This window comes from Bos indicus, chromosome 6, assembly GCF_029378745.1.
Source record: "Bos indicus isolate NIAB-ARS_2022 breed Sahiwal x Tharparkar chromosome 6, NIAB-ARS_B.indTharparkar_mat_pri_1.0, whole genome shotgun sequence".
In the NCBI taxonomy this organism is placed as follows: Eukaryota; Metazoa; Chordata; class Mammalia; order Artiodactyla; family Bovidae; genus Bos; species Bos indicus.
In genome coordinates, this window is record NC_091765.1 from 36,126,131 (window position 1) to 37,279,563 (window position 1,153,433).

The following is a 1,153,433-nucleotide window of genomic DNA, read 5'->3' on the forward strand; positions in this document are numbered from 1 at the left end:
GGTAGGTCTGAGAAGGAAATTAACTGCACAATACTGAATTGAAGTATACAGTTCTGGCAATGTTCATGATACGAACTCCTTTCTGTATTTTTGGCTTCATGCTTACTCTAATCCTATAATCAATATAAAAACATAATATGGGAAAAAACCTTAAATCAATGTTTATGTATCATTCCAGTTGAAAAGAGTTTCTACTCCTAAGCATAGAGAGCCTACAAGTTGGGGGGAGGCCAAATTTCAGGTATAATTGAATGGCTAATGGAGAATTTGATTGTAGGCCAGAATTTAAAATGAAAAATGCTTCCTGCACTTTGTAAAGGTCTACCAATCCAAAATGCACTGATAGCCTTACGTCTCCCTACTGGATTGTTAAAAATTTCAATCAAGTATTATACAGTTTAAATCTCATCTACCCAGGTATCTTATCTCCAGATATCTTATTTTCCCATATTGATAGGAAAAGGATCACACTATATCTTCAGATATTTTGTTTCAACATTACACAGCAAAGAAATGAAGAAATGCTCAACTATTTCCTTTCTTTAGTATTCCTATTCAACAACTCTCCTTGACTACTTTTCTATCCCATCAAAGCCGACAGCCCACAGACTCAATAGCTTTTTCACTATCACCTTCAACCTGTACTCACTTTCCTCTCTAGCTAGAGCTTAGTTTCCATGGTCCATCACTTAAATAATTTATTGTCACATGCTGTTTCACTCATTTCTCTCTGCATCATACTCTCTTGGCTAAATCCCAGTTGTAACTAAACTCAACTAACACATTGAGTCTCAACCTGCAACCAAACAAATTCTCCTGGAGAAAAACACATATCTACTGAGTCCATCCTAAAGGAAATCAGTCCTGAATATTCATTGGAAGGACTGATGCTGAAGCTGAAACTCAAATACTTTGGCCACCTGATGTGAAGAACTGACTCATTGGAAAAGACCCTGATGCTGCGAACGATTGAAGGCAGGAGGAGAAAGGGATGACAGAGGATCAGATGGTTGGATGGCATTACCGACTCAATGGACGTGAGTTTGAGTAAACTGGGAGTTGATGATGGACAGGGAAGCCTGGAGTGTTGCAGTCCATGGCATCTCAAAGAGTCAGACACAACTGAGCAACTGAACTGAACTGAACTGTTTGAATATATTTTATGGCCAAAAAACTCAAAGGGGCATACAACAATGCTTAGAAATTTTGTTTATCTTATGACCTTTCAAATTGACTATTTCATCATTATGGAATGGCTACAAACTCCAGTATTCTTGCCTGGAGAATCCCAGGACAGAGGAGCCTGGTGGGCTACAATTGATGGAAATGCAAAGAGTCATACATGACTGAATACTGAAGTGGTTTGCCATTCCCTTCTCCAGTGGACCACATTGTGTCAGACCTCTCCACCATGCCCGTCCATCTTGGGTTGCCCCACAGGGCATGGCTTAGCTTCATGGAGTTAGACAAGGCTGTGGTCCTAGTGTGATTAGATTGACTAGTTTTCGGTGATTATGGTTTCAGTGTGTCTGCCCTCTGATGCCCTCTTGCAACACCTACCGTCTTACTTGGGTTTCTCTTACCTTGGACATGGGGTATCCCTTCACGGCTGCTCCAGCAAAGTGCAGCCTCTGCTCCTTACCTTGTACTAGGGGTATCTCCTCACCACCACCCCTCCACCTTGAATGTGGAATAGCTCCTCTAGGCCCTCTTGCACCTGCGCAGCCACTGCTTCTTGGACGTGGGGTCGCTCCTCCCAGCCGCCGCCCCTGGCCTCAGGCATGGGGCACCTCCTCCCCTTCAGTATTCTTGCCTTGAGAACCCCATGAACAGTATGAAAGGCAAAATGATAGGATACTGAAAGGGGAACTCCCCAGGTCAGTAGGTGCCCAATATGCTACTGGAAATCAGTGGAGAAATAACTCCAGAAAGAATGAAGGGATGGAGCCAAAGCAAAAACAATACCCCGTTGTGGATGTGACTGGTGATAGAAGCAAGGTCCGATGCTGTAAAGAGCAATATTATAGGAACCTGGAATGTCAGGTCCATGAATCAAGGCAAATTGGAAGTGGTCAAACAGGAGATGGCAAGAGTGAACATCAACATTCTAGGAATCAGTGAACTAAAATGGACTGGAATGGGTGAATTTAACTCAGACGACCATTATATCTACTACTACAGGCAGGAATCCCTTAGAAGAAATGGAGTAGCCCTCATGGTCAACAAAAGAGTCCAAAATGCGGTACTTGGATGCAATCGCAAAAACGACAGAATGATCTCTGTTTGTTTCCAAGGCAAACCATTCAAAATCACAGTAATCCAAGTCTATGCCCCAACTAGTAACGCTGAAGCAGCTGAACTTCAATGGTTCTATGAAGACCTACAAGACCTTTTAGAACTAACACCCAAAAAAGATGTCCTTTTCATTATAGGGGACTGGAATGTAAAAGTAGGAAGTCAAGAAACACCTGGAGAAACAGGCAAATTTGGCCTTGGAATATGGAATGAAGCAGGGCAAAGACTAATAGAGTTTTGCCAGGAAAATGCACTGGTCATAGCAAACACCCTTTTCCAACAACACAGGAGAAGACTCTACATATGGACATCACCAGATGGTCAACACTGAAATCAGATTGATTATATTCTTTGCAGCCAACAATGGAGAAGCTCTATACAGTCAGCAAAAACAAGACCAGGAGCTGACTGTGGCTCAGATCATGAACTCCTTATTGCCAAATTCAGACTCAAATTGAAGAAAGTAGGGAAAACCACTAGACAGGGATCAAGACCATCCCCATGGAAAAGAAATACAAAAAAGTAAAATGGCTGTCTGAGGAGGCTTACAAATAGCTGTGAAAAGAAGAGAAGCAAAAAGCAAAGGAGAAAAGGCAAGATATAAGCATCTGAATGCAGAGTTCCAAAGAATAGCAAGAAGAGATAAGAAAGACTTCCTCAGTGATCAATGCAAAGAAATAGAGGAAAACAACAGAATGGGAAAGACTAGAGATCTCTTCAAGAAAATTAGAGATACCAAGGGAACATTTCATGCAAAGATGGGCTCGATAAAGGACAAAAATGGTATGGACCTAACAGAAGCAGAAGATATTAAAAAGAGGTGGCAAGAATACACAGAAGAACTGTACAAAAAAGATCATCATGACCAAGATAATCACGATTGTGTGATCACTTACCTAGAGCCAGACATTCTGGAATGTGAAGTCAAGTGGGCCTTAGAAAGCATCACTATGAACAAAGCTAGTGGAGGTGATGGAATTCCAGTGGAGCTATTCCAAATCCTGAAAGATGATGCTGTGAAAGTGCTGCACTCAATATGCCAGCAAATTTGGACAACTCAGCAGTGGCCACAGGACTGGAAAAGGTCAGTTTTCATTCCAATCCCAAAGAAAGGCAATGCCAAAGAATGCTCAAACTACCGCACAATTGCACTCATCTCACACGTTAGTAAAGTAATGCTCAAAATTCTCCAAGCCAGGCTTCAGCAATACATGAACCGTGAACTTCCTGATGCTCAAGCTGGTTTTAGAAAAGGCAGAGGAACCAGAGATCAAATTGCCAACATCCACTGGATCATCGAAAAAGCAAGAAGAATTCCAGAAAAACATCTATTTCTGCTTTATTGACTATGCCAAAGCCTTTGACTGTGTGGATCACAATAAACTGTGGAAAATTCTGAAAGAGATGGGAATACCAGACCACCTGACCTGCCTCTTGAAAAATCTGTATGCAGGTCAGGAAGCAACAGTTAGAACTGGACATGGAACAACAGACTGGTTCCAAATACGAAAAGGAGTACGTCAAGGCTGTATATTGTCACCCTGCTTATTTAACTTATATGCAGAGTACATCATGAGAAACACTGGGCTGGAAGAAGCACAGGCTGGAATCAAGATTGCCAGGAGAAATAACAATAACCTCAGATATGCAGATGACACCACCCTTATGGCAGAAAGTGAAGAGGAACTCAAAAGCCTCTTGATGAAAGTGAAAGAGGAGAGTGAAAAGGTTGGCTTAAAGCTCAACATTCAGAAAACTAAGACCATGGCATCTGGTCCCATCACTTCATGAGAAATAGATGCAGAAACAGTGGAAACAGGGTCAGACTTTATTTTGGGGGGCTCCAAAATCACTGCAGATGGTGACTGCAGCCATGAAATTAAAAGACGCTTACTCCTTGGAAGGAAAGTTATGACCAGCCTAGAAAGTATTTTCAAAAGCAGAGACATTACTTTGCCAACAAAGGTCTGTCTAGTCAAGGCTATGGTTTTTCCAGTGGTCATGTATGGATGTGGGAGTTGAACTGTGAAGAAAGCTGAGCATGGAAGAATTGATGCTTTTGAACTGTGGTGTTGGAGAAGACTCTTGAGAGTCCCTTGGACTGCAAGGAGATCCAACCAGTCCATTCTGAAGGAGATCAGCCCTGGGATTTCTTTGGAAGGAATGATGCTGAAGCTGAAACTCCAGTACTTTGGCCACCTCTTGCGAAGAGTTGACTCATTGGAAAAGACTCTGATGCTGGGAGGGATTGGGGGCAGGAGGAGAAGGGGACGACAGAGGATGAGATGGCTGGATGGCATCACTGACTCGATGGACGTGAGTCTGAGTGAACTCCAGGAGTTGGTGATGGACAGGGAGGCCTGGCGTGCAACGATTCATGGGGTCGCAAAGAGTCGGACACGAGTGAGCGAGTGAACTGAACTGAACTGAAACATGACTGAGCTATTAGCACTTTTACTTTCATGTTCAATTCTACATCCCTTATCATCTAAATCTTTCTCATTTGACAACTTTGCTTTATAGTCAGCCCTAAAATAGAAATATTAGACAGTATCTCATGCATCTTTACACCTTGAAATAACCAGCTTACCAATATCTGTACCCCATTTTTCTGTCCTTCCCAGAGCCTGCCAGTGTTGTAGAGGGAACTAGTGTCTGTATGATGGTGGCCTTTGTTTCTAAACTGTTGCTCAAAAAGCCTAGAGGATGCCTCTTTTTCTTTCCTGCTTTTACCTGGCCCCAAGAAGAGCGCTGCCTTGTCTTTTGTCTCAGAGACTTGAAGGAAATAACTGTCTTATTCAATTTTGTCCATTGAGCTTAATTGCCAGGACTCAGGTAGTACAAATTCCTATGTCTGTATTAGGAAATCAAGAGATATATGTGCCATACAGGATAAGAACACAGTACCATATGAAGTGCACATACTTATTACCTGACTCTTTCCACACAAGTCCATGGTCATAAACCTTTCTTATGAATTTCAAATTTTTCATGGTTCATAAGTTCCTTTTTTAGTGGTTTATTCATATTCAGAGACAACTTCTGGATCAGACACTGCCTATACATGCCTAATGTCTAAAATGAACCCGTCTCAGCAGGAAACCAAAATATGCTGCTTTTAAAATAAATAAAATGTGCTGCTTTTTAAACATTAATCACAAATAATTCTCCTACAGCTATTATATTTTTGACTAGTTCAAAGAATCATGGAAACCACAGACAGGAAACAAAAGTGTCTATTTGAGATACTTTCTTTTCCAACTGAGGTGAGAAAGATTAAATGCTGACATTATCTTGTGGCTTTTTCTATAATAAATTGGTATAACTAAAAAGTTGAGATAACTATAGCATTATCTAAATGAAGACTTAATTAAGGTTCACCAAAGCCAGCTACACTTTCCCAGGGGCCTTTCAATGTTTTCATGGCCACTTATGACAGAACATTTAGAAGTGCAGCTTTTTTTTTCAAATGAAACCTTTGATAAGTTCCGGGAGTCATTTTATCATGAAATCTGCAATAGTTCTGATTCTCAGCTGTTGGTACTTCTTATTGTTCAAGATTCTGCTCTGACCCCTTGTCTGTTTGTTCTTACATACTGTCTCCTTGAGTGAAGTCATCCACTTTCACCATTGTCTGAAGTTGTCTTCAGATGATGGTCAAATCTACCTTTCTGTCTCCTCCACTGTAGCCTCATTTTGTTCTATGAGGTATCATTTTTCTGCCAGTCCTAATATCACTCAACCTGAACCAAATCAAGGTTATCTTCCCACCTTAATAAGCAAACTTCAGAATTTCCCTTTGTCAGTTATTCCTTCAGTATCTCAGGGAGGAGGTGGTGGCGGAGGTGGGGGGGACACAAGGGGGGAGGGTGAGGTTAAGGTTCTAGGAGGTAGGGCCTTTGAGAGGTGATTAAGTTATGAGGGTGGAGTCCTTGTGAATGGGATTAGTGTCCTTTACAATCCACAGAGCGGCAAAAGAGTCAGACATGACTTAGTGACTAAACAAAAACAACAAAACAAGCTTCCGGACAGACCTCTAACCCTTCCACCATGTAAAGACATGGTAAGAAGAGCCTGGCTATTAGCCAGGAAGAAGGTCATCACCTGACCATGCTAGCACCTGAGTCCTAGATGTCCCAGCCTCAGAACTGGGAGAAATGTATTCCTGTTATTTATAAGCTACCCCTGTGTGTGCTATTTTATTATAGCTGCACAAACTGATTAAGACATCTTCCAAGGCCTATTAAAATATCACATTTTTTTGATGAGCCTTTCCTAGTCACCCCAAAGCCCCAGTGCCTTTCTTTAACCCCCTAAAAAGCAATTGCATTTTACTCTGCATCACTAAAAGTTTCACTGATGTATAATAATCTACTCCTAAACTCAATATCTTACAATAGCAAGTTTCTGTCTGCCATGATTTTGCAGGTTGACTTGGGAGTTTCTCAGCTGTGCTCACTCATGTGGAGCATCACCTTGAGTGTCAGCTGCACAGGAGGATCTAAGACAACTTCACCTGCTGCCTGACAAATGGTACTAGTGTTGATTATCACACCTTCATCTTCCTCCATGGGCCTTTTATCTTCCAGTATGTTAGACCAACTTTTTTTGCCCTAGTCCTAGGGCAGAGTTCCAAGAGTGTCAGGGCAGAAGTTGCAATGTCCCTGGAGAGGTAAACTCCAGGACTCAGTATAACATCACCTCCACTTTATTCTGTTGGTCCAAATAAGGCACACAGTGAGTCCAGACTCAGAGGTTAGGGAAAAGAGTCTCTGTCTCTTGATGGAACAAGTCACAAAGGCACACTGCAGAGAAGAATGGGAGAGAATAGGAGAAAGGTTGTGCTTATCCTTGAAAATAATATACAATACTTGGGATCTAATGACATACTCTATTGTATTGCCGTCTATCACATGTATTTTAGTTTAATTGATTCTCAAATTATGATATAATTCCCCTGCAATAAAACTTCAAAACACATAGTTTTCTTGAATTTTTTAAAATATTTAATACAGACTGAACACTGCTCTGCTGCTGCTCAGTCGCTAAGTCATGTCTGAATCTTTGCAAGCTGATGGACTACAGCCCACCAGGCTCCTCTGTCCATGGGATTTCCCAAGCAAGAATACTAGAGTGGGTTGCCATTTCCTTCCCCAGGGAATCTTCCTGACCCTGGGATGGAACTCACATCCCTGCATTGACAGGCATATTCTTCACCGCAGAGCTGCCTGGGAAGTCCAGACTGCACACAGATAATATTAATTATATACCACTTCCCTTGTGGCTCAGCAGGTAAAGAAATTGCCTGCAATGAGGGAGACCTGGGTTTGATCCCTGGGTTGGGAAGATTCCATGGAGAAGGGAACAGCTACCCACTCCAGTATTCTGGCCAGGAGAATTCCATGGACTCTAAAGTCCATGGGGTCACAAAGAATGGACAAGACTGAGTGGCTGTCCCTTCACTTTTCTTCTTTGCTAGACACTAAGTATTAAAGTCGTTTAATTCTCAGTATATTAAATAATTTAGCTATCACAGTGGATGTATGAGATAGGCCTATTTTTAGACTCATTTTACAAAGAGGGGAATAAAGTCAAAGTGTAGTTAAGTGCCTTTCTCAGTGATCACAACCTCCAAGGATTTTTTTTTTTTTTTTTAACGTGACTTTTTATTCACAAAGCGCAAATGCCAGGGGACAGCCTCAGTGACTTGGAATTCGTGTTAGGGAAGTGTCTTGAACACTTGAGTAAAACAAGTGGCTATGACAGCAGTCAATTAAAAGGCACTTTCATGAGGAAAAAAAATACTTCCTCAGGAGGTATTTCTCAGTGAGTAACCCACTGGACAACTACTTTGCCTGTGACACCTGTTGCTGCTTTGCTGACTAGTTTAGTACAAGGTTAGTAGTCAAACCCACACATTCTGGTTTCAGATTTCATGCTCTTAATCAGCAAGCTATATGTATTGATATTAAGATGATACAAAGATTGTCATCATTTTATATATATACAAATGTATTTTCTCAAAATTACCTAGAAAATACTTTAGCAGCCAAATGATGCTTTTTCAGACAGAATGTGTTTCTATCTAAAATACTGAGCTATTTTTGAAGAAAAGATATACAAAAAAATGTAATAGTCACTGAAATCATATCTGATGTGAAGATTCCTTTTTCTTTCTTTCACTCTAAAAGCTCTTATCTTGATGTGAACACCTGGCCTTTTCTGGTGTCTTTACGGGAAACACTTCCAGTTAGCCATCTTATCAATGAACAATACTTTATCTGAGCTTGGGTAATATCCTCTGGTGTTCACATTAGCAGGATTTAGTATTCATCACAAGTGAGACTCATACCCATGTGGGTCAGTTAACATGCCACCATTTCATCTTCTTAACCAGCTTGTCCTTAGTCACAAGCAAAATATGGGCTGGGAGACTGGAATAAACCTAGTCTATATATCATTGCTTCTGGGAAAAGTCCTCAAAGTGCATACATTTATAGTAGAACAGTTGTTAATATCCTCAGATACTAGATATTTTGTGTATTAACCATGTGAGGGATGTTATGGATGCTAGAGTTCAAGTGAACAGAAAAAGTAACACTTCTGAGTTTTCTTGCTTATTTTGTGGATTCTCAAGAAAAATCTAGTCTCAGCTTGCTGGATATTTTTCATATATTGAAATAGATATCCTATTTTTTCAGTTGTTTCCAAATAACTGTGAAATCTCTGAGGCAGTTTTCCTTATGATTCCCCACCAATGAGCAAGGGTACATGTAACAATAAAATCTAGGGGATTTAGGGTGGTTGATGCACAACAATGGGGTTACTGGGAATATAGAAATGATCTATTTGATGGTACTTTACATGGTAGAATAATCAGTCTGACAAAATCCCTTGACAAAATAGCAGCAGGAATTGGGAGGAGCCTTTAGAATTCATAATAAAAGTGGGTAAATGTCTAAGTCAGGCATGGACAAGGATGTTGTCTAACTCTCTAGACAAGGTTTAGGTGATGTTCTCAATAAAATCCAAGATCTCACAATATAGTCTTTTGAGACTGAATTATGTCCCCTCAAAAGATGTCAAGTACTAACCCCCTACCTGTGAGTATAATCTTATTTACATGTGATCAAGTAAAGATGAGGTTGTAACGGTGGACCCTAACCTAACAGACTATGTCCTTTTATAAATGGGGAAATTTGAAAACAAAGACAGACATGCAGAGAATAAAGATGATATGAAGATGCAGGAAGACAAGGATCATCTATGAGGCAAGGAACACCAAAAGCTGCCAGCAAACTCTCAAAACTATGAGGGAGGAATGGCATAAATATGAGAAAATAAATCTGTGCAGTTTAAGCCATCTAGTTCGTGGTAATTTATTACGGCAGCCTGGGAAAACCAGCAACAGACTTCACACACTCTTGGTTACTTAGGCCCCAGGTAGCTATGGCTACTGGAGGGTAAGTTCCGGCACCAATAAGGAGGTCCAGGATATTTAGAAAACAAAAAAAACTACATCACAGATAGAGGTATGACTTTCTTAACCTTACATTCTTATAAGTCATGACTCTACCCCTTATTTTCAGGAAGGAAAACAATTTTCCATGGTAATAATCTCATGAGCTCATAACTTTAATACTTATTTTATATCCTACACTCATTTAAGAAATATATAAAGAGTAAAATTCTATCATTAAAGAGTTTATAATTAGTTGGAGGTAGGTAAAAACATTAACCAAATTAAAAATCAATAAAAGCAACACTAATGGATTTCTAAATTGAATCATGTAAGTGTACTCTAAAACTCAACATTAGTATGACAATCTCATAGGGAAACTATCTTTTTAAAGTATGCATTCAATACACACGAGTGTAATAATTAATACTCAAAAAATAAATACACTTTTAAATTCAACTTTATTTTAAAGGTTTTACTCGCTTGAGCTCTCCACCCTTAACTACAAGCCTCTTGACTGCAATTGTGATTTGATGTCCACATTGTCTAAGTATCTACATACAATACCTAAAGATAACCCAGTTAGCAAGCAGGGTTATCTGAAAACAACTAAAGCTGTGACGTGAAATGTGAATTATATGTTTTTTTCCTTTCCATTCAATTTGTTATATTACATATGATTATATATTAATTGTCATATCATATATATCAAACCATAAACAGCAGGTTCACTATGAAGTTCTTTAAAGGCACAGGGTGTGTCTTGTTCCCACATATGATCTGAATCTTTCAAAAATATTGGTTGAATAAACAAATAAAAGAATAAATGGACTTCTGATATTAAGTCCTCGCTAAGAAACACATTTACAGTCTTAACCACTTATTCTGGTGCAATACATGCTTCCTTCTTGTGTTGATTAATTTCTATCGATCTTACAGTGTGTGGCCCACAAGGCTCTTGTCTCACACCACTCAGTGCTGGGTTATTGATTCCCTGCCTGCATCAGGACACTTATAATATTTGCAGGAAATTCTATCTTTGTTGATGTGCTTGCTCAAAGTTCACTTCAAGTACAGAACCATTACATTGCGGGGTTGACTCTGGTACTCTCCAGAATGTTCTACAACAAAGCTTGTTTGTTTGTTGATTGATTGCTTGCTAGTTTTTTCTTTTGTTCATGTGTTTTTGTTTCTTTGTTCTGGTAACTGCAAGTCAATACCCATCAGAGTGTCAAGAAATTAGCCCAGTGGATTGAAATGAGCTATTTTGGAAAGAAGGCGTGGGGATGGAGAAAAGAAAGAAAAGGAAAGGAAGGAAAGGAAAGTTAAAAGTACATCCACACTATGGGTAAATATTCCTTATAAAAATTGCTGCATTTGTTACTGAGGACCACAGTCAAAATTTTTAGAAAGCCACTATCTAGTATTACTGTCCATCAGTAACTTTTGGCCACAGGATGATTTCTTTACATTTTTTGCATGACCTCATTACTTTGGCTTCTTTGAGTTTATTGAGCTTGTATCCAGCTTTCTCTGAAGTCTGCTCTCTTTGTATCACTGACGCTTACATTTGCATCTTCTTGACAAGGATGACTTCCAGACTATGCCCACTTTGAGAACAATCCCCAGGTTGTACAGCACATCTAAATCAAGAAGCTCAGGTGATTTGCTGTATAATTCTTAAAATATGAGTGACATTTGTCCTAGACAGGTAACATACTAAATATATTGTTAGACTCTGTCTCTGTTCCTGGGCACAATCCTAGCCAGCATCTACTTTTTGTCCATTACACTCAGCATTTAAAGTGTCCTATGAACTAAATCCCTGCTAATCAGATGATAAATTCAGCATTATGTGAAAAACTGTGTAAACTAAATGCTATTACATTTAGGATGACCCTGCTAAATCTAAACAAAAGGTTCTCCTGAGTTCCCAACAGGAAAATGTTCCCCAAATCAGTTGGATTTGGCCAGCTTGTGTACAGAAATGGCCTAAAGATATGACTCCAAACTCAACTATGGAGAGACCAGGCAAAGGCCTGGTAATTACTGAGATATTAAGGACTTTGGCTCACTGAGAATGTGATTCTGAAGAGAACAAAGACACTTACTTCTATCTGATATGTGTGTTGGGAGAGGGGTGGCAACTTAGATCCTGGCATTGGAAATAATCCTCCCCACTAGCCCAGCTTTGTGGAACAATGTTGCTCCTTAAAGATTTTGAAAAGAAAAGTAATACCCTCATCGCCTTTTACTGACAAAAAAATTTTATTAAATGAAACAAAAGGATTCAAATAAAAGATCAATGTGACCTCTCTGTATGGTTGACACAGAAACAAAGCATTTTCTAGCTTCATGCCTATTCAGAATTCACTGTCCTTATTGATATTCATTCTATTTATCAGCTCAAACTAAATATTCAAAGCACCTATGAGTACACAGTGCTAGAGGCTTTATATCTGCTTTCAAGGGTCTTACTCTCTCAGTTCAATTCAGTTACTTAATTGTGTCTGACTCTTTTTGACCCCATGGACTGCAGCACGCCAGGCCTCCCTGTCCATTGTCAACTCCTGGAGTTTACCCAAACTCATGTCCATTGATTCAGTGAAGCCATCCAATCATCTCATCCTCTGTTGTCCCCTTCTCCTCCTGCCTTCAATCTTTTCCAGCATTAGGGTCTTTTCAAATGAGTCAGTTCTTCCCATCAGGTGGCCAAAGTATTGGAGTTTCAACTTCAGCATCAGTCCTTCTAATGAATATTCAGGGCTGGTTTCCTTTAGGATGGACTTGTTGGATCTCCTTGCAGTCCAAGGGACTCTCAAGAGTCTTCTCCAACACCACAATTCAAAAGCATCAATTCTTTGGCACTCAGCTTTCTTTATAGTCCAACTCTCACACCCATATGTGACTACCAGAAAAACCATAGCTTTGACTAGATGGACCTTTGTTGGCAAAGTAATGTCTCTGTTTTTTAATATACTGTCTAGGTTTGTCATAACTTTTCTTCCAAGGAGCAAGCGTCTTTTGATTTCATGGCTGCAGTCACCATCTGCAGTGATTTTGGAGCCCAAGAAAATAAAGTCTGTCACTGTTTCCACTGTTTCCCCATCTATTTGCCATGAACTGATGGGACCAGATGCCATGATCTTAGTTTTCTGAATGTTGAGTTTGAAGCCAACTTTTTCACTCTCCTCTTTCTCTCTAGTATGGGATATAAATATTAAATGAGTAAACTGCAAAATATATATGCTATATATATATCATGGAAACCACTGTGCTATTAAAAAATAACAACAAGGGACGGGGGTTACTGTGAATTAAGCCATGATGGATTATGTTTAACATTGAGACATGAATGGTAAGGAGAAGCAATCTATTTGAAGGTGGAAGAAGAGCCTTGCTGTAGGTGGAAGGCAAGGCAGAGCTTAGCTAACTAAAGAATCAGAAGGAGACAGGAGACACTACTTGAATGACCTGGACAAAGAGAGCCATGGAGGGAGCAGGAGGAAAGGCACCTGGGAGAATAGGTGGGAGGTAGGAATACAGGTAATCACAAGGTAAGGAAGGAGGAGTTTATTCTAAAAGCAGTGTAAAGACATAAAAGGGCTTTTAGCAAAAGAGGAAGCTGATAAGACTGAAATTTTTAAAGACCATGTTCTTGTGGTATGATGAATGTGTTGGAGATAGGAACAAAGGACCAAGAAGGACTGCAGGGAGAACTGTTAGGGGACAATTTTGATATCCAGATGAGAGATGATGGTTACTGGGATGAGGAAACGGTTGAGGAAACTGTTGAGGAAGTGGGCAGATGACTTTGAAAGTAGACTGACCAAACTTTGTGATAAATCATATTTAGAAAAAGAAGGTAGGAGGCTCAAGAATGACTTCAAAGATTCTGATTTTAAGATTTATGTGGATGATTATGGGTGAGAGATAGGAAAAGTTAGAGGAGTCACAGACTTTGGGGGGAAATGAAGTGTTTAGTAGGGGACAAGCTAGCAGAGCAACTTCGAGTGGAAGAGAAAAGTAGACAGTTGGAGAGCAGGGACAGAGACTCTGAGAGGACCTCTGCTGTGATCATCTGATTTCTCTGCTGCCCCACGTGGTTGCCTAGAACTCTAGCTGCCCCTAAATGAGGAGATGTGGTCAGCAAGAGGAACCTTGATATTTCATCTAATCAAATCACACATTCTCTATTGCATTTGACTTGGCAACTCCCAGGCGACCTACTGCCAAGTCAAATCTTTAGCCAGATAGTGAGCTGTATGTATCTCTTGCAACTTCATTTGCTTCCTGCTTTGTTGGAAGCAGAAAAGTTACCACCAGGTAGAACAATAGGCAATATCAGGAATGGGAAACAGCTGGTATCGGTTGATCCAACAGTGAGAAGACCTCAGACATGGAAAAAGTATATTCAAAACCAAAATAAGTCAAAGAGGATTAAGACATAAGGTAAGAAGTCACCTTCACATTTTTCGGAGGGAAATCAGTGAGTCAGTATTGAGAAGACAGCACGAGTGCTGAGTGTGATTGATGAGAGGTCAAGGCCATTAAGAACAGTGGTGTCCAGTGCACTTCAGCACTGCCCAGTCAGCCAGACTCCCTGTCTTATGTTGTTATCTAGGGACATCTGTACTGGTCTCCCCACAGTACAATATACCTCTTTTTCAGCAGGACATGAAAGCATTTAGACAACTTGTCAAAAAAGTAGATCATATGGTGTTTCAAGCTTGCATTGTACAATAGCTGAGTAGAGACATTGAATATATTCCACCTAACTCTTGCCGTGTGCCTGTATTTGCCATCCCCATTTTACACACAAATAGAGGGGCAGAGAGGTTGAGAAATGTGTCCAAGGTTATACATCTGGTAGCAGAGGTAAAATTTAACCCAAGTTGGTATATCTTCATGCCACAATGTTACTAATGAGAATGTGTCAAATAAATTTGACTAGGAAATTAAAAGAATAAGTAGATCCTTAATCAACAAACTTCCCGTGATTTTTCACTTTAGTAGTCACTTGTAAAGCTTAGTGTTAATATTAATAATTTCTACGGTCCTCTTAATGAAACTATACCATGAGCATTATTAAAAATTTCACAAAGACCAAACACATGGGAAAAAAAGATTCCCAAAATGCAAAAAAAAAAAAAAAAAAAAAGGCCAAGGAAATAGGTAGAAAATGTACTTTAACTTAGGTGATAGCATGTTTCTTTGACACCTCCATTGAGAATAAAGTGTATACATTGCTTATTTTTTAGGACTTTAGGAAATTTAACATTTCTTTTCCAATAAATAAAGAAGTCATGAAGAAGGAAATGAAGAAATTTCAACCTGATGCCCCCAGGCAGTTTATGTTTCAGTCCAATTGGTCTATTTGCAATTTTATGAACTTACAATATACTCTGATACCTCTGCTTTTGCTCAAACTATTTCTTTATCCTCTAATACCCATGGGTCTGCTTTTACTTTTTAACTCTTTGTACCAAAATCCCACCTATCCACAATGATGGCTCAAATGTGACTTCTCCCATGAACACTTCTACTAATAAAAGAAATAAAAGAACATCACCATTATCTTTTGTACCTTTTCATAACACTTCACATATTTGTCTATATGTTATACATGTAAGGTCCCCTCCAGTCTAAAAGCCTCTTGAGACAAGAAGCTGTATTTTATGCACTTTTTTCAAATGCTAGGAATGATTCACCACAGAGGGAATTCAAAGAGTTCAGCAAAAAAATAAAGAAGAGTTCAGCATATGAAATACTCTCATAAAAGCTTGAAACATTCTCAAAACTAGCACAGAAAGCAGGTTTATTTCAGGCATACTATTAGATTCTCAATAGAACTGATATCATTGCTCTCCTGCAGAAGAAACATAGCCCTCAGTCTCCTAAATTATCCTGATAGAAATTTAGCTTGCTCTATCAGTCTTTCCAAGATAAATTTTGGAGCAAGGCTCTGTAGAGGACTCAGAGCATCTTCTTTAGGTTTATAGGAAGACTATGCAGAGATAACCTGAGAATAGATGGCATCCAGTTTCCATTGTCTACCCTCAGAACTACTCCCCTTTCTCTGCTATCACTATTCCCTTTAAAGATAAAGATCAAAAATTTTAATTTTATTAAAATTAAAACGTGAAACTAAAAATAATGTCTATAGCAACAACTCGATAAACAAAATTATCACTAAGAATCTGACAAAAGCCCTTACATGAACTAGAAATCCATGAATAAAATAGACTACATCATGACTAGAAAGTGAGATTTAATTCAGGATCTATTCATGAGAGAGCATCATAGATGAAGATCCTTAAAACTAATGTTCTTGGTCAGAAAAACAAAAAACAAAAAAAAACAGGATCAGAGTCCTGACCCTAGAGACTTGCAAATCTATTGGTAACAACATTACCAGAATTGATGAGCACCTCAGACTTCATACCATGGCCAGTGGAGAGGAGAACTAAGTGAAAAATGGTAATGGGGCAAAGTTCAGTTCAGTTCAGTCACTCAGTTGTGTCTGACTCTTTATGACCCCATGGGCTGCAGCACACCAGGCTTCCTTGTCCATCACCAACTCCTGGAGCTTACTCAAACTCATGTCCATTGAGTCAGTAATGCCATCCAACCGTCTCTTCCTCTGTCATTCCCCCTCCTCCTGCCTGCAATCTTTCCCAGCATCGGGGTCTTTTCTAATGAGTCAGTTCTTCCCATCAGGTGGCCAAAGTATTGGTGCTTCAGCTTCAGCATCAGTCTTTCCAATGAATATTGAGGACTGATTTCCTTTAGGATGGACTGGTTGGATTTCCTTGCAGTCCATGGGACTATCAAGAGTCTTCTCTGACACCACAGTTCAAAAGCATCAATTCTTCGGCTCTCAGCTTTCTTTATAGTTCAACTCTCACATCCATACATGACTACTGGAAACACCATAGCTTTGACTAGATGGACATTTGTTGGCAAAGTAATCTCTTTGCTTTTTAATATGCTGTCTAGGTTTGTCATAACTTTTCTTCCAAGGAGCAAGTAATTTCATGGCTGCAATCACCATGTACAGTGATTTTGGAGCCCCAAAATAAAGTCTGACACTGTTTCCACTGTTTCCCCATCTATTTCCCATGAAGTGATGGGAACAGATGCCATGATCTTCGTTTTCTGAATGTTGAGCTTTAAGCCAACTTTTTCACTCTCCTCTTTCACTTTCATCAAGAGGCTTTTTAGTTCCTCTTCACTTTCTGCCATAAGGGTGGTGTCATCTGCATATCTGAGGTTATTGATATTTCTCCCAGCAATCTTGATTCCAGCTTGTGTTTCTTCCAGTCCAGCATTTCTCATGATGTACTCTGCATATAAGTTAAATAAGCAGGATGACAATATACAGCCTTGACGTACTCATTTCCTGATTTGAAATCAGTCTGTTGTTCCATGTCCAGTTCTAACTGTTGCTTCTTGACCTGCATACAGATTTCTCAGGAGGCATGTGAGGTGGTCTGGTATTCCCATCTCTTGAAGAATTTTCAACAGTTTGTTGTGATCCACATAGTCAAAGGCTTTGACATAGTCAATAAAGCAGAAGTAGATATTTTTCTGAAACTCTCTTACTTTTTCCATGATCCAATGGATGTTTGCAATTTGATCTCTGGTTCCTCTGCCTTTTCTAAAACCAGCTTGAACATCAGGAAGTTCATGATTCATGTACTGTTGAAGCCTGGCTTGGAGAATTTTGACCATTACTTTGCTAGAGTGTGAGATGAGTGCAATTGTGTGGTAGTTTGAACATTCTTTGGCATTGTCTTTTTTGGGGATTGGAATGAAAACTGACCTTTTCCAGTCCTGTGGCCACTGCTGAGTTTTCCAAATTTGCTGGCATATTTAGTGCAGCACTTTAATAGCACCATCTTTTAGGATTTGAAATAGCTCAACTGGAATTCCATCACCTCCACTAGCTTTGTTCATAGTGATGCTTCCTAAGGCCCACTTGACTTCACATTTCAGGATGTCTGGCTTTAGGTGACTGATCACACCATCATGGTTATCTGGGTCATGAAGATGTTTTTTGTATAGTTCTTCTGTGTGTATTCTTGCCACCTTTTCTTAATATCTTCTGCTTCTGTTAGGTCCATATCATTTATGTCTTTTATTGTGCCCATCTTTGCATGAAATGTTCCCTTGGTATCTCTAATTTTCTTGAAGAGATCTCTAGTCTTTCCCATTCTATTGTTTTCCTCTTTTTCTTTGCAATGATCACTAAGGAAAAAGCAGAAGCATTTGGGATAACAGTAACCACTAACATACATTGAGTCTAACTATGTACCAGGTGCTGGGCTAAGAGTTTTATTGCTTCACTTCATTTAATTCCACAACAGCTTTATAAGGGAAGTCCTATTTTCATTTCTTTCTTAATTAAAGAGAATGATGTTAACAGAGATTCTGTGGCTCTTACAAGGTCAGCATCTAACAAATACTGGCACTGGAACTAACTCAGCAATAGGTCTGGTGCCCAAGGAAGCTGCTGCTAAGTCACTCCAGTCATGTCCGACTCTGTGTGACCCCATTGATGGCAGCCCACCAGGCTCCCCCGTCCCTGGGATTCTCCAGGCAAGAACACTGGAGTGGGTTGCCATTTCCTTCTCCAATGCATGAAAGTGAAAAGTGAAAGTGAAGTTGCTCAGTCGTGTCCGACTCTTAGAGACCCCATGGACTGCAGCCTACCAGGCTCCTCCATCCATGGGATTTGCCAGGCAAGAGTACTGGAGTGGGTTACCATTGCCTTCCCCGCCCAAGGAAGCTAGCCTGTAGTTAAAATCATCATGCCCAGCCAGGATCCATTATGGCAGCAAATACCTAAGAGAGTCTCTTGGAAGGAGCAGTACTCACACTGCAGCAGGATGAGGAGAGTACCAGGGTCTCAGGTAGTCTATCTGGTACAGAACCCAGTTTCCTGGGAGTGAAAGTGCTAAACACGTTTCCAAGGTGATATATGCCAAAGTTCATAGGTAGGTTAAACTGTCAGCAAGGAATTGGAGGGTGGAATAGAGGTTTTTGTGTCCCTTGTCCCCTCCACTTGACCCACCGACCACTGTAGCCATACTGAGATGATCTGACCCCAAGCTCATGTGCTCACTGTGCCTCCCCACTTTGCTGCCTCGGGCTTTCCCTGAAGCCAAAGGAGCACACCCAGTCTGCTCGGGATAGCCCAGAAGTGCAGACAGTTAATGTCCCCAAGGACAGTCTTCAATCAGTGGGGATGGAAGTTGCCCCAGTCTCCTACGGTAAGCAGCTGCAACCCCCAAGCTAATTCTGAGGGCTTCTTAGAAGTCCCCAGAAGGCTTGAGCCCCAGCTGCTTGGAGCAGTAATCAACCCAACGACACCTATGCTGATTGTACTTTCTACCTTGTCCCACTCTCCTTGTGCCTTGCTTCTGCCTCCTGGGATCACTTCCAGGAAAGAAAGTTCTTAACAGATGATCAGCTCTGAGAGGAACCAAAACTAAAACATGGACAACTAGGCAATCAAGAGAAAGAAGCATGCCTAGCATTCTGGGCAAATATGACAGGAAATGAGGGAAACAGCTGAAGTGTAGTAAGAGCCAGTTTGGGCTCCAAGCCGTCACCACCTCTCACCTGAACTACAGCGGTAGCCACCTGACTTGCCCCTCTTTCTTCCCTGACAACTTATTCTCCTCACAGAAGCCTGAGTGGCCCTTTAAAACACAATAGAAACTGATCATACCTTCAGAAATCTTCCAATCCTTCAAATTACCAATGGAATAAAATCCCAAGTCCTTATCATAGCCTAAGGTCCTGTAGGATCTGGCTTTCGGAAGCTTTCACATTCATCTTCTGCTACTGTTCTCAAATTCTACAATCTTGGAGAGATTTTCTGCTCAGTCTTTTCCAAATTAGTAATTCTTCCAGCCCTATCACATATATCCCTCTCAATCCTCATACTCCACACAGCATATATCACTGCCTGAAAGTGAAAAGTGAAAGTATTACTTGCTCAGTCATGACTGACTGTTTGTGACCCCATGGACCTACCCACCAGTCTCCTCTGTCCATGAAATTCTCCAGGCAAGAATATTGGACTGGATAGCCATTCCCTTCTCCAGGGTATCTTCCCCACCCAGGGATCGAATCTGAGTTGCCTGCATTGCAGATGGATTCTTTGCCATCTGAGCCACCAGGGAAGCCAATCACTGCCTGACATTGACTGCATTATATTACAACCAATTATTGCTATATATGGCAATTATGCTTTCTAAAATCACTGTAGATACTGAATTAGCAAATACTTAACCAATACTCCTGAGGGAAATATAAGGTTACGTTCCTGTGAGCTTCTGAACACAAAATGTTCACCTCCTATCAATATACAATTTGTTTTATGAATGTTTCTGTTCAAAGACACTGTATTTAATACACACTGCTGATTTGTTAACACTGAACTCACATCCAATGGCTGTGTCTAAACAAAGCTTATCTAATTCGCATATTTTCTCCATAAGGCACATCATAACTTTCTTAAGCTTAGGAAGACTAGACAGTACTTTAGCACTACCCTAGGGGGGTCATTGGAAACAGCAAAATCAGCCCCCTAAAAAACAAACAAGAAATGTAAAAATCACAGCACTAAATTGTCCATAAACAGGATACTTGTTTTTAGAATGAGAGCAGAAACAGGAAGACCATTGCCTTGATTGGCTTCAGCTGAGAACATGCTTGCACAGTGACTCAAATTTTTTACCACTCAGCACATACCTGTGAATGATTGTAAAAATACTACAAATACTGATTTCGGGGGTTACACACATTTTTAGCAACCAGGTAAAGTCACAGAAAACCATGAATAATTAGGATCAACAGTATTTATTTGTTCACTTTATATTATCTATTTCTTCTTCCTGATATCTGTGGCACTAGCAATAAAGAACCTGCCTACCAACGCAGGAGACATAAGAGACTCAGGTTTGATCCCTGGGTTGGAAAGATCCCCTGGAGAAGGGAATGGCAACCCACTCCAGTACTCTTGCCTGGAGAATCCCATAGACAGAGGAACTTGCAGGCTACAGGCCATAGGGTTGCAAAGAGTCGAACATGACTGAAGCAACTTAGCACGCACACTCCCTTCCTGATATCTAAACTCTGTAAGAGCCTTTTTCTGTTTATTGGCTTGTTTTTCTTGTTTTCACTTTTTCCTCAGCATCTAGACCAGCACTGTCCACTTGAAGTGTAATGTGAGCCACATATGTAACTATATATGTCTCAGTAGCTATATTTTAAAAAATAAACGTATAAAATTAATTTTCATAATGTATTAATTTGTCATATTATATCAATATCTAATCAATATAAAAATGTTAACCGACAGTTTCCATTCTTTTGTTTATTTGTTCCAAAGCTTTGAAAACCAGCATGTATGTTTACTTATACACACTTCCATTTAACCCAACCACCTTCAAGTGCTCAATAACCACATGAAGCCAGAGACTACCATGTTAGACAGTTTGGGTCTAGAACAATTATTGGTACTGTGGATCACAATAAACTGTGGAAAATTCTGAAAGAGATGGGAATACCAGACCACCTGACCTGCCTCTTGAGAAATTGTGAGCAGGTCAGGAAGCAACAGTTAGAACTGGACATGGAACAACAGACTGCTTCCAAATAGGAAAAGGAGTACGTCAAGGCTGTATATTGTCACCCTGCTTATTTAACCTATATGCAGAGTACATCATGAGAAACACTGGGCTGGAAGAAGCACAGGCTGGAATCAAGATTGCCGGGAGAAATATCAATAACCTCAGATATGCAGATGACACCACCCTTATGGCAGAAAGTGAAGAGGAACTAAAAAGCCTCTTGATGAAGGTGAAAGAGGAGAGTGAAAAAGTTGGCTTAAAACTCAACATTCAGAAAACGAAGATCATGGCATCTGGTCCCATCACTTCATGGGAAATAGATGGGGAAACAGTAGAAATAGTGTCAGACTTTATTTTTTGGGGCTCCAAAATCACTGCAGATGGTGACTGCAGCCATGAAATTAAAAGACGCTTACTCCTTGGAAGGAAAGTTATGACCAGCCTAGAAAGTATATTCAAAAGCAGAGACATTACTTTGCCAACAAAGGTCCGTCTAGTCAAGGCTATGGTTTTTCCAGTGGTCATGTATGGATGTGGGAGTTGAACTGTGAAGAAAGCTGAGCATGGAAGAATTGATGCTTTTGAACTGTGGTGTTGGAGAAGACTCTTGAGAGTCCCTTGGATTGCAAGGAGATCCAACCAGTCCATTCTGAAGGAGATCAGCCCTGGGATTTCTTTGGAAGGAATGATGCTGAAGCTGAAACTCCAGTACTTTGGCCACCTCATGCGAAGAATTGACTCATTGGAAAAGACTCTGATGCTGGGAGGGATTGGGGGCAGGAGGAGAAGGGGACGACAGAGGATGAGATAGCTGGATGGCATCACTGACTCGATGGACGTGAGTCTGAGTGAACTCCGGGACTTGGTGATGGACAGGGAGGCCTGGCGTGCTGTGATTCATGGGGTCGCAAAGAGTCAGATACAACTGAGTGACTGAACTGAACTGAACTGAACTGAATAAGTCCCCAGTAAATATTGTTGAGTAAATTCATTTATTCACTATTTCTACATTCCAAACACTGAACCAAGAAGTTTATATCCTTTAGATTACCTAGTTCACACAACCACCCTGTTGTTGGCTATTGTTACCTTCCTTGTACAGTTCAGTGCCTGAGATGCACTAACTTGCCCACAAAGAATTCCAAAACATGACTTGAGTACCCAACCATCTGACGGAAGCTAATGTCTCCAAATATATCCTCATTAAAAGATACTAATACGATTTTATTTAAAATATCCATTAAGATATTAGTCAAAAGATGTTGGCTGTGGAAAAAAAACCTGCGTGGTTCTGAAAGCATCTCAGGTTTGGCTTCCATGTTTTACCTTTTTAAGAACCAGGAAATGCTAATTAATGCAATTATTCTATGCTTGAGTGAGTAAACACAGTTCAGTTCAGTTCAGTCGCTCAGTCACGTCCAACTCTTTGCGACCCCATGAATTGCAGCACGCCAGGCCTCCCTGTCCATCACCAACTCCCGGAGTTCATGCAAACTCACGTCCATCGAGTCACTGTCATGCAAAGCCTATCAGGAATCCTTGTAACTTGCCAGTGGCTCAAGGGGAAAACTTGAGCACCACTGGCTAGGCTTTGAAGCACAAAACATCAGACATCTTGTTATTTTACATCATTGAAAAACACGTTTCTATCCTTCTAAACCACAGGACTCCCCTCATTTTCCTATTATATGGAAGAACTTCTATTTTTTCTTATCTGTGAAGCAAACTCTACTGCATTTTTATACAAGCATTTGCAGTAAGAAATACTTCATGACAGCTGTAGAATGGCAACATAATAATCAATTCAAAATATTAACCTTCTTTAGATTCCAAAAAGGAATGGCTTTAGGGTGCTTTAATCAATTAATATGAACAATTCACAACTGATTAACACAAACTATTTTTTCTGCTCAAATTCTGCTCATGTAAAAAACCACAAGATTAATCAGAGGTAATTTGTTGCAGAACAAAAAAAGAGACAAGAAATGTTTTTCAGTGAGAGCAGTTGTAGAATAATAAAGCTCATTTTGATTCTATAAAAATTGAAGAGCCCTCAGTTTCAGAGTAAAAATTGCAAATCATGTTTTCAATATTCCTGTAATTCCAGACTCTAATTACAATGTTGTATCATCCTAGCTGCTCAGCTTGCAGTATGTTACCCACACACTCACACAGAAAGCAATCTGGACACACCAGCCCATGGAGGGGCACCAGAAGCCAGGCTTCTGTGATGTGGGCTGCAAGAGTGCTCCTTACATCATTTTTTCCTACAGTGACAAAGCTTTTAAATAGGCAAATAATCAGCACTTGTTTCATAAACTGAAGCTTACGTTGAGGGTCTTGAACATAATCTTGCTAGCATATGAAATGAGCTCAATTGTATGATTGTTTGAACATTCTTTGGCATTGCCATTCTTTGGAATTGGAGTGAAACTGACCTTTTCCAGTCCTGTGGCCACTGCTGAGTTTTCCAAATTTGCTGACATATTGAGTGCAGCACTTTAATAAGATTATCTTTTAGGATTTGAAATAGCTCAGCTGGTATTCCATCACCTCCACTAGCTTTGTTCATAGTGATGCTTCCTAAGGTCCTCTTGACTTCACACTCCAGGATGTCCAGCTCTAGGTGCGTGACCACACTATCTTGGTTATCTGGGTCATTAAGACCTTTTTTGTATAATTTTTCTGTGTATTCTTGCCACCTCTTTTTAATCTCTCCTGCTTCTGTTAGGCTCTTATCGTTTCTGTCCTTTATTGTACCCATCCTTGTATGAAACATCTCCAGTTTTCTTGAAATGAGCTCTAGTCTTTCCCATTCTATTGTTTTCTGCTCTTTCTTTGCGTTGTTCATAAGAAGGCCTTCTTATCTTTCCTTGCTATTCTCTGGAACTCTGCATTCAGTCTCCAGGTCTTGTTTTTGCTGACCGTATAGAACTTCTCCACCTTTGGCTATACAGCACATAATCAATCTGAATTAGTACTGACCATCTAGTGATAAAAATGTGTAGAGTCATCTCTTGGATTGTTAGAAAAGAGTGTTTGCTATGACCAGCATGTTCTTGTGACAAAATGCTGTTAGCTTTTGCCCTGCTTTTCTTTTTGTACTCTAAGACCAAACTTGCCTATTATTCCAGGTATCTCTTGACTTCCCACTTTTGCATTCCAGTTCCCTGTGATGAAAAGGACATCTTTTGTGTGTGTTAGGTCTAGAAGATATTATAAGTCTTCATAGAACCAGTCAACTTTAGTTTCTTTGGCATCAGTGATTGGGGCACAGCCTTGAATTACTGTGATGTTCAACAGTTTACCTTGGAAATGAGACAAGATTATTGTGTTATTTTTGAGGTTGCATTTAAGTTTCTGACTCTTTCTGACTCTTTCATTGACTGACGGCCACTCCATTTCTTCTAAGGTATTCTTGCCCACAGTAGTAGATATAATGGTCATCCAAATTAAAGACACCTATTTCCATTCATTTTAGTTCACTGATTCCTAAGGTGCTAATGTTCAATATTGCCATCTCCTACTTGACTACATCCAATTTATCTTGATTCACAGACCTAACATACCAGATTTCTCTGCAATATTATTCTTTACAGCATCAGACTTTACTTTTAACACCAAACACATCCACAACTGACAGTCCCAGTCACTTCATTCTTTTTGGAGTTATTAGTAATTGCCCTCTCTTCTTCCCCAGTAGCATACTGGACACCTTTTATCCTGTGGAGCACATCTTCCGGTGTCGTCTCTTTTTACCTTTTCGTACTATCAATGGGGTTCTCTAGGCAAGAACATTGGAATAGGTTGCCATTGTCTTCTCCAGTGGACCACATTTTGTCAGAACACTTCACTATGATCTGTCCATCTTGGGTGGCCCTGCACGGCGTGGCTCATAGCTTCATTGATTTATACAAGCCCCTTCACAATGACAAGGCTGTGATCCAAGAGGGGGTAATCACTCTTACTAGTAATTAAACAAACATATCAAGCAGAAATTATATTTCTTTATGTCATTTTTAATGATAGAAAGGAATATATTATATATTCTCAAAACTGTTCTTGAATATGAATTTTGTGGCAAAATTTTAAAAATTAATTTGGTTTCAGTCATCAACAACATTCCAATTATTTTACTTCTAGCTATCACATTTAATGCAATAATGTGAAATACATGTCAATATTTAGGTATAAAGACATTCATTATCAAGTTACTTGCTATAATAAAAAAATGAGAATGACATAAGCATCTAAGATGAAGAAAGCTTCAAGTAAATGACCATCCATAATTACAGTGGAGTAGACTTTTAAAATGACATTCCTGAAAAATTTAAATAACAAGAAAATGCTTTAATATTATAATCTGATGCTAAAAGAGACAGGAGATAAAGCTGCTTGGCTATGTATGTATATATAGGCATGTGTATATGCATATATGTGTGTTTTATTAGTGATCATTAGTCTTAACTATAGAAAAAATACACCAGAATATTATCTAATGTGGAAACACATCAGACTATCTTATCTCTAAATTTTTATGCTCTCCTGTATTTTCAAATTATTTTAAAGGAAGAATGTGCTCGTTCCATAATCAAAAATTTAAAATTTCCATCTATTTATTTCAGAAGGTTCTTGGATTTTTCTAGAAGGATAATATTAGGAAAGAACTTGGAAATGAGAGGTTGCAGACTGGTTCTCTATGGGTTAGGCTGAAACTGCAGATCTGTTTTTGTTTGGCCCATGGTGTGTTTTTGTAAATGATTTGTTGCCAGCATTGACATGTAGGAAAATTTCATATAAATTTTATATAAAAATCCAAATATCTGGTCTTCTAGAAAAGTCCAAAGATCTCATGATGCTGGGCCCATCTTCCCATGGGGCAGTGGTGACTGCAGCTGAGGATCAGCTAGTCCTTCTCGTGGGGCACAAGCTTTCCTCCTACTTCTCCTATGACCTGCCCTGATCCTCACAAGAATTTGACTTTGCTATGAATATTGGTAATGTAAAGTTTTACCAAAACCACAGCACCCTACAGAGTCAATGTCACCTTCCAGTCCAAAACCACTGAACTCAGCTGTTCGTCAGCCTGGAGTGGAACACATCCATTCTTGTAAGGGTTTTGTGGTAGAAAGGTGTGCTCTCTGCATCTCAAGACATCCAAGATGCTTGGCCAGCTGTCTCTTCTCTCCATCATCAGTGTTTATTACACATCTTCAACATAGCCAGTACTTTTTTTAACTTTTTTTTAAAATTATAGTTGATTTACAATATCATGTTAGTTTCAGGTGTATAGCACAGTGATCCAGTTATATGTATACATATTTCTTTATTCCTTTTCAGATTCTCTCCCCTTTTAGGTTATTATAAAATATTGTGTATAGTTGCCTGAGCCATACAGTAGGTCTTTGTTGGTTATCTATTTTATCTATAGTAGTGTGTATATGTTAATCCCAATCTCTTAATTTATCCCTCTTCCCACTCCTTTTTCCCCTTTGGTAACCATAAATTTGTTTTCTATGTCTGCCAATCTCTTTCTATTTTGTAAATAAGTTCATGTGTATCTTTTTTTGGATTCTTCATGTAAGTAGTTATCATATGATATTTATCTTTCTCTGTCTGGCTTACCTCGCTTTGTGTGATAATTTCTAAGACCACCTATGTTGATGTCCACAGACAGATGAATGGAAAAAGAAGATGAGGTACACACACACACACACACACACAATGGAATATTGTTTGTACTAAGTCACTTCAGTCATGTCCAACTCTTTTCGACCCCATGGACCATAGCCAGCTGGTCTCCTCTGTCCATGGGATTCTCCAGGCAAGAATACCAGAGTGGGTTGCCTTCTCCAGGGGATCTTTCCAACGTAGGAATCAAACCCACGTCTCTATGTCTTCTGCGTTGGCAGGCAGGTTCTTTACCACTAGCACCACCTGGGGCGCCCTGCAGTGGAATATTAGGCCATTTGCAGCATAGCCAGCTCTAATCTGTCACCACCACTATGGCTGGTGCTCTTCATTCTTTGCTTCTTCCACCTCTTTACATGTTCTATTCTGTTTCTTAAGCTTCCAGTTCTTTCTGAAATACTTCTCAATTTGAGACTTTTATAAGTTATATTTTTCATAGACTTTTATATAGCTATATTTTTTATATTTTTATATAAACAAGCTTTTGTTCGTTTAGATCTACCTAGTTCATTAAAGCACTTTTTCCTCATACTAGACTATCCAATTACAAGTTATTTATTCATTCATTCAACAATAGTTAGTAACATTACAGTGACAGGAAGTAGCAATGAACAGACAGAGAAGCCCCTCTAGCCCCTAACTCTGGTGCGGTTATATTTTAGTAAGAGAAACACAGTCAACTAGGAAATGAAAAAGAAGATCATTTCAGAGTAATCCATGCTATAAAAACAAAATAAAACAATGTGATATGATAACCACCAAAGGATGACTTTAGAGTGACTAGATAAGGAAGGTCTCTCTGAGATAATAACCTTTGAGTTAAATGATGAGAGGCATTAAGTCAGAACTAGGAGGAGGGTATTGTAGGATGAGACAAGAGTCAGTTAAAGGTGATAAATCACGAAGATGACTGGCATAGCAGAGTTGAAGAAAGGCAAGGTGGGCAAGACCAGTTCTGTTCAAGTAGGTGGAGATTGCATGCACTACTAAAGAATTTTGATTTTCTTCTAAATACAATGGGAAGCCACTAAAGAGTTTGCAGGGAGGCTGTTTAGGAAACTATTGGAATAATTACAATTGTAGATGATGGTGGTTTGGACCAGGATAGTAGTAATGGGACTCAAAGAGAGATCTTTTGACTTTTCCAAACTATAGACATTTTTCATTACTTTTTAAAATTTTTTTATTTTATATTGGACCTGCCTCTTGAGAAACTGCAGGTCAGGAAGCAACAGTTAGAACTGGACATGGAACAATAGACTGCTTCCAAATAGGAAAAGGAGTACGTCAAGGCTGTATATTGTCACCCTGCTTATTTAACTTCTATGCAGAGTACATCATGAGAAACGCTGGGCTGGAAGAAGCACAAGCTGGAATCAAGATTGCTGGGAGAAATACCAATAACCTCAGACATGCAGATGACACCACCCTTATGGCAGAAAGTGAAGAGGAACTAAAAAGCCTCTTGATGAAAGTGAAAGAGGAGAGTTAAAAAGTTGGCTTAAAGCTCAACATTCAGAAAACGAAGATCATGGCATCTGGTCTCATCACTTCATGGGAAATAGATGGGGAAACAGTGGAAACAGTGTCAGACTTTATTTTGGGGGGCTCCAAAATCACTGTACATGGTGATTGCAGCCATGAAATTACTTACTCCTTGGAAGGAAAGTTATGACCAACCTAGATAGCATATTCAAAAGCAGAGACACCGCTTTGCCAACAAAGGTCCATCTAGTCAAGGCTATGGTTTTTCCAGTGGTCATGTATGGATGTGAGAGTTGGACTGTGAAGAAAGCTGAGCATGGAAGAATTGATGCTTTTGAACTGTGGTGTTGGAGAAGACTCTTGAGAGTCCCTTGGACTGCAAGGAGATCCAAACAGTCCATTCTAAAGGAGATCAGTCCTGGGTGTTTTTCGGAAGGAATGATGCTAAAGCTGAAACTCCAGTACTTTGACCACCTGATGCAAAGAGTTGACTCATTGGAAAAGACTCTGATGCTGGGAGGGATTGAGGGCAGGAGGAGAAGGGGATGACGGAGGATGAGATGGCTGGATGGCATCACCAACTCGATGGATGTGAGTTTGAGTGAACTCCGGGAGTCGGTGATGGACAGGGCAGCCTGGCGTGCTGCAATTCATGGGATCACAAAGAGTCGGTCACGACTGAGCGACTGAACTGACTGACTGACTGATAGTTGATTTACAATATTATGTTAGTTTGAGGTATACAGCAAGGTGATTTAGTTATACATATAGTTAGAGAAACCAAGGGAATAGTTCATGCAAAGATGGGCACAATAAAGAACATAAATGGTATGGACCTAATGGAATCAAAAGATATTAAGAAGAGGTGGCAAAAATACAAAGAAAAATTAAACAAAAAAGATCTTAATGACCCAGATAACCACTAAGGTGTGGTCACTCACCTAGAGCCAGACATCCAGGAGTGCAAAGTCAAGTGGGCTTTAGGAAGCATCACTAAGAACAAAGCTAGTGGAGGTGATGGAATTTCAATAGAGCTATTTCACAACCTAAAAGATGATCCTATTAAAGTGCTGCACTCAATATGCCAGCAAATTTGGAAAACTCAGTAGTGGCCACAGGCCTAGAAAATGTCGGTTTTCATTCCAATCCCAAAGAAAGGCAATGCCGAAGAATGTTCAAACTACTGCACAATTGCACTCATCTAAAATCCCATGGACGGAGAAGCCTGGTAGGCTGCAGTCCATGGGGTCGCTAAGAGTCAGGCACAACAGAGAGACTTCACTTTCCCTTTTCACTTTCATGCATTGGAGAAGGAAATGGCAACCCACTCCAGTGTTCTTGCCTGGAGAATCCCAGGGACGGGGGAGCCTGGTGGGCTGCTGTCTATGGGGTCGCACAGAGTCGGACACGACTGAAGTGACTTAGCAACAGCAGCAGCATACGCTAGCTAAGTAATGCTCAAAATTCTCCAAGCTAGGCTTCAACAGTATACAAACTGAGAAATTTCAGATGTTCAAGCTAGATTTAGTAAAGGCAGAGGGACCAGAGATCAAATTGCCAACATCCGTTGGATCATAGAAAAAGCAAGAGAATTCCAGAAAAACATCTACTTCTGCTTCACTGACTACACCAAAGACTTTGACTGTGTGGATCACAATAAACTGTGGAAAATTCTTAAAGAGATGGGAATACTAGACCACCTTACCTGCCTCTTAAGAAATCTTTATCCAGGGGAAGAAGCAAGAGTTAGAACTGCACATGGAACAACAGACTTTTCTAAATTGGGAAAGGAGTACGTCAAGGGTGTATATTGTCACCCTGCTTATTTAACTTATATGCAGAGTACATCATGTGAAATGTCGAGCTGAATGAAGCACAAGCTAGAATCAAGATTGCCAGGAAAAATACCAATAACCTCAGAAACGCAGATGACACCATGCTTATGGCAGAAAGTGAAGAGGAACTAAAGAACCTCTGGATGAAAATGAAAGAGGAGAGAGAAAAAGCCGGTTTATAACTCAACATTCAAAAAAACAAAGATCATGGCTCCAGTCCCATCACTTCATGGCAAATAGATGGGAAAACAATGGAAACAATTACAGACTTTATTTTCTTGGGCTCCAAAATCACTGCAGATGGTGACTACAGCCATGAAATTAAAAGACGCTTGCTCCTTGGAAGAAGCTATGAGAAACCTAGACAGGATATTAAAAAGCAGAGACATTACTTTGTTGAGAAAGTTTTGTCTAGTCAAAGCTATGATTTTTTAGCAGTCATGTATGGATGTGAGAGTTGGACTTCAAAGAAAGCTGAGAGCCGAAGAATTGATGCTTTTGAACTGTGATGTTGGAGAAGACTCTTGAGAGTCCCTTAGACTGCAAGGAGATCCAACTAGTCCATCCTAAAGGAAGTAGTCCTGAATATTCATTGGAAGGACTGATGCTGAAGCTGAAGCTCCAATACTTTGGCCACCTGATGTGAAGGACTGACTCATTAGAAAAGACCCTGATGTTGGGAAAGATCCAGCATCAGATCTGGGATCAGATCTGGGAAAGAAGGCAGGAGGAGAAGGAGACAACAGAGGATGAGATAGTTGGAAGGCATCGTGGATTCAATGGACATGAGTTTGAGCAAGCTCCAGGAGTTGGTGATAGACAGGGAAGCCTGGCATGCTGCAATCCATGGGGTTACAAAGAATCAGACAGGACTGAGCAACTGAGCTGAAACTGAATACATATACCCATTCTTTTTCAGATTCTTTTCCTGTATAGGTTATACAGAGTGTTGAGTTGAGTTTCCTGTGCTATGGAGTTGGTCCTTCTTGATATCTATTTTCTATATGTTCTTGTTGTTCAGTCTCTAAGTCATGTCTGACTCTTTGTGACTCCATGAAATGCAGCACACCATGTTTCTCTGTCCTTCATTGTCTCCCAGAGTTTGCTCAAACTCATGTCCATTGAGTCAGTTTTGCCATCCAACCATCTCATTCTATTTTGTCCCCTTCTCCTGCCCTCAGTCTTTCCCAGCATCAAGGTCTTTTCCAGTGAGTTGACTCTTCACATTAGGTGGCCAAAGTATTGGAGCTTCAGCATCAGCATCAGTTCTTCCAGTGAATATTCAAGGTTTTTTCCTTTAGGATTATTTAGTTTGATCTCCTTGCTGTCCAAGGGATTCTCAAGAGTCTTCTCCAGCACCACAATTTGAAAGCATCAGTTGGTGTGCATATGTTAATCCCAAATTCCTAATTTATCCTCAGGTCCTGTATTTATTTGCTACCAAAAAGATACTTCCCATAGTTATACAGACATAAGTGTATAGTTAGTCTTGAAGTAAAAAAGTTATGGAAGACCGGGTTTTGCATAGTTCATGTTTCACTACACCTTAGGGAATAAATTACTGCATTTCTCTGACTCTGTAAAAGATGGTACTGAAGATGTACCATGCTTTTATGTACAGTTGCTATTGTTCAGTTTCTCAGTCATGTCCAATTGTTTGCGACCGCATGGACTGCAGCATGCCAGCCTTTGGTGTCATCCACCATCTTCCAGAGCTTGCTCAAACCCATATCCATTGAGTCAGTGATCCCATCAAACCATCTATCCTCTGTCATCCATATTGTAACATATTACAAAATAAAGCATTCTAAAAATGTGAGGATAGAATAAAAGTCAATTTTTCTTCTTCCCCACTTCAGTGAGTTCAACAGCTCACTGAAGCCCTAGCTCAGTGTTCCACTCTACCATTTATCTTTGTTGTCCTTCTTAAAGCCCTTCTGGCTGACCCAGAAGAGGTGGGAAGCCAGGATGGACAGCCACCCTAGAGGGACAAAACTACAACCATCATGGGCAGTGGAGTTGCAAAGTGACAGGGGACAGCTCTAAACACATGGTTAAAGACTTGCTACTTCTCATCCTTAATGACTGAACTCTAATGGCATCTGCCAGAACGGAACTGAGTGGACAACCTAATTTACATTCCTCCCTTTACCACATTACAATCTGTTTTGGCACTTTTTACTTCAGTTCAGTTCAGTTCAGTCGCTCAGTCATGTCCGAGCCTTTGTGACCCCATGAATCGCAGCACACCAGGCTTCCCTGTCCATCACCATCTCCTGGAGTTCACTCAAACTCATGTCCACCGAGTCGGTGATGCCATCCAGCTATCTCATCCTCTGTCGTTCCCTTTTCCTCCTGTTCCCAATCCCTCCCAGCATCAGAGTCTTTTCCAATGAGTCTTTTTACTTCAGTTCAGTTCAGATCAGTTGCTCAGTCGTGTCCGACTCTGTGCGACCCCATAGAAGGCAGCCCACCAGGCTCCCCTGTCCCTGGGATTCTCTAGGCAAGAACACTGGAGTGGGTTGCTATTTCCTTCTCCAATGCATGAAACTGAAAAGTGAAAGTGAAGTCGCTCAGTCGTGTCCGACTCTTAGCGACCCCATGGACTGCAGCCTGCCAGGCTCCTCTGTCCATGGGATTTTCCAGGCAAGAGTACTGGAGTGGGGTGCCATTGCCTTCTTAGCAAGTCTCAAATTGTAATGTTTTCTACCTCTCTCTTCTTTTGAACTATAAATTCCATAAAGGCAAATTTCAACTCTATCTAGGTCATTATTGATCTCCAACACATAAGAAAATGTCAGAAAATACTATATGCTCAAAAAGTATTTCTTGAATAAATGAGTAAGTGAATGAAAAAGAAAAGATGACAATTTTGTCCTATACTTGGCACATGGAGCCCGATTAGTTCACAATACAATGAGGCCAAGAGCATATTGGCTAATTCAGCTCACATCAGACTACTATGAGCATCCCTGGAGTCCAAGTTCGTCTGACTGCAGACTTTTGAAAGAATACATGCCAAATGGATTATGGGCAGCAGTGAGGACTAGAGGAAGAGAGAACAATGCCATGGGATGCCATGAAGAAAAGGAAAGTCTTTTGAGAAATAAGACATTTGGGACTATGCTAATTCTCTTCAAATATTTGAAGGGCTATTAAATATGGAAGATACAGTTGTTTTGTTTTGGTTTGATTCATTTCCTTTTTTTTTTTCCTGTTTCCTCAGAAAGAAAAACAGATATCACCAAGTAAAATGTATAAGGAAGCAGACTTTGGGAGAATTTTCAAGCAGGTAAATGTAGTTATTGAAGTGTATGTCATTAGAGATATTTCAGTTGATACTAAATAATCTCTTGTCAAAGTAATATGGAAATGATTTAAGCATTCAAGAACCCAAGGAGAATGAGATGGAGAATGTAATTGGATTAAATAGTTTCAGAAGTCCCTTCCAATTTTATGAATACATGCACCTATAAAAAATGGATATAAAATCTCCAAGTATACCCAGATTACTAACAAGTACAAATAGAACCTTGGATTGTTTTGTTTTGTTTTGTTTTAACTTTCATCACATTTGTTTGGGAAGATCTGGAGAAGGAAAAGGCTACCCACTCCAGTATTCTGTATAGTCCATGGGGTCACAAAGAGTCAGAGATGACTGAGAGACTTTCACTTTCACACTTGTATCAAATCTTCAGAGTTTAGCATCAGTTAATACCATTTTTTGGTAGTTTTCTACTCTTACAATTATAAAATTTTGATTATTTGCCTCTAGTAATACAATTTTAATAGAGTTCTTTTGCACTGTGCTGTTTTATTGCCAAACATGTTACTTGCAGGGAGAAGGCAATGGCAACCCACTCCAGTATTCCTGCCTGGAAAATCCCATGGATGGAGGAGCCTGGTGGGCTGCAGTCCATGGGGTCCCTAAGAGTCAGACATGACTGAAGCAACTTAGCAGCAGCAGCAACATGTTACTTGCAAAGCACAAGTACCTCAGGTTTACTTTAGAGAGAACACATGGAGGTCAGAAAGCAATCCATTTAATAAATAAGGCTACACTGTAGTTTAATGACTTAGCAAGTATTAAGTGGGGCTGGCATTAGAATTTGGATCTGCAGGTCTTCTATAAAGTGCAAGCATTCTTTGCTTGGAGAGGAGGGAGCTTGGTTTACTGACTTGTCAATTTCAAGGGTTGGTGAAAATGATAGTCACAGGGAAGACTGGCAAGACATTTTAATTTACCAGTTTTGAGAGAGCACATCTGGAGGATCCTGAAAGTAAATCAGCCAGTTGGCAAGAAAATAAAATCAAGATGTTCTGAGAAATTATGAAATTTCATCTAACTCAAACCAGAATAACAGAATAAAAATGATGAATGTCCTAAGCATCTTAAAATGGAGAAAATAACGCATTGTAGGAATATAATAGATTTAAGATATATTTATAGTCTAGATCCACATTTTATTACTTAGATGAAGTACATCTTATAGGATCATACATTGCTTGCTGGTGAGAAAATTACAGAAATAGGTGTCATGTTACTAGGAAATTTAGACAATTAAGACTGGCTATAAACACAGATCTGGAGAAGGAAATGGCAACCCACTCCAGTGTTCTTGCCTGGAGAATCCCAGGGACAGTGGAGCCTGGTGGGCTGCCATCTATGGGGTCGCACAGAGTCGGACACGACTGAAGCGACTTAGCAGCAGCAGCATAAACACAGATCATGGTTGGACTTTCTCCATACGTTTCCGTTCCCAATTACTTGGGAAGGGACTCAAATCCTCTTCACCATGATGTGCTTGCAATTAAATATAAATAATTGTGTGGTGCACAAAGGTGTGGGATGCCTTATTAGTGGGGAGGGGGACATAGGTGGCAAAGGAAGGTGATAGAAATAAAACATGTAAAAGCCATCCACAAAGTGTATACTTACTAAACTGATTGATTCATGAAGCATCATACCCTGGAGATCTTTTCACAGCGAACAAAAGACCCCCTGACTATTTACTACTTCTTATTTTTTAAGTGATATCAATAGAGAACCATTTCCCTTGTAGAAACACCTCTCAATGCTGCTTTTTATAGCCACTATGAAACAATTGTGATGTCACACTAACCTCAGCCAAGACACGGCATCTGTTATTTGATTAGTACATTTCAAACAAAATTAAACTTTAGTAATTCAGTCAAAATGATTTATCATATGCAAACAATGCTGAGCAGAAGTGAAGCTCTCTCATTACCCAACCTCACTGGGGGCCTGCAGCACTTATTATAGCTTTCTAGTAATAACCACAGCAAGGCCCATGTCACCAGGACACAGAAGCTTATTTTGTGGTTGTCACTTCCTGAGTGAGTTCCTTAGCTACTTGGGACCCTCACTGGGCCACGCGGTAAATCTTTGGGATTGAAACAGTAACTGATAAGAGTGCTGAGTCATGTTTATTTCTAAAGCAATTATCATGATTCATACTTAGGAAGAAAACACAATAAAGGGGCTCTTTCAGTTCTCCATCTCTCACAACCAGGAATTTTAATTGCTTTTTATTATTTTGATTCAAAATGCAATGAAACAACCTACATATTTTCTCAAAACTTGGGGTACATATCAAAATCTAAAATATTTAGAATATGTCAACATATTCTCTGAGGCAGATCTTTGGCCTGAAAACACAATTCAATAATGTGATTTGGTCAATTAGCTAACCATCAGCTCAGAAGCAAGACCTGTAGTTGTCAGTAATAGAACTTCTTCCTATAATGAATGCTAAGCTATTAGATAAGTTTAAATTTTGTTTGGATTCAAAACAATTTTCTAAAAAGACTTCCCCTTTGAGTTATTTGTATCTTATATAACAGAGAAATATGCTTTTAAAAATATGATTCATTCATTTAGAAGTAACTATTATTTCTCAGAAATTATTCTATTTACATTATTAAGGATGAAAAAAAGCACTCTTGAGGTACTCACATGTCTAAATACAAGAGAAATAGATTTTAGAATAAAGGCAGGTATTTTGTTCTTTGGGAGCACAAAACTACAAGTGAAATAAAAGATAAGGGCTGAATACAGGTTGATGCAACCAATTACTTCCAACTCTCCATTTGAAGCCTTATTATTGAGACGCCACTATGGACATCTTATTGCAGGAAATTCCAGTCTTTATGATGTCTTAGTCTGCAAGATGCTGCCATATAAAATACCATTGATTGATTGTCTTAAACAATAGAAATGCATTTTTTATAGTTCTGGATGCTGGGAAGTGCAAGATTAACATGCTGGCAAGACTGGTTTCATTCTGAGGGCTTTCCTCTTGGATGGTAGACAGCTGTCTTCTTGCTTCATCCTCACACAGTGGAGAAAGGAAGTGCTGGTGTCTTTTTCTCTTCTTATAAAGACACTAATACCATTATGGGGCCTCTACACACTGACCTCCTCTAAAGCTAATTATCCCCCAAAGCCTCTGCCTCCTAATATCACCACATTGGTATATTAGGGCTTCATCACATGAATTTGGACGGAAACAAACATTCAGTCTGTAACAACTGGCCTAACACATGCACGTTAGAAGTTGGAAAGTAAAGGAAGGCAAAATACTGCACTGAAATTCAAAAGCTCAAAATATTTTCTGAGCTTAGTTTGGGGAATAAAGAGATGATATCTGGAGCATTTCAGGCAAAATAAAGTAGTACTTCAAAAGAATAAGAGGAAAATTTTGCAACATTTACCTGAATATGTTATAGGAATAAATCTTGTTGAAATTTTGAATGATTTTGAGAAAAAGTGGTTGTAATCATTCAACAACAAAAATACCTGCTGTTCTAAGTACCATGGAAAATACAGTTAAATATGTGACATGGTTTTCTGTGCAGTGAACTTATTACTTCATTTGTTTCTAATCAGAGCACACAACACAATGTAAATGATGCATCACTCAGTTCTGAATTGCTGACTCAACATCTGGTTCAAGATGTCTAGCTTTATCTTTCTTACTTCACAAAAAATCGCATTGAAATGACATAAACAAATCCTCAGCAATCCTGTCAAGACAGAAAGTGTATCATCAGCACAGCAGAACAGAAAGGATTTTCTGATGAGAATCAAGTGCTGGGAAGAATGCAACAGAGCTGAGTCATGGAGTAATACTTAGTTCAGAGGTAGTAGAGTCTAGGGAAAGAGTGAGCTATGACTCTCCTTGTTGGCTGTACCAGTCCCCAGCTTCCAGAAGCTTACTCTGAGCCACTGCCTTTCACAAGTAGAGTCCTTTAAAAATGGAAGCCTGGGGACAAAGAAGCAGGGGCTCCAGGTGACCCAGTGCAGTCAGGAAGGACACAAAGCGCCTCCTTGCACATGGAAGACTCATAATAAGTATTTTCTAAAAGAAAGCCAGCCTGCCCATGTTCTTGCTACATGCACACATTCACATATATGCACACACAGAACGAGTGAGGTCATCATCCAAATCTATATTCACTACCAAGACTTCATAAACTTTTATCTGAACCCGGAAATATTCTCCTGCTGCCAAGAGCAATCTCAAGTATCAACCAGAGGTATAATAGACAACAAATATTCAGTAACCATTTGAGGAACAGTGACATGAAGGAAAACTAATAAAATCTGCAAACAAAAGAATAAATGTGCTGAGCAATGAAGGAGCATTTGAAAACAAGCACAGCTAGGAACCTCTGAAAGATTCAAAGGATAACTCACTCATTAATAATGAGGCTGCTAAGAGAAAGAAATTAGTAAAACAATCGATAAGTGAAATGAACAGAAAATGAAATGCAACTGAAAAATCAATCATAGAGACTGCCGCAGAATGCCATTCAAAAGAGAAATAAAAGCTAAATGATCAAAAGTATGGGGGAACATTTAGGAGATGAGACACGGAGTATAGATCTATCAGTTCCAACATCTGTCAACCAGGTCTTTCTGTGCAGAAGTACAGAAAGCCCAGAAAAGGAGAGGCGAAAGGAAATTAGGTAGAAACAAAATTATACACTAAAATGACTTATTCTTTCAAAAAATGCTCAATAGGTTGAATGACCACCACTCTGGTCAATAATGTAATTAAGCTGATGTCAGAATTTGTATGAAAGACTAAAGGATTGAGACAGTTTGGTAGACAAAATAGGAGGGCTTGCCTTCACAGATAAGCAAGACACAGTAAACCAGAGTAATTAAGACAGTATGGTCCAAGACAAGGAAAGACAAACAGTGCTACAGAGCCTAACAGAGAGTCCAGAAACAGGGTGATGCCTTTGGGAAAACTGCACATAACTCAAGTGCTAACAATCAGTGAAGGAGGAACGGACAACTCAAGAAACCATGCTGGGACTGTTCATTAGCCCGATGACTAGGCTCCCTAGCTCACTTCTACAAAGAAAAGCATTCCCATGGGGATTAAAGACTTAATGTGAAAATCAAAACTTTAAACTTGTGAAATTAAATTTAGAAAATATTTGTTAATGAGGGTACAAACAATGAGGGAATCCATACACTCATGGTTTGAGTGGAATTGGTTCCACCACTCTGGGAAATAAATCTGGTCATATCTGTTAATATTTACTAATAACAATGTAAGTTGAAGGTGTGCATATGCTAAGAGCCAGATATTCTATATCTAAAATTATAGAGAAAATACTTATGGATATGGGGCTAGGGGTAGGAAGGACAAGGTGGGAAAAATCAAGAGAGTAGCATGGAAATATAGACACTAACATGTGTGTGTGTGTGTGTGTGTGTAAAATAGGTAGACGGGGGAAATTCACTGTTTGACCCAGGGAACTCAAACCAGGGCTCTGTGACAGCCTAGAGGGGTGGGATGGGGTGGGAGGTGGGAGTGAGTCTTAAGAGGGAGGCAACATATGTATACCTATAGCTGATCCACGTTGATATATGGTAGAAACCAACAGAATATTGTGTTTATCCTTCAATTAAAAATAAAGAAAAAATAATAAACATTTATTTTAGAAAAGCCAAAACATATTCTCAAAAACACATCACAGAGTTATTTACATAGCAAAGACTTTTTGTTATATGAATATGTATATTCAAAATGTTTAAAATTCATGGGAATAATGCATATCATTTCACAGTAGCAGTGAAGGAGGTATTGAGTTTGAGGTGGGGTACACAGATGGCTTCAACTATGTCAGCAATACTTTTTCACATGTCTAGAAAATATGACAAAATGTTAAGATTTGATAAAACTGGTATTAAAACAATTAATCAAGTTTTTTCTCCATAATTTTTCTGTTAGAAAAATTTCATAAGAGTCAAACATTTTACAATTAATTCAACAAATACTGATTATTTTTAAAACAGTGAACAAATGAATCAGTAAAACTTGCAATTAAGTCTAGATAAGGGTTAATACAAGATATTATGAAATTATTAATAATCTGAAGAACTTTAGCACCTTTCCCATTGTCAAAAGGCTAATAAATAGAGCCAAAATTTAAAATTGAAGTTTTCATGAGTGCCTAATTCCTCTGTTTAAAATACTAGAATAAAATATAGGAGCTAATTTCAAATACTGGGCTGAGTAGGCCTCCTTAAATAAGATATAATACCCAAAATTCATAAAATCAAACAATACCCCAAGCACACATAAAATGTAAATATGTGCTGGGAGAAAATGTTTGCAATGAGTATCTTTCAAAGGGATTAACTTTCAGAATAAAAAGAGCTTCAACTCTGAAAGAAAAAGATGACATAATATGAAAAAATGTAGAGCATATTAAGAAGCAACTCATGAAAAAAGTGAAGAGGAACTAAAGAGCCTCTTGATGAAAGTGAAAGAGGAGAGTGAAAAAGCTGACTTAAAACTCAACATTCAAAAAACTGAGATCATGGCATTCAGTCCCATCACTTCATGGCAAATAGATAGGAAAAAAAATGGAAACGGTGGCAGACTTTATTTTCTTGGGCTCCAAAATCACTGCAGATGGTGACTACAGCCATGAAATTAAAAGACGCTTGCTCCTTGGAAGTAAAGCTATGAGTAATCTAGACAGCATATTAAAAAGTAGAGACATTACTTTGCTGACAAAAGTCCATTATAGTCAAGCTATTATTTTTTCCAGTAGTTGGATGTGAGAGCTGGACCATAAAGAAAGTTGAGCACAGAAGAACTGATGTTTTCAAACTGTGGTGTTGGAGAAGGCTGTTGAGAGTCCCTTTGGGGCCACCTGATGTGAAGAGCCGACTTATTGGAAAAGACCCTAATGCTGGAAAGGACTGAGGGCAAGGAGAGAAGGGGATAAAAGAGGATAAAATTGTTGCGTGGTATCATTGACTCAATGGACATGAGTTTCAGCAAACTCTGGGAGATAATGAAGGACAGAGAACCCTAGACTGCTGCAGTGCATGGGATCTCAAAGAGTCAGACACAACTTAGCAACTGAACAACAATAACAAAATTTATATAGGTTAATTATAATGTATGATAATAATAAAAAATGAGCTATGTATATGTGTACCAAAATGCAAATATCATCAAGAAAAAAGGAAGTAAAATTTTAAAAGCACATAACAGAATAATTTATTTAGGCTAATTCTATAACTTAATAAAAAAGAACAACAGAATTTAATTATATTATATATGCAATATAATTATATAGTACAATCATGACAAGGACACACATATATTTTACAATACATTACACACATGCATTTATCTATAAAACTTCTCTAGGGAAACATACCAAATTATTGCCACCAGAGATGCCCAGATTGAGAAGGATGAAAGGTCAAATAGTAAAAAGAACTTAACATTTTATTGTATGTGTGTTGTTCTATTTTTTACAATGTGAATGTATGACTGTGAATTACTTTATCATTAAAATTTATAAAATATTCAAAGTACAAGTTTCATGCCTTGACTATTTGTAATAAGCAAATACTTGCTATTATGGACTGAATCATGTCCCTTGAAATTCATATTTTGAAGTCCCAACCCTCAGCACTTCAGAATGTAACTATATTGGAGATAAGATCTTTAAAGAGGTGATTAAGTTAAAATGAGGCTATAAGGGTAGGACCCTCAGCCAGTAACACTGCTGTCCTTATGAATGAGGAAGAGGTCCCAGGGATGCTATGCACAGAGGAAAGATCATGTGACATCCAAGTGAGAAGGTAGCAATCCACAAGCCAAGGAGAGAGGCCTTAGAAGAAATCAACATTGCCAACACCTTGATCTTGGGCAGAGGGGAGTCCAACTCAGGCAGTCTGACTCTAGAACTTGATTTTATAACCACCGCCCTCTCTAGCTCCCAGACTCCAAATCACATTACTTCTTTTCATTTCTTCTGTATTGTGTTTGATGCCTTTGGAGCAGTGGGGTATATACAAGATTAAATCAGTGTATCATCAAATCACTTAAATCCTCAAGCTTAATACATTCTAACAAAATTCAGAATGAACTGGCCATGTACAATATTACTAATTTATTCACTGTACCAGTAATAATTATTCCTTTGAATTGACTACATGTTATTGAGTCAAGACATCTCGTCAACTGTTATTTTGGTGTTCTTTTCTTTTATTGACTACTCTACTTCATTCAGAGTGACAGTAAGTACTACCTTACTTATCTCTTTTGTTACAGAGCATCAATATTGATCCTTTTTCTAGCTCAACACTCCTAATATGATTGAATGCTAGTCTTAACTGAAAGTATGATAAATGATGATTAGATATCAAATTCTAGAAAACCATTACTTTTGGAAAAGTTAAAAAAGTTTAAAAATTATTTGTTATTTAAATTTAAAAGGTCTTATTTTGAGGGTATTTTCTTTCCCTCCATTGAACTGTGATCTGAGTATCAGTCTCTCTCTTCCACCGTTACTGTCTTATACTTTAATTGGAAAAAGAAGAGATTTGTCTAATATTAGTTCCTCAATCATCTTTCTGCCACCTAGCTGCTCATCACCCAACAAACTCTGGTCACAAGTACCACTTTCAGCAATTCAGGACCACAGATCATGCTCTGATGTGTCTACCCTGGGTCCTGAGCTATCCCAGGATTTTCCACCTCCACATCAGAGGAAAGGTAAATATGAGATGTGCCTCATTGTTTGTTACTGACTCAATCCCTTTATCCTCCTCCTCATCATCAGAATGTAATGGTGTTACCAGAATTTACCAAAGGATTAAGAAATATACATTGATTTTGAATACTGAAAAGAAAAACAATTTTAACTATATGAGTTTAACTGTTTTATTAGTCAAAGAAATAGGCATCAAAAAAAGTTGCCCTTTTACATTTGATCTTTGGACTCCCTAGTCATGCTTCCCCATAGTCAAATGCAGTGCATTAGAGAGAACTTCAGATAAGAAGTACATCTCCAAACCACTGCGGGGAAGCTCATTCCCTGCCCCAAGGTTGGTTTTGCTTTAAAGATGCCCATATCGTTAAGCATCTCTTAGAATAGAGATATCTCTTAATGACGCATGTCACAGCACTATGATGATTTAGTGCAGACTAATTAACCTCTGGGCTGGAAAGAGGAGATTCTAGACAGTCCAAGGTCTTTAGTGCACTAGAGTGAAAACAGGGGAATCCAGGTTTTCCTAGTCTTCTGAGGAGCATCAGTTAAATCATACATAAAACTCTTCCACAGAGATGCATTCATTCTGAGAGTAGTTTCTGGCCAAATTTAGGAAGAAAGAAATTTCCTAAATGTACCACAATCTGCACAGGCCCCACACACAACAGAAATCATGCTTATGGTAACCCACTCCAGTATTCCTTGCCTGGAGAATTCCAGGGACAGAGAAGCTTGGCAGGCTGTAGTCCATGGGGTTACAAGAGTTGGACACAACTGAGTGATTAACACTCTTTTTCACTTTACACTTTCTTTCACTTTATACTGTTCAAAAGAATCATGTCAGTCCTGTCCCTGCCTCTCTCCCCAGCTTTTGGATGCTTTATAAAAAGGGCACAACTGCAAACCATCCAGTCATCTCTGCCTAGAAAAAGAAGCGTTGATATTTCCTATTTTTGTACACCTTAGACCTATTCACATTTGTGTGCTACTCTTTGTATCAGAATAAAGACTGAATGTTTATGATTTTCCTGAGAACATCCAGGATGGCAAGAAGGAAAGTGACCCTCTCTGCTACATAGAGAAATAAAGATGACTTTATCATGTATTTAAATATAAAGGACATCTGCCTTCGTTTACTTTAAGTGAGTTGGTTTTATCTGTACTTAGATATATTGGTAAAATCCTTTAATAAAGTTTTAATCTTGAATGATTGCAAGGTGTTTTTTTTTTTTTTTTTTTTTGCTAATTCCTCAGATTTACAAAGTTACAAAATTAAGATAAATTTTAAAGGGATTATTTCATATACACAAATATCTGTCTATGAAATGTGAGTTAAATTATGGGTTTTGCTCTAGTAATATTTTTTCTCACATTAACGTGGAGCAGGATGATATTTTCAAAGGAAGTAGAATAATGATCTAGTCAATGAATGGTGTCTCTTTCTAGAGAAAGTGATGTTTGTAGTTTTCTACAATAATTCCTATTATTGATTCTTCCTTTTGAATATATCTACTTTCTTAGCTTTATTATTATATGGAAGATTTCCTGTTGGAAATAGCATTGATATACATTCAATTTATAATGTATGATATTTTGGAAATGTTTAAAAATAAGTGTTTCAGAACAACTTATTTGCATATTTCAGAAGAGCTGAGGTTTGTAAACACATCACTATTACACTATTTTACAAATAAAGAAGATGATTCAGGATGAAGGACCAGCTCTCCACAACTTGAAGATTCTCCTGATTGGACCAAATGCCTTGTTGGCAAGTAGGATGATGAGTAAGCTGTATAAGGGCAGAACCATTGTTTTGCTTACTAATGATATACCCCATGTGCCTAAGATAGGCCTGAGTTGGTTAGCAATAAATGCTTGCTGGATGATTTAATCAACCATTTACAGGTCAATATTTTTACGTTTTTACTCTCATATTAGAGTAAGATTCCATTTTCAGAAAAATCACAAAAAATTTTACTCTCATATTAGAGTAAGATTCCATTTTCAGAAAAATCACAAAGTGTATTATACAGATCTCTGTTCTTCCTCTGCCCTAACACATAATTAGGGACAGGTATGGTCAAACAAAGCTAGTGGAGGTAATGGAATTCCAGTGGAGCTATTTCAAATCCTGAAAGATGATGCTGTGAAAGGGCTGCACTCAGTATGCCAGCAAATTTGGAAAACTCAGCAGTGGCCACAGGACTGGAAAAGGTCAGTTTTCATTCCAATCCCAAAGAAAAGCAATGCCAAAGAATGCTCAAACTACCGCACAATTGCACTCATCTCACACGCTAGTAAAGTAATGCTCAAAATTCTCCAAGCCAGGCTTCAGCAATATGTGAACCGTGAACTTCCTGATGTTCAAGCTGGTTTTAGAAAAGGCAGAGGAACCAGAAATCAAATTCCCAACATCCACTGGATCATGGAAAAAGCAAGAGAGTTCCAGAAAAACATCTATTTCTGTTTTATTGACTATGCCAAAGCCTTTGACTGTGTGGATCACAATAAACTGTGGAAAATTCTGAAAGAGATGGGAATACCAGACCACCTGACCTGCCTCTTGAAAAATCTGTATGCAGGTCAGGAAGCAACAGTTAGAACTGGACATGGAACAACAGACTGGTTCCAAATAGGAAAAGGAGTATGTCAAGTCTGTATATTGTCACTCTGCTTATATAACTTATATGCAGAGTACATCATGATAGATGCCAGGATGGATGAAGCACAAGCTGGAATCAAGATTGCCGGGAGAAATATCAATAACCTCAGATATGCAGATGACACCACCCTTATGGCAGAAAGTGAAGAAGAACTAAAGAGCCTCTTGATGAAAGCGAAACAGGAGAGTGAAAAATTTGGCTTAAAGCTCAAAATTCAGAAAACGAAGATCATGGCATCTGGTCCCATCACTTCATGACAGATGGATGGGGAAACAGTGAAAACAGTGGCTGACTTTATTTCTTTGGGCTCCAAAATCACGGCAGATGGTGATTGCAGCCATGAAATTAAAAGATGCTTACTCCTTGGAAGCAAAGTTATGACCAACCTAGACAGCATATTAAAAAGCAGAGGCATTACTTTGCCAACAAAGGTCCATCTAGTCAAGGCTATGGTTTTTCCAGTGGTCATGTATGGATGTGAGAGTTGGACTATAAAGAAAGCTGAGCATCAAAGAATTGATGCTTTTGAACTGTGGTGTTGGAGAAGACTCTTAAGAGTCCCTTTGACAGCAAGGAGATCCAACAAGTCCATCCTAAAGGAAATCAGTCCTGGGTGTTCATTGGAAGCACTGATGCTGAAGCTGAAACTCCAATACTTTGGCCACCTGATGCGAAGAGCTGACTCATTCAAAAAAGACCCTGATGCTGGGAAAGATTGAAGGTGGGAGGTGAAGGGGACGTCAGAGGATGAGATGGTTAGATGGCATCACCGACTCAATGGACATGAGTCTGGGTAAACTCTGGGAGTTGGTGATGGACAGGGAGGCCTGGTGTGCTGCAGTCCATGGGGTTGCAAAGAGTCGGACATGACTGAGCGACTGAACTGAACTGAACTGAATCATCAAGCTTAAGGTAATTCCTCAGGTAAGAAAAAAAAAGCTATCATAAAATTAAAGAATTGGAATCGTGTATTTGAAGAGCTTTAAAATTCCTTATATCTTGCACTTTTGGTGTTTTTAACTCAACATCTACGAAATAATTATTGAATATTCATCTTGTGCCAACCACAGTTTTAGGCATTGAAAATATAGCCATGATAACACAGATGATGATTCTTCTTCAAATGCAGAGACTGATAAGTAAAAACAAAGAATAGGAAGAGTAATTGATTGAATGATTTCAGATGGTGATAAATGCCAGTAAGTACGTTCTAAGTGAAATAGGTTGATGAGCTAGAGATAACAGGAGGAGCATGTGTATATTACAAAGGGAAACCAAGGAGAACTTCTTGAGAGCAGCTAAAGTAAAGCAGGAGCTGAGATCTGAATGATGAGATGGAGTCAGAGGAGGGAAAGTATGAGAAATGTTTGCCTTGCTGGGATTGGGAATCCAGAGGCTCCCAGATGGAAATAATTATGGCAGTTGTAAGGATCAGATCTTACACTTTATATACATCTTATAACCAGAGGCTAGCAAGCCTGGAATGAGGTAAGAGAGACTGAGATCAGAAAGGAAGGGCAGACAGCAGTGGAAATACTCTGTTCCCAGCTCATTGGGAAGCTACTGAACATTTTAAAGCAGGAAAATAATGCAGCCTGACATTTTTAAGAAGATCATATTTACTGTTTTGCTCTTCCTGTTGGTGCCTTTTAGCTCTAGAGATATAAAGAGATGAGCCCAAGGCATCTTCAGGAGAAAAGAGCTGAAGAAAGACATTTAGCAGCATTCCTTACTAGTTTAAAATTCTTAAAGATCACTAAGAGTACTTGTTTCTCCCGCATTGTAGGCAGACGCTTTACCATCTGAGCCACAAGGGAAGCCCTTGTTTAAAATACAGATTCCTAGAATCTCCTCCTCCTGCTGCTGCTTCTAAGTCGCTTCCATTGTGTCCAATTCTGTGCAACCCCATAGACGGAAGTCCACCAGGCTCCCCTGTCCCTGGGATTCTCCAGGCAAGAATACTGAAGTGGGTTGCCATTTCCTTCTCCAATGCATGAAACTGAAAATTGAAAGTGAAGTCGCTCAGTTGTGTCCAACCCTTAGCAACCTCATGGACTGCAGCCTTCCAGGCTCCTCCATCCATGGGATTTTCCAGGCAAGAGTACTGGAGTGGGGTGCCATTGCCTTTACTGATTTGGGAGGAACTAAAATTTGCATTTTAACAATGACCCCAAATGATTCAGATATAAGTGATGGCCTACAGATCACTTTGGTTTAGAAATTATCCCAATTTGAAAAGAAAAGAGTTGAGAATTTTTTAGGTTTACCAATCCAGCTCACCATTAGAGGAAAATAGCAGGAATTTGATGAAAATCTAGTGAAGCTGGACCCTTCACTAGAATTGGATCTCTGATGGATGTTTTCAGATCTCCCTTTAAAACAGGGATCAAAACAGAGACAGACAGTGTGTAAAGAGTATGGATATAGGTTTGGTAGTGGATGGGTTCACCTTGACCTGAAGGTTTATGTACACCACACTAAAGCAACATCCAGCATGTTTATCCCATGACTCAGTTTCCTAACCTACCCATCCATCCCATTCCTTATTTCAATCCTTGCCCTACTTCTCTACACAGTTGTTACTGTTGTCACTGCTTCTAAGCTCCTACTTGTCCTTGAAACACTGCAAGCCTCATCTCTCATGGTTACAGATCTTTGAGTCTGGCTTTTGCATCTCTCTTTCAGCAACACACAAAATAACCTGAGCAAAATGGGCTTCTGGATTCTCCCCTCTTCTCTCTTCTCAGCAATGCTCAAGATGACTTTTCTGGTCTTTTTAATAATTGAAGAGAGACTCACAAAAACACCATTTTGCACATGCAATCAAGGGTTGCTTTCCTTTAAAATTGTACCCCTTTCATTATGCAGCTAATGACGGCAGAAATTCAAACCTGGCTTTCAGCCCCAAGAAAATAGAGAGCTCCGCACAGAGTTCACTGCGGAATTCCACACACTTTCATGAGATGTGGCCGGAAAGGATGAGCATATGGCTTCGAGAAGGGTTGGCAAGTTTCCTGTGTGACAACAAGCTCTTGATCCCACAGGCAGACAGCCAGGCCACACCGGGCCATATTGTTTATTACCTGTAGGGCAGGCTGGGCAACAGCCAGCCAGGTCAAGGGTCCAAGCTGCCCACATCAAATGTAAAATGGAGCGAATGCTAACAGAGAAAGGCTGTTGCCCACAGCCAAGAATGCAAGGGCCTAAGAAGTGGAATGTGATGGTGCCCAGAGAAGGTACCATCCCACTGTATTGATGGGGGACCTGAGCAGAGGCCAGGAGACAGTCCCGCCCACCTGGAAAGAAGGCACTGTCCACTTCCTCCCTTCCCTCCTGGAGCTCTGAACTTGACCGCTCCACTGGAGAGAAGGGAGCTCAAATAGTAAGTGCTGCGAGTCTGGAATTCCTATACTTGGGGAATAAATTCAGGCCACTGATCCAATGGTGATGCTCAGACAGATTCTTAGACCCATTCCTACACATTCTTTCTAATCTAGATGTTCCACCCTTCTAGGTATAAATACAGTCCTTTATGGTCAAGAACCATCCAAGCTCTTTGTCCTGACTAAAAAGATAAAGGAAAAATGGGATAGAGCTGGATTATCCATAACTATTGAAATGACTTAGATTTGTACTATTATTATTACAAAAGTCATACACAATTTTAATAGGGTTATATGCACAGTTATCTGGGTGACACCATCTAAGAGCTGCTTTCTCTTTTTAAAAATATGAACCTAGTTGATTTCTCTTTTAAAAAATATGAACTGAAGCCTGTTACAGCATTTTATTGGCCAAAATTGTGGAAATGTTGGCCTGCAACACCTGCAGACAGGCCTGAGGGTGGCCTGCCTCTAAAGGTGTTCTGGACAATGCCTCACGCAGATTTTGTTGTTCAGTGTATCTGTCTAACACAGATAAGGTACTCAAATAGCTACTATGTGATTTTATAGGAAGAAATTTTTCTTCATAATTCTGAGAAACATTTTTCCTTCCAAACAGGTATTTAGTGACAATATTGAGAATGCACAGTTTGAGATGTCCATTCTCAACCTTGTCCCAGCACCATGACTAGTGTCTCGCCTCCTAACTGCTCATGCTGACTCGGATTTCTTCCCTCCCATCCATCCTGCAGACTATGGACAGGATGTTATTTCTGAAATGTAAATTTAATCTTATAGTTATCTTGCTTAAAATAGTTTCATCCTCATCAAGAATAAAATCAAATCTATTTGTCTATGCACAGGTTCTCAAGGATCCTTCCCTCACATTACTTTTTTTTTTTTAATTAAACTGTGGTTGATGTACAATGTTGTATTAAGTTTCAGGTGTACAGCAAAGCGATTCATATACAAATGACAGGTTATTTTCCATTACAGGTTGTTATAATCTATTGAATATATGTTCCCTCTGCTATATAATAGGTCCTTTTTATTTTATATACAGTAGTGTTTATCTGTTAATCCCAAACTCCTAATTTATCCCTTTCTCGACCCTCAACTATCCCCTATGGTAGTCATAAGTTTGTCTTCTATGTCTGCACTCACACTATTTTTGAGCCACACCAAACTACTGGCAGTTCAACATCTCTCAGTCTTGCACATGTTATTTGTCTGCCTGGGATACCTTCTTTCATGTCTGGATAATACCTATCCTTCCTTTAAGGCTGCTCAAGCACCAGCTGTCCCCTGAAATTGTCTATGAACCAGAAAGTTTTAATCACCGAAAGCACAGCTGTTGGTTCCTCTTCTGATGTATTAAACAGTCTGTGCACAGTTCTCAGGAAGGGCACTGGGAAGCCAAGCTGCCTGCAATGGAATGCTAGTTACCACTTGATCTGTCAGCTGTGTGACACTGGGCAAATTAGCAGAAGGCACAGTGTCTCGGCTTCCTCATTTATAAACCAAAGATAATATAATACCTACTTCAGGAGACAGTTGGGAGGGTTAATGAGTTAATATACGCAGAGTGTCTGGTAACTAATACGTTCAATAAATATTATTATTGTTACTAAATAAAATTTATATTAAGGCAGAACCTACTTAAAGTGTGCAGCTCTGAAATATACAACTCCATTAGTTTTCTCATAGTGAAACACACCTGCATATCCGCCCAGATCAAAAGTGAGAAACAGACCCTCATCAGCACTCTAAAAACCTCCTTCCTGGCCCCTCCCATACCCATCACTCCTACCTCCTGCAAGGTAACAACAGTTCTGACTTCTATCACCATAGATTGGTTTTCCTTGATTTTAGTTCTATATAAATAGTATGATACAATAATTTTGTATCTGGTTTCATTCACTGAACATGGTGATTGTTTGATCCACCCATCTTGATAGCATTAGTATAGTATACCATGTAGCAATAATTCATTCATTTTGATTACTATAATGTGTAATATTCTGTTATCTAAATGCATCCTCAATTTAATTATTCATTCTACTGGGTTTTTTATTGTGGTTAGAAAAAAACATGCAACATGAAATACACCCTCTAAAAATTTTAAGTAAACAGTACATTACTGTTAACTCTAACTCAACCTTGTATAGCAAATCTCTAGAACTTTTTCATTACATGTAACTGAAATTTCATACACATTGAACAACAATTCTGCACTTCCTCCAAACCCCAGTCCCTGGAAACCACCATTTACTTTCTGTTTCTAGACGTATGATTACTTTAGGTATCTCATCTAAGTTCAGTCATGTAGTATTTGTCCTTTTGTGACAGACTTATTTCAGTTTGCTTATCTTGTATCTTCAAGTTTCTTCCATGCTGTCTCATGTAACAGGAGTTCCTTCTTCAGGCTGAATATGTAATATTTCACTCTGTGTATTTACGTTTCCTTTATCCATTCATTCTTTAGTCACATCTAGTTTGCTTCCCTGTCTTGGCTATTGTGAAAAATCTACAAGAAACATGGGAGTGCAAATGTCTCTTCAAGATTCTGATTTCATTCTTTGGATAAACACCAAGAAGGTGAATTGCTGGACTATATAATGGTTCCATTTTTAATTTTGAAGAAATTACTTACTGTTTTCAATAGTGGCCGCACCATTTCACATTCTCACAAATACTGCACAAGGGTTCCAATTTCTCCACATTATCATCAAGACTTGTAAATTTATGTTTGTTTTTGACGATGACCATCCTAACAGGTGTGAGCTGATATCTCACTGTGGTTTTGACTTACATTTCCTGCTGACTAGTGACACTGAGCACCTTCTTCATTGACCTGTTGGCCAGTTGTATGTCTTCTGTGGAAGCACGTCTATTAGGATCCTTTCCCCATTTTTTAATTGGGTTATTTGCTTTTTGTTATTGAGTTGTAGGGGTTTCTTATATGCTATGGATATTAACCACTTAGCAGATATGTAGTTTGCAAATATTTTCTCCCGTTCAGTAGGTTGCTTTTTCATTTTGTTTGTTGTTTTCTTTGTTTTGCAGAAGCTTCTTAGTTTGATGTAATCTCACTCATCTACTTTTGCTTTTATGGCCTATGCTTTTGGTGTCATAGCCAAGAAATTATTGCCAAGACCAATGTCATGAAGATTTTTCTCTATGTTTCCTTCTAGTTGTTTTATATTTCAGGTCTTACATTTAAAAATGTAGTCCATTTTGAGCTGATTTTTATGAATGGTGTGGGGGTAGGAATCCAATTTCATTCTCTTGCCTGTGTATATTCAGTTTTCCCAGCACCATTTGAAGAGGCTATCCTTTCCCTGTTGTGTAGTTTTCATTCCACTATTGATGGACAAATGACTAATTTCGAATTATTGTTTTTGTTTTGTTGTTGTTGTTGACTCTTAACAAAAAATGCTTCTATTAACGTTATTGTTCAGAGGCTTTGAATAATGTATGATCCTTTAGTAACTAACTGCCAGTTTTCCAAACTGGCGGTATCATATCTTCACCAATACATGCTATTGTCCATTTTTTTGTTTGTTTGTTTGTTTAACTTTAGTTTTCTTGTAAAGGTGTTTCACTGGTATTTTAATTTATTAATACATTTCCATGATGACCAACCATGTCCACCACCTTTGCAAATGTGTACTGGGCAACAGTACAGCCTTTGTGAGGTGCTTATTCAAGTGTGTTCCCCATTTCTAATTGTGTTTTCTGGAATATTTTTTATTGATATAAAAATAGTCTGAATATAGTTATTTGTCAAATATGTCTATTACAAATATTATCTCCTATTCTTCAGTGTCTCTATTACTAGTGTCCTTGGTGAACAAAAGTTTTTAACTTTAGTGAAATTCTATTTATCAATCCTATCTTAATGTTTTGATGTCTGGCTTATGAAATTTTTCTCCCCAAGGGGATGAGATATTTTCCTATGTTATTTTCTAAAAGTTACTGCTTTTATTTTTGTATTTGTCTATGATCCATCTAGAACTAATTTTTGAGTATGCTGTAAGGTGGAGGTCAGTAGACAGCTGATTAACCGTTTTTTGAATTTAAAAAATCCTTCTCCCTGTTATACTTCTATCATTATTATACCATAGTCATTATCATTATCATCATCATGACCATCATCAGCATTTATTTATAAGCCTGTCTTCTCCATTAAACAATTAGCATCTTTGGACAAAACTGTGCTTTGTTCACCATTTTCCTCCATACTTAATATAGCTGCCAGTTAAGAGTTTGTTCAATCAACATTTACTTAATAATTATGCATGCCAATTTATAACATGGGTATAGATATTGTAAGAAAGCGCATGATTATTTTCAGAGTTCTGGCATCCTGCCTTAGTATATTATATGCAAAGTTATTGACAGATTGACAGAATGTGGGAGGGCAGTGAATCACTATTGTGGATCTGCAGAGACCAGAGTATTGCCAGAAGACTGGCTATGGGCTAATATTTAACTTTTCACTATATTCTGGTGAGTTTGATGTGGATTCTTAAGAATACTCTCAAATGGACACTAAATATGGAATAAAGGATTCTGGGAGCCAGTATCAGTTAACTGTAACCAAGTCATGCCAGACTAAACTTTTGTAACAGGTTTATCCTAGTAAAGTAGGAAAATGTAGTCTATGTAGTTTAGAAATATATTTGGTGTGCTCTCATGATTTCCTAGCAAATAAGAGGTATGACTCCTCTCTGTGACTCACAGAAACTATGACTTTTTAACTTTGTAACTCTGCTTGACACCTCATACACTGTAACAGATCACAGTTAATGAATGATTTATAATAGAGTTAGATGAGTTCTTATATAGTAGAGCGTCTTGGAGCATGAACTTGTACTCAGAATCTGGCTATTGAAGACCTGGTAGTCTATTTGTGTGTTTTGATGATGCACAGGTCTTTTTCTTCTGGGGCTGAAATAGAATGGAGGAGTTTTAAAGCCTATGAAGAAAGATAAGGTGAATACGGCTGAGGAAGACAGGGATTGCTTGAATCTATCTGTTTCTGGCTTCAGGTACTAGATTTTAGTGATAAGAGGGATTAAGGGCAGACAGTTTAGGAAACCAATAAAAAACAAACAAACAAAACAAAAAAAAACACTGGAGGCTATGAGCACAAATATTACTGCTGGTCCTAGTGAACATTACTCCCCAACTTTGCCAGGCATCACTGAGAGGGTTTGGCAGCCAGCCCATGGGCTCAGAGGAGCCACATTAGGGAGGACACTTAAAGAAGAACATTAGTCAATTTGTTCCCGGATACTAGTGACACAACTTGACATCCCAGAAATAACTAGGGGTAACTTTGACAGAGAAGGGAGATGTCCTTCAGTATCAAAATCAGAGGCTAAGTACTATAATTTTGAAATTAATGTTAATGTGACTTCAACAGGCTGGTAAGAACTGGGGGAATTCTAGAACACCTAAGTACTAAATACCCATACACAAACTGCAACTTAGGCTTCCTTGGTGGTCCAGTGGTTAAGAATCCGCCTGCCAATCCAGGTGACATGCGTTCTATCCTTGGTGCAAGAAGATCCCACATGCTTTGTGTACCACAGCCACTGAGCCCGAACCCTAGAGCCCTGGAGCTGCAACTACTAGAACCTCCCACGACAAGAGAAGCCCCAGCAATGAAAAACCTGCATACCACTAGAGCGTAGCCCCTGATCACCACAACTAGAGAAAGCTTTCACAGCTAGAAGACCCAGAGCAGCCAAAAATAAAAATAATATTTTTTAAATTGCAACTTATTGAAATTCTAATTAATCTCAAAAATTTTGTATACAATATTTTATTTCAACTTTTTTTATAACCCTACTATTTCCCAGGTGGCTCAATGGTAAAGAATTTGCCTGCCAATGCAGAGATGCTGGAGACAGGTTTCAATCCCTGGGTCAGGATGATTACCCGGAGGAGGAAATGGCAACCCACTCCAGTATTCTTTCCAGGAAAATCCCATGGACAGAAGAGCCTGGTGGGCCACAGTCCATGGGGTCACAAAGAGCTGGACACAACTGAGTGACTGAGAACGTATGCATGCACTAACTTTCATTAGCAATAAATTCAGTTCTTTTTATCTAATTTTTTCAGACAAACCTTGGAAACATTTATAAATCTTTTAAAATTTTTAATCCCATTTGAATTTTAATTATTTAGTTTACATACATATTTGTTTGAAAGAAAATAGCATTGTGATACTCTGTCTTCACATAATGAGAGTACAATATTTTTCTCCAAATATTCCAAAGGCATGTTGTCTACATGTTTATAAAAAAACAGTTTACTTGAAATAATAACTATAATTCTTGATAAGGTTATTTCTAACTTAATTTGTGTATTTTGTTAATATTGTGAATGAGCTCTTATTATATTTTCTAAATTAGAATTGCTGGAATAACACACAGCTATTGTTAAATGTTTTTCATGTATGCCATTTTGCTAAACTTTTTTATTATGGTATTTTTTTATTTGAATCATATATATTTTCTAGGTATATCTTCACATTTGCAAATAACAATATTGCCCTCAGTTTCCAAAAGTATGTACAACTTGCTTCTATTTCAATCTTATTACATTAATTAGAACATACAGAACATTGTTAAATGATAATGTGATTATGAGCAGAATAACCTATTTTTAAACCCTCCCATGTGGCAAAATGGAAACAATTTAAACACTTCCTGATTCAGTTAAATTGAAGACCAGAGGAGAAATAATCCTATGTGAAGGATGGAAGGTGAGAGGAAGACAAGCATAGTCACAAATCTACATAGGGGAAACTGAAAATGAAGACACAAGAGGGAAAAAATGAGGTCTGATGACATTAGCCTGAATTAGTATACCAGATCCTTCCCTGAAGGAAGAATTTGAGCTCACCTCCTCCCATAGATACAGCAAAATCAGAGGCAAATATAGAACAACTCTCTCAGAGAATGACCTAAGCTAACAGGGCAGATTTTCTAAAGAATATAAAGGAAAAAACTATGTTGATATATAGGTAGGTGGGGCAGAGATGCAATGAGCCAGGACCGACAACTCTAGTAGGCAACCTAAGATAGGAAGAGGATATTACAAACTCAGAAAGGGAAGTCGCTCAGTCGTGTCCGACTCTTTGCAAACCCATGGATTATAGCTCCTCCATCCATGGGATTTTCCAGGCAAGAGCACTGGAGTGGGTTGCCATTTCCTTCTCCAGCAAACTCAGAGGTGCTCCCTAAAGAGCAAGCAGTTTGAGATCCACGTTGGGTATCCAGGCCCTGGGGACTGACATCAGGAAGACAAACCCTTCTAATGGATTTTAAACCAATAGGGCTTACAACTGAGAGAGTCAAAGGACTGCAGGATACTGAGACTCCACTCTTAGAGTGTGCACCCACAAACTTACTCCCTCTGAGTCTCAGTGCAGAGGAAGCTGATTGAAAACCACCAGGCACTCTTTCTGGCCTGCCAAGACCACCCCAACAAGCCCTCCAAGTTCAAACTAGTTTCTGGCTCCAGCACCGCACTTCCAACTCTGATGAAGCAGTGGCCCTTGGTGTGCCCCAGGAAAATGCCAACCCACACCAGGCGGTGGCTCCAACACACCCCATCCTCTGCCACATTTGCCTTATAGGGATCCTAGAAAGTAAGAGAGAGAATAGCAGAACACTTATTAGATAAAATAATGGCTGAAAACTTCACCAACCTAGGGAAGAAAACAGATATCCTGGTCTGGGAATCAAAGAGACTTCCAAAACAAAATGAACACAAAGAGAACCACATCTAGACATACCATAATTAAAATGGCAAAAGATAAAGAGAGAATTTTAAAGGCAGTAAGAGAAAAACAAAGAGTTATTACAAGGAAAACTTCACAAGGCTATCAGCTGATTTTGCATGAGAAACTTTGCAGGTTAGAAGGGAGTAGCATTATATATTTGAAGTGCTAAAAGTTTTCCCTGAAAGGGAAAACTCTATAAACAAGCATACTCTACCCAGAAAGGTTATCATTCAGAACTGAAGAAGAGATAAAGAGCTTTCTAGACATGCAAAAACTAAGAGTTCATCACCACTAAAGTGGTCTTTCAAGAAATGTTAAAGGGCCAGCTTTAAGCAAAAAAGTAAAGGCTACAACAAGAAATGAGATAAAAAAAGCTCACTTGTAAAGACATATACAGTTGACCCTGAATATAATGAGCTTAAGTTGCATGTATCCACTTATATGTGGATTTTTTCAATAGCAAACACTGCAGTGCTACACAATCCACAATCCATGGTTGGTTTAATCTGTGGCTGCAGAAGAGAAGATATGGAAGAATCACCTGTTCAGATTTTTTACTGTCTGGGGGGTCAGAACTCTTGGCACCTGCATTGTCAAGAATCAACTGCATATAATAAAGACAGTGGATTAACCACTTAAAAAGTTAGTATCAATATTATAAGACAGAAGTCATAAAAATCAACTATTATTAAAATAAGTAATTAAGGGATACACAAAGGTATGAAATATGATGTTAAACACCAAAAGTGTTAAGGAGTGAAAATTTTGAGGTTTTAGAATGTGTTCAAACTTAAGTGACTAATAGTTTAAAACAGTTATATACATAGGTCAATATATATGAACCTCATGCTAACCACAAACCAAAAACCTGCAATAGGTACACACCCAACAAAGAGAAAGGAATCCAAACGTAACACTAGATAATATCATCAAACCACAAGGGAAGAGAATAAAAAAGTAAAGAACAAAAAAGAGCTACAGAAACAGACAGAAAGTAAGTAACAAGATGGCAATAAAGCATACCTGTCAATAATCACTTTAAATGTAAATGAACTAAATGCCTCAATCAAAAGACATAGGGTGGCTGAATGGATGAAAAACCAAGACTCATCAATATGCTGCCTACAAAAGCAAATTGTAGGTAGAGTTAAGGATACATATGGACTGAAAGTGAGGGGATGGAAAAAATATTAAATGCTAATGGAAATCAAAAGAACACTGGGATAGCAATACTTATTTCAGATGAAACAGACTTTAAATCAAAGACTATAACAGAAGACAAAGAAAAGCATTACATAAAAAGAAATCAATTCTAGAAGAGGATATAACAGTTGTGTGTGTATGTGTATGTGTGTATTCAACACAGGAGCACTGTAATACATAAAGCAATTATTAACAGATACAAAGGAAAAAATGTACAGTAAGATAATAATCATAGGGGACTTTTAACACCCCACTAACATCAATGGATAGAACATCCAGACAGATAGGGAGTAAAGAAACACTAGCTTTAAATGACACAATAGACCAAAGAGGCGTTTATATATATATATATATATAGTTGTTGTTGTTTACTCTCTAAGTCATGTCCAACTCTTTGCAACCCCATGGACTGTAGCTTGCCAGGCACCTCTGTCCATGGGATTTCCCAGGCAAGAACAAGAATCCTGGAGTGGGTTGACATTTCCTTCTCCAGGGGATGTTCCCAACCCAGGGGTCAAACCTGTGTTTTCCACATTAGCAGGTGAATTCTTTACTACTGAACCACCATGTGGCTTATATATATAAACATTCCATAGAAAAGCAGCAAAATACACATTCAAGTGCACATGGAACATTTTCCAGGATAGATCACTGCTAGGTCACAAAATAAATCTCAGTAAATTCAAGAAATTATACCACAATTCTATGAAGAGAAATAAACTACAAGAAAAAACTGCAAAAAACCAAACACATATGCTTTTTGCTTAGTGGAGGCTAAACTATATGCTACTAAAAAATCAATGGGTCAATAAAAGAGTCAAAGAGGAATCCAAAAAAATACCTTGAGACAAATGAAAATAGAAACACAACTTTATAAAATCTATAGGATTGCAGCAAAAGCAGTTCTAAGAGAGAAATTCATAATATTACAGGCCTACCTCTAGAAACAGGAAAAGTCTCAAGTAAACAAACTAAATTTATACCTAAGGAAATTAGGAAAAGAACAAACAAAGCCCATAATTAGTAGAAGAATGACATAATAAAAATGAGAGTGAAAATAAAAGAGATTGCAAAAAAGAAAGAAAAAAGAAAAAGAAAAGATCAATGAAACTAAGAGCTGGTTCTTTGAAAAGATAAGCAAAATTAATAAACTTTTACACAATCATTAAGAAAGAAAAGGAAAGAGCCAAATAAAATTAGAAATAAAAGATAAGTTACAACCTATATGACAGAAATACAAACAATCATAAGAGAATACTGCAAACAATTACATGACAACAAACTGGACAATCTAGAAGAAATGAATACTTTTCCAGAAATATTCAATGTTCTAAGGCTAAATCAAAGAAAAATAGAAAATATAAATAGACTAATTATTAGTAAGGAAATTTAATCATGAATATGAAAAACTCCAATAAACAAAAGTCCAGGATCAGATGGAATCACAAGTGAAATTCATCAAACTTTTAAAGAAGATGTAATATCTATCCAGGTCAAACTACTCCAAAAAGTTGAAGATAAAGGAATATATCCAATTCATTCTATAAGGTGAACATCACCCTGATACCAAAACCAGATATAGATACCACAAAAAAAAGAAAATTATATATTATACAGAGTGAAGTAAGCCAGAAGGAAAATCACCAATACAGTATACTAATGCGTATATATGGAATTTAGAAAGATGGTAACAATAACCTGGTGTACGAGACAGCAAAAGAGACACTGATGTATAGAACAGTCTTATGGACTCTGTGGGAGAGGGAGAGGGTGGGGAGATTTGGGAGAGTGACATTGAAACATGTAGAATATCATGTAAGAAACGAGTTGCCAGTCCAGGTTCGATGCGCGATACTGGATGCTTGGGGCTGGTGCACTGGGACGACCCAGAGGGATGGTGTGGGGAGGGAGGAGGGAGGAGGGTTCAGGATGGGGAACACATGTATGCCTGTGGCAGATTCATTTTGATATTTGGCAAAACTAATACAATTATGTAAAGTTTAAAAATAAAATAAAATTAAAAAAAAAAAAGAAAGAAAATTATAGGCCAACATCCAGGATAAACATAGACACAAACATTATCAATAATATATTAACAAACCTAATTCAACAATACATTAAAAAGACTATCCATCATGATCAAGTGGGATTTATTCCAAGGATGCAAAATGATTCAGTATCTGCCAATCAATGTGATACACCAAATTAATAAAGCAAAGGATAAAAATCACATGATCATCTTAATATATTGATATAGAAAAAGTATTTGAAAAATTCCACATCCATTCATGATAAAAATTCTGAACAAACTGGGTATAGCAGGAACATACCTAAACATAATAAAGCCATTTATGACAGACCCACAGCTAACATCATACTGAATGATGAAAAACTTAAAGCTCTTCCTCTGAGGTCAGGAACAAGACAGGGATGTCCACTCTTGTCACTTTTACTCATCATAGTGTTAGTAGTCCCAGCTGCAGCAGATAATCATAAATAAATAAAAGAATCCAAATTGGAAAGGGAGAGGTGAAGCTGTCATTATTACAGATGACATGATATTTTATGTAGAAAATATTCACCAAAAAAAGATTACACCAAAAAAAAATATTAGAACGAATAAATGAATCATTAAATTCACAAGATAAAATCTGTTGTATTTCTATGTATTAATAATGCACTATCAGAGGGAAATTTTTTAAAATCCCATTTATAGTCACACCAAAAAGAATTAAATACCTAAAAATAAACTTAACCAAGGTGAAAGAACTATACTTTGAAAATTTCTTTTAAATTTGATGGAAGAATTGAAGACAACACAAATAAATGAAAATATATACCATGCTCATGAACTGGAAGAATTAATATTATTAAAATTTACATACTACCCAAAGAAATCTACATATTCAATATAATCTCTATCAAAACACTGATGGCATTTTTCACAGAATTAGAACAAATAATTCTAAAATTTTTACAGAACCACAAAGACAAAGCAATCTTAAGAAGGAAAAACAAAGTAGATGGTATCATGCTCCCTACAAACTATACTACAAAGTTATAGTAATCAGAAGAGTACAGTACAGCCATAAACCCAAAATATTGGTCAATGGAAAAATAGAGAATTTAGAAATAAATTTATACAAATATAGTTACTTAATCAAGGGAAAAGAAAGCAAGAATAAAAAGGGAAATAAAGCTTCTGTAACAAGCAGTATTGGGAAAACTGAACAACTACATATAGCAAGAATGAAACTAGGCTATTTTCTTACACCATGTACAAAAATAAACTCAAAATATTAAAGACTAAATGTAAGACTTAAAACCATAAAACTCCTAGAAGAAAATATTGGCAGTAAACTCTTTGACATCATCTTAGCAATATTTTCTGGATCTGTCTCCTCAGGCAAGGGCAAAAAAAGCAAAAATAAACAGGAATATATCAAACTAAAAAGATTTTGCACAATAAAGGAAATCATCAACAAAAAGGCAAATAACTGAATGAGCAAAGATACTTGCAAATTATATGTCTGATAATGGATTAATATCCAAAATATGCAAAGAACTCATATAACTCAATATCAAAAACCAAACTGATTAAAAACTAGGCAGAGGACATGAATAGATGTTTTTCCAAAGAAGAAATGCAGGAGGCCAACAGGCACATGAAAAGATGCTCAGCATCACTATGATTTAGAGAAATGCAAATCAAAACCGCAAGATAGCGCCTCACTGAGATATCACCTGTTAGAATGGCTACTATCAAAAAAACAATACATAACAAGTGTTGGTGAGGATACAGAGAAAAAGTAACTGTTGCATATGGTTGAGGGAAACATTAATTGACAACTATGAAAAACAGTATGGAGGGTCTTCAAATAATTAAAAACAGAGCTATCATGTGATCCAGCCATTGCACTCCTGGGTATATATCCAAAGAAAGTGAAAAACACCAATTCAGAAAGTTACAGGCACCCCTGCATTCCTGGAAACATTATTTACAATATACATAACCTATAATGGAGAAGGAAATGGCAACCCACTCCAATATTCTTGCCTGGAGAATCCCATGAACAGAGGAGCCTGGTGGGCTACTGTTCATGGGGTCACAAAGAGTTGGACGCAACTAAGTGACTAAGCACATAACCCATAAAAATAGCAAATCATTGTTGCACACCTGAAACTAATGTAATATTTTAAGTCAAAGTGCTTATTTAACTTCTATGCAGAGTACATCATGAGAAACGCTGGACTGGAAGAAACACAAGCTGGAATCAAGATTGCCGGGAGAAATATCAATAACCTCAGATATGCAGATGACACCACCCTTATGGCAGAAAGTGAAGAGGAACTAAAAAGCCTCTTGATGAAGGTGAAAGAGGAGAGTGAAAAAGTTGGCTTAAAACTCAACATTCAGAAAACGAAGATCATGGCATCTGGTCCCATCACTTCATGGGAAATAGATGGGGAAACAGTGGAAACAGTGTCAGACTTTATTTTTGGGGGCTCCAAAATCACTGCAGATGGTGATTGCAGCCATGAAATTAAAAGACACTTACTCATTGGAAGGAAAGTTATGACCAACCTAGATAGCATATTGAAAAGCAGAGACATTACTTTGCCAACAAAGGTCCGTCCGGTCAAGGCTATGGTTTTTCCTGTGAGAGTTGGACTGTGAAGAAGGCTGAGCGCCGAAGAATTGATGCTTTTGAACTGTGGTGTTGGAGAAGACTCTTGAGAGTCCCTTGGACTGCAGGGAGATCCAACCAGTCCATTCTGAAGGAGATCAGCCCTGGGATTTCTTTGGAAGGAATGATGCTAAAGCTGAAACTCCAGTCCTTTGGCCACCTCATGCAAAGAGTTGACTCATTGGAAAAGACTCTGATGCTGGAGGGATTGGGGGCAGGAGGAGAAGGGGACGACAGAGGATGAGATGGCTGGATGGCATACTGACTCGATGGACATGAGTCTGAGTGAACTCCAAGAGTTGGTGATGGACAGGGAGGCCTGGCGTGCTGTGATTCATGGGGTTGCAAAGAATCGGACTTGACTGAGCGACTGAACTGAACTGAAGTCAACTATACTTCAATTAAAAACATGAAAGTAAGAAATAAAATCCAGAAGATAGCTTTCTGATATTAAAAAAAAGAATAAATAAGATTGTTAGATATAGTGTTATGAGGTGGATGTAAATGCAAGGTGGCAATTGGTAAGAAAGGAGAGGACCATATAAAGGAAATTTTATCATTCTCATAATTTTACTTAGGATCAAGCTTGAAAACACATACAACACCTTATATGGTGCTAACTTTCAATGTTAGCTAGAGCAATGAGTTCATGTATTTATTCTGTATTCTTATTTTGAATTCAGAACAAAATTTCATTGTCACTGCCTTAAGCATGATCTATTTAATTCATTATGGGAATGGGAGGAACAGTTTTTCTAAAGAATTTGTGATGAGAATAAAGATGAGGTTTAGAGTCAAAGCAACAAATAATTGACAAAGATGCAATGAGGTTTTTCCACAAGGACAGTTTCAATTTTTTAAATAGAATCAATGTATTGGCGGAATTTACTGGAAGAGAAGTGTTGGTTAGAATTGACTAGATAATCACACGGAGATATACTTTCATAATAGATGTCACAGTGCACATGGAACCTGTATCCTAGATTATTTTGTAGATAGATTCAGGAGCATGCCCCCAACAATTGACAAGCCTTCAGCTGATGATGGAAACCTCTTCTTTACAGAAAAATGCTCTTTCCCAGTCAGATGCTTTTCTTTCAGAGAATTAAATTTCAGGGAATAAGGGGTGAACTGTCAAAAGCAATAAATGGGAAAAGAATGTCTTTTGGAAGCAAAATGTCAGCTTGAATCATGGCCTACCTCTTATTGCACTAAACAGTTTGGGCAAGTAACTTGAAATTCTGCAAACCTCCGTTTACCTACCAGTAAAATGGAAATAAAACTATCTATATGAGGCTACAGGAAAGATTAAACAATGTAAATTTCATGGCCTGAAATTGGCACCCTTAAAGGAAATTAAAAGTGTTGGTTCTTCTTTATTGTTATTTATGTAGCATTTTGAAATATGTTATTGCTTTAATATTTGTACTTTTTAAAATCTTTTTTTATAAGTGTATCTTTTTAAGCCACAAGTTTCATTGCCTCAGAGAAATTTAGTATCTTTACAGCTGGGATGGAAACATAACCAAAATATTTTTATTCATTTCTAGACTGCCAAAATAAGCACTAGAAACCCGTCTTTGAAACAACAGTCCTAAAATCCAGGCTTTTGATTATAACTTTTGGGCCTTTGTGATTTAAGGAAAAAAAAGTGTTTTACGTCCCAAAGTCTTATCATTAAATATCAGGGAACAAACCTGACCCTCATCGCGTAATGTCCTGTAAGCCACAGACCAGAAAGATGTGGCACAAGTGCGTACACTATAGCAAAAGGAGATTTTAATAGCTGAACCACATGCATTTTGTATTCCAAGTACTTCAGACACATTAATTCACTCATCCTCATGACAACCTCCTGTACAGATAAGGAAATTGATGCTCAGAGAGGTTAAGTAACTTATCCAAGCTGACACAGCTTGCAACGGATGGCTCTAGTATTTGATCCTGTGCAATCTGGCTATACTCTTTACTATGGCGCCATGGTGCTATAAAAGCAGATCCTGGGCTTGGGAGACGGTGCTTGGAGATTACTGGTAAAACAAATCTGAAATCCAAACACTTGGAGGAAGCAGATTTTAAAAATCTCCAGTTATGTTTCAAAATTCAGAAACAAAGCAGGCTGTGTAAAGATAACCTCACAGAGGGTCCCGTGCCCCATCTCCACCCCCCACCCCTGCCACACACACCGATCCTGGAGCAGTAGGTACACTGGCATGGAGCATTTGTTCAGAAACAGGACTTGCAGTAGTATGTCTTCTGCTTCACAAGTCCTACATGTCCCTGCATGCCAGCGGGGTACCCCAAATGCCAGTGGGGTACCCCAAATGTCACTGGGGCATTAAGTGCTCCTAGAACTCAGAAATGGGGTGAGGTGGGCTGAAATGAGCATGCTCAGGAAACACAGGCCTGGAAGACAGCTGCGATCTGGACAACGAGAACACAGAGTCACTGCATAGGGGCCGGAATCCAAGACCCCTCACACAGCAATGTTTACTGCTCAAAGGACACAAGGAAAGCTGAATAGGGTTCATGGTGCATGAAGTTTGCCTATAAGCTTTGGGGATCACTGTGAGGAAAAAAGAATATAACGTGATAAATATAATGTTAAGAATGAAGGTAAATGTTTCTTTAAATATTTGAGAAAAGAAAAAAACAAATATATAAAAGCTAACAGATATATCATAAAATCTAGATAATAAAAATGGTTTTATAAATTTATAATTATAATTTAATTATAATTAAATTATAAATTCTCTATAAAACATTTTTCATACATTTGTGGCTGCATACTTTTTGATCACTTATTCATATGATAACTATTTTGTAATAGTTTCTACAGAGAGAATAATAAAAAGGTAGATAATTGAGGCTTTCTCAAGGATCACTGACATTTTTTATAACTGGTAGTTGGAAGGCATAAATCCTGTGGCCTCACACGTGGATGCACCTGCTGTCTGTGCCAGTACCTCACAAACACAGGAATTCTAAGTTCTACTTTGCATAATTTCTGTCGGAAAAAAAATAGATGTAACATTTATAATTGCATATGCTGCATTATTGAATGTATTCCTGGCCTAAAAAGAAAAATCTCTATGTCAAGCTGTCAATGAGAACTAAATTTTCTGCTTACGATGTTACCCCTCTGGTAACTGCAAGAATCTTCCATAGGCTTTTTCCCAAGTTTTTTCTCCTCCATTCGCCCACATACTTCTAATGCCAGGCATCGTAGGCGCTATATCCCCATATGACCCCAGCCTTCCATGCTTTTGAATTGGCACAGCAGATGACGGGAGTATTTCTATTAGACAAGCCATTTCTAACCAAGATTGACCAGTCCATAACTTAACTATTCACGGAAGTGACTGTAAACCACATGAATCTATCACACTAAATACAAACTGAATGTACCCCATCTCAACTTCCCCATAATCAGATCCCCAAAATTCTTACAGCTATCCCAAAGCTATTTTATAAAAGGTGAAGTTTTGGTGGAGTGAAAGTCAAGTGGCAAACAACAGTGTTCTTAATCAGTTGCTATTAAACTATTTAATTTCTGTAAAAGTTATAAAATCTATGACTATATGAACCCATCCCTGGGCCCCTTCCAAGGATTCAGAAAAAGCCCTGAAGTTTAAGCTTCATTAACAGTACAGTACCTTCAACTCCAGGTATGAGATACTTCAGGCAAGACCAAGGAGGACAGGATGATACAGCAAGGACCAATGGCCTCTCCCGGAGACCTAGGGCTTACCCTGGGGGCTTGACTTACTCTGGAAAATAAGAGTTTTAAACTGAAAGTGACTAAGAAAACTTGAATGAGCCATTTATAGTTCTTCCCCATTCCTGACCAGATTTGGGGGTCTCATGGGCCAGTTGAGTTCAGTTATAGAAAATAAATTACATCTCTGCACATCTAAAGGGTGACTTGAAATATAAACCCCACTACATATGAAAACAAAATGACTGAAACACAAAAGTCAAGGAATTTAACCCTCTGTCCTCAAAAGATTGTGAGTTAATGTGAAAGGCTAAAAAAAGGTACAGATAACAGTTTGGATAGCTTTAAATAGCTTTCTGTGGTAACCTCTAAATCCCCACGGTTCTGGATGATTTTGACAGAGAACTGGACCCAGAATAGGTTTCTCTTGCTTTGGTCTGAACGTTATTCAAACCAAATTCAACACTGGTTATTCAGCCACGTTTGGAAATACCAGGGGGTGACTGGCAATAAAGTTTACTGCTCTTTTAACCCTTCTCTCACCAAAAAGAGTAATAGATACAGCTGGAATAAACTACTCCATCAAAAGACAATGTAAAAAATAAATTTAGTTAGCCTTGTTATAAACTGAATTGTATCCCCCAAGTTCACAAGTTGAAGACCCACTGCCAGAACCTTATAATGTGACTGCATTTGAAGACAGAGCCTTTAAAGAGGTTGAAATGATATGGGTGGGCCCTAATGTAATATAACTGGTGTCCTTAGGCGAGAAGGACATAGACAATATAGACAGAGGGAGGAACATGTGAAGACACAGGAAACCAAGGAAAAAGGCCTCAGGAGAAACCAACACTGCCAATACTTTGATTTGGGACTTCCAGCCTCCAGAAATGTGAGGGAATAAAGTTCTGTTGATTCAGTCACCTTGTCTGTGTTACATTGTTATGGCAGCCTTTGCAAACTAATACAACTCAAATTGGAGTCTTGATGGGGTGGAAGGTTCCTTTTATGCTCATAAATGAACATGACAGTCATGAAAACATTTTTTTAATAGCTTCACACCTATATCTACCACCTCTATGAATTTTCTCCTATATATGCCAATTCCTTCTGGGCACTGAAGAGGCTTTTTTAAGGGGAAATATATTAAAATTAATGTTTCACCCCTTAAGACCTCTGTTGAGTATCTTAAGCATACATTGTGGATCCTGGGGACTCATGGCAATTTCTGTGTAAAAATTATTCTTTCCCTGTGATTTCTCTTCCTTTATCTGGCAATTGAATATTTCTCTGGGAATTTAATATTTTTATCTTTGAACTAAATTGCTAAGTCTACATTTGATATGGGTTTTTCCTCTATTATTTTGTAAAAAATATCTCTCTGTGTGTGTATCTGTTTGCTATATAAACTATCAACACTTCATTTTAGTGCCAAAAAAGAGTTGTCAGGTTTTGAGGATATGCACATGTTTCATGCTGCCCTGGTGGCTCAAATAGTAAAGAATCTGCCTGCAGTGCAGGAGACCCAAGTTTGACCCCTGGTTCAGGAAGATCCCCTGGAGAAGGGAATGGCAACCCACTCCAGTATTCTTGCCTGGAGAATCCCATAGATAGAGGAGCCTGGCGGGCTACACTCCATGGGTTCGCATAGAGTCAGACATGACTGAGCAACTAACACACACACACACACACACACACACGTGTTTTACACACCAAATACTGGGGAAAGAGTTTACTCATTTTTTTAATATTTTGCAAGTTTTTGTGTAAATGAAGTCTCCTTTTCCAGTAGCAAGTCATCATCTAAACACAGAGAGAGATTCGGAAAGGCTACACTGCTGACTGTGAAGGTGGAAGAAAGGGCCAGTAGCCAAAGAACACAGCTGGAAAAGGCATGGAAGTGGATTTTCCCTAGAGCCTCCAGAAGGAACGCAGTCCTGCTGACCATTTTAGATTTCTGACCTCCTGAACTTTCAGATGACAAATCTGTGATGTTTGAAGCCACTAAACTTGTGGCAATCTGTTATAGCAGTTATGGGAAGCTAAGCTGCCGTCTATGGGGTCGCACAGAGTTGGACACGACTGAAGTGACTTAGCAGCAGCAGCAGCAATACTCACTGTATACCGCAGTGTACCCTATAAGTCCAGGCCTTTCCTGGTCCTGAAAACCTCATGAGAAGGCCAGGAAAGGTATCAAAACTCTAAGTTCCACTCTCCATTGGAGCATGAAATAAATCTTGCCCTCAATTTGACCCAACAAACAACTGACTCGGGAGCTAGGTGGTGGTTTCATAGCCCTTGAATCCACATTACTTCCTGTCCACTCCTTCTTCCCCATTCTGTGTGGACTTCTTTTGGATACTGAGCTCCTATCTGGACCCTCACTGGTCCTATGTTGACTAAGGCCTCAGAGTTTCAGAACCACGGCTATTCATAATTGGTGTAAATCCAGCTGCACTGGGAATAAGGGACCCACACTGACACAGACCAGGGTCTCGGCAAAGCAGAACAGAGAAGCAAAACCTTTTTATAAAAGAAATCAACATCCTAAGCCACAAGTCTGAGAGCAACTTCTTAAGATTTAGACTACCAGAAGGACATAAATAATAGCTAACATTTCCCCGGTTTGTGCCGTGGACTTCACACGCATTATCTTATTTAATCCTGATGGCAGTGCCTATGAGGAGGTATTTTATTACCCTCATTTTACAAATGAGAAAACCAAGAATTCGCAAACATCATTACTTTGACAAATGTTACGCAGCTGGGGCTTGAACCCAGGCAATCTGACTCAGAACACCTACAAAGACTTCTGGCCAGCAATGCAGTGAGGTCTTGGGCAATGTGTTTTCAAGCTACAAGTAAAGCCTGTCAGCAGCACCACTTTCTAAGGGAAGGAGGCTTTAAAAAGCCAAGTGGGGAGGGGGTGAGAATTTTAGGGACCCAGGTAAAGAGAGTGGAGTTCAGGACAGGGCTCCAATCTCAGAGATGCAAAAAAAAAAACAAAAAGGCAGAAGGAGAAACACCACAAAGGCCACCCCCATCCCCAATAGGACCTGGAGCAGAGTGAAGCCATGGCCCTACCTGGGAATCAGGTAACTAAGTTTCTCCAGTGAGACTTGGGTGGGGAAGGAGGTTAGGGGAGCAGCAAACTTTTTCAGACTTCATTGACAAGAGAGAACAAGGTTCCCATTTATCTTCAGTGCTGGTTTTCCTTCATCTGGGGCACAAGAGGAGCTGTGACTTTGGATGTTTATCCTTTCTAGCTGACTATAGGAAAGGGCTGGACTAGGGCAAGGTGGATAGTGAAGTAGGTCATATAGTGGTGATGAGGTAGGCAGCGGAGGCCTTCTGTCGGGGCTCACATCCACCCTGCTGTTCGCTAGCTATAGACCTCCAGCAAGTTACTAGACCACATGCAAATGAATGCACACATACTCTGCATCTTGATTTCTCGTAAACAAGTATCAACCAAGAAATTCTTAGTGGGCATCTAGTTGTAGACTCAGTACAGGGTTATTGGACAGATAAAACAGTGAATAAGAAACATCCCTTGCCATCATGGAGCTTGCAGAGAATCCTACTTATCAGTAGTAGTTAGCCCTCTATAAGAAAAAGGGGATTGAGAAGAGAGATATATAGGTTCAAAAGCATATCCATTTGGGCTAATTAAATGAAACTTGATTTAAGGATGAATAGCAAGGAAAGAACATCTTGGAAGGATGCAAATTTCATGTTGGCAGTGTTGCTAGTCTGACCGCACTTTGCCTTTGGTTTATGTTAAAGTTAACTTCAAACAGCATTGATATATTTTAAACTATTGGAGTTTTCCTTAGAGCTGAATCGATAAAGAGGCCTAATGGCTTTAGAACAAATTGATCAAAATTTCATTTCAAGCCTGACATTTAAAGTAGAACATTACAAGCAGCTTATTTGCCCTCAAGGAAAACTTAGATATAGAAGTGCTATAATTTAAACTGTTCTTCAAACAGTGAGAAAGCTCGAATTTATTGAAATAACGATAAGGATGATGATGACAATATCTCTCATCCATTAAGCATCACCCACCTACCAGACATGGTGGTAGGTCCTCCACATGTATTATATCTGCGTGTATGCTAAGTCGCTTCAGTCGTGTCCGACTCTTTGCAACCTATGGACTGTAGCCCTCCAAGTTCCTCTGTCCAAGGAATTCTACAGGCAAGAACACTGAAGTGGGTTACCTTGCACTTCTCCAGGGAATCTTCCTGACCCAGGGACTGAACCGGCATCTCTTGCATCTTCTGCATTAGCAGGCAGGTTCTTTACCACTAGCACAACCTGGGAATTCTGGTATTCTCTCTAGTTCCTGCAACAACTTGGAAAAGTAAGGACTATTACTTTTGTATATGAGAAAATTGAGATTAAGTAATGTGCTTAAAATCACACAGACAATATATGTAGAATGCACATAAATGTACAACATGTACATGAAAGATAAAAGTCATTTTGATTTACTCACATATTTTGTATTGTACATTATAGAAAGGCCACCTATTTCTGTTTTCTCTTACTCTTGCACCTTATATTTTTACTTAAATCTCTAGGTAGTATTTTCCTAAAATTCTGAGAAATAATGGTAGACATATGTTGCTTTTACTTAGTATTCACACCCCTTCAAATAATAGTACCTCTATCCACTTTCAATCCATGTGATTTCATGGGCCTGACCCCATCACCTGGCTCCAGAGCTAGGCATGTGAGTCATCTCTAGACAATCAAAGCACCAAATTACCCTAACTACAGGGTGTTTGCTTTTAAGGTGAATATGACAAAACAGGATAAATGAGAATTGTCTGCCAAACATTTGTTGGAGTTCTTGAAAAATAAAACCTTTCCTTTGGTGTTGCTAGAACAATAAGGCAAAAATCTAGATACAAAGAAGCAACCTGCCTGAATTTGAAATGAGCACAGAGAAGTGGAGTGGCATGTGAGGAAGAAAGGCAAATTCCTGGATCAATCTGTGCCTGAAACTGCCTGAACTTCTCCATTTAATATTGTAATGAATAACTCCCACCCCCCCCCCATATTGATTTCTTACTTCAATCAAAGTCATCTAATGCAGAGCATGATTTCAGTTTGTGACTTTCCATTAAATGCTAGTCATGTATTTTGGAAATACTAATACACCAAGAATTAATGAGCAGTTTCTTTGGTATGCAAAATAATGATATTCACCCCCCACAAGGATATGCACACCCTAATCCCCAGGATATTATCTTACAAGGAAAAATTTCTTTACAGATGTGATTAAGGATAAGGACCTTGAGATTAGATGGCCCAATCTAATCATGTAAGTTTAAAAGCAGATCTGGGAAGCAGAAGAAAAGGTCAAGAAATGAGGTGGAAGAAGAATAAGGAAAGAATCTAAAAAAAAGAGGGGCTCCTCCTGCCATTCTTAGCTTGGAAGTTGGAGGAAGCAGGCCACGAGCAAAAGAATGGGGTGTCCTCTAGAAGCTGGAAATGACCCTCTGGAGGCAGCAAGAAAACAAGAACCTCAGTCCTACAATTATAAGGAACTGAATTTTGCCAACAACCTAAATAAGTAGGAAACGTAATCTCCCCACAGCGTGCAGGCACCTTAATTTTAGTTTGATGGACACACACCAGGCTTCTGACCTACAAACTATAATATAAGAAATCCGTATTGCTTTAAGTCACCACATTTGTGGTCACTTGCTCCAGCAGGAGTAGAAAACTAATACAGATTCTGTTCACTGTATTTGCCTTGGAGAGTCTGGGAAATCAGACCATAACACTAAGAGTTCTATGAGCAGAATTTCCTGGGTTTGAGGGGAAGAAACTTTGGGCCTAATCTTAGCACAGCCACACAAAGAAGAGGAGTAGGAGGAGAGGCCTCAGAAACAACACAAGAGAAGGCAGAAATCTTAGGCTGATAAAATGTGTGCCTCAGTTTGTGTTACTCAGCAATCACTGAGGAGAAATAAATTTGCTGTGCTAACCTAGGGCTTTGGTAATCATATCCAAAATTCCTAACAGGGTATTAGTAAGTAAAAAGCAGCCAGGTGGAGCCTTGGAAGACTAGAAAGCACCTACCAGTGATAAAGAAACTTTTCTCCATCATTGTTAGGACCGATGTCAGAAGTTTTGACAAGGGAAAGTAAAATTAGGAAGAGAAAGCAACAAGAGTATTGAATGGGAGTAGCAACAGCAGCAACACTGACAGGGTTGGCATGATCCAGGCCGTGGCAGCAGCAAAGCTGCAGCAGCCACTGAGAAGGAATATGAAGTCCCCAGAACCCTGGAGGTGAGAGAGGAAAGGCAAGCAAGGGTGGGGGTTCCCATGAGAATTCTGGGGATGGGGGAGGGAAATCAAGGAAACACAACTGCAATTATTGTACAAAACCTCGGTGACCCCAGGGCCCCACAGTCTGGCATCACATGGGTTACCGTGCTCACAAGTGTATATTTCAAAACTTTCTCAGAATATTCTAAATGAGCTTATGACTGCTTTTTCAAGAATGGTGCTGCCTTTGGGATGATGCCCTGGAGCCTCTCTCAAGGTCGCCATCCAAGGTTCACTAGTCTGTTTTTGTAGTGACTTTACACCACTGTGGCAAAGCACAGAGTTTCCAGACTTATGAGTCTCTTGAGCTGATGTGACACAATGAAGAGAAGGCCTAGGCGCTTAAAGCAGGATGATTTTTCCACTTTCCAGTTTACCTGCCTCCTGATGTCTTCTGAAGGGAATTAATCAGAGAGCTCCTTAGTCATAAATCTCTGGAGATAGTACTCAAGAGGAAAAAAATAAAGAAAGCAAGCTTAGAAAGTGAAGATCTTAAGTAACATATTCTTTTCTCCAGTCAAGGAAAGTAGTATTTATAACTAAAGCATCAAAGCCAGCTTTTTCTCTTTCATAAATCACTATTTTCTCTCTTTTTTGTGGCACTAGAATTATACTCTTAAAAATACAATGTTATGTCATATTAAAAAATTTGCCTATATTAAAAAAAAACTAAATATTTTAATTATTTAATTTTTCAAAAATGCCCAAGCATTATTTAAACACACCTTTAGCTCTTTGGATATTTGACAGTACATTGGTCAAGAAATAAAGAACCAAGGAAAGAATAGTAATAGCAAGAATTCATTAGGGTCTATGCTTACTTTGTATTGAGGAATCAAGGACTAAAAACTATATTTTTTAAAGTTGCAGCTAGAAGTTTCATTTATGTATTCTACTTCCTCACTCATCCATAGCTACAAAGCCTTATTCATTAATGACAATTGTTTTTGTTAGGTAGTTAGAATAGGGAACAGAATGACAGTGGCTAAAAGACAAGGAAGGGAAAAGCCCTCGAATAAAATAGAGCTGTAACACTGATTTGTCTAAGAGCTATGACACGGTCTGTTTGAGACCTGAGAGCTATAACACAGTCTGTCCAAGACCCGAGAGCTGTGACGCGCTGAGGGCTTTAATGTCCGTCACTTCAAATCTTTGTTGTGACGAGACAGAACCGAGGAGCATACACTCGCCTGACATTTTGATCCTAGCTGATCTGTAAAATGGGGGTCACAGACTTCTCAACATACACAATCTGGAAGAAAAGGTTCTAGTTCATATTTCTTATAGTCATCTGAGCTTGGGAATTTTTAAAGAAGACAACCAGAAAGAGTTTTTCCTGCAGCACTATATTTAGTCTTATTTGTTTATCTTTCTTGTTGCTTAATTGAAACGTAAACATAAAATAATCTGATTTCTGGTTTACCAATCTACAACTGCTGAGCAGTAAATAATGGCATGTCCTTTCTAACCTCAAGAAATCTCAGAGTTGGGAAGGGCAGTTAATTGCCATCTTAGAAGTTCACCAGTGGTGAAGAGCAATGCACTGCCTTTCTTTGATCATTAAGATTAATTGTTCTTTGTAATTCTCAGAAATGGCAATCTGTAAGGTTAATAATATAGAATGGCACAATGTAGATTTTTCTGCCCCTTGTTTTTCTTAACAAATAAGGACAAGAGTTTAATATTAATTAATTATCACTCATTAACTCATGCTCTTAACACAAACAAAAAACAGTTTTGTGAACTTCTGTTTTTCTAAAAATTTTTTTGTCCCTGGGTTTATGAGAAGTCCTTCTATGTATCAGGAGACTGAATTTTAAAATTATTTTTAAGAATTGCTTTCTTCTCCTTACTCGTCAGTCTTTCTACCTGCCAAAAAAAAAGAAAACTAACATAACAAAACCCAGGAATTTAGATTTCATGAATCCTCTAATTTCAGCTTTGCTTGAGTAATGGTGGATAAAGTGTCTAAGATGAATCTAAGAGGTGGAAAGACCCTTGACCTCACCTGCTCCATGTTCTCTTTCCCACACCCACAACTCTGGTCTCTGGGCAAGAAACATGCCTGGTTTGTTCTTCACTGAACCCCATTACAGAAGACGAAGTTGAGGTCCAGAGAGTGGAGACTGTTCTCACTCCACCAGTCATTAAGGGAGCAGGGCTCCTAATTTCCTGTCCAACTTTTATTTCCTGCATCCAGGGTCCCTGGAGGATGTGAAAATTCAGAACAGTAATCAAAATAATGATGTTGATATGATATTAGAGCTAAAGGAATGTAGTCATCTAGTCCAATTCCCATATTTTCTAGATAAAAAGTACAAGACCCAGATAGATTATAATTTGTCTGAGGTCATATGCTTTGTCAGAGGAAAAGCAGAACCCAATGATGTTGCTGCATGGCCCCCATTACCATCAGAAATCAACAAGTTCCTTGTAGTGGGACCTGGAAAAGAGAGGCCAATTCCTGGAATTTGATAGCTCTTTCATGTCTTTGTTTCTCATAGATAAGTCCTGTACAGGTGACTTTCTCCAAATTGAGCACATAAAACTACTTTGGAGGCCAAAATGATGAAGATCTTCAAGACATTCTTAAATTTCTTGGGTTAATGATGTCATACAACTGGCCTTCGAAAGGAAGCAGGTTAACTCGCCTCCTCTCATCTTGTTATACATCAAGAACAGAGCCATCTTCTGCCCTAATTTGGAGCTGAACATCACAGTTACATTCTAAACACTCCAATAGAAAATGGAAGTTCCCAGGTGCCATTGGAGCATATATCCAATATGTCACTTTTTAGCTTAAAGAGAAAACATGTCTTAGGGGAGGGGTGGTGGTTAACGGATTGGAGGAAAACTATTGCTTTTAACTGTACTTTTCACTTAACCTATCTCAATGCTCTGAATATTTGTTTCCCCTCATGATGCATATGCTGAAATCCTAACCCACAACGTCATGGTATTAAGAAATGGTGCCTTTAGAAACTATTTGGTTGAAACATACACATTACTATATGTAAAACAGAAAGCCAATGCAAATTTGCTGTATGACTCAGGGAGCTCAACCTAGTGCTCTGTGACAATCTAGAGGGGTGGGATGGAGTTGGCGGGGGGTGGGGGGGAGTTCAAGATGGAGGGGCCATTAAGTATACCTATGGCTAATTCATGCTGATGGTAGAAACTAACACATCATTGTAAAGCAATTATCCTCCAATTAAAAATAAAAAACAATGGGAAAAAAAGAGAAAATATTTGGGTCTTGGGGGTAGATCCTCACGAATGGGATATACAAGGGACCCCAGAGAACTCTCTTGCCCCCTTTCCATCATGTGAAGATACAATAAAGATGACTGTCTGTGAACCAGGAAGCAGGGTCTCACTAGACATCAAATCTGCTGTAGTCCTTAATCTTGGACTTCCCAGCCTCAGAGCAATGAGAAAGAAATGCTTGTTGTCTATGGGAGTCTTAGATATGGTACAAACCTTCTTCTACTTATGATGGAGTTGAAAATATCACAATTCAAAAATGAATTTAATACACTTAGTGTACAGAACACCATAGCTTAGCTGAGCCTACCTAAAATGGGCTCAGAACACTTACATGAATGAGCCTACTTTGGAGCGAAATAATCTAATACAAAGCCTATTTTATAATAAGCTGTTGAACATCTCATGCAATTTCTTGCATTCTATGCTGAAAAACGAAGAACAGAATGGTTGTAAGTGTATTGGTTGTTCACCCTCATAACCTCGTGACTGGCTGAGAGCTGTGGCTCGCTGCCACTGCCAAGCATCGTGCGAGTATCATGCTGCATAATGCTAGCCCGGGAAAGATCAACACTCATCATTCAGAGAATAGTTTCTGATGAATTCATATTGCTTTCACACCATCATAAAGTCAAAAAATTCTAATTTGAACTATTTTAAGTCAGGGACAGGCTGTATTTTTGTTACAACAGCCCAAATTAAGATACCTATAGCCTACATTTTCAATAGGAAGAACAGTGAAATCTACCTTACTAGACCCTCAGACTTGGCAAGTCACTGGGGACCCTGGTGAGGGAAGCGCTGACTGGGTTTATGAGTGATGGCTTCTAAATGAGTGAAGACAAATCTTGTAACAGTCAAGTCCTTTTGATTCCCTCTCATGTTTATCTGATATTCCAGGATAAGGATATGTTTGCCACCATGGCTCTGAAAATCTCGACTCATTCTTAATTTATTTACAAGTCCTACTCTCCCTGAAGGAAAGACCAGTAACAAAAGCTGCCATTAAATGAGTTCCTCTTATGTGTAGGTACTGTGCTTTAGATACATGATGCTCATTCTCATGATAAACTGCTAGACCTTATGAAGCTCCTTTTATAGATGATACGTCTGAGAAGTCCAGAATTTGCCCCACAGGTAAGTTAAGGATAGAGATTATTCCCACTTGTGTCTCAACTGATTCAGGTGTTCTTTACAGATTTGTCTTCTCCTCTAATATAATTCTGGTTTACAGTCCTCATGCTTCTAGCTAAACTGAAGGGTTAAAAATGATGCCCAGCCTTGGAGAAACTGCCCTTGCTCTGGCTGGCTTGCCTTCCATTGTTAGGGTCTCAATAACAAAGAAGAACTGAGGAAGCTCAAAATAAGACTGCTGGTTTTAGTTTTGATTTTTATTTAACCTATAGTCTACATTTTCAACAGGAAGAACAGTGAAATCCACATTACTAGACTCTAACTCAGCGGGGCACTCGGGGACCCTGGTGAGGTAAGATTTGAGTGGGTTTAAGGAGATGTTTGAGCAAAGGAAAATTTGGAGATTGAAGCTTGACACTTCTTAATCAGAATAATATTCAAATCCAAGAAGTGGAGCAAAAATAAGTACTAACTATGGTATAGAGTGGGAGAAGGAAACAATAAGATTAAAAACGTCTTAGAAATACTAAGTACGATAGAGGGAATGTAGGAGGTGATGAGGGTGATAGTGTGGTTGGCAGGGGTGGGGTTTTGGCATAATTTTCAGTGTATACCTAATAAGATTTAAACGTGAGCTGTCAGAGGAGTAGTTTCTAGGTTAGAACAAGGTATATACAAAGACATGAAGGATCAGAGGTTTATTACTGTCTTGAAACTTTTGTAAAATATTACATAATTATGTTGACTTCACCAGCAATAAAAATTGACCTACCCTTCACATAGAAGTTAAATCTTGTCCAGGGTTATTCAATAATCTTGTAACATCTAGATATGGCCCAAGAGGACTTAGGCTTTATGTTTTCAGTAAGACTAATGATTGAGTTGGTTTGTATATTAAATTTGTGCAAAACTAATTTTCCTGAATCCAGAAGCTTTCTCCTATCCTAGTGATAAATGAGTCACTCATCTGTACCTTAGTGGTGGCTTAGTCACTAAGTCATGTCCAACTCTTGCGATCCCATGGACTGGAGCCCACCAGGCTCCTCTGTCCATGGGATTCTCCAGGCAAGAATACTGGAGTGGGTTGCCATCTACTTCTTCCTGTACCCTAGTAGGAGTGGCATTTTTATTCTCAAAGGCAGTAGCGGACCACAAACGAGTAAAGGTAGATAGTACATGACTGTAATCCATAAGTAAAAAATGTATTATCTCTGTTTCCTAGGACTCAGCTATTAAGCAACATATAAAAGAGGAAATCTTATTACTATTCACCCTAATTTATACAGGTCTTATTGCTACTGTAGTTAGTTATATTGCCAACAAATTGTCTGAGCAATAGATGTTGCTATGAAGCAATAGATAGAGGTAGGTAGGTAGGCAAAAAGATCGATAGAGACATAGAAATGCATATGTCTGTGTCTCCATGTGATGTGTGTATACTTAATTATTTTGATCAAATTTGGTTAATTGAAATATTTCTAGAATTCAGAATTTTTAAATGCACATTCAGTTCAGTTCAGTCACTCAGTCGTGTCTGATTCTTTGCAACCCCATGAATCGCCGCACGCCAGGCCTCCCTGTCCATCACCAACTCCCGGAGTTCACTCAAACTCACGTCCATCGAGTCGGTGATGCCATCCAGCCATCTCATCCTCTTACTAAACTCAAATATGCCTTTGTGGACTTTGAGTTTCTTGTCATTAGAATATGTTATAAATTACAGAATTAGCCTGTGGTGCCACAACCAGAGAAAAAGATACAAAAAGAAAGAAAACAAATACCCTTGCCCCACAGCCTTCCTTTCCCAGAGACCATCCCTACCCTAGGGTAAACTTCATTGTCTTTTCACCTCTTTATGAGGTAGGGAGCTCAGGTTTGGGGTGAATCCATTTATCTCAATGTACCTGAGAGTTTTTTTTATGCTATTTTTCAGCCACTAAGTGACAGAAAGGTGTGCCACATGTCCCCAGGTATATGTTTCTGTGTATGTGTGCTTTGTCATTCAGTCGTGTCTGACTCTTTGCGACCCCATGGACTGTAGCCTGCCAAGTTCCCCTGTCCATGGGATTCTCTAGGCGAGAATACTGGAGTGGGTTGCCACGCCCTCCTCCAGGGGATATTCCTATCCCAGGGATCGAACCCAGGTCTCCCACATTGCAGGTGGATTCTTTACCATCTGAGCCACAAGGAAAGCTCAAGAATACTAGAGTGGGTAGCCTATCCCTTCTCCAGAGGATCTTCCCGACCCAGGAATTGAACCCAGGTCTCCTACATTGCAGGCAGATTCTTTACCAGCTGAGCTACCAGGGAAGCCCATGTGTATGCATAAAGTTCTGAAATTTAACATCAAAGAATTCCCTTTACACTACAGGAAGGCCTATGAAAGCTCAGATTTCTCTGTCATGAGATGAGTGGAGTATCTGAGGAAATAGGTTAATCAATTTTAAGTATTCCTCCAACGACATTCTAGAGGTTGGGTATCCGATCCTTCCCATGGCTAGAATCTGAGGAGACTCCTAAAAAGAAACATTCTTAAATATTTGTTCTCATCCATCTCACATCTCAAACTCTATAAGTCAGTAATGTCACTCAGCCAATCCAGAGTAAGACATGTATTTCTCACCATTACTAAGTAAAGTTGTTTTGTACCCACTTCTGTATTAGTGGTTTATATATTTTTAATATTTTAGATAAAAGATGGAACATAAAGTGCCACTTCATGCTATGTAGATCTTCCTTTTCTTATTATTGATTATTTTCTGGATAGACAATATACTCTAAAATCATTAAAAGTGCTGTAGAAAATCAGTGGGTATTTTATTCTTAATCTCTTTGCATACTTCTCTGTGTTTCCCATGATGCCATTTCTGGGCTTTTGCCCACTCTGAAGATTCTCCTTTAATTAGCTCTGAAGCATCTACTTGCGCAGAAGCTGCAGTTAAGATACAGGTAAATATCTTTCAAAAAAAACCTTATGCTCTACATAATATACCTACAACAAAGTCTAGAGATGATCATAAACAGTAAGATATTTGCTCAGATATTTGGAGAAGAACACACTCACATAAGCAATAGTTACTGAGTTCAATTAAGGATGCAGGAAAAATGTGGTGCAATTCCTGCCCTCCAGAGGTCACATCGATTATTCTCAATTTACAAAGAGTTCAACAAGGTAGACCTCAGTGTAAGTGGAGATTAAGAATGAGCTGTGGGAAAATCAGGGAGAAAAGTCCATATGTAAGAAAGCAATGTGAACAGAAATCTTTTCCATCCCAAGAGAGAACTTGGCTGGGGCATCTTCACCTAAGTCAGCAGTTGGCAAACACTGCAAAGGCCAAGATGGCAAATATATCAAACTTCATGGTCCACACAGTCTTTCACAGCTACTTAACTCTGCCATGTTCCTGTTAAACTTTCAATTTACAAAAACAGGCGGCAGCCAGACTTTGCCTTAGGGCCATAGTTTGCTGACCCCTGACATAAATAATCACAGTTTCAAGTTGGTATCATTAATAGACAAGGAAATAGAAGGGAAAGTAGATTACATGAGGAAAAAAATATGAGATTGGCATTAATAAACATTTGATTGAATATGACAAATATTTCCTGAGCACTTACTATATTCTAGATATGGTATTAGGTATTAGAGTAGTAATGGCTACCCACTCCAGTATTCTTGCCTGGAAAATCCCATGGACAGAGTATGCTGGGGGGCTACAGTCTACAGAGTTGCAGAGAGTTGGACACAACTGAGCATACGTTAAGGTATTGGGTATAAGGGGTAAAAGAAATGAACAAAAATAATCATACAATGTGATAAGATCATATCATGGAGCCACAGCTTTCTGTGTCCTGAAATAAGCAAGCCATGCACATGGGCTCAATAAAGGCCCTCCATTCAAATTACTTTAGTCTCCAAAACACGCTCGTGGCTCAGTAAACTGGGATAAAATGGGCAAGTTGAAGAAGCTGCCAGTGAGTGCTAGTAAAGACAGGACATTTGATGACTTTTGAATCAAGTGGATGGAAATGAAATTTAAAACTTCAGACAGACAAAGGCTAAATTGTTACTGGCAGCTGAAGTCATGCTTGTTCCTTTAAGAAGAATAGTGGAAGTTGAAATAGAAGTGATAAAATATTGATATCATAAAGATACTGACTTGTGATAGGTAAGCATATCAACTACTTTAAACTGGATGTGCTCTATGTACCAGAAACTACCATTATAAAAAGATAAAATATGCATCTCTGATGTTACCACACACTGTGAGTATTCACTCAGAAGATTTGCCTATAGGTCAAGTTTGTGGTTATGATGGGGGAAAAGAATGAACCAATCCCACTCCTGGAGAAATTGAAAGAAAAAAGGGGAATACCATTTTGATTATCCAGTACAATGATTTTTAGTATTTGACAAGTTTATAGACCCTTAGAAAATGTAATGAAAAATAGATATAAGATTTCCCACACACACAAAAAGTGTATTTATACATAGAAACAAAATCTTGTAAATCCAGAGGATCAAAGATCTACTGAATCCTATCTGTGGAGCCTCTGCAAGCCTGTGAACCAGAATTTGAGAAACACTGCCTACAGTAAGCCAGATACTTTTCATGTTTATCTCAGGTGATCCACAGACAAAGAGAACAACAGTTGACAAAGGTCCTGTTAATATTATCACCATTTTACAGAGATAAAGGAATAAGGATCACAGCAGCTAAGGAATTTGCCCAACATCACAAGCTAGAAAGTGGCAGAACTGTCTGTGAACACCCGGCTTACTAGTGAAATGGAACTCACATGTGCCTTGTTGCAGCCTTCTACTTGCAAACTAGGAGAAAGTAAACGAAATCATTCTTTTATAAAAACAACTTCTACGAAAACCCAATGGAAGCATTCCCCAAAGAGAAATAAATTCTTTGTTCTTAAATATTGAAAAAGTGTTTTAGGTGAAAACTTGCTCCCCACTTGACCCCCTCCCACCCCTGAAGATATTCACACCCTAGTCCCCAGAACCTGTGAATATGGTACCTTACATGGCAAAAGGAACTTTGCAGATATGATTACATAAATGATCTGGTGATGGTGAGATTATGATGGATAATGCTTGTAGGCCCAATAAAATCGTAAGTGTTCTAATAAAGAACATGGGCAGGTCAGACAAAGGAAAAGACTGTGATGATCGAAGCAGAGGGTGGAGTGATTTGACCACAAGCCAAGGAATGCCAGCAACCCCTAAAAGCTGGAAGAGACAAGAAGACAGATTCTCCCCTAGAGCTTCCAGAGAGAACCAAGCCTGCCAAATCTTGCTTTTAGCCCTGTGCAGTCTTTTTGCAGACCTCTGCTTTTGAACTGTGGTGTTGGAGAAGACTCTTGAGAGTCCCTTGGACTGCAAGGAGATCCAACCAGTCCATGCTAAGAGAGATCAGTCCTGGGATTTCTTTGGAAGGAATGATGCTAAAGCTGAAACTCCAGTAATTTGGCCACCTCATATGAAGAGTTGACTCATTGGAAAAGACTCTGATGCTGGGAGGGATTGGGGGCAGGAGGAGAAGGGGACAACAGAGCATGAGATGGCTGGATGGCATCACTGACTCGATGGACGTGAGTCTGAGTGAACTCCGGGAGTTGGTGATGGACAGGGAGGCCTGGCGTGCTGTGATTCATGGGGTCTCAAAGAGTCGGACACGACTGAGCGACTGAACTGAACTGAACTGACCTGCAGAACTTGAAGAGGATGAATTTCTATAGATTCAAGCCACTAAATTTGTGGAACTTTCTTACCATGGAAATTAGAAACCAATACCAAAAGTAAAACCAAGTTATTTATAATCAAATTTCATTTTTTTTTTCCTGAGCTCCATGAGAGCAGGGAGTTTTATATCCTAGCACCTAAAACAGTGCAAAAAACAGAGTATATGCCCAATAAAATACACAATGAAGCAATGAATGTTCATTGTGGTACCATGAGATTTTACAAATATAGGAGAATTAAAAGTGAACCTAGAGGCACATTCCTACAGGGAGAAAAAAAAAGTTTTAAAATGCTATATATATTAATAGATATAGAGTATAAAGACAACTTTATCTTTGTCATGTGTTTACACCCCAAAGATGCAAATACAAGAGAATTATTAAATAAATGTTAAGGTGAATTGATTGATTATTCAGCCAAATTCTCTAATACACTAGTCTTTTCTTCATATAATCTTTTGTTATTTATGAATGAGGTGGTCCAAACTCAATCTGCTTAGCAAATGACTATATTTTTCTTTTTCCTCACTTCTGATCACTCCTGCTATTCTTCTTGGAACTCGGCAGGGAATGAATTAAGGAATAATGAATCATTTAGAGGTTGCTGTGGGGAGGAGGCTGAAGCTTATGACTCCTACAAACAATGAAGTTCATGTCCATACCTCACAGCATGACTAAAACAAAAGATGACTATCCCCATTCTCTTTAAAACAAAAGGCTTCAAATTGATCTTCTATGGCCACTTTGCTTATATTAGGTTTTCCCTCCCAAGGGAAGCTGATGCGGTGATGTTTCGGGTAAAGGATTAAGAAAAAAAAAAAGAACTGAAGTACCAAACTCGATAGATGCCTCTTTTCAAGTCCCACCTACTAAAAGCTTTCATAGTTAGGGTCAGTGATTGCTGATGATACCTGGAATTATAGCCATCAGAGGCAGCATCATTAAATAGATATTATAAGTGTGAAAGATGTCCAAGGACAAGAGAGAAGAGGATGGGAGAGAAGAATTCTAAATCCTGTGGCTTAACATAGTTGATTGTATTTTGTTAAAGCAAATATTCCTAGTCAGTAAACAGGAATGTGCTTAGTTAGAGACCAGGACTGCCCAAGGTCTGAATCCTCCATGAGATGGGAAATCAAGGAAATGAAAGAATTACACAGAACATTTACATGAGTAAGACTGTGAGTAATATACAGCACTTATACCACATTCCAGGGGTCAGATCCCATCACTTCATGGCAAAGAGATGGGGAAACAATGGAAACAGTGAGACACTTTATTTTTGGGGGCTCCAAGATCACTGCAGATGGTGACTGCAGCCATGAAATTAAAAGACGCTTGCTCCTTGGAAGAAAAGCTATGACCAACCTAGACAGCATATTAAAAAGCAGAGACATTACTTTGCCAACAAAGGTCCGTCTAGTCAAGGCTATGGTTTTTCCAGTGGTCATGTATGGGTGTGAAGGTTGGACCATAAAGAAAGCTGAGTGCCAAAGAATTGATATTTTTGAACTGTGGTGTTGGAGAAGACTCTTGAGAGTCCCTTGGACTGCAAGGAGATCCAACCAGTCCATCCTAAAGGAAATCAGTCCTGAATATTCATTTAAAGGACTGATGCTGAAGCTGAAACTCCAATACTTTGGCCACCTGACATGAAGAACTGACTCACTGGAAAAAACCCTGATGCTGGGAAAGATTGAAGATTGAAGGCAGGAGGAGGAGGGGACGATGAAGGATGAGATGGTTGGATGGCATCACTGACTTGATGGACATGAGTTTGAGCAAGCTCCAGGAGTTGGTGATGGACAGGGAAGCCTGGCATGCTGCAGTCCATGGGGTTGCAAATAGTCAGACACGACTGAGTGAACTGAACTGAGGGGTCAGAACTCTTTTATATGGCTACACACTCCCATCTGCAAAGAATTCTAGGCAATACAGTATGGCTTCAAAACTAAGAAGCAGAGAAAACAACTTGGGTAAAGATAAGTATTCGACTCATTTCCTATTGTTCTTCCCCTCATTTACTGTGTTCCAGCCATTTTGGCCTCTTTGTTTATTTTTAAACCTATTAAACCAAAGTCCTATCTCAGAATCTTTGTACAGACTGTTCCTAACAACCTAAATGCTGTTCCCGTTAGATATTCACATGACTTTCCCTCTAATTTCATTCTGCTTAAAACCACTTCTTCAAAGAGGAATTCCCTGACCCCCACCTCCATCTAAAAACAGTACCCTGTCGCTCTCTATTCCCTCACTCTGATTTTTTGTTTTCCTTTATGTAATTCATCACTATTTGATATTATGCATGCATGTGTGCTCAGCTGTGTGTGTGACCCCATGGACCGTAGCTCCCCAGGCTCCTTGGTCCATGGAATTTTCCATGAAAGAATACTGGAGTGGGTTGCCATTTCCTATTCCAAGGGATCTTCCCAATCCAGGGATCAAACCCATGTCTCTTGCATCTCTCACATTGCCAAGCAGATTCTTTACCACTGCACCATCTGGGAAGACCATCTGACATTATCAGTTCAGTTCAGTCACTCAGTCGTGTCCAACTCTTTGCGACTCCATGAATCACAGCACGCCAAGCCTCCCTGTCCATCACCAACTCCCGGAGTTCACCCAGACTCACATCCATCAAGTCAGTGATGCCATCCAGCCATCTCATCCTCTGTTGTCCCCTTCTCCTCCTGCCCCCAATCCCTCCCAGCATCAGAGTCTTTTCCAATGAGTCAACTCTTTGCATGAGGCGGCCAAAGTACTGGAGTTTCAGCTTTAGCATCATTCCCTCCAAAGAAATCCCAGGACTGATCTCCCTTAGCATGGACTGGTTGGATCTCCTTGCAGTCCAAGGGACTCTCAAGAGTCTTCTCCAACACCACAGTTCAAAAGCATCAATTCTTCGGCGCTCAGCCTTCTTCACAATCCAACTCTCACATCCATACATGACCACAGGAAAAACCATAGCCTTGACTAGACGGACTTTTGTTGGCAAAGTAATGTCTCTGCTTTTGAATATGCTATCTAGGTTGGTCATAACTTTCCTTCCAAGGAGTAAGCGTCTTTTAATTTCATGGCTGCAGTCACCATCTGCAGTGATTTGGGAGCCCAAAAAAATAAAGTCTGACACTGTTCCCACTGTTTCCCATCTATTTCCCATGAAGTGATGGGACCGGATGCCATGATCTGACATTATAACATCTATTTATTTGTTCATTCCATTTTTATGTTTTTCTCACTAGAATGTAGACTCCTAAATGTCAGAAACTTAGTATGGTCTCATAATTGCTGTATTTGCAGCACCTAGAACATTGCCCCATATATGATAAAACACTCAGGAAGAATTTTATTGAATGAAAGATGTTTCTTAATAAAGACTTCACATATATAAATACTGCAATGACTCTATTTTCTAATGACCCATTTTGAGCACAGCCCAGGTTACCCTCTTTCACAAATATCTCTTATTCATTCCACTTCATCCCACTAACTCCTATCCATCTTGAATTTAACTCATCTCAAGGATCCTCTCTTTTCCCAAAACTCCAGCTGCTCTGTGCTCCATAGTGCTTCACACATAACTCCTTCCTGTATGGAAGTCAACTGATGATGTGTCTGTCTCCCCCACAGTACAATTAATTCCTCCTGGGCAGGGCTGTGTATTCCTTAACTTTGTGTCCTTATTGCCTAGTATAATATCTGACATATGGTAGAATCTTAACAAATATCTGTTCATCAGAACTGTTCAATAAGTTTGAAGACTTCTTGCTGCAGAAAAACTTATCAAGAGAAAAAAAAAAAAACCAACCACTTAGACTTCCCTAAGCAGATTTAATAAGAATTTGGCAAAACATGATTCCTCCCAGCTCCTTCCAAATTGTAAGAATACAAAAATTGTTCCTTGAATCATATATAATTAATGCAATGGTTATTAGAGCTGGATTATTTGTTTTAAATATGTCATTATGATGCAGTAAAGTGGTAACAGTTTAGTGTTATAGATGTAATTTGTACATTGAGATCCATGAATAATTGATGCACCCATCCTCTTTATGTCATTTTATAAAATTTAGAACATAATCTTATTTTAAATGATTGTAGAGATTTTAGTATTTGTTAGTTTTTAACTTTGGATCATTTTGCTGTTGAATTCATGATCAGAGAAGCCAGGCCTAATGGTAACATTATCGCTAAATGAAAAAAAGATCCATTTCACATTGATATCCTTAATGGTGTAACTTGCAGCAATGTCTTATAAAGAAATGTGGAGATTCCTTATAGGAAATGGATAATTGGAGAGACAAGTTAATCCTGGAACTAACAAGTAGAGAGCTTCCTTCCCAGGTGGCTAAGTGGGAAAGAACCCACTTGCCAATGCAGGAGATGCAGGAGACATGGGTTTGATCCCTGGGTCTGGAACCTCCCCTGGAGAAGGAAATTGCAAACCACTTCAGTATTCTTGCCACGAAAATCCTATGGACAGAGGAGGTTGGTGGGCCCCATTCCATGGGATTGCAAAGAGTCAGACATGACTGAGCACACACACACAAGTAGTTATAATAACCCATGAGGTGATTAGTAAAATCAAGTATTTTTTCTTAACTAGAGAAGTCCTTATTGCATTCATTTTCCATGTGTATAAAAGGTTTCTAGAAAATATGGTAACAATTGGACAAATGTAACTCCTGTCAGAGACAGACACCTTCAATCTGTAAAAAATAAAACATATTATCTGTGTATCTAGACTTTGTGTATCCCCTTGTACATGTATATATTCTGCGATACAGACATATATTTATGTGTCTATATGCATAAGACATCTTCTTTCTCTCTCTCTCTCTATATATATATACACATATATGTGTACATGTATGTATACATATATATATATATATATGTATATATATTTAGTATGGTTAATAACCATGCCTCCCAGGGTAGGCAATCATGACTTTTAGAAATCCTATTCCACTATGTTACTTACATTTCATGAACTGATTAGATGTTTGGTTCTGTCTTCACCCATGCCAAAAGAACAGGCTTAAGACACAGTAGCCAAACCAGATGTGAGTTTACAAAATGCATTTGTTCAATTTCTATTTGGATCTTTATCTAAAAATCAATAATGTCTCAGCCACCACCTCATGGTGAAGTCCACCAGAGAAAACTGAGCCAACTGGATATCAATATTAACACAGATATCAATGCATATGAGTCTATAAGATCACTAAAACCAAATATAGCTTAAATTTCTCTGGGATCTTGGGTAGGCATCAATCCCATTGACTCATCAATAATGAGTGCTGTAGTGACTTCAGGTTTCAGAAAGTAAAGTGAGATACCTGGTACAATTCTACGTTTGGGTGAAGGAAGAGGAAAGATAGGATATAAAGAAACAATTTTTCTTTGAGGTGCCAGGTTTTCCCACCATTCTATCAAATAAGTCAGGTTCTATTTTGTTCAAATTTGGAAAACACCATGTATATAGAATACAAGTTGAGTTGTGCAATTTCATGATAATTAGATAAATAATCCATCTGGGGCAAATGAGATACATTCATCAGTCTACAAACAATATGCTTAGGATATAAGTTTATTCATTCATTAGTTCAGTTCTTACTGATTACTGATGTAGTAGTGATGCTGAAGGCCAAATCACTGTTCATTCTTGCCATGGTTTCACATCTACTACAGAAGACAAGATCAGTAACTATATATTATTTTCATTTATATTTGGTTTATTTTTCTTCTGTGATGTGATACTCCACATTTCCAACAGGAGTCTTTATAGTTTTGCATCAAAAAATAACATTCCATCTAATTTAATGTAGCTTAGACCTGTCAAGAAGAAAGGGCAAGAAGCCAACCTGCTGACTGACTAATAATTTTAGGCAGGGTCTCTTGGGGATTCAGTATCTGTATGTGGTTAATATAGGCCAGACATTTAGCTTTGCAGTTTGCTAAAATCAATTCCATCAGCTCATCTCAAGTGTGATCAAACTCTGGGGGAATTATTTGGGCTGGAAAAACCACAAGAGATGGGCATGCAAACCAGAGTATCAATTTATTTGCATGGTTGATGTACTTGGCAGAGTAAGCATCATTGATCAGGGTAATGCACTAAGGAAACTGAATTAGAGATGAAAAACAGTTGCTCGCATGCTCAGCCTTAGAATTATGCAAGTTAAGGATTCTCAAAAAGTGGTCCATCCAGCTAAATTAATTGTTAAGATAATATTTTTAAACAGCTTTACTGAGATACAGGCTTCCCTAATAGTTCAGTTGGTAAAGAATCCACCTTTAATGTAGGAGACCCTGGTTCGATTCCTGAGTTGGGAAGAAGCCCTGGAGAAGGGATGGGCTACCCACTCCAGTATTCTGGCCTGGAGAGTCCAGAATGTATAGTCCATGGGGTTGCAAAGAGTCGGACAAGACTGAGTGACTTTTACTATCACTTACTGAGATATAATTCATGTGTCATACAATTCATCCTTTTAAAGTGTACAACTGAATATTTTTATTGTATTCACCTCTAATTTTAGAACATTTCCAGCACCTCAGAAAGAAATCCTATACCCGTTACCAGTCATTACCCATTCCCTCTTGCCCTCAGCCCTACACCTCGAGGCAACAACTAATCTACTTTCTTTTCTATTGATTTGTGTATCCTGGACATTTTATATCAGTGGCATCCTGCAATATGTGTTTCTTTGTGACTGGCTTATTCACTTAGCATGTTTTCTTGGTTTTCCTATGGTGTATCATATATCAATACTTTGTTACTTTTTATTTCTGAATAAAATCATATTTTATGAATATACTAAATTTTATTTATCTCTTCATGGCTGATGTATATTTGGGTTAATACTAATTTGGGGCCACCATGAACAATGCTGCTATGAACACTCACATACAAGTTTTTGGGTGAACATATGTTTTAATTTCTCTTGGGTATTTCATAGGATAACTCTGGGCTTTCCTGGTAGATCAGATGGTAAAGAATCTGGCTGAAATGCAGGAAATCCCAGTTTGATTCTTGGGTAGGGAAGTTCCTCTGGAGAAGCCACGGCAAACCAATCCAGTATTCTTACCTAGAGAATCCCCATGGACAGAGGAGCCTGGCAGGCTATAGTCCATGTGGTCACAAAGAGTCAGACATGACTGAGCGACTAAGCACAGCACAGCACAGGTTAACTTTGTGCTTAAATTTGGGGGAGGCCTACCAAACTCTTCTTCAAAGGAGTTGTACCATACTTAATTCCCATCAGCAATTATAAGCATTCCAATTTTCTCCACATCCTCACCAGCACTTGTTATTTTCTATTGTTTGTTAGTAGACATCCTAATGGGTATGGGGTAGTATCTCATTGTGGTTTTGATTTGCATTTCTCTAACTAAGATCATGACATCCGGTCCCATCACTTCATGGCAAACAGATGGGGAAACAGTGGAAACAGTGGCTGACTTTATTTTTCTGGGTTCCAAAATCACTGCAGATGGTGATTGCAGCCATGATATTAAAAGACACTTATTCCTTGGAAGGAAAGTTATGACCAACGTAGATACCATATTGAAAGGCAGAGACATTACTTTGCCAACAAAGGTCCATCTAGTCAAGGCTATGGTTTTCCCAGTAGTCATGTATGGATGTGAGAGTTGGACTGTGAAGAAAGCTGAGCACCAAAGAATTGATGCTTTTGAACTGTGGTGTTGGAGAAGACTCTTGAGAGTCCCTTGGACTGCAAGGAGATCCAACCAGTCCATCCTAAAGGAGATCAGTCCTGGGTGTTCATTGGAAGGACTGATGTTGAAGCTGAAACTCTAATACTATGGCCACCTGATGTGAAGAGCTGACTCATTTGAAAAGACCCTGATGCTGGGAAAGATTGAGGGCAGAAGAAGGGGACGACAGAGGATGAGATGGTTGGATGGCATCACCTACTCGATGGACATGGGTTTGGGTGGACTCCAGAAGTTGGTGGTGGACAGGGAAGCCTGGCATGCTGTGGTTCTTGGGGTCATAAAGAGTGGAACACGACTGAGCAACTGAACTGAACTGAACTTTGGAGAAATAGCTATTCAGATCTTTCATCCACTTTTTAATTGGAGCATGTATTAACATTTCATTTGTTTTATTGACAAGCAATGTCATATTGTACAGATATACCACATTTTATGTATCCATTTATCAGTTGACAGATATTGTGGAATAATGTTTGTATTTCTATGGAGAATGTTGGTGATGTCAGCAGGATGGAGACCCAGGGAAGTGTGTACTATAGAAATTAATTTGGTTTATGGGCCTAACTGCTGAAAGAAGTAATAGTGCCTGAAAGAATCCAGAAAATTTTATAATATACAGCTAACATATTTAAAGTAGGGGGAAGGTGAAGCAGTCTTAGTCTCTGCTCCCCTAAGAAGGTGAAGCCATCTTAGGCAAGGCAGCCAGCCTCTAGATAGCAGTTATACTTGAAGCCATGTATTAGTGCACTCTCTTTCTAGCTGTGTGCATGCTTAGTTGCTTCAGTCGTGTCCAGCTCATTGAGAACCCATGGCCTATAGCCTGCCAGACTCATCGGTCCATGGGGTTTTTCCAACAAGAATACTGGAGTAGGTTGCCATGCCTTCCTCCAGGGGATCTTCCAGAAGGTCCATCTAATTTAAAGCTGAAACTTTAATTACTGGAGAATTAAGTTACTGGAGAAACAGCACCAAGGTACAATTAGCCCATTGCCCTTGGAGAAAAAGGATTGGCAGGAAAAAGAAGGGTCAGGGTCTTCAGCAAGCAAGCTGAAATGCCAGCAAATGGAGCATTACTGAGAAATCAGGCAGAAGTGGGACCACATGAACCAGGAAAAAATGGTAGAGAACAGAGATGAAGGGGGATCATCATTGTAGGGACAGTAGCCCAGAGCCCACCTCAGTCATTTTATGTTCAGTGCAGAAATTTAGTGATATTATTTCTATATTTTACCAGCTAGAGGGTGAAAGTCCACTACCTGTCTTGGTCAGACTTGGCTTTGGATCTGAAGTCTTGAGCATACACGGTAAAAAGCCTATATTAATAGCAACGTAGAACGAGAGAAAAGCAGTGACTTCCAAGCCTCTGTAATCAAAAGATACAATCAACACTAGTTCATCTATCTATCAATCTATCAATCATCCATCAATTCTTTTCATTAGAAGAAAGTGGTAACTCCTCTTTTGAACCCTTTCTTTCAGCACTGGAACAGATTTCGGACCCTTTGGTCTAATACCAAAGCAAGTGGTAGATAGTGTTTATGCCACGTTTTAAGATGGGGTGGGGGGGTGGGGGCGAATGGACCTTTAAACATCAAAATCATCCCCAGCCTGTTAAGAAGAAGCTACTATGAGAGCCTTACTGAGGGAATAGCAGGTTTTTGTCTCTTATCGCATGCTAATCCCTGGTCAGATGCTAAATGGTAGAATGTCCTGCCCAAATCCCATGTAAATTATTATTGCTATATTTCTTTTACCATCCCTTCCCAATACTATATATTTATATTTACATAAGTTAAATGTGCATATAAACTTTCAACTCACTCTACAGTTTTCTTTATATAAGCTGTATTTCAGTCCTTTTCCAGATGTTACACCTTGAATATATTGAGTGAACTAACTCTGGAGACCCCTTGCTGTTTTGGTCAATGGTATTTCTGATAGAGACTTGGGATACACCCTAATCTCACTGTTAATTATTTTATTCAATAGTTAACCAAAATTATTTTTTATCTGTATTGTGCTTGATATAAGTCAAGAAAAAAATCCTGTCCTCAAAGAAATCATAGTCCAGGAGTGGTAGTGAAGAGGTGAACAAATAGACAATGAAATGCCAAGTAATGAACAGGTAGATGCTTTAGAAACACAAAGAAATACTTAACCCAATTCCAGAGTCTCAGATAGCTTTTGTAGAGGAAATGGCTTTCCCTGAGACTTGAAAGATGCATAGGCATCAGCCAAAAAGAGGTGGGGGGGACCCTGGCGCAAGAAAACATGCCAAAGGGAACAACCTGTAAAAAAGCACTTCATATATTTAAGGGACTGTATCAAATAGCCAATCAGATTCTCTTTCTTGGGAAGTTTGAATGCAGGTTGTGCAGAGAAAAAGAAGAATTCAAAGAATAGTGGTGTAAGCAGAGAAACACAGTTACAAGGTCATTTGCAGGCTTCAGAAAAAGAAGCAATAGCAGATGGCTGCTTCTAAAAGAATAGCTTGACCAAGTCACCAGAGACCTTCTTACTGGACCACAAGCGTCATCGCCAAACACCAGGTGTGCTGCTCTATTCTGAGGGACAGACAAAGTCTCTGTGCATCTGTTGTAAGAGCCTACAAGAACTCTTTCCTTGCAGGAAACAAACCCATCTCGGAAATGACTGAGCAATGAAAATTTCAATAGTAGAACTTGAATCTGGGGATGGCTGAATGTAGTGGTTTAAATGATATCACCAGAAACAACTCATCTCTTCCTCTTCATCTGCCAGCCCTGCTTTGCTTTCCGTTGTCTTTATGTTTCCCTCATGCAAGTGGAGAAGGCAATGGCACCCCATTCCAGTACTCTTGCCTGGAAAATCCCATGGATGGAGGAGCCTGGTAGGCTGCAGTCCATGGAGTCGCTAAGAGTCGGACACGACTGAGCGACTTCACTTTCACTTTTCACTTTCATGCATTGGAGAAGGAAATGGCAACCCACTCCAGTGTTCTTGCCTGGAGAATCCCAGGGACGGGGGAGCCTGGTGGGCTGCCGTCTATGGGGTCACACAGAGTCGGACACGACTGACGTGACTTAGCAGCAGCAGCAGCATGCAAACGTTCTCCAAGTGGCCCCCACTAGTAGCCTCAGTTTTACATTTTACTAGCCAGGAGACCCCATTCTCCCAAGAGTTCCAGCAATAGCTTGGGTCTTGCACCTATCTGTGAACTGACCACTGTGGCCAGGGACAGGTGAACCTTCTATTGCTCTATCCTAGGTCTTATGTTCACCTTAGATCAAGGTCAGACCCACCTACTCACGTGGACTGAAGTGTGGTTCCTCAGTGGAAAATTGATCAGCAAGGGGTAAATGGAAGCTCAGAAGACAGAAACAGCAGTTCCCTTCCATAAATTGTCCTTGTGTGTCCTTCCCTCCTTGTATCTTTCAAACAAGTTTGCAGTAGCTGATGTCAACTCAGCACATTTTTGTGGGGTTATTTGTGTTTTTTTTTTAATTTTTTATTGTTTGCTCCTCATAGCCTGAAAATTCCTGGAAGAAAAATAATCATTTGAAAAATGGTCCTGTATAAAATAGATTTTTACATGTATGACATGCAATTTGTAAATAGAAGTGATGATTATTACCCTTCAGCACATATGGCTAAATTAGCCAAGTGTAAACCAAACACTGCCACACTGCATACCTATGAAGACAGCGTAGGCACAACGGCGCAACCAGTGTTCAGAGCCTAAAGTAATTTAGGACTCCTCGCTCATCTTAAAGTTAACTGCATGCCTCTTGTTATAAAAGGATCATTCATCATCTCTGACTTTAAATAGACTAATAAACTTTAAATTGTCTAGCACAACAACTAAAGCATAGTAAGACCCTTTAAAAATTGAGTTGGCCTGGAATTCAAAAGTTGTTAACAATCAATAGGCAATGTGTCAAGTTTGACAACAGAAATAATATGCCAAGATTTAATCCTTCTGGAATTCAGAGTCTATTAGCGGAGAAAAACAAATAAAAATATAAAATTATAGTACAATTTTTAACTACAACAAAAACTGGTACTAGGTGTGTTTACAGAGGAAGAAGTAATTAAATATGGGAATGGGTGGTCTGGGCAAGGATTCCAGGAGGAGGTGATCGCTAAACTAGATTTTGCCAGATAGATTTGGTAAGTGGCTCTGAGCAAAGGGCACTCTGGAGGTGGGTTAAGGGGGGCACAGATCAAAACAAAGTCATGGTGCTGTGGAACAGTATGCTTGTGTTTGCAAACTACTAGGGCAGGAATGGAAAATATGAGTTTAGGGAGCAGTAAAACATGACACTGGTACGACTAGCAGTTACTTGAGTGTCTCTTAGCCAATCAGTTGAACAAGCCTATTGTGAGAATATTTCTGATGGTGAGAATCTAAACATTTGATAGCAGGGCACTGATTAAATGTACAGTAGAATACTGCTGCTGCTGCTGCTGCTGCTAAGTCGCTTCAGTCGTGTCCGACTCTGTGTGACCCAAGAGATGGCAGCCCACCAGGCTCCCCCCCTCCCTGGGATTCTCCAGGCAAGAGCACTGGAGTGGGTTGCCATTGCTTTCTCCAACAGTAGAATACTAAGTACGACCAAAAACGATGCTGTGGAAAGCCATTTAGTATTAGAGGAGGGGAGAAGGAAGGAGAAAGGGAGAAGGAAGGAAGGATTGAAGGAAGGAGGAACTGAAGGAAGGAAGGAGGGAGGGAAGGAGTGAAGGAGAAAGGAAGGAAAAGTAAAGAAGAATGACAAAGGGGAGAGGAAGGAAGCGGGCGAGAGAGAGAGAGAGAGAAGGAGAAAGGGAGGAAACTAGGTAGGAGCCTGACTTAACATGACTTGCCAGAACTCGAAAGGCAGTCAGGAAACATCAAAATGGACCTTGTAGTGAGTCTTCAGCATTTCCATCCTGATTTCTCTGTGAAAGAACTGCTAAGGCCTGATTCTACAGCCTACCTTCCTTCTCTCTCAATAAGAGAACCTCGGTTTCAATTGGGGCACCAGGACATCTAGCCTAGGAAAACCAAAGCAAGCCTGTTCTTCCTGGCTACATGCTCACTCTCACAAACTCCTTGGGTGATCTGGTGACTGTATTCTGGTCAATGACTTGGAAATAGGAGAGTGGGTTCTGGAAAATATTTTTTCCTCCATAAAAAGAATATGTTCCCTTTTCCAATGGAATCCTTTTCTTTCTATTATAGAGGAGAGAAAAGGCTTTTTTCCCTCTATCCTCCTAGGGTCTCTAACTGGGGCCTTGCATATTAGACAGTGAAAATACATATTAATAAGAGAAAAAGAATTAGAGTTTATTAATACGTATCAGGCATAGATGCAGAAGAAACTCAGTGATAAGTAACTCAAAGGGGCAGTTAGAAATTGGGCTTAGAGAACATTTTCACAAGAACAATAAGCTTGTATAGAAATGACAAGACAAAGGAAAAGGGGGTTTAGGCTTTTAGAGGCAGCAAACTGTGGGAAGGCAAATATTAGGGGAAACCTAAGGAAAGGGAAGAATTCCTTTAATATGATTTGTTTGCAGACTTACCATGGTGCAGGGTTCCTATCCTCTTCATGGCCTTACAGTATCCCAGGACAGGGGATGTACGGTAATCCTCACTTCTCAGAAGTTTCTGCTTTTAGTCATATAAGGGAAACTCTAAGAAGGCTTCTTTCTGCAACTGTTGGTTCTCATTTTCCTCTGGTTCAAAATAATCCTCATGCCTAAGCAGCATATTTTGCCATGGCATATTTGAATCCCCTACACTGTCTTGAATGTGGTTTGTAAGGATATGGTTTTTAAGGCAATGGCAGCCATTTTGTAACCACACAGTGATAAAATCTATTTAGAGTCCAGTACTGGGCAGAATGGGCTTCCCTAGTGGGTCAGTGGTAAAGAATCCACCTGCCAACACAGGAGACATGGGTTTGATCCTTGGATCAGGAAGATCTCCTGGAGGAGGAAATGGCAACCCACTCCAGTATTCTTGCCCAGGAAATCTCATGGACAGAGGAGTCTGTTGAGCTACAATCCATGGGGTTGCAAAAGAACTGGACACAATTTAGCAACTAAAGAATAACAACTGGGCAGAATGCATGGATATATATAAAAAAAAGTTATATAGTCCCTGAGCCAAAAAGTGTAATACAAAGTGTCAAGATACACACATATGAATTAACCAGAAAACAATTACAAAATAACTTACAGTATGACTCAGCATGCAGCACTGATGGGAGTCCTCAAGAATTGATGGTTGCTAACTTCCTCCTGTCGATCAGATCAGATCAGATCAGTCGCTCAGTCATGTCCAACTCTTTGAGACCCCATGAATTGCAGCACGCCAGGCCTCCCTGTCCATCACCAACTCCCGGAGTTCACCCAGACTCACATCCATCGAGTCAGTGATGCCATCCAGCCATCTCATCCTCTGTCGTCCCCTTCTCCTCCTGCCCCCAATCCCTCCCAGCATCAGGGTCTTTTCCAATGAGTCAACTCTTCGCATGAGGTGGCCAAAGTCCTAGAGTTTCAGCTTGAGCATCATTCCTTCCAAAGAAATCCCAGGGCTGATCTCCTTCAGGATGGACTGGTTGGATCTCCTTGCAGTCCAAGGGACTCTCAAGAGTCTTCTCCAACACCACAGTTCAAAAGCATCAATTCTTCCACGCTCATCCTTTTTCACAGTCCAACTCTCACATCCATACATGACCACAGGAAAAACCATAGCCTTAACTAGACGAACCTTTGTTGGCAAATTAATGTCTCTGCTTTTTAATATGCTATCTAGGTTGGTCATAACTTTCCTTCCAAGGAGTAAGCGTCTTTTAATTTCATGGCTGCAGTCACCATCTGCAGTGATTTTGGAGCCCAGAAAAATAAAGTCTGACACTGTTTCCACTGTTTCCCCATCTATTTCCCATGAATTGGTGGGTCCGGATGCCATGATCTTCGTTTTCTGAATGTTGAGCTTTAAGCCAACTTTTTCACTCTCCACTTTCACTTTCATGAAGAGGCTTTTGAGTTCCTCTTCACTTTCTGCCATAAGGGTGGTGTCATCTGCATATCTGAGGTTATTGATATTTCTCCCCACAATCTTGATTGCCTTCTATCGATACTTCTTGCCAATCCAGCTAAAATGATGAAGTTTTTAGGCAAGATGTAACATTTAGAGAAGATTCTCATCTCAAATTCTTATCCTTTTAAAATACAGTACTGCCCCTGTTTAAATGCCCCTAAGACCTTTCAGTTAGAACTGGACATGGAACAACAGACTGCTTCCAAATAGGAAAAGGAGTACGTCAAGGCTATATATTGTCACCCTGCTTATTTAACTTATATGCAGAGTATATCATGAGAAACGCTGGGCTGGAAGAAGCACAAGTTGGAATCAAGATTGCCAGGAGAAATATCAATAACCTCAGATATGCAGATGACACCACCCTTATGGCAGAAAGTGAAGAGGAACTCAAAAGCCTCTTGATGAAAGTGAAAGTGGAGAGTGAAAAGGTTGGCTTAAAGCTCAACATTCAGAAAACTAAGACCATGGCATCTGGTCCCATCACTTCATGAGAAATAGATGCAGAAACAGTGGAAACAGGGTCAGACTTTATTTTGGGGGGCTCCAAAATCACTGCAGATGGTGATTGTAGCCATGAAATTAAAAGACGCTTACCCCTTGGAAGGAAAGTTATGACCAACCTAGATAGCATATTCAAAAGCAGAGACATTAATTTGCCAACAAAGGTCCGTCTAGTCAAGACTTTGTTTTTTCCAGTGGTCATTTATGGATGTGAGAGTTGGACTGTGAAGAAAACTGAGCACTGAAGAACTGATGCTTTTGAACTGTGGAGTTGGAGAAGACTCTTGAGAGTCCCTTGGAGTGCAAGGAGATCCAACCAGTCCATGCTAAAGGAGATCAGCCTTGGGTGTTCATTGAAAGGACTGATGCTGAAGCTGAAACTCCAATACTTTGGCCACCTCATGCGAAGAGTTGACTCACTGGAAAAGACCCTGATGCTGGGAGGGATTGGGGGCAGGAGGAGAAGGGGACGACAGAGGATGAGATGGCTGAATGGCATCACCAACTGGATGCAGATGAGTTTGGGTAAACGCCAGGATTTGGTGATGGACAGGGAGTCCTGGCGTGCTGCAATTCATGGGGTCGCAAAAAGTCAGACACGACTGAGCTCTGAGCGACTGAACTGAACTGAAATGAACTGAACTGAAGACCTTTCACTAAGAAAGGAAACAGACTATCAAAAAAGCATTGGGCTGGACCCTGGGCTTTAGTCTTGGTAAAGGCTCTGAACAGCTGTGGGACATCACAAAGTTTATTTAAATATCTGGCATTTTGATTCCTGATTTATAAATTAGAGTAATGATTCATTTAATTTGCTGAGCCCTTAATAGTGTAGCTTTAGGTGACAGAGATTTAGCAGCAAAAAAAGAGACATAGCCCCTGCCCTCAAAAACAGTAGAGAGACAATAAACAAATATATACTCTATCAGAATGCAGTAGGAAGTCTGCTAGAAACACATAAAGCAGGCTAGGGAGGACAGGAAGAATGACAGGTAAAGGGGGAGGGAGCTGCTATTGCATATAGAATGGATGAGAACACATCTTTGATAGGAAGGCTGTATTTCCTTTTCCTTGTGGCGTGAAGTGTATCTGTGTTCATGTGTCTGTGAACACATTGCCCTGCTTCTCCAGGGTCAGAGAAGAAGTCAAATAACTGAAAATATGTAAAAAGTGCTTGGTAAATTACTGGGCATTATGTGGACATAACGTATTGTTATTGTCATTATAATTTCAGGTTAAGTCTAAACTCCATAACTTGACAATTAAGATGCTTTACAAAACAATTTTCTAATCTACCTTTTCAGCTTTATCTCCACTCCCCTGCATAAACCTAACTTGCAAATAAAATTTTCACTTTAATTCACTTGGCAATTAATCATGTACCGACTCACATTGCTTCTCCTATTGTTTCTTCTGTTCAAATCCTTTATTATTTTCATTTCCCACAAACCCTGTGTTCCTAATGATATTTTAAACTTGTGTATGTCAGTCTTTCTATAAATTCCTTAAGGTATTCAATAATATGATTTGGCTTTGCTTCATGTACTGATATACTATTTATCATCACTCTGATAGTTATTATGTTTTGGAATTTGGTGTTATACTCAATTTTGTATGGGTTTTGAATTGCTTTATTCATCATGGAACAACGTACCCTTGAGAAGCAGAATTTTTTTAAAAAATTCTGTATTGCTAAAATGAGCCTATAACTGTGGTTAGGACTTGCCTTAAGGATTACGTCAGTTCACTCAGACCAATAAGCACCTCCTAATCCTCTGCGTCCACTTCATGACCACAGTCCTAGCCATCCTCTTGGCTTTTTCATGGCCTTGGGATTTCTCTTGCTGGTATACATTTGTTATTGTCTCTTGAATGACTTTCAAGTGATTTTTTGCATTGAAAGAACTTCCCAGCAGTCTGAGAAATCAAGCAGAAGAGATGGATGAGTAAAATATAGTAGAAACTATAGGATAAGTACTAAGTGAAGCTTTGGAAGACATAATGATCCTACCAAAACAGCTAATCCCTGGAACCTCTATCTTACCTTGAATCACAAAAGGGCCTTTGCAGATATGATAAATTAAGGATTTTGAGATGGGGATATCATTCTGGGTTATCTGGATTAACCCAAAATAATCACAAGAGACTTTATAAAAGAGGGATGCAGGAGAGTCAGAGTCAGGGTAGAGGATAAAAGAGGTCTGAGTGATGTGGTCACAAGCCAAGAAAGGCAGGTGCCTCTAGAAACTGAGCAAAGAACAGTCAGGAACAGATTCTCCCCGTAGAGCTTTCAGAAGGAATACATAGCCCTGATGAACCTTTGATTTTAGCCCCATAAAACCAATTTTCAGGCTTTGTACCTCAAAAACTATAAAATAATAAATTTGTGTTGTATTAAGCCACTAAATTTGTGGCAATCTGTTATAGCAACAGGAGAAAACTACTGCAGGAGACCTGGGTTTGATCCCTGGATTGGGAAAACCCCTTGGAGAAGGGAACAGGAACCCACTCCAGTATTCTTGCCTGGAGAATCTATGGACAGAGGACCCTGGCAGGCTACAGTCCATGGGGTCACAAAGAGTCAGACATGACTAAGTGACTAACAGGAAACTAATAGAGTAGTTTAATAATTTTTTTTAAAAAAAAGCCTGAGCTAGGGATCTGTCACAATCTAGCCCCTATCACGTTTTTAGTTGTGTAATATCAGGAAAATTGCTCTACCTCAGTTTCCTTTCCTGTAAAGTAAAATTATACCTGCCTTACAGAGTCATTATGAAGACAGATGAAATCATTCATACGAGCATTTTGTAAAGTATTTTGTGTTATGTAAACGTGAAGTGTAAAACTTTAAGTTAAGGCTTTCTTTTTTTTTTTTCTTAACAAGGGTTGGGTATGGAATGAAGACACCCATCCTTATATGTTGCATTATAATAATTCTCAATAATCAACATGTTATTTTAAAAGTGGTAGAAATAGCCTACTGCCGGGATGGCCACCCAGCACACTTGTCACAAACTTCCCTCTATTAACCAAACTGGACATGGCGAATGGGCTTCCCTGGTGGCTCAGATGGTAAAGAATCTGCCTGCAATGCAGGGGACCTGGGTTTGATCCCTGGGTTAGGAAGATCCCCTGGAGAAAGGAATGGCTACCCACTCCACTATTCTTGCCTGGAGAACTCCATGGAGGAGCCCAACAGGCTACAGTCCGTGGGGTCACAAAGAGTCAGATACAACTGAGCAACTAACACACACACACAATGGAGTGCAACATTCTTTGTGCAAGAGCCAAGACACAGCCTTAGAATCCTTCTTAACCTACCTTTAGGAAGTTGCAATCAATCATCTAGAGCTGGCATAAAAGAAGAAATTTATTAAAATCCCTGACTTAGTGGTTTAGAAAGTTTGGTCCCTTGGCCAGCAACACAAACACCCGCTGTGAACTTGTTAGTAACCACAGATCCACAGGTCCACCCAAGGCCTACTGAGTCAGAACCTACATTTTAACAAGATCTCCAGGTGATCCCCATGAATGAGAGGATCTCTTTTGCAGTGTTTTGAATTCCAGTTATGCAGTTACTACTGTGTGATCTGAAGCAAAGTGTCTAAATCATTGAAGCTTTAGTTTTCTCATCAGTAAAGTGGAGAATATCACTCACTTCATTGGGTCCTTAAGAGAATTATAGAGACTGCATATAAGGCATTTTGCACAGTGCCTGCCAACAAATAGTCGGTGAGCATTACCTCTTTTCAGTTTCATTTGCACCATCTGCAGCTGCTAACCATACTACACATCCATCCAGTGTTGCTGGAGCCACTTTCAGTGGACGCTTTCCAAAACCATCCATGCCCAGGAGAGGGGAGTTGGGGCGGTAGGGGGCAGGGGGCAGGAACACTGTCAGCAATGCATTCTCCAAATACGCGGGGCATCATACTTTTTGCAACACTGAGGAAACCTCGGATGGTCTCCTTGGTTTCAGATCTCTGCACTTGGCTCTACTGGAACCCGTGTGCTGGAGTCAAGACACAGCCATGGAGTCTGGCGACCTGCGGGTGGAGCGAGGGCCAGAATTCCTGCGGAGCTGCTCTGGGCCCCGGCCCTCTATCTTAATCTCCTTCTGAACTTTCCACCTGCTGCTGGTCTCCTTGCAGCAACACCGCAACCCGCCAGCGGGGGCCCGGATGCCCCCTGGCCCGCAGCAGCCGCCGCCGCAACCCCTTCCCGCGGGACGGAAGGCTGGGCGGGGGCGCGGCGGAGGCGGAGCTCGGCGTCCTGCTGCTGCTGCTGCTGCTGCCGCCGCCGCCGCCGGTGCTGCCGGTGCTTCGGCCGCCGCTCTCTGCGCTCCTGCCGCCCCTTCCTCGGATACTCAGGCAGGGCAACACTGTCCGGCGAGGACAGATGGGCGCAGCCCGGGCCTGACGGACGAGCAGTCGGGGACGTGAACTCCCACCTCCAGTTTGGCTCAGTGCCGGGCGGCGGCGGCTGCAGTCCCGGAGTGTGGGGTGGCCCCCGCGGTCTCCGCCCGGCTCCTGCGCGCCGCCTCTGCTCTTTGCATAGTAATTTCAGTTCCTGCTAGCACCCGGCTCCCTACCGGAACAGGTCTGAAAAGGACCGCCGCTCCCGAGCCCGCTGAGGCATCGGTGTGGCGCCGGGAGCCCCTGCGTGTGATATGCGACGGGAAGCCCTTGCCAAAGCGCAGGCAGCGGCCCCGCCACGCCGGAGACAGCCGGGCAACAGCAGGTAGGTGACCGGCGGCCGCGGGAGGAGACGCCCCCCGCGCCACCTCTGCCCATCTTGCAACCCTGGGAGACCACAGCTTTGCGGTGTGCTCGGTACTGATGGGAGATGGATTCGGTCCCACATTTTGCCAGGTGATCTTTTTGCCTGTTGCTCTCGTTCCCATCCCGTCCTGAGCTCCAGGAGGGGCAGCCTTTCGCGCAGGTGATAAATTTCTCGGCAAGGTCATTGCTCCTTTAGGCTCTGGCTTTGAAGGTAAACCGGCGAAGACGCCTGTTGTTCTTGAGAGAGGGGGATTTGCAATCAGGTCTGCATACTGTGAATATCCAAATAGGGGTGCGTGTGTGTATGTGTGTGTGTGTGTGTGTGGCAATACTACACATTTTTCTCATTTTTCTACACTTACTCCGTTTAAGGTCCGCATACTATTGTTCTATATAATATACATGCTTTTGTATGCGTGTGTATACACACATTACATACATAGTTTTTCTTGAGATAGGCAGAGAGAGAAGGGCAGGCAGAGGTTGATAAAGGGAAATCATTGTAGAGACCTGTTCAATATCTAGAGGTGAACTTTGGAACCACATTAAATCAGGGTAGACTAGAGGCTATAAACAGTTCTTTGGAGATGGATTTTAGAAAAGAAATCACTGAAAAACAGTCAACCAATACACACAAAAGATCCCTACGCCATCCAGGCAGATCCAAAAGATACAGGCAAAATTTCAGACGCAACAATGGGCAGTGAAAGAGTGGGGGGGGGAAGAAGGGGGAAGAATTTAGACACTCGAAAGTGATTTTGGCTGGTAGGAAGGCAGCAAAGTCTGGTCAGGTTTAAAGTGCTTTTTAGAGGGGCCTTGGCTTGGGGTGTAGGTAGTTCAAGGTTAAGATGATGTAAATGTCCTGAGAGTAGCATAGGCAGTGGGGAAAAGGCAATGGTTTGGAGGGAAGGGGAGAAAGGAAGCTCTGAAAGTCATCAAGAAGCAACCACCTTTATTAAGGTATACTCTTCTTCCTGTAAGGCAATACCTTGGATATGCTCTATCTGTTAATAAATATTTTTCACACCACATTTGTTAAAGATCCATTGGATCGTGTTTTCATTTTGTTTTTGCAAAGAATCTGGGTCATGGTGGGACTGGAGGAAACTGAAGTGTTTACAACACCAGCAAGATTTGGAGAGAGTTGATTAAGGCTTTAGCTTCATGAAATATTTACACATCTCTTGCGTGGGCTTTTGTTTGCTCTTGTTGGTAATGCTGCACATTTTACTTTGATAATGCTTTGAGTGTACTTCTTCTGAATGTGCTTATTTTCCAGTTATAAACTCTTCTTTCTTTTCCATTGTGTTCACCACTGGCCTGCCCTGAGTAGCAGCTGTGGGAATAAAGACACAATGAGTCACAGCATAAAGAAGAAAATCTTCTCTGTTGCTATCTGGGAATGGCAGGAGTTTGTATTAGGGAATATTCTTTTCAAATAGGATCGCAAAGAACATCTTTCAAGAGTTTTGCTGCTTTTAGTTTATTGGCAGGGTGGGGGGTTGGTTGTTGATTCATAAACATAAAAAAAGTAGTAATTGCCATGGCAAGCCTAGATGTTATATGACTGGAATTTATTCTGGAAATAGTGCAAAGGAACTTATGAAAATCCATGCAGAATGTGTGTGTGAGACTTCACCTAATCACTAACTAGACTAATGAAAATGATGAGGACAAAATCGCAAGTGCATAGCTTCATGTGGGAAATGGAGATCTGAGGCATGGTCAGAACCCCTAACTGGAGGTCAGGGTGGGTTCCAACCAGCAATTTTGTGTTGTTTTTTTTTTTTTAATTAATTATTTTTTGGAGGCTAATTACTTTACAATATTGTATTGGTTTTGCCATACATTGACATGAATCCACCACGGGTGTACATGAGTTGCCCATCCTGAACCCTCCTCCCACCTCCCTCCCCCTCCCATCCCTCTGGGTCATCCCAGGGCACCAGCCCCGAGCGCCCTGTATCATGCATCAAACCTGGACTGGCAACCCATTTCACATATGATATTATACATGTTTCAATGCCAGTCTCCCAAACCATCCCACCCTCACCCTCTCCCACAGAGTCCAAAAGACTGTTCTAAACTTCTGTGTCTCTTTTGCTGTCTCTCATACAGGGTTATCGTTACCATCTTTCTAAATTCCATATATATGCATTAGTATACTGTATTGGTGTTTTTCTTTCTGGCTTGCTTCACTCTGTATAATAGGCTCCAGCAGTTTTAAAATCTGAGTAATTTTTTAAAATTGCCTCAGTACACTTGCCCAATATACTACTTTATTTGTCCCTTCAAAACACCCTTGTTTGTGCCCTAAATAAAATTGAAAGAATGTATTAGACACAGCTGTCCTTCACTATATGAATTTCCAGTCACAAAATCTGCACCCTTGAGGGAAACACTAAAATCATGGTCATAGAATCATAAAGTCATGAATGACTGGCCTTGGAGGGTCAAGACACACAATTCCAATCCCAGATCACATTCAAGCTTTTTCAGTGGCCATTCTTTATGAGGTCACTTGTTGATTCATTTATGCCTTCTCCATATTTTTATCCTGAATTCAACATGGCCCTAGATTGTAGAATAGAAGTCTCAGCCTATAAATCTCAGGAGGGAGGGAGGAAGAGCACAGGGTGCTATGAAAGTCACATTGTGGGAGAGGAGAGGAGTAAGGACAGTTCCCAGGGATGTGAAGGATGAGGAACTAGCCTGGTAAAGAGGACAAAGAAGGGCATTCCTTGTATAGAGACCAAAATATACAGAGGCCGAAGAAGAACAAGTACTTCTAGGTGGCTGAAAAATTGAGGCGATGAAGATGCAAAGATGGGGATAGAGAAGTGGATCCATCTTCAAACTGAAGTTCAGAAGAGCTGTTAACTCATTTGATCCAAACGAGTTAGGTAAATACATTCATACTGAGGCTCTGTGTTGTTCACATTACCCAAGTTTATCTCTTTTAAATGTCTAGTAACCATATTTACCTGAATTTATAATAGCCTGATTAAAAGGGAGATATGTCATTGAGAAAGTCAGAATTCTCTGTGCCTAAATTTCTTCATCCATGAAATGTCTACCACCTACCGTGCATATTGTGAAAATAAAAGAGAATGAGGGAATGGAGATTTCAGTTTTACAGAAATTCAGGGAATCTTATCTTTTGACCAGCAGTACTCAGGGCAAAAGAATGGAAAATACTGCATACGCCAAGCATTTAATTGTCCCAGATGACTCCACACATTGGACTACGGTAAAATGGATATCATATCATGCATCGTTTTAAAAAGTCTGAAATCTACTGCTTTAAGTGATACAAAGAAGAGATACTTCCAGTTTGCAAGTCACCTAGAGATCTACTACACAAGCATTTACACCATATTCTGAATAGCAATCAGAATATAGGGCTTCCCTTGTAGCTCAGTCAGTAAAGAATCTGCCTGCAATGCAGGAGCCCTGGGTTTGATCCCTGGGTTGGGTAGATCCTCTAGAGAAGGAAATGGCAACCTACTCTGGTATTGTTGCCTGGAGAATCCCATGGACAGAGGAGCCTGGTGGACAACAGTCTGTGGGATTTCAAGAGTCAGACCCAGCTTAGTGACTAAACCACTGAATAGCAAACTTGTCTTGAGAAAGGTAAAAAAACAAAAAATGAGTATCAAGGTGGGGGGAGAAAATAACAGCAGAATTTCTGTTTAGACTAAAATACGACTCGAAAATTGTTATTTATTTTCTTTTTTTTTTTTTTTTCATGATGTGGCTTTGGTCACCTCGCCTTGAGGGCTCCCACGCTGCGGCGCTCCGGGACTGGCAAATAACCCACCTCAGAACTCTGTTATTTATTTTCTATCTAAGGTTTCTTTTCTCAGTCCTACTACTTTAAGAATGCTAGACAGAAAGGCCATAACGTCAGTCACTTAGCTGTTATTTTCTGCCATATTTTTTATTTCTTTTGCAATAATTTACTGGCTAAGCCTTGCTTCAAATGAATTTAATAGTTGAACTACTGAAATTATATGACATACCACAATATAGCATGATTATTTCATTTCTCGGAACACAAATATAGTCTTTGGCACAGAGCAGCAAGGGTGATCAAGTGATTGTCTTACATGGAGCAAACCTTGCTTCTGTTCTCAACAGGCTTCTTTCCTGAGTGCCTTATAGGTGTAGGCTCCCATGCTCGATACTGGCAGCTCTGTGAGGATGAATCAGACCACCTGATACTCAGAATCCCAAAAGGAAGGGATTCTGCCAGAATTTCTTTTACAGTTGCTCTGTGACTTGTCCATCATTTTAATTAAATCTGTAAATATATCTGTATGCATTTTGAGAAATTAACATCTACTGTAGCTAAACAGTTATTTTAAGAAGATAAAATCAGAGAAGAAAGTGCGTTATGTGTATTTCTGAAAACTTTTGGTGGGCTTCTGTTAGCTCTTGCTGTCTTTCCTAAGCAATAAAACAATCTTAGGAATTTGATATCCTCTTGAATAAACCTTTAACCAAAAGAACCATTGCCAGTTAAAAATAGAGCCTCATGTGCTTCAATTAGTTGATTTGGAAGGCAATCAATATGGAAATTCACTTTTTATAAATATGTCTCGGACTTCTCTTTCATCTTTCTCCACTTCAGAATGTTTACATTCGTGATAATCTAACTTTTTTGCATGAGTCAAGTCTGGGTAATAAAAACATGTAGGGGCTGCATTTGAGTTGAAAAGGCATTTGTTAAATTTCATGGAGGAAGACATAAATACATACATATATATACATACTGTTACAATTCAAAGTACTGTCTTGAATGCCAGTGAGAAAAATTTTCACAGCTTTTGATCTGGGCATGTTACAGTTGGCAATACAATAGCAGCTTTCTAATTTTACATGCCTGTAATTAGACTGACAGCTTTATTTTGAAGCTAGCAGCATAACTGAGGGCCTGAATTATTAATTCCAGTCAGTAATAACTCACCCTTAGCTGCTGTGACCTATGGAATCTGAATCTGTAGGTAGGGCTTAGAAATCTATATTCTATAATAGTTAACAAAGGATTTTAATCGCCAGTTGTGGACACTCCTGTTTAGTGTCCAGCCTTTACTTATAAGGAAGAGGAAAGATTACAGATGAGTCCCAGAGAAGTTAATAAATTGTCCGAAACCACTGAGGCCAAACAACCTAGACCTCCGCTTTCTAGTTCACTGATTCTCTGCAAAGGAGAGGAGGAGCAGGACCTGAAGTGAGGGTCTGAGGGGCTCCTGAGTGGTAGGGGGAGGGAAATCCAATTACTCCTGCCTCTTTCTTCCTGGATTGTGAGTCAGTACAGTGATCTCTGTCTCAAGGGTCTAATGAGGCAGAAAAATTTTGAGGATCTACTGTGTGATCTGAGACCAGGCCACTTTCTTGGCCTCACAAATCAGATTCCATTTTAAAATGTTAATTCTTGGGTCCTAAACCTCGTAGATCCCCAAGCTATCCCTAGGAAGATTGCTTTAATCAGTAGTCACAGCCTGTGACACTAGCAGAACCAAGCAAATCCTGAAAAAAACTTAAGACTAGAGAGTGAAAATCTATAAAGTCACAAGCACCTTGAAGGACCTCAGGACTGCTGCTAATTCAGTAATGGAAAGCTGGACAGAGACCTCAGAGCTCCTTAAAAAATCACATTTGCATCTACTAATTTTCTGGAGGGAAAGGAGTTAGAATACCTTTTTTTTTTTAAGCCTGAATTGCATACGGTCTAACAAAGTAAGAGACCTAGTTTAGGGGGTATTCATCAAGATGGTTTATGGGGATAGCTTCTTGATTTTGTTTTTTCAGAATATTGACTTCTAAATAGACTCAAATTAAGCTAACCATATTGTGTCTATGGGAGACTCTTTCTTTATAACATAAAGCTTGGAGTAAATGAAATGCTTGAGGGAGTGAACTGTTCAGCGTATTTTCTGAGTAATAAGAGCATCTTTTTGTTTGAATTCTTGTTGAAATTTTTTCTGAAATCTAATACCCTATGCTTGTATGTCTGCCTTAATAAGGACAATATGGCAAATATTATCAGGATTCAGAATTTTGTATCGCCTCTGGGTTTTTATTCTGAATTATATCTGTGTAGGACAGGGCTGCTGAATATAACATAGGATTTTTGAACTGTTTTTTATTCATTCTGATGTGTGTTTTCTCATGATGTACTTTAAAAACTTTTGTTGTTGTTCAAAAATGCAAAAGATATTTGATTCATTGTGGGTGTTACTTTGTTGGACTTTGATCTTTGCTTTTGCCGTTACATCATTTTGGAACGCTTACTTCATCTGAAATTAGTTTCTCAATCCCCTCAAAACATGGTTTAAAGCTCATTTAATTCAGCAAACTCTCCATGCTTCTTTAGACCTGTTTCTAAGTACTATTTTATACATGAATTTGTAATTTATCCTTACTTGTGTTATTCTCTAAGCATGCCTTACTTTGAATCCTATAAATGATTTCTCCTTGAAATAGGCAAGCAAAAAATGAAGTGACTAGAATTTTTATGCTAATGAGATTTTTAAATCAGAGCTAAGGTTAATAAATCGATGTACATTTCCCCCTGCATCCTTGAATGAGTAAAAATTGCTTATGACAGATGGGTGTAGAGGACTGGCCTTGTTTTCGTGTTGAACAAGTTCTGAAATCAGTCTGAGAACAGAAAGAAATCTGTCAGTGTCAGGGTCAGGGGCTAAGCTCCGACTGAGTGAAAATGCCTCTGCCTTTCCTTTCACTTGGGGGGTGATTTCTTGTCTGCATATGTAGATTCACAGAGCAGGAGAGTCCTTTGTCATTAGCATCTGAGGGGCCTGGTGTGCTTCACTTAAACCTCTCAGACAGGTTTGAGGATGTATGTGTGTGCTAAGTTACTTCAGTCGGATTCTTTAGCGCTGAGCCACCCAGGAAGCCTGAGAATGTAAGTACTAGATCAGAAATTGAAAACTGGCCAACAGGAAGATCATGTTCTATCTGATCTGCAGGTATTTCTTTTTAATTAAGCCAATATTTAAAAATAAGAAGATCTATTATAAAAATGAAACACCAACCCACACTCTCTAAGCCAGAGTTGACTACAGTATGTGCCTTTATTACACCTCAGACTATATTACACTTCAGTCTTTATTACACTTCAGACCCCACTGCTCCCTATTGTCTCCCTGACACTGAAACTGCGTATAATCCCTTGTACTCAACAGCTTCGCTTAATTGTGCGAGCTATAGGTACTGGGTTCTCAAAGCCTGAACTAGATGTTTTCTGAGTACCACTGAGCTCTCCAGTGCTCTGAGTGTGTTCATGAAATTGATGGGCCTCTACAGAGTAGAGAGATTATTGTGCAGTGTGTAGTTAATTCCTATACACTCTCATGAGAATCTAAACAGTTCTCATCATCAAAATATGTAAATTCTGTGAAAGGGTAATGAATGCAAACTGAGTTGACCTGGTCTGTTAAGAACAGACTAGTGGAAATTTTTGTTTGCTTGCATGCTTTTTATGGTACCACATTGGAAAATATAAAACAAAGAAGCAAAAAGTTTGATCAGTTATCAGTTTTACATTGGGTTGCTTTATGTATTGAAGTACAGTTGAATTATAATATTGTGTTAGTTTAAGGTATACAGTAAAGTGATTTAGTTATGTGTGTGTGTGTGTATTCCTTTTCAGATTCTTTTTCCTTCTGGGTTATTACAAAATATTCAGTATAATTCCCTGTACTCTATGGTAGGTCCTTGTTGGTTAGCTTCATATATTTTTAATGCACCATATCTTTGTTTTATTCACAACTCTTTCTGTAGACTCTACACATGTGTAGCCTCCTGAAAGCGCAAAGCATATCTCAAGCTTTCAGTGGATGGTGTTTGGTAGACTGGGCAGTTGAGAGTAAACTGTCAGGGGTGGTATTGACTTGTGTCCCAGTTTGTGACTGTGTCTGTGCAACTGAGGAAGGGTCATCTAATGACGGTCGCTGGTAACGATTCCAACCCGTGGCCACAGCGGCCCGAATCCCTGTGCAGTCTGACCACTACACTGTGTGGAACTGCTCTGTTAATATGGCTGAAAATGAAGTGACCCTGTCAGTGTTGATTTATTCATGCTGCAAATAAAAGCAAATGCCCTTTGGAGACAACAGGCAGAAAACGCAGGCAGAGCCCTGAAGTAGACAAAGCTCTTCCCAGCTCTCTGAAATCTCTGCTACTTTCTCAACTTCAGCTGCCACTCTCCTTCCTCGTGCATACTTCATGCCTGCCACCCCCACATCGTGCCTCCCACTTTACTTCTAAAAACATCCTCGCACCTAATTATTAATCCCAAAGTGTCGGTGCTTCGGCAGCTTCACTCCAAGAAGACAATGCTGAGAATAGTATCAATGGAGGCCAACAGAGGACACGGTGCCACATCAACTGTATGCTTCCTTGGGACAAGAGTGCATTTCCTTCTAGAATATTGTCTGTCTTTAAGTAATAGGCATCATATCCCCTGAAGTATATTGATAATATATATAAAACCAGAGGTGTCCAGTGACTTAAATTGGCTTACACTAAAACTTTTATGTTCTCTTATGAAACTATCCTCCTTTTCCCCTGGTGGTTATTTTGACGTTTAAAATTGCAGCGATGGGCTTTTAAAGATCATCCCTCTGGGGTTTGTGGCTTTTGAGTGCTGGGTCCAGGTCTCAGGAGGGATGATAAAAGTTAGTAATCTGAATTGGACTGGGTTGAGGGTACATCAGCACTTCCGTTTGGTAAATCAAATAAAAACATTCCTCAAACTGGAAATAGGAATTGAGTTAGGAGCTGAAGTACAGAATGTGAGAAGGGATTGGCAGAAGGCCCTGATTTAAGGAAGACGGATGTTTGGTTCATTTGGTAAGTTGGATATTGAGTACTTCATAAGTAAGACCCTATGCTATGTGCTAGGGATTCATAATTGGATAAAACGTAGTCTGAATTCTCAAATAATTCCCAGACTACTTGATTAGATAAATTTATTGATCAATGTGGCTCAGCAAAGTGACAGTGAGCTCTTTTCCTGTCAGGATCTCCAGGAATTCCCCTAGTCGCCTAACAACCAGGCTCCTTTCTCAGTCCCAACCACACACACCCCCGTGCCTCCCTCTTCCTTACTTAGGCCCTAGTGATTCAGATCACTTTCCATCCATCTTCACAGCTTCACTACCTGTTCATCACACCTGGGTTCCTTTTTTCCCCAGCCAGGCCAGCATGGAAACTGGAAGTCTTTCCCCCCCACTATACTTCCTTCATGAATTTGAAAATAAAAATGTAGACACATGTATTTTCAACTTTATCCTGCTAAAAACAACTAAGAAACAGAAGATCACAAGAGTGACCAAGATGGGGTAGAGAGAAGATCAAGAAATCTTCTGAGTTTCTGCTGGTGGCTAGTCTGAATACTGTAGGGAGTTTCTTCCCCATGAGTATATAAGAAACTCTGTGTAACTCCATCCCCTTCTCTTTTCTCTATTCAGGAAAATATCTACAAATGCAAGTGAGGTGAATAAGAGTAACATTATTATAGAAGTGACTTTATTATCGAGATCAGCATGGTTGACATTAGAAAGAACCGCTTTAATTATTCTTTTAAGAAATCATTTACTGTCATTGATACTTTATCTTTGCTCATAAACTGTTTGTGATACACTAGTGAATTATTAGATGGTTTAAAGGTCATGGTTTTAGAGTATTGCTTAGATTCTCAGGGTTCACATCCACCCTGGGGGGATGACTTTGAGTTAGATCATTACTGGGTCGTGTACCCACTTCAGGGCACTGAAAATACCTGGCTATTTTCATAGTTGCCTGGCAAAATGCCTCATACCCTCATGCTGTCTTTTGTTTCTAAGGTGGTGCTCATCACTTTCCCCTGTTTTTCCTCCTCGGAGTTAGGACCCTGGAAGTTCCAATGGTAATCCACGTCTCTGCAAAGCCCTGGTGAATGAGCCCATCTCTGTGTGCTTGCCCCTACTTACAGAACTTCCTAGCCTTGTTGCCTAGAAGGCAGTAGTGCAGGGAGAAGGGGGACGGTACCTGGATTACAGAACTAATGATGATGAGTGGAGAGAACAAAAGGCCAGCCGGACACAAGAGAGAAGAGGAATTTAAGTGGGATAAATAAGAGCAAGAGACCAAAGGACCCACTCTGGCCACTTTGTCATCTTGGTTCCGGCGCATGAGAGAATGGACTACATTTCTTTTTATCTATTTGCTTTCCACTGTAAGGAAACTAAACATGAGCAGATTATACTGTGCTTAGTCTCTCAGTTGTGTCCTACTCTTCACATCCCCATGGACTGTAGCCTGCCAGACTCATCTGTCTATGGGGATTCTCCAGGCAAGAATACTGGAGTGAGTTACCATGCCCTCCTCCAGGGAATTGTCCCAACCCAGGGATCGAACCCAAAACTCCCACGTGGCAGGTGGATTCTTTACTGTCTGAGCCACCAGGGAAGTTTATAGGTTGGTATAATTAATGACCTCCAGCTCTTTCAAAACTTCATTCTTTAGGCTCGTCTGCCAATAACATCTGCTAAACTCATTTCTCATTTAAACAAATCTATGAGGTTTGGACTTTCCTGGTGGGTCAGTGGTAAAGAATCCACCTGCCCTTGCAGGAGATATGAGTTCAATCCTCGGGTCAGGAATCCTCTGTAGAAGGAAATGCCAACCATTCCAGTATTCTTGCCTGGGAAATCCCACAGACAAAGAGCCTGGCAGGTTACAGTTCATGGGTTCGGAAAGAGCTGGACATGACTGGGCGACTACACAACAACATAGGTTTGTATAATACTATTATCTCCCCCATTTTGGAGAGGAGGAAACAGATTAAAAAACATCCCCAAAGTCCCTCAGATACTAAGTGATGGAGCTGAGAATCCAGAGTTGTCTAACTTTAAAGGCTACACCCTTTACCACTATGCTATATACCTTGCAATATTTTACTATGAACGTTATTAATACTGTGGGTCAAAATATTAGGAATGGACAGGATCTTACAGTCTGCTTTTTCCTATCTCAGATTTCATTCTGTGTTATTTAAAAAGAAAATGTGAAAGCTTCTAGATCAGTGATAAGTCATTCTTTTAGCAAACAGGGTGAGCTCAAGGACAAACATTTTAAGTTAAAACTTCATAAGTCATAGTATAGGCAGAAAAATTGCAGAACAAAATGTCTTATCAGAATATCCAGGTGACACATATGTCGTACAAACAACGTCTTTGTTTCTTGAAAGAAAAACCAAATATATTCTACGCAGTCACAGGTTTACACATGTGCGCATACACACATATAACAAGAAAGAAAACCGGGCAAGTCTGTGTTTAGCTTCACCTCTGGACTTTGGACCTAGAAACTATTTATAGAACTAGTGTTTCCGTGATTGAGGTTTTAATCACAGACAGTCATTTACTTATGAAAGTGAGCAATTCCTTATTATAGCTTGCCGCTAAGTGTTCTAGTTGCAGACTGAAAGATGAACAAAAGGTAATCTATGCACAGGAGGCCCATTTGAGACAAATTTCTTCTTAAAACTCTATTTCTAATAAACTAATGGTACGTGACAGGAGGATGAGTATACATAGATTTGTCTGTTTTGAACATGAAAATTCACTCATTGGTTTAAAGTCATGATTGCTGCTTTAATTTTTTTAATATTAATAATAAGCAATTGATTTTTTTTCTAGTTAAAAATAAAAACAAAACAGAAGTCCCCTGCAGGCATTAGGCTTATTGCTGGACACTTAGCTTCAATCTGGAATGTCTTTACCACTTGGTGTTGTTTCAAAACCCAAAGTCTTTGTTCCAGAGTGTGGCACAGTAGAATGCACTGCTTTCCAAAGTGCGAGAGGTTTCTACCAGCGACCTGTGAGATGAGCTTAGGTAGTATACATATTTACTTTGTATTGAATAGTTACAAATTTATCTTGAAAGAAAAAAGAGTAAATTGTAAAGTATATAATTTTAAATATGCTATATGAAAAATATATCACTGATACAACAAATCTGTGACTTTACAGGTACCATTTCCTAAGGCTGGGCTAGTATTTTTAACTAGTGCACCAGTTACATTCAATTGAATGAAAAATATTAAGTAAAAAATCATTTAGATAAGAGGGCTTCCCTGGTAGCTCAGTTGGTAAAGAATCCACCTGCAATGCAGAAGACCCTGGTTTGATTCCTGGGTTGGGAAGATGTGCTGTAGAAGGGATAGGCTACCTATTCCAGTTTTCTTGGGCTTCCCTTGTGGCTCAGCTGGTAAAGAATCTGCCTGCGGTGTGGGAGACCCGGGTTCGATCCCTGAGTTGGGAAGATCCCCTGGAGAACAGAAAGGCTACCCACTCCAGTATTCTGGCCTGAAGAATTCCATGGGGTCACAAAGAAAACTATTAAGTAAAATATTTTGTAAATGAAAATATTAAGTGAAAAATCATTTAGATAAGAAGTACATAAACCAGAAATCATGAGAGAGGTACACAAATGTTGCAATCTGTGCAGGTGGTATATGAAACCATTGCCCTACGCAGTGCCCTAGGGCAAATGTCATTGCCCTAGGCATCTCAGATTCTCTCTAGGAATGAGAAGGCTGGTCCAGAAATCCCTAAGATCAACTCTAGCTCTAAAGCCCAATTATTTTTAACAGGCTTGCATTTTTTTCTTTATCCTTGGGCCCATTTACTGAATTTTAAGTCTTTCAGCCTTTTCCAGATCTTAAAGACACCCTTCTTAACTGCCCCCCTCCTCTGTCAGCACCAAGCACTCATGCATTCATTCATTTATGCCGGGTACTCCTAAAACAAATATTCTATGGAGAACGTACATCCTAGGTAATGTGGGCAAACAAGAAAGCTGCGCAATTCTATACCCTTGACTTCATTCTTAAATGAGTATACATGTCTGTGGTTCCCACTAAAGTTAAAACCCTCAGAAACGCTGGACTTACGTCATAATCTTTTCTTTGTACTTCCTGAATGACTAAGAGATCCTCAATGGAAAGTCCCTTCATTGATAAAAGCACATTATCAAGGCTCATATTACAAATTTAAAACATGTGCTGTATAAATCCTGAGTAGGATTATATATGAGAATAGACAAAAAGGACTTTCTATATTTCATAGCTAGAACGGTCTAATGCTTGGGCCATTTTGAACACGAAGGGAAAAATACAGTACTCTGTCTGTAAAGGGTAATACAGTTGGTTGTCTAGACATTTTTACAGGTCTGAGTGAAATGAGGAATTTTAACACATCAGGTGTTTTTTAATTCAGTGACACTGAGGGAGGAATTGAGTTTCAGCAGTGTTTACTGTTTTTCTGTATAATTTACCTGCAAACACATGATACTTAGTCGCTTATCGTGTCTGACTCTGCGACCCCATGGACTGTAACCCTCCATGCTGCTCTGTCCATGGAATTTTCCAGGCAAGAATACTGGAGTGGGTTGCCACTTCTACTCTAGGGGCTCTTTTCAACCCAGGGATTGAACCTGCGTCTCCTGCATTGGTGGGCGGATTCTTCACCACTGAGCCACCTGGGAAGCCCAAACACATAGTTATGGTGTAACTATTATTATCACTAGTTTTCTTTGGGAATTTGTCCTTGAGAAACGTTTGAGAAAGTATTGTAAAGCACCTGAGTGTGGTGAGTAGAAATTGTCACAAACATCTGTGTGATGTCAGTAGAGTTCTTTTATGCTTGCCAGCAATTCATAAGATTTTCCTGTACTGGTAAAAAGGATATAGCTGTGGTTTCCTGCTGGGGTTTCTATATAATAGTGAGAAAAGCATCAGAGGATCAGTTCGTTGTGGTCGTTCATGCACTGCTGTTCTTTTCTTTTTTGCAAAAAAACAGGAAGTTGAAGTTTACTCAGTTCAATTATGTTTAATAAGGACTTATCCATGTCCTCCTGTAAAAGAGGATATAAAGATGAAAAATGCCTTTAAAGACCATAAACTCTTAATATTAAGAAAAAGTAAAGAGGTTGATGTACATACATTGTGATTAAAAACTGTGAAATTGTTCTCAAAAGTTTAACGTTTATGTTTTATCTTAGCATATATAAGATTCCAAGTGTCACACTGAAACATATTTTGAAGAAACAGCTAGTTAAACAGGTGATTTTTAATGCTAGTAATTACACCAAAGTTCAAATTATAATAGTTTCTTAGTTCTGTATTCTCTAGTGATAGCCCAAAATCTTGATTTCCTAGCCCAGTAATTTTGAGGGGAATTGGGCAGAAGAGCATAGTCCAAGTCCTTTTCTCAAAGACAAAGTAAAATGATGTACTTAGATTTAATAAATCAGTATGATTACACTTAACACTATTATACATTTAAAAAGAAAGAAAGCCATGCACAAAAAGAACATTTGTAACCAAGTATATATTCTGAATGGGGCTTTCCAGGTGGCTCAGTGGTAAAGAATCCGCCTTCCAATGCAGGAGAGGCAGGAAATGTGGGTTTGATCCCTGGGTTGGGAAGATCGCCTGGAGGAGGGCATGGCAACCCACTGCAGTATTCTTGCCTGGAGAATCCCATGGACAGAGAAGCCTGGTGGGCTACAGTCCATGGGGTCACAAACAGTCAGACACGACTGAGCGACTGAGTGTGCATACACATATATTCTGAATAAAAATGATTTAATGGAAACTGTATCAGTTAGGAAAGCAGTACTGTATGGTACTGAGCACACCGAAGAATTGATGCTTTTGAACTGTTGTGTTGGAAAAGACTCGAGAGTCCCTTGGACTGCAAGGAGATCCAGCCAATCTATCCGAAAGGAAATCAGTCCTGGGTGTTCATTGGAAGCACTGATGCTGAAGCTGAAACTCCAATACTTTGGCTCCCTGATGCAAAAAACTGACTCATTCGAAAAAGACCCTGATGCTGGACAAGATTGAAGGCAGGAGGAGAAGGGGATGACAGAGGATGAGATGGTTGGATGGCATCACCGACTCAATGGACATGAGTTTGAGTAAACTCCAGGAGTTGGTGATGGACAGGGAGGCCTGGCGTGCTGCAGTCCCTGGGATCGCAGAGAGTCGGACCTGAGTGAGCAACTGAACTGACTCACCACTATGGTGATATGGAATAATGGGTTTATTATAAATTTTAGACCTTGCACAATTGTGGGAGCTTATAGAAAAGTTTATGAAAAGTAGTTGCTTTTACATCTGGTATTGGGTCTGAAGTCATCATAGGTTAACAGAGCTGGTGTGTGTTGTGTGTGTGTTAGTCAGTCATGTCTGACTGTTTGTGACCCTGTGGATTGTAGCCCGCCAGGCTCCTCTGTCCACAGAATTCTCCAGGCAAGAATACTGGAGTGGGTAGCCATTTCCTTCTCCAGGGGATATTCCTGATCCAGGGATGGAATCCGTGTCTCCTGAATTGCAGGCAGATGCTTTGCCATCTGAGCTACTAGGGAAGCCCTAACAGAGCTGGTAGTGGGAAGAAAAGCTGGATGTTAAGTGAGGATGGGCAAAGGCACACTGGAAGCTATGTCGGACAACTGTCCCATCCAGTCCCAGTGATCTGGGAGAACTGTAGAAGGAGCTGGCACTCTGCATTGCAAAGCTGTTTGTGCGCCTGGCCCAGAAGGTGAAGATGGGGATCTGTGTGCTCAGTCATGTCCAATTCTTTGTGACCCCATGGACTGTAGTCTGCCAGGCTCCTCTACCCATGGGATTTTCCAGGCAAGAATACTGGAGCGGGTTGCCGTTCTTCTTCATGGGATGTGGATTTGGTGGGAGGCAAAGAACCACAACCTGGCTGCTACTTGACTTCACCAAGGTGAGCTGGAAGATCTGTGCCAGCACCTGTTGCACCACATGGCCCTTCTGAGAGTTGTAACACTACTGCTTCACTTCTGCCTTCCAGAGCTCACCTAGATTTTCCTTGTAGCCAAGTGTAATGAAGAAACATTTAGAGAAGACAATTCTGGAAATGGGTTTCCATCTAAACTAAATTGGCAACTGGTACAAAACCATCACGGAAACTAGTCAATAAATAGAAAGAGAAATGTCTACGGTCAGACAGCCCCTTGTTTTTGAGTTCTGTGAGAATCCTTTAAACTGAAGGACTCAGGTTCCAGTCTGCTCATGGATTATGTTTAAGATGTTTTCTTCTATTTATACAAATTTTCTTCTGTGTGCAACTATGAGTTGTTGGTTTACTTACACTCAAAGACTAAAGCTTCAAAAGTAGTATCTATTAAAAAAAAAAAGTTCCTGGGTTCATGTCATTTAAGCCACTGAGCTCATCACTTCAAAATATATATCATCTTGCAATACAGGAGTTAATGAGATTAACTCAGCACATGGCTGAATGATGTAATGATGAACATATTTTCTGCCACAATAGATTCCAAACTCCATTTTTAGATTTCCGTAGGTGCTGCAGAAGGTTCATATAATATAATGTTACAGAAAAGAAAAGGTTCATTTAGAGATAAGCTGCCTTCTCCACCTCTTTGCAACCCCATGGACTGTAGCCCACCTGGCTCTTCTGTCATGGGATTCTCCAGGCAAGAATACTGGAGTGGGTTGCCATTCCCTTCTCCAGGGGATCTTCCCGACCCAGGGATCAAACCTGGGTCTCCTGCATTGCAGGCAGATTACCATCTGAATCACCAGGGAAGCCCAATGCAGCATGTGTAATTTGCCTATTGCTGCAAATCTCTGCACTTGGGTTAGGGTGACAGTGCGCTGGCACCCCACTCCAGCACTCTTGCCTGGAAAATCCCATGGACGGAGGAGCCTGGTGGGCTGCAGTCCATGGAGTCGCTAAGAGTCGGACACGACTGAGCGACTTCACTTTCACTTTTCACTTTCATGCATTGGAGAAGGAAATGGCAACCCACTCCAGTGTTCTTGCCTGGAGAATCCCAGGGATGGGGGAGCCTGGTGGGCTGCCGTCTATGGGGTCGCACAGGGTCGGACACGACTGAAGCGACTTAGCAGCAGCAGCGCTATACATACAAAGGTGGCTAAGATTTACTCCGTGTGCGTGCTCAGTCACTTCAGTCACATCTGACTCTTTGAGACCCTGTGAACTGTAGCATGCCAGGCTCCTCTGTCCATGAGAGTCTCCAGGCAAGAATACTAGAGTGAGTTGCCATGCCCTCCTCCAGAGGATCTTCACAACCTGGGGGTCAAACCTACGTCTCCTGCATCTTCTGCATTGCAGGCAGATTCTTTACTGCTGAGCCACTGGGGAAGCCCAAGATTTACTTCTTACCAAGAATAAATCTGTAATCTAGTGGGAGAGATAATACAGAGATTCAAGTGAGGGAGAGGAGCAAGTGTTTAATGTGGGCCTAATATGGAAATAGAAATATTCTGGTTCTAAAAAGATGAAGTGTTAAAATACTGTCCCACACTATGCATCTAGAATGACAAGGACAAAACAAAAACTTGACAATACCAAGTGTTGGCAAAGATGTGGTATAACTGGAACTCTCACATGTCACCAATAGGAATACAAAATGGTACAGGGACTATGGAACGTATTTTGGCGGTTGCTTATAGAGTTAAACATTCGGTTACCCCATGATCTGGCACCTCCACTCCTATTAACTTAAGTGAAATTAAAACCTACAGTAACCCAAAGATCTATTTCTAGTGGCTTTATTCATAATTGCCATAACAAGACATACTGAAAATATAGCTCAACTAGAGAATGTATAACCAATCAGTGGCACACTTGTGCAATGGAATACTATCCAGCAGTGAAAAGGAAGAAATTATCGATACAACCAACAGCACAGATGAATTTCAAATATATTATGCCAAATAAAGAAGGCAGTCTGAAATAGCTCTGTACTTTTACTGTTACATGACAATCTGGAAAAAGCAAAGTCAGAAGTGGAAAACAAATGAGTGGTTAAGAGTGGGGGAGAATTTGACTCCAAATGAATGGTCAACAGTCAAGGACTTTCTTTGGGGAATGACAGGATAGTTTTGTATCTTGACTGTGGTGGTGGTTATACAGCATTTATCAAAACACATAGAATTGTACCCCCCAAAAGTAAATATTACTGTACATATTTTTTTTAATTCTTAAAAAAAATAAATTCAGCTTTGAATCATGGTCCATAGTTTAGCATCCTCTTTGTTCTGAGATCAGAAAATCAGGCCATATGGAGAAGATGCTAATCCTATTCTCTGTTTATTGACATATAAAAATGTGCAGACTGAACAGATTTGTGCTCTGATGTCCAGAAATCTTGGGTTAGTTTAGATCTCAAAACTCTCTTTAAATGGATGGAGGCAGGGATCATGGGGCCCTGAATATCAGCTAAGAATTCTGTTGCCAAAAATGCTGTTACATTAACCGTATGGTGGACGTAGGTGAGGGTATTGTGCGCTTGCTGTGTCTTCTACTGGCTGTGTGTGAATGGGCTATGACCCCTTCTCTCACCATATCTCACGTTCACAGACCCTGAAGGTGACTGTTCACTCGAATCTAATTTATTAAGGTCTTATAAAGGAAGTGCTAAACTACATGCTGTGAGCACTAATACTGAGCTACTTAGAGTCTATATCAAAAATGGAGCTTACAACCTAGGGTGAGAGATAAGACATGATAAATCCTGTAATAAAGGTCTTCTCACTGGACTGTGGCTGTTGAGAGACGGAAGTCACCACTTCCTGCCAGGAGTATCAGAAAGGTTTACTTTGAGGAGACGATGGTGTTTGTCCTGAACTTTGAGATTCTTAGTTCCTAAGGTCTTTGAGAAATGGGTCTTTTCTATCTTATTTACTAGTTTCTTCCATATTTCATCCAGTCCCTGATACACTATGTTTTATTGATACATCAATGTTTTAAAATTAATAAATGAAATAAAAGACAGAGGTGGAGAGCACACACCAGGGGGACATGGGCTGAGCACAGAAATTCAGGCAAATGCTTGAGAGATGCATGTTTGAGAAACTGAGAGTTGTTCTGTCTGGCTGGAGTATTAGGGGGCTTGTGGAAACCAATGTGGTGAAATCAAAATGGTGTTGAAATCAAACTGGAGGTATTCTTCAGTGAATGTTAAATAATATGAACATGTTTCAGTATAGGAAGCCTCTGAAGGATTCTAAGCTGAAAGTGAAGTGATCAGTCTTTTAAGATAATGTCATTTGACAGTGATTATAAGACAGTGACTATTACTGATTATATAAGCTGTATTGAAGCAAAGCAAAAAAACCATACCTTAGGCACCTATACCAGCTCAAGCATGACTTGGAGAGCTCAAGGGTTGGAAGATCAAAACTGGAAAACAAGAGTCAGAAGCCCTGGGATCAAGTCCTAACTCTGCTTCTGAGCTATGGTAGAAATCACAGAAGTTCCTGAAGCCTTACTCTTTTTAATCTGTAAGGTTAATGTGGAAATTATAAGAAAGAATATCTGTGGGAGCTTTGTATATTCAAAAGAGCTATATAAATGTGAGAAGTATTGTTATTTGAGTCTTGGTTATAGGCAGGAAAGTTGCAAATATTTCTGGCAGAGCTGTGACAGGAGTTGGGGACTGCATGATTATAGGGGATGAGGGATCTGAAGCTGTCAAAACCATTCCAGGATTTTAAGCCAGACCTGGCTGGGTGACCACTGGTGCTATTAATAGGAACAGAGATGTCAAGAGGGAAAGTTCATTTTGGCAGAATGATGTCGAATATGGGATAGCCAAATTCACCATCCAGTCGCTGTACCATGTTGAGTTTGGGATACTGGCATAACATGCAGGTCCACAGTTGTAAAATGTAGGAAGATGGGAAAGTGGGGAAAAGTGGTGCCTGTAAAGAAGTTACAGCTATTAGATCAGCACCATTAGATACTCTAAGTGTGAAAGAGATTTCCAAGGACAGGAAAGAAGAGGACTAAAGAGAAAAATTCCTGATAAAACCCATGTTTAAGGGTCAGAAAAGGAAACAGTTTCATCTAAGGCTACAAAGGGACTGTCCAAAAGTGGAAATGAAAGTCAGCTAGGAAGAATGTCAGAAGGGTTCAGTGGTGAAAACCATGCCTGGAGTTCTCAGCAGATGAGGAATAAAATTCAGTTTCCTTATTTTAAAATTAATAAAGTAATACTTTCCTTGCTGGCTTATTGTGGAAAATAAATAAGACTTAGAGCAATATCTTATACATAATAGTCTTAAAATAGGAGCTGTTATTATAGCATTTCTATTGCTATTAGAAATGAAGTCTCATTTTCAATATCTTTTAGGAATTAAAAAAAATGTAATTACCCAGGCCTTGTGAGTTTTGTGTGTGTCGTGTTCCTTTATAAAACATAAATCATAGGCTAAATTTGCAGCATAATTAACATCTACCAACCTTTAAAGCATAAAACCGAGCTCCACCATCATTTAAGAAGAGCTCCATACTGTCCTGACAAGAGCATACTATTTTTCAGTGATTCATGAAGGTGTCCTGCTTGAAAAAAATGTCTTCTATCCCTGCCAAAGTTAAAGCAAAGATACACAGGTTAAGAACTTGCCTGTCTGTTTCCTGCTGCTTCCCTAATGTGAAATGTATGATTTATATGGAATTAATGCTATATTTCAATCCTGAAGGTGGAAATGTAAACTTAGTTAACTCAGAAAATCACTAGCGGAGGGGAGAAAAATTAAAAGAATATCAGTTTTATATGTACACTTTTACACTGTCTTATGAATAAGTGACCAGACAGCATAGAATAATCATAAAATCTATTTGTACCATGCTGATTATTTCTTAGATTTTTATCTAAAAAACTGAGCATCTCTGCTTTGATTCAGGTAAAAACCAGTTTCCTTTAAAACAGTGGAAAAAAATCTTCCAGGATCACATCTTGTGTCTCATCTCAAACCAGCCACCTTGAAAATGTACGCTATTAAAGAAACAGTGAAAAAGCACAAAAGGCTTGGGGACGTTGGCAGTTACTCTGGGGAACACTATCCAAGGCAAGGAGCAGGATACTGTATCTTTTAAGATCCTCAGGGCTCTGAAATTCACTGGCACATTGAATATAAGTCCCTTGGTTTTCAAAGCCAGATGTTCTGGGCTTGTTTTCCTGGTGTAGGACCCCAAGCTCAGCCCTTTGTAGGCTTGGACCCTTTGCTCCTTGGGGAGGACCTGTGACTGGGACATTCCTTCCATTCATGGCTCACAGTCCAGGGGGATGAGTCCTGACTACACTGTGTATCTGCTCCTCCTCCTCATATTGCTGTGATTTCTCCTTTGTGTCTTTAGTTGTGGAAATCTTTTCTGCACGTCTCCAGGTTGTTCTCATGGATAGTTGCTCTGTAAATAGCTGTAAGTTTGGTGTGTCTGTGGGAGGAGGTGAGCTCAGAGTCTTCCTACTCTGCCATCTTGGCCACTTTCCCTCTACAAGTTTTGATTAATCATTTAAACACATGAAGTAATGTGCCATTGAATTTCAGAGCCATGAGGATCTTGAAAGATCAGAGCATAATAGCCCCTTATCAGCTTCTCTCTGAGTCCTGGCACAGGCAGCAGTTTGAAAGAAGCCAGGGTCAAACCTACTTGATGATCTTGGAGAGCCTCCTGGAAAAACAGGAGGCAACTGGGACTCCCCCTGGGAGCCTTCTTTGGGAACTCATTCTACCACAATAACATCAGCGTTGGCAATCACTATTTTGGAATTGTCTCTATAACCTATTAGTGTTAGGGACACAGCCTTGCCCACCAGTAGGCCATGCCAACCCCCAAAAGACTGTGTAGCACTTTATTTATAATGAAAAAAATCTGCATATAGGTGGACCTGAGCAGCTCAAAACCACACTGTTCAAGAGTCAACTGAATACACAATGGAATATTAGTCAGCCATAAAAACGAAAGCTTGTTATTTTTTACCACGTTGATGGATCTAGAGATTACTGTGAAAAAAGTCAATAAAAAAGCAAATACTGTATGATCTTGCTTATATGTGGGAATCTAAAAAATGAAACAAACAAAATGAAATGAAACTAGACAAATAGAAAACAAATGAGTGATTGCTAGAGGGAAGGGATGCAGGGGGCAAAATAGATTAAGGAGATGAAAAGGTACAAATCTCCAGTTATAAATAAGCCACTGGGATGTTATACAGCATAACAAAGATGGTCAATAATATTGTAATGACTTTGTATAGTGACAGATGGTTACTAACTTGTGGTGATCGTTGTATGGTATATGCAAATGTTGAATCACTGTGTAGTATAATTCTAAAACTAACATAATATTGTAGGTCAACTATATGTCAATTAAAAAAAACTATGGGACCTCCCAAAGAAATTGATAACACATTTTGTCATCATTTGATATGAGTTGCTGCCCCAACACTGAAATCAGGCACATTTTCTTCTATATAGCAATCAGTAAAAATGAATCTTATCATGGAACCAGCTCATCAATATTTCTCTTTTCTCTTTTTTATTTTGTAAATTATGAAAGTATGATAACACATAACACATTTACAAGAGACTTGGAAAATACAGAACGAAGTTACATATAGTCCCACTATATATTACAATTATTTTTAAGTAGATAAATTAAGATCATCAATCTTTCTTTAGGATTTATTGTGATTTGCTGAATTTTCAGAAACATTTCTAAATGTACACATTTCTTTCTGTACTTTCATTCTACATTTTAGTTAGTGATTTATTCTTTACTTATTTCAACGTATAGGCCTTTGAAATAATTTCTAGAATAAAATTCAATTTCTTAACTTGGCACTGAAGTCTATTCATAATAGACTTGGGCCGAGAGCCATATTTCCCAATGAATATCCCAAACCATACCCCATTTTCACACAACTCCCAGCTCTCCTCCTTTATATACTCTTAAGTTCCAGGCACAATGGACCACAGTAAGTCTATAATTTCCCATGTTTGAATCTTTCCTTAGGCTGTCTCCTCACTCCCAAAGCTCAACTTTAAAACCTCAACTAACACCCTCGCCATGTGCTATGAAATAGCACACCGTCCAGTTTAGTCAGTTCAAATGTGTAAGCCACAGTAGACTAATTTCTAATAACATATAACCCCAAAATGTCAAGGCTTAAGGAAATAACCTTATATGTGTTTCTTAAAATCTTTACCAGCACTTGCAGAAAGCCTTTGAATTTTACTCTAGTGTCAATTGAGCCTTTGCCCTCCTGTCCTCTCCTAGCGCTTTCCTTAGTAAGCCTAGTACTGTAGTTGTTCTTAGAGGTATATCTTCCTTAAAATGTTCAGTTCTGGAGCCTATCAGCCAGCTTTTCTGGCATAGCCCACCCCCCAAACTTAACATAATGCCTTAAGCATAGCACTCCTCACTAAATGTTTACTTAGTTCAGTTTTCCATTGAGTTCAGTGTTGAAATTCTTCAGGAATTTGAGACTAGCATAGTAGAGTAAAAAATAATAATAATTTGCTTTATAAGTATTTTTGTGGTACTTCTAAATCCTTATAAAATTAACAGTTGTTTTTTTTTTTAAGTGGCTGTATTGTATCTAAGATATTTATCATATTTAAAGCATCTTTAATGTAATGAAATAAAGCATATATTTCCCAGTCAGTACTTGGTGACTTTTCTTCCTTGAGGTTTTTGTTTTCTACTCATTCTGAAAGTCAAAAAACTCCTGGAACCAATGATAAGAGATAAAATAGATAGGAATGTATTTATAATGTATAAGAGGAGATGTATAAAGAAAATGCAAATACATTGAAGCTGGAGTCACATTTTTTAAATGAAAAAAGGACAAAGGATCTATAGTATTTTTTTAAAGTAAGCTTTCCAATTATGAGGTAGATTCTCAGATGAAAAGAACCTTTATCTGATGTCTTTATCTGATGTGATAAAGACAGAATACAGGAAAGCACCAATGAAAGGTGAATTTTGCTGGAAGAGAAATATCAAAGCTGGTCTGAAGTCAGTCCCAGCCAGAGTATGAAGAATCAAAAAGCTGAGGACAAGATTTCTAGGTCATCATGATAGAATGGTTATAATGAGCATCACCCACCTGATACTGTTATCTATATAACTTTAACAAGATGATCAGCAAAAAAACCACAATTTTGTTGAAGCAGTTCAGCTTTTGAAATGAACATTTTTGTGTTTTGCAAATCAGTATCCTTGACTTTTATTAACAATTCCTTTTACCACTTTTGTTAAAACATTCAGAGAACATGACAACTACTTAAGTATTGTGTCCTCTTAATCTTTATGTGTAATTACATGAGGAAAATATATTCCTTCTATTAGAAAAAAGGGGTGAGTGTGATTGAGCAACCTCTATGAAAAGGAAAATGTCTATCAGTTAAAGAAAAAGATACATAGATATTTTGCAAAAGAAAAAGGGAAAAAGTTGAAAAGATAAGCAACTGATGAAGTCAAGCTAGGAAATGATGTATCTAAGTGGAAAACTAGTGTATTACTTCTTGTCCACTGAGGATAGATTAAGCAGCTGGAGTAGCAGAGTTAGAGATTTAGGCAAAGAGTGGATGTTCTAATGAGCTCCTTGCTCATAGTGATTCCTTCCCAAACACCCAGTTTCTCTGCCAGTTCTTGGACGCTGAATTACTTTATGTGCCTTTTCCCCAATCTGTGTCAATTCCATTTTGTATAAAAGGTGAATCTTGATCATTTCTTTTGGAAATAATTATGCAGAAAGGACACAGTAAGATTTGAGAAAAGCAAAAAGAAGTGCATTGGAGGACAGAGTTGAGAACTGAGATCTTTTCAGTGCAGCCTAAGGTTCCAAAATATTTTCAGAATTAAAATGTCAAGTTATGGACCATGACCTTTGGTGGTTCTGTGATTATGGAGTGGATGGAGTAAGGGAAGGCAGGTGGGGAAGGGGCAGTGGACTTGGAAGGTTACCTGGCAGTAAGTTGATTAGTAAGAACCTGCAAGTGGTTGTACTGCGACTAACACCACATATGCTGCTGCTGCTGCTGCTGCTAGCCAACACTGTGCAAAGCCTTCTTCCAAGAGCTCACAACAACCCCATGAGGTAGATGCGACTTCCATCCCTCTGTTATAAGCTCTAGGCGCCGAGGAGTTAAGTCATTTACCCAAGGCCACACAGTTCCTAAGTGGCAAGCTGGGTGTGAATCCAAATCATCAGATTCTAGAAAATTCTTAACAGTCTTGCTAATGGAGCCTCTCCCACAGAGAAATGTTTCTCAAAGATAAGGTCCACAGTAACTCTAAACTGCTAGTAGTTCTCTAATGCCTTGTGTTCAGTCTCCTGCCCCTGCTCATGCTGTTTTCTTTGCCTTGAGTGACCTCCTCCCTTCCACCCTTTCCTTCACGTGGCTAACTCTTCACCCTTCAGGTCTCAGTTCAGGGGTCATCCTGCTCAGCAAAGCTTTCCAGAACCCTCCTGAAGGTGGTGGGGTCCCTTCCCTCACAGACTTATATGGTGTCTTATGAGCGCCTTCATCACAGCACTTACCTGTTACTGTACTGCCTCATCTTGACATCTTGGATAGCCCAGCTAACTCATCCCTCGCATCCAGTCAGTCATGGTGCACAGGAGGTTTCATAGCTTCAGTATTTCTAGATCCATCCCTTCCTCTCTGTTCCTGTGACCATACCTTGGTTCTCTCAGTACCTCCTGCAGTCACCTTCTGAAAGGTCCTTTTCCCTCCAGTCTCCACACACCTGCCCCGTCAGGCCCGCAGTGACTTGCCTATTGGCAAGGGGAAAGCCCAGCGCAGTCTCAGTTTGTTGCTCCCTTTAGTCTCATCTCTTGATAGATGGCTGCTTTGCACTATCAGCCCTCATCTGGATGGAGCTCCAGCAATGCTCAACAATACATCGTTCCAACCCCACCCCACCCTCGACCACTCCTGCCAACAAGCTGTCTGTCTCTTCTAACATCTGTCCATGAGTTGTTCTCAATGTGCACATGAAATGCCCTCTCCCCTTCGCTGACAACTCCTGCTCAACTTTCTTTTTTTTTAATTGAGATATAGTTGATTTACAGTATTATGGTAGTCTCAGATATACAGCATAGTGATTCAGTATTTTTACAGATTATCTCCATTAGAGTTATTATAAATTATTATAAGACAGTGGTGACAATTCCCTAAAATATAATCTATTTTATACTTAGTAGTTTGTATCTGTTCATCTCATGCCCATGATTTGTACTCCCTCCCCTCTCCCCATTGGTAACCACTAGTTTGCTTTCTGTATCCATGAGTCTTTTCTGTTTTGGTATTTACATTTATTTTTTAGATTCTATATCTAAGTAATATCATGTAGTATTTGTATTTCTCTGACTTATTTCATGAGTCATAATATTCTCTAGGTCCATCATATTGCTCCAAATGACATTATTTCATTCTTTTTTATGACTGAATAATATTCCATTATCTATTTTTACCACATCTTCTTTATTCATCTGTTGATGGACATTTGAGTTGCTTCCATATCTTACCTATTGTAAATAGTGTGCTCTGAACATTGAGGTGGATGTATCTTTTCTAATTAGTGTTTTTTTCTTTTTCTGGATATACCCAAAGTGGAATTGCAGGATCGTATGATAGTTCTATTTTTAGTTTTTTGAGGAAACTGCATACCAGTTTCCATAGTGGCTGCACCAATTTATATTCCCACCCAAGGTGTACACAAGTTCCCTTTTCTCTACATCCTCACTGGTATTTATTATTTGTAGTCTTTTTAATGACAGCCATTCTGACTGGTGTGGTCATGTTGACATATGTTCCCTCTATATTCACTTTGATGAGAGTCTTTATCCTGAATTTTGTCAGATGCCTTTTCTGTGTCTACTGAGATGCTTGTGTGATTTTTATCCTTCCCTTTATTAATATGGTGTATCACAGATTTGCACATACTGAACCATCCTTGTGTCTCTGGCAAAAGTCCACCTTAATCACCATGTATGATCTCTTTTGGAGAAGGCAATAGCACCCCACTCCAGTACTCTTGCCTGGAAAATCCCATGGACGGAGGAGCCTGGTAGGCTGCAGTCCATGGGGTCACTAAGAGTCAGACACGACTGAGTGACTTCACTTTGACTTTTCAGTTTCATGCATTGGAGAAGGAAATGGCAACCCACTCCAGTGTTCTTGCCTGGAGAATCCCATGGACAGAGGAGCCTGGTGGGCTGCTGTCTATGGGGTCACACAGAGTCGGACACGACTGAAGCAACTTAGCATGATCTCTTTTATATATTGTTGGATTAGATTTGTTAATATGCTGTTGAGGATTCCTGCTTGACTTTCAAGGCAGCCTTGCTGTCACTTACTCTCAGATTCCCTAGGTAGGCCCTCTCTCAGTTTCACCAACAGTGTGATCTCCTAATGCCCTGTATCTCATTCCTTCATGAAGCTCATTATATTATATTCCAATCAACCCTTTTTGTTTCTTCCTTCCCTCCTAGGGAGGAACTTCCTGAAGGTGAGAACTGGTATATTTATCATGATACTGTCAGTGCCTGGGATGTAGCAAAAGCTAGATAATGTTTGATGAATGAATTAATGAGTTAATATACATGTTTAAATGTCACATATATAAATACATATAAATAACATTATTTCCACCTTTTGTACCTGCTGCCTTACCATTTCTCCTTCCCCCTTACTCCTCATTAAACTTGGAGCTGTTCCCGAAGTCCACTTTGCATGTACCATGATCTTTGTGGTTACTTCCACTGACTGCACAGATTGGAATGAGTCCTTTTCCTCTTGTGTTCCTGTTGAAATCTCTGGCACTTAAATTGCCTCTGTCCCCAGCAGATGCCAACCCCTATAGGCCGGAATGAAGTTTTGCTCATTTCTGTGTCTCTCTAGTACCTACCCCAGGCCCAGCACTAGTGTATGTTAAAAAATTTTGAATAGCTAAAAAAAAGTAGTAGTATGTTTCATATTTAGTACTTCAGGCCCTTTATTTAGCTGTATAAGAGTTGAGTGGATACAAAAATAATTACTGTGAAGGCCCTACCTTCATCTCATCTTATAGGCTTCAGTTAAGCAAGAGGTTTTACAAAGCTACATGCTGAGGCCCTTGGCAAGCTTGGTTAATCTTAATAACATGTGGTCTTCTTAGGCCTGAGCAGATGTGGGTGATGTTCTTATCACTTTTAGAAAAAAATAGCCTCCATTACCATCTGAGAGTAATATAATTGCATGTATGACAAATTATTATATTAATGAATTCTTAAAAGCAAACAAATCCAGCTCATTATAACTATTTTAGGTGAATTTCCACAGATTTGTGAGATTTCTGACATAAATTCATAATCCCCATGATAATCAAGTGGGAATAGCCCACTAAGCCACTTCAGGCTATGAAGAGGTCATTTTTAATGAAAAGCACCAACACATCTGCAAAGTAAGTTCTCAGGGTAGCGCCTACACATTTTGGATTGATCCTTTCTTAATTAATTCTTCTAAACCTGTGGGTTTATCCCAATAAAGAATGTGCACTGCTGAAGCAAGAGAGAGAACACAGCTGCTCGTGGTCAGGCTGACAAGGCATGATGTAAACTTGCCTGGATTCCATTTATTTTATTGTTTAAAAAGGATATAGAATATTTATTTTTGTTAAAAACTGCTAGACAAAGCAGTGAATAAAAATGCAGAGCAAACAATTCATGAGTTGCGATGGCATGGACATGATTCTCATCATAGCTAGTGAATAAAAACTTCAATAATAGAAACAGCTCTTCCTTTATGTTAAAGTGATTTTGTTGGCAATACATTGCACATTATTGGTCTAATGTGAGATCTTATTTTCCCATTAACTTATGTCCACTCTACTTGATGATTTATAACTTTCTATTTGAAGGAAATAAGAGCACACTTCTTTTGAGGCATGTTAAACTTTTACCAGGGTTAACTGCACGCGTTTTTTTTTTTTTTTTTCTTGCCAGTGCCAGGGAGGATACCAAGCCTGCCAGATAGGCACTCTCTTTACACTCTTAGACCTTACTGCTTAACAAATAAAAACAAAGGAACAAAACTCAATGTTTGACAGCAAAGCAATACCTTATAAAGGGTCCATGCCCCTGCACCGATGCAATGAGAACAGAGGGGAGGTATCTAAATCAGGGGTTGGGAAACTCCTAGGGTGGGAGAGGTCTAAAGAAGTTACCCAGAGGAGGAGATGCTGAGCTGAACTGAGGTTCACAAGGGAATAAAGAGTTAGGAGGAGTGTATTAGTTTCCTAGATCTGTCACAGAAAAATGCCACAAACTGGGTGGCTTGAAACAACAGGGATTTGTTCTCTCGCTGTTCTGCGGGCTAGAACCCGAGACCAAGGTGTGGGCAGAGTTGGTTCCTTCTGGTGGCTCTAAGAATCTGTTCCATGTCCCTCTCCTAGCTTCTGGTGGTTGCCCACAGTGCTCAGATTGTAAACACATCACTCCAGGCTCTGCTCCTGTCTCTTCACAGGAGCTTCTCCCCAGTATTTGTGTCTAGGTCCATTTTCCCCTCTTCTTAATGAACTAGTCATATTGGATTTAGGACTTAACCTAACCCAATGTGACCTCGTGCTGCTGCTGCTGCTGCTAAGTCACGTCAGTCGTGTCCGACTCTGTGCGACCCCAGAGACGGCAGCCCACCAGGCTCCACCATCCCGGGGATTCTCCAGGCAAGAACACTGGAGTGGGTTGCCATTTCCTTCTCCAGTGCAGGAAAGTGAAATGTGAAAGTGAAGTCGCTCAGTCCTGTCTGACTCTTCGAGACCCCATGGACTGCAGCCTACCAGGCTCCTCCATCCATGGGATTTTCCAGGCAAGAGTACTGGAGTGGGGTGCCATTGCCTTCTACAAAGACACTAGTTGTGGGTTAAGCTTACATTCACAGGTTATGGGTGGATCTGAATTTTGGCGACAGTATTGAGAGTATAGAGGGCATTCAAGAAACAGGAAGCATCATGGATGCTTGTTTACAGTTGGATTAAAAGGTTCTGGAGATCCTAACAAGTTATGAGGCTTAGAGGCAACAGGAGCTTCATCACAAAGAGTTTTGTGTGCCAAGCTTAGGAATTTGAATTTCCTCATGGAATGTGTGGGTGTCACAGAAGGATTTTAATTCTGGAAGTTACATGATTATATTTGCATTTTAGAAAAATCTTTCTGGCAGCAGTGTGGAGAATAGAAGAAGGTACAGATTGGAGATAGAGAGATTATATAGGAAGTCCTTGAAATAATTCTGGCAAGAAGTGATAAGTGCCTACATCACATCAGCAGTAGGGAGACTCAAGAGAAAGTGGTCGATAAAGGAGATATTTAAAAAGAAGAATCTCTAAGACATGGTGGCTAGTTGAGTGTGAGGGAGAAGAACAGAGAGACAAGAGTGGCTTTGAAGTTTCTGGCTCTATGTGAGGAGATGGAGGTGACATTCGCTTAGCTAATTGAGAAGAAGGAACATGATTAGAGATCAAGGTGTGTTAGCATTTGAACCTACTTGAGGTAATAACACTTCTAAGTGGAGGGCTGCTGTTTTGGAGACTGACTGACAATTCTGGCTTGAGATTTGAGATTCATGAACATATAAGCAATGGTGCCCCTCAAGTTGAAAGTAAAAAGTGAGACGAGCAGAAGTTCTGGGAAATGCCAACATTTAGGAAATTAACTGAGAAAAAAAAAAAAAAAAGTCAAAGACTGCATTATGAAGGAGACTTCTATAGAAAAGAGGAAAAAACTCTCATATCTGTGAGATAAGAGAGCTTCCAGAAGGACAAGGTGTTCAGAATGTCAGTGCTGCTGAGAAGTCTACAAAGATAAGGAGAGAAAAGTGTTTGTTTTGGCAAAATACAATCATTGGTGGTTTTAGCAAGGGCAGTGTTGGTGGAATGACAGGAATGACAGAGGAAGAAAAAAGACCATGGTGATCTGGAAGTGACTCTACAGGAAGGGAGGTATGTCGGGATCGTGGACTGTCATTTCAAGATGGTGGATTGTGAGGAATCAGAGCTCTGGTGGAATCAGTAGCTCCATGGGGTTAGGGAAGAGTTTTCCCCTGCTGGAGATTTAAACAAGCTGTGATTCAATTCAAATGGGAGAATATGAGGTCTACGGAGTGGCCTTGGGGCAGAGGTGGAAGGTGGGAAATGAGTAGGGACATCTCTCCCAAATAAAGAAGTCTATGAGGGCATGTTCTTAAGGCAGTTCTGGGCTCTCTCGGAGAGCTGCTATGTGGTCATTGTGCTATATGAATAAAAATCTTTCATTCTCCATGAAATGGGCATGTTTTGCTGGCTACCTTTCCCAAACCTTAGAACTATCACATGAGGGGACCTATCCTCCTCCAGGCAAGGTCAGTTATGCCTCTCTCCTTGGGCTTTGCATCTGGAGCATTTAATTGATGCAGGCAGGGGTTTGGGAGATGGCAGTGGGGGTGATTAGAAATAACTTATCCCAGTGACAGTTTTTTACCATACCCTGGTTTCTTCCTCTTCTACCCTGCTTCTGTAGCTTTCTCTTCCATTCTACGACTACCCTGTGTCTTTTGATAGGCTATAGTGCCAAACTCTGGGAACCACATGGCCTGGGTTCAAATCCAGACTAGCCACACTCTAACTGTGTGATTTGGAGCATGTTACCATTTAACTTCTCTGTGCCTTGGTTTCCACATCTGTGAGACTAGTGATGATGCCTATATATAGGGTTCTCTAGGAATTGATGATTTTAATGCTTAGAATGGTCTCTACTCAAAGCAGATGCTCTAGGTGTTTGTTATTACTTTTCTGATAAATTCCCCTTCTCTGTAAGCTAGTCCGGATCATCTGTTTCTGTGTGCCACCAAGGAATCTTTATGGATACCTCCTTTATTCCAAGTGAGTAACATTATATGATAGTATACTAAACTTGAATATCTCATGTAATTAATACTTTCATAGGGATTGACCACTACCATGGTTTAGAGAGAGGTGAAAGTTCTCATTTAAGTATCAGATACAGGAGGTTAGCAAGAGACACTAATGGCATATTTGTACAGAATTTTAGAGAACAAATATGGGTGAATTTTTAAAAATTATTCTGAAATGTGATAACTCCACATTGTCTATTGATAGAAATGAGATGGATATGATAGTTCCTTTCTAAGTTCATAATACATAGAAAATGCAGTGGCCGGAGCATCAGATTTGGAGGCTTATGTCACTCATGTCCCCTATAAGAAGATAGTATTTCTGAGTCTCAGTTTCCTCAGGCAGAAAATGCTCATGGCTATCTGACACTGAATTCTAGGGTAGTTTGTTAAACAGCAATATTGCAGCAAAGATAAGGAGGCTGATAAAGCGATGGGATTAAGATCTCCTTTAAAGGAAAATAGGGGATAGTGAAAAAAGCCAAGGAATAAATCTAACAAACTCTGGCAGTTAGAACTAAGGAAAAAAAGCTACCCAAGGCAGTCTGGACCAAAACACAGAAGAAAACCAAATAAACTGTGGGTCATAGAGGCTAAAAGAGACACACATCTCAAAGAAGAAACCTTCATGTGTTGAACCTGGCTAAGAGGTAAACTAAGATGAAGCCAGAAAGTGTTTTGGATTCGCATATGTCAGGGTCACCAGTGATGACAGCATGAGGCTGGGTGGAATGCAGGGATGAAGGCTTATGAGTCAATCATGAGCAACTAGTGACAAGAAAATATTATATATCCAGGAGCCTCAGAACCCAAGGACAGAGGATGGAAAAAGGGAGTTTGAAATGACTAAGGCCCAGCAGATGGCCCAGCAAACAAACATGACAATTTTTTCTTGTCTGATTACCGCAGACAAGTAACCAGAAGGTCACCATTGTGGACTGACTCTCCAAGGTCCCATGACAAAAGGGGAAAAGCCAAGTCGAAGATCTGACAGGTGGAGCAGTGAAGGGCAGGCAGCCGCACAGAACAGTATCTGCACGAGGAAGCACAGTGGTTCCGAAGCAGAAGAGTTCAGCCTGTGCTCCCTGGGGCTCCTCGCCTCTCTCCTGGAATGCACAGTGTGTAGACTGCACACTGTCCCTTGGGGACAGGTGTTCTGCTTTTGCAGGTCTCTCCTGCCTTTCCCTGAGATCATCTTGCCTCCCACCTAGACACAGAAGGGCAGAATCTGCCACTTCTCCTGAGAGGTTAGCCCACAAAAAGAGGGAACAGTGGCCACTTTCTTCACCATTTAGGCTGGAATCTAAAATTCCTAAAACATTTTGAGAATTCAGCTGTGATCTCAAAAGCCACTGTGATGGAGAATGGACACTTCTGAGGTCAAAACACTCTCCAACTTTAAAGGTTCTGGGAGAAAAATTCTTTGTTTGGCTGAAGGCCCTTCCCAAAATGTGTGAGAAGCTTATGAATCAGAATGAACTGTTGAAAAGGAAAAAAGATATTTAAAAAGTGTTATGTTTAGGTCTGCCCAAACAAGCATGTGTGTGTGCTTAGTCACTCAGTCATGTCCAGCTCTCTGTGACCCCATGGACAACAGCCCGCCAGGCTTCTCAGTTCATGGAGTGGGATGTCATGCCCTTCTCCAGGAGATCTTCCCAACCCAGGGATCCAACTCAGGTCTCCAGCATTGCAGGTGGATTCTTTACCGTCTGAGCCACCAAGGAAGCACTAGAATACTGGAGTGAGTAGCCTATCCCTTCTCCAGGGGATCTTCCTGACCCAGGAGTTGAACCAGGGCCTCCTGCATTGCTGGAGAAGGAAATGGCAACCCACTCCAGTACGCCTGCCTGGAAAATCCCAGTCTCGAAGAGTCAGACACGACTGAGTGACTTCACTTTCACTTTCATGTACTGGATAAGGAAATGGCAACCCACTCCAGTATTCTTGCCTGGAGAATCCCAGGGACAGAGGAGCCTGGTGGGCTGCCGTCTATGGGATCGCACAGAGTCGGATGTGACTGAAGTGACTTAGCAGCAGCAGCAGCTCCTGCATTGCAAGTGGATTCTTTACCAGCTGAGCTACCAGGGAAGCCTCTAAACAAGCATATTTGACACATACTTTTTTTTCTTTTTAAAAAAATGATTCAGTTATACATATACACATATATGTATTCTTTTTTAGATTTCTTTCCATTATAGATTACATGATATTGAATATATTTCCCTGTGCGATACAGTATCCTTCTTGTTTATCTACTTTATGTATAACAGTCTGTATCTGTCAATCCCAAACTCCTAATTTATCCCTCCCTGCCCCCCTTTTTTCTTTAGTAACTATAAGTTTGTTTTCTGTGTCTGTGAGTCTATTTCTATTCTGTAAATAAGTTGTTTGTATCATCTTTTTAAATTTCACATGTAAGTGAGATCATATATTTGTCTTTCTCTGTCTGATTTACTGCACTTAGTATGATAACCTCTGAGTCCATCCATATTGTTGCAAGTGGCATATATTGCACTTTGGCACATATTGCAAGTTGGCCAGGAGGTTTGTTTGGGTTTTTCTCAGGAAAAAAAAAAAAAACAGTGTGATATATATGTATATCACATCTCTATATATGTATATACACCATGTATCTTCTTTGTCCATTTATCTGTTGATGAACACAGGTTGCTTCTATGTGTTGACTATTGTAAATAGTGCTGCTATGAACACTTGAGTACATGTATCTTTTTGAATTAGTTCTTTTTTTTTTTGATATATGCCCAGGAGTGGGATTCCTGGATTATATGGCAACTCTATTTTTAGCTTCTTAAGGAAGCTCCAGACTGTCCTCCATAGTAGTAGCACCAGTTTGCATTCCCACCAACAGTGTAGGATGGTTCCCCTTTCTCCACACCCTCTCCAGCATTTATTATTTGTCGATTTTTTGATAATGACCGTTCTGAGTGGTGTGAAGTGATATCTCATGTAGTTTTGATTTGTGTTGCTCTAATAATCAGCAATGTTGAGAACCTTTTCATGTGACTATTTGACATCTATGTCTTCTTTGGAGAAATGTCTGTTGAAATCTTCCCATTTTTTTGATTGGGTTGTTTGTTTTCTTGATATGGGGCTATATGAGTTGTTTGTATATTTTGGAAATGAATCCCTTGTCAATCACACCAATACAGATATTTTTCCCATTCTGTAGGTTGCCCTGTTTTGTTTATGGTTTCCTTTGCTGTTCAAAAGCTTTTACATTTGATTAGGTCATATTTGTTTATTTTTGCTTTTATTTCTATTACTCTAGGAGATGAATCCAAAAATGTTGCTGCAGTTTATATCAAAAAATGTTCTGCCTATGTTTTGTCTAGGAGATTTATAGTATCTGGTCTTACATTATCATATCCAGCCTTACTTTTGACATGTATTCTTATATGCTATCATTTTAAGAGTATATCTTCCCTCTACCCATTATGGGAATATTAAGTATATGTTCAAACTGAAGTTGCAGGAGCACAACTCCTGCTGCTGGATTCTTGGCAGGCAGAGCATCTCCCAGCTAACATATCCACTCGACAAATGAAGGTGGGAGAAATGATCCATCAAAGATCCCTTTGACTTCCTATCATAGGGATCGCAGAGAAGAGGCTAGGAAACAATGACAATTCGCCTGACAACAATAATAATAATAATCTGTGACTGGTCTTTCCCCATTTCTTTGCATATTATGAAGAATTCACATTATTTTCTAGTACATTTATGTTTCTTCTCTTTTACTTTCAGAGGCTTTGGGGTGAGTGAGGGGAGGATGTACTTCTCATGTGTACCAGATTACTTGTTATTTCTATAGAGAAACATAACAGCAATGTCTAGTTTATCAAAGGAAACTAACCACCATTTATATTAGCCTCCCCCAAATGAAATACTTGAGTATAAATTTAACAAAATAGGTAGAAACTTTATGAGGAAAGCTATAAGACTCTGGTGAATGAAATCAAATGAAGAGATATTTCCATGTTCTAGGATAGGAAGATTCAAAAATGGCAAAATGCGAGTTCTTCCCAACTTGATTTATAAATTTAATGCAACACCAATTGAAATCTCAGCAAGTTATTTTGTGATCTTGCCAAACTGATTCTAAAGTTTATGTGGAGAGGCAAAATACCTAGAATAGCCAACACAATATTAAAGAAGAACAAAATTGAAGGACTGATGCTACCAAACTTCATGGCTTCCTATAAAGGTACAATAATCAAGGCAGTCTGATCTTGGTTAAAGAACAGACAAATAAATCAATAGAGTAATAAAATGTCATCAGAGTTCAGATTTTGGCCCATATAAATATAGTCAACTGATCATCAAGAAAAGAGCAAAGGTAATCCAAAATCACTGCAGATGGTGACTGCAGCCATGAAATTAAAAGACGCTTACTCCTTGGAAGGAAAGTTATGACCAACCTAGATAGCATATTCAAAAGCAGAGACAGTACTTTGCCAACAAAGGTCTGTCTAGTCAAGGCTATGGTTTTTCCAGTGGTCATATATGGATGTGAGAGTTGGACTGTGAAGAAGGCTGAGTGCCGAAGAATTGATGCTTTTGAACTGTGGTGTTGGAGAAGACTCTTGAGAGTCCCTTGGACTGCAAGGAGATCCAACCAGTCCATTCTGAAGGAGATCAGCCCTGGGATTTCTTTGGAAGGAATGATGCTAAAGCTGAAACTCCATTACTTTGGCCACCTCATTCGAAGAGTTGACTCATTGGAAAAGACTCTGATGCCGGGAGGGATTGGGACAGGAGAAGATGGGGACGACAGAAGATGAGATGGCTGGATGGCATCACTGACTCGATGGACATGAGTCTGGGTGAACTCCGGGAATTGGTGATGGACAGGGAGGCCTGGCGTGCTGCGATTCATGGGTCACAAAGAGTCAGACATGACTGAGCGACTGAACTGAACTGAACTGAAGCAAAAAATTAGTCCAGAAACAGACCTTGCACCCTTCACAAAAACTAATTCAAAATGGTGGATCCTAAACCTAAATGCAAAATGTGAAACTATTAAACTAGAAAATCACAGAGGAGAAAACTCAGATGACCTTGGGTATGGTGATGACCTTTTAGATACGACACTACAGGCACAATCCATGAAAGAAAGAATTGATAAACTGAACTTCATTTAAATTAAAAACTTATGCTCTATGAAAGATGATGCCAAGAGAATGAGAAGACCAACTATAGACTGGGAGAAAATATTTTTAAAAGACATATCTGGAAAATGACTGTTAACTCAAAATATACAAAGAACTCTTAAAATTCAATGAGGAAACAAACAATCTGATTTTAAAATGGGCCAAAAATCTTTAAGAGACACTTCACCAAAGAAAATATACAAAGAGCAGATAAGCGTATGAGAAGCTGCTCCACATCATACTTCATTAGAGAAAAGCAAATTAAAACAACAACCAGATGCCATTACACATCATTTAGAATGACTAAAATCCAAAAAATCAAAATAACACACAAGGCTGGTGAGGATGTAGAATAAGAACTCTCATTCATTGCTGCTGCCACTGCTGCTGCTAAGTCACTTCAATCATGTCCAACTCTGTATGACTCCATAGACGGCAGCCCACCACTCTCCCCTGCCCCTGGGATTCTCCAGGCAAGAACACTGGAGTGGGTTGCCATTTCCTTCTCCAATGCATGAAAGTGAAAAGTGAAAGGGAAGTCACTCAGTTGTTGGTGGAATGCAAAAAGGTACAACCACTTTGGAAGATAGTTTGGGCAATTTCTTAACAAAATTAAACATACTCCTAACATACAATCCAGCAGTTGCACTCTTTGGTATTTACTCAAATAAGTTGAAAACACACCTCCACATGGATGCTTATAGCAGCTTTATTCATAATTACCCAAACTTGGAAGCAACCAGCACATCTTTCAGTAGGTGAATGTAATGGTTTATCTGGACAATGGAATATTATTCAGTGCTAAGAAGAAATGAAAATACTTGGAAGAACCTTAAATACATATTGCTAAATGAAAGAAGCCAATCTGAAAAGTCTACATACTTTAAAATTCCAACTATATGACATTCTGGAAAAGGCAAAACTGTGGAGACAATAAAAAGATGAGTGTTTTCCAGGGGTTAGAAGGACAGGGAGGGTGCTTGCTTCTGCAGCACATATACTAAAAAAGAAGGGCTGGGAAGGGAGGAATGAATAGATGGAGCACAGAGTGAAACAGAACACTGAAACAACTCTGTGTGGTTCCCCTTATGATAGAAACATGTCATTATACATTTGTACAAACCCACAGAATATACAACACCAAGAATGAGCCCTAATGTAAACTAGAGACATTGGATGATATGCACATGAAGGTTCACTGATTATAACAAACATGCCACTCCACTCTGTCGGGGAATGTTGATGGTGGGGGACTTTACGAATGCATGGGGACAGAGGTATATAAAACAAATCTCTATATCTTCTTCTCAGTCTGCTATAAACCTTAAACTACTCTAAAAAAATAAAATCTGAATTTTAAAAATTTTAATAGTATTTCTGAAGATTAGAAAAATTTATCCTTTAAATATTATATATTCTAAAATTTAGTTACAGTTATTAGTGATAGTTGAATTAATCTTAGCTCTCAACTCATTTTAATTTATGAGCATTGGTCTTTAAAGGACTCTGTCTTGTTAGTTAATCAAATAATTAATTTCTCTTTTTCCTTTTACCCCACTTCTATCCTTTTCCTCATCATTCACCCATAGCCCATCATGCCATTTTTACATGTTTTTATAAGAAGGATATTATATCAATATATCTCTTTCTATTGCATAAAGTTTTTTAAAAAGAAACTACCTACTAAGGGTATCGTTTTCAGCTAGTCTTTCTTCATGTATAAATAATTAGGAAAAGGAAAATCCAAATTCTAAGCAATAACAGAAATGTAAGTGCAACAGTAATTAATGAAATGAATCTCTAATTAAGACAGGGCAGGACAGGTTGCATTAAAATGTGAATTAGAATATCATTGCTGCTGCTGCTGCTAAGTCGCTTCAGTCGTGTCCGACTCTGTGCGACCCCATAGACGACAGCCCACCAGGCTCCCCCGTCCCTGGGATTCTCCAGGCAAGAACACTGGAGTGGGTTGCCATTTCCTTCTCCAATGCATGAAAGTGAAAAGTGAAAGTGAAGTTGCTCAGTTGTGTCCGACTTAGCGACCCCAGGGACTGCAGCCCACCAGGCCCCTCCATCCATGGGATTTTCCAGGCAAGAGTACTGGAGTGGGTTGCCATTGCCTTCTCCAGAATATCATTAGCAAACCTATAATAATTTAATTAAAATAAATATTCTGAAAGGAACCTAAAGATCACTGTATATTTTAATTTATATGTGGAATCTAAAAGATTAAACAAATGTAAGAAAACGGAAACAGACAAATAGAACAAACTGATGGGTTGCTCTCTGAGGCTAAGGGGTTCAGAGGATGGGCAAAATAGGCGAAGGGAATTAAGAGGTACAAACTACCAGTTCTAAAATAAAAAAGTCATGGGGATGTAATGTACTGCACGGGAGATATAGTCAGTAATCTCACAATAACATTGTATGGTGTATAAGCTATAAAAATAATTGAATCACTATATCATATACTTGAATCTAATAAAATGTTGTAAGTCAATCACACTTGAATAAAATGTTTTAAATCAATTTTTAAAAAATCAGTACATAGACGGTAGAATAAATACAAGGCGTAAGAATTGTTTAAAGTATAATTATACATGATTATACCTAATATATAGTAGGTGATCAATAAATATGAGAGAATGGTTACTAAATTCATTGTTAGTATCAAAAATACTCTATTATTTGCTATATGGCAGAGGGATAAAATAGCTCTGAGCTCTGAGACAGGTAATTCTTTTTTTAAGCAAGAATTTCCTGGATTCAAGCCCCTTGAGACAGGTAAGGCTCAGAGAACCTTCCCTTAAAATTAAGTCTGCCTGGCCTAGGTTAATTGTAGACATTATGGAACTGAGAGCTCCACATGAAACTGACCCACTGTTAAGATCAGTTAAGCAGGTTGGGGTTTTGATTTTCCCTTTTTTTTTTAATGAAATGTGTTGGCAAATATTAACTAGTCTGATTAGGACCCAGATTGCATTACGGTGACAACATTACAGTTTGTTATTCCTGTTGACGTGGACAGGGAGACAGACAAAGGTCTATTTCACTAAGGAAGAAATAAACAGCCGAGTAAGGGATTGCACAATTACTTTTCCTAGAGCTCTTTGCAGGGCTGGCAGGAAATGAGTGAGGAGGAAGGAGGGCTACTTTCTGCTCCTCCTCCAAGGATGGACACAGTTCTCAAATGTCAGCAGGAGCACAGGACTGCCAGAGCAGATCTAGTACAACTGTCCGGGAATCCAAATCTGTTCTCAAGAAGGAATAAGAAAGCTCTCCTATTGTCTTTTATCTCTGATTTGATTCCTTTTTTCCTGATACCAAAATTACTCAAATACAATCAGGATCAAGAATGTGCTGACTCAGCCTGGCATTGAGTGGCTGCTGGCTCTAGGCAGGATGCTACTATTTTATTATTGATTAGAATATCTTGAATAATAAAATGTAGACATCCTTGGTAAAGCTTTAAAATTAGAGATCCAGCATTTGTTCTATTATTCAAGTCACAGGGCCAAACCTGTCTTCTATTTGAGTTCTCTTCTCAGACAAAGGCACTGCTTTACTCTAAAGTTGCTTCCATCCCCCCCATACCCATGTGTGATTGTACACACTGAGCGTGCACACACACACACACACACATACACATACATACATACACAGAGGTTGCCTGTCCCCATCCTGGAAAATGTAGAAGTCACCATGACACAGTGCTTGCCATAGCAACTGAAGCTCCTCTGGCTACATCTATAGCTCCTATTGCCTGTCCATGAAGTTCAGATGATTTTAAACTCCTATTTGTTGTGGCTGTTGGATTTAATGCTACAGTTGGGATTGTCTGGGACTTGGGGACAAATTTACTAAGTTTACAGATGGCATAAACCGAGATAGTCATGCAATGAATTTACCAAATCTTTTTTAAGAAAAATGGAGGATCTACCCAAAAGATGTGATTCCTTCCCTCTTTCCTATTTGCAACATTTCTAAAGCTTTACATGTTAGATTCTGTGTGGGCACCAGAGGCCCAAGATGACCACCTGGTTACCTGTTATTTGAAGCTCTCAGTTAAGCTGTCTGTTTTTCAATCTTTGGGTCACTATAGATATAAATTTGATGGATTTTAGTCAACACTTTTTAAAAATGTATTTTATTGACACATAGTTGCTTTACAACATTGTGTTTTTGGTGTATGATTTAGTTTTATGTATATAATACTTCATATATATATATAATAATATATATGCTATGCTATGCTATCCTAAGTCGTTTCAGTCGTGTCCGACTCTGTGCGACCCCAGAGACGGCAGCCCACCAGGCTCCCCCGTCCCTGGGACTCTCCGGGCAGGAACACTGGAGTGGGTTGCCATTTCCTTCTCCAATGCATGAAAGTGAAAAGTGAAAGCAAAGTCACTCAGTTGTGTCCGATTCTTAGCAACCCCATGGACTGCAGCCCACCAGGCTCCTCCATCCATGGGATTTTCCAGGCAAAAGTACCAGAGTGGAGTGCCATTGCCTTCTCCGAATAATATATATATATTGGCTTAAAATTAAATATTCAAAAAACTAAGATCATGGCATCCAGTCCTATCACTTCATGGAAAATAGATGGGGAAAATGTGGAAACAGTGTCAGATTTCATTTTCCTGAGCTCCAAAATCAATGCAAATGGTGACTACAGCCACAAAAGTAAAAGATGCTTGCCCCTTGGAAGAATAGCTATGTCAAACCTAGACGGTGTTTTAAAAAGCAGAGACATCACTTTACCAACAAAGATCCATATAGTAAAAGCTATATTTTTTTCAGTAGTCATGTATGGATGTGAGAGTTGCACCATAAAGAAGGCTGAGCACCAAAGAACTGACACTTTCACACTGTGATGTTGGAGAAGACTCTTGAGAGTCCCTTGGACAGCAAGATCAAACCAGTCAACCCTAAAGGAAATCAACCCTGAATATTCATTGGAAGGATTGATGTGAAGCTGAAGCTCCAATACTTTGGCCACCTGATGAGAAGAGTTGACTCATTGGAAAAGACCCTGATGCTGGAAAAAATTGAGGGCAAGAAGAGAAGAGGGCAACAGAGGATGAGATAGTTGGATGACATCACCCATTCAATGGACATGGGTTTGAGGAAACTCCAGGAGATAGTGATGGACAGAGAAGCCTGCCTGGTGTGCTGCAGTTCACGGAGTCGCAGAGTTGGACACAACTTAGCAACTGAACAACAACAATATAAGAATACACACACACACACACACACACATATTCTTTTTCATATCCTTTTCCATTATGGTTTATTATAGGATATTGAAATAGTTCCTGTGCTATACAGTATGTTCTTCTTGTTTATCCAATCTATATGTAAGTCTGCATCTAGTCAGCATTTTTAAATGGGATGGAATTGAAATATCAGAAGTATTGTTTTTAGTACCATTTTATTTTAGTGGGCTAAACAATTGTATAAAAATGTGTGTACTGGATTGTGAGGTAATTTTTTAAAGATACATTGTGTCAAAAAAAAAAAAAGCTCGAAATCCACTAGTATAGCTAATATATTGACAGAAAAATTTGTGATAGCCTAAGTATTCCATTGAAGCAAAAATCCCATTAATTGCAGTTGTTTTCAAACAGTTGGAAACATGCCATCAGGAAATCAGTGGGAATGAAAGTTTGAATTGAATGGCCAAAGAGTGATTAAAAACATGAAAAGAAAAGAAAATATTTTTATAAATCATAAAATAGTAAGTGCTAAGATATCACTGCCATAGTGATATGACCCACCATAAAGCTCTGAAAGGAGATTCCTTATGGAATTAGCAGAGTCAAGAAAATGCATTGATCATAATAAACACCCTCTTCCAACAACATAAGAGAAGACTCTACACATGGACATCACCAGATGGTCAACACCGAAATCAGATTGATTATATTCTTTGCAACCAAAGATGGAGAAGCTCTATACAGTCAGCAAAAACAAGACCAGGAGCTGACTGTGGCTCAGATCATGAACTCCTTATTGCCAAATTCAGACTGAAATTGAAGAAAGTAGGGAAAACCACTAGACCATACAGGTATGACCTAAATCAAATCCCTTATGATTATACAGTGGAAGTGAGAAATAGATTTAAGGGCCTAGATCTGATAGAGTGCCTGATGAACTATGGAATGAGGTTTGTGACACTGTACAGGAGACAGGGATCAAGACCATTCCCGTGGAAAAGAAATGCAAAAAAGCAAAATGGCTATCTGGGGAGGCCTTACAAATAGCTATGAAAAGAAGAGAAGCGAAAAGCAAAGGAGAAAAGGAAAGATATAAGCATCTGAATGCAGAGTTCCAAAGAATAGCAAGAAGAGATAAGAAAGCCTTCTTCAATGATCAATGCAAAGAAAAGGAGGGAAACAACAGAATGGGAAAGACTAGAGATCTCTTCAAGAAAATCAGAGATACCAAGGGAACATTTCATGCAAAGATGGGCACGATAAAGGACAGAAATGGTATGGACCTAACAGAAGCAGACGATATTAAGAAGAGATGGCAAGAATACACAGAAGAACTGTACAAAAAAGATCTTCACGACCCAGATAATCAGGATGGTGTGTGTGATCACTGACCTAGAGCCAGACATCCTGGAATGTGAAGTCAAGTGGGCCTTAGAAAGCATCACTACAAACAAAGCTAGTGGAGATGATGGAATTCCAGTGGAGCTATTTCAAATCCTGAAAGATGATGCTGTGAAAGTGCTGCACTCAATATGCCAGCAAATTTGGAAAACTCAGCAGTGGCCACAGGACTGGAAAAGGTCAGTTTTCATTCCAATCCCAAAGAAAGGCAATGCCAAAGAATGTTCAAACTACCGCACAATTGCACTCATCTCACACACTAGTAAAGTAATGCTCAAAATTCTCCAAGCTAAGCTTCAGCAATATGTGAACCGTGAACTTCCCGATGTTCAAGCTGGTTTTAGAAAAGGCAGAGGAACCAGAGATCAAATTGCCAACATCCACTGGATCATGGAAAAAGCAAGAGAGTTCCAGAAAAACATCTATTTCTGCTTTATTGACTATGCCAAAGCCTTTGACTGTGTGGATCACAATAAACTGGAAAATTCTGAAAGAGATGGGAATACCAGACCACCTGATCTGCCTCTTGAGACATCTGTATGCAGGTCAGGAAGCAACAGTTAGAACTGGACATAGAACAACAGACTGGTTCCAAATAGGAAAAGGAGTTCATCAAGGCTGTATATTGTCACCCTGCTTATTATTATTTTTTTAAACTTTACATAATTGTATTAGTTTTGCCAAATATCAAAATGAACCCACCACAGGTATACATGTGTTTAACTTATATGCAGAGTACATCATGAGAAACGCTGGACTGGAAGAAACACAAGCTGGAATCAAGATTGCCGGGAGAAATATCAATAACCTCAGATATGCAGATGACACCACCCTTATGGCAGAAAGTGAAAAGGAACTAAAAAGCCTCTTGATGAAAGTGAAAGAGGAGAGTGAAAAAGTTGGCTTAAAGCTCAACATTCAGAAAACGAAGATCATGGCATCTGGTCCCATCACTTCATGGGAAATAGATGGGGAAACAGTGGAAACAGTGTCAGACTTTATTTTTTGGGGGCTCCAAAATCACTGCAGATGGTGACTGCAGCCATGAAATTAAAAGACGCTTACTCCTTGGAAGGAAAGTTATGACCAACCTAGATAGCATATTCAAAAGCAGAGACATTACTTTGGCAACAAAGGTCCGTCTAGTCAAGGCTATGGTTTTTCCTGTGGTCATGTATGGATATGAGAGTTGGACCGTGAAGAAGGCTGAGCACCGAAGAATTGATGCCTTTGAACTGTGGTGTTGGAGAAGACTCTTGAGAGTCCCTTGGACTGCAAGGAGATCCAACCAGTCCATTCTGAAGGAGATCAGCCCTGGGATTTCTTTGGAAGGAATGATGCTAAAGCTGAAACTCCATTACTTTGGCCACCTCATGCAAAGAGTTGACTCATTAGAAAAGACTCTGATGCTGGAAGGGATTGGGGGCAGGAGGAGAAGGGGATGACAGAGGATGAGATGGCTGGATGGCATCACTGACTCAATGGATGTGAATCTGGGTGAACTTCAGGAATTGGTGATGGACAGGGAGGCCTGGCGTGTTTTGATTCATGGGGTCGCAAAGAGTTGGACACGACTGAGCGACTGAACAGAACTGAACTGTGTGGTGTGGTACAGTGTGACCTGTCTCAGTACTCAACATCAGCAGTCCCATTTTGTGACTCTATTGCCTTCCCCTCTCTATCCACTCCCTGCAGTCTTATATTAAAAACCTAATTTTTACAGCCTTCTCACCAACATGTAGGCCCAGTTTCCAGTTTTTCCATTATTCTCTCTAACCAGTTAGAATTCAAGTCCTGGTCATTCCTCCTTGAAAAGGTGTATCACATCCATGTCCTTCGTCTTTCCACTCCCCTTCTCACGATTAGTCCAGACTGCTGTTTTAACCACCTGTCCATTGCCTTGCTTCCCAGGTGGTGCAGTGGTAAATAATCCGTCTGCCAATGCAGGAGACTCAAGAGTCGGGGGTTTAATAATCTCTGGATAGGGAAGATCCTCTCGAGTAGGAAATGGCAAACCACTCCAGTATTCTCGCCTGAAGAATCCCATGGACAGAGGAGCCTGACAGGCTACAGTCCATGGGGTCACAAACAGTCGGACATAACTTAGCCACTAAATAACAACAAAAAGGGTTACTGTGGGTTTTAAATGAGATAAAGCTTATGAAGTCTTTAGGACACGAGAACACCTGGAGCATAGTACGTGCTCAATAAATACGTTTCCATATCGTAACACATCGCTAACCTATATGATGGAGTGTACATGCTTCCAAACAATACTCATCTTCCCTTAGTGTGACATGCTGAATTTGTATTATCAAATCCTCCTGATTCACAGACTTGCCACTGTAGCTGTCCTTGAACATGGCAGCCTGAGATGTTTGCCTTCTCCCTCAATTGCTGCCTTTCCCATGCACTCTAATCCTTCTCTGCTGTGCCACATTCCAACTTCTGCATCATTTTACACCTTGTTTTCTGCCATCGTTTGGCTTTTAGCAATATGTGTGATGAGGTATTGTTTCTTCTATGTGTATCTCTAAGCATGAGATTTATAGGAGAGGTGCCATAGCAAATGAAAAGGTTAAAATGCCAGATATGATGAATTACATATAAGAAAAAATATGTTTGAAAGAGTAACAAATAGATGAACCATTTGTATTTCCAAACACAGTGGGGTCTACATTTGTCTGGCAACTTTGATAAGCTAATTTGATTCTAGTTAACTGAACTTTGTTTTCTCAGTATCAAAGCAGATTGCAGGGAGAATGACTTAGTCACCAGATTTGATATAGGCCCCAGAGGGTATCAATGTGAAGCCACTGTCTTCACCCCTGAGAAACTATACTAAGACCAGCAGATAAAGTGAAGCCTTTTATCTCTCTTTTTTCCCCACTCCTGTTGTCCTTTTGTACATCAATTTACCACATCCCTTTCCTCACTTCCTTTATACTTTTTCATGTCACTATGTATTCTGCTTTGGTAATTTTAAAATAGTAATTAATCAATAGGTCTCATAATATTTTCCCCCCAGAGAAGTAAAAATACTCAAGCTAAGAATAAATACTCAAGCTTTACATGGTATTAGTTGGTTAAATTAGGCTGACAGTTATAAAATAGAATTTTAAATGAAAGGGACATGTATTGCCTAAGTTCCTCAAATATTTGATTTAAAACTTAGTGCAATGAGAACTCTACTGCTACAGAAAAATACTCCTGTCACTCCACAAATATTTTTGAGCACCAATTATGTATTAAACCACAGAACAAGAGATTGGATTCTTTGATAATGCCTAATCATTTCCTTAGGGCTTCCCAGGTAGCTCAGCTGGTAAAGAATCCGCCTGCAATGCAGGAGCCCCCGTTTCAATTCCTAGGTCGGGAAGATCCCCTGGAGAAGGGACAGGCTACCCACTCCAGTATTCTTGGATTTCCCTGGTGGCTCAGATGGTAAAGAATCCACCTGTAATACAGGAGTCCTAGGTTCGATTCCTGGTTTGGGAAGATCCCCTGGGGGAGGGCATGGCAACCCACTCTAGTATTCTTGCCTGGAGAATCCCATGGACAGAAGCCCTGGTGGGCTACAGTCCATAGGGTCGCAAAGAATCAAACATGGCTGAGTGCCTAAGCACAGCACAGCACAGCCATCATTGTCTTGAAAATTACATGGGAATCTCTGTCACTCAATCTATAGTTTTTTCTAATACTTATGGAGGCTTGAAGAACTGTATTTTGTCCTGTATGGGAAAATATGGTTCTAAATAATGGGGATCTTAACCATGGACCACGACTGAGTAACCTCACTTTCACTTTTCACTTTCATGCATTGGAGAAGGAAATGGCAACCCACTCCAGTGTTCTTGCCTGGACAATCCCAGGGACAGGGAAGCCTGGTGGGCTGCCATCTATGGGGTCACACAGAGTCGGACACGACTGAAGCGACTTAGCAGCAACAGCAGCAGCCATGGACCATAGATCTTAACCTTAATCCAAACAAAATGTCATTTAGGCATAATAACCTATTGTATCCTGTCTGCTCTGGTTAATAATTTCTGTAATAAATTTCACAGTTGAGGGATTAAGCCTTAGAAATAATTATGAAATGAGTGAATACAAACTACATTAGCTTTTTGTAGGAGGGAGGAGAAAGACCAAGCAGATGGGGTTGTAGAGGGATGGGGTAGATGTTTTAACACAGACCTAGTTCCAGAAAGGTGCTCTAAAAGAGTTTAGTAATATACCTTTGAGATGAATTACTATCTTTTTAAATAACTGTTTTACATATTGGGCTTCCCTGGTGGCTCAGACAGTAAAGAATCTGCCTGTAATGCAGGAAACTCAGGTTCAATCCCTGGGTCAGGAAGATCCCCTGGAGAAGGAAATGGCTACCAATTCTTGCCTGGAGAATTCTATGGACAGAGGCGCCCAGCAGGCTATATTCCATGGGGTCACAAAGAATCAGACATGACTGAGTGACTAACACTCACATATTAAGCATGCTAGCCTGCTGAAGAAAAGTCATTATTGCACAGTTGAATAATTCACCAGACTTGTAGAGGAAATCCAGCAGGATAACTGCTACAGGAAGGATAAGAAGCAGGAATTGCCTACAGTGGTCATCTTTGAAAAATATATTTATGCCAGAGTATTAAATATTGTCTTAAAAATCAAAAGTTTTTCCTTCAAGGAAACAATAGCTAACTTAGAAATATTTAGAAATTCCTTCTAAGTGGGAATAAATTCTGCCATCCCACCTTGCCTGAACCTTGATAGCAGGTATATCAAGCATACCTCAACACTATATGCTTCTCCCTTTTCTCCAACTGATATTCTTAAATGTTGCCTTAAAATCATTCAAGAGCATATATAAAATTTCACTATTTTTCTTGCTTTCATAGCCAATTTCTCAAGACAGGTATACATATTTAATAACTGGCTCTCTAGGAGAAAAACAGCCCTTCGTTTATAGTTTGGCAGTTTCTGTGTTGCCAGTATTACAGTATTCTGTAAATACTCCCACCATGGCCAGTTTCAAGCTACATGATGTTACTGATAGAGCTGCTGATTATGGAGATCCAGCCCAGCACTGCTTGTAGGCCTGCTATTCCCATCATTCATCACTTAGGTATCTTAGTAGTGGCTCCATAATTTCTATATAAAAAGGAATACACAGGACCAATGTCATTGGAAAGAGAAGCTGCATATTAAGTGCACTGTTTTTATTGGGTTATATGTTTATTTGGAGTTAAGAGGCACAGACAGAGAGAGCAGTGGAAGAGCAGCGAAGAGGAGTAACCCCATTCATGCCATTTGCCAGCTTTCACACAGACACCCATTAAAAGTCTTCCAGTCCAGCTTTGGTCCTTGTTCAGTTTCTTTTTTTTTCTTAAGGTTAGAGCTTCTTTATTTTTTAAAAAGTTTTTATTTTATACTGGAATGTAGTTGATTAACAGTGCTGTCATGGTTTCAGATGTACAGCAAAGTGACTCAGTTATACATTTACATGTATCTATTCTTTTTCCAATTCTTTTCGCATTTAGGTTGTTACATAATACTGAGCGGAGTTCCCTGTGTTATACAGTAGGTTCTTGTTGGTTATCCATTTTAAATATAGCTATGTGTACATGTGCTTCCCTGTTCTTTAATCATCTTGTCAACCTTCCCAACATCCTCCCAGTCACTCTGATTTGAAATCTTGGAATCATCTTTGATTCCTCCCTAGCCTTGCTTCCCTCCCACATGGCACCTCTGCCCTAGTTTTCTTATCTCTTTTCTTTTTATATTCTTTATATTAACAACATTGATGGACTCTCCCTATCTTTTTAGGTGGCAGTAGCCTTGTAACTGATCTCCCTCACTGGATTCTTTTCTACTAGTCAGTGTAATTTGAAATCCGCTTCATTTGTAAACTTTCTAATTGTCTCACTGGCCTGTTGGAAAAGCTCTAGTAGCTTTCTACTGCCCACTGAAGAAACCCAAATTTGTTAACAAAGCCAATAAAGGCTTTCCAGTCTCACCTGATATATGGTATCAGCTTTTGGCTCCCCATAGCCATTTTTATGTAACTACATACCAGTATTGGTTGTTTTATACATAGCCTTGCATCCGATAAGTCAGGCACACGTAGGCATGTATTAACTGGTAAACATGTTTAGTGATACTCCTGTTTATGAGTACACTATATTTGAATTTTCAGGACAACCTACTCTTCCTTGAACAACTAGTATATTTTCCCCATGTCTATGTCTTCTTTTTGTGGATTCTTCTGAATTCCTCCCCACTACAGTTGAAATCTTCTCTTATCATTCAAGGGCAGAGTCAAATTCATGTAGAACTTAAAGATATTAACAAACAAAAAGAGGATATGTAATATGTCTTAAAACAAGCAGTAAGAGAGAGAAATGGCTGTGCCTTTTCAATGGCTTAAACCAGAAGCTACAGACTGACTGCAGGCCAGAATGGAAAGAATGCCAAGGGCTGATGAGGAGCAGTGATAACTCCTAGAAAAGGCATGTTAATGCTGTTGAACCAGAAACATCAGGGTGATTGTAAACCTTTAAGGCAGCAACTACCTCAATGAGGCAGGTTTAACCCCAGATTTCTTCTCAGGTATCCAGTGGAGTCTCATTGTATACTTAGGACTACAGGGCAGAACTGATTTAGTTAGACAAAGTAAAGAGCTGGTGTAACATCTGAAAATCCAAAGTGAATCGAGAGAAAATAAGATCTGAAAGTGCAATGTTAGAAAAAACATCCTTCTTACTGATACTTTTAGCAATGGGGAACCCAGAGTTTTCACCTGGGTTATAAAATAGGAAACCTCAGGGTTCTGGAGTTTGATTTGGCAGTAATAATATTTTTCCATTCTTTACATTTTTTACGAAGTTTTACACAGTGGAAATAAGACTACAAGGTTTTAAAAGTACAAAAGAATAAAATTTTTTAAGTCATCCATAAAACTACCATATATCACACACTAATATTTTCTATATTTCCTTCTATATTTTTTCTGTATGTGTTTTCTCTACATATTACATTAGATATAAATTTCTTATAGCCTATAGCATCACAGCTTACTGATATAATTGATCAAAACTAGAGAACATAAGAAATTATGAAATGATATGTATATTCTTATTATTTTCCTTCCAACATAAAACATTTCAATTTTCATCATTCACTAGCCGTTTGACACAGGGCAGATGGAACCACTAGTTGGAGTTTTGTATCCTTTTTCTTATATAAACTCATAATGGACTCTGATACTTTTCTACTTCAGTTTTATTAGAGTAAAGCAAAGAATTTCTAATTAAGAATAAGAATACTAATACTAAATGTTGTTATTTTCCCCTTTTATAGCCATCTTACCCATTCCTAATTTGATCGCTCCTTTTTTTTTTTTTTTTTTAGTGACCTACCTTTGTCAAGTCTTACCAAAGCATTCACCTTGGTTTCCAAGAAGCAAAAACACTTTTGTCATCAAGTTTTATCCTTTTTTATGCAATACAGTAGTCAAATGATGTGGTGGTGAAAACACAAGCAATTGACATGAGCAAGTTTAGGAAGAGCCCCTGACTCTTGGTTTTGATACAATGTAAGTGATAGAAACAGGATTGGGCAGGACCACCAGAGAAGGGGCTACCTTCTGTGAAGGTTCCGTGAGTCACGATTCTCACCAGTAAAGCCTACATAGAGAATGGAAAGCTCTTTAGCTGGATGGAGGTTATTTAGAGGGCTCCTGCTGTGTAACCCTCCAATGAATGTCATTGTTCACCAACACTTGCACGTTGTTTTGTTTGCTTCTTTAGGCTCACTTCTCAGTAGAAGAATTATACATAAGCTTAGTAGGACTTCAGAAGTAACAGAGAGTGGAAACCAGAGATTGGCGATTTAATAATGGGCTGGTCTGGAGGACCTCATTGGGAAGCCAATACCTGAGCAAAGGCATTCAGAAGCCCTGTGCTGTCCCTTCACCTGCTTTCACTCCCTTGCCCTCCTGTTCAGCTCCAGCTGCCACGCTGAGCTCTTCACCCTTACCGCAAGTTCCCACCTTTGTACTAGTTGTGCCCTCTGCCTGGAGCAAAAGGGTGAGGTAAGAAGTGCCATTGGTACAACAGTTAGCTACAGGAGATGAGAGACAGGACAATCAGAAAAGGTCCCAGGGAGACATTATAATTCCAAAAAGCTATGCATATTTACCCTTCTTGCTGTCTTTAATATGCATACATCATGAATTCATTTTTACCTCATTTTGTGCTTTTGGAAGCCCTAGAGTGTGGGTTCAGACTCACCAGGATTAGAATTCCAACTATGCCACTTACTGAATTTGCAACTTTGGTGAGCTGGATTTCTCTGAGCCAGTTTTCTCATCTGTAAAATAAAGATAATAACCCTCTCTGAAGCTTGTTGAAAGAAGAGTAAGCAACATACAAGGTCTGACAGATGATGAGAGAGGATGTCACTATTAAAAGACAACCGGATCAGATAGTGAAGGACATTTTTTAAACTGTGTTAAGGAGCATGTATCTTATTTTATAGGCAATGGAGAACCATTAAAATTGTTTTGAACAGAGAAGTGACATAGTGTATGTTTGTTTTAGGAAGATAACACGGGCAGCAAGTGGAGAGTACGTTTTCAGAATTGGCTAAATGAGACCAAGTAGTATGGTACTGCACTGTTGTGAGACATGATAAATTCAGTTAAGCCTGGTAGAGACACAAGAGGTGGATTTGATAACTGGCAATTAAAATATGTTTTCTAAACTGTATATCTTAATATTTAGTCAATTCTCAAAATATAAACAAAATAATTTTTTTTAATCATTCTCATTGATGTTTTGACCCAGTTTCCCAGAGTCTGGCTTTAGGCCATTCTTGGATTTATTGTTTGAAGTATATATGACTTGAGGACCAACTGCTCAAGCTACCAGGAATAGGAAAGGAGGGAGGGAAAAAAAGGAAATCAACTGATAAACAGGAGTCAGAGAGTCTGGGAAAAGAATCTTAAGTAAACTTTATTTTGTGGCCCAACAGACATCGCTTTAAAAAGCATTTCTCAGCTGTTGACTTTGAAAAATAATTATATCGCCTAGCTTGGAGCTTGTAGATAACCAAGATGGATACGGAAATTATGGCTTCTTTTTAACTGGTTGCATTCCAGACTGATCTCCTTACAGAACAAAGAGTAGATGGAAAGAGTGTGAAAGGATAGATCAGCACAAATCCATCAACACTGATAGAAAAGATTCAGGGTGCAGATTTTTCTCAGTTTTGCCTAGGAGGGGAGCACGAGCTTTTAAATTTTTAATTATTTTTTAATATGTGTACATTCATATAACTTAAAATTTTAAAAGTACCAAAGAATATGAATGAAGTCTTCCACCCATCCTATTCCCCTAGACACCCAGTTCCCCTCCTCTGAAAACAATTTCTTATTTATCCTTGCAGAAATATTTTATGTATACACAAGCAAAAGCTACTCATTTTTCCCTTTCTAATATAGTTAGTAGCATTGGAAACATACTGCTCTGTATCTTAGGGATTTTTTTTTTTAACTATCATTATGTTTTTGTCTTACTTGTTGTTTTTCCTAACAATATGTTTTGGACTATTCCATATCATTGGAGAAGGCAATGGCACCCTACTCCAGTACTCTTGCCTGGAAAATCCCATGGACGGTGGAGCCTGGTAGGCTGCAGTCCATGGGGTCGATAAGAGTCGGACACTACTGAGCGACTTCACTTTCACTTTTCACTTTCATGCATTGGAGAAGGAAGTGGCAACCCACTCCAGTGTTCTTGCCTGGAGAATCCCAGAGACGGGGGAGCCTGGTGGGCTGCCATCTATGGGATCGCACAGAGTCAGACACAACTGAAGCGACTTAGCAGCAGCAGCATTCCATATCAATATATAAAAGTTTCCTCATTATTAAATCTGACTGCTTATATAGCAAAGAATCTGCCTGCAATGCAGGAGACCCCAATTCGATTCCTACGTTGGAAGATCCTCTGGAGAAGGGATAGGCTACCCACTCCAGTATTCTTGGGTTTCCCTTGTGGCTCAGCTAGTAAAGAATCCTTCCGCAGTGCGGGAGACCTCAGTTCGATCCCTGGGTTGGGAAGATTCTCTGGAGAAGGGAAAGGCTACCCACTCCAGTATTCTGGCCTGGAGAAATCCATGGACTATATAGTCCATGGGGTCACAAAGAGTCAGACACAACTGAGCAACTTTCACCTAGTTGAACTTAGATGGACGTGCCATAAATTTTGTAACTAACCTGCTCCCTATTAATGGATATTTAGATTGCTTCTAATCTTTTGTTATTTCATGCAGTGAATAACCTTGTACATGTATCAATTAGTACATGTATTTTACTCATAAGTACCTAAGGTGAAATTGTTGAGTCAAAGTGTATTTGACCTTGTATCTTTGATAAATAGTGCCAAAAATGTTGTATTAATTTGCATTCTCAAAAAAATTTGCATTCTCACAGGTAGAATATGAAGAACACTATGTTTGACCTGAAAGCAGAAAACTCTATCATTAATTCATATGTACCTGGAGTAAATTCAAAGGCTGTCACATCTACTCATGGTATTCATTCTGAAGATGCTGCTTTCTATCCAAGTGGATACATTTGTCTCCTAGATCAGAGGTTCTCAACTGGGGACAGTTTTGCCTCCCAGGAGACATTTGGCAATGTCTGGAGACATTTTTTATTATCACTAAAAGGAGGTGGAGGTGCCATTAGGGTACAGGCACAGGACCGTCATTCCTCTGTCCCTCCCCACAAAGGGTTATCTGGTCCAAAACATCAGTAGTGCAAAGTAAGAACACCTACCATAGATCAATGTCTACATCCTCCTGATTGTATTAAATATATCTTACAAAACTGCAGCTCCTCGACTCTGTAACCAAATGAAATAATGAGACCTCTGTGCTTTCACAGTACATTTGCTTTTGTTTTTTCCCCAACATTTATGTTGTATTGAAATTAACGATTTACAGGAACTGTGAGCTCCTCAAAAAAGATCAATGTATCTTATTTATATCTGAATATCCAGCATCAAGAAGGTACTCAGCTTATTAAATGAGTGAATGGATATAAAAATACTTTCTAGTTGTCTCATTGTGACTTAAAGTGTGACTTATTTTATATATTTATTTTTTTACTCTTACTTGCTCACTTTCTCTTACTTTGTTTTCTTCAGACTTACACAAGTAATTTTTTCTAGCAGACAGAGGAATTGTACCAGGAAGTGTCAGCTGAAGAAGTATGGGCCCCTCCCCTGACTTAAACTTCTATAAACTCTGGTTTATTACTATATCATTAATCACTTAATTATAGACTAGCTTGCTCATTTATAGCTCTGGATTGAATTTGTCTTGTCTCCTCAAATGGACTGAAATCTTCTGAAGGGCAAAATCAAAAATTTTAAGGACCTCAGTGAGGCCTGACTTAGGACTTTACAGACTATAACGCAGGAGAGTGACAGGTTGGTTCATCTTTTTCGCTAATCACAACTCAGACTTCACCCAAAGCAGATTCTGAACTCAACAAGGAAACTGCTGCTGCTGCTACTGCTAAGTCGCTTCAGTCATGTCTGACTCTGTTCGACCCCAGAGATGGCATCCCACCAGGCTTCCCCGTCCCTGGGATTCTCCAGGCAAGAACACTGGAGTAGGTTGCCATTTCCTTCTCCAATGCATGAAAGTGAAAGTGAAGTTGCTCAGTCGTGTCCGACTCCTAGAGACTCCATAGACTGCAGCCTACCAGGCTCCTCTGTCCATGGGATTTGCCAGGCAAGAGTACTGGAGTGGGTTGCCATTGCCTTCTCCCAACAAGGAAACTACTCCTTCTCAAAAGCAGAACACCCATGGGAATTCTCTTGAAGTCCTGTGGTTAGGGCTCCATGCTTCCACTGAAGGGGGCACAGGTTCCGTCCTTGGTTAGGGAACTAAGACCTTGCAGTGCAGTGCAGCCAAAAATAAATAAAGACTAACCATTTGAAGAAAAAAAAAAAGAGCAGAGTATCCCAGACTGTCCCAGACATGCAGGTCAACAGCAGAAGGTCTGTGCTGCGAGGGATCCATCAGCTTCCTCACTTGGCTTTCTCCCTCCTCCCCACCTTGTTCTCTAGGAGAGGATGAAACAAGAGGAAAGGGAGCAGGGCATGACCTTTGAAAGAATGACATGGCCATAGAGACATGACAAAGACAGGTTAGAACCAACTAGGTCCAAGATTCAACTTGCAGTAAACCTTGAGTTTCATGACAGGCTCACTGTAATATATTAGCATGTAAATGCCATACCCACCAGCGCCATGACAGTTCTGAGGCGGAAGAGAAAAGGCCAAGAAGTGGGCGGTGGCCCAGTTCCTAGAAATCCCTGCCCCTTCCCCAAAATAATTAGTACAGTCCTCCCACTTCTTAGCCTAGGAAATTACTCAGCCCATAAAAACTAACCACGCTATATTTTTAATTTCTCTCTTTCTCTGTCTCTCTCTCTCTGTCCTTCTCTTGCACTCTCGCACACTCTCGCATTCTCTCTCCTTCTGAAGTGGGCCTTCTGAGGCCCACACTCCGCATGTGTGTGGGCGGATAAATAAATCCACTTCGTACCTATAAGTTCCTCTCAGAATTCTTTCCCAGATAAGCAGGAACCTCAAATCCACTGGCCTTAAGAAGAGCCCTGACTGACAGTTGGGGAAGAGCTCTCTTTTCACATGTGTGTCTGGTCACCACAAATCCTGCCATCAGACACTTCATTGTCCGATTCAAGGCACCAGTGTGACTTGAACTAAATGGCCAAAATCACTAGTAAGCTTTCCTACCGCTGGCTGCTAGCTGCGGTCTCCGCCCAGCAGCCCCCTCCAGGGCTGCCACACGTGGGGAGGCACGTGGCCAGAAGGGAAGTGGGTGGAGCCAGAGGCCAGGTTTTAATGAGACGCACCAGTGTGGGTGGGGGAAGGGTGGCAACAGGCCTGCAAGGTCAAACGAAGCAAAGACGAGAATCCTGGTTTGTAACTCTCCCTGGCGCTAATGGATCTTGGAGAAAACTGGGCTGAGGGCAGCTTTGATCCTGTCTATCACAGCAGTTTAAAATGCAAATGCAAAAAAAATATGCAAATATTGACTGCTGGGTTTATTTCAACCGCTTGTTGTTTATCTACCTTTAGCCCTGAGATCCTGTTGCCTTCTTTCCAATTAAGACAAGCTTGCAGCTGAAGATCTTCAAAGCTGAGTTGCGGGAGAAAACATTCAGATTCAAATATCTAGAAAGCAAAAGCCGAGTAAATGATACGAGACAGCTTGATTAGGAAAAGGTTAAAAAAAAAAAAGCAAAACAAATGTTTAGTCACTCTTCCCTGGAATAGTTCAAGTTTAAATATTTTTAAGACGGTTTTGAAACAGCAACTTTGATATTTGATACCTTAGATACTTAAGTATCTTGGATATTTATAGAAATGATCTTAGGTAACTTTAGATAGTTATCTTCACAGGTAGGACAGTTGAGCTACTGAGGGGTTAATTTTTGAAGGTTACTAAAGCTTGAGTCTTGACTTTGCTGAGAAAAAACCCGAAAAGGTCACATTTCCTACATGATCTAAAAAGAATAGAGCTCACTGTTGTGTTTATTTTTAAGTTAGCTAAAACTTTCCTCTTCAAATGATGGTGTTTGGTCAGGGGTTTGGGAGAACATATTGTAAACTTATTTAAGTATTGGGACGTTTAAGTTGGCTTTCTAGAAATAGATTGCATGGTTTCTACCTTCTTAGGTAAATGACTCCAAAATAATATTTTTAAATGATAATAATTTCTGATTGTGTCTGTTATTTTCCAAGAACCAGCAGAGTGTTTAACTTATTTAAGCTCTATAACAACCCTGGGGCAGGTAAATTCCATTTTGTAACATTCTTCCAAGGCTTCAGACAAAAGAATATTCATGTGCAGTCTTAGAAAGTTTTCCAGACATGAATTTCCTAAAATTATGTACATACATGTATGTATGTGTACACATATGTTTTTCTAGAAAGAGTACATAGTTTTCATCAGCTTCTGAGAAAACTCTGTGACCCTTAATGCATTCAAATTGGATAAATCATCATGAAGAGCAGGAATTTCTGTGTTGCCTCGTCTACCTCTATTAGCCTGAGCTAGTAAATGGTTTCAAGGCTATGTTTTCTGAGTTTTCTCTTGTTTCTTTCATTGTCGGGCTACGCTTCTTTCTTGCCCAGGTCATTGAGCTTGCCTCTAGAAGAAATGCCCATCTCTCTCCTGTGTAAAATTCGTTAACAACTTGGACTCTGGAGCCATATGGTCTGGATTTAAATCTGTTCTCTCTTACTGCTCGCTTGCATGACCTTGCCTCAGCTTTCAGTTCTGCAACATGGAACTCAGAGTAGGACCATCCACCTGGAGTTGTTCTGAGTCAAATAAATTCACATAAAGAACAATGTTTGGAATATAGAGAACAGTAAGGGAGTGCTTGCTGTACTGTGTGCTTCTAATCAGTTGTGAACTTAGAAGTCATCTTTTCAAATCATATTTGACAAAAAGGAAGGATATATTTGTGGTCTTCATGCTTTTCAAAGCTCATTTTTACATCTTTGTTTTTGTCCAGCCCTGCTTACCATGGAATTCAATGAGCTCACAAGCCATGCATTTGTTTTTCTGAAAAACTGTGGAACAAAAGAAAAGCTGAATGGGGAAGGGATGCAGCCTGTGTCTCATGTGCCTTTATTAAAATGACCATTATAACCAAAAGTCTGGGACACAAAAGTCTTGGCGCACAGCAGAGACTGCCTGTCTCTTGAGCCTTCTGATTGACTTTAGATGCAGTTCGAAGGGAAGAACCAGTTTTTCAGCTGATATCTTTGAAGAGTGCATTTGAGGCAGCTATTAGTGTGAGGGTATGATTTTTTAAAGAAAGAAGCAGCAACTGCTTTTCCTAGCCTGTGGGTGTTTTCCTGGGACTGAATCACCTCCCCCTAAAGCTGTGCATTGGCAGGATCTGCTGGGTTCAGAATGCAAATGATCTAGGCAAAGGTTCCAAGTAAAGGGAGCAAATCAAATCGGATTGAATAGGAAACCAGATGATATTTTTTCTTTATCCTTATTTTGAGGATTAACAGTCTCTTATCTCTCACCCCACTGTTCTCCAAGGGTCTTTGTGAACATCCAAATGATGGCTGCAGTCAGATGAGTGTAAGCAGGGACACCAGGGTCCCTGTAACGCTTTCCTAATGTCACTAAAGAGATCTGATGACATCCTGGAGCCCTTGTTCTAGCAGCGCAGACGTCGTTAAGTAGGCAAAGGTCATTGCTACCACAGGATTGTCACCATGATCTGCAGCATATTGGTATCTTGCTGGCCCAGGACTGCCAAGCCTCTCCCCATTCTTTGTTTGCATCTGCAGCAGCAGCAGCAATGCTCTTCCCGCCAGAGCAGCTTTGGAGCAAGTCACAAAGGGCTGCAATTCCCTGCTGCCCGTCTTATTAAGCGTGGGTGTCTGTTATGAAAATAGGCAGCGCGGCTGAGTAGTGGAACCCACTATTTTCAGAATGAGCAGTGGCGGTGTCAGCTTTCAACAAGTCGAGCTTTTCATAATGTGACCAGTGATGAATGCCATTGTAGTCGGTGTTAGTACCGTCCAAGCTGCTGCTAAGTTGCAAACCACTTACAGAAAGAAACTTCCCTCTCCTCTGAAGATACTTTTCTTTCCCCTCTTTTTTTACATTTTCTTTCCAGAGTTAGAGATAATAAGGAAGCAGCATAGAAGGGGCCCAGGCATTACCATTCATAAGAATTCAGTTATAACAGGAATTAGATTGGCCTCGAGTCAGTCTCTGGGCCTCAGTTACCTTCCCTGTAAAAAGTCAGTAGTGTTTACCCTGCAGGCTTGCTGCATTGCTGGAACAAGGCTTAAGCCTTTGTTCACAATTTTAAAGGCAAAAGCGCCAAAGGGACCTGCTGTCAAAAGTTCAGTTCTCCAACAGACTTAAAAACAAACTGACTTAATGATACCATCAGCTTCTGTGGAATTCATGCCCAATTCAGAAAGAAGTCATAATGCCCCAGAGAGTCTTGTAAGAAAATTCTTATTTGCTGCTGCTAATGAGATGAGATGATAAGGACTCCTTCCTTTACTCACCTCAAGTTGGGCTCCTGTGAGCCCATTTCTTAATTAGATCTCAGTCTTGGTTGTTCTCAATTTGTTGTTGTTCAGTTGCTAAGTCGTGTCTGACTCTTTGTGGACCCTATGAACTGCAGCACGCCAGGCTTCCCTGTCCTTCACTATCTCCCGGAAGTTCACTCAGACTCATGTGCATTGAGTCGGTGATGCCATCCAACCATCTCATCCTCTGTCACCCCCTTCTCCTCCTACACTCAGTCTTTCCCAGCATCAGGGTCTTTTCCAGTGAGTCATCTCTGTGCATCAGGTGGGCTAAGTATTGGAGCTTAGCTCCAGCATCAGTCCTTCCAATGAATATTCAGAGTTGATTTCCTTTAGGATTGACTGGTTTGATTTCCTTGCTATCCAAGGGACACTCAAGAGTCTGCCAGCACTACAGTTCAAAAGTATCAATTCTTCGGCACTCAGCTTTCTTTCAGTTCAGTTCAGTCGCTCAGTCGTGTCTGACTCTTTGCGACCTCATGGACTGCAGCACACCAGGCCTCCCTGTCCATCACCAACTCCTGGAGCTTACTCAAACTCATGTCCATTGAGTCATTGATGCCATCCAACCGTCTCATCCTCTGTCGTCCCCTTCTCCTCCTGCCTTCAATCTTCCCCAGCATTGGGGTCTTTTCAAATGAGTCAGCTCTTCGCATCAGGTGGCCAAAGTATTGGAGTTTCAGCTTCAACATCGGCCCTTCCAATGAACACTCAGGACTGATCAGCTTTCTTTATGGTCTATCTTTCACATCCATACATGACTACTGGAAAAACCACAGCTTTGACTATATGGACCTTTGTCAGCAAAGTGATGTCTCTGCTTTTTTATATGCTGTCTAAGTCTGTCATAGCTTTTCTTCCAAGGAGCAAGTGTCTTTTAATTTCATGACTGCAGTTACTGTCCACATTGATTTTGGAGCCCAAGAAAATAAAGTCTGTCACTGTTTCCGTTGTTTCCCCACCTATTTTCCATGAAGTAATGGGACCAGATGCCATGATCTTAGTTTTTTGAATGCTGAATTTTAAGATTGTTGCCTTCAGCAACAGTCCCCCTACCCTTGATGTCTCTTCTTAATCATTTTCCATACACTGACCTGCCCCCACCCCACCCCCATTCACATACAAACCTACTCCTTGGTCATAAATCCCTACACATTTTTGTGTATTTGGAGTTGAACACAGTCTTTCTTTCCTCCTGCCATGGGCTTTACCCCTAATGCAATAGCCTAAATGAAGTCTTTCTTATCATTTTAACAAGTGTCAGAATAAATTTCTCTTTAACACAGACCAAAGTTTGCACTCGTACTTCATCGTGTCCATTGTGTCCAACTCTATGTGACCCAATGGACTGTAGCCCACCAGGCTCCTCTTTCTATGGGATTCTCCGGGCAAGAATATTGGAGTGGGTTGCCATGCCCTACTCCAGGGCATCTTCCCGAACCCGTGTCTCTTATGTCTCCTGCATTGGCAGACGGGTTCCTAACCACTAGTGCCACCTGGGAAGCCCCAGATCAAAGTATAAATATGAGGTTTTTTAAAGAGGCTAACACTTCTTTGGTGCTTAACATGAGCCAAGACATAACTTGTTTTAAGAGCTAAGTCTATTCCTCACAACAGCTCAGTGAGGCTGTATTATTATTATTAGCCTCAATTTATGGATTACACTGGGGCCCTGAGATGTTAAATTACTTGCCCAAGCACACAAAGCTAGAGCTATGTGGTGGAACTGATATGTGGTGGAACCCGGGGGCCTGGCCCCAGGGTTCATGTTCTTAAACACAATGCCCGCCTGTCCTCAGAAGACTGAAAATTAGGTTGGGAAGTCTACTGTGTCAGTGCTCTCAAAACAAAGCTCTCAAACTTACCCGTCCATAGGAGCCAGGGTAAATTATGCAAAGGAGTGAAGCAGGCTAGGTGAGGAAGGGTTGTGTGGAGTCTGGAATGCCCCTGCCCTCTAGAAAGACTGACCTTCACATCGCCACCTTGTGTTGTCTTCTGAGGTGGGCGGGAGGGCGGGGGAAGGCAGAGAAAGAGAAGAGAGAAATATGGATTTTTATGAATGATATCTTCAATAGACAAAGAGAAGAGAAAAAGGGAAAGGAGAGAGAGGGGAAGAGAAAGGAAATGGAAGGGAAAGTTGCGCAAGAAACACACAGACAGACCTGCGGAAGGAATTTATTCAGTCTGTGGGCCACCTCATTTAATAACCTCAATTTTAAAGGTTATTAAATCTTATCACAGTGTAATCCTACTGATTTTAAAGACTTACTCCTCACTCTAAACCACCAAGTCATTACATTTTTTAAATAACCTATCTGTGTAACCTATTAGAGACTGTGCTGCTGCTACTGCTAAGTCGCTTCAGTCGTGTCCGACTCTGTACGACCCCATTGACAGCAGCCCACCAGGCTCCCCCATCCCTGGGATTCTCCAGGCAAGAACACTGCAGTGGGTTGCCATTTCCTTCTCCAATGCATGAAAGTGAAAAGTGAAAATGAAGTCACTCAGTCGTGTCCGACTGTTAGCGACCCCATGGACTGCAGCCCACCAGGCTCCTCCGTACACGGGATTTTCCAGGCAAGAGTACTGGAGTGGGGTGCCATTGCCTTCTCCGATTAGAGACTGTAGATTTCTGCTACTTAGTTGGAGAGGAAAGGAGCAAAAGGAGGAGAATTGTTTCTTGAGGTTAAGCAGTCTGTCCAGGGCTCGTGGAGATGCAGTGACAATTACAATAGCAAATATGTTTCAAGTAGTGTTGATTTCCTATCTACTCATGAATCAAGAGATTTCAAATTACGTGTGTTAACCAAGCAATCTGGGCTTTTCTTCTTGAAATGATGGATAATTTAACTGCTACTAACAAAGCAAACAAAAAGAAAATGTTCTTTTAAATGAAAACTAGTATAATCAGCTCTCTGTGGGAAATGGGGATCAACTCGGTGACTTATGAGATTTCAGTGAAGTCCCTCATCTTTTCTAAGTCTTCCAGCCTTCAGTTGCTGGACTCTGAGGTGTTCATAGTTTACAGTCCTCTCTGGCAAGCCAGGCTTCTTGGCTCTAGCCATATAACAAGGAGATGTCCCCCAACCAGATGTTCTGACCTTCCAGCTTTTTATAGGAGGTGGCCAATGGACTTGTTTTTAATTATTTAAAGTCTCATAAATAAGATACAACTATTTTATTTCCAAAAAACAGCACTCTTTTAAATAGTGTTTTCATTACTATTTCATGTCATGGCTTAAATTTGCTTATTATTTTGAAATTTGGCAGGGCTTAATAATGGCCATTTTGGAGGGAAATGGGATCAATTAACACCTTTTTGTGCACAAGGTTCTGCACTGTGTCCTGAGGAGTGAACAGAAAAGAATCAATAAGATTGTCCCCTTCCCTCCTGGGACTTGAAGGACTTCTGGAGAAATGAGACATTTATACAAGCAACAACAGTACAAAAACAGTACATGAAAAGCACAATACAAAGAACACAGATGGCCATAGCTGTAGAATTTTGAAAAGAGAGAGAGATTTTATGACTTAAAAGGCCTTAGGAGCCTTCAGAAAGGATGGGGTTTAAGTGGGGTTTTGAAGAACGAGTCTGCTTTTTGAAGATGAGGTCAGATAGTAGTACTAAAGGTATAATAAAGACAGATGCCAAAGAGGCAGAGGGAAAATAAGCTTGGGGCACAACAAGTGACTGCAACAGAAAATTCTAGAAAGGAAGAAATGGAACATAAACCTGGGGAAGTGATTTGAATGAGCAGAAAGCAGTCAAGACCAAGGAAGGGAAAATCTTTAACCCATCAATATGAATAATGAAGTTAGAAGAAGAGCTGTTTGGGAAAGAAGATAAATTGGATTTATTGTTAAATGCCATATGATTGAGCAATCAAATACCATTAAACCAAAACACAAAAGTATTTATTTTCAAAATCTGGGCCCAACCAGATTGACCTTTGCCTTACTTTGACGCTAAAGCTGGAGTTATGATTGTGATGTTTGATTTATTATCTATCACATGCAAAAAGTAGGATCTTTGAAATTTGGAGCTGGAAGAGCCCTTAGAAATCATATAATTCATTTTGCCAATGAGTTAATTTGGGGTGCAGAAAGATTAAGTGATTGCCATGAGGTCATAGAACCTGTGAGTGATAGAAGTAATATCAAAACAGTTATCTGCTAATTTCTGAACCATTGCTGTGTCTTCATCACATAGTCTGGTTATTCTTTCTAAAAAAATGTTTATGCATAAACACACATGAATAAATTTTCATATATACTTTTAAAGACTCAGATATACTTGTTAACATCCAAAATTTTCCCACTTTTGGATACCTACATCTCTTTTTCCCTATTTCTAAGTCAGAAAACTCCTTTTGGGACTTATATAACTACACATAAACACACACATAACACATATGTATGTAGAGTTTTTGGTCATTGTTTTACAGAAATGAAAACATATATTCTTTTATGTACCTTGCTTTTCTCATTCAACCATACCTTGGTGAAATTTCTCCCAAGTGAAAAGTTATAACCTCATTAGCTATTTATTTTAATGGTTGTAAAATGCTCTACTGTAGAGCTATATCATGATTTATTCTGCCTCTCCGCCTTTTAAGGAAACCAGTTTGAGTTTTTTGCCTCTACAAATAGTTCTCCAATAGACATGTGTGCACGTGTTAGTCACTCAGTGGTGTCTAACTCTGTGATCTCATGGGTTGTAGCCCACCAGTCTCCTCTCTCCACAGAATTTTACAGGGAAGAATACTAGAGTGGGTTGCCATTTCCTTGTCCAGGGGATCTTCCCAACCCAGAGATTGAACCCAGGTCTCCTCCACTGCAGGTGGATTCTTTACCATCTGAGCTACCAGGGAAAGCATTTTTAATAAACATACTTGTATATTTATCTACATATGCTGGTATTTTATTTCTATTGATAGGATCACTGAGTGAAGGACATGTGTATTTTTAGTTTTAAAAGCTAAACTACTTCCCTAAGAAAGCTGCAACAATACACATTTGCACGTACAATTAATAGAAATACTTCCTTTCACAAGGTCTTCCCAGGCCATGGTGTTACAACATTTTTTAAAAGTTTTTGCAAGTGCAGTTGGTATAGAGTAAAATCTCATTGTTTCTTTATTTGCATTTCTTTGATCACAAATGAATTTGATCATCTTTTCATCAAGTTGTTGGCTATTGGATTTCCTACCTTATAAACTGTGCTTCCATATCCATTTTTCCAATGGATTATTTTGTCTCCTTATAAGTTTTTAAGAACTTCTACTATATTTCAGATATTTTTGCCTGTCCTCTAGGGTTGAAAACACTTTTTTAAACCTGTTGTACCTGTTTGTGTCATCTTTTGCCATGCAAAAGTTTTGTCATTTTTTTTAGTCATCTGTGCTGATGTTTTCTCTCATAATTCTGGGTATATTTTCTGCCTTGCCAAAGAAACCTATCTACCATGCTCCTAGATATATTTATGAGCTTATATTTTCTTAACAGAGTTTTTTATTTAAATATTTATATTTTAACCTTTAATCTCTCTAAGTCTATCTAAGATTTATTTTTGGTATAAGAGAGAGTTTTCTTTTATTTAAGATGACTAATGAGTTTGCCAGCCCCTTATATTAAATAATCCATCCTTTTGTCACTAGATTGAAATGCCTCTTTTGTCATATATTAAATCCTCATTTTATATCTGGATCTATTTCAAGATAATCTAGTCTACATATCTGTTTGGGCTTATTTCTTATTTTAATACTTATTCATTTGATTACAGTTGCTTTATAGGATTTTCTGATATCTGGTAAATCAGATTACACAAATGACTTGAAGTTGTTAGTAAGTGCATATGTAAGTATTAATATGTTAAAAGCCTATTTTCTAGACAGCAATGGGATGAAGCAGAAACTAACATATCAAGATAATACTTGTATAATTAAAATAATTTTCCCATAATCTTTCTTCCCAAGATCTGCATTTATATCAACAGTTGTGGAAAGAAAAGATTTCATGTGCTTGTGAGATCCTATACAAGTGACAAATTGGTATAGTTTCAACCCTCAGATACTGTACTATATTAATGGTACTGTTTCCTTGATTCACAGATTGGTCCTTCAGAGGAATCACCCCTGATTGCATCTTCACTTTGAGCTTCGGCTGCTTCCCTAAAGGAGTGCTGTCCAGGTGCAAGCTCCAAGCTTTTTCCCGGAGAGAGATTCCATGGGGACTGTACCTGACCCTCTGAGATCAGCCAAAACATCCCTGATTGCAGCTTCTGGAGAAGAAGAGGGCCTGGGAGAGGTGCAGGTTGCCTCGCCCCAGCCTCGACCAGAAGTCCTGAGTGAGAACACCAATGGCCTTTCCAGCACTCCTGCAGAGCCAGACCTCAGCCCCAGAACAGCTGCCAAGGCCCTGATGCAGGCCAGTGAGCATGTGCCCACGCAGGCAGCCATGTCCTCTCCTGACATTGTCAGTGAGGTGGGGAAGGCATCTCCCACACTCAACTCTCCTGGCAATACTCAGCTGTCAGGGGGCAGAGAGCCCACAGCACCAGCCCTGTGTTCTGCAGCAGGCAAGGATCTAATACCTGCAACATTTACAATGCCAGCCAATCAGCACATCCACCCAGTTGTCCCAGGCAACCAGCCCCATGCCAGCCCCCAGTCAGGGCCTGAAGATACCCTGGTGAAATCACAGAGAACTGCAGATGGAGGGCAACCTGAGAAGTCAAGTTGTCCGGTGGTGGTCATCTGTGGCAAAGATCAAATGCCCTGTGATTTTCCTTCTCAAGAAACAATGCAGGGAATAGTGCAAACTGAAGATACAGCAGCCAGGTCGTTCAGTCCTACTTCCGCTACTGTAGGTGGACCCGAAGCAGAAAGGCAGCAAGCTGTTTGCACTTCCCAGACAAGGTCCTGTGGCTCTCCAACAGGAGAAGATGGATGTTCGGGGAACAAACCACCCTCTGCCGCCACCTCAGACACCCAGGCCATGACTTCGGTGATTCCTCAACCATCCCACCTCCCTAGCAACGGATCCATGTTTCCTCCAGATCCAGAGAAGGTGCCGCTGGCAGCACAGCCTCAAGTGTCAAGGTTTAAAGAAGCAAGTACGATGACCAGCCAAGCTGAAAATGAGATCAAGAAAACCCCGCCCAGGGCTCAGCAAGATGCCGAGGTGCAGGCAGTGGCGAGTGTCCAGAGCAGATCGGCGTCCACCAGCCCCAGCATCCTCGCTGCATTCTTAAAGGAAACCCCTGCTCCAGAGCGGTTCGAACAAGAACAGCTGCGTGTCATTTGCCACGGCAGCGCGAACCACACGTTGGAGCTGTCTGAGAACACCCTAGACCCCAGGGAGGCGGGTCAGTGCCGTGACCTTATGCCAGCGGTGCACATCCAGACAGCTACAGCTGTTTCTGCAGCTTTCCAAGGAGAAAATAAGTCAGGGAGCCTACCGGGGGAGGTTCTTAAAACCTCAGCCATCAACGTGTCATCCAGTGATGCTCAGGAGACGTGTAAACAAGACGGGAAATCAGCGGGAATGACCCTAGCGGGGCAAGAGCTTACCTTTAGACAGCTTTCGGGTACTACTTCTACCTCCCTGAAAGCTAGCCCCAGTGACCAGACTTCTCTTAGCGCAGGACGTCAAGTTGAAACAGGTCACGGATTAGGGAAATGTGAAACGAAGCCATCTGAGTTTGCAGTGGCAACCACCAGTGGCCACAAACCAGACCCCGACTGCAAACTCTCCGACTACTGTGGCCCTGCCAGCAGAGCCGACCAGTCCAGGAGCTTGGATCTCACGAATCAAGGGGATGCAAGAGAGAAGAAGCTTGCGTCTCCTCAGATAATGAAAGAACAAGAATCTCCTGGCATCGATATCCTGGAGGTGAGGGCAAGGGCAGAGGCCAAAAGCCTACTGCTCAATCCTAAATCTCAAGAAAGTGGAGGCGTGGCATCAGGTGCCAGCCCTACACCCTCCCCAGTTAGAAGGAGCCAGGAGGGCACCGGGGAAGAAAACAGACAGACCAAGACAGCTGCCAGCCTAAGCCTGCCGTCGGATGCCATTGGGGACTCTAGTCCTGGCTCTGGCAAAAGGACCCCTTCTCGCTCCGTCAAAGCCAGCCCCCGCCGGGCCAGCCGAGTCAGCGAGTTCCTCAAGGAGCAGAAGTTAAACGTGACAGCTGCTGCCGCCCAGGTGGGACTCACTCCAGGAGAGAAGAAGAAGCAGCTGAGTGCCGACTCCAAGCTCCAGTTGAAACAGTCCAAGCGTGTCCGGGACGTGGTGTGGGACGAGCAGGGCATGACCTGGGAGGTGTATGGCGCTTCCCTGGACCCGGAGTCCCTGGGCATCGCCATACAGAACCATTTACAAAGACAAATCAGAGAACACGAGAAGTTAATCAAAGCTCAAAGCGGCCAGAGCCGGAGGTCCATCTCCTCAGATACTTCTTCTAATAAAAAGCTCAAAGGCAGGCAGCACAGCGTTTTCCAGTCCATGCTGCAGAACTTTCGACGCCCCACCTGCTGCATTCGTCCTGCTCCTTCTTCTGTGTTAGATTGAAAAGGAACATGTCCAGAAGCCCTTGGATACTGCTACAAGCTTCAGAGGTGTCCATCTGTCTATGTCAGAGCTTACTTAATTTTTTTTCTGAGGGACCAGGAAGAGAAAGCATTAACTCACAGAAATTGCTACTAAGAATTGCTGGGTCCTTTGCTTGGGGCTCCATAAATAAAAAATATTGTTTCAATTTGAAAGGAAGTGAAGAAGTAAGCTTCACTGAAGGCTTACAACCTTAATTAAGAGGAAATAACACTTTTTTTAAATATGTTTTTAGAATAACATGCTCATTACACATGTGTCATTTTATATTACTGCCTCAATTTATCACACTATGGTATTTCCATTAAAACCCCTGCTTTATATTAAAAGTAGCAAAGACACTGTTAGCAAATACAGTTATACTTTGTAGTCCAATGCAATAAGAATGCTGATACCACACAAAATTTAAGTAGGTGATGAGAAATATCATGGAAAAAAAATGGAAACAAATTTGACTCATTCCTCGGCTAGAGGATATAAATAAAGTACTTACATGCATAAAATGCCAAATATGAAATAATATTTGTAAACATCTGCATATAATCCTTTTTATAAACCTTGTTATACCTGTTAATAAACATAAGAAAGTTATATTAGGAAAAAAGTTAGCAAACCATTTGAATACTGCCCACATAAAACATGAATTTATGTATATACATTTTCCTACACTAAGGGCAAGGGTCATCTCTGTGATTGTGCTTAGATTAAATTCATATTTCCTTGCCCAAGAGGAAATACATGTGACTGAATTCTTGAAGAGAATTATCATATTATTGATAATACTGAGTTTTATGTTGTTCAGCTGTCTCCAATAACATTCTGCTGAGAATGTTAAGGTTCTGGTAAGGAATTATAAATAGCCAATTACCCAACACTCCTTTTCTTATGTTGAAAAAAGGAAAGTCTCCTGAGTAACAAAAACAACAGGTTTAATTGTGGCTCCTGTGAACAGGATGCAGTTTGTATTTTTGTTTTGGTTTGGTTCGGTAGCTTCTAATAGAAAATGTAGTCAAAAAAATGAGCTCCCTCGCTGCTTTTGTATGCAGACTAATATCATCTTAATAATTGCTTAAGACTAATCTGTGGTAAAAAGGTAATCTCTTCAAGCCTATTAATTTTAAGAGAAATACCATCATATCTCATCCTTCCAACCCATTAAAAGAAGCTGCCTTTACTAAAACATCATTTACTAAAACAGCTTTAGTAAAGCTGCCTTTACTAAAACTAAGCTTTGGGTGAGCTTAGTCCTTGAGAATATAGGCACCTGTTTGAGCTGAGCCCTCACCTGTCTCCATAATGGAAGCGTGTCCTTGGGGCCCATGAGTGTTGTGCAGGGCACTGGCTGGGTGACCAACAGGGCTTGAGTGGGGCTCGTGGGGAAGAGAGGAGTGAGCCCTGGAGGTTGTTGGTTTCCACCTTGCATTTAGAGAATCACTGTTAGTGATGAAGGGGCGTTGGCTGCTTTCTCTAAACTCACTGCCCTGATGAGCCAGGAAAGAATTGTCCAGCTGTATACTATCTCTCCAGAGATTCATAAATGCCATTTGTGTAGTCAATGCAAAGTTTCTATTTTTTTTTTTTTAATTTGGATTCTCTTTTGCAGATTCTGAACATATTGCAGGAGGATATCATACCTCAACTTTAACACCACAAGCTACATCAGACATAAATTAGTCAATAGTCATCAATTTCTTTCAAAGTAATTGGACTGTCTATGAAGCGTACATAAGCAGACCACAGAGCCATTCTCAGAGTCAGAGCCAGAGAATGGCAATTACAGGTGTTAGAATTGAAACTTACAATGAATTTTTAAATAAAGCACATGTTTGTTTCTTACCAGTTGGCCTCTACTAAGAAGGCTATCTAAGTAGAAATTACCATCAAATTAGCAGCCAAAATTATTAATAATGAATTGCGTCTAAAACTCTCTCTTTGGGCCTTAAATACCCATTGGCTGCAGTGTTCATGTCACTTCTGTAGGAGATGCCTTTGCCAGAGTTTAACCTCCCTCCTGTCTCGCTCACTGGCTGTCTCCCTCCCACGTGCTGTGTACACATAGAGAACACCCTCTGTACACAGTGGCAGCTGTCAACAGTACCCACTCCAGATGGGTGGGCCCAGGTCACCCTCTGCTCTGAACTGGCTAGAACAGGCTGTCCCTGCATTAAAATGGGAAAAAAGGAAGAATTTAGCATCTGGTAATAATATTAGTTTTCATGAGGTTGGAGTAACCATGTGATTTATAAATAGTGAAAGGAAACAGAGGCCAAAGAGAGTTGTAGACATTGTTGTTGTCACACATTAGAAGCAAATTAATAAAATTCAATCAATTAAAACTTAAAGTGTGCTAGAGTCACTTTGGTTTTTCTGGGGACTGAAACTAACCTTTACTTCTTAATCTTCAATTTTTTACTTTCAATCTTTACCACACTCTAAAGATTGTCACAAAATGTTACAAAAGCTTTCTTCTCACTTACTGAATCTTATAGAAGGAAAAGTCCTGAAAAAAATTGTCACAGACATAGCTCATCAAATAGATAAATAAGACAGGAGCCTGTTCAAAACAGTGGTGTTTCTGCATTATGATCCCCCAAAGATTCTCAGGATAAAACCTTGTTTTGAAAACGCTCTTTCACTTGGATCTATGACACATACACATTCAGGACATCATTTGTGATTCCTTAGGTTCACCCAGCAAATGAAGTTGCAAAACAATTTTCATGGCAGACTCTTTGAACTTGCTCTGCTTATTCGTTACCTGCATGACACACACAGTGTTGAAAGCTGTTTTTGTCCTTATTTCTTTTAGTTATCTTTTGGTCCTTTTAAATGTATTTTAGTTGTTGAAATAAATGGAGGGAATACTTTATTAAGTAGATCAGTATAAGATATTTTTTAAACCAGCAGGAAAAAAGGGATGACTTAGGCCATCCATATGTTTAACATGGGAAGATGTATACCCAGTGAAAATTTTTCGTTTAAATACCGATTTTTCTATTTTATGACTACAAGAAAAATGTGACCATTTCAACTGTCATGTATCTACTTATCTTCAGTGATTTTCTAATTATGTCTTTTTGGAGTATTACCCTTGATGCCACAGACCAACTACTTTACATACACTGAAATCCTAATTAAGCTTTGTGTTTTGGATCCATGGCACGTGTTAAACGTTTTGTTAGGCCAAAGTGGACCAGAAACCTTTTTTGTTTGCATCCAAAATGAAATATTTATAAAAAAATATTACTGTGTTTTCCTACCTTGACAAGTCAGCTCTATTGAATATAATTTGATTTCTGATGATCTTTAATCTTTAGAATGGTCGAATATTTATTACTTTGGATATCAGTGTTCTCCATGTTATAGGTTAAATATCATAACTGGAATAAATGGGACTGAATATGCATGTGTACCATATACCCTAGAGGTTGAATTTTGGAACCAAGTTCTTAACAAGAGCTTGTCATCTTAAGAAAGCAGAAAAGGAAAACTGCTTTGGGTTGTATCTAAGAGTATTAAGGTTTTTATTGTTCTAGCTTATTCTGATAGTCTTCCTCTCATCTCTGGGATTTCCTATCATTTGGGAAATATCTGTATATACCACATGAAGACTAGGATATGATGTGACTTTAAGATTTGTTTACAGAGGACCTATATGAATAGGCTGTTAATGTGAATTGTTTGGCCTCTGTTGTATCCTCTTTGTTACTGTTTTGCTTCCAAAATGTGAGAAACTGTCTTTTCTTCCTCCTACATATTGTGCAAGTGTTTAACAATTTGTCCATTTCTAGTACCGCATAATTTACCACAGCCCTTGTCTACTTTTTAAGAATCAGTATAAAGGAAAACAATACATTAGGATAAGGTTTGCATATATATATGTGTGTGTGTGTTTACTGAATATCACAAATGTCACTTGTAGCCTTGTGTAGGCCTCTACGTGTCTGATTTACTAATCATCTCCAATGCTGCCATGGAGATGACGCTGTTTACTCTCTCCAGCTTTGTTCTAAGCGGTATTTGAGAAACAGAGCCTATGAACTTCCCCTTTGTGATAATAATGCAGTGAACTCAGCAGTATCTTGGATAAATAAACTGACCATCTTGTCTCTATCCCTGTTCTGTCTACACAGTGAACCAGAAGTCTTGCCCTCCTCTGCCTCAGTGCTTGCTGTTTTATATTCCCATCTGAGCATTTTCTTTTCTGTTAGCAATGTTCTTGGTTCCATGTGTGGCCCTTTGGGTTGAATCTCCAAAGGTGGGTCAGCTGCTGCCACCTGGCAAATAACAGGTAACGTGCCAGATCTCCTGTCCAACTTTGTAACTTTATCCTTCTTAATGAAATTCTGCAGCCAGCTGAGTAATTTATAAATGTCATTGTGTAGACACATGGGCTGAAGGATATCTACAAAGTTTTAGACATTTTTTTGCAAAAGGGGAAAAATTAATCTTGGAAAGACTGAAACATATTTCCATGACCTTTACCCTACTGTTGGAAAAAAATGAATTCTCCTTGGCTACAGAAATAAAATAAACTTGATTTGCAATGACCAAGGACATAAATGAAGATGGATTGAAGTGGAAAAATTCTGTCTCACAAATCAGTGACATCTACCAGAGTTCATTACAGCTACTTTTAACTGTGAACATTCACCAGCTAAACTACTCACTTGCCACAACCAAATAACCTCTCTCAAAGCAAATCCAGTACATTGGCATATATGTGTAGATAGAAACAAACAAAACAAAAAAACCCTGAAAAATTACTGTTGGCTGTTAGGTAAATCAAGGTGATAATCAAAAGGACATTTGAATAACGGCAAGCCTTGGTGAAATGACTGTGAGGGCCAGAATGGTGCAACAAGGTGTTATTCCCAAGTTTGGTGTGTTTTTCTAAGACCCAGATATCTCAGCTACTCATCCTGAGAATAAAGACTGTTGATAATGAAATTAAAGTCAAGCAATAATGTGCCAAAAAGAGGCAGTTATATCACCAAGTGCATCTATTATGGGCACACCATTATATATTTATGGTTTGCTCCATGAAGACTGACCATAACCCATGGGATAAAAGTAGCAAAGGCATAATTTCTGCTTTCTTGCTGGAAAAACTTACGTAAGAGCTCCATAGAGAGGCACAACACTAGTGACCATTAGACCTGATGGTTAACAGCTCTGTTTTAACATTAGTCAAGACCAAAGGAATCACCAAGAGTCTTGCTAGCTTAAAATTCAAGACAGCTTCATCCAGAAACACCGTTGAAATGGAAGGTTAAATGTATAGTAATTACTCTCCCTGGATACTAGCCTATAAGAAAGCAATTCAGTTAACTCTGCCTGGAGATTACCAGATTTAGCTATGAAATAAATGGGTTCTCAAATGAGGACTAGCTAAAACGTGAATATGATGTTGTAGATGGGCGTTTCTAAATACTAATTCTTCACCAAGTATTCTTTTGGGTTCAAGCTCGAAATCAACTGGCTGGAGTAAAGATCACGTGTTTCCGACTCAAGCGACTTAGCAGCAGCAGCATTTTACACTTTAGAAAAAGGTACTCATGATCAACCAGCATGATGATAGTTGTGATGACAAATACCCTAATGATTTAAGTGTGTTAAAGAGAATTGAGTGGGGAAGAAACACTAACTTCTTTCTCGATCTTTTAAGATATGGGAGGCCATCCGTTTATTTTGGAGTGAAAAGGATAGCTTGCTTTTTGACCTTGCTGCTAGCATTACTCTTTGTTCCTTTAAAAATTAAATTATTTTTAAGCAAAACTTTTGAGAAGTTAAACATTTTTTTATGGTTCATATTGTTTTTGTGTTATGTATAGAGCAAACTATGAAATGAGCAGAAGGGGCTTACCCATTTAGACTTCGTAGCATTTATTTAACCACATCTTTGAGTAAATTATTTTGTAAAATGTTTTCCATCATTTCTGATGTTGGTAACTTGGAAGATTACAGTATTATTCTCACAGTCCCCATTCCCTAAAGGGTTGGAGAGACTAAGTCTTGTTTTTAAGGGCATCTGGAAATACCTTTCCCAGGTATTTGAGAAAGGTCTTCAGGGCCTGTAAACCCAAGAAGGAAATATACTAAGAATTACTAAACTTCTAAATGTATTTATCTCTGCTGTACTAACATGTAAACACTATATTGTGCATTACCCTGTAGCTGGTTGTGGTACATCAGTACATTTTGTAAGTATGTACAGACTGTGAGCAGTTGGTTTTCTATTTTTATGTGTAGGAAAAAACAAAAAACAAAAAAAACGCTGCATCCCATTTTAAGGCCAAGTTCTGTCATCAGGTAGGCACATGGCCGAAAGTGAATAAAACCAACAGAAGTGTGCATGTGTGTTAAGTGACAGAATTTGTCCTTTCGTTTTTGAAGGTCAGAAAGGGCTGTTGTTTTCTTCTCTTAATCATCTCCCAGAGTAGATAACATAATTATCACAAAGGCTGAATGCAGTCATCAGTAGATTGGCCTGTTACCAAATATGCCAGGGCTAATTCCCCATGCCATTAGTCACAGGTAAGGTCAGTTCTTTGACCACTGGGTTGATTTACATTCCTCACACATCTTCTCTGTGTTGTGTGATTAGGATGTACATACTATGGGTGTGATTGTGTACATACCTTGTATGAATTATCTAAATTCTCAAAGCAGTGGAAAACAGGAAGAAGAAACAGTTGTTCAAAAGCCTCAAAAAGGCTAATCAATGTGAATTTTCGTTTTCTACACATAAAAATGTATACATAACATAACTGTAAATAGATTACCCACATATGTATGCACACGTAAATGCATTTTATTCATACTGGTACATTTAAATCGATCACAAATTAAAACAACTAATTGAAAATTGCATCTTTTCATGACTGTTTGGTTTCACGCAGATTGATATCAGATTATATGCTCCTCATTTAACGGTGTTACTCCCTCGTAGCACATTTCCTAAGCGCCAAGAAAGCCCAGCCCCACCGAGTCACGAAAATCTAGGTGATATTACTTGAGACACAGACAGGTACTTGAGCAGCTGCAAAGGTTTAGTGCTGTTCTTTAAGTACCTAATGTTTTATCTGGAAATGACAAACACCGGGGGAAACCAGTTGTGCTTCATAGACTCCTTTTGTGCGTTCGGTGGCGTGTTTATGTGCACAGGCTCAGAAAAGCTCTGTATTGTAGAGCTGTATCTCTAGATTTCAAAAGGGTATATAATCACTCAAGGTGAAACATGATTGCAGGCATTCTTCTCTTGAGATTGGCAAAACAATGTTTAGCAACACCAAAGACAAGTCAAAGAGTAAAGATTTTATTTTTAGAAGTTACAAATGACACTGGTAGAATAACAGGATGTTAGCAATTGGGATTTCCTTAAAATGGACTCAAATAAATGATTGTTACTGACAGTTGGTGACACTGTGTGGACTAGATAACAAGATTAGAGTCATTAGCCAGCACATGTCAGTACTGGACAGTAGTCAATTTATCACAGTTCCAGTCAGTGAATCGATGTTGTTTTAGTTTCTCTCATTTCTTCAAAAGGAAGTACTCTGTTAGACATCGAAAAGTCTAATCTGGTCCTTAAAACCTAATATGAGTTGATCCTGATATTTTGACACTAATAATTATATTGGCTAGATATTAGGTTGAAGTTATGAAAAGAAATACCAGAATTGCCATCAACAGAAACTTCTGTATGGCAAAGTACAAATATAACCACTTCTCAATAGAAAGTCAATTATACCATTTCATAGGTACTCATATTTTAAAGACTGAATGTGCCATCTTTATATCTTAGATTAAAAAAGGTTAAACACCATAAAAATACTACAATTACAACTACACCTAGCTGTGTTTTTTAACTACCAAAAATGGATGTTAGAAAAGCATACATGAAATCTTCATGTCAATATTTACTGTTGCTTAAAAGATAAATTTAAATTTATGTAATTATTTTGGAAGTCATGTATTAATTTAAGTGCCAACCAGAAAAATTATAGACATCAATATAAGAATCATTTATGTGTGTACTCAGTGGATAAAGACCAAAAGTGTAGTATGATGTTAAATCACTGAAGAAACAGTAATAAAGTGAAATTCCATTTATGAATCTAAAGTTATGTCTTTTCATGATCCCTATAGACAAAGGTCATTAAATTGCTTACTTAAGAAAGTTCCCATCCTCTGTAAATTGACCTATCAATAAAATTTCATTACCTAGGAGAAAAGATGGAATATTATGATTTACATGAGGATAGATCAAGATTTTGAAATTACCTACACATCCACCCTCATTTTGGATTTGAGTTTTGAATGGATGAATGAATGAAATTCAACTGATGACTTAATTTTATCCTTAAAAAATGTCAAATATGATTTTGTTGCTTTTTTCCACTTTCCATAATAAACGTAATATAGATTAAGAGATACAGTCTTTGTTTTTTGTTATTATTGTTTCTGCCATTGCTGGCAAAGTTGTTCCTTAGCCCTAGGATGTTTAGAATCAACTGATTTTCAGTGTGACACAATTCTGCAGTGAAGCTGAAAGTATTTACACTGAAAGTATCAATTCCATTCATTAAAATAGAATTCCCATGCCTGCAGCTCATCTGAAACAGTGGTTTTTCCTACTCAGCACGGCACAGTGGTATGTGTATACGTGTCCATGTGGCTGTCCATGTATGAACTTTTGCTCAGTGAGAGGTGATGAGAGGTTGATGTTCATGGAAATATAGGAGGAGGTAGGGTGCCGGGTACATCTACTCTTATGGAAGCATAGAAACCTATATTCAAGCTTATATTGTCTCATGCCTCTGCCCATGGCCACTAGGTGTGTTGCTGTGGGGTTTCAGCTTTTCTGCCTGCTCCTTGGTAAATAAATCAGCATCCTGCAGTTTATGTTTCCAGAAGGAGACAGAAAACCCAGCTATGGCCTTAAATCCAGTTTAACCATGAATAAAACTAACACTATAGTTAGATCCCTTTTTGCCTCCTTGAATCTGTGAGAACTGGTGAGTTGGATAGATAAAACATTTATGAACTCTAAGGCTCAGATGGGAAAGAACCTGCCTGCAATGTGGGAGACCCAGGTTTGATCCCTGGGTTAGGAAGATCCCCTGGAGAAGGGAATAGCAACCACTCCAGTATCCTTGCCTGGAGAATCCCATGGACAGAGGAGCCTGGCAGACCATAGTCCGTGGAGTCACAAAGTGTCAGACACAACTAGCACTTTCACTTTCTTTCAATCTTAAAAAATGATTTAGTGAACTTTCCATGAACCTTAAACAGTGATTGTTTCAAAACTTCCAAGGGCCTTGCTCTCCATCCAATGATTGTATGTATAAATACACAGTATTCCAGCCTTAATTGATGTCCTGGGCTGCCATTACCTAACTCTTGAACACTGAGACATTCATTTTGGCAAATGAAACTTCATACATTTCCAAAGATATAAATGCTATTTGTGGAGAAGTTAGATGGTGCAAGGATCCTCAGGAGGGCTGAGATGTTTTATCTTGTGCCTGTAGCTGTTTATGTGCCACCAGCAGGCATTCCTATCATTAGGTGCCATTTACAGCCAACTGTTCTCACACACCCACATCTTTAATGTTAAGTAGTAAACACAAAACAGCCTTAGCATAATCTGGCTTCACTGGACTGACTGTGAATTCAAAATACTTATTTCTTGTAAAGAGTACACCTTTTGTAGACCATACAGGAACTCTTTAAGTCTAACATATATTCTTAATGAACTCATGAATACCAATATTGTTTAATTTCCCTTAACACCATTCTAGACTATCAGTAAGCTAAGTTACAGAGTTCTAAATTCTTTAGACTCTTTGAATCATCTTAATGTCCTATAGCCAGTTTTTCTAAAAATATCATACAGGACTAACATAGTAGAAATTCATATTATCAGGATAGAAGCTGCAAGTGCTCAAAGAAATTTCTGGTGGGAGTACTGGCTTCCCAGGGATGATATTTTCCTACGCCTTTTTTTTTTTATTCCCACTTGACACCTCTCAATCAAACTACACAAGGACCTTGGCCTGTCATTCAAAACAAGAAAAAAAAGACCTAAACAGAATGTCACTGTCAAAGATATTCTAAGTGTTTAGAAGCAAGGTAAGACTTCTTAAAAGGCTGAAAGTATTTGATTATTTTCTGTGTTCTTTTTTCCTAAAGTCAATACAAAGAGTAATGATCAAGGGCTAAATATTCTTCTGGGCACTTCTACATATATCTCCACCTTGGGAAGTATTGTATAAAATTGCACATTTTTTCAGGGTTGGATACTTGAAATGGATGTTCAAAAAATGGATGTTCAAAAAGATATCATGGTAATTACCCAGGTTTAGAACCAAAGAATCCTGGGTTCAAATTTCAGCTTTAAAACTAAATTTCTTGGCCCAGTCACTTAATCATTTTGAGCTTCAGTGAGCTCACCTGTGAAATGGAGATAACAATACTTACTCTGCAATATTATGAGGATTAAATGACACAGGGAGAACAAATGTTAGTTCCTCTGGCTACTCCTTTGAGTTTTGTATTCTTTGCTTGAACTTTACCATTAGATTATAAAAAGGCTGGCATTTTGCCACTTTCTTCTATTTAGTAAACTTTTTAATAAATCTAGAAAAGCACTAAGACTGGTTTAAATATGACTATGACATACCTAAATTGTCACTTTAAGTATATTTCCCTTTTTGTTCAAAACATAAGGGTAACACTATTCCAATGTTTAGAGTTATCAGATCCTTAAGAATTAGTAAAAGATTTTGATTAGTTTAACTTTGTCACATCAAATATGATTTTTAAAATATAAAGTTAAATGCTAATTAAAATATTACCAATTCAAAAAAGGAGCAAAAGGGAAAAACAATTGGTAACTTTACATGAATATTTGAAACTTAGATATGATAAAAAAGATTCCATATGCAAATTAAGAGAGGTGATATAACTGACAAAATATTGGAATCTAGAAAAATAGGAAGAACACCTACAAACCAGTTACAAAAAGATGAATACAACACAGAGATTCATCAAACTGCACAAGCAAGCATCATGAACTTGTGAAAATATGCTCAACTCCACTAACAAATCTCTACCCCCCACAGCTGAATGCTTTTGGAGGAGACCATCCAGATTTACAAAGGCTGAGTTAGGAGCTTTACATGCAAGAGTAGGAAGAGAGTGCTTCACCTGTATTAAAAAAAAAAAAAAAACCTGCAAGTTGGAGAACCCTGGAGATGTGTGCATGAGAGGGAGGGAGAGAGAATCAGTGTGTGCGTGCATGCACCCAGAAACAGCACATGTTTGCATGTAAGGGAGGCAGGGGCACGGGGAGAACTCTTAAAAGAATCCGCAGAATGCCCACCAGCGTAGGTTCAAATAAGCCCTTGCCAGAGAGTGCAACACTCAGCAAAGTATGAACTTTCCAGATCCCCTTTGTTCCTACCTCTCCCTGGTCTTCATCCAGATTATCTGGCAGAAATAGAATCTTTAAGGGGTGTAGAAACAAAAAGCCAAATCACAACCCCCTTCTTTGTGTGGGTCTGTGAGGCTGATAAGGAAGGAACTTCCAGTTGTAAACAGAAAAATGATTATTCCATGAGACTGGGCATTTAAAATTTGCGTTGAGACTGCATTTGCAATTTGAATGAACTGTGCCTGCTGAATCGGGGAGGGTCCCCAAAGCTGAAACAGATGATGTCACTAATGATGATCTTGCCACCTGATGGAAAGCTTTGTGTGGATAGAAAATACTGGAAGTTCATGTGACTGAGCCCTGCTACCTGCTTGGCCCCTGAAAACAATTGCATTTGCAACTGCCACTAGTCCAGAGGCTCCAAATCTACCCCTGATTTTAGAAATTGGCAACATCAAACTTTGCATGGGTTGTGGAGGCAGGTGATTCCCAGGTGATTCCTCTTCCACTTATCCAGACCCACTGCTGCTGCTGCTGCTGCTGCTGCTAAGTCGCTTCAGTCTTGTCCGACTCTGTGCGACCCCATAGACGGCAGCCCACCAGGCTCCCCCATCCCTGGGATTCTCCAGGCAAGAACACTGGAGTGGGTTGCCATTTCCTTCTCCAATGCATGAAAGTGAAAAGTGAAAGTGAAGTCGCTCAGTCGTGTCCAACTCTTTGAGACCCCATTGACTGCAGCCCACCAGGCTCCTCCGTCCATGGGATTTTCCAGGCAAGAGTACTGGAGTGGGTTGCCATTGCCTTCTCCACCAGATGCACTGAGGTAGGCAGAATTCTAAGAGGGCCCTGGAGATTCCCTGCCTCTGATAAGCACATATCTTCCCTCAGTTATTCAGTCAAGCACAGCTGTGGGGGTGATTTTGTAATTAAAGTCCCAGGTCAGCTGACCTTAAAATAGAAAGATTATCTGAGTGGGCCAGACCTAATCACATGAGTCCTTTAAAAGATAGTATTTTTTCCAGCTAGTACCAGAAGTCAAGGAGACACATTCTGTCTGGCCTGGGGGAAAACAAGCATCCCATTTGGCTGGTAGAGAGGAGGCCAAGTGGCAAGGAATTGGGACACCTTCGAGGGGCTGGGGGTCTCCTCGCCATCTGACTAGGAGAAGTAAAAACAGCAACTCAGCCCTACAGCCACAAGGAAATGAATTCTGCCAACAGCCAATGAGCTTGGCAGAGGACTCCTAAACTCAGGTGTGAATTGCAGCCCAGACCAACACCTTGATTTCAGGCAGGCAGGACCTGGAAGAGACTCCAGACATGCCGGACCTGTACTTCTGACAGTGGCGCAGTGGTAAAGAATCCACCTGCCAATGTAAGGGAGGCAAGATATGCTGGTTCGATCCCTGGGTCAAGAAGATCCCCTGGAGGAGGAAATGGCACCCCACTCCAGAATTCTTGCCTGAAAAATTCCAAGGGTGGAAGAGCTTGGCGGGCTACCGTCCTGTAGGGTTGCAAAGAATCAGACGGGAATGAGTGACCGAGCACCAGCACAACAACAGAAATTGTTAAGATAACAAGTGTATACTGTTTTAAGTTTCTGAATCTCTGGTAACTTGTTACATAGCAATGGAAAACTGATACAACTCTCAATTAAGGATTTGAAATTGCCAAAGACCAGTTGCTAAGTCAAGAACTTGTTTCTATCTTTGCCACCCAAATCAAGACACAGGAAGCCTTCCATTCTGGGGTATCCATTTTCCTGAAACATCTGATGGGAGCTCTTTAATGTAAGTACCTGAGTCACTTTACCAATGAAGCGATCCTGGATGTTTTTAGTTGTGCTGGTTATCTCTCCTGTGCTCTTCACCCTGACTCATCCTGCTCTGTGCACTTGGAGGCTGACCTGGACAGATGGGTACCTCAGCCCCTGTGCCATGCTGCTCCCCACAACACCCATGTGCTGGCTGCAGACGGGTGGCAGGGAGAAGAGAGAGGAAGGCTGGGACATTTATTTCCCGGATTGGCCCCATGCGTTGTGTTATGCTTGACCAAGCCAGAACCCCTGCCGACAGACCTCTCCATTAGGTGACTCCTGGTTACTTCTCCTGCCTTTGACTTCTCAAGCCTAGGACTCATGTGCTGGGGACCCCCACCCAGTCACTAGCCCCCTGGTCCTCCACTACTATTTAGTGATTGCCCTAAAACCTACCTATATTTGGATAAATCTCTTTGTAGAATTCTCTTCAGTTATGCTATTTTAAAATGCCAACAGTTTCTTAACAGAATTTGACTGTTAGAGTACTCAAAGTGTCCATTTTTAAATGATAAAATGTGGGACTTAAGATACCTTTCTGTATCTTTTGGCTGGCTATGTCCAGCTGTGCCCCTTCACCTTAAAGTATTATTATCTTCTTATTCCCACCTCCCTGTTAGAATACTGCATAAAATTGGAAAACCATTTGTTGGTATAAATAATGTAGATCCTATGAATATAAGATTTTCTTTACTGTATGATGTGTATGCTTTGTCACTCAGTTTGTGTCTGACTCTTTGTGACCCCGGCCTATAGCCCCCCAGGGTCCTCTGTCCATGGGGATTCCCCAGGCAAGAATACTGGAGTGGGTTGCCATGCCCTCCTCCAGGGGATCTTCCCAACCCTGGTCTTCCATATTGCAGGTGGATTCTTTACAGTCTGAGCCACCAGGAAATGTCATTTTCAGTAAAGGAGAAGCCTCCTGGTGTGAAACAGGTACCAGAGTGTTACAAGATGCCTCAGATACCAGTGCGTGGCAGGGCTTTTAAGACAAAAGCTTATAAAATTAAAAAAAAAAAAAAAGCTTAATGAAATGATCTGCCTCATCTTCCCCATTTGCAAAACAGGACAATTAGTATTATTTGTCCCCTACTCACAAATTAAATTAAATTTCATATATAAAAGATTATACTTTAGTAATTTTTTTCGTATTATTGCTATTAATAATAATAACTAAGGTGTATTGACGGTTGACTACATACTAGTCTTCTAAGTTTCTTAGATACATTTCCTATTCAGTCAGTTCAGTCGCTCAGTCGTGTCTGACTCTGTGACCCTATGGACTGCAGCATGCCAGGCCTCCCTGTCTATCACCAACTCCCGGAGTTTACTCAAACTCATGTCCATTGAGTCGTTGACGCCATCCAACCATCTCATCCTCTGTCATCCCCTTCTCCTCCTGCCTTCAATCTTTCCCAGCATCAGGGTCTTTTCAAATGAGTCAGCTCTTCGCATCAGGTGGCCAAAGTATTGGCGTTTCACCTTCAGCATCAGTCCTTCCAATGAATATTCAGGACTGATTTCCTTTAGGATGGACAGGTTGGATCTCCTTGCAGTCCAAGGGACTCTCAAGAGTCTTCTGCAACACCAGAGTTCAAAAGCATCAATTCTTCAGTGCTCAGCTTTCTTTATAGTCCAACTCCCACATCCATACTCGACTACTGGAAAAACCATAGCTTTGACTAGACCAACCTTTCTTGGCAATGTCTCTGCTTTTGAATATGTTGTCTAGGTTGGTCATAACTTTCCTTCCAAGGAGCAAGCATCTTTTAATGTCATGGTTGCAGTTACCATCTCCAGTGATTTTGGAGCCCCCAAAAATAAAGTCTTTCACTGTTTCCATTGTTTTCCCATCTATTTGCCATGAAGTGATGGGACCAGATTCCATGATCTTAGTTTTCTGAATGTTGAGTTTTAAGCCAACTTTTTCACTCTCCTGTTTCCCTTTCATCAAAAGGCTCTTTAGTTCTTCTTCACTTTCTGCCATAAGGGTGATGTCATCTGCATATCTGAGGTTATTGATATTTCTCCCGGCAATCTTGATTCCAGTTTGTGCTTTATCCAGCCCAGCATTTCTCATGATGTACTCTGCATATAAGTTAAATAAGCAGGGTGACAATATACAGCCTTGACGTACTCCTTTCCTTATTTGGAATCAGTCTGTTGTTCCATGTCCAGTTCTAACTGTTGCTTCCTGACCTCCATACAGATTTCTCAAGAGGCAGGTCAGGTGGTCTGGTATTCCCATCTCTTGAAGAATTTCCCAGAGTTTATTGTGATCCACACAGTCAAAGGCTTTGGCATAGTCAATAAAGCAGAAGTAGACATTTCCTACTACTGTTCACAATAACTCTGTGATGGAAATATTATAGTCCTGCCCATTGTACATATGAATGATAAAATGAAATTTGTAGATGAAATGAAATGCAAAGAGATTCAGTGCATATAGCTAGTGGATGGTGACACCAAGATTCAAACCTACTCAAGCAGTGTTATTGACTTACATCTCACGAGTTCACTAAGGCTGCCTTACTGTACACAAAATGCTGATGACCAAAAAAAAGGGGGGAGGGCAATATCAGGATGTTAGATACTACTTCAACAAAATCTAGGGGTTTTCTCAAGATCTATCTATTGGCCCTTACAAAGTTGTATTAACTCAGGCTTCCAAAGTGTTATGTAATGCCTCTCTCAAAGGAACAAACCTTCTCTAACCAGGGGAGGAGTATTAAGAAAACAGAACAATTACTTCTAGGAGAAAATGAAGTTTTCTCAAATGTATTTCCTCTAATTAGTGTGGAAATGGGAGGGAATTAAAAAAAAAACATGTTTAGGTGTCAAAATATCCATTCATACTCTATGTGAACCTCATAGTCACAATCACAACACGTAACTATGCTAAGACTGCAAAAAACAGGAGAATGCTTACTGAAATTGTATAAAATTACATGCCCTTATCTGGAAAAAGAAAAAAAAAAGGATCCAGGTGTATGAAGTCATTATTTTATGTGCAATCTGAAGTACAGTTAACACAAATTGATTGAAAGTTATTTCTTGTTTCATAGCAAATGAGATTGCTTTCTACCCTCACAAGTGTTTTAATAATTAATTATTAAGTTAAATTTTTATGAACTTTAGAAATGTAACTCAAAATATATGAACAAGCCTTGAGCATATTTTAAAATAATTGATACAGTTATTAGAAGGTATAAATTTTTAATTATAGTTGCCTTTGTGAAAAAAACAAGGCCCAGTACAACCTCATTTTTCCCTTGAAGGTGAAATCCTCATTTAAAGATACTAATTCTAATAACATTGGCCAAATGTACGGACTGAGACATTTAAAGTAATTATGAATTTGTAAGTGATGTAATAATTTCATTTTGAGAAGATTTTTTTACTTAATCTTCTAAGGCTTTTGAACTTCCCTGGTGGCTCAGATGGTAAAGCGTCTGCCTACAATACAGGAGACCCAGGTCCAATCCCTGGGTCGGGAAGATCCTCTGGAGAAGGAAATGGCAACCCACTCCAGTACTCTTGCCTGGAAAATCCCATAGGTGGAGGAACCTGGTAGGCTACAGTCCATGGGGTCACAGTCGGACATGACTGAGTGACTTTACTTTCTTTTTTTCCCAAGGCGTTGGATGACTTGGAAGAAATATTCTCAATCTTTAAAAAGTGAAAACAAATCATTTCTCCTTCTGAGAACTTTCCAGGTCATTATAACCAGTTTTGCCTTTAACTGGGGGAATTTTTCTACAGTAGGTCAAATGTCAACCAGAATCTTAATCCAAGAACCTATTATAGACTTAAACAAAATGACATCAAAAGAGCCATTGTTTCATTCAGTAAACATAAATTAGATACCTCCACCAAGCACATGTGTGACATTGACAAACAGGTGTGTTGAAAATGTGAATTACCCACACTCTAATAGCTTCCCAGATATGTAAACCACGAAGCACAGCAGTATCAGAAAGGCCGCAGTGGAACTCTTATCAGTTACCACAGGAGCCCAGAAGGTGAAGCTCTGACTCCCTCTCTGGAGTTCAAGCCAGAAGTTAGAGGATGGGAACAGGAGAACACAGTGCGTAGCGTGTCACACTGTGCATTTGCACGCCTGTGTAGTTGTAGTAACTTGTACTGAAAATGAAAGTGAAGTCGCTCAGTTGTGTCCCACTCTTTGTGATACCATGTCCATGGGATTCTCCAGGCCAGAATACTGGAGTGGGTTGCCATTTCCTTCTCTAGAGGATCTTCCCAACACAGGGATGGAACCCAGGTCTCCCACACTTCAGGCAGACTCTTTACTGTCTCAGCCACCATGGGCTTCCCTTGTGGTTCAGCTGGTGAAGAATCCACCTGCAATGCAGGAGACTTGGATTCGATCCCTGGGTTGGGAAGATCCCCTTGAGAAGGGAAAGGCTATTCATTCCAGTATTCTGGCCTGGAGAATTCCATGGACTGTATAGTCCATGGGGTTGCAAACAGTCGGACATGACTGAACTTGTAATGTCACAAATTATTTGTCAGTGGATATATTATATCATAATACTGGTAAAGTTTAATGTATATTCTCACACATTCACACATTTATCAGTGAGCTGTGATCATTTTAAGTGGGTAGTACCATGAAATGAGCCCCGAAGAATTGATGCTTTTGAACTGTGGTCTTGGAGAAGACTCTTGAGAGTCCCTTGGACTGCAAGGAGATCCAACCAGTCCATTCTGAAGGAGATCAGTCCTGGGTGTTCTTTGGAAGGACTGATGCTAAAGCTGAAACTCCAGTACTTTGGCCACCTCATGCAAAGAGTTGACTCATTGGAAAAGACTCTGATGCTGGGAAGGGTTGGGGACAGGAGGAGAACAATGGAGGATGAGACGGCTGGATGGCATCACCGACTCGATGCACATGAGTTTGGGTGAATTCCGGGAGTTGGTGATGGACAGGGAGGCCTGGCGTGCTGCAATTCATGAGGTTGCAAAGAGTAGGACACGACTGAGACTGAACTGAACTGAACCATGAAAAATAATTGAGTGAGTGAACACTTACAGATAGTATATTTACTATATAAAACATGTATTAGTAAGATATGAGGTAACATGTGGTGAGGTATGATGTGTAGAAATGAGCCCTCTTTATCCAAAACCCCTAAATCATGTTTGGAACCAGCAGTTGAGGGCAGTACATCATGACCTAATATAATGTTTTAGAGTGTACTTTGTTATAGAAAAAAAAGTGAGGCCATTGTTTCCTTTCACCTTGACACTATTGAGTTCATGATCTCTGAAACATGAGCATGACAAAGAATACCATATGTCAGAGTAGGATTAAAAAGGCGTCCAGGGTTTGTTAACACAAAACAGTAAGTCACATGGCATTCTTGAGTGGAGATGACATGTGGGTCAAAACAGGTGAGAACTAGAATGTCAGTTGCTCATTGTATTCTCCTTGGGCCTCTGATAAAGTCCACCCTGAGGTGCTCAGACTGCCCCCCAGGACTTACAGCATGAGGGGGGGTGCCTCACACAGCCATCAGGGTCCGGTATGTAAGGGTTTGAGGTGGACGCAGGGTAATGGCGCCCACCTGTGGTAAGACCGCACTGGTGCCTCTAAGAAGTCGGTTCGGACCACCAGGCCCCTCACTGTCCACATCTTGCCTGTTGTGATGAACCTCAAAATGAAATGCCAAGAAGCAACAGAAGTCAATCAGAAATTATGCCATTAATCAAAAACTCTCTATCATGTCCTTCCATGTTAAAAGAAACGGTTATTTTCCAGCCTGGAACTCAAGGGTTAGAGGTTGCCCAGTTCTACCTCATGATGCTTATCTCATGTGTGAAGCCTGTCTTCATCACAGAGAAAGGCAGGTTAGCGTGGCCTGGGTTTTCTTTCTGTCTCTACTTCCACTCTTGGGATATTGGAGAGTCTTCAAAATGAAAATTCTCTCAGTTTAATGTAAAAGGGTCAGAGAGAAGCAAACCTCCTCTTTTCACTACTGGCTATTCCGTCTGCAGATTTCAGTTTCTCCTCCCATAGTATGAATAGGATTCAAATCTGAGTCCTCTGAGCCCACATCATTGCCTATAGTAGAAACTGGTATCTCAAAAATGTTAAGAATTTGTAGCTATCAGCCCCACTCCTCCTTCAATGCCCCTCCATCTGGGCACACAATCCTATATTCCTTTACGATGAGAGGGAGAGGCAGAAACTCAGTCCTTTTTAGGATTTAGCATTGGATATCTCATACCATTGCTACTGAGATATCCATTAGTCAAGGACCAGACTCTAGGGAGAGAGGGAGCAAGAGAACATAAATCCCACTGAGAGGAGTGTCAATCACCTTGTAAGAAAAGTATGTGAAATTGAATAAACAGACTGATGCAACCATCTTTAGAGCATATAATCTTCAGTCTGTCACACCCTCTATCTGAGTAAGAAGGGCCCAGTCCTTAGAGATATAATGGCTGTTCTCTTCTTCTTCTCAGGGTAGGGAAAATAATTTTATTTATTCTCTTACAAGGATGGACAAAATGTTTCCTCTTAAATGAAAATTGCATTAAATATATTCATATCCAATTGGAAGTATATAAACTTGCTTCTGCCAAATGAATCCATCAGTGGGAATAATTAAACCAAGGTTCGTGTAGGAATTGGCAGAATTAGGAGGGAGATTGTGGACTCAAATTTCTGATTAGGTTGCTGTAGTCTGTAAGAAGTAAATATTTTATCTTCATCCTGTTTCCGGCACAGAGCTAACCCTGTTGGAATTTCCTAAATGATGAGAGCTTTAAAGGTGTCTTTTGTTCTGTAACTTAGATGGGTTTTGGACCAAAACCTAAGGATGGGGGCTAGTTGCGGGGGAAACTAATCATGTGATTAGAGGTTCACTCAGAGAAGGATTCTTGCCTGGACAATCCCATGGACAGAGAAGACTGCCAGGCTACAGTCCATGAGGTAGCTAAGAGTCAGACACAACTGAAGTGACAACTTAGCATGCACACACAGAGAAGGAAAGGCTTCCCATGAGAGTCCCATGGACAGCAAGGAATTCAAACCAGTCAATCCTAAAGGAAATCAACCCTGAATATTCATTGGAAGGACTTGTGCTGAAGCTGAAGCTCCAATACTTTGACCACCTGATGCAAAGAGCCAACTCATTAGAAAAGACCCTGATGCTGGGAAAGATTGAGGGCAGGAGAAGAAGTGGGTGACAGAGGACAAAGATGGTTGGATAGCAAAACCAACTCAATGGATATGAGTTTGAGCAAAGAGATAATGAAGGACAGGGAAGCCTCGCATGCTGCAGTCCATGGGGTTGCAAAGAGTCAGACACGACTTAGCAAATGAACAACAGAGAAGAGGGGCTGGAAGCTAGTTCAATCACCAACGGCCAGTGATTTAATCATGTCTATGTAATGCTGCTACTGCTAAGTCACTTCAGTCGTGTCCAACTCTGTGCGACCCCATAGACGGCAGCCCACCAGGCTTCCCTGTCCCTGGGATTCTCCAGGCAAGAACACTGGAGTGGGTTGCCATTTCCTTCTCCAATGCAGGAAAGTGAAAAGTGAAAGTGAAGTCGCTCAGTCGTTGCCGACTCTTAGCGACCCCATGGACTGCAGCCTACCAGGCTCCTCCATCCATGGGATCTTCCAGGCAAGAGTACTGGAGTGGGGTGCCATTGCCTTCTCTGGTCTATGTAATGAAGCCTCCAGAAAATCCAGAAAGGATGGGAATCAAAGAGCTTCCAGGTTGGTAACATATGAAGTTTCAAGGAGATTGGTGAAATGGAATGCACACGGGAGCTTTGTGCCCTTCCGCATTGCCTTGCCTTACGTATCTCTTCCATTTGGCTATTCCTGAGTTGTATCTTTTTATGATAAACCAGTAATCTAGTAAGTAAAATGTTTCTCTGAGTTCTGTGAGCTGCTCTAGCAAATTAATCAAGCTCAAGGAGGTGGACATTGGAACCTCTGACCTATAGCTTGTTGGTCAGAAAGACAGGTGGCAGCCTGGACTTGGACTGTCTCCAGGTAGAGAGTGTCAGAATTGAGTTGAATTGTAGGTCACCAGAATTGTTTGGTAATTTGAGGAAACATCCCCCACCCCTGATACACATACACACTAAAATTGGATGATGAATCTTTGAGAACAATTTAGAACCAAAGAGTACTTTACTTGTTATAATATCAGTAACTAGTAGCTTTATATCCATCATGAAAATATGTCCAAAAAGTACATAATAAAGAATGCTTTATAAAGCATTTTAAAAATAATTTTTATATTTTTTATAATAAAGGTAACACAATATTGTAAATCAACTATACTTCAATTTACAAAAAGAATGCAGTAGGTAAAAGTTTATTAGAAAAAATACTCAGCAGTTTATTGGAAAGTTAAGTCTCTTGCAACAACTTCCCTGTAGGGACAGAAAAACAGCGTGGATAATTTGGCTAAAACACCCTTTGAATCCCAAACTCAAAAAAAGAGCAATTAATTTAAAACATTTGTACCACATAATGATCTAAGACTTGGTTATTAGTAAGAATGGAATAGCATTTCATTTTCCTGTTAATAAATACAGAGTACAGAGTAAATTAACAAAAGAGTTGTAGACTATGGACTTGAGTAAACCATTCTAAGGGAGGAAAAAGAATTTTTCCACTATCTGTCTGAGTTCTTACCTGAGACCTCTTTAGTAAAACATAGATTAATAAGAAAAAAGCAAGCAGGTTATTAGCGTGTATACTTCATGAATACATGGGAGAAACCCAGGGGAAAAAAAAAGTGCATCTCTCTGAGGTAGGTTAGAATTCGGGCTTACATATCATCATAGGGAAAAGGGAAAGGGAAATAGACCTTTTGGGGCAGGGTAAATGATTTTTAGGAAAAGTGAATGGTCCCTTAGAAGAATAGATTGAAGTTATGATAGTTAGTGACAAAGTTTGTCTGGGTGTCTGCTGTAATGAAACTCCTCAGAAGAGGATTTATGACAATTTAGTTTCTTTTGGAGGATCTGTCTTTTGGAGGAGGGTAGTTCAGAGAGAGTGTGTCTGTACAGTTGCCATTTCTCAAGTATCTACAGTTCAAAATAACCAGTATACTAAAGGGCACATTCTGAGGTGGTGTGCTACTCTTTATTATCAAGAATTTCTAGTAAAATAATTGATACAAGTACCTGCCTTCTAGGTGTTTGAAGTCCCTGAAGTAGGTGTTTGGTTTTTTTTTCTTATACATTTCTGAAATCTGTTAAATACTTTAGGTTTTCTACATTTAATCACCTATATTTCCTCTCTTGCAAGAAATTTTCGGTTAAGCAACGATAATTTCAGTCAAACCTTTGTCTAACATACTGCATTTTGAACAGACATGGTCTAAAGAGAGAACTGGTCAAACTTGAGAGCAGGGAAGCAAAAAGAAAATCTTGGTGGATGGATCCTCAGTTCTGTGCCCTGAAAGAGAAAATGTAGCTAAGTTTCCAAGGTCCTGTCTGGATTTTGAGACCTTGATAAAAAGCCTTTTCCCTCTCTATGGACTGGGGGAGACTCCTCCTGCAGAAAAGAGAGAGCCGCCCTACCCCGTGCTTGAGACTCCAGAGTTAGCTCAGACCAAGGTGTGAAAGCTTGGAGTGCCTGAGAAAAACCAAGCTGTGACTGCCCTCTGCTGGACAGGCCTAGATGACCAACCTCTCTGAGACTGCATAGGACTAGATGCCAGCTCCCCTTCACTCTCCCTCCTGCCTACTAAGCTCATCACTACTCTCGCTAGGCTACTTGCTACAGCCTCTATGCCACCATGTTGGCCCTTTCTTCTCCTGAGATGTGTACTGTGGCTTCTTAGGTAGTGCTAAGTATGCACTGCATTTTTACTTTCCCCAATTTTTAAGCAAGGTGACATTCTGCCACAAGTCTGAGATACCATTCTCTCCTCAGTTCCACCCAAAACTCCAACGTACTTTATCTCTAGGATGTAATGGAATACCAGCAAATGTGACTACTTTGCAATTCACTAATTTCTCTTTACATTTGCCGAGTTCCCTTCTATGTAACAGATGGCTATGGGCTAGTGATCTTAAAATTGACTGAGAGGAACAGAGAATAAGAATAGAGAACCACTGAGTTAGAAAAAGAGAGCTGAGTTCCAATACTAACTTTATCACTCCAGGCCTCATTTATCTCTGTCTGTATGGAAAAAGATAAACTATATCACTATTCCCAATTTAAGGTCCTTAAGAGTTTAAAATGTAATCACAAATATCTGGGAAATACAAACAGCCTATGCATATGTTAGCCAAAACATCACATTTCTAAAGACATAATTATATAATTATTAGTTAAAATATATAATTTAATAATTATTACTTTCAGTTCAGTCGCTCAGTCATGTCTGACTCTGCGATCCCGTGGACTACAGCACACCAGTCTTCCCTGTCCATCACCAACTCGCGGAGCTCGCTCAAATTCATGTCCATCAAGTCGGTGATGTCATTCAACCATCTCATCCTCTGTCGTCCGCTTCTCCTCCTGCCTTCAATCATTCTCAGCATCAGGGTCTTTTCAAATGAGTCAGTTCTTCCCATCAGGTGGCCAAAGTATTGGTTTCAGCTTCACCATCAGTCCTTCCAATGAATATTCAGGACTGATTTCCTTAGGATTGACTGGTTTGATCTCCTTGCAGTCCGAGGCACCCTCAAGAGTCTTCTCCAACACCACAGTTCAAAAGCATCAATTCTTTGGCACTCAGCTTTCTCTATAGTCCAACTCTCACATCCATACATGGCTACTGGAAAAACCATAGCTTTGACTTGATGGACCTTTGTCAGCAAAGTAATGTCTCTGCTTTTTAATATGCTGTCTATGTTTGTCATAGCTTTTCTTCCAAGGAGTAAGCATCTTTTAATTTCATGGCTGCAGTCACCATCTACAGTGATCTTGGAGCCCCCAAAAATAAAGTCTGTCGCTGTTTCCATTGTTTCCCCATCTATTTGCCATGAAGTGATGGGACCGGATGCCATGATCTTAGTTTTCTGAATGTTGAATTTTAAGCCAACTTTTTCAGTCTCCTGTTTCCCTTTCATCAAGAGTCTCTTTAGTTCTTCTTCGCTTTCTGCCATAAGGGTGGTGTCATTTGCATATCTGAGGTTATTGATATTTCTCCCAGCAATCTTGATTCCAGCTTGTGCTTCATCCATCCCGGAATTTCACATAATGTACTCTGCATATAAGTTAAATAAGCAGGGTGACAGTATACAGCCTTGACATACTCCTTTCCCAATTGGAACCAGTCTGTTTTTCCATGTCCAGTTCTAACTGTTGCTTATTGACCTGAGAAATTGCAGATTTCTCAGGAGGCAGGTAAGGTGGTCTGGGTTTTGTTGTTGTTGTTATTATTACTTTGGCACTAGACTGATTATTACTTTGGCTCTAGACTAATGCATTTGGTTATTTTTGCTTTAATTTGTAAATTATCTACATAATACAAAAATCTTGGGACCACATCCTTCTGTGGATTTAAATGACTTTATCATTTAATCCAGAATTTATCTGATACATCACCCTCGTCCGTATAACTTATCAGGTACCTCCTTAATCATTTTTCCCATAGTTACTTCTGAGAATACCTGGCTGCTAAGTCGCTTCAGTCATGTCCAACTCTGTACGACCCCATAGACGGCAGCCCACCAGGCTCCCCCATCCCTGGGATTCTCCAGGCAAGAATACTGAAGTGGGTTGCCATTTCCTTCTCCAATGCATGAAAGTAAAAAGTGAAAATGAAGTCGCTCAGTCATGTCCAACTCTTAGCGACCCCATGGACTGCAGCCTACCAGGCTCCTCCGTCCATGGGATTTTCCAGGCAAGAGTACTGGAGTGGGGTGCCATTGCCTTCTCTGGAGAATACCTGGAGAGTTATACAAATACCCACAAACCAGTGAACTCCTGTTTGCCCTCCTACCAACTCGATGATAACTCCACTCTGCAAATCCGAGATCGTAAGCACCACCACCTGGGTTGCAGACACTGTCTAGGGAGGTCCGCCAGGCCCATGAGGTTGTCTGCTTGACTTTCAGTGCTACAGGACTCTTGAGTTGCTGATAAGCTTGTACACCCTGTAGTTTTTGTTACACTGAGGTTAAGCCAGATTCAGCACAGAATGAAGCGGAATGGCTTCTCCCCATAAAGCCCAGATAAAGCCATGGGCCCTAACCAAGTTGAAAGCTAGAGAACACATGCTGTCAACCACTGTCTTACAATCTCTGAAGCCCCACCCAACCTTTCTTCATTCTCCTGGACAGGAGAAAGAGGGGAAAGCATTCTCCTGTCCAGACTCTGTTCCCCTACGCTTGAGTTAATCCACTGGAACATCAGAGCTCTTGGTGAAACAGATTAATTCAAGGGAGTCAGTGGAGGAAAAAGTAATAAAAAAGATCTTAGTGGTGATAAAATTTGAGAACTCTGAGCTGGGTGACGCTTAAGCCCCCATTCAGTACTCTTGATGGTATAGCCCTCCTGGCATCACCTTGTCTCACCAGGAATGTGGGAGTTTTCTTGATTGGCTTTCTTGGAATACTTCGTCTCTGTTATTGTTGTTGTTCAGTCACTAGGTCGTGTCCAACTCTTTGTGACCCCATGGACTGCAGCATGCCAGGCTTCCCTGTCCTTCACTGTCTCTTGGCGTTTGTTCACACTTACGTCCATTGAGTCAGTGATGCCATTTCTACTGCTCTGACCTGCCACCAATTCCACACTTGTTCTTCATTCTCTTTTTTCCTAACATGCATTACACATCTTGTCTAAGCAGTACAATTTCTATTGTTTGTAGTGAATTTATTTTTCCTACTTAGATGTCACCAGAGAATAATTTGATATTAATGAGCTTCTTTATATATTATAAAGGAGACAATATCCTCAAATTTGAGTACTTAGAGATAGATGCTTTAGAGATATCACCTATTTTGTAATATCATGTAATATATGTGACAGATCATTCTAATACCATTTAGAGAACAAAGAATATGGACTATTTTATTTGTTGCCAATAAAATGGCAAAACAAAGATTTAAAACCAGTTCAGTCTTCAAATCCATTCTCTTAAATCTCTTCTCAGAAAAGCTAAGAAAAAAGGAAGCAAAAAAAACTTTTGCAATCAAAATAAATTTCACATAATCCATGCACTAAAGCTTATTAACTCTTCTCTAAGGGAATCTCTCAGACTCTGAATCAGAGCCTAGAATATTCACTCTAATCCCAATCCCGTTTCTAAATTATCTGTTTTCTAAATTTATGTCAGATAGAAAACAGCCTGTTGACAGCTGTGAGAGGAATAAATGATGTAATTATCAGATTCAGAGAAAAGAGGAGACAGGAAAGTTATAAAACTTAGTCTCACAAACTGAAAAATTCCCAGAAGGGTAGGACTGCTTAGAGGCACACAGCGGTACATTCTAATATCAGATGAGTGCAATCATTGGTGTCAATCAATTCTGAGGCCATTTTGTCACCCTTATACCCTACTTACAATAACTCCATTAAATTTTCCAAAAGACATGAATCAGCAGCTTCAAGTTCTCATTTATACACCTTTTTTCAAAACTTAAAGATAACTTTATGCATTGAGTATTCTAGAACCACTGTTGGAAAACAATTGATTTTATCCAACATGAAAGTTGAATTTTTAAGAGTATATAAATCTGTTTTTGTAAAGCTCAAGAAGAAGCAAAGTAAAACACTGTTTTGTTTAAAGTGAAAAGAGAAAGTGAAGTCACTCAGTCATGTCCGATTCTTTGTGACCCCATGGACTGGGGTCTACCAGGCTCCTCCATGCATGGGATTCTCCAGGCAAGAATACGGGAGTGGGTTGCCATTTCCTTCTCCAGGGGATCTTCCTGACCCAGGGATTGAACCCAGGTCTCCCTCATTGAAAGCAGACGCTTTTAATCTCTGAGCCACCAGTTTTGTTTAAAAATATGTGATAAAATAATTTTTTAAGCCATACATTATAAAAACAAAACTTTTATACACAAAGGAATAATGGTCCTAAAATTTGAGACAGTGATTTCCTCCAAGAGGAGACAGGGAGATGAAATGAGCAAGTAACCCAATTCAAAAATGGACAAAGGCAAAACCAATACAATATTGTAAAGTTAAAAAATAAAATTAAAAAAATGGATAATGCCGAAAAAATAAATAAATAAATGAAAAAAAATGGACAAAGGATTTGAATACACATTTATCCAAAGAAACTATCAATAAACCAATAAGGACATGAAAAGATTCTCAACGTCATTATTTACTCATTAGGAAAATGTGTATGAAAACCACAGACACCATTTCTCACCCACTAAGGTGGGTATACAAAAAAGACAAGCAGTAACAAAGGTTGCCAAAGATGTGCAGAAACTGGCACTCACGCATGGCTGGTGAGAATGTAAAATGATAATTATATTGGAAAACAGATTATCATTTCCTAAAAAACATTAAACAAACTTACCATGCGACCTTGCAATTCCAGTTTTTCACATCTACCTAAGAGAAATGGGTAAATTCTAGGATACATAAAATATCTCAATAAAACTTTTTTTTAAGAGCATAACAGATTTCAACTTTTTCCTCTAACATTTTAGTAGGCTACCCACATATTCAAAGCCCCTGTGAAATTGTTCTTAATTGAAGCAACACATGACTGTGCTGTTAGGCTCCTTCTAGTTTGCATAACTGACAGGTGGAAAGGAGAGGCTTAATTACCCGCAAATTACTCTCATTATCATTCCTTCCAATTTAAACAGCCAAAGTGCGGTTGTGAGTAATGTCACTAAAAATGTGCCAGTTTGCACTCCTGAAAACAACAGGAAAAATACTGATGACTGGCGACCTTTGAGTCACTGGCCCTGGTAACATGGGCACAGTCAGCTTTGCCTCTGCCTTGGATCAGCCAGAATATGTCACATGTTTTACCTTAAAGTCAAAGAAAAGGAGTTGATAGTAACTCTTATTTAAAAGAAAATGATCAACTTTTGATTCACCTTTAAAATTATATATGTAGATGATTATCTACAGGGCAAAATAGAAAAGCAGATGAACATGAACATAGCTGAAATGCATCAAATCCAAAAAGGAAAAAGAAGATTCACTTGGAGACATACGTGCTGTTCCTCTGAGAAACTATTCCTTTGGTTCTTCACATAGGACTTGACAAGGTTCAACATGGCCTCTCATCCATATTTCTCTGGAGACTCAGGTGACTGTTTCTGTGATGGTTGTTTTGAATGGAGACATATTCTAAATTTATGTCTAGTGTATTATTGCTCTATGGAGTTTATGGTGGTTGTTTTTTTAATGTAACTGTTCTGAAAGCCTTTTAGAAGACCTAGGATGAACTTAATGGCTTTGTTTATGCTGTTTTGGAGAGCAGGTTCTTTCTGCCCTGCAAAATGAAAAAGTTATTTGGGGAAACACAACCAGACTGGCATATTTTTTCTCAGATCTGTGGTAATGTTACCATGAGGCTAGAACTGTCAGACCAAGACTGCAAAGCCATCGAGAGTGCCATTAGCACTGAAATGCACACAGCCTAATTTTCTATTACTGGTGATGCAAAAGGAAAACACCGCAGAGCAACAAGAGAATAACATGAATTATTTCCCTTTTTATTTATCACTTTATATTCAACCAGACAGAAAGGTAAAGAGCAATGGACAGTTCTCCATTTGCTAACAAAGCAATTTAGATTCATTAAACATCATTGGCCACCTTAGAGGAAGTATCCTGGACTTAGACATTGTTCAAGGACTTCCCTTTTTTATGGAATATCTTCCTCTTCAATCTTCTCCTGATAAAATTCATTACTTGAGTTTGGAATGGAGAAAGGACATTACTGGGAAAAATGAGGAAAATCTGAATAAAATCCATCATTTAGTGAATAGTATTGGATCAGTGTTAATTTACTACTTTTGCTTATTGTGCCAAGAGTATGTAAGATGTTCACCGGAGGAACAACTGGGTGAGGAGTACACAGGAATACTCCTTTGCAACTGTTCTGTAAACCCAAATATATTTCACAACAAAACCACTCGAGAAAACAAAGAGAGTTACTAAACGTAGAACAACAAAATTCTACTCTTCCTGTGAGAAATGGGTCAGACAGCTTCCCCATGATGTCTGTTTTTATCCGCTACCAGTGAGAAGTGAAACTGTTACATACTCTGATGGCCTTTTGTTTGTTTACAGCACATACCACATTCTAACATTTATAATTGATGTCCATGTTTAATCTCCCCTGTTAAGAAAGCAGAAAGGGTTAGGACCCCAAAAAATGTGAGTTTAAATTCTAGTTTATCAACCTTGGGTGAATGACTTAGCCTCCCTAAGTCTCAGTTTCTTCATCTAAAGAAGTGAGATTAACCAGTTAACTATAGATTTGATGATCTTACATGCATAAAGATCTTTGGGAAAAGCCGAGCACCTCACAGAAGCTCAAACTATGTATTTATGTGTTGATCCCATTACCCTTATTATTAGACTATGTTTCTTGGTATCAGGGACATTTTCATCACAGTTCACAGTGACTTGAAATATGGATGCTCAGAAATGGGTTAGTGAATTGAAGTGGTTCCAGAATATGTTTTTTTTCAGATTGATGTGTATGTCAAACATTCCCATTTAACTCTCTATTCCAGTAATTTATTTCTCTAAATTATTATTTCACTTTTTACAATATTCTCAATTCTCAAAAGTATACATGTATACTCAATTATATCTAGCCCAAACCATTAAAATTTCACATGAAACTATTATAGGAGAAAAGGGTTGGTTTTTTTTTCCCCCCATATTCAGTTATTGAGTAAACCTTAAATGTTCCCCTTTTCTATTTCTCTCTCTGGAGCAAGAATTTACCTCTCACTACAACTCAGTAACCCGTGTCACATTCTTGGGCTTGTCAGTGCCTGTTTCAGGGGACCCTGCTCAAAATCTGCAGTGCTTGCTCTGGTTTGTTAATATCTTCATTTCCAGTCACAAAGCAGACTCTATATATTCTAACCCTACTCATACCTATGTGTTTTGGGACTTATCAAAACTGAAGAGAGCTGGAGTAAAATAACATGACATTTTCACTTACTTTTTATATGAATATTCTGAAAACATTTATTAGCATAAATCTAATTGTTTTCTCATTCACTCATCCATTCTCTTTGACAAAGGGTGATTGATTATTTAGTACCTACCAGCCACTAAACAAAATACTGAAAATATTAAAAAAAAGACCCAGTTCCTACCCTAAATAAGTTCGTGTCCTCTAGACAGACAAACTTGTAAACAGCTCATTAAAATGCAATGTGGACTGTGCAATAAAAGGACGTTATGGAACATTATGGGATCATAAAAGAACATTTCAGTCTGGGGAGAAGAGGCGCATCATGACTCCAAAGCATAGTTCTCAGCCAGAGCTGCCATGGAAATTATCTGGGCAGCTTTAAAAAATACTGATTCCTGGGAGCCACTTACATACATTCAATTATGATCGGCCTGGGGTGTTTTCTTAGGGAATAGGATCTTTTCACCCTCTACTGTTCTAAAGAATGAGAAGAATCTAGCCAGGCTGAGGACTGGGTAAGTGAAGAAGGGCATGGAGAAAGGGTATGTCAAACAGACAGCAGCATGAGCAAAGCCACTGAGGCAAGGGAGAGGAAACTGACAAGCATTCCAGTTTTGTGAATGGGCAGTGTTGTAAGTAGGCTTTCGATGTTCTGAGAGCAGAGGTAGGAAGTGAACTGAGAGGTGAGCAAGGAAGCCACGTGCTGCATCAGGATAACAGATTTGGAGCAAAGAAATCCCATGGTCAGATTTACATTGTAGATCGCTTCCTCTGCTAGCTGAGTAGAGGGGGGGTGAGATTTTATTGGGTTGGCCAAAATAATCGCTCAGGTTTTTTTGTATGATGTTATGGAAAAACTGGAACAAACTTGTTGGCCAGCCCAATAGATAGCCATGACTGGAGGCAGGGAGAATGAATCAGGATGTCCAAATGAGACACGAAGGCCAGAGTCTTGCAACGGCATTAGGAAGAGATTCCTAAGAACTGTTTGGAAAGTCATATTAGCTGGCCTTAGATATTGCTGGGGTGTGGTGAAAGGGGTGAAAGGAGAAATCTGGTGAACGGGTGAATAGAGATTACTTCCTACTGAGACAAGTTAGTGATGGCAGTAGGTTTAAGAGGAAATGTGATCTGCTCAGCTTGGAACACAGTGCATTTGAGACATCTGTGGAGCTTTGAGATGGAGATATTGTACTAGGCCACCTGGTCCAGGTTTCAGGATGGATGAGAACATGGATTTGGACTCATTCAAGATTGCTTTTGCTTTGCCTGGATCCTGAAGCAGCAAATAAGCAATGTAAAGATAGGGATGTGACAGGCTGACATAGTTCCTCATTGTCTCTCTTTTATCTTAAGGAGACACATTGCAAATGCAGTGTCTTGGCAGTGTATGTGAACAATTTTTCCACCGAGACAAAAGAATTACAGATCTATGGGCTTTCCTGACTTTTATATCCTCAGCCATGTCCGCACCCAGCAACTTATGGTAACATTTGAAACTCCAGTTCTGCTGCTCCACAGACCATATTACACAAGCCTACTATCTGGGTTCTGAGGCTTGAAATTCTTGCTTTATTAATACCAGATAAGATGCCTTATCTACCCAAGTCAGTCTGGTCACATATATCTTGTAGGTTCTTTTAGTTATATCTCAATAGGCAATGATATTTGGAGGAGTGTGAATAAGGGCTAAGCCTCCCTGTGACTGCAATACCAGGTTATAAAGAAAGCAAGTTGCAGACCAAATTCTGCCATAAACACAGATATTTATTAGTGTTCCACTCTCTACTCTAGTAACAAACCACCCTAAAACTTAATAGAGTATGTTAATAAAAAAAATTGATCAGTCCATCTAAGAAAGAAATGGAAAATTTTCTTCAGGCCAAATTTGAGGATTATAACTCAGGACGAGCACCTCAGAAAGCTCTGAGAACTCTTCCACCCTTTAGAAGTCAAGGCACAGTTATATAACTTTTTTGAGACAGAGAGCTGTACATTAGATGATGTATGATTGACAGTTTACATAATCCAGATCTAGGCTCCATGTGACCCCTTATGAGATGAAGAAGGAATGGCATCTTTAAGGAATTGCCTTGTTGATGCTAGGGGAATGTTGCTTCTTATGGTTGAGCAGGTATTTCTGCTGTTGGGAAAAGATACACAGTGCAGAATGTAGGGAGAGGGAAGGCCAAAGGGCAGAGAAAATTTTTGTTTTAATTTTTTTTGTCTTCCCATAAAATAAAAATTTTGTTTCAAAGCTGAAATAACAATCTTACTATTAATATCTCACAGTTCGGATGTATAACTGATCTCAGCTGGGTGATTTTTTTCCCTGGGATCTCTCAGTTGTCATGTCTGCTGGAGCACAGACAGATTGAATATCCATGATGGCTACTCACACGGCTGGTTTGAAAGCTGGCTTTGGTTGGGAGCTCAGTTGGAGCCACAACACCTGTGTGTGTCCTCTTTTTTGTGGCCTGGCTTCTTCCCACCACACGGCATCTGGAAGCAGGGCAGTTAAGGGCCATACCCAGAACTGGCAGAGTCATTCCTGCTGTGCTCTATCACCAACCATTCCAGCAGCCACAGGAATAGTCCATATTCAGTGGGATAGAGAAACAGGTGCCTATAGCTTGACGGGAGAGTGACAAGGTCACATTGTAGAAGATCAGTCTGTGAGAATACAATCTGCCACAGTTAGCAAACTGGCACAATGCAGCCATGCAACCCGTTCTTTAAGAAAGATGAAGCCTCAGCTTTTCATCCTTTTTGTTGCTCCAAAAATATTTTTCATAAAAAGCTTCACCTGAGGCAAGTGTAATACCATTCCAGAAATAGGGTTTGGCTGACTGCGTTTTTTGTGGTTGGCGGTGGTGGCATATACATGGCATCAAGGAATATGGACTCCTTGAGGCCCATGGAACACCTCAGGGATTAAGCTCAGGACACCATTCCAAAGTTAACTGGGCTTATTAAAGTCATGCACTCTGTGTATTCAAGGTTGGTGAATGCCTAAAATATTCAGCACACGTATTCCCAGGTGGGTCAGTGGTAAAGAATCCACCTGCCAATGCAGGAGATGCAGGAGACATGGGTTTGATCCTTGAGTCAGGAAGATCCCCTAGAGCAGGAACTGCCAACCCATTCCCATATTCTTGCCTGGAAGATTCCATGGACAGAAGAGCCTGGCAGGCTACAGTCCATGGGGTTGCACAGAGTCGGACACAATTGAGTGAGCTTGCACACATACACTTCCCCACTATCAGTGATATTGTGAGATCAATGAGTATTTTTAGGCAATATGTGAAATGATCATCAGGCACTGGGGAACTGCTGCATTTGTCTACACAGGAGTTTCTGGGAATAGGTTTGTTCCTCACCCAGCACAGATTGCTAGAGACCATTGGATATGAAAGTCTGAGCCTTTGCAGAGACCTCAGGGTTGGAGATTTTAATTTAGAAAGTATTGGATATAAAGTTTTAAGCCATTTTTAAACTATTAAAAAAAATATGAGGTTGGATGAAATCCCCCAGGAAGGGTGAGTACAATGAGAAAAGCAGTGATTCTTGGTCAGTCTCTGTGTCTTCTTAAATTTCTTTCATCAATGTCTCATAGTTTTCAGTGTAGAGACTTTCATCTCCCTGGTTAAATTTATTACTGTTTTATTCTTTTCGTTGCAGTTGTAAAAGGGACTGTTTCCTCAATTTTCTTCCTGATGCTCTGTTATTAGTGTATCAAATCACAGCAGCTTTTTGTGTATTGATTCTGAAATTTTACTGAATTTGTTTATTAGTTCTAACATTTTGAGTGGGACTTTTTTAGATTTTCAATATATACTTTCATGTCCTCTCTAAATAGTATAACACTTCTTCCTTTCAAATTTGGATGCCTTTTTTTTTTCCCCCTAATTGCTCTGACTGGGACTTCCATACTATGTTGAATAAAAGTGCAAGAGTAGGCATCCTTGTCTTGTCCCTAATCTTAAAGGGAATGGCTTCAGCTTTTCACCATTGAGTACGAAGTTAGCTGTGAACTTGTCTTCTATGGGGGCTTCCCTTGGAGCTCAGTTGTTAAAGAATCTGCCTGCAGTGCAGGAGACCGGGGTTTGATCCCTGGGTTGGGAAAATCCCCTGCAGAAGGAAATGGCAACCCACTCCAGTATCCTTGCCTGGAAAATCTCATGGACAGAGGAGCCTGGTGGACTGCAGTCCAAGGCATCCTTGTTTTGTCCCTAATTTTGAAGGGAATGGTTTCAACTTTTCACCATTGAGTACGAAGTTAGCTGTAAACTTGTCTTCTATGGTCTTTATTATGTTAAGATATGTTCCCTATTTACCACTTTGTTGAGAGTTTCATCATAATTGAATGTTGAATCTTGTAAAATGATTCTTCTGCATATATTAATATGATTAAATGATTTCTGTCCTTCATTTTGTTAATGTGATGTATCATCATTATTGATTTGCATATGCTAAACCATCTTTGCATCCCTGAAATAAATTCCATTTGAACATGGTATGTAATCATTTTAACGTATTGTTGAATTTGGTTTGCTAATATTTTGTTGAGGATTTTTGCATTTATGTTCATCAGGGATATTGGCCTGTAGTTTTCTGTTGTTGTGGTGTCCTTGTCTGTTCTTGGTGTCAGGGTAATATTGGCCTCATAAGTGAGTTTGGAGGTGTTTCTTCCTCTTCTTTTTTTGGAAGCATTTGAGAAGGATTGCTATTAAATCTTTTTAAAATGTTTAGTAAAATTCGCCAATGAAGTCATCTGGTCCTATAGTTCAGTTTGTTGGGAGGTTTTTTGATTACTGATTCAAGCTCCTTATTAGTAATCAATCTATTCAGATTTTCTGTTTCCTCATGATTCAATCTTGGTTGATAGTATGTTGTTAAGAATTTTTGTACTTCTTATGGATTGTTTTGAGGGCAGACAAACCTCAAGTTTTTATTTTTAAAAGCTGAAAGTCACTGAAGGAATTGTGCTTGGTCATCCCTTTGGGGAGTGGGATGAGACTTGAATAACTTTAAGAGAAGAAATCAAAGTAGTTATAGAAGAAAGGACGTGGAAATCTTCAAGTAGGAAGGCATAGCCCTGGAGGAGGACATGGCAACCCACTCCAGTATTATTGCCTGGTGAATCCCCATGGACAGAGGGGCCTGGTGGGCTACAGTCCATGGGTTCACAAAGAGTCGGACACGACTGAGCAACTGAGCACAGCACAGCACAGGAAGGCATAGAAATTTCAACGTGTCCTGGGAGAAACAGAGAGTAGTGTCTCCTATCTCTGAAATCATCTTAAGGCATAGCCACACTCACAAAGGAATTAGATATGGGCCACATAGGAATGCTGAATACCAGGCAGAGTGGCACCCCACCTCAGAGAGAACTAGCAGAAAATAGGCACAAAATAGTAGAGCTGCCAGTCTTTGGGTGGGCCCACAGGTTTGGACACTGAAATATCAACATTATATAAGACTGGATAGTTTCACGGTCAAGGCTTTGGGGGAGTGGCATTATAATACTGGTATACATTTGGAAAACAGATGATATTTGTTCCAAACAATGGAGCCTAATGAAAGTAACCATGCTTTAGCCAGTCATCTTCTGAGATAAGGCCTATACATGTTTAAAAATTACATGTTATTATTATTGCACTCTTTTTATCTCATTGCCTTGACTAGAGTTTGGTTCTCCACAGATGATGCTACTCTTTCTGTGGGAACTTGGTCTCCCAGTTCTCATGTATTGAAGGGTCACATGTAGGGCTGTCATGGCATTCTCTGGCAGTTCATTGCTTCCAGACCTTGGGAATCCTACCTTTGTAAAGCTTAGGGATCTAGCTGGGGCCTTCAAAGTGCCTTTTCTGTCAATGACATGATCTTACGTCTTCCCCTTATTTATTCAATGTCTTGGGCTCTTGCTGACCCATCTACCCCACACTCATACCACTGGAAGTTTCAAGGAATATGTAGACTGTTGAGTAACCAGCTTGTGGACATGTGCCCTATGCTTTCACACAGAGCTCCCCACTGAAAAGGGCTCAACACTTGGTTACATGTTCTACTTCTGCCATCTTAAAGTTCTCAGCATTTTTTTTTTTTTTTTGGTCCATGCCAAACCACTCTTGTACAAAAGACCCATTGTTAATTTTTTGTAATAAAAAGGGACTTCATCTTAATTACAAGGTTGTATTTAAGATGGCAGGTTTTCCAGTGTAGGGGAGATTTTGAAGCTAAGTGTTCTATCAGCTCCTGCTGATATACTTGCCCTGTATCTTTTGTTGTTTACTCCTTAAGAAATGTACAGTATATTGAAACTGCAGCTTCCAAGGACTGCTGTTCAGCTAATCATGAAAACTGTTTAATACTAGAGTGTTGTCTCTCTGTGTGTCTTTCATTTAAATTACAAAGTTGGTACTTTCTTGAATACCTTTGTGTGGCCTGGACCACCAGTGTCTTTGTGAGGAAGATTAGGTGAGCAGTAAGCATGATTTTCCATCATTTTGGAGATGAAACAAGGTGAACAGCAACTAAATGACTTGTCCAAGGACAATAATGACAAAAAGTGTTGTGGTGTTCAGAATCTCAAATTTATAATTCTTTAAACCACTGTTCACAGTGTCTGCTTGGCAAGCTTTTCCATTCCTTCTCCGCCAGAGGGGAAGGCAAACAATTGACCTTATTTTTTCCAAAAGTAAAGATCTATTTGCTAAACATGCTATCTAAAATTCCTGCAGTTTTTTCATTTGATGATATGGACAACATTTGTAAAATTTGTACACAGCAGCATATGAGTGCCTATAGACTGAGCCCTTGCTAAGCCTGGGGTTAATTTAATTTTTACATTTGAGACAAACTGACATATGCGCCCTTCAGAGGATGCTCTAAGGTTGCAATGCCAGTTAGGTAATGTTTCTGCAAAAATGACTGCAATGGACTGAAGGTGACCCCAAAAATTCATATGTTGAAATCCTAACCTCAGTGTGATGGTATTTGGAGGTGGGGCCTTTGAGTGGTGATTAGCTCATGAGCAGGGCTCCCCAGCCTCTGGGATCTAATGCCTGATGACCTGAGGTGGAGCTGATGTATTAATAATAGAAATAATAATAGAGGTAAAGTGCAAAATAAATGTAATGTGCTTGAATCATCTCGAAACCATGCCCCCACCGCAGTCTGTGGAAAAACTGTCATCCACGACAACTGTCTCTTGTGCAAAAAGGTTGGGGACCGCTGGTGAGGAGGACCAGGCCTCACAAATGTAACCAGGCCCTGAGAGGTCCCTTGTCCCTGTCCGTTCTGCCTTGTGGGGACACGGCAAGAGAACAGTTACGAAGGAACCAGGAAGTAGGTCCTCATCAGAGTCAAATCTGCTGGCATCTTGTTCTTGGGCTTCCAGCCTCCAGAACTATGAGAAATAAATTGCTGTCACTTAGAAGCCACCCAGTCTGTGGCATTTTGTTATAGCTGCCCTTACCCAATGGCATTATGCAGCCCTAAAAACAAAAGAAATTCTGTCACATGTAACAACATGGATACCCCTCAAAGACTTTATGCGCAAAGGACAAATACTGTATAATTCCACTCATATGAAGTGTTTAAGAAGTCAAAATCATGGAATGAAAGTAGAAAGGGGCTGAGGATAGAGTTTGTTTTGTAAGAAGATAAAGTTCTAGACAGCTTTTCTGCTTTTTTCGGTGTCTGTTGTTACAGCAATGAGAATGTACTTTACACTGCTGAATTGTGCATTTCCTTCTCCAGGGGATCTTCCTGACCCAGGGATCGAACCCAGGTCTCCTGCATTGCAGGCAGACACTTTAACCTCTGAGCCACCAGGGAAGCCCCTAAAAATGGTTACAATGGTAACCAAAAACCATGAGAGAGACAAAAAAAAAGAATATCAGAGGGTAATAAGTGTTACAGAGGAAAATAATACAAGTAGGAAGAGCCAGAAAGCACCTGTTGGGAGGTGGAGAGAAGTCTGTGGTCCAGAGGATGGGGTGCTGAGGAAAAGACTTGCTAGATTCAAGGCGTCAGGGAAGTCCTTGCTGACATTTGAGGACATGTCACCCGTGTGGATAAATGAGGGAAGGTGCAAACAGAGGGAACTGCAAATGGAGGGCCCTGAGGCATATGATGTCTGATATATTCTAGAAACATCAAGAAAGTCACTGTGGCTGGAACCAAACAAAGACTAGGGTGAGGAGTCAGTGATGAGGTAGAAGAGGGTTGAAGTGAGAGAAAGCCACAGATAATGTAAGACCTGGAAGCCATTTTGAGGAGTTGACTTTATCCGAGTGACACGGGAAACCATGAGTAAAGGCAGACACAGGCCGAACAGTCCAGAGCTATTAAAATTATCCAGGAGGGAAAATGGATTTAAGATTAAGATGTGTTTTGAAAGAAGGACCACAGAATCATCCCGACAGATTAAATAGAAAGGGAAAGGGGGGAATGAAGGATGATGCCATGATCTCCCCTCACATGGTTACTCCTGCCTGGTCTCAAGTGGCCTGTGCTCCATTCACTATCTCATTTTGGGGGTGATTTGCTCAGATCTGTTCTCAAAAATTTACGGAGAAGGCAATGGCATCCCACTCCAGTACTCTTGCCTTGAAAATCCCATGGAGGGAGGAGCCTGGCAGGCTGCAGTCCAGGGGGTCACGAAGAGTCGGACACGACTGAGCAACTTCACTTTCACTTTTCACTTTCATGCATTGGAGAAGGAAATGGCAACCCACTCCAGTGTTCTTGCCTGGAGAATCCCAGGGACGGGGGAGCCTGGTGGGCTGCCGTCTCTGGGGTCTCACAGAGTCAGACACGACTGAAGCGACTTAGCAGTAGCAGAAGCAGTTCTCAAAAATTTACTACATCTCATCTTATTTATTACCCTGCTTGAAAAATAAAACCCCTTCCACATAAGTCATAACTACAACCCCAAGCCTTAGTCACAAGTATAATCCAAAAGCAACAGTGATAAAATCTAAGGAGTCATATCAGTCCCCTCACCAGATAAGTGTCTTTGGCTGAGTTGCCACTGCCAGAAGGAGTAGGCCCAGACCCCTGGAAATGACTCATTCACATAAAACACATGAAAGGAAATAGGAAGTTTATTCTGAGATCAAACTCCGAGATGTATACAGTAGAATTCAAAATCTTCTTTCTTCTCCAACTTTTATATCATTTCTTCAGAAAGCATGTCATATTCCTGGGAGGAAAATAGATTGAGTTGCTCCAAAGCCATTTATTTGAAATGTCTAACTAATAAATTTCAGATGATGATGGCACATTTGAAGGACTTCCTGGATCATTTAAAAGAATATGTCTTAGTCTGAGCAATTACTGGGTAAGTCAAAATAGACTAATTTCTAAGACTAAAGTAGCTCCAAAATCTCAATGGCGTAACACAAGGAGATGTATTTCTTACATGCACACAGGGTCCTGAGGTAGATGCTCCTGGTTATCTTGCTTTCCCAGGAGGATCCACTCCACATGGTGACTCAGAGTGTCAGAGCCACACAGGCACTGCGGGAATCACCTTCAATACTCTTTTTTTTTTGTTTTTCTTCCACCGTCTCACAGGCCTTCATTTCCAGACAAATAGGCAGGGAAAGACAGAGTGGAAGATGACACAAGCATTTGATATCAGGTGTACAAGTGGCAACTTCCATTTACTTTGCTGTAGTCAGAACTCAGTCACATGCTCACAAGTTGTAGCAGGAAGGGTGTAACTGGAGCCTTCCTGCGTGCACAAAAAGCAGACAAAATGATGGATGGTGAACAAGTAGTGTCGTCTCTGCAATAATTTCCTATTTGTATCTTTATTTTTTTTTAATTAAAAAAAAAATTACTTGTTTTTTAATTGAAGGATAATTGTTTTACATAATTTTGTTATTTTCTGTCAAACATTTTTATTTAACTTCTCGCCTAACCCCAAAGCACATGACTTAACAATTCTGGCCTATTTTTAAGTATCATGAAGACAAGCAGCCCAACATAAAATCTCTAACTTTCTGTTCTTGGAATTTGACAGGAAATCAGAAAGACATGTATACATGTATCATGTATCATGTATTTGATCCCTTCAAATCAATATTCTGTTTTTTTTAAATCCACTTATGTTGAAATGTGTCACAAACAAACCAAAAATCATAGAGAATAATGTAATGTCTGCTGTGTGTCCTAAGATGATTGGGCTTTTAACATTTTGATGATGTGATGACTGTGGAACAATATCTCTATGGTTTTAGTTGGCATTTCTCTGATAACTAGTGAAGTGGAGCATCTTTTCATGTTTGTGTGCTATTTGGGTTCCCTGTGATCTGCCAGTTCACTATCCTTTCTCCATAATTCTGTTGTATTGTATATGGCAATGGTGATTTCATCCCTAAGGTGTGCTCAACTCTTGCAACCCCATCTATCCATGGGATTCTGCAGGTAAGAATACTGGAGTGGGTTGCCACTTCCTTCTCCAGTGGATCTTCCCAACTCAGGGATCAAACTCACATCTCCTGCATTGCAGACAGATTCTTTATGCTGAGCCACAAGGGAAGCCCTGTATTGAATATATTTTTTCATATTGATATGATATGAATTGATTGATTCATATCAATATGATATGATTGATATGATATTATAGTCATAGTGAAGTGGTAGTAAATGCTACATAAGAGCAGATGGTGCTGCACTACTGCTGCAGTCTGACCCTTCTCTTATGACCTGTAGCTATTCCATTTGGCCCCAAACTAACATACCCCACTCAGCACAAAATAAAATCCTGCATGCCACCAGTACCACCCTTCTGAAAGACAGCCTGGTAACTACAACTATGCATTACTCCTGAAGAGTTGCAATAGTAGAGTCCCAGGAAGAATTCTGGTCAATATCATTTTCTCAATTTCATTGTATTTCTGAGGAGATTCTATTGCATCAGTGGTATTTCAGTGTCCATTATAAGCAGGCATCTAATCAGAATTTTAATCCCAATTTGAATTAAATAGTCAAAATTTGTATGAGGAAGCACAAAAAAGGTGCAAGAAACAAGAAAATGAGTGAACAAAGAAAGGATGCCATCGGCTGCAATTTTCTGGTGATCTTGCTGAGCTACATGGAAAGTTTGTTGCATGTGAGGATCTACTGTTTGCAAAAGTGTCAGCAAAACCTAAATGGAAATATCTCCTTGCTCCAAATGTGCTTAAAGCAAATATGCATAAGTACCTATATTTCATTATAAGCAAACATGCGTCAGGAACTTATATTTTACTAACACCATTGGAAGCTATAATAACCTAGATTTCTGCATTTGAAAATGCAAAACAGGGAGGAGGCACAGAATGCTTGATAAAGCAGTTGCCTTGTCAGAGGCTCCATTTATTCTCTTTTCTTATGCACAGACACCCATTTTATATTTGCTTTTCAGCATGAGCAGATAATACCATAACATATTTGCCTTCCGGCCAAATAACTTGTTTAATGAGACCAACATCTACTGGCAGATCACTGAAGGTCACACCAGTTTAACTATATTGCAAGACTCCTGTTTTTACAAAGACAAGCTTCACTCTTAATAGAAAAAGATTTAAACAGATGCATAGCAGGGTCAGAAGAAAATACCTTTTTCCTACAGGTACTGCTCTGACTTAGTTACCTAAAAACTAAAACACACCCTCTCTTCCTAAGTCCATCTGCTTTTGATGGTGTCTTTGGAAAGAAGGGAGGAACTCTTACTGGTCATTACTATGCAGCAGTGTTTCTTGATAAGGATAGGAGTTGAGGAAGCTGCCTTGCTGTCTCTCTTGGAGGCATTTCAAGTCCAAAAAGCTCTACCAAGGTGTAAGGAAGGAAAGTTTTCCTTGACCCTCCTTAGGGTCTCTGGCTGCATCTGAAAATTAAAGGGACAAAAACAGATTAACAGGAGAAAAGTATACACATTTATTTATTAAAATTTATGTGATTTGTGAGCCTTTGTGAGGAAATGAAGACTCAAAGAAATAGTTCGACCTGAGTATTTGATGCTAGCTTTGATGAAGGGTGAATAGTCATGGAGCAGTATGATAGGTTAAGGATTATGGGTAACTATAGCAAACTGGGAACACTTACAAGTCCTTTCCATTCAGATTCTTCTTGGCATACTTTGTATTCAAAGGTAAAGATGCTCCTTTCCTCCAGAAATAGAGAAGATACCTCTCACATGAGGAATTTTTTTTTTTTCTAATTTTATTTTATTTTTAAACTTTACATAATTGTATTAGTTTTGCCAAATATCAAAATGAATCCGCCACAGGTATACATGTGTTCCCCATCCCGAACCCTCCTCCCTCCTCCCTCCCCATACCATCCCTCTGGGCCGTCCCAGTGCACCAGCCCCAAGCATCCAGCATCATGCATCGAATCTGGACTGGCAACTCATTTCCTACATGATATTTTACATCACATGAGGAATTTATGATCTGTTTTAGGAAAGAGGGTGGGGACAAAATTAGAGTGATCTTCTTGCTTCTGCTGTTTTCTCCAACTTCCTCAGCTTAAAATATTGCATACATCAAGGTATCGTGTTTTGGAGTAGCCTGTCCTGAATCCCACCGAAGGGAACCCTGCAATGTAAACTGACATGGGCAAGACACCAAGCTGCTGATCTTCCTCTAGTCTCACACAGATCTTCCTAAGATTGAGTTTCCTTCTACAAAGTACTGCATCCTCAGCATCCTCATTCTGCTGAGAGAAGACTGCCTCAGCGCACTGAGGTGGAGCTCTGGAAACCCTGACCTGGAGCCACAGTCATGGCCTCATCAGGGCTCATGTTGACTCTTTCTTGGTGATGTAATTGGCCGTTCCCGCTGCATGACACCATTTGGTGCTAAACCAACTCCAGATTTACAACAGCAGTCAACAAGAAAATGAAATTTCATTGGGAGGAAAGGAATATGGAGTCAAGTGTGGTTTCATATCACTTCTTATTTAGAGTGTTATGTTTTCTTAAAGCTCAACATTCAGAAAACAAAGATCATGGCATCTGGTCCCATCACTTCATGGGAAATAGATGGAGAAACAGTGTCAGACTTTATTTTTTTGGGCTCCAAAATCACTGCAGATGGTGGTGACTGCAGCCATGAAATTAAAAGACACTTACTCCTTGAAAGGAAAGTTATGACCAACCTAGATAGCATACTGAAAAGCAGAGACATTACTTTGCCAACAAAGGTCTGTCTAGTCAAGGCTATGGTTTTTCCAGTGGTCATGTATGGATATGAGAGTTGGACTGTGAAGAAAGCTGAGCACCGAAGAATTGATGCTTTTGAACTGTGGTGTTGGAGAAGACTCTTGAGAGTCCCTTGGACTGCAAGGAGATCCAACCAGTCCATTCTGAAGGAGATCAGCCCTGGGATTTCTTTGGAAGGAATGATGCTAAAGCTGAAACTCCAGTACTTTGGCCACCTCATGCAAAGAGTTGACTCATTGGAAAAGACTCTGATGCTGGGAGGGATTGGGGGCAGGAGGAGAAGGGGACGACAGAGGATAAGATGGCTGGATGGCATCACTGACTCGATGGACATGAGTCTGGGTGAACTCCGGGAGTTGGTGATGGACAGGGAGGCCTGGTGTGCTGTGATTCATGGGGTCACAGAGTCGGACATGACTGAGCAACTGAACTGAACTGAACTGATGTTTTCTCACTTTTATCTCAGATGGGTATACACTTTACTTCTTTAGTTGGCTTAGGTGATCGTAAGAAAGCACTTCATACTGGGTGGCTTAAACAGCAGAAATTTATTTTCTCACAGTCCAGAAGTCTGGAAGTTCAAAGCCAATGTGTTGACTAGGTTGGTTTCTTCTGAGGTCTCTCTGAACTTGGCTTGTTGTTGGCCATCTTCTGTCTGTATCTTCACATGACCTTCCCTCTATGTGTTTTTGTGTTCATGTCCCCTCTTCTTAGAAGGACACCAGTCATATTGGATTAGGGCCTAATTGAATGGCTTCATTTTATCTTAATTACCTCTTTAAAAGCCCTGTCTCTTTCTGATACCAGATACAAATGGTATACATTTCTGATACCAGATACACATCCAGATACCACTCTGAGGTCCTGGGCCTTCAACATGAATTTATGAGGACTAGTTTCAGCCCATAACAATTTTCAACACATACTTTCTAAAATATTTTATTAAATTTTAAAGGAATGAGTTTAGAGGTTCTCTTTGTTATTATACTCCCCCTCTCCTATTTGCTTTCCTCTTCAAAAATTTTTTTCTCATTCCATCAACTAAAGTTGTACTGATGCTATCACACCAGGAGATCATAATACCACCATCCCGTCATGCTAAGGGGCTTCCCAGGTGGCTCGGTGGTAAAGAATCCGATTGCCAATGCAGGAGATACAAGAGACTTAAGTTCAATCCCTGAGTTGGAAAGATACCCTGGAGGAGGAAATGGCAACCCACTCCTGTATACTTGCCTGGAAAATTCCATGAACAGAAGAGCCCGGCAGGCTACAGTCCTTGAGGTCGCAAAGAGCTGGACATGACTGAGCATAGTACAGCACGGCACATCATTCTAAGAGGAAACCACATATACCTCCTTATGTTTCTAACTGAAATAAATCCTGTTTAAATGATGACTATGAGTATTTCAGCAGCAACTTTAGTAAATGCATATCCATCAATCACAATACCATAAAAGGTCTGTTCTTTGGCATGAGGACACTGGCTTATCAAAGTTCTCAGTAAATTAACTGAAGTTGACTCTTCCAGATTATTTTTTTAACTTATTTTTCTCTCAGAGTCTATGAGTAAATAAAAGGACAGCTATTAATCAAAAATCCAGAAATGTATCCATGTGTCTGGAAATTTTCAATTTTTTGAGAAGTTGAGCTCTAAGTATTCCTTAACTTAATCTGCTTCTTCACCCTCTCATTCCTTCTTCCCCCAAGGGAAAGTAAACAACAGTCATCTGGCCATTTCCTGTAACTGAATTCAGTGGCCTGAATGTTTATGTTCCCCCAGATTTGCCTGTTGAAATGTGAACCCCTAAAGTGATTGTATTAGAAAGTGAAGCTTTTGGAGATGGCTAGGAGATTGGGATTAGTGTCCTTATAAAAGAGGTCCCATGGATCCCCCCAGCCGCTTCCACCGAGTTACACCACAAAGGACGGATGGCTACCTGTGAGCCAGGGGGAGAGCTCTCACCAGAAGCAAAACCTGGCCATGTAGACACCCTCATCTTGAACTTCCAACCTCCAGAACTGTGATAAATAAATTTCTGTTGTTTATAGGCCACCCAAGCTGTGGTATTTTGCTATGATAGCCTGAATGTATTAAAATATTGAATAATTTGACAGCTGTAATGCAACTAGTCTAACTCAGATTACTAAACTAGGCTTAGAATTGGAATGGACCATCAGAAAAATGGGAAAATGTGGAACACTCTTAAATGTGAAATGCTCTGAGAAACGTGTATGCAGGTCAAGAAGCAACAGTTAGAACCCTAAACAGAACAACTGATTGGTTCAAGATTGAGAAAGGAATATGACACGGCTGTCCGCTGTCACCCAGTTTGTTTAATCTATAGGCTGAGCAAAGCATGAATAAATGCCGGGCTGGATGAGTTACCAGCTGGAATCAAGATAGGTGTGAGAAAGATCAGCAACCTCAGATACACAGATAATACTACTTTAAAGGCAAAAAGCCAAGAGGAGCTAAAGAGCCTCTTGATGAGGGTGAAGGAGGAGTATGTAAGAGTCAGCTTAAAACTAAATATTAAAAAAAACTAGGATCATGGCATCTAGCCCCATTACTTCATGGCAAATAGAATGGGGAAATGTGGAAGTAGTGATGGATTTCCTCTTCTTGGGCTCTAAAATCACTGTGGTTGGTAACTGCAGCCATGAAACCAAAAGATGAAGGCTATGACAAACCTAGACAGTACATTGAAAAGCAGAGACATTACTCTGCTGACAATGTCCGTATAGTCAAAGCTGTAGTCTTCCCAGTGGTCACGGATGGTTGTGAGAGCTGGACGGTAAGGAAGATCACGCATCAAAGAATTGATGCCTTCGAACTGTGGTGCTGGAGAAGATTCCTGAAAGTCCCTTGGACAGCAAGATCAAACCAGTCAATTTTAAGGGAAATCAACCCTGAATACTCGTTGGAAGGACAGATGCTGAAGCTCCAGTATTTTGGTCATTTGATGCAAACAGCTGACTCACTGGGAAAGTCCCTGATGCTGGGAAAGATTGAGGGCAGAAGAAGAAGAGAGCATCAGAGGATGCGATGACTGGATGGCATCACCGAAGCAATGGACATGAACTTGGGCAAACTCCAGGAGATGGTGAGGGACAGGGTGACCTGCCGTGTTGCAATCCATGGGGTTGCAAAGAATCAGACGTGACTGGATGACTGAACAACAACAACAAAATCAGAAAAATACAACAACAGGAGGTGGCTTGGAAAGTGCTGGCTAGCTTAGCCTTTATTATGCCAAGGTAACTTACCTGATTGAATGACCAATTTCAACATAAAGCAACAATTAAGGGGGTTAGAAGATGTCCATGAAATTTTTATGTCTCCAAGCCAATACTACACTTTGTTTCCATTTTCCTGGTAAAACATGGTTCTTTTTGGAATAAAGCAGTTTTCACTGTGCTTGTTGTTCTGTAAGTTAAAGATTTAGTAAACTCAACTATTTAAAATTTCTGGGTATTTGGTTTTAAAGGCTCATCCATGTGCTTACCTCAGGAAACTGGCTCCCAAATAGTTATATTCATAACTAGTCAGTACACAGAAAATGTATGTAGCTCAAATTTTGTAAACCAGATTTCCCTTTTCACTTATAACTTTAGAATTTCTTTCTTTCCTTTTACTTCTAATTGATCAAAATTGACTCAAAATATACAGTCAGTCATTTAAATCACTTTACCTAAAGCCATTTGGTTAAGAGGTTTATGATTTGTTACATGTTAAAATGACCTACAGGAAATTTCTTACTTTAAAATAAAATTCTTATCACATGGTATATTAAAAGAACAATATATCATATCAATGTTGGGTTCATTCTAGTAAAGTGGTGATAATTCAAGACTATAAAATATGTTATTATTACTTACTAAACCTTTCAAAATACATAAGGATTCAGCAGATGAACAACTGTGGTAAAAAGCTGAAAAGTGATTTTTTACACTGCCTCCAGACTGCTAGAGTCTCTAGGATGGGAGTGGGGTTGGAAGGGAATGAGATATTGTTTGAAAAAATATATATGCAGTCTATTGTTTTCATAATTTTTTTAAAAAAACACCAGTGATAAAGGAAGGGAGGAAGGAAAAAAAGAAAGGAAGGAAATTACAAAAGCAAATAGTATTTTTATAACCTAAAAGAGTAGTTAAATATGTATCAAAAGACTGAGAGATATTGACTTAAAAAATTGTTAAATAACAAAAAAAATATTTTTAACCTTCAAAATATATAAACAATGTAAAAGATAAACAAAAAACTGAAGGAAGTGTTCGAAACAAGTATATATCAAAGGTTTAACATTCTAAGAACTTTACATAATTTCTGAGGATATAACAATGGGCAAAGGACACCAATAAGAAGCTTAGAACACAAGTAACAATCAAAACTGCACAGCACAGTGGTTAAGTGCACAGCTCTGCAGACAGAACTTTGCCTCCTCTAAACCAGATAACTTTAAGCAAGTTATTTACCTCTCTGTGCATCTATTTTCCTACCTGTTTATTCAGTTGCGATGTTTTCATGCTGGGTTTTTTTAAGTCAAGGACCAGTTCCATGGAAGAAAGAGATTTTTACTTTAGCTTTTTCATGTTCATTGACGCTTTTGAACATGAAAAGCTTCATGTTGATGAAGCTATTTCAGTGTTCATTTCAAAACAGTTGCTAATTTTGAAACATTTGGTAAAATGACATTTCTTGGTATACTTTAATCAAGTCCAATAGAGATTAAAAGGTATTCAAAAAGAGTAACTTGAGCAGTAATGAAGATAGAGGTCTTAATATTATTCTTTTTGAGAATTTGGATGTTTGAACTATTGGTGATTCTCTGTTAGCATGGCTTTCTCTTCTGTGATTCTCTGTTGCTTAAATTTCTGGGTGAGGGTGATAGAGGAGTGCTGACAGTACAGTTCTCAGGAACTGTCAAGACGTGAGGTGATGGGAATCCAGTTGAGCTATTTCAAATCCTGGAAGATGATGCTGTGAAAGTGCTGCACTTAATATGCCAGCAAATTTGGAAAACTCAGCAGTGGACACAGGACTGGAAAAGGTCAGTTTTCATTCCAATCCCAATGAAAGACAATGCCAAAGAATGTTCAAACTACCGCACAATTGCACTCATCTCACACGCTGGTAAAGTAATGCTCAAAATTCTCCAAGCCAGGCTTCAGCAGTATGTGAACCGTGAACTTCCAGATGTTCAAGCTGGTTTTAGAAAAGGCAGAAGAACCAGAGATCAAATTGCCAACATCTGCTGGATCATTGAAAAAGCAAGAAACCAAAGCCTTTGACTGTGTGGATTATAATAAACTGTGGAAAATTCTGAAAGAGATAGGAATACCAGACCACCTGACCTGCCTCTTGAGAAACCTGTATGCAGGTCAGGAAGCGATAGTTAGAACTGGACATGGAACAACAGACTGCTTCCAAATAGGAAAAGGAGTATGTCAAGGCTGTATATTGTCACCCTGTTTATTTAACTTATATGCAGAGTATATCATGAGAAACTCTGGGCTGGAAGAAGCACAAGCTGGAATCAAGATTGCTGGGAGAAATATCAATAACTTCAGATATACAAATGACACCACCCTTATGGCAGAAAGCAAAGAAGAACTAAAGAGCCTCTTGATGAAAGTGAAAGAGGAGAGTGAAAAAGTTGGCTTAAAGCTCAACATTCAGAAAACGAAGATCATGGCATCTGGTCCCATCACTTCATGGGAAATAGATGGGGAAACAATGGAAACAGTGTCAGACTTTATTTTTCTGGGCTCCAACATCATGGCAGATGGTGATTGCTGTCATGAAATTAAAAGATGCTTACTCCTTGGAAACAAAGTTATGACCAACCTAGATAGCATATCAAAAAGCAGAGAATTACTTTGTCAACAAAGGTCCGTCTAATCAAGGCTATAGTTTTTCCAGTAGTCATGTATGGATGTGAGAGTTGGACTATAAAGAAAGTTGAGCACAGAAGAATTGATGCTTTTGAACTGTGGTGTTGGAGAAGACTCTTGAGAGTCCCTTGGACTGCAAGGAGATCCAACTAAAGGAGATCAGTCCATCCTAAAGGAGATCAGTCCTGGGTGTTCATTGGAAGGACTGATGTTGAAGTTGAAACACCAATATTTTGGCCACCTGATGAGAAGAGCTGACTCTTTAGAAAAGACCCTGATGCTGGGAAAGATTGAGGGCGAGAGGAGAAGGGGACAACAGAGGATGAGATGGTTGGATGGCATCACTAACTCAATGGACATGAGTTTGGGTAAACTCCGGGAGTTGGTGATGGACAGGGAGGCCTGGTGTGTTGCAGTCCATGAGAGTCACAAGGAGTCAGACACGACTGAGCAACTGAACTGAATGTTAACCAAAGTCAGGTCTGGCTGCTTAAAATTCCCTACAAGAGACAAGTGTTGGTAGAAATGGAAAACGTTATTTTAATCAGAAGATTAGCAATCTTGAGAGAGGGTGGACTTGTGTCACAAATGTGTAGGCTTGTTGACCCTTGTCATCTTTCTTTGGATGCTATCTTTTTCACAGTTAGTTCATAAGAGTACTACAGAGGAAGCTGAGGAAAAGATGTGCTCATCTTTTAATTACTTATTTTTCATTTCTGTTTCTTTGATCTAAGGAAAGAACCAACAGGTTAGGCAAAGTGCTGTGTGATCAAAAGATTTGAAAGGCGTGCTTAGTCTGGCGGTTAGTTAAAATATAGCTTTGCCAAAGTGACAAGACAAAAGAGGTCTCCTGCAGAGAGCTCCTTCCTGCAAAGAGCTCTTTTCCTGCAAAAAGCTACTTACACTAATACAAAGATCTGCAAGTTAAGTGAGGTTTCCTGCAGCTAGGTTAGACTTGGACTTGGTTAAAACCTCTGTGGGTTTATTCCATTCCCTCCATATAATGACTTCTGTTCCAGCATTGAGCCTCCAAGTTCAACTGTATGGCCAGAGAGACTGAAGAAACACATTTCATAACTGCTTTGCCCTGAAATTTTCAGATGGACTCTGTCTCACTCATATCAGCACATGGACAGAAATCTTAGCTGACAATGAGGTGATGGCTCCAGATATTTGACAATTCCCAATCCATATCTTAATATACATTTCTGCTGTGCTGCAGTCTGGATATTACATCCATTCTACAATACATCAAAACACATGAACTACTCAGATAGTGGTGGCTAATGTAGCACACAAAACCTAGCAGTCTTTCCAAACAGCTAGTATTTTAGAAGGACTAAAGAAACAAGAATGTTTCTTTAAGTCGCTGCTAAGTTGCTTCAGTTGTGTCAGACTCTGTGCGACCCCATAGACGGAAGCCCACCAGGCTCCCCCGTCCCTGGGATTCTCCAGGCAAGAACACTGGAGTGGGTTGCCATTTCCTTCTCCAATGCATAAAAGTGAAAAGGCAAAGTGAAGTCGCTCAGTCGTGTCCGACTCTTAGCGACCCCATGGACTGCAGCCCACCAGGCTCCTCCGTCCATGGGATTTTCCAGGCAAGAGTACTGGAGTGGGGTGCCATCGCCTTCTCCAAATGTTTTCTATAGTAGTTAAAAAAATGCCATAATAGTAGGTATCACTAATTACATGCTTACTATTTGCCAGACACAATGTTGAATCTGATATAAAAAAGTTGTATATCTTTACAGTCTTTAAATCAAATTATATATGAGACCCAATCCTGCCAAACTCATTAGAAAATCTCAGTTTTATTCTTTGCTGGGATTACCCAAAAGCATGTGAGTTCTGTGTGCTTTCCAGAAAATGGGGAACAGCCTCTGTGTTGTTTGGTCCCCTTTTATGCAGCTATTATAAACTTCATAAAAATGGCCAAGCAGGCAGTCTTAGCATTTCTGTGCCAAGCCTGGTTGTGGGGATGTTTCGAGGCTGGGAGTCTGGGTGCCTGGGTCCCATCTCTGAGGAGTACCACAGAAGTGCCTATCAAGGCTATGCTGCCACCCGCCAGGACAGTAGATGTGGGCTCAGGCTCCCACTCCTCTTGGGATCCACAGATCTCTGGACTCATCCCAGCCTGGGAAAAGTCTATCTCCTCCTCCTTGCTACCTCTGCTTTCCTTTTCTCTGGTTTATTTCCAGCAATAAGCTTAAGTTTACACATATGCAAAAAAACAAAAATGTTTTTTTCCCAACCCTTTTAGGGTCCCTCTTGCTTCCCTGATAGCTCAGTTGGTAAAGAATCCACCTGCAATACAAGAGACCCCAGTTTGATTCCTGAGTCGGGAAGACCCACTGGCAAAGGGATAAGCTACTCACTCCAATATTCTTGGGCTTCCCTTGTGGTTCAGCTGGTAAAGAATCTGCCTGCAATGCGGGAGACCTCGGTCCGATCGCTGGGTTTGGAAGATCCCCTGGAGGAGAACAGGGCAACCCACTCCAGTATTCTGGCCTGGAGAATTCTATGGACTGTATAGGGTCTCAAAGAGGCAGACATGACTGAGCAACTTTCACTTTCAGGGGCCATCTTATGCTGGGTCTGAAAATTAAACTGATGAAGACAGATTAATAAGAGAAAAGCTTACAGTTTTATTTAATATTAAAAGTTTTACCTGACACAGGAGACTTCATAAGGAAATGAAGATCCAAGGGAGGAGTTAGACCTGAGCATTGCATGCCAGGTTTGAGGAAGAGTGGATAGTCCTGGAGGAGTGGGCTAAGTTGAGGAGGTCAGTGTAGTAACTGAGGGAAACTCAGCAGGGCCTATTGTTGGGAGTCTTCCTTGGCATCCCTCTGTCTTCAGAGACAAGGATGTGCCTTTCCTCCTGGTACAGGAAAGGCACCTCTCACATGAGGGTTTTCTGAACTGTCAGAGAGGGGTTCGGGAAAGTTCAGACTGACCTGCCATTTTCTCCAACACCTTCCACTTAAAATATTCACTCTTCCAAAATGTGAATGGAGCATGGAGGAGAGCATGGCAGCCCACTCCAGTGTTCTTGCCAGAAAAATTCCATGGACAGAGGAGCCTGATGAGCTGCGGTCCATGGAGTCACAAAGAGTCAGACACAGCTGAAGTGACTGAGCACACGGGCACACACATCAAGATGTGAATGGGGTAGTTTGTCCTGAGCCCTATCACCGTCAAAGGAAACTGTCCTTATGCTGCAACCACCCTTGCCACAGAAATAGAGGGATTCAGACTACCTCAGAGAGGAAGAGGAAAGGAGAGGGGGAGGGTGATGGAGGGGCAAAAAGGAAGAAAGGAAGGAAATAAAACAGTAACAGTTCCTTCCTGCTGATTTCTATACCATAAGTATAATAGCTATAAATTAGTGTCTTTATGCCATGTATCTCATTTAAGATTCACAATAACCCTACGAGACAAGTGCAGTTGTAATGTTCACTCTACAAATGAGCCAGCTGAGGTTTAAACAGTCTGTGTCCTGCTCTAGGTTGTACAATTAGTAAATGATGAAGCCTGAATTAAAAACCAGATCCACCTGATTCTAGATGATTGCGGGGAGCTGCCCGTGAGAATGGGGTCCTTTGTCCGAAGGACACAGCTCTGGGAGCTGCCTCAGTCCTTGAGGGTTTGCTTGCAAACATAGCTCTCTGTCCCACCACCCCAGAGATTAGGCGCTTATTTACTGCAGGCATCTGGAGTTCTGTGCAAACTTCTCACACACAGAGAAATGTTATCTGGTGTAAGAAATAATAACAGGGTGCCATTCCCATGCTCTCAAGATTTCTTGTGACTGTTTGTAAGATGTATAGGCCAACAAGAAAAAATGTCAACTGTCTTGTCTTTCTCACACTTTTCTGTATAAATATAAGATGCTGAATAAAGTTGGTGTCAGACTGCGTCCCTTCGTGGAGACGTGTCTGAACCTCTCGACCCCATCTTTGTTTTAGTCTCTTGCTTTAGTTTCTTTCTTAGCCCCGCCGTGCACGTTCTTGGGACCTGATCGACTTTGCCAGCTGGCACCGGCAGATGATAGCTTATTAACCACAAGAAATTCACCTCTTTAGCACAAACATCATATCATTCTGTGAATACAGCAGTGTATCTAACAACACGTCCATCTCCTAGAAGGGACTCAGTAAGCATTTACCAACCAAGTAACATGTAGGCTGTGGTTTCTTAACACAATTTCATTTTCCTAAAATGTATTTGCCCTCAATATGATTTCCAAAAAGAGCTTACCCAAAGTGATATTTTGTCAGAGAACACACGTTTTCCTAAAATTTGAGCACTTTTATAACCATCAACTAAGGGTCAAAAGATTGTCTTGTATATTCTTTTTGTCTGCTAAAAGGGGCACCAAAAAAGTAGTCATTTGCCAGAGGTCACTGTGAAGTTGGCCAGAATGAAAGCAGAATTGGGTTCAAAGCTATATTTACCTGTGCCCTATGCAATTAAGTGAGGATTTTGTTTATTCAGAGAGAGAATGGTTCCTCTCTTAGCTATGATATGGTTCCATAGCTATGCATATGGAATGGTTCCAGGCTTATGGTAGCAAATTTCTTTATTCCTTGTTTAATAGGGCTAAAAAGAAACTTGATAATTTTATGTATTAAAAAAGGTAAGGACTGAAAGGAAAAGTAGACCCTTGCTGTTTGAACTTTCTGTTAATTTGTACTGTCTTGGGAGAAAGTAAGTAACATAAATTTATGCTGTTCATTGGTTGTTACTCCTTTCTATGAATTGAGTGCCTGTCCAAGCCGGAAGATTCCTTCTCCCTTGGCTCTACTGAGACCACTAAAGTCCAGGTGGCACTGGGGACAGTTGGTCATCATTTCAGTGGCCACTCCTGATGTGTGAGCAAAGTCTGAAATTGTTAAATGTGGGTAATTTACAAGGCATCACCTACAAATTTCTCAGAAATTCTCAGTACATATTCCAAGAGTTGCTGTGTCAAACACTTTCAGAGGATAACATTTGGTCCTGCCAGTACTGTGCAGCACTTAAACCAAAGTGCTTAGCACCTTCTGTAGCACTTTTAAAATTTCAGTCTTGCTTTTAGCAAAAGATGGAAACCAAATACAAAATGTTAATAAGAGCTCACTAGCGTTCAAGACAACTCTGGGGCTTAAGCCTAAATTTATGCAAGAAAGGAATTAGCAATAATCAACCCTTTGAGAAAGGAGTTTAGGGGTTTTGTTGTGTTGGATATCTAAATTGAGAGAATTCACTCCAATTTTTTAAAATTAATACTTATCAAATAGTTAACACACCAAAAGTAACACAGATTATAGTGCTGCCATATTCAGTTAGGTCCAGCCAGAGCCAAAATTTATCCATAATTAATCTGATATTCTTTAACTTAAGTTACTATAAAAAAATTATAATGACCATTAGTTAAGAATTACTGAATTGACCATGACCTTTATGCAATTTATTATTATATTAATTTTGAATATGTTTTAGGCTATATACTATAAAGCACTAAGAAAGCAGTGTAGTTCTGGTATTAATTTCCAGTCTTGTGTCATAAGGATGTTGGAGAAATCCTTTGAGACCAAGTTTAGATTTATGTCTATATCTGATTCTTGTATTCACCCATGTAGTCATGGCTGCTGATATAGATCCAGATCCAGATATAGAGACATAGTTGTTGGTGACGTTTTTTGTTTTACTGATCTTCTCGTGACTCTTGTTCATAGAACCTGATGCCTATTTTGGGATTATTATTTCTTTGCATCTCTCTGATAGCAGTTTCTCAAAGTTCACTTTATCAACCTTACCTCCAAAAGTGCTTGATTTCCTTTTTTTTTTTTTTATATAGTCTGGTTATTACTGTTACCCAGGAATTCTCACTCTATTTCAGCTGTGATGAAGTTATAAATGGCCTATGTGGGGAAACAGAGTAATTGTCCAAACACCCAAGAATTCTGCCTACTACTCAAAATCACTGGAGTCTAACTTAAACCATTAAAAAGGTAGATTGGTTGAAGATCCTGGGTTTTTAATTGCTTAACTGTTTCATATGACTTTTGTAGGTTGCATGTGTTAACACATATTTAAATTGTTGTTATTTAAGATAAAAAAACAAAATTAAGAATTACTCTATTTCCTTCTATGCATACTAGAACTCCACTATTGACAATTTTCTCCTAGTTCTGAGAAAATTGTAAAATTGGGGATTCATGGAATATGGTTTATATACAGTTTTAAAGAAACAAGAAGAAATATGGCAGGGGTTTGTTTTCATTCCAGTGATGAAAATCCCATTGCCAGAATTCTCAAAGCTCTTTATAAACATATCTTACTAAGCAATTCAATTTCCATTCTCCAAATATTGTACCAAGCACAGTACCAGGGGCTTGGAAAAGAAAAATGAATAAGACTAAGGTCTTCTCTTCAAGGAGATAAGAATCTAACAAAAGAGAAAACACATAAATAATAAAAGATCATTTATCTCAGAAAAATTAATGTGTAAGGGAGTATTTATAGAAAGAGTTGTATTTTATTATGTATGATCATATTTATAAAACAAAAATGACTTATTTTCAATTTCTTCAAAGTTTGCTCACATGAGGCCTACATTGGCCCCTGTATTTAAGAATAGCATCTACCTCATGCTTTATGCTGCCCTAATTTTTCTGCTATCCAATAGCACTTGTTACCTTCTGCTGTACAATGTAATGTGGTCCTTTATTTTGCTTGTTTATCATCTCCTTCTACTAAAATACAAGCTCCATTAGACAAGGTTTTTTATTTGTTCATTAATGCGTCCTGAGAACCTAGACACTACCTGTGTTTTGTAATGTTCAATAAGTGATTACTGAATGATTGAATAAGCTTGTGATTTGGATTATACAACGTATTTATATTGGAGAAGGCAATAGCAACCCACTCCAGTATTCTTGCCTGGAGAATCCCCTGGACAGAGGAGCCTAGAAGGCTACAGTTCATGGAGTTGCAAAGAGTCGGACACAACTGAAGTGATTTAGCATGAATACATGCATGTATTTATATAAATGACTAGCATATATATGAGTATATATGACTAGTTTATGATTTGGATTAGATAATTCATCTGTTAAATATTAATTGCCTAGCAGTCATCATAAATTCTTATATGATTCTATATTATAAAATTATTTTGTTTCCTGGTTCAGATTTTCTCAGGAATTGAAAAACTGAGGAAAGTTCTATCAGAAGGATAAAAATGAAATAAACGTATTTTCAGGCAACTAAAGACCCAATTTTTCATGTATTAAATGGAATCAGGATATTATGTTCAAATTATTGCTAATTTGAATTAGGTAACAAAATTAATTTTAATGTGAATAGAGCTAGGTATCCATTGCTGCTGATAGTAATAATAATCTTATGAAGTAATTAATCATTTAGTAGTTGTGACTCTTCAGGAAGAGTTTAAGATTTCCACTAAAATATTGTACCTTTAAGTTTCTTTTTTTTAATAAGAAATTTGGGTTATTGAATTTTAAAGTTACTACATAACCTGGATTTTTGTAACTTGGCTAAATTTTTAGAAGTCAAATGTCTAAATTTTATATCACATTACTCTTTATGTATATCACCAATCTGAAGAAGCTGTATGTTTTCCTGAATCATCCTGTTTTTGTTTTATTTTGTTTTTATTAGAATGAGACAAAGAAATGTATTTTTAGGAACTTTTGGAACATGTTAGTAGATACAGCCTATATAAATAAATAGTTTAACAAACTTGTCAATTGAAAGAAATACAAAAAGCATATTGGTCTATGCGAGATATCATATATGGTGTAAGAAAAAAATGAGAAAACAATGAAAATCTTCCACCTTTAAAGCTAATGTAATAAGCAAAGACTTTAAAAATAGCTATTCATACTGAGAAAATAATTTTTGAGATAATATAAAAGTGTTCAAAGTGCATGAAGATAGAATGTTAAATTGAAAATTTAACATTTGAACTGTGTCTTTCTATGTAGTATTTTGATATGTCTATACATTGCAAATTGATCACCATCATAAGTCTGGTTACCATCTGTCACCATACAAAGATTTTGCAATGTAATTGGCTGTACACTTCATCCTCATGACTCATTTATTTTGTAACTAGAGGTTTGTAGCTCTTAATCTCCCTTGCCCATTTCACGCATCTCCTCTCCCCACCCCTCCCCCACACTCCCTGCCAGCAACCACCTATTTGTTCTCTGTAGTTATGTTTGTCCATTTGTTTTATTTTTTTAGATTACACATATAAGTGAAATTCTATGGTATTTATCTTTGGCTTTGCATCTTTGAATTAAGATTCTATGTAGAAGATAGTAGGTTGTTTGGTTTTGGTCAAGGTAGGGTGTTGTGGGTTTATTTTTTAACTTTGGTCAACTTGTTTTCCTTTTTTAAAAAGAAAATTATTTTAAAATAACTCTTAATAAGAGAGTTAGTGTGATCAAATACAGAATTACTATGTGGATTGTCAAATGTTAATGTGCCTAAGAATCTGCTATGGACCTTTTTTCAAATGCAGATCCCTAGGCAGGCATTCGGAGAAGGCAATGGCACCCCACTCCAGTACTCTTGCCTGGAAAATCCTATGGACAGAGGAGCCTGGCGGGCTGCAGTCCATGGGTTCGTGAAGAGCTGGACACGACTGAGCGACTTCCCTTTCACGTTTCACTTTCATGCATTGGAGAAGGAAATGGCAACCCACTCCAGTGTTCTTACCTGGAGAATCCCAGGGACAGGAGAGCCTGGTGGGCAGCCATCTATGGGGTCACACAGAGTTGGACACGACTGAAGTGACTTAGCTGCAGCAGCAGCAGCAGGCAGGCATTGCTAAGCATGTATGAAATGAGGCCTAACTTCCTAACAGGCTCCCCAAATGAGTCAGAGGATATGCTGAGAAATATGGGTTCAGTTAAAAAATAATCATAAGCCTGAGACCAATGACATGAACTTATATTGATTTTGTCTAGTTTAAGTGATATAATCCAAATTCTCAATATTTAGTATACATACTAAATATAATATATATAATTTATAAATAAATATGCCTATATGTTGATTGGCATATTTCATTTATTAAATGGTTATTTAACTATTTTTATATCTGAAGTAGTAGATAGAGCATAGGAGTCTGAGAGAGCTTGGTTCAAATCTTGGTTTCATTGCTTAATTAAGTAAATAATTTTGGGAAAATTATTTAATCTCTCTGATCCTTTTCTGTTTTGTATGATAATAGTGCCTAAATCCTTGCTGAGAATAAAAGAATTAGTGGATGGAAAGTGATTAACTTAGTATCTGAAGCAGTAAAATACTGGAAAACATTCAACTGGGCTATGATAATTCTGTTTTATGAAGTGTTTCATTGAATACCCCTATTCTGGCTTAGTAATTAAGCCTTTTTTTGCATTTTTGAGAACTATTTTGTATTTTTTAGCTTTATTGAGACATAATTGACAAATATATAGTAAGATTTTTAAAGTACACACTATGAGCAATTTGATATACTCATATATTTTGAAAAGATCCCGAAGTCTAGTTAATTAAGACATCCTTCACCTCACATATTTATCTATTTTTGTGTGTGTGAGAACATTTAAGTTCTACACTCTTTGAAAATTTCAATTTTATAATGTTATCAGTTATTGTCACCATGTTTTACATTAGGTTCTCAGATCTTATTTATCTTACAGCCAGCAGTTCGTACTATTTACCAACCTCTCCCTGGTGGCTCAGATGGTAAAGAATCCGCCTGCAATGCAGGAGACTGGGGTTCAATCCATGGGTTGGGAAGATCCCTTGGAGAAGGGAATGGGTACCCACTTCAGTATTCTTGCCTGGAAAATCCCATGGACAGAGGAGCCTGGCAGGCTACAGTTCATGGGGTCACAAAGAGTCGTACATGACTGAGGTACTCACTGTCACTTTCCCTATTTCCCCACCATACCATAGGATCCAGCGAACCCACTTCTGGGCGTTTATCACCAAAGGGAATGGAAACAGTATATCAAAGAGATATCTATATTCCCACATTCATTGCAAAGTTATTCACAGTAGCCAAGATATAGAAAGAAATAAGTGTTCTGATAATGGATAAATGGATAAAGAAGATATGGTGTATTTTTCAGCCATGGAAAAGAAGGAAATCTTACCATTTGCAACAAAATGAATGGGCCTTGAAGGCATTATGTTAAGTGAAATAAGCCAGATAGATAAAGACAAAAAAACTGTAAGGTATCACTTGTGTATGGAATCTGGAAGAAAGAAAAAGTCAGACTCATAGAAACAGACTATATTATGTGTTAAGGCTGAGAAACTGCTTTGCGCCATGACTTTGCCAGTCATACCTATTTGCTCTCAGATCTCTCTGCCTTCCCTCCCAAGCTCTGTTCTGCGCAAAGGGAGTTAACCCCTGCAACTGTTTCCTAGAACCCCTTGCTACCTAGCTTCTTCAGACTGTGAGAGACACTAAAGGCAGATTGAAAGATGAGAGAGGGGAGACAGGGAGGTGACAGTTCTTGCAGGATCTCCTCTGGGCACCAGCTACTGAGACTGCTGGTCTGGGTTCTGGTGGAACACCTCTTCCCAGTCCCCTAACCCCTATAGGCTGCCTCACATTTCCCTATCTACTTTTTCCACTTTAATAGACTAGAGTGTTTCTAGTATAAATTATTCTGATTTGGGGACTCAGAAGTCCTTTTTAAAGTAACTTTTTAATAGTAATTAAGTTTTCAACATATAATGTTTTGCCCTATTACGATTTCAAAAACAAATCATTATTTAAGACAGAGAAAGTCTATATAGAGACTAAGAATTGAGGAAATTTTAGTTTCTTATTTTCCTCCAAAAGAAAAAAAAAAAATTGGCACAGTCACTCCTATCCCTACAATCAAACTGGTTTTCCATTGCATGAGATTGTATATTCTTTGTTTTAATGTAGAAATAAAAAACTAGATAAAGAGTTTTCTAACTTCATATACTATAATCTTTTAAGCATATGTATGGGGAACTTTGGGAGAATGCAATGGCACCCCACTCCAGTATTCTTGCCTAGAGAATCCTGTGGACAGAAGAGCCTGGTGGGTTGCCATCTATGGGGTCGCACAGTCAGACACGACTGAAGCGACTTAAGCAGCAGCAGCAGGGGGAGGTTTAAAAAGATGCAAAATTGAATAGATATATCTTGCATGCTAGTCACTCAGTTATGTCTGACTCTTTGCATTCCCATGAACTGTGGCCCACCAGGCTTCTCCATCCATGGGATTTTTCAGGCAAGAATACTAGAGTGGATTGCCATTTCCTACTTCAGGGGATCTTCCTGACTCAGGGATCAAATCCACGTCTTTTATGTCTCCTACAATGGCAGGTGGATTCTTTACCACCAAGCTACCTGGGAAGCCCAGATAGATATATCATCATAATGTTAATTAGATTATGCTGATTTTTCAAACTTGTACACTCTGTACAAACTCGGAAGTTTTATATCACTTTCTGGCTGCCAGACTTAGCTTATGAATTGGGTATGGAACTGCAGCCAAGACTGTTATCTACTGAACTGTCTTCCATTGTGGCATCCAAACACTCACAGTTTGGTCCTTGCATCGTTGTTGTTGTCGTTTAGTCACTAAGTCATGTCCGACTCTTTGCAACCCCATGAACTGCAACATACCAGCCTTCCGTGTCTTTCACTATCTTCTGGAGTTTGCTCAAACTCATGTCAGTTGAGTCAGTGATGCCATCCAACCATCTTATCCTCTGCTGTCCCCTTCTCCTGTCCTCAATCTTTCCCAGCATCAGGGTCTTTTCCAGTGAGTTAGCTTTTTGTATCAGGTGGCCAAAGTATTTGAGCTTTAGCTTCAGCATCAGTCCTTCCAATGAATATTCAGGACTGATTTCCTTTAGGATGGACTGGTTGGATCTCCTTGCAGTCCAAGGGCCTCTCAAGAATCTTCTCCAACACCACAGTTCAAGAGCATCAATTCTTCAGCACTCAGCCTTCTTTATGGTCCAACTTGCATTAGCCCAGTTTTAACTGAAATTGCTACTATCCAGATTTGAGATGAAATTTCCAATATTTTAGAACATTTGAAAAGTAACCCAACACATTCGAGAAGGAAAGTAAACATACTTTCCATAAACTTGTCCTGCAAAAAGCAATATAGGTTCCAAACCAAGACTCCTGATGAATTTTTCATAAATTTTCATAATTTCATAGTTAACTAATATTAAGAAAAAAAATAAAATAAGCATTTATACTACCTCAAGAGTTTGAAAATCTATGAACTTATATGATTTCATAAAGTAGGTATTCTTATTCATATTTTTAAATGAAGAAATAGTTTAGAGAATTTAATTAACTTGGTTGTCATACTATTTGTAAAAGGAGTAAAGATATAAACTCAGATCTCTGAAGGAATTCATGCTTTTTTATCACTATATGGTTTCTGGCTAGAGTAAATTCCCTTAAGAAAATACTTTAGCATTGCCTAAGTCAAGGTCATCCACCCTGGTCCTGGTGTCACCAGGATTTTCGCTGAAGCCTCTAATAGGTTAGGTTTTCTCTGAGTTCAGACCTCTTGTCACTGCTTCCACTTTTTCCCCTTCTATTTGCTATGAAGTGATAGGACCAGATACCATGATATTAGTTTTTTTAATATTGAGTTTCAAGCCAGCTTTTTCACTCTCCTGTTTCACCCTTATCAAGAGGCTCTTTAGTTCCTCTTAACTTTCTGCCATCTGCATATCTGAGAATGTTGATATTTCTCCCAGTAATCTTGATTCCTTCTTGTGATTTATCCAGCCTGGCATTACACATGAGGTACTTTGCATATAAATTAAATAAGCAAAGTGACAATATACAGCCTTGTCATACTCCTTTCTCAGTTTTGAACCAGTCTGTGTTTCATGTCAGCTTCTAACTGTTGCTTCTTGACCCACACACAGGTTTCTCAGCATATAGGTAAGGGAGTCTGGTACTCTTATCTCTTCAAGACTTTTCCATAGTTTGTTGTGATCCAGAGTCAAACATGTTAGTGTAGTCAGTAAAGCAGAAGTAGATGTTTTTCTGAAATTCTCTTGCTTTTTTTATGATCGAAATGATGCTGGCAATTTAGTCTCTGGTTCCTCTGCCTCTTTGAAACCCAGATTATACATCTGAAAGTTCTTGGTTCACATACAGCTGAGGCCTAGCCTGAAGGATTTCCAGCATAACCATGGCAACATGTGAAATGAGTGCAAATGTATAGTAGTTTGAATGTTCTTTGGCATTGCCCTTTTCTGAGATTTGAATGAAAACTGACCTTTCCCAGTCCTGGGGCCACTGCTGAGTTTTCCAAATTTCCTGACATAGTGAGTGCAGCACTGTCACAGCATCATCTTTTAGGATTTGAAACAGCTCAGCTGGAATTCTATCACTTCCACTAGCTTTGTTCATAGTAATGTTTCCTAAGGCCCACTTGACTTCACACTCCAGGATGTCTGGCTTCAGGTGAGTGAACACACCATCATGGTTACCTGGGTCATTAAGACCTTTTTTGTACAGTTCTTCCGTGTATTCTTGCCACCTCTTCTTAATCTCTTGTGCTTCTGTTATGTCTTTGCTGTTTCTGTCCTTTATCATGCCCATCCTTTCATGAAATGTTCCCTTGCTATCTCTGGTTTTCCTGAAGAGATGTCTAGTCTTTCCCATTCTATTGTTTTCTTGTATTTCTCTGCAGTGTTCATTTAATGAAGTGTTCTTATCTCTCCTTGCTATTCTCTGAAACTCTGCATTCAGTTGAGTATATCTTTCCCTTTCTCCTTTGCCTTTTGCTTCTCTTCTTTCCTCAGCTATTTGTAAAGCCTCTTCAGACAACCACTTTGCCTTCTTGCATTTCTTTTTCTTTGGGATGGTTTTGGTCACTGCCTCCTATACAATGTTGTGAACATCCATAGTTCTTCAGGCACCCGGTCTACTAGATCTAATTCCATGAATCTATTCATCACCTTCACTGTATAATGGTGAGGGATTTGATTTAAGTCATACCTTAATGGCCTAGTGGTTTTCCCTACTTCCTTCAATTTAAGCCTGAAATTTGCAATAAGGAGCTCATGATCTGAACCACAATCAGCTCCAGGTCTTGTTTCTACTGACTATATAGAACTTGTCCATCTTTAGCTGCAAAGAACATAATCAATTGGATTTTGATATTGACCATCTGGGGATGTCCATGTGTAGAGCCGTCTCTTGGGTTGTTGGAAAAGGGTGTTTGCTATGACCCATGTGTTCTCTTTATAAAACTCTGTTATCCTTTGCCCTGCTTCATTTTGTACTCTAAGGCTAAACTTGCCTGTTATTCCAGGTATCTCTTGATCTCCTACGTTTGCATTCCAGTCCTCTATGATGAAAAGGACATCTTTTTCCAGTGTTAGTTCTAGAAGGTGTTATAGAACAACCCCTCTGAGAACAACAGTAATCCAAAACTAACATCATCAAATGCCAGCAAGACCGTAGAGCAACAGGAACTCTCTGTTCATTGCCAGAAGAAATGTAAAATGGTACAGCCACTTTGGAAGACAATACGTCAGATTCTTACAAAACTAATATTTAACCGTACAAAACTAACATATAATCCAAGAATCATTCTCCTTGGTATTTACCCAATGAATTTAAAATTTTTATCTCCACAAAAACTTGTACATGGATGTTTATAGCAGTTTTGTTCATAATTGTTAAAACTTGGAAGCAACAAGATACCCTTAAATGCATATTAATAAGTGAAAAGGCAAATCTGAAAAGACTACATACTATATGATTGCAGCTATATGGCATTCTGATGGCAAAACTATGGAGACAATGAAAAGGTCATTGGTTGCTAGGGGAAGTGGGGGAAAGTATAAATAGGTGAAGCACAGAGGATTTGTAGGGCAGAACTACTGTGTATGATATTATAATTGTGACTACATGTGAAAACCTAGAAAATGGACAACTCCAAAAGTAAACCTTGGTGTAAAATATAGATTCTGGGTGATAATGATATGTCAATTTAGGTTCATTGATTAAAACAAATGCACCACTCTGGTGGGATATCGATGGTAGGAGAGACTGTGCCTGTATGGTGACAGTGGGTATATGGAGACTCTATACTTTCTTCTCAGTTTTGCTGTGAACATAAAACTACTCTAAAAACTAAATTCTGTTGATTTTTATATATAACAATGCAGTGCTAAGTTGCTTCAGTCATATCCGACTATTTGTGACCCCATGGACTATAGCCCACCAGTCTCCTCTGTCCATGGGATTCTCCAGGCAAGAATACTGGAGTAGGTTGCCATTTCCTTCTCCAGGGGATCTTCTCAACCCAGAGATAGAACCCGTATCTCCTATATCTGCTGCACTGGCAGGCAGGTTCTTTACCATTAGTGCCACCTGGAAAGATATATATATGTGTGTGTGTGTGTGTGTGTGTGTATATATACACGTACACTCATGCTGAGAAGCCAAATCAGATGAAAGGAAATATTCAAAGCTCTTATTTTGAAATAGGAAAACAGACCAAATTTATGTTGCATAGGAAGAGAAGGAAATTAACCCTTATGAAAATCTGCTTACATAATAACTCTCTTTACAATTTTTACAACCTTTCTGTAAGTATTATATTCAGTTCAGTTGCTCAGTCATGTCCAACTCTTTGCAACCCCACGGGCTGCAGCATGCCAGGTTTCCCTGCTGCTGCTGATGCTAAGTCGCTTCAGTCGTGTCCGACTCTGTGTGACCCCATAGATGGCAGCCCACCAGGCTCCTCCGTCCCTGGGATTCTCCAGGCAAGAACACTGGAGTGGGTTGCCATTTCCTTCTCCAATGCATGAAAGTGAAAAGTCAAAGTGAAGTCGCTCAGTCGTGTCTGACTCTCAGCAACCCCATGGACTGCAGCCCACCAGGCTCCTCTGTCCATGGGATTTTCCAGGCAAGAGTAGTGGAATGGGGTGCCATTGTCTTCTCCTGTCCATCACCAACTCCCAGAACTTGCTAAGACTCATGTGTATTGATTCGGTGATGCCATCCAACTATTTCATCCTCTGTCGTCCCCTTCTCCTCTTGCCTTAAATCTTTCCTTGCATCAGGGTCTTTTCAAATGAGTCAGTTCTTCACATCAGGTGGCCAAAGTATTGGAGTTTCAGCTTCAGCATCAGTCCTTCCAATGAACACTCAGGACTGATTTCCTTTAGGGTTGACTGGTTTGATCTCCTTGAAGTCCAAAGGACTCTCAAGAGTCTTCTCCAATACCTCAGTTCAAAAGCATCAATTCAGCACTCAGCTTTCTTTATAGTCCAACTCTCACATCCATACGTGAATAATGGAAAAACCATAGCTTTGACTAGATGGACCTTTGCTGGCAAAGTAATGTCTTTACTTTTTAATATGCTGTCTAGACTGGTCATAGCTTTTTTTCCAAGGAGCAAGCGTCTTTTAATTTCATGGCTGCAATCACCATCTGCAGTGATTTTGGAGCCCAAGAAATAAAGTCTGTCACTGTTTCCATTTTTTCCCCATCTATTTGCCATGAAGTGATGGGACCAGATGCCATGATGTTTGTTTTTTGAATGTTGAGTTTTAAGCCAGCTTTTTCACTCTCCTCTTTCACTTTCATCAAGAGGCTCTTTAGTTCCTCTTTGCTTTCTGCTGTAAGGATGGTGTCATTTGCATTTCTGAGGTTATTGATATTTCTCCCAGCAGTCTTGATGCCAGTCAAGTTTACATATATATCTTTGGGCTCAATGTTTCTGAAAAGATACATAAATCTGTTTTATCTTTAGAAAGTGAAAGTGTTAGTTGCTCAGTCATGTCTGATGCTTTGTGACAGCATGGACTGTAGCCTGCCAGGCTCCCCTGTCCATGGAATTCTCCAGGCAAGAATACTGGATTGTGTTGCCATTCCCTTTTCCAGGGGATCTTCCTGCCCCGGGGATTGAACCCAAGACTCCTGCATTGCAGGTGGTTTCTTTACCGATTGAGCCACCAGGGAAGTTTTATCTTTAGAGAACCACTTGATTGCCACACACATAAAATGCCCATGATATGCAGCTTTCTGGGATTCAAGGTACTGGGCCCATATATTCATGATGTCTGCTCAAGACAGCATGAAATTCTTGAACACTTTGAGGACGTTTTCTTTTTCTGTTGATCGATCAGCTATCTGAATGAGAAAAAAAGAGAGATAAACATGAAAATAGAAACTCCATTACCTCTTTCCCAGGCTCCCACAGTTTTCAGTGCGGTGTCTATGAAGCTGCTCTAAGAACACGGTGTAGTCTAGGGGAGAGAACAGTGGCTTCAGCAGCAGACATCATAGCTGCAGTTCTGGCCCAGCCATTTACCAGCAGGCCTCAGGTGTGTTAAGCAACCAGCTGGGCCTCCATGACTCTCTTTGTAAATGGGAATAATGTTTAGACCATATACTTATTACATGCATTACCTAGCATGCAGATTCGGAGAAGGCAATGGCACCCCACTCCAGTACTCTTGTCTGGAAAATCCCATGGACGGAGGAGCCTGGTAGGCTGCAGTCCATGGGGTCGCTGAGGGTCGGACACTACTGAGCAACTTCACTTTCACTTTTCACTTTCATGCGTTGGAGAAGGAAATGGCAACCCACTCCAGTGTTCTTGCCTGGAGAATCCCAGGGACGGGGGAGCCTGGTGGGCTGCCATCTATGGGGTCACACAGAGTTGGACACGACTGAAGCGACTTAGCAGCAGCAGCAGCAGCATGCAGATTTTTGAAAGCTTTTTATTTTGAACTAAAATGGGCCAAGCATGGTATGTTTCATACTTCTTAAAATAACCACCAAGCCACTTCATGTATCTAACACTTTGAATGATACCAAGCCCTCTCCAAATTTTTAGATGGTTGACAATAAAGTAGATACAAGAAAAGGAGTCAACAGAAGAGGCTCTTCAAAGATTTGTGAATGTTAAAAGGATTGGCAGTTGAGTATTTCAAGAAATCTTCATTTCAGTAGAAAATCCATAATAGAATTAAGATGTATCTTTGAAGGCACAATGAGTTACTCAAAGAATGCTCCAGTGATTGAAAAGTATGCTTGCTTGTGTGGGGGAAGGTCCCTGGGGAAATTCTGGAGCCTGTTTCAATATCTGATATAAAAGCCAACAGTGCCTTCCATGATGTGGGTGTTCAGTAATCAGAGTCAGAATCTTACAGATAAAAAGGACCTTTGAGATCAAAGTAACTAATTATGATTGACATTCCCTCCTGAAAACACACTGAGAGCACATATAAGCAACGTGAGTTTTCACACATTTTTACTATCAGAGTAAAATCTGCTTTGGGACACAGAGCAGTGGTTTTCAGGATATTCCTGTAATTCAAAAAAATAAAGCCTCATCATTTCATGGTCCATTAACTGGAATCTATTTTGCACAAGTCTAACATCACTTTCTACAACTTTAGCTAATGCATACAGATAAGTTATATCACAGAAGATACTTGACTTTTTAATCTGTACTATGAATCTCCATCTCCCTGAAATCACTGTTAAAATCTTTTATTTCACTAATCAGAGATACTCGAATTTAATGTTCTTCACCGAAAGACTTATATTGCACGGAAAAAGACCTAACATATTGTTCTAACTCAACCATAAAACAAGATCAGATAATGAGGTATAGATCTCTGCTGGCTTGTGTGAGTCACATATTTTCCAGTAAATGGAAAATCAAGAGCATTTTGAAGAGATGCAGACGGGAAAGGGCAGAACTTCATTATAAAAGCCCTGAGCTCAAAGACTATACGTGAAATGTCACAAAATTCATTTGCTATAATATTTCAGTTATTATTTTAGTAGCACAAAGGCAGCTAATTTCATCTCATAGTTTCATGTCATGCTGGAAAGAATGCATACTAATCAGAGATAAAATTCACCAGCCAGGAGTTCAGAGCCAGTTACCACTGACTCCTTAGAGGATGTAGTGTCTAAGGAGATACCATTGCCCCCACCCACAAATTGATGACATTTGAGTGCCTGTAAAAGACAAATACTTGTGTGAATGAGTTTAAACAGAAGGTGCTTAAAGTAATTACACTTTAGGCTGCTAATTTTACAAAAATTTTTTGTTTGCTTAAATATGTTCTGGGCTCCAGCTTCCAATTAGTAGTTGATCTATGTATTTTATTTAGCATCTCCCTCAAACTGGATATTGTTTTAAGTGTCTTTAATGTTAACTCATTTACACCACCCAAGGATTCCCCTAAGAATGGCTAAGAAATGACACAGAAGAATTTGAACCCAAGAAGTCTTGCTCTGGAGTCCATGCACTTACCTGCTATGTTATGCCAACTCTTTCAAACACTTTGCCTGTTATAGATCCAACTGTAGAATGCCTTGGAGAAGGAAATGGTAACCCACTCCAGTATTCTTGCCTGAAGGATCCCATGTACAGAGGAGCCTGGCAGGATACAGTCTGTGGGGTCACAAGAGACAGATACGACTTGGTGACTAACCCACCACCACCTTAAGTGGGCTTCCCTGGTGGCTCAGACTGCAAAGAATCTGCCTGCAATGTGGGAGACCTAGGTTCGATCCCTGGGTCAGGAAGATCCCCTGGAGAAGGGAATGGCTACCCACTCCAGTATTCTTGCCTGGAGAATTCCATGAACAGAGGAGCCTTGAGGGCTATAGTCCATGGGGTTGCAAAGAATCAGACACGACTGAGTAACTAACACACATAAAATGCCTACTAATCAGAGATACAATTCACCAGCCAAGAGTTTAGAGCCGGTTACCACTGCCTTAAGGAGCTCCCCTGACTCATTAGAGAATGAAGTGTCTAAATGACATTCCAGTGCCTGTAGAAGACAAATGTTTGTGTAAAAGAGTTGATATAGTTTATAAAGTTTGTAATAATTTATATGGTTTATAATATATCACTTCTGTACTCACTGAGTGTCAGGTGCTGTGCTGAGCTCTTTATGTGATTAATAGCTTTTTATTCCCCTATCAACCCTGTGGGATAAGACTACATTTAACTGATGAGAAAGTGAGCCCAGAGAGGCATGGTCCTTTGTTGATCATCACACTGCCAGGGAGTGACAGAAATGAGACCAATCCCAGGTCTGGCTGTGGCCAAAGTCCACAGTGTAACTAACAAGTTCTGCTTGTCATTTTTAAGAAAGGGGCCAAGGAATCCCTTGAGGAAATATGGACAGGAAAATGCCAAAATTTTAGGCTAATTGTGCTTTTACAATACTTTCTGTATAAATCTTGAAAATGAAGTAATTCTAGAGCAGGAAGGACTTTGATAACATCTAAGCCCCAGCCCCCTCCTTTTATTGATGAGGGCCCGAGACTCAAGAACTCTCGCAAAGTCACAGAGATACAAAGCCAGAACCACTGCCAACTGAAGTTTTGTTCCAGAACTCCATGGCACTTTTTGGTAGCAGTGCAACCCAAGTCATATAGCAATTTGGATTATAAGTGAAAACATCTATATCTAATTCCAAACTATAAATTTTGTTATCTGTGTGGAGCTCAATAAACCTTCCTTTGCTGAAATTATCCTTTTGGACTGTATTACAATAGCTTAAAGGTCATTTATTCATGCTTGCTGAAACATTTTCAATGACTGGATGAAAATATTTATGTTTACACTGTTTCCTGATTTTTAATGTATCCTTTGGGTTTTAAAAAATTCACTTGTCATCCTATTTGTCTTTAAAGATACTGTTTTATTGAAGGGAAAAAAAGAGATGTACTTCTTAAAAGCCTATAAATCCTCCATGCTTTTAGTTGTGATTATTACTGTAACAAAAGAAAGACAAGAGCTTTTAACCTGAGACAATCACCTTTTTTTCCCCGCTATTCATTGTGTGACCCAAGTTCATTTCTGTGCCAATTCCCTGCATACCTCGGAAGTCTCTACCTCCTGCTTATATCCTTTGTGAGTCTGAGGTTGTCGCCTCCTTGTTCCCAGTCATTTCTGGGCCCTCTGCCATGTTCTTCCTTACCTTGACCTGGTGTTCTTGCCTAAGTGGAGAGAGTGGATGTGGGGAGCAGCATGCTCCTTTTCTCAGCATGGAGATTTCTCAAGTCCTTCAGCAGTAAAGATAGAGACAGCATTGATGGAAATGCTATGGCTGCTGTAAAAAGAGACAGAATCCTCCCAGGTCAACTGCCTGACCACTTAGCTGATTTTCTTAAGATTTAAGAATATAGACCGGTGCTCCCTTCATGGAAATTTGGTTTATTATGAGTGACACAATGGAGTTTATGTTTCATTGAAGAAGTTATAGTCTGAGCCCAGGTGGTATATCACCATTTAAACCCCCCAGATGTCAAAATGACACATAACTGGAGGTGGGTGGGAAGGTGAGGTTGGGAAAAGGGGTCAGTGGATAAACAGGAACAGCTTCCTCAGGGCAAATGACTCAGTTATTAAGACCCCCAGAAGTTTTCTGGACAGAAAAGAGAGAAATTGAAGGAGAGGTTGTTCAAGAGGAAAGAGGTGGGGTGAGGGTAGAGGGCACCGCATCACTTGCTCAGTCACTTAGTCCTATCCTACTCTTTGGGACCCCATGGACTGTAACCCACCAGGCTCCTCTGTCCATGGAATTTTCCAGGCTAGAATACTGGCGTGGGTTGCCATCTCCTCCTCCAGGGAATTCTTTTGTCCCAGGGTTCAAACCCTCATCTCTTGCATCTCCTGCATGGGCAGGTGGGTTCTTTACCACTGCACCACCTAGGAAGGCATCATATCACTACTCAAGGCTAATGTGATCCTATCTGCTTCTGTGCCTGGGATGTACCTGGGGAGCTCACTGGTCCCCTCAGTGTCTCCCATCACTGGCCAATCTCAGTGAGAGGATGTGTCTTTTCTGGGCCCCTTACAGCCCCGGTGGAAAAGGAGCTGGAGGGCATGGGAGGTTCTGTTCCCTTTGTTATTTCATAAGTGAACTTGGATTTGGATGACACTGTCTTCAGTACATCTCTGACGGCCTAAAGTGGGATAGGCGGGGCCATCAGTCAGATGGCATTTGTCATTGTCACCAGTTACCAGCACAGTACCTCACAAGAGGAGCCTCCTGTTCCCTCTGGAGAGGTGTCCCCATTTAGGAAATGTGAACTAAAGTAACCTTGCATGATAAAGTTCTCACATAAAACAGATATTTGATCCTTTTTTCCTTTTGAAAACTTCAGGGCATTTTTTTTTTTATCCTTCTTCACATATTCTTATCTATTACTAAGTAAGTGAGACTTTTGAAATGTCATTGTCAGCATTTTCAGGCTATGATTTTCCTGTCTGATTAACAAAGGCCTCTTGTACTTTCTCTCCCTGCTTTCAGAAAGGTGAGTGCACTTGATTTATTCGTGATATTCACAGGGAGCTTGCAGTCTCAGCCTCCTACTGCTGACTTTCTGAACTTGACCTTGGGATGGTCCAGAAATTACGTGTATCTATTTAGATAAGGTAGTGACAAGTGCCTTTATGTTGAGTTGGTCTGATTGAGCACATTGATGTATAAGCCGGATAATTTCTCCTACATTCTTTATTTTATTTTATTTTAAAAGCAACTCTCCTTCACCCTTCAGAATTGACATGTATTGACATTCATCAAATGGTTTTCTTGCTTTAGTTTGGAGCTAAGATACTAGCAAGGAATAGCCAGCAACTGAAAATTTCAACTAAAGCTGATGTATGGAATGCTTATGGAAAAGGAAATGGCAACCCACTCCAGTATTCTTGCCTGGAGAATCCCATGGAAGAGGAGCCTGGCAGGCTACAGTCCATGTGGTCACATAGAGTCAGACACGACTGAGTGACTAACACACACACGGAATACTTTACCATAATAACAGCTCACTTCTTTGAGTACTTACTATTCAAAGTCAATGAAATAACGTTTTACATATATTATCCCAGTTAATCCTCACAACACCATGAGGTGGGTAGCCCATTTTACAGGTGAAAAACTGAAGCTCATGGACTATTTTTGGTTCATCATAGTCCCACAAGTAATATGTGAGGGAACAAGATTCATATTTAAAACTGATTCCAAAGCTTTTTACTGCCAAACACTTGATTCTACCTCAAGTAGAATGTAGTTAAATAATATTTTAGGATTATAAAAATGCAATTCAGTAGTTAAATGTGTCCTTTCTTCACACTGCAATACTTCCTTTCAGAGGAGAAAAATTAAAATACAAATTGGCAAGATTTCCCGATTTGTTGAACATGAGTCTCCGATTAGAGAACTATGTAAAATCATGTTGAAAGTTCAGTCTCTTCTTGGTATTATGTAGCTATTCCAGAGCAGCATCAAGAGCCATGGGAACTAAAGACTTTTCCATTAACAAAATACTTCCTCTTTCTGTCCAGCTTGATTTAGCCCGTGTAGAAAATGCCAAAGCTGAAGGAAAGGCACTTGCCCCTGTTAGACACACTTTTTTCTTTGCGTTTTTCCCCCTTGACTTCTAAGAAACACCTATGAGTGTGTCTCATGAGAGTGAGTGTGTACCGCTGGAATGGGATGAGAGAGGGCAAGCAGGGTTCATCAGCATCTACCTTGCACTGAGCACTGCGTTTCTCATGTGTGCATGCTGAGTTGCTTCAGTTGTGTTTAACTCTTTGTGACCTAATGGACTGTAGCCCACGAGGCTCCTCTGTCACTGGGATTCTCCAGGCAAGAATACTGGGTGGGTTACCATGCCCTCCTCCAGGCGATCTTCCCAGCCCAGGGAGCAAACCTCCATCTCTCATGTGTCCTGCATTGGCAGGCAGGTTCTTTACCACTAGTGCCGCCTGGAAAGCCCTACATTTGCTCAGTTAAATTCTGCATCAACCCCATGAGTTAAGTGATGATGTTCCTATTTTATAGCTGAAGAAACCCAGGCTCAGAGAAGTCTAATAGCTTCTAAGTGTCAGCACTGGAAATCAAACCTAGGGTTAATCTGCTGCTGATCAAATAAATAAGTAAATACAAAATGTGGTATATGACATATAATTTTAGATCAGTAATTACACAAGATTTTCAGAATGTAGGATCTGTAATATCCTGCAAGATATCCTGGCAAGATGTCATAGACTTTTATTATCTAACGTATGGAGGCCATAATTATTTTTTTTTACAATTCATTACCTGGTTTTCTAATATAGTGCTTTACTATTAAGGCTCTGGAGACCCTTGTTTAAGCTTTAATTAAGCAGTTTACTTGAAATATGAGTATAAGACTTTAAGCTTGGCACAGAATATTACAAATTGAAATACCACTCAATATGTCATTATAAACCAGGCTGTTTGTTTTGGAGTGATGTTGATATTTACAAACCACTTGCCGATAAAAAGAAAGACTGTTTTATGCGAAAACATTAAAACATGTGCAATCGAGATTTCTATTCTTATTGTCTATTTCCAGTAAATGAAAGGCTCTGTTCATTCATGCAGGGCTTGATAGTTGTGGAAAAAATCATTCCCATCCAAGTCTCAAGCACACAGCAACAGAATAATTGCTAGTTTCAAGAACAAAAGAGCAGTTTGAAACCATCTGTTTGAGAGTGGACTTGCTATATCAAAGATTTCCTACTGGACAAATTTCTAGACAAGACAAAGCCTCCAGAAGGAGATAGAAAGTATGTTTTTTGTGTTAATACATCATTCCAAAATTTGTCATTAGGCCTTTAAAAGTAACAAAAGCTGATTTTTCTATCGCTGTTTTTTTGGTTATATCTGTCTGTTATAATAGGAAGCAATTTTGCTATTTCTGGGGTTATTTCTTTTGAGTTCTCCTCAGCTACATTATACACAAATATGAAAATAAATGTGGCAAGACAGAAAGGCTCAGGCCTGAAGGTATTAAGACAGTTATAATGCTAGATCTTGGTGAAATTTCAAATGTAAGACATTCTGTTTCCTTAGGTATCAACTCAGATTTCTTCCTTCCCCAGTTTCAAGTAAAGAAGAAACCAAAAAAAGTATTTTCATAGGTAGGAAGAAAAGTTAAGTATTATTTACTCTTTTTTTCCAAACATATTAAATGATCTGTCTAAGGTCCTAGAATTATGAAAGAGTTAAAGAAAAAATTTACCTGATTTCAGTATCCTTACATTTTCCCCATTAAATTATCCTCCCTCTCTTAAGATTTTAGTATGTGAGAGGTTTAAATTGTACCTCTTTTTAGCCATGGACTAGATTTGTTGTAAATCATAGAAATTTTAGAGCTGGAATAATTTGTGTTGTAAATTTGAGATGGAAAGAAATCCGTGAAGCTGTGTTAGATCTTGGATACTCATTTCTGCGTCAAGGACAGAACTGAAAAAACATTAACACTGAAACTTTGCTTCTTCAATAATTGGGCAAAGTTACTTGTGGTATATCCACATTTGTTTTTCCAACCTAATTTGAGTTTCTTCCATTCTATAACTAGAGAGTTTGGCTGGTTAGTCTGACTGCTCACTGCAATGCAAAGAAATGGACTTTGGGAATTACACAAGACTAGGAGTGTGTTGAAGCTGAAACTCCAATACTTTGGCCACCTTCCGATATGAAGAGCTGACTCATTTGAAAAAACCCTGATGCTGGGAAAGATTGAGGGCAGGAGGAGAAAGGGATGACAGAGGATGAGATGGTTGGATGGCATCACCGACTCAATGGACATGGGTTTGGGTAAACTCTGGGAGTTGGTGATGGACAGGGAGGCCTGGTGTGTTGCGCTTCACGGGGTCGCAAAGAGTCGGACATGACTGAGCAAATGAACTGAACTGAACCAAACCGAGGCCCAAGACTAGGTGTGATAGGAGCAACCAGCCTAATCTGTTTGAGAGATGTTAATACCTACTTCGTAGTTGTTGAGAGAGATTAATACCTACTTCATAGTTACATTTAGTGATGTAATACTTGTCAAAAATTTAGCATAGGGTTCTGGCACATTCTAGGCACATCTGTTACTAACTCCCTTCCTTATTTCTCCTGAGTATGAAACAAATCTAGCATTTAATCTGTTTGCATGTGTTTACCTCTGTGTTTATTCTTGAGGCTTCTCCTACATGTGAGCGTTTTATATCTCAGCTCACTGGGAGCTCCCACTCTTTAAGGGCAAGAACCACGAGTCTCTCATTGAACCATAAGGTCTCTGGATATGAGTGTTGTTTTTTTTTGAAAGAAAGGGTCGGGCTTGTAGTAGTATCAGGAGGTAACTTTCTGAATGTTCCTGTCTTGTCCTCCGAAAAACTCTTTTTTTGATAGTATCTGCTATAAGGGCTGAAAGTGAAAGTGAAATGGCAACCCACTCCAGTGTTCTTGCCTGGGGAATCCCAGGGACGGTGGAGCCTGGTGGGCTGCCGTCTATGGGGTCGCACAGAGTCGGACACGACTGACGCGACTTAGCAGCAGCAGCAGCAGCAGCAGCTATAAGGGCTGTATTAAAAGGATTCTGAAGTCATTGGAAAGACTCTCTGGTCGACTGTTGCCATTGGCACAAAGGGTAAAGGCAAAGATGGCACTCTTGTCATGAATGAGTCATCCTTGTTATGAATTCATGGGGGAAGGCAGCTGGACTAAGTTAATCTTTGAAGTCCTGTCCCTGCACCAATAGCTAATGGAGGCCTCCGTATGCAGTAGATCCTCAATCTGTATTTCTTCACTTCATGTATAAATAAAGTACATAGCAAGCAGTATGTGCCTGAAAGTGATGAATCAATAAGAAAAATCTAGACAAAAGTGAATATAGATGCTTTAAAGCCATTATCTGTCAAGTGGATCAGCAAAATTCAAGGATTTAAAGAGAAAGGAATACCTGTGAGATTTTCTTTAAAATGTGTTGGACTGGGAATTCCCTCTTCTAGTAACACAGGAACACAATTTTAAATCATGCATTGCATAAAATGCCATTTATGTGTGGCATTAATTCCTCCCACTATGATGCAGATCACTTCCATTTGTTATGTCCAAGTTGAAATATTAACTCTGAGAATATATTCTCTATAGTAATCCTTCCAGGATACTCCCAACTACATCTCCTGGCACTGCTTTAGTGATGGGATAATGTGTGGGGATGTAATAGGACCACATAAAATTTAAAAACTCTCCAGAAGTGTTCTCCTAAATGAGCTATTCAGATCAGCCAATTAAGGAAAATCAGGTGGATATTTGTTATTGAAAAGACTCTGTACATAAATAGGGAGAAAGGAAATGGGGGAAGGTATCAAAAATTCCTTTGTTTTGTTCTTGAATAGAACTTTGGTGTGTCACAATATGAATTTTCTGCAACCTGAGGTTATGCAGTGTAAAGGGTCTTTTCTTTTTAAGTTGTCTCAGTGGGTGGCATATATGAGTCGATTAGAATCCATGTGGAAAATCTTCACCTGATGTTCTCTGTCTGCCCTTTCACTTTGGCATAGCCAAAAACAATGGTATGCTGTTTGTGTGCCTGGGAACTTAACTCTGTGATATAACTGTTTTTGACCAGAGTTTCAAAACTGAGCTTCTATACACATGTTGATTAACACAAAAGTGCCCCCTATAGATTGATGATAAATTACATGAATACCTGTGATTCTTATTCTTTCAGGATCATACTTTTAAGGAATCTATAGTCCAATTAACATCAACAAGGAAAACTTGGTGATTGCAGTCACTTATCACAGGTAGTACTCCTGCCTGGAAAACCCCAAGGACGGAGGAGCCTGGTGGGCTGCAGTCCATGGGGTCGCTAAGAGTCAGACACGACTGAGCGACTTCACTTTCACTTTTCACTTTCATGCATTGGAGAAGGAAATGGCAACCCCCTCCAGTGTTCTTGCCTGGAGAATCCCAGGGATGGGGGAGCCTGGTGGGCTTCCGTTTCTGGGGTCGCACAGAGTCAGACACGACTGAAGCGACTTAGCAGCAGCAGCAGCAGCATCACAGGTAGTTAGTGGAAAAGAAGGACTGGATTCCACATATCCTCAGTTCAGTTCAGTCGCTCAGTCATGTCCAACTCTTTGCAACCCCATGAACCGCAGCACGCCAGGCTTCCTTGTCCATCACCAAATCCCTGAGTCCACCCAAACTCATGTCTATTGAGTCAGTGATGCCATCCAACCATCTCGTCCTCTGTCGTCCCCTTCTCCTCCTGCCCTCAATCTTTCCCAGCATCAGGGTCTTTGCCAATGAGTCAGTTCTTCACATCAGGTGGCCAAAGTATTGGAGTTTCAGCTTCAACATCAGTCCTTCCAATGAACACCCAGGGCTGATCTCCTTTAGGATGGACCGGTTGGATCTCCTTGCAGTCCAAGGGACTCTCAAGAGTCTTCTCCAACACCACAGTTCAAAAGCATCAATTTGGCGCTCAGCTTTCTTTATAGTCCAACTCTCACATTCATACATGACTACTGGAAAAAACATAGCCTTGACTAGACAGACCTTTGTTGACAAAGTAATGTCTCTGGTTTTTAATATGCTGTCTAGGTTGGTCATAACTTTCCTTCCAAGGAATAAACATCTTTTAATTTCATGGCTGCAATCACCATCTGAAGTGATTTTGGAGCCCCCCAAAAATAAAGTCAGCCACTGTTTCCACTGTTTCCCCATCTGTTTGCCATGAAATGATGGGACCAGATGCCATGATCTTAGTTTTCTGAATGTTGAGCTTTAAGCCAACTTTTTCACTCCCCTCTTTCACTTTCATCAAGAGGCTCTTTAGTTCTTCTTCACTTTCTGCCATAAGGGTGGTGTCATCTGCATATCTGAGGTTATTGATGTTTCTCCTGGCAGTCTTGATCCCAGCCTTTGCTTCTTCCAGCCCAGCATTTCTCATGATGTACTCTGCATATAAGTTAAATAAGCAGGGTGACAGTATACAGCCTTGACATACTCCTTTTCTTATTTGGAACCAGTCTGTTGTTCCATGTCCAGTTCTAACTGTTGCTTCCTGACCTGCATACAGATTTCTCAATAGGCAGGTCAGGTGGTCTGGTATTCCCATCTCTTTTAGAATTTTCCACAGTTTATTGTGATCCACATAGTCAAAGGCTTTGGATAGTCAATAAAGCAGAAATAGATGTTTTTCTGGAACTCTCTTGCTTTTTCCATGATCCAGAGGATGTTGGCAATTTAATCTCTAGTTCCTCTGCCCACATATCCTAACACCTGACAGACTCAGTTTAGATCATCTCTATCTCTCTGCCTATTACTCTGTGTGAATTTACTCAAAGCTTTTCTGAATCTGTTTCTTTATATGTGTCATTATGAATGATAAAATCATTGATCTCATATTTCAAGATGCTATATAATTTAGAAATGTTATGTTAAGTACTTATTTTTGTGCCCAGCACAAATTAGGCACTCAATAAATAATAGTAGCTATTGTGATTTTATCATTATTATTATTCTTTCTCAGTCTAGTAGGAACAAAATGTTAATAGTTGCATAGGATTTGTCTTTCAGGATTGTATTTTGAAGCAATAATTCATACTTTTCAAAGTTAGGTAAGAGTCATTTAAAAATGTTATGTTAGCCAGCCTCCAGAATGGTCCCCAGTGATCCCAACCTGCTGATATTCACATGCATAAGTAATCTCATCCTGCATTGTACCAGTTAATCTGTGTGGCCACTATAATATAGCAAAAGGGACGGTATGTATGGTAGGTGGACTGCTGGCTCCTGAAATACATCTACACCCTAACTCCCTCATCCCAAACCTATGACCATATTGAATAAATTACCTTACATGGAAAAAAGAACTTTGCAGAGGTGATTAATTCAAAGAAATTTGAGATGCGATTATCCTGGATTATCTGGGCCGGTCCAATGTAATGAAAAAGATTCTTACAAGATAAAAGAGGCAGTCAGAGATTTGAGGATGCTATGCTGAGGACTTTGAAGACAGAGAAAGGGCTATGAGCTAAGGAATGCGGATGGCCTCTAGAAGCTGAAACAAGGCAACGCCTAGAAGTGGACTCTCCTCTGAAAGGAACACAGCCCTTGTCCACACCTTGATTTTCGCTCAAAGAAACTCATTTTGGGCTTCTGGTCTCCAGAACTGTAATATCATAAATTTTTGTGTTGTTTAAGCGACTGAGTTTGCGGTAATTTGTCACAGCCACAATGGGAAACTCATACAGTACGTAACTTCCAAGATTAGGTCATACAAGACTGTGGCTTCCATCTTGGGTTCCATCTGTCTATCTTTTGCACAGCTCACTCTGGCGGAAACCAGTACAGTGTTGTAAGGACACCTAGGTAGCCTCAGGAGAGGCCCACATGCAAGGAACTGAAACCTACCCACAAACAAGGGAGCTCAGAAGCAGATTCTTTAGTCGAACCTCAGATAACTGCACCCCCAGGAGACAGCTTCATGAGAGACTGAGTCAGAACCACCCAGTTCAACCACTCCTATATTCCTGATCTATAGAAACTGTGAATAATGAATGCTTACTGCTTTAAATTGCCAATTTTCAGGGTAATTTTTAGTACTTCAACAGATAACTAATACAATATCCTATGTAGTTGCCTCCCACACACAATCAGGTTGCCTTGTGTGACCAGTAGACTACTGCAGAAGTGATGGTGTGAGACTTCTGAAGAAAAGCTTCTAAAAACTAGTGCAACCTCTTTAAACCTATGGAGAGTCAACTCTCGGGAAAGACAGATGCTATGTCATGAGGATACTCATGCAGCCGAAGGAGGAACCAGCTCTCCCATACTACCTTGTCACCATGTGAGAGCCAACTAGGAAGTATATCCTCCAGCTTTCAAAGATTCTAGGCCTTCTGCCTTTAAGTCTTTGATCCGAGGCCTCAGACATTGCTGAGCAGAGACCAGACATACCAGCTGTGTCCTCGATGAGTTCTGGACCCACAGAAACTATGAGATAGGGAATGTCATTTTAACCCAATTAGTTTTTTTTTTCTTTTTTTTTAATATAAATTTATTTATTTTAATTGGAGGTTAATTACTTTACAATATTATATTGGTTTTGTCATACATCAACATGAATCTACCATGGGTGTACATGTGTTCCCCATCCTGAACCCCCCTCCCTCCTCCCTCCCCGTACCATCCCTCTGGGTCGTCCCAGTGCACCAGCCCCAAGCATCCTGTATCCTGCATCGGACCTGGACTGGCGACTCGTTTCATACATGATATTATACATGTTTCAATGCCATTCTCCCAAATCATCCCACCCTCTCCCTCTTCCACAGAGTCCAAAAGACTGTTCTAGACATCAGTGTCTCTTTTGCTGTCTCACTTACAGTAACCCAATTAGTTTTGAGTGCTTTGTTATGTAGCAATGGATACCTAGTACAGTTGTATTAAATATTTAATATTTCCCACTGCATTTTGGGCTTCCCTTATGGCTCAGCTGGTAAAGAATCTGCCTGCAATGTGGGAGACCTGGGTTCAATCCCTGGGTTGGGAAGATCCTCTGGAGAAGGGAAAGACTACCCACTCCAGTGTTCTGGCCTGAAGAATTTTATGGACTGTATAGTACATGGGGGTCACAAAGAGTCGGACATGACTGAGCAACTTTCACGTCACCTCACTGCATTTTGGGATTCCTTCGTGGCTCAGACAGTAAAGAATCCACCTGCAATGCTGAAGACCTGAATTCAATTCCTGGGTCGGAAAGATCCCTTGGGGAAAGAAATGGCCACCCATTCCAGTACTGTTGCCTGGAGCCTGGCCAGAGGAGCTACATGGACAGAGAAGCCTGGTAGGCTATAGTCCATGGGGTTACAAAGAATCGGATACGACTGAGTGACTAACACTTTCACTTTTTCACTACATTTTAGAAAAATACTTTTTGATGTTTATAATGTAAGTGTATAAGTACCTTTTCAAAATGGCAAATTAGATGTGCAGACAACAATTCTCACATTCCTTTTCCTATAATCAGAATCTCTATTGATATTGTGTAAGGTGGAAGTGAAAGAGGAGAGTGAAAAAGTTGGCTTAAAGCTCAACATTCAGAAAACTAAGATCATGGCATCTGGTCCCATCACTTCATGGCAAACAGATGGGGAAACAGTGGAAACAGTGTCAGACTTTATTTTGGGGGCTCCAAAATCACTGCAGATGGTGACTGCAGCCATGAAATTAAAAGACGCTCACTCTTTGGAAGGAAAGTTATGACCAACCTAGATAGCATATTGAAAAACAGAGACATTACTTTGCCAACAAAGTTTCGTCTAGTCAAGGCTATGGTTTTTCCAGTGGTCATGTATGGATGTGAGAGTTGGACTGTGAAGAAAGCTGAGCGCCGAAGAATTGATGCTTTTGAACTGTGGTGTTGGAGAAGACTCTTGAGAGTCCCTTGGACTGCAAGGAGATCCAACCAAGCCATCATAAAGGAGATCAGTCCTGGGTGTTCTTTGGAAGGACTGATGCTAAAGCTGAAACTCCAATACTTTGGGCACCTCATGTGAAGAGTTGACTTATTGGAAAAGACTCTGATGCTGGGAGGGATTGAGGGCTTTAGGAGAAGGGGACGAGAGAGGATGAGATGGCTGGATGGCATCACCGACTCGATGGACGTGAGTTTGGGTGAACTCCAGGAGTTGGTGATGGACAAGGAGGCCTGGCGTGCTACAATTCATGGGGTCGCAAAGGGTTGGACACGACTGAGCCACTGAACTGAACTGAACTGAAGGTGGATATCAGAACTGATAACGTGTAGCAGACTCGATTCTTGCTATGTGTTTTGGACATATAACAGCTTTATTTTTATAGCCACAACTCACAAAGGCATAAATCTCCATAGCTGAGTTCACTTTGCTCACATATTCCTTATTTCACGTGGTTTCGATGTGTTGAAGGTATGCAAGAAATGAGGCTTATTGACAGAAGCTAATTAAAAGCAATGTTCAAGCATAAGTCCTGCTCTCTTGGGAATTCAGTTGGTCTATTTAAACTCCAAATTTCATTTCTGGACAGCAGCCCTCTTACGTGTTTTCCCTTTCCCTCATTCTCCCAAGTAAGAGGAAGAAGCTTACTTAATGTCGTGAAATGGGGCTGAGGAGACCCATCTAATCTGTGCATTATTCATCTTCTCTAAGCTGCAGTTCATCCAGCCTCACCTTGGGATGTTCTGTGTTCTCATTTCGCCGGCTGCTGAAGCTTCCAAGGCTAATGTAACTAGGAGCATCTGTTCTCTTCCACAGGCAGTTCCTGGTCTTCCCACTTTGCACACTGTCCCCACCTTGCTCTTGCCCTTGACTTATATTAGTGCTGCTAATCCACTGAAACTTTGCCATATTATCAAGTCACCCTTCAATCTCACAAACAGCATCTATTCTCTCCCCAGAATAGAGACCCTCAAGCAGGCACAGTGGCTTTCAATGCTCAGAACCTCCTCACGCATCACAGTGAGTATGGGAATTGACTTGTTTCCCTTCTATATGCTCTGGGACTGAGGGTCACTAGGGGGATGGGGACTAATTTTCTCAGTGAGCCTAGCTTCTCCAGCTTGTCTGTCAGAGTGCTACAGAATTTTAGAATACCTTCTTACTTACATGAATACAGGAACAATTCTTTATCTGTCTGGCTAAGAGGAAGCCTGGGAAATTGTTGTTGTTGCTGTTTTTACATGCTCTATGTAACCAATTAAACATGGGAGACCTAATCATCAGCAATTTAATCTTCTAACTTTTAGGTAGAATTAACATGAGTGATTTGTAAATTCAATCTATATGTATTCAACATGGAGCAATGCTAGATAAATGCATTTAAAGACCTTCTTAATCATGCCTACATGTGTGCATAGAATTTTGTTTTATTACAGTAAACCTGCCTATTCATACCTTCCACAAAACAGCGTGCTGTATGTGGCACTGTGTCATGTACCAGACCACACAGCATTTATCATCAAGTCTAGCAAGACTGACATGATCCTGTTTCAACCCAAGGGCAGCTTTTGGGGGTAAGGGCCAAGGAGTCCTAAAAAAATTTAGCAATTTAGTCTATGAAAACAATGGAAGAAGAGAATGGAGAACATAATTAAAAGTCCTGTGTGCATCTCCATAAACAAGGTCTCACTCCGAGCTGGGCCTCCATGGACACCCAGCCTTGAGCTGTATCTCTCAGGGGTAAACTCTCAGTCAGGAAAAGCCTGGGAGACAAGAGTTTCCGACCTCTATCACTGAGCTTATCCTATAAACCACTTTCTCTGGCCTCTTTCTTTCCCTGCCTTCACTTGCCACTGCTTATGCCTTCCTAGCAGTATAAAGAATGATAACGGCTAAGAGCACAGCTTCTAGAGACAGACACCTTGATTCCAGTTCCAGCTTGACCACTTATTAGCTGTGAGAACTGGTCATGTTACTTAGTTTTTCTTTGTGTTACTTTTCTGGTCTGTGAATAAAATGAGGATACTAGTATCCACCCCATTGGGCTGCTGTGGGAGACTAAGTAAAATCTATATGTTAAGTCCTAATGCTGGGAAACAATAATTATTCAGAGAAGGCAATGGCACCCCATTCCAGTACTCTTGCCTGGAAAATCCCATGGATGGAGGAGCCTGGTGGGCTGCAGTCCATGGGGTCGCTAAGAGTCAGACATGATTGAGCGGCTTCACTTTCACTTTTCACTTTCATGCATTGGAGAAGGAAATGGCAACCCACTCCAGTGTTCTTGCTTATCATTATTTTCCCTCTATTTTGCCTTCCCACTCTCCATTAGTTAGCTCAGCTACCAGAACAAAATACTGCAGACTTGGTGGCTTAAACAATAGACATTTACTTCTCACAGTTCTGCAGGCTGGAAGTCTAAGATCATGGTGTCAGCAGGGTAGGTTTCATTCTGAAGCGTTTTCTCTTGTCTTGTCAGCAGCTGGTCTTGTGTGTTTTCCCATGACCTCTTCTTTGCGTGCACACTGGGTCAAGAGAGAAAGTGATTGATCCCTGATATTTCTCCTTATACAGTCCTATGAGAGCACCACCCTTATGACCTCATTTAACCTTAATTGGTTCCTGAGAGGCCTTATCTCCAAGACAGACACACTGGGGTTAGAGTGTCAACATATGGATTCGAGGGGCACACAAACACTCATATATAACTATTCCTCCCTATGTCCACACTCAATTTCTTCGTTTACCCCCACTTCCTATACCTAAAGTCAAAACTAATTTGCTAAATGGCTAGAAACTCTTGGTAAAAGTCACACAAGTCAAAATGTCTGATGCAATAGAATGCTAGGTATTTCACAGTTTCTACCTTTTGTTAAGAGATGTCCTCTGGGTTGGTCATGAGCTTGTGTCTAGTTAGTAATGAAGAATAGTTTGCAACACTTACCTATTTTGCAAACAATGCTGCCTAAAACACTATCCCAAAACTCAGTGGCTACAAATAATAAGTGTGTCTTGTTCATACAGCTGCAATCAGGCACAGCTCACAGACTTAGCCCGTGTGATTCTCCTGGCCTCAACTGGCCTCTCTTGTCTGCCTGGGAGTAGATTACCTATTGGCTGGCGTGTCTTTCTGGGCTGCATCTGGCTGGAACAACTCATCTTTCCAGGTCTCATTTTCCATGTCTCTCACATCCTCCCAGCAGGTTTCCCCAGACATGTTCTTCCCTGAGGTGCGGCAGTAAGCCCATCTCCAGTCCTGGGGACAGACAACAGAAAAACACTTGAGGTATCATGGGAAGAATGAGGCATTATAGCCATTTTGCCACCTACTCCAGCAAAGAGCATTTCACTATCTCTACCTCTCTGCTCCTTTTTTTCACTTTAAAAATTCATAAGTTTACATTAGAGAGGGTATGTGATTACACATCATGTGTGTTAGTGGAAAAAGTTTTACGTAATTCACCAATTACCTTTTGAGCACATAGATCATATTTTTGTAAATGAGACCATGGTGCCTATAAGAAAAAAGTCTTTCTTCATAAGGGTAGTGTGTATTTTGGTTCTTTGAGTTTGGGTTGGTTTTTTTGTTAGGAAACATATTTAGAGAAAGTTCTGAGAATAATTTAACTTCATTTCTTACTGTTTCTCAAACTGAGAAACTTTTTTCTGTGTGCTATATATCTCACAGAAAAGAGTACACGAATATACATTATATGGCTGAAAAGTATCAAAAGCTCTTCTTAATGTATTATTAATACATTCTAATTATCTTCTAGTTGAACTTAGTCTCCAGTTGTGGCCGAGCGTGAGGGAATTTGATTTGAGGAAACTGAACTGTGCTGTGCTGCCCCCGTGTGTACTGTGCCTGTAAGCACCATTACTTCCCATTCTCATCTCTAGAATACTAACCAAAAAAAAAAAAAAAATACTGCAATGGAGACATATTGTCCTTTTAAAAGGAGGGGCTTCTTAATCCTTTTTGTGCTCATGGGACTCTTCAGGAACCTATGGATCTCTTTTTAGAATAATGTTTTTAAATTATGAAATAAAATAATAGAGTTAGAAACTCTAAATACAGTTACCAAAAGATTAAAATGAAAATGTGTAATAAACTAGCATGTATACTTCTTCATTAATAGGGCTTCCCTGGTGGCTCAGACGGTAAAGAACCTGCCAGCAATACCGAAGACCCAGGTTTGATCCCTGCGTCAGGAAGATCATAGTAACAAGGAAATTTTAAATGACAAATGTACCATAAACCAGCATGTATACTTCTTCATTAATATATTAAGTAAATCTAGTGGCCAGTCTAATAACTTCTTTGATCTCAAATAAGTAAATAGTGTAAATATATTTGAGATACTGACAACATGTAATGTGATTTGAAAATGTGTGTCACATGCTAATGCTATTATGGTTTGTTGCTTGTATTCATACTTGAAGGAAATGCTAAACTATAGTTAAAAATTATTACAAAAATATTGTTATTTTTTCCTAAGTTGACAGACCACTTAGGTTCAAGCTATGAGCCATTTTGGATACAGAGACCCCAAATTAATCATTCCTGACTCTTAATATAGTTAATATTTGATCACTAAATAAGGAAATATTAGACATCAAAACTTCCAAAAACAAATTTCATTAAGAACCTACAAGTCTATAGAAGTCTTCTTTGAATAAGGTATATTTAAAGAACAAAGCATTATTTTTTTGCTCATAAATATTATTTTTCTACATCATGCTCTAATCAACATTTATATGATGTAGGATATTTCTAATACTTTTATGCATGCATGTGTGTGTACTCAGTTGTGTCTGATTCTTTGTGACCCTTTGGACTGTAGCCAGCCAGGTTCCTCTGTCCATAGGATTTTTCAGGCAGGAATACTAGACTTGGATGCCATTTCCTCATTCTGGGGATCTTCCCGACCCAGGAATCGAACCTGCGTCTCCCGCTTCTCCTGCATTACAGGTGGATTCTTTACCTATAGGTCTACAAAATAGATGCTAGGTTTTATTTGATTTCTTAAGAAACTGACTACCTGGATTCTGATCCAAGACTTGTCTTTAATTGATTCAATGACCTTGTACATTTCTCTCCTTTGCCTCCCTCTTTCCTTCCTCCATTCCTCCCTTTCTCGTTCTCTGCTACCTTCCTTCCTTCCTTTTTTCTTCCCTCCTTACTTTTCTCTGTTTCTTTGCTCCTCTCTCCCTCCTCCCTCTTCATTTTTCTTTCTCTCTCCTCTTGATTTTGCCTTCAACACACTTTTAATAAGAGACAAACAAGTGCTAAGAAGTGTGTGATGATCTAAGGGACTTCACAGTTAATTATAATAGACCATGATCCAGAGGCAGATTGACCAGACACCTAAAGCAGCTTAAGCTTCTGTGTACAGTCACTCTCCTCTATATCTGCAAGGTCTGCGTCTGTAGACTGAACTCAGAGCAGACTGAAAATATTCAGGAGAAAAATCTTTTCAAAAAGTTCCAAAAAGCGCAACTTGAATTTGCCATGCTCTGCCAACTAATTATATAGTATTTGCATTCTATTCACAAGTATTTACATGTTACTTATATTTCATTAGGTATTATAAGTAATCTGGAGATGATTTAAAGTATACAGGAGGATGTGTGCAGGCTATATGCAAATGCTACACCATTTTATATAAGGAACTTGAGCGTCTGTGGATTTTGGCATCTGGCAGGGGTCCTATCATTTGTCCCCCTCAGACACAGAAGGATGGCTGTCTTACTTTCATGGTTCCAAGGAGACTTGGCAGTGATTTTACATGTTTCTATAGTTTTATAAAATTTATAAAGTGAGAAATTTAAACCACAATCAGTTAAGATCACTATCTCTTTGAATCTCTACTTCTGCTCATGTTCACTGCTTTTAGAGTGCCTAGGCATTTTGAGATCCTGTTAAGCAGAAGCTGAGCAAGGGATACATTTAGATTGGGTTTAGTGAGATACATTTATGTGGTTCATACTCATATTCATGTACAGGGAAGATTCCCAAGGGTACTGTCAGTCAATACCTAAGAATTTTATCTAGTCAGTTTCTTCTGTTTAATTACTTTTTGCATACTTATGAAGAAGTCTACATATAATTTGTCATTTTAACCCTCAAGAAGGAGGTAGCCAAGTCTGTGTGGCTATGAAGGTTAACATTACAAAGGCCTTTCCTCACCAAGATGAAGTGATATTTGATCTTTTCCCACTTGAAACACTAGACTCAAGTAGAATAGTTAGAATCTATTCCATTTAGTGTATCTCTATAAATACTGTCTCTAAGACAGTTTTTGGTTGTTTTAACACACAGTTCCATGAAGTTAATCAAAGATGTTGCCTATGACCAAAACGCCATTTCCTAAGGAGACTGCTGCTTTTGCAATATGCCAACCTGGCTGGGATAAACTCTGTTTCCTAGAACTCTCTTTCCTCTGTGTCTCTGATTCAGCCTTCAGGAGATTCTTGTGTGAGATTTGAAGGATGGAGGTGAAGCCGCAGACATTTTTATAACTCACACACATTGTCATTTATCAGCTTTTTTACCTTGTTGGTGGAAAGCAGCTGCTCCATTTTTTCCAGGACCCTCTTCATTGCTTCTGGAGAAGGCAATGGCACCCCACTCCAGTACTCTTGCCTGGAAAATCCCATGGACGGAGGAGCCTGGTAGGCTGCAGTCCATGGGGTCACTAGGAGTCAGACACGACTAAGTGACTTCACTTTCACTTTTCACTTTCATGCATTGGAGAAGGCAATGGCAACCCACTCCAGTGTTCTTGCCTGGAGAATCCCAGGGACGGCGGGGCCTGGTAGGCTGCCGTCTATGGGGTCGCACAGAGTCGGACACAACTGAAGTGACTTAGAAGCAGCAGCAGCTTCATTACTTCCAGCTCCTAGGCCTGGAGTGTTTTTATAATAGCTGCACGATGAAGGCTCCTGGCTTCTGCAAGACTCCCATATCCTCAACCTCAGACATGAAACACAGGTTTCAGTCTCTCCTGAACTCCAGCTCTTGCTCATGGGTCAAGCTTGTTCTCTCTCTCCCCCACTTACCATCCATCTTCTCCTCCTGATGACCCGCCCCCTGGACTTGAAACTCCAGCAACAAGAATGATAGATTTACAGAGACTGTTTTACCAACTCCCACCATTGCATAAAATCCAATCCCTATCACAAATGACTGATTGTCACAGATGTATTTCCTAATGGTTCTGCTTCTCTGACTGAACCTTGACTGATACAAAGACATACACATATTTACATAAATATACGGTGGTGGCTCATTAACTCCCAATCTTTCTCACTGAAGGAGCTGATGACTATGCTTAACCAGCATAGCTCAAGGATAATCTGTGTTCTGATTCTGTCTGGACCCCTCAATCCACCCCAGGATTCCCATGTCCCCATGTTCCAGTCCTGCGGTGTCCCTGCTGGAAGGTCATCAGAGACAGGGATGCTCAGTGCTCTCAGCCTTAGCCCACTACTCTTTTATTCTCCCCTGGTTCACATTCTCTGGGGTGTTATCCACATTCTCTCAAGCAGTAGTGTTGGGAGGGCCACTTAAAAGCCTAGAAGAATCACACTGAGAATGGAGCCACCCACTCTGCAGCCGTGGACCTTCTCTGTATGTGTTATACCATTCATCATGGCCTGGCAGCAGGAGCTTGGAAATGTGTAGGCTTTACTATTTAATCACTTCATGTCCATCATCCTGTGAGTGATAGTAGTGCTAGTTGTTAGCTTAGCATTTCCTCCAAAAAACTATACACTAGGCCAAGCTGGGCTTCCTTGGCAGTGCAGTGGTAAAGAATCCACCTGCAATGTAGCAGATGCGGGTTAGATTCCTGCATTGCAAAGATCCACTGGAGAAGGCAATGGCACCCCACTCCAGTACTCTTGCCTGGGAAATCCCACGGACAGAGGAGCCTGGTAGGCTGCAGTCCATGAGGTCGTGAAGAGTCAGACACAACTGAGCGACTTCACTTTCACTTTTCAGTTTCGTGCACTGGAGAAGGCAATGGCAACCCACTCCAGTGTTCTTGCCTGGAGAATCCCAGGGACAGGGGAGCCTGGTGGGCTGCCGTCTATGCGGTCGCACAGAGTCTGACATGACTTAGCAGCAGCAGCCAGTATTTTCGCCTGGGAAATACTATGGATACTGGAGCATGGCGGGCTACAGTCCATGGCGTGGCAAACAGCTGGACATAACTTAGCAACTAAACAACAACAACACAAGCCAAGTTACATCCCTAAAATCCAGTTTATGGCTCTAGAATAGTATTCCGTGAACATAGATTCCCAAGGGGGTGGCTATAGAGTGTTGGGTTGCCTCAGAGTCATTCCCAAATTTACTTATACAAACATCAGAAGAGATTAAGCCTTTTATTTCATATTTTGCACATTTTGCACATCCTTTAAAAATAGCTTTTAAATGTAATAGCTCAACTATCAACTTTTATTTGAGGTCTTCCTCAATTCCTCCAGACAGAGCTAATATCTTCTTTTTATGATTATAGCAAAACTCACATTGTATAGTGATCAGATACTTGTCCAACTTATCCACAAGACTACAATCATTTAAGGTTAAAAAAAAAATCACACTTTTTTCACCTTTGCCTAACTAGGGCCTAGCATATTAATGAATTTTATTAAAATTTTGATAAATGAATACTTCAGTTTTTGTCATCTCTAAATTTAGTCTTCTCTATATTAGGAAAAATAACTCTTAATTACTTTTTAATGTTACCAAATATCTGGATGTATCAATATATTAATAAGCTATCTAAAAATTAAAATGTTACTACTATTTATGACCCTCTGCAGCAGTGTTATCCAGTAGAACTTTCTGCAGTGGTGGCAGAAATTTCCTTCTGCAATTATGAACTTGAAATGTGGCCAGCACAGCTCTGGATATTTGAAAATATGTAAGCATTTCTACAAAGATAATCTATAGTATAACTTTGAGTCTTTTAAAAATGCTACAGACAAAGTTCTATTGATTTCCTCCCTCTGAGAGTCAGTTTTTTAAACTTGAACTCACTGTAGATATAAAGGGGAAATATATCATGTGAGAATAAATATTGATAAGATAATCTTCTCCCAAAATGGTCTTTCCAGTTGAGTAACATCTTTGATTTTTAGCTGTTATTAATACCTTTCAAAATGTTTCCCATTCACTCATGATATTTTCTGTTCAATTTTTTAAAGATTTTTTTTTTTAATTCTTAAAGAATCTAACAGGATAAAAGATAACCCTGTCAGACCAATGTCATCTATGTCATGAGCTCATAGTAGTTTTTCAAGGAAATTTATGACTATGAGTAGATAGCCATCTGGGGCTTCCCTCGTGCCTTAGTGGTAAGGAATCTGCCAGTCAATGCAGGAGACATGGATTGGGTCGAGACAGTCCCTTGGAGAAGGAAATGACAACCTACTCCAATATTCTTGCCTGGAAAATCCCATAGACAGAGGAGCCTGGTGGGCTACAGTCTGTGGAGTGACAAAGAGTGGGACACGACTTAACGACTGAACAACTGAGACCCATTTTATGCAGTATATATTTTTACTGTAAAATGAATATACTATTGTTGGCCAATAATCTTCATTTTAATCTCTGATTAAAAAAACTTTTTCCTGAAATTATAGAACCATTCTTTCAAAATAACTATGCATAGTTTACTAAACATTTTTATATAGAGCTGTCTATTAAACACAAGTATTGAGTTCAGAAGTTTTGGTTTGGGGTTGGGAAGGGGCATTTTTGCTCTTTACTTCAAAAAGAGGCAACAGAAAAAAAAAACAAATCTATAAAAATTATTAATTAATTCAGTATTCTTGGGTTAAATACATACAAAAAACATTCAACAGCAGTAAGAAGGTTTCAACTGGTAAAGTTTATGAGAGGACTGTAAAATTGATGATATATCTGAAGTTCTATCATATCTGTGTAATGTATTTATATTTATCAAGGAATCCAAAAGATAAAGGCATGTGAACATTTTTTAAAAATGGCGTATATTCAGAGATTGTATTAATTTAAGCCAAGGATCTCAAAAGAATTAGCTAATCAACTAGACTCACAATGGCTCAATTTAAAAAAATTCACATTTACAAAGCATTTCATCTATTATTTAACTGTAAAATTTTTTAAAGTAAAATGAGATCCACTTTTCAAAAGCATCAAGTGATGCTGCAAGCGTGAAAGCCATTTAAGATTAAAAGGAATTGCAGGATAAGAAATACAGAAAATGAAATCTGTTCTTTACATAATATTCAAGATTTGTATTTATATACTACATTTTTGAGAATCTATGCATTTGTTTATACAGACCTGGGTTTAGGTATAGGCTCATCACTTATGTATTCTTGAACAGATTCTATGCTTCAATTTCTCCATCAGAAAACTATAGATAATCATCATCATGACTTTTATATAAGAAGCATTTAGAACATTAAGTACTCAATAAATATTAGTCTCAAAAAAGGCAAAGTTGGCTAAAAGAAGTGCTTTTTCTGAAATTCCACATATTCAGGTCTCTCATCTTTAGTTTATTTCTTAAAATGTAAATTTTCATAATATAATCTTCAATAATGCTTTTATCTTTCAAGTATAAGCTATAGCAAGATAAATCAGGGCAGTTGTAAGCCTGCAGAAAGAGCAAAGGTTAAGAAATTGCAATTGAGTCAAACTAAAATTCTATGTACTGCCTTTTTAGTGCCTAAGACCATATGTGAAAATAATTATGAAAAGTAAATTTAACAGCAGTAGCAAAAGTAACCTTTTGCAAGTGCATCACAGAAACAGTTGTTAATATCATTACATTACAACTTGAAGTTGCTAGTGGGATTCTAATGAAAAATTTGAATCTTTTTGAAAAAATCAGAAGTAACAGAAAGGAAAAAAAAAAAGCAATCTTTATTCTATTCCAGAATTCTAGTATGAGATGAATCACAAGAGGGTGAATCAGTAGTGACAGCTGGGGAGAAAAGAAAAGTAAGCAGATCAAATCCCTAGGGCCTGAAAGAAGAAAGGATTATACTGCAAACTGACCTCAGATGAAGAGATGACCCAGTGCTTAACCAGCAGGAAGGCCCATATGCTACCTAACAGCAGGGAGACGGGAAAGATGCCCAGTCAGGGATTCTATCAAGCCTCTGATTAGATAATGAATAGAAATATCATTGGAGTTAGATCTAAGTCTAAATCTTGGCTCACTTGTTTGTTAGTGATGCAGCGTTAGGCAAGTTGTTTAAACTCTCTAAGCTTCATTTTCATTCCTGTAAGATGAGGATAATATTTGTAGTTTCTTACAGTTTTATTGCATTAAAAAACACAACATCTGTGAAGCAATTAGCATGATTTCTGGCAGAAAGTAACTTTGATAATATTATTTGAAGATGAAGCAAGATCCCTAAGTAACTGTAGATTACTGGATATTAAACTATTAACCACCAGGTTGAGTCTTTGAGCTATGAATTGACTGATAGCTCTACACTAAGTTTTTTTTATTAAAGATGTTGTGTCTTTTTTCGATTTGGGGAGTTTTTCTTAGGTTCTCTTATGTTTTGGTTTGTTGATCTTTCTCATGACCTCCTAACCCAGTGCTTCCAAACTCAGCTATAATGGGATATGAGGTCAGACCCAAAATGGCTCTATGCTTCTGAAAGTCAGGACCAGTCTTGTTATCTCATTTAGAAATGTTCCTACTGAATTAACCACCCTAAGGAAGGCTTCTGCACTTAGAAAACAGTGTAGACCTCATGTGCACGGGCTTCAAGGTGTTACACCTATCACAAAGACAGGGAAGGCATATATAAGCAGGTTTCATACAACTATTAATAGGATGTTGAGTTGGTTATTTTGAAATATAAAAAATATCATTGAGGTAAAACAATTCTATTAGCTGGAATTTAACTTTTATTTTCGATGTAAGTTTATTCAGATGTTTATTTCAGATGTAACAGCAATGTTAAAATTAACAAGTTTAATCTTAACTGCACCAAATAAACAGCTATTTAAGTATTTTTAAAATTATTCCCTCCAAAAAGCTTTTCTTTCTACCCAACATACCACAGTTTTCCAAGTTCTTTTTTTGAAGGACTTTGAATTGATGAGTAAACTGCTTTGGGGATATTTTAAAACTTCTTTCCTCAAATGAAAAGCAATCTGGACAAATTATATATTACATAGATTTCCCTGCAGATTCTTTTCTTTAGAACCTAAATGTAATTACCATACAATATAATTTTTACCTATTTACCCTACAGAAAAAAAACTGAATGTCCTAAAATATACAATGGATATATCCTGTGACCTTCCAGCTAATAGAATTGTGGACAATGAAGTCACAAAGTTTTCTGGACATCAAGGTAAGAATTTTTCTCAAAATATATCTGGATTCAGAATCACACTAATTTAATAGTGCTATTTCCTAGACTGAAACTTAAAGGAGTTATTAGAACTACTTTTAAAGTGTCCAATTTCATATCAACTTTATAATGCCTTAGATTTATCCATACTAATGAAAACCATTTTGCACACTGGCAATCTACTCTAAAACTACTTATCTAAAAATGTGAGGGCCTCCCTGAGAGTCCAGTGGTTAAGACTTCACCTTCCAGTACAGGGGTTGCAGGTTCAATCCCTGGTCAGGTAGCTAAGAATCCATGTGTCTTGAGGCCAAAAACCCAAAGCTTAAAACAGAAGTAATATTGTAACAAGTTCAATAAACACTTGAAAAATGGTACATATTAAAAAAAAATCTTTAAAAATGCTAAATCTGCCCATGATGATCATAGTATTACTAATTTTCTCACCTAATAATAGCCTTTCTCCCTTCTTCCATATCTGGTCCAACATTACTTTAAGATTTAAGTTTATGTTTTCAGACTATATTTGCTATCAGATATAGAAAAATGAAAGACCCCAAACCTCAAGTGATATTCAGACCAGCTATCATGTATAATGAACACATTTTTATAAGCTGGACTTTATATATTTCTAGCTGACATAAAACTGTTTTATGAACAAAAATATTAATAATTTAAAAATAGTTTAATCTACATGAAGGCTTGTATAATAATCCTATAATGTGATTACTTCATACTGTTAACGTTAATGAAACAGGATGATTTTTCCTGAAATAAAATAGCACTTGTTTGGGAATCAAGTAATAAAGGTATTTCACTCAGGAAATCACTAACTGGCTTAACTGGGTATGTATTAATATACAATGATCAGTTTCATTAAGTAATACTTTTTGACGCATCTACATGTTTTAATAAGTCAGAAATGTAATAATAAAATAATGATAATGAGCTATTGAAAAAAATTAGAGTGTACTGTGAGGTGTATCCTTTAGAGTATAATTCAGAAAGCACTTGTGGACTTAAAATATTGCTTCTCTAAAAGTATTTCTCAGCATGCATATTCAGTTAGAAAAAAATATTGTGAATTGTTTGGCGATTTTGACACTTTACAGTTCCTAAAAGTGGTATCTGGCAGTAATGTCCTGGTGCCTTCAAGGACAGGGGCCATCGAAGATTTCTCTCTTCACCTACAGCATTGCTGTTGCATGTAAAATTTAACTATCATCCACTTGCGGATATTACTTTTTACACATGGATTGTCATTGCTTATAAAACACATATGGAAAAAATTCCATTAAAGTAAAAAGTTATATACTACTTACCATAGAATAAACAATGAAATTAAAAGATTACCACAATTAAATTTAATCTAAGTAGGTCTTAAAATACAGCAGTTTGCAAAGCAATATGGTAATTCATTGCCTTTGGAACTCTCAGTTCTAGACACAGATAATACCTTTAAACATATGGGCTAAAAATTGACCCTAACATCATAAGTGCTAAGGCTTTTTATATCTTAACATGTTTTTGTTCAGTTTTAAAATAAGGGCCCAATTGTGAACAAACAAGCTCAACAGAGTTGTGGCCAAAATTTTAAGACTTGATAACTGTTTAAATAATTGACATTAAAATGACACATCCATTTTTTTAAAGGCCACTTCAAAGGAATTGGAGAAGGCAATGGCACCCCACTCCAGTACTCATGCCTGGAAAATCCCATGGACAGAGGATCCTGGCAGGCTGCAGTCCAGGGGGTCGCTAAGAGTCGGACACGACTGAGCGACTTCACTTTCACTTTTCACTTTCCTGCATTGGAGAAGGAAGTGGCAACCCACTCCAGTGTTCTTGCCTGGAGAATCCCAGGGACGGGGGAGCCTGGTGGGCTGCCATCTATGGGATCACACAGAGTCGGACATGACTGAAGTGACTTAGCAGTAAAAGGAATATTTAAATCAACAAATAGTGATGTTTATCTGTAGTTGTACCTATATGCTAAAAGTATATAAATATTTTAAAATAATTAAAAACTTTTTATTGAGGGGATATTGGTCTATAACATTATATATATTTCATGTGTACAACACTGTATATTTTAACTTTGGTATACACCACAGCATATACCACATTCACCACCAAAAGTTTAGTTTTCATCTGTTACCATACAGTTACCTATTTGGTCTTCCCTTCCTTCCCCTCTGGTAACCACTACTCTTTTCTCTGCAACTATGTTGTTTGGTTTGGTTTATTCACATCTTATTTACTTATTTTTTCATATATGAGTGAAATCAGATGGTATTTGTCTTTCTCCACATTGTCTTTATTCATTCATCTGTAGATGGACATTTAGCAAGAAAAATATCCAGGACATCCATATCCTGGCTATTGTAAATAATACTGAGATGAACATAAGGGTACATATAGTTATTTAAAATTTATTGTTTTTAAATAACTACCCGGAAGTGGAATAGCTGGATCACATGGTAGTTCTATTCTTAACTTTTTGAGGCATCTGTATACTGTTCTCGTCACGTATGGATGTGAGAGTTGAACTATAAAGAAAGCTGAGCACTGAAGAATTGATGCTTTTGAACTGTGGTGTTAGAGAAGATTCTTGAGAGTCCCTTGGACTTCAAGGAGATCAAACCAGTTGATCCTAAAGGAAATCAGCCTTGAATATTCATTGGAAGGACCCATGCTGAAGTTGAAACTCCAATACCACCTGATTCGAAGAACTGACTCATTAGAAAAGACCCTGATGCTGGGAAAGATTGAAGGCAGGAGGAGAAGGGGACAACAGAGGATGAGATGGTTGGATGGCATCACCGACTCAAGGGACATGAGTTTGAGTGGGCTCTGGGAGTTGGTAATGGAGAGGGAAGCCGGAAGGGCTGCAGTCCATGGAGTCGCAAAGAGTCAGACACGACTTAGTGACGGAACTGAACTGAGTGACTTAGTAGCTTCACAGCAAGGTACTTGGGCCTAAATTTTTCTTCATTTTATACTGGTATACTTTCCAATGGATATCTTTGTTAATAAGTGTTTTTTAAAAATTACCACTGCTATCTAATAAATTGATTTACTTTTATATTCTGGAGACACATGTAGCTATTAAGTAAACTGTCTTTAGCTCCTCAAGTGCCCATCACAGTCAGAATCACAATGTGGTTGATTTAGCAGGGAATTAGATTAGGTAGTTGAACTGCTTTCTCTCTCAGAGGTGGAAACTGATGTCAAGTATGGTTAAGTAACTCAGACTTCTGATGCATAGTCTAAAGGTTATATTAAAACCTTTCTTCTTTTTCACATCACTACTCAATTTAAATCACATTTAAAAGGTCAGATTTTTCTGGACCAGTTTTATATCCTCTTCATAACCTATAGCATTCATAGCCTACTAAGGAGGAAGTTGTTGTTGTTCAGTCATTAAGTCATGTCCAACTCTTTGAGATCCCATGGAATGTACCATGCCAGGCTTCCCTGTCCTTCACTATCTTCTGGAGTTTGCTCAAATTCATCTTCATTGAGTTGGTGATGGTATTTAACCATATCATCCTCTGCCACCCTCTTTTCCTTTTTGCCTTCAATCTTTCCCAGCATCAGAGTCTTTTCCAGTGAGTCAGCTGTTCACATCAGGTGGCCTAAGTATTGGCGCTTCAGCTTCAGCATCAGCCCTTCCAATGAATATTCATGGTTGATTTCCTTTAGGATTGACTGGTTTGTTCTGCTTGCCATCCAAGGGACTCTCAAGAGTCTTCTCCAACACCACAATTCGAAAGCATCAACTCTTCGGCACTCAGAGTTCTTTATGGTTCCTCTCTCACATCCATACAAGTGCTCATACTCATTTATTAGGGCAAATGCTTATTTGCCAATTATCTTGAATCTGTAAACAAACTTGCTATTTTTTTTTAACCAGAACATCACATGTAACAGCAGGGTTTTTTTCTCCCCTAAATCTGTAAAGTCTAGTCCTATAATGCCTTTGAACATAAATTTTGTCCTAAAAACCTTGCAAAATTTTGTAGTCCCTCTAGGACTCAACTCTTGTCTTTTAACTCTGCAGTGCAGCTAGACTTTAGCACAGCCTTTATAAATCACATGAAGGGACAGGAAATAGGAAATGGCATTTAGGATGACTTCTGTGTTGACAAGAATTGGACTCAGCTACTTTGAGCTACAAAGTGGGAGCAAAGTATTTCAGCTTCAACACAAAATACAACACCCATAAGATCAAGGAATAAAATGAAATTGAATTGAAGCCTGTCAGAAATAGGCTAGTTTTTAATCTGTTTACCCCAGAAGAATTCTTTAAATAATTTTCAAGTCTCAAGGAATTCCCACATATATACTGTTATACCTACAAATCACAGAATGTTAATGTGATCACAAAATTATAGATTTTATTGTTTAGTTGCTAATTCACGTCTGACTCTTTTGTGACCCCATGGACTGTAGCCCACCAGGCCCTTCTCTTCATGGGGTTTCCCAGGCAAGAATACTGGTGTCAGTTGCCATTTCCTTCTCCAGGGTATCTTCCCAACACAGGGATCGAACCTGCATCTCCTGAATTGACAGGCAGATTCTTTACCACTGAGCCACACCAGGGAAGTCCTAATTTATAGATATAGTAATCCAAAAAAGATTGTCAATCATTTGACTACTGGGGATATTTATTAGCCAAAGTGTATTTCTCTCTCCCCACAAAAGACACCAACTCTAATGTACGTTGGTAGTGTAGGCAGAGAAAATTTAGCTTCCTTTTTATTTTTATTTCATACCTGATTTTTAAACCATATCCAGTGCATTAGTGCAAGTTCTCCAAGACACCAAGATAGGATTAAACATGCAAGGATTTTATGAGAGAAATACCTTTGAGAGAAAGAGCCTGAGAAGACTAGGAGAGCCATCGGACCATGAAGGCACACATGAGCTTGCATGAAGGCGAGAGGAAGAAAGGTTAGGTGGAAATGGTCTCCATGGCTGTGAAGTCCAAGGAAGGGTCTTCAGTGCTCTCAGCGAGTCTCTGAAGCAGAGTCAGCCATCAGAAGGGTCTGATGCTATCAAGGTATAGGCTTGCTTCCGTGCTCCTGTCTGGGGTGTGACCTTAGCACCAACACATCCATGGAGTTCAGAGCCCAGCAGCTGGGGTCTTGGTCAGTTAGGTTCCCTGTAGCTAAAACTCTGCAAAGCACACTCTCATTGCCATCACACCTCAGATGGCCAAAACCTTTATCATAAATGTCCACTCTACAAGTAGCTAATGAGATTTAGACTATGTGATTCCCCCCACTCTACTTAAAACTAAAATGACTATTTACCCAAACTTTCTTGAAAAAGAAGTTACGGTTAGCTTACTTTTCCTGAAATTAACACCTTTCTTTCCTTTTCATAATTTTTTATAGTAGGTCCTTCTTGGTTACCTACTTTAAATATAGCAGTATATGCATGTCAAGAGCCATTTAAAACAAGCATAAGAAATTTCTGTTAAATAGTTGGTTTATACCAAAAAATGTGATTTATTTTTCTTAAGATAGACTTAGTTAATTTAAATTTATAAATTGATTTAGCCAATGTTATTTGCAACTTGAAAATTATTGACAGTACAATCAGTATAGCTACTAAACCATAAGACAAGAGAATATGAATAAAAGTATCTCTTAAGATAGTTTTTTATACAAAACTTTGAAACAATTATTTTTTTCCTGAGTAACACTTAGCAGGCGCCTAGGCCTAGCAGTTATGAAATTACTACATATATATGTTAGCTTTTAAAAATCTCTTTTATATACCCGTTGCTGCTAAGTCACTTTAGTCGTGTCTGACTCTGTGTGACCCCATAGACAGCAGCCCACCAGGCTCCGCCGTCCCTGGGATTCACCAGGCAAGAACACTGGAGTGCGTTGCCATTTCCTTCTCCAATGCAGGAAAGTGAAAAGTGAAAGTGAAGTCGCTCAGTCGTTGCCGACTCTTAGCGACCCCATGGACTGCAGCCTACCAGGCTCATCTGTCCATGGGATTTTCCAGGCAAGAGTACTGGAGTGGGGTGCCATTTACTTATACATAAAATTGTCATTTTTGAAACTAGGAGTATACAATAAAATGAATGAAACTTCTACTTGTTTTTCTAATGCACAGTTACTCACTTCTGGAGTTAATGAGGAAAACACAGGTGCATTTAATTTTCAACTAAAATGAGATGATTTTAATCCCTGCTGATAATGACTGTTACACAATTCAAAGCTTGCTCACGTATGTAATGAGTAGGAAACTGCAACAAAATGTTCTCTGCCTTCCTATGAATGACAGAATACTCTTCTTTCCCAGAAATCCAGAACTTGTCTAGGGGAAGATCAGTAAGCCTCATCTTGACTGCACGATCAGACCACAGCTTACCAAGCTCTTACTCTTCTCTCAGAGTCAAGTTCTCAAGGCTGAGCAAATGATTCAAAGAAAGGGTCTCTCTCCTCTGTTGGAAGAAAGAGATAATACTGTTCCATTTTGTTCTGTGGTTCTTCCATGCTAAGTCGATTCAGTCATGTCCACCTCTGTGTGACCCAAAGGACTTAGCCCACCAGGCTCCTCTGTCCATGGGATTCTCCAGGTAGGAATACGGTAGTGGGTAGCCATTTCCTTCTCCAGGGGATCTTCCTTACCCAGGGATCTAACCCACGTCTCTTATGTTTCCTTCATTGGCAAGCAGATTCTTTACAACTAGCATCACTTGGAAAGCCCCATGGTTCTTCTGGGTGATTTCAGTGGCTCAGACGGTAAAGAGTCTGCCTACAGCGTGGGATACCCAGGTTCAATCCCTGGGTTGGGAAGATCCCCTGGAGAAGGAAATGGCAACCCACTCCAGTATCCTTGCCTGGAAAACCCCATGAGGAGGGATTTTCACGGAGGGAAAATCATAGAGGAGCCTAGCAGGCTACAGTCCTTGGGGTCGCAGAGTCAGACACGACTGAGTGACTTCACTTTCACTTAAAGTCTGGCTAATAATCTCTACTCTCAAACCCCAGCAGCAGTGAGAGAATTTCAAAATTTCCGATTGCACTGTAATTTTTCCAGAGATTCAGATTGTTTTAAATCAAAGAATCTTGTTACTTAAACAGAACTTTCTTTAGGGTCTTGTGGATACTTGTTCAGCAGGTTCATGTGATGAAAAATGCCTCTTAAGTAGCTAGTTGCTGTAACCTCCCTTCATCAAAACACCCCACAAAATCTGGCCTACTGTTTCTTGAAAATCCTCCTATAATTCACATTTTAGCTAAAACACGCATTGCAAACTCTTCCTCTGCTTAGTCACATATTTTTATATATAATAGGTCTATGTGATCTTCTTAGATATAATAACACAATTTTAAGACATTTTGGAATGAGCTGATCTTTAATAAAATTAATCATTTTGTACCAACATTTAGAAACTTTTTCATTTCATCTATAAGAGTTTTTTGACATTAGTATCTCTCTGAAGAAAGCCCTGTGTTGTAATAACTTCAGATCCAAGAAACTCAACAAACCCAAGCACAAGAACTAAGAAGAAAATTATGTCAAGGTACATCAGACTTCTCCAAACCGGTGGTAAAGAAAAGATCCTAGCAACTAGAGAAAAGGCTTGTTAGATACAGAGAAACAAAGGTAAATATGACATTAGATTTCTCATCAGAAACTATACAAGTGAGAAGTGAGTAGAGTAAAATCTTTAAAGCAGTGAAAGAAAAAGCCATCAGAATACTATAACTCCCAAAATACCTTTTAAAAATGAAGACAAAACACTTTTCAGATGTACAAAAACCAACCAATTTCATCAGCAACAGGACCACATTACAAGAAATGGTAAAGGAAGTTCTTTGGTCAGAAGGAAAATGATACCAGACAGACATATGAATCTATACAAAGGAATAGAGTATTAGAAAAGGTAACTCCATGGTTAAACATATAAGAATTTTTTTCTTTTAATTTAATGTTCTTATTGTTAAAATCTGTAATTAAAACTAATTACAAAGTAACATGTGGTTTATAACATTTGTGAAAGTAAAGTATATTACAACAATAAGTGCAAAGATAGAGAAGGGAGAAATGGAAGTAAACTATTGAAATGTTCTTATACTATATATGAGGTGGTATAATATCATTTGAAGATATACTGTGATAAATGAAAAATACATATGTACACCCTAAAGCAACAATTAAACTAACAGAAGAGTTATAGCTTAAAAGCAACCAATGAGATAAAATAGAATCAGAAAAGATCTAATCTAAGAAAAGTCAGGAAAAGCAGAAAAGGTAAAAAAAAAAAAAAAAAGATTCTTGTTGGAAAACAAATAGCAAAATTATATATTTAAACTTAACCACATTAATAAACACATTAAATGAAAATGCTCTCAATACCCCAATTAAAAAACAGAGATATATTGATTTTGAAAATACTATCCAATTATATGCTACTTACAAGAAGTCTACTTCAAATATAAAGACACAAGCAGGTTAAAAGTAAAAGTAAAGAAAAAGATATACTGTGCTAACACTAACCAAAAGAAAGTATCAAAGAAAACAAATTTAGGAGCAGAGAATAATACCAGAGATAAAAAGGTCATTTCCTATGGATAATGAGGTCAATTCATCAAGATCACATAGCAATCCTAACTGTTTATGTATATAACAACACAACTTTAATTACATGGAGCAAAACTTGACAGAATTGAACAGATAAATCAACAAATCCAGAGTTATGAGAGATTTCAGTATGTCTTTTTGAATTATTGATAGACCAAGTAGATAGAAAATCAGTAAAGATATAGAAAATGTGAACAGTACTATCAAACAACTTGACATTTATAAAGCACTCTACCCAACAGCAAAATAGATATTATTTTCAAGTGGACACAGAACATCTACCATAGATGTTCTGTGTCCACTTGAAGACAGACCATATTCTGGGCTAGAAAACAAGTCTCAATAAGGTTTGTTATTTAGTCATAAAGTCGTGTCCGACTCTTTTGTGATCCCATGAACTGTAGGCCGCCAAGCTCCTCTGTCCATGGGCAAAAATACTGGAGTAGGTTGCCATTTCCTTCTCTAGGGTATCTCCCTGACCCAGAGATTGAACCCACATCTCCTGCATTGGCAGGCGAGTTCTTTACCACTGAGCCATAAGATGAATCAACTCATACAAAGAAAGTTTTTTGAACAAAATAGAGTTAAATTAGAAATCAATAGCAGAAAAATCTCTGCAAAATCACCAAGTATTTGGAAATTAAATAATATACTCCAAGATAACTCATGGATCTGGAGAAGGAAATAGCAACCCACTCCAGTACTCTTGCCTGGAAAATCCCATGGACAGATGAGCCTTGTAGGCTGCAGTCCATGGGGTCGTGAAGAGTTGGACACGACTGAGTGACTTCACTTTCACTTTTCACTTTCACGCATTGGAGAAGGAAATGGCAACCCACTCCAGTGTTCTTGCCGGAGAATCCCAGGGACAGGGGAGCCTGGTGGGCTGCCGTCTTTGGGGTTGCACAGAGTCGGACACAACTAAAGCAACTTAGCAGCTGCACCAGCAGCAAGTATAAGAAAGGGAATAATAAAGATCAAGGTGGAAGTCAATGAAGTTGAAAAACAATAGGAAAAAAAATGCATAAGACTAAAAGCTAGTTTTTTGAGATCAAGAAAATTGATAAACCTCTAATCAGACTGATAAGAACAAAAAGTAAGCACAAACTGGCAGTTACAGGAATGGGAGGAGTGACATTATTAGGGATTTTACAGATATTTAAAGTAAAATGGGAGAATATTATTGACAACTTTATGCCAGTAAATTTAACACATTAGAAAAAACACCTTGCAAGACATAAATTACAAGGCTCAGTCAAAAAGGAATAGATTAGGTGAAAGGCCATATATCTACTTTTTAAATTAAATTTCTAGTTAAAAAACCTTCCCACAAAGAAAATCCCAGGCCCAGATGGCTTCTGGAGTGAATTCTACCAAATGTTTGAGGAAGAAATACTATCAAGTCTACATATATTCTTCCAGAAATTGAAAAATAGGGACTATTTCCCAACTCATTCTATGAAGCCAGCATTGATCTGAGATAAAAACTAGACAAAGACATTAGAAGAAAGCAAAACTATGGCCTAATGGTCCTCTTGAACACAGGTGCAGAAATTCTAAACAAACTTTTAGCAAACCGAATACAAAATATATAAAGGATAATACATAATGACCAAATGGATTTTATCTCATTCTCTAGGATGCTTTTTCCACCTGAGACTTTGTTCTCAACATACCATGCAGGCGATCCAGCTGACAGACCATCTGAGCACCTAGCCAAAGGGCAACATTAACTGTCAGCCAAGGGAGTGAACTGTTTTAGACTCCAGCCCAAATGAGCCACATTATAACCATAATTCCAACTGATATCTAACTGCAAATGCATGCAATACCCCATTTGAAAACTGCCCAACTGAGCTTATCCTGAATTCTTAACCACAAAAGTGCCCAAGAATTAAAAATAAAATAAAATTATCGTTTTAATCCACAAAAACAGGAACAGAAATAGGGAGCTTTCAGTGAAACAGCTTTTTGCCCGAAGAATTCTATGGACAGAGGACCCTGGTGGGCTACAGTCCATGGAATCACAAAGAGTTGGATATGACTGAGTGACTAACTTTCACTTTCTACCCTAAACAAGTGAAGTTCTCCTAGGGATAAACCTACTCACTTAGATAATGCTTCCTCACAGATTTTTAGGATTTAACTCTTAAATATAAATGGCTAGCCAAAGAAAATAAAACAATAAAATCAGGGAAACAAACCAGAAAAGAGAATCCCCTAAAATCAGAGACAATGTGCAGAATAATAGGTAAGTTAATTTATATTTAAAAAAATCTTCAGAGAGATGAGAGGATCAGATCAGATCAGATAAGATCAGTCGCTCAGTCCTGTCCGACTCTTTGCGACCCCATGAATCGCAGCACGCCAGGCCTCCCTGTCCATCACCAACTCCCGGAGTTCACCCAGAGTCACATCCATCAAGTCAGTGATGCCATCCAGCCATCTCATCGTCTGTCGTCCCCTTCTCCTCCTTCCCCCTATCCCTCCCAGCATCAGAGTCTTTTCCAATGAGTCAACTCTTCGCATGAGGTGGCCAAAGTACTGGAGTTTCAGCTTTAGCATCATTCCTTCCAAAGAACACCCAGGACTGATCTCCTTCAGAATGGACTGGTTGGATCTCCTTGCAGTCCAAGGGACTCTCAAGAGTCTTCTCCAACATCACAGTTCAAAAACATCAATTCTTTGGCGCTCAGCCTTCTTCACAGTCCAACTCTCACATCCATACATGACCACAGGAAAAACCATAGCCTTGACTAGACAGACCTTTGTTAGCAAAGTAATGTCTCTGCTTTTGAATATGCTATCTAGGTTGGTCATAACTTTCCTTTCAAGGAGTAAGCATCTTTTAATTTCATGGCTGCAGTCACCATCTGTAGTGATTTTGGAGCCCAGAAAAATAAAGTCTGACACTGTTTCCACTGTTTCCCCATCTATTTGCCATGAAGTGATAGGACCAGATGCCATGATCTTAGTTTTCTGAATGTTGAGCTTTAAGCCAACTTTTTCACTCTCCTCTTTCACTTTCATCAAGAGGCTTTTGAGTTCCTCTTCACTTTCTGCCATAAGGTTGGTGTCATCTGCATATCTGAGGTTATTGATATTTCTCCCAGCAATCTTGATTCTAGCTTGTGCTTCTTCCTGCCCAGCATTTCTCATGATGTACTCTGCATATAATTTAAATAAGCAGGGTGACAATATATAGCCTTGACATACTCCTTTTCCTATTTGGAACCAGTCTGTTGTTCCATGTCCAGTTCTAACTGTTGCTTCGTGACCTGCATACAGGTTTCTCAAGAGGCAGGTCAGGTGGTCTGGTATTCCCACCTCTTTCAGAATTTTCCACTGTTTATGGTGATCCATATAGTCAAAGGCAAAGTGGTTTAAAACAACACAAATATATGAGCTCATAATTCTGGAGGTCAGAAGTCAAAATCAGTCTCATTGGGCTGAAGTCAAGGTGTCAGAAGGGCTGCGTTTTTCGGGAGGCTCTGTGAAGAGAATCTATTTCCTTGCCTTTTTCACCATGTAAAAAACACTACATTCTTTGGCTCATGACCCCTTCCTTGAATCACTCCAATCTCTTGCTTCTGTTACTGCATTTCCTACTACTGACTCTGATCCCCCTACCTACCTTTTATATGGCCCCTTGTGATTTTATCACTAGACCCGTTCAGGTAGCCCAGGACAATCTTCCCATCTGAGGAACCTAACCTTAGGATCTGCAAGTCCCTTTTACCGTGTAAGGTCACATGTTCACAAGTTCCAGGAATTAGGTTGTGGATATCTTTGAATGTGGAGACAATATTTGAAACCACATAAAAAGTATTGAAAATAATTGTCAGGTCTGGGGATAGAGACTTAGGGATAGGAAAGGGATTTGCTGTTACTAATCTTATAGTATTCTTTGACTTTAAAACTATGCCCATTTTTCCTTTGCATCAGTATATATTAATTTAATTTATTTCACAAATAAAATTTTATAAGTATTTATATATATATATATCAAAATGTTAACTATGGTTTTCTTTACATACTTTTCTTAATTTTACCTTCATTATTATCCAAAGTTTTATAATAAGCACACAATCATTTTATAATGGGAAAAATCAATCATTTAAATTTTATATAATTTTTAACTTTTCAAAGTAAATTAAGTTCACGATATAAATGAATAGCCACATGTTCATATCTGCCATATAAAAGGTACTTTAAAAGCTGAGGTAGCTATGACTACTAGACTATGTTTTTCTTTTTTAATTTTTTCTTTTTTGGGGCCTTGCTACAAAGCATGTGGGATCTGAGTTTCCCTGAAGTGGAAGCATGGTATGTTTTTTATATTTCTTGAGAGAAGATTAAAAAAAAATTTAGTCTTTCCAGTGACAGATATGACTGATAGTATCAATTGTTAGAAATAACTATTGATCAAGACATAAACAATTATTAGAAGTTAGAGTTTCAAAAGATTTGTGAAGAGACACTTTCTTCCAATAAAAAGTAATTTATTTTCCTACAAAGTAAGCAAAACAAATGAAAAACCCTTTCATGAAGTCTTTTCTCTCTCTTATGGAAAATGCATGCTTAATAGTACCATGGAGTAAAAAGATCACTAGATGATGAAGAAATGACTTTAGTTATTTTGATTAATTTGCCACAAACACTTTGTTGTTGTAGTAGGTCCAATCAGGAACTCAAAAATTTAGAGAATTTTTTTAAAAATTTATTTTGGATCAGAATTGGCCAACTGTCCTTCAGGAATGGCTTTTTTTGCAACACGGGAGACCTACGTTAGATCCCTGGGTTAGGAAGATCCCCTGGAGGAGGGCATGGCAACCCATTCCAGTATTCTTGCTGGAGAATCCCATGGACAGAGGAACCTGGTGGGCTACAGTCCACGTGGTCTCAAAGAGTCAGACACAATTGAGCGACCAAGCACTGCATGGCACAGCAATGGCTTTTATAGGGTTTATTCTGGGTCACAAAATGAAACTGCAAAGCCAGGACAGATTAGTGAATATGTTAGAATGGATTGAGTGTCTGTGTGCAGAGCACTTAAGGCACCTCTCAACTAAAAGTGGGAAAAATATTTTCTCAAGGAACTGGTCTCAGAAGAGCTTACCAAGCCCATTTTCACACAGAAGCTTGCATAATATCGACAACCAATTTCCTTTAAGAGGAAAAATATTAAATGGAAACCTTTTCATCCTTTGTTATTGTTCAGTTGCTCAGTCATGACTGACTCTTTGCGACCCCATGGACTGCAGTATGTCAGGCTTCCCTGTCCTTTACCATCTCCTGGAGCTTGCTCAAACTCCTGGCCACTGAGTCACTGATGCCATCCAACCATCTCGTCCTCTGTCATCACCTTCTCCTGCCTTCAATCTTTCCCAGCATCAGGGTCTTTTCTAATGAGTCAGCTCTTTGCATCAGGTGGCCAAAGTATTGGAGTTTCAGCTTCAGCATCAGTCCTACCAGTGAATATTCAGGACTGATTTCCTTTCAGATTGACTCGTTTGATCTTCTTGCAGTCCAAGAGACTTCAACACCACAGTTCAAAAGCATCAATTCTTCGATGCTCAGCTTTCTATATAGTCCAACTCTCACATCCATACATGATTACTGGAAAAACCATAGCTTTGACTAGATGAACCTTTGTCAGCATAGAAATGTCTCTGCTTTTTAATATTCTGTTTAGGTTGGTCATGGCTTTTCTTCCAAGGAGCAAGCATCTTTTAATTTCGTGGCTGCATTCAATATCTGCAGTGATTTGGAGCCCAAGAAAAAAAAGTCTATCATTGTTTCCATTGTTTCCCTGTCTGTTTGCCATGAAGTGGTGGGACTGGATGCCATGATCTTAGTTTTTTGAACGTTGAGTTTTAAGCCAGCTTTTTCATTCTCCTATTTCACCTTCATCAAGAGGCTCTTTAGTTCCTCTTTGCTTTCTGCCATAAGGGTGGTGTCATCTGCATATCTGAGGTTATTGATATTTCTCCCAGCAATCTTGATTCCAGCTTGGACTTCATCCAGACAAGCATTTTGCATGATATACTCTGCATGTAAGTTCAATAAGCAGGGTAACAATATACAGCCTTGATGTACTCCTTTCCCAGTTTGGAACCAGTCTGTTGTTCCATGTGTGGTTCTAACTGTTGCTTCTTGACCTGCATACAGGTTTCTTAGGAGGCAGATAAGGTGATCTAGTATTCCCATTTCTTGAAGAATTTTCTACAGTTTGTTGTGATCTGCACTGTCAAAGGTTTTAGCATAACCAGTGAAGCAGAAATGAATGTTTTTTTGGAACTATCTTGCTTTTTCTATGATCCAACAGATGTTGGCAATTTGATCTCTGGTTCCTCTGCCTTTTCTAAATCCAGATTGAACATCTGGAAGTTCTTGGATCATATACTGTTGAAGCCTGGCTTGGAGAGTTTTGAGCATTACTTTGCCAGTGTGTGAGATAAGTGCAATTATGCAGTAATTTGAACGTTGTTTGGCATTGCCCTTCTTTGGGACTGGAATGAAAACTGACTTTTTCCGTCCTGTGGCCACTGCTGAGTACTTCATATTTGCTGGCATACTGAGTGTAGCACTTTCATAGCATCATCTTTTAGGATTTGAAATATCCCAGCTGGAATTCCAGCACATCCACTAGCTTTGTTCGTAGTGATGCTTCCTAAGGAGCACTTGACTTTGCACTCCAAGAAGTATGGCTCTAGGTGAGTGATCAAACCATCACTGGGTTAACTGGGTGATTAAGATTTTTTTGCATGGTTCTTCCATGTATTCTTGCCTCCTCTTCTTAATGTCTTCTTCTTCTGTTAGGTCAATACCATTTTGTCCTTTATTGTGCCCATGTTTGCATGAAATGTTCCCTTGGTATCTCTAATTTTCTTGAAGAGATCTCTAGTCTTTCCTATTCTATTGTTTTCCTCTATTTCTTTGGATTGTTCACTTAGGAAGGCCTTTTTATCTCTCCTTGCTATTCTTTGGAACTCTGCATTCAGATGGGGATATCTTTCCTTTTCTCCTTTGCTTTTCACTTCTCTTTTCTCAGCTATTTGTAAGGCCACCTCAGACAGCCTTTTTGCCTTTCTTCTTCTTGAGGATGGTATTGATCACTGCTTCTTGTACAATGTTATGAACCTCTGTCCATCGTTCTTCAGGCACTCTATCGAATCTCATCCCTTCAGTCTATTTGTCACTTCCACTGTATAATCATAAGAGATTTGATTTAGGTCATACCTGAATGGTCCAGTGGTTTTTCCTACTTTCTTCCAATCTGATTTCGGTATTAATCATCTGGTAATGTCCACGTGTAGAGTCATCTTTTGTGTTGTTGGAAGAGGGTGTTTGCTATGACCAGTGCATTCTCTTGGCAAAACTCTGTTAGCCTTTGCCCTGCTTCATTGTATATTCTAAGGCCAAACTTGCCTGTTAATTCCAAGTATCTTTTGACTTCCTACTTTTGCATGTCTGTCCCCTATGATGAAAAGGACATCTTTTTTGGTGTCCTTTCATCCTTGGGCTTTAGCAAAGCAAAAGCAGAGTATATTGCATTAGATTTCTTTCTTACTACCTAACATCAATTTTTAACGAATGTTCACTTTATATAGAATTAGAATTAACCTAGTTACACAATAAAAATATGTAGTTATATAATAAGAACTTTGAGTGGTCACAATGTAAATGTATTTAAAGGATATGCTATGCATCAGGTAACCCTTTATTAGAAGTTTCAGATTTAACATAATAACTTTGGGTGAGTTATAGTTATTATCATGTTGAAGATACAAAATTAAAATTGATCAACTCTAAATATGTTCAGAATTCGGTGAATAATTTTTTTTATAAAGGAGACTATTAACTTTGCTTGTTAAATAGGCCTTTTCTTATGTGCATTATTTAATATTTATTTATGAAAAGGAGGAATATAATATTAATTAAAATGATTTTTGGAAGCAGCTTTCTATTTTGATCTTGCATAGGAACAGACTGAAATATAATACAAGATCTGTCAAATTAGAGAATAGTTATATTTTCACATTAAATATTTAATTCAAATTTGTTAAACTTTTTGCTCCAATGAAAACTAACTATTACTGTTAAAGACTTCTTGGAATATTTAAAGGGCAATATTTGCACACAGTGTGGCTTCAAATGAGTTTACATCATGTCACTCTGTTACTGGGAGAGGATATTATTAAAATGTAAAGTTATTGCTAAACATGAAGACAAAGTAACCATCTTTAGACTTTTAAAGAAACAGCGGTGACTTTCATTATTATACTTACAAGAGGATGAAATTCAGAGTGATTCCAGGACTTTCACAAGGTCATGTACCTCGTTATGGGTTAAAGCAGGTCTATGATGTATGTCTCCTATTTACAGGCCAGAGTTGTTTCTCTTACAGCTTTCTTTGTGAGCATGAATGCAGGAAGATCAGGTACTACCAGCACTTTGAGCATTTCAATTTGTAATCTGCAGGACTCTCTCACTCTTTGCAATCCATCTAGCATTCCAATGCCAAGCCCATTAAATGCTAGTAGCACCTCCACATTCCCCTCAGCTTTAGAGAGATGTAATTGATAGATAACACTATGTCAAGTTTATAGTACCTGTGCTAAGTCACTTCAGTCATATCTGACTCTTTGAGACCCCATGGACAGTAGCCTGCCAGGCTCCTCTGTCCTCTGTCCATGGGATTCTCCAGGCAAGAATACTGGAGTGGGTTGCCATTTCCTACTCCATTATTTCCAACTCCATTATAGTATCTGCACATTCTTAAGTGCTTCTCCTAAAACAGTCCTGCCCTGGTTAAGAAATACTGCATATATCAAAAGCTCATGTATTAGGAGGAAATGATGAATAATAAGACTCCCAGATGTCTCATCAAATCCTTTTACTTTCACTTGTAATTCCCTAAGTATGCAATGGCTTTTCTTGAAGCCTAGTGGAAGAGCTTCTGATCTTTATACTTCCATCGCCAATGTGTGTTCAGAAGTGAACAATGAACGCCACTAGGAGCTGTAACTAGAAGTGAGACCTTTTTACACCTCTTTGGTTTTTACCTTGCGGATTTTTATACCTACTGTGGATTTGTTGAGAAACGCACACAAAGATGACAGTATTTATCACCTATTTAATACAGACATGAATTTGACCAAACTCTGGGAGATAGTGGAGGACAGAGGAGCCTGGTGTGCTGCAGTCCATAAGGTTGCAAAAAGTGGGACACAACTTAGTGACTGAACAACAATGACCATTAAATATAAGAACATTTAATGGTTCTGATAAGAGATCTTTAGTGGAAGAGTTGGAAAATTCATTTGTATGTTAGATATCCAGACTTATCCTTTGACAGTCCTCGGTGAATAAGCTAAGTCAAGTAAGAAAATGTTTCTTTATTATAGTTATATAAGGGTATTGTAAAGTCATAATCCCAGACTGATTACACAAAATGTGAGAAATTACTGTATATGTGAGTGTGTTTATTTAACCAAACACATACCACCTTCTGTGTGCCAGGAATTGTTATAAGCACTTTACACATGTTTATTCAGCTAATCCTCACAGCATCCTAAGGTAGATCTAGTCCCTACATAAGATCTGTTTCCTCATCTATAAAATGAGGAAACAGAAATGGAGAGTACAATCACACAGCCAGCATACGGCAGAGTAAGAATTCCCACCCAGGCAGGCAGGACCCGTAGTCATTTTCTTCACCACCTTACTATTATTCTGCTTCTCTACAACACAGGGATAACAAGGCAACAGAACATTGTGAAAACCAAGTTTAGGATTTTGGCCAACCGGAAGAAAACCCAAAGTTGCCACTTGCAAATCAGATGTTGTTTTGCTGCATCTGAAACAACAAGGCTTCTCAACATCTTTTTGTAGGAATTTCATGAAAATCTCGTTTTCCCAGGCCCTGGTTTTATAACCTAAATATCCAAGAGAAAAAATATATTAGTCAAAAGAGCTATATATTTGTCTTCTCTTTTTTATTAATATAAGATGGCCTCACATATGTGAATTTTAATTTTTAACTTGTTAAGCTTACACAATAAGTAATAGCAAAGTTAGCTATTACTAATAATAGCTAGTAATAATAATTACTATTATTGCTAGTAATAGCAAATTTTTTTTCTTTAAACAAACCTGTCCCACATTTCAGGAAAAACCCTGTTTAGATGTTCCATATCCTCTTTATCAACTAGTGGTTTGAGCAGCTCCGCTAGGAATAGACAACGGTGATGGAGAAAACTTTGAACACCATTCTAGTCCCAAACAGAAAAATTTTCCTTTCAGATTGAGATTTTATGTGTCTAAATAAAATTAGTTCCTTCTCCTGGAAGCCAGAATATTACCCTTGCTATACTGGAAATGATAACAATTTTATGTTCATTTTCATATATATGACTCCTCTTTCCTTATCATCCATCAAAACAAAATGACTTTTATTGTGGATATATGACTGGGATTCCACTGTGAGTGATATAACAAAGCATTTAATCTTGTATTCCCAATTCCTAAAAGAGTACCTGGAATTTAGGAAGTACTTGATTTATGTGCTGAATAAATAAATTATAGGAAAATGGCAAAAAAAAAGAGGAAAATATGTCTTGATCAAAATATACAAGTAAAATATGCTTGGATAGTTATTATATTTATCATTTAAACTGGTTTATATAAAAAATAAAATTCTTGTTGGTGACATTAGATTTCACATTTCTATTTTCTATTTTGGTGGATAGGAATGAGTATAAAAAGATCATCCAAATTTATAACTGATAAATAATTAAAGCTCTTTTGTTCTCTAACACTTTATATTGAGTAACATTTTACTTAAGTCAGCATTATTCTATATAGACTTTACATTTAAGAAATACTTTCTTCTTCTAAAATTTCAGGGTCAATACAAACTGATATGTCAAAGTGAGAACCCAGTCCTTGGTGTTTATTTTATACTGACTGACAATATATTTGCCATTGTAGGTTGACACCAAATATATATGAACAATGAGCCTTACTTCAGAAAGCAAGGATCTTGCTATGCAAGAGTAAAGTAATAACTGAACATGGAGGGGAAGGGTGTGAATGTGGAAAATCTCAAAATGAGAGAAAATATCAAAGTTTACTTTTTCAATATTTTTTTCAGAGCAAACTTTAGCATCCATTCCTCCTCCTAAAATATCAAGTTAATTGTCATCCCAGTTTTATTTGAAAATCTTCTCTCTTCCACACTTTGCAATGCTGTTTAGAAGGGACAGTCCCTGCCCTAAGCTTGAGAGAGTGGGCACTGATTGGGTTAAGCCAGGCAGTGGGACCCTTGTGCTGGCCACAGTTCAGGCTTAGGCACACACATAAGCTATCAGAGACAATTAGGGATGTGGAGACATTTGCTGGAGGTGGATTTGATGCTATGAGAGCATGGGTCTTGGAGCTCAACAACATGTTTCTGTGATGAGAGAAGCTATCACATAAATGGGGGTGAAGCTGACTTACAAGATGCTGATCACAAAGATGGACACTATGAACATGGGTAGAGTCCTTAATCAAGCCACATCTAAAGCCAAGCTCCCCCCTGGACTTTCAAATCTAGTGCCTAATAACCTATTGCATTCCTCCTTTTAAACCAGTATGGGTCGAATTATGACACTTGCATTATGAAGAGTCATAATGAATTTAACAATGCAAGTCAGGCTACTTTTCAGGCAGAAGCACAATATGGAGAAAATGTGAAGGTCATTCTAATGTACTTTATAAAATAAAGTGGAAGAATGATCATCCAAATTGAGAAATATTGCTTCTAATTATAGTTATATTGTTATCTTTTTATTTGAAAATTTCTTTGACTTGCTGTTTTATAAAGAACTGAAATGGACATATCTGTTTGATTTGTCTAAAAATTGTTGTGCTTTTCAATATTGTTGTTTAGTTGTTAAGTCATGTCCAACTCTGTGCAACACCATGAATTGTAGCCTGCCAGGCTCCTCTGTCCACGGGATTTTCCAAGCAAGAATGCTGGAGTGGGTTGCCATTTCTTTCTCCAGGGGGTCTTCCCGACCCAGGGATCAAACTTGTGTCTTCTGCATATTCTTTACCACTGAGCCACCTGGGAAGCCCTGTTTCAATATTACCTGACTTTAAATCACATTCAAAGTAGTTGGATAGAATAAATGTTTAATCCTTTGACCTACAAAATCAAGAATATGAATTGTTTCTATAGATCTATGAACTCTAACAGTGGGCTTCCTCTCTTTCCCCTCACCCTAGGCCTGCCTCTGAAGGCAGAAGCTGTGGTGTTTTAAAACCAAAAAAAAAAAAAGGAAAAGTAATTTATGTTGACAACTGAATGTCCTACTTTACCCTTTTTATTTTTAAGAGGTAGGGATGTTTCAAGGTTTGCAGAGTGGAGGTTGTTGCTTTCAGTTAGGTTCAAATCCAGCATAGTGAGCTGAAAAGGAAATTTAGATTAGCATTAACATTTGTAAGTGAAATTTATAATTTACAGTGGAAAAAACTGTCTTAATTTTCAAAGCAGTTGCTTTAGAATGTGTTTCACATGTTCCTCATTTGTCTTCCACAACTTTGGAGACATTGTCACGAAGTCCAGCACAGGGCCAAGGGGCTCACTCAGTGTGGCCACATGGGTCTTGCCTTCCTGCTTATAGCCCTCAATTCGCCTTTATTTTCATTCCTATTCTTTCCCTCCTTTCCCTCATCTTTTCGCTCTTCCTCCCTTTTGACCAACTCCCATTTTCCTTTAGTTAAGGAAATAGACTTGGTATCTGGGAGTACTGAGATATGCTGATGGAGGAAGAGATTCCCCTCCTCATCACCATCAGTGTTCTGCCACCACTGAAAGATACTAGAATTAGTTTGTACTTAACCACTCTAATTTTTCTTCTCTCATTATCATCTATTTAATATTTTTAAATTGTAAAATATCACACACACACAGAAAATCACATGTGTGTATGTTTGCTCAGTCATTTCCAACTGTTTGCCACCCCATGGATGGTAGCTCACCAGGCTCCTCTGTCCATGGGATTCTCCAGGCAATAATACTGCAGTGGGTTGCCATTTTATTCACTAGTGTATCTTCCTGACCCAGGGATTGAACTCTCTTCTCCTCCATCTCCTGCAGTGGTTGGCAAGTGGATTCTTTACCACTGAGCCACCTGGAAGCCCCACATAACACATTTACTGTCGTTACCTCTTCAATTGACTGTTACTGGATTCTGCCTCCATCCCTCAATGATCCTGCTCTGCTAAGGGTCATCATGACTTACCTGTAAATATTATATTGATAACTATGTTTTAGTTTTCAAAGTTCTCTGTAGTTCCTTTCCAAATCTGCTTGATCTTTAAGTCTCCTATTTCTTGCTCATAGTTTAAAGAGATACATACCTCTCTTTGTATAAGCTAAAGTTTGCTATGTTTGCATTCTATAGTGATTCCTATAAGTAGAGTCTCAGTGAGTCTGCTGCTGCCCTTGGTTGTTTTTGCTGGCTCTTAATTAAAGTGCCTTGTGAGATCTTGTTCTTTGGAACTTTATCCGTGGAAATTTTTTGAGGATCGTGTTAAAGTTGTATCCCTTCAGAGGGGATTTATGATCATTCCTACCAACGTTCTGCAACCCACACTACCTAAATTAAATTGTCAGCTGGATGGTCTGGATAGACAGAGTAAATTCATATTGGAAACCTACACAAAGTCAGGCTCATGTTTACAGATTCTCAGGAAAGATATTTCTGTTCCTCTCACCCAGTAACAGGGTCAATACAGGAGAGTTTTCTTGTTGCTCCTCCTGTGCCACAAAGTGAAAAGTGAAAGTCGCTCAGTTGTATCCGACTCTTTGTCTATACAGTCCATTAAATTCTCTAGGCCAGAATACTGGGTTGCCTTTCCCTTCTCCAGGGGATCTTCCCAACCCAGGGACTGAACCTGTTTCCCGCATTGCAGGTGGATTCTTTACCAGTTGAGCCACAATGGAAGCCCCCTGTGCCACAAGTTTATTTCTAATTTCTTTTCACTGAAGATGTAAGTCTTTTGTGGTCCCAACTTTATGGGACCTTTTCTCCTCTCTCTCTGGCTTTTATTAAACAATTCTTTACTGTAGTTATTTGAGTGGATGATGCTGCCCCATGTCTTTATTGTGAAATGCTCGAGAACAGAACTTTTATCTTAGTCATAAATATAGTGCTCTGAATGGTATTGATTCATTCTTTCAGCCAGTCTTTATTGAACACTTTCGTGCCAGGACTATTTTGTATTCTGGATATACAAAGATTGTCAAGGCTTTCAAAGTCCTTGCTGTCCTGGAGCTTAAGGTTGTTAGGTTTCACTGGAGGTGTTACAAAAAAAAGCACTAGTGAAACAAATTATCCAGTGATGAGTAGTAAGAGGAAAGAAGATATAACTGTCAGCCACAAAAGAGGGTAAGGTTACATTTACAGAAACAGCAGCAAAAAGGACTGAGAGAGTTAAAATCAGATACCTAAGGAGGCAGTCTAGAACCAAATCTAGATTCAGAGTTGTCGGGTAGGGCTCAAAAGGAGAACAAACTGGCTTAACTGGAATAGAAAAGTCTAGAAGTAGAAACCTAAGCAATAGCCCAGCAACACTTGCAGTGTTCTTGAATGTCTTGCTTTTTACCACAGCTCTGCCATGTATACACACATCATTTAAGAGCACTTGCAAATAAGATGATGACAATGGCTCTGAGGGGTACCTCCTCCTTCTCCAAGCTTCTCCCTCAAAAGATGGGGACCTGCTCATCTCTGCCTGCATTTCAGTCCCCTATTTTTAGTCTTACTACTTCAAACATTTATATGTGCTTCTCTACTTTTGTGTGTCTTTTCATTCTCTATTTTTCCTCTATTCTTTTAAATTTCCTGAGTAACAAGGGTGATAATTATTTTAAAGAGATGACTCTTCAGGGGCCCCTAGATAGCTTCAGGGTGGGGGTTGCTTTTATTAGAAGCTTGGGCCTTTCAGACCCACCTCCCAACCTTGGGGTAAAGGAAGGCACTGGAGATTAAGTTAATCATCAATGGCCATTGATTTAACCAACCATGCCTGTTTATAGGATTAAAGCTCCATTAAAAACCCCTAAGCAACAGGGTTCAGTAAGCTTTCAACCTGGGAAACACATCCATGTACCAGGAGGGTGGCCCACCTACCTCCACAGGGACAGAGGCTCCTATTCTTAGGACCCTTCTGGACCTTACCCTACATGTCACTACATCTGACTGTTCATTTGTATCCTTTATAATAACGTGTAATAGTACTTGGGGGGTTGTGGGAACCCCCAGTTTTGTAGTCAAGTCAGACAGAAGTGAGAGTAACCTGGGGTCCTGATACTTGCCGCTAACACCATAAGTGAGGGCAGTCTTGTGGAGCTGAGCCCTTAAACCTGTGCGGTCTGGCTGCATTAGTTAGGGTCAGAACTGCAGGACATCTAGTCAGTGTCAGCTGGAGAAAACACTGTGTATTTTGGTGTCAGGAGGGGAAAATACCCTCCAGGCTCCTACCAAATTTGATACCAATACTATAATCACACCTTTAATAAAGATCATGCTGGAATCATATTCATTTGTTACGAGAAGGTAATCTGCATTCCTCATATTTATTCCCCCGATCCCACTGAAGACTCAACTAACTGCTTCAATGGCAAGAAGCCTTCCCAGTCCTCATCAAAATTTATCTTTCTCTCATATTTTATTTCTCTATAATGTATCTTTAATCAGACACCTTCACAATCTGCTTTGTGTTAGAATAGGCAAGGAATGCACAAAGAACAACAAATCATGGAATAGGTACAGGGTATAGGGACAGCGTACAACATACCTGATCACTACTCCTCAAAACTGTCAGTGTCATCAAAACAAGTACATTCTGAGAAATTGTTACAGCCAAGAGGAGCCTAGAGAGATATGAAAACTAAATGTAATGTGGTGAGATCCAGGAACAGAAAACAATATTAGGTTAAAACTAAGGAAATATGAATTAGTTACAGAAAAACAAACAAAAACCTATTATGTTCTGATGATAATGTAGGAAATGAAGAAAAGAAAAGGAAGATTCAGGAAGACCTTTCACTAGGTAAGATGTGAAGACAGCATTCAGATTCTTATCAAAAAGGAATTGCGACATCAGTGTTTCCTTTTACTACTCTAGATTCATGAGAATTCTATATTCAAAGATTGAAAGATTATGACACCTGAGTTTAAAATTCAATTACTTGCTAATTAAGCTGATATTAGCTGTTAAAAGAGTTGTGAAAATATATTATTCTTAGAAATCCTGTAAATTATATTCTTCATGGAAGTGATAGTAACAACAGTAATTTACTGAATACTCTTGTCTCATAAATATGGCTGTGGATGAAATATGTTAATTTAGTAAATCACAACTGTGTCATCATAAGAATTTTCTACATTTGTGATCCCTACAAATGTCTGTTTTAATTTCATTAAAAAATGATATAAGCAAAAAAAAAAAAAAAAACTATTACGTTAAGTTATATGGATAGAACATATAAACAAACAAAATGTGTTATTCTTAAATAATGTATAAATTTAACATAATTAATTCACATATAATTTTTAAATGATTTATTTTTATATAATTTATTTTTTAAATATATAATAAATTTTATATAATTTAATGATTAATTCACATATAAATCATTAGAAGTTTGACCAGTAAAAATTGCTATTTGGCTACATTTTGATAGCTCTACAATTTACTTGAATGAAATAAATGAAATAAAGTAGTATGCATTTAAAAAACATGCAGTAGTTAAAAGGTTACCTTATCTTTACTCCTAACTTAGTAAAACACAAGTCTATGCAAGAGCAATCAACAGCATTATGAAAAAACAATTCTGAAGTTAGATTACCTTTTAAATATCTAACTTTTGTATGTTCATATAATTGTGCTTTTATAAAAACATATCTGTTAAAGGCAGTTTTTATGTACCCCATTACCTCTAGTTCTATTTTCAAAAAAAAGGCAAGATTTACAAAAAAATTTATATTTCAAAGAACCTAAAAGATATAATTATTTTACATACCACTAAGAAAGACAAATGCTGTCAACTAACTGTAAGACAAGATTGATTCTAAGAAGTATCCCAGTTTTGCAGGTATTAAAATGTTTATCTTTAGAATCAGTGAAATACAGTAGTTTTTCTCATGGTGGAAACATTTTTATTATACATTGTGCCAATTTAATTGGTGAGTATGGTACAGAATATTTGTGTAGTGCAGGAGAAAACCCTTCATTCTCTAGTTTTTATAGAAAAGTAATTTAGGTATTTCATATAGTAAGATAAAATATCTTATTAATGCAATGAGGGGAGATACAAACTCCCCTAAACACTAAAATGTTAGCAAATGGCCCCCAAAATCTGATTTTGGGGGAAACAAAAACCAAAAAATGGAAATACTGTTCCCTAAAAATTGTCCATCAATAACAATAATTAAAAAAAAACAACCAAACTTTGTGAGTCAGCTTTGTGTTATGATTATTACGTTGAAACAGCTTACAATATGTTAGTTTGGATTAGATCACATAGATTATCAAGACTCCTATTGAATTCATCTTTTAAGTTACATTTTTAAAGCCAAAAAAGTAATCTAAAAATCTGGGTTCTTTGTCAAAATAAATTAACACAGCAAGTTTATATGCATTTCTCATTTAGAAAAAAAATAGTATCTTTAAGATTTTATTCTGTTATATGACTTTTTTAAAAAGATCAATTGCTTCAATGGATTGAAAAAAATAACTGTTTTCCTTAGGCTTTCTTTTCTTAGGTTCAAAGGTAATTGTGTTTTATTGGTAAGTTCCAGATGATCAACATATTCTGAAATGTAGGAAAGAATTGGGTATCTGTTGGTCTTAGAAGAAATTACACATGATTTGGTTTTAAGTTTAGCTATTAAGGTTTCTCTTGAGAATAAAAGCACTCTTGATAGTTACTTCACACATAAATGAAGCTGAGTGTTACAGGCAATTTTTTCTCTTCTAATTTAAGAAAAAAGTTAAATGTTCCAAAATCTCACTGATTTCTTTAATATCTGTATAGTAAGTCTAATATATCATATCCCCCAGTGATTTAATTGGCTACAGTGATATTAGCCATTCATTACAGAGTCACTATGGACATATAAAAACCCAAAGGTCTATGTTTGAAGTTCTAGGGATATTCATAAATTACACCTAGAATTCCATAAAGGAACTATACTAAGTATGTTCATATCCATCTTTAGGTTAACCAAAAAATGTGGAAGACAGTATGCCTTACACATTTCATTCAGCATTTATAGCACCTTTTGTTTCTGGCTTTCTAAATATACTAAACAGGTACTCTCTTGACATGGATACACAAGCCAGACAAGTTTGGGGTAACCTAGACCAGGAGGAAAAGTAGAGTTAGGAACAAGGATGGGCTCCAGTGCCCCCTATCCCCAGTAATTTCCATGTAGAAAGGATGTTGGCCACCCTGGTAACCAGAGGAGGGAGGCATGGTTGGATCTACTTCTTCCCCCAGATCTGATCTTTTGATCAGAAGAAAATGTAAAAGATGCCTTCATAATGACTATACCTGTCAGTTGTGTGGAGCTACATTGAAGATTTTTCTGAGCCTGATAGATTTACAGTGATATGCAGCTGCCTGGGGAATGATGCTGGTGGATGCATTCTCTGGAATGACACACACTCAGCTAAAGGTGGTTTTAAGGAAGACCTTGGTGGAGACCCTCATAGATTCCTGCAATCTCAATGTCCGAGGGGGTGAGGGGGTGTAAAGAGGACCTCTGCTTTCTGCAAGTGCTGTGATCCCTGTCGTTGTCTCAGATAGCGGTGTTTGGTTGGGTCTCTGCCAGCTTCCTTTGGGAACTCCCTCTGAAAGGGGTATTATACATCCCCAAATTGGTATTAAGGATCTGGTACATAGCAGACATTCAGGACATGAACTGGGAACATTTCTTGTCCTTCAGGAGACAGAATCTCAGTAAGGGTCCTCCCACCTGTATCAAGCAAGCAGGTGCTGGGCTGGACTCCAGCATGGAGTGGGATTGGGATTGCAATCCAGCCCTCGGAGGTGCAGTCTAGAGGAAGCCCCTACCCGTGGCCACTAGGCCACGCTGTCGGAGCTGAGAGAAGCAGCTTCTACTTCCTTCTTGGCTGCCTAGTGACTGTGTGACCTGGGGCAGATGGAAACCTCTTCTCAGGGTCTTGGTAGGGAAATCATCTAATTTCTCCTCTAAGCTGGGACATTTGAGAGTAAAAAGGGTGTTGTAACACACCAGATAATCACATAAACCAGGGATGCTGCTGAGCAAACCGGGCCCGGTGACCCTGGACTCATCGTTACACGGGGTCTGTGCTGATAGTGCTGCTTCCTGACCGGGTGCCAGTCTGCTCCTCCAGTTTCCCTCATTTACAGAAGCAGTTTGCATTTCTGCCTTTAGCATACAAGCTCATTGTCTCACAAAGATGCCTTCAGCTGCTTGGAAGAACCCATTTCTCTGTGAGCTCCATTATCCCACATCACTGCTAAGGCAGGGACTCCCCCACCACCCCCATGTTTTGACCGCTGGATGAGACCTTATGGTGACTGATGGCACACACTGTATTTTTAAGGGTCTGTGGAATTCAGCACTGCCCTCTCACTTGTGCAGGCACCCCAGTGAACATTCCCCGTGATAAGGCAGTGCCCTAGACCTCAACAAGGATGCTCAGGCCTCCTGGAGGTCTGCACAGAGCCACCATTCTCCAGGCCAAGCCTAGCAACCAGGGTTGTCAATGAGCAGCCCTAGGTGCCTAATAGTTGTGTTTATGAATGCTTGGAGTGTGCCCATTTAGCGCACAACCCTTTTACATATGAAGAAACTTGGGGTTCAGAGAGGTCTGAAAAGCTGTCAAGGTTATCTAAGGAAAAGACAGAGAAGCTGGTATTTGGACAGAGGACCTTTGTGACCATGAGGTCACAAAGAGTCGGACACAACTTAGCTACTACTGTAAAACAACAATCACCCTCATTCTGCTTGGCCAGAGTTTCACAGTGTTGTTGCTCAGTCGCTAAGTCATATCTAATTCTTTGCGACCCCATGGACTGTAGCCCGCCAGGCTCCTCTGTCCATGGGATTTCCCAGGCAAGAATACTGGAGTGGGTTGCCATTTCCTTCTCCAGGGGATCTTCCTGGACCAGGGATGGAACCCATCGCCTCCTTCAGTGACAGAAGATTCTTTACCACTGAGCTACCAAGGAAGCTCTTCACAAAGTGTGCCAATGATATATATAAGATAATTTTGGGTTACAGATGGTTATTTTTTTTAAAGTTTATGTTTATCTGAACTAGAAAGAAACTGCAACTGGCACATAAGACCTGTGATTTTGCTTAGGATGGAGCTAAAGCATATGTTTAAATGAGAAAAGGTCAACTTTATGAAAGTATTAGTAAGTGGACCTAGTACCCCTGAAGGCAGGCTAAATTTGGAATGCAGGTCCTAGCTTTGATTTGTAGTATGTTGTGTGGCTCTGGCCACAGCACTGGAGGCAGAGGGTCTCTGAGATCGTGGCCTAAATAGCTGTGCCCTGCTTCATGTCTGCTGTGCCACTTAGTCCATGATCTTAGCTAAGTTGGGAAAAATAATGAAGTGACCAGAGAGTTCAGTCTGAAGCTAGATTGAGAACAAAAAAGAATCCCAGAACAAGAGTACCATTATAATCCTATAATTCTGCTTGAATTGACTGTGGCACTGATCTGGGCCTTGCCAACTCTATTATATTTACTGAGCACTCAAAGGTTTCCAGTCAACTCCTATATTATTCTCTGAAATTGAATTATGAAATAGTAAATATTCCTACTACACAATTTTTTTAAAAGTATACTCACAGTTGCCAAACACTTTCCATTTGGTCTGAGTTCTGTTAGTCTTACAAATCCTCTAAAAAAATATCAACTTCCATTTATACATTTATTTAAAAATAAACTTTTGGATATTTTTCTTTACAGTGCACAAGGTCAAATGAGAGCACATTATTTCTGGGCTTCTTAAACTAGGATACATATTAGGAGCGTGGGGTTAACCAAGATAACACAATGTGTTGTCCTAGAGAATATAATTAATATAACAATACCTGCTAAAGGAAAAACTTTTTTGAATTACAATTAATTATGGGATTAGAATGCACCATTTATATCATTGTTATGATAAAACAGAATTAAACCATTTCAATGTCATGACTGGAGGAAGTTTGAGAAGTTTTTGTTAGCAAAAAAGCTCTGTGTGTGAAAAATGCAAAGCAGTATTCAAACACGTCATTTCCAGGTTTCAGAATCCCTTTGCACCCACGAAGCCAAACAGCTTCAGGGCTTATGTGCATAAAGTTTCATTTCCTCAAGCCTTTTTAGAAGATGAAATATGTATTAATAATAATGTATGAATTCTCTCAAAGAAAATATCTTCTTAGAGGTTGTCTGAAAAGGCCTCTCTCGAACTTAAAATTTCTGCTTTGTCAAAAGGCAGAATTCTGAGCTCTAACAGTCCTCATGAAGGACTGTCAGAGCTTCTGAAATCTCAAATTAATCACAACAAAGCTCCCTATATGGCTGAACCTAATTACTGTAAACAGTCTCCTGTGACATTTCTTTTGCCTTGATGTTCTACTGATCTGTTAGTTTAGTTTGATATTTTAAGTCTTCTGCTAACTGCTATTTTATCTGCTTTAGAGATATTTTATTACTTCAGTGAATGAGGCCAATATTAGTAACAGATTCTATGAACAAAGCCACTATGTATGTTATTAGCAGGCCTGGAGCAAAGAAACTACAATTCCATTCCCATTTCCTTTTCTAATTCAAACTAAGATGTCTTAAATATGCCTGCATACCCCATTGTGCCTAGCAGTAGATGGTCAGGAAATGACTTCTAAATTGGATTAACCTTCCAGTTTTCACTAAAATACATTATGACTGTATTTCAGCTGAATCTAGTCACCTGCATCTCTTTTAACTCACCTCCCTAAAATGTAGCTACATGAAGGATCTGCTGAGCACATGTCTGAAACTCATTATTCCTGCAACTCAGTAACAGTAGCTAGTAACAGTAGCTAACACTCAGAGAACTTATTCTGAGCCAGGTCCTTTTCTAAGTCTTTATGACTTTAAAACCCATTTATTAACTCATGTACTCCTCACAAAAACTCCTGCAGGCAGGTATTATTCCTATTTTACAGACGGGTTAAGTAACTTGCCCATGGTTCCCTCAGCAGTGTAGGCTGTTTCTCAGGTTTGATTTAATGTCAATCCATTGTTCATGTGATGGTCCCACAAATGTGATGTTTGCTTATATTCCCAGTATTGAATTCTTACAGAAAAATTTGCTATATGAAAGCAAATGATGTACTGGGAAGCTTTAAAGTGTTATATCAAATAGCTTATTAAAAACTACTGACATATCTCTACTAATAAAGGGTCAAAATGACAGATAATACAATTTAACCCTCACTCTCTTCTAACAGGCAATGATTTGGAAAATGAAATCTATTTTTCTGGAAGAGTGATGGCATTCTTTCCACAACTACGAAGGAACTCGCCCTACTGTCACATGAAATGAAAGTGAAGTGCAAGCCCTTTCCCTGAGGACGTTTTAACCTGATTTTCTTCTTCCCTCATTACACTCAGAGACCTAATCTGAACTGCTGGCTGTCCAAATACTGTCGGTACAGAATGCCGTATTTCAGGCTTTAAACTATTTTCCTTAAGTTCTGTGCTTTCACAGTGAAATACATGTACTTCCAGTATAATCTTTGCTGCATTCTACAATTTTCAGCAGGTAGAAAAAATCATAGACATGGAAACTTACCACCCCTCCCCCAACGTATTTCAGTTTGGAAACTGAAGTTCAGAGAAAGTCATAAAACTTCAATTTAAGAAAGATTTATTGATTGCCTATAGTGTGCGTGGTCCTCTATTAGACAATGACATTCAGGTACAAAACAGACATAGGCGCCCTGGCCTCAGGTACCTTATGATCTAAATTAGTACAATACAGATTAGGAACAGTAGACAAACAAGGTACATGTCAACTTCCTAGAATCAACATTCAAGTGCAGTAATTTACGTAATCCAAAATGGCATCTAATTCTAAAGTCATTTATAAAATGCATTTGGCTTTGAAATCCACAGCAATTCAAATAAGAAATTAAGTTCCACTGCAGATAAAGTCACACAGATGCAAATACACTGAAACTCTTAAGAGCCTTATTAATGACTTTTGTTATTCTGGATCTTCTGTTTTCTTCTTATTATGGTTCGAAGCCTTCGCAATACCAGTTTATCAGACAGAAGCATGTCATCTTGTTGTTCTAGATAATCTAGTAAATTTTCGGTCCATTCAAGTGCAGCTTTATGGCTGATATGCTTCTCTGGATTCAGTTCTGTTTTTCTAGTCTTACTGGAAGGCTTGGTCTCGGCAGGCCTGGCCTGGTCCTCCACACCTTCACTGTCAGTTAGGACCTGACAGCTTGAATCATTACTCCGAGAGTCAAACCACTGATCAATATTCTCAAGGTCAACATGTTCACAGTCTTCTGTGTTCTGTAAAACTGTTGCTAAGTTAGCTGCTAAAATGGCTCCTTCATCAATGTTCATGCCTGAATTCTCTTCAGTGCCAGGGAAAAGTTTTTTCCATGCTTTGGTTATGGTACTTGACTTTATCATGTTCCAAGCTCTTGACACTTCATAAATTGCATCTAACACTGTCAAGTTCTTCCAGAACATTCTGGGGTCAGCTCCTTCATCCATGTATTTCTGGAGAAGTCCTGCTCGGTAGTATCTTTTTACTGTGGCTAGAACTCCTTGGCTCATAGGTTGAATGAGACTTGTGACATTTGGTGGTAAATATTTCACAATTATTCTGCCATCATCTGAACTCAACAATTCTTCATTTGGATGTGCTGGAGGAAAGTCCAAAAGGAGCACTGCTTTTTCTAGAAGCCCCTTGGATTTCAAATGCTTCTGTACCTGTGGCACAAAGTATTTTTCAAACCACTGTCTGAAAACAGAATGTTCTATCCATGCACTTTTTTGACTGAAATAAGTGACAGGAAGGTTTGAAAGATCAGCTCCTTTGAATGCACGAGGTTTTTTTGCTTTTCCCACAACACAAAGATTAAGTTTGTGTAAACCAGTGGCATTTGCACAACACATAATAATGATTCTCTCTCTGCTTGATCTATAACCAGAAGAACTTTGCTCAGTTTCAAGAGCTAATGTCCTTGATGGTAGACATTTCCAGAACAATCCAGTTTGATCAGCACCATAAATTTGTTCTGGTTGTAGATTCTCTCTCTCAACGAATTCCTGAAAGTTACCACAAAACTCACTGGCAGCAGTTTCGTCTCCTTTTAATTTTGTTCCTTTACCAGCAGCCTTTGGAATACCATGGCGCTGCTTGAATCGAGTCAGCCAGCCAGAGGATGCATTAAAATCACCTTCCATCCCCAGAGCATCAAAAAAGAACTTGGCTTGTTTTGCACAAATCGTTCCCGACACTGGAATTCCATCTGTTTTCTGTTGGTTAAACCACTCTATCATAACTCTGTCAAGTTCTTCATATGTGGACGACTTCATAGATTTACGTTTGGATACCCCACTTGTAGGATCTGAACTGTTGGCATAGTTTATTATCCTTTCTTTGTTCTTTTTAATATCACGAACTGTGGATTCACCAATTCCATATACCACGGAAAGCTTTTTGAAAGAGATGCCCTCCTCCAATTTCTTAATAATGTCAAGCTTGTCCTTAATTGTCAACACCACACGCTTTCGTTTCCCCAACATTGTACCTAATATTTTAGAGGATTACTACAACAAGACCTTTAATAAGTTAGATTTGGACACAATGAGATTTAAAAAATGGTGTTTTAAGATCCCTTTCCTGCCCCACTAGGACCTAGATGGACAGTGTGTTGGCCAATTTCCAGGCCAAGCCTATGTGACTCTCTTCACTTTGCTCTTTTAAAATTTACAAACTCAAAACAACAAAGACTAGCTCCAATTAATCCTATCTTCTATCTTGCTTCTCCTAAGTTTAAGATCTTTTCATGAACTGTAATCTCAATGGTGATGATAACCCATACTGTATTAGCAAGGTCTCTAAAACAGTCCTATTGTGTACTTAATTGTTTTTGCCATCCTATGGGTGAGGCTCTATGTTAAAGGAACTAAGTCACTGGTGGACGAATTTAGAGAAATGTGCTAGGGAACAAAGTTTTTAAGACAGGACTTGCAAACTTAATAAGAAATTATAATGGGAAAACTCACCCCCTGACTGCTGTCCTTGTCAGGCAGTGCACTGTATGGAATGCTGCCTCCCCGGGCAAGGACTGCTACAGGTTACGAAAGAGAGTGATAATGGAAATCATAGGCAAGCAGGAGAAGGCAAGCTGAACAGAAGTGAGCAGTGCAAACAAGGCTGAGAGTGGACAAGCAAGAAACTCCGTACTTTAACACGACACAAACTTCCACCTAATGTGTTTGGCAACTGAAAAGGGAAAAGGCTGACCAGAAGTGGTGTCACATGATTAAAGAAAGCGTAAAAAAAAAAACAAAAAACAAAACTTCATTGGCAGAAATCAGGACTCATGGTAGAGACTATGGGGTGGAAGGCTCAGTGAAGATGTTACGATAATCCTGGTGAAAGATGATCCTCGATGGGCCAACAGAAGCAGTTCCTGTCGGGGGCTGTATAGGCACTCCAAGCCTCCGAAAACCTAAAGGAAAATACCAAAAACATTCTTCGTTCAATATCAGGGTCTGTGGCATTACCCACACCTATCCTGCAACTGTGTTGAGAAAATTAACGCCTCCTATGAATGTGATGGCTAAATACAACAAACACTGCTTTGGGGCATTACACACACAGTGTCAAGGAGCGGGACCTGAATTGCCTACCTCCTGAAATTAAGAGGTCAGAGAGCAGCCGTGTTAGCGAGGGCCTTTCCCCGCAGAAACGCGGGACGTCTTTGCTCATGGAGAGGGAGCCCGGATTCCTCCGTGGTCGCCAGCAACCAGGATGTCACCACCGAAGCCAGCCAGCGAGGGAGAGGGCGCTTGGCCTGGGGGACACCAGTCCACGGGCCGGGGACATCGCTCTCTGCCTGACTTCGCGGCGACCAGACCAATCTGAGAGCAAATGGAGTCTCCCGAGGGAGGCTGACACCGGCAGCGCGGCGGCGGCAAGAAGCGAGCGTCGCCGCCGGAGCCGGAAGGCGGGGGATTAGGGGGCACGCGCGCGCCCCCGCAGGAACGTTGTGTCGGCGAGGGGGCGGGGCCTGCGCGAGCGAGCGCGCGCGGCCCGGGGGCGGGGTCTCGGGCGAGCGGGTGAGAGGAGGCGGGCCCAACCTCCTTGGAGTCTCAGGGCGTCGCGTGGCTGCTGCTAAGGGCCGGGCTGCTCCAACCTGCAGACTGCTTCGCCCGCCAGCAGGGAGCGGTGCAAGCTCACCTTGTCTTAGCCCTTTTCCCAGTGTCCCGGCTCTGTGGGCGAGGCTTCCCCCCACTCTTACGGGGAATAAAAATCGCACCCTCGGAGGGCTCGCGGGAAAGCTGCGCCGCCTCGGGTGCCTTGAGCGCGATGCGAATGGGGCAGGGCGAGCGCACGTGGAGCTTGTTTACAAATAGCGGCCCGGGCGTCCGCGCCTCGCAGCGCAGACTCCCGGGAGTCCCCAGCCCGCCCGCCAGGACAGGACGAGCCGGAGCAAGAATCCCGAATCAAGGTATAAGCGGGGGGACGCGGCTGCTGGCCGAAGGCAGGGAGGCTGGCTCCCCGTGGGGAAAGGGGTCAGGCGAGGACGTAGGGCTGAGCTCTGCAACATCCATCCGAGCGAGCCCCGGAGAGGTGGGCGCGCCGCCGAGGGCGGTCAAACTGCGTATCCGGTCGCCTTCCTGCTGGGTTGCTCGCGGGTGAAGTCTCAGTCTCTGTAGAAGCTACTCTGTGCGAAGCTGACGGAGCCCGGGAGACGGGAGAGCCTGTGGGAAGCTCCCTCGTGAATTTCATGCCGCTCCCTTCACTCTCTCTGCCTCTAGGTAGTAGTAAGGGAATTTTAACAAAGACTCCCTTGGTTGGTTTGAATCCGAGATACACTACGTTTCTATTCGGGCGTTTTAAATGAATCAGTTGCGGGCACCTGTGCCGTTATAACCGCTGCGAGGGACCGTGCCTTGCCGGCGTGGCGGGACTCGCTTCCCCGCAGGGCCGGGAGCCTTCCCTAGAGAAGCGAGCGGCTACACAGTCCTGCAGCACCTGTTTACCGAGGGCACGCCTGTAGCCTGTCCTTTATTACTCTTTTTTTTGGTACAATTTGAAAAAAATGCAAGTCTTTTAGTTAAGCCTCTCGAATTTCTGAAGATAAATGTCTAACCTTTTTCGTTCACATAAAGTAGCATAGTAATTAGTCATTTATTTGCAAAGGCCACTTTGTTGCCAGAATGTTTCAAAAGGGAACTGACCTGAGCAGTCTTACTGCGGAGATGATTTTAAGGCTTCTAATTCTCTGACTTCCTCACCCAAACTGCTCATTTTCCTTCCTCAAAATCACAGCTTTTCCCCATCTGACGTGTTGGAAAATCTTTGATCTCCTAGTTATACTGAAGTTGTAAGTGGTTTTTGACAAATGTCTGCTTTTCCTCTCCCTCCCCTCATGTCTTGGTCCACTATATTGGATAAAATGAAACTTCGTGCTAGTTTAGTATCATTTTTTAAAGTTAGCCTCTTTTCTGTGATAGCTGTGGTGGAGGTGTTTTAGTCGCTAAGTTGTGTCCGACTCTTGCATCCCCACGGACTAGACTGTAGCCTGCCAGGTTTCTCTGTTCATGGGATTCTCCAGGGAAGAATGCTGGCGTGGGTTGCCATTTCCTTCTCCAGTGATATTTAATAAGAAGCGTGACAACAGGTGTATCTGAGGTATGAAACATTATTCATTCCTCAGAAGGAAAGGGAGCTGACATTACATGTACCCAGAAGTTAGCCTGGTTTTCCCCTCTCACAGCCTACTGGTCCCATAATATTTAAATAAAATGAACTCTGACTCTTACCTCTATCCCCCTCTATCTCTGGGGTTTCATTTCCTTCCAGACACCTCTCGGATCCTCTCTGTTTCTGCTGAATTCTCCAGCTTGTTGGTGTCTTATCTCTTATAGCTGTTCCCTTTTCATCACCTTGTGTAAGTTCAAATTTGGAACATAGCCCACATTTCTTGTTTTCCTCAAACACTACTTCGTAGGAGACCCTTGTCTGCCCAAGACAGCTTTAGACAAGATTTTTTTCATCTAACAGACTTGTTCCTTTTTTGGAGGGGAGGGGTCACTAATTGCAGTAGATACATCAATACATTAGCTATAAGAGTAGGGAGACCTTAAAATAGAATGCATGTTAGCCTTGTTTTATTAAGAGACTGGCTGGCCATAGGGAACTGCTTACTGCCAGTTCTTTCCATTGGGTGTCACAGCCTTGCTCTGTCTTGCTGTGTCGTCCTTCCCTTTTCTCTCCAGTGTTTTTCTGTCTCAGGGTCCCTTCTGTCCTTCTCTCTCAGCCACCTGTGAAATCTTACAATTCTTCTTCCTTTATTACACAGAGCAACTTTATATTCTGTATCTGTTTTCCAGTTGTCCCTTACCCTAATCAAAAGACACGTCACTCCTTGTGGAATTTTGCCACCAGTATTTCTTTCCTTCTGCATATATGCAGTCTCTCCTAAATCCTTCTAATAGTAAAGTTTGTGTTACCTCTGTTTTATGTACAAGGATGCAAAGCTTAAAGAAATGTATGAATGTATCAAATATAGGTTGTTGAATGGAGATTAATCTGACTTTGAAGCGTGTTCTGCCCACACTATCACAATTGAAGTATTAACTCAAACACATGAAAACAGGAAAGTAAACTTGTGGGGTTTTTTTGTTTTTTGAAAAATTAAAGTCTCAGTCTATTAAAATGAAACTTTTGACAATAACCTACCAAAAAGGCATTCTTGCTTGAGAGTACTTCTAAGTCTGCAAATGAGTTGATCAGACACAGCATTTGGTTTATGGAATGTGGGTTTTCTTAAAACTACTCCAAATCACCTGAAAGTGGCTTATGTTTCTGACCATTTACAAGCCCTAAATTTATTCTTAATGCATAATAGTATTGCAGTGGAATAGGAGACCTCTAGAATAAATTCTTGATTTTATAGGCACTGCATTTTAGGTTTCCATTTAGTTCATCACTAACCTCATGCACTTGGAAGTTTTTGTTTGATACCTGAAATTACTCCAGTAAGCTTAGGATGAGGACATGTTAACATCATTCCATGTGTATTAAACTGATTTAATATCAAGTAGTATTTCTCTGTTAATTGAAATTTTTACTGCCAATGGGAAATCTGTCACTTTCAAAAAAAATGTACTGTTACCTATTTTAAGAGACATAAAATATTAAGGGGAATTTTAAACTAAAAAATAATTTGGGGTTGTGTTTTAGTGCTAACAAGCTGTGAAACAAGCTCAAGCTGGGAGTCAGGTAGAGCTTATTATAGGATTTGGGTAAGCTGGAATCAAGATTGCCGGGAAAAATATCAATTACCTCAGATATGCAGATAACACCACCCTTATGGCAGAAAGTGAAGAGGAACTCAAAAGCCTCTTGATGAAAGTGAAAGAGGAGAGTGAAAAAGTTGGCTTAAAGCTCAACATTCAGAAAACGAAGATCATGGCATCTGGTCCCATCACTTCATGGGAAATAGATGGGGAAACAGGGGAAACAGTTTCAGACTTTATTTTTCTAGGCTCCAAAATCACTGCAGATGGTGATTGCAGCCATGAAATTAAAAGATGCTTACTCCTTGGAAGGAAAGTTATGACCAACCTAGATAGCATATTCAAAAGCAGGGACATTACTTTGCCAACAAAGGTCTGTCTAGTCAAGGCTATGGTTTTTCCAGTGGTCATGTATGGATGTGAGAGTTGGACTGTGAAGAAAGCTGAGTGCCGAAGAATTGATGCTTTTGAACTGTGGTGTTGGAGAAGACTCTTGAGAGTCCCTTGGACTGTAAGGAGATTCAACCAGTCCATCCTAAAGGAGACCAGTCCTGGGTGTTCTTTGGAAGGAATGATGCTAAAGCTGAAACTCCAGTACTTTGGCCACCTCATGTGAAGAGTTGACTCATTGGAAAAGACTCTGATGCTGTGAGGGATTGGGGGCAGGAGGAGAAGGGGACGACAGAGGATGAGATGGCTGGATGGCATCACCGACTCAATGCACGTGAGTTTGAGTGAACTCCGGGAGTTGGTGATGGGCAGGGAGGCCTGGAGTGCTGCAATTCATGGGGTCGCAAAGAGTTGGACATGACTGAGTGACTGAACTGAACTGAACTGAAGGTGATTTTTAGAGACATTTAAAGAAAGTGAAGGGTCTGTTCTTGGTTGGGTGCTTTTAGAAAGCAGAGGCAATTTTACTATTAGGCATCTTCATTTTTACCCCAGAAGCCAAAGGAACAGGCTTCTCCTCATTGGAGAAGAAGCAGTCATCAATAAAATGAAAGTTTGTACTTTGAAGTCTCTTTTAGCTGTAAAGTTATTTTACTGTATATTGTAGACAAAAGCTTGTTCATTTTTATTATAAACATTTTCTTTTAAATTAGTTAAAGGGGGGAACACTTTCCCACTTAAATTTCTTGCCCCAAGTGTGAGGTCAGATTGCTCATCAGAAAGTCCTTTTCCTTAAAAAAAAGAAAAGGTTATGATACTGAAAGGTGACTTATAGTCTTGTGTTGTATAGATGCTCAGTAGGCTTTTATGGCTTCCCTTGTGACTCAGCTGGTAAAGAATCCACCTGCAATGCGGGAGACCTGGGTTTGATCCCTGGGTTGGCAAGATCCTCTGGAGAAGGGAAAGGCTACCCACTCCAGTATTCTGGCCTGGAGAATTCCATAGACTGTATAGGCATGGGGTCACAAAGAGTCGGACGTGACTGAGCGACTTCCACTTTCAAGGGGCTTTTAAACTTAATTTAGTTTTCCATATTTCTTTGTTGGCTGGCGGTAGATTTTCAGCTGATAGGCAGTATAGGCACAGATAAGAGAATGAGTTCCTGGGAGGGTAGAAAAGATTTAATAGGGTCAGAAGAGGGAAAATTGCTGGTGGAAATGTTAAAAGTTAGGAAAGCAGGTGGATATAAATTGAAGAACCAGTGAATTGCTGATTGATGTCAACAATGTGGGTGGGGAATTTGAGTGAGATTACACACTGCCCGCCTTATGTTTCCAAACTTGCCCAGTGTCCAGCTGTTTGCTAAAGGAGCCCACAGTTTTGTCAGGTGGATCAAATCAGGTTTATTGAGAGCCTCCGGTGCCTCCCTCTCCCTCTCCATGGCAAATGCAGAGTCATGGTTTCAGGCTCCTCATTCTTCTTCTTTAGCCTACAAAGTCTTTTGCAGGCTACAAAGTTTCTAGTTTGTCCCCAAAGCTGAGTTTTTCAAGATTCCTTAGACCCTATGGATGAGAATCGCCTGGTGTGTGACTTATAGATTCTGGCGCCCACTTCCAGGATGAAGCTCAGGAATCCTTATTTTCGGTGAGCATCACAAGTGTTTGTAATAGGCTAAAGATTGAAAGCCTTATACATTGACAACCACTGTGAATGAGATTCCTCTCTTAAAACATTCTTTTGGGAGAGTTTTTCTTTTCTCTTCCCCTCCTACCTTCTTAAATTATATGCAATATTTGAAGGAAGATATAAAATACAGAAAAAAAAGGAAACAAGCATACCAATATTCAGAAATAACTACACTTAATATTTTGGTGTGTATCCATCCTCTTTCATCAGTGTAATTATTATATATGTAATGTGTGTATGTATATGCATATTTCAGTAAGAATTTGAAGTTATATACATAAATTATATACATGTGTTTATTAACACATTATAAATATTTTAGATATTGTTGATTCTAATCAACCAAATACCGTCAGAAACACATCTTTGCCCAGTTGGGCTTACTACTAAACAGAGAGTCTCAGAAAAGAGGGAGTCAGGTAGAGCTTATTATAGGATTTGGGTAAGGTGATTTTTATAGAGATTTAAAGGAATTGAAGGGTTTGTTTTTGGATGGGTGCTGTTAGAAAGCAGAGGCCATTTGGCTATTAGGCATCTTAATTTTTACTCCAGAAGCCAGAGAAACTGGCTAGAGTCCTTGGAGAAGAAGCAGTAGTCACTCTTACTAACCTGGAGAGGAGGGTGTTTGATCATTTTTGTGGTAGCATAGCTTTCCCCTTCTTTCCTGGTGAGATTTTCTGTTCAGGCAGGATTAAAGAGTGATCTTGTTTTTGTCTTGTTTGATTGCAGTCATGGAGAATCCTTCTCTAATGTCTATGAAATTAATTACATTCCTCAGGGTAACACCATACTTACCTTGTTCAAAGCTTTCAACACATACTCGAAGGCTCCAAGATTCAAAAAAGTTTAAATAATAATTATTAATTCTTTCAACCTTGAAGCTATCCCTAATGCAACTGGCTAGTCATTGTAGTTCCACCTTATGAGACTCCCTTATGCTTGAAGATGATAGTTATTAACACCTCGTGATGGTGTTCATGAAACTCAGTTTTGATCAATTCTATAAGTTTCTATCACCCAAAAGAATACCCCCTTTCCCTCCATCCCTCCGTCCTTTTCCTCAGCCCTTGGCAACCACTCGTCTTTATGGATTTGCCTATTCTAGGTATTTCATATAAGTGGAATCATACAGTGTGTGCCCTTTGTGACTGGCTTCTTTTCCTTTAATCAAATGTTTGCAAGTTTAATCCTGTTGTAGCATGCATCACTGCATCAATTTATTACTGAATAATTGTTATATGGGTACCCTGTGTTTCATCTATCAGATGATGGGCATTTTGCTTGTTTCTACTGTTTGACTATTATGAATAATGCTGTTGTGAACATCCAAGTACAAGTTTTTGAGTGCACATATGTATTCATTTCTCTGAGGTGTACCACAGATTGGAGTTGCTAGTTCATGTGGTAACTTTATGTATAACCCTTTGAGGAGCTATTTTCTAAAGCAATTCACCATCTTATAGTATGTGAGGACTCAATCTTATTCAGACTGCTATAACAAAATACCACAGATCAGGTAGCTTATATACAACAGAAAGTTATTTCTCACAGTTCTGGAGGGTGAGAGGTCTCGAACCATGGTGCCAGCAGATTTGGCCTGATGGCTGGTTAGGACTGACTTCCTGGTTGACAGATGCCTTCTTGTCATGTCACCACTTGGTGGAAGGGGTGGGGAATCTCTGTGGGTCTCTTCTATTAGAACCTATTAGTGAAAGCTCCACCCTCAAGACCTAAGCACACTCCAAAGGTCTTGCCACCTCAGGCTGTCATATTGGGCATTAGGATTTCAGCATAGGAATTTGGAAGGGACATGGACTGTCAGACCACAGCAGGCTCTAGTGTCTTCACCAACACTTGTTACTGTCTTTTCTGTTCACAGCATCCCAGCAGATGTAAACTGGTATCCGGTTGTGGTTTTGCCTTGTATTTCCCTTATGGCTCATTGGAGCATGACTTGATTAGCTTATTTACCAATTTCATATATCTTTTTTTTGCAGTGCCATCTATTCAGATCCTTAGTTCAGTTTTTAATTAAATCACAAGAGAGTTACAATAATAAGTTTAAAGTATTACAATTTACTGTTCTTCCACTGGCTTTCCTGGTTGTTCTTAGTCGCTCAGTCGTGTCTGACTCTTTGTGAGTCCATGGACTGTAGCCCGCCAGGCTCCTCTGTCCATGGGATTCCTCAGGCAAGAATACTGGAGTGGGTTGCCATGCCCTTCTCCAGGGGATCTTCCCAACCCAGGAATCAAACCCAGCTCTCCAGAATTGCAGGTGGATTCTTTACCATCTGAGCCCCCAGGGAAGCCCATGAATGCTGGAGGGGGGAACCTATCCCTTCTCCAGGGGATGTTCCTGACCCAAGAATCGAACCTAGATCTCCTGCATTGCAGGTTACCAAGGAAGCCTGGCTTTGCTAGAGAAGAGACATAAAGAACTTGCTGACGAACATCTCTATATCTAGCACAACTGATGTGGACAATATTTTTCATGATATGCAGTCACTTAAGGATTCTTGTGATAAATTCTGGCCATCTAGTCAGAAGAAAAAATTATGACTTGTGGATGAAATTAGGCGTCCTTTTATCTGACAAATCTATGAGCTTTGGTTTGTGCTAAATTGCTATAGCTAACTCCTTTTGAATTTCTTGTATTTTTCTTTCTCTTAGTCATTCATTGTGTTCTTTTTAGTTTTGTTTTAGTGGTAACTCTTTCTATATTTGGAGAAGGCAATGGCACCCCACTCTAGTACTCTTGCCTGGAAAATCCCATGGACTGACGAGCCTGGTAGGCTGCAGTCCATGGGATCACTAAGAGTCAGACACGACTGAGCAACTTCACTTTCACTTTTCACTTGCATGCATTGGATAAGGAAATGGCAACCCACTCCAGTGTTCTTGCCTGGAAAATCCCAGGGATGGGGGAGCCTGGTGGGATGCTGTCTATGGGGTCGCACAGAGTTGGACATGACTGAAACGACTTAGCAGCAGCAGCAGCAGCATGGTGCAATTGACAGTCTTCAAAGAGTCATCCTTTTGGAGATATGTTTGAAATATACTTTATTATTATCTTTTTCTCCTTTGTAAAATAGTGGCAGAGTCTAACTCTGCCCTTCCTATTTATATTTATTTTCTTTCTCAACTTAAACCCTGACACTAAAAATCTGAAAGGTGGTGGTAGGTGATAATTATCTCTTTTCCTTGGCTTTTCATATTTTTCCTTTTTTGCTTTGTTTCATATGGGTGTGTATTCACATATATCAATTTATATGTGTGTGTGTGATACTTTTTCCCCTCAGTTGAGTTTAGTTCAGTTGCTCAGTCGTGTCCGACTCTTTGCGACCCTATGAATGGCAGCACGCCAGGCCTCCCTGTCCATCACCAATTCCCGGAGTTCACCCAAACTCATGTCCATCGAGTCGGTGATGCCATGCACCCATCTCATCCTCTGTCGTCCCCTTCTCCTCCTGCCCCCAATCCCTCCCAGCATCAGAGTCTTTTCCAATAAGTCAACTCTTCGCATGAGGTGGCCAAAGTATTGGAGTTTCAGCTTTAGCATCATTCCTTCCAAAGAACACCCAGGACTGATCTCCTTTAGGATGGACTGGTTGGATCTCCTTGCAGTCCAAGGGACTCTCAAGAGTCTTCTCCAACACCACAGTTCAAAAGCATCAATTCTTTGGTGCTCCGCTTTCTTCACAGTCCAACTCTCACATCCATACATGACCACTGGAAAAACCATAGCCTTGACTAGATGGACCTTTGTTGGCAAAGTAATGTCTCTGCTTTTCAATATGCTATCTAGGTTGGTCATAACTTTCCTTCCAAGAAGTAAGTGTCTTTTAATTTCATGGCTGCAGTCACCATCGGCAGTGATTTTGGAGCCTAAAAATAAAGTCACCCACTGTTTCCACTATTTGCCCATCTATTTCCCATGAAGTGATGGGACTGGACGCCATGATCTTAGTTTTCTGAATGTTAAGCTTTACATCAACTTTTTCACTCTCCTCTTTCACTTTCATCAAGAGGCTCTTTAGTTCTTCTTCACTTTCTGCCATAAGGGTGGTGTCATCTGCATATCTGAAGTTATTGTTGTTTCTCCCAGCAATCTTGATTCTAGCTTGTGCTTCTTCCAGCCCAACATTTCTCATGATGTACTCTGCATATAAGTTAAATAAGCAGGGTGACAATATACAGCCATGATGTACTACTTTTCCTATTTGGAACCAGTCTGTTGTTCCATGTCCATGAACATGTTCCATGTTCCATGTCTAACTGTTGCTTCCTGACCTGCATATAAGTTTCTCAAGAGGCAGATCAGGTGGTCTGGTATTCCCATCTGTTTCAGAATTTTCCACAGTTTATTGTGATCCACACAGTCAAAGGTTTTGGCATAGTCAGTAAAGCAGAAATAGATGTTTTTCTGGAACTCTCTTGCTTTTTCATTGATCCAGTGGATGTTGGCAATTTGATCTCTGGTTCCTCTGCCTTTTCAAAAACTGGCTTGAACATCTGGAAGTTCACATTTCACGTATTGCTGAAACCTGGCTTGGAGAATTTTGAGCATTACTTTACTAGCGTGTGAGATGAGTGCAATTGTGCAGTAGTTTGAGCATTCTTGGCATTGCCTTTCTTTGGGGTTGGAATGAAAGCTGACCTTTTCCAGTCCTGTGTCCACTGCTGAGTTTTCCAAATTTGCTGGCATATTGAGTGCAGCACTTTCACAGCATCATCTTTCAGGATTTGAAGTAGCTCAACTGGAATTCCATCACCTCCACTAGCTTTGTTCATAGTGATGCTTCCTAAGGCCCACTTGACTTCACATTCCAGGATGTCTGGCTCTAGGTGAGTGATCACACCATTGTGATTATCTTGGTCATGAAGATCTTTTTTATACAGTTCTTCTGTATATTCTTGCCACTACTATTCTTAGTATCTTCTGCTTCTGTTAGGTCCATGCCATTTCTGTCCTTTATTGAGCCCATCTTTGCATGAAATGTTCCCTTGGTATCTCTAGTCTTCTTAAACAGATTTCTAGTCTTTCCCATTCTGTTGTTTTCCTCTATTTCTTTGCACTGATCACTGAGGAAGGCTTTCTTATCTCTCCTTCCTATTCTTTGGAACTCTGCATTCAGATGCTTATATCTTGCCTTTTCTCCTTTGTTTTTGCTTCTCTTCTTTTCACAGCTATCTGTAAGGCCTTCCCAGACAGCCATTTTGCTTTTTTGCATTTCTTTTCCATGGGGATGGTCTTGATCCCTGTCTCCTGTACAGTGTCACGAACCTCTGTCCATAGTTCATCAGGCACTCTATCTAACAGATCTAGTCCCTTAAATCTATTTCTCACTTCCACTGTATAGTCATAAGGGATTTGATTTAGGTCATACCTGAATGGTCTAGTGGTTTTCCCTACTTTCTTCAATTTAAGTCTGAATTTGGCAATAAGGAATTCACGGTCTGAGCCATGGTCAGCTCCCTATCTTGTTTTTGCTGACTGTATAGAGCTTTTCCATCTTTGGCTGCAAAGAATATAATCAATCTGATTTCGGTGTTGACCATCTGGTGATGTCCATGTGTAAAGTCTTGTCTTGCGTTGTTGGAAGAGGGTGTTTGCTATGACCAGTGCGTTCTCTTGGCAAAACTCTATTAGCCTTTGCCCTACTTCATTCCGTATTCCAAGGCCAAATCTGCCTGTTACTCCAGGTGTTTCTTGACTTCCTACTTTTGCATTCCAGTCCCCTGTAATGAAAAGGACATCTTTTTTTGGGTGTTAGTTCTAAAAGGTCTTGTAGGTCTTCATAGAACTGTTCAACTTCAGCTTTTTCAGCATTACTGGTTGGGGTATAGACTTGGATTACTGTGATATTGAAAGGTTTGCCTTGGAAACAAACAGAGATCATTCTGTCGTTTTTTGAGATTGTGTCCAAGTACCGCATTTTGGACTCTTTTGTTGACCATGATGGCTACTCCATTTCTTCTAAGGGATTCCTGCCCACAGTAGTAGATATAATGGTCATCTGAGTTAAATTCACCCATTCCAGTCCATTTTAGTTCACTGATTCCTAGAATGTCGACGTTCACTCTTGCCATCTCCTGTTTGACCACTTCCAATTTGCCTTGATTCATGGACCTAACATTCCAGGTTCCTATGCAATATTGCTCTTTACAGCATCGGACCTTGCTTCTATCACCAGTCACATCCACAACTGGGTATTGTTTTTGCCTGGTCCCTCCCTTCATTCTTTCTGGAGTTATTTCTCCACTGATCTCCAGTAGCATATTGGGCATCTACCGACCTGGAGAGTTCCTCTTTCAGTATCCTATCATTTTGCCTTTTCATACTGTTCATGGGGTTCTCAAGGCAAGAATACTGAAGTGGTTTGCCATTCCCTTCTCCAGTAGACCGCATTCTGTCAAACCTCTTCACCATGACCCGCCCGTCTTGGGTGGCCCCACATGGCATGGCTTAGTTTCATTGAGTTAGACAAGGCTGTGGTCTGTGTGATTTGATTGACTAGTTTTCTGTGAGTATGGTTTGTGTGTCTGCCCTCTGATGCCTCTCGCAACACCTACCGTCTTACTTGGGTTTCCCTTATTTGGACATGGGGTATCTCTTCACGGCTGCTCCAGCAAAGTGCAGCCACTGCTCCTTATCTTGGACGAGGGGTATCTCCTCACCGCTGCCCCTCCTGACCTTGAACGTGAAGAAGCTCCTCTTGGCCCTCCTGCGTTCACGAAGCCACTGCTCCTTGGACATGGGGTTGCTCCTCTCGGCTGCTGCCCCTGACCTTGGGTGTGGGGTAGCTCCTGACCCCTACCCTTTTCTTTTTATAATGATGCTTGTAGATCTCACAAATTTCTATTTCCCCCTTTTTCTTTATCTTCTACATTGTGTTCTTTTCCTTTGGGGATGTAATAGTGAAACTAGCTAACAATTTGGAAAACCCCTGTCAACAGTGTGCTGAATTGATGTGCAATTACATGATTGCTTCTTTTAGAAAAAATTTATGGATTTATTAAATCTATCATCATAATGCTGACTGGACTTTTAAAATTTCTCACTTCAGTTGGTAGTTTGTTTCCAGTCATGTTAAAAAGAAACAGGCTGATAAATTTAACAATAATCTCTGTTACCATAACACAGGAATTATTTTGCACTGACCTTGTTCTGAAGTTGTTGGAATTTTTTTTTGTAACCAGTAGATGACTTTAATTTATTATTGCTACAGTCCCTGAAGAGCAGGTTTTTAGGTAGTTTTTCTGACGTACCTTTCAAATGCAGTATTGACTTTAACTAACCAACTTCCCTCCCTCCCTCCCTCCCTTACACTTTTTATCTTTTTACTTTTGATTGAAGGATTCCCTTTTGCATATTTTGAGAGTCTTTGCACATGACTATGAAATTTATTTTTCTCAGTTCAGTTTCTCAGTAGTGTCCAACTCTTTGCAACCCCATGGACTGCAGCACACCAGGCTCCCCTGTCCATCACCAACTCCCAGAGCTTACTCAAACTCATGTCCATCGAGGTGGTGATGCCATCCAACCATCTCATCCTCTGTCATTCCCTTCTCCTCCCACCTTAAATCTTTCCCAGCATCAGGGTCTTTTCCAATGAATCAGTTCTTCATATCAGGTGCCAAAGTATTGGAGTTTCAGCTTCAGTGTCAGTCCTTCCAATGAACACCCAGGACTGATCTCCTTTAGGATGGACTGGTTGGATCCCCTTGCAGTCCAAGGGACTCTCAAGTCTTCTCCAATACCACAGTTCAAAAGCATCAGTTCTTCAGCACACAGCTTTCTTTATAGTCCAGCTCTCACATCCATACGTGACTACTGGAAAAACCATAACTTTGACTAGATGGACCTTTGTTGGCAAAGTAATGTCTCTGCTTTTTAATATGCTGTCTAGGTTGGTCATAGCTTTTCTTCCAAGGAACAAGCATCTTTTAATTTCAAGGCTGCAGTCACCATCTGCAGTGATTTATCCCAGGCTACAGCAGTTAATTGCTTGACCACTAGGCATTTTGTGCTCAGTCACTAAACTGTGTCCAACTCTTTGTGACCCCATGGACTATAGCCTGCCAGGCTCTTTTGTCCATGGGGTTCTCCAGGCAAGAATACTGGAGTGAGTTGCCATTTCTTCTTCCAGGGGATCTTCCCAACCCAGGGACTGAACCCACATATCTTAAGTCTTATGCATTAGTAGGTGGATTTTTTTTTTGTTTGTTTTTATCACTCATGCCACCTGGGAAGTCCACTAGGCATTTTACCATATTCCAGTGAAGGGGAACACACATTGTTATATATAAAGTGGGGATTTAGTAGCAATTCATATCTGTAAATAGTGATTAAATTATTTGTTGTGGTTATTTTAGTCACTAAGTCATGTCTCACTCTTCTGCGTCCCCATGGACTGTAACCTGCCAGGCTCCTCTGTCCATGGGATTTCCCAGGCAAAAATATTGGAGTGGGTTGCCATTTCCGTCTCCAGAGGATCTTCTCAACCCAGGAATCGAACCAGCATTTCCTGCATTGGCAGACAGATTCTTTACCTCTAAGCCACCCAGGAAGCCAAAACAAACAAATAGAGCTATAGTAACGTGAAATATTCCTACTGAACAGTTAGCTGCCACATGAATGTACAATAATCTTATAGTAATGCTCTTTCCGTCTTTCCTAACAGTCCATAATAGTCTAGCATATTCATGCATTTTAATGCTTTATAATTATAAATTATATCCATAAAAAGTCCACTGTTTGCAATGATGTTTTCTTAATAATTATTTTATTGTTAAATAAATAAGTGACATTTTGAGTTTTGATTCTGTTTGTACATCTTTCCAGCAGTGGTTGGGCAAGTAATTTGATTTCTGAGTTTCAAATATCTTTTCATTATAAAATGGGAATGATGGCATTTGCATCCTATGTTTTTTTATGTTGATCAAATGAGATAATACAGGTAAATGTGCTGAGTAATTTTTTTAAATCTCTTTTGCTTTAGTATTTCTCAGTTGGAATATTGGTTTACTGTTTATTCCTTGTAATTAGCGGTGATGTTCATAATACGCCTTTACTCTTAGTCTTGTCACAACTGGAAATCAGATGTGTTCTAAAAAGGGATTTGCTGATTGTATTGTATTGCATTTGTGAGAACACTAATCTCAGAGAAGCCTGGGTTTGAAACATAGCTTTGTCCATTGTTGGCTGTGTAAGTCTGAACCTTTGTTGATCTTCAGTCTCTCATTTGATAAACATGAATATTACCTATATTGTGGAATTGTTACCGTAACTAAATGAGAACATATGTGAAAGACTTTGGCAATAAACAAACATTAGTGATTGTTTCGGAGAAGGCAATGGCTACCCACTCCAGTACTCTTGCCTGGAAAATCCCGTGGACGGAGGAGCCTATGTGGGCTGCAGTCTATGGGGTTGCTGAGTCAGACATGACCGAGCGACTTAGCAGCAGCAGCAGCAGTGATTTTTTCCTATACCCCCTCACAAGTTAAAACAACCTTTAATTCTAGTTCTGGGAGTAATTATTCAGTTACTATTTTCTTATTAGCTCATGACTTATTTTTTTACTTTTCTGGGTTTTTAAAAAATATTTGTTTAAACCATCTTATTTATTATAGTCTCACAATGAGTTAGGTACTGTGCTGACCACAGGTCATATATTTTAAAACATTTTAATAAAAAATGTTTAGGTAACTAAATTCTTATTTTTAAACAATCAGAAGTAACTGCTTTAAGGATTTTAACTTAAGGGTTAAGATTTGAAAAATTCAGTGGAATCTTCCTGATTGAGGTTGAAAATAAGGAACTCAGATATTAAAGGCCACAAACATATTTTCCGTAAGCACTGCACTCCTTGTTTCTTCTGTTAGAGATTTTATGTGCTTGCAGATATAATTATAGAATGTAATTTTATGTTCTAATTTTTTATAAAAATATAAGTATTATTTTTCCAGTGGTCTTGAGATGTAAACGATGTAAACATTGTGTAAGTTTAAAGTACACAGCTTGATGACTTGATATAGGGGTATATTGTCGAATGATCACCACAGTAAGTTGAGTTATATCATCACCTCACATAGTTGCATTTTTTTTTCTTGTGATGAGAACTTTTAAGATCTACTCTCCAGAAGCTTTCAAATATACAACAATATTATTAACTAAAGTTGCCATGCTATATATTACATCCCCAGGACTTACTTTTCTCACAACTGGAAGTTTGCACCTTTTAACTACCTTTTTACTTCATCACATATTTATTATTCTTGACTCTTTTTCCTCCTTCAGATCTCCAAACTTTTTCTCTGAAATCCCTTAGAAGCTGTATTCATGTTCACACTTTTCAGTTCTTTGTCTGATGACTCTCACGTAATCCCTATTTCTTTTAACTTTTAAATGATCCCAGAGTGCTTGCAGGGGCAATCCAAGATTTTGCTACACATTTAATACATTAATTGTGCAAATATTTATGTTATGAAACTTACCAAGAACTTGAATAAGATAATGCTCTATCCCTCAAGGAGTTCTCAATCTAGAAAAATAGGTTTGCAGACAAGAGCAGTGCCATGTGTAAATGTTGCACTAGTGGTTGAAATCCGACATGGGTCCACCAAAGGGATAACTTTCATCAGGAATGCTCATGACACTGGTGCCAGGCATTGAAGTGAGTGTGTTACTTTCCCAAGTGGAAAGAGGAGACAAGGACGTTCTGGTGAACAAAGGTTCTAAAGTAGGAAAATATAAGCCTTACTTAATTCCTGGGCAACAGTGTATTCGTTTCCTATTGCTGCTGTGACAAATTACCACCAATTTAGTGACTTAACATAATTTTATTTATTGTTCAAAAGGTCTGAGGTCTGCAGTCAGTTTCACTGGGTTAAAATCAAGGTCATTCCTGTCCCTCTAGAGGCCACCTTCCTTCCTTGGCTGTGGCCTCTTCCTCTCTCTGCAAGCCAGTACCTTCAAATCTGAGTACAGTTCCTCCAGCTCTGACCCTCCTGTCGTCTTATAATGACTCATGTTATTAGAGGTGTCCCAGTGGTAAAGAATCTGCCCACAGTGTGGGAGACCCAGGTTCAATCCCTGGGTGGGGATCCTCTGGAGAAGGGCATGGCAACTCACTCCACTATTCTGCCCCGGAGAATTCCACAGACAGAAGAGCCTGGTGGGCCGCAGTCCATGGGATTGCAAAGAGTTGGACATGACTGAGTGACTAACATTACTACTGCCACCTTGCGATTAGGTGATGCAGGATAATCTTCCCCATCTCAAGATCCTTAATTTAACTACATCTGCAAAATCCTTTTGCCATGCAAGGTTACATATTCACAGTGGGTATTAGGATGTGAACATGTTTGGGTGGTTATTATCCAGCCTACCATGATCAAAAGACTGGAGTTTAAGGTATATAATAGCAATAGCAATTTAAAAAAGAAAAAATGGCAATTGGAAAAAATTCTTGCCTGGAGAATTCCATGGACAGGAGACTGGCAGGCTACAGTCCATGGGGTCACAAAGAGTTGGAAACGACTGAGAATTTAATTTTAAAAAACCTTGAAGTTGTGTTAAGGAGTTTGGAATTTCATCTGTATGCCTGTATTTTTTATTCTTATAAAAGTTAAAAGTATTGGATGCTCACTTCACTGTGCACACACTCAGAATCCAAATACAATTAGGTGGATGAACACAGAACCCTTGAACCCCATCTGTGGAGCCCTTAGACCTAAAAAGAAGCTGCAGGAGAGGAACACAGTAAAAACCTGTTTCAGAAATATAGGGTTGTAATTGTACCAGAGAGATACTGATGAGATCCGCATTTAAAATATTTAAATATTTTAAATGGCCGTGGGAACAGAGAGGAAATTGCTTTGAAAAACTTTTAAGAGGTAGAATAAATAGGCTGTGGAGATTTTCTACTACTACTACTACTAAATCGCTTCAGTTGTGTCCGACTCTGTGCAAGCCCATAGACGGCAGCCCACCAGGCTCCCCCGTCCCTGGGATTCTCCAGGCAAGAACACCGGAGTGGGTTGCCATCTCCTTCTCCAATGCATGAAAGTGAAAAGTGAAAGTGAAGTCGCTCAGTCGTGTCCGACTCTTCGCTACCCCATGGACTGCAGCCCACCAGGCTCCTCCGTCCATGGGACTAGATTTTCTAGGGAGGGATTAAAAGAAGCCAGAGGAGGCTGAAGCAACCTTTGAGATGTTTATGAAAATGATCCTACTGTACATTTCCTACTGAAATTTTTTCCTACTTTGTGCTGACTTCTGGAGTCTACCTGAAATCAAATGCAACTTTCTGTTCAAACATGTTGTTTGCCAGCTAATTAATATCTCCTTTTAGTAGGGTCACTGTATAACAAATAGTCCCAATTAGGACAATGATTTTTAGAGCCATTTTTAAAATATTAAGTCAAACTTACTTTAAAGCACCAAGCTAAAATTTGTATTTCTTTATAGCTTCCGAGGCCAAAGGTATAATCGCTTCACTAATACAGTTACTTAAACCAAAGGTGAGAAAGAATTCAAAATTACTTTTGAAGAGAGACAAAAAGCCTCAAGTTTCTTGTGGTTCTGGATTTATACAGCAAATTTGAAGACTGAATCAACACTGGCAGTGACTCACATTATTTTCAGTGCATGGGGATGATGAAAGAAAATTCAGCACATGAGAGGAAGATAAGGAAACCCCCTTCATGGACAGTTTTTTCTTACTGCTACTTAAGGCTGTAGTCCAGAAAGTCCCCCGGTACATAGAGTATGCTGGGGTGGTCAACAAAGCCCTCCTTAATTCCCATTTCATGAACTGGCCCACGGGACTTTGCCCTGGTGTTAGTGCAGAGGGGAGTGAAAAGATCTTTTCCAGCGCAAGACAGACTTCGGTGAGTCTGGGTTCTTAGGACCCTCGGGGAGAGGATCCTTCTGATACCCTGGCAATAGCCTTTGCTGGCGTCTGCCTACAACACAGAAGACCCGGGTCCAATCCCTGGGTTTGGAAGATCCTCTGGAGAAGGAAATGGCAACCCACTCTTGTACTCTTGCCTGGAAAATCCCATGGACAGAGGAGCCCGGTAGGCTAAAGTCCATGGGGTCGCAAAGAGTCAAACACGACTGAGCAACGTCACTCACTCACTCACTCTTAACCTCAGCTTTCCCATAGCACTTTTAAGAGTAAAAGGGGACCCGATTAATAATTACATTAAGTCAGCAAACATAAATTGAAACTCTCCCAGGCAAACTGGAGTACCCACATTATTAGGCACTGCTCCAGTGTCCTGGAAAACAAAACTTTAAAATCATTTTCCATACCTCTCTTGATTAGGTTGATATCTTTTTTGCCTCTAAGGTTAATTATTCATCTTAAGAGTTCTTTCTACAAAATTCATGTGACTTATCCTTCACTACATGAATTCAAGACCTGTTCATCTCAGCTGGATTATTACTAACAGAGTCCATTTATCTGTAAGGAGTCTCCTTCCTATCCTAGCACCTTCTCATCAGATGTTCAGGTGAATATGACACTAGTTGGGCTTCCCTGGTGGCTCCGATAGTAAAGAATCCACCTGCAGGAGACCTGGGTTCGATCCCTGGGTTGGGAAGATCCCCTGAAGGAGGGCATGGCAACCCACTCCGGTATTCTTGCCTGGAGAATCCCCATGGACAGAGGAGCCTGGTGGGCTACAGTCCATGGGGTCACAAAGAGTCTGACATGACTGAGCAACTAAGCACAGCACAGCAGCGTGGCACCAGTTTACTCAAGCTGTTCATTCTACTTAAGAACTTAGAGTAGTTTCTCATTGTTTATGAGGTCAAGCCAGTGTTTCTTTGCTTTTCCAGTTAGTGTCAGTTCCCCTGTTCATCACACAGACCCACGTTAGATGCCCTCTTTTTCCCCTTCCGTCCTAGTCAGTGACCTCTGTATAAGTCAGCTCAACACCTGCCTTCTTGGTGGTCTAGCTCCAATCACTTTCGTCCATCCCATCTTGTTCTGTCTTCCAATTTTAGACTTTTCTCAAAGACTAAGTTCACATTTCAAATTTGATTATACAATTTAGTGTTTTATATTTGGTAATTGAAGGATTAAGACTCAAGTGCCTTCAGGAGCCATAAGATAGTTGTAAACTGAAGCTGGCAGAATGACAGACAGTAGGTATTGAGTGCCTGGATAATCCTATGGGTAGAGAAGCCTGGCAAACTACAGTCTGTGGGGTTGCAAAGAGTTGGACACAACTGAGCAACTGAGCATGCACACACATGTTGATTGCTAGCAATAGTGATGTTCACCCATGTAGAGGTCCATGGCCTTTCAAATCACTATGGAAGTGATACAAAATGGTCAAACAGAATACCTTCACAAATTGTGCAATTGATGTCCTAAATATTTTTACATACACTTCATAGTTCAAGTAATACACCGTTTCCTGTACATCTCTTTAGCCATAATTCCTAGAATATTAATAAGGTATACATTGTGCTTTGTATATAAGTGCTTGTGAAATTGAAAAGTTAAATTGTGGCTTTAACAAATTTATTGGGAAAGTAAAACTTTTCCAAAAAATTGAGTATTAAATAAATAAGCTATGAGGATATATTGTATAACACAGGGAATATAGCCAATATTTCATAGTAACTATAAATGGAGTATAACCTTTAAAGTTGTGAATCATTTTGTTGTACAATCAAAACATATAATGTTGTAAATCATGTATCAGATCAGATCAGTTGCTCAGTCGTGTCCGACTCTCTGCGACCCCATGAATCGCAGCCCGCCAGGCCTCCCTGTCCATCACCAACTCCCGGACTTCTATACCTCAATTTAAAAAAAAAGAAATAAAATGTGACTATTCTCTTGTTTCCCAGGCCTGAGGCTAGGAGGATTACCATAGATATTTAGTGCTTCCTGTTCCCAAATCAGCCCTCTTGTCAACTTCGTAGTGGGCTGGGCCCTGATTTTCTCCTGCTATGGAGATTGGTGTGGTGGATCTGCTTTGGCTTCCAAGCAAGAAGGAAATTATGTCAAGCAGTCTACCTCAGCCAAGAGGCATGCTGAGAGTTGAAGCAGAGTTATAAATAGGACTAGAAGAAGGGGCAGTAGGAAGCTAGCAAGGAAGTAATAGAAATGCAGATCAAACAATGCAGCTTAAAGAATGACCCACAGATTCGGGGTTTCTAAACTTTGGGTCGTGTCCAAGAGTAATGAGATCAATACTCAAAACCTGAAAAGACAGCTGAATTTTTTACTATTGTAGTAAGGGAAAGCTATGCTGGTCAGGCAGTCTTGTGAGCAGAGCAGATGGCTATCTTAAGAAGTGTGGAATTAGAATTGGTGCAGTTTTGGGGGGTGTTGGCATCATCTGAAGGAGAGTGGTTACTCCAATAAGGTGTTTATTGATTGGTTGGCACTCAGAGGCATGTTTATTAGAACTTTCTTTGTTGGCCAGAAGTGATGGGTTGGCTTAAAAAAAAATGATCGGTTTACTGAAGCAGGTTACCAGTTGAACAGATTTAAATTAGTTATTTTGGTTATTGGTTTCCCTGGCTACAAAGTAATCAGTCTTTTCCTAGGACCATGGTAATTGTTTTTCTCCTGAAGTGGAATGGAAATGCATCTAAATTCAGAACAGAGAGGAGATCATCAGCTTTAAACTGGTCCTTTTTCAGGGAAGCCTTTCAGAAAATACATAGGAGAAGGTTCAAATGTAGCTGTTGTCACAAAGCAGATTAACACACCCAATAAAGACTTCATTCCTACTGTTTTCTAAGGAACCAGAGTCCATAGACTAGTCTTTCAGTAGGTATATGAGGACTCTAATGCCCAGTAATGAGCAAGGGTCAGTGAACTTTATAAAGGGTCAGATGTAAATATTTTAGACTTTTGGGTCATATGTTCTGTCTGTGTTGCAGCTGCTCAGTTCTGCCATGGTACTGCTACTGCCAGAGTATCCGTATGCATGTGTAAACAGATGCGTGTGACCAGATTTGGTCTGGAGCAGCTGCATTTGGCAGGGCTTTCCTGGTGGCTCAGTGGTAAAGAATCCACCTGCCAGTGCAGGAGACTCAGGAGACACAGGTTCAATCACCTGAAGAAGGAAATGGCAACCCACTCCAGTATTCTTGCCTGGGAAATCCCGTGGATAGGAGCTGGGCAGGCTATAGTCCTTGGGGTCACAAGAGAGTTGGACACAATTTAGCAACTCAACAATGACAACAACAAAGCTGTATTTGGCACTCAGGCTAGTTTGCTGACCCTGATATAGAACAAGTGCATCCACTGTGAGGGATCCAAACACCAAAATATCTGAACCCTTCTGTCTGACAGAGAGTATGTAAATACTAAATAGTTGCTGACTGGCTGACTTCTGATATACTGTCTAGCCGAATGTCATTGATTCTGGGCCAGGTTGGGAGTCTCATTGAGAAATAGCTGGGATAGGGCAGGAGCTGGAGTAATGAATCCAGCTTGGAGTCTTTTTTGGACCCCAAAAAAGTCTCCACTGTCCCATTTCTAATGGGTCACCAGTGCTTCATGCTACAGTTGCCACCTACCACACAAGCCACCCTGATATTTGCTGGTCCTTGCTACATGGCTGATGGTACTGTGTCTACAAGCTGCTGCTCTTCTTCTGGCATCTGTTATAGCTACTCCCAGTAAAGAGATTGTGCCCTTTGATATCCATTAGCTCTGCCATCTGACATTAGAGGGACTGGCTTCAAAGCATTTTTTTAGGTGTTTTGGAGGCTGGAGGATGACCTGGTGGTCCTTTTCCTCCATGAATCTTCCCAGGTCAAAGGGTGATTTAAATGACAGTGTCCAAGGGGCCTGACCATCCATTGTGAAATAACCTTGACATCTTTCTCCAGGGTACCCAGGAATCTTCTTGAAAATAGGACATCTTTTGTCCTGGCCGTGCTTTTTCAGCATTTTTGGAAGTAGTCATAGAGTTAGCCCACCAGAGCAGATTCTTCGGTAAAGCACTTTAAAAAAATCCCTCTATCCTTTCTAGGAAGAATCAGTAGTTCATATAAGCAAATCTCTTGACTGTGGCTTGTGTATCTTAAGTTCTTTATAAATCAATAATCAGGAATATACGTGTATGACTGCTCAGAGAGCTTTCTGGAATTAATTGAACTCTACTATTGCTTTCATTCATTTGAGGGTCAGGAAAATAGTAATATTTCAGGCTATGATAACAGATATATTCTACGAAGAAACAAACTTTGTAGTCAAGAGAGCCTTCTGGTGCTTTTTGTTAAATGGCCTATTCAGGGTTTCTTTTAACAAATGATATCTAGTCACCGCAGAAAAATAAGGATAAAAATTTGTTATCACAGTACTAATTTTACTTTATAATGGTATTTAAGAAGTTACTGAAATTAGGACTAAATTTTTTCCCTCCTTCCATCGTCCTTCTATAGTATTATCCAAAAATAGAAAAAAGATAAATATATACCTATTAGAAACAATAACAGAAAGTATAATTTTTGATTCTCGAATTTGATCTGATATTACTGAATGCTTTTCAAATTCATCATTAAAAATTGGAAGAAGAGCAATAATTTTGAAAGAGATGGAGAACAAAAAAAGACTATTTTTGTTTGATATTTAAATCAATTATAAAGTTAAATACCGGTGGCAGATTCATTTGATATATGGCAAAACCAATACAATATTGTAAAGTTAAATAAAATTAAAAAAAAGAAATTATTCAAATATTATAAAAATGATTTAGAACTAGGATAAAAAACTAGATAGAATATACTAGCCTGAAAAATATACCCCAGTATGTACATGTACATGTGTGTGTATTTATGAATTTAATATATAGTATACATAGTATCACAAGTGGGAAATGAAAAATTTGCCGAATACATGGTACGGAGTCCTTTTATTGAGTATATGAATTAGGCTAAAGACAAACTTGTTCTATATACATGCATGTATATTCACATATAGGACCTTCAAATATAGTATCTTACCGGGAGTCTTGTTTCATTCTCACATAAATTTTATTTGGTCTAGTCTTATAAGAATGCTGTACTCCTCAAGGTCATTCAGAGGTCTAGGGTTTGTTCTATCAAGTTACTCTGTCATCTTCTGGGACATTGTCCATCTTCTCCATGGTCAAAGCTAGGTTTCTGGTGCATCCTCATTCCAGCTTGTGATGAAGGGGAGGGGATTGTGATGAAAGGGAGGGAGAGTAAACGTGAAGCAAGGAATTTCCTATTAAGCATAGGACACAGAAGGTGCACATATTCTATTCGTACACATTCTGTTCATGCAGATCTGATCACTTGGCCCTGTCTACCTGTGTGAATGGTTAGGAAATGTCGTCTCCAGCTGGGTAACTGTGGGCTCAGCCACAACTCGGGGGAAGAAAGAGCTCCAATATTATCAGAAAGAGAGATGATATATACTGGAGAGAGTTAACAATCTGGACCATAGTAGTTATATGAAAATAAAACATCAATTTAGATCCTATCTTTTACCATACTTTGAAACAATTCCAAGTAGAAATATATAGTCAAACCATGTGATAAGCATCCAAAATTGTTAGCATAGCATAACACCGGGCAAATGGTAATAAAAATCAGTGCTTTATTACAATGACCTTATAAAAGAGACTGCAATGGAAAAGACTCCATTGGGTAAACAAAATAGATTAAAGAGAGTTCACAGAATAAGAAGTACAAATGACTAATAAGGATTTTTCATATCTTTAATGTTATGATAAAAAAGAAACAAGTTTGAAAATGAGAAATCATTTTCACTAAATTAGGAAATACTTTACAAAATATTCAGACCTTGGATAGGGTAAGTTGAAGAATAAAAATTGCCAGAGCCAGTGTGTGTCAGGAGCCTTGATACATGTTCATATTCTCTGTGATCCAGAAATTTCATTTTCAGGAGTCTTTACTAGAAAGAAAAAGATCAGATTGAGAACAAAGCATTATTTAAAATCATACACAGATAAAATTGGAAACCATATAAATGTCTAAAAACATTTTAGGGAAAGTGACTAAATGGTTATATATACAGAATGTAGTATTATGCATGATTAAAATAGTTTATAGCACTAACAATATGGGATCTGATGAGATGTTAAGTAAAAATATTAGGATTTAAAATGATCAGAAATTGGATTTAAATTACATTTTAAAAAAAGCATAGAAAAGATCCTGGAAGTAAATATGTTAAATGTTTCTGGGTGTCCTCTGTTATTCTTTTGCTACATCTTGACTTCTTTATTAGCATCTCTAATTTATTAATCAAAAGGTTTCTTTACTGACTCCTCCCTCCCACCATTGGATGATCTAGGAGAAAAGGTACATACGTTGTCGGTAAGGTATATAGCGCCTGGCCCAGTGTAGGTAATGCATATTGATTGGGTAACGTTGGGTGATGGGCCTTGAGATGACCTAATTTTTTTATTTTTCACCATGGACCAGCAATATATATAATCAGAAAAAGAAGACAAATTTTGTGTTAGAAAAAGTTTATGTTACGATTTTCTTTAGTAATCAGCCTAGTTTTCTAATGGTTGAACGGGAAGCAGAGTGATTAAAGTCTAGATTAATGAAGAAGTGAAAAAAAAATGTATCTTTGTAATAGAGAGGATTCTGTCCATTGTCCCACCACCATTCCCTTGTATGGCCTTGGGATTGTGTTGCTGTGCCTTGTGAAAGTAGAATCTGTGCAGTGTTACATGTGCACCTATGGAAATAAAACATAGTTGGTCAAGTCTTATGGATCGCTTAATACAATTTGCTGTCTTGGCTCCTTTGCAGGTACTCTTGGTTGGCTGCAGTTAAACAAAGAATACTATATTTGGAGAAAAGTATTGTAATTGGATCTGATTTCATTTTTCCCTTTTCCTCCTACCTCCTCCCCTTAAGAGTAAATATTAATATGTTTTGTAGTTGGGGGCAATTAAAGTCTTTTAAAGTTGGGTCAGGTGAAACTTCCCATGTAATACTTGTTACCATTCTCTTAAATGTGCCAGTTAAAAAGATTTGACAGAAAAGCGGTAATTAAAAAAAAAGTACCATTTCCTTCTGGCTTGTATGAAATGGATATTTTTACCTATCCGCTCAAATATTTGGAAATTGTCAAATGAGATTTTCTAATGATGCAGCATATGGGGTAGAAAATTCTGGAAAAGTCAGCTGGAGGCTAACTTTCCAGACCATAAATCGCATATGTTGAATTGTGGATGTCTAGAAACATGTTGTCTGTGTTTATCACCAATGTATGTAAGATAATCTGAAGCTAATTAGAAGCAGTATGTAACAGTTAAATAAAGTAGAGCATTCTCATTTGGAGCAATGCTGACAGAATAAAGGTGGAAGGAAGAAAATTTTGATAAAATTTAACTGATTCTTCCTTAGAAAAGTGAGGAATATGCTTTCAGATTTAAACCTGAGTGTAAATAGATGAATTTTTCTTAGAGATGAGTATCGATGGAAGCAAATGTGCCTTTGCTTTCTGCACTTAGTTAAATGTGTTAATAAATGAACACCACCTGTTAAGGTAATTGGTGCTTTCTGAACCGAAGAAGCCTGTGTGTGGCATCTAACAAGTCAGGTTTAAGAAAAAGATGTCAGCGACTTAAGACCCAGGTCACGTGACTCCGTCAGTTCACCAGTCCTAGAAGCTGTGGATCAAATTTCAACTCCAGGCAGTCCTCCCAGCCATGTGGGTTTAGCCAAATCAGAAGCAAACCCACACTTCCGAAAATGTTAGGAGCTGCCCTGGACTTTCCGTGGGGCCTCTGGATCTGGAGCTGTGTTTTATATCAGAGCATATCGACCAAATGGAATTCTAGTGTTTTGCTGCTGTTTTGATCATTTCATCCAGCCTCCGTCAGATCTGCCAGGCGAGATGGGGGCTGGAGCTCTCGCCATCTGTGTGAGTACAGGCCGCCTCTGTCTCGGTGGACGCTGCCAGGGCCCAGGAGAGGCCTCTGCCCTCCTGGTTTGGAGGAGATGTCTGTGTGACTTTGTTTTTCCTTCTTAGGAGGTGTGGGGAGATTTGTTAAGTTAAATTCCTAACTATTCACATGGACATTCAGCAGTATTTGGGGTGGTATTCCATGTTATCGTCCAGTTTCCTTTTCCACATGAAGGAAGATGTGTGCTGAGTTTACTCAGTTAAGTAAACTTACATACTGTATGTAGATCACTCTCCAGTGTTTTATTTATTTTTTTCCCAGTGTTTTAGACTTTCTTGTTCTGAGTTAAGTATGAGTTAAATTGTAGTTATTGGACATATCTTGTGCCTAGATTTAGAGCAAACTAAAAGAATTAAAATAACCGTCAATGTCTTTGCTTCCAAGAATGTATGTAACATTTTTCTATTTCACATTTTTGTTTTAATTTAGTAATTCTAGAATTTTTGTTTTAGCATGGTTGCTAAAAGTGATGGTGAAAGAGCTAAGTTGATAAACGTGTGTAAATCCTTAACCACCCGTACAAACTTCTGGTTATAATACAGTAGCAGTAATAAAAAACACGGATATAAAATCCATGGAGAAAGGTGTGTATTTCTAGGGCTGAAATTCATGAATTTTCAAAAAAAGCAATTCTCTTGGTGCTTACGAGTACCCTTTTGCAATAACCCAGTATATCTACAATTACATAAATTACAGAATGCTGTAATTACATCTTTTTAAATAATACACAGAAAATACATCTATCTCAAATTGGTACTGTTTTCCAAGGGGCATTTTATTTGTCCTGGAGGTTTACTAAATGAGAAATAGCTTACTCTGTATTATCATCTTTAACTGCTCTCTAGTGTTTCATCACATTTTGATCAGATCCTGTGAAGTGTCAGAATGAACTGTATTTTTGTTGTAGTTCTGGTGGCATCCTAAAATATCTAGAAACATCTGGGAAATTTTTGACACGTAGGCCCAGAATGGCCACCAGATGGTGCGCTAACCCCATGGATTGAATTTTTTTAGTAAAACTGTAGGAAAACTCCCTGGTTTTCAGCTCAGAACTTCTCAGCATCCTGTGTCTTCCTAACTCTTCCTTTCAGCCCCGATGCTTGGATGCCTGTGCAGCTGGGAATCTTTTTATCACTCCAAAGACTTTCCTTCAAGATCTTATTTTTCTTTGTGGAAAATAACGAGCTTATATTTGACAGCACAGGTCTGCATTTTTCCAGCTTTATGAAAGAGAGACTTTAGAGCTGGAAATGTGTAGAGTAAAGCAGCAGATTGACCTATTAGCCCTGACATTTGCAGACATCTTATTGTTTGATTGGATCTTTGCTACTTGCTCTTATTCTACATATATTGGTCTCTGCTGCTGCTGCTAAGTCGCTTCAGTCGTGTCCGACTCTGTGCGACCCCATAGATGGCAGCCCACCAGGCGCCCCCGTCCCTGGGATTCTCCAGGCAAGAACACTGGAGTGGGTTGCCATTTCCTTCTCCAATGCATGAAAATGAAAAGTGAAAGTGAAGTCACTCAGTCGTGTCCAACTCTAGCAACCCCATGGACTGCAGCCCACCAGGCTCCTCCATCCATGGGATTTTCCAGGCAAGAGTACTGGAGTGGGGTGCCATTGCCTTCTCCATATTGGTCTCTACCTTGACTAAAATGCAGACTAACCCATATACAAAATTCCATATTTTTCCTTAATTTATATCCAAAACATATACAAAATTTCATTTAAGGTTGATATAGAAATCTTACAATTTAAGGGATTATTTGCTCCCAGGAGAAATAATTCTTAATCATTCCTACTCTTTAACTTTAGCTTGGTCTTTGATTGTGCTGTGTCCCAATTTTACTTTAGGGGGAAGCACAGTTTTAGGAATCGAAGCATGGTATTTCTGGAAAAAAGGCTATTGAAGATGAAAACACTTTATGTTTCTGACAGAAAAGTGAGAACTTTAAACATAAATGAATTCATGTGGGCTCATAAACTTAATAGTTTGGAACTTTGCTGCCTAGACATATGTGTAGTAACTGCTCAGTATCCTGTTACTGAAGATAGCTGTTCTTCAGACAAAATAATTGAGTACCAAATGTTTGTAAAGTGTGTGTATGGGTGTCTGTGAATGAATTCTTGAAATGGGAAGACAGGTTTAAAGATTTTCAATTCCTAGTTCTATTGACTTTCTCATCCTCATTTCCTTTTGATATTTTCTGTTTCTCAAATTGCTAGTGCTGTTAGTAAAACTGTAATGAACTCAGAAACTTACTTAAATTACATAGAAGAGGTTGATTCTTTACTGGGACATACTTACTTTTCCTCAGTAATCACCCCCAGGCAGAACAGGAAACTTACACTTGCCAACTGGCATTATCTTAGTTTCTTCTAGTTTTTAATACATTTTTGGATGACTCAAGCCTTCTCAGATGAATCCTGAGTCTTTCAGATTCCCTGCCCTTCCAGGTGTTCTGTCCAAGGTGCCATGTGGTCAGTTTGAGGATAGGTGGGCTGAGACTGGGGAGTGGATGTTCTAATGGATGAATAAAGGGGGCACCTTGAATGCCTATGTATAGGTTCTTATACTCTTGACTGTTCTGCTGTGTGAGTGAATTTAGGGACCAAGTCAGTGACTGGTGAATTTGGGGCTCAGTTCTCTTGGTATTGTCAGGCCCCGGCTATCATTCTGTCCTGACTTAGCCCCAACTCTTGGTAGTGCTGGCTACAATTTGAGGGGTATCCCAGGTTTTATAGCCTTTGTCCCTAATGTGGGCACATCCACTCCTGTAGCTTCACCACCTGGTGCTATCAGCTACCTTATTATACACATAGCGCAGACAGGCCACAGTACAAAAAGGCTTGCGGACCAAATCAGGATACTCTTGTAGATTTATTGCACCAACCTAAGACACCGCACATGGAGAAGGCTATGGCACCCCACTCCAGTACTCTTGCCTGGAAAATCCCATGGATGGAGGAGCCTGGTGGGCTGCAGTCCATGGGGTCGCTAAGAGTCGGAAACAACTGAGCGACTTCACTTTCACTTTTCACTTTCATGCATTGGAGAAGGAAATGGCAACCCACTCCAGTGTTCTTGCCTGGAGAATCCCAGGGACGGGGGAGCCTGGTGGGTTGCCTTCTATGGGATCACACAGAGTCGGACACGACTGAAGTGACTTAGCAGCAGCAGCAGCAAGACACCACATAAAGCAAGGGGGAAAAGATGAGGTAGGTTTACCTACTTGGAAAGGGTTTAAATGGGACCAAAAGACGGCACTCCCCAAGTCCTGTGTTACATAATGTTCATCTTTCCGGTCTTTCTTGCCTTCTTGGCCATATCAACCTTCTTTGATCATGTTACATTTTTGAAGACCAGTATTGAGTGTGAGCTGGCTCAGCAGATGGAGGGGGCAAGTGTGCCTAGGTATAATTGTAACTTGCTAAGACATCACTGCACAGCTATGAATTTTTATGTGCATATCTCAGGCAGAAAGCGCATGGGGCCAGGATGGGTAAAATCAATGGGCAACTTAGTAAAGACATAAATAATTGGTGTCTCATAAATATCAGGTGCTTAACTTGGTTCTTTCATCTCTTTTTAATCATCTTCAACTTTTTCTGTGTAGAATATGTCTACCAAGCTATCCTATGTCCTATGTACTGTCAACACTTAGTTCTGTCTGTTCTGCTTACAGTTTCTCTTGTTCTCAATTTAGCTGAACCAAATCTTCCTAAATAATACAGCAAACAAATATTATGTAAGAGCAGAGTTTCAAGACTATCAGAGATATCGTCTTGGTAGTTTCTAGTTTGATTATTTGGTACCAATTTCCTCCCATGCAGACTACATTTAGGTTTTTTAAATGCCATACTGAATTTCATTTTTTTAAAGCTTTATTTGAGATTTTTGAAAAGCATGGGCTTTGTTTGGAGCCTGGCATACCTGAGTTTAAATATTGGTTATGTTGCTATACTCTGATCTCAGACATTATTGAGCAGTATGCTACCTTGATAGTAGATTTTGGGGACTATTTGACCATCTGTTTAACTTCTTAGCATAATTTATGTCATCTAGTAGGCAACCCTGGTGGCTCAGATGGTTAAGAATCTGCCTGCAATGTGGGAAACCTGGGTTTGATCTCGGGTTTGGGAAAGTCCCCTGGAGGAGGGCATAGGAACCCATTCCAGTATTCTTGCCTGGAGAATCCTCACAATCAGAGGAACCTGGTGGGCTACAGTCCATGGAGTATCAAAGAGCTGGACACAACTGAGCAACTAAGCACAGCACAACAGCACAGTAGGCAGCAGTTTGGACAGAAAGGATCATGTCTTATTTGCATTACTTGCTTTTTGCTCAGGACTGGGCAGTAGTAGTTGTTCAATAAACATTTGCATAGGACAGATCAGTCATGGCCTAGGTTTTGCAGTTCCCTGGGTATATTTTATTTTTGAAGACCTTCAAGAATCTGAGAATGTATCTGCAAAGGCATCTATCTTCTTGGTGGTGTTTTTTGTGTGTAAATGCAGTTTTCTATTAACAAGAATTAGCAGGACAATTATAAATGTTTTGTACTTTTAACTGTTTGAGTCTCCAATTGAATATCTCAAGAATTCTTACTGTGAAGTCACATGTAGTCAAAAGATCCCACACATCCATTCCATCTCAGATGATGTTCAGTCTGGCCAGTGTGTAGCTTTCTCTCAGGTGGGCATGTAATCTGCTTTGATCGAAGTAACTAGCACTGCATGTTCCAATAGATAAAGCTTGAAATCTCAGTAGCTTGAGGCATGAAAATTAACTTGTAGATAACTCAGAGTCTCATGCAAGTTGTCAGAGTCTCTCTCCCATCTGGTGGCTCTGGTATGTAGGCTTACTCCATTCTGTGATCTCTTTATTATCTTAGCATATTAGCATGTATCCCCTAAGTTATCTGAGGAAAAGAAATGGAGGAGGCACACACGCTTTTTATCTGTCTCACTCTGGAAGTGACTCATTACTCTTTTCATGATTCATTGCTTTGAACTAGTCACATGTTCCCACCTAAATGCAAAGATAGTTGGTTCATGTGTAAACAAACAGTCTCCCTGGCGGTAACCTAAATTGCTCAAACCAAACAAAGAGAAGGACATATGTTCCATGATTAGGGTAGCAGTCTGTCCCCAACTCCCTACTGAATGTAAACAATGAATTAAGTACACCAAGTGCTGCTGGCAGATACGAAGAGAGAAGGCAGCCTAAAGACCTGCTTTTAGATAATTGATTAATAAATGGCAAGTAGTGGTGACATTCACAAGCCATTGCACCTACCAAGTTAGGCTTCCATTCCTCTCAACTCCTTAGTAGTAGTTTAATGTGTTAGTAAATGTCATTATTATTTTAGCTAGTTCAAGCTGGAATTTCAGTTGCTTGCATCAGAAACAACTAATACACCTCATCATTTGGTGGCTTACTGTTTTGTGGTTTGGGGAAGCTCATCATGCATTGGAATGAGGCAGGATTTGAAAGGCTGGAGACAGGGCTTTGAGTCTTGGCTCAGCCACTTCCTGGCTTGCCCAACATGACCCTGAGCAAGACGTTTAACCTCTCACTTCCCATCTGTCACAAGGGGGTATTGAACTGGATTGTTGTGAGAAACCAAACAAACACTAATGTGAAAATACATTGTGAACAGTACAGCATCATAAAGTATTATCTTTGTTGCATGGCTATCTGCTTGCCTTAAGGTGGTGTCCTTAATACTATCATTATCTGTCTTAAATAATACAAAAGGAACTCTATAATCTGAAGGGACTATTTATATTATTGGATTTAGATCAAATTTCAAACAGGATTAAACATTTAATTTTGTTTTTTTTTTAAGCAATAAACCAAGTACTGAAGACGACTAGATTAATGGTCAAACAAAGATGTGTATGTCTTCACATTTAAATTGTGTTGCAAGGAGAATTTTCATCTTTGCCCTTCAGAATCAGAAGTCAAAATAGGTCAATAACAGAGTGATAGAGAAATGTATCTACTCAGTGTGGATAAAGTCAGTAGTATCTAGGTTATTTCAGGTTTTTTTTTTTGGAAGAATGGTTGCCTCTGTGGATGGGTTTAATTGGTTAATACCTGTGCAGAAGATTTGGGGGAAATTCTAGTTACAGTGGTGGAAAGTGCAAACTAGCATGAAAGAATTAGGCCAGTTAAGTAGGGAAGACTATACTATAATAACTTTGATTAATTGTTTCATATCTTAAAGCTGACTTAGGGAAATTAAATTTCAGAGAAGAAGCTTGTGTCCAGTAATTTCTGAAATAGAGATCATAAGAGAGCATATTTGAGTTGTTCTCTGTAACGATGAATTGACAACAGTTGATGAAGGGGTGGTGCAGCAAGTCATAGCATAATTGTTTATGTGTCATATAATTAAATATAAGTTCATATAGCTAACAGGCAGTTTGGAGATTTCTGTTTAAATTTATCATTCAAAATGAATGTTTTATGGAAGGATTCTATATGATTTTATTTTATGACAATTCTGAATTATTACAGTTACTCCTTTAAGACTAAGTTGGGAGAGTTTAGCATATCAGATATTAAAATAACAGGAATTAAAAGAGTTTAATAATGACTAGCTACTTGAAGAAAGATAATTGCTGTATTTCTTCCTCTTTCAACTAGAGATGGGTCAAAGATATAAATATCCAAGTGAAGTCATAAAAATACTAGAATAACACATGTGTGAATTCAAAGATTAATTTTGGATCAAGGAATGTATTTCAAAGGAAACCCAGCCCTGAAGAAAAAGATGGGTAAAGTTTTCTGCCAAATAACCAAAATGTCTGTACAACACAAATATCATAAGTTAAATGCCAGAAGGAAACTAGAGCATATATTTAAAACACACATGACTAAAACAAGATTAATTATTTTAATATTAAAAAAATCCTACAGATCAGTAGGAAAAAGGAAACCACCCAATTAAAATTAGGCAGAGCTTATGACTAGAAGGCTCACAAACAAGAAACGTAAATGCAAATTCACAAAGAAAATTGCTCAATCTCATCCATAGTTAATTCATGAAATTTTGTAATACTCGTTGATAAAATGGGAAACAGGCACTCTCATATGCTATGAATCAAGCTGTAAACCATGAAAGCATTTTTGTAGGGCAATGTGGCAGTACTTATTAAAATTTATAATTTATACAGTAAGTTCGGAGAAGGCAATGGCAACCCACTCCAGTACTCTTGCCTGGAAAATCCCATGGACGGAGGGGCATGGTGGGCTGTAGTCCATTGGGTCGCTAGGAGTCGGACACGACTGAGCGACTTCACTTTATTTTTTCACTTTCGTGCATTGGAGAAGGAAATGGCAACCCACTCCAGTGTTCTTGCCTGGAGAATCCCAGGGACGGGGGAGCCTGGTGGGCTGCCGTCTACAGGGTCGCACAGAGTCGGACACGACTGAAGTGACTTAGCAGCAGCAGCAGCAGTAGCAGCATACAGTAAGTTAAAGGGAAATTTATTTTGCTTTCATATAATCTAGTAGCAAGAAGCTCCTCTTTTAACTCTTGGAGGTAATATTAAAAAAATTACAGCTTTATAAGCCTGTCCATCTAGCAATTGTGCCTCTAAGAATTTATCTTATAGGTATCTGTACAATTATGTAGAAATGTTTGCATGATTGCTTATTGCTGAAATACTTGTAATATCAAGAACTGTAAATAACCTAAACATCAGTAAATAAGATTGGTTAAGTCAGTTATAGTGTCTTTATAGTGTAATATTAGCAAATATATGTGCTAATATGGGAAGGCCTCCAAAATAAGCAAAAGCAAGGTAAATATACAAATAGTATAGTTACATTTGCCTTTATATATGTGTGTGTGTGTGTGTATATACACACACCCCACATTTTGTTTATTCATCTTTTGATAAGCTTTTGAATGGTAATCTCTACTTTTTGACTGTTGTGAATAATGCTACTATGAACATTGGTCTACAGGTACCTGTTTTAGTTCCTGATTTTAGGGTATATACTCGAAGTGTAATTGATGGATCATAGAGTAATTCTATATTTAACTTTTTGAGGAACTTCTATTTGCCATAGTGCTATATCATTTTACATCATCACCAGCAGTGCATTAAGGGTTCCAATTTTTCTACATCCTATGCCAAAGCCTTTGACTGTGTGGATTACAATAAACTGTGGAAAATTCTGAAACAGATGGGAATACCAGACCACCTGACCTGCCTCTTGAGAAACCTGTATGCAGGTCAGGAAGCAACAGTTAGAACTGGACATGGAACAACAGACTGGTTCCAAATAGGAAAAGGAGTATGTCAAGGCTGTATATTGTCACCCTGCTTATTTAACCTATATGCAGAGTACATCATGAGAAACGCTGGGCTGGAGGAAGCACAAGCTGGAATCAAGATTGCCTGGAGAAATATCAATAACCTCAGATATGCAGATGACACCAACCTTATGGCAGAAAATGAAGAAGAGCTAAAGAGCCTCTTGATGACAGTGAAAAAGGAGAGTGAAAAATTTGGCTTAAAGCTCAACATTCAGAAAACTAAGATCATGGCATCCAGTCCCATCACTTCATGGCAAATAGATGGGGAAACTGTGGAAACAGTGGCTGACTTTATTTTTCTGGGCTCCAGAATCACTGCAGATGGTGACTGCAGCCATGAAATTAAAAGACGCTTACTCCTTGGAAGGAAAGTTATGACCACCTAGATAGCGTATTGAAAAGCAGAGACATTAGTTTGCCAACAAAGGTCCGTCTAGTCAAGTCTATGGTTTTTCCAGTGGTCATGTATGGATGTGAGAGTTGGACTATAAAGAAAGCTGAGCAGCGAAGAATTGATGCTTTTGAACTGTGGTGTTGGAAAAGACTCTGGAGAGTCCCTTGGACTGCAGGGAGATCCAACCAGTCCATCCTAAAGGAGGCCAGTCCTGGGTGTTCATTGGAAGGACTGATGTTGAAGCTGAAACTCCAATAATTTGACCACCTGATGTGAAGAGCTGGCTCATTTGAAAAGACCCTGATGCTGGGAAAGATTGAGGGCAGGAGGAGAAGGGGACGACAGAGGATGAGATGGTTGGATAGCACCACTAACTCAGTGGACATGGGTTTGGGTGGACTCTGGGAGTTGGCGATCGACAGGGAGAACTGGCGTGCTGCGGTTCATGGGGTCGCACAGAGTCAGACACGACTGAGTGACTGAACTGAACTGAACCCAGCTTTTTATTTTCTGATTTTTTTTTGATAGTAACTATCTTAATGGGGGGACTGTGTGGTGGTTCAGGCAGTAAAGGATCTGTCCACAATGCAGGAGACCCAGATTTAATCCCTGGGTCACGTGGGTCCCCTGGAGAAGAGAATGAATGGAGTTGCAAAGACCCGCCTGAGTGACTAACATTTTCACTTTTCAACTTGATGGGTGTGAAGTATATCTAATTGTGGTTCTGATTTGCATATGGTTAGTGAGTAGTGAAATCGAGCATTTTTTGTGCTTATTAGCCACTTGTCTATCATTTTTGGAGAAGTGTTTATTCATTTTTGAAATGGGTTTTGTTGTGTTGAGCTGTATATGTTCTTAAACATATTTTGGATATTAAACTTGTATCAGATATATGATTTGTTAACACTTTTTCCTGTTCTGTGGATTGTCTTTTCACTGTGCTGATAGTATCTTTAATGTACAAAAGTTTTTCATTTTAATGAAATACAGTTTCTTTGTCTTTATTGCATGTGCTTTTTGGTATCCTTATTAACTTTGGTTATTTTGTTAGGTTACAGCTATTATTTGTTTCTTGGCAACATTTTTTTAATGAGTTATTTCAAGGAAATTGTGATGTTCCTTTATTCTTTTAAAAATACTGTCAGTTTAGTTGCTATGTTCCTTTTTCCTTACTCACATTTCAGTGAGATGGATTTTTGTACTTCAGTATGAAGACGGTCCTGTGGGGTGTAGCAATGAGAGGCCAAGGTAGCTTTTCAAGTTTTCAACGCTGAGACTCCCTCCTGTATTGCTACCAAAGGACTGTTTTCTTGAATGTGGCCCTTCTGTTTGCCCATTGCTCCGCCTTCTCTCAGAAGCTCACCTGGTCAGGAGAGCTCTACTGACTTTTCTTCATAAACTTGCTCTCCGAGATCATGAACTATTAGGTGGTGAATTTTCCTGGTGCTCCTGATAACTGCCTCTTGGGGTCCCTGTAGATATTTTCTATACCTTTTTCCTCTACGCAGTTGAGCCCTGTTCAGCTCCCAGAGTGTGCTCTATCTTTAAAGTAATATATATTTGTAGGAGATTTTTAAGAACATCCACTCCTGGGCTTCTGATCCTCCCCAGACTCCTCCTAGAGCTGGTGTGATGTCTGCGATAAGTTTCCTGTCCCATCTTTGCCTTTAGCAGCAATAATACACATATTGGACTTTATAGCTTCTCTGTCTTCTGTTGATTTACTTTTCTGCTTAATCTGCTTTGTATGTCTCTGAAAATATAGCTGTTTTGTTTCATAGTGTTTTCTTTAAAACAGTATTTATCTTTTTAAAAGTATTAACCTAAAATAAATTATCAATTAAAAATGATGAATCAAGTATTCCTTTACTGCTTTGATTATATATAAACTTGCTGTGTAGTAGGGGTCTATATTGAGTAAACAGTTAGCTTAATTTGTAATCAGCTCAAAATGTGTGAGGTTAATTACATGTCTCATCCTTGAAAATATTGAGCTGTAATGCCGATTGCCTATTTACACTATCTGTTAATAGACGCAACATACTGACTGTACTGAGTAAAAGATAGAATAAAGAACAGGACTGTTAGCAGAAAGAATGTTAATTTAGGTTTTAAACATATAGACAGGATTTCTAAGAAAACTTTGAATTTCTAATAAAAATTTTATAAATTTTGATACTAATGTGCAAAATGATTTTATCTTTATCTTTCAAAAGTCATACCTGTATATTTTAAGAAATGAGATCGTAGGAGAATAATTAGATCATTAGACTATCTACCAACCACAAGCCTTGACCACAGTGCCTTTTTCAACCTCAGTCTTTAGTTCACACAAACATTTGAGTACAGAAGTGGTTAAGGATCTCTGAATTGTTTTGAGAAGAAATCAGAGTAGTTTCCTGGAAGAAGGATGATAATGATCATGATTGTAACAATTGGTACTTACTAAGTGTGCCAGACACTCTTATTCTTACATATATTTGAGCTGCTTGCAACCTCATTTATGGCTATATGCCAGGAACTCCTGGTATCCCCATTTCATAGATGGGGACCCTGAGAGTAAGTGACTTGTCCAGGTTTGCATGGCTAATGATATTGGAATGGGATTCAAAACAGAGTCTGGTTCCACGGTCCATGCTCTAAGCCAGTATGCTATGTTGTGTCTGTAAGAAAATGATAAAATTTGTATGATCTGATCTCTTTGTCAGCTGTTTCTGATGCTACATTTAAGACTGCTTTCAAAGTTTCATTATTACAGGTTACTTTTTGGCTGCTTACTCACCAGATAGACCTGGTTGACTGAAATTTTCCATGTATTCTTTTGAAAGATACAGGTTTTTAAACTCACACCAAAGTAGTAGTGGTTACAGATTTGACTTAATAACTTCCTTGGTAACAGAAGTGACAGTTCTTGCCCATACTACTCTGTAGTAGCTAACACTATGCCTTATTTAGAATATTAATAGATACTAAATCTGTGTTACAACTGTATTGTTGTTGTTCAGTCGCTCAGTTGTGTTTGACTTTTTGCGACCCCATGAACGGCAGCATGCCAGGCTTCCCAGTCCTTCACTATCTCCTGGAGTTTGCTCAAACTCGTTTATAACTTTATACATTTGCTGAATTTTACTAGGGAAATCTGGCTTTCAAGTATGACCTATTAAAAGATGTCCATGAAAGTTGATGTGATTTTATAGACTATAAGATTCAAAATCAAATTGTAACCACAGAAATCCTACTAAAAATCACAATTGTAGGATTTTCTTTGTGTAGCTGTCATGTGTCACATGTAGTAGTTATCATAGTTTGTTACTATAATTATATACAAACTACTTTAATGTTAATATAAATTTAAATTAAGGAGAGGAACATGGGAGTATGATGAAACTCTTACCAGCTCCATGACGTTTACCAAATTACTTCTTAACTCTTTGATCTTTGTTTCCTCATCTCTATGATGGAGATAGTGTTTCTCTTTTTAGATTGTAAAATCTACATGAACCTGCACTTACAATATTGACACTTTAGTTAGTTTCATTCATTCTCAAAAGGATATATTTCCCCTAATCTGCTTCCCTTGTCCTCAAATAAAATTTTTTGCTTTTTGCCATCTTTTTAGGGTTTAGAGTTACAGATGCATACATTTACATAGGACACATGCTTTATTAAAAACAACCCTCACTTAATTATGTTAAACCATATTAAAATTTATCTTTTAAATTACTTCCTTGGGGACAATTTTTCTATTAAAAGGAAGAAACAAACCTATATGAGGTTTTCACTGTGATAACATGAATGAACTGTAAATTGCATTTTTAGTTATAATATGTACAGTCTTGTTGAAATTGCTTAAGTTGTGATTACCTGAAACTTTGCTATTTCAGAGATTATAGCATTTTGAATGTCAAAGAGAACTGAGTTGATTTTATGTGCCAATATATCAGCGAGATATTCAGATATAATCAAATCAGAGACATAAGTGTTCCTTCTACATATTTATATTTTCTAGTCCCTCAAATTAAAGCTGCCTTAAGATGACATCTAGATAAATCTTCGTTTTCAGTAGTGTCTTACTATTACAGGATCTGCATGGGATTTCAGTGTTCTGACAAACGTTTTCTTTTCTTGTTAGCAGGTACTTGTGAGTCACACCCCCGGTTACTGTAGTAATCTGTCTTAGATACTGCAGTGTATCGCTCCCTCTCTTAGATACGGTTAAGTTGTGGCTTTAGGTTTCTCATTATCTTTCACTTCTTTTAATCAGTATATCCGTGTATGCCATTCCTAACACTGAGCAGCATTAGAGAGTTGTTAGGGATTTAGGTTTGAGTTGACATAAAAATAAGTGAAGACCACTCCTCTACAGCCTCCAATACTTACCCTTCAGCTCAGGTGACTGTGTGGTAAGCATGCAGCCTCCTGTGGTAAATGTAACTGACTGCTCTTTTTTCTCCCGCTATTTTAAGCAAAGTAAAACAGCGGTTCGGCTGAAAGAAGACATGAAAAAGATAGTGGCGGTGCCACTACACGAGCAGAGGAATCCCACCTATACCAAGTTGTTTGGAGTCAGTCTCCAGGACCTTCACCAGCAGGGGCTGACCGAGAACGGTGTTCCAGCTATCGTGGGGAGCATAGTGGAGTACTTGACCATGCACGGTGAGTCCAGTCGTGTTGTGTGACTCTGCTATTTTTACAAAAGAATGTTTCAGTGTGAATTCATCATGCATTATTAGAATATTCCCTAAAACACCTTAATCAGAATATTGAATTATGGTATAATATACCCTGCCTTTATAAGAGGATGTTAAGAGCATTATGACTGTTTAACATTATTTGGAAAATACTTAATTCAGCTTACCATGGAGAAATCACTTTAGTAATTGAGGTTTCTAGTTTGGAATGATTCCTAGTGTAAAGTACTAAAAGACACTGTTTTAATATTAATGCTGAGTTCTCTTGACTTGTTCCCTCTGAGAGTCAATACTTTTTAATGTAACAGAATACTTTGAGTATCTCTTTTGGTTTGAGGTCAGTCATGAACTTATTGAATATGTTGATTGCTTTCAAAACTCAGCAGAAATAGCAAAAGAAAGTATTATGTATAACCTACTGTGGTGTTGGGAGGGGGCATTAACTTTTGGAATGGTAAAATTGTGTAAAATAATTGAAGACTGCCATAGAACATTGAATGATAAAAAGAAAATCATATCCTCTCTTTGTTAGTGAGAGCAAGTATGTTTTACAGCTTTTTAAATTATTTTATTTAAAATAAGACTTAAAAACCTTGATGACTTGAGAGAATGTTGTTGTTCAGTCTCTCAGTCCTGTCCGAATTTTTGTGACCCCATGGACTGTAGCACACCGGGGTTCCCTTCCTGCCTGTTTCCCACAGTTTACTCAAACTCATGTCCATCAAGTTGGTGATGCCATCCAACCATCTCATCTCTGATGCCCCCTTCTCCTCCTGCCTTCAATCTTTCCCAGCATCAGGTTCTGTTTCAGTGAGTCAGTTCTTCACATCAGGTGGCCAGAGTATTGGAGCTTCAGTTTCAGCATCAGTCCTTCAGTGAATATTCAGGATTGGTTTCCTTTAAGATTGACTGGTTTGACCTCCTTGCTCTCCAAGGGACCCTCAAGAGTTTGAGAGAATGATGCTTATCAAATGAGGGCAGGGTGATGGGAGAGCTCCAAACTATAATAAATATCAATAAACTTTAAGAGATTTGGAAAGAAACTGTTCTGAGGGAAGAGCTTGTAATCTTCATTTTCTATGCTGAAACAAACATTTATATACTAAAACAAGACTCTCTGCAGAGTAGAATATGAAACTTGTGAGTATTTTTAAAGGTAAAACTTGAGATTTGGAAGATATTCTGTACTTTGGGCAGTTTGCTTCGCCTGACTCTTGGCATGATTCCAAGTCAGTTGCCCCTGCTGAGGAGGAGGCTGCAGGGAAATGTTCCACCTTTCCTATGTAGGAACATGTATGTGCTGTAACAGGGACTGAATGGCAGACAGTTCAGGCCTCAGAAGGTGTTTTATGTTAATTGAAAAACAGCCATTTGCTCAGGTTATTTGGTATGTAGATGAGAAAATATGATAGTATTTTGCTTTGAAAACTGAAGAGCCAGGGACTCATTGCATTCTTACCTCCTAGGAGTTAGTGTTTTGGGAGGAAGATAGCTGCAGGAGAGTGAGATTCTTAGAGAAGAGTTCTGGGTTTGTTCAAGCACATTAAGCAGGTTAAACACAAAGGTGTTATATGCAGTATGGCAGGAAGATGGGCCCTTGGCCTACAAAATCTTGAAGCCAGGTGTTACAGAGTTAGAGGTTTGACAGGACTTAGTTACACACTCACTATTAAGTAAAACTGTAACCTCTGACTTAGATACAAGACGATCACTAGATAATTCATTTAATATCTTAAATAGGGTTGTTTGGTATTACTCATTTGGATGCCAGATGTGACAACCTAAGATAATATTTTCATTATGGCATCACCAATATTCTGACCTTTTACCCAACAATGATTAAGTAATAGCCTTTTGAGGTTACTCTTATGTAAAATTGGCCTTCCCTGGTGGCTCAGACCGTAAATAATCTGCCTGCAATGGGGGAGACCTGGGTTTGATCTCTGGGTCGGGAAGATCCCCTGGAGAACGGAATGTCATCCCATAACAGTATTCTTGCCTGGAGAATTCTATGAACAGAGAAGCCTGACTGGCTGCAGTCCATGGGATCATGAAGAGTTGGACACAACTGAGCGATTAACACTTTATGTGAAATCATTTTTATTTTTAATCTTTTAAAACAATATTGAATAACTACTAAATGTATGTGGTTTGAAATTCAGAAAGGTATACAGTGAAAAGTCTCATCTCGCCCTCCCCAAAACAATATACTAAACTATTTTTTGCTACGTTCTTGCAAAGATATTTGAATATATAAGCAAATTTGTGTATTTTCTGTTTCCCTTTTAACATTAGCACATCATGCACACTGTTTATGAATCTTCTTTAAAAAAATCACTCAGTGGTATATTTTTGAAGACTGTTCCATTTTGCATAAAGAGCTTTCCTCGTTTAGTTCTTTATTCCTCTGCATCCTGTTACACTCTATGTATATATGTGTCACTGTGTTAACTAGTCACATCCTGATCAACATTGAATTGTTCCAGTCTTTTGATGTTTGCAGACAATGATTCAGTGACTGACCTTTAACATGTATCGAGCACTGTGATGTACCTATAGACTAACCTTCTGAAAATGGGCTTATGGATCAAAAGATATGTGCACTAATAATCTTAGGAATTGAGCTAGTTTACATTCACGCCATCAGTGTATGAACATCTGGGCAAATTTTGAATTAGAGATTGCGTTTCTTCTATTTCTCCTTAGTGTACCCTTCATTGTACTTTAATAGGGTGGATTCAGGTAATACAAAACTAAATGTTTTAGTGGGCTCAGGCAGCTATCAAACACATGGCCCCTGCACTGGAAACACGAGTCTTAACTACTGGACCACCAGGGAAGTCCTTCAGTCCATCGTTCTTAGCCAGGGTTAAGAATACCCTGGTTAAGAATATGTGTTCAAAATATACATTCATCGACAGTACCTCAGATCTACTGAATCAGAGTCTTGACAGGCACCTGCCCTGTATTTTGAAAAGCTATGTAGTTAATCACACTGTAGACAACCTGAAGCTGCTTTCTGTATTTGAAACTATTACTTTAATAAACCATAGGGCCCGTGTAAGTTTGAAGTGTGGTATGGAGTTTGAGGAGCTTCCCTGGTGGCTCAGTGGTTAAGAATTTCATCTGCCCGAATGGATAAGAAAGCTGTGGTACATATACACAATAGAGTGTTATTCAGCCATTAAAAAGAATACATTTGAATCAGTTCTAATGAGGTGGATGAAACTGGAGCCTATTATACAGAGTGAAGTAAGCCAGAAAGAAAAACACCAATACAGTATACTAACACATATATATGGAATTTAGAAAGATGGTAATGATAACCCTGTATGCGAGACAGCAAAAGAGACACAGTTGTATAGAACAGTCTTTTGGACTCTGTGGGAGAGGGCAAGGGTGGGATGATTTGGGAGAATGGCATTGAAACATGTATAATATCATATGTGAAACAAATCTCCAGTCCAGGTTTGATGCATGATACAGGATGCTCAGGGCTGATGCACTGGGATGACCCAGAGGTATGGCATGGGGAAGGAAGTGGGAGCGGGGTTCAGGATGGGGAATACATGTACACCCATGGCAGATTCATGTTGATGTATGGCAAAACCAATACAATATTGTAAAGTAATTAGCCTCCAATTAAATAAATTTATATTAAAAAAATAAATAAAATTTAAAAAAAAGAATTCCGTCTGCCAATTCAAGAGGCTTGGGTTCAATCCCTTGGTCAAGAAGATCTTCTGGAGAAGGAAATGACAACCCACTCCAGTATTCTTGCCTGGGAAATCCCACGGATAGAGGAGCCTGGTGGGCTACAGTCCATGGGGTCCCAAAAGCATCGGACATGACTTAGTGACTAAACAACGAAAACAAAATGGAGTTTGAGGGCAAGATACTTCAGTTGGTTTTGTTTCACTGTTTTATAGCTTAAGTCAACAAGTATTTATTATGCACCTGTGAGACAGTAGGCACTCTGTCAGATATGGGATTAGGGATGATTGGTTGTATAATTAACCGTATTTAGATATTATAGTCATACTTTGTTGTTTAATGTAAATGTAGATATCTAACAACTTGCTGTGAGGGAAACCTTTTACTATTATAAAGGAATTTTGAAACAGAAAGTGCTTATCAAGCTCTCTATTAAGATCTTTTAAATAGACTTTTCTTTGGCCACCTAATGCAAAGAGGCGACTCATTGGAAAAGACCCTGATGCTGGGAAAGATTGAGGGCAAGAGAAGGGGGCAACAGAGGATGAAATGGTTGGATGGCATCAGCAACTCAGTGGATATGAGTTTGAGCAAACATCTGGAGATAGTGAAGGACAGGGAAGCCTGGTGTGCTGCACTCTATGGGGTCACAAAGAGTCAGACACAACTGAGCAACTGAACAACAAAAATAGACTTTGGGTTTTTATAAAAACCAAAAAAACCCACAAAATTTACATGTATTTTTCCATTCAAAGGAAAATCTTGTAAGTTATGAGTCATATCATGTTTATACTGATTGCTGCTGCTAAGTCGCTTCAGTCGTGTCCTACTCTGTGCGACCCCATAGACGGAAGCCCACTAGGCTCCCCCGTCCCTGGGATTCCCCAGGCTAGAACACTGGAGTGGGTTGCCATTTCCTTCTCCAATGCATGAAAGCGAAAAGTGAAAATGAAGTCGCTCAGTCCTGCCCGACTCTTAGCGACCCCATGGACTGCAGCCTACCAGGCTCCTCCGTCCATGGGGTTTTCCAGGCAAGAGTAGTGGAGTGGGGTGCCATTGCCTTCTCCGTTATACTGATTAGTTATTTTAAAATAACTAATGTTGTTTATTGTGTTACTGGATTGCTTCTACTTTAACATGAAGATGCTGTGGGATATTTAAATAGTGTAGGATTCTCTACTTACCACCAGATGTCAGAATATGCATACATATTGTCATATGACTGTCTGGGCCAGTGTGCTAATATGAAAAATTCTGACTTCTGGCATGTTCAGTTTCTGTTGATGGATTCATACGATCATATATGTATTCATTAGATTTTTAAATACTTCAATTGTAGCTGTCAGTGCTGTATACATTATTTTTTGGCATTGCTAATCCATTAAATTGATGTTTCATTATGATTAATCTACATCTCCTGAAATCAAATGTGACAGAATCTCAAATGTACGAAAGTAACTCCATAAAGCTTTCTAAACATCTCCTCCCTCTGAACGTTTCTGTTGTAATCATTTCCTAAAAATTTATAATAGGAAACATTAGAGACTGTATAGTCTGGTAAGTTTCACATGGGTATTGTATATAAGTTCATAAGGGACTTCAAAAAACTATATGGATTCTTTTTGCCAGAGTAAAATAACCATGTCCTGATTGAAAAGTCACTAAATATCCTTCGAGTTGTTTGGGTGAGAAAAGTTCCTGAGGGAAGAGAGTTTTGCAAATAAGTGAAATCAGGGCAGAAAAAATGGTTTAGAAGCATTGACTTTGATGACTTCTATTTGTAGCTTCTCTGTCCTTTATTAAGGTCCACAGGGATCAGGAATGTTTAAGACTAAAGCCAGTTCTTGGAGCTGGCTAGTTATTTTTTAATAACTGAAAGTACATTTATTTGAGGGAAGGGTCAAAAATCCTTGTTGGAAGAGGGAACCTCAGGTCAAAGCTAGAAAATTACTGTGAAATCAGATCCAGGGGCATTTGCTGGGCCAAAAGCAGGCTCTCGAGCTGGGTATATAGAGGACTATATTGTCAAATTATGTATCTTCAGAATTAAAATTGTTTATTATCCCACAGTTCCTATGGGTTAGAAATTCAGGCACAGCTTAGTTATGTCTTCTGTTTTAGTGTCTCTTTTAAGGCTGCAGTCATGGTGTTGGCTGAGGCTACCATTCATATCAGGACTCGACTGGGTAAAGGTTCACTTCCAAGCTCCTGCATGTGGTTGTTGGCAGGATCCAGTTCCTTGTGGCCTGTTGACCTGAGGGTCTGGGTTACTCACTGACTGTTGTCCAGAAACTGCCCTCACTTCCTTACCACGTGGACCTTTTTGTAAGGGAGCTCACAAAATAACAGCTGATTCATCATAGTGAGCAAACAAGAACAGTCAGAGGGAGAACGCAAGCAAGCAATGTAGACATCACAGTCTTATAACCTAATCTCAGAAGTGAGGTTGCAACCTCATCACGTTCTCTTGTTTAGAAGCTAGTCACTAGGTCCAGACCACACTCAAGGAGGGGAGGGGATTCCACATGGCATGGATACCAAGAGGTGAGGGTCAGGCACTAGGGCCGGTCGAGAAGCTGCCTAGCTCACAAACTGCCTGCTGTCTCCTCTATTACGTGGTGGCCTAGCCATACCAATTGTGAAATATTTTTAATATCATCTCTGGTTTCACCAATTTTTGCCAAAATTGAGCTAAAATTCATATCCATTTTTGATACTTGTGTTCTTCATAACCCAATAATATGTGTATATGTAGAAGTACAAAAACATCTTATCAGATGACAAATTCCATAAGGATCCTGGTGGTATTTGAAGTTTTTTTCTTATAGTTGGTTTTTTGTTTTGGTACCTAACATACTGCAGGGTATTTTGCTGAATTAAAGGATTCATGAATGTCTTATCAAATTACAAAGTAAATGAAATTAGCTTTCTTTTTCTTTAGAAAGAGAAATACAGTTAGAGGAAAGAGAGAGAAACCAGGGCTGATAGGAACAAACACCTGCCATCTAAATAATTCAGATAGGCTTCAGTGCTTAGGTGGTTCGCTGAAATTCACGATTGGACTCTCAAAAAGAGAGTGGCGAGTTGAGTCTGTGGGTTACTCTTTTCTTAGATTGTTTCTCACACTTTCAACATTCCTCCACCATCTGACTCACTTGCTTTCATGGTACTTTGTCTCCTTGAACCCAGCACACTGAGCTGGAAATCATTGTCCTCGACCTCAAACCGGCTGCCACCCTTCTACCACACCCCGCCTCCACCTCATTCTTTATAGTACTTTTTCCTGAATCCCTAGTTTTCAAATATTAAAGTTACTTTTCAGTCTTCCCCACTTCTCTGTTTTCTTTGTATGCACCAAGTTCCCAAATCATCTTTATTCTTTCCTTTGCATTCCCTTCCCACCATAGTCTCTGTCTTACTGCCTTATATAGACTGTAGTCACCCTAAGGCAAGCTCTCTGCCCTCTGCATTCTCTACTTAGCTAGCTAGATCTTCTTTCAACCTGGTTTATGTTGTCTGCCACAGTCAAACACACATTTAATGCTCCATTGATAAATTATGATAAAGTCTTTGCCCTTTGTCTTGACATGCATTATCTTATACTTAACCATTTCTTCCATTTTATTAACTCATGACTGATAAACACTCCATATTTCCACCTGCCTACCTACTCTCTGTTCTCCTCTCTCAGCTTCTCTATTCATATATTGGTTTCTCTTTGTCAGGGATCAATTAAGTTTTTTGGGTTGTGATGCTTAATCCTTTTGTGGCCCTCTTTAAGAGAAAGAATACAGAATTAAGAGTACAGAAACAGGGATAGAGCACTGGAGAGGGCCCCAATAAATGAGAGGCTTCTCCATGAAGCCTTCTCTGCTTAGCCCAACTAACACAAATAATCACAGATCAATAGGCCAAAGGCCAAGATCTTTTCTTAACTACTTTGCAGTCTCTAAGTCTTACAGTTTGTATTTATTGATTACTAAAGAAGTAATGGTTCTTTATCAAATAATTGCAAAGGTAATCACATACAGTTAAGTTTCTTGCATACATGTTATTCTTTTTTAAATAGTTGTTCTCAAAATGATAAGTTGTTTATGGAGCCCAGAGTAAATTTCTGTTGTATACCGTAGAAGATTATATGAATGACATTTCTTTGTAGAGTAGTGTGTGTTCTGTGTCTGTTGTGTCCTGACCTTATTTTTAGAGGTCAGCTTTCACAACAATCATGTATGATGTTTTGGGTTGATATGTAGTAAATGGGAAAACGTATTATTCTAAGAAAACATTTTTATAAATTGTGAAAATCTTCCAGTGCTTGATAATTATTCAGGAAAGTTTATACTGTGGTTTATTTGTTACTGTTCTTTCGAGTTTGTATTTGTGAGAGACCTCTGTTTATTTTCTGTGTCATCTTGGCTGTTTCAGGACTCACCCAGGAAGGCCTTTTCCGGGTGAATGGCAACGTCAAGGTGGTAGAACAGCTTCGATGGAAGTTTGAGAGCGGGGTGCCCGTGGAGCTAGGGCGAGATGGGGACGTGTGTGCGGCGGCCAGCCTGTTAAAGCTCTTCCTGAGGGAGCTGCCCGAGAGTGTGATCACCTCCACGCTACAGCCTCGCTTCCTTCAGCTCTTTCAGGGTCAGTACACCAAATCCTTCTAGGAATTAAAGCAATTTTATTTTTCACCTAACAGATTTTAAATATTTACAATTCCTCCATTACTGTCACCTTGCTATCTTATTCTAGATCCTTACCTTCTACCCTAAAATAATACTAAATTATGAAATGCTATTATTAAATATAATTTCTAAGACTGTTGGCTTATGAATATATAAATAACATAATAGTTAAAACCCCTGGTGCTTTTGGGCCAAAGAAATTCTTTTCTGACTAGTTAGTGACTGCCATCGAAGTACTAAGACTGAGGCATTAAATTTTGTGTAGGGAATATTAATTAAATTGTGTTTGCTTAGTGTCCTTTGAGACTGAAAAGTCACTAGTGTGCTTTCTCATAAGCAGTATTGAGTCCTAAAATAGTATTTGTTTTATATAGTCGAAGTTAAAATTGATTGTTTAGAGGTTCTTAAGCATCTGTTTTTCTTTGAGGTAGCGTTCATTTGCAATATAATATTAGTTTCAGGTGTACAACATAGTGATTCAAAATGTTTATATGTTATACTTCATTTAAAGTTATTATAAAATATTGACTATATTCCCTGTGCTGTCCAATATATCCGTGTACCTTATTTATTTTATATGTAATAATTTGTGCCTCTTAATCCCCTACCCCTACCTGTCTTGCCCCTTATCTCTTCTTTCTTCTCATTGGTAGCTACTGGGATGTCCTCTATTTCTCCAAGTCTGTTTCTGTTCTGTTATGTGTATTCATTTGTTTTATGTTTTTCAATTTCACGTATAAGTGACAAGACAATATTTGTCTTTCTCTATCTGACTTATTTCACTAAGCATAATATTGTCCAGGTTCATCCACGTTGTTGCAGATGTCAAAATTTCATTTTATTTTATGGCTGAGATATGTGTGTATACACACACACACACACACACACACATATATATATGCTATGCTAAGTCACTTTAGTCGTGTCCGACTCTGTGCGACCCCACAGACGGCAGCCCACCAGGCTCCCCTGTCCCTGGGATTCTCCAGGCAAGAACACTGGAGTTGGTTGCCATTCCTTCTCCAATGCACAAAAGTGAAAAAATAAAGTGAAGTCGCTCAGTCGTGTCCGACTCCTAGGGACCCAATGGACTACAGCCCACCATGCCCCTCCGTCCATGGGATTTTCCAAGCAAGGGTACTGGAGTGGGGTGCCATTGCCTTCTCCGATATCTATCTATCTATCTATCTATCTATATCTATATCTATGAAGGGACACTTAGTTGGCTTACATATTTTGGTTATAGTAAATAGTGCCACCGTGAACATTGGGCTACATGTATCTTTTCAAATTAGTGTTTACATTTTTTTGGATATACGTATATCTAGAAGTGAAATTGCTGGATCATAATGGTAATTCTATTTTTAGTTTTTTGAGAAAACTCGATACTCGTTTTCATAGTGGTTGCACCAGTTCTCATCAATATTGTACAAGGCTTCCCTTTTCTCCACATCCTCAGCAACATTTGTTGTTTGTGGTCTTTTTCATGATGGCCATTCTAACAAGTACGAGGTGGTAGCATATTGTGGTTTTGATTTACACTTCTCTAATGATGAGTGATGTTGGACATCTTTTCATATTCCTGTTAGCCAAATGTATGTCTTCTTTGGAAAAATGTCTGTCTATTCAGGTCTTTTTTCCCATTTTTTAATTGATTTGGTTTTTATTGATAATGAATTGTATGAGCTATTTATATATTCTGGATGTTAACCCCTTACTAGTCATATCTTTTACAGATATTTTATCCCATTTAATAGGTTGTCTTTTCATTTTTTTCAATGGTTTCCTTCGCTATGCTGAAGCTTTTACATTTAATTAGACCCCATTTGTTTATTTTTGCTTTTGTTTCCTTTGCTTTAGGAGATAGATCCAAAACAATACTGCTGCAGTTTGTGTCTTGCCTGTTTTCTCCCAGGAGTTTTATGGTTTGGGTCTTAGATTTAGGTCTTTAATCAATTTGAGTTTATTTTTTATATGGTGTGAGAAAATGATCTGATTTTATTCTTCTAGATATAACTGTATGGATTTCCAGCACCAGTTATTGAAACAACTGTCCTTTCCCATTACATAGTCTTGCATCTTTTGTCACAGATTAGTTGATAAGTGTGTGAGTTTATTTCTGGGCTCTCTGTTCTGTTACATTGATGTATGTGTCTGTTTTTGTGCTGATACCATACTGTTTTAATGACTGTAGCTTTGTTATAAAGTCTGAGGTCAGGGAGCCTGATTTCTCCAGCTCCATTTTTCTTTTTCAAGATTGCTGTGGCTATTTGGGGCCTTTTGTTTAGCCATACAGATTTTAAGACTTTTTTGTTCTAGTTCTGTGAAAAATGTCATAGTAATTTGATAAGATTGCATTGAATCTGAAGAGGGTCTTGGAGCCTCACCTTTATGACCTCGTGTAACCTTAATTACCCCTGTAAGGGTCCTGCTTCCAAATATTGGAGTTTAGGTCACAGTAGTCACATTTAACCTGTGACTTTGTAGGGACATAATTCAGTCCATAGTACTGCTTTTTTTTTTTTTTTAATTATCAGAATTTTCTGTATGTATTATTAAAAATTAATTAGTAAAATGCCTGCAGAGGATGCTAATTAGATACTGTCTAGAATAGAAATCATTAATTACTACAGAACTGATGTTTTTTTCTTAGAAATCTTTAATGACTAGCAGAGATAGGAATAAGGAATGAGTTTAAAATAAATGATAAGCTGTCTAAAAAATACTACTGGGTACTGTTTTTGTTTTTTGTATAATTTTCTGTAAATTGTTTATATTTTAATATTGATTCTCTGTAAGAATTTATTCCTTCTTGTGATAATAGGTGCTAGTTAGTGACTACTCACTGCATAATACCTAGAAGTTACTTTATTTATATAATCTCTTTTGATTCCAGCATCAACTCTAATTAGATACAGAGAAAATAAGATTCATTTTGGGGGAGGATATTACAGCCTGAGGTTTAGAGCATGGGCTCTGGGTCCATTCTGACTAGTGTGCCTGCTGCCAGCTGCATTAGTATGGACGGTTACTTAACCTTTCTGTGTCTTAGTATATTAGGTATCTATTGCTACCTAACAGTTGTCTGAAAACTACATTAAACATGTATTTTCTGTCAGGAAGTTGCTCTCAAGAGTTGTCAAAGGGCTGCAGTTATCTGAAGGCTTGACTGGAGCTGGGAGATCTGCTTCCAGGGTGGTTTGTTCACATGGCTGACAGTGTAGTGCTGGCTCTTGGTGAGACGCCTCAGTTCCTTTCTCTGTGAGCATTTCCTGATGGCTACTTGAGTGTTCTCATAACATGTAGCTGGCTTCCCCCAGAGTGTGAGCACATCAGGAGTGATGGAAGCCATCCTTTCTGTGACTTAGCCCCAGAAATCAAATAGCATCACTTGTACTACATTATATTCATTCGGAGCATATTCAAGAAGAGAGGAATTGGGCACCATCTTTTGAAGGAAGAAGTGTCAGACTTTGTGGACACTGTAAAAACCACCACACATAGTTTTACTACTATGGAGTGCACTTCCTGAGCTTGTTGTGGATACTGATTTATCCACTGAAGCAATTAGAACAGTGTTGGTACCATATATTTAATAAATGTTAAGTTGTGCTTCTCAATTGTGGCAACCCATAAGAATTGTCTGGGAAGCTTTGAAAAATCCCAGAGATCACTACATCCTAGACAAACTAAATCATCATCTCTAGAGATGAGACACAGGCATCCATAGTTTTAATGCAACCTTCCATCCCCATGCTTATGTGTCAGTTTATCCTCAGCTCTTGCTCCCACCCCTTGGTTTCTTGATTATATAAAGATGAACCATTTAGTGTGATTTCCTTCAAGTTTTTAACTTTTAACCTTAAAATTAGTCCCTTTATTCTAATGTCCCTGTTTCCTAAATAAAAAAATTACCAAAGTCACAGAAGAGTGAATGCACCTACCTGCCTAATGATTAAGGAGGAGGAAGGAAAGGGGGGAAAGTGAGTTCCAGTTTGGAGTTAAATGAAGATTTCAAAATTCTTGCCCAGATTAATTGAAACTGCTTGAACTTTTGGTGGTTGTTCCGCCTGGTAAATCACACAAAATGGACCAAATCTTCCAGAAATTCATCAGGAATATTTTTGGAATAGCTATCAATTATCAATTTTTATTTTTTGAAATGTTTTATATAATTTTAATGAAAGTGTGAGCCTGCAAATATTGCATGTTACAAATAGTACCGGACTCCTTTATATGAAATCAGTGATTAAAATTTTTTTAATTATAAATTGAGGTAAAGGCATTGTTGCTTCCCAGTTGGCTCAGTGGTAAAGAATCCACCTGCTAATGCAGGAGATGCAGGAGACATGGGTTCGATCCCTGGATCAGGAAGATTCCCTGGAGGAGGAAAAGGCAACCCACTCCAGAATTCTTGCCTGGAATATCCCATGAACAAGAGGAGCCTGGCAGGCTACAGTCCACGGGGTCTCAAAGAGTCGGGCATGACTGAGCGACTGAGCATTCACACACGCAAAGGCATTGTTTGGTATTTTATTGCTCACATAGAAAAGTAGGATACTGTCCTGTGAACAGTGAGCTTACAGGTTTATTAGGGGAATAGAACAGGTACACAGAAAGCCAGGATATACAAAACAGAGTGAGTTTGAGGGGAGGAATCCTTACTAAATCAGATGATAAGAAAGGTTTATGAAAGAAGGCAGTGATCCTTGAACTGGGACTTTTGGAGGGCTGGTAGAATTACCACAAATGGTGAGTGCTTTAGGAAGAAAGGATTACAAAAACAAAGGTGTTTGGAAAACAGAGGTACATGATTGCAACAGTGAACATAGCGTGTGTTAGGGAAGAGGCGGGGATGAATGGTTAATACAATCGGTTTGGTGGTTTGTCAGTAACATTTTTAATCAAATACTGAAGTGACACATTCTTAAGTAATTTTATTACTTGATAAAATTCATCATCTTATTGCTTTTAACATTTTCCTTTATTTAAAGAAATCTTTTTGTCAGACTAATATATGCATATGGTTTTATTAAAAAATTAAATAAAGTGGAAAGATTTACATAGTAAACCCCTAAACATGCTTTGGCTGCCCTTAATTTTCTTTCCCAGAGGAAATCAGTTTTCATTTGTCTAGCTGTTCTTTTGATATTTCTTTCCATTTGATAATATAATGTTTTATTTTGATTACTTACTTCCGGATATTATCTCATTGTTTCTGCTAAAGAAATGTGCAGAATTAGCTTTGTTACATTGTTACTTACTCCAGTATCATTCTACCACAATTTTAGCTGATAATTTTTGTACGTATTTAATTAAGGTATGCCTTTATAGCACTATGTAAGGGTGTGTACTTGTGTGAAGTGTATTGCCTGATGTTAATATCTCAGATTTATAGGGAATTGTGTGAATGAAAATAATCTGCATTTTTTAGATTGCTCCAATGCATCCACCATTGCCTGTTTTTTTCAGAATGTCAAATAATTTGTCAGTTGTTTATTTCTGGGGAGATTGCTCTTGGACCCTTTTTCTTCTCTCATCTAAACCCCAGTAGTAGGTGTCACCCTGAGCCTCCTTCCCCAGTCTTCCCAGACCTGCCTTTCCTGGCAGTCTTTTCTCTCTATTGTGTTGGACACTCAGCAGATCCCTTCAGCCTGGAAAATATTGTCTTTTGGTCTTGGAAATGTACCTGTATTATCTTTTATTGTTCCTGTAGAGGTTTGATTATCGTCTTTAAATTCTGTTTTCTGTGAAATTTAATAAATTTTATTTTCTGACCTTATTTTAAAATTTTAGCCTTTGATTTTAATATTGAACATATTCATGCTCTATTTTTTTTCGAAGTACTTTGTTTTATTGCACTGTGTTCTTCTTCTTTCTGAGATACAAATAAGGCTTTTGGGGATGTTTGTTTATGTGGCTTTGGTTTGGTTTTCTTCCCCCCTATATTTCTGTTTGCGGGATTTCTTTCTCTCTCTTTACTCAAACATACGAGGATCTTTGGCTGTCGAGATTTAGGAGTAGCATTTTGTACGTGGACCAGTGGGCTTGTCTACTGGCGTGCTTCACTTCAGGAGGATTAGATGGTGGGGATAGAGGAAACTCTAGCTGTTTCATTGGGGAACCACAAATGTCAGTATGTGGGCATATCTTTCTCTTCAGCTATTGAGTTCCTTGAGCAGGAGTGGGAGGGAGATGGGAAGTATGCTAATGGGCCTGTTATTTATTGGCACATTTTCACTCGTCTTCCCGTTTTCTGCTGTTTCCTCACTGTAGACCTTAGCTGTTTCAGATGTCCAAGAATCACTGATGCCATGCAGAGCCTAAGCCTCAGCACTCTTGCCTGCTGGCTCGCTTGCCTGGGTGCTGGGGTGGTGGAGGCTGCCTGAAGCTTGACAGGCTTGCATGCAGTCTGTCTGTTTTCAGTCACTTGCATTCACTTCCAAATGGCTTTGAAATCTCCTCTCCTTCTGTCTTCTCTGCTGTTCTTTTTTTGCCCATGGGTGCTTACACTTTTTAAGCATCATTTTACTGTCATTTAAATAGGGTTTTGGGAAGAATATGTGATCAGTTTGTCTCTTTAAATGGACATTCTCCTTTACCTTTCACCCATCCCATGCTTGATTTTAAATGGGGAGAATTTTATAATAGCAGCTGTGTAAACAATGTGTGAGAGTTAAGTGCCTCTGAATTTTAGCTTATGAGCTTTGATAATTTAGATTGCATCTGTTTTTCGTAAGAAAACCACCCTAGTAACACTATCTTAATCAGCATAATGCCTGATTGTAAAGAAAGGTTATTTCATTTGCTGACTTGGGGCTTGAGCCTTGCACTATTTTTTTTTCCTTACGTGAGGAATTCACTAGGTAAGTTTGAGTTAAGGCTGTCTTTTGTCTATTCTATATCATAGTGTCACTGGCATTGTTTGATGTGAGCTGAATGGTTTTGCCTTGCAAATTATAATGTACTAGTTATTAAGTCATTACCTCTTGGGTAGTAAGAGCACCATAGGAAAAATGAAATATTTCCTTCCCTAGGTTCATTCCTTCTTACTGAGAAGTTCCTTTCCTTTCAAAATTCTTAAACTCACACATTTTTCATAGAAACGTTTCTATGAAAAACAATCATTATATTAAACTCCAAGTCTAAGCCCTTTGCATTTTCAGAGTGTGCCTTTTAGGTTTTCTATAAGCAGTGCTAAATATATAAATTATGCATTTTGTCCTGGGTAAAGACCTAAATACAGAGCAGGATTAAAGCATTGCCATCTGCCCAAGCTGCCAGTCACTCAGATGTGTGAAACCTCTACTGGAATAAATCGAAAACGTGGTGCCAGGAAACGCAGGTTTCCACACATGACTTTATACATTTTTATGATATTCCAGTTAGTCCTGCTTCCATCCAGATCCACATGACAGGAAAAAAAGCCTTTCTTATTTATAATTCCCTATGATCTCTAAGGTTGTAGATCCTAATAGCTAGATGATCTTTGGTTTACTGAGTACATATAAATATTTTCCTCTTAATGGCCTTTGACACTGTGAGATAATGTTAAGTAATGCGTGGGATTATGCAAATTTGGAAAGGTCAAGACTGAGCAAAATTATTCTGCATTAGAACAACTGGTCTTGAGGTATGTATGTGTTGTGAATGTGTGTGTATGTAAATTTGCTGAAATCCTTGGTTTACTCTTGTCTTTTCAGCTGTGTTCTTTTTATCCTTGATGGCTTACACCTTAAAAAATTCCTGTCATCTTAGTGAGATATGAAGAGGAAAAGTAGATAAACTCATCTTTAATGGAAAGTTCTCTTCTGACTTTTTCCTACACTGGATTTTAAAGTCAACAGAATTGCCTTATTTTTTCTTGAGATACAATGTACATACCATAAAACTGACCTTTTTAACGTGTACAATTTAAAGTGGTATTTAATGTATTCAGAGAGGGCAGTCATCACTACTATCTGGTTTTAAAATATTTTTATCATTCCAAAAGAAACTCCAAGCCTATTAGCATATACTCCCCATTCCTTCCCAACTTCCCCCCTCTTCTCCTACTAGTCGTAGGCAAACACTAATCTACTTTCCATCTATACAGGTTTGTCTCTTATGGCCATTTCTTATAAATGGAATCACACAATATATTGTCTTTTGTGACTGTCCTCTTTCACTTAGCATAAGTTTCAAAATTCATCCATCTTGGAACATAAATCAGTGTGTTGTTCCTTTATGGCAATGGCACCCAACTCTAGCACCCTTGCCTGGAGAATCCCATGGATGGAGGAGCCTGGTGGGCCACAGTCCATGGGGTCGCTAAGAGTCGGACAAGACTCAGCGACTTCACTTTCACTTTTCACTTTCATGCATTGGAGAAGGAAATGGCAGCCCACTCCAGTGTTCTTGCCTGGAGAAACCCAGGGACAGGGGAGCCTCGTGGGCTGCCATCAATGGGGTCGAATAGAGTCGGACATGACTGAAGCGACTTAGCAGCAGCAGCAGCAGCAGTATTCTATTGAACGACTATGCTGCTGCTGCTGCTAAGTCACTTCAGTTGTGTCCGACTCTGTGTGACCCCATAGATGGCAGCCCACCAGGCTCCCCTGTCCCTGGGATTCTCCAGGCAAGAACAATGGAATGGGCTGCCATTTCCTTCTCCAATGCATGAAAGTGAAAAGTGAAAGTGAAGTCACTCAGTTGTGTCCGACTCTTAGCGACCCCATGGACTGCAGCCCACCAGGCTCCTCTGTCCACGGGATTTTCCAGGCAAGAGTACTAGAGTGGGGTGCCGTTGCCTTCTCCATTGAACGACTGTACTACACTGTATTTATTCATTCATTAATTGATGGGCATTTGGGTTGTTTCACCTGTTGGCTCATAGGAATAATGCTGCTATGAACATTTATGTACAAGTTCTTATATGGACATATGTGTTCATTTCTCTTGAGTATCTATCTAGGAGTGAAACTACTGAGCCAAATGGTGACTTTAACATTTTAAGAAACAATTTTCCAAAGTAGCTGTACTATTTTGCATTCTCATCAGCAATTAATGAAAGTTTCAATTTCTTTACACCATCAACAATACCTGTTATTGTCTGTGTTTTTCATTTTCATTATTCTCATAGTACAGGCATTGGAGTTTTATAATAACATGAAAATTATAGGCTTGAAGGGGAAAAAGAGAGATCCAGAAGCTCCAGGGCCATGAAAATAATGCCTGTTGGGGGGGGGGTTGGAATAAATTATCACAAACTGAGTGAAATCTTCAGTAAATTCTGCACTCTTCATGAATGCTTTCATGAAGAAGTCTTATTTAGATTGAGCTGGAAGAGGGAAAGAGAGAATAGCCAACAAAGGACTTACTAAAAAAAAAAACGGTAAAACAACCTGTATCAATAGTATCAATTCATAAAATACTGAAAATTTGTTTATTGTTTAAATTGTATTGGTTTGAAGCAATGCCAAGTGACCAGCTTGCTAGCCACCTGCAGCTCTACCTGAACCGTGTTAAGCTCTGTCCTGAACCCTTGCTTTGCTGAGCCCATGAGCATAGTCAGCTTTTACACTGAGTCTATAAACAATTTGAAGACTTCAGGGGAAGAAGGGGACATCCAAAACAACCTTAAATAACTCTGGGTAATGGTTTAAGTCACAGGACATCAAATAAGTCCAGTCCACTTACAGCTGAGCAATAGTGTCAGCTGGCTCAGTAGTGGGGATTAGGTAGAATAGTAGTAACACGATTTGCACTGAAACTACATACTTACTGTACTTTGCCCACTTACGATAGCACTAGCTTTATGGAGAAAGCCAAGTTTTATTGGCAGCAATATTGCCAGTAGTTTTGAAGATTAGTGTCATTGTGGGAGGCTGCCCCTCCTATATTAGAATGATAGCTTTTCCCATTCTCTGGTGTATAGACGTTCCTACATTATAAACAAAATCTTCAGCTGTTACACCCTTGTGTCTCACATTTAGCCTAGATGTGAGCTCCCAGTTTTGCTATATGGATAGATTATTTAAATGCTTGCTATGTTTTTAATTGATGTCTTCATCTCCACTGACAGGCATTCAGTGAATGTCTGCAGCATAGATTTGCTGATGTACTACTTGGTGTCACTGAGCATTAGTTCTTGGCTATAGGACTGAAATGTAAAGCATCATCTAGTTCTTGTTTTTCCTGCACCCTTTGCCTTTGCTTTCACATGCAGGTCCATTCTGGGAGTGGCAGTGTCAATCTAGATACAGGCTAATTTGGCAATAAACATAACTCTACATCTTGCAGGAGCTAATCAGAAAGATAAGATTTGTAGTTTTATTAATAACGTCTAAGAACAGGTTGTCATTTATTAATTTTTATTAGTTACTTTATCATTCCGCCCTTTGAGAAATTTGTGTGAGGATTTGAGAACTTTGTCATGGGCAAGGGTTGCAAGAGAGCTGTAAAAATATAACTTCTCCTTTCACATGGAAAAATACCAATTCCATTAATCATAAGATAGAATTATGTATATAAACTTCTCATCACTCTAAAAATACATGGTTCCACTCACGAGAAATAAAATGCAGAGGTAAAACCGAGTCTAATCCAGGATAGCTGGCATTTTATGATGATTTTCCCCATTCTTCTGCATGTTTAGAAAGAAACAGAATTCGTATTTTGTTTATTCTTAGTTGTTTTATGAAGCATTTTGTGCCCAGAAATTCTTAAGAGTCTTTTATTAAAATGCTGTTCCCCACATATACCCCAGGACCTAAGATGTTATATTTGATTGTAAATGAATGGAGATTCCTACTCCCAGTAGTAGTTTCCTACTACTCCTCACCAGTTCTGCTTATTTATTTGTTGATTCAAGAAACATTTAAATATTGACATATTTGAGACAGTGTGCTAGGTTCTGTGTGATAGTGATACTCGTAAGTGAGCTTTGTAGGCATGCACTGATCAGAGCCTATGCTCTGAGGTCAGACTGCCAGGATTTGAGTTGCAGCTTGGCTGCTTGGTAGTTGTATGAACATGGAAAAGTTAATGAATGTCTCTGTTTCAGTCTAGTCATCTCTAGCTGGGGATGTGTGAGATTGCTACTGCTGCTGTGACACATTACCAGAAATATAGTGGCTAATACATCACATACTTGCTATCTCATTGTTCTATGAGAACTGTGTAGGCTCAGCTGGTTTCTCCTCTTCAGGTCTCACAAGGTCAAAACCAAGGTGTCGGCCTGAGTTCTTGCTTCCAGGCTCATTGAGTTTTGGGGAGCTTTCAGTTCTAAGTGGCTGTGAGGCCGCAGTCCTTGATTTTTGCTGGCTTCTCTTTCTGGAGGCGGTCCACATTCCTGAGCTAGTGGCCTTTCTCTAGCTTCAGAGTCAGCATCAACTCACTGTTCTAATAGATTAGCAAATTTTCATAAATCCTTGTGTGAGCATTAATGAGGAAATAAAAAGCTACTTCAATAATCTGGCGCCATGAAGCTAAATATTTTGGTTCTTTTAATAGCTGACCTTCCCATGGCCCTGAGATATATTGTAGTAGAGATTAGCATTTTGTCAATTGTGTTTTTTTTTTTTCTTCTACTTGAGGCTAAGATTGTATGTACAGTATAACTTCCTGGTCATCAAAAAGTCAAAGCACATGACAAGCACTAAGAGGAATGTCCAGATAAGAGTAGGGTGCCATCCCGTGATTAGGTCCATTATTGCTGATTATGATTGTAATCTCTTTTTAATGAGAGCAAATACTTGTCACATGCTTCAGTGTTTGCTACCTAATCTGGAACAGAAGTTCTGGTGGTACAGTTTTCTTCAACTGCTGAGTTGGAACAGAAGTTCTGGTGGTACAGTTTTCTTCAACTGCTGAGTCATTTACCTGTATACCACACATACTGGGTGCTAGTTTTTTGTTCATGGTTTAGCTTAAAAAAAAAAAACACACAAAAAAACGGGTCACATTCAGCCAATAATGAAAATCTTGTAAGAAACATGAATAATTTGAAATGGCACTTTTCACTAATAGAAAAAGTTAGTTCTTCTCCTAGGAAAAGATTGATACTAAGGAAAATGATGACTGTTTCAATTATTAACCATTATTCCATGTACAAAGTTTTTTTAAGCTCTTTGGGTTCATAAATTATACACATCCTAATTTTTATTCCAATTTAGTTCTAGAAGTAACCACACTTTTCTGAAACAGTTAAAATATTTTAATATATCTGCATTGTGCAGTGCATAGTTGCTCAGTTGTGTCCCTCTTTCCCCAAATAGAATATGCTTAATAAAAGCATGATGTTTATTTTGTTTAGTGCTGTATCCCTGGTGTTAGAGACAGTCAGACACACAGAAAGCATGTGATCAACACCACACATAGTGTGGATAAGTATACATTAGGAATAAGTGTGCCCAAGATAGAAGCACTGCTCATTCTTATTTATGATGTGAGACCTTGAGACATTGTCACAACCAGTATAAATGTAAGGATGTGAATGAATACGGTACTCTTTATTATATTTAGGTATCAGTGAATCAAAAAGTAATGCAAACAATAATAGTTATTATGAACTTTGTTTCTAGAAAACATCAAAAAGCATCTTCTTAGGCACATTTGCACCCATACTTGCCTACTCAGTGCTAGGCTGGACATTATAAATGTGTGGAGCAGTTATTAATCTTATATGGAGGAAGACTTATCTGTGGGATAGCTGCAGGTGGGCAGTAAAGGTGATATTTACCCCAGATTTCTGGAAAAGCAGTATAAATTGCAGATCCTCAGTATTATTGTGGGTGCTAAGTTGCTTGAGTCGTGTCTGACTATAACCTGCCAGGCTCCTCTGTCCATGGCATTCTCTAGGCAAGAATGTTAGAGTGGGTTACCATGCCCTCCTCCAGGGGATCTTCCCAACTCAGGGATCTTAACTCACGTCTCATGTAATTATTTGGTATGAAAAGAAATGTTATGCTAATAAAGTCTTTACTTCACTGCCGATATGTTTGAACAAAGACTCAGGAGGTAAATTATGAATATTAAGGTCCAAGTGTGGTGCACTGCTGTCAGAGCCGCTGAAGTAGGGTGAACCAGTGAATCTGTCCTCCATCAGAGGAAGCGCGAATGCTTGTGGGTAGGAGGAGATACATATGTTTTCCCCATCATACTTATTTTTGCTTTGGAGACCATATTTAGTGATTTTTTCATTCATGCCATGAAGGATTTCATGGTATTTTGCTAAGTTGGAGATTCTCTGAATAGATGTCTCCCTTCCCATTTTTTGGTCAGTTTTATTTCCTGGGAAATTACTCATTATATTTCAAAATAGTGGAAGTAAATCATCAAAGTACTGCAGCTTTTCAAAGATGTCATAAAATCCTAACTATTTTAAATTTTTTTTTTTTTTTTGATCTAGTGTCTTCACACATTGCCTGCCATAGGGTTTGAAGTTTCATTTCAGAGCCAGAAGGGCGGCCAGATGTCCATTGTCAACACTGTTGGAAAGCTGTTGCTTATACCCTGAAATGCTGGGAATTAATCCACATTTTAGAAAGAGAGCACACACCCATGAAAACATCCAGACTCACTTTGCCTTAGTCACCATAAGGAAAAAAAGGCAAATAGGAGTACATTTTCTGTTAGTTTCTTTTTTGTTCTATTTTATGTATTTATTTTGACTGTGCTGCATCTTCCTTGCTATGCGGGCTTTTCTTTAGCTGCAGCTAGCAGGGTCTGCTCTCTAGTTGTAGTGCACAGGCTTCTTAATGCGGTGGCCTCTTTGTGGATCACAGGCGTTAGGGCATGTGGGCTTCAACAGTTGTGGCTCTCGAGCTCTAGAGCCTAGGCTCAGTAGTTGTGGTGCATGGGCGTAGGTGCTCAGTAGCATGTGGAATCTTTCCAGATCAGGGATCAAACCTGTGTCTCCTGCATTAGCAGATAGATTCTTTACCCTAAACCACCAGGGGAGCCCCTCTTAGTTCACATTTGTCTTTTTAATATAAAGGTATGAAAAACGGATAGTTATCAATTCATTTTTAATCACTCCCAACAATTATTTCCATTTTGTATGTATTTCTACTAGGCAAGATCATAGTACAGTGGAAAATGATGTGATAATATGCAACATACCACATCTTTATGGATTATCAAAATATTTGGATATGATTTTTTTAAAAAAACGGGTTTTCCCAGTGGTTCAGTATAAAGAATCTGCCTGCCATTGCAGGAGACACAGGTTCAATGCCTGGTCCGGGAAGATCCCACATGTCATTGAGCAACTAAGCCCCATGTGCCAGAGCTTTTGGGCCTATGCTCTGGAGCCCGGGAGCCACAACTGATGAGCCCACGTGAAACAGCTATTGAAGCCCTCATGCCCTAGAGCCTGTTCTCTGCAACAAGAGAAGCCACTGCAATGAGAAGCCTGCACACCCCAACTACAGAGTAGTCCCTGCTCACTGCAACTGGAGATAAGAACAGCCAGCACAGCCAAAAAAATTACTATGAATAGTTTCTAGTATCAAGAGATCTATTTGCCCTGAAATTATAGTTTACTGGATCACATTGTTTGTGATCAATAAGAAATGGAGTTATTCCAGTCATAAATAGAATGTTCTCCAATATGATTCTACCAAAGAGGGGACATCTATACATTTTCAGCATTGCTATTTTTGACAGCATCACTTATTCTAACATTCATAAGGGTGAAATGGGTTCGTATTAAAAGACATTTCACTGAAACCTCACTGCATTCATAAAACCAAGGTAATGAAGGTAAAGCAAAACATTACTTTGCTTATTTAACAAACACTTAACATAGCACTTAGTATGTGTCACCTACTTTGTTTTAAATACTCTGCAAGTGTCAACTCATTTAATCCTCATCACAACCCTGTTTCATAGTTGATTTGCATTTTTTACTAAGTCGCTTCAGTCGTGTCTGACTCTGCGTGACCCCATAGATGGCAGCCCACCAGGCTACCCCATCCCTGGGACTCTCCAGGCAAGAACACTGGAGTGGGTTGCCATTTCCTTCTCCAATGCATGAAAGTGAAAAGTGAAAGGGAAGTCGCTCAGTCGTGTCCGACTCTTGGCGACCCTATGGACTGCAGCCTACCAGGCTCATCTGTCCATGGGATTTTCCAGGCAAGAGTACTGGAGTTGAGTGCCATTGCCTTCTCCAGTTGATATTACCCTTAAAAATAAGGAAACAGTGCAGTGAAGAGTCTGAGGTCACAAAAGTAGTAGGTAGTTAAACCTGCTTCCTAGCCTGCATTCTTATCCTGTGGTCTACAGCCACTGTCAGTGGCAGTCTGTGACTTTCTGTGTTTTCACTTCCTGCTATTGGACATTACCTGTGTATCTGTAATGCCGGCACTCTTCTTCCTTTGCATCTTACTTGCCTCACTTTTCTGTTTCTTACACTATTGAATGGCTGGAGCAGGTGGCCTATCTAAATTAAAGAATCCAATATGTGTTAAATGTTCAGTTCAGTTCAGTTGCTCGGTCGTGTCCGACTCTTTGCAACCCCATGAACTGTAGTATGCTAGGTCTCCCTGTCCATCACCAATTCCCGGAGTCCCCCCAAACCCATGTCCATTGAGTCAGTGATGCCATCCAACCATCTCGTCCTCTGTTGTCCCCTTCTCTTCCTGCCCTCAATCTTTGCCAGCATCAGAGTCAGCTCTTCACATCAGGTGGCCAAAGTATTGAAGTTTCAGCTTCAACATCAGTCCTTCCAATGAACACCCAGGACTGGTCTCCTTTAGGATGGACTGGTTGGATCTCCTTGCAGTCCAAGGGACTCTCAAAAGTCTTCTCCAGCACCACAGTTCAAAAGCATCAATTCTTCGCTGCTCAGCTTTCTTCACAGTCCAACTCTCACATCCATACATGACCACTGGAAAAACCATAGCCTTGACTAGACAGACCTTTGTTGGCAAAGTAATGTCTCTGCTTTTTAATATGCTGTCTAGGTTGGTCATAATTTTCCTTCCAAGGAGTAAGCATCCTTTAATTTCATGGCCGCAGTCACCATCTGCAGTGATTTTGGAGCCCCCCAAAATAAAGTCTGACACTGTTTCTACTGTTTCCCCATCTATTTCCCATGAAGTGATGGGACCAGATGCCATGATCTTAATTTTTTAAATGTTGAGCTTTAAGCCAACTTTTTCACTCTCCACTTTCACTTTCATCAAGAGGCTCTTTAGTTCTTTTCACTTTCTGCCATAAGGGTGGTGTCATCTGTATATCTGAGGTGATTGATATTTCTCCCGGCAATCTTGATTCCAGCTTGTGCTTCTTCCAGCCTAGTGTTTCTCATGATGTACTCTGCATATAAGTTAAATAAGCAGGGTGACAATATACAGCCTTGATGTACTCCTTTTCCTATTTGGAACCAGTCTGTTGTTCCATGTCCAGTTCTAACTGTTGCTTCCTGTCCTGCATACACATTTCTCAAGAGGCAGGTCAGGTGGTCTGATATTCCTATCTCTTGAAGAATTTTCCACAGGTTATTGTGATCCACACAGTCAAAGGCTTTGGCATAGTCAGTAAAGCAGAAATAGACTTTTTTCCTGGAACTCTCTTGCTTTTTCGATGATCCAACAGATGTTGACAATTTGATCTCTGATAGGTTGTCATTATTCCCTGAAAGTATCTTCTGTAAAGGATTTGTTTGTCCCTATGATAGAAAGTAGTATACAGAATTACTTAAGATAGCAACTTTACTATTTAAATATCGACAAAACAAATCTCTGAGAATTGAGGGAAACTTTTCACATGTCTGCCTGTGAATTTTGGTACATTGCTGGATGTTTTTGGCTTCATACAAGGTTACTGGGGCTTCCCCAGTGGCTCAGTGGGTAAAGAATCTACCTGCAATGCAGGAGACACAGAAGACTAGGGTTTAATCACTGGGTCGGGAAGATCTCCTGGAGGAGGCAATGGCAACCCACTCCAGTATTCTTGCCTAGGAAATCCTTGGATCCTGGCAGGCTACAGTCCAAAGGGTCGAAAAGAGTCAGATAAGCTCAATCCAGCTGAGCAACTAGGCACACACAAAGTTATTAGACTTTTGTATGAAGCATATATCAAATTCTAAACTCTGTGACATGTGGGTGATTAAAAATCTCCTTAAAAATTTAAAGATTCTGTCCATTTTCTCTATGCACAGACCCCTGATTATTGAGTTTGGTGTCACTCATGGTGATCCATGTAGGTCTCTTACATCAAGTTTTTTCAACCAAGAGATTCTTGTTTTTAACAGACTTGAAGGCAAAAATGAAATGGATGATGTGCTATGGATAAAAGTCCAGCCATTATCTTAATTTATGGCAAGAAAACACAGAATTGAAATACCACCCTATTTTGTTCACTGAATAAAAAGCTTGTGGTTTTCAGGATGTCTTGAATAAGTCAGTTATTCTTGAAAATTAAATGCTTGAGGATCAAAGAAAAAGCGAAAATGCCTCTTTATAATGTCACATCTCAGTCCCTGGAAATGATTTCTGAATTAAATGTTGGGATATATTGTACTTGTGTATCTTTTTTACTACTGTAAAATATACCTGAGAACAATTTTTCTTCTTTTTTTTTTTCCCAGATGACAGAAATGATGCTCAAGAGAGTAACTTAAGAGCCTTAATAGAAGAGCTGCCAGATACCCACTACTGCCTCCTCAAGTACCTTTGCCAGTTCTTGACGAAAGTAGCCAAGCACCATGTGCAGAACCGCATGAATGTTCACAATCTTGCCACTGTATTTGGGCCAAATTGCTTTCAGTAAGTTGGTGAACTTTTGCTGTTAGTTTCATCACGTATCCCCTTTTCCTTTATAACTGCCTAAAATTGCTGCGATGTAGAAGCATATTTCGGACTAAGAAGTCAACCAGTTTATATTGGAGAAATTCCGTCTTGGTATTGGGCATTTTAGCCTTTTTTTAATCCCAATTTTTGAGAAGGAAGCTGTGCCTTTTTATGAAACCATAATTTTTAATGTTTCAAACAACTTTATTTAAAATTCTGGGAATTAGTATTACTTTTATTAAAAACAACATTTAAAAATCAATTTAAAAAATTGATTAGAAAAAGAGGGAATGAGTTTGATATAGTATGTAATTTTTTTGTAAATCATTGCTAATGGGTGGAAAGTAACAAGTGGAATATGTCAGTGACAGAAAAATGTAACTTCAGCTACATTTGTTTTCTAGGAATAGATTAGAAATAAACTAATCTCCTTGGTAGATGCTATATCACTAGGCACAAGAACTTTTCATAAAGCTTTATATTTTCCCTGTTATTCCTCAAAGGTGTTTAATCATTAATACACGAAATATGATCTTGAAAACCAGAGACTTTGCTTTTAGCTTTCCTATCAATATTTCTGATATCAAATACATTCCTTCCACTTATAAGGAAAGATGAAGAAAGAACATTCACAGTTTAAAGCTCTAAGAAATTCTCAACAAGTTTTTTTTTTTTTTTTTTTAATAGTATATCTGCTTATCCACTCCATTAATTTACAGACTCATTCAGCTGCATGGAACTAGTAATAGTACAATCTTCAGATGACTCTAAATATAAACTCTAGCTTAGATCATAGTGACTACAGGGTTGCAAGATATTTACAGTCTTCTGTGGAGAAAAGTTCTACCTAGAACAACTATCTCCTTTGTAATGTGAGAGAGCACCGTGTTTATTGAGTACAGTACTAAGTGCTGTACTCATTTATCTGATTGAGTCCAAAGAGGCAGAATTGGTTTATTTTGAAGTTCCCATATTTAGGATAAGAAAAAAATAGTTCAGTTCCTGTGACCACAGTTAGGTCAGTGACTATAGTCCATAAATGTTAATAAAGATCATTGGTAGAAAGTCTGCCATTTAAGGACAATTCTCACATCATGAAGCACTGAACAACAAATGAAATACTTTTCTTAATAACTTAGGCGAAAACAATGTATACATTGTATGGTCAATAGAATGAGATGGTCAGTAGATGAGGAGGATTTTTTTCCAAAGGGGAAATCCTCATTAAAGGCTATAAATTTTAGATACAAGGTGATATTTTTAAGAAATCTACAATCATAAAGCTGGAAGAAAATACACCAGTAATATATGATTGGTGTTCTGGATACTAGACTTCTAGGTGACTCTTAATTACTATGTTTTCACATGTATTTCCAGTTACAGGTTATTAAATTTAGTTGACTAGGTAATATTATCATTGTAAAATATTCAAACAGTGTAGAGGTATATTGAATAAAAATATCCTCCAGTAGTTCCTCCCATTCCAACCTCCTCTCTAGAGAGAAAATTAGTAGCCAGGTGTGTATCCTTTTTGAACACAGCCATAAATCTATTTTAAAATATGAATGGGATCAAGGTGTGTGTGTACTGTGAAGCTTGATTGTTTTTATGGTAGCACTAGAACTTTTAATGTCAAAAGATCTATAAACCTCATTCTTTTAACTATTAGATAATGGGAATTTATTCTAACTTAGCTCTACCTCAGTTGATGAGGGCTGATGTTGTCAATTTTTTGATACTAAAACAGAATTATAGTGTACATCCTGAGTGTGATTCTTTATGTACAGCTCTCTTACTGCTTTGTGGGAGTTCCTTAGATCTTCTGGAAAATAATCTTTGGTCTGTTATAAACATTGCAAACATTTTATCCTATTCTGTTGTTTGTCATTTAGTTTTATTTATGGTGCTTTATAAATTTTTTAAATTTTAATTTAATGTATCAACTCTTCCTCTTTTTGCTTATCAGGATTTAGGTCTTAATAATATTTCTAAATAATATTAATTATGTTCTCTTGCTTAATAGTGATATATCATAAAAATATTATAACATATTTTTCTTTTGTCACATTTATAGACTTTTTATGCTTAGGTTTTTACTTTCTCTAGAATTTTTTTTGTATGTATCACATGTGGATCCAGTTTGATTTTTCTTCCAGTAGATAGCTAATTATTACTAGACCATTCATTGAGTAGTACATCTCTTTGCTAATTTACAATACCAACTCAATCACATATTACTTTCCTGCATAAATGAATTTGTTTCTGGTGTTTGTATGTTTCCTTCCTGTTCTCCGTATCTTTACCCTTTAAGAGGAATTTTGGAGTCTGCATGGTAAGTGGTATCTAATTGTGGTTTTGATTTGCATTTCTCTGATGACTAATGACATTGAATATTTTCTTATATGCTTATTGACCATTTGTATATCTTTGGAAAAATGTCTATTCAGATCCTCAGACCGTTTTTACTTGGATTTTGTCTTTATGATTGAATTGTAAAAGTCCTTTGTATATTTTAGATATTAGTCCCCTATCAGATGTGGGATATGCATATATTTTCTCCTATGAGTTGTCTTCTCATTTTAATTGTATCCTTTCAAACAGAAAATGTTTAATTTTGATAAAGGCAAATATATTTAATTTTTCTATTGTTACGTATGCTTTTGGTATTGTATCTAAGGTTTTGCCTAACTTGTTAAGATTTTTTAAAAGAGCTTTATTGTTTTAACTCTTACACTTAAGTCTATGGAGTTAATTTGGAATTAATTTTTGTGTGGTATAAGAAAGGAGTCCAGTTCCACTCTTTTGCCTGTGGGTGTGCAATTGTCCTAGTACCATTTGTTGAAAATTGAATTGTCTTGGCACTCTTGTCAGAAATTGGTTAACTATATTGTTGCTACTGCTGCTGCTGCTAAGTCGCTTCAGTAGTATCTGACTCTGTGCGACTCCAGAGATGGCAGCCCACCAGGCTTCCCTGTCCCTGGGATTCTCCAAGCAAGAACACTGGAGTGGGTTGCCATTTCCTTCTCCAATGCATGAAAGTGAAAAGTGAAAAGTTAAAGTGAAGTCGCTCAGTCATGTCCGACTCTTCGCGACCCCATGGACTGCAGCCCACCAGGCTCCTCTGTCCATGGGATTTTCCAGGCAAGAGTACTGGAGTGGGGTGCCATCGCCTTCTCCGAACTATAGTGTTAGGGCTTATTTATGCACTTTCAGTTTTATTCCATTGATATATGTCTATCCTTATGTGGTTACCACACTGTCTTGATTCCTGTCACTTTTTAGTAAGTTTTGAATTCAAATAGTGTTCATCTTCCAACTTTGTTCTTTTTCAAGATTGCCCCTTTTGTTTGCATAATAATTGTAGAGTCATATTGTAAATTTCTGCAAAAAAAAAAAAAAAAAATAGCCAGCTGGGATTTTGATAGGAATTCTGTTGAATCTGTAGGTCAGTTTGGGGAGTATTATTGCTATATTCAGTTCAGTTCAGTTCAGTTCAGTTCAGTCGCTCAGTCGTGTCCGACTCTTTGCAACCCCATGAATCGCAGCATGCCAGGCCTCCCTGTCCATCACCAACTCCCAGAATTCACTCAGACTCACGTCCGTCGAGTCAGTGATGCCATCCAGCCATCTCATCCTCTATCATCCCCTTCGCCTCCTGCCCCCAATCACCCCCAGCATCAGAGTCTTTTCCAGTGATCAACTCTACACATGAGGTGGCCAAAGTACTGGAGTTTCAGCTTTAGCATCAGTCCTTCCAAAGAAATCCCAGGGCTGATCTCCTTCAGAATGGACTGGTTCGATCTCCTTGCAGTCCAAGGGACTCTCAAGAGTCTTCTCCAGCACCACAGTTCAAAAGCATCAATTCTTCGGTGCTCAGCTTTCTTCACAGTCCAACTCTCACATCCATACATGACCACTGGAAAAACCATAGCCTTGACTAGATGGACCTTTGTTGGCAAAGTAATGTCTCTGCTTTTGAATATGCTATCTAGGTTGATCATAACTTTCCTTCCAAGGAGTAAGCGTCTTTTAATTTCATGGCTGCAGTGTATGATGGTGATCTGCAGTGATTTTGGAGCCCCCAAAAATAAAGTCTGACACTGTTTCCACTGTTTCCCCATCTATTTCCCATGAAGTGATGGGACCAGATGCCATGATCTTCGTTTTCTGAATGTTGTTTTAAGCCAACCTTTTCACTCTCCTCTTTCACCTTCATCAAGAGGCTCTTTAGTTCTTTTTCACTTTCTGCCATAAGGGTGGTGTCATCTGCATATCTGAGGTGATTGATATTTCTCCCGGCAATCTTGATTCCAGCTTGTGCTTCTTCCAGCCCAGCGTTTCTCATGATGTACTCTGCATATAAGTTAAATAAGCAGGGTGACAATATACAGCCTGTATGTACTCCTTTTCCTATTTGGAACCAGTCTGTTGTTCCATGTCCAGTTCTAACTGTTGCTTCCTGACCTGCATACAGATTTCTCAAGAGGCAGGTCAGGTGGTCTGGTATTCCCATCTCTTTCAGAAGTTTCCACAGTTTATTGTGATCCACACAGTCACATATTGGCATAGTCAATAAAGCAGAAATAGATTTTTTTCCTGGAACTCGCTTGCTTTTCCGATGATTGTCCAATCCATGAATATGGGATGTCTTTCTTTTTTATTTTTTATTTATTTTAATTGGAGCCTAATTACTTTACAATATTGTAGTGGTTTTTGCCATACATTAACATGAATCAGCCAGGGGTTTACATGTGTTCCCCATCCTGAACCCCCCTCCCACCTCCCTCCCCATTCCATCCCTCTGGGATATCCCAGTGCACCAGCCCTGACCACCCTGTCTCAGGCATTGAACCTGGCCTGGCTATCTGTTTCATAATATACATATTTCAATGCTATTCTCTCAGATTATCCCACCCTCGCTTTCTCCCACAGAGTCCAAAAGACTGTACTATACATCTGTGTCTTTTTTGCTGTCTCGTATATAGGATAATCATTAACCATCTTTCTAAATTGCATATATATGCATTAGTATACTGTATTGGTGTTTTTCTTTCTGGCTTACTTTGCTCTGTATAATAGGCTCCAGTTTTATCCACCTCATTAGAACTGATTCAAATGCATTCTTTTTAATAGCTGAGTAATATTCCATTGTGTAACTGTACCACAGCTTTCTTATCAACTCTTCTGCCAGTGGACATCTAGGTTGCTTTCATGTCCTGGCTATTGTAAACAGTGCTGCGATGAACATTGGGGTACACGTGTCTCTTTCAATTCTGGTTTCCTTGGTGTGTATGCCCAGCAGTGGGATTGTTGGGTCATACGGCAGTTCTATTTCCAGTTTTTTAAGGAATCTCCACACTGTTCTCCATAGTGGCTGTACTAGTTTGCATTCCCACCAACAGTGTAAGAGGGTTCCCTTTTCTCCACACCCTCTCCAGCATTTATTGTTTGTAGATTTTTGGATGGCAGCTATTCTGACTGGGATGAGATGGTACCTCATCGTAGATTTGACTTGCATTTCTCTGATCATGAGTGATGTTGAGCACCTTTTCATGTGTTTGTTAGCCATCTGTATGTCTTCTTTCGAGAAATGTCTGTTTAGTTCTTTGGGCCATTTTTTGATTGGGTCGTTTATTTTTTTGCAGTTGAGCTGCAGGAGTTGTTTGTATATTTTTGAGATTAATTCTTTGTCAGTTGCTTCATTTCCTATTATTTTCTCCCATTCTGAAGGCTGTCTTTCACCTTGCTTATAGTTTCCTTCCTTGTGCAAAAGATTTTAAGTTTAATTAGGTCCCACTGTTTATTTTTGCTTTTATTTCCATTACTCTGGGAAGTGGGTGATAGAGGATCCTGCTATGATTTACATCAGAGAGTGTTTTGCCTATGTTTTCCTCTAGGAGTTTTATAGTTTCTGGTCATATGTTTAGATCTTTAATCCATTTTGAGTTTATTTTTGTGTATGGTGTTAGAAAGTGTTCTAGTTTCATTGTTTTACAAGTGGTTGACCAGTTTTCCCAGCACCACTTGTTAAAGAGATTGTCTTTTCTCCATTGCACATTCTTGCCTTCTTTGTCAAAGATAAGATGTTCATAGGTGCATAGATTTATATCTGGGCTTTCTATTTTGTTCCATTGATCTATATTTCTGTCTTTGTGTGCACCATACTGTCTTGATGACTGAAGCTTTGTAGTATAGCCTGAAGTCAGTCAGGTTGATTTCTCCAGTTCCATTCTTCTTCTCAAGATTGCTTAGGCTATTCAAGGTTTTTTGTATTTCCATACAAATTGTGAAATTATTTGTTCTAATTCTCTAAAAAATACCATTGGTGGCTTGATAGGGATTGCATTGAATCTATAGATTGCTTTGATAGTATACTCATTTTCACTGTATTGATTCTTCCAATCCATGAGCATGGTATATTTCTCCATCTATTTGTGTCCTCTTTGATTCCTTTCATCAGTGTTTTATAGTTTTCTATATATAGGTGTTTTGTTTCTTTAGGTAGAATTATTCCTAAGTATTTTATTATTTTCGTTGCAATGGTGAATGGAATTGTTTCCTTAATTTCTCTTTCTGTTTTTCTCATTGTTAGTGTATAGGAATGCAAGGGATTTCTGTTTGTTAATATTATATCCTGCAACTTTACTATATTCATTGATTAGCTCAAGTAATCTTCTGGTAGAGTCTTTAGGGTTTTCTATGTAGAGGATCATGTCGTCTGCAAACAGTGAGAGTTTTACTTCTTCTTTTCCAATCTGGATTCCTTGTATTTCTTTGTCTTCTCTGATTGCTGTGGCTAAAACTTCCAAAACTATGTTGAATAGTAGTGGTGAGAGCGCACACCCTTGTCTTGTTCCTGACTTTAGGGGAAATGCTTTCAATTTTTCACCATTAAGGATAATTTTTGCTGTGGGTTTATCATATATGGCTTTTATTATGAGGTATTATTGAGGTATGTTCCTTCTATTCCTGCTTTCTGAGGTTTTTATCTTAAATCGATCTTGAATTTTGTCAAAGGCTTTCTCTGCATGTATTGAGATGATCGTGTGAGTTTTACCTTTCAATTTGTTAATGTGATGTATCATATTGATTTGCAAATCTTGAAGTATTCTTGCATCCCTGGGATAAAGCCCACTTGGTCATGATGTATGATCTTTTTAATATGTTGTTGGATTCTGTTTTCTAGAATTTTGTTAAGGATTTTTGCATCTATGTTCATCAGTGATATTGGCCTGTAGTTTTCTTTTTTTGGCATCTTTGTCTGGTTTTGGTATTAGGGTGATGGTGGCCTCATAGAATGAGTTTGGAAGTTTACCTTCCTCTGAAATTTTCTGGAAGAGTTTGAGTAGGATAAGTGTTAGCTCTTCTCTAAATTTTTGGTAGAATTCATCTGTGAAGCCATCTGGTCCTGGGCTTTTGTTTGCTGGAAGATTTCTGATTACAGTTTCAATTTCTGTGTTTGTGATGGGTCTGTTAAGATTTTCTATTTCTTCCTGGTCCAGTTTTGGAAAGTTATACTTTTCTAAGTATTTGTCCATTTCTTCCAAGTTGTCCATTTTTTTGGCATATAGTTGCTGATAGTAGTCTCTTATGATCCTTTGTATTTCTGTGTTGTCTATTGTGATCTCTCCATTTTCGTTTCTAATTTTGTTGATTTGATTCTTCTCCCTTTGTTTCTTGATGAGGCTGACTAATGGTTTGTCTATTTTATCTTCTCAAAGAACCAGCTTTAGGCTTTGTTGATTTGGGCTATGGTCTCCTTTGTTTCTTTTGCATTTATTTCTGCCCTAATTTTTATAATTTCTTTCCTTCTACTAACCTGGGGTGCTTCATTTCTTCCTTTTCTGGTTGCTTTAGGTGTAGAGTTAGGTTATTTATTTGATTTCTCTCCTGTTTCTTGAGGTAGGCTTGTATTGCTATGAACCTTCCCCTTAGCACTGCTTTTACTGAATCCATAGGTTTCGGATTGTTGTGTTTTCATTTTCATTCGTTTCTATACATATTTTGATTTCTTTTTTGATTTCTTCTGTGATGTGTTGGTTATTCAGAAATGTGTTGTTTAGCCTCCATATGTTGGAATTTTTAATAGTTTTTTTCCTGTAGTTGATATCTAATCTTACTGCATTGTGATAAGAAAAGATGCTTGATATAATTTCAATTTTTTTGAATTTACCAAGGCTAGATTTATAGCTCAGGATGTGATCTATCTTGGAGAAGGTTCTGTGTGCACTTGAGAAAAAGGTGAAATTCATTGTTTTGGGGTGAAATGTCCTATAGATATCAATTAGGTCTAACTGGTCCATTGCATCTTTTAAAGTTTGTGTTTCCTTGCTAATTTTCTGTTTAGTTGATCTATCCATAGGTGTGAGTGGGGTATTAAAGTCTCCCACTTTTATTGTGTTATTGTTAATTTCTCCTTTCATTCTTGGCAGCATTTGCCTTACATATTGCAGTGTTCCTATGTTGGGTGCATATATATTTATAATTGTTATATCTTCTTCTAGGAGTGATCCTTTGGTCATTATGTAGTGTCCTTCTTTTTCTCTCTTCACAGCCTATATTTCAATGTTTATTTTATCTGATATGAGTATTACTACTCCTGCTTTCTTTTGGTCTCCATTTGCGTGGAATATCTTTTTCCAGCCCTTCATTTCAGTCTGTATGTGTCTCTAGGTTTGAGGTGGGTCTCTTGTAGACAATATATATAGGGGTCTTGTTTTTGTATCCATTCAGCCAGTCTTTGTCTTTTGGTTGGGGCATTCAACCCATTTACATTTAAGGTAATTATTGATAAGTGTGATCCCATTGCCATTTACTTTGGTTTTTTTGGGTTCAAGTTTATATACCTTTCCTGTGTTTCCTGTCTAGAGAAGATCCTTTAAGATTTGTTGAAGAGCTGATTTGGTGGTGCTGAATTCTCTCAGCCTTTTTTGTCTGTAAAGCTTTTGATTTCTCCTTTATATTTGAATGAGATCCTTGCTGGGTACAGTAATCTGGGCTGTAGGTTATTTTCTTTCATCACATACTTAAAGTATGTCCTGCCATTCCCTCCAGGCCTGAAGAGTTTCTATTGAAAGATCAGCTGTTATTCTTATGGGAATCCCTTGTGTGTTATTTGTTGTTTTTCCCTTGCTGCTTTTAATATTTGCTCTTTGTGTTTGATCTTTGTTAATTTGATTAATATGTGTCTTGGGGTGTTTCACCTTGGGTTTATCCTGTTTGGGGCTCTCTGGGTTTCTTGGACTTAGGTGGCTATTTCCTTCCCCATTTTAGGGAAGTTTTCAACTATTATCTCCTCATGTATTTTCTCATGGCCTTTCTTTTTGTCTTCTTCTTCTGGGACTCCTATGATTCGAATGTTGGGGCATTTAACATTGTCCCAGAGGTCTCTGAGGTTGTCCTCATTTCTTTTAATTCTTTTTTCTTTTTTCCTCTCTGTTTTATTTATTTCTACCATTCTATCTTCTACCTCACTTATCTTATCTTCTGCCTCAGTATTCTACTGTTGTTGCCCTCCAGAGTGTTTTTGATCTCATTTATTGCATTATTCATTATTGATTGACTCTCTTTTATTTCTTCTCGGTCCTTGTTAAACTTTTCTTGCATCTTCTCAGTCCTTGTTTCCAGGCTATTTATCTGTAACTCCATTTTGTTTTCAAGATTTTGGATCATTTTTACTGTCATTATTCTGAATTCTTTTTCAGGTAGACTCCCTATTGCCTCCTCTTTTGTCTGGTTTGGTGGGCATTTATCATGTTCCTTTACCTGCTGAGTATTTCTCTGCCTTTTTATCTTGTTTAGATTTCTGTGTTTGGGGTGGCCTTTCTATATTCTGGCAGTTTGTGGTTCTTCTTTATTGTGGAGATTCCTCCCTGTGGGTGGTGTTGGACGAGTGGCTTGTCAAGGTTTCCTGGTTAGGGAAGCTTGCGTAGGTGTTCTGCTGGGTGGAGCTGGATTTCTTCTCTCTGGAATGCAATGAAGTGTCCAGTAGTGAGTTTTGAGATGTTTAGGGGTTTGGTGTGACTTTCGGCAGCCTGTATATTAAAGTTCAAGGCTATGTTCCTGCGTTGCTGGAGAATTTGCATGGTATGTCTTTCTCTGGAACTTGTTGGCTCTTGGGTGGAGCTTGGTTTCAGTGTATGTATGGATGCTTTTGGATGAGCTCTTATCAATTAATGTAACACCAGGGGTTCTCTGGTATTCTCAGATTTTGGACTTAAGCCTCCTATCTCTGGTTTTCAGACTTATTCTTACAGTAGCCTCAAGACTTCTCCATCCATACAGCACTGATGATAAAACATCTAGGTTAATGGATAAAAGATTCTCCACAAAGAGGTACATCCAGAAAGGTTTGCTGAGTTACATGGAGAAGAGAAGGAGGGAGATAGAGGTGACCAGGAGGAGAAGAGGGGGAATCAAAAGGGGAGAGAGCAATCTAGCCAGTAAACAAATCCCTGTGTGCCCTCCACAGCCTGGAACACCCAGAGAGGTTCACGGAGTTACACAGAGAAAAGAAGAGGGAGGAAGGAGATAGAGGTGACCAGGAGGAGAAGAGGGGGGTCAAAAGGAACAGATTTAGCTAGTAATCAGTTCCGTAAGTGTTCTCCACAGCCCAGAATACCCAAAGAGATTCACAGAGTTAAGTAGAGAAGAGAAGGGGGAGGGAGGAGATAGAGGTGACCTAGGGGAGAAAAAGAAGAGTCAAAAGGGGGAGAGGGCAATCAAGCCAGTAATCACACTCCTAAGTAAAAATGGGTACTGAAGATTGGATTCTTAAAGGTACAAAATTAATAACAAATACCAAAAAGCAAAGATTAAAAATCTAGAGTAGAGGTTAGACTCTCAAAAATACATTAAAAAAACAAAATCACAAAAATTATAAAAAATATATATGAAGTTTGCTTTAAAAATAAGGTCTTTTTTTGTGAGGTAATAGTAGATTATAAAAATGAATATTAAAGAAATAATAGAATACTTAAAAATTAAAAAAATTAAACATTTAAAAAATGATAATAGTAAAAATATATCTATGAATTTCTCTGGAGCTGTTGCAGGCAGTGTGGGATCAGTTCAGTTTCAGATAGTTCCTTGTTCTAGCTTATACTTCTCAAGATCTACAGACCCCTTCCAATGTACTCCGTGCTAACTACAGGGTTTTAACTGTTGCACGTCACTTCCAAAGCGGTTCCCTCTGTTTATTTTGGCTTCTTCTGTTTGCAAGTCTAAGTCTCTTCAGTGTCTAATTTCTGCCCTGACACAAGGGGGCAAAGGTGGTCACTTATTTAGGCTCACTTTTTCAGTCGTGCTGTGGAGAGGGAGGAACACTGCAAACAAATATCACTGGCGTGTGTGGGAGTGCTCGCAGTGTCTCAGCTACACTGGGTTTGCCCCCAGCATGTGTGCTTTCCCAGTCTACACTGCTCAGGCTCCAGGTTGCTCTGCAGGGGAACTGTCTAAAGCGGGCCCTGGGTTGCATGCACTCCCCAGGTCTAAGCCACTCAGGTTCAGGTTCTTGGTTACTCCACAAAGGCGCAGCCTCTGTCAGGCCTTAGTTTTGTGCCCGTCCCAGGTCCGAGCAGCTCAGGTGACCAGGTGCTTGGTGAACGCACTCTCCCCAAGTGTGGTGCGTCTTATCGCCTCCCCTGTCCCAGCCTTTCGGTTTCCTAGGACCCCTGTCTCAGGTGTGCCGTGTGTCTCTTCTGGAGAGCTGATCTCACTGCAGCCCTCCTGGTGGATGTCAACCGTCCAGGATCCCAGGAAGACTTGGTTAGCAACTGGGAGCCTGCTTGCAGTTTGGTAGAGGATGCTGTCTCTGAGGCCGAGATGCCACCTGCCTGCCTCTCTGTCTCCAGTGGGGCACGGGCCAGTCCACAGCCAGCTTGCTCTCCTCTGGTATTCACTCAGTCCTTTGTTCTGTGAGTGGGCCTGGCAGTGCCTTAGGTTAGGGCTTTTTGCAGGAAAGTTCTCTGTCTCTCTCTCTCTTTCTCTCTCTTTGGCTATCCCACAGTTTGGGTTGCTATCTCAGTTAGCTCCCTCAGATTACCCTCAGGGCATTCAGGCCCCATCCTTACCCTAAGCAATGCAGCCTGCGCCTCCCTGTTCAGCCCCGCCTTGGTGGTGGCAGATGCCTATTCTGGTTTCTAAGACAAGTACAAGTCCTCCTAAAGAATGTTATTGTTAGAGATTGGAAGAAATTTCTTTTTCCAAGTGTTGGTAATTATTAAAATGGGTACTAGATTTTCAGTGGTTTGGATAACATGGCATAATAAAAAAATTATGCTAGTCTTTGTTCTGTGATTTGGTAGGTTTGACTTTCTGCTTTGTTTTTCTGTTAAGTTTTCTGTAAAATGGGACCTACAGAATTTGCTTTGAAACTTAAGTGAGACCATAAGAGAAAGTCCTGGTGCCTATTAGATAATTGATAAAGTGGTATTGAAGTATATGTACAGTTAGTTGCTTTAAGGGGAAGATCAGGTTTTGCCATCATACCAAGCTTAATGAATTGGGCTCCTTAGAAACAATACAAGAGGCATGACTTTCTTTTTACTTCATTTGTCTTAGTTTTTACTTTCTTCTGAAATATATTATTTCTTAGAGTATTGAATATGTCTTTTAATATTTAAGGAAAATATTTTTTCTTATCTAGTAAAACGTCTAAATGCAAACCAACTTCTTCAAATTATTAGACATATATCTTGTGACCTCCCCTAGATTGCCTTGGTATTTACCAACCTCCAGGACCAATCTACCACCAGGGATTTTTTTTTTTTTTTAAGTTTGGGGTTTTTAAATTTTATTTTTGTTGTGTTATTTATTTTTGGCTTCACTTGGTCTTTGTTGCTGCACACAGGGACTACTCTCAGGTTGGGGTGTGCTCGCTTCTCTTGTTTTGGAGCATGAGCTCTAGGCAGGTGGGCTCAGTAGTTGTAGCTCGTGGACTTAGTTGCCCTGTGGCATATGGAATCTTTCCAGGGTAGGGATCAAACTCACATCCTGTGCATTGGCAGGTGAATTCTTAACCCTGTACCACCAGAGAAGTCCAGAGATTGATTTTTCACCTGCTTTGGGAATGCTGGGTCCTTTCCTTGGGTTTCTGCCTTGCAGTTGAGCCAAACAGCCACCTGCCCATAGCTTCCCCCATCACTTCTGGGCCCTGGACTAGGATTTGAATTCCTGATGGACTGGATAAAGTAACTTGGAAGTCTAGAACAGTTAAATGTCTCTGAGTGAACCATAGCATTGGGGAACAGGAGTGAGGAGGAAACCAGGTAGATGCCTGCTTTCTCCCTTCTGTGGAATCTTCCATCCCATAGCCTCTCTCCCCTTGTATCCCATCTAGTGAATTCCAGGCTCTCAAACACAGCATCTTTTAAATGAACTGTTGTGTGTCTTGGTATTCTTGATAGCTATGCATATTGTTTCTTGTTTGACATCCCCACTTGCTGCTTTTCCTCACCCTTGCTAACCTATCCCCTACTTCAAAGTAATCTACTAACATTCCCATCCTTGCCTCAGTCTCAGATGTTTTTTGTTTTGTTTGTTTTTGTTGAGAATCTGCTCTAAGGCACTGTGTACCTGAAGACCCAGCAGGCTGTAACAATACAGGAAGAAAACTATTTTCTTTAGACATGGTGAGGCTATTGTACTTTAAGAATTTTAAAGAATAACATTGGCTATGCATGATTTTTTTTCCACATTCCAGCTTTGGAACCTGATTTCCTCATAAACAGCAACTCCACTATAAATGGAGAAGGCAATGGCAATCCACTCCAGTACTCTTGCCTGGAAAATCCCCTGGATGGAGGAGCCTGGTGGGCTGCAGTCCATGAGGTCGCGAAGAGTCAGACACGACTGAGCGACTTCCCTTTCACTTTTCACTTTCATGCATTGGAGAAGGAAATGGCAACCCACTCCAGTGTTCTTGCCTAGAGAATCCCAGGGACGGGGGAGCCTGATGGGCTGCCGTCTATGGGGTCGCACAGAGTCGGACATGACTGAAGCGACTTAGCAGCAGCAGCCACTATAAAATTTTTACTTCTTCACTATTATTACATGAATCCTTTGAGTTTGGGGGCTTTCCCAGTGACTCAGACTGTAAAGAATCCTCCTGCAATGCAGGAGACCTGGTCTCCATCCCTGGATTGGGAAGATCCCTGGGGAAGGGAGTGGCTAACTACTCCATTCTTCTTGTTTGGAGAATTCCATGGACAGAGGAGCTTGGCAAGCTACAGTCCTTGGGATCACAAAGAGTCAGACAAAACTGAGTGAATAACACTTATCACTTTCACTTTTGAGTTTCAAGTTTCCTTTGAGAAAAAGTATTCAAAACTGAGAATATTAGGAAAATCTAAATATTTGTATTTACTCTTAATTTTAAAATCTGTCTGTTAAATAGACATTGATGAAGAGACCAAATACCCTCTAATGATGCTTTTGCTGAGAGTTTGAGGGGGTTAATATTCTTCACATTTTGCATTAAAATCATTATGTAGACCCTTGGCATTAAATCAGCTGTATACAGTTTCCATCATTTAATAAAATCAATGACATCAAAATATCTAGTAATTAAAGCAGATCTGCTGATTTCTACAGATAAGTAAGCCGTTTTGATCAAATTCTACCTCATCCCTTTGCTTTCCTTGTTTTTTGTTTAGAGATCTATAAATTAATCCCATCCTTTGAAACAAATATTTAAATGTTAATAAGTTAATCAGTAATATTAAAGGTCTTTCTGATGCTCAGAGATTAATCAGTCTTAGATTTTTAATAATAAGGCCTTCGAAATGTGCTTCTGAGATACTATGTTTTTGCTTAGAGGCAGCATCACAATAGTCTTAAAACTGCTATTCCATTCAGTTAAGTCGCTCTGTCATGTCTGACTCTTTGTGAACCCATGGACTGCAGCACTCCAGGCCTCCCTGTCCATCACCAACTCCCGGGGTTTACTCAAACTCGTGTCCAGTGAGTCGGTGATGCCATCCAACCATCTCATCCTCTGTCGTCCCCTTATACTCCTGCCTTCAATCTTTCCCAGCATCAGTGTCTTTACCAATGAGTCAGTTCTTCATATCAGGTGGCCAAAGTATTGGAGTTTCAGCTTCAGCATCAGTCTTTCCAATGAATATTCAAGACTGATTGCCTTTGGGATGGACTGATTGGATCTGCTTGCAGTCCAAGGGACTCTCAAGAGTCTTCTCCAACACCACAGTTCAAAAGCATCAATTCTTTGGCACTCATTTCTTTATAGTCCACTCTCACATCCACACGTGACTACTGGAAAAACTGTAGCTTTGACTAGACGGAACTGTGTTGGCAAAGTAATGTCTCTGTTTTTAATATGCTGTTTAGGTTGGTCATAACTTTTATTCCAAGGAGTAAGCATCTTTTAATTTCATGGCTGCAATCACCATCTGCAGTGATTTTGGAGCCCCCAAAATAAAGTCTCTCACTGTTTCCCCATCTATTTGCCATGAAGTGATGGGACTGGATGCCATGATCTTAGTTTTCTGAATGTTGAGTTTTAATTCAACTTTTTCACTCTCCACTTTCTCTTTCATCAAGAGGCTCTTTAGTTCTTCTTTGCTTTCTGCCATGAGGTTGGTGTCATCCGGATATCTGAGGTTATTGATATTTCTCCAGGCAATCTTGATTCTAGCTTGTGCTTCATCCAGCCCAGCGTTTCTCATGATGTACTCTGCATATAAGTTAAATAAGCAGGGTGACAATATACAGCCTTGACGTACTCCTTTTCCTATTTGGAACCAGTCTGTTGTTCCATGTCCAGTTCTAACTGTTGCTTCCTGACCTGCATACAGGTTTCTCAAGAGGCAGGTCAGGTGGTCTGTATTCCCATCTCTTTCAAAATTTTCCACAGTTTGTTGTGATCCACACAGTCAAAGGCTTTGGATAGTCAATAAAGTAGAAATAGATGTTTTTCTGGAACCCTCTTGCTTTTCGATGATCCAGCGGATGTTGGCAATTTTATCTCTGGTTCCTCTGCCTTTTCTAAAACCAGCTTGAGCATCTGGAAGCTCATGGTTAACATATTGTTGAAACCTCTGAGTATTTTGAGCATACTTTACCAGTGTGTGAGATGAGTGCAATTGTGCAGTAGTTTGAACATTCTTTGCCACTGCCCTTCTTTGGGATTGGAATGAAAACTGACCTTTTCCAGTCCTGTGGCCACTGCTGAGTTTTCCAAATTTACTGGCATGTTGAGTGCAGCACTTTCACAGCATCATCTTTTAGGATTTGAAATAGCTCAACTGGAATTCCATCACCTCCACTAGCTTTGTTTGTAGTGATGCTTCCTAAGGCCCAATTGACTTCGCATCCCAGGATGTCTGGCTCTAGGTGAGTGAGCACACCATCATGGTTATCTAGGTCATGAGAATCTTTTTTGTACAATTCTTCTGTGTATTCTTGCCACCTCTTCTTAATATCTTCTGCTTCTGTTAGGTCCATACTATTTCTGTCGTTTATTATGCCCATTTTTGCATGAAATGTTCCCTTGGTATCTCTAATCTTCTTAAAGAGATCTCTAGTCTTTCCCATTCTATTGTTTTCCTCTATTTCTTTGCACTGATCACTAAGGAAGGCTTTCTTATCTCTCCTTGCTATTCTTTGGAACTCTGCATTCAAATGTGTATATCTTTCTTTTTCTCCTTTGCTTTTCACTTCTCTTCTTTTCACAGCTATTTGTGAGGCCTCCTCAGACAGCCATTTTGCTTTTTTGCATTTCTTTTTCTTGAGGATGGTCTTGATTCCTGTCTCCTGTACAATATGATGAACTTCCGTCCATAGTTCATCAGGCACTCTGTCTATCAGATCTAATCCCCTGAATCTATTTGTCACTTCCACTGTATAATCGTAAGGGATTTGATACCTGAATGGTCTAATGGTTTTCCCTACTTTCTTCAACTTAAGTCTGAATTTGGCAATAAGGAGTTCATCATCTAAGCCACAGTCAGCTCCTAGTCTTATTAATGCTGACTGTATAGAACTTCTCCATCTTTCTGCAAAGAATATAATCAGTCTGATTTCAGTATTGACTATCTGCTGATGTCCATGTGTAGAGTCTTCTCTTGTGTTTTTGGAAGAGGGTGTTTGCTATGACCAGTGCATTCTCTTGGCAAAACTCTGTTAACCTTTGCCCTGCTTCTTTCTGTACTCCAAGGCCAAATTTACCTGTTACTCCAGGTGTCTCTTGACTTCCCACTTTTGCATTCCAGTTCCCTATAATGAAAAGCACATCTCTTTGGGGTGTTAGTTCTAGAAAGTCTTCATAGAACTGTTCAACTTGAGCTTCAGCATTACTCGTTGAGGCATAGACTTGGATTACTGTAATATTGAATGATTTGCCTTGGAAATAAACAGAGATCATTCTGTCGTTTTTGAGATTGCATCCAAGTACTCCATTTTGGACTCTTGTTGACTATGACAGCTACCCCATTTCTTCTAAGGGGTTCTTGCCCACAGTAGTAGATATAATGATCATCTGAGTTAGATTCACCCATTCCAGTCCATTTTAATTTGCTGATTCCTAAAATGTCGGCATTCGCTCTTGCCATCTCCTATTTGACCACTTCCAATTTGTCTTGATTCATGGACCTAACATTCCAGGTTCCTATGCAATATTGCTCTTTACAGCATTGGACTTTGCTTCTATTACCATTCACATCCACAACTGGGTAGTGTTTTTGCTTTGGCTCCATCTCTTCATTCTTTCTGGAGTTATTTTTCCACTGATCTCCGATAGCATACTGGGTACCTACCAACCTGGGGAAGTCATCTTTCAGTCTCCTATCTTTTTGCCTTTTCATACTGTTCATGGGGTTCTCAAGGCAAGAACACTGAAGTGATTTGCCATTCCCTTCTCCAGTGGACCACATTTTGTCAGAACTCTCCACCATGACCTGTCCATCTTGAGTGGTCCTACACGGCATGGCTCATAGTTTCATTGAGTTACACAAGGCTGTAGTCCATGTAATCAGATTGGTTAGTTTTCTATGATTGTGATTTTCATTCTGTCTGCCCACTGATGGAGAAGGATAAGAGGCTTATGGCAGCTTCCCTGAGACACTGACTGAGGGGGAAACTGGGTCTTGTTCTGATGGTCAGGGCCATGCTCCATAAATCTTTAATCCAGTTTTCTGTTGATAGATGGAGCTGTGTTCCCTCCCTGCTATTTACCTGGGGCCAAACTATGGTGGAGGTAATGAAGATAATGGCAACCTCTTCAAAAGTTCCCATGCATGTACTACTACACTCAGTACCCCCAACCCTGCAGCAGGCCGCCATCAACTCACGCCTCTGCCGAAGACTCCTGGACACTTTTGGGCAAATCTGGGTCAGTCTCTTGTGGGGTCACTGCTCCTTTCTCCTGGGTCCTGGTGCACACAAGGTTCTGTTTGTGTCCTCCAAGAGTCTATTTCCCAGTCCTGTGTAAGTTCTGGCAGCTCTATGGTGGGGTTAATGGTGACCTCTTCCAAAAGGGCTTATGCCATACCCTAGTCTGCTGCACCCAGAGCCCCTGCCTCTGTGGCAGCCCACTGCTGACCTGTACCTTGGCAGGAGACACTCAAACACAGGTCTGTCCCACTCTCTGTGGGCCCTCTGGACCCTGGTGCACACAAGGTTTGTTTGAGCCCTCTGAGTGTCTCTGGCGGGAATGGGGTTTGTTCTAAATGCAAATTTGCCCCTCCTACTGTCTTGCTGGGGCTTCTCCTTGACCTCTTTCAAATCTTTCAGAAAAATAACACAGTTAGTGGTACCAAGTCAATAACTCGTAACCTATGGTTACATGATGTGTGTGTGCGTATGTGTGTAATTAGGTATTTGGACTGCATCAATTAATATTAGATGAGTTCAGCTAAATTTGTAGACATAAACAGATAAGCCTAATAATATTACCATCATCCTGTCATCTACTGCTGCTAAGCAACTTTGTTTGGTTGGTGGCCTAAATGTTACTTTTGGGAAATTGGTAATTCAGATTGAAAAATGTAGATGGTTGATCTTTTAAAAAATTAAGCCCAAGCCCTAGTCTCATATATTCATAGCCTGTTAACATATCTGTTTGTAAAATCCAAGCCATTCATATAATTTTTAGCACAACTGTATATATCATCATCTATAAACATGTTTTTTAGCAATTAAAGAGTGGATAATTGGAGAATTTGGTCTTCCTCTGATGAAACCTGGACCTATCCCTTCCCTGGTTATTTCATTGCCTGAACTGCATTATCAATCCCTCGTCACTTCTAATTGTGATAATTAACTTTCCAGTTGCCTTTTTTTCCAAAATGGGTATGTTCATTTTATATTATGAAGGTAACATATATTAATTAAAAAAAAAACTTTTTTCATACCCTAAAGCCACAAATATAGGGATGAAAATGAAAATCATCCATAATTCTATACCCAGATTCAGTCACTGTTCATACTTTGGTTTACATGCTTCCATATTCTTTTCTCTGCATGCTCACATATATATTTGCGTTTGTTTGGTTAAAGATGGGGTAGTATATTAATACTTTATCACCTTTATTTAAAAACTTAATGTCATCTATGGTGGCATTTTTCCATACTTGTAATTTCACCTCATCATTTCTAAGGACTGCATAGTGTTCTGATCTTTTGATCAATATGCTTTACTTAAGCCATCCCTATAAATAGCATTTCAGAATTTTTTTCTCAGCAATAATAATAATAATAGGTAACATTTATTGAGTGCTTACTAAGTTCCTGGCAATGTTCTGGGTGTGTTTTTTTTGCTTGCCTATTTTATTCTTAAAATGCTATTAGGCAATTACTATTATTGTTTCTGCTCATGAAGAAACTGAAGCACAGAAAGTTTAACTTGCTGAAGATCACATGGGTAGGAAGAGGATTGCGTCAGAAGTCTAAATCCAGACAGTCTGGCTCCTCGATTCCAAGCTCTTAATCACCGCTCAGTAACTCCTTCCCCTATAAACAGCATTGCAGAGACTATTCTTGAACATACATTTTTCACACTTCACTATTTTCTTTGAATGTACTTTTGGAAGTGGACTTGCCTAGTCAAAGAATATTTGTATCATCAAAATTTTTTTTCATTGAGAGGTTGTACCAGTTCACGCTGGAGCAGCCACCTCCAAATGTGTTCCCATTCCCACACCTTCTCCAGTACTGATGTTATTATTCTTTTTCATATTTTTCAATATAGTAAGTGAATATTATTTCTCATAAAGAATTTTACATATTTATTGTGAGGTTTAACCTATTTAAGCTTGAGTCCCCATACAATTTTTCTTCTGTGAATTGTCTTTTTTTCAGTTTTTCTAAGCTAGTGGGAGTTTTCTTTCAGGTAACTGATTTGTAAGAGTTCCTTTAGTAGTACAGCTATTACTCTATTGTTACGTATTGAAAATACTCACACCTTGTAAATCACAGTTGAACCTCATAATTCTCTTTGCCATAAAGCAGTTTAAAACTTTTATTAATCCTGTATATCAATTTGTGTTGTTTGGGTTTGGTGTTATCCAGAAAAGACCTACATCAAAGTTATAGGATATTTGCTTATATTGTCTCAATATTTTTGTAGTATTGTATTTTCATAATTAAATCTTGAATATATTTGGATATTAGAAATGGTATGGTATGGGAATCTAAAATTATTAAATATTCTCCTATATTTTATCTCAACATATTTATAATTTTTAAAATATTTAGGTACTGAATTCACTTTTAGTAGTTAAAAGAATGAGCAATATAAACATTTTTACTTTAAAAATGGTATTCTTCCACTTCAGTTTTCTTTTTCAGGATTTTCCTGGGTAATTATAAGCATATATTCTCCCATAATGTCAGAATATTTTTCTAGATTAAGAAATTTCCATTGATTTTTAAGTTTAATTAGGTATAGTTGAGATATTTAATGTTGAGCCATTCATTCAGTAAAATGACGTATCTCCCCATTTAGTCCAATTTTTACTTACGTATTTTTTCCTAAAATTGTAGATGCATGGAAAAAATATGTAAAGTTGTCAAATATACAGTGAAAAATCCAGTAATCCCAGGTAATACCAGAAATGCTAACTTTGAATGTTTTACATATTTTTCATACCTCTAAAAGAAAATTCAATTTATTAATGTCATGGCTGCTGTCTGTAAGATTTCAAGTAAAAACTAGTGCCATATGTCTTGCTTGAGCATAATCTTAAAAATAACCATTGACCTTTTAAACTTTTGTCATCATCTTTCAGTAATGACAAGCGACAGATTTAGGCACACATGCAAATATATATAAATATCTGCATTGAGACATATTTCCTAGCTGTTGACAAAATCCAGTGACAAATTTATATTCTCAGCATTACATGTGGGCGTGTGTATGTACACTTATATAATAATCTCCAGAATTATACCCCCATATCTACCTTCTGTATGTGTAGGTTCTTTTTTTTCCCTCTAGTCATAGAGGAGCAGAATGCTATGAGTCCCTCTGTTATTAAATTAGTTTTGTGACTTGAAACAGTCATTTAACTTTTCTTACCTTTTATTTGCTATTAGGTGATACATGAATTTCTTTTCAGCATTATGATTTTGTTGTGACTTTAGGTTTCTAGAATTTTTATATATTTGGCAAATTTATTAACTTACCAAATATTTTTGAGTACATACTATGTACTAGCAGACCATGTGCCAGCTCTTGGCAAAACAACATGGTTCAGACCCTCAGGGAGCTTGTACTCTCTGGGGGAACAGAGAGACTCCTTAAATAATTATTGAATTACAGCTGTGATAAGTGTTGCAGTGGGGTTTGTAATAGAGATCCCAATCATGTGAATATATGAGTGTGTATGCCAGGGCAGTGGCTTGTGACTCATTCAAATTTAGCTGACTTAGAGTTCTTTCTCCCTTTTAGTGTTCTCAGCATCCTCCACGTTCTCTTCATTTCCTCTTTGATTTTGATAACTTCTTAACTGGTTTTCCTTTTCCCTCTCATTCATACAGTCCAAATCCACACTGTTACTAAAATACCTATTTGAAATATAAATCAGATCCCCTCCCTCTCTTATTTCCAAGACTTTAATTCAAGGATATTTCTTTCTTCCACCATAACATTCAAAGTCTTTAAGTGATTTGGTCCACAATTTCTTGTGTAGCCTCTCTTCTTCTCCTACTACTTCCCAAGAATTATCCATTAGGGATCAAGAGCTAAGCAGCTGTAATTAGTTAAGAGTAAAATCTGGCTAAGCTAGAGTTTGGAAGTCATTCATTGTCTTCTTGAAGACAAACTGGACAGACTCTTCAAAAACAATGGCATGCTGGGAAATTTCTATACTAAGTGATAAGAAAAAACATTTGGAGAGATAAGAGGAATATAAGCTAGTGAAGCATCACCAAAGCCAAAGAAAATGGAATTTCAGGAAATAATGAACTATAGAAAGGGATCAAGGAGAAAGAGAACTGAGAAAAGAATCCTGGATAAGCAGATATAGTGATCATTTGCATCATTCATTGTTTACACATAATGACACTTCTTATTGTTTACAAAAGAACAATCTTCAGAATAACCCTATTAAGAAAATATTATGAGAAGCATAAAAATAAGTCTACCTCTGGAATGAAGGAAAAAAACGCTCTGTTTGTAGAATGAGTAGTCATTTTAAGGTGCATTAATATAAATTATTACTGGCTGAATTTTTCAACTTGGATTTTTCAACTTTAAATTTTTAAGCTTCTCAGCTTTTTACCATAACTTACAGTCTTTGTTAAATTTGTCTTGCCTCCTCTAAAGTTTATATTAGATAACAAAAGTGGGGGGATGCAGATAGGTTTGTTGTCAAAGTAGAATGTAAATGATGGAGGACTTAGCTTGTTGTCAAAGTAGAATGTAAATGATGGAGGACTTAGCTTTTGATGAGTTCTCTAGAATCTGTGATTGAATAACATGTTGATTGGAATATATTTGTTTCAGATTGAGCTCAGGTAGAATGTCACATCACTTTGATTTTTAAAGATTTAACAGTTACAGTTGGAAAAAACAGAGACCCTGTTCATCGTTAAAGAGAAACTGGTGATATGATATCTCATTCTTCTTAATGTAGCTAGTAAGCAAAAATTTGTCCCTTGGTAAGCCTAAAGAATTATCTTGATGGGTCATGGGAACTATTCTGTGGTAAATCAAGATGTAATAAGACGTGGTTCAAGTTTTATGTAATTTGGCATAGAAAGACAGTGTAAGGTGGGAGGAAGGTTCTAGAGAGAGGCATATGTATACCTATGGCCAGTTCATGTTGAATGAAGAAACCATCACAGGCAAAAACCATCACAATATTATAAAGTAAGTAACCTCTAATTAGAAATAAAAATTAAAATGGTTGACATAGCCAGACTGTCTTGGTTTAAACTTTACTTCATTACTTTCTAAAAGTAGGATCTTGAACAAGTTATTTAACCTCTCATTTCTTTTGTTACAAACTAGAAATAATAGTATTAGCTATCTTATTTAGTGGTTGTTAGCATATGCAAATATATATGTATGTAAATGTATATATAGCTATATATGTATAATGCATATAAAGCTTAGAACAGTTCCTGGAACCTATTCATATTATATGATTACAGTTTAGTGATTTTCTAGAAAACCAGATTCTCTTTAGTTTGTAAATTTCCCCATGATAGGGCTTCAAGTCAATTGACAGTATTGTAGCAGGAAATTTGCCCTAAAGATAGGAAAAAAGTATATTTTGGAAGAAAGAAAAATGTCCAGGGACATATAAAAGGTTAGGCACTATTATTTCCTAAATATAATTATGATATTCATTTCTAATATAAACCAATATAATTTCTTTGTGCATGGATTAATCTAGGGGATTAATCTTGCTTGTAGATGTACTTTTAAACATTTTTTAAAATATTGCTTACATTTATTTAAATATATTGCTTTTCTAGACCTTTTTTGTTTTCACAGAATTTCCTAGGTCTTTTAAACTCCTTTTTAACAGCCCCACACCCCATCACATCAAACATGTTAAAATGCACTGACAACCCATACCATTATACTTTATTTTAAAAATGGATTTCTGTTGAACTCTAATTGAATAATTCATATAATACTATAATCTGTTGAGTTTTCTTTTTGGATTTTGGAATCCTGAGATCTCACACATTTTCATTGTTTCATGAAAACTCATCATCCAGCTGTAGGCTATAGTGGAAATAATGTCCCTATTTCAAATTTTGTAAAGCTCACAGTGACTCAGTTAAATAGTAGCTCATCTTCAGCTCTGCTCTGAGTTCCCTCTTCTTTATATTGTGTAATTAGTTGGATACCTGTTCTAGTTCTGTCTATATAAAAACAGCTTTCCCTGAAGAAATTAAAGCCAGCAGTAGTGCTTTTCTTATTAGAGTTCATGCGTACCCTGAGACAGGACAGGGTCAGATTTAGTTATAAGAATATACTGATAGTATTGACCATGTGAAGCCTAGTCTGCAGCATTTAGCTTGAGTTTTGCTTAACTGCACCAACAGGAACATTGGGCGCACTGGGAGTTTCAGTTCAGTTCAGTCACTCAGTTGTGTCCAATTCTTTGTGACCCCATGGACTGCAGTACACCAGGCTTCCCTGTCCATCACCAACTCCTGGAGCTTACTCAAACTCATGTCCATTGAGTCGGTGATACCATCCAACCATCTCATCCTCTGTCGTCCCCTTCTCCTTCTGCCTTCAATCTTTCCCAGCATCAGGGTCTTTTCTAATGAGTCAGTTCTTCACATCAGGTGGCCAAAGTATTGGAGCTTCAGCTTCAGCATCAGTCCTTCCAATGAACATTCAGGACTGATTTCCTTTAGGATTGACTGATTTGATCTGCTTGTAGTCCAAGGGACTCTCAAGAGTCTTCTCCAACACCACAGCTCAAAAGCATCAATTCTTTGGCTTTGGGGAGTTTAAACTGAAAGTTTAAAGACTGGGTGGGAATGTAAATTGGTATGGGCACTATGGTGGTTTTGTTTTTTTTTTTTTTTTTTTTTGAGATAGATTGACTTCTTATTTAGTAAAGAGCTGAAATTCTCACCTAAAGTATATGGCCATTTACTCACCATTTATATGGCCAGAATTTTTAGAAATGATAAGATTATGAATTAGAGGATATACTTTTTATTATTTTAAAGAATTCTTTGAACAAATATTCACCATTAATTTTCTTTTTAAAATATTTATTGGAGTATAATTAACTGCTGTATTAGTTTCTGCTATATTGCAAAGTGAATAAGTTATACATATGTCTACTCCTTTTCATTTCTATTCCCATATAGGGCATTACAGAGTATTGAATAGAGTTACCTGTGCTATACAGTAGATTCTTATTAGTTACCTTTTTATATATAGTGATGTATATATGTCTATCCCAGTCTCTCAATTTATCCCTCCCCACCCTTTTCCCCCCTTGATAACTGTAAGTCTGTTTTCCACATCTGTGACTATTTCTCTTTTGTAAACAGATTCTTTGTATGCTTTTTTTTTAGGTTCCACATATAAGCAGTATCATCTGATATTTATCTTTCTGTGTCTGACTTACTTCACTCAGTATGACAGTCTCTAGGTTCCTCCATGTTGCCTCAAATAGCACTATGTCATTCCTTTTTATGGCTGAGTAATATTTCATTGTATATATATGTACCATATCTTTCTTATCCATTCCTCTGTCGATGGACATTTAGGCTGCTTCCATGTCCTGGCTATTGTAAATAGTGCTGCAATGAACATTAAAGTGTGTGTATCTTTTCAAATTATGATTTTCTCTGGGTGTATATCCAGGAGTAGGAATTCTGGATTATATGGTGCTTCTGTTTTAAGTTTTTAAGGAAACTCCATACGGTTGTCCATAGTGCCCATACCAATTTACATTCCCACCAACAATATAGAAGTGTTCCCATTACTTCATACCCTTGCCAACATTTATTGTTGTATATTTTTTGATGATGGTGATATTGACTAGTGGGAGGTGATATCTCATGGTAATTTTGATTTGCATTTCCCTAATACTGTGGAAAATTCTGAAAAAGTTGGGAATACCAGACCACCTAACCTGCCTCTTAAGAAACCTATATGCAGGTCAGGAAACAACAGTTAGAACTGGACATGGAACAACAAACTGGTTCCAAATAGGAAAAGGAGTACGTCAAAGCTGTATATTGTCACCCTGCTTATTTAACTTATATGCAGAGTACATCATGAGAAACACTGGACTGGAAGAAACACAAGCTAGAATCAAGATTGCCTGGAGAAATATCAATAACCTCAGATATGCAGATGACACCACCCTTATGGCAGAAAGTGAGGAGGAACTCAAAAGCCTCTTGATGAAAATGAAAGAGGAGAGTGAAAAAGTTGGCTTAAAACTCAACATTGAGAAAACTAAGACCATGGCATCTGGTCCCATCACTTCATGAGAAATAGATGGGGAAACAGTGGAAACAGTGTCAGACTTTATTTTGGGGGGCTCCAAAATCACTGCAGATAGTGACTGCAGCCATGAAATTAAAAGACGCTTACTCCTTGGAAGGAAAGTTATGACCAACCTAGATAGCATATTGAAAAGCAGAGACATTACTTTGCCAACAAAGATTCGTCTAGTCAAGGCTATGGTTTTTCCAGTGATCATGTATGGATGTGAGAGTTGGACTGTGAATAAAGCTGAGTGCCGAAGAATTGATGCTTTTGAACTGTGGTGTTGGAGAAGAGTCTTGGGAGTCCCTTGGACTGCAAGGAGATCCAACCAGTCTATCCTAAAGGAGATCAGTCCTGAGTGTTCATTTGAAGGACTGATGCTGAAGCTGAAACTCCAATATTTTGGCCACCTCATGCGAAAAGTTGACTCATTGGAAAAGACTCTGATGCTGTGAGTGATTGGGGGCAGGAGGAGAAGGGGACGACAGAGGATGAGATGGCTGGATGGCATCACCAACTCGATGGACAGGAGTTTGGGTGAACTCCGGGAGTTGGTGATGGACAGGGAGGCCTGGCGCGCTGCGATTCATGGGGTCGCAAAGGGTCAGACACGACTGAGTGACTTCGCTTTCACTTTCATGTGCATTTTGGCCATCTGTATAAGAATGGCATTGTGTCTTTAACAGCTCTTCTCAGATATAAAAAAGGATGTTGAAATTATTATTTCAAAGGTGCTTTGCAACTCCAAAATTCTCATAACGGTAACAAACTTTTCTTAATCCTCATTCATTCAGCAAATATTTATTGATTGCCACACTGAGTGAATTCAGGTCCAAACTCTGCCGTTTACAATTCAAACCATAGGCCCTAGGACTGTTTCCTTAACTCTTCTGAGTCTCTGTTTCCCCATCTGTAAAATAGTTCTTTTTGGTGACTTATATACACATACACACACACACACACACTTATACCTGCACACATATATATATACATTTTACTTTTATTGAAGTATAGTTGATTACAATGTTGTGTAAATTTCTGCTGTACAGCACAGTGATTCCATTTTACATATATATATTATTTTTTTTAATTTTATTTTATTTTTAAAATTTATATAATTGTATTAGTTTTGCCAAATATCAAAATGAATCCATCACAGGTATACATGTGCTCCCCATCCTGAACCCTCCTCCCTCCTCCCTCCTCCCTCCCCATACCATCCCTCTGGGTCGTCCCAGTGCACTAGCCCCAAGCATCCAGTATCGTGCATTGAACCTGGACTGGCATCTCGTTTCATACATGATATTTTACATGTTTCAATGCCATTCTCCCAAATCTTCCCACCCTCTCCCTCTCCCACAGAGTCCATAAGACTGTTCCATACATCAGCGTCACATTAATATCCTTTTCCATTATGGTTTATCACAGGGTATTGAATGTGTATCCTTGTGCTATATAGTAGGATCTTGTGCTTTATCCATCCTATGTATAATAGTTTGCTGCTAACCCCAAACTTTAGTCCTTGCCTCCCCCACCCCTTCACACTTGGCATCCATAAATCTTTTCTCGGTGTCTGTGAGTCTTTCTTTTTCGTAGGTTTGTTCATTTGTTTCATGTTTTAGATTCTGCATATAAGTGATTGCATGTATTTGTCTTTCCCCCTCTGACCCACTTCACTGAGTATGATAGTCTCTAGGTCCATCCATGTTGCTGCAAATAGTATTATTTTGTTCTTTTTTATGGCTGAGTAGTTGAGTAGTATTCCGTTATGTAAATTTACCACATCTTCTTTATCCATTTATCTGTCAGTGGACATTTAGGTTGTTTCCATATCTTGGCTATTGTGACTAGTGCTGCTGTGAATACTGAGGTGTGTTTATCTTTTCAAATTATGGTTTTTTCAGAATATATGCCCAGATGTGGGGTTTCTGGATCATATGTCAACTCTGTAAAATAGATCTAATATTAATATTTACCTTACATAGAGATAGGAGGATTAAGTGAGTTAAGATACATACAATGCACGTACATAGCAAGGACTCAGGAAATATTATCTATTTTTTCCCCTAAAGGAAATATGTAGTGCAAAGGCTCAAAAATGAGGATAAGGTTGGCATGGTCCAGAAATGGAGAGTAGATCCCTGTTTCTGGAACATGGTAGAAGATGATGACGTGAAGGGAATCTGGGCCAAATTATGTAGAGCTTCCTCTACTAGAGTGAAGAACTTAGACTGAGTTCTCTGCACAATGGAAGGTAGTTGGGAGGTTCTAAGCAGGGTAGTGGGGGGCATGTGTGTAGGACTGTAGACAAGCCATCAGAGGGGTTCCAGTGAGGGGGGGGAATGGTGGTATGGCCTCAGGCGATGGTGGTGGAGCCAGAGTGCCTAGCAGGTTTGAAAATGCTTTGAGCACTCAGAATCATCTGGAGGAGACCCCTTAGGGAGCGGGTGAACCAGGATCAAGAAAAGAAGGTCCAGGCCTAAATCTCCATCCCTGGCCCTGCCCCCTCCCTTTCCTGTTCCATTACTGTGTGCCTGGTGGTCATTTTCACTTGTCCAGAAATCTAATTTGCCCCCTCACCCTGCTTCCCAGCCTTCCATCAGTTCCTGTTTCTGCCATTCTCTGTTCAGGCACTATATACCTCCTCCTTCCTTAGCAATCCTCATGATAAAAATCAGTTATAATACTGTTCCAGTCCTGAACACTACCATACTTAAGTTTTTCCTGCCATCACCCTACCTCAGACTCTCATCATCTTTTCTAAACACTACCATCCTTAGCAGTTGAGGTCTCTGCCTTAAGACTGTTCCGCTCTCATTCTGCTTGTGTAGCACGTTCTGATGTTAAAAGTGCTTTCATGTCTGCTATTCAATTCGAATCTATAAAAAAAAAAAAAACTTCACATCCCCTCTTCTGATGCAGAAGCTGCGGCAGTGAGGGATTCTGACTTTCAAATCAAACAACTAGTAAGTGGTTAAACAGAGATCTGGCCCAGCCTTTGATTCTCTATGCTCCTTCTTCTATATTGCAGTCATTTGTTTTCTCCAACATGGATAGTAATACACTTAGAATGCAGTCTTTGTCTTGTCATTTATTTGCTCAGAGCCTGATATTGCCAAGGAGAATATTCACCTCTTGTGGGCAAGACTTTCCCCAGTTGGGCTCGGCCTCTACTACTGTGTGTCCCGCTGTTCTTGCCTTGAACCCTCAGCTCAATGTAAACTGTCCCACTGTGTTCCTACTTACATACGTTGTTCACACCTTTCTTCCAGTCTTCTTTTCCCATCCCTTCCTTCCACTTGAACCATCCTGTGAGTTTACTGGGGAGCCAGCTTGTTCCCCAGAATCCTCCAGGAACCCTTTCCTGGCCACTCCTATCCACAAGCTCTGCATCCTTTGCTAGCAGTTTGGAGCCTGGAGTTAAGCCTGGGATGGAGACCTATCTCTGCCACTTAAAAACTATGCCTTCTAGATGAGCCATGTAACCTTTTTTTTTTTTTTCTTTTTTTCTTTGAGCCACCAGGAAACAGTGTTTACCATCACAGTTCGAAGTAGTTAACACCTTGAATTATTTGTTATCGCTTATATCCCCTAATGGTATTTAATATAATCATCAGTGAGTGAGTGAAGTCACTCAGTTGTGTTCGACTCTTTGCAACCCCATGGACAATAGCCTGCCAGGCTCCTCCAGCTGTGGGATTTTCCTGGCAAGAGTACTGGAGTGGGTTGCCATTTCCTTCTCCAGCATGTAACCTTTCTAATCCACAATTCCCTATATTTAACATAGAAGTTATGAAAATCATTGCAGAGACTTGCCATAAGGATAAAACGTAATGAACTCATGTGGAAATGGTATGTCTTTAAATGTTACTGCTATCACTAATAACTTGTAGCATTCAATTATATGACCTTCTTGAAACATCGTTTATATTAATAACATTATTATTTAATTTCCTCACAAATATTTCTTGTCTCCTTTAAAATGTATGCCGTGTTGATGGAGGAGGTTGGTTATACTTCTTTGTGTGTGTTAGTCACTCAGTCATGTTCAACTCTTTGCGACTCATGGACTGTGGCCCACCAGGCTCCTCTGCTCATGGAATTCTCCAGGCAAGAATACTGGAGTGGGTAGCCATTCCCTTCTCCAGGGGACCTTCCTGACCCAGGGGTTGAACCTGGGTCTCCTGCATTGCAAGCAGATTCTTTACCGTCTGAGCCATATGTAACCCCAAAGCCCTTAATAGTGTTATTTATAGATTTCTGTTGAATAAATATAGTCTTGTGAAGATGCAGAGGTGAAGTAAATGCCACTGATTCTTCGAAAAACAAAACATTAAGGCAATTACTTCACTGGAATTTAAATACTCATTATGCCAGATAAGGTGAAAAGGGCAAGAACAGGAAAAGAAATATGAGAAGAAAATGGGAAAAGATGGGGACAAAATAAAAGCCTCTAAATACCTTTGGAAATTAAGTCAGTGATTAATCTGCTATTAAGAAAAGTACAGCGTTTATCCTCTCCTGCATTTAGGGCAGAAAAAGATTGAGAACAAATGTCAAGTGTTCTAAAGTCAAAATGTTTCATTGTGGAATAAGTAATTATTGTATCCTACTTCATCAGAGCTTGATTCCAGGTCAGGGCCAAGAAACTCCAAAAGTTTTTTTTTTTTTTTCAAGAATAAAATTTACCTTGCTTCTGACCTAGTATTTATATACTCGGTATGTTGGGAACGGTGATTGTCCCCACTTCCCCATTACTTAGAACAGGTGGTGTGAAGTTGAAGCTTTAGAAAGGTGTGTCCTGCATGTGTGTTGTTATCAGGTAATGCAGATAATTCTTGTTATCCACCCTTCTTGGCCATTGGACCCAGACAGCCTCCCACCTTGAGTCAACAAACCTTCAGTCAGTAAGCACAAGCATAATGGCAGGTCCTCTGTGGAAAGGAATAAATAGGGAAAGTAAGTATGCACTGGACTTAATTGTGGAGAACAGAGACCTGGCTCTATCACTCAGCCAGTCCCGTCCATGTGGCAGCCTAAAACTCCTGGTAGCAATGGAGTATCAACTAAATTACCATCTCCAAAAGAATTTTCCTTCCTTCTGCCCCATTACACACCCCCTGCCCACAGTAGAACTGACTGTTGATTGAAGTTTGGTTTGCTTTTCCTAAAGTTATGTTGGCACAATGCTTGTCCCCCTGATTTTTCTTTCCATTGTTCTCTCCCACATCACAAGTCAGATGGAATGTTTCTCATTTCTATAGTGAGGAAAGAAAAGGCACTCCTTAGGCATCATCTCACACAGGGTGTGTACTATAAATTAAGGTAAATATAAAGATGACAGTTTTTGTAGCTGAACTTCTAGAATAGTTAAAATGTTAACATCAGTTCAGTTCAGTTCAGTTGCTCAGTTGTGTCCGACTCTTTGCAACCCCATGCATCGCAGCACACCAGGCCTCCCTGTCCATCACCAACTCCCGGAGTCTACTCAAACTCATGTCCATCGAGTCAGTGATGCCATCCAGCCATCTCATCCTCTGTCGTCCCCTTCTCCTCCTGCCCCCAGGCCCTCCCAGCATCAGAGTCTTTTCCAGTGAGTCAACTCTTCGCATGAGGTGGCCAAAGTAGATTGTACTAATAAAAGCTCTAATAAAGTAATTTGGTACATTCCATCTAAACAGGAGATAATCGCATATGAAATACTGGTAGTATTGGAGAAAGTATCATTAAACAACCACTTGATTATGGAAGGGAGTGAGATTATTTGTTCTCTTATGTTTATTGAACAAATTCTCTGTCGTGGGCACCATACTATGTATCAGATACACAGTGAGTGAACTGGAGAGACATGCCTGCTACCCTTAGTGATCTTATGTTCTTGTGGAAAGAGACGGACAAAACTACTTTACAAATAGATAATAATTACAAATAAATAGTAATTACAATATAAAATAATAATTACAGTAATACTAGTGTTAATTAGGTGTCAGGCACTGTTCTGTCCAATTTGCGTATATTAACTCATTTAATCCTAACCACAACCCCATAAATTAGGTAATACTCTCCCAAATTTACAAATGAGGAAAGAGACATATGTAGGTTAAGTAACTTTTATACAGTGTCATCGAGCTAGTAATATAAAGAGCCAGGATTTAAACTTGGATACAAGGCTCAGAGTCTGAATTCTTGACTTCCACACTGTAACTACAGAACACAAGGGCCCTAGAGTCAAAAGCAAGATACTGACTTAGAGAATACTGAAGAGAAAGCATGATGATTTTCTAGTAGGTTAAAAGTTTAGATCCTACTTTAGTAATTGCAGTGGTTAGTTTTGCGTGTATTAAGAGATACATCAGTGGTGTTTAATTCAATATAAAATTTCTGATTAACCTTATGAGCATTTTTTCTTTGTAATTCATTGGAAGAAGTACTAATGTGGTTCCTTTTAACATAAAATACAAGGAATCAGGATGGACTGAAAGTAATGAATATTGTAACTGAATGTCAGAGAGTCAACTTTAGTTGAATCCTATAATTAATAATAAAGTAGACAATAAATTAGATGGAAAAATAAAATAGTTTTTGTTGGGCATATTAAGATATAGCCCACGTTCTAGGCAGATGGGTTATTCATGGTCCCCCTAATGCTGTAATTCTTTAACAATTACAGGAAAAAGGCCAGATGTGAGAGGGCACAGTGAAATTTTCACTTTTTTTTTTTTCTAGCACACAATGCCCAGTGCCCAACATGTAGTGCCCTCAGTATAAATTTTGTTTCTAATTCTATAGGTAAAGGAGGGGAGGAATGGAGCCCACCTGAGTTTAATTATTTTGGGAAAAGTAAGCACCCAGAATTAATCTGAATTGTACTAATAATCTGTTTAATTCAAGTTTAATAAGTAGGAGTCCAGTTGGCAAACCACTTGAATTATCCAAAAGTATACACAGTTTTCAAACTGTTCTTCAAAAGATTAAAAATAGAGTTATCATATGATCCAGTAATGCCACTTCTAGGTATTTATCTAAACATTGAAGGCAAGGTCTCAAAGAGATATTTGCAAATCCATGTTTATAGCATTATTCACAATAGCCAAGAAATAGAAACAACCCACATGTCTATTCATGGTATGTGATACATACATAAAAGGAATATTATCAGCCTTAAAAAGGAAGGAAATACTGTTACAAGCTTCATTGTGGATGAACCTGTAGAACATCATACTAAGTGAAGTAAGTCACAAAAAGACAAATACTATATGATTCACCTTATATGAGATATCTATTCAAATTCATAGTAGCAAAAGGTAGAAAGGTAGTTGCCAGGGGCTGGGTGATGAGGGAAACGGAGTGCTGTTGTTTAATGGCTATAGAATTTGTTTTGCAAGATGAAAATGGTTTGGACATCTGCTCCACAGCAATGTGAATATACTTAACCCTACTGAACACTACACTTAAAGATGGTTAAGATAGTCAATTTTATACGAGACAGCAAAAGAGACATTGATGTATAGAACAGTCTTTTGGACTCTGTGGGAGAGGGAGAGGGTGGGATAATTTGGGAGAATGGCGTTGAAACATGTATAATATCGTATATGAAACGAGTTGCCAGTCCAGGTTCGATGCACGATACTGGATGCTTGTGGCTGGTGCATTGGGACGACCCAGAGGGATGGTATGGGGAGGGAGGAGGGAGGAGGGTTCAGGATGGGGAGCACGTGTATACCTGTGGCGGATTCATGTTGATACATGGCAAAACCAATACAATATTGTAAAGTTAAATAATAAAATAAATTTTTTTAAAAAAGATAGTCAATTTTATGTGACATAGGTTTTTTTTAGCCACAATTTTTTTATGACAGTCTTTACATAAGACAGTTTGTAGAAACTAACAACATTGTAAAGCAAATATATTCCAATTTAAAAATAAGTAATATGGAATATTTTTAAAAGATAGCTTTCCATATATTCATCTTCTTTTTTGGTGTTTTAGATAGCTACAACATTTGCACATTTTTCCTTCATTCTTTTTTTTTTTTAATTTTATTTTATTTTTAAACTTTACATTATTGTATTAGTTTTGCCAAATATCAACATGAATCCGCCACAGGTATACATGTGTTCCCCATCCCGAACCCTCCTCCCTCCTCCCTCCTCCCTCCCCATACCATCACTCTGGGTCGTCCCAGTGCACCAGCCCCAAGCATCCAGTATCGTGCATTGAACCTGGACTGGCAACTCGTTTCATACATGATATTATACATGTTTCAATGCCATTCTCCCAAATCTTCCCACCCTCTCCCTCTCCCACAGAGTCCATAAAACTGTTCTGTACATCAGTGTCTCTTTTGCTATCTCGTACACAGGGTTTTGTTATCATCTTTCTAAATTCCATATATATGCGTTAGTATACTGTATTGGTGTTTTTCTTTCTGGCTTACTTCACTCTGTATAATAGGTTCCAGTTTCATCCATCTCATTAGAACTGATTCAAATGTATTCTTTTTAATGGCTGAGTAATACTCCATTGTGTATATGTACCACTGCTTTCTTATCCATTCATCTGCTGATGGGCATCTAGGTTGCTTCCATGTCCTGGCTATTGTAAACAGTGCTGCAGTGAACGTTGGGGTACACGTGTCTCTTTCCCTTCTGGTTTCCTCAGTGTGTATGCCCAGCAGTGGGATTGCTGGATCATAAGGCAGTTCTATTTCCAGTTTTTTAAGGAATCTCCACACTGTTCTCCATAGTGGCTGTACTAGTTTGCATTCCCACCAACAGTGTAAAAGGATTCCCTTTTCTCCACACCCTCTCCAGCATTTATTGCTTGTATTCTTTTGGATCGCAGCCATTCTGACTGGCATGAAATGGTACCTCATAGTGGTTTTGATTTGCATTTCTCTGATAATGAGTGGTGTTGAGCATCGTTTCATGTGTTTGTTAGCCATGTGTTTGTTAGTCTTCTTTAGAGCAATGTCTATTTAGTTCTTTGGCCCATTTTTTGATTGGGTCATTTATTTTTCTGGAGTTGAGCTGTAGGAGTTGCTTGTATATTTTTGAGATTAGTTGTTTGTCCGTTGCTTCATTTGCTATTATTTTCTCCCATTTTGAAGGCTGCCTTTTCACCTTGCTAATAGTTTCCTTTGTTGTGCAGAAGCTTTTAAGTTTAATTAGGTCCCATTTGTTTATTTTTGCTTTTATTTCCAATATTCTGGGAGGTGGGTCATAGAGGATCGTGCTGTGATGTATGTCAGAGAGTGTTTTGCCTATGTTCTCCTCTAGGAGTTTTATATAGTTTCTGGTCTTACGTTTAGATCTTTAATCCATTTTGAGTTTATTTTTGTGTATGGTGTTAGAAAGTGTTCTAGTTTCATTCTTTTACAAGTGGTTGACCAGTTTTCCCAGCACCACTTGTTAAAGAGATTGTCTTTAATCCATTGTATATTCTTGCCTCCTTTGTGAAAGATAAGGTGTCCATATGTGCGTGGATTTATCTCTGGGCTTTCTATTTTGTTCCATTGATCAATATTTCTGTCTTTGTGCCAGTACCATACTGTCTTGATAACTGTGGCCTTGTAGTAGAGCCTGAAGTCAGGTAGGTTGTTCCTCCAGTTCCATTCTTCTTTCTCAAGATTGCTTTGGCTATTCGAGGTTTTTTGTATTTCCATACAAATTGTGAAATTATTTGTTCTAGCTCTGTGAAGAATACCGTTGGTAGCTTGATAGGGATTGCATTGTATCTATAATGTTCTAAGAGGATCGCTGTTTACTTTCCGTTCTGCCCCAATATCTGATCTTTGTAATGTACAGAAAGACGTTTTGTTTGAGAGAGAAATCCACTGTCTGTCTTTGATAGAGGAATGTTCTGAAGATAGAAGCACTGTGTGTGCTCACAGGGGGCCAATTCAGAGTCCACTCTGGATCACCTTGTGGTTCATGAATAATGCGAGGCATCTTTCCTTTTTAGGTTTCTCCCTCAGTGAAAGACATTGTTTTTCTCACTGAAGGTGAGGACTGACCTAGTGCTCACCTCCTAGAGGAACAGAAATGTTATAGCTGTTCCAGTGGTAGCATGAGTTATATAAGGCCAGGTCTAAAGCAAAGAGTCAGACACGACTTAACAACTGAGCACACACACCCAAAGCACCCTTAGTGTTACTGGTTCGATTGTAACAGCAAGGCAGGTATCGAAGATGCCAAGTTACACTGTGTTATTGTTTTCCCATTACGTTAGAGAAGGCAGTAAGAAAACTGATAGCACTATGAGAAACATCTGTGGATATTCTGTAAAATATTTTGTTGAAAGCAGAGTGCATGTTGGTTTTGTGGGTCACTGTGCTTACTTGTTGGTGCTTTCTCATTAAAGAGATTCTGGAAGAATGTAGTTGTGTTCACTGTGTTACCCAGACTTTTAGGTCTTGTGTCAAATGCTCCCTCCCCTAGAAGACCTTTCTGAATAATACTTTTTAGCCCCTAGACAAACCAGTCCCCCCAATACAGAATTGTTAACTCCTGTTTGTACCATATGCCAGCTAGTAGCAGTTTGTGCATTTCTTATGGAAACATTCTATTAATTATGATAATTACATAATTTTCTTCTCCTTCATCCCATTATATAAGCTCCTTTAGGGCAAGGGCTGTCTTGCCTTTTATCTTGGTCTTGTCTGAAGCACTTCCCACCAACAAAGAAAGCACTAAATGCTTAGTAAATATTTGTTGGATCGAACTGAGCTGACTGTTTACATATTCATTCCATTAACTGTTGTGGTTGTTGTTAGTCGGCTGAAAGATATGCAAGTCCAGTCCATCACTGGCTTCTGTTGCCTAACCTAGGCAGATTGCAGCTACTTTTATTTCTTGTTGACTATTGGAGGTTTTTGTTTGTGTTGAATGGAAGTCAAACCTATTGAGTTTTCTGGGGAACGGAAAGTTGTGTATAGCATCTCTTCTTCATTGATGCTGTTGTTCAGTGGGACCTGCCCAGGAGTGTACTGTACACCAAACAGTTTACACCCAGCACTCACTTATTAATTAGCTTGTCATCAGATTACTCATCTACTGCTTGTCCCTATTAAGTAAATATGGATATCTCCATGCGTGAAATATCATTCATGTCGGTACGGTCTGTTTCAAATAAGTAGCCTACCATATTATTTATGGGCTTCCCCAGTGGCGCTAGTGGTAAAGAACCTGCCCACCAGTGCAGGAGATATAACAGACGTGGGTTCAATCCCTGGGTCGGGAAGATCCCCTGGAGGAAGGCATGGCAACCCACTCCAATATTCTTGCCTGGAAAATCCCGTGGAAAGAGGAGTCTGGCGGGTCCATAGGATCGCAAAAGTCAGACACAACTGGAGTGACTTAACACGCATATTATTCACACATTTTTAACATCAACTAACAAGACTGTCTGGTCCCTCAAACATGTAACAAGGAGCTATGAAATATAATTATTATTTTTAAAAAAAAAGCTTTGAAAAAATAGCCCTGTTCATTGCCTTCTTAGTCTAGGGAAATTTATTATCACCTTATTGAGGTAGAAAGATTACAGTCACCCATCAACATTACTTACTCAATAGAGATATATTTTTTAAGGTTAAACATACTGTGTTATGAAACTCTGGTATAAAATTAATTTTCAGTACTATCAGGGAAGTGATTTTAAATCAATTGACCTAAGATTATGCCAGTTAAATATGTTCCAAAAGAGTCACCTTTGGAATGCCATTTGTTACTCATAGGTAGAAGAGGCTTTCTTACCTTTCATTAGTATGTTTTTGTTTACTTTTTTATAAAAATTATTTCTGTAAAGTATATAGTTTGATGTTTGATAATGCCTTTTTACTAATGAAAATTGTTTTTGTAAATGTAATACTGAAGTGCCGTTATCTCATCTTTAAGGAAAAGGTTTCAGATGAAACTGTCTGGTATTAGTACTGTCTTTCCTGGTGGCTGAACTATTGCTGTAGAATAAGGGAACATCTTATTAAATGTTGTTTGTTTGGTCTGGGTGAGGTAATGATACTTTTATCAGATTGCTAAGCGTCACTGAAGCATATACTCGCATCACTTCTAAATGTTTTTAATGAACATTATTCCATTATAATGATACTTGCTCCTTGTTAGGTAACTAAAATAATACCCAAAAGGGCAAAAGGAAAAAGTAAAAATTACCAAGTGACCTACTGCTCTCCACATTTTTCTGAACATCCTTTTAGAAAATCTCTACATAGAAATTTAAAGGCATTTTCCATAAAAGAGCTATTCATGTTTGCTATTCTGTTACTAACTTTATCATTTGGGTAACATGCCATGAATATCTGTATGTCAGCAAATACTAATCTATATACTAGTTGTAATAGCTATTATAGTATTTCCTTATGCTGAATAATTTGCTGTATTCTCTGTTATGAATATTGAGGTAGTTTGCAAATTTAGAATAATATCCACCCATGCTTCAGTTTCCAGAAAAGCCCAGAAAGTTTGTTTACTCTGAGTGACTAGTGCACATCCCATAAATATTGTACTCACTTCTAGCTGTGTCATAAAGTTAAAATCTAGTTTTTAGATAACTCTTTCATGACTTGATACACACAGACATATATATGTATGTACTGCTGCTAAGTCGCTTCAGTCGTGTCTGACTCTGTGCGACCCCATAGACGGCAGCTCGCCAGGCTCTCCCGTCCCTGGGATTCTCCAGGCAAGAACACTGGGGTGGGTTTTCATTTCCTTCTCCAATATATGTATGTACACACACGTTCAAATAAACAACTCTTTGATGATAGCAACCCAGTAACCCCTTGTTCCCTCCACTCTGGAGCCTCCCCCAGCAGCCCACCCGCTACACAGATTGCATTTAAACTCCCTAACTTGGAAATTCTGATTCCCAGTGTTTTTACCACCTCCTTTCTTCCCCTCTGAAAAGCTGTACAAATGCTGAGTTATTCCTCTTATTCTTTCATTTTCACAGGAAAAATATTGGTTTTTTGTCCTTTAGAAAATCCTTTGTCTATTTATAAATGCCTGTTCGAATCTTAATCTCTCTCATCCTTTCCTCCTCTCTTCTCCCAGTCACCTCCTTTCCATGCTTCTCCTTTTCCATTTCTCTCTCCTATCTCTGTTCCTCTTTCCCTAACCTGTTCTTTTCCCCTTCCACTTTCCATGGTGTAATAAAATATCTGCTATGTGTAAAAGAATAAGATTCCATAAATTCTGAGGTGGAATTAAGCATCATTGAAGTAAAAAGCTGTATTTTCAGCCCTTCAAATGGACCAAATCCAGAAGTTTCCATTTAAATTAGTCCTTCAAGTACCCCCATTTGAGACACATTCAATACATCATGCATCATACATTCATCTATTCCTGTGTTCCCCACTGCCTCCTCCCCATACCACTGAAGTTTCACTAAGGCAATAATTTGTTTTTATATTTCTCTTTTCTTGGCAGATATAGGTGCAGCTTCTTAAATGAAGGAGTGAGTTTTCTGTAAAACATAACTTAAACTCTTTCATTTTTAAAGTGAGTGTTTCGTTTTCAAGCTTTCATTCCAACTATATTGTTTTCTGTTTTTTTGGTTTTTCTATTTCAAGTGTATAGTATTATATTTCAAAACCTTTTTGGAGTATATTGGTTGCTCTAGGCTAACTTGGAAAATCACTGCTTGATCACTGTGTTTGTCAGAATTATCAGATAATTCTGATTATCAGAAAGTGTCTCCTGAATTCTAAAACTGGCTTAAGGTGAACTTTGGAATACAACTTAAGAGGGAGCCTCCTTAAAGAAGTATTAATAATTAGTACAGATGTACTGTTGTGCTACCTAATGAAGTAGTTCATCAGTTTGCATAAGAAGTACAATTTTGTTCTAGTTTCTTCATGAGTTTTCTTCTCATTAAATTTGTGTTTTTAAATTAGAAACTGTTCTTTGTGTTACAACTTGCACAAGCCTTCTGCTTTACAATGTAAATTGTTACATATGTGTTCCACAATAATCCTGTAAATTTTTTCAAGAAGCAGTTTTACAAGAGACAATGCCTCCACTTAGAAAGAGACCCTACACTTGATTGTAAGCTGAAAAGGGAATTCGGAAAACCATGTTGGGGAAAAAAAAATCCAGAAAATCAACAGTGACAGGATCGGAGATAGGTTTGTTGCAGGAAAGGGGACCCCCTCCAGGGCCCAAAACTGGGCTCTTGTCTAACACTCGGAAATGAATTGTCCAAGGATACACATGTGCTGACAAAGCAAGAGATTTTATTGGAAAAGGGCACCTGGGTGGAGAGCAGTAGGGTAAGGGAACCCAGGAGAACTGCTCGCAGTCTTGGATTTTTATGGTGATGGGATTGGTTTCTGGGTGGTCTTTGGCCAATCATTCTAATTCAGAGTCTTTCCTGGTGGCGCGCGCATCGCTCAGCCAAGATGGATGCTAGCGAGAGGGATTCTGGGAAGTGGATGGACACTCAGTGTCTCCTTTGAACCTTTCCCAACTCTTCCATATTCCTTGTTAGTTCCGTATTCCTTGTTAGTTCCATATTCCTTGTCAGGATTTCCTGTCATAAAACAACTCATGCAAATAGTTACTATGGTGCCTGGCCAGGGTGGGCGGTTTCAGTCAGTGTGCTTCCCCTGACAACTGCCCCCTGAGAGACTTCATTTTTCTTCTGTAACTTCTTCCTGCTGTGCATGGGCGTAGGCCTGCCTAGCAGAGCAGAAGTCTCTCTCTACCTGATCTAAGTTGGGGTGTTCCACATCTGAAACCAGCTTCCACCCTTGTAGTAACAGCAATTTAGTTTGAAACTGTTGGCTCCTCTCAGAGATGAAATAGAAAGGGGTCAAACAGGAGACCTAACAGGATGGTCATCACTGGTCCCCAGAAACAGGAGGCAGCCTTTGGGGTGAGGTCTGCAGGGTTTGTGACTTTTTTTTGGGGGCCAGGCAACTGATTAAAGAATGTGATAAAATTCAAGATATATCGAGATGAGTATTCTGCTTTTAAGATGTTCTAGTAATCATGATAAAGAAAATGAATGGAGAACCTTTTTTGTGCTTTTTCCTACCTGCTCTTTCCTTGAGAGTGCTCAGTTAGTCATCTTAGTACCTTTGTTATTGTAGAAAAGAGGTTGTTTATTGTTTTACTCTTTTGTATATTTTATCTTGATGTACAAGGAGTAGAACCAAAGGATTGTTTCTGATCAGCTGGGCAAACTGGCTTTTATCTGTCTGTTTTTCTCGACTGTTTTATTTTTGAACTTACCATCTTTTTTTTTTTTTTTTTTCAGTTTTGCTTCCACTCAGAACTAGTATAAAATTTTTTAAACTGCCTTTCTCACTTAAAAATAAGCCTTGGGATGTTGAAAATTATGTTGTTTATTTTTTAAACAAGGCAAAAAAGAGAGAAAGACGGTAGCTGACAGTTTATTTTCCTAAAGGATTTCCTGCAGCATTTTCACTTATGTCCTGCAGAGAAGTGGGAGATAGCACTTGTCTTGTGTAGATACTTCCATGCATGTGACTCGCAACCATTTTGAATTTGAGATGACCACCCCTAGAACTTTTGGCAGTGAGATATGTTTTTAAGATCCTGGAATCATTTCTTTCTGAGTGTCCAGGGTATTTTGAGGAGACATTTCAGAGCCGTGCCTGGGCCTTCCTGCCTTTACTGTACTCAGCCGGGGTAGGAATATGGTGCTCAAGCAAGAGTGGACTTGGATGCCTGAGTAGATTTGCTTTTAAATCTGCCAGAGAAGTGAGTTCAGTGGACAGAAGACCTGGCCCCCCAAAATGTCCAAATGCTAATCCTGGGGCCCGTGTCTGTGTCGCTTTATATGGGGAAAGGAGAGGCCAGTGTATGCAGGAAGAGGCCACCAGCTGAGGGACGCAAGTGGCCTCTAGAAGCTCAAGGGTGAGGAAGCTGATTCTGCCCTGGAAGGAACACAGCCCTGCAGACGCCTTGATTTTAGTTCAGTGAGACCCATCTTGGACTTCTGGCCTCCAGAACTGTAAGATAATAAATTTGTGCTGTTTTAAACCACTAAGTCTGTGGTACTTTGTTACAGCAATAGGAAACTAATATAGTGACCTTGGGAAAATTCCTTAAACTTTAAGCCTCTGTTTTTCCATCATTTTTTTTTTTTCTCTATAAGAAAGCTTCTTTGAGGTATATTTTACATATCATAAAATTCCCCCATTTCACATATACAATTTAATGATTCTTGGTCATTTTTCTGAGTGGTATGCTGCTGCTGCTACTAAGTCACTTCAGTTGTGTCCAATTCTGTGTGACCCCATAGACGGCAGCCCACCAGGCTCCCCCATCCCTGGGATTCTCCAGGCAAGAACACTGGAGTGGGTTGCCATTTCCTTCTCCAATGCATGAAAGTGAAAAGTGAAAGTGAAGTCGCTCAGTCGTGTCCGATTCTTCGTGACCCCATGGACTGCAGCCTACCAGGCTCCTCCATCCATGGGATTTTAAGAGTACTGGAGTGGGGTGCCATCGCCTGAGTGGTATAACCATCATCAAATCAGATTTAGAGCATGTATTTACTCTTCCCATGAGACCTTCCATGCCCACTTTACAGTTAACCCAACCTCCTGGCAACCATTAATCTACTCTCTCTTTAAAAGTCTTCCTTTTCTTTACATTCCATATAAATAGAATCATACCGTATGTGCTGTCCTGTGTTTCTTTCACTGTGAATAATATTCCTTGATGTCTGACAGAGATTAGAGAAGTACCCTTCTTCCAGAATTGTTGTGAGGGCTAAATCAGATCATGAATTCAAAGCATTTTGCATAGTGTCCAGCATATAGTAAATGTTCAATAAATGTTCTTTTTCTGCTACTTATTATTCTTTTTGTTACTTTTTTCAGATTTCTGAAAAAATTCACAAAAGCATATTTTGACACACACTGCTACTGTTGCTCTTCCAGTCTTATTTATGTTGTGAGTAATGTGAATTTAATTTGTATTAAATTGATTTTGGGGAGTGGCCTAAGAACTTAAATACCACGCTTACCTTTTCTTTCCTTTTGAGATTATGTTCTGTATACTGGGTGACTGATTTACAGTGTGAATTTTTAGAGCAAAATTATTTACTACTTAGGAACTGCCTGTATTCAGATGGATTATATGAATATACTGAACCTACCTTGAAATTGAGAGGTCTTTTAGATGATGCTCTGCTGCCACAAAACTGAAAGGAAAGAGAAAGAGTAAGCAGCATCTGATCTTAAGAAAATCTTTGTGAAAGTCACAAATCTTTGAGGGATATTAAAGAAGCACTTTGGAGTTTCTTGAATTTTGACTGGCAGACTGAGATCCTGATGGGATTTGAATCAAGAAAATAAGAGTCAGAAAAGAAGAAAATGTTGGAGATGGGAAAAGCAAGTAACAGCCTCTGTTCCAGAGTTGTTATAGCCTGAGAAAGTTGTAAAGCCTGAGAAAACTAAAGCAGTAGAGAATTACCTTATACAGATAGTACAATATGGACAACTAAGGGGGAAGGTATCAGAACAAGGTTTAATAGAAACCCTCGAAAAAGTAAGCCAACAAACAGAAAAGAAAACAACAGGTGAATTCAACAGAAGAAATGTAATGGACTCTGATGAAGATGGCCATCATTGAATTTGTCTAGAGACTGGAACTTAACAAAATAACTCTAGGACAGATAATACTTGGCAGAAATTAAGATCTGGTGGTGTGTTTACTTTGTTTATTGTCTATATACCTTTTTTTTTTAATTTAAATGTATTTATTTTTTTAATTTTATTTTATTTTTAAACTTTACATAATTGTATTAGTTTTGCCAAATATCAAAATGAATCCATCACAGGTATACATGTGTTCCCCATCCTGAACCCTCCTCCCTCCTCCCTCCCCATACCATCCCTCTGGGTCGTCCCAGTGCACTAGCCCCAAGCCTCCAGTATCGTGCATTGAACCTGGACTGGCATCTCGTTTCATACATGATATTTTACATGTTTCAATGCCATTCTCCCAAATCTTCCCACCCTCTCCCTCTCCCACAGAGTCCATAAAACTGTTCTGTACATCAGTGTCTCTTTTGCTGTCTCGTACACAGGGTTTTGTTATCATCTTTCTAAATTCCATATATATGTGTTAGTGTACTGTATTGGTGTTTTTCCTTCTGGCTTACTTCACTCTGTATAATAGGCTCCAGTTTCATCCACCTCATTAGAACTGATTCAAATGTGTTCTTTTTAATGGCTGAGTAATACTCCATTGTGTATATGTACCACAGCTTTCTTATCCATTCATCTGCTGATGGACATCTAGGTTGCTTCCATGTCCTGGCTATTATAAACAGTGCTGCGATGAACATTGGGGTACACGTGTCTCTTTCCCTTCTGGTTTCCTCAGTGTGTATATACCTTTTAAAAATAAACTTGTTATGCAAAATAGAAAAAAAAAAAACACACAACTGATTTTGAAAGCAGTTAGAAACTGCTTCTCTTTTGCATCTGGTTTTGTTAGTTGTTTAAGCCTACTGCCCTTTCCTTCTTCCTGACTCTTCACCCCGAGCCCACCTATAAATGGCTTTAGGGCAGGAACCTGATTTGACAATCTTAGAAGTGTCAGTGTCTTGCCTAGCTTCCAATACTTTGATTGGTAATTGGATGAATGGTTGGCTTTATGGATAGATGGTTAGCTGACATTGTAGTGTTTAGAAAAAGTAGCATAGCTCTTCTTGGACAATAGCATTCTCCTGTGTTCCTCTGGACTGCCCCTCCCCACAAAAAAACAGATGAAGGGAATAAGTTCATGGTAGTGAAATCAGTTTTCTTTGTTGCCACTGATAAAGTATCTACCTTTTCTGAAAATTGACAAAATGCTTTGGTTGAAGAATATAAAAATACATAGTACCTCAAAAGGTTTTATGTATTATACAAACTAAGTTGTCTTATTTTGGATTCTTTTAAGACGCACTTTGACTTAGTTGTAGGTAGATCAGTTAAATTCAAGAAGTCTAACATTTTGTTCTTTTTTAATTTTTTCAAAGAAATAAATAGCCTCCCTAAATGTTCACGTCATTTGTGAACATGTTGGCTCATTTTAGTTAGGTAAGGCTGAATTTTCAGAATTTTCAGAATTTTTGCATCATTCTTATTTTGTTCTTTCTTTCTTACTGTTTAAACCCTTGGTTGCTGTTTAACACTTCTGTATAGAAAGAAGCAAGGCACAATAGCCAAGAGGTGGAAGCAACCCAGGTGTCCACTGATGGACGAATGGATAAATAAAATGTGGTATATACATGCATACAAGGGAATAGTCAGCCTTAAAAAGGAAGGGTGTTCTGTCACTTGTGACAACATGGATCAACTTAAAGGATATTACACCCATGTGAAATAAGCCCACCAAAGCACAAACACACATATCGTTACAGTTATATGAGGTATTTAAAATAGTCAAATTCATAGAAAGTAGAACGTTGGTTACTAGGGGCTGGGGGCATGCACAGGAAGAGAGGAGTTGTTTAATGGCTGTAGAGTTTAGTTTTGCAAGATGAAAGAGTTTGGGAGATCTGTTTCACAATAATGTGAATATACTTATACTCAACCTCTACGCTTAAAAATGATTAACATGGTAAATTTTACGTTATCTGTTTTTACCACAATTTAAAAAAAGGAAGCAAGGAGCTGAAATTTCAGTTAGTCAGGTTTGCTTCTTGAAGAAAGTTTTCTGGAGTAGTCAGTGGGCTAAGGTTTAGAAGATAGCACACATATCTACACATGCATACATGCATGCTAAGTTGCTTCAGTCATGTCCGACTCTGTGCGACCCCATGGACAGCAGCTCACCAGGCTCCTCTGTCCACGGGATTCTCTAGGCAAGAATACTGGAGTGGGTTGCCATTTCCTTCTCCAATATCTGCACATGCTGCAGGATAAAACAAGATGAAGGTGGTTATCATCTCCTTTACTTTTTACCATGTTTTAGCTAAAATTCATGAGACTTTTTGGGGCTTCCCTGGTGACTCATGGGGAAGGAAATGGCAACCCACTCCAGCACTCTTGCCTGGAAAATCCCATGTATGGAGAAGCCTGGTAGACTATAGTCCATGGGGTCGCAAAGAGTCAGACACAACTGAGTGACTTCACTTTCACTTTCTTTCTGGTGCTTCAGGTGGTAAAGACTCTGCGTGCAGTGCAGGAGACCTGGGTTTGATCCCTGGCTGGGGAAGATCCTCTGGAGAAGGAAATGGCTACCCACTTCAGTATTCTTGCCTGAAAAACTCCATGGACAGGAGGAGCCTGGCACACTGAGACAGTCCATGGGGTTTCAAAGAGTTGGACACAACTGAGTGACTAACACTTTCTTTCGCTTTCACTTTCATGAGACTTCTGCCAGTTTATAACTAGACAGATACCATGAAGCTCAGCATAAGATGGAAACAATTTATTTCAAACTATTTTAAAGGTGATTTTGAGACTCTGAGTTTTCTTACTCTTTTGATAATCAATATTGTGCATCCCTACTGGGTTCAGAAAATGCCCTGATACTATAGCAACGAAGGATGCAAGTTTGACTTTTCAGTAACATTACAGAATGAACTCTTGGTAAAGACCATGTGTTTCTTGGTATTTATTTCTCTGTAATCCTTGCCAGTGTTTCTTTAGCTCTTTTGGAAGCATTCCAGTTCCAGTCCAGGTGTTATCTAAGTCAAAGATGGCTACTTTTGCCTATGAGTTGCTGATTTGAGGAGTAACTCTTCTCATAGGAAATGAAATGTGTTCTAAATGCTATTTATTCTGATGCTAACAGGAACATTGGGTGTATTCTTTACACTATGTACTACACACTACAAGCATATGGTATATATATACACAAAGAAGAAAATTTTGTGATGCCATTAACACTTTATTTTTCTCAGTTATATTGAGATGTACTGGCATATAACATTTGTAAATTTAACATATACAATGTGTTGATTTGATACATTTAAATATTGCAAAATCGTTACCACCATATCATTCTTTAACACCTCTACCGTGTCACAAAATTCCATTTTTTGTGATGAAAACATTTAAGATCTACTGTCAGCAATATACTGTAAATAGTATAGTATTTTATAACAATAATCACCATGATATACCTTAGATGGAATTCCATTTGAGCTATTTCAAATCCTAAAAGACAATGCCATGAAAATGCTGCATTCAGTATGCCAGCAAATTTGGAAAGCTCAGCAGTCCTGGCCACAGGACTGGAAAAGGTCAGTTTTCATTCCAATCCCAAAGAAAGGCAATGCCAAGAATGCTCAAACTACTGCACAATTGCACTCATCTCACACACTAGCAAAATAATGCTCAAAATTCTCCAAGTCAGGCTTCAACAGTATGTGAACCATGAACTTCCTGATGTTCAAGCTGGATTTAGAAAAGACAGAGGAACCAGAGATCAGTTGCCAACATCTGCTGGATCATCAAAAAAGCAAGAGAGTTCCATAAAAATATCTACTTTTGCTTTATTGACTACGCCAAAGCCGTTGACTGTGTGGATCACCACAAATTGTGGAAAATTCTGAAAGAGATGGGAATGCCAGACCACCTGACCTGCCTCTTGAGAAATCTGTATGCAGGTCAAGAAGCAACAGTTAGAACTGGACTGGAACAACAGACTGATTCCAAATTGGGAAAGGAGTACATCAAAGCTGCATATTGTCACTCTGCTTATTTAACTTATATGCAGAGTAGATTATGCGAAATGCAGGCTGGATGAAGCCCAATCAAGATTGCCGGGAGAAATATCAATAATCTCAGATACGCAGATGACACCACCCTTATGGCAGGAAGCAAAGAAGAACTAAAGAGCCTCTTGATGAAAGTGAAGGAGGAGAATGAAAAAGTTGGCTTAAAAGTCAACATTCAGAAAACTAAGATCATGGCATCTGATCCCATCACTTTGTGGCAAATAGATGGGAAAACAGTGTAAACAGTGAAAGACTTTATTTTGAGGAGCTCCAAAATCACTACTAATTTAAAAGACTCTTGCTCCTTGAAAGCAAAAGCTATGATCAACCTAAACAGCATGTTAAAAAGCAGAGACGTTACTTTGCCAACAAAGGTCTGTCTAGTCAAAGCTATGGTTTTTCCAGTAGTCATGTATGGATTTGAGAATAGGACTATGAAGAAAGCTGAGCACCAAAGAATTGATGCTTTTGAACTGTGATGTTAGAGAAGACACTTGAGAGTCCCTTGGACTCCAAGGAGATCCAACCAGTCCATCCTAAAGGAAATCAGTCCTGAATATTCATTGAAAGGACTGATGCTGAAGCTGAAACTCCAGTATGTAGGTCACGTGATGCAAAGAGATGACTCACTAGAAAGGACCCTGATGCTTGAAGGAAAGATTGAAGGTGGGAGGAGAAGGGAACAACAGATGATGAGATGGTTGGATCACATCACCAACTCGATGGGCATGAGTTTGAATAGGCCCTGGGAGTTGGTGATAGACTGGGAAATCTGGCATGCTACAGTCTATGGGGTCGTAAAGAGTCAGAGATGACTGAGTGACTGACCTTAACTGATGCATTCGATTCCTGGACCTTACTCACCTTATAACTGAAAGTGGAAAGTAACTTTTAATTAAATTGAAAGTGCGCTATAAAGATCAGTTCTGCTTCTTGAAGTACGTAAGAAGCCATGTATAGTAGTAGCCTCTGTTGGAAATTTAAGATGATTTAGGTAACTGCCCACCCTTAAGATATTAATACTTACAGTCTAATGTAGAGAAATACATTCATAGCAAATTGAGATACAAAACAGACACTTTTAAGTGCTATAATAGAAGATTAAACGACTTCCTTGAAAATAAGGCAGAAGCAGCTAATTTTGATGGGGGTAGAGGTACAGCTTAGTTAAAACTTGGAAGATAAGTAGATTTTACTAGGTGAAGATGGAGAGGAAAGACTCTCCAGGAAAAAAATGTATATATATGTGTATATATATATATATGTGTATATATCATGAGTAGAAGCTCTGAGATGGAAAATGTGTTATTATGTCAGAGGACCCTAAGGAGCAGGGGAGAAAATGATGAAAAACGACTAAAAGTGACATGAGGTATTCAAACTACTAACATTCTGATCCTGATCACTTTTGGTCAGTATAAAATTTAATAGCAAGCCAAGAACCAAAAGTGATATTCTCTGCTAACAATGAGAAGTTTCCTAGGTAAGGCACTAAAGTTAATCCTTTAAATGAAAAATGAGGTTTCCCCCCTTCTGATCTAAAATGAGAACTTGTTGTAAAGTTGAGTTTCTACAAAGTCCCCATGTTTTGTTCATGTTGGTAGAAGTCCTACGCATGCCTGCTCTTCTGTTCCATCACTGGCATTCTAAAGCCATTAGGAATTGACACTCACCTCACCTCACATCACCAGGGTACTTCTTCAGAAAAGTAGAATTACAGAAATGGAAGGTATCCAAATACCATTAGGACAAAATTCAGTTTGAGAGTGAGGAGGTTTCCAGAGTGGTTCAGTGCCCAGGTGACAAGTGTGAAATGTCAGTGGCAGCCCAGGACCACAGTAGCTCTGACTCTGAGCCGAGGGCTCTTCCCAGCCTCCAGCACAGCAGAGGGGCTGGCAGAGGGATACCACCACTGTGCCTGGGCCCCACTTACCTCCCTGTTCCTTGACGTGTTTTAGCTCTTCTGTCTAAAGCTGATCATCTGAAATGTAGTAGATACCCTGACTGCTTCTGCTAGCAATTTAATAAGAGCTGAATGGAGTTACTAACCCATCATTCTTAATCTACTGCTTTAACATCAGCCACATCCTTGTATAAAAATGAGAGTCATGGAAAATTTCCCTCAGATTTTAGATTGGAGCCCCCCTAAAATCTAAACCCCTCTCTTTACCCGAAATCCATTAGATCTTTTCTGATTGTGAGCCTTTCAGACAGAGTCTTTGAGACAGCAGCTCTTAGTCTCTCTTAATTCTGGTAGAGGTTTGGAAAACCGCATCTACCCCTTTATCTTTACCTCAGTTTTCTCCTTGTGTCCCCACTATAAACAGATTTTCTATAAAATATTTAAGGAGATATTTTGTTTTAGTATAACATGGCAAATTTTTGAGAACTCTTAAAAGTGGTAATAACAATACCCCAATCTTCATGTTTAAGTATATAAATTCCTATCTGATTTTTTTCATTGTAGATTTAATAATAACTATCTTTAACATTACTTTTTCACTATTTTAGTTGAAAGCATGTATATAAAATAGATTGAAATGTACCTAGTTATCTAGTACAAATTTTTTTTTAAAATTACTTATTCACTTTAATGATTGGTAACTGGATGTTGAACATCTGGATATTTTAAAATATCTAAATAGTTCATGTAAAATTTTATAATTGCTAAAACATTGATTGAATATTATGTAGACTTGATTGTGTACTTGTCGATACAGTAGTCTAGAATTTTCATTTAGGAAGTTTTATATTCAACTAGTGCTTTTAAGTAGGAAAGATTAACTTATCAACTGGATGAACATCTTAGTTCTTAAGAAGGGAAGCATTGTGGGGTGTGGGTGGAGAAGTTCAGGTACAAGAACAGTTCTTGAAATTTTTGTTTTCATTGCCTCACTTCAATTCCAAGAAGCATTAGTGAAGTGAAAGCGAAAGTTGCTCGGTCGTGTCTGACTCTGTGTGACCCCATGGACTATACAGTCCATGGAATTATCCAGGCCAGAATACTGGAGTGGGTAGCCAATCCCTTCTCCAGGGATCTTCCCAAGAAGCATTCAGATCAGATCAGATCAGTCGCTCAGTCGTGTCCGACTCTTTGCGACCCCGTGAAAAAGAGATGGGAATACCAGAACACCAAGAAGCATTAGGAGCTTTATTATTGAATGTGATCTTTTAAAACAATCTTTCAGCTCTTCATTTATACTAATATTTTATTTGAAGCATGTGAACATAGTACAATCACAGTAGTCATTAATAGGACAGTATACATGGTTATCAGGCCTGACCTCCAGTGATTGCTTTCAATAAAAAATGTTTCTTATACAAAACTAAATAAGGGGGAATGTCCCAGCATATCAGCATGTTTTATTGCAAAACAATTAGTTGAGGACGTAATATTTGCATGTAATGTATGTGGACAAGATTGGGTGATATGATCTGATGATAATACAATTAGGTACATTCAGCCCTCAGTGAACAATCATATTCTAAGGTTTTTCATGAATCAAACGATAACAGTCCACAGAGAGTTTACAAATGAAGCATCTCATTACTCACTGCCTCCTTAAGCTTAACTTTTGTTAATGACTTAAATTAAGATGTAGAAGACTTTATGCATATGAAAGTTGTCAATGAAACAAAGCCGAGAAGGATAATTAATTTGTCGACTAGCAAGTCTAGAAATAAGATTGAAGACCACTACCAAAATGTTAGATGTTTCTTTCTATCTTATAAGTGGAAAAAATGGATGGAGACTTAGCAGATTGATATTTAAATTTTTAGTCTTGAACTCTGACTCTCAAATCAGATCTAGAAAAACCTAGTTTAATAGCAATTCCTACGAAAAAGACTAAAGAATTTTAGGCAATTGCAAGTTCAGTGTAGACCAACAGTGTTACTTTGAAAACTAGAGTCTTACTCTGCATAATAAAAAGCACTGGTATGGTTATTTATAGTTTGCAAGGCACCTAAAATTTTTTTGGATTATTGACATACAATGTATATAGTGTAAAATATCCATTTTGGTATAGTGTTCTGAGTTTCAACAAAGTCATACAGTCATATCACCACCCCCACAATGAAGATATGGACCATTTCCTTCATTGCAGACAGTTCCCTCATGTCCCTTTTAGCCCACCCTTCCCTTTACTCAAGCCCCTAGTAACCACTGATTATTTTCTGACCCCCATAGGTTTGCAAAGCATTTTTCACATCTCTTTTTAAAGTTCTCATAATGTCCCTACAGCATTTAATATTACCAACATGTCTATTGTAAAAATGAAGTAACTAGGGTTCAGTCAAGTGATTTTCTGAAAGCTGCACTACATAAATAGTGGACCCAGGACCTGAACCTTCATTTTCTAACTCAGAATCCCAAACACTTCTTTGATTCTTCCATCTAGCCCTTTGCTCCAAGAGTCCCACCCTTCTTTACATTGTTCAGTTACGTCTGTGTTGTACTGTGCTTAGTCACTCAGTCGTGTCCAACTCTTTGTGATCCCATGGGCTGTATCCCGCCAGTCTCCTCTGTCCGTGGGAATTCTCCAGGCAAGAATACTGAAGTGGGTTTCCATGCCCTCCTCCAGGGGATCTTCCCAATCCAGGTATCAAACCCAGGTCTTGCCCACTGCAGGCAGATACTTTACCATCTGAGCCACCAGGGAAGTCCTCAGACATTCACAGTAATGAGCAATGTTTCTCAATATTTTTTTCATTATCATTCCCATAAGGAGTCTTTTTAGAATCTTTTTCCTAATCACATGCCCTCCACAATTAATTTTTAACATCTTAGATATACTGTGTATCTATGGGTATACTGAAAATGTCTCTGCTTTTTGTGTGTTAGCTGCTCAGTCATGTCCGACTCTCTGTGACTCCATGACTGTAACCCAGGCTCTTCTATCCATGGCATTCTCCAGGCAGGAATACTGGAGTGGGTAGTCATTCTCTTCTCTAGAAAATCTTCCTGACCCAGGGGTCAAACCTGGGTTTCCTGCATTGCATTTACTGTCTGAGCCACAAAATGTTTTTTTAACCCATCCCCCAAGAACCAGTGTGCCTCACTGGGGACAATATAGCCCCCACTGAGAACGCTCAGACTAAAACTAGACCAGAATGATCTTCAACCATTGTCCCATGTCCCATTGTCCCATGCATGGCACATGACCCTTGAGTGAGTATGAGACACATTCACAGTCACATCCAAATTTTCATAACACTGAAGATTTAGAAAATAGCAGAGCAGACTTTTGGCAGGATGTTCATCAAAGTGCCTTAAGAACATGTAGGTAAGTAAAATCAGCCATTACACATAATCTTTAAATATTATTTAATAGGAAAAGTTAAAATATGACTAACCTAATTTTAAAAAATAACTTTTTAAAAGTTAGCTTTTAACTTCGATCCAGACTTCAGCTATAATGTGACAAAGTAGTTCTACTGAAGAGTAAATATTAATCTTATTTTTATTAAGTGCCCCAGTGGATATAATACGTAGCTTTAACATGTTGTTAATGTGAATATAATTATTGCAAAATGTATCTTGTGTCATCATTTTATCTGCCTTCCATCATGCATAGCTGAAGAGGAATCTTAGAGGAAACTGAGTATGATGTTTGCTGTGGGTTTTTCATATGTGGCTTTTATTGTGTTGAGGTAACTACCTTCCATTCCTAGTTTTTGAGTGGGTCATGAAAGAGTGTTGAATTTTGTCAAATTCTTTTTCTGCGTCACTTAAGATAATCATGTGGCTTTCTTCCCCCTTCCTTCTGTTGATGTGGCATACTACATTGATCAATTTTTCTATGTTGAAACATCCGTACAAGAATGAATCCTACTTGATCATGTACATAATCCGTTTAATAGGCTGATGATTTCTGTACCTAATAATCTGATGAGAATTTTTGCATTAGTGTTCATAAGGGATTTAGGTCTATAGTTTCAGGGGATGTTTGTTTGCTTTGAGGTCTGAAGTTTTATTGTAGTCTCTGTCTGGCTTCGGTATTGTTGTAATGCTCCCCTCATACAATGAGTTACAAACTGTTCTCTGTTCAATTTTTTAAAAATGCTTGAAAAAACAATATTACTAATTTTTCTCTAAATGTTTGATAGAATTCATCAGTGAAGCCATCAGGTTCAGGGCTTTTCTTTGTTAGATTATTTTGATTATTGATTTGTCTTCTTACTAGTTTTAAGTTTATTAAGATTGTCTATTTCTTCATGATTTAGTATTTATAGGTTTTCTGTTCTTAAGAATTTGTCCATTTCATCTAGGTTATTCAGTCTGTTGCTATTTAAATATTCATAATATACCCAACCTTTTTATTTCTGTAGAATTGATATTAATATCCCCATTCTCGTTTCTGACTTTAACCATTTGAGCCTCCTTTTATTTTTCTTAATCCATCTAGCTGAATATTTGTTAATTTCATTGATTATTTCAAATAACCATCTTTTGGTTTCATTGATTTTCATTTTTGTTTTTTATTCTCTAGTTCATTTCTTTGCTGTAAGCGTTATTATTTCTTTCCTTCTGCTAGCTTTGGATTTTTTTTTTTTTTTAATCTTGAACTGAAAGAAGATTCAAGCATTCCATCCTAAAGGAAATCAGTCCTGTGTGTTCACTGGAAGGACTGATGTTGAAGCTCAAACTCCAGTACTTTGGCCACCTGATGCAAAGAGCTAACTCATTTGAAAAGACCCTGATGCTGGGAAAGATTGAGGGCAGGAGGAGAAGGGGACAACAAATGATGAGATGGTTGGATGGCATCACCGACTGAATGAACATGAGTTTGGGTAGGCTCTGGGAGTTGATGATGGACAGGGACACGTGGCGTGCTGCGGTTCATGGGGTCGCAGAGTTGGACACGACTGAGCAACTGAAATGAACTGAGTTCCTTAAATTGTAAAGTTAGGTTTTGGATTTGAGATCTTTTTTGTTTTTTAATGTGTTTATAGTTGTTTATAGTTATAAGCTCCCTCCTTAGCTCTATCTACTTTGCTGCATCCCGTAAGTTTCAGTTTATTGTGGTTTGTTTTCATTCATCGCTAAGTATTTTCTAATTTTCTCTGACAGTTTTTCTTTGATCCATTAAGTATGTGTTGTGTAATCCCACAATTTTGTGAATTTTCCAATTTTCATTACGTTACTGATTTCTAACTTTAACCCCTTATGGTCAGAGAAGGAACATTGTATGATTTCTTTTAAAATGTGTGTGAACTTAATTTGTGGCCTAACACGTGGTCTATCCTAAAAAATGTCACATGTACACTTGAGAAAAGTGGGCATTCTGTTGTTGGATAGAATATTCTATATATGTCAATAGATCTATATTATTTGTTGTTTTTTGAGTCCTCTAGTTCCTCACTTCTCTGTGGTTATTCTCTCTGTGGTTCTACATGGGGCATCGAACTCTTTCTGGCTTCTATTGAATGATCTATTTCTCCCTTCAGTTTTGTCCATTTGTCTGTCATTAGAAACATAAATATTTGTAATTATATCTTCTTGCTGAACCGAAGTGTTCATTACTCTATGATGACCTTCTTTGTATTTTGAAACCTCTTTTGATTTAAAGTCCATTATGTCAGATAGTTTGCTTATTACTGTATGAATGGGATATCTTTTTCCATCCTTTTTATTTCTAACCTGTTTGTGTCTTTAGATCTCAAGTCTCTAATTGACAACATATGGTTGGATCATGTGTTTTTATCCATTCTCCAATCTCTATCTTTTGATTGGAGAATTCAATCCATTTATATTTAATTACTGATATGGAGGGACTTTCTGTCATTGTGGTGTTTGTTTGCTATTCTCCTTATAGCTTTTTCCTTCCAGTGTTATGGAGATGTAGTTGACATATGCTGCTGCTGCTTCTAAGTCGCTTCAGTTGTGTCTGACTCTGTGTGACCCCATAGACAGCAGCTCACCAGGCTCCCCTGCCCCTGCGATTCTCCAGGCAAGAACACTGGAGTGGGTTGCCATTTCCTTCTCCAATGCAGGAAAGTGAAAAGTGAAAGTGAAGTCACTCAGTCGTGTCTGACTCTTAGCGAACCCATGGACTGCACCCTACCAGGCTCCTCTGTCCCTTGGATTTTCCAGGCAAGAGTACTGGAGTGGGTTGCCATTGCCTTCTCTGGTAATTGACATGTCAGTTCAGTTCAGTTCAGTTCAGTCGCTCAGTTGCGTCCGACTCTTTGCAACCCCATGAACTGCAGCATGCCAGCCCTCCCTGTCCATCACCAATCCCCGGAGTTCACTCAAACTCATGTCCATCTAGTCGGTGATGCCATCCAGCCATGTCATCCTCTGTCGTCCCCTTCTCCTCCTGCCCCCAATCCCTCCCAGCATCAGAGTCTTTTCCAATGAGTCAACTCTTCGCATGAGGTGGCCAAAGTACTGGAGTTTCAGCTTTAGTGCCAGGACTGATCTCCTTTAGGATGGACTGGTTGGATCTCCTTGCAGTCCAAGGGACTCTCAAGAGTCTTCTCCAACACCACAATTCAAAAGCATCAATTCTTTAGCGCTCAGCTTTCTTCACAGTCCAACTCTCACATCCATACATGACCACTGGAAAAACCATAGCCTTGACTAGACGGACCTTTGTTGGCAAAGTAATGTCTCTGCTTCTTAATATGCTATCTAGATTGGTCATAACTTTATTTCCAAGGAGTAAGCGTCTTTTAATTTCACGGCTGCAGTCACCATCTTCAGTGATTTTGGAGCCCAAGAAAAGAAAGTCTGACACTGTTTCCACTGTTTCCCCATCTATTTCCCATGAAGTGATGGGACCAGATGTCATGATCTTAGTTTTCTGAATGTTGAGCTTTGGTTCCTCTTCACTTTCTGCCATAAGGATGGTGTCATCTACATATCTGAGGTTATTGATACTTCTCCCGGCAATCTTGATTCCAGCTTGTGCTTCATCCAGCCCAGCGTTTCTCATGTTGTACCCTGCATGTAAGTTAAATAAGCAGGGTGATAATATACAGCCTTGACGTACTCCTTTTCCTATTTGGAACCAGTCTGTTGTTCCATGTCCAGTTCTAACTTTTGCTTCCTGACCTGCATATAGGTTTCTCAAGAGGCACATCAGGTGATCTGGTATTCCCGTCTCTTTCAGAATTTTCCAAGTTTATTGTGATCCACACAAAGGGTTTGGCATAGTCAATAAAGCAGAAATAGATGTTTTTTGGAACTCTCTTGCTTTTTCGATAGTGCTGCATAAATTTAAAGTATATAGCATAATGGTTTGACTTATATTGCTAAGTTGCTAAGTCACTTCAGTTGTGTCCGACTCTGTGCGACCCCATAGACGGCAGCCCACCATATACTATATACATTATGATTACCATAGTAAGTTTAATAACATTCATTATGTCATATAGATACAAAACAAAAATAATTTTTCCTTGAGATAAGAGCTCTTAGGATTTATTCTGTTAAAATATTTTCATATAACACACAGCAGTATTAATTATATTTAACATGTTGTACATTGGGCTTCCCTTGTGGCTCAAACAGTGAAAAATCTGCCTGCAATGCCAAAGACCTGAGTTCAATCCCTGCATCAGGAAGATCCCCTGGAGAAGGAGATGGCAACCCACTCCAGTTTTCTTGCCTGGAGAATCTCATGGACTGAGGAGCCTGGAGGGCTACACTCCATAGGATCGCAGAGAATCAGACATGGCAGAGTGACTAACACTTGCCCTTTTTGTTGTATGTTATATCCCAAGTACTTACATATCTTAGAAATGGAAGCTTTTTTTTAGTTCATTTCCTGCATTAGTATTCCCTTTTGTGTTAAGTTATTGTCTTTTTTTTCTTTCTACTGAAATGTTTCAGTTCCTTTCTTGTTTCCTTTTTTTGAACATCCTATGGCTCTTTTCCTTGTGGTTACCATAGGAATTACATTTACTGTCCTAAAGTTTTAATATTCTAATTTGAATAAATACCAGCTTTACTTCAGTAACATACAAAACTTTGCTCCTTTACAGCCCCAGTTTTGGTGGAGTCTTTAGGATTTTCTCCATATGATATCATGTCATCTGCAAAGAGTGACAGCTTTACTTCTCCTCAGTTTCAGTGTCTTTTCTTTCTTTTTCTTGACTAATTGCTCTGGTTAAGACTTCCAATACGGTGTTGAATAAAAGTGGTGAGAGTGGGCATCCTTGTCTTGTTCCTGATCTTAGAGGAAAAATCTTTCAACTTTTGCCCATTGAGTATGTTGTTAACTGCATGCTTGTCATATATGGCCTTTCTTATTTTGTGGTACCTTTGCTCTGTGCCCATTTTATTGTGAATTTTTATCATAAATGAATGTTGAATTTTGTCAAATGCTTTTTCTGCATCTGTTGAAATGATTGTTATTTTTGTCTTTCATTCTGTTAGCCCAGTGTTTCTCATTGATTTGCAGGTGTTGCACGATCTTTCAGTGTCTGGAATAAATCTCATAGTGTGATCCTTTTAATGTACTGTTGAATTTCAGCTTACAAATACTTTGTTAAAGATTTTTGCATTTATGTTAATCAAGGATATTGGCCTATAGTTTTCTTTTCTTGTGTCCTTGTTTTGGTATTGAGGTTACTGATAATTCTTTTGAATCACTAGTCTCTTAGGTTCGCAATTACAAACCAAAGTTACAGTACTAGCTTTTAAACTATTTTTTTGTACTCTGAGTGTGTTAGTCTCTTAAATTAGAAAACAGAAAGTGTAGTTCCAGATCATTGTTACACTAACACAAGCTCTTAAAAGTGCCCATGTATTTAGCTTTATTGAAATATTCATTTCTCCATATAGCTCTATTTACTGCCTTGTGTCCTTTCATTTCACTGTTCGGGATTTCCTTGAGCATTTTTTGCAGGGCAGGTTTGTTGGTCACTAACGCTCTTAGCTTTTGTTTATCTGGGAATGTCTTCAATTCTCTGTCACTTTTGAAGGATATTTTTGCTACATATAGGTTTACTAGTTGACAGTTTCTTTCTTTAGCATTTTGAATATATCAGTCTCTGGCCCCCAAAGTTTCTGATGAGAAATCTATTGATAATCTATTGAGGATCTCTTGTATGTGATAACTCACTTCTCTCTCATTGCTTTCTAGATTCTGTCTTTTCCTTTTCAAAGCTTGAGTATAATGTGTCTCTGTAGGTCTTTGAGTCCTTAGAGCTTCTTAGACATTCATATTCGTTTCTTTCATCTTGGAATTTTCAGTCATTATTTTTCAAATACTTTCTCTCTTTTCTTCTCCTGGGACTCTTATGTTGTGTATACTGACTCACTTACTGGTGTCCCATAGGTTCATTAGGTTCTGTTTGCTTTGCTTAGGTCTTTTCTTTTCCTTCGTGTTCCTCAGACTCAGTAGTCTTCACCGTCCTATCCTCATGTTCACTGATTCTTCCTCCTGCCTACTGAAATCTGCCTTTGAATCCTTTTAGTGAATTTCTCATTGCAGTTATTGTACTTTTCATCCCTAGAATTTCTTTTGGTCTCCTTTTTGGGTTTTCTTTCTGTTTATCAATACTTCCATTTTGTTCACACATTATCTTCTTGACATTTTCGACATCTTCCTTTGATTTTTTGATCCTCTTTAAGACAGTTGATTTACAATCTTTATCTAATATGAGGTGAAGTCGCTCAGTCGTGTCTGACTCTTTGTGACCCCATAGACTATAGCCTACCAGGTTCCTCCGTCCATGGAATTTTCCAGGCAAGAGTACTGAAGTGGGTTGCTATTTCCTTCTCCAGTTTATCTAGTATATCTTCCATCAATTCTTTTCCTAGCACATTATCTGTTGATTTATTTTTTCCTTGAATGAGCCATATTTTCCTGTCTCTGTATGCCTTGTGATATTTTTGTTGAACAGAGGTCCTTTAAATCAAATAATGTAGTAACTTTGGAATTCAGATTCTCTTCCTTCCCCAGGGTTTGCTGTTTCTAAAATTCTTGTTGACTGGTTTTTGTTTTTATTGTTATAGACTGTCTTTTTACCAAGATCAACCTTACGTATAACTTTAAGGTCTTTTCAGGTCTGTTTTGAGCCTTTACCTGGGCATGCACCATCATTTTCTGATTTTCCCCATGTATACGGATGTTTTTGAACATCCTGATTTTTAATGTCTGATTCCCAAAAGTGGAAAAAGGAAAAAAAAAATTTAAGTGTCAGAAAAAAGGGGTGCCAGCCCTTTAAATCTCCTAGAGGTCACTTCAGCTAAGAGGGAGGGCTTTTCAACAAGGGAGAAAGATGCAGCAGCAATGGCTGCCCACGTTTTTGCACCTCAGATACAACAGTCAACATTCAGAGCACAGATCCCCAGTATTTGGAAGACAAGATCCTTTTTGCTTATCCTGGCCCCCACAATCTGTATACAGGCTGCTTAAGGAATATGAGACTATCTTCCTGCCACATGAATGGGGTGGGGAAGAGTGGCTACTCTGCTAAGAGCTAAAATTGACCAGAATTAACTGTAGTTTACTGTCTGCACCTTCCCCAGATGTTGTAAACCTTCAGTTCCAGAATATCTTGGGTTTCAAAATATTTCATCAGACAAATTCTGCTAGTGTAATTGTTGGTTAGGTAGTGAGACAGATTTCTGGTGCTTTCTACTCCACTATCTTTCCAGAATCCTCCCCTTAACATTTTTTTCTCATTTGCTTTTGCCTGGGATATTTAAAGAGTGGTAAGTGTAAAATTGATAAGCTTTTATCAATGGAAATAACCATATGGCAGAAAGTTATAATTGCCAAAACTCTTTCCAACAGACTGCTGCATCATTGCTGCAGAAGGTCTTAAGGAAGGCATGTATCCTGTTACTTAATGAAGCTTTAGCCTTACATCTGACTAAAGAAAGATATTGCAATACAATGATTGAGAGTAAGTGTATCATATCGAATACCTTGAACCTAATTTCAGAATGAGACAAAATGTGCAAAAGTTTCTATTTTGTTACAACTGATGATTGTCTACTAGCACATCTCAAGACTGGCTGTGACTTTCTGGTTGAGAAAGCATCCTGAGAGGATGAAGTTGAAGAGAGGTTATTTGCCCCAACATGCTTAACATATAATGATGGAACAAACACGAGAGAATAACAATAGATGTTCTGGTTCAAACAGGATAAAATTCAAGATTAAAAATTTTAAAAGTCACTGGCTAATGACATTTCTGATATCCAGCCCAGCCAATATTGGGAATCTAATGACTAAGTTTCAAAGCCTGGGAATACTTCTCCATGGTTTTCAACTTCACGCTCTTGGTTCTGTCTTTTGAGACATCATTCATTTTTGATGAAAGGCAGCACATGTTTGTAGCTGAGTAACTTATCAGCCTGCTTCCTGCCAATTGAATTTTGGAAATCTAATGGCCTCTTTTCATTTTACACCCGTTTTGTCCTTTTCATTCCAAGTTGGCAGTGTTTTTGCAGAAATAGGTTTCTCAAAAACTTACAGGTCTTCTGTGAATTTCATTGGTATTCACTCCATTAGAAAAAAGACGTATCCTCAGATCTTTCCAAGATAACCCTTTCTCTATTTAAGGCTCATGCTAAAATGGCTTGACAGGCAATGCCTTTAAATTCCTGGAGGCTCTCTGGTTTAATTGAAAGGATGGGTAAGACGCACCCTTACTCATCTTTGTCTAATGGAATAATCTGAACTTTTCATGTTTCTGAGGTTTTAGCAAAGGTTCTCATCATCACACACTCAGCCTTTTTCATCAAGCTTACTTTCCGAACAGTGAATCTCTTAATTTCAGTGTCTTTTGCCATCTGTGTGGCTTCTTTGGTGGCTCAGATGGTAAAGAGTCTACCTGCAATGCAGGAGACCCGGGTTTGATCCCTGGATTGGGAAGATAACCTGGAGAAGGGAATGGCAACCCACCTCAATATTCTTGCCTGAAGAATTAATTCCACGGACAGAGGAGCCTGGTAGGCTACTGTCCATGGAGTCACAAAGAGTTGGACATGACTGAGTGACTAACACTTTAACTTTCTTTGCCATCTGTAGAGTTGATTTTTAAATCAAGCTTTATTTTCTTTTTGGGTTTCCCTTGTGGCTCAGCTGCTGAAGAATCCACCTGCAATGCGGGAGACCTGGGTTCAATCCCTGAGTTGGGAAGATCCCCTGGAGAAGGGAAAGGCTACCCACTCTAGTAGTCTGGCCTGGAGAATTCATGGACTGTATAGTCAGTGGGGTCGCAAACAGTCGGACACGACTGAGCAACTTTCACTTCACTTCACTTCACTTATTTTCTTTTTACTTGGCAGTTTTCACCTCAGTTTCCCTCCTTTCCCCTGACCTCCTCTTCCCCCCGCCTCTGATTTACCATAAGTGGCAAAGAGAAATCAGGTGGCACTTTTACAGCATTGCTTGGAAATTTCTTGCACTATCTATACAAACTTGTTGCTTAAAAATGTGCTTCCCACATAACTGCAGAATACAATTAATTGCACTTTTCTTTCTGTCAGCAAGTGAGGGTCTACCTTTCTCCAATTTCCAGTAGCATGTTTCTTATTGTCTTCTGTTACTGGACATAGTGGGTCAGTCCATCATCCCTTGAAGTGCTTAGGCAATGAATACACCAAGTACTTTTGATCAAAACAGAAGTATTTATTATTTGTGACAAATTAAGAGACAGGGAGATGGCTCGCAAAACACTGTCTCCCCAAACAGGAAGATGAGTGATGTTTACAGCTGTGAGTGCATACACTTTCATGACAGAGTGAGTGTAACCTTCGGTTTATAGGTGGAGTTCTAGATGGGCTTGCACAATGCAACAACATGCTCAAACATAGTCTCATGTTCAAAAATGGTAGCAATCCCAGACCTTGGCGTGGGGATTTTAACATTAAAATGAAGCAAAAATCACTCTAGGTTGACAAACTTCAGGTACCTAGTTGAATGAGGTCATGAGGGTCAGCAGAGGTCACCAACATCATTCCTTAGGCTCCAGTTAATCTGGTGGCTCAGTGCTCGAGGGGATTTGGATCCTACAAAACGACTCAAGAATGTGCTTCAAACTCTGATCTGTACCTTTGAAATAGAAATGGTAGTCTTTATGACTAATTTATTATCTTTCCTGTGGTTACTTCTCCTCCTTAATAACAGTCATTTGTTCCTGCCTTCTTTGTTCTACTTAAAAATCATTATTTACCAAGACCTAGCCTTTGTTTCCATATGAAGCCCCAGGAGGCCATAGTTCATCTTTTCCCCAGTCATCAGTAAACAGAACACAAATGGGTTCTAAAATCCATGCTCCAGTTCTCAACCTAAATTTGTCTAGCGTGTGTTGCAGCTTCTTTCATTGCCTATTATTTGACCTCACCCCTTCCTTATTACTGTCTGGCTAGCACTTCTGAACTCTCCCCAGCAGTGTCTGTAAAGTCCAGATTTCATTGAAAACTCTGTTGAAGGCATTTAGGCTTTCTCTGTCATGCCAGTCAAATTCTTACAGTCTCCTCTCACTATCCAGTTCCAAAGACATTCCACATTTTAGATATTTGTTATAGCAGCAACCCACTTCCAGGTATCAAACTCTGTATTAGTTTTCAATTGTTGTACAACGAATCACCACAAATGTGGTGTCTTAGAACAACAAAAATTTGCTATTTCATGCTTTCCATGGCTCAGGTGTCCAGGCACAACCTAGCTCGGTCCTCTGCTTTTGGTCTCACAAGGCTGAAATCAAGGTAATAGCTGGGCTGCATTTTTATAAGCAGACTTGAGTTTAGGTGGCTTCCCTGGTGGCTCAGACGGTAAAGCATCTGCCTACAATGTGGGAGACCCAGGTTCGATCCCTTGGTCAGGAGGATCCTCTGGAGAATGAAATGGCAAGCCACTCTAGTACTCTTGCCTGGAAAATCCCATGGATGGAGGATCCTGGTAGGCTACAGTCCATGGGGTCACAAAGAGTCTGACACAATTGAGCAACTTCACTTTTCACTGAGTTTAGGAAATTACTTGCTTTCAAGCTCATGAGAGTTGTTCACAGACTCATTTTCTTGCAAGCTGTACCCTAGCTTCTTACTAGCTGTAAGCTAGAGGCCTCAGGTCCACATTAGTCCCATGGTGTGTGGCACTCTCACAGGCCCTCTCTGAACGTGCAGCTTATTTCTTCAAGAGCAGAGAAGAATCCTCACTCCAGTCTGCTAAGATTGAGTCTTAAATAATGTAACATAATCATGGGAGTGACGTGATACGACTTTTGCCATATTCTCTTGATCAGAGGCAAATCACAGGTACTGCCTACACCTGAGGGGAGTACAAGAATGTGATTCATTGGGAGTCACCTTAGGGTATGTACCCCAAAGGTGGTATAGGAGGCTGAACAATGTCCCAAAGGAGCAAGTTTAGAAGCCTTGGAAACTGTGTATGTTACTTTATTGGGGGTAAAAAAGGGAATTTGCAGTTATAATTAAGATAGAGACCTTCGTAGTGTGTGCTTAGTTAGTCATGTCTGATTCTTGCAACTCCATGGACTGTAGCCCACCAGGATCCTCTGTTCATGGAATTTCCCAGGCAAGAATACTGGAGTTGGTTGCCATGCCCTCCTCCAGGGAATCTTCCCGACTCAGGGATCAAACCAGAATCTCTTGCATTTTCTGCATTGGCAGACAGATTCTTTACTACCTGTCACCTCAGAGATCTTCAGATAGAGATTATCCTGGATTATTTATGTGGGCAGTGAGAGTCAGTGTCTTAGCCCCAGTCCAAATGCAATCTCATGTATTCTTATAAGGGCCAGTAGGAGATTGGGCATGTACACAGAGGAGAAGGTCATGTGAAGGTGGAGTAAAGAGAAATTTGAAGATGTTGGCCTTGATTGAAGATTAAAATGATGTGGCCACAGCCAAGTAATGCTGCCAGCCATATTCTCTCTCTTGAGCTTCTGTGGAGTGTATGATTTCTTTCCAGTAATACTGATGTTACTCTTCTGGCCTCCAGAGATATGACAGAATAAATTTCTTTTTCAAGCCACCCAGTTGGTCATAGCTTTGTTGCAGCAGCTGTAGGAAATTAATACAGATGGATATTAATTGATACATCTTTGTTGCTTTTTGATGTATTTCACTGGTTACTCAGTGAGGTTGAGTATCTTAAGATTCTTGACTGTCCATGTGTTTTCTTCTATATGAGTTTGTCAGTTTGTCTTTTCTCTATCTTTTAAAAAAATAATTATTCATTTTCTTATTGATTAGTAAGAATTCTTTAGGTGTAATTACTAAATCCTATACCCATTACCCATGTTACTAAAGAGATATTTCTTTCAATCTATAGCTTGTCTTTCCTTTCTCTCTCTCTCTATATATATGTATATGTATGTATATAGTGTCTTCTGCATTCAGATTTGTATACTTTTTTTTAATTATGGAAAAATTTAACATACCCCAAAGAAGAGCAAATAGTAATAATACATCTTCCATGTGCATAATCAACAACTACCAGTATTTTTCCCAGAAGTATCTTATCCTTTCAAGTTTTGTGCCTTTTGTGAATTATCTAAGAAATCCTTAAATAAAGATCATATTGCTATTATTTGTGTAACTGAGTGTTTCTAACATGATAAAACACTCATTCTTTTTGTCGTAACACTTATTCTTTCTAGCTTTTGCTTTTTTAAAAAAATAAATGTTAATACTTTATGAGTAACAATTTCTAACATAGGCAAAGCATTATTGATTGCACCCATGTTAACCTATACCTTCTTCCTGAACAGCATGTACTTTTATTATTCAGCACAAGCTATTAATTCAGATCTTGGGAACTTGCCAGTTGTCCAAACAATACCTATGTGTCACCACAGAGCTTATTGAAAATCCCATGTGTCCTTTTGAGAAGGCTGATCAATCATTCAGGAAATGTAAAAGTATAAGCATGAGTCAGCTGTGCTGGCATTGTGCTATTACAAAGTCATTGCTCTCAATTTTTTCCCTTTATTTCTAGTGTGCCACCTGGGCTTGAAGGTGTGAAAGAACAAGATCTCTGCAACAAGATAATGGCTAAAATACTAGAAAATTATAATACCCTGTTTGAAGTAGAGTATATGGAAAATGATAACCAGAGGTGTGAAAACCTGGCAAGGCTTATCATAGTAAAAGTAAGTCAACTTTGATATTTAATTTTTAGTATAGCTAATTTTGAATGGTAATCATTCTGTCATAAAAAATTCCTTATGAATATACCTTCAGATGATTATTCCTATGTTTGTTGAGTCCTTTTTATGAAATCTGTTCTTTGTGTTGTTTGTTAAACTGATATATATTCTTCCAAGACTGAAGAATAATTGTGGTTTGATGTTTCCCAGTAAAATCATCTCAAAAGCACTTCCGTGAGCCCAGTGCTGTGGTCAGTTGTGTGCACCACATTTGTATGGAAGTCTGGTGTTTCAGCAGGGAGACGTGCTTAAGTCTGTGTCCACCAGTGCTAGCTTACTGAGTAAGCAGCAGATTCCTGAAGAGAGTATTATTCTGTCTTTTTGTCTCTCTTGTGCCTGGCACACTTCCAAGTTCAACTTCAGATTGAAAGTCCCATATATATGGTCCTTGGTAACTATCACCAGTACCAAGAGTAGTTTTGAAACTGATAAAGGAATCTTGACAATAATCTCTAAATCTTTCTATATGTTGGCAGATAATTTATAACATATCTTTTTCACATTAGGTAAATGCGTGTAAGTCTCTACAGATTTACTGTTGAGAGTCAGAGGATAATCATCCAAGCCAAGTGCTTTAGGTAGGGACTAGAGGGAGGGCATATTATTTCTTTCTCATTCATATTGAGGTAAATCCTTATGGAACTGATAGGGGAGGTTCCCCAGGAGGTATCCTGAGACTTAGCACATTACAGACCACACTATACTCTTGTTGATTCATATGGCCTTCAGTAGTAAAACTGGAGGCACTTGGTTTGGGCACTGAAGGGGTATTTTCATCTCTTCTTCCAGTTGAGGCATGACTTTGAAGAAGAAATGAAAAAAACAAGGGGTATCATGTGGCACTGAACCAAAACAGCTAAAAGAAGGCCAAAGTGAGCTTTTCCTAATGAGGGCTTATGTGTGAATACAACAGACTCCCTGTAAGAAATGGAGTATATATGAGAGGAATGCATTTGATGGGAATCTTGCCAACCTGATAAAGAGAACTTTTTTTTTTTTGCCTTTTATTTTTTATTTATTTTTTTACTTTACAATATTGTATTGGTTTTGCCATACGTCAACATAAATCCACCATGGGTGTACACGTGTTCCCAATCTTGAACCCCCCTCGCACCTCCCTCCCCATACCATCCCTCTGGGTCATCCCAGTGCACCAGCCCCAAGCTTTAAACTGAATTTTGTGGGAAGGGAAGAACAGTGCCCAGATACAAGGAGCTGCTTTGGAGAATATCAAGTGTAGCCTAACATAAAAGTAACATGGTAGCTGAGAAAATATAAGGATTCACAAGAGAATATTTAAAAAAAATAAAAACTTGTATCACTTTTGCTATGAAAAATAATTTTAAATAGAAAAAATATACCTTAAATATATTTCTCTAATTCCAATCATGCTTTCTAGAGAGTCTCTTTTTAAATTATTAAAAAATGATTGACTTTGTTTCGGCTGTATCTCTGATAAACACTTTTTAATACAACCTATGTTTTAACTATGGCTGATAAGATAATATAGTAAACCTAAAATAGAATGAAAATAAATTAGTATGATTCCATTGGCAAGACAAACTTGCTGGGATACCAATAATCACTAGAATATGCCAACGGGAGCTTAAATGTTGTGTAAATAAAATAACTCCTGTTGAGATCTTTGGAAGAGTGCCCTGTTTGGAAATATTTGAGCTGCTCGGTTTAAATATGAGCATACAAGAAAGATAAACTAGTAATACTGAATGAACCAAATACGGGTATCTCAGGTGGATGAATATGACTGCTACTCTCCTAATGCAGGTTTCACATCTGGCCTAGAAGCAGATAAGTGTCATCACTGGAAACTCCATGTCTATATGTTGAACCATCATTCTGTTAAAACAGAATATTTAATGTGTTTTTTTTTTTTTTTTTTTTTGCTGATCTTGCTAATAGTCTTATCTCTCATATGGTAAATAAAGCAACAAGGGAGTGTGGTTTTCTGGACTTAATTATAACCAATAAAGATGTAGTGGAAGTTATGGAAACTAGTTTAATGGGATGGACCAGGGCCATTTTAAGATCCATAACAATAAAGAATACATTAGCTATGGTTAGATATGTATACCTGGACATTGTTTAGAAAGCAGATTTTTTCTAAAATTCCTAAGATCATAGAAACATTTGAAATAAGCCAAAAAGAAGCTGGATTGAAAAGGGATTGGGAGGTTCAGAGTGGTATCATTAACATACTGGAAAATGGAAGAGCAACAAAGAAAAACAAGGTTTCATTCTCATGAGCTCAGCTTTTAGAAGGATGTAGCCAAAAAGAGAAATGGGCACAGAACAAGTGATAAATACACTGAAGTGAATGAGACGTGGAACATCTGAGCTGAGAATAAACTGAGGCTCATGAAAAGTACTGAGACAGAGAAAAGGGTATTTAAGGAGGAAAAGTCCTAAACATACCCACTGACACACCTCTGTGTGCCCCAGGGTAGGACACAAAGTGTTAGATGATGTTCTCATGTCCCTTGTGGGCTAAATGAGAATGGGGGCCCAGAGAAATATAAATTTGGATTCATTTGGACCTAGGTGAAGAACTTTTTCTGAATGTTGGAATGTAGATTGCTATTTTGTTCAGGGGTGGTCTCTATAATTGTTTGTGTAATTCTCAGTATTTTAATAATTGGATTGAACAAGCTCATACTTAGCCCTTTTGAGAGTGAAATAAAGCTGGAAGAATAGGTCAGACACTGGATGGCTGGATATGTAGACCAAGTGTGTGTGTGTGTACAGCCCTTCCCCTATCCTTCCTTGCTTAACAAGAAGAAAAATCACCTGCTTTATTTGAGCCTGCGGCAATGGGCTGAGGTCACACAGGCCCCTCCCTCAGCCCCAAATGTTGGTTAAATCATAAATGGTTCATAATACTATCCTCTTTAGTCAGTGATTGACTAAATTGTGTCGACTGTGACACAATTCAGGGCAAAGAGATGAAAGGGAAAGTGTGCTGGGGGCAGATGGCTTCTAGGAAGTATTTTCATCCCTGATTACAGAAAAGAGAGTGATTTGAGAGATCTGAGTTGTGGTTGCCTCTGGGTGGAGTTATCCTGCTTTCAGATCTTCTCATGGGAAGGCAGAATGCAGGTGCCGCTGCCACCTCCTTTTGCCCCTGATGAATGTGCTGCTGATTCACTGAGGTTGGCAGCTAAAAGAGAAAAAAGCCTCAGTTCCTCATCATTGCTCATCTGCCAAGCCAACCCTCAGTACACATACCTCTGAACTTTCAGTTACACGAGGGAAGTAAATGCCCATATAAGATGAACTACTTTTAGTTTAGCTGTCTGTCTCTTGCAAGAAAAACATCATTTCTCATGGAATCAGTACAGTTGGACAGTCCTATGCTTAGTTTCATAGCCAAAAGGAGACCAACATTTGTTATTAATAGTTCAATTAAAAACCATACATGGATTTTACCTAACGTCTAACACAGTATGAAATGTCAGTATGACATGATTGCCAAAAGTTAAAAAACAAAAACCCACAGACTGATTTACTGTGGTACCAATAGTACTTAGAATAAAGAATGTAGGTCTCCTTGAGCTTGGTATAGATCAGGCAGTATCTGTAGTATTAATTTTATTTTGAATACTACATTCACACTGTCCTGACAATCACCACTGGCCATCATTTATCCTCACTAAATATGTATTTGCCATGGTGACTATCGTTTGCTTTACTTATCCGTCCTCATGACTTCGAAATCATAAATAGCCCCAACCTATCAGAAGAACAATAGAGCCATATTTCTCACTACCCATAAAACACCATATGGTGCCTGAAATTTCTCACACCCACAACATCACCTCTAGAACTTTGTCTACATTCTGCCCTCTCCAGCCTTAGTTTCTCAGCCTGTAGCCTGCCGAGCTAGAAACCTCAGTTTGCCCTTACTTTCCTTTCCTTTACCATTCCCACAGGGACTAACATTCTGCCTTAGATGTTTCCTTTGAAATGGGTGACTTGTGTCCACCCCCTACCACTGTTTTAGATTAGGCCTTTTTCTTTCTTTTTTTTGTTTTTTGTTAGTCGCTCAGTTCTGTCCAATTCTTTGCGATCCATGGACTGTAGCCTGCCAGACTCCTCTGTTCGTGGGATTTTCCAGGCAAGAATACTGGAGTGGGTTGACATTTCCTCCTCCAGGAGATCCTCCTGGCCCAAGGATCGAACCCAGGTCTCCTGCATTGCAGGCAGGCTCTTTACTGTCTGAGCCACCAAGGAAGCCCCTTTTTACTGCCACAGAATTTCAGACTGTTCTGCCACTTCTAGACTCAGCCTCTCCCCATCTCCTTTCTACCAGTGATAGAATGATGTTCCCTCAAAATAAATCTTACTATATCATAGTCTTAACTTAAGTAAATAAACCCTTTGCCATTATTGTTTTGCCCTCCCCCGCTTTTGCTGACAATAGACCATCAAGATTTCTTTACATGGAATTTAGACCCTTTATACTTTGTCCCCAAGCCAAACTTTCCCTATTGAATGCTTGAGTGAATTTTGAATTTTACTTGTTGTCTTCCTGTTTCTCTGATCTCTCTTCCATCTCCTTTGAGAATTCTTCCTTCTCTTAGTCTGAATTAAACATTATTTCCTAAGTTCATTCTTAGGTCTTCAATCTAGAGCTCTCCCTGGCACACCATACATCTATGTCTACCTACCTAGTGCTCACCTGTGCCTGCATGCCCCATGGATTTTCTCATGATTTTCCTTGCCTTTGAAGGTCTGAATGCTCCATTTGATGGGCGTAATGAATGGCCTATCCATCCACATAATCACTCCAGGTTGATGTCCATCAGTCACTAAAAGTGTTTATTCTATTGCTTAAGTATCTCATGAGTCTCTCCCACCCTCACTGGCACTTCCTTATTGCCTCTCACGGAGCCAGGACAATTCTACACCTGGCCCATGAGCACATTCACCTGGTGACCCAGACTGAGTCACAAAACTCGTGGCAGGCCTCCAAAATCTGTATTTTAAAAGGCTTCCTTGACAATTTTCATACTCAGCCAGATTTGGGAACTGATTGATTCTCAGGAGTCTGCTGCAGTAGCCTTCTTGCTGGTTTTCCTGACTCTACTCTGCCCCTTGACACGGTCTTCACTCTTCTGCTGCCTAAGGCACTTCCTGTCATGAAATATGACCATACTGCTTCCCATATCAAAATTCCCAAATCAGGGTCTTTTCAAATGAGTCAACTCTCCGCATCAGGTGGCCAAAGTATTGGAGTTTCAGCTTCAATATCAGTCCTTCCAATGAACACCCAGGACTGATCTCCTTTAGGATGGACTGGTTGGGTCTCCTAGCAGTCCAAAGGACTCTTCAGAGTCTTCTCCAACAGCACAGTTCAAAAGCATCAATTCTTCGGCACTCAGCTTTCTTCACAGCCCAACTCTCACATCCATACACGACTACTGGAAAAACCATAGCCTTGACTAGACGGACCTTTGTTGACAAAGTAATGTCTCTGCTTTTTGATATGCTGTCTAGGTTGGTCATAACACATTCCAGGATATCTGGCTCTAGGTGAATGATTTTAGTGTTTAAGGTATATTTCCAGATATGCTTTTTAAAAATGAATTATTTCATAAACTGTAAAACTATTTTAAGTGGAAGTTTTGGGATGATTGGGTTATTAAGTGGCTCTGTGGAAAATGACAAGGAATTTCAAGAAGTTAGTGGGGAGAGGAAGCAAGGTGGGGAACAAAAGACCTTCTAGGTAGAAGCGTATGCTTTATGTTGAAGTTTCATGTAGTGGTGACTGGACATTTCAGGCTGGACCATAGGAAGTAGCAGGAGAAAGCTAGAGACTAGTGTTAAATTAGGATAGAGTTCAGCTAAGTAGTTAAAACTTGTAGGAGTCAGAGAATGATGAAAGATTTTAAGAACAGGGTGAATTTGATCTTAGCTATATTTAGATTTTTAGTTTATCCCTTTGACATGAGTAGGAAGTTGACGTGACTCAGTAAAGCATTTTTGTAACGGGCTGTCAGTGCAGTCGTCTAATACCTATTTTTGCTCAGCTGACTCTGGTCAAAGCTGATCATGGCTTCTGCAACACTTTCATCAGCCTCACTTCCAGACAGGCTTCCTCTACCAGGAAGTCAAAGCAAAGATAAGGACAAAGGTTTACCTGCATGCTTCCTCCTTCAACTCCCTTTTCCCTGTCATTCTCTGGAAGTGAACCTCGGGCCCTTCAGGGTTTTTCTAGATTTGTTTTTCTTTTAATGGTTTGGCCATGTCCACCAGATCTAGTTACTTCAGTCAAAGGAATTTTGAATAGACCTCTTAGGACTGTGATATTTGGGAAAATGTGTAGTCCACTGGAGGTCTGAGAGTTTGTATGTTGGCTATTGGCCTTGTGGTCCACATTTTGTTGAATTTGATAAGTAATATTCATGATTGGATACCTATAGTTACGGCCATTTCTTACTCACGGTGCAGCTTTCTTTTCTTCTTCATTATTTTTATTGTAGTTTCTAAAGAAGAACCTGGATGGAAGTACCTTTTTTTTGGTATGCTTTATGAGTTGATAAATGCCAAAACCTTTGACTGTGTGGACCACAACAAACTGGAAAATTCTTAAAGAGGTGGGAATACCAGACCACCTAACCTGCCTCTTGAGAAATCTATATGCAGATCAGTAAGCAACAGTTAGAACTGGACATGGAACAACAGACTGGCTCCAAATAGGAAAAAGAGTATGTCAAGTCTGTATATTGTCACCCTGCTTATTTAATGCAGAGTACATCATGAGAAACGCTGAGCTGGATGAAGCACAAGCTGGAGTCTAGATTGCTGGGAGAAATATCAATAACTTCAGATATTCAGATGACACCACCCTTATGGCAGAAAGTGAAGAAGAACAAAAGAGCCTCTTGATGAAAATGAAAGAGGAGAGTAAAAAAGTTCGCTTAAAACTCAACATTCAGAAAACTAAGACCATGTCATCTGCTCCCATCACTTCAGTCAAATAGATGGAGAAACAGTGGAAACAGTGACAGACTATCATTTTGGGTTACAAAAATCACTACAGATGGTGACTACAACCATGAAATTTAAAAAATGCTTGCTCCTTGGAAGAAAAGTTATGACCAACCTAGTTCAGTTCAGTTCAGTCGCTCAGTCGTGTCCTACTCTTTGCGACCCCATGAACCACAGCACGCCAGGCCTCCATGTCCATCACCAACTCCCAGAGTTTGCCCAAACTCATATCCATCAAGTCGGTGATGCCATCCTCATCCTCTGTCGTCCCCTTCTCCTCCTGCCCCCAATCCCTTCCAGCCTCAGGGTCTTTTCCAATGAGTCAGCTCTTTGCATGAGGTGGCCAAAGTACTGGAGTTTCAGCTTCAGCATCAGTTCTTCCAATGAACACCCAGGACTGATCTCCTTTAGGATGGACTGGTTGGATCTCCTTGCAGTCCAAGGGACTCTCAAGAGTCTTCTCCAACACCACAGTTCAAAAACATCAATTCTTCGGCGCTCAGCTTTTTTTTTATATATATATATATATATTTTTTAATTTTATTTTATTTTTAAACTTTACAATATTGTATTAGTTTTGCCAAATATCAAAATGAATCCGCCACAGGTATACCTGTGTTCCCCATCCTGAACCCTCCTCCCTCCTCCCTACCCATACCCTCCCTCTGGGTCATCCAGTGCACCAGCCCCAAGCATCCAGCTTTCTTTATAGTCCAACTGTCCCATCCATACGTGACCTCTGGAAAAACCATAGCCTTGACTAGATTGACCTTTGTTGCCAAAGTAATGTCTCTGCTTCTTAATATGCTATCTAGGTTGGTTGGTCATAACTTTCCATCCAAGGAGTAAGTGTCTTTTGATTTCATGGCTGCAATCACCATCTGCAGTGAATTTGGAGCCCCAAAAAATAAAATCTGACACTGTTTCTACTGTTTTTCAATCTATTTGCCATGAAGTGATGGGACCAGATGCCATGATCTTCATTTTCTGAATGTTGAGCTTTAAGCCAACTTTTTCACTCTCCACTTTCACTTTCATCAAGAGGCTGTTCAGTTCCTCTTCACTTTCTGCCATAAGAGTGGTTATCATCTGCATATCTGAGGTTATTGATATTTCTCCTGGCAATCTTGATTCCAGCCTGTGCTTCATCCAGCCCAGTGTTTCTCATGATGCACTCTGCGTATAAGTTAAATAAGCAGGGTGACAATATTCAGCCTTGACGTACTCCTTTTCCTATTTGGAACCAGTCTGTTGTTCCATGTCCAGTTCTAACTGTTGCTTCCTGACCTGCATATAGATTCCTCAAGAGGCAGGTCAGGTGGTCTGGTATTCCCATCTCTTTCAGAATTTTCCAGTTTATTGTGAACCACACAGTCAAAGGCTTTGGATAGTAAATAAAGCAGAAATAGATGTTTTTCTGGAACTCTCTTGCTTTCTCATTGATCCAGCGGATGTTGGCAATTTCATCTCTGGGTCCTGTGCCTTTTCTAAAACCAGCTTGAACATCTGGAAGTTCACGGTTCACGTATTACTGAGGCCTGGCTTGGAGAATTTTGAGCATTACTTTACTAGCGTGTGAGATGAGTGCAATTGTGCAGTAGTTTGAGCATTCTTGGCATTGCCTTTCTTTGGGATTGGAATGAAAACTGACCTTTTCCAGTCCTGTGGCCACTGCTGAGTTTTCCAAATTTGCTGGCATATTGAGTGCAGCACTTTCACAGCATCATCTTTCAGGATTTGGAATAGGTCAACTGGAATTCCATCACCTCCACTAGCTGTGTTCATAGTGATGCTTCCTAAGCCCCACTTGACTTCGCATTCCAGGATGTCTGGCTCTAGGTGAGTGATCACACCATCGTGTTTATCTGGGTCTTGAAGATCTTTTTTGTAGAGTTCTTCTGTGTATTCATGCCACCTCTTCTTAATATCTTCTACTTCTGTTAGGTCCATACCATTTCTGTCCTTTATCGAGCCCATGTTTGCATGAAATGTTCCCTTGGTATCTCTAATTTTCTTGAAGAAATCTGTAGTCTTTCCCATCCTGTTGTTTTCCTCTATTTCTTTGCATTGATTGCTGAGGAAGGCTTTCTTATCTCTCCTTCCTATTCTTTGGAACTCTGCATTCAAATGCTTATATCTTTCCTTTTCTCCTTTGCTTTTTGCTTCTCTTCTTTTCACAGCTTTTTGTAAGGCCTCCTCAGACAGCCATTTTGCTTTTTTGCATTTCTTTTCCATGGGGATGGTCTTGATCCGTGCCTCCTGTACAATGTCACTAAGCTCTGTCCATAGTTCATCAGGCACTCTGTCTATCAGATCTAGTCCCTTAAATCTATTTCTCACTTCCACTGTATAATCATAAGGGATTTGATTTAGGTCATTTATGAATCATCTAGTGGTTTTCTCTACTTTCTTCAGTTTAAGTCTGAATTTGGGAGTAGGGAGTTTATGATCTGAGCCACAGTCAGCTCCTGGTCTTGTTTTTGCTAACTGTATAGAGCTTCTCCATCTTTGGCTGCAAAGAATATAATCAGTCTGATTTTGGTGTTGACAATCTGGTGATGTCCATGTGTAGAGTCTTCTCTTCTCTTGTGTTGTTGGAAGAGGATGTTTGCTATGACCAGTGCATTCTCTTGGTAAAACTGTATTAGCCTTTGCCGTACTTCATTCCCTACTCCAAGGCCAAATTTGCCTGTTACTCCAGGTGTTTCTTGACTTCCTACTTTTGCATTCCAGTCCCCTATAACGAAAAGGACATCTTTTTAGGGTGTTAGTTCTAAAAGGTCCTGTAGGTCTTCATAGAACCATTCAACTTCAGCTTCTTCAGTGTTACTGGTTGGGGCATAGGCTTGGATTACCGTGATATTGAATGGTTTGCCTTGGAAAGCCATGCCTGTGGGGCCACCCAAGACAGGCGGGTCATGGGGGAGAGGTCTGACAGAATGTGGTCCATTGAAGAAGGGAATGGAAAACCACTTCAGTATCTTGCTTTGAGAACCCCATGAACAGTATGAAAAGGCAAAATGATAGGATACAGAAAGAGGAACTCCCCAGGTCGGTAAGTGCCCAATATGCTACTGGAGATCAGTGGAGAAATAACTCCAGAAAGAATGAAGGGATGGAGCCAAAGCAAAAACAATACCCAGTTGTGGATATGACTGGTGATAGGAGCAAATTCTGATGCTGTAAAGAGCAATATGGCATAGGAACCTGGAATGTTAGGTCCATGAATCAAGGCAAATTGGAAGTGGTCAAACAGGAGATGGCAAGAGTGATCATCGACATTCTAGGAATCAGCGAACTAAAATGGACTGGAATGGGTGAATTTAACTCAGATGACCATTATATCAACTACTGTGGGAAGGAATCCCTTAGAAGAAATGGAATAGCCATCATGGTCAACAAAAGAGTCCGAAATGCAGTACTTGGATGCAGTCTGAAAAATGACAGAATCATCTGTTTGTTTCCAAGGCAAACCATGACCAACCTAAACAGCATATTAAAGAGCAGAGACATTACTTTGCCAACAAAGGTCCACCTAGTCAAAGGTATGGTTTTTCCAGTAGTCATGTATGGATGTGAGAGTTGGAGTGTCAAGAAAGCTGAGCACCGAAGAATTGATGCTTTTGAACTGTGGTGTTGGAGAAGACTCTTGAGAGTCCCTTTGACTGCAAGGAGATCCAACTAGTGCATCCTAAAGGAAATTAGTCCTGGGTGTTCACTGGAAGGACTGATGTTGAAGTTGAAACTCTAGTACTTTGGCCACCTGATGCAAAGAACTGCCTCATTGGAAAATACCCTGATGCTGGGAAAAATTGATGGCGGGAGGAGAAGGGGACCACAGAGGATGAGATGGTTGAATAGCATCACTAAGTCAATGGACATGAGTTTGAATAGGCTCCAGGAGTTGGTGATGGACAGGGAAGCCTGGCGTGCTGCAGTCTATGGCATCGCAAAGAGTTGGAGACAACAGAGCATTTGAGCTGAACTTGAACTGAAAGATCAAAGCTGTATTTCTGAAAAACTGGGTTAAGAGAATCCCATCTTTCAAGTAGGCATCTAATAGCCATAGTTTATAAGGGCTTTCCTGGTTGGCTCTGTGGTAAAGAACCCACCAGCCAGTACAGAAGGCATGGGTTCAATCCCTGGTTTAATTTCTCTAGCTTCAGAAGAATTTTGGAGTTCTCTCATAAGATGATTTAAATCCCAACTTGAATGAAACTTTTCCTTTATCGTCTTCAAGAATTAACTTAATCATCTAGAAATTTATATACACAAATTTAGTGGCAAAAAATATGGTTGAAATAATAGACCATAAAATCTAAGCAGCATTCATTAAATAATCATCAGGCGCATACCATGTCCAAAGCATTGTTCTAGGAATAGGGACTACATCAGTGAGTGAGAGACAAAAGTCTCTGCCCTATGAATCTTATATTTTAATGAGAATTGCGTAAACAATGGGCAATACAAAAAATTAAGGGAATGTAGTTTGTCAGATGGTAATATGTCTGTAGGAAAAAAGCAGGGAAAGGTGGTAGTGCTGGTGAGGTAGGGGAGTGTCATTTGCTCCTTGAAACAGGATGGTCAAAATGTTTCATTGACAAGGGATGTTTGGGCAGAAACTTAAAGGAGGTGAAGGAGTAAACCATGAAGACCCTTGAGAGAACAGTACTGCCTGCAGGAAGAAGAGCAGTACAGTGTGTCTGTACTGTGTTCCGAGTAGAGTTGAGAAGGCTGTGGTTGGATTACAGTTAGCAAGGGGAAAGTGAAAAGAATTGAAATCACATAAGCAACAAGGGACCAGATCATGTATGCTTACAGGTCATTATTGGGACTTTGATCTTTATTCTAACAGTACTTTATTAGATAGTACAGAGCAGAAGAGTTCCCCGACAGGACTTATCTGTTCCAAGGATTACTCTAACTGCTTGCCCAAGAATAGACTCAATAGACTGTTGAGGACAGGCAGAAGCAGGGAGATCCATTGGGAGTTTATCACAATAGACACATTAACTATGGTAGCTTAGACCTGGGTTGTAGCAGTGAAGCTGGGGAGAGGAGCTGAAAGGTAAGTTAGGATATAAAAGAGCAATACCATAGGGGCCCTGGAGACTCCAATTAGGCTGAAGAATGTTTAAGATGGGAGTAGATAAGCAAGCAAGCTGGAAGAGTAGGGGATTGTGAACAGAGTGGGATGTTTGCATTAGTCATTTTGGAGGTGGAGTGATCTGGAGCGATGATAAGATTTAAGTTGTGTTTATGAGAATGAGTAACTGACATGGAGGAAAGAGACCATTGGGAAGAGACGGTAGGGATGATTAAGCTGATAGTTTTTCATTGTATTTACCTCAGAGGGTGGCCGATACTGAAGTGGACAGGAAAGCTGTGACTTTGGTCTAGGTAGGATAGCCATATTATTTGTATATTTTGTGCATATATAAGTATATATATTTAACAGGGTTAATGTAGAGCCTCTTATATATATATTCATAAAATAATGTGATTAAAGTGTTACTAAATATCTCTCTAGAAGTAGTCAGATGAATCTCACTATATTCCAAATAAATATCTTGTGAAACTGTCTTTACTAGACACTGTTGCTATTACTCAGTATATCTTTGGGAATTTATTTTAAAATTGTCTTCAAATATATGTCATTCATGTGTCATGTTTTTCTATGTATTATTAGACTGAGAAATCTTTGTACTTTAATGTTCATCTGCTTATAGATAATAGTCAGTAGTCCTTTCGAGCCACAGCAGATCACTAAGTTTGGGAGTGGTAATTAAATAACTACTTTTGGTTTTAAAACTGAAATCTGGCTATAAAATATGCTCATTTTCCCTTGTGATTCATATGCAAACTCTCATAGCAGTTATTTAAAATGTCATGAGCAAAAGGAAAATCTTAGAACAGACTTCAAGATGATTAGTTCAAGGGACTTGCTCACTTATCAATATATGTTTTGGCAGTTTGATTACCAAGTTTATTCCTAAAGAGTCATTTCTCATATAAACTCTTATATTTCTCAAATAAACATCACATAAACTTCCTAGAATATTTCCCATGTCTTTTCCATGCTCAAAAACATTGCATGTCTCCATTTTTCATTTAGAGCTATAATCTAAAATTAGCTTCAATACATGTTTGTTCACTTTTTAAAAAAATTTAATGCCTACCCTGTGTAAAGATCAGGACTATGTGCTGGGCCTCTTCAGAAAATAATAAGATATATCTCTGTCCCTAAGGGAATTTACAGTCTACAAAACACAAATAAAATCAGTGCAGGAACAGAGGGATGAAAAGAAGAAGGGGGACTTCATGGCAGACCACTGTGCTAAGTTCTTCTGTACATATGATCTCATTTACTTCTTAAAGTAATCCTGAAAAGTAAGTGATCTTAATCTGGTTTTGCAGATGAGGAAATCTAAAGAGTAAATTATTCAAGCTGAGTAGCAGTAAATGACAACTGGATTATGAATTCAAAGTACTGATCATAAGCAAAGTATAGAAATAATCAAAATTACAGTTCTTAATTGGAATATCAATACCATGAACATTTATACATTATTCATTCTATACCTATTACAGCAATTTTTTGTCAGGGGAGGACTTGAATTCTGTTCTTCTGACTCCAGTTCTACATGTTTTTACTACTCCTAGCCTTCTCTATAGCCCTTCAAGAATACTCCAAATGGGTAACAGTCAAGTCATAATAGGAAAAAGAAAAAGTTTTGGTTTTTATATTGTTATTGGATATTTTGTGTTTAGCTGTGTTGTCTCTTTGTGTAAGTGGATTTACATAGTGAAGATGACCTACCAAAATCTGTAGGTTATCACTGTGAGCAGCAGGAAACTCAGAGGGAGCACTAAATTCATTTGCTCATTTCATCAAATCAAACCTTTCTTTGGATCATGAGCTATGCCTTCCAAGGCATAGATTGTTTCCAAGTTTGAAGGTTAAAAAATATTCAATGATGGTTAATAAAAGCAGAGATAATAGAGCATGACAGAATGTTGTTTGCTTGCATGACTCAAATGGGCACTTTCCAGAAGTGGAAACTGATTAGATTATCAATACGCATAAAGCATTAAGTAATAAAAGCAGTTTTGAAAGTTATTATTTAGCTTGGCATACTATTATGGCTACAGTTTTTAGACCACAGTCACATATTTACAATTCAGATTACTATGAATTTCTTCTCCCCAGACGTTTTGTTTTATGGAACTCTTACAGAGAAACATTAGAAGGTCATGTCTACTCAGGAATCATTGGAATAGATTAGATATATATGTGCCAGGTATTAAATTCCTTCTTTCCTATTCTGAGGAATGTTTAACAGAAGATAGACTAAGTTGCTTTTGGTTATGAAAACATTATTATACTGGGTAATCTTTAAGCTACTTACAGTGAGACAGCAATACTTTGGCACTGACACCTTAGAAGTTGCCTACTTTAAATCACTATATTGTGTGTATTTGGCAAATAGAGGCACTCAATAAATAGCAAGAGAGTATTTGAAGATTTTCAGAGATTACTTGTATTTGCTTTAGAACTGAATTTCTCATTTTCTTCAGTTGGCCTCCTAGGGATAGAAGCTATTCTTCTGTGGACCAGAAGTGCTTAGAAAGTAATATCCCTCTAGGAGCAACCCTTAACCAATGACAGAATTATGGGGGTATAAATTCCCAACTATTTACTCCTTGGTTGGAATAATTCTGGGATATGTGTTTTATAGAGTGTTCTAGAGCTTCTCCGCAGGTTGCAGCTACAGAACCACTAAAAAAGCTCTAGTAGCTTAATAATTGTACCCCTTGTTGACTCTATTTTCCCTCAATTATTGTCCCATTCTCCTGCTGGACTACTCACATCAACCACCTGCTCTCAATACTTCTTGCAAAGTCTACTTTTGCTTGGGGGAGTGGAGGTCCAACTAAGACATCTCAAATTCTCCTTCTCCTAGGAAACCCTCTTTCATGCTCCAGGTACATTTAATCCCCATCTCCTCTGTTGTCTTAGGGCACTCTCTCTCCCTCTGTGAGAACACATCTTACATTCTGCCTTGAACCGTTAGTTTTTTCTCTTATATTGCATTGTAGCTTAAGAAAATAGCTCATATTTTTCTGTACCTTGGGTTTTCTCTAAAAGTTGTGGAGTAACTCATATATTCCTGTGTCTTCCAGAGCACTTATTCTAATCCCTTATATTTAATCAGCAATGTCCATTGAACTGTACCATCTATGTATAAATAAAAGCTGACTCAAATTTATTTCAGGAAAGTCACAGATAGACAACATAATCTGGAAAACAGTACATGGAAAAAATGAGAAATTCATCAGAGATAGAAGTTATAAAATAAAAGAACCACATTGAAATTCTGGAGCTGAAGGATACAAGAAATGAAATTTTTAACAAATGCAATAGAGAGAAACTGCAGACTCAGTCAAGTGGAAGAAAGAATCATCTAACTCATACATAAGTTATTTGAAATGATCCAATCAAAAGAGAGAAAATAAAGAAAACCTATAGAATTTTATGACATCAGCTGAACCATATTTGCATTATGGGAGTCCTAGGAGAAGAGAGAGAAAGGGGCAGAAAGCATATTTTTTTAAAAAAAAAAAATAATGACTGAAAACTCCCCGAATCTAATGAGGGAAATGGACATCCAGATTTATGAATGGTCTTAAATACGAGCAAACCAAAGAACACTACACCAAGACACATAATCAAATTGTCAACAGTCAAAGACAAAGACAAAATTTTGAAAGTAGGAAGAGGAAAATAACTTACCATATATAAGCCCCACACTCCCACCTCTCAGTAAGACTGAGTGTATTTCTCAACAGAAACCTTGTAGGCCAGGAGAGAGTGGAATGGCATATTTCAAAATGCCAAAGGAAAAAAAAAAGTAAAAGAAAAAGAAATCTATGAATTAACATTTTACCTGAGAAAATTATTTTTTTAAGAATAAAAGAGAAAAATAAACTGAAAGACAAACAAAACACAAAGTAGGCAAGAAAACAAAAATGAAGGGAGTTTGTCACCACTACCCCTGCTTTGCAAAAAAAAAAAATGCTTAAGGGAGTTCTTCAAATCAAAATAAAAAATATGGTAAACTGCAAGGCAGAACTGTATGAATGCATAGATCTTACTAGTAAAGGAAAAATAGACACAAACACAGAATAATGTTACACTTGTAATGGTAATATGTAAATTACTTTTCAGCCTACTATATAAGATAAATTGTTAATGAATACACAATTTTTAAAAAAGCAAATTCTGACTACAGAAACACACAGTGTTTGAGTTGGTAAAAAAAAAAAAAGTGTGATGGAAGTTGTTATCAACTTCAGTGATTATAGCTACAAAATATTTTATGTTCAAGGTAACCACAAAGAAAAAAACTTATAATCAATATACAAAAGATAAAGAGAAGAGATCCAAAGCAATTCACTTCCAAAAATTATCAAATAAAAAGAGCAAGAGAGGAAGATGGGAACAAAAAATGCAAAACAAACAAAACAATGAAAAATCATTGTTAAGTCTTCACCTATCAATACTTTAAATGTAAATGCATTGCACTCTCCAATTAAAAAGGCATAGTATGGCAAATAGGTTAAAAAACAAAATCCAGCTATATGCTGTCTACAAAGGATTCACATTAGATATAAGGACACACAGAGGCAGAAAGTTGAAGGGGTAGGAAAATATAGTCCATGAAAATGGTGACAAGAAAATGATCCAAGAAAGCAAGTCTGGCTGTGCTTATATGAGGAAAAAAAAAGTAAACTTTAACTCAAAGACTATCTCTAAGACAAAGAACATTATATTATAATGATAAAATGGTCAATCCAATGGGAAGGTTTAACAGTTATATATGTACCCAACATCAGAGAACTTAAATATATCAAGCAAATATTTACACATCTGAAGGGGAGAAGTGACAACGGCACAATAGTTTTCAGTAGTGGATAGAGCATCCAGACAGAAAATTAATAAACAGCTACCTGGAAGAACGCTATATACCAAGTGAGCCTAAAAGGCATATTCAGGACTTTCAACCCAACAACAAAAGAGTACACATTCTTAACTGCACATACAACATTCCCCAGAATAGACCACATCTTAGGTCACAAAGCAGTCTTACCAATTCAAGATTGAAACCATCTCAAGTATCTTTTTTTTTTTTTACCTCAGTTGAATGAAACTAGAAATCAGTAGCAGTAAGAAAATGGGAAAATTCACAAATTCATGGAAACATGGAAACTAAACAACTTATTCTTGAAGATCCATTGAGTCAAAAAGAAAATAGAAAAGGAGTTTAGAAGGCATCTCAAGAGAAACAAACATAAGCATACCAAGACTTATGGAATACTACAAAACCAATATTAAGAGAAAAGTTTATAGTGATAAATTCCTGCATTACAAAAGAAATAAGATTCTCAAGCAACCTAATTTTACAACTCAAGGAACAAGAAAAAGAAGACCACGTTAAGCCCAAAGTTAACAGAAGGAAAAGAAGTAATAAAGATTAGAACAGAAATAAATCAAGCACAAAACAGAAAAAAAAATTTTTTTTAATCACTGAAAGTTTTTTGAGATTTTTTTTCTTTTTTAAAAAATTTATTTACTTTTAATTGAAGGATAATTGCTTTATAGTATTGTGTTGGTTTCTACCAAACATCAGCATAAATCAGCTGAGAAGTTTTTAAAATCAACAGGACCTTAACCAGATTTACTAAGAAAAAAGAAAACTGAATATTAGAAGTAAACATGAGACATTACAGTGGATACCTTAAAAATAAATTGATCATAAGGGATTATTTTGACCACCTGTGTGTCAAAAAATTGGATAAGCTGGAAGAAATTAATAAATTCCTAGAAACATACAGCCTGCCAGAACTAAATCAAGAAGCAATAGAAAACCAGAATAGACTCATAAATAAGTAGATTGAATCAGTAATCAAATACCTTCCAGCAACAAAAAAACAGGTACATGAGAAGGTGCTCAGCATCACTAATCATCAGAGAAATGCAAATCAAAACTAAGATAAGTGGGACATAGACAAATATTGTATAATCTCACTTATATATGGAATCTAAAAAAGATGAACACATGAATGCAGAGAGTAGATCAGTGGTTGGCAGAAACTGGCAAAAGAGGGAATGGAGAGATGTTATTCAAGGGGTACAGAGTTTCAATTTTGTAAAATAAGTTCTGGAAAGCTAATGTATAGCAGTATAACTTTAGTTTAAAATATGTATTGTATCCTTGAAATTTGCTAAGAGTATACATCTGAAGTGTTCTTATCACACACATAAAAAAGGAAAAAGTAATTATGTGAGGAATGGATATGTTAATTAGCTTGATTTAATGCTCATTTCACAATGAATATGTATTTCAGAACATTAAATTGCCTACCTTTAAATACATGCAATTTTCATTTGTCAATTATACCTCATTAAAGCTGGAAAATAAAGTAAACAGATGACAACTAGACTTCCCATAGAACATTAATCTAGGCACCCTGCAGTGTAAGAGCAGAACAGTCTGTTCACAGAGCTGCCATCGGGATAAATTAGCTTCAGCTGTTCTCAGTTCTTGAGTCTTTGCATTCCTGGTATGACTAGAAATGAATATCTAATTGATAGTTGGAAATATCTTGGAAGACATGCCCATTTAACTGGAACATGGAGGCCAATAGGAAAAGGATAGCTTCCTGAAACTCTTTCCCTAAAGAAAAGAGAATGGATACTAGGCATGCCAAAACATCAGTTGTCTACTCTGGTACTATTGAGACAAGAAAGATTGAAACACTCATTATATTTTTAGAGTCTGGATGGGAAATGAGACACATAGGTAACTGTCACAGGCAACAAGTCATCCAGGTTATATTGTTCATGGGAAGTAAATATGACAGGAAGATGGGTTGAAGGGCTTTGGATAGCAGGATAAGTGCAAATGTAATCTGTCATTGGAGGCAATTAAGACTTTTTAGGAAAGGAGTGACTCAGAGTCATAAATTAGAAAAATTAATGTGACATTAGTGTGAAGGTAAATTGAAGAAGAAGTGATTTTGAAAGTTTATTTTTTAACATCAGTCTGTTTGATCATTGAACTATCATTGATTTATTTTTTTAATTTTATTGAAGTATAGTTGATACACACTGCTGTTTTAATTTCTGCTATTCAGCAAAATGATTTACATTATTTTCCATTATGCTTTATCACAAATTATTGAATATGGTTCCCTGTGCTATGTAATACGACATTGTTGTTTATCCATCTGATATGGATAAACACCCTACACTCCTTCCCCCTTGGCAACCACAAGTCTGTTCTCTTTATCTGTGAGTCTGTTTCTACTTCATAGATAAGTTCATTTGCGCCATGTTTTAGATTTTACATGTAAGTGATATCATGTGGTATTTTTCTCTTTCTGACTTACTTTGCTTAGTATGGTAATCTCTAGGTCCATCCACACTGCTGCTAATGAGACTATTTCATATTTTTATAGCTGAGTAATATTCCACTGGGCTTCCCTGGTGGCTCAGTGGGAAAAAATCTGCCTGCCAATGCAGGAGACGTGGATTCATTCTGTGGATCAGGAGGATCCCCTGGAGAAGGAAATAGCAACCTATTTCAGTATTCTTGCCTGGGAAATCCCATGGACAGAGGAGCCTTATGGGCTATAATTCATGGGATTGCAAAGAGTTGGTCTTGACTTAGTAACTAAACACCAACAAATATTCCATTGTACATATAAATATACACTACATCTTCTTTATCCATTCATATGTCAGTGGACATTTAGGTTATTTCCATGTTTTGGCTATTATAAGTAGTGGTGCTATGGACATAGAGTTGTATGTATTTTTTTGAATTACAGTTTTATTTGGATATATGCCCAGGAGTGGGATTGCTGGAATCTATGGCAAGTCTATTTTATTTTTTTGAGGAACCTCCAAACTGTTTTCCATAATAGTTGCACCAACACACATTCCCACATTCCTCTTACAGTGTAGTAGGATTCCCTTGTCTCCACACCCCATCCAGCATTTGTTATTTGTAGACTTTTTAATGATGGACATTCTGACCAGTGTGAGATTCTACCTCATTGTAGTTTTCATTTGCATTTCTCTAATAATTAGCAATATTGAGCATCTTTTCATGTGCCTCTTGGTCTTCGGTATTTCTTCTTTGGAGACATGTGTATTTAGGTCTTCTGCCAATTTTTTGATTGAGTTGTTTGGTTGTTTGTTTTTTGTTCTGTTGGTCTTCCCCAGTGACTCAGCAGTAAAGAATCTGCCTGCAATGCAAGAGAAGCAGGAGACACAGGTTCAATCTCTAGGTTGGGAAGATCCCCTGGAGGAGGGCATGGCAACCCACACCAGTATACTTGCCAGGAGAATTCCATGGACAGAGGAGGCTGACGGGCTATAGTCCATAGGGTGGCAAAGAGTTGGGCATGACTGAAATGACTGAGCAGGAGCACAACACAGAATTGTATGAGCTGTTTGCATATTTTGAAAATTAACCACTTGTCAGTCGTATTAGTCACAAATATCTACTCCCAGTCCATAGGTTGTCTTTGTTGTTTATGATTTTTTTTTTTGCTATGCAAAAGATTAAAAATTTGATTAGGTCCCACTTATTTTTGCTTTTATTTCTGTTGTCTTGGAATACTGACCATAGAAAATACTGATGCAGTTTATGTCCAATAATGTTTTGCCTGTGTTCTCTTTTGGGAGCTTTATGGTGTCTTGCCTTATATTTAAGTCTTTAAGCCATTTTGAATTGATTCTTATGTATTCTGTAAGGATGTGTTCTAACTTCATTAATTTTCATGTGACTAACTTTCCCAATACTACTTGTTGAAGAGACTGTTTTTTCCCATTGTATATTATTGTCTCCTTTGTCAAACTTCAGTTGACCATAGATGTGTGGGTTTACTTCTGGGCTCTCTGTTCTGTTCTATTGATCCATTGTCTATATTTTTGCCAATACCATGCTGTTTTGATTACTGTAGTTTTATAATATCATCTGAAGTCTGGGAGCATTATGCCTCTTACTTTGTCATTTTTCCTCAGGATTGATTTGGCAATTCTGAGTCTTTCATGGTGCCATATAAATTTTAAGATTATTTGTTCTAGTTCTGTGAAAAATATCATGGGTAGTTTAATAGGGATCACATTAAATCTGTAGATTGCTTTGGGTAGCATGGCCATTTAAACAGTATTAATTCTTTCAGTTCAAGACCATGGGACATCTTTCCATTTGTTTAAATTATCTTCAATTTCCTTTATGGCTGTTTTGTAGTTCTCAGCATATAAGTCTTTTACCTTTTTGATGAGATTAATTTTGATGAAATTAAAATTGATGTTTATTTATATTCCTTTTCTTATATTTCATTGTTAGTGTAAAGAAATGCAGCAAATTTCTTTGTTAACCTTGTACCTGCTACCTTGCTGAATTCTTTATCAGTTCTAGTTGGTTTTGTATGGAGTCTTTATGTTATATATATGTAGTATTATATCATCTGCATACCATGACAATTTTATCTCTTCCTTACCAATTTGAATACCTTTTATTTCTTCTTGTTTGATTGCTGTGGCTAGGACTTCCAGTACTATGTTGAATAGAACTTAAGAGAGTGAGCATCCTTGTCTTGTTCCAAATTTTAGTGGGAAGGCTTTCAGCTTTTCACCATTGAGTTTTATACTGACCATGAATTTTTCATAAATAGCTTTTATTTTGTTGAGGTATATTCCCTGTATACCAACTTTCCTAAGGGTTTTTATCATGAATGAATATTAAATTTTATCAGATATTCTTTCTGCATCTATTGAGATGATCATATGGTTTTTGTTTTTTGTTGTTATTGATGGAGTGTATCACATTGATGGATTTGTGTATGTTGAATGATCCTTGTGACTCTGGGATGAATCCAATTAAGAGTGCTGTATATGATCTTTTTGTGTGTTGTTAGATTCCATTTGCTAATTTTTTTGAGAATTTTTGCTTATATATTCATCAAAGAAATTGGCCTTTAATTGTCTTTTTTGGTAGTATCTTTGTCTGGTTTTGGCATCAGGGTGATGATGTCTTCATAGAATATCTGAGGGAGTGTTCCTTCCCCTTAAATATTTTGGAAGAGTTTGAGAAGGATCAGGTTTTTCTTTGTATGTTTGGTCAAATTTGCCTGCAAAGCTATGTGATCCTGGACTTTTTTTTGTAAGGAGTTTTTAAGTTACAGATTCTATTTCACTACCAATGATTGTTCTGTTCAGGTTATCTATTTCTTCTTGATTCAGTTTTGATATATTTCTAGAAACTTGTCCATTTTTTCTAGGTTATGTAATTTTTTGGCATATAATTGTTGATCGTATCTGTTATGTTTGGGTGGGGATTGGTTGGTTGGTTGTATTTCTACGGTAGCAGTTGTGATTTCTCCTCTTTTCATTTCTCATTTTATTCATTTGGGTCTTTGCTCTTTTCTTCTTGGTGAGCCTGGCCAGAGGTTTGTCAATTTTGTTTGCTGTTTCAAGGAACCAACTCTTGATTTTGTTGATTTTTTATATTTCTGTTTTTTTAATCTCTATTCTATTAACATTTCCTTCCTTCTGCTGACTTTAAGTTTTCTTTGTTTTTCTTTTTCTAACTGTTTTAGGTGGTGGATTATATTGGATTAGTTGTTTATTTGAGATTTTTCTTGTTTCTTGAAGGCCTGTATTTCTATGAACTTCCATCTAAGAACTTCTTTTGCTGCATCCCATAGATTTTTTTATGGCTATGTTTTCATTGTCATTTGCTTCAAGATATTTTTAAATTTCTTCTTTCATGTCATCATTGATCCATTGGGTATTTTCTTTTTTTTTTTTTTTTTTTTTTTGTAGTTTGCTGTTTAGTGTCTATGTAATCATTTTTCCTCATTTCTTTTTCTGTGGTTAATTTCTAGTTTTATGCCATTGTGATCAGAAAAGGTGCTTGAAATAATTTCTGTACTCTTAAATTTGTTAAGACTTGTTTTGTGCCCTAATATGTGATCAATCCTAGATAATATACCATGTGCACTTGAAAAAAAGTCTGTCCTCTGCTTTTTTTTTAGTGTAATGTCCTGAAAATATCAATTAAGTCTAATTTGAACTACCATTTATTAAACACCTACTATGTTACGGCAGTATTCTGTGAACTAGAGCTGTAGGTTTAATTAAAAAAAAAGCAAAACTCTGCCCTCATAGAGTTTGCCTCTTTAGTAAGGGGACACAAACAGTAAACAATTAAGGAAATTAACATGATATTTAATGATATAGTCTGTGAAGAAAATTAAACCATGATAAGGACTTGAGATTAATGGTGTATGAGAGGAGAAAAGGAAAGTGAAGTCACTATTTTCTATAGAGAATTGAGGGAGACCTCTCTGAGGTGAGTGGAGATCACAGTGATTTGGTGGAGTAAGTCATGTATATAGATATGAGGAAGAAGAGCATCCCAGGCAGAGAGACCAGCAAATAAAAAAGGCTTGAGTCTGGCCTTTGCTTGGTCACTTACGACAACAGATTCAAACCCCTGTGCAAATCAGTAAAAAAGTTAGAGCTTCTTCAAGTCAAGACTGTGAAACAAGAAAACGTGGTGGACTAACTTAACAAAGAAATGCACAGATATTGAGAATAGATCTGAAATCTCCAGCATGATATATGGACACACAAACCAATCTTAAACCATAAGGCACCGTAACAGAAATAAAGCAAGTTGTGAGTAACTGGGGAGAGCTGTTTTTGATGAGATTATTACAAAAAGCTTCTCTATAAGAGGTGACAGAGCGAAAGGAAGAGAAAACTATAATGGATTGTAATTATACAATCACAAGTCTAGATTCTAATGTTTAGAAGAAAGAAAGCATTAGTCACTCAGTAGTGTCTGATTCTTTGTGAACCCATGGACTGTATCCCGCCAGGCTCCTCTGTCCATGAGATTTTTCCAGGCAAGAATACTGAAGTTGGTTGCCATTTCATTCTCCAGGGGATCATCCCCATCCAGGGATTGAACTCGGGTCTCCTGCATTGCAGCCAGATTCTTTACTGTGTGAGCCACCAGTGAAGTCCAAATTCTAATGTTTAGTGATGTTTCGATCTTTAATTTCACCATCCCTTGCTATATTCATTCTCATTCCTTTTTCTTTAATTAGAAATGACTGGCTGCCATTCTCTGTAAAGCAATTTTCAAGAGACTTAAAAGACAGTTAAGGTTGTACCTGTGCATATTATAGTTGCAGTTTATAAAGTAATGAGTTCAAAGTATTTCTGACACTTTATTACTTCTCATCTCCTCCATTTATATTTCCCTGGTCCAAGCCCAAGAACTACAGATTTCTTCCCAAACATTTATATAATGAAAATCTGTTAAATGCTAGTTTAATTCAATTTGTTCCATTTATTTATGTAAAGATAACATCATAGTGCTTTTAAGTTTTAATAAAACATCTTGTTCATTTATTATAGTCAGTCAAATTAACATTCATTTTGCAGATACAGATGAATTAAAGAGGAGACATTTATGGTATTGTAAGAAGTGGTCTGCAATCTGCCAGTGACATTTATTGTATTCTGGTTGTGTGCAAAGTAGCAGTGTTCTTTGTATCTCTTTCCTGTAGGAGGCCTTAGGCTTTGGCTATTACACTCACTTGTAATCATATCAGCATTGCTGTCTGTCCTCTGATCTCCAAGTCACTAAGTTCAACCAAATCACTTGTTGTGGTTTGACCCCAGCCTACCATCTGCAGCCCTCTGACAACTGCCTGTTATAATAGTAGCTTATTTGCCACCTGCCCTCACTCATCATCATATTATCCAAGTAATAAAAAAATGTATTATTATCTGATTCTCAATATCAAGGAGATTCATCACATTTCTTTAGTGGCTGGAAATTAATACTAAAAGGAAGGGAAATGTAGGAGTCGGCATTGTTCTCTTTATTCATTCAAAAAAAAATTTATAAAATACTAATGAATACTCAAGACCCCATGCCCTTCTCTAGGGGATCTTCCAACCCAGGGATCAAACCCAGGTCTCCCGCATTGCAGGCAGATTCTTTATGAGCCACCAGGGAAGCTCTACTGAATACTGGGGATACACTAAACAAATCTCTATCCACATGAAACTTTAAAGTCTACTGAAGTTAATATTAACATGACTTCCCTAGGGGCGTTGGTGGTAAAGAACCCACCTACCAATGCAGGAGACATAAGAGACACGGGTTCAATCCCTGGGTCAGGAAAATCCCCTGGAGAAGGACATGGCAACCCACTTTAGTATTCTTGCCTGAAAAATCTCGTGGACAGAGAACCCTGGCCGGCTATAGTCCATGGGGTCGCAAAGAGTCGGACACAACTGAAGTGACTTAGCATGCAAGAAATTAATGTATGATAAATAAATCAAATGTAAAATAAAATTGTGAATTACAAATTAGAATAAGCACCGTGATTGAATTAAAGCAGATTAATGAGAGTGTTGGGGCTTCCCTCATATTTCAGTTGGTAAAAGAATCCACCCACCTATATTGCAGGAGACCCCAGTTTGATTCCTGGGTTGGGAAGATCCACTGGAGAAGGCACAGGCTACCCACTCCAATATTCTTGGGCTTCCCTTGTGGCTCAGCTGGTAAAGAATCTGCCTGCAGTGAGGGAGATCTGGGTTCAATCTCTGGGTTGGGAAGATCCCCTGAAGAAGGGAAAGGCTACCCACTCCAGTATTCTGGCCTGGAGAGTTTCATGGACTGTATAGTCCATGGGGTTGCAAAGAGTCAGACATGACTGGGCAACTTTCACTTTCAGTAAGAGTGTAACCAGGGAAGCCACTTTAAATGAGGTTGTTAAAGCAGGCATCTCTGAGGGGATGACATAGGAGCTAAAGAATGAGAATACACCAGCCATGCTAAATAAATGGTGGAGAGGCATTCCAGGGAGAGGGAACATGAGGGGCAAATGCTTGAAGGCATGAAGGGTCTTGGAGTATTTGAAGGTTGAAAAAGAAGGCCACTATGGCTGAGTCATAGTAAGGAAGGGGCAAGTGGTGTGAGTGAGGTTAGAGAAGTATGGATGGGCTAGAACTTGCAGGGCTATGTAGATAATGATAAAAAGTTTAGATTTTATTCCAGGAGTAATAAGACATTGCTTGTGGAGTGACCTCATTTGATTTATGTATGTAAAGTTTGTAGAAGGCAGGACGATTGAAGTAATTTAGGTGAACAATGATGGCTGTGACTGAGCTGGCCATGTACATAGAAGTGAATTAATCCCAGTTTACTTTGGAGAGTGCTGACTAGACTTGATGGTAGGGTTGATGGTGGGCATCAAGGTCAATACCTAAGACCTTGGCTTAAGTCACAGGGTACCATTTGATAATCTGGCAAAGACACTCAGGACTGACATAATATGTTTTTGCTGATAAATCAAAAGCTCAGGTTTGGGCATACTAAATTTAGGTGCTTATTAGACGGCAAGGTGGAGTTGCCAAGTAGACAGAAATAAGTAGCTTAGTAGAAATGTCAAAGATAGTGATACAAATTTAGGAGTCACTAGATATTGTTTGTATTTAAAAGCAGTTAAAATGCTCTGAGATCATTGTATCATTTGGGAAAAGACTTCTCTGCATCAACCCTTGAGTCACTCCAATTTCATTCAACACATATTTATTGAGCTCCTGCTATATGAGGCACTTTCAGTGGCATGTAGTTTTAGTAATAAGTAAGAAAGACCCTAATAGGTGGCTCAGACAGTAAAGAATGTGCCTGCAATATGGGAGACCCAGGTTTGATCCCTGGGTGGGGTAGATCCCCTGGAGAAGGGAATGGCAACCCACTCCAGTATTCTTGTCTGGAGATTCCATGGACAGAGGAGCTTGGCAGGCTACAGTCCATGGGGTCACAAAGAGTCAGACATGACTGAGCGACTGAAACACACACATGAGAAAGACAAGTTATTGCTTTCATAGAACTTCTATTTAGTAGAGGAATGGCTCAGATGGTAAAGAATCTGCCTGGAGTGCGGGAGACCTGGGTTTGATCTGGGTTCGATCCCTGGATCGGGAAGATCTCCTGAAGAAAGGAATGACAACCCACTCCAGTATTCTTGCCTGGAGAATTCCACGGACAGGGGAGCCTGGCAGTCTGTAGTCCATGGGTCGCAAAGAGTCGGACACAACTGACTGACTAATACACACACAGAAAACAAACCAATAACTAGTAGATATGTAACTTTATTGTATAGAGGAGAAGCAGAATCCAAAGAGATCACGTGAAGTTAGTCAGTGAGTTAGGCAACTTTTTTCCCTCCCAGTGATGATTTGGCAGCTACTAGAAGTAGGCACCCGGGTCACATGTGGCTAAGAACCTGAGTAAGATGGAGACCAAGCTGTGAGTGTTTTCAGTACTTCCTGTGGCGTAGTGACCACTTTAAAAATAAACACTAGAACAACAACAAAACAGATTTGGGGGCATCAAAGCTAAAGAAGTAGAGATCATGAAAACAGCTATTTTGGAGGAATGGATTATAAAGGAAAGAAAAAAACTTGGAACCACCACTAATGGAAGAAGTAAGATTAAGGAAGTGAGTTTTGTTTGATTATTTAGGATCATTACAGCACCTGCCTGTGATTATGGGAATTGTCTAATAGAGAGGGAGTGGGAGGGTAGAATTGGAAGAGTGATGTCCTTGAGAAGATGAAAGGAGACAGGATTGAGGGTGGCATTAAAGGAATGGTTGATTAGGACCAGAATCTCTATTGTAACTGGAGGAATGGAGAGTGGCTTGTAAATTTGATGGGGGGATATGGAGGAAGGGTGATGAGAACTTTCTCTGATGTGACTCTTTTTCCAGTGAAGCAAAAATGGAAGGAAAGGGGTTTGAGAAAAGAGAAGGAGACATGAAATAGCATCTTGGAGAATAGAAACCTTACTAAAGAAATATAGCAGGATTGTTGTGAAGATTTATGTTAATACTTTTAACATTGGCAGTCAACCACTTCTATAATTTTTTTCCCAGCCACTTTCAGTTGCTCCATTCTCAACACAGAGAAGGCATATCACTGGATTCTTCCTTTTATGAGATAAATGCAGTGATTAAAGACCAGAGGAAGGAAATGAAGGGCATTAGAAAAGGAATGAAAGGTCCTGAAGTGTAAGCTGATTAAGAAGGGAATTAAAAACAAGAGGAATGCATAAAGGATTGCAAAAAATTAGAAAGGGATATTGTTCATTGATTTGGTTTACTCATTCACTACAACAATTGAGGTTCTGCTATGTGCCAAACTGTACTGGGTCCTGTGAATATATTCACAAGTGATAGGATATAGGTCTTCTCATGTTGTGAGTGATATAGGTCTTCTCATGGAGTAGTGTGAGATGGATAGTGAAGAATTGAAACCACTCAGTATTAAAGTCATGTATTGCTGAGCGCAGTGAAGAAATAGAGAGCATCCGCAGGTGGGGAGAGCAGTGACACGGATGAGGTGTTCAGGGAGGGCGTCCTCTCTGGTAAAAACTGAACAGAGACCTGGATGAAGTGCAGGCACACTCTGTGAATATCTGGGATCAGTGGGCTCGGCTGAGGGAGCAGCAACTGTGTTTATATTGTTGAATGTCATTAGTGGGTGAATGGCAAGGCCAACAAAGCTGTGACAAACAAGGTATTTTTTTCTTTCCCTATTGTGTTTTAAAGTGGTGTTTTCATGATACCAAAGTGACACGGCAGGTTTAAACAATTGATTGTTGCTCAGAGTCATTAGAATGGGCAGTCAGTTCAGTCAGAAGTCTCATTCAAGCAGTTGAAATGTTTAAAATAAATATAAATATACCCTGTGTAATATATTCGTGTCTAATTTATCATTCCATCCTTCAGTGACCAGCATTGGACTGCCACATGTAATGGGGTTCAGTTAATATTTGAGAGAATTTCCGTGCACACATGTAGTTTAATACCTACAAACAAAAACATCCCCACTTCAAACCTTTGCCAAGAAGTTCTTCTAAGGGGAGAGTTTAAACACAAACCTGAGGTTCCTTGCCTTTGCCCTGAGAACTGGGGATTAGCTTTAAAAGCCTTGCTTTTTAAATGTAGATACAGTTTATGTACCATACAGTTCACTTGTTTACAGTATGCAGTTTACTGAGTTTTAGCAGGTTTACAAAGTTGTACAACCATTACCATTATCTACTTCCAGAACATTTTTGTCATGCCCAAGACCCTGACAGCTGCTAATCTCCTTCCTGCTGCTATTTGCCTGTTCTGGACATTTCATATATGTGGAATCACACAATATGTCTGTCATTTTGTGTTTGGCTTCTTTCACTTGGCATATTGTTTTCATGATGTTATTAGCAGATATTAGTACTTTATTCCTTTTTATAGCTGGACAATATTCCATTGTGTGAATACACCATTTTTTAAAATCTGATCATCAGTTGATAGACATTTGGGTTATTTACATTTGTGGACTATTATGAATAATGCCACTGTGAGCACTCATGTAAAAAGTTTTGTGTGGACATATGTTTTTAATTCTCAGATATATGCCTACAAGTATAAGTGGCTTTTGAAAAGCACAACTTTAAAAAGGCTTAATCTTTAAACTGTTTCTCATAATATATTACCGAGTTTCCACACTATATCTGTTTTAAAACAATAAATTCAGTTATTACCAGTTACTGACTTAAGCTACTAGTTGAATTACTTAATTTTTCTCTAGAAATCTGAGTACCACTACCCTGCAGGGAACGGTGCCGGTGTTCTGTAGCTCACTGCCGCTGCTGGGGTGCCCACACCTCTGCAGCATTCTGATGGCACTCTGGGACTGCAGCTCTGAAGAAGACATGGCTTACCTTTGAGTCAATAAATACTGTTTCCTGGAAGAATCATGAAATCTTGAAATTTAAGACTAGATAGGATTCTTGAGCGCATATAATCAATCCCTTTGTTTTATAGATCTTTGGACTGAGGGAGAGATCCAAGAGGTTAAAATGCTTGCCTGGCTTCCTAGAGATGATTAGTTCAAGAACTAGGATGAGAAAGCAGATCTCTTGACTCTGCATTTTGTGCTGTGACTACTAAACTTCACAATGATTCTGTTGTCTGAATTTGAAGTCATAAAACAAAAAATAAAAGAATTTACGTAGGTGGCACTTTCAGTTAAAAGTTTACAGAAAGCATTTGCAGAGTCTTTTAGGGAAAAGCTGACTCTCAGCTTTATATTTATTAATTCACAGGGACAGGGAGGCAAAATAAGGGTGGTACCATCACTTTTAAAGGGAATACCATCACTTCTAGTTTATGCATGAGGAAGAAAGAATTATAGGCATTTATAAACCCAGACAGACATAAACAAGGGTCAGTTGTTCCTATTAACTTCCCTTACCAGTCAGCCTTCTTTCTTCTCGTCACCTTCTAACATTTACTTACTAGCAGTTTAAAAAGAGGTATAAGGATTATACCTAATTATATTATCCAAGTGTAGCCAAATTACACAACAGATTATGCAGTTAATAACTTGGGCCTTTTAAATGTCATTCTGGTTACAGTTTATTCCTCTCACAGTGAGTCAGAAATGGGAATGGGTTCATTCACTATTTCCAGTAAACAGCTTCCCACCAGCAGGTGTTGTGACTGGTGGGAATGGGTGGGACTGGAAGGCACACTTACTTGGACATCTCAGAAATGTACCCTTGATCCGTACATAGGGCTGTGCGCGAGGCCACAGGCAGCTGAGTGTGTTGGCAGCACTGCAGTGACCCCCCCACACCCCCCACTCCAGCTCACAAGACGCTCTGATCTCCTCTGAGTCTGGGGATACTGCTCCCTGCAAAGCAGAGAACAGGTGCCAGGTGCAGACCTGTGGCCCAGGCCCCATGCTCTGTGTGATTTTGGTCACATCGCCTCAGGATCCACATCTCTCACTTGTAAAATCGGGGGAGGGTAGCTGAACACTGTTTATTTAAAAATTCTCTTGGCTTAAAATGCTGTAGTTCTACAACCTACTCTTTTAAGATGCTGAGTATATTGGATGATAAGTAGTATCTATAGATCATAAGAGCTCAGGCTTTAAAGTAATTCAAAACCATCTTTGAATCCTGTGTGACATTAGGCAATTTACTTAACTTCTGTACACTTTTATTGTGTAATGTTAATAGTTCAAAGGGGAATAATGATAATACAATTATAGTACTTAACTCATAGACTGTTGAGGTGGAAATGGTATTATAAATGCAAAGTCTTTAGCACCATGCCTGACATATCCTATAATTTAGTAGTTATTTATTAGTAGTGAGTAGTATTATTATTTCTGAGTAGTAGTATTATTTCCTTTAGGGATGTTTTATACTAATAATATACTGTTTTCTTTAGAAACAAAATAATCCCAGCAAATTTTAGTAACATTACAAAGTATGTAGACTGTAGTTTTGTTTAAAAGATGATGATCTTAAAAAAGAATGATGATTAATTAACTGTGAGATGAACCTGAAAAAAACTCATTATTTAGGTGATTGAATGGTAGGCATGATGGGAAAAGAAATGAGATGCAGAGGTAAAGGTTATGGAGCAAGTAAAAGAAATCTGACTTATTCTTAGCATTATTGTCAACTATCATCTTCCTGTTACATATTTTTGTTCTATCTTAATCTAGAGATAGAATCATCTAATGGAAAATTTACTAAACTTAATGGCTATTCAGAAGTGAATTCCTGTATTATTTTTTAAAACAACAAGATTATTCTTTTCATGTATTCTGTTCAGTTCAGTTGCTCAGTCATGTCCGACTCTTTGCAACCCCATGAACTGCAGCACACCAGGCCTCCCTGTCCATCACCAACTCCCTGAATCCACCCAAACCCATGTCCATCAAGTCGGTGATGCCATCCAACCATCTCATCCTATTGTCCCCTTCTTTTCCTCCCCTCAATCTTTCCCAGCATCAGGGTCTTTTAAAATGAGTCAGCCCTTTGCATCAGGTGGCCAAAGTATTGGAGTTTCAGCTTCAACATCAGTCCTTCCAATGAACACCCAGGACTGATCTCCTTTAGCATGGACTGGTTGGATCTCCTTGCAGTCCAAGGGACTCTCAAGAGTCTTCTCCAACACCATAGTTCAAAAGCATCAATTCTTCGGCGCTCAGCTTTCTTGATAGTCCAACTCTCACATCCATACATGACCACTGGAAAAACCATAGCCTTGACTAGACGGACCTTTGTTGGCAAAGTAATGTCTCTGCTTTTTAATATGCTGTCTAGGTTGGTCATAACTTTCCTTCCAAGGAGTAAGCATCTTTTAATTTCATGGCTGCAGTCACCATCTGCAGTGATTTTGGAGCCCAGAAAAATTAAGTCTGACACTGTTTCTACTGTTTCCCCATCTATTTGCCATGAAGTGATGTGACCAGATGCCATGATCTTCGTTTTCTGAATGTTGAGCTTTAAGCCAACTTTTTCACTCTCCTTTTTCATCAAGAGGCTCTTGAGTTCCTCTTCACTTTCTGCCATAAGGGTGGTGTCATCTGCACATCTGAGATTATTGATATTTTTCCCGGCAATCTTGATTCCAGCTTGTGCTTCCTCCAGCCCATTATTTCTCATGATGTACTCTGCATACAAGTTAAATAAGCAGGGTGACAATATACAGCTTTGACTTACTCCTTTTCCCATTTGGAACCAGTCTGTTGTTCTGTGTCCAGTTCTAACTGTTGCTTCCTGACCTGCATACAGGTATTATGTAGAAATAAATAGTAAATCTATCCAACCCCAAGTAAGCTGCCACCCGTAATCTATGCTCTTATTTTTGCATGTACTATATTGACGTGAACCAGGGACTTAGAAGCTTAATTATTTTGTAAACAGATACTCCGATATTTTTTCTCAGGATATTGATATTGTCACTATTCAGTAGCAGTTTGCTAAACAATATGAAGGAATTTGTTTTATGATAAAATATTTATAGACTCAAAACCCATTTGTTAAATACTTGGAGAAAGTTGGAAACTCAAAGTTTGGTGTTGATGTCTTGGAAAATTACTCTTTAGCTCTCCAAATGAGAGGTGACATGATATATCATCTTAGAATATGTATGTCCTATAGGTGCCATCGGAGAAGGCAATGGCACCCCACTCCAGTACTCTTGCCTGGAAAATCCCTTGGACACAGGAACCTGGTGGGCTGCAGTCCGTGGGGTCCCTAAGAGTCGGACACGACTGAGTGACTTCACTTTCACTTTTCAGTTTCATGCATTGGAGAAGGAAATGGCAACCCACTCCACTGTTCTTGCCTGGAGAATCCCAGGGACCGGGGAGCCTGGTGGGCTGCAGTCTATGGGGTTGCACAGAGTCGGACACGACTGAAGCAACTTAGCAGCAGCAGCAGCAGCATAGGTGCCATACTGATTCTGTCACTGTCTTATGTTACTTCACTGTTGTATGTGATGAATAAAAGAAATGTTTTGGCTTCTCACTACAATCTCAGTAGCTTCTGGTGTGAACAACTCAATCCAGAAATGATTTTCACTATATTGTAATTTCTGTTTAGGGTAGTATTCTTCAGTCTCTAATGTTTCTTTCATACTTCTTTTATAGGAGGCCAATTGTAAGAACATCCTTCTAACAAAAGATTTTGAAAGAGACACACAAAAGCCATCTCCAAAAACCAAGGTAGGCTATCTCTGCTTTTTAGGCAGAAACATTTAGGAAGACTCTTTCTTTTCTTGTGTTCCCATGTTCTGTTCCTTGCATTTCCCTCAGCACCACCACCCCACCTTCTTTGCACCTAGTGGTCTTAAATATAACATATACTTTATATGTTATATTTACTGTGTAATCCAGGATTATCATCATCCAAAAATGCTCAACACACTTATTATTTAACAGTGATATTTTTATTTTTGTATTGCCCACTATTTTTTTGTATTTTACATTGATGTATAGTTGATTTACAATGTTGTGTTAGTTTCAAATGTGCAGCAGAGTGATTCCGTTGTACCTATACTTACATCTATTACTTTTCAGATTCTTTTCCCATGTAGATTATTACACAGTACTGAGTAGAGTTCCCTGTGCTGTACAGTAGGTCCTTGTTGATTATCTATTGTATATATAGTACAGTGTATATGTTAACCCCAGCCTCCTTATCCTCACCCCTACCTTTCCCCTTTGGTAGCCATAATTTGTTTTCTAAGTCTGTGAGTCTGTTTGTGTTTTTTAAATAAATTCATTTGTGTCATTTTTTAGATACCACACATGAGTGATATATATTATTTGCCTTTCTCTTATATGACTTACTTGACTTAGTATGATAAGCTCCAAATCCACCCATGTGCTGCAAATGGCAATATTTCATTCTTTTTTATGACTCATATTCCGCTGTGTGTGTGTGTGTATACGTATACACACCACATCTTCTTTATTCATTCCCCTGTCAATGGACATTTAGGCTGCTTCTGTGTCTTGGCTGTTGTAAATTGGGGTGCATGTATGTTTTTGATTATGATTTTCTCCAGACATATGCCCAGGAATGGGATTGCTGATCATGTAATAGCTCTATTTTTATTTTTTGAGGAACCTCCATACTGATTTCTATAATGTCTGTACCAGTTTACATTCCTACCAACAGTGTAGGAGGGTTCCCTTTCCTCCACACCCTCTCCAGCATGTATTGTTTTAAGACTTTTTGATATGAACTATCATACATATGACTGAATAAAGGGTATAATGTGTAAAATTTTGTTTTCCTTATTAAGACAATTTCCAAAATGCACATATTTGTATTGCTACTGAGAAGAAAAACTCATTTAACTGAAAATATTTATTTGATACACCCAGAAGAGTGATTGCGTTAACTTTAGAGCCCCTTTCCAAATCTTAAATCTTTTAAGTAGAACTTCTCCTATACACTGGGCTTCCCTGGTGGCTCAGAGGGTAAAGCATCTGCCTGCAATGTGGGAGACCCAGGTTTGATCCCTGGGTTGGGAAGATCCCCTGGAGAAGGAAATGGCAACCCACTCCAGTATTCTTGCCTGGAGAATCCCATGGACAGAGCAGCCTGGTAGGCTACAGTCTACGGGCTCACAAAGAGTCAGACACGACTGAGCGACTTCACTCACTCACTCTCCTGTATACTAGGTGTATATGATATTCCTAACTGGCCACTGTATATTTAAAATTTTATTTATTTTTGACTATTTTGGATCTTCTTAGCCGTGCACAGGCTTTCTCTAGTCGTGGTGAGCGGAGGCTGCTCTCTGGTTGTGGTCCACGGGCTTCTCACTGCAGTGGCTTGTTTCAGAGCCCGGGCTCTAGAGCACACGGGCCTCAGTAGTCGTGCAAGGTTCAGCAGCTGTGGTGCACAGGCTTAGTTACCCTGAGGCACATGGAATCTTCCCAGACTAAGGATCAAACCTGTGTCCCCGCATCGGCAGGAGAATTCTTAACCACCAAGGAAGTCCTGTGATATTTATAGAGATACTTTTTGTTTTTCTCCAATTCTAAGACAAAATTTTCTCCAAATTTTCTTGAGTACATTGTGGGCAAAATTTTAAAGGATTCTTGTCTTTAGTTTTAATTGCACATTATTATAAAAATGATTTTGGCTTTATTTTTAAAGGCAAATCAAGTTAAGTGTGAGTCATTACTTAGTATCTTACAGTTAGAGGCTACAGTTATTTTTTTTTTTTAATTTTTTTAAAATTTTTTTTATGAAACTTTTTCCACCTTTTTTTTCTGGAAAAATTGTTTTAACTACTATGCTTTTCTTTCCAGATCAGACTATTTTTTTAATCTTTTTCATGTATTTTCTATACAAATTTACATAACTTCAGTTCTCTAGAAGAAATCTTGTTTACTGTTAAAAATTCAGTGTCAAAAATATGCTCACCAAAACAAATGCATTGAAAAATACAGGATTTGAGAAACATTTTTAGGTAACATTTGCTCCTTATTTTCATTTTTATTGATATTCCTACTTTTAGGTGAAGAGACTTTAGATGAATCACTTTCTAAATATAAGATAATCTTGAAACCTGTCATAAAAATTGTTTGAAGGGATACTTTTATTCTTATGAAATTAATCCAATTTGGAATATTTCAGGCATATAGAGAATCAATAATTAATGTGCATTGATTACGCTCTGTGAGTCTCAGTGTATTGTTTTTGACCAAGCTAATTAAATAGAGAAATTGCTTCATTATTTAATCTGCAGTTTGTGACTTTAGCTTTTTTGTGGTCTTACATGAGCAAGTTTAAATTTACATGAGCACGCTAATCTTTGCTTAGCTTTGCTTACTTTAGAAGTGATTAAAATCCTTGTAGTTTCAAATCCCCAGAAATGAGGCAGAGCATGTGAGCTACACAAGATTATAAGGCACTAACTCCTTCACCCAGATTGTATTAAAGATCTTTTTTCCAGAAGTTGATCTTTGAAAGCTGAAGCTGAAAACACCTTCAAAATATAGTTGATATAAAAAACAAAATGTGGATGGTGTGTCCTTTCTAGAATGACTTAGGGAACTGTGAGAATGATGTGTGTCCTTGGTACTAATGTTACTTCATTTGGCCTCCATAGCAGTCTTTCTCAGACATCTCTAGTTACAGCTGTATGTGCCTTGGACAGCTAAATATTTCTGATCCCTATATGGCTAGAGATGTAAAATGGTAATCCAGAAATGGCATGTGTCCCATTGGCTCTGGAGATGTCTCTCTAGTCTAAGCCATCTGTCCCCATCTGTGTTCCCTCTGCTAGCTGTTGTCTCTGCTCTTAGGCAATGGGGAGGATTGTATTTCTCTCCCTTACATAGGAAAACCTCTTCCTGACCTGACTCTGCTGGAAAAAATAAATGATACCTTCATTACAGAGTGCCGTGATACTTCCTGGATGAGCAATGATCACCAGCCCTGTTAGTTCAAGGACATGCTCATATAACCATTTCATGCCCCATACTGGATAGACTGCATATGCAAACAAGTAACTGGTATAGATGATATAGATGGGAGCATTAAACAGATTTTTAAAGAGGTGTAAAACATAGACATAGCTTCTTGTAACCTAGTATGATCATGATTTGAGGAGAAGAGACAAAATCTTCTTCTGCCTAATACAAATGCCAGTGGCTCTAAATAAGCCTCATAGCTCATATTCATTGGTCAAGTATAAACCCTGAAGAGGATCCAGGAATTGAGGGGAAAAAAACTCTCTTTCTTCTCTCTCCCCTTGGTGTATGACCTAGACTTCCCACTGAACTTGCTATGTTCTTGTTGACCTTGGTTAAAAAAAAGTTCAGGCCATTGTATAAGAAGGACTGTCCAATTAATTCAGTGCTGGGTGAAGGTATAAAATACAAGATAATCTATTTCCTTTCTGATTCCCTGATAGCTCAGTTGGTAAAATTAAAATTACAAGCACATAATTGTTTTAGTCACTAAATTCTCCTAGTACTTTTATAGATGTTTCTTTTAGTAAACCAAGTCATATTAACTATAGAATGTGTGATAAAAATAGTGCAATTATCAAGTTATGTAGTAGAAGCAACTGTTAAATTATTTCTATTTTCAGAGGTTAATGATTTCAGGGATTATGCATCATTTATGAAGGAGATTTTATTCAAAATGAAACCAGTTGTCACATTCGTAGTTTCTTAAATGATTTTTAAAATGCCTATGCCTATTAGCAAAGTAAACTAGAAACTTAGAATAATGTAGAATTTTGAGAAATTTTTGTGACAGTATAATTAAATTTACAAATTAAGTCATTTAATAAACATTTAATTTGACCAAGATTAAAGTTATTTTAAAGTCATTGTTAATGGATGTGAATGTATTTTGTGGTTGCTTTAATTTATAAAACATTCTAATTAGTATTCTGCTTTTCCACTGAACGTTGTTTCAGTTTGTGTTTCCATGTATCAGCTTAGCTTGTGTGCTTATCTAATAAAAGTAATAGCAGTAGTAGCAGTAATAGTGATGATTGCTAATACTGATCAAGTGCCAGACACTATACTTAATATATATATATTATCTGATCATAACATTTCATATGTTGTCATACCATATTCAGCTATTTTGAAATTTTGAAACTGCTTCTAATTATCATTAATATAAAAAGCCTTACTTGATAAGTGTTAACCAAAGAGTAATTTTTAAACACTTTTATTTTCTTAGGTTTTATGACGTATAATAAATTAAAAGATACAAATTGTTTTATGATTAATATACTCTAACATACCATCTCTCCGCCCTGTTTTGAAATTGTTTACAATTTAAATACATGTTGTTATAGATTAACTGAATGCCTGTATGTGTATGTGTATATATATATATATATATGTATGTATGTATGTATAATAGATATCATAATTTTGTAGGTTTTATAATTGTATATTAAAATGTACAGTCTATCACCTTCTGCAGTTTTCTTTTTCCTGTTCAATAAACTGTGTCCTATCAATATTCACTTTCAGTAAGAATATATAATGCAGTTTACTTAGATGTTCTAGATTTTTCTGTTTAGTTTATCTCCAATATTTAGATGACTTTCAGTATTTTGTTATTACAGATCCATTTTAAGTGAGTAATTTTAACATGATACCTTTTGCACTATAGAAATAGGATCATATGTACATACATCTTTGTCCAGGTATTACAAATACTCTTAAAATGGGCCAGTTTCCATGTTCAGCGGCTGTGTGTGACTGTTTCCATTTTTTAGTTCAGTTCAGTCGCTCAGGCATGTCCGATTCTTTGCGACCCCATGAATCGCAGCATGCCAGGCCTCCCTGTCCATCACCATCTCCCGAAGTTCACTCAAACTCACGTCCATTGAGTCCGTGATGCCATCCAGCCATCTCATCCTCTGTCGTCCCCTTCTCCTCTTGCCCCCAATCCCTCACAGCGTCAGAGTCTTCTCCAACGAGTCAACTCTTGAGGTGGCCAAAGTACTGGAGTTTCAGCTTTAGCATCATTCCTTCCAAAAAAATCCCAGGGCTGATCTCCTTTAGGATGGACTGGTTGGATCTCCTTGCAGTCCAAGGGACTCTCAAGAGTCTTCTCCAACACCACAGTTCAAAAGCATCAATTCTTCGGCACTCAGCTTTCTTCACAGTCCAACTCTCACATCCATACATGACCAATGACAAAACCATAGCCTTGACTAGACGGACCTTTGTTAACAAAGTAATGTCTCTGCTTTTCAATATGCTATCTAGGTTGGTCATAACTTTCCTTCCAAGGAGTAAGCATCTTTTAATTTCATGGCTGCAGTCACCATCTGCAGTGATTTTGGAGCCCAAAAAAATAAAGTCTGAGACTGTTTCCACTGTTTCCCCATCTATTTCCCATGAAGTGATGGGACCAGATGCCATGATCTTCGTTTTCTGAATGTTGAGCTTTAAACCAACTTTTTCACTCTCCTCTTTTACTCTTATCAAGAGGCTTTTTAGTTCCTCTTCACTTTCTGCCATAAGGGTGGTGTCATCTGCACATCTGAGGTTATTGATATTTCTCCCTGCAATCTTGATTCCAGCTTGTGCTTCTTTCGGCCCAGCATTTCTCATGATGTACTCTGCATCATGAATATTAAATTTTAGCAAATGTTCCTTCACATCTGTTATGATGATTGCCTGGTTTTTCTCCCATATTCGTTTATTGTAGAGAGTTATATTCATAGATTTTCTAATCTTAAAGCAACAGTGCCTCACTGGAATAAACCAATTCTGAACCTTACCTTGATACATGTTTTTAAATACCTTGAAGGTTTTGGATAACTGATATTTTACTTAGTATTTTTGCATCTAAGTTAATAAAATGTTTTGTTAATCAATTTTTGGTATGAAGGTTGTGCTAGCCTAATAAAATGGACTGAGGAGAATCTTTTCTACTCTGTGAAACAATTTAAGATGAGGGTTATCAGTGCCTTCATTATTTGATAGAATATCTATAAACGTGTCTGGGTCTAATGAGGTTTACTGATTTATGTGTTTTTAATTTTGTTTTGCTTTTTAAATTTGTTTGGCAAGTTGTTTTTTAGCTGCTTATTCAATTTATTTTGGGCTTGTAGTCCTGTTCATGTTTTTATTCTTAATTATTAGTTTTTTATTAAAATATAGTTGATTTCTAATAATATATTACTCCAGGTATATAGTATAGTAATTCAAAAGTTGTGTAGATTGTATTCCATCCATAAAGTTATTATAAAATGTTGGCTATATTCCTTGTGCTGAAGAATATGTCCTTGTAGTATATTTATTTTATATGTAGTAGTTTGTCCCTCTTAGGTTGTTTCCATGTCTTGGCTATTGTGAATAATGCTGCTATGAACATTAATGTGCATGTATCTTTTCAAATTAGTGTTTTTATTTTCTTAGGATATATACCCAGAAGTAGAATTGCTGGATCATATAGTAGTTCTATTTTTAGTTTTTTGATGTTATATTTTCTAGAAAATAGTCTATTTTAATTAATTGGCATACAAATTTTAATCTTTCCTCTTGTTTTTAAAATCTTTTTTGTAGTCTTTGTTTTATTGTAGTTATTGTATTTGTTTCCCTGACTTATCAATCTCTGTTATAATTTACGCTATATCTATTATTCTTAAGGTAAATCTTTTTTCTTAATGTTTATCACTTTTTCCTCCACAGACGTATATTTTAAATACGTTTTCTGTGATGTGATACTGAAGCTTAATGACCAGTTCTTTTAAATATATTTGCTTTACTTATTAACAGCCTCTTCTGATGTGTTGAGTGTCTTTATTACATTAGAGAATTCTTTTGGAATCATGTCATTTTCTCCCTTCCTTTTATTTTGGTAATACTTTCACAATGCCAGGACATAGTGAACCCTTAATAAATAATTAAGAACAAATCAATCAATCAATTTTTAAATTTTATATCATATAAAAGCAGTGTCGTTTGTGTGTGTGTGATTATAGAAAATTTGTGCTTGTAAAAATCTAGTAAAATTTAGCACATTTTCCTGTGGAAAGAGTTCAGTAACCACTAAACACAAATATTTCTGGAATTTAAGATTCTGGGCTTTATTTCTTTTCCTGATTTGTTCCTTTAGAGCTTTTCATCTTATAATTTCCCATCAGATTTGTGTGCCCCCATATGCTTGTACATACAGATATATGTTTATTTCACCAGATAGAAAATGTTCTATATTTTTCCATCTTCTCTATATAAGTTCTGGATGATAAAATTCTCTTTGCTTCTTTCATTATCTCGGGAAATCACTTTGCAAACCTATCTCTTCAGTGCTAAGTAGTGTAAAATTTTGAAAAGTGAATACCTTTGTTCATTTATTACTAGTTATATCTATAACTAAATCTTTTATTTTTTGCAAGCATATTCTTTATTTAGTTTCATAAATCACCACTAATCTATTGGAAGAATTCCTGGAATCTCTTTATGATTAATGACATATAGATTCAGTTATTTAGATAATATTCTCCTATGTTTTATGATATTTTTAAACATATATATGCATACATGCTAAGTTGCATACATGTTATCAAGTAAAAAATAATACAGAGTTAAATAGTCATTTTAAAAGATAATATAAATATGGTATATCTGTGTGTACCTGCATAATCTCTTAATCTAATAACTTGGCTAATGTAACCTCTATACTTAGCCTCTTTCCAGATGCTATAACCTGCTGTGACCCCAGGCCAAGGAATGGAGGGACCTCTGTGAAATGTCTCTTGACTAGCACTGCTGTGGCATGCACAGCATAGCTGGCCTGGTCTCACTGGTCCTGAGAACCCAGCTTCCTAAGTCTGGGTCTAGAAACTTGCTCGCTAACTTTCTACAACCAAAATGATCTCCTCTTGCATATCTGCTCTGCTTTGAGAAACAGCCTGAAGCCCATGCTCAGTTTGGACATTTCATCTTATCTCTTCTGCACTGTGTGCCTGGGATGCAAAGTTGAAAAGACTCTGTTTCTTACCTGAAGGAACTGGAGCCCAGACATATATACTAGCAACTAAATTAAGACATCACTATGCCGGACCGATTTTCTGATCTCAGATCTACATTTGAGTTCACTGTTGTATTTGGCAAACAACCAAATCGTAACCTGATTGCCATGATTGCTCATTAGCCCTAAAGATCTCACTGACCTTTTTGTTCCAGTTTCCCCTGGTTTGTCCTGTTCAATAAGTATGACCAGTCCGATCACAATCATTAGTGACAACTTTTGTAACAGCCCCATAATATTAATGACTTCATTTATAAAGTTTATTTCTCCCTCCTGTCACAGTCCAATGCAGCCAGAGGAGGATTTATAGGTAGAAAATGCCCAAACAGTGATTCAGGTCTCAGGCTGCTTCCATCTTTCAACTATGTCATCTAAAAAGTGACTTCTAATCTCAGGAGTGGAGAAGGCAATGGCACCCCACTCTAGTACTCTTGCCTGGAAAATCCCATGGACAGAGGAGCCTGGTAGGCTGCAGTCCATGGGGTCACTAAGAGTCGGACACGACTGAGTGACTTCACTTTCACTTTTCATTTTCATGCATTGGAGAAGGAAATGGCAACCCACTCCAGTGTTCTTGCCTGGAGAATCCCAGGGATGGGGGAGCCTGGTGGGCTGTCATCTCTGGGGTCGCACAGAGTCAGACATGACTGAAGCGACTTAGCAGCAATCTCAGAAGTGAAAAAGAAAAAAAAAGTGTGTGCAGAGTTCATAGATACTTAACTGCCTTAGCAACAGAAGCTACTCTTGTCCCTTTTGCTCACATTCCAGAATTCAGTAACATTTGTGGGAGTCTGTCAATGTAGTTTTCCAGTGTGCCCAGGAAAAGGAAGATGAACTAGGAATTGATGAGTACATAACATTGTTCTTGGTACAGCCTGCCCTTCTGTTTGCCAAATACATTTTTTTCCATTTCTCTTACCCTGTAGAAAACACACTCAGTCCTTCTGTATGGATGAAAACCCAAAGAACCAGCCAGTCATTACAACCAACTCAATCTCCAAAATATCTAGGAGACACATCAATGCTCCATCAGGTCTAGACATGGTTCTCCTTATTCTGAGACTCTGTGAAATTAAAAGACAAATTGTCCATCCTCCACACACATCCATCCCATGTACAAACAGTACTGTTTGTACTACACAGTCCCACTCTCACTCCAGGACACACACATACACGTGCACAGAAGTCATGGAGGCACTTTCTGTGAGGAATTGCATTTCCTTTTTCTCTCTGAAAGCTGCCTTCACCTTTTAGAATTTCCTCCTTGGCATTACTCCCTTGTCAGTGAGTGCAGTGATTATATCTTCCTTAAACTACAGCTTGCCTGCTGTTCGTGGAAGTTTGGTGTCTCAGGAATTGTTTTACGTCTTGCACAGCGAAGACTTCTTTAGTTTGGCCTGATATTGTTTTGTGGTAATGGTAGTGGTTTGTTGATTCTTTTGTGGTGGTGTGAGGCAAGGTTTATAGTAAACTCCTTCCAAATGTGAAAACATGATTAACATCCAATCTGTTTGCTTTCAGTCATTTCCATGAGGCAGTTAAAATCCTCAAAGTATGTTGTTTTCTCCTCTGCCTTCAAAGCTCATTGGAATTCCTCCTTAGAAGAAATTAACCAGAATCCTACTGGCAAGGGATTCTGGGAAATGCAGTTTCCTTTCTTTACACCCCATGCCATACACAGCTGTCTTATAAAATCACATGAAATTATGTTTCAAATAAGTACCATGGACTATCTGCAATTAAATTGATTCCAGTTGACTTTGTGGAAGAAATAGAGGTTAAGTCAAATTTTTGTGTAACAGAAAGAGGGTTTTAGAATGGTAACAAAAAAGGCACATGTATGAACAAAAAGATAATAATTATTAGAGGGTTGGGGATTTGTTTTAGCCATGTTTGATGACAAGAGGAGAGTGAGATGACTTTAAAAATAAACAGATCTTTGGCTGTGGACGTTACAGAAGCAACTCTGTCACTCAACAGCAGTGTGGCCTGAGGCACATTACAGAAGATTTTACAACCTCAGTATCCTAACTGATAAAAGATAATAACGTATAATAATCATCTTATAGATGTCACTTTTTGAGTATTTACTGTTTGCTGTTGCTAAGTCACTTTAGTAGTGTCCGACTCCTTGTGACCCCATGGACTGTAGCCTGCCAAGCTTCTCTGTCCATGGTGTTTTCCAGGCAAGAATACTGGAGTGGGTTGCAATTTCCTCCTCTGGGGCATCTTCCCAACCCAGGGATCGAACCAGCGTCTCTTAGTTCTCCTGAATTGGCATGCAGATTCTTTACCACTAGAGCCACCTGGGAACTGTTTGCTAGACACTGTGAAAAATACTTCTGATACTACTTTATTAAACCTTCATGACACTATAAGATAGAAATTACCTTTATCAATCTATATTGCCTAGGTTACACTTCAGTAATAAAGCAATCGCATAATCCTAGTGGCTTACACCTACATTTGTTTCTTGCTCATGCCACCTGTCCAATTTAGATTGACAAGTGGGCTCTGTTTATTCTGGTTGCTTGAGGATCTTTTCTGACAAGAGTTCAGTTCAGTCACTCAGTCTTGTCCTACTCTTTGCGACCCCATGAATCACAGCACGCCAGGCCTCCCTGTCCATCACCAACTCCCAGAGTTCACTCAAACTCATGTCCATTGAGTCGGTGATGCCATCCAGCCATTTCATCCTCTGTTGAACCTTTCTCCTCCTGCCCCCAATCCCTCCCAGCATCAGAGTCTTTTCCAATGAATCAACTCTTCGCATGAGGTGGCCAAAGTACTGGATTTTCAGCTTCAGCATCAGTCCTTCCAAAGAAATCCCAGGGCTGATCTCCTTCAGAATGGACTGGTTGGATCTCCTTGCAGTCCAAGGGACTCTCAAGAGTCTTCTCCAACACCACAGTTCAAAAGCATCAATTCTTCGGTGCTCAGCTTTCTTCACAGTCCAACTCTCACATCCATACATGACCACTGGAAAAACCATAGCCTTGACTAGATGGACTTTTGTTGGCAAAGCAATGTCTCTGCTTTTCAATATGCTATCTAGGTTGATCATAACTTTCTTTCCAAGGAGTAAGCATCTTTTAATTTCATGGCTGCAGTCACCATCTGCAGTGATTTTGGAGCCCCGAAAAATAAAGTCTGCCACTGTTTCTACTGTTTCCCCATCTATCTGCCATGAAGTGATGGGACCAGATGCCATGATCTTCGTTTTCTGAATCTTGAGCTTTAAGCCAACTTTTTCACTCTCCTCTTTCACTTTCATTAAGAGGCTTTTTAGTTCCTCTTCACTTTCTTCCATAAGGGTGGTATCATCTGCATATCTGAGGTTATTGATATTTCTCCCTGCAATCTTGATTCCAGCTTGTGCTTCTTCCAGTCCAGTGTTTCTCATGATGTACTCTGCATAGAAGTTAAATAAGCAGGGTGACAATATACAGCCTTGACATACTCCTTTCCCAATTTGGAACCAGTCTGTTGTTCCATGTCCAGTTCTAAGAGTGAAGTTAAGTCACTCAGTCATGTCCAACTCTTTGCGACCCCATGGACTGTAGCCTACCAGACTCCTCCATCCATGGGATTTTCCAGGCAAGAATACTGGAGTGGGTTGCCATTTCCTTCTCCACCCATCTCAAATGTGGCCATTGTGTTGCCAGAGGAAAAAGAGTTCTGTGGGATCTTGCATTGACAGTTAAATGCCTTGCATGCATGCAGGCTAAGTCACTTTAGTTGTGTCCGACTCTTTGCAACCCCATGGACTGTAGCCTGCCAGTCTCCTCTGTCCTTGACTCAAAAATAATTTCTTCACTTCTGGTCATAACTCATTTAGCCGGAACTAATCATATTGCATCACCCACCCACAATGAAAACAGGAAATACAACTCTATTATGTGCTTGGAAGAAACTTTAACAGTACTTACCAATATCTTCATTTTTCTTCTTTCTTTATAGATGAAGGACTTCCCTATAGCTCAGACAGCCAAAAAATCTGCCTGCAATGCAGGATACCTGGGTTCAGTCCCTGGATCAGAAAAAACTTCTGGAGAAGGAAATGGCAGTCCACTCCAGTATTCTTGCCTGGAGAATCCCATGGACAGAGGAGATTGGCAGGCAGTTGGTGGGATGGAAAAGAGTTGGATACGAGTAAGTGACCAACGCTTCTACTGCTAGTTTAATAGTACTTACCAATACCTTCATTTTTCTTCTTCCCTTATACATGAGAAAATGGAAGCTTAAGAGAAGCTAGTTAATTTTCCTAAGGTTATATGGATAATAAGGGCCAGATATATTTGAACCTAGAGATCAAACTCTTTACCCTCATAGCACCTCTCCCATTTCTGTAGTCCTACATGGTGTATTGCATTATTCTGCCTCCATGACAGAGAAGTTGTGAGAATTAAAGTTCACTAAGTAATTGATGTACTGCCTAGGACATGGAGTGAGCATGCAGGGCCTTTTTTCTTCATTTTTAAAAAATTTATTTAACCATAACTTAGAGTCCTTCTTAGGTGTAAAAGCTCTGAACTGTTTTGTAGTGACTTTATTTTCTCCATGATGACAACAGCCCTTCTTAGTTATCCACATTGGACATGTCTGTGTAAAGGTGTCCTGTTGCACATGACTTCATATTCTCATCAGGCATCCTGAAAACCACTCTATATGTCAACTAAACTTTTAGGATACAGGACTTTCTCAGGCTGTCCTACCAAACTCTCAATGTAATAAGATAATTCTCAATGTAAAGATAGGCTTTAGAGGGGTATCCTAGGAATCCAACAACCTTACCAGTACTGTGGATATTGCTATGGAAAATTACAGGGTAAGTTTCATATTAGGCCACAAAGTTTGGACTTTTTCCTCAATGTGATAAATATTTATTTACTGTTGCACACTATCAGATGTAGCTGTAAAATGTACTTGTTTGTTAAGGCCTCTCATACCCAGAATTTATAGGCATTGAATAACTATAAATGCTAAAGAAGTTTCTTAAAACCATCACTAGATACTACCTCAGTTCTTATAATCCTGTCATTAGCTTTACCTACTTATTATATTGAAAAATCAATATTGAATGTTTGTTTGCTTTGCCTCTTAAAATTTTTATGGAATGAATATTAAATAAGAGAACAAAATTCTATCTGTGGAATATAACTCAACTCCTTTAAACTGATTAATTGAAGCAACTTTACTTCCTATTTTGATATATATGGTACATTGGCAATAAAATGAATTACTCTTCTGCCCACAAAATAAAAAAAATTACTGGTGTAGTGATAGTGATACTAGTATAGAGCTTTCTGTTTCCAAATTAAATAGGTTACTGGTTTCATAAACAATCTTTTTATGGGAATAGAACTTTTCTTAAAAGTTCCACATTGAATCACCTTAAATATATCTCCATCCCACAGTGTGTCAGGAAGTGTTCAAAAAGAAAAAAAAAAAAAATCTACTCAACTAAGTAAACTTAAAATGAGCACCACTATTGAACTCACTGGGAGGGAACATGTTCAGGGAGGGATGCAATTAGGGAGTAAGATTCAAGTGAAAGTAGAGGTGAACTGAAGACCCTGAATAGGAGAAGGTACTCATAAATTTAACCTTATTAAGCCAATAGTGGGGAGCCACTGAAGATTTCTTTTGTTAATTTCATCGTAAAAGGAAAATTACATTGAAAAAGACAGTAAAGGAAAATAGCAAAAATCTAGCTCCTCCCTTTCTACTTCTATTAATATAATCACTATTAGAATTTTAGTAAATAATTTTTGTGTCTTTTCCTACATATATGTGAATGGATTTGAAAAATATATAAGCAATTTTATTTTCTACTATTTTCCCTTAATATATTTTATAAGCATTTTTCTTTGTTAGTACAGACTTCATAATAACAGTGATAATCATTCTCACATTATTTTATTTCAGGTTTTCGGTGATTATAAATACTGTGAGTTAAACACTTTCCAGCATAAAGTTTATTTCTTAGCAAGAATTATGTCTTCAGGATAGATTGCTAAAAGTGGATTTACCAGTTCAAAAGATAAAAATATTTTTATGGCCCTTAAAACCTATTGCTAAGTTAAATTTTTACTAAAGAGTTATAAAAATTTACACAGCTACTGGAAAATATGAGAGTGCCAATTGCATACATCCTCATCAGCATTAGGTATTATGACTTAATTTTTGTTTATGAGCCAAAAGAACTAAAACTAAGACTTTGTTCTAAATTGCTTACTTCATATATTGCTAATGAAATTCCATGTATTTCCGCTTGTGTGCATGCAAAGTGGCTTCAGTCACGTATGACTGTTTGCAATGGTGTGGACCGTAGCTTGACAGGTTCCTCTGTCCATGGGATTCTTCAGGCAAGAATACTGGAGTGGATTTCCATGGCCTCCTCCAGTGGATCTTCTTGACCCAGGGATCAAACTTGTGTCTCTTATGTCTGCTGCATTGGCAGACGGGTTCTTTACCACTAGTGCCACCTGGGAAGCCCATATTTCTGTATACAGGCTTACTGTTGTTTACATTTCCTCTTTTGATATCTTTCATTTCAACGTACTTATCCATTTAGCTCTCAGTTGCAATCTTGGTGTCTTTCTTAAGAAGCTATGAGAATTAATTGTATATTAAAAATATTAGCAGTGAAGTTTCCTGATAAAAGAAGTGAGGGGACCAGACATAAGTGTATATTAAGATTAATCTGCATATGGTCTACTGAATAGATTTTAGAACAGAATCACCAGTGAGAAAAATTCTGTATTACAATATTTTTTAAAATGATGCTGGTCTGACACTAGGCAGAGTTGTTTTTTATTCTCCCATTTCATTCATATTACAGTATGATAATGCTATACTTTTCAAACTATTTTCCCCTTTAAATTTTCATCATTACAGTAAATTTTCATGACATAAATGTTACCTGTTCTTAGGGAAGAAAGAAGCATAGTTTCTTTAGATAGTTTCTTTAGATCACAAGCTCAGGATGGAAGCATAAATTTATACTGCCAAAGTCTCAGTTTAATCTTGAGTTCTGAAAATTGGCATAATCAGAGAGAATGTAAATACATGAATTATGCATATTATTGCAAGTAGTTCTATTTTATCTTGGCCCATAGTGATTTTGCTTACGTATTCTGAATTTTGCTCACCTTCTGAGGTTAGTCCCTTTGGTCATTTCATGCTGAGTCATGTCTATTTTGATTATTGCTTCTCTTTGTCTTATCAGACATTTAGCCTCTATTGTTGTGGTTTGCATCATTTACTTTATTTCTTCAAAATAATAATTGTCTACATTATGACAGACACTGAACTAGAAGATAAGCACTTAGATTTTAACTTGGTAGTGGAGTTTTCAATCCAGTGAGGAACAGAGACTAACTCTCAAATATTTAGTTGCAAATTAAATGAATTGCTAGGAAGGACAGTAGCATGCACTGACAGCCTGTAACAGTGGTGCCTGTTTTAAAGGGATGCATCCAGGGAAGAACTCTTAAGGGAGGTTACATTTCATCTGAGACCAAATAGGAGTGAAAGTAGGTGAGGAAAGAAGGGAGGTTGGGGGTAGAGAATTTTTAAACATTGTAGCAACATGTGGCAAGGGAGGACCTAAGGAGAGACAGTTGAAGCAAGGCTGCTTGCTGGGAGGCTGAAGTCCACTGAGAGCAGCAGAGAGCACCTTCACCTGAGGCTGAAGAAGGGTTTTGTAGGCTGTTGAGAATTGGGGCATTTTGCCAAGACAAAATGAGAAACCATTGGAGTGTGACAGTCACTCAGTCGTGTCTGACCCCATGAACTGTATATGTAGCCTGCCAGGCTCCTCTGTCCACGGAGTTCTCCAAGCAAGAATGCTAGAGTGGATTGCCGTTTCCTATTTCAGGGGATTATCCTGACCCAGGGATTGGACCTGGGGTCTCCCACATTGCAGGCAGATTCTTTACTGTCTGAGTCACAAGAGAAGCTTTAGATAAAGAAAACTGCAACAACATTTATGTTTAGAAAATATAAATCTAGTTCCTATGTGGTGAATAAAGGCAGGAGAGAGCAAAAATGAAAGTAGGAAAATCAGTCGGGCAGCAGTTGCAGTTATTGGAGCAATAATGTATGGAAGCCTGGAATGGATAGAGATGAGGAAGGCAGACTTAGTTGGGATCTTTATTAATGACCTCACTAGAACTGGGTGATGGATTTGGTGTGAGAGGTGAAGGAAAGGCAATTGGCAAAGATGGCTCTCAGGTCTGGGGAACCAGCTGGCTGGAGACCATGTACCTGATGGTTTGAACCCCAGATCTGCTGCATGCTCTGCAAGCTTTCTGCTTTAGCATCTCCAGCTTCCAAATAGATTGTGGTTGGATATAGGTTTGGAGCTCAGGAGAGGTCTGAACAAAGGTACAAGATTAAGATTCATTAGCATGTTTTTGGAATATGGTGCATACATGAGGTGTCAAAATCTTCCCTCTATAATAATATGAAAACTAAGGAAAGCCTAGTGTAGTAAATTTTAAAATGTATTCTTTGCTTAAAATGTCAACACTGCTCTGCCTGTATTGAAGTCATCGAGAAATTGTGTAGGTACCGAGTAACCAAGATAGAACTTGTATTGTAAGAGGGTGTGTTGCAGAGGGAACAGCACGTACAAAGGGAAGGAGATAGCATGAATGTTTACAGTCTTGCAGTTTAGAGGATATAGTGTGTCTAGGGAAGTGGCAGGAGATGGATGTGCAGAAATAGTCTGCTGCAATTTATATGATGTCAGAGAGTTTGGATTATAGACTATAGGAAGCAGAAAGCCATAGAACAGTTTTTGTCGGGGAATAAGATCAGGTCAACAGAAAGAATTAAAAAGGAGGAGACTCATGAGGAAGCTACAAGTCCAAATGAGAACTGGGAAGGGCCTGACTAATGTGATAGGTAGGGAAGGAAAGTAAATAGATAAAAAGCCTCAGGACTTGGTACAAGGCAAGGAAACAGAGGAATGCCTTCCAGATGGACATTTTCTTCCAGATGGACATTTCAAATGGACATTTTATGCCTTAATCAAGGTGAGAACTAGAAGAAAAGGAACTTACTTGAGGGCTGGGAAGCTGATGAGTTTAGTTTGGGTCTTGTAGAGTTGTGGCTATTTGGGGAAAATGTAGAGGGGTTCTCTCATAAAATGCTAAGACTAACAAAAACATATTTTGACTGAACATTCATACAGACTTTGACAGGGCAGATACGAGCATAACATCATGTTTATTGATTAGGCCTTAGCAAAAAATTAAAAGACTGCCTGTGAATCATTTTTTCAAGATCAGGAAATGGAGATAAGACAACCAATTTGGTGTTGACAATTTTAATATACCTGGCAAAATCTATCTTACCTTCTATGTTTGGAAATTTTGAAGTGATTCTTGGTACAATAAAATGTAATTATATTCCTTAAAGTTTCAAAAAGTTGGTTTTCAAGAAAATCTCCATTTTGTGTTGTCCATTGAGAATCAGTTTTCTTTTCGGTTAACTGTTATGGTTTGCTTTTCACCTATAGACCCATAATATTGATGGGTAAAGATTAGTAGATAGCTTATTTTGTTTTTAACATTTTGTCACATCTACTTTCTCTCTCCTTTTTGAAAATAATTTTCAGACATCATGTTTTCAACATATATCTCATAAAAACCAAGGACATCTTAATTCCATTATTGCACTGAAGAAACATAACATTGATAAAATAAATATAGGATAATTTTTAGTCCTTATTCAAATTTCTTCAGTGGTACCCCAAATGACTTTAAAGTCCACCACCTGATCAAGGATCCAGCATTGAGTTTATTGTCATATATAGCATTGAAGGTGAAGGTGAAGTCACTCAGTCGTGTCCGACTCTCTGTGACCCCGTGGACTGTAGCCTACGAGGCTTCTCCATCCATGGGATTCTCCAGGCAAAAATACTGGAGTGGTTTACCATTTCCTTCTCCAGGGGATCTTCCCAACCCATGGGTCGAACCTGAGTCTCCCACATTGGAGGCAGACGCTTTAACCTCTGAGCCACCAGGGAAGCCTAGAACAGTCATCCTGCCTTTTTTTTTCTTTCATGATATTGGCATTTTTGAAATTTTTGAAAGACTCTTGAACAGTTGTCATGGGACAGAACAAAGGTGGGCAAACCAGTTCTTTGGTCAAGACCCACCACTTGTCTTTGTAAATAAAGTTGTATTGAACACAGGCATACCAGTTCACACAACAGCAAGTTGCATAGCTGCAACAGAGACTTTATAGCCTGCAAAGCCTAACATGTTTACTATCTGGGCCTGTACAGAAGAAGTTTGCCAACAGTTATTGCAGAATGTCCCGTAGTTTAGTTTTATCTCACTGTTTCTTCTTCTAGATCGAGGGTGACCTTTTTGTTGTGTGCTCTCCATTGTGTACCAGAAGCATAGAATGTCTGTTTCGTTATTTGGTGCTGAGTTTGATCACTTGGTTTAGGTGGTGTCTTGCCAGATCTCAAGTTAATCTGCCAGTTTCATGGTTGCTACTAGGAGACATGAGACTCCTAAGTTTGAGATGAAGGACACCTTCTTATTCCCTGCAGTAGCAATGTTGTTATTGTTCAGTCACTAAGTCTTGTCCAACTCTTTGTGACCCCATATGCTGCAGCACGCTAGGCTTCCTTGTTTTTCACTGTCTGACAGAGTTTGCTCAAACTCATGTCCATTGAGTCCAATGATGCCAGCATTTTTTTATGCTAGTTGCTCAAACTCCAATTCCCACACAGTGATATGAAGTGGTTCAGAGGGATGATACCTTAGCAGTTGACTGTGTTACCAGAGAAGTGTTCTGAATTTAGGGAACCTAACTCTTTTATAACAGGCAGTAAGCATGACTGCCCTTTACTCCAGAGGGAGAAGCTATCTCTGACTTCCAAGGCTTTAAGGAAACCAGCTTTTGCTCCAGATGCAAATCTTTCTAATCTTCTAAGACTGTTCATTATACAGACACCTTGAAAAGACAATTTAGAACAAAGGCAGTTAAGTGCTTTTGTTTAAGACGTGCAGGAACATGAGAGACCTATAGAGAATTCTCTCCTTGCATTACTATGTTCATTGAAATGAGAGAGAACCTTTTGTTGTAGCATTCCCAGGAAAATTCCTGAGGTTCACCGTCATAAATTACTGTGGCTGGAAAATAGGAATATACTAATTGACTCAGTCTAGGCCACATGATTCACCCCAAGCCAGGAGAGGAGTCACCTTCTTGGGAACCCCATTGCACACCAATAGAAATTGGGGACATTGGCAGAGGAGAAGCAGGGATATGAGCATTGTGGAGGCAACCCAAAGTTACTCATTCCTCATACTCTACTGAATATCACAGTTAAAATGTGAAAAAGATATGAATGTAATCTGGGGCATTTTATTATCAGCAAAGGTTAGTGTCTGAGGACGTTTTGGCCCAAAACTGTTTATTGCCCAAGTCTTTCTTCCACCACTGTAGCTGGAATAAGTATTATAAAATGCTTTGTTCAACACTGTGTACTGAATAATAGTCAGACCTTTAGCACAGTACACATGCCTTTAGCAGTGTGACTTCAGCACAGCCCTTCAGCCTCAGCTCTTGCCCCCACTTCTTTGTACTTGCTCCATGCCCAGGCACTTCAGGTTCCTTATTTTGTACCTTTGTTCCTGTTCCTATTACCCTGTGAAAGGCCTTCTCTCCTCACCACTGTCTGCCTCAGGCAGAGTTGATTGTGTGCCCTGTATATATTCTCAAATAATATTGCATATATTATACATCCTTTATAGCTCAGTTGGTAAAAAATCCACCTGCAGTGCAGGAGACCCTAGTTTGATTCATGGGTCAGAAAGATCCAATGGAAAAGGGATAGGCTACCGACTCCAGTATTCTTGGGCTTCCCTTGTGGCTCAGCTGGTAAAAAAATCTGCCTGCAATGCAGGAGACCTGTATTCAATCCCTAGGTTGGGAAGATCCCCTGGAGAAGGGAAAAGCTACCCACTCCAGTATTCTGGCCTGGAGAATTCCATGGACTATATAGTTCATGGGGTTGCAAAGAGTCGGACACGACTGAGAGACCTTCGCTTCACTTCACTTAACACAATTTTTTCTAACATTTATCATCGTTCATATGTATATATTCATGCAGTTATGTGATTAGCATTTGTCTTTCCTACTATACCACAAACTCCAGGGTGCAGAAATAGGTCTGATTTATTCCCCCTTATTTATTCCACCTCAGCTTACAGACGGTAAGTTGCTCAGTAAATATCTGTTACTGCTCAGTAAATATCTTATAGTAATATAAGAGGCAGGGTGGCATAATAGTTAAGATTGCTGGCTCCTTCGTGAGATTGCCAGAAATTCAAATCCTAGATTTGTCGCTTTATTAGCAAGTTTAAGTTCTCTGTATCTCAGTTCTCACCTTGATAACTTGAGAATAACAGTACCTAATTCATAGGGTTGTTTTTTAATTTAAAAAGGGGAACTATACATACTATATTATGCCTCCTATTCAGTAAACATAGCAGTTAGCTCTTACTGCAGTTATGCTCATTACTGGAGGTAGGAGTCTGTGTGTCTGTCTCCCTGCTCGATACTCTACTTCTTTAAGACAGCAGCCAGCATCACTAATGATGCCAGGACTTAGCCCGAGGCCCAGCATGCTATAATTGTTCAATAAACACTCACTGAATTGCATTGTTGTCAAATTTGAGGAATGCTGTCTGAGATTAAATCACTAGGTTAATTTGGTAATAGTGACATGTTGTCCCAAGTTCTGCAGTCCTTTATTGTATCTGTTAATTGTTAAAATTAATAGCTCTCACATTTCTCATTTATTATGTGCTTATTCTGTTCTCAGCGCTAATGCAATGCGAATTATCTCATTTAATTTCCATCATGTCTTAGGAGGTGTAGGTTTTCAATTATACAGATGAGGCAGTGCAGCTTTGGAAAGTAGACTTGCCCCAAATCATGCAACCAGCAACAGGAAGAAATATGTAGAATTCAAAGCCAGTTTCTTCCCCAGAAATGAATATGATGTAAAATAAAATACTTATATTTATGACAGTGAAAATGGTTTATAATGTATTGAGAATAGGTATTTTACTAAAACCAAATAACCCAGTGACGTCTTCCAGTTTGTTGCACTGAGCTGGGCCGTAATGGAGACTTCTGCCAAAAGGAAAGAAACTCCACTGACTAGATCTTGTTATTCCCAGGTGGCTTTGCGGATTAGGGTTCATTAGTTTCAGAGTTTGGCAAAAGGAGTACAAAACATTCCATCAGCTTTCCTTGTTTATAGTAAGACCTCTGTTTAAAGAAAGCTTGGACTACAAAGAGCATTTTTTTTTTTTATCCCTTTAATCATTTTTTGGCAGTCATGCTCACAACACACATTGACAAATACGTGCAGATAGAAGTTGCTGCCCTGATCACCGAAACAGCACCTTCAGAAAGAGCCTTAAATGCAATATTCTGTTCCTTTACTGTTTTTGATGTGGGAGGTGCTTTCCCTCCCCTGAAAAATGTACCTTTAATTATGAATTTATCATAAAAACACAACCAGATCGCTTGATAGTTACTGTTCACAGACATGGGAGAAAGAATTATACTAGAAGTTTCCAGAGGAGGAAGCTCATCTGTTGCTGAACAGTATGAGAAGTCTTACAACCAGGTATCCTGCAAATACGTATCTTTCCCTGGGGAGTTAGCTCTCATTTTTTTTGGAGACACCTAGGCTGGGTTGGGTTACATGCCCTCATATTTATGCATAGAAGAATAAGCTAATATTTTTTATTTATTTATTTTTCTTTTATTTATTTATTTTTTTTTTAATTTTATTTTATTTTTAAACTTTACAATATTGTATTGGTTTTGCCAAATATCGAAATGACCCGAACCCTCCTCTCTCCTCCCTCCCCATACCATCCTTCTGGGTTGTCCCAGTGCACCAGCCCCAAGCATCCAGCATCGTGCATCGAACCTGGACTGGCGATTCATTTCATATATGATATTATACGTATTTCGATGCCATTCTCCCAAATCATCCCACCCTCTCCCTCTCCCACAGAGTCCATAAGACTGTTCTATACATCAGTGTCTCTTTTGCTGTCTCGTATACAGGGTTATTGTTACCATCTTTCTAAATCCCATATATATGCGTTAGTATCCTGTATTGGTGTTTTTCTTTCTGGATTACTTCACTCTGTATAATAGGCTCCAGTTTCATCCACCTCAACTCACCCATGACATTATCAGAAGACATTTTATGTTTGATTAGTATTTTGGTGAACTCATCTGATCAGTTTTCAGAAAACGGACTACTTTTGAAAAGTAACTACTTTCTAGTACAGCCACTATGGAGAACAGTGTGGAGACTCCTTAAGAAACTGGAAATAGAACTGCCTTATGACCCAGCAATCCCACTGCTGGGCATACACACTGAGGAAACCAGAAGGGAAAGAGACACATGTACCCCAATATTCATCGCAGCACTGTTTATAATAGCCAGGACATGAAAGCAACCTAGATGCCCATCAGCAGATGAATGGATAAGAAAGCTGTGGTACATATACACAATGGAGTATTACTCAGCCATTAAAAAGAATACATTTGAATCAGTTCTAATGAGATGGATGAAACTGGAACCTATTATACAGAGTGAAGTAAGCCAGAAAGAAAAACACCAATACAGTATACTAACACATATATATGGAATTTAGAAAGATGGAAACAATAACCCTGTGTACGAGACAGCAAAAGAGACACTGATGTATAGATCAGTCTTATGGACTCTGTGGGAGAGGGAGAGGGTGGGGAGTTGGGAGAATGGCATTGAAACATGTATAATATCATGTATGAAACGAGTCACCAGTCCAGGTTCGATGCACGATACTGGATGCTTGGGGCTGGTGCACTGGGATGACCCAGAGGGAGGGTATGGGGAGGGAGGAGGGAGGAGGGTTCAGGATGGGAAACACAGGTATATCTGTGGCAGATTCATTTTGATATTTGGCAAAACTAATACAATATTGTAAAGTTTAAAAATAAAATTAAAAAAAAAAGAAAACTAAAAAAAAAAAGCTAAAAAAAAAAAAGAAAAGTAACTACTTTCTGAAAATATTACTTTTTTCCATTTAAATATAAAGAACCTGTAGGGGAAAACTGTAGTCTTAAATAGTTTATAAGTAAATCCGTCTAACTAATTCATTGGCTGTGTTTTAGGGAGGGAGAATAATCAACGAAATAGTTTATAAAATGTTTTCAGAAAGAAAATACGATATTAAACATTTATTATTTATTATAATATATTAGTATATATGTATACAATATAATATTATAAACATTAATATTATATTAAACATTTATTAATCACCTATTATATGTCAAAGTTATAGGCAGAGGAGGCAACAGTGTGAAAGACATACACTCAGGGGTCACTAAAGTAATGAGACTGACAGCAGGTAAACAATCACTTGCAACATGAGAATAAAGAAGCTAATATCTGCTTCCTTAAAATTTCAACCCTCTCTGAAATCAGCAGGCTGCTCACTTCTTGCCTACCCAGCAGCTGAACAGAGCTAGAGAAACCCACAAAACTAAGCTGATAGCTCACTTAATTTTTTTGCTGAGATTTGTTGACACATACCACTGTACTAGTTTTAGGTCTACAGCATTATGATTTGAGATACATGCTGTTTGACCCTGAACAGCACAGGGTTGAACTGCTCAGGTTCACCTGTCCATGGGTTTTTTTTTTCCCCCAGTATTTACTGCATGACCCATGGTGTGTCGAATAACTCATGCAGTACTGCAGATATAGAGGGCATATGGTAAAGTAAAACTTGAATTTTCATCAGCATCTCTAATCCTCTGTGTTTGTTGTTCAAGAGTCAGCTGTATGTGTTATGAAATGATTACCACAATAAGTTTAATTAATATCCATCATCACATATAGGTACAACTTTTTTTGTTTATTGTGATAAAAACTTTTAAAATCTACTTTTTTAGCAACATTCAAACATGCAGCACAGTATTATTAACTATTGTCAGTACGTTGTACATAAAATCCTCAGGACTTATCGTATGCCTGGAAGTTTGTATCTTTGACCACATTAATTAATTTTACCTGTTTCACCCACCTGCTTCCCCATTCCTCTGGCAACCGACAGTCTATTCTTTGTTTCTTTGGGCTTCTTTTTTTTTGTTTAGATTCCACATGTAAATGAGATCACGTAGTATTTGTCTTTCTCTGTCTAACTTATTTCACATAGTATAATGCTCTCAAGGGTTCATCCAGTTTGGTGAAAATGGCAAGATTTCCCCTTTTTCATTGTGTGTGTCTGTATCACATTTTATTTATGTGTTTATTTGTCTATGGACACTTTCACTGTTAATATTATAAGTAATGTTACAATGAACATGGATTTGAAGGTATCTTTTTGAGATAGCGACTTCATTTTCTTTGGATACAGGCTCAGCAGTGGAATTGTTAGGTCATATAGTAGTTCTGTTTTTTAGTTTCTTGAGAAACCTTCATACTGTTCTCCATAGTGGCTGTACCAATTTACATTCCCACCAACAATACACAGGGTTCCCTTTTTTCCATATCCTTGAAACTTCTTTTTTTTTTTTTTGATAATAGTCATTCTAACAGATGTGAGATGATATGTTACTTTTGATTTTGATTTGTAGTTCTCTGATGATGATTGATATTGAGCACCTTTTCATGTACCTGTTGTTGACCATCTGTCTTCTTTGGAAAAATGCAGATCCTCATTTTCTAATTGGATTTTTTTTTCTATTGAGTTGAATGAGTTCTTTATATAATTTGGATATCAACCTCTTGTCAGATACATGACCTGCAAATATTTTTCCTGTTCAGTAGGTTACTTTTTTATTTTGTTGGTATCCTATGCTATGCAGAAGCTTTTTAGACTGATGTACTCCTACTTGTCTAGTTTTTCTTGCTGTTGCCTTTGCTTTTGATGTCAAATCCAAAAAACATTTTCAAGACTAATGTTAATGTGCTTACCTCCTATTTTCTTCTAGGAGTTTTATGGTTTCAGATCTTACATTCAAGTCTTTTGATGTGTTTTGAATTTATTCTTGTGTATGGGGTAAGATAGTGGTCCAGTTTCTTTTCCATGTGTCTGCTCAGTTTTCCCAACACCACTTACTGAAGATACTATTCTTTCCCCATTGTATATTCTTCTCTCTCCTTTGTCATGAGTTAATTTTCTATTTTGTTCTGTTGATCTGAGTCTGTTTTTTATGCCAATACCATATTATTTTATTTACTGTAGCTTTGTAATGTGGCTTGAGTTCAGGAAGTACAATGCCTCCAGCTTTGTTCTTCCTTCTCAAGATGCTTTGGCTATTTTGGAGTCTTGTATGTCTTCATACATAGTTTAGGACCATTTATTCTATTCCTGTGAAAAATGAAAGTGGAATTTTTATAAGAATTGCATTGAATCTGTTTATTGTTTTGAGTATTATGTAGAACATTTTAACAATATTAATTCTTCCAACCCATGAGCATGGAGTATCTTTCTATTTATTTGTTTCTTCTTCAGTTTCTTTCATCACTGTCTTCCAGTGTTCATTGTACATGTCTTTCACTTCCTTGGTTAAATTTATACCTAGATATTTTATTCTTTTTTTTTTAATTTTATTTTATTTTTAAACTTTACATAATTGTATTAGTTTTGGAAAAACCATAGCCTTGACTAGACGGACCTTTGTTGACAAACTAATGTGTCTGCTTTTTAATATGCTGTCTAGGTTGGCCATAACTTTCCTTCAATTAGGCAAAATAAAAGTTGACATATTGTTAATAAAAGTTAACAAATCAAAAAGGAAGAACTTTTGCTTGCAAATGACATGGTCTTGTGTACAGGAAACCCTAAAGATGCCACCAAAAATAACTATTAGAACAAATGGGTTCAGTTAAAATCAGTATTCAAAAATCTGTTGTGTTTCTATAACTAATAATAAACTATCAGAAAGTGAAATTAAGAAAATAATTCCATGTATAATTGCATCTAAAGAATAAAATATCTAACTGAACCCATTTGTTCTAATAGTTATTTTTGGTGGCATCTTTAGGGTTTCCTGTACACAAGACCATGTCATTTGCAAGCAAAAGTTCTTCCTTTTTGATTTGTTAACTTTTATTAACAATATGTCAACTTTTATTTTGCCTAATTGAAGGAAAGTTATGGCCAACCTAGACAGCATATTAAAAAGCAGACACATTAGTTTGTCAACAAAGGTCCATCTAGTCAAGGCTATGGTTTTTCCATTGGTCATGTATGGATGTGAGAGTTGGACTATAAAGAAAGCTGAGCACCAAAGAATTGATGCTTTTCAACTGTGGTGTTGGAGAAGACTCTTGAGAGTCCCTTGGACTGCAAGGAGATCCAACCAGTCCATCCTAAAGGAGATCAGTCCTGGGTGTTCATTTGAAGGACTGATGTTGAAGCTGAAACCTCAATACTTTGGCCACCTGATGCAAAGAGCTGACTCATTAGAAAAGACCCTGATGCTGGGGAAAATTGAGGGCAGGAGGAGAAGGGGACAACAGAGGATAAGATGATTGGATGGCATCACCGACTCAATGGACATGGGTTTGGGTGGACTCCGGGAGTTGGTGATGGACAGGGAGGCCTGGCGTGCTGCAGTTCACGGGGTCGCAAAGAGTCAGACATGACTGAGCGACTGAACTGAACTGAATTGCTCTGGTAACACTGTGTTGAATAAAAGTCACATGCGTGGCCACATTGTCTTTTTCCTGGTCTCAGAGGAAAAGCTTTAAGCTTTTCACTGTTGAGTATCATGTTAACTGTGGCCTGATCATATATGACTTTTATTATGTTGAATTGCATTCTTTCTATACCCATTTTGTTGAGAGGGTCTTTTTTTTTTTTTCGTCTTAGGTTGAATTTTTGACAAATGCTTTTTCTTTATTGAGAATATTATGGGTTTTATCCTTCATTTTGTTAATACAGTGTTTCACATTTATTGATTTTCTGATATTGAACCATCACTGCATCCCTGGATTCAATCCCATGTGATTATAGTATGTGATCCTTTTAATGTATTTTTTAATTTAATGTATCATTGCTGATATTTTGTTGAGAGTTTTTACATGTGTGTTCATTAAGCTTCCCAGGTGGCTCAGTGGTAAAGAATCTGCATGCAATGCAGGTGACTCTAGTTTGATCCCTGGGTCAAGATGCCTCAGAGAAGGAAATGGCAAGCCTCTCCACTGTTCCTGCCTGGGAAATCCAATGGACAGAGGAGCCTGATGGGCTGCAGTCCATGGGATCACAAAACAGTTGGACACAACTTAGCAACTAAACAACAACAACAGTGTTCATTAAGGACTTATTGTTGTTCAGTTGCTCAGTCGTGTCCAACTCTGCAATCCCATGGACTGCAGCACACCAGGCTTCCTTGTCCTTCACTATTTCCTGGATTTTGCTCAAACTCATGTTACTGAATCAATGATGCCATCCAACCATCTCATGCTCTGTTTTCCCCTTCTCCTCTCGCCTTCAATCTTTCCTAGCATCAGGGTCTTTTCCAATGAATTGGCTCTTGGCATTAGATAGCCAAATTATTGGAACTTCAGCTTCAGCATCAGTCCTTCCAATGAATATTCAGGATGGATTTCCTTTGATAGACTGGTTGGATCTCCCTGAAGTTCAAGGGACTCAAGAATCTTTTCCAACACCACAGTTCAAAAGCATCAATTCTTTGGCACTCAGCCTTCTTTATGGTCCAACTCTCACATCTGTACATGACTACTGGAAAAACCATAGCTTTGACTATACTGACCTTTGTCATTAAAGTGATATATCTATCTAGGTTTGTCATAGCTTTTCTTCCAAGGAGAAGGCATCTTTTAATTTCATGGCTGCAGTAACCAGCCACAGTGATTTTGGACCCCAAGAAAATAAAGTCTGTCACTGTTTCCATTGTTTCCCCATCTATTTGCCATGAAGTGACGGGGCCAAATGCCGTGAACTTCATTTTTTGAATGTTGAGTTTTAAACCAACTTTTTCACTCTCCTCTTTCACCTTCAACAAGAGGCTCTTCAGTTCCTCTTTGTTTCCTACCATTAGGGTTGTGTTTTCTGCATATCTGAGGTTATTGATATTTCTCCCAGCAATCTTGTTTCCAGCTTGAGCTTCATCCAGCCTGGCATTTTGCATGATGTACTCTGCATATATGTTAAATTATAAATTGTAATTATCATTAAGAATATTAGCCTGTAATTTTCTTTTCTTCTAGTATCCATATCTGGTTGGTATCAGGGTTTACTGACCTATAAAATGAATCTGAAAGTGTTGGCTTCTCTCTTATTTTTTGTTAGAGTTTGAAATTTAGTATTAATTCTTTGAATGTTTAGTAGACTCCATCAGTGAAACCATCTGGTTCTGGACTTTTGTTTGTTCAGAAGATTCTGATTACTGATTCAGTCCCTTTACTAGTAACTGGTCTATTCAGAATTTGTTTCTTCAGTCTTGATTCAGTCTTGAATCAAGTCTTGGTAGATTATATGCTTCTAGGAATTTATCTGTTTCTCCTAGATTATCCAATTTGTTAGCATATAACTGTTCTTAGTAATCTATGGTCATTTGTATTTCTGTAGTATCATTTGTAACACTTCCTCCTTCACTTGTTTATTTGAATCCTCTCTCTTTTTTTCATTGTGAATCTAGCTAAAAGTTTATCTGTTTTGCTTATCTTTTCTAAAATCTAGTTCTTAGTTTCATTTTTAGTTGTCTTTTTAGCCTCTGGTTTATTTAATTCTACCCTGATCTTTGTTATTACCTTTTAACTACTAATTCTGGGCCTGATGTCTCACTTTAAATGTGTGACTACCATCCTCAAATGGGCCTTCATTTTGCTGGCAGTCCGACTGCTCTCTCCAGTCCTTTCTCTCTACTCTCTTTTAAACACTGTTGTATACCTTCTCCTTTGTCCTTAACCTACAACATCCCCCTTCTCATTGTTCACTCTCAGATGATGACCTTACTTCCATTTGAGAACATCAAGAGATAATGTCCATCAGTTCTCACCTTCATCCACTCTGCACCTGTGCCGTGCTCTCGCCTTCCTTCCACTCACAAGAGATGTGCTGTGTTTGCTTCTCTCCTAGAGCAGCCCTCCCCTGTGGATAAGATCCCATACCCTCTACCCTCTCCTCATTTCTGGGGTCATCAGGTTTTTTGTCTCTCTACCAAGTCAATCCCATTAGTGCAGAAGTATGCTGTATTTCCAAACTTAGTTGGGGGTGGGGGGCAGGGGAGGACCTTTCCTTTTGAGAGCTTCTCTGTTGGCTTAGATGGTAAAGAATCTGCCTGCAGTGCAGGAGACTGGGGTTCAATCCCTGGATCAGGAAGATCCCCTGGAGAAGGTAATGCTGGCTACCCACTGCAGTATTCTTGCTTGAAGGATCCCATGGACAGAGGAGCCCAGTGGGCTACAGTCCATGGAGTTGCAAAGAGTCAGACATGACTGAGCAACTAACACGTTCAACCTCTTTCTTGACTCCAACATGCCCCTCATCATTTAACCTTCACCCATTTGCTCTGCTATTTCTTACAATAGAAGTCCTCAATGAATTATATAAGCTTGCTGTTTCACTTCTTCTCTGTTCTCTCTGTAACCCACACTAATCAGTCCTGCTACAGAATGAAATGGTTTTGTCAAATGATGCCACTTTGCGAAAATCAGTGGCCAGTTCTTAATTTTCATCTTATTCACCGTCAGCAGCATTTGATACACTTGGTCATGCATTCTTTTTTAAAGATGTAATTTTTTGATGTATAATACAACTTTTTGAGATATAATTTGTGTACCATAATACGTGAAAGTGAAAGTCACTCAGTCGTGTCTGACTCTTTGCAACCCCATGGACTATACAGTCCATGGAATTCTCCAGGCCAGAATCCTGGAGTGGGAGTGGGTAGCCTTTCCCTTCTCCAGGGGATCTTCCCAACCCAGGGATCAAATCCAGGTCTTCTGCATTGCAGGCGGATTCTTTACCAACTGAGCTACAAGGGAAGCCCAAGAATACTGTAGTGGGTAGCCTATCCCTTCTCCAGTGGATCTTCCTGACCCAGGAATCAAACCAGGGTCTCCTGCATTGCAGGCAGATTCTTTACCAACTGAGCTAATTATAAATCTGCAATTCAATGATTTTTAATATATTCACATATCCAAGACATTTCATCACTTCATAGAGTAACCCCATAGTCATTTGCAGTCACTTCCCATCACTCAGTCCCTCGTAGCCAGTGATTTACATTTTGTCTCTCCAGATGTGTGTGTTCTGGACATTTTATATAAATGGAATAATCCAGTATATTTCCTTTGCATCTGCCTTCTTTCACTGAATGTGATGTTTTCAAGATTCATCTCTGTTACAGCATATATCATTGCTTCATCCCTTTTTACTGCTGAATAATATACTATTATATGGATATACACATTTAGCTGTCCATTCATCTGGCAATGGATATTTGAGTTGTTTCCATTCTTTGACTTTAGTGAGTAATGGTGCAATGAGCATTCACATACAAGTCTTTACGTGGACCAATGTTTTCAAATTGCTGGATTATATGGTAACTGAATTTATTCCTTCCTTGTTGAGACCCCTTTCCCTTGCCTTTCAGGACACTGATAGGTTTCCCTCTACTTTACTGTCCACTCCTTAGTCTGTCTAACCTTGGAGTGCTCTGGAGGTCAATTCTTAGTCTTCTTCCCTTCTCTATCTAGATTCAGTCTCTAGGTGATCTCTTCCAATTACTTGGTTTTTGAATACCATCTATATACAGATAATTTCCAAACATGTATTTGCAGTTCAAGCCTCTCAACTCTTAACTCCTGTATCTAACTGCCTCCATGACATCTCCACTTGTCTATCTTATGTGCATCTCAATTCTAGCATGTCTAGAGCTATAAACTCCTGATTTACCCACCAGAATCTCTACCTCCTGCTGTCTTTTCCAACTCCATGATGGCAGTTCCTTTTTTTCAATGCTAGGGCCAAAACCTTTGGAGTCATCCTTGAATCCTTCCTCCTGTCCATGGCATCAGCAAATCCTGTTGACTCCATGTCCAAAGTATGTCCAGAATCCGGTCTTCTCTCAATGTCTCCCTGATCCAATTCACAAACTTCTCAGTTACTTCCTAGCTGGTCTCCTTTAATAACTCTAACCAGCCTTTTCTTGATGTAGCAGTAAGGATCCTTTTAAAATGAAAGACCTGTTTCTTCTTTGTTCAACACTTTATCAAAGTTTTTTCCCCCTCAAGGTGAAAACCAAAGTGTCAGAAGTGCCCACAGGTCTCCATGATCTGAGCCCTCTGCTGCTTCAGTGACGGCACCTCCTGCCACTTCTCTTCTCACTCATTTGTCTTCAGCTACAGTGGCCTCCTTGCTGCTCCTCAGACTTGCAAATCATGCTTCCTCCTCAGGATCTTTGCACTGCTCTGCCTCTGAAATGCTCCACCCCAGACATTCTTCTGAGACTTTCCTTTATTTCTTTAGGTCTGTGGTCAAGACTGCCAGTGGCCTCCCAAGATCTAATCTCCTTCTCTTTCTTGGCTGGGTACACGGATGCACAGCTATAAGACCACTTTCCCTAATTTCCCTGGCAGCTGTGTGTCACCATGACTAAATTTTGGCCAATAAAAGTAAGCAGTGGGATTTCTCTCTAAGGTGGGGTGGGAGGGGGCTTACCTTTCTTTCACTCTCCCTTCATTCTCCCTTCACTCTCTCTCTATCCCACAGTGTTTGCAACACAAACCAAAGTTTCTGCCCTCATGGAACTTACATCTGCTTGGGGGAAAAGACAAAAATTAACGAAAGTAGATACACAATGTGTTTGATGGTACTGGATGCAGTGGAAATAAGTAAAGTTCATTTCAAGTCACTTAGTCGTGTCTGACTCTTTATGACTCCATGGACTGTAGCACACCAGGCTTCCCTCTCCATCACCAACTCCTGGAGCTTACTCAAACTCATGTCCATCGAGTTGGTAATGCCATCCAACCATCTCATCCTCTGTCAGCCCCTTCTCTTCCCGCCTTCAATCTTTCCCAGCATCAGTGTCTTTTCAGATGAGTCAGTTCTTCACATCAGGTGGCCAAATTGGAGTTTCAGCTTCAGCATCAGTCCTTCCAATGAATATTCAGGACTGATTTAGTAGGGTCATGTTAATAGGGAGTGGGGCATTTTGCTGTTTATTCTGTACTGTCAGAGATAGCTCCACTGATAAGGCAGAATTTGAGGAAAATCTTACATCAGTTTGGATTAGGTGGTCTTTTTTGTTGTTGTTTGTTTTTTTTTTTTACATAAAAGACCCTGATGCTGGGAAAGGTTGAAAGCAGGAAGAGAAGGGGACTGAATGACTGAACTGACTGACTGACTGAAAGAATCTGCCTGCAGTGTGGGAGACCTGGGTTCGATCCCTGGGTTGGGAAGATCCCCTGGAGGAGGGCCTGGCAACCCACTCCAGTATTCTTGTTTGGAGAATCCCCATGAACAGAGGACCCTGGAGGCTTACAGTCCATGGGGTCTCAAAGAGCTGGACATGACTGAGTGACTAAGCACACAAACCCCAAACAACCCTGACTTTAACAAGATAGAAATGTATTTCAGGACTTCCCTGGCATTCCAGTAGTTAAGACTCTGCATTCCCAATACAGGGAGCACGGTGAGTTCAGTCCCTGGTCAGGGAACTAAGATCCTGCATGCCACACAGCACAGCCAAAAGAAACAGAGCTATAAAAATATATTTCCTCCAAATGAGCAAAATCCGTAAGCCAGGCTAGGAGGGGTAATGAGGCTGTTAGAGGTCACTACAGAGCCAAGACCCTTTAGCTTACAGCTCCTCAGAGCTGCAGTGCAGAGCTCCCTGCCTGGGTGTTGCCATCTGCTTTCCCACCAGGCCACAGAAGGCGTGTTGCCGTCCTGCACTTCCATTAATCATTTAGTTTGCCCTGAATTTGACAGTTCATTACTTCATTTCTCACCTTCACTTTGGTCAGGAGAAGGGGGTTTTAATAGTCAAGTTTCCAATTCTCTGTACAATTCTGGACAAATCATTTCAGTTCTGTGACCCCTGTACATTATTTCTGGGATGATGGGATTAGAACAGACCTCTCATCAGCTTTAAAACTAAGTGATTAAAAGCCAATACAATATTGTAAAGTAATTAGCCTCCAATTAAAATAAATAAATTTATAATAAAAAAAACTAAGTGCTTCTAAAATAGTCATTTAATTTCTGACTCTTCCACCTATTTTTCTTGCGTGAACATGAAACTTGTGTGACCAGCCATAATCAAGCAATTCAGTTATTTAATTTTAAGTTTATTTTTTCCATTTTAACACTTACCTTCAAAACCTTGAAGAGAAATTATTTACTTCTCGATAATTTTTTTTAATTCTGAATCAGCATACATTATTCTAAGGATTTTTTAAAAATTCACCTGCCCAGGATCTATTGGAGATGGAAATGGGAAATGAGGTAGTAGGATGAATTTTGGCAAGTGTACCACTTTTTAAAAATCTCCAAAGGATATTCTGATGTGCACCCCTGGGGAAGAAGCACTGCTTCCTGGCATTCCATCTAGCGTCAGTAGCATCCCTCTGGATCCCTGAGCATCCAGAGAACATTTTGTTGTAAGGCCCCATCACCCTCTAAGTTCACAAGAACTTGAGGCCAAAGGATTGCATTTAGGGTTGGATGTTAAACATTCCCATTGATTGATCATTGATTTTTATTAGAGATAAATGATCAAAATTTTCAAAGCAGATTTTTATATTACTAATAGAATGAGAATTTGTAGAAATCTTACATTTAAATTCCTAAACTACTCAGTTTACACACCTGAATTTTTTTCCTGATGAAAGACCTAAAGTCAGAAACTTGAACTTAGTAATGGCAGATGGAACTGTATTGATGCTAGTGAGAGGCCTCACCTTACTGCCATGTACAGATTTCTCTATGAGCAGCCCCTGAAAGATGAGACTTACTTGAGCCTAAGTCCCAGGCCACATGGCTCTACTACGGGGCTGCTTAGTTCAAGTAAATGCAGTTTCCTGGTGTTGCATTAATAATCCTCATGCTCTGTAAATTTAGATTCTACCCATTTCTTTACATAGCTCTTTTTCAACTAACTTAATTTTGAAACTGAATATAGATGGCACTTTTAAAATAAGAATAATTATGCTTACACAGTGGAATTAATCTGCTTTATGGTATCAATATTTGTGAAAGAAAGGTAGATACTATCAGTTCGTTCTGTTATTCATTTATTCATTATAGGAATATTTAACAGTCTTCTACTATTTACCAAATGCAACTCTAGGATGCAAGGCAACAGCAATTAACAAAACAGACAAAAAATTCTACTGTGATAGCCTGTAGCTTTTACAGAGGAGAGAGGAGGTGTGAGAAGAGTTAACCAAGTCCTAAGAGGTTTGTTACTTACTTGAGCCACACTGTGAAACCGTAATTAATCTGATCTATTACATTTCCCTGGGTTGGGATCAAACCTGTGTCTCCCACATTGTAGGCAGATGCTTCACCGTTATCTAAGCCACCAGGGAAGTCTAAATACATTTCAAGATGAACTTTTTATATTGTGAATTTTTTGTTTTTTCACATGTGAGTAATTTTTCTAATCAACTTAGTTAAGATGATTTTATACCAAGTATGGATTCACTCTAAAATTTAGATTAAGATGAGATTTTAATTAGTTATAATTTTACCATTGACCCATTTATACCAAAAAAAAAGAGAAAAAAAAGATATGCGCAAGAAGCTACCTTGCAAATTTTCTTAAAGCATGTTAATAACTTACTTTAAAAAAAAAAAAAAAAACCTGGAACATTAATTAACTTGCACTGTCAGTTCAGTTCAATCGTTCAGCCGTGTCCTACTCTTTGCAACCCCACAGACTGCAGCACGCCAGGCTTCCCTATCCATTACCAACTCCCAGAGCTTGTTCAAACTCATATTCATTGAGTCGGTGATGCCATCCAACCATCTCATCCTCTGTCGTCCCCTTCTCCTCCTGCCTTCAGTCTTTCCCGGCATCAGGGTCTTTTCCAGTGAGTCAGTTCTTTGCATCAGGTGGCCAAAGTATTGGAGCTTCAGCTTTAGCATCAGTCCTTCCAATGATTATTCAAGACTTATTTCCCTTAGGATTGACTGGTTTAATCTTGCAGTCCAAGGGACTCTCAACAATCTTCTCCAGCATCACAGTTCAATAGCATCAATTCTTAGGTGCTCAGCTTTCTTTATGGTCCAACTCTCACATCCGTACATGACTACTGGAAAAACCATAGCTTTGACTAGATAGACCTTTCTCAGCAAAGTAATGACGTGGTCTGACAAAACATGGTCCACTGGAAAAGGGAATGGCAAACCACTTCAGTATTCTTGTCTTAAGAACCCCATGAACAGTATGAAAAGGCTTGCACTGTAGCTGGCTCATAAAAGATTGATCAGATTATTTATCAGGAGAATTGATAGCTGCTGTTTAATAAATAAGTCTCACTTCTGAAAAGCAAAATTTAAATCATTTTTGAGCAAAATCAAAGGCTTTAAAAATTTTTTCTAATTTAGAAGGTTTTAAAAAATGTTTAAGCTAAAAATGCCTTTTATAAAAAAATTAGAGCAAAACATGTGTTTCCTGGTACTTATTTCACCATTTCTTCCTCTGAAGGTGCTAAGTTTAATGAACGTGAAGGAAAAGCAAGAGGCTTTGTCCTCTTTGAACAAATGACAAGTGCAGGACAGAAAAGGTCAAGGATATTGAGAAGGTCCAGTGAACTTTATTTAGAAAGTCTAAATGTTAAATATTAACTTTTCTGCTTTCATCCTGCTATCAGTTTCCCTTCATCATTGAGCCTTGAGTGTAATTTTCTGCCCTGTTCTAATCTCCTCTTGAAGTACCTGATGGTGGAAAGAATAGACTTTTACCATTTCAGAATTCAAGCACAGCACTCCTAAGACCAAAACATTAAAGTTTGTTAGACTTAAACTTTTAAAAATTATGTATTAATAATATAGTTTCATAATAGTGTGCCAAATTGTTATAAATTTTTCTACAGTTGATTCACATGCCCATCCCTTTTCTAGGAAGAAGCATAATAGGAAATACTCACCTATAAAAGTAAAGGGGGCTACAGGTTTCAGAGAGATTGGTCCCTGTCCACTAAACTGAGTCCCTCCTGTTTCTGAACTCACCTGCCATTGCTCGGTTTCAGAGCAGATAGCTCCTACCCCACACCTGCACATGGCACAGAGTTGTGCCCTCACAGTTACAGATTTTACATGGATAAATATCAAAACAGGTGTTATTTTTTCATGTCTTTTCTTTTTAGTCACATCAGTGTTTCAGGGTAAATCAGATTGTGGCATCACAGACATGTTTTTCTGTGGTGCTGGATTCTTTGTTCAGTTTTTAAAGATTAGACCATGTTAAAAACCTTTGTAGTACTGATTAAGGCAGAATTTGGTTTTGGACCTTTGAAATTTATTCATGTATGTTTTATTTTTTGTTTGTTTTTAATTTTGTTAGTACAGTTAATTTATAGTGTTGTGTTAGTTTCGGGTATACAGCACAATGATTCAGATATATAGATATGTAGATACTCATTTTCAGTTTCTTTTGCCTTATAGGTTATTACAAAATATTGAGTAGATTTCCCTGTGCTATACAATAGGTCTTTGTTGTCTATGTTATATGTAGCAGTGTGTATATCAGAGAAGGCAATGGCAACCCACTCCAGTACTCTTGCCTGGAAACTCGAGCCTGGTAGGCTGCAGTCTGTGGGGTCTGGAAAGTCAGACACGACTGAACGACTTCACTTTCACTTTTCACTTTCCTGCATTGGAGAAGGAAATGGCAACCCACTCCAGTGTTCTTGCCTGGAGAATCCCAGGGATGGGGGAGCCTGGTGGGCTGCCATCTATGGGTTCACACAGAGTCAGACACAACTGAAGTGACTTAGCAGCAGCAGTGTGTATATGTTAATCCCAAATTCCTAATTTATCCATCCTTCCAGCATCCCCTTTGGTAACCATGAGTTTGTTTTATGTATATTTTAGATATAGTATACCTAAATAACACAAGTATTATTAGATATATATATATATATATGCTTGTGTTAAGTCGCTTCGGTCATGTCCGACTCTGCGACCCTATGGACTGTAGCTCACCAGACTTCTCTGTTCATGGGAATTCTCCAGGCAAGAATACTGGAGTGGGTTGCCATGCACTCCTCCAGGGGATCTTCCTGACACAGGGATCAAACTCGTGTCCTCGTGTCTCCTGTGGTTCATGCAATGCAAGTGGATTCTTTACCACTGAGCCACCAGAGAAACCTATATGTATATGTGTATATACACACACACACATTTACACACATTTTTATTTGCTAACTCACACTTATATATCACAGCACACTGTATTATCTATCATAACAAAACTTTTTCACAGCCCCATTAAACCTTTGTAGATATTTTAATGACTAAATATACTTTCATCATATACATAGGCCATAATTACCTATTATAGTAATTTGTTTATTTAGAATGATTTTATTTGGAACATATTATAAATAAAAATATGATGAGCACATTTTCCAAATAGTTTCCTCGTATCTGATTTCTTTCCCCTAAGATCATATTGCTAGAATAGTTCAGTGGGTGCCACAGAGATAAATTTAAAGAAAGTGTTAATTATTAATGCCCTTAAGAAAAGAAGAAAATGGGTTGCATTATGAGATATAATGTGATTTTTATTTAAAAAAAAACCTTTTTTTCTTATAATTTAGCATTTAACTTATGACCAAATATACAGGGTAGTGGTAAGCACAGGCCCTGAGGCCTGGCTCTCTGGGTTATAACTGTGTCTCTGCCACTTCCTCACTGGACAGACAACTCAAAGTATGCCTCAGTTTCCTCAGCTGTGAAATGGTAATAATTATAGTCCCTGCCTCTTTGAGTTGTTGTAAGAATTAAATGGGTTAATTTATGTAAATCTCTTAGAACCATGCTAGCAGAGTGTCACTAAATATTTATAACACTAACAGCAATAGCATCTAAGAATATTTCTTAATTTTACATTTTCAAAGGTTTTTCTTCTGTTTCTATTTCCCTGGCATCTCAAATACTAACATATTTCAAATTACTTCTTAATTAGATTCTTTCATACCTGCAAGTACATGCACAGAATGCGCCTTCCTAAAGATTCCTAGAATTGTTAGTGTTTGAGTTGTACACATAAATCACGCGACATATGCCTAGATCCTTATCTCAAACAGCCAAAGGCAGAATGCTTAGCAAAATGTTTTTCATAGATGTTTGGAGGGCTTTAATAGTTTTCACCTTCAAGTACAAAAGTTATCACAAAGATCACTAAAATAAAGGAGCAAAAGTAGTGTGAATTCGTGGATATCTTCAATGGAAAAAGAAAGCTGTCTACCCTAGTCAGTATCCCAAACCCTTGGCCATTTTTCTGCTGTAGTCACGTGCTCTGAAACTGCAGGTGGGTCTCTTCAAAGGCATTCACTCTGTTTATTACAATAAGATATTTATTTTTATTGCAGTAAATCTGTGCCCCACAGGGCTTGCCTGAATCTCATGGAAAGTGAAAGTGATGATCACTCAGTCATGTCTGACTCTTTGCAACCCCATGGACAATACAGTCCATGGAATTCTCCAGGCCAGAATACTGGAGTAGATAGCCTTTCCCTTCTCCAGGGCATCTTCCCAGCTCAGGGATCAAAGCCAGGTCTCCCACATTGCAGGCAGATTCTTTACCAGCTGAGCCACAAGGGAAGTCCAGAACCTCACTGAGTCACTAGCAATTCTTGGGTAGATAAGGCAGGGCTGTGTGACCTCCTGACCCATTCTTGCTAAGTTCAGAGCTGATCTTGGCCCGTTATATGTTAACATGCCAATGACAAAAAGGGAGGACACAACCAGAAGAAAAGCATAGAGAAATGGCCTCCATATAGATTTTCTTCTTCCTGTTCGCTCTGAAGCAGGGTTCCTCAAAGTCAGCTGTACTGATGGTTTGGAGCAGATAACTTTTTCATGGCAGGCTGTCCTGTGCACTGTAGAATGTTTAGTCACATCTCTGGCTTCTACTCACTAGTTTGCAATGTCACACACCCTTGCCCCTGTCATGTAGTTGCTGGTATCTGAATCCTAGTATGGCCTTCAGTTCTGTTCAGTTCAGTCGCTCAGTTATATCTGACTCTTTGCTACCCCATGAACCGCAGCACGCCAGGCCTCCCTGTCCATCACCAACCCCCGGAGTCCACTCAAACCCATGTCCATCGAGTTGGTGATGCCATCCAACCATCTCATCCTCTGTCGTCCCCTTCTCCTCTTGCCCTCAACCTTTCCCAGCATCAGGGTCTTTTCAAAAGAGTCAGCTCTTTGCATCACGTGGGTAAAGTATTGAAGTTTCAGCTTCAACATAAGTCCTTCCAATGAACACCCAGGACTGATCTCCTTTAGCATGGACTGGTTGGATCTCCTTGCAGTTCAAGGGACTCTCAAGAGTCTTCTCCAACACCACAGTTCAAAAGCATCAATTCTTCGGCGCTCAGTTTTCTTCACAATCCAACTCTCACATCCATACATGACCACTGGAAAAACCATAGCCTTGACTAGATGGACCTTTGTTGACAGACTAACGTCTCTGCTTTTTAATATGCTGTCTAGGTTGGTCATAACTTTCCTTCCAAGGAGTAAGCATCTTATAATTTCATGGCTGCAATCACCATCTGCAGTGATTTTGGAGCCCCAAAAAATAAAGTCTGCCACTGTTTCTACTGTTTCCCCATCTATTTGCCATGAAGTGATGGGACCAGATGCCATGATCTTCATTTTCTGAATGTTGAGCTTTAAGCCAACTTTTCACTCTCCTCCTTCACTTTCATCAAGGCTCTTTACTTCTTCTTCACTTTCTGCCATAAGGATGGTGTCATCTGCATATCTGAGGTGACTGATATTTCTCCCGACAATCTTGATTCCAGCTTTTCCTTCCTCCAGCCCGGTGTCTCTCATGATGTACTCTGCATTTAAGTTGAATAAGCAGGGTGACAATAAAGAGCCTTGCTGCTGCTGCTAATTCACTCAGTCATGTCCGACTCTGTGCGACTCCATAGATGGCAGCACACCAGGCTTCCCAGTCCCTGGGATTCTTCAGACAAGAACACTGGAATGGGTTGCCATTTCCTTCTCCAGCGCATGAAAGTGAAAAGTGAACGTGAAGTCGCTCAGTCGTGTCCAACTCCTAGCAACCCCATGGACTGCAGCCTACCAGGCTTCTCCGTCCATGGGATTTTCCAGGCAAGAGTACTGGAGTGGGTTGCCATTGCCTTCTCCATATACAGCCTTGATGTACGCCTTTTCCTATTTGGAACCAGTCTGTTGTTCCATGTCCAGTTCTAACTTTTCCTTCCTGACATGCATACAGGTTTCTCAAGAGGCAGGTCAGGTAATCTGGTATTCCCATCTCTTTCAGAATTTTCCACAGTATATTGTGATCCACACAGTCAAAGGCTTTGACATAGTCAATAAAGCAGAAATAGATGTTTTTCTGGAACTCTCTTGCTTTTTTGATGATCCAGCAGATGTTGGCAATTTGATCTCTTGTTCCTCTGCCTTTTCTAAAACCACCTTGAACATCTGGAAGTTCATGGTTCACGTATTGCTGAAGCCTGCCTTGGAGAATTTTAAGCATTATTTTACTAGCGTGTGAGATGAGTGCAATTGTGCGGTAGTTTGAGCATTCTTTGACATTGCCTTTCTTTGAGATTGGAATGAAAACTGACCTTTTCCAGTCCTGTGGCCGCTGCTGAGTTTTCCAAATGTGCTGGCATATTGAGTGCAGCACTTTCACAGCGTCATCTTTCAGGATTTGAAATAGCTCAACTGGAATTCCATCACCTCCACTAGCTTTGTTCGTAGTGATGCTTCCTAAGGCCCACTTGGCTTCACATTCTAGGATGTCTGGCTCTAGGTGAGTGATCACACCATCGTGATTATCTGGGTTGTGAAAATCTTTTTTGTACAGTTCTTCTGTGTATTCTTGCCACCTCTTCTTAATATCTTCTGCTTCTGTTAGGTCCCTACCATTTCTTTCCTTTACTGAGCCCATCTTTGCATGAAATGTTCCCTTGGTATCTCTAATTTTCTTGAAGAGGTCTCTCGTCTTTCCCATTCTATTGTTTTCTTCTATTTCTTTGCATTGATCGCTGAGCAAGGCTTTCTTATCTCTCCTTGCTATTCTTTGGAACTCTGCATTCAAATGGGTATATCTTTCCTTTTCTCATTTGCTTGTTGCTTCCCTTCTTTTCACAGCTATTTGCAAAGCCTCCTCAGACAGCCATTTTGCTTTTTTGCATTTCTTTTTCTTGGGGATGTTCTTGATTCCTATCTCTTGTACAATGTCAGAAACCTCCATCCATAGTTCATCAGGCACTCTGTCTATCAGATCTAGTCCCTTAATTCTATTTCTCATTTCCACTGTATAGTCATTAGGGATTTGACTTAGGTCATACCTGAATGGTCTAGTGGTTTTCTCCACTTTCTTCAATTTCAGTCTGAATTTGGCAATAAGGAGTTCATGATCCAAGCCACAGTCAGCTCCTGGTCTGGTTTTTGCTGACTGTATAGAGCTTCTCCATCTTTGGCTGCAAAGAATATAATCAGTCTGATTTCAGTGTTGACCATCTGGTGATGTACATGTGTAGAGTCTTCTCTTGTGTTGTTGGAAGAGGATGTTTGCTATGACCAGTGTGTTCTCTTGGCAGAACTCTGTTAGCCTTTGCCCTGCTTCATTCTGTACTCCCAGGCCAAATTTGCCTGTTACTCCAGGTGTTTCTTGACTTCCTACTTTGCATTCCAGTCCCCTGTAATGAAAAGGACATCTTTTTTGGGTGTTAGTTCTAGAAGGTCTGTAGGTCTTCATAGAACTGTTCAACTTCAGCTTCTTCGGCTTTTATGGTCAGGGCGTAGACTTGGATTACCGTGATATTGAAAGGTTTGCTTTGGAAACAGAGATCATTCTGTCATTTTTGAGACTGCATCCAAGTACTGCATTTTGGACTCTTTTGTTGACCATGATGGCTATTCCATTTCTTCTAAGGGATTCCTGCCCACAGTAGTAGATATAATGGTCATCTGAGTTAAATTCACCCATTCCAGTCCATTTTAGTTCACTGATTCCTAGAATATCAATGTTCACTCTTGCCATCTCCTGTTTGACCACTTCCAATTTGCCTTGATTCATGGACCTGACATTCCAGGTTCCTATGCAGTATTGCTCTTTAAAGCATCGAACCCTACTTCTGTCACCAGTCACATCCACAACTGGGTATTGTTTTTGCTTTGGCACCATCCCTTCATTCTTTCTGGAGTTATTTCTCCACTGATCTCCAGTAGCATATTGGGCACCTCCCGATCTGGGGAGTTCATCTTTCAGTGTCCTATCTTTTTGCCTTTTCATGCTGTTCATTATGGAGGCTATTTTAATGTGAACTGGCAAAATTGAATAAGCTGCATGTTACCTTTTTGTACCTTAGAATATTTTTTTTGCATAAATTGTTGAATCAAATTTAGAACCCAAATTTTCACCAAACCTACATTCATTTCAATATTGAGAGAAAATATACTACTTTTTCAGTGTTTTTTCATTGATATTTCATGTTTATTCTTATGAAAAGTCACATGAAAAATGAGCCCCTGTATGAAAAATATAATCACATGTATTTACATTTTTCATATTCTTTTGCTGTTTACCTGAGTATTTCTCTTGGAAGTACATATTGTTGGCTAATACAGCTATGAGCTATAGTTAGTTCATAACTTCTTAGAATTTTTCTTTGATTTTCATGAACTTATGTATATTCTGTAGAGAAATGCAACTGAAGAGTTGATTGATAATCATCAGATTTGGGCAGATTTTACATAACAACTATACTAGTAAAGCCTAGCTTTTACTTAGTGTTTATTTTGTGTTAAATGTAACTCTTTGCTAAATTAGTTTCATGTAATCCTCATAGTAGTATGAATGTACTAAATATTTATGTTCATAATTTTCCCCGTGTAATTTTTTAAACATTAAGCCTAATATTTAATTTTTTATTGGAGTATAATTGTTTTGCAATGTTGTGCTAGTTTCTGTTGTACAACAACATGAATCAGCTATATGGACACATATATTCCCTCCCTCCCTCCCTCCCACCCCTATCTCACCGCTCTAGGTCATCAAATCTCTGAGCTGAACTCCCTGTGCTATACAGCAGGTTCCCACTAGGTATCTATTTTGCACATGGTAGTGTATATATCGGAGAAGGCAATGGCACCCCACTCCAGTACTGTTGCCCGGAAAATCCCATGGATGGAGGAGCCTGGTAGGCTGCAGTCCATGGGGTCGCTAAGAGTCAGACACGATTGAGCAACTTCACTTTCACTTTTCACTTTCATGCATTGGAGAAGGAAATGGCAACCCACTCTAGTGTTCTTGCCTGGAGAATCCCATGGATGGAGAAGCCTGGTAGGCTGCAGTCCATGGGGTCGAACGGAGTTGGACACGACTGAAGCGACTTAGTAGTAGCAGCAGCAGCAGCAGCAGTAGTAGTAGTAGTAGTCAGATCAGATCAGTTGCTCAGTCGTGTCCGACTCTTTACGACCCCATGAATCGCAGCACGCGAGGCCTCCCTGTCCATCACCAACTCCCGGAGTTCACTGAGACTCACGTCCATCAAGTCAGCAATGCCATCCAGCCATCTCATCCTCTGTCGTCCCCTTCTCCTCCTGCCCCCAATCCCTCCCGGCATCAGAGTCTTTTCCAATGAATCAACTCTTCGCGTGAGGTGGCCAAAGTACTGGAGTTTCAGCTTTAGCATCATTCCTTCCAAAGAAATCCCAGGGCTGATTACCTTCAGAATGGACTAGTGGTGTATATATATGTCAGTGGTACTCTCTTGTTACTCTTTTTAATTGTCTGTTATCCTATCCTCTTGTTCACTCAGTGTCTTGGGAATATCTTGTAGTTGAGTGTCTGACAGTAAGTGTTTATTAATGGGTTTAAAACTTTGCTAGAGTTTTTGCTAAAAATGTTGTTTTTAGTCACTAAGTCATGTCCCACTCTTTTGTGACCCCATGAACTGCCTGCCAGGCTCCTTTTTCCATGGGATTTCCCAGGCAAGAATACTAGAGTGGGTTGCCATTTCCTTCTCCATGGCATCTTCCCAACTCAGGGACCAAACTTGTGTCTCCTGCATTGGCAGGAGGAGTCTTTACCATTGAGCCATCAAGGAAGCCCAATAAAAATGTTACAAATAATATAAAGAAGAAGGGGAAATCTGGTTAAGACCACGTGACCTAGAAACTCGAGATGACTAAGATTATGCTATTAGATGACATGCAATGAAGTATAGAGTGTGTGGTGATGAGTTAACAGAAATTCAGAATTGGGAAAGGTTATTTAGACCTGACAGTAGTAGTTAGTGAAGCTCTGTGGTCAGTGTATTCTTATCTCAACTTCATAGGAAGTTAAGATTTGATTTGGTTGGTGATTGGTCAGTGATCAGCAGATGACATTCTAGGTGAAAGGACAAGGAAGAGACAGTCCTCAAGGTGAGAAAAAGCTTCCAGAGTAACAAATACAATTGATCCAAGTTTTTGAAAATTTCCTGCGATTCTGACATGATTTTTACACATTTTTAGGAAAAGAATATTGATCATATTCTCATATTTTCTGACTTAAAATAAGACAATGTGAGAGTATTTCTGGGGTTGGAGAGACCTCAGGTATAAACGGTCTGTACTCTGAGTATTCATTTGGCATTTGTGTTGTCCGTGATTCCAGAGATAGAAGAAAAGTAAAAATATGTTATTTTTTGCATTTATTTCCTTAATTCAAAATGTATTACACCATGCTTTGCCCTACAAAAGATTACAATGGAAACTTGCAATCTGGTGTGTATTTTGCTTCTTGGTAGTGAATATTTCTGCATAACTATCCCACACTGGAATTCTTTATTTCACTGGTTCTCATACTCATTTTCTTCTGCTTCTTTCTAGCTATTTATTCTATTCTTCTAGGTTGCTGTCTTATATACTCTCATAATCTCTCATTACATAGAATAGTTATTTCTAAGGAGGCATTAGGCCTGGGGAAAATTGGTTTGAGAGTCCAGGAGAGGTGTGTGGATCATATATGGTTTGAAAGTTCCCCTCAGAAATATTGGTATCACCCCTTTACTGTACCCTTTGCTATAAAAGAATTTTTATACACATTTTTATTTCTATATCTCAGTTGATATTTTTCTGGAGTATGATTAATAGATTATTAATGAATTCAAATAAACTGTCTTCAGTGTCTTAACTGGAAGGTTTTTTAAAACTCCTTTCTCTCTCTTTTTCTAATTTTGTGTTTTAGATCCGCAAATCCAGTAGTGAGGGATCTATTTGGACCCACAGGGTACCACACCCAGAGCTGTCTGAGGGCGTTCCTCAGGTCAGCCTGCAGCTAAGTCGGAGAAAATCCTGCTGGGATGACACGAGTTCAGCAGAGGATGCTAATGCTACCAAGTTGCTGTCCAGGTTAGCATGTTTCTTTTGTTTACATGTCGTGTATCGCCATCTGTGCTAAGGTACAAGGCCCTCATCTGTAGGTGTGTTTACACATATCTACCACCAGGGTCATCAGGATACAGATCAGTGAAACTGTTTAAAATTTACCATAACTTTTGAAAATGTTCTGATCTTATCACAGAAGCATTCCTGGTTTGTTATATTTTGTTTTCTGGATTAAAACAGATTATTTAGTCAGTCAGTCTATGCTAGCCTCACATTAAATGTTGGAAGAGTTCTTTTTTGGATGCCTTTCATAATATGTTCAGTGGCCAATATTATCTGCAGTGGGGATTTTACAGTTGTTACTAGAACCAACTCTCACTAACACATTGTTAATATTGCCTTTTAAGCATTAGATTGCATGTTAAACCTAAAAGCAAACTTCATTGATATACTTGAGGAAAAAGGCATATAATTTTCTTAAAATAGGTAAAATGGGGTCTGAATCTTTTTTACTCCTAACATATAGAATTTTTCCTTTTAAAAGTTTTTCATCTTTTTTTTGTAACTTACAACCTATTTCTATAATTTAAAAAAATCATTACAATAAATTTCATTAAAAATAAAATTTAAATCCTTTCTATGTCTTTGTAGTAACAGAATAGATAGTGTGCCACTTTTTATTTCAAAAATGAACTTATGGAACTGTTTTCATTTGCAGTTGCTTTCTAGAACAAGTTTTTATTTAGTTCATAAATTTGAACCAGGAAGAAATAGTGTGTGTGTGTGTTTTGTACACATACACAGCTTTCTCTAAATATTTTCTTAGGGAAGTTTCCATTTTTCTCCTTAACAATTTATTGGTTGATTCGGTCTTAACCACAAGGTGTGGCATTGTGTATTAAATATATTGCATGCCCTTATTCTCTAAGTACAGTATTCATTTTGATTTTCCAACTTTTTTCCAAAGATTTGTCAAGAAGCATTTCATCAGGGCTTTTCATAGTATTGATTTATTTTTTAGTTGCTCCTACTAAAGAAAAAAAAAAAAGGCAATTCAGCAAAATCTATTTTTGTCAGTCCTATCTGATAAGCTTGATTGACTTTACAAAGCAGTGAATAAAGTCATTCTGTTTGCACTTACTAAAATCATTGCAACATATTTATACATAACAGTTTGATTTTCAACAAAATTACAGTATCAATTTTAACAACAAAGATAACACTAAGAAAGAACCTTTGGCACTGAAATGCCACTTCCTCCAGAATGAGGAAGTGTCCTGTGATTTTTCAACAATAAGTTTGATTTCTAGAGCTTTAAGAGTTGGTTTTTGGCTAACAGTGTGTTCTTGATAACTTGAAATTTTTAGAGTTTAGACCTTGTTCAGTAGTTTTTCCCAGGTTGGCTGACTTTGATCATTTTTCTTCTTAGTTTCAAATCTTAAACATTTGCTTCTTGAGATATAACAGAAGTATGAATTTTTATCAGCAAGAGTTCATTATTTTTCTACTCTTCAGATAGTGGCAGTAAAAATAAAAGCATAAGGAAGTAACACACTTTAAAATGTGATGTTTTGAGAGTTCAGAGAGGAGTTCACTATCATTTATTGCAATTGACTGACTTCTATCTTGAAAAATTATTTATGTATATGAATAACATTTTTCTGTATTTCTGTAATAGTCTAAAACTGGCTTTGAGGATGTTCAGTTCAGATGCTCAGTTGTGTCTGACTCTTTGCAACCCCATGGACTGCAGCATGCCAGGCCTCCCTATCCATCACCAGTTCCCGGAGTTTACTCAAACTCGTATCTGTTGAGTTGGTGATGCCATCCAACCATCTCATCCTCTGTTGACCCCTCTCCTCCTGCCTTCAATCTTTCCCAGCATCCGGGTCTTTTCAGATGAGTCAGTTCTTCGCACCAAGTGGCCAAAGTATTGGATCTTCAGCATCAGTCCTTCCAGTGAATATTCACGACTGATTTCCTTTAGGATGGACTGGTTGGATCTTCTTGCAGTCCAGGGGACTCGCAAGAGTCTTCTCGAACACAACAGTTCAAATCCTACAAAAAAACAATGACTTTTCTAGTGTTCATAGAATCTTTCTCTCAGAATGGCATGAGAAAAGCTTAGGAATAAACTATCTTTTGATTTTGTTAGAGCTCAGTGGAGCTGTTTTATACTGACTTCCCAGCCAAAGACAGAGGTGCTTAGTGATAGGTTCACTTCATTCAGTAAAGACATTTAGCTAGTCCATTTATATCTTCTAAAACTGACAGCAGCAATTCCTAAAATATTGTCAAAAATTCTTTTTTTTTTTTTTGTAATCCAGATGCTTGCATTACCAAAATTCACAGTAGTCTGAAAGGCATAACCTCTATTCTGACATGCCAACTCTGAAAGAATAAATGTCATCATTCTCCATGTTGTAAGTACAGTGCTTAAATTTGGCAGGTCAGAGACACACACAGAAATGAGGATGTTGTTGGACAGGTGCATCCCTTAAGCAAGTCTGGAACATTCCAGTTCTTCTCCCTACATGGTAGTAATCTTATTTTGCTCCTTTTAAAAATATCAAGAACAGTACTTGTTTTGTCATTTACACAAGAACTAAACTCTAAGTATTAACTTGTATGTTAGTAAGCAGGCTGTTTAAAAATTCTTTTGGAAGAGAAAGTCACACATCCATCCTAAAAAGAGAAAGGAAAAATACACAGTATATGTAAAGTTTAAGATGTTAAAATGATTTAACATTTCAGGGATAGCAATATTATCTATTTCAACATGTGACATAGATAAATGATCATTTTTCATGTTTCTAACACTGTACTATATTATTTTCAGAATTTAATTTTAGAACTTAAGAGGATTAATATTTTTAGTCTTTTATATGTTTAACAATATTTATTATAATGTTTTATTTGAAAGGTTATGCATTTCCTTGAATGTGTGATGTTTCTTAAAGGCCAAAAAAAATTTCTAGTTTTGTTCTGTAAAGTCAAAGTGTAGAGTCAAAAAACTGTATGTATGTTGTACGATTCCCTTTATATGAGATGGCCAGAAAAGGCAAATTTATAGAAACAGAGGTAGATTTGTGATTGTCTGGAAGCCAGGAGGGGACTGTGAATGTATAGGAGAGTAGTTATACATGCCTGCTGCTGCTGCTGCTAAGTCGCGTCAGTCATGTCCGACTCTGTGTGACTCCATAGACGGCAGCCCACCAGACTTCTCTGTCCCTGGGATTCTCCAGGCAAGAACAATGGAGTGGGTTGCCATTTCCTTCTCCAGTGCATGAAAGTGAAAAGTGAAAGTGAAGTCGCTCAGTCGTGTTTGACTCTTCGCGATCCCATGGACTGTAGCCTACTAGGCTCCTCCGTCCATGGGATTCTCCAGGCAAGAGCACTGGAGTGGGGTGCCATTAGAGGAGCCTTATTTAAGGCAGAGAAAACGTTCTGAAACTCTTTTAGGGTGATAGCTACACCACTTGGTAAAATTACTAAAAATCATTAAACTGTGTACTTGAAAAGGTAGATTTTATGATATGTAAATACACCTCGGTAACATTGTTTTGAAAAATACAAATACAAAAAAATATTGGAGTGAGGAGAAGTGGATATGTTTTAACAAGAAATGAAACACATGAAAAGATGCTGAATGTTGCTCATTTTTAGAGAAATACAAATCAAAACTACCATGAGGTATCATTGCACCCTGGTCAGAAGGGCCATCATGAAAAAGTCCACGAACAATCAATGCTGAAGAGGCTGTGGAGAAAAGGGAACCCTCTAACACTGTTGGTCGGAATGCAAATTGATACAGCCACTATGGAGAACAGTGTGGAGATTCCTTAAAAAACTAGGAGTAAAACTGCCATATGATCCAGCAATCCCACTACTGGGCATATACCCGAGGAAACCATAATTGAAATGGCCTGGCTTTAATTCTGCTTCACTGAAATCCCAGAGGCAATTCTTTCAGCCCAGGAACCCAACAGAAGAATGTGTTTACCTGCCAAAACCAATCTATAAAGACCAGAAGATGTGTTTGCTCCTTCAAATGCACAGATACCAATACATGGCTACACAAATCATGGAGAATCAGACAAACATGATATCACAAAAGGAAACTAGTAAAGCCCCAATAACCAAACCAAGTAAATGGAAATAGACAAGTTTTCTAAAAAGAATTTTTTAAAATTATGTTTTAAAAGCTTATTGAGATGCAAGAGAACATTGATAGACAACTAAAGAAAATTTAAAAAACAGTACTTAATAGATCAAGGAGTATAATAGAGAAATAGAAACCATGAAAGGAGTCAAACAGAAATCCTAGAGCTGAAGACTACAATGACAGAACCAAAAATTTGATAGAGTTTCAACAGTGCAGACTTAATTGTGAAGAATAAAGAATCAGCCAACTTGAAAATAGGTTATTTAGCTTTAGTTGTAGGAACAAAAAAAAAAGAATGCAAAAGAGTGACAAAATCATTCAAGACCTAGAGAACACCATTAAAGAAATGAATATACACGACTTAGAAGTCCAAACAGGAGAAAGAGAAAGAAAGAAGAAATCTTATTTTAAAAATAATGGCTGAAAAATTTCTGAATCTTAAAAAGGATATGGATATCCAGATGAAGCTAAAAGAACCCAGAACAAGGTTACTTTGGAACATGTTATACAAATTGTCAGAAGTCAAGGGCCAAAAGAGACTCTTGAAAGGAGTATGACAGAAAACAACTCACCACATACAAAGCAACCCCAGAAGGCTGTAAGTGGATTTTTTGGCATGACCCTTGTAGGCCAGGAGCAAATAGGATGATATATTTTTCTTGTGAAAGAAAAATTTGCCAACCAGGACAGTCTGACAAAACTGTCCTTCAGAAAAAGGGTTAAAATATTCAGTTAGAAGATAAGTAAGCTCTGGGCATCTAATGCTCTGCTTGATGATAGTTAACAGTACTGTGTTGTATACTTGAAATTTGCTAAGAGAGTCAATCTTAATTGGTCTCACCAGAAAAACTAAACTGTAGCCGTGAGATGATGGATATGTTAATTTGCCTGTTTGTGGTAATCAGCTTACAATGTATACCATCAGGGCCAGATCACACTTATATACCTTAAAGATATACAATTTGTATTTGTCAATTATACCTCGGTAATGTTAGAAAAAATTACATAGCATACATGTAATATTTTGGTCTGCGTTACAGTTTTGTCAGGTGACCCTGTAAAAATATTTCAGGTCTGAAAAGTAACCTTGGATGAAGAAGCCATGATTCTTAAAAGGTTGTTCATTTAACAGGTATTTATTGAGTGAGGTGAATTATTGAAGATCACATAGTTAGTTGACAGGCTGAGATTAATATATGTCTTCTGATTGTTTTCTAGTCATTTCCCACCTACCTTCTACCCTGATTTACTTCACCTTTCATGTCTTTATACTTCTCTCTTCAACCTGATTGTGACTTTCTGAATTAGAGGGACTGAGTCTTACTAGGTTTTGTTTTGTTTTTTGTTTTGTTTTTTTTTTTTTTTTGCATTCATGATAGTACCTACTAGTCATACACTTAGCCGATCCTGCCATAGTCATTATTCTTGTAATATTATTATAGGTGCTCAATTTGAATTTAAATTCTACTATCTTTATCTTGACTGACTTAAACGTCTCTGAGATTGAGGTCTGATTCTAAAATGGTAGAATTTTATGTGTCAGTTCTCTTTCCTATGGTCCTTGGAAAGTGTTCTTCGGGAAACGTTCCCAAGGGAACCCTGTACTGCCCACGCTTGAAGATGCCACAGAATTCCAGACAGCTGTACTCTCTCATCATCCTCACTAACTTTCTGTGCTGTCTTCCCATGGGATGGGTCTCTGGCCCTGATGGTGCATTTCTATCAGTGATGTGCTGCTTATTTGTGTAGGAGAAGTTCATTGTTTTATGAGGCTCATTACCTCTGTGTGCAGCTCTCCACCCTTGTGGCAGAAATTGTGTCTTGTAATGTTTGCTAGATGATTCTTCATATTTTAGTCACATTACAATAGTAGATCTCATAAGATTCAGATGTCTAATGATTAATAATTAATCAGTATTCAATAATATTCGCTGTACCCATTGTCCTTCAAGATAGCTTATCTATTAATCCTGGCAGTTAGCTATGACTTTCTTCATTTCTGAAGTCCAGCCAGCCCCAGAAAGCAGCCATAATTATCCTGTGTTTGTACTTCATAAAGGGCACTCCAGTTACTTCCTGAACGTCTTATCTGTTCCCTGGAATGCTTCACTCTCTGCTACTTGGAAAAAATGTTTGCAAATTTTTAACTGACAAGTAAGGCTGAAATAAAATTAGGATTCTTAGCTACAAGATTCATAAGCATATCATGTACAGTGTAATTTGAAAAACTACCAAATATAAATGTGCTGCTGACTCTGCAAGGTTTCCTGCGATAAGTCCCGTATGAGGAAAGGAAAGTCTAAAAACCACTTTGTGAAAAGCATAGTGGTAAGCCTAACCACACAGTTGACTTACAGAGTTACTATTTTTTGAAGTGTTCAGACTCCTTGGCCTTCATAACAAAGATTTATAGGAAAGTAGGTTTGAAATGTCCCCAAGGCCCCAGGCTGTATTAGATAAAAATATCTAACTCTATTTCTAAAGATAGTTCCCTAATCTATTCTTTACCACCACTAGCTCCCATAATAAATATTCCAGGGTCATCTTAGATAAACTCTCTCATATACATTGAATAACTATTAAACATATTTCTAGTATTTTTAATCACCTTTTTCCCTATAATTTAAAATCAAAGTCTCTAATACTTCTCTAGTTATTTTGATGATTAAAAACAGCAATTTATCTATTCACCAAGTCTGCCACTCAATACAGTTGCTCTATTCAAGTTTTTGCATTTCACTAGAATGCAAATTTCAATTTGAATTTTTTTTTTTTTACTAAACTCTATTTATAGTATGAGTGGTTGGTGAAAGGGAAGGTAAATAATGCTAAAGAAATTTATTATGATGTTTGCAGATCATTCCCAGTAGCATGTAAATTACCAGAGTATATCAGGACTGCTGTGGTGTTCGTTGAAATTATTTTAGTAATTCTAAGTCTACAAGCTTTTATTGGGCACATTCTTTGTACTGCACATTTTGTGCTGGGCCCTGAGAAGTCAAAGAGAACTAGGGAACAGTCTCTAACGTTCAGGGGTCTCCTAGTCCATTAAGTGAGGCAACTTATATGTGGTTAACAATGGTATGAAATGCAGAAGGTTTAAAAGTGACATAATAGATATGTTATAAAAGCAAAGAGGACTTCTCACTGAATAAATGTCAAGTCATTCAAGGCCTTTAGAAACCCGGCTCATCCAATCTTTTTGACTTACTCTTTAACAGTTCTTTATTCTACTAAACCCAGGTTACATTCCAACCACATTAACCATATATCCCAGTGGTTCCACACATCTGTATCTTTCTTGATGTGTTCTCTTTATCTGGAGTGTCCTTATTCCACTTTGTCAGTGGTCAATTTTCATCTCCTCTAGGAAGCTCCCATTAACTCTTGCCATTTCGTATAAGTAGAATCACAGAATACATGCCCTTCTGGATCTACCTTCTTTCACTTATCATATGCTTTAGAGGTTCATTCATATGAATGAAATATCAGTATGTCATTCCTTATGACTTAAATAATATCCCATTGTATTAATGTGTACACCACATTTTTAATTCATCAGTTGATGGACATTGGGATTGCTTTTACTTTGGGGCTATTACAGATAATGCTAGTATGAATATTTGTGTGCAAGTCTTTCTCTGGACATATTTTCTGTTCTCTTGAGTATATGCCTAGGGATGGAATTTCTGGATCATATGGTAAGTCTGTTTGATTTCTTGAAGAACTGATAAGCTGTTTCTCAAAGTGACTGCTTCATTTTGCATTCCCATTGGCAATGTATGATGTTTCCAGTTTCTTCACATCCTTACCAACGCCTGTAATTGTCTTTTTATTGTAATCATTCTGATGGGTGTGGAACGGTCTCTCATTGTGGTTTTGATTTGTGTTTCCCTAATGACTAATGATGTTGAGCACTTTTTCATGTGTTTATTAGCCATTTGTATATCTTCTTTGGAGAAATGTCCATTCAAATTCCTTGTCCATTTTTTAAAAATTGGGTTATTTGTCATTTTATTGTTGAGTTGGAAAAATTCTTTATATGTTCTGAATACTAACCTTTATCAGATACATGATTTTCAAATATTTTCTCATTCTGTGGGTTGTGTTTTCACTTTTTTGATAGTATCATTTGAAGAACAAAAGTCTTTATGTCTTTATTGTCCAGTTAATCTGTTTCTTTCTTTTGTTATGATTTTGATGTCCTATCCAAGAAACCGTTGCCTAATGCAAAAACAAAGATTTACATCTATGATTTATTCCAAGAGTTTTATAGTTTTGCTTTTATATTTATATATTTCGTTCCTTTTGAGTTAATTTTTAGATACGGTGTGAAGCACAGGTCCGGTTTCATTATTTCACATGTGGATATTCATTTGCCCCCACCACCATTTGTTGAAAAGATTATTCCCTTCCCATTAAATTGTCTTTTTGGTTTCTTGGTCAAGCATCTAAGTCTGATGTTAGAATAACAAAAACAAAGCTAAACATAGTAGCTCTTTTCTCACCACATTTGTTTTCTGAAAACATGAATTTCGCTTTAGTAGAGAAATAAGCATGGCTTAGATTTATAAAATGTTATAGCACAATCCAAAGATTTTGTCCTATTTCACACAGCAATTAAGAAAGACTTATCTCCTGCCTCCCCAATCTACCAGTGTATTCATAGCTGTACCCTTACACTCTGCCTTCTCTTCTTTCTCAGTGGGTGAACTGAACTTGCACCTCTCTGGGGTCAACCCTGTGCTGGTACTCTGAACCCCATTCTCTCTCACTCACTCAAGGACTAAGTTAGAATAATCACTTCCTTTCTCTATGACATCAATTTCGCCTTTCCAGAGTTTTCCCATCAGCATAGAAGCATTTTATAATAGCTCTCAGTATTTTTTAATCCTCCCTAGGAACAATATCCCTCTTCATTTTTAGAGCTCTGGTAAAGGATTATATGTACTTGCTGTCTCCATAGCCTTTGCTCCCATTTCTTTCTTCAACCCACACACCACTGAAATTGTGCTTGTCAGGAACACCAACAATCTCCATCTTGCCAAATCCAAAGGTCAGTCTACTGTTTTCATTTTACTCTTCTCTTAGCAGGATTTGACCGAACTAATGACTGTTTTGAAGCACTTTCTTCACTTTGCTTCTGCAATACTACACTGTCCTGATTTTCCTCTGATCTTATTAGACACCCTTTATTAGTCCTGTTTGCAAAATCTGTCTTTTCCAGACCTCTCAAAGTTGGAACATGGAAAGGCTCAGTCCTATGACCTCTTCTCAAGCTATGCTTATCATGGGTATGTTCATCCAGGTCCACAGTTTTGAATACCACGTTCAGGCCTATGACCTCCAAAATTATACTTCCAGCTCCAACCTCTCAGTATAATTATATTCCAAAGTATTATATCCATTTGATAGGAAAAGCTACTTAACCTTGGGGTACCCCCCAATGCAAAGCAAAAATGTGGAACCCTCTGTTAAAAAAATGAGAATTTTAAGATGGCAGCAGCAGAGCATAAAACAGATATGGGGCTTTGTGTGCATTGTCCATGGGAAACTGCATATTTCATATTCCCATGATGTCAGCCCTGCCTATTGGCTACCTGATAAATGTTCTTGGATATTGAATGAGCGTATTACACTCAATCTATATAAAGCAAAACTCCTCATTTACACTTCTGCCTAAAAAAAGACAATCTCATTTCTACCCAGGTTTTCCCCCATCTTAATAGTTTGTACCATTCACCGAGCTGTGATCAGTCACTTCAGTTGTGTCCATGTCTTTACGATCCCATGAACTATAGCCCACCAGGCTCCTCTGACCATGGGATTTTCCAAGCAAGAATACTGGATTGGGTTGCTGTTTCTTTTTCTGGGCGATCTTCCCAAGCCAGGGATCAAACCTGTGTCTCTTTTGTCTCCTGCATTGTCAGGCAGGCTCTTTACCCCTAGCACCACCTGGGAAGCCCCACTAAATGCATGGTAGACTTTAAAATTATTGTTTAACCGGTAAGTTGTATCCAAATCTTTGTGAACCTATGGACTATAGCCTGCTGGGTTCCTCTGTCCATGGGATTATCCAGGCAAGAACAGTGAAGTAGGTTGCCATTTCCTTCTCCAATTCACCCAGTTACTGAGGCCAAAAATTTGTTATTCCTCTATTTTTCTCAACTGATTCATCAGCAAGTTCTGTTGGCTCTCCCTTTGAGGTATATGCTCAAATATCTGGCATCTAAATTTTCAGTCTCAAATCATCATCTCACAGATAATTTTTCATTACAAAGAGAAAACATTCTTTTATAGTGGAAAAATCTATGAAATCACTACTTGAATCAAATGATTAAACTTGTCATTGTGGATAGGAATATAAGAAGCATAAAAATATTTTTGAGGAGTAGAAATGTTATAGAAATATTTTACTGGTTATTAAATGTAATGTAATAAAATAGTACATACTGCATAATCCTTATCTTTTATTGTAAAATATACATAAAATTTACCATTTCATCCATTTTTATGTACATAGTTTGCTGGCATTAAATACTTTGCATTGTCCCATCTTTATGTAATTATATAAATTATATCTAAATAGAGAAAAATGAAAGGACATAGAATCATATTAAATAATGCTTATGTAAGTAATGGGATTGTGTTTGACTTTTATATTCTTTTTTCTCTGTATTTTCTAAATTTTCTCTGTGAGTATAGATTATATAATTTGCAACAAGAAATAATGTCTGTTATATTTTAAATAAAGGATGACAAATGTTTCAAGAGAGATATAGATTGTTAGATATAAACTGTTAGATTTTAGAGAAATCATATAGAGCTACAACTGAACTGACTTTGGACTTAACAATTATGGCTTCACTCATTTAAGAGGATAAAATCCCTTGGGTGGTGGAATTCGAAAGAGCAGTGATGAGAAGCCCAAACAGGCTGAGTTTTATCTGGATGAGTGGATATGGGTTCAGAAGGGGGATTCCAGGCTAAGAGAAATGCCTGAACAGGAACAAATGGACAGCAGAGCACATCTGTGACCATGTGCAGTTCAGCCAACCTGGACCTGCCATTCATGTGAAGGAGAGGGTAATAATATATGTGGATATGGAGAAGCAGAAGGGCCCTGCTGTATGTGTGAATCAGTTCAGTTCATTCACGCAGTCGTGTCCAACTCTTTGCAACCCTGTGGACTGCAGAACGCCAGGCTTCCCTGTCCATCACCAACTCCCAGAGCTTGCTCAAACTCATGTCCATTGAGGCAGTGATGCCATCCAACTATCTCATCCTTGTCATACCCTTTTCCTCCTGCCTTCAATCTTTTCAAGCATCGGGATCTTTTCCAATGAGTCAGTTCTTTGCATCAGGTGGCCAAAGTATTGGAGTTTCAGCTTCAGCATCAGTCCTTCCAATGAATATTCAGGGTTGATTTCCTTTAGGATTGATTGGTTTGATTTCCTTGGAGTCCAAGGGACTCTCAAGAGTCTTCTCCAACACCACAGTTCAAAAGCATCAATTCTTCGGCACTCAGCCTTCTTTATGGTCCAACTCTCACATCCATACATGACTACTGGAAAAACCATACCTTTGACTAGACGGACCTTTGTCAGCAGAGTAATGTCTCTGCTTTGGAATATGCAGTCTAGGTTGGTCATAGCTTTTCTTCCAAGGAGCAACCATCTTTTAATTTCATGGCTGCAGTCACCATCTGCAGTGATGTTGGAGCCCCAAGAAATTAAGTCTCTCACTTTTTCCACTGTTTCCCTCTCTATTTGCTGTGAAGTGATGGGACCAGATGCCATGATCTTTGTTTTTTGAATGTTGAGTTTTAAGCCAGCTTTTTCACTCTCCTCTTTCACTTTCAGGGCTTCCCTGGTAGCTCAGATGGTAAAGCGTATGTCTGCAGTGTGGAGACCCAGGTTCGATCGCTGGGTTGGGAAGATCCCCTGGAGAAGGAAATGGCAACCCACTCCAGTACTCTTGCTTGGAAAATTCCATGGATAGAAGAGCCTGGTAGGCTACAGTCCATGGGGTTGCAAAGAGTCGGACACGACTGAGCGACTTCACTTTGACTTTTATCAAGAGTCTCTTAAGTTCCTCTTTACTTTCTGTCATAAGAATGGTGTCATCTGCCTATCTGAGGTTATTAATATTTCTCCTGGCAATTTAGATTCCAGTTTGTGCTTTACCCAGTCCAGCATTTCTCATGATGTGATCTGCATATAAGTTAAATAAACAGGGTGACAATATATAGCCTTGACGTACTCCTTTCCCAATTTGGAACCAGTCCATTGTTCCATGTCTGGTTCTAGCTGTTGCTTGTTGACCTGCATACAGATTTCTCAGGAGGCAGGTAAAGTGGTCTGGTAGTCCCATCTCCTGAAGAATTTTCCACAGTTTGTGTGTGTGAATAGAATTTCAGTTTTACTTTGTTAAGCTATGAAAAGCAATTAAAGCTTTTTGATATTACAGTAGTGTTTTGGGAAGATCAGTTCTGTATAATCTGTATTTATTGTGGGAAAGACCAAAATCCATAACCTACTATGAAAGCTGTCATCCAGAGGCTGTGTGTGTGTGTGTGTGTGTTCAGGCAGTCAGTTGTGTCTGACTCTTTGCAGCCCCCTAGACTATAGCCTGCCAGGCTCCTCTGTCCATGGGATTTTACAGGCGAGAATTCTGGAGCAGGTTGCCATTTCCTACTCCAGTGGGTTTTCCCAACCCAAGGAACTGAACAGGATTGAACCTGTGTCTCTGGCATCTCCTGCACTGGCAGGCAGATGCTTTGCTGCTAGCACCAACCTGGGAAGCTCCCATTCAGAAATTAACTAATAAAAATTTTAACTATGGGGAGGGGTGAGGAACATGGAAAAGAACAGGTATAGTGAACTTACCAAAAATGAGAGAGGCAATATTATCTCATTTAAGCTTCTCTTTGTGACAGAGTATCCATTCAGTTATCATTTGGTTTGGCCACACTCTCCCATTTATCTGTTTCATATAGAGTGACTTGAAGTCTAGGCTAATATTTCTAGAGGTACTCATATTTGTCCAAACATATTTTACTAGGTTGTTTCCAGACTTTTCAAATTGGATTATTTTACAATTTAGAGTTGTCTTCCTGAAGCAACATTTTGGAAACCTATTATGAAATTAGAACTCACTTTTCAATGCATTTTTTTCTTTTTAAATAATGAATTAACTGCATTGCCTATTTGGAGGAGACCGTTGCTTTTATTAACTTTATGTATTTATTTATAGGTCCTAATTTATTTGAAATTTTGTTATCTAACTCTATATCTCCGTACTAAAATTCAATGAGGAAAAAGTTTTTGGATTCATTTATGAATTCTAATAATGCTCTACACATGAATAGCACTAGAAAAAGAAGATATTTATGCAGTTATTTAATGCAATGGGTCAGTTCTCTGAAGTGTTGAATTTCAAATAAAATTTTAAAGTCAGATCCTTTAAAATGCTGTAGGGATGTTGACACTTTAGGGCACCACTACTGTGATTTTTAATTTTTTTTTTTTATTGAGGTACAGTTGATTTACAGTGTTATACAATTAAAGTGTACAATATAGCAATTCACATCTTTATAGATTATTCTCCATTTAAAGTTATTGTAAAATAGTGGCTATATTCCCTGTGCTATATAATATTTCCTCCTAACTTATTTTATACCTAACAGTTTGTACCTTTTGATCCCCTAACTCCTATTTTGCCCTTCCTCTCTTTCCTCTCCCCACAGGTAACCACTAATTTGTTCTCTGTATCTGTGAGTTTGTTTTTATTTTGTTATGTTAATTTGCTTTATTTATGTGATTTTTTTTTAAATGTGACCTATTATTGGTAATACAAATGATCACTATTTCCTCTTATTTTCTTTCTTAATATATTTTCATTTATTCATTTATTGTATGCTTGAAAGCAAAGCATTCCACTTTATGATAAAATAATTTTACCAGCTAGTGTATTGCCATTGAGATATTTTTTGCTCATGGTCAGTATTTTATGTCTCAGAAAGATGAAGAGTTTATGTCTGAGGGATACAGAATCAACAGTGATTACCAAACAGTTACCATATCACAGTAAATAATTTTGGCATTTCTCAAAGGGAGCCCTGCTGAAGTCAGCTTCGCCTCTGCAGGAAATATCATTTAACAGGGTGAAAGGTCACTGGGACAGTCTCAGGCAGCTGATCTCAGGTGTGGTAGCAGCTGTTGTGTAGGGCATGACTTATTTTGTGGGAACAGAAACGCTATTATCTGGGCTCCCGAGGGAGATTTGGAGAAAGTCATGCCCAGGGAGTCCCATTCCAGGAAAATGTGCTCAAGCACTTATTTATTGGCAGTGGTCACTAACTGAGATTCCATCTGGCAAAAATGTGGATTTTTCCCTGTCCCAGAAAGTTGGAGAACAATTATGTAAGTTGTTTCAAAGAATTTATTTTTAACCACTTTTTATGAAGAGATTGCAGTCCCTCTGTTGTTAGAAGAAATTCTTTTTTAAAGAAGAAATAGAGCTTCTGTATGAATTTCTATATAATTGTGTATTTATGTACCATAGATTGCAATTGTCTTTTTTCTTTTTATTTATTTTTATACAATTTTAATGGTTGTACTCCATTTTCAGTTTTTATGTAATATTTTGGCTATATTCCCCATGAGTAGGTACTATATTTATTATAATATACTATATTCAGTTTTTGGCTATATTCCCCATGAGTAGGTACTATAACTACTTGTCTTTTGATTTGTCAGTCTTTCTGGTGAAAGTTTTGATGCCTGTATTGGAAATGCTGGAACCAGTTAGTGAAGTCAAGGTGTCAATGGGGTGGAAAGGGGAACCCTGAGTGGTGCCTCTCCATCTGTGGAGCCTTTCAGCCTTGCCCTCTACCCGCTATGGCAGCTCTACAGGAGCCTAAAACCCAAATAAGTGAACTGTGGGTGCCACTGTGGGCTCCACCAAGGCCTCAGGTGTGTTTTAATGAAACAACTCCATACACCATTTTAAAAGCAAGATCTATCATTAGAATTAAAGAGGTGTGTCTTTCGAAAAAGGGGCTTCTCCTGTGGTTCTGTGGTAAAGAATCCACCTGCAATGCAGGAAACGCGGGTTCGATTCTTGGGTCAGAAAGATCCCCTGGAAGAGAAAATGGTGACCCACTCCAGTATTCTTGCCTGGAGAATTCCATGGACAGAGGAGCCTGGCCAGCAATAGCCCATAGGGCTGCAAAGAGTCAGACACAACTGAAGTGACTTAGCATGCAGCTTGTCTTTGAAAAAACAATTACATAATTTCTATCCCCATGGGATTTTTTCCAGCAATCTTTAATTATATACTAAACAATTCAAATAAGTAATGAAATATTTTAATTATGTTGATTTTATTAATTATTTTTTATTTGGGCCTTAAGTAAAGCAAGCATCTTTGTTTCCGCTGTAACTAAAGAAAATTAGTTTACCTAACTAGAAATTTCTTATTCCTATTAGCATGAACCTGCTTTAAATGTCACTGTTTTGCTTTCTAAAATAAATCTTTTATGAGGCTTTATAATCATTCTTTGAGTTAAGAAATGCTACAGTTTTTTTTTTTTTAACATAAAAACAGTTGATAGTCTACCTGTCATTTCCATGTATTTATTTCTTAGAGGAATACAATTTAAAATACAAAGTTTAATTTTCCATCTTTTCTGTTTGTTCCTCTTCCCCTCAATATCCCATGCCAACCACTTCCTTCACCTACTGCAACAAAGCTGTCTTCTACCATTACACAACACACACACACACATGCACTCACTCACTCACTCTCATACTCTGTTGACTCAGAGTAGCAAAAGAGGTTTGTTCTGGTCCACTGTCTGTCTTTGGTTCTGACATCCATTATTACACTGTATGTTGTTATTGCTTAGTCGCTAAGTCATGTCCGACTCTCTTGTGACCCCAGGGACTGTAGCCCTCCAGGCTCCTCTGTCCATGGGATTTCCCAGGCAAAAATACTGGAGTAGGTTGCTATTTCCTTCTGCAAGGGATCTTCCCGACTCAGGGATTGAACCTGCGTCTCCTACATTGCAGGAGGATTCTTTACCACTGAGCCACTTGGGAAGCCCTTATTTAATATATTTGCACTCACCTAAATATACAACTCAGACCAAAAGAAAGGATTATTTCTTTCCTGTAGCCAGTTGATAATGTGTGCTATTGATGAGTAAACATAATGCTTTATCATCTTTAAAAGCTTTCATATCGTGGAAATGCTGTGGCATTCAGATGCCAGCTTCATATCAGCCACTTGCTATCTGCATGCTGAAGATAACTTCTTCATTTGCACAACTATTAAAATGAACACAGCATAACTTCTCAGTACATGCTGATAACCTTCATGCACCACCCCTTCAGTTTCTTCTCCCTTCTCGCCTTTATTTTTGACACTGGCTGTGGTCGATAATGATCCTATCTGCTGATGAGCCCTGGACTTCACTAGTGTTCTCACCCTGATTGCTGGAGAGCAAGTTTAGTCAGAATCCTGTGCAGTGGTACCAGGTATCTAAATTATATGTACCCTAAAAATCCTGGCTTCATAATTACAAAAACTCCTGTCAGATTTAGTCATTACCATTTATGAATACTGTGTGAGCATCTTGTGGAAGGTTTTGCTCTTTAGTGCAATTTATAAAGATTGATAAAAATATGAGGAAGAAACTTTGCCTGAGAAGTACTTTCTTACCAAACCTGTAAGAAAGAAATTATTTCAACATATTTTTTCTTAGGAAACAAATCAATCTGATGTTAAAACAACATATGAAAACAAAATAATGTGGCCAAGAAATGTTCTCAGTTCTTCAGTTGCTTCAAATTGATGTTGAAATTAAAACAAATGAAGCCACATCATTTTTGGAGCAGTTGTTGCTCTTGATATCACAAGTGCAAACAAACCTATTGCCAAACACTTGGAATCTGCTGAAGAAGTTATGTAAGAAAATTAGAAGTCTGCAAGCCAGCTGAAATGTAGAAAAGGAAATAGACAGCCTGGGAGAGATTGGGTAATGTAAAGTGCTTAAAAGATTTTGAAAGTTTTGGATAGAATCTTACTTTATGCATCTCTATGATAGCACACCAGTGTATAACCCCAATAGTTTATTTCTTTAACTAGTTATTGGTTATCATTATCCTTCATTTGAATCTAAAAGAGGTGTCGACTTTATCTCTGATGCAAACCTGGAGAAGGGAAAGGCTACCCACTCCAGTATTCTTGCCCAGAGAATTCCATGGACAGAGAAGCCTGGCAGGCTACAGTCCATGGGGTTGCAAAGAGTCGGCCATGACTGAGTGACTTACAAAAAACAAACCAAAAGCCTAAAATAGGAAATGTTTAAAAAGTAGGTAGAAACATTGCTTGATAAGTGAAAATCTAATCAAAGAAGCTATGCTCAGACTCTGAAGAGAGATTGATATTCATTCATTCATTCAGCACTGTTGGATGTCTGCTCTGTGTAATGGCTGCAGGAAAAATACAATTGTTACCTGGAGAACTTTCTTTCCAATAGGGAGAAAATATTTAAATTCAAATATTAAAGAGACATTGTGCTGGGCAAAGGGCTGTCTGAGTTAAAATGGGTAAGAGTTTTGTTTCATCTTGCCTAATTCTGAGAGTGCACAGAATTTTTCCAGGAGAAAATGGCATGGGAAAATAGTCTAAACAAAGGGTAGATGTTTGGCATAGGTAAGTTCAGAACAGATTTGAAAATGGTGTCCAGGTAAATCTGGATTGGGTTCCTTAGGTGATATAAGCAGCTGATCTGGAGGAGAATATTGAGGTTAATCAGCAGTCTTAATCATCATATTAAAAGAATTGGAGTTCATTTAAGAGGTAGCTGGGAGCTCCTAAAGCTTTTCAGAAGAGCAGTGAGTATCCAGTTCGCAACCACAGTAGGAAATTCACTCTAATAATGAAATGTATTCACTGGAGATTGAATGGAAGCAAAAAGATCATCCTGAAGGTTATCATGATACTGTAGATGACCAAGACCCACTGAGTAAAGAGACATGACAGAACAATCAACAGATTTGGTTGATTTGGAAAGGGAGGAGTAAAGATGACTCATGCTTTGAGTCTGATGCACAGAAAGAATCATAACATCATTAACAAGAGGGGCCAGGAGGAGGAGAATTGGGGAATCAGATAATATGAAGCTTTGAACGTGTTGATTAGGGTGATAATACTAATAATTATTGAGCACTTATTTGCCAGGAACTATTTTACGTGTTTTATATGCATGATCTCATTTATTCCTCAGAGCAACTTCAGAGCTTTTAAACAGCTTGCCCAAGTTTACGCTGCCTGTCTGTGGTAGAGCTGGAATCCAGTCCCTAGGAGCGTAATTCCAGAGTGCACTTTATTAAACTCTAATGGAGTGCCTGTATTGAAAGATGTGGGGCTAGAAGATGAGGCGGAAAGGGTATAAGAGAGGAGGGAAGACAGATGAAATAAAAGGAGGATGGAATAATCAGGACGCTTGGAGAATGCCCAGGGAAGATCACAGAGAACCAAAGACTTTCAGAAAACTGAAGATGGGTGTTTCTGTAAAAGTTAAGAGGAGAACGAGATCTAAGCCAAGGCATTTAGATTAAGTGACCAAAAGAGCATTGGTGGCTTCAAAAGCAGTTTCAGACATGTGTTGAAGTCTGCAGTACATCGGTGTGAGGCAGAGGAGTAATTTCGGGGAAAGTGGGAGGAGCAGAAGTAGGCTTTGGGCAGCCTGTCAGTGGGAAGGGGAGGCAAATGGCACTGCGTCACCAGAGGGTAGGAGTGCTGAGGGAAAGCTTTCAAGGCTGGGGGCACTCGCTAGGGTGCCTGTCGGACTGGGGACAGACTTAAGATGGGGGAGAAGAGAAAATGATGAGATTCAATACATGGATAAGCAGTTTGAGTCCTGTGGGTGGGGATGTGTTCCCCTAGACTAGGAAGAAGTCAAAAAGAATCAAGCAAGGTGTACGTGTGTGTGCATGTGTGTGTGTGTGTGCGTGCGTGTGTGTGTGTGTGTGTGTGTGTGTGGATGTGTTCCCCTAGACTAGGAAGACATCAAAAAGAATCAAGCAAGGGACGTGTGTGTGTGTATATGTGTGTGTGTTAGGTGTTAGTGGTGGTACTTCAACACTTAATGCAAAAGAGACCAAAGGAATAGACTCATATTTGATGATCTTGACTTTCTTCGTAAGTTTAGGAAGCAAAGTAATTAGTGACATAAGAGAGGTTCAGATTTGTAGTATTGGAAATCAGCAGTTTCTTTGGGAATGCAGTCAGAGATCAAAGACAGCTACAAGCTAGACACATAGTACTGAGGTTCAGGCCAAGATTAAATAGGACTTTTTAATCTACCCAGTTGCCAGCATTCTGTGACTTTCTTTTGCAATGTTTAGCAGCCTGGCAGTAGGTCACCCAGCTGGCAGGATGTATACAGGGTGAAGAAGCAGAGGATGCTAGTGAACCTGTTTTGGAAAAACTGAATGCTAAGGACAGCCAGCAACACATCTTTTTTTAAAGCTGTGTGCTCGTCGGTTTGGGTGCAGGTTGTCCTCCGCAGACGTGGACAAACAGGTGGAGCTGAAGAGAGAGCTCAGGAGGAGGAGGGGGAGTGGGGGAGGCCGCGGTATGCTGGTTATGAGAGGCGCACCTTGCAGGGCATGTGGAGGAAATGTGGTCCGGGAGTCCAAGTTTGAGAAACTGGCACTGCAGGGGTTCAGAGAGTGGAGCTTCTGCTACCTGATAATGAGGGATTGACATGAGGATGTGGGCCGTGGAGTAATAAAGCTATCCCAGTGATCCAGACTCTGTTGTGGTTTGAGAGGAGGAGCCGCGGGCCAAGTATAAATTCAAAAATGATCATCTAGTCATGCCCTGAAAATCAACCAAAAGTGAAAGGAGGAATTATTATAAATAAAAAATGGAGACTTGAAAGGGCAGGTAATTACTGAGTTATAGTGTTAGGTGATTTTCAGAAATAACCACTGACATCTCACTCGTAATATGGCATGTTAGCGAGATGTTGATAGGAAGATTTATCAGGAAATGTATGTGGAATCAGATAAATTTTAAATGTTAAAATTTGACATTAAAATTTGAATGTTCCTATTTAGTATTTTACATCTAGTATGTATTGAATGTAAATTATTATATGAGTTAACATATTTTTTGTAATGCTGGGTCCTTTATTATTGGTCTTATGTCTCTTTTAGCCATACAGTATTGATATATTCATAAAATTAAAAGAGAAGATATGGTTTCTATCACTTGAATTTTAACTATTTCTAAAAATATGTTATCCTATGAAATATTTTAAAAACTCATGTAGAACAGATTAAGCACTATGCTGTACAGAAGAGATCTGAAGCAGACCTGAGCAATCCTGAAACCAGTTTCTGTTCTGCCACTAACTTTCCATGTGAAGTTTCCAAATTGCTTCATTTTCTAGTACCAAGTTTACTCATCAGTGAAATGATGTCATGATATGTAACAGTGATTTCCTATCTCCAGAAATGAAGTGTTAAGCAAGATACAGAGATGCATTTTTGAAAGGTAAAAAATGTAAGAAATATGTAAAACAAGATTATTGTTGCTGGAGAACGATTAGAGTTTCTAAGTCTAGAATCAAAACACTGTACTGATACCTTCAATAAAAGTAAGTTCTGAATTTACTTTAAAACACTTAAAACTTCCATTGTTTTAAATGGCTGATTTTAGTTATTGATTCTATCATAATTTCTAAATATAACTTTTAGGATGACTAATCCATCATCATAAATATGATAGAGTATTTAGTCAGACAGTGAATATTTTTATTAGTAGGTATAGCAAAGGAGAGTGGATGCTTACAGTAGGGCTTTGTATTCTAAATTCAGAATTATGAGTGATCTGTAAGAAATCTGGGGAAAACTACAGGGGAAAAGGATACCTTTTTGGTCATACAAGCCCCCTCTGTTTCTGAATGTTGTGGACTCTGGCCCTCTGCCCTTGTACTAAAAGTGATGCTCTGGGCTTTGTTGTAACTCTCAGCAAGTCCTATGCTGTGAAGGAAAGCTTAATAAAATATATTTCTAGGTTTGTTCTGCAGTATTTGAAACCTATGGATTAACAGTTATGTTCCTAAAACAACACATTAGTATTCCCCACTGAAGAGGAAAATAAGGGAAAGTTAGGTAACTAACAGGCATTTAGCAGCCCTTATGAGAAGCTGATTTGGTGTTACCTGTAAAAAAAAAAAAAAAAATCAATAAATAACCAACCTACCAAAAATATGCTGGTGATATTCTTAGAGGAAAATGGGTATTTAAATAAACACATTCAATTTTATAAGGATAAAATGCAGAAATAATAAGTTGAAATATTTCCATGGGAAATAGTCACATTGATCCCTTGAGACCCTGAGCAGTCAGTCTTAGGACGTGTGTTCTCCCCAGAAATGAGAGCTACGTGCCTTGGGAGATGTCACCAGTGACTAGTAGCCACCGCAGTGTAAACATCAGCAGGAAATAAATATGGGTAGGGCAGGGGTCTAGAAGAGTGCCTGCGTGCCTTCTGGAAGAGTATCACGCCTTTCAGTGTTAGTGGTTTGATTTTTTTTCTTTGTTCTTTTTTAAGAAGAAAAGAGATAGGACGCAGCTTATTCCTTCTGTCACAGAAACCTTCAGTTTCAGAGGCAGTGTCTTTCCTTGACAAATGGATTTCCTTGTTGGCAGTCTCAGTACTGAGGAGTCAAGGGACTCTGCTCTTGCCGCAGTTATTGGTTGTTTCCCCAGACTGACAAGCCCGTCTGTGGAAGGGCTCCGAGGAAAGTTTCGTGTTACCAGAATTAGGCAAGCCCGCTGAGGAGCCAGGGGAGGAGCAGCAGCCGCCGCAAAAGAAGCAGCGCCTTTAAGCCCTCCAGCAGCTGCTCCTCTGATTGGCTGGGTGGTTCAGCTGCTTCCCTGGAACAGAGGTCAAAGTGGACTGCAGTGGAAATGTAAGAGAGGCAGCGATCGAATAGCACTGCTTGAAGAAGTTTGGAGGCAGAGAGCAGCGGGACGCTGGCAGACTGCAGAGCAAGCTGCTTCTCCGGCGGTGAGGCGCAACCTCCCGCCCCCAGCCTGGCCCAGCCGCTGTGAACACCCGGTCCCTGCACAGACGCCCCCACTAGGCGCGGAAGAGACAGTTGTGAGGGTCCCTTGCTAATTTACAGACAAGGATGGCTTGTGAAATCATGCCTCTGCAAAGGTAGTATTCTTTCCTGTTTGGGTTTTTTCTTCCGTATTTTCTGAGTGGTGTAAAACTATATAACTTTGCCGATACTTGGCATCTTTCAGTAATCTGCTGCAAACTCAAGACCAGAAAAATGTAAACATATTGCTTCTTATGCTGGCACTTATGCCCAACTTCTTATCTTCTTCACTGTTCGGTGAAGAAGAATAAAAATAAATATAAGAAAATAGCTTTGACATCTGAAGAAAAACAGAAACTGAAGAATATATTGAGCATGCTTAAAATAAAACTGAATTAGAAACTGAATGAGTTTCTAAGTGATGTTATGAAGCTGTGGTGAGCTCTAATCTCATTTTGAAGGATGACGACAGGGGAAAGACCTTTTAAAAATGCATTTTAGGAGCCCTCTGCATTGAATTTTATATCTAGACAAGGATTTTCTATCAATAAGTAATTTATAATACATGGACCTAGATGTAAAGATATTATTTCCCCATGAATAATTCTAGATAGGTTTATTACACAGATGACACCTTTAAACAAACAAACCAAACTGCTCTGTAAGAATGATTGAGCACAAGGCTCTGTTTTGTTCATTAATGGTTGTAATATGGATTGGGGGGTGGGGTGGAGGAGTTATACTAAAGAAGAGAAAAGTAAGTTTAAACAAAAGGCATGTCAAAAAAGATCACTGTTGGTAAATTAAGTGAATAAGATGTCCCGGAATGTTGAAGCTGAAAGTCACCTCTGAGGTGACGGAGTCTAGCCCTCCAGTTTCACGACTAGAAGATGAGGCTTGGGGTAAATCCTCAGTTGCCCAAGGTCATGTTTTAGGATTTTTAGAATTTCTTTTGCCAATCATGTTATACTATTTCAGCTACAACTGCTGTACATGCTGTGGCATTTGATTCTATGTAAATGCTTCCTCTAAGAAAACTATAGAGAGTTTTATTAATGGAAGTGATTTTAAAAGTCACGTAGTAAATACGGTTTATCCATAAGAGGGAAACCTAGACAAAAAATGAATTTCTTTTTTAAAAACCATTTTACCAGACGGTTATATTTTAATATGAAAATAAGGCAAACCAAAGTTGAGTGTTCATTTGCAAGATGGTTCCTGCAGATGTACCCTGTGAGATAAAATGGTATAATTGTTTTTCTTTCGCTGTAATGACAACTGCACTGTAATGGAACTTGATGCGGATGTCCCTGGAATTCCTTTTCCAAAATTGATAACCCAAGGGAGCAGAAAGTGATTGATGGATAGATCTGAAATTTGTTTATATTAATTCAGTGGGAAGTGCCATGCATTTGAAACTTGCAAGAAGACTAAAAACTAATGTACACTTTTTGGACTCTTGATGTAGTTTCCAGCTTTAAAGCTGGGGGCTTATTTTTTCTTATAACGGTGTCAGTTCTTAAGTGTCTTAAGCACATCCTTTCTAGAACTGAACTCTGTAATAAGCTGCACAATGATATAATAACTGTTAAGAAAATAGATCTGTATTCTGCTAAAATATTGTTTAGGGAGTTAAGTTGATGAAAGCTAGAATAGAATCAGCGTAATTTCTTCCAAAATTATTAGTCCTTAGTCCTTATTAATTATTAGTCCGTATAAATAAACCTATGTAAGAGGAATAATGTGAATTTGCATTCAAGATTGCTGATCACTGTATTCACTGTCTCCCTATGTCTGCGGATTTAATTTGGTTACCTTGCAATCCTCACTTCAGCCTGTGCCTGCCTGTGATCAAACACCTCTTGAAGGCAAGGAACAGGTAGGCTTGTGTGGTTCTCTTTGTTAAGGGAAGTTAAGCGCTTGTGTAGAAAGCTTTCTGGTTCCTACACATAATTGCTTCTTCCAAGCCCAATACAGTGTCTTTGGCTACAGTGTCTTTCTGTGATCTCTAGCAGAGGTGACTGTTGCCAGCCACCCCCACTGTTATCCTGCCTGGAGCAGGAAAGTTGCAGAGTCTTGCATTGTGGGCCGAATGCATTGCTCCATTCTGTTTAAGAACAGAGGGGCTAGAAACTGAATTAACAGTGGATGAGGGAAAGAATAACTTTAAATACCAGTTAAGAGAAATTCATGCTCACTCATGTTTGTACTGAGCAGAGAGCCCAGTGCTTCTCATACTTTAGCTGCATGAGAATTACCTGGGGAACTTATTTTAAAATCAGTGTCTTCCTGCTCCTCTCTTTCCCTAGACTTACTGAATCTGAATCTGGGTGTGACAGGGAAGTATTGACATTTTAACAAGCTTCCTGAAAGTAAGTGTGGTACAAATGGTCCACGCACTCAGAGAAACACTGATCTAAACTCTAGTTAATGATTATAACTTATATAAAGCCATTGACAGCAGGTATATGTAAGATGCTAACACTATACTACTCAACATCCCCGAATAACATATTGAATATCAGGACCTTATGTGAAGTGTCTTTGTCTTAATTGATGTTTTCATTTACTAGATGGTCAGTGTTACATATTAAAACAAAAGATACTTACAGTGTCTTTTAATGTTTTCTTTATGACTGAATACCACTCTGTATTGCCAGTGATACTAAGGGAATGAAGACACAGTTCTGCTTCAGAGAGCTCACATGCTAGTGAGGACACAGACACATTACCAGACAATTACATGTGGTGAATTCAGTAATGGACATTATAATTAACATGATAATAGAGATGTGCCTGCATGGATAATATTACCTTATGTTTTATTTAACCTCATATAAGTGTATGATCTTTTTAGAGGGCATATTTGTACCCCAATGTCTACTTAGCTTGTAATTCCCATGAGTGACTTTTTAGCCTTTCTTAGCATGTTGTGAAAGTGTATAGAAGATAAATTTGTTACTGCTAATCAGTAACTAAGATGAGAATAACAGACTGAAGGCTAAGAAGGAAGTAAAATACTTTGGTTCCCTTTAATGTATTTTACTATCTGTTTATAACTTAACATAATTTGCAGACTTTCTCCAGGATGGAAGTGACTATGTTGAAACTTACCATTTTTAGGAAAACTGCAAAGGCTGAATGTTTAAAATTTGATCCTCTGTAAAGAACTCAGTTCTTAAAATTCACTTCAAAATGACTTAAACTAATGATAGATATTATAATACATCTATTGAGATGGTTAAATTATTCTAGTTATTTTTAGAAACACTAAAATATTTGTGCTCTGTAGCATTGTATTGATATTCTTGACAGCTAAACAAGTGCTTCCAAGGAAATAGAATAATATCGGAATTAAGTAGAGAAACTATGTAAAGATTTGAAACAAGTTTTTCTCAGGTACTAAATTTACCTTCCGGGTTTACCTGGTGGCTCAGTGCTAAAGACGCTTGCCTGGTGGGCTCAGTGGTAAAGAATTTGCCTACCAGTGCAGGAGACGCGAGTTCGGTTCCTTGTCTGGGAGGATCCCCTGGAGAAAGAAGTGGCAATCCACTTCAGTATTCTTGCCTGGAAAATCTTCTGGACAGAGGAGCCTGGAAGGCTATAGTCCATGGAGTCGCAAAAGAATCAGACAAGACTTAGCGACTAAACAACAACAAATTTACTTTCTATCACTAAAGAGATAGTTTATTAGACTCTAGACTTATACCTCAAGCGCCTTTCGTGATTCGTATTCCATTGTATTTTTTTTTCCCTTGGATATTGTGGATCTGTAGGTGAGGATCTCCATTTTATATGTAGAAGGTTTCAATAGGCCAAGAAATAGTCTTTACTCACTCTTATGTCCATGACAAAGCTCTCAACTTCACAGTAGTATTTTGATTTGCTAGATTAACTTTCAGATAGTCACTAACTCATCTTATGGCCACAAAAACTAATGATGAAAGATGAAGTTAAGTGCACTAATGACTAATCTAGATTCCTTTGATTTTAATGCATTGTCATCTGCTTTCACATCCCTTTTTCCATTTGATTTATTTATAAAAGTGGGAAACTGAAATCAGTAATGTCAGTATAACTTTCTTTTCATTACTTCATCAAACAAATTATGATATTCAATATACATAATTGAATATTTATTTCATGATGGTGAAATATACCAAATTGCAAATTGCAATGGCTCTTTAAGAAGATTTATAGCAACAGTATTAATTAACATATATTAGTGATCCAGCATGGGAAAATTTCACTGAACCCCTTATCAACAGAATCCATCTGGCCTTTCTAAGTATTGGTTTTTGGAATATTCTTTTGCAAACAAGTAAACTTTGGTAACATGGGGATGATGGGGGACTTAACCAAGGAACAACCCCGGCAATAATGGGCCAGCTTTTGAATCTCCTGTGTGATGTTAGAGAGCCCTCTACTGTTTGTGGTGGTGACGCCTTAGGTTAATTTATCTGAAAACGCATGCTATTCCAAACTTGTTTGCACTTTGATAGCACTCAACCTCCCCAACCTTCCCTTCTATGACCCACCTCAGTCTCAGAGGGAGTTAAAAGCTGCCTTACCTCAAGTCTGGGTTAACCCTTCCGGGGTTGAGTATCTGAATTTTGATTTCATCACCAGTGTGGTCTGTATTTGATAGTAATGAGAATGAGTGAGGACAAGGAAGACTTCCATGGGCTCTGCTGTCATGTGATGGTTGCAGTGGCTCTGAAGTCTAAATATTTGCTGTTTACCCCAAACAAAGAAGGTAGTGTGAATTAAAGTGACGGTTATTCTTAAACTTTACAGAGATCACCCTATCTAAACTACTGGGGGAAAAGGAGAGGTATTAGAGAGTCAGCAAAAAACAGTGGGGGAAAGCAATGAAAAAATAGTAAACTTGCTGTCAAGAAACATATCCAGATATCCAGATGCTGGCAGTGAGTTAGCCATGTGAATTTGGGCAAGTCATTTTCTTTACCTAAGAAGTGGGGGTGATAATGCCTAACATACTTACTTAGAGGGGAAATTTTGTAGTTAAAGAATATTATCAGATCAGATCAGTCGCTTAGTCATGTCCAACTCTTTGCGACCCCATGAATCGCAGCACGCCAGGCCTCCTTGTCCATCACCAACTCCCAGAGTTCACTGAGACTCACATCCATCGAGTCAGTGATGCCATCCAGCCATCTCATCCTCTTTCGTCCCCTTCTTCTCTTGCCCCCAATCCCTCCCAGCATCAGAGTCTTTTCCAATGAGTCAACTCTTCGCATGAGGTGGCCAAAGTACTGGAGTTTCAGCTTTAGCATCATTCCTTCCAAAGAAATCCCAGAGCTGATCTCCTTCAGAATGGACTGGTTGGATCTCCTAAGAATATTATAGTTCTTCGTAAATGATAAAACTATTCAAATTTATATACTGGAGCTTTAGTCCCTAGTGTGATGGTATGTTAAAGTGGGACCTTTGGGAATAATTAGGTTTGCATGAGCTCATGGAGGTGGGGCTCCCATGATAGGATTGTGCCCTTACAAGGAGATAAAGGTACCAGAGCACAATCTCCCCATCCAGGTGGAGGTATAGCAAGAAGATGGCAGTCTGCAAGCCAGACAATCTCTGGAAATGTGAGAAGTCAGTGTTTCTGTTGTTGAAGCCACCCAATCTGTGGCACCTTGTTATAGCAAACCATTAAGAATGGTTGTAAAGTGAAAGTGTTAGTTGCTAAGTTGTATGTGACTCTTTGCAACCCCATGGGCTGTAGCCTGCCGGGTTCCTCTGTCCTTGGGATTCTCCAGGCAATAATACTAGAGTGGGTAGCCATTCCCTTCTCCAAGGGATCTTCCCAACCCAGGGATTGAACCCAGGTCTCCTGCACTGCAGGCAGATTCTTTACCGTCTGAGCTACCAGGGTAATAATTGAAAGAACTTAGTAAAAAAAAAAAAAAAAAGTTTACTATTCCCTTTTGCAGGTACCACCTATTCCTTTACTTTTGTTTCAGAGCCAAAGATTAGGAAATATTTCAATGTATTTGTTAATGTTTTAAAAATATTCTCTTATCCATTAATATCAACCCACTCAAAAAAGAAACTTACTGTATATTACATTCTAAATTGCTGCCTCCCAAAGGCGATCTTGCTATATCTATAATAATGATAAACAGCACTTTGCTGAACAAGAATCTCAGAGACAAATGAAAGCTTCCAGCTGCCTTGAAAACAGTTTTGTGACTAAACCAAAAATTTCTTTAAGCTCCACACAAAGCTTTGGCTTTGCAATGAAGTGAAAAAATTTTCTTTTCCTGCTCTCAAGCCAGAACAAACAGATAGAGTATGTGGCAAGCCCGTATTCAAACATTGCCTTGCCCGAACATATCCTTTTCTGGGTTCACAGTACCCTACAGAAAGTACAGTGTTTACATTACTGGCACAATGGCAGCACTCCCACCTCTAACTGTGCAGTGGGAGAAAATAAATTCTCTAAATAAGGGTGGGAGAAAGCCCGTGGCACAGTTGCAGTTCCATTAATTTTGGAATAACAGGGAACAAGATAACTTAAAATAATCAACATACAGCTATCTGAGAATGCATCCAGTTGGGAAACTTACTTTTACAAATTATAAACGGTGTGTGTTTTCAAAATGCATAATCACATGGTCGTGTCAGCACTCAGCATGGTCTGAGTGATGCTGATTTTATTCCTCAGCCACTGACGGGACACTCAGAATGTTCTGGGTACCTTGCTAGGTGCTGCAGGGGACAAAGATAAAGACCAGTCCAGGAGGTGAGGCCAGCTTCCAAACTCTGGGATTCTGGCATCATGTGCTGGGCACTGGTTTATGGCTGTGGACAGAGTGTCTGGGAACCTGCATGGAGAAGTCGCTCCCCTCTCCAGGGTGATGGAGATGGCCTCCCAGATTAGATGACATTTGAGCTGAGAGATGAAGTATTTACCAGACAGAGAGAGAAGTGCCGGAAGCATTCAAGACAGAGGGAACAGCACGTACAGACAGGGTTACGAAAGTGCAGTGCGAGGTTGATGGAAGCTCGCTGCCCTTGTGTGCCAGGTTCGGACATCTGGACTTCACCCCAAAGACAAAGAGGAAACAGGAGAGGCTTTCAGGTTAGGAAGATAAATCTGATGGGAGTATTAAGGATAAACTGGTCTGGGTGGCAGGGGAAAATGAGTATTGCCACTGTGATGGACTAAAGCAGTGGAAATGGAAAGGAAAGGTCAGATTCAAGAGATGTGTCTCTTTTTGAGATAGAATCAGTGCAGTTTGGTGACCGACCATGAGTGGGGGTGAGGGATTTTTTTTTTTTTTAAGGAGAGCAGTTGGCTGTTAATGTAACTGAAATTATTATAACAGGAATGAGGACTCTAGTGACTTCTAAACACATCTCCAGCCAGGATCCCCTGTAAAGTGCGATGTGAGACTCTCGGCTGTGTCAGCCAGTCCACAGGTAGTAATAGTTTCCTTTTGACATTCTCACTGTAGGAAAAGATGCAAAAGAGACAGAAGGTAAAGCAGTCCCACCCCTCCCTGCTTAAAAGCTTTACATCCTGTTGCTGACAGGCACACACCCTCACCAGTCCCCTCCAGTTCCCTAGAGATTGAACAATGTTCATTAGAAGGGCATCCAGGGACAGAACTAGCTGGGTAGAGGGACAGAAATGGAGTAAGATGCTCCCTAGTTCCTTCCAAGTATACTAGTTCTTTGAATTGAAGAGACAGAATATAGGTGATAAAGAATGCCACGGTCATTAGTAATCTCTAGAAGCTCTCAGTTGTATCTGACTCTTTTCGACCCCATGGACTGTAGACCGCCAGGCTCCTCTGCCCATGGAATTTTCTAGGCAAGAATACTGGAGTCGGTAGCCATTTCCTACCCCAGGGGATCTTTCCAACCAAGGAATTGAACTCACATCTCTTGCATCTTCTGCACTGGCAGGTAGATGCTTTACCACTTGTGCAACCTGGGAAGCCCAGGTCAGTAAGGAAGGTGAAATCAAAAAAGACCATGGGTCCCTGAGTCTCCTTCTTGACACCATCCTGTGGTATAAGCAGCAAAAGAATATTGAAGAGACCTGGAAATCCTCTATCAGCTCCCCCATGCTCACCTAGAATGACTTTCTCACGTCTATGTTGCTAGGTGTATCTGGACCTGCTTTCTCTCTGATTTTCTCTGTGATCCAGGCTCAACAAAATCTGTACTTTTTTGGCCCAGAGCTGATTCTGACAGTGGGGCAGAGAAGAAAAGAGTGTTTGCTGTCTGTCCTATGAGAATGTAGATCTTATTTCAGCAACATTCATTGTGTATTAATTATACCTCAAGCCAGGGAGGTGGGTTTTTAGCATAGCATTTTTCAACTGTGGGTCATGACCTTTTGGTGGTCATAAAACCAATTTAGCGGATTGTGACTAGCGTGTTTTATATTATTTTATATAAGTGAAATATGACAAAATAGAAAATATGCAAAGTAAGAATAATGCTTTGAAATGTGTGTCTCTTTTACATGTCTGTGCACTGTCACAATGTAAAATGTGTTTCTAACTGGATCGTGGCCAAAGTTTTTCAAAACACTGACTCCAGAGTGCTTATTGAGGATACTTTATTTGAATGAGAGGTTAGTACAGGAAGTCAAATCCCCATGTCAGTGTGGGAAATCGATTCTAGTCTTAGCATTCTTACAGATGAAATTCCAGAGTACAACTTATGTGTAAGATGGAGACACTTTTGTTAGGCAGGTTCTTTTCTCTGGATTTGGAGGGGAACATGTTTTTAGTAGAATTGTTAGTTTCCTAGCACGGCTGTGAGAAAACACCACAAACAGGGTAGCTGAGAATAACAGAAATTTATTGTCTCACTGTTCTAGAGGCCAGAAATCCCAAATTAACATGTTGGCAGGGCCGGGCTCCCTCAAATGACACTGGGAAATGAGTTGTCCCTGGCCTCTCTCCTTACTTCCAGGAGTTTTTGGTTGGTGGCAACACAATTCCAGTGTTCACGTGGTGTGCTACCTGTGTGTGTATCCACCTCTGTCTGCTCCAGAAGGGTGCTGGTTATATGAGTTAGAGCCCATTACGGTAGCTTTAACTTGATCATCTCTGTAAAGACTATTTTCAAACATGATCATGTCCTGAGTTTCTTGGGGTTAGGGGAAACTTTTTGAGGAGATACTATTCAGCCCCAAACAATATATTTCAAATTTGTACTAAGCAATCAAGAAAAGAATTGACTTATTTCCCTATCTTATTGGAGGGAAGGTTGCAAATTTTGGGAAGCCTTTTGTTTTGCTTCCAAAGCACAATACCTCTTCGTGTTAGCTAAAATTTCTAGTCTTGTGAACATTAACAGTTTCAGCTCTTTGCATTTACCCATTGGTCAGGAAAAACCTATTTGCTCTTGAAGTTAAGTGGTTTGTTTTTATTTCTCCTGGCGGCTAGGTGTTGCTTTCTTAGTTAACAGCATACAAATAATAAAACTGTAAGCGAAGTTGCTTGGGTTTATAATAAAGAACTATACATATATCTACAAAAATCTCCCCCTGTACTTACAGGGGCAAACAGTTGGCCAAAAGTTGATCTGAAAACTCTTGACGTTTGTTTTCCAAAAGTAACAAGGAGAATGTTTCCTACTGTGTTCCTGAATGGAACAGAACCAAAAATCTGAGCGGCAGAACACCAGCTGCTCCATCACACCCCAAATGGAGGGTTATAAATGCTATAAATGGGGGGTTATAAATGCTATAAATGGGGGGTTATAAATGTTAATGCCTGACACTGTGGATAAATCAAAAAGGCTCAAGTATGGCACTTTATTTTTTGCAGAAGAAGGAAGGAAAGAAAATGTGCTAATTTTCACTCACCTCATTATCCTTGAAATTTCACCTAAGAAAATTCTTCCATTTAGCACATTTGTTGCAACATGAGGAGAAAACCTGAATTCCAGAGAAAATGTTTACCTAATACTTTTAATTTTGTCTTTTTACTTGTCCCTCCCTTTTTCTCCTCCTTTGGCTATTTGCGTTTTTTAAGCCCCAGTAGAAATTTTTTTTTCTGGTTTTTCAATGAATGGAACTAATCCTTACCTATTTTGCTGTACTTTTCAATACCCAAGGAACACTTACAAACTGTTTCGTCTAGCTCAAATCATTTGAAAATGTAGTTAAAGTGTGTAGCTAAATATGCAGATTATGTTAATTTTGGGGGTAGCCAGCCACATTAACCAATTAGTAAGTTGGACTAATTGGAACATTTATCGTGACAGTTCAAAAGGGAATTGAATGGAATGGTGGTTTGATCCACTAATTGAGGGTCCATTCTGAATACCTCAGTCTGGGAATTCTCCCAACAGTACTTGGTTTTTCTTAGGCATAGAAAGCACCACGCTTTTCGCAGTTTCAGTTAGCTTGCTGTGTAATTAAATCGATAGGCATTACACTCTGTGGCTTCAGTTTAGAAATGAGTGCAGCTCAGGAAGAGATCGTAAGTCTACGTGTCATCCATTTATGTGCATTTACCAATCTTGAGTCACATCCAAAGGTAAGTTAGTATAGCACAGGAAACTCTACTCAATATTTTGTAATGATCTTTATGGGAAAGAATCTGAAAAAGAAAGGATATATGTATATGTGTAAATGAATCACTTTACTGTACACCTGAAACTTACACAACATTGTAAGTCAATTATACTCCAAGATAAACTAAAAATTAAATGTAAAAAAGGTACGTTAGATAGGCCCCCACTAAAACACTTCTATCTTTGTTATTGCCCTTCTCAGCTGTAGCTTCTTACATTTGGACTATTACTTGGGTCTATTTGATAAATGTTCTTCCCACAGGCAGCTGTTGTGAGAGAATATAACACCACATGTCTAAGGACATTAAGCACTCAATGGCCTGATGAACATGAGATGATTGCTCAAATCTCTCAATGTATTTGAATTTTTTAAAAAAGCAAAGCAATTGGCTGCTTAAATTTGGCTATTATTCAGAGTCAGCAAACAAGAAATAATTAAAACATGGCGTTTTTACTAGTAACCAAGGAAGAAATTGAATGAATTCCAAGTTGCTACAGTTTGTCATTGGCTTCATTTCATGACACACACTCCCCTTTTCATTCACAGTACATGTGCTTATTTTTAAAAATTGAAAGTACATCTGAATTAATTCTCAACTTAAAATTTAGGCAAAAAATTACAACTCAATGTCACTGGACATGCCTGAGATTGATGTAAAGCTAGCAACAGGCATAAATAACTATAAATAGGTGGTTGAGGGCATATAATAATAGTCCAGATATTCCTTTTGCACAAAAGTAGAAATGGTGATCTTTTCAAATGTTTTACATTTCAGTGTGTAAATTTTGTGGAAAAATTTATTTTCTCTGTTCAATTGGAAGAATTGTCCTTGGCCATTTTTCCTTGAACTTGCTTTTAAAATCTGTGCATAAAATTGATTTTTAGAATTAATAGACTTTATCTGAAATCAATGCTTTAGTTGTTTCAGAATTTATACTGTAGTCAAGATTACATTACTTTTATGAAAGGGAAAATAGAAATAGGCTAATATCAAAATTAATTATTTTCCTCATTTTCTTTTCAAATTTTGTTTTTATTCTTGGATACTGTGCATAGATTGCTGTTCCATTGACTTCTACTGACTAAGCAAATCTAATACTGAGTTAATACTGAGTCTGGTTCATTTCATTTAAATAACAGTGCTTAAACATTGCTCAAAATTTAAGGACATATCCAAATTAAGAATTTCTGATTTTGTCTTTCATTGACAAATTTACCTTGTGCAAATGCAGCCTGAAAAAATAAGTAGAGACGTGAATGTAGGGAGCGGACATATGGATGGGATAGGGGAGGGAAAGGGGGGATGAATTAGGAGATTGGTATTGATATATGTACACTGCTATGTATAAAATAGATAACTAACGAGAACCTAGTGTATAGAACAGGAAACTGCACTCAGTGCTCTGTGGTGACCTTGGTAGGTTTAGTCGCTCAGTCTTGCGAACCCATGGACCGTAGCCTGCCAGGCTCCTTTGTCCATTGAATTTTCCAAGCAAGAACTCTGGAGTAGACTGCCATTTCTTTCTCCAGATCTTCCCGGCCCAGGGATCAAACATAGATCTCCTGCATTGCAGGCCGACACTTTTTACCAACTGAGCCACCAGGGAAGCACTGTGGTGACCTAAATGGGAAGGAAATACAAACAGGGGTACAACACTGTAAAGCAATTATACTCCAAAAAAATAATTTAAAATATATTTGCTCATGATTTAAAAACTCATGTTTCTGTCAAGAGGCATTCTTGACATAGTGCCAATACATTTTAATAAATTAATCACCTTGTACATGCTATCAGGCATAAAGCATTATGAGTGGACTTTGACTAAGGTTGGTGTAGAGTTGCTATAATCAGAAGCATGGCACTGAGCTTATAAAGTCCACAAGATATTGTGCCAGAATGAGGACGTTCATCCCATCATGTTTTGATAGACTAAAATTGAAGGCAAGGCAGTGAACAACAAAAAGTATGCTTATTGTTTGCACTTCACTAGCCGTGTGACCTGGGAGAAGGCAGTGGCACCGCACTCCAGTACTCTTGCCTGGACAATCCCATGGATGGAGGAGCCTGGTAGGCTGCAGTCCATGGGGTCTCGAAGAGTCAGACATGACTGAGTGACTTCACTTTCACTTTTTACTTTCCTGCATTGGAGAAGGAAATGGCAACCCACTCCAGTGTTCTTGCCTGGAGAATCCCAGGGACTAGGGAGCCTGGTGGGCTGCCGTCTATGGGGTTGCACAGAGTCGGACACGACTGAAGCAACCGCAGCAGCAGCCGTGTGACCTGGATAATTATGTGCCTGCTCTGAGTCTGCTGTTCTCAAGAGAGGCAAGTACCAGGGAAGTTTTTGTGAGGATTTACATGAGATAATTACTGTTAAGCACAAGATAGTGCCTCACTGATGAATAGATGTGTGAAGGAGAGAAGATGTAAAGGAAGAAATTTGATTTTGATTGCCTCTGTTGACTACAAGGACATTTTCATGCATGCACACAAAATATTGGCCAAAGCACATGAACAGCTATGTTCAGAACTCTGCATCATTAAATTATCTCCCAAGGCACTTCTGAATTTTAAGAAAACCATCCATATTGTTAACTGAATGTTTACTAAAGAAACTTTGTTAATTTTCTTTAATATTTGTTACATGTTAGAGTTAAGGATCTGTTCTGGGCAAAAATGTGTTTAGTACACTGCTCACATATTCCTATCTTTTGCATAGTGTCAGTTATACTTACTGTTTTTGACACCAAACCCTTGGTTAGGAAACAAACCCAATTCTAACATATTTATAATTTGTTAAGTGTTTTCAAGGACTATTTTGATGTCACATATGTAAGCCCCTTGTGCTCGTCTGGCTTAAAGTTATCACTCCTGTAAAGCACGGCTCCAGGGGTTTCTTCCCAAGACACCTGGAGGATTCCCAGGTGTAGTGTCTGTAACTCATCAAGCCTTGCCCTCAGCCCATCCGTACTAGAGTCAAGAACAAAGCTGATCTGTCCATTTACCTTTCACTTGAGAAGAACTGGCACGATCAATTACAAACAGCAAAATCTTTGACAATATAAACACTAAGATTCCTAAGTGATATTGACATTGGAAATCAAAATCATGAGAGAGTGAAAAAATAATGTCATTTTTTATATGTCGTCTTGTAGCCAGACCGTTTCTACTTCCAGGGCAGGGTTGATGGGTATGTGTGTGTGTGTGTGTTACACTATAACTTGTAATAAGATTTGTGTGTGTGTGTCTGTTATACTACAACTTGTAATAAGATTTTTGGTGATTGCCAAGGTAACATTACGAAGAAAACTTTTCTCTTTTCATCAGTGATATTTGTCATGTACCACAAGGGTACAAGAAGATTAATTGTATTAGATTAACTTTATCTAATACATTTATACTTTTTTCTGTTTAATGTTGAACACATTTAACATAGATACCTAGTCATATATCCAGGGGAATGGCTACTTAAAAGCAAATTTTGCATAAGTGCATAATCAAAAAAGTTCAAAATCCACTCTAGTAGACCTGAAGGGGAGAGACTCATTATTTGTTTTGAGGTCATTTATCAAAAGAGAAAAGCAGGTAAAAGAAAGGAAAAATATTTCACTGTAGTATACATTTTATATTTTTAATTAAATACTTTTAATTAAGCTTCATGTTGTTTCTGTGTTATTTGAGGAACTTAAACTGTTTTTATAGTAGTTTCATTTGTGTCCTTTGTTGTTACTTACCTTCATTAATACCTTGGGTGTAGCTGCAGAAGGCAAAGAGCAGGAGTGTTGTGTACTGGTGCCTGGGCATTGCTAGAGCATCATACACTTAGGAATATTTTGTTGACTCTTTCTTATTTTCATATCATGTTAATGAGCTGTAATTAACTTTATTGAGATAATTGAGTATGTAATAATTTTAAGAGTTTGTGTAATATATGGGCTTGGGCTTTTAGAATAAGGTAGTTAAACAGTTCCTCTTGAAAGTATGATGTGAATTACTTTAGCCTTAGGCTAATATTGAAAGAAAACTCTCTTGATCTCCCTTGAAGAAGTAATTGGTCTTGGCTGGGTCCAAGGTAGAGTGTACTCTACTAACTTTACTCCATGGTGAGATTAAATGTGTCAAAACAAAATTTTTGATAGGGGGAATAGAGTTTTAGTAAAATTGAGATGTTATGATGTTAACAGAAATTAATTCAAATTTCATTTTCCTTTTAGTTCGCAGGAAGATGAAAGACCTATGTCACCTTTCTATTTGAGGTATTTATTTGATTTTTATTGGTCTGTTACAGGGAATTGGGGGAGGGTTAAGAATTCTTTGGTTTTGTCTACATTAATTCTTTTCAATAGAATATTCTGTCCTGTAGCCAGACTAAGCTTATTAGAATCCCTTACCATAATGTTCATGCTATATTTTTCTCTCTTTTGTTTAAGAAATCTTAAAAAAGTTTTAATATAGTTGAAAAGACTAAAATAAGATATTTGGTTTTAAATTCAAAGATGTCAAAGTAGCCATTTTAATTTTAAAGTCTGCCTAATGATCAGGCTGTAACCTAAATTTTAAAAACTCCGTTCCACACATATATGCAAGTAGGGAGATCTCTGAGCCGAAGGCTCACTTGCTGAAGTACTCTTGGGTTATGTCGGATCATTTTATATGGTAGTAAAGTATGAAACTAATATTCAGCAAGTTCATGGAGTTCGGGATTATTTTCTAAAGTTTACGAAGTCAGAATGATAACTCTTGAAACAGGTAAGTTTACATCAAAGTAGATGTTAGATGAGATCACTTCCCTACAGACTAAAAAGTTTTTGTATTGATGTGATTATCAATGAACCACCTCATTTAGGTAATGACCTAGAGCGAGGTTTTTCTTACTTTTGCATTTCTTTCCTCACTACCTACCTACTTCAAAGGCTTAGAAAATATATTTGAAAAAAATATGACTGTATAAATTCAAGTTTAAATTGCTGAAGTTTTCTTTAACTTTTCCTCAATTTTGAATTCTACTTTTTAAAAAGTGTAAGGATATGACATCCATATTTTGTTTGTTTTTTAAATCTGATTTGTTGCAATAGTCTTAGAGTTAATGACAAACCCACAGCAAACATTATCCTCAATGGTGAAAAATTGAAAGCATTTCCTCTAAAGTCAGGAACAAGACAAGGGTGCCCACTTTCACCATTACTATTCAACATAGTTTGGAAGTTTTGGCCACAGCAATCAGAGCAGAAAAAGTAATAAAAGGAATCCAAATTGGAAAAGAAGAAGTAAAACTCTCACTGTTTGCAGATGACATGATCCTCTACATAGAAAACCCTAAAGACTCCACCAGAAAATTACTAGAACTAATCAATGATTATAGTAAAGTTGCAGGATATAAAATCAACACACAGAAATCCCTTGCATTCCTATACACTAATAATGAGAAAACAGAAAGAGAAATTAAGGAAACAATTCCATTCACCATTGCAACGGAAAGAATAAAATACTTAGGAATATATCTACATAAAGAAACTAAAGACCTATATATAGAAAACTATAAAACACTGGTGAAAGAAATCAAAGAGGACACTAATAGATGGAGAAATATACCATGTTCATGGATTGGAAGAATCAATATAGTGAAAATGAGTATACTACCCAAAGCAATTTATAGATTCAATGCAATCCCTATCAAGCTACCAATGGTATTCTTCACAGAGCTAGAACAAATAATTTCACAATTTGTATGGAAATACAAAAAACCTCAAAAAGCCAAAGCTATCTTGAGAAAGAAGAATGGAACTGGAGGAATCAACCTACCTGACTTCAGGCTCTATTACAAAGCCACAGTCATCAAGACAGTATGGTACTGGCACAAAGACAGAAATATTGATCAATGGAACAAAATAGAAAGCCCAGAGATAAATCCACGCACATATGGACACCTTATCTTCGACAAAGGAGGCAAGAATATACACTGGATTAAAGACAGTCTCTTTAACAAGTGGTGCTGGGAAAACTGGTCAACCACTTGTAAAAGAATGAAACTAGAACACTTTCCAACACCATACACAAAAATAAACTCAAAATGGATTAAAGATCTCAATGTAAGACCAGAAACTATAAAACTCCTAGAGGAGAACATAGGCAAAACACTCTCCGACATACATCACAGCAGGATCCTCTATGACCCACCTCCCAGAATATTGGAAATAAAAGCAAAAATAAATAAATGGGACCTAATTAAACTTAAAAGCTTCTGCACAACAAAGAAAACTATTAGCAAGGTGAAAAGGCAGCCTTCAGAATGGGAGAAAATAATAGCAAATGAAGCAACTGACAAACAACTAATCTCAAAAATATACAAGCAACTCCTACAGCTCAACTCCAGAAAAATAAATGACCCAATCAAAAAATGGGCCAAAAAACTAAATAGACATTTCTCCAAAGAAGACATACAGATGGCTAACAAACACATGAAAAGATGCTCAACATCACTCATTATCAGAGAAATGCAAATCAAAACCACTATGAGGTACCATTTCACGCCAGTCAGAATGGCTGTGATCCAAAAGTCTACAAGCAATAAATGCTGGAGAGGGTGTGGAGAAAAGGGAACCCTCTTACACTGTTGGTGGGAATGCAAACTAGTACAGCCACTATGGAGAACAGTGTGGAGATTCCTTAAAAAACTGGAAATAGAACTGCCTTATGATCCAGCAATCCCACTTCTGGGCATACACACTGAGGAAACCAGAAGGGAAAGAGACACGTGTACCCCAATGTTCATCGCAGCACTGTTTATAATAGCCAGAACATGGAAGCAACCTAGATGCCCATCAGCAGATGAATGGATAAGAAAGCAGTGGTACATATACACAATGGAGTATTACTCAGCCATTAAAAAGAATACATTTGAATCAGTTCTAATGAGATGGATGAAACTGGAACCTATTATACAGAGTGAAGTAAGCCAGAAAGAAAAGCACCAATACAGTATACTAAAGCATATATATGGAATTTAGAAAGATGGTAACAATAACCCTGTGTACGAGACAGCAAAAGGGACACTGATATATAGATCAGTCTTGTGGACTCTGTGGGAGAGGGAGAGGGTGGGGAGATTTGGGAGAATGGCATTGAAACATGTGTAATATCATGTATGAGATGAGTCGCCAGTCTAGGTTCGATGCACGATGCTGGATGCTTGGGGCTGGTGCACTGGGACGGCCCAGAGGGAGGGTATGGGGAGGGAGGAGGGAGGAGGGTTCAGGATGGGGGAGCACGGGTATACCTGTGGCAGATTCATTTCAATGTTGGGCAAAACTAATACAATATTGTAAAGTTTAAAAATAAAATAAAATTTAAAAAAAATAGTCTTAGAGTTGGATTTTAATTCAACCATCATAGTTCTGAAGTGTGTCGTAGGACATCAGGCTTGACCAAGTAACTGGTTTATAGTAGTGTTCTGCCCTTTAGAGACTTGAAGCATGTTGTGTAGTCACTTTGTGGCAAGAGAGGGAACATTTGGGATATCAGTTTGAGACAGCATGGTGGTCCATTTGATTCATTCTGGTTTCCTGCCAGCCAAACTAGCACATTCTGATTTATAAGCTATCTTGACTGTGCAATTGCTATAAACCCATGAGGATGTTGCTGGGTACACAGGGATGCTAGTATTCATTATGTAAATACACACAGTAATATCAAGAAAATGATTATCATATATTAATGGAAATTAAGTTCTACACAGTACAGAAGACTGTAGCACCAGATCCTGATGACTAATGAGAACTATTCTCTGATTTGTCTTATTTTTATTACTCTGGGTAGCATCAATCTGTGTTTTGCATAGTACTGAATTTTATTTTTTACCACTCTTTTAAAAAGCAGGTGGGGAAAATGGGGTTATAAAAATCATAAGTCCTCAGATACATATTATTGTGTTTTATAGTGTAAGTTTTGTAATTACCTAGAGTAATACTGTAGTCTTAAAAAAGAAATTCTGTACTGCCAAAATGAAAGCAAAAGAATGTAAAGAAAGTTAACATATTTATTGAACTCATGATAGACCCTATTTGGCCTTTGGATATGAAGAGTAATAAAAACTAGAATATGATGGAAGTGGTGGGGGGACATGCATACTGCCCACATTTACAGTACAGGTAAAGTTGTAGAAAAAGGAAACATTCCAACAGGCATTCTTGTCACATGAGGGGAATTTAAACTCAGTGGAGATACTTCATAAATGCAAAACTAGCAATTATTTGGCCCAAAATTAAAATTTTCAAATGTAGCTTCCTTTGCTGAAAAACATTACATGGTAATCTTTGAAATTATATAAGAATTAGATTGGTCCAAGCTAATTTAGATTGTTTTTTGCCTACTTGACATGAAGCAGGAAGAATCTGTTGATAAAACATGAATCTTTTTTTCCAAATTATTTTCATGGCTGGTTTGAGCTTGACTTTTCCTGGGTTATTCTAGCATGCAGAATTCAAGTAGAAAAAATGTTATGTGATTATTCATTATGATTAGATTCTTCTAGATTTTTGGACTAGAACCATTAACATGTCCACTGATAATTTAACTGATAAATCAGTGCACTTTTTTTGTACTACCTCAAACAAGAGGAAATGAATGCTTAAATGTTTTAAATATATTTAAATAAATTTTTCTAGCGTCCTGTCTTCCATTCCCTTCTCTCCACTTTATTATAATTCCTTTGCTGCAGTGTTAGGAAAGGGGCATTATTTATGACTAATGAATTTCATAAAGATTTGTTAACATGTTGAAAAACAAAATTGGCTCTTTTAAATCCAAAATAATTTTTTCTGTGCCTTTAAAAAGTAAAACATGACTGGTAGTTGCAAAATGGTGTCTTCCCTGGCTAGGGGTATTGAATACTAAATATTGTATATCAACAGTATTGATTGGTTAGCTTTTTCAGAGGAGGAAAAGGCCAAATCAAGAGATGAGATACATCTAAGATGTGTATTCACCAAAAGTTCGTTCAACCACAAGCAGCCCGGTAGTGGGGATGGGTATTTAATGGTAGGCTATTCCATTTGGTGGTTTGTTCTGAAAGGTCTAACATGAAGTAGAACAGCACATCTCAGTGGCTGCAAGTTTGGGAGTGGGCAGTCTTCAGGTAGACCAGGTCAGAACAGAGGGAAGATAAAGGCAAAGCAGGCCTCCCATTTCAGAGGAAGGAGAATAGATGATCCATAAAGGAACTCAGATACAAGAGATTAGATTGGCATCCAGCCATTGCAGTGGACACAAGATGCATTATCTACAACAAGAGAGAATCTAGAGTAGAAATGAAGAGCAGATTGAGAGGCTATAGTGCACTAGTGGAGGTTCCAGGACTTCCCTGTGGCTGGGGGAAGGTGGTGGAATACAAGGACAGAGAATGAGAGGGGCCATTTCATTTGTTACCTTGCTCTACCTTTCACCTTGTAGAACTGCAGTTTCTGCAATTGCTCTTCTAACAATCATGGCTAAACCACTTGTTAATCTACTGGACATTTCCATTGTCTTCAAGCCTTTCTGTAGTAAGGTGGGGCTTTTATAAATAGACATACACTCAGATATTCTCATTCTGGGTTAATAATTTTCTCTGATAAGAATTGTCTTGTCTAACTCCAGTACTTCTCCAGCCTAACCTAACTCACCATAGAACCATTTGTCCTTTTTTGCAAAAGAAAGAAATAGTAGCTACAAATCTACACCTGTCACTGTCCCCATGTGGCAAGTTGATTGCAGCTTGTTATTCACTTGCTAAGTCCTGTCTGACTCTTTGTGACCCCATGGACTATAGCACGCGAGGCTCCTCTGTCCTTCAGTGTCCCCTCGAGTTTGCTCAAATTCATGTCCATTGAATTGATGCTATATAACCATCTCATCCTCTGCTGCCCCCTTCTCCTCCTGCCTTCAATCTTTCCCAGCATCAGTGTCTTTTCCAATGAGTCAGCACTTTGCCTCACGTGGCCAAAGTATTGGAGCTTCAGCATCAGTCCTTCCAATGAGTATTCAGGATTTATTTCCTTTAGGATTGACTGGTTTGATCTCCTTGCAGTCCAAGGAAGGGACTCTCACGACTCTTCTCTAGCATCACAGTTTGAAAGCATCAATTCTTCAACACTGAGCCTTCTTTATGGTCCAACTCTTAAATCCATATGTGACTATCAGAAAAACCATAGTTTTTACTATATGGACCTTTGTTGGCAAAATGATGTCTCTGCTTTTCAATATACTGTCTAAGTTTGTCATAGCTTTCCTTTCAAGGAGCCAGAGTGTTTTAATTTCATGGTTGCAGTCACCATCTGCAGTGATTTTTTTTTTTTAATTGCAGCTACAGTAGCTCAAACAGTAGGTGTCATTGTTCCCCAGGTGCTTATTAGAGATTACCTGCCCTGTTGAAGTGATTAAGGAAATGAAAGAAAGGGACAGTCTATGCCAAACCCTTAGTGAAGGGTTTGCTGCAAAATAAACACAGACCTGTACACTAAAGGTACAGAACATACTTGGCAAAGACGCCCATACCCTGACTTATTTCCTAGTCTAGGCTGGAATCCCAGAAAAGGAACCCTTACCTCAACTGCTCAGATGAGTGTGAAAGCAACTTGGAGTAGGTGTTCTCTGGGCCACATACAGCCTGTTGTTTGAATTCTTTTGGTAATGTCCAGTCAGATCTGATTGGGATCTGTTGGTAGTTCTATTTATCGAAGTCTTCAGCATCCACAAGCCCAGGTTTTGGTTTCTTTGGTCATTTCCACTAGGAGTAGAGTGCTTGATCTCCGCTTTCTGTTCCTCCTCATCTGTACCTGCTTACATCTCCCTTCACTGCCTTCACCTTCCTTAGGGACTATGGTCAGGTCCTGTCTTCATCCCATCCCACCCAACTTTGACCCATGAATTCCTTCTTTTTTACAAATTCCTGGATTATGCACATACCTAGAACCCATCTTTGCCTGTGCCTTAGCAAAATCCTGACTATATGCTTCAAAGACTGCATACCTATAATCAGTCTTATGTGGTGGGATCTAAACAGCTCACCTGGCCTCTAAATGTTGGCTCCTCACTTACCTAACACTTGTTTTTTAGCATCTTGATCCTCCTCTGCTCTCCCCTTCTCATATTGTGCTTCACTGAAACCCTTAAATTAACAGTTGTTATCTATTTCAGCCCTAGTTTTAATACTCATGGTGCAGATTGAAGCTAAATTACTATTTTAGCAGGTTTGGAATTGCTTAGGGTCAGTTTCAGAATTTCAGATGTTTTCTTGTTTTCCTGAATCAGGAACGTCAGTTAGATTTATTTCTAAACTAGTTGTTTGGTACACAAACTCAATATTTAGGATTTTGTTTTTATTCCTAGATTCCAGGAAGCATCAATTTTATGAAAGTCTTCTAACTGCAGAATTTATGTTGAAGAAAAAAATTTAGCTTTGGATAAATTCAGATTTAAATAGACACTGGATGAGATCTGGAAATTATACCACTCTTATCTTGATATGCAGAGATTTGGAAATTATACCACTCTTATCTTGATATGCAGAAAAATTCTTTCTAACTCACCTTTAATAGCTTCTGGGGGCTTTTCCACACAACTTGTGCTGTGCTAGAATTTCAATGTTTGTGATTTGGGGGAGTAACATTTATTAAATTTTTAATCATTTACTTTTCTCCTTAAGCATAATACATGTTTTCTAAATTATCATTTTAAGGTAAAAATTTCTTATTATTGGGCTTCCTGGGTTGATCATGATAAAGAATCTGCCTGCCAATGCAGAATACATGGGTTTGATCCCCAGGTCAAGATGAGCCCCTGGAGAAGGAAATGGCAACCCACATAGGAGCCTGGTAGGCTACAGTCCATGGGGCTGCAAAAAAAAACACAAAACAAAAGGGTCAAACACAACTTAGTGACTAAACAACAACAGACAGCTTCAGGGGGGTTACTTTTCCAGCACCTTGTGCTAGAATTTCTGTGTTTGTGATTTTGTGGGGGGGACGGTGTATGTGGTAATATTTATTAAATTGTTAATAGTTTATTTTTCTAAGCATAATATAATGCTTAAAATTATCATTATTATCCAATGTGATAACTTGGAGAAGTGTATTACCAGACATTGTATTTGTTCATAAGACTATTTCAGGTTACTAACTAGAAGGTAGAACAAATAAGCAGGTTGTTTATTTAATTATCTGCTTGATGTTTCACCCAAGATGATAAAGTCAGCTAGGTATTTTGGGTGTCTTTAGACCCAGATAACTGTTTACTTAAAATTGTTTTTTCCTGTCCATTTTGACTAGAACAGTATCTCTAAATTGAGGTACATCACCTCTGCTTATGGAGCTGTTTCCTTTTTTTCTTGGTGGTAAAATAGAAATAAAATTTGCCATTTTAACAGTTTAAAAGTTTTTAATTGTGATAAAATACACATAATATAAATTTTACCACCTTAAGCATTTTTAAGTACATTTCCACTAGTAATACACAAGAGTACTGTTTTTTCACATTCTTGTCAGCATTTGTTATTTTTCTGTTCTTTGTTAATACTATCTTTATAGTATGAAGTATGTGGAACTCATTAGAGATGCCAGGATCTCACTGGCCAAGACCCTGAGTCTCAAGAGAGCTGTTTTTTCATATTTTCAAAAAGTGCCATACAGCAGTCTTTTCAAAAAAAATAGTCCTGAGAAAACTGAATATCCACACACAAAAGCATCAAGTTGAACCCTTACCTAACACCATATACAAAAATTAACTCAAAGTAGATCAAAGATCTACATGTGAGAGTTAAAACTATACAATTCTTAGACGAAAACATCAGCCAAAAGCTATGTGACATTGAATTTGGCAATGATTTCTTAGATGTAACACCAAAGGCACAGGAAAAAGGAAAAAAATTGACAAATTGGACTTCTTTAAATTTTTTTAATTTTGTGATTTAAAAAACCACACTGTCAACAGAATAAAAAGCCAGCTCACAAAATGGGAGGAAATATTTGCAAATCATGTATCTGATAAGGAATTAATATCTAGAACAGATAGAGAACTCTTAAAACTCAGCAACAAAAATAACCAAATTAGAAAATGGGTTAAAGACTTGAATAGGCATTTCTCCGAAGAACATATACAAATGGCCAATCATCACATGAAAAGCTGCTCCACAACATTAATCATCAGCAAAGTAAAAGTGAAAGTCGCTCAGTCGTGTCCGACTCTTTGCAACCCCATGGACTATCAAGTCCATGGAATTCTCCAGGCCAGAATATTGGAGTGAGTAGTCTTTCCCTTCTCCAGGGAATCTTCCCAACCCAAGGACTGAACCCAGGTTTCCCTCATTGCAGGCAGATTCTTTACCAGCTGAGCCACAAGGGAAGCCCAAGAATACTGAAGTGGGTAGCCTTTCCCTTTTCCAGTGGATCTTCCCAACCCAGGAATTGAACTGGGGTCTCCTGCATTGCAAGCAGATTCTTTACCAACTGAGCTATCAGGGAAGCCCCCAATCATCAGCAAAATACAGATCAAATCTACAGTGAGATACCACTTCATACCCATTAGGATGGCTGCTATAAAAAAAATAGTAATAGCCAGTATTGGTGAAGATGACAAGACACTGAAACACTTGTGCATTCCTGGTTGAAATGTAAAATAGTACAGCCACTATTGAAATTAGTTATGGTGAGTCCTCAAAAAATTGAACTTAGAATTACCATATGACCCAGTAGTTCCATTTCTGGGTATATACTCAAAAGAACTGGAAGTAAGGTCCAAAAGTGATGTTTGTGCACTCATAGTCATAGTAGTAGTATTCACAATAGCCAAAAGGTAGAAGATAATGTCCATCAATGAGTTAAATGTTCAACAGTGAGTTAATGGATAAACAAAGTGCAGAATATCCTTACCGTGGAGTATTATTCAGCCTTTAAAAAGGAATGAACTTTTGACACATGCACAATATGGATTAACCTTGAGGACATTTAGATTAGGATGGTGCAAATGTAATTGCAGTTTAGGACTGTGAATTTTAAATCATTATAACTAGGCTCAAGGATATCTTTATTAATCAAAATAGGAACCATTACAATCAACACGTTTTTGCCAATGGGAAATAAGTTTGTTTATTCCTGTAGCATAAAAATCCATGATTTTGTGAACTCTTGGAAATCATTTTCTGCATCCTGTTGGTTGTGGAAGCATTTTCCCTGCAGAAAGTTGTCAAGATGCTTGAAGAAGTGGTAGTTGGTTGGTGAAAGGTCAGGTGAATATGGCGGACAAGGTAAAACTTCATAGACCAATTTGTTCAACTTCTGAAGTGTTACTTGTGCAACTTGCAGTGGGGAGTTGTTGTGCAGAAGAACTGGGCCCTTTCTGTTGACCAGTGTCAGCTGCGGGCATTGCAGTTTTTAGTGTATCTCATCGATTTGCTGAGCATACTTCTCAGATGTAGTGGTTTCACTGGGATTCAGAAAGCTGTAGTGGATCAGAACAGCAGCAAACCACCAAACAGTGACCATGATCTTTTTTGGTACAAATTCGGCCTTGGGAAGTGCTTTGGAGCTTCTTCTTGATCCAACCACTGAGCTGATCGTTGCCAGTTGTCATATAAAATCCACTTTTCATTGCATGTCACAATCCAATCGAGAAATGGTTCATTGTTGTTGTGTAGAATAAGAAAAGAGAACACTTCAAAATGACAATTCTTTTGATTTTCAGTCAGCTCATAAGGCACCAGCTTATCGAGCTTTTCCATCTTTCCAGTTTGCTTCAAATGCCAAATGACCATAGAATGGTCAACATTGAGTCCTTCAGCAACTTCTCATGTAATTGTAAGAGGCTCAGCTTCAGTGATGCTCTCAGTTGTTATTGTTCAGTCATTCAGTCATGTCTGAATCTTTGAGACCACATGGACTGCAGCATGCCAGGCTTTTCTGTCTCTCCCTATCCCCTGGAGTTTGCTCAAATTCATGTCCATTGAGTTGGTGATGCCGTCCAACCATCTCATCCTCTGATGTCCCCTTATCCCCCTGCCTTCAATCTTTCCCAGCATCAGGGTCTTTTCTAGTGAGTTGGCTCTTCACTAGGTGGCCAAAGTATTGGAGCTTCAACATCAGTCCTTCCAATGAACATTCCGGGTTGATTTTCTTTAGGATTGATTAGTTAGATCTCCTTGCAATCCAAGGGACTCTCAAGAGTCTTCTCCAACACCACAGTTCAAAAGCACCAATTCTTCAGTGCTCAGCCTTCTTTATGGTCCAGCTCTCATATCCATACATGACTACTGGAAAAACCATACCTTTGACTAGATAGACCTTTATTGGCAAAGTGATGTCTCTGCTTTTGAATATGTTGTCTAGGTTTGTAATAGCTTTCTTCCAAGGAGCCACCATCTTTTAATTTCATGGCTGCAGTCACCATCTGCAGTGATGTTGGAACCCAAGGAAATAACGTGTGTCACTGTTTCCATTATTTTCCTATTTGCCATGAAGTGAAAGAACCAGATGCCATGATCTTAATTTTTTGAATGCTGAGTTTTAAGCCAGCTTTTTCACTCTCCTCTTTCATCTTTATCGAGAGGCTCTTTAGTTCATCTTCACTTTCTGCCGTTAGAATGGTGTCATCTGCATATCTGAGGTTATTGATATTTCTCCTGGCAATCTTGATTCCTGCTTGTGATTGATCCAACCTGGCATTTCCCATGATGTGCTCTGCATATAAGTTAAATAAGCAGGACGATAATATAAAGCTTTGACGTATTCCTTTGCCAATTTCCAACCAGTCCGTTGTTCCATGTCTGGTTCTGACTGTTGCTTCTTGACATGCATACAGGCTTCTCAGGTCAGGTATTCCCATCTCCTCAAGAATTTTCAACAGTTTGTTGTAATCCACCCAGTCATAGGCTTTTAGCGTAGTCAATGAAACAGAAGTAGATGTTTTTCTGGAATTCTCTCGCTTTTTCTATGATGCAGTGGGTGTTGGCAGTTTGATCTCTGGTTCCTCTGCCTTTTCGAAATCTAGCTTGTGCATCTGAAAGTTCTCAATTCATATACTATTGAAGCCTAGCTTGAAGGATTTTTAGCATTACCTTGCTAGCATGTGAAAAGAGTTCAATTGTGTGGTAGTTTGAACATTGTTTGGCATTGCCCTTCTTTGGGATTGGAATGAAAACTGATTTTTCCAGTCCTGTGGCCACTGCTGAGTTTTCCAAATTTGCTGGCATATTGAGTGCAGCACTTTCACAGCATCGTCTTTTAAGATCTGAAATAGCTCAGCTGGAATTCCATCGCTTCCACTAGCTCTGTTCATAGTGATGCTTCCTAAGACCCGTTTGATTTCACACTCCAGGATGTCTGGCTCTAGGCGAGTGATCACCATTGTGGTTATCCAGGTCATTAAGACCTTTTTTGTATAGTTCTTCTGTGTATGCTCTCAGTTGGTTGTGGTCAACTTCTGATGACCAACCACTGCACTCCTCATCTTCAAATGTCTTGTCTCCTTTGCAAAACTTCTTGAACCACCACTGCATTACACATTCAGTAGCAGTGCCTGGGCTAAATGTTGATGTTGTGGGTTGTCTCCACTGCTCTATGACCCATTTTGTACTCAAACAAGAAAATTGCTTGAATTCGCTTTTTGTCTAGCATAATTTCCTGGTCTAAAATAAATATAAAATAAACACCAAGTAATAAGTCATTACAAATAATATAAAGCAATAAATGCACATTAAAATAATGTATAACATAACCACATTTAAGAATGCATTCCAATATCAAACAAAAAGTTTGATATTAAAGTTCAACAGTGCAAAACCGCAGTTACTTTTGCTATAAAGACCAAAACTAGAGACAGTGTTATCACAGTGATAAAGAAGAAAAACATTTGTCAAAGATCACACCATCAATGAGGATGGACTGAGAAATGTTCTCTGGCCTTGCAAGCTTCATATTGCACCATCTGAACAACACAGTAACCACAAAGAGAGAAGGAAGGCAAAAACACTGACTTGGATTCCTTCCAGTGTTTACTGCTGACCAGAAAAGCAAGTGACATTTCCCCCAGCTGAACACAAACTTATTTTCTGAACCATCCAGATCTGAGTTGTGTATTCTTTTTCATCTCCTATTTAGAGACTAGAACATTAAGTCCACAAAACAATAGAGAGGAGGGGGCATCCCCCTGAGGTGCTCAGTTACCTAACAAAGGCATTTGAGAAAGGGAGATTATTGGATTTAATGCATTCTTTCAAGTGTACACTGCTCAAAGACAAAGTACAAATTTGTTTCTGATTCTCCAGCTTAATCATAAATTGGACCACAAGTCCAAACAGCAAGTCCACTCAAATATGCATTGTAGATTGTCCAAGGGTAGACTCATATCCTGGCTTTTAAAGTGTACATCCAAGAGAAGGCATCTGCCCATAGCCAAGGGACAGTGAAGTAAACTCAGAACAATATGCCCAGCCAGGTTTTTGATAAGGGCTCTGCCTGAGTTGATTGTTTCCCCTTATGAACCACTAAGCAGAAAGAACTATTTGGGACCTATTAAGAGAAATTACAAACTAAGAGAAAGGATGATTTGCTCTGAGGACTCAGAGTAGAAACAGATTTCAGAGGATTGCTTTTTATATGATTCAGAGGAAAACTTGGGAAGTACTATTTGCTACTGCTGTTCTCAAAAATGCTCAAGGATATAACCAACCTCTTCAAACATGAGTAGGAACCTGTAAGGGGAGAATAAGTTTAGAATTAAAAGGCTAGAGATACAGAACAGCTGAAATGAGGGAAAGGGTAGCCTAGAAATGTATTTGCAGATATTGTTAAAACTTTGCAAGGCAGTAAAGAGCAGAGAGTATTTGAAATAAATCAAGTTCATGATGAGAGAGAAACTTGAGAAGTTCTTCCAAAATGAAGAAAAGGATAAAGGAAAAAAAAAAAAAAACTATGAGAGAAATTATGTTAGATATGAAAATCAGAAATTGGAAAGCCAACCTGAAAATTATGATTCTAAGAAGGAAACCATACTAATAGAAATAGAAGTTAATATATACTTCTCTTATTAGAAGTATATCTGTTCAGGCTCAGCAATATCCGACTGTTTGCAACCCCACAGACTGTAGCCCTCCAGGCTCCTCTGCCCATGAAATTTTCCAGGCAAGAATACTGGAGTCGGTTGCCATTTACTTCTCCATGGGATCTTCCTGACCCAGGGATCGAACCCTTAGAAGAATGCATACTTCTATTAATAGAAATGGAAATCAGTGTCCATATTTACCTAGTTACCGGCTTCCCTGGTGGCTCAGCTGATAAAGAATCTGCCTGGAATGCAGGAGACCTAGGTTCAATTCCTGGTTTGGGAAGATCCCCTGGAGAAGGGAATGACAATCCACTCCAGTATTCTTGCCTGGGAAATCCCATGAACAGAGGAGCCTGGCAGTCTATACGGTCCATGGGATTGTAAAGAGTTGGGCATGACTAAACAAGAGACATTTTATTATTTATTATATACCCAGCTAAATGTGAGGTGAATCTAAAAAAATATTTTTTAACTAAGAAGTAGAAACCTGATTATAATCATTAGTGGAGGATCAAAGACAGTGATGAAATTCTCAATTTCTTGCAAGGAAGGTCAGAGAGTAGAAGCAGGAGTCAGGAGTTGTAGGGGGCTTTTCTGGTTGATTGTTTTTTGTTTTTGTTTTCACTGTTTATTTATTTAAATTAAGTAATTTATTTTAATTGGGGAATAATTACCTTACAATATTGTGATGGATTTGCCATACATCAACATGAATCAGCCACAGGTATTCATGTTTCCCCCTGTCCCATCCTGAAAGCCCCTCCCAAATCCCTCTCCACCCTATCTCTCTGGTTGTCCCAGAGCACAGGCTTTGTTTTTTTGTTTTTTGTTTTTTTAATTTAATTTAATTTTATTTTTTAACTTTACAATATTGTATCGATTTTGCCATATATCAAAATGAATCCGCCACAGGTATACACGTGTTCCCCATCCTGTTGTTTGGGTTTTTGTTTCAGTTTTGATAGTTATAGATGTTTGGGTATGAGAGACAACAACTAGAATTGTGCATAGGACTCCTATATCCCCAATCACCTCAGAAGAGCAGAGACAGAAGTCAAAGGAAAAGAGAGCTCCAAACTTATAAAACATAAATCAAAATGCAAAGCTGGAACAAATATTTCAGTTACAACTGTGTAAGTATATTAAATGCTTTGATAATAGCTAAAAATGCTTTTTTTAAATGACTACTTGAACTATGTTTTGTTCAAAAGAGTTATACCTAAAACAAAATAGCACAGGAAGATTAATAATATAGGATTTATTTGATAAGTATGGATAGAGAGAAAACAGATAGCAATAGCAATATCAAAACAACTAAAGTTTAAAGCCAGATCCATTAAATAGGACAAACCTAGACTTACTTTATTGGGTAAAATTCATACTAAAACTATAAAGGTTATAAATAATAAGTATGTATAAAATAACTTTGCATCATCATATAATTTTTTTATTTTTTTAATTAATTTATTTTAGTTGGAGTCTAATTACTTTGCAATATTGTGGTAAGTCATATAAATTTAAACTCTTAACTGAGATAAACATGCAAACACATTTGAAGTATCAAACTTATTCATACCACTATATGTCTATAACAAACAAAATTTATAAAATAGCACTGAGAATTCAATAAAATTAGTAAGATTTAAAATAAGGAAGCATCACATTCACTAAAGTTTGCAACCTACAAATAGGGCTTAGGCATTTCTGCTGCTTCCTAAGAAATTACTCAGCTATCTCTAAAGATTCTTGAAAAGTAGAGATACTAGCAGTCATATCTTCTAACCACAGTATAATTAATAACAAAAAGTTTCCAATCAACCCATGGAAACTCTCCTAAAGGGAGGAAGAATTTCCAATAGGAAATAAAAATTTCAAGTACAAACTGGAAGAAAAAGGGGAAATGTACATATCAAAATCTGTGGAATGAGATCTAAGCTCTTTTTAAGAGGTACCTTCTTAAAAAGATTGAAAATAAATGGGCAGCTACACCTTCAGAATAAGAAGTTATAAAAAGGAAGAAAAGCAACCTCTTGGAAACCCGAAAGGATTTAATAGTAATAAAACAAAAAAAGCAGAACTGAAACTTGAATCCAGGAACTTGTTCTTTGAGAGTAAAGATAAAAATGAAAAGAATAAAATAGAAAACCTCTGGTAAACGTGGAAAAAAAAAAACTGAACAATACTAGTAATCAGAAATGAAGTTTGCTGTGAGGGATATGGTAGTTTTTGAAAGACTGTAGAATGCTTCATGCCATTTTATGGCATGAAAATAGATGAAATTAAAAGTTTTCTGGAATGCATAAATTTTGAGAAGAAAATTTCCACACGAATCCAAAAAGTACTTTTAGTAGTCTGTTTTAACTCTAAGAAAATAAATAGATGTGTAGTCAAAGATTTATGTGAATAGTAGCATTATTTGAGACCAAGATTAGGTCTATTATTAAGGACATGTCTAAAGCCCATTACATGAGATGGAATCAGAGCTGTGTAAAGTTGCGTGAGGTACTGAACCTCTTGGAATGTCAATTTCCTCATCTATAAATGGGTATAGAATATATAGTGGCCTCTCTTTTCATTTCTTAATTTTGCTTTATAAAGACCTTAGTCTATAAACTAAAAAAGAGAAAAGACTCTTAATTTCTTTTTATGCAAAACATGTTCGATGCAGGATACAGGAAGCTTGGGGCTGGTGCACTGGGATGACCCAGAGGGATGGTATGGGGAGGGAAGAGGGAGGGGGGTTCAGGATGGGGAACACGTGTACACCCATGGCGGATGCATGTTGATGTATGGCAAAACCAATACAATATTGTAAAAAAAAAAAATAATAATATAAAAATTTTAAAAATAAATAAAAAATAAAAGCTGGAGGAAAAAAAATAAATATATAAAATGGAAAACCCAATAATTAGGGCCTGGAAGAAGCTGTACAAAAGGTATTTTGACGTTTTGATTGGCTCTGTTTAATATTAGAAAATATTTAATATAGAGTCAAAATTTAAATTGAAGAATAATTTTTTCCTTCAAATCAGCCCTAAATTTAAAGGACTAGGTTGTGTGTGTTTCAGTAAAAAAATGTGAGGATAAATATTTTCCTTTTCCTGAGTCACATCTGGTGACTCAGTAGTATGTTTTCAGCTTATGTTCTGTATTGTATGCACAGTATATAATTTTTTAAAAATGAGGCTTTTTAAAAATCCTATAACACAAAATAGTGATGTGATTTTTGTCAAATCTAAATATCTATAAATGCTCCTTTAAATTTCTGCATATGCTAATCATAACTAAAAGTTAAAGCAAAGGGAATAAATATTGAGGAATTAGTGTATTTGTTTTAATATAAGACACTGTAGAAAATTGAATTAAAATCATGGAAATAATTTAGAAATCCATTATACAGTTACAAGGAAATAATGCTGTAATTATGATGTTGATACTGTGTATCAACTTTTAGTATTTTCAGATGATACTAAAAATACTGTATTCTGTTAAATAAGCAAATTAAAAGTTTCATTTTATTTTGATGACTAGTTACAGGATCTTCATCCTTAAGTTGAAACAGACATCACGTAATTGTCTTTTAAATTCTTACTCATTAAAAAAAATTGAGAGAATATAAGTATTATTTCTAGAGGAAAAGGATAATTCTGTTAGACCTAATGGTTCCCATTAAAACAATATCTTATGGGTAGGATTTTACACCCCCTAGAAAAGAGAACATAGTGAAGTTAAAGGACAGACAGAAAAAGAGAACACATGCTTGTTCAAGATATCTGGTTTCAGAGATTTGGAAGTTTTCTTTATTTCAAGTCAAAAGATCCAATTAATGAATCACTTGTCAACAAGCATTCTGTGCATCTTATCACATGTAAATTTTATAGACTAATATTTCTGAGTATAATCATTTCTCAAGAATGTTTTGCTAATAGAAATAAAGAATAAATATATTTAACTATGTCATAGAATATATTTCAGAGTAGACTTACTATCTGTTTTGAATGACCATACCAGGAGAACATTGACTCGCACTATCACTTAAGTAGACTTGGGTAATGAAATTGACCATAATGCTGGATTTGCACATGTGCTTATTTATTTAGTTTTGAATAATCCCTTCATCAACATTAGGAAATGAACTCTTCCATATTCAAGTATTTATATTGCATAAATAAAAGATTTTCTTAGCAAATCAGTCAAGGGCTCTGAATGAACCCTTGACTGATAATGAACAATAAATAATAACAATAAACAATGACAATAAACAATAAAATGAACAATAAATAATAACAATAAACAATAATGAAAATAAACAATAACAATAAACAATAGCAATAAACAATAACAATAAAGTTCATTATTCTTAGCTCTCTGCAGGAGATAAAAAACATGTAGATGGAAGTCTTTCACTTTAGCTTATTTGCTTATTGCCTTTTTGTTAGTGTCTTAAAATTACCTCTGTGAGCCAATTATAACAATGGAAGCAGTCCCTATTTCTGACATTAATATTCTTAGAAATCTTGCTCTTCGTAACTTGTTAAGCATATCCCACAGAAACTGTAGACATGATTGGATACCTGACCAAAGCCATTTTGGAATCTGATAAACCTTAACTGTGACTGACACCGTCATAAAACTAAATATGCAGTTATAACCTTTTGTAATGTTTTAGACTTTGGGGCAATAAACTTGAAACTGAGATCGTCTTATTAACTTTTATAGCTCGAAGAAAATCACAGAGATCACTAGCCAAGGCTTTCATTTTCTGTATGAAGAAACCATCCCAAAGCAGCCAAGCTAACCAATAATCTGACTATGATTGCCGCTAATTAACTACAGATTCAGGACCGGAACCTCTCTTTTCTGATTCCCAGTGGAAAACATTCTCTTTTCAGAATATTTTCTTTAGAAAAATTCTGTTTTAAAAAAGCCTGGAAGTATGGACATGTTAAGTAATATCAAAAATTCCAAAGGCCTATTACAGAAACACAAAAATATAAATTTTTATAAATTTGACCTAAGAGAAGTGTATTAACAAAAATCAATATGATTTAATTACTAAGTCTTATTATTGATTTATTCATTTATTTTGCATCCTGAGAAAGGCTCTTTAAGACTGATTTAGATGGCTCGGGTCATTTTTCTTTAAGCTCTGAGGAAAATTTTGATGTATGGACTTTTATTAACAGAGTAAGTTTTCCAAATCGTATCTAAAGCACTTAGAATGTTTAAAAATACATTACCATGTGTAAAATAGATAACCAACAGGAATTTGCTGTATGGCTCAGGAAACTCAAACAGGGGCGCTCTATCAACCTAGAGGGGTGGAATGGGGAGGGAGTTGGGAGGGAGTTTCAGAAGCCAATATGTATACCTATGGCTGATTCATGTTGAGGTTTGACAGAAAACAGCAAAATTCTGTAAAGCAATTATCCTTCAATTAAAAAAATTAATTAAAAAATTTTTAATTAAAAAATATAGTGGTTGTGATATCTAGATCATTGAAGTTTTAATGAATTTTAGTTGCAAGAATTTGGAACCTTGCTAATCAATGTCTTCCACGAATCAACAGCATCATGATCACTGGGGAATTTGTTAAAAATGCAAAATCCCAGCTTCCCCTTCCCTCCACCTGGACTTACTAAATCAGAACCTGTGTGTGAACAGGATCCCAGGTGATTCTGATACACGTTAGAGTTTGAAAAGCACCTACTCAGAGAGTTACGAATCTCAGGACCTGGTCCCGTTTGTTGTCATTCCCTTCTCTGTTTCTTCCCCACAATTTTTCATCTTCTCCTTCCTGCTCACCAAAAAGGAATATCAAAATATCATTATGTGCTTAAAAGCAAAAAGAAGATCAGATCAAAAGTGTATAGAAGGAAGGAGAGGAAATGTATCTTCCTTCTGAGATGGCATGGCTGGCTGATTGGCTGACTGTACTTACATGTCTTTGTCGTGTTTTTAGTATCTTAGCAGATCTATATTCTTTTCCCTCCTCTGGGTTCTCCCAGAGCATTATTCACATTGGCCACTGCTCCCAAAAGCAAGGTTGCGTAACTGCATGAGAAGTGGAGTACAGGAGTAAATTATACAGTGTTTAATTTACAGAGGGTGAGCCACAAAGCATCAGAAGTCAGGGCTGCCCGTTCCAGCTGAGGGCAGAGAGCAGCAAAGGATTTATTATTGGTTATGTAACCTGGAAACCTCTGTGAATAGCAGACATTGTGAGACCGAAATCGTTGTAATTAAAAGCAAAGTTAAATACCTAAGTCCATGCTTCCATGTACGAAGATGACTGTAGTGAGCGTTTCTTCTAGTGAGTGATGGTCTGAAAGTCTAGTGTAGTGATTAGGAGCTTAGACTCTTAAGCTAAAACTCTTCTGGTTCAAATTCCAGCTCATCTACTTCTTGACTCTGTGACTGTGAGTGAGTTACTTAACCTCTCTAACCTCTTCATTTGAAAATAGGGAAAAGAAAACAACTGTCCCTACCTACTTCATGGGGTTACTATAAACAGTAAATGAGAAAAGCTGTGTAAACAATACTTAGCACAATGTCTGAAACATAGTGAGCACTCAGCAATCATTAGGGTATGTTTGTTTGTTCATTCATTTATTAACGAAGATTCTTCTCATAAGTTTCTCATAACTACACAATAGCATTTTTTGTACAGGTTTTCTGGGATTTGTGGTGGTGTGTGGCCATGACAAAGAGCTTTAGCTAAAGGGATTCTCTGAGGCGGAAGAGTGAGTGTCTGTTGATCACCTCTAGGATAATGACTACTGTATTGGGTATGGTGCTGGTGGTATGTAGTGTCATGAAAGAAAATGAGAAATGTTATAGAGTCCCTTGAGGCACTTAGAGTCTAAATGGAAAGAGATGAGACGCATATGGAAGAAGCAACACATTCATATGCTGAAAATTCTGTAGTATAAATGAGAATGCCCAGAATGATTGAAAGGCAGCCATGAATATTGATCTTGCTACTAGCAGTTTGTATTCTCTTCAGGTGTCTTTTACAAAGAGGGACTTGAAAGTGGGAGAACTATTAGATTTGTTAGGCAAAACGGTAGTTTGGCATGCACAAAAGATTTTTTTTAATTTGATACTTTTGAACCTTGATTTGCAAGGCAAGTAAGCACCACAGGGCAGAATGTGAGCAAGTACTGCCATTGGTGCAGTTAGAGCAGCCACCAGCCTGAACCTCCCTGTGCCAAGGTGCAAATCAGATAGTATTCTATCGTTTCACTGTTCCGCTTTATATTGACTATTTTTTTTTCTTTTACTACTTTTCAATACTTTCAAAGAATTCAGGATTTGGAGAAAATGAGAAAAATGAGGAAGTTTATAAATGCTCGATAGAAGGGCATTAGGTGTTAATTAATTAAGTGTTAAGATGAAACGTTGGAGAAGGAAATGGCAACCCACTCCAGTACTCTTGCCTGGAAAGTCCCATGGACGGAGGAGCCTGGTAGGCTGCAGTCCATGGGGTCACTAGGAGTCGGACGCCACTGAGTGACTTCGCTTTCACTTTTCACTTTCATGCATTGGAGAAGGAAATGGCAACCCACTCCAATGTTCTTGCCTGGAGAATCCCAGGGATGGGGGAGCCTGGTGGGCTGCCGTCTCTGGGGTCGCACAGAGTGGTACACAACTGAAGCGACTTAGCAGCAAGATGAAACGTTATGGAACTCAAGGTGTTTTTCCATCGTGAGGAACTTAGGCAGAAGAGGTGGCTCAGGGAGAGTCCTGGAGAAAACAGTGTTTGTTCCCCGTTCTCTGGCCCCCACCACCCCTGCCCAATGTTTAGAGCAGTTTTAAGAAGATGCTCCTGTCTGTAGGTCTGAAGGGAATGGGCAGGAGAGATGGACTTGGGCTGGGGGAGCTAGAAACAGAAAAGCAGTCAGCTGCAATTAACATTTCGGAAAAGAAGACGACCCTGGACTTAGGACCATGGCAGTAGTCTGAGAGGTAGAGATGGTTTTTCCAAGATCACTTTTGAAATTATCTGTCATGGACATCTTAAAATGGAGGAAAAAATGCTGTTTGGAAGTAACCACCCAGGGCCATCTCTAATCTAGATAAGAGAAACCAGCATCTGTCAGTGGGTGATAAACTGTCATATGAGGGTTGCTCAGGGCCTGGCTAATACTTCGAGCCCAGGATCCCCTCATAGGTTTTGTTCACAGGCTCCGGTGCTCTGCTTAATCTGACGTCCTTTCTTTTGCTTCTTTTTCAGCAGTGCCCACGTATCCCAAGTCAGCAGTGTGTCATCAACTGGAGAGTAAGTGGTCCAGATTGGGCTTTTTTCCCCTCCTTTCACTTACTAAGCATTAAAAAAAAAAAAAAAAACTATTCTAATGGTGTGCTGCATTGGAAGATTAATACAGTACATAACCAATGATGATTTTTTGACTACCCAGAGGAAAAGACTAAATAAGAAATGTTCCTATTTGAGTTTCTGTGTGGGCGTGGGACTGGAGAGAGCTTGGCCATGTGAACATCTGAGATTTTCTATTTATTTCAGTCAAAATAATGTTAGTCAGTTAATATGTGCAAAGCAGTCTGTGATTTAAGAAGTGTCTTGCCACTAAAGGTGAAGGTATGAACATACATTTTACTTCTTCCTTCATTTGTTTTAATCAGCCTCCATTTATTGGCCACCTGTAATACACTAAGCATAGTGTTAGGTGTCTGAGGTTAAATAAGCCTTGGGCACTGTGTTTGGGGACTTCCCAGGCTGATAGAACACAGAAAAGGAAGGAAGTTAGTGATGGCAACAAGTCCTTTTTCCTCTGGGCAGTGGCAGTGGAATTAATTCTAATTAATCTACTAGTCACACTTAATTCTACTTTAATTCCACTAGTCACAAAAGTCTGAATTCCAGTTTTCTACCCCCACCTACTCTCTGACCACATTGTTCATTGTGCTTCAGCTACGTGACACAGCTGGGGCCTGGGTGAGCCATTTGGAGCATTTTCATCAACAAAGATCAGGGGGATGAGGAGTGGTGTTGATATCAGGTGGTATAATAAGGAGGAAGAGAAAAGAATTAGAAGAAGCACTAATTAGTATAAATTTGGATCTAATAGAGCTTCTTTGGTGGCTCAGATGGTAAAGAATCTGCCTGCAGTGCAGAAGACCAGGGTTTGATCCCAAGGATGGGAAGATCCCCTGGAGAAGGGAGTAGTTATCCACTCCAGTGTTCTTACCTGGTTGATTTGGGAATTTTTTTCTCCTCCTTATTAGACAAGGAAGCAATCAGAGGGCAGATTTGATCTCTCTTATCTTTATGAATTTTAAAGAGATTCTAGAGTTATGCCAAGACAGACATATACTTGCCTGTTTATTTCCTAACAACTTCTTAGGTGACTTGTATAGTGTTTGGAAAAGGTGTGGGTTTGGTATGTGTGTATATATTAATTTATTTAGATTCCTAGGTACCACTATTAGGTCATCTCAAATCATTGGGATGTGGAGTTCAAGATATTAAAGTTCTTATGCCCAAGTCAGACTGCACTTGTTTTAATGAAATAGTTTTAATGAAACTAGTTTTAATGAAATTACTATAAGTCTATTATAAAACTACCTTTGGAAAATCTAAAAGTTCTTAAATTGTTAAATTTTCAAAGCTCATTTTATTTAACTAAATTTATTCCTCAGTCTGACCATTTAAAACTATATTTTTTTATTTTAACAGCTTTATTGAGGTGTATATACAAAAACTATACACGTATTTAATGGACACAGAAAAGGTAGCAAATTAGTGATGGCAACAAGTCCAACTCAATAATTTGAGTCTGGATGTGATTCTTTTCTCAAGTGAAGGAAAACATGCTTTGAGGACTGTCTGTTTAGAATTCTTCATGCCTGCTTATTCAGAATTAAATAATGAAGTGATAAGAGTTTAGGTACATTTTAAGACTATATAGCTTTAAAAATGATACCTTATCTTATTATCACTTTTGTCAGCCCCTGTGCTTACCTGTTTTCTTCAGGTTGAATAAAATAAATCTGTCCTTCTCTCTTCAGTAGTATATATTGGGATGTTTGCATGAATACATTTTCAATCATATTAGGATGTTTGTATGAATACAGTTTCAATCATTTATATCACAATTTAACTGAATAGAGATTCAGAAAGTTTTACCCTTCTGTTATTAAGAGTAATTGCTCTGGTAAGTTGTTCTTTTTTAAGAGTGTTATTTTCTATGTAATTTTATCTTCAAGAAATTCAAATAGTAGGGATCATAAAATTATTTGTGCCAATTTGCTTTGTAAGTCATACTGTCTTCCCCTGCAGAACTGGTATGAAATCTGGATGATACTTGCCTTTGTAAGAATAGGTTCATTATTATTCCTTGAGGGAAAAAAATCTTTCCTCATTCTGCCTTGTATTAGATGATCCTTATTTCCTGAATGCCTCCTGTAATTGTTGCTGGATCTGCTGTGAGCATTTCAGTAATTCTGGACCCACAAAGATGGAAAACGCAATTATCTGATTGGTGGAATATGTTGCATTTAGTTTTGTTTCTCATTCACGGTGCAAATATTGGAGGATTAATTTCTCATACTGTCTTTGCTCATGAAGTGGTAGTAGATATTCCATTGGAAATGCTGATATTTCCAATATTATGGGGACTTTTTAATTGAAGAATAGTTGATTTACAATGTTGTGTTAATTTATGATTGTATAGGAAAGTGATTCATTCTTTTTTAAATATTCTTTTCCACTATGGTTTATCACAGGATACTGAATATAGTCCTCTGTGCTATACAGTCGGGCCTTGTTGTGTATCCATTCTGTATTTTAAAGCTTGTGTCTGTTAACCCCAACCTCCCAGTCCATCCCTCCCCCAACCTCCTCCCCGCTTGGCAGCTACCAGTCTGTTCTCTATGTATGGAGCCATATTTTTAAACACAGTTATTGATTTTTTTTTTTTAACCAGGCTCTTAGAAAGAACCATCCGGTCAGCTGTAGAACAACATCTTTTTGATGTTAATAGCTCTGGAGGCCAAAGTTCAGAGGACTCAGAATCTGGGGCATCTTCATCTTCCTCCACATCCACCAAACAGCGACGACGCCAGGCTAAGGAGCAGGATGAAAGTCGACACAGCAGAGATGTGTGAGTTGGCATTGATACTCTTGTTTACATTTGCTCTCTTCTTTTAAAAATATACGATACATGTCCAAATTCATGACTGTTATAGCACTCTCATTTCAGTATTCAGGTTAAAACTTTAAAAGTTTTCATTTTGACACTTCTAAGCTTGGTTAACATTTGGAAATTCACACGTGATTGAATAAATATTTCATTTTCATCTGGATGTTTCGTATGTGGTGGGAAGCTACCTCTGATTTAATACATTTCATGGCTTTCTCGTCAATATCTTATTTAGAGGGATCCTGCACCATTGGAGGAGAAAATTGCCAGATGCCTGTCTACAGGTGGTTTTTTCCCTTGTTAGACAACATTCAGCTTGCTGTTAGATTTTCTTATGAGCCAGCAGATTCCCCTACTTATATTGACCTGATTAAATACCAGAACGTCACTGGAATGCTCTGACAGTTGATAATGTTTTAGTATAAGAAAGGCTGAGCTCAAGTCTAACAAAAGAGGAAATGCTTGAGTTCTTTATTATTACAATGTCTCATTTTAAAGCATTCTCTTAGCATGAACTTCAAGAAGAGTATTACAATAAACTCTTCTCCATTAAAAGCTTTGATAAAAATAGAAATGAATAATTACCATTCATGTTATTGAATAATCATGATTTAAATTGTTAAGGAAAATAAATTTATATATAATAGACTATATTCTCATATTTTTCCTGAAAGTTTTGCCTACTGTAGCATTTAGTCTCTATAAAGTTATTTTGTACTTCTTATTAAATGTCAAAGACTAAACCAAACCCTAGTTCCCCACATTCTTTTTCATCTGGACTTGTCATCTATGTCAAAATGTTTATGGGGAAAAAGAAACTTATCTTTGCTTAAGGAAAGATATAAGACAAATAGTACAAGTAAATTCCATGCTGCACATGCACATTATTGAGATATTTAAGAGCTATTTTAGCAAACATAATTTTAAAAATTAAAAAGTATCAGTTATATAACCCACTGACTTTTCATGTGATAATACGCAACACTTTTTTGAAAACATTTGTTTTGGAGCTGGTGGGTAGGAGGGGGTGCTATAACATTTCCTTTTAGCAAATAGGAAAATTATAATATAGGACATATTTACATTTAAAATTAGTTACTGAGTAAGCTTTATAGAAAATGTTTAGGAATATAATTAGTTTGTATACAGCCTATATTGTGTTATCCATCAAGCACCAGTTATTCATTTAACACTGTTCTTAGTCTCTGCTTTATTTTTTGCCACACTGTATGCAACAGCACTGCATTTTTAAAATCCTTAGTGTGTCACGACATCATGCTTTCTGCCCTTGTTGTTGGGACAGAGAGGAGCATGTGAGCACAAAGCTGGGCAATAGTCCTAGTGGTGGTAGGTGCATTGGGTGGACCAGGGAGGACCATGGCAGGGGTAAAGTCAAGAGTGAGCAGGGTGCTAGCCAGGGAGAGAAATATGAAACAGAGCATAAACACTCCTGCAGAATTTAAATACAGTTTCCCACATCTGAGGATGTTTCTGTAGAAGTTACCTTGATTGTTCTCCACTATCAACATCAAGGGAACAAAAGGAGATGGAGAATGGAAGAGACTAACTAACCATCTTGTTGCAGGGAGGGGCCCCCCTTCCAGAGCCCGAAACTAGCCTTTTGTCTAACACTCGGAAGTGAATTGTCCAAGGAGACACATGTGCTGACAAAGCAAGAGACTTTATTGGAAAAGGGCACCTGGGTAGAGAGCAGTAGGGTAAGGGAACCCAGGAGAACAGCTCTGCCATGTGGCTCGGCTCACAGTCTCGGGTTTTATGGTGATGGGATTAGTTTCCGGGTTGTCTTTAGCCAATCATTCTGACTCAGAGTGCTTCCTGGTGGTGCAAGCCTTGTTAAGCCAAGATGGATGCCAGAGAGAAGGATTCTGGGAGGTGGTCAGACATGTGGTGTCTCCTTTTGACCTTTCCTGAACTTTCCTGGTTGGTGGTGGCTTATTAGTTCCATGTTCCTTACCAGGACCTCCTGTCATAAAACAACTCATGCAAATAGTTACTCTGGTGCCTGGCCAGGGTGGGTGGTTTCAGTCAGTGTGCTTCCCCTGACAATCTGAAGAGGTGCCCATGAAGCTCTAGCCTTTTCCTCCTCTGGAGTTCCTTTATCGCTCATCCTTCTCACTCATCATGGTCAACTGTGTGTTGAGTGAGAGAATCTTGGTGTGCAAACTGTTTATGGCAGAAGAAACTTACAGTCTCACCTGATTCATTTCCTTAGTATGTGGTCTGGGTAATCAGAAGTCCCTTTCCATGCTCCTTGTTAGCCTCACCCTCCTGGTCATAAGGCCTCTCCTAACCTGTCACCCTGGTCACTGTCATGTCTTGAGAGTCCTTCTCCTTTAGCTTTCAGCCAGTACTGAATGGCTGCTCCGAGCTCTCCACAGCTTTGGAGGAACAAGGCCCTCTCTCTCAGAGCTCTAGCTCTGCTACTTCTGCCCCCCACCCAAGGGCCTCTTCAGTACGTCCCAAGAGATGCACTTACATGGTGTCAGATTTGAAAATGTTAAGAATCATTACTATAGCCTATAGCAAGTATGTTTTTCTCAGTGTTCGCTTATACATAATTGATTTGTTCTCTAAGATTTCTGTCAAGTTTTGCTTAAAAAATTAGGAAGAATTAAAGCTACACTTCACTATCTTCTATTCAAAACTATTAGCCCTATGGAATGGTTTTAAAATGTTTTTGAAAAATCCATGATATGTTATTTTGCCTGCAACCATTTAGAAAAATATCTCCATGTTTCAGGGTGAGGTTGGAGAGTCAATAAAGTCTGTACTAATACCATTATGACATTTTTTTAAAAAAGCAATGCAGAAGACAGACTAGAAATACTTTAATGTACATGATTTCTTATTTGTCTCAGTTCATAAGGAAACATGATCAGGCTTATATTATTATTTATTACACTAAAAATGTAAAAGTTTAAGGAATATATTCATTATGTGAGAGAGCTCAATTTAATTCTCATTTAAAAATTGACCATCTGCCAGAAGCAAGAAAATATTGTTGAATCTTGGTGGTGGATATAAGGAAGTTCATGGTGATAGTCCCTGTATTTTTCTATGTTTGAAAGTTTTGTAATAAATATTTTTTAAAAAGTAAAGCATGGCTATTGAAAATGATTTCAATTTTCTAAAACACAATGAACTAAAAAATTATACCTATTTTTATTATATAACTATGATGTTAAATTCCTACTGCAAACTAAAAGAAAATCGTGCTATCTTAGAATATTAAAAAGTTCAGTATTGCCAGAACATTACGTGTGCATGCATGTAGGGGAAGGAGGAAACTCTGAAAAAAGAAAACCTGAGATGTGGAGAGTGAGCGTGAGAGGCCCCCAGGATCTAAGTTCAGGTTAAATCGCGGTGACGGCAGGTGTGCGAGTCTGGATATTACTCGAAGGACCGTGCTCCTGTGCTCCTCAGGGTCGCCCAGGCACCGACTCACACAAGAGCAAAGAGCATCCTTTGAGGACAGCAGGATTTCCACCTAAGCACAACTGCACAACTAGATTTGGGAATATTTATTTGAACAGGATTTATTCCAGTCATTCATTCACTATTCAAAAAGATTAGAAAATAAACTTGGTCCTTTAGTTTCTAAAAATAATGTTTAGCTTTTGTATTAATCTGCTCAAGCTGCCATAACAAAGTACCACAGACTTAAACAACAGGAGTGCATTTTCTCACAGTTCAGAGAGGTCGAAGTCCGAGATCAAGGTGCTGAGGGTGGGTGCTTGCTGAGGCCTCGCTGCCTTGCTGGCAGTGCCTGCTCGGTGAGGGTGTCCTCACACGGCCTTTTCTCCGTGCTCTCCGGTGCCTGCCTCTTCTTATAAGGATGCCCGTCCTCTTGGATTAAGTCCCCACCGTCATGACCTCACGCAACCTTAGTTACCTCCTCAGAGGCCCTGTCGCCCTGGCAGGTAGGGCTTCCTCATATGAACTGGGGAGGTGGGGGACACCGTTTAGTCCTTCAGTTCAGTTCAGGACCTCAGTTGTGTTCGGCTCTGTGACCCCATGGGCTGCAGCACACCAGGCTTCCCTGTCCATCACCAGTTCCAACAGCTTCAAACCTAAAAATTCCTCCATTAAAAAATTATAATTGGATCTATATCCCAGGAATTAAGAAAATACAAAGGCAAAGAAAGAGACATAGTTAAATATTAAACTCATTGTGAATTTGAGAGAGATTTAAGAGTGTTTGTATACGTGCCTGCATGTTAGTCCCTAGCACCTTTTCCTCATGTGTTCATTTATTTTATACTTGGAATATTTCTTATAAATGTAATATACATCTTTTATATAATTTTACTAAATGTACATATGTGTACATTAAAGGTATAAAATAAGGCTAGATTAAATATGGAGTATTAAAAATCACCAAGATAGTGTAATGGTGAAAATATTATGATAATATTTAATTCATACTTTTGCCTCCATGATAGCCTAAGACAGGATATGAATTTAAATTACAGAATAAATATTTAATTTACTCTGTTTCATTTGGGGATATGATTGATAGTAAAATATGTTCATTTATTTTTACACTTTGGAGCTCACTAATTTCAAATACAGTTTTGGGTGGTTAGGAGTTATCTTTATATATTTTTAAAATTGAATTATAGTGGATTTACAGTGTATTAATTTCTGCTGTACAGCAAAGTGATTCAGTTACACACATATATATACATTCGCTTTTATATTATTTTCCATTATGCTTTATCCCAGGATATAGAATGTAGTTGCCAGTGCTATACAGTGGGACCTTGCTGTTTATCCATTCTATATGCGACAGTTTACATCTGCCAACCCCTAACTCCCACTCCATCCCTCCCTCCCATCCCCTTGGCAACCACCAATCTGTCTTCTATGTCCGTGATTCTCTTTCTGTTTTGTAGTTAGGTTCATTTGTGCTATATTGTAGATTCCACACGTAAGTGATATCGTGTGGTATCTGTCTGTCTCTTCTGACTTAACTTCATTTAGTATGGTAATCTCTAGTTGCAGGGAAGTACCTTTAAGGTCACACCATGACACAGAGTAAGTCTCATTCATTTGTACCTGACCAAATGGTGCTGCTGCTGCTGCTAAGTTGCTTCAGTCATGTCCAACTCTGTGTGACCCCATAGACGGCAGCCCACTAGGCTTCGCCGTCCCTGGGATTCTCCAGGCCATTTCCTTCTCTGATGCATGAAAGTGAAAAGTGAAAGTGAAGTCGCTCAGTTGTGTCCGACTCTTTGAGACCCCATGGACTGCAGCCCACCAGGCTCCTCCGTCTATGGGATTTTCCAGGCAAGAGTACTGGAGTGGGGTGCCATTGCCTTCTCCGAAATGGTGTTGCACTGATGGTTTAATTTGTTCTGTGATGTAGTAAAAGACAAACACTTTGACAAGTACTCTAATTTTCGTGAAAAACCTCTTAAAAGAGAATGTTAAAATGCTTAAGGGAAGCATTTCAAGAGCGTTAAATGAATTAAATTCTGTAATTAAAACTTCTAAAACTAAGTCACGAAGGAACTTTAGTTATAAGCTTTCATTCAGAAACTGGTACTGGGAAGTAATGAATCCATATTTCAGTTGAAATGCTTTCTTTGTATTCTGTAATTCTTGTTATATCATTTTTACCCAGATCATATAATATAGGCAGATTTAGGTATTAATGCATTTATACTGTGATAAAATGTCTTTCTCAATTGGAGAAAATCAGTGTCCCATTCTGGAGAAAAAGATGTATTTCCTTTTCGGATTTTTCTTAATATATTATATTGATTTATAAGATCCATGTACGTGTATGTATGTATGTATATAAAACCTATGAATAATGGAAAAATGTCTTTGCAAGTTTGCACAATTCCCCTGGTTTTGAATACAGATTACTTTCGGTACAAATACAAAAGCTTTTCATTGGTAGAAACACAGCCCTCGCCAGTTTGCCTTTAGGAATAATTTCTCTTTTAATCTGATACATTTGGCACCAAGTGGTCTCAGGAGTAGCACTCTGCTCAGATTTTTATAAAAGATGAAACATGGAATTTCTAAGCACTCTTCTTTCTGCATGATGCAGTGTCTTTAAAACATCCTTTTTACCTTTTAAAGTAAAATGAAGCTAATTTTTTTTCAATTCAAGGGGACGTCTCAACAAAGAAAATATTCCTTCTGGCTTCAGCAATCTTGATGAATGTATGTTGAATGCTTGTGAAGTGGAAAAATTATATGAAAATACTTCTGGTTATATTGGAGAAAGGGGTAAACCTAAACGTCAGAAATCCAGTTCCAAACTTTCTGAGCTCAATGAAAATCAAGATGGTCTTGTGGTAAGTGCATGATTCTATAAAATTTTTACTTGTAGCCAGTTAGGAAATACCACATCTCTTTTCCTTGCTTTGTAAAAAGTAAAAATTAATGTCAAGCTTGAGTTTCACAGAATTATAGGACATGAGTTCTGAAAGAGACCTTAGAGGTACTAAGTATACACACTTTTATTTCTTTTTAATAACTATAAAAATCAAGTTCACGAAACACTGTATTTTGCCAAAGGAAGCAGAAACAGCACAAACTTTGATTTCTATGTTATTGAAATTGGTCTGACTTTTATCTCATTCTTTTGAGCATTTTTAAACTTTATTTTTAGAATAAAATTATCAAAGCATTTTTCCTTATTTTCCTCCATTTTATCTGTTCTTATTTATATGAATATAACAAATTAATGAGTTTAAAGTGAGGTAAAAGAAAAATACATATGGAAATAGGATCAACTGTCTTTGTGTTCAGAAATCCCTTTGTGTTCAGAAATTTAATTTCAAAGCTGTACTCTATAGTTTTTTTTCCCCTATCTCCTAAACAGTTACCTCAGACCTAAATGCTGGTTCGTGAATTTGATATATAAGTTATGCAAGTGAGTTTAGTCAATAACTCAATACTTATCCAGTTTAACTATAAGTATACATCATCCTTTATTGTGTATGTTCAGTTTCTTTGAAAAGTGAGAACCAAAGTCTGTCTTCTGATTTCCTTTAGCTTTCAGAAATTTAATCCCCCCAAAAAAACTGAAGTTGACTTTTATAACATGAACTGGAGTCCCTAATAAAAATAGGTAATATCCATTCTCTCACAGTGTTTAAAGCCTCTCTTCTGGTTTATCTCAGCAGTTTTTACCTCCATGCTGGGTTTTCTATAAATTTAACAAAACTCATGGACCACCTCTTTTCCCATTGTCAGTTTCTGCCTGCACTCAGAGAAAATTCCCAGTTTTATTCCTTAAAGAAAATATGCATAAATGCATATCTGGGGAAAGCATGTTTGCTCCATTCCCCCCAGATGTCCTGATGCCCTGTTTCTGGAAGCAAACTGATCAGCTAGAGTAAACACAGTCACCCACCTCAGCCTGGTGTCTGACACCGTTCTACAAATACAGCTTCCCAGGCGGTACCAGTGGTGAAGAGCCCATCTGCCAGTGCAGGAGACATGAGAGACACAGGGTCTCTTGATCCCTGGGTCTGGAAGACCCCCAAGAGGAGGCTGTGGTAGCCCACTCTGGTATCCTCACCTGGAGAATCCCGTGGACAGAGGATCCTGGTGGGCTATAGTCGATGATATCGCAAAGAGTTGGACATGACTGAAGCGACTTAGCATGCATGCAAGCTTTGGAACCATTATACATTAAATAGTTTTTAACACTAACTTAATTCTTATTTGAAGGAAAAGTAAAATTTTTAATAAACTAAATGATACTAACTCCGTTAACTCTTTATTCAGCCCATGATTTGTTTTCATCAATGTTTTTTTCCACCAGGAATAGTATCTTAAATTAGCTAAGTGGTAGTAGCTAATGAAACTGGAAAAGTATATTTATTCCTTAGAATACATGTGTGATTACTAAAACTGTGGACATAGTTGATGTTTAAAAACATTTGGATGAGAGAGCTTAATTCCATTCTGTGTTTTTTTTTTTTTTCTGTGAAAGGATTTGTCCCCATCTTAGCTGCCAGTCTCCACATTCCAGGATTGTGCAGGTCACATGTTAACATAAGTGAGCTAAGTGGAACGTGTCTTTGTTGCAATGAATAATTTAAAGCCCTGCCAACACAACTCAGACAGAAGCACTTTCTCATCTGTGAAGTGAGGGTATTCTCAAAGATATTTCCTGATTCTCATATTCCATTAATTTTAAATCTCATCTTCACAGGTAACCAACTACAAAGCAAGTAGCCAGGGAACATGACAGTGACTACTGCTTAGACTACATCCTGAAAGTGAAGTTGTGCTTCTTAACTTCCTACTTACTTTTAAACTTCTATTTTTACTTTCCCCCACTCTCCTCCAAAACCTTCTCTTATTCCTTTACAAGCTTTTTATACACTGACTAAACTTTTGTTTCTGGAAAACATATGTAATAGTATACCTTCTCTGTGCCAGGAAGTATTTCAGAATCTGGGGATACATCTGTGAGACAAACAGGCAAAAATCACTGCCTTCATGGAGCTTACATTCTAGTGGGAAAAACAGACAAAATCAAGGTAAAAAAGTAAACCATGAAATATATTACATAGTGATAACTATTAGTAAGAAAAATAAAGCAAAAAATGAGGCTAGAAATTATAAATGGGCAGAGGTTGCAATTTTAAATAGAGTTTTTAGAGATGGCCTTCCAAGAATTTGATATTTGAATGTAAAGATCTAGAGGGAGTAAGGAAACAAACCATACTATCACAGCAGGTTCAGAGACGCCAAGAAAATCACTTATATGAAATGTTCAAGAAACTGCAAAGATACCATTATGGTTAGAAGCGAATGCGGACAGTGAACAAGATAATGGAAGGTGAGGAGAGAACAAATTAAGCAGGGCCTCATAGAACATTGTAAAAACTCTGCCCTTAATCTGGGTGAGATGAGAATCCGTGTGAGGGTTCTAGGTAGAGCGGTGATGTGACTTACTGAAATTTGGTTTGACCACTGTGTTGAGAATGGAAAGGACGCAGCCAAGGGCAGAAGCAGAGAAACCAGTTAGGAAACTGTTGCAATAATCTAGGTGTGAGCTGATGATGGCGTGAACTAAGGTGATCCTCAAGCCAGCACATATTGCCTTGCAGGCTGCGCAGGGCACTGCGGTAGGGGACATTGTTCACATTGACTAAAATGTCCTCCTAGAGTACTGTATTGCAGTCGTCATGAGGTAATAGATATATTTTGATATATTTTGAACATAGAATTGACAAGATTTCTGATATTACCTGTGTAGTATGAAAGATAACGCCAAGGGTTTGGGCCTGAGCAGCTAGAAGGTTTGTGAAACCGATTTACTGAGATGGAGAAGAGAGAAGTTTGGGAGTAGTATCATGGTTCAATGTTGGACATGTTTTTTTGCGTTTGTTTGTTTGGCTATTCTCTGTCTTAGTTGCGGCATGCGAGATCTTTGATCTTCATTGCATCGTTTGAACTCTTAGATGTGGCATGTGGGATCTAGTTACCTGACCAAGGAACGAACCCAGAGTATTTAAAGTCAGTATACTAGATGAAGTAATCAAGGGTGTGAGTTTGAACAGACAAGGGAAGTGACCTCAGGGACCGTGAGCCCTGAGGCCTATGAACATGCAGAGGATGGGGAGATAACAGGGAACCAGTAGATGAGACTTAAGAAGGAAACAACAGCAAAAAAGGAGAAAATGAGGTGTGTTTGATGTTTTGGAAGCCAGGTGAACCGGGTATCTCTAGCTGGAAAGAAGGTCAAATAGTTAACCGAGTAGAACAGTGAGAGTTTATTGGAATTAGCAAGCTGGAGATCACTCAGTAAGAGCAGTTTTGATGGAGATATGGGAGCAAAGCATTTTCCAGAGAAAACAAGAGGAGAGGAACTGAAGAGTTTGAGTGATAATTTTACAGTGATCTCGCCAGCCCATAACACAGCCAAAAAGATCTAAAAAGGGCAACTTGCAGATTAAGAATCTCTAGAGTGGGAACTGTCTGTAGTAATTTGCCTTGTTCTTTTCCCTTTTGAACTATCATGAGCAGCAGAGACCGAGAGACTGCAGATAGTTCTGAACTCAGAAATTAGTGGTAGTGAGTGGCATTGAGTACCTCTAACGATTGCTGTGGTCAGAACCTTCTGCTCTCTTCTTGCACCATCAGCTCACATCTGTGCTCTTGAGCCTTTCTCAGAGGGAAAGCTTTTTTGCTGTTTTTGTCTTTGAACAGCTAAAACAGCAAGTTTGTGTTTCAGTGACTTCCCTCTTTCCTGCTTCAGAATTTCTCTAGATCTCCACCCGTTTTCTTACCTGCTCAAATAATAAACGTTTTTCTAAAATCTAAGATTAAATATCCTTGAAATTTATGTTTTCTGCATCTATCTCTCTACGTCTTGTACATGTGCAAACATATACACACTCACTCACTCACTCATGCACTTTTCATTGCTTCCTCACCACTAGCTCATTTCTGTTGGCCTAGAAAATGCCTCTATCTCAAAAATATTCTTTCTAGGGCACCGTTTAACAGTTTGAATCAAAAGCCATAATTCAGGCATTTTATCTAATAATCCTACCTCTGCTATCCTGCTCTGGAGACAGCATCGTACATATGAAAAGGACCAGAAGTACTGATTTGCTCACCACATGGTTGTCTATAATCATGGAGAATTAGAAGCAATTTAAATGTTCAAAAGTAAGAGACCAGATAAGTAACATTTGTATGTCAATTCAATAAGATATGCATCAAATAAAAATTACGGTTCTGAAGACTATGTAATAAAGTGAAAAATGTTTGGCAAAGTATATTTTAAGTGCTTTGCATATATTATCAATTTTAATCCTCCCAATAACCCATAAAGTAGTAATTATTATTATTAATACTCTCATTTGAACATGAGGAAAATGAAGCACAGAAGATAAACAGCTGTCCAAGGTCACAAATAAGTGGTGGGGCTCGGGTTCCATGATACTCTCCTTCAAAAGTAGGTATATAAGGAAGCAGTATATATAGTGCGTGCATTTATGTGTGAATGCAAGTATATAAATATGTTCCTAGAAAAACACACAAAGGAAATATACCTAAAATGACTGAACAGTAGTATTGTGCTGGTGATGGTGATGGTGGAAGTATTAGGGGCAATTTTTACTCCATCCAAATATTCTTTATGTGATTCTACTAATGCTTTAATAAGATTTACATTTATATATTTAAAAAAACATAGTCTAGTAGCCCTTTTATTCATAAACAGCATCTGTTTAATCTCATGTACACCCTCTGAAATCATAGGCAGGGATCAAGGAAGCAGCTTAGGTCTTACACTCAGGCCTGAATTTCAGTTCCAGCTTTATCATTTAATAGCTATGGCAAGTGAGCAGTTACTCTGTAACATGGGAGTATTTATCTCTCTTTGTGGTTTTTTGTGAGATATAAGTGCAATGAAATGTGCTAAATAATAGGAAAAACTGAAAACAGTACCTATATAAGTTCTTTCTGCTCCCTCTGTTCTGATGGTCAATCTTTGCCCTTCGTTTTGCCATCAAAAATTTTAAACAGTCTGCAGACATTTCCAGTTCTTTCCATACTTGCTAGTGAACTCCTGTAATTCAGATTCTACCCCCACTTCTCTGAAGAAACTCCTTTCTCTGTGTCGCTGGGTGACCGTGTGGTTGTTTCTGGTATGTTAAGACCTCTGTGCTGTTGTTGGCTTGGTCCTTGGCCTCCTGAAGTCCTTGTGGTTCTTGACCCTCTGTCCCTTTTTCTCAGAAATCTTTCTCCCTTGACCTCCAGGATGTTGATCTCTCTTTGTCCTCTTAACACAGTGACCCTATTCCTCGTCACTGCGTCCCTCGCTGACTGGTTTTCCACAAGACGTGCTTAGATGTAAATGTTACACAGAGTATCGCCTCATCCCTTGCCCATCAGTACTGCACCTGAGAGCTTCTCTACTTCTGCGGTGTCAGATGTCACCTCTTTGGAAGTGACTTCCAAAGCAACACTTCCATGATGCTCTGTGAAGCTCACCTTAGACAGTACTTTCAGGTCAACATGTGAAAATCAGGTCAACATGTGAAAATCAAATGAATCATCTTTTCCTCCTTAGTCTCTCTTTCACTCATCTGATTTCACAGGTCCTCATCTTCTTAGTCATTTTCTAAGGCCTTTCCTTTTCCTTGTTCCCAGTCCTTCTTCCAGTGTTTGTCACACGTCAAATCTAGTTGACTCTACTTTAAAAATATGCCCCCCTTTCCCCTTTGTACTGCCATAGCTGAGGCACTTTTTATAACTAGTCTGGAATATCAGGACAGCCACCTAGCACATCTTCATGCGTCCACTGTCTCCTCCATCCCCTCCAAACCATTTTGCCTGTTTATAAGAACAATCATTTACCTAATGTTGAAAATCTCAACTCTTGGTTTTAATGCAATATAGCCCAGCAAGAATTCCTGTCAAAAACCATCTGACAGTGATTCTCTTGAGTGGTGTCAATATAAGGTAAAAAAAAAACAAACCCACCGTTTGAACCGCAGATGGAAACATATTCATTCCTTCAAACATACAACAATGGACTGTATGACAGGCGCTGTTTTAAGCACAAAAGACAAAATGGTGACCCAAACAGACACACTGTCGGCCATCTGGAAGTCTACATTCTCAAAGGATGAGACGGATAAGAAACAAACCAACATGTAGTCAGATGGCAGCACGTGCTGTGGAGAGAAGTGAAGCGGGGTGAATCAGATTGGGTTGGGTGGGAAGCTGAGGATGGACACTGAGCAGATTGAGTCTTCAGGTCCGGCGTCTCTGAGAATGGCGCTTATGCAGGGACCTGTGAGGGAGGAGGGATATCTGAGGAGAGACTATCCAGGCAGAGGGAGAAGAGCCTTAGCCTTTGGAAGATGAGCAAAAGGCTCTCCTGGTCAGAGCAGAGTTGAAGGGGGAGTGCTGTAGGAGATGAGGTCAGAGGCATAGCAGGGAGCCTGATCCCTTAAGGCTTTGTAGCCATTTTTAGATCTTTAGCATTTACCTTGAGTGAAATGAGAAGCCATTAGAGGATTGAAGAGAAGAAAGCAATTTTCTGAAGTACCTTTTGAAAGGATCACTCTGGCAACTGTATAGCCCAGGAATGGTGAGGGCTGTTCAGATAGAACCTGTTTTTAAAATTAAGATAGTATTAACAGTGTAGCAGACTACAGTTGGAGCAGTAACCAAATACAGAAGTGATGATGGCAAGGACCAGTGCTGTCAGTTCGCCATCCACCATTGTTCCCCAGTGGCCAGCGTAGCTCACCACTCACAAAAAATGTGTTTTAAGAAAAGTGAGCGAATGAACGGCTGCCATATCATTTAGTGTGGTAGCTCAGGTGATAAAGAATCTGCCTGCAGTGCAGGAGACCTGGCTTCCATCCCTGGGTTGGGAAGATCCCCGCTATCCACTCTAGGATTCTTGCCTAAAGAATCCCATAGACAGAGGAGCCTGCTGGGCTACAGTCCATGGGGTCACAAAGAGTTGGGCACAGCCGAGCAACTAACACTGGCACTTATACTTGCTTTTTTAGGGTAACGAGTAACAAAATGACCCAAAATTCAGTGCCTTGCACACCGTCAAAGTTCTTTCTTCTGTGACAATCTAAAGCAGTTTAGGGCTCGGGAGAGGGGTTAGAAGACTTTCTCCACACAGTGTTTCAGGGACTCAGGCCAACTGCCTCTAGCTTCAGCAACTAGCTTCCCGAGCAGTCGTGTTTTTCATCTGCATTCCAGCTCACAAGAGGAGAGAATGAGTGAGTGTCAAGGCATGAACCTTGTGAGGCAGCTAATTAGGCAGGCCTGGAAAGCACACATACAGCTCCTCACATCCTATTGAAGACCTACCTACCTGCCTGAGAGGCTTCATTCAGATGTGCTCTCACTGGGCACGTGGCTCCATCATCACTGTGCAAGAAAGGTGGAATGGATTTGGGTGGACAGCTAGCAAGCTCTTCCATAGGTGTCCTCTTACAGTACCAGGAATTCCTTTTGAATATGGATTAATTTATACAGTTTTAAGCTGTAAAACATGAAGTGTACAAAAGAATACAAAATACTCAAATTTGTCATGAATCCTTTGTTAATGAGAACATATCAGATACCTTCTCTTACAGCTCAAGGCTAGAATAATGAGCTTGTTTTGCCTAGCAGTGTTCCATGTAGCCTTCAAACTGAATTGTTTGTATATTGAAAGAAGTCATCTGTAAAGGCTTGTTGGGCTTCTCTGGTGGCTCAGCGGTAAAGAATCTTCTTCCAATGCATGAGACACGGGTTCAAGCCCTGGGTCAGGAAGAGCCCCTGGAGGAAGACATGGTAACCCACTCCAGTATTCTTGCCAGAAAAATCCCATTGGCAGAGGAATAACTCAGACACAACTGAAGCGACTAAGCACAGCACACACACAATATAAAGGCTTTGTCAGCATTTTATAGTTTTAGAAGCCAAATTTGTTTGTGCTCCAAGTGTTTTCAAGTATTTCAATGATCAAACAGGTTTGAGCCTAGCTGTCAATGCCAAAACAGAGAAGGGGCCAGGGGGAAGAACTGAAAATAAGCTCCACAGTCTTAATTTTTTAAAGCTTTTGCTCTTTATAGATTTTAGGTCATTTTTATAATTGAGGAGAATCGTTCTTAAAATTCAATTTCTCCTGACACCCCCAAATTGTCCAAGTAAATTATAGAGAATTTGTATGTTTTCAAAAGTCTCTGGTAGGCCTTCTATGAGGCAGAACTAGATTTGTCTGTCTTTTTTAGTGCAATTCTAAAAGCAGTTTTTATCAAATTATACTTAAAGACATAATCTGCCCTTTGCTCTTTCTTAAAATTATCTATTACCTTTAAAAGATACTAATTTTAGGAGACTAAAATTAAATTAATCCAATAAGACATGTTTTATAAGAGTTCTTTTACTTCCAACTTTAATAAATGAAAACATTAATGAGCTCCTCTTTTACCACACCTGGCACATAAAACAGTTAAAAGCCTTCAGAGGTCATTGAGCCTCTGTTTTCTCATAAGACCAGCACTGTTAACTACAGGGCATTTGAAAGTCCAGTAGCATCCTTGTCTTACAATGGAAGCTTTCTAAATTTCAGCCATTACTTTGACCTGTCCATTTCATTTTCTCCTTTCCCCATCTCAGTGAAGTGGGGGACTGGCTGATCTATTTCTTAATCTTCCCTCTCCAAACCCTTAGGCAAAGAATGGAAGTCAGAATCTATAAAGTGTTTAGCACCCAGGGAAAATAGGTACTTTTGTTATGTACTTCTAGATCTTTCCTACCCTTGTTAGTCTCATTCTTTAAAAAATTGCTGCAGGTTGCCAGTTGTAACACGTTCTTCACATATTCCGGTTTCCAAAAGGTATAGGGGCAACCTAATTACTTTAGCAAAGGAACACTGTGTTCTCGCATGCTGCTTTGGCGAAAGCAGACTATGACTACAGTAGTCTCAGATGTGTGGAAGACAACATGAAAACTGGGATGATTACAAAGCTTTAGAGAGAAATACTGAACAGTTTTGAAAGTCACCCTTTGTCAGTTACATCTGTAGAAATTCAGGTCCTTAGAGAGTTGTTAAACATATAGATCAAACATTTTGTTAAAAGTGGAGGAGGTGAGAGAGTTGAAGTTACAACTTGTCTTAACCATGAAAATCAGCTAAACTTTCTCACATTTCACACCTGCTTTTTGCAAAGCTTTCTATTGTAAAACACAACTATATATTTTCTGTAATTCTCAAAGCCTATGTTGATTGTATCTTGGTTCTTTCTGTTTTGGAAAGAAAATCAATCATCTAACATTCTGCTAACTGAAATATCTTTAAATTTATATTATGGTTTATTTTATGTTCTTTCTGAATGTATCTTAGCCTCCCACCTGAAGATTTTTATTTCTTCTGGAATAGTTATTTGCATATAATTTAAAGGTATTTCATGGACAGTGGTTTAATGTGATTTGAAGGTTGAGGGTGGTACTTTCCCTAGGAATTCATCTTTCAGAGCTTCAGGGAAATTTAATACTATTGCACTAGATCTTACACTAAAGATTTTGATACTCTGTTGAAGATTACCAGTGTGAACAAAGATTCTTTGTCAAAGATGGATTGCTCTTTATCAGGAAAATCACATTCCAGTAATAAGAGCAACTATGCTCTGGCTTAACGAGAGCCGTTTTAGAGAAGCCTCTTCTAACTCAAACTTTAGAGGTAAAAAATGTACATATTATTGTATGTTTATATATATATACATATATATATTTAAATTTCTCGGATTCCTTAAAATTATCTGTGTAAATTATCTAAACATGTCAGTGGATATGTAGTAATGGCAAGCACAAACACTGTCTTACCAGTTCCTGGGACATCATCTTAACTGTGGGCAAATAGCAGTAATATATTTCCTTGGAAATTACACAGTTTTAGAAATCATAATGACACCACCAACAGCTAGTATTCACTAAATGTATAAGACATTAGCGTAATACTTTACATGTATTACCTCATTTCATCCTTACGACTGCCCTATTGTTGCCAACCCCACTTTACAGCTGAGAAAACTGAGAGTCAGTAGGATCTTACAGTTAATAAATGATGGAGCTAAGAGTCAAACCCAAACATTCTGCCTCCAGAGCCACTATTAATAACTCTTATGGTATGTTGTCTCCCTTGTTTTTATACTGGATGGAACCTGGGGCTTTAAACTTTTAAGAGTCACAGACAAGTTGACCATACCACCATAAATGGAAAATAATTTATCTATCTACCAAGCCCAAGATTAGTTATCTACTCTATACGCTTGTTTTGTGGAGATTTTTGTATATCTCAATTTCATAGGATCACTGTGAGCCTTAATCAGATGTATTTTGCAATGGGCTTTTCACAGTGGAAGATTATAAATGTGTAGATGAATGCATGTTGCTTCAATGTGTTCTTTATTTTGACAACACAGAATACATGGATTGTACTTAATAGTCTTTTAATGCAGAAATGAATCTTTGAGTTCAATGAAATTCAGGTCCAAATCTCCAAGGCAGCTGTGCGTTTGAGTCCACCAAATGCAAACATGCTCTTGTTAGCATATTTGTAATCTTCCTGCATGGGGACGGCTTACTTTGTGCTCAGTCACCTGAGTTGTATTTAGAAACTGTTGGCTGTTTTCACAGAGGCAGTCAAAAAATCTTACTAATATGCCTCCCAATAAGTGTTAAGCCCTCTCCGTCAGTCTGAAATACATGCTACTTGAAGTACGTTTCCTGTTTACTTTTGTCCAGCTTGGCTAATATAAAGATTAACATTAAATATCACAGAAGAAAAAGCTCTTAAGTTAACTCCATGTCTTTGTGATGGCTATTTTGCAGTTTAGATACAAGCTGCATATCCCCTCAGATCATTTTGACAAGAAACACTGAAAAGATGTTAAACAGGCAATGAATGTGACATTGGCTTCTGATTACATTAGAAGTCAGATTCCTCAGGTCTAGTTCTAATGCTGCCCTAATATTCTGAGAGTCTGGGTTTTGCTCTACTTACCTATAAAATGTGGACAGTACCTAAGAGGAGCACTGTAGGCCATGATGACCATCTCTGTGCTGCTGTCAGATGTTTTTGTTAATGGAATGATGAAGTTCAATATACAATTTTATACCAACAGTGTATAATAAAGTGTTATGCTGCTACTGCTAAGTCACTTCAGTCGTGTCTGACTCTGTGCAACCCCATAGACAGCAGCCCACCAGGCTCTGCCATCCCTGGGATTCTCCAGGCAAGAACACTGGAGTGGGTTGCCATTTCCTTCTCCAGTGCATGAAAGTGAAAAGTGAAAGTGAAGCCGCTCAGTTGTGTCCGACTCTTAGCGACCCCATGGACTGCAGCCCACCAGGCTCCTCCATCCATGGGATTTTCCAGGCAGGAGTACTGGAGTGGGGTGCCATTGCCTTCTCCAAATAAAGTGTCATAATTTTACCAATTTTAACAAAGTTGGGAATCTGAGGACTAGAATTAATATCTACTTATTATCTGATGTTTCTATCTTAAAGAAAGAAGGGTCTGTTGTTATGTACTTCTTACCATTACTGCTGGACAACGAGTAGTTTGTTTTGTTACAGAACATGGAAAATCTCAATCCCACACCATCTCATGAGAGGACTGGATCTGATCATGTTGAACTGATATCCGATGGAAGGTAATTTTAAGAGTTTTCTCCTAACGCCATTTATAAGAATGTGAATAAACTTTTTTTTCACTTAGTGCAGTGTGCTTTAAAAGAACTAAAAAGCATAAAATTAACAAACTCTATATTTACCAACAGCATTTTATAGCAAGGAAAATGCTTGAGGATGGGAAAATCTATGGTGCTACTAAAGACAGATAACCATATTTGTGTTTTGTGTTGTTTCTAGGTTTTAATTTTTTGTTTTGTTTTTTTAATTTCATAAGAATTTTATTTAGAGCTACTGAACTTCTAAAACAAGTAAAATTATAATTTCAATGAATGAGAAGCATTATTATAAAACAGAATGACAGTTTATATTTTGTTTGTAGCAAAGAAAATGAAAAGGATGGCAGACAGAGCCAGCATCTTGAGGTGAGTAGCCACCAAGTAAAAGTAAGATTGTGACTGTGACAGGACTGTCCCTGGGAAGATTTATTGGCTTATCAATAAGGGGTGATGAGATTACGTGACAGGACTACGGTTGTTGAGAAAGGCAAACATTGAGACATAAAAATTACTTGAGAAATCGTAAGAACTCTATTCTTTGGGTTTTTTTTTTTAATTCTTTTATTTGACTTGTTAAGATAAACTTTAATACCAGGGAGATTTCTCCTTAGATTTTTTTCCATAAAATAAGACAAAAGCCAAAGCTACTGGTTTGATTTTCCATGAATTCAAGCATTTTTTTAAGTGATTGAGACAGATAATAGTGAATCATAGTGGATTTGTCACAGAGATAATTTCATTAATTTTCAAATTAACGTAAAATCATTTCAAGGTATTAAATTCATTTCCTGAGTTTTGTATCTTGTTTTAAGTAAATGACAGAGAAAATAACGTCTAACTCCCTTCTATCGTCTGTATCTTAAAGTTTCGGTGACTTTCCTAGCTTCCTTGTTGTCCTCTGGTGACATTGCCTTCCTGATCCAAGTATTTGATTTCCTTTGTCCCAATGCTGGCTTCCATTCAGTGTGCTGAGCTTCATTTTTCATTCATACTTGTGTATATAACTCACTACTTCCAAATGCTTCCAACTGCACCTTCAGTCTTATGATCAGCTTTCTTTTTGGCAAGAATTAAAGCTTTCTTCAACCTGTTCTTGGATTCTGACTCTTGATATGTTAATTATGCATAGAACCGCCCCCTCTAACCACTGATTCCTAATCATTTTTGGGCAGTAACCTCACTCACTGATGGGTTGTTCAGTAATATATATATTGAGTCCTACTGTGTGCAGGTAATGTGCCGGGAGCTGGGATTTAATAACAGCTGCAGTTCCTACCTCCATAAAGTTTTCCAATCTAGAAAGTTAAGAATTCAAAAGCTATGGACCCCCTTCTTAGAAAAACGCACACTTATGTTGAATTTGGTATAAAATTGCTGGAAATGAATGGCCACCTGACACGACCACCCCCCAATCCTCTAGATTCCTCATATTTCCTCTTTGTCATCTGTCATGGGCACTTCTTCATTAACCCAGCCAGACAACAGGAGGGAAGGCTTCTCCTTGACTTCATAGCTTGTGAGCCACTGCTTTCATCTTTTCTTTCCAACTCCTTTATGCTTCCTTCCTTGGGACCCAAGCGAAAAGCAGACCTTCTTTCTCATCTCTAGTCACAGTTTTTCAGAGCACAGTGTCCCCATGATACTGTTTTAGTTTCCTTCTGTTTCATCCTTTTTCTGCTCCCTTCCTCTTCTCACAATGAGCACCTACTCATCATGCCATTGAACATTATTTTTAAAGAAAATGGCTTTGCCAGCCTCCTGGAGAGGTATTCTCAGTTCTCCCCTTTTCTGCCTCTTATCTTTAGGAGATAAAAGGGTAGAGAACAGCCTTTGGGATGAACTATGTAACATTAACTCATAAATTCCAAGTGGCACCCAAACAAATGGGTGCTGAACTCCGTTTGTCTTGGTGTTTTTGTGGACAGCTCTCACGGCAGATGCATCACAGGGAAAGAATCTCAAACCTTTCTTCCACGGGCCAGGAACTATTCTTATATGTGTTGCCCATGTGCATTTACCAATCAGCACCTAGCCCACCATTGGCACTTCTGAAGCACTAACTATTAATAATCATTGTCATCATGGTCGTTTCAGTGAGGAGATAAAATTAGGCAGTGAGTTAAAATCCAGACTACGCTCTCCGTGTCATCCTTCTTTCACAACCGCACCAACGGAGGGAAAAAAGGCATCACTCCACAAGATGAGGATTCTGTTTCTACTCATGACCGCATGTGTTTCCTTCACTGAAAGAAAGATACTTTATGATTGATGAAGGACTGTGAAAGATCTGACTTCCATTTTTAAACCTCTTTCCCTTGCTTACAGTCTATTATAATTTCCTACATTTTAATATATGTAGCACTTTCTAAAACTTATGCAGCTCAAATTGTCTGATTTTCTGATAATACTGCACTAATTCCTAGATTGCAGAAATGAAAAGTGAGTCTAGAGGTTGGTTACCCCTCCTAGAATTCTGTTTAGCTGGTATTTTTTTTTTCAATTTCCTATAACATCAGATTTACATGCCCACTATGAATGGATATGGTAATGTTCCCAGTTTCATTTCCTTTGTTCATTTCAATCCTTTGTTGCATGTCTCGTTAATTTCTTTTACCTATACACCTGCTGCTGCTGCTGCTAAGTTGCTTCAGTTGTGTCCAACTCTGTGCGACCCCATAGATGGCAGCCCACCAGGCTCCGCCATCCCTGGGATTCTCCAGGCAAGAACACTGGAGTGGGTTGCCATTTCCTTCTCCAGTGCATGAAAGTGAAAAGTTAAAGTGAAGTCACTCAGTCGTAACCCCATGGACTGCAGCCTGCCAGGCTCCTCTGTCCATGGGATTTTCTAGGCAAGAGTACTGAAGTGGGATGCCATTGCCTTCTCCGACCTATACACCTAATCTTACCCAAAAGGAGAGTCTGCTGAGGTCTCAGATGGTCAGTGATGAGAATTATCCTTTTCTATTTCATCTGCATTTCTTAAAGTAGTTTGTATTAAAATTCATTTAGTGACACATTGGCAATGGGGGAAAAAATGTTAGAGTCACTTCAGAGTGCCAACAATTTAATTATGATTTCTTCAGCCAGGTTTTGGAAAGGTTGATGTTTTTATAAAATAGGATGATACGTGCTGGATGAAATAGGGTGACACGTGCAAGAGCTGAAGCCCCCTGTTCCCTGAGCATGTGGAGTTCAAAGACTTTGTTCTGTTGTTTGTTTTTAAACTCATTTGACAAGTGGAAGTATCCAGGAGAGAGGTTGTCCTTAAAAATAGCAATTTCTAGATTCTGAAAGATAACCCTGAAAGAACAGGTTTTCAGAGTTCTGTGGAGTGTTTGCTTTATGTTTCAGCTTGATTCCTTCTGACAAGCTGTTTTCTATTGTTGAAGTATTTCATGTTCCGTATAAAATCCAGAACGGTAAAATGATAACCTTATATTTAATCCTTTTGTCAGAAAAGCAAAACATGTAAAAGTTTTTAATTATGTGGTAGAATATGCCATTATCTGGGAGAGGTCATTATAGTCAGAAGTTGAAGGTTAATAAAGTGTTAAATTCCTTCAAGATATTTTTACATTCTTTATGCTTTCTAAGCCTACTGCTTAGAAGGGCTTAGAAGCATACCTTTGATAACAAACAGGACATTCATAATAAACAAAAGACTATTTCCCTTTTTCTTATCCTGCTTCAAAAAAAAAAAAAAAAGGAAGAGAGAAGGAGAAAAGATAAGACTTTCTAATCAAGCATGAGAATTAATATTAGTTATCACAGGAGCTTAAGTGAAGGCTTGTATTTGCATTGAGAAGGTTTGAGATAAATTCTGAAATATCCTCATCAACAAGTATTTATGAAATGGATGACTGTTATTTCAGCCTCACTGTATTTCATGGAAGCTTTAGGATTTTGGAGAAGGGAATGGCAACCCACTCCAGTATTCTTGCCTGGAAAATTCCATGGACAGAGGAGCCTGACGGGCTATAGTCCATGGGGTTGCAGAGTCAGACACGACTTAGTGACTGAGCACAAGTACTGGTTTTGAAACTAGAACCAGAAAGATTTGAAAAGCTCTGTTTGTTTAGATTCACTTCCAATTCCATCCAGTCTTGAAAGGCTACTGAAGCTTGGTAATTCACATGAATTTGGGGAATTTGTTATGTTTATTTTCCTTTCTTGTCAGGCCAAACAGTAAATGTTTACACTTCATGTGGCTCCTTCCTGTGCACACTGCCTTGTGGAGGGCGCTGATACTGTCCTGCCCGTCTCTGGTGAGCTGTCCTGCCACTTCCTATCCAAATCCCAGGCAGGTAGGGAGAAGGGGTGGAACAAACATTCACCATTTGAGGCCAGGAAAGGAGCGGAGGGCGGCAGAAGATGAGATGGTTAGATGGCATCACCGACTCAACGGACATGAATCTGAGCAAACTCCGGGAGATAGTGAAGGCCAGGGAAGCCTGGCATGCTGCAAGCCATGGGGTTTCAAAGAGTCAAACGTGGTTGAGAGACTGAAGAACAACAAGAAGGAGCAGAATGAGTGAAGTCCGGCCAGGCCCAGCCAGCCAGGGACAAGTCTTAAGAGGAGTCAGGTGGATAGACTGGTAGTTAATGGCTCCCTGACCTGACCATGGAATGTAAACTGTGGCCCCAGGCTAGGTGAGCTCTCTTGTTTGCTCCCTAGCATCCTGTGCTTTTCTTCTATAACATGCATGTGACTTGGCACTTATATGATCAGTGAATCCCTTCCACTCTGAATCCCCTGTCTCATTAATCCTTGTAATTCCAGTGCCTAGCACGTAGTATGTGTTCAATAAACACTTCCAAATGAATGAATGGGAAAGGGAGGTAGTGTATAAGTGGAATTAGCATTTCTTCTACAGTTATGACAAGCTAGCTCTTTTTACACTACATATTTTTCACTTTATCTTCCCAACTGTTTGAAGTTATGGTCCTGTATTAGACAAAAAGAATCTTAAAGTTTACTCATTGAAGATCTTGCTGCTGGTCACCTGTGTTTGAACTCAGATCTCTAACTCTAAAACCCATATCTGCATGCCATGTTGTCCCTCCTAAGAGCCAGTCACTCAGTTTATTTCATCACATAAATATTTAGCATGTTTTCATACGGTGCCACATTTTTTACAGGGTTTTGTGTGTGACAGCACAAGGATCTCTGAGTTGAAAATTATGAAATGAATGCATTTACCTGGATTTAACTGAAGATACAATTTGTGTAAACAACGCAAGTTGAAACCAAAAGATATTTTTGGTATTTAAGACTGTCCTTGACATTTGCACATTAATGATCTAATAGGAGAAACAGACAGTCACGTAGGCAGGCCCGATGCTCCATGATAAGACTACTAGAGGGTGGGAAGCCTGGCAACGTGCCTCATCAGACTAGGCTGACAGATATTTGAAGTAAGAGGGGTTTTTGGCTCATGTGTTGCTACAAAGTGGTATCCTTACTCCATGTACATGTATACCTGGGTTCACGCTATCAGCCCCCTCTGCAAACACCAGCAAGGTGACCATGTCCGCAGAAATTGGGAATCAGGTCTTCAGATACAGCAGCAGACGAGAAAAAGAGCACCCTGGGGGACTGGTCAGAGCCCAGCAGCACAGGGCCGTGAATGTGCTGGTGAGCGAGCCCTGCCAAGTGCATCCACGGCTGTGTGAGTTCGTGTGGGTTTATGAAGGACACATCTCTCCCTTGCTGTGCAGAAGATCAGCCAGGGAGTCTGGAAATTCGTGTAGATCAAGCTCGTGTGTGTATAGGTCTTCAGTGTGAGTGACGCCCTGTTATTTATGGCACAGCGCACGTTCTTGACTCCAAGTACAGGGACCTCTTTGCTGTTCCTAAACATACACAACATGACCATGCCTCAGGGCGTTTGCACTTGCTTTCCTTCTTCCGGGAATACTCTTGCCTCAAAGAGTGTCTCCTTTGTGCCTCTGCTCACATGCCACCTTAATGGAAGGGCCTTCCCTGGCTACCCAATATGAGATAGCAGGCCATGGCCCCTCCCTTCAGCATCCTCCTTACGCTGCTCTATTTTTCTCTGTAGTCTATGTCATTGCTTGACTTCTTTTTCTTTATTAACTGTCCCCTTCTGTAAGATTCATTAGGACAGAGATTCATTTGGGCCACTGAAGTTTCTCCAATGTCTAAAAAACCATCTAGCATGTCATAAGCCCTCAAAAGTATTTCTTAGATAATGACTAAATAAATTTTTCTTTGTATCTCTAGCACCAGATATATAATAGACAGCCCTATTACATGTATATAACATGTAATATACACTATTATAATTGAATGGTGGGAGTTTAGTCGCTAAGTCGTGTCCAGCTCTTACAACCGCAGGGACTGTAGCCCACCAGGCTCCTCTGTCCATGAGATTGTAATTGAATAAACTAGTAAGGTTTAGACCTGATTCTCTTTGTTAGAATAATAGAGTCCTGTCAAGGCCGTCCATTCCAGTGTCCTACCTAGGGTGGTGCTCCCTCTCCCACATCCCTAGCTCCCGCACTTGGTGTGAACACCGTGAAGGGCAGCTCACCAATGCATGAGGTAGTCCGCTGTTGCCTTGCACCAAAATCAAGTTTCCAGAGCTCCACAGAGCACAGTTGAGTCTATTCCTCTAAATGTCAGCTCCTAAGTGCAGGGAGCTTGCACGTCACACAGATCCCGGGACAGAATGGGTGCACCAAACTGTGTTGTTGAAGGAGTGAATAAACCCAGACATTTTAGAGAAAACAAAAACTTAGGAAAAATTTTCTAACTAATTAATTTCTAGTTAATTTTTTTTACTTTGAAATTGGTGCAAATTCACATGTGGCAGTCATAAAAAGTACACGTTTTAAGTCAGCTTGTGTGTCTGCGGAATTTGGGGATTTCCCACGTGTCATGTCAAGCACCGCAGACTCTCAAGCACTCTGAGGGGACACGGGGAGCAAAGCCAGCAGCTGGTGTGAGCAGAGGACACAGGTTGCCTGTGAGCCCAGCTCTAGGCCTGCAGGTGTTCCCAGCAGCGTGCATTCCCATGCCTAAGACATCAGCCTGGAAAACACACATTTCTCCGTTACTAGTCTTTTTGTTTTGTTAAGTATTTGTTTCACTGTGTGGCTTGTGGGATCTAGTTCCCTGACCAGAGATCAAACCCAGGCCCCCTACAATGCAAGTGTGGCATCTTAGCCACTGGGCCACCAAGGAAGTCCCCTAGTCTGTTTTTTAAAATCCTTCAATGACTTTCCATTATCTACCACAGGATAAAATCCAAACTTAGCCCAGCGTGCAAGGCCTCTGTCAGCCCAGCCTCTGCTCATCCAGCATGCGTGTCATCTGTGCTGAAGGCTGGCACCCGAGCCTCATCTCTCCTGTACTCGGCATCCCCTGCTCCTGCTCAGCTCTGTGCCCACAGCCTCTCCTCCTCCTCCCCTCTGTATGGGGTGCCCTCCTCCCCGACCCCTCTGACCCCCACAGCCCAAACCACCTTTACTGTTGTTGATCAATGACAGGAACACGAGTTCCCCTTTTCTCTAATATTTTTTCTGAATGCATCCAAGACTCTGCCCTGCCCTCTGCTGTAGCACGTTTCTCCTTGAATTGCAGTTGTATAAGCCTCCTCTAACTCCTCTCTTGAGCGTTTTGAGAGGTAGCAATTTTTTACTCATCTTCCTATGGTGCCTAATAATAGTAAGAGGGATCACTTCTATTTGTGTGTCTCTGCCCCAGGCACCATGCTTAGAGGCCTCTCAGATCTTCAAAGGAACCATGCAAGACAGGTGTTGTTAATGCTGTTTTATAGTTTAGGAAGTGGAGGCTCAGAGAGATGAAACAGCTCAGCCAGGGCACCGAGCTGCTCAGTTGCTTTTCAATCCCAAGTCTGCCTGGGAGGAAAACCCCGATCCGCTCCACCGCCTCACAGGGTCAGCGCTTCACAGATGTTCCTGGTGAAGAAAGTGCCATACTTACACCATGGAATCACATTTTTTTATATTCTTCCCTTTTATCTGTCTCTAAGTATAACAGGTATTAGAGCTCTTTGTTGAAGAAATGTTTATTTGCTATATGAGGTTCTGACACACACACAAATGGTTGGTGACTGACTCTGTAACTTTTAAAAAGCTGAGTGCCAGATTGGGTCCTTCAACGCTGGTCTCATTAGGATTCAGCTCAGGGAACAAATGATTTTTGTGGCATAAATACTTAATCTGTGTATGTTTTCCTCCCCCCTGCCCCCCCCCCCATATAATAGACAAGCAGAATTTTTAAAGTGTCTTAAAGCCCCAGATTTACTTGGCATTTCCATCTGACTTTCACGAACTGATTGGTGATATTTCATTTTATCCCAAATGTGAAGAAAATGCTTCATTTCATGGAAATACAGTAGTAAAAGCCCTGACTATTCCCCTGGTGATATCAAAGTAGGTTGAATAGCTATTAAAAGGAGCTGGAAGTCTTAGTAGTGCTTTATTTTAAGCATAAGAACATTTCTCATACATTAACAGAATCATTTATGATTTCCAGATGTTTGGGGTTTTTTTTTAATTTAATGATGATATATTTGCTCAAATAAATTTCCAGTTATTCTCAAAGAAAATCTTTTGTACAAATCTGTGCTACTGGAGAAATGTCTTTGTGAGGCAGCACTTTTGTTTATAATTTTGTGACGGGGGAGTATGACAATGGTTGGGTTTACTGGATGCCAAAAGAACAAGGTAAAAAAAGACTAAATTGCAGTGCATTTTAAAAAATATAAAATCGCTTAGTTAAGATAGCCTTGTGTTGAGGGGGAGTTTTCCCATTCCTCCGATGTCCCCGCCTGGTGCAGGTGCCACCAGTAAATAAAACCAAGGGTAGCTGAGTATTTAATATTCAGAGTAGATGAATAGTAGGAAAAGAAGTGACAGTTGCATATTTGTAAGATATAAATTACGCTTTGCCGACTTGCCAGCTCTTGGCTTTTACTTTAAAAAATAAAACAAGTCATGCTCCCTGTATGATTTTGGCTCATTTCCAGAGTCCGTATTCCTTACTGCTAGCTGGTAGCTAGCAAACCACCCCCTCCACCACCACCACCCGTGCTGTTTGAATTTGCGCAACAATGCTTGAATACCCAGAGCTCCTCCATAAATAGTCTGTTCTCCCCACAGTGTGGCGAAAACAGTCACAGGAAATCTGGGAATGTGCAGCTAGCCCCGCTTAATTGCTCTAAGCCTCCAGGGCCAGCAGGAGAGCACGCGTGTGCACAGCTTCTGCTCCTGGCCCTGCAGGACTGTTTACCTAAGGGGCAGAGAAGGCTGCATGAGAGAGACACCATGTTGCTGCTACAGCCTTAGCAACAGCGGTAGCTGAGTTTTGGGTTGTTGTTTACAGTCTGGAGAGCCATACTCCTTTAAGGAAACACAAACTCCTTTTCCCTCCTTCCTGGCCCCAGTCAGTTATCATCCAGTCTGTCAGCTGCCAGCAGTTATCAGGAAGAACAGCCCTCGGAAATGATCTTGTCTTTCTCCCAGAAGAAAAGTTAAAGGCACGCAGATGGCAGTTGCTTTTTGCATGCAAGTGACCAGCTAACATCCAGGGGGCATCAGGCTGTGATTTTGGTTTTCGTGCCGGGGACACCAGCAGCTGTGGCTTGGGAGGTTTTGTTCAGCAGGAGTGGAATTGCTGCAGACGTTTTTGGGTCTTGGTGAGCAGTAGAGATTTGAGGACCTTGTGCTGTTGTTGCAGAACCCCACAATGAAGATCCAGGAGCATCCCAGCCTGCCTGACAGCAAGCTGCAGAGGACTCCGGATGCTGATGACCAGCAGGAGAGCTTTGTGTCCGAAGTGCCTGAGCTGGACCTGACTGCACTGTGTGACCAGAAGAGCTGGGAAGGTAAGGTCATCAGAAATTTGGATGATTTAATACTGGAGAATCACATGTAAATTAGCAGAAAGGAGAAGCATGTTGGGTGCGTGGGTGAGAGCGAGAGCTGTGCATGCAGAAGTAGCCACATTTCTAAATGACCGAAAATCCTTCCCCTGACATAGGAATGTGTCACGTTTGGTGTTGCCTAGAGTGATTGCGATCTAAGAAGGAAAAATGTGCTCGCCCTTTATTCTGGTGTCACCTTGCAGCCCCTTTTTTTTCTTTCTGACTTACCAGGAGCACTGAGATGTGAGTGCATTTTCCCTCTAGGAGTACCAAGCTGAGTAACACAGAACTGGTGTGCATTTTGGATTCGCTGTCAGTGTTACTAACCTTCCCCCTGCTACGTGCCAACCCTCTACCTTCCTCATTAAATCTCCTCCCCATTTTTCAAGAAGAATACTTTGATTTGCTTTGCTTCTACGTCTGTTTTTATGGATAAATTTTTAAAATCCAGGTTAGCAAACATAAAGAATCTGCTTATCAAAGAGAACACTGAATAAAAGTGCTTCGTATTGAAAGCCTGTAATATAGTTCTTGAGACTGGTTTTCCTAGAGATCTTTGACAGAAATGTTAGACATTTATCTCTGCAGAAGAAGAGGATATCCTTATCTTGTCAAACCTGTATTTCAGGGAGGATCTGCAGTAGTTCTCTCAAGCTGCTGTTCTTCCATGATCCATATGTCTGCATCCAGACACGTATCAGAGTGTCTCCATAATAAGTGCCCATCTGCCTCTAGACGGTCTGTGTGTCTGAAGGTAGAGAGAGGGGGAAATTGTGCTCCTGAGTTCAGAGCCGTGGCCTGAGTTAACACAACGACTTAAAGAATCACAACTATTAAAATAAAAAGTCAGTCTTTTTCAGAAGCACCTAAGTTTGCTTGTCTTCTGCCCCCACCTCTTTTTTTCTTAACCAAAAAGTATTCATTATGTTAATGATTTTAAGATGATCTAAGAAGACCACAAGGTGAAAAATAGTAGCACCATGATACTTCTCGAATCCAGGGCTTCAGTGAAATGAAATCAAAATGTTTTTTACTCTGATTTTCCCTCTTTGCAATATAAGAAACACATTCCAATTTTTTTTTTTTCGTGTAATTAGGTGGTGAATCTGAGATCTTTGTCAGATCTTCCCAGCTATCCACTGGGGGGAAAATTCAAGGTTTTTTGTTTTAAGTGATACATTCCAGGGTAGTATTTATTGTTCTTTTCTGTACTTTGAAATAATCAGGTGTGCTTTTAATTCATACATTAAAAACAGCCTACCCCACCAAGGTCCCATGGTAGCCACTGTTGCACAAATAAAAAAAAAAAAAGCAGTAGCCAAAACAAATGCTGTTTGGGCTTCAAGAATATGGTCTCCTTATATTATTAACATACAGCTCTAGATTAAAAGCTCTAGGATTTTTTGGTCAGAATTCAAATTGGCTACATTATCTTGATGATTTATTCAGGAAAGGGGCTAGTAGAGTCTCCTCCTATTGAAGTGGACTCAGCTGTTGGATTTTTTTTAATCATAAATTTCTAGTCCCTTCCAACATACTTAAAGAAGCTAAATATAAAGCAGAAAAAATCTCTCCAGACTGGTTGAAAGCTAACTTATAATTAGAACTATTTCATTTCTTTATATTAAGAACTTTCTGCCAGATAATAATATGAGGGAAATAACATTTTGTATTGGGAAACTGGGTGAAATTTTTAAAGCTTATGCCAAGAAAAAAAATACATTTTATTAGGATTGTGTTATCCATATAATTTATAAAATGACTTGTTTTAACTTTTTCTTTTTGCCAGTTACTACATTTGTCATTGAACTTGCATACCTCAAAAATCTACATGGTTTCATTTCAAGGTTGTTTTGATTGTTTGGTTAGTGCTTTCAGTATATTTATTTTTATTCATTTATTTTAAGTATCCAAGTTACATTTTAGCATTAATACAGCTGTAAGTATAGTCCAAATAAAGGAATATTTTGCATGAAGGATAGTTAAGCTGAAAGTAATCATTTAAGCCACTGAAATATCACCTTTTTCTATAAGTTTAGTGAAAAACAAAATGGTCACTCCCCTGTAAGGAATAAACTTTGTACTAATTTAAACTGTGCAACCAGTGCAACAAAATATATAGTTACTGAAACCATATGAACCAGTATCCATCTATAAGTCTCCATCAGTAGTCTCCAGACTCCCATGTAGTGTAACCAACACTTTCTGATTTGTTTGCTTGTTCTCCTTCCCCACGCCATGGCTCATACTCTCTCATACATGTAGAATAATAGAATATCAGGTGAGAAAGTACTTAATGAGCAACCTCCAAGTACTGGCCACTACAGTGTAAGCTTTCATGTGAAAATGATGTTCTGTGGCTTCTGAAGCATATGGTATTGGGAAAATAAAAAGAAAAATGAAGCTGTTAATGAGTTCCATAGACTGCTCAGAGTGGAACCCTCTCAAAGTGAATGGAGGATCAGAGTCCAGTCCCACTTATTGACAGATAAATAATACACGCTTGATCTTTTTTCCTTTATGAGTGGAACCCTCTCAAAGTGAATGGAGGATCAGAGTCCAGTCCCACTCATTGACAGATAAATAATACACGCTTGATCTTTTTTCCTTTATGTGTAGCTGTGTATTAGGGCATATTATTTGATCTGTCCACGTGAAAGCATCATTATCATCACTATTACTAGAGTTCGCCCTCTCCAAAATTAAATGAACACCCAAATCAAATGAACTGTCTTAGTTATTTAAAACCCTTGAAAGTTACATAATTAAAATGTCCATAATCAGCCAACTCATGTTGATTTAGGACACCCTTGTGGAAGTACTAAGATGTAAAAACTCAGCTACTCTATTAGATTTGTCCTGGTGAAATCAAGTTTTATAGAACATTTTTTAAAGGGTATAAAGCACTTCAGATATCTTATTCATCACTTACTGCTTATCTTATCAAAAATAACTGTGGGCAGGAAATTCTGTTTAAAAAATATTAGAGAAGCAAGGAATCTTAAAGATCTTACAGCTGAACCCTCACATTATACAGCTAAGAAAGTTGAGGCTAAAAGAGGCAAAGTGATGACTTAAGATCACAAAGTCTCCTGACTTCCACCTAAATGCCTCTTTTAAGCAATGCTAGGTCAGTGTCATAGCAGGCAGTGGACTATGATAGTTAAGAGGCAGACACATGGAGAGCTCAAATTCTGGCTCTACCACTTAACTAGCTTTGTGGTCAAGTTAGTCAGCAGGTCTCAATAGGAGACATAGTACATAATAACAAACAGTAGGGGCTTCCTGGGTGGCTCCATGGTAAAGAATCCGCCTGCCAATCCAGGAGTTGCAAGAGATGTGGATTCAGTCCCTGAATCGGGAAGATCCCCTGGAGGAGGAAATGGCAACCCACTCCAGTATTCTTACTAGAATAATCCCACGGACAGAGGAGCCCGGTGGGCTACAGTCCATAGGGTTGCAGAGAGTCAGGCAGGACTGAGACAGCTGAGCACAGCGCAGCACAGCTGTAGTAGTATCTACTTAGTACATTTGTTGCAGGGATTATATGAGCTAACATACACAGAGTGCTCAGCACAACCATGTGTTAGTTTGGACTGATGAAGCGGGCTAATAAGGTTCTGATAGTTTGTGGTGAGACTGTTGGAAAAATTTAACAGAACAGTCATTGTTCTCAGGTTACATTTTGGAATTCTAAGGAAAATTTTATGAAAGGATTTTCCCAGTAAAGACCCCCCACCAATGGGGTTTCCATGTCCCTGTATCTGGGATGTAAATATACCTCCAGCACTACTGGGTAGCCTCCTCGGAAGACTGTATGACGTCACACCAAGTAGGAATGACTCTGAGTAACACATACGCAGTTAAAAATGAGACATGGAAAACATCAACTCCCTTAATTCTGTGCAGATTTCTTAGAGAAAAATCATCTCAGTAGCTCATTTTCTTTTGTGTAGTAAATGGATCCAGCCAGCTAATGCAGAGAGGAGCTGCGACCCGGTGATCGCATTAGCATCAGTCAGAGCTGCGTTCTCTCCTCCCACAGTGAATCTCCTTTATTTCCATGTGTGCTGTACTGTCTGAACTGGAGCTCCCCAGGGACCTATTCTTATTTGTTACTTAGGTAGCAAGCATACAGCTCTTTTCTCTGTTATTTCTGACCTGCTGGGATGTCAGCTAACCTGGGCAGATTAATTTTTAATAGACGTGCCGTACTTATGACCAGAGTTCTTTTCGACCAGACACATGGCTAAAATCAAAACCACCATATCCAGGGAATTCTGGTCCAGAGAGGGAAACACTTTTGTTTTACGGAGTCCTATAAGATGAAAATCTAATTTGAAGCCTCAAATCTTTTCTCTTGTCCCTTTGAATAATTATCTTGCAATATCCTCGTCTGTTTCATTGCTCTAGAATTACTGGTTAAAATGTAAATTATTCCTCAAGCCCACAATTGGGAATTGTCAGTGAACACATCCTCAAATTGGCTTTCTATGCAGGTGGGTAATGCATAGGACATACTATCATGGACTGTGTTGTTCTTCTCAGTTCAGTCTTGTTATTCTATTTGAGCACCAACTATCAAAACATGAGATAAAAAAAAAAAAAAACCCATGAGATAGCCTTGTATTCTTAGAATATTTCAAAACAGAGGAACAGTTGGTCTTACTGAATCTTTCATTATATTGAACTATGTATAATTATGTAACTCTTTTGAATAGGAGCCCTAAGTTGTAAGACTGTATAGAATTAAAGGAAAGGGAAAAGAGAGAGAGAAATCATATAAGCATTTCCAGATGCATAGGTGAAAAACTTCCCTTCTGTTCTACCTGCGCTTAATGATGAAATATTTATTTTTACTTTGTTACTGCTGAAATTCTTAATGCTATCATATTTCTCTGTTTTAAAGTAACGAATCTCTTAGAGATTATCATACTAAGAGAAACATCAGAGAAAGACAAACCATTTATATGTGGAATCTGAAAAAATGATGCAAAAGAACTTGTTTATAAAATAGAAATAGACTCACAAACAGAAAACAAACTTATGTTATCAACAGGAAAAGGGGGTAGGGAGGAATAAATTAGTAGGAGTTTGGGATTAACAGATACAAACTACTATATATAAAATAGACAAACAACCAGGATCTACTGTATAGCACAGGAAATTGTATTCAATATCTTGTAATAACCTATCATGGAAAAAGAAAAAATATTACATATATATGTATAAAACTAAGTTACCTTGCTATATACCTGAAATTAACACAACATTCTAAATCAGCTATGCTTCCATTAAAAAAGAAACAGAATCATACAGTAAAAATTAAAAAATGAATTCAAGAGACAGAGCTAGAATTTCTTCAGCTGTGTACTTCATATATACCACTGGTGACACCAGGAACATGGCACATCTGGTCTTCTTATCAGTGAAGTGATGGATCAAGAATGGAGGCCCAGAAGACTAACAAAAAGGCAATCTGACGGATGGCCCCATGTTAGTCACAAAGCATCAAACAAGCACAGTTCAGTTCCGTGATTAGTATTTTGTAGTTAACTCAGGATCACAGTTTACTTTTTACCGGAGACACACTTGGTTAATGGTCACAGACACGTACTGTGTTTTGTAGAAATGGTACATAGAGACCACATAGTTCAAAACTCAAAGATTAGTTGTACTATATTTTAAAAGCTATTCTGCTAGATTCAGACAGATTAACGTACTTCAGGACCTAAAATAACACCTTTCAAACTAAGGTATGATGCACAGAAATGTCAAACTAGCCAGCACAGCAGCATGCCAGCATCAACAGCAGACTTTGTTTTCCCTGTCAACCATCAAAGCCTTCCCCTGGGTGTTCTGCTCCTTTACCACTGCCTTCTGCTTGACTGTTCAAGCCATCTTAACCCTGTCCCTGTCCTGGCTCCATTGATTTTAGTCCTTATAGAAAATTACTGCTGTCCTATGAAATACATGTCATCTGGTCGGTTTAATAATTCCATTTTCTGCAACTGCACATTACATTCTTATTATTTTTCTAGGGATTACTCTCCACTCACCGTCTGCTTCCCTCATCTCCCCTCACTTCTCAGTTACTTTCACTTTTTCTTGTCGACAGTACCAAGCTGCTCATATCTAAGCCCTGCCACTTAGGAGGAGCCAGCCAACCGCATCAGTACAGATGATGAAACAACTCCTGTTTGTCTCCTGCTGTAGCCAAGTCTATTCTCTGCCACTCTTTGAGACTCAGTAGGCAGGACTCTGTCTTTAACATGCTTTGATTGTTTAAAGTATTTATATTGTCATCTGTGTTATAAGATGACTTGGTTGTCTTTAAATTTTGAGAACCTGTGGACCTCATTACACATGAGGTTAATTTTTTTTTTTATTAATGTGCTTAAGTCTTACTACACTGTGGGATCTTAACATTTTTAAGATAGTCATCCCTGTTCCTGAAGCGCCTGGCATATTCTAAATTGAAGCAGTGTCCAGGAGGGCAGGAGTCTTGAGTTTCTAGATCCAACTCTTATCACTAATTAGGTATTTGCTCTTGAATTCCTTGGGTTTCAGTTTCCCTATCTGTAACTGTTGAATCAAAGCAGTAGTTCTCAAACCTGACTGAATTATGATCACTTGAGAAGCTTTTTAAAGACTCTGTGTTTGTGTCTCACATATCTGGATCCTCACCTACACATTCTATTTGGGTGGTGTGAGACCTGTATGTTAGAAAAGAAAAAAGTGAAAGTCATTCAGTCATGTCCAACCCTTTGTGACCCCATGGACTATACAGTCCATGGAGTTCTCCAGGCCAGAATACTGGCGTGGGTAGCTTTTCCCTTCTCCAGGGGAATCTTCCAATCCAGGGATCGAGCCCAGGTCTCCCGCATTGCAGGAGGATTCTTTACCAGCTGAGGCACAAGGGAAGCCCAGGAATACTGGAGTGGGTAGCCTGTCCCTTCTCCAGGGAATCTTCCTGACCTAGGAATCAAACTAGGGTCTCCTGCATTGCAGGTGGATTCTTTACCACCTGAGCTATCAGGGAAGCTTGAGCCATCAGGAAAGTATGTTAGGAGTTATTTATATTTTCCTCTGTGACCCTGATGTGCAGCCACAGTTGAAAAGTCACTGGATTCTTTGTTGTATGAAGTTTCAACCAGCTTTAATGTTCTATGATTACAGTATGATTTTTTTTAAGTAAAATACTAAGTAAGCCCTTGTTTAAGATGATTTTGTGGATTTTAGAACTACTTCGATAGCAGAAGGGACAATTGTTCCATGATTCAAACTGAGGGAATCCCAGAATTTAAGATCATGGCCAAATTCCAGCTTTGTGTAAATGACAATATCCACAAGGGTATTTAAGACATAACCTTGTTTTATAAATGAAGAAAGTATTACAAACGAAATACCATACATCATCTGAGATCTATCCTTAAAGAATCTTAGATAGGATTTGTTTAATGAGGAAAAGAACACAAGGTAGGTCTTGCAGTAAAAATAAATGCCACCCTATTCCCTCACAAAGTGAAAAATCAGGATTTTGTGCCCCTTTTTTTCTTCAAGATTGTCTAAAATAACTCATACTGATTTATTCTTTTTTATTTTTGTGCATATTTCTTACTTTAACTGCAGTCTGATGTTGTTGTTCAGTCAGTCATGTCTGTCTCTTTACGACCTCGTGAACTGCAGCACGCCCGGCTTCCCTGTCCTTCACTGTCTCTCGGAGTTGGCTTAAACTCATGTCCACTGAATTGATGATGCCATCCAACTTAAGTAGCCTCTAAAAGTTCCAAATACAGACCATGCATTGTAGACATGCTAAATCCCAACATGCTAAAGCAAAAGCACACAAAACAGCTTATTGAGTGACCTCAGCAGAGGCACAGCCTGAATCAATGGTCTCTCCCAAGGCGAATGCGATTCCTTAACCCAATTCCCATGGATGTCCAGCCATGATGCCAAACCCTTTGCTCACAGACACATAGGCGTTTCTGTTCCATAACGCCCTCAGGCGGAGAAGTGCTCCTCAGTGATCTGCCAGGAAAGTTGGAAGCTCACTTTAATGGCTTTTCCTCAGGGCAGCCCTAGCACATTGACTTTTGAAGGCAAGTGAAGGTGGAGATAAGAGAGTAGATGATGGCTCAGATTCGCTGATTCAGGTCAGGGCATAGCGTCTTGAGTCAGAACCTTCGATCTAAAATGTGAAACTGAGAATTCCCTGGTGGTCCAGTGGTTAGGACTCCCTACTTCCACTGCGGGGAACACAGGTTCAATCCCTTCAGGGAACTAAGAACCTGATTGCCATGTGGTGTGGCCAAACAAATGAGCTAATAAATAAGTAAAATGTGAGACCGTCCAGTGCCTCCTCAATTCAGTGCCTCCTAATGCATTCAGAAAACTTGGGAAACAGGTGTGCTTTAAAGAACAATTTTGCCCTCTTGCCCCTGTTCTTTTCCAGAGCCTATCCCTGCCTTCTCCTCGTGGCAACAGGAGAGTGTGGACACTGACGAAGCGCGCCTCTCCCCGCAGGCCGGGCGCCTGATTCGGCAGCTCCTGGAAGAGGACAGCGACCCCATGCTGTCCCCCCGCTTCTACGCTTACGGGCAGAGCCGGCAGTACCTGGACGACACGGAAGTGCCTCCTTCTCCCCCCAATTCCCACCCTTTCATGAGGTGTGTTTCTTTGTGTTGCTGAGGCACAGACGTTCCATCCATGTAACTTTAAAAGGGAGAGGAATGTTACCCATGGCTAGTCATGTTTTTAGCTAGGTTGTAAGTATATCTCCATCCAAGTGCACAGGCTCTGTTGTAACTTTACATGTGACCTGTGACCCGACTACAGCATCACCGACCGAATCTCCGTTAGTGCCCCCTTTCCAAAGCTCTCTCCAAGTTAGCTGTGAAGTCCACATTTCAGTCCTAGCTCTGTCCGGTGCAACGGTGAGCTGGAGAAGATTGGATGTGTTTAAAAGGCAGGACATACGGAGCTCAAGGTCACAAAATGTAATCGCAGTCAGCTGTCTTTTATTTGAGAGGATAAGCACCCCTCCATGCCACACCCCTTCCCCCCCAGCCCCTCCCAGCAGGCAGTGACCCCTCCTGGGAAGCTGACCCCCACACTGTGCCCCTCACAGGCGCCGCAGCTCCTCTCTGGGCTCCTACGAAGATGAGCAAGAGGACCTGACTCCTGCCCAGCTCACTCGAAGGATTCAGAGCCTTAAGAAGAAGATCCGGAAGTTTGAAGACAGATTTGAAGAAGAGCGGAAGTACAGAGTGAGTGCTCACTGGCTTCTTTCTGGACCCTACCCGGAAGCGATATGTCAGTGCGCGGACTACTCAGAGAAGTGGGGACAGTGCAGGGAGCTTTGTGGGGAATCACCAAAGGCAGTAAACGCTGGGCAGTAAACCCCGATAAACTCCAGTATGGTGTGTCAGCATTTTCCTTGCACAGTGTATCCTTACAAATGAATTGAAGGCTTTCGCATTTGTCTTGTAAATTGATCAGTGATCGGAAATGGGGAAAATCATTAAGTGAAGTATTTTGTTTGGCTAAAACTTAATTCAGAATTATCTTATAAAATTTAACTGGTACTGACCTTATTCTTCTCTCAGCTCTATCCTTAGTATTTCCTATAAGAATAACAAAAAGACATTTTTCACAGGGGTTGTTGTGTAAAATATCATATACTCCACTGCTTTCTATCTTGTTAGGCTGACAGGGTGAACCCTGCAGATAATGGAAAAGAGGTCATAGACTCATGGAAGTCCGTGACCCTAACGAGCCAGCGTTTTGTCTCTGAGGAATTCTTTGAAAGCATCAAAAATAACCAGATATAAAGAAGGATAATGGAATTCCACCTGTGAAGTTGCTCTGATTAATCACAGTTCATTTATTATTCCAGTGGAACTCAGCTTTTCCTTGCTGTTTAAAACAAACTGATCATCAAACTCTTCTGTCTCCTGCCCCAATTCCAAAACATTTACTCTACGTTTCCTTTTCGCAGCCTTCCCACAGCGACAAAGCAGCCAATCCAGAGGTTCTGAAATGGACAAACGACCTTGCCAAATTCCGGAAACAACTTAAAGGTAGGGAAAGCTCTAGACCTATGGCAAGGTCTTCAGAGAACAAGCCAAGCACAGAAGCTGTGATCTTACTGCGCACTGAGAGCCACTTACCACTCAAACGTTCCAGGAAAGACAGGTTCCTTGAAGCTGACTCCCAGGACCCTTAGCATTCATGGCACACTTTCTCTGTATCTTCCCATGACCTCCGTCACAGGGAAACCCAGATCAAAGATGCTGAGAATTCTGCAGGGTTTTTTTTTCCCCCCTAAATAACTAAGAATGATGGTTTCAATTCAACACTTTTTAAGAACCTATTTAATCCAAGGTGTGGATTATGAAATAGCTTATGAAAAGAATTTGGTCCCTGTCCCTCCCAGAGCTTGCTGTCTTGTAGGACACAGAATCATATAAACAAAGGAATAGAATACAAAGTGAAAATAATTCCAAAGTGAGATATATACATCATATGGAAAAGGTTGGCCAACATTTGGGTTCTAGACCTGCAAATACCTGTAAACGCTATGGGATTCGGTATGGGAAGACATCGGCCTCGTTCTGAGAACAGCCCACAGGCTGGTGCAGCTAAAGCATGGATGTTAAAGAACTAAAACTTTCTCAGGAATTAGGGTTAGGAAACCATGCCAGATAATACAGGAAAACATTATCATTTTCTTAAGTTTAAGAAATAATAACCCAGGGATTTCAGCTAATAATATAATTAGATGCTTTCTGGGGGGAAAAGAAGACAGGACTAAGCACTTGTTAACAGCAAGAAAAACAATCTGGGTTCAGCAGACGTCAATTCCCATACATCTCCACGCCCAAATCTTTTCTCTTAGAGTCCAAACTGAAGATATCAGAGGAGGACCTACCCCCCAGAATGCGGCAGCGAAGCAACACACTCCCCAAGAGTTTCGGCTCCCAACTTGAAAAAGAAGATGAGAAAAAGCAAGAGCTGGTGGATAAAGCCATAAAGCCTAGCGTGGAGGCCACTCTGGAATCCATCCAGAGGAAGCTCCAGGAGAAGCGGGCAGAGACCAGCCGTCCGGAAGACATTAAGGTGTGATTCTGTGATGAGCCCGAGAAACTGCTAATCCCAAACCATTCCAGTCACTGTGGTAGGGTGGCAGGGCATGCCCCGGGGTCCCAGTAGGGAGGGTGATGAGTACCACCTCTTTATATCTCCCTCACCCTCCCCTTCCACACATTGAGACTCCAAAGAAGCAGATGAAACCAGCTCAGAGTGCTTTTTAACTATAGGTCCTTTGGTTTGGACTGCAAATAGAGAGCAGGAAATCCTGTTGTACAGGTTGCAGGATGGAGTTGTTTCAGTTAAGAGATAGTTTGGTGACTCTCTGAGGTAGGAGGATTAGAGACAAGCCTTTGGGAATGTGTATCCTGTAACTGTATTCATCGCCGGAGCCATTAGGCTAAGCCCCGTGCACCTCGCAGCCTTGCTGACCTGAGTCCAGCATGCCTTTGCCACCACGTGGGAGAAAGGAGTACTCATAGGTGATGATTCTGCTGTGCTGTGTTCCTAGCTGCACATCAGGAACAGCTAATTCCTAGCTTTGGATGAAGCTAGGGAGAGCTGTTGGGTAAACATTCTTTTTAACCTTACTTTGGGAAACTTGTTTAACTAAATAAAGCAGTTGCGATGTTCACAAATGTTTTCCCTGCTCTCATTTCTCTGTCCATGTGTTTATACAGGATATGACCAAAGACCAGATTGCTAATGAGAAAGTGGCCCTACAGAAAGCTCTGTTATATTATGAAAGCATTCATGGACGGCCGGTATGTGAATGCACTGAATTTTCTTTTTTTTTTAAGTTATTTTTTTATTGGAGTATAATTGCTTCACAATGTTGTGTTAGCGTACAACATGAATCAGCTATCTGTACATATGTATCCCCTGTCTCTTGAGCCTTCCTTCCACCTCCCCGCTCTTCACCCCCGTCTAGGTCGTCACAGAACATCAGGCCGAGCTCCCTGTGTTATAGAGCAGCTCCCCACTAGCCATACGTGTCAGTGCTGTTCTCTCCGTTCATCTCACCTTCTCCTTCCCCAGTTGGGTCCACAAGTTCATTCTCTACGTCTGCATCTCTGTTCCTGCCCTGCAAATAGATTCATCAGTACTGAATTTTCTGACTGGGGTAAATTACCAGGCTTTGAAGTGGATCTTCTGTGTTCAGTATTTTGCAGTTGAGGTGTCCAGATACTTAGCTTACTATACATTTTCACCAGAACTAAGTTTTTTGAAGCCTAAACCCTTGATAAGAGTTCCACTATCTAGTAAGTGCTAAATTTAATTAAGTTCCAAAGAAATATCAGTTTGCAAGTAAAATGTAGCCTCTAGTGTCCTGCTTCCAGTAGAAGATAGTGGAGGGGGGTATGAATTGCTACACAGAAGCCTAGAGTGAAGAAACATGTCTGCCCCTGTAAGCTGTCATCACCAGCTCTAAGCATTCTTAGCCATAAAAGGAAGGTGCTAAGCTCAAGTGATCTGCCCTAAAATTCAGTTTCTCTTCAGTGCAGTTTGCAACCCGTGTCTGCTGAGAAGTTTCAGCCGCCATGCAGAACTAAAACCGAGAGGAATCTAAAATGTGGCTTTAGAAGCATTTGAGGCAATTTGTTATTCAGCAAGCACATTTATCCCCTGGATGCTGTTAGTCCTTGGGGAGACAGTAGTTCAACAGGCCTCCACTCTATTCCTAAGGGAGCTTGTAATCTGATCTCCTTGTCAGTGACTCTTAGTAACCTTCTGTTAAGAATGTTGTCAAGAACCCAACAACACAAGTTCTTAAAAGCAGGTGTAAAGAAGCAGGAAGTTTATATTCACAGATGGACTTTTATATCACCAAAATGCGTGGACCTCTTTTCCAGTCTCAGTCACAGCTATGCAATGGAGAGAGTCTTTGCATCACAAATATGCTCTTTTAGGTGAAGAAATTTAGAGAATAGAGCACTAGACTACAAGACCTGTGAGAGCAGGGGTTCTGAGTTTTTTGTTTTTTGTTTTTTTTTTACCTAACGGTAAACCTGGACCTCAGCATCTACCTGATGCAGAACATGTGGCCAGTTATCTGTCTAATGAGCCTGCCTGGTATTTTGATTCTGAATTTATTAGGTTTAAATTAAAAAAAAAAAAAAAAAGCTGGAGTTGATGATTGATTTTGCTGGCCTGTCCCTACAATGGAAAAATACTGGCACTCTGGGATAATGGTCATGTTTCAAGCCAACTGTTGTTCTGGACTCTTTTTAAAGGCACTGAACCAAACAGTAAATGCTCTGGAGCTCAGATGTGTTGTGAAACTTCGTCCTTCTCTTCCGGGATATTCAGAACTTGCGGAGATAGAACTAATCCCCTTCTCCACTAAAGACTCAGTGCCTCTCGGTGTCCATCTCCTCACAGCCCCCAGGCAGGCCTCCGTGAAGGAGGTGGGGCTTGTGTGTCTTCCTTCTTTTCATTATATGGATTCAGGGTATGACAGTGATAGACTCCTTTAAAGTCTGTCAGCTGTGTTCTAGTCTTCACCCTGCTGCCGCAGCAGGGGGCTGTGTGCTGTGGTACTTGTTGCTCCAAGTTGAGCACAGTCTCTCCTCCTGCCTGGACCGTGGCAGTCAGCAGGCACTAGGCTCACAGCGTGTGTTGAGCCGCTCAGACGTGTCGGAATCTTTGCAACCTCATGGACTATAGCCCGCCAGGCTCCTCTGTCCATGGAATTTTCCAGGCAAGAATACTGTAGTGGGTTGCCATGCCTTCCTCCAGGGGATCTTCCTGACCCAGGGATTGAACCCGACTCTCTTGCATGTCCTGCACTGGAAGGCTGATTCTTTACCATGTGCCGCCTGGGAAGCCCTAGATTCAAACCCAGCTCTGCTGAGACGGGCTCTGTGTCTCTAGGCCGCTTAGGTAACTCCCTGAGCCTCAGTGATTGGTCTGCATAATAGATGTCTGTTACAGTAGGTTGTCATGGAGACTAAGTGACATTACACACACACATATACCTGCAGGCTGTCTGGCACTGACTGAAGAAGCAGGGCAGAGTGGCTTTGTGGGGAGTTAGGTGGGACTCCTCCATAAATGACAGGTGTCTCTTCTGGTACAGTTATAGGTTCTGCCCTCTGCTGTCTACTTCTTATTAAATAATTTAATCAGGAAATATACATGCTTTAGCTCTTACCAATATGAATTTGAACAATTAATCCTTGGCCCTTTCTTTCATCATTCTTGCAGAGGAAGGAAGAACATTTCTGGACCTGGATTCTAGCATCTCACAGGTCAAGGGACACATGCTCCAGGAAGTTTGAGTGTCATTTATTCCTGGTCCCAGGTCAGGCTCTCTGCCTCCCTCTGGAACCTGATACTCCAGCCTCCTCAGGAGAATAGAATTCACTTGATATCTTGCCAATCCAAAAACCAGAGAGTGAACTTTTCATTCTTAACATCTGTTGTGTTACCCTGGACCCTGAACTCACAAATAACATTTGGGCAACACTCTTCTTAAAAGAAAAATACAAGTACTCCCAGAGCTATACTGTCATTCCAAACCTTCGCTTTTTAGGTTTTAGCAGGTGCTTAGAGCCTGGTGGTTTTTTGCTGAGTCTGCAGATTCTGATATGAAAGAGCACCAACAGTCAAAATCACCGGCCAAAATAGTTATCTGCTGCCTCTGTACATTGTTTAACAAGGTGGTTTGCTTTAACGGGACACCCACAGCGTATGAAAAGCAAGAACATAGTCGTCTACACACCAGCACGTAATTCCCTGTGAATTATTATTAAAATGTGTCCCTTTCAACATGTAGGGCTCTCATCAGAAGACCACGTCCCAGAAGTACAGTACATGGCTGCAGCCCCCCATGACCCCTTGTGCAGACCCAGATGATGGTGTAGAGGGGAGAGCGTGGGTGGGTCCACAGAGCTTCTGGGTTCTCATTGGTGTATTTCAGTCTTGTCTTTTAGAAACTGGGGAACTAAGCAGACACTAAGCATATCATGTTCAAATTTAAGCACAGATTCTAAAGCCACATATAAAAGGTATCATTTGTTTATCTGTTGGCTGGGCAGGTCTGATCTTTTCCCAGTCAGCCCACTGTTGTTGCCTGATAATAAAGGAGGGACAGTCACCGTTTTCTGACTCAATGGGACAAAAATGCAGCAGGTATAAAAATCCATCTCCTTTACCTTCTCCCACTGGTAGTCTTATGACTCATAGGTACCACCTCCACACACATTCAGAATATTTTTTGTTTTACTGAGGAGATTCTGGGGCAGTGTAGTTTCCTGACTACTGTAATTTCTTGCTGCTGCTCAGAACAAGAAATCTCTGTGAACTCAATATGGGCAGAACTCTCAGCTTGGAGGCAGAATTTTTATCTCAAGATGAAAACAAGATTCTTTGTCTTAAGATGTCATCTGTATCTTAAGATGGCAATTCTTTATCTTAAGATAATCTTGGCCAAACTCTGTTAGGGGAAAATGCTATCCTATGACATCTTTGTTATGTCTTGTGGTTACTATGTTAAGGTCCTCCTTCGTGTCTTGCTTATTTGTTAATGTATAGAAAACTGGACTGGGAGTCAGTCCACCTGGGTTCTTGAACCAGCTCCGTTGCCTTGGGCAGATCATTCCTGAGAGCCCTCCAGTGTTTCGCTTTATCATATTAGAAAGTAAGACTCTTCTAATATTCCGTGGTCCTAATGTTATTTCTTTCTTCAAGTTAGAAACTTCATTCTTTTTATCTTTCACCTTTGTTATACCCTTCAGCTAACAGCAACCAAATCAGTATTTCTGTAGAGAAGCTTTATATGAGGCTGAGTGGAACACCATCACAAAACATAAATATGTTCACCTAATCAGGTGGTGGCTCAGATGGTAAAGCGTCTGTCTACAATGCGGGAGGCCTGGGTTCGATCCCTGGGTGGGGAAGATCCCCTGGAGAAGGAAATGGCAATCTACTCCAGTACTATTGCCTGGAAAATCCCCTGGACAGAGAAGCCTGGTAGGCTACAGTCCATGGGATCGAAAAGAGTCAGACACGACTGAGCAACTTCACTTTAATCAGGCTTTTGTGATTTCTGTCTGAGACTTGCCCTTACTTAAACATGGATAATATTGGCGGGTGTTCCCATTGTACTTTGATGTATTATCTGAGACTTATATAGCAACTAATCAGAATAGTAAGAGAGCAGTAGATGAAGATTTCTTTGCATCAGAAAACAAAGATTTAGTGGAAGGTGCTGCTTTCAAATCCATTAGATCTACATACCTAGATTTTTATGTTGTCATGATTTGTGTACAAAAATACATTTTAGTCTTAACCCTATTTCTACACATTGAAAGCCATTCAGAAGTGCCCCTTAAATGAAAAACTAAATAATGACTTGAAGCAGGAAGAGTGAAATTACATTGAAAAAACGGTATACTGTATGCTTGGCCTAAGGGCATTTTCAAACAATTACGGATCGTGAAGATTTTCTAATCTGAATTCTACACTTTGCCTATCAAGAAACTGAGGCTCTGAGAACTTTACTGGCTCCTTCTAAGGCCTGTTACTGGTTTTAGTGGAATCCCTGAGCAGCTGATGACTGGAGAATAAGAGATGTCCACTTCTGAGCAGTTTTCCCATGGTCCACTTAATGTCAGCACCCCTTTTTGACAGTTCAGCCAAGGTGCTGCTTTGTTTCTCTTAACTGTTGGTTAGGTTTTGGCTCCACTCCCAACTCCAGCACCGATAATTACATGAGACTTGGCTTGATAATGGGTAAAAGTTGTATTGAGCTTCAGTATCACCATACCTTTGGCTTACGGCATTTATCGTGAAAATAATTCTAGTGTAAATCAAGTGGTATTCTTTCCAGACCTAAAGATCATTGATTTGTTGGTGTTTAGATAGATCTATCAAATGCCAACACTGGCTGACGGTATCATGGTGAGTTTTGACTCTTCGTAGTCAACAGCTGGATTTTATCCGACCTCTCACAGGTGATCAGTTCTAAACATCATTCCTTTTTTAACTGTTATGTTGGAGTATAGCCAGTTGACGATGTTGTGATAGCTTCAGGTGGACCGCAAAGGGGCTCCGCTCTGCATTTACATTTACATGTATCGGTTCTCACCAAACTCCCCTCCCATCCAGGCTGCCACATAATATTGAGCAGAGTTCTGAGGGTCATTAATTTTTAAAAGGAGCAATTCATAGAAAATCTAAATATCAGTGTTATAAGCCAAATATGGGCTTCCCAAGTAGTACTAGTGGTAAAAAGGCTGCCTGCCAATGCAGGAGATACAAGAGGTGTAGGTTCGATCCCTGCATCGGGAAGATCCCCTAGAGGAGGTCATGGCAACCCACTTCAGTAGTCTTTCCTGAAGAATCCCATGGACAGAGGAGCCTGGCGGGTTACAGTCCGTGGGGTCACAAATAGTCAGACACACCTGAGTGACTAAGCAGCACCAAAGCCAAATATTAATGTAAGCCAGCAATCCTCTTCATCTACTCTAACTAGAAAATTTAGTTTTCGAACAAAGAATTAGAAAATTGATTCTGTCGAATTTTCCATATCGGGCTAATTTTAGCAGTAAGTCTCCTTCCAAAGTCTCCTTTCACAATCCAAAAATGTTTCTGTGAAGCAACTGCAGTTGACCCTTGAAATAATGCAGGAGTTGGGAATTGTTCAACGCTCAGCATAGTTGACAATCTGAGTCTAACTCAGAGCCAGCCCTCTGTCTCCACGGTTTTGCCATATCCAACATTCTGAATCCATGGGTGCAACCATGTGGCAGATTGTGTAGTAATGCAGTATTTACTGTTGAAAAAATCTGCATATAAGTGGACCCATGCAGTTTAAACCCATGTTGTTCTAGAGTCAGATACAGTAATAGGATGCTATTCCTCAGTGAGGAAATGCTGGCTCCTTATTATTTTTATTTTTCATATGGCTTTTGGTCACTAAATATCTGTTATTTATCTTACACAGTAATATTTCACCACATGTCATATGTTGACAATTAGGATGTACCTTAATTTCATATGCAGTACATTTAGTGGGTACTTCTTGTATTAAAAAAAATTATTTCATGTGTTCCACTCCTAAATTTTGTCATTTTACATGTGAGATTATCCAAGTCATTTATTTCTATTCCTCACACTTATTTGTGGCTATTGTTCAACTTCTTGAAGTATAAGTACAGAAAAGAGCCTAAATTTTAATTATATATCTTGGTAATTTTCACAAGGTAGACAAATCCATGTAATCAACATCCTGATCAAGAAATTAAAAATGGCCAACCCTCTGAAAGCCCTTATCATGTCCCCTTCTAGTCAATACCATGACCTTCCACCCCACCAACAAAAACTTGACTTCTAACCTTAGAGATTTGATTTACTTATTTTTGAACTTTATATAACTAGGACCTTACAGTGTATATTCTTAGGTGTCTGGCTTGTTTTGCTTGGCTTTATTTTTGTGAGATTAATGCTGCATATAGCTGTATTCGTTCATTTTCATGGCTGTGTAGTATTCAGTTTTGGAAACTTAAAATACTTACTCATTCTACCATTGTTGGGCATGTGGATGGTTTCCAGTTTGGTGGTGCTATAAATAGTGCTGCTCTGAACATTCTTATATGTGTCTTTTGGTAAACTTTAATCCGGGTTTGTTTGGTGTGTACTTAAGGACAGAATTGATGAGTCATGTGTTTAGTTTAGGAGATACTGCCAAATAGTTTTCCAAAGTGTTTCAGCCTTGCCAGTACTGAGAGAGAATTCCAGTTGCCCAGCATTATTTCTGACACTGGACACTGTCTTTCACATTAGCCATTTTGGTAGGTATGTTCTCGTAATACCTGTGGTTTGATCGTCACTCTTTTTTTTTTTTTGTATGAAATAGTTCTTGTGGTCCTTTCAAACAGTCATACTTTATGAAATACCAAATGTAAAACTCCTTTTACTATGACAGATAGTAAAAGCAAGAAAATGCCACCTCTTGATATTTTGGTAACAGAAAAAGATAGAAATAAGTTATTATTATTGTTTATGGCAGAAAATGAAGCCACAAGATGACAGTAAATAAATACCACAAGATTGGCAGTATCCTATCTTGGCTTGTGAGATTTATCCAGGGTTCTCTTATTGTTGATCACTTTGAGAAAGGCAAATAAAAAACAGGTAGCAAAGTGTGATCAGTTCATGCATTATCCAGACTTGTCTTCAAAGTTGAAGGCCCATAAGAGAGATGGTCAGAGCTAATACTGTTGCCCTTCCTCATATCTGTAAGCCTTGCCTTATGTGTACAATGGAAATAAAATGCAGAAGAACAACAGCAAACTTGAAACAAAAATACGTCATCTCTTACTCCATTTTAGTAAACAAATGCATACTTACGAATTTGGCATACCTGTCTATATTTGAAATATTCTTTCACTCATCTTGCAGACATTTATGGGATATTTTTATCATGTCAGGCACTGAAATAGTTACCAGAACAGTTTACAGTTCTGGGGGCTGGAAGTCCAAGATTAAGGCGCTGGTGTCTGGTGAGGGCCAGCCCATTCCCATTCCCAGTTCACAGCCAGCCATCTGTTCGCTGTCCTCTCATGGCAGAAGGGATGAGGGAGCTCTCTGTGGTCTCTTTAATAAGGGCACTAATCCTGTTCATGAGGGCACCATCTTCATGACCTAATCACTCCCTGAAGACCTCACTTCCAAAAACCATCACATTGGGGATTCATTTTCAACTTATGAATTGGGAGTGGGGGCATGCGGGGAGGTGAGTTGAACATAAACATTCTGTCCATAGCAAAGCATATGTGAATTATAAGATACACAAGGCTGTATTAGGTGACTCAAAGGAAAGAATGAGCAGGGCTCCCAGAATGGGGCGTGTCAGAAGAAGGCTGCACAGGGAGGGAGGTGGCTCTTGATGTGGAATTTACCAAATCGAAGAGCAGAGAGGAGGCCACTCCAGGACAAAGGGAGCTAGACAAGGAGGCGTGACACTCCCTAGTTTCCTTCCGGAGCTTGAGTTCTAATGGGGAGGAGGTGATGGGGCTTCAAATACTATGCCAGGGAGCCGGGCTTGATTTCTCCTCACTGTCTATTAGAGTCTGTCCTTTAAACATTTTTGGACCCTGAGCCAGATTTTAGGGACACAGAGATGAGTGAATCCACGTATTCTATCAGCATATATTCCTTGAAAGCCTGTTTGCTTGCGTTTGTCCCTAAAAACACAACACAGTTCCATAGGGAAGAGAGACATTTTTAAAAAATGATCACAGAACTGCAAGGTAAGTAGTATAATAGAAATATTAATACATGTTTTCTTCTTCCCAGGACCTAGAAAATAGTGAATCATCTGAAACTCTGAACCTTCCAGAATTTTAAATAGAAAACTAATAATTAATAAGAATCACAGTTTTGAGGAAAAGTAATACTTCTGAGGGAGTGATTTCAAGTGATTTGCAACCAAAGTAGATATTTTAAATTTTCATTGACTGATGGTTATCAGTTTAAATAAGTTTTACAAGAGTGGGGAGTCTTCAGTTGAATCGCCTGTTCTTTCTCTCAGTCCACAGCATGCTCGGTCAGCATAGCCAACAGGAGTAGGTCTCTCAGCAATCCTGTTCTTGCCTTTCAGGTGAGCAAGAATGAGCGTCAGGTTATGAAGCCGCTGTATGACAGGTACCGCCTGGTCAAACAGATCCTATCCCGAGCCAGCACCATCCCCATCATTGTGAGTACTCCACGCCCAGTGGTTGACTTCCGGGCTATATTATTAGGGCACTAACTTGCCTTCTCACGAAATAACAGTCTTTCGTAGTTGAACCTGCCATTAATATCAGTGGCCCCTAAACTTGAGGGATGAAAAATTTATCAAAGACTTCTGAGGTGACATTTGCCAAAAATGAGCGAATCTGAAGCTGACAGTTTGTTCCCCTCTTGGGTGCACAAGCTTTGGCCGTATGCTTCTGTCTGACATGTGCTGGGTCAGCGTCCCCGTACTTCCCTTAGAGACAGAGCATCCGGGAAATGGTGTGCTTCGCCCAGGGGCCACTCCACACAGAGTGCCTCTCTGGTCGTGGGGGCCTCGGTTAGTGTTCTTCGCTCTGCCTCCAAGACGGAGATCCGCCCTGCTGGAGTCATACCCGGGGAGAAATCCTGTAAGGAACTCAAGAGAGGGAACTGCTTCTTTTTGGAGATGTAGGAAAGAGTGAGGTAAAGAAAAGGGAGGGCCACCATCCTTGGACTTCGCTGCTTTTGGCCTCTGAATTGGGATTTTGTGAAGAGTAAGGAGCAGTGACTGGCCCTCAGTTCTGGGAAAAAGCCTTTCGGGCACTGGCCAGCTTGCCCCATCCCTCATGCCAGCCCAGCTGCGGGGGTAGTGGTCGTGCCCTTTCCAGCTCGTGGGGGACCTCTGCCTTGGTTTCAGTGCGCTCATCTCCTGGGACCCTGGGGGCTTCCTCTGTTGGCCTTTAGACTTTCTAGCCAGCAGACACGGCCTCGCTTTTATGTTGTTGCTGAAATGCATATTCTTTTTAGCTGCTGCTCTTCTATTCCTGCTTTATATCTTCTTGTTTATTTCCAGGCCCAAGATGTGGTCCTTATATGTCTTATAATAGTGTATTTGTTCAGACAAACAGAGGAGGGTTCAGGGTCTTCAGTCAGGTGTGTTTGAAGAAAGCTACCTTTCTAGAAATTTCCTGCAGAATATATCAGTAAACTAACCAACAAAAGGATTAAATTTAAGGAACCCTTTTCATTCTCCAGTCAGGAGCCCTTAGTAGCCTGAAATAGGGTGAATATACAGCCTGTGTCTGTAACCTTTTGCATCACTTGATGAGCGTGCATTGTTATTTGTTGTTCTGGAAGTTATGGTCACCAGGAGGAAAGAGGGAGGAGGCAGGAATTTTTCTGTGTGTTTGGTTAACATACTTGCATGCCATCCTTGCTCCTGTGTGGCCTCTGTGGTTGGTGGGGTGGGCGGGCAGGCTCTGCAGTAAAGCAGCCAGTTGGACGAGAACTTTGGTTTGTTTCTGGTTTTCTGCCATGTAACCTGCCTATTAACACCTGTCGCAGGGTTCCCCCTCCAGCAAGCGGAGAAGCCCTTTGCTGCAGCCAATTATCGAGGGCGAAACTGCTTCCTTCTTCAAGGAGATAAAGGTGAAGACCTCCAGCTGCTAACCGCGTGCTACACCTGCCCCAGTGTCCCCCACGTCCCTCCCGGGGACGGAAAGGCGCTGTGATTGCGCCCCCTGGTGACGGCTTCCTGCAACCTCCCCTAAAACTCAGTAGCTGCTTCTAACCAACTTCAAACAGTCCTCTTTATGTTTTAGGCCAGCTGATCTCCTTCGTTTCATTTCATTCCCTCACTGTTTTGTACGTTGCTGTTTGTTTGCTTTTTACTTTGCTTGTGGGGATCTGTCTTGTTTTACAATGTTTTTCGTTTTGTTTCCCCTTGGAGGAATGGATTTTCTGTACTCTGAAATTTTGTCAAAATAACTATTGGATAACTTTCTTTTTAAAAAAAAAATCTCATTTACTGAGTTTATAGAAAAAAACAAAATTAACAGAGGCAATATATGTAGCATGTGATAAAAAATAATGATTTTATAGACAAAAAACTTACTTTTCTTTGACAGATTTGCGGGTATAGTTTTACCCACTCTCCTCCTTCCTCTTGCCTTCCCCCTGGCACATTTCGCCCTTGGTGCTAATTTCATAATCTGTTCTTGATCTGTGAATATAGGCTTGTGACAAGCAGTCGACTAGAACATACTCTCTGATCTTTTCCCCAGCAGTAATCAAAGATTGTATGCACATAAACCTTGTCCTCAGTGGCTACTTTTTGCTCGAATGGGGGTACCCTCTGTGTCCAGAGAGTTGTAGAGACCTAACTGGCCCGGACTAGAATCAACCTCTTTCGTATTTTTGTTTCTAGACAATTGAACACACTGACTGCCATACACAGGGCTCTAGAGATGAAAAGACAAAGATTTTTTTAAAAATCAGTGATTGTTTTTTTAGCAGGTAAGTCAGAAGGGGGAGTAAAACTCCAAGGAGAAGTGAGTTTTACGAGTTTCACTTTTGTCATATTTCTGTGGCAGCCTCAATCCTGGGGTGTCATTTATTTAATGAACTTAGAAATAATTATTTCAAAATGTGGGGGCCTTGTTCCCATAAGAACCACTCCATTTTCTTGCCTGGTTCTTCCGCTGTATTTGAGGTAGGGAGCCAGAAGCTACAAAGCCGTCCCTTCTCTTTACTCTGTTCTTTTTTACCTCTCAGGGAGCTTAACTACCTCATAGCCCTCACTTTAAGGTGTTAGACAATGATTGTGCTCCCTATCCATATTCTCTTCAACAGAACTTGTTTATAAAAAATTCTGTAAATGTGAAATTTAGGCAGATTTGCTCCATTGTATCTTCAAAATTAGAGCCATTTTCTCACAATAAGACTTGATGTTAATGAAATAAGACAAATTTTGTCTAGCTGATCGTTTCACACAAGAATTAAATCACCATAATTGAGGAAATGGGGGTGACTGTGTGTATGAAAACCAGCATATTTCTCTTAGAAGCTTGAGCTAAACTGTTCCTAGATAAAAATGTGTTCTTTAACACATCCAAAATATGACACTTAATAATTACCTCATGAAACAAATGGTGGATAAATGAATTAAGCTCTTTTTAAAAGAGGATGTCCTTCCAAATCTTGTCCCTGAGCTCGGTTGATTTTTTTCACAACTATGTTTTGGCCATGGCTCTTCTACTGGCCCTCATGATGGTCACAATTTCCGATAATTGTGAAATGATTACATTGTTCTTGAAAATCGTGTTGTCCTTCAGTTCATTTTGTCCCAGTTGGCCATGTTTATCAGCATGAATTTGGATTGTATTAATTCTCAGCAGTTCTGATGCATTTTAGGATTTGGTGTTTGTATGTGCAGAGAAGATTTATCTAAACTGTTTGAAAACTGTCCCTGGTTTTAAATGTTTATGGGAAGACACCAGCTGTGTGTAAAATAGCTAAAAACTAAGTAGTTTTTATAACTACCATTTTTTTAAATGCTCAAAAACAATATAGTAATTATACAATGTGTAATTTTAGAGTGTATACGTTTAATAACTATAAAATGTCATAATTAATGAAAATCATTATTATTGTGTGACTTTCTGCTTAGGGGCTTAGTTTGACCTCCAGAGCAGTGTGGACTAAGCTTACAGCTTCTTCCCGAGAGCACGTCCATATTTGTAGCCACTGGCCCTGCTCACTCCCAGCAACACCCTGTGAACACTCTTCCTCCAGGTTCTTCCTCTTTCTCGTGTGACCTGGGCTCCAGACCTTCCCAGTCCTATAGCTCTGCTCTCTACACACACACACCAGTCTATCTGTATCCCTCTTAAAAACTGATACCCAGAACTGAGTATTATTCCAGTGGGTTAGCAGGACAGTGGACCAAGGACTAACCCTGACCTCGATCTAGATGACTAAGGCTCTTCAGTTCTCCAGGTCTATGCCTACGTGACTGTCAGCATGCATGAGTTCATCTTAGTCTTTCTAGGGCAGGGTGTCTCAACCTCAGTACTATAAACATTTGTCCCAGATAACTCACGGTTGTGGGGGATCTGGCCTCCCCCACTCCAGTATAACAACCAGCAATGCCTCCAGACTTTGCCAAAGGTCCCAGAGGGGGCAAACCTGCTCCCAGTTGAAAGCCATGGCCTGTGGTCCCATCTCCTTTTCCAAGGATTACTTAGTGTCCATGTGTCCAGATTTTTTATTTTGTAATCTAATTATAGGACCTTGAAGTTTTCCAATTTCTTACTTTTCATTCTTCTATCCCAGACCTATGAAATAGATTACGTCTAGGTTTTATATTGGAGAAGGAAATGGCAACCCACTCCAGTATTCTCTCCTGGGAAATCCCATGGACAGAGGAGCCTGGCAGGCTACAGTCCATGAGGCCGCAAAGAGTCGGACACGACTGAACGACTTCACTTTCACTCTTCACCTTCATGCATTGGAGAAGGAAATGGCAACCCACTCCAGTGTTCTTGCCTGGAGAATCCCAGGGTCGGTGGAGCCTGGTGGGCTGCAGTCTATGGGGTCGCACAGAGTCGGACACGACTGAAGCAATTTAGCAGCAGCAGCAGGTTTTATATTCTAACACACTTACCCACTGTGTCATCTACACATTTAGTGACTATATTTGGTGCCATATCCAAGTGGTTGACAAATACTGAAAAGGCTGGGTCAAGTACAGCCTCCTGGCTCGAGGCTTCCCTGCAGATTTACGTCAACATTGCAGCGACACTCTGCATAAATGTTCACAGTCAGCTTTCCTTTCACAGTCATTGTCCCTCATTCTTTACTGAAATCCAGATATCCTGCCAATCCTATCAAAAAAGGGAAAATGGCTAGCTTTTCTGATTTGTGTTCAAGAAACCAGTGTTAGTCACTGTTGAGCACTGATTGTTTTTCAGTTGCTCATGTGTTATCTAGATGTTGATACCTTCTAGAATCTACTCAGTATCCACAGCAACCTGATGGTCATAATCTGAAGATGTGTTTTGCTGTTTCTTTTGTCCTGTGTTTTCCACAGCTTACTGAGAACAGCTTTGTGTAGCTTTGTCTCCGAAAACGTTGATTCTCCCTTCTGTGCAGGGTGTAGTTTCCGTTTGTTGAGTTCTCTCAAGACCTTGGGATCTGATTGGTAAAGCTTGGACCCCTGACTTCATTTCTTATCTGTCTCGGGCAGTGCCAACCAGGGTTAGATCCCTGGGTTGGGAAGTTCCTCTGGAGAAGGGAATGTCAATCCACTCCAGTATTTGTGCCTGGAGAATCCCATGGACAGAGAAGCCTGGTGGGCTACAGTCTGTAGGGTCGCAAAGAGTCAGACACGACTGAGCGACTAACGCACATAACACACACACACACACACACACACACACACACACACACACACACACACACACACACGGGCTTTTGTATACTCTTTGTTTAAAAGACTTTTTTTTAATGTGGACCATTTTTAAAGTTTTTATTTGTTACAATATTGTTTCTGTTTTTTTTTTTGTTTTTTTTTTTTTAAGTATGTTTTGGTTTCTTGGCCACAAGGGGTGTGGGACCTTCACTCCCTGACCAGGGATCAAACCCGCACCCTCTGCATTGGAAGGTAAAATCTTAACCACTGGACTGCCAAGGAATTCCCTAATATACTCTTAATAGAAATTTGTATTTCTCATTTAAAGCTGAATTACTGAAATAACAGGCATTTATCGAACACCTAATACAGGCAGACATTGGCCAAGTTCGGCGACAGCAGTGAAAGATCCCAGACCCCACCGGGTTCCCCCCAACCAGGGAAGGGAGGGAAGAGGCCGGTGGCGCTGCCCACGGGCCAGGTGCCCCGCGCGATTGTCTCAACTGTTGTAAAACAATGCAGATGGGACCTGCCACTTCCTTACAAAAAAAGAGAAACTTCTCGACTGTTGATGGAAAAGCCACTTTTACCCTTTAAATTTTAAAACGATTTTCATTTTGAGAAACTAATAATGAAGCTCTTACTTCCATGGATCAAGAAAAGAGACTGAAGATCCGAAGTGACAGCAGAAAGAATCTAGGAAGGCCACCTAGTTTTTTCCAACTTTACCTTCGTGTCTTCATAACAGTAGTTTCATTGTAGCTGTGTGATAGTCCTTTTCTTTTGCCTGTTTGTTTATTCGTTCACATGATTTCAGAGGCACCACCATAAACGTACCAAACTCTGTGATAAGAGAATCAGCACACACAGTTTGAATCGTGTACTTTGCCATGAGCAGTGGCTCCTCCTGAAGCCACTCGGTTTACCTAACAACTGATGTTGTGACCCTGTTGTTCATGTAGCTGAATGCCTAACCAATTTTTTAATTTCTTAAGATACTCTTTTCTGGTCTGACTGTACATTTTGACAGTGAATTATTTCCTTTAAGAGCTTTCTTTCAGACTCTGACATCATTTCTTAGATTCACGTAGCTTCAAATTGACACCAACATATTGTCGTTTGACCTCATTATTTTTCTAACCACATTTTTATCAAGGTAGAGAATATCACAATTTTCTTAGAGTCTTGGATGCTAAAAAATACAGCTGTGGCCCTTAGAAATTCTTTGAAAAAGAAATGTTTCATGAGTCCAGTAATGGAAAGATAAATATTTTGATCTTCTCAAAAGTTTCCTAAAATTTTATCAAGCAACCACAAATACTTCATAACCTCACCTTTTATATAGAAAGGATGCATTGTTGAATCTCTGAAATTCTTCATAGCTTAATAAAAATAATTCTGAGACACATAAGTAGTGAAATCTTTAAAGCACGGATTTCTGGTGGTGAATTTTATTATGTATTGTCACAATGCTGAGAATTTTTAGATTCATTTGCTTCGTTTGCTTTTGGGTATAAATTCTGATGATTTTTTTCCTTCCTACCCTCGGCCTTGACAACTGTTAATTGTACTGTATACTAATTTTTGATAGTTTTTCCCCCCTATTGAGAAGCTGTGTTTAGTGTTTGTCTTAATTTCTGTGTGTATATAGATATTCAATAACATATCCATCATGTGCATACGTGTTGCTAAACATAGATATGTAGAAGAAACTGTATGGGGTCTGGATAATTAAATGACTATGAGATGATACTAGTAATGAAAGAGGGCCTAAAAAAGTAACCAGATTTTTATTAGGGTTGCTGTGTATCTCCAGGAAGAAGAGGAGGGTTCAGAAGACGATAACTACACGAAGCCAGACTTCATGGTCACCCTGAAAACTGATTTCAGCGCGCGTTGCTTTCTGGACCAATTTGAAGATGACGCTGATGGTTTTATTTCCCCAATGGATGATAAAATACCGTCAAAATGCAGCCAGGACACCGGACTTTCAAATCTCCATGCTGCTTCCATGTATGTTGCTTTGGTGGTGTTATTAGAATGTCATGATGAAAATAATTTTCTGAAATACTGTTTTACCCTTTGTACTTAATGGCAAAACACAAATGACTTGCCTAGGATGTATCTCTATGGATAAAACAGAGTTTGTTTTAACTCCTGGCTCAGTGTTTTTAGAAGCTTCATCCCATGTTGTCTGAGGGAGCATGTGAGATCTTGCTTAAACAAGGGGAAGGCCTCTTGTAAGGGACCTGTCTCTGTGTGTCACAGCTCGCCATTTAATACACTGAGTACAGATGACATTTCTTTCTTCCAAAGCAAAACATAACAGAGTGCCCTGGGATTTCACATGCTTGAAGAATTTACAAGTAGCAGAAGCTTTGGCCTCCATTTCTGCTCCCTCGACAGTTCCTGCATTTATATGCTTTTCCCATTCTCTACAACCCCTATCTCGTTGCACAATCACAATATTTCTTAACAATTCAGATTTAACTCAATTTTCTTGAACTTTTTCTGCCCCTCTTAGACCAGAACTCTTGGAACACCTTCAGGAAATGAGAGAAGAAAAGAAAAGGATTCGAAAGAAACTTCGTGATTTTGAAGACAATTTTTTCAGACAGAATGGAAGGTCAGCGCATGTATCTTTCTTCCCCTCCTCCTCCTCACATGCAGCCCTCTTTTTTCTCTGTCACATCTGTGCAAAGCCTCCCACCTGAGAGCCACCCTCCCTGCATCCTGTATCCTGGCCCTTGGCTGTGTGCCCAGGGCTCCTTCGAGGTTTACTGTGAGATGGTGAGGTGTGTGTGGTCCTTCAGGAGGAAATGCTCCTTGGCGAACATCCAAGACTGATACAGATTCAGCTGATGTTTCTAAAACTAACCTGTCACATCAAATTCTAATCTAAGAGGAGCAGCGTAAAGCTAAGTTTCTAGTGAACAGCACTGGTTTTGATTTCTGGTGTTGTTTTTTTAACCTTAATAAACTTGAAGGAGGAATAAGGAAAAGGGGTACTCTAGATCTTGCTGGTTTTTAAGCTCATTTTAAAAGCAAAGTTGTCAAGTCATGAGAAATACACCAGAAGCAGGAAGGCGGCCTGATTGATAGGGTACCAGTGAGTTTTAAGACATAATGTTATCGTCGTCATAGAGCCTTATGCTGCGGAATAGTCTTCTGTGTTTGCAAGTGACCACACGCAGAATGTGCTACTCAGGTCACAGCAGAAGACAGGGTAGAACAGAGAATAGGTTTCCTTCTCTTACACTGGAGCTGAGTTTATCATTTTAAAATGTTTTATTTTAATCCAAATTATTTAAACAGTATAAATACAGTTTCTCTTTAAGTCCCCTTTCATAATTCTCAAAAGAATTGGAAAATAAAAATACCATAAAAATTAACATTTAAAATTTAGTATATTTCTGTTGATTTTCATTATTGTATAAATTTATTTTAGGATTTCTGACTTGGATCTGTCCTATAATGACTTTTCAATGAATTTTTATACCTAAATATCTGCTTTTCTTTTTCCGTGAATTGTAGGATATTTTTAAAAACGTAGATAAAATAAATAATATTCAAAATAATAATGCATGCATGCATGCCATATTGCTCAGTCATTTTTTGCAATTTCACTCTTTGCAGCTCCTCTCTGTCTATGGGATTTCCCAGTCAGGAATACTGGAGTGGGTTGCCATTTTCTTCTCCAGGGGATCGTCCCAACCCAGGGATCAAACCTATGTCTCCTGTGTCTCCTGTCGCATTGCAGGCAAATTCTTTACCAATGAGCCATTGGGAAAGTCCCAAAATAATATTCTAACACCAAAGACAAACCAAAGGATTAACATTTTGATTTGTTTCATTCCAGTCTTCTTTCCAAGCGTATTTTTGGTTTGTCTGTTTTATTTTTTCCCATATATTTATAATCGTGTTATGCACAGACATCCTATAATTATGTAACTTGCACATGTTTTAAGAAAATAGAATTGATGGGAATCAATAACTATCATACAAGTTTAGAACCGTCAGGGACTTCAGATTTCAGGGTGTGATTCATATCTGACACGAATGAAGCCTCTCAAAGGGCACGTCTGGGGTTGGGGTCACACACCCCCTTCCCTTCCCTGCCCTCTTCTTGGAGTCATACAGGATCCTTCCTTGAGCAGGCAGAACAGAAATAAAATCAGTTCACTGAGCAAAATTAAATGAACCCCAAGCTATCCCCGTTTCCCATTTTTTGCTCTTGAATAAGAAGGAAAGGAAGCCTGGTGTTTGAATGTTTGACGTGTACATTTCCAAGTGAGATGAGAAGCAGAGCAGCACCACAGTGGCTGAGGATGTGGGAACAGCAGCGCTTCTTCAGGTCCTCCTGCGGGTTGTATTAATATTAGATCCAGATTCATGAGCACAGCGCGCACCCTGTAATCAGCTCTCAATTATAGTCCTTGTGCATATAAACGTATACATAGAAAATTACTCAGTAAATTTTAAAGGCTTATTAGTGTTCTCTGATCCAATTGCTGAATTCCAAGGCTGATTTTTATAATAAGTAGGAGTATTAACTATTTTTTTAAACCCTGTAAATTGAGTATACCAATTGCTAATTAGAAATTGAGTGGTTCATTAGGTGAAGTATATAAAAATGAGAAAGCATTAAGTATAAATAAAGGCTTTCAGTATATGGAGACTCTTGGTGTGAATTTACATGTAGCCATAACAGAGAGAGTTTCTACATTTCTTAGTCCATCCTGTCTTTCTTCAAGATGCTGGAGTAACTCTAAAACTCAGTTGCATGGTGCCATTTGCGGACACTGTCTTTCACTGCTTGTCTAAACACAGCTCCAGTCTTGATACCAATGATGCTTGGCAACGCTGATTCTGTGGGGCGATAAACTGCAAATTTCCACATGATGATAACTCACCCAATGAACAGTATCCTCTAGGAGAGACACTGCCTGATCATTAGCCCCTTTTCTCTTTGTTTCCATTAGAAATGTCCAGAAGGAAGACCGCACTCCAATGGCTGAAGAATACAACGAGTATAAGCACATTAAGGCAAAACTGAGGCTCTTGGAGGTGCTCATCAGCAAGAGAGACACTGATTCCAAGTCCATGTGAGGAGTCAGCCCCATCCGAGCAAGGGGGTGGGGGGAATGCAGGGGAATGTCCCCCCTCCCTCCCCTCCCCCCCACCTCTCCTGGTAAGTAGCAGCTGGGCAGAAACTGGAAGGCAGCCTTGGAGCTGGACCTGCGCCCTCCTGCCTGCAGGCCCTGGGGGTCAGCCCGTTTCCATTGCCTGCCTTGGAAACCATCTAGGTGGAAGGAGGCCACCTACCCCCATGCCAAAATTTTGCAAGGGAATATCAAGATCTCTGCATACCTGTGTGCACACAGACACACACATACGCTGCAGTGGAAGCTTGCTGACACTGGCAGCGGTGAATCACTACATGAAGACACACTCGTCTACAGAGGATGTACACTGTTCTTCTGGGATAACTGAGCAACAGCATCCTCTGTCTAACTGTGACAATAACAAGCTCAGGACTTCACTCTGGAGAGCGAACTTGCTGCGCACATTCGTGTTCTCTGTGGATCCCATCCAGTGGGAGCCTGCATCGGAGCCCTGTTTGCTGCCTCGGCCATTCTTGTGACCTTTCCACGGAGCCACGCCTTTCCCCACTTGTGTGAATTGCTTCTCCTTCAACTCTCGGGTAGATGGAAGCTGCACCTGCCTGGGAGAGCAGTGCAGCCCTCTATCTGATGTTGTGTTTCTTCGAGATGTCCTCAGATGACAGAGAACTGATCCCTGACTAGGGCTGGACCATCAGCAGAGGACAGATGGGATAGAGAAGTAGCTAATATCCGTGCTGGTGTTTCAGTTAGGCAGCAGTGAAGAGAATTTTTTCCTGAAGGTTGACTACACTTATCAGCTTCAGAATTTATGATCGAACACTTAAGCAAGGGGAAGGCCACTGGTCTATTTGGTTTGGTTTTGGCTCTAGCTAGACAAAAGGGTCTTGCTTAATTCCTAGGTTAAGTGTAGAGGATCATGAGAGAGAAAGAGCCTGTATTTTAAGCCTTCTGTGTACTTACCAGAGTTTAATTTTTTTTTTTAAGTAAACCTGCACTAAAAGTCTTCTCTAACTGAAGGATAAGTGTAGCCCTCAGAGCACAGCTCAAGGCAGAACCTAAATCACACTGTTTTGAAGATCCTGTATAAAGAGAAAATAATGGTGTGTGGCCAGTTACAATGATAGTTTCTTCAAAGATGGTGTTGCAGAGCTATCTGTATTAGACATTTTGGAGGGACCAGGGAATTTAAGACAGCAAATCATCCATCACCTCAGTGTGCTGATGTTATCTGGTGATTGGTTAGTACTTTTTGACCTTCTGTGTCTGCACTAAAGAAAATGAGTTCTGGTTCTGCCTGTATACCCTAGCCCACCTCTGTGCTCTGGGAGGCTGAGCACAGTATCTGCCCACCAGCCACTGGTTGCCAAGAGAAGGTGTTTCTGCAGCTCTGCCTTTTGAAGATAATAGTGCAGGGTGAACAAGACAGCAAAGGGTACCATTCTGTTTTCTTTAATAATAATAACGGAGAAAAGTCTTCCTGATCAGTTTGTCACTTTCCAAAGTGGGTTCTTGAGAAACTGGTCAGATCAGGTTTGTAGCAGCATTTTCCATTTTGAGGTAGTGGCTCTCTGTTGGTTAAAAATTGTTCAAGTTAGGAGTAGGGGGAAATAGCTTTAAGTTTGCTCTTTCATCTTCTAGAAGCACGAGCTGTTTGTTGAAAGCACCCTGGTTTAATCCACACACTTAAAGACGGTACGTAATCCTACAATGTAGTTCGTTTGGTATTCTCTGCTCTACTGTTTACACTGCAGATTGCTGTAGTTTCAAGGAGTTATATTATAAATGAAATGACGCACTTTAGGATGTTTTCTATTTTTGAAATCTGAACATGAATCATTCACATGACCAAAAATTGTATTTTTTAAAGAAATACATGTCTAGTTTGTCCTTTTTAAGTAATTACTCTCTCAAATAAGCTATAATATAAATCACATCATTACCAGTTAACTTTCAAAGCACATCTGTCTAAGTATTGTTTTGAAAATACTAATATGCTACAACACTTTCAAAGAGAGAAGGCTATATAAATGAGAAGTTACGAAATGTTTTGCAATCTGTTGTTTCTGCCAAAGGTAAATAAGTAAAAGATTTAGTCAGGAATCCCCTTTGAAATTTGTATGATTGAATAAAAGTATACACCAAGTTATAGTAAAATAAATCGCGTATGCAATGTCGTCTTTTCCTTTGTAGTTTATAATACGCTTCCTAGAACGGTGCCCAAATTACGGGAGGGGAGTCCTGTTTTCACTAGATTCTAGCTGAAGACACGTTAGTCAGTAGGTTCTGGCTCTGCCAGAAGTGCTGGGGCAAATTTGTTTCCACAGCAACCATTTCTGCAGCCTAGAGTCTCAAGGCCCTAGAGGCAGTGTCTTAATTGGCTTCATACAGAGTACACTGGACCACAGTTTTTCCTTTGCTCTCTCGGGAATGCATATGTGTATTTACTAACACATGCCAACAAAATAAATGTCAAGGGTTATTTAATAACAAGGATAAGTAAAAATAAAGCATGAATAAACTTAATAGTACGATTATAAGAATTAGAGATAGCAGAGACTTATAATTTTCCAAGCATTTGCTTTTATTGTTTTAGTCTCGCGTAAACCTTGAAACAGATGTTTATATGGGCTATGGTATCATCACTGCATTTCGTCTTTGAAGCATTGAGGTTGATCTTACTTTTTGACAGGTATGTGCAAGGCTTAGGATAATGGCCTGCTGTGAAGTGTTTCACAACAGGCAGAATTTGTTTCATGCCAGTACAAGAAAGTCTGCACCAGCTCACTAATCTCTGATTCAGGTCAAATTTCTCGGAAAGACCAAATCACATTTCAAACTGGAGAATTTTTTTTTTTTTAACTTGTTAGCTGTAATTCATTGTGAGCTAATAATTAGATTTCTTTGCTTTGGTTGCCCGTTTGAAGTCCAATGATTATTATTCAGTGGCAAGGCAGGGATGAGCAGTGCCTCTGTTTGTAATATCAGTGTGATTTGTGTTTTGTCTCATCCTGACGCAACACTTACGTGTGGCAGAAGAGTCTGAGGCAGGGTGTGCCTGCTCCCAGGTGTGGCATTTCTAGCCCAGGACAAATGCTTCAGGGCTGTGTTTGTATCATAAACATGGACTGTGGCCAGCCACCTTGGAGCCCTGAGGGCTGGGCATCTATTAATGTGGTTGAGCTTAGAATTCCTCTTAAAGTGACTATTAAGGTCTATTATCAGAATTGAAGGGCAGCTGTAGTGCCAATTAAGTTTATTCTTTCAGGAGCTGCCTAGTTCTCAGTAGGCATAATTGGACCCTCCTTCCTGAACTGATCATAGGTTTACAAGAAAGATCCAAATTTAAAGTTCGTTGATTAATTTTTTAAGAGCTCTTAACCTGATTATGAAGATACCATCTCTCCTAAGGGTATATTTTTTAAGCATTTATACTTTATTATCTTTGGTGGTATATTTATAGCTGAATGCCATAAATGCTTAACTGCTTTGTGAAAATCTGATTGTAGTCTAAATTGGCTTTGATCTCAAGACAAGTATTCCTGAATATTGCTTCCCGAGGATTTTTCTTTTGAGAAGAGAGGTGGTTTCTGCACCAAGACCAACACCTCTGTGATATTCTTTCATAATATCCATTTGGTTAAACCAATAGGTTGGGACAAAACTAGACTAAAACGCTGAAGTAGTTTCCTCAGAAACCCATGGGTTTAGCAGAAACCAGAATGTGCTTTCTTTTCCTTTGATTAATTCCCTTCCTTTATATTTTTTTCCCCACATGATCCTCAAATTCTACTGAAGAGTACCTTTTGTCAAAACATAGGCTAAACATATTTTCAAATCTGTAGGTACTGAACTTGTGCATCCTGGCACTTCTTCACAGGGTGGCTGACTCGGCAAGCCCCAAAGATGGGTGTTCTACATGTCAGCCACTGCACTGGGGCATTAGTGACTTTCCTGAGTAGAGGTCACTGCCCTTGGGGGCATATATGCTCCTCCCCCATGATCCTTCATAACAGAAGTATGTGGATACGCCGGGGTCAATTAACAGGTCCACACAGATATGTATCAAAATGAAATGTGTACATCTACAACTTCATATTGCTATGAAACTGCACTTATGTCTCTAGAGGATCTCATTTGGCCTGGAATCCAGCCAATCTGATCACATGCGCAGCTCAAGAAATCAGTTTGGCAGATCTGACTCTCAGTCTGAAAGCATCTATATGATCATGAAAATCTCCACGAGTGGATACAATTTTAGTAAATAACATGGGCCCAGAACAATGTTTACATGACATGTAAGCAGAAAGTCTTTGAAATTACCGTTGTTCCTTTTTTAAAATGTAAACTGAATGAAAAGATGTTATGTACATTTTTAAAGTACATGACTGTATTTTGTATAAACATAAATAAAATATTTTTAATTGTGAGAGTTCCGAATTTTTTGACAGCGAACCGTCCTGTGGGGTGTGACCTTTCCCTTCAGAAAGGAATCAAGCTGCTCCCTTGAGCGCCTCAGAAGCCCACTGAAGATTAAGATTCGTTGTTCTGTCTCCATGGGAGGCACCAGAAGGTGAAGCAAACTGGGCACAAGCGAGCCATGCCATGATGGTCAGGAGGAAAATGGGCTTGTGCTCTGCTCAACTGCCTTTCAAATCCACGGGAGGGGGGCTGAAGGGATGCAGAAAGAAAGGCACTTAAAAAAAATCATGTAAGTATATCTCCAAAGTCTAGGAGGCCATCACAGGTAAATACAGGAGCCATTCACTACTCTGAAGCCAAAGAGGCAGGAAACGGTGACATGGGAGAAAAGGCATATTGCAGTTGTGTGAGGTGAGTAGCTGGCGGTCGGTGGAGGTTAGGCCTGCAGGTATCCTTAGGCTGCACGTGTTATAGACGCTCTAAGTGACTCAAGTACACATTCAAAACATACTAAACCTGAATTTTTTTTTTTTTAATTAAGGCTTGGCGTAAGGACCTTGTCACAGTACTGACGCCAGGATTTGAACTGAGATCTGTCTGACTCCGGAGCACGAAAGGTGCAGTGCTGCTGATGGTGCACTGGCATGGCATTCTGCCTCAATTAAACCTCACCCTGAGTAATGCACTTTTTGAAACCCATGTGGCAGGCAGCATATAGCAACCATCCATTTTCTTAAATCCTATTTTGACGAGGACCCTGTGAGGGCCCAGAAAGTGATGCCAGTCCAAGTATACCAGCTTCTGCAGCCTGTTAGAAAACCGAAGGTCCTCCACTCTGCCTTGCCTGACTCCTCTGGAAATGTTTTCGCTCCTGATCCTGTCCATTTGTAGCACTATGGGCAACCTGAATGGGAATTTCAGAACAGGAACCAACAGGCGTAGGCTAGGGGAGAGGGACAGTCCTTATCAGGCCTCTCAATGGCCTCATTACCTCCTCTAGAAATGGATTCTGAATTTTGCAAGACAAATATATCAGGGTTATCCCTAAGCTGGGTCAGCTTATCAAGGCTATAAAGACACAGCTGAGTTTCATATTCAGTAAAAGCCAAAAGTCAAAATTCCCAAACGTGTTTTTAGAATGCTGGCTGCCTGGCCGACAATTGGGATTTGGCAGGAACTGGGCTTGTTGACAACTTGCTTCTCACTTTTCCTCTCCATCAACAAGGCTTGTACCACAGGATGGATCCTACAGTTCAGCATCTTCCGGAGAACGTGGCCCAGTGCAAAACACAGCGAGAACCGAGTCCAAGACCTAAGGACTTATGTTTCTCAGCTGGGCCTTTGTGTGCATCTATTACTTGTTCCTGTGAATTCTGAAACTCATACTCTTCCACGTTTGAATCCTTAATTTCTCAAAAGCAATTTAAAGATGCTGAGAAATCCTTGTCATGCTTCTGGTTCTGTAGCAGAGTATTTCTTGGGTAAGATATTCTGAGATATTGTTATCTTTCTGTAACTATTATTTTACTGAAGTATAGTTGGTTTACAGTGTTTCAAGTGTACAGCGAAATGATTCAGTTTTGTATCTATATATGACACACACTTTTTCAGATTCTTTTCCATTACAGTTTATTACAAGATATGCAATGTGCTATATAGTAGGTCCTTGATTATTTTACTTTCAAAGAACTTAAAATTCCTGGACAAGATTAGAGGAAGGGGGCGGGGGGAACACAGGAAGAGAGTGAAGGGTATGTTTCTCTCTGGTAGCAGAGGGCAGGGCTTCTCAAATTGGTCAGGGGTCTTTAGTACAGTAGCCCTGCGGGAGCTGGCAATCTTCACTTTTCTGACAAGCCTCCAGGTGCTGCAATGCTACTGAGCCAAAGACTGCACATTAAGTAGAGGATGCAGACGACATCCTGGGTGTTTGCAGGAATGAGCAGCTCCGATCAATTCAAAATCCTGAGTTGACAGAGGCGGCACACAACAGTCCCAGTGGAGACCAGATGCCGTCTGACGCGTAAGGTCCAGACTGCAGACAGATGGCCCAGCTCTGCAACTTGGGCACCTTCCTTACCCTCCCTTTCTCTGTTTCTTTACCGTAAAAGAAAATGGGAATAACTGTAGTACCTCCTTATTGAGGTTATTATGGGAATTTACTTGGATGAACATGAAAGAATTACTACAGTAAATCTTGGGTAAATGGTGGTGGTGGGCTATTATCATCAGCATTAAGACAAAGATTCTTTGTGGGCCAAACAGACATTTTGAATCACTACAAAAAAGGAATTGTATTTTCCCCCCACTACCACCCTCCTCTTCACCCTCAGGTGCCATGTTTGCATGTAGTCAGCAACAGAGGCACACGTCTAGCACTTTAAGCACAAGTCAGTACTAACCAGTGAGCAAGATTTTATGTGAGCACTGACCCATTCTCTCGGCAGGGAAAGTAAAATTCTGACTCTTCTCAAGCAATTTACATCAAAACCTGCATGCAGCTTTCTCCAAGAGACTTTTGCTTGCTAAACCCCTTCCCTCTCAAAGCAGGGCAGCCAGCCTCTCTAGGTCTGCTTGTCCCGAAGGCACCACTGTGGGAGGCCCCTATCTGCTCAGACATGTCAAAAGAATTAGATGACAGTGCCTGTGTCCGGCGCAGGAAAGGGACAGAATAACCTTGGAAATAATTTCTAGGTCAGCTGGTGTCCTGAAATTTCTGTCTCAGGGTGTATTTTTAAACAACTAAAAACGAAGCATACCCCAGGGAGGAGAGTTGCTCCGATTTTGGCAAGCTCCTAACCAACATGAGTTTCACCAAGCCTGTGAGCAAGGCTGAGACTAGGAGAGGGCCTGGGGTCGTCTTCCATTCCTTCATCAGCCCCGGGGTGGAAGGCTAGGGGTCAGGGGAGTGGAGGTACCCCAGCTCAGGCCAGCAACAGCAAGCTGTGGTTCAAATGACCTTCCACTCTCACTGAATGAAGCCCTCCCCCCCATTAACTCAAATTTAGAAACTCCAGGTCTCCTCTCTGAACAGACTGCCAGACTTGAACTTGAGAGCCCTTAAGCCTGCTATACCAGACTGAGCACGAGAGTACCCAGGCACAAAAGGGTCAAGAGACTGGTTTTTAACAACAAGAAGCCTTTAGCAGTGGAAGACTGGTTTCTCTGGGACCACAGGCCAGTACCTAGTTGGCACTTGCTGTTGACCTTCGTTCTCAAGAGCTCTGGCCTCTTATGACACCATAGGGACTGGGGTTGTTTCTTAGTCTGCTTTAGTGTTTGCCTTTATCTGAGAAGTGTGTGTGTTTTAGATCTTATTTAATTTCTCAGAAGTTCAATGTCAACGGGAGCCGAATCAATAATTCCTAGAGATTGTATCCAGCTGCCCTAGGATTAGGCCCAGGAAAATCAGCTTTTAAAAGATCTGAAGATTGTGTGATTGTGCATCCTGCCAAGCATCTGGCCACTCTTGGAAGGAAAAAAAAAAAGCTGACGTCTGAACTAATTTTCTCCATGCCACACATAACTCAGGGGTACACACTCCATTACTTTTATAAGGAAATAAAGCGCCAAAGCCTGGATCAGCTAATCCGTGGGAGAGACTGTTATTAATACAGATGCAAAGAATCTTCTCACAGTGGGTAGACGCCTCCTCCAACTCTTGTTCTGTTGCATATCCTGCTTTCTTGCTCCACAAGTGAGGTTGAGCAGTCTCTCTTGACCTGGGTTGTAAAGGCGTGCTGGTAGCATCTATGTCACATCTAACTGGAGAGTTCCCTTATATCACCCACAGGAGAGTTTTCATCTTTTCTGAAGACATGAGGACCTGCTGTCTTCCTTACCACAAGCTCCTCCTCAGCTTTGTGAGATACTGTTCCGCAAGGCAAGTCTGCAGGTGGAGCCTGCCAATGGCTCCTACCAGTGCTGCAGAAAGGCATCTCTTAAAAATGAAGACATTCACAAACCAGAAGACTCATAACTCAAACCAAGTAGTACAAAGGCAACATGGGCATCATGTCCTTAGATATTCTAGACACCTGGTTTATTTTTTTTCTTTTTTTTTTAATTTTATTTTATTTTTAAACTTTACATAATTGTATTAGTTTTGCCAAATATCAAAATGAATCCGCCACAGGTATACATGTGTTCCACCTGATTTAAAATCTCCTTGGCTTCATTTTTAAGAGCCAAAGAAAACCGGAGACAGCAAACACTGACATTTCTTTTTGAGAGGAAATGATAAAATCCTGCATGTCAGCCTTATTTGCTTTCTCTTATACGCTTGACCCTAACACAAAATATTCTATTCATTGGGTTGTACCTCAAATTTGTTTTGATATTCTGTTGTGTGTCCTCCTCCATTCCACTTTTCTCTCCATCACCTGGTCAACTATGATTTGGCTATTTTTTCCTTTATTTTTTCCAGTTTTATTGAGATATGATTGACATTGTATAAGTTTAAGGTGTACAACAGGTGGATTTGAAGAGCTAGTTTATTGTAAAACAACCACCATCATAATAGCATTAGCTAACACCTCCATCATGTCACATAACTATCATTCTTCTTTGCAGTTAGAACATTCAAGATCTACTGTCTTAGCAACATGCAAGTATATAGTACACTATTATAAACTATAACCACTATGCTGTTCATTAGATTCCCAGAACGTATTCATCTTATAACTGGAAGTTTGACCAACAAGTCCCCTTTTGCCCCACTCTCCAGCACCTTTCTATTCTGTTCCTATGGGTTAGGCTTTTTAGATTCTACATATAAGTGAGATTTGGTCTTTCTCTGACTTAATTCACCTAGCATAATACTTTCAAGGTCCATCCATGTTGTTACAAACAGCAAGATTTTCTTTTCTTATAATAATACTCCACTGTTACATACACCACAATTTCTCCATTCATCCATTGACAGACCCATTGTTTCCATGTCTTGGCTGTTGTGACTAACACTGCAGTGAACACAAGAGTGCAGATATCTTTTCAAGATCCTGGTTATATTACACTGTGGGTATGTACCCCCAAGTGGGATTGCTGAATCACACGATAGTTCTATTTTTCATTTTTTAAGGAACCTTCATAATGTTTTCCATAGTGGCTATACCAATTTACATTCCCACCAACAGTGTTCAAGGCTTCTCTTTTTTCCACATCCTCACCAACACTTGTCTCTAGTCTTTTGGATAACAGCCACTTTAAAAAGCCTGAGATGAATATCTCCTTGTGGTTTTGATTTGCATTTCCCTAATGTTTTGCAGTGTTGAGTACCTCTTCATGCACCTGTTGGCCATTTGTATGTCTTATTTGAAAATGTATTTATTGAGTTCTGCCTGTTTTTTAAGTCAGATTATTTGGTTACTTTTACTATTGAGTCAGATGAGTTCTTTATGTATTTTGGACACTAACTCATCAGATATATGATTGCAGATATTTTCTCCCATTCCATAGTTTGCATTTTTATTTGTTGTTTCTTTTGCTGGGAAGAAGCTGTTTAGTTTGATATAATCACAATTATCAAGTTTTTGTTGCCACGAATTTGGTGTTATATCTCAAAATCATCACAAAAACCAATGTCAAGAAGCCTTTTCTCTGTGTTTTCTTTGAGGAGTTTTAGTTTCAGGGGTTGTGTTTAAGTCTTTATTAATTTTTGTGAATAATATAAGGTAGGGGTTCAATTTCATTATGCATTCGGCCATCCAGTGCTACCAACACCTTTTGTTAAAGAGGCTAGTCTTTCCTCACTGAATATTCTTGGCTCCCTGTCAAATATTAATTAACCATATATTGAAGGTTTATCCTTTTTTATGCCACTATGATGCTGTTAATTACTGTAGATTTGTAGGATAGCTTGAAATAGTTATTAGCTGTAATAGTATTTAAAACAAGAAGTGTGATCCCTCCAGTGTATTCTTTTTTCCTCATGATAGCTTTGACTATTTGGGATCTTTTTTGGTTCCATACAAATTTTAGGATTTTTTTTTTCTATTTCTATGAAAAATGCCATTGGGACTTTGGGAGGGATCACATTGACTCTATAGATGGCTTGGGGTTATATGGATATTTTTAACAATATTAACTCTTCTGAATCATGAACATAGGATAGCTTTCCATTTCTTTGTCATATTCTTTTTTTGTCAAAGTCGTGTATCTCACAGCGTACATATCTTTCACCTCCTTGGTTAAGTTTATTCCTAAATATTTTATTGTTTTTGATGTTATGATGAAGGGGATTGTTTTCTTTTATCCTTTTTCAGATATTTCATTGTTAGTATATAGAAACACACCTGATTTCTTTTCTTTTTTTCTCCTGCTATCTTAGTTTTTCGGTTTTTCAAACTTTAAATTTTTTATTAGCAATGTTAACAATGTTGTGGTGAACAGCAAAGGGACTCAGCCATGCAAATACATGTATCCATTCGCCCTCAACCCCCGCCCCCACCCCCACCCGCATCCAGGCTGGCACGTAACATTGAGCAGAGTTCCATTTGCTATACAGCAGTCCTTACTGGTTATCCACTTTGAATATAGCAGTGTGTACATGACCTTTCCAAACTCCCTAACTATCCCTTCCCCCCAGCAACCATAAGTTCATCTTCTAAGACCTTGAGTCTCTGTTTTGTAAGTTCATTTGTATCATTTCTTTAAGAGTCCACATAGAAGAGATGTCATACAGTATTTCTTCTGACTTACTTCCCTCAGTATGACACTCTCTACTAGGTCCTTCCACATTGCTGCAAATGTCATTATTTCATTCTTCCTAACAGCTGAGTAATATTCCACTGTATATACGTACCACATCTTTATATATTCCTGTGTCAGTGAACATTTAGGTTATTTCCATGCCTTGGCTCTGTCCCTTCATCCTTCTGGAGTTATTTCTCCACTGATCTCCTCCCCCTCTACTGATCTCAGTAGCATATGAGCACCTGCCAATATGGGGAGTTCATCTTTCAGTGTCCTTTCTTTTTGCCTTTTCATACTGTTCATGGAGTTCTCAAGGCAAGAATACTGAAGTGGTTTTCCATTCCCTTCTCCAGTGGACCACGTTTCGTCATAACTCTCCACTATGACCCGTCCATCTTGGGTGGCCCTACACAGCATGGCTCACAGTTTCATTGAGTTAGACAAGCCTGTGGTCATGTGATCAGATTGGTTAGTTTTCTGTGATTGTGGTTTTCATTATCTCTGCCCTCTGATGGAGAAGGATAAGAGGCTTTTGGAAGCTTCCTGATGGGAGAGACTGACTGAGGGGGGAACTGGTTCTTATTCTGTTGGGCGAAGCCATGCTCAGTAAACCTTTAATCCAATTTTCTGTTGATGGTGGGGCTGTGTTCCCTCCTGTTGTTTAACCTGAGGCCAACCTATGGTGGAGATAATGAAGATAATGGCGACCTCTTTCAACAGGTCCCATGCACACACTGCTGCACTCAGTGCCCCCGGCCCTGAAGGAGGCCACGGCCAACCCACACCTGGACACTCCTAGACACTCACAGGCAAGTCTGGGTCAGTCTCTTGTGAAGTCACTGCTCCTTTCTCCTGGGTCCTGATATGCACAAAGTTTTGTTTGTGCCCTTCAAGAGTCTGTTTCCCAGTCCTGTGTAAGTTCTGGAGCCAAAGCAAAAACAACACCCAGTTGTGGATGTGACTGGTGATTGAAGTAAAGTCTGATGCTGTAAAGAGCAATATTGCGTGGAACCTGGAATGTAAGGTCCATGAATCAAGACAAATTGGAAGTGATCAAATAGGAGATGACAAGAGTGAACATTGACATTTTAGGAATCAGAGAACAAAAATGAACTGGAATGGTGAATTTAACTCAGATGACCATTATATCTACTACTGTGGGCAAGAATCCCTTAGAAGAAATGTAGTAGCCATCATAGTCAACAAAAGAGTCCAAACTGCAGTACTTGGATGCAATCTCAAAAGTGACATAATGACCTCTGTTAGTTTCCAAGGCAAACCATTCAATATCACAGTAATACTAGTCTATGACCCAACCAGTAATGCTGAAGAACAGTTCTATGAAGACCTACAAGACCTTCTAGGACTAACACCCAAAAAAGATGTGCTTTTCATTATAGGGGACTGGAATGCAAAAGTAGGAAGTCAAGCGATACTTGGAGTAACAGGCAGATTTGGCCTTGGAGTACAGAATGAAGAAGGGCAAAGCCTAACAGAGTTTTGCCACGACAATGCACTGGTCATAGCAAATACCCTCTTTCAACAACACAAGAGAAGACTCTACACATGGACATCACCAGATGGTCAATATCAAAATCAGATTGATTATATTCTTTGCAGCCAAAGTTGGAGAAGCTCTATACAGTCAGCAAAAACAAGACTGGGAGCTGGCCGTGGCTCAGATCATGAACTCCTTATTGCCAAATTCAGACTTTAACTAAAGAAAGTAGGGAAACCACTAGACCATTCAGGTATGACCTAAATCAAATCCCTTACGATTATACAGTAGAAGTGACGAATAGATAGAAGGAATCAGATCAGATAGACAGTGCATGAAGAACTATGGATGGAGGTTCGTGACAATGTACAGGAGACAGTGATCAAAACCATCCCAAAGAAAAGAAATGCAAAAAGACAAAATGGTTGTCTGAGGAGACCTTACAAATAGCTGTGAAAAGAAGAGAAGATAAAGGCAAAGGAGAAAAGGAAAGATATACCCATTTGAATGCAAAGTTCCAAAGAACAGCAAGGAGAGATAAGAAAGCCCTCCTTAACGATCAGTGCAAATAAATAGAGGAAAACAATAGCATGGGAAAAACTAGAGATCTCTTCAAGAAAATTAGAGATACCAAGGGAACATTTCATACAAAAATGGGCACAACAAAGGAAAGAAATGGTATGGACCTAACAGAAGCAGAAGATATTAAGAAGAAGTGGCAAGAATACACAGAAGAACTATACAAAAAAGATCATCAAGACCCAGATAACCATGATGGTGTGATCACTCACCTAGAGCCAGACATCCTGGAATGCAAAGTCAAGTGGGCCTTAGGAAGCATCACTACGAACAAAGCTAGTGGAAGTGATGGAATTCCAGTTGAGCTATTCCAAATCCTGAAAGATGACACTGTGAAAGTGCTGCACTCAATATACCAGCAAATTTGGAAAACTCAGAAGTGGCCACAGGACTGGAAAAGGTCAGTTTTCATTCCAATCCCAAAGAAAGGCAATGCCAAAGAATGCTCAAACTACTGCACAATTGCACTTATCTCACACACTAGCAAAGTAATGCTCAAAATTCTCCAAGCCAGGCTTCAACAGTACATGAACCATGAACTTCCATATATTCAAGCTGGTTTTAGAAAAGGCAGAGGAACCAGAGATCAAATTGCCAACATCCACTGGATCATCAAAAAAGCAAGAGAGTTCCAGAAAAACATCTACTTCTGCTTTATTGACTATGCCAAAGCCTTTGACTGTGTGGACCACCACAAACTGTGGAAAATTCTTCAAGAGATGGGAATACCAGACCAGACCACCTGACCTGCTTCCTGAGAAATCTATATGCAGGTCAGGAAGCAACAGTTAGAACTGGACATGGAACAACAGACTGGTTCCAAATCGGGGAAGGAATACATCAAGGCTGTATATTGTCATCCTGCTTATTTAACTTATATGCAGAGTACATCATGAGAAATGCTGGACTGGATGAAGCATAAGCTGGAATCAAGATTGCTGGGAGCAGTATCAATAACCTCAGATATGCAGATGATACCACCCTTATGGCAGAAAGTGAAGAAGAATTAAAAAGCCTCTTGATGAGTGAAAGGGGAGAGTGAAAAAGTTGGCTTGAAACTCAACATTAAGAAAACAAAGATCATGGCATCTGGTCCCATCACTTTATGGCAAATAGATGGGGAAACAATGGAAACAGTGACTTTACTTTTGGGGGCTCCAAAATCACTGCAGATGGTGATGCAGCCATGAAATTAAAAGATGCTCCTTGGAAGAAAAGCTATGACCAACCTAGACAGCATATTAAAAAGCAGAGACATTACTTTGCCAACAAAGGTCCGTCTAGTCAAAGCTATGGTTTTTCCAGTAGTCATGTATGGATGTGAGAGTTGGACTATAAAGAAGGCTGAGCGCCAAAGAATTGATGCTTTTGAACTGTGGTGTTGGATAAGATTCTTGAGAATCCCTTGGACGGGAAGAAGATCCAACCAGTCCATCCTAAAGGAAATCAGTCCTGAATATTCATTGGAAAGACTGATGCTGATGCTGAAACTTCAATACTTTGGCAACCTGATGCGAAGAATTGACTCATTGGAAAAGACCCTGATGCTGGGTAAGATTGAAGGCAGGAGAAGGGGATGACAGAGGATGAGATGTTTGGATGGCATCACCGACCCAATGGACATGAGTTTGAGTGAACTCCGGGAGTTGGTGATGGACAGGGAAGCCTGGCATGCTGGAGTCTATGGGGTCACAAAGAGTCGGACATGACTGAGCTACTGAACTGAACTGAATCCCTTATCATTTGCAAATATTTTGTGTTAAGAATTTTTGCATTTTTATTTGTCAGGGATATAAGCCTATAGTTTTCTTCCTTACAGTGTCCTTTTCTGGCTTTGGTACCATGTTATGCTAGCCCCATAAAATGAGTTTTGGAGTCTTCCTTCCACTTTCATCTTTTGGAACAATGTGAAAAGGACTGGCATTAATTCTTCTTTAAATGTTTGGTAGAACGTGCTTAGTTGCTCAAGTTGTATCCAACTCTTTGCGACCCCATGGGCTGTAGTCTGTCAGGCTCCTCTGTCCACAGGGATTCTCCAGACAAGAATACTGGAGTGGCTTGCCATGCCCTCCTCCAGGGTATCTTTCCAACCCAGGAATAGAACCCAGGTGTCCTATATTGCAGGGGGATTCTTTATCATCTGCGCCACCAGGGAAGCCCTGAATTTACAAGAGCAATCTGGTCTATGGCTTTTCTTACTGGGAGGTTTTCGATTATTGATTCAATCTCATTTCTCATAGTTCATTTGTTTTGATCTTCTATTTTATTTTCATGATTCAGTCTTGTTAGTTTGTATGTTTCTAAGTGTTTTTTTGTTTTTTAACTGATGGACATTTGAAGTTTTTTTTTCACACAAATCCTGAGCTTTATTGGGGAGCACGATTTTGTAAACATACTTTTTACATAAGTAAGGTTATGAGATGGAGAAGGCAATGGCACCCCACTCCAGTACTCTTGCCTGGCAAATCCCATGGATGGAGGAGCCTGGTAGGCTGCAGTCCATGGGGTTGCTAGGAATTGGACACAACTGAGCGACTTCACTTTCACTTTTCACTTTCATGGATTGGAGAAGGAAATGGCAGCCCACTCCAGTGTTCTTGCCTGGAGAATCCCAGGGACGGGGGAGCCTGGTGGGCAGACACGACTGAAGCGACTTAGCAGCAGTAGCAGCAAGGTTATGAGAAAAACAAGTTTGAAAGAACTTAGCTATTCTTATAAATTATATCATCTGCTTGCTTATGGACAGATTTTCTCTAAATGATTCAGGTGATTTTTTTTTTTTTTTTTAGTTCTACCAGTTTATTGCTACCAACCCATCTCCCTTCCCCCTCCTCAGGCATGCATACTCAGTCATGTAACCCCATGGACTGCAGCCCACCACGCTCCTCTGTCCCTGGACTTTTCCAGGCAAGAATACTGGAGTAGGTTGCCATTTCCTTCTTCACAAGTGATTTGTTTTTAATACTTCTGACTTCTACATCTGTTTTTTTTTTAATTGGCATATAGTTGATTTGAAATGTTTTAGTTTCTAATGTACAGCAAAGTGAAGAAGTTATATATAAACACATATCACCACTCTTTTTTAGATCTAGTCCCCATATAGACCATTTATATAGAGTATTGTGTAGAGTTTCCTGTGCTGTCTGGTAGGCCTTATATCTATTTTATACATAATAGTCTGTCAATCCCAGTCTCCCAATTTGTCCATTTCTTGCCCCTTATCCCCTAGCAACTGTAAGTTTGTTTTCTACATCTGTGACTCTAATTCTGTTTTGTAAAAAGGCTCATTCATACCCTTTTTTAAAGATTCCACATACAAGCAGTATCACATGATGCTTGTCTTTCTCTGTATGACTTACGTCACTTGGTATGACAGTCTGTAGGTCCATCCATGTTGCTGCAAATGTAATTATTTCTTTTTTAGCTGCGTAATATTCCATTGTATATATGTACCATATCTTCTTTATCCATTCCTCTGCTGATGAACAGGTAGATGGCATCCACATCCTGGCTATTGTAAATAGCTCTGCAATGAACAAAGTGCATGCATCTTTTAGAATTATGGTTTCCTCCTGGTATATGCTTAGGAGTGGGATTGCTGGGTCATATGGTAGTTCTATTTTTAAGAAACCTCCATACTGTTCTCAATAGTGGCTGTGCCAATTTACATTCCCACCAACTGGGTGGGAGGGCTCCCTTTTCTCCACACCCTCTCTAGCATTTATTGTTTGTGGATTTTTTGATGATGCCCATTCTGACCAGTGTGAGGTGATACCTCATTGTAGCTTTGATTTGCGTTTGGAAGGAATGATGCTAAAGCTGAAACTCCAGTACTTTGGCCACCTCATGTGAAGAGTTGACTCATTGGAAAAGACTCTGATGCTGGGAGGGATTGGGGGCAGGAGGAGAAGGGGACGACAGAGGATGAGATGGCAGGATGGCATCGCTGACTTGATGGACGTGAGTCTGAGTGAACTCCGGGAGTTGGTGATGGACATGGAGGCCTGGCGTGCTGTGATTCATGGGGTCGCAAAGAGTCGGACACGACTGAGCGACTGAACTGAACTGAACTGAATAGTGATGTTGAGCATCTTTTCATGTGCTTCTTGGCCACCTGTTATGTCTTCTTTGAAGAAATGTCTGTTTAGATGTTCTGCCCGTTTTGTTTTTTCTTAATATTGAGCTGTATACGTTGTTTGTATATTTCAAGGATTAATCTTTTGTCAGTTGCTTCATTTGCAAATATTTTCTCCATCCTGAGGATTGTCTGGTTTTTTTTTTTATGGTTTCCTTTTCTGTGTAAATGCTTTTAAAAGTTGAATTAGATCCCATTTATTTTTGTTTTTGTTTTCATGACTCTAGAAGGTAGGTCAAAAAAAGGATCTTGCTCTAATTTATGTTGAAGAGTGTTCTGCCTGTGTTTTTCTCAGAGTTCTATAATGTCCTGTTTCTAAGCGTTTATCCATTTCTTTTAGATTATCCAATTTGTAGGTATGTGATTGTTCCTAATAGTCTCTTAGGATCCTTTGTATTTCTGTGGTATCCACTGTAACGTTTCCTCTTTTTAATTTATAATATTATCTATTTGAGTCTTCTTTTTCTTAATCTAGCTGAAAGTTTGTCAATTCTACCTTTCAAAAAACCAGCTTTTAATTTCATTGATCATTTCTGTACTTTTTCTGGTCTCTCTTTCATTTATTTATGTTACCCCCTTCCTTCTGCTAAATGTGGGCTTAGTTTCTTCTTCTTCTAGTTCCTTAAGGGATAAAGTTAGGCTGCATCTTTCTTTTTAATGCAGACATTTATTGCTACAAACTTTTCTTAAAACTGCTCTTGCTGCATCTCATAGTTTTTGGTATGTTGTGTTTTAATTTGTGTTACATTCAAGGTGAGTTTTTAATTTTCTTTTTGTTTTCTTCTGTGACCCAATTGTTTGTTTAGGACTATGTTGTTTGATTTCCACTTGTTTGTGAAAATTTCAGCTTTCTTCTTGTTATTGATTTCTAGTTTCATACCATTGTGGTTGGGAAAGATATGATTTCGATCTTAAATTTGCCACGACTTGTTTGCCAAGAGGTCATAAGACCTCTTATGTGACCTGTTGTGGAGAATGTTCTGTGTGCATTTAAGAATAATGTGTATTCAGTCTGTTGGATGGAATGTTCTATATCTGTTTGATTAATTGGATCTGAAGTATAGTTCAAAAAAAAAACAAGTGTTTCTTTGGTTTTCTGTCTAGATCTATCTTTTGTTAAAAGTGGAACACTGAAGTCCTCAACTATTACTGTATTTTGTCTATTTCTCCCTTCAGATCTTTGTTAATATAGCAATCCCTGCTCTCTTGTGGTTTTCACTTGCATGAGTATCTTTTCCCACACCTTCACTTTAAGCCTGTGTGTGTCCTTAAAGCTGAAGTGAGTCTCTTGTAGGCAGCATACAGTTGAGTCTTTTTTTTTAATCCCATCAGCCACTCTCTGTTTTTATTTGAGAATTCAAAGATTCATATTTAAAGAAGTTATTGAGAGGTAAAGACTAATGCCATCTTTTTGTTTTCTGGCTGTTTTGAGGTCATTTGTTACTTTCTTCATCTATTGCTACATACCTTTGTGAGATGTGAGATGACTTTCCACAGTGATATGCTTTAATCTGGGCTTCCCCAGTGGCTCAGATGGTAAAGAATCCTCCTGCAATGCAGGAGACGGTCAAGAAGATGCCCTGGAGGAGGAAGTGGTAACCCACTCCAGTATTCTTGCCTGGAAATTCCATGCACAGAGGAGCTTGGTGGACTATGGTTCACGGGGTCGCAAAGAGTTGGACATGGCTGAGTGATTAACAACAACAATGCTTTATTGCCTTCTCTTTATGAATCTACTGTAGGCTTTTGCTTTGTTATTCCCATGAGGCTTACATAAAGCAACTTAGGCTGATAATCTGATGGAGTGCAAAACCCTTTTACTTTCCCTATGATTTTATGTCAAAATTTACATATATATTCATTAACAAATTATTATAGCTGTAACTTTTTAAAAATACTTTTGTCATGTAGCTTTTATACTAGCATTAAGTAACACACCACCATATTATTCTGAATCTAACTATATTCTTCTCTTGACCAGTATTTTGTGTATTTTTATATGTTTTCAGGTTACTAATTGGCATCCTTCATTTCAGCTTGAAAAATTCCTTTCAGCATTTTCTATAAGTAAAGTCTAGTGGTGGTGTGTTAGGCAAAGTATCTCACCTTCATTTCTGAAGGAAAAGTTTTCATAGGTAAAGTATTCTTGGTTGGCAGTTTTTCTTCTTCAGTACCTGAATATATTATCCTCTTCTCTTCTGGCTTGTAAGGTCTCTACTGAGAAATCTTCTGATTTCCTAATGGGGGTTCCCTTTTATGAGACTTTTTTTTCTCTTGCTGCTCTAAAATCCTCTATTTCTTATTTTAGACAATTTTTAATGTATCTTGGGAAGATCATTTTAAGATTGAAATTTTGGCATAACCTAGTAGTTTCAAGAACTTGGAAGTCCAAATTTCTCCCAGGTTTGAGGAATTCTCAGCCATTGTTTCTTTAAGTGATTTTTCTACCTCTTTCTCCATGTCTTCTCCTTCATACATTGTTTCTCTTACTGGTGTCCTCTAAGTCCTGTAAGTGTTCTTCCATCCTTTTCATTCTTTTTTCTTTCTGCTTCTCTGATTAGATAATTTCATCTGTCTCATTGATTCTTCATCTTGTTCAAGTCTGATGTTGAAGGTCTCTGTTGAATTTCTCAATTCAGTCATTGTATCCTTCAGCTCCAAAATTTTCTTTTTCAGATTTTCTATTTCTTTATGTACATCTTGTTCTTATACTATTTTACAGATACTATTCAATTATTTGCTCTCTTATAGCTCTCCAAGCATCTTTAGATAACTATTTTAAATTCTTTATCAAGAATTTCCTGGGTCTCCATTTCTTTAGGGCTGGTTATTTGAAATTTACTAGATTTCTTTGGTGGACACATATTTCCCTGATTCTCTGTGATCCCTGTAGTCTCTCCTAGGTGTCTTGTGCCTTTGACGAAGCAGTCACCTCCTCTTGCAGACATTATGGATTGACTCTGGTACGTGAAGACTTTCACACCTGGAAGGGTTGGGGGAGAGCACAGCACACTGTGACCCCAGGTCAGGGGTGCAGGGTAACAAGGTTATGTGATGGCAGTGGGTCCAGGAGCGGGGCGGGGTCACGGTGGTGATCCCTTTGGTTCAGGTTGCCGACATCTATAGCATCAACTGAGTGGTCCTTGATGAATGCTGCAGGGAGTCCCCAAAGGCTGCAATGGCTGTTGGGGTCCTTAGCAGCACCCCTAGGTCCAAGGAGCAGGACCAGTTGTGGTGCGTGGAACCAGTGGTGTGTACACACAGCTGCGGGGGTCAGCTACAGACGCCTGTGTAGTGGCAGGGGCCAGTTGTAGACACGCACCTAGTATTGGGGGCCAGGGCCCACTGTGAGCACCCTGGCAGCTGCAAGGGTCCCTGGATGTCTGCATGTTCTCCCATGGCTGCACAGTCTTCCCTGGGTGTGTATACGGCAAGGGAGGTGCCTCCAGTGACAGGAATCAAGCTGGCATGGACAAGTGCACAGCGGGAGGATTCAGCCCCAAGCACACACACAGTGATGGGGCATCTAGCCTGCTGTCCTGCACTCACACAGCAGCCTGGACCTGCTGCTGGTGAGGTCCTTGGGCTCTAGCAGGGGCCAGACTGGGGCAGGCTGGGGAGAAAATAGGTAGGGACTCAGGTGGCTGACATCAGTGAGTGCAAATGCCTGTGGAGTCCCTGGTGGCTGTGCTGTCTCTCGGTTTCTTCAGTGGTGAAAGCTGCTGGAATATCTGTGGAGCAGGTGGCTAGGAACTCCAGTCGCTCCTGCCATGTGCCTGCTTCTGGGAGCCCCTGCTTTTCTCTCTTGTTCCTAGCCACACCTCTCAGTATCTTGGCTTTGCCAGTCTCTGAGTAACGTGAAACTAAAGTGGAACCTTCATAAGGTGACCCAAAAGGCTGGGGAAGCTGGTCACTCACTCCATGCCCCCTTTCCTCTTTCTAGCTAGAAGCTCCCTCTTGGTGCCGAGCACTGCTGGCTTTGGGGATGGGATGATGCAGAAAGAATGAAGCTGTCTTCCCTTTTCTGTGGGGTTATTCTCAGGTTTGATGTTCGACTGCATCGCTGAAGTTTAAGTGGACTCCAGAGCTGTTTATGTTCATGGATAGACAGCTACATGTTGATTTCTGTGGAAAATGGTGACTGGGGATCCTGCACTGCACTTTGGTGGCATCGCCTCCAGTCCTGCACCTCAGAAACAGTCAGAAGAGATACACAGAGCAAGGTACGTGGGAATGGGCAGAAAGCTCAGTGTCCTCACCAGGCACACCACTCTCCTAGTACCTCTGCATGTTTACCAACTTGGAATCTACTATTTGACCATCATTCCTATGGTCTGGGAGAAGTTAAATCCTAGGCTGACCACTCGTGCCAACAGACACCAGCTCCAGTGGGACCCGCTGCAGATGACATAGGAACGGCACACCCTATCAGTATTTTAATCCTATGATCATAGAAGTGACTTTACTGAACTACACAGTGGCAGTAAAACAAAGCACAGGGTATCTCTGCAGATAAATGCTCAGGAAAGTTACCTGCCACATCATTGTATCTCTAGCTATCTATCTCTAGTTAAATTTTGCTTCCCACCTTTAACAGCTGGGCATAATACAGATCACAAGTCCACATCCTACCAGTTTAACAGAAAGTTATTTTCTCTAAGCTTTCATTTTCTCATGTGAAATTAGAATGATAATTATACTTACTGAGAGCTGGTTATGTGCTAGGCACTGTTCTTTGTACTTCCCATTAATTCATTCATTTAATTCTCATTATAACTCCATGAGAAAGGTATTATTTTTATTCCCATTTTAAATAGGAAGAAAATGAGATACAGAGAGGTTAAGATACTTGCCGGAGGGCAGTGGTGGCATTTAAACTGAATAGTGCATAGATAATGCTTGCTGCAGGGTCTGGCACACAACCAATTCACGATAGTTTTTATTACAGTAAAAACCTGGGTGCATATTTTTGGGGTTAATCTTAGACAAAGCTTGATTTTCTTACACCGGTGGCAGAAAGTCCCAGACACTTGTTCTCTCTATTCAATATCAACTATGACCAAGTTCCTCCTAAGACTTTAGTAAGTTATCCACAGTTTTATTATGGTTCCTCCAAGTCTCCTCTCAAAAGGGTGGGGCAAATCTTTTTCTATAAAGGGCCAGGTATATGGTAGGATTTGTAGGCCAGTAATTGCTATTACATATCCTTTTCGTCCCAACCCTTTTAAAATGTAGAACCCATTTTAGCTTGCAGCCTGTAGTTGGTTGGCTCTCTAGGATAATTAATAGAGAACCATTCTAGTCATCAAAAAAGGCTTCACATGGAGACAGAATTATCAGAATTGGCTAAATTGCCTTGTTACACTGTCATTGAATCCCACCTACCAAAAGTTGCCTTGTTTTAATGAGATTTTTTTTCATTAAATTGGTACATTTCTGAAAACAGTGAAGAAGCTTCCTGTGTTTTCAGAAAAGGTAGGTAGGTGGGTATATCTAGAAATGACTACCTAAAGAGTTCTAAAGCAATACTTGATAAAGGGGAAAAGAGGAAAACATGCCAGAAAAAAAAAATAGTTTTTAGAAAAGCAGCACAGAATTTCGTTCATGCAACAAATATTTAGAATTTACTGAGCATCTCTGTGCAGGCACTGCTCTTGGTAATGCAATTTTAGAGCTCAAAGGGACCTTAGAAATTATCTGGTCCAGTCTCCTTATTTCATGGAAAATGAAAATTCTGAGGCCCCCAAATTTAAAATAACTTGGCTATCTCCATTCAAAATTAAATGTAACAGACTTTTCTGTCCCTTAAATTGAGCACTTATGTATGCTATTAAATGTCTGTTGAAAGCTATTGTTCTCTACCACTTTTAAATTGTCTATAAGCCTAGTAAAACAATACATGGTAATTGTTTTTAAAACTTATACACAGCAAAAAAACATTTCTCTAAGTGGGCTAATTAGCATCAGCCATTAGATTAATAAGTCTTACACTCACCTTTAATTTCTCCTCTTCCCAGGACGCCCATCGCTCCTGTCCACACCCCCGCTGCTCTCAGTTGCTGTCTTTCCACTCTGTCCTTCCCACTCCATTCTCCCACATGTACCCCCCATTCACATTTCTTTAAAACCAGGGTCAAGTCACATGACTCCTCCCCTCCCTACCCCCAAGGTTCTGAACATTTTCAAGGTCCAAGGCTTTGCCTGGTCCCTCGGTGCCAAAGTTAGCTTCTTTCTCCCCAGTCTTATTTACCACTATTCTATTTCCTCTGATGCGCCCTTCAGGTTGTTCCTGGCCCTTTCCTAAACATGCCCTCATATTCAAGCTCCTGCTAAGGCATTCTCCTCCACGCAGAGTGCCTTTTCACCCATCATAACCTTCAGAACGCCCATCCATCCTGAATGCCGTCGGCCACCCCCGCCCTGTCTTCATTTTCCCAGCAGCCAGCTCTCCTCTATGACAGGAACCACATTTGACCTTCTATCAGATTATGTGGATAGACGACTTAATTCTTCTACTGAAAGCAAGCTACCCATTCTGCAAGTACAAGAAGAAACAGTTCGGCTTACATTAAAACACCAAATTTATTGCATAATATTGAACTATATGCACACACATAGAAAATAAACATTTCGTATAACTGTATATCTTTTTTTAAATCTTGTATTATAAAGACTGAAAAACTACCAATTGGAATAAGTTTTAAAAACAAAAAGCAAAAATCTACAGTCCTTCATTGAGATTTGATGCTGTCTCATGGTTCATAAATACTTTACTTTATATAAATAAGTCTTTTCTCTAGTGACTAGGAATTTAAAGTTAGGCGGACATGGATTCTTTGCTCATATAGAATTTTCTTATCTCATGAAGAAGGTTCAGCATGTTGTGATTTTTTAAATACATATATTTGCTTCAAACACAATCCCTAAAATCCCATTGTAAACAAACATTTCAAATGCAATAAACAAAAGTCCCATAATAAAGAATATCCTTTAGCAATTAGGGAATGGGGGGGGGGGGGAATCTGAGTAGAAATATTTGCAATTGAAATACAAATAAAAACTAAAACAGACTGCATGCATCTACTAGAAGGAAAGGAAGGGAACATTAAGTTAGGTAACAGAATGTGATGAAAAGTAGCAGGTGGGGAGGGAAGACAAAGTGGAAGAGATGGAAAGTGATAGTTATAGAAAGAGGCAAGAAATTTAGTTTTTCTAAGAAGAAATTTACTTTTCTAAGAGGAAATACTCCTTAAAAAATTCACGCGACTTGCTCCAAAAGCAGAATGATGGAAGAGGGTGGGAACCTGTTACCTCATCTTTTTGTCAGAAGGGTCTGGCGAAGCGACCAGACAAAATTTGGCTCAGCTGCAAAGCTAAGCAGCTTTGCACAGCTTTGAGGAGGGCCGGGAACAGGCAGAGCCACAGGAAGACAGCTAGGCCCTCGAGGACTTTAAAAAAAAAAAACAAGGCATGTTTGTTAAAGGCTCCCATAAATTCTCAAGAGTTCTGCCAAAGTCATGGACCCAGACTCAGCTTGTTGGGCTTGGGAATTTCTGAAGTAGTCCTTTCCTCCTTAGTCCTGAGGGTTGGGCTGCAACAAGCCAGGAGCATTTCCAAGGCTGCAGAGAAAGGAGACGTTCTACATGTGCAGGAGAGAAAGGACAGGTCAGTCCAATCATTCTTGCAGAGGAATGAGAAGTCAGAAGAAGGACAAGGAAGTGTTAGGAGGAAAGATCAGGGCTGAGAGAGAGATTTGGGAAATAGTTTAAAAATCTACTGCCATTTTATCCAGCAGAGTGCAGCACAGTCACAAGTGCAAGGAACACTGGGGAGTTTGGTTCAGGTTCGGGATTCAAAAGTTCCAACCTGCTATAAAGTAAAAAAAATAGAACTCACTCCCTATGATTTTCTGTATGGGCCTCACTGTGGCTGTTGAGGAAGGAAGGGAACTCTGGGGCAAGCTGGGGTTCTCAGGCCAAACTGAACCCCTCGTAGTTGTCCAGGGCCTGAGTCAGCCGTGCCCGCAGGACCTCTTTGCTGCTGTACTTAGGGAGGTCAAGAAGGTTGTAGCAAGTGTGGGCCACAGGCAGGTACTCCTCTCCGCTGGCTGTGGACTGGATGACGATCTGCAGGCTGGCCATGCCATAGATGGGAATGCGATCACTGCCCGTCAGGAACACTGTGGAGAAAGAGAAGGGGAATTACCAGCTACGCAAACGTGCTTTCGGTGGCCCTGGGAAGTACCGAAGGGAAGGAGTGACACCCTGTGGCTCGTGTGAGAAGTGCAGCCACTTTTACGTGTGATCTCATAGGGCTTATGGCAGAAACCTGTCGGGGGTTTATACCGACCTGCCAATGCCAAGAGGCACCCAATGTCTCCTTCGGGAACCAACCAAAAATGGGCAAAGCGTGTGGACCGAACTCACCTTTCTTGGTCAAACTTTTCGGTCTCTTTGACCATTTCATAACTCCTTGGGAATTAAAAGTACTAACCTAATCTATTGGATCATAGACTTTCAAGGGACTTGTGATCTATACTGTTACTGTGTACTGTGGCTTAGGTCCCAGACTTGGATTGGTGGTAGTCAGGAAGCGCCTAGCCTCGCTGAAGTTCGGAAGCTAGATGGAGCTCTAGCTTCAAGAACATCTCTGAGGTTAACGGTTACTCGGATTGGGACCGCAATGTGTTTTTTTCCTTTGGTAACGCTGACTCTTCGGAGAAGGCAATGGCACCCCACTCCAGTCCTCTTGCCTGGAAAATCCCATGGACGGAGGAGCCTGGTAGGCTGCAGTCCATGGGGTCGCTAAGAGCTGGACACGACTCAGCGACTTCACTTTCACTTTATATTAATATTAAATATGCTCACTCTTACAGAGCAGGAGATTGACTTTCAAATTCTGTTTTTTTGGTTTCATATGGACTTAGAAGTCTATACTTTTCATTGGCTAATTTCAGACCCTAATTATATATTGACACAAAGAAAGCACCACGTGAAAAAATGCTCAAAAATGCCCTCACATAAAAAATGACCTCGGACCTAGTCTGTCATACAGAGTGAAGCATGTCAGAAAGAGAAACAAATATCATATATTAACGCACATATGTGGTACCTAGAAAAATGGTAGAGACGAACTTAATTCCAAGGCAGGGACAGAGATGCAGAGAATGGGCATGTGGCTATGGGGTAAGGCGGGGGGAAGGTGGGACTAACTGGGAGATTAGGATTGACACATTTACCGTGTGTAAAATAGATAGCTAGCGGGAGCCTGCTGTACAGCACAGGGCGCTCAGCTCAGTGCGATGACCCAGAGGGGTGGGAGGGAGGTACAAGAGGGAGGGGATATATGTATACATATATAGCTGGTTCACTTTGTTGTACAGCAGAAACTAATATACCCTTGTAAAGTGATAATATTCCAATAAAAATTTTTTTAAAATCATCCTTCCCTGTAAGGGATGGCCTCCCTCAAATATGTGTTCTCATAAATGTTATCAGCCTTCACAAAATCAGAGAGGAAGAGGATTGCTGCCAGAGGAAAAGAGCTGACCTCAGGGAAGCCAGGAAGAAGATGATAGTCTACGTGGCCTCAGGGTCTCCTCTCCCCTCAAGTTTCTGCTGCTACCCCCTTTGCTGGTGAATTTCCATTTGGGATCTGTGTGCTTGCCTTTCCCTTAAACCAGGAGATCTGACGCCGGCAGTATATGAGACATTTCACTCCTGCGACACACTGTGACTCAGGAAAAAGAGACCAGCCCTTCTGCTTTCCCAGTTTTCCAGCACTGGATAACCTTCTTTGTGGAACTGCTAGAAAATCTACAATGATATCATTAGTTAAGGAGCACTTTCAAATAACCTGCCACTACCTGAGGCTGTGATATACAAAAACATATATAAACATTCTTGCCAAATCTATAGAGTCTAATAAAGACAACAAATATAGTCTAATAAACTCTAATGTTATTAAGACTATAGAGTCTAATAATAGATTTATGAAAGTCTAAAGGTCTCTGAACAGAAAAATGTCTTATTTAAAGGAAACCCCCAGCCCAAGAGCAGGCGCTTCCTGATTGTCACAGCTCTTGTCCCAGCCTTACAGGCTCCACTGGCAAATCTATCCTGTCACCTGACTCATATGCCACTGTTTCTCAAGAGCCCATGTAACTGGGCAGAGGGGAAGCGGGTATTTTTTAAAGAATTCTTCTGTAAGATCTCTACTTCCTCTCATCTTTACTCCCTGTGAGCAGTAGAATCTGGGGGTAAATCTTGCATTAACACTAATATATGCTTATTCTTATAAAGCAAAAGAGACTGCCTTTCAAATTCTGTTTTTAAATTTTATACTATTCACTGGCTAATTTATGACCCTGATTATAGAATGACACAAAGATTTCTACTATTTTTAAGAGGCTCAATTTGTTCATGTAAACTAGACTTAATTCTCCTTTCTGAATGTATTACCATTCTCAAATGTCATCCAGCCAGTCACAAAGGACCATTTATTGTATGATTTCATTTATATGAAATGTCCGGCACAGGGGAATCCACAGAGACAGCAGATTAGTAAGGGCTGGGAAGCTCGGAGAAAATTGGGAATGATTGCTAATGAGTACACTTTCTTCTCATCGTTTTAGAACATGACGCACATGTTCCAAAATTGATAGTTTCACAACTGTGAGTATACAAAACCACTGAATTGTACACTTTAACTTATTTAGTATGTGTGTGTGAATTAAATCTCAGTAAAGCTATTATAACTCACATCTGCCCAGTTACACTTGGAGTGGACACTCTAATATTTTTAAAAGGCTAGAGAAATAAGGGCGGAGAAGGCAATGGCACCCCACTCCAGTCCTCTTGCCTGGAAAATCCCATGGACGGAGGAGCCTGGTAGGCTGCAGTCCATGGGGTCGCTAAGAGTCGGGCACAACTGAGCAACTTCACTTTCAATTTTCACTTTCATGCACTGGAGAAGGAAATGGCAACCCACTCCAGTGTTCTTGCCTGGAGAATCCCAGGGACAGAGGAGTCTAGTGAGCTGCCATCTATGGGGTCGCACAGAGTCGGACACGATTGAAGCGACTTAGCAGCAGCAGAGAAATAAGGGAGGTTAATCCAAACAATTTGATTTCATCAATGTAATACTTCAAGGAATCACTTACATATAAAATACCTAGTATTTCTAGAGCAATAAAAAAAAAATCAGTGAAATGCTTTTCTTCCTTTCATTCAACCCATCCTATTAAGCAACAAATAAAGATTAACAACTTCTCCTGTGCCTGAGATCCCACTAAGACAAAAAGTGTAAATATATATCCTTACTTAGGCTTTCCCCAGAGAAGGAAATGGCAAGCCACTCCAGTATTCTTGCCTGGAAAATCCCACGGACAGAGGAGTCTGGTAGGCATATAGTTCACAGGATCACAAAGAGTCGGACACGACTGAGTGACTGAGCACGTTTACCCTTTACCATTTAAAAGAGCTGAACTTCACCCATGTAGTATACCATCCTATACCAAATACAAAACCGAAATGTGGACAAATACCGTATGGACATTATTGATACTTACACAGAAACTTCTTCTTCTTTTCCAATGGGAGCTCATGAAATGTTTCCCAGAATAGTTTCACGGTGGGATGTGTGGCTGAGTAATCACCCTTGTAGATGGCAGTCTGCCCAAAAAAGACAAAAAGAAAAAAAATTATCTTCCAGAAGCAAAATATTACAAGTGGACATCTGTATACCATTTGCACTAAGAAATAAACACTGAAATGAAGGAGACCCCCAAAACCAGTTAATCACAGATTACTTAGAAAGAGAGCAAGCTCTGGGTATTCCTGCCCAGGCCGCTGCTACACTCAGAAGTACAAGACTGCGTCTTTTAGGCTTACCTCTTCCAGCTCCTCCCAGTTGTAGCTGCTGTTCCCCACCATCATGGCCCTCAGTTCTGAAGGCTGGAAGAGCTCTAGCACTTTGCCACCGCACACCTTTAAGAAGCCGCTGGAGAAAGCCGTGTACCACTCATGAACTGAGATTTGGAAGACATAATTCACATAAGCATCGACGAATTCCTGCCTGCCAGGAGACCAAAGAAATAGAATACATTTAGCCCAAGGATCTGTAGAATTTATCAAGTTCCCCTTCTACACTGAGGTTGAGAGATGAAAAATCCTCACCAAATTCTCAGCAGGAGGCATTCTACAGCATCCCGCAGGTTACCACCCAGCCCCAGGATTCCAACAATGACTCTCAGGTGATCTGGGGGTAGGGGAGACAGGAAGCGAGGGAGGGCAGAATGTAGGTGAAACCATAATATTGACTTTATTTCTCCTGAGGTGCTCCAGTTTTCATCTTGTTTATGGTCCTACATAATTTAGTTCAGAAAAGACTTATTCTGCTTAAAAGTCTAAGATGATGGTTCTAGACTACTACTTTTCAGAAATTAACAAAGCTAACACCACCTACATTTGTATCCTCCCCCATTTTAAAGGTAATCTCCTAAAGCCTCACTCTCAATCCCTTAATCACCTCTGGAAAGAACTGTCTTATACAATGGCTCTATCTCACTAGTTCAGTTGAGATCAGATCAGTCGCTCAGTCGTGTCCGACTCTTTGCAACCCCATGAATCGCAGCACGCCAGGCCTCCCTGTCCATCACCAACTCCCGGAGTTCACTGAGACTCAGTCCATCGAGTCAGTGATGCCATCCAGCCATCTCATCCTCTGTCGTCCCCTTCTCCTCCTGCCACCAATCCCTCCCAGCATCAGAGTCTTTTCCAATGAGTCAACTCTTCACATGAGGTGGCCAAAGTACTGGAGTTTCAGCTTTAGCATCATTCCTTCCAAAGAAATCCCAGGGCTGATTTCCTTCAGAATGGACTGGTTGGATCTTCTTGCAGACCAAGGGACTCTCAAGAGTCTTCTCCAACACCACAGTTCAAAAGCATCAATTCTTCGGCGTTTAGCCTTCTTCACAGTCCAACTCTCACATCCATACATGGCCACTGGAAAAACGATAAACTTGACTACATGGACCTTTGTTGGCAAAGTAATGTCTCTGCTTTTGAATATGCTATCTAGGTTGGTCATTACTTTCCTTCCAAGGAGTAAACGTCTTTTAATTTCATGGCTGCAGTCACCATCTGTAGTGATTTTGGAGCCCCAAAAAATAAAGTCTGACACTGTTTCCCAATCTATTTCCCATGAAGTAATGGGACCAGATGCCATGATCTTTGTTTTCTGAATGTTGAGCTTTAAGCCAACTTTTTCACTCTCCTCTTTCACTTTCATCAAGAGGCTTTTGAGTTCCTCTTCACTTTCTGCCATAAGGGTGGTGTCATCTGCATATCTGAGGTGATTGATATTTCTCCCGGCAATCTTGATTCCAGCTTGTGCTTCTTCCAGTCCAGCGTTTCTCATGATGTACTCTGCATATAAGTTAAATAAAGAGGGTGACAATATACAGCCTTGACGTACTCCTTTTCCTATTTGGAACCAGTCTGTTGTTCCATGTCCAGGTCTTAACTGTTGCTTCCTGACCTGCATACAAATTTCTCAAGAGGCAAATCAGGTGGTCTGGTATTCCCATCTCTTTCAGAATTTTCCACAGTTGATTGTCATCCACACAGTCAAAGGCTTTGGCATAGTCAATAAAGCAGAAATAGATGTTTTTCTGGAACTCTCTTGCTTTTTCCATGATCCAGCGGATGTTGGCAATTTGATCTCTGGTTCCTCTGCCTTTTCTAAAACCAGCTTGAACATCAGGAAGTTCACGGTTCACATATTGCTGAAGCCTGGCTTGGAGAATTTTGAGCATTACTTTCCTAGCGTGTGAGATGAGTGCAGTTGTGTGGTAGTTTGAGCATTCTTTGGGACTGGATTGAAAACACCTTTTCCACTCCTGTGGCCACTGCTGATTTTTCCAAATTTGCTGGCATATTGAGTGCAGCACTTTCACAGCATCATCTTTCAGGATTTGGAATAGCTCAACTGGAATTCCATCACCTCCACTAGCTTTGTTCGTAGTGATGCTTTCTAAGGCCCACTTGACTTCACATTCCAGGATGTCTGGCTCTAGGTCAGTGATCACACCATCATGATTATCTGGGTCGTGAAGATCTTTTTTGTACAGTTCTTCTGTGTATTCTTGCGATCTCTTCTTAATATCTTCTGCTTCTGTTAGGTCCATACCATTTCTGTCTTTTATTGAGCCCATCTTTGCATGAAATGTTCCCTTGGTATCTCTAATTTTCTTGAAGAGATCTCTAGTCTTTCCCATTCTGTTGTTTTCTTCTATTTCTTTGCACTGATCGCTGAAGAAGGCTTTCTTATCTCTTCTTGCTATTCTTTGGAACTCTGCATTCAGATGCTTATATCCTTCCTTTTCTCCTTTGCTTTTCACTTCTCTTCTTTTCACAGCTATTTGTAAGGCCACCCCAGACAGCCATTTTGCTTTTTTGCATTTCTTTTCCATGGGTATGGTCTTGATCCCTATCTCCTGTACAATGTCATGAACCTCATTCCATACTTCATCAGGCACTCTATCAGATCTAGGCCCTTAAATCTATTTCTCACTTCCACTGTATAATCATAAGAGATTTGATTTAGGTCATACCTGAATGGTCTAGTGGTTTTCCCAACTTTCTTCAATTTAAGTCTGAATTTGGCAATAAGGAGTTCATGATCTGAGCCACAGTCAGCTCCTGGTCTTGTTTTTGCTGACTGTATACAGCTTCTCCATCTTTGGCTACAAAGAATATAATCAATCTGATTTTGGTGTTGACCATCTGGTGATGTCCATCTATAGAGTCTTCTCTTGTGTTGTTGGAAGAGGGTGTTTGTTATGACCAGTGCATTTTCTTGGCAAAACTCTATTAGTCTTTGCCCTGCTTCATTCCGTATTCCAAGGCCAAATTTGCCTGTTACTCCAGGTGTTTCTTGACTTCCTACTTTTGCATTCCAGTCCCCTAGAATGAAAAGGATATCTTTTTTGGGTGTTAGTTCTAAAAGGTCTTGTAGATCTTCATAGAACCGTTCAACTTCAGCTTGTTCAGTGTTCTGGTTGGGGCATAGACTTGGATTACTGTGATATTGAATGGTTTGCCCTGGAAATGAACAGAGATCATGGAAACTAACAGAGATCATTCTGTCGTTTTTGAGATTTCATCCAAGTACTGCATTTCGGACTCTTTTGTTGACCATGATGGCTACTCCATTTCTTCTGAGGGATTCCTGCCTGCAGTAGTAGATACAATGGTCATCTGAGTTAAATTCACCCATTCCAGTCCATTTCAGTTCGCTGATTCCTAGAATGTCGACATTCACTCTTGCCATCTCTTGTTTGACCACTTCCAATTTGCCTTGATTCATGGACCTGACATTCCAGGTGCCTATGCAATATTGCTCTTTACAGCATCGGACCTTGCTTCTATCACCAGTCACATCCACAGCTGGCTATTCTTTTTGCTTTGGCTCCATCCCTTCATTCTTTCTGGAGTTATTTTTCCACTGATCTCCAGTAGCATATTGGGCACCTACTGACCTGGGGAGTTTCTCTTTCAGTATCCTATCATTTTGCCTTTTCATACTGTTCATGGGGTTCTCAAGGCAAGAATACTGAAGTGGTTTGCCATTCCCTTCTCCAGTGGACCACATTCTGTCAGATCTCTCCACCATGACCCGCCCATCTTGGGTTGCCCCAGGGGCATGGCTTAGTTTCATTGAGTTAGACAAGGCTGTGGTCCTAGTGTGATTAGATTGACTGATAGCCTTGTCTATCTCACTAATGATCATTCATATGCTAATTAAGACAATGCTGTGCTGTGCTTAGTCAGTCCTGTCCAGCTCTTTGGGACTGTAACCCTCCAGGCTCCTCTGTCCACGGGGGTTCTCCAGGCAAGAATACTGGAGTGGGTTACCATGCCTTTCACTAGGGTATCTTCCCAACCCAGGGATAAAACCCTGGTTTCTCACATTGCAGGAGGATTCTTTACCATCTGAGCCACTGAGGAAGCCAGATTAAGACAATAGCTTCCTGCAAGCCTGACTCACAGCAAGATGGCTTCCTGGGATGTTTATTGTAGGTAAGGAGTTAGTTTTTTGGGCAGGCTTCTGCAGGCTGCAGATCAGAGTTCTAGTTTGGTTTGTTTTTTTGGCTGTTTGTGATTTTTTTTTTAGCCATTAAAAAAAAAAACAAACTGAAATACAGTTAATTTTGAATGTTGTGTTAGTTTCAGGTGTACATAAAGATGTTACAGAAAAACTCAAACTTTTGGCCAACCCAAATTATAGTAGTGTGTATGTTAACCCCAACTCCTAATTTATCTTTCCCCCACCATCCCCTTTGGTAACCAGAAGTTTGTTTTCTATGCCTGTGAGTTTATTTCCTTTTTATAAATAAGTTCATTTATATCATTTTTTAGACTCCACATATAAGTGATATCATATGATATTTGTCTTTCTCTGTCAGAGTTCTCATATTTTTATATATGGTCTGGCCATTGTCTGTATGTATATTCCACCTCTGACTAGTGAGGATGTGAACTGAGGCATAAAGCAAGTTTCTGAATGGTAACTACAATACAATAGCACTTAGCACTTGCCTAAGTTGTTTTTTAACACTTAAAACATTTCTATCTATAGAGCCAGACAGTGGCTTTGCCACTTATGGCTGATGATCCTTGGGCAAGTTATTTAATCTCTCTGTGCCTCATTCTTTTCATCAGTAAAATGGGGAGAATAAGAGAATGTAACTAATCGGACTACTATAAAAATTAAATGAGTTAATAAATGTAAAGTTTTTAGAACTGGGGCTGCTTTGTAAATGTTAGTGATTATTGTTTATGGCTAGGAGATTTTGTTTAGGAGTATGAAATTGTATATAATGTGTATGTAAAATATGTTTAATAAAGGCATTAATGTAAAAAGATTTTTGTCTTAAAACACACATTATAAAAATATAAAAACATGAAAGAATATGCATAAAATTTGTAAGAGTTTTGTCTGTGGAAAAGGAGGGTGAGAAGAGAGGCGTAGGATTAAGAGGATGTACAGCAAGAATGTCAATGGTTTCAGGAATTCTTTTTTTAAAAAATCTGAAGCATATACTATCTGTGTTTACTGTGGATCATAGATACAAAGTTAGTTTAGTGCTTTTCTGTATTTATGTCTTTTTCTAAAAATTAAAAAAACTGACACTATGAAGATAGATACTTGCCATGTCTCCTTCCCTGTGACACTACACTTCACAGAACTACAATTTGAACACCTTTTCTTATGTTTCCTCCAGGCAGATCCAGTCACCAAAAACTAAACAATCTACACCAATAACTGTTGTGTGAGCCCTAACAGTTGATTTTTTTTTTTTTCCATTTTGGAATTCAAGTGCTTTTACTGTGAAAGCATCAACTTCAAAGATAGCTACGGAGAATAAACACATTGCCAGCCACACAAGCAGAAAACATGAACAGCCAGGCTGCCTACCCCACTGAAGTTCCTTTGGTTCAAAGATTTTGGTTGATTTTGATAACTGACCATTTGGGCCACTTGCTTTTTTCTCCTCCCACACATTAAATTCCTCCTCTTATGTTTTAAATTTATAAATAAAGAATAAGCCCGGAAGGGACTTCCACGGTGGTCCGATGGCTTGAACTCTTCACTCCCACTGCAGGGGGCGTGGGTTCAACCCGTGGTCAGGGAACTAGAGCCCACATGTTGCAACTAACAGTTTGCATGCTGCAACTAAAGGTCCCATGTGCCACGACTAACACCCAGCACAGCAAAATATATATTCTTAAAAATAATTTTTTAGAAGTATAAGCCCATGAAACCCTAGGCCCTCAATGTCAACCCCAATGAAAGTAGAACCCCAGACTCTAATCCACACTCACTTTCTCTGCACCAGCCCCAACCCAACCTTATTATGTGGCCCCGGTAGGCTATGCAATTTCCAGGTCTTGAAGTAATAAACTTTTTTTTTTCCCCCCCAAAGTGTCCTGATAATTATTTCCGAAGGGCATTTTGCAGTCATAATCATAACCACAAGGGCTGGTTCAGTCACAACACTGGTTATTGACAGGCCGAGACCAGCACAAAACACTGACAATAGGCGGTATAATACAGTGAGTGGTGGAGTAGACAGGGGTGCAAATCCAGGGTCTGCCATGTCCTCTATCTGGTTACTAAGCCATTCTTTTCTCATCTTTAAAAAGGGGTAAATGTTCAGTTTTTAAAATAAAAGCCACTAATGTAAAAATATTGTACATCTTAACTACAGCTGCTGAAAGTTCTCACAATGCAGACAATGTACTGCTTTCCTGACAAAGACAAAGCCTGTAAAACAGAATGCTGCCTGCCTTCCAGTTCTGCAAGTATCAAGTCATAAGCCAATGCAGTCACTGAAAGGAATGAAAGAAAGTGAAAGTGAAAGTTGCTCAGTCGTGTCCGACTCTTTGCGACCCCATGGACTATACAGTCCATGAAATTCTCTAAGCCAGAATACTGGAATGGGTAGCCTTTCCCTTCTCCAGGGGATCTTCCCAACCCAGGGATCGAACCCAGGCCTCCTGCATTGCAAGTAGATTTTTTACCAGCTAAGCCACAAGGGAAGCCCAAGAATACTGGAATGGGTAGCCTATCCCTTCTCCAGGGGATTTCCCAACCCAGGAATCGAACCGGGGTCTCCTGCATTGCAGGCGGATTCTTTACTAATTGAGCTATCAGGGAAGCCCTATAATACAGGATAAAGAACAAGATTAAATATTCTGTGTTTTTTGGTCCCAAGATAGTTATGATACATGTCAGGAAGAATTTCAGTGACACCAGATTCTTCCTATACATAAATAAGCACTAAAATCACTTACTCGAGATACTTGATTCTTTTGTGATTAGAAATCTTTCACCAAGATGTATGTTTGACTATATGTATTTTCCAGTCAAGAAAAAAAGAAAAAAAATTACATGTATTGGCTCTTTCTCTACCTCTTAGGAGCAGTTCCTCAGACCTATCTATGTTCTGTCTCACAGGCTATAGTACTAAGTAAGGCCCCTAAGGGCCTCATGGTCAAAGCTATGGTTTTTCCAGTAGTCATGTACAGATGTGAGTGGACCATAAAGAAGGTTGAGCATAAAGGCTGAGTGGACCATAAAGAAGAACTGATGCTTTCAAATGTGGTTCTAGCAGAGACTCTTAAAGAGTCCCCTGAACAGCAAGGAGATCAAACCAGCCAATCCTAAAGGAAATCAACCTGGACTATTCATTGGAAGAACTGTTGCTAAAAGTGAAACTCCAATACTTTGGCCACCTGATGCAAAGAGCCTACTCATTGGAAAAGACACTAATGCTGGGAAAGATTGAAAGCAAAAGGAGAAGGGGGTGGCAGAGGATAAGATGGTTAGATAGCCTCACCAACTCAATGGACATGAATTTGAGCAATTCTGGGAGACAGTGGAGGGCAGAGGAGCCTGGGGTGCTGCAGTCCACTGGGTCGCAAAGAGCTGGATCCAGTTTAGCCACTGAATAGCAAGAACAAAGGCCCCTGAATTCAAAAATCATCTCTCTCATACTGTGCATTTTTTATTTGTCAGCAGTTGCAGAAACCATGAATGGACCCAGTGCAGACTTTTCTCCTTCATCTGAACCCTCCAAGGCACTAGCAAGGGCCCTTGTGCCTGTCCACCTTCCTGGTGAGTCTAGACGAATTTGGCTGAGTCTCTTGTCTTGGTTGACAATCTTGAGTTTTATTCAGCAGTAAATAAGAAAGGTACCTGACTTTTCATTTGTAAGATATTGAGAAAGTGCTCAGTGGTGATTAGGTAGGAGATGGATCTGATGTCTTTCCTCAAATTATCTACCTTAACAGGATTTCTTGGATAAAAGTGAAGGCACCATATGAGAGCCTTCAGCTCCAAAGATAAGGGACACAGCTCTCCTGGCCAGTTACAACTTTCTCAGGCAACTGAGGAAATTGAGTTGTGGCAGAGGCAAGTCCTCATACTGTGCAGCAGTCCCTAGGGAAACCCACTCACTAATTTACAAATTCATTAATCCAGAGACACATATATAAAAATTGGCCATTCAGTGCTCAGAGCACCCACACCAGTTTTAGACTGCCAGCAGGAGAAAACAAGACACGCAGAAGAGCTGAAATGACTCTAGGGTGCCGCTTAGAAGAATTAAGCCCATAAACCACACATTGGCCTGCCACAGTTTTCAATAGTGATTTTACTCTGATAAGCCAACTTTAAAATGAGAAAGAGCCTCCCAAACAGAAGAAAATGGGATGTCAGATGACCCCTGACTAATACCCCAAATAGGTTTACATATGTACAGACCTTATACTTGTAAGTACTTAATTAGGAACTAAGGAAATCCTCTCTGAAATGGCCAAGGTGCAGCTCTTTCTGACATTCCAAAACCAGTTTCTGCATAAGCAGTTAAAGAAAGCCACCTCGATAAAACATCTTTTCAAAATTCTAAGGGCACAAACTCCTTCTAGGAGGAACTTGCATTTTTCTCCTTGCATCTGTGAGATATACATGTTCTACCAGAACGCTCAAGAACTCCTGCCTTACTCTTATTTAAACCATCTCTAATTCCTGGGACTGAGGGGGGAAAACAGGCCTTTAAAATCCAAGCAAGGGACTTCCCCGGTGGTCCACTGTGAGACTCTTCACTATGAATGCAGGGGGCCTGGGTTTGATCCCTGGAAGGCAATGGCACCCCACTCCAGTACTCTTGCCTGGAAAATCCTGTGGACGGAGGAGCCTGGTGGGCTGCAGTCCATGAGGTCGCTAACAGTCGGACACGACTGAGCGACTTCATTTTCACTTTTCACTTTCATGCATTGGAGAAGGAAATGGCAACCCACTCCAGTGTTCTTGCCTGGAGAATCCCAGGGATGGGGGAGCCTGGTGGGCTGCTGTCTCTGGGGTCGCACAGAGTCGGACATGACTGATGCGACTTAGCAGCAGCAGCAGCAGCAGGGAACTAGATCCCACATGCCCCAACTAAGACTTCCTGCGCCACAAGTAAAGATTCCTCATGCCGATATGAAGATTGAAGATCCTGTGTGCTGCAGCTTAGAACCAGCACAGACAAATAAATAAATAAATATTCAACCCAAGCGAGTTAAACTTACTCCAAATGTTATTTATAAATTAGTGAGTTTTATATTGATTCATGACTAAGATTTAAAATGAAGCTATGAGATCTCTGGTTATATCTGTCTATATGTGTGTACATTATAGACAAATGTCTACTTCTGAATGGTATTGCCAAAATTAATTTGTAAAAGAGCTCTCTACTTAATTGACTACAGAAATTAAGCCCAAGGTAAGAGAAACCCAAGTAAGACGGTAGGTGTTGCAAGAGGGCATCAGAGGGCAAACACACTGAAACCATAATCACAGAAAACTAGTCAATCAAATCACACTAGGACCACAGCCTTGTCTAACTCAATGAAACTAAGCCATGCCCCTGGGGCAACCCAAGATGGGCGGGTCATGGTGGAGAGATCTGACAGAATGTGGTCCACTGGAGAAGGGAATGGCAAACCACTTCAGTATTCTTGCCTTGAGAACCCCATGAACAGTATGAAAAGGCAAAATGATAGGATACTGAAAGAGGAACTCCCCAGGTCAGTAAGTGCCCAATATGCTACTGGAGATCAGTGGAGAAATAACTCCAGAAAGAATGAAGGGATGGAGCCAAAGCAAAAAGAATAGCCAGCTGTGGATGTGACTGGTGATAGAAGCAAGGTCCGATGCTGTAAAGAGCAATATTGCATAGGCACCTGGAATGTCAGGTCCATGAATCAAGGCAAATTGGAAGTGGTCAAACAAGACATGGCAAGAGTGAATGTCGACATTCTAGGAATCAGCGAACTGAAATGGACTGGAATGGGTGAATTTAACTCAGATGACCATTGTATCTACTACTGAGGGCAGGAATCCCTCAGAAGAAATGGAGTAGCCATCATGGTCAATAAAAGAGTCTGAAATGCAGTACCTGGATGCAACCTCAAAAATGACAGAATGATCGCTGTTCATTTCCAAGGCAAACCATTCAATATCACAGTAATCCAAGTCTATGCCCCAAACAGTAACGCTGAAGAAGCTGAAGTTGAACGGGTTCTATGAAGATCTACAAGACCTTTTAGAAATAACACCCAAAAATGATGTCCTTTTCTTTCTCGGGGACTGGAATGCAAAAGTAGGAAGTCAAGAAACACCTGGAGTAACAGGCAAATTTGGCCTTGGAATACGGAATGAAGCAGGGCAAAGACTAATAGAGTTTTGCCAAAAATGCACTGGTCATAACAAACACCCTCTTCCAACAACACAAGAGAAGACTCTATACATGGACATCACCAGATGGTCAACACCGAAATCAGACTGATTATATTCTTTGCAGCCAAAGATGGAGAAGCTGCATACAGTCAGCAAAAACCAGACCAGGAGCTGACTGTGACTCAGATCATGAACTCCTTATTGCCAAATTCAGACTTAAATTGAAGAAAGTAGGGAAAACCATTAGACCATTCAGGTATGACCTAAATCAAATCCCTTATGATTATACAGTGGAAGTGAGAAATAGATTTAAGGGCTTAGATCTGATAGATAGAGTGCCTGATGAGCTATGGAATGAGATTTGTGACATTGTACAGCAGACAGGGATCAAGACCATCCCCATGGAAAAGAAATGCAAAAAAGCAAAATGGCTGTCTGGGGTGGCCTTACAAATAGCTGTGAAAGAAGAGAAGCGAAAAGCAAAGGAGAAAAGGAAAGATAGAAACATCTGAATGCAGAGTTCCAAAGAATAGCAAGAAGAAATAAGAAAGGCTTCTTCATCGATCAGTGCAAAGAAATAGAGGAAAACAACAGAATGGGTAAGACTAGAAATCTCTTCAAGAAAATCAGAGATACTAAAGGAACATTTCATGCAAAGATGGGCTTAATAAAGGACAGAAATGGTATGGACCTAACAGAAGCAGAAGATATTAAGAAGAGATCGCAAGAATACACAGAAGAACTGTACAAAAAAGATCTTCACGACCCAGATAATCACGACGGTGTGATCACTGACCTAGAGCCAGACATCCTGGAATGTGAAGTCAAGTGGGCCTTAGAAAGCATCACTACGAACAAAGCTAGTGGAGGTGATGGAATTCCAGTTGAGCTATTCCAAATCCTGAAAGATGATGCTGTGAAAGTGCTGCACTCAATATGCCAGCAAATTTGGAAAACTCAGCAGTGGCCACAGGACTGGAAAAGGTCAGTTTTCATTCCAATCCCAAAGAAAGGCAATGCCAAAGAATGCTCAAACTACGGCACAATTGCACTCATCTCACACGCTAGTAAAGTAATGCTCAAAATTCTCCAAGCCAGGCTTCAGCAATATGTGAACCGTGAACTTCCTGATGTTCAAGCTGGTTTTAGAAAAGGCAGAGGAACCAGAGATCAAATTGCCAACATCCGCTGGATCATGGAAAAAGCAAGAGAGTTCCAGAAAAACATCTATTTCTGCTTTATTGACTATGCCAAAGCCTTTGACTGTGTGGATCACAATCAACTGTGGGAAATTCTGAAAGAGATGGGAATACCAGACCACCTGATCTGCCTCTTGAGAAGTTTGTATGCAGGTCAGGAAGCAACAGTTAGACCTGGACATGGAACAACAGACTGGTTCCAAATAGGAAAAGGAGTACGTCAAGGCTGTATATTGTCACCCTGTTTATTTAACTTATATGCAGAGTACATCACGAGAAACGCTGGACTGGAAGAAGCACAAGCTGGAATCAAGATTGCTGGGAGAAATATCAATCACCTCAGATATGCAGATGACACCACCCTTATGGCAGAAAGTGAAGAGGAACTAAAAAGCCTCTTGATGAAAGTGCAAGTGGAGAGTGAAAAAGTTGGCTTAAAGCTCAACATTCAGAAAACAAAGATCATGGCATCTGGTCCCATTACTTCATGGGAAATAGATGGGGAAACAGTGGAAACAGTGGCAGACTTTATTTTTCTGGGCTCCAAAAATCACTGCAGATGGTGACTGCAGCCATGAAATTAAATGACGCTTACTCCTTGGAAGGAAAGTTATGACCACCTAGATAGCACATTCAAAAGCAGAGACATTACTTTGCCAACAAAGGTTCGTCTAGTCAAGGCTGTGGTTTTTCCAGTGGCCATGTATGGATGTGAGAGTTGGACTGTGAAGAAGGCTGAGCGCTGAAGAATTGATGCTTTTGAACTGTGGTGTTGGAGAAGACCCTTGAGAGTCCCTTGGACTGCAAGGAGATCCAACCAGTCCATTCTGAAGGAGATCAGCCCTGGGATTTCTTTGGAAGGAATGATGCTAAAGCTGAAACTCCAGTACTTTGGCCACCTCATGCGAAGAGTTGACTCATTGGAAAAGACTCTGATGCCATGAGGGATTGGGGGCAAGAGAAGGGGACGACAGAGGATGAGATGGCTGGATGGCATCATTGACTCGATGGACGTGAGTCTGAGTGAACTCCGGGAGTTGGTGATGGACAGGGAGGCCTGGCGTGCTGCGATTCATGGGGTCGCAAAGAGTCGGACACGACTGAGCGACTGATCTGATCTGATCTGAAGCACCTGTATAAAGTCTCAAAAATATAGGAGAAACTAATCCAAATGAATTTCAGGTCACATGAACTGGTAAATATTCAGTTTTAAGTTAATATTCAGTATTAAACTTAGTTTAAGTTTGTTAGTTTAGTTAATACAGAGTCTTTAAAGTAATCAACATTAACAGTAATACTCGAGGTTTACTAAAAGTCATCTAAGATCTCATTTCCATTATAAAATTTGTCAGCAAGAAAAATAACCTGGTGTATTATTGAATTTTTATAAGTAAATTAACTGTAAATGAGATGACAGTTTTTAGGTCGCTTTAAGAATAATTATATTTTATGGTCTATTGTTGGTTGCTAAGTCATGTCTGACTCTTTGCAACCCCATGGGCTGTAGCCTGCCAGGCTCCTCTGTCCACGGAACTTTGAAGGCAAGAATTCTAGAGTGAGTTGCCATTTCCTCCTCCAAGGGATCTTCCCAAGCTAGGGATTAAACCCACCTCTCCTGCATTGGCAGGTGGATTCTTTACTACTGAGCCACCAGAGAACCCTTGTTTTTATGGTTATATTTACTGGAAAATAGCTTCTCCAAATACTTCGTTACTTGAAACTTTAGAGTTTTGCTAAATTATGTTAAATGATGAAAGTTCATTGAATATCGAAATCATTCCAAAATAAAATTAGATACTGAAACATTAATTACTGAACATAGATTTCCTTTTACAGAGAAAATAAAGATATTCAGGACTATTAATAAATATGCTTGGCGCCACATGGAGACATTTTCTGTAAGAAAGCACTTTTTTTTAAGAAATTACAACCAGTATTCATAAGTTTGTCAGTGTACAGAATGCTAAAATAAAAGTTTAAAACTGCTTATTTCTTAGTTTTCACTAGAAATTAAGTTTTTAAGAGTTGTAATTAAAACTAATAAAATTAGTAAGGGAAACATCTTTGTATGTAAGGGAAAAAAACAAGCTATAAGGAACAGAAATGCATTCTGTTAAGGGAAAAGAGAGTAATTTGTCCTAGAGAGAGGTTAAAAAGAGAGAAAGAGAAAAAGGAGTATGGAGGTTCTTTAAAAAAAAAAACAAAAATAGAGCTATCATATGATCCAGCAACCCCACTCCTGGGTATATATCAGAGAAAACCGTAACTCAGTGCAGCACTATTTACAATAGTCAGGACGTGGAAGCAACCTAAATGTCCACTGACAGAGAAGAGATAAAAGATGTGAGATATATATACACACACACACAGACATATACACACAGTGGCGTATTACTTGGTCATCAAAAAGAATGAAATTATGTCGTCTGCAGCAACACGGATGGACCCAGAGACTGTCATACTGAGTGAAGTAGGCAAAGACAATATCATATGATACTGCTTATATGTGGAATCCAAAAACATGGCACAAATTAATTTTTTACAAAACAGAAACTGAGTCAGAGACACAGAAAACAAACCTATGGTTACCAGTGGGAAGGATAAATTGGGAGACTGGGATCGACATATAAACACTACTATATATAAAATAGGTAACTATTAATAATAAGGACCTACTGTACAGCACAGGAAACTACTCAATACTCTACAATGACCTACATGACAGCAGAATCTAAAAAAGACTGCATGTATGTATAACTGACTCACTTTGCTGTACAGCAGAAACTAATACAACCTTGTAAATCAACTATACTCCAATACCATTTCTCAAAGAAAGAGAGAGAAAGTATAGGGGAAAATCTAAAGGTAAAAAAATGAAGTCTTAGAATGATGTAAAAAGAAACAGAGAAAAGAGTTTTGTGCATCGTCTGGACTGGCTAAGAATAAACGGATAAGAATAAACTTAGTTGAGTAAATGAATTACAATGTTAAAGGTAAGATGGTGCAAAACTAGAATTTGGCCCCCTGTTAAGAGGACAAGGTTTTCTTGGAGTATTGGTATGATTTTGATAACAGATTTTGAAGTTTTTTTTATTTAAGTAATCTGTTGTAACTTTCTATATTTGCCTTTGAATCTTTGTCACTTTGGTTAAGTGGTAAGTATTGTTTCACAATGACCTATAATTCTATTTGAACAAGAGTTTTAAAAACTCTTGATATCTTTGACAAAATTCCTCATATTGATTTCTAAATGAAGTTCTTTTGACCTATAGATAACTTCGGGATGCTCCAGAGGGCCCCTGAAACATCTTTGAGAGAAATATTAAACTAATTGGGCTTATTTGATATGCTAAATTACATGGCTAGTATAATCAAATTAAAATAAATAAAATTTAATATTGTAATAGTGTATAAAAATGCCCAAATTTCCTTGACAAATGCATTGTCATCAGGTCTTTTAACTGCTTTTTGAAAGTCTTTTGTCATCAATATACAATTACTCTTTTATTCTGATGCTTTTACAAAAATGCTTGATCTCCAAGTAGAATTATAGAAAGGATTTTCTGACAATCACAGGTTTCTGGTAACTTTCTGATCATACTACCTAACTGGGTAAGAAATTAAAGAACATGAATTGAAAACCTGATGGCTTCATAAAACTGTAAACAGAGGATCAAGAATTAGTAACATGAGACTGAATGAACTGACGAGGATGGCTGTAACTTTTAAGTCTCTGAAAAATTATTGCTGATTCTTTTTAAAGTTTTGTTTTCCCAGATTTGAGAAACTTTTTGTCCTTCCTCTTAAGCTAATTATGATTTATAGCAGTTTGGTAAATTAGACCTTTGTAAGCAGAAATGAAATATTCATCACTTCTCTGATTTCTCCAGAATTTGGAAACTCTTGGTGAATATTCTTATTTTCATGGCAATATAATTATTTGCACAATTTCAATAAGAATCTGTTCTCTTTATAACAGGAGATAATTGGAAACACTGGCTATATTACCATGACTTTGGATGGGATGTCATATTTGAGACTATACAAAAATCAGATATAGCAGACAACTTCAAAGACCTGAGGTGGACTTAATGGAACTATAAAGCCCCTTTGAAAAACAACCTAGTACTTTGCTTATAGGATTCCTAGAAGCCTTATCAGGTGAATAAGGGCGGCTACTTCCTGGCAGGTGCATGGATCTCAAGATTTTTTGTGGACCTGAAGAGGAGAGGAACCTGCCCAAATCTGTGGATTTTGCAAGCAGAATCTGATGCCTAGTCTTTGACATGGCTTTTCTAGCCTGAGGGACCTTTTAAATGTTCAATCTAAGATTCCTTATGAAGAGACTCAGCAAAAGCAATTTCAAAGAGCCTATATGATCTTAATTTGGCCATCACTGGGAGAAATGAGGGTGATTTTAGAAAGAAAAAATTTATTTCAGTGAATATTAATTTCTAGTGTTCTTAACTGTTTTTGTGGTTTGTATTGACTGCCTAAGACTCAACTTCCTAGATGGCTCCTTGTTAATATGTTGTATTATTGTAAGATTTAATTGAATTATTAAAATGACATTCTAAATTTATTTCTGAAGCTTACCACAGTAATCTATTTTTGCATGAAGATAGATGCCCCATGACCTACAACCAGGAGATTATATACAGGAAAGACATCAATCAAAGGACTCTCTCCAACCTACATAAAAAGACCCCATCAGATACTCATGACTAGCTTATACACAATGAAACTTAAGGGAAATGATCCTTAGGTTTACATTTCCCACTGAAAAAGAGCCATGCACCAGACTGGTCTATAGAGAGGGGCTCCTGACCTCAAAATCCCCTTGAAACAACACTCAGAGGAGAAACTACATCCACACCAGGCCGAGAAGACAACATCAGGAGTAGACAGCTATATTAAAATGCCAGACCAGACCCATATGATCATTTATAGTGTTTTGTTGATTTCTTGGACCTTTGCATTAGAATCAAATTTTTTTTTTAATAATGAATAATCCTATACAATTTAAAAAAATCAATCCAATTTTCAGACTTGTGGTCACTTATCTATGTCCAGTACTTCTGGCTTACTTTGGTGGATTTCTTACCTCCAAGGCTCTAACTGGATGGCCCTTAGAAAAATTTATTTTAGAAGAAAGAAGTTTTAGGGCCACTAATGATATTACTAGATGGGAATCCCTCATTTGGCTAATCAATCATACTTTTTCTGACCCTGACCATAACACGAATTCCCTTTTAAAGTTACTCAAGCTCAATCAGAACGATAAGCTAAATTTCAAAGAACGTAACTTCCCACTTATTAGAAAAGACTCTCCCTCAATTATGGGATGGATTTATATAGCTATCACTGGGCTACAGTCATTTAAGTTTAAAGGCCTGCCTATGTCAAAAACAATTAAATCATATTAAAGATAACCAGTCAAATAACAATTGAAAATTAAGCTGAGTGCCTTATGAACAATGCCAACATATTATTTCCCTTAAATACAGCAATTAGTATGAAACAGACTGGGTCAGGTGACCAGAAATACTGACCTGAACCTAATGGAACTCAGTGGCTTTGTGGCACTAATTTGTGGTCTTGGCTTCTGCCAAAATGGATACTAAGATGTATCCTAGGATTCCCTTGGGCTCAAAAGATCTGTGTTTCACTGGTCTGAGCACTTAGCAGCTATTTCTGTGCCTTCAGTAGGATTGGAAGATGTAACCACCCAGATCAAAGCCTTCACCCAACAGGCCTTAAATAACAGTAATCAGGCTATGAGCTTACTGAATTATGAGATCTATATGATGAAAAAAAAGCAGTATTATAAAACACATGGCCCTCAATATCTTTCCAGCATCTCAAAGAGGCAGGCCGTAATTCAAACTGAGTGCTGCATCCTTATACCAGATGAATCCTCCAATACTATCCACTTAATGACTCACATGAAGAATCTGATTTCTGCCTTAAGTGATCTACTTCCTAGTCTTGGTGGTCTACTAAGGAGCTGGTTTTGTTCTTGGAGCTCATGCACAAATCTCTACTGTGGTCTTATTGTTATTAGCTGTATTACTTAAATTCTGTATAAGGTAATTGTTTCTTGCATTACCCAATGTGTCACAAGATCTTTGAGAAAACTAATGATGGCTCAACGTCTTGAGGCAACTGATCATGTATATATTCTTATACAAGGGCTTCCCAGGTGGCTCAGTGGTAAAGAATCTACCTGCAATGCAGGAGATGTGGGTTTGATCCTTGAGTTAAGAAGATCCCCTGGAGAAGCAACCCATTCTAGTATTCTTGCCTGGGAAATTCCATGGACAAAAGAGCCTGGTGAGCTACAGTCCTTGGGGTTGCAAAAGTTGGCCACAACTCAGCAACTAACAACAATGCTGCTGCTGCTGCTGCTGCTAAGTCACTTCAGTCGTGTCCGACTCTGTGCGACCCCATAGACGGCAGCCCACCAGGCTCCCCCGCCCCTGGGATTCTCCAGGCAAGAACACTGGAGTGGGTTGCCATTTCCTTCTCCAATGCAGGAAAGTGAAAAGTGAAAGTGAAGTCACTCAGTGGTGTCCGACTCTTAGTGACCCCATGGACTGCAGCCTACCAGGCTCCTCCATCCATGGGATTTTCCAGGCAAGAGTACTGGAGTGGGGTGCCATTGCCTTCTCCGCTAACAATAGTCCTATACAAATTTAACTGTAACGGTGCAACTCTATAGATGCAGGGGAAGGAACATCCTCGCCTGACCTAGGAATGAACTTTCTTAGCACTGTGGGACAAATTGGTCATGAAATGTCTCCTAAACCTTGTTCAACTTATGTTCTAAAGGGAGGTAGTGGTAAAACAAAGAACATTGCCTGCCATCCAGTTCTACAAGGATCAAATCATTTGCTATTTCACTCACTGACCTAACAGGACACACTGAAAGGAATTTAGGACAAAAAACAGAATGGAGCATTTTGTGTTTTGAACATATGGACCCCTCAATAGTTTAGATACATACTTGAGGAAGAATTTCAATGGCCCCAGATTCTTTCATCTTCCCATATAAAGATAAGCACTTCTTTGATTATGATTAGCAGTAATCTTTCACTAAGATGTATGCCTGACTCCATGTATTTCCCAGCCAAAAAATTCATATGTACTGGCTGCTCCCCTGCCCCTTTCAAGCAACTGCTCAGAGTTAGCTGACAAACTGTCTCCAGGGCTACAGTCCTCTGTAAGGTCCCTGAATAAAACCAGAGCTCGCAGCTCTCATGTCCTGCATTTTTGAATTCTGTCAACAGTTGGTAACATTTTTCTGGTACAACTACCTAAGAAAAGCACCATCAGCATGATTTTGCATTACAGCCTGCGATGGTTAATTCTATGTGTCAGTTTGGCTTAGCTATCGTGCCCAGCTGTTGATCAAACATCACTCAAGATGTTGCTGGGAAGGAATTTTTTGGATGTGATTCACTTTTGGACTTTGAGTAAAGCAGATTAGTCTTCATAATGTGGATGGCCTCATCCTGTCAGTTGAAGGCTCTAAAAGACTAAAGTTCTCCAAAGAAGGAATCTGGCCTCCAGACTGCCTTCTGACTCAAGACTGTCACATCAACTCCTGCCAGAATTTTCAGCCTACCCTCCTGCTCTGAAGGTTTCTGATTTGCCAGCCCCAAAATCACACACACAGATTCTTTAAAATCAATTTTTATCTTTATGTGTATGTGTGTGTGTTACTAGTTCTCTTCGTCTGGAGAACCCCAAGACAGATTTAGGTACCAAGAAGTGGGGTACTACAATAGCACATACCTAAAAATGTAAAAGTGACTTTGGAATCAGGTAATAAGTAGAGGCTGGAAGGATTTTGAGGGCATGATAGAAAAAGCCTAGTTTGCCTTGAAGAAACTATTGACAGAAATAAGGACATTAAAGGAGATTCCAGTGAAGGCTCAGAAAGAAAAGAGGAGAGCTACAGTGAAAGCTTCTACTGTCTTAGAAAATACATATAAATCATAAACAGAATATTGATAGAAATATGGATGTTAAAGCACTCTGGTAAAGTCCCAGACGGAGATGAAGAACACATTATTTTTTTGAAACTGGAAACAGGCAATCTTGTTATAAAGTGGCAGAGAACTTGGCCAAATCACGTTCTAATGTTTTATAGAAGGTAGCACTTATAAGTGACAAACTTGGTTACTTAGCGGAGGATATTTCTGAGCAAAATATTAAAGGTGTGACCTGGTTTCTTCTTGCTGCTTATAGTAAAATGCAAGAGGAAAGAGATAAAGAGGGAATTGTTAAGCGAAAAAGAAACAGAACTGGAAAGTTTGGAAATCCTCAGCCTATCTGGATAGCATGCTCTGAAAACAAGGCCAAGGATGTGGCTGAACAATGGTCTGCTAAAGAGATCAGGCATGTGACTCATGGATCCAGTCAACCATCTCCGTAGAAGCCAGGGGTAAAGATGTGGCTATCCAGGAAAGATCTGTGGAGGCCTCTCTTGTCTGATGGTGTGGACCCCCATGAATTGCCTGGGAGGCCAATAAGTTTTATGAGAATTTTATATAAGCAGGAACACTGTCAGCTTGCACTGAAGGGGCAGAGACGGTTTAAAAAAAAAAAAAGAAGAAGAAAGACTGCCAGAATTCCAAGGCTCATTGAAATGAGCCAATAGAATTAACTGGCTACAAACAGAACAGGTGTTGGAGCACAGAACCAAAGAGAATTATTCTCCACGTCTAGAATCCACTTGCCTCAACTAAAGATCCCACATGCCACAACTAAGACCTGGCTCAGTCAAATGAATAAATATTTTTAAAAATCTAATGAACAACGTGATGTGAAGAACTGACTCAATGGTAAGTACTTGGATACACACTGTCTCAGTGATACTTAAGAGTACCCTTTGAGTAAATTTTATGATATGAGAATTGTGGCCCAATAAAAACAAATACACAAAAACTCAAGAAAAAACATTTTGAAGTTAATGCCATCGTTATTCCAATTTGAGAACTGAATTCAAGACGAACAACTAGTAAATGGGCAGGGGCAGAAAGTGAAGCCAGAGTCTGAGTACAGATCTGTGCTCCCAACCACTTCACCAAAGTGCCCTCCCATCATCCACCTTTCTTATTTTTCCCCCGATGTGACAGGTGTGTGAGAAATTACAGTAAGCAGAGATAAAGACGTGACAGTACAACAGCTCATCTTGCTATTCCCAACTATGTGTTACTGGCAGCCCCAATAATACGCTCGAGTCCATAAAGCCCACAAAATTAGACAACTCTTAATAACAAGAGTTAAAACTTTTAAACACATAATTCTTACTAAGCAGGTACTATATGCATTGCAAACTGTTTTCAGAGTCTGAATCCAAGGGTTTTTTAAAATGCTTGTCAAACCAATTCTGAAATAAACATAGAAAGTCAAAGGAACTAGAAGAGCAAAATAATTTTGAGAAGAACAGAGTTAACCAACTTGAAGTACCTCATTTCATGACTTACACAGTTACAAGTGTGGTACTGGTGAAAGGACACGTAAATCAATGCAACACGAAGTCCAGAAATGGATCCACATGTATGTGGACAATCGTGCAGTGCTGTGCTGAGCCACTCAGTCATGTCTGACTCTTTGTAACCCATGGACTGTGGCCCGCCAGGCTCCTCTGTCCATGGGGATTCTCCAGGCAAGAAGACTAGAGTGGGTTGCCAAGCCCTTCTCCAGGGGACCTTCCCAACCCAGGAATCAAACTGGGGTGTCTTGCACTGCAGGCGGATTCTTTATCAGCTGAACTGCAGGGCAGCCCTCATATGGACAATTACTTTTTGCCAAATTGAATGAGCAATTCCGTGAATAAAGGATAGTATTTTCAAGAAATGGTACCATATCAACAGAAGATCAATATGCAAAAGGTATATATCCCTATAGTAGTAGTAATGTTAGTCACTCAGCTGTGTCCTACTCTTTACAATCCCATAGACTGTAGCCCACCAGGCTCCTCTGTCCATGGAATTCTCCAGGGAAGAATACTAGAGTGGGTAAGTCATTCCCTTCTCCAGGGGATCTTCCTGACCCAGGGATCGAACCTGAGTCTCTCAAATTGCAGGCAGATTCTTTACTGTCTGAGTCACCAGAGAAGCCCATATACCTCACACTTATTTAAAAATTAACTCAATATGGATCAGAGTCTAAATGCGAAATTTTAAGTTGTAAAACTTCAGGAAGAAAACTAAGACCAAATCTTTATGGCCTTGAATTTGGCAAAGATTTCTTAAATATGACACCAAAAGCATAATCTACTAAGAAAAGATTAATAAAACGGATTTATCAAAATTTTAAATATCTGCTTTTGGAAGACACTATTACAAAAATGAAAGACAAGTCACAGACCAAAGAGCATATTTAAAAAACACATATCTCACATAAAACTTTTACCCAGAATATATAAAAAATGTTAGAAAATTAGTAAGAGAACAAAAAGTTCAATTTAGAAAATGAGCAAAAGATCTAAACAGACATTTTATCAAAGAAGATATATGAATGACACGTAAGCACACTGGAAGATGATGTCATTAATCATTATGGACTCACATACAGCTCTTAGATTAGGGGACAAAACTCAACAATATGAAATGGTGAGGGTATGGAGCAACTGCAACTCTCACATATTGCCACTGTAAAAGCAAAATAGTACAGCCACTGTGGAAAACATTGTGGAAGCTTCCTATAAAACTAAACCTACATTTACCATATGACCCAGCAATTCCACTTCTAGGTACTTACTCAAGAGAAATAAAAACCTTTGTTCACATAGAATCTGTTGAATGTTCACAGCAGCATTATTTGTAATCACAAAGAACTGGAAATAACTCAAATGGGATACTAGTCAGTAAATAAAAAGGAACAGACTACTAGTATACATTGCCACCGATGAATCTCCAATTCATTATGCTGAGAGAAAAAGGCCAGACTCAAAAGGCTACACACCTATTCCACTTATATGACATTCTAGGGATACAGAGACAGATCACAGACCAGTGGTTGCCAGGGTTGACAGTAAGGGAAAGAACGTGAGGATATTTGAAGAAGATGAGGTCACTGTTCTACAATTCCATTAATGTAGTGTTTACATGACTCTATGTGTTTGTCAAAATACCCTAAAAAGGGCAAAAATTCGTTGTACATGAACTATATCTCAACACAGGCTTTAAAAAAAAAAAAGAGTAGCCTTGAGACAGGTGGGACCTGGGACCCTTTGCTGCAGTTCTTGTATCTGGACAAACCTCTCCTCCAACAACAAAATAGGAAGTAACAAGGGACTAAAAATAACTGCATGCATAGCCTCTCTGGGCAATTTATGAACAAGATACAAAAAGACCAAAAATCCAACTTCCAGGAGCCAACTTGAGGAGCCGGGAGCAAAAGCAGGGTATTGCACATGCCTCCTGCACACAGTACCACCAAGGGGGTGCGCAGACCACCTAAGCCACCCCTCTGGCCCAAACCCATCCCTCCCCCACCCTTAGCTTCCCAGTGCCAGCCCCCCTATCCTCACAGGGAGTAAACAAGGAAGTTACTCGTTTTAGCTCCCTTCTGCTTGCAGCAAGAGTCCCAAAAAGCTTTGCTTGAATTTATCATCTAGTCTCTTATCAATTTCCATTTATTAAGCAGTCCAAGAACCCTGGTCAGTAAAGCCTAGCTTAACACTAAGTTTAAAGATTTTTTAAGATGGGAACATAAAAATCCTAAAAGATGGGTACACCCTGGTTGTTTCAAGTAATTCAAGTTAGTTAGATTGAGTGAAGTCTGAGTTAAGTTTTGTCTTTTTAAAGTGTGTCATAGCTTCTATATTACAGGAGTTTGAAGGCCTCGCTTCTGTCCCTGATTCTGCCAATCAGGTGATAAATCAGGTAAAAGAGCATTTCACTTCCTTTTTCTTCACCTAAGTTCCTTATTTTTTAAAATGAGAAAATACAGTCTTAACCTCACAGTAGCTGTACCCATCAAAAGATGGTATATGGAACATGCAGGTGATATATTAAGTACGTATAGCATCAGCCAACTAAATATAGATACATTATTACACCAAATTTAGCCAGGATCGAAATTTCAACCTTAACCAAAAAATCTCATCATTATGAATGGTAACAGGGAAGCAGAAAGTAAATTATCTGAAACATAATTAAGAAAGTAAATAATATGAACTACAAGTACAAAAAAACTAAGATATTTTCTACTGCAGATATACTGAACCGTTTGTAAAGTTTCTTTGAGGAAGGACACAAAGATGTCCTTTTCTTTTTTTTTTTTGGTAAGAAAGCTCTTATTAAGATGTCCTTTTCTAAGAGTATATTATTGCAGGTTATTTTTGAGTAATAAATACAATTTAACTATTTTGTAAACAAAATATCACTTAGCACTTCTTGCTAAGTGTCAGCACTAAATGCTTTGCATATTATTAACCAACATTTACAAGACCCAAAAAGATACACCAATGTACTTGGGCAGTTAATTTCCTTACATTCATGTGTTTTATGTAAACACTTCGGCAAGTCCCAATATAATGGGGAAAAAGGCATTTGTATAAGTAATGCTTAATTTGAAAACATTCCTGAGTAAGTCCTGTAAGGATCGTTTGGCTTCCATACCTAAAATAATGTGCTCTTACCCTTATTTAAGAAGCTCTCATTTTGATTTAATAAACAGGGAACTAAAATGTCTACTCATTTGACTGTTAGAAAACAAGAGATTAGTATTCGATAGTTTTTTTTTTTAACCGTTCTCATATACAAATCACCAGTTAGACCCTTGGAGCAGATGCTGAACCATATCTTGGGGACAACGCCTGTGTGTACGTGTGGGACAGTACATCCCTAGCAAACGGCACTGTTAAACATGCGCCTCAGCTCCGATAAGGCAGGGGGCCCCTTACCCTGGGCCTCCAGCGTTAGAAGGCTTTGCTTTCTTTGGCCCTCCTCCAGCTTTATTCCTCCCCACAGGACAAAGCTATTGAGGAGCCTTCTGGAACATTCCAGGATACCCAGGGTTTCAGACATTTCCTGGTCAAATGGCTCCAAAACTGCTTCCAGGGTCCGCCTAACTGAAAGAAGACCGTGCTACCGGTATATGTGCCACTAGGCTGAGAGAGGGGCAAGAGGGGCTGTTGAGGGTGGGACGAGGGGAGAAGGGCTGAAAACTGTTCAGTTCTCCCACAGGTCCCTAAGTGGGTGGAATGGAGACAGATCCCCCCAGGCCTCTACTCTCTGGCAAGGACTTCACTGAAATTTGAGGTGATCAAAGCCGAGTCCCCAAGAGTAAGCTCAAGATGCCAACGCCAGCTACAGAGAGATGGAGACAAATGCCAAGACACATATACTGGCAGATATATATAAGCACCTGCGTGAGCTAGAGGAGTCAAGTGGCAAAGGCTAAGCCCGTCCACACAGTTCGTGAAAAATTGCCGCGTACACCTGCCGCCACCCCCAGCTCCTCTCTACTGGGGGAGGGATTTGCGCGGGCAGATGTGGGGGTAAGCAGGGTAGCTAGGAAACGGGTCCTGACGTTGCCCGCAGCGCAGGGGAGAGCAGGGTAGCAACAGGAGGCTGCTGGTGTGGTTCGAGGGCCCCACCATCAGCTGATTATGGGGAGCCAGTCAAGGGCCCGCGGGGGGAAAGGGCGGGGCCGCGCGACGTCACCGCCGCGGCCAACGTCAGAGCCTCTTGCCGCTTGCCGCAGCCGCAAGATCGCTGTGGTGCAGCTAGGGTGCAGGTCTCTGTGGGAGCCACCTAGAACTCTGCGCTGCTCCTCGAACATGGCTGACTCTCAGAACCAGGGCTCTGCGGAGCCGAGCCAGGCAGCGGCGGCGGCAGCAGCAGCAGATGCGGCCGCGGCAGCGGAGGAGGTAATGGCGGAAGGTGGTGCGCAGGGGGGAGATTCTGACAGCACGTCCAGCGACTCCGACGGTGTGGTCGGTCAGATGGCTGAGGAGCCCCAGACCCCTGCAGAGAATGCACCAAAGCCTAGAAATGACTTTATCGAGAGCCTGCCTAATTCGGTAAAATGCCGAGTCCTGGCCCTCAAAAAGCTGCAGAAGCGATGCGATAAGATAGAAGCCAAATTTGACAAGGAATTCCAGGCTCTGGAGAAAAAGTATAACGATATCTATAAGCCCTTACTTGCTAAGATCCAAGAGCTCACCGGTGAGATGGAGGGGTGTGCATGGACCTTAGAGGGTGATGAGGAGGATGATGATGATGACGAGTACGAGGATGAGGAGGAGGGAGAGGAGGAGGACGAGGAGGAAGAAGAGCCTGCAGCAGAGGCTGCGGGGACCGCTGCCGCCAAAGAGGAGGGTCCCCACTCTGCAGTGCCTGATGACGCCAAGAAATAAGCGGGGCAGAGAGTGCAGAGGAGAATGACGACGCAGATTTAAAACCCCGATTACTATTATTTTGTACACATTGGTGGACTTGAACGGCTCAGGTTTTGGACCAAAGTACAGTAGGAATCAATTCTGACATTCCTAAAATACTACGAAATTGACGCAATCAGATCATGCCCAGCGCGTCTCAAATTTGATTTCCAATTTGAACACAAATATACCAACAGGTGTTGAAAATGAGTTAAATTTAAAATGATTTTTCATGATCTCTTCTGTGAGGACTAGAGTTGAGACTTACTAAGGGTGTCAAGTAGATGTGAATTAAAGAACGTCACTTTGAAAATCCTTTCGTCACAGTATCTCACTAGGCACGGAACACCCAAGCCGAGATCGAACGTGTTCTCAATGCCGAATTCTTCCATTTCTTTTGCATTTTTCCAGCGCAGCAACAGCAGAACTCAAAACAGATCTCATCTTTAAGACTTTGTTTTTGTAACATTAGCTTTACACTTCAGAGAAGAGAGATGGGACGAAGGAACCCGGTGCTGGAGATCATGACAATACTGTTAATGAGGCTCAGAAAACTGCCACTTCAGATTCTAAAGACTGTTCTGAATATTTGGTTCTGAGAAGGAGGGTGTATGACCTGTACAATATTGTCAATGTGTGTGTTCATTATTTACGGTCTCGTGTTTATGTGTTTTCTTGGTAATGTCTATTTACAAAGGTGTAAAACAAATCCCAATTGTTTAAGCATTAAATCCCTTTATCAAATATTTTAGAAGTATTAATTTACTTGAAAAAATGTAGAATTCTAGTAAAGTCTGTAAAGCATGTGTATCCAATGTTATGTACTTTGAATTGTGTGATGTCTTTTTGTCTTGTAGCTTTTAGAATGTAGCTGTGAAAATTATCAGAACTCTTCACTGAAGCTAATGTTTGGGAAAAAATATATACTTGAAGAACCAATCCAACTGTGTGTCCCCATCCGCAGCTCAGAAGTAGAAAGGGTTTCAGTTTGCTTGTGTTAGCTGTGCCTTCGTTATTTTGCTATGTAAATGTGACATATTAATATAAAATGGTGCATAATCAAATTTTACTGCTCGGGAACAGATTGGCATACAGCAAAGGATTTTTAGGAGGACACATTTAATGTAAAGACTCTTAGCTTCTTTGTGGGTTTTGAACTGTGTGATCTATAAGGAAATTTAAGCATAAAATTGTTTACCACTGTGGTGTTAATAAAACTGTATTTTCAAAAAACAAAAGGACTCATTCTCTGACTGCCTGGAATGAAATCCCAGATCTGCCTCTTATTAGTGATGAATCTCAAGCAATTCAGTTAATCTGTGTTTAGTTTCTCCTTATCTATAAAAGGGGATAGTAACAATTCCTCCCTCACAGGTTATTATGGAGAACAAGCTAGTTAATTTACATAAAGCTCATAGACCAGCATCTGACACTAAATGCTCAAAGTACTTCAGCTGTTATTAACATTGTTATTATTATATGAAAGATAAAAGAGGAAGATTTGAAATTCAGTCCTCTCATAAGTTACAAAAAGGGAGAAAATACATTATATTCTTATGATTTTTTTTTCATTATATTCTTATGATTTTATTGTTTAAGAATGTGGCCTTTCATTTGTAAACAAATAAATTCAATAAAAGGTCTTCTTCCTCAATATAAAAATCAGATTTTGATTTCCTCCCAGAAAGAATAAAAAACATTATGCATATAAAGGCTATTTCAACTTTATATCTGGGCATTCTAAATTAAGTATAAAATTGAAAGTGACTCCCCACAAATTTTAAACACACAGTTTTTTTTTTTTCATTTCCCTTAAGGGTTAAAATTATTCAGAAGTAACATTAGACCCATTTACCTTAGGGAATGGAAGGAAGCTCTGACCTGTTGCTAATTGCAATAGTTGAGTAAAACCTTAATGTAACAATCTTCCTTAGGGTCAAGACAACAAAAAGAGAAAATCAAAATAATTTATTATAGAAGAAGTAAATGATAATCATGCCTAACTGGAACAGAAGCAAAAAAAACCTAAAAATTCAATATTCATTTCTTATCCCTAGGAATAAAAGACTTGTTTTTCTAGGTCCTACAAAAACAAAAATGAGTGAAACAAATAAGGTGTGTAATTAGTGGGGAAAATAAAAAATTTTGGAAGGGATGTGATTTTATATAGAAAGCCCAAGAGAATCAGTTGAAAGCTATCACATTCAGTAAGTTTGAGGAACTGATCAGTTACCGGATAAACATATAAAAACCACTAATTATTTCTAGGCACTTTAATAATGGTAAAAATACATGCAAAAGGCTCTCAGAGTATATAAAATAAAAATATGTATAAAAACCTCAATTAAAAATGTATGCAACCTATGAAAAGAAAAAAAATAGAATATCACAAAGAAATGTAAAAAACAGGCCTTTGGAAGGTAAGACTGAATATCACAAAAGTGTCAATTCTTCCCATATTAACATGTTATTTACTACACATCAAATCAAAACCCAAACTGGATCTAGAACCATATAACTACCCTAATCTTCACCTAATTGTTTACTAATATGGAAACAGTTAAGATTTTATCTTAAACTAGACTCAAAAGAAAATTTTTAATGGAAGAAAATATATTATTACGCATTTACTAATTACTGGACAGGGAAAGGTTAAGTCTAGAGTGATTTAAGACCAAAAGAAATAATCAACAGACATGACAACACAAAAATTAAAAGGTTATAAAAATTTTAAAAGACTTCACATTTTTAAAAGCAAGCAGCAAATGGAATAAAATGTGCAATAAAATACAAATACAAAAAAAAGTTCATATAAATCATATGAAAATCATTTTGTCTTAATAGAGAATTATATAAAAGATGTCAGCAGACTACTTTAAAAAAGGAAATACTGCAATCCTGTTTAGGGCAGCAAGACACATCCTGAAAGGACAGTACTAAGTGGTCCAGGCCTCCGGCAAGGTCTGGATCTTTCTTTCACTTATACATACAACTTCAGCTATGGGGTTTTCTAGCTACCATTCATACCACTGTTGGCCACTTTTCTCAGGATATAAGCACATATGTGATGCCCTTCATAATGTCAAGCAATTTCCACCATTTCCTAACTAGCTTGATCTTTCCCCCCTGTTTCCTGAATTGCTTATTTGATAGTTCCTCAGGCAGCCATAAAACTTGCATGTTAATATGTAGCAGAATACCCTCTCTTTAAGGCAGGTCAAACACTCTCACTCATAAACCACTTTTAATCCATTATAGACCCAAATTAGTAAGCAACACACAACATAACTGGCAGAAAGAAAGGCAGCGTGCACTACGCATTCAACTCAGTCTCTATGAGCATTATGCAGGAGACTGCAGCAGGCTGACACTCACAGCCCAGCACAGTACAGCAGCTCTCCCGGACTCAGACTTTACCATCAAGCACACACAGACACATCTGCACGTGCATACACAGGGACACAAACATTTTTTTATTGACACGAAAGTCACAAAACATGATTAGCCATTTAAAATGAATAATTCGGTGGCATTTAATTCAATAAAATGTTGTGCAATGATCACTTCTACCTAATTCACTTTTTTTAAGAAAAAATACTTTAAAGGTAAACATCAGAAAAATGGATTAATGCTATGTAGAATATGTAAAGTAGCTTATATACGGGAGAAATACAAAATTTTACAAGTGAAGTCAAGTTTCTTATTAGACTAGATTTTAAAAAAAGAATACTCAGTATTTTTAAGGATTAGATGAAATAGAGTAGTACTCTCATACATTGATGATAATGTATAAGTTGGTATAATTCATAACCAAAATAAATTTAGCAAAAATAGCCACAGATTCAAAATGATATACACTAATTCCATTTCACCCTTGGGACCTTATCATTAAAAGAGCAATTTTTAAAAAAAAGTTTTATACTTAAGATGTCTGATACAGTCTTATTAAAAATGAAGGAAGGGGAAGAGAAAGAAAGGGAAGGAAAAAAAGAACATAGAAACAAGCCAGACACTCAAAAGGGAAAGTAGGGAAAACACACATTCACATAGGCTGTGCAGTCATTATTAAGACTGTCCATGAGGGCTTTATAATAAATTTATAGATATAAGCATTATCTCAACCTAAGTTAAACAATTCAGACATACAATTTTATACATATATAGTATGTTTTCAACTATGCCAACTTTGTGTTTAAAAAACTGCATAGTCTGTCTGAACTGAAAACAGCAAACTCTTCAAGTTATTTATCTTCAAGGGATAAAGGGACACAGGGACCCTGAACCTCTGGTCTTGGCCTCTTAGTGGCAATGTGCTGAGAGCCTAAGCTCTCACTCAAACAAAATGGCTTTGAAACTTGGCTCTGGTTTTTGAACTCTGGACTTCTAACCATGTAAACCTGAGCAAGTAACTTATACCTCTCCATGCCTCAGTTTCTTCAACTATGGGAAGCACTCGAGAAATGTTACTAGCATTTTAATTATCTGCTATTCCTGTAACAGCCCAGCACAAATACCATGAAGATATTAAAGATTACACCTCCCATAGACTATCTCAAGAGATCAAGTGAAGTCTCAGCATTCCTAACTTCAGTTGATCTCAAGAAGCTAGAAGTGTTTGTCATGTGTGGGTTTTATTCTCACATTCCTTTATAGAATCTAGGTACCTTTTGAACTGTGATGTTGGAGAAGACTCTTGAGAGTCCCTTGGACTGCAAGGAGATCTAACCAGTCCATCCTAAAGAGATCAGTCCTGGGTGTTCATTGGAAGGACTGATGTTGAAGCTGAAACTCCAATACTTTGGCCACCTGATGCGAAGAGTTGACTCATTGGAAAAGACCCTGATGCTGGGAGGGATTGGGGGCAGGAGAAGAAGGGGATGACAGAGGATGAGATGGTTGGATGGCATCACCGACTCGATGGCCGTGAGTCTGAGTGAACTCTGGGAGTTGGTGATGGACAGGGAGGCCTGGTGTGCTGCAGTTCATGGGATCACAAAGAGTAGGACACGACTTGAGTACACACACATGTCATACAAACCTCTTTTTAATATGGAAGAAACTGGGGAAGATATTGATTACATTTGATTTGATTAACTTGAGTTAAACTGGAAGGAATATAGAATGACATGTGGGTTGTTTTTTTTTTAATTGATGGTAGTAACACCATGTTACAGAGTGTGAGAAATACTTAAGTCATGCAGTACAGTATTATCCAGATGTGACTACCAGTTGTGGCAAGATTTAGCTAAGATGCCAGCAGTCACCAACAATCATCCAAGGGTGTTCTTTTACCTGGATGTTTATAATTCATTTGTCTGTCTGCAGCTCTTGTCCAAGTAAAGAAAGCAATTTTAAGACCAAGTGGAATGTAATAAATTATGGATACAGAATTGGTATCCTTCTGTCATTTTCCTCCAGGGCAGTGGTGACAGCAAATATCTTACTGTTAGCTCAATAAAAACAGCTTCAATGCCAGTAGCATCTCTATATACAACTGCTCAAGTTAAAAACACAGCAGGTGTTATTCTTTTGGTTCTTTCACTGCATTTTCTTAGACTAATTTATGAAAATACCCAGTGACAAGATTATGGCATGTAACAGTCAAAAGGAAATGATTAATCTTTCACCATCGTATACAACCTTTCTTTCCAGGATCTCAACATGCTTTGATGGTAACACTTCTACTTTTCACAACATTAAGTGAAAGTGAAAGTTGCTCAGTTGTGTCTGACTCTTTGCGACCCCATGGACTGTATAGTCCATGGAATTCTCCAGGCCAGAATACTGGAGTGGGTAGCCTTTCCCTTCTCCAGGGGATCTTCCCTATCCAGGAATCGAATCGGGGTCTCCTGCATTGTAGGCAGATTCCTTACCAACTGAGCTATGAGGGAAACCCCTCACAACATTAAAGATAAAGGGGAAAAACAATCAAACACTAATTCACGTCTTTTTCTGTCTGTCCCGGACTATGACAGCAATATTAATAATGTGGCAATAACCACACTGGCTTCTCAGAAGTCTGTCCAACAGCAAGGGGGTGGGCCTCCTGACACCAAGTACAGAGCCACGGACAGCAGGGCCTAAAGCAGTGTGGATGGCCTCACCGTGTGCTCAAGGAGTGTTAGCAACCCAGGAAAGTGGAAACCCAAACTTCCGTCTAACACAGAAGCTATTCCCTATTCTAATTTCAAACACAGTGTCTTGGCAATAAGAATAGGAGTCCCCCTCTGCCTGGCAATATTTAAAACAACAGCACATTTTACAACACAAAGACTTAAAAACTTTTTTAGAAAGAGAGAAGCTATTTTTTTTAAGAAAGTCATGGTAACAGAATAATGGAGTTTTGTAATATAAGTAGAAGAATAATGTAGGTCCCCTTATTACTCCCTTGAAGTTATGTACTCTCTTTCTTTTAAGGAATCTGTATGTCATCAGAACATCCTTATGGAAAATGTTTTGTAGAAGCAGCCCTGAAGTCAATTAGGGGCAAACAACCGCAAAGAAAGAGAAAAGGAAACCACTGACTTTAAACAAAAGCACGTTCTCTGCACTGATTCTGAGGACCACTCATGGGATGAGCAATGTCCAGGAGTGAGTATATGTCAACGTATGGTCGGGACACTCAAGATGGCTGTGCTGTTGCGCTCTGTACAACCCCTCCTCAACCTGTGCCTGCTTCACCCACACCCTACTCATATAACTGACCTTCCACATACTTGTGCCAGGCCCCTGCTCATGACTAGGTCAGAACATCTCCACTAAGATAGCTTATCAAAGGGGTGTTGAGGGGCATGACTCCCCCTTGCTGGTTTCCCTGATAACCAAGAGCCAACCTCACATCAATTCCCCTGATTACTGGTACCCACCTCCCCATTCTCCGCAATAGCAGAGACAGTCGCCACGTTCTGCCTGCTATCTACCCCAGGTGGTAGACATCACCCCAGGACCTTGCTTCACACATGTAACCCACATCCATTAAGCCACTGACGCCTCTGTTGCGGACTCCAGATTTTTTCTTCAGCCTCGAGATTGGGCTTGCAGGCCTGCAGGGCCTTTTGCCCAACTGTCAGCAAAAGATAAAAATGGTGGAAAAGGAAAAAAAGATGAAGAAAGAAAGTGTGCTACAGACCCACTTCTATCATGAGATTTCTTTGCTTGCAAACTTTACTGAGCATCTTTCCCTTTTTGTTACGTTCTCGTCTCTGTTTTCTAGTATCCAGACCTTAGCAGTCCTCCCAAGAGCTCTACCCATATCCATCCCCCCCAGATGCCTCTGTCCATGTGGATTTCTCTGAACCCCTTTCGATTCAATTAATTAATTTGTCTTCATATTTCATTTATGGTTGCAAATGAGAACAGCTTAAAACCCTAAACAAACTGGGTTATATTTCAGTATTCCTGCACAGATTGTGTCTCAACTATCAGGTCAATTCAATTGCTGATTCCAAGAAATACCTACTGAATAAGGAGACAGCGTGAGAGTGAGAGAAAGCAAAGAGACAGAAAAAAAAAAGCTCAGACCCACAAAGAGAAAGAGAACAAAACAGGCAGAGACATAAAGTCTCCAGGAGAAACAATTTTATAAAGATACGAAAAAAGAGGGTTAAGTCCCAATACCTGCCTCCTCTGCAGACTTTATCACAAATTGCCTATGCCCGCACAAGAACACTCTCCCCGCCGGGCCTATCCAACACACAGTGCATTCGGAAGACTCACTAGAAAGTGAAGAAATCCTGAATGTGCCCTTCCTTAGATTGCTTGCCTAGCCTACTGTTAGCTCATAACAAATGATGCACACACTATATTGTCTGAAACCTGATGCCAAAGCTCAGACATCCTTTGAAAAGGCTAAAGGCTATAGATGTATCTACATATGTACATATATACATCATAAAGTGATCACCAAAACCAGAAAGGAAGAAGAGTTGTTACAGAGAAGAACCAAGTCTGACTCCATGTTGGAACTGTCTTTGTTTTTTGTTGCTGTTATAATCATATATAGTGGCCTGCCTCAAAGGACCTGCCACTCTGTTAAACTGTCTTTATTCAGTTCATAGAAAGATAATCTGACCCTGCCCACTTGCGAATGACTGCCCCAAAAAAACAGGGAGTAAAAGAGAGAGAAAGAAGAGATTCAACACACCCCTTCCCAAGGCTGGCCCTTCCCAGAAATGTTTTGCAAGACTGAAGACCCTTTTTACTTCACTTCCTCACTGCCTCTCCCACTCTATATTCTGCCTTTTGACTTTAGTTCCTCATTGCCTCTCTCTGGTTCTATAAAAGAACCTGCAATCCAGACCCCAACAAGACAGTTATTTTGAGACATAGTCTGCCATCTTCTCTGTCAGCCAGCTTTCCAAATTAAAGTTGTATTCCTTGTCTCGGCACCTCAGCTCTCAGATTCACTGGTTTGTTGTTCAGTGAGCAGAGTACTTGGACTTAGTAACAAGATCACCTGGGCCCAAAAGCCACTTTATCAGTTCAGTTCAGTCGCTCAGTCATGTCTGACCTTCTGTGACCCCATGGAATACAGCACGCCCAAGTTCCCTGTCCTTCACCAAATCCCAGAGCTTACTCAAACTCATCTCCATCGAGTCGGTGATGCCATCCAACTATCTTGTCCTCTGTCATCCCCTTCTCCTCCCGCCTTCAATCTTTTCCAGAATCAACATCTTTTCCAATGAGTCAGTTCTTCGCATCAGGGGGCCAAAGTTTGGAGCTTCAGCTTCAGCATCAGTCCTTCCAATGAATATTCAGGACTGATTTCCTTTAGGATGGACTGGTTGTATCTCCTTGCAGTCCAAGGAACTCTCAAGAGTCTTCTCTAACACCACAGTTCAAAAGCATCAATTCTTTGGCATTCAGCTTTTCTTATGGTCCAACTCTCATATCTATACATGATTACTGGAAAAAACCATAGCTTTGTTGGCAAAGTAATGTCTATGATTTTTAATATGCTGTCTAGGTCTGTCATAGCTTTTCTTCCAAGGAGCAAGCGTCTTTTAATTTCATGGCTGCAGTCACCATCTGCAGTGATTTTTGGAGCCCAAGAAAATAAAGACTGTCACTGTTATTCTGCCTTTTATTCTGCCCTTTAACCACTTTATGATCTGCTGTAAATTTCCCAATTTTAAAAATATTATCAGGTTCTATGGAATAATACTGTTTTTATTAAACAAGTCATTAGCAGTTAATAAAAGTACCAATGTTATACAGTTAAAGAAGGGACAGTGCTTTTAGCTTTGAAACATTCTTATCAAGAGTTTCAAATGAAACACCTGCTGCAGAGAAGAAGTAATTCGGACTCCATGTTTCTTTGAGTTGCTTTTCCTTGCAGTTATTATAATCATACTAATGGCCGGTCTCAAAGAACCCTGCTACTCTGTTTGACTGTTAAACTTAAGTGCCTTTGTTCAGCTCATAAAGAGATAATCTGACCCTGCCCCTCTGTGAATGACTGCAAAAAAGAAGAGACTAACACATTTCATTGATGCTTCTGAACTGTGGTTCTGGAGAAGACTCTTGAGAGTCCCTTGGATAGCAAGATCAAACCAGTCAATCCTAAAGAAAATCAGTTCTGAATATTCACTGGAAGGAGTGATTATGAAGCTGTAGCTCCAATACTTTGGCCACCTGATGCAAAGAACTGACTCACTGGAAAAGACCCTGATGCTGGGAAAGATTGAAGGCACGAGGAGAAGGGGACAACAGAGGATGAGATGGTTGGGTGGCATCACTGACTCAATGAACATGAGTTTGAGCAAACTCCAGGAGACGGTGAAGGACAGGGAAGTCTGGTATGGCGCAGTCCATGGGGTCACAGAGAGTCGGACAGGATGAGCAATGAGCGATTGAACCGAACACACCCCTTCAGAAGGCTGGCCCTTCCCGGAGATGTTTTGCAACCCCGGAGATGTTTTGCAAAACCGAAGACCCTTTTTACTTTACTCCCTCACTGCTTCTCACTCTCTATTCTGCCTTTTGACTTTAGTTCCTCATTGCTTCTCCCTTCGGTTCTATAAAAGAACCTGACATCCAGGCCCTGACAAGATGGTTATTTTGAGACATCAGTCTGCAATCTTCTCTGTCAGCCAGCTTTCCAAATAAAGTCATATTCCTTGCCTCAGCACCTTGTCTCTAAGATTCACTGGCCTTGTGTGCAGTGAACAAAGCGAGCCCGAACTTGGTAACACACCTACTTGAGACAAGATTAGCCTCTATACTAGGTTCCCAGAGTCAAGATCACCTGAAGCCATTTTTGTTGGGTCCTTGGCAACTTCTGCATTATTTCAGTTAACTCTGGTATTATAGCTCACACTTTCCCCAAAGCTGACGCCTCCCGGGTAGTCTGGAAGGTTTACATGACAAAAAAGATTACTGAATGCTACATTAGATCACCCTGGCTTCTAGCTATCTTTTAAACTGTAAAAGGATGGAAGAGGAGGCCTGTCAGGTTTTCTGTCACTCCTACTTTCAGAAGGGAAGATTTATGGGAGGAAGCCAATATACATCACTCATATAGGATTTCTGTCTGCATTTTTGCAACTACGTACAGTAAGAAGCCAATTAAAACCCAAAGCTTTCATTTCCCAACATACCCAAAGCAGCATCCAACTTCTCTACCTCTATAACCTTTTTCCACCCTTGCTTCCAGGCTTCCCTCCCTCACAACCCTCCCAAGTGGAGACCACCATTCCCTCACCTTTCTGCAGGAAGATGAGAGACACCTACCTTATCTTTCTGCACACCCACGACTTCTTCAAGTCAAGTTTTGTCTCTACCCGATGTGTTAACGATCTTTAAGTCCTCATCACAAGAGTCTCCCTTCTGTTCTAATATATATAACTCTTCTAAGAACATACATTTCCCCCCATCCTTGCTTTTTTTTTACTTCACCACGTTTTTCTGTGTGTAGGCAACCTCAGATTCACTGGTGGTTAAGGCTGGCATAAGGAACTAAACAAACTACTGACAGTAAGACCTCTAACACAACAGATCAGTGAGTATAACAAAAAAAGCAGCAGCCTCACAGATACAAAGAACAAATCAGTGGTGACCAGTGAGGGTGGGGGGGCGGACAACACAGGAGCTGGGGAGTGGGAGGTACAAACCACTGGGTGTGAGGCAGGATCAAGGATGTGTTGTACAATGTGGGGAATGTAGCCAATATTTTGTAGTAACTGCAAATGCAAAGTAACCTTTAAAAATTGTACTAAAATTTGAAATGCAAAAAAAGAAAAAGGAAATATCCTACTTAGAAACTATGACTTGATTTAAAAAAAAAAAAAGACTTCAAGACATACATAAATCTTCAGCTCTAAACAAAATCACCTAGGTATCACACAGACATGTCAAAATCAACATTTATAAAATGGAACTCTTAAAAAAAAAAAAAAGGAACTCTTTTTCCTTTCCACCCTGCTCTACAGATTGTGTTTCCTGTTGTCCAAATTGGAACCCTCAAGACATGCTTATCAATACATGCCTCTCTAGTAGGATCCATATATAATCAGGCACTAGCTCCTGTTCACTACATAATCAACACAGAGCTGACTCTGCATCCCTGCTGCCTTCATTTTGGCCCTCAGTACCTAACAACTGAGTTACCTCAGTAGTCTCCTATTGGTCTCCCCACACATGGTCCATTTCCATATGGCCACCAGTCATCATTCTAAAACAGATCAACCATGTCCCACTTCAAAACCACTTAAGATCTGACAAGTTTCACCCCAATACTATTGCACCCCCCTTTAATCCACACACTACCTCCCACCCAACAAGTACTCACCATTCTCTATCATGTATTAAATTTGAGAGTCTGACTCATGTTATTCCCTGAGCCTGAAATGTTTTTCCTACTCACACTCTTCGATGGTCAGTGAAAGTGTTGTGGCTTCTCCCTCTGGTTCCATGGCGCATGTTCTATCACTTACCTACCACACGCACCATCATCTACTGCAATTATTCATTACGCTGTCCCTTCCCAGTTAGTACTGAGGATAAAAGTTACTTATTTCCTGAATCCAGCAACAGATTTGGCCCACAGCAGGCACTCAGTGTTTGCAAACTGAATTAATTAACATGCAGATGGCCAACAACCTCACTCTAATTCAAAAGCAAACAAAATTGAATGTTTTTCTCCTTCAAAGAGATAACACAGAAAATCGTACTAAAAAAATCAGATGTACTTGAATTAATTTTCATGAGGCACACAGAATTTAATTTAAAATCTACATTACAAATTCTTCATCAATAAAACCACCAATAATAGTAAGCATTTTTATAACTTTCGGTTATTCAACACATAGTTTTTGGAGCATTTTTTTGCCAGTCACTCTGATGGATACTGGAAACCTTCTATAGATGCTGGGAGCTCCTTCATTCCAAAATGTCAAAATATTCTCCTATAAATTATCTCACTTAGTCTCCCATGAGGGAGACAGAACGGTTATTTTAACCCCCTATTGACAGGACAGGAAACTGAGATCAGGTAGTTTATGTGGTTGACCAGGGTCAAAGCCAGTAGGACAGAGATGCAGAACACACACAGTTACCTTCCGATCCGAGGTCCACTGATTCCTCCACTATTAAATCTGTAAACTTGCCCTACCACTCTTATTCCCTCTGAAGAAGGGATGAAAAGTTAACTTTAGTCTTTGTCTTCAAAGTAAAAGTGTCGAGAAATGAAGTTACATGTGCCCAGTCAAGGGTCAAGACTAACCTATTCTCCTTGCACACGGTCACTTTGTCTCCTCCTGGTATCAGCTTCTTCTGTTCAATCACACCGTAGCTTTCTCGACAAATCTATATTTAAGGGGGAATAAAGAAACATTTCGATTTTATTGACTACTTATCTTTCTAGATCCCAAATGACTGAGAAGCCTTAGGAATGAATGTAGCTTAATTACTACTTACATTACCACAGAAGATTCTTGGGAGGAGAAAGAATCAGAGAACATCGGCACTTTATAGGATAGTTTTATTTTAAGATAGGGAGTTGCCAATAAATGCAATCAAAGAGAAAATATGAACTCTAGAAAATAAATTATATGTATAGGAGTAAAGGGGCTTCCCTGGTGGCTCGGTGGTTAAGAATCCACCTGCCAATGCAGGAGACATGGGTTCAATCCCTGGGTCGGGAAGATCTCCTGGAGAAGGAAATGGCAACCCACTCCAGCCTTCTTGCCTGGGAAATCCCATGGACAGAGGAGCCTGGAGGGCTACAGTCCGTGAGGTTGCAAAGAGTTGGACACAACTTAGTGACTCAACAGCAGCAGCAAACAACAACATAGGAGTGAAGAGGAATAATGCTTCAGTAATTTTCTTAAGTGTATAGATTAACCATTCATTCATTCATTTATTCAACACATTTACTGAACTCCAGAAATATTCAGGATACTTTGACTATCATACTATCCACCAATTCCATTTCTGAGTATATATCTAAAAAGAACAAAAATACTAATTCAAAAAGATACATGCACCCCAATGTTCAAAGCAACACTATTTACAATAGCCAAGGTATGGACACAATCTAAGTGTCCGTCAACAGATGAATGGATAAAGATGAATGGCTTATGTACACAATGGAATACTACTCAGTCATAAAAAAGAAGGAAACTGTGCCATTTGCACCAACATGGATGGACTTGAAGGGTATTATGCTAAGTGAAATAAGTCAGACCAAGAAAGACAAGTACTGTATGATGTCACTTATAGGTAGAATCTAAAAGATACGACAAACTAGTGAATATAACAAAAAAGAAGCAGACTCACAGATTTAGAGAATAAACTAGTGGTTACCACTGGGGAAAGGGAAGAGGGAAGGGACAACATAGGGGTAGGGGACTAAGACACAAACTATTACGTAAGAAATAAGCTATAAAGATATACCGTACAACACAGGAAATATAGCAAATATTTTATCATAACTATAAATGGAGTTTAACCTTTAAAAATTGTGAATCACTGTACACTTGTAACTAATATTCTACAACAACTATACATTGATGAAAAAAAGATACTATGACTAAAATAGTTTGGTTCAGAGAAGTCTCTGAATTTGTTCTTTGATTTGGAGAAAAATGATGCTAATTATAACTTGTAAGCATGATAAAAGAGATAGCTATGGTTGTAAGTAAAGAAAATCCTTACCGTGAAGTTGAGACAGAAAGTCTCCTCAATATCTTCCCCAGGGTAATCTAACAGTTCTTGAAGACTCCTAATCACAGTGTGACAGAGAAAAGAAAAGAGGTAAATCACACATGGCAATGGTGTTTCTATCCCAGTCACATGACCAGATTATTTGCAAGGAAATGCTACAAAAGAAGATTCTTGAATGAACATAAATCTACACTGAAAGTCACGTTAAACATATTTTGAAAAAAATGTCTTACAAGCAGTTGACTTGTAAGATGCTCATTAATTGTTCTCTGTTCCTACTGACAAGCCTCACTGAATTTAAGAAGAAAATCAGGCAGCCTTGTATCTGACACACTTATGTCAACCCTAGTATACTTTGGAAGTAGATAAGTGAGGAGATGATCCTGCAGTGGTCCCACAGATTGGCTTTATCTGTTTGCATTAGAAGGATAATCCTCCCATCATAAAAAACAAACTTCAAAGTCACTGTGTCCACTTAGGAATCTAGTCTTACTTGTTAATGCAAGGGGCTCTGTGTGCAAAGAACTCTATTACCTGCCACATTAAAGAACACTGAAACCTGTTTATGCCAGCAATGGTCGTATCACAGCTGTCACGAGAATACATTCTTATAACTAGACTTCATTCACATTTCTTCAATGAGCTCAGAATCTGGCAGTTCCATAACAAGTTGCCCAGAAAGAAAATTTTTCATGCAGAATTTAAATCTTTTTTCACTTAACCAGCCAAAATCATTACTTGAAATATATCATTCTAAGCCAGGTTGGCAAAAAAAAAACAGCACACATTTCTGTTACTCTCAGTTACCACAAAAGTAACCCTGCCTGGTCTCCTCTGCCATTTTTTAATATTCCTTCTAAATTTTCTTTACCTCTCTCTGTGCCTCGCTCCCCTGCCCCACATCCTTTGTGATTCCTCTGTACTGATGTCCTATACTGGTGGTGTGACCATCTCATTTCCAGAGAGCACCTTAGAGACTACCCTTTCTCTATCTCCATCTTAAAATCAGTATTCTTTCTCTATATAAAAAAAGGGATGTTACCTTCTGCTGAAGTCAAAAGAACTATAGTGTTTCCACAAAGCCAAGGATATGGTATCTTTTTATAAATTAAATTTCACCTTATGCTACCTAAAATCAACATACAGAAACTCAAAATAAAGGGAGTTTTTAGAGACAGAAAGAAAATGACTAAAAACATGTCTCTACTGTCCTGGAAAATAGTATGGAGGTTCCTCAAAAGGCTAAGCATAGAGTTAGCATTTCACCTAGCAATTCTACTCCTAGGTACATAACCAGGAGAAACGAAAACTTACGTCTACATGAAAAGTGTGTAAAAATATCCGTAACAGCACTATTGCTAACAGTCAAAATGTAGAAACAAGCCAAATGTCCATCAGCTGATGAATGGATAGACAACATCTGGTATGTCCATACAACGAAATATAATTTGACAATAAAAAGAAATGAAACACTGATACAAGTTACAACTCAGATGAACCTTGAAAACATGCTGTGTGAAAGAAGCCAGACACCAAAAACCACATATTGTATGATTCCATTTATGTGAAATATTCAGAAGAGGCATGTCTACAGAGACAGAAAGTAGATTAATGGTTGCCTAGAGCTTGGGGGATGAAGAAGTTGGGAATGTCGACTAAAGAATACCAGGTTTCTTTTTCAGGTGATGAAAACATCCTAAAATTAACGGAGTAAAGGCTGCAAAACTCTGTGGCTGAAAAGTCACTGAATTATATACTCTAACTGGGCGAATTGTGCAGAATGCAAATTATATCCCAATTAAACTACTTTCTAAAAAAGGCTCCATGAGATAACAGAAAAAATACATATACTGGTCTCTGCCCCCAGTTCCTTAGCACAGAGCTCCCCAAATCCTTGTAAATTCCTCTGGGATGAGGGCACTAGAAACCCTTAACCTGTGGGATCCAACTCTATCTCCAGGTAGACAGTGTCAGAACTGAGATAAGTTGCAGGACACCCAGCTGGCATCATGCAGAATTACCTGGACACGTGGGAGAGAACCCCACACACATTTGGTGACCGGAAGTACAGCTCATGTGGTCACAGTGTGAAAGTCAAGGAGGCACAGAAAAGAGAAATACAGAAGGATGGGGAAATCTGTAACCTAAAACACAGGCTCTCTTGTCAATACTTTCTCCCCTGCTATTTATGGACCGTGACAAATCTCAAAGTCCTTATATTCTGTTCAGGATAAGAAAAGCAGAGATGGTTTGGATTCCTGGGCAGCTATGACCTCCCTTTTGCTTTTTCTCCTGCTGTCCCTAGAGTGACCTAGGCATTGTTTCAAGCTAGCAGCTACGGACCTCCGTCTTAAGACAAAGCATACACAGCACAATCGAATGAGAAACTCTAACTTATACACGTGGTGCTTTCAACCTTTAATCTCAGTGCCAAGAGCAGCTTTCCACGCCAGGCTCCCATCTTTCAGCTCTGTACCTTCCTTCCGTGGGTGACAACTCCTTCAAGTCTTCCAGGCCAGGCTTCACGTTCAGTAGCTTCTTATAGAGAGCCAGCGGGAAGTGCAGGTCCACCACAGTGGAGTTGTAAATGGCGAGTCCGCAGGTTATGCCAATCAAGTGAAACCAGTTGTGCTCTACGAAACACTTTAAGCACATGCACAAATGTGTTAAAAACAAAAGCAGTGCTTGCACCCTCAAATCCATGTGTGATTTACCTTAAAATATTTTCAGAATGAAAGAATAAAGATCTATAATATTGTTACCTTCTGAAACAGAGAAATATCCCTAACAAAAGTTTAACTGTGTATGTTTGTGAATGATATGAGGTTAAAAAAAAAAAAAGATGTCCCTAGAAATTACTGGAATACTGTTACAAAATTAATATATGCCCATTGTTTCACATAAACATGAACACAAATACAGAGTAATGATCTGTTTTACAATAGTGATTTTTATCAGAGGTGGATGAGAACTGCAATATTTAGGAAAAAAAAAAAAAAAGTTCAATTGTCCCCCAAAGATGCAGTGTAGACAAAGTTAAGCATTTACAGCTCATCTATGATACAGAGAACAGCTTATCTTCATTTAGAGCACTGGTGTCCAACAGAACCTGCTGCAGTGATGGAAACATTCTATTCTGTTCTGTCCCAGATGTCAGCCACTGTGTTTGTCTACTGAGCACCTGAGTGGGGGTCAGTACAACTGAGGGAATGTGAAATGCTCCAGGCACGAATACTAGAGTGGGTTGCCATTCCCTTCTCCTGGGGATCTTCCCAACCCAGGAATCGAATCAAGGTCTCCTGCACTGCAGGTGGATTCTTTACCATCTGAGACACCAGGGAAGTGCAAGTATTATTTAATTTTAACTAAATAAAATTGAAATTTAAATAGCCACAAGAGGCTAACGGCCACTTTTCAGAACAATACAGATATAGGGAGAGAAGTCCGGTAGAAAAAGAAATAAACTATAGTCTGCCTGAAATGAGAATGCCTTTTAAAACTTAGCCCTCCTACTGCATTTTCAAAAATAAACTGTGTACATCTGTGGGAGTATCCATACACATACTATCGTTGCTATTAAAATAAGATATATTTGACAATTACTTTTTATATGTCATAAAACCAATTTCTTTATCATACTCTTTCTACCCTTCGAGGATTTACAAAGCTTGGAGCTTACCTACTAGAAATGGAAATGGGACTAATGGGCAACAAAACTCAACTATGAGGTCTTGGCAACAGGGGAAACATGAAGACTGTTAGACTCTTCATAAACATTAAATGATTATCTTTGTTAGAGCTCCCCTTTGCAAATGTCAGAAGGCTAGGGACTGGTCTGACAACAAAAAGGAAGTTTAGTTCAATCTATCTGTTGAATGATGACATTACTAACTTACCGTATCTGAAAACCATAAGAGATTTGAATCCTGGTAGTAGGTAAACATTCCATAGATGGGATTCAACAGCTCTTTTAACAGTAAAAGAAAGAACTCCTTTGTGACGCCACCTGCATCCACTGCTTCTTCACCATCAAAAATGACCTTAAAATAATCAAAGTAGAATTAGTACTTCAGGGAAATCATTGTCATTTTATGGGTTTGGGTTTTTTTTTTGCAAATTCTTTCCAAAGTCAGGACAAAGAAAGGAAGATGTAACAGAATACACTGCTGCAATGAAACTGCAAGGTGTATCTGTTGATTATTACCAAGACACTGAACAATCACACAAAATTTTACTGGGCACTTCAAGGGATATAGACAAAGTCAGAAGTTTACCAGATGTCCACAGAAAATGTACCATCAATTTGGAGCAGACAGGCAAACATTAAAAAAAAAAAAACAATTCAAGAATACATTTTCAAAGAGTCAGATACACAGAGGTAAATGTTCTGGTACACAGAGAAAAGCAATGACTAACCTGAGTAAAGACAGAAATCTCTCTCAGTAGGGGTCTTAAACTAACTGATGAATATGAAAGGGAAGAGAGTACTTCAAGCAGACGCATCTGTGAGGGGCTATAAAGAGACCTGTTACAGATCTATATGGAGCACGCTGGACCCAACCACAGTAACAACTACAGCAAACCAAAGGACGAGATTTGTTAAGAGTTTTCTATATGCCAGCCACTTAAATTCTATTAACCTAATCCTCAGAATAGTCTTACACACAGAAATTACTATTATCATCCCCACTTTACTGAAAGGGCTCAGGCACAGAGCTAAAAATAAAAAGCACTTAAAAAAGCTTATCCTGGGAAATTCCCTGGGAGTCCAGTGGTTAAGACTCTGCACTTCCACTGCGGGGGGCACAGGTTTGATCCCTGATCAGGGAACTAAGATCCCACATGCCACATAGTGTAGCTAAAAAAAAAAAGAAAGAAAGAAAGAAAAATTATCCTGAATACTGTGCTCAAGGTTGCCTAGAGCAGGAGGAGAGTAAAGGACTCTGATTATATGGATGCCAGTAGAAGACTTAACTCAGACATGCTACCAAGCAAAGAGTCTCATCTGAATTAGTGATTGAAAACAGGCGGCAAAGAGAGCACCTTCTGTTTGCAATATCAAAAATCTATCCCAGAAGTTCTAGGGAGAACTCCCAGGCAGACTGATGGGACTGATGCTACCCACTGAAATTCTGAAAAGGATGACAGTATCATGGATACCATCAGTTTCTTATCTATTACATTTCAGGAGTTTACAACAGGATTGGAAACAGGAAAGTCTTCTGAAGGGAAAGGTAAATAAATGATCTAAAACTTCAATAATTCACTAAATATTTACTGACTAGCTACTGTGTTCCAAGCATTGTGCTAAGCCCCAAGAATACATTAAGTGGTAACACAAAGCATGCATAGTTTATGAGGAAAGACAATTTCTTAATCATTTCAGAGTACTAAAAAGGGCCTATCAGGACAGACGACCAGCTGCCCAGAAAATCTCACTTTTCTATTTTTTCACCTTCTTTCTCTTAAATTTTTGACATCCAAAGACTTCCTAGATGCTGGCTTGGTAGTTTTACCTAATTGAAGCTTTAGCAGTGCTACTGTTTGCATGGTTTTGGTAGAGTGGGAACAGGTACACGAAAAAGAGCAGACAAAGAAGGCCCTATGCTGCTGCTGCTAAGTCACTTCAGTCGTGTCTGACTCTGTGCGACCCCAGAGAGCAGCCCATCAGGCTCCCCCGTCCCTGGGATTCTCCAGGCAAGAACACTGGAGTGGGTTGCCATTTCCTTCTCCAATGCATGAAAGTGAAAAGTGAAACAGAAGTCACTCAGTCATGTCCGACTCTTAGCAACCCCATGGAGTGCAGCCCACCAGGCTCCTCCAGCCATGGGATTTTTCTTAACGTCCAGGCAAGAGTACTGGAGTTGGGGTGCCATTGCTGTCCCTCAAATAATCCACTGGCATTTTTATCTGATGTCATGTTGAGATGGTCTGTTTGGTGACTGGACAGAAGGAGGTGAGTAAATTCTTGTAAAATGAATGAAGGAAATAATGAATGGCTGTACTCCAAGATTTTAATTTTGCTGCTTCATCTGACACTGTTTAAAGAAACCCAGGAAGGTTATTTAGATAAATATACTGAAGGGCTCACTTTGAGAGGCTTTTTCAAATCAATATCAGAATGAATGCTCAGCTCTCTTAGGGCATCTCCAACAAGGTTGCTCCTGCGAACATGAAGGACCAGGAAGGGGCTTCTGGCCAGCAGAGGCTCCAAGGTGAGCAGCATGAAGACGTTCTGCAGGTTGGCCCCATTGACTGCCACCTGGAACAGCACACCCAAGAACACAGTTATCACCCAAGAGCGCATGTGCGAGGGAGACGGCTGTCAGCCGCGCCTTTGGACCACGGCTGGGTACAGGGCAGGGCAGAATGCTGCATCTCCACCTGGTTCTTTGTTTTCCTCCTAACTCTTCCCGTAGATTTTCTCAGTCATGTTTACAAAACACACAAATCTTTCTGAGATGAACCCAAAGAGATTAACTGAAACACTTTGTGAACCATATGATCCATAACTCATTCCAGGAAAATGATTTGGACTAAGCGGATTAAGACTGAAATAATATCTTAGTAGAAGAAAGTGACGATGTAACTGGGTAAAAATGGTGACTTTTGAATTAGCAGGAAAAGAAACCAAATAACCACTTGCTAAACAGCTTTAGTTCTTTGAAAAATGTCCATTTTCTCTGGAAAAGCTTTAAATTGTCAATATGATGGCTATATTACTGTGAAAACAGATCTATAGAGATAGATATAAATAAGAGCTAGAGACAGAGTCAGAAAGATGGGGAAGGGGGAGAGAGTGAATGAAGTTACATATCCACCAGCAGTAGGAATTGACAGGTTTGGATTGCTAGTTCACAAACACCTTTGCAGGCTTGCCAAAACCAATTATATTTTACAATCAAAACAAATTTAAATTAAACAAATCTAATTTAAGTTTTGGCTCAATGAAGAACTGCCAAGGTCCATTTAATAATGTATCAAGGGTCAGCAAACAATAGCCCATTGACTGAATCCAGCCTGCTGCCTGTTTTTATACAGCTCTTGAGCTACTAATAGTTTTAACATTGTTAAATGGTTAAACAAAAATAAAAAAAAGAATATTTCACACATGTGAAAATTATGTAAAGTTAAAATTTTGTGCTACAACAGAGTTTTATACTTGAGACCATATGGCCCACAAAGGCAAATATTTACTATATGATACTTTATGAAGACACTTGTCAACCCTGTTTATGTAAATGTCCCTTCACTTGTATTTGCTTTATTCAATAGAGAATTGCTGAAAAGTTTTCTATAGGTTCTAAAAGTTACACTACAACTTTACCCAAATGAACCTTCTTCTGTTAGGAAAAAATTACAACTGAATGTGTAAGATGAAAGAAACCCATAATAGGAAAAAATAATTTTTAAAATATGTTACCTGCATCTGCAGTTCAGCATCAGTTTGTAACATTTTGGTCTTGGCTTGGGCATCAAAGATAAAAGGGTAGGAACAAAGCGTTACAGCATCCTAGAAGGAAACACATTATTGGCAATATTATAGTATTCCACAGAGAATACTGCTGGAAAAATACATTAATAAATTTTAAAGTATCATTTACCTGCATTATAGATGGTCGAGCCTTCTGTGTAAAGAAAAATAAAGTCTCTTAGTTGGATTACAAAACTTGAACTTTTTATCCCCTACAAATAACAAAACAAATAACAAAATAGATAACCTATCTGACTATTTGGCCACGGAACTAACACCATTTAAACAGCTGACTGGAGTTATGATGGAATAGACCAGTTGTTTTGATAAATATAGACTGAGAAAAACTCTAAAAACAACTTCAGAAAAATTTAAAGGACCTTTAGAAAAACAGCATTTCACTAACTCCATAACTTACAGCATTAATAGAATTTTCATTTATAAGAAATCTAATACCAAAACAGGAGCTTTACAACCATGACTTCAGAGGTTAATCTTGTTAGGTAAAGTGGATAATGCAATTCATTTGTCAGCATGTTAAGTCTACCTCTTACAAACATACACGTACACACACTCTTGGGAGAAATCAAATATTTAGAAAGTTGTCCATAACTAGGTATTTAGAAAGTCGTCCCTGGCTTGGCCTACAGAAGATATTCCATCAATATGTAAATGAAATCTGAATAAACTTTTAAAGAAGGGAATAACAGATAAGCACACTACATTTTATTGCTCTTTATTGCATTCCACAGATAATCTTTTTTTTTTTTTAAATAAACTGAAGTTCTGTAGCAACACTTAGTCTTATACCACTATCAGCACCATTTTCCCCTTATGTCTCTGTGTCACATTTTTGTAATCCTCTCAATATTTCATACTTTCTTACATCATTTGCTATGGTGACCTGATCTTTGACCTTTGACACTACTACTGCAAAAAGATTACAACTTGCTGAAGGCCCAGATGACGGCCAGCATTCTTGTTTAGCAATACAGTATCTTTTAGTTAAGGTTTGTACATTGTTTTTCTAAACCTATTACTATTGCACATTTAATAGAATACAGTATAAACATAACTTTTATATGCACTGGTTAACCAAAAAAATTGTTGTGACTTGTTGTATTGCAATATTTGCTTTATTGTGGTGGTCTTGAACCAAACCCACAATATCCCCAAAGTATGCCTGCAAATAAAAACAACCACAAACATATCTAATAGGTAGGTTACAAACATATCTAAGAGGTACATTAGTTTATCAGGAGAAAAAAGGAAATCTCTCCTGAAAGATTAAGCTAATGAATACTGTTTGCTACATAACCCAACAGAATCAATCAAACAAAAAATCAACAGTATGGATCACGCTGACCTGGAGCAGTATTTCACAAACAGAAAACCATGGATTTATTCCCAGAAATCTGAGAGTGTTCTATGCATTTTGTGTGTGTGTTTTTTCTAAAAAAGAAAAAAATGATATCCTAAACAAAATAAAAACACATTCTGAATGAACTCCTTATAATTATGTGTTACCATATAATTTGCATTTATTTTAATGATTGCACTGGTGCCACGGTATACTGAATCGTCCAAGGAAAGGGAAAAAAGCAGTCTTCCTTTGTAAGTGATGCATTTGTGCCCAAGAAAAGGCCTCAGCAGTCCTGACTAGCTGCATGAATGAGGGTTTAATAGCAGCTGAAAGGACAAAAGAGAACTGAATCATCCCTGGGTGCACAGAACAAGCCACAGAACTCAAGTCCCCAGGCCTGGCAGCCTGCAGTCCTAATCACAATGCAAGAGGGGTCTCGCTTCAGAAAGGCATTCTTTCTCATCACATTAAATCCATGAGGCTAATTTGTATTTATTTTAGAGTTTTGCTAATATTTAATTTGTAAATCTGCTTTGGTTTTCTAATGTTTAAATGCTATATGAATAATAAGTGTATATATACTTCCTTTTGTATTCGTGTATATTTCGATGAAAGCACTGAAAAGAAATTCTTAAAAATATCACCCTGTTTATCCTTTAGAACAGGGTCCTTCTCTAGACTGAGAAACACTAATTAGAGAAGAGAGTCCAGTCCAGGGAGACAAGGTGTAGAGTCTTATATGTAGAACCCAGGCTGACTTGATTCATTCTCATGCCGGCTTCTCTAATTACTCTGACTTTTGGAATTGAAACAACTAAAACACACACCACAAAACAGCACTCTACAAAGTTATCTTGTACTCTAGATACCCACAAAAGGTACAAATATCCTGGGGAAGCATGTGCCAATATTTAAAATTTTCTATCCTCCTTCTCAGAAGGGATTTTATTCTAGGCATTATTTGTCTGTTCTCAAAACAAAAGAAAGAAAAAGAAAGATCTTTATCATGTGTGTTGTTCTATAAAGCAAAATAAAGTTTTGCACACTTCAAATAGATTTAACAGTGACCATAAAAACAGTTGTTGGCTTTACAGCCTCCCAGTATACAGTGGGCCCTCCTTATCCACATGTTCCATGTCTGCAGAGTATACCTAGCTCAGATGGAAAATGCTTGGAGAAAACTGACAATTTCAGAAGGTTCCAGCAAGCACAACTTGAATTTGTCACACACTGGCAACTATTTACATAGCATTCACACTGTATCAGGTATTATAAGTAATCGAGAGATGATTTAAAGTACTTGGGAGGATGTTCTTAGGTTATATACAACTAATATATCATTTTATATGAGGGACCGACGACAGAGGATGAGATGGCTGGTTGGCATCACCAACTCGCCGGGAGATGGTGATGGATAGGGAGGCCTGGCGTGCTGCGATTCATGGGGTCGCAGAGAGTCAGACACGACTGAGCGACTGAACTGAACTGAACTGAGCATGGAGAGTTTTGATATGGGGGTGGGGGCCCCTGGAACCAATCCTCCATGGATACGGAGGGACAACTATACGTAGTGAATACTAGTATTTTTGTTGGTACAATGTAGTTATTTCAGACATCAATCAGCAGCTCTGTCTGTATTTCTTAGCTCTCACTCACTCTAGTTCTCCAATTCTTTCCTGCCATCCTCTCCCACAAACCCTGAAAATGCCGTTTTGGAGGTTAGGCTGATCTCCCTTCTGGAGGGCAGGGTTTTCATGCTTTCAGCAGGGTACGATGGCTGGAAAGAAATTACTGTTGGGAACCAGAACCAAGGCAAGAGAGTTGGTGGTCCAGAAGACCCCCACCGCTGGGGAGGACTGAGGTGCTGACTCCGTGGAAGGTGAACAAGGGTGTTCAGTTAAAAGCAGCAGCAGGCCTATAAGAAAGTCTGTTTATGTGTCTACAAATTTTATTTTTTTACAAGTCTGAGATTTTGTATTTAAAATTTAATGGTTTAATTTCACTGATTTTTATTTTGTAGATGCTGAATATTTTAGAAGTGGTATTAGTACTGGCGTTTCCAGATTACATGAACTAAATATTGAAAGAGCAATATTATGATTCTGCTTCCTGACTGCTCTCCCTAACCTGGAAAGATGTATATGAACGGGTAAGATATGTGACCCTCTTCTGAGAGGCTACTTGGCCTGGGCCATTCATTCCCCAAAAGTGAGTCTCCCAAACCTAAAACTAGCAAAGTACCACTGGTAGATCACATTTCAAGTGTTCCTGCTTGAAATGGGGTGTCCCCGTCACCTTAAATCATTTTTCTTAAGTATATGAAACAGGAGCAATGAATAAATACATGATACAGAACTGGAGAGCTGGGGAACTAGGAATATCTTTTTACATCCCAAGCCAATCTTTCCTAACTGTGGCTGTGACTGGGGACAAGAGTCACCGCATGAGCGCCTGTCGTGCCAGGGAGGGAGCACGGGAGCCTCTGCCTCAGGGCCTGCTTGCCACCGGGTGCTCCTGTACCCTCAGTGGGCACGCCTGGCCCCCAGTACCACTGGCGTGCAGGCAAATACAGCGGTGCACAATCCTGGCACCAAAACACAGCCCCGTACAACACATACAGCCAATGTCACGTAGACTCTAGTCTTTATTTTTGAAGCATTTCCTCTGTATCACTGACTTTCTCACTTGTGCTGCCCCATGGGAGCCCACGGCATCACTCATTCTGTGCTCTGTTTATCTGGTTTCCAAGTGTAGATGATGGCAGTTTATTAATTGAAGTAAATAAGCCACTACCATCTCTTCTTTAAAATAAACAAGTCAGTCACTTTAGAATGTTTCTTCTGTATGCCACAGTTCTTGGCACACATGTGTTGTGTCTCTTTGTAATTCCTGTTTCACTACACTAAGCATGTCACAGAGGCAGCCACCATATCCCATAGGTGTCGCCATTCCCAGTGACTACCAGGCATGTGATATACATTAGGCGCCCAAGACTGCCTACTGAAAAATAGCTACCAGGGCTTATGACCAGGCTTCCCTGGTAGCTCAGCTGGTAAAGAATCTGCCTGCAATTCAGGAGAACTAGGTTCGATCCCTGGGTTGGGAAGATCTCCTGGAGGAGGGCATGGCAACCCACTCCAGTATTCTTGCCTGGAGAATCCCCATGGACAGAGGAACCTGGCAGGCTGCAGTCTATGGGGTTGCACAGAGCTGACACAACTGAGCGACTAACACTTCACTTCAGGACTTATTAAGTACTTGGCAAAGTAAGGCCTTTCCATGCTTTTTCCCATTTAATTCTCACAATACTGTTAGAATTCACATTTCTAAATGAGGATGCTAGGCTTACAGAAATTAAGGAACTATGTGTAAAGTCACAGAGGTAGCAGGCCTGAGCTGAGACTGAAACCGGTTCTTTTTGACTACGGTAAAGCACGTGCTCTGAACTGTAAACTATACTGCCTTGGCTACTACACCAAGCTAAAAAAGTTAACACATAAATCTCATGTAGTGTGAGATGCACACACAGACACACAAACATGTACACACACACGGTGAAATATTATTCAGTCATAAAAAAGAAGGTAATCCTGCCATTTACAAAAATATGGGTAAAACTAATGGACATTATGCTAACTGAAATAAGCCAGACAGAGAAAGATATATACTGCATGGTGTCATTTATATGTGGTATCTAAAAAAAAAAAAAAAACACCCAATCTCATAGAAATAGAAGAAGAATGATGGTTGCTAGAGGATGGGGGGACAGAGGTGGGTGGGGGAGGAGACGGGGAAATGTAGGTCAAAGGGTACAATCGTTTCAGTTACAAGTAAGTTCTAAGGAATTAAAGTACGGCATAGTGACTACAGTCACACAGTATTATACACTGGAAACCTGATGAGAATACATCTTAAGCATTCTTAAGACACACAGGAAACAGGTTAACTCTGAGGTGATGGATGTGATCATTAACTTGATCTTTGCAATCATTTCACAATGTACATGTGCACCAAATCATCACATTGTACACTTCAAATATTTACAATTTTGTTTGTTAATTATACCTCAATAAGGCTGGGGAAAATCCACTTATTGTTCATTACTATCATTTAAAAGCTCATAAATAAGCCTGTGAATATATGTTCAATCAAAAGGAGGCAAGATCACACAATGGGAAAAGGACAATCTCTTCAATAAATGGTGTTGAGAAAACTGGACAGGCATGTACAAATCAACAAAATGATCACTATCTTACTTACTTACTATATATAAAAATTAGCTGAAAATGGATCAAAGTCTAGAATGTAAGATCTGAAATCATAAACTCATAGATGAAAACATAGGTAGTAAGCAACTTGATAATCAGTCTTGGCAGTGATGTTTTGGATCTGACTTCAAAAATCAAAGACAAAAAAAGCAAACATAAATAAGGGAATTAGATCAAACTAAAAAGCTTCTGTACAGCAAAGGAAACCATCAACAATATGAAAAGGCAGCCTACAGAATGGGAGAGGTATTGGCAAACAATATGTCTGATAAGGTGTTGACAAAATACACAAAGAATTCATACAACTCAATATAAAAAAAAAAAGACAACGGGCAGAGAACCTTAACATTTTCCCAAAGTCAACACACAGATGGCCAAGAGGCACATGCAAAGATGCTCAACCTCATTAATCATCAGTTCAGTTCAGTTCAGTCGCTCAGTCATGTCCAACTCTTCGCGACCCCATGAATCGCAGCATGCCGGGCCTCCCTGTCCATTACCAACTCCCGGAGTTCACCCAGACTCACGTCCATCGAGTCAGTGATGCCATCCAGCCATCTCATCCTCTGTCGTCCCCTTCTCCTCCTGCCCCTAAACCCTCCCAGCATCAGTCTTTTCCAATGAGTCAACTCTTCGCATGAGGTGGCCAAAGTACTGGAGTTTCAACTTTAGCATCATTCCTTCCAAAGAAATCCCAGGGCTGATCTCCTTCAGAATGGACTGGTTGGATCTCCTTGCAGTCCAAGGGACTCTCAAGAGTCTTCTCCAACACCACAGTTCAAAAGCATCAGTTCTTCGGCACTCAGCCTTCTTCACAGTCCAACTCTCACATCCATACATGACCACTGGAAAAACCATAGCCTTGACTAGACGGACATTTGTTGGCCAAGTAATGTCTCTGCTTTTCAATATGCTATCTAGGTTGGTCATAACTTTCCTCTCAAGGATTAAGCGTCTTTTAATTTCATGGCTGCAGTCACTATCTGCAGTGCTTTTGGAGCACAAAAAAATAAAGTCTGCCACCGTTTCCACTGTTTCCCCATCTATTTCCCATGAAGTGATAGGACCAGATGCCATGATCTTCGTTTTCTGAATGTTGAGTTTTAAGCCAACTTTTTCACTCTCCTCTTTCACCTTCATCAAGAGGCTTTTTAGTTCCTCTTCACTTTCTGCCATAAAGGTGGTATCATCTGCATATCTGAGGTCATTGATATTTCTCCCAGCAATCTTGATTCCAGCTTGTGCTTCTTCCAGCCCAGCATTTCGCATGATGCACTCTGCATATAAGTTAAATAAACAGGGTGACAATATACAGCCTTGACAATATACTCCTTTTCCTATTTGGAACCAGTCTGTTGTTCCATGTCTAGTTCTAACTGTTGCCTCCTGACCTGCATACAAATTTCTCATGAGGCAGGTCAGGTGGTCTGGTATTCCCATCTCTTTCAGAATTTCCCACAGTTTATTGTGATCCACACAGTCAAAGGCTTTGGCATAGTCAATAAAGCAGAAATAGATGTTTTTCTGGAACTCTCTTGCTTTTTCCATGATCCAGCGGATGCTGGCAATTTGGTCTCTGGTTCCTCTGCCTTTTCTAAAACCAGCTTGAACATCAGGAAGTTCACGGTTCACATATTGCTGAAGCCTGGCTTGGAGAATTTTGAGCATTACTTTACTAGTGTGTGAGATGAGTGCATCAAAACCATACTGAGGTATCACCTCACATCTGTCCAAACTGCTATTAACAAAAAATACTATTTTGGGCAAGGATATAGAGAAATGAGACTCCTCATGCATTGCTGGCAGGAATTTAAACTGGTACAGCCACTATGGAAAATTGTATGAAGGTTCCTCAAAAAATTAAAAATAGAATTACCATATGATCCAGCTGTTCTACTTCTGGATACTTATCCAAATAATACAAAAAACACTAATTCAAAAAGATATATGTACCCCCATATTCAGAGCAGCCTTATTAATCAAGATATGGAAACAACCTAAGCGTCCATAGATATATGGATGGAGAAAGAAGATAAGGCATACACAGTGGAATATTACTCACTTAACCAAGCCTGACGTTATGGGGCCTTTCTAGAACAGACCCCTCCCACCATCCTCTGTTTTAGCTCCTTTCTGAAGGACCTAGATAACAGTACCTGGAGCACATTTCCTGAGCTGTGCAGCAGATACTAAAATCCCCACCAAATGCCAAGAAATTACTACCTGACGACCATGAGCACACAGCCCCCAGACGTACTGGAGTCCGAGGATTGACAATGACACTGCCCTCTTACCTCACCATCAACCAGATTTGGGCATGGGCTGATTACACACCCTGCAACTCCCTTCCCTCCTATGGCCATTAAAATGCTTTCCTGAAGCCCACTAGGGAGTTCAGGTGTTTTGAACACTAGCTGCCCTGGGCTCCTTGCTTGGCACTCTGCAATAAATGCTATATTTTCCTTCCCACAACCTGGTGTCAGAAATTGGCTTTACTGAGTGCACGAACAGTAACACTCAGACAAAAAGAATGGAATCTTGCCATTTCCAATGACTTGGATGGACCTTGAAGTGAGTCAGACGAAGACAAGTGCAATACAATTTTATTTATATTTGGAAGTGAATATATTCCAAGATTTGCTTGGAATCTCAACAAGCAAAACCACAACAAACTCATAGATAAGAGACAGGTTAGGTGACTGCCAGAGGGAAGAAGGGATGGAGGGTGGGAAAAATGGGTGAAGAGGGTCAAAGGCACAGACTTTCAGTCATAAAACAAGTCACAGTAACATAATGTACAGCATGGTGACTACAGAGAATAAAACAGCACTGCATATTTCAGTTGCTAAAGTTGCTAAGAGAGTAATTCTTAAAAGTTATCTGAGAAAAAAATTTGCAACTATGTGTGGTAACAGACAGTAACTAGACTTACAGTGATCATTTCAGTGTGTGTAAATATCAAGTCATTATGGTATACACTTGAAATAATGTGACATGTCAATTATACCTCAAAAAATTAAAAAAAAAAAACAAATACATGAAAAAGCTTTAGCATTTTAGGTTAAAATCCAAGATATCAAGAAATTTAAACTTTTAATTTCTAATAGTATCATATAACAGAAAAAAATTCCACAGAAATCACAAAAGGTCACGTTATTTTACCCAATTTTGTATCTTTCTGTAATAACCTTAATTATTGAAGAGGAGATGAGCAGCTGGTATTTAAGGCTTATATTTGTTTATCAAATATTAAGAGAAAGGAACAATAAAAAAAGTTATAGAAGTTGCTCACTTAAGTACTCCATTCAGAGACCACAGTCATGATAATCTATATTTTTAACACCAACAACTTCTTTTTTAGGGTCAAAGTAAATTAGAGTCCACTAGGATTCAGTACCAAGTCACAGAAAGAGTAGATCAGAAGTCAGAACAATTGGCTTTTAAGCTAACTGAGTTGGTGGAAAAACTGTTTAGCTTCTCTGAGACTGCAATTTCTCACCTAGAAACAAAGCAGCTGGCTAAATAATTCATAAGACTTACTGAAGCTCTTAACATTTTATGAGTCAATGAATATTTATTCATGAATTCATAAAACAGAGAAGTTTGTCTGCTTACAACTTCTAAATTAGCAGATGAAAACAGAGTTCATTGCTAGCTTCCATGCCTACGTAAACCCATTTAGAAGATTTATCCACTTTTCTGAAAAGTATCTTGGCTTTTTAAGGTAATCAAAACCCATATTAAAACACTCAATAGTCTCCAGCATTGATCATCTGGTATTTGACAAAGAAAAAAGTCTTCCTTAAAGAAACCTATTTAAATGACTTGCTTTTGGAAAACCACTACTGACCTCCAAAGGACTTCCCTGGTAGTTCAGTAATTAAGAATCCACCTGCCAATGTAGGAGATGTGGGTTCAATCCCTGGGTTAGGGAACATCCTCTTGAGAAGCAAATGCAACCCACTCCAGTATTTTTGCCTGGGAAATCCCATGAACAGAAGAGCCTGGTAGGCTACAGTCCACGGGGTCAAAAAAAGAGTTGGACACAACTTAGTGACTAAACAATGACAAAAACTGACCTCCAAAATCCCTGCAGGGTATAGGAAAATATTGCCTAAATGTCAGTGATCAAACTGTTAAATTGGCAAGGACTCATCTCAAACGTGTCTGCTCTGCATGGCTTCACTAAATAACCATATAATCACTCTGTTTTCTGACATCACTCAAATTTATACATAATCCACAGATGGGTGATCCTAAAAAGCCTTGCATATATCCCAAGCCAGTCTACAAACAAACTATATAGCCAACTCAAGGGTGGCAGGCAAACCCACAGTTGTAATGTAAGCGAGAACTAGGTCAGGGATATGTGACATTTTCACACACATAATCCCAAACCAGGCATCCTGTAGGGTTCAGGCAGCTGACATAAGATGACTCAAGTTGACTAGCTGTTAGATGAAGATAATAGCAAATGATCCTTTCCTCAATGTCAAAATCAAACTGCAGTGGGGACTCTGGCATGTATAAGCCACATCTAAAGAGCCCCTATTGAACTCCAGCCAGCTGGCACCATCTGGGAGACAGGTCATGCTGCCAGGTCTTCCAGGTCTCAAGAAAGGCCAGAAATTCATTTTATGTTCCTTGACTTTTTAAATTGTGGTAAAAGACACAAAGTTTACCATCTTTACCGTGTTAGATTCATTAGTCTCAAATACATTTCCATTATTGTGCAATGAATCTCCAGAATTTTTTCATCCTGCAAAACTGAAAGTCCTAGAGATTATTATACTAAGTAAACCACACAGAAAAAGACAAATATCACGTGATTTCACTTACATGTGGAATCTAAAAATTGATACAAATGGACATATTTATAACACACACTCACAGACTTAGAAAACAAATTCATGGTTACCAAACGGGCATGGTGGGGGAAGGATAAATTAGGAGTCTGAGATTAACATGTACACACCACTATATACAAAACAGATAACAAGGACCTACTGTAATAGCACAGGGAATTATACTCAATATTTTGTAATACTCTATAAGGGAAAAGAATCTGAAAAGGAACATAGTTATAGATATAGAAAGATGAATCACTTTGCTGTGTACCTGAAACTAACACAATATTGTAAATCAACTATACTTCATTTTTTAAAAAAGGTCTAAACCCATTAAAAAAAACTCTTCAATTTCTCCTCACTAGACCCTGGCAACCACTTTTCTACTTTATGTTTCTATGAGTTTGACTACTTCAGATACCTTGATTTTTTTTAATGTTGGCAACTAATTAAAACTATGCCATTCGGGTGACTACCCATTTGTAGTCGACTGCTTATGAGTACTTATGATTACTCAAAGTACTTCAGTGTTTTAAGAATGCAAAAGCCAGTCAGTAAAGCACAGGTGTGACATTAACATCAAAGTCAAGGACAAATTATAGAGCTCAGATTTTTTTTTCTTGTCCTTGTGCTCTGAGAAAAGAGTAAAGCTTTAAGATATGCTTCACATGAATTCTTACCATTCCTGCTTGATGCAAGAACCACATGAGGTAGTCTTCCTGAATGTCCACGAGACTGGAAATCTCAGGAATGTAAAATGTGTCATATTCCACATGTTTCACTTTAAGATTTACCTGATGAAGAACGAAACAAGGACAGTTAAGACCCAGATGCCTGGAAAAGAGCTTCCCACTGAACATGCGGGTAGATCATTTCATCCTACTCTCTCTCCACCCCTCTCCCCTCTGGGTCTTCTCTATGCTTACCTTGTACAACTTCTCCAAGAGCTTGAGAGCTGCTGTAATATAATTGTTAAACAGTACAGGGATTAAGAATGTCTTTCTTCCTCTCAGCAGATAAACGACTGCACCTTTATAGAGGTTTACCAGTTTCGTGAAGTATTTCGGGCATACCTGAGACCACCAGTTATCTTTAGAAAAGAAAAAAAAGATATATTTCAACATGTGATCTTGACCAAGTATGTATGTCTTCTGTCTACTAACTAAAAACTGCTCCAGCTAGAAGATAAGCATTAGTCTAAAACACAGTTTCCCAAAACTGACTTTAAAAAGAATCCATTAAAGCATTTCCAGAGACAGTGGTGGCTGCAGGAGAACCTTGGAGCTTTTTTATAAAGCTTCATCTGATTGTTTCCCTCAAGGACTCAATCAGAAGGCTAATCTAAAATTTCAGTCTCAGGGACATTTGTGGTCAAGATGCTCAGGCGTATACTTTGGGCAGGAGCATCCACAGATCCTGGCCTTTCAGCCCCCTTCTCAGCCCCCACTTAGGTCCTGCACCAGAGATGCCGAGGACCACACACCCAGATGCAGCACCAAATATGGCAGCCAGTCCTTCCTTTCAAGAGGCATCATGAGTTGAAAAACTACATATTTCTGTTTCTTAACAAACAATACTTTCTTATAACCAGACAAGAAGACTATACCACTGGTTTTACTTTGTCAGAAACAAACTCAGTCACACTGACATACTTATAGGATGAAGTAATAGAATGTCCAAGATTTTTCAAGTGTATTCCAGAAAAGATTACAAGGTAGTGGTAGGGAGAATGGAGAAAACTAAAAGGGCAAAATATTGATCATCGTGAATTTGTGTGATGGTTACTTGCAGTGTTTTCTCTTCTTTGAAGTATTCTTTTCAATTTCTATGATTAGAATTTAAAAACTAAGTGTAAAACTGAACTATTCTGATCTTTTTGTGCTATTCTCTCTGAGAAAATCAAAATAATAAATAATAATAAAATAATTTAAAAAAAACTTAAAAGTCAGGTAATATTCCTTCAGAGATTGCCATCTCTATCTCACAGTTTACTAAAATACCTGAGAAAATATACCCCAAAGAGCTTGTGAGCTTAAAAAAAAATTAAGGACTAACATATTCATGATTATTTCTGTGTTTGTATCTTCTACAAAGATGGGAGCAATACGGAAAAGACAGTATTCCATCCTGAGCAATATAGGTCTCTACTCGTGGGGAGACCACACTCAAGTAACAGCCTAGTCCATATGGAACACAGAAGTTACTGAGCTGCAGTGAACATCTAAAAAAAATTACCAGGAAAAAAAAAAATAAATGAAAAGAAAAAGCCAGGTGACAGATTTTCTGCATTTGATTAATAAAAACATCTCAGGCGCTACTCCCATGAGAGACACTCTCCAATTCACTGAGGAACGGAAGGTTCTTATCTCAGCAAAGTGTCCGTAGCCTGCAAAAATCAGTGTGGACTCAACTGTCCTAAAAAAGAAAAACAAAACAAACATTTGGTAAGTCTCCACTAGGTCATTTTCTTCCTCTCCTTTTCTGGAGACCTGTGTATCACACCACAATGTTCATTTCACTCCCACCCCCTAAATTAATTATAAGAGAAAGAACAACAGATGGACAGTAATACTTGAGACACTATTAACCACTAGCAAGCACAGGAGGAAAAAAAATTAAGTCAAAGAATCTAACTTTGTGAATATTTAAAAATCAAGATAAGTCTGGTGTAAACTGTTTCAAATAACCTAAATAATGGTTCAATTTGTTTAAACTGAAAATATGGCTTGAAATTAGAAATTAATAGCAAAGAAAGAAATGTTTAAGTGTTACGCATATTAAATGATAACAAATCTTGGATCTCAATCCAACAGGAGCCAATGGTCACACTAATAAAATATAAAGCAGAAACTTCCAGTACTGTGCAGCAAATTCACCTAAGACTTTGCTGGGGTTTGTATCCAGCCGCAGAATGGCCATAGCCAGGGGGATAGTCAACGTTATGTAATACTTGGAATCCTGGAGCAGGGGAAACTCTGGGAGTATTAAGTAGATTCTCATCGCTTCAACATCTGGTGGTGAACTTGATAACTGAGGAATCAGGCAACTTTCAAAGCTATTTAAGATCTGTATGAGAGAAAAGAGTAATGAGAAATTCAATCTAATTACCTGATCTCTAAACTCATAAATTATTTGAGAGACTCTCAACTCTTATTCATTCAGTATGCACTCAGGAACATCTACGAGCCAGGCACCAGTCTGGGCAATCAGAATACATCAGTGAAAAGAAAAGCCAAAGGTCCCTGCCCTTGCCAACCTTATACTCTAGGGGGTGGGGATTTCCTTAGAAAACTTTAAGCTAAATAGAAAATTTAAAGTTAGGACAAATTCCTAATGTATTTTACAGAGTTAACATTTATACAAGACTTTTGCCTTTTCATCTTACTCTTTTTTTTCTTCTTGAAAGTTGACTTATTTCAATGCAAAAATGCATTTTAAGCATATACTTTATAGAAGTAAAAAAATACCTGTTCTAGAATCATGGAGTGCTGAGAGTTCATCAACTTCTCAAATAACACTCTAGTTGAGTTCAGATCAATTCCAGGGATTTTGGGACTTGTTTTAAAATGCTCATCAATTCTAAACAAAAAGAAAAAAAAAAAAAAACATGTAATAGAAGAAAAACAAAGCAAACATTCTGATAGGGATGAATTATAAAATAGTCAACATATAGTTTGCACATACTGATCCAATCTAAATTTCACCTGGCAGACAAGATGCACAAAAACATTAACTTTGGGGAAACCCAACAGAATAAATCTCTCTGAATCCCTTTTTCAAGATGATCTTACAATTTAAGTCATTAAAGTATAAGGATCATCATCTTACTGTGAGACTCTTTTGAAATTTATTGGCAGAATGTTATTTTTCTGATTAACTCTTGTATTTTTGCCTCTTTCTGTCATTGTGGTACTTTGAACCAAAGGCAGATGCTGTGCCTACGTACAAAAAACACCCCTTGTGCAATGTGGCCCACTCATTAACAAATATCAAGTTCAAAGCAAGTTTTTTTTTTTTTTTAAATATCGGATCTATAATAAATGCAAAGTTAGTGTATTACTCAGTTAACATAAGGAATATAAGTACATTCACTCCAGGACTAATTTTATCCTGAATATTCCTTGGATTGATGCTGAAGCTCCAATACTTTGACCACCTGATGAGAATAGCCAACTCACTGGGAAAGACCCTGATACTGGGAAAGGTTGGCGGAGGGAGGAGAAGGGGACAACAGAGGACAAGATGGTTGGATGGCATCACCAACTCAATGGACTTGAGTTTGAGCAAACTCTGGGAGATGGTGAAGGACAGGGCAGCCTGGCATGCTGCAAGCCATGTGGTCGCAAAAAGTCAAACATGACTGAACAACAACTGTCTTTAACTTCCTAACAACTAATCATTTTTCTGTTTTAAACAAACTTTCAGCCTTTTAGAGATTTAAAGAATGTCTCTTAAATTTCCACTCTTAAACATACCACATCTACTAATTACAAAAGAACTATTTGCAAAACAGACTTCTGCTTATGTGTAACAAACATATTCAGATAGTTTTAATGTCATCTGTTGGCAATATTACAATTTATAAAAACAGAAGCAGAGTTCCTAACGTGAAAAAATTGTAATTATATAATTATATGCATTGGGATCAATGCATATAAATTGTCAATCAAGAGGAGTTACTTCGGCTTTCTGTTTGTTGAATCTTTTGCACTATTGTTCTAAAAATAAATTTGCCCAAAACATAGAAATTGTTTCTGCTATCCCATATGCAGCCTTCCGTATACTTAGAAGTACCTTCTGCTATGCTGCTAAGAAAAATCAAAAGACTTTATCTACATGTATTTATGCTTTGTTAAACTGGTCTTTGGGAATTGCCAGGTGGCTCAGGGGTAAAGAATCTGCCCGCCAATTCAGGAGACACAGGAGATGTGGGTTTGATCCCTGGGTGGGGAAGATCCCCTGGAGAAGAAATGGCAACCCACTCCAGTATTCTTGCCTGGAAAATCTCATGGACAGAGGAGCCTGGCAGGCCACAGGCCATACAGTGGCAAAGAGTCAGACATGATACCACTGAGCAACTAACAAATTAAGGCTGGATAATCTAACAAATGGAGAAGGCAATGGCAACCCACTCCAGTACTCTTGCCTGGCAAATCCCATGGATGGAGGCGCCTGGTAAGCTGCAGTCCATGGGGTCGCTAGGAGTCAGACACGACTGAGCGACTTCACTTTCACTTTTCACTTTCATGGATTGGAGAAGGAAATGGCAACCCACTCCAGTGTTCTTGCCTGGAGAATCCCAGGGACGGGGGAGCCTGGTGGGCTGCCGTCTATGGGGTCGCACAGAGTCAGACACGACTGAAGCGCCTTAGCAGCAGCAGCAGCAATCTAACAAAAGCCATTCCCAACTTTCATAAAAATTGTCCTTCTAGAATAAGGTTTCTCAACCTTGGGATTGCTGACTTTTGTGGTTGTCAGATAATTCTTTGTTGGGTGGGTGGGATTGTGAGATGCTTAGCAGCACCCGTGGGCTTTGCTCACTAGATTCCAGTAGTATACTCACCACCACAGTAACAACCAAAACATGTCAAGAGACAATGCTCAATGTCCCCTGGGAAACAAATCAGCCTGGTTGAGAATCACTGTTCTAAAAGACCAACATCAACACAGAATTTTTTCCCTGGAGGAAAAGGCTAAGTATTGATTCTGAAATTAGTTGGATGAGCTCATTTCAGCTGCCCTAATGATACAAATGACTTTGCAATCTTTAATTGTAACTGAACAGAGTTCCTGAAGCAACCTCTTACAACCCAGTTAGGGACAGAATTGGGGAGGGGGTAAGGGGGTAAGACACACAGAACTGAAGTCTGTCTCCATGGGATTTCATTAGCCTTGCCACAGACAGAAAAAGGATGGTGAAAAGGTTGGGGCTTGGGATCACCAAAGATCAAAACCCATGACGAGACCCTTCTGTGGCCACAATATCTGCAGAGGGGATAAGGCCTAGCAAGGAAACACTATTTACAACCTGGGAGTTTAGGCCAAATGCAATTTTCTGGTAGGCTGGGCTGGCCCTGAGTCCAAGGAATCCCTGGAGCCTTCTTGGAACTTTCCCTAAATTCATTCTTTTTTGAGAAAGAAAAAACCATGGGAAAGGAGTCAAAGAAACAGAGAGATTATTTAAAGAAATACGAATTTAAGAACAGAATTGTTCACTTCCAGTTCAAGATGGCAGAGTAAAAAGGACATGCGCTCATCTCCTCCTGTGAGATCACCAAAATTTTAACTAGCTGTTGAACGACCATCAACAGGAGGATGCCGGAACCCACCAAAAAAAGATACCCCATGTCCAAAGACAAAAAAGCCACCACAGCAAGATGTTAGGTGGGGATGCAATCATAATAAAATCAAATCTCATACCTGCCAGGTGGTGACTCACAGACTGGAGAACAACAATAAAAAAGAAAGTCTCACACTATTGTGAAGGTTCTGAACCCCATGTGAGGCTTCCCAGCCTGGAGATCCAACTAAGGGACTAGGAATCCCCATGGAATATGGCCTTCAGGGCCACTAGGATTTGATTATAGGCCTTCCAGAGGACTGGGGGAAACAGATTCTGGTCTTGGAGGGCACAAACAAAATGCATGCCTTCCAAGACTGGGAGGAGAGGAGCAGTGACCCCACCGAAGACTGAACCGAAACTGCCTGCTAGTGCTGGAGGGCCTCCGGTGGAGGTGTGGGTCAGCAGGGGCTCACCACAGGGACAAGGGCACTGCAAGGTCCCCCTTGGTGTAAACCCTCAAGGAGTCCACTATTAACCCTACCATACAGCTTTAGACCCCGGGATAAGTTGCCTCAGGTCAAAAAACTACAAGGATAGGAGTGCAACCCCACCCATCAGCAGATAATCGGATTAAAGCTTTACTGAGCAAGGTCCTGCTCACCAGAGCAAGATGCAGTTTTTCCCATCACAAGTCCCTACCATCAAGAAGCTTACATAAGCCTCTTAGCCTCATCCATCAGAGGGCAGACAGAAGAAGCAAGAAGAAGCACAGTCTCACAGCAGCTAAAACAAAAACCATGTTACAGAAAGTTAATCACCATGAAAGAGCAGAAAGTTATATCCCAGATGAAGGGACAAAGTAAAATCTCAGAACAACAACTAAATGAAGTGGAGACAGGCAATCTTCCAGAAAAAGAGTTCAGAATAATGATAGTGAATATGATTCAGGATCTTGGGAAAAAAATGGAGGCAAAGATTGAGAAGATGCAAGAAATGTTTACCAAAGACCTACAAGAACTAAAGAACAAAGAAAAAGAGATGAATAATACACTAGAAGGAATCAATTGCAGAGTAATGAGGCAGAATAATAAATGACCTGGAGGACAGAATGGTAGAAATCATTGCCACAGAACAGAACATAGAAAAATGAATGAAAAGAAATGAAGACAGCCTAAGAGATATTTGTAACAACATTAAACACACCAACATTCGCATTATAGGGGTCCCAGAAGGAGTAGAGAAAGGACCTGAGAAAATATTTGAAGAGATAATAGCTAAAAACTTCCCAAACATGGGAAAGGAAATAGTCAACCAAGTCCAAGAAGCACAGAGAGTCCCAGGCAGGATAAACCCAGGAGGAGCACACCCAGACACACAGTAATCAAACTGACAAAAATTAAAGACCAGAGATAAAATATTAAAAGCAACAAGGGAAAAATGACAAATAACACACAAGGGAACTCCCATCAGGCTATCTGCTGATGTGAAACTCTACAAGCCAGAAGGGAATGGCATGATACATTTAAAGTGATAAAAGGGAAGAACCTCAACCAAGAAAACTCTACCCCACAAGACTCTCCTTCAGATTTGAGAGAGAAATCAAAAGCTTTCAGACAAGCAAAAGTTAAGAGAATTCAGCATCAGCAAACGAGCTTTACAACAAATGCCAAAGGAATTTCTCTAGGCAGCAAACACAAGAGAAGGAAAAGACCTACAGAAAATTAATCCAAAATAATTAAGAAAATGGTAATAGGATCATACATATCAATAATTACCTTAAATGCAAATAGATTAAAAGCACCAACTAAAAGACATACACTAGCTGGGTGGATGAAAACAAGTGCATGTATGCACTTTCACCTACCACATCATTCTGCTTGATACTCCCCTCAAATTGTAGTTATTTATATTGTTAAGTTAATCATGCTCCCATTATGGCTTGCAATTGTAATTATCTTTTATTTTTGTTTTGAGACTGAAGAATACTACCCTAAACAGAAATTACAATATAGTGAAAATCATTTCTGGATTGAGTTGTTCACACCAGAAGCTACTGAGATTGTAGTGAGAAGCCAAAACATTTCTTTTATTCATCACATACAACAGTGAAGTAACATAAGACAGTGACAGAATCAGTATGGCACCTACGCTGCTGCTGCTGCTGCTAAGTCACTTCAGTCGTGTCTGACTCTGTGCGACCCCACAGACGGCAGCCCACCAGGCTCCCCCATCCCTGGGATTCTCCAGGCAAGAACACTGGAGTGGGTTGCCATTTCCTTCTCTTTGTTTGGCTACTAATTGTGAAAACTGATTAACATCTTTTGCTATTGTGACTATGTAACTATCACTCACTTAATACCATTGTATCATGACTGGTCAATAGAAAAATAATAAAATTCTATATCAACAAAACTAGGATCTAATAGAAAAACCTGTAATCACTTTAAAAAATCCAGGGGCATATCAGAATTAGCTTGAAACTTTTGGAAAACTACAAATGCTCAGGTATCGCTTTTTTCTCCAGAGCTCCAGATGTTTCTAATGAGCAGTCATGTTTATAAACAACTGGACTATATGATGATCTTTTTACTTTTATCTAGTTTGTTTCACTTTTTCTATTACATATTCAATGGTCCCGTTTCATTTAGTTTATGTTCTCCAACTTCTCCATCTCTTTTTTTTCTGTTCTTTCTCAAGCCCTTATTAAGTATAGTAGAAGAGCTTTTGTATACATATACATATAAACATGTATAATATATATTTTAGAAAACGTATGAATTCTTGCCTAACTAAAAGAATTTTGACATTTTGATTTGACTTGTCTGACTTAGTATGAACAGAATGTTAGATTTCTAATTAAAAAATAGATACGCAACAAGCAAGAAAGGTCTACTGTATATCAGAGGGAAATATAGTCAATATTTTTTAGTAACCTATGATGGAAAATAATTTCAAAAATAATATATGTGTATCTGTATAACTGAATCACCTTGCTGTGTACCTGAAACATTGCAAAGTCAACTACACTTCAATAAAATATATATTTTTTTTAAAAAAAAGAATTTAAGAACAAATATTATTAACATCTTGGAATAGCCTGAAAAATCTTACTTTTGATTACACCAACCCTTTCTGAGATACTGCCTCTCTCTTGGTGATCTGCTTCTCTGCCAGCTAGGCACGAATCAGCACTACCCTTCCTGGTGTCCTCTCACCACCATCAGGCACTTCTGTTGCTGTGCAAATCGTAAGCTTACCCACTGAGTTAAGGCCAACCACCAGCAAAGAGAACACAAGCCTTTCTCAGCCTTTGCTGAGTAAGCACCTGCATCACATTTGGGTATTTTAAGACTAAGTCACTTACTTTTTCTCAAGAAAACTTCCATTCCAACAGGCCGCAGAAGATAATATCTGAACAACACCACTGCTCAGAAAGAAAAACGGGGAAGAAGTCTTTAATAAGTATAAATAAATGGTCATTTAAGCATCAGCAATATATTACTCCTCTATTCCAGAGTTTCCATAATAGCTGCTCCTTCTTACCCAGGTGAAGCCTTGGAAAACAGTGTCCTGTCTCAAAACGGACAAGAACTTACATTATCCGTAAATCATGTTAAAATAAAGAGTATTAAAGTTGCCAAAAGAAAACTCTCAGGCCTAATAATAATGACCTTGGACTTTCCTCCCACCAACCGTCTAAGACACTTCCCCCCTCACCTCCAAACACGAACCCAAAATAAAACCAAAAAAGATAAGCTGAGCTGTTATTTACCAACACAGAAAGTATCTCTGCAAACTAATAACTGAACAAATACTTCCTTCTGTTTTATTGCCCATCTTAGAAAGAAACTACAAATGAGTGAAGTTAAGTTTTTATTCCTATTACTCAGATTTTCTGGGGGGAAACTGCTAGTTTCTGAGGACCCACAGTGATACTACATGTCAGGAAGCTTGAACCCTTTTATTTAGTATAAGGAAAAGGGAAGGAACAAAACAAATACACAGTCGAGGAGGGGATCACAGTTAACTTCTGTTAATCACAGGAGCCAGGTCAGGAAGGATCTTTGGAGATCATTCCTTATATCCTATTGCTTGTAAATAAGAAAACAGAACTAGTAAAGTCCCAGCCAAGGGAGTCTCAGTGCCCCTACACCACTATCTTCCCAGTGAGTCTAGTCCTCCCAGCCTGTTCTCTGCCCCTTCCAGACTGAACTCCCTGGCAGAGTCACCAAGCTTAGAGGGCTTCTGAGGACTGTCACAGAGGTGCTCTCGGGCATTCCCAATGATCCCCCACTCAAAAAGCTGGTGTGTCCAAGGGCTCAGGCAATTTGCCCCCCTACAATCTATTTCATAAAGTAAAATGCTTTATATACGTATCTGGGAACAACTATCACCTAGTACACAATCGGATTCATTCATACCCAAGAATCAGCTTCTGTAGAAAAATGGAAAAACTGAGGAAAGCCAATACAATGTGTAAAAATATAAAAATTAAAAACATATATATATAAATTAAAAAAAAAACCTTTTTTAAGAATGAAATACACTTGCTGAAAGGACTCAATCCTTTAACTGTACTTTTTTCTCTATCTCATGTAATCATTTTGAGTATGAAAATGCTAAATTATTCTGATTAAATAAAATAAGCTTAGATTGGAATGCTTCAGAACAAGCATATGAAGAAAACTCTTGGAATTAAACAACAATAACACTAAGCTTTCTTGGCAGAAAGGCCAACTCAGGGCTTCATCAGTTAGGATTTTTAAGGTCCAAACAAAGCACGTTGAGGAATACACCTTGTAAGAAAATGGGGAGAACAACTTACTACATTATTTCAGGCTAAGGGCACCAGATGTGTGCCCAAAAAATGACCCCTCAAATGCAAAACGCCATTTATATTCACAACCTCAAGATGGAAGTAGGGGAAAATCACTAAGTTGGAAATTCCAATACACTTTGAAAAGAACTGAAAACAAGCAACCACATACTTGATTGTATTTGCATTGTTGTGTTCTGAGAGCTTTTGTCTCCAAACTGCTATGGTTTCATCATTTATTAAACTGGTGTAATGTGCTTGGTTCATCATCCTGAAGTCAACAGCAGGAGAAGAATTCTGAGGGATTAAATATGACAGCAAAAAAAATATTACGGAACAGCAGGGACTTTTTCTCATCTCCCTTTCCCCATATATCTCCCACTTTGTGTTTCACTTATGTACAGGAGCGGGGGTGCGCCACCCAGATCCTCTCTCCCTCCAGAACGGACCACTCACCCCACCAGCTGCCTCAGTGTAAGCTCTGGACTGCCCGAGCTGCACTGACCTCCAGGAACTGCCCTGGGCGCTGGCCTCACTCCCTTCCTGTCAGTGGCAGCTGGGGACGTGGTGCCAGGCCTCAGCCCCCCTGCCTCCATAAGGATTTACACCCGGGAAACAGACTCTGAACCTGAGATTTATGTTTGAAGTTTGGGGTTGGGAGGAGTTCTAGAATATTTCCTGAGGATGAAGGAGGCAGGATCGGGAAGAAGGGGAAGCTGAACTGCAGCTCAGTGCCTCAGCCGACCTCATGGGGCGCTGTGGAGCCAGGATGGCCCTTCAGTACCCTCCCCAGAGAAACCACACCAAGAGGACCGCTTCAGATTTCTTTCTCCCTCTGCTTTGAATCACCATAACATCAGGGTTTTTAAATTACTAATCATTTGCTTAACTGTTCACCAAACTCCAACAATATGCATTATAAAAAGTCTATACCATCTATATTGTAAATAATCTGTGAAAATGTAATGCCTCTTAATGTCTTGCTCAAAGTACACAGCTATAAATTCATAATAAAGATAAAAGACATATCAATAATGGCCTTTAAATCCCCAAATGCTGCACAGTGCTACATAATAAGCACTTTTCCTAAAATTGCTGTTTTTCAACTTATTTTCCCCAAATCTAATCATGATCTAGAACTAGAGAAAAATTTAAAGTGCTTTATGTCTCCCGTACTTGTCACTAGAAGAGAGGGGAAAAGCAATATTAAAACATTAACCAGATGATCATAAAAACACAACTATCAAAGTAAATTTTCTTGGTTATTTTCTGAGTGATGAGTTAAGACAGCATTATAAGGGGAAAGGAAGAGGGCATGTAACAGACTAGAGACGTTTGCCAAAGTTTATGATCATCTGGTTTTTGATAAGTGTTGTAACAAAAATGACCACAGAAATCTGTTAAGAGAACAAAAGCCATCTTGAACTGCATAGAGAAAAACTGTAAGACAAAACAGACACTTGAGAACACACAAACAAGACTATCTCTCCACCATGGTCTTAAAACCAGTCATTATGTAAATTTTAATTGCTTCCCCCACTCCAAGGAGCAGCTGAACACAGACACAAACACATACTTAAAATATAAACATGTTACTATTTTCTCATTCTTCACCCCAAGTCCAACAAACCACAGATGCCTTGGATAAACTACAATCTCAAAATCAAACATAAAGACCCAAGAAAAAGCACTGATTTTCCATGCCTTAGAATTACGTACAGCCTCAAAAGAAAAAATTGGTGTAGGTCAGTGTATCCAACTCTGGCTGCACTTTGGATCACCAGAGCTTTCAAAAATCCTGAACGCCAAGTTACACTCTAAACAAGTTAAATCAGAATCTCTGGAGATACTGGTGTCTTTTTAAGACTCCTAGGTCTTAGTCATTAATTATGTAGTATATTTGCGTGGTGACAGATGGTAGCTAGATTCGTTGTGGTGATCATTTCAAAATTATAGAAATATAAATCACTATGTTGTGTACCAGGAATTAAAATAGTGTTGTAAATTAATATACTTAAAAATAAAACAAAAAAGCTCATAGAAAAAAGAGATCGATTTGTTATTACCAGAGGCAGGGGGTGAGGGGATCGGGGATTGGCAATAGGCAGTCAGAAAGCACATACTTCAATTTATAAGATAAATAAATACTAGGTGTGTAATATAAAACAGCACTCAATTTAGTTGCTCAGTCATGTCTGACTCTTTGCGACCCCAATAATTAACACAATAATTAACAAAAGAGTTCAAAATGCAGTACTTCGGTGCAATCTCAAAATCGACAGAATAATCTGTTCATTTCCAAGGCAAACCATTCAATATCACAGTAATCCAAGTCTATGCCCCAATCAGTAATGCTGAAGAAACTGAAGCTGAGCAGTTCCATGAAGACCTACCAGACCTACAAGACCAACCTTCCAGAACTAACATTCAAAACGATGTTCTCTTCATTATAGGGGAGTGGAATGCAAAAGTAGGAAGTCAAGAATTACCTGGAGTAACAGGCAAATTTGGCCTTGGAGTAAAAAATGAAGCAGGGCAAAGGCTAACAGAGTTTTCCCAAGAGAATGCACTGGTCATAGCAAACACCCTCTTCCAACAACACAAGAGAAGATGCTACACATGGACGTCACCAGATGGTCAATACTGAAATCAGATTGATTATGTTTTTTGCAGGCAAAGATGGAGAAGCTCTATACAGTCAGAAAAACAAGACTGGGAGCTGACTGTGGCTCGGATCATGAACTCCTATTGCCAAATTCAGACTTAAATTGAAGAAAGTAGGGAAAACCACGAGACCATTCAGGTATGACCTAAATCAAATCCCTTATGATTATACAGTGGAAGTGACAAATAGATTCAAGAGATTAAATCTGATAGACAGAGTGCCTGAAGAACTATTGACTGAGGTTCATGACATTGTACAGGAGGCAGGGATCAAGACCATCCCCAAGAAAAAGAAGTGTAAAAAGGCAAAATGGTTGTCTGAGGAGGCCTTACAAATAGCTGTGAAGAGAAGAGATGCAAAAGGCAAAGGAGAAAAGGAAAAATATACCCATGTGAACGTAGAGTTCCAAAGAATAGCAAGCAGAGATAAAGCAGCCTTCCTCAGTGATCAATGCAAAGAAATAGAGGAAAACAATAGAATGGGAAAGACTAGAGATCTCTTTAAGAAAACTAGAACTACCTAGACAACATTTCATGCAAAGATGAGCACAATAAAGGACAGATATGGTACGGACTTATCAGAAGCAGAAAAGATTAAAAAGAGGTGGAAAGAATACACAGAAGAGATCACAACAAAGATACACAAAAAAGATCTTCATGACCCATATAACCACGATGATGTGATCACTCACCTAGAGCCAGATATCCCTGAATGCGAAGTCAAGTGGGCCTTAGGAAGCATCAGTACAAACAAAGCTAGTAGAGGTGATGGAGTTCCAGTTGAACTATTTCAAATCCTAAAAGATGATGCTGTGAAAGTGCTGCACTCAATATGCCAGCAAATTTGGAAAACTCAGCAGTGGCCATAGGACTGGAAAAGGTCAGTTTTCATTCCAATCCCAAAGAAAAGCAATGCCAAAGAATGTTCAAACTACTGCACAATTCCACTCATCTCACATGCTAGCAAAGCAATGTTCAAAATTCTCTAAGCCAGGTTTCAACAATACATGAACCGTGAACTTCCATATGCTCAAGCTGGTTTTAGAAAAGACAGAGGAACCAGAGATCAAATTGCCAACATCCACTGGATCATTGCAAAAGCAAGAGTTCTAGAAAAACATCTACTTTTGCTTTATTGACTACACCAAAGCCTTTGTGTGGATCACAACAAACTGTGGAAAATTCTTAAACGAGATGGGAATACCAGACCACCTGACCTGCCTCCTGAGAAATCTGTATGCAGGTCAGGAGGCAACAGTTAGACCTGGACATGGAACAACAGACTGGTTCCAAATCGGGAAAGAAGCACATCAAGGCTGCATACTGTCACTCTGCTTATTTAACTTATATGCAGAGTACATTATGTGAAATGCTGGGCTGGATGAAGCACAAGCTGGAATCAAGATTGCTGGGAGAAATATCAATAACCTCAGATATGCAGATGACACCACCCTTATGGCAGAAAGCAAAGAACTCAAGAGCCTCTTGATGAAAGTGAAAGAGAAGAGAAAAAGTTGGCTTAAAACTCAACATTCAGAAAACTAAGATCATGGCATCTGGTCCCATCTTCATAGCAAATAGATGGGGAAACAGTGACAGACTTTATTTTGGGGGGCTCCAAAATCACTGCAGATGGTGACTGCAGCCATGCAATTAAAAGACGCTTGCTCCTTGGAAGAAAAGCTATGACCAACCTAGATAGCTTATTAAAAAGCAGAGACATTACTTTGCCAACTAAGGTCCGTCTAGTCAGAGCTATGGTTTTTCCAGTAGTCATGTATGGATGTGAGAGTTGGACTGTGAAGAAAGCTGAACGCCGAAGAATTGATGCTTTTGAACAGTGGTGTTGGAGAAGACTCTTGAGAGTTCCTTGGACTGCAAGGAGATCAAAACAGTCAATCCTAAAGGAAATCAGTCCTGAATATTCATTGGAAGGACTGATGCTGAAGCTGAAACTCCAATACTTTGGCCACCTGATGCAAAGAAACAACTCATTGGAAAAGACTCTTATGCTGGGAAAGATTGAAGGCGGGAGGAGAAGGGGACAACAGAGGATGAGATGGTTGGATGGCATCACTGACTCAATGGACATGAGTTCGAGTAGGCTCTGGGAGTTGGTGATGGACAGGGAAGCCTGGCATGCCGCAGTCCATGGGGTCGCAAAGTGTCGGACACGACTGAGGACTGAACTGAATTGAAGTAAATCTTAAGAGTGTCTTATAAAAATGAAGTATGTCACTACACGGATGCTTTTTCTTGGGTCATTAAGAGATTCTTCATGTCATGGTAACAGAGTAAACACATTTTTTGACCAATCTCTGTACCTAAACAAATACCTAGGCTTAATAGCTTAAATAAAAGTGTACAGGTTTCAGTGTTTATAAGAAAGAGCAATACGTTTCTAAGTCATATTCTATTTTCAGTTGCTTTTTTCTTTATCTTACATATTTAATGCATACCACTCTTCCAGTTGTTTAAACTTTAACCTGCCCTGTTTCTACAACAATATGCTACTTTCACTTCCTTCTCATCAATGTTTTGTTTTCTGGTTCCAACAATGTTAATTACAGTTCAATTTAAAATTCAACTACATATATCAGATACCATATTTATAAAAGGAATGAAACTAAGTTTTATGCTGAATTTCACAGGAAAATTAAAGTTGGTTAATCAAACCACTTTCTTAGAGAAAGGAATACTTCAGACTGTACTACTTGTGGACACAAAGTAACTATCCTACAAAGATTCAGGGCTTTTCATATTTTGCTTCATTGGCATGTTAAAGAAACGAAGAATAGTTTCAGCTTTTCTCAAGGTTTCTCTGTGAAGCACTGAAGCTGGGCCTAAAATAGGTCTGAGGCAACAGCTCCAACTCAGTCCAGATGGCTGCACTCAACAGAACCTTCTGCAGCATCCTGACCTGGATAATATCTAACGTCAGTATCAGCTATCCAACCTGCAGCCTCAGACTCCACCACAACCTTTTCTATCAAAGTCAGAGAACGATACTGACTAGAAGGCAAGGATATCATGTGTCGAGAGATGGCACAGTATCAGAGTAATGGGGAGTTTCCAGCACTAACAGGGCACCTTGTGTCCACAGAACTTCATTTTTCTTCCCAACCTACTCTGATTCCTTTGTCATCACCACCAGCCCTTCCCTGCTCCTCCAGGGGAGGATGAGGATCAATGCACTACATATGGCTAATCCTCCCCAAGCGCTGACTGAATAAAAGAAGGGTCAGGGCTTGAAGGGAAGGGAGGGGGAGAGGAGAGGAGCGTAAGAGCAGCAGGGTGTAGAGGACAGGAAACAAACCTGTGGTGCTCATTTCAGAATGATTTTTCTCATCCAGAAAGAGGGGAATGAATTAAAGCCCTGTCACAGATAGCATCACCGACTCAACAGGCATGAGTCTGAGCAAACTTTGGGAGATACTGAAGGACAGGGGAGCCTGGTGTGCTGAGGTCCACTTGGTCGCAGAGTCGGACATAACTTAGCAACTGAACAACAGCACAGACACTTAGCCCACGTTCTCTTCCACCTCCAACCCTAAGAGAATGTCATTCGCCCACCACAGGGATGCAGGAGACAACCTGAGGGAAATTTTCGTGTGGTTTTATAAGCAGACGATAAATAATAAAGGATATCTGAATGGCATCTCTTATATTTAGTATATACTCAATCACATCAAACAAGCACAGTGAGTTCTCAAATACCTAGCATTTGTTGCTACTTAGGGAAGGAAACAATAGAAAGTCAAATAATCCCAAAGTTAGTATGAATTCTCTGAGGCCTCCTTAAATCTCTTTTGGGGCACATCTAGATATAAATAAATAATTTTCAGTTATAAAGTAGAACTCTGTGATTAAATACCAAGAAAATTATTGGCACTTCAAGGAAATAAAATGGAGATTACTTCAGTTTTGTCAGCTTATTTTAATAATATAAAATTGGTAGAAACAAAGAATAATGCTTCTCTCATGTAATTATTATTTATTAAAATAAATATTGGTTCACCATTATTCCACCCCCAAGATACCAGTCAAAAGAAAATTTTACCTCATATTTGGAGCAAAGTACAAAAGTCTGGTCTCCTCCAGAGAAGATCTGCTTAACAATATGATATTTAAAGCGATCTGTCAAAAAATTTTCAAGAGCATGTTTTTCAACAATTAAACTTTTTCCTTGATCCCCTTTTCTAACATTCCAAATATGTTTCCGAGTGGTTTCCTATCCATTTAATTATGTCAGAGAAGTAAAAAACCTCCTCTCCTGGCTCTCTTCCCAGGACTGTTTCTACCTCAGTTAAAACTAAACATATAAAACTGTATCTTCCACTCTAACCCCCTCTTCCTCCTGCCAACTGCCAGCTAGTCCTGACCTCGTTTTTATTTTTTCATTCTAACTCTGTCATGACACTGAAGTTTAAAACAGTCACTACTATAAACCGTAACGTCAGCTAAGACACCACTTACAGCATCTGAGTGTGGAGGTCTGCAGCCACTTCCAGATGAAGCTCACCAGATGGATGGACCTCCATGTCCTGCTTCCACTTTGCCTCCCATCTCACTGTGCCCACAACGACACTCTCACACCACCGTCTCACTCAATTCTAATGGCTCCTCTAATAGCAGCACCTCATAGCTCCATGGGAGAAGGCAATGGCACCCCACTCCAGTACTGTTGCCTGGAAAACCCCATGGATGGAGGAGCCTGGTAGGCTGCAGTCCATGGGGTCGCTGAGAGTCAAACACGACTGAGTGACTTCACTTTCACTTTCCACTTTCATGCACTGGAGAAGGAAATGGCAACCCACTCCAGTGTTCTTGCCTGGAGAATCCCATGGACGGAGAAGCCTGGTAGGCTGCAGTCCATGGGGTCGCACAGAGTCAGACACAACTGAAGCGACTTGGCAGCATAGCTCCATGCCTGTTCCTTCTACCACACCCAGAGCACACTGTGTTCTCCAGGAATGGCGCCCCCTAGAGCATGATGGAAAGGTGCTCCTGGTACCCGCAGTTCCATGGTACTCACCACAGCCTACCCCTCCATTGTCCTCTACCTGGCTAACTCCAAACCATCCCTTAAGACACACCTCAAACTTCCTCTCTCCTGAACACTGTGCTCCCAAATTACCACGAAGGTTCCTAAAACCAGCATTTATATAACAAATTAAAATTCACCTACTTACATTATAAGTTTTATCCTGTAATTAAACTTTGAAAACTTTGTGGTTTAAAATTAACCTACATACTGGAGTTTTTAAAAATTGGTGTATTTCTTAAATATATGCTTCCCTAACATGAGTACAATGCCTTAGACAAAAAGAAATTTATAAATGATAGATAAGAGGACACCTAGCCATTTTTCCACTTTGGGGAACATGATCAAAACAAAATCTTGTTTATTTTACATTTCAAGTTCCACTACATTCTTAGATGCTCATATATTCATTCCATGAATATTTATTGAGTGAAAAGTTTGTGCCAGACCCTGTGCTATATGCCAGGTTTACAAACAGGAAATGACTCTGAACTGGGGTCTCCTGCATCGCAGGTGGATTCTTTACCAACCGGGTTATCAGGGAGGCCCGCCCTGTACTTAAGTTTCTCATACTCCAGAAGGGTACTTATGGTTGTTACTGTTAAAATTCTGATTAAGCCATAACTGTGCCACTTTATAGTGCCACTTCAAAACCGAAATCAGTTATTAAATCACAGTTCTTTGTAATGACTCTCCATCTCCATTTAAGCTTCTGGATTTATTGCTTCAAGTCACTCTTACTGAACAACTGCCTTATTTTGATTTCCAGTGAAATGAACACTGTGTTACTTAACTATTCTTTAAGAAATAGAAATGGCATGAAAAAAAATCATGTCATATTGTGACCAAAATAGCAATCATAAACGGAAGGTAACAAGAATTCAAGCATTAAAAGCACTGGCTTTAAAGTTCACAGAGAACCACCTAGTGGTCACCAGTGGCAGGCAGTGTGGGGAGGGGCAATACAGAGTTGTGGGGGGTGCTAGGTACAATCTACTGAGTGTGAGATAGCCTACAAGGATGTTTTGTACAACACAGGGAATATAGCCAATATTTTGTGATACCTGTAAATGGAGTGCAACTTTTTTAAACTGTAAAATTTTTAAAAGAACACAGGTTTTAGAAAGAAGCAGGCCTGGGTTTAAATTCTGTTCCCAGAATCTACATTATTTCGGGCAAGCTACTTAACCTCCATAATATTCAGTTTCCTCCTCTCCAACATGGGGATAATAACTACTAGTTTTTAAGGTTGTTTTCAGTGCTTAGCATGGTAATGGAACTTGGTTAAGCCTTCAATAAATATGAACTTTCATTATCAGCAACAATAGTAAATAAAATGGATACACCACAATCAAAATCCTTATGGCCAAAATAGAATTTTTGCTTTATTCTCTAGAATCTCAACTGTAGTTAGTAAGTGCTCAAGTATTTGTTGACTTTTAGAATATCTTGTATTTATTCCCTCCAAAAGACCTCAAGGTTAAAAAATAAAATAATACATGTTCTATAACAAGTGTTTTTAGCACTTAAAACACCATTAAATTCCAATAAGCATCACTCTTACCAGCTCTGGCTGAAAGCTGGCCACTGTGGGCAGCCCAGTAACCTTTCACAGGAGAAGGGCACTTGACGTTACAAGTGTGTCCAGTTCCTAACTGACCTCTGGCTCCACAACCAAATGCATAGATGAGTCCAGAAGAAGGCACAAAGGCTAGGGTGTGTTGTCTAGGGGAAAACAATGTGAATTAACCCAACAGCATTGTTTCTACTGATAATGAATGAATACACACACTGACTTTTAACAACCATACGTGAGCACAGCAATTCCTACAGGTGACCCCAGAAGCCTACCCCCTCATGTTTACATGTGCTTATTTTTGCAGTCCTGGATCTTCATAATACTGCCCTTCACTGATACCCTAGGTCATTGGGATGGTGATAAGACCTGGAAAGAGTTTAAGGGCCTACTGCATTGGGGATGAACAGAAAGAGGTGGGGAAAATCAGCAAAATTTCCAAGATTTCTTTGAGGCTCTCTCACTTTCCTTTCTACATGTCTCCCTCATGTCATGCTATTCTTTATCCCCAAAGAACTATACTGGCCCCATGTAGCTCTGCTTCTCTAAAACCCTTCCTTGCCACACCTCGCTCAGATTGAACTCTCTCCAAATTTTCACCACAGGTATGCATGCAGTTGATTTCTTAAAACAACACTGGTTAGGAGTAGCCACATCACTACAAAGACAAGATCCATTTCTGAGTCTTAATAGATCTAAGGAAGTTCTTAGGAGCACTCACCTGCCACAAGCAATTTGAGTGACTTCACTGCCCATCAGCTCCAGAACTCTTCTTGGGTTGACCTCATCATTCATAGAATCATGTCCAAGTTGCCCACAGGAACCAGCACCAAAGGTAAACACACCTCCACTCTAACAAGGAGCAAACACCACATAAGTGCACTGTGTCTCTGAGTTTGGATACACTCCTCTAACTTCTGTATACAACATTAATATCACAACAGTCTGTACAAGAACACTATGCCCACTTGACTCTTAGACAAATCACTTCTTTGGAATGTTCTCTAAATAGAAAAGAGAATTTTTAAAAAGAATTTAAGACTACATCTTTATGGAACAAAGACAGTATTGCTCAAGGGAATGTGTGTCATCTATATATAAATTTTAAAAGTAGTTTAAAAGTACAACAATGTTAATAAACAGGAATACAAAAAAAGAAGAAAAAGGTAGGTGAAATGAGATGAACTTTACATGACCATTCATATGTAAGAAATTACATACTCCACAGACTCCTAAGATTTTTTTTAGCAGCTGTACTTACAAATACTAAACCATTTTATTAAAGTAAATCTTTAACAGTTTGTTCAACACAAAAATACTTTTTCATTCTCTCCAGATGTGACTGTCTTAGAAGCAAAAGAAATAAGTTGAATAATTTTAAAACATTAATTACATTGCTCTTTCTTTTTTCGTCATTCAGTCGCTCAGTCACGTCCAATTCTTTGTGACCCCATGGACTGCTGCCCTCCAAGCTTCCCTATCCTTCACCATTTTCCAGGGTTTGCTCAAACTCATGTTCATTGAGTCAGTGATGCCATCCAACCATCTCACCCTGCCTTCAGTCGTTGCCAGCATCAGGATCTTTTCCGATGATTTGGCTCTTCCCATGAGGTGGTCAAAGTATTGGAGCTTCAGCTTCAGCATCAGTCCTTCCAATGAATATTCAGGATTGATTTCCTTTACAATTGACTGGTTTGATCTCTCTGCTGTCAAAGGGAGTCTCTCAAGAGTCTTCTTCAGCACGACAGTTGGAAGGCATCACTTCTTCGGTGCCCAGCTTTATTTATGGTCCAACTCTCACATGCATACATGACTACTGGAAAAACCATAGCTTTGACTAGATGGATCTTTGTTGGCAAAGTAATATCTCTGCTTTTTAATATGCTGTCTAGGTTTGTCATCGCTTTTCTTTCAAGGAGCAAGTATCTTTTAATTTCATGGCTGTAGTCATCATCCACAGTGATTTTGGAGCCCCAAAAAATAAAGTTTCTCACTGTTTCCATTGTATCCCCATCTATTTACCATGAAGTGATAGGACCAGATGCCATGATCTTCATTTTTTTAATGCTGAGTTTTAAGACAGTTTTTTCACTCTCCTCTTTCACCTTCATCAAGAGGCTGTTTACTCACTCTTCACTTTCTGCCATAAGCGTAGTATCATCTGCATATCTGAGGTTATTGGTATCTCTACCTGCAATGTTGATTCCAGCTTAGGAACACAGAATATTTCTATATGTATTTCAAGGTTATATATATTGAACTATTTTTATGTTTATACACTATTCCTACTCTCTATAAAAGACCTTATCAAAAATAATCAAGTAATGATACTCATCCTTATTATAAAAGTACCACAGAACAAACCAGAATACTGAAGTTCCTTACTTTTGTAAGAACTGCTGTATGTTCTTCTCCACAACTGATATAGACGACTTTCTGTGTTCGCAGGAGCTTCACATGGCAAGGAGACTCTCGATCTAGAAAAAGAGAAATATCAAAAAGTCAGTATCATCTGTCTTTGAGAGGAAATATGCACAGTTCTTTTAGCCTCAATTTTGGGCCCCCTGATTCCTGATTCTCCTCTTCAGCTTGCTGCCTGAACCTCCACTTGGATGTCTAATAGACATCTCATTTTTAACATATTTAAAGCCTAATTCCCCACAATCCCCGACTCTGCCCACCTTCCTCCCTACTTCCCCATACAGTTTTCCTCATTTCATAAATGCAGCTTTACCCTTCCACTTTTTCCTCTCTTTATTTCAAAGTACATCCAACAATGAGGAAAACCAACTGGCCCCACCTTCAGAATATATTCAAAATCCATCTTTATTCCCACAGCCTCCAAAGTGGTCTTCTAGCTTCCCCGTGGACCGATTCTAGGCAAAGTCAAGTCAGATTACTGTTCTCAACACCCTCAGTGTCTTCCTTTTTCACTGAGAGAAGCCAAAATCCTTACCCTGTCCTTCCAGGCCCTACACTGCAGGGCCTCCCTTCCTCTCAGAGCTCCAGCTTTGTACTCCTCTTCCTGCTCATCGCATCCCCAAGCCTACCATGATTCCTCCCACATCAGAGCCTCTGCACACCCTGTTGCCTCTGACTGGAACAGTTTTCACCCAGCTCCTCTAAATACCTCCTCTTCTACTGGACTTCCTACAGGGCTCTGCTGAACACCTTATTCAAGAGGCCCTCCCTGGGTACCTTATATAAAATAGGAAACTTTCCTCTCAAAGCCTCTGACATACTGCATACATTTGTTGCTGTTCAGATGCTCAGTCCTGTCTGACTCCTTGAGACCCCATGGACTGCAGCATGCCAGGTTCCCTGTCCTTCACCAGCTCCTGGAGCTTGCTCAAACTCATGTCCATTGAGTCAGTGATGCCATCTAACCATCTCATCCTCTGTCACCCCCTTCTCCCCCTGCCTTCAATCTTTCCCAGCATCAGAGTCTTTTCCAATGACTCAGTTCTTTGCCTCAGGTGGCCAAAGTATTGGAGCTTCAGCATCAGTCCTTCCAATGAATATTCAGGGTTGATTTCCTTTACAATTGACTGGTTTGATCTCTTTGCTGTCAAAGGGAGTCTCAAGAGTCTTCTCCAACACCACAGTTCAAAAGCATTAATTCTTCAGTGCTCAGCCTTCTTTACGGTCCAACTCTCACGTCCATACATGACTACTGGAAAAACCACAGCTTTGACTAGATGGACCTTTGTCAGCAAAGTAATGTCTCTGCTTTTTAATATGCTGTCTAGGTTGGTCGTAACTTTCCTTCCTAGGAGTAAGCGTCTTTTAATTTCATGGCTGCAGTCACCATCCACAGTGATTTTGGAGCCCAAGAAAACAAAATCTGTCACTGTTTCCACTGTACACATACTGGTTTGTTGTCTGTGTCTGCCCATTAGCATCAGTCTCCACTAAGTCAAGGGTATTATCTGTTTTGGTCCTTGCTGCACCCTCAGTGCCTGACACAGGGCGAGGACACAGAAGCTCCTCGGGAAGCACATACTAAACAAATGAAGTTAAGAGGGCCACGTGAAGACTTCACCCACCTTTCTCATCACTGAGCCCGAGCTGCCCTGCATTATTCATCCCCCAGCCAAATACAGCTCCTGAGAGTGACAGGGCAAAGCTGTGGGCCCCTCCTGCGACCACCTGCGCCAGCGGGATCCCCTCCAGGGATCTCACCCTCTGTGGACTGGCTTGGGAAGGGAACTCCTTCCCCAGGCCCAACTGCCCATGGCTGTTTCTCCCCCACGTGAAGAACTGGCCATCTGAAATCAGAAGAAGATAACTGGTATTACCAGAAAGATACAAGTTTCATTCACAAATATAAACTTATTAGAACAACGGAGTTCCCGTAGGGCTCATTTGTTAGTTGCCCACCCCACCCCCCACCACAACACATACCCAAGAGCAAGGAAGCAGACACACTGCATGGTGTGAGACTCTCACAATCAGAACTCCCACTTGTCATGACAACACAGAGATCAACACCCTTCAAAGGCTATTAATATTTACGCAAAGGAAAAACTAAATGTTTAAATCAGTTCAGTGTTGAATAGGCCAATTATCAGGCTTAGATCCACTAAGCAAAGGAAAGTAGTTCTGACCATACCAGGACTACAAGAGACCGGAACTTCACAGGGTCCAGCTATGACCTGGACAACACCACAGAGAACAAAGCAGGACGTGTTAGTACTGACTTCCCCACAAATTTATCCTAACAGAATATAGCAGCATATGTTGGCTTAGGTTTTCCTAACTTCACCTTCTTCATTTATTTGGGTGCTTTATGGTGGAATATGGAGAAGGCAATGGCACCCTACTCCAGTACTTTTGCCTGGCAAATCCCATGGACGGAGGAGCCTGGTGGGCTGCAGTCCATGGGGTTGCTAGAGTCAGACACAACTGAGCGACTTCACTTTCACTTTTCACTTTCATGCATTGGAAAAGGAAATGGCAACCCACTCCAGTGTTCTTGCCTGGAGAATCCCAGGGACAGGGGAGCCTGGTGGGCTGCTGTCTATGGGGTCGCACAGAGTCGGACACGACTGAAGCGACTCAGCAGCAGCAGCAGCAGCATGGTGGAATAGCCATATGAGTTGTAGCTAAGAAAAACCAACCCTCTGTTCAAGTACACTGATGAACAGTCTTGCCTCCTGCTGATTTTCCCCGAGAGAGGTGGAACAGCAGTGATAACCATCTTTTTCATCATCCACACCCTGAGAAAAGTATGAGCTACACAAGGGCTATCTCAGAACTGTCGCTGTCCAACAGGAATGCATAGACCTTAACTAGTTAAATGTATCTGGTTACATAACATCACATTAAAATACGAAGAGAAATGGTTCCCAAATTAACCCAACACTAGCATAGATTTTAATGTTACATTACCAGCTGCAAGAGCCAAGCAATGCCAGTTGCCACAGGAAACTTGTAATATTGTCTGCTGGTTCAGCTTTTGTATTAACCTAAAACAGAAAAGATTTTCCTTTTAAGAAGGGCATTCACAATGATTGGAAATATTCCCAACTAAATAAAATAGTTGTAATAAATAACATGTTTCACAAAACACTTTTTAAAATCAAACATATGATCTTACATGATAAAGTTCTATTAAGTCTTTCACTAACCTCCTGCATCTTTGGTAGTTACCGTTTAAAAGGAAGAAACCCTGCTCTGCACTTAAACCCATTACCACAACCCTGTGTTAATTTCTACCTTGTCATCTCCAATTCAGAGACAAAAGGAGTAAGCAGCCAAAGACATACCCTAAGAACACGGCTGATATCTAAATGGCTTTCAAATGAGAGCAATGGCATGATCTGGCAATCTCACTTCCAGGTATATAACCAAGTAAACTGAAAGCAGGGTCCCAAAGAGAGATTTGTCCACCCACACTCATAGCACCATTATTCACAAAGGCTATAAGGTGGAAGCAACCCAACTGTCCATCAACCGATGACCAGAAAAACAAATGTGGCATATACATTTGGAATATGTATGCACTGGAATATTCATCACTCTTTAAGAACGGAAATTCTGACACGTTACAACATGGATGAAACCTGGAATTATGCCTAGTGAAACAAGCCAGTAACAAAAAGAGAAATGGTCTATGGTTTCATTTACGTGACGTATCTAGACTAGCCAAATTCATACAAATCAAAAGTCTAATGGTGCCTGCCAGGGGCTAGACGAAGAAAAATGAGGAGTTTTCATTTAATGAGTGTAGAGTTCTATTTCTACAAGAAAAACAGTCTGGAAATTGGTCACACAACAGTGTGAATATACCTAACACTATTAAACTGTACACTTAAAATGGTTAGGATGATAAATTCTTTTGATTTTTTATGTGTTTTTGGCTGTGTTGGGTCTTTGTTGCTGCGAGAACTCTTCTCTACTTGCAGTGAACAGGGGCTACTCTTCATAGCCTTTCATGGGCTTCTCATTACAGTGGCCTCTCTTATTGCAGAGCATGGGCTCTAGACGCATAGACTTCAGTACTTACAGTGCATGGGCTCAGTAGTTGCGGTTCCTGGGCTCTAAAGCACAGGCTCAGTAGGTGTGGCCCATGGGCTTAGCTGCTCCATGCCATGTAGATTCTTCCACTCAGTGGATTCCTTACCACTGAGCCTCCAAGGAAGCCCAAGATGGTAAATTTTATGTTATGTGTATTTTGCCACAATTTTTAAAAATTACTAAGGGCAATGCTTCTAAAACTCTTGATTCCCTAGGATGGTAAAGAGGAAGATCATATGACCACTTTTTAAAACTCAATCCTCTGCTTGCTTATGGGAAACAGATAAGAACAGTACCTATTCACAGGGTTGTGGTGAGAATTAAGTGAAAAAAATGTCTGGCACTGCCCAATAGAGTTTGACAGCCTGAGAAATATCTCCTGTTTCCTATTTTAATAAATTCATAGGTTGCCATGTTCCTCTTCATTAAGTGTATTTCATGGGAACAAAAGATTCAGAGGGGCATTTTACAAGATAGATGTCCAACAGGGAAGTCGGGGGTTATTTAGAGTAACAGGTAAATGTTGCTTTAACAGTTTATTTTCTCAGATATAAAAAAAGTTCATAGAGTCCACATATACATTTAGTACCAAATAGAACCCAACTATTTTTTTATGGAGATAATTGTAAATTCACACGCAGCTGTAAGAAATAATACAGAGATCCCTTGCAGGCTTTATCCAGTCTCCCCCAGTGATGATATCTTGCAAAACTATAGAAAAAAAAAATCATAACAGGGATACTGACAAAAATACAAACTACCAATCTCACTTCTTTGTCCCCAGTTTTATTTGTACTTATTTCTGTGTTTGCAGTATTTCTGTCACCTACGTAGGCTCATGCATCCACCACCATATTCAACGTTTCTAACACAAGGATTCCTCATGTTTACAACCACCCCTCCCCTCCTCCATCATAGCCCCTGGCAATCATTATTCTACCCGCCATTTCCAAAATGTTGTCACTTCAAGAATGTTATGTAAATGCAATCATATAGTAGGTAGCCTTTTTAGGATTGGGTTCTTTTTCACTCAGAATAATTCCTTGACCATTTAATATATACACAGCAATTTTTTCGCTGCGTATATCAATAGCTTGTAGAATTCCACTATTTTTAAAAAATATTTATTTTATTTATGGCTGTGCTGGGTCCTCCCTGGTTGGGGCCAGCAGGGGCTACTCTCCAGTCGCAGTGTGGAGGCTTCTTACTGCGGTGGCTTCTCCTGTTGCGGAGCACAGGTTCTAGGACATGCATGGGTTCAACAGCTGTGACCCCCAGGCTCTAGAGCACAGGCTCAACAGTAGTAGCACAGGGGCTTAGTTGCTCTGCAGATGTGGGATCTTCCCAGACTAGGGATCGAATCCTTGTCTCCTGCACTAGCAGGCAGGTTCTTTACCACTGAGCCACCAGGGAAGCCCAGAAACCCACTATTTTTTAAAACTGAAAAAAGTCATCCTGTCTTAGGGACCAATGTTTCAGAACTTTATGCAAAAAGAGTCCTTTTCCTGGCCAGTTTCCAATCAAATTCCCCACACTTCTCCCTTTATGGGTCACCATTACCCTTATCACAACCTTCATAATCACAGTTACAAAAGAAAAAAGACAATAAGAAATTGTACCATAAGATGGAGAAAAGGATATATATGCACAAGCATACACTGTGTTTTACCTACTCATCTTACTCCATCCTCCCAACAACTTGGTAAAGGTATACAATACTATATAATTTCACTTTTAAGTTAGGAAACTGAGGCTCAGATAAGTTAAAACAATTTGTCCAAAGCAACTCACCTAATACAAATAGAGCCAATACTGGAATCTGAGGCTGTCTGACATCAAAGCTATGTTACTTTCCACAATACTAAGATAGGAATTGATAAATTTATCTTAATTAACTTATAAAATTTTATACAAACTAAAGCCTCAGAAATCATCCATAATTTAGGCATAACTAATAGAAATAATGGCAGAAAGTGAAGAAGAACTAAAAAGCCTCTTGATGAAAGTGAAAGTGGAGAGTGAAAAAGTTGGCTTAAAGCTCAACATTCAGAAAACAAAGATCATGGCATCTGGTCCCATCACTTCATGGGAAATAGATGGGGAAACAGTGGAAACAGTGGCAGACTTTATTTTCTGGGCTCCAAAATCACCACAGATGGTGACTGCAGCCATGAAATTAAAAGATGCTTACTCCTTGGAAGGAAAGTTATGACCAACCTAGATAGCATATTGAAAAGCAGAGACATTACTTTGCCAACAAAGGTCTGTCTAGTCAGGGCTATGGTTTTTCCAGTGGTCATGTAGGATGTGAGAGTTGGACTGTGAATAAAGCTGAGCAACGAAGAATTGATGCTTTTGAACTGTGGTGTTGGAGAAGACTCTTGAGAGTCCCTTGGACTGCAAGGAGATCCAACCAGTCCATTCTGAAAGAGATCAGCCCTGGGATTTCTTTGGAAGGAATGATGCTAAGGCTGAAACTCCAGTACTTTGGCCACCTCATACGAAGAGTTGACTCACTGGAAAAGACTCTTATGCTGGGAGAGATTGGGGGCAGGAGGAGAAGGGGACGACAGAGGATGAGATGGCTGGATGGCATCACTGACTCTATGGACATGAGTCTGAGTGAACTCCGGGAGTTGGTGATGGACAGGGAGGCCTGGCGTGCTGCGATTCATGGGGTCGCAAAGAGTAGGACACGACTGAGTGACTGAACTGAACTGAATAGAAATAATAATAAATTGCTACTGTAACACAGACTACTTCATTTTTTGAAATGAAATGCCAATAATGACTTGAGTATTTGTTCAACAAATATTTTTGTCATGAATGTTATAAATCTTTTCCTTAATATTACATGCAATTTCACTAAAATAAGCCATCCCTTTTTTTATATTTCCACTCACCCTCTTCTCCCAAAATTAAATTAATTTTTGAAAGTAATGAACCCAAGACATTACCTGTTCTAACTCAGGAAATGAATCAAATTACTCTTACCTCTGTGTTTCTCTTTTCCCTAAAACAGCTTTTGATTAAAGACACAAAAATCTAAGAAGGGCAAAGCAGAGGAGGAGGGAGAATGTACTGTGCTTTAAAAGGGACAATACTTGGGCAGGGAAGGAGAGGCCATTTATTAACCAGACCTATACTGAGCAATGCACATGCTAGAGCACCCTCAGCAATGGTGATGCTAAAATAAACAATCCAGTTCTCCTGGCATCAAGAGCTCCCAGCTTTGTACCAAAATTAGTTATTAAATTAAAAATTGCAATGAATGTGACTAGTACTGCAACAGGAGAACGTTGTACATTTGAAGTACAAAGGAATAGCAATTAAATGAAGGATTTAAACCAGTGGCCTCTTTGATCATTAAGAACCCTCAACAAACAGAGACGCCACCCCCAAATGTCCACTTGAGAGTAACTTCAATACTATAGACATTTTCTTAGTGGTGAAGCATCTGTTAGATACTTAGCCAAATCATCTAAGATTTTGTTGTTGTTTAGTCGCTAAGTGGTGTCTGACTCTTTTGTGACCTCATGGACTGTAGCCCACCAGGCTCCTCAGTTCATGGGATTCTCCAAGCAAGGATACTGGAGTGGGTTACCATTTCCTTTTCCAGAGGATCTTCCTGCCCCAGGGATCAGACTTGAGTCTCCTGCATTGGCAGATGGATTCTTTACCACTGAGCCACCGGTAAAGCCCTTCATCTAAGATTTAGAATTAAGTAAATACTTAAGGGACTAAAAACCATTGTATTAGTACTTCTGTGTTAAAGAACTTATGTATATTTGGTATATTTGCTGTTGATAATGCTGAAGGTAATTTGGCCTATTATTAAAGAGTAACAGGTCAGCTTTGTGACTGAACTTTAAAGCGTCTAACCGAATAATTGATTTAGGCTTGCAATTTTAAGTTAAAGGTTAATAAGTGCAGCATGTAAAAAGAGGTTTTTTAATTCAAACATTTAATGAGCTCCAAACACTACCAGCAACAGGCTATTGGAATAAATGAAGTATAGTTCCCAAACAAAGCACATTTTTTAACTGGAGATAAACACTTCTATCATACTTCCCTTGTGGCTCAGCTAAAGAATCCTCCTGCAACTCGGGAGACCTAGGTTCGATCCCTGGGTTGGGAAGATCCTCTGGTGAAGGGAAAGGCTACCCACTCCAGTATTCTGGCCTGGAGAATTTCATGGACTGTGTAGTCCATGGGCTCGCAGAATCAGACATAGCTAAGCAACTTTCACTTTCAAACACTTCTACAATAACAATTGTGGGGACAAGTGTTGTAACAGTATAAGTCATGACAGTGACTCAAAGGAAACAACAATTATTAATTAAAGAAGAAAGCAGAACCCAAACCAAGGAGTCTTAACAAAGAAACTAGCAGGAAATAACCTTTACAGTAACTGACATTCTTACCTGGGTACTGCCACAGAATCCTCAATAGTCATGAGTCCCAGCTGCCCATCACTACCTGCACCCCAGGAAAACAGCTGGCCCTGGTCACTGAGGGCCAGACTGTGAGACTCGCCACATGCCACATGGACAATGTGCTGATCTGCCAAAGCTCCAATTTGCTCTGAAAAAAAAGAAAAAAAAATCAAAGGAGGAAAATGTAAAGCCCAGAAATAGGAATTACACAGAATTAGCATCCTAGGCAGTTGCGTTTTTCAAAGAGAACCACTACATCTGTATAGAGAATATAAATTTCCTACGTTTCTGAAAGCTGTTGATCCAGACCCCAGTTACACTAGGTGGCACACAGACCTGGAGCAGTGTCCACACTCCAGATGTTCTCTCCGGTGTCTGGTGCTTCTCCCTAGAGAGATGCCTTAAAGGTTCAGTATTTGGAGGTGTGGAACCAGAGAAGACTCAGTGTAAATAGAAGTGAGGCTTCTTACTAAAAGCAGTGGGACTGAGGGAGAGTCTGCCTGGGAGCAATGAGCCCTTCCCCATCCACAAAAACACTCTTCTCTCCTCTGTTCTGTAACACAAATCTGTCTATATATCTAGCCAGGAGGATTTCTCTGAGAAAACTGAGAAAGTTTCTCAGGCCCAAAAGAAAAGACCCACAGCTACTGGCAATCCTGGATCCCCCTAGGAAATGTCCCGCTTCCCACTAGTTAACGAAACTTGCCCGTACACTGTTCTGCTTACATTTTAGTACCTCACTTTTAAAAAGAAAAGGCTGGACAAGGACAATCATGTATGTGAAGACAATTTAACATAAAAGTTAAATAGCAAAGAAAACAGAAGGAAGGAAACTCTGAAGAAAATGATCAAGCAAGGAACAGGAAAAAAAAATCTTTAGATCATTAGCAATATAAGACAAGAAGATTCCAACCTTCAGAAAACAAACAAAATTACCTTGGAAAATGAAAACATAACAGCACAAATTTAAAGGAAAAAGCTTCAGAGCAGGATGGGGAATAATAACTGAAATTTTCTAAGAAATAGAACAAGAAGTCAAAGAGCAAAACAGGTGGAAAAAGAAGAAAGAAATGAGACTATTTCAAGAATCTCAACAATGGAAAAATAAGAATCTCCAAAACAGAATGGAAAAAAACAAAGTAGAAATTTTCAAAGACAGGATTGCTCATAACTGAAAAACATGAGTTTCACATTGAAAAGATTGATTTAAAACCTCAGAATAAAGAAAATAAGGACTGAATTTTAAAAAGAAGAACTACTTCAGAACACTACAGCCTGAAATTTCACAACATCAAAATAGATTCTAAAATTTTCTAGAAAGGACAGTTTATATACAATTGAACAGGGATCAGAATGGCATCGTATTTCTCAGAAGCAATAATAAAAGCCAGAAAGACACTAGAGCAATGCCTTCATAATTCTAAAGGAAAATGACTTCTAACAGAGAATTTCATATCTAGCCAACCAAAAGGTCTTCCCTGGTGGCTCAGTGGTAAAGAATCTGCCTGGCAATGCAGGAGACATGGGTTTGATCCCTGGCTCAGGAAGATCCCATAGAAAAAGAAATGGGAACCCACTCCAGTATTCTTGTCTAGGAAATCCCATGGATGGAGGAGCCTGATGGGCTGCAGTTAATGGGATCACAAAAGAATTGGACATGACTTAGCGACTAAACAAGAACAACAGCCAACCAAAAATCTGAGAGGAGAGGGGAAAGAACAATTTTCAGGGATGTAAAGTTCTCAAAATGTTTTACCTTCCATGCCTATCTCAGTTACATAATATCATGCCTGCAGAACAACAACAAAAAGATTTTGGATTCAGGAAAGGGTAAAAACTATTTCCATGACAGCTATGTAGCAGCCAATGAAGGAAAATTGGAAGGAATGTCTCCAAAGTGAAAAATGACATACAATCTGATGAGTTTATATTATATGAGTTTTACAGTTCTGTCAGAGAATAAAGATTATATGCAAATGAAAAAAATGAAATAATTAACTTCAGGAAACACTAAACGCTTTACCAGTGATAAGAACAATCATGGTACACAAAGTCATAATAACCAAATATCATTTATTAATTTACATAATTAAATCTGCCAATCAATTTAAAAAATCAACTATATGGGAAAAGATGAGCATCTAGGAGTAAGAAAGAGGAAAGGCTGGGCAGAGAATATAAAAGCAGAGTAATCTTTCCCAGTATGAAGCCTCTAGATTATGTCCAATATTGAAAAAAAATCAAGAAATAGCATTATAAGCATGTTATTTATAAATATAAAGGCAAACTACCCCCAAAAAGTTTCAAGAATTGAAAGTGATGGTCTCTGCAAGTGAGACTCAAGGATGGGGACAGGAGAGGTAAGGAGGTGTTATTTGACCTAAACAGAGGTCAAATAATATATAATATTTCTTTTTAATTAAGCAGCTGAAAACATGCTCATGTCAGAGAAATCTCCTGAATTATCTCAACTCCGTTCATTCCCATGACCATCTCCTTTACCCTCTACTCGTAGGCCCTAACTCCCAACTCACCCTTGTTCCCCACACTAAGAACAGTCCTGTATTTACTTTGGGAAAACTAAGAAACTCCTACCAAAGTAGCTCAGGTGAATCAGATTCTTTCTTCCTTCACCAAATTTCCACATTGTACTGTAGTTCTAGGACTTCGGCAGCTTTTACGTTCTCTTGTGCCTGAGTGCCAGGCCTGATACCTCAGCCAGAACCAAGACCTGCGCCCCTCATACCTGACCTCCTATGCCAACCATTAGCCTTTCCTGCCTAGATGTTAATGTACAGCGTTGTTATGATTGTTATTCAGTTGCCAAATCACGTCTGACTCTTTGCAACCCCATGGACTGCAGCACACCAGCCTTTCCTGTCCTTCACCATCTCCCAGAGTTTGCTCAAACTCATGTCCATTGAATTGGTGATGCCATCCAACCATCTCATCCTCTATTGTTCCCTTCTCCTCCTGCCCTCAATCTTTCCCAGCATCAGGGTCTTTTCCAATGAGTTGGACTTCGCATCAGGGGGCCAAACTACTGGAACTTCAGCATCAGTCCCTCAGATGAACATTCAGGATTACATTCCTTTAGGATTGACTGGCTTGATCTCTTTGCTATGCAGGAGACTCTCAAGTCTTCAACTACCTGCCAATCCTGATGAAACTGGAAACTTTACTGATGAAGTAAGCAAGCAAAGTCAAGTCAAGAGACAACAAACTCATCTTTAAACTTGGAAAGGAGGATTGTGTCAGCCTTCTTTATGGTCCAATTCTCACACCCATACATGATTACTGGGAAAACCATAGCTTTGACTACATGGACCTTTGTTGGCAGTGATGTCTCTGCTTTTTAATACACTGTCTAGGTTTTGTCACCGGAGAAGGCAATGGCACCCCACTCCAGTACTCTTGCCTGGAAAATCCCATGGATGGAGGAGCCTGGTGGGCTGCAGTCCATGGGGTTGCTAAGAGTTGGACACGACTGAGCGACTTCACTTTCACATTTCACTTTCATACATTGGAGAAGGAAATGGCAACCCACTCCAGTGTTCTTGCCTGGAGAATCCCAGGGACGGGGGAGCCTGGTGGACTACCGTCTATGGGGTCACACAGAGTCGGAAACGACTGAAGTGACTTAGCAGCAGCAGCAGGTTTTGTCACAGCTTTTCTTCCAAGGAGCAAGCCCTAGGCAAACCAATTCCTGTCTCATCATACATCAGCCACCAAAACAGACAGGGAAGGAACCCCTATTTCACCACAACACAACTTGCAGCCCCAAAGGCAGAGGTTCCATTCAGTAACGCAAAGATTTGTAGAGAATTAAAATCCTAGTTGTATCAAGTCCAATTTATTTCATTTCTCCTAGCCAGAAAACTAAGCTCATCTGATTCATACTAGGAATCTGTTACAGTAAAATTTTAATTGCTCTTCTAGAATCTACTCCCTGGGTCAACTGGGAATGCTTCGTGCACAGCTCTCACTGAATACACCCCTGCTCCAGTTGGGAACACTCAGGCTGCAGTGCACATGTTCACACGTAATCTCTTCTGATTCATTCTGTCAAGACTGTATGCTATATTTTGCAGATCATGACAGAAACTCAACCCACACATTTAGATAATTAAACACACTGAGGAAATATTTGGCATTTTTTGACAATAAAAGTATATTTTATTTCTGATCCTTTCACAAGAAGCAATTTAAGCTCTTTAGAAGTCTTCAGCAAGGTTAGCGACTCTGAATGAGCCAAGGTAATAGGGCAGAACAGCAGCAAATGTGGAATGATGCTTAGGGCAAGGCAGCAATTCAACTGCACTCAGTTTTTTAGGATTACTGCTAGTTGGCTTTTGAGCCCATCATAATTTTTTAATGTGTTTTCAAACTAACAGTAAGTTGGGCAGTGAACCATCACAGAGTGGTAATAAAGAAGGATGTTATGTGCCTGGAGGGTAGATGGATGCTGCTCATGTGAACTTAATCCTTGCAACAATCCTGTAAGGTTCCATCTCTCTAATAACCCCTGCTGAGAAAAAGTGTGTTATCTGGTCAGAGTACACAACTAAATGAGTGGTGGAGCTAGGACTGGATCCCAGGTCTTCCTGACTTCCAAGCCCATTATACCCCCAAGTCTGTATCATCTTCCCTCATGGAAAAGAACTAGGTGATTTTAATCAGTAACAGTCACTACTCTTACTGTCTGTTCCAATGAGAAATGTTATCGAGTAGTTTACAGTTAACAGTATGAGCAGTTTGGGTGAAAGGTATACAGAATATATAAAATTAGTAATCAATATTTGGTACTCAATTTTTCATAAAACTTAAAGTCAAGTAAGTTTAAAATGTCAGCAGTTAGCATGACAAAAGGGATTAAACTTTCGTCACTTAGATGTCTCCTGAGTTGCCCCAAACTATCTACACTTTCTTTTTAATAGTGGTCAACAAAGACAGAACCACACTGTAGGAAACACACGCTCCGAGCTGCCATTCTGTGGATTCCAAGTCCTCATATTCACCCCAACCCTGATTTTCATTTCCCACTGAACTCTCTAGTTCACATCTTGCCTTCTGCTGCTATACTCTACTCTCCCTGGACAGTTTTTCTCCAAAGTACTATCAACCTAGTCTGAGGGGTACAGCAGGCTTTTATTGAAGGTTTGGGATAATGGAAATGAACTCAGCAAACCACTCAGAATATAACCAAGTTCCCTGCAGATCCCATCAAACAGAATTTCCTAGTGCCCATCTTTCCTCCTAGGGGCCCCTGGATTTCTACAACTTGGCAAGATTCGCCCTCATTTTCTTTGCTTCTGTGTCTGAAAGGTCTTATTTCCAAGCCATATTCCAACTACTTTCTAATTTTCATCTAAACATTTTAGGGCAATCTGGGCTATGCTTAGTGGGATCTCAATGCTAACACAACTCACTTTCAAGTAACCACTCCCTCCCTTAAGAGTGTTATTACCATAGAAGAAATTCTACCTTGTTCCTGAGCCAAAGCAATCAAACTAGAGTCAACTTTTTAAAAACCTTTTTATATTGTCATGCAGTAAAATGAACCTTTTTTAGTGGACAATTCTACGAATTTAAGCACATGCAGTCAGTGCCACAATCAAGATACAGAATGGTACCATCACCCAGGAAGTCCCTTAAAGTGTTATCTCTAAAAGACAAAGAGTTTTATTCCTTAGTCATGCTCTCCTCATCCCTAACTCCTGGCGACTACTGATCTACTTTCGATCACTACAGTTTATATTTTCAATATAACAGAATCACAGATTCACATAATAGAATCATATAGTATGTAACCTTTTGAAATTCTTTCACTCAATATAACAACTCTGAGATCCATCCAAGTTGTCATATGGATCAACAGTTTGTTCCTTTTTATTAGTATTAGTCAGCAGTATTCCATTGTATTATGGATGTACCAAAAAAGACTTTTCCCATTTTAAGCAATTATAGAGATGAAATTAACATATGTGCACAGGTTATTGTATGAAAATAAGTTTTCGTTTCTCTGGAGTAAATACTCAGGAGTGGGTATTTTAACTTTCCTGTTCAGTGTTGGGTTATTTTAAAAATCTAATATGATGATCTCTGCACTGATTGTTTGGCTTAGACTATTTAGATTTAAAATAATTATTGATATGTTGGATTTTGTGATCTTTTTAAATCTGCTGTTCTTCCCTGTTTTTCACCCTTTTACCTCATTTCTCCATCTGTACTAAACATTTTCTAGTGTTCCATTTTTATTTATTGTGTTTTTATTATATCTCTTTGATTAGTTACTTGTGATTGCTCTAGAGATTACAATATAAGTATTTAGCTTTTCAAAGTGTAATTAGAATCAATCACTTACCATTTAAAGTGGAACTGAGAAACTTTACCACAATATAGCTCTCTTTACCTCTCTTTCCTTTAAGTTACAGTTATCTTAAATATTACATCTGTATATACTGAAATCTCTGTAACCATTTTATAATTTTTTATTTTAATCATCGACATTTTTAAAGAATTCAAGAATAGTCTATTATATTTATTGAGATATCTACTATTTCTGTTGCTCTTCCTTCATTCAGCTCAGTTCAGTTCAGTTGCTCAGTCGTGTTCAACTCTTTGTGACCCCATGGACAGCACACCAGGCCTCCCTGTCCATCACCAACTTCCGAAGCTTGCTCAAACTCATGTCCATCGAGTCGGTGATACCATCCAACCGTTTCATCCTCTGTCACCCCCTTCTCCTGCCTTCAATCTTTCCCAGCATCAGGGTCTTTTCCAGTGAGTCAGTTCTTCGCATCAGGTGGCCAAAGTATTGGAGCTTCAGCATCAGTCCTTCTAATAAATATTCAGGACTGATTTCCTGTAGGATTGACTGGTTTGACGCCCTTTCTGTCCAAGGGACTCTCAAGACTCTTCTCCAACACCACAATTCAAAAGCATCAATTCTTCAGTGCTCGGCTTTCTTTATGGTCTAACTCTTACATCCATATAAGAATACTGGAAAAACTGTAACTTGGACTATGTGGACCCTTGGCGGCAATGTCTTTGCTTTCTAATATGCTTTTCTAATATGGTCTAATATGGTCATAGCTTTTCTTCCAAGGAGCAAGCGTCTTTTAATTTCATGGCTGCAGTCACTATCTGCAGTGATCTTGGAGTCCCCAAAAATAAAGTCTGTCACTGTTTCCATTGTTTTCCCATCTATTTCCCATGAAGTGATGGGACCAGATGCCATGATCTTCGTTTTCTGAATGTTGAGCTTTAAGCCAACTTTTTATTCTCCTCTTTCACTTTCATCAAGAGGCTCTTGAGTTGTTCTTCACTTTCTGCCATAAGGGTGGTGTCATCTGCATATCTGAGGCTATTGATATTTCTCCTGCAATCTTGATTCCAGCTTGTGCTTCATCCAGCCTGGCATTTCACATGATGTACTCTGCATATAAGTTAAATAAGCAGGGTGACAATATACAGCCTTGATGTACTCCTTTCCCAATTTGGAACCAGTCTGTTGTTCCATGTCTGGTTCTAACTGTTCCTTCTTGACCAGCATACTGATTTCTTAGGAGGCAGGTAAGGTGGTCTGATATTCCAGTCTCAAGAATTTTTCATTTTGTTGTCATCCACACAGTCAAAGGCTTTAGCGTAGTCAATGACGCACATGTTTTTCTGGAATTCTCTTGTTTTATTAATGATCCAACAAATGTCGGTAATTTGATCTCTGGTTTCTCTGCCTTTTCCAAATCCAGTTTGAACATCTTGAAGTTCACAGTTCACGTACTGTTGAAGCCTGGCTTGGAGAATTTTGAGCATTACTTTGCTAGCATGTGAGATGACTGCAATTGTGCAATAATTTGAACATTATTTGACATTGCCTTTCTTTGGGACTGGAGTGAAAACTGACCTTTTCCAGTCCTGTGGCCACTGCTGAGTTTTCCAAACTTGCTGGCATATTGAGTGCAGCACTTTCACAGCATCCTCTTTTAGGATTTGAACTAGTTCAGCTGGAATTCCATCACCTCCACTAGCTTTTTTCATAGTGATGCTTCCTAAGTCTCACTTGACTTTGCATTCCAAAATGTCTGGCTCTAGATGAGTGATCACACCATCGGGGTTACCTGGGTCATTAAGATCATTTTAGTACAGTTCTTCTGTGTATTCACGCCACCTCTTCTTAATATCTTCTGCTTCTGTTAGGTCCATACCATTTCTGTCCTTTATCGGGCCCATATCTGCATGAAATACTGCCTTGGTATCTCTAATTTTCTTGAAGAGATCTCTAGTCTTTCCCATTCTAGTGTTTTCGTCTATTTCTTTGCACTGATCACTGAAGAAGGCTTTATCTCTCCTTGCTATTTTTTGAACTCTGCATTCAAATGGTATATCTTTCATTTTCTCCTTTGCCTTTTGCTTCTCTTCTTTTCACAGCTATTTGTAAGGCCTCGTCAGACAACCGTTTTGCCTTTTTGCATTTCTTTTTCCTGGGGATAGTCTTGATCACTGGCTCCTGTACAATGTCACGAAACTCCGTCCATAATTCTTCAGGCACTCTATGAGATCTAATCCCTTGAATCTATTTGCCACTTCCACTGTATAATCGTAAGGGATTTCATTTAAGTCATACCTGAATGGTCTACTGGTTTTCCCTACTTTCTTTAAGTCTGAATTTTTCAATAAGGAGTTAATGATCTGAGCCACAGTCAGCTCCCAGTCCTGTTTTTGCTGACTGTATAGAGCTTCTCCATCTTCCTCTGCAAAGAATACATAATCACTCAGATTTCGGTATTGACCATCTGTGATGTCTATGTGTAGAATCTTCCTTCATTACTGATGTAACAATATTCCCTCTGGTATCATGTCACTTCTGTCCAAAGAGCTTCCATTAACTATTATTTAGTAAAGGTCTGCTGGCTGTGAATTTTCTGCCTTTTCCTTTGTCTGAAAATGACTTTGTTCTGTTTTTTTTTTTTTGGCTGAATATAGAATTCTGGGTTGATTTCATTTGTTTCAGCACTTAAACACTGAACCACTTATGGCCTCCATAGTTTCTGGGGTGAAATCCACATTCCCCTGTAAGTAAAATGTTGTTTTTCTTTGGCTCCTTTCAAGTATTTTCTTTGTAGTTTTCAGAAGTTTGATTATAGTCTGTTGTCACATAAATTTCTTTGGATTTATCTTGCTGGTTTACTGACTTCTTGAATCTGCATATTTATGTCTTTCACCAAATTTGGAAAATTTTCAGCCATATCATTTTTAGCACTGCCTTCTTTCTCTCATCTCCTGCTAGGATTCCAATGGCATGAATGTCAGACCTTCTGTTCTTGTCTGACAAGCCCCGAAAATTCTGTTAGTCTTTTTCTCTGCCTTTTTAATCTTTGTTACTCAGTTTGCATAATTTCTATTGATCTTCAACATCACTGATTCTTTCCTCTGTCATCTTCATGCTGCTACTCAAACCATCCGGTTTTTCATTTTTATTATGGTATTGGTTCTTCTTTATATCATCTATTTCTTCGCAAAGAATTTCATTTGTCCATTTGTTTCCCAACAGTGTGAGCCAACTTCTTGGAAAATATGTACCATAGCTACTCTAAATCAAGTCTTTAGATAGTCCCAATACCTATGTCATTTCAGCATCTGTTGTCTCACATGTTTGTGGAGATTTTCCTGGGTTTTCCGATGCTGAGAATGATTACATTATGAACATTCTGAATATTATAAGATTCTGGGTCTCATTTAAATCTTCTGGAGAACATTAACAATTTTGTTTTAATTTTCAAAGTCTTTGCATGTTAATTGGGTTTGTGTCCTGCGTGTGCCACATAGTGGCTAGCCTGAAACCTGAGTGGCTGTCTACTTGTTAGGTAAGTTCTCAAAGTCATTTATATGCTAAGCAGGATCAGATTCACACATGTACCTCAGGGATGAGCCCAAGAGTTCATAGATAACTATGTGGAGTTGCTTTCCCACGCTCCTCCTCCTCTGCCATCTCTCAGATACTTTCAGGTTTCCTGGGGCTCTCTATTTAGCTCTCCAGCCTACATACTGTGCTTCCACAGCTCCCTCATGCCAAATGGCAAGGGGACCAGAGGGGGGAAATGGTAAACTCATTGCCAATTCAGTGGCACTTTAAATTCTGGTCTTCTTTCCCAATCCACCTGCCATTATTTGCTTTTCAGAGTCCTCAAAAGGCTGTTCCATGCACTCTATCCAGGTTTTACAGTTGCATTCAGTAGGAGCAACAGGAAGGAAGGTGCTTAGTCTGTGAACTGGAACTGGAAACCCAGAGTGTGATGTTTAAAATAATATTTTTTTTCCCTACTATGTGTGTGTGTCCATAAACTCATTTGTTCCACTTGGCTAGAAAAAATAAATAAATCAAAGGCACAGCTCTCCCACAAATGCTCCAACTACAATTGTGTTTAACCTAAAAGCTTGATTCCCAATGGCAGGCAGTATCTTTGAGCAGTTGACGCTTCCATTTAAATTATTTGAGCATATCGAACACTTATTTGCATAATCTTATGTTTGCCCAAGTTTAAACAATCATTCAACCAAATATTTTCAACTAAAGAATTAGAGAAAAGATTAATTACTATTGTAATTAGAGTCTATTGTAATTAAAGTCTATTGACTTTAGAGCAGTAGGTCTCAGTTCAGGACCAGATGACTAATCCTGGGCTTTAATCCTCACATACAAAGCCTGAAAACACTTATACACTATGAAACATGTTTGAGAATAGTTTCTTTTTAAAGCCATAAATCTAAGTTTACCATGTATGTTTTCAGATGCAATAAGCCAAAATCAATGACTAAGTCAATTAAAACATATGGAGAAAAATAAATAAAACATATGGAGGCCTGTCACAGGCCATGGGAGGGGAGAAGACTTTGTGAGTCTGAGTCATTAGCACTTCACTAGTCAGAATAATATCAGCTGCAATCTGTGACTCAGTTATTTTCAAGATCTCAGAATTGCCAACTATGGCATAATCTAATGCTGTAAGACGATTTTAATAGAGAAAGATTAAATTAGGAAACTACCTGAGAGCTCTGATAGAGGCAATCCTAAAAGCCCAAGGGACCACTGAAATGGTGAGACAATAAATGTAACATTGTGTAGTTAAATGCCTAAGTCCTCCAGGTGATAATTTAAGATCATTCCAAGAAGACTGAAATCTTAATCCTCAGTTCAAAATATTAACAGTCTCTCAGAGTTCAGCTCACAGCTTACCGTGGATGCTTTCTCTCTCACAAAGCATTTTGGCACCAGAGCATCTGTTTGGGTACCTACAACAATTAGAATATAAGCTCCAAGAAGTCTGTCTCTCGTTAAAAAAATGCTAGGGAACACCTGTTGAATATATCAAGTCTCAGGTAGCAAAATGCAAAGTCAGGCTTTAAGATGTCTCAAATGACCAAAAAAACCTACAAATTCTGGTGCTATTGTTCCTATTAAAGGAGAGGAAAACAAACTAGTTATTTCAAATTACTAGAGGAGTTTGCTTGCTCCTTGGAAGAAAAGTTATGTCAAAACTAGACAATGTATTACAAAGCAGACATACCACTTTCCCAACAAAGGTTCATACAGTCAAAGCTATGGTTTTTCCAGTAGTCATGTATGAATACAAGAAGGCTGAGCACCAAAGAATTGATGCTTTCCAACTTTTGTGCTAGAGAAGACTCCTGAGAGTCCCTTGGGCAGCAAAGAGAGCAAACCAGTCAATTCTAAAGGAGATCAACCTTGAATATTCACTGGAAGGACTGGTGCTGAAGGTCCAATACTTTGGCCACCTGATGGGAAGAGCTGACTCATTGGAAAAGACCCTAATGCTGGGAAAGATTGAAGGCAGGAGGAGAAGCAGGTGACGGAGGATGAGATGGTTGGATAGCATCATCATCGACTCAAAGAACATGAGTTTGAGCAAGCTCCGGGAGCTGGTGATGGACAGGGAAGCCTGGCGTGCTGCAGTCCATGGGGCTGCAAAGAGTTGGACACAACTTAGCAACTGAATAACAAGGGGAGTAAGGGATATCATCATCATCACCCTTTATGGGGGAATGGAGAAAATAAAATAGTTTCAAAAGATACATGAATCAGAGAAGTGACAGATCCATTCAGAAAAAATAAAATTAATCTGCACCAGATTCACTAAATAGAAGATTGTTAAGAAAACCCAGCACCGTCCCCACCCCGGGCCCATTGCCCTCCCCCAAGCCTTTTCTGTATGTCTTCTTTACTACGTGAGGCTTCCTCACATAGGTGTGATCAATTACGACTTCCATTTCCAGCCCTTCTCCCCTCTGGAGAATACGGGGTCGGCTAAAAATTCCAAGCCTCTAATCATCACTGGGTCGTTCTGGTGACCCATCCCGGCCCAGAAGCCCAACCAAAGTCACCACATTAAAACAAAAGATGTGAGTTCCCTGGTATCCTATTGGTTAGGATTCCAGGGGGCCCAAGTTCAAACCCTCATCAGGGAACTGAGATCCTTCAAGCCCCCCAGCATGTCCCCTCCTCCACCAAAAAAGATGCTCCTAGTATCATAGTACGCTCTTATCACCTAGAAATTTACAAGGGTTTTAGGAGCCCTGTGCCAAGGAACAGAGATATATATAAAAAACATTCTTACATATATATTTTCTCACATATATATTCTCATCCTCCCAATTTTCACCACATACTACACTTAACACTAGCTATTTTACTCCTTAGAGCTCAAATATTTCAACTCCCTGCAAGGCAGCCAAAACCCATGGATGATCCAAAAGAGAATTAAAAAACCCTCTATAGGAAATCACAAAATACACTGAGAAGCTGACATGTTTTACCTGTGCAACCACAACAAAATACTTTCCACTCCCTTTCTTTTCCAAGACGCTGTGTTAAAAGTCTCTCTTTTTTTCATCATTTAAACTGTGGTAGATGTAAAAACTGTCTTTGATTAAATCAAAATAATAGAAATAAGTTGATCAGCTTTTAGGGAAAAAAATGAAGGACCAGAAAATCAAATTTATGGTACAAATCCAATTTACATCTCCCAAAAAAGTAATCAGTAGACACCTATGTTAGTATGGGCTTCCCAGGTGGCACTAGCGGTAAAGAGCCCATGTGCCAATGCAGGAGACATAAGAGACACACGTGTGGACCCCTGAGTCGGGAAGATCCCCTGGAGGAGGGCATGGCAACCCATTCCAATATTCTTGCCTGGACAATCCCATGGAAAGAAGAGCCTGGCGGGCTACAGACCATGGGGTCGCAAAGACCTGGACGTGACTGAGCAACTAACACTAATACACTACCAATCAGTATAAACTTTAAGGCAAGCATTTTGACAATACTCCAGAAACTTTAGAATTTTGCATGTTCCTTAATCCAACAGTCAAATTTCTAAATGTATTCTAAAGAAATACTATATACTGCATTGCTACTAACAAAAAATATAGAAATAAATTGGGATTATACACTATAAATTGAAATATGCAGCCATTAAAAAGACTGATATAGATCAGTATGAACATCCAACATGGAAAAATATTCATATTAAGTGGAAAAAGAAAGTTACAAAGAAGTATTACAAAGTGACTTCATTTGAAAATTACACTGATGTTTAAAAAATATTGGAAAGGTATATTTCAAAGTAATGTTTTATCATTCAGAGTGATAGAATTAAAGAGTAAAACACTCTTATTTGCTTCTCCTTGCTTATGGGTATTTGAACTGTGTGCAATATACATGTATTATTTTTGTAACATGGAAAAATTTTAAACTTTTATAAAAGGACTTTTTACCACTTCCCTTTCTTATTCACATCTTTTTTCAACAACTCAAATCTTTTTCATTCAATGTGATATAGCAACAGAAGACCATTTCCAAGACTGCCATTGCTTACTATTTTAGACTATATGCCACCTTACAAATAGTATCACTGTGTAATCACAACACAAGACAAGCTGCTTCTGGAGAGGCTTCATAAACACTTGCTTGCTTTTATAGACTGAGTAAAGTTTTATCACAGCAGACAAAACATCCCTGCACTGAGATCAATCTATGGAATTATAGCTCTCTGTCCATTTTCTCTTAAAAACATACATGTATATAAACTCACAAATCAGAATATAGAGATAGATTGATTGCAAGACCCAATTCTATTCAGTCTTTAAAAAAGAAAAAAAAAAACCTCTAAATATAAACACATAGAAAGATAAAAAATAAATAAAAAGATGGAGAAAGATATGCCATGCTAACACCAATCAAAAGAAAGCTAAACTGCTATATTCATACCAGGCAAGGTGGATTTGAAAACAATGAATATCATCAGGGATAAAGTATAATATTTCATGATGTTAAAAGGAACAATTCTCAACAAGATCTGATGATCTTAACTGTGTGCACACTTACTAACAAAGCTTTAAAATGCATATAGCAAAATTCAAAGAGTCAGAAGAAATAAGCAAATCAGTAATGATAGTCCAAGATTTCACCACTATTCTCTCAGTAAATTATAACAAGTAAACACAAAATCAATAAATATACAGAGCTTAACACTATCACCCAACTTGATCTAATTGACATTATAAAACATTATCCATCAACAGCAAAATACACATTTTTTTTAAATGTACACAGTATTTTACCAAGATAGACCATATTCTGGGCCATAAAACAAATCTGAATAAATTTAAGAGGCCTGAAATTATATAAAGTATGTACTCTGACCACAGAATATTCAACTAGAAATCATTAACTGAAAAAAAATCAGTAAAATCCCTATATATTTGGATGTTAAACTACCCACTTCTAAATAACCCATAGGTCAAATAAGAGAAACTATTACAAAATATTTTGAACTGAATAAAATCAAAAACATCCAATGAAAACTTGTGGAATACACCTAAAGTGATGCTTAAAGGAAAATTTTTAGCATGAAATGCTTATCAAAATAGAAATGGCACATCATTGATTTAAATGTCTACATTAAGAAACTAGAAAAATACAGCTAATTAAGCACAAAGTAAACAAAAGGAAATATTAAGAATATAAAAGCACAAATCAATGAAACAGAGAAAACCAAGAAAGATTAAAAACAATGACTGAAATAAAAATTTTTTCTTTGAAAATATTAATAAAACAGGTTAGCCTCTAGCCAGTCTAATCAAGAAACAGAGAAGACACAAATTACCCATATCAGAAAAGCAAATCTTACAAACATGAAAAGGATAGTAAGGGAACATTTTGAACTATTTTTTGCCAATAAATTTGACAACTTAGGTGAAGTGGACAAATTCCTTAAAAGACATAAACTATGAAAACTCATCTAAGATGAAACAGATAATCTAACTAGTACTACATCTTTTTTAAAAAATTGAAATTGTAATTTAAAAATGTCCACACAAGAAAACTGTAGCCTCAGATGCTTTAACTAGTGATTCTATCAATCATTTAAGTAAAAGATAATAACCTATAATAAACCTATATATAATATAGACAAACGCTTCCAGAAAACAGAAGGCGGAACACTTCCCAACTCATTTTATAAGGCTACCATGACCCACAAAACAAAACCTAAGGCACTACAAGAAAAGGAATCAATAATCCTTATGAACACAAATCCTTATCAAATTTTTAGAAATCAAAAGCAACCAAGTGCGATTTAGTCCATGAGTCTAAGGTTGGTTTAACAGTCAAAAATAATCAATACAACTTATCACTTTAAAGTCTAAAAATGAAAAGAGAAAAAAGAAAAATAATACAATCATCTCAATCGATTCACTATAGCACGTAACAAAATTCAACAGTCATATTTTTTAAATAGAAAATCATTATATTTAATGGTTAAAAACTAATGCTTTCCCTCTAAAAAAAGGAACAAGGTAAGGATGTCCTTTTTTATAACCTCTTTCACTGACTAGAGTCCATTCAGTAATATAAGGCAAGAAAGTAAAAGACATACACAGACTGGGAAAAAAGAAATAAAATTGACTTGATTTATAGACATTATCATTTATGTAGAAATTTATAAGGAGCTTACAGAAAACGTAACCAGGACTATTAAGAGAATTTAGCAAGGTGATTCAAGACCAATACACAAACAATTAACCATATTTCTATAAACTACAAAAAAATTATAAATTATTTCAAAATACTTCAAAATATTATAAATTAGGAAAAAACTATGTGCAAGAGCTGTATAGAGAAGTACAAAACATTGCCAAGAAAAATTAAAGACCCCAAAATGGAAAATATACCATGTTCATAAATCACAACAGCCAGTATCATTAAGATATCAATTCTCCCCCCAGATTGAGCTATAGATTCAATGTAATCCTAAGGAAAATCCCAGCAGGCTTTTGATAGAAATTGGAAAGCTGATTCTCAAGTTTATATGCAAAAGCCAAGGACCTAGCATGGCCAAAACAGTTCAGAAGAAGAAAAATAAAGTTAGAAGATTTATATTATTGCACTACATACTCTGACGATTTACCAAAAAGATACAACAGTCAACAGTGTAGAACTAAGGACAGACATGCATATAGAAAGAATAAAACGTCTCAAGATAGACTACCACACATACGGCCAATTGGATTTCAAAGGTGCCAAAGTAATTCAGAGTAGGATACAGTCTTTTCAACAGTGGTCCTGAAAACTGGATATCCACAAGCAAAAACTGAACATTGACCATATTAAAATGGATCACAGGCCTACATGTAAGAGCTAAACAATAAAATCTGAATTAGAAAACTTACAAGAAAAATCACTATAATCCTGAGTTAGGCAAAAGTCTTAGGTCTCAGAAAACATGAATCATAAAAGCTAAAACTAATAACCGGATTTCACCAAAATAAAATTTTTGCTCTTCAAAAGACACTATTGAGAAAATGAAAAGGAAAACCACTGACTGAAAGAAAATATTGCAAAATATCTCTTTATAGAAGACTTGCATACTGAATAAAGAATGATTACAGCTCAAAAGTAAGACAAGCAATTTGATTTTTCTGTAGTGAATATTAAATGAATTTATTCAAGTAAAACTCTTAAAAGAATGCCTGGTAGGTAGAAAATGCAATGTGAGTCTTTATTACTCTCCTCCAATGGCAATTTGATATTTTTTTAAACAGGCAAAATATCTGAACACATACTTTGCCAAAAATAAGACATCAGTTCAGTTAAGTCGCTCAGTCGTGTCCGACTCTTGCGACCCCATGAATCGCAGCACACCAGGCCTCCCTGTCCATCACCATCCTGGAGTTCACCCAAACTCATGTGCATCGAATCGGTGATGCCATCCAGCCAGCTCATCCTCTGTCATCCCCCTCTCCCCCTGCTCCCAATCCCTCCCAGCACCAGGGTCTTTTCCAATGAGTCAACTCTTCGAATGAGGTGGCCAAAGTATTGGAGTTTCAGCCTCAGTCCTTCCAATGAACACCCAGGACTGATCTCCTTTAGGATGGACTGGTTGGATCCCCTTGCAGTCCAAGGGACTCTCAATACAAATGGCTAAAAATAGTCTCATGAGAAGTTGCTCAAGATTGTTACTCATTAGCAAAATGCATATTAAAACCACAAGATTTCATTATATATCAATTTGAATGGCTGAAATTAAAAAGACTGATGGCACCAAGTGATGGGAAGAAATTGCAGCAACTAAAACTCTTACTGTGAGGATAAATGAAAATCACACAGTCACTGGAATACTGACAGTTTCTTATAAAGTCAAAGATATACCTACTATATGAACCAGCAATCCCAGTTCTAGGAAACTGCTCAAGAAAAATGAAAACACATATCTACACAAAGACTTGTACTCATATGTTCATAGCAATTTTACTCAAAAGAGCCCAAACCTGGAAAAAAACCCAAATGTCCATCAACTGGTTAATGGATAAACAATGTCATATGTCTGTAACAAAGAATATTCAGCAAAAACAAACCACTGAATCAACAATGTAGAAAGAATCTCAAAATCATTATTCTAACAAGCCAGACACAAACCTACTTTATGCATGATTTCATTTACATAAAATTCTCAAAGTGTCAAAACTATGGGGACAAAAAGCAGATATAGGGAAAGTAATTGGTGTGGAAATGGAATAGACTACAAAGGGCATAAGAGAAGTTTTGGTGGATGAAAAAACGTTCTGTGTGATGACCGCAGCGGTGGTTATTTGATTCTCATGACTTCAAAACTCATTAAATTGCACACTTAAAATGAGTTAATCCTACTGTATGTAAATTACAGCTTTAGAGCTGTTAAAAATACAGTACACCAGAAAAAGTACGAGTTTTTCAAAGTTTTTTTAGATATCAGGGATCAGAAAATAAACAAGATTGGTTCTGCACTCAAGTTCACTCTGACTAGAGGCAAACAAGTTATATGAACTGATGTTACAGCACAATGTGATGAAAGACACACACAGAGACTGCTAAAAGCAGCCCACATGAGAGGCATCTAATCCAGCCTCAGTGAGAGAGTCAGGAAAGGCTCACTGCAAGAGGTAACATCCAAGATGTGCCCTGAGTAACAAAGAGCTAGTTCCTTATTCATTTACCTACCCATTCCAAGTGACCCAAAGTCTGTAACAGTAGACGTAAAGATTACATTTAGTGTGTGAGTCCAAAGACAAAAATGTGCAAAGCACATGAGTAACAAAATCAGCCTGAGAGGGCCTAGGGAAAGCTTCTTGGAGTAAGCAGTCAGAGTCGAGTCTCTAAAGCAGTGATTCACAACAGAAAATGAGCAGCAGAAGCCCTCAGGAAGTTTCAGTGTATGTTTCTAAATACATATACCTGCATCAATCCCAGCTTCCAGAATCAGAAAATTCAGGAAAGAAGAACAGACATCTGTTGTTGTTGTTTTCTTCCTTTTTAAATTGCCCATGTGATTCTGATATTAAGAAACAATGCACTGAAAAGCTTTACAACACTACCTTTGACAACAAAACAGAAAAAAGAGACAAATTTAAATATTTTGTGCATCAAAAGATACTATCAACAGAGTCAAAAAGAAACCCACAAAATGAGAGAAAAATTTTCCAAATGACATATTTAATGAGGGAATAATATCCAAAATATATACAGAACTTCTAAAATTCAACAAAAAACAGCCCAATTCAAAAATTGGCAAAGGACTTAAGACATTTCTCCAAAGAACACATACAAATGGCCAGTGAACATATGAAAAGATTCTCAATATCACTAATCATTTGCATGTATGCTAAGCCGCTAAATTGTGTCTGACTCTGAAACCTGCGGACTGTAGTTCCACCAGGCTCCTCTGTCCATGGGATTTTTCAGGCAAGAACACTGGAGTGGGTTGTCATTTCCTCCTCCAGGGGATCTGCCCGACCCAGGGACCGAATCCATGTCTCCTGCACTGGCAGGCAGACTCGTTACCACTGAGCCACCCAGGAAGCCCTCACTAGTCATTAGGGAAATATAAATTAAAAGGACAATGAGATACCACCTCACATTCATTAGGACAGCTACTGTCAGAAATATTAAAAAATAAAAGTGTTGGTAAGGATATGCAGCAATTGGAATCCTTGCGCAGTACTGGTGAGAAAGTAAAATGGGACAGCCCCTACAGAAAACAGTATGGCAGCCCCCATCAAAATTCACTATCTAGCAAGTCCACTTGCAGGTATATACCAAAGAGAAATGAAAGCAAGGTCTCCAAGAGATTGGTGTATCCATTCTCTCGGAGGTACCACAATAGCTAAAGAGAAAAAGCAACTTAAATGTCCACTGATGGATGTATGGATAAAAAAATGCAGTATATCATAGACTGACTATTTTTCAGCTTTAAGGAACTTCTGACACACGCTACAATATAGATCATATGAAGTATATAGTTACAGTATTCAAATTCATAGAGATAGAAAATAGAGTGGTGGTTGGGGGTAGGTGGCTTGGGAAGGAAATGAAGAGCTACTGTTTGAGTTTTACAAAGTAAAGAGTTTTGGAGATAGACCGTGGTGATAATAGAACAACATTAGGAATGTATTTAATACCACCAAACTGTACACTTAAAATGACTAAGATGGTAAAATTCATGTTATGTATATTTTACCACAATTAAAAAAAAAAGGAATCACTGCATTGATTCTGAACTTGTTATATACATGGAGTACCCACTGTATCAGTAACAGTAAAATAGCCAGCACTTACTGCCTCCTATGTGCCAGGAACTGTTTTAAGTGCTTTATATGTTTTATCTCCCCAACAATCCTATTAGCCAGGCACTCTTAGGAACAGATTTGCATTTTAAAAAACTCTCAAACCCTCATACACTACTAGCAAGAATGTAGAATGGTTCAACCACCACTGTGGACAATATAGATAATTGGCAGCTCCTCAACAGACTAAACATCGAGTTACCTTATAACTCAACAATTTCACTCCAAAGTATGTGTCTAAGAGAAATGAAAACCTATACTAACACAAAAACTTGTGCACAAATGTCCACAGCGTCAACAAACTGATGAAACAAAATGTGGTATATTTATACAATGGAATATTACTTGGCAATAAAAAGGAATAGAGTACAGATACATGCTAAAGCATTGATGAACCTTGTTAACAACATGCTAAAAGAAACCAATGATAAAAGACCACATACTGAATGATTCCATTATATTTACATGAAAAGTCCAGAACAGGAAAATCTAGAGAGACAGGCAAGTAAATTAGTGGTTGCCTAGGGCTAAGGGTTGGGGGAAAAGAGCTGTGTGACTGCTAATGAGTATGGGATTTCTTTATGGAGTGATTAAAATGTTTTAAACTTGATTGTACAACTCTGTGAACATAATTTAAAAAAAAATGAACTGTATGCTTTAAGTAGGTAAACTGTTTAACATGTGAATCATATCTCAAAAAAGCTATTATTAAAGAACAAAAATACCTCAGGGTGGGGAATGGTTCCAAACTTTAGTCAGCAGGCTGTCATAGCAATAATCTACTACCGATGTAATTATACGTGCTTCTCATTCTGGAATACTTACAGTTTTACGGTTACGAAAGAAGCTTCAGACATACTTGGGTAAAGGAACTAACACACCGCAGCATATCCGTGCTCAATATATTTACGTGCCTAGCATAGCACCAACAATGTATTTGCAGCTGACTCACGAAACACTGCAGACCCCAAAAGCAAACCCAATGAACCTGATGCAGGAGAGAGCAGGCCAGATTTCTAGGGGAGACCTTTCTGTCTCAGGTCCTTCACATGTGAAGACATGCAGATCATCACAGCCACCAAGCAAAGGTCTGATAGCTGCAGCTGTCTACAAATGAATCCTAAATACCAGCCACGGGAAGGAAAAACGAGAGGTATACAGTTCATTAAAACAAAGTTTGGGCTTGATTTTATTTATACAAAAAAGAGATTCTATACACAATTAGTAACTTCTTTCTTGTCACAGTATAGTCATTTATTCAAAAAATAATTAGTAAAGATTGCATTTATTATGTGCAATATATTTTTATATATTTTAATATAATATATATTTAATATAAAAATATATTATGTGCAATTATTCTAGATAATGGGGATACAAAACAAAGTTATGACCCTCATGGACCCTAAACAAATATGAGGGGGGGATATAAACAAATTCTGAATATAGTATATCAGATAGGGATAAACCATGAAGCAAAACAAAGCAGGGAATACAAATAAGAAGTGCTGGGGGGAGGGGGGAGTTGTAGGAAATACACAGGGTAGTGAGAGGAAGGGAGGAAGGAGCAGAGAATTAAAGATGACTTTCAAGTTTTTTGCCTGAAGAATGGAACTGCCATTTACAAACAGAAAAACAAGGTAAGGAAGAGGTTTAAGGGGAAAAAATCAGTTTGGTTTGGATATTAAATTTAAGATGCCAATTATACATCTAAGTGAAGATTTTAAGTGGACATAAAGCTTGAAATTCAGTAAAGTTGAGGCTGGAAATAATTAGTGAGTCAACAGTGTAAAGACAGTACTTATAGCTTTACCTCATGACTATCCATAATTCAAACTATTCCCTAGAGATGAATAAGCTGATACTGATATTTTGACTTTAAAAACACTGCTGCAATAAGCATCCTAGAAATATTTCCTTATGCTACATATTGACATTTTTGAGTAAGGAAGCCTCCTAAAAATGGAACTGCTGATTCAAAAGGTATGACCATGTTAAATTTTATTAAAAACAGCCAGTTGATTTACAAAAGGATTATAGAAGCTCATACTTCTTCAATTAGGACACAACTGCCCCTTTTCCAAGACCAGTGAGCAGTGGATATTACTCTTAAATTTCTGGTCAACCAAATGGCTGAAAAAAAAATGCTATCTTGTTTTAATTTCTCTGAACATATCTGCATATATTCGTTGGCTATCTGTAAGTGCTCCTCTGTAAAATGTTCATTTTATTACAGGATGGTTTATCTTTTCAATTTGAAGATGCCCTGATATATCACAAATATGAAATCTTTATCTGGTAGTTTGTGGTAATTGTTTCTCCCAGTCTACCACTTGCCATTTTGTTTACAAATGCCTTATAGAAAAAATTTTATGTTCATACAAGTCATTTACTTTATGGCTTCTAAACCACCTGTCTCACTTTAGAAGTCCCAGGGTTCGAAATACATTCCCCTATTATTTTTGTACTTTTACTTTTTACATGTATGTCTTTCATACATCTGGAAGTTACTTTTGATTCCAGAGTGAGCTAAGGCGTCTAGGTGTATTTGGAGGTGAACTGCCAATTTGATCGGCAGTTTATTAAGGAAACCGTCCATTCGTTCCCACATAGTAAGTGCCTGATCACAGGCCTGACTTGCCTGCGTAGCCATGCAATCTCGACCAGAAAAAAATTCTGCATAAAAGCATAAGGGAAGTCAAAGCGCCCCAGTACTTTATATAAATATGCAAATTACACAGAGCAGTGACATAAAATTCTGAGTCAAGAATGAAGTGAGGGAAGGAGAACAGCAGCAAAAGTGAGAGAGCACAGCTTCTTCTTGTCTTGCTGGCTCTGGCCTCACTGTGATGACCCAACCAAAGGAAGGGACAGAAGACAGGCGATTAAACTGAAAACAGAAGAAAAGATTCCCTCTATCTTGAGTCTTGGACTCCTTCCAGTCTCCCCTGTCAAAATGTTTTCAGCGGTCGGTTTCATCCATAGGCACTAAAGCCTGAAGCCCTCCTCAGCTAGACACGTTCGGATGAGTTCTAGGAAAGCTCCAGACAGCGCTGTTTGGCTGCGACGTGTGTCTTCCCAACACTGCCAAAGCTAACTGCTCCTTTTAATTGCGGACAAACTTGAAATAGGCGTTTTTCTGACACAAAATATCTAAATCAGGTCAGTTAAATGGTATTCATTACATGCCTTAACAGAGACAGCAGTGAGGAGATGAAATAAGAGTTTGGTTTTTCTTGAGCTCATGAAACAAAGAAGAGAAAACTCTGTAGGTCAGGGGTCCTGCCCAGCGCTGGGTGAAATGAACTGACACTCTCCCCTCCATTCAACCTATGTCTGATAATTCTGTGTGTGCATGTGAGAGAGAGGGAGAGAGAGGGAGAGAGAAGAAAAGAGAGACAAGAGGGAAAGAGAGACAGAGGGGGAGGGGAAGAATGGAAAAGAAAGCAGAGGGAAAGAGAAATATCACTCATTGCTCTGGTCCACCCCTTCCCACTCCTTATCACATTTTGTCAATTTAGATATATAAAAAGCAGCTATTGGGAATTCCCTGGCAGTGCAGTGGTTAGGAGTCTGTGCCTTCACTACTGAAGCCCCAACTTCAATCCTTGTTCAGGGAACTAAGATCCTACAAGTCATGCAGCATGGGAAAGAAAAAAAAAAACAGCTATTTACAAAACCTGTATAAAACCTAAAGATGAATCCCCCTCCATTCGAAATGCTTTATAATGAATCAGAACAGTCAAGAAGAAAGAAGACAGGCACCTGCCAGTCTGAGCGATACCCTCAGTGACCAATGGGAAAGCGTGGAACAGAATGACGAGACACTGTTTATCATGAATGTCTCTGCATCGCATACACTAAAGGTGTCACCAAAGCGCTTCCGTTACTTTCAGGGAAGAATGAAAAATTGAAGGGTGGGTAAAACATTCAAGTCAACTCTTCTGTCCTTCATCCTTGAAATTCAGCGAATTTCTTTAAACACAAATCACTCTAATCTTTGTTGACCTAACCCTAGCAATCTCCCAGAGCTCACAGAGAGCATGGTAACATAACTAAATAATAAAACCCATGAAGCACTGCATACATTTAATAAGTTACCTACACTATGTGCCTACCACATGATGCTTAGCACTAAAATACATAGGTGAATAAGATACTAATTTTTCAGAAACACACAATTTCGCATCATATATCACATAATAAATACTACAGAGAAAGCCCTGCCTCATGATAGTAGCCATTTTTGTTCTAAAAGCAGATGTGAAGGTGTTGAGTTCATAAAAGGAACTATAAATCATAACATGTAGCAAAACATAGACTTAATGGTTCAAAGAAACAAGTTTGCATGCACTATGAAATCACACACTATGTACTGCTTACTTGTCAGCCGCTGACCCCTCTTCGTTGCACCAGAACCCTCACGGCTACTGGGCCCTCCCCAGGCCTAGGCGATGAGCCCTAAACCAATCAAATGATCCTCATTTCACTTTTCAGGCCTGGCCCATGAGACTAAAGATGATGTATGCTGGGGGTTCCTGAGAAAGATTTTCCCCATTGTGAAAGGCAACACAAGCAACTCCCCTCCCTGTCTGTCTCTGAACGCAGCTGTGTGGGGATGTGGTACCTAGAGCTGTGGCAGTCACCTTGTGACCATGAGGGGACAAGCCCAAGTATGATTAACACAGTTAATGCAGATGGCAGAATAGCAAGGTGAGAAGCACCTTGATGCTTGGGTGGCTTGACGGTGTCAGTGTGCCCTTGCTCTAACCAACCCTGTACCTCTCTATAGACCTTTCTGGGTTTGAGATCAGAAATTTCACTCATTGTTTAGCCACATTTAGTTTAGTATTCTGCTACTTGCAGATAAAAGCATCCTGAGTGACAGAGGCCCATTAAAAAATAAGTAAAACAAGGACCAGATAAATTCAGACTCCAGGGTGATTGCTTCTTAGGCAACTGCAGAATGCAGAAAGAAAACCACTTACCTTTCTTCAGGTCATGGATATTCTTGTCCAAAGATTCACCTCCATCAAAGCTAACCGGAAGCCTAAAGTGACAGCCCACAAAATTCAACTGGGCTCAGTATCAATGGATTGCAGTCTATTTTCTGAAACTGTGGTAAGATCGTATCACCTGTCCACATGTTGGCAAACCACTTCAAGTCCTCTAGGAGCACCACTAAGTACCCCTGGTAGGCCACAATGTCCACAGTGGCCTCATTTGGTTCCCTCATCTTTGCAATTTTGAACCAGAATGCTGGAGGCAATGTAAACCATGGTGTAGAGATAAGATACATGTATATATCTCCACGTGTGGAAAAGCAGCTTTTACAGAGTTCCTGAATTTATCTAAGGTATTTTTCTTGGGACCAGTAAGGTAAAAGACACCACGCCACCCCCCCCCAACCAAAAAAAAAAAGAAAAAGAAAACAGACTGTCCTTTAAAAATCAAAATAAGTCTCTCTTAACATCCCTAACCTATATCACCTCCCTCCCCTGGATATATGTAGCATTTATTAGATCCTACAGAGTTAAGAGAACCTATAAAAATGATTAACAGTTACTTATTTATGTATAGAAGATCCAACCAGTCCATTCTAAAAGAGATCAGTCCTGGGTATTCTTTGGAAAGACTGATGCTAAAGCTGAAACTCCAATACTTTGGCCACCTCATTCAAAGAGTTGACTCATTGGAAAAGACTCTGATGCTGGGAGGGATTGGGGGAAGGAGGAAAAGGGGACGATGGAGGATGAGATGGGTGGATGGCATCACCAACTCGACGGACGTGAGTTTGAGTGAACTCCGGGAGTTGGTGATGGACAGAGAGGCCTGGCGTGCTACGATTCATGGGGTTGCAAAGAGTCAGACATAACTGAGGGACTGAACTGAAATGCTAAAGAATGTTCAAACTACAGCACAACTGCACTCATCTCACATGCTAGCAAAGTATGCTCAAAATTCTCCAAGTTAGGCTTCAAAAGTACATGAAGTGAGAACTTCCAGATGTTTAAGCTGGATTTAGAAAAGGCAAAGGAACCAGAGATCAAACTGCCAACATTCGTTGGATCATTGTAAAAGCAAGAGAATTCCAGAAAAACATCTACTACTACTTCACTGACTACACTAAAGCCTTTGACTGTATGGATCACAACAAACTGTCGAACATTCTTCAAGAGATGGGAATACCAGACCACCTGACCTGCCTCCTGAGAAATCTGTATGCAGGTCAGGAAGCAACAGTTAGAACTGGACATGGAACAATGGACTAGTTCCAAATTGGGAAAGGAGTACATCAAGGCTGCATGTTGTCACCCTGCTTATTTAACTTATATGCAGAGTACATCATGTGAAATGCCAGGCTGGATGAAGCACAAGCTGGAATCAAGACTGCTGGTAGAAATATCAATAACCTCAGATATGCAGATGACACCACCCTCATGGCAGAAAACAAAGAGGAATCAAAGAGCCTCTTGATGAAAGTGAAAGAGGAAGAGTGAAAAAGCTGGCTTAAAACTCAACTTTCAAAAGACGAAGATCATGGCATCTGGTCCCATCACTTCATGGCAAATAGACGGGGAAACAATGGAAAGAGTGACAGACTTTATTTTCTTGGGCTTCAAAATCACTGCAGTTGGTGACTGCAGCCATGAAATTAAAAGACACTTGATCCTTGGAAGAAAAGCTATAACCAACCTAGACAGCATATTAAAAAGCAGAGATATTACTTTGCCAACAAAGGTCCATCTAGTCAAAGCTATGGTTTTTCCAGTATCCATGTATGGAAGTGAGAGTTGGACTATAAAGAAAGCTGAGCGCCAAAGAATTGATGCTTTCGAACTGTGGTGTTGGAGAAGCCTCTTGAGAGTCCCTTGGACTGCAAGGAGATCCAACCAGTCCATCCAAAAGAAAACTAGTCCTGAATATTCACTGAAAGGACTGATGCCTAAGAATAAGCTCCAATACTTTGGACACCTGATGGGAAGAACAGACCCATTAGAAAAGACCCTAATGCTGGGAAAGACTGAAGACAGGAGGAGAAGGGGATGACAGAGAACAAGAGGTTGGATGGCATCACCGACTCAATGGACATGAATTTGAGCAGGCTCAGGGAGTTGGTGATGGAAAGGGAAGCCTGGTGTGCTACAGTCCATGGGGTCATAAAGAGTAGGACACAACTGAGCAACTGAACTAAATTGAACATATATGTAATTAATTTATGAATTTGTTCATATGCTGGAATAGCAGGATCAAAAAATTTTTCTAATAGAATATGTTAAGACAAATTACTACTACCAGAAGTAATAATGTTGTTGTTTAGTCACTAAGTCATGTCCAATTTTTGTAATCCCAGGGACAGAGGAGCCTGGTGGGCTATAGTCCATGGGATTCCCCAGGTAAGAATACTGGAGTGGGTTGCCATTTTCTTCTCCAAGGGATCTTCCTGGCTCAGGGATCAAACCAACGTCTCTTGTGTTTCCTGCACTGGCAGGCAAATTCTTTACCACTGAGTCACCTGGGAGGCTAGCAGTAATAAGAGCTGCTGCTGCTGAGTTGCTTCAGTCATGTCCGACTCTGTGCGACCCCAGAGACGGCAGCCCAACAGGCTCCCCCGTCCCTGGGACTCTCCAGGCAAGAACACTAGAGTGGATTGCCATTTCCTTCTCCAATGCATGAAAGGGAAAAGTGAAAGGAAATCGCTCAGTCGTGTCCAACTCTTCGTGACCCCATGGACTGCAGCCCACTCCGTCCATGGGATTTTCCAGGCAAGAGTACTGGAGTGGGATGCCATTGCCTTCTCCAAATAGCTAGGGCTAATTAAATGCTTACTTTCAGCCAGACATTATTCCAAACATCTGACTGATATACAGCTTACTAAATCCTTACAACAGTCCTAATAGGTAGACGTTATTAACTATGGAATGAGGTTCGTGACATTGTACAGGAAACAGAGATCAAGACCATTCCCATAGAAAAGAAATGCAAAAAAGCAAAATGGCTGTCTGGGGAGGCCTTACAAATAGCTGTGAAAAGAAGAGAAATGAAAAGCAAATGAGAAAAGGAAAGATATAAACATCTGAATGCAGAGTTCCAAAGAATAGCAAGAAGAGATAAGAAAGCCTTCTTTAGCAATCAGTGCAAAGAAATAGAGGAAAACAACAGAATGGGAAAGACTAGAGATCTCTTCAAGAAAATCAGAGATACCAAGGGAACATTTCATGCAAAGATGAGCTCGATAAAGGACAGAAATGGTATGGACCTAACAGAAGCAGAAGATATTAAGAAGAGATGGCAAAGAATACACAGAAGAACTGTACAAAAAAGATCTTCATGACCCAGATAATCACGATGGTGTGATCACTGACCTAGAGCCAGACATCCTGGAATGTGAAGTCAAGTGGGCCTTAGAAAGCATCACTATGAACAAAGCTAGTGGAGGTGATGGAATTCCAGTTGAGCTATTCAAATTCTGAAAGATGATGCTGTGAAAGTGCTGCACTCAATATGCCAGCAAATCTCGAAAACTCAGCAGTGGCCACAGGACTGGAAAAGGTCAGTTTTCATTCCAATCTCAAAGAAAGGCAATGCCAAAGAATGCTCAAACTACCGCACAATTGCACTCATTTCACACGTTAGTAAAGTAATGCTCAAAATTCTCCAAGCCAGGCTTCAGCAATATGTGAACCGTGAACTTCCTGATGCTCAAGCTGGTTTTAGAAAAGGCAGAGGAACCAGAGATCAAATTGCCAACATCCGCTGGATCATAGAAAAAGCAAGAGAGTTCCAGAAAAACATCTATTTCTGCTTTATTGACTATGCCAAAGCCTTTGACTGTGTGGATGACAATCAACTGTGGAAAATTCTGAAAGAGATGGGAATACCAGACCACCTGATCTGCCTCTTGAGAAATTTGTATGCAGGTCAGGAAGCAACAGTTAGAACTGGACATGGAACAACAGACTGGTTCCAAATAGGAAAAGGAGTACGTCAAGGCTGTATATTGTCACCCTGCTTATTTAACTTATATGCAGACTACATCATGAGAAACGCTGGACTGGAAGAAACACAAACTGGAATCAAGATTGCTGGGAGAAATATCAGTAAGCTCAGATATGCAGATGACACCACCCTTATGGCAGAAAGTGAAGAGGAACTCAAAAGCCTCTTGATGAAAGTGAAAGTGGAGAGTGAAAAAGTTGGCTTAAAGCTCAACATTCAGAAAACGAAGATCATGGCATCCGGTCCCACCACTTCATGGGAAATAGATGGGGAAACAGTGGAAACAGTGTCAGACTTTATTTTTTGGGCTCCAAAATCACTACAGATGGTGACTGCAGCCATGAAATTAAAAGACGCTTACTCCTTGGAAGGAAAGTTATGACCAACCTAGATAGCATATTCAAAAACAGAGACATTACTTTGCCAACAAAGGTTCATCTAGTCAAGGCTATGGTTTTTCCTGTGGTCATGTATGGATGTGAGAGTTGGACTGTGAAGAAGGCTGAGCACCGAAGAATTGATGCTTTTGAACTGTGGTGTTGGAGAAGACTCGAGAGTCCCTTGGACTGCAAGGAGATCCAACCAGTCCATTCTAAAGGAGATCAGCCCTGGGATTTCTTTGGAAGGAATGATGCTAAGGCTGAAACTCCAGTACTTTGGCCACCTCATGCGAAGAGTTGACTCATTGGAAAAGACTCTGATGCTGGGAGGGATTGGGGGCAGGAGGAGAAGGGGACGACAGAGGATGAGATGGCTGGATGGCATCACTGACTCGATGGACGTGAGTCTGAGTGAACTCCGGGAGTTGGTGATGGACAGGGAGGCCTGGCGTGCTGTGATTCATGGGGTCGCAAAGAGTCAGACACGACTGAGCAACTGATCTGATCTGATCTGATTAACATTATCCACACTTTACAACTAAGAAAACTGAGACACAAAGAGGTTAAGCAACTTTCTCAGAATCACACAGCCAGCGAGTTGATTCCAACCCATAAGTCACTCCAGAGTCCATGCTCTTATTCATTATATAGTCTGCATAGTTAGCTAACACTAAAATCACTCACATAACAACTTCAATTGCTCTGAGTTAGTTAGTAATTATGTATAATAGAAATTGAAAAACATATCTGAATAATTAGAGAAAAATTATTTTAAATCTGTAAGGATATGAGACCATATCCGTTGCAGAATTGCCAGAGATTTCAATATTACATGCCATCAAAGGGCATTTACTCAAAGATTGCAGTAGCTCCTAAATCACTGAAATACCAGCTGACTAGATATACCCCATCCAGACTGATAAATTTAGAACCATTTACCTATCCTTGATCAGTCCAGATCACAGATCACCAAGCCAGACAAGAGTTCATCAAGACTGCCAGACAAGGAAGTCATTATTACAACATAAACATTCAAGGGTGGACTTACTAAAATCACGAAACATCCCTGGAGCACTGACGCCATTACCAAAGGTGCCCTGTCTTTGGCACCTTGTAAAGCTCTTGTAAAGCTCACTCCTCCTGCAAGCTCACAAATCTGCAGTAAACTTGAACTTCATATGTGTGTTGGTGGAAAAAAATTCTTAGAAATCAGAATTCAGCACTGTTGGTGACCCGACTTAGACTTAACTCTCCACCACAATTCTAAATTTGACACGCTTGGGACCTCGATCACTCTCTTGGCACAAGATGAACTGCATTGTGAAGCCTTCATAGGAACACACCTTATTCCCACCTGGCCTATAAACTACCAAAAGGCAGCTGTGCACTGAGCATGTTGTGTCCTGGCAGTGTCTAGAACAAACGTGGGACCTGGTAGTCTAACCACTCCGTAAGTATCTGCTAACCCCATGACTTCATGAGAAGTAAGTAATTCGAGGAAATAAAGGAACAAAGAACAAGAGGTAAATTTCAAGGCAAAAATGTAACTTCCAATTATGTGTTCTTTTTCCCCAGATTATGATATCCAAAAAAGCACAAAAGCTTTTTTGTCAGCTGACAAACAGTCATCTAATGATTTTAAAGATGAAAAGGAACTGCTTCTCCGCACCTTTCATCAAAACACCTTGATCAGATGTGGTATTCAACCTGTAAATTAAAGATACAAGCTTCTTGGTGGCCAACTTATCTTTTTGTTTCTTTTTACAAGGACTAAGTGGAAATTAAATATAAACAAGAAAGACACCTTGGAAATAAAATTCTATTGGGCCTTCCCAAACAGCCTGAGGTTAAAAAGATGTCTGTGAACAAAATTCTAGGATTATTAAAACCAAACTGTTGGTACCCGACCATGACTCACAGTCAACTCTCTTTCCTCTTCTTTACATACACCTGAGATAATACTGACCTACTTTACAGGACTATCGTGAGAAGTATCAGCTTAAAAATACTCAGCATGTTGAGATGAAGAGAGCTTGTAGTATGTATACTTAACCACTTTTAAAATTGACATGAATTGAGACTTATGTCATGATGCAAACCACTGTGTTAATTACTTAAAAGTAAACTGCAAATATTTAGAACACAAACATTATCTCACATTGAAGAATATGCTCATTAATAAGTATATATTTTCTAAAACATTCAAAATGTCTTTCAAGAAAGTAGGCAGAGTACTTTAGACAGAAAAAAAAGTGACTTTTCACTAACCACACCAGGAAATAAAAAGTATTGACATTTGCTCCCAATCCCTAGGCCTCTGGACCAGAAAGCTGTCCACTCAGCTATGAAAGCAGTCAACAAATCAACAGACTCTACGGAGGTTGATAACTACCCTTCTCCTCCTCATCAGAGAGGGCTGTGCAGCCCCACTCCCAGCCCCAACCACCTGCAATTCCTAATGAGAAAGAGATGGGCTCCTAACAAGGGCAGAGTTGAGATATGAATATTTGCTACAGCACCTTCTGCTTTTTATATCAGAGTTATGCCCACGGAAACGCGTGTTTCAATATTACAAAGTCACCACAGGATTTCTTCTATTTCCTTTCAGCTCAGTTAGTTTGCTTTTCGGCAAAAGCTGATTAACATGACAGAGTTATTGCGTCCTTCAGACGCCCTACAGCAACCTGATAAGCTGGTTCAAAGTGCTACTTCTCGGGGTTAGCAGCAACTACAGCTCTGGGAATTGAGGCTTTTGAGATGCTCTGCTTTATAAACCTCATTTATCAAACAGCGGGAGAGCTGTTACATATGGTGATGGGCATTATGGAAATACTCTGATTGAATACAAAATGTGAACTGGATTAAATTACCTACAAGAAGGAAAGAAACTAAGGAGGAGGTAAAAGGAACCAGTCACAAGTATGAATCAAATACCGCTGCACAGAAGTGTTAGTCTGTTTATAATTAGTTACCCTTTGGGTTTGCTATGGAAAGGTTTCCTGGGATATCTATGCAGAATTTTTTAAATTTAACATAGGTTAAACTAAATAATTACATCTACCATAGTTTTTGCCTACTCAAGACAGGAAGAAAGGTTAGAGGAGGTTTACATAAATTCAGACATCCCTGACAACACAAGGATTAGCTTATGCTAAAAATCCCAGTATGGGAAATCAGAGTATGTGCGGGAAAAGAACTGTCCCTTACAACATGGATGGGCGGGAATAAGAGAAGCACAGTAAAATAAGGCAAAATTTTTGAACATTTTTCTGTGGGCAACTAGTTTCTACTTTAATTTAGTAAAATACTTCAAGATTTGTTTAATGTTCAGTTACGGATTAATTACTTAAAAAATCATTTAAAAGAAAACTCATGTTCTGTTTGCTTGCTTTATTTAAAAAAACAAGGAGGCACACACATCTTCCCGTAACGTAGCTCTAAGTTGCGATGACTTCATGGACAAAAACATGAGAAAATTAGTAATCATCCTATGCTGTCCTAAGCACTGAAACTCCTTGATTTTGGGGAGGAGACAGGCTGATACCACAACGTGAGGGAGAGAATAAAGGAGAAAAAAGTCCTATGGGAGATGAGTACGCACCACAGTAATAAGCCTGACACTTATTTTTAAAAGTTGGACACTGAGTTTAGATGGGGCTTTGAGATCCTGCTGATAAAAAATGCTTCTGGGAAACGCAGGCCTCTACCTCTGGCCGAAGAACAAATGAATGAATCATGGACACACCCGAGCTAGAAGCCCAGGCCGTCTGACACACTGGGAAGACATCGGGGCCTGCATAACCTGGAGTTCCAGTACTGGCGTGGCCTGGAAACACCCTCCCTGCGCCCGGCACAGAGACATAACTGACAGGTCACACAAGGGCCGCGTCAGGGAGCAAAGAAATCCGAGTACAAAGAAAGCACAGCAGCCTCAGAAGCAGCAAAAGCCACAGGAAACAATCCGATGTTCTCAAAGAGAGGGGGAAAAAAAAACTTTCAAACTGCTGTGGAGGGCTTTACGCCACTGCTCTGCTGACAAGGACAGGATTCCTCCTCCCCCTAAGAGTGAACTCAGGTGCCCTGCCACTTTGCCAGCTAGAGACAAAGTGGAAAAACTGGTGTCTCACGACTGGCAGCACAGACTCACGGCACACGTTCACCTGCAAGGGTTCTGTCCCTGTGCATCCCCAACAGCACCACCTTCTCCCACCTTTCCTGCCCCTCACTCTTTCTAACCCTTCCTACTGCTAAATCCTTTGAACTGGGTACTGATGCTGACCTGAAATCGCAGACCTGCCCGCTGCGCCCAGAAGCAGACTCTCTGGGGAGGTGGCCTTCTCGCAAGCTCCCTCCCGAAGATCGCAGGGGTGACTCAGGGACGGCGTTCCCGTGGGCCCGGCCAGCCCAGGCTTCCCGAAACAGGGCCCCTCTGTCACTGACGTCCCTTCCGTGCCTAGCAGCACCCCAGGTCATGGTTCTCAATAAACACATATAGGAAACAAGCTCATTCTCTTTTTCCCACTCCTTAAAAATAAACCCAACGGCACCCAGATTTAGAGCACACCTACCGAAGAAAAAATTAAAGAAAGGGAGGTGCCCACCCACAGAATCTTTCCATTCAAAGAGGCACTATTCTGCAGCTGCCTCAGAGTTTATAATTAACAGGCAAGCTTAACCAGCAACAGAAATTTCTGGAGTCCACTGTAATTTACACTAGAACCTGGCTTATTCCAAATTTGGATTACAAGCACGGGCTGGATTCCATGATTTAATCCGAAAGCTTTCTTGGCACACCTCTAGCTCAAGTCTCTCGCCATCACTTAGCCTAGCCTCCAGGGAGTGGGTGCAGGCCAAGCCAAGTCCAGGAAGACGCAGGCTGACCGCTCCCAGGTCGCACACCAGCTTCCAGAGCCCCACCAGCCGCCCAGCGCCAGCCCCGGGGACTCTGGCCGGAGGGCTGGCTAGAAGAATGGCAGATGGCACTCAGGTGTATTCACCAGGGTGCCATCTGCAGACCTTTGCTATCGCTGGCCTGCAAGGGTTTCATTTCCTTTTTCAGCTGCCACCGCAGGTCCAATCCTCCAGCTCCAGCTCCTAGGACCAAGGAGGCAGTGAGGCACCTCTGAGTGCTGGTGGCCTGACAGAAGGCAGTCACAGAGAAAACAGACTAGAGGGGGTAGAGGAGACGGAGGGGACGGCAACCACACAGGCTAAAGTGGCTTTGGGGAGACTTCTTTATCATTAGAATCTACTTCATCAAGAGCCACAGAACGGTAGGAAGTCTCCTTTTAAAGGAAAAGAGCCTGGGCTCAGAAACAGAGTCAGAGAGAGGTAATGCCTCCTGCACGAGGTGTGTCTGACTCCAGGGTTCACACTCACCATGGTGTCTCTGCAGGAGTTACTGGAAAGATCTCCTCCTGATCCCAAAACACGCCCTTCACAGGCTGGCCACGGTGAGCACAAGTCCGTGCAGGTTCACTGGTACAAAGGGGGCCCAACGTATCTTTTAATGTATACGTGTGCTCAGCCATGCCCAACTCTTTGCGGCCCCATGGACTGTAGCCCACCAGGCTTCTCTGCCCATGGAATTTTCCAGGCAAGAATATTGGAGTGGTCTTAATATTCTCCTCCTCCAGGGAATCTTCCCAACCCAGAGATAAAGTGGGTCTTAAATGTAGACATTCCCCCACGAAGGAGCACGCCTTTGGGTTGGGACCGCCCATCAACCCCTCTGCAGGTGTTAGCTGTTAGATACTGGTTCTCACCTGGGAACAGGGTAAGCAGAGAAGCTTCATGTAAAACACAAGTTATTACAGGAAGAGTGGGGAAAAAGACCCGTTTTTTTTCCCAATATGAAAAGTGTTTTTAAAAGTCAAAAACCTTGCCACCACCATAATAGCTATATATTATGATTCTGTATTATATTAATTGGTTAAACACATGATTAGGATTCATTAACTCAAATAATGAGCCAGTAGCACTGTTAATTGAATTATTTCAGTGAACAACAGGATTTACTTCCATTTGAAAATACGTAGTTATCAGGTGGGCTGTACACATAAAGGTGTACATACGCATGGCCCATACTACAAACCCCTTCCCTGAACTCCCCTGAGTCCAGGGCCCACTGGTTAGGAACCCCTATAGAACGCTGGGTGTTGCTCCAGGTGGGCAGGCCTAGGGGTTGGAGGGTGGTTCTCAGGGAGGTTCTAATGAGGGAACCTGGAGGCAAAGAATGGGTTAAGAGCCCAGAAACCATGCTTCACACACTTCATAATTTATCCTTAAGACCAGCCTTGCAGCCGTTTAACCAAGGGTCAACAAAAAAATTAACAAATGTAAATTAATACTAACACTTGAACAGGGGAATTATAGAACATAGCCACTTTGCCATGGGAGGGAATAAATATGAAAAAAGAGAGAAGCAGTCACATCCTGATGCCAAACTGACTTTCCTAAAAGAACACAAAAGAGAAAAAGCACCTAGACTAAAAACACCAAGGCTCTTCTTTCATGAAGCTTTGGAATCTTGATTTGGATTGAACTAAAAAAGACAGCAAATAAGAAAACGGCACGTGCTATTGTGAAAAATACTACCAAGTCACAATTTAAGACCCTCCCTCACCATTTCTCACCAAAAGGAGAGCCTCCCTAAAAGGTCAACACTCGGTAAGAAAATCTTCAACCAGCTCCTCAGGTCCTCAGCCTGACTCCCCAGTCATCGAGGCCGACAAGGGCCACTTACCCGGCTTGTTGCCTTCCCTCTCGTGGCCCAGCTGCCCCTTGGTGTTCACACCGCACGTGTAAACTTCGCCATCCTCCAGCAGGAACACGGAGTGGTTTCCTCCACAGGCCACCTCCTTGACGCTTCTGTCGGATATAAATCCACACACCTGTGGCTCAGCCACAATGCCCTGCAGGTTAGGGCTGATCCCAGGTTGGCCCAGAGACCAATATCCCCAACATAACATTGTTCTCGTTGTTCAGGAAGTCATGTAGCCTAGAAGAAAGCTTTAAAAAAAAAAAAGGGATGGAGGATCAGAAAAAAGTCACTTTAAATAAACATCATCAATTTTAAAAAGCTTTCCCCTTAATAGTCTTCATATACCTTGGATCTCAAAATAAAACATATTAATATTGCTTCAGTAATTATAGTAATAATGCTATTTTGTGTTTTGGTAAGAGTTTTTAAAATTTCTAAATAAATTCTGCTTTCTGTCAAGGAACAGTGAACACAGAACGTGGTTTTCGGATCACTGATGAAGAACTGAGTTCAGGTGACTTGCTGAAACAATCTATGCAGAGCACGATGGCAATACCTATTTTGAAATTACCCTCATGACTTCACCTTGCCCTTTCTTGTTGTACCTTTCCTTTGAGTTTTCTGGAGGAGGGTGGGGGAGGGTCTTTTTTTTTTTTTAATTAAGTTTGAACTAATTCCTTTATGTAGCCAATTGTTAGCTTGTAATAATTCACCACTCAAACATGAGCAATGAGAAAAAATATGTTATCTTCTCTGCCATTCCCTCTCACACATGCTTCAGGATGTGGGTCAAGCTTCACTTCCTACCTGAGAGCCTCTGGGGACCATTCCAGCCACAGTCAGCCTGCATTCCTCTGACACATTTACTATACTGCCTTGATGGACTCTTTCTCTATCTTTTACAACTGAACTCCTCAGCCAGATTTTAACTGCCTCAGGCACAGACCACATCACAACATATACCTCTCTGATTTAGCAGGTGTTCAACCTTTGGCTGATTATAGCTGACTACCCCCAACGTTTTGCTACCATTTAAAAATTCATGTTTCCCTTGTATATAAGCAAAAACAAAAGCTCATATCTCTCTCTCTACCAGTTTGCACCCACTAGGAGGGATATAGGGCTTCCCTGGTGATTCAGTGATAAAGAATCCACCTGCAATGCAGGAGACTCGGGATTGATTCTTAGTTAGAGAAGATCCCCTGGAGGAGGAAATGGCAACCCAGTCCAGTATTCTTGCCTGGGAAATCCCATGGACAGAGGAGCCTGGCAGGCTACAGTCCAAGGAGTCGTAAAAGAGTCAGACATGACTAACTTCTAAACAAACAACAACAGGAGGGCTATCATCAGAAAAGAACAGATAATAACAAATGCTGGTGAAGATGTGGATAAATTAGAACCCTCCTACATTGCTGGTAGGAATGTAAATGTAAAACAGTCTCAAAGTTCCTCAAAAGGCTAAACACAGTTACCTTCAGTTCAGTTCAGTCACGCAGTTGTGTCCGACTCTTTGCAACCCCATGAATCGCAGCACGCCAGGCCTCCCTGTTCATCACCAACTCCCGGAGTTCACTCAAACTCACATCCATCGAGTCGGTGATGCCATCCAGCCATCTCATCCTCTGTCATCCCCTTCTCCTCCTGTCCCCAACCCCTCCCAGCATCAGAGTCTTTTCCAATGAGTCAACTCTTTCCATGAGGTGGCCAAAGTATTGGAGTTTCAGCTTCAGCATCATTCCTTCCAAAGAACACCCAGGACTGATCTTTAGAATGGACTGGTTGGATCTCCTTGCAGTCCAAGGGACTCTCAAGAGTCTTCTCCAACACCACTTAGAATCCAATAATTTCACTCCGAGGTATATATACAAGAGAATTATAAACATATTTCCACAAAAAATTGGTACATGAATGCTCACAGCAGCACTGCTCATAGTACCAAAAGGTGAAAATAACAAAAATTCCCATCAATTGATGAAATGAAGTGTGAGGTTTCCAAACAACGGAATGTTATCTGACTACCTATATAATACTATATGACTGTTTGAACTCTTCAGGCTTTCTGGAAAGGCATAAAAAGGCCCAAAATAAAATATAAAACTGCATCTTAATTTACTGTCTTAATCAGGAAGCTCTCCTTCTGTTTTTTATTTCTGTGTAGAGACTAAAACTAAAATAAAATCTTAAACTTAAATATTATTCTTTGAGTTAAATGCAGTGATGGGAAAGATGGGAGGAGAGATAAAATGCAAACTAGGGAGGGAATGGGGATGGAGAGGAGGTAGGACAGACATTTTAAATGAGAAGCAAGATCATATAATCTAGTCATTAATTTAATTTTCCCAGTCTGCTCAGCTGCTGTATTTATACTAATTTCTTTCTTCATTTTTAATGTTTCATGAGTTTATCTTCTCTCTCCTACCAATAATTATATAAACAATCATAGTGCTGCCCATACCACAGTCACTGTGCTAATAAGCCTTTCATATCATTATCTCTTTTCATCTTAACTACTCTGCCCTAAGCACTATTTTTAGCTTCATTTTCAGATAAAGCAAGGCTCAGAGAGATTAAGAAGCATTCCCAAGGTCACAGAGCTGGAAGGAACAGAACCAGGCTATGAATCTAGGCCTGATGCTAATGTGCACACTCTTACCCACTGGGTTACACTGCCACCCAAGCAGATTTATATGTCACCTAAAGAAGCAAGAACACGCACAAAAACATATGGAGTCAGTACACAACACAAGGTGTCTTAGAAACTTAAAAATAAAATTGCCCTCTGAGAGTGAAAGTACTCCTCATTGAGAGATACAGGATGAGATTAGGCAGCAGCAGCATTAACCCATCCCCTTAACCAGCCAAGTACAATATGTCTAGAAATATGGTATCAAGAAGCATGACTGTACGTCTATATATGCAAAGATCTATAAACAATGCTCACAGCAGCTTTACTCATATGAAACTAAAACAGCAACAACCCACATATCCATCAACAGACACTACTCATCAGTAAAATATAAAGGAACATTATGCATCAAATAAAAAGGGGATAGAGGCCATGGCTAAAAAGCAAAAGAGAAAGCTGCAACCCAAGATGGTGCAACCTTTCTGAAGAAGGAAGCTTTGCTCAAAATAAATTCCTCAAAGGTGTTATCGACTGCCCTTTTGTCTAATCTCTGTCTGTCTTTGAGAACCCCATAAACAGTATGACAAGGCAAAAAGAGAGGACACTGAAAGATGAACTCCCCAGGTCAGTAGGTGCCCAACATGCCACTGGAGAACAGTGGAGAAATAACTCCAAAAAGAATGAAGAGACGGAGCCAAAGCAAAAACAACACCCCGTTGTGGATGTGACTGGTGCTGGAAGTAAAGTCCGATGCTGTAAAGAACAATATTGCATAGGAACCTGGAATGTTAGGTCCATAAATCAAGGTAAATTGGAAGTGATCAAACAGGAGATGCCAAGAGTGAACATCGACATTCTAGGAATCAGCGAACTAAAATGGACTGGAACGGGTGAATTTACCTCAGATGACCATTATATCTACTACTGTGGGCAAGAATCCCTTAAAAGAAATGGAGTAGCTATCATAGTCAACAAAAAAGTCTGAAATTCAGTACTTGGATGCAATCTCAAAAACGGCAGAATTATATCTATTCATTTCCAAGGCAAACCATTCAATATCACAGTAATCCAAGTCTATGCTCCGACCAGTAACGCTGAAGAAGCTGAAGTTGAACGGTTCTATGAAGACCTACAGGACTTTCTAGGACTAACACCCAAAAAGATGTCCTTTTCATTATACGGAACTGGAATGCAAAAGTAGGAAGTCAAGAGATACCTGGAGTAAGAGACAGATTTCACCTTGGAGTACAGAATGAAGCAGGGCAAAAGCTAACAGAGTTTTGCCAAGAGAACGCACTGGTCATAGCAAACACCCTCTTCCAATAACACAAGAGAAGACTCTACACATGGACATCACCAGATGGTCAATACTGAATTCAGATTCCTTATATTCTTTGCAGCCAAAGCTGGAGAAGCTACATACAGTAAGCAAAAACAAGACTGGGAGCTGACTGTGGCTCAGATCATGAACTCCTTATTGCCAAATTCAGACTTAAATTGAAGAAAGTAGGGAAAACCACTAGACCATTCAGGTCTGACCTAAATCAAATCCCTTACGATTATAGGGTGGAAGTGACAAATTGACTCAAGGGATTATATCTGATAGAGTGCCTGAAGCTCTATGGACAGATGTTCGTGACATTGTACAGGAGGCAGTGATAAAGACCATCCCCAAGAAAAAGAAATGCAAAAAAGCAAAATGGCTGTCTGAGGAGGCCTTACAAATAGCTGTGAAAAGAAGAGAAGCGAAAGCAAAGGAGAAAAGGAAAGATATAAGCATCTGAATGCAGAGTTCCAAAGAATAGCAAGGAAAGATGAGAAAGCCTTCCTCAGTGATCAGTGCAAAGAAATAGAGGAAAACAATAGAATGGAAAAGACTAGAGATCTCTTTAAGAAAATTAGAGATACCAAGAGAATATTTCATGCAAACTAGGCACAATAAAGGACAGAAATGGTATGGACCTAACAGAAGCAGAAGATATTAAGAAGAGGTGGCAACAATACACAGAAGAAATATACAAAAAAGATCTTCATGATCCAGATAACCACGATGGTGTGATCACTCACCTAGAGCCAGACATCCTGGAATGTGAAGTCAAGTGGGCCTTAGGAAGCATCACTACAAAAAAGCTAGTGGAGGTGATGGAATTCCAGTTGAGCTATTTCACATCTTAAAAGATGATGCTGTCAAAGTGCTACACCCAATACACCAGCAAATCTGAAAAACTCAGCGGTGGCCACAGGACTGGAAAAGGTCAGTTTCATTCCAATGTCAAAGAAAGGCACTACCAAAGAATGTTCAAACTACCACACAATTGTAGTCATCTCACACGCTAGTAAAGTAATGCTCAAAATTCTCCAAGCCAGGCTTCAACAGTATGGAAAAGTGAACTTCAGATGTTCAAGCTGTATTAAGAAAAGGCAGAGGAACGAGAGATCAAATTGCCAACATCCGTTGGATCATCAAAAAAGCAAGACAGTTTCAGGAAAACATCTACTTCTCCTTTATTGAGTATGCCAAAGGCTTTGACTGTGTGGATCACCACAAACTGTGGAAAATTCTTAAAAGAGATGGGAATACCAGACCACCTGACCTGCCTCCTGAGAAATCTGTATGCAGGTCAAGAAGCAACAGTTAGAACTGGACATGGAACAACAGACTGGTTCCAAATTGGGAAAGGAATACATCAAGGCTGTATATTGTCACCCTGCTTATTTAACTTATATGCAGAGTACATCATGAGAAACACTGGGCTGGATGAAGCACAAGCTAGAATCAAGATTGCCGGGAGAAATATCAATAACCTCAGATATGCAGATGATACCACCCTTATGGCAGAAAGTGAAGAGGAACTAAAGAGCCTCTTGATGAAAGTTAAAGAGGAGAGTGAAAAAGTTGGCTAAAACTCAACATTTAAAAATGAAGATCATGGCATCCGGTCCCATCATTTCATGGCAAATAGACGGGGAAACAATGGAAACAATGAGAGACTTTATTTTTGGGGCTCCAAAATCACTACAGATGGTGACTGCAGCCATGAAATTAAAAGATGCTTGCTCCTTGGAAGAAAAGCTATGACTAACCTAGACAGCATATTAAAAAGCAGAGACATTACTTTGCCAACAAAGGTCCATCTAGTCAAAGCTATGGTGTTTCCAGTAGTCATGTATGGATGTGAGAGTTGGACCATAAAGAAAGCTGAGCACCAAAGAATTGATGCTTTTGAATTGTGGTGTTGGAGAAGACTCCTGAGAGTCCCTTGGACTGAAAGAGATCAAACCAGTCCATCCCAAAGGAAATCAGTCCTGAATATTTATTGGAAAGACTGATGCTGAAGCTGAAACTCCAATATTTTGGCCACCTGATGCAAAGAACTGACTCATTGGAAAAGACCCTGATGCTGGGAAATATTGAAGGCCGGAGGAGAAGGGGAAGACAGAGAATGAGATGGTTGGATGGCATCACTGACTCAATGGACATGAGTATGAGTAAGTTCCAGGAACTGGTGATGGACAGGGTAGCCTGACGTGCTGCAGTCCATGGGGTCGCAAAGAGTCGGGCACAACTGAGCAACTGAACTGAACTGAACTGTCTCTCTTTATCTGATAACAACCCTATGTCCTCCTGCACAGAGGTGAGCATGACCCTGGCCAAAACACTCAGAGAAGGCCAAAGATAATATATGTGATAGATGAGCTCTGTTCATGCATGAGTTCCAGTCCTGCTGCCTGTGAGTCAGGGCTAATTAAAAAAAAAAAAAAGAGGAAATTCACTGATCTGTACATGTGACCATTTAGGAAAGTGCTAAAGTAACATCTATAGTGCATAATGAAGCCACACAAGTGATAGAAAAGCAACTTAATCTGTAGATTTATGAGATGATGCCTGATCATAGAGTGCATTAGCAGCGTTGCAAGGCTGAAACCCAAAGAAATTTATCCAGCATTCAGGAAAATATTTTAAAAAAAAAGAAACAAAAACTCTTCCTGACTAGTGTTTTATTATAAAGAAATACTGTATAGAGTTAATCATTTGTAAGAAATATTCATCGAATAAGATATCTAAACAGAAACCCCCTCACCCCCACCATTGGCCATACCAAGAGACTGTGGGATCTTAGTTCCCAAACCAGGGATTAAACCTGGGCAGTGAAACCACATAGTCCTAACCACTGGATTGCTAGGGAATTCTCCCCAGAAACACACTTAAATTCACACAATACAAAGTTATGTATTGATCTTAGACATAGAGGCTCTCAGCAGGAAACTAACTAACCCTGTGTCTCCCTGGGAGCAAAATGGCTCAGTCTTCACTAATTTGGTCTTTGCAGCAACCTCATACAAGTTAACTACTACAAGAATCAACTCTATACAGTTTAATGAGACCCTTCTTTGTTTGCTTAAGTTTGTTTGAATTGGATCTCTGTCACTTGAGGGGAAAAAAAAACAGCTCCTGACTCATAGTAGAAAAATTATACTTTAATAATAATAGCAGATAACACTTCATCTGAGCTTATGCTGAGTCCAGCACTTTTCTACATGATTCACAGGTATTAAATCATTTAATCTCCTATGAGGTAGGTACTACAATTATCAACTCAAATTTGTAGATGAAGAGAGTGAAGACAAAAAAAGAATAAAGATAAAGAAAATGAGACAGAAAGGACTGAAGTGACTTGCCTAAATCACAAAACAAGGTAGTGGCAGAACTAGAATTTAAGTCCGAGAATATGCTCTTGACTAGTATGCTAGAGCCTAGAAAAAGGACAGCCAGACAGTCAGAACTCCCCAGTATCTCTGGCACTGTTCAGGGTAAAAGGGTACCATATTCAGTCAAGCTGACTGATCTGCTAAGTAATTACTTTCCAGTAGTAGAGATGGGTAGATGAGACTCCGTAACACTAATCAATAAATTTACCCAGCCACTTGCCCCACACAGATTCCATGATTAATAAGCAAGCTCAAACAACTGATTTCCAAAGCAGATCCTAGTATGGGAAAAGGATACCATGAGTAGCTGACCAAAGCATCCCAGCCTTCCCGAAGTTTCTACTTCAGGAAGTTTCTACTTCACTATTAATTTGGCATCCTGTATCCATCAGTCTCTTACAAGTTTGTTTAAAAGTGTGAAAGTAAGAGTGTTAGTTGCTCAGTTATGTCCAACTCTTTGAGACCCCAGAGACTATAGCCCACCAGGCTACTCCTCTTGTCCACAGGAGTCTCCAGGCAAGAACTGGAATGTATAGCCATTCTCTTCTTCAAGGTATCTTCCTGACCCAGGGATTGAATCAGGTCTCCTGCATTGCAGGTGGATTCTTTACCATCTGAGCCACCACAGATTCAATCCTTGAGAGTCAGCTGAACTCTGGGTGCTCTGGACAACCGCAAGCCTTGGTAAGCAGCCTGAGGTACAGCCTCATCCCTTACTGACTAGTAGAAACCATTTATGGAAAAAGATAAACAGGGCTATTGTTAAAATTCTTCCCACCTGAGTTATAGTAATGCAATCTTCAAGTAGTCAAATGAAAACTACTAATTCAGGGGTAACTAAATAGCAACCACAGATAAGATATATTTCTATGAATGAATTATTAACCTTCAATGGAGATACAGTCCAGCTCATCACAATGCTCTGCCAAAACTAGAGCAGGAGGTACTAAAATCATCTAGCTGTCAGGAAAGAAGTTCACTGTGTCCAAGAGATGCCAGACATTAACATAGCTTTCACTTAAAGTACACTCTGGTGGAACCCCCATATCTAGTAGCTACTGGTGTCCATAAATTTAAAAGTCTGCCTTTGGCAATGTTCTTCATAAATTTGCATTTTGATCTCCTGTGTCCTTCCTCCCATTTTTCCTCACTCATTGTCTCTCCCTTGCTTCTAGAGGAGTAGAATCTTTTACTTCTCTTCAAAACACACCATTACAAAAGGTGCTGCTGGAAAAAAAGGGGCGGGGGTGCGGAAGCGTTCCCTGGCTGTCCAGTGGTTAAGACTCTGCACTTTCACTTCTACGGACTCGGGTTTGACCCCTAGTTAGGAATCTAAGATCCTGCATGCCACGCAGTTAGGAAAAAAAAAAAAGGCTGCAGAAGAATATAGGGCTATACGCTGGCTCAGCACCCAAACCAGCCACCTTGGCTGTCCTGTGCCACTTCAGCCTGGCCTCTTACCTCTCTCTATCACAAAACAAAAGGAAGAAAGGTGAACCTTCTGTTTCCTCCACATCACACCTCCTACTTTTCCCAGTGCCTCTCCTCATCTATTCTTGGTTAAGGTGGCTCAGACAGTAAAGAATCCGCCTGCAGTGCAGGAGACCTGGGTTTGATTCCTGGATTGGGAAGATCCCCTAAAGAAAGGAAAGGCTACCCACTCCAGCATTCTGGCCTGGAGAATTCCGCGGACTATACAGTCCATGGGGTCACAAAGAGTCAGACACGATTGAGCAACTTTCACAAGGGTCAAAAGGACCAAAGTTCAAGTCCTGAATTAACCATGTGCTAGCTGTGAAACTTTGGGGAAGATGTTTAAACACTCTAAGCCCATTACCTGTCCCTAAAATGGCAAAAAGATTCGGGGCTGTAGCGAGTGCTGAGCCTGGCGCTCAGCACTCAGGGTAACTGTCAGAGGCTGCAGGTACTGTGACTCCTACTCCACGTGCTCTTTGGAGGCCTCAGAACACAGGGCAGCTCCCCAGTGGGCTGGGGTTGTGACTGCCTTCTTCCTGTGGTTAGCATCTGCTGTTTCGCCAAGGCTGCACTACCGCTGGCAGGCAGAACTTTCACATAGGAAATCTGAGGTTGCAAGGACAAGGTTTTTACATGTTTTTTCTCTGCGCTTCCACTGCACGGGGCTCAAGATAGGTACATCAATCTCCTTTTATCAGGCTTAGAGTTGAACACTAAAAGACAAGCTGCAACTCCTAAACTCTGTCTTACTAATCAGACTATGCAAACATCAACCTAAAAACTGATTCTTGGTTCTTTGAAAATCACTAAAATCTAAATATAAATAACACTCAGGCAGGACTTCTAATCTCATTTATGACAGGGATAAGCTCCATTTCAAATAAACTCAGGAGCCCTGTCCTGAATGATATGTGGGAAAGGGAGGGTCTTTTCCAATAGCAGGAAAAGGGAATGTCCCAATCTCCAGTGCTCTGCAGGCACTCCCCAGATCCAAGCTTTAAATAAATCTGGAGCCAAAACTTAAAGGAACAATTAACTTCAGTAACAAAGAAGATTTATTCTAATGACATACTTTACTGTCAGAAAGTTTACTACCACAGGCAGAAATAGCCCAGAAGGCAGAGAGAAGTTTTCAACAATGTGAATCCACTCCTCGTTTCCAACTTCAACTGGACTTTGGTCTTCTGACCCTTTTAGCCGACACAGGAAACATTCCTACCCCTCCCTTGATGACTCTGCCCCAGGTGGCACCTTCTTTATTACCTGGTGCTGGGCTTCGTTCTAGAAGGATGATCTTTCCATTGTGTGCATAAGGCATAAGCTGCCTTCAGAAAAAAACACTTGACCAGACAGGCAAGCATTAAAAAGTCTAACAGTGCCAAGTCAAGGACACAAAGCAACCAGGACTCTGACCCACAGCTGGTGGAAGTATAAGTTGGCACACCCACCTTGGAAAACAAGTGCGCATTATTACCTAGTGAAGATGAAGATGTACATACCCCATGGCACAGTATTAAATTCCTAGATATATGACCAGCACTCTCCAACTTACCAAAGACCTACAGTGTCCCTTCACAATGCTGAGAATTGGAGATCAAAAATGAGATAAAACCTGGAAACTGAGAATTTTGTGATGGAAATGTTATGTATCTGTCCTGTCCAATATGGGAGCCACCAGCCATATGTGACTACTGAGCACTTGAAATGTAGCTAATGATGAGCTGAAATTTTAATTTCATTTAATTTTAATAATTTTAATATAAGCAGTCACATACGGCTAGTGGCTATTCTAATATATAATGCAGCAAGAAACTCATAATATACGCCCCAAGACATATGCACAAGAATGCTCATTTCAGGATTATTTGAGATACATAGAACAGAGACAACCCAGATGTCCACCTGTAAGTAAATGGATAAGCTGCAGCACATGCATAAGATAGAATACTGCACACCAGTGAAAAAGAAAATTAATTCCATCTATAAGCATCAGTTCTGCTACATCTTAAAAATGGTGCTGAGGCAGGGAAAAAGTCACAAAAGAATTCAGAATGTGATGCATTTTTACAAGGTCCAAACACAAGTGTAACAAGTATTTGAAGAAAAACATTAGTGGTGCTGAAGTTAAAAAAATTTAAAAAACAGTCAATATTAATACAGAGACCAAGAGAGATTTCTGTATTAATATATGTAGCAATGGAGGGTACCATCTGGAAGGAGCATAGGGGGAGCTTCAGGACGTGGCTGACGTTCTGCTTCTGCCCTTTGATTGTTGTTTGCAGCACATATATTACACATATTGCTTTATGCTTTCAGATACGTCACAATATAAGAAGAAGAAAAGTACTATTAAGGTAGGATCACTGCTTCCTGCATTTCACCCACCAATTCCCCATCCATGTGTACACTGAGAGCTACTCCATGAAGGGAACCAGGTTTCACTTATCTGTACATCTCCAGTACCCAGCAGAGCAAAGGAGCACAGTAGATGCTACTTAAGCACCCAAAGAACAGAACCCAAATCTGAGAAAACCAGAATTCTCACAATCTAAAGTTGCTAGGTTTTGTCTGCCAGGTAATATCAGATACACATTCCCTAAGCTGTAACCAAAAAAATGTATTTCCTCCATTCTAAATGTGCTTTCCCTCACAGATCTGAAAGCAGAATGCCTTTTACAATCCAAGCTGTCTTTAAAAAGCGGTGTTCCTCAATGCAAAAGCTGAGGAATGGAAGCTCCATTAAGGAAGGACTGAGTCTCTCTGTTCATTTCTCTACCCCTAGAGGCTAGAATAGTGTTTGGCACACAGGAAGAGCTTGATAAGTAGCTGTTGAATGAAGAAAAAGCAATAGTTACCACTATTGCAAGCCTACTGTGTGTCTGAGTCTGTGCTAAAAAACTTCACATAGAGTATTTAATTTGTCCTTTACAATAACCTCAACACTTAGCAAGGTTAAGTTACTTGCCCAGGAACATACAGATAAGTACTAGCTATGGTGGATAAGTACTAGCTGTGGTGGATAAGTACTAGCTGTGGTGGCAACTTACTTAAAGTGGCAAAGGCAGGATTCAAATATCATCTCCCAGACTCCAAAGCCCATGCTCTTATTAAACACAATGCTATATCACCACTCAAATAAAACAAAGTCAAGCTATCTTCCTTCTCAGATTTTAAAAACAAACATTAAAAGAAGATGTTGCACACAGTAAGTGAGTTCATATTAGCTGACTCATATTAGCTGACGGTGATGTTTACAGGGAACTTGAATTAGAACTTGTGTCAGCCAGAGACAGAAGGGATGAGCAAGGCCATCTCAACAGTCAGCCAGGCTTCTCCCCATGTCCACCCAACCTCATAATAAAATTAGTTCACTTACTGGCTCTTACACATAAACACACGCCCTTGACACCAGCAAGTACTATTTCTAAATGTTATAAATGCCTAAAGGGGACAGAGTTATCCCATCAAAGGGATCATCTTATTATAGAGAACTTAAAAGTCCATTTGATCCAACCTCTAGGCAAGAGACTGACATTTTTAACCTCATTTTCATGGCAGCTGAAGTTAACTTCAGTCCTCTGAGAAGTAACTGGTTGAAGCTGAGACCAGAAACTAGGTCTCCTACTTCCTGGGTTCACCTTGTTCTCTTCTCTCAATCACAGTGGAAGAAGCCAGTCAGGATTTGTTAAGGTCCCTCTCTAGGCAGCTATATTAATCTAAGTCCTTTATGTAGATTATCCTCTTTAAATCCTCTTACCTGTTCTGGGAGTTAGATATCATCCCAAGTACAAGATGAGGAAACTGAGGTTCAGAAAAATAAAGTAACTTACCACGGGTAACACACTTGGCATCAGTTACTTAAGCCAGACTGGTTCCACCTCACCCTGCAGATCTGCAAAGTAAAGGAAAAAACAACGAACATCAATATATTAACAGAATGCTACAAAGTGCTTTCAAGTTACTGAAAACAAAAGGAAATGTAAACTTCTGAAAAGAAAATATCTTTAAATTATGCAAGCTTGAATATGCCCCAAATATTTTCACTCAGGACCGGAGTTTGGTTAAATGCTAATAATGTAAGCACTAACCAACTATGAAGATGTCACCTCTAAAAGTGAACTTACAGTTAGCTCAGTTGGTTAGAGCATAATGCTAACAGAGAACCTAGAGACATAGATTTAAAAATTCCTAGCATTTGTAAGTAGATGTAAAAGTAAAAATAGAGTTACTTTTAAATCTCCCATTTAGGTTAAAAAGATAACTTTTGAAAAATAATTCAATTTTTTCCATGTACCACACATATTATAGCATATTTTGCCACAACTGTTTTGAAGCCTTCCTTATTTTTCCTTCCTTCTCATCACATCCTCTTTCATGCAAAACAAGATGGGACTATCTAAGAGGCACCTTAGTCTCTCAAAAAAAAAAAAAAAGTGCTGTATGATTTTAAGATAGTGTAATCATAACTTTATTTCTACATAATGTAAGCAACTGCCATGAAATTTGGAGAATATTACTTTTATTTCTGAAATGGAAACAAAACTATCTTGTATCTCTAATAGTGGTGCAACTCTCATTATGTAAAGGGAAAAAAGCTTCTATTATGTGGATTTTAAGAAATTTAAATTTGTTACTCAGAATGAAATGCTATAACCAATGGCTCCAACCACACCATTTGGAACGTTCTGAAATCTCTTTTTTCACAAATAAGATCCCAACTACTCACTGAAAAAGTAAAACTGGCTGCTAACCAACTGTGTTTCTTTCTTTCATGCCAGAGGAGTTCTGTCAAAGAGGTTTCTAGTCTTCCTCTTTGATTCCTTCATCCTTTCTCCAGAAGGTTCCTAGCCTCCATGCGGTCAGACAATGATGTGTAATTTTTCTATTTTGCTTTAAAAGGGGGTTAAATATATTACTCTATTTTTCTAACATACAATGCCGCCCCCCGTAAAAGAAAGTAGGGAGAGAGACAGCTTCACAGTAATCGCCTACTAAAACAAGACAGCATCTCTCTTCAGAGTCACTGCATTTTAAAAGGGTGTTAATTCCCATTTTATTTCGCTTTTCTTTCTTCTCAGTCTGGAGTTTAAAAAGCAGCCCACTTGATGTTATCAAATCATCAGATGAAAGGTTCTAGAAATAGCTTCCTATTTGTGGAAAGAGTCAGGAGACACAAAAATGGAAGAGAGCGCTTGAATCGTCTTTCCTAAAGCATTCGTGCGTAATGAATGCAAGCAAAATCCTGGAAGGCTTAGCTCTGAATTTAAGATACTTCCAAATGGGGCTGACTTAAAAGCTAAAGTGAAGTGCAATCAGAAAACAATCAGAAACACTGAGACACCAAAAGCAAAGTTCAAATACACATTTTCCCGGTGCCACGGAGCATACCCCGAACCAAACCACAGTTGCTTTAGGTGCGGTCTCTACAGCAGCTCCGGGTTGGTCTGTTTCAGGTTACACCTGCCCGGTGTGCCCACTCCACACGTTCATAAATGGCTCAAAGTGCCACCTGCCCCCGAACGTCCCAGTTCCTGACACCCCCGCGACCGTCCGCGCACTTACGTGTCCGCACACACACACGCACACACACGTGTCCACACACACCCTCGCCCCAGCTCCGCCCAGGAGGCGGACTCCGACCAGGCGAACCCGGCACGGAATCGGCGAAGTGGGTGTTGCCGGGAACCGCGGTCGCCGAGCCCCCAGACCGCAGAGCAAACTCCTCGCGGAGCCGGAGTCCCTCAAAACGCAGAGGCCTCGGCGGCTCCCATTTCGCCAGGAAGCTTCCGGGCCCTTCACCGCAACGGTGTCACCCGAGCCCCGGAATTTAAATAGGGGCAGGCGAGGAGGAAGGGGAGGATCCTCTTTTTGACTTTCTGCGTCGCAATTCCTCCCAGTTTGCAGGCACCCTAGTCGGGGTGGGGGGCGCTCCCGTCTTTAAAGAGGCTTCCGGCCTCTCCGGGCGCCTGGGCTCTTCAGGTCAGAAGGAGAGCTCTGAAAACGCCTGGAAGGCGTACACGAGGCAGAGGGGCACCCTGCCCGCCCCGCCCCGGCGCAGCCCCGCCGCCCGCGTCCTGCAGGCACTGAAGGCGCCTGGCCCCGACCTCCCCGCGCGCCCGGCTCCGGGTCGCCGCGGAAAGCGCCTGGCAGCCGCAGCCGCGCCTCCGGGAGCCAAGCGCTGACAGCTGAGCCGCGCCGAACGCGGCGGGCGCGCGGCTGCAGGCGCGCGGCTGCAGCCCCGCGGTGCCCTCCTTCCTAGAACCCCAGCCCCCGCCCCGCGCACCTCGGCAGCAGCCGAACCGCCGCTCGGGATTCCGGCTGTGACAGCTCCACCGACCCGGCTTAGGGTTTCTCCGATTTCGGCGTCACAATAATAAGGAAGTTTCCTCGCAAGCCTGCGGGCGGCGGAATGCGCTGGGTAAAGGACGGCCCGGCCGGCCAATGGGCTTCCTTCTGGGGCGGACCTACACCAATGGTGGCCGCGGTGGAGCCGGAGGCGGGGCGGCGAGATCCGCGGGCTGGTAGCCGGGAAAGGCCCAGGCCCTGGAGGGAGGCGGGGGCAGCCCACGGTGACAAGACCACCGCAGGCTCGGCGAGGGAACAGCGGCGTCGGTTTGTATCGGCGAAGATCCGACTGCAAGATACAGAGCATTAGCGCTGGAACTGGATTGCTTTTCACTGGCGGAGAAGGGAGGGACACTAATCAGCGGTTGGTTTTTCAGGTTCTGAGCTCTGAGTCTTAATATTTGTGCGGAGGTGGTCAGAAGCCTTGGGCATAGCGGGTAAAGCTAGAGGTGATAATTGAGGGTGCGTTGTTAAGCACTGTATTCCATCCACAATGGAGGAGTCTTGTTTCACTCGTCTTCGGAGGACTGGAGGAAGCGCCAAGCCGAAAGCCGGGCTGCGCAATGGGACAGGCGGGAAGGAGGTCGGCGCTTTCCTGGGAACCTCGCAGAGAGTTGGGGTGGAAGAGAAAAGCGGCGCAGCAACAGCAGCAACGGACTTGGGGAAGACTAGCGGGGTTGCTGAGAAGCATGAAAAGAAATCAGCGGGAGATCTGAGAGGCACTAAGTGGCCTAAAACCCAGTAATAGATAAAGAAGTTTGTCCTCCCCTACTTTCCCTGGCGCTGAATCTCAGAGCTTCCGTCTCCTCCCCAAGGTCACAGTGCTTTCCGAGTTACCCTGATCCTTGTCTGATCCACAGATAATCTTGTGAAGAAAACATTCTCATAAAAGTGACTTCATGATTCTACCGCACCACCTCCCATACCCCTAAATATGCAACACAGAACAGAAATACAGGGAAAGTACTATTTTAACTCAAAGGAATGACTTAACTCCTGGAAGAATTTTTGTAACCTACCATTTGAACTGGGAAGGTCCTGTGAGGCCAGATTCTTCCCAAGGACATTCAAATCAGGTCAGGTCTGCAGTTATCTTTGAGAATTAACTAGACTGACCAAGCAGAAAAGAAGTTTTGGGGAGTAATACATCCTGGGGATGGGGCACTGTTGGCTGGCATATAAGCTGTCACTGACATGTGGCAAGTTGTCATACGCTGCTGTGACAAGGCAAGAAAGCAAGATCGCAGTTACCAGGTAGCTAACTGTCATCTATGAAAATGATTCCCACCTTTGAAGTTTGAATCACACTGGATACCTTTTTAGAAACTCCAGGGACAAGATTAACACAATTCCCTTATGCTCCAGAGATGTGGCGGCTTCACAAAAGTCCAGGTCTCTTACAAAGACATAATCCCAATTCAGCGATGGTATCACCAAAAAGAATTGGAGGAATGGCAAAAAGAAATCACTGTGGGAAGGAGGTTTCCCCATGGTCGAGAAGGAAAGAATAAGAGTCTATTTTCATGTCCTGTATATGAGGTTTGTAGTAGCATTTAGGTCAATATCTCTGACTCGTGGTTTTTCATATGAAATTTTATCTTGAAAAAAAAGTTGGTTACCTGAGGCTCAAGTATGGAGTTGGGATAGTAGTCAGAATTACAAACTGAGGTACTATAAAGGTCCTTACCAAATAAACATCCAGAACCCTGGGAACTTACTTTTATAGAATAATCAGTGACTGTACACACTCCACTTCATTTTAATTTCTTAACTGAACCAATGTAAAATTGCAGTTTCCTCAATAAGCATGTCCTGCTCCATTTACCAAAATGGCTTTAAATGACCCCAGCAACAACAATAGTCCTAAGAGCAGATATTTAAACTGGCTTGAAGAGGTACCATGGTTTACTTTTTCTATTTCTGTAGCTCTGTCTTCCATCCATTTTTTTCTGACTTCCACATGTTCTCTACCAGATACACTCTACACTGAGCATCAAAATGGAACAGTCCCTATAGTCTTGGAGGGGGAGGCAAACATTAACCAAATAGTCATAATAAGAACTAGACAGTCACTAATCATAAGAAATTGTCCAAAAGAAAAACATTCATGTTAAACATATTTAACCCCAACAAGAACTGTAAACAGAATTGAGCTCCAGTTAATGCTATGTATGCTGAAGTATTTAGGAGGCAATATCTGATGTTGGCAACTTATTCTGAAAATATTTTTATTTTAAAAGATGGACTGACAGATGAATGAAGGGATGGATAGATATGTGATAAATCACGTACAGCAAAAATGTTAAGTATAGATTAACATGGTAGGTAGATGGGTGTTCACCATGCATTACTGCCAACTTTTTTGTGTGTTTGGAAAGTTTATATTAAAAATTGTTGTGAGTGAAGTGAAAGTTGCTCAGTTGTGTCCGAATCTTTGTGACCCCATGGACTATGTCCTATACAGTCCATGGAATTCTCCAGGCCAGAATACTGGAGTGAGTAGCCTTTCCCTTCTCCAAGGGATCTTCCCAACGCAGGGATTGAACCCAGGTTTCCCGCGTTGCAGGCAGATTCTTTACCAGTTGAGTCACAAGGGAGGCTCCCCCAAAAACTGTTGGAACACCAAAAATAAATAATCAAACAAACAAATAAATAGTGGGGTAAAGTCTAAAATAACCTTTGACAAGCAGAAGGGATCACATGGTCCAGCTGAAGCACTGAGCATCAATAAGGCATCTCCAATGGCAAGGGCCATTCCCAAGCCTGCTGCACCTCCACCTGAACGGACATTGATTTGCTCCGTTCTTCACAACTTCTTGAATGCATATGCCTATTTTTGAATTGAAAGAAATTTTAGCGCAGTAAAGCGCAGTAGGAATAAAGTTCTCTGTATTTACTTACACTGCAGACAAACTTTAACTTGGTAAAATTTTGACAGAGACAAACTTCTGGTAAATCAGATTAAACACGTGGGGAAACAGGGAGTTTCCTGGCTGTCCAGTGGTTAGGACTGGGCAGCTTTCACTGTGGTGACCCAAGTTCTACCCCTGGTCAGGAAACAAAGATCCCACAAGCCTCATTATGTGGCCAAAACCAAAAAAAGGGGGGAAAAACCAGGCCATCCACAATATTCTGTCCTACAGGCATATTTTTGAGGAACAGGTGTCTTCATCTCTAGAAAGGGAAAGCAATGATTATTTAGCAGGTAATGGGTATGCACCCTGTAAAAGTACACAATCACAACAGTGTTTCTTGGTACCACAGAGCCTCCAACAAATTACACATTTTGTCAGTCAAGTCAATACTCAACGGAAAAATTGGTTGTAAAACAGTTCTCATATTTTTTTGGTTGTTTAATAGAGTTTATCAAAGAGGCCTATATATTCCCAGGATGGTTGTCTGAGGAGCCCTTACAAATAGCTGAGAAAAGAAAAGGAGCAAAAGGCAAAGGAAAAAAGAAAGATATACCCATTTGAATGCAGAGTTCTAAAGAATAGCAAGAAGAGATAAAAAAAAAACCTTCCTCAGTGATCAGTGCAAAGAAATAGGGGGAAACAATAGCATGGGAAAGACTAGAGATCTCGTCAAGAAAATTAGAGATACCAAGAGAACATTTCATGCAAAGATGGGTACAATAAAGGACAGAAATGGTATGGACCTAACAGAAGCGGGAGATATTAAGAAGAGGTGGCAAGAATACATAGAAGAACTGTGCAAAAAAAAAGATCTTTATGACCCAGATAACCACGATGGTGTGATCACTTACCTGGAGCCAGACATCCTGGAATGCACAGTCAAGTGAGCCTTAGAAAGCATCACTACAAAAAAGCTACTGGAGGTGATAGAATTCCAGTTGACCTATTCCAAATCCTAAAAGATAATGTTGTGAAAGTGCTGCATTCAATAAGCCAGCAAATTTGGAAAACTCAGCAGTGGCCACAGGACTGGAAAAGTTCAGTTTTCATTCCAATCCCAAAGAAAGGCAATGTTTCCAAAGAACGTTCAAACTACCGCACAATTGCACTCATCTCACATGCTACCAAAGTAATGCTCAAAATTCTCCAAGTTAGTGTTCAACAGTATGTGAACCTAGAACTTCCAGATGTACAAGCTGTATTTAGAAAAGGTAGAGAACCAGAGATCAAATTGCCAACATCTGTTGGATCATTGAAAAACCAAGAGAATTCCAGAAAAACATCTACTTCTGCTTTACTGACTATGCCAAAGCCTTTGACTGTCTGGATCACAACAAACTGTGAAAAATTCTTAGAGATGGGGATACCAGACCACCTTACCCACCTCCTGAGAAACCTGTATGCAGGTCAGAAGCAACAGTTAGAACCAGACATGGAACAATGGACTGATTCAAAATTGGGAAAGGAGTACATCAAGGCTATTCTTTGTCACCTGCTTATTTAACTTATATGCAGAGTACATCATGTGAAATGCCAAGCTGGATGAAGCACAAGCTGGAATCAAGATTGCCAGGAGAAATAACAATAACCTCAGATATGCAGGTGACAGCACCCTTATGGCAGAAAGCAGAAAGGAACTAAAGAGCCTTTTGATGAAAGTCAAAGAGGAGAGTGAAAAAGTTGGCTTAAAACTCAACATTCAAAAAATGAAGACCATGGCATCCGGTCCCATCACTTCATGGCAAATAGATGGGGAAACACAATAAAAAGAGTGACAGACTTTATTTTCTTGGACTTCAAAATCACTGCAGTTGATGACTGCAGCCATGAAATTAAAAGATGCTTGCTTCTTGGAAGAAAAGCTATGACAAACCTAGACAGCTTATTAAAAAACAGAGTCATTACTTTGCCGACAAAGGTCCATCTAGTCAAAGCTATGTTTTTTCCAGTAATCATGTATGGATGTGAGAGTTGGAACATAAAGAAAGCTGAGCGCTGACGAATTGATGCTTTTGAACTGTGGTGTTGGAGAAGACTCTTGAGAGTTGCTTGAACTGCAAAGCGATCCAACCAGTCCTGAATATTCATTGGAAGGACTGATGCTGAAGCAGATGCTTCAATACTCTGGCCACCTGATGCAAAGAACTGACTCACTGGAAAAGACTCTCACGCTGGGAAAGATTGAAGGCAGGAGGAGAAGGGGATGACAGAAGATGAAATGGTTGGATGGCATCACTGACTCAATGGACATGAGTTTAAGGAAACTCCAGAAGTTGGTGATGGACAGGGAAGCCTGGTGTGCTGCAGTCCATGGGGTGGCAAAGAGTCAGACATAACTGAGTGACTGAACTGAACTGAAATTATCTAGGGTTATTGAAAACTGTCCTGTAATACATCACATTAATTTATTAATGTGAAAAAATAACTTGGAAGAAAGATATGATAAATCAATATTTCCATCAATAAAATAATCCTTAAGTATTTATTAAAAGTCTTCTATATGTAGAGGACAAGAAGCATCCTTCCTGACTACAAAGATCCTACAGTCATTATGACTAATCCTTTGTTTTTCTTGAAACTATTCATAATTTATGTTTGTATTTGTTCTTATCAAGCCATTTGGATGAGACACAAGCACCTTAGATATAAAAAACTCACTACTGTCATATAGGTGGAAATTAATTAACATTAACAAGATTTGATGGTTGAGCATTTCCTAAGAATGCCTTTAGGGTGAGCTTTGGTTTGTCCCTGAAGATTGCGTGAAATAGAACCTTGGAGCAATTGCATAGTTCATGTTGCAATGAGTGTGATTCATTAATACTTTTCTTAATCCTAGCAGAGGCATCTGCAGTGTGTTGCCTGATTTCTCCCTCTCATTTTTACTAAATAAACCTATACTTTTAGCATACTCCAGAAGAAATAAGTAATCAATGCAGTTACATCTGTAAAGTTGATGTATACTATAACATAATGTAATTTACTTAATATGTCTGTAAAAAAATAAAATAAAACAGTATTGTTTGTGTTTCCAAACCTTATGGCTATCCCCTTGTATAAAGGGGAATGTATTAACTGGTATATAACTTTCTATTGGCCTTTGGCATTTTGTTTTCATCCTATATGTATACACCATGCTTTCTGAATTTGTGTGCCATTAGACACAACCAAGCATGCAGTGAAAGGTGTTAGTCACTCAGTCAGGTCTAACTCTGCAATGCTATGAACTGTAGCCCACCAGGCTCCTCTATCCATGGGATTCTGCAGGCAAAAATACTGGAAAAGGTGCCATTTCTTTCTCCAAAGGATCTTCCCGACACGGATGGAACCTGCATTTCTGGTGTCTTCTGCACTGGCAGGCAGATTCTTTACCACCAGTCCAACTGGGAAGCCTTTTCTGGATTTAACAATATATTAAACGTCTTCAATAGATTTAAATACTATTCTACATCAGTTTAAACAATGCAAATATCCACAAAATATACTATAAGTTAATCTGTTTTCCACTTATTGAATGTTTAAATTATTTTCAATCCTTTGCCATTATAAACAATAGTGCAACATAACTACACATGATGAACACAGCAAAATATCTGCCCTCAGTCTTGATTATTTCCTTAAGATAAATTTCTAAAAGTGCAAATGCTAAGTTAGGCAGAACACAGTCTCTTTAAGTTCTTGTAATGTATTGCCAATATATCTCTAACAAAGGATAACACCAGCCAAGTACCTATGCAGTATTTAAGTAGCCTCTGTCCACTTACCAGTAATGAGGTTGTTTTGTTTCGGTTTGTTTTGGTTTACATTTTTCTTTATGGTACTAATTTTGTAAGCCACCATAAGTCTCAACTAGAACAAAAAAAAAAATCTTCTAGTAAAGTAAAAAGCCCTGTGGTACACATCTAAAAATCAGCTTAACTGTTTCTAAATAGTCATATCGAAAATTAGCTACATGCATAAAAATGTATGATTGAAGTGGCTGGTCTTTTGCTGAAATTCTGTCTGAGATCATATGAGTCCCCCAATCCTTCCATATATCTGCCAAAAATAAAAGATTCCAGAAAGGAAGTTCTGTACAAATTCAAACTGTTGTTAATCATTTTCATGTTCAATGCATTGAACAAGCTAGTAACAATGGGTTGCATTACACACAAGCTAGTAACAATGGGTTGATGGTTCACCGAGTTTCATAGCAAACTAAAAAGCAAAACATCAGAATTTGTGTCATCCAGCAATAGAACGGTAGCTGGAGAAGGTATTTATTGTCCCTTTCTAAAAAAAAGAAACTTTAGTGTAATGATTTCTAGCATCCATTATGGTCCAATCACGTTTGCCATCAACTACCTTGTTACATGTACCAGTGTGTCCCACGTGTTATCGAAGAAAGTGTTCTTACTAACCAACCATCAGGTAGGCATTCACTTTCATAGCCTTTAGGGGTAGATTTGTACCATTCCATCCAAGTCCTTGCCTTTTTAATTACTTGGATAAAATTTCAAGGTAAATATCTAACTGTCAGGCTAGAACCAACTAAACTGACCTGTCCAGTACCTGAAATGAAACATACACCCTGGGCCTTATTAGCACTAAGTTCTGATGAAATGTACTGATATTTCTGAGGGTAAATGGGTTGGAGGGTGTCGTGGATTAAATATTTCCCTCCAAAATTCATGTCTACATAAAAATTTCAGAATGTGAACATATTTGGAATAGAGTCCATTAAGATGAGGTCATACTGGATTAGGAAGGCCCTAAATCCAACAACTGGTATCCTTATAAGAAGGCCATGTGAACACACAGAAACACACAGGTAAAGCATCATGTGACGATGGAGATAGAAACTGGAGTGACCAAGTCAAGGAATGCCAAGCAACCACCAAAAGTGAGGGAAAAGGTACAGAGAAAAGATTCTCCATCAGAGCTTCTAGGAGAAACCAACTGCAAAACTGTTATTTTGAGCTTCAGCCTCCAAAATCATGAGATAATACATTTCTGCTGTTTTAAGCCATCCAGTTTGTGCTACAAAAGTAATACCTACATATATATATATATTCTTTTTTAGATTCTTTTCCCTTCAGTTCAGTTCAGTCGCTCAGTCATGTCCGACTCTTTGCAACCCCATGGACTGTAGCACACCAGGCCTCCCTGTCCATCACCAACTCCCGGAGTTCACTCAAACTCACGTCCATCAAGTCGGTGATGCCATCCAGCCATCTCATCCTCTGTCATCCCCTTCTCCTCCTGCCTTCAATCTTTCCCAGCATCAGGGTCTTTTCAAATGAGTCAGCTCTTCTCATGAGGTGGCCAAAGTATTGGAGTTTCAGCTTCAGCATCAGTCCTTCCAATGAATATTCAGGACTGATTTCCTTTAGGATTGACTGGTTGGATCTCCTTGCAGTCCAAGGGACTCTCAAGAGTCTTCTCCAACACCACAATTCAAAAGCATCAATTCATCAGCGCTCAGCTTTCTTTATGTTCCAACTCTCACATCCATACACGACTACTGGAAAAACCATAGCTTTTACTAGACGGACCTTTGTCGGCAAAGGTCTTTTCCCTTATAGGGTATTATAAGATATTGAGTATTATTCCCTGTGCTATACAGTAGATCCTTGTTGTTTATCTATTATATATATAATAATGTATATATGTTAATCCTAAACTCCTAATTTACCTCTCATTACCCCTGCTATCTTTGGTACCCATAAGTTTTTTATTTTTAATTGGAGTATAATTGCTTTACAATATTGTGTCAGTTTCTGCCCTATGTTAATCAGGCATAGGTATACATTTGTCCCCTCCCCCTTGAACCTCCCTCCCACCTCCCACCCCATCCCACCCCTCTATTTTGTCAGAGATCACCAGGTTGAGCTCCCTGCATCACACAGCAAATTCCCACTGGCTATCTATTTTACATGTAGTAATGTACGTGTTTCAATGTTATTCTTTCAAGTTGTCCCTCCACCTCCTTCCCCCAAAGTGTTCACAAGTCTGTTCTCTATGTCTGCGTCTCCACTGCTGCCCTGAAAATAGGTTTTTCAGGACCATCTTTCTAGATACCATATATATGTGTTAATATACAATATTTGTTTTTCTCTGACTTATTTCATTCCGTATAATAGGCTCTAGTTTCATCTACCTCAGTAGAACTGACTCAAATACTTTCCTCTCTATGGACGAGTAATATTTCATTGTATGCATGTACCACAACCTCTTTACCCATTCATCTGTCAATGGACTTCTAGGTTGCTTCCATGTCCTAGCTATTGTAATTAATGCTTTAATGAACTCTGGGGTATATGTGTCTCTTTCAATTACGGTTTTCTCAAGGTATATGCCCAGAATTGGGATTGTTGGATCATATAGTAGTTTTAGTCCTAGTTTTTTAAGGAATTTCCATACTTTTCTCCATAGTGGCTGTATCAATTTATATTCCCACCAACAATGCAAGAGGGTTCCCTTTTCTCCACACTCTCTACAGAATTTGTTTGTAGATTTTTTGATGATGGCCATTCTGACCAGTCTAAGGTGATACCTGATTGTAGTTTTGATTTGCATTTCTCTAATAATGAGTGATATTGAGCATCTTTTCATGTGCTTACGAGCCATCTGTATGTCTTCTTTGGAGAAATATGTTTTTAGGTCTTCCACCACTATTTCATAGAGTTGTTTATTTTTCTGGTATTGAGCTGCATAAGCTGCTTGTATAATTTGGAAATTAATCCTTTGTTAGTTGTTTCATTTGTTATTATTTTCTCTCATTATGAGGGTTGTCTTTTCACCTTGTTTATAATTTCTTTGCTGTGTGAAAGCTTCTAATTAAGTTCCACTTATTTTTTGTGTTGTTGTTGGTTTTATTTCCATTATTCTATGAGGTGGGTCATAGATAATTATGTCAAGGAGTGTGCTATCTATGTTTTCCTCTAGGAGCTTTTTGATTTCTGGCCTTACATTTAACTCTTTAATCCATTTTGAGTTTATTTTTATGTGTGGTGTTAGGAGGTGTTCTAGTTTCACTCTTATACATGTAACTGTCCAGTTTTCCCAGCACCACTTATTGAAGAGGCTATCTTTTCTCCAATGTATATTTTGGCTTCCTTTTCAAAGATAAGGTGCGAGGGTTTATCTCTGGGCTTTATATTTTGTTCCATTGGCTATATTTCTGCTTTTGTGCCAGTAGTATACTGTCTTGATGACTGTAGCTTTGCAGTATAGTCTTAAGTCAGAAAGGTTGATTCTTCTAGCTCCATTTTTCTTTCTCAAGATTGCTTTGGCTATATAAGGAATTTAGGAAAATGGTACTGAAGAATTTATTTGCAGGGAAGCAATGGAGAAACAGACAGAGAACGGACTTATGGACATGGGGAGAGGGGAGGAGAGGGTGAGATGTATGAAGAGAGTAACATGGAAACTTACATTACCATATGTAAAATAGATAGCCAACGGGAATTTGCTGTATGTCTAAGGAAACTCAAACGGGCTCTGTATCAATCTGGAGGGGTGGGATGCAGAGGGAAATGGGAGGGAGGTTCAAAAGGGAGGGAATATTTTATACCTATGGCTGATTCATGTAGAGGTTTGACAGAAAACAACAAAATTCTGTAAAGCAATTATCCTTCAATTAAAAAATTAATTAATTAAAAAAAAAGATTGCTTTGGCTATTCGGGATCTTTTGTGTTTGGTAACCATAATTCTTTTTTTCAGTGTCTGTGAATCTATTTCTGATATGTTGCCCTTTCTGTTTCCTCTTGCTCTTTGCCTATCCCCTTCTGTCCTCTTATCAGATCAGATCAGTCGCTCAGTCGTGTCCGACTCTTTGCGACCCCATGAATCGCAGCACGCCAGGCCTCCCTGTCCATCACCAACTCCCGGAGTTCACTCAGACTCACGCCCATCGAGTCAGTGATGCCATCCAGCCATCTCATCCTCTGGCGTCCCCTTCTCCTCCTGCCCACAATCCCTCCCAGCATCAGAGTCTTTTCCAATGAGTCAACTCTTCACATGAGGTGGCCAAAGTACTGGAGTTTCAGCTTTAGCATCATTCCTTCCAAAGAAATCCCAGGGCTGATCTCCTTTAGAATGGACTGGTTGGATCTCCTTGCAGTCCAAGGGACTCTCAAGAGTCTTCTCCAATACCACAGTTCAAAAGCATCAATTCTTCGGCACTCAGCCTTCTTCACAGTCCAACTCTCACATCCACACATGACCACAGGAAAAACCATAGCCTTGACTATGCATACTATTAATGCATGATTCTCAATTTTCTTTTTTGACCTTCTATCCTTTTGAGAATCTGATGAAACTTATATGCTGTCCCCACAAAATTGGTGCATATATTCACATAAGATTTAATAATAACTCACATAAGATTTCTAGATTGTTCATGGACTCTTTACCTCAACCATTTACCAAATCTAAGAATCTTCTAAGCTCATTCATACTAATATGTAATAATAATACATGTAATATGTAATAATACTTGGCCATTCTCTCCCAGAAGGGAATTTTAAATGAAGTGAGTTCATCTCTAACTAATATAACATATCTAAAGGATATAAGCATCATTGGGCAATGTGGGGGCTGCATTTTCCTCCTAAGGGCCCCTCCCTGAAGCCCCCAAATCAAACCCTCATATAAGGTAGGCTTGATTTTACATACCCTCCCTGGAACACAGGCAAAAAAATATAATTGACTCATGTTTTCCCCCAGAAATTAATGCCACCATAATCTAGACTCAGAATCTTGGAATTACTTTGATTCTCAGAACTTCTCCTTTCATCTAGTCATTCGTCAGAAACCATTTTTCTTTATAAGGTCTTTCATATCCATCTCTTCCTCCATGTATTAATTTCCTATTGCTTCTATTTCTTTGAGCCCCTTTTTTATAACAAATTGCCAGCTACTTAGTGACTTAAAACAACACAAATTTATTCTCTTCTATAGGGATAAAATCAAGGTTTTGGCAAGGCTGATTCCTTCTAGAAGCTCCAGAGGAGAATCTGTTTCTAACAGCAGCTTCTAGAAGCTGCTCACATTCCTGAGCTTGTGTCCACATTACTCCAATCTCTATTTCCATTGTAACATAAAGTTCTCCTAACATTGACCATCCTGCCTCTCTCTTATAAAGACCTTTGTCTTTATAATATCCAGATAGGCTAGGGTGATTTCCCATTTCAAGATTCTTAATCACCTCTGTGGGGCTTCCCAGGTGGTGCTAGTGGTAAAGAACCTGCCTGCCAAGGCAGGAGATATAAGAGACACAGGTTCAATCCCTAGGCTGGGAGTACACCCTGGAGGAGGAAATAGCAATTCACTCCAGTATTCTTTCCTGGGAAATCCCATGGACAGAGGAGCCTGGCAGGCTACAGTCCATGGGATCACAAAGAGTTGGACACAACTGAAGTGACTTAGCACGCACACATGCAATCACATCTGCAAAGTCCCTTTTACCATTTAAGAGAGTATATTCACAGGCTCTGGGCATTAGGACATGAACATCTTTGGGGGACAATATTCTACATCATTTCTTCCTCAGCCCCAGTTTTGGTCCTTATCTGTACCCCTGGAATATGTCAACATTTTCCTAATTGGCTTTCCTGACCCCTGCCTCTGTCCCAATTCCTTTGGTCATTCTAGATGTGATAAATATTCAGCAAAAATTAGTTCTTCATCCTGGTCTTCACCCATTCCAAGACCCTGACCTTAGTTTACTTTGGTCCAATATTGTTCACTCCAATTAAACTGATCTCTACACTCTTCCCCTACACACACACACACACAAACACATTAATGGAGAGACCTATCCAGCATTTTCAGGGAATTCCTCCCTGAAGAGAAAACCTATAAGGTTAAATTTTAAGGATGTAAAGAGATGCCAAATAGGGTAAGAGCATCCCTGGCAGAGGGAAGAGCATATGTGAAAGTTGTGTGGCTGAGAAGAGCTTGTCCTTGTTATGCAATGAAAGGAGTGCCAGATTGCCAATGTGACTGGGGCAGAGTGAGCAGAGAAGGGAGGGGCAGGAGATCACTGCAGAGGAAAAGGCAGGGACATATCATGCCGAGCTTTATAGGGGTTTTAATTTTATTACAAGTGCAATGAGAAACCCCTGGAAGGTTTTGAATAGATCACTAGTTCCTGGTGAGATGGCAAAGAACGGAAGGGGAACAACAGTAGAACTAGAAAGACCAGTTAGGGGGTTATTGAGGTGATTATAGGAATCCAGACTAGAAACAGCCGTGGCTTGGGTTCAGATAATGGCAGTCGAGTTAAGAGAAGTAGATGTAGCCATGATCTATTTTGGAGGTAGCCCAGAAGGGATCTGGAGGGTTGAGAGAGGAAAACCAAAGAGAAGTCCTAGATTTCTGGCTTCAGCAGCTGGTTAGATGGCCGTGATGCACTTACTAAGGTGAAGAAGGTTGAGAGACAAACAGGTTTTAGAATGTAAACACCGTCCTCTAAAAGTATAAGATCCTTATGGGAGCGGCTATGTTTAAACTTTGCTCACCAGTATATACCAGCACCCAGAACACTGCCTGAAGAGCTTCCCAGGGGGCTCAGTGGTAAAGAATCTGCCTGCCAATGCAGAAGACAAAGGTTCGATTCCTGGGTTGGGAACATCCCCTGGAGAGGAAACGGCAATCCACTCCAGTATTCTTATCTGGGGAATCCCAGGGACAGAGGAACCTGTATTCTTGTCTGAGAAATACAATGGATAGAGGAGCCTGATGGGCTACAGTCCACAGGGTTGCAAAAGAGTCGGATATGACTTAGCAATAAACAACAACCATAGCACACTGTATGACATGGGGAACATTAACTGAACTAAGTTTGTTGACAGTCCTGTAACATTCTGATGATTCACTGCTTATAAAAGGGGATACGGTACACTTAAGTGAAATATTAAACAGATATGGAATATAGTGAAAAGATTCGTATTTCAAAGGTATGAAGTGACAATAGCTTATGTCTTTCACATATATGAGCCTTATGTAAAGCAATTTCATAGAATGTCTGATGTAAAGAAAGTCTGATGGTATAAGTTGATATTTTAGAAAGGAAAAAGTCATAAGAACTCCACTGTAGATGAAGGTTCCTTGTTATTACCTGAGTACTTAAATTATATTGTTTTAGAGAACTGATTCTTAATGACATGGCGTCAGCCTTGCACTACTAGCTTTTAGTAGTCAGGGGAGAAAACAAGAGAGACAGTGACAGCTGTTGATGTTTGTCAGATTTGACAGGGTAAGGAGGAGCCCTCAAGTGACACTGAGACTAAATCAGTATTCATCTTTTAAACTCCGAGGGCAACATGATGTTTAGCATAGTCACGTTGACATGCTATTCGTGTGGCCCAACACTACTAGAACATGGACTATTCATTGTGAGGAAAGGAGAAATCCTATACAAAAGGATACAAAAATATATATCTTCATTGGTGTTTTACCAATAGGTATCTAGTATCTTTAATACTTTTCAGTACATAATTGGCATCTGGTGCTCTTACTATTCCAAGATAGGCTTTTCAAAAATTGGCACTAGCCATCAACAAATATCAGATTTGATAAGGGAGATTACAAACTCAGCTAAATTTATCTAGACCTGAAATTTTATACCTTGTCTGCTGCTGCTGCTAAGTTGCTTCAGTCGTGTCCGACTCTGTGTGACCCCACAGACGGCAGCCCACCAGGCTCCTCTGTCCCTGGGATTCTCCAGGCAAGAATACTGGAGTGGGTTGCCATTTCCTTCTCCAGTGCATGAAAGTGAAAAGTGAAAGTGAAGCTGCTCAGTCATGTCCAACTCTTTGAGACCCCATGGACTGCAGCCTACGAGGCTCCTCCGTGCATGGGATTCTCCAGGCAAGAGTACTGGAGTGGGTCGCCATTGCGTTCTCAGATATCTTGTCTAAGTGAGATCTAAAACAAAACAAACAAGCAAACAAAAATGCTCTAGGAGAGCCAAGCAATACATTTTTAAAAAACATTCTGAGGGATTAAAAATAATTATTAATTCCTTACAATCTAGCAATTCCAGTTCTGGGTATATACCCAAAATAATTGAAAGTAAGGTCTCAAAAAGATATTTGCACACCCACATTCATAGCAGTACTATTTTCAATGGCAAAAAGCTAGAAGTAACTCACCCAAGTGTCTATCAACAGAAGGATGGATAAACAAAATGCAGTATGTATGTACAATGGAGTATTATACTGCCTTAAAAATGATGGAAATTCACACATGCTATAACATAGATGAAGTCTGAACACAGTATGGTAGATGAAATAAGCCAGTCACACACAAAAAATCAACTATTGTATGATTCCAGTTATATGAGCTACTTAAAGTAGTTAAATTCATGGCGACAAAGTAGAATGGTCACTGTGAGAGGCCAGGGGGAAGGGGAAAGGGAAGTTAGTTGAATGGACACAGAGCTTCAATTTGGGACAATGAAAAAGTTCTGGAGATGTATGGCAGTGACCATCATACAATAAAGTGAATATATTTAATGCTGGCCAACTGTACATTTAAAATTTGTTTAAATGGTAGATTTTACCTTTTGTGTATTTGACCTCAATCAAAAATAATAACTAACTTTAAGTTGTAAGTGGTCAGTCACATGAGCAATATTATAATTTGACAGGATAAGACATGTTAAGAGTGGGATCTTAGTCTCTGCACTACCTTCAGAGCACCTGGCACTATGGGTTTTAGGTAATAGTAAGGTGAGTTTGAAACAATAATGGATGAATGTGGTCTCCAAAAAGCAAAATAGTTCTAATGCCCTGTAGAATTATTTTATCTAAAATGAGAGAATGATAGTTCCACTTCTCTTCAGACCAGTCCACATCACATGCTTTTCAGCTACAGGGAAACTCTTTCAGAGAATCATAAACAAACTGAAATGGGTTCAGGGAGGAGTAATCAGGAGGAAAAAGGGATCTGAGAAGTTCTTTATGAGAAACAACTGAAGGATGACACACTAGCAATGTTGGAAAAAAAAGTAGTTTGTTTCCTCATGACTGAGAATAGAATTAAGACCAAATTTTGGAAGCTACACAGTAAGACAGTTTTCAGATCAGTGGAAGGAAGAAACTCTCCAACAGTTTCCACAGCACTTTATCAGTAGCCCTCGTATAGAACTTTCCATTCTCTATCTGTAACTAAAGTTGCTCCCAGAAATTACTTCAGTATCCACGTAACATCTGATGATGCACATATTAGGCCCTGAAATACTTGTTTGGTGAATTAAAGAATGTGAGAATGATTAAACAAATGACTGTCAGATCTAGCCAAAGATGAAACTGAGCTGTCCTGTGAGGGAAGGCATTCAAACAGAGGCTAGTTAACTACTTGGCAGAGATGTTATGGAGAAGATCCAAGTTTCGTTTACTTGGTTGGATTAGATGACTTTTAAAGGCCTTTCAAGCCCTAAAGATCTATGTTTTCATGGCCTGGGTTTAAGTGCTGGCTTCGCCACTTCAATAGCGCTGCCATATTAGGTAAAGTCACTGAGCTGCTTTGCTCAAACGGGATCAAAAGATATACGATGCATGCTATATAAATTATTTGGAAGATCAAAATAACTTTTAACAAAAACGAACAACAAAAACCAAAATTGAAGGCTAACTACCTCCCTACCTTGACTGGAGAGAGGTCAAGCGTGAACTTTTAGAGGGCTCCCTAGGGAGGTCAGTGGAAGCCTGGGGTGAGAAGGACCAGACTAGAGGAACTGGCTGTATAACAGGGTTTGTCCCTGAGGGTAAGGCAGTATTAACCCTAAATACTGTGGACCAAGGGGCACAACCATTGCAGGTTTGATGAAGGTCAGTGTCCATCTTTGGCAAGTCAGTCCAACGAGGGGAGCAATGCCTCAAGAGTACACTCTCATATACTGCTGAGGGGGCACGGAAATATAACACCACTGGGGCAGGTGATTCTAGATTGATCAAATCTCAGCCAAGTGGATGGGATTCAGGTTGTCTAAAACACTTAAAAAGAAAATAATACAGGAGCCAGGGGAACAGGCCAATGTAGAAGAAAGTTGGGGAAGGCTGTGGTTCAACTCAGACATTCCAGAGTCTAAATAAAAGGACTGAGATGAGTGCCAGGCCCCAGCGGATAGGTCTGGTGCTACAATTGTACTGCTGCCTTAGTCAAAATAGACTCTTAAACTGCCTGAGGTTAAGCCTGTAGGAAGAAACCACCATGGAATATAGGTGAGTCAGGGAGAGAGGCAGGATTAAACTGGGAAAGTGCCCCACAATTTATAAAGGACTGTACAGGCATACATGGTTATAGCTTAGTGATTAGAAAGCTGCCTCTGGAGTCAGATTATCTGGGATTGAATCAGATTTGACTCAATTTGACTTGAGAGTGGGCCCATGCCCTACCTTTCTGTGTCTCCATTTCTTCTGTAGCAAAATGGAGATGAGAGTACCTACCTCATAGCACGATCTGGGGATAAATGAAATAACATGGCAACATGCTTAGAACAGCACTTGGCATACAATGTGTTCACAGTAAATATCAGGAGTTAAAGATCTTTATCTAGAGCTCAGTGATCTGTTCTGATCTACATACCTAGGTCATTTTTTCTTGCTGAATAACCTCTTCTTAAATTATGTCTTTGTTTGTCTTCTTCCAGTGGTTCTCAACCAGGAGTGATTTTGCTCTGAGGGACATTTAACATAATCTAGAGACAGTGTTGGACATCTCTTCACAGGGTGGGGCGGGGTGTGGGAGTGGGGATGGTTACTGACATGGTTACTGGTCTGCCCAGCCCCAAATGTCAATAGAAAAGAGGTTGAGAAATCCTGGCCTAGGCCCATTTCTAGTAGCAAAATGTCATTTAATGCAGCTCTGAAGGAAAAAGCAGTATCTTCTCTTTCCTTCACTTTCCAGAGCTCTAAATCCTCTGAAAGCATGTAATGTACACAAACGTGCATCCTGCAGTGGGCACTGCCACAAAGACCCTCCTTATCCTTGTCCCTTCTTTTACTGCTCTGGAGCTGGGGGCATGGTGGGCGCTATACATCCCAGAAAGCAATGGACCATTTAGTTCCTTCCTAAATCCTGCACAGTTGCTTTCAGGGGCCTGCAATTCTCATATGGATATTGATGGACTTGTGGGGTGGAGGTGGACGGGGATAGAGAACCTGCAATCTGGCTGCCTCAGAAAGCAGTGCCTGCACATTCAAGGCATGGTAGAGAGGGAAAACAAGGGTCTTCATATCTGCATTCAATTAGGATTATGCTGTTTCTGGCAGCATAAGGTAGGTGGTCTGTCAACTATTTGAATTCTTCAATTGTGTCTTGTTGCTTCACAGATGGTGAAAATTCCTTCTAGTGGAGGCTGAAGAGATTCAGAAATTCTACCATTTTTAGAGGGGGAGTCTGAGATTTGCATCATTTTTGGAATATCACAGGCGTGTTTGCCGACAGCTAGCAAAGGCTGTCATGGCTACAAATCAGGTGTCCTTTCAAATCATTACTTTCTCTTTACTCCTGCTGACTTGATTTGGAAAGATTAAGGCATGAGCATCTCCTTTGAGGCAGTCGATAAATGTGTAGTGGGGATTTTCCTTTTCTAGATACTCAGAGTCATTAGATTAGATTTTGAATCAACGCAAAGATGTGGGAGTGAAGGGAAGCTCTGTGCTCTTCGAGTCACCATCTTTTCATCCTACCCCAGAATTGCCCAGAATTCCAAAAGTCAGAGTGAACGTGTGGTCATGGTTCATGGGTCTTTAGTGATGCTGCCTTGTAGCAATGTGGATAAATGATTATATTGTACAAATTTCTAACTCTGGGTATAAAATATTCAACTAAAAATGTCATCTAATCAAGAGATTAAGTGTTCTAAGAACTGGAAGTGGCTGGGTTATAAACCTGATGAGCTTATGTTCCATGTGCCCATAAAGAATGTTTTGTACAGAATGATGAGCAAGCTAACTTTTCATTTTCTTCTCCAAATGGTTATAGATTTTCCTTTTCTCAGTGAACACTGATCTTAAATACACACAAATGCTAAAACCCAGCTGTTTCTCTTTGTGAGCATAGAGTAATCTTAAATTAGTTTTTATAACATATACATTCCTTTCACTCTAGAAAAGTGCAACTCTCAACAAATAATGTTTTAATTAAAATCCAGTAAATGCTTTTCCTGTTCTTTTTCTCCCTAGTCTTACACCATACTTTTTGCATCTTATATCCAAGAGGTATTACCAAAATATAACTTTTCAAAAAACAGTATCAAATTACCAACTTTATTTTGATTGTAGAGTTTATGATTAAAATGTTTCCATTTATGTAACTTTAATTACAGTCTTCATGAAGGAGAAGACTGCAATTTTACCATTTTTACCTATTGATAAATCAGGTTTTTTTGGTTAGAAAATGGCTTAAAGCCACGTGCACTTCATTAACTGCCACCAACTGAACAGTGACCATAACCCTGGATTTCTGAGCACCTATTCCTTGGTGCAGTAAAACTGATGCTATCAGGAAAACTACACTGTCAAAATCAATTATTTTGGAGGACTTCCTCTTTGGTGCAGTACTCTATTCAATTTAACTTGAATGTGTCCTCATTGGAAACACAAACCTTTCAGCACACACTTGGAAACCAACTGTAGTTTTGCTAGGGCTGCCGTAACAAAGTACCGTACCACAGACAGAGTGGTTTAAACAACAAAAACTTGTTTTCTCACAATTCTGGAGGTCAGAAGTCTGAGAGCAAGGTGCTGGCAGGCTTGGCTTCTTCTGAGGTCTCTTTCCTGAGCTTCTAGGCGGCTGTCTTCTCCCTGTGTCTTTACACGGTCTTCCCTCTGTGTGTGTCTCTGTCCCAATTTCCTCTTCTTAGGAGGACACCAGTCAGACTGGATTAGAGCCCACCCGACTCATTTTAACTTGACTGCCTCTTTAAAGACCCTACCTCCACATAGAGTCACATTCAGAGGTACTAGGAGTTAAGGCTTCAGTATATAAGTTTCAGAAAGACACTGTCAAAAATCCAGGAAGAGCAAAATTAAAACCACAAGATCAGTAAGTAGTATTTAGTAAGAATTTATTGTGCATATAAGAAAATTTGAGAACTGGGAACTTCCAAATGTAAAACTGACGTGAAGCTCAAGGACATGATGTTGCTGCTGCTGCTGCTGCTGCTAAGTCGCTTCAGTTCTGTCAGACTCTGTGAGACCCCATAGACGGCAGCCCACGAGGCTCCCCCGTCCCTGGGATTCTCTAGGCAAGAACACTGGAGTGGGTTGCCATTTCCTTCTCCAATGCATGAAAGTGAAATGTGAAAGTGAAGTCGCTCAGTCGCGTCTAACTCTTAGCGACCCCATGGACTGTGGCCCACCAGGCTCCTCCGTCCATGGGATTTTCCAGGCAAGAGTGCTGGAGTGGGGTGCCATTGCCTTCTCCGACATGATGTTACAGGATGGCTAATAAAGTGAAAATCAGGAAGTTAATTTTTATAATGATTGGTTATTTTCAATGGGAATTTCCAGATACTAGGGAGTTGATTATAAGTGATTTTATATCATATTTAGGAGGATAATTTTTTTTATGATTATCCAGGGATTTTACAAGAGATAACCTAAGTTAATTTTTACTTGTGTTAACAAAGTAATTCTGATTTAGTTTTGCTTATGTGGCTTAAACAGTTTTGTCTGCCAGGGAATTTTCAAGTCTAGTCTCCATTTGTATTTAAACTTAACAATATCAAATCACAGACTTTCCATATTTTTCATTTGGTTAAGGTGGAAAAAAGTAGTCCCAGATGACCATTTCTATACAGAAAAATTAAATCTAAGTTATATTCGAACAGGAATCAGGTTATAGCATAAGCTATAGGTTGTTGGAGATTCCTAAACATTATTGTTAAAAATGGCAAATATTTGCACCAACAAATCTCAGAAGGCTGAGGATATGAAAGGCCTATCAGAAACAATGAGGTCCCAGGTATAATGGAAATTAAACACTTGCACGTGTAAAAGCTTTGTTTGATGTATCTGAGACTTCGTACCTGAGACCTACTGTTTGCATACCAAGTTCACCTTCTTGATCTTGTTTAGTTGCTAGGTCATGCCCAACTCTTTGCAACCCCATGAACTGCAGCCGGCCAGGCTTCTCTGTCCATGGGATTTTCCAGGCAAGAATACTGGAGTGGGTTACCATTTCCTTCTCCAGGGGATCTTCCCAACCCAAAGATTGAATTGGCAGGTGGATTCTTTACTTCTGAGCCACCAGGGAAGCCCAACCAGGGAAAAAAAAAACTAAAGAGTGAATGAGAATTCAGAAGAAAACTCGAAAATATTATCAACCAAGGTAGTTTCTTTCCTTCTGCTACTTAGTCTAGAGCCAAGAACATTCAAAGTCCATAGGGGCTACCATTTCTCTAAAGAAAAAAGAAAGAAGCCTTAATGGTTTGCAAACACCTGCTCAGGCCTTGACTTTGCCTCCTTCCCCACTGCCTGTCTGCCATTCTGGAAAGGTGTGATAGGTGTGATGTAGAGATGACAAAGTTTAAAAACAAAATAGGGAGAAGTGGGCAGTACCCTAGACAGAGATGTGTTCCCCCACCCATTCAAAATTAAATTAGGGGAGCAGAATGATAACTGACAGAGAGAGCAGGGGAGAGCTGAAGTTCCGCACTGCCTCATCACAGCACTGTCCTAGAGGCACCCTATGACTAGATAACACCATTTTCTAATAGAGACTGGCAACTTCTAGTAAAGAAAACTTCCTGTTGAATTTGATAAGGAAATTATGTAGTCATTATTAATAAATTTTAAAAAGGAAGAAAACAACATATTACTGAGTAGAAACACAAGAGATTAGAAATTAAAGCACAGAAACGGTCACTGACTTACCATCATACTGGCAGGAAGGCTCAAAAGGCAGTAACCAGAGGTCATCCCTTTGTGAATATCATTTAATATTTTTTTGTTTGAACTGAGATAGAGCAATAACAAGTGCACGCTTATGTGGTTTGTAAACACTAGGGTGAAAGGGTTGCTAATGTTTTAAACAAAGAAAATTCAGAGTGACTGTAAGTAGTAGATGATCAGAGGAAGTTTAACAGGAATAATTTCAAGACTGTACAGATAAGGAAAATGGTATCAGCTTTAGCAATATAGTGTATTAGCTGGCACACAGCTAGTATCCAAAAAAATGTTTCTTGGAATGAATATGAATGACACTTCTGTTCTGTGCCTGTTGGTTAACTGAGAGCCTAAAACCCACTGAGAGTAGATCAGCAAAAAGTCTTTTAAAGCAATTGACACTAGAGATGAAGAAGTAATAAAATTGCATTTTAATATATCCAGTTGTATCAAATATGTCCTTCATTTACTGGTCTAACAAATCTTTATTGATCTAATTGGACAAATGAACAGGACAGAATCCCTGGCATTAAAGAATTGCACAGGAGAAAGCCTGGGAGGACAAGTGTTACAGTACAGTGCTGGGGGCAGGGCAGACTGGGTGCAGCCGCAGAACTTCTAAAAGGATGTGTCTCGTAGAGGATGACTAGGAGTTAGCAACTGTGGGGTGGGAGAAGAAAGCATGAGCAGAGTAACCAAGTGTGCAGAGGAACAGAGGCTAGAAAGTAAGGCATTTTTGGAGTACAGCACGTGACTGGGTTGAGGAGTCAGGGTAGATGATGAGACTAGAGAAGGACATAAGAATTTATCCTGAATGCCTTGGAATGGTTTCCTGAAGAGTTGGACTTTATTCTTTTCTTCCCCTAACTTTATCAAAATATAACTGACATATGTTGTTCATGCACCCAGTCATGTCCGACTCTTTGCGACCCCTGGAGTGCAACATGCCAGGCCTCCCTGTCACCATTTCCCAGAGTTTGCCCAGGTTCATGTCCATTGCATCAGTGATGCCACCCAGCCATCTCATCTTCTGACGCCCTCTTCTGCCCTCAATCTTTCAAGCATCAAGGACTTTTACAATGACTTGGCTCTTCATATCAGTTGACCAAACTACCAGCTTCAGCATCAGTCCTTCCAATGAATATTCAGGGTTGATTTCCTTTAGGGTTGACTGGTTTGATTTCCTTGCTATCCAAGGGACTCTCAGGAGTCTTCTTCAGCGCCATGGTTCAAAAGCATCAATTCTCTACAGTTCTGCCTTCTTTACAAATCAGTTCTTACAACTGACATATACATTGTGTAAATTTAAGGTGTGACATGCTGTTTTTATACACTCATAAATTGCAAATCGATTACCACCAGAGTATTAACACCTCCATGATGTCACATAGTTACCATTCCCTTTTTGTAGTGAGAATATTTAAGATTCACGTTCTTGGCAACTTTCAAGTATATAGTACAGCACTGTTATCTATAATCACAATGCTGTACATTAGATTCCTAGAACTTTTTCACCTCCCAACTGGAAGTTTCTTCTCTTTGATCAACATGGCTCCATTTTACCTACCCGTCACCATTCTACTCTTTGTTTCTATAAGTTTGGCTTTTTTAGACTTTATTCTTAAATATAATCAGGTGACACAGATAATTTTAAGGTATTCAGTAAAATGATCAGATCTATGTATTCAAAATATTATGTTAGTAGTGATAGTATGAAGAATTAATTGGCACTGGCAAGGACTAAAGACAGTGGTGATAAAGGTTGTTTTAGGATCTAGATGAGCAACACTGACCTGACTTAAGACAGTGGTGGCAGAAATGAAGATGAGGAGAGATCTATGAGAGATACTAGGTAGACTTGATTGCACATATGACCAGTTAATGAGCCCATGATATGAGCCAGGCACTGTGCCAACTGCTAAGGAAATGGAAAGAAATATCTCTTGTGTCTAAGTAACTTCTAGTCCAGCGATAAAGGGCTTCCCTGGTGGCTCAGCAGGTAAAGAATCCACCTACAATGTGGGAGACCTGGGTTCAATCCCTGGGTTGGCAAGATCCCCTGGAAAAGGGAACGGCTACCCACTCCAGTATTCTGGCCTGGAGAATTCATGGACTGTATAGTCCATGGGGTTGCAAAGAGTCAGACATGACAGAGCAACTTTCACTCAGTCCAGTGATAAATGTAAACAGTTAAACCAATTACAAGTCAACATGAAAGGCATTAAAATAGTGGTATGAACATGTGCTGTGGCTGTCCTGAGAAGATGTGATTAACTTAGACTGAGAAAAGAAAGAAAAAGAACCAAAAGGATGAAGATGGGGGAGGAAAGAAAAGGTGGGCGCTTCCAGATAAAATTAATCTGAAGAGAATGCACAGAGGAAAGGGAGAGGCATAAGATCATTTTGCAAAACTGCAAATAGTGTGCTGTGAGCAACTATAAGGTACAGGGGAACAAGTGCTGAGAAAACGGCTGGAGAACCAAGTTGAGAATAAGTAGGGTTTGTGCCATGGAAAGGAGTTTGAAATTAATCCTGGAGGTTGCAGGGCACAGCTGAAGAAGTTTAGGCAGGCAGGCTCCGTGACGTAATTAGTGTTTTAGAAAGATAGCTATGGTGGCAGGATGGAGAATGGATTGTAGAAGGATAAGCAAGCGAGATCAGTAATGAAATGGAACTGAGTGCAAGTGAGAGTCTAGATCAAGGCTAGGATAAAGAGGTAGAATTTATAGGATTTGTGATTAATCTGACGGAGAGGCTTCAGAAAAGGAAATACTTGAAGAATGTCTGTTCTGTAACTTGTGTGTGTGCACACTGAATCACTTCAGTTGTGTCCATCTCTTTTTGACCATATGGACTATAGACCACTAGGCGCCTCTGTCCATGGGATTCTCCAGGCAAAAATACTGGAGTGCGTTGCCATGACCTGCTCCAGGGGATTTTTCCCGACCCAGGGATCAAACCCAGGTTTCCTGCATTGCAGGTGGATTCTTTACTGCTAAGCCACCAGAGAAGGGAAGGGAAGTTGCTCAGTCATGTCCAACTCTTTGCGACCCCATGGACTGTAGCCCACCAGGCTTCTCTGCCCATGGGACTTTCCAGGCAAGAGTACTGGAGTGGGTTGCCATTGCCTTCTCCACCAGAGAAGCCCCTAACAAATAACAGCAGCAACATTAAGCAACATACATTTTTTCCTTCACTACTCCCCAAATAATTTCCATTCACTTTTCCCATTAAGAGTTCTCTTTAGAGTTTTTGTTCTTTAGAGTTCTCGCCACTTGAAGAAAACAATTACTGTCAAATGTAACAAGTTTATGCTGAATATTTTTAGTTATTTCTTTATCTACAAGCAACAAAGACCCTTTCAAATTAGTTCATGTCGAATAAAAAGGAAATTAGGATTTCATGGAAATTCAAAAACTGAAGCAGGAAATTGGTTTTGGATTCAAGCTCATTCTAGAAACTTTATATGCAGAAATTCAAGAATTTTTCCTTTACTACTCTGCTGTTAATGTTAGTTCTATTCTATTTATCTACTTCTTTCTATCTTGCTTTAATACCTGTTTCTGCTTTTTATAACTTCTGCTTCCCCATAATTTTAGCTTATATGTGGTACATTATAGCCTCCCAAGTCCTGATTTTGTATCATATTCAACTAAAGCTTCCACCAGGAACTGAAAATTTCTTTCTTTGCTTCTTAGGTCTGTTCATGAGAAAGAGAGTTCATTTGGCCAGATGAAGTTTTTTGAATCTGGCCTTAGAGGGTGAAGATTACTTTATCACCTACGGATTAGTTTTCTTGGGTCAGAGGGTTATTTCAGTCCAAAAGTGGGGTGAAGGATGGAGAAAGGAGGGAGATATCACCATACCATATATGACTCCTGAGACAGCAGGGTCCAAGAGCGGGTCAGTTTCCTTGGTGAAGGTTATTAACAAAACAAGCACAAAAAATGAAGCTGGCTAGTACTTACAGATAATACAACAAGATGTAACCCTGCTGCTGCTGCTAAGTCACTTCAGTCGTGTCCAACTCTGTGTGACCCCATAGACAGCAGCCCACCAGGCTTCCCCGTCCCTGGGATTCTCCAGGCAAGAACACTGGAGTGGGTTGCCATTTCCTTCTCCAATGAATGAAAGTGAGAAGTGAAAGTGAAGTCACTCAGTCATGTCTGACTCTGTGCGACCCCATGGACTGCCTCCTACCAGGCTCCTCCATCCGTGGGATTTCCAGGCAAGAGTATGGAGTGGGGTGCCATTCTTAATACTTATCTCAATTTTGTTAAATTCTATTATGCTATTGCATTTAGGAAACGCAACTGTGTCAGAAAAATATAAGAATTATAAATACTTTTAAAGGTCATTATAGCACCTACAAAATAACCCATATAACATAATAACTTAATGATGAAAGACTGAATATTTTCCTCCAAAGATCAGGAAGAAGGCAAGGATGTCTGCTTTTGTCACTTCTATTTGACATCATACCGGAGATTCTAGAAGGGCAATTAGGGAACAAAATAAAGTAAAAACCATCTAGATTGTAAATGAAGAAGTAAAACTATCACTATTACAGATGTTATGCTGTTGTATATAGAAAATCCTAAGGAATGTAGTAAATAAACAAGGCACATGAAAAGATGCTCAACATTGTTAGTCATCAGAGAAATGCAATTAAAACCACAATATGATATCACCTCACAACTGTCAGAATGGCTATCATCAAAAAGAACGCAAATAACAAATGTTGGTGATGATGTGATAAAAATCAATTTAATAATTTAAATATAAATTCTCTTATGAAAAGATACAGAGTGGCTGAATGGATTAAGAAAAAAGTAAAGGAAGACCCAACTATATGCTGCCTACCTGAGACTCACTTTAGCTTTAAGATAACACACAAGCTAAAAGTAAAAGGATGGGAAAAGATATCCCATGCAAATAGAAAACAAAAGACAGAGGGGCAGCTCTACTTATATATATAAAAAAAGTCAAAACCTGTCATAAGAGACAAAGGAGTTCATTATATAACAATAAAGCGGTCCACTCATAAGGAGGATGCACCTGAGCGTCCCTGATGGTCTAGTGGTTAAGAATCCACCTGCCAATGCAGGGACACAGATTCAATCCCGGGTCAGAGAAGACTGCACATGCTGCAGAGCTAAGCCCATGCACCATAACTACTAAGCCTGTGTTCTAGAGCCCATAAGCCGCAACTGCTGAAGCCCACGTACCTAGAGCCCGTACTCCACAAGAGAAGCCATTGCAGTGAGAAGGCCATTCATCACAATGAAGAGTAGCCCCTACTCACCACAACTAGGGAAAGCCTGTGCACAGAAACAAAGACCGAGAACAGCCCCCCAAAAGGAAATAAATAAATCTTAAAAAAGAGAAGGGGATGCATCCAACAATGGAGCACCTAGACATGCAAAGCAAATATTAACAGAATTGAAGAGATACTGACAGCAACACAATAATGGTAGGGGACTACAATGCCCACTTTCCTCAACTGATATATCATCCAGACAGTAAAGAAAGAAACAGCAGGCTTGAACAACACTGTATACCAAATAGGCCCAACAAATATATACAGACCATTCCATTCAATGGTGGCAGAATACACATTCTTTTTAAGTACATGTAAAACAGTCTCCAGGATAAACCATATGTTAGGCTATGATACAAGTCAACAAATTTAAGAAGATTGAAATCATACCAAGTATCTTTTCCGACTACCATGTTATAAAACTAGCAAAAGGATCAACAGCAGAAGGATTATTAGAAATTCACAAATATGTGGAAATAAAACAACATACTCCTGAACAGTGAGTCAAAGAAAAAAATCAACATTATCCTAGACAAATGAAAATGAGAACACAATATACCAAAACTTATCAGAGGCAGCAAAAGTTGGTCTGAGAGAAATTTATAGTAATAAATGCCTATGTTAAAAAAAAATTTCAAGTAAACAACCTAACTTTACACCTCAAGGCTACACAAATAAGAAAAAAAACTAAGCCTAACATTACAAAACAAGAAATTAATACAGATCAAAGCAAAAATAAATGAAATAAAGACTAGAAAAAACAATAGAAATGATCAATGAAATCCGGAGTTGTTTTTCCAAAAAGATAAAATCAAGAGTTTTAGTTTGGCTAAGGAAAAACAGAAGATTTAGATAAATAAAATTATAAATGAGAAAGGAAAGATTATAACTGATACCACAGAAATGAAAAGGATCACAAGACTACTAGGAACAATTATATGCCGACAGATTAGATAACCCACAAGAAATGGATGAATTCCTAGAAACATATAACTTACTGAGACTGGGGCTTCCCTGGTGGTTCAGTGGGTAAAGTCTGCCTAAAGTGCGAGAGAATCATGTTTGATCCCTGGCTTGGGAAGCTCCCCTGGAGAAGGAAATGGCAACGTACTCCAGTATTCTTGCCTGGAGAATCCCATGGACAGAAAAGCCTGGTGGGCTACAGTGCATGGGGTCACAAAGAGGTGGACACGACTGAGTGACTAACACTTTACTTCACTTTACTGAGACTGAATTATAAAGATATATATATATATAAAATAAAACAAATAGACCAGTAACAACAACAAAGGAGACTGAATCAATAATCAATGTCTCCAACAAAGAAAAGTCCAAGACCTTATGGTTTTACTGGTAAATTCTACAAATATTTAAAGAACAAATGTCAATCATTCTCAAACCCTTCCAAAAAACTGAAGAGGTGGGAACACTTCCAAACTCATTTTATGTCACCATTACTCTTACATCAAAGCCAAATAAGGATAAGGCAAGAAAAGAAAATTACAGGCTAATATCCCCAATGTAAAAGATTTCAACAAAATACTAGCAAACCCAATTCAGCCGCGTGTTAAAAGGATCATACACCATGATCAAGTGAGACTTATCCCTTACATACAAAGATGATTCACCATATGCAAATCAATAAATGTGACACAGTAATAGAATGAAGGATAAAAATCATATGATCATCTCAGTAGATTAAAAAAAAGGCATTTGACAAAATTCAACACCATTTTATGATTAAAAAAAAAATACCACAGCAAATTTGGTACAAAAGAAATGTATTTCAACATAATAAGGCCATATATGACAAGTCCATCGCTAACATCATACTCAGTGGTGAAAAGCTGAAAGCTTTTCCTCTAAGATCAGGATCAAGACAAGGATGCCTACTTTCACAAATTTTATTCAACATATGATTGAAAGTCATATATATACATACATATAAATATATATATGTGTGTATATATATATATATATAAATAGTAGTTTAAAAACATTCCATTTATTGTGCTAGATTTATAGCTCTGGAAAAAAAGAGTAAACATGGATCAAATTACCCATACAGTTTCAGCATCAGATCAGGTCAGTCGCTCAGTCATGTCTGACTCTTTGCCACCCCATGAATCCCAGAACGCCAGGCCTCCCTGTCCATCACCAACTCCTGGAGTTCACTCAGACTCACATCCATCGAGTCAGTGATGCTATCCTGCCATCTCATCCTCTGTCTTCCCCTTCTCCTCCTGCCCCCAATCCCTCCCAGCATCAGAGTCTTTTCCAATGAGTCAACTCTTCGCATGAGGTAGCCAAAGTACTGGAGTTTCAGCTTTAGCATCATTCTTTCCAAAGAAATCCCAGGGTTGATCTCCTTCAGAATGGACTGGTTGGATCTCCTTGCAGTCCAAGGGACTCTCAAGAGTCTTCTCCAACACCACAGTTCAAAAGCATCAATTCTTCGGCACTCAGCCTTCACAGTCCAACTCTCACATCCATACATGACCACAGGAAAAACCATAGCCTTGACTAGATGAACCTTTGTTGGCAAAGTAATGTCTCTGCTTTTGAATATGCTGTCTAGGTTGGTCATAACTTTCCTTCCAAGGAGTAAGCGTCTTCTAATTTCATGGCTGCAGTCACCATCTGTAGTGATTTTGGAGCCCAAAAAATAAAGTCTGACACTGTTTCCACTGTTTCCCCATCTATTTCCCATGAAGTGGTGGGACCGGATGCCATGATCTTCGTTTTCTGAATGTTGAGCTTTAAGCCAACTTTTTCACTCTCCACTTTCACTTTCATCAAGAGGCTTTTGAGTTCCTCTTCACTTTCTGCCATAAGGGTGGTGGCATCTGCATATCTGAGGTTATTGATATTTCTCCCGGCAATCTTGATTCCAGCTTGTGTTTCTTCCAGTCCAGCGTTTCTCATGATGTACTCTGCATATAAGTTAAATATACAGGGTGACAATATACAACCTTGACGTACTCCTTTTCCTATCTGGAACCAGTCTGTTGTTCCATGTCCAGTTCTAACTGTTGCTTCCTGACCTGCATACAGATTTCTCAAGAGGCAGATCAGGTGGTCTGGTATTCTCATCTCTTTCAGAATTTTCCACAGTTGATTGTCATCCACACAGTCAAAGGCTTTGGCATAGTCAATAAAGCAGAAATAGATGTTTTTCTGGAACTCTCTTGCTTTTTCTATGATCCAGCGGATGTTGGCAATTTGATCTCTGGTTCCTCTGCCTTTTCTAAAACCAGCTTGAGCATCAGAAGTTCACGGTTCACATATTGCTGAAGCCTGGCTTGGAGAATTTTGAGCATTACTTTACTAGCGTGTGAGATGAGTGCAATTGTGCGGTAGTTTGAGCATTCTTTGGCATTGCCTTTCTTTGGGATTGGAATGAATACTGACCTTTTCCAGTCCTGTGGCCACTGCTGAGTTTTCCAAATTTGCTGGCATATTGAGTAGCACTTTCATAGCATCATCTTTCAGGATTTGGAATAGCTCAACTGGAATTCCATCACCTCCACTAGCTTTGTTCATAGTGATGCTTTCTAAGGCCCACTTGACTTCACATTCCAGGATGTCTGGCTCTAGGTCAGTGATCACACCATCGTGGTTATCTGGGTCATGAAGATCTTTTTTGTACAGTTCTTCTGTGTATTCTTGCCATCTCTTCTTAATATCTTCTGCTTCTTTTAGCTCCATACCATTTCTGTCCTTTATCGAGCTCATCTTTGCATGAAATGTTCCTTTGGTATCTCTGATTTTCTTGAAGAGATCCCTAGTCTTTCCCATTCTGTTGTTTTCCTCTATTTCTTTGCATTGATAGCTGAGGAAGGCTCTCTTATCTCTTCTTGCTATTCTTTGGAACTCTGCATTCAGATGTTTATATCTTTCCTTTTCTCCTTTGCTTTTCGCTTCTCTTCTTTTCACAGTTATTTGTAAGGCCTCCCCAGACAGCCATTTTGCTGTTTTGCATTTCTTTTCTATGGGAATGGTCTTGATCCCTGTCTCTTGTACAATGTCACGAACCTCATTCCATAAAAAAATACGTGAGTTAAACAGAGACTGAAAGTTAGGACTTATCACTTTAACATCAATATAAATCTGTTCTTTTGACTGTAAAGTATGACTAATAGCCTAGGACATTAGCTTCCTGTCAGAGGTTTTTGAACAGTGATCCAACAGTGAGCCAAATGCATTCAGCATTACAGAGACAACAGTTCTGTTGCTATTCAAACTTCATCCCCTTGAGGAGCTGCTGAATGCAGAACTCTGGTTTACCTAAGGCTTTAATATTCAGCCCTGTAGAAATAAGAGCTATATCTTGTTTCCTTAAAAATTCTGCGACAAAAGCACTGAAAGTGTCAGAAGACTACAATTTTAAACAGTTTTCTAGCTTTTACATGTAATCTCTAAGAAGGTCAAATAACAGAGCTTATAATTTCCCATTAGATCACTTAGGGAAATGTGTGCTCTCTCTTTATTTAGCCTTAAATATAATCTCATCCCCATATAATATTTATTAATTACATACAGAAAAAGTTACTTACAGCAGAAACAACTTGCAGGCACCACCTTAATAAAATGTTTAGAGTTAGCATCATTGGTAATGCTTCTTGGTTAATGCGCTGAGAAGGACAAAGCCTCTCTCTGTGGTATTCTTGGCAACATGTATAACCTAAATCTAATCATGAGGAAATATCAGACAAGTCGAATCAAGGAATGAACCTGCTGTGAATTAACTGGCCTGAAAGCTTCATAATGTAAAGATCATGAAAGACAAAAAAGATGAAACAACTATTTCAAATCAAAAGAGACAAATGAAAAAAGAGAGAGAGACAAATGAAACATGACAGCTAAATGCAGTGTTTGATCCTGGATTGGATCCTGGACTAGACTTTTTTTTCTAGTAATGTTTTTGCTACAATGAGACAACTGGCAAAAATGGTATGAAATCTGTATGTTATACAATAATATATCAATACCAATTTCCTGATTTTGATTATCAAACTGTGGTGACATAAGTTAATGTCTTTTGTTTTGAAGGGTTTAAGCCTTAGGTCTGCAAGTTACTTTTAGTTTTTTTTTAAATCTAGCTATTGAAACCTATTAATTTAGGAAATCTAAATGAGAGTATTCTTTGCTCTATTTTTATAACTTTTATAAAAGTCTAAAATAAGAAGAAAGATCTCATATAACACTCCTTCTAGTACCACCAAAAAAGAAAAAAACAAAAACACAGCATAATTAACTTTTCTTTTTCAGTTTAGAGAAATTCTAAACACATAAAACTCTTTTCTAAGCTTGACATAATTTTTAGCAACATAAGTCAGGGTGCTGGTACTAGACATGAAGCTGTAGAATAGTATATTAGTGAGATAGCAAACAGTCCAGAACGGCTGACTCCAAGATGGGGAGTGGCCACACTGAGAAAAGACACTAAAGACAGGCGGAGGCCAGTACCTTGAAAGCCTCATAAGCCACTGTGCCAGTGGCTTTGCACAAAAACTTTGCACAATCCTATGGAAGTGTGGTTGTGAGTTCTTGGCATTTGTCTGCATCTGTGAATATCTAACTTGTTAAACTATCACATAAAAGCAAGGTACATTGAACTAGGTCATTCCATTCCCATAAGATGATTTTGTTAATTATTAATATAACAAGGGAATGGAACAAAGAATGGGATGTTCTGCTATCTTTATATCTTACACTCCTATTTTAAATTTATTTATTTATTTAAAATGAAACAAAGATGAATATTTTTAATGATAAAAGGTACAATTCACAAAAAAGATAGACATTATAAACTATTATACACCTTAACAACAAAGAAACAAAGATACACAAAGCAAAAATAAGAAGAAATATAAGGGAAAAGAAAAACAATATAATCATAGTAAGACATATTAACATCTCTGAGACTATTTTATCAAATGCAGAAAAAATAATAGGAGCACTGTGAATGATGTCATTAATAATTTAAATATAATAGATCTATAATTAATTTATATTCATATCTTACACAAATATATTTTAAATTTTGTATCTCACATGTTATTAGATGTCCATAAGACATTTAGAAAAACCGGCAAAAAGATAAAAATTCTAAATTTCAAAAAGTAGAATTCCTTTTTGTATTTGTGATTCAGTTATACACATATGTTATTTTGAAATTATTTTTCATTATAGGTTATTATAAGATATTGACTATAGTTCCCTGTGCTATACAGTAACTTTTGTTGCTTGTTGCATATCTATTTTTTAAATTAGAAACCTAGCATTCTATTCATGTTAAGTCAAACAAGTGGAATCAAAATGTCATAAATTTTTAGTTAGGCAAAAATTCTTAAATATTCTTAAAAATATATATTATACATATTATTTATATGTATGTATACAAAAGCTTTTCTACAGCACTTGATAAAGGCTTGAGAAAGAACATAAAAAAAAGAGATGAATAAATTGGAAAACAAAACTAAATGAAATGGGAGTACTGAATATGAAATAGAAAACAAACTAGATAAAAGTAAAAGATCCTCATACAGTCCAGTTATTTTTAAACATGGCTGCTCATTAGAAACATATCTGAACCTCTGGCCAAAAAAAAAAAAAAAAAAAGCAATACTTGGACATTTGTATTTTTCAAAAAATTTCAAGCTAATTCTGATATACATCTGGATTTTAAAAAGTGATTACAGGATTTTCTATTAAATGGTAGTTTTGGTGATATAGACATCTACAATTTTTCTGTTGACCAGTCATTATACAATGGTATTAAGTGAGTGAAAGTGAGAAAGTGAAGTTGCTCAGTTGTGTCCAACTCTTTGCGACCCTATGGGCTGTAGCATACTAGGCTCCTCTGTCCATGGGATTTTCCAGGCAAGAATACTGGAGTGGGTTGCCATTTCCTTCTCCAGGGGATCTTCCAGACCCAGGGATCGAACGTGGGTCTCCCACATTGTAAGCAGATGCTTTACTGTCTGAGCCAACAGGGGAGAGACATTAAGTGAGTAATAATTACATAATCGCAATAGTAAAAGATGTTTATCAGTTTTCACAATCAATAGCCAGATAAAAAAGATAATTACAGCTGCAAGCCATAATGGAAGCATGATTAACCTAACAATGTAAAATAATTAGATACATTCTGGGGGGTCAGGCAGAGTGATGTGTTAAGTGGAAATGCATACATACACGTTTTCATCTGCTCAGCCAGTCTGTCTTTCAGTTGGTGCATTTAATTCATTTATATTTAAGGTAATCATTGATATGTATGACCCTACTACCATTTTCTTAATTGTTTGGGGTTTACTTTCTGTAGGTGGGGCTTTTCCTTCTCTTCTTTTCTGCCTAGAGAATTCCTTTAGCATTTGTTGTAAAGCTCGTTTGGCGGTGCTGATTTCCTTTAACTTTTGCTCCCCTGGAAAGCTTTTGATTTCTCCATCAAATCTGAAGGGAAGTCTTGCTGGGTAGAATATTCTTGTTTGTAGGTTCTTTCCTTTCATCATTTTAAATATATCATGTCATTCCCTTCTGGCTTGTAGAGTTTCTATTGAGAAATCAGCAGATAGCCTGATGGGAGTTCCCTTGTATGTTATTTGCTGTTTTTCACTTGTTACTTTTAATATTTTATCTCTGTATTTAATTTTTGTCAGTTTGATTACTATGTGTCTTGATGTGCTCCTCCCTGGGTTTATCCTGCCTGGGACTCTGTGCTTCCTGGACTTGGTTGACTATTTCCTTTCCCATGTTAGGGAAGTTTTCAGCTATTATCTCTTCAAATATTTTCTCAGGTCCTTTCTCTCTCTATTTTCCTTCTGGGACCCCTAAAGTGCAAATGTTCATACATTTAGTGTTGTCCCAGAGGTCTCTTAGGCTGTCTTTATTTCTTTTCATTCTTTTTTCTATATTCTGTTCTGTGGCAATGATTTCCACCATTCTGTCCTCCAGGTCATTTATTCGTTCTTCTGCCTCAGTTATTCTGCTAAGAATTCCTTCTAGTGTATTATTCATCTCAGTTTGTTCTTTAATTCTTTTAGGTCTTTGGTAAACATTTCTTGTATCTTCTCAATCTTTGCCGCCATTCTTTTTTTGAGATCCTGAAACAAATTCAGTATCATTATTCTGAATTCTTTTTCTGGAAGGTTGCCTATCTCCATTTCATTTAGTTCTTTTTCTGGGGTTTTATCTTGCCCCTTCATCTGGGATATAACTTTCTGCTTTTTCATGCTGATTAACTTTCTGTAATGTGGTTTTGTTTAGTTGATGTGGGATTGTGGTTCTTCTTGCTTCTTCTGTCTGCCTTCTGGTGGAGGAGGCTAAGCTGCTTGTGTAAGCTTCTTGATGGGAGGGACTGGTGGTGGGAGAACCTGGGTCTTGCTCTGGTGGGCAGGGCCTTGCTCAATAAAGCTTTAACCCAATTATCTGGTGTGGTTCGATCCCTACCTGGTATAGTTTTTTTGCCTGAGGCGACCCAGTCCTCTAAGGTCAGGTTAATGGCAAGCTTCAGGAGGATTTTCATCAAAGGGGAACTTCGCAGACAGCTGCTGCCATTCGCTCCCTGCCCCACCCTGCCCCCCATCGTACCTGTGGTGAGTCTCTGCCAACCCCCACCCCCAAAGGAGATCCTCCAACAGGAGATCCTCCAACACTAACAGGTAGTTTTTGTTCCATTTCCTATTGAGTCGCTGCTCCTTTCCTCTGAGTCTTGGTGTGTCCAAGGTTTTGTTTGTGCCCTCCAAGGCTGGAGTCTGTTTCCCCCATTCCTGTGGGAGTCTCATAATCAAATCCTGCTGGTCTTCAAGGTCAGATTTCCTAGGGATTCCCAGGCCCTTTGTTGGGTCCCCAAGCTGGGAAGCCTGATGTGGGGTTGCAAACCTTCACAATATTGGGAGAACGTCTTTGTTATTATTGTTCTCCAATTTGTGGGTCACCCACTTGGCAAGTATGAGATTTGATTTTATCATGGTAGTGCCCCTCCTACCATCTCATTGCAACTTCTTCTTTGTCTTTGGATGTGGGGTATCTTTTTTGGTAGGTTTCAGTGTCCTGTTGATGGTTGTTCAACAGCTAGTCATGCTTTTGGTGCTCTTGCAGAGGAGATGAGCGCACATCCTTCTACTCTGCCATCTCGAACCTATATCTTACACTCTAACATGAGAAAGACTTGCATTCTTTCTAGTTTGCAATATCACTGTAAGAGATTGGAGGGGATTCACTCTCAATGTGCCAAATGAGAAAGTTTAAGCTGTAATTGAATGTCATGACTTCAATTATCTTGCAGAAAAATAGTGGCTCAGCCAAGACAACAGCGCTTGACCTTGGGTGCATCTCTTTTTTGTTTACTTCTCATAAATCGGGTGACAAGTGGCCAAAAATCTCTGTTCATATCTTTGAAAGGGTTTAACAATGAGGGAGAGAAGCCTTGCAATCAGAAAATTAGGGAATGAGTGCAGAAAATAGATGTTGGATACCAAAGAATATTTTGAGTAAAAATAAAAGATCTTTTCCCTTAAGGGAAAAAATATTTCTAATTTATACCTGTCTCAGGATTCTAAACTTTCATTTACTATCATATACAAAAAATACATATGAAAAGAATGAGCAGATGAGCCACAGACTGGGGGAAAATATTTACAAAAGACATATTCGATAGTGGACTGTTATCTAAAATTTTAAAAGAATTCTTAGAGCTCAACAACTCAATTTAAAATGAACAACTCAATTTAAAAATGAGCAAAAGATCCCAACAGATATCTCACCAAAGGTGACATATAGATGGCAAAAAACATGAAAAGATGCTCCACTTCATATATCATTCAGTTCAGTTCAGTCGCTCAGTCATGTCCAACTCTTTGCAACCCCATGAATCACAGCACGCCAGGCCTCCCTGTCCATCACCAACTCCCAGATTAGGGAATTGAAAATTAAAATAATGAGATACTACTACATACTTCTTAGAATGGCAAAAATCAAAAACATTGACAACACCAGATACTAACGAGGATGTAAAGTAATGAGAACTCTCATTCACTGCTGGTGGGAATGCAAAATGACACAGCCACTTTAGAAAACAGTTTGGCAATCTCTTACAAAACTAAATATATTCTTACCATATGATCCAGCAATCACATTCCTTGGTATTTACCCAAATGAGTTAAAAACTATGTCCACAAAAAAACTTGCACAAGAATGTTTACAGAAGCTCTATTCATAATTGCCAAAACTTGGAAGCTACCAAGATGACCTTCAGTAAGTGAATGGATAAACAAACCATGGTACATCCAGAAAATAAAATATTTTTCAATATTTTATTGAAAAATATTGTAAAAAGAAATGAGCTATCAGTGCATAAAAATAAAACCTTAAATGCATACTGCTAAGTGAAAGATGTCAATTTGAAAAGGCTACATACTATGATTCCAACTATATGACATTCAGGAAAAGGCAAAACTATAGAGACATTAAAAAAAAAAATTCAGAGGTTGCCAGGGGCTTTGGGGAAGGATTAGCAAGTGAAGCACAGGTGATTTTTAGGGCAGTGAAAATACTTTGTGTGATACTATTAATATAATGGTAGATACTTGTCATTACACATTTGTCCAAATGAGTCGGTCACGACTGAGCAACTAAGCACACACACATGAAATGTACACCAACAGTGAATCCTATTAAAAACTATGGATTTGGGGTGATAATAATGTGTCAATGTAGGTTCATTGATTCCAATAAATGTGCTACTCTGGTAGGGGATGGTGATAGTGGAGGAGGCTGTGTATGTTTTTTGGGGAGGTGATATATAGGAACTCTCTGTACTTATCACTCAATTTTACTGTGAACTTAAAAGTACTCTAAAAAATTGATCTATTAATTAAATATATATACTAACTGTATTGTTTATATATATATATTATATATTTTTACATTAAAAGAATATTTTGGCAACACTGAATTGAAAAAAGAAAAGACTGGAGGCAGGACCTGTTGAAAACTAGGACAGAAGTCATGAGGACCTAGATTAAGGGATGCAAATGATGGGAACTGGTGACCGATTGCATGTGGGTGGTACGGAAGGGAGAAGCATGGGATGACTGCAGTTCTGGGGCCCAGGTGATGCAGGGGGTTTTGGTATCATTTACTAAGTTTAGCAAAGAGGAGGGAGAGTTGTGGGGGGAGTGAGATATTAACTTTAAGAGGATCATTCTGTCTGATTTAATCACCTTATATAACATTTTTCAGTTTATGAGTTCTATTAATATAAGTTGGTGAGTAAATTATGTTTCGATGAGTCTGTTACATTAAAAGAAAATATCCTCAGAGACAAGTCTAAACACTGTTTTAAAATGTGGAAAGAAAGCAAGAAGAAACCAGAGCAGAATGAATCCCAAGGCTGTGTGTGCCTCGGGTGCTGGCAGGCCACATGGTAAGTGTCTGGTGGGAAGTTCAATGTTGGGCTATGAGTCATCCAGAGATGCCCGACAGGCGAGAAAACCAGGAAAAGCAGGCTTTCGAAAACTTGGAATTATGACCACAGTTTACATAAAAATACTTTTATTTTAATTTAATCATGATTCTAGTAAAAGCATCATATTTTTCATAGGCAATAAGTCTTTCATGTGGGCTGTGTTGCTGGAGAGTCAAATAATTCCCAAATCTCTTCAACCATGGAAAATATAGCTTCCTACAGTCACAGTGAAGATTCTTAGAGCCAGTTCCCATCTTGCTCAACCTAAATACAGGCAAAGGCTTCTTTTAAGGTTCATTACTATTTATATAATTGACTATTTGATTTATACAATCTGAAGATTGTCAGGAAACACACATACCATAAAACATCTATTGATTATCATTTTAAGAATCACTTCAGCTGTTTTCTAAGACTCCAAAAAGCACCAATAAATATGGATAACACAAAAGCCATATAAGGTCATATATTTCAAGCTTATAAAGTTGCTGCCTTAATTTTTCTTCATCCTTTTCTAGGATTACAAGGCTTTTCAAATCATGTTAATACCATGAAAAACTCTATTCATAATTTTCAGTTAACAAATTGGAAGGGCAAAGATGATGCTGTTAAAGTGCTGCCCTCAATACACCAGCAAATTTGGAAAACTCAGCAGTGGCCACAGGACTGGAAAAGGCAAGTTTTCATTCCAGTCCCAAAGAAAGGCAATGCCAAAGAATACTCAGGCTTCCATATAATTCTGTTGACTTCACATGCTAGCAAGGTAATGCTCAAAATCCTTCAAGATAGATAGGCTTCAGCAGTACATAAAATGAGAACTTCCAGATGTTCAAGCTGGATTTAGAAAAGGCAGAGGAACCAGAGATAAAACTGCCAACATCCTTTGAATCACAGAGAAAGCAAGGGAATTTCAGAAAAACATCCATTTCTGCTTCACTGACTACACTAAAGCCTTTGACTGCGTGAATCACAACAAACTGGTAAATTCTTAAAGAGATGGGAATACCAAACCACCTTACCTGTCTCCTGAGAAACCTAAATGCAGGTCAAGAAGCAACAATTAGAACCTTACATGGAACAACGAACTGGTTCAAAATTGGGAAAGGAGTATGTCAAGGCTATATATTGTCATCCTATTTATTTAACTTATATGCGGAGTACATCGGAGAAGGCAATGGCACCCCACTCCAGTATTCTTGCCTGGAGAATCCCAGGGACAGAGGAGCCTAGTGGGCTGCCATCTGTGGGGTCGCACAAAGTCGGACACGACTGAAGCAACTTAGCAGCAGCAGCAGGAGACTTTTGAAAGAAAAAAATTCTTCTTGATATTATGTAAAAAACCCTTTCAGGAGCTGGCTTAGAAGAGGGAACCTATAAGGCCTCATTGGGAGCAACCTGGAAAGCTTTTTCCTACCAACTAACCCCACTACCACCTCCAAAAAAAAAAACTCTCAAGAAAACCTGTTAGAGTCATAAAAGATACACATCAGGTATTTACAGTGTTTAAGATCATTGTAGAGCAGGGTTCTTGGCCTTAGCACTATTGACCTTGAGGTTGAGATAATTCTTTGTTGTGAGGGACTATCTTGTGCATAAGATGTAAGATGTTTAGCAGCATTCCTGGACTCTACCCAGTACACCACCTCAGCTGTAACAAAGATGTCTCCAGAACATTGCCAAGTGTCCTCTGGAGGCCAAAATCATCCCAGTTTGAGAATCAGTGTTCGAAATTTTTGCTACTGAAAGTGTGATCTGAAAGTCAGTAGCATCATCTAGAAGCTTTTAAGACATGAGGATTTCAAACTTCCTATTCAATATGATCTCAGCCATACTGAATCAGGATTTGCATTTTAACAAGATACCCAGGTGACTCATATGCACATTCAAGTTTGAAAAGTGCTGTCAGATGATACGGATCATATGTATCCAGGAGCAGGAAGGAAATGGGGAAGAAAGGAGTGGGAGGAGGTATACAGAAAGAGGGAGACAAGGAGTAAAGAAAAGATAAAAAAGCTAAGACACGTAGTTAAAATTGAAAACACTATAGAACTTTAAAATCAAACATAAAAGTAGGTGGAACAAAGAGGAATTTTAGGGCAGTGGAGAAACTCTGTATGATACCACAGTGGTGTGAACACGCCATTATGCGTGTCTGTGTGCTCGGCTGCTCAGTGTCATTCAACTCTTCGTGACCCCATGGACTGAATTCCACCAGGCTCCTCTGTCCACAGGATTTTTTAGGCAAGAATACTGGAATGGGCTGCCATTTCCTTCTCCAGGGATCTTTCCAATCCAGGGATCAAACCCACATCTCCTACATTTCCTGCACTGGCAGGCGGATTCTTTACCACTGAGCCACTTGGGAAGCGTACATGCCACTATGCATTTGCCCGGATCCACAGACTGTACAACACCAAGAGTGAATCCTAAGGTAAACTATGGACTTTGGGTGATAATGATGTGTCAGTGAATCTTTTGAAAAGTAGTAAGTCAAGCATAAATAATTTTTCTTTCTGTGAACATTTTAACACAGTTGCCAATGAGAAAGAAACAGAAAGTTTCTAAACTTGAATTTTAAAGGAGAAAAACTAAAAAACAAGGAATTTAGGACTATCTTCAGTTAACCACACTTTTAAAATATCTGAGGCATGGATTCAAACAGTGACTATGAAGATCAAAGTGAGTGAATGCCAGAGAATTTATGAAGAAACAAACTGTAAGAACTAGGGACCAGTTGGGTAAGAAAGAAGCAACACAGACTTCTGGTTGGGTTGCATGATCCAGAAGCAAACCTTAGGAAGTGGCTAGGGTCCATGCTATGAATGCTACCAAATTACTTGCTGAGGCCTCAGGTGACATCAGTTTTGCCTCCTTTGATTCCTCCAATTTTTATCTATAAAATCAGAATTTTGCATGTACCATATCCTCCCCACTCCTTAATGCTCTATTTTGAACCTTTGCAGAAAGAAAACTTCCCAAATGGTTTTTCCTAACTATGACAGCTCTTGTCAAGAGGATGACAGTTTCCACAAATGCTTCCTAGTCCTCATACTCCTCATTGTTTTCCATAGCTTTGATCAGGGGTAAGCAAATATTTTCTGTAAAGGGCCAGAGAGTCAATACTTTAGGCTTTGTGGTTGATTGTTTCTGTTGGAACTGTGACCTTGAAGAATGAAAGCAGCCACAGACAACATGTAAACAAATGATAGTAGCTGGGTTCTAATAAAACTTCTTTATTTACAAAAATAGTTGTGGGCTCAATTTGGCCCTCAAGCCATAGTTTTCAACCTCTGACCTACATTGTTCTTTGCATTTTTAACTCATTCCTGATAAAAATTTTAATAACTATCATATATTGAGTACAAAGTGTCAGGTCCTATTCTAAGTGATTTACATATATTATTATGTTGTATTCTTATATCAACACTCTGCCATAGTTTATCACTCAGGATTCAGGATGGGAAAAATAAATTATTCTAGGTATTTCCAATATAAAGGAATTTAATATAGTGAAATCCATGCTTATAAATTCATTTGAAGAGCAGGAAAAGCAGAAATAGGGGGCTTGCTCTGAGGTTTGGCATTAAGGTCACGCCCTCATAGCTGTGATTCGGAGCGCAGAAAACTCTGCTGCTACCACTGCTATTGCTGCCACAGCTGTCTCATATTTGAGATCTGTTCAGAGAGAAACATGGAGTCAGCCCATGCAAAGCCCATGCAACCCACCTGTCAGCACTCCCTTCTGCAGGCAGCTTGCTTCTGCTCTGTTTCAAATCTCATGTGTGTGCACATCCATAAGCCTAGTTGCAAGAGTCTGTAAAGTGTACTTTTATTTTTTGGAAAATGTACCTTTAGCTTTCCAATTTCTCCAACTAGAAGGAGGGTGAAAAGGAGGTAGGGAGGGCCCAAGTACTCAGCACAGATGGGCACTACCACTATTCCTATTTAAAGCCAAGTTGGAAAGAACTTTCTGCCATTTTTCCTTGACTTCCTTTATTCTAAGTAGATAAATTATTATGAGAAATTGCTTATCTGGTCACTTTCTCTTTGATACATTTGTTTTAATGACCTCTTATTTTTTAAATATTTCAAAATATGTATAAAAAGAATATTTTAAAGAACAAAATAGTCCTGATAAGACTTTAAGAAATACTATTCTGCTTTTCACATGTTTGCCTTCCCTACTTATGCTGAACTTTTAAGCTGAAGATCAAATCTGGACATTTTTTTAATCAGTTTTGAAATCTGATGCTTATATATACAAGCTGTTAAAATGTATTTTAACATTTAGCCCTTCAATATCCCTGATGGCTCAGACGGTAAAGAGTCTGCCTGCAGTGCAGGAGACCAGGGTTTAATCCCTGGCAGGGTAAAATCCCCTGGAGAAGGAAATGGCAACCCACTCCAATATCCTTGCCTGGAAAATTCCATGGATGGAGGAGCCTGGCAGGCTACAGCCCATGGGGTCTCAAAGAGTTGGACATACTGAGCAACTTCACTTTCTTCAATATCAACTCAAATCCATATCATTCATTCTTATCTGAGTTGCTGTATAGTCTTGATGGTTGTTGTTGTTGTTTGTTGTTATTCAGTTGTAGATCAGATCGGATCAGTCACTCAGTCGTGTCCGACGCTTTGCGACCCCATGAATCCCAGCACGCCAGGCCTCCCTGTCCATCACCAACTCCCGGAGTTCACTCAGACTCACATCCATTGAGTCAGTGATGCCATCCAGCCATCTCATCCTCTGTCGTCCCCTTCTCCTCCTGCCCCCAATCCCTCCCAGCATCAGAGTCTTTTCCAATGAGTCAATTCTTCGCATGAGGTGGCCAAAGTACTGGAGTTTCAGCTTTAGCATCATTCCTTCCAAAGAAATCCCAGGGCTGATCTCTTTCAGAATGGACTGGTTGGATCTCCTTGCAGTCCAAGGGACTCTCAAGAGTCTTCCCCAACACCACAGTTCAAAAGCATCAATTCTTCGGTACTCAGCTTTCTTCACAGTCCAACTCTCACATCCATACATGACCACTGGAAAAACCATAGCCTTGACTAGACGAACCTTTGTTGGCAAAGTAATGTCTCTGCTTTTGAATATGCTGTCTAGGTTGGTCATAACTTTCCTTCCAAGGAGTAAGCGTCTTCTAATTTCATGGCTGCAGTCACCATCTGTAGTGATTTTGGAGCCCAGAAAAATAAAGTCTGACACTGCTTCCACTGTTTCCCCATCTATTTCCCATGAAGTGGTGGGACCAGATGCCATGATCTTCATTTTCTGAATGTTGAGCTTTAAGCCAACTTTTTCACTCTCCACTTTCACCTTCATCAAGAGGCTTTTGAGTTCCTCTTCACTTTCTGCCATAAGGGTGGTGGCATCTGCATATCTGAGGTTATTGATATTTCTCCCGGCAATTTTGATTCCAGCTTGTGTTTCTTCCAGTCCAGCGTTTCTCATGATGTACTCCGCATATAAGTTAAATAAACAGGGTGACAATATACAGCCTTGATGTACTCCTTTTCCTATTTGGAACCAGTCTTTCTCCATGTCCTGTTCTAACTGCTGCTTCCTGACCTGCATACAAATTTCTCAAGAGGCAGATCAGGTGGTCTGGTATTCCCATCTCTTTCAGAATTTTCCACAGTTGATTGTCATCCAGTCAAAGGCTTTGGCATAGTCAATAAAGCAGAAATAGATGCTTTTCTGGAACTCTCTTGCTTTTTCCATGATCCAGCGGATGTTGGCAATTTGATCTCTGGTTCCTCTGCCTTTTCTAAAACCAGCTTGAACATCAGGAAGTTCATGGTTCACATATTGCTGAAGCCTGGCTTGGAGAATTTTGAGCATTACTTTACTAGCGTGTGAGATGAGTGCAATTGTGCGGTAGTTTGAGCATTCTTTGGCATTGCCTTTCTTTGGGATTGGAATGAATACTGACCTTTTCCAGTCCCGTGGCCACTGCTGAGTTTTCCAAATTTGCTGCATGTTGAGTGCAGCACTTTCACAGCATCATTTTTCAGGATTTGGAATAGCTCAACTGGAATTCTATCACCTCCACTAGCTTTGTTCGTAGTGATGCTTTCTAAGGCCCACTTGACTTCACATTCCAGGATGTCTGGCTCTAGGTCAGTGATCACACCATCGTGATTATCTGGGTCGTGAAGATCTTTTTTGTACAGTTCTTCTGTGTATTCTTGCCATCTCTTCCTAATATCTTCTGCTTCTGTTAGGTCCATACCATTTCTGTCCTGTATTGAGCCCATCTTTGCATGAAATGTTCCTTTGGTATCTCTGATTTTCTTGAAGAGATCTCTAGTCTTACCCATTCTGTTGTTTTCCTCTATTTCTTTGCATTGATCGCTGAAGAAGGCTTTCTTATCTCTTCTTGCTATTCTTTGGAACTCTGCATTCAGATGTTTATATCTTTCCTTTTCTCCTTTGCTTTTCGCTTCTCTTCTTTTCACAGCTATTTGTAAGGCCTCCCCAGACAGCCATTTTGCTTTTTTGCATTTCTTTTCCATGGGGATGGTCTTGATCCCTGTCTCCTGTACAATGTCACGAACCTCATTCCATAGTTCATCAGGCACTCTATCTATCAGATCGAGGCCCTTAAATCTATTTCTCACTTCCACTGTATAATCATAAGGGATTTGATTTAGGTCATACCTGAATGGTCTAGTGGTTTTCCCTACTTTCCTCAATTTAAGTCTGAATTTGGCAATAAGGAGTTCATGGTCTGAGCCACAGTCAGCTCCTGGTCTTGTTTTTGCTGACTGTATAGAGCTTCTTCATCTTTAGCCACAAAGAATATAATCAATCTGATTTCAGTGTTGACCATCTGGTGATGTCCATGTATAGAGTCTTCTCTTGTGTTGTAGGAAGAGGGTGTTTGTTATGACCAGTGCATATTCTTGGCAAAACTCAGTTAGTCTTTGCCCTGCTTCATTCCGTATTCCAAGGCCAAATTTGCCTGTTACTCCAGGTGTTTCTTGACTTCCTACTTTTGCATTCCAGTCCCCTAGAATGAAGAGGACATCTTTTTTGGGTGTTAGTTCTAAAAGGTCTTGTAGGTCTTCATAGAACCTGTTCAACTTCAGCTTCTTCAGCGTTACTGGTTGGGGCATAACTTGGATTACTGTGATATTGACTGGTTTGCCTTGGAAACGAACAGCGATCATTCTGTCGTTTTTGAGATTGCATCCAAGTACTGCATTTCAGACTCTTTTCTTGACCATGATGGCTACTCCATTTCTTCTGAGGGATTCCTGCCTGCAGTAGTAGATATAATGGTCATCTGAGTTAAATTCACCCATTCCAGTCCATTTTAGTTCACTGATTCCTAGAATGTCGACGTTCACTCTTGCCATCTCTTGTTTGACCACTTCCAATTTGCCTTGATTCATGGACCTGACATTCCAGGTTCCTATGCAATATTGCTCTTTACAGCATCGAACCTTGATTCTATCACCAGTCACATCCACAGCTGGGTATTCTTTTTGCTTTGGCTCCATCCCTTCATTCTTTCTGGAGTTATTTCTCCACTGATCTCCAGTAGCATATTGGGCACCTACTGACCTGGTGAGTTTCTCTTTCAGTATCCTATCATTTTGCCTTTTCATACTGTTCATGGGGTTCTCAAGGCAAGAATACTGAAGTGGTTTGCCATTCCCTTCTCCAGTGGACCACATTCTGTCAGATCTCTCCACCATGACCCGCCCATCTTGGGTTGCCCCATGGGCATGGCTTAGTTTCACTGAGTTAGACAAGGCTGTGGTCCTAGTGTGATTAGATTGGCTAGTTTTCTGTGAGTATGGTTTCAGTGTGTTTGCCCTCTGATGCTCTCTTGCAACACCTACCGTCTTACTTGGGTTTCTCTTACCTTGGATGTGGGGTATCTCTTCACGGCTGCTTCTGCAAAGCGCAGCCATTGCTCCTTACCTTGGATGAGGGGTATCTCCTCACTGCCGCCCTTCCTGACCTTCAACGTGGGATAGCTCCTCTAGGCTAGATACAACTTTCAGTTGTAAGTTGTACCCAACTCTTGAAACCCCATGAACTACAGCCCACGAGGGTCCTCTGTCCATGGAATTTCCCAGGCAAGAATACTAGAATAGGTTGTCATGCCCTCCTCCAGGGGATCTTTCCAACCCAGGAATCAAACTCGCATGTGCTGCATTGGCAGGTGGATTCTTTACCACTGAGAAAACATGGAAGCTGGTCATACTCATCTCTGCCAGTAACCATCTATATCCTCATTGCAAAATTAAAATTTGTTTTCATGGATTAAGAGAGATTATAAAAGGGGCTAAAATGGGTGTCTCCTTAGACCTAAGTACGTAATTTGATAGTCTATAAAACCCATACTTTACTGATACTCCCTCAGCCCTTCCATCAGGCACAGGTATCACTCCCTCCTTTGTGTACCTGATGCACAATACAAATTCAACAAATGCTGAATAAACACATAAAAATGCATCATGTATAAACCAGGTTTTTTAGTTAACTTTATCCTATGCTATATACTGCCCTTAAGATCATGAACTTTTTAAGTCCATAATTTGGATCATATCTTTCACATTTTTATGCCTCTTCTTTTTACCTCCTATTATCATACTGAGAATACAGAAAGTGCTTAATAAATATTCACTGACTGAATCAATAGTTTTGAAATAAGATACACATCTATCAATGATTAACCTCAAATATTAACTGGTAATACTTAGAGTTTAAAACTACTTTATTAAAGAAATAATTCAAAAGAGAAAAAACAATGAAAGAACAATTCAGTAATATCCCAACAACCTAACAACAATCAATAATTGATTTTTATTCTTTTTTTCTATCCCTAAACTCTTGGTTAAAAAAAATAATTGGACTAACAGAAAGAGACTCACAGACTTAGAAAACACATTCATGGTCGCCAGGGCGGGGGCACTTTGGGAAGGTCACGTATACAACTGCTATATTCAAAATGGATATCCAGCAAAAACCTACTGCATAACACATGCACCTCTGCTCAGTGTTATGTTCCAGCCTGGATGGGAGCAGGGTTTGTGGGAGAATGGATACATGCATATGTATGGCTGAGTCCCTTCACTGTTCACCTGAAACTATCACAACATTGTTAATCAGCTAAACCCCAATACATAATGTTTCTGGTGTTAAAATAAAACAATAAATATAATTGTACTCATGAATAAAATTAGTATCCTTGTTTTTTTACTTATACTTAATAATCATTTTGGTATTGTGATGAGTTTTTATTTTCAAAAACTGTATTACAGTGTATGCAGAGGATAGCTCCAGCCTCTAGGGCAGTGTGATATTAACTTTTTGTGTCAACTTGACTGGGTCAAGGGCTGCCCAGGTTAGACATTATTTCTGGGTATGTCTGTGAGGTATAGATGAGATTAGTATTTGAATCAGTAGACTCAGGAAAACAGATAGCTCACTGCGATGTGGATGGGCATCATTCAATCCACTGAAGGTCTGAATAGAATAAAAAGAAGGAGGAAGGAGGATTTCCTGCCTTTTGCTTCCTACTTGGCTGCTTGAGCTCAAACATCTGTCTTCTGCCCTTGGACTAGGATTTATACCATCCATTCCTCTGGCCCTCAAGCCTTCAGGGATTCCGAATGGATTTCACCACTGGCTTTCCTGGGTCTCTCAGTTTCCATAATCATGTGAGCCAATTCCTCATAATAAACTCTTCCCTGTATACACACACACATACACACACACAACAGAATCAATTTCTGTTTCTCTGGAGAACTCTGACAGTATCTGCTACATAGTGGGCACTCAATAAACTAATAATTGAAAGGCAAATATTAATTACATTTCTAAAATATTTATAATTTTATAGGTGAGAAATGGAAACTTCTTTGATGTTTGAAACTTACATTACTACTGAGGATGAATAATTATGTGTTTATTGATCAACTGTTTTTCTCAATTGTGATTTTTTTCATACTTTTTGTACATTTATCTGTCAGACCCTTGATTTTAATGAACTCATTACAATTGCAACTAACTAATAAAATTTTTGTGACTTTTGTTCCTAAAATGTTTGTTGCTGTTCAGTCGCTCAGTCATGTCCGACCCTTTATTCCTAAACAGATGTCTTCAAATTTAGGAAACAACTGGCAAAATAAAGACAAATTTGTAATCACAGAAATAAAAGTATAAGCGGGAACAAATGTTAGTTCAAATATTGGTTGATGCCATCTAGTGGAAAAGTGATTTTAACTTCTCTCTCTCTCTGAATCAGAGATTCCCAAATATCAATGCCCCAAATTTGGCATTTATGGGACTTTACTAAAATATATACTCTAGCCTCACCTCTGCCTATGTTTTCTAACTCCTTCAATGTATATGATAACCCAAGAGTTGTGTTTCAATATTATCCATATTGTAAAGTATAAATTTGGATTCCCAGTGGTACCCGATACTTTCCTTTTTCATCAGAATTTTCTCCAGCTTCCTCACAATAGGAGATTATGCTGCTCTGATAACATTCTTTAAATGTGTACTCTGGGGCTTCTCTGGTAGCTCAGTGGTAAAGAATCTATCTGCCCATGGGTTTGATCCCTGACCCAGGAAGATCCCCCATGCTGCGGAGCAACTAAGTCTGTGCACCATATCTACTGAGCCTGGGCTCTAGAGCCCGGGAGCTGCAGCTACTGAAGCCCGCACGCCCTAGGGCCCGTGCTCCACGAGAGAAGCCACCGCAATGAGAAGTCTGAGTACCCCAACCAGAGAGTAGCCCCCACTCGCCACAACTAGAGAACAGCTCACACAGCAACGAAGACACGACACAGCCAAAAACAAACAAATGAATAAATATTTTTAAAATGTGTACTCCATGCTAGCCCCTGCGCTAACTACTTTCCTTGTATTAATATTGCTCTATTTAATTCCCTCAACAACTCTAATAAGGTAAGTAGTATTATTATACTATTTTACAGAGGATAAGATTGAGGCAGGAAATTTCCCAAGGTCACATAGCTAATATGGTACCTGAGTTCAGATCTCTGTGACAGGAATGATCATAGCCACACTAGCAGGAAAAAGCATCAGTGACTTTACAATTCTATACGGTCACCTGTTTTCAGCTTTGTATACTACATGCAGAAATGAGTTAGAGAAATGAGTTAATTATCAAGGGCTGTTTAGGGAAATTTTACAACTTAATATTTACATGGTTTGGACTAATGCTTTACACACTCAGATGTTCTTTAAATACTGGATGTTGATTTGGGGTGTTCTAAATTTGAAGACATTTTCAATATTTTGCTGTCACTCTCCATTTTTCAAATACTAATGTAAGTTAAACTGATCTGCTTTAAACCTTCTATGTGGATGAAAACTGAAACTAACTTATAACTGGTTCAGTTCAGCTCAATTGCTCAGTTGTGTCCAACTCTTTGCGACCCCATGAATCGCAGCACGCCAAGCCTCCCTGCTGCTGCTAAGTCACATCAGTCGTGTCCGACTCTGTGAGACCCCTTAGATGGCAACCCAACAGGCTCCTCTGTCCCTGGGATTCTCCAGGCAAGAATACTGGAGTGGGTTGCCATTTCCTTCCCCAATGCATGAAAGTGAAAAATTAAAGTGAAGTTGCTCAGTCATGTCCAACTCTTAGTGACCCCATGGACTGTAGCCTACCAGGCTCCTCCATCCATGGGATTCTCCAGGCGAGAGTACTGGAGTGGGGTGCCATTGGCCAGGCCTCCCTGTCCATCACCCAAACTCATGTGCATCGAGTTGTTAGAAAACCCAGTTGATCAGAGTTGTTAGAAAACCCAGTTGATCAGAATCTATCAGCCATGTGAGGTGCATTGAAGCTAATGAAGCTGGTTGTAAGCATGGGTGCCTGGCTCTACCCAACAGGGGTCAAGGTTCTGGCCAGCACAGCCAGGCCTGAGATCATTCAATGCTGGCAGAAGTCAACCTCTGTGTCCCCATATCTCACCCTCATATCTACAGTTCACTCCTTCCCTAGGTATCAACTAACTACACCTGAAAAATTAATTCCTACTACTGCCCTAGTAGGAAATAATGGGAAGGTAACATAGGGACTTTACAATAGGCCCTCTTAAGGCTACATAGGAGAAGGCAATGGCACCCCACTCCAGTACTCTTGCCTGGAAAATCCCATGGGCGGAGGAGCCTGGTGGGCTACAGTCCATGGGGTCGCTGAGGGTTGGACACGACTGAGCGACTTCACTTTCACTTTTCACTTTCATGCATTGGAGAAGGAAATGGCAACCCACTCCAGTGTTCTTTCCTGGAGAATCCCAGGGGCGGGGGAGCCTGGTGGGCTGCCCTCCATGGGTTGGCAGAGAGTCAGACATGACTGAAGCGACTTAGCAGCAGCAGCAAGGCTACATACCTGACAACTGCCTAGGTTGAAGTCTTCTGAGCATTAGTGAACAAAGAGTATCAAATAATGCAAAGAATTTTCAAAAATAAGAGCGAAAAAGCAAAATAAAAGTTTCTTCACTTTTACATTGCTGAGAGGAAGAGAAATTTGAAAATATAATCTTGTATTTGTGTCTCTATATTCCTCACTCCCACCTCTATCTCTGAGGAACTCCAAGTGTGACTTGGTAAAGCCCGATGACATGAGAAAAGGTTAAATATTTACCAAAAAAGAGGGAAAAGAATGATGAGTAACAAAGAATCTCCTAGTACACTGCACTAGGAAGAATAGAGAAAAATAAAAATAATTGTAGATAACATTAATTGAGAATTAATTTTCCCAGGCAGAAATTAATTTTCAAAATGCTCTTTGCATGCATTTGCACATGGGGATTAAATTAGGTAAGTGAAGTATGTACAGTTATTAATCTTATTATACAAATAAGGAAGCAGGACTTAGGGCATATGCTGGAGTTATACAACTAGTAAACTATGAACCCCAGAGCCCAAGAACTTATCTACTACACTATAAGAAACAGATCAAATCTGCGTCATTTCCTTGGAGACTAAGAAGCCGACATGGGGTGAAAAATCCATTGAATGGTTCACTCATTTAACTAACAGACGCAGTTACGTAGACTTCTGGAAGTTTCCAAGCTCATTTATAGAAGCAGATCAGTTGTGCTACTGTTAATCCACTGAGTTCAGGGTGAGTTCCCCCGGGTAAGAATATGGACATCTTAGAGGCTAAAAGGACTAAGCCAATCTTTTCAGATTCTTTTTTTTTTTTTTTTTAATGAAAGAATTAAAAAAAAAAACAAACACGAGGTTATAGAAACCTTGGTAAAGATTTACATAAAAACAAAGTAGTGTTTTTTAACATACCCAATATGACAGTGTGCTTGAAACCTCATTTTGGTGATAACCGCCTAGGTCCAAGAGTCACTGTGTGACTTTGAGGTCCGGCCACTTGCTTCTTGGCAACTCTGTGACAGGCTCCGGTGAAAACTCAAGTCACCTCCACTTAAGCATTGGTTTTCTTTCTAATTTGCAAACGCGCAGGAACAGCTCCAAGAGTCTCCGGAGCCCGTCAACGACCAAGCGGTGTCGTGGGAAAAGCAGTCGCGGCCTAGGAACCAAAGCGCTGGTCTCCACCTGTCGGGGACAGCGTTTCCAGAGCACCGGGGGGCAGGGCCAGGCCCGTGGGGCTGGATTCACTGGTATCGATTAGAGCTGCCCGGGTGGCCGAGGACGTGCTCGGTCGCAGCTGCCAGACCATGCTGAGTGGAGTGTGCGCCCGACTCGCGTCAGCGCTGCGAGGGACACGCGCGCCGCCGTCCGCGGTCGCCCTGAGGTGTCTGCACGCGTCCAGCTCGCGGCCTTCCGCAGACAAGAGCGATAGGACGGAGAAACCGCCCCGCGCCTTCGACCAGGCCTTGCTGGAGTTCCTGGTGTGTCCGCTCTCCAAGAAGCCGCTCAGGTGAGATTCGCCCGCTGCGGGTTTTCCTTCGTGGCCTCAGTCGAGGGGAGTGGGCAGATAGACCGCATGGCCGTTTACAGCCATTGAGGAGTCTTTTAGGTGACTCTGGGTAGTCTTCGCTGCCATTTTTTGGACCTGGGCCCGCCAGCTCCCAAATCTTCCCTCTGCGGGGGGAAGGGAGACTGAAGACCAGAGGGGAACCGAGGCCTCTGAAGCCAACCGCCGACTCGCAGGCTTGGGTGAGGCGCATATAGATTAGTCACTCACTGGCTGCGCATTAGAATCGCCAGTTGCTGCTGCTGTGTTCAGTCGTGTCCGACTCTGCGACCCTTTGGACTGTAGCCCACCACGCTTCTCTGCCTACGGAATGTTCCAGTCAGGAAGAGTGGAGTGGGTTACCGTTTCCTCCTCCAGGGGATCTTCCCCACCGAGGGCTCGAACCCGTGTGCCCTGTCTCCTGCGTTGCTGGCAGATTTCCAGGCACCACCCAGGGCGGGGCGAATAGGGAGGCCTGGAGGCGGGGCCTGAGCAATTGTGTATTTTCCTAACAGGACCGCTAGTGTTTCTCACGTAGACCCAAGTTTATGAACTATTGGAAACCCAAGGCATTCAGATTTTTAAGCCAAGATGATGAAAAATGTAGTAGCCTCCAGATTCTTGGGAAAATGCCATGTACGATCTTAAGCATGTAAACTACGTGTGCTGCCCTTTGGCTTTTAGTTCTCAACTAGTTGTGTTTTTGTTTTGTTTTAAGGCCTTCTTAACCTTTAACCCAGAGTCTTGAGGGTAAACAGCCCTACTGTCTCAGGCTACTAAAACTGAACATTCACAACACTAGTAAACACCGAAATGTTATCAATAGCAGTCTTTGGGTGGTGGATTGCTAGTAATCTTTATTTTCATCTTTTTCACTTCTCTTTCTGAATATTTTTCATAATGAACATATTGCTCATTCAGTTTTCTTAAACCTTGAAATTACCACTTGATCTGCTTTTTGGCTAATTTTGTAAATAGCACATTCGCAGACATAACATTCTGAAGTTTGCTCATTTTTGCCCTCTCTTTCTCAGACTTGTGTATTTTGATTTTTCAGTGGTTTCCTTTTTAATGGGTCAATAAGGCTGCTCTATTAAGCATGTAAAAGGAAGAAGTTGAAATTTCCTCTAGTGTCTGTTCCAGTAGTAAATTAATGGGGATTGTTTGGGGTTGAAAAGAGTAATGAAGGACTATTTGGATGAAAAGGGCAAGATCTTTTCTGACTGGTATTTTTAAAAATTAAGGCATAGCTTGAGGATAAAGTGAAAAAAAAAAAAGAGAAACTGACTAAAATGGGAACAATTAAGAGATTTATTTTCTAAGAGAAATAGTACAATTGGCTATTACTGCTTTTAAAATGAAAAGCCGTCTAATTCTGCTTTTCTTGGATTAACTCCATGTTTAGAATTGGATAAATGTTACTGTTTATTGAACATCAAGCTCTTCCAAGCATTTTGTTTTCCATGATTCATTTTGGTTTTTTTTCCCCCTCAGATATGAAGCATCGACAAATGAATTGATTAATGAAGAGTTAGGAATAGCCTATCCAATTATTGATGGGATTCCTAATATGATACCACAGGCAGCTAGGATGACACATCAAAATAAGAAGCAAGAAGAAGTGGAGCAGCATTAGATCATACTTAAAAACAACACACACAACTAAATATTCTAAATACCACCTACCTTTTAAAAAGTCAGAGTGGCGGGTATTAAGTGGAGAAGAATGTTTCTGTCTCTTCCTATGCTGACTGTCCTGATTCCACTGGTATCTTTAGCAGGACTGTTTTACTCAGCCTCTGTGGAAGACGACTTCCCTCAGGGCTGCACTAGCACCACCAGTCTGTGCTTTTACAGTCTGCTCTTGCCGATTACCATACCTGTTTATGTGTTCTTCCACCTTTGGACTTGGATGGGAATTAAACTCTTCAGGCATAATTAACGCAGCCAGAGCCAAGATGGTATATTCTAAAGATATGCTTGAGTGCCTGTCTCTGAAGGCTCGTCTACATGGGAATACTGGAAACCCGCTTAATTTGCAGGAGAGATGCTTTGCCTAGCTTTCTGTCAGGGGTCTAGGGTCTATGAGAGGCTTAAGCTGCAGAGGCGTCTTTATTGTACTTTGGTTCTGCCCTTGTTTTTTGAAGGTTCTCATTTATACCTGGAATATCAAAAGGAACATTACAAACTGTCTTTTTGGAAATTAACAGCCCCAACCATCACTTGATGGCTTATCCCATTCATAATTAAAAATTACTATTTTGAAATTTTATGTTTATTTTAGATTAAAGGCTTTGGTAATGTCACATGTTAACGATGACTAAAATAATTCCGAAGGAGCTATGTTGGAGTAGTTGTAGAGAAATGCATTTGAACTAATGTGATATAAAACTATAGTAAAATGGAAATTTCATGGACTTGCCAAAATTCTGAGTTTTTAAAATCACCATCATTTCTTTGGCATCAAATGCTTACATTAATTTTAATAAAATAATAAATAAAAAGATATTGACACTTGCCATAAAGCAATTTGCAGTTTTGTGTTTTTTCCTCCTCCTTTGGTCACAAGAGTATGATTCTAAGAAAGGGGAAATGTAAAATAGTCTGAATTTCAAACTATAGGCTATGTTTAGAGAGACACTTAACTAACCCAAAGTAGAAAAATTTCCCAGGAAAATACGTGCTTCTGGGGGTAGAGATGGGGTTGAAAGACTTGAAAATAGCTGATTATGTCCTAGAGTTTAATGTTATGCCTCACATTTCAGTTCCTTTTCCTGCCATGGACCTACTTAGCGATACAAGAGCATGAGCATTTGACATATTAATAGTTCCTGATTTTCCAGAACTTCCAACAAGGCTGATTAGTAACTATTTCAGAGGTGCAACATGTTTCAGTAGTTACGAACTGAATATACTTTAATTGATTCTAAATAGACTCTTAAAGCAGTTTAACAGAAACTTGAGATAGTGATTCCTCTCCTTCAAAAGAAAATTAAAATGAGTTTAGATGTGTTTTCTAATGCGTAACTTCAACGTATATACTCTAGTACAAGTCTTGTTTTAAAAATTACTCTTCTGGCAATATACAAATAACACAGAAACTGAATGAGGGACCCATCCCTTCTGGAAGTGGTTTTACTCTTTAATTTGCTCCAAATTTCACTGTGGTCAGTGTAAATGAAACAATTCTGAGAAAACAAGCACTGTATTCTAAAAAGTCAATTTTAGCTTTTTCAAGCTAAGCATTTTACCGTATTAGAGGGAACTGAGTAGCAAAGCCCTGGGGGACTATAGTATGAACTCCATCCTTTCACTAGTATTTATTTAGCAGTCATTTGTATAGTACAAACTATACACTAGGTACAATTCTAAACATATTACACATATAAAATCTCATAATCTAAGGGGTAGGTGGGTGATATAACAATTTTACAGATGAGGAAACGAAAGCACACAGGTTAAGTGATTTACCCAGAGTAACGGACAATAAGTTGAAACCACTCAGGAATGCAGTTTTGGTCTGTCTTCTGAATCACTGTAATAGTACTGCTTTATTTTGTGCAAACTCATCCTTTCTATTTTCAGGAAAAATAGAATGAGATATCAAAATGCTTGGACTCTAATTCTTAGTCAAGCCTGATGACCTTTGTGTTTTCCTAAGTATATTGTTGCACTGTAAACCCATCATGGAAATACTGCCTGATTCTTTCACTAATTGGAACTCTTCCCTACTCATTCCTACCCACAGCCCCAATAATGAGCTGACTTCACAATGGCAGGACCTCTTGCCTCCTCAGAGCCTCCCTGCTGTCCTCACTGCATCACTGACAGGGATCATCTTTAAGACCTATGAATAAGCTCCTTGCCACCAACTTTGTACGTGGGGATTTTCCACCCTGAGGGAGCAAGAAAGGACTTGTCATGACCTACTTTACCTTTTCATTTTCTTCCATTCCTGCAGAGTGGGCTTTTAAGGAAGCCTCTCTGAACTTCACATCCTGCCCATCTGTGACATGGAAATGAGACCAACTTTCAGGCCTGGTAGAGTTTTAAATGAGGCAGGAAATACAAAATTACCTGTTACAGCCACAAGCCATAGTAGATTCTCACTACTATGTGTAGTTATGGAGGGAAAGTCCTGTTCCCTTTTCTAAGTTTTGCCCAGCTTACTGAAATTCTCCATTTCTAAGTGGCTGCTGTTTTCCGCACAAGCCACTAGGTGGCACTCTCAGCCAACTCACTGGCAGGTAAGCTCTCAGGACACTGGAAGACTAGTTGGGACATTGAGCTAGATAGCCATATCCCACAAACTTAATTCACTCTCATGGCATGTACTGGACAGCCATGATAGCTGTAGTGAATCCTGACAAATGGAATAACCCATGCAGAGAGGGAAGTAGAACTGAAGACAGGAGGTGAGGAAGCAGCAGGGGTAGAGGTGGGATGAGACAAGGGTTCCAAGCAGAAGAAAAACCATACAAACATAGGACTGTGGCCTGTTGAGGAAACTGAGCTAGTCACAAGTGACTAGAACATGGTACATTGTATATGCAAGGCCGTGGTGGGGGACCAAGAGGCACATCAGGTTGGATTTTCGAACTAGAATAACCGTGTTAATGAACATTATTGCTTGATTTTTAAATTGTCTTGCTGTATGCAGCTGATAAACACTTCCTAGAAAAAGAAAAAAGAACATGGAAATTTGCAGGGGTTTTGTGTGTTACAGACCCCTAAGGTGGCAAGTGCTCACATTTGCACTAATACAGTAGCCACCAGTCACATGTAGACACTGAACACTTGAAATGACTAAGGAATTTTAAATCTCAGTTAAATAGCTACAAATTATTGGACAGCATAGCTCAACACTTTTTCCCATTACTACCGATGAAAGTTTTCTCTCTTCAAAATTCAACAACTAAACCTTATCTACAGCAGGGAGTCCATCTTCTTCAGCAGTACAGATCTACTGAAGTTTCTGCATGTGTGCTAACTGGCTTCAGCCGTGTCTCTTTGCAACACTATGGACTGTAGCCTGCCAGGCTCCTCCATCCATAGAATTCTCCAGGCAAGAATACTGGAGTGGGCTGCCATGCCCTCTCTAGGGCATCTTCCTGACCCAGGGATCAAACACGTTTCTCCTTAGTCTTCTGCACTGGCAGGCAGGTTCTTTACCACTAGCGCCACCTGGGAAGCCCATCTAGGTCTCTAGCCTTACAGAAAGTTCTACTGGACAGTGTTGGTCTAGATACAGGGAGACCAGCTGAGAGAGGACTGCAGTGATGGGACAGGAGATGTAAGAGCCTGAACTAAAGCACTGGCAGTGGGCTTAGAGGAAGATGAAAAACAAGAATTGTCAAAACCTGATATTTCTTAAATGTGGGGGTGAATAAGAGGGAGGAAGGGAAGATGGTTGAAGGATGTGTTAGTGGTACCATTTTAAGCTGCAGAATACAGGAAAGATGATCATATTCTTAAACATGTTGAGATGAAGGAGCTGAGAAGTATGCAGGCAGACACAGGCCACGTAGGAGAAATGGCTGTGGTGCTGTATTGTCAGTTCCTGTTGGACAGAGAGAGATCTGGGGATCATCAGCATGGACATAATAACTATGCCACAGCAACAAGAAGGAATATGTGTAGAGTGAGAAAAGATGACCAGACGAGCACTTAAGGTCAGGAAGTATAAGAGAAGCATGCAACATGTATACTAATTAAATAATTAAAAAAAAAAAACATTCAAAAAACTAAGATCATGGCATGCAGTCCCACCACTTTGTGGCAAATAGATGGGGAAACAATGGAAACAGTGAGAGACTTTAAAAAAAAAAAAAAAACTTTTCAAGTGCATTCATCTGATTGTTTTCCAGAATATCTATGTTTTGTTATATAATAAGTATTTTCAAACAAAATCAACATGTATTAATGTCCTTAAACCATCCAGGCTTCATTAAAAAAAAAAAGAAATGGGAAAGCAGCCACGAAAAAGAAAACCTAGCAGTTCATTAAGAGTTTTGAGGAGAAAGGAGTCAATCGTTTCAAATGTGATAAATATATTTAAGATAGAAATGTGCAAGTTTCCATTGAAATTTGCAACAAAAAATTCATCTAGGTAACCAGAGTAATTTAAGAGGGAGAAGAATCACTTAAGCCCTGGACAAACTACCCAGACATTTATGAGAAAAAACTCTGCTGTCTCAATGCATTGTGTTTCTCAATGCACTTGTTTTAACAGCCTAATCTATATCATTGTCAATACATTTTACAAGCAAAAATAGGAATTCTAAAAAAGCAAGTAAACACACTGAACAGTCAGCAAGATTTTTATGTTAATTTTTAAGTTAATTTTATTTCTGAAAATATTTCCCAAAAGGGGTACAGAGTGTGAGGTAGGTCAGCCAAATCCTCTCTTGTTGTTGATGGCTGCTTGGAGTGCTTCTTCTACTCTTTCCATTGTAGAATATTTAGGGAGGTAGAGGACACTGAAACATGTCTGTGCTCTTATGGGATCTTTTTCATTCAAATTTTCAGGACAGTGAAATGTTATTTTCATATTCTTTAAACCTTTTACTTGAATTCTGTCGGTTCCTGTAAGAAACACTAAAAAAAAAAAAAAGAAAAATCAGTGCTATCTGCTTCACAGAAACCAAAATTTATATAGAGAAAATGTGTTTATTCAAAAACACTAATTGAGGGCCCATGTGCTTTGGACTGCATTGGGGGCCACTGTTAGGACAAAGTCTGAAAACAGTCACTGCCCTCAAGCAGCTTACAGTCTGGTTGGGAATATTAAATTATTGGGCAGGAAAAGACAAACAGAGAAAAATAAAAAGGGTGTAAGACAGCTCATGGAATTAGTCCCTCATGAGTGTAAATGCTGTGGCAGAGCAGGGAGAGATTTAGGCTGGGATAACCAGGAGGACTTCCAGTTCAAAGACTGGAAAGGTAGGTTGGGTTTCTGGAAAAGTCTGGATACCTTTCAACATCCATGTTATCCAAAGAAAAAAGAAGATAAATGTTTCTCAAAAATAAGTAAGGAAATTGAGTAAGGAAATGAGGGAGGCAATCATTAAGTCTCAGGAAAAGCACTCAGTTCAGTCGTTCAGTCATGTCTGACTCATTGCGACCCCATAGACTGCAGTACACCAGGCTTGCCTGTCCATCACCAACTCCCAGAGCTTACTCAAACTCATGTCCATAGAGTCAGTGATGCCATCCAACCATCTCATTTCTGTCGTCCCCTTCTCCTCCAGTCTTCGATCTTTCCCAATATCAGGGTCTTTTCAAATGAATCAGTTCTTCCCATCAGGTGGCCAATGTATTGGAGGTTCAGCTGCAGTATTAGTCCTTCCAATGAATATTCAACACTGATTTCCTTTAGGATGGACTGGTTGGATCTCCTTGCAGTCCAAGGGACTCTCAAAAATCTTCTCAAACACCACAGTTCAAAAGCATCAATTCTTTGGCACTCAGCTCTCTTTATAGTCCAACTCTCATATCCATACAGGACTACTGGAAAAACCATAGCCTTGACTAGATGGACCTTTGTTGGCAAAGTAATGTCTCTGCTTTTTAATACGCTGTCTAGGTTGGTCATAACTTTCCTTCCAAGGAGTAAGCGTCTTTTAATTTCATGGCTGCAATCACCATCTGCAGTGATTGTGGAGCCCAGAAAAATAAAAGTCTGACACTGTTTCCACTGTTTCCCCATCTATTTCCCATGAAGTGATGGGACAGGATGCCATGATCTTAGTTTTCTGAATGTTGAGCTTTAAGCCAACTTTTTCACTCTCCACTTTCACTTTCATGAAGAAGCTCTTTAGTTCTTCACTTTCTGCCATAAGGGTGGTGTCATCTGCATATCTGAGATTATTGATATTTCTCCCAGAAATCTTGATTCCAGCTTGTGCTTCTTCCAGCCCAGCGTTTCTCATGATGTAGTCCATTAAATAAGCAGGGTGACAAGATACAGCCTTGATGTACTCCTTTTCCTATGTGGAACCAGTCTGTTGCCATGTCCAGTTCTAAGAGGTGCTTCCTGACTTGCATACAGCTTTCTCAAGAGGCAGGTCAGGTGGTCTGGTATTCCCATCTCTTTCAGAATTTTCCACAGTTTATTGTGATCCACACAGTGATTAAATGGCAAATGACTATGCCATTGACTTTGGCATAGTCAATAAAGCAGAAATAGATGTTTTTCTGGAACTCTCTTGCTTTTTCCATGATCCAGTGGATGTTGGCAATTTGATCTCTGGTTCCTCTGCCTTTTCTAAAACCAGATTGAACATCTGGAAGTTCACGGTTCACGTATTGCTGAAGCCTGGCTTGGAGAATTTTGAGCATTACTTTACTAGCATGTGAGATGAGTGCAATTGTGCTGTAGTTTGGGCATTCTTTGGCATTGCCTTTCTTTGGGATTGGAATGAAAATAGTCCTTTTCCAGTCCTGTGGCCACTGCTGAGTTTTCCAGATTTGCTGGCATACTGAGTGCAGCACTTTCACAGCATCATCTTCCAGGATTTGAAATAGCTCAACTGGAATTCCATCATCACCTCCACTAGCTTTATTCGTAGTGACGCTTTCTAAGGCCCACTTGACTTCACATTCCAGGATGTCTGACTCCAGGTGAGTGATCACACCATTGTGATTATCTGGGTTGTGAAGATCTTTTCTGTACAGTTCTTCTGTGTATTCTTGCCACCTCTTCTTAATATCTTCTGCTTCTGTTAGGTCCCTACCATTTCTGTCCTTTATTGAGCCTGTCTTTGCATGAAATGTTCCCTTGGTATCTTTAAATTTCTTGAAGTGATCTCTAGTCTTTCCCATTCTATTGTTTTCCTCTATTTCTGTGCATTGATCACTTAGGAATGCTTTTTATCTCTTCTTGTATTCTTTGGAACTCTGCATTCAAATGGTGTATCTTTCCTTTTATCCTTTGCCTTTCACGTCTCTTCACAGCTATTTGCAAGGCCTCCTCAGACAACCATTTTGCCTTTTTGCATTTCTGTTTCTTGGGGATGGTCTTGATCACTGCCTCCTATACAATGTCATGAACCTCCGTCTATAGTTCTTCAGGCCCTCTATCAGATCTAATCCCTTGAATCTATTTGGTCAATTCCACTATATAATCATAACGGATTTGATTTAGGTCATACCTAAATGGTCTAGTGGTTTTCCCTACTTTCTTCAATTTAAGTCTGAATTTGCCAATAAGGAGTTCATGATCTGAAAAGCAGTGCATAGGCATAAAACAGACTGAAGTCTGAAGGTTGAGTTAAAACCATGGAGACAAGTGATAGTGTACAGCTTGGCTCATCCCATGGGGCCTGGGTAACTGAGTGATGATACAACTACAGGAGTCTCAATATTTAGCTCAAAGAAGCCAAATTTACAATAGGCAGAATTGAAAATGACTGGAAAAAATCAATATTACCATTTTTTTTTTATATTGGGACAACCTATAAAGAACATTCCACTGGACTATGAGTGACTCTGACTTCACAGGCAAGTGATGCCTGTGAAGAACAAGATTTCCTTATCCCACAAAAAGGACACAAGAGTACAGACTTCCTCCTGATGTAACACTCACCAAGGAATTTTTTCTTTTCCTCCAAAGTCAATTTGTGTAAAGCTTTCCAAAACATCACTATGGTGGGATGTGAACTGTCGTATCCATGTTCATAATGTGCATTCTATAGAAAAATGCAAAAAACACAATATTCAAGAAACAAATACAATTTTAATTTAAACCACTCAGCCTTTATGATGTACCTTTTCAAATGTTTCCCAGTCGTAATCTGTATTTCCGATAATCACATCCTTGAGTTGTTCTGGATGGAAAAATTCAATAATCTCCTTGTCACACACTTTGTAAAATCCTCTTTGAAATTCCTCATAAACTGCCTTTACAGAGATGTTGAAGATGTAATTGACATACTTAGAAACATAGTCTCTCCTTTAATGAAACAAAGAATGATTTCAGTTTACAGCAATACTCCAAACAAAACCGAGAGAGGGGTGAAAAGAATGATATAAATGGAGGAAGAGATGGTGACCTTGGGATCTGCCTGGTAACTGCTGCAGCACCTTCTCCAAATAAGGGGAAGACGGTCGCCTGCACCATCTCCACACCACTGCTGGTGTGCAGGGCCCTTATTCTCAAAGAAGGATCCACAGTGCCACAAGGGGTTTAAGATCCACAGTGTACTATTATTCAGACTTCCCTGGTGCCTCTGGGCACACCTGCCAGTTCTTTCAGGGGAAGGGGCCAGGCAATCAATAATTCTATGGACAAAATTGAGGTATACTGATTAAATATACCACAGAGCTAGAAATGTTCCATTTCTTGATCTGCATACTTATAACTTTGAACTTTTCTATATGTTATAATTCAAAATTTTTTTAAATAAAGATTTTAAGAAAAACACTGGGCTTTAGGCCAGAATGCTCACTAGATATTTCTTTGCCACTCTGACCAACTATCGGGAATATTCTATGATCCCAAACTCTATGGCTTTAAATGGCATCCCATAAGGTAATGGGAAGTCAAGATACCACAGTAAGATCTAATAATATTAACAAAACTAAGTGTCTGCTATGGACTGGGCACCACTGTGAACTAGGTACTGGACAAACAACAGTGAGCAAAACAGACCACGCTCTTGGCATCACACACTCCTAAGAGCTGGGGGAAACACTCAAGTAAAAATAAAGGCAGATAATGTGTGACATGGAAAGGAAAAAGTAAAGCCGGGTAAGGAGAAAAAGAGGTATTTATCCCCTAGACAGAAAGATAACAGAGGGCCTCTGCAAGAAAGCCATTTCCATCCCTGCCGGCAGCAAACTTGGAGACACACACACGCACACAACATGCACTGATCCTCGCCTTACTGGAAAATGGTTAAGAGAGGAAAATTATAATGACAAGGAATTTTAAGAGCCCAGTGAAATAAACACTGCAAAAAATCGGACACGATTAAGCAAGTAACACTTTCTCTTTTCAGACAAAACAATTATTTCTTTATACTTACTTGTTAGTCTGGTCAACAATTACGTGACTTCCATCAGGAATTAAGTCTACATCATTTTTGTCCCAATGCACCTGTAACCACAAATGAACTCAGTAATCTCCAAGAGAATCCCCAACAATCTACTGTCAACAAAAATACTTTATAGCATACCTCTTTTCCTCAAGAATTTGTGAAAATACATATTTTTGTTATAAAAACCAGCAAGGTGGTAAAAAAAAATTTACCACATTTATCACAGAGAATGAAAAATAAACTTTAAAAAACCTGAATTATCTATTTTAACTGATCATACTGAAAGAACTACTGGGAAAATTGCCACCTCTCGGTATTCACTTCACACAGTACAGACCCAGCACAGTAGATTTGCAAAACTGGTCAAAAATTCCTCCCATCCTGGTATTTATGCCATATAACTTTGCAACAGCTCCCATCAAGAGGGGGCTCTATTTCTTCAGCTGGTGAATCTGAGTGCAGAAGTGTGAAGATTTTGACCAGTGGGACCTGACAGGAGTAAACGCTTGAAAGGAAGCTGCGTGTTGGGGCCTGCCATCTCCTCCTACTTTCTGTAACTCTTCACTCCGTGAAGAAGCCTCAGCTAGTCAGCTAGGACAGACACAGCTGTTCCAGCTACACCCCCTCAACCAACCAGCCTGCTAACGAACAGGTGTGGGAGCAAGGCCACTGTGATCCACCCAGAACAGTCAAGTCAGGCCGGTCCAGAAAGCCCCAGACTCGTGTTTGCTGTTTTACACCACTGAGTTTAGGTGTTATCTGTCACTCAGTAAAATCTAACTGATAATACACCCAGCTCAAGAAAAATGAGAAAAAATACCTTTTGTACTACCTTAATTTATAGTTTGGTTTTTTATTAAAAGTATATAAATAGTTAACCCAATTATAAAGTCTATAACTTTATAGAGTATACAAATTTATAAAGCATATACATTTATAAGGTATATAAGTAGTAAAAGAGATTAAATATGACATTTCATTTTATTTTTACTGTTACTTACATTAAAATGGATGTGAAATACTTCTTCTAAGTCATCGCCATCATCATCCAGAAGTGTCTGCAAACTCCTAAAGAACAGTCTTATTGTCAGTAATCATGATGGCTAGATACATCATCTAAAAATGTCAAGGGCATGCCTGTTCTCAAGGTGGGAGGTCAGGTTTAGTTCATGTCACTTGTTTCTGTATATTGATAGTCTAACTAGGGCCAGACTGCAGCCAAAAGTGTGAGGTTTGGACGTTTATTTGTAATTCTGCAGGCTCCCCACCCAATTCTCAGCTCTCTTCCCTCCACCCTAGCTACAGTGGTGTCGGATAAGTACCACTAGAAACAGCATAACTGGTACAGGTACAACATGGGAGAGCTTTGTTAACTCTCTAAAGGGATGCTTGTCATTGGGTAAGGCCTCTGGGAGAAGGTGCAATCAGTTGATTTTTTCCCCTGCTGGATTTTTTATTACTAAATTTTGCCAAAACTGGATCTTTTTTTTTTGGCCACACCATGCAGCTTGCAGGATTTCAGTTCCCCGACCAGGGATTGAACACAGGCCATGGTGGTAAAAGCACCAAGTCCTAACTACTGGACCGCCAAATAATTCTCTAAAATGTTGGATCTTTTAAACAGTATCATGGTAAAAACAGACCATGTTTTATTGTGTTTTGGGGGTGCTGAGAGAGACTAATGGGAACTCAGCTGACAAAACTGGATTCATCATAGATTTGGTTCATGATGCTTTGTCACTGTATGTCCATGGTTGGTTTATTTGCTTATTTATGGGTGTGTTTATGAAGAACACTTCCCCAAACAAGAACTAAAACACGGCCAGTATCTTATATCTACGTATAAAGGGTATGTTTCTTATCTCACTTTTCTACCACCCTCAACATGTTATACACATATCTACAGTTTGAAGAATACCTTTTCTCTTTGCTAAGGTATCTCTGGGAGAAGGCAATGGCACCCCACTCCAGTACTCTTGCCTGGAAAATCCCATGGACGGAGGAACCTGGTGGGCTGCAGTCCATGAGGTCGCTAAGAGTCGGACATGACTGAGCGACTTCACTTGCACTTTTCACTTTCATGCACTGGAGAAGGAAATGGCAACCCACTCCAGTGTTCTTGCCTGGAGAATCCCAGGGACAGGGGAGCCTGGTGGGCTCCCATCTATGGGGTCGCACAGGGTCGGACACGACTGAAGCGACTTAGTAGTAGCAGCAGCAGCAAGGTATCTCTTTATGAACAAAGAATTTCTTTCATCTTACTGCAGTTAAATGTATCAATCTTTCCTATAATGTTGGTATTTTTATGTCTTGCTTGAGAAATTGCAATAGTGTGAAATAACTGTCCATATTTCCTTCATTTTTACATTCAATATTTAAGTCCTTAATCCACAGAGTTGGTTTCGGTCCATGGCCTAAGGTATCTGCTCTCATTTTTTTTCCCCAGATGCATTACTTGAAGAGTACTTCTATTCCCACTGATCTAATAAACTACCTCTAACAAAGTGCTATATGTATATGGGTCAGGTTCCACACTCTCCTGTTCCATTGGAAAGCCAGCACCAAACTCATACTGCCCTAATTAATACAGCTTTCTAATGATTCTTGATATCTGGGAGGCCAAGTTCCCCATCCTTATTCACCTTACAAATGATCTCTGGCTATTCTTGGCCCCTTGCTCATCCATATAAACTTTAAATCAGCTGGGTTTTCTTTCTTTTTTTTTAAGTCTTCTAGGATTAAAATAGTAGTTTTACTGAGTACAGAGATCAGGGATTCTCAAAGTGTAACTACAACTTCTGGGAATCCCTGAGGCCTTTACTGGCTGGGTGGGGTAGGGTCTGCAAGGTCAAAACAAATATTATAATAATACTCAGATGTTACTTGCCTCCTCACATTCTGTCATGAGCACAGAACAGTTTTCCAGAGGTGATATGATAGCTAATAAGTACGTATTCCTATATTTAAAACTCTTTACTTTTAATTTTTAATATCATAAATACTGACAAGTTTACTTAATATGAGCAAAAGCTCTTCAAGGTCCTCTATTAATTTTTGAGAATCTTAAGACCTAAAAGTTTGAGAAATGCTAATATGGATTTAACGGTCTTTACTTAGTTCATCTATATGAAGTTCGGAGAAGGCGATGGCACCCCACTCCAGTACTCTTGCCTGGAGAATCCTATGGATGGAGGAGCCTTGTGGGCTGCAGTCTATGGGGTGGCTAAGAGTCGGACACGACTGAGCGACTTCACTTGCACTTTTCACTATCATGCACTGGAGAAGGAAATGGCAACCGACTCCAGTGTTCCTGCCTGGAGAAGCCCATGGACAGTGGAGCCTGGTGAGCTACAGTCCATGGGGTCACAGAGTTGGACACAACTGAGCAACAAACACTTTCACTTTACTAAAGAACATTTAGGTAGTCTACGTATTACAAACTAATACAATGTGCACTAGCCGGCATACGTCCTTGTGTGATTGTGTATTTCTGAATGTGAAATGTCTAAAGGTACAATTGCTGGGTCAAAGTTGTCTCACCTTATCCCTGATTTTGCTTTTTACAGTTTCAGTTATCTGTGGTCTACTGCAATTGGAAAATGTTAAATGGGAAATTCCAAAATTAAATAATTCATCAGTTTTAAATTGTAGGACGTTCTGAGTAGCATGATGCAATCTTAAGCTGTCCCAGGATATGTGAATCATACCTTTGTCCAACATATCCCACCTGTTAGTCATTTAGTAGCTGCCTCGTGACCACTGTGGTATCACAGCCCTGCATCCATGGAACTCTTATTTAACTTAATAATGGCCTCAAAGAGCAAGAGTAGTGATGCTGGCAATTGGGATGTGCCAAAGAAAAGCTGTAAAGTATATCTTTTAAGTGAAAAGTTGAAAGTTCTCAATTTAATGAGGAGAGAAAAAAATCATATCCTGAGGTTGCTATAATCCATGGTAAGAAGAATCTTCTATCTGGGAAATTGTGAAGAAGGACAAAGGAACATACTGGTTTTGCTGTTGCCCCTCAAACTGCAGCATTCTGGCCACAGTGCATGATAAAGCTAGTTAGGATGGAAAGGCATTAGATTTGTACATAAGATATTTTGAAAGATAGGAAGACTGCATTCCACATTCAGGTAACTTTTATTACAGTTGTTGTTCACTTGCTAAGTCATGTGTGACTCTGCAACCCTATGGACTGCAGCACACCAGGCTTCCTTGTCCTTTACTATCTCCCAGAGTTTGCTCAAATTCATGTCCATTGAGTTCATGATGCCATCTAACCATCTCATCCTCTGTCGTCCCCTTCTTCTCCCGCCTTCAATCTTTCCCAGCATCACGGTCTTTTCCAATGAGTCAGTTCTTCACATCAGGTGGCCAAAGTATTGGAGTTTCAGCTTCAGCATCAGTCCTTCCAATGAATATACAGGGTTGATTTCCTTTAAGACTGACTGGTTTGATGTCCTTGTAGTCCAAGGGACATTCAAGAGTCTCCTCTAGCACCACAATTCAAAAGCATCAGTTCTTTGGTGCTTAGCCTTCTTTATGATCCAATTCTCACATTCATACATGACTACTGAAAAAAACATAGCTTTGACTATACAGACCTCTGTCAGCAAAGTGATGTCTCTGCTTTTTAATATGCTGTCAAAGTATGTCACAGCTTTTCTTCCAAGGAGCAAGTGTCTTTTAATTTCATGGCTGCAGTCACCATCTACGGTGATTTTGGAGCCCAAGAAAAAGAAATCTGTCACTGCTTCCACTTTTCCTCCTTTTATTTGCCATGAAGTGATGGGACCAGATACCATGATTTTCATTTTTGAATGCTGAGTTTTAAGTCAGCTTTTTCACCCCATCAAGAGGTTCTTTTGTTCCTTTTCACTTTCTGCTATTAAAGTGGTATCATATGTATATCTGAGGTTTTTGATATTTGTCCCAACAATCTTTGACTCCAGCCTATAATTCATCCAGCTTGGCATTTCACATGATGTACTCTGCATATAAGTGAAATAAACAGGTTGACAATATACATACAGCCTTGTCATATTCCTTTCCTAATTATGAACCAGTTAGTTGTTCTATGTCTGATTCTAACTGTTGCTTCTTAGCCTGCATACAGATTTCTCAGGAGACAGGTAAGGTGGTCTGGTATTCCCATCTCTTTAAGGGTTTCCCAGTTGGCTATGATCCACAAAGTTGAAGGCTTTAGCATAGTCAATGAAATGGAAATAGACATTTCTCTGGAATTCCCTTGCTTTCTCTATGATCCAATGAATGTTAGCAATCTGATCTCTGGTTCCTCTGCTTTTTCTAAACCCAGCTTGTACATCTGGAAGTTCTCAATTCAAAGAGTGCTAAAGCCTAGCTTGAAAAATTTTGAGCATAACTTTACTAGCATCTGAAATGTGAAACTGTGTAGTAGTTTGAACATTCTTTGGTATTGCCCTTCTTTGGGATTGGAATTAAAACTGATCTTTTCCAGTCCTGTGGCCACTGCTGAGTACAAAATTTACTGACATACTGAGTGTAGCACTATAACAGCATCATCTTTTAGGATGTGAAATAGCTCAGCTGGGATTCTATCACCTCCTCTAGCTTTGCTCATAGTAATGCTTCCTAAGAACCATTTGACCTCACACTCCAGAATGTCTGGCTCTAGGTAAGTGATCACACCATCATTGTTATCCAGGTCGTTAAGACCTTTTTTGTACAGTTCTTCTGTGTATTCTTGTCACTTCTTCTTAATATCTTCTGCTTCTGTGAGCTCCTTACCATTTCTGTCCTTTATTGGGCCCATCCTTGCTTGAAATATTCCTTGGTATCTCCAATTTTCTTGAAGAGATCTCTAGTCTTTCTGATTCTATTGTTTTCCTCTACTTTTTTTTTTAAAAAAAGGTCTTCTTATCTCTCCTTACTATTCTCTGGAACTCTGCATTCAGTTGAGTATATTTTCCCTTTTTCCCTTGCTTTTCATTTCTCTTCTTTTCTCAGCTATTTCTAAATCTTCCTCAGACAACCATTCTGCCTTTTTGCAATTCTATTTCTTTGGAATGGTTTTGGTCACTGTCTCTTATACAATGTTACAAACCTCTTTCCATGGTTCTTCAGGTACTCTGTCTACCAGATCTAATCCCTTCAATCTATTCATCACCTCCACTGTATAATCTTAAGGGATTTGATTTAGGTCATACCTGAATGGCCTAGTGGTTTTCCCTACTTTCTTCAATTTAAGCCTGAATTTTTTGCAATCATGAGCTGATGATCTGAGCTACGGTCAGCTCTAGGTCTTATTTTTGCTCACTGTATATAAGAGCTTCTCAATCTTCAGCTGCAAAGAATATAATCAACTTGATTTTAGTATTTACTATCTGGTGATATCAATGTGTAAAGTCATCTCTTATGCTATTGGAAAACAGTGTTTGCTATGACCAAGGTGTTCTAACAAAACTCTATTAGTCTTTGCCCTGCATCATTTTGTACTCCAAGGTCAAATTTGCCTGTTATTCCAGGTCTCTCTTGACTTCCTATCTCTGCATTCTAATCCTCTATGATGAAAAGGACATCTTTTTTTGGTGTTAGTTCTAGAAGGTCTTGCAGGTCTTCATAGAACTGGTCAACTTTAACTTTCTCGGCATAGCAGTTAGGGCATAGACTTGGAGTACTGTGATATTGAATGGTTTGCTTTGGAAAAGAATCGAGATCATTCTGTCATTTTTGAGACTGCACCCAAGTACCACATTTCAGACTCTTGTTGACTATGAGGGCCACTTCATTTCTTCTAAGAGATTCTCCCCTACAGTAGCAGATACCATGGTCATCTAAAATAAACTCACCCATTCCCATCCATTTAGTTCACTGATTCCTAAGATGCTGATGTTCATTCTTGCCATCTCCTGCTTGACCCCATCCCATTTACGTTGACTCATGGACCTAACATTCCAGGTTCCTGTGCAATACTGTTCCTTACAGCATTAGACTTTAATTTCACAGCCAGACACATCCACAACTGAGAGTTGTTTCCGCTTTGGCTCAGCCAGCCTCTTCATTCTTTCTGCAGCTATTAGTAACTGCCCTCTATTCTTCTCCAGTAGCATACTGGACACCTTCCAATCTGGGGGGCTCATATTCCAGTGTCGTATCTTTGCCTTTTAATACTGTTCATGGGGGTTCTCACAGCAAGAATCATTTGCCATTCCCTCCTCCAGTGGACCACATTTTGTGAGAACTCTCCACTATGACCCATCCATCTTGGGTGGCCCTGCATGGCATGGCTCTTAGCTTCACTGAGTTATACAAGCCTCTCTGCCACAAGGCTGTGATCCATGAAGGGATATTGTTACAGTTGTCCTATTTTATTATTTGTTATTGCCACTATCATAGTGTGCCAAATTTACAAATTTTTTATCCTAAGTAAAAGGTATGTATATGAAAAAACACGTATGTAGAGGAAAAAACATGGTGTGTGTGTGTGTGTGTGTGTGTGTATCTACATGTATATGTGTGTACACTATCCATGGTTGCAAGCATCCATTTGGGAGCCTGGAATGCATCTCCTGCAAACAAAGGGGGGCTACTGTACTGCCACAGTATTCTCTGAAAAGGAGTTACCACTTTACACTTCCACTAACAATTCCCAAAATCAGAGTGAACCTTTTCCCAAATCCTTGCTGATACTATATAGCACCAGTATTTCCAAACTCTGCCAATGTGAAATCACATTAGCCTCTCATTTTAATATGTATTCTATGGTCACTAGGGAGACTGATTATCTTTTTAAAACAGTTTTTTGGACATGCCACACAGCACATGGGATCTTAGTTCCTGGACCAGGGACCAAGCCAGCACCCCTCTGCACTGGAAGCGTGGAGTCTTAACCATTACATTACACCACCAGTGAAGTCTGAAACCAATCATCTCAATTTATGAGCCATTTCTATTGCTTCCTTTGTAGATTACTTTCTTATATACTCTATCAGCTTTTCTAATGGATATACAGGAACACTACACAGCAGGGATATTAACTCTTTCTATTATATGTTACCAATATGTTTTGTGAGGTAGTGGCTCACCTTTTAACTTAGAAATGTTTTCCTTTGAAAGGTAATGACATGTAACAACTATTAAAATAAACATCACTTGCAGGTTGTGCACCAAGGTGTACTTGTGCTCTGTCATGACTGTTTCTGTACAATGTCTAAAGGTTAATATAAACAGTAAGGGCTAACTATGGGCACTTCCCAAGTAGCGCTAGTGGTAAAGTATCCACCTGCCAATGCAGGAGACGTAACAGACTTGGGTTCAATCCCTGGGTCAAGAATAGCCCCTGGAGGAGAAAATGGCACCTCACTCCAGTATTCTTGCCTGGAGAAACCCATGGACAGAGGAGCCTGGCAGACTTCAGTCATGGAGCTGCAAAGAGTAGGACACGACTGAGCGACTGAGCATCTGAGCACAGCACAGCAAGGACTAACTATATAAAATTCAACTTTTCTTAATTGTTTAGAAAGTTAAATTATTACCTAACAATTCTTGCCTAAGTTAAAATCAATTTAAAGTACCCAGAATGCTACTATTGAACATAAAAATACTACTGAAATGTGTATATGTTTAAATATTTATCTAAATATAATTATGAGATGAGATAGAAGTGCTAATTATATCTACAATGGCAATCATCAGTTCAGTTCAGTTCAGTCGCTCAGTTGTGTCTGACTCTTTGAGACTCCATGAACCGCAGCACCCCAGACCTCCCTGTCCATCACCAACTCCCAGAGTTTACCCAAACTCGTGTCCATTGAGTTGGTGATGCCATCCAACCATCTCATCCTCTTTCGTCCTCTTCTCCTCCCACCTTCAATCTTTCCCAGCATCAAGGTCTTTTCAAATGAGTAAGCTCTTTACATCAGGTGGCCAAAGTATTGGAGTTTCAGCTTCAACATCAGTCCTTCCAATGAACACCCAGGACTGATCTCCTTTAGGATGGACTGGTTGGATCTCCTTGCAGTCCAATCATACTATAGTATAAATATATTTAAGATACATAAATGTATCTGAAAAAAGAACTATGTTAACTTACTCTCCCAAAACAGGACTGAGTTCTTTCAAGTCTTCTAGTGATGGCGTTTGGTCCAAAAGTTTCTTAAATAGAGCCAGTGGAAAAGGGATGTCAGCAACATTACAATTGAATAGAGAAAGTCCACATAGAAGCCCAAAGAAGAAATAACTCTTCTTTTCAAATTTAGGCTGAAAGGAGAAAAAAAAACTTAATGTATTGTAAATTTTTACCAGTACAATGGAATATTTACATTAATTGAACCTTTTTTCCCCTTTTAAAATCAAAATCAAATCACAAATTAAAACCAAAAATCTTGAGATAAGAATATTTAGGTTTTATACTCAATCACCAAGTCAATTTAAATCTCTCCCACAGTTTTGGTTACTAAAAGATTTAACAGGATGGGGGTGAGGGGATAGGAGAGATGTTATTTAAGGGGAGAAACTGCAAGGAGTAGCAAATAAATCCCAGAGGTCAAATGCAAAGTATAGTGAGTATGGATAACAATACTGTGCTGTTTAATCACTAAGTCATGTCCATTTCTTTGTGACCCCATGGACTATATAGCCCGCCAGGCTCCTCTGTTCATGGGATTTCCCAGGCAAGAATACTGGAGTGGGTTGCCATTTCCCTCTCCAGGGGATCTTCCCTACCCAGGGATTGAACTTGGGTGTCCCACATTGCAGGCAGATTCTTTATCATCTGAGCCACTAGGTATGTGCAACAATACTGCATTATAATCATCAAATTTGCTAAGGTAGTAGGATCTTAATTGATGGTGGTGGTGGCGGTGATTTAATCTCAAAGTTATGTCCAACTCTTATCTGATCCTTGCCAGGCTCTTCTGTCCATGGGATTTCCTAGGCAAGAATATTGGAGTGGTTTGCCATTTCCTTCTTCAGGGGATCTTCCCAACCCAGGGACTGAACCTGAGTCTTCTGCTTGGCAGGTGGATTCTTTACCACTGAGCCACCTCGGAAGCCCAGATCTTAATTGCATGTGTGTGTGCTCAGTCAGTCAATCAGTCGTGTCTGACTCTTAGCAAACCCCTGGACTGTAGTCTGCCAAGCTCCTCTGTCCATGGAAGGCAAGAATATTGGAGTGGGCTGTCATTTCCTACTCATAGAGGTGCTAATGGGATTCTCTGGTGGCTCAGATGGTAAAGAGTCTGCCTGCAATGTGGGAGACGTGAGTTGGATCCCTGGGTCAGGAATATCCCCTGATGGCAACCCACTCCAATATTCATAGCCTTTGTCTTTAAATTCATTGAAGAAAAAGAACTAAAACAAAGAATGAATGCCTAAGAAAGGAAGGGCTCATTTTTACCTATACATTCTATAAATGATCAAAAATATATATTGCTGAAGTTCTCCTGTGTGGACTGGAGAATCTGGGGGAAGAGGACCCCAGTTTAAAGAAAAAAATATCACCTTTTAGAATTAAAATTTATCTCCATAATTATAGCAATAATTCTTCTCCTAAAATAAAACAGTCCTAGACAACCTAATTTTCTATGGTATATCCCTACACCTTTTCTCTCAAGAAATACCTACACCAAGAAAAGAGGACTTACCCTGACAGGAAACCACATGTAGGAAGCCTCTTCAGGATATGTGAACATTCCGTATTCTGGCCGGGTCATTTCTTGAAAGAGACAGTAGAAAAACTCTGCCCTGACTCCTCCAAAATTATATCCAATTTCTCCACTAAATGAAACCTAAAAATACAGAGGAAATAATGCATCACTTCCAGAGCTCTGTACTGCTATGTATTAAATCTCATTTAATTATTATTTGTAGACCCAGTATTCAGAGATTTATGTACAGCAACTTATAAAAATGTTTCTCCACTTAAGTGCTTCTCTCCAAGAGGCCTAAGAATCCATGAATTCCCAGTTCTAAGGACTTGAGTTTCTTCTGTCTCATCTTGATTTCACCAAACTTATTTTACACTTCTGAACCACCTCCTCTTTCTTAACACTCTTTTTTTCCCCTTGCTTTCTCTTATGAAGCACTATTTAAGTTTTTATTTCTCTCTTATTTTTCATGTTGCTTTAATACCCAAGATTCCTGCAGCTCTATGCTGGCACCTCTATTCTTTCTCTTACCCTGCCCCTTTATATGAGCAAGCTCCTTAATCTCACAAAGCCTATTTTCCCACAAGATTGTCAGAAAGGTTAAATGGGATAACAGAAGTAAAATCCATCACAGAGTCTGGAAAATAATAGCTATTTATCAATTGTTACCTAAATTTTAAAAATGGGTGAATAAAAATTAAAATAACTCAGGGGACTGGCTGGATGACACAGGTTAGAATCATATAATGAATTTACCAGGTTTTTAAACATTATCTATGTGCAAAGATATTTAGAAATGCCAGCTCTAACTGCAAACTCCACACTTTTAAAACAGTATCTTGAGCTTTGGTCAAGTCAATCATTCTTTAATCTGAGTAGGACAAATGGTAAACTAACATCTCCCATCAAACCATTCTAATAAATATTATCAGGAAAATCTTTACTTCTTTTGATTAAGTGGAAAGTCTAGAGCCTGATGTGCGTTTATGTGTTAGTCTTGTTTGACTCTTTGAGACCACATAGACTGTAGCCTCCGTCCATGGAATTCTCTAGGCAAGAATACTGGAGTGGGTAGCCATTCCCTTCTCCAGGAGATCTTCCCGACCCAGGGATCAAACCCAGGTCTCCTGCATCGCAGGCAGATTCTTTACCGTCTGAGTCACCAAGGAAGCCCCTATAACCTGAAGGTTGGGCTCAAATCCTGGCTCTGATACTTATCAGTTGTTTCACTCTGGGATAAGTTATCTAATAGTTTGTACCTCAGTTTTCCCATCTGTAACAGGAAGAAAAAACCTTCTACACAGTGTGGTTGAAAGGGTTACACAAGTAGGTGTAAAGCTTTTATAATAGTTCCTGGCATAAGGAAAACATTCATTAGATCTTCTAGTGATTATTATTCTATGTCAAGTATCTATTAGTAAGACAAGTTACACAGTAACTAGACCAAGGATCATTAATGAATGTTCAGGACATGGTGATACCTATAATTATACCCTCAGAAAACTGTGTAATCAATGAAGAGACTGTTCTCTCTTCAACAAAGTAATCTGGGTTCTTGAAGGAGAGCAGAAACAAACTCTCAGTTCTCCTCTGTGTCAACCCCATCTCACTGGAACCTTTAAAAGGTGATGACCAGCCAGGCTTAGACAGGCCTCAAAAGGGAACTGAATATCTTAGGGCTAGTACTGGAGAGGGCAACCATTTCCCCTGCTGCCCCTTAGCCAGAGAACAATGGCAGCTTCTCACCTGGAATTCACAAGTAACTGAGGAAAATTAGGGGACCCGCAATACAGACAACTCCAGCGTAAAAGGGATGTAATTCCCTCTCTGTAAGGCCCATTGTTACGTTCTTTTACGTTTTCCTTTTCTCAGCAGCAAAAATATTAAGAATTATACTTTACCATTAACTCCCTCCTCAGATCTTCATTTTCAAATTGATTTAGCTGACTAAAAACATCCTCAATCAAGTGACTCCTTCTGACTATCAGATTAAAGGTGGGCAGTGAAGATAATGCAGACCGTTCTTGGTCCACAATGCCAGCCAACCTCATACAAGCTCGAAATTTCTTCTCCTGGGAAAAGAAAAGTGTTTCATTTCATTTCACCATTGACTCTAAGTAGAAATTTTCAAAGTGGAATAAACCAACTCAGTTTATTATAAGCACATGTCACACTTAGGATAAGAGCTCTATATACTCCACTGACTATATACACCACATGACTATACAGTCCATGGAATTCTCCAGGTCAGAATACTGGAGTGGGTAGCCTTTCCCTTCTCCAGGGGATCTTCCCAACTCAGGGATCGAACCCAGGTCTCCCACATCGCAGGTAGATTCTTTACCAGCTGAGCCACAAGGGAAGCCCAAGAATACTGGAGTTGGTAGCCTATCCCTTCTCCAGGGAATCTTCCTGACCCAGGAATTGAACGAGGTCTCCTGCATTGCAGGTGGATTCTTTACCAACTGAGCTATCAGGGAAGCCTATACACCACTGAAGACAGGCTATATATTCAGCATTTACCCACTGAGAACAAAAGGTACATGAGCCGTAGGGAATGAAAAGCTTGTGGGGTCAACTTGGGTGAGCAGGAACGTGACCAACTGTAGGCTCCTCTGGACCACTGTACCATGTAAACCAGTGGTCCTTAACCTTTCTGGCACCATGAACCAGTTTCACGGAAGACGTTTTTTCCACAGACCGGGGGTGGGGGTGATGGCTCAGGCAGTAATGTGAGTGACAGGAAATGCTAGATAAAGCTTCCCTTGCTTGCCGGCTGCTCACCTGCTGCGCTGTGCAGCCGGGTTCCTAACAGACCACGGGCCAGTATCGGTCCACAGCCCGGGGGTTGGGGACCCCTGCTGTAAACACAAATATGAACACTTCAGTGACCAAGCTAAAGACCATCAGTCTTTAGCCTGACTAAGGAGCCTGAAGCAGTAGGCTGAAACCTAATACTCTCATCGGGATGAAAAGTTCAGACGTTTAGAAGAGAAGCCAGCTGGAGGATGAGAGACCTCTCTAAAGATATCCTTTTCTCGGGGGAAAATTCAGACTGATTTTAGGGGACAGATAATCTAGGAAGTTAACATGAGAGAGACAGACAGATTCACAGACTGACATACAGACTGTCCATTTGGAACCAAATGACAATTTGGTATAATGTCTATGTCTCTTTGCAAAAGAGAGAGGAAGCAAATGCCAGTTAAACTTGTTTAAAATCAAGAGAGAAGAGTTAGAGTTGAAGCAAAATAAAGTTCTTATATCTTTTTTCCTTCCAATATCCTTTTTAAAATATTTCATCAATGATCTTACTTGGAACTCTTACATCAGTTTCCTATTTTGTTTATTATGGTAACTGTATTATGTAAAAGTTATCTAGCTTTATGACACATATATTATTCATGCAAATACATATGCAGGCACATATACATATACAGATGCATATACAAGGGTAAAAGCTACAGTTTTGGGCACTTTGTGCAAGGCACTGTTCTAAATGCTTTACCTGTATTAACAAATTTAGCCCTTATAAAAATGCAATGAAGTACGTTTTCTGAGGCTTTCTCAACTGTTCAATTTTAAGTTCAAAACCACTTTGCTGGATATGCTGACAAACAGAGCCAAGTCAGTTGATGACAGTTAAGTATACATGAAAAGGAAACACTTTTTATAAACCCATATTATGGCACAATCACAGAGTACTAGCCGTTTATTTATTGTGTCCAACTGTGGCTCAGTGGTAAAGAACCCGCCTGCCAATGCAGGAGACATCGGAGATGCAGCTTCAATCCCTGGGTTGGGAAGATCCCCTGGAGTAGGAAATGGCGACCCACTCCAGTATTCTTGCCTGGAGAATCCCATGGACAGAGGAGCCTGACAGATTACAATCCATAGGGTCGCAAAGAGTCAGACATGACTGAAGTAACAGCACACACGGTCATTTATTTGAGTCTGAATTTCAAGACTCCTCCATCACTTCTATTCCCACTACTATGTCTTCCCATTAGATTGGACCTTCCTACATATATTGCTAATCCCAATCAAGTGCACATCTGCTATGCCTCTCTGAGCACCATTCAGAAGGCTACTGGTGCTATTCTCAAGATAAAAGCCCTATAACTAGGCCCAAGCTCTATCCTTTACTACTGAGGCCCTAATATGCCTCAAGGCCAACCCAACCTAAATTATGACAGTCTCTCTTGCCTTCTTTATTACAGTATAAGCTCCATGAATGCTATGACCACCACTGGTTTCACTACTGAGTGGTTCCCTAATCACCCAGCTATTGTGCACTGAAAAAGATACTCATCCTTTGATTTGATAACAAAGACAAAGAAATAAGCATGCATACCTGTATTTTTAAAAGTGAGTCTGCATACAGTAGTTTTATTTTCGACAGAATATTAAAGATAAATGGAAAATGACTGAATATGACAGGATACTCGACGTCTACTGAAATGTCCTAAAAATGGAAATGACAAAAATTTTGATAAATGAAAGGATAGAGAAATCTTACACCTTACTTCTTAGCCTTAAACCCCTGATGGTTTCAGGTCTCAGTACTTACAGTCAAAGGAATCCAAAATGTTGGCCAGTGGTGCTAGGATATATAAAATTCTAAGAAAATGTTTTATGTATCAATGAAAGGTACATAAACCTAGTATTTTCGGTGCTCATTTAATTTCACCATTAATTATGAACTCCAGACACTTTCCCAAAAGTCTGTTCTGCTCCTACCTTGACTTATGAAATGTGAATTAGTTCACATGTATTTAGTAAATAGGGGAGTGATAAAATATAGAAAACTGGTTAGCTCAGACCTGATTTTTGCCAGGCAAAGGACGATGTGCTAGTAGAATGAGAATCTTCAGAGAAAAGGAGAAAAAATAGATTAGCTGCTGAACTGGCAGCCAGAGCTCTTTAGCTTTATTTTAGTAAAAAAGGCCTACTAACACCCAGGGAACCCTCACCAAAGTTACAACCTTGTACTGTTGGCCCCTGGTGAGTCACCTGCCTCCTATGCCCACCTTAAGAGAAAAGCTCCACTCCCATCAGTTATCTCAGTACCACTGGTCCCCTAATTAGCCTGTGGGTAGAGTTCTATCCTTAGGTTTTTGTGCATTTTTTATCTTCTCATGGCACTCTCCATGTGATCCGAGCTATCTCCCCAGCTAGCAGGCACTTTTCTGCCATAGTTCTGGCTATAAAACTGCATAGGTTTTGAGGGGCCTGCCTTGTTTTTCCCATAAGCCCTGCTATTTCTATTGGGCAATTTTGCAGTGTAAGAATTTTTGGAAATTCGTACAAAGTTGTAGCACAAGTGCCTATATTAACTTACCAATGATCAATACCCTCTTTAAATATGCCATACTTACTGAGTCCACTTTCCAGGAGGACCTTTTATATGCATCTACATAAAAATCAAGCCACTGTGTGAGTTCATTTATTTCAAAGATATTTTCAGGCACTTGACATTTAGTCTGGTTTACCTTAAATAAAATATGACATGTGAGAAAGTTTTATATATAAACACAATTTTGCTTAATAGCTATAAATTAGATTATCAGAATAAATAGCAAGTTAAAGATACTTTAATGACCAGAATTTAGTTCTATCCAATTACCCCATCGCCAAAGCCCCAAACTTTCAGGAGCATAAAGAATACCTATGACTTAATTGTAGGAAGTGATGGTATGATGACAAACTTCTACTTACTTTTAATCCCTGGTCTGGGAATTAGATACCACATGCTGCAACTAAGATCTGATGCCACCAAATAAATAAATATTTAAAAATAAGTAAATGAATGAAATTTATATGGAAGAGCCAAATGCCAAAAATAGCCAAGATTCACTTTAAGAACAAGGTAGGAGTATTTCTCTTAGAAAAATGTAAATAATACAGAGCCACATAAAATGACTAACAGTGCAGAAGAGAGCCTGGAAATGAATCTCAGACACAGAAACTTGTTTTATCACAGTTCACATCACCTATCAGTGTAGAAAGGATGGGATTTCAGTTAAGTGGTGCTAGGTAATTGTTTGCATATGGAAAATAATGAAAATAAATTTTCAATTGGTTTAAACAGCTAACTGTGAAAGGCAAAGCTAACCGCAATACTCCCTTTAGACCTGGACAAGACTGACCTCTGCCCTGGGTCTCTGATTTAAAGGTCTTTGCTCTGGCCCTTCTCCAGCCAATCCCCTTCCCACAAAGGGTATGCTGGGTCAAGGGCTGTGTCTATGCAGCCCACATATTCCCATCTACACTGAGCTCGAGAACCCAAGATCTTCAAGTCCCTGCTCAAATGGCTCCAAGAGCCCTAAGACCTGCACAGGCCTCTCCCTCCACTTGCTCTCTCAGGAGTGGAAGTCACAGGTGAGAACACCCCAAAGCTCCAGCGCACCAGGGCTGCTGCAGAAGGTGGGGACAGAACAGAGACAGGAGGTGAGAGGTGCACACATGGCCATGGGACACCCCTGGTGTGGGATAAAGCCAAGGCAGGAGAGGCAGGGCAGAGGCCCTGAGATGGGCCAGGGGGAGGGTCCATCGGCACCTCTGCTTTCACTGCAGAACTCTGCAAGGAGCTGATTTTTCTAAGTTCAAATCTGGCCTCCTCTGACACTGTGCTTAGTCCCTTCAGTCCCATCTGACTCTTTGCAACCCCATGGACTGCGGCCCACCAGGCTGCTCTGTCCATGAGGATTCTCAGGAAAAGAATACTGGAGTGGGTTGCACGCCCTCCTCCAGGGGATCTTTCCAACCCAGGGATCGAAACCAGGTCTCCCACATTGCCCGCAGATTCTTTACCATCTGAGTCGCCAGGGAAGCCCTTCCCTGTCATCAGGAAGATTTATTTGTCAAGATGGGAGGACAGACTATACTTTATTTCATTCAACAGGTTGTTAGCTAGCTTTCTAACCTTTATACATTAGACATATGGTACAGGAGCCTTTGTTTGTATTCTCCCGCTGGTCCCAGGTATCATCTCTGTTAGAAGACTATCTGGAGCAGCTCTCAGGGCTAAATTAGGCCCTCTGCTTACTTTATAAATCTCACAAATGCCTAAAATAATTACCATCTGGTCCCTTCCAAAAAGAAGCCCTGCTGATCCCTGATTAAGGTGAATAGTTTAAAACTCTGAAGTGAAAGAAAAGTTTAAAACAAAACAGGTGGAGTAAAGATTATAAAGGAATGGATTGACAGCATCATCTACATTAAAATTAAGAATGTGGGTTCATCAAAAACCACCAACACAAGCTGCAAACTGGGACTTGATATTTGCAACACGTATAACAAAGGACTAGTGTCCAAAATAAAAAGTGCTCCTATAATCAGTAGGAAAAAGTTGAATGTATTTAAATTGAGCAAAAGGACAAGCATTTTACAGTAAAGGAAACAAGTACTACAATTATAAAGATGAAAATATGCTCTAATGCATTAGAACCAGGGACAATTAAAATCATAATTCGCCATCATTTCAATGTGGTACTAAATATATTTTCCAAATTTTAAAGTCAGACATGGGGCAATAGAATTCTCATCATCTCCTGGAGATGATTTAAACTGGTCCAACCACTTTGGAAGACTGTTACTACCAATAAAGAACAACATAATTCAATTCTATCAATTCCAGAATTAGGGATAGCAACTAAAAACTAACATTTGATACATAACACGTACCTTTTACTATACATATCTCTTAGTGATGAACTCTAAGAGGTATGTACAAAAATGTAGACAGTAGTGTATTTACTCACAGAGAAACCCTCTTCCCGCCCCCCGCCCCCAGCAAATAGAATTGCAAACAGTACATACTACATATCAATCAATACTGGAATGGGAGGGGAATATGTATACCTACAGCTGATTCAAGTTGATGTCTGGCACAAACCAACATAATTTTGTAAAGCAATTATCCTTCAATTAAAAAATAAATAAATTTAAAATTAAAAAAACCAAAGCAACAAAAAATATATTCTATCTTTAGAATATAAAAGCCAACATGTCTTAGTTACATTAGAGTCTGACAGTATTTTGGAATTTTTTGACATGGAATTTTGTTTTATAATTATTTACTATACTCTCTACAATGTTTTCGGAGAAGGCAATGGCACCCCACTCCAGTACTCTTGCCTGGAAAATCCCATGGACGGAGGAGCCTAGTGGGCTGCAGTCCATGGGGTCGCTAAGAGTTGGACACGACTGAGCGACTTAGCAGCAGCAGCAGCTACAATGTTTTTTCTGTTTGTATGTTTTGCTTGACAAATGCGAAGAACACTCTTTTTTCTATTTGTTACACTAAAAGTTGAAAAGTATTTTAAAGTTTTCCTAGTAATTAAAATTTAAAATGGCTGTATTCTTTGTGTACTTTTAGCTTTATGGTTTGAACCTGCTGCTGTTTTTTTGAAGCTGCTGCTGTTGTTTTGAAGCTGCTGCTGTTGTTTTGAAGCTGACTGGTTTCACAAAAGATAAATATTCATGGTAGTTCATAATTTAGCAATAAAAATAAAGTACATATAATTTTTGTCTGGATTAAAAAAAATACCGGAATGGGTACTTATGGTAGAGACATACTATAAACTCAGAAGTGAAAATGAGTTGAAATACAGACAGATGTATTAATCTGGATGAATCTATAAAATGAAACACTATGTAAGCAGCGTAGTCTATTCATATTAAATTTTTTTGAGGTTATTATTTATTTATTTATTAAATTTTATTTTATTTTTTAAACTTTACAATATTGTATTAGTTTTGCCAAATATCGAAATGAATCCGCCACAGGTATACCTGAGTTCCCTGTCCTGAACCCTCCTCCCTCCTCCCTCCCCATACCCTCCCTCTGGGTCGTCCCAGTGCACCAGCCCCAAGCATCCAGTATCCTGCATCAAACCTGGACTGGCGACTCGTTTCATACATGATATTATACATGTTTCAATGCCATTCTCCCAAATCTTCCCACCCCCTCCCTCTCCCACAGAGTCCATAAGACTGATCTATACATCAGTGTCTCTTTTGCTGTCTCGTACAGGGTTATTGTTACCATCTTTCTAAATTCCATATATATGCGTTAGTATACTGTATTGGTGTTTTTCATATTAAATTTTGAAAACAGCAAAATTAAACAGCAGTGTCTAAAATTACATATAGCTATAAAACAATAAAGAAGTGTTAAGGGAACAAGTAACTGAAAATCCAGGATCCTGGTGGCCTTCAGGAGATGAGAAAGTACAGTCTGTGAGACATACACAGGTATTCCTGAAGTTTTCTTTTTTAACATGGGTGATAGTTACACTGATGTCTGTTTTACCACTTGTCTTTAAACTGTACATAAATACTATACACACTCTATATGCATGACTTCACAAAAAAACATTTTAAAAAAGCAATATCAACTTCATGCTTTGTAAGAGTCTGCTTAAGATTCAAGCCAGGTGAAATCAAGGAAATTCTTATTGCAAAATAAAGATGTATGGGTTTCTAAATCAGCACTTACCCTATAGAGCTTTTTCAACACTTCGAGGAGAGCTTTAATGTGACTGTTATTCTCAGAACTTTCAGTCCAATAATGCAGTTGAGCAATGACAGCTCTTTTAAACATCTGGACCAGATTGATGAAAATAGATTCTTTCAGAGATGCCCAATATTCCTCTGAGGGATACAAAGGTAGATAACTGTTAGCATGTAATGTTTCTTGGATTCTTTCAATATTTTCTAAAGCAGTCAAAAAATTATTTTCTAAAAGTAGTCAATATTTTCTAAAACAGAATATTTTCATATGTATCATAGGTATCAATATAAAAACACATTTGTAATATACTTTTCAGTAAATATAATTGCAATTGAAAGTTTAGATGTCCTCAAAGAAATGAGTTGAAAGTTTCGTGTCCTAAAAAAAAGGATGCCTTAACAGTAACAGAACCACAAACCTGATCTAATTAATTTGTGAAGGGGGAAAAAAGCTAGACAAAATTAATTAGTCACATTTTTTTGCCCCAGTGAAATAGCATACCGTATGAAAAACCAGATAAAAAACTATTTGTGATGATGACTCTTTTTTCACTCTGAGCATGAGTTTTTAACTCTTAAAAACCACCTTTCAGCATTGTGAAAAAGAAAACTGCTTTAAACAACTGCTTGTTCACTTACAATGTGACTTAAGAAAACATAAGAAAGGGCTTCCCTGAGCTGATATGCTAATTGTGTCGAAGACCGCAACAAAGTTTAATCAAGGCCTAGACCTAACTTCCAGTGTACTAGAAACACAGGGAAAAGAATAAACAATCAGACAAAACTAGATGTGAAACACTGTACAGAAAAACTGACCCAGGCTCTTCTTAAAAAAAAAAAATTCTGCAAAATACTTTTTGAGACAACTGCAAAAATCTAAACATGGCCTAGATATTATATAATAGCATGGAATCATGTCTAATCTTATTAGGTGTGATAACAAAGTCATTGTAATACAGGATTCCATATCCTTACGAGATATGCATGCAAATATTATGGGTAAATGTCTCCAATTTACTTTCATATAGTTCAAGAAAAATGAAACTTAATCTGTACATCAAGAGGGAGATGCTTACACAACAAAACTGCTACTGACTGTCAGAGAGTATCTGGGATTTACTGTACTAGTCTTTCATTGTCTGGGAATGAAGTTTTTCTTAATGAAAAGTAGGGAGCAATGGACCTCATGACCAAGTCACACATGTATCATCACAAGATCACTAAAAAGTGACTAGAACAATCCATTTTGGATGACCGCAGTAATGATTACAGCATGTTTATATGCTAAGAATATAAACTAAAAAACAAGAATATGTTTACAATATGTTTCCATTGAGAAGATTGTTATGTATTTTCAAGTGTAAACCATCAATCTTACCCAGAACCCCTGACATCTGGTCATTCATTTTACAAACAGCTTCTGCAAATGGAACCACCAGGCTCTCCCAGTTGTTACTATCATGCATCACAGGACATTCTGGGAGAAGGAAGAAAACTTCTAAAGCTTCTTGGTGTGGAGAATTAAATGGAAGATTTTTGAGCAGATTATCCTTGAGACATGAGGTTATCTGTGGTCAAAAAGGATCCGGGAAAAGACAAGTCAAACACAGCAGGAACTGGGTGCAGTTACTCTAATAAAATAACGTGTGGAACCTGGAGTTTCATTCCACCATGAAACTGGAATGATCACTTGTCTTTCTAAACCCCATGTTTACAATTCATCTCATCTACCCTCCCAAGTACCTAGGAGTACGTATTTGACAAGTATTTTCCCCATCCATTGGTTGGCGTTTATGAAGGAGATCAAGAAGAAATCACACGTGCAAGACTGTACTAAATGCACAATGGACTCAGAATTAAAAAGCAGCCCCCTAATAAGTTCCATAGTCTTCCCTCCAGCTCCACTATCACACCTCATTTATTAAAGAGGAAGAATATGCCAGAATCTCCCAAAGTAAAACAAAAATTAAAAAACAAAAACAAAAAAAAAAGGAACTACAATGAAATCAACATGGTTTCCTGCTATCTTCTTACAGAATCACCTGTCTCATCAAACTCTCTCCACCAAACTCTAGTTTCTCTCTCTCCCAATATTCTTTCAATTTCCCCAATTCAGAATGCAAGTTGAAGAAAAATCTGAAGAAATGTGAAGAAAAAAGTTGAAGAAAAATTCAAATGGAATTGTGAATTTTTATGTGTTATGTGGGCTGAGGTAACAGTAATAATTTGTCTAAAAGCCCACTAAGAAGATAAGATAGTGTTTCTAGGGTTCTTATTATTTGCCAGATATTCACATATATAAGGTCATCTATTCTTGTCATTTCTCTGTATAATAGATATTATGATGCCCGATTTATAAATGAGAACTCTGCATGTCAGAGAAATTAACTTGCTCAGGGTCACAGAGCTAAGTAAGAATCTCTCCTGGTTCTTTCTGAATCCAAAGCTCAATCACTGAATTAGGAGATACTAGCAAATGTTATCTCTAAATATACAAATTCTTATAACCATCTATTATAAACATTATATTGGGTTCCCTCTACTAGGTTCAATCTTCAGAGTCATGCACACCTGATTACTACACTGTAACCCATTTCCATGCCTCCCTCTTCCTCTGTGCTCTTCATCATCCACACCCCCAAGCCTCCCAGCTCTTTAGAACCCCTGCAAAACTCTGGAGCCAGTTACAGAGTTTCACATCTTAGGCCCTGGTGCACACCCTCCTGGATTGCCTGGTATGTCTTTCCTCTGTAGGAACCTGGTACAGTCTCCCTCCACCTTGGGCACCTTGTTTTGAGCACTCTAAATAGAACCAACCATTTACAGCCCAGAGTAATGAATGAATTCATTCACCCAAAAATGTTTATTATACACTCACTATGTTCTAAGCTAGGCATTTGGGAAGACTAAGTGTAGTTGCTCAGTCATGTCCAACTCTTTGTGACCCCGTGGACTGCAGCCCACCAGGCTCCTCTGTCCATGGGATTCTCCAGGCAAGAATACTAGAGGGGGTTGCCATTTCCTTATCCAGGGGATCTTCCCGATCCAGGGATCAAACCTGGGTCTTCCGCATCACAGGCAGATGCTTTACCCTCTGAGCCACCAGGGAACCCAGTGAAGACATCCAGTCTTCACACTGACATCTGCACAAAGGTATCTGTTTCCCTTCATGAACTAAGAGCCTCTAAGAATGGGGAGCATGTCTCTCTCATCTGCATCAGGAATCCCACCACAATGCCCTACTCATGGCAGTATTCAACTGTTGGCTGAATAAATGAAGGAAGGCCAAGTCTGTGAGTTCATATCACAGAAACCTCAAAATAGAAAGAAACATTATAGGTCTTTTGATCCAACTATCTCGTCTGAAACAATGGGAAACTGCTCCATGATTATGTTGCTTGCACTGTATGTGATACTGTTCTGTCACAACCAAGGTATATTAACCTTAGTGGTGAACTAGTCCAACTTCTTCATGAATGCAGAAATGGTTTTCTATTTTTGGTGATCTTTCCAAGTGCTGCAGAGTCCTGGATAAAGGTGCTTAATTAGGGATCCATTTTACTTCAGACTCCTAATTGGGCTGTGGTTCTGCCAAAGTTAATATAATTAAATTTTCCATCTTCCCTTGAGAGAAAAGAGTGTATGTAAGAGAGAACTTGCAGCTAAGATACAGAATGTGGATTGTGACAGAGCCAGAGAGCAGGTGAGAGAGCTGACAGCAGGGAGGGAATGAGTGGATATGGAGGGAAAGAGAACGAGAGCCACAGAAGCAGAAGGCAAGGCCAAATCGGGGAGGGACAGAGAAGCAAAGAGAGGAGAAGTGGAAGTGGGGGAGAGAAAAGAACCAGAGACTTAGGAAGAAACAGATTGAGCGAAGCACACAGATAATACTACCCCTAGATCAATCAGTACAGTAGAACAGGGAAATAAATTAATAAAAGCTATATATTAGGAAAGGCTATATTAAAAAAGGAAGTATATTTGAAGCATCTCCAAGTGCGAAGCCTAAGGATAGTAATAACAGTGCTGAAACAAAGAAAGAACAATCCCAGAAAGAATAAGAGCATTCTAGAATCTACAGAAAAGGAACAGCAATGCAACAAAACACAGAAGAAGAACCCAAGAAAGAAGCCCTTTCTGAGGGGGACAGTCACATTAGAAAAGGTGTTCTCATTTCTATACTTAAGTGTAAAATAATTGCAAATAATATGCTGCTCTTATTCTCGTGTAACCGTCTCAGCAAATATTTTAATAATCTTCCTAAAGTCAGAGTTGAAAACATTCCCTCTAGGGGAGTCTGTGCATATACGTGTAAACATGTGTGCATACAGATAAACTGTTTTGACTATCTGTAACCTATGTTCCTACTATTTCACCCTATGTGGGGAAACTCCTGAATACTATTGGAGTTTAACTTAATTTATATAAGCCACAGGGCTTCAGAGAATATATGAAAACAAGATACTTCTTCTGAAATTTTGAGTTCTTATAAAAATGTTTCAGTGTATTTTCTTTTTCCAAGTAACAATCTGAAGAATACCACCGTGTTAGTAATCCAGTCCTTTTGGGTTAATTCCTTAAAGGTGTTCCTTGCTGTATTCAAGTCCAAATGAATAGATATCATTTTTCCATCTATTCTGTGAAGGAAGATAAATGAAAGATAGATAAGTAAGTAAATGAAAAAAGAGGCTTCAAGATTAAGTATTTTATTATTTATCCAGATGAAAAGTTTATTCTAAAGCTTGCTTCATTTTAATAAAATTATTTTTTCTCACCTTTACAATAACATATGATTGTTTCTAAAATGCCAAAAAAATATCAAGTCTGCATTAACAATATATATGCTATCAGACTTTATATCAGATACTGTCTCACCTTAAATGAGTAATCAATAAATATTTATTTTCCCGTAAATTAAAAAAAAAAAAAAAAAAAAACAGCCAAAGATAAAAGGTAAGTTTTTCTTGTTTCCCAGTTTCATGAACCAGAAGCAGGAACCAAAAAAGGGGTCTCCAAGCAGTAAATTTGTAGTAATCCAATAGAAAATTACTAATGAAATGACTATCTTAACCCAAGAATTATACTGGATTGAATATATTACTAAAACAGACACATTCTTTGTGAAATAATATATTTAGTGTCTGAAAAGAGACAAATTCTTTTAAATAAATATTATACCAATATTTAGGAAAAGAAGTACAAAGTCATTCTTTCATATACTTAAAAATACAAAGAAACCTAAGTATCCAGAAATAAAGAAACAAATCAATTAAGATATGTCCTTCCCATGGAATACCTTGCAACCATTAAAATGATGTTATGGAGACATACTATTATAAAAATTGAATAAAATAGAAAGTGGACAAAACATTAAGTATAAATAAATATATAAAACAATACCATTTTTTGTAAAAGAACACATTTGCATAGAAAAAGATATTTATACAAACTCTAGCTATTATGTGTAAGTGCTGAATTTTGGCTGATTTTCATTTTTGTTGTTCTTTCATGTCATTTTTTTTTTACATTTTCTACAGCAAACATGTATGTGCTTTTGTAGGGGAAAAGGTAATTTTTTTAAATGAGATATTATTTTACCCTCAAACCATTTTATCATTTTTTAATAATTTTAATGAAAAAATTTTATAAACATTTTAAATAAAATTTTAATAAAATATAATTTTATAATTTTTCTTTATAATTTCTTTCACAATTTTTTAAATGAGACATAACTGACACGTAACATTATACTAGTTTCAGGTGTGTACAACATAGTGCATTGATACATGTAGAGCATATACTGTGAAACAATCACTACACAGTTACAAATTTTTTCCTTGTGATGAGAACTTTTAAGATCTATTCTCTTAAGGAAGGAAGGAAGGAAAGTCGCTCAGTCGTGTCCGACTCTTTGCGACCCCATGGACTATACAGTCCATGGAATTCGCAAGGCCAGAATACTGGAATGGGTAGCCTGTCCCATCTCCAGGGGATCTTCCCAACCCAGGGATCGAACCCAGGTCTCCCACATTGCAGGAGGATTCTTTACCAGCTGAGCCACAATTCTCTTAGCCAACTTTCAAATATACAATACAGTATTATTAATACTAATCATAGTAACCATGCTATCATTACAGAATACTTTTAACAAAATTTTAAATTTATTATAATATATATTACCTTTCCCTTAAAAAACTTCCAGTCAGACATGCAGGAGATGAAAATATCTCTCTTATTTCCCTATATTAGGAATAAGATTGTGGTTAAAACAAATCAGAATATGTCTCCTTATACAAGAGGCATAATAATTGTCCTTCAAACTCCTCCTGCTATCTCTGAGTTATCTGAATACTGCCATGTGCATCTGAAAGTCTATTTCATTTGTGAAATCTCAAAATTTCAGAGGCAAACAAAGAAATAAAAAGATACGTATTCAGAGAAGCAACAGGAGAAGAGAAGGTTTGACCAACGGTCAGTATTGTAAGACAAATAAAACACTCCCAACATACCCAGTTTCCCAAGCCTTATTTATTTCTATTCTACTGAAGTGGAAACAAAATAGAGGGTGGGGGAGTATGCTCAGTTCCATCTTAGAAGTAACTGCACAAACAGTTCTTGACCATTCGTGCTCTCCAAGTCAAGATGCAGCTATTTGGTGTAACTACTTTCCAGAATTATAAAGCAATACCTAAAGTGTCTCTAAAAGGAAATGCTTGTAAAAATGAGTACAATCTTTAACGATGGTAGGAGTTCTATTATTTACAACAAGGTTGCCTAAGATGTTCAGCTGTGAGTAAGAATTCAACAAACAAGAGACCCAAAGTCAAGCAGGGCTGGGAAACTATACACTATATTTCCTGCTCAGAGTCACAATTACACAAACATATCAAAGGCCCAGAGAGGTCCTGCAATAAAGAGAGCTGCCCTCATGGAGCTTAAGTGCTAGTTGTGATGATTAATTGTATGTATCAACTTGGCCAGAGAATTGGTCAAACACCAATCTAGATGTTGCTGTGAAGGTATTTTTTTAGACAGCATTAACATTCAAATCAGCAGAGTTTGAGTAAAGCAGATTACCCTCTATAACGGGGGTGTGCCTTATCCAATCAGCTGTAAAGGTCTTAAGAGGAAGTGTTAAGGAAGAGGAAATTCTGCCTTCAGACAGCCTTGGGACTCAAGCTTAATATAATTCTTCCCTAGATCTCCAACCTGCAGTCTTGTCTCACAGATTTTGCACTTGCCACCCCCTACAACTGAGTGTGTGTGTGCTCAGTTACTCAGTCGTGTCTAACTCTTTGTGACCTCCAGGGCTATAGCCTGCCAGGCTCCTTGGTCCATACAATTTCCCAGGCAAGAATACTGGAATTTTCACTCCTTAAAAATCTCTCTCTACACACACACACCCTCTTACTGATTCTGTTTCTCTGAAGATCACCAAGTAGTAGACCACTGTGTGATGATTTAGTCACTAAGTCATTTCCAACTCTTGTGACCCCACAGACTGTAGCCCACCAGGCTCCACTGTCCATGGGATTTCCCAGGCAAGAACACTGGAGTGAGTTGCCATTTCCTTTTCCAAGGGATCTTACTGACCCAGGGATCAAACTCTCATCTCCTAAATTGTATGATTCTTTACTGCTGAGCCCCTAGGGAAGCCAAACAGACTACTAATGGACCACAAAATCTTACATCTTTGTACTGTGCAAAATCAACTGGGAAAACACTGATTTAAAGAGCTATATGAGCAGACAGACACTTAGGTTGTACCTTTTTGTATTTTGCCATCGTTTAGTCCCCACATCAGCAATCCATCTCTTTACAGTGCCTTCATTCAAGGTAGGAATTTTCCTCCTCAGATTCACATAGGAATTCTGTAAACAAAATAGTAGAATATAGTAATCTAGATACAAATGAAATAGGTCTTCAACTTTTAGGCACCTTCTAAGGATAGAGCATAATACTAAGTATGGATAATATAGCTCTGGAAAATCATAAAGATTCTACCAAGGAACAATTAATCATTTGCCTGGTTGCCAGTTTCTTGACCAAGGATGTTTAGATCCAAAGTAAACTTCTCTGAATGCCCCAACACTGAACACTTTATACGGATATGACCAGATTAAATTGAACATTAGAGAGTTTGGGGAGATCCTGAAAGGACTGGGTACAGAAGCAGCAAGAACTCAATTTGCCTTGGTGAAGTAGGATGTGGAGATTATGGACTGATTATTCATAAGACTATGAACCTCGGGTCTTTATTAATACTGGCTGGCAACGTCACTTCAAAATGTTAACCCATTAGCTTCTTAAAACCCTAACCAAAATGCCATTTGCAAGGAGCTTCCTGAAAGGTAAGTAGAATCTAGGGAAATCACACTTATTTGACATACAGTATGGGAAAAATCTGCCGATTCTTGTTGAGTAAAGATGCATGCGGTTTAGACAATAAAGGGTCAATAACGTCTAGCCATTCCCCAACATGAGCCTAGGAACATCATGATTTTGGAATTCACCAAATCTAGATTCTGAAAATTTTTGTTTTACTTAGATACCAACTTATAAAACTTCTAGTCTCTAGTCTCCTAAGGTAATACAAGTAACAACAAAAATAAACAAACGGGACCTAATCCAACTTACAAGCTTTTGCACAGCAAAGGGAATCATAAAAATGGAAAAGACAACCTATGGAATGGGAGAAAATATCTGCAGACAACATGACTGACATGGGCTTAACCTGCAAAGTATACAAAAAGCTCGGCAACTCTATTAAGGTCCTCTGCCCATTTCCTCATTTGGTTGGTTGTTTTTTCATTGTTGAGTTGCCGAGCTCTTTGTATACTTTGAAATTTCTCTAATGAAGACATATAGATGGCCAGTAGGCACATGAAGACGCTGAACATCACACATATTAGAGAAACGCCAAGCAAAACTACAATGAGGTACCACTTCACACTGGTCAGAATGGTCATTATTAAACAGTCTACAAATAACAAATGCTGGAGAGGATGTGGAGAAAAGGGAACCATCCTATACTGTTGGTAGGAATGTAAGTTGGTGCAGCCACTATGGAAAACAGAATGGAGGACCCTCAGAAAAGTAAAAATAGAATTACTATATGACACAGCAATCCCACTCCTGGGTATATACCCACAAAACACTGTAATTCAAAAAGCTACATGTACCCCATGGTCACAGGAGCATTATTCACAATAGCCAAACATGGAAACCACCTAAATGTCTGCCAACAGAAGAATGGATAATCAAGAAATGTGACACGTTTATACAATGGAATATCACTCAGCCATAAAAAGAACAAAAATCATGCCATTTGTAGCAACATGGAAGGCAACTAGAGATTATCATACTAAGTGAAGTAAGTCAGGAAAAGTACCATATGATATCACTTCTATGTAAAATCTAAAATATGGCAAAAATGAACCTACCTACAAAAGAGAAACAGATTCACAGGCACAGAGAATAGACTTGTGGTTGCTAAGGAGGAGGCCAAGAGAGAAAGAGGGGTGGACTGGGAATTTGGGGTTCGTAAACGCAAACTATCACATTAACATGCATAAAAAACAAGGTCCTACTGCATAACACAGGCAACCGTATCCAGTCTCCTGGGATAAACCACCATGGAAAAGAATAGTAAAAGAATGTATATACATATGAAACTGAAGTCATTCTGCTGTACAGCAAAGATTGGCACAATATTATAAATCAACTATACTTCAATTAAAAAAAAAACTTCTAGAGATCTTTTTTTACCTCTTTTTCCATCCAAATCAAAATGCTTTGATTCCCTCCAGCAACCATTATTAACTCCTTTACTGAGGTGCTGCTTTCTGAAAGGAATTTACAAAAAATTAGAAACTCATGTGATACAAACATACATACACAAGTAACTTTAGCTCCTTCTTAAACTGAGTCCTTTTATCTTTCTGACAGACAAAGACTCAGTACACTTCCCACTCACAAAGCAAAAATACATATCTACTTCAGGGTGAAGTCTAGTTGGCAAACAGGTGATTCGGAAGGCTGACAACGTGGTATCAGTTTAATATACATGGTTACTATAAATGCTTATATATTCAACACAGTCAAACAAATACTTGATTAGTTAACTGTTCCCTGGTTTAATTTAGCACCTATTACTAAAAACCACATTCTAGGAACTTCCCTGGAAGTCCAGTCATTAGGACTCCATGTTTCCACTGCAGGGAGCACGGGTTCGATCCCTGGTCAGGGAACTAAGATCGTACAAGTCACCTGATGCAGCCAAAAACAAACAAACAAAAAGCCCTTTCTACAACTCAAGATTTTATCAGTGACTATTGGCTCTGAAGAATGTTAACAGTACTTCAAAGGCCTATGTACGTGGTTATAAGAAATTAGATATAAGATACAAACTGCTTATGGAAATAACCGTATCGTTCATTTCCCCAGAAGAACTGAGAGAACTTTAGTACTTTAGGTCACCACTAAGCTTTCAGAAACAAGTGACCCAAGTGCTCCAAGGCACTTCTATAGTGAAACCTTTCAGAATTAAGCCTCTGAAGTTACACAGTGCAAACACAGTTCAAGTCTAGCCCAAACTGCTTACAGGCTAACCCTTCACTTTCCAAGTCTCTGTGCCCTCCAGTAAGATGGGACTGAAAGCTCACATCTCCTGATGCTGCTTAAGGACAGGTAAGAAGACACAAGCAAGTTAAGTACAGTTACACTGCCTGGTGTATGTCAGCTGCTTATCATTCTGAGGGTTTTTTATGATTAGGAGTCAGTTTAGTCAGGTAAGAAAACCAATCATCATGGAAATGATAGGTCCCTTGAAGACTGGAATCAGAGACTGCAAAGGCCTCTGAACCCATATAGTTGGTTTTTTTGTTTTTTTTTTTTAATGTTCTATCATTCTAAGTTCACATTAATCTTAACCTGAAGGGCTTAGAAAACTAATGGCTATTCTGACTTGATAAATTAGATACGGTATGTTAAGTTATTTACAAGTAAACATGAAATCAGTAAAATTCCATTCATAGTCTACATTTTTCTTGGTACATTACACACTTAGGAAAATCAGGTTTTCAACAAAGGCATTTATGCCAAATCCTGTGCTCCCACAGAATTTACCAGATTTGAGTTCTTCACTTGATAGCAATTTCATGGGACGTGGTATCAGCTGATTACGTGTCCCACCGTTTCCCAGTTGTCCTTCTTTTCCAGAACCAAAAGAAAAGACCTTTCCCGTATCAGAAACATAGGCAAGTGTGTGCTGCCTAATAAACAGAAGCACATACAGTCAATTCTCAATTCTCCATAATGATCAGAATATGCAGCAATCTGGTAAAACTTCAGAATAGAAATTATGCTACCCAGTGAGTGAAACTAGTTAACAAACTCCAAGTGGATGAAATTAGCCATGTGGAAACTAAGAAATCACTAATGTGTAGCTGAGGTGATTTTGGAACCCCAAAGTCCACTGAAAGCCATGATGCTGCATCCTGGCAAAGGATTTCCCTTGGTCAGAACAGGCACCACCCCTAGCATTCTACTCCTTTTTTAGGCCTTGGCTTGAGTCACCACCTCCTGGAAGCCATCTCTGAGCTCCTCCCCTTCCCCATCCTAGAAGATGGAATCAGGTGATCCTGAGCTCCAACTCTACTTCCCAAAGACCTTTAATTATGCTGATTTTCTTACCAATCTGATTAATGGCCTCTCCTATTATACAGATGTATAAGGAAAGAATTTGGCCTTGCTCAGAGCTCTGGCCTTTATTCTCACCTCTAGGGAGGTGATGTCTAACCTCTTAGAATTTCCCAAGTGATAGGAGTGTCTCGGTTATTCATGGCAGGCCCCTTGACCACACCTAATAGTTTATCAAAGTGGCTCATAGAGGCCCCTTCAGCTATAGGTAAGCTGAACCTCTGGGTACACAGAGGCTGGAGTCTGAGTTCAGTCACATGGGCAATAATTCAATCAATCATGACTAAGCAATGAAAGTCTGGACTTGGGTGAACTTCCCTGATTGACAATATTCTTCACAGTCATGTATCAGGCTGGGAGGAGGTAACACTGTCCATGCCTCCAAGGGGAGTGGACATCAGAAGCTCCTCATTTGCACCTCTTTTAGACTCTGTCCTATGCAGCTCTTCCTTTAACTCTATCGATAATTTGTATCCTCCTCTTAAAATTGACCATCAGTATAATAGCTTTCAGTGAGCCTTGTGTCTTTCCAGTAAACTCGCCTGTGTTAGTAGGGGTGCTTCTCTGGTTTGCATTAAGACATGTCTAAGGTGAGGATTCCTCCTGTAACACATGCTACTCAGAGGAGTGTGTGTCATGAAAAATCCAAAGTGGTGACAAAGTTTCTTTGGTTAACACAGATAGAGTGAGGATATCAATGAGTAATCCTTTCTAACTCGTTTATTCATTTTTTCCAAATAAATAATTTTTTAAAAGATAAAGTGCATTTTAATGTTTACAAAGGTATTTCACTGAAGGACCAACAGAAAGTATATTTACATATTTAAAAAATCAATTAAAATAAATATGTATACTAAAATAAAGATTATGATTGTCTAACAATGTGAATTAAGCATTTTCACCTATCTGAAAATGTTTGATAGTTTTAACTCAAAGAAACTGAAGAGAAATTTTATTAAACTACCTATCTAAATTTATTATATTTATCTTATCAATTTTTATTGATACTTTACAACTTACCTTCCACATGCTATCTGGGTCACTCTATTTCCAACAAGCCCAGTTACCAAACGGGGTCTTAACTCATTCTGTGTTGAATTGTGACCGAGTTGCCCGTACTTTCCATCACCAAAAGTAAACACCAGTCCACTCTAAGAAAGGGAATTTCTTATCAGAAATTAGAGAATATGACACAGAAGTAACACTCACTTCTGTGGAGGCATCAGTGAAAAATCAATAAAATCACCATCAGAACAAAGCCCCCCAATTATCAGGACAGTCCTGCATGGGGAAGCAGTGACCTTGCTTCCCCAGGAAACACCAGCTGCCCATATCTCCATGTTCTAGTGCTCTCTCCACTACAAAGTGCTCTTCTGGAACTGCAGTCAAAGAGACAAGGGTACACTAACCTTTGTGAGCAGCGCAGTGTGACAGCCACCACAAGCAAGAAATTCAACTTTCTGATCATCCAGTGCTTCAATACAGGAAGGAGACTCTTTATCTACACAAGGAAAAGAAGAGTTCAAGTAACCACAAGGAAACATTGAATTTCATACTGGAGTTCCACGCTACTGATAAAACACCCAGATTACTTCCTCTAGGCCCATCACAGTAGCTCCCAACACACTCTGACAAGAAAGGCTCTATGCTGGTAGATTTAGGTCTGAAACTGGAACAGGGGTGGTGGTCAAAGGGCCACACTTGGGGGTACTCACCTGTGAAGTGTCACTTTCACTTCCCAGAGCCCCTTCTTCTCTTTTTAAACCTGACTTGATTAGCTTTCGTTGCAGCATATCTGGTATTTCCAATTCTAGTCTAGCATTATTACCCTTCTAATGAACCTAAAGCTTCTTATTTTTCTTTCAAATTCTCTAGTGGAGAGAATTGCCTTACACTACCTCTTCTCTCTATCACGATTACTTCCTTATCCCAAAGAGATTCAGCAAAAGTAAGTTCAGCGGTCCTTTATTCCTTTTCCTCCTGTGAAATGACTTATGGGTTCTCCTGAGTAACTAGCACGGGGACATGTGAGGCAGAAATGCAGTATCTGACCAGTAACCCTAGGCAGAATGTGTATATTACCACGGCTGATAAAGCATCGGAGTTTGCCACACCTGAAATCTCTAACAAGGGGTTTGGGGTCATCAGAAATATTGACTTTTTCTTTGGGGAGGTAGCTCAGTAATGCGAATTACATGTTTATGTGTGTCTACACACATGTAATTAAAACCTTACCACGATTGTATTAATAGATATTTAAAGTCCACAGGTACCTTAAAGGTCACTTCATCCAAACTCATCACTTTACAGAAAAAGAAAATGAGACATGGAGAAAAATGAAGTGACTTGGGTAGGCGAAATTAGTTAATGTGGAAGTGGGCATCACAGCCCAGATATTCCGATCTCTTGTCCAACGCTCTTTCCCTTTTTCCCACTTGACCCAGACACTCATCTCAATTACAGCCATGACCTGCACACTGCGTGTGTTGTTTAGACCGATTCTACACTGAACACAGAGAGATAACCAGGCAAATCAGTGCTAATGAAAGCGGGAATCTGAACCATTTTTGGTTCAGATTACATTCCAATTATATTCATTTCTCTTATATGTCAAATATATTTGTTTATAATATGAAATTTTAAAATATATTTCCATACTGTAGGTGTGGCCCAGGCCCAGCTGTCCACAATTATTTCTTCCCCAAGAGTAAACATTTCCGGACATGGATAAGGCCATGCTGTGGGCTTCTCCTGCAGAAATCTGAACCAAGGGGACTCCTGAGAGGTTCTCCACAATCTCCGGTGTAGAAGTTGAGGCAAATATTCTTCCAACTCCAAGCTGGCCATCTAAGTTCTGTCCCCAAGCAAAAAGCTCACCACCTTGACATTAACAGAGAAAATGCTGTCTTAGTAAGTTTAAAATGCAGCAGACATCACCCTAGGACATTATATTCTATCCATACTACACCATTACAATCTCGTCCATTCAAACTGACAGGACTGCTCAGATCTCAAGACTCAGTCAGAAAAACTAGAAGAAACTTCTCTTCAGCAGTAAAAGTTACAGTTCCTTATCTCCTACCTCAAAGGGTAGTATTAAGAACTGGATGTCTGTGTTCGCCCAAAACTCCTATGCTGAAATCCTATCCTTCAGTGTGATAGTATTAGGAAGTGGCCTTTGGGGTGGTGACTAAAATTGGATGAGATCATGATAGGGGGAGCACTCATGAATGGGATTAATGCCCTTATAAAAGGGTCCCCAGAGAGCTCTCTTGTCCTTTCCACTTGTAAGAAGACTGCCCTCACTAGATACCAAATCTGCTAAAACCCTGAACTGGACTTCAAATTTCTGCTGTTTAAATCACCTACTCTATTTTTATTATAGCGACCCAAACAGACAAAGAATAAAGCTATTGGAATATATTACAATCAAATTCAAGAAATACTTATTTTTAAAAACTCACAGGATGGGCCTATGAAAGACAGAAATACTCTACTTTTGAAAACTAAAAACCCCAAACTACCTTTCTTTCTCTCCCTCTCCATGTGCCCAAAGATGCTAAATAAATAATGTAAACATACATTTGAAATTGCAGTACAGTATCATGAAGAGTGAGCATCTTCTTCCATGAATTAAATATATGGAGCATATTTTCATTTTATTTATCTATTTTAAAAAATTTTATTGGAGTATAGTTGATTCACAATGTTGTGTCAGTTTCAGTTGTACAGCAAAGTGAATACACATATTGGAACATATTTTTAAAGAAAAGTTCTTAGATGTTATCTAACAGAGATGACAGTACCTAATAGAGGCTGAAAAAATATATCAGAGACTTAAATTTTAGTGAGTACTACTCTGCAAGATACTATGCAGGAACAGGTGAGAGGTAGAGATTTTCCTTCAAACCTAACTACCAAGTGCCTATCAGTCGGCAGGAAATACCAAAATGAGAAGGATGAGTAGTTCCCTTTCTTGCTTTCCCAACTTTCATTCTTCCTACATCGTATTATGACTTACCAGTAATAAACCCTGAACAATCCCTTCCCCCCACATCCATACATCCTAGGCTTCTTGAAGGCACATGTATCTGTTTCACCTTCACAACCTGAACATGTACTCAAAATGAAAGAGTTGTTCATAAATGGATCATGTCAAACAACCAGCTTTTTCCAATACAAATTAACACTTAAACCTTAACAGAGCCCTCAGTGTAAGTCAAATACATGATCACTTACTTCCCTTGAATTTCAGCTTTCATTCTAAAAGTTTGTATCTGTCCTATGTATTTAAAAAATTTCCTTGATCCTGAATTCCACTATTCCTTATCACCTGCCTGTCTTAATTAGGTCAAGTGGCTTCAGGAAATAATTCATATTCACTACTTCCCTTTCCTACCATTATGGCATCTGATAAAAAATGTTAAGTAATACAGGGTTGAGGAGAATCCCCAAATTCAAAAGTTAATGTTAAAACATGTCAGAGGCCAGCAAACTGGCCATAAAAGCAGACCCAAGGGATTCTGAGCTCCTATCATGGGAGCTGGAAGAACCCTAGGAAAAGGGAAGAAAGTTCTGGAAAAGGGTGGACCATTCCTAGTCTTGATTCCAGAGAGAATGATTTTAATTATTTAGAATATTTTCATTGTTTCGTATTTGAGAAATAGAAAACAGAACTGCTGAAATAAATCTCTAGGCCCAAGATGGCACCCAGGTGCCATGTCACCAAACCAAACTTTCACACTCTGAACGCTCAGCCTAACCAGAAACACAGTACATCCAGTCAGCCAATCCCCAAACACCAAGTTTACTCTGGGCTCTATACTTATTTCCTTGATCAGATATGCAACCACAGTCAATCATGCCCTGTTTCCATATTGAACCTTCTGACACTCTACAAAACTTGCCCTTGCTCAAAATCCCTTGGGAAGAGCATTCCATTGCTTATGAGCTCCTGTACGCTTTCAATCAATAGGCTCTTTTCCCTTAAATAAAGAACATCAAACTCATTACCAAATTGCTTTAGTTTTTTCATTTGAGAGAATAAAATGTAGGAAAAGTAATTATGAAAACCGGAAGATTTTATAGGTCCAAGAATTCTGATTTTGTATCTCTTTTAGTAGTGTTCTAGACCGTACCACATTCAAAACCATATTTCGGTCCTGGTACCAAATGAAGCACATACATTCTCTTAGTTCTATATACACATAGATTTACTCTCTTTTGAAAAAACAATATTTAGAAAAGTACCTTTTGAGAGTGCAAGAGAATGATAATCTCCACATGTGATCTGAATTATATTTTTTTCTTGTAAAATGCACTGAAACCTGATGAAAGGAAATATATTTTACATTGATCACAAATAAGTCACAACAGTTAAGAATTATTAACTGTATTTAATTAGGATTGAAACTCCAAAAAGTTAACTTCACATTCAGCACATCTAAAATTATTATAGTAATAATATGCTTTAATTAGTGGTTTAAAAGGAAAATAATGTTCATTCTAAAACTGTGGTAAGATGATTCTAAGACTCTTTTACAAACCATAATTTTATGATGCAGGAATAATACAAGATGAAAATAAGTTCTAATTCACAAGATCTACTAGGAAAAAGTCTCACAAATCATTCCATGATAATTCACTTTTCTCTGGGGTTGAAAACTACTTTGGGGTTAAATGAGTTAATTACTATGTAAGTCCAATTTGGGGATACGTGGACTAACCAATCATTTCCTTTAAGTGCCAAATCAACATGGTACATGCCCTGGGAGATACAAATTGATTTACAGTTCACTAGTCAGTTCAGAATTCGTCATTTACTTAAGATACCACCATATAAAGCAAAGATTGTATAAAGTAACATTTTCCTACAAAAATTATGATGCTTTTTGAGTGAAATTTACATCATTTTTAATAAAAAGATAAAAAAAACTTTCCTACCTTGCATGTTCTATGCTATACTTGTACTCAAATGGTTTTCCATCCGAGGATAGAACCAGCATGTGCTCTTCTCCTTGGTCCATGGAATGTATCTTCATTTTTTTCCCTAACTTAATGCACTCTGCAGAGCAAATCCAACAGGAACTATCATCACTCACTGTGACCCACTACTATTACTCACTTAATTATAATGCACTTAAAACACCTGGGAAAAAATGTCAACTACACAACTTAACATGAACGTCTAAGAAAATTCAACCATGCACCAAGCAGACAAAATAGCAATGACTATTGTCTTGACAACAGATTTTTTTTTTTAATTTGGGAAAGCATCGATTTATATACTGTTTTAAATTGAATATATCTTTTCAATTAAAATAGCTAACTATTTGCTTTTAGATTCCTGTTTAATAAGTTCAAGGAGAGAAACTAAATTTGAAGTGCTAGAAATGAAAAAGTCTGTAAGAAACTATAATTTAATTTTTGGAGAACATACTTCATTTTAAGAGTAAATGAGGAATTGGGTTTGGGGGACAATTTTTTAAAAGGATGCTATTAAAAGAAATTGTACTGCCAGTGCATATTTAGCGCTTTCTCAAAGTTAAAGATTTAAAACTGTCCACTAAACCCTTTACTTTTATCTCATTTAATTTGTTCACAAAAAGTAGGTAGAGTTGGGACCTTGTTTCAGTTTTCAGTTCTAATGAAATAAATCTATTTACGCGAAAGATCAAAGCACAAACCACTTCATAATACAAATTCTAAAGAGAACCAAACCAGTCTGGTAATAAAGAATGGCCCAATAGACTAAAGCTTTTTTAGAGACTCAGCATTTCAAATCAGTTGAAAAAAAGGAGGGTTTATTCAAAAAAGGTGGGTTTATTCAAAAAAAGGTACTGGAACACGGCTAGCCATTTTGGAGAAAAAAAATAAATCAATCCATATTCCTCCCACCTCACTCCTTAAGTCAAAATAACTGCTAAGTGTATTTAAAATGTTAGGTTTAAAAGCAAAATCTTAAAATTAGGAAAAAGATGAGAACATTAAACAAATTTGGATTGAGAATAGCTTTCTAACATAACACGAAATGCTTAAGTCTCCTTAAATGAAAAGACTGATGCAGTAAACTATAAAATAACATTAGCAAACGGCAAGTCGGGTAAAATTTTACTGCGTATATGACCGACAAACGGCTACTCTTACTCAATACACAAAAACTCTTCCAAATAAACAGGAAAAAGATAAACAACTCATCTTTTTTTTTAAAGCGAGGCAAAGATGTCAATGAACTGGCAGTTCACACACCCCCAAAAACCTCAAATAACCTACAGAAAAAAAGGTTCTCGACTTCCCTCAAGTTAAAAGCAAAACGAACAAAAGTAAAATATCATTTTCTTCACGCAATAGATGGGCAAACTTTTTAAAATTAAATGTGTGGTCATTTACAACCCCATCCATCTGTAAAATCTGGAGTCAGGGTCACCAGAGCTAAGAAATCTCTACAGAGATTACCAAAGTGCAACTGAAAGCCCTCTTTAAATTGCTTGCACACGTAAGACATTATCACTGAGAACAAGAAAACCCAAACAAGGTTCTCCAAAGACTCACAAAATCAAACCGGTATGTTCTAAAAGGCGTAAGTGAAAAACACACTTTGAATAGAAACCAAAGATAGAGGCAGACTGGCTGAAATGCTGCCGGGAGACTCCCTCCATGAGGCGGCGGGCGGAGCGGACCTTGTGTTTCTCGCCACCGTCCGGCCCCAACTCCGAGCCCGCGAGGAACAAGGCTGGAGAACTCAGGGGTGCCAAACGCGAAAACACTCCCAGCCGGGCGCACTTCCACGGCCCGCGCGGGCCGCTGCGCCGTCGGGTCCCTCTGAGTCTCTCACGGTCAAAGAAGGACCGCACACCCACAAGTCGGGCCGCTCTAGAGAGAAGCGTCCGTGCGGGCCCCGGCCAGGACGCCCACCGCACTCACACCCCTAGTCCGCGGAGGGGATGGCTGAGAGGGCGCTGCGCGGCCTCACTCACTCGGCTTCCTGGCGCCGTCGCTCCCCGCCGGCAGCTGGTGGACTTCGACGCCCGCCCCGCCGCGCTCCAGCACCGCCAGGCGCCGGCGCGTGCAGCACATCTGGCGTGTCGCCTCGGGCCTCTTGGATAGCGCGCTGCGGAGCCCGGCGGCGCTGGGGAAGAGCCAGAGCTTCGCTCCCCAAGACACCGCGGGCACTGTCGCGGAGGGCCGGGACGCGGGGGGTCGGGACGCGGGGGGTCGGGACTCGGAGACCCGCCCGGGTACCGGGCGTGCGCCGCCCCGCGACCTCCTCCGTGGCCTCCCCTCCATCACCAATTTCCCGAGCTCCTCAGCCGTGTCTCAGCTGTCCGAACCTTCGAAGTAGACCGAGCTGAGGCGAGGAAAAGAGACGGCCAGGGCCTGAAGGCTGCCCCCGGCCGTCGTGGTGTGGAGCCGCAGCGAGCGGAACGCACACCGACGTCTGGGAGCCGCAGTCTCCCTACCCCGCCCAAACGCTGGGTCCCGACGTGCTGTTTGGGGGCGGAGCCGGCAGTTTCTGAGAGAAACGAAACTGATTGTTGTTGTTTTTTTAAGGGAGCGGAATCGAAAAGAGAAAGGGAAACTTCATGATTTTAAGACTGGCTTGGACGGTGGCCAGAGTAAACAAGGCGCTAGTCTGTGAAGAGGTGGGAGGCGGGGCTGAGAAGATGTCCTCAGGCGGGCAGTGGCCACCTGAACTGGACCAGGTGGCCTTCGAAGAAGTACTGCAAATTCCACTAGGAGGAGCCTTGGCACAGGCGGACTTGCAGAATTTCCAGAAACTACTGTGACGAGGAAAGCTGAAGTTTGCTAAGCACTCGGCTCCAGGCTTTGCCACAGCATCATGGTAAAGCTGAAGAGAGCTATCCCATCCCACGGCCCACACGACGGTGCCTGCAGCCACTGCTGTCCATATATTTTTGCCTTTTCTAGAGTTTCTTAGGAATGGAATCAGATTTGTGCAGTCCTGTGTCTGACTTTTTTCACTTAGCATAAAGTTTTAAGATTCAGCCTGTAGTGTTTCATCAGTAGTTCTCTCTTTGTTATTGTTGAATGGTAGTCTATTATATGAATATACTACAATTTTCTTTATCCATTTACCTATAGGCAGGCATTTTAGTCCTTTCTGGCTTGCGGCTCGGATGAATAGAAGTGCTGTGAATACTGTGAACAAGGCTTTGAATAAATGTGGATATGTGTTTTCATTTCTTTGGAATAAGTAACTAAAAATGAAGTTGCTGTGTCATATGGCAAGTACATGAGTATCGTTTGAAGAAACTACCATACTTTTCTAAAATGCTATACCGTTTAGCATTCCCTCCAGCAATTTGAGAGGTCCAGTCCCTCTGTATTCTTCCCAACATTTAGTACTGTCAGTCTTCTTAATGTTAGCAGTTGCGGTAGTCTAAAATACCATCTTACTGCAGTTTTCATTTCCATTAAAACTTCCCTGGTGGCTCAGTGGTAGAGAAGCCGGCTGCCATTTCAGGAGACACCAGCTCCATCCCTTTATTGGGAAGATCCCCTGGAGAAGGAAACTGCAATCCCCTCCAATATTCTTACCTGGGAAATCCCATGGACAGAGGAGCCTGGTAGGTTGGAGTCCATGGGGTCACAAAAGAGTTGGACAGGACTGAGCAACTAAACAACAATGATTAATGATGGGAAATTTTTCAAGTGCTTTTATTAGTGCTGATCTCTGTCTCCTCTTTGGTGACGTGTCTGTTTGCATCTTTTGCCTATTTACTGATTCCATTGCTTATCATCTAAGATTGTTTTTTTTTTTTTTTAATGTATGAGTCGTCTATGTTACATATAAAGTTCTTTACTAGATACATGTTTTGAAATATTTTCTACCAGTCTGTGGCTTGCCTTTTAATTTTATTAAAAATGTCATTTTAACTAACATAATATTGTACATCAACTATACTTCAATAAAAAGAGGAAAGTTATGATAAAACTAAAACAAAAAATAAAATTACATGAAAAATGTCATCTAAAGAGCTAAAGTTTTAATTTTGATGCAAATTATTCATTTTTTCTTTATCCATTCTTTTTCTCTTACCAACATTATTCCTGCTTTTTTTTTGACGTTAAAAAATCTTTGCCTAACCCAAAATAACAAAGATTTTCTCATACATTATCTTCTAGAAGTTTTACAGCTTTAGGTCTTTGTTATATTTCAAATGAATTATTCTTTATGGTGTGAAATAAGGGAAGAGGTTCATTTTTTTAATCCATTTCCACCTGTTCCAGTTTGCCTTTACTCATTGAATTGCCTCAGTGTCCCTGTCGAAACTGTTGACTATATGTGATTGGATTTATCTCTGGACTTTTTATTGTGTTCCATTGTGTATTTCGGTTTTTTACTCCAGTACCACACTGTGTTAATTACTGTAGATGCTAATTGACTCAAAATCAGTTCACCTAAGTGTTTGACCATTGTCCTTCTTCAGTTGTTTTGTCTATTTTAAGTTCTTTGCATTTCCATAAATATTTTAGAACCACCTTACCAATTTCTACAAAACAGACTGCAAGGATTTAGCAATTACTCTAAATTAGATCAGTTTAGGAAGAACTGACCTGATGATAATATTGATTCTTTTGTCCATGAGCATCTCTCGCCATTAACTAAAAGCTTCTTAAACTGTTGCAGCAATATTTTCAAGTTTTTTGTGAGCAGTCAAACATACTTTGTTAAACTTATCCTTATATATTTATTTTTTGATATTACAAGTTGTACTTTTAAAAATTTCAGTGTTTGATTGTGAGTATATATGTGAAATACAAGTTCCTTAGTCGTGTCCGACTCTTTGCAACCCCATGGACTATGCAGTCCATGGAATTCTCCAGGCCAGAATACTGAAGTGGGTAGCCTTTCCCTTCTCCACGGGATCTCCCCAACCCAGGAATTGAACCCAGGTCTCCCACGTTGGAGGCTGATTCTTTACCAGATGAGCCACAAGGAAAGCCCATGAGTATATATAAATGCATTTAACTTTTATATATTGCCTTGAACCATGACACCTTTCTATATTTACTTAATAAATGGTTCTAGTAGATTTTTTGTGTGGATGCCTTTTAATATCCTACAGATAACTATGTAATTGATAAATAAGATAGTTTTACTCTTTCCTTTCCAATCATTATGGCCTTTCTTTTTTAAGTTTGGCCTGATGTATGGACTAGTACATCTAGTATAATGTTGAACAGAAGTGATGAGAGACATCTTGGACTTCTCAATTTTAGTAGGAAAGCATTCTTTCACCATTAAGTATGAAGTAATCAGGTCAAGTAAGTTCCTAGTTTGCCAAGAGTACTCATCTTGCATGAGTGAGTACGGAATTTTGTCAATTTTTTTCTACCTCTACTGAGGTAATTACACGATTTTTGTCTAATATGGTGAAAACAATGCATTTTCAAATGAATTTCTGAACTAACTCCAAGTTGGTCACAGATATTATATTTTACTGAATGTTTTATGTGTTTAAACTTTGTAAAAGATTTTTTTATCTGTGATCATATGAGAGATACACGTAGGTTTCTTTTCCTGTAATGTCTTTATCTGGTTTTGGTATTAGAATAATGCTGGCAGAAGAGAATTAATTGGGAAGTGTTCCCTCTTCATTTTCTGAAAGAATATATAAAGAACTGGTACTATCTGTTCTTAAAATGTTTAGTACAGCTCACTCATTTGCATAGAAAAAGTAATGTTGGCGTTGAAAGGCCTGAATAACAAAATCCAAAAGTCAGGTGCTTAAGGATCTCTTCTGTACAATGTCAGTAACCTCTGTCCATAGTTCTTCAGGCACTCTGTCTATCAGATCTAGTCCCTTAAATCTATTTCTCACTTCCACTGTATAATCGTAAGGGATTTGATTTAGGTCATACCTGGATGGTCTAGTGGTTTTCCCTACTTTCTTCAATTTCAGTCTGAATTTGGCAATAAAGTTCATGATCTGAGCCACAGTCAGCTCCCAGTGTTGTTTTTGCTTGCTGCAAAGAATATAATCAATCTGATTTCGGTATTGTGATGTCCATGTGTAAAGTTGTCTCTTGTGTTGTTGGAAGATGGTGTTTGCTATGACCGGTGCAATCTCTTGGCAAAACTCTGTTAGCCTTTGCCCTGCTTCATTTTGTACTCCAAGGCCAAATTTGCCTGTTATTCCGGGTATCTCTTGACTTCCTACTTTTGCATTCCAGTCCCCTGTGATAAAGCACATCTTTTTTTGCTGTTAGTTCTAGAAGGTCTTGTAGGTCTTCATAGAACCGTTCAGCTTCTTCAGCATTAGTGGTCGGGGCATAGACTTGGATTACTGTGATACTGAATGGTCTGCCTTGGAAATGAACAGAGATCATTCTGTCATTTTTGAGATTGCATCCAAGTAATGCATTTTGGACTCTGGTTGACTGTGACAGCTACTCCATTTCTTCTAAGGGATTCTTGCCCACAGTAATAGATATAATGGTCATGTGAATTAAATTAATCTATTCCAGTCCATTTTAGTTAACTGATTCCTAAAATGTTGATGTTCACTCTTGCCATCTCCTGTTTGACCACTTCCAATTTACCTTGATTCGTGGACCTAACATTCCAGGTTCCTATGCAATATTGTTTTTTACAGCATCGTAATTTACTTCCATCACCAGTCACATCCACAAAGGGCATTGTTTTCACTTTGACTCCATCTCTTCATTCTTTCTGGAATTATTTCTCAACTCTGGTAGCATATTGGGTACCTACCAACATGGGGAGTTCATCTTTCAGTGTCATATCTTTTTGCCTTTTCATACCGTCCATAGGGTTCTCAAGGCAAGAATACTGAAGTGGTTTGTCATTGTACAGGAGGCAATGATCAAGATTATTCCCAAGAAAAAGAAATGCAAAAAGGCAGAATGGTTGTCTGAGAAGACCTTACAAATAGCTGAGAAAAGAAGAGAAGCAAAAGGCACAAGAGAAAAGGAAAGATACCCATTCTTGAATGCAGAGTTCTAAAGAATAGCAAGGAGAGATAAGAAAGCCTTCCTCAGTGATCAGTGCAAAGAAACAGAGGAAAACAATAGAATGGGAAAGACTAGAGATCTCTTCAAGAAAATTAGAGATACCAAGGGAACATTTCATGCAAAGATGGGTACAATAAAGGATAGAAATTTTATGGCCCTAACAGAAGCAGAAGCTATTAAGAGGTGGCAAGAATACATACAAGAACTACACAAAAAAGATCTTAATGACCCAGATAACCATGATGGTGTGATCACTCACCTAGAGCCAGACATCCTGGACTGTGAAGTCAGGTGGGCCTTAGGAAGCATCACTACGAACAAAGCTAGTTAGAGGTGATAAAATTCCAGTTGAGCTATTTCAAATCCTAAAAGATGATGCTGTGAGAGTGCTGCACTCAATATGCCAGCAAATGTGGAAAATTCAGCAGTGGCCACAGGACTAGAAAAGGTCAGTTGTCATTCTAATCCCAAAGAAAGGCAACGCCAAAGAATATTCAAACTACAGCACAATTGCTCTCATCTCACATGCTAGCAAAGTAATGCTCAAAATTATCCAAGTGAAGCTTCAACAGTGCGTAAACCAAGAACTTCCAGATGTTCAAGCTGTATTAAGAAAAGGCAGAGGAACCAGAGATCAAATTGCCAATAACCATTGGATCACTGGAAAAGCAAGAGAGTTCCAGAAAGACATCTGCTTTATCCACTACGCCAAAGCCTTTGACTGTGTGGATCACAGCAAACTGTGGAAAATTCTTAAAGAGATGGGAATACCAGACCACTTGACCTGCCTCCTGAGAAATCTGTACGCAGGTCAAGAAGCAACAGTTAGAACCTGACATAGAACAACAGACTGGTTCCAAATTGGGAAATAGTATGTTAAGGCTGTATACTGTCACCCTGCTTATTTAACTTATATGCATAGTACATCATGAGAAACTCTGGGCTGGAAGAAGCACAAGCTGGAATCAAGATTGCTGGGAGAAATATCAATAACCTCAGATATGCAGATGACACCACCCTAATGGCAGAAAGCAAAGAAGAACTAAAGAAACTCTTGATGAAAGTGAAAGAGGAGAGTGAAAAGGTGGCTTAAAGCTCTACATTCAGAAAACTAAGATCATGGCACCCGGTCCCATCACTTCATGGCAAATGGATGGGTAAACAATGGAAACAGTGAAAGACTTTGTTTTGGGAGGCTCCAAAATCATTGCAGATGGTGACTGCAGCCATGAAATTAAAAGATGCTTGCTCCTTGGAAGAAAAGCTATGACCCACCTAGACAGCATATTAAAAAGTAGAGGCATTACTTTGCTGACAAAAGTCCATCTAGTCAAAGCTATGGTTTTTCCGGTAATCATGTATGGATGTGAGAGTTGGACTATAAAGAAAGCTGAGCACCAAAGAATTGATGCTTTTGAACTGTGGTGTTGGAGAACTCTTGAGAGCCCCCTGGACTGCAAGGAAATCAAACCAGTCAATCTTAAAGGAAATCAGTCTTGACTATTCATTGGAAGGACTGATGCTGAAGATGAAACTCCAATACTTTGGCCACCTGATGTGAAAAACTGACTCACTGGAAAAGACCCTGATGCTGGGAAAGTTGAAGGCAGGAGGAGAAGGTGACAACAGAGGATGAGGCGGTTGGATGGCATCACCGACTTGATGGACATGAGTTTGATCAAGCTCTAGGAGTTGGTGATAGACAGAGAAGCCTGGTGTGCTGCAGTCCATGGGGTCACAAAGAGTCAGACATGACTAAACGACTGAACTGAACTAAGGATCTCTAAGATGCAGAAGTTACTTTTTCCCTTAAAATTCCAATAGTGTACATCTGGGCCTTCATTCCACTTGTTGTAGAAACCAGATATATCCAAAATAACTATGAGAATTTGCTGGGGGCTTACGTTTCTACTAACTACCTCACAATCTAGGGTTTTTGGTGAAATCTCTCTCTCTGTCTGGTCTGTCCTCAGATTTCAGACCTCCTTCCACATCAGCACCTAGTGTGGACGTCACCCCATAGTTTCCTTTCCCACAGCACCACTGATACAAGATACACAGGCTTCTGTGTATGATACAAGGCTTCTGTGTATGGTTTGGGATGACCATAGGCATTTATAGAATAGCTTACAGTTTTAAACTTAATATGAGATAGAAATGGCTCACAAAATTCATTTCCAACATGCTTATATCTCTCCTTTAATTCATTCTATAGCTATAATGCTGAAACATATTTCATGTTCTTCATTTTTTTCCAACTGTAATTAGACAGGAGTTCCTGGTTGGGCTCAGCCTTTAGCCAAAATAATGTTATTTTCATTTAGAACGATTCTTAGAACACAGCACTGAACACAATATTTAGATTTTTCAAAAAGATTGTTTGGCTATAATCAAAACTCTGGAGACATCCCAGAATAGGAAAAAAAACAAAACAAACAAATATATATATATATATATATATATATACACACACACACACATACATGCCTCAAAACATGGTGAATTCAATTACAGCTTTATTTTTTCAAACTTCATATTTGTAAATTGTTTATTAGAGTTTCCCTGGGGCTCAGATGGTAAAGCGTCTGCCTGCAATTTGGGAGACCAGGGTTCGATCCCTGGGTCAGGAAGATCCTCTGGAGAAGGAAATGGCAACCCACTCCAGTACTGTTGCCTGGAAAATTCCATGGATGGAGGAGACTGGTAGGCTACAGCCCATGGGGTCACAAAGAGTCAGACACGACTGAGTGACTTCACTTTCACTTATTAGATGTACAATATTTTTAGAGTATCTTTTAGCTTTTAATATTCAGTACATTTTAAAATGCTAATTATTATTCAGGAAATAATTCAGTAAAAAGCAATCATTCTCATAGCAAATTTAAGGACCAGGAAATGCTGGTTTATTAACAATATTATCCTTGACTCATCATGTCATTGTTTATCCCAGCATTTGTCAACTAATTCTATCTAAAATGCATCAACCTTTGTACTAATCAGACCTAAAGAAGAAACTGTACTCCTGTACTAAAGAACAGAAGGATCGTAGGGTGAGAGGACCCGAGATGTGAGCCTCTCAGAGGTCACTATCACCCTGTGACTGTGGCTGAGATAAATCCTTTGTTGCTGTTGATGGCTCTTCGAAGTGCTTCCTTCACTTTTTTCATTGTAGAATATTCAGGGAGTTCCAGAATATTATGACATGTCAGTGATTTTGGGAAATCGCTTTCACTGCAAGTCTCAGGACAGCGAAACCGGATTCCTGGTTTCTGTATGCCTTTTACATGTAGTCTATCATTTCCTGTAAGAAAAACTAAAAAGAAATAAGCTTCAGTTAAGGTAGTTCACAGAAAGAACAAAACTTAAAATGAAAAGGAAGAAATTAATCATTTCATTCAAAAATATTTATCAGGTCCCCCTTGTGCAAAGAGAACTACATGGGACCATGTGGGGTGAAGAAAAATCATGACATTTGGTCTTTGTCTTTGGTGAGTTCACGATCTAGTTGGGGGGAAATTACGTATGTGAAAAGATAACAGCAAGATACAAGGAGTTTAGTCGAGCTCAGCTAGGAAGTATGATGTGAAGAGATAATGAAGACACTGAGCCTCAAGGCGGGCAGAGAGGTGCCAGGTTAGGGTGACAGGGAAGCTTCAGGCAGAAAGAAAAAACCAGAGGAGAAGATGTATGTGAACTCACTGAATGTACAGCCAACAGAATCCCTGGACTGAAACAAAAGTTTCCCATTAAGAAAGAACATTGGGAAGGTAGTTTGGGCTTGTGGAGAAGTAGTTAAGTTTGTGGAAAAGTTGTCCTCAAACATCCTCAGTAGCAACAAAAATAGCAAGAAAGATGTGTACGCATCTCAAGAAGAACTAAGAAATGGGATGAAAGATAAGAGAATAAGGCATTAAATCTGTCCTATACTAAAGCTGAAACTCCAATACTTTGGCCACCTCATGCGAAGAGTTGACTCATTGGAAAGGACTCTGATGCTGGGAGGGATTGGGGGCAAGAGGAGAAGGGGACGACAGAGGATGAGCTGGCTGGATGGCATCGCTGATTCGATGGACATGAGTCTGAGTGAACTCCGGGAATTGGTGATGGACAGGGAGGCCTGGTGTGCTGCAATTCATGGGGTCGCAAAGAGTTGGACACGACTGAGCGACTGATCTGATCTGATCTGATGGAAACCCAGGTTTCCCACTAAGAGAGGTTCTTATGTCTTAGTGGTCTTGAACACGGGCTTTGAATTAGCCTGCTGGGTTCAAATTCTCATTCTGACACTAACCAACTGTCAGAACATAGGCAAGCTACTAAATGCTGCAAGTCTCTTTTTCCTCATATCTGAAGTGGGGGGAAATAAAGGTACCTGCTTCATAGGCTGCTATTAGGATAAAGGGAAGTAATAGTTATAAAATGATCAGGACAGTGCCTGGTATAGAGTAAGCACACAATATAAATGCTGTTATTATTATCATCATCAGTGGTCACTGGAACTATAATCATTAATAGTATTTGAGATAGTTGACATTGCCCTAATTCCATAGGACTTTAGATAATTAAATAAAGGTAGGAATGTGAGATAAAAGGCTCAATTAGGAGCCAACTAAAGTGAAGAAAGAAGACACAAACTGGGTCAGTGTAGACAAGGTAGTAAAATAACAGTATCTTTATTACTATCATTTTTTAAAATGGAAAACAGGCTTAAGTAAGAAAATGAACACTGGTCTAGAAGCTAGGGGACCTGCATTCTAACCCTTGCTTTGCCATTAACATTTGTGATACACTATTAATGACTTTATCTCAAATAAGATATTTTAAAAGATATGTAATTATAGATTCATCTATTTCTGCAATACTTACAGAGGAATTTTCTCTTTTCATCCAAAGTTAAATTATGGAAAGCTTTCCAAAACATCAGTATAGTAGGATGTGACTCATGGTATCCTTGCTCATAAATAGAATTCTTGAAAAAAAAAAAAGGAGAAATTTGGTTTTTAGGGGTAATTTTTGCTTGGAAGACTTGGGGGCACTTTAGTTATTACCTACCTTTTCAAATTGTTCCCAGTCATAGTCAGTATTTCCAATTATTGCTCTCATTAGTTCTTCAGGCTTGAAATGTTTAAGTATCTCTTTGTCAAAAAGTTTATAAAATCCTCTCTGAAATTCCTCATAAACTGCCTTTACAGAGGTGTTTAAAACATAATCAACACACTTAGAAACATAGTCTTTCCTGAAGGAAGCAAAAAAAAAAAAGGCCAATAATATACTTAACCAGTGACTGAACTATTCTCTACTTTGCCTTTTCATCATTTCTATTAAGAAAGAAAAGTAAGTTACATCTGCCAAGCACACAACGCTATATGACACAGGGCTACGAAAACATCCAGTCAGCTGGAAGAAGAAAGCGTGGAGAATATGCAGAAGCATGAAGGCTTTGTTTTGCTCCCATTGCCTGGACCACATTCAGGATGATATTTTAAAAACACCAATCTGAATATGTCATTCTCCTGCTTAAAATCTTTAAAAGACTTCTCATTGCCTTGAAGGTAAATTTCAAACCACTTTAGCAGGATTAAAAAGGTCTCCATGGGGGAAGGGGGTAAAAAACAATGGGCTCCATGACGTGCCCTTGCCTGACTCAGCAGTCTCTTCCCACTGCCATTTGAACCTCCGGCCATGCTGACCTTCAGTTCACTGGCCTCACTGTCTCCCTTACAGTTAGGCCACAGCAGGCAGAGCTTCCTTTTCACCTGGCAACTTCCGTCACTCATCAGAATTCAAAATGAATATGACTTTCTCAGGGTTGGTCCTCTGTTCTTCTCTCTCTCCCCTCTCACAACACATCACTGTGTGTAAATTACATCTGCAGATTGTCTTCTCCAATTTGGATGAATTTCCTGAGAGCAGGTGTGCTCCTGGAGATATTTCCACCAGATATCACCCTAAAACATGCTAATCTCCTACCCTTTGAGCATCCTTCAAGGACCATCATTTCTGAATCAACCTCCTCTGTCCTCCCCTGTAACCAGTGGTGTGCTGGTAAATGTTCTACAACCAGCTTTCTTAAAAGGTGAGGGAAAAAGATGGAACCCTCATTTGCAGCATTTGCCAATTTCTGTGGTTTACCTGTCACCTTCTAGTTTCTTAACTGGTTTTCATTTTCTTCAGAGTGTTCATCCTTATCTGACTTTCTATTACATAATAATTTATTGACTTTCTGCTCCACTGTAATTTCTGCTCCAGATTTTGCATCTTTTTTTACTGCCATATCTCTGACACCTAGAATAGGGTCTAGTTTAGAGTAGGGGCTCAAAAACTAATAGTTAAATGAACAGTGAAAAGTGCTGCAAAGGAAATATTTAATCTTGACTCCTTTCGTCCCTTCTTTTCCCTGTAACCTTTAATCCTTTGAAAAAGATCAGAAGCTAAAATGATCATCTGGAAAGACTGGGTAGCTCAGACGGTAAAGAATCTGTCTGAAATGCGGGAGACCTGGGTTCAGTCCCTGGGTTGGGAAGATCCCCTGGAGGAACGTATGGCAACCCATTCCAGTATTTTTGCCTGGAGAGTCCCACTGGACAGAGGAGCCTGGTGGGCTACAGTCCATGGGGTCACAAAGAGTCGGATACAGCTGAGCGACTGAGCACAGCAAAAGACAAAATATATTTATAAAGCAAAGTGATATAAACATTTTATGTGTATTCAAAACAGATGTGCGATGTCTCAAACTTACTTGTTGCTTTGGTCTACAAATACAGAAATCCCATTTGGAATTAAATCAACATCATTTTGGTCCCAGTGTATCTGTAACCAAAATATATTCAGGTACTAAACATGAAAGAAAGTCTGAATAGTCAACCACAAGACCATTATTGCTAGTACATTCTTCCCTATAAAACTTTAAATAACTAGGCATTAAATAATTATTTATATAGTTCAATCATCTAACTATATATATAAATAAAAACACACCATAGTATATGCTATATATTGCTTTATGCATATATCATTCCATTTAATTTTTTACAGTGTTCACATTGATTGAATAATTGCTATCTTTTCACTTTGAGAGTGTATAGACATAAGGCATCAAATGAGGAGCAAGTGGGGGAAAAGTCTTACAGTACCGAAGTATAATACCCTTCAAAAAACACATCCAATATATAAGATACTATAATAAAAAACATTTTTAAAAACATTAATCTAAACTATAATCTGATTTTCATTAGTACTCACAGAAAAACGTAGGCCAAATTCTTCTTTAATGTCATTAGCATCATCATTTAGAACTTCTTGCAAACACCTAATGAAAATTTTGGTTTAAAATATACATATTATTCCTACACAACTTCAAAAGAAATAAATGGTCAATGGAAAAAAATGGGAACAATATAAAAATTTATAAAGTGTATTAAAAGTCATGTAAATTTCTTCTTCTCCACCTTCCCATTCCCTCTTCCTAGAGTTAACCTTTACAAGTTTGATTGGTCAGATTACTGCCTATCATGTGGACACTGCTGAATCTTGGTGGAAATTTTCAGAAAGGGGCCCCTTCCCCTAGACCAGCCCTTCCCCTGAACCAGGCCTTATTTTGTCTCCCAGGGGACATTTGGCAAAATCTGGAGACATCTTTGGTTGTCACAATTAAAGGGAGTGTTATGATTAAAGGGGGCCCCTTGGACTGCAAGATCAAACCAGTCAATCCTAAAGGAAATCAGTCCTGAATATTCATTGGAAGGACTGAAGCTGAAGCTGAAACTCCAATACTTTGGCCATCTGACACAAAGAACTGACTCGTTGGAAAAGATCCTAATGCTGGGAAAGATTGAAGGCAGTAAGAGAAGGGGATGACAGAGGATGAGCTGGTTGGATGGCATTACCAACTCGATGGACATGAGTTTGAGCAAGCTTCCCTGATAGTTCAGTTGGTAAAGAATCTGCCTGCAATGCAGGAGATTCCTGTGTTAGGAAGATCCTCTGGAGAAGGAATAGGCTACCCACTCCAGTATTCTTGGGTTTTCCTTGTGGCTCAGCTGGTGAAAAGAATCCACCTGCAATGCAGGAGAGCTGGGTTCGATCCCTGGGTTGGGAAGATCCCCTGGAGAAGGGAAAGGCTACCCACTCCAGTATTCTGGAGAATTCCATGAACTGTAAAGTCCTCGGGGTCGCAAAAAGTCTGACATGACTGAACGACTTTCACTTAGTACTGGCATCTAGTGAGTAGCAGCCCCGTATGCTGCTAGGCATCTCCACAATGTCCAAGTCAGTCTTTCACAACAAAGAATTATCTAGCCCAAAATGTGTGTACTGCCAAGGTTGAAAAGCCCTGCTCTATACTGTCAGAGTATATGGTATAAATCTAGCCAGTGTTTTCTTTCACTAACAGTACACAGGAAGAGAATCTTTTTCTTCCATCTATTGCCAACTCTATGCTGTATGAAAAACTCTGTAACAGTTGTCAGTCTATAAGCAGAAAAATTATATCTCATTTTCATCTGCATTTTCTTGGTTACTAGTAAGATTGAGCATATTTTTTGAGTTTATATATATACATATAGTCATATCTATATTATACAAAGATATTAATCCATTGTCTATCATGTGTTGCCAGTTTTTTCTTTAGAGAATATAGTTGGCCTTTTAACCTAGAACAAGTATTTTTCAATCCTTAAAAAATAAAGCTCATGGGCTTCCCTCCTGGCTCAGTGGTAAAGAATCTGCCTACAAATGCAGGAGACATGGGTTCGATCTCTGATCCGGGAAGATCCCACATGCTGCAGAGCAACTATGCCCGTGCACCACAACTATTGAGCCTGTGCTCTAGAGCCTGGGAGCCGCAGCTACTGACCCATGTGCTGCAGCTACTGAAGCCTGCATGCCCTAGAGCCCATGCTCTGCAACGAGAGAAGCCACTACAATGAGAAGCTCGAGTACTACAACAGGAGTAGCCCCCCACTCGCTGCCTCTAGAGAAAGCCTGCCCAGCATGAAGACCTAGTACAGCCAAAAAATAAATAAATAAAAATGAAAAACCAAAGTTTGTGACATGCTGATTTAGTGAAATAAGTGAAATATGATTAAATAGGATTGACTTAAAATCAGTATAGCATGCATGATTCTCATTACGAATATCATGTTCTATCCAAAGCAACTGTTTCCATCTGGATAAATTCAAGAGACTAGACCACAGCTCTGTTTATTGTGCCATTGCTAATTAGAGGAGCATTTGGCTTTTTTCCACTTCTGAAGGTTTACTTGATTATAAGTTATGCTAAAATTCAAACTCATCTAAAAAGCATGCACATTTATTGAACCTGAAGACCTTATCTGTGTGTGTGTATGTGTCTGTGTGTAACATTATTTGTGGCTAAACAACTGAGAAGGACTGAGACTGACTAGATACACAGTCCTAAAAAAAAATTATATTTACTCACTTTCCAAAAGAAGGACTGAGTTCTTTTAAATCTTCCAATGATGGCTCCTGGTCCAAAAGTTTCTTAAACAGAGCCAGTGGGAAAGGGAGGTAGACAACATTAAAATTATATAGGGAGAGTCCACACAGCATCCCAAAGAGGAAATACATCTTCTTCTCAAATTTAGGCTAGAGAAGAAAAAAAAAATCCTTTATGTATTAAATATAATCAATAATCCAAACAGATAATTAGATTAGTAAAAAGAAGTTTGGTTCCTTTATCTAAGAGTCAGAAATTAGAAACAAAATGAGCTTCAGGAAAATAAAAATTTGAGGTTCTTATATAGGTTATAATACAATATACAATTCTTCTGTAAGTTAAAATACAAATTTTAACAGTTCAGAATGTTAAACAAATGAATTTGCTTTTTGTGACTGACAGCATATCTGGAATATGAAAAAAAATGCTCAGTGAACCTTAAAAATGAAGGTTTTCACTATTGAATTTTTTTTTTTAATTTTATTTTATTTTTAAACTTTATAATATTGTATTGGTTTTGCAAACATTGAAATGAATCCGCCACAGGTATACATGTGTTCCCCATCCTGAACCCTCAGTGTTTGTCTTCAAATTCATGTAGAAAATGACACCAGGAAGGAAGGGTGTACTTTATGCCTGCAGCGGGCGTCAGTCATGCCAGGGGTGTGTCAGAGGAGTGCTGGTCCCTTCAGCAACGCAGCCCTCAACCCAGGCGTGCTTACAGGGACAAGCATATGGGTCAGGGAAGGTGACTGATGCTGTTGAGTATGAAGGTCTGTGGAAGGAAGAAGGAAAGAGTCCTGATAAAATTGGCTTCACTCTTCTCTGCACTGTGAGGTCCTGGATGAAGTAAACCCTGGCCACATCTGGCCAGGCCGTCACTGCAGCCCAGCCGACAGGTCACGATTCCAAGACTTCAATTCCAGTGCCGGCTTTGCTGTTAGCTGATCACTGACTTTAGGCCACCCATATAGTAATCTGTGCTTCAATCTACTTGCTCTATTTACTTCCTAGTGTAATTGCCTAGGAGAAACGTTAAAAATGCATTTGAATTTTGAAAAGGAGTTAAAAGTTCAATACAAGTACTCTCCAAAGGAGACCTCTTCTAATCTAATCAGTCTTACTTCCTGTATTTGTAAGGTATCCCTGATTCTAGTGGATTTTGCCTCTTTGTTTTCTATCCAGCAGTATAGTATTCAGTAACGCTTAAGGGGGCTTTGGGATCACTCTTAAATTTATATCCTTACTTGGTCACTTGCAAGTTGAATATCCATTCAGTTCAGTTCAGTTCAGTCTCTCAGTCATGTCTGACTCTTTGGGATCCCATGGACTGCAGCATGTCAAGACACCCTGTCCATCACTAACTCCCAGAGTTCACCAGAGTTCATTCAAACTCATGTCCACTGAGTTAGTGATGCCATCCAACCATCTCATCCTCTATTGTCCCCTTCCTCTCCTGCCTTCAATCTTTCTCAGCATCAGGGTTTTTTCAAATGAAACAGTTCTTCGCATCAGGTGGCCAAGTTATTAGAGTTTCAGTTTCAATATCAGTCCTTGAAATGAATATTCAGGACTGATCTCCTTTAGGATGGACTGGTTGGATCTCCTTGCAGTCCAAGGGACTGTCAAGAGTCTTCTCCAGCACCCCAGTTCAAAAGCATCAATTCTTTGGCACTCAGCCTTCTTTATAGTCCAACTCTCACATCCATACATGACCACTGGAAAAACCACAGCTTTGACTAGATGGACCTTTGTTGGCAAAGTAATGTCTCTGCTTTTTAATATGCTGTCTAGGTTGGTCATAACTTTCCTTTCAAGGAACAAGTGTCTTTTAATTTCATGGCTGCAGTCACCATCTGCAGTGAATTTCGAGCGCCCCAAAATAAAGTCTCTCACTGTTTCCACTGTTTTCCCATCTATTTGCCATGAAGTTATGGGACTGGATGTCATGATCTTAGTTTTCTGAATGTTGAACTTTAAGCCACCTTTTACACTCTCCTCTTTCACTTTCATCAAGAGGCTCTTTAGTTCTTCTTCACTTTCTGCCATAAGGGTGGTGTCATCTGCATATCTGACGTTATTGATATTTCTCCTGGCAATCTTGATTCTAGCTTGTGCTTCACCCAGCCCAGCGTTTCTCATGACGTACTCTGCATATAAGTAAAATAAGCAGAGTGACAGTATACAGCCTTGACGTACTCCTTTCCTTATTTGGAACCAGTCTGTTATTCCATAGAGACTTCCCTGGTGGCTCAGACGGTAAGGCGTCTGCCTACAATGTGGGAGACCTGGATTCAATCCCTGGGTCGGGAAGATCTCTTGGAGAAGGGAATGGCAACCCACTCCAGTATTCTTGTCCTCCCCCACGAAAAAAGGGGCTCAAAGAAATATGTGACTTCCCTGGTGGCTCACACGGTAAAGTGTCTGTCTACAATGCGGGAGACCTGAGTTTGATCCCTGGGTTGGGAAGTTCCCTGAAGAAGGAAATGGCAACCCACTCCAGGGTCTTGCCTAGAAAATCCCATGGACAGAGGAGCCTGGCGTCCATGGGGTCGTAAAGATTTGGACATGACTGAGCGACTTCACTTTCACTTTCTTTCTTTCTTGTTGTTCCATATCCAGTTCTAACTGTTGCTTTCTGACCTGCATACAGGTTTCTCAAGAGGCAGGTCAGGTAGTCTAGTATTCCCATCTCTTTAAGAATTTTCCAAAGTTTGTTGTGATCCACACAGTCAAAGGCTTTGGCATAGTCAATAAAACAGAAATAGATGTTTTTCTGGAACTCGCTTGCTTTTTCCATGATCCAACAGATGTTGGCAATTTGACCTCTGGTTCTTCTGCCTTTTCTAAATCCAGCTTCAACATCTGGAAGTTTGTGGTTCACATACTGTTGAAGCCTGGCTTGAAGAATTTTGAGCATTACTTTATTAGCATGTGCGATAAGTGCAATTGTGTGGTAGTTTGAACATTCTTTGGCATTGCCTTTCTTTGGGATTGGAATGAAAACTGACCTTTTCCAGTCCTGTGGCCACTGCTGAGTTTTCCAAATTTGCTGGCATATTGAGTGCAGCACTTTCACAGCATCATCTTTTAGGATATGAAATAGCTCAGCTGGAATTTCATCACGTCCACTAGCTTTGTTCGTAGTGATACTTCCTAAGGCCCACTTGACTTCGCATTCCAGGATGTCTGGCTCTAGGTGAGTGATCACACCATTGTGATTATCTGGGTCGTGAAGATCTTTTTTGTATAGTTCTTCTGTGTGTTCTTGCCACCTCTTCTTAATATCTTCTGTTTTTGTTAGGTCCATACCATTTCTGTCCTTTATTGTGCCTATCCTTGCATGAAATGTTCCCTTGGTATCTCTAATATTCTTGAAGAGATCTCTAGTCTTTCCCATTCTATTGTTTTCCTCTATTTCTTTGCACGATCACTGAGGAAGGCTTTCTTATCTCTCCTTGCTATTCTTTGGAACTCTGCATTCAAGTGGGTATATTTTTCCTTTTTTCCTTTGCTTTTTGCTTCTCTTTTCACAGCTATTTGTAAGGCCTCCTAAGACAGCCATTTTGCTTTTTTGCATTTCTTTTTCTTGGGGATGGTCTTGATTCCTGTTTCCTGTACAATGTCAGGAACCTCCATCCATAGTTCTTCAGGTACTCTATCAGATATAATCCCTTGAATCGATTTGTCACATCCACTGTATAATCGTGAGGGATTTGATTTAGGTCATACCTGAATGGTCAAGTGGTTTTCCCTACTTTCTTCAATTTAAGTATGAATTTGGCAATAAGGAGTTCATGATCTGAGCCACAGTCAGCTCCTGGTCTTGTTTTTGCTGACTGTATGTAGCTTCTCCATCTTTGGCTGCAAAGAATATAATCAATCTGATTTTGGTGTTGACCATCTGGTGATGTCCATGTGTAGAGTCTTCTCTTGTGTTGTTGGAAGAGGATGTTTGCTATGACCAATGCATTTTCTTGGGAAAACTCTATTAGCCTTTGCCCTGCTTCATTCTGTACTCCAAGGCCAAATCTTCCTGTTACTCCATGTATCTCTTGACTTCCAATTTTTGCAACCAGTCCCCTATAATGAAAAGAACATCTTTTTGGGGTGTTAGTCCTAGGTTTTGTAGGTCTTCATAGAACCGTTCAACTTCAGCTTCTTCAGCATTACTGGTCGGAGCATCAGATCAGATCAGATCAGTCGCTCAGTCGTGTCCGACTCTTTGCGACCCCATGAATGGCAGCACGCCAGGCCTCCCTGTCCATCACCAACTCCCGGAGTTCACTGAGACTCACGTTCATCGAGTCAGTGATGCCATCCAGCCATCTCATCCTCTGTCGTCCTCTTCTCCTCCTGCCCCCAATCCCTCCCAGCATCAGAGTCTTTTCCAATGAGTCAACTCTTCGCACGAGGTGGCCAAAGTACTGGAGTTTCAGCTTTAGCATAATTTCTTCCAAAGAAATCCCAGGGCTGATCTCCTTCAGAATGGACTGGTTGGTCGGAGCATAGACTGGGATTAATGTGATATTGAATGGTTTGCCTTGGAAATGAACAGAGATCATTCTGCCATTTTTGAGATTGCATCCAAGTACTGCATTTCGGACTCTTGTTGCCTATGACAGCTACTCCATTTCTTTGAAGGGATTCTTGCCTACAGTAGTAGATATAATGGTCATCTTATTTAAATTCACCCATCCAGTCCATTTTAGTTTGCTGATTCCTAAAATGTCGACGTTCACTCTTGCCATCTCCTGTTTGACCACTTCCAATTTGTCTTGATTCATGGACCTAACATTCCAGGTTCTATGCAATTTTGCTCTTTACAGCATCAGACTTTGCTTCTATCACCAGTCACATCCACAACTGGATGGTTGTTTTTGCTTTGGCTCTGTCTCTTCATTCTTTCAGGAGTTATTTCTCCACTGATCTCTAATAGCATATTGGGTACCTATCGACCTGGGGAATTCATCTTTCAGTGTCCTAATTTTTCGCCTTTTCATACTGTTCACGGGGTTCTCAAGGCAAGAATACTAAAGTGGTTTGCCATTTTTTTCTCCAGCGGACCATGTTTTGTCAGAACTCTCCACCATGACCCTTCCTTCTTGAGTGGCCCTATAAGGCATAGCTCATAGTTTCACTGAGATAGACAAGGCTGTGGTCCATGTGATCAGACTGATTAGTTTTCTGTGATTGTGGTTTTCAGTCTGTTTGCCTTCTGATGGAGAAGGATAAGAGGCTTATGGAAGCTTCCTGATGGGAGAGACTGACTGAGGGGGAAATTGGGTCTTGTTCTGATGGGCGAGGCTATGCTCAGTAAATCTTTAATCCAATTTTCTGTTAATGGGTAGACCTGTGTTCCCTCCCTGTTATTTACTTGGGGCCAAACTATGGTGGGGCTTCCCTGGTGGCTCAGAGGTTAAAGCATCTGCCTCCAGTGCGGGAGACCTGGGTTCAATCCCTGGGTTGGGAAGATCCCCTGGAGAAGGAAATGGCAACCCACTCCAGTATTCTTGCCTGGAGAATCCCATGAACAGAGGAGCCTGGTAGGCCACAGTCCATGGGGTCGCAAAGAGTCGGACACGACTGAGCGACTTCACTTTCACTTTCAAACTATGGTGGAGGTAATGAATATCTGTAGACAGTTTATTTAATCTCTCTGTGCCTCAGTTTCTTCATCTGTAAAATGGGGCAAACCACCTATCTCATAGAGTTGATATGAGGTTTATTTTCTTCCTTTCCATTCCCTACTTGCATTGTTTTGATATATTTAGTCCCTATCCTTCGTCATTAACTTCAGGGCTCCATTTTCCAATGACACTTTTTCCAATCACTTCAGTCCCCCTTGATTTCTTTAGGTCCTAAGAAAGAATCCCTTAAATTTGTATAGTGACCTAAAGTTTTCAGGGAACTTCACACTTTGACATACCTTTTATCTTGTTTTAATCTCACAATAGCTCTATAAAGCAGGCAGAATAGAAATTAGTTTTGCTAGTACTTAGGCATTTTTACCGGAGAAGGCAATGGCAACCCACTCCAGTACTTTTGCCTGGAAAATCCCATGGACAGAGGAGCCTGGTAGGCTGCCGTCTATGGGGTTGCACAGAGTCAGATACGACTGAAGTGACTTAGCAGCAGCAGCAGCAGCAGGCATTTTTACAGTTGAGGAAACTAAAAACTCAGAGAGGCTAAATTATATACCCACCATCACTCAAGACTAGATCTCTGGGCTTCTCATCTCACAAGAGTGCTTCCTTCCCTATCCTACCTATTACCCAACAACTATTACAACAGACCCTGATGCTGGACAAGATTGAAGGCAGGAAGAGAAGAGGACGACAGAGGATGAGATGGTTGGATGGCATCACCGCCTTGAGGGACATGAGTTTGAGCAAGCTCCAGGAGTTGGTGATGGACAGGGAAGCCTGGTGTGCTACAGTCCATGGGGTTGCAAAGAGTCAGAAACAACTGAGCAACTGAACTGAACTGAATTGATTACAACACAAAGTCAGCAGCACAAAATTTCAAAAACTTGCTAAAATTCCTGGTATTTTAGTCTTATTGCTCTATCTACATATATAAAATGTTTTCAAAGCAAAGAGATTGTGTTATCCACTAATCTGAATCATCTATAGTTTTAATACAATGTGGGAACTTCAAGAAACAGCCAGTAAAAACTTGCTGGTTGACCCTACCAATGGCACACCTTAGCCACTCCTATCTTTAGAGATTCATTCTTTCTCAAAAAGATGTTTAGTGGCTAAACATCTAGTCGCTAAATTGTGTCCAATTCTTTCGGGACTCCATGGACTGTAGCCTGCCAGGCTCTCTGTTCATGGATTTTCCCAGGCAAAAATACTGGAGTGGGTGGCTTCTCCAGGGTATCTTTCCCACCCAGGGATCAAATCCACGTCTCCTGCATTAGCAGGCAGATTCTGTACCACTGAGCCACCTGGGAAGCCCTTCTAAAAAGATACAAAACACCTTTTAGTACTTTTTCACTCTCATTCATGTTCTCTTCCTGTACCCTTTTCTTTCTGGGTTCCAAACTTCATCATATCATTTGAAAGAGTATTTGGAAGTTTATGGGAAAGGAGATCAATAAATTGAAGTTCAACATGTGATTCTTGTTAGAATTATTTGCTCTGTGTTACTAACAGAGAAGGCTTCCCTTGTGGCTCAGCTGATAAGGAGTCTGCCTGCAATTCAGAAGACCTGGATTCAATCCCTGCATTGGGAAGATCTCCTGGAGAAGGGCATGGCAATCCACTCCAGTATTCTGGCCTGGAGAACCCCATGGACAGAGAACTTTGGTAGGCTACAGTCCACATGGTCACATAGAGTCTGACACGACTGAGTGACTAACACACACACACACTAATAGAGAAATGAAGTTTTTACTACTTTAAGAAAATGTTTACATATAGAGAATCTTTGTAAAAATATAATTATTGCAGAAATGAATCATCTTATTAGAATTAGCAATTATCTCTAGGATTCTGTTAACAATTTCTCTCCTAGTTTGAAACTCTAGATTACTGCCTCTTAAAATTTAGGAAACCACCCAATATTCAACAAAGTGTAATACATCTAAACTATGGAATACTACTCAGCAATAGAAGGGAATGAACTATGATAGATACAACAACACACATGATTCTCAATATCATTATGCTGAGTGAAAGGACAGATACAAAGACTACTTATGATTCCATTTATGTAAAATTGTAGGAAATTCAAATTATAGTGACAGAAATCGAATCAGTGGTTGCATAGGCATGGGCAGGGAATAGAAGCAGGGAGAAGCAGGATCAGAAAGGAACCTGAGGAAACTCTAGGGGATGATGGATGTGTTCACTGTCTTTTGTTTTCATTGTCTTGAATTTCATGGGCATAGATGTACATCAAAATGTATCAAAGTGCACATTTTATGTACCATTTATCATATCTCAAATATACCTTATTCAAGCTGTTTAAAAATGTAATGTCATATAAATCACCTGGCGATCTTATAAAAATATATATTCTGATCTGGGCCTGAGATTCTGCTTTTCTAACAGTTCCAGGTAATGCTGGAACTTCCGCTTTGTGGACCACATTTTGAGTAGCAAGGTTTTATGTGACCTAATTTTACATTAGCAGGTATTGTGTTCATTTACAGTATATGGTATACTTTTTCTGTTCTGAAAAACCATAAGAAAACAAATAAAAGACTTACTTTGACAGGAAACCACATGTAGGAATCCTCTTCGGGATACATGAACATTCCATATTCTTCCTTGGTCATAGATTCAAATATACAGTGAAAAAACTCAGACTTCACCCCTTCCCCTCCAGAACGAATTTCTTTAATAAATTCAACCTGAGAAAAGAGGACATTGTCAGGTCCAGATTTAAAATATAATGCCTTGACATTTACAGAAAAGTTTCAAGCCTCCTGCCATCACCAGAATTCCCAGAACCCACTCTCCTCACCTAACCGTACTATGCTCTCTCACTTTGCTTCTGATAGTGGGTGCCGTGAGCCTGCTTACTGTCAGATTACTGTATAGTGAGTACATAGGTCCCTCCCATGGCCACATGAACCAAGTGAAGTGAGATTCTGGCAACACTCAACATTCACCAATTATGCTGACCAGCATCTTGAATCAAATTTTGATGTGCTTCAAACCCCTGAGCCCCTAAATTTCTCAATTTTTCTCTCTTGTCTAGCTTCCTCTCATGAGTCAAGCTTTACAACTTAGGCTACGGTCAACAAATATTTGGTTTCTTCTGCCTCGCCCCTCATTAGAACTTCAGATAAACAGCCCTCCCTCCCTGTCAGCCTGGACATGGCACCTTTGTCGGAAATTTCAGAGCTGACTGCCCAGAGCCCTCATCTGAGCATCGACAAGAACTGATCCCTCTTTTCTAAAGTCTACCTCTGGGATTTGCAGTGCGAGTACTATCTTAGATTTCCTCCCATCTCTCTAACTACTCTTTGTTGTAAATATTTATGTATTTATTTGGCTGTGTCAGGTCTTAGTTGTGGCACGTGGTATCTTTAGTTGGGATATGCAAGATCTTTAGTTGCCGCATAGGAACTCTTAGTTGTGGCATGCATAATCTAGTTCCCTGACCAGGCATCGAACCCAGGCCCCCTGCATTGGAAGTGTAGAGTCTTATCCACTGGACCACTGAGCAAGTCCCTCTAACTACTCCTTCTATACTTCCCTTCCTGTTTGTTTCTTTTCATCTTTTTAATGTAAATATCACCAAGCTTCACTGAGAGTTCTCTTTCACTTCTCTTTACCTAGATTTACCTCCTTGGCCTTGTCCATCATCACCAAGGGCCTGCCTCACATTCCATCAAGATATACCAAGAATAAATTAAGCTTGCTTCTGATTTTCTTACTTCCACTCATTTATACAACAAGGTTGTCTTTGCTATGGTCAGGACGTGCTCATAAAGAGCTCGACAACCTTGCCTTGTTGCGAGTCTATATTTTGATTGGATTTCTCTTGAAGTTTACCTTCTTACCTCTTTGTCATTTCCTGTAGGCAGAATCACTTTCTATTGATTTCCTCATAATCAAGATTTAAAGGAAAATAGGTACAGAGGGAGACAAAAACTAGAAAGCCTAGCTTATAAAATCCTTTCCTCATTTTCCATCAGAATCCTGAGACCCAACTCTCAGAGTCTGACTTCCTCTCTGAGAACCTAACTTTTCCCTTCTTGGCTGATATCAGGAAAATACACTCCCCTCTGGACAGATGCCAGCTCTCACCTACAAAGTTAATCTTTATTCTGTGGGCAAAGGATCTGAAGTACCACACAGTAAAAACCCTACAGATGCCCCCAAGGATGAAGTGAAGGATGGCTAGGAAATGGAACCAACACAGTGGAAAGTCTGTGACTAAAACTAGAGCCAAAAGTACCCATTCTACCCACTGCTTGCTGAATGCATTCATTGCCCCAATTCTTCACCCCTCCTTGGCCCAGGTCTTTCGCATGTGGCTTTATAGTTCCTCTCATTAAAAAGGCTGAGTATATTATGCCAGCCCTTGACTTGAGTTCAGCCATGTGACTTGATTTGACTAAACCAATGTTTGTTGTCTAACTGGGCTTGCTATCTTTTTTTTGGCAGTGGCTTAGCAGGTGGGTTCGGAGGGGCCTTGCTATCTTGTACCTCTGACACTGATATGCGAACATGTTTGTGGGTCCTAGGAAGAAGATGGACAACATAGGAGTCAGGGCCAGACTGCCTGAGCCAGGCCAAGCCTAGGTAACCAATCCCTAGCCAATTCTCAAACATGTAAACAGGTACAGACAAAATCTGAAAAGCCACTCAGATGAGTTCAACTTAGAGCAGCAACAGACTGCTGCTGCTCTAAGTTGAATAGTAAAATTACTATTTTAAGTCACTATGCTTTGGGATGGTTCTTTATGAAGCATTTCTGTAGCCAAAGGTAACTAACTATTAGTTAACTCATAGAGCCAATGGTCAATTAAACATCCTGGAGCTTTTCTCTGAAGGGTAAGCAAGGAATCCTGGAAACCATTAGGCTGATAACTATAGTTGCAAATACAGGTTCTCCTTGTACCACATTATATAAATGTTCCCCCGACACACATTAGTAAAAATATTATGAGGAGTTTTAGCGTACCACTAATATTTTCTGGAGGTCAGTGTCTTCAGCTTGGCTTAACTGACATAGAGCATCTTCAACTAAGTGACTTCGTCTGACGCTAAGTGTAAATAAAGGAGATTCATCCCTTCTTTGCAGAATTATTCCCCTAAAATCCATGTAGTTGTTCACTTCAGATTTCTAGAAAAAGAAATATTTTAGGAATCCTCATAGGAATACAAGAAATTGTTTAATATTTCAAATAAACATTTTATATAGCATACATTTATGCCAACCATTGCTATATATACTCATATCGCAATAACTTAAGTAAAAGAACATTTAACTATAATTTGGAAGACAAAGAGATCATAAAATCTATGGCACCAAGGAATTGTGCAAATGATGGAATACTCAGTTCAGTTCAGTTCAGTTGCTCAGTCGTGTCTGACTCTTTGTGACCCCATGAATCGCAGCACGCCAGGCCTCCCTGTCCATCACCAACTCCCGGAGTTCACTTAGACTCATATCCATCCAGTCAGTGATGCCATCCAGCCATCTCATCCTCTGTCGTCCCCTTCTCCTCCTGCCCCTAATCCCTCCCAGCATCAGAGTCTTTTTCAATGAGTCAACTCTTCGCATGAGGTGGCCAAAGTACTGGAATTTCAGCTTTAGCATCATTCCTTCCAAAGAAATCCCAGGGCTGATCTCCTTCAGGATGGACTGGTTGGATCTCCTTGCAGTCCAAGGGACTCTCAAGAGTCTTCTCCAACACCACAGTTCAAAAGCATCAATTCTTCGGTGCTCAGCTTTCTTCACAGTCCAACTCTCACATCCATACATGACCACTGGAAAAACCATAGCCTTGACTAGACGGACCTTTTTTGGCAAAGTGATGTCTCTGCTTTTGAATATGCTATCTAGGTTGGTCATGACTTTCCTTCCAAGGAGTAAGCGTCTTTTAATTTCATGGCTGCAGTCACCATCTGCAGTGATTTTGGAATACTACACAGCCATAAAAAAAAACTAACAAAATTTTGCCTTTTGCAGCAACATGGATGGACTTGGAGGGCATTTTGCTAAGTGAAGTACAACGTATGGAAAAAGACAAATACTGTATGATATCATTTACATGTGGAATCTAAAAACTACAACAAACTAGTGAATAAAACAAAAAAGAAGGAGACTCACAGATACAGAGAACAAACTAGTGTTTACCAGTGGGGAGAGGGAAGCTGGGAGGGGCAATATAGGAGTAGAGGGGAAGGGGTACAAATCATTAGATACAAAATAAGCTACAAGTATATATTGTACAACACAGGGATATAGCCAATATTTTATAATAACTATAAATGAAGTATAACCTTTAAAAATTGTGCATCACTATATTGCATGTCTGTAATTTATATAATATTGTACACTAACTATGATTTAATTTTTTTTTTTTAAAGGTTAATGGGAAATGTTACAGTGGAAGAATGTGGTCACCATCTGAACCCACTGATGAATCTCAGAATGAACAAAAGTGAAACCACCAGAAATAATGCACTGAAATATGGAGAGGTGAAAATAAATTGGGCCTGGAATTTGCTTTACAATACTTAACAAAAATATGGGAATTCCCTGGTGGCCAGAGGTTAGGACTTTGAGCTTTCACTGCTGAGGGTGAGGGATCAAACTCTGTCAGGGAACTAAGATCCTACAAGCTGCATGCCACAGCAAAAAAAAGAAACTTTAGCAAAAATCGTAACAACTAAAAATTTAAAAAATGATAAATGAAGTATGGCAAAACGTTGATGACTGCTGAAAATTTGTGCTGGGGTTTAATACGCCATTATCTCTACTTTGTATATATTTGAAAATTTTACATAATAAAAAATAAGACATACATACCAGCACTCTTATTTGGGAATCAGCTTGCAATAATTTAATTTTGGACATCAAATTAAAGACAAATGGAAAATCACTGAAAATAATCGGACTGAAGTTTTCTGCAGGTATCTAAAAATTAAAAAGACAGAAGAATTTTGATAATCAAAAGAAAAGGAAACCTTCATTCCTTTACCTCACTACCCTAAATTATTTACCTCCATACTTTATAGAATTCATTTTTAAGAATCTAAATTACCTAGAAACAAATTTCTAGGAAAATGCATTTGCTTTGTGGCTGAAAGATACTTTAAGTTATCCAAGAGCATCTACTTTAGCAAATTCAGCATTACAATGAAGACATTTTCAGATCTTAACTTACAAAGAAGCTACATAGCTATTAATGTATTTCCCTTTCCCTTTTAAAGTACAAAAAAATATTCAGAAAGTAAAATATTATTCTTACCAGGTTTTTTTCCCTATTAATCACTCTTATTCTATCTTCATAAAAGTTCAACAAAAAGGAGACTTCATTTATGTGGAACGTATCTTCTGATAATCGACAGTTAGTTTTGTTTACCTTAAAGAAAATACAACCTGTGATATTTTCTATCAATGAGTAACTTAATCTATTTTTATATATGCCTCAGTTCAGTTGCTCAGTTGTCTTTGCGACTGTCGCTCCGACTCTTTGCAACCCCATGGACCGCAGCATGCCAGGCCTCCCTGCCCATCACCAACTCCCGGAGTTTACCCAAACTCATGTCCATTGATTCGGTGATGCCATCCAACCATTTCATCCTCTATCGTCTCCTTATCCTCCTGCCTTCATTCTTTCCCAGCATCAGGGTCTTTTCAAATGAGTCAGCTCTTCGCATCGGGTGGCCAAAGTATTGGAGCTTCAGCTTTAGCATCAGTCCTCCAGTGAATATTCAGGGTTGATTTCCTTTAGGATTGTTGGTTTGATCTTCTTGCTGTCCAAGGGACTCTCAAGAGTCTTCCCCAACACCACAGTTCGAAAACATCAATTCTTTGGCACTCAGCCTTCTTTATGGTCCAACTATCACATCTGTACATGACTACTGGAAAAACCACAGCTTTGACTGTATGGACTTTTGTCAGCAAAGTAATGTCTCTGCTTTTTAATACGCTACTTAGGTGTATCAAAGTTTTTCTTCCAAAGAACAAGTGTCTTTTAATTGCATGCCTACAGTCACCATCCACAGTAATTATCAAAATATCTAATTTTTAAAAATGGGCAGACGAACCAAACAGCCTTTTTTCAAAGAAGACTTACAGATGGCCAACAAGTACATGAAAATATGCTCAACATCATTAATCATTAGGGAAATGCAAATCAAAACCATAGTGCAATATTACCTTATGGCTATTAGAATGGCTATCATCAAAAATACAAGAGAGAAGTGTTGGTGAGGATGTGGAGAAAAAGGAACTTCCATGCACCATTAGTGGGAATGTCAATTGGTGTGGGCACTATGGAAAACAGTATGAAGGCTTCCTCACAAAATTAAAAATAGAACTACCACATGATCCAGCAATCCCACTTTTGGGTATAGAGCCAAAGGAAATGAAATCACCTGCTCAAAGAGATATCTACAGTCCCATGTTCATTTTAGCATTATTTAGAATAGCCAAGATAAATAAACAAGCTAAGCGTCCATGGACAGATGAATGGATAAAGAAGATATGGTGTGTATATATGTGTACGCATATACACTCGTACATACATATATACACAATGGAATTGTATTCAGCCATGAGAAACAAGGAAATCCTGCCATTTGCAACAACATGGATGGATGGTGAGAACATTATGCTAAGCAAAATACTTCAGAGAAAGGCAAATACAATAAGATATCACTTACACATGAAATCTAAAAAAAGCTAAACTCAGAAACAGAGTGGAGTGGTGGTTTATAGAGTTGAGGGTGGGAGAAAAGGAGAGATGTTGCTCAAACGGTACAAACTTGCAGTTACAAGATAAATAAGTTCTGGGGATCTAATGCACAGTATGGCGATCATAGTTAACAATATTGTACTATATAGTTGAAAGTTGCTAAGACAGTAGATCCTAAGTATTCTTACCACACTAAATAAACAGTAACTATAAGTGTTTTGTAATATATATGTGTCTAGAAAGGGAAAAAGTGGAAGTAGTAACAGATTTTATTTCTTTGGGCTCCAAAGTCACTGAGGACAGTGACTGTAGCCATGAAATTAAAAGACTCCTGCTCAGTGGAAGGAAAGTTATGACAAACCTAGAGAGAATATTAAAAAACAGAGATACCACTTTGCTGACAAAGGTCCATATAGTCAAAACTATTGTTTTTCCAGTAATCGTATACAGATGTGAGGGGAACACATGTATACCTGTGGCAGATTCATTTTGATATTTGGCAAAACTAATACAATTATGTAAAGTTTAAAAATAAAATAAAATTAAAAAAAATAAACAAACAAACCAAAAAAAAAAAAAAAAAAAAGAAGACTGAGCGCCAAAGAATTACTGCTTTCATAATGTGGTGCTGGAGAAGACTCTTGAGAGTCCCTTGAACAGTGAGAAGATCAAACCAGTCAATCCTAAAGGAAATCAACCCTGAATATTCACTGGAAGGACTGACGCTGAAGCTGAAGCTGCAATACTTTGGCCATCTGATGCGAAGAACCGACTCACGTGAAAAAACACTGATGCTGGTGAATACTGAAGGCAAAATGAGACGTGGGCAACAGAGGATAGTAGGCAACAGACTTAGTGACTGAACAACAACAAATCAAATTAACACATTGTACACCTTAAACTGACACAATGTTCTATTTCAGTTATATCGTAATAAAGATGGAGGAAATACACTACTTTAGAAATATGAGTGCATTATTACTTCTGAAAAGCACTAACTTTTGCACATAATACCTTCTCCTATTGAGACTGATATTTTGTGGTGAAACAGTACTCTTGCCTGGAAAATCCCATGGACGGAGGAACCTGGTAGGCTATAGTGCATGGGGTCGCAAAGATTCAGACACCACTGAGTGACCTCACTTTCACTTTCTTTTTGTTTTGGTTACTGATTGAGCAATTTATATTTATAAAAGCATCTATTTTAGCTAATTATTTTTCAATTAAACAATACCAATTTAATTCTGCTCTTCTATTTAAAATGCTCTGGTTCCTTCCTGTCCTCCAATAATTATTAGATTTATTAATAGCCTAATCTTAGGTTACTTCTGGATTATGTTATATACACTAATGAAAATGCTGAATCATTGTCATATCTGAGTATTTGTGCCTGTAATATATTACATATACACTATATACATATTATATGTACTATGTAATATATTCCACCAGAGTCTATCCAGTTAGCAAAACAAACAAAATTCTAAATATTTAAGGTCTGAATCAAATATTTTCATTCTTGTTGTGGAAAATAAAATAAGACTTCAACTGGCTAAGAACTAAGGGAACTTGATTTAGTAAAATGGTATATACATGAACCCTTACCTTATACACGTCTTTCATCACTTCCAGAAGAGTTTTAACATTGTGGTTACTCTGAACAGTTTCAGTCCAGCAAACCATTTGAGAGATGATGGCAGTTTTCAGCATCTGGACAAGTGAGTTGAGAGAAGATTCTTGCAAAGATGTCCAACACCGCTCTGAGAGGTGTAAAATCAGCCATAATAAATATCCACCTCCAAAAAAATTCTCTCAGTTTTCTTAGTTCTTTAATGTAAGAAATAGATCATATTTTCCAGTTCTGATGGCATAACCCATAAATCATGGGATAACCTTTTTGAAGGATAACATCCTGGACAATATTTATTACTCACAGATGTGGAAAAAATTTTTGCTCCCTGATTAAGTATCTTTGGAATTAAAAGCTCAAATTCAGGTTTCTGAAAAAAATGTGTTGATAGTTCATATTTATGCTTGATTACTTGATTGATTTCATGATTTTCAAACTGAAAATTCCACAGGGTATTTATAAGGTCTGAAAATACACACAGGTGAAAACACAGAATACATATGCACACACACACATATACACACAAAGACACGAAATGTGATCAAAGACAATTTTAATCTGAAAAAAAAATTATCTATGTTTTCAGACTTTATGATCACCTACGATAGATGGATATATTTTTAAATTAGTTCAGTAACAATATTTTAGTATCACTGAGTTACAAACTGAATTTCTGTACCTTTAAAAGAAAATTCTCAGAAAACAAACAAGTCAAATGTTAAAATGTATTTTCAAGTTAATGTAATTAAAATAGTATGACCCAGATGCATGAAAGGCAGACAATGTAGCAGACTTCACAAATGGAATCAAATATACATGAGACATTGGTATATGATGAAAGAGGCATTGTGTATTATCAGGGAATGAAGCAGATCACTTAATAAATGTGTGACAACTGGAAACTGATCCAAAATAATGAAGTGTAATCAAGATAAACTCCATATAGTTCAAAGATTTAAACATAAAAATTAAACAATGGGGGGACGGATATATTGGGAGATGGATTGATATAAACACATTACTATATATAAAATAGATAACTGATAAGAACCTACTGTATAGCACAGGGAACTCTACTCAGTACTCAGTAATGGCTTATATGGGAAAGGAATCTAAAAAAGAGTGGATTTTTGTATAACTGATTCACTTTGCTATACAACAGAAACTAATACAACATTGTAAATCAACTATATTCCAATAAAAATTAATTAAAAGAATAAAACAATGAATATTCTAATAGGAACATGGGAAATCTTTAAATTTTATCATGAGGTAAACTTTTTGAGGAAAGATCAGAAACCATAAAAGAAAATGTTAATACAGTAGGCTGCATAAAAGTGTTTAAAAATAATTACGCATGGCAAAAATACCAAAAAGTAAAAAATTTCAGTAACCTAAAGGAAAAAAATTGCAACTCATCTTATGGATAAAGAATTAATTGTTGGGACTTCCCTGGTGGCCCAGTAGTTAAGAATCCACCTGCCAAGGCAGGGGATACAGATTCGATCTTTGGTCCAGGAAGATCCCAAATGCCAAGGAACAACTGAGCCCGAGAGATACAACTACTGAAACCCTCATGCCTAGAGCCCATACTCCACAACAGGAAGCCGCCACAACGAGAAGTCCTTGCATTGCAACAAAGAGTGGTCCCCGCTTGCCTCCATGAGGAAAGCCTGCACGCAGCAATGAAGACTCAGCGCAGCCAAAAATAAATACAAGAACTGTCTTAGTAGTTTAAAAACTTCAAATAGAAAAGAAAGATACTAACAACAAATGGGAAAATAGGTAAGAGGAGAGAACTGATGGTTTGTAGAGTATGATATACAAATATAACTGAATATAGGGAAGAAAGCACAACTTCACTCATAATGAGACAATTTAAATTAAGATATTCTTAAAAATTCCCTGGAAGTCCAGTAGTTAGGACTTCACCCTCGCACTGCATGGGGCATGGGTTCCACAAGCAAGCCATGTGGCAGGGCCAAAAAAGAACAAGAAATAGATTCTTCTTTTCAGAGTGGTATAGACCAAAGTTTGGTTTACACTGTGGAGAAATGGGCGGGCTGACGCTTTCATATTAATTGATGATGTCTAAACGGTACATCTTCTGTCAGAGCTGCCATGTTGCCCAATTCCAAGGGTGGGTGATAATGTGAATGGTGACCACTTAAGTTGGGCAATATGGTGGCCCTGATGTCTGTGGAGGGTCACTTGGCAAAATCTCTCAAGATTTAAAATGCACACACAATCTGATCCAGTAATTTTGCTTTCTGAAAATTTCTCTGCTTGTGTAAATATATATATAAATATATTCATATAAATATATATTAAATATGTATAACTATAATTGTAAGAAAGCAAAATTATTGGGTCTATATATATACAAAGAAATGTATGTTAGAACTGTTATAAGAGCAAAAATTTAGAAACAACTATTCACGTACATGAATAGAATACTATTCAGCCATAAAATTGGAATAAAGCATTCATATAAGTCAGGTAATGTAATGATTTCCACAAATCACAATATAGTGATTTGTGGAACAAAGCAAGTTGCTGAAGTATGTATGCTACCATTTGAAAAAAAAGAATACATTTCTATATGTTTTTATAGAGTACCTTTCAAACATTATGTAAGAAACTCTACTCTGTAACTGCTTTGTGGGAGGGAAATTAGGTGGCTATTTCATATATCATCTTTGCATCTTTTAAGCTTTGGACCTTGAACATTAGCTCAAAGTCATAAAAGGACATCTCAAAGCACTGAATAAAATAAAAAACAAGAACACAAAGATAAACATTGTTCCTCTCATGTCTGATCAAAATACCTAAAGTTTTAAAACACCATAAACAAAAAATTTTAAAGTATGGTTTTATCTTGACTGAATTCTCTATGGTTGTGAAATTCTGAGGTCGAGTCCATGACCAAGTCTAGGAATTACACATGTTTTGTAATAATAAGAGTAGTGATTATCTACTCAATCATGTCTGACTCTTTGAGACCCTGTGGACTGTAGCCCACCAGGCTCCTCTGTCCATAGGATTTTCCAGGCAAGAGTACTGCAATGGGTTGCCATTTCCTTCTCCAGGGGATCTTCCCGACTCAGGATTTGAACCCATGTCTCTTGTGTTTCCTTCATCTCCTGTGTCTCCTATATTGCAGGAGGATTCACTGAGCCACCAATGAAGCCCATTATAATAGTTTCGAAATCAAGCAGGATCCTGTGTGGTCCTCCTTAGTACAAGGGCCTTCTTGTGTCTCCTTCCTGCGTCTTCCCTGCTTCTTGTTTGCAGGGAAAAGGCTTCAGCCTCCTAGACCTTCCCTGAGTTTCAAAGGGCAGAGTCAAACTGTTACTCATTAGAAAAGTGAGGGAATGCAGAAACAAAGGGAAAGCAGTCAAGAAACAATAGTGGAGGGATGGGGTGGGGTCCTGGTTCCACCTCAAAGGATATATAAGACAGTTTGACATATATCTCTGAGTTCTACAGGAACTAAGACTCTCACTCAGGTGGAGGATGGTAACTTCAGGCTGAGCACAAGCACTTGAACCCCAGACTGTTGACAACCAGAAGGCTGAAGACTGAGATTCCTAGAGCACCACCCTGTTACCTCACCACGAACCAATCAGAAGAAAGACACACTCAGCAGCCCTCCATGAAAATTTTTCTTTAAAAACTCTTTCCTGAAACCCATGAGGGGGTTTAGGTCTTTTGAGCACAAACTGCCCATTCTCCTTGCTTGGCACTTGAAATAGACCTATCTCTGCCCCAAACGCCAATGCTTCTGTTTGTTTGCCCTCAATGTGTGTCGGGCACACAAACTTGAATTTGACAATAGCTTTAGGTTAATCTTTTCAATAATACACATATCACATACTCAAACATTTGTATAGTGTTTTCAAATCTATCTAAAATCTGTTACAAATTCTATTTCAGACAGTATTCTATTGAGAATACAGATAAAGTGACATAAAAGTAATCAAGCTTACTCAGGATTTTTGAAGATTGATTGGTCATTTTACGAATAGCCTCTGCAAATGGAACCACCAGAGTTATATAGTTCCTGGAATCAAGCATGACAGGACACTCTGGGAGCAGAAGGAAGACTGATAAAGCTTCTTGGTGTGAAGAATGACATGGAAGAGCCCCAAGCAGATTATCCTTGAGACATGCGGTTATCTGTGGTTGAAAAACAATCAGGGAAAGGCCCAGGACATATTAGATACAGTATCATAAGAAACAAGATATAAGAAGAGAGGTTTCATATCTACTATATTCCTAATGGAATAATAATTTAGTTTTCCTAAAACCTACTATTCAAACTCCATCACTCCTTGATATCCCAAATCCCCCTAAAGTAGTATGTGAGAACCGTCTTCCCTATTTTATGTTGGAGTCAATTAAAGAAATAAAAGTGAAATCACATGCCTGGACCTACTGAACAAATCGTGAAGGTTGCTCAATTAGAAGGGATCCATACCTAAATCTATCTCACCTAAAATATACCGTAGCAGAGAAAATGGCACATGTTCACCTCACCAATCCTGTTTCATCTTCCTTCAGGGCTCACAGGAAGATGGCATTGCCCGGCCTTCCTGCAGTTAGGTGGAGCCATGTGACCAGGTTCCAACTAATGGAATGTGAGGGAAGGTGATATATGATACTTCCAGGCTTGACCCCTGAAGCCTCTCTGTGACCTTTCACACCCTTTTTCCTCATCTGCCAATCAACATGAAAGATCTACCGGAGAATTTTATGGCCCTGGGGCCTAGAATGCCACAGAGAATGAGCCTGAGTCACCCCTGAATGAGCTTGGGTGGAGTTGGGGAGGGTAACAGAATCTGCCATGCCCAAATATGCCACTCTGACATGACAATTATTTTAAGCTGAAGGCAAGTAAGAAAAAGTAGACACAGAATGAGCTCTCTGGCCTCCCCAATCTTCCTGAAAACAGAACATAATTCCCCTCATCAAGGTGTCCTCTTGTCCACAACTTCCCATATCAGGAAGGGCATAACAGTCTCACTAGCAGAGCTGAGCTGGCCCGCCACACAGCAAACCTTACTACCTAGCCCTTATCTACCATTACTTTCTTCATATATCTGCCTTCCACCATTTGCCATCTAAGAAGCTCAAAGTCCTTTTCCTTTGTCTTTTCACTTCTCTACAAAATTATTGTTCTTCATTTGCTAAGTTGCTATCATGAAGTGAAAGTGAAAGTGAAGTCGCCCAGTCGTGTCCGACTCTTTGCGACCCCGTGGACTGTAGCCCACCAGGCTCCTCCATCCATGGGATTCTCCAGGCAAGAATACTGGAGTGGGTTGCCATTTCCTTCTCCAGGGGATCTTCCTGGCCCAGGGATCGAACCCAGGTTTCCCACAAGCAGGCAGATGTTTTAACCTCTGAGCCACCAGGGAACCATGGACTGTATAGTCCATGGAATTCTCCAGGCCAGAATACTGGAGTGAATAGCCTTTCCCTTCTCCAGGGATCGAACCCAGGTCTCCCACATTGCAGGTGGATTCTTTACCAGCTGAGCCACAAGGACAGCCCCATAATACTGGAATGGGTAGCCTTTCCCTTCTCCAGTGGATCTTCCCAACCCAGGAATCAAACCAGGGTCTCCCGCATTGCCAGCGAATTCTTTACCAACTGAGCTATCAGAGTTGCTAGAGAGGCCCCAATTCTAACCACTCCTTAAAGTTACTTATCACTGAGTATTTCCATCTATATGCAGGATGCACATGTTAATAAACTTGCTTTTCTCTTGTTTGTCTATCTTTTCTTAGTGTAATTTGCAAGGTCCCAGCCAATGAAGCTAAGATAAGGAGAGAAAAAATAATATTTTTTTCCTTCCCTACAGGTGCCTCCTACCTCAACCCTCTTTGGACTTTGGTGTGAGAAAAAAATCTTTACTGTGTGAATAAGCCATTGAGATTTCGAAGCTGTTTGGAGGAGCTTATGTTTGGAAGAGGTAATCAAGACGATGTTGCCCCTTGAACTGGACCTGGGCAATCAAAGCCTCCTCACCCACTCCCACGTGTTTGGAATGTATGCTCTGCCCACTGTTTCCACAGTTGGTATGTTCCAAGGACCCTGGCTTCAGAGAGTAAGGTATTCTGAGACCATCTGGATGGTATATGTGACTGAACCCAGCAGTTAATGCCTCTGTATGAACTTGAAGATTCCAGGGGTTGGGTGTAGAGACCTACTCATCTCGATGTCACCCAAGACAAACCTTGTAAGTTCCCTGGCTTATTAAACCTGCCACCTTCCAATCTGGAGTGGCTGCCTCTTTCTTCAGTCTTTCCTGGTCCTCTGATCACAGGAGCCAGTTTCTGAACCAATAGTTTATTTATTCTAACAGATCTTAGATACTCTTTAACTATGAATGTCTGCCTCTACATAAGGATTAAGTATGATGATACATAAACTGTGAAGTACTGTATATTATTGTTATTATTACATTAATGTTCTTGCAATTTGTTTTTTCATATATTCAGAAGAACATGACTTCTGTTGAATGCTATTAGGTATACATGAGAAAGGTGTACAAAGTCACAAAACATCAAAATAGGGTCAAAAAAGCTAGATTTCTTTTGGCGTATAACATCACAGAGTATTTGATTTACCTGTGTGCATCATGACACCATAATAGTATGCAGTGGTCCCAAAGCTGCTTCACTAAGAGCCCCTTTTTATAGAGTATTCTTCAAAACTAATGTTTCTTAGCACTTATATTAAGTATAGCACACCAAGTAATCTCCCACATCACCTAAATATTTTTGTTAAAAATATACTTGATCACATTTACTATTCTTACTTTTTCACGTTGAAAATTAAAATAGTTTCTACTGCATATTAAGAAACTCTCTCCCCCTTTCCCTTCAAAATGTAGGGACCCACAACAGTATAAAGATGATTTTAGACTGAAGACGTCAGAGATACAGCTAATAGAAGAATGAACGGAAAGAAGCTTTCAGAGCTTTCCTCATCTGACTAAAGGCAGAGGCTTCAAGAATGAAGCAGCCATACATTTCCTCCTAACTGGGCAGGCAAGTGAGCTACACTGCCAGGGAAAAGACCCTGCACTTGAGCTTGGATGAGAAATTGCATAAACAAACCTTACTGCAAACTATCCTATCTTCCATGTATCTGCCTAAAAGCCCCTCTGTTTCCCTGAAAAGTTCATTTGTTTTCTCACAGAAGCCCTTTCTATCCTTTCCCTAAAATTGGTGTATAAACCCTTATTCCTAGCTGTTCTGTACAAGAGTAGAACTTTTCTTTTCTGTCAATCCATCTATTGTTATTTGGTAGGTCCCCAAACATATTGGAGGAGGAAATGGCAACCCACTCCAGTGTTCTTGCCTGGAGAATCCCAGGGACGGGGGAGCCTGGTGGGCTGCCGTCTATGGGGTTGCACAGAGTCGGACATGACTGAAGCGACTTAGCAGCAGCAGCAGCAAACATATGAATCCCATAATGCTCTTTTCATAAATTATACTTCTTAAACATTGTTTTTCTCATACTGAAAAAGAAAACTGTATCTACTGTATATTTAAGCATTCAGTAACAAAAGTGCGTCTAGTCAAAGCTATGGTTTTTCCAGTTGTCCTGTATGGGTGTGCGAGTTGGACTATAAACAAAGCTAAGCGCCGAAGAATTGGTGTTTTTGAACTGTGATGTTGGAGAAGACTCTTGAGAGTCCCTTGGACTGCAAGGAGATCCAACCAGTCAATCCTAAAGGAAATCAGTCCTGAATATTCATTGGAAGGACTGATGCTGAAGCTGAAACTCCAATACTTTGGCCACCTGATGCAAAGAACTGACTCACTGGAAAAGACCCTGATGCTGGGAAAGATTGAAGGCAGGAGGAGAAAGGGACGACAGAGGATGAGATAGTTAGATGGCATCACCGACTCAATGGACATAATTTGAGTAAACTCCAGGAGTATGATGGACAGGGAGGCCTGGCGTCCTGCAGTCCATGGGATTGCAAAGAGTCAGATATGATTGAGCGACTGAACTGAACTTTAGAAAATACTGGAGTAGGTCGCCATTTCCTCCTCCAGGGGAATCTCCCTGATCTCCCTAGAGATTGAACCTGCATCTCTTGTGTCTCCTGCATTGGCAGGTGGATTCTTTACCACTAGTGCAACCCGGGAAGCCCTGGAAAATAAAATGCCAGCACCTAAATCAGTAGTATTTCTCCTTGTGGCTCAGATGGTAAAGAATCTGCCTGCCATGTGGAAGACCTGGGTTTGATCCCTGGATTGCAAAGGTCCCCTGGAGAAGGAAATGGCAACACATTCCAGTATTCATGCCTGGAGAATTCCATGGACAGAGAAGCCTGGTGGGTACAGTCCATGGGGTCTCAAAGAGTCGGACACAACTGAGCAACTAACACACACACACCATATAGTAACTGCATAATAAACACTAGCCCCTCCTCTATCACATTTCTATCTCACTCAACTCCTAAGAAAATTAACTGTTGGTTAATTGGTTCCTGTAAAAAAATTATATTGCTCTATTTCTAAAGTGAATATTGTTTATTACCATCGAAGAAATCCATTCTTTTTCTGTTAACTTCTTGAAGGTATCTCTTGCCATTTCTAAGTCCACATCAATGGAAATCATTTCTCCAGGTTCTCTTTGGATGCAGGAAATGCAAAAATAAATAAACAGATTAAAAGAATATTTCTAACTTCATATATCATTATGTGTAATTTTATTTATCCTACAAAATTAGATATAATCTTTTTTACTTAAAGTTTGCATTCTTTTGAAATCATCGATTTACTTGGCACCAAAAGTTGTTTTTCTTTTTTTTAAGTTTATGTTTTCCTAAAAGAAAACAGGTAACAATTTATTATCTCAAGTTTGGACAGTTAACAATAGCAAAAGTTTACATGCTGTGTCTGAGAACTGAGATCCTTTACCCTTACACTCAGCCTGCACTATGGGAGTTGAAACTCCCTAACCCCATCTATTTTCCATCGATATTTACATTACTTTGGGATTCCACTGGGATTCCACTGTTTCATTAGCATGACTTTATTATTCCAAGACACTCCTGCCCAGGCCAATGGCTTGACTGTTCACTTTAGGAACTTCCTGGAACACAATCAACAGTTTATGCCCTAAAATTCTTTGCATCTCTTGTCTCAAAATCCTTGCCTTGATGTTTCCATCTGTCCTGGATTGTGGTACCTTTCCTCAGTCCTAATCAAATCCCCAACCCTCCCCTCCCACATTGAAAAGACCTGCCTTATTCCAAATTGCTAATTTTTAAAAATCCAAACCTGGCCATGCCCCTCAGAAATACTACAAAGGCTTTGTTTAGGTGTGGCATTTCCCTGGGTTGTGTTGATAATATTTGAGGAGCCTGCATTCTATATAACAATTTGTCTTTATAATATATTATTTAAAAATATTTCAAGTTTACCGGATTAACCAACCAACTGTAATACTAGGGCTAAAACATTCATGCAAGTACTAAAACAAAGTACTATAAATTCCCCTTTAAAATAAATCTTCCTTTGCAACCTTTGGCATCTTAAGATCAAACCTTGAGGTTTCTCACTCCTGAGAAGGGAACATGGAAATTTTAGAAAGATAATATTCTTAGTGTAGAAAAGATTATCCTCTATGTAGTGAGAACTAACTTAAGGCTACAGTGGGGAAGAAGGAGAATGAGTTGCATGGTAGAATCCCCTCCTTTGCTGCCTGGAAAGACGGAAAGAAGAGGAAGGCAAATGGGAGAGAAAGAGAGCAGAGAGAAGCAACGTCTTAATTTCTCATCTCCTGTCTTTGGCTAAATATGTGGAGACAAACAGGGATGCCCTGTGGGACTCTCAAATGACAACTGCCTCATGAGCTGTGGAGGTTAGAAGAGGGGGTGAAGGAAGCCATGACATTCAGCTTCCCTGGGCTTCTCTGGTTCCCAGGTGAAGCCTCTGGATCCAGCAGTTCCTCCAGTCTCCCTGAGGAGTGGCTGAGCATGCAGCTGGGTTAAGAAGCAGAGCTGAGAAATACCTGCAATAGGGATTAAGTGAATACAGAGTACCGCCTAGTGGCGGTTGTATACAGGTATCTTCTGAACCTGTGAGCCAACCTGAGGCCAAATCAACAAGGGAGGGACAGGACGTGACCTAGCAAAGGAGGACTGGGAGGAGTTCCCACCAGCTGCAAGCAGACGTGTAGGCATCAGCCTCCAGAGAAGACAGATGGCAGCCTAATGTTAGTCGCTGTCATGTCCGACTCTGCGACTCCATGGACTACAGCCTTCCAGGCTCCTCCATCCATGAAATTTTCCAGGGAAGAATACTGGAGTGGGTTGCCATTTCCTTCTCTAGGGGATCTTCCCAATCTAGGGATCGAACCCAGGTCTCCCGCATTGCAGACAGACATTTTACTGTCTGAGCCACCAGGTAAGCCCAAGGGCAGCCTAAGGGCCCCTTTATGCTGCTACCCACCCCACTCCCTTGTTATTGCTAAATTAATTATACAAGGAGGCCATCACACTGCAGTGGATCTCAGGCCACGGTGGCCTACAAAAGCAAACCAAAATCTAAGCCTGTAAATTCCTCAAAGTTATGAAATCAAGCCTAAGGACAACCAATCAAAAAACAAACAAGAAAAGCCGACTAGGCTTTAAGATACAGCTAATCAAAGGCTTCCTTTCTTTCTGCGCCTTCTCTATGTCTTTCCCTGAGCTCTTACCACTGGAGCTCTCCACCAGTTCCAAACTGGTGCTGTGTGATGCAGATCGATGTTCACTCTTATAAACTCTTACAATTTTTAACCTGCCTCACTTTATCTTTCAGTCATTCCCAGGTATATTATTGGAGATCAAACAGGGAGGGCAAGGAACAGTTGACCCAGTGTTCAGCATTTAACAAAGGAAATGATAAAACTACTAAGATCAAGTGTCAAACCAAGTAGCAGAGAACTTGGACTCTCCTCTGTGGTAATAAGACTGTTAATAGTTAAAATAAATAGGATGTGTTTTCCTTACTGGGCTCACAATAAGACCTTCAACGTGCAGCCCGGGCCTCTAAGTACATAAGTGAAGTTAGAATGAGTTGATCACTCCTAGATACAAAGATTCTGGAAAAAACACCATTCTTGCCAATCAGATAACACAGGAGGGCAGGGCAGAGGAAGGAACAATGTAAATTAGAGATTACAATTTGTAGTAGTCCAATGGGAAATTCCTTTATAAAACAGAATTCTGTAACAATCCATGGAGTTTTCTATGTTGGATTTTTGGTTCATAGATAACAAAATTCACAAATTAAAATGACTGAGTCTAAATATTTCATTTAAAATATTCTCCAGTGTTTTAAATAAAGGTAAGTCTCTTTAAATAAAGGTAATTATAAATATTACCTCTTCTTTAAAAAACTTGCAGTCAGACAAGCAGGAGATGAAAATATCACTCTAATTTCACTGCAAAAATAATAAAATAAGGTTAAGTCACAACATACTACTAGCATGTTACTTTTATTTTACTCAGTATATAACTGGTGATGTGGAATCATTAATAATGATAATAACTGCTCTCTTAAGAGTTTTCCAAATTCTTGCTATACTTTGTGCATGGTCTGCTAGATCTCATAAAAATCCTTCATAGCTGATTTGATCAAGTCATCTAGATTTAAATAAAATCCACCCTTTTGAAAACAGAAATTTGTGGAGCTGCAGAGAATAAACTGCTGCTGCTGCTGCTAAGTCGCTTCAGTCGTGTATGACTCTGTGCAACCCCATAGATGGCAGCCCACCAGGCTCCCCTGTCCCTGGGATTCTCCAGGCAAGAATACTGGAGTTGGGTGCCACTGCCTTCTCCGGAGAATAAACTATGAAGCTATAAAAAGAGTCAGTCTTGGGGATGGCTTTGTGGGACAGACAGAAAGCATTTTTGATTCACTCCTGAATTTCCCTCACCTATCAAAGCACCTGGCACATTGTACATCTTCAATATAGCCCAGTTAAATGAAGAATCAGTGAATATGTCAATGACTTCTTCAAACTACAGATGGTTTAAATCAAGATTAAAATGCAAATAATTTAATGACAAAGCCAACCCCTCTATCTTATGTCTATGATAAAATGAACCAAGGCTTCAGAACCAAGTAAAAGTGGTTTCTACTTTATCAGATAGAGCCACCTCTTAGCCACTTCATCTTCTATACTTCTTTTTGCCACTGCCATCCATTTTTCTGTCAGAGACTGGTTAATTCGGCTTATTTCTGGCAGGGTTTTCCTGGGAACACTGGTGGAACTAGTATCCTTCTAGGAAGAAAAAAAAAAGAATGATCAGGAAAATACACACACACTCCAAGTAGTAAGTAAGACACAGGTGGGAGACACATGGAACCTGCTCAGGCAGTGGGATTTGGTGGGAGAAGCCTTGGCATCAGACTGGCTGGCTGTTCCATTTCCCAGCCTGGGCCACTTTGATTGGTCTGAGCCTTAGTTTTATCATTTAAAAAGTGAAATAACACAAAAGAATTGAAAACAGAGACTCAAACAGATATGTGTATGACAATATTCATTGCAGCATTATTTACAATAGCCAAAAAGATGGAAACAACCCATGTCCAGGAACAGCATCAATGGATGAATATGGAATACTGTGTGCTCAGTTAGTTAATCATGGCCAACTCTTTTGAGCCCATAGACTACAGCCCACCGGGCTCCTCTGTCCATGGAATTCTCCAGGCAAGAACACTGGAGTGGGTTGCCATTTTTCTCCTCCAGGGAGTCTTCCCAACTCGGGGATTGAACTGGTATCTCTTACTTACATCTCCTGCGTTGGCAAGCAGATTCTTCACCACTAGTGTCATCTGGGAAGCCCATATGGACTATGACTCAGCCACAAAAGGAAGGACATTCTGACACACACTGCAACATGGATGAACTTTGAAAACATTATGCTACATGAAATAAGCCCAATATAAAAACATGATTCCACTTATATGAAACAGGCTAATTGATAGAAAGGATATTAGAACGTACTTGGGGTCAGGGGTAGAGGAGAACTCAGAGTTATTATTTAATGGTTAAGAATTTCTGCTTGAGGGGGAATAAAGAATTTCTGCTTGGGGTGATGAAAAGTTTTAGAGATGGTTAGTGACCATGGTTGGGCTTCTCAGGTGGCACAGTGGTAAAGAATCTGCCTGCCAATGCAGGAGATGCAGGAGACACAGGTTCAATCCCTGGGTCAGGAAGATTCCCTGGAATAAGAAATGGAAACCCGCTCCAGTATTCTTGCCTAGACAATTCCATGGACAGGGGAATCTGGTGGGCTAGAGTCCATGGGGTCACAAAGAGTCAGACATGACTCAGCAACCGAGCAAAACAGTGGTGATGACTGTACAACACTGTGAGTACAATTAATATCACTGAATTGTACATTTTTAAATGGTTAAAATAGCAGATTTTATGTTATGTATGTTTTACTACAGTTTAAAAATGAGTTAACGATGACCACCTCTCTAGGCTCCCATTAAGACTAAAATACATTAGGTATACAAAGCCTTTCAATTCTAGGAAGAACTCAATAAAGACTAGCTTCTTTCAGCCCTTTAACCATCCACAGAGTTTTGCTTTTGTATCAGGGGCTTTCAAACTTATAACAGAATCATCTGGTGATCTTGTTAAAGCAGGGCCCATCCCCACAGTTTCTGATTCAATGGTCAGGAGTGGAGCTCAAGAATTTATATAGAGCAAATTTCTAGGGGATACTGATGCTGATGCCTGCCGATTTGGGAGCCACACTTTGAGAACTGTGGTTCTTTACAATATTTGAAGCCAAATGGTTCAGTCAGAGGTGTCAGAGAAATTTGGGGAAAAAAATCTGTCTTTAATATATTATTTGAAAGACATCAGTGCTATGACTCCATATTATACCTCTGCTTTTGCTAAATTTATAATAAATCAGAGAATTCTGCATCACTTTTGTTTAATGCTTAACTAAAGACCTCTTGAGAAAGATGTATAACCATAATTCCCTTCACTTTCTTGATCTGAGTCCTGGGTGTCCCCTGGAGTCCAGTCATAAGGAAGCTTTTTTCCTCCAACATCCTAGGAACCTCAGGACAATGAGGTGCTTCGTATTGGCACTCACAGACCATTTCTTCTACTTTATTCTTCAAAATCTCGGCTCTTCGTAAGTGCGTGACATCAGACTATATCACCTGCCTCCCTGTCTTCTATGATAATCACCTGCCAAATTCCTAGGCACCACCCTTCAATAATTGAAAACTTTAGCATCTTGTTGACTGTCTTCCTCAGCACAACCATGCCTGTCACCATTCTTTCCGTCATTCTTGGCAACTTCAGAATTAATGAACATAATTTATTTCCCTCCATGACCTCTCAATTCTTGATCTTATCTGTGCTCTTTTCCTCTGCTCCATCTTAGCCATCCAGGCCCTGGATCAGGGTTTCTAAACCGACACAGTGGACATTTTGCATCAGATAACCCTTCTTGTGGCAGGTGTCTTGTGCATTGTAGAATGTCTAGCAGCATCCCTGGCCTCTACCCATTAGACATTAGTAGCAGCCACTCCAACGCACATGGCCCTCCCTCAGTTAGGACAACCTAAACTGACAGACATCTCCAAATGTTTCCGGGTGTGCAAAATTACTCCTAGTGGATTGCCCCAGATACAGGTGATATTTTGTTCTTTATAATTATCAATAATTGTTCTACCTTCTAAGTATCTGCTGGAAACATACTCCTCTCGGATCATCATACACCATCCTTCCACTTCACTGACTTCACAGTGGTACTCCAGTCTAACATTCTTTGATACGGAAATGAGTTAAGACTTTGGGGCTGTTGGGTTGAAATATTCTGCATGTAGAAAGGACATCAATTGACTGGGGGCAGTGGCAGAACGTTACAGACTGAGCGTTTCCCACCTAAGTTCATATATTGGAATCCTAGCCCCCAATGTGATGGTGTTAGGAGGTAGGGCATTTGGGAGGTGATTGGGTCATGACGGGGGAGCCCTCAAGAATGGGACTAGTGTCCTTATAAAGACCCCAGAGAGCTATTTTGCCCTTGTCCCTTTTGCCATGTGAGGATATACGGAGAAGACAGTCATCTATAAGCTGGAGGCAGGCCCTCACCAGACATCAAATGTGCTGTCATCTTTTTTAAGTCATACTGCATGGCTTACGGGATCTTAGTTCCCTGACCAGGGATCAAACCTGAGCCACGGCAAGAAAAGAATGAAGTCCTAGCCACTGCACTGCTAGGGAATTCCCAAATGTACCATTATCTTAATCTCAGGCTTCCCAGCCTCCAGAACTGTGAGAAATAAAATTTTGCTTATAAGCCACTCAATCTACAGTGTTTTGTTAATAGCAGCCAGAACAGACTAAGACACTTACTTTAACAGTGGAACCCACTCCAACATTTTCTGAGGCCCTTGGGCACTCCGATCTGTCAACTCTATTGTTTGCTCATTATCCATCACCCTCCTCATGTCTTTCTTACCCAGCTATGGTCAGCACTATAATCAGTCCTTTATAAATACCTTTAAGTCTTCTGTCTTGAGTCACCTGGGAAAAGTCCACCTATAGTTAATCTCAACTCTGAATTACTCCAAAGGAATCCAAGCAGCTTAACATCAGTGGAAAAAAATAAACAGTGCTGACTGACTTCACCATAAGCCTACGACCACAGATTTCAAATGGACACTCTATACTGGCTAGTAATCTCCCATAATGTTCACCTTTTCACTCTGAGACATGATTGCACACATTCCTTGTATTCCTAAACCTGTAGTGATCATCCTCTGCTTCTCCAAGTTTTAGATAAGGATTGTACATCACTAAGACCTTCCCTGGTGGCTCAGAGGATAAAGCGTCTGCCTGCAGTGCAGGAGACCCAGGTTCGATCCTTGGGTTGGGAAGATACCCTGGAGAAGGAAATGGCAACCCACTCCAGAATTCTTGCCTGGAGAATTCCATGGACAGAGGAGCCTGGCGGGCTACAGTCCACGGGGTCGCAAAGAGTCGGACACGACTGAGCAACTTCACTCAACACCCAAAAAATATATCCTTTTCATTAACAGGGGACTGGAACGCAACAGTAGGAAGTCAAGAGATACCTGGAATAACAGGCAAATTTGGTCTTGGAGTAAAAAACGAAGCAGGTCAAAGGCTAACAGAGTTTTGCCAAGAGAACACACTGGTCATAGAAAACACTCTCTTCCAACAACACAAGAGAAGACGTTACACATGGACATCACCAGATGGTCAATACCGAAATCAGATTGATTATGTTCTTTGCAGCCAGAGATGGAGAAGCTCTATATAGTCAGCAAAAACAAGACTGGGAACTGACTGTGGCTCAGATCATGAATTCCTTATTGCCAAATTCAGATGAAATTGAAGAAAGTAGGGAAAACCACTAGACCATTCAGGTCTGACCTAAATCAAATCCCTTACGATTACCACTAGACCATGCAGGTATGACCTAAATTAAACCCTTATGATTATACAGTGATCGTACAGATTATACAGGATCTATTTGAAGCAACAAATAGATTCAAGGGATTTGATCTGATAGACAGAGTGCCTGAAGAACTATGGACAGAGGTTCACGACACTGTATAGGAGGCAGTGATCAAGACCATCCCCAAGAAAAAGAAATGCAAAAAGGCAAAATGGTTGTCTGAGGAGGCCTTACAAATAGCTGAGAAAAGAACAGACGCTAAAGGCAAAGAAGAAAAGGAAAGATATACCCATTTGAATGCAGAGTTCCAAACAATAGCAAGGAAAGATAAGAAAGCCTTCCTAAGTGATGGATGCAAAGAAATAGAGGAAAACAATAGAATGGGAAAGACTAGAGCTCTCTTCAAGAAAATTAGAGATACCAAGGGAAATTTTCATGCAAAGATGGGTTCAAAAAAAGGACAGAAATGGTATGGACCTAACAGAAGCAGAAGATATTAGGAAGAGGTGGCAAGAATACACAGAAGAACTGTACAAAAAAGATCTTCACGACCCAGATAACCATGATGGTGTGATCACTCACCTAGAGCCAGACATCCTGGACTGTGAAGTCAGGTGGGCCTTAGGAAGCATCACTACAAACAAAGCTAATGGAAGTGATAGAATTCCAGTTGAGTTATTTCAAATCCTAAAAGATGATGCTATGAAAGTGCTGCACTCAATATGCCAGCAAATTTGGAAAAGTCAGCAGTGGCCACAGGACTGGAAAAGGTCAGTTTTCATTCCAATCCCAAAGAAAGGCAATGCCAAAGAATGTTCAAACTACCGCACAATTGCACTCATCTCACATGTTAGCAAAGTAATGCTCCAAAGTCTCCAAGTCAGGCTTTAACAGTACGTGAGCCATGAACTTCCAGATGTTCAAGTTGGATTTAGAAAAGGCAGAGGAACCAGAGATCAAACTGTCAACATCTGCTGGATCATCGAACAAGATCCAACGAGAATTCCACAAAAACATATACTTCTGCTTTATTAACTACACCCAGGCCTTTGACTGTGTGGATCACAACAAACTGGGAGCATTCTTAAAGAGATGAGAATACCAGACCACCTTATCTGCCTCCTGAGAAATCTGTATGCAGGTCAAGAAGTAACAGTTAGAACTGGACATGGAACAACAAACTGGTTCCAAATTGGGAAAGGAGTACATTAAGGCTGTATATTGTCATTCTGTTTATTTTATTTATATGCAGAGTACATCATGCGAAATGCCAGGCTGGATGAAGCACAAGCTGGACTCAAGATTGTCAGGAGAAATAACAATACCCTCAGATATGCAGATGACACCACCCTTATGGCAGACAGCAAAAAAGATCTAAACAGTCTCTTGATGAAAGTCAAAGAGGAGAGTGAAAAAGTTGGCTTAAAGCTCAATGTTCAAAAAATGAAAATCATGGCATCTGGTCCCATCACTTCATGGCAAACAAATGGGGAAACAATGGAAACAGTGACAGACTCTACTTTTTTGGGCTCCAAAATCACTGCAGATGGTGGTTGCAGCAGTAAAATTAAAAGACACTTGCTCCTTGGAAGAAAAGCTATGAGCAACCTAGACAGCATATTAAAAAGCAGATACATCATTTTGCCAACAAAAGTCCATGTAGTCAAAGCTATGGTTTTTCCAGTAGTCATGTATGGATGTGAGAATTGGACTGTAAAGAAAGCTGAGCACTGAAGAATTGATGCTTTTGAACTGTGGTGTTGGAGAAGACTCTTGACAGTCCCTTGAACTACAAGGAGATCCAACCGGTCCATCCTAAAGGAAATTAGTCCTGAATATTCACTGGAAGGACTGATGTTGAAGCTGAAGCTCCAATACTTTGGCCACCTGATGCAAAGAACTGACTCATTTGAAAAGACCCTTATGCTGGGAAAGATTGAAGGTGGGAGAAGGTCACGACAGAAGACAAGATGGTTCGATGGCATCACTGACACAATGGACATGAGTTTGAGTAAGCTCTGGGAGTTGGTGATGGACAGGGAAGCCTGGTGTGCTGCAGTCCATGGGGTCACAAAGCGTTGGACACGACTGAGCAACTGAACTGAACTGAACTGAACTGTACATCACTGAGAAAATGGAAACAGGCAAGACCTAACCTTGCCTTCCTACCTCACCTCCACTGTTCCTCATCAAAACAGAATAAAAACTTCTGCCCAAAGCCCTATATTCCACATTGGACCCTGGACCCCACTTCCTCACACCTATTCTAGGACATTAGCTCTGCAATTATTCTCTTTCTCAGGAATTATCACTTTTTCCTCCTGAACTGGACTATTCTCATTAGCACACAGACATACCTTAACATCACCACTCCTAATAACAATAAAAACCTCCCAAGGTCCTCTACTCCCTTTCACAACAAAACTTCTCAGAACTTTCACAGTCATTGCCTCCACTTATTCCCCTCTATTCTCTGTCCATCCCACTTAGTCAGGTTTCATCCTCTGTCCCCTGAGACGACTCAGTCTTGACAAAGCAAAAACAAACTCTGTGCTCATCTTACTTGACCTCTCAGCAGTATGTGTCAGGTTTGGCCACTTCCTCTTTCTGCAAAGACTTTCTTCTCTTGTCTTGATGAGCCACGCTTTTCTGGTTCTCTCCACCTCAGAAACTGGTTCTGCTCAGTTCTTCTGGCCCTGCCTCACTGCCTGACCTCCTCATGGAGAAGTCCCTCGAGGCTGGATTCTGTCCCCTGCTCTTCTCGTTTCTACTCTCACTCCAGGCAACTTTTCATCCAAGCCTCTGGCTTAATAACAGTCTGTAGTTTAACAACTATCATGTTTATTTTCCAGTGCTAGCGTCCTCCTTGAGATCCAGAGTTGAACACGCAATTAAGACTTTAGATCTCCTCTCCAAGGACATTTCAAATGAACCTCATCTCCCGTAACTGAGCCCATTTCCATACAACTCCAGCTCATATAACTCTTTCACGCTTTCCTACTATACTCTGTCTGACTGGTTTCCTTTTTGTCCCTCACACATGCTAAACTTATTCTTGCCCCAGGGCCTCTCTATTCCAGAGAGAGTGGTCCCTCTCTCTGGAATGCTCCTCCTGTGGATTTAAGCATGGCTAAGAGTGTATCTACTACTGCGGCAGGAATCCCTCAGAAGAAATGGAGTGGCCATCATGGTCAACAAAAGAGTCCGAAATGCAGTACTTGGATGCAATCTCAAAAACAACAGAATGATCTCTGTTCGTTTCCATGGCAAACCATTCAATATCACAGTAATCCAAGTCTATGCCCCAACCAGTAACGCTGAAGAAGCTGAAGTTGAATGGTTCTATGAAGACCTACAAGACCTTTTAGAACTAACACCCAAAAAAGATGTCCTTTTCATTCAGGGGACTGGAATGCAAAAGTAGGAAGTCAAGAAACACCTGGAGTAACAGGCAAATTTGGCCTTGGAATACAGAATGAAGCAGGGCAAAGACTAACAGAGTTTTGCCAAGAAAATGCACTGGTCATAACAAACACCCTCTTCCTACAACACAAGAGAAGACTCTATACATGGACATCACCAGATGGTCAACACCGAAATCATATTGATTATATTCTTTGCAGCCAAAGATGGAGAAGCTCTATACAGTCAGCAAAAACAAGACCAGGAGCTGACTGTGGCTCAGACCATGAACTCCTTATTGCCAAATTCAGACTTAAATTGAAGAAAGTAGGGAAAACCACTAGACCATTTAAGTATGACCTAAATCAAATCCCTTATGATTATACAGTGGAAGTGAGAAATAGATTTAAGGGACTAGATCTGATAGATAGAGTGCCTGATGAACTATGTAATGAGGTTCGTGACATTGTACGGGAGACAGAGATCAAGACCATCCCCATGGAAAAGAAATGCAAAAAAGCAAAATGGCTGTCTGGGGAGGCCTTACAAATAGCTGTGAAAAGAAGAGAAGTGAAAAGCAAAGGAGAAAAGGAAAGATATAAACATCTGAATGCAGAGTTCCAAAGAATAGCAAGAAGAGATAAGAAAGCCTTCTTCAGCGATCAATGCAAAGAAATAGAGGAAAACAACAGAATGGGAAAGACTAGAAATCTCTTCAAGAAAATCAGAGATACCAAAGGAATATTTCATGCAAAGATGGGCTTGATAAAGGACAGAAATGGTATGGACCTAACAGAAGCAGAAGATATTAAGAAGAGATGGCAAGAATACACAGAAGAACTGTACAAAAAAGATCTTCACAACCCAGATAATCATGATGGTGTGATCACTCATCTAGAGCCAGACATCCTGGAATGTGAAGTCAAGTGGGCCTTAGAAAGCATCACTATGAACAAAGCTAGTGGAGGTGATGGAATTCCAGTTGAGCTATTCCAAATCCTGAAAGATGATGCTGTGAAAGTGCTGCACTCAATATGACAGCAAATTTGGAAAAGTCAGCAGTGGCCACAGGACTGGAAAAGGTCAGTTTTCATTCCAATCCCAAAGAAAGGCAATGCCAAAGAATGCTCAAACTGTAAAGTAATGCTCAAAATTCTCCAAGCCAGGCTTCAGCAATATGCGAACCGTGAACTTCCTGATGTTCAAGCTGGTTTTAGAAAAGGCAGAGGAACCAGAAATCAAATTGCCAACATCCGCTGGATCATGGAAAAAGCAAGAGAGTTCCAGAAAAGCATCTATTTCTGCTTCATTGACTATGCCAAAGCCTTTGACTGTGTGGATGACAATCAACTGTGGAAAATTCTGAAAGAGATGGGAATACCAGACCACCTGATCTGCCTCTTAAGAAATCTGTATGCAGGTCAGGAAGCAACAGTTAGACCTGGACATGAAACAACAGACTGGTTCCAAATAGGAAAAGGAGTTCATCAAGGCTGTATATTGTCACCCTGTTTATTTAACTTATATGCAGAGTACATCATGAGAAACGCTGGACTGGAAGAAACACAAGCTGGAATCAAGATTGCCGGGAGAAATATCAATAACCTCAGATATGCAGATGACACCACCCTTATGGCAGAAAGTGAAGAGGAACTCAAAAGCCTCTTGATGAAAGTGAAAGTGGAGAGTGAAAAAGTTGGCTTAAAGCTCAACATTCAGAAAACGAAGATCATGGCATCCAGTCCCATCAACTCATGGGAAATAGATGGGGAAACAGTATCAGACTTTATTTTTCTGGGCTCCAAAATCACTACAGATGGTGACTGCAACCATGAAATTAAAAGACACTTACTCCTTGGAATGAAAGTTATGGCCAACCTAGATAGCATACTCAAAAGTAGAGACATTACTTTGCCAACAAAGCTTCGTCTAGTCAAGGCTATGGTTTTGCCTGTGGTCATGTATGGATGTGAGAGTTGGACTGTGAAGAAGGCTTAGCGCCAAAGAATTGATGTTTTTGAACTGTGGTGTTGGAGAAGACTCTTGAGAGTCCCTTGGACTGCAAGGAGATCCAACCAGTCCATTCTGAAGGAGATCAGCCCTGGGATTTCTTTGGAAGGAATGATGCTAAAGCTGAAACTCCAGTACTTTGGCCACCTCATGTGAAGAGTTGACTCACTGGAAAAGACTCTGATGCTGGGAGGGATTGGCGGCAGGAGGAGAAGGGGACGACAGAGGATGAGATGGCTGGATGGCATCACTGACTCAATGGACGTGAGTCTGAGTAAACTCTGGGAGTTGGTGATGGACAGGGAGGCCTGGTATGCTGCGATTCATGGGGTCGCAAAGAGTCGGACACGACTGAGCGACTGATCTGATCTGATCTGATCTGAAGATCTCTGCTCATATGTAACAGCCTCTGGGAGGCCTTTCCTGACCGACATTTCTAAAGAAGCCCATCTCATCTCATCAGTCTCAAATGGCCCATTTTATTTTTTTTTCAGAGGAACTGTCGCTCTCTAACACAACTGTATTTATGTGTTTCTTGTCTGTACTTCCCGGTAGAATCCAATGCCATGAATGAGGACATACTTGTGTGTATTATTCACAGTACCCAGGGACCCAGAGCACAGTCTGAGACAGAAGCCTGATCAAACAGCTGTAACAAAGCAACCAAGCACAATCTCCTGACTATCCCCAGCAGCACAGACTTTTGCCTTGCTTACAGTTTTCTGTCCCAGAGAATACAGTTAAGAGTCTATATGAGTGTTGTTTAAAACATCCCTAATAATAGAAAAAAAGTACAAATTATTAAAATAGCTATGTATTCTTTTTCTCTCTCAAACATTTCAGAACTCGTTCAGAAATATAATAATATAAACCTCTCTGTTAATAATTAGGAGGGTGCTAGAGCATGGTGGGTAATGGTGGGAATGGTGGGGCTGGATTGCTTAGGTTTGAATCCAGCTCTGTCAGTTCTTAGCAGCATAATTTTGGGCAAGTCCATGTCTCTGAGACTCAGTTTTTTCATCTGTAAAATGGGAGTGATGATAACAATCAGAGTTGATTTGAGGATTAAGTGTGTTGATCTATTTACAGTACTTTGGTTGCTAACTCATGGGTGACAATTAGTATTAGTCATTGTTAGCACCATTGGTATCTGTTAGGAATCCAAATGAGGAAGTGAGAATTACATAATATTTTTAAAGAAGAATTCTAACAGAGGAACTTACTAGGTTAGTAAAAAAAATGTAATATATACAAATGACATAATGTTTCAAATACCACCATGAAATCCAGAAGAAAAGATAATTTTTAAAAGTAACAGAAATTGTAATAGATACCTGGGAAGTTGTCACAAAGTTGGCATATGTTCCAGCAAAAATATGTTTGACTTGAACATCCGCAAGGTCTAGAAGAAAGTCATAAATCCATGCTTATTGTTTTTTAGATGTAAAAAGTATAAATCTTTTGTTATAAACATAAAACTGCTTTTAAAAAGTCTTTTAAAAAAACTAATGTATTACCAAGCTAAATTTACTTATTCTTTGGCTTCTAAATAGATTTTGACTACAAACAGCATAAAAGATTAATACTGATCAGATTACACATTATATATTCCCTTATCTTAAAATTTAATTTTCCATGTATTTACATAATGAAACCAGGCTGGTGTGCTTTAGTAGAGATTTGATTAAATATATAAAAAGTGTGCTATTCTGTTGAGGTTTGACAGAAAACAATAAAATTCTGTAAAGCAATTATCCTTCAATTAAAAAATAAATAAAAATAAAAAATAAAATAAAAGTGTGCTATTCTGAAGTGTAAATAACTGATTCTTTTGTACTACCTTAATCTTTAGAAAAAATTACTTAATATTCCAGGAAGCATTACATTAAAAAAATGCTTATTCTACAAATCAAAGATAACGGTACCAAAAGAACCACAGTTCTATGCATTTTTGAAAGGAAACTGAATAATATTTTTCCTCCAATGACACCAATTAAAACAAAATGACAAATCGTGGGACCACTCATACCCTTAGCAGAAACCAGGCAGCTAATGTCAGAGCTCTCTGCCCCCGGATGTGGTGATCTGCTTGCACAACCTGGTCCACGACCAAAAGACACCACCTGACCCGTGGTATAGATGTATGCAAGGGTGTGATCGCTGCAGGAGACAGAATATTGTGAAGACTTATTATAAGGAGTCATGCTTTTTGAGAAAGATGATGTCTCAACACAAAATAACAGATTTATTTTATACTAAGTACCCAGACCCCATTATCACAATGTCAGAGTTAGAGAGTACCAAGTCATATGGCCAAACAAATGGTGGGTGAATAGTGACTTATTACCAACCCTAAAGGCAGAATATTATTGATGGGTCTTTGCTATGGTTTCTATCATTTGTGTTTTAAATGTAAGTTCTTTTTGTCTTTTGCTCTTTTTACTAATTGGGTGGATAATAGCCAAAGTGTCCTCATGCTGCTGTTGCTGCTGCTAAGTCACTTCAGTCATGTCCGACTCTGTGCGACCCCATAGACAGCAGCCCACCAGGCTCCCCCGTCCCTGGGATTCTCCAGGCAAGAACACTGGAGCGGGTTGCCATTTCCTTCTCCAATGCATGAAAGTGAAAAGTGAAAGTGAAGCCGCTCAGTCGTGTCCGACTCCTAGCAACCCCACGGACTGCAGCCTACCAGGCTCCTCCATCCATGGGATTTTCCAGGCAAGAGTACTGGAGTGGGTTGCCATTGCTTTCTCCTAAAGTGTCCTCATAGGGAGGGATAAATTAGGAGATTCGGATTAATACACACACACTATAAAATAGATAGCTAAGGACTTACTGTATAGCACAGGGAATTCTACTCAGTACTCTGTAATAGCCTATATGGAAAAGAATCTAAAAAAGAATGATATATGTATAACCAATTCATTTTGCTGTATAGCAAAAACTAACACATTTTAAATCAACTATACTCCAATAAAAATTTTTTTTTAAGTTCTCATACTTAGGTTATGCAAAACTCAGAATGCACATGCAAATATACATCATCTTCTACTTGCATGAGGGTAATTTTGTCTAATGAACTCAAGAAGATAAGCACCACTATTTTTGTTATATACAAACTCCCCTCACCCTAGAATCTAGTAAGGTGGTCTATGCCCAGTACATTGCCAATAAATTCTTATGAAATAAAAGAAATGCCTAGAATAAAGAAGAAAAACAGAAAAATTAAACCATATTTGAAAGGAGCAAATTTTCAGAAAGGAAAATGATCTATAAAAAGAGTAATCACATATTTTAGTGTTTTAAGGTTTCAAAACATTTCATAAAAGTTATTTCTAAGTAATAAAATACACCACTTTCTTCTCTCACTTAAAAAGACCTAGTACCTTCCACAGTCTATCTGTGAGACGAGGCCTTCAATTCTTTCCACAAGTTGTGGACCCCTCTTCTCAGCAGTGGGATCATGTCCCAGCTGTCCATAGCTATTGTCTCCAAATGTGAATACTTTCCCATCCTGTTTAAAAAAGGAAGAATCAGACTAATTTCAGGCTAAAAGTGTAATTAAAATTTAAAAGATTAAGTCCCATAAGAGAGTTTTATGAGAGCACTATGGTAAATATAAGCTTTATATGAAGAAGGGTCTTATATTTATTATTTCTACTAGTGAATAAAGAGTTAACATATTAAACTTGAAAAATCACTGGCATTCCCTTCAGAACTGGGTACTTACTATGTATTTGTAGAAAGAATTGATGGAGAAATTAACTGGTTCAAGAGTAACACTAACACTTAAATATAAGGTTGCTTTATTTATTTGAGCATTTCTCTGAAAATAAATCTCTTTTCAAAAGATGATTCTGGATTAAACAATTCTAGCTCTTTCCTGCCAACTGATACTATAATCCAAGCATATTTTTAAAACAAACAAAATATAAATTATTTTATATATTTTGCTTTAAATAAACATTTCAACCACACAAATAGTTTTCAAATCTATTCATTACAGCTATGGAGAGAATCCATCTTGTCAGAATGAATTGCATGGCCAGTATAAGACATTCAGGATGCTGATTCATAACTGTGCCAAGTAAGAAATGGAACATAGAATGTTTCGTTCTGTAATGTAGGCCACTGAAACCTATAAAAATTACTTTGTTACTTCTACAATATTTTTCATATGTAGAGCTATATTATGACAGAATAATTGCTAAAGGGATTGGCTCCTAATCTATAAGAGATTTTAAAATATCTAAAAATATTTCCTGAAGCTGAAATTAGCTTTTGTTATAGGATCTTAAAAATTCCATGGCTTGGCTAACTTCTCCTCGTTAGAGATCTGTATGCTGAATGGGTATCTTCAGATAGTAATACACATATTGTTTTCCACAATAATTAGTACACGTACCTTACAGTAACAGTTTCTCTGGGACTTAAAAAAAATAGAAAAATGGGAATTCCCTGATGGTCCAGTGGTTGGGACTCAGTGTTTTCACTGCCAGGGGCCCAGGTTTGATCCTTGATTGAGGAGTTAAGATCCCACAAGCCACAAGGTATGGCCAAAATATATATATATCTCAAGATGTTTTGGTTTACCTGGGTAAGCACTGCAGTGTGCTTGTAACCACAGCTGATAGAAACCACACCGAGAGTCTTCAGTGCACCAATTGATACAGGCTTATATCTTTGAACTGTGGAAAGAAAGCAGAGTCTCTCAAGTATAAGAAATAATCATGTATCATGAGTTTTTATATATTTTAATATTTTTGTTATCTTATTATAATTCATCAACATAATTTAAAATGTGAACAATCAGAAGTATTATAAAACAGAAAGAAAGTCCTACACTGGAAAAGAAAAGCAGTCCTTTAGCATTTATTTTTGGAAAATATTTAATTTTCTGGAATGACTAAGGCTATTGGCCAAGAAACCTAAGGTTTAAGACCCCACTTCCCAATAATATTTCCATTATGCTGCATTCATTTTTGTCACATTATAGATGTTCTGCAAATATGCAATAATAATTGAGAAAATAAGAGGACCCACTTCCTGTTGATGAAGTTAAATGAAATGAGATGTAAGAGATCAGCATGGTACAGGTATGGGGTCATCCAGCCACTAAGTCGAGTCACAACTCTTTGCTTCCCCATGGACTGTATGTAGCCTGCCAGGCTCCTCTGTCTATGTGATTTCCTTGGTAAGAATACTGGAGTGGGTTGCCATTTCCTTCTCCAGGAGATCTTCCCGACCCAGGGATCAAACCAGCTTCTCCTACATCGGCAGGTGGATTCTTTACCGCTGAGCCACCAGGGAAGCCGTGGTACTGGTATGTAACAGGAGCTAAATATACATGAGCTGCATGTAAAGAATTGAATAGAAGGGCTCATCAGGAAGACATCACAGTGAGTTTTTTTGAAAGATTGTCAGAGGAACTGGTTGTTTCTCATACTGCTAGCAATTGTCTGAAAAAGGGTTCCCAAACTTTGTTGTGCAAGGGCACTACCTGTGCAGTCTTTGGTAATGACTGATGCCTGGCTTCCCTCCCCAGACATTCTGATTTAATGGTCTGGGATCCAACCTGGGCACTGGGATTTTTAAACATTCTTAGAGTAACAAAATAATGGCCTTCCAAAGATGTACAAGCTCTTTTCCCAGAGCTCAGTGGTAAAGAATCCATCTGCAACACAGGAGACACAGGAGACTCAGGTTTGATCCCTGTGTCAGGAAGATCCTGTGGAGGAGGAAACAGCAGTCCACTCCAGTATTCATGCTAGGATAATCCCACGGACAGAGGAGCCTGGTGGGCTACAGTCCATGGGGTCACAAAAAGAGTTGAACATGACTGAGCACACAGAGGTGAATATGTTAGAGGACATGGCAAAGAGGAGTTACGAAAGCACGTGAATTTAAGGTTTTGTTAATCAGTTGACCTTAAAATAGGAAGGTTAGCTTGGATTGGAGAAGGCAATGGTACTCCACTCCAGTACTCTTGCCTGGAAAATCCCATGGACGGAGGAGCCTGGTAGGCTGCAGTCCATGGGGTCGCTAAGAGTCAGACACGACTGAGCAACTTCACTTTCACTTTTCACTTTCATGCATTGGAGAAGGAAATGGCAACCCACTCCAGTGTTCTTGCCTGGAGAATCCCAAGGACGGCGAAGCCTGGTGGGCTGCCGTCTATGGGGTCGCACAGAGTTGGACACGACTGAAGAGACTTAGCAGCACCAGCAGCAGCAGCTTGGATTATCTAGCTGTGCCCAATGCAGTTACAAGGGTTCTTTAACTGAGGAGGAGGGGGTCAGAAAAGTCAATGTCAGAGTAATATGACTTGAAGAAGGCTTCACCAGCCATTGCTGGCTTTGAAGAAGAAAGGGGGCTATAAGTCAAGAGTGTAGGTGCCAGTAGAAGCTGGAAAAGGCAAGAAAATGGTCTGTCTTCCTCCAGGAAGCCCCTGTTGACACTTTCATTTTAGCCCCGTGAGACCTGCATCAGAACCATGAGATAATACATCTATGTTGTTTGAAGCCACTAGATTTGTGGTGATTTGTTATAGCAGGAATCAAAAAAAAAAGTTAATAGAGTGATTCTAATGTGTCCCAAAGTTTGGGAACCACTGTTTTAACCTTTAAGAGTGCCTTTTGCAGAGCTGGTCTTCCAAGTAGAAAGAAAGAAGGACTTACTATAAGCCTAACCCATTACCTGGGGCGTTATTCCCACTGAGGGCCAGCTGCCCTGCACTGTTGCTTCCCCAGCCAAATGAAGTCCCAGAGAGTGACAGGGCAAAGCTGTGGTGCCCTCCTGCAGCCACCTGTGCCAGCGGGATCCCCTCCAGGGACCTCACCCTCTGTGGGCTGGCTTGGGAGGGGAATTCCTTCCCCAGGCCCAGCTGTCCATGGCTGTTCGTCCCCCATGAAAACACTTGGCCATCTGCAAAAGCAAAGAGGAGAAATTCAGAAGTGCAAACATTCTGAATGTTTAATAAAGTGTAATACCAAATTCAAGGAGAAACTACCACCTTAATTCTAAAAATCTTTAGAGAATAAAACAGGAGTAAAGGAGGTTAAAGCACCTTTACTAAAGGCAAAGTGAATGGCCAAGGTCACATTTAAAAATCTCTTCCAACAACATCCACTCTTCTTTTCCCTCCCACTTAAGAATACCCATGATCTTTCATCTGCTCCAGTTAAAAATCCTGGAGTCATCCTTGACTCCTCTCTCTTTTTTTACAGCCTTCAACCCAGCAAATACTGAAGTCTCTGCTTCAAAATCTATCGAGGATCCAACTGCTTCTCACCACTTCACTGTTACCCCCTTACCTGCCAAGTTAATGTCACTTTTCTCCTGGAAAATGGCAACAGCATCTCACTGCACTCCCACATCGTATCCCTGCCCCCAGCAGTTTCTGCTCTCATGAGCAGCCAGAGTGCGCTTTTAAAAACATGTCTGATAAAACCCTTCAAGAGCTTGCTTTCTCACTCAATAAAAGGCCAGTTCTTACCATGGTTCATAAGCCCCCACAGCTACTTCTCAGACTGCATCTCCCCTGGCTCCCTTCTCTTCCTCTCCAGAGCCTCTGCTGCTCCTGAGCACCCTGCTAGGCATGGTCTTGCATCTGCATCATTCCATGGCCTTAGCATCATCTCTCTCTCTCCTCTCCTTTTGGTCTTTGTTCACGTCTCACCTTATGAGGATAGGTTCCCTGATCTCCTTTATAAAGTAGAAAGACCCCTTCCCTCCACCTACCCCTTCGCTCTCTGTCCCCTTTCCCCGTCTCACTTCTCTTCACATCCTTATCCCTATTATACCACACAATTATTCGTCCCTGTGTTTAAGGCTCACTTCCGCTACATCTCCCCAGAATACAAGCTTCATGAAAGCAGTCTTAGGTTTATTCACTGCTATATCCTCTTTGTTGGATATACTGTAGGCACTCAATAAATACTTGTGGAATGACCGGTGGGGGTGGGGGTAAGCAACATTTTATGTTGAATTTGACTAGAGATAGATCATTTACAAGAGGTAAAAAATCAAGCTCTTCTAATGCTAAATTATGTACCCAGAGAAATGCTAACACATTTCAGATTTCTACAAGTTATTATATCTAAGTTTTCTTTTTAACTTTAAATGCATTAAAATGAACCCCAATGCATTAAAACTCAACAGGTACTATTTGTATTCAAAAAATTACTTCCTGATGACACTTACAAGATCCAAGAAGACTTTTTTACCTTCTGATAATGCCACGGAGTGGTAGTGTCCACAGGCAACTTGTATAATTTTGATACCAGCCAGAGTTTTTATCTTCCTATAATAATAATGGTACAAAATCTATTAATCCTTCTTCAGATTGGGTCACCAAGTGGACTACAGATATTTTAAATTACTTTCTTGCATTTCTGTAACACATTTATCCCAAAGCCCTCAAACTGTTCTCAGCATGACATCAACATGTATAAAAATACAGGGCAGAATCCAAAATAATATATAATGCAAAAGTGATTTTTATTGGGCTTTTAATGTATTGTATAAAGTTCTAAACTTTATACTATACTTACCAACCTAAAAGAAAAATAAATTTCTTTATGCACATATAGTGTAGGGTTTTAGAATTTATGGAGCACTGTCACCTACACCACCTACCTTAAGCCCTGTGAGATAAAGATACTACTAGGTTGATTCTTATTAAATTGCTGTTTTTGTAGATTAGAACATACTCTTGCAAGTCCCTTGGACTGCTAGGAGATCCAACCAGTCCATTCTGAAGGAGACCAGTCCTGGGTGTTCATTGGAAGGACTGATGCTAAAGCTGAAACTCCAGTACTTTGGCCACCTCATGCGAAGAGTTGACTCATTGGAAAAGACTCTGATGCTGGGAGGGATTGGGGGCAGGAGGAGAAGGGGACGACAGAGGGTGAGATGGCTGGATGGCATCACTGACTCGATGGACTTGAGTGTGAGTGAACTCCGGGAGTTGGTGATGGACAGGGAGGTCTGGCGTGCTGCGATTCATGGGGTCGCAAAGAGTTGGACACAACTGAGCGACTGAACTGAACTGAACTGATTAGCAATTTTATACGGTTGAACCTAGAAGAACTCAAAGAGGTCAACTGGTATCAAGCTACAGAACAGATTCAAACCTTGGGCTTTTCTTTACAAGTTCAATGCTTCATTCCTCCGAGCCACAGCCATCTCTTATACAATTTAATGACCAGAGAAGGTAACAAGAGGTAACTTCCTAGCATTAAAAAACATGTTTTTGAAATTTCTCAGTGTATGTAATTCATGAACACACAGTTCAGACTGCTTATCATATTATTTGGCCTAGGAAGCTGTGTGTGAGGATATGATTTTCCCCCAATTTTACTAAGTAAAATATTAGGATCCAAGGGCTTATGGCAAGCCAAAAGATTATGTTGGGAGTAACACCTTTCCTCTTTCAACTTGTGTTCTCTGCTTGGGGAACCTGCAAATTAACTGCCATAGATTAACAGGGAAAAAAAGACAAAAAAGTTTATATGTGCAGATAGAAGCTCCCAAGTAATGGAAAATTTGTACAATAACCTGAGTAGAGGTTTAAATATATTAACTTAGCAAAAGGGTCTTTTTTTTTTAGGGCTTCAGTGGTAGAGTATGAAAGGTTCTATTGGGTTTTTTGATGCAAATTGGGCATTTTATTTTTAAGACAGCTGAATTCATAGGAAACTCCCTCAAAGGAGGGTTAATGGCAGCTTATGTATTTTCAGGAGGCCCTGTTTTAGTCAGATAAGTTATCTCTGTGAATCTTCTGGAGCTCAAATATTTTCCCTTTAAAATAATCTTTATACTAACTCTGGAGGTCCAAGTGTCATTCCTGTACATAAGATTAAGATCAAAGCGTCACAGGTTCTCACATCATGTGGCCCTTCTCTTTCACAGATCCTAATTAAGTAGTAATTGGTGTTCTATGTTATTTTCCCTGCCTCCTTCCGTCACAACACTGTAACCCTTCAGGTTAAGTAGTGTGTTTGTTATAGTCATCTTTGGACCCTGGCAATCTTGCATGGTGCCTGGCACATGAAACTCAAAAACACTAAATGAATGAACTAAAATACGTACTTAGGTATAAAAGTTGTTTCCTTAAATTCTCCAATTCCCAGCTGTCCTTCAGAAGCAGCTCCCCACGCGAAGACCCTTCCTTTGTGACAGACAGCCAGGGAGTGCTCCTTTCCACAGCTCACCAGAGCCACGTTCAGAGTTTCCAATGCCGGAATTCGTTCTTTAGGGACAAAAACAAAACAACCCACACCAAGATTGCTAATTTAATACCAAGTTTAAGAAAGTACTTTTCTTCAAAAGGAAGAGTCACTGGGGTGTCTCATCTCTTCCAGTGATTTTTAAATCAAGGCCTAAAGTCCACTTTAAAGGAGAGAAGAAAATAGGCTCATCGTGTGGCACATCTTTATGGAATATCGCTACTATTTAAAAGGATGGGCATGTGGAGGAATGGAACCTGTAAGGACTTGATGCTTGGCCTAACACTTCCTTGTGATGGTGGAGTAAAAAGCTCAGCTAGATAAAGGGAGCCAGAGAAAGGATGGGCTCACCCCTACTCCATTCCTCTGACTTCCCAGCCTTCAACAGTGAGAACAGTGAATCCTCTGCTCAGGAAGAGATGGGCAGGGAGCCTGCCTGAGTATGAGAGGCAGATGCCAGATGCCCTCCCAATGAAACTCTGGGCGAATTACTTAATATGCCTCTGGATGGGTCAAATACGCCCACAGTTGAAACTCTGAGCATTTTTCCCTACAGGACAATCTAAACTGTTTTCCCAAAGTGTTTGTCTCTGAATTATTAGAGGCTTGGAGTTAAGCACATCATTACCAGTCAACTTTTTGTTAATATTTAAGTTTTCTTTTTTAGTCTTGTGATCTTATTCTTTTCAGTGATTTACTTTTCAAACTGTGCAACAAGGAAAAAAAAAAATTCCAAAGATGCATACACTCATAGAATAGAACCTGGTACCTCATTGCTGGAGAAGAATTTGGCTTTAAGGATCACATTGTCCCTTACTTCCACTTTACGGGAATCAGGATATACCACCCCAAAGCATGCCACTTTGGCATAAGGATAATTTTGAGCTGAAGGCAACTGAGAATCAACAGATGCAGGAAGAGTTCTCTGCCTTTCCCTATCAACTTAAAAACACAAATGTGGCATTCTCTTCTGAAGGTGTACCCGCCTCCCCCTTTCATACCAGGAAATGTGACTCATCACCAGAGTTGGTACTGAGATAAGATTGCATAAACAGCCTTAAGTAAAATAACCCTTAAATTTCATTAGTTTCCCCCATATATTTCAAAATCATTTCTCCACAATTATCAATTCCTCAAAACCCAAACCCTCTACTCTTTGTTAAATGGCACATAAGCTCCTAAGTCTAACCCCTTCTTTTCTGTGAACTCCTGTGCACATATTAAAACTGTAAGGTTTTTTCCCTCCTTAATCTGCCTTTATCAATTTAGTTCACAGGTCCTCAGGACAGAACTAAGGGTAGAACTAAGGGTAGAGGAAAAGTTTTTCCCCCCCAGACATAATTTTTGGAATTTAAGTAAATAATCAGAAATGTGACATTACTTACAATAATGTCAATCATAGTATTATTTACAAAAGCCCCTGATGAGAAAAAAAACAAATTTCCCTAAAAGAAGAATAGTTATACTGTCAGAGCCTAGAACACTATGCAACAATTCAAAATCTGTTTTTAAATAGACTATAATATAGTATAGATTATAATATATTATATACATAATAAAAGGGCAACGTTTGTGATATGCTTGATGAAGAACACAACTTACAAAGTTATATAAATCTGCACATACAAAGCTTATAAAGACATAATTTTATAAAGATTAAATATGTAATAGGAAAATAAGGCAAAAAAGAAATGCATCAAAATGTAAGTTGTCTTTGGGTGTTAGACTAATAAGCGATTTCTTTTCCTGTGTTTCTACAATAATCAATACTAGCAAAATGCTAGCATACATTATTTTAAGGGTATTTCGGAAGGAGTTACAGTGTTCAAACTACAAACTACGTTTGGAAGGTCACTCTGTTCCAGATAGGTTCGCATAGGTAAGGACTGGTCTCAAAAGGCATGTCTGTTCAGAGGAACGCGGTCCAGTTTAGTTATGCTCTCAGTTTCCTTTCGAAGATAAACCTACTGGAAACCGAAACAAACCTGAGGCGCGAGGAGGAAACGAAACTGATGGACCTGCGCTCCGGCAGCGCGGAACCCTGTTCTCCTGTCGCCTGTGGTCCAGCAGACCCACGGCTCCAGCACCGCCACCCGTCTGATCCCTTGCCCCGCATCTGAGTCCAGGAGCTCACCTGGCTGCTCCCCGCGCGGCGTGCCTTTCCGGCCCAGCTGGCCTCGGCTGTTGTCCCCGCACGACTGGACCGTGCCGTCGCTCAGCAGCAGTAGCGAGTGATGCTCCCCACTGGCCGCCTGCAGTAGCGTGTTGCCGCCAGCACACACCTGGCGCTCCCGCAGCGGCCTTCGGCCGCCAGCGCGCCAGCAGAAGTACATCGCCTTCCCGCGCTCCGGCCGCCTGCCCGAATCTGTGAGCTCTGCTAGCCCAGCACCCTAAGGCTAGTGACGAGTGCGCGCTGTTACTCAGAAAACCGGAGGCTGCGTGAGCCGCGCCTTCGCTGGCATCTCCCTTCGGCCCCTCCTCTTCCTCCGTTCCCCAACAGTCTCCCTCCTCCCACTTTCCCTTCCTCCCGCCAGCACTGACCTGACCTCTTCGTCGCCTCTGGCGAATGGCTTTCAAGAATTAAACTTGAGCCCCAAGCTCAGAGGAGCAGATGAATGAAGCCTAAATTTGCATCCTAGCTAACCCACTTAATGGAGAAAGAAATGGTAACCCACTCCAGTATTCTTACCTGGAGAATACCATGGACGGAGGACCCTGGTGGGCTACAGTCCATGGGGTCGCAAAGAGTCGGACACGACTGAGCGACTTCACTTTCACTTTCACTTTAAACCACTTAAATGCTGTGTGACTCTGGGCAAGTTACTTAACTAATCTGTGTCTCAGCTATCACGTCTATGAAATGTAGACAGTTCAGTTCAGTTCAGTCGCTCAGTCGTGTCCGACTCTTTGCACCCCATGAACTGCAGCACGCCAGGCCTCCCTGTCCATCACCAACTCCCGGAGTCCACCCAAACCCATGTCCATTGAGTCATTGATGCCATCCAACCATCTCATCCTCTGTCGTCCCCTTCTCCTCCTGCCCTCAATCTTTCCCAGCATCAGGGTCTTTTCAAATGAGTCAGCTCTTCGCATCAGGTGGCCAAAGTATTGGAGTTTCAGCTTCATCAGTCCTGCCGATGAACATTCAGGACTGATCTTTAGGATGAACTGGTTGGATCTCCTTGCAGTCCAAGGGACTCTCAAGAGTATTCTCCAACACCACAGTTCAAAAGCATCAATTCTTCCGTGCTCAGCTTTCTCTATAGTCCAACTCAGTACAGCAAATTTAATGTGTTAGGATAAGGTAACAGATAATACAGCGTGTTAAAGTAATGTCTAGAGTACTTATAAAAGTATCATCGAAACTGTTTTTGGCACTGCAAATGCAAATCCTCATGGTGCTTACATTCTTTTGTGTATAAACAGATAAATATTTTGTATAATGTCAAATGGCAACATGAAAAATAAAACAGGAATAGAGGGTGAGGACAGACGGCACTAGCATTTTTTAAAATAAGATATCAGGGAAGACCTCTCTGATGAAGTGACATTTGAGCAGAATCAAGGGGATCTGGGAAATGAGGGAATGAGTCATGCTTATGTCTAAGGGTGGAGGGTGAAGTGGAGCATCTGGAGGCTTCTGAACAGAGAAATGATATGATCTGACTTTAGTATCAAGAGAATTATTCTGGCTACCATGTAGAAAATAATAGAACAGAAATGGAAACAGAAAAACCAGCTAGGGAAGGCTACTACTGTCAGAGTGCATGATAGTAGGGTGATGCTGAGTCCAAGACTAAGGTGACATCCAAGAGGGGGAAAAAGAAGACATGATCATATTCAAAATGGTTTAAAAGCCAGAATCTACAGAGCAGCTGATGAATTGGAAGTGAGAGGAAAGAAGAAAAGGGATTAGGATTACTTGAACGTTGGCCTGAGCGACTGAGGTGAAAGGCGGTACGCTTTACTCGGGTGGGAATATCGAGAAAGGCACCAGTTTGGGACTGATGGATCAGGAGTCCCGTCTGGTAATAACTGTGAGATGCTTGTTATACAAGGAGGCAATAAAATCAATCATTCTAGAGTTGTGGAGAGAAGTTGAGGTGGTCATAAAACTGGGAGTCATCAGTGTACAAATGATAGTTAAAGCAAGAAGACTGAATGAGATCACCTGGAGAAAAGTGTGTTAAGCATGGAACAGAGGACTCATCCTGGGAGGAAAACCAGGAAGGGGAGTGTGCACAAGCAAGTGAAGAATCAAGGAATGATTAACTCAGTCAGTTGCTTTTTGAGCAAGGTTAAGTGTTGATCTTTAGATTTGGCAAAATGGAAGTCATTGGTGACCATCAGCATTAGCCATCATCTGCATTATTTTATTTTATGACAGCATCCATTTTATACTCTCAGCTCACCTCTCTTTACTACTACATTTTAAGTTCTCTAAAGATGACAATAAATGTTATTTGTTTTTCTACCTCAATAATGTCTAGCTCGTATTAGAGGCTAATAAGTACATATTAGACAAATGGATTGGTAAGTGGTGATTTCATACTTTTGGTTTCATTTTATTGCATGCCATATATAACCTTTCTCGGAATAGTAATTTCCTAAATGTTTATCACTTTCCTCAGGCATAAGACACCAAGTCCTCATATTGTTTCTTTTTTTTTTTTTTTAAAGCAGTCTACTGGAGAACTAAACTGTAAGTGTATCATTTTATGTCTCTACTACCTAGCACAGTGTGTGTCACTTAAAAAGAGCTCAATAAATGTTAGTGAGATAGTGAATCAAGTAAAGAAATTGAGAACATTTGAGAAAGATATAATTCTCAATTAGTCTGTGTTCATGCACTTGAAAATAGTATTTAGCACCTATTTACTGAATGTTTACCATGTGTTAGCTACTTTAAATAAAATATCTAATTTAACTCTTTCACCAGCTTTTCTCAGTTAAGGTTCTTCTGGCTGCAAGTGACAGAAAATATGACCTAAGCTTGCTTAAGCAAAAAGGAAATTTACTGGTAAATTGCATTGTTATTCAAAAATATTTACTGTCCCTCTGCACACTATGGCATCAAGCTTGAGTATGTGAATTTGTTCTGGCCAATGACACGTAAGCAGGAAGCATATGCCAGGCAGATGGTTTAAAAGCCAGTACTTATTTTCCCTACTCTCTTTTCCCTCTATTACAGCAACTGGTGATTTTCTCCAAATAGAAATTCCTCCATCATCCTGAGACCCAGACCAAAAATAATCTCGCAGAGTTGCAGCCATTCTATGGCGCATAAGAGAGAAATAAATCTTTGTTGTTGTAAACCCCTAAGGTTTTTTTTTTTTTTGGCGTGGGGGGGAGGTGGTGGTGGTGTTTATTATTGCACAGAGAACATAACTTAGCCTCTTCTGAAGTTCACATAATTGAAAAGTCCATCAGCCTAGCTGATTTGGGGAAGTACTGTCAATAAGGGCTCATACAATGTTCAAGTGATTCCATTTCTCTGTATCTCTTGCTATGAAGGCTTCATCTTTGGGCCCCAAGCACTGTAGTGCACAGTTCCAGAACCTCCTCTGAGGTGGCAAGAGAGTTATAGCAGCTCTAGAGTCCCTTGGACTGCAAGGAGATCCAACCAGTCCATTCTAAAGGAGATCAGTCCTGGGTGTTCTTTGGAAGGAATGATGCTAAAGCTGAAACTCCAGTACTTTGGCCACCTTACACGAAGAGTTGACTCATTGGAAAAGACTCTGATGCTGGGAGGGATTGGGGGCAGGAGGAGAAGGGGATGACAGAGGATGAGATGGCTGGATGGCATCACCAACTCGATGGACATGAGTTTGAGGGAACTCGGGGAGTTGGTGATGGACAGGCAGGCCTGGCGAGCTGCAATTCACAGGGTCACCAAGAGTGGAACAGGACTGAGCAACTGAACTGAACTGAAACTTTGTATCCAACTCTCAGCTTCACAGCCTGTGGAGAATCTGCTCACAAACAAAAGCCTCGGAGCTTAGCCATAATACTCTCAATGGACAGATTTGGATCGCGTGTCCATCCCTGAGTCAATGAGATCTGCCTGTTGGAAGCTCATGCATGCTCACAATCTGAGAGTGAAGAGTAGGTGGATTCCAAAATGAAAGCTGGGTGTGTTGCTGGAAGAAGTAGAGGATGGATGCCAAGGAGATTAAGCAACAGGGATTCTCTACATCAATCATGTAAACTAAGTAGTAGTATTATTCCCATTTTTTAGGTAAGAAATCAAGTCTCAGAGAGTTTTGGTAACTTGTTTGTTGATAACATGCATGTAAATAGCAGGATTTTAACATTAGCCAATTTGACTAGAAAGCCTATTTAATTTCTACTATAACATACTTGTTGCTGGTTTGCTGGTTTAGACGCTAAGTCGTGTCCAACTCTTGCTACCCCATAGACTGTAGCCTGCCAGGCTCCTCTGTCCATGGGATTCTCCAGGCAAGAATACTGGAGTGGGTTGCCATTTCCTTCTCCAGGGGATCTTCCCGACCCAGGGATCGAACCTGGGTCTCCTGCATTGCAGGCAGATTCCTTACCAACTTAGCTACGAGGGAAGCCCGTAACAACATACTTGTTGGCCTTTAACAAATCAACTGCCATATATTTCTCCAGCAAAGGTGGGTTTGTTTGGAATCAGTGAAGAATTGCAATTCAGAGTCTGCAATCATGGTACACCATGTGCAAATCCCCCCATGGCAAGCGAAGAACAGTTCTATGGAGGGGAAAAGGAAGTTGGGAGGACTATAGTAAGCTAAGAGCCCATGGCTTTTCATTGGCTGAGTCCTTTTTCTTCCTGCTGGGCTCTGCTATGGTCTAGAGCCTGAGAGCTCCCACTTCTGGTGTCCCAAGTCATTTAATTGAGGTTTCTATTTATTAATTTTTACACTTTTGAGTCCCTGATCTTTGGGCTATCTTTGGGCTGATGGCACATCCTCACAATCCTTCCATCTAGGTAATTTCAATTCATAGTATATTCTTTCTTCATTGCAAACTCCGCCCCTAATTAATAGTTGCTGAAGGATGTAGGCTCATATTAGCAACATCTCATTTTCTATACACTTTGTATCTCCAGCATCCTACTCTAGTTCAGTTATTTTGCATATTTTGTGATAATATCTCACATTATGTTTTCCTAAGAGTTACATGCAAAAAACACAGCTCTGATCATGCCATTTAACTGTTTTAATGGTTGTGTCAGACTCTTTGCGACCCCATGGACTGTAGCCCTCCAGACTTCTCTGTCCATGGGGATTCTCCAAGCAAGAATACTGGAGTGGGTTGCCATGCCCTCCTCCAGGGGATCTTCCCGACCCAGGGATTGAACCCAGGTCTCCCTCGCTGCAAGCGGATTCTTTACCATCCGAACCACCAGTGACACAAAATTCTTTGTGTATAATTAAGGCCCTCCAAGATCTGCTTGTAACGGACATTTCCAGGTGCATTCTATCAACAGTTAAAGGTGTATCTCGTTCTCTCTCTCACTTGTGTGTACACACACACACACATATACACTCTTTCAGTCTGCTGTTTCAACAAACAACTTGCCTCTTTCTCCCAGATTTTTCCAAATCCATGTCTTTGTTCATTCTGAGAAGACGAGTTTTCTTTTCTCTATTTCTGTTTATGAAAATATGTATGTCTTAAATGCCTCATCTCTGTAAAGTACTTCTTGGACTCCACAACATCAGTTACTCCCTCCTAGGCTCCTACCACAAATGATGACCTCAGTACACGCGCACTCCCCAACATGATACTGTCGCAGTGAAAAGGGAAAAAAAGAGGAATGACTTTTTTCCTTTCCCTTTCCTGAGAACAAAGATGAACGAAAATGGTAAAGAGAACAGTGAGCAGGCCTGAACATCCCTAGTTCTTTTACTTTAACTGCTCCTAACTCTGCATATCTGTAACTAAGTTTGCTTTCCTGCCCCCTAACTCTGCAGGAGCTACACATCACACTTTTGTGACGCCTTTGACTCTATGCTAAATATATTCTCTGTTTGGTGTTTACCCTTACACTACCCTTCCCCTTGTAGTTACACATGAAAAAGAAGACCACAGAACCACTGAACTGCCAGACTCAATTACTGGGTTACTGATGTCAACCTATGACTGTCTTTGAAGCAAAGAAAGAGGAAGAAATCAAGATCCTAACACTTTTGTTCCTCATCACTGACTCCTGACTGTGAGCCTTCAACTTACATAAGCCACTAGACACCTCAAAGAGGGTGGGGGGCAGAGTTCTTGAGGCATGAGCCTACTGTGTCCCCATCTGTCAGCTGAGAATTAAAACCACCTTTCTATCTCCTCCAAACTCTGTCTCCATATTTTTCATTTGGCTTTGGTGGGCAGTCAAGTGGGCCTTAGGAAGCATCACTACGAACAAAGCTAGTGGAAGTGATGGAATTCCAGTTGAGCTATTTCAAATCCTAAAAGATGATGCTGTGAAAGTGCTGCACTCAATATGCCAGCAAATTTGGAAAACTCGGCAGTGGCCACAGGACAGGAAAAGGTCAGTTTTCATTCCAATCCCAAAGAAAGTCACTTAATAAGTTTTCAATGACTACTAGGTGAATTAATTAGGTAAAATTCATGGTTAATATTTTTCTAATAGTTACTGAATGTCCACTATGGGTATAACAAAGAGGAAACAAAAGATAATAATTACTGTTTACATTATCATTTACTATTTACATTAGTGTTTACTTTAGACTTCACAAAATCCCTCCAGCTATTTTCCCTGCTATGTCCTCATAAGCCCTGAGTAAGCAGGCATGAGAGGGAACACTGTCCCTGCTTCACAGGTGAAGAGTTTAGGCTCAGAGAGGTCAAAGTGATTGGTCACAAACTACAGATCAGTAAGTGGAATAGCCCATGGTTTTCCCTTCCACTTTATGACCATATCTGATGAACTTCCCTTTCTCAGAGAACAAACAGGTTAAAAAAACAGAAAAGTAATAGACACTGATTGTCATTGTATCTTTAAAATCACACTTTGAAGGTAATGTATACCTAATACCTTATACCAACAGCCTTTTTTTCTTTTTTACTAATTTTTCCTGACAGTGATTTATGGAGGACAAGAGGATGAGAAAAGGGAAAGAAAATACAATTTCTTAACTACTCACCACATGTCAGTTTCTCTCACAATATATTTCCCCATTTGAGTTTGGTATCCATCCTGTAAGATCCATGTACTGTACCCCCGAGTGAGTAAGTGAGTGAGTGACGTCGCTCAGTCGTGTCCAACTCATTGCAACCCTATGGGCTGTAGTCTGCCAGGTTCCTCCACCCATAGGATTTTCCAGGCAAGAATAGTGAAGTGGATTGCCATTTCCTTCCCCAGGGGATCTTCGGGACCCAGGGATCGAACTCAGCTTTCCTGCATTGCAGGCAGACTCTTTACCATCTGAGCCACCAGTGAATCCCACTGTACCCCATACAGATATGATTAACTGGAGTCTCAGGAAATTATAAGTGACTTGCTTGAGATAAATAGTAAGATAAATGGGGGACCAGACTCAAACCATGCCTTCTTCTCTACTGTCTTTCCACCACACAGCGCTGACCAAGGTGAGATGAGAAGGAGGTTAGAAAGGGGATAAGAGAGAAGAAGAGCTTACAAAAGGTCATCATGGACCACATGAGGTTGAGGAAAGCAGAATAAACCAGGCAGAAGGAGGGGAAATGGGCCTGAGGTTAGTCCTTGAGGATCAGCTGGAAGGACATTTGAGAAGAGGGAGGCATTTTGCACTTCCGTTGCTTTCCCCTGTCATCCTCTTCCAAGACCTACTTCTGCCTAATCCTCACGCTTCTGAGTTCAAAGCCCATCTCCATGCTCCTCAGCAGGACAGCCCTTAGACAGGAATAACGGGAAGTATACGGCACTCCATGTATCATTTAGCTTGATTTATGATCACAGCCCAGCTGCTACCCCAGATACCCCCAGGATGGTCCCTGGAAAATGTCATCTAGTGACTCTTCATAAATGGGCAAGACAATTAGGATAGATAGTACTAACTAGTCAGTGGGAGAAGAAACCACCTGCTCAAACCCCAACCTTTCAGGATCCTTAGAGATAAGCAGGTGGTGCTAGTGGTAAAGAACCCCCAAGCCAATGAAGGAGACGTAAGAGTTGCGGTTTGACCCCTGGGTAGGGAAGGTCCCCTGGAGGAGGGCATGGCAACCCACTTCAGTATTCTTGGCTGGAGAATCCATGGACAGAGGATCCTAGAAGGCTCCAGTCCAAGCATGCAGAGATAAGAAATGGTAGTTTTGAATCTTAACTCTAGGTGGCAGTATTACTCAACCTGATTTCTTTGCTCTGAGGCAACAACTTGGGCTTTCCAGATGCTGCAATGGTAAAGAATCCGCCTGCCAATGCAGGAGACCCAAGTGATGTTGGTTCAATCCTTGGGCTGGGAAGATCCCTTGGAATAAGCAATGGCAAATACTGCTCTAGTATTCTTCCCTGGAAAATTCTATGGACAGAGGAGCCTGGTGTGCCTGGTGGGCTAAAGTCCATGGGGTTGCAGAGTTGGAGGCGACTGAGCACACACACAGATGCAACAACTTGATCTATTTTTTTATGGTTGACATTACTTTTCTATAGGTAATCTTATAATTGTTAACAAGGATGTTTATGATTTTCTTTCCTATGATCATTGTAAGATTGGTATTCAAATTATTAAATTCCCTTATCTAGGGGATCTTACCAACCCAGGGATTGAACCCTAGCCTCTTGCATTGCAGGCAGATTCTTTACCAGCTGAGCCACAAGGGAAGCCCAAGAATACTGGAGTGGGTTTCCTATCCTTTCTCCAGCAGATCTTCCCGACCCAGGAGTCAAACCAGGGTCTCCTGCATTGCAGGCAGATTCTTTACCAACTGGGCTATCAGGGAAGCCCTAAATTATTAAATACAAAAATTAATATTTAAATTACTTAGAAAAATTACAAAATTCTACTCTCACATTATTATTTTATCACTACTTCACTGCCATAATGCATTACTTTTATAACACTGCATTTATCTGGAGTCTACCTGCAATCTCAGAGCTCCAGAACAGAGTCCTGAACAGGAAAAAAAGAGAAAAAGTTTTTCTCCAGCCTAGAAATGGGTGCCACTCAAGCTAGGGTATGGGTTACCCAATAATAAATTGAGGATTGCCTGAAGTTTGTCTTTAAAACATTGCTTAAATTAATTTGTTAACCTATGTGAACTAGTGAATCTGTCCCTGTAAGTTAGGCTTAATTTCATCTGCATATAATTAAACCATCAAATAATAGTGATTAACAAGGTACAAGTTTTTCTCTTACACATTAAAAGTCTTGTGGTGAGCAGCCAAGGGCTCATGTGGTGGCTCCATGATCTTACAGGGAATAAGGCACCTTCTATGTATTTTATTTGAGAACCTAACTTCCATCTTCAAGGTTGCCTCATGTTCCAAGGTGACTGCTGGACTTATAGTTCTCATTCTACTCCAAGCAACTGGAAAGGAGATCTGATGCTCCTGTCCCCTAAATCCCAGGCAATACTTCTGAATACATTTGGTTAACCAAAACTTGTTCACAAGTAGCTGCATAAGATGCTAGAAAATGTCATTTTTAGCTGAGCATCTTGTATATGTGCTTGGTCACTCAGTCATGTCCAACTCCTGGTGACCCCATGGACTGTAGCCCACCAGGCTCTTATGTCCTTGGAATTTTCCAGGCAAGAATAATGGAGTGGGTTGTCATTTCCTACTCCAGGGGAAAAGCAAAGGAGAAAAGGAAAGGTATACCCATTTGAATGCAGAGTTCCAAGAATAGCAAGGAAAGATAAGAAAGCCTTCCTCAGTGATCAGTGCAAAGAAATAGAGGAAAACAATAGAATGGGAAAGACTAGAGATCTCTTCAAGAAAATTAGAGATACCAAGGGAACATTTCATGCAAAGATGGGCACAATAAAGGACAGAAATGGTATGTACCTAACAGAAGCAGAAGATATTAAGGAGAGGTGGCAAGAATACAAAGAAGAACTGTACAAAAAAGATCTTCACGACCCAGATAATCACAATGGTGCAATCACTCACCTAGAATCAGACATCCTGGAATGTGAAGTCAAGTGGGCCTTAGGAAGCATCACTACAAACAAAGCTAGTGGAGGTGATGGAATTCCAGTTGAGCTATTTCAAATCCTGAAAGATGACACTGTGAAAGTGCTGCACTCAATATGTCAGCAAATTTGGAAAACTCAGTAGTGGGCACAGGACTGGAAAAGATCAGTTTTCATTCCAATCCCAAAGAAAGGCAATGCCAAAGAATGCTCAAACTACTGCACAATTGCACTCATTTCACACGCTAGTAAAGTAATGCTCAAAATTCTCCAAGCCAGGCTTCAGCAATATGTGAACCGTGAACTTCCTGATGTTCAAGCTGGTTTTAGAAAAGGCACAGGAACCAGAAATCAAATTGCCAACATCTGTTGGATCATGGAAAAAGCAAGAAAATTCCAGAAAAACATCTATTTCTGCTTTATTGACTATGCCAAAGCCTTTGACTGTGTGGATCACAATAAACTGGAAAATTCTGAAAGACATGGGAATACCAGACCACCTGACCTGCCTCTTGAGAAATCTGTATGCAGGTCAAGAAGCAACAGTTAGAACTGGACATGGAACAACAGACTGGTTCCAAATTGGGAAAGGAGTACGTCAAGGCTGTATATTGTCACCCTGCTTATTTAACTTATATGCACAGTACATCATGAGAAACGCTGGACTGGAAGAAGCACAAGCTGGAATCAAGATTGCCAGGAGAAATATCAATAACCTCAGATATGCAGATGACACCACCCTTATGGCAGAAAGTGAAGAAGAACTAAAGAGTTTCTTGATGAAAGTGGAAAAGGAAAGTAAAAATGTTGGCTTAATGCTGAACATTCAGAAAACTAAGATCATGGCATCTGGTCCCATCATTTCATGGGAAATAGATGGGGAAACAGTGTCAGACTTTATTTTTGGGGGCTCGAAAATCACTGCAGATGGTGACTGCACCCATGAAATTAAAAAACGCTTACTCCTCAGAAGAAAAGTTATGACCAACCTAGACAGCATATTAAAAGGCAGACACATTACTTTGCCAACAAAGATCCGTCTAGTTAAGGCTATGGTTTTTCCTGTGGTCATGTATGGATATGAGAGTTGGACTCTAGAGAAAGCTCAGTGCCAAAGAATTGATGCTTTTGAACTGTGGTGTTGGAGAAGACTCTTGACAGTCCCTTGGACAGCAAGGAGATCCAACCAGTCCATCCTAAAGGAAATTAGTCCCGAATATTCATTGGAAGGACTGATGTTGAAGCTGAAACTCCAATACTTTGGCTACGTGATGCGAAGAACTTACTCATTGGAAAAGACCCTGATACTGGGAAAGATTGAAGGTAGGAAGAGAAAGGGATGACATAGGATGAGATGGTTGGTTGGCATCTCCGACTCAATGGACATGAGTTTGAGTAAACTCTGGGAGTAGGTGATAGACAGGGAGGCCTGGTGTGCCTGGCGTCCATGGGGTCACAAAGAGTTGGACGTGACTGAGTGACTAAAATGAACTGAACTGAACTCCAGGGGATCTTCTTGACCCAGGGATGGGACATGTGTTTCTCGCATCTTCTGCATTGGCTGGCAGATTCCTTATCACTAAGCCACCTGGAAAGCCCTGAGCATCTTAAATCCCATATAAAATTTGCATTCTGATACCAAGAAGGAAGGAGAGGATTATTAGATCACAATGAGCAGTCTTTCCACAACCAGCAAGAAATTTAAGATGTTTGGTTCAAGCACATATAGCAGATAAAGCAGCTTCATGGGTGTGTGACCAGTGTACTCAGTTGCATGAGGTTCTGCTCTCAGAAGGCCTTGCACTTAGTTTAATGTTCTCTCTTGAAATTCTTAATAATTTTATCTTTGAACTTGTGTTTTGTAAGTGAAGTCAGATTTAAAACTGGAGTATGCATGTGAGCAGGGGAGATACATGCAATATGTATGCTATTTCTTGACACCCTATTCACATATAGTGTTCAGGATGCCCCATTAGCACAAAATCCCATTGGGTCCATAATTTTGATGATTTTTGCATACAAATTAAATGCTTATGTTTGCATTTAAACCTGGTATGCACAATGTAAAGGTGAATGGCAAAATTTATGCTAATAATTTATATATATATGGAGAAGGAAATGGCAACCCACTGCAGTATTCTTACCTGGAGAATCCCATGGACAGGGGAGCCTGGCAGGCTATAGAGTCCATGGGGGTCGCAAAGTGTCAGACATGACTTAGCAACTAAACAACAGCAACAACTATATATATAGAGACACATATATGTGTGTCTATATATATATTTCCTTAGAATAACATTAGTTTAAAAAAAACACACACACAACAAATTGAAAAAGAGATTGTGGAAGATCACCTTACTGTTACCAAAGAAACATCCAAGCAAAAAAATGGGAAAGTAAATCACCAAAATGTGACTGTTACGATGTTTACAATTATTCTTTTAATTTTATTTTATTTTTAAACTTTACAATATTGTATTAGTTTTGCCAAATATCAAAATGGATCCGCCACAGGTATACATGTGTTCCCCATCCTGAACCCTCCTCCCTCCTCCCTCCCCATACCATTCCTCTGGGTCATCCCAGTGCACCAGCCCCAAGCATCCAGTATCGTGCATCGAACCTGGACTGGCAACTCGTTTCATACATGATATTATACATGTTTCAATGCCATTCTCCCAAATCTTCTCACCCTCTCCCTCTCCAACAGAGTCCATAAGACTGTTCTATACATCAGTGTCTCTTTTGCTGTCTTGTACACAGGGTTATTGTTACCATCTTTCTAAATTCCATATATATGCGTTAGTATACTGTATTGGTGTTTTTCTTTCTGGCTTACTTCACTCTGTATAATAGGCTCCAGTTTCATCCACCTCACTAGAACTGATTCAAATGTATTCTTTTTAATGGCTGAGTAATACTCCATTGTGTATATGTACCACTGCTTTCTTATCCATTCATCTGCTGATGGACATCTAGGTTGCTTCCATGCCCTGGCTATTATAAACAGTGCTGCGATGAACATTGGGGTACATGTGTCTCCTTCCCTTCTGGTTTCCTCAGTGTGTATGCCCAGCAGTGGGATTGCTGGATCATAAGGCAGTTCTATTTCCAGTTTTTTAAGGAATCTCCACACTGTTCTCCATAGTGGCTGTACTAGTTTGCATTCCCACCAACAGTGTAAGAGGGTTCCCTTTTCTCCACACCCTCTCCAGCATTTATTGCTTGTAGACTTTTGGATCACAGCCGTTCTGACTGGTGTGAAATGGTACCTCATAGTGGTTTTGATTTGCATTTCTCTGATAGTGAGTGATGTTGAGCATCTTTTCATGTGTTTGTTAGCCATCTGTATATCTTCTTTGGAGAAATGTCTATTTAGTTCTTTGGCCCATTTTTTGATTGGGTCATTTATTTTTCTGGAGTTGAGCTGTAGGAGTTGCTTGTATATTTTTGAGATTAGTTGTTTGTCAGTTGCTTCATTTGCTATTATTTTCTCCCATTCTGAAGGCTGCCTTTTCACCTTGCTAATAGTTTCCTTTGATGTGCAGAAGCTTTTAAGTTTAATTAGGTCCCATTTGTTTATTTTTGCTTTTATTTCCAATATTCTGGGAGGTGGGTCATAGAGGATCCTGCTGTGATGTATGTCGGAGAGTGTTTTGCCTATGTTCTCCTCTAGGAGTTTTATAGTTTCTCATCTTACGTTTAGATCTTTAATCCATTTTGAGTTTATTTTTGTGTATGGTGTTAGAAAGTGCTCTAGTTTCATTCTTTTACAAGTGGTTGACCAGATTTCCCAGCACCACTTGTTAAAGAGATTGTCTTTAATCCATTGTATATTCTTGCCTCCTTTGTCAAAGATAAGGTGTCCATATGTGCGTGGATTTATTTCTGGGCTTTCTATTTTGTTCCATTGATCTATATTCTGTCTTTGTGCCAGTACCATACTGTCTTGATAACTGTGGCTTTGTAGTAGAGCCTGAAGTCAGGTAGGTTGATTCCTCCAGTTCCATTCTTCTTTCTCAAGATTGCTTTGGCTATTCGAGGTTTTTTGTATTTCCATACAAATTGTGAAATTATTTGTTCTAGCTCTGTGAACAATACTGTTGGTAGCTTGATAGGGATTGCACTGAATCTATAAATTGCTTTGGGTAGTATACTCATTTTCACTATATTGATTCTTCCAATCCATGAACATGGTATATTTCTCCATCTATTAGTGTCCTCTTTGATTTCTTTCACCAGTGTTTTATAGTTTTCTATATATAGGTCTTTAGTTTCTTTAGGTAGATATATTCCTAAGTATTTTATTCTTTCCATTGCAATGGTGAATGGAATTGTTTCCTTAATTTCTCTTTCTGTTTTCTCATTATTAGTGTATAGGAATGCAAGGGATTTCTGTGTGTTGATTTTATATCCTGCAACTTTACTATAATCATTGATTAGTTCTAGTATTTTCTGGTGGAGTCTTTAGGGTTTTCTATGTAGAGGATCATGTCATCTGCAAATAGTGAGAGTTTTACTTCTTCTTTTCCAATTTGGATTCCTTTTATTTCTTTTTCTGCTCTGATTGCTGTGGCCAAAACTTCCAAAACTATGTTGAATAGTAATGGTGAAAGTGGGCACCCTTATCTTGTTCCTGACTTTAGAGGAAATGCTTTCAATTTTTCACCATTGAGGATAATGTTTACTGTGGGTTTGTCATATATAGCTTTTATTATGTTGAGATATGTTCCTTCTATTCCTGCTTTCTGGAGAGTTTTTATCATAAATGGATGTTGAATTTTGTCAAAGGCTTTCTCTGCATCTATTGAGATAATCATATGGTTTTTATTTTTCAATTTGTTAATGTGGTGTTTTACATTGATTGATTTGCGGATATTGAAGAATCCTTGCGTCCCTGGGATAAAGCCCACTTGGTCATGGTGTATGATCTTTTTAATGTGTTGTTGGATTCTGATTGCTAGAATTTTGTTAAGAATTTTTGCACCTATGTTCATCAGTGATATTGGCCTGTAGTTTTCTTTTTTTGTGGGATCTTTGTCAGGTTTTGGTATTAGGGTGATGGTGGCCTCATAGAATGAGTTTGGAAGTTTACCTTCCTCTGCAATTTTCTGGAAGAGTTTGAGTAGGATAGGTGTTAGCTCTTCTCTAAATTTTTGGTAGAATTCAGCTGTGAAGCCATCTGGACCTGGGCTTTTGTTTGCTGGAAGATTTTTGATTACAGTTTCAATTTCTGTGCTTGTGATGGGTCTGTTAAGATTTTCCATTTCTTCCTGGTCCAGTTTTGGAAAGTTGTACTTTTCTAAGAATTTGTCCATTTCTTCCACGTTGTCCATTTTATTGGCATATAATTGTTGATAGTAGTCTCTTATGATCCTTTGTACTTCTGTGTTGTCTGTTGTGATCTCTCCAGTTTCATTTCTTATTTTATTGATTTGATTTTTCTCCCTTTGTTTCTTGATGAGTCTGGCTAATGGTTTGTCAATTTTATTTATCCTTTCAAAGAACAAGCTTTTGGCTTTGTTGATTTTTGCTATGGTCTCTTTTGTTTCTTTTGCATTTATTTTTGCTCTAATTTTTAAGATTTCTTTCCTTCTACTAACCCTGGGGTTCTTCATTTCTTCCTTTTCTAGTTGCTTTAGGTGTAGAGTTAGGTTATTTATTTGACTTTTTTCTTGTTTCTTGAGGTATGCCTGTATTGCTATGAACTTTCCCCTTAGGACTGCTTTTACAGTGTCCCACAGGTTTTGGGTTGTTGTGTTTTCATTTTCATTCATTTCTATGCAAATTTTGATTTCTTTTTTGATTTCTTCTGTGATTTGTTGGTTATTCAGCAGCGTGTTGTTCAGCCTCCATATGTTGGAATTTTTAATAGTTTTTCTCCTGTAATTGAGATCTAATCTTACTGCATTGTGGTCAGAAAAGATGCTTGGGATGATTTCTACTTTTTTGAATTTACCAAGGCTAGATTTATGGCCCAGGATGTGATTTATCCTGGAGAAGGTTCCATGTGCACTTGAGAAAAAGCTGAAATTCATTGTTTTGGGATGAAATGTCCTATAGATATCAACTAGGTCTAAATGGTCTATTGTATTGTTTAAAGTTTGTGTTTCCTTGTTAATTTTCTGTTTAGTTGATCTATCCATAGGTGTGAGTGGGGTATTAAAGTCTCCCACTATTATTGTGTTATTGTTAATTTCTCCTTTCATACTTGTTAGCATTTGTCTTACATATTGCAGTGCTCCCATGTTGGGTGCATATATATTTATAATTGTTATATCTTCTTCTTCGATTGCACTTGATCTTAGCCAAAAGGCCGAGAAGCGATTTCTTCTTGGATTGATCCTTTGAACATTATGTAGTGACCATCTTTGTCTCTTTTCACAGCCTTTGTTTTAAAGTCTATTTTATCTGATATGAGTATTGCTACTCCTGCTTTCTTTGGTCCCTATTTGCATGGAAAATCTTTTTCCAGCCCTTCACTTTCAGTCTGTATGTGTCCCCTGTTTTGGGGTGGGTCGTGTAGACAACATATGTAGGGGTCTTGTTTTTGTATCCATTCAGCCAGTCTTTGTCTTTTGGTTGGGGCATTCAACCCATTTACGTTTAAGGTAATTACTGATACGTATGATCCTGTTGCCATTTACTTTATTGTTTTGGGTTCGAATTTATACACTGTTTTTGTGTTTCCTGTCTAGAGAATATCCTTTAGTATTTGTTGGAGAGCTGGTTTGGTGGTGCAAAATTCTCTCAGCTTTTGCTTGTCTGAAAAGCTTTTGATTTCTCCTTCATATTTGAATGAGATCCTTGCTGGGTACAATAATCTGGGCTGTAGGTTATTTTCTTTCATCATTTTAAGTATGTCTTGCCATTCCCTCCTGGCTTGAAGAGTTTCTATTGAAAGATCAGCTGTTATCCTTATGGGAATTCCCTTGTGTGTTATTTGTTGTTTTTCCCTTGCTGCTTTTAATATTTGTTCTTTGTGTTTGATCTTTGTTAATTTGATTAATATGTGTCTTGGGGTGTTTCTCCTTGGGTTTATCCTGTTTGGGACTCTCTGGGTTTCTTGGACTTGGGTGATTATTTCCTTCCCCATTTTAGGGAAGTTTTCAACTATTATCTCTTCAAGTATTTTCTAATGGTCTTTCTTTTTGTCTTCTTCTTCTGGGACCCCTATGATTCAAATGTTGTAGCGTTTAATATTGTCCTGGAGGTCTCTGAGATTGTCCTCATTTCTTTTAATTCATTTTTCTTTTATCCTCTCTGATTCATTTATTTCTACCATTCTATCTTCTAATTCACTAATCCTATCTTCTGCCTCTGTTATTCTACTATTTGTTGCCTCCAGAGTGTTTTTTATTTCATTTATTGCATTATTCATTATATATTGACTCTCTTTTATTTCTTCTAGGTCCTTGTTAAACCTTTCTTGCATCTTCTCAATCTTTGTCTCCAGGCTATTTATCTGTGATTCCATTTTGATTTCAAGATTTTGGATCAATTTCACTATCATTATTCAGAATTCTTTATCAGGTAGATTCCCTATCTCTTCCTCTTTTGTTTGGTTTGGCGGGCATTTATCCTGTTCCTTTATCTGCTGGGTATTCCTCTTCATCTTGTTTAAATTGCTGATTTTGGGTGTCCTTTCTGTATTCTGGCAGTTTGTGGAGTTCTCTTTATTGTGGCGTTTTCTCGCAGTGTGTGGGTTTGTACAGGTGGCTTGTCAAGGTTTCCTGATTAGGGAAGCTTGTGTCGGTGTTCTGGTGGGTGGAGCTGTATTTCTTCTCTCTGGAGTGCAATGAAGTGTCCAGTAATGAGTTATGAGATGTCTATGGTTTTGGGGTGACTTTGGGCAACCTGTATCTTAAAGCTCAGGGCTGTGTTCCTTTGTTGCTGGAGAATTTGCTTGGTATGTCTTGCCCTGGAACTTGTTGGCCCTTGTGTGGTGCTTGGTTTCAGTGTCGGTATGGAGGCATTTGATGAGCTCCTGTCAATTAATGTTCCTTGGAGTCAGGAGTTCCCTGGAGTCAGGGTTTGGACTTAAGCCTCCTGCTTCCAGTTATTGGTCTTATTTTACAGTAGTTTCAAAATTTCTCCTTCTATACAGCACCATTGATAAAACATCTATGTTAAAGATGAAAAGTTTCTCTACTGTGAGGGTCACCCAGAGAGTTTCACGGCGTTACATGGAGAAGAGAAGAGGGAGGAGGGAGTTAGAGGTGACCCGAATGAGATGAGGTGGAATCAATAGAGGAGAGAGTGGGCTAGCCAGTAATCCCTTCCTTATGTGCACTCCACAACTGGACTGCTCAGAGATGTTCACGGAGTTATACAGGGAAAAGAAGAAGGAGAAAGGAGACAGAGGTGGCCAGGAGGATAAAAGGGGGGAATGAAAAGGAGGGAGACAGATCCAGCCAGTAATCAATTCCCTAAGTGTTCTCCACCGTCTGGAACACACAGAAATTCACAGAGTTGGGTAGAGTAGAGAGGGGTTAGGGAGGAGACACAAAACTTCTCCTTCTATACAGCACCATTGATAAAACATCTCCTTTCGAAGACTTGGGTTGCTTTTCTGGGTGCCTGATGTCCTCTGCCGGCATTCAGAAGTTGTTTTGTGGAATTTACTCGGCGTTTAAATGTTCTTTTGATGGATTTGTGGGGGAGAAAGTGTTCTCCCCGTCCTACTCCTCCGCCATCTTGGCTCCTCCACTACAATTATTCTTTATGTGACCAAAAATAAAATAAAAATAAAAGGATTACAAACCATGATCATGTGGGATTTATCCTAGGGTACAAGGATGGTTCAGTATCTGCATATCACTCAATGTGATAACAGACTGAAGAATAAAAACCATATGATCATCTCCATAGATGGAGAAAAAGCTTTTGAAAAGATGCAACATTCATTTATGATAAAAACTCTCAACCAAGTGGGTATAGAGCCATATATGATAAACCCACAGCTAGCCTGGACCTCTGAAGTAGGAAATGGCAACCCAATGTAGTATACTTACTTGGAAAAGTCTATGGACAGAGGAGCCTGGTGGGTTACAGTCCATGCAGTGGCAAAGTCAGCATGACTGAGCATAATACAACATATTCAACAGTGAAAAGCTGAAAGTATTTCCTAAAGATCAGCAATCAGAGAAGAAAAAGAAATAAAGGCATCCAAAATGAAAAGGAAGAAGTAAAACTATCACTGCTTGCAGATGATATGATTCTACAAATATAAAATCATCATGATACCATCAAAAAACTACTAGAGCTCATCAATGAATCTGGTAAAGTTGCAGGATATAAAATTAATATATAGAAATCTTTTCCATTTCTATGCACTAACAATGAACCACAAGAAAGAGAAATTAAGAAATTAACCTCATTTGCCACTGCATCAAAACAAGTGGAATACCTAAGAATAAATCTAACTAAAGAGATAAAAGACCTATTCTTAGAAAACTATATGATACTGATAAAAGAAATTGAATACAACACAAACAAGTGGAAAGATATACTGTGTCTATGGATTGGAAGAGTTAATATTGCTAAAATAACTATACTACCCAAGGCAATCTACAAATTAAATACAATCCCTGTCAAATATTAATGGCATTTTCCACAGAACTAGAACAAAGGATTCTAAAATTTGTGTGGAAACACAAAAGACTTGTAAGAGCCAAAACGACCCTGAGAAAGAAGAACAGATCAAAACAGTGTGGTACTGGGACAAAAGCAGACAGATAAATCAATGGAGCAGAATAGACAACCCAAGAATAAACCTACACACTTATGGTCTATCAATCTATGCCAAAGAAGGCAAAAATATACCAAAAAAAAAAAAAAATGGGGAAAAGAGTCTCTTCAATAAGTAGTGCATGGAAAACTGGACAGTTACATGCAAAAAGGATGAAATTAGAACATTTTCTAACACTATGTACAAAAATAAACTCAAAATGGGTTAAAGACTTAAATGTAAGACCAGAAACTATAAAGCCCCTAGAAGAAAACATAGCTAGATTACTCTGTGATATAAATTGCAGCAATGTGTTTTTGGATCTGTTTCCTAAGGTAAAAGAAGTAAAAGCAAAAATAAGCAAATGGAATCTAAATTTAAAGGCTTTTGCACAGCAAAGGAAACCATAAACAAACAAAAAGACAATCTACTGAATGGAAGAAGATATTTGCAAATGATATATATGATATATTTAAAAATTAAAATCCAATAATATTCAATATACACAAACATATACACTTAACATCAAAAAACCCAAACAGCCCAATTAAGAAAAGGGCAGAGTATCTGAAAAGATATTTTTCCAAGGAAGATATAGAGATTGCTAACATACATAAAAAAATGCTCAAAATATGAAATTATCAGGGAAATGCATATCAAAACTACAATAAAATATCAACTTAAAGTTGTCAGAGTGACTATTATCCAAAAAAACAAAAAATAGCAAGTGTTGCCAAAAATGTGAAGGAAAGAGATGTCTTTGCATTGTTGGTGAGAATGTAAATTGGTATAGCCACTTTGGAAAACAGTATGGAAATACCTCAAGAAATTAAAAATAAAACTACCATATGATCCAACAATTCCACTCCTGGGTATTTATCCAAACAAAACAAAAGCACTAAAAAAATATATGTACACCTATGTTCATTGTGGGCTTCCCTGGAGACTCAGTGGTAAAGAATCCACCTGCCAATGCAAGAGCTACAGGTTTAAAACCGTGGTTAGGAAGACCCCTTGGAGAAGGAAATAGCAACCCACTCCAGTATTCTTGCCTGGGAAATCCCATGGACAGAGGAGCCTGGTGGGCTACAGTCTGCTGCTGCTGCTGCCAAGTCTCTTCAGTCGTGTCCGACTCTGTGCGACCCCATAGACGGCAGCCCACGAGGCTCCCCCGTCCCTGGGATTCTCCAGGCAAGAACACTGGAGTGGGTTGCCATTGCCTTCTCCAGTGCAGGAAAGTGAAAAGTGAAAGTGAAGTCGCTCAGTCCTGCCCGACTCTTAGCAACCCCATGGACTTCGGCCCACCAGGCTCCTCCATCCTTGGGATTTTCCAGGCAAGAGTACTGGAGTGGGGTGCCATTGCCTTCTCTATGGGGTCACAAAGAGTTGGACATGACTTAGTGACTAAGCAACAATAACGTTCACTGCAACATTATTTATAATAGCCAAAATATGGACTCCAAAGTGCCCGTCAACAGATGAAAGGATGAAGATGTGGAACACTGAAATACAATGGAATATTACTCAACCATAAAAAAGAATGAAATATTGCCATTTGTGACAAAATGAATAGACCTGGAGAGTAGTATACTATGTGAAATAAGACAGAGAAAGAAAAATGCTGTATGATTTCATTTATATGTGGAATCTAAAAAACAAATAAACAAATTCAGAAACATAACAAAGCAGAAAAAGAGTTATCAATACAAAAAACAAACAGTTGGTTACTAGAGGGAAAGGTGGTTGGCGGAAGAAAAAATCGGTAAGGGAGATTAAGACGTAAAAATTTCTAGCTGCAAAATAAATGAGACATGGGTATGGAATGTGCAAGGGACTATAGTCAATAACTGTGTAATGTCTTAGTACAGTGACATATTCTAATTAGTCTTATTGTGGTGATGAGCTTGAAATGTGTAGAAACATTGAATCACGGGGCTGTATAACAGTAATGAACATAATGGTGAAGTCAACTGTATTTCAAAAGCAAACAAGGACTTCCCTGGCAGTCCAGGGGTTAAGACCCAACCTTCCAATGCTGTGGGTGCAGATTTGATCCCTAGTCGAGGAGCTAAGGACGCACATACCTCCCGGCCAAAAAAAATATACATATATAAAAGAAAAAAGGAAGCAATGTTGTAACAAATTCAACAAAGACTTTAAAAAAAAAACTTAAAAGATAAAACCACTCAAATAAATAAACTCATAGTAAAAGAGATCAGATTTGTGATTACCAGAGACAGGAAGTGGGCAGGAAAAATTGGATGAAGACAGTCAAAAGGTATGAATTTCCAGGTATAAGACAAATAAGTATTAGGCATGTACTTATATACCACATGTACAACTTGATAAATATACTTAACATTGCTGTATGTTATATATGAAAATCCTCAAGAGAAAAGAGTTCCCAGCAACAAGAAAAATAATTTTTTAATTAAAATTTTTTTTGTTTCTTCAATTTGTATTTATATGAGATAATGGATGTTCTCTAAACTTACTTGGATAATCATTTCATGATTTATGTAAATCAAATCATTATGCTGTACACCTTAAAGGTATGCAATGCTGTATGTCAACTATATCTCAATAAAACTGGAAGAAAAAATGAATACATACAATGAAGTACAAAACCACCTTTGTCCACCTTGTAACCATGGCTGTGTACTTAAAATATTTTTCTCCACGCCCTTGTCATCAGAAGTAGGTTTGTATCTCCCTAGTTTGCCACATCAGAAGTTGAGGATTATTTCTTCTAAGATCCACAAGTTTGAAGCAGGAACTTCATTATTATTTACTCACCACTTTCTTCTCCTTTAGGAGTAGTGCTATAAATTAAAATATTCTTATGGTGGGTGAGCTGACAATACATAAACTTTGCTTCTTATTGTAACACTTCCAGTAATTAACATGTTGACACTTTTTCTCATTTTCTGAACTCAAGCAGAACTTTAAAATATTTCCTTCCAGGGACTTCCCTGGTGACGCAGTGGATAAGAATCCATCTGTCAATATCAATGCAAGAGACACCGATTCAATCTTTGGTCCAGGAAGATCCCACATGCTGCGTGGCAGCTCAGCCCAGGCACCACAGCTACTGAGCCCATGCCGAGAGCCTGTGCTCCACAGCAGGAGAAGCCACAGCCATGAGAAGCCCGCACACCACAGTGAAGGGTAGCCCCCGCTCACAACATCTAAGGAAAGCCTGAGCAAAGCAACCAAGACCCAGCACAGCCAAAAAGAGAAGTGGAAGGGAAAAAAAAATTTTTTAATTTCCTTTCAAATTTCACACTCCATCAAAAGAAACTGTTTCCTAGCCAATGGGGGGGGGGGGGGGGAATCCACTCTCTAGTTAAGGAAGTGTTCATTATAAGTGGTTGGTAGAGTAGTTTAAAGTCCTTTCCCTAAAAGGGGAGGAGACTCCTTACATTGTTTCTGTGTTCAGTTTCCATTCACTCAATTTCCCTTTACTGAATACCCCACTTATACAAGGCACCACTTGAGAAATTTCATGGAATTTGTGCCTCAAGATGATTAAATCTCACAGACCAGATGAGACGAAGAGTATCATGGTTGGGAGCAAAGAGGTATAGGCATTCAGAGAGAGAAAGGAGGTCAATGTAAGTTTCATGGAGGATGTTGTCACTGAAAAAAAACATAAAAAATGTGGAGGGACTCCCTGGCAGTACAGTGGTTAATGTTTTGCAGTTCAGCCAAAAAAGAAAGAAAAGACATGGAGAATTTCAACTTTTAGATATGGAGGCAAGGGAATTTGAAGTGGAGAATTGGCATAAGCAAAGAAACACAGGTACAGTGAGATACATGGTGTGGTTTCCTAAATAACAGTCAAATTTTAAAGTCAAAATGCCAAAGATCTAGATCTTTAAACCCTTCTATCTGAGGAGGCTGACTAGGCCCATTTACCTGGGGCCTGAAATGCAAATGGAAGTATAGATAACCAGGTGGAAAGAGAGGAAGCCACCCGTAGGCTTGGGAGGCCAGGCACTCAAAATAAATTCTATTATTCAATAGGGAACCATTGAAAGGAATGGAACACAGAAGCACCAAGATTTCAGCCAAATGTAAAACCTGATTATTTTGTATTTAAATCTAGAAAAAGTTTTCAAATGCCAATTTAGCTCAACAAGCAATTGCAGAGTACCGAGCACAAATACCAGTTCCTAGGTTACATGCTCTAGACTCATACATGTAAATATTTACCTTTCTGACGCCCTACCTTAATGTAATCTGATAAATCATAATATGAATTACAATGTAGGCATAGAAATAAAATAGCCATTCAATTTTAAAGTGGTCTGCAGAGGTTGGGGGATAGAAATAGAAGAGATTTAAGAGAAAGAAAACAGGACACCTTTGGAGTGAGTGTCATGTGTCAGACTCTGCTGGGAACTTTATACATTATCTCATCAATGAATATTAGACAGTTGAGTAGGAGTGAGAGTGGGAAGGTGAGATACAGAGATGAGGGAAAGAGAGAGAAACCTGATGTCTCAGTCTTACTAGTGAGGTTAAACTTCTATACATTCCTTTACAGTTACCTCCTGTGTGTTTCATTTCATTTCCACCACTTAGGTTCACATGAGTTAGTGAACTTTCTGACCCTCAGTCCCCTGATTTGACAATTAAGAAGAATTCCTACCTTTTGTAAAATCCCTAGGACACTGCTTGCTACCTCAGTAGGTGTTTAAACAGTGACTATTTCTTTTTCCTCTTCTACTAATTCAAAGCAGTCAAACAGGTCTCTGTTTAAGCTGAGGGTTTCTTTTAGTAAACTGGTGAATCAGGAGCAAGTACAAGCTGTGACAGAAGTACATCTGAAGGCAATGAGATAACAATCTTAGCAATCACATGCAACAAAATTGCTGCTAATCACAGGGTAAAGGAGGCAAGAGAGTATAGATAATCTGTACATCCCATCTAAACAATCACCTCCCTCAGATTCAGAGGGCATGTCCTAAGAATGTCATCGGTCCTGTCTGACTCTTTTAAGAGAAGACATCCTCATACTAGATAGAGTCCGTCAATTCCTGAGTGTCGAGCTTCCATCATACTCTCAGCTCTGGACTAGGCACTTGGAAGGATTTACAGAGGATAAGGAATCTCATCTGGAACAGAATGCTTACACATATAAAACAGAGAAAAACAAAGAGAAGCTAGAATTAAGAACTAAAAGAAGTATTAGTGACACCTGTGGTAGGAATTCCTGTGTATTCTTGCCACCTCTAGAATTTTCATTCCAATCCCAAAGAAAGGCAATGCCAAAGAATGTTCAAGTGAGTGAGTGAAGTCACTCAGTCATGTCCAACTCTTTGCGACCCCACGAACTGTAGCCTACCAGGCTCCTCTGTCCATGGGATTTTCCAGGGAAGAAGACCGGAGTGGGTTGCCATTTCCTTCTCAAACTACCGCACAATTGCACTCATCTCACATGCTAGCAAAGTAATGCTCAAAATTCTCCAAACCAGGCTTCAACAGTACATGAACTGAGAAATTCCAGATGTTCAAGCTGGATTTAGAAAAGGCAGAGGAATCAGAGATCAAATTGCCAACATACATTGGATCATCAAAAAAGCAAGAGAGTTTCAGAAAAACATCTCCTTCTGCCTTACTGACTATGCCAAAGCCTTTGACTGTGTGGATCACAACAAACTGTGGAAATTCTTAAAGAGATGAAAACGTCAGACCACCTTACCTGTCTCATAAGACATCTGTATGCAAGTCAACTGTATGCAAGCAACAGTTAGAACCGGACATGGAACAACGGACTGTTCCAAATAGGGAAAGGAGTACGTCAAGGCTGTATATTGTCACCCTGCTTGTTTAACTTATATGCAGATTACATCATGAAAAACACTGGGCTGGATGAAGCACAAGCCGAAATCAAGATTGCCAGGAGAAATATCAATAACATCGGATATGCAGATGAGACCACCCTTATGGCAGAAAGAGAAGAGGAACTAAAGAGCCTCTTGATGAAAGTGAAAGAGGAGAGTGAAAAGGCTGGCTTAAAACTCACATTCAAAAAACTAAGATCATGGTGTCCGGTCTCATCACTTCATGGCAAATGGATGGGGAAACAAGGAAACGGTGACAGACTTTATTTTGGGGGGCTCTAAAATCATGGCAGATGATGACTGCAGCCATGAAATTAAAGGACGCTTGCTCCTTGGAAGAAAAACTATGACCAACCTAGACAGCATATTAAAAAGCAGCAACATTACTTTGCCAATATTACTTTGCTCTGTCTAGTCAAAGCTATGGTTTTTCCAGTAGTCATGTACGGATGTGAGAGTTGGACCATAAAGGAGGTTGAGTGCTGAAGAATTGATGCTTTTGAACTATGGTGTTGGAGAAGACTGTTGAGAGTCCCTTGGAGTGCAAGGAGATCCAACCAGTCCATCCTAAAGGAAATCAGTCCTGAATATTCATTGGAAGGACTGATGCTGAAGCTGGAGCTCCAATATTTGGCCATTTGATGTAAAGAACTGACTCTTTGGAAAAGACTCTGATGCTAGGAAAGATTGAAGGCAGGAGAAGAAGGGGACGACAGAGGGTGAGATGTTGGATGACATCACTGACTCGATGGACATGAGTTTAAGCAAGTTCCAGAAGTTGGTGATGGACAGGGAAACCTGGCGTGCTGCAGTCCCTGGGGTTGCAAAGAGTTGGACATGACTGAGCAACTGAACTGAACTGATGGTAGGAATTCAGAGGAAATGAAGAGGCCACACCTGTTTGGTGGAGTCAGGAAAGAAGAGTGACTTTACAGGAACGCTAGAGAGAGAAGGAAGGGTGGATTCTAGACAGAAAAAGAAACAAAGTCAAAAGCAGGTAGCTAATAATGAACCTGCTTTATTTAGGGGACAGTGAGTCTGTGCGTATTTTTCGGGGGAGGGAAGAAAAACAAGTTTCAGTAGAAAGCAGGGTCAAACACAGAGGCCCTGAAAGTCTGCACTGACTGTAGTAAACTGGAGGTGTCTGAGCACCCGCAAGAGGTAAGCAAACAGTGCCATTAAAAGAGCCTCCTCGGGGCCTCAACCCCTCAGTTCAAGGCTTCCCAGCCTGATCTGCCAGCTGTTTTTGTATGGAGTGTGAGCTGAGATTGATTTTTACATTTTTTAAATGACTGGGGGAAGATCTAAGGAAGAATAATGTATCATGACATATGAAAATTACATGAAATTAAATCAACTATATTTCAGTTTAAATTTTTTGAAAATAAAAATTAAAAATAAAAAGTAAAATAATAATTATAACTTAGTTAGAAAATTTAACCTAAATCTGATCAAGCTTCTAGATTAAATAAAACAAAAAAAAAAGAAAATTAAATGAAATTCCATTTTCAGCATCTACTAGTAAAGTTTTATCAGAACTCCATCGTTCTCACTTGTCTGCTTACTGTCTTTGGTTGCTTTTGTGTTCCAGTGTGACAGAATGTGACAGAGACTGGATAGCTTGAAAAAGCTGTCTGGCCATTACAGAAAGTGTCTACAAACCCCTGTGGAAACAAGGGGAAGTGAGAGAGAGCCTCAGCGTGGGGACTGGGATGTGGTGATTTAGGCACTTCCCTTGGGCACAACATTTAAGGGGAAGGGGTACCAAAAACAGTCAACCAAATAATATTTTAGTGTAGTATTTTAAAAAATCAAAAATAATGTCCAAACCTCAGGACAAAGTGAAAAAACAAAATTTACATAAAGATAGGATCAGTAACAGTGCTGCCCTGTCCCATATCAGAGTCTGAGGCAGAGGGAAAACCGGTGACTCCTGAGAGTGTTGGTGGCCCCTTAAACTTTACATGGGAGGCAAGGGCTTCTCTCAACCCTAATCTTGGCCCTGGTTTTATGGTGATCTTCTGGAGGGAGTGGGAATGAGTAAAGACAAAACAGGGTGGCAGAAGGTACGGAGACTTAGGAGAGGATTTCAGACCTTAGATCTCAGATCTCCCTTTAGAGAAGAGAATTTCACCCATTTCATCCACAGTAAAAGCCACGGCCCACGAGACCCTACAATCTAGCCACATGCCCCTCAACTCTCCAGCATTCCTAAATGCTTCCTTGCTTGCCTCCTTGAAACCATCAGGGTTTCTTACAGTCCCTTCACAATGCCAAGCACATATCATCTCAAATACCTTTGCACCCTCAGGCCCCCTTCCTGAAGACCCATCCCTGACATGCTCAGGGCTCATGTTTCCCCTGCTTCAAGTCTTTGCACAAGTGTCACCTTCTTAGAGTGGCCTCTCCTGACCACATTTGTTTTAATGCTAGACCCACCCCTTCACCATTATCCTGTCCCTGCTTTACTTTTTTCATTGCATCTCTCAGCCTCTAAATATTATAGAATATACTTATTTACTGGGTTTAGGGTATCCCTTTCTGCCCAACTGTATGCTCCAGGAAGGCAAGACTTCTGTCTGCCTTGCTACTGAGGATGCTGAGTGCCTAGCTGAGAGCGGCCCTCCATCCCTACCTAAAGGCTGACTGAACAGCCCCAGCAGAAAGTGTGGTGCAAAGCGAAAGGGGGACTGTTTTCCTTCAGGATCTACGGCATTATGGCTACTAATAGTGAGCAATGAAGCTTCTCACTGAAACAAAGATGACATTGTCCAAAAGCTGAAAATTTTTCACAGCTGCCCCCTTTGACCTATTGACTGGTCTTCCTGTACACTCGGTTTTCCTTCCTCTTGAAATTCTTGATTTCCTGAAAAATCCTAATTGCTTTCTTTTCTCAAAAGCAACTTTAATCATAATGGCCAACTTTAGAGACACATCTACAGAAAAGGCAAATCAGTTATTTTTCTGTTGTGTAGCTGTAAAAGATATCTTTTTTTTTTTTTTCCTTTGACATTTTCCTTGGCTCTATTATCACGCACAACTTTCTGTTCAGGGCTGAGGCAATCCATCTGCAATCCAGTATCCTCCTGCTGATTCTGCCAAGAATTTGTCATAAGTCAGTCAGCCTGTTCATTTACACTTGTTAACCTGCCTTCTCTCACTGATTCCCTGCTTATTTTAGCCTGGTGTGCAAAGTAGCAGCTGGTTGCCTGGCAATCCCCAGGCAGCTGAAGGCATTGTGGGTAGGGGAGACATGAAGAAGGAAGGAGTAAACTGAACTGAACTCCAAGGTTTCCGTCCTTAGTCTTAGAGTTAAAGAAACAAAAGTCTTTTTTCCTAACTGCAACTTATTAAAAGAACCTATCTTCCCATCACACCACATATTATACTTATGCTAATAGTTATTAAAATTTGAGCATCAAATTTATTCTTATACAGAGGTAATAATCAGTATATATACTTTTCTAATATGGACTTAAATACATCACCAAATTTCTTGGCTATTGATTTTGTTTTTCCCTCTCCTACCCTAAAATATATGTATTTTCTAATAGTTACCCATCCATTTAATAGCAATAAGAAAAGTACATCAATTGCCTAGGTCAGGTGTCAGTAAGCATCATTTGTGTACTGATGGGCCAGATATAGAGCCAGATAGTAGATGTTTTAGGCTTTGCAGGCCATACAGAGATTCTATGATGAAAGGAAATATGGTACCTTTGAGAAAAAAACATTAAAGAGCCTGAAGAGAGCTAAAATGTACTGAGAGCTAACATTTGTGGAGTACCTACTATTAAGATCTAAGCACTTTACATTGGTCCTCACAACAATGCTACGTGGAAGACATTGCTATTATTCCCAATTTACAGACAAAAAAACTGAGGCACAGAGAAGTAACCAGTCCACAGTTATAGAGTTAGTAAGTGGTAGAGCAGAAATAAGATTAATTTGGAGAAGTAGGATAGGACCAGGACATGCAGTGATGCATAGGCCTTGGTTTTTTATTTTCATCATGAGAAAAAGGAAGTCACTGAAATGTTAAAGAAGGAGGAAAGCTCTGTGTGTGTATAGCATGAATATATTTGCACTTCAAAACAATCATGTGACCTGTAGCATGAGAACTAGTTGAAAGGATGGGAAGAAGGGATACTGAGAAACCCAGTTAGGATGTAACTGCTGTTGTCTGGGAAGGAGCAAGAGGTGATGGCAAAGGACAAAGTAGTATGAATGAGATACATTGTGGAGAGAAAATGGGTGAGAAGTGATGAGGAGATAAGGAGAGTGAGGTATCAAGGATGATCCCTAGATGTCTGGCTTGTGTAACTAGGTGGATAATGTTGTCATTATCTCACATAGAGAACACAGGAAGAGGAGAAATCCTGGACATGGAAAAGAAGATCACACATTTGAGACGTCTCTAGTTGGCGACATTCAAGAAGACAGTCGCATTTGTGGATCTGAAGTTCAGATAGGTCTGTGCTAGCGATTTGAATTTGGGACTATCTATGAAAAGTAATTAGAATCATAGAAATGGATGGGATTGAGTAAGGAAAGTGAGCAGTAAGACTGTCCAATATGTAGTGAGGAAACCCAAGTTTTCCTTGGACTTCATTCAATCTTTCACACCTTTCCCCCACCTTTTCACTTCCTGATCCACACCTCCTTTTTTGTGAACACAAAACAAGTCCAACTTGTAATCAGAAGAAGAAACATTATTGAATATGAGAGGGTAGCAGGGTCAGCCAAGTCAGTATTTCTGGACTGTTCAACCAGTAGTATTAACAGAGCAAATCATTGTAACTCTAGCTTTGTGATAATCTGATTGCATCTATTAAGAGTGTATATAGAGTGAGTTAGACACATTCCAGCAGGAAACAGGAAACAAATGGTTCACTCAAATTGGGATAGTCCGAATAGGTGTCTGACTCTTTGCGACCCCATGAACTGCAGCACACCAGGCCTCCCTGTCCATCACCAGCTCCCGGAGTTCACTCAAACTCACGTCCACTGAGTCGGTGATGCCATCCAGCCATCTCATCCTCTGTCGTCCCCTTCTCCTCCTGCCCCCAATCCCTCCCAGCATCAGAGTCTTTTGCAATGAGTCAACTCTTCGCATGAGGTGGCCAAAGTACTGGAGTTTCAGCTTTAGCATCATTCCTTCCAAAGAAATCCCAGGGCTGATCTCCTTTAGGATGGACTGGTTGGATCTCCTTGCAGTCCAAGGGACTCTCAAGAGTCTTCTCCGACACCACAGTTCAAAAGCATCAATTCTTCGGCGCTCAGCTTTCTTCACAGTCCAACTCTCACATCCATACATGAGCACTGGAAAAACCATAGCCTTGACTAGATGGATCTTTGTTGGCAAAGTAATGTCTCTGCTTTTGAATATGCTATCTAGGTTGGTCATAACTTTCCTTCCAAGGAGTAAGCGTCTTTTAATTTCATGGCTGCAGTCACCATCTGTGGTGATTTTGGATCCCCCCAAAATAAAGTCTGACACTATTTCCACTGTTTCCCCATCTATTTGCCATGAAGTGATGGGACGAGATGCCATGATCTTCATTTTCTGAATGTTGAGCTTTAAGCCAAGTTTTTCACTCTCCTCTTTCACTTTCATCAAAAGGCATTTTAGTTCCTCTTCACTTTCTGCCATAAGGGTGGTGTCATCTGCATATCTGAGGTTATTGATATTTCTCCCGGCAATCTTAATTCCAGCTTGTGCTTCTTCCAGCCCAGCGTTTCTCATGATGTACTCTGCATATAAGTTAAATAAGCAGTGTGACAATATACAGCCTTGATGTACTCCTTTTCCTATTTGGGGTCGCAAAGAGTTGGACACGACTGAGCGACTGAACTGAACTGAAATAGGTTGATTAAAGGGACTCTTTTACAAAAGTGTGGGAAATATAGAGGAAAATATTGAGGTCAGTGCAGTATCCTGAGGCCTGAAGGGATATGTGAGAGAATGGTTAACAAAACCCAGCAAGAGGAACTCAAAAAAAGTACTTTGGAGAAGGTCACCTTGAGAGGATCTCTAATCTTTGATGGAAGGACACAGCCAGCTTTAAGCTATCCTGCAAGGAGGAAAGCAGCCAAGTAAATACCCTGAATGCCCTATCCTTGCTGGGGGCCCCATCAGGCCAAGAGCTGATTCAGACCACTCCTGGGTCAGAAAGCAGGGTGAAGAAGGGTAGGGCTAGGGGGGATTGAAGAGAGAACAAAAGATATTAGTACAAAGAGGAAAACTGGCAAATAAATAGCTAAAATCAGTGAATAGAAATTATAGAAGTAGGGATGGGCGGGGTGATGGTGGAAATGGTTTCATATAAAGGAAGTCCAAGAGGCTGGTTCAAAACTCACATATTAGTTTTATGTGTCCATAATAATATGGCAATAGCAATTCTAAAACCAGTGGAAGTGATCAGACAAAAAGCAGATGACTATCTCTTGGACATTTTATAGAAATTAGGCAAAACCAAATTACTTCTAAGGTTCCTTTTGGAATTGTATACTGTGATTATATATTTGTTGAATAGAAAGTCAAGTAAAGTTAACATCATGGCAGAGGTACTAAAAGAAAGATGTATGTTTTCTTTTTTTTTAGTGAAATGGATATTTGAAAACCCATTACTAAACTGAAAAATTCCTATACACAAAAATATTCATCACAGCAAAGAGCAAAATGCCACTTGTTGTTCAGTCATTAAGTCCTGTCTGACTCTTTGTGACCCATGGACTGAAGTACTCCAGGCTCCTCTGTCCTCTACTTTTCCTGGAGTTTGCTAAAATTCATGTCCATTGAGTCACTGATGCTAATTAACCATCTAATCTTCTGCTGCCCCCTTCTCCTTTTGTCTTCAACCTTTCCCAGCATCAGGGTCTTTTCCAATGAGTCGGCTCTTTGCATCAGATGACCAAAGTATTGGAGCTTCAGCTTCAGCATCAGTCCTTCCAATGAATATTCAGGACTAATTTCCTTTAGGATTTACTGGCTTGATCTCCTTGCAGTCCAAGGGACTCTCATGAGTCTTCTCCAACACCACAGTTTGAAAGCATCAATTCTTTTGTGTTCAGCCTTCTTTATGGTCCAGCTTTCACACCCATACATGACTGCTGGAAAAACCATAGCTTTGACTAGATCGGCCTTTGTCAGCAAAGTGATGTCTCGGCTTTTTAATACACTGTTAGGTTAAAAAAAAAATCAGGATTTGAGCAAGTGCTCTCTGGTCCCTCAGATATCTCTCTTCAACAATGTTTGGATGGAACAGACCCAGAGATGCCCCTTACTCTAGCCTCTGACCACTCTCCAACATTTTCCCAATCACAACCTTTGGAATCAGCCACTAAGCTATCCTCAGTCACTAGGATCAGCATCGCCATTTTTTGACCTTAATGCCTTATTATTGATCAGCCATGAGCTCCTAGATTCATCAGAATTATTCAGTCCAGGTGGAGGCCTCTGTCCACTGTCTGGTCAACCTGCATCTGGAGGCCTCGGATGCCAACCTGTCTCTGAGCTTCTACTTTGACCAGGAAGGATGTGATCTTGGAGGGCATCTGCCACTTTTCCCATGAATCAGTGGAAGAGAAGCAGGAGGATGCGCATTGTCTCCTGAAGATACAAAACCAGCTTGGAGTCTGTGCCCTTTTCCAGGACATGAAGGAGCCATCTCAAAATTAGTTGGCTAAAACCCAGGATGCTGTGGAAGCCGCCATTTTCATGGAGAAGAATCTGAACTAGGCCCTTTTGGATTTGCATGCCTAGGGTTCTGCCTGCACAGACTCCCACCTCTGTGACTTCCTGGAGAGCAGCTTCCTGGAAGAGCTGGTGAAACTTCTCAAGAAGATGAGCACCCAACTAACTCCCTCAGGTTGGTTGGTCCCCAGGCTGGACTGGGTGAGTATCTTTGCAAGGTTCACCTTCGAGCATAACTAGGAGCCTCTGGAGCCAGAGTCAGTCCAGTTCAGTTCAGTCGCTCAGTCATGTCCGACTCTTTGCGACCCCATGAATCGCAGCACGCCAGGCCTCCCTGTCCATCACCAACTCCCGGAGTTCACTCAAACTCACGTACATCGAGTCAGTGATGCCATCCAGCCATCTCATCCTCTGTCGTCCCCTTCTCCTCCTGCCCCCAATCCCTCCCAGCATCAGAGTCTTTTCCAATGAGTCAACTCTTCGCATGAGGTACCCAAAGTACTGGAGTTTCAGCTTTAGCATCATTCCTTCCAACGAAATCCCAGGGCTGATCTCCTTTAGGATGGACTGGTTGGATCTCCTTGCAGTCCAAGGGACTCTCAAGAGTCTTCTCCAACACCACAGTTCAAAAGCATCAATTCTTCAGCACTCAGCCTTCTTCACAGTCCAACTCTCACATCCATACATGACCACAGGAAAAACCATAGCCTTGACTAGACGAACCTTTGTTGGCAAAGTAATGTCTCTGCTTTTGAATATGCTATCTAGGTTGGTCATAACTTTCCTTCCAAGGAGTAAGTGTTTTTTAATTTCATGGCTTCAGTCACCATCTGCAGTGATTTTGGAGCCCCCCAAAATGAAGTCTGACACTGTTTCCACTGTTTCCCCATCTATTTCCCATGAAGTGATGGGACTGGATGCCATGATCTTCGTTTTCTGAATGTTGAGCTTTAAGCCAAAGGAGCCCCCTAATGTCAATCAAGGCTTCTACCTGAAGCCCCTCTCTGCAGCTACTAGGCAGCTTTTTAACCACCTTGGAGCCCTTTCCCAACCCTTGAACCAAATAGAAACTGTTAGGTAGTTAGAATAGGAAAAAGGAGTCCAGAATGGTGGTGGCTAGAAGACAAGGAAGGGAAAAGCACTCAAAAATAGAACAAAGGAAGGTCTGAGGACTGAAGTGAGGATCTCAGGTAGAACAAACAGCACACCTGGCCAGCCCAATTTACATAGGGCAGGCCCAAGGGGAGGAAAAAAGCTATAGAAAGAGGAGCCAAAGGGCTGGGGTCTCTCTCCTGTGCTCTCTCTCTCTCTCTCTCTCTCTCTCTCTCTCTCTCCTGTTTGCGTCTTTTGGGTCCGCATGCCCTCATGCCTGGAGGATGTATTTTCCTTTATTTTCTAAATAAAACTGATCTGTCCGAGAGCTATAACATGGTCTGTCCGAGAGCTGAGCACTATAACACGGACTGTCCAAGAGCTGTGATGTGCCGAGGGCTTTAATGTCCATCTTTTCAAATTTTTGTTGTGATGAGACAGAACCAGAGAAATTACACACTACCCTGACATCTATGGTGCCATGACTCGGATTTAACCTGGCTGAAACCACCTTCGTGTGGCCTCCACAAAGAGGAAGCCAAGCACAGCAGGAACCCAACTCTGACAAAAGCTCCTGCAGTAGAAGCGGAACACGAAGAAAACCCAATGCAGGGGAAGTGACAAGAAGCTAAGCGTGCTGGAAACTGGGACAGTGAATAATGAACTCAGTATAAAGCTCATGCGGCTCAGTCTCAGCTCTGAAAAGATCTCTGGTTAAGGTAGGCAGTCCTTGCTGCTATGGCTGGAGGGACATATGCCTAACAAAATCTTAACTCCTTTATAATCTCTCGTTTCTTGTTTCCTTGAACCCTCCTTGAACCCCCCGCAAACAGGTGAGTGGCAGTGGGTGCAACTGAGGGACTCTGGAGAGGCTACTCCTCGATATGTCCCAAAGGCACTATCTGCTGAGCCCCAGTAGCTGTTACCCAAGCCGGTGGGGGGTTTTCTGTCCTAAATCTTCTCTGTGCCACGGATCAGGCCCATGAAAACTGTGAGCACAGTTCAGGTATTTAGCAGATTTTCCGGGAGGTTATGAAGGGGATTTCTTGGCATGTTTTCCCCACTGCTTTTTCCTCCCGTCCTTCAGCTCCTCTTTCCCGTGACTTGAGCCTGGCCAAAACCCATGATGCTTGGCTTCAGGACTTAATGAAGCTCAGGCTCTGATGTCTTATTGCAAAAATTCAGTGAGAGATACAGTGATAGGTAAGAGGTGGATTTGTTAGGATTCAGAGGAAAGCACACTCTGCAGGGTGTGGGCCATTGCAGAGGCAAGGGCTTAGGCCTTGGACTTAGGCCATGGAATGTAGTCTGGTTAGTTTTTGCGAGCTGGGTGAATTCACAGGCTTATGATTGGGAGGATCAGCCCAACCATTGGGGAACTATTGGTTCCCATCTTTTGACATTGCCTTGGAGCAGTCCTGCCACATCTGGGTGTCATTTAGCTCACAGATTGGGGATTAAGGTTTACTTGAATTTGACTTGTCACCTTGGACCCAATTGATTTTAATTGGTGTATGTTATGCCCTTGTGCTATGTCATCCTTTCAAAAGTTGTTCCCTGCCCCCTTCCCTCCTGTTTTATGCTTTTTTCCTGAGCCCCATCCAGGCCCACAATGTGGCCTCTACAATCTTCTGGAGAGACAGCTAGAAAATAGCTGGGCCTTGGGAGGGAAGTACTGTGTAATATCCAATCGCTGTAGATATTCAGGCCTTCATCTTCCATGTTTCCTACAACATGTGCAACATCAGCATCCCTCAGTGAACCTGCTAGGGCGGACGACAGGCACACGATGCCTGCTAGAAGTCCATCTGTTGGCATGGTAAGGCCCAAACCCTTACCACCCTTCTAAGTTTACGAACATACCCCAGGATCAAATCTCCACTCCACTTTTATATAACATCTTGCCTGTTGCCTCTTACCAATTTATTCTTAAGCCTACTAACTCCTACAACCAGGACGCTGCCCCCTTCTAGGCAACATTGCTCCACCCAACCTATTATTAAAACACTTTAATGCCCTTAACAGGGCCAGATAACCCACTCCTTTGTCATTATTTCTGTTATTACCTAAAGTGGGTCTATGACAACGAAATGCTTACTATTGGAGACACCTTAACCTGCTCCTATGGGGGACTAGGGAAGGAAATCAGTGACTTACAATCCCTTAGAGCAGTAAGAAGATAAAGCTTATGACCATTTCACCAGGTTCCCGGTCTCAGGGCACAGGCTTGGATTCCTTTACATCATGATATCTATTCCCATCTGTGGTGAACCAACTGGCAATGAGTTAAAATTACAACCCCTTAATCCTACCCAGCACTAGTCATGCTGGAGATCTTGGGAATGCCCAACTCCAATCCAGGGGTCCCAGGAGGTCAACTGGTCTTGACCTGCCTAGGGATCTTGTCCACAAAAGGTTGTCATGCCTCAACCTGCTCAGGGATCCGCTAGTCTAGGGGTCCCAGGAGGTCATCATGCCTCAACTGGCCCAGGGACCCAATTCTCGGGAGGCTGACCTGCCTTGACCTGCCTGGGGATTCAATCTCCAGGAAGCTGTCATGCCTCCGCCTGCCTGGGGATCTGCACCCTGACCCGGGAACGCCTGGCTCTCAGGTTGCAACAGTTCTGGGTAGGATAAGCTTCAGAAAGACTCACCCCTAAGGAATTCCACCCATGGAAATAGAAGGAAGCCTATTATTTGTGGGACTGTGCCCAGTCTCAGCAATAACTCAGGAGCCCAACAAGAACCCCATTGCCTTCTGGAAAGGCTAAAAGAAGCCCTCCAAAACTTTACCAATCTGGACTTAGACTCTTACAAGGGACAGGTGATTTTAAAGGACAAATTCCTGCCCCAATGTGCACCAGATATCAGAATAAAGTTGAAACAACTACAGCATCAAAACCTTGCTTCCTCTTTAGATGAGATGGTCCACACAGCCACCAATACCTTTTATAATAGAGAAGAGGAGAAGGAGGCCAAGGCCCAGGAGAGGGAGAAAAGGAAAGAGACAAGGCATGCCCAGATGCTGGCCGCCCTCCGGGGAAGCCCTATGGCAAACCCCAAGTCCTTGAAGGACAAGGCATGAGGCAAATGCCTAATCTGTAGACAGGTGGGGTAATGGGCCAAAGAATGTCCAAACCATGAAAAGTCACCTAATAGGGCTTGCTATAAATGCCATCAACTGGGACATTGGGCGGCACTCTGCCCTGGGGACCCAAGAGCCTCAAGTTCTAGCACCAAGCCTTCCCTCACAATGAGTCAACAGGATTAAAGCAGCCTGCTACAGCCAGCCCGCCTGTCACAGATAACCATCACGGAGCTGGAGCCAAGGGTGCAACTGGATGTGGCAGGTAGGCCTGAGAATTTCTTGGTTGACACAGGAGCTACCTACTCTGTCCTAATCTCCTACTCTATAGCCTTCACCTCCCAAACCTGTACCATTTTGGGTGCTACAGGAAAAACAGTTACAAAAAGATTCACCTGAGCACTTTGCTGCTGGGATGGACAAATATTTTCCCATCAGTTTCTAGTGGTCCCTGACTGTCTTCCTCCTTTATTGGGAAGAAATCTCTCCCTGCCTTTGAAACCTTGCAGCTATTGCAGTCCTGATAGAAGATGCTTTAAAACTCTCTTTTGGGGGCAAACTATCTATTTTTACCAGCCACCAAGTGAAACAACTAAATGGGAGAGGCCATCTATGGATGTCCAATCAAAGAATCCTCAGATATCAAGTAATGCTGATGGAAAATCCAGGCCTCACTATATCCCCTTGTGAAGTTCTTAACCCAGTCAGCCTCCTGCCTACCCCTGAGGGCTCTCTCCCCATTCACTCTTGCCTAGGAACCTTGGACCACTGGACAAAACCCTGAGAGGGATTGTTGGAAGATCCTCTGACCAATCCTGAGGAAATCTGGTACACTGATGGAAGCAGCTTTGTCTTGGATGGAAAAAGAAGAGCCGGGTATGCAGTAGTCTCCAATTTTGAGACCATAGAGGCTAAGCCTTTGCCACCAGGTACTTCAGCCTAATTAGCTGAGCTCATAGCCCTGACTCGAGCTTTAGAGCTGGGAAAAGAAAAAAGAATAGCCATTTACACTGACTTCAAGTATGCCTTTCTTGTGTTACATGCACATGCTGCTATTTGGAAAGAAAGAGGCCACTTGAGGGACCCAAGGGTCCCCAATCAAATGTGGTGATCAAATTCTTAGACTCTTGGAAGCAGTCCATCTGCCCTCTGAGGTTTCAGCCTCCTACTGTAAAGGACACCAAAAAGGGAGCAGGGAAGTGGCAGGAGGGAACCAAGCAGCTGATCAGGCAGCTAAGAGAGCAGCATTACAGAACCATGACCTAATAGGGGTTGCCACCTGAGTTCCACAGTCTAATTTGCCAGAAATTCCTTCATATACTGAGGCTGAGACTCTTAAAGCTAAGAGTGAGGGCTTTCAAGAAGATCATATGGGGTGGCTCCAAAAGGAGGGACTCCTTTTTCTGCCTGGGAACCTCCAATGGAAGTTGGTTAACTCCTTACATGCCACCACTCATTTAGGGGAAAAGGCCTTCCAAAGATTAATTTGTCCCACTTGCCAATTAAACAACCCCCAAAGGCAATGGCACCCCACTCCAGTACTCTTGCATGGAAAATCCCATGGAAGGAGGAGCCTGGTAGGCTTCAGTCCATGGGGTTGCGAAGAGTCAGACACGACTGAGCGACTTCACTTTCACTTTTCACTTTCATGCATTGGAGAAGGAAATGGCAACCCACTCCAGTGTTCTTACCTGGAGAATCCCAGGGACGGGGGAGCCTGGTGGGCTGCCGTCTATGGGGTCGCACAGAGTCGGACATGACTGAAGTGACTTAGCAGCAGCAGCAGCAAGGAGCTTGAAGACCCCCAGCTGGCCCAGCCCGTCCAACGACGTGGGGCCTACCCAAGAGAGGACTGGCAGATGGACTTCCCCCAGATGCCAGTTTCTCAAGGGTATAAATACCTATTAGTCATGATAGATACATTCACAGGATGGATTGAAGGCTTTCCCACCCAGACCGAGAAGGCTGAGGAGGTGGTAAAAAACTGCTCCATGAAATCATTCTGAGATTTGGTCTGCCCAGGTCATTACAAAGTGACAATGGGACATCATTTACTTCTAAGGATACCCAAGAGGTCTCTAAAGCATTGGGTATTACTTATTATCTCCATTGTGCCCGGAGGCCTTAATCTTCAGGAAAAGTAGAAAGAGCCAACCTATTCTTAAAATCAATGATAAAAAAGATAACCCAGGAGACCTCGCTGGGATGGAAGGAGGCTTTACCAATAGCTCTCCTCCACACCCGTATTGCCCCTAAGGAACAGGTTGGTCTTAGTCTTTATGAGATGCTATATGTGAGACCTTTTGTTTATGTCAATGACTTCTTCCTAGATCCAGAGGCTCAGACCCTCCAGTCTTATACCATGGCCATTGGGCAATTCCAACAGGATATATGCTTGTGGGGTGTGAACCAGGAGCCAAAAGATTCTAAGGAGTCACCACTATATGTTCCAGGGACTCAAGTCCTAATTAAAGTCTGGAAAGATGGGTCCCCAAAGGCTCAACTCCAGCCCACATGGAAGGGCCTCTACCCTGTAATACTTTCTACCCCCACAGCAGTCAAGGTACCAGGACATGACTCCTGGATTCACTACTCATGAGTCAAGCCATGGAAGAAAACAGAAGAGGACACTCAATACACCTGTGAGCCCCTGGGAGATCTCAGGTACCTGTCAGAACTACAAATGAGTGCCATTCTAATGAACACCCCTAAAATCTAGTTTCTGGGATTAAGGTCAAATTTTGCTGGAAGTGGTGCTGGGAAAACAAGACAACTCAATTTAAAAATGAAACTAGAACATTCTCTAATACCATAAACAAAAATAAACTAAAAATGGATTAAAGACTTAAATGTAAGACCAGATACTACAAAACTCTTAGAGAGAAACAGGTAGAACACTCTTTGACATAAATCTCAGCTATACCTTCTTGGATCCACCTCTATAGTAATTAAAATAAAAACAAAAACAAATAAATAAGACCTAGTTAAACTTACAAGCTTTTGCACAGCAAAGGAAACCATAAACAAAGCAAAAAAAGAACCCACAGAATGGGAGAAAATATTTATAAATGAAGTGACTGCAAGGGATTAATCTTCAAAATATACAAGCAGCTCAAACAGCTCAATATTAAAAAAAAAAAAAAAAAAACTGATCAAAAATGGCCAGAAGATCTAAACAGATATTTCTCCAAAGACATACAGTTGGCCAAGAAGCACATGAAAAAATGCTCAACATCACTAATTATTAAACATATGCAAATCAAAACTACAATAAGGTATCACTTCACACCAGTCAGAATGGCCATCATCAAAAAGTCTATAAACAATAAATGCTGGAGCAGGTGTGGAGAAATGGGAACCCTCCTACATTGTTGGTGGGAATGAAAATTGGTATAGTCACTATGGAAAACAATATGGAGGTTCTGTAACAAACTAAAAATATCATATGATCAAGAAATTCCACTCCTGGGCAGATATCCAGAGAACACTATAATTTGAAGATACATGTGCCCTAATGTTCATTGCCTCAGTATTTACAAGAGCCAAGATATAGAAGCAACCTAAAGGTCCATCAACAGAGGAATGGATAAGGAAGATGTGATACACACATACAATGGAATATTACTCAGCCACAAAAAGAATGAAATAATACCATTTGTTGCAACATGGATGAACCTAGAGATTATTATACCAAGTAAAGTAAGTCAGAGAAAAGCAAACATCTTATCACTTACATGCAGAATCTTAAAAAATCGTACAAATGAACTTATTTATAAAATAGAAACAGACTCACAGACTTTGAAAACAGACTTGTGGTTGCCAAAGGGGAAAGGTGGGGGGAGGATGAATTAGGAGTTTAGAATTAACATACATTCACTACTATATAGGGTTTCTCAGGTGGCGCTAGTGGTAAAGCACCCGCCTGCCAACACAGGAGGTGCAGGAGACGCAGGTTCAATCTCTGGGTCAGGAAGATCCCCTGGAGAAGAAAATGGCAAGTATTCTTCAGTATTCTTGCCTGGAGAATCCCATGGACAGAGAAGCCTGGCAGGCTTAGCACACACACATACTACTATAAATGGGCTTCCCTGGACACAACTGAAGTGACTTAGCAAACATGGAGACTCACCGGGTTCCACCCCTGGGTGGGTAAGATCCCTTGGAGGAGGAATTGGCAACCCACTCCAGTACTCTTGACTGGGAAATCCCATGGACAGAGGAGCCTGGTGGGCTACAGTCCTTGGAGTCACAAGAGTCAGGCACAACTTAACGACTAAACCACCATCACCACCACCACCACTACTGTACATAAAATAATCAACAAGGACCTATTGTATAGCACAGGGAGCCCTAATCAATATTCTGTAATAATCTATATGGCAAAAGAATCTAAAAATGAATGGATATATGCACATGTATCACTGAATCACTTTGTTGCACACCTGAAAATAACATAACATTGTAAATCAACTATATTTTAATATAAAGTAAAAATTAAATTTAAAAAGTATTTGTCAGAAATCAGCAATCAGAGACAGAGTTAAACTGTGAGAGTTTTTCAAACACAGTCCCGAGATTCAGATGCACTAGCTATTCTGTGCTTTTTTTTTTTTTAATTTATTTTTGGTTGTACTGGGTCTCCGTTGCTGCACCAGGGTTCCTCTAGTTAGGGTGAGCATGGGTTACACTTGGTTGTAGCACACAGGCTTCTCATGGCAGTGGCTTCTCTTGTTGAGAAGCACAGGCTCTAGGCACACAGGCTTCGGTAGTTGCAGCACAAGCGCTCATTAGTTGTGGCTTGAGGGCCCTAGAGCACGAGGGCTCCAGTAGTTGTGGCACATGAGGCATATGGAATTTCCCAGACCAGGGATCAAACCCGTGTCCCCTGCATTGGCAGGCGCATTCTTACCCACTGAGCCACCAGGGAAATCCCTATTCTGTGCTTCTTTGAAGGGCCAGGTCTCAAGACTATCAGTCTTCTCAGTGGAAGTTGTCTTTTTATTAAAGTTGATGTCCGTGTAAATGTAAACGTTTGAATCATTACCAGAAAGAGTATGTCTAATAATGCAGATTCTGGATAGCAATCACTCCCTAAAACCACCTGACTGGAGTTATTTCCTGATGAACAGGGATATTCTAATTCAAACAAACTGTAAACTTCAGAATTGTTTTCTTGCACACAGCTTAGCTTACTCTCTATGACCTGAAACAGTGCCCATTTGGAGATGTCAGCATAAAATGAGAAGAGTTATATAACTTTGTACGGTACTTTTGGCTTGGTTTCCAGTGTAGGCATAAGACTTTTTCACTATGAGCTTGTAAAGTAAGTCACTTACTTTCCCATGTTTCTCATTCTTCATGATTATCACACAAGATGTTTGAAAATATTAATAATATTTGAAGACTGTAAATGTCAAGTGCCCAATTTTTCCCCTTTCTTTTTTCCCAGCTTTACTGAGATATTATTGACATATAATGTAAGTTTAAGATATATAACATGAAGATTTGATATCTGTATAAATTGTAAAATGATTATCACAATAAGGTTAGCTAACATACACCCTTCCGTGTGTGTGCTCAGTCATTTCAGTTGTGTCTGACTCTTTGCCACCCTATGAACTGTAGCCACCAGCTCCTCTGACAGTGGGATTTCCCAGGCAAGAATGCTGGGATGGGTTGCCATTTCCTTCTCCAGGGAATCTTCCTGACCCAGGGATGGAACCCATGTCTCCTGTATTGGCAGGTGGGCTTTTTACCCACTGAGCCACCTGGGAAGCCCCTAACACTTCCATACCCTTCCATAATGATCATTCTTGGTGTATGATCCCTGATTTTCTTTTTTTTTTAATTATTTTATTATTTTTAATTTAATTTTTTTTTTTTTTTTTTGCTAGCAGGGTTGCATTCCTTTCAGGAGGCTCTAGAGGAGAATCTGTTCCCTTGTCTTCTCAGCTTCAGGAAAGAGCTTACCAGAATCGAGTGCTAGGACTGACTCCCCTGTCTCAGCCTGGGTTGTATGCATACCTCTGAATCAATCATAATATAGCCAGGAGAATCTGTTACTCTTCAAAGGTTGGCCTGGCTAACATTCTAACTTCTGGGGCCAGTGAGTAGCTTTAACTCCATCTGAACTATACAATTCTTGGAGGGAGTAGTTCTCTAGAGCAAATAAGGAAAATGAGATGTTTTTAGCAGTAGTAGGATTAAACACTGGTCATGCAAAACCCAGCAAAAACAAAAGCCAGTTGTTGGACTCACAGAGATTAAGAGAAAATACCTTCACATTTTTGCTATACAGTCAGCCAGGCTGCTCAATCCAAGAGTTACTGAGTAGTGAGCACTTAGTATTGCAAAAGATGCAAAGATAATAAGCAAGACAAACACCTACTCTCTAGGAGCAATTGTTCAAAACTTTGCTTTCAAACTTTAGTGCATATAAATTTTCTTAGGGAACTTGTTTAAAAGAAAGACTCTGGGCCCTTTTCTAGACTTATTAAACAAATATTTGGCCCTGAGATCTGATAATCCTCATTATTTTAAAGCAGGTGATTCTAATACAGGTTATCTCTGAACAATACTTTGAAAAACACATGTGCAGAAGATGTTAACACATAAATAAACACAGGAAAAAATCATGATGCAAGGGAGAAGTGAAAATACTTGACAATTTCAAATTGTGTGCTCCAAGAGTAGAGCAAGCAGGGCTCAGTCTCAGCTGTGACAGATGAATGAAGATTTGGTGGCCATAAAGATATATATTCCAGTTTTTAACAGGCAGGCGAAAGAACAAAGCATTCTAAGTGAAGGAAACGGTGTGAGCCAAAGCACAGAGTCCTAGGACCCTTAGGAGTCCCTTTTAGAAAATGGTCTGAAGAGGATAAAAATTACATTCTTGGCAATAAGGCTATAAAAAATAACTTAATTCCACTGAATTGTATACTTAAAAATGGTTACATGGTAAATTTTGTTATGTACATTTTACACACTTTTTTAAAGTAAGTTAAGACCTATTGGTAGAGGGATTCTATGTATATCGTAGAAATTTGGTTTGCATCTGGAAACCTTGATAGCTGGACTCCTCTCAACAGCTAAAAACGTCAAATGATCAGAGTCACGGTCTTTATCAGAAGGAATGTTGTGCAAATATTTTCTCCTTGCTTAGGCACAGTTATCAGAAAGGACGCGGCGGGTGGGGGCGGCCGGTCCTGGGGCAGGACTCTGAAGGCTCCTGCTGTGCCAGCTGAGACCTTCTGGCAGAGGTCCTAGGGGAGGGACAGGACATCTAGGGCAGTGAAAGGGCACCTGGAGGTTCCTGGGAGTAACACTTTACCACCTGAAGTGGAAGAGTTCAGTATTTTCAGAGCCGGTCTGCCTGTATCAGTGTAGACTGGATGAACATCAATAGCATTCCTGGGTGTTTGCGGCATTGTGTTCTGTTCCTGGCACCTATTTAGCTGCAGGAAAGCTTATAAAGAAGGCTGAATCTGTCTTTTCCTGGCGTATCCTAGAGAAATGCACCTTCTCCTCCACAGTATCACTTTTCCTTTCTCCAAACTTCCTACCTGCCAACAATCCCCAAAAACACACCCCTAGATACCCACTTCCCACAAGTATACCTCAACACCAACACCAGAGTGTGTTCCATGTTCTTCCCAACTCCCCAGATCAGTCCTTCAGCATCTCCCTTAGACACCTACCCAAGCTTTTCCCTTAGATCAACTTGCCTGGTAACCCACTGAAGAAGCAGACCTGATAAATCAAGAGGAAGATTTGTACTTCTAACGAAGACATGTGAAGGCCTCTGCTATCCAGAGTGATAAACATATCCCTGTTCCTAAAATTTTCAGGAGAATGTTGGTGCGGTTAGGAGCTATTTTTGAAAAAAGAGTCATGTGTGACATTGCTCATCTCTTATATCACACCATAAGGATTTCCATTCTTGGATGACATTTGGTACAGCCAACCCCCAAATATTTTTGCCCAAAGGAGAAAAGATGACTAAGTAAAATAACGTTCACCAAGAATCCCCAAAAGCCAGTGACTGTAACCTTTTGCTAACATGATCATCACATGCGTACGTGTTCTGTCTCTACCCTCCTTCCTTTCTCAAAATCTCTGTGAGGCAATGCAATAGGGAATTAAAAAGGTGAAGTAACTAGATATAATCAGGTATCCTGAACTGGATCCTGGAAAAGGAAAAGAGTATTAGTGGAAAACCTGATAAAATCCAAATAGAGTCTGCAGTTAAAAGTATTGTACCAATGTTAATTTCTTAGCTTTAACATAGTATGTTATGGAAGATACTGACTTTAAGGGGAAGCTAGGTGGTATACATAGGAACTCTCTGTATTGATCTTTGTAACCTTTTTGTTAGTCTAAAATTATTCCAAATTAAGATGTTTGTTTTTAAGAAAGGTCAAGAAAGAAGAGAATCTAGTGATAATTAGAAGCTATTCAAAGAATGACTGCATTCCAATGATACCACTAATACCCTCAGTGTAAAATCTTCCCTTCAGATCATTCAAAGCAAGGCAAACTGGCATTCTGGTGTTTTAGCAACTTTTCACAATTCATAATTGCTAAAAACATTGCACAAAAAAGCAGTCTGAAAAACCATTTGAAAAAAAAAAAACTAAAACACTTTAAAGAAAATATGTTTATACTGATTTAGGTTATAACTATGAAGAAAAAAATTAAGCCCAATAATTACTTTATTTTTGGAAATTCTTGTGGACTTCATCAAACTGTTGCTTGAAGTACCTCCAGGAATGAGATCAGGGAAAGGAGAAGAAATGTATGTGTTTCACTCTATATCCTTTTGCATTACATGACTTTGAATTTGAATTTTTTCACAATGAAAATGTAATATTTTTTATAGTTATTTAAACAAAAAAATTTTTTTCAGTAGCAGTCTTTGTACTATGTGGAAGAGATGGCTATGTTCGAAATGGAACACCAGCAACAATAATAACTATAAAATAAAAGAAATATAGTAATCAAAAAGATAGCAAAAGAAGGGAGGAAGCTTGCTAGAGAACACATCCAAAATGTTCATGGTGCTTACTATATAGAAGATGAATTTTTTAACTTCTTATTTCTTATTTTATGTTTTGTACATGTCTTAGCGACTAAACAACAACAACAATGATCAACATGGGTTTTTCATAATTAATAAAATTTTTCAAATTAAACTTACAACCTATATATACTTGTATTTATCGAATTTTGGATAGATATATAATGATGCATGCTTCTATGTGGGTCTTTACACTTGAGTAAATGGCAAGTTTCAGAATATGGATCATAAACTAGTTCCAGAAAAAAATCTTATATATATAAAAAAAAATAGGCCTCAACATCTTGGTCACTGATGTCTAATTGGTTTAGTTTCCTTTCCAAAGTTATTTAGAAAAAAATATTTAGCTGTGTACAGGTCTGCTTTCCAAAACTCTAGAAGAAATGACCAGGGAGACACTGTTTGAATATTCCTATGAAGTATCTGAAACCAAACATTGGGTCAGTATTTTCCAAATAAAAACTTCAAACTTCTGGTTTTCTCTCCTCTTGAGTATCCATGAGAAACCACAAGCAAAACAAGCCCCAATCAAATCTAAACCCTTAGCTCCTTCCCATTCCCAGAATTCTCCTCCTCCTCCTACCTTGCCCTGCAATTAAAACAGGGCTTGATTTTCTCCAAAAATAACAGATCCAAAGGGTATTTTACTTGTCCTATGAAGGCACTGGAGCAAGAGGGTCACATTTTCAGAGGTAAGTGGCACATACACACCAGGCAATGTGGCAGCAATAGCCCCTAGAGCAGAGAGAGAGATTAGCAGCTGGAGTGAGCATAAACTTCAGGAGGATTTTTTTTTTCCCCTTGGCACTCTGGTTTTTAACCTTTTTTTTTCTTTAAAAAAAAAATTAATTAATTGTAATTGGAGGATAATTACAATATTGTGTTGGTTTTTGCCATACATAGACATGAATCAGCCATGGTGCACACGTGTCCCCCTATCCTGAACACCTCCTCCCACCTCCCTCCCCACCCCATCCCTCTGGGTTGTCCCAGAGTCCCCAGCTTTGAGTGCCCTGCTTCATGCATCAATCTTGCACTGGTCATCTATTTTACATATGGTAATATACATGTTTCAATCCTATTCTCTCAAATCATCCCACCCTTGTCTTTTCCCCATAGTCCAAAAGTCTGTTCTTTATATCTGTGTCTCTTGCTGCCTTTCATATAGGATCATCGTTACTGTCTTTGTAAGTTCCATATATGTGTGTTAATATACTGTATTGGTATTTCTCTTTTTGACTTACTTCACTCTGTATAACAGGCTTCAGTTTCATCCACCTCATTAGAACTGACTCAAATGTGTTCTTTTTTATAGTTGTGTAACATTCCATTGTGTATATGTACCACAACTTCCTTATCCATTTGTCTGTCAGTGGACATCTATGTTGCATCTATGTCCTAGCTATTGTAAACAGTGCTGCAATGAACATTGGGGTACATGTGTCTCTTTCAGTTCTGGTTTCCTTGGTGTGTATGCCCAGCAGTGGGATTGCTCGGTTGTATGGCAGTTCTATTTCCAGTTTTTTAATGAATCTCCACACTGTTCTCCATAGTGGCTGTACCAGTTTGCATTCCCACCAACAGTGTAAGAGGGTTCCCTTTTCTCCACACCCTCTCCAGCATTTTTTGTTTGTAGACTTCTTGATGGCAGCCATTCTGACTGGCGTGAGATGATACCTCATTGTGGTTTTGATTTGTATTTCTCTAATAGTGAGTGATGTTGAGCATCTTTTCATGTATTTATTAGCCATCTGTATATCTTCTTTGGAGAAATGTCTGTTTAGTTCTTTGATCCACTTTTTGAGCAGGTTTTTTGTTTTTCTGGTATTGAGCTGCTTGTATATTTTGGAGATGAATTCTTTGTCAGTTGTTTCATTTGCTATCATTTTCTCCCATTCTGGAGGCTGTCTTTTCACCTTGCTTATAGTTTCCTTCATTGTGCAAAAGCTTTTAATTTTAATTAGGTCCCATTTGTTTATTTTTGTTTTTATTTCCATCACTCTGCGAGGTGGGTCATAGAGGATCTTGTTGTGATTTATGTCAGAGAGTGTTCTGCCTACATTTTCCTCTAAGACTTTTACAGTTTCTGGTCTTACATTTAGATCTTTCATCCATTTTGAGCTTCTTTTTGTGTATGGTGTTAGAAAGTGTTCTAGTTTCATTCTTTTACATTTGGTTGACCAGTTTTCCCAGCACCACTTGTTAAAGAGATTGTCTTTTCTCCATTATATATTTTTGCCTCCTTTGTCAAAGATAAGATGTCCATAGGCATGTGGATTTATCTCTGGGCTGGCTTTCTATTTTGTTCCACTGATCTATATTTCTGTCTTTGTGCAGTAACATACTGTCTTGATGACTGTAGCTTTGTAGTATAGTCTGAAGTCAGGAAGGTTGATTCCTCCAGTTCCATTCTTCTTTCTCAAGATTGCTTTGGCTATTTGAGGTTTCTTGTGTGTTTCCATACAAAGTGTGAAATTATTTGTTCTAGTTCCATGAAAAACACCACAATATAGGAATTGCTTTGAATCTATAGATTGCTTTGGGTAATTAAAGAGGATTTTTTTGGGACAGTTTGCCCTGTCATGTGCTGCATCCCCTAGACCCACCCCAGCAGATCAGTCCACCCTTGTTCCCAAAGTCTCTAAAACATCTGAGTCCTCCATTTATTGGCTATATGTTCCTAGTCAAATCAGTGTACCTCTCTGTTTATTCATTTCCTCATCTGTAAAATTAGGATATGACTGCACCTACTTTATAGGAGTTGTTAAGATTAATTGAATTAATCCTCTTCTATAGCTCAAACAATGCCTGACTACATTGTAGGAGCTGCAAAGCAATGTATGAGTTAGCTACTGTTTTTCTGGGCCCTCATAGTTCAACAAAGCCTCCTTTAAATGTACCCTGAGCAGACTGGCTAAAAAGTAACCCTGCAGAATTTGAACTACTATTTCCAGTTGGGTGATCACTGTCTACCCAGTTAACTGATCACTCCTTGCTCTGACCCTTAAGCGGTCACCCAGTTCTATTGCTTCATCTTTTGTTTGTTTTTTGGCTGTGGTGCATCTTTGTTGTGGAGTGCCAGCTTCCTCTAATTATGGAGACAGGCTCAAGAGCACATGGGTTCAATAGTTGCGGTGCAGGTTTTGTTGCCCCACGGGATGTGGGATCTCAGTTCCCCAACCAGATACCCAACCCATGTCCCCTGCATTGGAAGGCAGGTTCTTAACTGCCGGGTCACCAGGGAAGTCTCTGTTGCTCCATCTTTTAAAATGTCTCCATCTGCTCCTCTCCAATACCTTAGTTGATTCACTGACTCTTGCTCAGATGGCTACAATAACTACCGACATGTTCTTCCTTTCCTCAGGACCTTCTAGCCTTGATGTCCTTCAAAATGGTGATAGACGATTCTCTAAAATCCACACCTGTATGCTCACTCCTCTGAGTATATCAATAGTCACTGTTTTCAACACAACCTCTGATCCTTAAGTCCTGTTCTTTTCCACTTATCTACATCATCACTGTCAGTAAATATTTTTCACTAGCATGACCCCAGGCCTTTCCATGTGTCCTCTCCTTCCTCTGGATTGATTTTCCTATTATTCTTTAACTAATGAGTTACTAATTACCTTTAAGACACTAATAAAAAATGTTCCTTCTGTGTACAACCCTAGGCAAAGTTCATCATTTCTTCCTCTTTCTTCCATTTCACCTGTTACATAGCCCTGCCTTTGCATGTAAAAGGTTAAGCTGGAATTACGGGTTCATGGGTCTTTCTCAGTAGACTACGATCTGCTCAATGACAAAGACTATGACCAATTCTTTGTTTACCAGAACCATGCCCACATGACTGGCACATCAAAGATGTTTAATAACAGTGTGATGAGTAGATAAATGAATAAATGAGTGGATCAGAATAACACCCCAGGTGACATCTACATTGGAAGGAGAGTAAATATAGTTTTAAAAAAAGTACAAATAGTATACAGGATCCATCACCATAGTCCTGTGACTTGGCAAATTTCTTATTCTCAGTGTCTGCTTCCTTATCTATGAAATGGCAACAATAAACCCTTTAAATTCAGTAATAAATGTAAAATGCGTAGAAGAGTGTCTGCCATATAGTAAGCACTCTGCATGCATTAATTGTTATTGTTGTTATAATGGAGAGAAAGTCATTGTAAACTTAATGAGAGAGAGGTACTATGTCCTGACTTAGCATTTAATTTCTAACATCTGCTATAATGCTTCATATAAAATAGGCACTCAATAAAGATTTTTGAATGAATATCAAAATAATAAAAATGAACAAAAAAGAAGGGAATAAAGTGGGGGGGAAAGGGGCAAACAGGAATGCATTTGCCACAAAGTACAAAGACGCCACTAAGTCACCTCAAGTCCTCACCACAGGATGAACAGTGTACTTTGAGCTCCTGAATCTTTCCTTTAACCCTCATTAGAACTTTGACTCTATCCACCTCAATCAGAGTGGTGTTTTTTGTTTTTTTTTTTTAAAAAAAAACACTGTGAGGGGTAAAGGGATGCGGCATACAGGAAGTGATTAATGACAAGACATTAAGAGCCAGGAAAGCTGTGAAATCATGACCTGCCAAAGCCTCCTTTTCCAGTCCTCAGCTTGATCTGTAAAAATCAAACTCTAAGTACTTGTATGCCTACCTGCAGCCAGACTATATGATCATGACTTAAGAATCAACTGTCACTCACATTGCAAGAACAGTCAAAATGAGATATTTAACGGTGATGTTTATTTTACACTACTAAACCAAACTGGGCTTCCCCAATGGCTCAGCAGTAAAGAAACTGCCTTCTAATGCAGGAAACACAGGAGAAGTGAGTTCAGTCCCTGGGTTGGGAAGATCCCTGGGTTGGGAAGATCCCTGGGGGAGGGCATGACAACTCTCTCCAGTACTCTTGCAGGAAAATCCCATGGACAGAGGAGCCTGGTGAGTTACAGTCCCTGGGGTCGCAATGAGTCGGACACAACTGAAGTGACTGAGCATGCACACATACCAAATTATCATAGACTACCATGGGTCATTTAACAACAGAAACTTATTTTTCACAGTTCTAGAGCCTAAAAGCCTGAGATGAGGCCAACGTGGTTAGGTTCTGATGAGAACCTTCTTCTGTTACAAATTGTTGACCTCTCAATATGTATTCATATGGCAGAAACAGAGCCGGTTCTCCCGCCTCTGCTTAAAAGGGCACTAATCTCATCATAAGGGCTCTACTCTAATGAAGTAACTATGTTCCAAAGACCCCACCTCCAAATACTATCACACTGGGATTATGGTTTCAACTTATGAGACTTTGGGGTTAGAGCAGGAGCTGCTACTGCTGCTGCTAAGTCGCTTCAGTCGTGTTTGACTCTGTGCAACCCCATAGATGGCAGCCCACCAGGCTCCCCCGTCCCTGGGATTCTCCAGGCAAGAACACTGGAGTGGGTTGCCATTTCCTTCTCCAATGCATGAAAGTGAAAAGCGAAAGCAAAGTCGCTTAGTCGTGTCCGACTTCCAGCGACCCCATGGACTGCAGCCTTCCAGGCTCCTCAATCCATGGGACTTTCCAGGCAAGAGTACTGGAGTGGGGTGCCATTGCCCTCTCCGTAGAGCAGGAGGAGGGGATACAAACATTCAGTCCATTGCCAGTGATTTGTTTCTTTATGTGTGAAGAAGAGGGGCAAAACATGTCTCCCCATCTTTGCTTTTTAGGTTTTCAGCTGGGCTCTTTAACAAAAGACAGATTAATAAAAGAACAACAATTTATTAAAGTGTGTAGTGCACATCATGTGTGGAAACTTAAAATGAGGATTGACTCAAAGTGGTGGCTTAGAACTCTGGCCTATATAGCATATTCAACAAAGAACAATACATTTGTAGGAAAGTCACAGGACAAAGGAAAATCGTTTTAGGTTTCCAAGTACAGCAAACTTTGGAAAGGTAAATATATGGGATGAAACCAATGAAATAAGCTTTGTTTGTGGATTTCTCTGTTGCCATCTCTGGGCTCACACAGTTTATCTCCAGAAAAAGAAGAATTTATATCCTGCCTAGAGGCAGAATAGGAGGCAAGTAGGGAAAGCCTTTCCTGTTCATTGCTTCTTAACTGCCATAAGCTCAAAATAATTTTTAGGTCAAAGAGGCATATTTTGTTGTGACGTATTTGGTCCTCTTCATTTACTATCCAAAAAGGCAAAGAGAAGAAGAAAAATGAATGGGAAAAATTATTCTCAGTCCACCAGTTTGAACCCCAAACTAGAAAAAGAAAGCAAAGAGAGAAAATATAACCAAATTTTAAACTCCATGAAGAGACTGTCAAGTATAAGTTTCAAAAAGTTAAAAATACCATTCTCATAAAAATATATAACAAACACAAGTCAAAGATTTTATTCAACTAATTAATAGGGAGCCAACAAGATGGTAAGACTGGTTCCTATAGAATGAAAGATTGTTAGAATAAGATAGCTACACTAGATATAAAAATGGTTAATGCCCAATGGGCTTCCCCTTGTGGCTCAGATGCTAATGCGTCTGTCTACAGTGCGGGAGACCTGGGTTCGATCCCTGGGTCAGGAAGATCCTCTGGAGAAGGAAATGGCAACCCACTCCAGTACTCTTGCCTGGAAAACCCCATGGACGGAGGAGCCCGGTAGGCTACAGGTCATGGGGTCGCAAAGAGTCGGACACGACTGAGCGACTTCACTTCACTTTACTTCGCTTCAAGGTTCTTCAAGGCAATTAACCCCTTTGGGGTTTTCTTTTCTAATGGGCAATAATTATTTGCATCTTTATGGGAAAAAAACATGTAACTTCACTATGATTTTGGCCTTTAATTAAGAGCAAAGTGTTTTGAACAGGGTATATTCCCCTAGATTATGACATATTCCTTGATTTGCCTGATAAACAATGCCCTCCCAAAGACACTGAAAGTACACGCAACTCATGCTTTTGCTTTATTTCCAAGGTTTAAATAATGTTTCTTGACAGAAAGGATTTTATGCCATTTTTTTCACTGTGGTATTACTAGCACCTAGAAATAGCACTTGAAACTAGAAAGCTAACAAAAACGAATGAAATAATGCCATTTGCAGCTATGCAGATAGACCTAGAGATTATCTCACTAAGTGAAGTAAGTCAAAAAGAGAAAGACAAATATCATACATCACTTATATGTGGAATCTAAAATATGACACGAAAGAACTTATCTACAAAACAGAAACAGACCCACAACATAGAGAACAGATTTGTGGTTGCCAGGGGGAAGAGGGGGTGGGTGAAGGTTGGATTGTGAGCTTGGGACTAGCAGATATAAATTATTTTATATAGAATGAATAAGCATCAAGGGCCTATTAGATAGCACAGGAATTGTTTTCAATATCCTGTGATAAAACATAATGGAAAAGAATACAGAACATGTGAAAAAGAATATATATACATATATAAAGGGCCTCCTTGGTGGCTCAGATGGTAAACAATCCGACTGCAATGCAGGGGACTGTTTCAATCCCTGGGTCAGGAAGATCCCCTGGGGAAGGGAATGGCAACCCACTCCAGTATTCTTGCCTGGAGAATTCCATGGACTGAGGAGCCTAGTGGGCTACAGTCCATAGGGTTGCAAAGAGTCAGATACAACTGAGTGACTACATTGCCCACTTTCATACATTTATAAAACTGAATTACTATGCTGTTCGCTAGAAAATAACACATCATTGTAAATCAACTATACTTCAATAAAAAACAAACAAAAAAAGAAACTAGTAGGCTCTTGATAAATAGTTGTGGAATGAATGAAGTTATGTTCTAAGAAAGCCTTTGTTAGTTGATTGTTTATAACACAGAATGGGTTTTCCTCTATTATAATGTTAGAAGTTATGGTGGTTAGGTTTCTTGTCAGACCACAAATCTTTCTATTGTCCAATGACACCAAGAGGGCCTGATGCCAAGGGCAAGAATGTTTTCATGAGAAATACATTCATCTATTCAAAATGGAGAACCAGGGAGTTCTCTGGAGGTCCAGTGGTTAGGACTCCGCATTTCCGCTGCAGGGGACACAGGTTGGATCCTTGGTTGGGGAACTAAGATCCACAAGCCATGCCACATGGCCAAAAAAAAAAAAAAAGCAGAACCAGGGCCACATCTCTGCCACCTCTTCACTTACATCCCTTCAACTGCACCTACCAACCTTTACCCCAGAGACATTGCTCCCTTAGGATCTCTATAACTGGGCAGCGGTATCAGGAATTTCATCATAGCAATGCTGGCTGCTTTGTGTGTGGGCGGTAGTTGAAGGAAAAGGAGCAGGGAGCAAGGTGGTCTAGCATTGAGGATGAAGTGCTGGGGAGCCTAGAAGTCTGATGCTATAACTCCAGTATTGTTCTCAGTCACACGTTTTTAACTTTTCTTTTCTTCTGCAGGTTCCAACATGGACTTGCCTGCTTCCCTTTTATTGTCACCATCTTAGGTTCTAAACAGAGGCTGTCTCTACTGCAAACCACTGAAGGACAGAATGATGTCAGAGAGTGGGCCTGAAAGTTCCATCTCTCTAATCGTGCCTTGGTCTTCACTGTGATCAGCCCTTACCCTGAAGCCACTGAGAGCAGACTCATTAGAACAAAAGATGCTCCTATACTCAAGGGATTTAGAAGCTGTGTACCAGTAACCAAGGACAAAAGACAAGCATATATTTATCGTACCCAGCTTCAACACACAAGAACTATTGCTTCACCTATACCTCTGCCTGCTTATCCCTAGCCCTCGCCAGACTATTTTGAAACAAACCACATTATAAAATTTAATTCATAATATTTCAATGTTTGCCTCTAGAAGAACTATAATAATAATACTATTCCACAGGTTTTAAAAAGTCAAAAATAATCCAAAAGATCTGTGTAGTGTAACCATTGTTACATATTGCTAACTTGCCCTCTTAGAGGTGTACAGAGATTTACCCTTTCATCCCCAGTTTAGAGCAGCGCCAGTCCCACAAATATATTGTTCATCTCCACCAATCTATGTCTCTCAAAAATTATGCCTTTTTCTAAATCTCATTTCTTTGACTGTTAATGAGACTGAGCAACTTATCATTTTGTACTGTCCATTTTTATTTCTTCTTTTATAAAACGCCTTTACATGTGTTCTGCTGATTTTTCTATGCATCAATCTTATATTGATGATGAGTTAAAATATTAAGGATTTTAACACACATTGCATCATCTATATTGTATGTAGTAGAAAAGATTTTCAAACAAACTTTATTTTCAAATAATTACTTAAACTATTCATGAATAGTCATATTCATGACTATTGAGTCATATCATGGTATTCCATGAAGTCGTTAAAACATATATTTTTGTCAAAATCCATAGAAGGAACCCTAATGTAAATCACAGACTTTGAGTGACAATGATGTGTCAAGTCGATTATAGCAAATGTAACACTCGGGTGGGGGATGTTGATAGTGAAAGGGGCTGTGCATGTGTGAGGGGGCAAGGGATATGTGAGAACTCTCTTACTTCCTAGTCAATGCTAAGAAACTGAAACTGCTCTGAAAAGTAAAGTCTGTTTTTTCAGAAGTATATATTGATATGGAGAGCTATTATCTAAAATTTTTTTATTAAATGTTCATAGTGAGATCATTTCACTCATTGAGTACACTATTTAAATATGGAAATATTACATTGCAAATATAATCTAACATAGTACAATCCTAGATTCAATAACAATTATGATTTTATTTATTTATTTACCTATCTTTGACCACATCAAGTGGCACGCAGGATCTTAGTTTTCTGACCATGGATCCAACCTGTGCTTCCTGCATTGGCAGCATAGAGTCATTAACACTGGACTACCAGGGAATTAAATCATGAAATTCTATAAACATATTTTAAGTTTCTCAATCATATTTTTGAATCAACTATACAACGGCACCCCACTCCAGTACTCTTGCCTGGAAAATCCCATGGATGGAGGAACCTGGAAGGCTGCAGTCCATGGGGTCGCTGAGGGTCGAACATGACTGAGCGACTTCACTTTCACTTTTCACTTTCATGCATTGGAGAAGGAAATGGCAACCCACTCCAGTGTTCTTGCCTGGAGAATCCCAGGGATGGGGAAGCCTGGTGGCCTGCCGTCTATGGGGTCACACAGAGTCGGACACGACTGAAGTGACTTAGCAATAGCAATACATTTTTCAAAAAAATAGTCTATTATTAAAAGCAGATTTTGGTGCACCACAAACTTTAGTGAAAGGTATAGAGATTTCCCTTTTACTCCCTGCCCACAACATGCATGACAGTTATTATCTATTAATCTATCTATATTGACATGGACAGCAATTCATTATGTGTGTGTTTAAATGGCAACCCACTCTAGTGTTCTTGTCAGAAAAATCCTATGAACAGAGGAGCCTGGTGGGCTACAGTCCAAAGGGTCACAAAGAGTGGGACATGACAGAGCAACTGAAGAATTTATATACAAGTAAAAACAAAATTAACAGAATAAAATGCATAATGAATAGGACATAATTTGAGCTTCAATATATACATTTGTATATACAGAAAATATTTAGACTAGCTGATATATTTTATTATCTCTGTTTAAATTCTTAAAAGAAGATGCTGTTAAAAGTGTTGCACTCAATACATCAGCAAATTTGGGAAACTCAGCAGTGGCCACAGGACTGGAAAAGGTCAGTTTTTATTCCAATCCCAAAGAAAACCAATGCAAAAAGAGAAGCTTCAATCTATCTTGGCTTCCTCTTTTTATTCTTCCTCTTTTTCCTTCTTTTGTCTCCTCCCCACTGAGCCTGCCCTATGCAAATTGGGCTAGCCAAGAAGGGGGCGTGTTTGTTTCACCTGAAGTTTTCACTCCAATCTGTGGATTTTCTTTTGCTCCATTTTCGCAAGCTTTTCCCTTTCTTTGCCTTTTAGCCACTGCCATTTTGGACTCCTTTTTCCTATTCTAATTACCTAACAATTGGAAGGACTGATGCTGTGAAAGTGCTGCACTCAAAATGCCAGCACATTTGGAAAACTCAGCAGTGGCCACAGGACTGGAAAAGGTCAGTTTTCATTCCAATCCCAAAGAAAGGCAATGCCAAAGAATGCTCAAACTACCTCACAACTGCACTCATCTCACACGCTAGTAAAGTAATGCTCAAAATTCTTCAAGCCAGGCTTCAGCAATACATGAACCGTGAACTTCCAGATGTTCAGGCTGGATTTAGAAAACTCGGAGGAACCAGATATCAAATTGCCAACATCCATTGGATCATTGAAAAAGCAAGAGAGTTCCAGAAAAACATCTACTTCTGCTTTATTGACTATGCCAAAGCCTTTGATTGTGTGGATCATAAGAAACTGGAAAATTCTGAAAGAGATGCGAATACCAGACTACCTGACCTGCCTCCTGACAAATTTGTATGCAGGTCAAGAAGCAACAGTTAGAACTGGACATGGAATAATAGACTGGTTCCAAATTAGGAAAGGAGTCTGTCAAGGCTGTATATTGTCACCCTGGCTTATTTAATTTATATGCAGACTACCTCATGGGAAATGCCAGGATGGATGAAGCACAAGCTAGAATCACAATTGCTGGGGAAATATCGATAACCTCAGATATGCAGATGACACCACCCTTATGGCAGAAAGTGAAGAAATAAAGAGCCTCTTGATGAAAGTGAAAGAGAAGAGTGAAAAAGTTGGCTTAAAACTCAACATTCAGAAAACTAAGATCATGGTATCTGGTCCCATCACTTCATGGCAAATAGATGGGGAAACAATGGAAACAGTGAGCTGCAAAATCAGTGGAGATGGTGACTGCGTCCATGAAATTAAAAGATGCTTGCTCCTTGGAAGAAAAGCTATGACCAACCTAGACAAAAAGCAGAGACATTACTTTGGTGACAAAGGTCCATCTAGTCCAAGCTATGGTCTTTCCAGTGGTCATGTATGGACATGAGAGTTGGACTCTAAAGAAATCTGAGCACCAAAGAATTGATGCTTTTGAACTGTGATGTTGGAGAAAATTCTTGAAAGTCCCTTGGACTGCAAGGAGATCCAAGCAGTCCATCCTAAAGGAAATCAGTCCTGAATATTCATTGGAAGGACTGACGTTGCTGCTGAAACTCCAATACTCTGACCACCTGATGTGAAGTACTGATTCATTGGAAAAGACTGGTGCTGGGAAATATTGAGGGCAAGAGGAAAAGGGGATGATAGAGGAATAAGATGGTTTAATGGCATCACCGACTTGATGGACATGAGTTTGAGCAAGCTTCGGGAGTTGGTGATGGACAGGAAGCCTGGTATGCTGCAGTCCATGGGGTCACAAAGAGTCGGACACAACTGAGCAACTGAACTGAACAGATATGCATATGAATGGCAAAATGTGAAGAGGAGCTAAAGAGCCTCTTGACAAGACTAAAAGAGAATTGTGAAAAAGCTGGTGTAAAGGTCACCATTCAAAAAACAACCATCACGGCATGCAGTCTGATCACTTCATGGTGAACAGAACGGGAAAAAATGGAAACAGTGACAGACTCTTTTCTTGGTCTCCAAAATCATGGTGGAGGCATGAAATTAAAAGACACTCCTTGGAAGAAAAGCACTGACAAACATAGACAGCTTATTAAAAAGCAGAGACATCACTTTGCTGACAAAGGCCCATATAATCAAAGCTCTGGTTTTTCCAGTAGTCATGTATGGATGTGAGAGGTGGACCATAAAGAATGCTGGGTGCCGAAGTACTGTTGCTTTCATATTGTGGTGCTGGTGAAGACTTTTGACAGCCCTGTGGACTGCAAGGAGATCAAACTAGTCAATCCTAAAGGAAATCAACCATGAATATTCATTAGAAGGACTGATGCTGAAGCTGAAGCTCCAGTACTTTGGCTACCCTATGTGAAGAGCTGGCTCATTGGAAAAGAGTCTGATGCTGGGAAAGATTGAGGGCAAGAGGAAAGGGGGACGACAGAGATAAGAGGATTCACTGGTATCACCAACTCAACGGACATGAGTTTGAGCAAATTCCGGGAGACAGTGAAGGAAAGGAAAGCCTGGTGTGCTGGAGTTCATGGGGCTGAAAGAGTCTGACATGACATAGTCAGACATGACTAGCCAACAACAGCGTGAGGCTACTCATGCAGCTATTAGATTCCTGCATGTGCATCATATATGACCTGTCTTCTTCCTTCTTCTCCCAGGATGAGCACTGAGATAGACCCCAACCCCTTTCACCTTGGGCTGTGATGCCATGAATATCTTTGAACATGTTCCCACCTATGTGTGTGTGTGTGTTGGTTTCTCAGTCATGTCTGATTCTTTGTGACCCTATGGACTGTAGCCCGCCAGGCTCCTCTGTCAATGATATTCTCCAGGCAAGAATACTGGAGTGAGTTGCCATTCTCTTCTCCAGGGATGTTTCAACATATACCCATGTAAAAATGTATTTGGAATATATATAGGAGTAGAATTGCTAGATCATAGAAAATGTGCCTTCTTCATTAGACCAAGATATGACAGATTATTTCTCCAGAATGCCCACTGGCGGTGGAGGAGAGTATGTTCCTCTTTTCCCACATCTCTTTCAACCCTTGACAGGATCCACATTTCTGATTTTTTGTCAGGCTTAAAGGTGTGAAGTGATATCCTTGTGAATGTTTCACTTTGCATTTCTCTGAGTACTGTGATTCTTGCTTATGTTAAGTGAATAACCCATGGTAAAGTCCATGAACTGAGAAGAGTCAGATTGAACCATTTTAGGTGCATACCTTGCCCTGTTCCCTGAGAAGGCCGATATCATTTTTTAAACAGCCAGATGGATATATAATTCACATACTATATAATTTACCTGTTTAAAGTACACAGTTCAGCGGTTTTTAATGTATTCACAGAGTTGTACAGCCATCACCACCATTACTTTTAGAATACGTTAATCACCACCCCCCAAAGAAACCCTTTATCCATCAACCCATCAGTATTTATTCTCCACTACTCCTCCAAACTCTGACACTCTTCAGTTCTTGGCAACCATGATGCTACTTTCTGTCTCTATAGATTTGTCTATTTTGGACATTTCATATAAATGCAATCACACCATATGTGGTATTTTGAGACTGGCTTCTTTTACTTAGCATAATGTTTTCAAGGTTCATCCATGTCATAGCATGTATCAGTACTTCAGTTATTTTTATTGCTGAATAATACCCCACTGTATGGATGTACCACATTTTCTTTGTCTACTCATCAGCTGATGGACACTTGGGTTATTTCTACTCTTTGGCTATTATAAAGAATGCTGTTATGTACATGCATGTACATACTGTTGTGTGGATGTGTCTTAATTTCTCTTGAGTATACACTAGGAACTGCTGGATCAAATGGTAACTCTATGCCCAACACTTAGCAATTGCCAAATTGTTTTCCATCGTAGTTGTCCAATTTATATCCTTACCAGCAATATATGAAGGTTAAGATTCTTCCACACTTGTCTACACTTGCTATTGTCCATGTTTTTTATTATAACCATCCTAGCAGGTGGGAAGTGTTAGTCGCTCAGTCATGTCTGACTCTTTGCGACACCATGGACTGTAGCCCACCAGGTCCCTCTGTCCATGGGACTTTCCAGGCAAGAACACTAGAGGGGGTTGCCATTTCCTTCTCCAGCAGGATCTAAAGCAGCATCTTCTAACTGCTGCTGCTGCTAAGTCGCTTCAGTTGTGTCCGACTCTGTGCGACCCCATAGACCGTGGCCCACCAGGCTCCCCCGTCCCTGGGATTCTCCAGGCAAGAACACTGGAGTGGGTTGCCATTTCTTTCTCCAATGCATGAAAGTGAAAAGTGAAAGTGAAGTCGCTCAGTCGTGTCCGACTCTTCTCGACCCCATGGTCTGCAGCCTACCAGGCTCCTCCATCCATGGGATTTTCCAGGCAAGAGTACTGGAGTGGGGTGCCATTGCCTTCTCCAGCATCTTCTAAAGCAGCATCTAATCCTGGCTTTAATTTGCATTTCCCTAATGACTAATAATGTTGGGCATCTTTTCATGTGCTTTAATGGACTATTTGTATATCTTCTTTGGAGAAACATCTATTCAGATCTTTTTCCCATTTTAAATTTGCTTGTCTTTTTATTACTGAATTGCAACAGTTCTTTATATACTCTGAATGCAAATAATCCAGCAGTTCCCAGGTATATACCCAAGAGTTTTTTCTCACAACCCTTCTGACACCAAATGTGAGGTGTTCTTTTTCCCAACACCAACCAGTTCTTCAACTCTCTGGATACCAAATAGGTGTGCCACAATTCAAGTCTATTCTTATATTAATTACCTGGATTTAGTGCAGTCTCACAAGTCTGCTCCCCATTTCAAGTTGTCACCTGTACTTCTAAACAACTTCTACCATACCTGGGAGAGTGGTTCCCATGATCCACCCCACCGCCCACTAGGTTTGGTAATTTGCTAGACTGGCTCATGGAACCCAGGAAAATTGTTTAGCTACTGCTATCGATTTTCAGGGTACAACCCAGGAATGACTAAATAGAAGAGATGCATAGAGCTAGGCAAGGGACAAGGGGTGCAGAGCTACCATGCCTTCTCTGGGACCACCCTCCCAGCACCTCCATGTGTTCACCAATGCAGAAGCTGCCAGAATCTCATCATTTAGGGGGGTTCATGGAGGTTTCATTATGCAAGTATGACTGATCAAATCATGAGCACTGGTGATGAGCTCAATCTCCAACCTCTTTCCCCTCCCCGGGGGTTGAAAGTTGTAAACTTCTAAGCAAGTCTTGCTCTTTTGGCAACTAGTCCCCACCCTGAAGCTATCTAAAGGCCAAGCAAGTGTCATTTCATTAGAACAGAAGATATTCCTCTCACTCAGGAAATTCTAAGGAATTTAGGAGCTCTGTGTTGGGATCTGGGGACAAAGACCAAATATGTATTTCTTATTGTATCACAGGTAGACATAGATTAGACTGAAAAGGAGTAGAGGAAAGAAAACAAATTTTAAGTTGGTTATCAATTCAGTTTAATTTCTCACACCAGTGAATATTTCCCATGTGTAAGCTATTCTAAGTCCATAGAGAAACCTCAAGAAGCTTACAATTCTGACACAAATGAATGGAATGGAGACTGCTTAAACTGCAAAATATTAAAAGCAGGAGTTGCTTGATTATTTTAGAGTCCCCAAGGCCTAGCAAGTATCCAGCATATTAGTTACTCCACAAACATTTGCTCAATATAAGTGAACTGAGGCAAGGAAGTAATTAAAAGATGTGGCATAAAACATAAAGAGACACAAAAGTACGGGCATCTCCTGCTACAGCTATCTACACTAGTCCTTGAGTTTAGATAGGGCCAAAGATGGAAAAAGTGGAGGCAAATGTGAAAGAAATGACAAGGGAGGAAAAGAAGGCCTTTTAAAGACTGATAAGGATACGTGTTATATAAAGAAAACACGGAAGAGAAAGCCAGGTAGACACTTGCCTTCTGATTTAGACTTTTAAAAGGACTCTTGTAGAAATAATCAGGCTGAGCTCTTTCTGCACCAATAATTAAGGCTTCTTCAGACCTGAGGCTTTTTAACCAGCCCTACTATTCTGTGCCACACAAGGTGTGAGGTAAAGAACAGCAAACACTGAAGGGTATAAAAAGCCAAAACTGAAGAGGGAAGCAGCAGAAACCATGTCATGAAGTGAGAAGAGAAGTATTTAGGTTAGTTTTAAATTTCGTTTTCTTTTCTGCTTCCGTGACTCAGAGGTGAACTGACTAACATCCCTTGGCATTTTCTGACAGTGGCCAACTTCACGTGGTATTTGCTTGATGCAGTGTAATGCACTTGCCCGTAGTGTAATCTTCGAAGCAGCAAAGGCTTTGCAAGGAAAAGAAGGAGTCCTCAGTCATTCATTCATTCACCCGTTCATTTAATAAATACACTTAAGCAATTGGCTCTGTTCTAGGTTTGAGGGATATTACAGTTTAAACAAAAATCCACCGTCCACAGAACTAACAGTCTGGGGATGACAAACATGAATCAGTGAGTGAGAAAACATCTGAGGGGCTGATAAATGCTGTGGAGACGCGGACTGGCAAGGGGATAGACGGTGGGGGACAGCTATTGTAGGCTGGTGGTCAGGGAACAGCCCTCTAACGCACTGCTGGGTGATCAGAGACCTGAGGGGAGATAGTGGTCCCTTGAGCTGTCTCATGTGGAGGGCAGGGGGCAGAGCAGAGCTGCCCTAGAGATAGGGGAAGACAGGGTCAGATCAGAATCCAGGAATAAGCACATGACATCATTATTCAAAAGCAGAGACATTACTTTGCCAACAAAGGTTCGTCTAGTCAAGGCTATGGTTTTTCCTGTGGTCATGTATGGATGTGAGAGTTGGACTGTGAAGAAGGCTGAGCGCCGAAGAATTGATGCTTTTGAACTGTGGTGTTGGAGAGGACTCTTGAGAGTCCTTTGGACTGCAAGGAGATCCAACCAGTCCATTCTGAAGGAGATCAGCCCTGGGTGTTCTTTGGAAGGAATGATGCTAAAGCTGAAACTCCAGTTCTTTGGCCACCTCATGCCAAGAGTTGACTCGTTGGAAAAGACTCTGATGCTGGGAGGGATTGGGGGCAGGAGGAGAAGGCGACGACAGAGGATGAGATGGCTGGATGGCATCACTGACTCGATGGATGTGAGTCTGAGTGAACTCTGGGAGTTGGTGATGGACAGCGAGGCCTGGTGTGCTGTGATTCATGGGGTCACAAAGAGTCAGACAACGACTGAGCGACTGATCTGATCTGATCTGATCATTTATATTAATAGACATACTATGGCTTCCTGTCTTCCTTTCTGGTTTGTTTTATGGTTTACATGATTGGATTGAACTTTTTAATCATGTTATAGTATGGTTATACTATTTTTTAATCATGTTATACTATTAATAATTACTCCAACATACTATATTTTAAACAATGTCTTGCATTTTTCAAGGAATTCTGACCCTCTAAATTCTGTCACAGATTCAGATTTTTTTAAAAAATTTATTCCTTTAGGAAAAGAGATTCAAAGATGTATAGCAGCTACCATATGGCCTAGCAATTCCACTCATAGAGATGTACCTCAAAATAGTGAAAACATGTATCCACACCAAAACCTGCAGGTGAATGTTCACAGCAGCAGTATTCATAATTCCCCTGGCATGGCTATCACCTGATGTCTGAAAAAACAAAATACGGTGTCTATCATCTGAAAAATCTGAATGCAAACTAGAACCTTATAAAACATATGTGTAAGTGATCATTTGTCTTCAACAAATGTCAGAAACTTGGTTTCTCACAGCAGACTTGCCTCCATGGTTGTATTTCTTACGAGGTGGCAGGCTTCCAAAAGGCAGGACATGGAAGCTGCCAGGATTCTGAAAGGTTAGGAGTTGAGACAGTGCTGCTTCCCTGTACTTTATTGGTCAAAGCAGTTTCGGGCCAGCCCAGGCTGAAGGGTGTGCAGAAATAGACTCCACGTTATGATAGGGCAACAGTATGTGAGGACAGGAAGGGAAGAACTGAAGATAAACTATCATGAAGATAGAATGGGCTGGGGAGTAAGAAAACAAATTTAAAATGCCCAAAGCCACTAACAACTAAAGATCAATCTATATTTAAAATAATCAAAAGTCAGATATTATACACTAGAGTGGATTGATTTGTTGGTCTCAATTCTTTACGCCTCTCTGTATTCACACATTTATCTGATGCAGAGTATACTTCCCGGTGCCTTGACTCTGGCCTTAGATATATGTATTATTTATCTGTTGCTGCACACCAAACCAGTGACTTAAAATAGCTCTGGAACAATTCTGTGGTTTGAATGGGAATTCTTTTGTTGCTCTGACTTGGGCTCACTCAGAAAGTTACATTAACTAGACAGAGAGCCTGGGGCCTGAGCTTGGACAGTTGGGATTGTCAGGCTTTTCTCCATATGAGCTTTCATCCACGAAGAGGCTCAACTGAGTTGGGTTTCCTCATCCTCATGTGGTGGTTGCAGCGTCCCAAGAGGGTGAGGGTGGAAATACAAGTCCATTTTAAGCTAGGGTTCACTGAGGGACAAGACTTCACTTCCAGACTTCCCTGGTGGTCCAGTGGTTAAAGATCTGCCTGCCAATATGAGGGACATGAGTCCCATCCCTGGTCCAGGAAGGTTCCACATGCCATAGGGCAACTAAACTTGTGCCCCACAACTATAGAGCCTGCGAGCCACAACTACTGAAGCCCATACGCTGTAGAGCCTGTGCTCTGCAACGAGAAGCCACCACACGAGAAGCCCATGCACCTCAACTAGTAGTCCCAACTCGCTGCAACTAGAGAAAGACCACATGCAGCAATGAAGACCCAACACAGCCAAATATGTATATATATAACAAACTTAACTTCTATCAGATTCTATTGGTCAAAGCAAGTCACAAGCCCATCTTCAAGAGGTAAAGAATATCTGTGTAAAGTAAACTACCTCTTGATGGGAGGAGTCAAAAGTAACTGACGGTCATACTGAATCTACTAGACCATGTGACTTGCTTTGGCCAATGGTATGTAGAAAACAGAGACTATGCACGAGTTCCAAGTCTAGGCCTAAACAATCCTTGAGTGTTTCCTCTTTTTGTGCTCTTATCATCATCATGAAAAGAAGGGCCACTTGCCCGAGAAGGAGAGACACTCTGAATACAGCTGATCCAGCTAACCTGCAGAACTGCAGTGAGATGCAGAGCTCCCCAGCTGAACCAAACCTAGGTTGGCTGAACTTCAGCCAAGCTGCAGAAACAAGAACGTAATAATAAATGACTGTTGTTTTAAGCTGATGATTATTTGGGTTACTTGTCACATGCCAATAATTGATACTGAAGACAATTTTTAAGAGCAAATATATTGCAAAGATTTGTGAATAAAATCTATATCCCGTCTTGTATTCACTTCTATACATGTCACTTTGGGGTTTCACTGGTGGCTCAGGTGATAAAAAATCAGCCTGCAATGCGGGAGACCTGGGTTCGTTCCTCGGATCGGGAAGATCCCCTTGAGGAGGGCATGGCAACCCACTCCAATATTCTTGCCTGGAGAATCTCATGGACGGAGGAGCCTGGCAGGCTACAGTCCATAGGGTCACATAGAGTCAGACACGACTAAAGTGACTTAGCATGCACATGTCATTCAGAGGCTCATCTAAAGGCAACAGAAAAAAAAAAAAACCTGCTACATTTGGGGAAATACCATTCAAGTTTCCACTAAAACAGCACTTTCAGAAGCTAAACCCCCATCACAAATAATGGTACTTATTCACCAAATATTTACTGAGTGACTATTATGTGTAAAATACTATGCTAGAGACTGTGGCATCTGCAATGATAAATGTGTGTGCTTGTTATGATCAGATTTTGCAGCTCTAACAGAAAGGGTTGTTATGGTTGGTCCATAGAGCAGTTCACCAAAGATCCAACCTCCTATCTTACTGCTCTGCCATCTCTATCTTGTCATACTATGATCCAAAATGATTCGTAAGTTCCAGCCATTATGTCCACAGTCCAGGAAAGGAAAATGACAGAAAGACATGCCTCCTCCCTTTGTATTGTGACTTTCTGAAGGTCCATGTACTTCTACTTGCATCTTATGGCATGAATTTAACAGCCAGACCAAACTAATTATAAGAGTGGCTAGGAAATAATGTTTTCTTTTTGCCACCAGTATGCCCAGATAAAAATCAAGGAGGGGTCTGTTACTAAGGAGAATAGATACTTAATTTGGTATCTAGCTGTCTGTGCCACAATCCATGGTGGATTTTATTTCCTGGGAGCAATGAAATTAGTTTATTGGTAATGACTACACTAGTAAATCTATTTATTTTCAGGCCTGATTTATACATTTCTGTTGTCAGCACTTTTGTTAATATTTTTGGTATTCCATATATATATATATATATATATATATATATATGGAAAACTCAGCAGTGGCCACAGGACTGGAAAAGGTCAGTTTTCATTCCAATCCCAAAGAAAGGCAATGCCAAAGAATGCTCAAACTACTGCACAATTGCACTCATCTCACACGCTAGTAAAGTAATGCACAAAATTCTCCAAGCCAGGCTTCAGCAATATGTGAACCGTGAACTTCCTGATGTTCAAGCTGGTTTTAGAAAAGGCAGAGGAACCAGAGATCAAATTGCCAACATCCGCTGGATCATGGAAAAAGCAAGATCAGATCAGATCAGATCAGTCGCTCAGTCGCTCCCTTGGACTGCAAGGAGATCCAACCAGTCCATTCGAAAGGAGATCAGCCCTGGGAGTTCTTTGGAAGGAATGATGCTGAAGCTGAAACTCCAGTACTTTGGCCACCTCATGCGAAGAGTTGACTCATTGGAAAAGACTCTGATGCTGGGAGGGATTGGGGGCAGGAGGAGAAGGGGATGACAGAGGATGAGATGGCTGGATGGCATCACTGACTCGATGGACGTGAGTCTGGGTGAACTCGGGGAGTTGGTGATGGACAGGGAGGCCTGGCATGCTGCGATTCATGGGGTCGCAAAGAGTCGGACACGACTGAGCGACTGATCTGATCTGATATATATAGATCCTATAATTTTTCATGCTCAGTCCCCATACACCTAGGATTTATTAATTCTATCTATTTATAGAACTCACTGTGGCTGCTTAATGGTGACTGAAGTCAATTATTAAGATAGTTCACCTTCCCTCATGTTCTTTCTTGTGGAAAATATATTAACAAAGAAGTTAGTAACACAAATTCCAGTCCTGTATTATTTGTATAATATGTCTTGATCTTTCAAGATCAAGTGAGTCTCTACTTCATCTTGCTAGACTTCTGGTTGATGAATAACTCCCTTTTGGTACAGAGAAAGCAACAAGTCACTGCATATTCAGGACCCCGTGGAGCACTGTCAGCCTTATCCTTTTATCAAATGGGGACATCCTTAAATTATATTATTGAGGCTCTTTCCTTCAATATTCTCCATTATCCTACCAAATACTTCTAGAATTTGCCCATTTAGGGATTCATTTCTTTGTGTTAAGAAACATCTTTCTTCTCATTAAATGCATACAAGGTTACTTTTATATGTTATTCACAAATCATTCATATTTTAGAGTATACTGGGAAAAAAAAAGATACTCATATAAGTTTGTACAATGGCCAGTATCCCCAGTCAATTGACTTCACCAGCTTTTTAATTTCCATGACACCACTCATGCCCTCTCCTCTGTTTATCAAGCTTGGATTCCATGGCCCATTGTTATAATTTCTCACTTCCCCACTTTGTTATACCCACGTAGGTAATTCTTACCTATGTAAATCTTATGGACTTCCCTGGTGGCTCAGTTGGTAAAGAATCTGCCTGGAATGCAGGAGACCCAGGTTCAATCCCTGACTCAGGAAGATCATCTGGAGAAGGGCATGGCTACCCATTCCAGTATTCTTGCCTGGAGAATTCCACAGACAGAGGAGCCTGGTGGGCTACAGTCCATGGCGTTGCAAAGAGTCCAACACAACTGAGCAACTAACACTAAATCTTAACCTAGTCATATTTAACTCTTCATCTGATCTGTTTCTGTACCCAAGTAGCTGAATATAGCTGGAGGAGGACATTAATACACTAACTAGTCTCACACCAAATTCATGAACCTAACCTCAAGTGGGTCCTGAGAGCTGTCTAGCTACCCCCTAACTCTTCTAGGTCCTCCAACTCCTCCCCCATCCTAGATGACTAATTTGCTCCTTTCCTTATTTCCTTTTCTTGCAAGTCAGTCTTTGATTTCCTTCAAAATTATTCTCATCAGCATGCATATGTGCTATATGTATAATATGTTACATTTAAAAAGAATTCCCCTCTGTTACTGCCTCATTCCAATGTCCCATATTAAAATAAAACCCATCAAGTACTTTTAGACTGTTTGCTCCCTTTCTACTCATTCTCTCTTGCACTCATGCCAATTAGATTTATGTGCCCCCAGTGCACTGACACTGCTCTTGTCTGGGTCTTTAAAGACCTTTACATGGTCACGTCTAATCATCAACTCATAGCCCTCAACCTCTATCTATATTTGATACAACTGCTTACACTTTCCTTCTTGAAATTTTTTTTATTGCTTTTCTCTCACTTTTTTAAAAAATTGGTTTTCCTCCTACCTCATGGTTATTCCTTCTTAGTTTCCTTTGCCTGGACCTCTTCCTTTTACCAACCTCTAAATTCTACAAAATCCCAGGGCTATGATATCCAGCATCCTCTCTTCTCCATCCATCTTACTTCCTAGGTGATCTCAGTTTCATGGCTTTAAATTCCATCTGCAGGGGCTTCCTTGGTGGCCTAGTGGTTAAAAGTATGCCTGCCAATTCGGGGGACACAGGTTTGACTCCTGGTCTGGGAAGATCCCACATGCCTCAGAGGAACTAAGCCCATGTGCTATAACTACTGAGCCAGCACCCTACAGCCTGTGAGCCACAACCACTAAAGCCTTCACACCAAAAGTACTGAAGCCCATGCTTCATAACAGGAGAAGCCACTGCAATGAGAAGCCACAATGAAGAGTAAAGCCTGTGCAGTGCAATAAAGACCCAGCACAGCCAAATATGAATAAATAAACAAATAAATAAATCTTAAAAAAAAATTCCATTTGTACACTGATGACTTCTCAGTATGTGTCTTTCATCTTGATTTCTCCCTGGAACTGAAACAGGAGGGAAGTAGTCTGGGCATGATCTTTGAAAGAATAACAGCCAAAAGACATGACAAAATCTAGTTAGAACTACCTAGATCTAAGATGGCAGAAGATTTGACTTCCAATGGACCTTGAACCTCATTATATGCTCATTGTAACACATTAGTATCTAAATGACACACACCAGCACCATGACAGTTCTGAGGCTGAACACAGAAGGTCAAAAAGTGGGTGGTGGTCCAATTCCTAAATCTCTGCCCCTTCTCCAAAATAGTTGGAATAATCCTACCAGTCGTTAGCCTATGCAATTATCCAACCCATAAAAACTAACCACCTCATATTTTCAGGCCTCTAGGCTTTCTGTGATGGCCCACACTCTGAAGAGTGTGTTTCTCCCAAGGCCATTCTTGCCTTTTGAGATTGGCCATATTCTTTCCATGGAACGTGAAGTGAAAGTGTTAGGCTCTCAGTCATATCGAACTCTTTGTAACCCCATGGACTGTAGCCCACCAGGCTCCTCTATACATGGACTTCTCCAGGCAAGAATACTGGAATGGGTTGTCATGCCTCCCTCCAGAGGATCTTCCCAACCCAGGGATTGAACCCACATCTCTTATGTCTACCTGCATTGGCAGGCGGGTTCTTTACCAAGAGCACCACCTGGGTTAGTGGTAAAGTGAAAGTGAAAGTCGCTCAGTTGTGTCCGACTCTTTGCAACCCCATGAACTATACAGTCCATGGAATTCTCTAGGTCAGAATACTGGAGTGGGTATTCTTTCCCTTTTCCTTCTCCAGAGGATCTTCCCAATCCAGGGTTTGAACCCAGGTCTCCCACATTGCAAGCAGACTCTTTACCACCTGAGCCACACTCTTTAAATATATTCCCATCCTGCAAGCTTCTTTGCCACTCTGCTGCAGGGCCTTTGCATTTTCCCTTTCCTTTGCGTGGAATATTTTACCTCCAAATATATGTATGCATCTGTTCTCTCCCTTCAATATGGCTTTTGCCCTCCAGTGCTAGGCTTTTGCTCACTTCCTCACCTCAAAGAGCACAAATTCCTTTCTCTAGCCCATTAGTCATCATTTTTTTTAATAGATGATTCATTGTTATAAATATCAAAGAACATATTTATCTTTTTTGTTTTCTATTTCTTTCTCTAGAGTGTATGTTGCACAAGGACAAAATTTTGTCTGTTTCAGTTCAGATCAGTTCAGTCGCTCAGTTGTGTCCAACTCTTTGTGACCCCATAAACCACAAAATGCCAGGCCTCCCTGTCCATCACCAACTCCAGGAGTCCACCCAAACACATGTCCATGGAGTCGATGATGCCATCCAACCATCTCATCCTCTGTCGTCCACTTCTTCTCCTGCCCTCAATCTTTCCCAGCATCAGGGTCTTTTCAAATGAGTCAGCTCTTCGCATCAGGTGGCCAAAGTATTGGAGTTTCAGCTACAACATCAGTCCTTCCAATGAACACCCAGGACTGGTCTCCTTTAAGATGGACTGGGTGGATCTCCTTGCAGTCCAAGGGACTCTCAGAAGTCTTCTCCAACACCACAGTTCAAAAGCATCAATTCTTTGGTGCTCAGCTTTCTTCACAGTCCAACTCTCACATCCATACATGACCAATGGAAAAACCATAGCCTTGACTAGATGGACCTTTGTTGGCAAAGTAATGTCTTTGCTTTTCAATATGCTTTCTAGGTTGGTCACAACTTTTCTTCCAAGGAGTAAGCGTCTTTTAATTTCATGGCTGCAATCACCATCTGCAGTGATTTTGGAGCCCCCCAAAATAAAGTCTGACACTGTTTCCACTGTTTCCCCATCTATTTGCCATGAAGTGATGGGATCAGATGGCATGATCTTAGTTTTCTGAATGTTGAGCTTTAAGCCAACTTTTCCTCTCTCCTCTTTCACTTTCATCAAGAGGCTCTTAAGTTCTTCTTCACTTTCTGCCATAAGGGTGGTGTCATTTGCATATCTGAGGTTATTGATTTTTCTCCTGGCAATCTTGATTCCAGCTTGTGCTTTTCCAGCCCGTTTCTCATGATGTACTCTGCACATAAGTTAAATAAGCAAGGTGACAATATACAGCCTTGACGTACTCCTTTTCCTATTTGGAACCAGTCTGTTGTTCCATGTCCAGTTCTAACTGACCTGCATACAAATTTCTCAAGAGGCAAGTCAGGTGGTCTGGTATTCCCATCTCTTTCAGAATTTTCCACAGTTTATTGTGATCCACACAGTCAAAGGCTTTGGTATAGTCAATAAAGCAGAAATAGATGTTTTTCTGGAACTCTCTTGCTTTTTCTATGATCCAGCGGATGTTGGCAATTTGATCTCTGGTTCCTCTGCCTTTTCTAAAACCAGCTTGAACATCAGGAAGTTCACGGTTCACGTATTGCTGAAGCCTGGCTTGGAGAATTTTTTTTTTTGGCTTGGAGGATTTTGAGCATTACTTTACTAGCGTGTGAGATGAGTGCAATTGTGCAGTAGTGTGAGCATTCTTTGGCATTGCCTTTCTTTGGGATTGGAATGAAAACTGACCTTTTCCAGTACTGTGGCCACTGATGAGTTTTCCAAATGTGCTGGCATATTGAGTGCAGCACTTTCACAGCGTCATCTTTCAGGATTTGAAATAGCTCAACTGGAATTCCATCACCTCCACTAGCTTTGTTCGTAGTGATGCTTCCTAAGGCCCACTTGACTTCACATTCCAGGTTGTCTAGCTCTAGGTGAGTGATCATACCATTGTGATTATCTGGGTCATGAAGATCTTTTTTGTACAGTTCTGTGTATTCTTACCACCTCTTCTTAATATCTTCTGCTACTGTTAGGTCCATACCATTTCTGTCCTTTATTGAGCCCATCTTTGCATGAAATGTTCCCTGGGTATCTCTGATTTTCTTGAAGAGATCTCTAGTCTTTCCCATTCTATTGTTTTCCCCTATTTCTTTGCACTGATTGCTGAGGAAGGCTTTCTTATCTCTCCTTGCTATTCTTTGGATCTCTGTATTCAAATGGGTATATCTTTCCTTTTCTCCTTTGCTTTTCGCTTCTCTTCTTTTCACATCTATTTGTAAGGCCTCCTCAGACAGCCATTTTGCTTTTTTTGCATTTCCTTCTCTTGGGGATGGTCTTGATTCCTGTCTCCTGTACAATATCATGAACCTCCATCCATAGTTCATCAGGCACTCTGTCTATCAGATCTAGGCCCTTAAATCTATTTCTCACTTCCACTGTATAGTCATAAGGGATTTGATTTAGGTGATACCTGAATGGTCTAGTGGTTTTCTCCACTTTCTTCAATTTCAGTCTGAATTTGGCAATAAGGAGTTCATGGTCTGAGCCACAGTCAGCTCCTGGTCTTGTTTTTGCTGACTGTATAGAGCTTCTCCATCTTTGGCTGCAAAGAATATAATCAATCTGATTTCAGTGTTGACCATCTGGTTTGCAGGTATCGACCATTATGGTTTGCAGCATAAAGTGATACTCTATTCTGGTTCTTCTCTAAAAGCACAAGCTGTCATTAATCACAAGGCAAACTTTCACTTTGATCCTTCCATTTCTGAAGGTTTAAGAAAACTAAGAGGAGAAAATTAAGATTTACCTTGAGCAGAGGCTAGGGAGTAAGCGAGCCAGAACCCTTACAGCAGGCATAGTAAATGACATGTTTGGGTGGAGTTAGTGTCTGTTTAGGAAAGTAGTGGGTCAGAAGGTTGTTGAAGGGTATCAGCAGCCCATGGAAAACTGTGAATACCAGCTGTAGAAGCTTAGGCTTTCTTTTATAAATTTAACACTATTGGAAATAGGGCGCTACTGAAGCTTTGTGAAACACTGCTATATGATACAAAATAGTATCAGTGGGTGTAGGATGAAATAGGAGGAGGCAGAAACCAGAGAATGAGAAAACATGTAGAAAATATTCTGTAAGCTTGCACTATGCAGTTACATACAGTTCAAAGAGCACTAAGCATCTGTTTCCATACTGTTTTCATTGGGTCACATTTCAGGCCATCTGGCTGTCCCTCATGTGGGCAGACTGATATCCCTGTCTTGGTCCCTTCCTCTTAGTTCCTTTGCTATAACTCTGCCCTCTTCCCAGTTTTCTGACTGTTCCTTGTGGTCTATGTAAAGGTGGGGTGAGGATCAGGAACACTATTTCTGTTGTCCTTTCAGACCTGGAGTTATTTTTCCTTGTTTCAATCTGGGAAGATAGTCAATTATTATTTTCTTTATATAAAAGCATCCTCAAGAAAACCAATCTTTCTCTCTAGCTAACTTCTCATAGCATAATCATTGTGAGCTATTATTTGAATTTTCAAAAGCTTTTCTGAAGTATTTTTGTACATAAAAATATAGAACATCCAAAGTTAAAGTAACTTTTAAATGATAAATGCTAAAGGCTGGTTTTCAAGTCTATATTTAACACTGCCAGGGAAAGAAACACAATCTCTCCCAGAATATGCTAATTAACTCGGAGAAAAATACTTTCTCTTCTGCCATTGGAAAGGAAACTAACCAATAGAAAAGCAGTTCAGCACCTACACCCACTCTGTGTGCCTAATAAGGAGATGTGTTTGTACACGCCAATAACTCATGCTTTAGGTTGCCTGACAACCAGTGACAAATGTGCCTTTCATCATCTCTTATAACATTACCTTGAGATTCTGAACTCTAATCTAAATGAGACTTAGAAAAGAGGAATGAGTTCAGAACATTAGGTATTTCCAACAAGTTATAAGTGTATACACTTTTGAAATTACAGATTCACAGACAATGGCAGTTTTTAATGCTGCATGCATTTTTTTGTTTATCCACTTGTATAAAACTAGGTATTTGTACATTCATTTCATTCTACTGACAATAAAAGTATTGAATATTTCTTGTGAAGATTACAAGGAAATTTTTGGCATGTTTCAACCATATCCTAATAGCACAACATTAGTAGATATTACTTGGCAATGAACACCGAGTTTAGATTCTCCAAGGTGTAATTCTACCGTGTCATTCTGTAAAATTTCCCACAGCTGGAAGGGTACAATTTTAATTTTAATTTGTTTATCTGTTGCTTTACAGGCAGACCAAATCTTTTTTTTTTTTTTTTTAAACTGGTTCTTTATAGCCTCATCCAATGCATTTCAAGTAAAATCTTCAAAGAATAATAACACTGTTTCTTTTTTATGGGGCACTTAATTCTCTGCTTAATTTAATTATTGTAGTAATTATGAAAGTCTGGCCAGAGGAGGTTATATTTAGTGCTGTTTTACATCTGATCTGTTTTACATCTTTTACACAGCAAAGCTTGCTACTTGTCTGAGGCTGCCCACTGTTCAAAAGCAATGTTGGAATCTAAGTTCCAGACTGGGCAAGGTACATTTCTATGATTCCAAGATACTTCTCAAGAGTTAGAAACTTGTTTTTTTTTTTCCTTTCTCATTCTTTTCTAGGTAGCCTTGCATAATATTCAGTGACTGAATAATCTCTAATTTAAAAGAGAGACAGAAAGGGGAAAAGGAACCACAGCATTCTAAGAATAATACATAGAGAAAGCCATACTTTTCCAATTACAGCATTCATCATACTTAGATATATGCCTAATGTCTCCTTTGCCCTCTTCCAATTTTCATGAGAACAGAGACATTTATATTGTTCGTTCATTGCTGTAAACCCCATAGGAACTTCATGAAAAGTTATTGAAAAACTAAATGAAAATTTCTTTTTGACTAAAATTGCCCCAAGAAAAACTCAACCAAATGACATTGTTGGAGCTACTTGTATGAGTCAGGATAGGCTAGATTAAGTTGATTCAAGATGCAGTAACAAACAATATCATTGGTTCAAAATGATAGGGACAGAATGAAGGGACAAAACAGGCGATTAAATAGTTAATCCCACTAGGAGATTGTAAGTAGAAAAAGTGTGAGAGACCTCTGTAAATTAATGATTACTCAAGAAAGTAGGTTTGCTTAACCACAAAACCAAGCAATCTAGCGTAGGAACAAAATCATGCAACAGAAACATGAGACATGCCCCAAAACAATGAAACAATGGTGGCATGAGACCCATATCCTGCTCATTGAGCTCAGTAAGTTAATGATCCCTAGGACATGCTTTCTGCACACATAAAAAAATAGTAATTTGTGGACCTAGCTTGATCACATAGGGACAAGAAAACTCCCCTGCTCAACCTGGAGGAGGAACTGATGATGGAAGCATGATGTCTACTCAAGAAAGACAAAGAAATTCTGCCCCCTCCCACCCCCACCCTACTGTTCCTTTGATTGTAAAACTGTAGCCCAGTAAGTTCTCTGGGCATGGTACCCCCGTGCCTGCATGCTTCTTAGCCTCACAAGCGTCCTATTCTAGTAAATCACTTCTTATCTATCACTTTGCCTCTTGCTAAATTCTTTTCTGTGAGGAGACCTAAAGCTCTGTGGTACTGGACCTCTTGGGGAGCACCCAAAATGACACCCAATGGTTTCAAAAACAACAAAGGTTTCTTTCTCGCTCAGGCTATCTGGGTATGATGGGTTGGCAGCAGGATTCTGTTCTTCATAGTTACTCAGGGACCCAAATTGAAGATGCAGACACAATCTGGAACTTGTTGGTTGTAATGGCAGAGGGACATAAGCCTTGAAGGATCTTGCAGAAGGACATTAAATGCTGTGAGTGGAGTCACCTCCACTCACAACTGATTGACCTAAACTAGTCACAGGTACCCCGTCTTCCCATAGCATCACCCACAAAGGGAATAGAAATTGCCTGCGAAGTGGAGACCAGGAAATATTTGCAAATGTTGTTAATGACTATCACATTTCATTTCCTTGATTTTGAGCTTTTGCAATTTAAGTAACAAAATGCAATTTTGTTTATAACCTTTTCTACATTTATAAAATGCAGTTTTCCTCACAACAGTTCTATATGAGAGTGATGTATATTGAGATATACAATCACTTGTAGAACCCCTTATTCAAATATTTAACTGAATATTTGAATATTTGCCTGGAGAATTCCACAGACAGAGGCTACATACAGTCTATGGGAACACAAAAAATCAGACACAACTGAGTGACTAACATACTTTTGAAAGGTCAAATAGAAAAGTCAGAGGTAGAAATGGAAAGAGAATTCAGATCTCTATAACACTGGTACTGAGTGAAGCTTATTTATTCCCTATTTGTGGAAAAAGAGAAACAATTATATTCTAAAATAAAATCACCACTACAAGTTTTAATAGGGTTCAAAGACAAGATGTAAAATTTATTTGAGTCAGTGCTTTGACAGTTATTCTGGTGACACGCAGAAGGGACAGCTGGGCTAGCACTTCTGGATAGAACTGCCTGAACTGTGGGAAAATATAGCCTAATATCCCATACTTTAGGCATGAGGCCAAAAGTAGCACATATTCTTACTTGGAGAATTGCCAATTCTAATGCAGCAAAAGAAAAAAATGTTTCCCTTTACCTTCTTAGGTTCTCTGCCTAGGGACCCTGGAAATTAAACTGACAAAAACAAATCAGCAAGAGAAAAGACAGTTTTAATTATGTAAGTATGCACGGAAATTTCATAAAGAAATAAGACGCTAGGAGACCAAATGATTGAGGTTTATGTACTATTTTAGACAAAACAAAGGAAAAGGGGTTTCTGGGTGGAGAAGACAAGTTACAGGAATATGAGAGTAGGGATGTACAGTAAATGAGTGTTGTCTCGTTATGCAGAAGAGTCTCTCAGCTGATAATAGTTATCTCTGAGACTGGTTCTCTTTCCATGCTTCAGAGAGTCAAAAAGCAGAAATAGATAATTGAAAAGAAGTAAATTGCTGGCTTTGTTCCTAAACAACTGTGGTAGGATAAAGAATGATATGATTTTCAAATACAAGGCCAAGGACTGTGTTAGTACCAAACATCTGCACATTCTTCAGGACAGCCTAACCAACCTTGCTTATCATATGACTGTGGTTTACAGTCCATTACAGCAAAGAGATGTAGCAAAGTCATGATGTTCTCAAATCCTGGACATGTAGTTTGTGACTGCTTAAAAAGAAAGTCAAAATGGCAAATGTAATTCCAGATGTTTTAGACTTCCAAACTTAAAATTTCTCACATCAGCAGTTCTTGTTGCCAAAAGTTTTCACATTTGTGAGAGCAAAGTCCTTCATGATCTGGTGTTTATATGTTTGAGATATTGAAATATATAGTACTATGTTACTGACGAACAGATTCAAAAATAAATTACTGCTACTGCTACTGCTAAGTCACTTCAGTCGTGTCCGACTCTGTGCGACCCCATAGACGGGCAGCCCACCAGGCTCCCCCGTCCCTGGGATTCTCCAGGCAAGAACACTGGAGTGGGTTGCCATTTCCTTCTCCAATGCATGAAAGTGAAAAGTGAAAGTGAAGTCGCTCAGTCGTATCCGACTCTTAGCGACCCCATGGACTGCAGCCTACCAGGCTCCTCCATCCATAGGATTTTCCAGGCAAGAGTACTTAATTGTATTTAAAACTCAGCCACCAAAATGTTCCATCAAAAGAAAAGGCCAAAAGATATGTACTAGTATGCTTATAGTAACACTATCTATAATAGCTCCAAACTGAAACCTACCCTAACATCCATTAGAAAGGTAAATTCAAAGGTACACTTATAGAATGAAATAACATCAATAATCGACAACTATATGGAAAGATCTCATAAAGTTGAGTAAAGAAGTCAAGCACGAACGAATGCATACTTTATGATTCTATATATATCTAGTCCAAAAAGAGGCAAAACTAATCTATGGTGTTGGAAGTCAGGATAGGCAATGACTGGAAGGCAGTATGACAGAGTCCCTTGATGGAAATAAGGTTTTGTTTCTTGATCTGGGTAGTGGATACACAGGTGTGTTCAGATTGTGAAAATTCACTGAGCTGTATACACTTAGAGACTTCTCAGCTGGCCCTAGTGGTAAAGAACCCACCTGCCAATGCAGGAGATGTAAGAGATGAGAGTTTGATCCCTGGGTCAGGAAGAGCCCCTAGAGAAGGGCATGGTAATCTACTCCAGTATTCTTGCCTGGGAAATCCCATGGACAGAGGAGACTGGTGGCCTAGGGCTTCAGTTCATGGGGTCACAAAGAGTTGGACACAACTGAGTGACTTAGCATACATATACTCTTAAGATATATGTCTGGATATACGGATATACATACAAACATGGTGGGAGAGGGGCTTTCTGTAAATAAGATTGCCTTCCCTGATGGCAATAAAAGGTTTAAAAAAGAAAACTGCATGTAGCCCATGAAAACAGAATCACTCTCTAAAGAGAATACTCGATGAATTGGATTCAAAACAGTTGTCCTGGGACCGGGCTACCCAATATGTTAAAACAATATGACTGTGGTTTACAGTCTATCACAATAAAAAGATGTAGCTAATAATAATAATTTATCTTTAAAATCTTCAGTCTCTCAGCTTTTCTTTACCTCCAGTGGAATCACCATAGTTTCAGTTCAGTCACTCAGTCGTGTCTGACTCTTTGAGACCCCATTAATTGCAGTACACCAGGCCTCCCTGTCCATCACCAACTCCCAGAGTTCACCCAAACTCATGTCCATCGAGTCGGTGATGCCATCCAGCCATCTCATCCTCTGTCGTCCCCTTCTCCTCCTGCCCCCAATCCCTCCCAGCATCAGAGTCTTTCCCAATGAGTCAACTCTTGAGTCCTTCCAAAAAACACCCAACACTCATGAGTCAACTCATGAGTCCTTCCAAAAAACACCCAAAAACACCCAAAAACACACTGATCTCCTTTAGAATGGACTGGTTGGATCTCCTTGCAGTCCAAGGGACTCTCAAAAGTCTTCTCCAACAGTTCAGTTCAGTTCAGTCACTCAGTCATGTCCAACTCTTTGTGACCCCATGAATCACAGCACGCCAGGCCTCCCTGTCCATCACCAACTCCTGGAGTTCACTCAGACTCGAGTCCATCGAGTCAGTGATGCCATCCAGCCATCTCATCCTCTGTCATCCCCTTTTCCTCCTGCCCCCAATCCCTCCCAGCATCAGAGTCTTTTCCAATGAGTCAACTCTTCGCATGAGGTACCCAAAGTACTGGAGTTTCAGCTTTAGCATCATTCCTTCCAAAGAAATCCCTGGGCTGATCTCCTTTCGAATGGACTGGTTGGATCTCCTTGCAGTCCAAGGGACTCTCAAGAGTCTTCTCCAACACCACAGTTCAAAAGCATCAATTCTTTGGCGCTCAGCCTTCTTCACAGTCCAACTCTCACATCCATACATGACCACAGGAAAAACCATAGCCTTGACTAGACGAACCTTTGTTGGCTAAGTAATGTCTCTGCTTTTGAATATGCTATCTAGGTTGGTCATAACTTTCCTTCCAAGGAGTAAGTGTCTTTTAATTTCATGGCTGCAGTCACCATCTGCAGTGATTTTGGAGCCTAGAAAAATAAAACCTGACACTGTTTCCACTGTTTCCCCATCTATTTCCCATGAAGTGGTGGGACCGGATGCCATGATCTTCGTTTTCTGAATGTTGAGCTTTAAGCCAACTTTTTCACTCTCCACTTTCACCTTCATCAAGAGGCTTTTGAGTTCCTCTTCACTTTCTGCCATAAGGGTGGTGTCATCTGCATATCTGAGGTTATTGATATTTCTCCTTGCAATCTTGATTCCAGTTTGTGTTTCTTCCAGTCCAGCATTTCTCATGATGTACTCTGCATATAAGTTAAATAAACAAGGTGACAATATACAACCTTGACGAACTCCTTTTTCTATTTGGAACCAGTCTGTTGTTCCATGTCCAGTTCTAACTGTTGCTTCCTGACCTGCATACAAATTTCTCAAGAGGCAGATCAGGTGGTCTGGTATTCCCATCTCTTTCAGAATTTTCCACAGTTTATTGTGATCCACACAGTCAAAGGCTTTGGCATAGTCAATAAAGCAGAAATAGATGTTTTTCTGGAACTCTCTTGCTTTTTCTATGATCCAGCGGATGTTGGCAATTTGATCTCTGGTTCCTCTGCCTTTTCTAAAGCCAGCTTGAACATCAGGAAGTTCAACGGACCTTTGTTGGCAAAGTAATGTTTCTGCTTTTGAATATGCTATCTAGATTGGTCATAACTTTCCTTCCAAGGAATAAGCGTCTTTTAATTTCATGGCTGCAATAAACCCGGTCATCTCCCCCCCTTGAAGCTCTTCTGATTTAGTCTCCTAACCAGTCTCCCAATACCCTATTCTGCCTGTTCTCTGCACATTAACCAAAACGATTTACAGTCTAAACCAGATTCTTTTGCTTCTTTGCCTAAAATGCCTCAATAGAGTCTCATTAAATTTAAAATATAAAGGAAATTCCAAGTCTTGGTTACATCAGCAGGCCTCTGTCTGCCTCTCTCCTCCCATCATGCTGCTCTCGCTCTCCCTCTAAACTAGAGCCACACTAGCCTTCTTTCTGTTCTCCCAAAATGTCAAGCTGTCCCACCTCAGGACGTTTGCTCTGTGTCTTCTCTGCCCAGAACAGTCATCTCTTTCCAGGTTCCATGGCTGGACTGATCTTCTCACTCTTCCTTTAAATGTAATAAAGTTCTCTAACTTCAACCTCCAATTATTCTCTATACCCACACCTTGTCTATTTCATTCCTTGTGATGATTTGTTATTATTTTATTGGCTTGTTTACCTGTTTGTCTTCTCCCTCTTCCTCCACAATTAGACTGGCAGCTTTATGAAGGCGACTATCATGTCTATTTGCTTCAAGATTATATCCCAGTGCCAAGTATTCAAAAGGTCCTCCCTAAACAAATATCAATGCCTATACTTGTCAAATGAAAGAATCAACATTCTCAATGAGAATTTCCTGGCGGTTCAGTGGTTAGGACTCTCGCTCCACTATTGGGGACAAGGGGTTCCACCCCTGGTCAGGGAACCAAGATCTCACAACCTGTGAGGCGCAGCCAAAAAAAAAAAGTAAAAAAACCAAAAAACATTCTCAAGGGATCATGAGATGCCTGCCTGCTCAGTCAGGAAGAACGGTTTACTGTGAATGTTTCAAAGAATAGCAATGAAACCTGATGCCTTTCAATACCTTTGCCCTGCAAAGTGCTAAGTGCTGGCATTCCGTTCCTGCTCCTAGTTGTCACAACTACCGCTCTATTGCCCCAAGCGACACACCACCACCTCTCTTCAATCCTATGGCGAGGTACCAAATTTCTCGTCCACTGCCGAGGCGTTCCCGCGTTGGTTTGCGCGCCATGGCCTTCGGGAGGGCGGGCATCCCAACAAGCCACGACTGGCTCAAGTCGACGTCGCTCTGCTGTGAGCTGCTGAAAGTCAGCCAAGTCAAACTGATCTCGCGGGGAGGCACGGTCCTGTCGGAACCTGTGATTGGCTGCGACTAAGGGCAGGGCCGCGGGCGCGCCGCCTCGTGAAGCGTGGGTTGGTTGGAGCTGCCGTCAGTCAGCGGGAACAGACGTCCCCCCTCTCTATTTGGCCTACTGCGGGCGAAAAATTCTCAAGAATTTCCAGCAGATTGAGCCAGTGGCTGTTGTAACTGCTTGCCTCAGAGATTGAAAACATCGGAGAAGGCAGTCTTATTTACAGAAAACCCCTCTCCCGCCCTCCATTAGCTAATTGAACATTTTCCAGGGATATTGCCATCACGAGGTAAGAGGTTGGAGAGTGCACTTCATTTATGTTAACCGTTTATAGTATTATTTACAGGAGGGGGCATGTCCCATTGCTCCCAATCCGCGGAATGGAGAGTAAACTGGTTCCCCAGGGAGAGGAGGGGAAATGTCCGTTTAATTTCTCCAGCCCCTTCAGTGCATGCCCAGCGGTCAGTGTCTGGGTTCGCTGTGCACAGCTTTCTTCCGTTTCGAGGTCTGGAGCAGCATGTCGGGGCGGGGCCCACCTCGGCTGAGCCACCCGCTGCTGGCATTTTCTGCGGAGATTTTACGTTCCGCCTGAACTTGGCCGGAAGGCTGGAGGCTCCTGCCGGTGAATATGCTGGACCGGGATGGAAGGAGGCAATGGAACTTGGAAGGAACGACGGCTGGCGTGCTGCAGTTCATAGGGTCGCAGAGTCAGACACGACTGAGCGACTGAATTGAACTGATAGAGGGGAGGAAGGGGCTCCCAGCCCGCGCTTCCCTTCAGCGAAGCCTCGAATCGCCCCCCGCCTCGCCTCAACCTGCCGGCCGGAGGATGCTGCGAGTGTCAGCGCCTTCTCGCTGGTGCAGCGCCGGTCGGGCTGAGGGAGACGTGGCGACACCCGGAATCTGTACGCAGCGAGGGTGGTTGAGAGGCGGAGACAGGGCGGCGGAAAGTGCTGGAGGGAACCCAGCCATCTGCAGTGCCCGCGGGCTGCGCCGGCCGGAGGGTGTGTTTCCTGCCGTGTTTCGCCCCGGTCGTTCATCTGTCACGGCCAGCCAGCCAAGCCCAGGATCCCAAACTGTCCAAGGGTGAGCTTTTCAGGGGATCGGAGCAGAGAAAGATGCAGAGCCCTGGTTGGTGTCGATCTGAGGACGTGGGTTTTGCTTTGCCAAAAGAGCACTGTAATCTCCAGGCCTTCTGGCCCTTGATGTCTTTTTTAGCAGCCGCTGTCTGTAGATTAGAGATTTCACGTGAGGTGACAAAGACGAGGCTCCGGGTGGCAATAGCCAGGGAATTTGGAGTCTGTAAGGTTCACCGGCCTTTCTGAGCTTCAGACTGGAAATGTGCAGCAAGGCCTCTTCAGTCTTTTGCAGCCCCTTCGCCTGTGCGGAGGAAAGAATGAGGTTGTCCGCGGTTTCAGAATGAGTAACTAAGGTGACAGATTGTAATGGTCTTGAAAGATAACAGTGGCCTCTTAGCCTAGGAAAAAAACACTCCACTGTGTAATAAAATATATCAGTTATAATTTTTCAAGATTTTTTTTCTTGCAACCTTAGTCACTTTCTATTGACCACCAACTCAAGCACCTACTTGACTGGAGGCTTAAGAGAAGAGGAAGGAAGAGGGGAGAGATGTTAGTGATGTAGCATAGAACGTAAAGGAAAATTCTCCTTTTTTTAAAAAAAATTAAATTTACTGAAAATTTAATGTATAGATGTCAACATTGTATTAGGTACTATAGAGGAAATGAAAAATACACACCTTATACTTAGTTGTTCTGGAAAATTCTTAAATGAAGGTTTGGAACATGGTTCTGTGAGTTGTATCCATGTTAACTGAAATGTTTTAAAAAATATTTATGGAATTAGAATAATGAATACTTTTCATTGCTCCCTTGTTCTTTTCTCAGTTTGCACATCTAAACATATGTTCAGGTCAAACATAAGGGGAGTCATTCAGGGTTTCTCTTGTTGGTTTTGTTTTTTCCTTCATTTAGACTAGTACATTTTCTTTCCCTTCCTCCTAGCAGGGTACTGATAAAGAGGATACTGGAGTCCAAATTTCCTGAGATACATTCTGGAGGTTTCTATAATATTTGAATTTATTGTGATAAATTGGTTGTTTTTTTTGTAGAGCCATTAAAGAAACATTCTAAGAATATTAAAATTACCTGTGTTTCCATTGTGGAAGTTATTGATAATGAAAATACCTGAGTGCCACTTTATAATGGGCAGATATGAATACATTCTTAAACATTTTTGCTAGAAATATAAAGCTAAGCAGGTTTGAGCAGTACTGATCCTTAGAACTCCTGAGTAATTTTGGCATGTGCTTAACATGACATCAATAAACTGCCCTTTTGACCTGCTTTCAGCAGTCAAGAGCAGTTTAACTCAAATCCCAAGTGCATCCTCCTGCCAGGGACCGTGAATGCCTCCCTATTCCAAAAATACATTTGGCCAGCTCTGAGGTATTTAAATCATTGCAGGATTATAAAATTGGAATAAGATGAAAGTATAAAATTGGCATAGCAGTCTTGTAGTGGTATATGTGGCTTTTCTTCACCACTCAGTTCAGTTCAGTTCAATTAAGTCGCTCAGTCGTGTCCAACTCTTAGCGACCCCATGAATCGCAGCACGCCAGGCCTCCCTGTCCATCACCATCTCCCGGAGTTTACCCAAACTCATGTCCATCGAGTCGGTGATGCCATCCAGCCATCTCATCCTCTGTCATCCCCTTCTCCTCCTGCCCCCAATCCCTCCCAGCATCAGAGTCTTTTCCAATGAGTCAACTCTTCGCATGAGGTGGCCAAAGTATTGGAGTTTCAGCTTCAGCATCAGTCCTTCCAGTGAACACCCAGGACTGATCTCCTTTAGGATGGACTGGTTGGATCTCCTACTGCTATTATTTTTAAACAAAGTGCATACCTCAGAAGTTTACCAAATGCATTTTTTCCTTTTCCTGATGCTTTTCACCTGAGATTTCCTACACTCAGGCTGTGGCTTTTTAACCAGCACTCTTTTGTGGAATCTCAATGTCTACTCTTGCAGACTCTCAACTTATTTCATTTAACCCTCTTTTCTGAGAATCCCCCCTGCTAGTCAATATTATTAAATCAGGAGTCAACTTTGTTCAATAGAGTTCTGTGTCAGAATCTGATACTTTAATCAGATTAACCAAAGCATTGAGTCAGAGGAAGATGAAGGCCTGGTCACACAAATGAATGTGAAAAAGCAAAGTATTTTTGCTAGTAGAATATGGTGTGTCACGTAATGTGTTCTTGGGCTCTTAGTTCATTTAAATTTTGCTTTGACATTTTGTGTCTTCAAATGGCTTTCAAGCAGAATTACTTGTGCCCTTTGACTCTTTTGGGTTACTTTGACTTTCAAAGATTGAATATAACTGTTAAAAGGAAAATAAGCTAGGCTTGATCTCTGATTGAGAGACTGACATAAAGGGTTCCTGAATAACTATTTTTGGCTTGCAGAAAGATAAACACATGCCAATTTTTAATTCTTCAACTGACAATAAAAGATTTTTTAGGTATTTATCAATTTGTTCTCAGCTCTTTCTGTTATAAAGAACACTGATTTTTTTTTAAGACTTTTGTTTTTTCCTCCACATTATAAATTCTACCTGCTAATCAGTGTCTAATCATTTCCATGGGCATCTGGAGAGCTAGGGGAGGGGAGTGGCAATAGCGGCTGATTGGTAGTTTGAAGCTCTGAAGTAAACTTCTTGATGTGAAAGTTTAATTCAGAGTTATTAATTAGCTTGGGAACAAAGTCCTCTTTGAACTGTTTTCTTGGGAACATGAAGATTAGTATGAATTCGTTATACTGCATTTAGCAAAGGAGACGGAACCACTTCTTTAGACACTCCCTTGCTTGCATAAATGATGCTGACCTAGTTTTGTAAACTGGTGAACTGGGTTATGCTTCATGTATGCCAATAGCCAATAACAGGCCTTAAAGTAAATATTTTCCTGTGACTATTCTGCTCTCTTTCTGAGATGATTGTGCAGATAAGGAATGAGGAAGGGGGCCAAGTTGAAGACTGATTTTAGTTTATGTAGGCTTAAAGAAACTGCTCAACCTGCATTTTTCATTCTTAAGTAATGTTTACAGTAGATGCATATTGCCTCATGTGAATGCAGCTCTGTTCATTCGGAGGAGAGAGTGAGAAATGACAAGAGTATCCTAGAAGAGCTGCAGGGAAACTATTCAGTATTTATTAGTTTGTAATTCTAGAACTCTTGTTTAAAGTACATGTGTGACTGCAAAATGACCCAAGGCTGAGTATGGTATACATGCTTTCAGATTGAAGCCAAGAGAATAATAGTACTTTGCTAATTTCTGGTGTACTCTTCAAATGTGAATGTTTTCTGATAAACATTTAAAGCTTTATTTTTCCTATAGTGCAAAGCTGCCTTGTGAATTATCTCCATCAAGAATTAGTACTTAGTTCTCTTACTTGCAAGATGGTATTACACTTTGAAAGTTCTCTACAAGTTCACCTTTATTTGACACAGTTTTTGTTTTGGAATAAAATACAACCTTCAAACAGAACCAAAGGAATAAACTTTTCTTTTTATTTTGGTAATGGAATGCATTGTTTCTCTTTGATACTTGATAAAGAGGTACTGTGTCTCCTCCACCCCCAGTAATGCAAAAGAAGTGAGTTTCAGACTTTAATACATGATGTTAACTAAAAGGCCAAGAAGGAGCAGCCTCCTAAGTCTTTCATGACCTATTAATTATTTGGGAGGCCATCTTCATTCTAAATTCTTAGAAGGCTGCGCTCATATGTCTTCCATTGCTTAGATTTACAATGGCATTCTTTGAAACCTCATCCTTTCCTTCTACTTCTATTTACTTACTGAAAGGACTAACGGTTCTTCCTATACATAACTAGACTGATTTCCAAAAATTTGTTTGAAAATGATTGTTTAAAATCTGTAATACATTTTCTTATAGATGCACTCAAGCTGGGCTTTTTGTGTGTGTGTGATTGTGCCTTTTGGGGAGATACATTTTTTTCAAATTTATTTCTTATAGAGAGATAATTCAAACATACAATTAAGAATAATATAACACCTGTATACCCTCCACTGGCATTATCAAATGTTGATATTGTGCATTTTTTCAAGTTGGTTTTTAATTCATAAAGTAATAGAATGAAATACTTTGGAGATGAATTTCTGCTTAAACCTTATTTGTATGCAAACTGCCAGCAACACAGTCCTTCCTGCAGGGGTATAGGAATTCCCCCAGCCAACAGCCAGGGGAGGCATTCGGATGAGCCTCAGATGTTAATGTAAATGCATAGATCGGTGGCTCATAAAAAGACTTCTTGTCATAAATGCAGTTTCCCCTAATCTCGGAGATCACACACATGAGAGTTACTTTTTATTTGTGCCTTTGGTGGGTGTTTGCATGAGCCAGTTTATATTAACCAGAGTAATAGAATATGTAAAGTTCAGTAAGTTGAGAAACCTTAAAACAAACAGAACTGATATCCTAAATTGTATCTATGCTAAAACTTGGGCACTCTCTGAGTACAGAACTATCATAATGTTAGGTAGTTAGAACAGGAAAAAGGAGTCCAGATTGGCGGTGACTAAAAGACAAGGAAGAGAAAAGCCTGGAAAGTAGAACAAAGGAAGGTCTGAGGACTGGAGTGAGGACCTCAGGTAGAACAAACAGCACTCCTGGCTAGCCCAATTTACATAGGGCAGCCCTGGGGGGAGGAGAAAAAACATAAAAAGAGGAGCCTAAAGGGCTGGGGGTCTCTCTCTCTCTCTTCTCTTTGCATCTTTTGGGTCGGCATGCCCTCATGCCTCTAGGATGTATTTTCTTTTATTTTCTAAATAAAACTGAGCTGTAACACAGAGCTGTAACACTGATCTGTCCGAGAGCTGTTAACACTGATCTGTCCTGAGAGCTGAGACACAGTCTGTCCGAGGGCTTTAACGTCCATGGCTTCAATTTTTTGTTATGATGAGACAGAACTGAGGAAATTACACACTCCCACGACAATAAATATTCTAATAACCAGTTATTTTTTTTCTAATTTCTACTCTTGTAAGAGACTTTGTTATTGTTAATATTTGCTCCGCCTTTTCTTCAGAGCAATGAAGTTGATGAAGGGAAGACTATTTATTTACACCTGTTTTCTGTATTCTCCCTAATCAAAAGTGTGGGCCTGCCAGAACTGCAGCTTGGCATCACCAGGGAGGTAGTCTGAAATACAGCATCTCAGGCACCACCTGGCAGACTGAATCAGAATCTACATTTTAACAAGATCCCCAGGTGATTGTAGGTTAAAGCTGTAGAAGCACTTCTTCTATGTGATCTGTGCACACTGTCAAGTTTTTATAGAATTTGAACACTGTGAGTGGGTGGGGTAGGTAAATCGATTCATTTTTGAACCACTATTCTCAGGAGTAGCCTGTTAAGTGCCACTTTCTTTACAGACTTCATTCTTGGTAATATCTAATGATATATCAGTTGTATTTGAAATTACTGATGGAGTGTCTCTGTCTCTCTTTCTACTCAGTTGCATCATTTTTCTGGAAGGCATCCCATTATTGTTCCATTGACCTTTCTCTCATTCCCGAGCCCTCTGGAGTTATGTCAACAGCTGCCTTACTTACTTTGGTAAGAAGTGGTGGGAACCAGGTGAGGAGGAGAGTGCTGCTCAGAGCCCGCGGTCTGCAGGATGACAGGTGGGTGATGCCCACGTGCCACAGCTCCACTTCAGAGCCGAAATGGTCTCGCTTTGATCCTGATGGTAGTGGCCGACCAGCTACCTGGGATAATTTTGGCATCTGGGATAACCGCCTGGAGGAGCCAATTCTGCTGCCGCCCAGCATTAAGTATGGCAAGCCAATTCCCAAAGTCAGCTTGCAGAATGTGGGCAGCGCATCACAGATTGGCAAACGGAAAGAGAATGAAGACCGGTTTGGCTTTGCTCAGCTGACCAATGAGGTCCTGTACTTTGCGGTGTATGATGGCCACGGTGGACCTGCAGCGGCCGATTTCTGTCATACCCACATGGAGAAATGCATCCTGTACGTACAATGATACAATGATTTTCACTCTTTGCAGTTTGCCTAATCCTTCCTGTTTAAACTTAAACCTTTTGGCTGAGACAGCCACTGTTAAGGTAGTTATTTGATTGCTTTCATACTATGTTTATGAACAAGCAGTAGCTCAAGCATGCCATTAATTGCTGATGAGTATTACCATTTCAGAAATGTGTATGTTTTAACCACTCTCTTGGTGAGAGCGTTGACCAGAATCTACAGCACTTGTGATCATTTCAAGGGAATTCACATAATAAAGTACATGATCTCATGTACTATGAGAATCTATGAGAAGCACTTATTCTGTCTGTGCATGGCACTTAGTGCTTCAATAAATAGTAATTATTTTTTAAAGTGTTATGAATAGCTTTGAATACTTGTTGAAAATAGCTTTAGATGATTGGCAAAAACATGGGGAAAATGCTTTTAAAGAGGGTGTTTTGGAGCTCTTTAAAAAGTTTTTTACTACAGTCAGTATTTACATATTTTTGAGTATCATACTACTTCTAGAATTAAAAGAGGGGGAGAACATGTAAGAGTTACGACCATGTGACTGTACTTCCCAAGCATAGTTATTCAATGTGAAGAAGATAGCTCAGTCGTGTCTGACTCTTTGTGACCGCCTGGACTGTAGCTACCAGGCTCCTCTGTGCATGGGATTTTCCAGGCAATAATACTGGAGTGAATTGCCATTTCCTTCTCCAGGGACCTTCCCGACCCAGGGATCGAACCCGGGTCTCCCACATTGTAGACAGACGCTTAACCATCTGAGCCACCAGGGAAGTCCCTATAGTTATTCATACTGTTCATCAATTGATTTATGTATATTTTGCATTACTCCACGAAGGAACTCAGTGGCTTAATTTAATATAAAGGAATTCTTGACCTTTCAGGATTATGGTGGTGAGGATTAATATCTTTAGACTGGAGACTTAGGCTTTTATTTTATTATTTTTAGAACTTATCTCTGGGCCTGATTCTTTCTCAATTTGATTTATTAATATGTGGATCGTAAGTGTATGAAAGGCTTCCCAGGTGGCTCTAGAGGTAAAGAACCCACCTGCCAATGCAGGAGACTTAAGAGATGTGGGTTGGATCCCTGGGTCAGGAAGATTCCCTGGAGGAGGAAATGGCAACCCGCTTCAGTATTCTTGGAGAATCCTACGGACAGAGGAGCCTGGTGGGCTTTGGTCCATAAAGTTGCAAAGACTCCCACACGCCAGCTTCTGAAGGGCAAACCTTGGAGGTCCATTGTATGGAGTGACTCTGCTAGCTGGAGGGACAAAGAGGAAGGCAGGAAACCTATTGTAAAGTGATCGGCCTCTTTTTTTCTCTCCCTGAAGGGATTTGCTTCCTAAGGAGGAGAACTTGGAAACTGTGTTGACCTTGGCTTTTCTTGAAATAGATAAAACCTTTGCAAGGCACGCCCACCTATCTGCTGATGGTAAGTAAAACAATCTCAATCCTTAAAGTCCTTGGGAATTTGTGGTAAGAAGGAAACAATTTAAGCCTTTCAGGGGTGGGAATTTTAATATTTATTGTAAGGATGCTTACATTGAAAGTGACTTTTTAAATAACCATTTTAAATGTTGTTTGGAATCCAAACTAGGGGTAGTATCTCACATTTAAATGAAACATATTAGAGGTTGTTTTAGAAATTGAAGCTCCAAAATAGATCTGATGTTGAATTTTGATTTTAAAAAGATTAAACATTAAAAAAAATCTGTTTGTTCATTTGATGAACAAGAGGCATGTACTATGAGAGGGTTTATTGTTTTTGTTTTTTAGAGGAATCTGATGAACGACTATTGAAATTTGCTACAGGGTAATCTCAGAGTAGTTGTCCAGATAAGAAAATTGCTAATTAGTCTCAAAAGGACAATGGTTAATATGCACTACTTTGTGAAATTAGAAGGAAGATGTTTTTTCTTCCACTTAAAAAAGCTTGATCTTGCAGCTTTCCTATGGTAACTAGTTGACATTTTTGTTTTTATTTGTTAAACACAAGACTATAACAGCTGAATTTTAGAATTTGTGTACTGGATGTCTTTATATTTTGAAAGACAAATGTCTCTGATTTTGACTAAATTTATTAAACCATTTCATGAAAATGTAGGTAATGTTTTCTAGTTAGCTGGCCCCCAAATTTATTGCTTATAATTTTTTAACGCTTCTACAGCAAACCATTAAAATGTGTGCATATAGACCTCATAACTGATTTTAAAATGAATCATGCAATAATATTCATCTGTCTTTTGTTCATCCTCTTGTTTAAAGGAGGTCAAAGCTCACCACAGCAATGTTATCTTTGTAATTTTCAGTTGGAGTGTGTAGGGCTGGAAATTCTCCCCATTTTACAGATAAGGAACTGAAACTCAGAGAGAGATAAAAGGTCAGTTGGAGAGTTAGGGCTGGGATTTTCCTGGCACCCACTGTGGCCTCTCTCATGGGCATATTTAATGATGAGTATTAGGATGACTCTAGGATGGCTTCATTTGCCATCTTAAGACACTTTCTTCCTCTTTTTCAATACCTTTATCACTGTCATACTTCTCCGAAAAGCTTTAGAGTCCACTCTTATTGTTCAAGGATTTATTTTCTCATTTGTAGATTACTTAGGTCCATTTTCTCTCTTTCATTCCTTTGGACGTTTTTCCCCTTCCAACTGGCTCCTGAGCTTGTGAAAATAAGAGGTGAGAGAGGGTGGGTTTTAGCATAAGATTCTGTTCTTGTTCCTAATGGGTAAAACATACGAAGGTGAAGAGGACATTAAAACACTTTCTTATAGTTTTATTTTCGTAACTCTGAATACTGGTATGCTCTTATTTCATTTATAAGCAGGTCGGCTGTATCTCACACCATGAAGTTTATCGGCTGTAGTGCAGGTGGTGTGCCCCAGCTGTTGTGTAAACAGGTAGAGCTCACTGGGCAAGGTTTTCAGAAAGGAATGTTCAAGGGTATCTTGGAAATGGTGGCCAACAATAAAAAACCATTAACCTTTCATGGGTGTAGTCAGCCCTTTGTGTAGGATCTAATTGATAAAAGTGCTTAAAACAGTGATAGATTTGGTATAAAATGTGAGAGGACTCCTTTCATTTATGAAATAATAAATACAGTTAAAGGGAATTTTGAATTTAAGGAGAGAATTGATCTAACTTGCTATCTTAAAAGAAATTTTCTACAGACACCTTTCTCACATCAGTTTAGTTGTGCAAAGGAATGAATAAAATAGTTCTTCACTTCTAATAATTAAATGAAAATGTATTCATTTAAACTTAGTTCCTCTGTCATAATTTTTGAGTTAATGAACTCAGAACTTTCATAAGATATTTTAAAGTTTGTTTTTCATTTAATGGCAGTTTGCTTACAAGTATAATGGAGCATGACAGAATGATGGTTAGCGTATTACTAAAAGAAAAAAAATAATCTATTATGACATAGTCCTTGAATTTTATTTTGGATGTATTCTTATAGGTCAATTAGTCTCTGTGGTTTTCTTTTTTTAAATAAGTATTTTGAGAACAATTTTGAAATTTATTCTTAATCAGTTGCCAGGCTTTCAAAGATTTCAAAAATTGGCTCTTGATATTTGGGGCTTATTTTATCAAATATACTAAACTTTTCAATTTGTGGATTTAAAAAGAACATGTACCACTTCAGAATTATTATTTAAATTAAAAAAATTTTTTTTTACTTTTTAGTAGAACTGAAGCAGTATCAGTATTATAAGAGTAGATAATATTCTTTTTGGCACAGCTGTGGGTAGGACCAGTGCTAGTTAAATAAAATTGTGAAGAAGTGCAGTTTGCCCTCTCCAATTTCTTTCACCTTTTCTTTTAGCATAGCTCCACTTGGCCTCACTGAACCCTTTCTGTGAGCAGCTTGAGGGTAGGGACCATGGCTTATTCATTTTTGAATTTCTAGGGTTCAACATTCTGCAAGAGTCTGAAAAGTACTCAATAATATTTGGACTAAACTAATCTCCATTGCTTACTCTTTATCACCAAAGTAATTATAACTTATAACTTGACTGTCCTACAGCCAATTTAACTAAATTATTTAATATATATATTTTTATGTGTTACCACTTCTGGGGGGATTTGAATTTTGAGTAAGGAAAGCTGAAAACAGATTGGTTAAACCTTAGGAATGAATCACTAATGGTGGAATTTCAGGTAGGGAGGAGTGCCCCATGTCATACTATTAGCTTTCTCAAAAGAAAGTGAAAATAATAAGGTGACAATAAAACATACTCATCTTTTTAAGACTCATCTAAAGCTGTCATATCTGCATAAAATACTTCAAGCTTTATCATTAGCATTTAAAATATTTATTATTTCAGTTTTAAATGAGGGTAGTTTGAGGAGAATAAAATCAGAATACCATTTATCAAGAAATAGCCCTTAAGAAATTGCTGGCTATCTTTATTGATTTGTTGTAGATGCATTTTGAATTTACCCTTATTTACAAATAGCTAATTTCATCATCATCTTTGAATATTTTGTATTCATTTTATACCAGTCATGTGTATTTTTACAGCTAATGAAATCAGCCAGTAAGTTCAAATGATGTCTGCCCATTAGTTTATTGTTTAATGGACAAACTGTCACTTAAACCAGATGGTAGAAAACTTAGATGATATCCTATATATCCGATAAACTCTTCAAAGTGTTTCTAGATTACTTAAGATTTGAAAGCAACAAAGCTCCCCAAGAGACAAATGGATCAAAGAGAGAAGATGCTCTGACGTTCAGAGTGGGAGACGTTGGTGGCAGTATTGTGAGTCTTGTTGGAAACTTCCCTGCTCTTCGTATTATTTGATCTCTTTATGGAAGAATTAAACTAAAAAATAACCAGTATGAAAAATGCAATGTGTTTGATTACCCTTGTTATGTTGGAGGCAGCCAAAAGCAAAAAATAGGGACAGCATTGGAGAGATACTCTTATTGTGCTGTTACTGCTTCAACTCGTTCCTCTGATTTAGTGTTTATGATTCACTCATGTCTACAACATCTTTTTGGTAAATATTGAAACTGTATTTGTTTATCCATATTGTTGACACAGTTGAATAATTTCTGGGTGGGGGAGGTTATACTTAGAAAAGTACAGCTTGATTCTTTATGTTGCCATTCAAAATCTTGATCATTTTTTCTTTTGATATATTGACCTGCAACACTGGGGGAAAGAGAGAGCTGCAGAAACTCCCATTTTATGAATTACATAAAATTGTAAACGTTTTTTAGCACTCAAGAGCCTTGCTAGCTTTTATTTAAACAATTAAATTAATCATTCTGTTCAGGAAATACCGTCTAGATCCTAAAATCCCTGCATTTACCATTAACAAATAAGCTACTCCTTGTATCTGGTATAGGAGGTGCTTTGATTCCTTTTGATTTATATTTTAATGCTAGCAGTTTGGTAGTATACTGTAGTTTATATCCTCTCTAGTATGCTCTAGTATGCTATACAAATTATTCAGTGCTCTACCCATGAATTTCCCTTTTGTTACTGGGACAATTCTGATATTGTTACCAAACAAATTTACAGTGTATTTTTTTCAACTCAGTAAAGGTACTGATTTACTCTTCAAGACTAATTGGCTGAGCCTGTGTGTATGTCACCACATATGTGTCTTGGTGCACATACATTTGTATATGGGCTTTCCTACCTTGGGAAGACACAAAACTAAGAAGTGTTATTCTGTGATGAAGAAAACAGACTCAACTACAAAATACCATCAACTTGGTCAAACTGAGTTTTGGAATCATTGACTTGGCATCTCCTGGAATATTATGTAATTTGCTACTGAACATTTCACCAAAATAAAAACCCTTCCCCTTATTTTGCAGCTCTTTCTCTACCCTCCCCTGTGTTGCAGGTTTGTAATGTTTGAGCACAATTCCTGGGTGAATTTCCTATTTGCCTCTGTGCGTGTTATTTGTGGCAGAGAACTGTGCCTGGTCAGCAGCTCTAGACCTGGAGCCCGTGGACACTATATGCTGGGCTTCAGTGGAAAGAGAGATCTGCTTAATTTTGTCCCAGGTGAAGGAGTCCAGCGGTTCCTAGCCTGGACTACTGGAAGGTTCCCACATCCTCTTTGTCCCATTAGTTGAGATGACTTGCAGTAGAAAATGTCCAGTGAGTGTTAAGAACTTATTGAAAGATGTCTTAGTTTTATAATTCTATTGTTAAGGAAAAAAGTGAGAATTTTTACTCCCATGTTAAATGTTAAATGAAACTAAATGCTGATTTAATATTTATATTCTTAGATGCTTAGCAAACCAGAATCAACTGTTTAGAAAACTTTCCCATAAATCCTGGGATTTTGGAACTGTGAAGTTGGGTTGGTTAAAAACTCAAATTCTTTTAAATATCTAGGTGGCAGAGCCATGGATTATAATCCTAAATGGCTAAATTTGAAGTTTTTCATTTATGAAGTATTAACTCTTTTAAGGTAGCCAATTAAAAAACACTTGGAAAAAAGCTGCCACTTACATTTTAAAGAAAGGAGAGGAACATTAAACCCCCTGGACAAGTAGCATCTGAGTAAATGCCTATGTTTTCTTACCAGGCTCTTCTAATCATTTGACAAGATTACAGGGGTTCAACTGTAAAGATTCCCTTATACAATGTTTTATGAAACTCACAATTTAACATTTGTAATATAAACATCACTGATACTTACACTGAAACTTTTGTGTTGTACAGTGACAATATATAATCTACTTTACTATTGCCACAGTGATATTACTTTGGCACAGCAGTTCCAAAATCAAGAGATAAATGGGAAGATAGTGCAATTATAAATGCTACTTCTCAGTAAATTCAGCATGAATATAGGAGATTAAGCAGGGTTTATTCATTTTTTCCCCCATTTTACTTTTCTGATTAAAGCAGGCATTTTAATACATTGATTGGGAAATATATACACATATATCTTTCCAAATGCATTACTGCTGTTTTAAAAATTGTCTTAGAAAAAACTGGAAAGACTGAGCCTCAATCAGTCAATAGCATTTCATTTTTCTTAAATCTGCCTTTGAAGTCAAAATCATCTTTAGATGATCACCTGAATATTTTACTTAGATGCTTTAAAGGATTAACCATGTTACTGAAGATAATACCTGCTTTAACTGTTACCTTTTTAGATTTTTTCAATTTGCTTTACTTTTTAGTCTACTTTCACAGTATTCTCTTTGACAAGGCTCAATGCACCCTCTAAATTCAACAAATAGTGAAGAACTTAGGGAGACAATTTAGAATAAACTAAAGAAAGATGCAAAAATGCACTTTGAATTGGATGAAGGAAACAGCTATGACCTCAGGCCAAGCTACATGTAATTTTGTTATCAGTCAGGGGAAATTAACATTCTTGGAATGCTCTGGGCCCAGGCGGTGACCACAGGAGCAGCACTTGGCAGTACTTTCCTGCATTTGGGAACAGACTGATTGTTTCAGATCCTGCTGGAACCAGAAGTGTGAACTATACCAAGTTTATGGGAAACTAAAATGAATTTCATTCCCTGCCCTCCAGATTTTCTCCTAATATAATGATGGCTGTATCTTTGTTTTACATCTGGGGAGGACAAAGATAATCAAGGAAAGAATATGAACCTTTAACCATTTTAGGATTTCTTTTTTTTTTTTTTTTGGTGAACATTTGTAAAATTAAAGCAGTTATAGAAGGAAAGAATATAAAATACAATTCTTAAAGAGCCAGTGAAACACTTGACATATCTTGCTTAGCCTACTAATTGATAATAGTTTCATAGGATGGGGGTAAGAAATGGAAGAAAAAAGTTGAGTGCGTAGATTACAGAAAAGTTGGCTTGCCTGAATGGGCTCTGTAGACCTAAATCACTCTGCCTTATTAGCCAATCTAATTAAAATGTATTACTTTTAATCCTGACACCTGATGTACACACAGAGATGTCAGAATGATAAATTTGAGTTCTACTTTATATAAATAGAAGCCATTTGGAGATAGTGATGCATTTTTTACCAAATTAGGTTAGCAGCTTTTTCTGTTTGCATAGAGCCTTGTTACTGAATTAAATACTTCTTTTTCTGCATGCTCTTACTCCCATAGTTCATTTGCATTTTATTTGCATAGCTGTAGTTAAATTAGAATGATACATTTCAGCATTAGTTTAACATGCCTGTGTTTTATTTTGTAATAAACATTCCAGATCCAATCATTTGATTGTCACTGACTTGTACTCTTCTTCATCATTTGCAGCAACGCTTCTGACCTCTGGGACTACTGCAACAGTAGCCCTATTGAGAGATGGTATTGAACTGGTTATAGCTAGTGTTGGGGACAGCCGAGCTATTTTGTGCAGAAAAGGAAAACCCATGAAGCTGACCATCGACCACACTCCAGAAAGAAAAGACGAGAAAGAAAGGTACCACTTCCACTAATCGCTCTATAAGGATGATATGTATATAGTTCAAAATAGAAATAAAACCTTGCATTGTAAACTGACTTCATGCTTAAGTTTAACCCTTGGTTTTCTGGGTATCACATCATAGTCTTTTTTAACTTTTTTTGACCAGGATTAAGAAATGTGGGGGGTTTGTAGCTTGGAATAGTTTGGGACAGCCTCACGTGAACGGCAGACTTGCAATGACAAGGAGTCTCGGAGATTTGGATCTTAAAACCAGTGGTGTGATAGCAGAACCTGAAACAAAGAGGATTAAGGTAAAAAAAAGACTTGCAAACACCTGATACACAGGCAGGGAGTGAACACAGGATTGTCTCCAGCTGCAGGCTTTCTTGGAGGCCTTCATTGAAGCCTGTATGACTTCTGAAAAGAAGTGATTAATGGAAGGAAAGATAAACTTTTCAGATAAAGTAAGAAAGATACTTCTTTCCTGGCCTTATATATGATGAAGTGTTGGCTTTGTTTCATCCTGCTATGGAATTTGCCTGGAAGCCTGGTTTTACCGCCCTTCCTCACCAGCACCTCATCATTCAGCATCACCATCATTTGGAAGATATCCTGACTTCCCTTTTCCACCAAGCCAGAGAATCACCCCATCCCTCTTTCAAGGACATCTTCTGCTTGCTACTAATCATTGTCCCCCTTACACTGCACTTCCCCCAGCACATACCTTAGTGGTGAACTGATACTTTACCTATACAACTCCCAGCCTGCTCTAGTACCTAACACATTATATATAAGGATAGGCTCCCGGTAATGGCAGCAAATGATTGTTAATTTATTGAACAGTTTTATGTCTTACAGGTGTCCCACTTATGTTCATTTCATCTAACAAATACTTCTATAGCAGTTTACAATGTGCTGGGCTCTGTTCAAAATAGCCACTCCTATCCCATTTTACACAGAGAAAACAAATCTGAGCATATACAATTCAACTTACCTATGTTTTCCCAGCTGAAAAATAGAGGTGGGCTTCACACCGAGGAGGTCTTAGCCATTACATTAGGCTGCCTCTCAGCATTTAGCTATCTGGCTTCTTCCTCCATGGTGTTACTAAGTAAATGTTAGGTTTGTCCTCCATGATTGATGCTAAATGTTGCTGTTTTTGCCCTAAATGGAAGCCTGTTTTCACTCTGTTTGTCTGTAAGTTCTGAAACACAGATGACTACTCTGTAAACAGATAAAATCACTGAATTATGAAGATTATTCTAAGGCTAAGTCTAGTTTGTAATTCTATACGTTTGGTTCTGATTGCAGCTACATCATGCTGATGACAGCTTCCTGGTCCTCACTACAGATGGAATTAACTTCATGGTGAACAGTCAAGAGATTTGTGACTTTGTCAATCAGTGCCACGATCCCAATGAAGCAGCCCATGCAGTGACTGAACAGGTAACACAGCAGAGCTTCTGCAAGAAAAATCCCTAAGTGGGAAGGAGAGGACAAAGCCAGGTACAGGTCTTGGTGCAGCCAAGAGGGGCTGCCACTGTCTGGAGATTTCTTTGAAATCATGTGTTTTAGCTTTTAGTATTACAGTAAATTTTACACTTGACCCCATAGTATTAACAATTAAAATTTTTTTTTTGCTGGTTCTCCCAAGTAGTTAAGTAAAATTAATCTGTCAAGAAAATGAGCTATGTTTATTTTTGGCTTTGTACCTATCTTGAAACGTTAGTAACATCAATAGTAAATTATAAAATAGCAAGTACTATGTGTCAGACACTTTACTGTTCATATGTATTTAACTCATGTAATCATCATAGTAACCCTCTGAGGCTGGAGCTAGAACTAACTTGTCTTTACAGAGGAGGAGAGCAGAGGCACTGTTACATTCCAGAACTGGGCTTCAAACCCAGATAGCTGAGCTCTCAGTCCAACCACTAGATGATTTGAAACTAGACTGCTCCATGTAAATACCCAATATGAAAACACTATGGTTAAAAAACATACACTATAGCATAATCAACTTCTTGTTTTTAAAAATGGGTGCATGAAAACAAATACATAAAGGTATATGGATGAGTGGTGTGTCAGTGAGCCAATTAGAGCTAAAATTTGGAAGCTATATAATATCCAGTGTAAAAAAAAATGTAAAACTTCCATGTTTTAATATTCTATTTGGATAGATAGCTCTTCTAAGTTCTAGCCATCACTAATCATTAGAGGCACACTTTAACTCATACATACAGCTATTTTTGCATTCCCAATTTTTACATTTGCAATCGGGGAGCCAAATGTGGCCCAAACTTTTAAGTGCTAACATTTGGAATTAAGATATAAGATCTTACTTAAAAAGCATTATTTACTTGGAAACAGATCGATAAGCATGAGTTATTCACTTGGTAACTATATACGCTCATGAAATTAAGAAACAACCCAATTCTTGTGTATGACCACTTCTTTTTTAATTTCAACCACTTGTCTTAAGATATGTATTTTCTAACTTACCAGGGCATACTATGCCTCATCTGAGTACTATTACTCATTTAATACTTACCATAATCAACTAATTTAATTTACATTCACTTTTCCATGTTTTAGAGGGAGCTCTATAATAAACATTCTGTATATATTTGTTCACATTTATTTCCTTTAGATATTACTTTCTTAGGTTAAGTTCATCAAAGCAAAATTGTTAGGTAAAAGAATATACAGCATTCTGAAGCTTTTAATAAGCTTGCCAAATTGCCCTCCAGAAATACTATCCATGTTATACTTTTCACTGGCATATTTTATAGTTTCTCCAAATTCTTATCATAGGTAATATCTTGCCAATTTGATAGGTGGAAAAATCAAATTTTAGTGTTTTAAATTTGCACCTTTTTTCTTTGTTAGTAAAGCTGTTGTGTAAAAATTTTCTTTGTTTTTAGGAACAAAGCATTTGTTCCTAAAATTGACTTACAATTCTACTGTAGAAAGTATAGTTTATGCCAATTTTCCATTTTGTATGAACTGTAGTAAACTATCTTATAGTTTTATATCTTTGTATACTTCCATTTCTTTTTAATTTTTAAATTTTATTTATTTTTGGCTTCATTGGGTCTTCATTGCTGCACACAAGCTTTCTCTAGTTGTGGTGAGCGGGACCTATTCTTCACTGTGGTGCATGGGTTTCTCATTGGGGTGGCTTCTCTTTTGCAGAGCACAGACTCTAGGTGTGCAGGCTTCAGTAGTTGCAGCACACAGGCACAATAATTGTGGCTCATGGGCTCTAGAACATAGGCTTAGTAGTTGTGGCAAATGGATTTAGTTGCTCCATGTTACGTGGAATCTTCCTGGACCAGGGATTGAACCCAGGTCCTATGCACTGGCAGGCCAGATTCTTATCCACTGTATCGCCAGGGAAGTCATCCATTTCTTAGGTTATAATTTCTTTAAGCTAAATTCCTAGAAGAATTGCTAGGTAAGAGCTAACCTTCTCTGAATCCTTAAACTTTCATTCAGTTCAGTTCAGTTCAGTCACTCAGTTGTGTCCGACTCTTTGCGACCCCATGGACTGCAGCATGCCAAGCTTCCCTGTCCATCACCAGCTCCCGGAGCTTGCTCAGACTCATGTCCACCGAGTCAGTGATGCCATCCAACCATCTCATCTGTGTATAACCTTGCATTAGTCCCTATGCTAAATGCTTTATGTGTATTTTCTTCTTCAGGAGCTACATATCTCATACGTTATTAGTTCACTGGTGCAATTTGCCAAAACTGCTACAATGGTATTTACTTTGGGTCATTAGTTATCCTATCACAATCTAAAATTTTAAACTGTGGGCATTGATACCTAGGGAAAGAATCACAAGCCACTGTGAAATAACTTGTAACTGTGTATTAAACTAGTTTGGCCTTCCAGGAAAAGGCTGATTTCTTTTTGTACGGATCCTGATTTCCGTTGTTCATTTCTTCCTTCCTGCCATACCTTGCAGGCAATACAATATGGTACTGAAGATAACACGACTGCAGTAGTAGTGCCTTTTGGTGCCTGGGGAAAATACAAGAACTCTGAAATCACCTTCTCATTCAGCAGAAGCTTCGCCTCTAGTGGACGATGGGCCTGATTGCTTGCTGGGACTTGGAGTTTCTGTGCAACAGTTTTTCACTGAGTGTATCAAGAAACTGATTAGATTTAAAAAGTGAACTGTAAGTGGTGACCCTAGAACTCACTAGACCAGTACATAAATCAACATAAACTTAGTAACCATCTACATAGTAGTTTTTCATAAGTACCTGTGATATTTATGTTCAGCTAACTGTATATACTCAGAATAAATATGTGGAATTCAGATACTGTGAGTGAGCCTCTGTGTTAAGTGAGCAAATGAAACATGGTTTTGATACACTTGCTGAGTGTTAAATTTCTAATTTTTAAAACTTTTAAGCAGCTGTGAGCTTCTTTTGATCATTTCTAATCTTTATTCATTTGACCAGGTTCTTGCCTTCAAGTTCTTCAAAACTAGTCAATATTTTGATGGCTACTCAATGTGTTATCTGCAAGTGTTTACTATATTTTGTATTCTGCATCACTTGCTGGTGAACTTAACAATACAAAAGAAATTAATTCGGCTAACATGACACTGTTAAAATGTATACATATGTACTATAGTGCACTTAGATATTTCAGCTGTGTCACCAGGTCTCCCCTATGTGTGCTGTACTAAGTTGCTTCAGTCATGTCTGATTCTGTGCCCCTGTGGACTGTAGCCCTCCAGTCTCCTCTGTCCATGGGATTCTCCAGGCAAGAATACTTGACTATGTTGCCATGCCTTCCTCCAGGGGTCTTCCCGACCCAGGGATCGAACCTGCGGCTCCTGCACTGCAGACAAGATTCTTTACCTCTGAGACACCAGGGAAATCCCAGGTCTGTCTTGCCCCCGCTCAATTCATTCCTGTTCTTCTGTAGCTAATATATAGCTGTGACTATTCATTCATATTGGAAAAGAATGTCCAATAAAGAGTTCTTTGGTCAAAGCTATACAAAGTACATCTGATAGTATCAGGTATTTTGTATGAAGTTTCTATTTGTTATCTCTAATCCTAAGTTTTGTGTTCTGTATATAGTCTGTTTATATAACTTTTTGTATACAGTAAGCAAGTCCTTAAAGGTAATTTGTCCTTAAAGATAATCCCACATTGACTGATAATTGCTACAGACATAGCTTGAGGTTTATGTCTTCTTTTTCTAAGACTCATAAGAAAGAATAAATCTTAAAGCATTATCTATTTCAGCTTTCTATGTAATTTAGGGGTGTAAAACTATATTTCCTTATATCTGTGTGTAAGTTTACTGTTAAAATGTGAATCCCTAAATATGTGTATGGAATTACATCAGCAGTTTATTTCTGCAGACAGTGTAAATTTGTTATATGTAGGTGTATGTACATATGTATATTTTGGACTAACGGAAAATGAAAGGGAACAATCTTTTATAGCTCCTTCACCAGTTAGCTGTAGATTATTGATACATTTATCTCTAAGAACTCTTGACAAACTGAGGGAAGTTTTGTAGTGGAGAACCAATGGTTACTGGCAGATAGGTTAAAAATTATTGTAGGAGATATTTTGTGGTAGGTAACTTATGTGGAAAAACCTAGGAACAGAACCAGCATGTTGAAGCTACATTGTTATATAGTAATTTGCATATAAAATAATAGGATGTGAGAAGAATGCTTAAATGTTAAGAAAGATGTGGAGTTTTGTTGTAGAAACAAAAGAAATACCAAAACTTTAAAGTTGATATAATTTAAACTCTTAGTTTTCTGGTTGATGTTTTTTTCTTCTTTAAGTTTTACTCAAGGCTTATTAGAAGGAATAGGACACAATATATTCACATCTTCTCACCTTTTTGGGAATAGAAGAAAATAAATCTTGAGCTTTCCTGCCTGTATTAGTTAGGAATTGTCCTTTGGGAAAAAGGGTATGGGAATTTTTCAAGGAAGAAAAAAATTTTCAGGAAAAAAAAAATTTTTTTTTTTTTCAAGGAAGTTGGTAAAAGAAAGGAAAATATTACAAGAAAGAATATGGTCTTCTATTCATTGCCTGGAAAGTGAGGAACCAAAATGGTCTAAGAAGACTGGAAAACTTTCTCCCTCTTTCTGTATAGGGTCCTGGGACATAAACATGGAGGCTACATTTAAGAGTATGAAGGGTTTCCAAACTAGGAGGCTAACAGAAACTCTGAAGCACAAGATGACCTCCTAAAAATGTAGGTTTTATTTTTGTTTTGAATTCTTCACTTTGCTGTTCCTCTCTTTTACTTTAAAAAAACAGGGGTGGGAGTGATGTTGTCAAGTTCAGAGGTCTAAGGGTCACTGATCCATTGGGTGGATAGCCAACTGTGACAAAGAAGAATTTGTAGACTACATAGGCCTTGGTCTGGGGTGGAGTTTGCTCTGATCCCCCTGAAAGTTTTTAAAACCTGAAACTAGTCAGCTTTGACTACAGCATAAAAACACACTGCTAATTGTTTTTTAAGCCACAATGTTAAAGTATAACTTTTAGATTATTGTAACCCATAAAAGATAAGCATACATGTATTAGGCTTTTAAGTCTATTACTGAAAATTATGCAAATAATGGAACAAAATGACTGTTCTAAATAGTTTTTTTAGTTACAACTGTGAATTTGCCATGTGGCTATTACCATGTGGGTATCGGTATGGTGTAAATTATATTAATGTAATTAAACTTAAATCAATCATATTTATGTTGGCCTTTCATTTATATGTAGTATATAAATCATCTTTCTAAAATGTGTTGCCAAACTTTATTTGCCATCATTGATTTGGCAAAATATTCTTAAAATCCTTGTGATTTTCCACAAGTATAAATTAAGTACCTTATATATTCAAGTGTAAATGGAATCCTGCTTTCTATCAACCATTTGCTACAGACCCTTGTGTTAAGTGCTTCAAAGTTTTATGCATTTTTTTCTAGAGAAAAAAAGAGTTTTGGTGGAATCAGTTTTGAATTTCTATACTCTATGATGGAAACATTTCTCAAGTTCCATTTAAAAAATTACTTACTTTGAAGAATTGTTAGCATGTAATTTAAATAGAAATTATTTTTTCAAAGTTGAATTTTATTTTTTTAATGAATCTTGGCAGAGAATGAGTAGGCCTATGTTAACTTTTCAGTATCAAACAGGACATTTAGTTTCCTTTCAAAGAGTGGACAAGGATTAAATTTCATGGTAATATGATAGACAATAAGAAAATGCTTCAAGGTGGGGTGGGGGAAAGGATAGATAAAGTTTAGTATTGCACCCTTAAATACAAACACTTACTTGTATTTTCCTTTAGCACTTAAGTTGTTCATATACCTGTATCTGTGGAAAGTGACATAAAATCTTGGTTGGGTTACATTTTATTGTATTTACTAGATTCACTTCTCTGGATGAGTTCAACAGAAATAAAAACTCATGTATTTAGAAGCCAGACTGTGATGGTCTGCCTGTTGCTTTTGGCATCTGGAATGAGACCGCCTGACTCTCTGGCAGCTCCCTTTGGTTGTTAGATTGTTGAAACGGCCCGTTGATGGTCCTATTGAGCGTTCCAGGCTGTGAAATCATCATGTTGTTCCATCTCCAAGAATGACTCATCCTTCACTGGATTTCTGTATAGAATGTAACATCTTGCTGTGTCCCAAATTAAGTTCTGCCAAAGTGCTCTTGTGTACATTGGTTTTATAATTTCCTAAAGTACTAATTGGGTGTATAGCACTTCTGTAGTATGTTGATGTAATTGCTGCTTTGACCATTGTTTTGAAAGTATGAATTAGAATGACTGTAAGCATACTAAAATCATATAACAGTGTTTAAAACATTTAAATAAAGTACATGCAATAAACACTTTTAAAATCCAACTGTGTTTGTTTGGCATCCACACACTCCAATATATTATGTGGCCTTGTGAACACTGATATAAAGGAGTCAGTGAATGATTGGGAAATTTTTTAGCAGCCAAATTCTGCCTGTTTGCAAAATTAACATGAGACTCTTTGAAAATATTATATATACTTATTTATTCAAATCTTTTTGATTTGATTTAAAACAAGATTTGTCTCTTGCATTTCCCTCATCCAAAAATATTTGTTGGTACATCAGAAGAAAATGGTCGTGAAGATTTCTACAGTATTTTGCCCGTGGTATATTTCACTGCAGCATCTCCATGTATGAAAAATGAGAAACAAATGTTCAGTGGAAATTCCACAAGTAAGCAAGTTTTAATGTCCTCACTGATTGAATAAAATGTCATGGTTGCAGTCTTTTGTCACAAGGATCTCCTCTAGAGTGTCCTCTGAAAGTAACTTGGTAAACACCATGGTAGCAGAGATCTATTTCATTTTGTTGAAACTCCTGACCAAGAACTTTTTATACTTGTAGCAATGAGGATAAAATGTTTGTTGAATCATTAATGTTTATTGAATAAGTGAATTTATTAATTAATGCACTGAATTACATTTTCATTAATTTTATATTAGTGGGGAAATGGGCATTAGCTATTTTAAATATTAAGCCATACATATTATTTAATGGTGAATGAATAGTATTTAACTTCTTTCCATGTTTCCTTAGCCTGTGTCAGTTTTGCCTTGTAAAGGATGTTAGTATAAGTATGGTACAGAATTTTGTTCTGAATAAAACCTAAGGAGCAGTGCTGCGTGGATGACAATAACCTTACTTCTTTAAAAGGTTGAGAAAGGGAAATGATTATTAAGGATCTCTGTGCTATTTTCTTTTGCATATATTATCTCTCTTTTTTTTTTTAAATTTTCATTTTTTGCTGCAATGTGGTACATGCAGGATCTTAGTTCCCTGACCAGAGATCAAACCTGCACCCCTGCAGTTAAAGTGCAGAATCTTAACCTTTGGACTGCCAAGGAAATCCCTCTATTATCTCATTTAATCTTTTTTGGGGGAGTGGAGTGGGGAGAATATTTGTGAATAGTACAGTGTAGGTGTTAAGAATATGGTCCGTAGAGTAAGAAAGACTTGGTTTTGATCATTTAATCTTAAAATCTATTCAAGGAAGCCTTTCTAATGATCATTTTTATAGATGAGGAAATGGAGCCTTTAAGTAGCTAACAACAGCAAGATCTAATCCAGACGCTTTTGACTTTAGAGTCTTTCTTCTATCTTACCACACCTCCCTAATAACAAAAGCAAAACTAATTCACTGCTATCAAACATATTAACATTCACCTGCAGAAGGCTTTCTGGTGGATGTGAAAAAGTCATCAGGACATGATCCAGAAACTGAAGTGGATGAATGAACATAATAGAGACAGTAACTGAGCATTTGTCACCTAAGACTAGGGTAGAGAACTAAATTATGTCCAAGCCAAAGGAGTATGACTGGGGAGCAAATGAGTGAATGCACAGAATAATGCTTTAAACTGCAGGGTTTAGATGATCACTTATGGAAGTCCAATAAGTCAGTTTACCAATGACAAGCATTTTTTGAGAACCTACTATATGTGTCTGTAAATGACACTAGGGTAGTGTGACTAGCAGGATTAGTGGCTGATCTCCCTAGAACTTGGTCAGGAGACAAGGAAGAGAGGAAAGTGAGTTATACTGTTGGGGCCGGTGTGAGGAAAGCAGGAGAGACTCCATCTTGAAGCCTGTCATCCGTCTTAAAGACAGGATGTGAACTGGGCCAGAACCCTGCTTAAGAGTGAGGAAACAGTTGCTAGTGAAAACCAGGTCTCCTGGAGACTTCACTCCCTACAGATGGCAAACGGAGATTGTAGTTGTGGTCAGGCTGCCCCTGTTAGATTAATCATGGAGACATCCTCCCTTGATGTATAATCATTGTTCCCCCCTCCCGGCCCCATCTCCCCCGTTAACCTTAATTGTTTGTTCTCCTAGCACCTACTTGTAAAACTCAATCATATACAACAAAAAGATTGTTAACATGTAACCAGTCACGTGTGTGTGTGTGTGTGTGTGTGTGTGTGTGTGTGTGTGTGTGTAAAACTGGGCCTCTGAAAAACATCAGGGTCCTTGTTGGGAACTGATTCCCCTTGGACCTGCTGGCATAATAAACTGTACTCCAGTCTTGAGTGTCCCCTGAGGTGTGTTTTGCAACTCAGGATTCCACAACATTTCCAGAAGGACATCAGTGTTGACCTAGACAGGTGAAGCAAAAATGTTTGGAGCCAACAGAGATCTAACCAGTGAAGTCACTGAACCTTGTTCACAAATCAAGGGTAGATTCTTTCAAGGACCAGGTGACTAGGAGGCAAGCGACCAAAGGCAGGACTGGTTACATATTTCGTGACAGTGTTGGTCGCTCAGTCGTGTCCGACTCTGTGCAATCCCATGGGCTGTAGCCTTTCAGGCTCCTCTGTCCAGGGGATTCTTCAAGCAAGAATACTGGAGTGGGTTGCCATACCCTCCGCCAGGGAATCTTCCCCACCCAGGGACTGAACCTAGGTCTCTCGCATTGTAGGCAGATTCTTTACCATCCGAGTCACCAGCTGGGTCCTGTGCAGCTGTACAGGTCGTACCCCCGTATCCGGAGGGGAAATACTTTCAAAGCAAACGCGGCAAGTTAATGCAGAGCACGGGAAAAAGTAGGGCGCCCATTCACTGCATCTCAAGGCCTTCCAGCACTGAACAAGTAGCACTGTGGGTGGTGCCTGGCCCCAGGTGGTGACTAAGGCTGCTGCCTCGGATTCCCCAACCAGGTACACCCGGAGCAGCTCGCATCCTGGCTTCATAGGCAGAGACGAGAATAGCGGTGTGGGGCGCTCTGCTCACTCTCAGGAAGGGGGCGAGAGGCTGCGCCCAGACCCTGTAACCCCCGCCCCGCGCCCCTCCATCCCCCGCCCGGAGCCCCTGTATCCCCGGCCCGGCGCCCCTCCGGCCCCTGCTCCACTGGTCTAGCGGCTGCGCCTCGGGAGGGCCTGGCGGAGCCCCGGACCTGCGCCAGAAAACGGTCCGAACAGCTAGCTGCCCTTCCGGTCCTCCTTTTCCGCTTTGTTTCTTCTCGGTTTCCATCCACCCTAAGTCCTTTTCTCCTCTCCTCTCCCCGCCCCGCGGTGTCAATCTCCCCGGATTGACAGAGAACGTAGCCTAAATACCAAAGCTGAGAGAATCGCGCGCGGAGGCGCTCGCTGGTCCCGCCTCCTGCCGGCTTTCTTTTCTCTGTGCGCCCCGGGTGGGCTTGGCGGAACTGGCCTCTACACCCCGACATCCTCCATCGACTGCCGGGGGCCGACTGTTTGGAAAGAGGATGGGGCTGGTGGCGGCGGGGAAGCGCTCATCTGCCCGGGAAAATAGCTGGAGAGGAGTGCGGGATGAGAGCTATGCCCCTCATAGTGTCCCCGCAACCAGCGAGACCCTGTAGTTCCTCGGTCCTGGAGGTATGTTCTGGGCAGCACAACACAGCAACTGCTATGTATTAACTGTCTTTGCAGATAATACTGAAGAGATGAAAGGACTTGTCTGAGGTTTCAGACAAATCCTCATCCCCAGGAACTGCCCTGTTCCTAGCTCTTGCTTAAATGGTGGGCATGAGTGGCTATGTGTGTCCAAACTGACACATTTTTGCTGTCTGGATGGCAGGATCCTGAAGAGAACCATTCCTTAGCTAGTCAGAGACCAAAGTCTATACTAAAGGAAGGATCAGCTCTCTAACTGTATAATGGGAGGAGCTGGTTTTGAGAGATTGTGTCAGCTGGCATGGCCATTTCTAGATAATACACACACTTTTGACTTTGGAGAGAGGAGATACTTCCCCAGAGTGTGACAGGCAAATGGAGGGAACAGCTGCCTCTGCCGTGTTGTGTGTGTGTGTGTGTGTGTGTGTGTGTGTGTGTGTGTGTGTCCTCAGTCGCCTCTGACTCTTTAACACCCCATGGATTGTAGCCTACCAGGGTTCTCTGCCCATGGAATTTTCCAGGCAAGGATACTGGCATGAGTTGCCATTTCCTTCTCCAGGGGATCTTCCAGCCTAGGGATAGAACCCTCATCTCCTGCGTCTCTTGCATTGGCAGGTGGATTCTTTACCACCGCACCACCTGGGAAGCCGCCTCCACCCTATGAGAGTCTCAGTTCCAACCCATGGCTCGTTTGATAGGACTTCTGCACAGGCCTAAACTCCTGCAGGTAACAAAATACAAAAAGTTACTGCCTAAGGGTGCAGCTAGGGATTAAAACACAGCCCTATTACTGCAAATTTTTCCACAACAGAAGTCAGGTAAGGTTAATAAGCACTTATATATTAAGAATTAGGTGGGAAAATATTTCAGAAGGAACTGAGAATGCTGCAGTTGTTCATTGAAAGCCAGGAGGAATAATCGGGAAATGTGTCAGGCTCCCTCTGTCCATTCTCCACATGCTGATCACCACACACTCATGTTTGCATTCTTTCAATCTCACCTCCCAGATAATTTAAAACACTTTAGCATTGCATTAAAAAAAAAAAAAAAAAAGCCCTTCCTTCCTGGTCTATTCCCTGCCTCTACTCCCTTGTCATTTTTTCTAACTTTCCTTCTTAAACTTTATCCCAGCCTGTGTACGTTCTTCTCTCTCCCTGTAACACAATCCCACTTCTGTCCCAGGTAAACTTCAAGTTCAGATGTCATGTCCCATCGGATGTTTTATTCTGCCATTCCTTCAGTCTAAATGTCCCTTCCATTTAGTCCTCTGCCATCCAATATTTACTTCTATTCTAACACCTGTTACCCTGTGTCAGAACTCTTTGTTTCCTTCCCTTTCTTCACCATTAGGGTGAATTCTTTGAGGGCAGGGGCTAGGTCTCTTTCCTAAATAATCCTAACAGCACAGTAGGCATTTGGTAAAGTTTGGAATGCATGAATGACATGCTTAAAATAGAGAAGTTATTATCTCATTCCTGAACTTTATCTTAGTGCTTGAGTGTACACCCTTCCAAAATGATGAATCATGGAAAGAATAAAAATGCACTGTGTTACTAAGAAATGAAGCCTTAAGGTTTCTAAAATTACAACCAAAGTGGGCAGGTGGGCCCAGCACCATTGTATGATCTTATTCAGTCAGTTCTAGCAAGCTAGGATGGCATGGCTGAGGAAGTACGGCAGTGGTACTTGAAGTAAGAAACAATGATAATGTAAGAATATCCAAGTCTAAGGGTTTTTGTAGGTCCTGCAACGTCTTTACACTGTGATATTTCCGTGATGCTAAACATAGGAACTAAAAAGCCTCTTGATGAGGGTGAAAGAGGAGAGTGAAAAAGCTGGCTTAAAACTCAACATTCAGAAAACTAAGATCAAAAACAAACAAAGATCATTGAATCTGGTTCCATCACTTCATGGCAGATTGATGGGGAAAAAGTGGAAACAGTGACAGATTTTATTTTCTTGGGCTCCAAAATCACTGCATATGATGACAGCAGTCATGAAATTAAAGGCACTTGCTCCTTGGAAGAAAAACGATGGCAAATCTAGACAATATATTCAAAAGCAGAGATATCACTTTGATGAGGGTAAGAGGAGGAAGGTGTGGCAGAGGATGAGATGGCTGGATGACATCACCAACTTAATGGACATGAGTTTGAACAAACTCCGGGAGATAATGAAGGACAGGGAAGCCTGGAGTGCTGCAGTTAATGGGTCACAGAGTCAGACATGATTTAGCGACTGAACGACAATAAAACATAATGAGAAGCTTGTCTACTGCCAAAGCCTAAAACCAAGTTCATTGAAGAGAATCCCTGCCTCAAGGTTTCAATTTGGAAAGTCAGAGAACAGTAGAATTTGGTTTTCTAATAGTAAACCTCTTACTTTCAAGGTCACACAGTTTATTAGGTGTTAATCCAGAAATTGTTCCAAGCTGTACCCCATGGGGCTTCCCCAGTGGCTCAGCGGGTAAAGACTCCTGCAATGCAGGAGACACAAGAGAGGGGGGTTCGATCCCTGAGTTGGGAAGATCCCCTGGAGGAGGGCATGGCAACCCACTCCAGTATTCTTGCCTGGAGAATCCGATGGACAGAGGATCCCGGCGGGCTACAGTCCATATGGTCACAAAAGAGTCAGACATGACTGAAGTGACTGAGTGTATACCCGTAGGTCACTGTGCAGTTTTTGAGGACAGGGCCTAGGTGGTTTTACTCAGTCATGCACACACACAGTACCTGTTGCAGACCTGCCACAGTGGGCACTCAGCTTGCTGAATGAAGGAAGAAATGAATAAATGTGCTCTACCATAGGGGTGTAGATGAGAGGGAAAGGCACTGTCATTTCTCCAAAGATGGAAGGCTTTAGAATCTGGGGGAAAATAAATATTTACTTTGAAAATAAACTTATCAAAGTAAAGGCAAAAAACTATTTTAGATGTCACAAAGATCTATGTTAAGTTGCTGAATCAGTTGTTACTATTTCAGAGGATGATGGAAACTTATCTTCTGAAATGTTGGCTTGTCTGCCTAAGAGGGGTCAAAGCAAAATGGTCCAGTCTGGAGTTTCCTGAATCCTGACCTCCTTACCTGAAAAACTGAGCAGTTATTTGGCCCAGTTATTTAACAGATGACTCAGTTTTGTCATTTGTAAAATGGGGATGATTATACCACATGGGTTGTTGAGAGACATTAAATAGTTAATACACAACCTATGAAGTAATTTGTATCCCATTTTCTGCCACTATTTCCTATTTCTCTAGGTGTCATTTTGCCTTTCACTGTGGCATAAAACATCTCTGTTTTTTCTCGGTCCACTTCTGTGCTTTTTTCCCTCTCACTACCTTTCTGCTTTTTTCTTTTTTACTATCTCTCTCCCTAACCAAATTCTTCTTTTTTTTTTTTTTTTCCTTTGGCCATATGAGGAATGTTAGTTCCCTGACCAGGGATGCATTCCTCTCCCTATGCAGTGGAAGAACAGGATCTTAACCACCAGATGGCCAGGAAAGTGCCAATTTCTTCTTAACATTCTCATAGTTTTTCCTCACTCACCTAAAAAAATGACTGAGGGCTATGAACTTCAGTAAACTTATAGAATAAGAAAGTTAATAATGACTATTAAAACACTATTTTCTTTTCCCCAAACTGATTTCTCATCTCTGCCGTGCTTATGCATACTTTTTTTGTATTTGAAAATCAGTGAATACGTTCATGCTAATTTAGCTCTGATTTTCTTCACTTAATATAACTTTATACTGAAAGGGTCAGGATATGTCCTTCCCCAATATGCCACTTTGGCATGAGGATTAATTTGAGCTGAATGCAATTAAGAATCAACAGATACAGAAAGAAGCCTTCTCAGCATTTCCCTTATCTTATTAAAAAGCAGAAATTTTTGAGAAATGAGGCTGTCATAAATTCCCTCTTCAGGATGGGCTTATTCCTAGGAGAGAGATAAAAGTAAATATACCGTAAATCTCTCTGGGAGTTTCATGGCCATGAAGACAGAAAAGACCACTTGCATTTTCACAAACAAATATTATATCAAACTTTATCTCCAGTTTATTCTCCTAAAAATCCTTTTGTCTTTCCTACAGAAACTCACTTGTTCTTTCCATAGAAGATTTTTCTGCATTTCCTTTCTTCCCCTACTAAGTTAGGTACATAAGCTTCTATCTTTAACCAGTGAGCTACTAGCTATTTCCGTATGAATAAGCCCTTTTTTCCTCCTTTTGTCTTTTGTCAGCTTAATTCAGAGGTCCCCAGGGAGGAAACCTAAGAGGGCAGAGCAAACATTTTTCCTCCCATATGCCATGATCAGTGTAGACCATACGGTTGTTATTAATTTTTATGACTGTGGTTCATATACCGCAGTTTGTCACATTCCTCTCTCATGGGGCACATTGATTGATTCTGATTTTTTTACTCTTTAAATATATCCTTCCTTTATGACACTTTCCCTTGCCTTCTCTACTTCATAGATATATACAAACATACACATGTGTAATTATGTAAATATATAAAATTTGCTGCATTTGTTGTCTAAATCTTCAGTTTTTGAGTCATCAGGCAGTGCTTCCCTCTTGAGAGTCTCTCTTTATAGAGGTGATCAAGGCACCAGTCATAAACTATTGTACCTAGATTTCTTAAACTCTAAATATTTATTAACAACCATACCAACGTGGGAGGCAATAAAGAGAGGTGGGGTTGGTTGGTTCAGTAAAAATGATTGCGTTGATTTGAGTCCCTCTTCTCTCCTAGAGTTTCTTGTGCTGCCGGTTCAGTACATAAAAAACATGTATGAAGAATTTACAAGAAAAATCTGTCAGAATTACTGCTTTTCTGCTGTGGTGTTTGGCTTTAAAATTTTTTAAAGCACCATGGAAGCAGATTTGGTGTTTCAAAGTTCTGCCACAAGAGTGATTTTAAGTAATGTTCATAGCCTCTGTTTATATTATCGTATGGTTTATAATTATGACTGTAAGTCTCAGTTAAATGATTACCATGTGAACAGCACCATACTGTGGGACTACAAAACCTAAGATGTGGTCTTTAACTCTGGAGGACCTTATAATTGCAAAGTGAGAAACACAAACTATGAGTTCTGAGGTACTTGTACATAGTAGTCATTGACAGTCTTGATAATAAAAGTATGCAGCATAGGATTTTTGACTCTATAAACAATACTGTCTTGAGTTTGCTTCTAAACCTTAAAGAAAATTTGGAGCAACTTTTCCATACCCTGGAACAAAGGAATAGATCATCATAAATTTGCATGGATGGATTCTGGAGAATTCTGAAGACTCCATCATAAACCAACACAGGTTAGAAAACGAAACAAGTTTTGCATAATATCAAAGGTCCTTCCACCATTTTCAAATAACTGACCTAAGCACTGCTGTCTGTTACAGCCTCTCAGAGCACTGAGGAATGGTTAAAGTCCAGGGAAAAACAAGACTGCAAAAATATTTGCCTGGGGACCATCTTCTTGAACTCCCCACCTCGATAATTTGGATTAGCTTCCTCCCTATTCCATGCCATGGATTCTGATTAGAAAAAAGTCTTCTCTAGTTGAAGGACTTCATTGTTCTTTGAGTTAGAGGATGAGGCTGGCTGTTTGAAACCTTTCTCACTTTTCCTATTCCAAAGTGTTCAGTATCTACTCAAACAAAATTGGGAATTAAACTCTATGTACATTTAAGGGATATACGTATTTGTGAAAGATAAAGGAGGCCTCCAAGAATTAGATAGGATTTTTACTACACCTCTTCACCTGGACACAATGCTTCCTTTATAAGAAATAAGGGATAGTCAGCGGTTCTTTGCCTTTGTAAAGAAATAGCTAGGGATTTCACAGAAGTTCCTAGGAATGATTAGCTTATTCCCAGTTGCTTGGAAAATAGGTGATCCAGGACAAGATAATATGCATTGTTAGATAGTGTGCCCAATAGGTGATCCAGGACAAGATAATATGCATTGTTAGATAGTGTGCCCAAGTCAATAGAAGGGATTCCATTCAAAAAGCTGCCTTCCCGTATATTTTATCTTATTTAATAACTTTAAACCAAAGATGTTCAAATCTTATTTCACAGAACCCAGTGAGTCCTTAAACATTTTGTTCTGACTTTTTGTTTGTGGATTGGTGGATATCTTTTATTTTAAAAATGCACAAATATATTTTTGTGACAATTTGTGAATTGATTAATCTATTTGATCAAGTTCCTACTGGTATACTAGGTACAATCCTAGGAACTAAGGCTCTGTCAATGAACAAAGCAATAAACATTCATACCCCCGTAGAGCTTATATTCTAATGGAATCAGAAATACAGATATAATAAGTAAGGAAATTACATAATATGTTAGAAGGTAATAAGTGCTAGTAACAAAAATAAGATATGGCAGATCAAGAATGCTAGTAGGAGGAATTGCAATTTATAGTTGGTCAGGGTAGTCCTCATGAGAAGTTACCATTTGAGGAAAAACTTGAAGGAAGTGAAAGAATGAGCTAAATAGATGAATAGGGGAAGAATTGCCCAGAGCAGCTAGGGCACTGGCCAGGAAGTGGGTCAGTGTGTGTATATTTGAGCTATAACGGAGATATGTCTCGCTATATTACAATTAGTAAAGGGGAACGTCAGAGTAGGGGTGGAAGATACATATTGTAAAGGTGTTTGGCTTTTACTCTTAAGAGAAATAGGAAAATAGACGAATACATTGTGAGAAGTATTTGAACAATAGAGATATGTATTTTCAAAACAGTATCTCCACTTCCTAAACCTATACTTCCCAGACATTGCTGCCATTTGGGGTCATATCTTTCTAAAGGCTTTTCTCCATGATTACATGCATAGATGGGTACAAATAGAAATACACAATTTTGTTTCGTGAGGATATGTGTGTGTGTCTCTGTCTACATGTGTGCATTTTAACATAAAAAAATAAGGTCACTCAGTTGTGTCTGACTCTTTGTGACCCCATGGAATATACAGTCCATGGAATTCTCCAGGCCAGAATACTGGAGTGGGTAGCCATTCCCTTCTCCAGGGGATCTTCCCAACCCAGGGACTGAACCCAGGTCTCCTGCATTGCAGGCGGATTCTTTACCAGCTGAGCCACCAGGGAAGCCCAGTGAACTTATATTCACTGGGGAGGTAGGAGACAGGGGACCTCTGGGTGGGACAGTTTCCCAGGTGGTGCAGTGGTAAAGAACCCACCTGCAATGCAGGAGACGCAGGACACGTGGATTCAATCCCTGGGTCAGGAAGATCCCCTGGAGAAGGAAATGGCAGCCCATTCAAGTATTCTTGCCTAGGAAAGCCCATGGAAAGAGGAGCCTGGCAGGCTGTAGTCCATGAGGTGACAAAGAGTTAGCCACAACCGAGTGAGCACACACACAGATATCAGGTGTTTGTCAAGCAGAGTAAAATTCAAGCTTTGTTCTTACCCAGACACTTCAAGGACAAAGCTAGTGGCAAAAGCTGAGCTCTGCTAAAGTAAAGAGATAAGGTGCCCTCTCCTGAGGTCAAGGAAGACTTCCCTGTCTATACATGTACAGGAAGGCTTCTTGGGGGTCTAAAAAGGGAGGGGTCCCCACCCCATAAGTGTGGACATGCATCCATAGGCCTCTGCAGTAGGATCTATCTTAGAAAAATATTGTGCTCCGCAAGGACTCTCTTGGAGAGGGTCCTAGGACCAATCAGATGTGAAGAGAGAAACAAGATGATTGGTTAAATATATACAAAGACCCGGAAGGACCGCCCTATATAAGGGATTTGCAGCACCTTCTTACTGTGCTCCTCTTCGCTCAGGATGCCTGCCCTCCTCTCCGGGTGTGTATCTCTGCCTAGTTTCTGACTTCCTGCACTCCTCATGAGAGAGGATGCCCGGACCCTTTCTCTCTGGATGTGTATCTCTGCCCTGCTTTTGACATAAATTAACAATTTTTCAGTGTGCTTTCCCATACATTGTGTTGTATCTCTAATAATAAACTTTGCATGTGTTTTTACAGCTTTTGCCTTCTTGAAACAGTCTTGCTTTCAAATGAGGGAAAACCACAGGGCCATTTTGCTTCTAGCCTCTAGCCCCTGGCAATCTAATGGCTAGGATTCCTAGTTTTCATCCAGGTTACCCAGGTTCAATTCTTGGGCAGGGAACTAAGATCTCTCTTCAGGACCACTCACTGCTCTTCCTCCAAGATCAATATTCTTGTGTTAATTAGCAACTTGGTTTTTATTATTGACGTGTCTTGGAGACCTTTCTTTGTCATGATAGTACACATATTTCTATTTCATTCCTTTTTAACTATTACATAATAGTCTATTGTACACATATGCTACATTTTGTTTAACCATACCTTTATTGGTAAATGTGTGTGTGTGTGTGTGTGTGTATGTGTTTGTGTGTGTGTGTGCTCAGTTGCTTGGTCGTGTCTGACTCTTTGTGACCCCATGGTCTGTAGCCCACCAGGCTCCTCTGTCCATGGCATTTTCCCAGCAAAAATTCTGGAATATTTAAGTTCTAATTTGCCTCGTTGCTTCTTTCCTTTCCATGTTGAATTACTATTGTCTTAATATTACATTTAATAACATAAAATTATGTGTTGCATGAAACACGGGAGGAAACTTAAAAATTAAATTTGTGTTACCTTCTCTCAGAAAAGCAACGTTTCTTAAATTAGAATCATTTAGACTTACCTTAATGGAAACAATGGCTTCATTTACTTCTTCATCAAGGACTTATGTAATGTTTGTTGTTCTGGAACAAATGGCAATTATGAGAGTTTGAGCCCAATTATTCTGAGCTTTGCCTCCCTCGTGGCTCAGGTGTTAAAGAATCCAACTACAATGCAGGAGACCCAGGTTCGATCCCTGGGTCAGGAAGATCCCCTGGAGAAGGGAATGGCAACCCACTCCAGTATCCTTGCCTAGGAAATCCCATGGACAGAGGAGCCTGGCAGGCTACAGTCCATGGGGTTGCAAAGAGTCAGACACAACTGAGTGACTAACACTTTGACATTTCGACTTGCTATGAGTTCACTCAGTCACCTTAACTGAGTTGACCATGGGTCTTTATCAGTAGGGAGTAAGGATCCATTATCCATGATCGGCAATCCATTGACTGCCTGACCTGTGCTTAGGTATGCACCACAGAGAGGAAAATTAGCACTTGATTCCAAAGAGGACTTCTGGCAAGGTTGATTTAGTAATCAGCATTTCAGGGATCTCTTTATATTGTTATGTCAACTCTAAGGAATGCATTATTGTTACCACAGGTTTATATTGAGAAGGCTTGGATTAAAAATAAAAAATAAAAACTTGTCATGGCTGGTAAAGAATGGAGCCAGAAGCTCTTAGTATATGTCATATTTTGTCACTTGACATGCTTCATGTTTTCAGAATATGAAATGCCTGCTTAATACAGCCTTAACTTCCTATTATACTTCTGGGTTAGGACAGAGAACATTAGAAGGATGGTGTGTTCCAAATAAAACTTCTCTCTTCAAATCCCTAGTGGGCTTTTGCAATGCAACCTAACACTGTCTGTGCTTGGTTTCTTTCACTTCCTTTCTGAATTAGTGTTATCTTCCTGCTTGCACACTTTTGCTAGAAGGCAGAGCTTGTAAAAGGAGACCACATTATGTCAGAGGTAGCAGAAGACAGGAAGTTTACACAGAAGAAAACTGTTTGCTCAAATTGCTTTAATTAGTCCTTATTAAAGTTGCCGTTAGTGTCAGAGATGCTGTCGTCGGGATTCTATTGCACAAAAAGTATATCTCTGACACGTGAATTTTTCCTTTTCCCATCTCCTTGCCAGGAATACCAGAAAAAGATCTCAGACTGGTTAGAAGCATTAGGTTGTCAGTTTGAATCCGAGTGATGGAGAAGGAACTGTGGTTAATAACCAGCTAACAGTGGAGAAAAAAGGAAGTCAATTAGATATGAGAACTGGACATTTTCCCAAGACTAGCTTGTTTGGAAAGCCTCAGTCTTTCTGGTAGTTGCAGGGGGCTGATAAGGTTCCTCTCTGATACTTTCTCTTGTGCCTTGAAAGCTGGCAGGAAGGGAAGCTCCTGGACTGTTAACAGATGCAGCTCTTGCTTGAAGTTTCTATGAGAAAGCCGACAAGAGTCGAAATCTCTGTATCCCCACTGCCTCTCTACAGAGGTTTGGGCTGTTTTCCTTCCAACATCACAGATCATAACTGAGGTGAGTTGTCTGTTTTTGTTTTTCAAATGTTCGTACTGAGTGAAGAGTCTTGATTCTTTTTCTGTATGTTCTTTAACGAGTGTGTCATTTTAAAATGGTACTTCTTAAACTTGAATGTGCATATGAACCTGAAGATCTTGTTTAAAAGCAGCAGAATTCAGTGGATCTAGGGTGGCTTGAGACTCTGCATTTCTGAGAAGTGCCCAGATGACCTCAGTGCTGCTGGCCCATGAAACAGAGTAATAATGGCTTAAAACCTTCTAGGTTTATTGCTCTGTAGGGCAAGCAGTTGGGAGATGTTGGCAGAATCAAGGTGTCTGGCTGAGCACATGATTTGTGTAGAGCGCCTGGAAGGAAAATGAGACACTGTTAGTGCCCAGATTGACTTGCTTTGATGGACTAGCTCAGAGTTTGGGGGGTTGTGTTAAATAGTTCCTAGATATGGTAAGCCATGTCACCCCAAGTGAGACAGAATGTTGGTCTGCTCCTTAGATTGCATGGACCACTTTGAGCAGAGCCAGAAATATTTTTGCAGTTTGGGGAATAGTAGTCATATCATGCCTTAACTGGGATAACTAGTGGTCACTTGAATATTTCAGCTTCGATTGAAAATTATGCATCTAGAAAAATAACTGATGTCTTCCTCCTCCCATTTGGAGGTTAAGGTTGTGAGGCATATACATCTATGATATGATTTAAAGTCAATTTGAGCAAGGAATATAATTGATATGTTTTATCATCTTGTGAGAGTGTTCCTCTTTAAATTGAATAGCTCCCTGCCCTAAATGGTACGTGTTTATCTGAAAGTTGCTTTTAATCCAAAAGTGCCAAGCCAAGAAGGAAAAAAATAAATAATAGGAAGTGTGCCTTGCTGAGGGTAGAAAACAGTAGTGGGAGAAAAACAGGGAAAGAAAGGAAAGTGATGGCCGTGGAAGTCAAGTTTGCAAAATGAATAAAAGAAACCCCAGCCTGAAAATAGGATTCTTTTTCCGACATGCATGGGAGTTTTTCTAGAGTGGTAGCTTGCGTCTTCCTCAGCTAGAGAAATGTGCTTAAGATATAATAGGCAAATTAAAATTTGTGTTGTTTTAAAGTACATGCTGAAACTATTTGTCATCGAGTCAAGGATAGTCAGTGGAATCAAAGGTCAGTGGCATGAACAGACCTGGTGAGGCCCAGTATGAATCCATTTAAACTATCTCAGACAGAGGGGAATTGCTTCTGTTTGAAATAAGCTTCAGATAACTTTCCTTTCTATTATGGAGTATAACAGAGGAGTTACATACAAGTTTAACAACCTATATGGCTACTGTTCTGACTAATCAGAACAGTAGCTACTGTAAACAGCCCATATAATGGGAAACCACTTGTAGGCAGTAAGAAGTACATGGGGTTGAACATCAGCCTAAGCTAGGTTTTCATGAACTTTTATTGGGGGGAGAAATTGTAAAGCTACAAATGAGTTCAGAGACATACAACCTATAACATATATTCAGAGTTCAGAAACATATATTCCTACTAGCATCTGTCAGCACGTTAGCCCCATTCTCTCCAGTGAGGCCACTTCCCTGTCTTTCCAAGCTTTCATTCTGGCTGTGTATCTCCTGCAACCTTCACTAAAGAAAGTAGCGTTCTCTTAAGTCATTGTAGGTGACTCAAAAATCCTATCCATTCCCTCAGTAGAGGGAAAATGCCTATACTCTTTTGTAAAGAGATACTGCAGAAAATGAAATGATCACTACGCTATCCTTCCATACAAAGCATGGTCACATACTTTACCTTGCTTGATTTTTCAGAACTATCATGGGGATATGTCATGTCAAGGGGATTTTTGTTTTTACCTGTCATGGAGGAAAATGAAGTTCTTGCTAAGCGATTTGTGAGGAGGCACACAGCCGGTTAGTGGGTGTATTGAAATTAAACTTGCTTGTTTGCTCTAAGTTCAGGTTTATCCTGTACTTTTCTTCATCTTCCCAAGCATCCCCTTAAGACCTATGACAGCCCTTATTGTTCTCTACTAGAGTTCATTGGCTTTCCCTGTCAAAATTTGAAACCTTTGTGCCTTAAAAAGAGTCCTTTTTCTACTTGTTTTGTCAAAATTTTTAGTGTGTTTGTCACAACCTTTATATCCATTAAAACCTTTAGTTCCCAGGGGTAAACATTTTAGAGGAGGGCCTCTAAACTTTATTTTGACTGAAAATTACCTGGGGAGTTTGCTAAAACTCAGATTTCTGGGTCCTAACTTGAGAGATCTGATTCAGTAGATCTAGGACTAGGCCTAAGAATTCACATACCTAAAAGCTGCCAGGTGATTTTAACGCTACCAACCAGAGAGCATGCTTTGAGACTACAGGCATAGCTTCAGTCAGTATCTTGAAATAACACATTTCTGGTTTAGATTCCACGTATGTGATATCATATGGTGTTTGTCTTTCTCTTTCTGACTTATTTCACTTAGTATAATAATCTCTAGGCTCATCTATGTAGCTGCAGATGACATTATTTCATTCTTTTTTATGGTTGAGTCCATGGTATATGTGTACCACATCTTCTTTATGTCTTCATCTGGACATTTAGGTTGTTTCCATGTCTTGGCTATTGTGAATAGTGCTGCTAGGGGTGCATGTTTCTTTTTAGATTATAGTTTTGTCTGAACATATGCCTAAGAGTGTCCGACTCTTTGTGACCCCATGAACTGTAGCCCACCAGATCCTCTGTCTGTGGGATTTCCTAGACAAGAATACTGGAGTGGGTTACCATTTCCTTCTCCAGCAGATCTTCCTGACCCAGGGATCAAACCCTCACCTCTTACATCTCTTGCATTGGCAGGAAGGTTCTTTCCCACTAGCGCCACCTGGGAAGCTCCAATGGTGGGGGGTGTAAAAAAAAAATCAGATGATCAAGAGGATATATTAGTAAATGTCAGGAAGCCTCCTTCTCCAGGTATCCCATCAATGGGTCAATATACAAAGTAGCCACGGCAGCATAGAAGAAAGTGTGAGCTAATAATAAAGTTTTCACTTCCCTAAGTGGCTGCTGTTCTTGTTGTTCAGTTGCTAAGTTGTGTCTGACTCTTGGTGACCCCATGGACTGTAGCCCACCAGGCTCCTCTGTCCATGGGATTTTCCAGGCAAGAATACTGGAGTGGGTAGCCATTCCCTTCTCCAGGGATCTTCCCAACCTAGGGATCAAACCCAGTTCTTCCACATTGCAGGCAGATTCTTTCCTGGCTGAGCCACCAGGGAAACCCACAGCATTGGGTACATGCCTTAAACCAGCAGCCAGTAATACAGAGCCAGAACGTGTGGCTGTGGGGACCACTGAGAGAAATAATTCCTCCATCCACACTGGCTGCCTAGGTGCTTCTCTCACATGTTAGACATACTCCTGCCTCCATTTCCTTTGCCTAAATGTTTTCCTCTGGTCTATTTAAAATTGCAAAACCTTCCTTTGCCTTCTAGACTTCCGCTTCCTTCACCATGTGCCTCTCTCCAGGACTTCTCCTCTAACATACTAGACTATCTAGATTGAGTTACTGTTTATTATCTGTCTTCTTCCAAGACCAGGGTTCTGTTTCATTCACTGTTCTATCCTCAATATCTAACATTGTGCCTGAAACATGCCTTGTTGGTGTTTAGTCGCTAAGTTGTATCCGACTCTTCTGTGACTCTATGGACTATAGCCTGCCAGGCTCCTCTGTCCATGGGATTTGCAGGCAAGAATACTGGAGTTGACTACCAATTCCTTCTCTAGGGGATCTTTCTGACCAGGGATTGAACCCATGTCTCCTGCATTGGCAAGTGAGTTCTTACCACTGAGCCAACTGGGAAGCCGGTGCCTGAAACATAGTAGGTAGACCAACTACATAAATACCATTAACGTTCTTGGAGAAGAGTAAACAAATGTCTCTAGTGTCTGTAGAGAAGTTCAAGGTAGGCGGAGATCAGCATGCTGGGAAAATCACCTATGTGTATACTGAATTCACTGAGAGGTAAGATAGAAGTAGTGTTTGTTAGAGACAGCAATAGTGTCTCAGTTACTGATAAATGGGAAAAGAGGTCACAGAGTCCAAAGATAGCAGCAGCCATGGAAAGTAGCCAGTGATGAAGTCTGGTGACCTGAAACTCAAAAGCTGAGATTTGGGAGAAGTGAGTAGATGATCCACTCTGGGATGTTCACATTTTGCAGTGGTTTCTTCTCTCAAAATAAACAAGATCAGAATGTGAAATTTTCCATCGTAACCTCAAGGAAAGCACTTTTGCTTCTGTAGTGACTTTTTATGCTTTAATCACAAGAGGGCACCAGAGTCTAGCAAAAGATCACTTTTTTCCTTCATCTAAAGCTGCGTGCGTGCTCTGTTGTTCAGTCGTGTCAGACACTTTGCAACCCCATGGACTGTAGCCTGCCAGGCTCCTGTCCATGGGGATTCTTCAGGCAAGAATACTGGAGTGGGCTGCCATTTCCTACTCAGGGGATCTTCCTGATCCAGGGATAGAACCTGCATCTCCTGTGTCTCCTGCATTGGCAAGCGGATTCTTTACCACTGAGCCACCTGGGAATACCCTATCTAAAGCTTTTTGTTGTTCTGTTGCTAAATCCGACTCTGCAACCCCATGGACTGCAGTAGGGCAGGCTCCTCCAACCTTCACTATGTTCCAGAGTTTGCTTGAATTCATGTCCATTGAGTTGGTGATGCTAACTATCTCAACCTCTCGTCGCCTTCTGCTTTTGCCTTCAGTCTTTCCCAGCATCAGGGTCTTTTTTTTTTTTTAATGAAGTTGGCTCTTCACATTAGGTGGCCTTTAATGGAGCTTTAGTTTCAGCATCAGTCCTTCCAATGAATATTCATTGAAGAAGGGGTGCAATTAATAATTACTTGGAGCCATATGTGTAAACAGGGACTTTTCCTATGCAAACTGGGACAAAAGCCCTGCACAATATGAGCATGACCAATTTAATTATGGGGTAGCTCTACACTAAGGGCTCTTATTCTCAAAATCACTACAAATGCTTATGACACACTAATAGATTAGAAAGAAAAGTGACCAAACTTGCTTTTATCTTGAAGCAAAGATCAAGAAAGGCTTTCCCCTGTACCCTACTTCCCTAATTATCTTTATTGCCTATCCTATTTTTCTCCTTAGTGTGATCTTAGTTTGATTATACCCTCAAGTAAGAGAATTGTTTTATCCAAAATTATCTCAATTATTTGAAAGTGGTCCAAAGTATTCTCTAAATTCTCACAGTTCTTTTCTGCATATCTCTTATCTTCTATACTATATATTAATTATTTATATACTTGTTTTATTGTTTTGAACATGACTTACATGCTGAGGATGTGAAAAAATAGGTTTTGAAAATGGCTTTTTTTTTTTCCTTCTAGTTTTATTGAGATACAATTGATATAACTTAGCACTGTGTAAGTTTGAAGTATACAGCATAATGATTTGGTTGTACATCATGAAGTGATTATCACAATAAGTTTAGTCAGTATCCATCATCTCACTTATGCAGAAAATTAAAAGAGTCCTGTTATTAGCATAAATTCAAAGTATGGTTGGAAGGAGATTGTGGTGAATAACAAAAGAAGCTCCTATGAGTCTTATCACTGAATAAATTACAAGAGTTCTAGGGGACTTCCCTGGTGGTGGTCCAGTGGTTAAGACTCGATACTTCGAATGCAGAGGACACTTGTCAGGGAATTAAGATCCCATGCACCACGCAGTATAGCCAAAAACTTAAAAAAGTAAAGAGTTTTAGAAGCTGTGTCGGGAACCAAGGGCAAAGACCAAATATGTATTTCTTACTGTATTTTTTTATGTCGCTCTTGAAAACATACTATCAGCTTATACTAGCTAGCCACCAGAGAATTTAAGGATGAGGGTAATTGCCTGAGAAACCAACCATGGGATTACAGAGTTGAACTTTCAGTCTCAACCTCCAGGAGGATAGAAGGCTGAAAGTTGGGTTAATCAGTAACTGTTGACAATTGATTTAATCGATCATGCCTACGTAACGGAACTTCCCTAAAACCCCCTAATTTAAGGGAGAGTTCGGAGAGTTTCTGGATTGGCGTACACATCAAGGGGCTGAGACGTGGGGGTGCAGCCAGAGACTGCATGAAACTCTACGCTGCTTCTTCTGTCTTGGCCCTATGGATCTCTTCTATTTGGCTGTTCCTGAGTTGTATCCTTTATAATACACCAGTAAGTAAACCGTTTTCCCAATTTCTGTGAGTTGTTCTAACAAATTATCACACTTGAGGAGGGAATGGTGGGAACACCTGATTTGTAGCTGGAAACCTGGGACTTGCAGCTGGTGAACTGGGGCAGTTTTGTAGGACTGATTCTTTTTTTTTTTTTTTTTTAAACTTTACAAATTGTGTTAGTTTTGCCAAATATCAAAATGAATCCGCCACAGGTATACATGTGTTCCCCATCCTGAACCCTCCTCCCTCCTCCCTCTCCATACCATCCCTCTGGGTCGTCCCAGTGCACTAGCCCCAAGCATCCAGTATCGTGCATCGAACCTGGACTGGCAACTCGTTTCATACATGATATTATGCATGTTTCAATGCCATTCTCCCAAATCTTCCCACCCTCTCCCTCTGCAACAGAGTCCAAAAAATATGGAACGCTTCACAAATTTGCGTGTCATCCTTGTGCAGGGGCCATGCTAATCTTCTCTGTATCGTTCCAATTTTAGTATATGTGCTGCTGAAGCGAGCACTGTAGGGCTGATTCTTACTCTGTGTTCTGTTCAGTTCAGTTCAGTTCAGTTGCTCAGTCGTGTCCGACTCTTTGCGACCCCATGGACTGCAGCACGCCAGGCCTCCCTGTCCATCACCAACTCCTGGAGTTTGCTCAAACTCATGTCCATTGAGTCAGTGATGCCATCCAACCATCTTATCCTCTGTTGTCCCCTTCTCCTCCCACCTTCAGTCTTTTCCAGCATTAGGGTCTTTTCCAATGAGTCAGTTCTTTGCATCAGGTGGCCAAAGTATTGCAGTTTCAGCTTTAACATCAGTCCTTCCAATGAATATTCAGGACTGATCTCCTTTAGGATGGACTGGTTTGATCTCCTTGCAGTCCAAGGGACTCTCAGGAGTCTCCTCCAACACCACAGTTCAAAAGCATCAATTCTTCAGCGCTCAGCTTTCTTTATAGTCCAACTCTCACATCTATACATGACTACTGGAAAAACCAAAGCTTTGACTAGACAGACCTTTGTTGGCAAAGTAATGTCTCTGCTTTTTAATATGCTGTCTAGGTTGGTCATAACTTTCCTTCCAAGGAGTAAGTTTCTTTTAATTTCATGGCTGCTGTCACCAGCTGCAGTGATTTTCAAGCCCCTCAAAATAAAGTATATTGTTTCATCTATCTACCATGAAGTGATGGGACTGGATCATGATCTTAGTTTTCTGAATGTTGAGCTATAAGCCAACCATTTCCACTCTCCTCTTTTACTTTCATCAAGAGGCTTTTTAGTTCTTCTTTGCTTTCTGCTATAAAGGTGGTGTCATCTGCATATCTGAGGTTATTGATATTTCTCCCAGCAATATTGATTCCAGCTTGTGCTTCATCCAGCCTAGTATTTTACTTGAAGTACTCTACATATAAGTTAAGTAAGCCAGGGTGACAATATACAGCCTTGACATACACCTTTCCCAATTTGGAACCAGTCTGTTGTTCCATGTCCAGTTCTGTTGCTTCCTGACCTGCATACAGATTTCTCAGGAGGCAGGTGAGGTGGTCTAGTATTCCCATCTCTTTAAGAATGTTCCACAATTTGTTGTGATCCATACAGTCAAAGGCTTTAGAATAGCCAATAAAGAAGAAATAGATGTTTTTCTGGAACTGTCTTGCTTTTTCTATGATCCAACTAGACAGATGTTGGCAATTTGATCTCTGGTTCCTCTGCCTTTTCTAAATCCAGCTCGAACATCTGGAAGTTCTCGGTTTATGTACTGTTGAAGCCTGGCTTGGAGAATTTTGAGCATTGCTTTGCTAGCGTGTAAGATGAGTGCGATTGTGTGGTAGTTTGAGCATTATTTGGCATTGCCTTTTTTGGGGATTGGAATGAAAACTGACCTTTTCCAGTCCGTGCCCACTGCTGAGTTTTCCAAATTTGCTGGCATATTGAGTGCAGCACTTTCACAGCATCATCTTTCAGGATTTGAAATAGCTCAACTGGAATTTCATCACCTCCACTAGCTTTGTTCATAGTGATGCTTTCTAAGGCCCACTTGACTTCACATTCCAAGATGTCTGGCTCTAGGTGAGTGATCACACCATCGTGATTATCTGGGTCGTGAAGATCTTTTATGTATAGTTCTTCTGTGTATTCTTACCACCTCTTCTTAATATCTTCTGCTTCTGTTAGGTCCATACCACTTCTGTCCTTTATTGAGCCCATCTTTGCATGAAATGTTCCCTTGGTATCTTTGATTTTCCTGAAGAGATCTCTAGTCTTTCCCATTCTATTGTTTTCCTCGATTTCTTTGCATTGATTGCTTAGGAAGGCTTTCTTATCTCTCCTTGCTACTCTTTGGAACTCTGCGATCAGATGAATATATCTTTCATTTTCTCCTTTTCCTTTCACTTCTCTTCTTTTCACAGCTATTTGTAAGGCCTTGTCAGACTACCATTTTGCCTTTTTGCATTTGTTTTTCTTGGGGATGGTCTTGATCACTGCCTCCTGTACAATGTCCATAGTTCTGTCCATAGTTCTTCAGTTCTCCGTGTCCCTCTGTCTACCAGATCTAATCCCTTGAATCTATTCATCATCTCCAGTGTATGTACATAAGGGATTTGATTTAGGTCATACCTGAATGGCTCAGTGGTTTTCCCTACTTTCTTCAATTTAAGTCTGAATTTTGCAATAAGTAACTCATGATCTGAGCCACAGTCAGCTCCTGGTTTTGTTTTTGCTCATTGTATAGAGGTTCTCCATCTTCAGCTGCAAAGAATATAATCAGTCTGATTTTGGTATTGACCGTCTGGTGATTTCCATGTGTAGAGTCATCTCTTGTGTTTTGGAAGAGGGTGTTTACCATGACAAGTGCATTCTCTTGGGATTATTCATTCAAAATTGCACACAATATGGCCTCCATTTCAGGTATGCAGGGCTGGTTCAACATTTGAACTAAATTTTTGTAATCTGTCACATTGACAGGCCACAGGAAAAAAAATACGTGATCATATCAAAAGATGATAAAAAAATTGCTAAAATGCAGTATGGATTCATGATTAAGGACTCTTGTCAAACCAGGAATAGAGGAGGACTCCCTCAACTTGGTAAAGAAATCTACAAAAAGCCTACAGTCAACTTCATACTTCTGGTAAGAAAAGAGCTTTCTCACTAAGATCAGGAGCAAGGCAAGGATGATCTCTCTCACACTTTCAAGATCACACTGGAAGTCCTAGCGATGCAATAAGACAAGAAGTCATGGCATTTAGGGAGGGATAAAACAGTTTTGGGTTGCAAATCACATAATTGTCTATGTAGAAAATCCAAACAAATAAACAATAGCAACAACAACAACAACACAATAAAAACTAGAACTAGTAAATGATATAGCAAGGCTGCAGAACAATGTTAATATACAAAAGTCAACCACTTTCCTATATACTAGCGGTGAACATTAAAGACGTAGTACCATTTACGTTAGATCCCCAAAAGTGAAATTGTTGTTGTTTTACTCTCAAAGTCGTGTCCAACTCTTGGAACCCTTGGACTTTAGCCCTCCAGGCTCCTCTGTCCATCAGATTTTTCAGGGAAGAATATTGAGGTAGGTTGCTATTTCCTTCTCCAGGGTATCTTCCTGACCCAGGGTTCGAACCCACATCTCTTGCACCTCCTGTACTGGCAGGCAGATTCTTTATCATGGTACCACTTGGGAATCTTTATAGATTACCAAGAAATACTTTGTTTTGGGGCCAGAAAGCCCTAAAGCAGCAGCTAGACCAAAAGAATTTCTGTTCCTGAAAAGAGAATATAACTGAATAAAGATAATTACATATTTCCTTAATCACTTTGCAGAGCTTCTATTTTTCTATCATTTTCTTCTCTTCAAGTAGGAAAGGATTGTTTGTTTCTGAAAGGCCCAACATACTCTACCTAGAAAGAATTCAAGCAAGCCAGTCCTCTGCTGCAAGAATAACAGGTATTGATTATATTTCTCAGTGTACCATTTGGGTACAAAGGATGATTTTGCTATAGATGGTCAGGAATCAGCAGTGTGAGCATGAAGTTGTTCAGCCACAGTTGCCACATGTATCATGAGTCTGCAGTAGTTTTGTTACATCTTCAGTACCTTTTAGGTTCTGGATCTGTTGGCCTCTTTGGCAGAACAAGAAAGTGACATTTTATTGTATTTGTTCTGCTGCCTACAAATTAAGGGGGTGATTGACAGTGTTTTGAAGGAATAGAGGACTTTGTTTGCTTTTGGTGAAAAACTTTTTATTCTCTCCATAATAGAATGAATAATTGCATGGTTTTAGAGGATTAGGATGCTGATAGGAATATTTGATTTCATAATTTTAAGAGTAGTTGGTGCTATATGGAAATAAGCTTGAAATCCAGATCTTAAGCTGCTATAAAATTTGTCAGTTAAATACAGAATATGTTTGTGATTTCATGGAACAGGAAGGCCAGGCTGGCCTAAACAGTGCTACTCAGCTTCTTAAGAGTGCTGCCAGTTCTTTGTTGTGGCTTTGTTTTCTTAAAGGTGCTTCCTCTTTGGCCAGGGGCTCTTCACCCTTTCCTGAAGCACGTCTACCAGTTGGGACACATTAGGAAATGGCCCCCAAATCTGTTTCCTTCAACTTGCACTGGCAGAGAACCAGACAGCCTGTCCCCTTTCCTGAAACACAATCACCAAAGTTGTTTGTGTCTTGGGCTCTTTTCTACAAAGTCTTGAAAAATCTTCCCGAGACCTCAGCAGATTGCAATATACCAGTTTATCGCTGTGTGCAGTATCCCTCTAGATATGAGTTGCTTGACTCTCTCTGAGCTTTGTTTGGCAAAACCAAGATTCTAATATTAAAATACATAAACATTAAACCTTTTGGGCATGCATTCCAATTACATTTTGAGTTGCAAATGTTCTTTTCTCTCTTGGAAAAGTAGGGGTCTAAACTTTTCTTTTCACACTACCTTCTGATATACATGCTAATTCCAACTCATTTGGTATAAAAAGAAAATATGAAAATATAAACAATGCACAGATACATACTTGATTCTGAAAATTTACTCCCCTCCTTCACTTTCACAAACATACTCTTATCTTTCCTTTGGATGTGATAATCTATCCCATCACTTCTTCCTTTACAATGCTTAAGAAATATGACTGAGTTTAGCCCTTTATTACTTTATTTTTGGGCTGTTTTCTAGCTACTGTATTCTCTGCCAACAATGCTCACTCCTTTAATCCAACCTAAACCCTCCTACACCTTATCCCTAGTATAATCTTTATTCCAGAGCCACCAAACTATTTCACCTATCATTACTGTTGAAAAACCATTCATTGTTCTCCCTGTGGAAAGAATCAAGTCCAAATTTCTGAGCCTGAGAAACATGGCATCACAACCTGGGGCTTAGAGGCTGTTCCCCACTCTTCTTTTTAAAAAATATTTATTTATTTGGCTGCGAGAGGTCTTAATTGTGGCATGTGGCTTTCAGTTCCTTGACCAGGGATGGAACTCGAGCCACCTGCCTTGGGAGCATGGAGTCTTAGCCACTGGACCACCAGAGAAGTCCTTCCCTCTCTTCTTTTTTAAAGATCTGGGCTGCAACGCGAGAGAGTTAACTTGCATCTCACTATCATCTCTGTTATTTTCTTATCATCTCACTTTCATCTTTTGGCACACTCTTACTTCTCAGACCTTTCCCCATTCTTACATCTTCAAATCTAATGTATTTTTCAAGGCCAAGATTTTTTAAGACGAGCTGCCTCCGTGAAGCTTTTCTGACCCCTCTAGCCTGCAGCCATCTCTTACTTTGAGATCTTAATGCTTAATCTCACTTCCATTAATTTGGCCACTTTTCACTTACTTTCTCTTGTATGTCTTCAGAAGCACTGTCTCATATTATCACTTCACTTTGGGATGCTTTTATCTTGTCCCCTCAACTAAATCATTAGCTCCTTCATTCATTTATTAGTATTTACTGTGTTTACTGCCGTGCTGTGCTTAGTCACTCAGTCATGTCTGACTCTTTGCAACCCCATGGACTCTAGCAGTGTCAGGCATGATGCTCTAGTGGAGACTCCTGCCACACTCTTCATCACCCAATGGGGAAATCTGTCAAAGGTTTTAAAGTATATTAAAAGGATAATTTTTATTAACTTATCCTGGGTCTTTAACACCATGGAGTTACCAGCTATTACATGAGGCCAGTTGGACTCCCTACCTACTGGTGCTTTTATAAAAGTTGTATTTTAATATCACCATTAGAAGCAGATTCTGTAAGTGAGGTGGTGTAATGTGGTTAACTAGTAAGTGGTATAAACAAGGCTGGATCCTAGGCTCCTTTTTAACTGGAATCTAAGTGACATGAAACTGTGGTTGATTTGAACAAATGCCCTTCTTCCACTGAGACCAAGACAAGCAGCCTGCTATGGGCTGATGAGATATACTAAATATGAACTATTTTGATCCCCTCAAGGGACTTTTGGGGAGGGGGGCTGAAAGACCTCTTCAAAAGTTTACTCGAGTTTTAGAAATTAATATTTGGCGATCAAAGTTGTAAATTCAAACCTCTAGTTTTCCTTAAGTCTATAAATTCAATTTACCAATGCTATTGCTCTATTTATAAGTCTAGCAGATTTTATTATTTACTTCTAATTGATCTTTCAATGGTGTTTGATCTAATTTATAAACTTAGTTAATTTAACACTTCCAAATACTTTGTATGTAGAGGAAAAATATTCAATTTCTCTAGTGTGTTGGGAGACCCCTAGACTACCGTCACCTTCAGATTCACTGGAAGGATTTATAGAACTCAATGTATAGGTCTACTCGTAGCTAAGATTTATTACAGGAACATAGTAAAGATACACAGATAGTAAGGGAAAGACAAAGGCCGAGTCTGGAGGACGCCATCTATAAGCTCTCTTATGCGTTTCTGCTCAGAATACATGCTATTCCCCCAGCAATAGAAACTCTGCAACATGTGTGCAGTATTTTTTAAATGTTAATTTTATTTTGGAGTATAGTTTATTTACAATGTTTCATTAGTTTTATGTGTGTGGCAAAATGATTCAGTTACTCATGTACATATAATCCATTCATTTTAAGATTTTTTTCCCAGGTAGGTTATTTCAGAGTATTGAGTAGAGTTCCCCATGCTGTGCAGTAGGTCCTTGTTCTGGTGTGCAGTATTTTGGCCTGGGGAAACCACTAGGGAAAAACTAGAGCCCAAGGTTTTTCTTGGGAGCTGAGTATGTAGGCATTCATGCTCTGCCTAGCATGAACCAGAATTCCAGACTCCCAGAAGGTGAGCAGGCATTCTGCATAAACCATATTGCTTGCACAACCAGTTTAGGCAAAGTGAACCATCCTTATCAGTTAACTGTTGCATGAGAATACTCGGTGACTTAACTTCCAAATCCCAGCCAAGGGCCAATCTTGAGAGCAGGCCTTTCTAAGGATAGCAGACTCAGACCTGCTGTGTTACTTCTATTTTCTAATTTAACAAACTAAGTTTTCCCAATTGCTCAAATAATGAATATGAAGCAAATAATTGAAATTATAAATACGATAAACTGTAGTTCTTTTAAATATCCTATTATTTTCTACAAACTTAGTAGGATTTCAACTTTAAATCAAAAGCCTAAATCACTTATTTAATTACATACTTGAAATTGGACAGACAAGATTGATCTTATACTCTAATGGGTCAAATTCTATTAAATAATGTAAATATATAAAATTTCTTTTTTTATGTATAAACAAGACACAAAAATTCTTTAATATCAAAGTATTAACATAGATCTGATTATCTTAAACATTTCTATGATTACTCCCAATCCTTCCTAGAATGAAAAATGCTTTAACACTAAGGAAACTATATCACTCTTAACACTAAGCTAGTAAGGTAGCCTGACCTGGAACTGGAGATTTCTGCAGAGGTTGACTCCTTGCCCTGACCATGAATCGTAGTTGATTAGGTAACTTTAAAATGAGTTATTATCATGTCCCTGAATTTAGGTTATATATTAGCTAATTCTTCTGATTGCTGACTGAAGTCTACAATTTACCCTAGGTTAAGCATTGACTGGAAAAGGCTTTTTAAAAAAAAAAATTGTGGGAGAGAGAGACCTTAATGTAATTGTTATTTTGGTCTAAATTTAAAGCTTTTTGAACTTAAAGGAATTCTTCATTCTTTCATATTGTTGCTATCTTTTAAGACAACAGTTTTTTAGAATATTTATTAGAATACTGAGAGTCAGTTCCTAGGCAGGTTGATAAGAAGTCCGGGAGGAGGAGAAAAGGGTCTGGGACTCTCAAGGAGAAAAGGGCAAATGTTTTTTTCTATATGTCTTAGTCAGTATAACAATGTATCATGCTCAAAAGACATATTTCTCCTTAATAAGAACCTTCTGACTAATCTTTATCTTAAAATGTGTATTATGGAAGTGGGTCTGGTAAGATCTTTCTATTGTTAGTTCTAATCCTGTCATCTTAAAATGTAAATTGTGGGAGTGGGTCTAGTAAGATCTTTACAACCTTGAAACATTCTTTTGATTTATTGAAAAAGTATATAACTCCCTTTTCTAAGACTAGCAAGTGGGGCACTCTCCATCACCCTTTTGATGTCTGTGTCAGAAGCTTTCTCTGTCCCTTTTTCACTTTAATAAAACTCTGCTACACAATGCTCTTGAGTGATCAAGCCCGGTCCCTGGTCCCAAAGCTAAATCATCTTTGGAGATCGTGAATCCGTCATCGTTCACCATGAGCTATCAATACTGGATATGTGTTATGGTTTTACCTATGTAGTCACAACTTTCAAAGTAATTTTTCCCCTAATTTTTTAATATATTAAAAAAAAGAAAACAGTTGTAGGTTCACAGCAAAATTGAATGGAAGATAGACAGATTTTCCATATATCCTCTGCTCACTACCCCAAACGTACTCTCCTCCATTATCAATAGCCCCCACCAGAGTGGTTCATTTGTTCCAATCAGTGAACCTACACGGATTCATCGTCTCCCCAAGTCCATCGTTTACATTAGGGTTTACTCTTGGTGGTGTACATTTTATGTGTCCATAGACTCTGACAAACGCAGCCATCACTGTAGGGTCACACAGAAAGGTTGCCCTGCCCTAAAAATCCTCTGTGCTCCACATTCTTCCCTGTCTCACTGCACCTGGCAACCACTGACTTTTTACTGTCTGCATACTTTTACCTTTCCCTGAGTGTCATGTAGTTGGAATCATACAGTATGTAGCCTTTACATAGTGGCTTCTTTGACTTAGTAATATGCATTGAAGTTTCCTCCTTGTCTTTTCATGGTTTGATAGCTCCTTTCTTTTTGACACTGAATAATATTTCATTGTCCAGTTGTACCACAGTTTATTTATCCGTTAACCAATTGAAGGATATCTTGGTTGCTTCCAGGTTTTGACAGTTAATAACTACATCTGCTCTAATCATCTGTGTTCGAGTTTTGGTGAGGACTTAGCTTTTCAGCTCATTTGGGTAAATACTGAGGAATGTGATTGCTAGATCTGGTGGTAAGGGTATGTTTAATTTTATAAGAAACTGTGACAGTCTTCCAAAGTGGCTGTATCGATGTGAATTTCCACCAGCAATGAATGAAAGTTCCTGTACAGCATTTGATATTGTTTTAGAGTTTGACTTTTTTTTTTTTTTTTGGCCACCTGATGTGAGCAGGATCTTAGTTCCCTGACCAGGGATTGAAACCAGTCCCTGGCAGTGAAAGAGCTGAGTCCCAACCACTGGACTGCTAGAGAATGTGCTGGAGTTTGGCCTTTTTAATAGGTGTGTAACGGTATCTCATTCTTGTTTTAATTTGCACTTCCATAATGACATGATGTAGAACATCTCTTCATATGCTTATTTGCTGCCTGTGTATATATCCTCTTTGGTGAGATGTTTGTTCAGGTGTTTGGTCCATTTTTTAATGTGGTTTGTTCTCTTTTTTGTTGTTGTTGTTGTTTTGTTGTTGTTTTGTTGTTGTTGTTGCTAAGTTATCTCTGACTCTTTTGCAACTCCATGGACTATAGCCCGCCAGGCTCCTCTGTCCATGGGGTTTCCCAGGCAAGAATACTGGAGTGGGTTGCTATGACCTTCTTCAGGGAATCTTCCTGACTTAGGGATCAAACCTGCATCTCCTGCATTACAAGTTTGTTGTCTTAGTATTGAGTTTTAAGAGTTCTTTAGTAAGATGCTCTTTTCCTATGGCCTCTTTCAAGATTGTTTTCTTTGTCTTTGATTTTCTGCAGTTTGAATATGACATGTCCAGGTGTAGTTTACTTGACATTTATTCTCCCTGGTGTTCTCTGAGCTTCTTGTGGTTTGTGATGAATGGTTTTAAATGCCAATTTCTGTCCTCAACAGTGATGGCAAACACATTTTTTTTTTGATGTGTTTCTATGTCTGAATTGGTTACCAAATGATTAATTGATGCTCAAGCAGCAATAATTAGTACTTGGTAGTATTGGGGAAGGGGAAATTTCTTGAGTTCTTTTTACTGGTCTAATAACTGAATTGACACAAGACAGATTAACAAGAGAATAAAACAATTTAATTTGTATGCATGAAGGGTCTCTAGAAATGGGACCGCCTGAAGCAACTGAAGCAGGCTGTTGATATATAAAGACCAAGAAATAACTATTTGCAAAGATTTAACAAAACAATTGGGTTTATGCATGGCGTATCAGATTAATGAAGAAATAACAAAGTTTACACAGCTTTCTTAGCCTCAAATTCCCCAACTCTCTTGACAAGACTGCTTTCTATTCTCCTGGTATAGGGAGGGAACGTTCATGGAGGAGATTCATTTCCCACTGAAGGGAGAAAGAGGAGGGTCTGAGGTTTTTTAAAATATTTTTTCCCACCAGCTGTTTTTCATGGAACTTTAATTCCGTGTAATCATCATGCCATTGAGGCATATTCTGTGGTAGCCTGCCCTAGACCCCAGTACTAAACTGTACTGAGGTAAGAACAACTTAGTTAAGATGCTGGCTTCACTTTGCAGGCTCAGAAATTGGATCTTTTCACTGTGTACTTATGCTAGGTTGGAACTCATAGTTGCTGATTCATGACAGTTAAACTCAAGAAGCTGAGGTGATCAGCTTGAATCAGAATGATAATTAATTGATTCTCTTAAGGGACACTCCTTCCTATGACAGAAGTACTCAGGTCACCTATACAGTCACTTCTGGGTATGAGAGTAAAGATAAGTGTATACGCTTGAGAGATGTTTTATCCAAGTAATGGAAAATGCTTGTGTCAGCTATCTCAACCTATGACAGAGGAAAACATCTTTAGGAACTGGGTGTTTCATGTTGCCCTGCTCTAACGTTGAAAATGTAGTTAAATATTCTCAAACTCTAATAATTGTGACTAGTAACGATAAAGACATGGCTTATCATTTATCATCAGTTCAGTTCAGTCGCTCAGTCATGTCTGACTCTTTGCAACCCCATGAATCGCAGCATACCAGGCCTCCCTGTCCATCACCAACTCCCGGAGTTCATCCAAACTCATGTGCATCGAGTCGGTGATGCCATCCAGCCATCTCATCCTCTGTCGTCCCCTTCTCCTCCTGCCCCCAATCCCTCCCAGGGTCTTTTCCAATGAGTCAACTCTTTGCATGAGGTGGCCAAAGTACTGGAGTTTCAGCCTTAGCATCAGTCCTTCCAATGAACACCCAGGACTGGTCTCCTTTAGAATGGACTGGTTGGATCTCCTTGCAGTCCAAGGGACTCTCAAGAGCCTTCTTCAGCACCACATTTCAAAAGCATCAATTCTTCGACGCTCAGCTTTCTTCACAGTCCAACTCTCACATCCATACATGACCACTGGAAAAACCATAGCCTTGACTAGATGGACCTTTGTTGGCAAAGTAATGTCTCTGCTTTTTAATATGCAGTCTAGGTTGGTCATAACTTTCCTTCCAAGGAGTAAGCGTCTTTTAATTTCATGGCTGCAGTCACCATTTGCAGGGATTTTGGAGCCCAGAAAAATAAAGTCAGCCACTGTTTCCCCTGTTTCCCCATCTATTTGCCATGAAGTGATGGGACTGGATGCCATGATCTTCGTTTTCTGAATGTTGAGCTTTAAGCCAACTTTTTCACTCTCCTCTTTCCCTTTCATCAAGAGGCTTTTTAGTTCCTCTTCACTTTCTGCCATAAGGGTGGTGTCATCTGCATATCTGAGGTTATTGGTATTTCTCCTGGCAATCATAGAAGGTGATAAATCATAGAAGATGTGATTTATCATTTATCATAGAACATGATTCTTCTATGCCAGAAAATTGGCTAAAAACTTCATCCTCACAAAATCTTCAGAGATAAAGATGATTACACTTTGGTAGATTAGGAAGGTTAAATGATTTATTCAAACTCATCCAAACAATTAATAAAATCCAGAGACAGAATTTGAACGTAGTATTCTCTGAGCCCTCCATACACTATCTTAGACCAGTTTTAGTTTCTATTTATTAATAGAACAAACCCTTGTGTTAACACATTAGTTTTTCTGACAGGTTACTCTAATACTAGTTATCAGTGGTTCCTGTTTAGCTTTGGCAAGTTAATAAAGGTGACTGTGCGAAGCTTTCCATGAAATTGTATAACCTGGTATGAAAATTAATAAGTAAAACCTCACTAAAATGAGGTTTTTCCAGTAGTCATGTATGGTTGTGAGAGTTGGAATATAAAGAAAGCTGAGTGCCTGAGAATTGATGGTTTTGAACTGTGGTGTTGGAGGAGACTCGTGAGAGTCTTTTGGACTGCAAGGAGATCCAACCTGTCCATCCTAAAGGAAATCAGCTGAATATTCATTGGAAGGACTGACACTGAAGCTGAAACTCCAATACGTTGGCCACCTGATGCGAAGAGCTGACTCATCAGTAAAGACCCTGATGCTGGGAAAGATTGAAGGTCGGAGGAGAAGGGGATGACAGAGGATGAGATGGTTGGATGGCATCACTGACTCAATGGACATGAATTTGAGTAAATTCCAGGAGTTGGTGGTAGACAGGGAGGCCTGGCGTGTTGCAGTCCATGGGGTCACAAAGAGTCGGACATAACTGAGTGGCTGAACTGACTGACGCTAAAAATGAAGCTGGGAGGCCAGAAGGGGGAGCTTTCATGCAGGACAACTCCACATCCATTACAGGAAGAAATGCCAATGATAGACCCAAAAGAAGCATTAACAAAGACTCATCATTTATAGTCTCCAAAAGGAAAAAGTATACATAGCATCTCCAGGAAAAGATGTGTATCATGCCTCCTAGAGGAAATCCACTTCCTAGCAACTCAGTCAGTGAGAAACCATCATCACTCTGAACTCTCACTTTTCTCCAAGGGACTTTGATTCAAAACAACCTCTTGCAACATCCCCTCTTTTCTCCATGTTTCTTTTTTAAAATAATGTTTCTTTCCTTTGTTCATTGGGCTTGCCTATGGTTTCTGCCATGAGTTGTTTGTCCCAAATTGTAATTCTCTGCTACACCCAGATAAACCCCTCCTTTTTTGCCAGGAAAGTAGTTGACTTTTATTTTTAAAATCAGTAGTAGAATATTTTAAACAGATAAAAATATAGAGCATATTGTAATAAATGGGCTTCCCTGGTGGTTCAGTGGTAAAGAATCCGCCTGCAATGAAGGAGATAAGGATGCGCCGGTTCTATCCCTGGGTCGGGAAGATCCCCTGGAGGAAGGCATGGCAACCCACTCCGGTATTCTCTCCTGGAGAATCCCATGGACATAGGAGCCTGGTGGGCTGCAGTCCACAGGTTCACAAAGAGTCGGACACAACTGAAGTGACTGAGCACAGCACACATAAAAATATGAGCATACTGTAATAAATAGTTATGTACCTACCATGAGGATTTAATGCATTGACATCTGTCTATTTTCTACAAAGAAATTCTTTAAAAATATAAATCAAACAAGTCACTTTTCTTCTTGAAACACTCCACTGGTTTTCTACATTTAAATAAAAGCTCAAAGACCCAGTGAGCCACTAGGCCCTACACCATCTGCCTCCCCATCAGCCGTCACCCTGTCTCCTAACATTCTCTTTCCCATTACAGATGCCCTAGCCTGTTTACCTTGCTGGTCCATGGAGATGCCAAGCACTTCCAGTCTGAGGGCTTTGGGCCTATTGCTCCCTCTGTAGCACCATTCTGATCTCAGTGTGCTCTTTTGAGTTTAGTTGTATGACTGTGGTATAAAACAGTCGTTATATTGTCTCATTCATCTTACAATTTTATGATTTTCTCTGATTATGTAGATGTTTGTCTCTCATGTTCAAAAAATCCAGAGGTAAGCATTCCAGAGACAGTATACCAATTTCCTGGTTTCAGGAACTCACATTCCTTCTATCTTTTTACTTTGCTATCTGTGGTTTCTATTCTGAGTCATCTCACTGTCCATGATAGTGATAGCTATTAGGAATGCCAGTCCTGTTTGAATTTCAGCCCAGAGGAAAGAGGAAGCAGGAAAGAGCATTCCAGGTTTCTAAGAAATGTTGGGTAAAGGAAGAAATGGAAACCTGAGTTTTTTATTTTTTAATGTTTTTTGAAGTTAAAACTTTGATGTCAGAAAAAAAAAAGAATCCCAAAACTTTGTTGTCTAAGTAAAATCTCATCTACCTTCATGGGAGCCTCAGAGGACAATAATAAAGTATTCTTTTAAACTTATTTCTAATCACCATACTAGTAAAACTGTAGTTAAGCTTGATCTTTTTGTGCCACCTGTGGCCCAGGAGAGTTTAGCTCCTTTTTGTTTGTTTTAGCAATAGAAACATTTTTAAAAATTAAAAATGGATGCACAACTTCAATATTTTAAAAATGTATTTTTAAATGTTAAAATTTATATATTTACTTATTAGGAAGTTAGTATAAGCAGTATTTTTGATGAGCACAGAGATGTTGTGTAATTTTTTATAGTTGTAGAAAGTCTCTGAAATAAATTTATTTCTAAATTTGGTTGTGTAGTATTGAGAAAAATCTGATTCAGAGACTAGTAGTCAGAAATGGCTTCAGGTTTTGAAGTTTTGTTCATCTTACAATTTTATGATTTTCTCTGATTAAACAGAGATGAAAAGGGAAAATTTATTCTGAGATACATATAAAAATGACACAGGTTAACACATAGGCTTCCAGTGTGGTAGATAGTACATGAGAAGGCACAGGAAGTGTGTTTTTATACAATTTCTTAAGTGTCTTAAATGAATAGATAAATACACATATATGTTTTCAAACTGTGGTGCTAGAGAAGACACTTGAGAGTCCCTTGAACTGCAAGGAGATCAAAACTAGTCAATCCTAAAGGAAATAAACCCTGAATATTCATTGGAAGGACTGATGCTGAAGCTGAAACTCCAATACTTTGGCCATCTGATGTGAAGAGCTGACTCATTGGAAAAGATCCTGATGCTAAAAAGATTGAAGGCAGGAGGAGAAGGGGCAACAGAGGATGAGATGGTTATATAGCATCACTGACCCAACGGACATGAGTTTGAGCAAACTGTGGGAGATAGTGGAGGACAGAGGCACCTGGGGTGCTGCAGTCCATGGGGTCATAGAGTCGGTAACTTAGTGACTGAACAACAACATATATATATATATACACAAAAATATATATAATATATATGTAATGTATATAATATACTATATATAAAAATAAATATATAAAATGAGCATATTGTTGTTGTTGATTGGCTTGAAACTGCTCTAAAACTGCTTTATTGAAATTTGGATACCACACATGTTAATTGTACAATTCAATGAATTTTCATAAATTTATAGAGTTGTGTAACCATTACTGATCTAATTTTAGAACTTTTCTATTACCTCAAAAAGCTCGCAACAAACTTATGCTTACTGGTGCCAGTTGTACCCTCTCTGCTTCCTTCCCCTCTTTACCTGAGAGGAGTAGATGGTCTGAGAGCTGGTGTCTTAATGCCTGTGTAAAAGTATCCATGATCTGTGTTCCTGTAAACAGTGTCTGAACATAACTGTAGAACTTGTAGTCAAAGATAAAAATTAAAAGTGATTTTGTTGTTGAGAGGCCTGTGAGCTGATTCATTGTAAGTACTGTGTAATAATGCATAACTGGGACTGAATTGTGTTATATGTCGAACTGGAATGTTCATATGTATCAGAGGACAATTCTTCTGATGTCCAGAGTTTTCACTACATAATGCTGTTTTGTTTTTTTGGCTGTGCTGGGTCTTTGTTGCTGCAAGGGCTTTTCTCAAGTTGTGGCAAGTAGGAGCCACTTTCTAATTGCAGTGTGTGGGCTTCTCATTATGGTGGCTTTTCTTGTTGCAGAGCATAGGCTCTAGGCCCGCGGGCTTCAGGGGTTGTGGCACATGAGCTGTAGAGCACAGGCTCAGTAGCTGTGGTGCATGGGCTCAGTTGCTCTGTGGCATGTGGGATCTTCCTGGATCAGGGATAGAATCCGTGTCTCCTGCATTGGCAGGCAGATTCTTTACCACTGAGCCACCCGGGAAGCCCAACGCTTTCTTGTTGACTGGCAAGTTGCAGATGACATTCTCTGTGGCTTTGGATGCCTGCCAGAGGGAAGACTTACAATTCCCAACAAATTTGAAGGCATGCTTGCTAGATACGATACTTGACATTAAGTAAGCAGGTTCACTATACACAGTGTGTAATCAAAGAACTATCTTTCACAAACTCTTATCTTTGTTTCTGACAGAACACTTGCAGTTTCTACAAAACTGCTGTAAAAGTTGGCCTCAGTAAAAGTTGTTTATCTCTCAGTAAAAGTAGTAACACTATACAGGAGTTCCCCCCACCTGCTTTTGACAGATTGACTCCATGGGATTTAAAACTTCCTTTTTTTCTTGAGTTGATAAGGTGACAAAGCTCTTTTGAAACAGATACAGGTGAGATATACCAGGTGGACTAAGCAGGTGTGAAACAGGCCCTGGGGTAGGGTAGCTGACCTTATTGATAAAGTAGTGACAAGGGACAGTCAGTTACATCATAATGTACTAAGGTATGTTACAGAAGGAAAGAAGTGATACAAAGGATGGGTTTGGGCAAAAGCCCGTGAGACTATAGAGACTTCTTCCTTGACTAGCAAATGAGGTCACCCTGCAAGCTGTGCGGGCAAGACAGGAGTGGAGCTCACGTAGTTCTCTGGCTGACCCTGCTGCTGAAACAGCAACCGCAGAGCAACTAAGCCCACTCACCGCAACTACTGAGCCTGTGCTCTAGAGCCCAGGCGCCACAACTACTGCACCTAGAGAGTAGCCCCTGCTCCTTCTGTAGCACCAGTCTGTGATGATCCTCTGTTGGTTGTTGTCAGCTTCCAGTGGCTGGTCACCATGCTCATCATCTTCAAGCCCTCGTCTCCTTTGCAGATCTTCTTAAACTACCTCTGCCCTGTGCGTTCCTTAGGAGTTCCTGGGCCAAATGCCTTGTTGGTGTTGCAAGTTGTCTTGACTGCTTTACGACCCATTTTGAACTTGAGTAAGAAAATTGCTTGAATTTACTTTTTGTCTAACGTCTTTTCCCTAGTCCAAAATAAATATAAAATAAACAGCAACTAATAAATCATTAGCAAAAAACATAAAGTGAGAAATGTGCATTAAAATGACATATAACCACATTTATTTAAGAATGTATTCCAATTTCAAACAGCAAATTTCAACAGTGCAAAACCACAGTTACTTTTGCAACAACCTAAGCATATTAAAAAGCAGAGACATTACTTGACCAACAAAGGTCCAGCTAGTCAAGGCTATGGTTTTTCCAGTGGTCATGTATGGATGCAAGAGTTGGACTGTGAAGAAAGCTGAGCGCCGAAGAATTGATGCTTTTGAACTGTGGTGTTGGAGAAGACTCTTGAGAGTCCCTTGGACTGCAAGAAGATCCAACCAATCCATTCTGAAGGAGCTCAGCCCTGGGATTTCTTTGGAAGGAATGATGCTAAAGCTGAAACTCCAGTACTTTGGCCACCTCATGCAAAGAGTTGACTCATTGGAAAAGACTCTGATGCTGGGAGGGATTGGGGGCAGGAGGAGAAGGGGACGGCAGAGGATGAGATAGCTGGATGGTATCACCGACTCGATGGACATGAGTTTGAGTAAACTACGGGAGTTGGTGATGGACAGGGAGGCCTGGTGTGCTGCCAGGGCAAATCATGGGGTTATTGCGATTCATGGGGTCGCAAAGAGTCGGACATGACTGAGCGACTGAACTGAACTGAACTGAATGGTATTGAGTTGTAAGGATTCTGTATATATTTTGAATACAAATTGTTCCTCTACTCCATACATTTTTTAAAAGGCATAGGTAATATTTGTGTTTAATTTCATTTACAGAATGAAACCAAAATGTATAAATATTATTTATGATGTGGGGGTATCATTGAGGATTAACAACCTCAATCGTAGAGGTTGTTATGAGATGTACAGTTTGCAAATATTTTCTCTTAGTCTGTGACTCATATGTTCTTTTTTTTTTTTTTTTTGGTGGCCAAAGTACTGGAGTTTCAGCTTCAACATCAGTCCTACCAATGAACACCCAGGACTGATCTCCTTGCAGTCCAAGGGATTCTCAAGAGTTTCTCCAACACCACAGTTCAAAAGCATCAATTCTTTGGTGCTCAGCTTTCTTTATAGTCTCTCACATCCATACATGACCACTGGAAAAACCATAGCCTTGACTAGACGAACCTTTGTTGGCAAAGTAATGTCTCTGCTTTTTAATATGCAGTCTAGGTTGGTCATAACTTTCCTTCCAAGGAGTAAGCGTCTTTTAACTTCCTGGCTGCAACACCATCTGCAGTGATTTTGGAGCCCAGAAAAATAAAGTCAGCCACTGTTTCCCCTGTTTCCCCATCTATTTGCCATGAAGTGATGGGACCAGATGCCATGATCTTCGTTTTCTGAATGTTGAGTTTTAAGCCAACTTTTTCAGTCTCCTCTTTCACTTTTATCAAGAAGCTCTTTAGTTCTTCTTCACTTTCTGCCATAAGGGTGGTGTCATCTGAAACTCCAATACTTTGGCTGACTCATTTGAAAAGACTCTGATGCTGGGAAAGACTGAGGGCAGGAGGGAAAGACTGAGGGCAGGAGGAAAAGGGGACAGCAGAGGATGAGATGGTTGGATGGCATCACCGACTCAATGGACATGGGTTTGAGTGAACTCCAGGAGTTGGTGATGGACAGGGAGGCCTGGCGTGCTGCGGTTCATGGGGTCGCAGAGTCAAGACACGACTGAGCAACTGAACTGAACTGACTGAACTGAATGGCAAAAACGGTTTAAAAACAATATTTAAATAAAAGGTTTGTGAAGTCCTAAAGCCTGTTCTTGGCGTTCTAGGATTATTATACCATAATTTGCAACCTATTGCTAGGAAGTGTTTGAGTGGCATTTAAACTCAGCAAGCTGAGTATCTCATTTTTAGCAGAATCCCGGACTGATGGAGTTGGAAAGGACCTAAAACTTAAGCAGAATTAACACTTCTAATTCTGTAAATAAACTCCTGCATGTTTGAATGACTTAATTGCAATGCTGTATGAAACATTTTATGGAGCACTGGAGGCACAGCTGGATTTGAGGACAAACAAAAACACCAGGAGTCAGAAGTTCAGTTAAGGCAGGAGTACAAAAAAATCAATGTTTCCTGATAAGACTAGGGATTTATTTGCTGGCTCATGATAAACAACAGGTTAAGCATCAAAGAAGAGTAAGGAAGAACTCTAAACTCTGTAGAAACCAGGCTTTAAAAATAGAAATTCACCTCAATGACTGTTGTAAATACTAACAAAGAAAAAGAATTCATGCTGATAAGGGAATTGTATTGTGTTCAGTATTTGAGGGTTAACTTTGTACATTTACCTCAAACTATGCCATGCCTCATTTGCATTTGTGATTTATGTATATTTCTTTTTGTTTACCTCTTTAAACTTATTCATTCATTTAACACTGAATTTATTGAGTACCTATTTAAAGCTAGAAACTAACCTTAAAAATTAATTCTCACTCTTATAAAGAAAATACATAAGTAGCAGTTATAAAATTATGGAGTAAGTACTCTAACATATTTTATAAGTAGGTATATTTTTGAGTATAAAAATACCATGAAAAAAAAGTTGTTTTTTTGGAAAGATCAATAAAGCTTTAACTATATTGACTAAGGAAAAACAGAAACCACTAAAAGCAGAAATGAAAGTGGGGTCATTACTATAAATTTTATAGAAATAAAAATAATATAAAAGGATACTATGAAGAATTGTTTGTCAACAAATTGGGTAACCTAGGTAAGGTGGACACATTGCTAGAAAAATACAATCTGCCAAAACCAACTCATGAAGAAATAGAAAATCTGAACAGACCTATAACTAGGAAGGAGATTGAATCAGTAATTAAAAACCTCCCAAACAAAGAAAAGCAATGGACAAAATGGCTTGACAGGTAGATTCTGCCAAATATTTAAATAACTAACTCTTCCAAAAAACCTGAATCTTCCTAATTCATCTGTGAGATCAACAGCCCCCTGATACTAAAGCCACACAGAGACACTCTAGAGAAAACTAAATCACTATCCCTTGTGAATATAGATGCAAAAGTTCTCAATATAATACTCACAAGTTTAATTGAGCACCATATTAAATGGATTATATGCCATGACCAGGTAGGATTTAACCCTGGAATATGAGGATGGTTCAACATAGGAAAATCAATGTAATACACCATATTAACATAATGAAGGGAAGAAATTACATGATCATCTTAATTGATGCAGAAAAAGCATTTGACAAAATTCAGTACCTTTTATGATTAAAAAAAAAAAAGAAACCTCAAACTAGAAGTAGAAGGATACTTCCTTAACCTAAGGGCCATATATGAAAAACCCATAGCTAACATCTTACTCAATGGTGAAAGACAAAGCCTTTTCCCTAAAATTAGGAATGAGACAAAGATGCCTGCTTTTGTCACTTCTGTTCAGCAAAGGCTTCCCAGGTGACTCAATGACAAAGAATCCACCTGCCAAGCGGGAGAAGTGGGTTCAATCCCTGGGTCCAATCCCTGGGTTGGGAAGATCCCCTGGAGAAGGAAATGGCAACCCACTCCAGTGTTCTTGCCTGGAGAATCTCAGGGACAGCAGAGCCTGGTGGGCTGCCGTCTATGGGGGTCGCACAGAGTCGGACACGATTGAAGCGACTTAGCAGCAGCAGCAGCAGCAGCCAGTCTTTTTGCCTGGGAAATCCCATGAACAGATGTGAAATTTTTTTTTCACTGATTTTTTAAAACTTCTGAATCGTTTGAATCACTTGAAACGAGACGCATAATTCTTATATTAAAAAAGAATTTTTAAATAAATGAAGTTCCCAAAGGGTCAGTTAGCCAGTTTAACTTTCTATGTTAAGGATAGTTGTCAAAAAAGATACCCCACTAGATGAAGATTTCTCTTCCAACTCTGAAAATATGCTATTAACATCACACAAATCTTTTTTCAGTCTTGCAGTGGTTTCAAGTGAGAGCAGTGCATCCCCCGCCCCTCTCAGAGACGATGTTTAGAGATGTCTGCTACCCTTTTTGGTGGTCATATGTCTGAGGGTTGCTATTGGCATGTAGTGGTCATAGGCCAAGGAGGGAAAGCATACTGTAAAGTAAGCAAGTGTCATATTGAAGAAATCATTGCCAAATCTATTCTTAGGATGATTTTAGCTCTCAGGTTTAGTTCTTTTATCCGTCTCGTTAGTTTTCTGTCTGTGGTGTAAAGAAAGTTTCCATATTCATTCTTTTGCACATAGACTTAGTTTTCTCAACACCGTTTTTTAAAATTGAAATATAATTGGTATACAATATTATTTAGTTTTAGGTGTACTATATAGTGACTTGACATTTGCATATATTATGAAATGATTGCCATGATAAGTCTAATAACCATCTCTCATTCAAAATTATTACAATATTGTTAACCATATATACTGTATATTACATCCCCATGGCTTATTTATTTTATAACCTGATATCTGTACCTGTCAGTCTCCTCCGTCTATTTCTTCCCCCACCCTCCATTCTGGCAACCACCCTTTGTTCTCTGAGTCTATGAGTCTTTTTTCATTTTTGTGTTTGTTTTTTAGATTACACATATACATGAGAATATACAGTATTTGTCTTTCTCCATCTAATTTATTTCACTTAGCATAACACCCTATAGATCCACTCATGTTGTTGCAAATGGCAAGTTTATTTTTATGACTGTGTAGTTTTCTACTGAATACATATACCACATCTTCTTTATCCATTCATCTTTTGATGGACACTTAGGTTGCTTCCATATCTTGGCAATTGTAAATATTGCTGCTGTGAACATTGGAGTTCATGAATTTTTTTGAATTAATGTTTTTGGTTTTCTTTGGCGGGGAGGGGTGAGTATACCCAGGAGTGGAATTATTGGGTCATAAAGTAGTTCTATTTTCAGTTTTTTGATAAACCTTTGTACTGTTTTCCACAGAAGCTGCACCAATTTACATTCTCACCAACAGTGTGCAAAGCAAAGCTTCCCTTTTCTCCACATTGGGTGATAATTTTTATCTGTCAATATTTTAAATATATCACTCCACCTTCTCTTGCTCTATAGTTTCTGCTGGGATAGCTTAATGGGGGTATCTTTGTAGGTTACTATCTTTTGTCCCCTGTGTGTGTGTTAGTCACTTGGTCGTATCTGACTCTGCAACCCCATGGACAGTAGCCACCAGGTTCCTCTGTCCATGGAATTCTCTAGGCAAGAATACTGGAGTGGGTTGCTGTTCACATTTCCAGGGGATCTTCCTGACCCCAGGGATTGAATCCAGGTCTCCTGCACTGCAGGCAGATTCTTCACCAACTGAGCCACCAGGGAATAGCTATCTTTAAAATTCTTTCTTTATTATTAAATTCTGTCTTGGAGAAGATTCTTTTGCATCAAGATAATTAGGTATTCTGTTAACTTGGTAGATTTGTATGTCCAGTTCCTTCCCCATCTTTGGGACATTCTCAGCTACTATTTCTTTAAATAAGCTTTCTGCTCCATTTTCTCTCTCTTCTCCTGGGATACCCATTTTCTTTATGTTGCCTTCTCTAATGGAGTTGGATAGAGTTTCTTCAATTTCTTAAGATCTTGGTTCTTTCTCCCCTTCTGCTTAAATCACTTCTAGATTTCTATCTCTGAGCTCACTAATTTTCTCTTCTTTGTGAGAAAATGGAATTTCCCAATACTTCTAATGCATTCTCCATCTCATTTATTGAGCTCTTTAGCTCAGCAGTTTGTTTGGTCCTTTTTTAAAGTTTCAATCTCTTTGGTAAAGTATTGGTTCGTTCCTTACTTTTATTCCTAGGCTCACTAAACTGCCTTCTGAGCTTTCTCATGCCCGTTGAGTTTTTCATGATGGCTATTTTTAATTCTTTGTCATTTGGATCACAATCTTCCTTGACTTCAAGTTTGGTCATTTTCTTTTTGTGATACTGTGTGACTGGGTTTTTTCACAGTGTTTGATGAGTTGTTTCTCTGCTGGTGCATTTAAAGTAACAAGAAAGAAAAGAAAGAAAGAAAGAAAGTCGCTCAGTCGTGTCTGACTCTTTGTGACCCCATGGACTGTAGCCTACCAGGCTCTTCTGTCCATGGGATTTTCCAGGCAAGAATACTGAAGTGGGTTGCCATTTCCTTCTCCAGGAGATCTTCCCAACCCAAGGATTGAAACCCCGTCTCCCGCATTGTAGGCAGATGCTTTAACCTCTGGAAAGCCCCTGGTTTGAAGTAGCAAACCCCTTTCTAATTTAGATGAAGTTTTGTTTACTTAGATTCTAACAATTCAACAGATTGATAATTAGAGGTCTTTCTTCTGTTTTTTAGTAGATGGTGCTATAGCACAAGTTTTCAACTTTTCTTGCTGAGCTGCCTCTGACAATATTTGAGAATTGGCACTTTCCACCCTTCACTGCCTTTGCCAGAGGTGTCACAGGTGCCCTCCGTGGTCCCTGCTTGTGCCTCTGGGCTCATTGGTGCCCTGCTGATGTTGGTGCCATTGCTGTCACTGTCATTGCTGCCAGGGGAACTGGGATGATGGGTGCCCCGCTGTGTCCGGGGTCACTTGGTTAGTCTCAGCAGGAGGGGTGGGTGGGAGAAGCTGGGGTCAGACAGGTGCCTCCACCACAGCTGGGGTTGTCAGGTTTGTAGGCACCACCATGGGCAGGGGGATGAGGGTCACGGGCACCACCATGGCTTGAAGGACCGGAGTCATGGGCCCTGCCACTACTGCTGCCTGGTTCTGCCATGACCAGGAAGCCATATGCACTGCCTCCACGGCTGCTGCCTGGCTCTCTGGGACTGCAGGCTTAGCCATTTCAGAAGAGAAGCGGGGGTTGTAGGCACTGCCGCCACTGTTACCCTAGTTCCATCTCCTCTGTGTGTTCCAAACCACCCACCTTCAGGTATACAGATGTGTGGGTCTCTGCAGCATCCTGGTAGTTTGAACAGAGGCAAGTTATGAATGTCTTACTAGTTGGAAATTGAGGGGGAGAAATAAAGCATCTTACACTGCCATGATGCTGATATTCAGTTCAGTCGCTCAGTCGTGTCCGACTCTTTGCGACCCCATGAATCGCAGCACGCCAGGCCTCCCTGTCCATCACTAACTCCCAGAGTTCAACCAGACTCACGTCCATTGAGTCAGTGATGCCATCCAGCCATCTCATCCTCTGTTGTCCCCTTCTCCTCCTGCCTCCAATCCCTCCCAGCATCAGAGTCTTTTCCAATGAGTCAACTCTTCACATGAGGTGGTCAAAGTACTGGAGTTTCAGCTTTAGCATCATTCCTTCCAAAGAAATCCCAGGGCTGATCTCCTTCAGAATGGACTGGTTGGATCTCCTTGCAGTCCAAGGGACTCTCAAGAGTCTTCTCCAACACCACAGTTCAAAAGCATCAATTCTTTGGCGCTCAGCCTTCTTCACAGTCCAACTCTCACATCCATACATGACCACAGGAAAAACCATAGCCTTGACTAGACGAACCTTTGTTGGCAAAGTAATGTCTCTGCTTTTGAATATGCTATCTAGGTTGGTCATAACTTTCCTTCCAAGGAGTAAGTGTCTTTTAATTTCATGGCTGCAGTCACCATCTGCAGTGATTTTGGAGCCCCCAAAAATAAAGTCTGACACTGTTTCCACTGTTTCCCCATCTATTTCCCATGAAGTTACTCTCCAGCAATTTTTGAAATCAGAAAGTGTGAGAACTCCACTTCGTTCTTCATTTTCAAGATTACTTTGGGTATTTGGGATTCTTTGAGATTCATGTGAATTTTAGGATGAATTTTTCTATTTCTGCAAAAACACACTGGAATTTAGAGAGTAATTGCATTCAATCTGTGGATCATTTTGGGTAGTATTGTCATTTTAACAATCTTAAATCTCCAATCCATGAATACATGATGTCTTTCCATTCATTTATGTTTTCTTTAATTTATTGTGTTGTCTTGTATTTAAATTATTGTATTGCCTTGTAGTTTACAGTGTACAAGTCTTTCACTTTGTTGGTTAAATTTATTTTATTCTTTTTGAAGCTATTATAAATGAAATTGTTTTCTTAATTTCCTTTTCAGATTGTTCATTGCTAGAGTATAGAAAATCCACTGATTTTTATGTATTGACTTTGTATGCTGAAGCTTTGATGAATTTATTAGCTCTAAGTTTTTTTGTGTGAAATCTTTAGCATTTTCTTCATAAAAAATAATGTCACCTATTAACAGAAATTATTTTATTTCCTTCAAGTCTGGTCGCCTCTCCTTTTCTTGCCTAATTTGCTTTAGCTACAACTTCCAGTACCATGTTGAATATTGTTGTTGAAGTCGCTAAGTTTTGTCCAACTCTTTTGCAACTCTATGGACTATAGCCCATCAGGATCAATTGGCAGCCCACCTGCCAAAGCAGGAGACATGGGTTTGATCCCTGATCTGGGAAGATCCCACATGCCACAGAGTAACTAAGCCTATGCACCACAACAATTGAGCCTGTGCTCCAGAGCCTGGGAGCCACAACTACTGAGCTCAGGTGCTTCAGTTATAGAAGCCCGTGTGCCACAGAGCCTGTGCTCTGCGACAAGAGAAGCTGTGGCAATGAGAAGTCCACGTACTGCAGCTAGAGAGTAGCCCCCACTTGCTACAACTAGAGAAAAAGACCAGGCATCAAGGAAGGCCCAGCACAGCCAAAAATAAATAAATAAATTAATTAAATTATTTTTTTTAAGTTGGTGAAAGATGAATATTTGAGATAAAATGAAAATTACTAAGATCCACATCTTCAGACATGAAAGAAAATATTTATGAAATAAAATTATTTGTTGTCTGAAATTTGTTTCAAAGTAATCTGTGGGAAAGGGGGAAAAAAGAGGAGTATCAGTGAAATGAAAATTGACTACCAGTTGAGATTAGCATATAGTCATTCATCATACTATTCTTTCTACTTGTGAAATGCTTGGAAATTTCTGTGTATGTGTGTGTTAATCATTCAGTCATGTCCTACTCTTTGAGACTGTAGACTTCCAGGCTCCTCTGTCCATGGAATTCTCCAGGCAAGAATACTGGAGTTGGTAGCCATTCCCTTCTGCAGGGGATCTTTCCGGCCCAGGGATTGAACCTGGGTCTCCTACATTGCAGGCAGATTCTTTACTGTCTGAGCCACTACAGTGGTAAGAAAAAGTGAAAAAGATGACAGATACATTTGAGAATTTCTAGTTTCAGCAATATTGCAGAGTTAAGAGGCCCTGAAACTATTCAGCTACATAATATCTAAAAATGCTTGATAAAATATTAAAACCACTCTTATTTTTTAACTTAAACTTTTTATTTTCCATTGAGGTATAGCCAATTAACAATATAGTGATAGCTTCAGGTAAACAGTGAAAGGACTCAGCCATATATATACATGTATCCATTCTCCCCCAAACTCCCTTCCCATCCAGGCTGCCACATAACACTGAGCAGAGTTCCATGTGTATATAGTAGGTCGTTGTTGAAAATATTGAAACCACTCTTAATTGATTGGATGATTCCCACTAAGATCAGAATGGAGTACAGACCAGGCAGGTAAACTAAATTTTAGAGCCTTGGATACTCTGAGGCCTACAGTATTCTTTATTGACACTCTGAACTGCATTGCACAGAAGGGACAGAAACAAAGCCTGAAGTCACGTAGAAGGGAAGCATAGTACCTACATCTAAGAGAGGCATACCCTTACAACGGGCAAACTCAAGGTGAACCATAAGAACACGTTTCCTTACTGGACTGGGCTATGAATGGAAGTTAAAAAAAAAACCAACAACATTTTCTTTGAGAACTTTTTCTTCTGGCTAGATGTCACATAGTTTGGGACTCAGTCCACATATTTTGCCTGATCCCAAAACACAAGCCTATAATTTAAAGAGTAGCAGGTTAGGTACTATCCCCAGGTGCCTGAGAGAAGTAAAAATAGACTTTTCCAGATGAGCATACCCTCAAGCAGGCCTCAAAGAATTCCTGGAGACAGTCAACAAAAAGCTCATAGTAAAAAGTATAAAACAAAAATCAAGCAAGCCATAGATAGCAAACCCAGAACCATAGAGAGTTCAACTTTTATAATTAATTATCATAAGTAAACTAAAAAAATAAGTCTGCTTGAAATGCTTTTAGATTAAAAAAGGACTTTGAAAACATGAGCAAAAATAGGAGACTAATGATTAGGCCAATTTGAAGAAGAACAAAATATTACTCTTAGAAATTAAAAAAAAACTTACTGAAATCCCATCCAGGCTGCCACATAACACTGAGCAGAGTTCCTGGATTCAAATGGATAGACAGTTAAAAGAAAGATTAATGGAAATAAAGAGCAACCCACCCCAGTATTCTTGCCTGGGAAAGCCCATGAACAGAGGAGCCTGGTGGGCTATAGTCCATGGGGTCTCAAAGAGTCGGACATGTACTTAGCTGTACTTTTTTTTTAATTTTGGGATTAACATGATTTATTTCATTATCAGTCTTACAAATTACTGAGGTTGGGTAAGGCCGGGATTGTAGCTTGAATTTCACACTTTGGTTGAGGAACAGTCTGTTAGTGAACAGAAGGCCGTGGAGGTGCCACAGTTCATCCAGCAGTGTTAGAGACCTTCTCAGAAGCAACAGGTGAGACCAGGCACATCACAGTCAGAGGTCCACTCCAGTGGCTCTCAGGGTCCACTGCCTGCCCCCGCCCACCCTGCTTTATGGAGGCACGGAGGCCCCTAGAGGCCCCAGGGAGACATGATGGGCTGAGGGGCTTCACCATCAGGTGGTGTGTCTCTGCCTCAGCATTTCCATCCATACCACACATCACTTTCTCCCACTATCTACACTCTTATTTATTTTTAATACTAGTGTATTTTTAAAAATATACTTTTATTTGGCTGCGACGGTCCTAGTTGCAGCACATGGGATCTTCAGTCTTCATTGAGGCATGCAGGATCTTTAGTGGTGGCATGTGGGATCTAGTTCCCCAATCAGGGATCAAACCTGGACCCCCTGCATTGGCACTGAGTTTTTGCACCACCAGGGAAGTCCCACTCCACCCTTTTATAAGTGGGCAGCCTCATCCCTGCCTGGGCTTCAAGCAGAGAGCCTGGTTCTGGTCCCCAACTTTTTGTCAGTGGAGTCCCCTTTATTGAGCCAAACTCCTTACCACCATTACCTGTTCCTGGACTCAAGACCTTCAACCCACAACCTTGGTAATTCTCACCACTTTGGATTTCTTTCATGGAGATATTCATCTTGGTTTTGCAACTGCCTGGATTTTCTTGTTTTTCTTCTTTTATTTTGATCCATTGTGACTGAGCAGGATATTGAAGGGTGAACAAATTTATTTTACTTTCTCTCTCCAAAGAAATCTTATAGCAGTTTTTGCATAATCCCACTATGCTTCAGTTTCATCTTCAAGATAAAAATTTTAACAGAACCCACCTAAAGGCATTGTTGTAAAGATCAAATGAGATTTAGAAAAAACTGCACAAAACCTAAAGGCACTTAGAACACTGCCTGGCAAGTACCAAGTACTCAATAAACATTAGCCACTACTATTGGTACTGGGGAAAGATTGAGGCTACCTTATATTTTCCAAATATACATAATTTTATTGTCTTTATTCAACCCCGTGGCATAGGTATTATCACCCTTAATTTGAAGTAAAGAAATTGAGGCACCCAAGGGTCAAATAGCAAAAGCTGTAGAGGTGAGATGAACCTTGGGTACATCTAGACTGGCTGTTGACTTTGTTATAAAATAGAATAATTAATGTATATTTCTTGCTCTAATATGGGTGATGACATGGAGAAGACTAAAATCTCATTCTGGATGAAGTTATAAGCTTTGGCTCTGTTGACATCATCTGTTATAATAGATGGCATGACAGCCAGAAATGAAAAAAGTCTAAGGCATTATATAATGAATGATGTGTCACTTAATGCTCATTACACTTTAACTTCAGTTGCTCCCACGAATGAATTCTTGTCTCTACAGGCAATAAAATGTTATAGTAGTCAGTAAGGTATCATATGAAAAAGGGCAGTCTCAATAAACCCTTCTCCACTTTTACAACATTCAGGTCAGGGTGGATAAGCCCCTGAATTACATGAGATAAACTCACTTTTATTATTCAGTCAATAAATATTTATCAAGTATCTGTTGTGTTCAAGGCTCTGAGCAAGGCAACGTTTAGGAAATACACTGAGGTGGGAGACATACTTTCTACTTTCGTAATTCCCTTTAATGGCCCACAAGACGTTCCAGCTTCTTTGTCTCTCCCATTCAATGTTTTATCTGTTACCAGGACTGTAAATTCTTCCTTTATGGTGTTTCTTTCCTCACAAATTTTTTTCCACCATAAAACTCTAGTTCAGTCTATTTTTTTCATTCCCAGACTGTTCACTGCTTTCCCACATCCGCCATCCATCCTATACGTAAACAGATTACTCTTCCTAAACACCACTTTGACAGTGTCATCCCTCTACACTAAACTTTCAATGGTTTCTCACTCTCAAGATAAATCTGCACTCTTGGTTTGGCCTTAGGGCCTCCACATTTGGCCCCAGAAGATTCTCTTACATTTTTGTTAGTATGTTTCTGAGAATACAGTGATTGAGCTACTTTTTGGTGAAGAGCTTCCATGAACAAATGCTGTATACGTGTTCTGCAATGATGAAACCTACTTAATCAACTTGTTTTAATCTAGCATCTCCTCGTCTTTCTTTTCCCCATATCACGTGTTCATAACGTCTTTTGTTTAAGTAAACTTTTAAATTGCAGTATAACATACATACAGAAAAAGCAAAGAAAATCTTAAGTAAACGATTTGGTGTATATTTAAAAAGTGAACATACCTGTATATCTGCCACCCTAACCTCTTTCTCTATCTCTCTGTCTATATATATGTGTATATATATTTTTATATTTGTTTATTCTCAATATCCCAGAAGTTTCCATTATGTTCTACCCTAGTTATTGTCCCTTCCAAAGATAACTACTCATCTCACTTTTATCACTATATATGAGTTTTGTTTATTTGGTTTTTTTTTTTTGGCTTGTTTATTTTTATTGAAATATAATTGACATATAACAAATACACATACAAATATATATGCATACATTTGATCTGAGTAACAGATATACAAGTGTGTTTACTTTGTAAATATACATCAAGCTGTTTACTTAGATTTTCTGTACATTTTCTATATGTGTATTATACTTCAATTAAAAAGTTTAAAGACTTTATAGATATGTGAAATTTAGTTTGGTGAACTGTCAACATTTAAACTTTCAGTCTATTTTTCAAGGACAAATGTTACATCTTCTGCCCCACTTTCTAACTCTGCAGATTAATTATCTGTACCTAATTATATACATTTCCCCCTCTACTATGCTTATTTTTTAGGGCTTGACTACCTCTGTGAACTTTACAACCAAATGAATTATTTGGTCTCTTGTCTGCTACATAAAGAAAATTATTAGAATCAAGGTGATCTGGCTTCACATCTGGCCTCAACACCTCCACCACACCCTGCTCTCTCACCACTCCCCTTTCCCCCCCATTATGCTGTCTCTCTGTATTAATGCCAGCCTCTTTTCTCCATACCCATAAAAGACATTGATAATTGGTTTTTGATATTTCTCTTCTTTCCAAGATGGTCACTACCTTGGCAGAGTCTGTGTTTATTTAGATGACCAAGCCATCACCCTAGCTTTTGTGTTCTTTGATCTCAACGTAACCTTCAGTGTAGGCAGAATTCTAAAAATCCCCATCTGGGAACTGCTCTGAGGAATTCTGAAGTTGTGACTGAAGTTCCAAATGAATTCACCCCAAAATAGTGAAATTATCTAGATGGGCCTGATGTAATCACACAAGCCCTTTAAAAAGAGGGATATAAAATCCGAGAGAAGTTTGAGGATGTGCTTTGAGATGAGGAGTCACATGAGAAGGAATGTGGGCAGCCTGAAGAAGATGGTTGACTGTCAGCAAGGAAACACAGACCTCAGTCCTAAAACTACAAAGAAATGGATTCTGCCAACAATTGGTCCTTAGCAGATTCTTCAGATGGAAGTCTTCGGATAAGAATCCAGCTGACCGACTGGATTGAATGCATGATAGCCTAAGCAGAGCCCAGCCTAGCCCACCTAGATTCCTGACCTCCAGTGAAATAATAAATGAGTATTGCTTTAAGATGCTAAACCGATGCCAAGTTCTTACTCAGCACTAGAAGACAGATATACCTTTCTTCCATTTCCGTAATTCAACTGTCATGTTCAAATCATGGGACCTTGTCAAGCCTGGATTGATAATATTATATTATATGCTAATATTATTGCTAATAATATAATATTATTATATTCAGTGACTTCACCCTCTGGTTTCAGCTCTTCAGCCTCCAAGTGACCCTAATTTAGGTCCCCTCACCACGTCTGTCTTCCTGCCTTCACTTTTCTGTGATGAATCACTTAACCTGCTCAAACTCTTGCTCCATTTTTCTGTTGCCTTACCCACCTAGCAAAACCACATCCTCAAATTTATTCAGCCTTCTAACCTGCTCTAGCTTTACTTCTCTGTGATTGGGAAAGCCATGTCCATTTGTAACTCTGATGTCACCACATTTATAGAATCCAGTCTTAGGGGTCTTGGTGCTTGGCAATCTCTCTTTAGGTCCCTTGGAAGAAAAACTTTTTGTCTACAATTTAGGTCTAGTGGTGGGGGGGGGATGAGCTGAAAGTTAATTGACAACAGATTAAAGGAAAAAAGATAAGGTCCTGGGGTTTATAGACCAGTTTAATAGGGGAAAGTGGGATGGGGAGAAAGGGATTCTATGGGAAAACAAAGGACTTTTAAGAAAGACAAGTAGGCGTTTAGGGAAAGAAGCAAAGATATTTCTTTCAATTTTCTCTCTTTTCCCTAATTAAAACATTTATCTACACATCTTGACTCCCTTCCCTTTGGTCACAACTTAAAAAATATATAATATTTGCTTTTCTTTTCTAATTCCTCTGAATTCTAGATCCATTCTGTTTTCTAAGTTACCTGATTAACCACCTTTTCCTCTTTATGGCTTGTCTTCTTGGCATGCACACCTATTCTGGCCTAATTTAAACCAAACAAGAAATATTTTCTCAGAGCCCCAAGATAGGCTTTAGATATACTGCTTTCTCTCACCTTTCTTTTATAGTGAGACTTTTGGAAAGTGTTGTTTATACCCTGTTTCTATTTAGAGACTAACTGTTCTCTCACTGAATTGATCGAAGGCCCCTGGTAGCTGATAAGCAGAGCCATGGTGGGGGTCATGGTGCATACAGCCTCTTGCACTGGTTTTTATTTGCTTCAACTTAAGTAGTAGTGAAAATAAATACACTGGGAGCCAATACAGATATTATATTCCCAAATGCCCCCAGGGCTATAATAAGCCCTGCCTGACACCTGACATCTCACACGCTAGTAAAGTAATGCTCAAAATTCTCCAAGCCAGGCTTCAACAATACGTCAACTGTGAACTTCCAGATGTTCAAGCTAGTTTTAGAAAAGGCAGAGAAACCAGAGATCAAATTGCCCAACATCCATTGGATCATCGAAAAAGCAAGAGAGTTCCAGAAAAACTGCTGCTGCTGCTGCTAAGTCGCTTCAGTCGTGTCCGACTCTGTGCGACCCCATAGACGGCAGCCCACCAGGCTCCGCCATCCCTGGGATTCTCCAGGTGAGAACACTGGAGTGGGTTGCCATTTCCTTCTCCAATGCATGAAAGTGAAAAGTGAAAGTGAAGTCGCTCAGTTGTGTCCGACTCTTCGAGATCCCATGGACTGCAGCCTGCCAGGCTCCTCTGTCCCTGGGATTTTCCAGGCAAGAATACTGGAGTGGGTTGCCATTGCCTTCTCTGAGAAAAACATCTACTTCTGCTTTATTGACTATGCCAAAGCCTTTGACTGTGTGGATCACAATCAACTGTGGAAAATTCTGAAAGAGATGGGAATACCAGACCACCTGACCTGCCTCTTGAGAAATCTGTATGCAGGTCAGGAAGCAACAGTTAGAACTGGACATGGAACAACAGACTGGTTCCAAATAGGAAAAGGAGTATGTCAAGACTGTATATTGTCACCCTGCTTATTTAACTTATATGCAGAGTACATCATGAGAAATGCTGGGCTGGATGAAGCACAAGCTGAAATCAGGATTGCTGGGAGAAATATCAATAACCTCAGATATGCAGATGACACCACCCTTATGGCAGAAAGTGAAGAACTAAAGAGCCTCTTAATGAAAGTGAAGGAGGAGAGTGAAAAAGATGGCTTAAAGCTCAGCATTCAGAAAATTAAGATCATGGCATCCAGTCCCATCACTTCATGGCGAATAGATGGGGAAACAGTGGAAACAGCGGCAGACTTTATTTTTTGTGGGCTCCAAAATCACTGCAGATGGTGACTGCAGCCATGAAATTCAAAGATGCTTACTCCTTGGAAGAAATGTTATGACCAACCTAGACTGTGTATTAAAAAGCAGAGACATAAGCAGGAGGAGCGGCGGGCAGGAGGCTGCAGGATGGTGAAGCTGACGGCGGACCTGATCGAGCAGGCGGCGCAGTACACTAACGCGGTGAGGGACCGAGAGCTGGACCTGCGGGGGTATAAAATTCCTGTCATTGAAAATCTCGGTGCCACCTTAGACCAATTTGATGCCATTGATTTTTCCAACAATGAAATCAGGAAACTGGATGGTTTTCCTTTGTTGAGAAGACTAAAAACATTATTAGTGAACAACAATAGAATATGCCGTATAGGTGAGGGGCTTGATCAGGCTCTGCCTTGTCTGACAGAACTCATTCTCACCAATAACAGTCTTGTGGAACTGGGTGATCTGGACCCTCTGGCATCTCTCAAGTCACTGACTTATCTGAGTATTCTAAGGAACCCTGTAACCAATAAGAAGCATTACAGACTCTATGTGATTTATAAAGTTCCACAAGTCAGAGTACTGGATTTCCAAAAAGTGAAACTAAAAGAGCGTCAGGAAGCAGAGAAAATGTTCAAGGGCAAACGGGGTGCACAACTTGCAAAGGATATTGCCAGGAGCAAAACTTTCAATCCAGGTGCTGGTTTGCCGACTGACAAAAAGAAAGGTGGGCCATCCCCAGGGGACGTGGAAGCCATCAAGAATGCTATAGCAAATGCGTCAACTTTGGCTGAAGTGGAGCGGCTGAAGGGCTTGCTGCAGTCCGGTCAGACACCTGGCAGAGAACGCAGAGCAGGCCCCACTGATGATGGTGAAGAGGAGATGGAAGAAGACACCGTTGCAAATGGGTCCTGAGCAGGGCGGCCTCAGCACCTCAGGATGTGTAACAGTCCACCTCGGACAGGTCCTGCCTTGTGTCAGCAAAGTAGAGTTCATCAACATTGTTGAAACGCTCAAAACTGCTGCTTGTAATTTTGTAATACAGATTTTGAAATCTAAAACCCAGTTTTCTACCAGTAGTACAAATAAAGGACACTCGCTATGCTGCGGGTTGTGCGTCACTGGGGCGTGTGCAGTGAGGTATGGATATGGAGAGTTGGAAATGCAGCAGGGCGGCTCTGTGGGCAGGCTTCACAGTCCTCTTGAAATGTTTAGATTTTTAAATTCATAATAAAACTTAGATTATCTGTGTGCTGCTACTGGTTGTTAGAATTTGCGATATGGGCTGCATTTTTTTCTTCATGAAGGCTCACAAACATCATTAAAGACAGCCAGGCCCCAGGGCTTTGCAAGAAAAAAAAAAAAAGCAGAGACCTCACTTTGCCAACAAAGATCCGTCTATTTTCCAGTAGTCATGTATAGATGTGAGAGTTATTTTCTTTATAGAAAGCTGAGTGCTTAAGAATTGATGCTTTTGAACTGTGGTGTTGGAGAAGACTCTTGAGAGTCCCTTGGACTTCAAGGAGATCCAACCAGTCCATCCTAGAGGAAATCAGTCCTGAATGTTCATTGGAAGGACTGATGTTGAAGCTGAAACTCCAATACCTTGGCTACCTGATGTGAAGAGCTGACTCATTTGAAAAGACCCTGATGCTGGGAAAGATTGAAGGTGGGAGGAGAAGGGGATGACAGAGGATGATATGGTTGGATGGCATCACTGACTCAATGGATATGAATTTGAGTAAATTCCAGGAGTTGGTGGTAGACAGGGAGGCCTGGTGTGTTGCAGTCCATGGGGTAATTAAGAGTCGGACAGGACTGAGCAACTGAATTGAGCTGACACCTGAATTTGCTAAGGGGGAATTGTGTTCACCACTTAGAGAACACATAAGGAATGGGCCAAGTCCTTACCACTTCCTTGCAATTGGTAGCCAGGCAAGCAGACAGAGAGAGCTCAAGGGGGCTGGGAGAGCTTTGGAGGATATTAAGAATTCTATGAGAAGGATGAAGAGAGCTTCTAATAGGTCCATATAAGAGCTTTGATAATAGGGTTGCCTGATTGATGGCATTATAGGCCCAGGAAGCTTGTTCCTTTAATGAGAAGACTTTGTTTTTGATTTTTACTTTCTTGCCATTCTGTATAATAAATCATACCCTTTATACTTTGTCAACATTAAGTTAATTTATTAACTTTATTAATAAAGTTTATCAACATTACATTTATCAACATTAAGTTGATATCAACTCATCTGTTGCTGACATTCCATCAAGCACTGAAAGCCATACAAGCAAACACCCTTCACTGGTGTGATGATTGGAAAGGAGTATTAGGCTCCCTCCCTGCCCCCACTGCAAAATCTTCCAGTTATTTTTAGAGTTTTCAAAAGGGTGGCTCAAGTGATTTTATGAATAAGACCATTGGCTTCCTTCCTGAAGGCATTTTTTCTGAAACATCTAGCTATGCCTATGTGCATTGCCTACAGAAACGCATGGTGACACCTAGGCCCTTCTAGTGCTCATTTAAGATCGCCAATGATACCACTCTAATGGCCAAAAGCAAAGAGGAATTAAAGAGCCTCTTGATGAAGGTGAAAGAGGAGAGTGAAAAAGCTGGCTTAAAATTTAAAATTCAAAAAACTAAGATCATGGTATCCAGTACCATCACTTCGTGGCAAATAGATTGGGAAAAAATGTAAACCGTGACAGATTTTATTTTCTTGGGCTCCAAAATCATTGTGAATGGTGACTGCAGCCATGAAATTAAAAGAAATGTGCTCCTTGGAAGAAAAGCTATGACAAACCTAGACAGCATATTAAAAAGCAGAGATATCACTTTGTGAACAAAGGTCCATATAGTCAAAGCTATGGTTTTTCCAATAGTCTGATGCTGGGAAAGATTGAAGGCAGGAGGAGAAGGGGGAGACAGAGGATGAGATGGCTGGATGGCAGCACCGACTGAGACATGAGTTTGGGCAAACTCCAGGAGATAGTGAAAGACTGGGAAGCCTGATGTGCTGTAGTTGCATAGGGATGCAAGGAGTCAGATACGGCTTAGCTACTGAACAACAATGATATGTGTATCAAAGGTGTGAACTCCAGTTGACCTCATAGCTTTCAGTTGGGAAATCCTGACTTTGATAAGTCTATGATTTGACTGTAAGGCATGTAAAACATGACTATGACTTCAAGGGCAGAGGCAAATGGGACTGAGCACAAAGCACTCTTAAATTGTTGGGAGACTGAATCTGGGACCAACTTTTTGTGGGAAATTTAGCTATATGTATTAAAAACTTTTAAATGAGCATACCTTTTGCCTCAGCAATTCCCTGTCTGGAATTTATCTGAGTGTGTGTGTAATGACAGAGCTTATAAAGATATTTTGTGAATAATAGGAAGATTGGTTAAAGTACATAACAAACACTGAATACCATGTGCCCATTAAATATAAAGTTGTAGAAAGATTTTGAATGACAGGGAACCATGTTGCAAAATAGCAGTTTTACAAAATATTAATAGTAATAGCTACCATCTAGTGTGTGTGCGCGCTCAGTTGTGTCTGACTCTCCACAAAGCCCACCAGGCTTCTCTGTTCATAGAATTTTCTAGGCAAGAGTACTGGCATGGGTTGCTGTTTCCTACTCCAGCAGAGCTTGCTGAACCAGGGATTGAACCTTGGTCTCTTGCCTCTCCTGCATTGAGTTCAGTCGCTCAGTCGTGTCCGACTCTTTGCAACCCCATGGACTGCAGCACTCCAGGCCTCCCTGTCTATCACCAACTCCCGGAGTTTACTCAAACTCATGTCCGTTGAGTTGGTGATGCCATCCAACCATCCCATCCTCTGTCGTCCCCTTCTCCTCCCACCTTCAATCTTTCCCAGCAACAGGGTCTTTTCAAACAAGTCAGCTCTTCGTATTAGGTGGCCAAAGTATTGGAGTTTCAGCTTCAACATCAGTCCTTCCAATGAACACTCAGGACTGATTTCCTTTAGGATGGACTCCTGCATTGGCCAGCAGATTCTTTATCACTGAGCTACCTAGGAAGCCCCAGCATCTATTAAGTGCTATCTAATGACATTACATACATTATCAGTGCTTTATACACATTGTCTCATTTAATGTAACTATCCTGAGAGACCCTTTCCCCTGATTACCGATAACTACTTAAAGGCTAAGGAACTAGTTCAGGTCTCCAGGGTTTGAGAGAGCCAGAATTCAGACACAGACTATCTGACTCCAGAGATAATGATGTCCATCCCCGTACTCTGTATACAAGCCCATTTTTGTTTTTTAAGAAAATATGTATGCAGAGAAAGAGACTAAAAGCAGATGGTATGTGGCTGGTGGGTATAGATGATTTTCATCTATTTCTTGATATATCATAAGAGAGGAACAAAAAGCTTAGTTACATGGAAATGAAAAAGTGTTAGATTAAGAACACATCTAGGGACTTCCCTAATTGTTTAGTGGTTAAGACTCCATGCTCCCACTGCAGGAAGCATTGGTTTGATCCCTGCCCGGAGCTAAGATCTTCATTGGCTGAAACAGTGGGTACTGTGGGGTCAAAGAAAAAAGAGAACACATTCAGTAGTTGTCCCAATAACCAGGCACTATAAATACTGGGCAGTTATTCTGTTCAAAGAGGGTGAGCAGAGGGCAGTGGTCTGAGAAACTGAGTCACCCATTTATCCTCCTAACTTTTGACCTTGTGCAAGATGGCCTCATTTGGACCAGGTGGGTCATCTTAAAATTAGGAAGGTAGTCTTTAGGTTCCTCCCTCCCTAATATTCTATTACCTAAAATACCCAAACACTAAATGAGAAAACAGGGCATTTGAAAATAGTTGGTTTTGTTCAGTCACTAAGTCGTGTCTGACTCTTTCTGACTCCATGGACTATAGCCAGCCAGGCTCCTCTGTCCATGGGATTCTCCAGCAAGAAGACTGAGTGGGTTGCTATTTCCTTCACCAGGGGCTCTTTCTGACCCAGGGATCAAACCTGTGCCTCCTGCTTGCAGGTGGATTCTTTACTACTAAGAGCAGCAGCAGCAGCAGGCAAATTCTTTACCACTGAGCCACCTGTGAAGCTTAGCCCAAAGTAAAATGTTAACTTAGAACTTAAAACGACTCATTTCTATAATGCAATGCAATTATGAAATGCTGGCTTCAATCTTAAATTTTCGAACAGAATTTGATGGCAATGATCCGCTTGAGAAAGCATTAGGAAGAGGTTATGTACTCTTTTCCTGAATCTGCACACTCTTACAGCTTTTCTACACGATCGGAGTATTGAATAGATGCATGTATCACAGGATTGTGAGGAACATATTTAAACTATTCACTGAATATTTTCATTCAAAAAGTTTTGTTTCCCCCTCCGGACACCCTTAGATTCAGTTCCTGATTTTATTGGCCCTGGGAAGCAGGGACCTTATTTCTCAGAAGCTCATTCATTAGAGACCGCCTACTTGCCCTGGGGGTGGACAATGTGTGTGACAGGAAAAAACCTCGGTGCCAGGGTCCCCGGGTATTTAGGGGCGTGGGACACTGGCAGTGGCCAAATCCGCCCAGGTCAGACCAGGTATTGATCCCCCCGGGTAGCATTTTGTGGTTGGTCTCCAGGGGTACTCCCCACTGTCTATTTCATACCAGCCCGGGAAGCAGGATTTGTAGCGTTGTCGCCGCAAGCCCAGGGATATAGTCATTTCCCTGACCTCTTCCCGGCGGCCGGGTGACGGTCAGGTCCAGTACCTGGCTGGGTCCTCTAATGACACTTGCGTGCTCTCAGCCCAGACGCCGGGCGCTTATCGCAGCCAGGCAGGCAGCGCCACGCCTTTCACGGGCCCTCGGGCATCGACCCTGAGGGAACAGGGGCGTGAGGGTGGGGCCGCTGCCGGGCGCTGTCCCGGTCAGCAGTCTAAAGCTTGCGAAGTGAGGCTGAAGTCGGTGCTGCCTGCGCTCGCTCGTCGGCCCTCGACCGCCGGCTCGCCGCCCGCTCTCTCCGACGTGACGGTAACCCGGGGCCAGTGCCTTCCCAGGTCAGCCGCTGCGCCGGTGAGTGCGGGGTGCTAGGGGGGCGCGTGGGCGCGGTGGGTGGGCTGCCGCCGGGGGTCGTGGGCGTTGGTCGGGGAAAGTCGCCCCCGGCCGGGCTTTGCCTCCAGCGCGGGCTGTGTCCTGAATCCCACGCCGTTACCGGGCGAATCCCGAGCGAGCGAGACGCTAGAGGGAGTTTCCGGCGGTCTGATAGGGACTGGGGAGACGCTGGAAGGAGGAAAGGAGCCAGAGAGTTTTTGTAAAAGCTTTTCACCATTTAGGAAGCACTGTACGGATGCCTGATGTCATTGTTAAGTAGGAGATGCTTCCGTAGGGTATATTTGGAAGGTCCAGCTGACTCAGCGTTTTATATAAATGATTGTTAGTGCTCTGCCTCTGAGCACAACAGCTCCTGAGATTGAAGCCCTCGGTTAAAACTGAACCGCTAACTGTGAGTAAATTGTGAAAACCGTTTGGAATATATGGCATAAAAGGTCCGTGGCTATTGTGTGTGCATTTGGTAGGCAATAGAAAACTGTACAATTGAAATGACTAGGTTTTAATTATTCCCTCTCAGTTTTATTTGAAAGTGAGTATGAAACAGACTGAAAATTTAGACTCCCCTAAATTTGGACCTCCACCCCGCCTCCAGAAAACAGCTCCTTGGTGCAACCGATTTCGTGTCTGGTAGCATGGGGTCACACAGAGTCGGACACGACTGAAGCGACTTAGCAGCAGCAGCAGCAGTGTGTTTTAGCCGGTTGGTAAAACTCTTCCCTTTCCCCAAATGTATGATATTGGATAGATAAAAAGTTATTGAGTATGGAGGTAGCAGAGAAACTTGTTAATATTGGTACCTTTAAAGGGATTAACCGATATATTCTATGCCCATTTCTTCTCCCTGGGACATAAAGTTTGTCCACAACTTTGGTTGGTGTGCTAAAGCATTATTGAGCTGCCTTTTGTAATTTTTCTGTGGATAGTTGACTCAATGATTAACTTCAAAAAATTAACCAGCTTATTAAAAATACTTGTTAAAAATGCTACTAAAGTTAGAATACAGAAAAATACATAACCAAAAAAGTTAGATTGTAAATCTAGCAAACAGTTAAAAAAAATACCCATAATGTTGCTTTGTTTCATTTTCTCACTCAGTGGTAGAAATATAAAAGCTCATTCCACTTTCACGAAAAAAAAAAAGATTTATAGTAACAAATGTTCATTGGTCATCTTTGTTCTGGACCCTGAACATTTAGCTAGAGCCCCCTGAGGTGCTGTTGCATCAAAATGATATTAAAATACACTTACCAAAATCAATTTCTACATTTAGTTGTGTTAAGTGTTCATGAGCTTTTGAGGCAAGCCTAAGTATTACAAATGGAAAGAGAAATGCACCAAGAAAAGAGTCACTGTGGGGGAGTACATTTGAATGTATGTGGACAGCAAATTAAAGTTATATCTTGGAAGCTAGAGTAAAAATGGACCAATCAGTCACACAATTCAGTGAGGACAAAGGCAGGAAATATACATGAGCTCCTTAGAGAAGCTTTTCCTGGCACCTACTTCTGAGAGAAATGTCTAATATCACAGAAGGCTGCAGATGAGACTGAAGTATAGCGGTGGAAGAGTCTCCTGGGTGCCCACCCATAGTACATGCGGTTGTGCATTTTCTAGGACTGCTTGCTGTAGTTGTCATTCTCCTTACCATAAGTATTATGAGAAACACTCGTAGGATGCTAAGCCTCTATGGTCCCACATGCTGTGGTTTGATAGTTTGGGAATAAATCTGGATTTTATAGAGGGGTAGGTAGACCTCATGTTTTCAGATACTGTTTCTCTCAGGCATTTCTGACAGAAGTTTGGTGTCAGTTGAAGGTTATATCAAGTGAGAAGTTTTATTCTATGTTGCTTACTGGGGTTAGAGGTTAAGGTTGAGGCTCTTTTAGTGAAACTTAAAGAACCTGAATGATCATCCTTGATACAGGGTATATAGGTCTGTGCTATGCTGTGCTTAGTCGCTCAGTCGTGTCTGACTCTTTGCGACCTCATGGACTGTAGGCTGCCAGGCTCTTCTGTCCTTGGAGATTCTTCAGGCAAGAATACCTGAGTGGGTTTCCATGCCCTCCTCCAGGGGGTCTTCCCAACCCAGGATCAAACCAATGTCTCCCTCTTTGCAGTTGGATTCTTTACCGTCTGAACCACCAGAGAAGCCCAAGAATACCGGAGTGGGTAACCTATCCCTTCTCTGGGAACCCTATTCCGACCCAGGAATCAACCAGGGTCTCCTGCATTGCAGGTGGATTCTTTACCAGCTGAGCTACCAGGGAAGCCCGTATAGGTCTACAGTAAGCTAAAGTTTATCCTTTTAAAAAATCAGTTCTGAGTTCAGAATGTGAACCAATAATGATGGAGTATCTAGATGAATTTGGCTTTATAGTTTTTTTTTTTTTCCCCAACATTAGTTTATGAGATCTAATTCACATATCATACAGTTCATGCCTATTTAAAGTGTACAGTCTCTGCAGTCTTCACATTTTCATCATTCTCGCCCCTAAAAACCAGTTAACACTCACTCCTCCTTCTCACCATAATCCCTTAATCTCTGTAGTTTTTTGGAAACCAGTGTTCTGCTTCACAAGGAGACCATTAGAAAGTGGACATCTAATTTTTGAGCCACATACTTAGCTTGTTTATAGAAATAAGTAAAATATTCAGAGAATCGTAACAATGAAAGTTAGTGGTGGTCTGTTGTTTAAAATGAGGTGGGTGGGTGTGGGTGAAGCAGAAGTGCTGCCCACATCCCAATTCCAGTGAAGAAGTTTTGTTTTTGGCAAGAAGGGTAGAATGAAATCTTAAAACTCCATTGAAAATGCTGATTACTAGCTCAGTCCCTTTGCAGCTGAAAAGACCTGTTACTCTTTAGAGCAATGGTTGGCTGGGAATTACTGCTTAGATGGAGGTAGCAGTAGGTAGTTCTCTGTCATTTAACGGGATTTAAGTTCTTACCTGGAAGCATAAAAAGGAAAGTCTCTAGAAAGCAGCAAGCCCTGTTAGCTCCCTCTGAAAACACTTGAGCTGAGTGTCTTACAAGGAAAAAGGAAAGATTGCCTGAGGGGTACCCAAACTTCAGATGTTTTGCACAGGAGACCTGTCTCTTCTCTTCTGGTCCTGCTGCATGGGCAGTTCTACGCTGACCACACCCTGACTTCACCCTGAAGTGAAGTGAAGTGAAGTGAAGTCACTCAGTTGTGTCTGACTCTTTGTGACCCCACGGACTGTAGCCTATCAGGTTCCTCCCTCCATGGGATTCTCCAGGCAAGAGTACTGGAGTGGGTTGCCATTTCCTTCTCCAGGGGATCTTCCCAACCCAGGGATTGAACCCGGGTCTCCCGCATTCCAGGCAGACGCTTTAACCTCTGAGCCACCAGGGAAGCCCTGGACTTCACCCTAGAGGAGTGAAAAGAAGGGATGCAAAAGGTACAGGGAGCACAGGATCCTTAGAAAGGGAAAATAAAGTATTTCATTTTACAACTTTTCCTCCACCATCCCATATTATTTTGAAATGCCATATGAGAGTTGGACCATAAAGAAGGATGAGCGCTGAAGAATTGATGCTTTCAAACTGTGGTGTTGGACAAGACTCTTGAGAGTCCCTTGGACTGCAAGGAGATCAAACCAGTCAATCCTAAAGGAAATCAACCCTGCATGTTCATTGGAAGGACTGATGCCGAAGCTGAAGTTCCAATTCTTTGGCCACCTGATGTGAAGAACCGACTCACTGGAAAAAACCCTGATGCTGGGAAAGATTGAAGGCAGCAGGAGAAGGGGACGACAGAGGATTAGATGGTTGGATGGCATCACCATCTCGATGGACAAGAGTTTGAGCAAGCTCTGGGAGTTGGTGATGGACAAGGAAGACTGATGTGCTACAGTCCATTGGATCACAAAGAGTCAGACATGACTGAGCAACTGAACAGAATTGAAATTAAAAAAATTTTGAGAAGCTGAAGCAGTAGCTATATTTTCCATCCACATTTTTCTCCAGTACTTTGGCCACCTGATGTGAAGCATGAACTCATTGGAAAAGACCCTGATGCTGGGAAATATTGAGGGCAGGAGGAGAAGGGGGTGACAGATGAGATGGCTGGATGGCATCATCGATTCAGTGAATGTGAGTTTGAGCAAGTTCTTGGAGACAGTGAAGGACCAGGAAGCCTGGTGGGTTGCAGCCCATGGGGTCACAAAGACTTGGACATGACTGTGACTGAACAGCAACAACAAAGATAAGATGAGCAGGTCTTCAGAATTAATAAACGGAAATGGCCATTAACTGGTGAATGCTTGCTGTCTGCAGGTGGTTTTTATATTTATTCTCATTTTTTGGTCACACCAAGCCTTTCAGGGAAGTATTGGAGTTTCGTACTTACAGAGGAGGAGGCAGAGAATTGTACAGGGTTATTTATTGCTGGGACAAAGTACTTTATTAAAGATCACCAACCCTTTCTTTTTTTTTTTTTAAACAGCCTGGTCATTTGTTTCACATTTTCTTTCCATGTTCACAGAGCAGCTCAGTTCATTGTAAAGGCATGCAGGGACAGTGAAAAGAGCCTGTGAGAGCAGGGAGGCCCAGACCTACCTAACTTGGGTCTAGTCACTGTGCCATGAAATCTCTTCATCTTTGTGGACCAGTTTCTTCGTGGGACTAAAGAATATAGGAATTTGAGCAAGAGAGGTCTGATTTTATTTAAGGAGTCCAGAAGTAGAATATGAGTTAGTAGAAATTGCCTGAATAGTAGTGTTAGGTATGCTGAGAATTCTTAGTATTCTTACCTGATCCTACAATAAAGGATTCTGCAAACCATCTACTTTGATTTAGAATCTTTCTGATCCATTTCTCCTTTTCATAACATAGGGAGACTGTTATATGTCTTTCTAGAATATATCATATGATACTAATAGTTACCCCAAGTAAACATATGTACTTGAGAAACCTAAAGTAGTAGGCTAACTGTAGTAAAAACCCAATAGTATCATTTCAGTTATCTCTTCAATCTAATAGTACTGTTATTATCATGCCAGACCATTCACTGCTTCCTCTGGAATCTAAGCTATGAGTATAATCCATTTGACATGTGCAATGTTGTTTTATACCCAGCTATTACTAGCAACCTAGGGCCAGGTGACTCATTACATTGCTACAGTGTATGTGCTGATTAGCTCTTTCCTCGAGCTACAAGCTATTCCTTGTGTTCTGATTTCATACTTAGATATATACCTGCCCTCTCCCCCAGTGAGATATGTTCTATCTAGCCTCCTAGAAGTACTCCTTACCCAGAAGTAAATTCAAGTGGTTTAAATTTTTCAACAAAAATAAAATTGCTATTCTCTCCCTCTATAATATGAGAAACTAGAAAAAGAGCTCTTTGGTGCATTAGTCTTCATAAAACAATGCTTTTCCAAATATATACAGCTGTGGCTGGGTTGCATCGGTCTTGATAAGGAAGTTTTAAAGAACAAAGATGGCAGTTTAAGTTTAATATTACACTAGCATTATAAACATTGAAAAATATTGGGGTTATTTTTTTTTAATTTTTAATTTTGAAATCATTTTTAGACTTACTTAAATGTTGTAGAAAATGGTACAGAGAGTTCCTATAACATCTTATGTAACTATAGTACCACTGTTAAAACTAAACTATAAACTTATTTGGATTTCATCAGCTTTCCACTATCTTTTTTTCTATTCAGGATCCAGCCTCAGAGCTCACATTGCATCTGATTTTTGTATATCCTTAATTTCCTTCAAACTATGACAGCTCTTCAACCTTCTATTGTTTTCCCTGATCTTGACACTTATAATGAATACTGTTCAGTTATTTTGTAGAATGTCTTGCAATTAATACTGGATATTTTCTCATGATTAGATTGAAGTTATGCATTTTAGGAAGAAATTGGAGAAGGAAATGGCAACCCACTCCAGTATTCTTGCCTGGAAAATCCCATGGATGGAGAAGCCTGGCAGGCTACTGTCCATGGGGTGGCAAAGAGTCAGACAGGACTGAGCAACTTCACTTTCACTAGAAGTAATCCCAGTGCATCATATCAGGGGTACATGATGTCTTATTACTGATGTAAACTGATGTAAACTTTGGTTAAGAGCCGTTTGTCAGGTCCCTGATGGTTATCATTTTTTCCCTTTGTATTTAATATATATCATGGGAGAGAAACTTGGGCCTTGCAAATACCCTGTTTCTCCTTAAGTCCTTATTCACTAGTTTTAGTCCATTGGTGGAACTGGATGCACATGGTACTGTGTTGTTCTAACAGTGATTTAAAGATTGTTTCTCATTACTTCTCTTTATTAATGAGAATTTTATAAGGAAGAGCTGTTCCTTCATTTTTTTATTCAACTGTATGAATATAGACTCATGGATATTTATTTTATTGTATAGGTTATAATTGAATACAGTCATTATTTAATTGCTGATCAAATGGTTCCACCATTGGCCACTGGGAGCTCTTCTTTCAGGTTGGCCACTGTGCCCTTTTGATGTACCACCTCCCCATCCTCCCTTCAGAAAAAGCATTTCCTTGCTTTCTGGTATCATGAAATGCTCCAGGCTGATTTTTCTATTTTCCATGCCCCGACCCTTGCATCAACCATTTTTCCAAGGCACTCTGGTTCCTTGTTTTAGAGGCTGTTATTATCAGAAACCAAGATCTGGGTACTAGGTGTGTTACTGAAGTTGCTTTGAACTTTTTAAGTTTCATAGATTTGTGACCTAGCAAATGCATCTCTATAGGAGGAGTAATGCCTTAAATTTCAAAGACTCTAGAGACCATAGTTGCCAATTTGCATTCAGTCTCTTATGGGAAAGAAATACAATTGGAAGGGCTAGAATTTTAAAAGTTCCCAGTTTTTCTCAAATGAAGACCTGTAAGTGTTTATAAAACAAATAGAATAAACACATTAATTTTTATTTACTCAGGCTCTGATAAGAAATTAGCTTGTTACTTACTGAATGTATGTGAAGGGGAGATATGCATAGATCATATCTTTCAGAAATGCAAAATGTCTTTAAATGAATTGTGAGATCCTGGTCTCTACTTCCCCACACAAAAAAGACTTCTGGGTAAGTCTTTGAGCCTACTTTCTCATTCTGAAAAGAAAGGTTTTAGGCAAGATTTTCATTTCTCTTGACTCTTAGTGGGCTCAGAGGACCCTTTAATATTCAGAAAATTTGGACCCTTTTTCTATATTTTAGGTATAATTTAGTGTGTGTTTATTGGTTCACTGGTTAAAAAGATTCAGTTTAATTTCATATCTAATTTATGTTAATCATGCCAGCTTACTTTTAACACTGAAATTTACTCAGTTAAACTTTATTTTAATCTAAGACAGTCCGGACCACGTACAGAAGTCTTTTCTAAGAGTTCCATTTCCACAAACCTTCTTTAACTTTCTTTTTACTGATAGGTTTTGTCCTATGCTTTTCCTTTCTCTCTCTCTAGGATAAAATTACTTTCTTTTCCCTCAACAAATTGTATTTTCATTTCTTATACCTTTTTTCCTTTCATGCAAGATGTTTTCCTTACCAATTTTAGTTGTCTCAATTACATACATTAACCAGAATTCTAACTTTTTAAAAACCTCAATTTCTAGTGAAAACTAAGAAGTATGCAGTTATAAACTGTTTTTCAATTATTATTCTGTAGATTGTCAAAATCACAAATACTGTTTATGATTTCTAAAAAATGTGTGGTTTTTTAATGAAAATTTTTCAATGTGATATTTTTATTAGTAGACCTAAATATCTTCTCTGTAAAAAGGCAGCCTATGTTGAGTAATTAATGTTTCAGTATCTTATTTTATTTGGGAATGATCTAGATATTTAAACGGAAAAGAACATGGCAACCCACTCCAGTATTCTTGCTTAGAGAATCCCATGGACAGAGGAGCCTGGTGGGCTGCTGTCCATGAGGTTGCACAGAGTCGGACACAACTGAAGCAACTTAGCATGCATGCATGCACTGGAGAAGGAAATGGCAACCCACTCCAGTGTTCTTGCCTGGAGAATCCCAGGGATGGAGGAGCCTGGTGGGCTGCTGTCTGTGGGGTCACATAGTCGGACACGATTGAAGCAACTTAGCAGCAGCAGCAGCAGATATTTCATAATTTCCATCATTTCATTTAATTTAGCAAAACTATAAATATTAAGTCATCTAAAATCTGGAGAAATTATTTTTAAGTAGACAAACCGTAAGACATAATTATTCTTAAAGAATTTACCTCAAAATTGTTACTCTGTTTATATCTGTTGAATTATAGTTATGTTTAGATTACCATGAAAACTAATGAGACATTACACAAAATAAGCCATCATTTCAAGATTTTTTTTTTTGAAAATTTTATAACAGAGATAGTATGACCTATTTAACTTTTGGTAAACCTAGGTGCAATAAAAGTAAGAATGGTCTGTATTCATTAAACCAACAAATTTAAACTTTAAAACTGATTCAGTTCAGTTCAATTCGGTCGCTCAGTCGTGTCTGACTCTTTGTGACCCCATGAATCGCAGCACGCCAGGCCTCCCTGTCCATCACCAACTCCCGGAGTTCACTCAGACTCATGTCCATCGAGTCAGTCATGCCATCCAGCCATCTCATCCTCTGTTGTCCCCTTCTCCTCCTGCCCCCAATCCCTCCCAGCATCAGAGTCTTTTCCAGTGAGTCAACTCTTCACATGAGGTGGCCAAAGTACTGGAGTTTCAGCTTTAGCATCATTCCTTCCAAAGAAATCCCAGGGCTGATCGCCTTCAGAATGGACTGGTTGGATCTCCTTGCAGTCCAAGGGACTCTCAAGAGTCTTCTCCAACACCATAGTTCAAAACCATCAATTCTTCGGCACTCAGCTTTCTTCACAGTCCAACTCTCACATCCATACATGACCACTGGAAAAACTATAGCCTTGACTAGACGGACCTTTGTTAGCAAAGTAATGTCTTTGCTTTTCAATATGCTATCTAGGTTGATCATAACTTTGCTTCCAAGGAGTAAGCATCTTTTAATTTCATGGCTGCAGTCACCATCTGCAGTGATTTTGGAGCCCCAAAAAAGAAAGCCTGACACTGTTTCCACTGTTTCCCCATCTATTTCCCATGAAGTGATGGGACCAGATGCCATGATCTTTGTTTTCTGAATGTTAAGTTTTAAGTCAACTATTTCACTCTCCTCTTTCACCTTCATCAAGAGGCTTTTGAGTTCCTCTTCGCTTTCTGCCATAAGGGTGGTGTCATCTGCATATCTGAGATTATTGATATTTCTCCCGGCAATCTTGATCCCAGCTTGTGCTTCTTCCAGCACAACATTTCTCATGATGTACTCTGCACATAAGTTAAATAAGCAGGGTGACAATGTACAGCTTTGACGTACTCCTTTTTCTATTTGAAACCAGTCTGTTGTTCCATGTCCAGTTCTAACTGTTGCTTCCTGACCTGCATACACATTTCTCAAGAGGCAAAACTGATTATTAGTATAATATTGACTATTTCCCAGATCACAAGAACTTGAAATTTATTTGGGTTGGCTTTCTTTTAAGTAACTTAATTAAAAAACTTTTTTTTTTTTTCAAGATTTTTTATTTTTAATTTTTTGGCCAAGCCCTGCAGCATGTGGGATCTTAATTTGCTGACCAGGGATCATCCTAGGCCCCTTGTCAGTGAGCACGTAGAGTCCTAACCACTGGACTGCCAGGCAATTTGCAGGCTAGTTTTTTATTATATTTTTAAAATATCAATTTGTAAGTGATTACTTTGTCAACAAAGGTCCGTCTAGTCAAGGCTATGGTTTTTCCAGTAGTCATGTATGGATATGAAAGTTGGACTATAAAGAAAGCTGATCACAGAGGAATTGATGCTTTTGAACTATGGTGTTGGAGAAGACTCTTGAGAGTCCCTTGGACTGCAAGAGTTCCAACCAGTCCATCCTAAAGGAGATCAGTCCTGGGTGTTCATTGGAAGGACTGATGCTAAAGCTGAAACCCCAATACTTTGGCCACCTGATGCGAAGAGCTGACTTGTTGGAAAAGACCCCCTGATGCTGGGAAAGATTGAAGGTGGGAGGAGAAGTGGACGACAGAGGATGAGATGGTTGGATGGCATCATGGACTCAATGGACATGAGTTTGGCTAAACTACGGAAGTTGGTGATGGACAGGGAGGCCTGGCATGCTGCGGTCCATGGGGTTGCAAAGAGTCAGACACGACTAAGCACATGAACTGAACTTTTACATCAGTTAAATATAGCTTTTTTATATGTGTAATTTTGATAATATTATCTGGAGTTAGGAACATATCATATGTATAATGTACACATAGAAATATAAAAAGACATAACTAGAGACCTCATAGCTTCATTTGAAAACTTAGTTATGTATCAGTTATTGCATTATAAATTTACTAGTTTATAAATAACAATTTGAATAAGTTAAATATATTTGCTCAGATGACTAAAGCTTTTCACTGTTTGTGAAGAATATTTTAAAGTTTGTATTTGTCCTTGATAAATCCTGAAGGAGGCTGTGAATTAGATATGATGAGGGATGCTTTCTAGCAGTTTGAGTTCAGGAAAGCCTGTTTCTCTCTCTTTCTCTCTTTCTTTTTTTTTTGGTGCAGGTTCTACCTGATTGAGCTAATTCATAAGCTCAGTCTTAGGTCCTTGTGGGATGTACTTATGTTTCTGATATGTAGAGATTTGTAAGACAAGACAGTTGCTTTTAATTCCTCAGAGAACTGGTCTGTCACCTATATGGTATTGAAAGATTGATTTGCCCAACTACATTTTCTTTATTTGCTTCTTTATATCAGTAAAAAGATTTCCAACTACAGTGAAAATCAAGAGTTATATGTTCTAGAACTTTAGGGTTCAGTTTATCCTGCTTTCCAAACTTTGCACAAGCTATTCAATAAAGGCCCTCTTTTTTGAGTATACAAATTAAACCCAGAGCAGTTCACTCTAGGGGCTAAAAGTCTTCATTATTTTTATTAACTCCTGAATATTAGCCCCCAGTTTTATTTCATATTGTGTGGGCTCAGGTAACCCTATTGATTTTCCTTAGTGTGTTTAATCAATGTTGCCTGAGGGGCAGATTTATAAGCCCTATCTTACACCAGGCAAGGGTGACCTAAGTTTATTCCATAATATAATTGGCAGAAGAGATTTAACCATCTTATATAAAGCCCATTTAAACATACCAACTTTTATAAACATTCATCTCAATTCTCTCAGCTCTTATATCTGTAATTTTAACCTCCATTAAGTCCCCATCAACCTGTCTTGGTCTTACACAGAGTCCCAGAAACATTTCTTTTTATCTCCCTGACCACGTTATCTATCTTTATATAAAAGGCTTTGGGTTTCCCAGCCGAGGGGTTGAGCCAAGGGACTCAGGCCTTTCATTGATATTTTAACTTGATTAATTGGCCTAACTGTTGCCCCAAGCAATTGAATTTTCTAGCAGCCTTTTAAATATGTATATGTTTTGCTGTGCTTAATTTTGCTCAGTGTGTCTGACTCTTTGCGACCCCATGGAGTGTAGCCCACCAGGCTCCTCTGGCCATGGGGGATTCTCCAGGCCAGAATACTGGAGTGGGTTGCCAGGCCCTCCTCCAGGGTATCTTCCTAACCCAGGGATTGAACCCAGGTCTCCTGCATCATAGGCAGATTCTTTACTGTCTGAGCCACCAGGGAAGCCCAAACTGGGGTAAATAGAGTGGACTTGTTTGGGGTTCTTTAATGATGGGGACCGATAGGGAGTCCCTTTGGCCATCCAACCTTAGCATTGTATCAAAATGTTTGTTTTGATACATGTATTTATTGGTTTATTTATCCCATTTCTTAACCATCTAAAGATTTTTACTGTTTTGGAACAAGTCTCTTTAAAATTTCTTCCTTGTTGGGAAGATGTCTCTAGACTTTCTCTGCAGTTTTTTCTTATTCCTGTTAATCAACCTAACTTAACAATCTAATGCTTTTATTAGCATCTGTAAGACCCGTTGAGGGGAAATTGACCACAAATTTAGTTTCCCAAACTTTTTTGTTGTTGCTTTTTGTTCGTTTAAACTAAGGGAGTTATTAAGGTTAGCCATTATATTTTTTTGTATCCACTTTCTACTTTGGTCTTTTCATAGGTGCCAGTAATCCAGCTGTTAATAGTGAGAGTTCTCTAAAAATTTCCCAGTTTAGAAGTTTCTTCAATTTTAATCTCCATTGTCTGGCCATTGCCAGAGCTCTCATAACACAGGGAGGAAAAAAAAGTCTTAAGATCAGGTAAAACATTTATATCTCAAAGACACAGTGGGAGAAATGCTAGTTCCTCCTTTGAAAAGTTTTTTGTTCCTTTAAGGTCAGAATTCCGAGAAGATGTTTTATCAAGCTGGCTTTTTCTAGCTGCACACATGCACACAAAAATTAACTTTGGAGTGTTAAAAGAACCCACATTTGGTCCTTTTTAAGGTGAGGTTTCCTTTAATTCCCAACAAAGCAGGTACTTGTAGGAATAAATTCTGTTCATACATAATAAAGTCTTCCCAGCGTCTCTCAACTGTGGTAATCCAGTTTTCAACTGAGCAAAATCTTTCCCTTGTCAGTTCATCTGGGATAACCCAGGTACCTCTTCTTGAAATTAAGTTCAAGGAAAATCTCCTCCAGCGAGGATTTTATTCACCATCAAATAAAACTAAGGATAATCAGCCAATAGTGGAGATCCAGGACCCAGAAGAGATTTACCTAAATTCATATGGACTCTGAGGAGGTGGCTAGGCACAAGAGGTCTTTGCTGGTACCAAGGCTCCAGATTCTTGTAGCGTTCGGGTGAGGGAGAGAAGTCTGCTCTGGGTCCCTTTGTTGCTAACTAAAGCGGTCGACTGAAGAAAAACGCATAACCTAAAAGTTGCAAGTTAAGTTTTATTTGAGGATCTTACTGAGGACTGTGGTTCAGGAGACAGCCTTTCAGATCACTCTGAGGAACTGCTCCAAACACAAAAGAATAAGGGAGTAGCCAGGGTATTTAGGAGATTTTGCTGAAACGAAAAACAACAACAGGAAAAACCAAACCATGTAGTCAAACATCAAAGATAGTCACAAAAAATAGACATTACTAGTTAATGATTTTAGTGCTTTTCTGTATGAGAAGATACAAGACTCTGGGCTCATTGTAATTATTCCTTAGATATGCATCTTAACTTATCTAGGGCCAGTGCCCAGAACACACAATGCTTCCTTTTTTTCTCTATCCTAATTTCTCCTCAGCTGTACCTGGGGGGTTTGGGGAATGCGACTGCAGTGGCTAATGGCTTGATCCTTGTTTACTGGAATAAGAGGCAACATTCTTTGTTTACTAGAATGGCAGGCAACATTCCCTGTCCACGTCCACGTCTGTCAGTTTCCTCTTAAATGTAAATGAGTGTGAATGTAAATGTAAAATGAATATAAAATGTAAATGAGTTTCCATGGACCTGAAGCTGGACCATTACTATACTTGCCCTTGTTTTCCCTTAATTGGGCAAATTTGGGGGAGGTTGAGAGTGAGATTGCTTTGAAATGGGGCAAACAGTAGAGAGTCATTATAAAACTCCCATTGGCTGTGACCTTGCTGTGGGAATAGGTGCCTTTTGCTTGTTGGAATGCTGGATCTTCCTTGCTCTACCAGCCCCACTCTTTTGTGGATAAAGGCTGCACACCAAGGGTAACCGGCATCCTAAGATATATATCTGAATACACTCTTCCTTAGAAACCAGATAATGTTTTTACATACAGTTTCAGAGTGCTTGTTTTGTGTCTGGTGTTGTATTTAAGAGGCTTCCCTGGTGGCTCAGATGGTAAAGAATATGCCTGTAGTGCAGGACCTAGCTGTCATAGGTAGGACAGTGTCCACATCTTGGCTCTTGAATGACTACAGTAGCCTCTATGTAGTCTCCCTGCTCTGCTCCTGTCTCCAGCACCCCCACCCCCACCCCCAAGTCAGAGTGATCTTTTTAAACATAATTAGATTATGTTATTCCTCCACCGAGAAGCCAAGCAAAGTTCTTACAGTGGCCTGAGGTATGGACACTGCCAGAATTGACCTGAACCTCTGACTTCATATCCTATGCTCTCCCTCCCTCTGCTTCAGTCCCCTTGGCCGTGCTCTTCCTCAGGCTAGCACTTGATCTTGGCATCACAACTCCAGAGAGCCACCCTCAGGTTTCTGCTCAAAGACCTCATTGGGAAGGCCTTCCCTGACTTCATTTCCTCCTTCACTTTTATTTTTTTCTCTTTAGCACTGCTGACTCTGACGTTTTTCATCAAAAGGAAAAAGGAATAGGAGTTAGGGACATACCCCCATGCAGTCAAAAATCCATTATAACTTTTGACTCCTCCAACATTTAACACATATTTTATATGTTATATGCATATCTACATATATTTTATCATTGATGACATATCTAACTTTCTTGTTTTTTTTCAATATTTCAAATTTTTTCAAATTGTTGCAAATATTGAAAAAAAAAATCTTCCAATATATTTATTGAAAAGAAATCCACAATATAAGTGGACCTGCACAGTTCAAATCTGTTTGTTCAAGGTATGGCCAAACGCAAGTTCATATGCTCGACACACAGTAAGGCCAAGCTGAAACACTGGAGTTTGGAACAGAGAAAAGTTTATTGCAAGGACCAAGAAAAGAGAATGGGTGGCTGTACTCAAAAGATGTGAACTCTCTGATGGCTTTCAGGAAAGTGTTTTTATAGGCAAAATTTGGGGTGAGGGCTGCAGGGTGTGTGACTTCTGATTGGTTGGTGATGAGTTAGCATGGTGGTGTTTCAGAAATCTTGTGCTCAGCCTGAAGTTACTGTTGTCCATCCTGGTGGGGGCCTTAATTCCTATAGAAAAACTCAAAGATATTGTAATGTATATCCCTTGAGGAGGAACCAGGACCCTGCTCCTTGGCTGTCCTATAGTTTCTTGACTGCCTTTCCTTGGTTTCTGCATTCCTTCACTCTTCTAATTAGCAACCATTTGAATCTGCCCTTTGAAACTCAGGGAAGGTCTGAGAAACTGAAATTTTTTCCCTACAAACAAGAAATGGGATACAGAGAGACTTTTGTATGCAAGAGGGCCACACAGGGTCCTGCCAGGTTTCAAGGGTCAGTTATAGTTGCATTAGGTACACTTGTATCTATTTAAAGAGAGGATTAGGATTAAATGGAGGGACCTCCCTGGTGGTCAAGTGATTAAAACTCTGCCTTCTAATGTAGGGGGTGTGAGTTCAATCCGTGGTCAGGGAACTAAGAACCCAGATGTCTCAGGGTGCGGCCAAAAAGTAAAAAAATAGTAATAATAAAAAAATTTTTTTAAAGATTAAATTAAAAAAGGGACAGGAAACAGATCTATGGTTGTCATGGGCTGGGGTGGGAGAGGGAATTTCTTTGGGATGATAGAAATGGTCTTTGTCCTACTTTTCATGATTACATGTCTGTATACATCTTCAAAGTCCAAAAACTGTACTTAAAGAGGATGTTTGATGGTCTACAACACTGTTTACTATTGACACGTTTTGAATAAACATGACAAAAAACAGAGATTAGGCTGAACCATGAGTAGAGTTGGTGTTATGTTGGAAGGAATGTTATATGTACCAAAACATTCCCCCTCTTGTTTGTTATCTATTCCTTTTTCCTCTGTGTTTTGTGTGTGTTAGTCACTCAGTTGTGCCCGACTCTTTGTGACCCCGTGTACTGTAGCCCACCAGGCTCCTCTGTCCGTGGGATTCTCCAGACAAGACTATCAGAGTGGGTTGTCATTTCCTTCACTAGGGGATTTTCCTAACACAGGGATCAAACCCGGGTCTTTACCATCTGAGCCATAAGTCACCAATTCTCCGTGGATCCCTCACTGGTCTTACTGCGTATCTCCTCAGTGCAGGAAGGACGGGGATCTGTAGAATGAGGGAGGAGATGGCTGAGGGGACCTGTGGAGCTTCCAAAGTCAAGTCTTAGCTCCCTACAGGGCATACGTCACTCTCTGATGAGCTTTGCTGCCTCT

The 1,153,433-nt window shown here is 39.5% G+C and overlaps 11 protein-coding genes, 2 non-coding genes and 1 pseudogene across 43 annotated transcripts in view; 8 read left to right on the top strand and 6 right to left on the bottom strand.

Annotated features, from left to right (window-relative positions):
• Positions 1–102,059: 102,059 nt before the first annotated feature.
• GPRIN3 (GPRIN family member 3) lies at positions 102,060–179,349 on the top strand. 2 transcript variants are annotated; one of them, XM_070791187.1, is made up of 2 exons: positions 102,060–102,614; positions 168,417–179,349. In XM_070791187.1, the coding sequence occupies exon 2, from the start codon at positions 168,532–168,534 to the stop codon at positions 170,872–170,874; it is 2,343 nt and encodes a 780-aa protein (XP_070647288.1). In that variant the 5' UTR covers positions 102,060–102,614; positions 168,417–168,531; the 3' UTR covers positions 170,875–179,349. The 2 variants fall into 2 exon arrangements, with proteins under 2 accessions (XP_070647288.1, XP_070647287.1); XM_070791186.1 differs by having other exon boundaries at positions 102,060–102,483.
• A 117,283-nt stretch (positions 179,350–296,632) lies between these two features.
• TIGD2 (tigger transposable element derived 2) lies at positions 296,633–300,002 on the bottom strand. The gene is made up of 2 exons (XM_070791189.1): positions 299,667–300,002; positions 296,633–299,485 (listed from the first exon to the last, which is right to left on the bottom strand). The coding sequence occupies exon 2, from the start codon at positions 298,551–298,553 to the stop codon at positions 296,976–296,978; it is 1,578 nt and encodes a 525-aa protein (XP_070647290.1). The 5' UTR covers positions 298,554–299,485; positions 299,667–300,002; the 3' UTR covers positions 296,633–296,975.
• A 288-nt stretch (positions 300,003–300,290) lies between these two features.
• FAM13A (family with sequence similarity 13 member A) lies at positions 300,291–637,621 on the top strand. 13 transcript variants are annotated; one of them, XM_070790892.1, is made up of 25 exons: positions 300,291–300,487; positions 339,520–339,709; positions 347,884–348,093; positions 365,710–365,887; positions 431,991–432,144; positions 465,824–465,898; positions 478,173–478,364; positions 511,710–511,873; positions 548,930–548,971; positions 571,021–571,065; positions 573,731–573,907; positions 580,092–580,278; positions 592,055–592,131; positions 592,491–592,533; positions 601,895–602,042; positions 610,540–610,753; positions 611,215–611,353; positions 612,085–612,166; positions 612,985–613,205; positions 613,856–613,939; positions 622,783–622,878; positions 624,222–624,305; positions 629,885–630,081; positions 630,593–630,694; positions 633,051–637,621. In XM_070790892.1, exons 2-25 carry the CDS (start codon positions 339,553–339,555, stop codon positions 633,175–633,177), a joined length of 3,195 nt encoding a protein of 1,064 aa, XP_070646993.1. In that variant the 5' UTR covers positions 300,291–300,487; positions 339,520–339,552; the 3' UTR covers positions 633,178–637,621. The 13 variants fall into 13 exon arrangements, with proteins under 13 accessions (XP_070646993.1, XP_070646990.1, XP_070646992.1 ...); XM_070790889.1 differs by lacking the exon at positions 300,291–300,487 and adding an exon at positions 326,064–326,281; XM_070790888.1 differs by lacking the exon at positions 300,291–300,487 and having other exon boundaries at positions 338,868–339,709; positions 571,024–571,065.
• Positions 637,622–657,078: 19,457 nt separating this feature from the next.
• On the bottom strand, positions 657,079–855,370 carry HERC3 (HECT and RLD domain containing E3 ubiquitin protein ligase 3). 4 transcript variants are annotated; one of them, XM_070790897.1, is made up of 26 exons: positions 855,227–855,370; positions 800,819–800,880; positions 788,159–788,424; positions 751,844–752,003; positions 746,292–746,368; positions 744,947–745,168; positions 743,286–743,377; positions 741,622–741,752; positions 740,889–741,049; positions 738,341–738,417; positions 731,789–731,913; positions 730,165–730,224; positions 723,985–724,096; positions 723,394–723,583; positions 721,444–721,607; positions 721,198–721,311; positions 710,170–710,193; positions 709,989–710,078; positions 708,657–708,827; positions 706,462–706,605; positions 705,042–705,208; positions 702,557–702,623; positions 701,124–701,206; positions 662,407–662,590; positions 662,085–662,187; positions 657,079–658,694 (listed from the first exon to the last, which is right to left on the bottom strand). In XM_070790897.1, exons 3-26 carry the CDS (start codon positions 788,382–788,384, stop codon positions 658,486–658,488), a joined length of 3,153 nt encoding a protein of 1,050 aa, XP_070646998.1. In that variant the 5' UTR covers positions 788,385–788,424; positions 800,819–800,880; positions 855,227–855,370; the 3' UTR covers positions 657,079–658,485. The 4 variants fall into 4 exon arrangements, with proteins under 4 accessions (XP_070646998.1, XP_019818029.1, XP_070646997.1 ...); XM_019962470.2 differs by lacking the exon at positions 855,227–855,370 and adding an exon at positions 803,272–803,423; XM_070790896.1 differs by lacking the exon at positions 855,227–855,370 and adding an exon at positions 802,551–802,986.
• Positions 687,702–689,640, top strand: NAP1L5 (nucleosome assembly protein 1 like 5). Its single transcript, XM_019962472.2, has one exon. The coding sequence runs from the start codon at positions 687,803–687,805 to the stop codon at positions 688,379–688,381; it is 579 nt and encodes a 192-aa protein (XP_019818031.2). The 5' UTR covers positions 687,702–687,802; the 3' UTR covers positions 688,382–689,640.
• Positions 855,371–855,475: 105 nt separating the features above from the next.
• Positions 855,476–943,508, top strand: PYURF (PIGY upstream open reading frame). 2 transcript variants are annotated; one of them, XM_070790901.1, is made up of 3 exons: positions 855,476–855,821; positions 933,259–933,370; positions 943,088–943,508. In XM_070790901.1, the coding sequence occupies exons 1-3, from the start codon at positions 855,619–855,621 to the stop codon at positions 943,145–943,147; spliced, it is 375 nt and encodes a 124-aa protein (XP_070647002.1). In that variant the 5' UTR covers positions 855,476–855,618; the 3' UTR covers positions 943,148–943,508. The 2 variants fall into 2 exon arrangements, with proteins under 2 accessions (XP_070647002.1, XP_019818037.2); XM_019962478.2 differs by lacking the exons at positions 933,259–933,370; positions 943,088–943,508 and adding an exon at positions 857,352–857,572 and having other exon boundaries at positions 855,510–855,821.
• On the top strand, positions 857,584–858,382 carry PIGY (phosphatidylinositol glycan anchor biosynthesis class Y). The gene has a single exon (XM_070790902.1). The coding sequence runs from the start codon at positions 857,584–857,586 to the stop codon at positions 857,797–857,799; it is 216 nt and encodes a 71-aa protein (XP_070647003.1). The 3' UTR covers positions 857,800–858,382.
• On the bottom strand, positions 862,176–907,232 carry HERC5 (HECT and RLD domain containing E3 ubiquitin protein ligase 5). 3 transcript variants are annotated; one of them, XM_019962476.2, is made up of 23 exons: positions 906,720–907,228; positions 904,687–904,807; positions 903,994–904,070; positions 901,402–901,623; positions 900,153–900,244; positions 899,764–899,894; positions 898,171–898,316; positions 896,812–896,888; positions 894,811–894,914; positions 893,224–893,283; positions 891,587–891,680; positions 888,422–888,611; positions 887,030–887,184; positions 882,906–883,019; positions 881,882–881,992; positions 879,429–879,599; positions 877,525–877,668; positions 875,973–876,139; positions 867,898–867,964; positions 866,885–866,955; positions 865,626–865,809; positions 865,444–865,546; positions 862,176–862,454 (listed from the first exon to the last, which is right to left on the bottom strand). In XM_019962476.2, the coding sequence occupies exons 1-23, from the start codon at positions 907,027–907,029 to the stop codon at positions 862,249–862,251; spliced, it is 3,117 nt and encodes a 1,038-aa protein (XP_019818035.2). In that variant the 5' UTR covers positions 907,030–907,228; the 3' UTR covers positions 862,176–862,248. The 3 variants fall into 3 exon arrangements, with proteins under 3 accessions (XP_019818035.2, XP_070646999.1, XP_070647000.1); XM_070790898.1 differs by lacking the exon at positions 893,224–893,283; XM_070790899.1 differs by lacking the exons at positions 862,176–862,454; positions 865,444–865,546; positions 865,626–865,809; positions 866,885–866,955; positions 867,898–867,964 and adding an exon at positions 867,971–871,890 and having other exon boundaries at positions 906,720–907,232.
• On the bottom strand, positions 914,242–971,808 carry HERC6 (HECT and RLD domain containing E3 ubiquitin protein ligase family member 6). Of its 3 annotated transcripts, none has more exons than XM_019962474.2 (23): positions 971,477–971,808; positions 969,206–969,365; positions 967,339–967,415; positions 965,810–966,037; positions 963,707–963,801; positions 962,500–962,627; positions 961,143–961,273; positions 960,448–960,515; positions 949,397–949,518; positions 948,619–948,678; positions 945,784–945,877; positions 941,214–941,403; positions 937,200–937,354; positions 934,143–934,256; positions 933,701–933,808; positions 931,847–932,008; positions 929,418–929,561; positions 921,182–921,348; positions 918,985–919,051; positions 918,482–918,552; positions 916,795–916,978; positions 916,609–916,711; positions 914,242–915,055 (listed from the first exon to the last, which is right to left on the bottom strand). In XM_019962474.2, the coding sequence occupies exons 1-23, from the start codon at positions 971,673–971,675 to the stop codon at positions 914,832–914,834; spliced, it is 3,051 nt and encodes a 1,016-aa protein (XP_019818033.2). In that variant the 5' UTR covers positions 971,676–971,808; the 3' UTR covers positions 914,242–914,831. The 3 variants fall into 3 exon arrangements, with proteins under 3 accessions (XP_019818033.2, XP_019818032.2, XP_070647001.1); XM_019962473.2 differs by having other exon boundaries at positions 949,397–949,521; positions 971,477–971,807; XM_070790900.1 differs by lacking the exon at positions 934,143–934,256 and having other exon boundaries at positions 949,397–949,521.
• An 82,382-nt stretch (positions 971,809–1,054,190) lies between these two features.
• On the top strand, positions 1,054,191–1,077,452 carry PPM1K (protein phosphatase, Mg2+/Mn2+ dependent 1K). 2 transcript variants are annotated; one of them, XM_019962479.2, is made up of 7 exons: positions 1,054,191–1,054,362; positions 1,060,630–1,061,143; positions 1,062,502–1,062,602; positions 1,069,398–1,069,563; positions 1,069,715–1,069,859; positions 1,070,860–1,070,994; positions 1,073,520–1,077,452. In XM_019962479.2, the coding sequence occupies exons 2-7, from the start codon at positions 1,060,704–1,060,706 to the stop codon at positions 1,073,649–1,073,651; spliced, it is 1,119 nt and encodes a 372-aa protein (XP_019818038.1). In that variant the 5' UTR covers positions 1,054,191–1,054,362; positions 1,060,630–1,060,703; the 3' UTR covers positions 1,073,652–1,077,452. The 2 variants fall into 2 exon arrangements, with proteins under 2 accessions (XP_019818038.1, XP_019818039.1); XM_019962480.2 differs by lacking the exon at positions 1,054,191–1,054,362 and adding an exon at positions 1,054,601–1,055,159.
• Positions 1,077,453–1,080,704: 3,252 nt separating this feature from the next.
• Positions 1,080,705–1,153,433, top strand: part of ABCG2 (ATP binding cassette subfamily G member 2 (JR blood group)) — a 127,546-nt gene continuing 54,817 nt past the window's right edge. Inside the window, exons 1-3 of one of the 9 annotated variants that reach the window (XM_019962484.2) lie at positions 1,080,705–1,080,959; positions 1,081,593–1,081,704; positions 1,091,023–1,091,177. The gene's annotated coding sequence lies outside the window, so the exon portion shown is untranslated. Of the gene's footprint in view, positions 1,080,960–1,081,592; positions 1,081,705–1,091,022; positions 1,091,178–1,097,223; positions 1,097,384–1,100,351; positions 1,100,518–1,101,207; positions 1,101,343–1,136,652; positions 1,137,373–1,137,673; positions 1,137,803–1,153,433 lie in introns of those variants that run through there. The other 8 variants (XM_019962485.2, XM_070791191.1, XM_070791194.1 and 5 more) reach the window with 8 other exon arrangements.
• Positions 1,097,800–1,097,906, bottom strand: LOC139183746 (U6 spliceosomal RNA). Its single transcript, XR_011567362.1, has one exon. It is a non-coding gene; the product is annotated as a U6 spliceosomal RNA (small nuclear RNA).
• Positions 1,130,934–1,132,596, top strand: LOC109560350 (U2 small nuclear ribonucleoprotein A' pseudogene; annotated as a pseudogene).
• On the bottom strand, positions 1,140,711–1,140,782 carry TRNAS-GGA (transfer RNA serine (anticodon GGA)). The gene has a single exon. It is a non-coding gene; the product is annotated as a tRNA-Ser (tRNA).

Bases quoted from the DNA above. Each gene is read 5' to 3' on its own strand.
- FAM13A (XM_070790887.1), top strand. From the start codon at position 339,463: ATGCAGCCTCCTGTGGTAAATGTAACTGACTGCTCTTTTTTCTCCCGC. The intron at 573,908-580,091 runs GTGAGTTGGCAT...TTTCAATTCAAG, and splicing joins AGTCGACACAGCAGAGATGT to GGGACGTCTCAACAAAGAAA. The intron at 610,754-611,214 runs GTGTGTTTCTTT...TGCCCCTCACAG, and splicing joins AATTCCCACCCTTTCATGAG to GCGCCGCAGCTCCTCTCTGG.
- HERC5 (XM_019962476.2), bottom strand. From the start codon at position 907,029: ATGGAGGGGAGGCCACGGAGGAGGTCGCGGGGCGGCGCACGCCCGGTA. The intron at 877,669-879,428 runs GTAAAGTATAAT...CTGTATTTTTAG, and splicing joins ATCTGAGGAGGGAGTTAATG to GTTTCATTTAGTGGAGAAAT. The intron at 866,956-867,897 runs GTAAGTAACAGT...TTGTGGTTACAG, and splicing joins TATTTCACATCCATTTTAAT to GTGCATTGGGACAAAAATGA.
- HERC6 (XM_019962473.2), bottom strand. From the start codon at position 971,675: ATGTACTTCTGCTGGCGCGCTGGCGGCCGAAGGCCGCTGCGGGAGCGC. The intron at 949,522-960,447 runs GTATCTATTACA...TTTTCTTCCTAG, and splicing joins ACTTTGTGACAACTTCCCAG to AAGGATACTAGTTCCACCAG. The intron at 918,553-918,984 runs GTGAGTACTAAT...TTTTGGTTACAG, and splicing joins AATTTGGCCTACGTTTTTCT to ATACACTGGGACCAAAATGA.
- PPM1K (XM_019962479.2), top strand. From the start codon at position 1,060,704: ATGTCAACAGCTGCCTTACTTACTTTGGTAAGAAGTGGTGGGAACCAG. The intron at 1,061,144-1,062,501 runs GTACGTACAATG...CTCTCCCTGAAG, and splicing joins CACATGGAGAAATGCATCCT to GGATTTGCTTCCTAAGGAGG. The intron at 1,062,603-1,069,397 runs GTAAGTAAAACA...CATCATTTGCAG, and splicing joins CGCCCACCTATCTGCTGATG to CAACGCTTCTGACCTCTGGG.
- TIGD2 (XM_070791189.1), bottom strand. From the start codon at position 298,553: ATGTTGGGGAAACGAAAGCGTGTGGTGTTGACAATTAAGGACAAGCTT.
- GPRIN3 (XM_070791187.1), top strand. From the start codon at position 168,532: ATGGGGACTGTACCTGACCCTCTGAGATCAGCCAAAACATCCCTGATT.
- HERC3 (XM_070790897.1), bottom strand. From the start codon at position 788,384: ATGTTATGTTGGGGATATTGGTCTCTGGGCCAACCTGGGATCAGCCCT. The intron at 743,378-744,946 runs GTGGGTGAAGTC...CTCTTTTTCTAG, and splicing joins CGGGCTCAGTGATGAGAAAG to ATCGAGAGTCTCCTTGCCAT. The intron at 662,188-662,406 runs GTAAGCCTAAAA...TTTTTTGGGCAG, and splicing joins ACTGGGAGGAGCTGGAAGAG to ACTGCCATCTACAAGGGTGA.
- NAP1L5 (XM_019962472.2), top strand. From the start codon at position 687,803: ATGGCTGACTCTCAGAACCAGGGCTCTGCGGAGCCGAGCCAGGCAGCG.
- PYURF (XM_070790901.1), top strand. From the start codon at position 855,619: ATGCTGAGTGGAGTGTGCGCCCGACTCGCGTCAGCGCTGCGAGGGACA. The intron at 855,822-933,258 runs GTGAGATTCGCC...TTTTTTTTAAAG, and splicing joins CTCTCCAAGAAGCCGCTCAG to GTTAATGGGAAATGTTACAG. The intron at 933,371-943,087 runs GTGAAAATAAAT...CCTTCCCTACAG, and splicing joins ATGCACTGAAATATGGAGAG to GTGCCTCCTACCTCAACCCT.
- PIGY (XM_070790902.1), top strand. From the start codon at position 857,584: ATGTTTCTGTCTCTTCCTATGCTGACTGTCCTGATTCCACTGGTATCT.